The sequence below is a fragment of the Diabrotica virgifera genome, chromosome 6, assembly GCF_917563875.1.
Source record: "Diabrotica virgifera virgifera chromosome 6, PGI_DIABVI_V3a".
Lineage (NCBI taxonomy): Eukaryota > Metazoa > Arthropoda > Insecta > Coleoptera > Chrysomelidae > Diabrotica > Diabrotica virgifera.
Genome location: NC_065448.1, coordinates 111,013,678 through 112,167,110, shown reverse-complemented (window position 1 = coordinate 112,167,110; position 1,153,433 = coordinate 111,013,678). Strand labels below are relative to the sequence as shown.

Below are 1,153,433 nucleotides of genomic sequence, written 5' to 3'. Positions count from 1 at the left end.
AAACAATGTTTATTTGTCAAATAATCATTTCGGTCTGTTTTCTGACAGCAGTAAAATGTATTTTGAATTAAATAAATTACATGCATTCTTCCTTTTGTCAATTAATTTGATTTAAAAAAATTATTTTGGACACCCTGTATAAATAATGATGTTATTGTTTATACTACTGAATAGATAATTAAGTAACCTTTCAAATAGGCTAGCAAAAGACCCCTATTCTCATTTTAAAAAAATCATCGATTACGTCATCACGCCCAGATGGATGATATCACTAGTATAATATGCCAAAAATCATAATTTAAAAATAAAAATTGACCTTGAAATTGAGTCTTGAAATCAAGACAAGATCAAGACAAGATCTTGAAATTTTCAAGAACTTGCGATACCTAGACCTACACCAAACAAGTCCAGTCCAGTCACGTCCAATCCAGTCCGAAGCTCTAAGATTCGTCCAGCTGCGTTAATATGAAAATAAAGCAAATGCGTTTGTTTGGTTTCACACTGACCCACTCACATCCAGTCGAGTCGAGTCGCATCGAGTCAATAGGGCTTTTCATCGATTTTCATTTGTTTCGAGCTTCTGTCATGTGTCACATAATATTAATATATCCACGCCATACGTCTTTGGTTTGTATCATTTTTATATACCAAGAACGTATGACGTAGATATATTAATATTATGTGACACATGACAGAAGCTCGAAACAAATGACTGTGAATGAAAAGCCCTATACTCTTCATGATTCGACGGGTCGAATTTGTTACATCAGTCTTGTTCAATGACTGCGCGGTGTTCATAGTTAAAAATCGATATTAAAGACAGAGTATTTCTTAAATGAAAAAATAAATCTATGTTCATACGAAAATAGATGTAAAACTTTTTAGGATCATCTTGTAAATCAGGAAACATAGAATAGAAATAGAAATATGATTTATTGTCATAAAAAATTGTACACATTTATCGACAAAGCTTATAAAATGTCAACATAGGACTCAACGGTACCAAAAACAGATTTTCTAGTATTTATGGAATGAACTCAAAATAGTTTTCCTTTTTGCTTAATTCTCTTTCTTCGAAAACGACGTAACATTATTGTTTGAACTACTACATCCATTTTTAACCACATGTGTCTCTACACTGATGACTCCACAAGGCGCATTCACTATGAAAATTAATGACTGACTTGATTTGACTGGACTTCACTCACCAAGACTGGACTCGCTTGGTGAGAAATGAGCTTTACCTGACAGCCCTGTTTAATAAGTTTTTTAAAATGCAAAAGCTTTTTAAATGTGCTAAGAGCTTTTTTAATGCTCATGCAGCTAGTGTTCAAGGTTTTTTTAATTGTTTTTAATTTGGAACAGGTCAGATGATTTACCAGAGTGGAATTTGTTGGATCCTTTGTTTTTGTTTTTGCTTTGCTTTAATACTCTTATATTAGTCCTGTCGCCAGGGGGGGTATAACGGCCTCCTTAATTCAGATGGACTTACCCAAGTTTTTTTTATGTATTTTGACCCGTAGGACACGAATTTTTTGGGTAACAGTTGATCCAGATGTCGATAAGTTTGTTATAAACAAAGAACTTGAGGAATTACATAACAGCGATTTATCTCAAAACAAAATATATTTTTGTATTTTTTCGGTGATTCTCAGTAAAAAATGGTTTTACAAGTTTTTTCGTGGGATGCATAGTTTTAGAGATAAACGCGGTTGAACTTTCAAAAAATCGAAAAAGTGCAATTTTTGAACCCGAATAACTTTTGACTAAAAAATTAAATAGCAATTCTGCTTACTGCATTTAAAAGTTCAAGTTAAATTCTATCGGTTTTGATTATTTGCATTGCTAAAAATTAAGTTTTTATTTGTTAAACAAAGCCATAAACACATAGTGTTTCCCGTGCCAATTGCATGCGATTTAATGTACGTAATCTACGTAGAAATTGTATGTATGCGCACGTACTCGTTCGATTTCAAATGGGAAATGCATTGAAAACATCATGCAATCACTATGTGTTTAGAGCTTTGTTTCACAATGAAAAAATTAATTTTTAGCAATGAAAGTAATCAAAACCGATAGAATTTGATTTGAACTTTCAAATGCGGTAAGCAGAATTGCTATTTTATTTTTCAATCAAAAGTTATTCGGGTTCAAAAATTGCAATTTTTCGATTTTTTGAAAGTTCAACCGCGTTTATATCGAAAACTATGCATCCTACGAAAAAACTTGTAAGAACATTTTTTGCTTAGAATGGCCCAAAAAATACAAAACAATGTGTTGTTTTGCGAAAAATCGCTGTTATGTGATTCCTCAAGTTTTTTGTTTATAACAATCTTATCGACATCCGGATCGACTGTTACCCAAAAAATTCGTGTTCTACGGGTCAAAATACATAAAAAACTTGGGTAAGTCCATCTAAATTAAGGAGGCCGTTGTACCCCCACTAGCGACAGGACTATATACTCATATTGACGATTTAGCTAATTCTAGTAAATTGTATTTATTATTTGTTGCTGATATTTTTTGACCGTATGTAAGCTTTGTCCATAATATTGTAAAATTTTCAGTGACGATATAGCTATTTGTATAACAAGGGAATGAAAAATATTAAACTACTTTTCCTCCCGAGAATGAAGTTTACTGCGTTTCCCGACGTTTCCCGACGCGTAGCGGAGGGCAGTAATCATTCAAGGGAGGAAAAGGCACTTTACTCCCATGTTATACATATGGTTTTTCCACCTTCCTCAAATAACAAGTCATTTTTTCATTTTTATTTATGTAACTAACCAACAAAATTTATTAGAACTAAAACTAACAAGTAGGTACAATATAACTGTCAACTGTCAAATACAAGTCAAATTATTAATGTAAACATTGTTAAATCAGAATAACAATTTACCGTTTTTTACCATTCTGCAAAATACAGAGTGTTTTTAAATAAACGTTAAAATGTATAGATATTTACGTAATAGAAAATAGATATTGTACAGGGCGTCAATAAGTTACATTTCATGAATGAAATACCATGACGTCACTTTTACTGTTCCTCCCTAGGGAGGAAAAGTACAACTTTGCTCACTACAATTAGGTCTGGAAAAGTATACTTTCGGTAGAGGTAGGTGGAAAAAGTATATTTCTATTCTATTCTGTCCTGAGATCCACTGTAAAACTAAATCTCTCTTGAATCAGACTTGGGAATATGCCGCCTGGGTCCGTTACTCCTAATTATTTTATATAAAGTTTAAATTAGAAACAAACCCCTAAAATATGTCTCAGAACAAAACTGTAACAATTCTTAAACCTGACAAGCTTATCAAGTTTTTTATTGACCGTACTCATTAAACAACTTTAGCCGACCTAATTAATACCTACATAACATAATATACTGGCATGACAGTTTGATATCGCCTTTTTATTATGGAAGAAGACATTTCATCAGAAATAAATAGTACGAACAGATCTCTAGCATTTACATTTTGCAAGCGGTTATAAAATATTAATGATGCATATTTTACAAAAATTTGATTGATTTATTGAACGCGATTCTGATTGCTATCGATAAATCTTAAGCGTTTAAGTTGTAGCTTTAAATCTATCTTGATAGGTAACGATTTATTTATCCTAATAGTTTCAGAACTAATTGATATACAAATATATGTATTTAGGAATATTTTAAAGCAAATTACTAAAACAAGACGAGTTTATATTTTTTGTAAGACAATTCAATAATTTATAGAATTTAATTTTCACATATCGCACACCCAGATCTAAAGAGAGTTAAGTCAAAAAAGCACTTTTTTCAAAAAACACGAAAAACTGTTTTCGATGTTCATGTGCACTGCGGGAGTGTTTTGTTTTTATGGTATGCTTTATTTATACACCAGAATATTATGTTAAAGTACTTTAATGTTTAATTCACGTTTTAAGGCTAAAAATCGATATTTTTGAATGATTTCCCTTTTGCTTATTAATATATTTATATTTGTTATACTAACTTGAGTTGAGCCTGTGTTGGTGAATTAAGTTTGTAGTTGCCTCTCTTTTGAAGAGGCATTGTTCATTTGGTTAGAACGAAGTGATTTTTTGGTTGGACGATGATTATTGTTTTAATAATACCTAAGAATAATACCTAATTCTGTTTTCTTCGAATATGCTGTTTTTATCGCTTTATTGATCAAATCTAGAGTTTATTTGAAAAATGCCTTGCATATTTGTATTTTCGATCCATTAATCTCAAAGTAAAAGGAATTGTTGAGAGCTCTAAAATTGTGTGTACTTATTACTTAAGTACCGATATTTAGACTTTATTTGTTGCGATTGGCGTACTAAGAATTCTTTTTGCTTTCCAAGATCACCGAGTACCCAATATTCATCAAAGTCCTGTTGTCTTGACATCTTGTCCACTTTATCTTTGCATTTTAGGCGACATTTGTCTCCACACGGTGGTCCAACCATCCTTGCTAGAATTTTGACAGGGTAGTTTATCTATCTCAATCTCAGTAGCAGTTTCAGGAACCATAACACCTTTTCAACCAACTTTGTGACGATCATCTTCGGTATCCGATGCACTGGAGCTACTGCTGGATCAAGTCACCGATGATGATGAAGGTACGACCTTAGGTGAGTGCGCATTTTTGTTTAACAATTGCAAATTAGGATCTTTATCTTAGTTGTCAATATCACTTTCATCGCTCCAAATAAGTGAAATATAATAGTCCGGGGCTGCTGTTTAGATGTGCTCTCTCTCTCTCTCTCTCTATCTCTCTCTCTCTCTCTCTCTCTCTCTCTCTCTTGTCGTTTCCCCTTTACTGAGGATCATGATTTCTTCCAATATTCCTAACAATGTTTCTCTATTGGTCTCTATCTTCAGCTGCTCTAAGAGCTTCGCAGAATGAGTTTCCAGCTGAATGCTTTATTTGGTTAGACCATCTAGTTGGTGATCGTCCTCTTGATGTGCTAGGGATAGATGTATTAACCGGTGTCAAAACAGCATGAGTTTCTTTGGATGGAATTTTATCACTTGATGACATCTTCAAGTTATCTTCCACGGTTGCATGTTGACTAGAAGTTATAGGAGTGATATTTTATTTATACTGTTCTTCTACCATACTCACTAACAATCGCCAGCGATTCATTGTTTTCCTAAAATATACAATGTTTATTTTACTAACTGACAGAGTCATGTGCCACAAATCAATTTAGCAAGCCCACAAAAAACATTTTTAATCTTTTCGGCTATGTTGTAAAGATAAATTTGTCAGAAACCATCTAAAGGGATCCAACTTGAAAAATTGGCAGTAAAAGAGGAACCAATATTGTTAATGGTAAGATAAACATTAAACTGTACTACGACCTACAAACTCGAATCGTCAATAACGAAATAAGTTTAATTTTGATAAGATTTTACAGAAAAAAGGAAGTATCAAATATGACTCAGCAAAACAGACACAACTACAATATCGAAAATGTTTCAAGAGTAGGGTAACAACTAAAAATAAAAATAAAATCTTTACTTACCTTGCCAGCAATACAGGTTTAACTCAAATTGTTGTATCCTTGTAATTAGCACTAACCATTTAAAAGGTGACAACTCAAAATAATACTGCTTCAAATTTCAACTAAACAGTTACAACTCAAAATAACTCTATACTTTTTACGGAGGACACTTGCACTCCGCTTGTAATTCTGACTGCATCTAGCATTGTTCCTATATTTATGTGCGGTGGGATCTGGCTCTCTCGTTCAACAAAAGAGACTCTAGGTGCCATCTAGCATTGAATTTTGCACATATTTTTAAATCTCTTTTATTGATCGATAGGTATCCGTACAGGGAATTAAATGGTGAGCTCAATTTCACATATTTTTGACTTAACTCTCTTTAGATCTAGGTGTGCGATATTTAATAATATTTCATTACTTATTATGTCATTATTTCATAGTTTCTTGAAAGTTATTTGGTGATACATACAATGTACAAAGTTAAATATACAGTGCGTCCATAAAGTAACGCATAAATTCATTATTTCATAAACCGGTGACTTTAAGGAAAAATACCGAAACAGGTCGATTGTTATTTTTAAACTACGATTTTTTAGCATATATATATATATATTATACTAGTGACGTCATCCATCTGGGCGTAATGACGTAATCGATGATTTTTTTTTTAAATGAGAATAGGGGTTGTGTTATAGCTCATTTGAAAGGGTATTTAATTCTCTATTCACGAATATAAACATAACCATAATTATTAATACTGGGTGTCCAAAAAAATGTTTTTTTAAATTAAATTAATTGGCACAAAAAGATGAATTATTTATGTAATTTGTTTAATTCTAAATACATTTTACTGCTGTTAGAAAACAAAAATGTTTTATTTGAAAATTAAACATTGATTTTCGCTTAAACTTAGTGTTCAAATTTCCAAGAGGCAGGTGGGTGGCAGCTCTAACATTGAATTTAAGCGAAAAGCACTATTTATTTGTCAAATAAACATGTTTTTTCTTGTTTTCTGATAACAGTAAAACGAATTTTAAATTAAATAAGTTACGTACATTCTTCTTTTTGTCTCAATTAATTTAATTAAATTTTTTTTGAGCACTCTGTATAAATAATTATGATAATGTGTATATTGGTGAATAGAGAATTGAATACCCTTTCAAATGAGCTATCACATGACCCCTATTCTCATTTAAAAAAATCATCGATTACGTCATCAAGCCCAAATGGATGACGTCAGTAGTATGATATATATGCCAAAAAATTGTAATTTAAAAATAAAAATCGACCTGTTTTGGGATTTTTCCTGAAAGTCGTCGGTTTACGAAATAATGAATTTATGCGTTACTTTATGGACGCACTGTATATAATTTCATGTATTTTAAAATCAGTATGCTAATACTGATAATAGTCGTCGTGATATATTTGCCGATTTTGACGATCTCATACAATTATTCTTCCATTCATTTCATTCCAGAGATTTCCATTCATTTTCATAAACCTTTTCTTTATATCCGTTAACTAAAATCTCACAATCAAAGACAAACTAAAAAGCGTGGTAATACAAATCAACAAAGATAAGAAAACGAGGAAGACCAAGGGCAACTACTTGGAATAATGAAACAAGTCGATTTTTATTTTTAAATTACGATTTTTTAGCTTATTATCATTCTAGTGACGTCGCCCGTCTGGACGTGATGTCATAATTGATGAGCTTTTAAATGAGAATAGTGGTAGTACTATAGCTCATTTAAAAGGTTATTCAATTCCCTATTAAGTAGTATAAACATTAACATAATTATCTATCTTCTTTACGTGCCATCTCCGCGACAAAGGTTGACAATCATCATGGCTATTATGATCTTAGATGTTGCTGCTCTGAATAGTTCGATTGATGTGCATCCGTACCATTCCCTCAATTTACGCAACCATGAGATTCTTCTCCTTCCTGCACTTCTCTTGTCCTGGATTTTTTTATAATTAATTGAAGTATGTTTTATCTGTCATTACGCACAACATGCCCCGAGTATTTCAGCTTTCGTGTCTTGTCTTAATAGTTTCCAATATTTCCATTCTTTAATTATTTATACAGGGTGTCAAAAACTTTTTTTTAAATTATAAATTGACACAAAAAATGAAGAATGTATGTAATTTATTTAATTCAAAATAGATGCAGGTGGGTGGCAGCTTTAACATTGAATTTAAGCGAAAAACAACATTTATTAGTCAAATAAATATTTTTTTCTTTCCCAAAGTAGTAAAATGTATTTTAAATTAAATAAATTATATACATTCTTCTGTATGTCTAAATTAATTTAATTTACACCTTGTATAAACAATTATATTATTGTTTATATTACTGAATAAAGAATTGAACAGCCTTTTAAATGAGCTATTACACGACTCCTCTTCTCATTTAAAAAATCATCGATTACGTCATCACGCTCTGATGGATGACGCCACTAGTATGATATATATGCCAAAAAATCATGATTTAAAAATAAATATCAACTTGTTTCAGGATATATTTCCGAAATCGACCATTCACGAAAAAAAAAATTTATTTCAACCTTTACGTGCTTACTATACCGGGTGTCCACTTATATTTTCCCCCATTTTAACTACATATAACTTCTAAACGACTCAAGATAGAAATATGCGGTTTTCGCTGAAATGTATTATTTTAGTAAAAGTTTTGTCTGAATGGATTGAATTTTTTATATCGCTTTCAAGTATGAAAACAAAAATGGCGGATTTTTGAAAAAAACGTTGTTGACTTTTTTTTTAATGGAACACCCAGTATATTTTTTTGTAAATTGAAAGAAAGGTCACTTACCTATCCAGCGATATAAAGTTTTTTAAAATCGGTTGTCAAATCACTGAGTAATTAATTTTTAAAATGAGAGGTGCAACATGGACATCACATACCTAAATAACATAACTAAGCAAATTGATATTGTTGATATGCAAATTGATTTTAAAAAATTTTATATCGCTGGATAGGTAAATGACCGTTTTTTCAAGTTTTTAGGTAAATGACCATTTTTTGTATCGCTTTTAAATAAAAAATGGCGGATTTAAAAAAAAAACGTTGTTGACTTTTTTATTACAACACCCAGTATATTTGTAACTTGAAAAAATGGTCATTTTCCTATCCAAAAATATAAATTTTTTTAAAATCGGTTGTCAAATGAGTGAGCAATTAATTTTTAAAATGAGAGATGCAATGTGGAAATCACATAACATAATATCAATTTCCTTAGTATGTTATTTAGGTATGTGATATCCACGTTGCACCTCTCATTTTAAAAATTAATTACTCAAATTAATAATATTTGAAAGCGATATAAAAAATTCAATCCATTCAGACAAAACTATTACTAAAATAAAACATTTCAGCGAAAACCGCATATTTTTATCTTGAGCCGTTTAGAAGTTATAGGCAGTAAAAATGGGGGAAAATATAAGTGGACACCTGGTATAAAAGAATTAATGGCGAAACTTGCAACGTGAATAAAAAGAAAAATAGGAAAAACTAAGGTGAAAGGCAAACGTAAGTACGTTTTTATAACTTTTTCTGGTCGTTATCAGTGCGGTGCAGTCAAGTTAGAATAGGAGAAAATTAACTTGGGACAAGATCACTACATAAGAGAATCGTTAATAATTGTTAATAACTTTTATGAAAACTAAGGTGGAGTTTTGGTGTTTTACGCAAAATTGTGTAATGTGATACTTAACAAACCCTCAAAATCCTCAATGACTAGATCCAGATATACAGAAAATAATAGTAGTTTTAAGTTTTTTTTTTGTTTTTGTAGGCTCGTTGTACTCGTGGATTTGTAGCCTCCCCCCTTGACTTACCTAAACCAGTCTCCATTCTTGTAAAATATCAGCTTTTCTAATATGTAAACAGATTTTTTCTACGGAGAATATTTACAAAGTTATTCTAAATGATTATAAACTACGTTAGTTTTAATAAAGTTATTATAGTTATTAAGGTACCAAGGGTATTATAAGGATAATAACGCTTGAGTTCAATGGTGTATATTGTAGGGTCGGAAGACTAAAGCACATAAGTCAAAAACTATAGATTTTCATAAATCGAATAAAACTGTATAAAAAAATAATTCAATATTTCTTAAAAACATTTGTTGTCTTTTATGGGAGTGTGTCTAACATATTTACTAGTAGCTAAGTATGACTTTATAAAAAAGTATGGAAAATTGCTTTTCCTGACTTATGTTAAAAAGAACACAAGCATATATGACTTATGTCTAACAGTATAACTAGTTATTTTAGTGTGTTACAACACAATATTTTCTTCCATCAATCTATATTAGCTACATTTTCTTTACTAGACAAATCTATATAAAATTTATGGAAAAAATTAATTTGGTATTAATGTTAGTAGAGAAACAAAGTCATATTTTTTTGTTTTGATATAGGTAAAGGCAATAGAGATACAACTGGAATGTTACTAAGTATAAAGGATGGATGCAGCCCAAAATATCAACTGTCATCAACACGCCTAACTTTACGCTCAACTTTGATGTATCCAAAAAACATAGGCACCAAGTTGGATAAGACCTATCATATTCACAGCAACTCGGATACATAATATTAAGAAAAATAAATATTTAGAATATTATAGAAATTGAATCAATGATGTATCAAAGTTGCACGTGAAGTTAGGCGTGTTGATGACAGTTGAGATTTTGGGGGTGACCCATAAAGGATGCCCTCCGTCTTAAATGTATCTTATGAAATTCTGATCCCATTTGTAAAGTGTCTTTGTAGGATACCATTCCAAATTCCGTATCATAGCGGAGCCACTTTTTGTCCAACTATTTAAACTGCTTTCCATCTACTTACATCTTTATTTCTTAATACCAAAGTCAAAAGTCCAAAAAGTCAGTATTTCCACAACTTGAAATTTGTTACTGCTGGCCTAATAAGTTGACTTCAGTCATGAGGATAATATATTTGGATTTCTGTTTTCTTCTTTTCTATTATCCCATGAACTGTTTAATTTCTAAATGGCTATGTCTGGAAACCATAAATTGATGGTCGATTCTCTCTAACTGTAAGTTATGTACAGCCCACGTAAACATAGAACCCACGTGAGAATTTCTCTGCTGACCTCCACAGCTATCAGAGTAAAATATTACACTTATTGTGTTATTAGGTAGGTTTGTTTGAAGATGTTTAAAGAGACAAGATGCAATCAAATTCGCTCCTCTAGCAGAAGTAGATTCATACCACACGTATCATACAGGTTTTCCGGTCTTATTGTCATGTATGGTCAAATTGAACGTCCACAACTGACGTTTATAAAAATCTACATAAGAAGTCAATGATGGAGTTGGCAAACACTCTTGTAAATCACATGTACCTATACACTTGTACTATCATTTTGATACATCTGTGTGTCATTTTTTTTTATTCGTAAGCTTGATATGCTGTCATATTTTGATTATCATGTTGCGAAGTTATTTCAGTTTTGATTTGCTCATCTTGACTAAAGTTGAATTTGTATTTTAAACTTATCACAAGTGTAGCATGTGTCAACGCGGGGTTTTTTAAACAATATCCTAATTTGTGAAGTTCTTGGCTGTAAGTTTTTATTGAAGTGGATTTGATAGACAAATAGTTGATATATTTTGGTGATTGTTAGGAGGGAAGGCAAATACTTCTTTGATGTACTCTTTTTGGTGTAGTGACTTTCTTACGACGGAAGAGACAAAATGGGGTTTTTTATTTACTTCCTTTTGTCATCGGATATTCGAATTTTTGTACCACCTACTGAAGACTGTTTCTTCATTGCCACCCCCTACAAATAGCTTAACGCAGTCCATCTATTACAACAAAATATGTATACGTCTTCATACGAAATTTTTGTTTTTCAGGATCTATTTCGCGTTGTCTTTGAGAAGCTTTTTCTTCAATTTCTATCAATGATGACATGTAAGCAGACCTTTTTTGTATGTACCCATTAGACAATATTCATTGAATATCGCTTCTTCTCTCTTAGCCATGTTTTAAGTAGGTACCTAAAGTTAAATATCTCTATATTCTTAAACAAGCAAGACCATAACGTCAAGTACTTGAGGTACCTAACTAACAACTTATAAGTCATACTTATAAATCAGCAAAACTGAATATATCAGTTGTCCTTTTTCACATAAGTCAACTTATATTTTTTAAAACGTCTAAATATTTATCGGAATTTTTGACTTATATGCTTTAGTCTGCCGGCCCTAGTAGTCTGGGCTGATTATCGGAGACTAGGCCATTTTTGGGAAAAGTTATTTACCAGCAATGTTATTGCTTGAATCGAATTATAAAATCCTATATATTATTAATATAGATATGCAAAGTCCTCAGATAGTGTGCTACTTTTTTTATAAACAAAATGGCGCCCGAAAATCGTGTTTTTTTCAATTATTGCTCTATAACTCCGAAGATTTTAATTGTAAAACAAAAACATCCAAATAAAAATTCACCGTGATTAAATTCTGCAGAGAGACGTGTTTCACCCAATCTGCTCCGACGAAAATTTTCCTCGGAAAATGCGGGTTTTCGCAACAAAATCTTTAATTTTCAAAGAAAGTTTTAGATAAGTAATTATCTACCAATAATTAAATAATTTGGTGACTCAAAAGCCTTCTTGGTTTAGATTATAGTTCCAGAAGCTGGTGAAAATTAAACTAATATGTTAGCAACAATTCAATTGTTAATTAATAATTTATGGTCGCAATAATAACCAAAATAATTATGATACACTGATCAAACTTTGAAATCTTATAAATATGAGATGCCTATTTAACATTTTGTCGAAAAAATATAATTTTTTTATTTTTTTGCAAAATCTTTAAATGTTTAAAAAAAATAGTTATAAACAAATTAACGTTTCTCAGAAAGTTTTTATTATATTATAATTTAAAAAAATAGCTAAAATGCGCATTTCAAATATCTTGAAAATGAATGCTTTAAAACTGTTTTGCAACCATTTGCAAAAAAGTTATGAAACAGCATATTAAACATACGATTACTACGGTGTTTATAATTTTTTTAATTCTTTCAAAGCGTAGAAGTGAGTTTAAAGTACAAGCTAATTATTTACAAAAAAATATCAATTATCAGTTTAATTGTTATATTTTAATTAAAGATTATAAATATATTTTTTTGTAATTTACACGCGTGAAAGTAGACTAATACAGTACTGTAGCTAAAATTTTCACTCGGAGCGACGACCGGCCGCGTAACGTACACTTTTAATAAATAATGTATGCTGCGTGTCAGTCGCTTCGAGTGAACATTTTAGCTCCGACTCTGTATCAGGCCTACTTTTGCGCTAAAGATTACAAAAAAAAGTATTTTTAATCTTTGATTAAAATATAACCATTGCACTAATTTTTGACATTCTTTGTGAGTAATTAGTTTGTACCATTGACTCACATTTAAGCTTTGAAACAATTAAAACAAATTATAAAAAACGGAGAAATCGTATATTTATTTGCTGTTTCATAACTTTTTTGCAAATGGTTGTAAAAATTTTTTAAAGCATTCATTTTCCAGACCTATGAAATACGCATTTTAAGTATTTTTTAAAATTAGAATATAATAAACAATTTCTGAGAAATGTTAATTCGTTTATAACAATTTTTTTAAACATGTAAAGATTATGCAAAAAAATGAAAAAATTTATATTTTGTCGACAAAATATTAAATAGGCATCACACCTTTATAATCTTTCTAAGTTTGATCAATATCTCATGATTATTTTGGTTGTTATTGCGACTGTAAATTTTTAATTAACAATTGAATTGTTGCTAAAATATTCGTTTCATTTTCACCGGCTTCTGAATTTATAATCTATACCAAGAAAGCTTTTATTTCACCAAGCTATATAATTATTGATAAATAATTACTGGCCCAAAAAATTTATTTGAAAATTCGAGATTTTGTTGGGAAAACCCACATTTTCCGAGAAAAATTTTCGTCGGAGCAAATCGGGAAACACTTGCCTCTATGTAGAATTAAATTGGGGTGAATTTTTATTTGAGTATTTTTGGTGTAAAGCTAAAATCTTCGGAGTTATAGAGCAATAATTGAAAAAAATACGATTTGTCGGCGCCATTTTGTTTATAAAAAAAGTAGCACACTATCTGCGGACTTTGCATACCTATACTAATAATATATAGGATCTTATAATTCGATTCCAGCAATAAAATTGCTGGTAAATAACCTTTCTTTGTACTTTACAAATTAGACCAGCGTATTATAACTATTTTTTTTTCAAAATTTAAAGATTATGCAAAAAAAAAGAAAAATTTATGTTTTGTCGATAAAATATTAAATAAGCATCTCATCTTTATAATCTTCATAAATTTGATCAATGTATCATTATTATTTTGGTTATTATTGCGATCGTAAATTGTTAATTAACAATTGAAGTGTTGCTAAAATATTCGTTTAATTTTCACTGGCTACTGGATTTACAATCTATACCAAGAAAGCTTTAATGTCACTAAGTTATTTAATTATTAATTAATAATTACTTACCTAAAACTTTATTTGAAAATTAGAGTTTTTGTTAGGAAAACCAGCATTTTCCGAGGAAAATTTTCGTCGAAGCAAATCCTGAAAAACAGATCTCTATGCAAAATTTAATTGCGGTCATTTGCGGAGCAAATCGGGAAACACTTGCCTCTATGTAGAATTAAATTGGGGTGAATTTTTATTTGAGTGTTTTTGTTGTAAAGTTAAAATCTTCGGAGTTATAGAGCAATAATTGAAAAAAAATACGATTTGTCGGCGCCATTTTGTTTATAAAAAAATTAGCACACTATCTGCGGACTTTGCATACCTATATTATTAATATATAGGATCTTATAATTCGATTCCAGCAATAAAATTGCTGGTAAATAACTTTCCCATGAATTTTGCTAATTAGCCCAGAGTATCGATATATCGAGGGCCTTTGGCCCGAGAGATATACGTTGACCGAAAGCGTTATTATCTATAATGCCCGTGGTGCCTTCAACGTTTAATATCCGACTAAATTATTCTTTACATGCAAAAAATTTGAATGAATTTTGAATTAATTAGTTTTCAAACAAGTACATTTACCAGCAATAGTCGTAACGTAATTGTGGTAATCATAGTTTTACTTAGGTTTTTATTTGTCAACTTGACAGTATTTAATTAGTTATTTAAATTTAATACCCTAGAGCTGTATTTTTCAAAATAACATCCTAGGCCATTTTATCATACTTAACTGACTTCGAAATCATGTCATTATTTTTCAAATAAAATACCAGTCGGACATTAACAAATAATAACGATTTTCACTTACTTTGCAGTTTACGAAGCAACAAATTGACTTTTTAATTTTCAAAAATCAGCATTTGTTGGAAGCTTTTTCAATGTTCTGAACAATCAAGTTTTGTAATTTTATGTCAACTATTTAGTTTTTTTAAAGGGGGGGCAAAAATCGAAAAAAATCGCGTTTTTACACTAAATTGTTAATAAATATAAAACGTCCCCGAAATCTAGGCACGACACAGGTAGGTTTTCTTCCTATAGGTCTATACTAATTAAAAAAGTTATCAAATATCTTGATTATTCGGTGTCCCGAATATGGTTTATATTTTACTTATTTCCCTGGAGCAATATATAATTTTTATACTGTGCCTTAAAATCAAGAAATTTGAAGAAAGATATAAATATTTAAATACTCACTTGTAATCTAGAAAATCGGAAACACAATTGAAGAAAACAACGAGATTTGGTATGGTGCAGTATAGTTAGTAACTATAAAAAAATAATAAAAGTATTCATTAAACATCGTAACGAATAAAATACAAGAACGAAAAACTGCTAAACGCCGTAAAAATTAGTGGTCCAGGTCCATATAATATTCCAGCTACAAAAGAGCTGATATGAATATTACGTGGCGCGAAAATGCATTTTAATTTTGACAGAAAATAAATTTCGAGATTTATTTTAAAAGATTTTTTCATAATATTTGCTAAATTTGAAGTAAAACGTGCCACAAAAGAGTAACTTTGATACAGTTTGCATTGTGAAGCTCTTTTGTAGCGCGTTTTACTTCAAATTTAGCAAATATTATGGAAACATCTTTTAAAATAAAACTATAATTTTATTTTCCATCAAAATAAAGATACATTTTCGCTCCACGTAATATTCATATCAGCTCTTTTGTAGGTGGAATATTATATGCGGCACTCATTTTTACGGAGTTTAGCGGTTTTTTATTCTTCTATCAGGAGTTTTTCAAAGTTATTTATAAATTAAATGTATGAAGTTGAATGTAACGTTTCTCGATTACAAGTTAAGCGTTATAAATGGTCGCCTTTCTCTCATTATTTCCCAAATGATCTATTAGTGTTCATCGAATTTACACAAGATTTTTTTCTGTTCGAAATAGATTGAAAAAATTATTATTATGGCCGTTAAATGAACTCGGATTGCCGATCAAATTTAGAGCCGTAACCACTACAACTACATAAACTATTTCGGCGATAATGGTTAAATGGATTATACTTTTGGAGCTCGATAACTTCGAAACGGCGTAACCGATTTTCATCACTAAACATGAGTTTGAAATATATTGACAAGTAGTATCTGATGCATCCAAGGTCAAGCATAATATCTGACGGTATTGCAGGAATTATTGAGCTTGAAAAACAGTTTTTTCTCATAGAAAATAGATTTGATCACACGTATGAAGCGTATAACTTAAAAATTCGAAATTTCCCAGATATGAAGTATACATCGTTAGACGCGTCTAGAGTCCCCTGCGAACGCTCAGTTATTGGCGCAATTCGTAGGTTGAAATTTTGAGTAATGGTAGAGAAATCAAAATTTTCAAAGTTCAGTTTTTCAGTGTATCGGCGATTCTAAGCCGTGTGTATGTCTAATTCTGACCGCTTGAAGACCATTTGAAAGCTTAACTCAACGCTATTGATTTGGTGCATTCGCGGTTTTCCTGTTTCTTCTTGAACCTAAGATATATACCCCCAAAAAATATGCCATTTTGTACCTACCCACTTCGATAGCTGGCTTATTGGTAGTCGAAAGTCACAAACTACACCGGTTCTGAATCGGCCCTGACCCGCTCTTAAAACACAGAAAAAACAATTCAGATCGGTGTGACTTTTCCACACACATACACACATACATACATACATACAAACGTACAAACATATTCTCCTTTTTAAATAGAAATAGAGTCATATTTCTGAGCTAGGTAACTTTTGAATATGTAGTTTAACTAATTTTCAAAACTAAACATGTTTTGGAAAGGTAATGATCCGTACTATCAGAAGTTGCAAAGGTCGGACTTAAATTTTCGAAATTTTTGTGAGTTTTGGGGACGGGAACAAAAAACAAACCCTAAATGGGAAGGGCCGTAAAATCCACACCCTTAGACCGAAATGGATGGTTGACATATGGATGAGCGAGTCATTTCCTAAACTTTAAGATGGGATTTGGCCCAATTTTCAATTCAGCCAGATTTAGAAAATCGACAATTTCGTATATATTATATTATAGTGTCGCATGTACGGGGGTTGTGCGCCACTGGAGAGAAATGCCGTTCGATGTGATTAAGCTGCCGAGATTTCTATAAAAATCAGTTATAAAAGATAAGCTAAAAGTAAAAGATAAGAGAAATAAGGATTTTGTCAGGACACTCAAATATCCAGGTAGCTAAATACTTTTTTAGTTATTGTAGACTTATTGGAAGAAAACCTACCTGTTTCCTGCCTACTGCTCGGGTCCGTTTTTTAATTAATAACAATTTAGTGCAAAAAACGTGATTTTTTCGATTTTTTGCACCCCATTAAAAAGCTAAATACCTAATATAAAATTAAAAAATTTGATTTTTTAGAACATTGAAAAAGCTTCTAAATACCAATTTTTTAATGATAACTGTCAATTTATTGCTTCGCAAATTGCAAAATAAATGAAAATCGGTATTTGTTATTAACTTTAGTAAATTTAACTTAAAATTTTAGGGTTTCTCCCTAGTTGGGTATTTTGGTACTTAACAAACCCTCAAAATTTGAGACCGATTGATTAATTAGTTAAGAAGGTATTCTATTTGATTATCCCAGAAACCTTTATTTTGCCATAACATAAGACAAAAAATAATGAATGAAGGGCAATTCTGCGTATGCTAAATAAAAGTAGAAGAGTGAGAGTATCAAATTGTAAAAAAAAAAGATAAAAAAATTAAATATAGTAAAAAAATCCTAATGCCAACTTTTTGAAATTTTATAGTTTATAAACATGTAGAGTAACTTTAAAAATAATTATCCGTAGAAAAAATATTTTTATACATTCGAAAAGCTTATAGTAGGGGAGCAAAGTATGCTAAATGTGCAGTCACTCGAGCGTTATGGGACCTATTGGGTTGTGAAGAGTAGGTCCTAAAACCAAAAAAAGTTAAGTAAAGTTTTCCATTTTAGCGGGCGCTTGCCATTTTTTAATTAAATTTTCCATTTTAAACAATCGTTTTTTCCGATTATAACGCCATCTATCCGTAATTCGAAAAAATGTTTCGAATAAAAGTTACTTATTTTTAAGTAAGAAATCCAAATCTGCAATAAAAAATGGGGGCTCTTATTTAATATTTTAAAGTAACCCCCCACACCACCTCCGTGGGGGGTCGTGTTTAGTGCCATTCGAAAGATTTTTCAAAAAATATTGAATAAGTGTATTTTAAAGTTTTTCGATCTGATGTTCATTTCGCTAAATATCGCGGGATTCGTATTTAAAATATTAAATTTAACCCCCACCCCTCTCCGTGGGAAGTCGTGTTTGGTATCATTCGATAGATTTTTCAAAAATATTGAGCACGCATTTTTTAGTTTTTCGATCTGTCATTCATTTCGCGAAATATTCGATTTTTTCTTGTGAAACTTTGGGACTCACCCATTTCCTTACGCCCGACTCAAATCGTCAGATTTTTTAAATATACACTCTTTTGCATGTACTTAACTTACCTTATCTTGATCTGACAATTTCGAGTTTTTTTAAGGATAGAATTTTTTTTTCGAGCCCCCCTTAACGAACCCCCCTGTGTTAAGAGCTAATATATGGTAGAGGTACATCTGCAGGATACCAGGTTTCTCCCTATATGCTAATCTGACGCGCTCGACTAACTGCAAAAATCCCCGCTTGGGCTCCCCTACCATTATGTTGATAAAAATTTTCAAATAAAAAATTAGCCTAGGTTTATTTGGGACAAAGTTAACTATGTGTTTTTTTTTTAATTCGCTGCTAATTTGTTTATAATAATTAAGGAATCTTATTGATGCTATTTTAAAGAATGGTATTTGTATATTTTGATAAAAACATTTGCACAAACATTGTACCTTCTTAGCACCCTCTACGAATTTTCAAAAATGTAGTTCAAACGGTTACTAGGGGGAACTTACAAATCCACCGAGATAATATACCGAAAAAGCAATTTCAAACTAATACAATTTTCTGTATCTTCGGATCAGTTCAATTGATTTTGATCTTTCTTTTTAATTTGTTTGTAATTTCTACGTACATTCCAAATATGCAATTTGTTTATAAATGTATTAATTAATAAACAGTTGTTTAATAAACAATTCTTGAAAAAATATTTTTTCCCAAAATCTATTTTTTAAATCATAGTATCATTAATGATCATAGAAAAAGTTAAAGGACACTATAATTATTAAATTATTTTTATTAGATAATTATTTATTGAAGATAATTTATTTATTAAAGTATACCTTAACTTTTTCTATGATTACTAATGACAGTATGATTAAAAACATAGATTTTTGGGAAAAAATTATTTGTTCAAAAATTGTTTAAACAAATTAGACTGTTTATTAATTAATAAATGTCTAGACAAAGTGCATATTTGTAATGTACACAAAAATTATATACAAATTAAAAAAGACAGATTAAAATCCATTGAGTAGATCCCAAGATATAGAAAATGATATTAGTTTTAAGTTTCTTTTTTAGTTTTTGAACCCATGCATTTGTGGGCTCCCAGTTCCCCCTTCACTTACCACGACTAGTCACCATTTGAACTACATTTTTAAAAATTCGTGTAAAATACCATCTTTTCGAATACGTAAAATGATTTTTTCTACAGACAATATTTTTAAAGTTATTCTAAATGTTACCCGTGTTGAGCTGGCCCCAAAAAATTAAAAAACAAATAGTCCTGATTTATGAGCTATTTATGGGTTTTAATATTCCGCAAATTAAAAATTTTGAGCTCGTTACACCGAGCAGGAATTTAATATTTTAGTGGGGGGGTTGAGTCAGCCCCCCACATGTCCCGAACATGGTCTAATTCTAGCTTATTTCCCTGGAGTATAAAGAGCAAATACTTTTCAGACGATATAAAAATGTGTTATTATTAGCTGGTTGAAATAGATTTCCGTTAGACTTGTTTATATTGTTTTTTTAAATTCAACTGGCTTTATTCAATACAGACATCCGAATGGAAATACATAAACCAGCTAAATAAATTCATTAAAATATCTTCGATTCAGAAATGCAAGCTGAATGATACAAACAAAAACAATGTATATATTAGATACCACACAATCTGAATAAAAGAGCGCGAACAATGGCGATATAAACAATGTGTTGTTGATCGAGTTTTAAAAAAGACCAACGGAGGCAGAAAATAATATGTATTTGTCGTGACCAGTAGAAATATTTCAATGTGCAAAAATTCTCGGCTCTATTCTTTCCTGCTATGAAAAATGTAGCTACTGGGCGTAGTAGCTCTCTACCTATCTCTATACAATGGAATTGTGCTGAAAATAAATGAAGTCGCACAAAAATATGCTACCTACATCCTTTGGAAAGCTTTTTGTAAAATTATGAACAATACTAAAAGTTCCTCAGTTAAATAATAAAATGGATAGTACATCAAAGTTTATGTCAAATAATTATTTTAACGGTTTTTTTTTTATAAACCGCATCAGCCACGGCGGTATGTTAGTGGGAGGATAGAATAAAATAATTTTCTTTATAGATGATTTTCAGTAGTAATTTTACGAGAGCTCTAAAATTATCGATTAAGTGTCACGAGGGCAACAAGTCGATAATAATTTTAGAGATCGAGTTCGCTGAGATTATTTCATGAATATAACTGTCTTTTTAAATCATTTTAACTAATATTTTATTGATATCGTCAAACTGAATATATTTGCTAAGCCTGTTTCTTGGTGTTCTCTGTGACAAATTGTAAAACATTAATTGTCATTAATGTCACTAAATATTCATTTTTGCATAGTAACGAAGGGCATCTGACGTAATGCTTGACGACGGGATATTATCAAAAATTATTAGGGATGTTCACTAATTTTTAATTGTAGTCAAATTCAATAGATTATATGGTATATACAGCTGTTTAAAAATGTATATTTTTTAAAATAAATGAGTTCATAAGGTTGATTTTCTTGGAGGCTAGAAAAACGGTACCTTGCAGCGAGGCTACGGTGTGTGACGCCAGCAGTCATATCGTCTTTGATCGACGACTAGTTTTGTATACTTATTTGCTGTGTATTTAAGTGTATTTAAGTGTGTGCAGTTCTTTACGTATTTAGTTAGTAAAAATGAAACGATATAAGTGGTGTTTTGTTCCTTGGTGTGTAAATAGCTCTAAAAACAATTCTGACATGATCTTTGTTACAGTTACAACTAATTTAAAACACAAAAAGAAACGTAAACCGAAAGCATCAATAAAAATCAAGCTTTTCTCTATTGTGAAGATCACTTCTTTATTGTAAGTTATGGATCTTTACCTAATTAAATGAGTTTTTAAATTACTCATTTTTACCCAATTCTATGATATGTTTTAGATTTAAGTTAGCTTGGCTATAAAAAAATAAATTATAAAAATTCTTAATACCTACAGTCGAAAACTTCGTATTTTGGACTTCTAAATATCTGTTTCTAAATATCCAGGCAACGAAATGGGTTAGCAAAAATTTATTTTTTACAAAAATACAAAGTACCTAGTTTATGATCTGTCAATTTGTGTGGAAGTTTAATAGACTTGATGTCCATAACATAGTAATAAAATACTTATTTATTACCGACAGACCCTATAAACTAGACATCATTTGAATTTGTAGGAAATTGTACATAAAATGTTTTGATTTAATTGAAAAATTGCTAATGAGTTGTCAGAGCACCATATGTGCCTCCTGATGAGAGACTAATAAGTTTCGAAAACGGTAGAGGTGCTTGCTGCACTCTCTGATTGAACTGGAATAATGATGCGGCTCTAGTTTCGTGTTATGGTTATTCATTTTTGATTTACAGGTTTACTCGGATTGGAGTACGAAGGGAACCATTCTCGTTGGAACTTTACCGCGCTGAGCAGATGGGACGTGAATTATAAATTGTAAAATTTCCCCATCTTCCTTAGTCTCAGCATCCGTTATGGCTTGCAAATTGTAGAAGCCTCGGAGGTGTAACCAGAGAAGATTTCCATTGTTTTCAGTTTGGTAGGAGGTAGAGTAACATTTTTTGATGTTGTTTGTGATATAAATATCATATACTTAAACAATTCAGAAATCAATATAAAAATGAAATTAAGAAAGCCAAAGTGAGGTCAAATGACCAAATAATATTAAATTCAAAAAATCCAGAGAAAACCATGTGGAACATGATAAACAAATATCGAGGAAAATCAGGGTCTTCATTAGAAGATCACAAGATCACGCCAAACCAGTTCAATGATTATTTTTCCCAAATTGCCACTAATATAGTTAAAGACATTGCAAAATTAAATATTGACTTCATTAATAAAATTAATTATGTCAATCATACAAACACCTTTTCATTTCTTGAAATTACCTTTAATCAAACGAGGGATATAATAAACAGCTTAAAGAATAAAAATAGCCATGATATATATGGATTTAATGTTAACCTTATTAAAATGATTAAAAATATTATTATAAGCCCACTCACTAAACTAATAAATCTATGCTTTAAAGAAAATAAATTTCCATCAGTCCTTAAAAAAGCAATTGTTACACCAATTTATAAAAAAGGGGACGTTAAGAATCCAGAAAACTATAGACCTGTTTCGCTGCTTCCAATAATCTCTAAAATTGTTGAAAAAGCTATGGCAGTACAAATAACCACATTTTTTGAAAATAATAACTATTTCTCAGACTCTCAGTTCGGTTTTAGAAAGGACAAATCCACAGTACTTGGCATACTGGACTTGGTCTCACATATTGTAGACTCCTTTCATAGGTTGCAGTTTAATACTGTTCTGTTTTGTGACTTGAGCAAGGCATTTGACTGTGTAGATCATGGAATGCTCTTGCAAAAACTCAAAAAATACAACTTCTGTCCTTACAGTGTAAAACTAGTTCAATCTTACTTAGAAAACAGAACACAGGTTGTGAGGGTCTCTGGGGTGTTATCGGGGAAGAGTGTTGTTAATATTGGGGTTCCCCAGGGCTCTGTTCTGGGACCCATTCTCTTTCTAATTTATATTAATGACCTTACGAGCATTAACAAAAATGCAAAGTACACACTCTTCGCCGATGACACCACAGTGTCTTTTACAACTGATACACTTGGGGAGTCGCTTGAGGGTTCTATGTCTGCACAGTCAGTGACCAATGAATGGTTTTGCGTAAACCGATTACTGCTCAATGCAGCAAAAACCAACAGAGTTGTTTTTTCTCTCAGAGACACACAGAATGTAAATGATGGTATGAGCAGTGTCAGATTTCTGGGTGTATTATTAGATCCCAAGCTTCAATGGGGTGAACATATCAACAGTCTAAGTAAAAAGCTAGCAAAAAATCTGTTTGTACTTAGGAATCTGGCATCTAATGTTTCACATAAAGTCTTAATAACAGCGTACCATGCAATTTTTCAGTCTCATCTAGCCTATGCCATTTTAGTCTGGGGTCATTCAGCAGAAATGTTGACAGTCTTTGGTTGGCAGCGTAAGGCAGTTAGAGTTCTTGCTGGTCTTTGGTATAGGGATGATTGTAGGCAAGCATATAGGTCCCTAAGGATTCTCACTGTTCCATCTCTATATATACTTGCGAACCTAATATTTATCAAGAGGGGAGGGGCGCACTTTGAAACCCATGAGAACATACACCAACATGACACCCGATATAAACACCATCTCGTGCCAGCCTACTGGAGATTGAGGAGGTGTCAAACTGGGCCAGGATACTGGGCTATTAAATTTTTCAACAAACTTCCAGATAGTTTAAAGTGTCTTCCATTAAATCAATTTAAGAGTACAATTAAAGATATTTTGTTAGAAAATGTTTTTTATAGTAATGAGGAATTTCTTGCATTTAAATTTTAGGATTTTATGACTTTAAGCAGTGTCCATTGTTAATGTAATCAAATTTAATGTGATTTTAATGTTAGTATTTAATGTTATTAATACTCTTAGTCGTATTGTGCATCTTTTTAATTTGTATTGCGTCCAAATCTTTGTGTAATATTATTTGATATGTGTTAAACACTTGTGTTATTGACATGAATAAACGAATCTGGATCTAAAAGCTCTTTGGGTACAGATTATATTTCCAGAAGCCGATGAAAATTGAATAAACATTTTAGCAACAATTATATTGTTAATTAAAAATTTACGGTCGCTATAGTAACCACAATAATTATTATGCATAAGAATAACTATGATTTTTGCATAAAAAGTAACTAGACCTATCTAATATACTTTACAGAATTGAAATTGGACTATTTAAGAGGCCTCAGGAATATTTCAAAATTATAAACAATTTTTTCACTTATAATCAAACAGAATATCTCGGGAAATAGTAGATTAAATTAAATTACGGTGTTGCCAATAACGCAGCAGGACGCTTCTTTTAAAAGAAACATTGTTTAATTTCGTCAAGTGGTTCCTGAGATACAAACGGTCAAAGTTGACCGGCATGTACGGCGAAGATGCAAATAATAGGATGGTAATTTTCAAACAATCACATAAATTTCTGTCTCCACACAAATTTTTATATCTTTCAAAGACTCATTACTTATTATATTATTATAATAAAAACTATTGGTATTACGAGAGAAAAATACGAAAATTTCAATAAAAAATAAGTTGGAGAAAATGGAACCTCAAAGTTCAATATCGGTATACATTAAAAACTCCATTTTCTCGGTTTCCTATGGAGCAATTTTCTTTATCTTTTTTTTGTTCCCAAGTAACTCGAGGAGAGCCATCTAACTAGCGCAGTATTAAATGTTAAAGTTGCTTTTGTTTTGTTATAATAAATTAGTTTTTTTATAGGAAATCAAAACTACATATTTTTTCTCGTTGTAGACTTTATTTAGATAAACTTACCACAAGTGTACCTTTTAACGTTTAAAATACAAATACCAAAAAGGTAAGATGGTGAATGGACATTTACTCCGAAGCCAATAATGCTCAAACACACAAACACAAAATACAGATATTCTCATTTGAAAGCTCTATAATTATTTAAACAATCTTTGTTTAAACAAATAAATTTTTTTTATACAAATAAATAAATTTATTATAGCACAACAAAAGCAGTTTTGACATTTAATAATGCATTAGTTAGATGGCTCTTCTCGAGTTACTTGGGAACAAAAAAAAAAGATGAAGAAAATTTCTCCCTGGGAAGCCGAGAAAATGCATTTTTTTAACGTGGCTCTCTTTGAGTTACTTGGGAACAAAAAAAAAGATGAAGAAAATTTCTCCACGGGAAGCAGAGAAAATACATTTTTTTAACTTATTTAACTTTTTAACTTTGAGATTCCATTTTCTTTAATCTGATTTTTGATTGAAATTTTCTTATTTTTGGTATTTTTCATTCGTAATACCGATAGATTTTATTACTATAATGTATGTTATGAGTCTTTTAAAGATATGAAAATTTGTATGGGGAAAGAGAATCGAAATAAAAAGATGAAGGTTCAAAAATTGCCATCCTACTATTTACATCTTCGTCGTACATGCCGGTCAACTTTGACCGGTTGTATCTCAGGAACCAGTCATCGAAATTAAACGTTTTTTTTTATTTGAAGCACCCTGCTGTGTTCTTTCTAATATTGTTTTCATAATTTAATTTAATTAAACATTTACTGACATATTCTATTTGTTTATAAGTCAAAAAATTGTTTATAATTTTAAAATATTCTTGAGGCCTCTTAAATACTCCAATTTCAATTCTGTAAAGTAAATTCGATAGGCCTAGATACTTTTTATGCAACCATCGTAGTTATTCTTATGCGTCACAATTATTGTGGTTACTATAGCGACCGTAAATTTTTAATTAACAATTTAATTGTTGTTAAACTGTTTATTTAATTTTCATCGGCTTCTGGACATATAGTCTGTACATCAAGTGTTTTTATATCCCCAATTATTGATAAATAATTACTAAACTAAAATTTTAGTTGAAAATTAAAAATTTTGTTGGAAAAACCCGCATTTTTCGAGAAAAATTTTCGTCGATGTAAATCTAAAAAACATTTCTGTATGCAGAATTTAATTACGGTGAATTTCTATTTGAGTGTTTTTGGTGTAAAGTTAAAAACTTCGAAGTTATAGAGCAAAAATTAAAAAAAAACACGATTTCCGGCGCCATTTTGTTATAAAAAAAGTAGCACACCATCTCCGGACTTTGCATACCTATATTATTAATATTTAGAATCATAAGATTCGATTCCGCAAGAAAATTGCTGGTAAATAACTTTTCCCAAAAATCGCCTATTCTCCGATAATCTGCCCAGACTATAAGGGCATTGGCATGGTACAGTTGATTTCGCAATCTAGTGTAATGTGTAGAGTGTGTGTTGAGTAAATATTCTTCGTAAAATACAATGAAGTCAAATTTAGTAAGTAACAAAACGTTTACTAAAAATGAAACGAATGTATATTTACATTACACTGAACTTATTCTTCATTCGTAATAATGCTATTCTGTTTAAAATTATATTTAATTTTAAGAATACATTTCAGTTTAAAATTGTTGACTTGATGTCTTTTGTGTGCTCATTTGTGCGAAGGGATTCCTTCCAATGATGGAGGCCTAATTTATTTTTATGTCATCTAGCTAAAATCTTCAATTTGAGGATGTACTAAGTTCGACATATTCCTAAAATATCCACATTTAGACGTTTCATGTTCTTTACATTGCCCCACTTTTTCTGACTACGCATAAGTGCGTATACGTCTTACTTTTGTTATGTTAAACCTGGAGATTACTCACAACCTCTGGTGACAAGACCTGTCTCGGATTAAAGATCGTGTTTTTAAATATTTGAACACATTCTATGAGCAATATTAATTATGTTTCTTAACTGTGATTTAAGCCGTTCTTCATGTAAAGTACTACCGCTGTTTAAGGGGACCTACCCTCTGGGTCAGACCCTGTTGTGTTTCTCTCCTATGTATAAAAGCCGGAGCTGCCGCTTCCAGCATTGACGTCATACCACCGATCTATGTTTTTGTGCCGTTGTCGCCGCTTTATCCATATGACAGCAGGAATCAGTGTTTTATATCTCAGAACTGTATCCCAATTTGAACATAGCCGCTATTCACTCGCCGTCAAAGTGCTAAAGTAAATAGGCCTAAAGTAAATAGAATGATTATTGCCAAACTTTTTATACAACTGTTCAACAAATTAAAACATTATTTAGGGCAATTTTAATGACTGGCTACTATTGGTCCTATTGCTTAATATTGCAGAAATTATCGTAATTATTGAACCAGGAAAGCCTACTAAGGACATTAAGTCTTACACTGTTATTAGTCAAATACCAATGATGGCAAATGTATCCATTGTCAAAATGGCATTCTGTACTTTCTTACTTGCTTCTATACGTTAGGTTAGGTTAGGCTAGGTCATAGACATAATTATAATACCTAGATTTCACGCTGCAATCTAAAACTGTTCTTGAAGTGCGATAGAGAAAAATGTTTGTAAACAGAGTAAGCATCTCTTTCTTATCGACTGACCGCCGTGGATTTATCAACTACATGACTCTCCCACCGATTAGATAAACCCATTCGATTAGAAAGAGATGCCTACCCTGTTTACAAACATTTTTCTCTGTCGCACTGTAAGAACAATTTTAGATTGCAGCCTGCAGTCTATATCAAAAACCACAATAAATATGCACTAGAAATAAACAAACCAAGACACGTTAAATGTTACAAAAAGCACTCCCGAATCATGATTTTCAAATTGATAAACTTTGTAAATCATAATTTGGAATTTACAATGTATATACATTGTAAATCATGATTCAGGAGTGCTCCTTGTAGCATTTAACGTGTCTTGGTTTGTTTATTTCTAGTGCATCTTGATTGTGATTTTAGTATAGCTATTATATTTGTATGGGATAGGCATAGATATATAATACACTAGATTTCGCCCTGCCATCTTAAAATGGTTGACGATTGCGACAGAGATAAATGAGCCTATTTGGTCGGTAGTCTCTTTATAATTCAAGAGGAGTATCGACGACGTCACTATCCTACTCTATCGAGTATTATTTAAATGTTATGACAGTTCGAGCGGGTGGTGACAAGAAATGGTCTTTGGTTCAGAACGTGGATAATCTGGGTTCGAATCCCATACCAATTTTTACTTTTTTTATTTTTAATTTAATCAATATTGCGTTTATTAGATACTATTACATCTCTAAAGTAAATATATGCAAATAAATAGGTATATAGCAAATAACAAAAATTGTGTAGGTACCCATAGATTTTTAAAAATATAAAAGCCAATGTTATTCTTTTAATAAGTTTATGGTAGAATAGTATAAAGTAATTGTTAATATTTAATATTCGTACAAATTACCAATAATTAATATTAACATAATGTACCATCGATTTATTATAATTAGACATTATTTGTATTCTTGAAACTATTGTTACATTTTCTTGAAAAGGTAGAAGCAAAACAAACATCATTCACATCATTCGAATAATGCCGAATTTATATTAATAGCGAACGACTTTTATTTTACTATGCAGTTCACAATATTTATCTATGAAACAGTTCGTGAAGTATGCTTTTTGCGAACGCACGCGATTTTTAGAGCACGAGCGACAACGGAGCGAGTGCTATACATCGCGTAAGTTCGCAAAAAGTACTTCACGCACAGTTTTATACAATATTTTATCTACGATAAACAAATAAAATAAAAAAATATGAAAAAAAAATTTTTAAGAAACGCTTTTCTTTAGTTACGAGTGACTAAAATTAAAAATAATATAAAAAAAATCAACTCAAAAGCGAAAAATAAAAAAAATTTAAAAAATCTAACACATTCGTTAAAGAAAAGCGTGGGGCGAAAACCACTTAATTCGATGAAGCCGCGCCACGCTTTTCTTTGACTAATGTGTTGGATTTTTTCAATTTTTTTTATTTTTTGCTTTTAGGTTGATTTTTTTTTATATTATTTTTAGTTTTTAGTCACTCGTAACTAAAGAAAAGCGTTTCTTAAAAAAATTTTTTCATATTTTTTTAATTTTTTACTTTTTAGTCTTACACTTTTCAAACATTAAAATATATCATCATGTTTATTAAAATATGTATAAAACATATGATGTACTAACATGAAAAGTAGTGGAAATCGGCAAAAAATTTTAAACTTTATTGTTTATTTATGAAGCATAACCTAAAAAATTAACGTAAAAAGTGAAATTATGTATAGTTCATATAATTAGCTACAATCTGTAAAAGTTTTAAGTTTTTACATTGTAAAAAGCAAGAGAATTTAAGCATTTTCCATTAAAATCGTTTTTTATTATTTAAACAATTAATAAACATAAAAAAGTTTTTTTATTGACTATTCGTGTATTATTCCCACGAATGCATATGTCTACAAATTTTCATTCATTTGCTTTGGGGAAAAGGCAATCAAATTAACGTCTAAAGATTTGACGCAAACTATCGAATTAAATAAAAGCGTTTAAAAACTGTAACTCTTCGTCACTGGAATTCATTTATATTCTACAATTTTTAGAACTTTGACATTTAAAAATCCTAACTACTTTCAAACCACAAAACGGTCAAAAATTTTGTTGTCAAAGTCATTGCTCATATTGTCATCACCATGACAACGCGAAAGTTAAGGATATTTGATTATATTATAAAAGTGTACCAAAAAACCCATTAAAAGTGTGCGAAAAAGTAAATCCCATTTAAAATACATTGTTACTTCACGCACACTTTAAACCCTTCACGCACTGGTATCTATAATGACAGTTTTCACAAACTAAAAATTTATACATAATATGACATAGACTTCATTGTCAAAATAACTGTCAAAGTCGTGCTCGTTTTTCTTGGATTTATCCAAACAAATATTAATTTTGGCAGGTTTTTGGTATATTCCGGGCTTATTTTCAAGTGTATTGATTTACTAAAAGTTTCTGTTTTGTGTGTTATACGGGTATAACATTATTTTGTTCCCCCATGGGGGAAACAAGTGTAGGGACGTCTTCGTTGACGAAAATGTCAGTAGATAATAGTGAGGCCTCTCTGGACAAAAATGCATACATGGAACCAGAAAAGAAAACTTTTGACCTGCTTTCAGATAAGTATAATATACAAAATATTTGGGTTTATATTGAGAGACTTAATAATGAAGGTAGTCTGTGCAAATTGCATCATATGTGTGTCGCAGATATTTTATTTAAGAAACTTAAACTCACTAACATTGTAGAAATCAAAAGTTTAGGAAAAAATCGCATAAAAGTTATGTTGAAGTCCTTATTGGAGGCAAATAATTTAGTAAATAATAAGTCATTGAAATTGGAAAACCTTAAGGCTTACATACCAAATCATTTGCTGGAAATTAAGGGCATAGTACGCGATGTAGATACGAAATTTAATGTAGATTATTTAATGGAAAATATAGAATGTTCTTCTAAAGTCACTAATATATACAGAACCAAACGTAAAATTATAAATGACAATAAAGTTGAATTTGTCAATAAAAAAATGATAATAGTCACCATTGAAGGCAACGTTTTGCCAAATTTTGTTTCCTTTAATAAGGTATTTTGCCCCGTAGAACAGTATATTACAAGGGTCGTTCAGTGTTACAAATGTCTTTTATTTGGGCACGTATCCGGTCAGTGCAAGAGCACACAAGAACGATGTATGCAATGCAGTCAAATTAAAGAAAAAGATCACAATTGTAGTAAAGAAGTCATATTTTGTATGCATTGTAAGAGTAAGGAACATATTTCAATATCAAAAAAATGTCCTCAATTTGAGAAACAAAAACAAATTAAAAATATAATGGTTGAGCATAAGATGTCCTTTCTAGAGGCACGTAATTACTGTGACAAATCTTTTTCAAATTTTGTAAGCAATAATTCCTTTGAATGTTTAGCAGATAATGAAAGGAATTTTCCTAGTCTGCCTTCCACTAGTAAAAATATTTCGATATCTAAACCAGTCTCTAAAAACCCAACTTCTTTTGCTTTTACTCAACCTGAAATAAATAATACTAATAAAAAAAGAAAATTTAATTCACCAAGTGCACAGACGATTGCTGAGAAACCGATGTTCCCTTTTGTTTTCGGGCCTGATAAGCCTTTACCTGTTAATACAACCGTACCAAATTATGGTAATATTGAAATTAAGAAAAATGTAACAGAAATTCTTTCTACTTTTATATTGCAACTTTTACAAGGTATACAAAATTTTGATGACATACGATCAATCGATAAAAAATTAATAGTCAGTAGCATTGAACAGGTATTGGAGGGTACTTTGATTCATATTAAATAAATAATGCCCTGTCAACCTAAATTAAAAATAATACAATGGAATGCTCGTTCTGCTGTCTCAAATAAAAATAGTTTGATGCATTACTTAGTAAGTAAAAAAATAGACATAGCTCTTATTAGTGAAACATGGTTTAAAAAAAATGTGTTATATAATTTTAATGGATATAATCTGGTTCGTAATGATAGGTCAGATGGTTATGGTGGAGCTGCAATACTTATAAATAAATCAATTTGTTTTACTGAACTAAAAATAGAAAATAATAAGTACAATAATGAAGTACAGTTATGTGCTATAAAAATTAAATATGGAAATAGACAAATTAGTTTTATATCACTGTATAGAGCACCTAAAATTAGATGCACAATAAATGATTGGATGAACATATTTTCCCAGGTACAAAAACCAGTTATAATTGGAGGTGATTTTAATGCCCATCATTCTGTTTGGGGTTCAAATACAAATGATGAAATTGGAATACAACTGATTAAAATGGCAGATGATCTTGAATTTACAGTTTTAAATAATGAAAATCCCACTTTACTAACTTAACCTAATCAGAATTACTCAATGATTGATGTTACTCTCTGCAGTCCTGATCTTGTTAGTAAGACTGAATGGTATGTCTCTTCAGACACTCTTGGATCGAATCACTTCGTTATACATGTGGATATTTGCATTAAAGACGAAACGGAAACAATTTTACCGAAAAATAAATGGAACATCAAAAAAGCGAATTGGCCTTTATATACTTCTTTGGTACAAAACTTTTTTAATAAAAATGGTGATGTTCAAAATAATGTATCAAGCAAATATGAATATTTAATAAATAGTATAAACTATGCTGCTGAGATTGCAATACCACAGTATACAACTTTTAAGCCAAGAACTCGAAATCCGTCACCGTGGTGGAATACTGAATGTGACATGATTATTAAAAAACGCCAATTATCACTCAACGATTATAAAAAAGAAATTAATTTTGAGAACTATATAAAATGTCAATCAATTATGGCAAGTACCAAAAAACAACTAAAAAGTATTGCAAAACAAAGCTGGGTCAATTGGGTTTCTTCTCTCAATAAATCAATTCCATCATCAGTACTCTGGACTCAAGCTAGGAAGTTATACAGAAAATCACCAATAAAATCAAAATCTTTTGAGAATGATTGGATAGAAGAGTTTTTTGACAAAATAGCCCCACCAACAGCAACATCTATGCCTAATGAATCTAAGAAAATCGATACTGACAAAAATCATTTTTTATTTCAACCTATTAGACTAACTGAACTAAGTTATACCTTAAATAATCGTCCTAGCACAAGTCCTGGCTATGACCATATTAAGTACCCTATGATTAATATGCTTCCTGCAATCGCTAAAGATCTTTTATTGGAAATATTTAATGAAGTCCTATATGCAGGTACGGAAGAATTTAAAGGAGCCATTGTCATTCCAATTTTAAAACCAAACAAAGATCCGAATCTGGCACAATCATACAGACCAATTTCACTTATGTCTTGTATTCTCAAAGTTTTAGAAAGGATACTAAAAGTAAGACTTGAATGGTGGATAAATGAGAAAAAACTACTTCCAAATTCTCAGTACGGCTACAGACAAGGATGTGGTACTATGGATGCCCTCGCTACTATTGTAACTCATATTCAAAATGCATATTCTCGAAATACATATGTACCAATGTTATGTTTGGATATTGAAGGTGCATATGACTGTGTTAATTTAGATATGCTAAAAGACAAAATGATTCATCGATTCGAAATACCTTCTCTTCTAGCTCAAAATATTGTCAATTTCTACAAAAACAGGAAAATATATATCAGGATTGAAAATAATAAACTCATTGGACCACGTTTTAATAGCTCAGGTCTTCCACAGGGGTCAGTTTTAAGTACTTTTCTATGTAATCTTTACACAGCTGATTTTCATAATATTAGTATCGACAATATTTCGTTTAATATAATACAATATGCTGATGACTTTTGTATTTATACTGAATCTAAAAAATATAATGATGGCTTAAGCACATTGGAAAATATCCATGAACATTGCCGTGAGTGGTTTTAAAAAAATGGTTTTGAGTTAGCAAACAACAAGTCTAACATTTGTATATTCACTAGACACAATGTACCTCAAAGAGAACAAATACAATTAAATGATGATTACTTTCCTGTTTGTAAATCAGTAAAATATCTGGGTATGATTCTGGATACCAAATTGACCTGGAAACTGCACGTTGATTTTATGCTTGATAGATGCAGTAAAGCACTAAATTTTCTTAAATCAATTGCAAAAACTTGGTGGGGTGCAGATGTTGAAACATGTCTTTTATTTTATCGTTCATATATCAGATATATTATAGATTATGGCTCAGTACTGTATGGATCGGCTAGTAAAAATATTTTAGGTCGCATAGAAGTTTTTCTAAACACAGTATTGCGCTGTTGCATAGGTGCTATGAGATCTACCCCTATTGAACCACTCTATGTTGAAACAATGGAACCGCCGACTAAATTCAGAAGGGAATATCTCAGTCAAAAATTTCTTCTTAAGATCCGATGTTACAACACTTATATAACGTTTATATAACGTTTATATAAAGAAATTAGTACTTTAAATTATTTTGATTTAACAAATAAATATTGGGCTCACAAAAACTCGCCACCGTTATGTGACGCATTTCGAAACACTGCGGATAATAATACTGAACTTGCAGTTGCAAATAAAGTGGTAGATTTCGAAGATTTCTTTGAGTTACTAAATCAAGTAGATATAATACAACCCAGCTATCATGAGCACTCTTTATTAAACAGTATTGTTTTAAACAACTACCTTACAAATTGGTCAAAATCTGTTTGTATTTATACAGATGCATCCAAAAGTTCAAATGGTACTGGTTGTGCTAAAAAATTAGCTAAAAATTCCCTCATCCATGGAACAGTAACCAAATATCAGCCCTGCATTCTAGATGCTTTTGTTTGTTTAAGAAATGAACAGATGAAGAGCTGGAAAACACACTGGGAAAGGTACTGTAACATTTCAACAACACAATACAGTTTGATACAACCGATTATTCCGGAAAAACCTTGGTATAAGAATTTCACCCTCCCTCGCAAATACATATCCAACATCAGTAGAATTATTTATTTATTTAAAATAAACATATTAGATTCGAATATTTGTCAAGAATGTGAGGTTAAAAGTGACTTGAACCACATATTTTTTGAATGCAAAAAGCATAAACACCTAACCAATCACCTAATTAAAAGAATTATAGACCAGAACATCCCACTCCCTGTAAATATTCTCTTTATTCTGTCACTGAATAAAAAGAAAATTTTTGACTGTTTGGTATCTTTCTTGTCGGATATAAAAAAAATAAAAAGAAAAAAAAAAGAAAAAAAATAAAAACATGAAACAAAAAAAAATGAATAAAAAAAAATTAATAATTAAAAAAAATACTTAAAAAAAGTAAAAAATTAAAGAAAAAATCACTAAGAGGATTTAAACCTCCGCAGGGATGAACTGGGTTGACATCCTATCGTAGTGACAAAAAAAAAAAAAAAAAAAAAACTAAAACAAAATACAAAAAAGAATGCATTTATTTTAATATTAAGATTAATATTTTTATTTATTTGTAAAATGTATACACTATGTGTTCTTGATAAACATTAAGTAGTATAATATATTTATATTTATTAACATAGTATGTACATTAGCTGTAATGAGTAGGTAAATAAGAAGTAAAAAAATTGTAATAATATTATAATAACCAAGTTTCACTAATTGGCAATACCTTTAATACATTTACTTTTGATTGAGACTGGCTGAATGACCATAGTCCAAGCCAAAAAAGAAAAAAAAAATGACATAGACTTGATAAATTAATTTTGTAAGGATAAGTGAACTTATAGTGAAGTGGAATTTATTTTTTTTGGTGAGAAATATCTAAATGTTGTAATGTTTATACCTATAATTTTTGTGTTTTAATTTTATTTGTCCGTAGAAAGAATGACGTCCTATACATTGTATTATGTCTCAAAGGATGAATAAGTAGATACCTATTTAAATATTATTTGTATTATTTTTATCACAAAAGAAATAAAAATACAATTCTACTGTTATCGTGTTTTGTTTGCAGTAGAAAGTTTTTAATAAAAATGAATGTAAGGATTATACAAAATCGAAACCACAAAATGCTAATATTGATTGGTAATTATTATTATATTATGAGTATAATTTAACAATACCTATATTAATTTATAGTATGTATTCCAATATTATCTTACTATACATACATTTATTATTACCCCAGGCTGTGGGTGAAAAATAGGTCGATTTCAGGATATAATTCAGGAATTTTTGAAACCTATCAGGTGTTGTAAAGGACGATGCCAGGAATAACTTCTACTAAAATGTAACCAAAAATATTGTGCGCTTTTTTTTTAATTGCGATTTTCATTTGTTAAATTTGCAATTTTTATTGATTTTTAATTTTGTAGCTTAGGATATTGATTTTAGAAAAAAACTTTTTAATAGAAAGTTGTAGTAAATTAAAAAACCTACAATTTGAGCTATGGTATGTTTAATTTTGTTAATTGGTTATTGCAAAACAGCCTGCGAAAGGTCCAAAATGGCCGTTTTTTACAATTGCATTATTTATTGTACAAATAATTTTTTTATTTTTTAAAGCTTTAAAATGAAGATCTTTCAATTCCAAACGTAAAAAAAAATTGTAAAGCCAGATTAACGAATTTGTTGCTTAGATATTATAAATTGTTTATCCCAAGAGGTCAAATGTCGAAGGCTATAACTTTTTGAAAAAAAAATCGTATAGAGTTGGTGAAACATCTTGTTTCCTTCTAAAGAGTTACACTTTCATATTCTGATGTAAATAAATGCGTAAAACATTTTTAAACCTCTAATTTTTGGGTTTGAAAATAAGGGAGCAAATTTCGTTATAAACATTTAGAGCTGAAGCGGCCCTGTACATCCTATGAGTTTTTAACTTACAGATTATTGTTGCTGAAGATGAAACAAAGACTTATAAAAAAAAATAAAAAATTTCTACGACCAACTGAAGCCGAGATAATTTTTGGGTTTGAAAATAAGGGGGCAAATTTCGTTATAAACATTTAGAGCTGAAGCGGCGCTGTACATCCTATGAGTTTCTAACTTACAGATTATTGTTGCTGAAGACAAAACGAAGATTCATAAAAAAATAAAAATTTTCTACAACCAACTGAAGCCGAGATAATTGTTTTTTTTTTCTTAAGTCGTAGTGCCTTTATTTATAACAATTAAGAAATTACTTTACAGTCATTGACTAAAGAAAGACTTATGTTATCTTAAAATAAAAATTATTATTAAATATAATTACATTTAATTATTAAAAATTATTTTTAAAATCGGTGCTTTTGCGAGCGGCCGAATTTTGCAAATCGCCCGGTTTGCTTCAAATCCGCGCGGTCGGAAAATTTTTGCGTAACTTGTATTAAACTTTGACAGAAAACAATTTAATAATATTACCATTATAATATACAGTCTATTTACCACTGTATTTGTTTTTCTTGATAAACTTTTATATGTGAAATTTCATTTCTGAAGAAATAATATTACAAAAATGATACATATATATGAAATATATAACTATATTTTCAATTTTTTCATTGTTATATAAATATAATAATAATAATGTTACTTCTTACTATAATATACAATATAAAACTTTTTCTTCTTGTAGTGACTATTCTTTTTGGATTTCACATATAAAAGTTTATCAAGAAAAACAAATACAGTGGTAAATAGACTGTATATTATAATGGTAATATTATTAAATTGTTTTCTGTCAAAATTTAATACAAGTTACGTAAAAATTTTCCAAGCGCGCGGATTTGAAGCGAGCCGGGCGATTTGCAAAATTCGGTCGCTTGCAAAAGCACCGACTTAAAAAATAATTTTTAATAATTAAATATAATTATATTTTATAACAACTTTTATTCTAAGATAATATAAGTCTTTCTTTAGTCAATGACTGTAAAATAATTTCTTAATTGTTATAAATGACGGCACTATGATTTAAGAAAAAAAAAACAATTATCTCGGCTTCAGTTGGTTGTAGAAAATTTAATTTTTTTTATAAATCTTCGTTTCGTCTTTAGCAACAATAATCTGTAAGCTAGAAACTCATAGGATATACAGGGCCGCTTTAGCTCTAAATGTTTATAACGAAATTTGCCCCCTTATTTTCAAACCCAAAAATTATCTCGGCTTCAGTTAGTCGTAGAAATTTTTTATTTTTTTATAAATCTTCGTTTCATCCTTCGCAACAATAATATGTAAGTTAAAAACTTATAGGATGTACAGGGCCGCTTCAGCTCTAAATGTTTATCACAAAATTTGCCCCCCTTATTTTCAAATCCAAAAATTAGAGATTTAAAAATGTTTTACGCATTTATTTACATCAGAATATGAAAATATAACCCTTTAGAAGGAAATGGGATGTTTCACCAACTTTCTACGTTTTTTTTTTTCAAAAAGTTATAGCCTTCGACATTTGACCTCTTGGGATAAACAATTGATAATATCTAAGCAACAAATTCGTTAATCTGGCGTTACAATTATTTTTTATGTTTGGAATTGAAAGATCTTCATTCTAAAGCTTCAAAAAATAAAAAAAAATTATTTGTACAATAAATAATGCAATTGTAAAAAACGGCCATTTTGGACCTTTCGCAAGCTGTTTTGCAATAACCAATTAACAAAATTAAACTTACCATAGCTCAAATTGTAGGTTTTTTAATTTACTACAACTTTCTATTAAAAAGTTTTTCTCTAAAATCAATATCCTCAGCTACAAAATTAAAAATCAATAAAAATTGCAAATTTAACAAATGAAAATCGCAATTAAAAAAAAAGCGCACAATATTTTTGGTTACATTTTAGTAGAAGTTATTCCTGGCATCGTCCTTTACAACATCTGATATGTTTCAAAAATTCCTGAATTATATCACGTTTTTTCACCCACAGCCTGGGGTATATCTGCTAGATGTACTTAGGTCCATTTTCCAGATATAAAAATATCAGTGGTGTCTTGGTGCGGGAACGCGCGGAAACGCGCGGGAACGCCGTTTCGGCACTGGTTAAGAAAAAAAAAATAGAGAATTTAGGTTTTGTAAACAAAAATTAGCAGTGCGTTCCGGCATTGCTAATTTTGCCATGACACCACTGAAAAATATCTAATAAACGCAATATTGATTAAATTAAAAATAAAAAAGTAAAGTTAGTATGGGATTCGAACCACGATTATCCACGTTCTGAACCAAAGACCATTTCTCGTCACCACCCGCTCGAACTGTCAAATCATAATACTCGATAAAGTGGGATAGTCACGTCGTCGATATTCCCCTTGAATTTTAAGATGGCAGGGCGCAATTTAGTGTATTATATATCTATGGGGATAGGTTACCAGTTAGGTTAGGTTAGGTTAGGTTAGGTTCAATATTATCGGAGGAGGTTTAACTATCCTTTTACTCGACTTAAAATGTCTATTGTGGCTCATCACTAAGTTGAAGTTTTCCCTTCAGCACAGCCTTTTTAGCAAAATCCGTATTATGGCCTTAGGTGACACTTACGAAATGTCCCATAAGAGCTCCTAGAGCTTATGTAGAGGGATTCTTTTTTCAGTGGTTATGGGTTGGATTTTTTGGAGTGTTTATATTTCCTTCCTGAGGGGCCATTTTGCCGAGTAGGCCGCGTGCTCACCGTTGCAGTTGGGAGTATGTGGTTTAGGACAAACTGAGGATTTGTATAGACCGGAAGTAAAGCTTGTATTATATTTTTATGCTTTCTGTGTGTTTCCGGGTTTGACTGCGCGTTGAATAATTTTGCTTTTTAGAAAAACCATTATTTTGACGACCTTTCTGCAAGGTCGCAATTGCCATTGTCAAGTCAGGTAGTTTCGCTTCTCGCCATGGCTTGAAGAAAAGGCAGTTTACCTACGAATGAGCTGGAAACGAAATATAAGCATCTAGAAAGGACTACCTCAAACATAATTTTTTTGAAATTTTACCGCTGATACGAAACACCAAAAATGATGCCTAGATACGTTATGCTCTCGGCAAATATGCGCTTGGCGAAAAAATAATTGACGTGGTGAATGACTCATTCAATTTTGTATCGAAAATAAAATGATCATCACCAATAAAAATAATCCGTATTAATAAAAATATTGTATTCTGATATTCAATATATTCCGGGATAGCGACGAGAATCAAAGAAAATATTTTTATGTATTTCGGATTATATCTATCGATATCCAAGACGTTTTCTGCATTATTCAAAGTATATATACATCCAAGCAGGCAGGCGGAATAAATATACAATCGATTGGGAAGTGAACATGAGTTATATAGGAGTCCAGCTGTATAGAGTGCAAATCATTCGGAACAACTAATAACAATGTATCTAACGGCCACCTACAGAATCACGCTATCGAACTGGTTATTGTACAAGAAAGCAGGCGGCAGTATGCTATATACTATAGGTCTGCGGCCGACTTGTGCTGTAAGGATCCTCCGGCCACTATCTCTTCTTTCACTATCCAGAGGCGTTCTGCCGAAAGCCACCAATTTTCTAACATAAAAGAAAATTGGATGAGATACGTTACACTACAAAAAATAGTTATTGTGATTAAGAAACATATAAAAAAGTAATTGTATACGTAGTATTATAAATATTTACGACTAAAAAATACAGGATACTTTTTTACTTCTAGGAGACGAAAAGAAATAATTGTGATTTAACTTGGTCTACAAGGTTACTAAACACGCTTTAAACAAAGGCATGATAGATATCCTCGATTAGCAAATCTATGAGGCATTCGAAGAAGATAATACCTATAAAACAGATATAAACAATTTTATATTTAAAGAAACGAGTCTCTATAACTAAGGTCACTGACACATTTTCAATTAGTAATAACAATATATAAAACTAAAAATATAGCAGTATATATAGGTCTGGATCCCGCGTAAGAAAAAAAGTTGATTAATAGCAAGTTGAAAATTTGTTAATAGCTTAACTGTGTCTAACTTTGATATATTATGGGAACACTGGAGCAGGGGAAGTTTTAATGGTGGAACAGATTAAAAATTTGGAACGTCAGACTACTAAAACGTCATATGTATTTTGTCGGACAGAATTTCCAATTGATTTGTTGCCTTTCATTAAACTCTCATGCAAAAATCAGACTGCTATTTATCACCAACGTAATTTCTTTTATTTGACATGTTCTACGTGTAATGAAAGGGTAACAAATCAATTAGAAGTTCTGTCCGACAAAATACATCTGACGTTTTCGTAGTCTGATGTTCCAAATTTTTAACCAGTTTCAAAATTAAAACTTCCCCTGTTCCAGTGTTCCCGTACATCAAAATTTGTCCAACTACACACCTTTAAGCAATTAACACATTTTCAGCTTGCCATTAGTCAACTATTTTTTGGTACGCGTAATCCAGACCTAATACCTGGAAGTAGCAATTATTATCAAAAATAATATCACTAAATAATGGCATAACCCCAACTGGATAAAACATTATACACTATTAAAAACAGTAGAAAATAGTTATTTATGAAACAGTTCGTAAAATATGCCTTTTGCGAACGCACGCCATGTTTAGAACACGAGCGACAGCGGGGCGAATGCTATACATCGCGTAAGTTCGCAAAAAGTACTTCACTCACAGTTTCATGCAATGTTTTATCTACGATAAACAAATAAAAAAACTGTAACTCTTCTTCACTGGAATTCATTTCTATTCTACAATTTTTAGAAATTTTACATTTAGAAATTTTAACTTCTTTCAAACCACAAAATTGTCAAAACTTTTGTTGTAATTTATTGCTCACATGTCATCACCATGATAACGCGAAAGGTAAGGATATTTGATTATATGAAAGTGTGTCAAAAACAGTGCGAAAAAGTAAATCCCATTTAAAATACATTGTTACTTCACGCACACTTTAAATCCTTTATGCACTGCTATCTATAATGACAGTTTTCACAAGCTGAAAACTTATACATAATATGAGATAGAGTAGATAAAATATATTTTAAAACAAGAAGGCACTTCCCTAAAACTTGCATAAAATTTTAAATTAGAAAAAAATGATACAAACCACAACAGAACATAATTTAAATTATAAATCAAAGTAATAAGAGTTGTTTTCGTTTGGCCCCTAAAGACGATTAAAATCCAAAGAAAATTCAAATTGTAGCAGCCAGTCCAAAACGCGCACTCATTGGACATGACTCATATCACTATAATGTTTAAAGTCAGCGGCATTAATTCATAACATTTGGTATTCGTTTACTTATTGTAATAATTTTATGATGTAAAAAATTTTATCACAGTTTTATAAACCTTTAGATAGTTGCTGTGAACTATATATTTCATAATATTTGAATGTTTTTGGTAAAACAATTTTTTTTAAAATTATTGAAGAGGGTTTTTGTAAAGGGTAGTATGATAACTTACCCATTATGAACATACATTTTTATTATTGTGATTAATTTATTTTAATTTTATAGTAGAAACAGTTCCAGAATAATATTGTATAGGTAAATATCCTTCAGTACCTACATGGTGGGGCATTAGTGTGACAAAGTCCAATTACTCGTTTCTCGTAAGAGATAAGAAAAAAAGTTATTTAGGTAAAAGTTGGACAACTTATAGTGTCATAATTTAAAAATATTTTTAAAAATACAGGGACGCGCGTATTGACAGGATAACACAAACTTATGTTTTTTTAAATGGAATACCCTGTATATTTTTACATTTTTGGATTCTCCTCAATGTTTCATTTCTTAAAATATAGGATTTCCTAGTATTATACGAGGTATTTTAAAAGATAATTACGTTTATTTGTTAATTTCGTAGTAATATTTACACCCTGTAGAATTGTAGTGATTTAACATTAAATTTTTATTTTATGTTCAAACGATTTTAAATATAGTCTACTATTGTTACACATTAACAGTATAGCAAAATGTTAAATTTTAGTATACAGGGTGGGTCGAAACTCGGAATAAATATTTGCTGAGTTTTCTTAAATAGAACACCCTGTATTTTAGTATTGCAATGAAATATTTTATGGTAATTTTTTATTTCTTAAGCATTCCCTATACATAATTTGTAAGTTGTTAGTGATTCTTTAAGCCAAACATTAATTTCAAGAAAAATTACTTAAAATTTTATTAGGTGGCTGTGAAAATATTGAATCAAAAATAATTTTTCAAAAAAAAACTACATCATAATCTAGTCTGATCCATAATTTATTATTATTGAATGAGATATCCAAATAAATTCGTAGTTAAGATTGTTGGTGCGCTCAAAATATTAATAAAAACATATAATATTTTGCTTAGTCGGCTATGACACTAAATTTCCTTAAAAATTTGACATTATACTATTTTAGAGTTCTAGTTGCTTTGTTACCATTACTAATATGAATTTTTCTAATGAGGAACTGATTAATAAGGTTTTTGTGCCAGTGGAGTATAACAAAAATGTGCTACTAGCAATAAGAATTATGCATCAGAAATTCCCTGATAAACGACAACTAAGAAGAGAAACGTGAAAATATACTAGAACGGTTTCAACTGACTGGACACTTAGGTTATGATAAATCTGATCGAACAAAAACTATTGTAAATGAAGAAAACAGGAATTAAATGTAATCCTTAGTGTCACTGAGGATCTGCATATTAGTAAAACCTTTCTTACAATCTAAGTGTCTAGTATGTTGAAATCGTTTTAGTATCCTTTCAAAAGATTCTCCTCTTGGTTATTGTCTATCAGGGAATTGCTGATGATAAATTTTTATTGCAAGTAACTCATTTTTGTTATACTCTGCTAGCACAAAGCCATTTTAATCAGTTCCTCATTAGAAAAATTTATATAAGTCATGGTAACAAATCAACTGGAACTATATAAATAGTATAATGTCAAATGTTTGGGCAAATTGTGTATCATAGCCAACTAGGGAGAATTTTGTATGTTTGATTAATATTTTAAGCACCAACAACCTTAACTACGAATGTATTTGAACATATCATCCAATATTAATAAAATAAGGATCAGGATAGATTATTATGTATTTTTTTTGACAAACTATTTTTGATTGGATATTTTCACGGCCACCTAATAAAATTTCACGTAATTTTTGTTGCAATTAATGTTTGGCTTAAAGAATCACGAATAACTTACAAATTAAAGCAGTTAGGTATAGATAATGCTTAAGAAATAAAAAAAGTACCATAAAATATCATTTCATTACAATACTAAAATAGTATTGTCACAATAAATGTTCCATTTAAGAAAACTCAGAAAATACTCATTGCCAGTATCGACTCACCCTGTATACTAAAATTAAACAATTCGCTACAATGTTACTGTTTGACAATAGTAGATTATATTAAAAATCGTTTGAATATAAATAGAAAATTTGATGTTAAATCACTACAATTCTACAGGGTGTAAATATTGCTACGAAATTAACAAAAAAACGTAATTATCTTTTAAAATACCTCGTATAAAATTGCAATACTCTATATTTTAAGAAAGTAAACATTGAGAAAAATCCAAGAATGTAAAAATATATAGGGTGTTTCATTAAAAAAAACTTAATTTTGTGTCACCCTGTCAATACGGACGCCCCTGTATATTTGAGAATATTTTTGAATTATGCTACTATGTGTGTCCCAACTTCTACCTAAATAACTTTTTAATTTTCTCGGTGAGTTTTCTCCACTGTTTCCTAACTCTGGTTTTTTCTTTACATTGTCGTATACCCTCCTTGTTAAGATCGTTTACTACTTCTTGTAACCATGTAGGTAGATTATGGTCTTCCACGTCTTCTTTTGCCAGCTGCTGTCCATTCCAATACTTAAAATATCCAATCCTGTCTATTTTTTCTTATCCATATTTACCTTATTTCTACCTCCTTTTTAACTACCTTCTTCATTAAGCATTATTGTCTTTTTTTATTTCTTTTTATCCCTATGTGTATGTCCGCTGTTTCATTTATACATTTCTTTATATTTCAACATTATGTTTCTATATCGTTTTTATGTTGCAGAATTCATCCTTACATTGTTCCTTCAGTTTTTTGTTCATGTCATCAGCATACTTAATCCTTATGTCTGGAGCATTCAGTTTTTCTACGTACCATTTGTCTATTGTTGTCATGTTTTTTAGAGTTGTTTTGAGTTTTTGTCTCATCTTTGCAGTCACCATAAAATGGCCTGAGTCTGCATGTGCATGTGCACCCCTGTAGGTTCTCAGGTCTGTTAAGGCTTTCTTCTGATAATCAGTTTATGGTCTATTTGAGACCATGTTTTTGGTCCGGGGAAATCCCTGTTACTTTATGGTATTTACAGTGTTCGAGTTTTGTACTAATGATAATTATATTGGTACTAGCTGCTAGGTTACATAATCTTTGACCGTTTTTTTTTTTTCGTGTAATGTGTGTTTACCTGCTACTTGGTTAACGTGATCATCCTCACCTACTTGGGCGTAAAATATCCCATTACCAGTACTGTTTCTTCTTTAGATAAATTCTCCATGTCTCATTCAAGTTCCTCATACATTTTGTATCTTTCCTTCACAGCAGCACTTTTAGTTTGGGGCTGGGGCATATACGTTCGTGATTGATATATTAAATGGTTTGGTATTAATTCTCAGGTAAGCCTGACGTTCATTTATTGGTTTAAATTACATAATGTTATTTTTAATTTTCCCACATTTATGAAAGCTACTCCATATTGACCTTGTTTTCCATGCTCCGAGTACTGCAGTGTGTAGTTTTTTTATTTATTTCTCCTTGACCTGCTCATATAATTTCTTGAATTACTGCAATATCAATTTGGTATCTTTCTAGTTCTGAGACAATCTCCTGCATTTTCCTTGTGCGTGCGTTGTTCTGATGTTCCACGTACTTATTTTAAGTTTATCACATTTTTTTTATTTTTTTTTCTTAGTACGTTTAATTTTATCTCATCTATTCAGGTCCTTTTCCTTTGTCATTTTTGTCTCCGTTCTTTGTGGCGTATCCGATATTTGTTGTTTTATCAGTTTTTTTACGTGTCTTGGTTTGCCTCTAGATCATTCGTCTCTTTGTTCCATTTTCATATAGCCCCGTCAATATTTAATTTTTGATAACTTACTCTGGTATTGAGGGAAAATTTTGCAATTTTCCGTATTTATTGTTGTATCTTCATCTCTTATAAGACGTGAGAAATGTCATTATAAAATACTATGATGTGACGTTACAAGGGTTCGCGTGCTTTTTCGATCGTTTCAAATGATTTACATACACAAAAAATTTTAGATTTGTATCTCGGGACAGGAAATTAGGGTCCTGATCATTAACGTTTCTAGCCGATGTCACCCGAAATCACGCGCTATTTTTCATCTAGTCAAGTGCATTTGAAATTACCATTTATAGTTCTACGTACATTATCATTAATGCGTTTTTAGTAGTGTCTCCATTGTAGAATTATCTCGCTATCTAAAATTGCTAAAAGCCCCTAAATTGCTGCCTCGAAATGAAAGTTGACTTTGAGGTCGGTTATCTCGAAGATGTTTGGAGATATCGAAATGCAGTTTCCAGATTTGGATTCAAGAGACAAGCGTTGCAGGGCGGCGACGCACGAACGAACGAACAAACAGACTGCGAATTTATAAATGAAAACAAAATTTTCGTTGAAAATATTAGGTACTACGATAATAAACAGAAAACTAAGAATAATTTTGATGATTTACTATTTAACTGTTCAAATTTTTTAAATATACAATATATTTATAAACTTATAAGGTAATATCAACAGGTCTGATAAAATAATTCAATAACGTAAAATTTTATTCTATTACAAATTATAAAAAAAAATTAAATAAATTTAACTTATCATCTCATATTATGAATTAATACATAATGGTTTTCGATAGTGTAGTGAGCTTCGACGTATGGGAATTATACTAAAAAATATGTATCTATCCGTTAGTTGGCTGGATAACAGTGCTAACGCACTCACGTTTTTCTCAAAATATTAAGTATATTGTCCTAATGTGTCTAAACTTTTGAGCCTCATCTTAGAAGTTAGCGGGTGTAACCTTCGTTTACTTCTTAATAATGACACCGCTTATTTCAACTTATGACTCTGTTGTATATTAAAGTTGTTTTTAATTTACCGCGCTAAATTCACTGCTGCCTCAGGTGACAACTATTTTGGGAATTGTCAAAATAAAAATAGCTAAACATAACATCATATATATAGGACAAACATCGCAGTGAGTAAAACAATGAATAACGCAGCATAATAGTGATTGAAAAACACAGAAAAATACCTGTACAGCAGCAACCCATTTCATTAAAACCGGCCACGTATTTAATTTATCAGGTATTAAAATTTTAGATACCGAAAATAACTACAAGAAATTATTATTTCTCGAAATGCAGCACATAAATAAGAATAAAAATTCAACTAATTGTAAAACAGATACCAGCAGCGACATCTGATGCAATATATTAAAGTTCTAAAAATAGCAAAATACTTAACAACTGGTTCGATAATAAACTTATTAGCCTTTTATCACATTGTGTGTGAACAAAAATATTGTGTGTTTAAAAAACCTATAAAATTGTAATATATCCGTTTAAACTTGAGTAATATCCTCTTAAAGTGATAGTAATTCTGTAAAACTCAAATAACGTTTGATTATTGTTTCAAAAATAACATTTTTTTGAGATATCGTATCATTTGAATTAATTTTTTGAGATTTTTTGATCGAAACATTATTTAGTAAGATGTTTGAAAAGTAGGTTGTGCAAATTTTAGAGATTTAGGGCCGGTTGTTCGAAAGCTAATCAACAATGATCATTATCAAATATTTAATTACTGTCACCAACTGTCCATGTCAACTTTGTTTGGGTTGCTGAAAACATAATATGAAATTACTTAATCAATTATGTTAATAATTGTTATGTTAATTGATTAACTAATCTCATAATTTTAATCAATTATGTTTTCAGCAACCCAATAAAAGTTGACATTGACAGTTTTGGTGACAGTAATTAAATATTTGATAGTGATCATTGTTGATTAGCGTTCGAACAACCGGCCCTTAGAGATAAAATTTTATCAGTTACACATTTTCAAATCATTCTTAAACAAAATTCATGTAAGTCTCACTTTTTGCCCAGAGCGTACTTATGCCCATATTTTTTTTATTACAACTATAAGATAGCTTTAACGTTCTTCTTTCATTTTCAACTTGTTAAATTTAATTTGATTAATTAGTAAAAAACATATAATGAATTACCTCTTGTAACTCTAATGATTGTAAAACATCTAAATTTTAAAAAATCCCTTGGATTGACATGAAATTTGGCATGCACATAGTTAATCAGTCAAAGAAAAAAAGTGATACTGTGCCGATGTGTGCTTTTGCCCTGGGAGTGGGTTTCATCCGTTCTCGGGGATGAAAAAATATACGTTCAAAATAATTCCAGAGATGAGTTTCGTTGGAACTTTACCGCGCTGAGCAGATGTGACGTGAATTGTAAATTGTAGAATTCCCTCATCTTCCTTAGTCTCAGCATCCGTATGGCTTGCAAATTGTAGAAGCCTCGGAGGTGTAACCAGAGAAGGTTCCCATTGTTTTCATTCTGGTGGGATATGTTGTATGCCATTAGAGTGAAAACTTAGTCTTTTGCTAGCAGTTGCCGCTAGGGCATCTATGCCATTTCGTTCGTTGCAATTCGGGACTGCACGCTGGGGTTTGTTTTGGTTGGATCAGGGAGAGCAGCATATGTGCCTCCTGATGAGAGACTAATAAGTTTCGAAACCGGTAGAGGTGCTTGCAGCACTCTCTGATTGGACTGGAATATGGTTCGGCTGTATTTTCGTTTTGCAACGAAATTGAAAATGGTTATTCATTTTTTTTTTCATTATGTTCATTTCAATATGTTCATTTTTCAACAAAATAACCACGTCTTTAGACGGTTTTTCGCAAATAGCTTAAAAAGTAGGTACTTTGTCGAAAAAACATTCTTAGCATCAGATCAGGGGTACCGCAAGGAAGCGTTCTGGGACCACAACTGTATCTGGTATACACAGCCGACTTACCCACAAATCGTGATATAACGACCACCACCTTTGCAGACGATACTGCAATCCTAGCAGTGCACAAAAATCCCGTCGAGGCTACTGCAAAACTCCAGGGATTATTAAATCAAATAAATACATGGGAACAAAATTGGAGAATTAAATTGAATGAACAAAAATCAAACCATATTTTTTTACAAAATGTCACAATGAATCACCTACAGTAAGAATAAATAATAAGGTAATTCCCTCAGTTACCTCTGTAATATATCTGGGCATGCACTTGGACAGGCGATTACCCTGGAGAACCCATATATGGAACACACGTAAACAACTGGGCATAAAATTTGGTAAGCATTATTGGCTTCTAGGGCGTAAGTCTAAGCTCACGACAAGAAATAAACTGCTAATCTACAACACAATATTCAAATCAGTCTGGGCATATGGTCTGCAGCTCTGGAAACAGCATCCAAGTCGAATGTATCCATAATTGAGAGATTCCAGTCCAAGGTGTTACGATCAATCATCGATGCTCTGTGGTTTGTTACTAACAGGGATATTTACAATGATCTGGAAACGAAAACCGTCAGTGAAGTGATAGTGGAGTTAAATGCAAAATACATCGTACGTCTTGAAAGCCACGCAAATGTGCTTGCAATTAATTTGTTAGCCAACAGTCAGGAAGCAAAACGGTTAAATAGACAGACACCATTAGATTTACCGCATAGACATTAATATTGTTACAGTAGCTAAGTTAATGTGTGTACATACAGTAATTTAATACTATCTCTATAGAAATGTGTGGCGCTGGTCACAATCTCTTCATGTCATTTTTTCACAGATAAAATGTGCCTGTAACAGATTGCCTAATAAACATAAAAAAAAACAATATAGCCTGTACAAACTGAAAAAAAAAAAATGGTGTTTATGTTAGGTCTCTAGACCTAATAGAAGCAGAGTTATAGCTAATGAAAAATAGGTTCATATTCGTCAAATTCCAAATCTAATATCTTAACGTGAAATAACCAAAATTTAAGAATCCACAAGGAAAAAGTTTTCCTGTTGTTGGCAGTATACCATATAATACAAAAAACAATAAAATCCTTTATAAAAGGTATACATATATTTAAAATCCCTAAAAAGGGCTACATCACAGAACTAGTTTTCGATTGGTTGGCCAATCATCATCAGTGCTTACCTAAAATGAATATAATCTGATAAAATAATGCAAACGTTTCAAAATTTTGACTACGGTTAGGAAAAGTTGTAGGTTATACTCACGTGATCTAATATTATGCTAACCACCAAGATATTATATTACAAAAATATGTATGTAAAAACCCTTTAAAAGTAATCCGTCAAGGAAACATCGATTAAAAATGCTAACTTAAGCATGGATGTTTAAAATATTCCATTTAATACGCCCTAGGTAACATCCGAGCTATGATTTGACTTGTTCACATGATGAAAATATGGCAGCATGTGACAATGAAATGGATGGGGACTCCTGAACGATGACATGACAGAAGTGACAGTTCCACAGGAAGTTGAAAAAATACTTACTTTACTCCTCTTGATTCCATTTGGAACATAGGGCCTCTACAGTCCCCCTCCATTCATCTCTGTTTCTGGCCAGGGATTTCACCTCTTTCCATGTTAATCCGTTTTCTTCTAGCTCTTTGGTAATATTTCTTTTCCAGGATGTCATTGGTCTGCCTTGTTTTCTTTTTCCAGTTGGTTGGTAATCCAGGGCTTGTTTGGTTATATCATCTTTGTTTTTCCTTAATGTGTGCCAATAAACTTCCATTTGCGTCTATTTTTCGTTTTGGCTATCGGCTCTTGATTAGTTTTTCTCCAAAGTTCCTTGTTACTTATCTGATTTGGCCAATATATTTGCAATATTCGTCTAAGGCATCTATTTACAAATGTTTGAACCTTTTGTATAATCTTTTTTTCTATTTTCCAAGCATCTGCTGCATATAGCAAAATGCTCTTTACATTTGTATTAAATTTCCTGGTTTTGGTTTTGACTGTTAATTTATTGGACTCCCATGTTTTCTTCAGCATATAAAACGCATTCGGGGCTTTAGTTATGCTTCCATTATTTTCCTCTTCTATTCCACCGCTAGCGTCAATTATGCTTCCCAGATAGCAAAACTTCTCTACATTTTCTACTTCTTCTCCTTCAATAAATATCCATATTTCTTTTTCCGTATTATTTATCTTCACAAGTTTGGTTTTCTTGTGTTAATCTCTAATCCTATTTTTCTTGCTTCTTTTGTCACTTTTTCTGTTTTTTTTTCTGCATGTTGTCTTTTCTCGGACACCAGACATATATTATCCGCAAAGTCTAAATCTTCAAGCTGACCAAAAGCATTCCATCTAATTCCTGATTTATTTTTCGTTGCTTTCTTCATGACCCAGTGGATTAAGATCAAAAATATGGTTGAAGATAAAATACACCCTTGTCTGACTCCACTGTCTATGTTAATTGGTTCTGTGAGTTTCCCATTGTGCATGATTTGTGCGGTATTCGCCATGTGCAAGTATTTGGAGGGGATACAAGAAACGATCGTGCGCGAATAGCGGAGAAATCTTGAAACTTTCTTAAATAATTCATTGTCAATTGAAATTGTCAAATTGACGTATATTTCATACCTACTGTCAATGAAGAAGAAAACTTATATGTTGCTCCACAATATTGATATGATATGCAATTATTATATAAAAGTAAATTTAATTAATTGTATTTTGCTTGTAGTAGTGCATTTTAATAATTAATTTTATTTACTACATACAATTTTTTACCTTCTAATAACATAACCTTAATATTACTTTTTGTTCTTATAATTTTTTTGGGCTATGGCCTTGACAATTGTTCAGTAACCAGGACCAATATGATTGGCCAATATAATTAAAAGTGCGAAAAATGTTGCCGAGCTATGAAACCAGCTGTCGCTTTTCCGAACTTGCACGGTCCCAATAGTTTTCATAGAACATTTTGATATTTCTTATGTATTTTAATGGAATTCATTATCTCTTTAATATTTCCCACATTTTTCTCTGTTAATCCGGTCAAAGGTTTGTCTAAAGTCAATGAAATTTATATAAATTTTGCTCTGCCACTCTATTATTTGTTCTAAAATGTTTGTTAAATGATGATAGTAGTGTTATTGCTCGCCAACTGTTGCAATTCGTTTGATCTCCCTTCTTGGGTATCTTTACAATTATACCTTTTTTCTAATCATCAGGTATTCTCTTCTCCTGCCATATTTTATTTATTACTACATACAGGATGTCTTCCGATGTTTCTCTATCTGCTTTCAGTAGTTCTGTGGTAATGTTATCTATTCCACCTTCTTTCCCTCTTTTCAGCTGTTGTATTGATTTACTTACTTCTTTTTTTGTGAATTCCGATTTGGTGAAGCTTAATTATTCCTTTATTTTTTCATTTTCCATTTCTTGTTATATTATTCTGTTGGCATATACTTCTCTGAAATGTTCGATCCATCTCTCAACTATTTCCTTTTCATTTTTCAATATTTTCCGTATTTGTCTTTTAGATGCTCAACATTCATTTTTCCGTGCGAGATTAGTTTTTTCGTCGTTTTATATAAGTTCCCATGTCGTTTTTTTTGCTGCTGTTTCTGCTTCTATTAACAGTTCTTCGTTATATTGTCATTTGTCGTTTCTCGCACTTTTTTTAACTTCTTTATCTTTCTCTATATATTCTCTCTTCATTTGTTTCCTATCTCTTAGATCATTTTTTAGCATTTTACATTTAAGTAGTTTCCTTTCTTTTACGTTTTCCCACGTGCTTCTCGACAGCCATGGTTTATTACTCCTTTTTATATTTCTATCGTTTCTTTTGCTACTTGCATTTGTCCCACAGCTCTTCTGTCGTGGCATTTTCTGTGTTGTAAGTTTTATTATATAATTCTCTTAATTTGGTCTTATATATTCTTCAGTGCACTCATTTCCGTCTTTGAGCTACTGAACGTCATATCTTTCTCGTTGTTCCATTGGCATTTTCTTACTTCTGGCTAGTTTGAGTTTGATTTTGGCTCTAACCAACATGTGGTTGGACCCTATATCTGCCCCTCTCATTGCTCTAAACTCTAACATCTAACAGTGAGTGCCTCCGCATGTCTTACCTATGGTTATGTAGTCAATCTGATTGTGTATTTGTCCATCGGGGGATATCCATGTTACTTCATGTATAAGTTTGTGTTGAAATATGACCAATGACTAAACTGTTCTGGGTGCAGAAATCTATAAACATGTTACCATTCTCATTAATTTGTCCCAATCCTTCCTTCCCCATTACAGTTTCTCTTCCACTATTATTCGTTCCTATTTTGGCATTCATATCTCCGATTATCATCACAAATCACTTTGTTATATTTATTTTGTATTTTATCGTATGTCGTCTGTAGCTGTTGGTATAACTCATCTTTCTAATTAGTTGGTGCATATACATTAACAATTATTAGATTTTTATATCTAATATTTTTATATATTTTTTATATCTAAAATCTAGCCATTATTATTCTATCCGAGAGGGCTTCCCTTTCTTTTAGGGCAATTGTTGCTTCTCTTGAAATCATGAATGCAACACCACTCTCGTGTCGATCTTTTTCGCCACTTTTTCCCGAGTATATAACCGTTTTGTCGTGTTCAATTCTTGTTTTTCCACATCCCTTCCATCTAATTTCAGATAATCCTAATATACTAATGTTATTTTTATCCATTTCAATTGCCACTTGATGTGTTTTACTTATTTCAAACATTGTTCGGACATTCCAGCATCCTACACTAAGCATCAAAATTAACGCACCACCTTAAAAATGGGACATTTTTGATGTCACGTATTTCCTAAACCTGTTGGTCGATTTGAGTGAATTTTTAGTATATTATAGTTTGATTCTTCGTGAACATCGATATAATAATATTATTGCTCAACAGTTAAGCGTCATTGTATACCGGGTGCAATAATGATAGTGTGTTTTTTTCTCAAAGTTTGGAACACCCTGTGGAATATTCTAGCGTACATAAAATATTGAAGTTAAAACTTAACTGTAGCCTTTAGCATTCTTAACATTGTGCTTTTCGATTCATTCGCTTTTGTGGGACAATAAAAAAGTTAGGTACTTTAACAACTAGCCATGTTATTCATCAATACAGGCTGTTTCTAAATAAGTGCGACAAGCTGTAAAGGGTAATTCTGCATGAAAAAATAATGACTTTTACTTTATAAACATATGTCCGCAAATGCTTTGTTTCCGAGATACGGGATGTTGAATATTTTCTTACAAACTGACGATTTATTTATTGCCCTAAAACCGGTTGAGATATGCAAATAAAATTTAGTAGGTTTTAAGAGGTAGTTATTGCGCATTTTTAGCATACAATTAAGAATTTTATATTCACCATTGGCGTGCATACGGGTCATATTACCCGGTCATATTACCCGTATGCACCCCAATGGTGAATATAAAATTTCTTAATTGTATGCCAAAAAATGCGTAATAACTCCCTCTTAAAATCTACCAAATTTCATTTGCATGTCTCAACCGGTTTTAGAGCAATAAATAAATCGTTAGTTTGTAAAAAAAAATTCAACGTCCCGTATCTCGGAAACGAAGCATTTGCGGACATATGTTTATAAAGCAAACGGTCATTATTTTTCATGCAGAATTACTCCTTAAAGTTTGTCGTACTTATTTAGAAACACCCTGTATTGATGAAGAACGTTGCTAGATGTTAAAGTACCTAACTATTTTATTATCCAATATAAGCGAATGAATCAAAAATCATAGTGTTAAAAAAGCCTAAGGCTACAGTTAAGTTTTAATTTAAATATTTTATATACGCCAGAATATTCCACAGGGTGTTCCAAACTTTGAGGAAAAAACACACTATCATTGTTACACCCGGTATACAATGACACTTATCTGTTTAGCAACAATATTATTACATCGATATTCTTGAGGAATAAAGCTATAACATATTAAAAAATCACTAAAATCGGACAACATTTTTAGGAAATACAAGACATCAAAAATGTCCCATTTTTAAGGTGGTGCGTTAATTTTTATGCTTAGTGCATTTACGTTGTTTTTCTCAAATCCATTTCCGAGGCTTGTAGAGGTTTCTTTAGCAATAATATTTTTTATGTGGTGATGTCGCTAACCTCACGCACAACCTCCTACTTTCTCATCCTGGGCTTGGAAGCAGGCAATGGTGGAGTTAGTTGAAAAATTAACCTGTCATTTTTAAAGAATATGGTGTACAGCTTGTTAAAATAAGAAATGTAACAACAGTCATTCCACTGTGAAAAAAAATCAATTAAAATAATAGAAACTATAAAGAAATAGTAGAGGCTATTTTCAAAATTTCATTAAAATCCATGCAGTAGGATATAATTCGGAGGTAATATCCTGTTTTTCCTTTGATTGACTGGCGTATAAATTCAATGTTAAAGCTGTCACCCACCTGCCTCTTGGCAGTTTAAACATCTACTTTAAGGTGATACAGTAGCGATCAACAGGTGGCAACAAACGCGGTCCAATATTGCGAAAGTTCTGCGAACTTTCAAAAGTGAGGCAACAGTGCGTCGGTAATTCGACACTGACAGTGACGTTTATACTATCAAAAACAATCATTTTTATACACATAGGCGCGAAATGTTGCCAAGTCAGTGACGTTCGATTTCTTGTTATAAAAAAATCGATTTTTAGTAGTTCCAAGATTACACAAAATCTAGGCATGGGATAAAAAAGTTTATTTGAAGAAAGTGTATTTTTTTGTCTTTCTTAATGCCGGTACAGGCTCCTTTTTTCAATATTTTATTTAGTTGTAGAGTAATTTCCACATACTAACATATTTCTGAAATTGGGCTCTGTACCGTCATTCTTTATTATATTACGAATATGTGTGCCAAATATCTCGACAAAATATTCAAAATTAGAGCCGCAATCTTGGAACGCGTTTGTTGCTACCTATTGATTGCTACTGTTTCCTCTTAAGCAAAATGCAATGTTTATTTGTCAAATAAATATTTTTTTCTGTTTTCTGACAATAGTAAAATGTGTTATGAATTAAATAAATTACATACATTCTTCTTTTTGTGTGAAATAATGTAATTCAAAAATTGTTTTTGTGGCCACTCTGTATAAACCATGATGGTAATATTTACGTTACTGAAAAGAGAATTTAACAACCTTTCAAATGAGCTATCACACGACCCCTAGTCTTATTTAAAAAAATTATCGATTATGTCATTACGCCCAATGGATCACGTCACTAGTATGATACATATGCCAAAAAATCAGAATTTAAAAATAAAAATCGATTTGTTTTGCCGCTCACTATTATGTAATTTCAAATTGCATTGTGAAATCATTAGATTAATTAAAAAACTGGGGAACAATTTGAAAAAAAATTCTGTTGAGTTTGATTTTTGAAATATCTTATAGATACCCTGGCATGCTGTTTTCAAAACTTTTATTAGTTTTCTCTAACAAGCACTATAGCTCTATTGTTGGCTGCAACTAACTTTCTCCAATAATTGACATTTTATCAGCAAAAATTAAATGATATTACAACATTTAGAACTATTCAAAAAAGCTGTTTTCAATCTGGAGAAGGTAGTTTAATGGAAGAGTTGGGAATTGGAGCCTATAATGCAACTGAATGACAACTGTTCATCACATCAATAGTTCAAAGCGGAGCTTCTTGTTCTGTTGTATGAAGTGTTTAGTTCCACAATGTAAATTTATTTGGTTTAGACCCGATACATAATTCAGTTCGTTGAGTGAAAAATATGATCACATAGAGCTATTGATCTATTGCAATATCACATGCATCAATTGATTATTTGTGTCGACCATTCAATCATCTGTTCCTGTTTCCCTGTACATCAACACAAAGCATTACTGATTTCTGTGTATATAGGACAGCAGAGCGCGTGAGAGACGTTGGACACAGACGAATTGCCTGCCAAGATCTGACCTTAAATCTGGTGATCCAAATATTGTAGGCCAGGGTAATAAGACAAAAATATACCCTGTTCGTGACACTTCAGCAGCCAGGGTATTGAAGCGTTTTTTCAACAAGTAATACCTATAGGAACAAATTGTAACTATTTCCTGCGTAGGATCTGGCGGCCAATTTTATTTATAAACAATTAACTTTCAAAAAATGGCATTTTTCCCTTTTTTTTTCAAATCAATGGAAAACAATGAAACTTATGATTTCTTTAGTACAAAATATCTTTGAGATTATGGAAAAAGCTTTAAAATGACATATTACAAAATTTGATACACTCATTTATTGTTAATATAATTGAGAAAAAAGGTCGGAATTGCAAAAAAAAAATATTTTCGCAATAACTGCTGTAAAAATTAGTGTACAGGTTTGAAATTTTTGTCAAATGAGGGTTCTTTGGTGCTTAATATGTGATAAAAATTTCAAAGCGATTCATTCAATTGTTTAAATTTTATTCGAATTGTTTATCTCAGAGAGCATATTTTTTGCAATAACATAAGTCAGAAAAAAATGACGTTAGAACCATTCCACAGATGTCAACTGGAAGAGCATGAGCTATATTTTCAACTTGGTATAGAGAAAGTGAATAAAAATGCATTTATTAGTAATAAATAATTATGCAAAAGTATGTAAATCTTCCCTTATAAACTTTTTGAATAACTTTTTCCAAAAAATTAACTTTTTTACCCTGTTTTAAGTGCACAACTACCAAGTAATGTTATTGATGTCATAATTGATAAAAAATTGTAATAAATATATATAATTTCTTATATAACAAAATAAAAAGTTTATAAGGAAAGATTTACGATACTTTTGCATAATTATTTATTACTAATAAATGCATTTTTTATTCGCTTTTTTTTTAAACCAAGTTGAAAATATAGCTCATGCTCTTTCATTTGACACCTGTGGAATGGTTCTGTCATTTTTTTCTGACTTATGTTATTGCAAAAAAATGCTCTCTGGGATAAACAATGTGAATAAAATTTAAGCAATTGAATGAATCCCTTTGAAATTTTTACCACATATTAAGCACCAAAGAACCCTTATATGACAAAAATTTCAAAGCTGTACACTAATTTTTATAATAGATATTGCGAAATTAATTTTTTTTACAATTCCGACCTTCTTTCTCACTTATATTAACAATAAATGAGTATATCAAACTTTGTAATACGTCATTTTAAAGATTTTTCCATAATCTCGAAGATATTTTTACTAAAAAAACCATAAGTTTCGCTGTTTTCCATTGATTTGAAAAAAAAAGGGAAAAATGTCATTTTTTGACACTTAATTGATTATAAATAAAAATGGCCGCCAGATCCTACGCAGGAAATAGGGACAATTTGCTCTTATAGGTATTACCTGTGGAAAAAATGCTTCAGTACCCTGGCTGCTCGAGTGTCATGGAAAAAACCTTATTACCCTGGACTATTGTACATATACCACTTAATGACAAAAGTAGAATATATTTCCAAATCTGCAAATAAAATTTGGTGTCATGAAACAATTCTTTTAAAAATAAAAAATAAATTTATTTTTAATTCAGTTGCAATGCGAAGGCAAAACAATCTTACTTTTCAATTAGAATACGGAGCGCAGTCCAGTCCCCTGAATCGCGATTTTCGGCTCTTATTGGAGCCTCATCGGAGAGAACGTAGGCTTGTTCTCCATACCCCAATTGATCAGCACCGACAGCTTTTCCCACCCATTGCAACTGAAGTGAAAATATTAGGTGACTAGCGTCATCTGGCAATTAAAAGATGAAGTTTTCGATCCTAATAGCATTATTAATAATATTTAAAAAATATTACAATATTACTAAAAGATTTTGAAATTGAAAACTTATTGGTCAATTTCCTTGGTAACACCTCCAAAGCTTCTAAAATTTGCAAGCCAAATGGATGCTGAAGCGAAGAAGACAAGAGGGAATTCAAAAAACTTGCAATTCACGACCCCGTCTGTTCAGCTGGTAAATTCCAACAGAAAATGTACCTAGTTACTCGAAGGAGTAAAGACCAATATAAAAATAAAATAAAAATTTTATTTTTAATTCAGTTGCAATGCGAAGGCAAAACAATCTTACTTTTTAATTATAATACGGAGCGCAGTCCAGTCCTCTGAATCGCGATTTTCGGCTCTTATTGGAGCCTCATCAGAGAGAACGTAGGCTTGTTCTCCATACACCAATTGATCAGGACCGAGAGCTTTTCCTGTTTTGGTTTAATTACGCGTTTCGTTTATTTCATCCAATGAGAAAGCACATCAGTATTCTGATGGTGCGGAAGTATAGAGCTCTTCTTACGGTCGATATCTGTTCTCAGATGGAGCTCGGTAGTTCTCAATTATTCTATTGGCTATCTTATTTTTCTCAGTTGTTGATTTGTTTGAGTGTTGTGCTCTGCTTGCTTCACTCAGTTTGCGGACTAGTCCCCATGCCTTCCGAATGTAACGGGAGAAATCAATATGTTCTACGGTAGACTTAAGGTACGGTACTTCCATCTATTAAGTCTTATTGAGTCCAGTGACTTCAATAAGTTGTCACCAATTTCGAAATCTTCTGATTTCAAAAATTCGTCATATAGTTTTTGGCTTTACGTCCAGTCTGGGATGTACTCCTTTCGGAAACCTCGGGGATATGTTTTTTGGCGACAAGGATAACTATTTCTAAACAACAGTGAGAATTGCTGGCTTTTGGGTCAATGATGCGAATGCAGGTGTCCAACTATTTGGAGTATTCGGGCCCATTTGCTTTGTTAAAAATTCCAACGGGGTTTCGGCGTGGATTCAACGATAGGAATTTGTATGCCTATTTCGATTATGACAGGTCGGGAGTATAGTTCGGGAGCTTGGAACTGTTTGCATCTGTGGGTTACTCGAAATCCAACATAGATCGGGGTTGTAGCCTTTGCGGCATCTTCTAGAAAAGAAGGTAGTTTTATCTTTTAGACTATGGATAAGGTCTCTCCCTGGGACTGTATTTCTACCTCGACGACGGTGGGAGGGCCGAGTAACCGGTCGTGGTCCCTAAAACTGTAAGGGGAGCACGACCGGTGAAACCAAGAACAGTCCCAGCGGCCAGCGACTGTGCACCAGGTAAGCTCCGGACACCGCCGCTGGACGCTAAAAGGCGTCGCAACTGAGGCGAGCAGTTGCGACGCCTTCGCCTTCAGCAATTGTATTACACCCTCCAACTTCCTTACGGCTACTCTAATCCCTCCAGTGAATCTCGTCCACCCCAGCATTGTGACCAGGGGTCGACGGGGGAGCCCACGCACCGGACGGGGGGCTTCGCCGTCGGACTCCGATCGCAAATCTTTATTCGAAGACTTTCTCGACATACCCACTGCGAGTAGCCGCCATGTCTTACCCCACCAAAGTACCTTTCCCACCACACATCCATTCCAAATCCCGCATAACAGGGGAGGCAGCAGTTATGCGGAAACTCCAAGCAGCCTGTGAACACAGACTGCTACTGCATCCGGAGGCAACCGTGAAAAAAAGCCTAGAGGAGTAAACCTCGATAAAAAATCCGCAACCACACGGTGTTAGGCGATCCATGCCTGAGTGGTGAATGGCCTAGCGTCAGACGGCCGCAAACGGAGCTCTCAGAGAGCTGGCGAACCTCCGTTGTAATTCAAGCCTTGGCGTAGGTAAGGGCGCACTGCCTCGCCGGACAATATATTTTGTCCCAACTCGTGGGAACTGAATGGATAAATATTTAATCAAGAGTGATGAAGGGAACAAAGGGAACGTCCTCAGCGAAGAGGAAAAGAGAAAGGAGGAAACTATGATCTTCGGAAGAAGGGGATCTGTAGGAAGATCTTCGGTTAGGGCCAGGGAGCTTACCAAGACGGATCTTCCAGAGGAAGCAACCGTGCAAGGGAGCTCCTCATTTGGCAAAAAAAGACGTAGAGAGGAGGAGGAATGCTCCGAGATAATGGCCATGGTAAGGGCAATGGATATCTTACCGTAGTAACAAGTAGATTAGAAAAACTTATGTCCGACTACACAAACACGAACGAGGAGATAAAAAATGAGGTAAAATTCCTTAAGAGGGTCACCGAAGATATGGAGGGCACTTTCAGACAAGTCGCCCTGGGCAGGAGTGAGAAACGAAAAAGGATAGTGGAAAAAACCAGTGAGCAAGGAACGACCAAGGAGACGGCAAGCGTGTCTACTCAGGTGGACTTCGAAGTAGATTAGAAAAACTTATGTCCGACTACACAAACACGAACGAGGAGATAAAAAATGAGGTAAAATTCCTTAAGAGGGTCACCGAAGATATGGAGGGCACTTTCAGACAAGTCGCCCTGGGCAGGAGTGAGAAACGAAAAAGGATAGTGGAAAAACCAGTGAGCAAGGAACGACCAAGGAGACGGCAAGCGTGTCTACTCAGGTGGACTTCGAAGAGTTCTCCCTCGAAAAACTTAGGGAAAGAGAGATCGAAATGGTCGTAAAGGTTCTGAACTCAGGGGAAATAGGCTTTGAAAAGATAAAGGACATTTAAGAAGTCGAATGGGAAGAAGTTCACTATAAGGTAACTAAACCGGGAAAAGGGAATAAACCTGCAGGCGACTTGGTAGTGGTCATGGAACATGGACTTTTCGGTGAGGGGGAAAGATTTCAAGACCTGATAAGAGAAAAACCGGAACTGGGAGTATGTGTAGGAGGTACATACAGAGCAGGAGAGGTGGAGTACCTCCAACTCAATACAATGACTACGATTACACGGAAAGGTGTGGCAATAAAATGGAAAGGAGAAGAAGTTGTCAACACATATGGGATGAACGAAGGCTCCGTTGCTCAGAATCGGTTAGAGGTGTGGGGTGGTTCTTTATAGTTTCTTATTAGCTGGGAAATATATGAATAATAGACAAAAAAAATTAAAAAAAAAGGAAAATAGCTACTAGAGCTAAATTAGGACACAATGGACAAAAGGATTAAATAAACAATGAATCAATATTAAGCCAAAAGGGCGCCACTTTGATCTTTTAGTTTTAAAAGGGAAGACAAAGAAAAACTCTTTAGATAAAACAAACAACAAATTAAAAGGCAACTAAATAAAAATAATCTTTTCAAGATAAATATAAAGTATATAAAGAAAAAAGATAAATAAAACCTACCTGGTTGTTTCTTACTCACTTGACCAGAGAGAAGGGAGATGGATAATTATTTACAAGCCAACATTATTAAAAATTAATACTATTTATTAAACAAAAAATTATAAAAAAAGAAGTTAAAGTTGACCTCTTTCTGGTTTTACATTTAAGAGGTATTGTCCACAAATACAAATAAATACAACATTAATTAGGTACCTTTATGTCTCTGCTTTAATGTCCTGCAGCTTCCAACGCAAAGTCCAGGTATACGGTCGTAGCACTTTTCACTTTACTACCACAAAAATACAATACTGATGTGGTACATTTTCGAATTTACAAAAGTATTTAGTTTGAAAAGTTCAGCAATGCTTTACTGGTTTTAATAACTTAAGTAACTTGTTGTGACGTAAATACACGACTTCATTTCACCATGGTTATTAATAAGAACTACTTAAATGATTAATATGAAATGTGTTCCAAAAGGAACAGGGGGTGTCCTCTAGACCAAAATAAAGGTCGTTGACTGCCGACATCAAACCCTGCAGCCAAATTCACAATCTCCATATTTGCACCTAAATGCAAACTGTGCAAACTCTCCCAGTGTTTTTTGAAGACATCACTGGACACTATATCATCAGAAGTTCGACCTCTCTCACCCGTTAGCTAATCGATCATTCTCATCTTAGCTACCTCCTCATCGCTCCTACCCTAGAAAACATACCACCCCTCCTTCAGCTCACACACCATGATCCGACCAACCAATCAAGCAAATATTGTCCTTTGCATGACGAAATAATTGACGAATCACGCAACCAATTACAGAAACATGAACAACCCTGAAAAGCACCATTTCTCCCAAAATATCACAAAACGTTAGTCCAGCCAATCAAAAATGAGATACCGTGATTTCAGATGACAAATATTAACCAATGCTAAGCCCTGTGGTTTTGCATGACACAATGTTTAGCAAATCAGAACAGAATACGACGATTTATATTTTTGCGTCGTCATTCTTTTACGTTAAATCCTGAGTATGCGACTATTAGTTTGGAAAAGAAATAAATTTTAAAGTGTTTACATTTGCAAGATGTTTCCATTAGATCACGCCAAAAGATTGATCATAATTCATTCCTAATTAAGCTGACTTAAGTAATAAGAACAACAAACAGAGCTATTGGATAACTTCGATCAATTTCTCAATGTTTACTTTGGATGCGAGTTGACACGGAAAACGAATTAACTCTAAAGAGAATCTTAAAGTCGATCAGATTTATGGTGAACACTAATGACCCACTCAAGGTTCAGTCGTATTTTTTGTTTACCGCAAGGGAACAGACACTTGTGTAAACACCTAAACTTTCGAATAGTACATATCGCATAAACATTTTTGAAACTGTAAGAAAAATGACACATAAATCAATCTACGCTAAAGCGCAGGAACATTACGATTCTTCTTGGGAACTTTTTCACGGCGAAATTTCACTCATACAGGGTGATACGAGACTTTTTTCTTCTCCAAGTGAGATGGAATTCTTTTAAGAAATTAACGTGTTTCTGCATCGTTACACAGCCTCCCCACGATTTTAACTTGGGATAAACCACAGCTTGAAATCGGAATAGACATCACAAAAATAAAATGGAACGATACCATAAAAGAAGAAGACTAACATCTGTAGTCTCATAACACAAAGTTAAACTGGATGTTCGACTTGAAGAGTAGACACCAGGTAAGGTTCGTTGGCTTTTAAGCACAACGACCAATGGCAGATTTTTATGAAAATGGCTCTAGCCTAACCAAAAGGTGGAACAGACCAGTGCTGAAGTTTCTGGAAACGGAAAAGATAAGTGCTTCCAGCTCAGCATAGGCGGGTGGCCAACAAATCAGTATATTCAATAATCAAAATAAAATTCATCAAGCTTCCAACCAGCAATCGGAATACTTCCAACTGCAAGTCGAAACTCATTAATAAAAAAAAGAAGAAGAAAGGATGGCCAAAGTTCCTTGAAAATCTTCCGGGATTAATCTCATCGGAAAATCTCCCATGTTAGGAAACTCCCAGTAAGACAAGAGATGAATTTAAAACCAAAACGTTAAAACAAAAATATAATTTAAAAAAAAAAAGGTAGATGTCAAGAACACCTTTAGTAATATCTACCCAATAAAAATATAATCAACACAAGTAGACCTAACCTACTGTAACCTATATTAACCTAACCTAACTAAGATAGAATCAACAAAAGCAAACTCAAAAAAAGCAAACTAAATTAAAAAAAAATTTGTTATAGTGCGTCCACTAATAACAAAAAAACTCAAACCGAATCAACTATATACAAAAGTACCAATGGACTTTTCATCCAGGACTTATATAAACAAACTCCAAAAACAAAGATATACACACTAACCAAAGATAGTGGTGTAGATCTCACCTCACTTTGTCTGGCCACGACGAAGGAAGTATCAAGTTTCACTCAATAAATAAAATCGAAAATTAAACGCAATGATGCCAAAGAAAATTTTACCTGGACTTACTCAATGTCAAAATTTTCAAAAATCTACATCAACAATGTCACGGATTTTCAGTCCGAGACATACATACCAACGGTATGCAAATTCAACACAATCAACACAAACAATGTCCAATGTCACGGATTTATTTTAGTATCCGGGACAGACATCCCAGCGGTATGCGAATCAATAAAATCAACAACTTGGATCCAAGACTTAAATAAAAACACACGCACTAGTCAAAGCTAGTAGTATGCTGACTTGATTTACTTTGTCCTTGCAGGACGAAGCATTTTTTAATCAAGTACAATCAACAATAAAGTGAACTTACTGTATAACAAGTACAAGTATGTACGTTCAAATATTTTAATGCGAATTTGTTACCAGTAACTCCAAATAAAGGGAGTATTCCCAACAACACCACTTGTACGGGAACAAATAAAATAAAGGGTACACTCCCACCAACACCACTTGTATGGGAATAACCAAAATAAACTCAAGTGAACTACGTATAACGAAGAGATGAACGCTTAAACATTTGAGTGCGAATTCGTTACACGCAATTAAAAACTTACTGAAATGGCCTAAACCAATAGTCGAAGAGACGGCGAAACAAAAAAAGGTAAAAATAGTTTTTTTTAGGGTATTAATAAAAAAATATTGCCATCTCCTATCGAATCAAACAAATTAACTCATTGTGGACCATTTGTCCAAAAAAAAAAAGGAAACGATTAAATTAGCTGAAATATGCCCCAAATGAAACCAAATAGAAAAATTCAAATTAATTGACATAAAACAACTCAATATGGGTTCGGTTCAACTAACCAATCTAAATAAAAAGTTAGTCTCAAGATGGTAACCAATAAATAATAAACTTAACTAAAATTTTCTCCTAAACATTAGAATTATTTACACAAGGAATATTTAGAGATTAGTGGATGTATTTTAATTGAACTAATCTTCAAAGTTATTATCAGAATCATCTTCTGATTCTTCTTCAGGGACATAAGGTTTTAAATCCTTTATGTGCCAATTTCCGGCGTTGGAACCATCAGGATTCCTTAAAGAATAAACCAATGGGGACAGTTTTTTAACAACTGTACACAAGACATATTTAGGAGATAATTTAGACATAAAATGTTTCGGTGCACTAGAGAGAACTTTATTTCTTCTCCACACCTTGTCTCCAACTTTAAATTGAATGTCTCTCTTTCGTAAATTATAAGTCCTTGCATTGCGCTCGTAGGCTTTATTTAAATTTTTACGAACTGTTGAGAAGACATCTGTTAGTCCGTTAACTTCAGAAGCGTAATTATTACGATCTCCTGGTGTTATTTCCAAATCTGCCGGGACGGCAGGTATTTGACCATAATAATTACCCGAAATGGGCACATGACGTGCAAAGTTAAGGAAAGCAGGGGTAAATTGAGTCACTTCGTGTTTGGCCGTATTAATGGCTTGACGAATCTTATACAAGTTCTTATCCCAATCTGAATGATCTTCAATATAACTACGAATGGCGGTAACGACTGTCCTATTATTTCTTTCTACAAAGTTGCACTGCGGCGAGTAAACAGCGTTAAACCATATTTTCTGAACCTGATATTGGGCACATAACTCCTCCATAGCCTTGCAATTAAGATTTGACGCATTGTCACAAATTACATGTTGTGGCACTCCAAACGTTAGAAAAACTTGGTTCTCCAAAAAATCACAAATATTCTTAGACGTAGCTTTCCTCATAGGGTGTAATAAAGTATATTTTGAAAACCAATCTGCAACAACTAACAACCAAGAATAACCTCGTTTACTACGAGTTAATGGACCGATAAGATCTACAGCGATGACTTGCCAAGGGAAATCAACCTTTTTTTGTTTTCCCATTTGCCCCATCTGAGCAGTATTTGGAGCTTTCTGAGCACCACAAATTTTGCAAGAGCGAACATACTTGACAATATCCTGCCTCATTTTAGGCCAATAGAAACGTTCCTGAATACGAGCGAGGGTTTTATAACAACCCATGTGAGCACAAACAGGTGGTTCATGACAAGAACGAATAACTTCTATTCGCTGAGGTTTAGGTACTAGAATTTTCCATTCAACTGAATTGGTGTTAAAAGGAAGACAAGCAGGAATGAATTTATATACAAAATCATGTTCAACTTTCCATTGTGGATATCGATCAGGATCAGCAGTTATTTTTGACCGAAGATTGTCATACCATGGGTCAATTCTATCAACGTCTACGTCCAAATAAGCAACGTCCACCTTCTCTATATCGATCTTGTTTTCATGCATTCTACTTAATGCATCAGGGACCTTATGAAAAGCACCTTTTCTATGAACAAGATCGAAATCATGCTGTTTTAATCGCATGGCCCAACGGGAAAGACGTCCTGTGGGGTTTTTAAGGGTAGTTAGCCATAACAGTGAATAATGATCGGTGATGACAGTGAATTTGACACCATCGACATAGGGACGGAATTTCTCTACTGCAAAAATCACAGCCAAGCATTCACGTTCCGTGACCGAGTAGTTTCTCTCAGCTCTACTTAGAGAACGACTGGCATAAGAAATTACTTTCTCACCATCGTCAAATTCCTGGGTAAGTACTGCACCAAGACCGGTGTCACTAGCATCGCATTGAACTGTAAATGGTCGGGCGAAATCAGGCTGAACTAGCACAGGAGCCGAAACTAGGGCCTTTTTAATAGAAATAAAAGCATTTTCTGCCTCGGCATTCCAAGAAATAGGCTCCTTTTTCTTTTTGCCTTTGAGAAGATCATTAATCGGAGCCACTAATGAAGAAAAATTCTTAACAAAACGACGGTACCAAGAACAAAGTCCTATAAAACGTTTAATTTCTGTGGTATTGGTAGGTCGCGGATAATTAATCATTGCCGCTATTTTATCTGGATCTGAACGCAGACAATTATCACCAACAATATAGCCAAGATACTTTAATTGGGTCCTAAAAAACTCGCATTTCTCAACATTTATGGTAAGATTGGCCTCTTTGAGTTTTTCTTTTACTTGATGAAGAAGCGAAATATGCTCTTCAAACGTATTAGTACAGATGATTATATCATCAAGATAACAAAAAATATAAGGTTCAAATTCGGGACCAAAGATTGCATCTACCAACCTTTGTTGGGTTTGTGCAGAATTACATAATCCAAATGGAACTACTGTGAATTGGAACGATCCTCGCCCAATTACAGCAAAAGCAGTCTTCTCTCGTGAAGCAGGGTCCAAAGGAATTTGCCAAAACGCCTTTTTGAGATCAATAGAACTAATATATTTTGCACCTCTAAGCAAAGACAATATACGATCTATATTAGGTAGAGGATAAGCATCGTGACGAGTAACTTCATTCAAAGATCTACCATCGAAACAAAATCTGTATTCACCAGTTTTCTTTTTAACAAGGAGGACTGGCGAGCACCAAGGACTATTAGAAATTTCAACAACACCAAGACGTAACATCTCGTCCAATTCATCATTTAAAATTTTTGACATATAGGGTGACATTGGGAATGGCCGTTTTTTGAAGGGTTTTGCATCACCGGTATCAATTGTTAACATGATTTTGTCAGTGCGACCTATTCCTGAACCATTATTTACCTCATCGAAACTAAGAACAACGTGATCTGCAAATTCTCTCTGCTCGGGACCAAAAGAATCCACTGAACACAAAGAAGGAAATGAATCAACTAAAGAAGCGGATGCCAAGCTATCACTGCTGTTATCGACACTCCATGTATTCTGTTTGAAATCCATTTGGAGGGAAAATTTCGAAGCGAAATTACCACCAAGCATAAAAGTAAGAGGTATCGATGGGACTACAATACAACTAATGATATGACAAATTCCACTGGCCTCTATAGGCAAATCTACAATTCCAATTATCTCCCTCTTCGAATCGTCTGCCAGAATGACTTCTTTGTACTCACATTTATTAATTTTTACCTTATTTTTCTTAAGAAACTCCAATCCCAACGAACCAACTAATGTAGTAGAACAACCTGTATCTAGCAGCAATGTAAACCATTGAGAGAATATTCGTACCTTAAGATGAGGCTTTTTATCACCCTTTTTGGAAAGAATAACAGGAGAAACCTGTACACTAGAATTACTGACTTTAGACTTATTTTTATTAGGTTTCGATTGAGTGAATAAGCGAGAACGTTCGGGTTTGAACTTAGAACTAGAAACACAACCACCGAACATGAAGGTTTCATCGTTTAGTTTTTTAAGCACCTTGGACAAGAAGGTTTTGTGAACCCTTCCTTTCCACATCCAAAACAAAATCTATGCAACGGTTGCCTACATTCAGGGAACGTATGATTTATTTTTCTACAGTTCCAACATATTACATTAGATCTATTATTAGCAGAGTTGCTAACGGAAGGCAAAGGAGATTTATCACGATTTTGGGTTGGGGGTTTAGAAAATTTCTTTTTATTCTTGTTAGATACATTGCGGTCCTGATCAACAAAAGAGACACTAGAAGAATGTTCCTTTTTTCCTTGGGGCAATAATTGCGCATTGTTTTCTAGTTTTCTTATTACCGAAGATAATTCATCTATTGTATTGGTATCTATTAAAGCGATCAAAGGAATATACTCGGGCAATATATTTTGTCTAAGATGTTTAATAAGAGTCTTCTCCAAAGGAGCAACCGTGAGACGTCTGGACAAAGCCAAAATTTGTGCCTGGAAGAGTGCAAAGGACTCGTTCCTTTTTTGCTTTCTTAATTTTATCTGATTCCACAACTCCTCATCGAAGTCATGGGGTAAAAATGTAGCTTTAACAAGGGTTGTTAGCTATTGCCAATTAGACACAGTACCACGGATACTTCTAAACCAAATAGCTGCACTACCTGTAAAAAGTTCCACTGCAGAACGGAAAAGAACTTCTTTAGAGATATTTCTCGAATCAGCCATGTCCTGTATTTTTTCGAGAAAAGAAAACACGGCCTTAGGATCACCATTAAACTTTATATTCCAGTCTGTTAAGTTAATTGGGTGTGAAACATTTACAATAGGCGGGAGCGGTTGAACTACCGACTGAGCAGTTGAAGTGCTAGGCAAAGAAACTGACTGAGCAGTCACTACTGCTTCATCAAGTCTACCTTCCAGTAATAAACAAGTTGAAGAAACTTCATCCCTATACTCTATCTCATCATTTTCACTACTATCGACTGGTAATCGCCCAATCCTCAAAGATAGGTGACACAAACGCGCTTTCGCCCTTCTATAAACAGAATCATTAATATTACCATCAAACTCATCAACTAAAGAAGAAATGTCACTCAAAATTTTATCAATATCAACTTTTTCCGTATCAAATACTAGAACATTTGTAAGAAGATTAATTTCACCTTCTTTCCTAAGAAGTTTTCTAAGCATAGTTTTCTTGTCGGAAAGAGATTTCTTGGTCTTGACTCCTCTAATATAGAGTTCATAGTCAATCTCGTCAACTTTCAGGAATTGAACAACTGAAGAATCCATTTTCTCCGCTAAAAACAAAGAAAATCAAACCAAATAACGAACAAAACAAACACAGACAAGAAAACGTCGATATAAGTCGAATTAAGGTGGATATCTTTTCAGTTAGATCCTAAATATATACTAGAAAAATTAATAGCAAATAAAAATAAAATAAAATAAAAAAATTAATAGCAGTCTTTCGCAATCAAATTTTACGTTATCTATTTAGAGTGAAATTGCTGAAATTTTCATTACGTTATTTACATAACATTTTCTTTTACAAAACAATCTACAAAAGTCTTTTTTTTTTTTATATACAATCAATTGAAAAACAATGAAAACAGTTATTTGTACGACACCGTACAAGCAAAGATTTATGAGGTACTATTAAAAACAAAATATTTATTATCTCTTCTCCTGGTCGTAAGAACTAAATAATTAAGGTAGGATTAAAAAAGCAATAAATTTTGAAAACACTAGTCATTATTTGCTCTAACAGAAAGCAAAGGGGTAGACGAAACATGAGATTTTTTTTTTGATGAATAAAATTCAACGAAAATGTCTAACTCTCAGTTATCCCCTCGTAACATAAGAGACAGGAATGTGGATGGAAAATTAACTACGATAAGGCTAATAATAAAATCGATCTAGAAGAAGAAAATAGATCTTGTCCCACGTTGGTCAGCGTCATTTTTATGTGTGACAATAAAATGGAAAGGAGAAGAAGTTGTCAACACATATGGGATGAACGAAGGCTCCGTTGCTCAGAATCGGTTAGAGGTGTGGGGTGGTTCTTTATAGTTTCTTATTAGCTGGGAAATATATGAATAATAGACAAAAAAAATTAAAAAAAAGGAAAATAGCTACTAGAGCTAAATTAGGACACAATGGACAAAAGGATTAAATAAACAATGAATCAATATTAAGCCAAAAGGGCGCCACTTTGATCTTTTAGTTTTAAAAGGGAAGACAAAGAAAAACTCTTTAGATAAAACAAACAACAAATTAAAAGGCAACTAAATAAAAATAATCTTTTCAAGATAAATATAAAGTATATAAAGAAAAAAGATAAATAAAACCTACCTGGTTGTTTCTTACTCACTTGACCAGAGAGAAGGGAGATGGATAATTATTTACAAGCCAACATTATTAAAAATTAATACTATTTATTAAACAAAAAATTATAAAAAAAGAAGTTAAAGTTGACCTCTTTCTGGTTTTACATTTAAGAGGTATTGTCCACAAATACAAATAAATACAACATTAATTAGGTACCTTTATGTCTCTGCTTTAATGTCCTGCAGCTTCCAACGCAAAGTCCAGGTATACGGTCGTAGCACTTTTCACTTTACTACCACAAAAATACAATACTGATGTGGTACATTTTCGAATTTACAAAAGTATTTAGTTTGAAAAGTTCAGCAATGCTTTACTGGTTTTAATAACTTAAGTAACTTGTTGTGACGTAAATACACGACTTCATTTCACCATGGTTATTAATAAGAACTACTTAAATGATTAATATGAAATGTGTTCCAAAAGGAACAGGGGGTGTCCTCTAGACCAAAATAAAGGTCGTTGACTGCCGACATCAAACCCTGCAGCCAAATTCACAATCTCCATATTTGCACCTAAATGCAAACTGTGCAAACTCTCCCAGTGTTTTTTGAAGACATCACTGGACACTATATCATCAGAAGTTCGACCTCTCTCACCCGTTAGCTAATCGATCATTCTCATCTTAGCTACCTCCTCATCGCTCCTACCCTAGAAAACATACCACCCCTCCTTCAGCTCACACACCATGATCCGACCAACCAATCAAGCAAATATTGTCCTTTGCATGACGAAATAATTGACGAATCACGCAACCAATTACAGAAACATGAACAACCCTGAAAAGCACCATTTCTCCCAAAATATCACAAAACGTTAGTCCAGCCAATCAAAAATGAGATACCGTGATTTCAGATGACAAATATTAACCAATGCTAAGCCCTGTGGTTTTGCATGACACAATGTTTAGCAAATCAGAACAGAATACGACGATTTATATTTTTGCGTCGTCATTCTTTTACGTTAAATCCTGAGTATGCGACTATTAGTTTGGAAAAGAAATAAATTTTAAAGTGTTTACATTTGCAAGATGTTTCCATTAGATCACGCCAAAAGATTGATCATAATTCATTCCTAATTAAGCTGACTTAAGTAATAATAACAACAAACAGAGCTATTGGATAACTTCGATCAATTTCTCAATGTTTACTTTGGATGCGAGTTGACACGGAAAACGAATTAACTCTAAAGAGAATCTTAAAGTCGATCAGATTTATGGTGAACACTAATGACCCACTCAAGGTTCAGTCGTATTTTTTGTTTACCGCAAGGGAACAGACACTTGTGTAAACACCTAAACTTTCGAATAGTACATATCGCATAAACATTTTTGAAACTGTAAGAAAAATGACACATAAATCAATCTACGCTAAAGCGCAGGAACATTACGATTCTTCTTGGGAACTTTTTCACGGCGAAATTTCACTCATACAGGGTGATACGAGACTTTTTTCTTCTCCAAGTGAGATGGAATTCTTTTAAGAAATTAACGTGTTTCTGCATCGTTACAAAGGTCAGGAGGAAGGGAACCGGGGAAACCGTCAGACTATTTCATGGTCCCCGTAGAGAAAGGGATGACAAGAATGGACGGAGACATAAAACTACTGGCAATTCTATCTAAATTGAGGGAAGACATGGAAGTACTGGAGACCAGTGAGGCGTCCCTAAAAGTAGTGGGGGGCTACAGAGGTAGGAATCTTAGGAAGCTCCTGGAAATCATCTTTAGGGGTGTGGACCTCCATCTCGCGCTGGACGAGTATGAACGTGAGGAAATGAGGGTGGGGACGCAGAAGGTGATCGTGAAGGGAGGTGGAAAATCCTATGCCGAGTTGCTCAAGGAAATCAAGGGTAGCGCAGACACGAGGAAGGAGGGGATTATCGTCAAAAGCGCTAAGAAGACCAGGGGCGGGGACCTCATCCTCGAAGTAGCAGAGAAAGAACAGGCTGAGCGCCTGAAGAAGAACATTGCGGCCCGTACGGAGGGAAACAGTAGAATACGTCCGAGGCTATCAGGTCCAGGTGGACATATTTGATATAGACGGAGATGTCACAAAGGAAGAAACCTGAGGCAAGTCCGGAGGTATACCGGCAGTAGGGGGCCCAACGACGTCAAACTCGTCTCTATAAGGGAAAATAGAGACGGGAACACAAACGTCACAATCGGACTGACTCGCATCGCAGCCAAGAAGGCACTGAAAAGGGAACATATACCCACTGGCTGGAACTCGTGCAAGATAAGAGAGAGACTGTATGTACAGCGGTGGTTCAGATGCTTGCAGTTCGGGCACAATAAATCCGACTGCAAGGGAGAAAACAAAGCGGACTCATGCTACAGATGTGGGAAGGGGGGCACCAGGCACGAGATTGTAGTAGTAAGGAAAGTTTTTGCATCACCTGTAAAGAATCCGGTCATAGAGCCGACAGCTTACAGTGCCCAGAGTACAAAAAACTGATCATAGAAAAGCGGGGCCTCAAGAAAGTCCTTGCCAGAAGGGATGAGGAAAGAGTGGGTGAAAGCACCTAGGACCAGGAATTAGACAGCGTACGGGTAAAGAAGTTAGAGAGATAAGAACCATCTAATACGAAATTTCTTCAAATAAATGTGGGAAGGGCGAGGGCCGCTCACGACGTTGCAGAAGCACTCGCACGAAGGGAAGGTTATGACATGATTCTGTTTCAGAAGCCCAATGTAAATTTGGTCTCTCGACAGGGAATCATTAAAGATAGGAGATCTGACGTGGCCGTATACGTGGTAAACCGAGGAGTGGGCATCATCAAACACTCTGTTAAGATTGGCTATGTTAAGGTATCAGTTGGAGACCTGGTGGTGTACAACTGCTATGTTTCACCTAACGTCCCGTTTGGAGTATATGAACAGTACATTGATTCGATTATGTAAGAGGCTAGGGCGGAGAGCGTACCGGTCGTCATAGCCGGTGACCTGAATGCAAAGGATCGTCCATGGAATCCACGAGTGCAAGATCGGAGAGGAAAATACCTAACAGAATGGATTCACGCCGTGGGACTTACCGTACTAAATGACGGTAAGGCACCCACGTTCGTGAGAGGTAACAGTGAATCTTTTCTAGATATCTTGCTGGTTTCAACACCACTTCTTAACAGGGTCGTAGGCTGGACTGTTCTGGAAGAAGAATCGCTCAGCTTACATAAGCATGTAAGTTTCGAACTATCGAGCAAACGGAAAAAACGAAAAGATGGAGATATCAATCTAAAAAGATGTTTAAATGAGGAGGTTTTTGTGAATGATTTTGGCTTGATTGGTCCGGGATGCGAGGATGTGAGTGAATTAATCGAGGGGCTGAGTGCGGCACAAGAGTTGGCATGTGTGAGGTCAAATGGGAGGTATGAAAGGAAACAACCATACTGGTGGAATGACCGGCTTGAATATCTGAGGACAAATTGTATGAGAGTAAGAAGGAAGTGCAAGAGGTTAAGAAGAGAGCATAAATGAATTGAAGCGAATGCAGAATGAGTACAGAAATAAGATTAGACGATCGAAAAGAGAAAGGTGGAGTAACCTGCTTCAGGACCTCGAAAGAGATATTTGGGGCCAGGGTTTCAAGATTGTGTGTAGCGAACTAAAGGGTAAAAAGACACCCTACCCCCTGCCCGAGGAAGAGAAACTCCGTTTAATACGGGAGCTCTTTACTCAGGTGGAGGATAGACGTGAAAGGGTTACCGATTTCGTAGATGCGGAATCCTTTACTGAGTTGGAACTCCGCGAGGCCGTTGAGCGGATAAAAATCCGAAAGGCACCTGGCATAGACGGAGTCATGCCGAAAACGGTAAGTCTCGCCGCACAAAGATACCCGCATGTTTTCCTGAGGCTGCTAAACGAACTGCTCGAACATCAGCAGTTCCCAACTCGGTTTAAAGAGGCTAATGTTGTCCTTACCCCGAAAGGTAGAGGGGATGAGGAAGAGGTGCGTTTTTGGCCAATTTGAATTCTTAGCTCGGTAGCTAAATTATACGGACAGCTTGTAAAAGGTCGCCTCGAGCGAGAGCTGGAAGAAAAGCATGCATTAAGCGATCGTCAGTATGGTTTTAGGACCAAAAGGTCCACCATAGATACGGTATCAGAAGTGACCTGCTTAGTCACGCAGAATACAAAGAAATGGGTGGCTCTCATCTTGATAGATGTCAAAAATGCCTTTAATACGGCATCATGGGAAAAAATCATGTCCAGGCTGAGAGATTTGGGTGTCAGTGAGTACCTGGTCAACGTGGTTGACAGGTACTTTACTGACAGGTTCATAAGGAAAAGGATACCAGCATCAAGTTGTAGCAGGGTGTTCCGCAGGGTTCGGTAATGGGTCCCACCCTCTGGAATGTCCTGTACGATGGGGTGCTGAGGTTACAGATGCCGAGGGGTTGCACTCTTGTAGCTTATGCCGATGATCTCGCACTGATTGCGAAGGCGAGCCAGAAAACGGAGATGGTTAATACGGCTAACACAGCCCTACGTCGTATTAATAGGTGGATCAGAGAGAACGATCTACAACTAGCACCTCAGAAAACTGAGGTGGTAGTTCTCAAAGGGAGCCGAGACAAATCATCTCTTCGATTTTTAGTGGAATGGGTAGAGGTTATACCAGTTAAATCGGTTAAGTACCTCGGAGTCTGGCTGTCGGAAGGACTGAGATTTGGAGTACATGTCCAAAAGACTGTGGAGAAGGCGAACCGAAGTCTGGAGGTATTGGTACGGCTAATGCCGAACATTGGAGGCCCAGGTAGTACCAAAAGGAGGGTTTTTAATGGAGTTTTCCCGTCGGTGGTGACATACGCTGCTCCCGTGTGGTGCAGCGTGCTGAATACAGCAAAGTACGCCAAGCTGTTGGAGACTTCGCAAAGGCGAATGCTCCTCAGGGTATCTAGTGCCTATAGGACGGCCTCAAATGAGGCTCTTTATGTTATTGGAGCGGTGATACCGATCATCTTATTGTGTAAAGAGCGAGCGTGATTGTATGCGAGGAGGATGGATGGAAATATAGATGATGAAGATCGAGAGAGAACAATAGAGGAGTGGCAGAGAGAATGGGCGAGTGATAGCGGAAAGGTAAGGTGGATGAATGAGCTTATTCCCGATCTGAGGCCGTGGTGGGAATGTAAGTTCAGGAAACTGGACTTCTTCCTGACGCAGTTTCTGACCGGGAATGGTAGCTTTGGCACCTACACCAATAGGATAGGTAAATCAGCTTCGGCGAACTGTGCTGTTTGTGGGGTGCCGGACGCTCCCGTCCACCTCTTTAACTGTCAGAGGTGGGCAAATAAGAGGGGAGACTTCGAGAGGCGGATGGGTTTCAGGCTGGATGAAAGAAATATAGTAAATGTGATGTTAAGAGGAGAGAGAGAATGGAGAGAGGTGCACTGTCTGATCTCGGGGGTGATAAATAAGAAGGAACAGGAAGACAGAAGAGGAAATTAAACCAAGGACGGTGCATGGATTTTGGTTTCTTTTACCACTACTTTGGAGCGGTGGTTAAGGTTTTAGCCGGAATACGGTTAATCCGGCACTACCCTGGTGTCTTTTGGCCTAGTGTCATACTTGGCCAGAGGACGCCAGGGTGTCTTGCTCCGTGACATTAGATGTCAAAAAAAGATTTTTTTTCCACCGCTGCCTGCCAGATTTCAATGGATACCTTCTTAGGCTCTTACTGAAATCTGGCAAAAGGGCAATTAAAAAAAAAAGACTATGGATAAGGTAAATTGTGTTTTTTTCTGCACACTCCAGGAGTTTCTTCCCATTGTCATAATTGTTTCATAATCCAATGAGTTATGGTGACTCTCAAAGTCCACAATGTAAACTCTAGGTTGGTTGTTCACAGCTTTGATTAAATTTACTGGCCATTTAGTTAATGGTGGTTTGTAGATGTCTTTAATAGTTATTCCATTCACTTCTGCAGAGATTCCGAACACATTATTTTCGCAGCTGCAGTCCGCCAACTTGGCATTTTGTATACTGTTATACACGTAAGTTGCAGAGTTGTAAATATTACTGTAAGTAGCTCCAATCATGCTATATCCCATAATTTTACCCCTCTTAAGAAGCTCGATGTCTGATGGTGCGTGAGTTTTTTGATAAGCTATGAAGTCAACGTTATTTTCGATCTTCTTAGATTTAAAGAAACTCAGATATTTTGACCTACCAATTTCAAATGATGTTGATTTCTATTATCTTATATGGAGATTCCTTTTCTTATTTTTCTTGATCCTACTGGTTGCCAGGAGAGCTCAGCGGCTAGCTTGGCGTCCAAAAATTGATAGACCATTTAGCATTACCCAGGTGCACCGCGTGGAGACAGTCTATCATTACACCATATTTTTTTCTACTTTATACAGAGTGAGTCATGAGGAACTGTACATACTCCTACCTCGTATAGAGGCTTCCATGGGGAATAACAAATGACCATTAAAAAGTGTCTGCTCCCATTGTTTAATAATATACAGGGTGAGTTTCGCATTTTGACAGAAATTTGTATTCGTCATAATTTTTGAACGGTCAGATCGATGTGTCTCTTATTTTGGTCAGTCGTTAAAAAATTAGTTCGTTTTTGTCTTAGAAAAAATTTCACCCTGTATACGATTTTTGTAAACTCTAATAAGAATTTTACAAATTAGATAAATAGGAAATTGAAATGGCATATTTATTTTTTTCCACACACGATTACTTAATTTTTTATAAAAAAATCAAATTTGACTATGAATTAAAAGTTGGGTAAAATGAACCATAGATTTAAAAACATTAACTTCTATTACAAAAAATAATTTTTTTTAACAAATATCTAATTTATGTTACCACTTAATCAACTGATTTATTCAAACTAGAAAAAAACTCAGGCACGGATTTAAAAAATTAGTTCGTTTTGGTCTTAGAAAAAATTTCACCCTGTATACGCTTTTTGAATACTCTGATATGAATTTTACAAATTAGATAAGTAGGCAAATAAAATGGCATATTTATTTTTTCCCCACACGATTACTTAATTTTTTATTAAAAAATCAAATTTGTCAAAATGGGAATTTTAACCTAAAAATGAAAAAAAAAATTAAATCACGGTTTAACTCACTACAACTCTGTTCCATTTTAATATTTTTTTTCTGAAATTTTTACAGCACATATCTCTTACCACTGTGAAGACTATGAAAATTGTTGTAGACTTTCAGTCTTCTTCTCGTAAAAGTTATGAATTTTTAAAAATAAAAGGTGAAGATTCGTGAATTGCAAAGTTAAATCGCAAGAATTAAGCGAAAAAATTTAAAATTTGTCTCTTTGATCACGTCTATGTTAAACTATAGAGTCCAAAAGGAGTGTTATGGGGAGTTTTAGATCTAGACGTGTTATAGAAAAAAAAAATGGTACACTTTTAATTTTAAGAAAAACGTTGTTTTTGTAAATTAATTTTTGTAAAAAAAGTTAAATTTTTTAAATCTATGCAAAAACTTTGCCAAACTTTTTATGCATAGTCAAATTTGATTTTTTTAATAAAACATTAAGTAATCGTGTGGGAAAAAAATAAATATGCCATTTTAATTGCCTATTTGTCTAATTTGTAAAATTCATATTAGAATTTTCAAAAAGCGTATACAGCAGGGGTGGGCAAACTTTTTTTAGTTAGGGCCACAGAATGTTTTTGGCCTATTACCGAGGGCCGCAATATTATTTACCTTAACATGTCCGAATTTTAAACTTTTTATAATTTTGTTTCTCGAGGTAACGCTGTCGGGTTTTTTGTGTTTTCTTTATGACGATTTTTGAGTTTTTGATATCACTCAGAAGTCAAAATAACAAATTTTTTTTGTAAGAAAGGGTGCAAATCAACATATGTATTATTGTTAAACAAAAAATAAGCATAAATCAAAAAATATCTCGACAGCGTTACCTCACGAAATGGCTAAACAAAATCTACTATAAATTTCAGGTGGATCTGTCAAATAACTTTGGAGTTAAATTTTTAGTTGAATTGGCTACCACCGCCTTTGGCGTTTTAATAAAACCGGTTATAACCGGTATTTATTATTAGTATTTATTATAATAAAAACAGTTTTTAGAAAAACGCGTTTAAAGTTTTGATAACTTTTATTTTCAATGTTTTTTTGTCTGTCAAATCGTAAAGTGATGCACACCGGAAAATGTTTTATAATCGCGGAGTAATTTACAAAAGAGAAGGGAACAACTGTTGAATGTTTCTCCCTACGCCCAAGCTGCTGCAAAGCGAGTCTAACGTGGGGATATTAACCATGCTGTATTTCCAGTAAAACTGAAATTTTTAGACAGTATTTTTGAAGTTAAGCACTTTCAAAAATAATAATTTTGTTGTAAAACGAAAACTAGATACGTCTCATATTTCAATTCAATCAGAGAGTGTCATAAAGACCCTACCCGGTTTCAAGCTCCTAAGCTATCATGACAGAGCGTATATTTGACTTTCTCTGAATGAACTAAAACAAATCCGACTGTTAACAATTTAGGTCTGGATCCCGCGTATGAAAAAAAAGTTGATTAATAGCAAGCTGAAAATTTGTTAATAGGTTAAGGGTGTCTAGTCGGATAAACTTTGATATATGGGAACACTGAAACAGGGGCAGTTTTAATTGTGGAACAGATTAAAAATTTGGAACGGTCAGACCACGAAAACGGCACATTTATTTTGTCCGACAGAATAGACTTAAACTCTCCGAACAGAGATTAAACTCTCATGCAAAAATCAGACTGCTATTTATCACCTGTCATAATTCCTGTCATTTGAAATATTCTACATGTTCCACTCATTAAAACGCCCATTTGGTGATAAATAGCAGTCTGATTTTTGCATGAGAGTTTAATCTCTGTTCGGAGAGTTTAAGTCTATTCTGTCGGACAAAATAAATGTGCCGTTTTCGTGGTCTGACCGTTCCAAATTTTTAATCTGTTCCACAATTAAAACTGCCCCTGTTTCAGTGTTCACATATATCAAAGTTTATCCGACTAGACACCCTTAACCTATTAACAAATTTTCAGCTTGCTATTAATCAACTTTTTTTTCATACGCGGGATCCAGACCTAATTGAGTTAACCAAGTGTCCAAAAATCTTGAAAAGATCTTGGATTAGAGAAGCACAGGTGCAGAATCGTAAATAGAAGAGCTCTTGCTTTAATATCAAAATATCAATATTGTGCCTCAAAAGAAATACTGTAGATGGCAAAGGTACTAAAGAGAAAAATGAGCTGACATATAATTCCACTAAAGCTAAAGATAAATTAAAAAGAACTTATAACTAGGACAATTGTATATTGTAAATGAGAAAAACAAAATAATAGTGAACAAGAGTACAAAAAATATATAGTTAAATGAAAAAACCTCAAAACCCTGTTCTAGCTGAACTTTAGAACTAAATATAACAATAACTTAACTTACAAACTTACAGACATGTTGTGAATAGTCCGTGACACAAACTTATACGAATAAACGCAAACAAATGTTTGTCTTCGGATCACAAAGGGTGGAGGCTGAGGTTGTCTGCTGGTAGCACAAAGTATTGTGTTATCTGGAGTACAAAATGTGAGAACAAGTTATTGCTTCTCACAGTCAGTGCAAAAAAAAACTATATTCAACGCAAAGTATTGCGTAAAACTTGGAGAAACAAGGTGCTGTTTCTTGAGGGAAAAACTATCTTGACTTTTACACAAAGTATTGCGTAAAATTATGTCTGAGAGGTATTGAGGTATTGCTTCTTAAAAAAGGGAAAAATTCGATTGACTTTTCTGCTTGAAGGTTTTTGTGACAGTCCAGAGCACGGTGAATTGTTTTCATTTTACTTACACATTGTCACTTAAAATCTACATACAAATATTGACATTAAAAAAATGGAACTTGACGAAATATTTTAAATTATTTCGAATGTTTAAATGAAATTTGAACATACTCCCCACCGCCGAGAAGAGAAGAAGAAAACAAAAAACTAAATGTTAGCAATGTCTTTTCAAGACATAACGGCTACTACTATTTAATCGTACCCTGTATCGATAGGGAGACGGGCGATCTTACGAATTGAGCGAGTATAATATTTGTCTCTAGATTTTAATCTAACATTTCGAATTAATCCATCTTTACTAAGAATTAATTCTGTAATGAGAGCGATATTCCATTTAAGTGGAGGGGAAAAATCGTCTCTGACTAAAACAACATCCCCAACTTTAAGTGTGTCTGTGAGTTTTTGCCATTTTGGGCGATTTTGAAGTAAATTGAGATAATCAATTGACCATCTCTTCCAGAATAGCTGTTGTATCTGAGAAATTCTTTGATACATCGATAACTTGTTTGTTGGTGAATCTGTGACGTCTACTTCTGGAGGTGCCATGAGTGGTTTGCCTATAAGAAGGTGACCTGGCGTTAAACAACTAGGGTCAGATGGATCAGATGACAGTTTGGTGATTGGACGAGAATTTATAATGGCCTCAATTTGGCACAAAATTGTATAGAAAGATTCAAAAGTAAGAATCTCTTTACCTATGAGTCGTTTAATATGATATTTTGCAGATTGGATTCCCCGTTCGTGAAGTCCGAACTGTTCTGGGTGCAAAGGGGTACCAAATTTAAAATCTATATAATTACTTGTGCAAAAATTTCTGATTTCATCTGAAACATCTTTTTTAAGAAATAATTCGTATAATTCATGCAACTCGTTCTTGGCTCCGTAAAAGTTTGTGTCGTTGTCTGACCAAATGCATGATGGTGCAGAACGTCGAGCTATGAATCTCTTGAGACATAGTATATAAGCTTCAGCAGTAAGACCAGTCACCAACTCTAAATGAACACATTTGGAAGTGGTACATATGAAAAATACAATATAAACTTTATATACGGGAGCTTTACGAAGGTGAGATGATTTCACATGAAAATATCCTCCATAATCTACCGAAACATACTGGAACGGACGTGTACCAATCACACGATTATAATGCAGATCTGCCATAAGCTGCGTGGAAGGTTTCGTGGAGAATCTGTGACACTTGACACAGTTGTGAATGACCTGTTTGACTTGACGAAGTCCATTCAAAGGCCAGTATTTCAGTCTGAAATTTGAAAGAGTTGATTGAGCACCAATATGCCCTAATGAGATGTGTGTATTTTGAAGCATTAGAGAGACTATATAATTTTTTCCTGGAAGTAAAATGGGATGCTTTTGGTCAAAACAAATATTTTCATTCTCAAGGCGACCGCCTACTCTTAGGGTAGAATCCGACGGGTTATAAAAGGGGTTCAAATATCTGAAATTTTTATTCGTGAGCGGTTTATTGTTTTTCAGTTCTGAAATTTCCTTAGAGAATGCGTTAAGTTGTAGGTATTGAATAATAGTGAGTGTGGATTTATGGATCTCTTCGACAGACAAGGGTTCAACAATTAGAGCTGTTGACAATCTTCTATTTTTAAGATTAGTTATGAACCGCAATATTTGTGCCAAAACACGTTGCATTTTTATGAATGTTGAATAGCGAGAGAAAATCTGTTCAAGTGTATCATTATCGAGATCCTTGTTTACGATATTAGCTAATGAGGTTTGTGTTATACGTAATTCAGGTACATTCACTGTGAGAGGAATTAATTTAAAGGAAGAATAATCAATTTCTGGATTTCTTAGAAAATTTGGACCAGTCGTCCACATTTTAAAGAGGTCTGAGTCATTTACTAGATTTTTACATCTTGTGGGAATATCAGCGGGGTTATCCAAAGAGCCAATGTGATGATAAATGAATGTATCATTGATAGATCGTATTTTATTTACCCTGTTCTGAACATAAGGCGTATAAGAGAATTTTTTAGAGAGCGACCATGTGGGAGCTATCAAACTATCTGAGTATATTTGAGTACTTGAAATAGTAAATCTATTGTGTAAGATCTGAAGAACGTTTTGTGTCAGAATAACACCTAACAAAATTGCATTTAATTCCAGGCGCGGAATTGTTAATTTTTGTTTTATTGGAGCAATTCTACTTTTTGATGTTATCAAATGAGATGATACTGACTGATCATTATAGAGTATTCTGAGATATATACAAGTGGCGAATATGACATGTGAGCTGTCGCAAAATGTATGCAACTGAAAACTTACAACGTCCTTATCTAAAACTAAGCAACGTGGAAAACTCAGTTGTTGAATTAAACTAAAATTTTCAACTAATTTGTCCCACTCTTTCATTAAAGTAGAGTCGTTTATAGGCTCATCCCATGAGAGAGTTGCAATCCAAAGCTTCTGCAACAATAATTTTGCAGCTGAGAGACATGGTGGGTGAGATTAGTCCCAAGGGATCAAAACATCGTGCAATCACACTTAAGATTTTTTTTTTTCGTGAGTGGTGACTCAAAATCCATACACGGGGGAGAGAAAAAAATGTGTCTTCTTTCGAAGACCATTTAATGCCTAATACTTTAGAAGATGAATTTTCCAAATTTAAATTCACTTCAGAGTGTGGATTTAGGTTGTGTCGATTTACAAATTCGACATTGTTAGAATGTATTTTATGCAAAGAGAAATTATGCCTTTGTAACAATGAAGAAAGTTGTGAAAAGAATATCTCCAGCTCATTTGGTGTGTCTGCGCCGCTGAGAAGGTCGTCGACATAAGTGGAGCATAAAAGAGTTTGTGATGCGAGTGATGCATCCGAGTTGTTTTCTGCAATATGCTTTAAAACACGTGTTGCGATAAAAGGAGAGCAGTTTAATCCAAAAGGGAGTCGAGTCAATTGGTAACATTTTAGAGGATCTCGTTGATTATCACGCTACAGGAAATTGAGCAAATGTCTATCCTTTTCAGAAACACTAATTTGCATGTACATAGCCTTTATGTCGCAGGTTAGTGATTGGCGGAAGGTACGAAATCTAACGAGAATTTGAAACAGATCTGGTTGGCAAACAAAACCTTTGTCTAATACTTTATTTAGAGAAAAATTTGTAGAACTAGAACTATTGGGATCAAATACTACTCGAATACTAGAGGAATTGTCTTTGAGTACTGGAAAGTGTGGAAGAAAATAATTTTCCTTATTTTGAGGAGTTCTAATAGCCAACGGAACTTGTTGAATTTGATTATTTGTTAAATAATCATCAATAATTTTTTTATACCCTTCAAATAGACCAGGGTTCGACTGGAGTTTTTTTTTCTAATTGAAAAAATCTACTTTTTGCTACAGAGAGAGAATTACCGACGTTTAAGTCATCGACTATTTCTTTAAAGTTTAGAGACACTTGATATCTACCTGAATCAAGAATTTTTACTGACTGTAAGAAGTTAGTTTCTGCAGGATGAATTGAGCTATTAGAGATGGAAAGTGGGATTTCTTCAGATTCCCAAAAGGATTCAAACAATTGCGGTAAGTTTTCTTCTTCCGAAAAGTCTTTGTTTGCATGACACGTAATTAAGTGATTTTCATACATGTTATGAGAGGGTTTCTTCATTATACACGAATTTGGTATGCGACCACTTACAATAAAACCAAAGGTGGAATCTTGCAATATAGGTAAATTTTTACCGAGATGAATAACCTTATCTAAAAGTATGTCACTGACATATTCTGCGCTTAAAAGTATATCAGTTTCTGAAGGAGGGCAAAAACTACTATCGGCAAGTTTTATTTCGGGAGATATATTCAGTTCATTTGCATTAATGCTTACTTGAGGAAGTTTGCATGTGATCTGAACCAAAACCAAACAACGAACATCCAAATATGACTTAGAAGATACCGAATTTATGCGAACTATGGTCTCCTGGTTGAAGTCACTAGACAAACAGCCAATTCCACGAACCTTTACTATGTGTTGTTGTGAAGGAATATTTAAAATTTTTAACAGTGAGCTTCTAATAAAAGATATTTGAGAGGCTGAATCAAGCAATACCTTCACAAATACTTTTTTCCCGTTCGAAGAATTTATGTAAGCTTCTAATGTACCCAATAATATAATAGAATCCCTATTATTGACCTTAGAAGTAGCTAAACTTATTGAATCTTTTTGTTTCGAAGTAGAGGGTCTATTTTGCGATGGAGAATCGGAACGTGGTTGATTACGAATCGGAGCGGCATGTTCGGAGTTACTTGAGAGAGTGACTGATTCTTTTTGTTCTGCAATGTTTACGTTAGGTCTATGAGGTTGAGGATCTTTATTACCCGGTTTATTAGAATCAAAATGTAGAAGAGTGTGATGTTTATGTCCACAATGGAAACAGGTTCTCTTAGAAACGCAATCCTTGATAGAATGTTTACTGCCCAGGCAATTAAAACAAAGTGAATGTTGTTTGGCAAAATTTCTACGAATGTTAATATGCTAAGCTTTAAAATCGTTACACGAATAAATTGAGTGACATTTTCTTTTACAATAACTACAAGAATTGTTAGAGTTAGATTGAGTCGATGAACTGCTTTGTTTATCATCAAAGCTAGTGTGTAGAGAATGCTTTACATGTTTTGGCGAATGAGAGTTTAAGTGTAAGTTTTCCAAATGCTTGGCACGAACATTAATATTTTCTAAGAATTTACTGAAGTCATCCATTTGATCACCTTCTGAGGTAAATTCAAATTGTCTAAGAGTATTAGAGTCCAACTTATTAGAGACCAGATATATCAAAATTAAATTTAACAATTTTTAAGGTGAGAGGTTCAGGTTCAAAAGAGAGTTGTATGCATTTGATACAGAAATGTGTAGATCTCGCAATTGTGAAAAATGGGCATTGTTTTGTAAACTTTTACAATCAATGATCTTAGAAAGCAAATTCTTAATAATCAATTTGTTATTTGTGTATCTATTAACTAATGTGGTGAGAGCTAACTGATAGTTAGTTGCAACAAGTCGCAAGATTTCTATTAGCTTGTATGGTTTGCCCTATAACAGCGACCGCAAATAGACAAATTTTTCAATAGTTGACAGAGAAGAGTCTGAATCAATTATACTTAAAAAAATTTGATGAAACGTTTGAAAATTGTTAATGTCGCCATTAAAAGAATTTATTTTTAGTTCGGGAAGTTTTACTGTTTTATGAGAAATACTAGAGTTGTGACCTACTGATTCGGAACTTAAATTGTGTGATTCATTACTTGAGGGTGATTGAAAATTTCGCAGCTTATCTTGCAAAGTTGAGATTATAGAAAAATATAAATTATCAATAACATCTGAATCTTCTGAGGAATTGTCATAATCTTCCTCAGAGTCCAGCAAATCTTGTGAAGAGGTATACAGAGTGTAGGCCTCCTTTAAATGAACAATTCGTTCCTGAACAGAGTGAATATTTAAATCATTCAAATTCTTTGTCAACTAATTGCTTAATTTGGTAATTTTAATCTTAGCTAAACGCCGTGACTTTAACGATTTTTCAAGCTCAATTTTCCGTTTGTTTTAAATCCAACAATTAAATCTAATATACAATTGTCCCACTATATTCGAAAACCTGGAACGCTAATAAGGGAGTCTAGCAAGAAATTTGTGAGTTGGGATGAGTTAGATCAAGATTATCGTTATTGTGGTGCTTGAGTGGTGTTGTCAGATGATTTAGGATTTCAGAGGTACTAGAGAAAACGTTTGAGGACGATTTTAGTGGAATTTTTGAACTTTTCACAAAGTGGAAATTTCGGTGTTTGAGCAATAAATTGAGAACAAAGATTAGAGCAGAATAGAGCCTTTAAGATCCGGCTCGAAGGACCAAACAACTTGTGTTAAGAATTGAGTTAACCAAGTGTCCAAAAATCTTGAAAATATCTTGGATTAGAGATGTACAAGCACAGGTGCAGGATCGTAAATATAAGAGCTCTTGCTTTAATATAAAAATATCAATATTGTGCCTCAAAAGAAATACTGTAGATGGCAAAGGTACTAAAGAGAAAAATGAGCTGACATATAATTCCACTAAAGCTAAAGATAAATTAAAAAGAACGTATAACTAGGACAATTGTATATTGTAAATGAGAAAAACAAAATAATAGTGAACAAGAGTACAAAAAATATATAGTTAAATGAAAAAACCTGAAAACCCTATTCTAGCTGAACTTTAGAACTAAATATAACAATAACTTATCTTACAAACTTACAGACATGTTGTGAATAGTCCGTGACACAAACTTATACGAATAAACGCAAACAAATGTTCGTCTTCGGATCACAAAGGGTGGAGGCTGAGGTTGTCTGCTGGTAGCACAAAGTATTGTGTTATCTGGAGTACAAAATGTGAGAACAAGGTATTGCTTCTCACAGTCAGTGCAAAAAAAACTATATTCAACGCAAAGTATTGCGTAAAACTTGGAGAAACAAGGTACTGTTTCTTGAGGGAAAAACTATCTTGACTTTTACACAAAGTATTGCGTAAAATTATGTCTGAGAGGTATTGAGGTAATGCTTCTTAAAAAAGGGAAAAATTCGATTGACTTTTCTGCTTGAAGTTTTTTGTGACAGTCCAGAGCACGGTGAATTGTTTTCATTTTACTTACACATTGTCACTTATTGCTAATCTTAAAATCTACATACAAATATTGACATTAAAGAAAATGGAACTTGACGAAATATTTTAAATTATTTCGAATGTTTAAATGAAATTTAAATACCGACTGCTAGTACCGATTCACAACGAAATAACACGAAACGGGTGCCGTGGCATCCATTTCGTGCCGCATTGGCCCGAAATTTTGCGCCTACGCTCTTAATGGTTTGTATAAAGTTTTAGTTTAGTTTTATGTCTTCGTTCATGATTCTTTGTATTTCGGGTAGAAATTTTGTAGTAATTTATTCTAATTGTCGCTTCTAATAAGTCATCACCAATTCCGGTCCTCAATGGATTTTTATTTATGTTTACTATTCAAAATGTTTGTTCGCCAATGTAAGTCGAACTATAAATAATTTAGCTGTGTACTTTCGGAAATTTGCAACGATTTGTAAAATGCAAAAATATGCAAATTAATTTATAATTTCCAGTTGAATGTACGGAATTAATTTGAACTGAAAAACGATTTCTTAGAAGTGATATGGAAAATGATATATCTTCAAAATTTTTGAAACGCTTTTGAAATTCTGTCATCAAATTACAAAGCTTTTCTTTATGAATTTTAAAACTTATTTTCTGTACATTATTTAATAATTTTATTGACGGAAATAATTATTGAACTAATTATTTTTTTATGTGATCAATGGATAGTTTGAGTTTAATTTTAAAAGTTTCATTTTAGGTTCAAAACTTATAAATTTAGCAAATTTCTCTATTTCCAAAAATAAATCAATTTCATCCTCTAACTTACAGCATATTTTAAGTACTTTTTCTAAATTTTTAGACCTTTTAGAACCTTTTAGTCCTTTTAGAACCTTTTAGACCTTTTAATCCTATGATTGTGTTACCTATAAGACATCAGTAAGTTTTGTCTTAACTCTTCCAACTTTGATATGAAGGCACGATGATTTAATCCTCTTGAACGAATAAAATTAACAATATTAGTCGTAATTGAAATGACGCTATCTACTTGCAAAACATTTTTGAACAATACCTGCTGATGGATTATGCAGTAAAAAAATAATAAATCATGTTCTGTAAATTGTTCATAAACGTAATCTTTAAGTTTTCTCAACATTACAATATTTGCTCCTCTTAAATTTGATGCTCCGTCAGTTGTTACACCTACTAGGTAAAAAACCCGTATTACCTGGGCGAAAAATAAATTAGTGGAAAAATCACCCGCTGCGAAAGTGTTAATTAATAGCTGAATTATCTATATTTAATTATTAATATTAGCAATAATTAAAAAAATCTTTAAATGAAAATAACTCACTTTTTTCCGCGGGCCGTAAAAAAATGTCTAAACTGTACTTTGCCCACCCCTGGTATACAGGGTGAAATTTTTTCTAAGACCCAAACGAACTAATTTTTTAAATTAGGGCCTGACTATTTTCTAGTTTGAATAAATCAGTTGATTGGGTGGTATTAACATAAATTAAATATTTGTTCACAAAAAATTAATTTTTGTAATAAAAGTTAATTTTTTTAAATCTATGGTTCACTTTACCAAACTCTTAATTATTCATAGTCAAAATTAATTTTTTTGTAAAAAATTAAGTAATCGTGTGGGAAAAAAAATAAATATGCCATTTTAATAGCCTATCTGTCTAATTTGTAAAATTCATATTAGAGTTTTCAAAAAGCGTATACAGGGTAAAAATTTTTTTAAGACCAAAACGAACTAATTTTTTAAATCCGGGCCTGACCTTTTTCTAGTTTGAATAAATCAGTTGATTGGGTGGTAACATAAATTGAATATTTTTAAAAAACAATTAATGTTTGTAATAAAAGTTATTTTTTTAATCTATGGTTCACTTTACCAAACTTTTAATCCATAGTCAAAATTGATTTTTTTATAAAAATCAAGTAATCGTGTGCGGAAAAAAATAAATGCGCCATTTTAATTGCCTATTTGTCTAATTTGTAAAATTCACATTAGAGTTTTCAAAAAGCGTATACAGGGTGAAATTTTTCTAAGACCCAAACGAACTAATTTTTTTAAAGGTGGACCTGATTTTTTTCTAGTTTGAATAAATTAGTTGATTGGGTGGTAATAGTGTAACGATTTACCAAAATAAGAGACACATCGATATGACAGTTCAAAAATTATGACGAATACAAATTTCTGTCAAAATGCGAAACTCGCCCTGTATACTATTAAACAATGGGAGCAGACACTTTTTAATGGTCATTTGTTATTCCCCATAGGGGCCTCTATACGAGGTAGGAGTATGTACAGTTCCTCATGACTCACCCTGTAGAGGTTCAAAGTGTCGGTTTTTAGTCCATTTAAAGAATAAATATTTTTATAATATATATGGCGTTAACAAATAAGTGTAAAAAACTTGACGAAATGATTCCGCATGAAAAAATTATGCAATTTCGCTAAGAAATGGGCTCTTCCTGCCCCAAGGCTAAGAAATCCTGAAATTGTTCCGTCAAAGTTTTTTCCTTCAGCTTCAAAGTGTAGGTTTTAATAATTACAGTTTTTAACATTTTTTTCGGAACATTTTTTGTTGCTTGCGCATTTATACAGTGTGTCCACCGATAGGGTGCCCAAGGGAGAAACTTTTTTATTTTCAATTTTAGCGAAATTTAACAGTGCGTTATATGACAAATATAGCGAATGTTCGATTTGGAAAATATCACCACGGACATGGTCTCCATTTTTTTTTTCGAATCCTTAAAAAACTAATACATATTTTAAAAAAACTTAAACTCATAATGAAAGACTAAATTATTGTCGAGGGCTGAAAGATCCTTAGAATAAATAAAAAGTTTCTTTTGCAAAAGAAGAGATATTTGAAATTAAAAATCACACTACATTTTCTCTTAGCTTTTCACCCCTGTAACTTATTAAAATAAACATTACAGAAGTTTTCAGGGACTTTCGGCCCTCGGTAAGAACGTAATCTTTCATTCTCTAATTAAATTTTTCAAAAATAATTATTAGTTTTCTCAGGATTTGAAAAAAATTAATCCCATTTAAATAGCATTAGAGCCGAAACTACGTACCCATCCCCTTAAGAAAATCATTATTTTTCAAAATATTCTACAATTTTTATTATGTGTATAAATGACATAAGCAGGACTTAACAAGCCGTTTTCCATAAACTTGGAAAAACTATCTCGGCAAAATGGGTTCTAGAAATTTTTTTTCTTTTGTGAATGTGTCAAAAGCTACCAGGAACACGAATATCGAAAAATAATTTCAAAATTTTTAATTCCGGCAATGTTATTAAAAAAAAAGTTTTCAACAAATTACACCAATTTTCAAACTCCATTTTAGAGGGGTGTTCAATTTGTAATTTTGAAAACACTGAGGCTTAAAAACTTGTATACTCTTTCGGCAATAACCGCGTTTTTGCAATAAAAAAATGTTAATTTTTTATAAACAAATTAAGTATATCACGAACTACTCAATATTTATCAACCATTTTTTTTTCTGTTTATACTGGTACCATAGCGCCACTTTTTCTGTAAAACAAAATGATTTATAGTGCTGATTTATAATGCAAATAAAATTTTTTGGAAATTTGTTTTTCAATTTTTATTTATAATTATTTAAATAAATTATGGGTCAAATTTAATTTAGTAAACCTTATATAAAATATTGTTTATTCAGCTTTGCAGAAAAAAATTGTAAAATCCTTAGTAAAAACATGAACTACCGCAGCAGTTAACAAAGTAAATTTTGTGCAAAAATTACGCATTTTTAATTATGTAAACAATAATCCCCTCATATGAATCGTATACTTTCTTGAAAATATCTTTTGTTTTGACCTAAACTTATAAAAAATTGCCAACCTGTACGGAATTACATTCTGATTTAGGTACATGTATTGTAATTTTATTTGATCGATATATATAGTTGTAATTGACGATTACAATATACTCGTATATTGGAAACAGAAGACTACTAGCTTAACTTGAAAATTATTTTTGTCGTTCAGATTTCAGGTACCTATTCATATGAATGTTTCTACTACCATTATTTGTACTTCATTTCTATTATAAACAATAATACTTTTATACCTCTAAACCCCTATTTGACATTGACTGAAGATTTTTATTAATACAGTCATGGCGCCTCCATGCACACTCCTGAAATCTTTTTCAAAAACCGTCCCTGAACTAGGTATTAGACGCGTTATTATCTCTGTCCGCCCCTGTCACCAGTCTTGTGTAAATAAATGCATTCTTGTTAATAAACAATAGCTCAACCTACCAACTGCAAAGCCGACTATGAATCAAACAAAAGTGGTTCATCTAAGATATTCCAAGATAGCAGGTGAACTATAGTAGTTGGCTGTGGCTCGTGGCGTCATGGTTCGAAACAAATGACTGACAGAGCGAGGATAATGCCAAGAGTTACCTAGTAACTGTTATTAAAATAATTATTATTAGGTTTTTTACCTTTTCCTTATAGTAATAATTGTTTTGTTTCAATAATGTACATGTACTGTTATTTATATTTCCTTTTATTTTCTTTTTATAAATCTATAATCCAAATTTCTTTTTAAACAACTGCTAACTCAAACGTTTTGGTTTTTATTTGCTACATTAACATATTTTTAGTATACATTTTATAGTATCTTAGATTAGAAGTACCTGTTAGACTGTTCTTGATATAAAATACTTAACGGTAAACAATAAAAATACAGTGGAACCTCGATAAGTCGGATTAATCGGGTCCGCGGTCGATCCGGGTTATCGAAAATCCGGGTTAGCCGGAGAATATGGTAAAAATTAATAAAATACGGTATACTTACAGATAAACTTCATTATAATTGCAAAAACATGAAATACATATACACGGTACATCTAAATTACCTACAGTTAAATACAGTATTGTTCATTTCTTGATAAAAAACTCACTCAAACTGAAAAAATGTTTGTTTTGTCTGATGAAAATCGGTCCGGGTTAGCCGGAATTCTGGGTTATCGGAGGCCGACTTATCGGGTTTCCACTGTACATAAAAAATATAAAGTACCTACAATACACTGTAAAAAATTGTAATTATAATTGTATTTATCCTATTACACAAAAAAGCAAAAATATAAAACAAACGTTATGACTTTAACATTGTTAAAATTACAGTTAACGACCTCAGTAAGGGATCCTTTCGTTATTTAGAACCTGACAGGTGTCGAAATCAAGTATGTTGTATCTGTCATTACGGATAACATGTCCCAGTTATTACGGCTTTCGTGTCTTGATGGTTTCCAATATTTCCATTCCTTTCCAGTAAATGTGAACAGCTCTATATAAAAGACATTGCTACAGGAACCTCCGATTAAAATACGGATATGACACCCGACAAGTGTGAACGGGCTCTTTAAAGAAAACTCGTAGAGTCTAATTACTTGAAACTAGGCTTCACTAGGTAGATTGAAGAACCCTGTTGAAAATTGGGGTAAACATGTCAAATGGCACTAAAGTTTAAGATAAGTCCGGCTAGAAAGAGGATGTAAAGTCTTCTAACTTGTTATTTATATAAACGTCTACATTACATTCTGCAAGTTAAGACTAAGTGCTCCTGATTTTTATCCAAGACATAAAAATACACCAAATGTTTTCTCTGGTTTTGTACGTATGGTTATTTATCATTAGTACCTAACACCAATTTTGTAAATCTTTTCTTACTGTGTTATTGTGCAGCAGTATGATGGCTATTCAAAATTTGTATTCACTAATCGCAATGATTTAAAGTATTTCTAAAAAAATTGTACAGCATTTATTTACTTGCCACTGTTCACCACTATTTACTTTACATATGTATGGAGATAATCATGGTAATCGCCCCATATTATATTTTCCTTTGTAGACTCAGAAGAGTCATTTCTGATCAGAATGTAACTCTAAAGGAAGACCATGCCTTGATACGATGTGTGTTATACGAGTATACTTATGCTTCTCCTACTTTAGCCGCTTCTTGATTAAAAGGACTGCAATTTCAGGCAATTTTTAAAAATAAGCCACTGCGATCATTAAGTACTTATTTTCTCTCCCTGTCATAGGAAGTGGCCCGAGAACATCCACTGCGATTCATTCAAAAGGCTCTTCGGAAAGATATTGTGCCATCTTACCACGACTTCCTATTTTAGGGCCTTTTCTACCGTTAAGTAAATCGCGTTTGGAACAATAATCCTTTACATCTCAGTTACAAGTTATCAAGTAAAATCGATCTTGAAGAATGTTTGATTTTTGCAGTACCGTACCACTTGTTGAACTGTACGTCAGGACTTTCCCACTTCCGAAATAACAGACCATTGTAAAGATACAGAGATTCCCACAGGCGAGGATCCAAGGGGGGATCAATAGAGTCAATTGCCCCCTCCTTGAGACCTCGCCTGGTGTCTACTGACACTGTTTTTAAGAAAGAGATTACGATTGAAAATAAATAGTGAATTTTGTGTCCTGTTGATAACTGAATAACTGAAACATAAATATGGCAGGATTCCTTGGAATCGAAAATTATTAAAAGTCTTTGGAACATAATAAATGAAAAAGTCCCACAATAAATCTAATCAATTGCCATCTACTCAATTCAATGCCAGAGGCCAGATAAAAATAGTAATTGCCGGTGCTATGTTATGGTAATTTGATCATTTAATAAAACCCCCCGAATAAGAGCCGCTTTTAGAAGGATGCCCAAAGTATTATGTAACAGAGACCTAAAATTGGCATTAAGGATCCGACTACTTCGCTGCTACGTGTTCTCGGTCTTACTGTATGGTGTCGAGTCTTGGACTGTGAATATGGTGTCGAGTCTTGGACTGTGATAAAATCGAACTAAATCGCCTTGAGGCTCTCGAAATGTGGTGCAAGAGAAGAATTTTAAGAGTATATTGGATGAAGCAGATTCGAAACTACACAATGCTAGAATGTCTCAGCAAGACTACTTCGATTATAAAAAGCATCAAGAAGAGATAGCTGGATTATTTCTGATATTTAATGAGAGGCCCAAATATAGGTTGCTACAAAATATTATTCAAGTGCAAATAGGAGGCAAACGCAGTCCAGGACGAAGAAGAACTTCATGGTTGATTTAGGGTGGCAATAAATAAAATTAAGATACCTATGATGGTAATTAACGTTCTGAAAGGACATGGTACATGAAGAATAAGAAAATAACAGCCCATCCCGAAAAAGAATCCTGCGTACGTCAGTCACGAGAAAATTTTTATTCCATTGCCCCCACCTTGCAAGGTTGCTGGATCGGCCGTTGGATTCCCATTGATCCCAGAATGCCTTTGAAGTTTCACTGTACTTGGATATTTTTTGCCAAAGAGGCCATACTTCATTTTTAGCCATTCCCGTATTACTTTAAGTCATTCAACTTTAGATTCCACAGTATTTTTTACCTTTCTATGGTTAGTTGTGGGAAATCGATTTGTTAGAGACCTATATAAAATAGCTATTTGTATAACAAGGGATCAAAGTGCTACTTTTCCTCCCGAGAATGAAGTGAGAATGAAGTCCTCCGCTGCGCGTCGGGCAGTAATCATTTAATGGAGGAAAAGGCACTTTACTCCCATGTTATACATAATATGATTTTTCCACCTCCCTCAATAATAACAAGGTATTTTGTCATTTTTAAATAATTTATTTATGTAACTAACTAACAAAATTTAATAGAGAACTAAAACTAACAAGTAGGTACAGCATAACTGTCAACTATCAAATATAAGTCAAATTATTAATGTAAACATTGTTAAATCAAAATAACAATCTACTGTTTTTTACCATTCTGCAAAATAGAGGGTGTTCTATATAAATAAACGTTAAAATGTATAGATACTTACGTAATAGAAAATAGAATACTCTATCTCTATAGGGCGTCAATAAGTTATTTCATCAATGACATAGGTACCATGACGTCACTTTTAGGGAGTAAAAGTACTTTGTCCCCCTAGGGAGAAAAAGTACGACTTTGCTCCCTACAATCAGGTCAGAAAATGTATACTTTCGGTAGAGGTAGGTGGAAAAATATATTACTGTTTTCTAACGGAACTTTGTAACAGGCTTCTGAATGTCGATCTATGTAACCTAAATGCATTATTTGATTCTTTTTGTGCAATTATTTTGTTTTTTTTTTGTAATTTTGTTGCAAATGTCTCATTCTTTTAAAATTACAACATCTTCTCTTTTGATTTTAAGATTTTTGTTAAAGCTTTTGCAGTATGCTTAACAGCTGAGATAAAATTAGTTGTTGATAATTTGCGATAGTGACTTAGTTATTTTCTGTCAATCTTATTTCTTTTTTGTTTTCACCCAATTTTGAAAAAATGTGAAAACTTTGAACTATCCACGTCCGTCTGTCCGTCTGTCTGTCTGTCTGTCTGTCTGTCTGTCTGTGATCACAACTCCTCCGTCAATATACCAGCTAGAATGACAAATGAGGTGTCAAATGAAACCTTATAATCCAAGGATGGTACTAAAGGTGAGAAATTTGATCTAGGCTGTCTGTCCGTCTGTCTGTCCGACCGCGAATATAACTCATCCGTCCTTATACCAGCTAGAATAAAAAATATGGTGTCAAATGAAAGCTTATAATCCAAGGATGGTACTAAAGGTGAGAAATTTTACTTAAGCTGTCTGTCCGTCGGTCTCTCCGACCGCGAATATAAGTAATCCGTCTTTATACCAGGTAAAATGACAAGTGAGGTGTCAAATGAAAGCTTATAATCCAAGGATGGTACTAAAGGTGAGAAATTTGATCTAGGCTATCTGTCCGTCTGTCTGTCTGACCGCGAATATAACTCCTACGTCATTGTACCAGGTAGAATGACAAATGAGATGTCAAATGAAAGTTTATAATCCAAGGATAGTAATAAAGGTGAAAAATTTTAACTAGACTGTCTGGCCGTCGGTCTGTTTGACCGCGAATATAACTCTTTTGTCCTTATACCAGGTAGAATGACAAATGACGTGTCAAATGAGAGCTTATAATCCAAGGATGCTACTATAGGTGATAAATTTGATCTAGGCTGTCTGTCCGTCTGTCTGTCTGTCTGTCCGACCGCTAATATAACTCCCACGTCATTGTATCAGGTAGAATGACCAATAAGGTGTCAAATGAAATCTTATAATCCAAGGATGGTAATAAAGATGAGAAATTTGACCTAGGCTGTCTGTGCGTCTATCCGTCCGACTGAGAATATAACTCCTCCGTCATTTTACCAGGTAGAATGACAAATGAGGTGTCAAATGAAAGCTTATAATCCAAAGATGGTAACAAAGGTAAGAAATTTTACCTAGGCTGTCTGTCCGTCCGACCACGAATATAATTCCTTAGTCATTTTACCAGGTAGAATGACAAATGAGATGTCAAATGAAAGGTTATAATCCAAGGATGGTACTAAAGGTGGGAAATTTTACCTAGGCTATCTGTCCGTCTGTCCCTTCGACTGCGAATATAAGTCCTCCGCTATAACAGGCAGAATGACAAGAAAGTTGAGAAACTTGACATAGGACTTCAGGTTTTAGAAATGCGACCAGAAGTACTGTTTTAGAGTCACCGGAATAATACAAGTGATATATTATTAGACGCGACTTCGCAAAAAGAGAACAAATATATACTTCCGGTTTCATGACTGTCTGCCCGTATGTCTATTTCCTCCGTTATTAATACAGATAGAATGACAGATGAGGTGTCGAATAAAATCTTATAACCCAAGGATGGTATTAAAGATGAGAAATTTGACATCAGACTTCCGGATTTAGAGTTGCAACCGTATGAACTGTTTTAAAGTCACCGAAATAGTATAAGCGATATATCATTCGATGTGCCTTAGCAAGATGAGAACAAGTGCAAAATTTTGGGTTTTAGATCATTTCTGCTTAAAAAGTGCTAACCAGAAGTGCAGAAATATTACATGTAACACATCAATCGAAGCGTATTGAAAAGTTGAGTTTGAATCTTTAGTTTCGGTTTTAAAGTCATTTTTGTTTAAACAATGATGACCCAAATTTTAGTAAAAATGACTCAAAATTAGTAAAATCGTTTATCAATCGGCGCAAAGTTACACGAAGCGTTCAAATATCGACTTCCAGTTCTACTTTCGATTACTTTGGGTGAAAACCTAGGACTTACGTAGTCCAATTACTTGTTCGGAAGGGAACTGGAAACATTTTTTGCTGCTTCATACTTCTGAGCTTAGCATATTGCTCCATTTAGCATTTTGTGATGTTGTAATCGAAGAACTTGTTGCATTTCGATATCATGTAGTCCGTCTATGAATGCCTGTATACTAATTTGTTCTAGAAAATCTTTTGTTGTTTTAGGGTACGCCAAATGCATTAATCTTTTAATATCGGCTTTAAATTCTTGCCGGCTCTCATTATGTTTTTGATATCGAACTTTCAGCTGACTTGGAAAAACTTATTTACATGCTGCTGGTCATATATTGACTAAAAAGTTGGAAGGGGAGAGGTACAGTTAGTTTTATCCTGGGAAAAATTGCAAGATGGTTGCTGTACTACCAAGGAAGCTTCCATTTCTTTCTCAGTCCGACTATTTGCATTTGCTGCACTTTTGAATTGAAAACGATAAGTTTCTCATGCAGTTTGACCATCGAGTGTGGATTTAGTTTTCGTATTTTTTTAAGGAAAAAGATAATTATTGTAAACAAGTTCGATTGTGTTACATATTGTTGTGTAGGAGTGGCTAACGTTCCAATCGAAGGAAGGTTTATTTTATTGACCGGCTATAATTACTATTTTCTTTTTAGCTCGATATAAAACCAGTACGTTAATTTAATAATTCTACAGGGATTATTGTTGATATTGTTAGATTTGACTCTACCTTAATCTCTAGTTTTTTCATTATGGTCATTAATTCGCAAATTTTAGTAATAAAAAATATGTTAATTAAGTTTTATTCTTTTAGTATTAGACATGGTCATGATTTTAAACCATGCCAATTAGGCTTTCCTCTTACGTTTTAACTCACACTGAGAAGAAAGGTAGAAACAAATAAAATAATTTTGCCAGTCACTCTACTAGATTAAACACTGATTGGTTACATTACTATTGGATTTATTAACATGTTAAATGCCGTCATAAATATTTAACACAAATAATTAAAAACATTATTTGCCATGCTATTAAATTTTATTAAATATTTGACTATGCTATTAGATTTGTCGTAAACTAATAGCATAGTCAAATCCGAAGGTATCCCGAATAAAGTACGTGCCTCCTAGTGGCGGGATACGGGCAACAATACATTGGCTTATAGGGCAGTCCTTACAGTAGGGATCCTGGCCTATACAGAAAAATACAGGCGGGTGTGGGGTAATACTGCACTTTGGTTGCATTGGTGGTGTATTGGCTAAACGTGCGGGGCAGGGTATGGTGCTGATAGAAAAGGCATTTAGGCATCAAATATCCAAACAAAATATTCTGAGGCCATAATAATGAAAAGACCTTTTCCAATGATATAAAAAAAACTTATACTGAAATTATGGCATCTCCTGAGGTAAAATGTGCCGGAAGTAAAATGAGCCTTAGTTCGGATTTCCGGGTGAGGACAATCTCAGGGGGAACACCATTTCAGGTTAGAAAAATCAGGATAGGGTCGTGGAATCTTGGTAGTCTTACAGGTAAGAGTCTGGAGTTAGTGGATGCGCTCAAACGAAGAAGAGTTCAAATTGCTTGTATTCAAGAAACTAGGTGAAAAGGACAAAGGGCGAAAGAACTAGGTAACTAGGTGAAGGATACAAATTCTGGTATGTAGGGAGTAGTAACACTGGAAATGGAGTTGGTATAATTGCTGATAGTGAAATGAAAGATAACGTAGTAGCAGTTGTAAGAACGAGTGATAGAATGATGTCAGTGAAATTTGTAATTGATAAAGAGGTATTGAATGTTGTGTGTGTGTGTATGCTCCCCAAACAGGTCTGGGTGAGAACGAAAGAAGAGCTTTCTATGATCAATTAGGAGACGTACTGAGTGATATTCCAGCAGAGGAGAAAGTTATAATAGGAGGTGATTTCAATGCACATGTGGGCCGAACCAAGACAGAATATGAAACAATACATGGGAATTAGGCTTTGGAACTAGAAATGAAGCTGGAGATGACATACTTAAAATAGCAACAGCATTAGATATGGCCATTGTTAACACATTCTTTAAAAAGAGAGAAACTCAACTTATTACCTACAAAAGTGGACAACATCAATTTCAAATAGACTACTTCATGATAAGGAAGGAAGACATACGTGAATGCAAGGACTTCAAGGTAATAGTTAGTGAGACAGTAAGCCAACAACATAAGCTGCTTGTTCTGGACATCGAAGTAAAAAGCGAAACTAAACAAAAATATCGGAGAGGACCACAAAAAATCAAGTGGTGGCTGCTGAAAGATGAGAAAGAAGGTCTATTCAGGAGAAGAATAGTAGAAAAAATATGTTGGAACATGAAAGGAAGCCCTAATACAATTTGGAGAAAAATGGCCAGTAGTATTACAGAGACTGCTATTGAAATACTTGGGAAACTGTCAGGAAAAAAGTTCGAGGATAAAGAGACTTGGTGGTGGTCAAACGAAGTACAAGGAAAAATAAAAGAGAAGAGAAAATTATATAAAAAGTGGCAAGAAACCAGATCCGACACAGATCTTCAAAACTATATGGTGGCGAAAAAGGAAGCGAAAGTATCAGTAGCAAAAGCCAAAGCAGAAGCGTATTCAAACCTATACGATCAACTTGATACCAGGGAAGGCGAAACGAAGATATATAAAATAGCCAAACAGAGAGCAAAGGAAGCAAAAGATTTTAATCAGATTAGATGTATCCGAGATGAAAATAATAAAATACTAGTTCACGAAAGGGATGTCAAAAAGAGATGGAGAAAGTACTTTGACAGCTTATTAAATGAAGAATTTGACAGACAGCCTGTAGAGTCAACGGAGACAGTAGCAGCAATGGTCACCAAAATAACCAACGAGGAAGTGGCTCAAGCGCTTCAAAAAATAAACAAAGGAAAAGCGGTAGGACCAGATGATATTCCTGAGGAAGTATGGAGAGCATTGGGAGAGACAGGAAGAACGTGGCTAGCAGGTCTATTTAATAGAATTACGGAAGTTGGACAAATGCCAGACGAATGGAGAAGCAGTATACTGGTACCTGTTTACAAAAAGAAGGGAGTATACAACAATGTACAAACTACAGGGCTATAAAACTGCTTAGCCAAACCATGAAAATATGGGAAAAAGTAATTGATAGACGGATACGTGAAGAGACCGAAATATCCGAGAATCAATTTGGCTTTATGCAGGGTAGATCAACAACAGATTCAATTTTCATTATAAGGCAGTTAATGGAAAAATACAGGAGTAAAGAAACAAACGCTCATATGGTATTCATTGATCTTGAGAAAGCATATGATAGAGTTCCTCGAGAGATTCTGTGGTGGGCACTCAATAGTACTGGTGAATATGTAAAGATTGTGAGGGATATGTATGAGGAAGTAACAACTAGTGTTAGGACAGGTGTGAGAGAGACTGAAAAATTTCATGTGAAAGTAGGATTGCACCAAAGCTCAATGCTTAGTCCGTATTTATTCTCATTAGTTTTGGACCAGATAACAGCGAAACTACAGGGTAACATTCCATGGTGCTGAATGTATGCTGATGATGTCGTGTTAGTAGGAAATAGTGAAGGAGACTTGGAACAAAAACTGGAACAGTGGAGACAAGCTCAGGAGGAAAATGGTTTAAAACTTAGTAGGACAAAATCAGAGTATTTGGAATGTTCATTTAAAGATGAAGCTACTACAAATAAAATGGTATCTTTGGATGGTGAAATGATTGTGAAAGCAATAGTTTTAAGTACCTAGGATCGGTATTATAGAGTAATGGAGAAATGGATGGAGATGCATGCAGTAGAATTAGGGCTGGATGGATGAAGTGGAAAGAAGCGAGTGGTGTGTTGTGTGACAGAAAAATTGCAATGAAGCTGAAGAGAAAATTCTATAAAACAGCCATAAGACCGGCTATGATGTACGGAACTGAATGTTGGGCAGTGAAAAAGAAAGAGGAACAACGAATGCATGTGGCGGAAATGAGAATTCTTAGATGGATGAGTGGACTGACAAAGAAGGATACAATTAGAAATGAGTATATTAGCGGAAGTCTAGGTGTGGCACAAATTGATGCTAAAATGAGAGAGCATAGGTTAAGATGGTTTGGTCATGTTCAAAGTCCTGACGTTAATCACCCAATACGAAGAATAGCTGAAGTGCAGATTCCTGGAAGGAATAGAAGAGGAAGACCAAAGAAGACCTGGGGGGAGACGATAAGGCAGGATATGTAGGTAAAGGGGATTAACATTGATATGACCCAAGATAGAATTGTGTGGAGAAATGCAATTAAGGAAGCCGACCCCGCATAGGAATAAGGCAAAGAGAATGATGATGATTAGATTTGTCGTAAGCGAGGCCAATGGTATAGTGTGTAAAGTTCTAACACATTATTCCGCAGTAACGCTTCGTATATATCATGGCCTCTGAGCATGCCGTCTATACTTATGCTGCTGGTTTTGTCCATTTTTTTGAAAGAATCGCCTTTGGTACTTTTTATGCTCTAAATGAATGCTCTCTCTGAGAAATCCACCCAGCATCACTTATTGGTTTCCTAGAATATACTTAACTCAAATAGTGCGAAGAAAAATTTTTAATGTGTCAATTCTCATTCAGACTTGTCTGAATTTGTTTTTTCGGAATTGCTATAAAAACAGATTTGAGCTTTCGTCGGGTATTTAACAAGTAGTATAAACTTCATTAAAAACTTGTTCTTCTTCAGATGCAAATTCACTAATGGATGTTAGCGACCACATTTTCCATTAACTCTCCGTTTCTTGCAATGCGCATCAGATATTGTATGTCGTTAATCCCTGTCCATCGCCTTATGTTTCGGAGCCAGGACATTTTCTTGCGTCCTATTCCTCTCTTGCCTTCAATTTTATCCTCGATTATAAGTTGAAGGAACTGGTATTTTTCGTTTCGCATGATGTGACCCAGACTCGTCGTTTTCCTTTTCTTGATGTTTTCGAAAAGTTAGCGTTCTTGGTTGATTCTCTTAAGGACATCTACATTTGTGACTTTCGCCGTCCATGGCATCTTTAGGACAAATCTGTTTATATCACTCGTTTTGAGTGTCCAGCCCTCTATGCCATATAGCATCACCGACCATATTATGTAGCATTTAGTAAACCTTAGTCTCAGTGTAAGATCGAACTCTGAACAGGTCAATACCTTCCTGAATTTTACGAAAGCTTGTCGAGCTTGCTCACTGCGACATTTTACTTCCCTGTCCGATCTACTTCTTCATGTACCATGTCCTTTCAGAACGTTGGTTACCATCATAGCTATCTTAATTTTACTCACTGCCACCCTAAATAGCACACTTGTATCAACACCATACTAATCTCGCAAGTTCTTCAACCATGAGGTTCTTCTTCGTCCTGGACTGCGTTTGCCTGCTATTTTTCCTTGCAAAATATTTTGCAGTAACTCTCCGATGCTCAGTATTAAAAGAGCAATGTTCTTAGGTATATAACTTTACTCACTCTGTCAATGGACTTGGTATTCAGTGTTATGGTGGAGTTTTCAAGGGCATCCAAGTTTCTGGAGATGATCATGAATTTGGTCTTTTTGGTATTAATCTCTAATTTCATTCGCTCACTGTATTCTCCTATTATAGTGGCAAGTTAATGCAGCTTGGCTATGTTGTCACAAATTAAGACAGCATCATCTCAGTATATCGTATGTTGTTGATTAATACTCCATTCACTTTGATTCCCATCTCTGCACCTTCCAAAGACTCTTGAAATATGGCTTCCTAATAAATTTTGAATAAATGAGGGGAAAGCACATATCTCCGTCGAACACCCGTCTTAAATGTATGAGTTTGGATATAGAATTTTCTATTTTTAATTGTGCTCTTTGATACCCGTACAAGTTTTCAATGCATCTTAAGTCTTTTTGGTCTATATCAACTTTCTTGAGAATCTACAATAACTTGTGATGTTGGACACGATCAAACGCTTTTTCGTAATCTAAAAAGCAGAAAAACACGTCCTTCCTCTGATCATAACAATTTTAGACCAACACCTGTGTTGCTACTATTGCTTCTCTTGTTCCTAAACCTTTTCTAAATCCAAACTGAGAATCACTGATGTCCCATTCACATTTGCTGTATAATCTTTGATGTAAGATTTTTAAGAATATCTTTAAAGTGTGACTGATCAGGCTAATGAGCCTCTGATCCTTACATCTTTTTGCATAGACTTTTTTAGGTAGGGGAATAAATTAGTGTTGCTCAAAATCAGTCTTGGTCTTGTAGTATTGGTCTTGTTCTTGCGTTTTCGCAAGACCAAGACCAAGGCCAAGACCTCCTAATTTGAGCAAGACCAAGACCAAGACTTACCGTGCAAGATTTGAGCAAAAACAAGACCAAGCTTGCAAGACTCTTGCGTCTTGCAATTAGAACTGAGGGTCGTTTTATGAAGTATATTAGTTCGGGTATATTCTTAGGTAGGTACTTTAGGAGAAGCAAAAAAAAATTGTAAAAGTGGACTTATGCGCCTTACGAACAATACCATAAACAAACATACATTCTTCGCTCTGAAATTAATTGTACAGGTTTGAGAATAGCCGCCCTCCATTCATAAATTAATAGGTCTGGATCCCGCGTATGAAAAAAATTTGATTAATAGCAAGCTGAAAATTTGTTAATAGCTCAAGGGTGTCTAGTCGGACAAACTTTGATATATGGGAACACTGGAACAGGGGAAGTTTTAATTGTGGAACAGGTTAAAAATTTTAAACGGTCAGAACACGAAAACGGCACATGTATTTTGTCCGACAGAACAGACTTAAACTCTCCGAACAGAGATTAAACTCTCATGCAAAAATTAGACTACTATTTATCACCAAATGGGCGTTTTAGTGAATGGAACATGTGGAATATGTCAAATGACAGGAATTATGACAGGTGATAAATAGCAGTCTGATTTTTGCATGAGAGTTTAATCTCTGTTCGGAGAGTTTAAGTCTATTCTGTCGGAAAAAATAAATGTGCCATTTTCGTGGTCTGACCGTTCCAAATTTTTAACCTGTTTCACACTTAAAACTGCCCCTGTTCCAGTGTTCCCATATATCAAAGTTTATCCGACTAGACACCGTTAAGCTATTAACAAATTTTCAGCTTGCTATTAATCAATTTTTTTTTCCATACGCGGGATCCAGACCTATAATGTATCGAAACTTTTTAAAAATGTCATATGCTGATAAAAAATATACCTACAATAAGTAGTTCATTTTTCAAACACACAAAAATCATATCGATATATAGAATAATAAGACTATTATGTATATTTTTTCTGCTGAGTGTGATTACGATAAGGAGACAGACTATAACAGATAATGCCGTGCCGGCTATACCGTGTAACCAAATACCCAAATATTTAGTCTACGAGGCATTCAACAAAGAAATATTTACAGTGAAATACATGAAAAACAAAAGGACATTTATAGCAGTTTTTTCTGTAGGTAGTTAAATTAAATTGGTCATTTGTTTTATCAATCGACTGTTCTTTTGTTATGCTCTTTGGTTGATATACACTATTCCAAGAAACGGGTCATTTTTGGTCTCTCGAATTTCTTAAACTTGTTCGAATAAGTGGTTAATAATTTGATTTTTTATTTATTTGATTTTAATGTCTGATAATAATATAGCCTTATTTTGTATAAATATCGCTGTAATAATATTGTTTCTAGACAGGTAAATTTGTCATTGTACACCGGGTATCAAACTGTATTTTTTTTCTCAAAGTTCGCATCACCCTGTGGAATATTCTAGCATTTATAAAATATTAAAATTAAAACCCAACTATAGCCTCATATGTTCTTAATATTTTGTTTTTTTTTATTCATTGGCTTATGTTGGATAATAAAAAGTTAGGTAATTTTTTAACTAGCCATGTTTTTCATCAATACAGGGTGTTTTTAAATAAGTATGTCAAACTTTAATAGGTAATTCTGCACGAAAAATAATTTGACAGTTTGCTTTATAAGTGTATGTTCGCAAATGCTTAATTTCCGAAATAGGGGGTGTTAAAATTTTTCTTACAAACTGACTATTTATTGCTCTAAAAGCGGTTGAGATATGCAAATGAAATTTGGTGGGATTTAAGAGGTAGTTATTACGCATTTTTCACATAAAATTAAGAATTTAATATTCACCATTGGCGCGAATACGGGTAAAACGACCCGTTTGTTTAGAATGACCCAAAAAAATATCAGACTGTAGTTGGGTTTTAATTTCAGTATTTTATAAATGATAGAATATTCCACAGGATGATGCTAACTTTGAGAAAAAAACACAGTTTGATTGGTACACTCATTAGTACCGATAAGTTATCGGGTACCTATACAACGACAATTTAACTTCTAGCAACAATATTATTACAGCGATATTATTAACGAATAAGGCTATATAATATTAAAAAATCACTTAAATCAGACAACAGGTTTAGGAAATTCGAGACATCAAAATGACCCATTTTTAAGGAGGTGCCTTAATTTCTTGGAGAAGTGTATTATTCTCGGTTTGGTATTCGGTACCAAAATGAGAACTGGCGTTAACATATGAAGGGCCAGGGGAACGAACGATGAATGTCTATCCGCAAGCATTTTCGGTAAAATGAGAAATAAAGTTACATATTCATTGTTTTTACCCCTTGCGTCCAATTTTGTGACGTGATTTTAAGACGATTATCATATTTATTTCCCCTTGTCTATTCACAGGTTGATAGTACCCTTTCTAAGCTAACAGATTGCACAACAATCTCAAAATGACCAAAAATTAACATTCATCTTTTTTCCCTCTGACCCTTCATATTGTGCACATCTGTCACTAAATTAAATTCTTTTCAAATCACACATTTTCAATGGCAAATACTCGAAAAAATACGTAAGTTCCTAATAAACTTTAGTTAGTTGGAATATAGACACGGATCGCTTAGATCGTAGGTTCAAACCCCACCCGGTGTCAATTGTTTAGATATTTATTAATTTGGTTGGTCTTTACTATGGCTGTGATATTAAAGCTTAAAATTGACCTACTCTGTTACGTTGTTCTAGTTCTAAGATATGTAATAGGCTAATGGTCAACTGCGAGACTTGCAAGACTCTTGCTGCAAGACCAAGACCTAGACCAAGACCTTGAGCGCAATACCAAGACCAAGACCAGGTGTACTGTCGCAAGACCAAGACCAAGACTCTCTAAGTCTCGTCTTGGTCTTGCACTTCGGCAACACTGAATAAATGTAGAGCGCAAGCACTGTTGAGGATAGCAACCAGTTTCATAATAGGTCTGGATTCCGCGTATGAAAAAAAAGTTGATTAATAGCAAGCTGAAAATTTGTTAATAGCTTAAGGGTGTCTAGTCGGATAAACTTTGATATATGGAAACACTGGAACAGGGGCAGTTTTAATTGTGGAACAGGTTAAAAATTTGGAACGGTCAGACCACGAAAACGGCACATTTATTTTGTCCGACAGAATAGACTTAAACTCTCCGAACAGAGATTAAACTCTCGTGCAAAAATCAGACTGCTATTTATCAACTGTCATAATTCCTGTCATTTGACATATTCTACATGTTCCACTCATTGAAACGCCCATTTGGTGATAAATAGCAGTCTGATTTTTGCATGAGAGTTTAATCTCTGTTCGGAGAGTTTAAGTCTGTTCTGTCGGACAAAATACATGTGCCGTTTTCGTGGTCTGACCATTCCAAATTTTTAACCTGTTCCACAATTAAAACTTACCCTGTTCCAGTGTTCCCATCTATCAGAGTTTGTCCGACTAGACACCCTTAAGCTATTAACAAATTTTCAGCTTGCTATTAATCAACTTTTTTTTCATACGCGGGATCCAGACCTATAAATAAAATTAAATATTTTATGTAGTGCTGAAATTCCCCTTTCATCCAGTAGTTTGAGTATTTCTGAAGGGATTTCATCTGGTCCAAGTGCCTTATTGTTTTTTGAACTAAAAATTTTCTATTTCCTCTTTAGTGATTGAAGGGCCAGTCAGCTGGTCGTCTGTATAAACTTCACTCATGGGTTTTTCGTCATGAAAGAGCTCCTGGATATAGTTTATAAACTTATAAAATAGTATATCATGGACGGACAGAATCAGAAATGAGGGAGCATTAAGAAGAGCGGGCTTCCTATATACTGAACTTTTTAGTTATGTAAAAGGTAAGGAGACTGCATCTTTGGGGCACATATTAAGATTAAGAGGAGAACGATAAGTACACTTTTCAGCAACTGACACTCGAAGGAGAGATCTAAAGAGGCTAAGAGAGGTCTGCGACGTACTTAAATAGATGTCATGACTGCGTAATATTCACCATTATAAGATGCTTAGCAATGATGCTAAAAACATTTCCTGACTATCTAACATGTCACCTAACAAGACAATGTGTGGTGGACGCCTAGGCAGAAATGCACGGCACCTTAAGAAGAAGAAAAGCTTAGCTAGGGCACTGATATGGTCCTGTTGTATAATTTTTAAAAGTTAATTAGATGTTGTCTGTTCCAGTTGCTTTCTTGGTTTTAGCGGATTTGATTGCTTAAACATTTTTGGATTTTAAAATGTCACGTCCTTCTTTATGTACGTTGCTCTGTACGTTTGACCTGTTATCGTGGAACAATTCAGTTATAGAGTTACTTCATGTTTCAAGTATTTCTAATTCATCAATAATAACTTTTCCTGTATTCCTACCATAGTACTGATAGTACTACTGTTTTTCTTATTATACAGGCAAGAAACTTCATGAGTTTTCTTGTCCGTATTGAACTTGTCATGATCCTTTTCTAATTCTTCCATTTCTGAACATCTATCCGATATTCACTTTTTTCAGCCGCTCTTATTTTTTTATTGCTCTTTGTTCGTTTCTGTATTTTTCTGCCTTCTTCTTGTATTGCCTGCTTTGTTGCATAAGGTCTAGTATTTCTTCCGTCGTCCATTATTGTTTCTTGAATCTCTTAGTTACACTATGTTCTTCAAGTATTTGGTCATATTTTCTTGAAATTATTTCCATGTTTTCTTCACACCTTCGGTTGTTTTGATTTCTTTGATGTAGTTGTCTACATTATTTAGCAGCTGATTTATTTCATGCTGATTTAGAGTCCATATTTTACCTCCGTAAGTAACAACTGGGCAAAAAATTTACATGTAGAGTGTTAATTTAGATTGTCTTTTTAGCAGATTAGATCTTCATAATGATGATGGGGAGTAAAATGCTCTATTCCCCGCAGCTACCCTTGCTGATTCCTCTTTGTCTATGCAGTTGTCATATGTGATTGCCGCTCCTAGATATTTAAACTCTTTGACTACTTCGAAGTTGCAGTTGATTAATAATTGTTATGTTTTGCCTAACTCTTCATTAATAGTTACGTTCTGCTTTTTACCAGGGTTTTATAGATATTCAGCATTTATTTTTATCGTTTCAGAGAATTCAGTTTAGAATTCATTTCTCTATAGCGTTTTCAACTTCTGTTTTTTTTTAAATTAAAAATATAGTAAACATTTAAGAGAGGTCGAGTAAATTCTTCAATCACTTAATTTACAGGTAAATAATAATTTACACTACAGGCAAATCACTTAATTTATATGTTTGTTCTTTCCTACGCTTTATTTGTTTTCTCATAAAATTTTAAATTAAACGAAGATTACGGTTTTGTTGCTGACATAATATCGCTTACATAATAATTATATTACCTGAATCGAAAAGAACAAATTATAAAGACGCCGGCATGGATAAACTACAAAAAGTTTAGCTTCATCTTTAAAAATTTGCGGTATAACAAGGCAACGATAAATTTCACACACTTTTAGTAGCAGTGCTTCAAAAAATAAGCAAAAAACCAATCAAACAGTGCCATCGATGAGAACAGATTCCTGCAATCAATTTTTATGGTCATCAGTGGCGTACACAAACTCAATGTTTAACATATAAATATATCAAATAATGAAGGGCAATAGAAATGGAAATAAAGTGCAAATGGCTTTCTATTTCCTCAGGCAGCTTTATTATACCTTCTTCGCAAAGTTAGTTGTGACCCTTAGAGCACAGGGTACTTTAACATTATGACCAAAAATGGTGACATTGCTCTGTAGAATCAAGCCTTTCCCAAGTTAATATACTCATTTTCTGACTTGGCTACACCGTACTGAAGATGGACCAATTAGTCCGAAATACGTATATACTGTTGCTCTCCATCATTTTATATCGTCGCCTTAATACTATAACTTGATAACTCGAAATTAGTAGTTTTGAGATAAACGGGTTTAAAGATTTTAAAGATATTTGTGCCTCTACCATGATGTTGGTAAATACGGAATTCACTCTGCAGCTCTAAAATACTGTTCCTTAAATTTTTGGCTACTGATCTATTTAGGAATACAATGCAAATTTGTGTTCCGATATAGAAAATAACATGAAAAAGTAAAGTTATCAACTTTTGGCACTACCATAATGTTAACATTTGGTAATGTCGCATGTCATGCCAAGTTGCATCTAAGTGAACTTTTTAACAAAACTAATATTTTCAACATTATTTTGATGAAAATTATTCCTCCACCATGGAGGTTGCCAGATCTGCTAACAATTCTCGAATTTTTGCATTAACATGAACCGAATCAACAAATAGCAATTACGTGTTAGGCTCAATGGTTTCAGAAAAACACGTGCTACAACTAGATAACTAGAGTTAGCTAGTTGTAGCATTTAGTGTATATCGCATTCACGATTATTTCGATTTAAAAATAACTTGATAATTCATCTTGTCAAGTTTTAGCAGTGAATATTAGTGGCATTTGAGTTTTATCAACTTTCGTCAATCATAAATAAATACTTAACACTTAACCCATTTGGAACGAGTTATCAAGTTTTTACACAATATGGAGGCAAATAAAATACCTACATCTTGTGAACTAGTTATCTCAAAAACGTCAAATTTGGAGTTATCAAGTTATAGTACTAAGGCGACGATATATTTCATTATATTCACATTCAATCTGACAGTATCATCATAAAAGATAGGCATATGACTACCGTATAATAGGTAAAGGACTGGTCCTAACATACTACCTTATGGTATGCGTATGCATGAGGTTGCACCACATCTAGGCAGACGGCGCCGCAAATTTTCTTTAAGTCTAGTGACCTATCTATTATATGGACTTATTTTGTTATATTTTATTTATTAATGGACCGTTATTTAATGGACTTTTCCTATAGTTGACAGACCCTCTCAAAACCAAAATTGGTGTGGTTAATTAGATCTTTATCTTGATTGAGAAGTTTCATCCTTTTCAACAATAATTTTGAATTTATATATAGCTTCCTGCGTTAACTTATACATTTAACTTTGTAATTACCAGTAGTAAAGAAACCGATCTGTACGATTTTATCTGGTTGTTTTCCTGCTTTAAGGATCATTTGGTATTTGGTTATCATTACTTTGGTTACTTTCCATATCTTGGAAATAATATATTAACCCACATACTACTGAAACTATTTTTTTTAAGTTTATCTTTACTTAAAGGAAATATAAGGGAATGTGTCTTATTTAACGACAAAACATACTAAAATAATAATTTTTGCATTAGCTGTCAAAATATGTCATGTTCTTTTAAAAGGACAGCAGTAAGAAGCAGTATATATAAGAAAGTAAAACTTTATTAATATAAAAATTATTACAAAGTATGGAAATCCTTAAAACATTGTTTAGTGTGTAACGGTATTTTACATTTTTCGCACAAAAATTGAACCTTTTTCTTGCAAAGTCCGCAACGATTGTTTTTATTAATAAAAAATTAAATTGTTCATAACATCATATCTTGAATGTAAGACCGTGTTGGGATTCCGTCTTGTTGGGCTGCGTTTGGTATCTTTTTTGTAGGTTTCCAGAAGGTTGCAAGCTATTTGTCTTCTAAATTCAAGCTGATCAAGGCTTCCTTTGTCTTTTCGGTCTAATTGCCACGCGTTTTGAATAGCCATGTCAATTCCATGTACTATTAGCGGAAAGTACCATTCTTCGCTCTTATAGAGATCCGGTAAAGACTAATGTTTTTGTCACAGCGGTCTACCCCACCCAAAAAGAATTGTATTGCTTTATCATATTTGGTTGAGAAACAAAAATGAGTCTCTTCTCCTTATGGGAAAACCGTTTGAGTAGGTGATGTGGTTTTACTGAACAAAAGTTAGATGCAATTGTAATGACACTATTGTCGTGCAAGCGACAAACCACAATTCCTGTGTTTTTATTTAATCTGTAATCGTAAGTTCCACTTTCCTTTTTTTTTCATAGCTTTTGGAGCGAATAGGGGGCATTTTAGTGTTCTATTGTCCCTTATTGTACCTGTACCGAAAAGACCTCTATTTTTTAACTCATTTAGTAGATGCATGGATTAGAAAAAGTTATCAAAAAAAAAGTGGAATCTCGTTTTTGGCCAGCGTGATTAAAGCACATCTGCATAAGACAAAACAACCGACGAACCAAGACCCAAGTTTTTGTATGAGGCTGGTATTTGCACTGAGTTGCCTTGATATGGTGTAAACCATACAATATAACCTAGATGGAGAGTACCCATCCAAAGCTTATAACCCCAACGAATGGGTTTGTTTCGTATAAATTTTTTCGTAGGCTGCCTTCCAAAATATGGTACCATAGCTTCATCTAGGCTATGTTCTTGTTCGAAAGGAGGGTGATTTAAAAAATTTTTATTCAATGCATCATATAATGGCCGTATTTTAGCAAACTTATCTGTTTTGTCCAAACTATTATTATCACACACATGAAGAATTTTCATTATATGGGAAAATATATCTCTTAAAAAAGCTCCAGCGACTTTTTCATTTTGACTATCATCACGATTTTCCCAATACATATATCATTTTGGTAACACTACGAAGCCACTCAAAATAAGCACACTAACAAAACACCTAATTTCATTATCTGTAACATCACTAGTCAAGTTTTTTTGTGCCGCGTATATATTTGTATATGTTATGTCGTCAAGAAATAGCCTGAAGAGCTGTAATGGCGTGCGATTTTGTTTAGGTCTGATTTCTGGTCTCCAGTAAACATCTTTAGGATGCTGGTACAGATCACCTATAAGCCATTGTGCAGATCCTAGTTTTTCGAGAATAGTCGAAGGTTTTGTTTCTTTTTTGCGTAGTGTGGCAAGAGGTACGTCGTCGTCGTCGGAATCCGACTCTTCTGCACTCTGAACTTAATTGACGAAAATAACCTCCACGTCATTTTTCAGCTGGCTTCCTGGTAAATGGTCTATCGTTGTGCATCCTCGTCTCCTGAATCACAATCTGTTATATTATCAATTGCATTGTCTGGAAGAAAACAATTATACCATCAGCAGGCGTTGGAAGCTCATCTGTCTCAAGTTCTGCAATTAACTCATGAAATTTTAACGGTTTCCTAACAAAAATAACCATTTTGTAGTGCTAATTACTACTGTCCTTTTAAAAGAACAAAACAAAAATGGCCGTACACAAGAAAGTAACAAAAAACTCAAAGCAATATTTCCACTATAATTACACGTAAATAAAGCAATGACTAGCAAATCATGTAAAACGCCCACATTTGATTTGTAATTAAAAAAACTTAACTCCGATTAGCACCATCCATGTTTAATTAAAACAAAACAATGCTATGCCGGTACGCAAACAAACTTTTAAAGCGAGCATTTCATGAAATATCTTGATCGATGTGTTTGACAGTAAACACCATAGGCGCCATCTATCAACGGTAAGTTTAAGTTATCAATTTAAGGGAAATAGATCGATTACATTTTAAAAGGACACTTAGTATTACTATGTGGGTTAATTCGAAGAAGGCATTGATATGTATTTAAATTTATATGATTGAGATTTCAATTTCACATCCTTCCTGTGCGACGTTTCTCAATCACAAATTAATCCCTTAATTTGTAGTCTCACATTAATCTTAACTTAATAAATAACGATTTAAGTAAACTGTTTATCCAGGTATAAACATACCATCGGGCGATGACAAAAAATATTCCACCAACGCATCGGCTACGCAACGGGTAAATTGCCGATGCCTTGGTGGAATATTTTTCTGGCATCGCCCGATGGTACGTTTATAAATGGGTAAACAGTTTACTTAAATCGTTATCTCACTTCATCTGCCCTCGTTAGAGGTCGTTCAAAGCATACCCCGGTATAATATTTAAATATACAGCAGAACTTCGGTATAACGAATATGAAGGGTCCAAAAAAAAATTTGTTATATCGGGAATTTTTCAATAATGGGGTTCGTTATATCGAGGTTAAATGCGGCCAATATTCGTTAAAAAGGGGTTCTTAAAGCTGAATTCAAACATCCATATAACGAATTTCTAATCGCTTAACCTTGGTTTAACAAATGAGTTACAGAATAACTGTAGACTTGTGTCTTAACTTATAAAGTATACTAAAGTATCAAAAAAGGTAAAAAAACGTTAATGTTTTTGAGTATAACTTAATTTATTTGACACCACACATGGAAAATTTTTAACATTTTTTAACCGTGTTTGCAAGACTGTCAAACGATCTTTGCTGCCACTGTTGCAAGGGTCTCCTTTCAACGCTAACGTTTTGTCCGGTAGGCACTTAAAAATAGCCATGTCTCATCAGCATTGTATCCACGGGTCAAGTCTGGTAATTTAGCTTTTCAACCTTTGCAAATTTCATCATCCATTGCAGCACTTTCGCCACAAACTTTTTTGAGTCTAATTTCGTGCCTCTTTTTGAACAGATCCAATCAGCCATTACTTGCTGGAAAGTCTGCGTGCCCTAATTGTTCTGCAAACTGTTAAGCCTCTTCTTGGAGTAGGTAACCTCCAACGGGTACATTTCTATTGGTTGTTGGGTAGGGGGGCGGGAAGCAGGTCCGATTGTTTTTATGTCTGGACTTCTCTGTGAGTCGCCACTATCTATACTCAACTACCTACGCTAAACCGAGGTTTGTAACAGAGAAATGAGTAATATAGGGGTTGCGTGCGTTATATAGGGGTTTGCTATCCCTCAATATTCAATATACATGGGTTTTAATTTATCTCCGCAAATCGTAAAAATTCGTTATATCGAGGGTTAAAATCGAAATAGTTCATTATATAGGGGTATTTTTTACATTGAGTGTTATGGACGTTTGAAGGGGATTTAAAAAATTCGTTATATCGGGGAATTCTTTTTATCGGGGTTCGTTATATCGGGACTCCACTGTATTTACCGAACAGTCGGTGCGTTTTGATTCAATTCAATCTTCTTGCTAAGCGTCTTTGATAACACGTAAACCTAAAAACACGTGTCAGAGAATGGCAAGATACTCTAATTGAATCAAAACGAAACTGTCTATTTTTATTTTGTTTCACACTATAGTCGGTACAGAGTACACAATGATAGCGGTTCAGACTGGTAAATTGCCGATGCGTTGCGTTGGTGGAATATTTTCCTGATATCGCCCGATGGTAAAAAATATTAGTCTATTTAAAAAAACAGTAAAATTCAAATAATTGTAGTTAGATTTTCTATTTTTAGGTAGGTTAGTAACCTGAATAAGAATACAAAATAACAGAAAATTCTAATTAAATACAGTTCGATTAATTGGAATTAAAATTATTACAGTTGAGAAAAATTTTAATAATTTTACTTCAGTAAACAGAGTATAGTATACAATGCGTGTCAACTAATAAAAATAAAAAACTGCATTGAAGCAACATTATCATTTTGGATAATGATCCATAATTTGGTTTCTCTAGTTACGCCACTGAAGGTCCTTTTTCATAGCTACTTGAAAAACGGAGGATGTGGTCTTAGGTGGTAGACCGGATGTGGAATCAGGTAGCTCTTAGACCACAAAAGTACGTGAACCACAGCGAAACTAACACAAATAACGTTTAGACTCTTTCATTGCTACTGCTGCTTTAATGAAAGATGCTATATTTCGTAATGCTAGATGTAAGTATTCATGAACGGATTGAAGATACCCGGGAAGTGTGAGAATGAATATAATACTGAATGAAACGAATCAATTGAAAACTGGTTTCGGGATTTCTTGATTTTTACTGATTTGATGTCTTCTGTGGGAAATGCCTTTTGCAAATACAGAGTGATAAATAACAAAATTAAATTCAAAATTCGTAAACGAATTTTTTTTTTGTTTTTTTGCAACAAACCAGTGTTGTTTTATAATCCATTTACCCACGGTTTTTACTGTACATTTAAAAAAAAACTACTTGGATTGATATGGAATTTGGCACACGCATAGCTAACGTGTCAAAGTCATAGAGGTGACTGTTCAAAATTTGCATACACTCGTGATTAGTTACTCATTCAAGCCCTTTAAACTAGGTTCAGTCTTTTCAAAAATAAGCTTTTAAACCGATGAAACTTACAGATCATTATAAAGAATATATAAGTATAGCAACTTGTGAAGCGGTAACAATTAATATTATTTGGAATGCTAATTAGGGGGTGATTTTCACGATTTTTTTTTGCCAAAAAATGAAAGGGACCAACATTATTTTGATAGCAACTTACTTTTGATGTTCACCATCATTCTCTTTGCCTTATCCCTACGCGGGGTCGGCTTCCCTAATTGCATTTCTCCACACAATTCTATCTTGCGTCATATCAATGTTAATCTCCTTTACCAACATGTCCTGCCTTATCGTCTCCCCCCAGGTCTTTTTTGGTCTTCCTCTCCTACTCCTTCCAGGAATCTGCACTTCAGCTATCCTTCGTATTGGGTGATTAACGTCTCGACGTTGAACATGACCAAACCATCTTAACCTATGATCTCTCATTTTGGCATCAATTGGTGCCACACTTAGACTTCCCCTAATATACTCATATCTAATTTTATCCTTTTTTATCACTCCACTCATCCATCTAAGCATTCTCATTTCCGCCACATGCATTCGTTGTTCTTTTTTCTTTTTCACTGCACAACATTCAGTTCCGTACATCATAGCCGGTCTTATGGCTGTTTTAGAGAATTTTCCCTTCAGCTTCATTGGAATTTTTCTGTCCCACAACACACCACTCGCTTCTTTCCACTTCATCCATTCAGCCCTAATTCTACTGCATGCATCTCCATCTATTTCTCCATTACTCTGTGATACCGATCCTAGGTACTTAAAACTATTGCTTTTCACAATCATTTCACCATCCAAAGATACCATTTTATTTGTAGTAACTCCTTCTTTAAATGAACATTCCAAATACTCTGTTTGTGTTCTACTAAGTTTTAAACCTTTTTTAAAGCCTCCAGAGCTTGTCTCCACTGTTCCAGTTTTTGTTCTAAGTTTCTGTCACTATTTCCTATTAACACTACATCATCAGCATACATTAGGCACCATGGAATGCTACCCTGTAGTTTCGCTGTTATCTGGTCCAAAACTAATGAGAATAAATGAGGACTAAGCACCGAGCCTTGGTGCAATCCTACTTTCACCTGAAATTTATGTCTCCCCTACACCTGTCCTAACACTAGTCGTTACTCACTCATACATATCTCTCACAATATTTACGTATTCGCCAGGGACTCCTTTCTTATTGAGTGCCCACCACAGAATCTCTAGAGGAACTCTATCGTATGCTTTCTCAACATCAATGAATACCATATGAGCGTTGGTCTCTTTATTCCAGTTGATGTTAGCAACTTTTTTAAAAAACAAAATCATACTTTAAAAATGTAATAAGTTTTCTCCGAAAAGTGTTTCACTTTTGGTTATTTCACGTTGAAATTATCGATTTGGAATTTGACGAAGAACCTGCGTTTTATTAGCTGGAACTCTGCTTCTACTGGATCTACAGACTTCATAATATATACACAATTTTTTACTTGTTTTATTCAACTTTCATTCAACACATTTTATACTTTAAATAGAACAGCATAATATAAGGTAATAAGCATAATAAAAGGTAATACCTACTTTTTTCAAAAAGATAAGACAATGAAAAAAATGTATTTTATTTGAAAAAATTTATTATTATATAAAAGAACCATTCTTCACAGTTACTTATAATAATGATAATACTTATGACACTTTCTTTTAAATTTTTTTTCAACATTAATAATGACAATTTCTTTTAAATGTTGATCGTGATTGCGGTTAAGATGGTCCATTCTGAAGTTCTAATTCTCGATGACTCCTTCAAGCATTTCGATTGGTATTTGATTGGTATTTGACCAGTGACTCGAGTAATCTTGACCTCCAGTTTCTTAACGTAGCGGGTTTATTAATGTAGACTTAGGTAGCACCAAAGGAAAAAGTCTAGACATGTGATGTCACAGGATGTAGGAGGCCAATTCGCTGGTCCTAAGCGTGAAATTAATTGTTCACAGAATCGTTCTCACAGTAAAGCAATGCTTTCACGGGCTGTATGGCAACTGGCGCGATCTTGTTAGCAACAAATGTCGTCGAGACTACGATGAAATATTTCAGTCACTAAATAGTCCGTTATCATGGCCCGATAACGATCTCCATTCCCAGTAATATTCTGGCCGGCCTCTGTTTTAAAGATTTTAAATAAAGGATCAACCAAGTATGTTTATAGCAAAAACTATGTCTAATTATAATATGATACCAAACTTTAACAAACATGGTCAGCAGATTGCTTATAGTCCAAAACCAATCATCGTTACCTAACACAAGCATGCCAAATCCGATAGCACTAAGTGACATGCCACCAGGACCTTCAATGTCAACGTACCACATCCCAGATTAGGCCAAAGAACTAAGGATTTCCCGTGACATCCGTTGATACAGGTAGGTATCTAAGAACTGCTTTGGGTAAATTTAGTTACAACAATATCCAATATAAAAATTATGGAAAAGATTAACCGTACTTTTTAACTTATAAAGAATTAAAAATCGCTGTTTGATTTTAAATACAAAAGGTGGAGACCGGTAAATTATATGAAATAGTGACACAATTTTTCTGTGTAATATTTGAAGAAAACGGAAAACAAGAAATAGATATAAATTATAGGATACAAAAAACAAATAGACTGTATTATGCAATAAACAGTGGATTTGTAAATAGACAAGAAATATCAAGAAAAACGAAAATGAGTGTATACAAAACTGTGTATAGACCTGTACTCACATATGGATATGAATCGTGGATATTGTTGAAAAGGGATAAAAGTAAATTGCAGGCAATAGAAATGAAATATCTAAGAAGAGTAATGGGAGTGACAAGAAGAGATAGAGTTAAGAATATAAAAATAAGAGAAGACTTAGAAATAGAACCATTAGAAACTTATATAGAAGAAAGACAGCTGGGTTGGTGGGGACACCTTTAAAGAATGAGTGATAATATACCAGTTAAAAGAATCTGGGAAAACAGAAATATAGAAAGGAAAAAACGTGGTAGACCAATAAAACAATGGAATGCACTAATAATAGATATTTTGGAAAAGAGGGGAACAACATGGAACGATGCAAAAAAACTAGCAGAAAACAGAAAGATATGGAAGAAATTTGCGAAGAACAAAAAATAATAAAAAAATCAAAAACAGATCCCTACACCTTAGGGTAGAAGGGATAAAGATTATATATACATATATAAAAAAACAACTAAAAAGCAAAAAATTTAAAAAATTGAAAAAATTTAACACATTCGTTAAGGAAAAGCGTGGTGCGAAAACCGTTTATTCAATGAAGACGCGCCACGCTTTTCTTTGACGATTGTGTTACATTTTTCAATTTTTTAATTTTTTGCTTTTTAGTTGATTTTTTTATAATATGTTTAATTTTAGTCACTCGTAACTAAAGAAAAGTGTTTCTTAAAAATATTTTTTTCATATTTTTTATTATTAATTCGGTTAATTCTGGATAGGTACACCTACAACATATTACGTATGCATAGACTTATCAAAAGCACTACACTTTATTTCGTATTATATAATGAGTTTAGCTCGTGGATACTGTAGTGCTGAATATGTAGATTCCAGAAAAGTATTTTATAATTGATTTTCTTGTTGTTCCTCAACAGACGAGTTGATGTGTAGAAAACGCGATATTCATCATATAATACGAGATGAATGTAAATAAAAATTGAACCAACAACTAGAAATTTCAATTGCATGTGTATATATGTAGACACAAAAGTTACACTAAAAAAAGGGTTCAACCCTTTCAAAATAAAAATTTCAATACGTACCATTAAAATGTGGTTATACAATAAAGTACAATATATATTTATTATTTAACATAAGTCAATAGTAGTTCATTTTAAGAGTTTTTTCTCAATATTAAGTTACACATATGTAGTTTCAAAAGTTATGCATCACCCCTCGTATTCACGATATTTACGCTTTTATAAATCCGTATCTTTAACACCTATTTAATGGGCCTTTTTTATAAAAAATATACCATTTTTGGTTTTTATTTTATTTGATTACCCATTTAATTTACCTGGTTTTGCCAAGGTGTAAACATTTGAAAAATTTATTCTGGTGAAATTTTTGAAAACGTGATTAAAAATGAATCGTACTTTAATTTCTGAGTTGGACCATATACTAATTATCGATTTAGTTGAAGAAGGCCATTTACAGCGGTTCGTGGACGAAAGAGTGCGTGTTTCTTAGAGTGATGTCTCACGGATATGGAATAGGTTCCTGGAGACAAACTTGATACGGAATAGAATTCGGTCTGGTAGACCCCGAGTTACCAATGATCGACAGAATAGATATATCAGAATTTCCATCTGTAGAAATTCTTCTATGTCTGTACCAGCCCTCCAAAGAGAATTCAGGCATGCTACATGAGTCAGAGTATCGTTGTCTACAATAAGAAGAAGAATTTTAAACTCAGGTTTGAGGAGTCGTCGACCAATAAGAGTTCCTCAGCTACAACCTAGACATGTTTTGGATGGCCTTCAGTGGGCTCAAGAACACATACAGCTCCCCCAACAGTTTTGGAATTTTGTGCTTTTTTCAGACGAGACCAGAATCTGCTTAAATAGTGATAACCGGCGAATTCGTGTGTGGCTAGTTGTGCAGTTCTTGTTGGCTCTCGCCACACACAAATTCGCCGGTTATCACTATTTAAACAGATTCTGGTCTCGTCTGAAAAAAGCACAAAATTCCAAAACAGTTGGGGGAGCTCTATGTGTTCTTGAGCCCATTGGAGGCGGTCCAAAACATGTCTAGGTTGTAGCTGAGGAACTCTTATTGGTCGACGACTCCTCAAACCTGAGTCTAAAATTCTTCTTCTTATTGTAGACAACGATACTCTGACTCCTGTAGCATGCCTGAATTCCCTTTGGACGGCTGGTGCAGACGTAGAAGAATTTCTACGAATGGAAATTCTGATATATCTATTCTGTCGATTATTGGTAACACGGGGTCTACCAGAACGAGCTCTATTCCATATCGAGTTTGTCTCCAGGAACCTATCTCATATCCGTGAGACATCACTCTGAGAAACACCCACTCTTTCCTCCACAAACCGCTGTGAATGGCCTTCTTCAACTAAATCGATAAGTATTATACTATATTGTTCCTGTTCAGATATCGCTCTGGCACAATCCCTACATACGCCTACACAGTTATTCCAGGATAATTTCGTGGACCATCGGATCATTTTCGGATTGAACAATTTTTTGAAGGGTCTATCGACTTGATGTTTAATTTTTATTTGATTTATTTATTAACACATATTATATTTTATATTCATTTAAAATTAAATAAATATATTTTCTGGACTGCCGAGAAAAATTGGCTATAAGTAGCGTACAATAAAAAACAATGGAAAGGAATACTTGAGGAGGCTTATGTTCAGATGTGGAAGTGAATGGCTAGACGAAGAAGAAGAAGAAATATATTTTCTTTATTAAAAGAACGCGCTGACAGCGACACCCCTAGGACAACGCCGCGACGCCACAGGGCGTCGCGACGCACAGTTTGGGAAGCCCTGTGGTAAAACATACTGTCGTAGTACATTTAACGTGAATTGTTCAGGCTTCAAGCTCAATCGTTACCTTAATGTTGCGTGATATAAATCTAATTCCAAAAATAAATTATAAATATATAACACACACCAAAACATATAAAATTATATGTTTTAGTATGCGTAAATATGTGAAAATAAAGACTAATAAATTAAATGTTTGCAATTAAAATAAGTGTAAAAAATATAATAAAGTAAAGAACTCATTACAATATACTAAATTTCTAGGTAGTCTTTAAAAATAATATGATGTGAAAACAACAATAATCATTTATGTTTTCTCAGTATAAACAGATATGTCTAAAATATGATATACCAGAAATCACTAAGCAGTAAGGTCGAGGAATGAAACGGGTAGAAGCGTGATCTTGCTGGGAAACTAATTAACATCACTCAAATTCACACCAGGCCGTTCTTCTGTGCATATATTACTTTGCACAATTCTAGAATATTATTGCATTTCTTCAAGCTATATCTGCCGTAAAATCTGACTGTGAAATTCATATTACTACTTGATGTTCAGCACTTGACGCGCCGTAAATTTCAAGAGTTGGTTTTGTCGAGAAAATATTCTTCTCGTTAAATGTATATACAAACAAATGCTTCTGGTATTAAAATAAATGATTGCTTGTACTTAACACATGCTCAACCTTGTAGAATTTTTTTCACTTTATTAGTGATAAATAGAGAGCAGAATATATGCATATAGATGCATATATTGCATATTTTCAGACAACAAACACAACATTGCATATTTAAGCTAAACACGATTTATTTTGCAAATTTTAAAAATAAATTATATAAAAGTTTAAAATTTTCCTCTCTTAGTTGGAATTTTATAACTTCGATATGAACGAGCTCGTTATTTATCTATCTATCGCTCATTATTATCTATCTGGACTTTCCCATTACTACCTGAATTTAACAATTATGGGTGTTCCGAGAAAAATATTATTTTATTAGCGTAGCAAGTCGTAGGTACCTACCTGCTTTTAAGGGTCTAATATTTATTTTGTCAGTTTCCGGCCAACATTTGTTTAAAGTAAACGTTGTATCGTATTTAGTGTTTTTGAAATGATTGGTATATATTAAATTTAAATATGTCTACCATTCAAAAAAGTGCTTGGATAAAGTGTTTTCCCGAGTTAAAGCTAAGTGGAGACAAAGTATTTTGCAAGGCCTGTTTCAAAATCGTAAGTTACATTCATCTTCTAAAGAACTTATGTTCATAAAAGTTAATTTTAGTTTTTTACCAGATCTAATAAAGTCATTAGAACAAAGGAATTTACAATTAAGTGATTCGGTTAATCTTGTTAACACTTTTTCTGCTCATTGTCAAAAAATTCCCGGAAATACAGGGATTACAATTAGAAATAAATTAAAAAATGTTTTAGAAAAAAATGAGGGCTTCGATTGTTTGAGGAAAGTTGTACGTATTTTTGAAGGCAACTTTTCTGAAGATCTTATGACTTGGCAAATTAGTTTACTGCCTAAATTAAAATATTGTCCTATAACGTCAGTAGATGTAGAACGAACTTTTTCTGTGTCCAAAGACGTTTTTAGTGATAGAAGGCGAAAGTTGCTAGTTGAAAATTTTTAAAAATATTTGATTATAAATTCATACTATAATTTAGATCCTTAATTTAATTATAATATCAGTTTTTGTGTGTCATTTCATTTGTTTTTATGTGAAAAATTAATATGTATTAAACATAAATGTAGGTTGAATTTTTTAAACATAAATGTTTATATTTAATATATTGCTTTATTTTTAAGTATTTTTAATATGGATTTGCATATTTAGACAAATTTAGAAAAAATACCTGCATATTTGTAGTAAAAGTAATGCATATATATATGCGCATATTTTGGTAATGTTGTGTTGCATATATTCCGCTCTCTAGTGATAAAAATATTTCGACAATAAATTGGATAAAAAACTTGTTGGATTGAAGTAACTTTAAGAAAAACACTAATAAAATTACTGCTGTACAATGAGTAGGATCTACTGCTTGGCGAAGGGATTATGCAAAATGGATAATTCAATATTTATTGCAGCTGTAATAATAATAATAGTCTCCCGTTTTATACCGCTGACGCGGCTTTGGGATTATAGCAGGGTAGTCTGCTATATCTAGGGCCTACGGTATACAAGGAAGGTAACAGGGCCATTGCTACGCTTTATCCGCCTATTATTACCCCTGGTTTTACCCAAGGTACTCATTTGATTCAGGCTAAGTCGACCTGGGGCCTATAGACATTTTAAAAATGTCTAGTTGTTCTTGCCGGCGCTGGGATTTGAACCCCGGCCTACCAGCACTCATAATGCCAATCATAAATGTACATGTACACGTACACGCCCCAACCGATGACAAGCAAGATGGTGTAAAAGATGTTTCGTTTCAGTCTTGTTTCGTTTTACAACGAAATGTTTATTTATTTATATTAATTTTACTTCTAACTGAGTATGTGTGACCATTTTTCGTTGGAATTTTACCGCGCTGCACAGGTGAGAAGTGAGTTGCAACTTTTAGATCTCCCTCAGCTTTCTTTGCTCTGGCAATTCGTTGGTTTGCAAATTTTAGAAACCACGAAGGTGTTACCAGAAAATTGGTATCAATAAATATTTATTTTTGATATTATTTTTATTTTATTAAAAATAAAACGTTCGCTTAGAATCATAATTGTTGAAGATATTAATACAAAACTAGGAAAAGAAAATATTTATAGATCATAGGTATATTGAAAAATGCAGTGCAGGATTTGCAGCTTTTTAATAAAATAGTTGTACAGATCTACTATCTATTTAGATACATACTACTATCGCAGAACCACTAAGATAGATTCAGACCACTTCGTGGGAGGCGCAAAAATAAGAGGAAGAATCTCAAGTACAAAAAAGGATAAAGAAGCATTCGCTAAAATATACAACTGTTAAAAGTTACCCATATACTATAAAAGTATCAAAATTACCTCAAAAATAAAAGCAAAAGAAATCAGAATTTATAGGCTAGCGAATAATAAAATATGTCGAAGAAAAAATTAAGGAAGCGTCAAAATGACGTTGTTGGATCAAAAGGACCATTTCCACGTAACGGTCGATTCGATGATGAATGATGAATTATTCGATGACAAAGATGTTATTAAAAGAAAAAACAACGCATATACATTTTTTAATGGCATAGACTAGATGTCAATCAGCCAGCCGCAACTTACTTAGTACAGTCGAACCCGCTTATTGGAATAGCCTTCGTGCAAAGCAAAAGTATTCCTATAACAGGGATATTCTAATAAACGATCATTGGTGGCTAGTAGAAACGTTTCGGGAACTCAAATTTCTATTCCTTAAACCGGAATATTATTTTAACCGGTATTCTAATAAGCGGGTTCGACTGTATTTATATCACACATAAAGTTTAATAACCGTGAGGTTAGGTTAAGTATTGATTATTTTTAAAATGAGTATTTGTTCATTAACTTTAATAATTTATAACTAAAAGGTAATATTATCTGCCTTTTAATGTCAGAGTTCTTAAAAAATTCAATATAATTTCAAAATTACAGTCATAAAATTGTCTGGCCGAAAAATTGAAGCGGACCATAAAACTTATTTTTTTGTGCTCTTTTCAAATATTTACAGAGATTTTCAAAATTTAAATATACAGGGTGTTGGTTTAAGGACAAAATTACTTTATAATTTCTTGTTAATCCGGACCTGGATTTTTTTAAGGTTGTTATGTTGGTCGTTTGGATTTTGAATGATACATATGTGTACCAAATATCAAAAAATATACAAGGTGGTTCTAAAGTTATGGCTTAGGAAAGAAATGGGCAAAATCGATAAAACACCCTGTAACTCGGTTATAAAAGTCGGTAGGGAAAAAAATGTAGTATATCTAGAACCGACTCGGTGACCTCTATTCACAATTTAAGTATTTCCGTTTCCCAATGAAACACCCTGTATAAGAAATTATACATTACAATTTTTTATCAATTATGATATAGATAACATTACTTGGTAGTTGTGCACTTAAAAAAGGGTAAAAAAGTTAATTTTTTTGGAAAAAGTTATTCAAAAAGTTTATAAAGAAAAATTGACGATACTTTTGTATAATTATTTGTTACTAATAAATGCATTTTAATTCACTTTTTTAAACCATGTTGAAAATGTAGCTCATGCTCTTTCATTTGACACCTGTGGAATGGTTCTATTGTCATTCTTTTCTGACTTATGTTATTGCAAAAAAATGCTCTCTGGGAAAAACAATTTGAATAACATTTAAAAAATTGAATGAATCGCTTTGAGATTTTTATCACATATTAAGCACCAAAGAACCCTCATTTGACAAAAATTTCAAAGCTGTACATTAATTTTTACAACAGTTATTGAGAAAATATTTTTTTGCAATTCCGACCTTTTTTCGCAATTATATTAACAATAAATGAGTATATCAAACTTTCTATTACGTCATTTTAAAGCTTTTTCCATAATCTCGAAGGTATTTGTACTAAAAAATCATACGTTTCACTGTTTTCCGTTGATTTGAAAAAAAATGGAGAAAATGCCATTTTTTGACAGTTAATTGTTTATAAATAAAAATGGTCAGATCCTACGCAGGAAATAGTTATAATTTGTTCCTATAGGTATTACCTGTCCAAAAAACGCTTCAGTACCCTGGCTGCTGAAGTGTCACGAACAGGGTATATTTTTGTCTTATTATCCTGGCGTAACAATTTAGATTTAAATAACGCTTTTATCTGCTGTTTTTAATATTTGGTAAAAAATATTCTTTAGAATTCGAAGGTTTTGCAGTATTTTAGAGTGAGTGAATAGACTATGTGTGATTTTTTTAAGTTTCGTTACATTAAAATATAGTTTTACTATATTATTATTGACTACTCCACATTAATTTTGTTTGTTTATTATTTGTTTTATAATACAGAACAAAAGTTTCCGTTTTTCTAGATTTTATACTAAAAACACAATAAAGATGCACTAGAAAAAAAACTAAGATACGTTGAATGATGCAAGGAGCACTCCCAAATCATGATTTACAATGTAGGTGTATACATTGTAAATCCCAAATCATGATTTACGAAGTTTATACATTGTAAATCATGTTTCGAGAGTTATCCTCGTAACATTCAACTTGTCTTGGTTTGTTTATTTCTAGTGCGTTTTATTGTGATTTTAGTATAATGTTTATAAATTATGTTTATTCGTACATAATATAATATCTCAGTTTTCGTTCTTCAGAACTTAAACCACTGCTCTAAAAAGTGAGCCGTGACTTGTACTGGTCGTAATCTTTAAACAATTATTTTAGAAACAGATAAATCGAATGAAAATAGATTAAACCGAATGCAAATAAATCGACACGCCCTATATTTTGCTACGTTTATAGCCTATGTTTATATCTCCATAATAATTTTTTTCCTATTTACCGACCAACAAATCCACTAGGTATGTTACTTTCAAATTTATGCATCTAATAAACTTTATAATAATTAAATTGTAACATAAATTACTCAAAACTTTCACATTAGTTTCGTATTCGTTGTTGTTTATGTGGATTAGTAAATTATTCTATCCCGGAACGAAATTAGGGACACGCATTCGAATCTTAATTACCTATGGTAAGTGCTACGAGCAAACTGACCATCCATCGACTACACATTGTAAAACAAAGTAGGAAGATCTCTTGTTACAATAAAACGCATGCATGAGTTACTCTACGAGGATTCTATTAGATGATGTTCTAGAACCGACAATATTTTTTACCATTACTGTCTACAATAACATTCAGTTAATAGTAAGTAGTAATATACTCGAGATATATATTTTTTAATATTCTACTAATATTAATTTTGCGTTTTGTTTAACCTTCGGATGACCAAGCGGGGGAAATTGTGACCCTAGCGTATGTTTTTCTTTAATAAATTCAAAAGTATTTTCAATTTTTAACTCATTATTTTTTTATTTAACTTTAATATCATTCTAGATACCCTCATATTTTGAAATAAAAAAGATTCTCTATATTTTACGAATAAAAAATATATTCTGAAGTTGATGTTTAGTAAAATACCGTCTATTATGTGTAATTACAAGTAGTTTTACGCTAATGACGTCGACTTTGCAAAGTAACAAGACACTTACTCAACATACACACTACACATGACCCTAATACTCATGTTGTGACTGGTTGAATGACATAAAGTCAATGCCATAAAAAAAACTTCATTTTTTTGTTAATTGTCATTTTTGACATTTTTGACCTGGGGTCATTTTCCCCCCTTGGTGATCCGTGTAACAAAAAAAGGTTGGTCATCGGAAGGTTAATATATAATTATATCTATTTTTATAATAAACGCAGGTCATAGAATTAATTAGACTTGTCCGTTGTCCATAATATTTTTTTGTTTTCGGTTAAATTGCATTGACTAAATTTTTGTATTGAATACTCCAAACAATAACAGCAATATTATCTCGGCGAAATAACTCAACAGACGGACAACATAATGCGTTGTGTAATAAAAAGAAATGAAAATAGTAGAGGTGAGAAATTATCGGTAATAACCTATAAAACATCACCACTTTCGATAGTTTCCCACTTTTAGACGTTAGCTCTAAGAGCCAGTTGACTTTAGTCATACGTATGACGTTAAGAGGAAACAGTAGTGATCAACAGGTAGCGAAAACGCGTTCCAAGATTGCGGCTGTAATTTTGAATATTTGTTCGAGATATTTGGCACACGTATTCGTAATATAATAAAGAATGGCGGTACAGAGCCCAATTTGAACAATATATTAATATGTGGAAATTACTCTGTAATTAAATACAATATTAAAAAACGAGCCTGTACCGCCATTAAGAAGAACAAAAAAATACACTTTCTTCAAATAAACTTTTTTATCCGATGCCTAGATTTTGTGTCATTTTGGAACTAGTAATGAAATAAAAAATTTTAGTAGTTCCAAAATGACACAAAATCTAGGCATCGGATAAAAAAGTTTATTTGAAGAAAGTGTATTTTTTTGTTCTTCTTAATAGCGGTACAGGCTCGTTTTTTAAATATTGTATTTAATTACAGAGTAATTTCCACATATTAATATATTTTTCAAATTGGGCTCTGTACCGCCATTCTTTATTATATTACGAATACATGTAATATTTAAAATTACAACCGCAATCTTGGAACGCGTTTTTGCTACCTGTTGATCGCTACTGTTTCCTCTTAATGTCATATTAACATTTTTTTAATTTTAAATAATTTTAACGGAAATATTAGAACGAATAGAATAAGTGAGTTTGGAAGCATAAGTCCATAAATCAACCAAAAACAAAAATTATTATGATTAATGAGTTACAGTAGGGGAGGGAAGTATGCTAAATTTATAGTTACTCGAGCGTTATGCGGACCTATTGGGTTGTGAAAATTAGGTCCTAAAAGCAAAAAAAGCTAAGTAAAATTTTCCATTTAAGTGGGTACTTTCCATTTTTTAATCTAATTTTCCATTTCCAACAATCGTTTTTCCGATTATAGCGTCATCTCTCCATAATTCGAAAAGTTGTTTCGAATAAAAGTTACTTATTTTTACGCAAGGAATCCAAATCTGCAATAAAAAATGGGGGCTCCTATTCAAGATTTTCAAAGTAACCCCCAACCCCACCTCCGTGGGTTGTCGTGTTTTGTGTCATTCGATAGAATTGTCAAAAATATTGAATATGTGTATTTTGCAGTTTTTTGATCTGAAGTTCATTTTGCGAAATATCGCGGGGTTCCTATTTAAAATTTTAAATTTACTCCCACCCCTCTTCGTGGGTGGTAGTGTTTAATATCAGTCGATAGAGTTTTGAAAAATATTGAACACGTATTTTTTAGTTTTTCGATCGGACGTTTATTTCTCGAAATATTCGCTTTTTGTTGTGAAACTTTGTGACTCACCCATTTCCTTACGCCCTGCTCAAACCGTCAGATTTTTAAAATATACACTAGTTTGCATGTAGTTGAAAGACTGATACGTTTGTACACACTTATAAATGAAGGAAGTGAAAATATAGTATGTCAATGTGTGTAATTAATTTATTTCTTTAGCTGAGCGCTTTCGACATAAACGTCATCATTTGAGCTAATGGTCAATTAGTAAAAAGTATCGTTACATTGAGGCATATGCATGAGCATCTTAAGAATATAAATATGAATTTTCATTAAAACTACTAAGTACTTTGTCCACCGTACTACCTTAAACAGCAAAAAACAGAAAAAACGGCAACATAAAAACACACAAAAACTTCACGGTATAGGTGTAGGTATCACCCAGCCATTTTGGCCTAGTAGAGACAGCTGTAAAGGAGTTTTTCCTGTTTTTTGCTGTTTGGGGTTGTACGGTGAACAAAGTACTTAGCAGTTTTAGTGTAAATTTATATTTATGTTGTTCTGAAGCTATTTCCTTGTGGCATTTTTATAATTAACTATTTAGATGGGAAATAAGCCACAATTAAATTGAAAAAAAAATTATTAACGTTTCGACGCCCAAATCGAGTGTCGTTGTCAAAATACAAAATACTACTAAATTAAACAAAAATGTTGTTGCTTAGTAAAAAATTCTTCTAATAATTTATTTAATATGACTCATTTATATCGGCAATTCAGACATATATTTTACATTTTAAAGTAGAAGACTTTAAAATGATATTGCCAATATTTATGAGTTGCGCTCCTGGGACGACTTTACTGAAATATAGTTCATTCGATTACTTGAATTCAACCCCAACTCAAGAATATCCGCCACAAAAAAATCATAGCATGTGATCTGTCTTTAAAAAGATAACCAAATGCAACAGTGACAGTCAAATTCTCGCGTTAGAGATTTCATAGTAAATTTTTATTTATATTCTTAAGATGCTCATGCATATGCCTCAATGTAGCGGTACTTTTTACTAATTGACCATTAGCTCCGATGATGACGTATTTGTCAAAATTCTAAAGAAATAAACTATTTACACACTTTGACATAGGTACTATACTTCCTTCATGTTCTGCATGTGTTTAACTTACCTTATCTTAATCTGACGATTTCGAGTTTTTCTAAGCATAGATTTTTTTTCGGGCCCCACCTTAACGAACTCCCCTGTATTAAGATCCAATTTTATGGTAGGAGTGCATTTACAGGATACAAGGTTTCTCCCTATGTCATAATCTGACGTACTTGAGTATCTGCAAAAATCCCTGCTTGGGCTCCCCTACCATTAATAATTTTATTTTAATTTTTATAAAATAATTCAAAAATTAAACAGACACAGTTTTCTAATTCTCTCAGGCAGAACATATTAGGCGAGCGGCACACTCCTAATATGAGGCTTCGAAATCGAAAAAGTGACCATGATAGGTGAATGGTAAATTTTGGTCACTTTTTATGTTTTCGAGGTCGCTGAATCCGAATATAAAGTTTATTTTTATCTAGAATTGGTGGAACATGTTCAAAAATCAAATGTTATGCAAAAATGTAAAAGATCACTTTTGATGATTTTTCATATTTACCTCTCTGTAGCTGTAGTATCTGTAAATATTTCCTTTTGAAATTTTTTCTGTGTCATCTTTGAAGAATTTAGATAACAATGAGATTTGTCCGAAATATTTAAACACATTAAGAGAAAAGTTGTAAATTTTTAAACAATTTGTCGTCAGATTTCGTTAGTTTTATGTTTACTTAAAAAAGTTGAGTGACAAACCTTTTACTTATAATTGTAATCAACACATTTAGCAGGAGCAGAAAAGTGAACCGAACACGAGACATCTCGAATCCATCAACGAATGAAATAAGCAGCCAGAACGAAATGATGAAACTGATGAGACAATGGCAGCTAATCTGAAAAGCTCAACGTAGATGGCACTAGTGTAGTTGGAGGCCACGTCAACTGTCGAAATCTATATATTTCTAAGTAAAGATTGGATTTATTTCGCTCTGTAAATTTAATTTGGGAAAATAAGATGCCTCGAGGTTGTCCTATACCTTTGTGGTCATCTAGAATATCAGGACAGATATTTCCCAAAGATAATCTGATGAGAAAAAAGTGGATTGTAGTAATGAGAAGAGATAAATATGTGCCGGCAATAAATGCAAGTATCTGCAATAAATATTTTGTTGAAACAGATTACGTATTGCCCCTTGATTCGACTACAAAAACATTAAATACTATTTATTTGTCTTTTATTTTGTTATCTTCTTCTTCTTCTTGATGTGCCTATCCGTGACGAATGTTGGCGATCATCATGGCAATCTTCACTTTATCTGCAGCAACGCGGAAAGCTGCACAGATGTTTTGTTGAACCAGGTTCTGAGGTTGAACCAGGATGTTCTTCTTCTTTCTGGACCTCACTTTACAAATATTTTTCTTGCAGGATGGCTTGTAGGAGGGTATATCTGGATTCATTTCGCATAATGTGTCCAAAGTGTTCCAACTTTCGAGATTTGATGGTGGTTAGTACCTCTCGGTTTTTCCCCATTTTTATAAGGACCTCCTCATTTGTGACCCGATCAGTCCATGGGATTTTAAGAATTCTCCGATATAGCCACATCTCAAATGCTTCCAATTTTCGGCGCATATATTCGTTAAAGGTCCATGATTCAACACCATAAAAAAACAGAGAAGACGAAGCATCTCAGCATTCTTACTTTTATACCAAGAGAAAGGTGGCTCTTGAAAAAGGCCACCCATACGGCTGAAGGTTGATCTAGCTTTTCCGATGCGCGCTCTTATCTCTTGGTTCTTTGTCTCATTCTTCATTATTTATTATGGTGCCGGAATAGTTATAGTGCCTCACTCTTTCTACAGGGGTTTGGTTGATGTAGAGTTGACCTTCTGTTATCTTTTTCTTGCTAATGATCATAAGCTCTGTCTTCTTTACGTTTTCATTGAGTCCATATTGTTGACTGTAATACGTGATTTTGTTCATGAGGACTTGTAGGTCTTCTACAAGGTATGGTGTCTTGTACGGTGTCATCTGCATACCTGATGTTATTTAGCCGGTACTCGTTTAGTAGAATACCTTTTTCAGTTTCGTGCAAAGCTTCGATAAATATTCTTTCAGAGTAGATATTTAAAATTAGAGGGTAGAAAATACAGCCTTGCCTCACTCCACGCATGATTTTTATGTATTCGGTGTGTTCATGTTCAACTCCGAGGTTTGCAGTAGAGTAAAGATTGAAAATTAGGGGGGACAAAATGCAGCCTTGCCTCACTCCACGCATGATTTTCACATATTCGGTGTTTTCACCGTCCACTCTGAGGTTTGCAGTCTGATTCCAGTAAAGAATTCTAATTATTTTCAGATCTTGGTTGTTAATTCCTGCTTCTTTTAGTATTTTTGCATCATCTTGGCGTGCTGTACTCGATCAAACGCTTTCTCGTAATCAACCAGATATGAATATAAGTCGCAATTGGCGTCTTTTTATCTTTGAAATAAGAATTGTATTGAAAACAAAGCCTCTCTCGTACCAACAGCATTTATAAACCAGAACTGGTTGGGCGAAATTTGACTTTCACACAGCTTGGAAATTCTTTCATGGATTATCTTTAAGAACAATTTTAGGAAATGACTCGTCAGACTTTTATTTTTTCATATTTCTTACCCCAATCTGTAGAGCTGGAGTTTAAATGTCTTAGTTCAATAGTAAATTTACAAAGGATTAAATTTTTTTCTCCCTGTCATGTGAATAACTTTTTTCCAGTAATTCTTGCATTTCTTCTCAATTCGTTTTTCAATTCACAAACAGTTCAAGATCCGTATTTTTCTGCCCTAATTTATTAAATCGCAATAATTAAAACAAAACTACTATACAATCTTAAAGAACTGTCAAAACGTTGACCCCCAACTACACTAGCGCCGCCAAGCGGGAGCAACGGCGTACGTAGCTATCATTAGCAAGCGATAATAAAAAGAAAAACAAGGACCTGAAAGATATAAAAAATACAATGGGAAATATGATTGAGGAACTACAAGAAATAAGGTAGGAGAATAGTGAATACAAATTACAAATGAAAGAAATAATAAGGGAAAATGAAAATCTAAAAAAAGAAATAGCTACAATGAAACAAATAATAGGCAAAATAGAAATAACCTTGGAAGCATGTCAGAAAGAAAAGAAGAAAATAACCCAAATAATGAAAGGCTTACCAATAGACACAACGGAAGCCTTTAACTAAAATTCGGAGTAGAGAACTTCATAGAAAAAAAATGGGAGTAAAATCAGAAATAAATAGAGTATAAAAGATAAATGAAACCATCTTTGTTATCGAATGTAAAAAATTTGAAGATAAAATGAAAATACTGAAAGCCAAGAGTAAACTAATGAACCACAAGTAACACCGAATAGGGTCTGACCTAACACTAAAAGAGATAGAAACGCAAAGAAATCTTGGAAGATAGCAGCATATGAAAATACTAATGGAGAGAGGACAAAAATTGGCTATGGTTTCATAGTTATCGAAGGCACTAAATGGAAATGGAACCAAAAAACAAGCAGGATAGAAAAAGTAACAAACAATACAGAACCAACTAGTTCAAAAAACTAGCTGAAGAAAACATGGACGGACCGAGAAACAAAACAGGCACAGTACAGGGACATGAGCAGATTTAATGATAACCCAAATGGAAGGAAAAACAAATTGAAGTACAACTTAAGCATAGAAAAGAACAAAGAAATTCTAAAAATGTCATCGTGGAATGTAAGAAGTATAAATGGGAAGCAACTAGAACTGGGAGAAGAAATTACAAGAATATCGAAATAGTAGCTATAACAGAGACAAAGAAAAAAGGAAGAAGATCAATAATATTAGAAAACGGAATGTTACTAATATACAGTGGAGTGAAAGAAACTAAGCGAGCTCAGGCAGGAGTAGCGTGCATGATAAGGAAGGACAGTATTACCAAAGTAAAAAGTTGGATATATTATAAGGAACGTATACTAAGAGTAGACATAGATATGGATACAGAGGAAACCTATACAAACCTAATCATATACTATGGACCAGATGAAGGTGCAACAAAAAATGAAAAGAATGAGTTCTGCGATAAATTACAAGAAGCGATAAATGATTGTACAGAGAATATTGTGATCACAGGAGACATGAACAGTAGAGTGGGGAAAGAAGCAGAAAAATGAAACAATGTCATTGGATCTTATGGGGAGGAAAAAATAAAAAAAATGGAAAATCACTACTAGAATTATGCCTAGACAATAACCTGATGATTATGAACACACACTTCCAACATAAAACGATACACAAGATCACAAGAAAAGTCAAATCAAGAGGAGAACAATTAATTATAGACTATACTATAGTGCAAAAAATAGATAAAAACTGGATAAGAGACGTAAGGGCGAAAAGGAGCTATGCAATTTGCAGTGACCACTATCTAATAGAAACCACATTCAAAAACAAAAGAAAAGAAATAAAACGAAAAGAGAACATAAACAGCAAACACAAAGAAATGACAAAAATTTATAAACTCAGAGAAGAATCGACGAAAATAAGATACACGGAGGAGCTAGAGAAAGAGTTGGACAATGAACATGAAACAACACAAACAATAGAAGAAGAATGGGAAAAATCTAAAAATTCGATGATAAAAACAGCTAAATCAATATGTGAGAAACAGCAACAGGGGAAACGAGCATCTTGGTTGGACCATCAAGTGAAAAGAGAAATAAAGGAAAAGAAAAAATTATGGAAAGAATACAATACATACAAGACAAAACACAACAAAAATATAAAAATTATAAGAGACAAAGAATAAAAGTTAAAGAGATAGTTAAGAAAGAGAAGAAGAAAAATTCGGAGAAAAAATGGAAGAAAACAGTACAGAAAACGTAAAATTATTTTATAGAACACTGAAAAACCTAAGAAGCAACAAAGAAACAACACTGAAACAAATAATGAACAAGGAAGGAACAATAATAAACGACAACAAGAAAATAATGGAAAATGGAGTGAAAATTTCGAGTTGATACTGAATGGAAAACAAGGGAATACAATGGAAAAAGAAAGTCACATCAATAGAGGATCAATGAGAAATACGGAAAATCAAGAAACCGTAGAAAAAGAAGAAATGGATGAAGCAATAAGAAAGATAAAGGTTGGAAAAGCGATCATCAGGAAGCGATGAAGTAGCACCAGAAATGAAGAAATATATGAGTCAAAGCAAAAGAAAAATTATTATACATATATTATAACCTAATATGGAAGAGAGAATAATACCCAGAGAGTGGACAAATGCAGTACCTATACCTATACACAAGAAAGGAAACACAACAGACTGTAAGAACTATAGAGGTATATCACTATTATGTGTAGCAGCAAAAGTATACGAAACCATAATAGAAAGGAAAATCAGAAAAGAAATAGAATAAAAATTAGAGGACGCACAAAGTGGATCCAGGAAAGGACATAACACACAAGACCATATTATATTCACCATGCAACAAGTAATAGAAAAAGCCTTAAAGAAAAACAGAGAAATATATCTGAGCTTTATAGACGTGGAAAAAGCTTTCGACTCAATAAAAAAAATATATGGGAAAGCCTAAAGAAGAAACAAGTAAGTGAAGAACTGATAGAAGCAAGAAACAGTATACACATGAAAACAACAAATACAATAAGAATGCTAAATATGCAGTCACAACCATTTGAAACAACTTAAGGAATTAGACAAGGGGGAAGTCTCAGGGAAGTTAAGAGTTCAAGAGAGAATAGCAATATCGGTAATTACAGGAAAACACCACTATACTAATTTATTATCAGAAGAAAGAGAATAATATAAGACTGCACCAGAAGAGCACATCGACATACACGATTTACAAGAAAGAGTAGAAGTGACCAAAAGCATCCTAAGTAACGCCGTAATGTGATTAAAGCATGTGGAGCATGTCTGGAGCATGTGGTCCTGAATCAAAAGACTCCGAACTGAACTCCTTAGGTGGCACCAAAAAACTAATTGGACTGATTACAAAAATTGGTAGTAAGTGTATAAATGGATACCCCGTTCCCAACCAATGGAAAGTGGCATAAATTTCGTCAATGTACAAAAAAAAAGAAAAGAAAAGAAAAGAAAAGAAAAGAAAAGAAAAGAAAAGAAAAGAAAAGAAAAGAAAAGAAAAGAAAAGAAAAGAAAAGAAAAGAAAAGAAAAGAAAAGAAAAGAAAAGAAAAGAAAAGAAAAGAAAAGAAAAGAAAAGGAAAGAAAAAAAAGAAAAGAAAAGAAAAGAAAAGAAAAGAAAAGAAAAGAAAAGAAAAGAAAATAAAAGAAAAGAAAAGAAAAGCTATGGGATGCCTTTCGCTGGAACAAGAATATAACAGAGAAGGTAGAATTTAATATCTGTGAAACTCTGGTAAAAAGCATGCTTTTACACGATTGTGAAATGAAACGATTAACAGAGAGAAATCGAAGAAAGGCAGGAGCCGTATAAATGGATGTAATAAGACGAACGCTAAGTATTTCGAAACGGCACGCATGAGAACACAAGGTAGAGTCATGGATGACATACAACAAAAGCAGCTCAAATGGTTCGGAAATGTCCAACGAATGAAAAACAGTAGACTCCCGAAACAAGTAATTGCATTGACACCTACAGGAATACAGAAAAGAGAAATACCTAAGAGAACATGGATGAAAAGAATAAGAATTTAGAGAAGATCAATGAAACAGCCGAATTGAATGAAAAATGGAATCGGATAACGTCGAAAGACATTCTAAACGGATTATATCTTATTATACATGAGAATACCTATAATGAAAAATTATAAAAAAATATTATAATTACACGAGTAATAGGTATTATAAGATTTTGAGTAGTATCATTCATCATTATCATATAACCTCTTCTGTCCACTGCTGGACATAGGTCTCTCCCATTCTTCGCCACTCTTCACGGTTCTGTGCTTCTTGTTGCCATTTCTTGGATATTCGGTTTATGTCGTCCATCCAGCGTGTTGGTGGTCGTTCTCTATTGCGTTTGTCTTCTCTTGGGCGCCAGTCAATTAGTTTTCCGGTCCATCAGAAGGACAGCCTGTGATGACCGAGAGAGATAACTTTTACCAAAACTTGAAGATTTTTTAAAAAGTTTAAACAAAATAGCTGCTTTGTGTTACACTTTATGTTAAAAGCAAAAACAAATTCGGAAAGTGGGAAAAATTCTATAGTGACGTATTTAAAAAAATTTTACGTTAATTTTAAACAAAAAAGTTAAAAAACATATTGTTTAAACAATTTAATAATTGATAAGTAAATAGTGCACTAGAACTTTTTAATACCTTTCATATAAAAAAAGAATTAACTCGATATCTGCCATAGTTTTTGCGTTATTTTGTTTAAACTTTTACATTGGAATTTAGCTATGATCAGAATTGTGAGGAACAGCCTTAAATAAAATATTCCTCCTTACTGAGATACAGACTGTTTTATTACAAATATTCTAAAATAATTTTCGCCCATTGTTTCAACACTTTCCAATATTTTTTGTTCAAATTTGGCAATCAGTTTACACATGTTAGGATACTTTAACTAGTGTTAGAAGATAGTTTTTCGCTATTACCAGAGGGATATATACTTCCTTTTTCCTCCTTTTTCCACCTCACAATCTACGCCACTGTCGTAATAATCATTTCAATGTGGTAATAAATTAAATAATTAATAATATTATTGAATTTATTACCATTACGCAAATAACTTAAAAACTGCTTACTCTATCGCATTGAGACAAGAGGATATTTACGTAAAAAGTAACGAAGAATCAAAAAACATGCTGAAATGATTGTTACGACAGTGGCGTAGATTGTGAGGGGGAAGGGGCAAAAAGGAAGTATATATCCCTGCAGCGCGCCTCTGGTAACAGCGCCCTGCAGCGCGCCTCTGGTAACAGCGGAAAACTATCTTTTAACACTATTTCAAGTCTCTTAACAGGTGTAAACTGTTTGTCAAGTTTGAACAAAAAAAATTGGAAGGTGTTAAAACAATGGGCTAAAATAATTTTAGAATAATTGTAATAAAACACTCTGTATCTCGATAAGGAGGAATATTTTATTTTGAGTGTTTTAGGTTAAATCTTTGTATTTTGTATCTCCAGTTACTATATGGACAAATCTTAATGAAACACCCTATATAACATAAATCTTGGCCATAAATCACTGAAAATATTCAAGAAATATATTGCAAAATTTAAACCTATTATCAGTAAAGACAAATCAACAGTCGAGTGTAAGGTTAGAGTGCAGAATGGAGTATCAACCGTTTTCCAGACACAAACAGGACTCCGTCAGGGAGATAGCCTATCCTGCCTTATATTTAACATTGCTCTAGATAAAGCTATTAGAGAATGTGGAATAACAACAAGAGCAACTATTATTAATAGGAGTGCACAAATACTAGCGTATGCAGACGATATCGATACCATAACAAGAGGAAAGCCAGTTCAGTAGCAAAACTCGATCTATTGGTTGGAACATATACTTTTGAAGGAGTAAGAGAATTCATAAGCTCACGAATCAACCAAGTAATACAGTAGTCGTAACTGCAGAAATCAATAGACTTATATATCTATCAATTGGAGCATACTATGGATTAAAGAAACTTTTAACATCAAACATATTCAAAAAAAGAACAACAATATTGATATACAGAACTCGAATCAAGCCCGTACTCACTTACGTTTAGGCTGTTTTAAACGTAAAATCGTCACACATATTTATAAAGGCGTGCAGGAAACGGATTATCGCGTAGACGCTATAATTTTGAGCTTTACCGCCTCTATAGTAAGCCTAGTATTGGCAGGTCCATCAAATATACAGGCTGCGGTGACTACGTCATAGAGAGAATGAACGAGATGGAGCCGTAGAAACACATTGATAACCACAGACCGGATGGAGTGAGGAGAAGAGTACGGAAATTGGAAAACAAAGGCGAAGGATAGAAAGGAATGGAAACTGATTCTAGAACAGGCCAAGACCCACCATGGGTTGTAGAGCCAATGGTGATGATCAGTAAAGACAGTCAATCAGATGCAGGTTATAACGTTAGTAGTAAGGAGTGTAATTCAACTCGTCAGACGCATCAGTATCTGATAGACTAATAATTATTATTGCACACAAAACCAGTATAAGTAACAAGTATCCTTAGTTAAATGATAGCCTTAATATATAGGCATAATAATTGATTGTAATAAAAATTACATTACAGTCATATTTGACGTTTAGATTCCAAATAAGAAATCGTGCTCAAAAATGAATTATTGTAAATATAAATTATTTTTTAACGAAATAACGAACTTCTCGTCGTATTTTAACGTCGTCTGTTTAAGAGTGTCCTAGTAAAGTGAGTAAGTGAAAGGCAACTACACCTCTCTCAATGTGATGACCTTATTATTACCTAGCAACCCACGTACCACGTGTGGGAGTCATATGTTGCCCTAAAGCAGTATCCATAGGAATTATATCCATCCTTTGAATTTCACAATGTATCAATTTATGTTATTAAGAACAGCTAAACCAGTTCAAATATCTAGGTGTAGAGTTATCAAGTTATCATGACCCAGCCAGAGACCTAAGAGGACAAATTAACAAGGCCGCTGTCTTGTCCGGATGTTTGAGAGATGTGGTCTGGAATAACCCATATATGAGAATGGAAAGCAAAGTTAGAATTTATAAAACTTGCATCAGACCTGTTATGACCTATGACGTTGAATCAAGAGAAGATACCAATAAAACCAAAAGCATGCTACGAACAGCCGAAATGAAGACACTAAGAGCACTAATAGCAGGGAAGACAAGAAGAGATAGAATACGAAACAACATCATCAGGGAACAATGTGGCGTGCAAGATGTAGTCAGATGAGGCAGGCAAAGACGAAGAGAATGGTTCAGTCAAGAATGGAGGAGCACAGACTACCAAGAATTGCTCTAGAAGGAAAGCCAGCCGGCAAGCGTCCACCGGGGAGACCACCAAAAAGATGGAGAGATAGCTGGCAGTCTACCTCTCAAGAAATACTTCAACGTCGGAATTAACAGATCGACAGATCTACAACAAGTATAAGAAGAAGAAGATCAATTTATGTAAAATATTTAGTCTATTTTTAAAAGGTTTTAACCTTTGTGTTTTTGTATGACTTAGTATGTTTTTGTAACACTGATGATGCTCTTTTACAGAGCGAAAAAATTTGGTTGTGATACTGGTGGTCATTTTAAAGCATTTCAGATAAATATACTTTTACCAAGAAATATTTTTCATATAATTTACTTGTAATTAATGATATATATACAGCAAGCTACAGGAATTTCTTCCTTGTGGTAAAAATTTTTAAAATTAAATTTTTCAGTTTTTCGGCTATACTAAGCCGTGTATATGTTTGATCCTTAGCAATTAGGCACCATTTGAAAGCTAACCTCAAGCCTACCTAGCCAGTGTTATAGCTGTCTTAGGGGTGGTTAAAAGGCACAAACTACACTGGTGCTGAATCAGCCCGGACCGCCTCTTGAAACATAGAGAAAAAAATTCAGATCGGTGTAACTTTTCCACACACATACATAGACAGACATATCCACAAATATTTGCCCCCTTTTAAATCGAAATTAAGTAAAATTTCTGAGCTAGATAACTTTTGAACGGTACAACCGACTTTTAAAATTAAATATACGTTGGAAAGGTAATGATCAATAATATCAGAAGCCATAGAGATCGGACTTAAATTTTTCAAATTTTTGGGAGTTTTGGGGACGAGAACGCAAAACAGACCCCAAATGGGAAGGGCTGTAAAACCCATATTCTTAAACCAAAATGGATAGTTGACATCTGGACTGATGGGTCTTTTCCTAAAATTTTAGACGGGATTTGGTCCATTTTTCAATTCGATCAGGTTGCCAGAAGTGTGTGTGTGTGTGTGTGTGTGTGTGTGTGTGTGTGTGTGTGTGTGTGTGTGTGTGTGTGTGTGTGTGTGTGTGTGTGTGTGTGTGTGTGTGTGTGTGTGTGTGTGTGTGTGTGTGTGTGTGTGTGTGTGTGTGTGTGTGTGTGTGTGTGTGTGTGTGTGTGTGTGTGTGTGTGTGTGTGTGTGTGTGTGTGTGTGTGTGTGTGTGTGTGTGTGTGTGTGTGTGTGTGTGTGTGTGTGTGTGTGTGTGTGTGTGTGTGTGTGTGTGTGTGTGTGTGTGTGTGTGTGTGTGTGTGTGTGTGTGTGTGTGTGTGTGTGTGTGTGTGTGTGTGTGTGTGTGTGTGTGTGTGTGTGTGTGTGTGTGTGTGTGTGTGTGTGTGTGTGTGTGTGTGTGTGTGTGTGTGTGTGTGTGTGTGTGTGTGTGTGTGTGTGTGTGTGTGTGTGTGTGTGTGTGTGTGTGTGTGTGTGTGTGTGTGTGTGTGTGTGTGTGTGTGTGTGTGTGTGTGTGTGTGTGTGTGTGTGTGTGTGTGTGTGTGTGTGTGTGTGTGTGTGTGTGTGTGTGTGTGTGTGTGTGTGTGTGTGTGTGTGTGTGTGTGTGTGTGTGTGTGTGTGTGTGTGTGTGTGTGTGTGTGTGTGTGTGTGTGTGTGTGTGTGTGTGTGTGTGTGTGTGTGTGTGTGTGTGTGTGTGTGTGTGTGTGTGTGTGTGTGTGTGTGTGTGTGTGTGTGTGTGTGTGTGTGTGTGTGTGTGTGTGTGTGTGTGTGTGTGTGTGTGTGTGTGTGTGTGTGTGTGTGTGTGTGTGTGTGTGTGTGTGTGTGTGTGTGTGTGTGTGTGTGTGTGTGTGTGTGTGTGTGTGTGTGTGTGTGTGTGTGTGTGTGTGTGTGTGTGTGTGTGTGTGTGTGTGTGTGTGTGTGTGTGTGTGTGTGTGTGTGTGTGTGTGTGTGTGTGTGTGTGTGTGTGTGTGTGTGTGTGTGTGTGTGTGTGTGTGTGTGTGTGTGTGTGTGTGTGTGTGTGTGTGTGTGTGTGTGTGTGTGTGTGTGTGTGTGTGTGTGTGTGTGTGTGTGTGTGTGTGTGTGTGTGTGTGTGTGTGTGTGTGTGTGTGTGTGTGTGTGTGTGTGTGTGTGTGTGTGTGTGTGTGTGTGTGTGTGTGTGTGTGTGTGTGTGTGTGTGTGTGTGTGTGTGTGTGTGTGTGTGTGTGTGTGTGTGTGTGTGTGTGTGTGTGTGTGTGTGTGTGTGTGTGTGTGTGTGTGTGTGTGTGTGTGTGTGTGTGTGTGTGTGTGTGTGTGTGTGTGTGTGTGTGTGTGTGTGTGTGTGTGTGTGTGTGTGTGTGTGTGTGTGTGTGTGTGTGTGTGTGTGTGTGTGTGTGTGTGTGTGTGTGTGTGTGTGTGTGTGTGTGTGTGTGTGTGTGTGTGTGTGTGTGTGTGTGTGTGTGTGTGTGTGTGTGTGTGTGTGTGTGTGTGTGTGTGTGTGTGTGTGTGTGTGTGTGTGTGTGTGTGTGTGTGTGTGTGTGTGTGTGTGTGTGTGTGTGTGTGTGTGTGTGTGTGTGTGTGTGTGTGTGTGTGTGTGTGTGTGTGTGTGTGTGTGTGGGTGCGTGCGTGTTTGTGTGTGTGTGTGTGTGTGTGTGTGTGTATAGTGTCGCATGTAGGGGGGTGTGCGCCACCCGCGAGAACTACTGTTGGAATATAATGATATCCAATCAAGACAATGAACCGAAAGATGTATATATTTGCTAGTAAGTATAAATTCGCATTAAAAATTATAACTGATCTGTTCGTACAATTTATATTTTATAATAAATAAGGAAGAAAATCCTTTCTAAAAATAATAGAAATCATTCGTTAAAGCCTTCTTGTATTTGATATGGACGGAATAAAATTTTTCTTAATATTTAATCTTAATAATATATATTTTCGATAATAATGGCAAGCGTTATCTTTTCTGTAGCAACGAGGACAAGCTGCACTTATGTTGGGTTAAACGAGATTTTGGGGTTCTCTAACCAGGATATTCTTGTTCCTGGACCTCACCTTCCAAATATTCTTACCTGCAAGATAGCTCGTAGAAGGAATGACATTAAAAACACGTATTCATATTGAACAGGACTGTAGAAAATTAATTACAACACCATTCTATTCAGAAATGTAAATAATATGGACAGCAGGTAAAATAATATTTATTTATGATATATGTAAGTGTTAAAAGTACACGTTTAAGGCACGCATGTGAAAGTTTGCAGAATAAGCGATAGCGAGTTCTGCAATTCACATGAGTGCCTAAAAATTGAATTTTTTAAAACGCATATCATACAATATTTTTTCTACAAACGTAATTACAGGACAATATCTACAAAAACTTTTACTTCAACTTGACTGACATTCCATTTTTATATTTTTTTGGCATTACATCAAAATTGCCTATACGGTCAATACGAACTGCAGTGCCTTAAAATTTTTTTAAAGCACTAGTGCCTTAAAGTAGCATTTTTAACGCTCGTATGGAGTGCTAAAAATTGCATTTTTAACACGGTTGTAGAAAAAGTAAATTAAGTTTGAAAAAATGTGGAATATTAATTAAAACTCATTAACACAAAAACACCAATTAAAAAAGCTAGTGAACCCAATGAAAACTTTTGTATGATTTGTATGATAAATACAATTCAACCCGATAGCCAATATAATATAAAAATAATTAAAGTGTAAAATTAAGAATATGAAAGCAACAAGGGTTGGAGGTATGCAAAAATTTCGTTTTAGAGCAGAGTTGAAAAATAAATTAAAAATCAAGACTTTAAAAATATGGCTGCCCTAAAAAAGTAAATTTACCCTTTAAGTAAAACGTGTAATAAAAAATAAAAGAACTTATAAATCCCGATAAGTGAATTTCAATTTATAGGGATAACTACTTCAATGAATCATAATTAAAATTATTATTTAATCATCTATATGTAAGCATACATACAAGACACGTTTCCTATTCTATTTACCTTAATAAATTATAAAATATATTTCACAATAATATATTGAAATCATTTTAATGAAAGTTGAAAATAATAGGCCCATTAGAACACAATGTCCACAAATGCAGTATAATTTAATAAAGTCGGTCTTTGGCAACTAATAACACATATTCAAAACGCAATTTCAACGAAAGTCGGTAAAGTACATGAGAAAAGCTTGTCCTGCTGAGTCACATGGTCTGCGTAGGATGGGCAATGCAATAATAATTAAGTGCATAAAACGGAAGATGACCACTTTTTCTTTTATATCACTTTGATAAAGGTAGTTTTGTCATTTTCTTGAAAATTGTGAGAATGCTACTGTTTTATATGTTTCCATGATTGGTTGATTTTTTTATCTAAATTTAAAACCAAAGAGTATTATAATGTACATTATATACTTTATAAATTAAATAAAAGGATTGCCTAATAAAAGGGTATCTTATTTGTCTTATAAAAAGACGCATTAACAGTAAATGATTATTAGCGTGTGTTTAAGAATTATAATAATACCTATGTATAACCTGTGGGAGTTTTTTGTCAGTTCTTCTATCAGGCGCGGCCCCCTGCGAATGGGGGATGCTTTCTGGGTGTTCGTAGCGCCAATACCCGGAGGGTAGCGGGGATACCTGCCGTGAAGAAAAACGTGACACCTGGCAGTTGGTATAAAATGCAAACCCATTAATATGGCGAATAATGATTTATGTTAAGGATCCCTGCCTGGGGATCGCCAGGGCACATCTGGAGCCGGCGCTGGACGTGACAGCATGCGGGACGTCGGTGGCAGGGAGTTGAGAAGGCGGGCCCCTGTCACAAACAGCTACAGCTCAACAACAACAACCACCAGAAGTGAGCCAAACAATAACAAGAGCTCCACTAGCTGAAGGTGCTGCGCTGGAACATCAGTCGGCGCTCACTCAAGCGGGACGACCGAGACAGCGTATGAAATGGACTGTGTCCATGAACGAAAACATTCTGCGCTTTTACTATAAGGTGACAAACCTCGGTCAAGAAGCAATCGGCTACCGAAAACAACTGTATGTCGAATTTTGCACGGAGTACCCAAATATTCAAGTATCTGAACAACGAGTAGCAGACCAATACCGGGTAATCACCAGAAATAATCTTATCCCTGAGACTAGACGCGATGCCATCAAAAGCGAAGTCGAAAGGGAGATTAATAACCAAGAGTCAAGTCCCTAACGAAACACATGAGCAGATTCCCGAGCCTGCCATACAAGAAACTCGATCTGAGAACACACATGAGAACAACGAGTTGCACGATAGTCTGTTAAACTAAATGGCACGAGCCGTACAAGAGTTTAGTGGAACAAACTCACTTAGCAGGCCACCGCTACCAAGAATAAACTCTTGTAAGAAACTAGGTGCGCTGAACAAATTATGAACACTGAAGTCCTGCCCAATTATGTCGTAGAAGCTCAAACATTGGAGTATTTGCAATATGATGATCTACTGTGCAGCAACATCTATTGCTAATGTGATGGGCGTTAAGATCAGAACACGACGGGGTACTAACAAGGGAAGGACTGGTGACAGAATTGCACCTTGGGAAAAACGGCTGCAAAGAAAAATTTAACCTTTGCGAAGGGATATTGGTCAAATAACGGAATATATTCGGGGAACAACGAGTAGAAAATTAATTAGAAGGGCTGAAGAAATAATGCGAAATACTCCGAGACACTCACAGCATGATCCAGAAAACAACACAGCTGAACATTGCCTGGACACATTAAAACAAAAACTCTCCGTTTATTCACGCCGTCTAAGGAGATACAAAGTCAGTAACAATCGAAAATGCGACAACATACTCTTTGAGCATTCAGAGAAGGCGTTTTATAGGAAACTTAACTCCACTGTAGAAAATGAAAATAAAGTATACCCAAGTCAAGAATAAATTCATGAGTTTTGGGAAACCAACTTTCAACGCCAGCTACTCATAACAACAATGCTGGGTGGATTGAAGACACAACGAACTACTGTCAACATTACAATAATATTCCTTACGAACCTTTCACCACTGAAGAAGTCGGGAATACTATCAAAGAGCTTCACAACTGGAAATCTCCTGGCCCGGACGAAGTCCAAAACTTCTGGCTAAAGAAGTTTTGGAGTGTTCATGAGCGATTGTCAATTTTAATTAATTATGTTATTTCTAATCTGCAGGAAATACCATAATTGTGAATAATCTCACCCAACAACTTAAAAGAAAGATTAAAAATTTAAAGAAGAATCCATTGGGACATACTTAAACAACCAAACGAATGATAGATCCACAGAATACTCACTATTTAAGGCAACCAAAGGATTAAAAAGAACAATGATGCAAGTACCACCCATAAAAAAAGAAGACGACACTTGGGCTAGAAGCAGCGAACAAGAAGCAGAATGCTTTGCTACACATCTAGAGAAAATATTTCAACTGCATCAACAAGAAGAAGTATTACAGAGCAACCATTTGCAAGAAGAAGAGAACATAATGTTAGTACCTATAGAAGAAGTAATTAAAGAAATCAAGTATAATTTAAACCCGACACCTTAGGGTAAATGGGTTTAGGATTAGATATATATAAGTATAATTGAAACCCGAGAAAAGCTCCTGGCATTGATTTAATAACAGGACAAATATTAGAACAGCTGCCACGAAAAGCAATTGTTAAGTTGACCTGTCTGACCTTAATGCTGCGATCAGAGAAAAATATGTTCCTTTATTGTGGAAAGTGGCGGAAATAGTAATGATACCAAAACCAGGCAAACTACCACATATAACCTCTTTCTACAGACCAATATCACTGCTACCCACAATGTCTAAATTGTTTGAAAAACTTCTCCTCAGAAAATTGCAACCAATTATAGTAACCAAAAAATTAATTCCAAATCACCAGTTTGGCTTTAGGCAGAAACACTCCACTATAGACCAAATCCACAGAGTCACCGATATTATAGAAAATGCACTAGAGGAAAGAAAAGTTTGTTCAGCTTTATTCTTAGATGTTGTTCAGGCATTTGACACAGTTTTTCATGAAGGACTACCTATTTCATAAATTAGTTACTATTTTTACAAAATCATACACAGACATAATTAAATCGTACTTAACTGATAGATATTTCAGGATCAAGCAAGATGATGCTTATTCTGAACTTAAAGCAATAAAAGCCTGAGTCCCCAGGGTAGCGTATTAGGCCCGGTCCTATATCTCCTTTATGCATGTGATCTACCAGAATTCGATAACTACTGTTTAGCTACCTTTGCCGATGACACCGTCATATTAGCAGTAGGTAAGTAAAGATAACGTAGAAACAGCCAATAAACTACAAAATGCGATGAGGACATTCCAAAAAGGGACTAAGACGTGGAAGATTACATTGAATGAAAGCAAATAAGTACATGTTGATTTCACTAATAAAAAAATAATCTAGGTACCAATAAAAATTAGTGGACAAGACATTCCTTATGCCAGCACAGCCAAATACATCGGCTTAACGCTAGACACGAAGCTTCGCTGGAAAATATATGTAAAGAAAAAGAAAGAAGAATTAAATATCAAATATAAAAAATTGTACTGACTACTGGGAAGATACTCAGGGTTGTCAACGTATACGAAGATGCTAATTTACAAACATATTATAAAACCAGTATGGACGTATGGTATATAACTACGGGGATGTACAAAAAAGTCAAACTTGAAAATACAAACTTTTCAAAACAAAGTATTAATGGGCATAGTTAACGCACCCTAGTACATCCGTAATGACAACATCTACAAGGATCTACGAATGGAGCCCGTCGAAAAAGAAACACGAAAACACGCAGAAAGTCATGAAAATAGACTTCTTCTCCACGAAAATATTGAGGCTATCTAGCTCCCGGACAACTCCCGAGTTGGTGTAGTGTGCGACAAAGCTATCTAATAGCGGAGCATTGAGCGACTAGTGTGCAAGCAACGTGTTGGTATAGTGCGTGATAAAGATGTAAAGCAGCGCATTGTGTAATAATGCGCAAGCAAAAAGTGCCCCAGTGATAATAAAGACAAATAAGCAGACATCAAGGGCGACTTTTAGATATTAAGTAGTTAGTAAGATAGGATAGATAAAAAGTTACTCATTGGTCAATGAACAGATTGTAGCACTTAGCAAATAAAAAAATTCTTCTAAAGATAGCAGACATGGATAATTCAAGATTTTTAAATTTTGATGGTGAAAACAACAATTAGACAAGACGCACATTGAGACACATGCGACACAACCCAGGTAGGGCAGCACAAACAACACATTGCACGAAATGCATGAGCTGAATCGACTACACGCATATTGTTACGCAATTCACATAGTAGTTGTGTTGCTATCTACGTTTGCGATCATGGAAAATTTTCAGTTCCGAGTCAGGCACGCACGCACGCACATCATTACCTGTGTCTCCAACACTGAGCGACGCAGACGCATCTTTTTTGTTGGGAAATTCGTGGCCTGCGCTGCGCTGTGTCTTACAGGCGTGCAATGCTGTTCACACGATACAGAACCGTGGCATGTGCTACCCTGCGTGAGTTGTGTACCCGTGTTGAGCTGCCCCAGCCCCCCACTACTTAAAAATAGGGATATTGAATCGATCTTTACGGCAGAATTACGAGCTATTTATGAGCTCTCGAAGTGATATAGTTTAGATTTTTGAGCTCATCCCCTTCACCCCCAAACAACCCTTTAATTGATTTAACTTAAGAGAAGCATGCTGAAAAAAATTAAAATATATCGTATCGCAGATATAATTCGTATAGCTTATATATTCTAAGAATAAACTCTTAAATCACGTGCATTTCGATTATTGAGCTACAAACCCTTCGCATCAAAACCACCCCATCTTCCCGGCTTAAGAGATAGTTTTACCTAAAATTAATTCAATTTATTTTTTGGCTACATATCGTTTACTAATTTATGAGCTCCCAAAATACACGCATTTAGATCATTAAATTGCAATTTCTTTTGTATAGTGCAGTCACTGAAGGTAAAAATAAACTATCACCTTCAATTTCGGTAAACCTTCATGGATTTTCACGAAAATTGGTGAGTGGTTAGATGATACTTCAAGAAATAAAGGTGACATGGTGCCATCTTGTTGCTCGAGGATGGATACCACCCCTTCTCGGGGATTAGAATTATTTAATTAAAAATAACTTTAAAAATCGATAGGAAAAGTTATAAGCAAAATTTGTTATATAAAGTTACTAAAAGATATCAATACCTTTTGAGTTATTAAAGATCAAAAATTTTAGTTTTTCGTCAAAAAATAATGTTTTAAAGCGGTTTTTCATAAATCACTCAAAAACTCTAAATTTTTACAAAAAACTTATCATTACCAAAATTGAAGCTTTCAAAAACCATTTATTATTAATAATTCAAAGTGAGTTATAGGTAATTGAATGTATTTTTTTTTTCAGCGAGTACTCAAGTCTAATTATTCAGGCCTAATTAACGGGAAAACGATGCATTTTCTAAAATATATTTAATATACGCTTGTCAAAGTACTCAGCAATACTTAACAAGTGAGCTAAGGACGAAGTTGATATCATCAAATTTAAAAAAGTTACAATGAAAATAAGACTTTGGAATTTTTTAGGAAATAGTGAAAAATAAAACATACGCCATTTCCAACAAAAATAAAATTTTTTAGTAATCTCTATAACACTTTCTTTACTTCAGCATAAGCAATGATAAATATTTTGACCGATTTAGAATGCATATTTTTTAAAAATATGCATTTATTTACCGATTTATTAATTTAAAAAATCAAAATTTTTTAAATTTTCGTAAATTATTTTCTTTTGATAATAACTCCAACAATACTCTATACACGTAAAAAATGATAGAGAACGAAATATTTGAGTTTTTTATTAGCAAAAAATTTTACTTGTCTTTTTATTTCTGGATGAATCAGAATAACCAAGATAGAAACGTCTAAGTTCCGGTTTCACCAACAACAAATGAATGAATGAATAGTTATTCCTCAAGTAAATTTTATTAGACGTTTATATTTTTATTTTGTTTCAATCTTATAGTAATTTTAATAATTTAAGGCTAAACTGACGAATTAACTTTCTTATAAATATTTATATGCCAGAAAATGAAGCATTTCGGCTCGCAATTTTTTCGTCCAGCATGCATTTAATTGAAATTGGAATAGCCCAAGGATCATTTTCTATATCATGCTGCTGTACGCTAAAATCTTGGGAGTGGAGGCCACCCATCTCGAGGGTGGGAATTTTTCATTACATTTTAACCATGGAAATCACTGGAAAAACTAATTCCAAGAAAAAAATGTTGCTTATCCTTTCTTCTTAAAACTAATATTTTTCGAGATATTCGCGGTTAAAAGTAACAGTTTTTCGACGAAAAATTAGACTTTTGTACTTGGTTTTTTGAGAATAACTCAAAACATATGCATTCAACCAAAAAAAAATGTACATATCAAAATTGTATCTTTTAGAAACACAAATAAAATCCTTTGTTTATAATTTTTCTGCTACCAATAGAAACCGAATTTTTCACCATTTTCTTTAAAATATCTCAGAAAATACTGGAGATACGAAAAAAATAATAAAGGACGAGATTGTAGCTTTTTTAATAACTAAAATTTCCATGTGCAAGCCAAATTTCCCGTGCAATTTAAGGCAAACGGTAAATTAAAAGGAACAAAATGGTTCGTGAATGGGGATTACCCAAAAATCATCTTGGAACAAAGAAAATACTTTTAAAGCACATAAAAGAAGCAAGAACAAAAGAATATAATGCGAAGATTAAATATGACAAGCTAATAATAATCGGAGATGAATACGGAATAGAAGAAGTAAAAACATGGAATATCCCAACGGATGAACGAAGAAAGGAAAATATTACAGAAACTCCCATAGATAAAACTAGAGCCAAAATAATGAGTGATAGATCCCCACACAGGAAAAATGACCAAAGAGAAAAAATGATAAAAGTAACCCATCCAGCAAAAAACTAAAATTAAAATCAGAAGAACATACGGAGACAACATCGCGCGAAACGGATATGAGTATGGTTTTGCAAACAAGTAAAATAGAAAGGTGGGGAGAAATAGGGTAAATAGCAAAAAAAAGCAAAAACAAAATTTGGAAATCATATGAACGGGAAACTGATACAAGGGAAAACATATTTATAGGTTGTTGGAATGTACGAACAATGCCGGAAATAAGTAAAGCACATCATATAGCAACATAAATGGCTAGATACAACATAAGCACACTAGGGATCAGTGAAACTAGATGGAATGGGTCAGGACGAATCCAATTACAGTGTGGAACTACTGCCATATATTCTGGCAAAGAAGATGTAAACGCAGACAAAGAAAAAGGGGTGGCATTAATGTTAAATAAAGCATCGGCCCAAGCTTTGGTGAAGTGGGAAAATGTCTCTGAGAGAATTAGATGGGGAAGACTTCGAAGCAAATTTAGAAACTTAATAATATTTAATGTGTATGCTCCAACAACTCAACAAGAAGATGAAACAAAGGAAGAGTTCTACGACCAGATGTATATGTTGCTAGAACAAATACAAAAAACATACAAACGGGATATAAAAGTCGTTTTGGGGGATTGGAACGCCAAAGTAGTATCTAATAATAATGGAAAGGAACATGTAATGGGGAATCATGGCATGGGACCAAGGAATGACAATGGTACGAGATTAATAGAACTTTGCTCGACAAATGATTTGATGATTGGGGGAACATTATTCCAACATAAAGATATCCATAAAACAACATGGACGTCACCAGGAGGAAAATTTAAGAACCAAATTGACCACATTCTCATTGAAACGAAGTGGAAAAATTCCTTACAAGATGTGAGAGCAAAAATAAAAATTAGCCTCAGAACTAAATCAAACAAAGAACATAGAAAATTCAATACAAATAAATTAAGAGACTCTAGCATAATAAACAAATACCAAGAAACGTTGGAGAGGCATGTGGTAAACTTGGAACAAGTAGGAAAATCTAGCATTAAAGGTATATGGGAAATATATAAAAACGCGTACATGGAAGCAGGAAAAAAGGTATTAGGGTACAAGGGGAAAGCTGATCAACCACCTTTCTGTTTGGTCACCTCATTTACAAAGATTTATTAATTTATTAAAAGGAGTACAACGAAGAGCTACTAAGCTACCTATTAATTATGAAAGATTAAGTTACGAAACTCGATTAAGAAAGCTTAAGTTGTCTCCATTGACTCATAGAAGAGAAAGAGGTGATTTAATATCTACTTATAGAATCCTTAGGGGGGAATTTTGGGGAATATCAAATTTTTTTAATATCAACGAAGATGCTAGACTGCGAGGTCATCACTATAAATTGAAAAAGGACTCTTTTAAAACCACTGTAAGACAAAACTTTTTGGTTAATCGAGTTTTTGATAAATGGAACAGTTTAAGTGATGACATCGTAGGCGCTATTAGCTTAAATAGTTTCAAAAAGAGGTTTGATGAGAAATAACTTGACATTGTAACTTTATATGTGTAATGTTAACAATTTTTTGTGATTATAGTTGTTATAAAATGTATGGATATATTTTGTTTTCACTTTATGAAAAAAAAATTGTAATCTTCATGTATACTTTCTAATTTTTGTACCTTTTTTTTTTAAATTGCTATTGTAAGAACTTTTGTAAAAACCAATTCTTTTGAATATTTATTTTAATATTTATTTTGTAAGAATCTGTTTTATGGTATATTATTTAGTTTAAGACCTACAATTATTTTGTATTTTGAGCCATATAAGCTTTGCTTTGGCTCGATATTATTGTAAAATAATAATAATAATAATAAATCTGGATAATAATAATAAATATACGAGGTGTAAGAAGTACAAGAGTCATCAGGAGAGCTGAAATAATACGGAATACTACAAGACACTCAAGATACAATCCAGAAAACAACACAGCCCAACAGTGCCTGGATACATTAAAACAAAGACTCTCAGTTTATTCAGGACGACTAAGAAGGTACAAAGTGAGTAACAACCGAAAATCCGACAATGCCCTTTTTGAGACTGCTGAGAAGGCGTTCTATCGAAAACTCAATTCCACCGTAGAAAATCTCGATAAGTCTTATCCAAGCCAAGAAGAAATTCATGAGTTTTGGGGAAATCAACTTTCCACACCATCTGCTCTTAACAACAATGCTGGATGGATAGAAGATACGGCACAGAACTGCCAACATTACACTACTACTCTCTACGAATCCTTCACCACTGAACAAGTCTCAAATATCATCAAAGAGCTTCATAATTGGAAATTTCCTGGACCAGACGGAGTTCAAAACTTTTGGCTCAAGAAGTTTTGGAGTGCTCATGAATGCTTATCAAGATTAATTAATTATGTTATTTCTAATCCGCAGGATATACCATCATTCCTAACTCAGGGAACCACTTATTTAATACCGAAGGATCAAAATAACACCCAAGATCCAGCAAAATACCGCCCAATTACTAGTCTTCAAACTTTGTATAAATTGGCCACATCCTGTGTAGCCCGGCGTACCTACCAACATTGTGCTCTGAACAATATCATAGAGCCTCTACAGAAAGGATGCACTAAGGGTTCCATGGGTTGCACAGAACAACTTATCATCGACTCAGTCGTTTCTAATCAAGCATATTCCAAAAAGAGGAACCTATTTACTGCTTTTATTGATTACAAGAAGGCCTTGGATTCAGTGCCGCATGAATGGCTTATAGATATATTGAGAATATATAAAGTCGATGATAATATAGTGACCTTTTTACAACATATAATGACAGAGTGGAAAACTAGAATTCACCTTCAAATACCTGGTGAAAGTAACATCGAAACTGAAAATATCGCAATGAGCCGGGGCCTGTTTCAAGGAGATTCGTTGAGTTCTCTGTGGTTCTGTCTAGCTATGAACCCACTATCTCAGCTATTGAACTCCACAGATGCAGGTTTTAGCATCAAAAATAACAACAATGTGGTGGCGAAACTTAATCATTTATTGAACATGGATGATTCGAATTTAATGGCTTCCACTCGAAACTAACTCGACGAGATGCTAAAAACTGTAGAAACTTTTTCTAATGATATTAGTATGCACTTCGGACTAGACAAGTGCCGTATTTTAAATATAGTCAGAGAAAAAGTACAGCCCGGAGGATTCGATATGCAAAATGGCTAGAACATCGAGGCCATGGGTGAAAACGATATGTATAAATATCTTGGAGTAAAGCAAGCGCGGAAAATTGACCATAAACAAATGAAAACAGAGATAACTACTGAGTTTATACGAAGGGTAAAACAGCTCTTCGCTCACACCTTAACAGTAGAAATTTGTTTAAGGCACTTAACACCTACGCATGTTCCGCGCTTAGCTACTCATTTGGTATTGTTAAGTGGACAAAAACAGATATAGAAGCTCTTCAGCGAAAAGTACGAACACACCTCACAAAGGCACAAAAACACCATCCTAAAAGTGCAGTAGAAAGAACAACATTACCACGGAATCTAGGAGGAAGAGGACTTATGGATATAGGTGAGCAATTAGATAAACAAATTGCTAATTTAACAACTTATTTTCAGATGCAGGCTGAGACATCTACTCTACATCGCGCTATCTGCGCAGTAGATGACACAACACCGATCAAACTAAGGGAACCAGAAATGCGCATAAACCACCTTACTAAGGACGAAAAAGTGCTCACCTGGATGGGTAAACCTCTACACGGGCGACATCCCAATGAGGTCAGCCAAGATTATGTCGACAATATAGCGCCGAACTACTGGTTGACATCAGGAAAGATGTTCCCTGAAACGGAGGGTTCATTACTGGCCATTTAGGATCAGGTTATACCAACCAGAAATTACCTGAAATATAACATCAAAGACCCTCAGTTTCAAAACGACAGATGCCGATATGGATGTCAAGCCCAAGAAACCATCCAACATCTTACAGGGGGCTGCCAGGCATTTGCTGCAACTGAATACAAGGAATGGCATGATGCAGTGGGAAAAATCCTTCATCAAGAGATAGCTATCAAGCTGGGACTTCTCCAAACAGACCATCTCCCGTATTATCAATACGTCCCTGAGAGTATGCTTGAGGATGGCAACTACAAGCTATACTGGGACCGCACTGTGCTCACAGACCACACAGTGGCACATAATAGACCAGATCTCATACTAGCTAATAAATTAACAAAACAAACAACACTAATTGATGTGGCGATACCTAACAACCATATTCTACGTAGTAAATTTACTGAAAAATCGCCAAGTACAGAGATCTGGAAATTCAAATACGAAGGCAATGGAGAATGCAAAGTTCCCAAACGATACCGATTATCATGTCTAGCTGGAGTCTATACTGGAGTCATTCCGAAGACCCTCCTGGAAAGTATAAAAAAGCTGGGTCTGAATGAACATCTTTATAAGACCATGCAGAAAGCTGTACTACTCGCGACGGCCAGAAGTGTACGAAAATTTTTGGGAGATACACCTGCATTCCAAGTCACCTAGAGCTCGAAAACACGGAAAGAGTCCCACCAGAGCTCAATCCTTTTGATACCGTAGGTATCTGGGATGAGTCAATTTTCCTATTAGAGGGAGTGTGAGCCGTATGGCTAAATCTGGATAATTATAATAATACACTGTGGGAGTTTTTTGTCAGTTCTTCTATTAGGCGCGGCCCCTGCGAATGGGGGATGCTTTCTGGGTATCCGTAGCGCCAATACCCAGAGAGTAGCAGGAATACTTGCCGTGGAACAAAAACTGACACCTGGAAGTAGGTATAAAATGCCCACCCATGAGAATGGAGATTAATAATTTATGTTTAGGATCGCTGCCTGGGGATCGTCAGGGCACGTCTGGAGCCGGCGCTGGACGTGACAGCATGCGGGACGTCGGTGGCAGGGTGTTGAGGAGGCGGGCCCCTGTCATACAATCAGCTATAGCCCAACCACAACCACAACCATAAGCGAGTAAAACAACAACAAGAGCTCCACCCGCCGAAGGTGCTGCGCTGGAACATCAGCCGGCGCTCACTCAAGCGGGACGACCGAGGCAGCGCATGAAATCGACTGTGTTCATTAATGAAAAGATTTTGCGCTTTTACTACAAGGTGACAAATCTCGGTCAAGAAACCATCGGCTACCGACAACAGCTATATGCCGAATTTTGCAGGACATACCCAGATATTCAAGTATCGGAGCAACGAGTATCAGACCGATACCGGGTAATTATAAGAAACAACCTTATCCCAGAGACTAGACGCAATACCATCAGAAGTGAAGTCGAACGGGAGATTCATAACGATGTTTTAATTGAAGATCAAGTCCCTGTTGAAGTACATGAGCAGATTCCTGAGCTTGCCAATCAAGAAACTCAACCTGACAATACAGAGCAGGAAAACAACGAGTTACGTGATAACCTAGTAAACGAAATGGCACGTGCGGTACAGGAGTTTAATGGAACAAACCCACTTAGCAGACTAGCGCTATCACGAATAAACTCTTGTAAGAGACTAGGGGCGCTATTACAAATTGTTAACACTGAAGTCCTACCCAATTATGTCGCAGAAGCCCACACATTAGAATATTTGCACATGCTAATCTACTGTGCAAAACCAGCAATTGCTAATGTAATGGGAGTTAAGATCAGAACACGACGGGGTACTAATAACGAAAGAACTGGTTACAGAATTGCACCCTGGGAAAAAAGACTGATCGAAAAGGTTGAATTACTACGTAAGGATATTGGTAGAGTCACAGAATACATACGAGGTGTAACAAGTAGAAAAGTAGTCAGGAGAGCTGAAGAAATAATGCTGAGTACCGCAAGATACTCAAGATATGACCCAGAAAACAACACAGCCCATCAGTGTCTGGATAAATTAAAACAAAAACTCTCCGTTTACTCAGGGCGACTAAGGAGGTACAAAGTTAGTAACAACCACAAAAGCGACAATGCTCTTTTTGAGAGTTCTGAGAAGGCGTTCTATCGAAAACTCAATTCCACGGTAGAACGTGTCGATAAGACTTACCCAAGCCAAGAAGAAATTCATGAGTTTTGGGGAAATCAACTTTCCACACCAGCTGCTCTTAACAACAATGCTGGATGGATAGAAGATACGACACAGAACTGCCAACACTACATTACTACCGTTCACTACTGAAGAAGTCTCAAATATCATCAAAGAGCTTCATAACTGGAAATATCCTGGACTAGATGGAGTTCAAAACTTTTGGCTTAAGAAGTTTTGGAGTGTTCATGAACGCTTATCAACATTAATTAATCATGCTATTTCTAATCCGCAGGATATACCAGCATTCCGAACTCAGGGTACCACTTATTTATTACCGAAGGATCAAAATAACACCCATGATCCAGCCAAATACCGCCCAATTACTTGTCTTCCAACTTTGTATAAATTGGTCACATCCTGTGTAGCCCGTGCAACACTGTGCTCTGAACAATATCATAGAGCCTCAACAGGAAGGATGCGATAATGGTTCCATGGGTTGCAAAGAACAACCCGTCATCGACTCAGTCATTTCTAACCAGGCATATTCCAAAAAGAGGAATCTTTTTACTGCCTTCATTGATTACAAGAAGGCCTTTGATTCAGTGCCGCATGAATGGCTTATAGATATATTGAGAATATATAAAGTCGATGATAATATAGTGACCTGTTTAGAGCATATAAGTACGGAGTGGAAGACTAGAATTCACCTTCAAATACCTGGTGAAAATAACATCGAAACTGAAAATATCGCAATCAGCCGGGGCCTGTTTCAAGGAGATTCGTTGAGTCCACTGTGGTTCTGTCTAGCTATGAACCCATTATCTCAGCTATTGAACTCCACAGACGCAGGTTTTAGCATCAAAAATAACAACAATGTGGTGGCGAAGCTTAATCATTTATTGTATATGGATGATTTGAAATTAATGGCTTCCAGTCGAAACCAACTCGATGAGATGCTAAAAACTGTAGAAACTTTTTCTAATGATATTAGTATGCACTTCGGAGTAGATAAGTGCCGCATTTTAAATATAGTTAGAGGAAAAATACAGAGGAAGGTTCGATATGCAAAATGGCCAGTATATCGAGGCCATTGGTGAAAACGATATGTATAAATATCTTGGAGTAAAGCAAGCGCGGAAAATTGACCATAAACAAATGAAAACAGAGATAACTACAGAGTTTATACGAAGGATAAAACAGCTGCTTCGCTTACACCTTAACAGTAGAAATTTGTTTAAGGCACTAAACACCTACGCATGTTCCGCGCTTAGCTACTCATTTGGCATTGTTAAGTGGACAAAGACAAACATAGAAAATCTTCAGTGAAAAGTAAGAACGTACCTCACAGAGGCACAAAATCACCATCCCAAAAGTGCAGTGGAAAGAACGACATTACGACGGAATTTAGGAGGAAGAAGACTTATGGATATTGGTGAGCAATTAGACAAACAAATTGCTAACTTAAGAACTTATTATCAGATGCAGGCTGAGACATCTATTCTACATCGCGCTATCTGCGTAGTAGATGACACAACACCGATCAAACTGAGGGAACCAGAAATGCGCATAAACCGTCTCACTAAAGACGAAAAAATGCGCACCTGGAAGGGTAAACCTCTACACGGGGGACATCCCAATGAGGTCAGCCAAGACTATGTCGACAATACAGCGTCGAACTATTGGTTGACATCAGGAAGGATGTTCCCTGAAACGGAGAGATCAATACTGGCCATTCAGAATCAGGTTATACCAACCAGAAATTACCTGTAATATATCGTCAAAGACCCTCAGGTTCAAAACGACAGACGCCGATATTGATGCCCAAGAAATCATCCAAAATATTACCGGGGGCTGCCAGGCATTTGCTCCAACTGAATACAAGGAACGGCATGACTCAGTTGGAAAGATCTTTAATCAAGAGATAACTATCAAACTGGGACTTCTCCAAGTCATCTATGCTTGAGGATGGCAACTACAAGCTATACTGGGACCGCACTGTGCTCACAGACCAAACAGTTGCACATAATAGACCAGACCTCGTACTAGTTAATAAATTAACAAGACAAACAACACTAATTGATGTGGCGATAACTGACAACAATAATCTAAGTAGTAAATTTACTGAAAAAATCGCCAAGTACAGAGATCTGGAAATTAAAATACGAAGACAATGGAGAATGCAAAGTACCCAGACGATACCTATTGTTATGTCTACTACTGGAGTCATTCCGAAGAACCTCCTCGAAAGCATAAAAAGGCTGGGTCTAAATGAACATCTTTACAAGACCATGCAGAAAGCTGTACTACTCGCAACGGCCAGATGTGTACGAAAATTTTTGGGAGATACACCTGCATACCAAGTCACCTAGGGCTCGATAACATGGAAAGAGTCCCAACAGAGCTCAATCCTTTTGACACCGTAGGTATTTGGGATGAGTCAATTTTCCCCTTAGAGGAAGTGTGAGCCGTATGGCTAAATCTGGATAATAATAATAATAATAATAATAATAACCATGGGCTCGATAACATGGAAACAGATGCCGATGTGCATGTCAAGCCCAAGAAACCATCCAACATCTTACAGGGGGCTGCCAGGCATTTGCTGCAACTGAATATAAGGAAAGGCATGACGCAGTGGGAAAAATCCTTCATCAAGAGATAGCTATCAAGCTGGGACTTCTCCAAACAGACCATCTCCAGTATTATCAATACGTCCCTGAGAGTATGCTTGAGGATGGCAACTACAAGTTATACTGGGACCGCACTGTGCTCACAGACCAAACAGTGGCACATAATAGACCAGATCTCGTACTAGTTAATAAATTAACAAGACAAAAAACACTAATTGATGTGGCGATACCTAACAACAATAATCTACGTAGTAAATTTACTGAAAAGACCGCCAAGTACAGAGATCTAGAAATTCAAATACGAAGGCAATGGAGAATGGAAAGTACCCAGACGATACCGATTATTATGTCTACTACTGGAGTCATTCCGAAGACCCTCCTCGAAAGCATAAAAAAGCTGGGTCTGAATGAACATCTTTATAAGACCATGCAGAAAGCTGTACTACTTGCGACGGCCAGATGCGTACGAAAATTTCTGGGAGATACACCTGCATTCCAAGTCACCTAGGGCTCGATAACACGGAAAGAGTCCCACCAGAGCTCAATCCTTTTGATACCGTAGGTATCTGGGATGAGTCAATTTTCCCCTTAGAGGGAGTGTGAGCCGTATGGCTAAATCTGGGACCATGGGCTCGATAACATGGAAAGAGTACCACCAGAGCACAATCCTTTTGATACCGTAGGTATCTGGGATGAGTCAATGTTCCCCTTAGAGGGAGTGTGAGCCGTATGGCTAAATCTGGATAACCATGGATAACGCTGGACACTAAAACAAAAATCAAGGAAAGAAGAGCAATCCAAACCGAATTGATCAGAATAACAAACCCAATAAAACGAAAAGAAATGCTGGGAAAATACACAGAAAAAATAAAGAAGTTAAAAAACAAGCCAGAACAGATAAACGGATGTAACTATATGGAACAAATGGCAGAAAAAGCAGAGGAAGCAGCGAGAATACATGACACAAGGACACTTTACTCAATAACAAAAGGATCTAAAGGGGGTAAGAACAAGCAAAGAACGAACCTGATGGGAAACACTCATAACTCAAAAAGAAATCGCACAAAGATGGACAAAATTCTTCGCAGAACTTTATGAAGAAGGAATTGAATCACAAATAGAGATGGAAGAAACAGAGAGAAACGAAACATTAATCATTAGAAAAGATGAATTTACGAAGGACAAAATAAGGTATGCTATATACATTTTAAAAAACGACAAAGCGGCTGGAGTTGATGGAATTCCCGCAGAACTGATAAAATCACACTTAAATTTCTTAGTAGATATGTATTACTTACTATTTAAAATAATTTGGATCAAGGTAGAGATACCAAAAGATTAGGGTAAAGGAGAAATACTAAAGCTACCAAAGAAAGGAAATCTCACACTATCCGAAAACTAGAGAACAATCACTCTTCTCACTGTAGCTACCAAAATAATGGCCAGGAGAATATTGGAGAGAATTAAAGATCATAAATAAAAAATTAAGAATTAACCAAATAGGATTCAGACCGAACAGTTCCTGTATTGACCATATAAATACCCTGGAACAATCAGCGGAAATGAATCAGGAAGTTTTTATTAACTTTGTAGACTTCGAAAAAGCGTTTGATTCAATAAATCGTAATATGATGTGGAGGATATTAAAACTCTATGGAATATCAGACAAATATATAAGAGTAATAAGGCTTTTCTAAGACGAATGTTTTGCTAGAGTTGAACATGAAGGGGAACTATCCCAACAAATAAGCATCAAAAAAGGAGTAAGACAGGGATGTGTCTTGTCACCGACGTTGTTTATAATAGTCATAGATTGGATAATGAAACAAACTGAAGATAAAAAAAAACAGGTATACAATGGTCACAATTTAAAAAACTAGAGGTTCTAGAGTTCGCTGATGACATATGCCTCATAACATCAAACAGACAACACATGCAAAACAAAATTACCACATGATTGAACAACATAGCAAAAATAACCGGCTTAAAAATAAATCCCAAAAAACGAAAATAATATCAAATGAGAAAACGAGCGAAAATAATATATATTTAAAAGGTAAACAAATAGAAGAAGATTTTTGTTATTTGGGCAGTTTGGTAAACACAACAGGAGGAATAGAAAAGGACATAACACAAAGAATAAGCTTGGCACAAAACGCTTTCAACTCTTTACGCAAGATATGCGTCTCGACAAACATCAGCAGAAGAACAAAGCTACGATTATTTGAAACTAATGTAAAGTCTGTCCTGTTATATGGAGCAGGAACATGGAAACACCATAAATAATTCTTTCAGAATATACAATCCTTCATTAACAGGTGCCTACGTGTTATACTGAGAATATTTTGGCCAAACAAAATCACTAATAACGAATTGTGGAGAATAACAAATGAAGAAAGGATAGAACATACAATAAAAAAAAACGGACATGGAAGTGGATAGGACACACCTTACAAAAACCAGCAACAAATATTGCTAGAAAAGCTCTACATTACAATGTTCAAAGCAAAAGAAAAAAGGGTAGACCATTTTATACGTGGAAAAGGACAATAGAGAAAAAACTCAAAGAAAATAATTTAACATGGAACGAGGCAGAAAAGATAGCCAAAAACAGAAAAAAATGGAGAAAACTAGTAAACAAAATTGGACCTAACTCAACAGATGATGCGTGGGACTAGCAATCTCACCATCATACCTCATGCTACTTGAAACACCGCTACTTGAAACACCGCAAGGTGCCCTTTGCTCCACTTGGATATGTATGATTATGATGATGACTTTGTCATCATTTTTACTTTGCAATTTCTATTAATTTTGCAATATATCGGTTTTGTTTTATTTTCTTCACTTTATTAACTTGTATTTTTTATATTGAAGATTTATCAAATTATATTGACGATTTATCAAATTTCAGAAAATTGTATTTGTTATTGTTATTGTTATTGTTATTATTTTTTTTCTGACTTTATGCTTGACTGTATGCTTATTTCTAAGCTTTATCCATAAAACTTGTATAATTTTCAGTGACAATAAAGCATATTTCTATTCTGTTCTATTCTATTCTATTCTATTCTATTCTATTCTATTCTATTCTATTCTATTCTATTCTATTCTATTCTATTCTATTCTATTCTATTCTATTCTATTCTATTCTATTCTATTCTATTCTATTCTATTCTATTCTATTCTATTCTATTCTATTCTATTCTATTCTATTCTATTCTATTCTATTCTATTCTATTCTATTCTATTCTATTCTATTCTATTCTATTCTATTCTATTCTATTCTATTCTATTCTATTCTATTCTATTCTATTCTATTCTATTCTATTCTATTCTATTCTATTCGACTCTATTCTATTCTATTCGACTCTATTCTATTCTATTCTATTCTATTCTATTCTATTCTATTCTATTCTATTCTATTCTATTCTATTCTATTCTATTCTATTCTATTCTATTCTATTCTATTCTATTTTATTCTATTCTATTCTATTCTATTCTATTCTATTCTATTCTATTCTATTCTATTCTATTCTATTCTATTCTATTCTATTCTATTCTATTCTATTCTATTCTATTATATTCTATTCTATTCTATTATATTCTATTCTATTCTATTCTATTCTATTCCATTCTATCCTATTCTATTCTATTCTATTCTATTCTATTCTATTCTATTCTATTCTATTCTATTCTATTCTATTCTATTCTATTCTATTCTATTCCATTCTATCCTATTCTATTCTATTCTATTCTATTCTATTCTATTCTATTCTATTCTATTCTATTCTATTCTATTCTATTCTATTCTATTCTATTATATTCTATTCTATTCTATTCTATTCTATTCCATTCTATCCTATTCTATTCTATTCTATTCTATTCTATTCTATTCTATTCTATTCTATTCTATTCCATTCTATTCTATTCTATTCTATTCTATTCTATTCTATTCTATTCTATTCTATTCGACTCTATTCTATTCTATTCTATTCTATTCTATTCTATTCTATTCTATTCTATTCTATTCTATTCTATTCTATTCTATTCTATTCTATTCTATTCTATTCTATTCTATTCTATTCTATTCTATTCTATTCTATTCTATTCTATTCTATTCTATTCTATTCTATTATATTATATTATATTCTATTCTATTCTATTCTATTCTATTCCATTCTATCCTATTCTATTCTATTCTATTCTATTCTATTCTATTCTCATCATTCTCTTTGCCTTATCCCTATGCGGGGTCGGCTTCCCTAATTGCATTTCTCCACACAATTCTGTCTTGGGTCATATCAATGTTAATCCCCTTTACCAACATGTCCTGCCTTATCGCCTCCCCCCAGGTCTTCTTTGGTCTTCCTCTCCTACTCCTTCCAGGAATCTGCACTTCAGCTATTCTTCGTATTGGGTGATTAACGTCTCGACGTTGAACATGACCGAACCATCTTAACCTATGCTCTCTCATTTTGGCATCAATTGGTGCCACACCTAGACTTCCCCTAATATACTCATTTCTAATTTTATCCTTCTTTGTCACTCCACTCATCCATCTAAGCATTCTCATTTCCGCCACATGCATTCGTTGTTCCTCTTTCTTTTTCACTGCCCAACATTCAGTCCCGTACATCATAGCCGGTCTTATGGCTGTTTTATAGAATTTTCCCTTCAGCTTCATTGGAATTTTTCTGTCACACAACACACCACTCGCTTCTTTCCACTTCATCCATCCAGCCCTAATTCTACTGCATGCATCTCCATCTATTTCTCCATTACTCTGTAATACCGATCCTAGGTACTTAAAACTATTGCTTTTCACAATCATTTCACCATCCAAAGATACCATTTTATTTGTAGTAGCTCCATCTTTAAATGAACATTCCAAATACTCTGTTTTTGTCCTACTAAGTTTTAAACCTTTTTCCTCCAGAGCTTGTCTCCACTGTTCCAGTTTTTGTTCTAAGTCTCTTTCACTATTTCCTACTAACACGACATCATCAGCATACATTAAGCACCATGGAATGTTACCCTGTAGTTTCGCTGTTATCTGGTCCAAAACTAATGAGAATAAATACGGACTAAGCACAGAGCCTTGGTGCAATCCTACTTTCACATGAAATTTATCAGTCTCTCCCACACCTGTCCTAACACTAGTCGTTACTCCCTCATACATATCCCTCACAATCTTTACATATTCACCAGGGACTCCTTTCTTATTGAGTGCCCACCACAGAATCTCTCGAGGAACTCTATCCTATGCTTTCTCAAGATCAATGAATACCATATGAGCGTTTGTTTCTTTACTCCTGTATTTTTCCATCAACTGCCTTATAATGAAAATTGCATCTGTTGTTGATCTACCCTGCATAAAGCCAAATTGATTCTCGGATATTTCGGTCTCTTCCCGTATCCGTCTGTCAATTACTCTTTCCCATATTTTCATGGTGTGGCTAAGCAGTTTTATAGCCCTGTAGTTTGTACATTGTTGTATATCTCCCTTGTTTTTGTAAACAGGTACCAGTATACTGCTTCTCCATTCGTCTGGCATTTGTCCGACTTCCATAATTCTATTAAATAGACCTGCTAGCCACCTTGTTCCTGTCTCTCCCAATGCTCTCCATACTTCCCCAGGAATATCATCTGGTCCTACCGCTTTTCCTTTCTTTATTTTTTGAAGCGCTTGAGCCACTTCCTCGTTGGTTATTTTGGTGACCATTGCTGCTACTGTCTCCGTTGACTCTACAGGCTGTCTGTCAAATTCTTCATTTAATAAGCTGTCAAAGTACTTTCTCCATCTCTTTTTGACTTCCCTTTCGTGAACTAGTATTTTATTATTTTCATCTCGGATACATCTAATCTGATTAAAATCTTTTGCTTTCCTTGCTCTCTGTTTGGCTATTTTATATATCTTCGTTTCGCCTTCCCTGGTATCAAGTTGATCATATAGGTTTGAATACGCTTCTGCTTTGGCTTTTGCTACTGCTCCTTTCGCTTCCTTTTTCGCCACCATATAGTTTTGAAGATCTGTGTCGGATCTGGTTTCTTGCCACTTTTTATATAATTTTCTCTTCTCTTTTATTTTTCCTTGTACTTCGTTTGACCACCACCAAGTCTCTTTATCCTCAAACTTTTTTCCTGACGTTTTCCCAAGTATTTCAATAGCAGTCTCTCTTATACTACTGGCCATTTTTCTCCAAATTGTATTAGGGCTTCCTTTCATGTTCCAACATATTTTTTCTACTATTCTTCTCCTGAATAGACCTTCTTTCTCATCTTTCAGCAGCCACCATTTGATTTTTTGTGGTCCTCTCCGATATTTTTTTTAGTTTCGCTTTTTACTTCGATGTCCAGAACAAGCAGCTTATGTTGTTGGCTTACTGTCTCACTCACTATTACCTTGTCCTTGCATTCACGTATGTCTTCTTTCCTTATCATGAAGTAGTCTATTTGGGATTGATGTTGTCCACTTTTGTAGGTAATAAGTTGAGTTTCTCTCTTTTTAAAGAATGTGTTAACAATCGCCATATCCAATGCTGTTGCTAATTCAAGCATGTCATCTCCAGCTTCATTTCTAGTTCCAAAGCCTAATCCCCCATGTATTGTTTCATATCCTGTCTTGGTTTTGCCCACATGTGCATTGAAATCACCTCCTATTATAACTTTCTCCTCTGCTGGAATATCACTCAGTACGTCTCCTAATTGATCATAGAAAGCTCTTCTTTCATTCTCACCCAGACCTGTTTGGGGAGCATACACACAAACAACATTCAATACCTCTTTATCAATTACAAATTTCACTGACATCATTCTATCACTCGTTCTTACAACTTCTACTACGTTATCTTTCATTTCACTATCAGCAATTATACCAACTCCATTTCTAGTGTTACTACTCCCTACATACCACAATTTGTATCCTTCACCTAGTTCTTTCGCCCTTTGTCCTTTCCACCTAGTTTCTTGAATACAAGCAATTTGAACTCTTCTTCGTTTGAGCGCATCCACTAACTCCAGACTCTTACCTGTAAGACTACCAAGATTCCAAGACCCTATCCTGATTTTTCTAACCTGCAATGGTGTTCCCCCTGAGATAGTCCTCACCCGGAGATCCGAACGGAGGCTCATTTTACTTCCGGAACATTTTACCTCAGGAGATGCCATCATTTCAGTATAAGTTTTTACTGCGTTTGGAGAAGGTCTTTTCATTATTATGGCCTGAAAAGATTTTTGGATATTTGATGCCTGAATGCCTTTTCTATCAGCACCATACCCTGCCCTGCACGTTTAGCCAATACACCACCAATGCAACCAAAGTGCAGTATTACCCCACACCCGCCTGCATTTTTCTGTATAGGCCAGGATCCCTACTGTAAGGACTGCCCTATAAGCCAATGTATTGTTGCCCGTATCCCGCCGCTAGGAGGCACGTACTTTGGTTATTTCGGGATACATCTATTCTATTCTATTCTATTCTATTCTATTCTATTCTATTCTATTCTATTCTATTCTATTCTATTCTATTCTATTCTATTCTATTCTATTCTATTCTGTTATATTCTATTCTATTCTATTCTATTCTATTCTATTCTATTCTATTCTATTCCATTCTATCCTATTCTATTCTATTCTATTCTATTCTATTCTATTCTATTCTATTCTATTCTATTCTATTCTATTCTATTCTATTCTATTCTATTCTATTCTATTCTATTCTATTCTATTCTAATCTATTCTATTCTATTATATTCTATTCTATTCTATTCTATTCTATTCTATTCTATTCTATTCCATTCTATCCTATTCTATTCTATTCTATTCTATTCTATTCTATTCTATTCTATTCTATTCTATTCTATTCTATTCTATTCCATTCTATCCTATTCTATTCTATTCTATTCTATTCTATTCTATTCTATGATGAAAATTTCCGTGTGCATAGATTTTCTTTACATTGAATATTTAGGGATGTATAGCTGTTTAATTACAATCAAGTTTATTACAATCAGCGAGCAATAGTAAGAATTGAAAAAGAAACATCTGAAGAAATGGAAATAAAGAGAGGAGTCAGGCAAGGCTGCATACTGTCACCTCTATTATTTAACGCTTATTCTGAAGAGGTAATGCGAGAAACTCTGGAAGATGAAACAGTCGGCATAAGAGTAAATGGAGTCTTAGTTAACAACATCAGATATGCAGATGATACAGTAATAATAGCCGATAGTTTACAAGACCTGCAAAGACTCATGAGTAAAATAGTAAGGTGTAGTAGGGAGTACGGACTCTCTCTCAATATCAAAAAGACGAAGTTTATGAAAATTAGTAAAAACAACCATAATACTAACGAAATCTTGATAGTAGAGGGCCAGCAGATCGAAAGAGTAAAAAAGTACACTTACCTAGGAACACTTATAACAGAAAATAATGACTACACTGCAGAAATAAAAGTCAGAATCGAAAAAGCACGTTCTAATTTTATAAAAATGAAAAAGGTCCTATGTAGCAAAGATTTAACATTAGCTCTTAAAGTACGCCTAAAAAAATGTTACGTCTACAGTGTTCTATACTATGGAGTGGAATCATGGACGTTAAATGTAGAGACAATGAGACGACTTAACGCCTTTGAAATGTGGACCTATAGAAAAATTATGAGGGTTTCCTGGGTAGATAGAGTTACAAACAATGAAGTACTGAGAAGAATAGGTAAAGAAAAGGAAGTTGAACTTACAATTAAAGAAAAGAAGCTACAGTATCTCGGACATGTGATGCGGGGCGAGAAGTATGGTATCCTACGACTCATAATGCAGGGAAAGATAGATGGCAGAAGAAGCATCGGAAGAAGACGAATTTCATGGTTGAAGAACCTGAGAGAGTGGTTTGGATGCAGCTCGAAACAACTATTTAGAGCTACTGCCTCAAAAATTAAAATAGCTATGATGATTGCCAACCTCCGTAGCGGAGATGGCACCTGAAGAAGAAGAAGCTGTTTAAAACCTCTATTTACGAGCAAACACCCCCTTATTCGAGCCCTTTCAACTCACCCCACATAAAAACTAAGGGATCTTACGGAATTTAATTTATACAATCTTATAGCTCTTCAAAAACTGTATAAAATTATTTTTGAAAACACTTTTTATCGCCAAAAATGGAGGAGCTATGTTTATGAAACAAATTTTTTTCTTAAAAAAACTCGAATAGCCCGCTTGGGAGTGTAACAAAGCATTTTTAATGTATATAATACCACAGAACCGGATAATACGTTATAATATGTTCCACTTTCTCCATTTAAATGGAAATACAGAAAAGAAGAAACATCTGCTCATGTGTCTGCGTGTGTGAGTGTATAGATCTATTAAATTACTTTAAAAAATTGCAATGGTATTAAGGGTGGTTTTTAAGGGTTGAAATATTATGATATTATGTCCTAAAACATAAAACAATCATTATTTAACCAATCAAAACCAAGTTTTACCCACATTAAAATTTACAATGTTTTTATATAATTTTTGACAAAAACAGGTAGTTTACACCCCTAAAAATAATTAAAGCATTTGAGCTTGATATAGAATATGAAGCACAGGGTGAGATGATCCTAATCCCAAGTTTTTATGCAAATCGATGCAAGCCGAAATCATTCTTTTAGGATAAATAATTTTTTCATATATAACTCCAACAAGGGTGGTTTTAATGGTTGAAATATTATAATATTATATCCTAAAGCATAAAACAATCATTATTTAACTAATAAAAACCAAATACTAACCATATTAAAGTTTAAAATGTTATTTTATAATTTTATACAATTAGAGGTAGTTTTTTTGTACAAATTTTTGTACAAATCGATGCTGTACGAAAAAAATTGCGAGGATTTGCCGCTTTTTCAGCTTCATTTTCTGGCCTATTACAGCGAGATTAACTTGCCAATTTACTCGAAGAGTTAATATTTATTTAATAAATAAATAAAGTCTTAAGACGTTAGTAAAATGGAGAAATGTCATTTTATTGGTCGAATAACTGTAATAATAGAATAAACTACTATTTTTCGTTGGAGAAACCGGCCATAAGCCTAAATTTTACTGCGAGAACAATGTAACTGGAGCCCTTTAACCTATTATCCTAAAAAAATAAAGTATTTGAAAACATAAATATTATACAGTTTTATAGCTCTTCAAATTACCTTTCAATTATCAATCATAATAATTAACAGAGTTATTCCAAAAAAAAACAATAACATCTTTTTGGAAAAATTTTTGGAGTATAATATGATGGTATCAACTTCTTCTGGAGCTCATTTGATACGTATTTATAAGTACTTTGACAAGTATTTAGTAAGTATGTGATCTAAAATTCATCGTTTTCCCGTTATTGGATCCTTAGATTTGAGTATTCGCAGAAAAAAAATATACATTCAATTACCTATAACTTATTTAAATTAATATTAAAAGGTTTTTTCAAGTAAGGAACTTATTATATTTTTTATTAGCTTCAATTTTGGTAATGAAAACTTTTTTGTAAAAACTTACAGTTTTTGAGTTATTTATAATCCCTTTAAAGCATGCATTTTTTCACGAGAATTAAAATATTTTTTTATAAATAAAATTATAATTATAATTATTTATTTAAAATTATTTTGTATAACAAATGTTGCTTAGAATTTGTCCCTCTATCCCACTCACCAACATTCGTGAAAATGAATGGAGGTTCACCGAAATCGAAGGTCATAACTAGAGACTGGAAAATATGCACTAAAAAATGTCTAAAATATGCATGCAATATGCATTTTAAAACAAGCTGAATATGCACAATTAACATGCAAATATGCATTTATATATGCACTTATTTTTATATGAATAATTTTATGGTTTACGTTAAATACATAAATAAATAAAAAATAATAAAAATAAATAAATAGGTTTGAATTTAAACCAAATTGCATTATTATTTCTTAATATATTTTTTTAACTTCAGGTTTTGTGACAAATAAAACGGCAAAATATTTTATTTTGACCACAAGATAAATAAGAGTACAATAAAATAAATGTACATATTTTTATTGTTACAATATTGATTCATATTTTCTAAACTAATATTATAAAAAGAGTACAATAAAACAAATTTACATATTTTTATTGTTACAATAAATAATCATATATTGATTCATATTTTCTAAACTAATATTATGTCTTCTATCTGTTAATATTTGTTTATAGGCAGAAAAAGATCTCTCAACGTCACAAGATGTAATTGGGGCATATTTAAACTTTGCTATTAGAGACGGATCCATATTAATATTTTCATCGAAGTTTCCAAAATTGATTATATTATTTATTGAACGCAATAAAGTGAAACCCTCATTTTTGTTTAAAACGTCATCAAGTTTATCTTTAATTTTTACTCCAATTTCCCCATTCAGATTTGTTATTTTCTGTTTAACCGAATCAACAATAGACATACTATTGTGAAGACATACATTTTGAGCCTCTAATTTTGTAATTGAACTTTCAATGATATCGAAATTCGATTTTATATACAACAATTGATTTTTAATAGACTTTTCTTTAAAAATATTTTGACAGTTATCAATAGCGGTACAAGTCGGATCAAAACTTGAAATAACGCTTTTGATGTCGTCGTAGTGTTCAGATAAAAATATAGCACTTTTAAGCCAAGTTCCCCATCTGGTTAATACTGGTTCTGGTGGTAAAGGAATATCGGGAAGCATCTCCCTATATACCTGTACACGTAGTGGTGCTTTCAGAAATACTTTTTTTACATTATTTATTAAGGTGTTTACATTGGGAAATTCAATTCTAACTTTCTCTGCAACTCTGTTTAGGCCGTGCGCCAAACATGTACAGTGAATTAAATTAGGGAAAAAGATTTTAAGATTGGATGCAGCTTTCATCATATATGAGGCGGCATCACTAAGCATTAATAATATTTTTTCAAATGGTACTTGATCAGGTAAAAAAAAATTTGTTAGGGATTCGTTAACAAATCTAGCTATTGTAGCATAGTTTGTTTTTTCCAAACATTTTACACTAATTAAGTATGAGTTTTTAAAATCGCCAGAGTCGTTAAGAACTCCAACAATTAGATTCGCAATTTGTCGACCCTTTGTATCCGTTGTTTCGTCGACGGAAATCCAAAGATAATCGGCTTTTAACTGATTTTTAATACTCGTCATCACATCTTTGTAACATGCACTGACATATTTTTTCCGAAGAGTTGAAGAACTTGGTATTTGAGCTGGTTTATCTTTAATCTTGCAATAAGTTTTTAAAAAGTTTTGACACGATTTATGTTCTAACTTGTGCAGAGGGATATTGCAGTTCAAAAAAAAATGGCATAAATCCTTTGCAAAGGTTTCTTGCCCAACTGACGTATTCTGAATCTGCAAACTGTTCTGTAGAATCTGCTGGCGAGGTTTATTATCATTTTTTGATAGCTTAGTTTGGTGAAGTGAAGTTTTTATGTGTTGAACTACTTGGAATTTCTTTTGACATGGAATCTGGAATATAATGATAATGATGTTTTAGATGTTTTCGTAAATAGATACCTACATTAAAATGATCAAACTTTTTAAACCTCCCCCAATTTTTTTTTATTTCTCAAAGTGAAATTGAAATCGTCAAACAATAAAGTACAGTCAGTGTACCGTAGTATACAGGGTGGGCCACTCTCAACACCTCGCTCTGTATAAGCCAAACCGTTGCGAACTTTAAAAAACAGTTTTTGAAGAAATGGGACGGTTTGTCATTTTAGAATAGACAGACACATAGATGTGCAAAGAAGTTTGATAAGTTTAAAAATCTATTGAAGTGGAGAACTTACCTTTTTATCACAAATGGTGCAAAACATACTTTCACTGTCGATAACTTTTAGATGATTGTTACTTCCAATCCAACTTCTGAGAAGACTTGATTTTTCCCTTGCTACTTTAGGCATTTTCACAATAATAATAAAATGATTTTTTTACACAGTATAGTCAATAACTTGCAATCACAAAAGTTGAATAATCGGCGATTGATTTAAGACTAACCATTCATAAAATAAAATAATCTATCCTACCCTTAAAACAGTGTTGCCAACTCGACCAATATAGTATTTGCCAAACCTCACAAGAATGATGGAATGATCAGTTCAACAGTAGGTATTCCATTATCAACTAATAAAAAATCCCTATAGCAAGCATAACCCAGTACAGATAAATTATTTGTTTTAAAAAATGCTGAAACATGATCCTGTAGTTAATAGTAATCTCATGGTCCACAGACATAAGTACTAATATAAACATTATTGAAGGCGAAGGGATTTGCTGATGTAGGTGTGTATGTGTGAATGGTTAAACATTTTTTGTTAGGAATCAGATTTGACTCACTGATATCAGTTTCAAGTTCCTGTGAGAGAGTTCCTAAGTTGTTTTAGTAATTGTAAGGCCAACATAAAAATTTGTTCTGAATTAGAAGATTTTCGATTTTTACTAAATAATTTTTATATTATTTAATATGCTAGAAAATATGCTATATGCTAAACAAGAAATAAATAAGCTAAACAACACAAAAATATGCCAAATCTAGCATAAAATAAGCTAAATTGGCAACGCTGCCTTAAAATTTCGTTTTGGTTGGTTTTCCCAGAATAATTCATAGTTGGCCGACACCAGCAGAAAGTACAGGTAATATTTGTAATGTTATTCAAAATATAATCGGTATTTACTTAGGTAATTTGTAAATTCTGAGAAGTCTATAAATCTTAAATATCCGGATAATGATACCTGCAGCTATAAATAACGCCCATTATGTTTATGGGTACAACAACAAAGGAGCTTAACAGCAAAATATTTACTTTCACATTTTATTTTAATGGATGTTGATGTTACTAATATATACCTTATTTTTAAATGGGGTAGAGTAAATTCCCATCAAAATATGCATTTATATGCTCTTAAATCTCCAAATATGCAAGGCATATGCATTTATGAAAAACATGAGAAATATGCAGCATATATATGCATATGCATTTTGCATATAATCCAGTCTTTAGTCATAACTGATTTTTACATTCAGTGATTGCACTATAGAAAGAACATTGCAATTCAATCATTTGAAATGCGGTTATTTTGTAAGCTCATAAATTACTAAACGATATGCAGTCGCCAAATAATTAATTTAATTGATTTTAAGAACAACTCTCTCTTAAGGAGGGAAGATGGGGTGGTTTTCTTGTGAAGGGGTTGTAGCTCAACAATCGAAATGCGTGTGATTTAAGAGTTTATTCTTAGAATATATATAAGCTATACGAATTATATCCGCGATACGATGTATTTTAATTTTTCTCAGCATGTTTCTCTGAAGTTAAATCAATAAAAGGGTTGTTTGGGGGCGAAGGGGATGAGCTCAAAAATCTAAACTATATCACTTCGAGAGCTCATAAATAGCTCGTTATTCTGCCGCAAAGATCGATTTAATGTCCCTATTTTTAAGTAATTGGTAGAGGGCTGACTCAGCCCCCCCCCCCAATAAAATATTAAATTCCTGCCCAGTGTAACGAGCTCAAAATTTTTAATTTGCGGAATAAGAAAGCTCATAAATAACTCATAAATCAGCGCTACTTGTTTTTAATTTTTGCAAGTGGGGGGGGGGGGGCAGCTCAACACGGGTGGGTTGTGTCGCATGTGCCACAATGTGCGCCTTGCATTAGACATTGATATCATCCTGAGGGTGTTATCAAATTCTAAACAGATGTTAAGGTGATACAGTAGCGATTAACAGGTAGCAAAAACGCGTTCCAAGATTGCGGCTGTAATTTTGAATATTTTTTCGAGATATTTGGCACACGTATTCGTAATATAATAAAGAATGGCGGTACAGAGCCCAATTTGAAAAATATATTAAGATGTGGAAATTACTCTGTAATTAAATGCAATATTAAAAAGACGAGCCTGTACCAACATTAAGAAGAACAAAAAAATACACTTTCTTCAAATAAACTTTTTTATCCGATGCCTAGATTTTGTGTCATTTTGGAACTACTAATGAAATAAAAAATTTTAGTATTTCCAAAATGACACAAAATCTAGGTATCGAATAAAAAAGTTTTTTGAAGAAAGTGTATTTTTTGTTCTTCTTAATGGCGGTACAGGCTCGTTTTTTTAATATTGTATTTAATTACAGGGTAATTTCCATATATTAATATATTTTTCAAATTGGGCTTTGTACCGCCATTCTTTATTATATTACGAATACGTGTGCCAAATATCTCGAAAAAATATTCAAAATTACAGCCGCAATCTTGGAACGCGTTTTTGCTACCTGTTGATCGCTACTGTTTCCTCTTAACAAACACTATCCTCAATTTCTTTAAATAAAAGTATAACTATTGCTTACAAGATTGAGGCCAAGCAAGTCAACCGTCAGCTTTGAAAAAGATTACCCGCTTAACAAAATTTTGATCATATTTTTCGTTCATTTTTTAAAATAATATTTTGTTAAGCTATTTCGGAAGTGGAAATCGACACGTCCAGCAGCAGTTAACAATGTAATTTTCATTACAACTAATAATTGTGTTTAATTAATAAATAATAATAACTTGGAAATGTACCACAAGAAAACAGTTTCAAGAACATTTTTAACAATACCCATCCATCGATATTATTTAACCTTTGTCGAGGGTAACATAATTTTACACCGCTAACAGACGGCATAGTTACAATTGTACCTGTTATATATTTTCTTAAAAATTTGTTAATCTATAGATAAAAAATATAATATGTTAATTTTAAGATAAAATATTTATTACTAGCATAACTGGTACCAAACAAATTGTTTAATATTGCAATAAATAAATAATAATATTCTGCAATTTGTTCTTGTACGAATTTACAAACAAAGTTTAGAAGCCGCTATTACGTGACCGCTCTTATCTATCGTAAATTATTGAAATTACTACAATAAACTTGAAAATAGTGGTCGTAAAGAAATTCTAGGAAGAGTAGCATTGTATTGTATTTCAATTGGAAACGTAGATCTCATTCCCATTTTGTTGTTTGGTGTTTATTATTACGTATATAGGTACCTAAAAATTATTATAAATAATAGTGTTTATACATCTAGTTTACCGAAATTGAGACAAAAAGGTGTACATAGAAATAACAAAGAAAACTTGTGTGAGGTGTGGATTATGGAGTATCTGCCACTACTACGTGCAGCAATGTCTTGAATGAAGACACGTTTATTCCCCGTTTAGGTCTAGGCCTATTCACGGTAGATAAGTTAACGTTAGACAAGTTAACAGTTTTGGATCTGGTCACGTCTTATAAAGGTTATGGGCAGAATGTTACCACAAATAACTTTTTTACCAGTTTTGAATTTGATAAATTCTTGAATTCATGACACATGATGTTAGTAGGGCTATTAGGCACAGTTAGAAAAATTAGAGATTTTTGCCCACCAATATGTAAGAAAACATGGAAATAGGGGAGCTTTCCCACAAATTCTGCATAAAATCATGATGTTACTGTTTGCTCTTATATGTGCCTAATAAAAACAAAGCAGTAATATTACCCTCGTCCGTGCATATGACAAGAAAAGTAGAAGAGAGTGAAGTAACGAAGCCGGAAATAATTCAGTAGATATTACAATAAAACCAAAGCGGGATTGTTAACATGGATAAAATGCTGGGTGAGTATTTGAACGTATAATTACCCAGCATTTTATGTGTACCTATTGGCCTTTTTTTATAATATGATTGACGTCACTGCTTAGCATGCTACATTATACATCGAGAGCATAATCCACTACAAAAAGCAAAGGACTAACGAAGGAAATTTTTGAAGGATCATTCTAAAGATATTTGGTTGCCTTCATTTCAATCTCAAAGCAAAAAAACCTTATGATGATGAGAAGTCATTTCCTTCGTAGTGCTGTAGAAATGGTCCTTGGTCGAAACAAAGCATGTATTTGCTGCAAAAACTTCTCCTTAAGTATCTCACAGCATTCGTGGATCTACTCTAGTAACCGGAAGTTGTCATGTTTGTCGAAACGAACGAAAAAACAGTGTAAAACGAGAAATATTTGTCGAGTATGTTTTCTACCTGTGTGTAACAAGTATTCTTTATCTAAAACGATATGTATATGTTGCGAAAATCTGAAAATCCACACTAACATTCACTTTTGTATGTTGATATAAATAAGCTATCATTTAAAAACAAAATGTATTGTTTTTTAAAATTATTTATTTAAAAAAATGTACAAGGTACAAATGTACCTATGCCATCGTTTATGGGGGTAGGAACTATTTAAGCCTCCTTCTGGGAACTTAATTAATTTTTTTTTTGTTAAATTTGGCTCACATATTCTATTGGATAAATGTAGAGATGTCACAAAAGTTCAAGTCTCTACCTATTTGAAAAAAAAAGTTATCACAATTTGAAAATTCAAAAGTTACAATTGTACATATGCCGCCCGACGAAGGTTAACCACTATTTAAATTATTAAGCTTTTGATATAAAGATTAAGATGATAGAATTTTTTATATACAAGTATTGTGATATTAACTGTTAGATTAATATTCAAAAATAATAAGAATGTAATAAAAACAATATAGAATGCCGTTTACGCCTTTTAACACTTTGGGGCGTCATGTTCATTATTTGCCCGTCGACATTTTTTGCACGCGTTCGATTCAAATCTCACTAGAAGTCCTTGAGTACTTTCGATACGTATAAAGCACATTCTCGTCCACCATTTCAATCCATTTATCCTTTATATCGATTCACACGGTCAAAAACCCATCTAAAGCAACTAATTTATCTGATCAAACACTAGGCGGCCAGCATACCACTATGATATTACAGCCTTATCGAACGCTCGCAGCTAGCGCAAGTGGCTGAACCACAAGCATCACACTGTAATCATATACTGGCACATTTTTACCGAGGATATCTCTATATGTAGCTGTCAATTTATGTGTTATCGAACAATTACAAAGTGTGATGGCTAGTTAGAGTTGCTAAATAGTTGTTACGTTAAAGATGGGCGATATAGGAGGCATTGGCGCGTTAATAGGGAACACAACAATGTTCATTTTACATGAGTTTTTGTGATTGTAAACAATGCTTACTTATTTGCTTTAATAGAACATTTGTATTATTTATTTTAGTTTTAAAATTAACTGTATGTTATTTTTTATAAAAAAATACTATGAAAACATAGTTAGGTACAACTTATTAAAAACTTACCGTTTATCTGTAAGGTTAAATATTTACGGTTTTATAAAACAAAGAACGTTCTATAACGTTTTGTTTGTAAAAGAACGTTTTTATTATTTATATGACAAAATAAAAAAGTATAATAACAATAATTGTCAAACCAAAATGTTAATTTTAAAAAACAAAAATCTCCTAACTTCCCGATTGCAAGCCAGGTATCCTAGCCATAGAACCAATAATATTTGATTTGATATATTTATTAACCCGCCGTTACACGCGTCTTCTATTCGGACGTGGTTGCACGCGTATGAGCGTCGCCCTCACCTACATAAGTTCGACTTATTTCGAAGAAGAATGAATGTCAACATGTATAAATATAAAATGGGTTGTACTCACATATTATAGAAAGTCTGGTATACCAACTTTTTTTATTAATTTAACAAAACAAAAGTAAAAATAATATACATAGATCAAAAGCAAGTTTTCTTAATTTTCAATTTCAGCAAGCCACTGAAGAAATTAACGTTCTTTACGCGAATTAATTTTACTAAAATTACAAATTAAAATTAACAACTGTTCTGAAGCTATTTCTTTGTGGTATTTATGTAATTAACTATTAATATTTTGTATTTTGATAACGACGTCCGAGGTGGAATTCTAAACGTCAATAAAATCAATTTTTCAAGTTAAATTGTGGCTTATTTCCCAATTAGAATAGGTAAATTTAAAAATGGGTTCTTAACCCTCCGTTACTCGCACACGGTGTGGGAGACCGGGCCTGTAAATAAATTCCTGTAACTCTGCTTGTAGTGGGGATTTTGAATGGCTACTTCGTATACTTCTTCAGTGGTCAATCAACTGTGGGTAAAGTCAGTTCGCAGTGTAAAAAATAGTACTGTCCTTTTGTTATTACGCAACACGGTCCCGTACACCGTGTGCGAGTATTTGTGCACCAATTTTTGTGTTTGGATCACACATCGATATTTTTAATTAGTAAGGTGATTTAAGATCTTTTCCTTATTTTCAATGTTTATAGATTAGTTTATTTATATTTATATATATAAATATAAATATATAACTTACCCAGAACCATCAGAATGAGGTTTAGGGAGATGTGTGGTTGACCAACAGAACAAGTACCAGTCGTAACACCAGGAACTTCAGATCGCTGTGCTGTTTGTGATTGTAAGAAAAATAGAAAAACAAAGTTTTACTGCCAAATATGCTCAAAATATCTGTGTTTGGAACACCATTGTTCCAATGAATGTGACACCATTGTGTATTTCATGTTTTAAAAACGTTAATTAATTTTTATAACTTTTTTTGTTACTACAATTACTCTTTATTTTTAATTTTTTTGTGTATTGAATTAAGATCTAAAGTTCTTAGTAAACAAATTTAACCATATTCAATTTTTTTTTCACTTCCAATGTTTTTGTATATACATATAAATGGATAACAATGAAAATTATTAAAGTAATATAATGTGAACACAAACGCATATCTACAAAATTATATGATCATATATTCATTAAATAATTTAATCGTACACAATTTTGCAAAAAAAATAAATTTAAAACACTGCTGACCCATATTTTTGGACCCGGTCTCCTGCACCGTGCGCGAGTATCCGATCACAAAAAGTTGGCGCGAGTAACGAAAGGTTAAACAGTGGCGCACCTAGAATTTTCCTCTGGGGGGAGGGGGGTTTAGCTTGGGCACCGAAAGTTTTTTGTATTATTTGTGAAAGACAAGTTACATTTTCCTACTTTCTTTTATATATATTTCTATATGCTCTGGGTGGGCTTTTAACCCCTAAACCCCCCACTCGGTGTGCCACTGTTCCTAACCTAATCCAAACAATAATATTTTAATTAAACCTACCTAAATATTAAATAAAAACCTAAAAGTTTCTTTGAGATAACAGAAACGTGATTTCACCGTGATTGCACGCGCAGTGAGGAATTCCCTCACTTGAAGAGGGATGTCCCTTCTTTCAACTATCACACAGCATACTGATCGCCAGAAATATTCTATAACTTTTTCATACCCTCTCATGAACCATGCTAAAGGCATTCCTGGGTGCTTAAGGTTATCGTATTATTTTACACAATTTCATTGGTTATAAACAAATATGGTGAGGGATTCCCTCATAGCGCGTGTAATGGCGGGTTAAAGATATAGAGATTAATATTTGACATATAAGTTAAATGAAAATGTCACTAAATTATTTAGATTTAAAATGGATTAAAATAAAAAATAAAACTCAATGTACCTATACAAAAGATGTTCAATATTGCATTTTAATCAAGTTCTAAGCTATTCTGAAAATAGTTCAGGGGTCTACGTAATCAGGAAGTATGTTTAAAATGAATTACAAAATTTCACGTACATAGTGACAAAGACTAATCCAAGTATATAAAAACGTTTTAAAAGCAGTAAAAAGTTTACCTAAAAACACAAAAGTATTTTATACAATTCTACATGATTTATTTCCTAATATATTGCATGAAACATTTTCACTCTAATTTATTATGCAGGGTTGCGAAAAAGTCTGGCAACACGGTAATTTCTCGGAAACCGCTAAAACGATTTATATAGATTTTGGTGGTTATGGGTCCTCTAATGCGACCGATATTATAGTGGTCATGACATTGTTGTCAAATCTTCCGTTTTTCTTGAAATCTAATGAAATTTCTTATTTCAAACGGAACACCCTGTATATTTTTTGCGTTTTGAAGTCCTTAAGAAATATTGATTACTTTTCGTGTTATATTCCCTATACCTAAACGCCATAATTTTGGAGTTAATGCTACATTTATTAAAAAAAAATTAAACATAATCGTTTTAGCGGTTTCCGAGAAATAACCGTGTTGCCAGACTTTTTCGCAATCCTGTATGGAATTTGATACCTAGTACAAAAATTGAACAAAATTATTACTACAGAAATAGTAAAAAGAAGATTTGCTGAGATGAGAATAAAAGTCTTAAATTGAAGAAATATTCAATTTAGGTAAAATTAAGTTATCAAAGGTAAAGAACATCCAAAATTCTAGCGAATTCTGGCGTAAATGTCCGTTACCAAATACGGTTCCATTTTTGGTTACTTACTACTGACCAAAAGTGGGCGAGGTTCCATCAGCACGTCTTAAAAACAAAACTGGGACTGAATATGGATCGCTGACCTATACTGGGCTCCAAGGGGGCTGTTTAAGAGGAAACATTGGCAATCAACAGGTAGCAAAAACGCGTTCCAAGATTGCGGCTGTAATATTGAATATTTTTTCGAGATATTTGGCACACGTATTCGTAATATAATAAAGAATGGCGGTACAGAGCCCAATTTGAAAAATATATTAATATGTGGAAATTACTCTGCAATTAAATACAATATTAAAAAACGAGCCTGCACCGCCATTAAGAAGAACAAAAAAATACACTTTCTTCAAATAAACTTTTTTATCCGATGCCTAGATTTTGTGTCATTTTGGAACTAATTAAATTTTTTATTTCATTAGTAGCTTCAAAATGACGCAAAATCTAGGCATCGGATAAAAACGTTTATTTGAAGAAAGTGTATTTTTTTGTTCTTCTTAATGGCGGTACAGGCTCGTTTTTTTAATATTGTATTTAAATTACAGAGTAATTTCCACATATTAATATATTTTTCAAATTGGGCTCTGTACCGCCATTCTTTATTTTATTACGAATACGTGTGCCAAATATCTCGAAAAAATATTCAAAATTACAGCCGCAATCTTGGAACGCGTTTTCGCTACCTGTTGATCACTACTGCTTTCTCTTAGGAGGATTATTATTTGACACTCTGTTCGATGAGGAATATAAGTAGAAGTTAGTAAGGTTGGTGTGAAAGCTGTATTACTTTCAGTATATTATTCAGTATATTACTGCAGATTAATATACAACACAAAAACAGACCCAGAAATTATGTGCCAAAAATTAGCAAGATAGCTGAATATTGGTATGGTACTTATATAAAGACTACAGATACATGCAGGTATCATTTTCATCTTTATTTTGCCTTGGATTATAAGCCGTAAGACACCGTCATTTACTTTAATTTTCGTTTCCACTTTATTGCTATTTCTAATACTTTAATACTGATAATCTGATCCAACCATAAGAATTTAATAATTTTTTATAGGTACGTTCATATTTCAAATGAGATAGACATAGTATAGGCCTATTATTGTATAGGCATAGTATAGGCCACTGTATGCGTATCACTTAGTAAATTTTAGAGCTAAAGACAAATTTCTGCCGCAGAAGATAAAATATAAGATATACATTTTAAGGAATGATACAATTTTTGAAAATAATAGCCAGTAAGAGCCGTTTTACATGACCGAGATTTACTTCGAAACTGACCCTGATAACTTCCATGAAAAATTATCTAATAAAAATATTACATGTAAAACACAAGATTTACTCTGAAATTACCCATGATAATTTTCAATATAAAAATTTAGAACCTGTTCTATATTTTAGAAAGTTTTCAGAGTAGACTGCGCGAGTTTCTGCGCAGAACGTTAAATAACGCGGTGGTGTTTACGATAACACCTTTATAATTACAACACATGCTTATCTGTTTATTCAGTGAATTATCTTTGTTCAAATTAATTATTTTCGCACAAGAATTTACTTACCTGTCCAAATATATTACTAAAAAATAAACAAATGAAAGTTGTAACATATAACCTTAAAATATCATTTCACATTTCTTCTTTTCTTATGTTAGCTATAACTTAGTTTTCTTTAATCAGTGACCTTTTATTTATAACAAAATTCTATTTAATGTCAGTTACATTACACACCACGCATGCGTTTCACAACAATTATGTTAAGATTTAACTATAGGTGTAAAACAAGGAACAATGGAAAAATTGTATAATTTTACTACATAAATTTTCGTTATAATTCTTGAAATTATTTTCAAAGTAAATCTCGGTCATTTAAAAGGCTCTAAAATAAGAGCTTAAATCTTCCGTAGCTCCGATCTAAACCTGATAACAGTTAACTTCTTCTTTCAGTACCCTGTCCGATTATCGAACTTTGGCCATCATATTGGCAATAATAACTTTGTTTACGGCAGCTCTTGCTCTACGCTTTGACCTGGAACCAACTGGGACTCTTCTTTCGACGGTCTTGCATTTTATTACGAGATGTACAAGGTTTTACCTCGCTGGATCTCTCATTGCATGACCGATATATAGTAGTTATCGAATTTGTATTGTTTTTATTATTTCTGTGCTCTTTTTAATTCGATATAAAACGATTTCATTATATCCTAGATTACCAGCTGCCTATAGAGCTCTGTAAATAGGAGCGACGCTGCCATAAAAGTAACGAACGATGGCACGGACAGTGAATATTATTGCATCTCGACATTCCAATCGATTGAACTGAAAAAATTGCAGGACCTATTTGGAGAATTTTATTGAATATCACATAGTAACGATTAGGGCTGTAGAGGCCAGTGAATGACCGTTTTGGAGAGTAATTTTTCGCAAGACAGATTTGCTTAAAAATTTGGATTTGTTTCTGTTACCCATTATTTCACTTTTGGACTTGCGACCAGGGATGCTTTTACTTGGGTGATAAAAGGCTCCCCTTCTCGGGGGTGAAAAACATACATTTAAAATAAGTCCAGAAATAGATATACTGACTAATTCTAAGCAACTTTTTGCTATAGACTTTTTCACCTCCTAGTAGAGGCTTAAGTAAAAGCAACCAACGGCACAAGTCCAAAAGTGAAGCGAAGGGTAAGAGGTACGTAAATCCAAATTTTCATGCAATTCAGTAGTGACACGGAAAATTACACGGTATCGCCGTATTTTACGTTCATTTACTGAGATTAAGCATATTGTATGTAATTAGCATGTAGCGGATGCGTTTTTCTTATTAAATCATGATTACAATACTTTTTGTTGAGTCTGGGGCGAGACTCAACACGTCAACGACTAGACTTTGGAATATCTAGTCTGACTTGGTATACGTTATAAGGGATCTTAAAACAAGGACTGAAAGTGAAAAGCTACTTAAAAACATTGAAAGATTATCTAACAGTACATAGCTGAAGGGATAAATTGTTCTGTAGTGACAGTTGAACCATATAAACAGGCAGATCCAAATAGTAATGTTTCTTAAAACTCTCAGGACGTACTAGAAGTTCTTGTGGGGCCATAATCCCAATATTTAGAGTAATTAAGTTTATTTTGAGTTTATTTGAGGTATATTTAATGGGTTATCGTGTTAATATCAAAATAGGTGAAAACTGACTCTCACAAAATCAAAAAGACCAATAAGTATGACATCATACTCATTAAAGACGATGGAAAAATCTAGCTCTGCACTTAAATTAAAAAAAGAAATAATGGTCTCCAAAATAAAATCTCTTGCAATATTACCTAAAGAAAAATTTTACTTCCTAATAAATATGAAACGTTCTTATTTTTTTTTATAGTGATTAAATTCTCAGATGCGCTACTGATGATATTGCCTGTTATTTTTTAAAAATTTTTATCGTTGTTACTTTTGTTATGTCTATTGGCTATTGTGTATTTATTAGTTCAGGTATTCATCAGTCTCATTAGATAAGCAAATCTAATAATGAAACCAATAAGGATTCGAAGAGAACAATATAGTATAATCTTAAACCGAATCATATTCTTGATGAGAGTTAGTATGAGTCAGGGGCTACGATTTTAAAACAAATCTTGATTGAAATCGTTTATATATTTTAATTGTTATGATTGTTCGTAGTAAAGCTAAAAGATGATTTGAAGATATTCATGAAGGTAGGACGAATGATAGATCTTTATAAGGTATTTCAATATGGGGTACAATTACGAGGGTTTAAAGTTCTTCACACATCCACCAATTTTGTAAATGTAAAAGTAGAATTTTTCTTGTTCTCCACATAATCTTGTAGCTAATAAATCTTTTGGAAAATTTAGCTAATTTACCTCCTTATGCACTTTCTACATGCTATACAATCCTTTACGCACTGTTATAGTTTTTTTTAGCTATTAGTTAATACTCCTCTTCCTCCTTCTTTTATTTTCTTTTGCAGGTTCTTGAGTATGTTTTTGTAATCCTTTATTGTTCAGCTTATTATTCTAATATCTTCATTTTAGGTCTTTTTTTAGATCTTTTTCCTTTATAAAGTTTGGTAGTAATTTGATCTCTTTAATACAATTTTCCAAAAAAATTATGTAATATAACTTCCATTATAATTACGTGTGGTGTAATTTCCACATGAAACAATATTTATCATAAAGATATAGTATAATGTAGAAATTGTAGTTAATATAAAGTCTAGGAATTAATATTCAGTGTAAGAAAAAAGATGAAGCTCAATAAAAAAATATTATAGAAAGCATTAATAATTTTAGAATTAATTTGCGTAATAAGTTTAGTATATCTATATTAAATAAACGTTTAATTATTGGTTTCATTGCAGTACTTTGCCTGCTGATTTTCAACGTGAAATGTCATTTCAATGTGTTCACTCATTGTTACAAATTTAGTTTATCTTCTCGAAGTTGAAATTAATTTCCGTTAGTTTATTGAGACACTTGAATGGTTGAAATTTAATAACTGGCGATCGTAAAGTAAATCATAACCAGAGAAAGTTAAATGACGTTAGGGGAGAAATTTTGGTGAATATGGTCTAAATAAATAATAATGATTCACTTACAAATAAAACACCACAATACGATAAAGCAACTGGGATTCGTCGAATGTTGTTTTTGGTAAAAATATTAGCAGCAGTAAATAGAGAGGAGCATCTACCTAATTTTTCTAGAGCCACACTGCACAGACTAATTAAGGACATGAAATTTGTGTCCAAGAAAAGCTAAGAAAGTCTATGTTAATAGAAATATTAGAAATTATTTGTTTGCGACATCGATATTTACGAGAAATTCGTACATTTTGAGAGGAAAATTATAAACTTGTATATTTGTACGAATCGTAACTATTGGTATTATGTCAAAGTCAATTATGAATCGGCGGGCAGTTCCATATCGTCACAGAGGGACACAACTTTGTAGACTCACTAAAGGACTGAAAGCGTACATTCTCCACGTTTTGTCTTACTACATGCAAAAAGTAAAGAAGTTCACGATGTTGAACTATCGTTCTTAACAAAGAAAAATACAGCAGATTATAAAATATCATGACGAAATGGATGGACCTCTTTTCTAAAACTGATTTAAAATTAAAATTCTTCCAAAATAGAAAATAAACAAGTGACTGCATTCAAACGATATGTACTTCGAAAAAGATTACGTGGTTGTACTTATGTAGTACATCAAATTAAATTACAGTATGATGTGAGTATCGGTGAAATTGCATTGATATAAAGTGGTAAAGATTACCTTCATACCACTTCGAATTAAATGGTACAGAGTTGGTATGATGTGAAGTCAATAGATATGTTATAATACATGATACCAACAAGAGAACAAGTAGAAAGCCTAATTCATGAAGCATATTTCCAAGTTATTCCACAGTAATGGAATAATTACGTGCAGTCCAACATGTAATTTTTATCCTTGATGTGTCGATATAAAATATCGATAATTTAAGGACATTATCATCCCGTTATAATAAATGTTAATAAAGACAGTGAGAGTTGCATTGAAGTAGGCGATAGTATGGAATTAAAACTGAAGTACAGTCCGTCTAATTTACTTACCGTTGCACGTCATAATTTACGTTAGAGATCTAAGTTGACATTGTTGCCCAATTATAAAAAAATTCGTGAATTCATTTTAAATCAAATACATCACATAATTTTGAGGAAGTGGATTATACAGCAAAACAAATTAATATTCAATGTAAATAAATAAAAACTTTAGAAATAGAAAACAAAAATTAAGTTATAATCTTACGTTAAAGTACATAATAAAAAGAGTAAATATAAAGAATCAAATACTTATAGTAAAGAATAAAAACAAATATGAAGTGTCATCACGGCAACTGTCAAATAAGTTTTACCGATTTATGCCAAAATATCACCTTCGTTCGATTTCAGTTACAGTGTGTTCCGAACAAATGTGCTTCATAAAAACGCTTTATACTCCATTTATACAAATTAAATGAAAAATATTATTGTGTATTTCTTTAAGTTAACATTATTAGAAATCTTTAAATATTATTTCTACGCGTATATAATAAAATATGTCTAGTGGCTGTAATGCCAGTGTACTCGGCAAGTTTATTCTAAAAAAGAACACACCTTACGCCTAAATATTTCGTGTTGGTATCATGTGACGTCAAGGGCTATGACGCGGATGACGTGCAACGGTAAATAAATTAGACGGAGTATACGTAGTTGAAATGCCTCATAAATATATGAATATATAAATATTATATACATATAATAATATAATATTATTAAATATTATATACATATAGTAATACATATATAAATATGTATGATTTAAAAAAATTTTAAGTTTCAGAATATACTTTTATATAAATTAATTTTTATAATATTTCTCTGTGTCCTGCCCAGTTCCATTTAAAGATGGCAATCTTTTGGATTATATATGTTACTTTTGATCGTCTTCTTATCTCTTCACGGGATTTGCGATAGCTGAGCTTAACGTTGAGCCAGGGCCGCCGAGATGGCGGTACAGCCGGTACATTTTACCGGGGTCCGGCGATGTAAGGCCCGTCGCCGACCAGACCGAAGACGTAATTTTTCCCGTTTTTGGACTGATCATTTTAAGCCCGACGCAATATTTCGCTGTGAAATATTTAATATTGTCATAATCAATAATTTAATGTGATAAATAAAATTCATTCGCTATTTAACATTTTATGGATATTCCGAGGTGAAGATGATGACAATATTAAAAAAAATTGATATATGTATTGCGTGAGTTTTATAAAGAAGACATCAGTGATAGATAAAATTTTTCATTTGAGAGCGATATACAAGGATAATATTGGTGAATCTCAACTTTCTAGCATAGATTTGCTTAATAAAATTAAACATCTCAAATTTGAATCGTCATTTCGTTAAGAATATTTTGCACATTTCCGGTGACAGTCGCAGAAGTAGAACTATCTTTAGTTTTCTTTCTCGCATAAAAAATGCTATGAGGTAATGATAGCTAGGTACAATGAAACAGGATCGGTTAGCAGGTTATAAACTTTGTGAATTGAGAATTATTTGGCAAAATCATGCAATTTTTCGAAAATAAGAGACATCTTTGCCAATCAGAAAACTCGAAAAGCACCTGTAATATAAATATTTTCACTATTATAAATATAATCAAAATTTAATAAAATTTATATTTGAAATGTTTCTTATTATTTATTGTATTAATAATTTTATTTCTATAAAAATTAACAATTTTTTTCGCACTTCACTTTTTGTCGGGGGCCCGCCCTTCACTTTTTACCGGGGCCCGCTCATCCCTCTCGGCGGCCCTGCGTTGAGCATACCCCGTTCGATAGCTCTCTGAGTCACTTGAAGTTTCTAAACTATGCTTACTTATTTACTTATTTAATCCAGAACTCTTCTACCTTTCGATGTGAGTTATTGCGGAGTTGGGTTCTCCGTCATTTTCTTCCACATTTCCTTATTACCTTCTATCCATGGCCAATGCTTTTGTTACCTGCCATTTTATTCCTGTTTTGTCAGCCGCTTCCCTCACTTCTTCTGTCCACGTCTTTTTTGAGTTTTCCTTTCTTCTTTCTAAAATATCTTTCGCTTTATATATAATAGGGGAGGAAAGTATGCTAAAGGTGCAGTAACTCAAGCGCTTTGGAGACCTATTGGGTTGTGAAGAGTAGGTTCTAAAACCAAAAAAAGTTAAGTAAAGTTTTCCACTTTAGTGGGGACTTTCCATTTTTAATTTAATTTTCCATTTCCCACGATGGCTTTTTCCGATTTTAGCGCCATTAACCATAATTCGAAAAAATGTTTCAAATAAAAGTTACTTATTAAACGCTTTTATTTAGTTCAATCGTTTGCTTTAAATCTTTAGACGTTAATTTGACTGCCTTTTCTTCAATAGAAATAAATGAAATTTTGCAGACATATGGATTCGCGGGAACAATACACGAATAGTCGACCAAAATTTTTTTTTATGTTTATGAATTTAAAAAAAAAACGATTTTAGTGGAAAATGCTTAAATTCTCTTGTTTTTACAATGTAGAAACTTGAAACTTTTACAGATTGTAGCTAATTATATGAACTATACACTATACATAATTTCACTTTTTACGTTATTTGTTTACGTTATGCTTCATATATATATAAACAATAAAGTTTCAAATTTATCCAGTTTCTGTCCGATTTCTATCCAGTTTTCAGGGAAAAAAGTTATGGCACCGCAGAGGGACGAATGCTGCCCTTAGTATTGTCGTGGGCTTTGACTGTCCATAAAACGCAAGGTTCGACTGTTGACTACGCTGCGCTGTCGTGAACTTGGGCCCGAAAGTGTTTGCGTAAGGACAGGCTTAAAAGCCTGCATTGAGCCTGCAAAGCTTACGTTTCATTGAGCCGAGTACGATCATTAAGGTACCTATCGATACAAGGGTGAACCCCGCTCGGTGTAGCTGCTCAAATGGATACAGCATGCGCTCCCTTACATATAAACCGCAAACCAGTTGAAACGAAGAGTGTACGCACCAAGCGGCGATCACCGACGTATCCACTATGTGGAGCTACTACACCGACCGAGGTTTACCCTTGTATGGATACGTAACTTTAGACGGCTTGCGCATCGAAGAACTGCATTGCGAGAAATTAACAGCGTCTACACCGTGCAATAATAAAGTATTACAAGAGATGGAAATACTGCGAGAAATGTAATAGTCGTAAATAATGATTTTGATTTAAGAAATGTATGAAGAAATCCACGGAAATGGATGCCATCAGAAGATCGATGAGAATATCAAGAGCCGAAAGAATAAGGAATGAAGTAATAAAACAACAAATGGGTGTAGAGGGCACTATTGTTGAGGATATTGAAAGAAAACAGCTCATATGGTATGGGCATGTGAGCCGAATGGGGGACGAAATATTGCCTAAAAAAAACTATGATGTGGCAACCCCAAGAGAAGAAAAAACGAGGACGACCACCACAGAGCTGGAATCTGGGAGTTAGGAAAGCGATTAGCGCTCGAAATCTAAATGAAGACCTAACTCAGGACAGAATACAGTGGCGTTTGGGAGTCGGACAACGTCGTAAGACGTTATAAAACCGAATATATATATATATATATATATATATATATATATATATATATATATATATATATATATATATATATATATATATATATATATATATATATATATATATATATATATATTGTTATATTTCTATTTGATATGAAAATTAAAATTTGATAATTATAGACAAAATTCAATTTAATATAAAATATTTTCAATTTTCTCAACCACGGGCATATAAATTTAGAACAACCTGTATACAACAAATTGTTATATTTAATTTTAAGAAGTGATTAAACGATACTCGGAACAATGCGCTTAAAATAAAACTAAAGTGAAATCGATAATAGGTCATTATCGTTGTTCGCGGAAGGTTCAATCATTAGCCGATGCTAAAGAAGACTTAGTGAAAGTAGATAATAGATCATTAAATTTTGTAATTACTAGAAAGTAATTTTAGAATGGGAATTAACTATTTTCTTTGAAATCCATTAAGCATATTTAGAAAGTTTAAAAATTGGTTTTGAGGAATACTGCGAATGAGAGTTGGTGGTGGAAGTTTGATTTGTGAATCTGGAAGGGATATTTAGAAAGTAGGGGAATGAATGACAAATAGAGATCAGAATGTTTTGAGCTGTCGAGAAGTGAAGTCGAGTAGTAGACGGTAGTGTACGGAGAGTGAGAAAGCCTGTGTAGTTCCGTGAGTGTGAAGTATCTATCGTAGAACGAGAGGTAGGCCAGGTAGAGAGTAAAAGAACCTCCTTGAGCCAAGAGTTCCCGGTAGCTGATTGCAGTTCGAAAAAGGTAGAACACAGCATCACGACAGAAGCAGGAAACGAGAGCTATACGAGCTAGTTTCAGAGGAGAACATTACTGGAAGCCAGGACGAGGTTTGGATTGCAGCCAAGGATAGCAGGAAACGGGTCTTGTGTGAAGACATTCTCAGTGCACCAGAAAAAGGTCAGTCTCATTTGTTTGGACATGAATGTATGGGTTTTTCGTAGTAAATACCACATTTAAAATTGAAGAAACATAATCAATAATATCAGAAAAGCTTCATCAAACTTAAATAGAATTGTTGCTAATAAATCATAATAGTTAAATGTTAATAAAAACTTTCAATTGGAAATCAAAAGAAAATAAGATTCCCATGTGTAAATGTTATGTTTAAGAAAAATAAGATATAGCAAATATTAAGCAGTGATTGCCATTTAAATAAAATAAACAATATTTTGATTACAATTGTAACCCATATGTGTTATTATTTTACTCTTTTCTTTCCTATCCCGATTAGGAACCATTAAGAAATACTTAGAAGCCACGTATGTAAGTAATTAATTTTATAAAAAGCCCTGAGATTGAAAACATATTGATATGTGATCTGGTAAATTAATTAGATTATTATTAATGCATTGATTAAATTAAATGAAATATAAAAATATTATCTCATATCAATAATCAAGATCACAACAACTGTCGTCCAACGTGGAGGGCATTGATAAGTATTTCTAGTGGCAAATTTGAAGGATAGAAAGAGTAAAGCCGGTATTTGAAAATTTATATGCCTGTGGTAAAAAGTGAGATACTTACATTTGATAACATAAAATTTTAGATCTCTTTAGGTACAAATTTTACATAACTGATTTAATATTTTATTTTTACGATATTTACATTTGATATATTTATTGACAATTTATAATATTTGGGTGAGAAAAAGTCGTCTTGGTAACATACTAGTAAAATTTCATATTTGGCGGGGACAGTACTTCTTGAAAACAAATGTCTGTGACAAGAAGCCAAAGCAAAGACAACAAAAAACAAAAAGAACATTCAAATCAAGAGAATAATTCAGACCAAGAAGATATTTTAGACACGACAATCATGGCATCAGAACAGCAAGAATTATCAGGAATAGATAAATTATTACAAATGATGCAACTCCAGTCACAAAGAATAGAACAGAAAATGGATGAAACACAACAAAAAATGGATAAAAATCAGGAAGAAACATCAAAGAAAATGGATAAAGTGGATCAAAAAATGGATGAAACACAGAAAAAAATGGATGACAATCAACAGGAAACAAAACAAGCCATAGAAGAAAACAACAGAAATATAGAGAGTATTAAGAAGGAAATGGTTAAAAAAATAGAAGAGATTGCAGAAAAAAGCAAGAAACAGGAGTTAGAGATTAAAGAAATCAAAATCAAAATAAAGGAAATAACGAATTGCAAGAAAAAGGAAATAGAAAATTTGGAAAACAAGTTTGAAAACGCTATTCAAGCAATCAGAGAAGAAATGGAAAGAAAGATTGCGGAAATCAATATTCAACAAAATGTAGGAGAAAGAAGAGAAATGGTTATACATAGCACAGATGACGTGAAGATAAGATTTGGCGGGGATATAAGAAGATTACACCCAGTGCCGTTCATAAATAGCCTGAAAAAGAAAATACAGCACATCGGAAATTTCGAAACAGCAAAAGAAACTATCAGAAATCATCTAAAATATGAAGCAAGCCTATGGTTCGATTGCAAAGAAGAAGAATTTGACAGTTGGCAACAATTTGAACAAAAATTTTTGAATTATTTCTGGGGAAAAGTCCAACAATTGGAAATTAACAAGGAATTGCAAAATGGGAAATACAATGATAGGATGGGTATATCAGAAAGGACATATGCATTACAAATTTACTATAACGCAAAACATTTACAATATAATTACTCATCGGAACAATTAGTAGAACTGATTGCAAGACATTTCGAAGAAACGCTGGAAGACCATATCACATTGCAAAACTACAAAGACATAGATAGTTTATGCCAATTCCTACAAATAAGAGAATCACGTTTAAGAGAAAGAAAATCAAGAAGGTCGCGAGAAGATTACAGGCTCCGAGAAACACAGGATTACAGAGATAGAAATCAAAATAGGAGGGACTATACAAGACGAGAATTTAATCCCAGAAGGGAAAACGAAAATAGAGACAACGGAAGAGGAAATTATGAACAAAGAAATAGGCAATGGAATGAGGACAGAAATCGAGAATACCAGAATAGAAACACCACACTCGCAAATCAAGAAAACATAAATAATGGTAGACAAAATGAACAGGGATATCGAGAAAACCGAAACAGATCCGACAGACCAAGAGAAAATAGAAGAGAAGTAAATAATACCCAGACAGATGAATATGACGGAGAGAGACATTATGACGAAAATATCAACTACGATGAGCAACCGGCGTTTTTTCACGACGGCGCTCACTAAAAACCAAAAATCAAACAGGAATCTTTTGTAACCCCAAGGAGTTTATTAAATTGGCAAGAAACAACGAAAAGAAAAATGGAGTTAATTTAAAATTTGTGGATGGATTTATCAACGAGAAACCAATTAAAATTATGATAGACACTGGATCTGAAATAACATTGGTCAACAGAAAACTAATAGAAGAAGTTAACTTAACAAATTTAATTTACAAAATACCTAGGGTAAATTTAGTGGGCGCAAACAAACGGACATTGGCAACTATAAATGAAGGCATACGAGTAATGGTACGACTGGGTAAGAAGATGTATGCACTACAATGTGTAATAATGCCAAACATGTCACATGACATGATAGTAGGAGTTGACGAATTGGCAGAAAAACATGGAGTGATAGATTTTAAAAATAATACGATGAATCTAACAGAAGAAAAAGAAGAAGAACAGAACAAGGAACAGGAGAAACAAAATACGGACGAATCAGGTAAAGAACAAACAGTGGAAATGAATTTGGCAACGAAGCAAGGACAAAGAAGAAAAGGGAGAAAAAGTCAGAAAAAGACAAAAGAAAATGAAACCTGTGGCTCCTCAAAAGAAGAGTTGAGCCCAGAAGAAGAAAAATTGAGAGTATCAAAAGCAAAAGAAAACTGGGATTCCTCAAAAGAAGAGATGAGCTCAGGAGAAGAAGAAATAAAGCTAACAAATGAAAGCGAAAAAGATATGATCGAAACAGTGGCATTTGAAGAGGAGGCATATGAAAACGAGGATGCAGAATGCACGGTAAAAGTATATGAAAAATCTGAGGAAAAAGACAGAAGATTGATATGGGAAAAAGGGAAAGACAATATAATAGCCGACACTCTAACACAGGATGAGGACACTGAAAATAAGGAAACAATTACTCTACAGGTGGGACTAATTAGAGTAATACAAGAAGAAGGGGTATAAGACGTAGATTAAAGTAAGGAAATATACAGGGAGTTGGTTTTGCCTCGAGAAAATTTATTTAAAAATGCAGATAAATTTTATCGAATACAAGGCGGGGATTTGTTATATTTCTATTTGATATGAAAATTAAAATTTGATAATTATAGACAAAATTCAATTTAATATAAAATATTTTCAATTTTCTCAACCACGGGCATATAAATTTAGAACAACCTGTATACAACAAATTGTTATATTTAATTTTAAGAAGTGATTAAACGATACTCGGAACAATGCGCTTAAAATAAAACTAAAGTGAAATCGATAATAGGTCATTATCGTTGTTCGCGGAAGGTTCAATCATTAGCCGATGCTAAAGAAGACTTAGTGAAAGTAGATAATAGATCATTAAATTTTGTAATTAGTAGAAAGTAATTTTAGAATGGGAATTAACTATTTTCTTTGAAATCCATTAAGCATATTTAGAAAGTTTAAAAATTGGTTTTGAGGAATACTGCGAATGAGAGTTGGTGGTGGAAGTTTGATTTGTGAATCTGGAAGGGATATTTAGAAAGTAGGGGAATGAATGACAAATAGAGATCAGAATGTTTTGAGCTGTCGAGAAGTGAAGTCGAGTAGTAGACGGTAGTGTACGGAGAGTGAGAAAGCCTGTGTAGTTCCGTGAGTGTGAAGTATCTATCGTAGAACGAGAGGTAGGCCAGGTAGAGAGTAAAAGAACCTCCTTGAGCCAAGAGTTCCCGGTAGCTGATTGCAGTTCGAAAAAGGTAGAACACAGCATCACGACAGAAGCAGGAAACGAGAGCTATACGAGCTAGTTTCAGAGGAGAACATTACTGGAAGCCAGGACGAGGTTTGGATTGCAGCCAAGGATAGCAGGAAACGGGTCTTGTGTGAAGACATTCTCAGTGCACCAGAAAAAGGTCAGTCTCATTTGTTTGGACATGAATGTATGGGTTTTTCGTAGTAAATACCACATTTAAAATTGAAGAAACATAATCAATAATATCAGAAAAGCTTCATCAAACTTAAATAGAATTGTTGCTAATAAATCATAATAGTTAAATGTTAATAAAAACTTTCAATTGGAAATCAAAAGAAAATAAGATTCCCATGTGTAAATGTTATGTTTAAGAAAAATAAGATATAGCAAATATTAAGCAGTGATTGCCATTTAAATAAAATAAACAATATTTTGATTACAATTGTAACCCATATGTGTTATTATTTTACTCTTTTCTTTCCTATCCCGATTAGGAACCATTAAGAAATACTTAGAAGCCACGTATGTAAGTAATTAATTTTATAAAAAGCCCTGAGATTGAAAACATATTGATATGTGATCTGGTAAATTAATTAGATTATTATTAATGCATTGATTAAATTAAATGAAATATAAAAATATTATCTCATATCAATAATCAAGATCACAACAATATATATGAAGAAATTACAGAAAATGTACTACTTATGTATCAAAAGTTAAAATGAAGATATATTTTAATGTTTGAAAAGTGTAAGATTAAAAAGTAAAAAATACAACAATATGAAAAAACAGTTTGTAAGAAACGCTTTTATTTAGTTATGAGTGACTAAAAGTTAAATTATAGAAAATCAACTAAAAAGCAAGAAATAAAAAAAATCAAACTCGACGGATTATTCGAAAATAACGTTCGTTAAAAAAATTAAAAAATCTAACACATTCGTTAAAGAAAAGCGTGGAGCGCGTCTTCATCGAATAAACGGTTTTCTCCCCACGCTATTCTTTAACGAATGTGTTTTTTTCTTCATTTTTTTAACCCTTTTTTTCATTTTTTCGAATAATCTGTCGAGTTCGATTTTTTTTATTGCTTGCTTTTTAGTTGATTTTTTTATATTCCAACTTTTAGTCACTCATAACTAAATAAAAGCGTTTCTTAAATTTTTTTTTTCATATTGGTTTATTTTTACGCAATGAATCCGAATCTGAAATAAAATTGGGGCTCCTATTTAAAATTTCAAAGTAACCCCCCACCCACCTTCGTAGGGGTCGTGTTTGGTGCCATTCGATAGATTTTTCAAACATATTGAATACGTGTATTTTGCAGTTTTTCGATCTGATGTTCATTTCGCGAAATATCGCGGGATTCGTATTTAAAATTTTAAATTTACCCCCCACCTCTCACCGTGGGGAGGCGTGTTCGGTATCATTCGATAGATTTTTGAAAAATATTTAGCACTATTTTTAAGTTTTTAGATCTATTGTTCATTTCGCGAAATATTCGCTTTTTTCTTGTAAAACTTTGTCACTCACCCATTTCCTTATGCCCCGCCCAAATCGTCAGAAATATACACTGTTTTACATGTACTTAAATTACCTTATCTTAATCTGACGATTTCGAGTTTTTATAAGGATATATTTTTTTTGGCCCCCTTAACGAACGCCCCTGTGCTTAGAGCCGCTATATGGTGAGGTACATCTACAGGGTACCAGGTTTCTCCCCATATGATAATTTGACGCGCTCGAGTTACTGCAAAAATCCCCGCTTGGGCTCCCCTACCAATATCTGTCTTACTATTTTTTCTTCTCTTCTTCTCAGTGCATGTCCGAGCCATCTAAGTTGTCCTTGTTTGATTGTTGTTGTAACTGGGTGTATTTTCAAATTTTCTCTAAAAGTTTGATTTATACTTTTTGCTTTCCTTGTTTTTTCCTCTATTCTTCTCAAAAATTACATATCTGTGATCATTATTTTATTCTTTTGTCTTTTTGTTAGTACCCAAGATTCACAGGCATAGGTTCGAGCGGGTTTCACAATCTTTTTTACTATTTCTGTTTAGTACTATAGTACAGCTAACCAGTCTTCGGAATTCTTTTGTTTATCTTGTCTTCTAATTTTCCATCCCGGCTTATGATTATCCTCAAATAAGTACTGATATCTGTCTACCCGTTCAAGTTGCTTGCCATCTACTTCTGTTTTATGTTTTTCTTATTGTCTTGCAATTATCATTGTTTTTGACTCCCCAATTATCCCCAACTTTTGACTCCCCAATGATCACCAGGTCGTCTGCGTAGCATAGTTCTGTTATTTGTGTCATTCTCAACTTCCAATATCCTACACTATATTATTTTCTTCATTTATTTGTGTTTGCATTTTTTATTGCGTCATCTAGTACTAGGTTAAACAGCAGTGAGCTCATCACACAACTCTGTTTTAATCCCATGTTGCTGTCGAATATTTTTGATTTTTCATTTCTTGTCCTTACATAGCTTTTCGTTTTTTCGTATAAACTCTGGATGCATCCTATTAGATCTTGTTAAATTTTTCTCATCTCTAGTATTTTCCAAATATCTTCTCCTTTAATTATGTCGAAAGCTTTTTCCATATCTATGAAACATGCATGTATTTCTTTTCCTGTATTAGGAGTCTTTCCTACTACTTTTCTCATTATGAAAATCTGATCGTTCGTCCCTCTTTCTTTTCTGAAACCATTCTGGCTGTCCTCAAAGGTGTTTTTTAGTTCTTCTCTTAGCTTGTTTTCCAGTACACTACCATACGTTTTTCCTACTGTGATTCCAAGTATTATTTCTCTATAGTTTGAGCATTCTTTGCTATCTCCTTTTTTATACAATGTTGTTGTAATGCCTATCTACCAATCTAGTGGAACATTCTTTTCTTTCATGATGTTTAGTAGTTCCTGTTGTCTTTCTTCATTCATGTATTTGACCATTTCTGCAGTTATATCGTCATGTCCTGGTGCTTTGCCCTTTCTATATTGTTGTTAAAAGTCCCTGTTTCAGTCCAGAATCAATAATACGTACTGATCTAAAGTTTTTGCCTAAACTATTTGGTAAGTTGGATTTAAACACTGTTTTTAATCCCCTATTAAACACTGCCAATTCCAAGGAATATCTTTTGTTTAATTCATCTTTTAAGTTAAGCTTTGATAGTTTTATTTTGTTGTCCCAAGTATATAATAATATACGAAGAAATCTTTTCTATCTTATTATTGTCCAGAGTTATATCCTTAGTTATATTTATAGATGGTTTATTATAATTTTTAAGTAGATATTTTCGTTTTGACAATTTTTACCTCAATAACTGTAAATGAATCAAATCCGCCATAATTTTTCCTCTATATAGTACAGTTTCCAATCTAATAATGAACAGACAGACGGACAGACAACCATAATCTATAGAATCTAAATTTTATTTTTGTATTATTATTTCGATTCGATAGTATTGTACATTATTTTTTATAATAATATGTAGATTCTATTTTAAAATGCATGTCCAAAGTTCTTCAAGAAGTTACCTAATTTTATATACGTACTCTAGATTCATTTATCAAATATATGTGACTAGTGGCGTTTCAAAATTGAAAACTGAAAATATAAAAAAAATTATATTTACTCTGTACAGCACCTATTGTTTAGAGAAATATAAAAATGTAGGTTCAGAGACAATATGTATAATATTATGCTTGAATAATTTCATTTGGAGATCAACCTCATAGATTTTGTAACAAGTAGTAAGTATGTGTCTTGTTTGAAATGTTACAAGAAATCCAGACATCGAATGAAATATAGAGCAAGCACTTCAAAAGATTTTTTGTTCAAAACACAGGTAAATAAAATCGCCTGCATTGATAATTATTTTTCAAACAAAATCAATAACAAAAACTCAAAGCGGTACATCCTTGGCATGAAAGAGAATGAAAAATTATGAACATATATAGAAATACGAGGTCTAAACTTGGATTTTCTCATACAGGAAAAAAGGGAACGTATTCAATGTTCATCACACAATACTGTAAAACGGATGAAGATGTAAAGTAAAGATCGTACGTCTGTTACATATTGCATGACATGTCTGAAAAATTACTTATACGGACGCTGATCGGAGGTAGGTGACTGATGTAAAAAGTTGATCAGTTGGAGTTGATTACTCATCAGATCTTGAACACACTGGGTGAGCGGTTACAAATTGCTTCAAAAGAATTACACGCAGAAAAACTTCTCAAACAATTTATTGAAATAAAATACTTTTGTTTCTTGGTAATTTTATTCTAGCAGTTTTCAAATGTTTTTTTTTATTTAAGCAGCAGAATTTTTTTTATACGAGCAGTTTTCAAATTATGTTTTTATTTACTATTTTAGATAATATTTTGATAATATAAACTGGATAAAATTTTACTAAAAATTGTTGTGCAATAATAAAAGTTATTAATGTGACACATGTATTAGTAAGTTCAAAGCTGTTACTTTAGTTCTACATTACTAGATCTAAAATTGGTCAATTTTTATCACCAGTTATATTTAAATATTAAGTCTAACGTGACGTAGTTTCGTGACGTCACCCTATTCTTTTATACTAAATTTGAATAAGCCACGCATAGATAGCGAAAAAATAATCCTGTTAAATAAATTAGTAAATAATTTACGCGATTATATAAGTAAGTGTTATCCAACAATATTAAAAAAACGAACGAAATAGCCATCTTTATGTTGATGATAACGACATCGCTGATCGCTGTCAACTAATGTTTACATCTCCTGCGCAGCTTATGTGAATAAACTGTAGATTCTAAATGTTCGAGAATTCTATTATTAGTTATATTACGCAACGGTTATAAGATAAGTGATATAGAGACCGGAATAAGTTATACAGAGTCTGGAATACATGCAAAATACATATTTAGCATATTTTAGCAAATTATTTAGCAAATTATTTAGCAAATGCATACATCTGCATAATATGTCTTCATATCTATATATACAGGGTAATGGTAAGGGTTATAGGTTTTGGTGGGTAATGGTCTTCTAATGCGGCCGATATTATAGTGGTAATTACATTGTTGTCAAATCTTCCGCTTTTCTGGAAATCTAATGAACTTTCTTATTTTAAATGGAACACCCTCTATATTTTTTGCGTTTGGAAGTCCTTAACCTTTAACTACCCGCGCATCAAGTTATAACATAACTATACGCGTGGCGTACTTTATACGCCACAAGAAAATACACTTAAATACAGGGATTTGTTTATGTTTTTTTTGAAAAAATACACTTAGTTGTTTGTTATAAACCTTATTCGGCATCAGTGAATACTTGGAGTTCCTTCTCAGTAAGCCAATTGGGATTTATAACTGGAATCATGGAATAACTGGATTCCATGATAAATAAAATAACTATTAAAAAATTTTTTGAAATGTGATTTTTTACAGGAGAAAAAGTATTGTTTATAAAGAAAAATATATTTTGGGCCATAATGACTAAAAAACAATTGAAATATATACTACCGGAAACAACAAATAATAAACTGTAAATTACGATCTTCCCAGAAAGCCGACTATAACGAAACTAAAACCACATTGTAAAGCACATTCCAGTGATAGGTTAGAGAGATAAACAATGTCAAAAATAAAATTTTTAAATATATTTGCAGTATAATTCTTATATCTGGCGTACAAAATACGCCAGCGCATGTAGTTAAAGGTTAAGAAATACTGATTATTTTTCTTGTTATATTCCCTATACCTAAATGCCATAATTTCGGAATTATTGCTACATTTATTATAATATGGTCTGGTACTAGAATATCGAGTTTTACATGTATTAGGTATAATATATATTATTCAAAGGGTCCTAGCCCGCAGTTCATTATAATAATATACCTATTGCTTTTATCAGAATTATTTCTAAGTACCCATTTCTCTTTTTTGACTTGTGTTTTTGCTATTCTTCTTTTTGTTTCACTTAATATTCTTCTCCACTATTCTGGCCTATAGTTTAATACATATCTTATTTTTGCAATCAAAAGTTTATTTCCGTCAAACAATGGTTTCTTCGTACTTACTATTGGCTACTTATTTTAAGGTTCAGTATTCTTTATTTCTTGTTTCTTCCCGAAAGTACCTATTCCCGATATCGTGTTTAACTGTGTTTCTTAAGATATTCATTCTTTATTATTTTTTCCTATATATATCCTCGTCCTAAATTTAGTTAATTCAAGTAATGACCTAACTCAAGCAATGGTCTAAATTAATATTATCTCTTCACAAACGTTTTTAACCTATGATGACGTCTGATTCGGATCTGGTTTATTACAGGATCACTTTGAGTATAGGTTTTAGCGTTTGGGGAAAACCAGGTTCTCAGTGAATGTCTGTATTTTTAAAATATGCGCCAGGACTGTCATGTTTACAGAGGTTACAATATAATTTATGCTCCTCTTTCCATTATCATTAATTTTTTTAAAGATTATGTTGGAACGGTACACACGCTTTATTCATTAATATCATATTGATATGATATATTTATGTCATTTTTGGGATAGTGTCTGTAACAAAGCTCGGTGTCCAAGCTTTTTATAAAAAAAATCTTGCTTTTGAGAGAAATACTAACTTTTAAAATGTTTTCCCAAAAGTAATAAACGTCTTAGATATAGGAAGACTTCTTTGAAGAGATTAGAAAAGTGAACAAACATATTACTGGCAAATGACTTTATTGGCGTAATAGCCCAGTAAATAAACGGGAAATACGGCGATACCGTGTAATTTTCAGGGGCAACTCCGAATTGCATGAAAATTTGTATTGACAGCCACCCCTTCTCGGGGGTGATAAAACATAGTTTCAAGATAAGCCCGGAAATGGATAAATTGACTGATTATAAGCAACTTTTGTTCGATATAGTTATTTATGTAAGTTAATACTTTTCGAGTTATTTGCGATTGAAGAAATAATATTTTTCGACAAAAAAATCTACGTTTTTAGCCGGTTTTTCACAAGTAACTGAAAAAGTAAATATTTTACGGAAAAATGGTTTTACCACAAATGTAGCTTAGGAAAAAATGAAAAGAGTTGTTTATTCGTAAAGTCTATAGTTCCAGCGAAAACACAGATATAGCTCATGAAAAATCCGTTTTTATTCCTCCAATTCTAAATCGAATATTTTAACGTAAAATAACAACAGAATTAGGCAATTTTCGGGAAACACTCATTTAAACTTTTTAAAAGTATTTAAAAAAATCTTTATTTTAATTGTATATAAAAGTCTCTAGCTCTAAAAGTAAGCGACTTACGTTCAAAATAAAGTAGGTCCCTTCTTTTTTGGTAAAAAAATCGTGAAAATCTCCCCGTGTTTAGCTCCCCAAATGAAATTATTCGTTACCGCTTTACCAACAATACACTTTACTTATCTATTTTTATATGATCTGACAGTTTCACCAGTTTAAAGTGCTTATTTTGAAAGGGTTACAGTTAAAGCAGCTGGAACGAGTCACTGATCGCGAGTGTATGCAGAACAGCCATATCTTACACCAAGAGAACAATTTCTTTTCTCCTAAAACACCGATTTTTTTACCCATATTAAGCTGCACCCCCCACCATCGCGAATAAAGTTCGGACTAGGCAAAAAATTTAGTGCTATTTATGTGCTAATTAGTTGCTCTATTCCGAATTTTGTTGCTCAAACCGTTTACCAGGAAATCGCGTTGAAAGTGGGGGGGTGAAGGTTAATGTAAAGCTGCACCCACCCACACCGAAAAAAGCTCAAACTTCTTGATTTTTTTTGGTGATAAATTTAGTGCTAATTCCATGTGCTAATGGAAGCTAATTCAATGCGCTAATTAGTTGCTCTATTCCGAAATTTGTTGCTCAAACCGTTTACCAGGAAATCGCGTTGAAATTGGGGGGGTGCAGGTTAATGTAAAGCTGCACCCACCCACACCGAAAAACGCTCAAACTTCTTGATTTTTTTGGTGATAAATTTAGTGCCATTTATGTGCTAATTAGTTGCTCTATTCCGAAATTTGTTGCTCAAACCGTTTACCAGGAAATCGCGTTGAAAGTGGGGGGGTGCAGGTTAATGGCAAGCTGCACCCACCCACACCGAAAAAGGCTCAAACTTCTTGATTTTTTTTGTGAAAAATTTAGTGCTATTTATGTGCTAATTAGTTGCTGTATTCCGAATTTTGTTGCTCAAACCGTTTACCAGGAAATAGCGTTTAAAGTGGGGGGTGCAGGTTAATGTAAAGCTGCACCCACCCACACCAAAAAAAGCTCAAACTTCTTGATTTTTTTGGTGATAAATTTAGTGCTATTTATGTGCTAATTAGTTGCTCTATTCCGAAATTTGTTGCTCAAACCGTTTACCAGGAAATCGCGTTCAAATTAGGGGGGTCAAGCTTAATGGCAAACTGCACCCACCCACACCGAAAAAATTTCAAACTCGTTGATTTTTTTTGGTGATAAATTTAGTGCTATTTATGTGCTAATTAGTTGCTCTAATCCGAATTTTGTTGCTCAAACCGTTGACCCGGAAATCGCGTTGAAATTGGGGGGTGCAGTTTAATGGCAATCCTGCACCCACCCACACCGAAAAAAGTTCAATCTTATTGACTTTTTTGTGGTGATAAATTTAGTGCTATTTATGTGCTAATTAGTTGCTCTAATCCGAATTTTGTTGCTCAAACCGTTGACCAAGAAATCGCGTTGAAAGTGGGGGGTGCAGGTTAATGGCAAGCTGCACCCACCCACACCGAAAAAAGCTCAAATTTCTTGATTTTTTTGGTGAAAAATTTAGTGCTATTTATGTGCTAATTAGTTGCTCTATTCCGAATTTTGTTGCTCAAACCGTTTACCAGGAAATCGCGTTGAAAGTGGGGGGTGCAGGTTAATGTAAAGCTGCACCCACCCACACCGAAAAAAGCTCAAACTTCTTGATTTTTTTGGTGATAAATTTAGTGCTATTTATGTGCTAATTAGCTGCCCTATTCCGAAATTTGTTGCTCAAATCGTTTACCAGGAAATCGCGTTGAAATTGGGGGGTGCAGGTTAATGTAAAGCTGCACCCACCCACACCGAAAAACGCTCAAACTTCTTGATTTTTTTTTGGGATAAATTTAGTGCTATTTATGTGCTAATTAGTTGATCTATTCCGAAATTTGTTGCTCAAACCGTTTACCAGGAAATCGCGTTGAAATTGGGGGGGTGCAGGTTAATGGCAAGCTTCACCCACCCACACCGAAAAAAGTTCAATCTTATTGATTTTTTTGTAGTGATAAATTTAGTGCTATTTATGTGCTAATTGGTTGCTCTAATCCGAATTTTGTTGCTCAAACCGTTGACCAAGAAATCGCGTTGAAAGTGGGGGGGTGCAGGTTAATGTAATGCTGCACCCACCCACACCAAAAAAAGCTCAAACTTCTTGATTTTTTTGGTGATAAATTTAGTGCTATTTATGTGCTAATTAGTTGCTCTATTCCGAAATTTGTTGCTCAAACCGTTTACCAGGAAATCGCGTTCAAATTAGGGGGGTCAAGCTTAATGGCAAACTGCACCCACCCACACCGAAAACACTTCAAACTCATTGATTTTTTTTGGTGATAAATTTAGTGCTATTTATGTGCTAATTATTTGCTCTAATCAGAATTTTGTTGCTCAAACCGTTGACCAAGAAATCGCGTTGAAAGTGGGGGGTGCAGGTTAATGGCAAGCTGCACCCACCCACACCGAAAAAAGCTCAAATTTCTTGATTTTTTTGGTGAAAAATTTAGTGCTATTTATGTGCTAATTAGCTGCTCTATTCCGAATTTTGTTGCTCAAACCGTTTACCAGGAAATCGCGTTCAAATTGGGGGGGTCAAGCTTAATGGCAAACTGCACCCACCCACACCGGAAAAACTTCAAACTCATTGATTTGTTTTGGTGATAAATTTAGTGCTATTTATGTGCCAATTAGTTGCTCTAATCCGAATTTTGTTGCTCAAACCGTTGACCAGGAAATCTCGGTCAAAGTGGGGGCGTCCTGCTTAATGGAAAGCTGCACCCACCCACACCGAAAAAAGTTCAATCTTATTGATATTTTTGTGGTGATAAATTTAGTGCTATTTATGTGCTAATTAGTTGCTCTAATCCGAATTTTGCTGCTCAAACCGTTGACCAGGAAATCGCGTTGAAAATGGGGGTGCGAAAACTAAAACAGAATATTTCACAAATAATAACTATCTATTTCTTTGATTTTATATACATATTTTTATTACAATAATTATTAGTAAATTCTTTTAATTATGTCCGACTGGTATAGTATTTGGTAAATAATTACATGATGTCAAAGTCAGATATAATATGATATATTTCCCTAATGGCGTTATTTTTAAAAATAACACTATTAAATTTAAATAACTAGTTAAATACATACTGTAAAGATTACAAATAACAACCTAAATAAAAGTATGGTTTACAACAATTACGTTACGACTATTGCTGGTAAATGTACTTACTTGAAAACGAATTAATTCAAAATTCATTCAAATTTTTTGCATATAAAGAATATATTTAGTCGGAATGAGCGAAGCGAATTCTGAAATTCACATGAGTGCCTTAAAAATGTACTTTTTAACACGTATATCCTTCAATATTTTTTCTACAAACGTTATAAATATATAAAATACAATATTTTTGTTAATTGCTGAAACCATGAAACCTATCACCCGTAAAAAATAGAACTGGTTGTCTACACTCAAGGGGAATATCTAAAAATTCTTAGCGAAAATATTATACCGTTATATAAACTTGTTTTTTCTACAAACGTGTTAAAAATGCAATAATAGAGTTTAAATTAAATTTTAAAAAACCTTTTAAACCACCCTTTTCAAATTGTGTAAGTTTTACTATTAATATTAATGTTAGTAAATGAAATATAAATATTTTGACTTTTCACAATTTGACAATTCACTTTTAACTGCAGTGCCTTAAAAATTTTAAAGCACTAGTGCTATAAAGTAGCATTTTTAACGCTCCAATGGAGTGCTAAAATAGTTATTAATGAAACAGTTCGTGAAGTATGCTTTTTGCGATCGCACGCGATTTTTAGAGCACGAGCGACAACGGAGCGAGTTCGCAAAAGGTACTTCACGCACAGTTTCATACAATATTTTATCTACGATAAACAATTAAAAAAAGCTGTAACTCTTCTATTCTACAATTTTTAGAACTTTGAAATTTAAAAATTACAACTACTTTCAAACCACAAAACTGTCAAAACTCTTGTTATAATTCATTGCTCATATTGTCATCACCATGACAACGCGAAAATTAAGGATTGTCACCATGACAACTCGAAAGTTACAAACAGTGCGAAAAAGTAAATCCCATTTAAAATACATTGTTACTTAACGCCAGGGGCGTAGCTACCGCCATATCAGCCGTATCAATTATACGGGGCCCCCGACATTCAAGGGCCCCATCGCGGCATGTCGAAACAAAATTCCATTTGCAAAGATTGAACTAAATATTCTACAGGTATTTCACTATTAAAACGCTTTGAAACAGTGTATGTTGTTTGGATATCAACATTTTGGTGTAGTGGATTCTTTATATATACCTATATAAATCATATTTACCTATTATCTATTCTCTGCCCCATAACAACAGAGCTTTACTGTTTTCAAGGTATCTCTGATTGTCAATTCCGTTGGCTGTGTGTGAGTTATTGTATAATGTATATTGAAGAATGCCGAATTGCAATTTTTGTAATCGCTTTATCTTTGAATATTTGAAACAGTATGTATTGTTCGGGTATATTATGTATGTTCGTATAATCTGTTCTTTATCTATAATTGTATTTATGTATATCTACATTTCTCCAAGAAATTAACGTATCACTTTAAAAAATGGTCATTTTTTATGTCTCATATTTCCTAAACCTGTTTTCCGATTTAAGTGATTTTCTTAAATGTTATAGTCATATTTTTGAACATTATCGTTTAATAATATTGTTGCTAGACAGGTAAATAGACGACCGGAGTGTGACGTCACAGCCAACTGCGGCTATATTCAGTGTTATGATGATCACTTGCAAACAAAGATTGTAAACACGTTGAAACGTAAGGTTTTACCGAATTCCAAGACTTTTTAATTAGTAGTATTCAATCTAAAAAAATAAAATAAAATATAAAATCTAAAATTTCTAAAAAACAAATAAATTGTAACCTTACTTCACCGAGACATATATTTTATTGTTATTTATATAAAACGTCATGCTTTATTATTTACACAACCTTCTAAAATTGTTGTAGTAACTATAATAATACTTAAATATTGCAAAAAACGGAAATATTCTCTGTAAAAACTGATAGACCAGTGCAAATAGCAAAAAAACAATAAAAAATTAATAGCAGGATGAGACCAATTCCAAATGAAAGTACACATATTAGTAACATGTGGAACATTTTTCACCAAATCTGGATGAGGGGAACATGGGTTGGGGGAGCGTTTTTAGGGGTGAAAACGGTTAATTACGATTTGCGGCAAAACGGCACATCCTATCGAAAAAAGTTAAATTGCAAAGTTGTAGGCTATAAGAAGATCTACAACTTTTGTAAATAATCATTTTTCACATAACCTCAAAATATCCGAGAAAATTGGAAAATTCGATGTTTCTGATTTTATTTTTTTTTCCCACTTAAAAAAAAATTTTTAACCAAATATGGTGGCAACTTACCTCTTTATGTCCCAAACACGCTGTAATTTTTTTTGTATAAAAATATTTTTTAAACTCTTGTTTTTTATGTTTAAGGGAAAATGTAAGCATTTTTTCAATTGAAAAATCTCCCGAAATTTTTTTAGCTTTTTTAAAGAAGTTGGCATTTTTTTTGTTTATTGAAACCTCTATTTTCTGATGATGTAAAAAAATATATACGTTACTGTCGAAAATTTTGTCACAAAAGGCAAAAATCGGAAATCTATTTTCAACCCCTCACCATTTTCAGATTCTCAAACGTAATGTAAGTTGCATAGCGAGTAGGTGCAGCCCAGCCAGACGCCGCGCCGCGGCCATTATGTGTACCATGATGACACATACAGTGAATCAAACGTATGTACGTGTTGATTACATTATGGATGAGAAACCAACGCCAAATGAAGAAAATGTAGACGAAGACCATGATGGTCTAGAAGATTTAGAGGAAACTACAGAATCTGTAAGCATTACCGAATGTAATGAAGAAATGCCATCAACGAAGCAAAAACTTAATTAATTGATGAAAAATTGGCCATTAAAATTATAATAATTACTTTCTTTTGTATTAAATAAACTTTTTCGTTAAAAAAGTTGTTGCGACTTTTAATTTGGTTCATGAGAAAAAAGTTTAAAAAAAAATGTAGTTTATAGGTAAGTAGGCCGACTTTAAAAAAATATAGTTTAAAAAAAATAAAAAACACGCTTTTAAAGCACTAAAAATTTTAAAATAACTTTTAAAATCAAAGCTAGTAATATTTTATTTTTAAATTTTTAGTGCTTTAAAACGTGTTTTTTATTTTTTTTTTACTATAATTTATTCACAAAATTAAAAATCACAGACAACGGCATTAGTGTAGTAAATTTTCAACAGAGGTTCGTTGGTTCCTGCTCGCTATGCAACTTATATTTCGTCTGAGAATCTGAAAATGGTGAGAGGTTGAAAATAAATTTCCGATTTTTGCCTTTTGTGACAAAATTTTCCACAGTAACGTATATATTTTTTACACCATCAGAAAATAGAGGTTTCAATAAACAAAAAAATGCCAACTTCTTTAAAAAAGCTAAAAAAATTTCGGGAGATTTTTCAATTGAAAAAATGCTTACATTTTCCCTTAAACATAAAAAACAAGAGTTTTAAAAAATATTTTTATACAGAAAAATTACAGCGTATTTGGGACAGAAAGAGGTAAGTTTCCACCATATTTGGTAAAAAAATTTTTTTTTTTCAGTGAGAAAAAAAATAAAATCAAAAACATCGAATTTTCCGAGTTTCTCGGATATTTTGAGGTTATGTGAAAAATGTTTATTGACAAAAGTGGTAGACCTTTTTATTACCTACAACTTTGAAATTTACCTTTTTTCGATAGGATGTGCCGTTTTGCCGCAAATCGTAATTAACCGTTTTCACCCCTAAAAACGCTCCCCCAACCCATGTTCCCCTCATCGAGATTTGGTGAAAAATGTTCCACATGTTATCTAATATGTGTACTTTCATTTGGAATTAGTCTCATCCTGCTATTAATTTTTTACTTTTTTGGTCCATTTTAGAGCTATCTGCACTGGTCTATGAAAAAACAATAAAAAATACAAATTTGCCACACTAAACAACGTTTGTTTGGAAAACTCTGACATGACATATGTCAATAAAAATTGACACTTCTACGTCATCACTCCGGCTGTCCATTGTTATTGTATACCGGGTGTACCAATCAAAAAGTAATTTTTTCTCAGTCACCACACCCTGTGGAATATTGTTGCATTTATAAAATACTGAAATTAAAACCCAACTATAGCCTCATGTGTTCTTAACATTCTGTTTTTCGATTCATTCGCTTATGTTGGATAGTAAAAAAGTTAGGTAATAATTTAACAACTCGCCTTATTTTTCATCGATACAGGGTGTTTTTAAATAAGTATGGCAAACTTGCAAACTTTATTGCAGCTTTCAGCTTCTCTTGTACTACATTGCTACCTTGTAATGTCATATTTAAATTCTTGAAGAAGTCAAAAATATAACAAATATACGCTACCTTGATTAACCGATTGGCATCATGAAAACTGTCTTTAAATTGAAATATTCCATCCCTAGCCGTTGGTGGATGTTGTTCTAAGAATATTGAAATTTCTTCCTTGAATTATTCAATTAATTCAAAAAAAGTTTTCTTTAAACATTCCCTTTTGATAGTCAACGCACTTCGCAGTCTAAAAGAAGATGTTGATGTGAAACGGCGAGGCGAGGCGACCCGGCATTTTGCTTTCGTGGCCCGGTACCGGGTCGCGACCCACCATTTGGGAAACGCTGCTCTAGCGCGTAATTTGATTTTACGCTCGTCGTCCGTAGCAACCGTACAATCATACAATACAATCACATTGAACATTCAAACTGAAAGATATAAAAGTTAATGTTATGACATTATAACGACAGATATAAAATAGTTACAATAAAGTTAGTGATTTAAAAATAGTTTCATTTTATTAAGTGATTGTAGAAAAAATGTTGTATGTATTACAAGCGCAAAGTGACATTATTTCTTTCGAGTAATTACCGCTCTCCGCTACGGTCGAGTGGTAACTCTTACTCTCAAACAATAATGTATCACTTTTCGTTCTTAATACATAAATAACTATTCAATTTGAATTTTCAAATTGTACGAGTATTGTATGGTTGTACGGTTGCTACGGACGACGCGCGGTAATCAAACTTTAACGCGCTAGCGCTATAAAGTGACGGTACTCAGTAAACGTTAACTTTTCGTTGCCATTGACAAGCGAAAAAGTCTTCTTTATCAAGTGATTGTAGAAAAAATTTAATAGATTTGCTTGAGTTTTACCGCAAATAATTTGTGCTATATCAAAATGTATTTTATTTCTGTTAATATAATAATTAATAAATGTAAGATATTGTATTAGATTTTGTAATAAAAAATTTTAAAACTATGTTAGTGATTTCTATAAAACACTCACCAGTGTACACTCGGGCCAGATTCAGTGTGTATTTAAGATTTTGGATGTGCACTAATGTTTGGCGTTCGGGTTTTCCACATTTTCTGAATTTTATTTTGGTACCGTGCAGGTATTTTACTTAACGAGATGTTATCAAAATAAAAATCACAAAATTTGGAAAATCCGAAAGTCAACAACAATGCGCATCCAAATCTCAAATACAAAGTGAATCTGGTCGGACTGTAAGATACCTCACCGAAGAATGAAACTTCAGCCGCTTCAACACCACCTTTAAGACTAATATTCAATTGTTTTATTTCTAAAACATTCACAAGCCACAAAGATTTTGTATTTTTTTTTTAGAAATTTATAATTCACACTCGTATTCGTATCTTACATCAACATGATGGTTACTTGTCTGAAAACATGTACCGATTATCAGAAACAAATATTACAATCAAACGGCAGAAATTAAAATAGAAGACCAGTTAACTGATAAAATTGCAATAGAACGAGGAGTACGACAGGGCTGTATTTTATCTCCACTACTATTCAATATTTACTCTGAATGGATATTTAAAGAAGCTTTAGACGGTTGTGTGCGAAGGGAGTATTAATAAATGGTGAATGGTTGAATAACATTAGATATGCAGATGACACCATAGTTTTCGCCGATAATCTGAATGATTTACAGATATTAACAAATCGTATAACAGAAGTCAGCAACAGAAGAAGACCAAATTTATGACAATTAGTAAAAAACCAATATTAAACGCTCAACTTACAGTCAACCGACAGAATATCGAAAGAGTTGAGCAATATACATATCTGGGTACGAATTTAAATAGCCAATGGGACCACTCAACAGAAATTAAACAGCGAATAATAAAAGCGAAAGCAGCATACGTTAGAATGAGACCAATTTTCAACAGTCGAGACATATCATTAAAAACAAAATACCGTCTGTTGAAAAGCTACATATTCACAGTTCTGCTCTACGGAATGAAAGCGTGGACACTAACTGTTGCATCTATGAATCGGCTCGAAGCTTTCGAAATGTGGTGTTATAGGCGCATCTTATGTATATCCTGGGTTGAACGAATTAATAATGTAAAAGTGCTGCGTAGAATGGGGAAAGACTGTGAAATTCTCATAACCGTCAAAACAAAAAAATTAGAATATCTAGGACATGTAATGAGAAATCAAGAACGTTACGGCCTTCTCCAACTGATTCTCCAAGGGAAGGTAAATGGTAAAAGAGGGCCGGGAAGAAGACGCATTTCCTGGCTTCAAAATTTACGAAAGTGGTATAACACCACTACCACTGAACTGTTCCGCGTTGCGGTAAACAAAGTCAAGATAGCCATGATGATCGCCAACATCCGAAACGGATAGGCACTTTAAGAAGAAGAAGAAGGATATATGGCGGAATTTTTGGGCAGAAATTGTTTAAACAATTTTTTTAAACAAATACAAAAGACCACCTTTTTTGCCCTGGAACATATATTTCTAGATTGTAAACTAACCCTAAGAAAAGATAAGAATAAAAAATCTCCAGGCGAAGATTGTGTAATTACTGATGCAATAAACATCGGAGGCACTTGTCTTCTTAAGAAAATAAAAGACCTTTTTAACATGTGCCTTTTAGATAGCAATATACCCGACAAATGGCATAATGCTCAAGTAATTCTATTGTACAAAAAAGGAGATCCCCATGAATTAGAAAATTACAGACCTATAAGTCTTCTTAGTCACTTATACAAACTCCTTACAAGAATAGTAACGAATCGTCTTGAGAAAAACTTGATTTCTACCAGCCAATTTGGAACAAATGATCACCCACAGAGCATTAAAACGGTAATAGAAAAGACTATCGAATACAATCGACCACTCGTTTTGGCTTTTGTAGATTTCCATAAAGCCTTTGACACGGTAGAATGTGACAAAATTCTGGAAGTACTACAAGCATGCCGCATTGACTACCGATACACAAGGTTAATTTACAATACATACAAGAACGCAATTATGTCGGTGAAACTACATAAAAACACGGACCATATCCCAATCGGCAGAGGAGTCCGACAGGACGATAACTTATCGCCTAAACTCTTTACCGCAATACTAGAATATGCTTGTAAATAACTTAACTGGAAAGAGCGAGGCCTGAATATTGACGGTAGAAGATTAACAAATTTGAAATTCGCAGACGACATAGTTTTGTTCTCTGACAACCTCAAGAAGATATGTACCATGCTACATGAACTTTAGTTAGTGTACGCCAGTGTAGGTGTCTCAAAATAAACATCTCCAAAACAAAATTCATGACAAACCTAGTACCTAGTGGAAATATCAATATTGGAGAAAACGAAGTAGAGCTAGTGGAAAAATACATATACCTTGGACACGAAATAAAGATCACAAGAGACAAACAAATATGCAAACTACAAAGAAGAATAAACCTACCATAGGTAGCCTATGGAAAACTCAAAGACCTATTTAAAAGCGACATACCAATTTCTCTAAAACGTAAAACATTTGACCAATTTGTGTTGCCTATGATGACTTATGGTGCCGAAACTTTAACATTGACAGCCACAGCTTCTAAAATGCTGCAAATAGCCCAGAGGAAAATGGAAAGGTCAATGCTGAGTATGTCGCTTCGTGACCTAGTTAGAAATGAAGACTTAAGGCGAAGAACAGGAGTTACCGATGTAATTTCCCGAATTGCCACCCTGAAATGGAACTTGGCCGGACACGTCGCCCGAATCAGTGATGGGGGGTGGACGAAAAGTGCAGGCCGAGATTAGACAAAAGAAGTAGAGGAAGACCATCTACTCGTTGGACTATTTTTGAACTACTTAGGTCTGAATTCCGTGCACCACGTCTGATACAAAGAGGGGATAATATAAATACTGCTACAAAAGAATTAACTAAAGCAATTAGAAAAGCAATGGATACATCAATTCCAAAAATATCCAATAATAAAAAAGTAAAAGACTTTGCCTGGAAGGAAAACCTCACGAGAATGAGAAGCAGAGTAAGATATGCGCGAAAGCGATATCAACGATGTAGTATCTTTCTCGAGAGGCAAATACTTCTAGGAGAGTATAGAAGATTAAAAAACGAATATAAAGAAGAAATACATATAACTAAAGCGAAAAGTTGGGAAGCTTTTGTTTCTAGACATTTAGAATTAGATATGTGGGGTGTCCCATACAAAATTGTATCTAAAAAACTTAAATGTCCAACAATGCTTTCTACTTTACAAAAATCAGATGGTTCATATACAAAAAGTTGGGAGGATTCAGCTGATACACTACTAGATGTATTACTACCTCCTGACGACTTAGAAAATGAAACAATAGAACAAAAAAATATTAGAACACTGATGATACAAGAGTATGAGATACCAGAAGAAAGACAGTTAGAAGAATTTACTGAAGAAGAAATATATGAATGTTTGAAAAACATGAAAAGAAAAAAGGCTCCTGGGCCAGATAACATTCATGTAGAAATTCTTCAGGCACTTTCAGAGTACTTAATACCAATACTCACTTCTTTATATAATGAATGTCTAAGACAACAAAAGTTTCCCAACAACTTTAAACAAGCTGAAGTTATAATTATAAGTAAAGGAGAAGATAAAGATCCAACTTTACCTAAATCTTATAGACCAATATGCTTACTAAACACAATGGGGAAATTACATGAAAAATTACTTTGTAAAAGACTAAATCAAATAAGACACGAAACTGGACTTCATCCAAATCAATATGGCTTTAGGGAAGGAAAATCAACAGAAGATGCTATTAATAAAGTTTTTAATATCATTGGGGGGAGCACAAAGAAGTATGTTTTGATTATCTTTATAGATGTTTCTGGAGCTTTTGACAATTTATGGTGGCCGGCATTATTCGAAAGACTTCGACAGATGCATTGCCCCAGAAACTTGTACGGGAGTTTCAGAAACTATTGTCAAGACCGATATGCCAGCTTAAGTTGTCCAATGGATAAAAAGACGAGACATATAACTAAAGGTTGTCCACAAGGTTCAGTGTGTGGACCTATTTTTTGGGACATACTGTTAGAAGAACTGCTGGAACGGTTAGCTGTGGATCCTGAAGTTCTAGGGAGCATAGCGTATGCGGATGATTTGCTGCTTATCATAGATGCTAATTCAAGAAGAGAACTAGAAATAAAATCAAATGGAGTACTTGAAAACATAAATGAATGGATGAAAAAAGTTAAACTAACTATATCAGAAACAAAAACAACATATAGCCTTATAAAAGGAAGACTTGAAAGAAATCCAAGTATACAAATAAGGGGAAAGGCAATAAAAAGAACAAAAATAACTAGATATCTTGGTATCATAATCGATGAACCAAGACTCTTTACAAACCATATAAATAGCGTCTGTGAGAAGGCAGCGAAAGTCATGCATTGCATTGCAAGCCTAGCACAAAGGGAATATAGAATTCCGTTCCAGCATATGCGCGTATACCTGAGTACGATACTTGCCTCAATTGTAGGGTACGGTGCAAGTGTATGGGCACACAGACTAACAAATAATACAAATATTGAAAAACTGAATAAAGCACAAAGAGGTTTCCTTGTTAGAATGACAGGAGCCTTCAGTACTACAGCAACATCAGCTTTAACAGTCTTGACTGGTGTAATGCCCATGCACTTGGAAGCACAAAAACGTGCATGTAGATATTGGCAAAGAAAAGAAAATTATGAAAAAATAATGCAATTAATGGGAATAGAAATCAGAACAAAAAGACAATTAGAAGAAATATTAAATAGAAAATGGCAAAACGAATGGAATAATTCACCTAAAGCAAGACGTCTCTATAATTTCATTCCAAATTTAAATAATATACCAAATTATTTTAACCCAAAAAAAGGATTAATACATTTTCTTACAGGGCACGGTCCGTACCCTACATACCTACATAGATTTAACTTAAAAGACAATGAATATTGTCAATGTGGAGAAATAGGCACACCAGAACACATAGTATTTATTTGCGAAAGACAAACAAATACACAAGAACTACAAAGAATGAGAAGAGACCTTCTTGGCATAAATATAGAAAATATAATACAAAATGAAGAATTATTTAATACATTAAACAATTTAGCGGACATAATATCAAAGAAACAATTAGAATTATATAATATTAGACGAAGAAGAAATCAAGTAAATAATATCCAACCTCTTTGAATTTAAATAAGAAATTATACAAAAAAAAGATTAAAATTACCTATAAAAATATAAAATAAAATATTGGAATAATTAAATAAATATTTATATAATAAAAAATTAAAAATTAATATCAAATATAAAATAAAATAAATCAAAAATAAAAAAATTATTAATCAAACAAAAAAAAAATAAACTAAAAGCCTGAAATTTTAAAACTCAATGGTCTGAGGCTCACCGAAATACCATTAAGAATATCATAAAGTCGATTAGACCTGCACTTAAAATTATTCGTGACTATTTTTAGATGAAGAATGCTGGCATTTCTCATCTGAGAATGAGAAATGGGAGCACTTTTATAAAAATTATATGTTCAAAAAAAAAAAATTAATAATTTATATTTTGTTTATTGGTTTTTGTTTATTTGTTATTATTTGTTCATTAGAATTATTTATTAGAATTGTTTACAATTTGTAGTTTTCATAATTAGTAGTAGATTAGGGCTATTGTTAATTAGTCAAATATAGAAAATTCTTAAAATAATAATAATGTAAAGATAAACTACTGTAATCCCATCAGGAAACGACCTGGATTAGTCACAAGAGGCCAGGTCATTTGTATAGTACTATAAATAAATAAATAAATAAATAAATAAACTCGTTGGACTGATGAGCTCAAGAAAATGTCAAGAAATTGGATGCAAAGTGCTCAAAATAGAGCACAATGGACAAAAATGAGGGAGGCCTATGTTCAGCGGTGAACGAAAAGGGCTGTATGATGATGATAATGATACGTACTATCGAAATATATCGGTATCCGATTTTGTTGCTAACCGTAGAACTTGCAAATGCATTAGTTTATCCCACCCGACCTGGCTCCGCGCTATACATATAGGTCTGGATCCCGCGTATGAAAAAAAATTTGATTAATAGCAAGCTGAAAATTTGTTAATAGCTTAACGGTGTCTAGTCGGACAAACTTTGATATATGGGAACACTGGAACAGGGGAAGTTTTAATTGTGGAACAGGTTAAAAATTTGAAACGGTCAGACCACGAAAACGGCACATGTATTTTGTCCGACAGAACAGACTTAAACTCTCTGAACAGGGATTAAATTCTCATGCAAATGAGTGGAACATGTAGAATATGTCAAATGACAGGAATTATGACAGGTGATAAATAGCAGTGTGATTTTTGCATGAGAGTTTAATCTCTGTTCGGAGAGTTTAAGTCTGATCTGTCGGACAAAATAAATGTGCCGTTTTCGTGGTCTGACCGTTCCAAATTTTTAACCTGTTCCACAATTAAAACTGCCCCTGTTACAGTGTTCCCATATATCAAAGTTTATCCGACTAGACACCCTTAAGCTATTAACAAATTTTCAGCTTGCTATTAATCAACTTTTTTTTCATACGCGGGATCCAGACCTAATATGTGTCTCTGTTCTATGTTAAATAAATAAGTTACTCGTACATATTACTTGGAACTAAAATAATTTAGGGAACACGTACCATCAAATTATACTTCTATCTGATTTTATTTCTCATTGTTTTAGTGAACATACAAGTGTTTCGTTGTGCGTCTAATGAGAAGCTGGCACCGCCCCGATTTGAACGCGATTTCCTGGTCAACGGTTTGAGCAACAAAATTTAGATTAGAGCAACTCATTAGCACATAGATAGCACTAAATTTTTCACCAAAAACATCAAAAAGTTTGAGCTTGTTTCGGTGTGGGTGGATGCAGGCTTGCCATTAACTTGCACCCCCCCATTTTCGACGCGATTTCCTAGTCAACGGTTTGAGCAACAAAATTCGTAATAGATCAATTAATTAGCACATAAATAGCACTAAATTTTTTAATAAAAAAATCAAGAAGTTTGAGCTTTTTCGGTGTGGGTGGGTGCAGGCTTGCCATTTACCTGCACCCCCACTTTCAACGCGATTTCCTGGTCAACGGTTTGAGCAACAAAATTAGGAATAGAGCAACTAATTAGCACATAAATAGCACTAAATTTATTACCAAAAAAATCAAGAAGTTTGAGCTTGTTTCGGTGTGGGTGGGTGCAGGATTGCCATTAAACTGCACCCCCCACTTTCAACGCGATTTCCTGGTCAACGGTTTGAGCAACAAAATTAGGATCAGAGCATCTAATTAGCACATAAATAGCACTAAATTTATCACCAAAAAAAATCGATAAGTATGAACTTTTTTCGGTGTGGGTGGGTGCAGCTTGCCATTAAGCTGGACCCCCCAATTTGAACGCGATTTCCTGGTCAACGGTTTGAGCAACAAAATTCGGATTAGAGCAACTAATTAGCACATAAATAGTACTAAATTTATCTCAAAAAAAAATCAATAAGTTTGGACATTTTTGGGTGTGGGTGGGTGCAATTTGCCATTAAGTTGGACCCCCTCATTTTGAACGCGATGTCCTGGTCAACTGTTTGAGCAACAAAATTCGGAATAGAGTAACTAATTAGCACAAAAATAGCACTAAATTTTTCACCAAAAAAATCAAGAAGTTTGAGCTTGTTTCGGTGTGGGTGGATACAGGCTTGCCATTAATCTGCACCCCCCATTTTCGACGCGATTTCCTAGTCAACGGATTGAGCAACAAAATTCAGAATAGAGCAACTAATTAGCACATAAATAGCACTAAATTTATCACCAAAAAAATCAAGAAGTTTGAGCTTTTTTCGGTGTGGGTGGGTGCAGCTTTACATTAACCTGCACCCCCCCAATTTCAACGCGATTTCCTGGTAAACGGTTTGAGCAACAAAATTCGGAATAGAGCAACTAATTAGCACATAAATAGCACTAAATTTTTCACAAAAAAAATCAAGAAGTTTGAGCCTTTTTCGGTGTGGGTGGGTGCAGCTTGCCATTAACCTGCACCCCCCCACTTTCAACGCGATTTCCTGGTAAACGGTTTGAGCAACAAATTTCGGAATAGAGCATCTAATTAGCACATAAATAGCACTAAATTTATCACCAAAAAAAATCAAGAAGTTTGAGCTTTTTTTGGTGTGGGTGGGTGCAGCTTTACATTAACCTGCACCCCCCCAATTTCAACGCGATTTCCTGGTAAACGGTTTGAGCAACAAATTTCGGAATAGAGCAACTAATTAGCACATAAATAGCACAAAATTTATCACCAAAAAATCAAGAAGTTTGAGCTTTTTTCGGTGTGGGTGGGTGCAGCTTTACATTAACCTGCACCCCCCCACTTTCAACGCGATTTCCTGGTAAACGGTTTGAGCAACAAAATTCGGAATAGAGCAACTAATTAGCACATAAATAGCACTAAATTTTTTGCCTAGTCCGAACTTTATTCGCGATGGTGGGGGGTGCAGCTTAATATGGGTGATTTCTTTGAGCAATATTTCTTAAAAGTTAACATATCCTATGAACTTAAATATACCGGTTCACATATAAAGAAACGAGTTTTTTAAACACAACTCAATAATTTCTTACAGATAATTTCTTCAATACTAAGGAATGCATTAATGGTTACATTTAATTTTCTTATCCTAAAGTTTTTATTTCTTAAATTATTGAAAACTACAAATATTTTGCAGTATAAGAAATATATTGTTAAGTTAATGCATATTTATATTTGTGAACAAGAAATTTTCTTGCAATTAAATAAATATTTTAAACCACAAGAAATAATTCTTCAGAGATACCCTCTATAGTAACTGTGGTTATAAAATAAAAACTTTGTCATTAATGCCGAAATGTTACTTGAAAAGAGATTTTCTTCCACAATAGAATTGCGCAGATTAACTATTTATGATTTAGTCGTCAGTGTTTGTCAAGATGGCGTGATATGTTCATGTTCATATAGATGGATGTTGGATTTATTGGTGTACTTTAAAAATTAACGGATATTTTGAAGGTACGTACATATATAGGTATTAAATAAAAGTAAATTGAGTAATTTAAGATGTAATAATAATATTGTTGCGTATCCGAATGGTTAAAAAAGAAATATAATAGTATCTTTATATGCTTTTTAGGTATAATGATGGACGACTCTGAAATAAAGGAGCTTATTATTCTAACTGGGAAATATGCCACAATTTAAAGCTGGGACAGAATGATATAGTATATAGCTTCAGAACAATATTAAGAAAGGAGTTATTAACCAACTGCGGGACCTTCCAGAACTTCATACATGTAAGTACCTTTTTAAAAATGTGTATACTTATGTATCACCTATAATAGGTTTCTTGAATGTATCGTCTTCTATAAAAATTTACAATATAACGCTATATCAAACATGGCGGGTGCAACGCTGAGGATTTTTTCTGTTAATTTATTTGAGATAAAGAAATCAGTTAGTGTAAAAGAAATATATGTTTATGGTTAAGAAATGTTATTGCCGAAAACCGTGAATTAGTTAATATGTATTAAATGACTTAGATGTAAACTAATAATACTTTCCCGTAATAAAATTTCTTAATGATTAGGTATGCTGTCTCTTTTAGATTATATAAATTAAGAAAATTACATATTATTATGTCTGCTTCAATGTTTTACATTGGTTGTATTTTCCCTCTTGTTTTAGCTAAACAATATTTATTGTGTGACTTAATATTATACAGATAAATAATTAATATTTCATTAACAAAAAGAAAAAAATAAACAACGATGTATAGGTTAAATAATGCCATGTTTGAACTAAATATGATTGATTATTATTAGTATTAATAGTTCTTACGTGGGGCCGTGTATTTGTTTTTTTTTGTATTTCCTAAATTTGTCAAAATAAATATCTATATCTTAAAAAAAAAATATTAAAGTAAGTTTACTCTTTCTACATAACGATTTTGTTTTAGTGAATTGCTGATATACAAAGTGCTATTAACAAAAGAAGGAAAATTTGAGGAAGTTGGATTTGCCTCTCCATCCTTTTATTGTTGTGTAGAAGCCAGTGGTTTAAGAGTGGAGAAAATATTTGTATGTAATAATAACTTTTTATATCTTGTTTTATTAATAAATAATGATTTTACCTTAACACTATGATTTATTTCGCGGTATGTAATATCACTTTATTTTAAAGAAATATTAACTTAACTCTAAATATACGTTTATCTCTGCGAAATATAATTCTTAACATTAAATAAATTAATTATTAATAGTAAAATAATAATATTCCTTACTAAGAAATATTATTGCTCAGAAAGAATAGTTTTCTAATGTGTAGAAAATATATTTTTATGACTAATAAAATTAATTAACATCAAGTGTAATTTCTTTCTGATAAATGGGTTTGAAGTTTGCCAGAAAGTGATAGTTCAATCATGTTTAAGATATATTTCTTTGGCTATAGTAAAATTTATTTGAAATATTTTAGAACATTATATCTTACATACAAAGATATATTTCTTAGGCAATATGCCAAGTCGACCTTTCTTAAATATTAATAAAGTTTCTTTATTTCAAGAATTTTTTTCTCTCGGTGTAACCAACTTTTGTCTTACAGAAAAACAATATGAAACTATTATATTTATAACAGCAAAAGCTACATTTTTTTATTCTTTGAGATTTTTCATATCACTAATACTTTTTAGTTATTTTTAAAAATGGAAATTTTTCCAAAATTGTTAGAAAAAATATTTTTGAAGTTATACTTCTTTACGGGCGTAATGACGGTGAAATTTTATATGGTAAAACCTAGCGACCGGGCGCATGCGCATTATAACTTTGTTCTGATTGGTTGTTCAAATGACATGACAAAAATTATCCAATATAACAGCTGTGGCACAGCTGTGGAGCTGTGGAACTGTGGTTTGGTTATAATGTATGCTTGTTGCGTTTTAAAATTTGTAGGAAGAGAAACAACAAACAAAAAGTTAGTTAATGGTTATACTGCCTTTTTAAATAGTTTTCGTATTATATTTTTGGACTTATTTACATAGAAGAGATGATTGTTGCATGCCAATGTGAAAGCTCATCAAACTGTGACTAGTATATGAGTGCCGCAGATCTCGCTTATTCAAAGCTAAAGAATCTTTCACTGGTAAGTGTTTTATAAATAGTTGATCAAATTTTGTTATGATATTTGAACATAGCCACTTTGCACTACGCAAGTGATTGCGAAATTTATTAGTCGTTATACGGGCTCCGATACCTACCTTGAACCTACCAAAATACATAAGTAGTATGTAATACTTTTATTTACATAATTTGATTACCATCAAAATTTCTATCAATATTCACCTAATATATTGTTTTCTTACTCTATGTTTTATTGTATTTTTTCAATTCTAAATCATTTCAATTCAAAATCAAAATAATTTGATTTACATAAGTTAAAAATGTCAAAAGGTTAATCTGTTTAGTTAGACGATCTTCGCACATAATGACAAGCTGTCTCTGTGGCGAAGTTTTAATGCGAGTGAATCCCAATACAACGCAAATACCAGCCGCGTGGTAAGTTGGTTCGAATCCCAATAGAAACTTTTATTTTTTTATTTTTTTTTATACATTTTATGATTGTAAGTACATATATTTATTATGTAATTTTATTTTCAGAAAATACGTATTTAGTTAAAAATTTTTCCGACAATTATTAATGTTCAGAAATCATTTGTGGCATTTTTAATGTGTTTGTGTGTGTTTTATTATTTTAATTTTTGGCACTGTTTTAATAAAAATGTTTGAGAAGTAGTAAGTATAAATTAATTTAATATTTAAATAAAATATAAATAAAAAGTATATTAATTTCGTTTATAATCATATAATCATATAATAGAAGTATAACTTCTTACGTGCGTACAAAGTACACACACATTCTTTTTTAGTATAAAACCAACTTTTTTTTTAAATAAACTCTTAGAACCGTTCAAACTTACAGATCATATAAAAAATACACATATATTTGAAGTAAATGATAAAGCGGTAACGATTGATTTTATTTAGGGAAGTACAGGAAGATTTTTACGATTTCCTTTTACCAATAAAAAAGGAAACAACTTTTTTTCAACGTAACTCGTTTATTTTTGATGCTAGAAACTTTTGTAATAAACGGAAATAAAGCTTTTTTTAAACATTTTAAAAATGTTTGTAAGTTTTCTCCGAAAATTGCTTAATTTTTCGATGATTTTACGTTGAAATATTCTATTTGAAATAAGACGAATAATAATGTATTATTCACGAGCTACAACTTTACTTTTACCATTGATTAATAACTACAATTTATAATCAATGCTTTTACTTGGTTTCTAGACTATATACTCGTAATCATTTTTTTTTTGTTATTTTATAGGCTACACTTTTGGCAAAAATATTTTTTTCGATAAAGTATTTACTTTTTGAGTTCTTTGCGAAAAACCGTCTGAAAGCGTAGTTTTTTGTCAAAAAATAAACATATTCAATCGCAAATAACTCGAAAAATATTGGCTTACATAAAAAACTCTTTAAAACGAAAGTTGCTTATAATCAATCAATTTATCGATTTCCAGGATTATTTTGAACACGCGTTTTTTCACCCCCGAGAAGGGGTGACTGTCACCCCCAAGTAAAATCAACCAACGGCACAAATTCAACTTTGAAGTGGAGGGTAAATAGAACCTAAATCCAAATTTTCATGCAATTCGGAGTTGCCCCTGAAAATTACACTCCAAAATATCAAAAACTAATAGACCTATGTAAAGAATATGAAGCTAGAATTATTAACAACTCTACATATATTTATGAACATAACCAAAATCTGATTTCGATATTGTTCTAAAACTATTTCTTTGTAGCATCTTATGCAATTTACTATTTTACTTGGGAAGTAAGCCACAATTTAAGTTGAAAATTAAATTTATTGACGTTTCGACTTGCACTTAGGAAATCGTTATCAAAATACAACATATTAATAAATTAAACAAATTTTATTTATGTTGCTTGGTAAAAAAATTTCCTAATAATTTATTTTAATCTGACTCATTCATATTGACAATTCAGATATATTATACATTATTTTAAAGTAGACTACTCTAAAATGATATTTCCAATATTTATGAGTTGCGCTAGTGGGACGACTTTATTGGAAGATAGTTCAGTCGATTACATAAAATCAACTTTAACTTAAAAATATACGTCATGAAAATCACAGCATGTGATTTTTCTTTAAGAAGACAACTACATGCAATGGAGACAATAAAATTTTCGTGTTAGTGATTCCATAGTAAATCACGAGAAAAACCCTGGAAAAAACCTTATAATACTATACCGACGTGGTAAGTATTTGGTCTTACGTTCAGATTCCTTTTAAAATTAACACAAAACTCTGATTTTATATGTACCTATGTTGTTTTAGAATATAAAAAATATTAGTAATACATAAATATATAAATAATAATAAAATATAAATTATGTATTCTCGATTTGTTATTGGTTTACTAATCGTGGTATTTTTTCTATTGATTTCCTCTTTTAATATGGACTTTAAAAGGTATATTATATATCTGAATTGTCAATATGAACAAGAATAAAAAACCGCTAAACGCCGTAATAGTCCTGTCGCCAGGGGGGGGTACAACGGCCTCGTTAATTCAGATGGACTTACCCAAGTTTTTTTTATGTATTTTGACCCGTAGAACACGAATTTTTTGGGTAACAGTTGATCCGGATGTCGATAAGATTGTTATAGACCAAGAACTTGAGGAATCAAATAACAGCGATTTTTGGCAAAACAAAACAATATTTTGTATTTTTTGGGTCATTTTAAGCAAAAAATATTTCTACAAGTTTTTTAGTAGGATGCACAGTTTTCGAGATAAACGCGGTTGAACTTTCAAAAAATCGAAAAACTGCAATTTTTAAACCCGAATAACTTTTGATTAAAAAATAAAATAGCAATTCTGCTTAGCGCCTTTGAAAGTTCAAGTCAAATTATGTCGGTTTTGATTATTTGCATTGCTAAAAATTTATTGTGTTATTGTTAAACAAAGCTACAAACAACTAGTGCGTGAGTGATGTTTCTATGATTTCTCATTTAAAATCGAACGAGTAGGTAGAATAGGTACTAGTGCAATCAAGTCTATTTCTACGTTACATGCGTTAAAACGCATGTAAAAGCACGGGAAACCCTACGTGTTTATAGCTTTGTTAAACAATAAAAAAACAAATTTTTACCAATGCAAATAATCAAAACCGATATAATTTGACTTAAACTTTCAAATGCGGTAAGCAGACTTGCTATTTTATTTTTTAATCAAAAGTTATTCGGGTTCAAAAATTGCAATTTTTCGATTTTTTTAAAGTTCAACCGCGTTTATCTCAAAAACTGTGCATCCTACGAAAAAACTTGTAGAAATATTTTTTACTTAAAATGGCCCAAAAAATACAAAATATTGTTTTGTTTTGCCAAAAATCGCTGTTATTTGATTCCTCAAGTTCTTGGTCTATAACAATCTTATCGACATCCGGATCAACTGTTACCCAAAAAATTCGTGTTCTACGGGTCAAAATACATAAAAAAAACTTGAGTAAGTCCATCTGAATTAACGAGGCCGTTGTACCCCCCCTGGCGACAGGACTATAAAAATGAGTGGCGCATACAATATTCCCGCTACAAAAGAGCTGCTATGAATATTACGTGAAAATTTTGTGGGCGTTAGCCATTTTGATGGAAAATAAAATTCTAGTTTTATTTTGAAAGATTTTTCCATAATCTTTGCTAAATTTGAAATAAAACGCACCACAAAAGAGTAACTTTGATACATTTTGCATTTTGAGGCTCTTTTTTGGCACGTTTTACTTCAAATTTAGCAAATATTATGGATAAATCTTACGTAATATTCAGATCAGCTCTTTTGTAGCTGAAATATTGTATGTGCCACTTTTTTACGGCGTCTAGCGGTTTTTAATTCTTGTATCAGGAGTTTTTCAAAGTTTTTTTATAAATTAAATGTATGAAGTTGAATGTAATGTTTCTCAATTACACGTTAAGCGGTTAAGTGGTAAAGTGGTTACGACACTAGATTTGTGATAAGTCAATCTGAGTTCATATCCCAGCCATCCTAATACTTTTGACCGGAAAAATAACTCGGAGTGTCCGATCAAATTTAGCGTTGTAACCACAACAACTACTTAAACCATTTCGGCAATAATGGTTAAATGGATTATAATTTTGGAGCTCAATAACTTCTGAACGGCTTAACTCATTTTGATCACTAAACATGAGTTTGAAAGGTATTGAGAAGGTAGTATCTGATGCATCCAAGGTCAAGTATGATAACTAAATGTATTACAGGAATTATTGAGAGCTTCAAAAACAGTTTTTTCCATAAGAAATAGATTTGACCATACGTATGAAAGCCTATAACTTAAAAATTCGAACTTTCCTAGATATGAGGTAGTATACACCATTAGACGCGTCTAGAGTCCTCCTACAAACGCCCAGTTATTGGCGCAATTTGTAGGTTGAAATTTTGAGTGATTGTCGAAAAACCAAAATTCTTAAAGTTTAGTTTTTCCGTTTTTCGGCTAGTAAGGCAATAAAATCCACACCCTTGGGCCAAAACAGAGAGTTGACATATGGATGGGCGAGTCTCTTTCTAAACTTTAAGATGGGATTTGGCCCAACTTGCGGTTCAGTCAGATTTAGAAAATCAAAAATTTCGTGTATATACAGGATGTTTGGTAAAGAATGTGCCATAGCTTAACATTAGATTCCTGAGCTTTAAATAGGTCGATTAAGGCTAACTTACCTTTGCACAAAAGTTGATAATAACCGAAATACTTAACCGAAATACCGTCAAAGTTAAACTTTTATTTTGTTTATTTTTGAATATTTCCTAACAAACATGAGATCTATCTATCTAATCAGCCCTAAACATTCATCCTTGGATATAGGCCTCCTCTTCCTTCTTCCATGCCTCTCTATCTTAGGCAATTTGCATCCATTTTGACCCAATGTGCTTCTTCAGGTCATCTGACCATCGCATTTGTGGCCTTCCCCTTTTTCGTTTGTGGTTCCACGGTCTCCAATGTATAATCGTCTTAGTCCATCTTTCATCCTTCTGCCGTAGGGTGTGTCCGGCAAACTTCCATTTAAGCTTTGCTACTTGGGTTGAGACATCTTTCACTTTTGTTTTGTTACGGATTCATTTGTTTTTTTTTCCTCTCTGATAGTTTAAAGCATGAGATAATAACACGAAATTTGGTAAGCGGGGTTTTCTGGCACAAGAAATCTAAAATTGCTACCAAAAATGATGAATTACCCAGAGAGCGCCACATACGCCTTTCAGCGTTCATTTAATTGGTTCAATTTTTTGTATTACTGAGTCTACTTAATTTTTGAATCAAAACTTTTATTCTCTTAATATTTTTACTTAAAAAAGGTATACTACATTCATCTCGCTAAATGCATTTTAAATTTGCGAGGCAACATAATTTTTTGCATATCATTGTAGTTACACCCGAAAAATAATTTAAAACCACAAAAATTTCCAAAAATGTATCAAAAATTTCTTCAAATGGAATCTGCGATGCAATGACATAAATATGAGAACTGGCACAATTATTATCGTTTCAAGTTTATTTTTCGGGTAACTAGAATCATATTATGCAAAAAATTATGTAGTATCGCAGATTTAAAATGGGTTTATCTCGAAAAGAGTTTAGCGAGATAAATGTAGTATACCTTTTTAAGGTAAAAATATTAGGAGAATTTAAGTTCTGATTCAGAAAGTATGCAGAGTGGGAGATAAAAAAAATTGAACGTATTTAATGATCGCTGAAAGACGTATGTGGCGCCCTCTGGGTAATGCATCATTTTTGGTGGAAAATTTAAATTTCTCATCCCAAAACCCCCCCCCCCTACCAAATTTCGTGCTGTTATCCCATGCATGTCAGGAAATATTTGAGAATAAATAATGTAAAAGTTTAATTTTGACATCCTGTATTTCGGTTATTATCAACTTTCGTACTAAGGTAAGTTAGCTTAGGTCGACATATTTTAAAGCTGAGGAATCTAAGGTTAAGCTATGACCCATTCTTTACCAAACACCCTGTATAGTGGCTCAAGTAAGGGTATTGTGCGCCACTGGCGAGAAAGGCCGTTCTCTGGGATGAGTAAGATAAAATTAAATTATTAGAAGAAGTTTTTATCAAGAAACATAAACAAAATTTGTTTAATTTATAATATTTTGTATTTCAATGAAGATTTGCGAAGTGGATGTCGAAACGTCAATAAATTAAATTTCCAGCTTACATTGTGGCTTATTTCCCAAGTAAAATAGTAAACTGACTTAAATATCTCAATAACTAAAACAATGAATGTAGAAGTTTAACCCTAGAAAGAAATCATCTATCAAAAAAATTGAAATACAAGTAATATAAACACTTGTATTACAAAATATTTAAAAAATGTATGTCTCAGTAAGTGACACACAGATAAATATAGTGGATGTACAATGTACACTATTTTTTGCACATATTATACATATACTACCTCGGTGTTCGCCACATAAAAGGTGATGGCAGTTACTTGCAATATGTAGAAGTCATGTGCCCGTTTTTACTCGGACAATAGAAAAAAATCTTGCGCTTCTTTTCTTTAGGTAGCCGACGTTCAACCACTTCCCAAATTTTGATGACAGGCGGATGGACTATCGTAAAATTTACGACATGCCTCCAAAAGTCTAAGACGTAAATACAGTAATAAAGAAAAACATCCACCACCTGTTATATCAGGAATAAAGAAACAGCTACTAATGCCTGGTTGCACCAACAAATTTTAAGATCTCGCTTAGCCCAGCTCAGCTTATACTTTAGGGATTTACATTTATATTTAAGCTTAAAAGGCACGTCTTAAGCTTAAGATCTGTTGGTGAAATCATGCTTAGGTAGTGTATGAGCATAAGTTACGCGATTGCACTCGAACTGCGACGAAAGCCGATGTACCAAATTTATGAGTGTCAACCTTTCTAGGGTTAACGAAGAAAGCAATAATTTGCATCAAATCAGTATTTTATCAGAGTTAATCTGTACTTTTATCAAATTAAAATAATATAAGAAAAGCAAGACAAAGAACAAGGAGTAAGGAGAGAAATATGGAAATATAAACTTACGTACATAGAAATCGGCCCACTTAAAAATTTGGTCATTTTTGATTACTCGTATTTCCTAAACCTGTTGGCCGGTTTAAGTGATTTCTTGAACATGTTATAGCCCGATTCTTTAACAATAACACTGTAATAATATTGTTGCTAAACAGATAAATTTTCATTGTATACCGGGTGTACCAATCAAACTGTGTTTTTTCCTCAAAGTTCGCATCACCCTGTGGAATATTCTAGCATATATAAAATACTGAAATTAAAACCCAACTATAGCCTCTGGTTTTCTTAACATTCTGTTTTTTGATTCATTCGTTTATGTTGGATAATAAAAAAGTTAGGTACTTTAACAACTAGACATGTTCTTCATCAATACACGGTGTTTCTCAATAAGTGCGACAAACTTTAAGGTACAATTCTGCATGAAAAAATAATGACAGTTAACTTGATAAACGTTTGTCCGCAAATGTTTCGTTTCCGAGATACGCGATGTTAAATTTTTCCTTACAAACTGACGATTTATTTATTGCTTTAAAACCAGTTGAGATATTATGCAAATGAAATTTGGTAGGTTTTAAGAGATAGTTATTGCGGATTTTTTGACCTAAAATAAAGAATTTAATATTCACCATTGGCGCGCATACGGGTAATATGACCGATCATATTACCCGTTTGTACGCCAATGGTGAATATTAAATTCTTAATTTTGTGTCAAAAAATCCACAATAAATATCTCTTAAAACCTACCAAACTTCATTTTCATATCTCAACTGGTTTTAAAGCAATAAATAAATCGTCAGTTTGTAAGAAAAAATTCAACATCCCGTATCTCGGAAACGAAACATCTGCGGACGTACGTTTATAAAGCCAACTGTCATTATTCTTTCATGCAGAATTGCCCCTTAAAGTTTGTCGCATTTCTTTAGAAACACCGCTTATTGATGAAGAACATGTCTGTTTTTAAAGTACCTAACTTTTTCATTATCCAACATAAATGAATGAATCAAAAAACAGAATGTTAAGAAAACCTGATGCTATAGTTGGGTTTTCATTTCATATAAATGCTACAATATTCCACAGGGTGATGCGAACTTTGAGAAAAAAACACAGTTTGATTGGTACACCCGGTATAAAATGGAAATTTACCTGTTACAATATTATTACAGTGGTATTGTTAAAGAATCGTTAACATGTTCAAAAAGTCACTTAAATCGGCCATCAGGTTTAGAAAATATGAGACATCAAAAATGACCAAATTTTTAAGTGGGCCGATTTCTATGCACGAAGTTTATAATTAAATACAACTTCTCAAACCTCATTATTCCCAACAAAATTTGTAAATTGCACAATAAAATAGCTTCAGAACATATTAATTATTTTAATTTGTTGATAGATTTTGTTTGTATTTGCTTTGTTTAGTAATTTCACGACATATTAGACAATTGTCTTATCTAAAAATATAATTTAGATGCTTAAACTAACAAATTTTATGTACCTACATACTTGAAAGTTTCCCAATACGTACTACGGATACCCATACCTAAATCCAATTTTTACCATGGATATCAATTTTCAATCGTCTGCGAGAAGCGTTACTTTCTAGATATTATACCGTTTCAAAATTACTTTTCTAAATCCGTCGAAAGGACTAAAAGTGCCGTTTCATCTCGACATCATAACCTCACCGTTCGAAACAAAGCATTAGCTACACATCACTAAAAACAACTGTGAAAAGTGGTTTGTATTGAAGAACACCCATGCTACCAGTGTCCTAGCCAGTAGTAGCGTCAGAAAATCTTGTGAACAGACCGGCATGACTTGTAGGAAATAATTTGATTGATAAAACTTTATTACTGTCCTTTTTGTTAACTTGTTCCACTTAATTTTACTCTTTTATTGAAATGGAAAGGGGTTTGTTTTTCTCAAGGTTTTTGTTTTCTACGGTTCTAGTTTTAATCTGCTATCGGTTTCATTCAAAAGACGGTTGGGTATCATGTTAAGATGAAACATAAATCGTGCAATTGTATACGAATACAAAGAATAATTGTATTTTAGCAAAAAGCAGAACGATTATATTTCACCTTATCAAGGTTTTCGTTTTGCAACAATAAATTAATAATGACAAAGCTCACCTAATATCATTTAGCTACATAGGTACAGTATCTAGTAAGTATGTATTTATAGTTTTATACGATACATTAAGAGGAAACAGTAGCGATCAACAGGTAGCGAAAACGCGTTCCAAGATTGCGGCTGTAATTTTGAATATTTTTTCGAGATATTTGGCACACGTATTCGTAATATAATAAAGAATGGCGGTATAGAGCCCAATTTGAAAAATATATTAATATGTGGAAGTTACTCTGTAATTAAATACAATATTAAAAAAACGAGCTTGTACCGCCATTAAGAAGAACAAAAAAAATACACTTTCTTCAAATAATCTTTTTTATCCGATGCCTAGATTTTGTGGCATTTTGGAACTACTAAAATTTTTTATTTCATTAGTCTGTTTCAAATCAGTTGGAGATCAACTACTGAAAAGGATATATCAACTAATTGTACAAGTATAGGAAGATCAAATAATACCAACTGATTAATATGAGGCCCGCTTATGTCCGCTGCATAAAAAAGTAGACAAACTAAAGTGTGGCAAGTATAGAGGTACTTTAAACTCCATCATCTATATACTTTATAAAATATCTTGTAGGTATACAGAATATTTAGAAATAGACTAAATTGCTATACGGAAAGAATTCTACATAAGTACCAGGCCGGCTTTAGAAAGGACAGATCTACTATACACCAAATCTCCTTAAAGTAGATGCAGATTTATTACCAATTTATTATGAAGGTAAAGTTCCACTGAATGTTTGGTCAACTGCATGACAACCATATGATAGACTCAATAGAGTCAAAATGTATCGAGCTCTGGAATATTTAGGTATACGAAAAAAAAATATCAGACTAGTAAAAATGTCACTAAATACCTCTACCTGTGAAATTACTTGACACGATCATATTTCAAATCAATTTACGGTTGCAAAAGGCTGAGCCATGGAGATCCTTTATCCACTACATTATTCAACTTACTGTTAAAATTTATATTATTCAGAAAATGCAGCATGGAGGTGAACGAAACAATTATGAAAAACGAGCACCAGTGCTTGGTATTTGCTGATAATAATTAATAATAATTATTGAGTTTATTTGTAGCAACTAACAACATAATAAATAAACCCAGTTTCTCACTGAAGTTGTTAGTCATATAGACTACAACTTGGGCGTGAGGGTTAAATTTTGATTAAGCATATTAAATAACATTAATTTATCTTATAGGTTAACAAAAAGGAATAAAATATAGTCTTTTTCGATCATCTGACTTCAAATTTGGGCTCCTCTTCTCACTTAATCCAGTTACTGTTAATTTTTGTTTATGGGACCTCCGAAAATCTCTCATAATATTCAAGAAAGGATTGCAAACAATTTCTGATGGGATTCTTCTGACGAACTTCGTTTTCTATGATAATTATAATGATTTTTTGAAGGTGTTTTATCTATTTTTACAGTATTTCACAATTTAAACATTTATTAGTGACATTTGTAATAAATCATTTTTGACATGTTAACTAACTTTGATGATCTAACGATCTTAGCAAGAACAGCAACATAATTACTGGTTAGAAAACAGTGGTAAAGAAAATCATTGAAGAACAGAAATTGCGACTGGAGCTAAATGAAGACAAAAGCAAATGATCATGGGCGGGAGAAAAAAAGAAGACTTTAATGTGTTAGACTTTAGTGTCTGATAAAAGCTATATTTTAAAATGGTTGACAATTGTGTATACCTGGGTGTAGTATACGATGAACATGGAAGAGAGAAAGGGGGGGTCGATGCCAAAATAGCAACAGGGAATAAAAAATAATAGGCAGTTTAACAGCCCTAATGGATTCAAAGTACGTTTCTAGACAAGGCAAACTCCGAATATACGAGGCAGTGATTAGACCCTCAGTAACAACGGAATATATTGAGACAGGTATTCCGAGGAAGGAGGACATAAAGAGGAGAGAAGGACCCACAACGAATTAATGGCTTTGTACAAAGAAAGTAACATCACCAGATTCCTTAAATCATAAAGAATCAGACGATTATGACATGCGAAAAGAATGGCAGCGAACAGAATGCCTAAACTAGTTATGACCGGAAAACTAATCGGTCTTAAATGAAGAGGTAGACATAGAACGAGGTGGATTACTAAAGTGGAGGAAAACCTTAAACACGTGATAATAAGGAAATGGAAAAAACAAAAGAAAGGTGAATGGAGAAAAAATGTTTATCAGGTCCTTCCCAGTAATTAAGCATTTTGTATACAGGGTGTATCATTAAGAATGTGCAATCTCTGAGCTGTAGATTCTAGACTTCAAAATATTAAGATTTAACCCAAATCACTTAAATAAAATAATGGCTCCTTACTGAGTTACAGGATGTTTTATTTAAAAACTGTTTTTAACCAGCACTTTGAAACTATCTGACATATCCTTATTATATCATACTTTGAAAGCGTGTGGCTACTATACACCCTATTAAATTGTGATAACTAAACGTTTCTAGCTACTACCAGAGGCGTACAACAGGGGATTCCCGACTTCCCAAATTCTACGCCACTGGAGGAATTACTATTTTAGCGCAATTTTTGGATTCTCCAATACTTTTTATGTAAATAGTATACTCTTCATGGATAACGCCAAAGTCATTAGTTTACGAGATATTTGAAGTGAAGCATGAAACTGCACAGTTATTTTGATTAATTTATGATATGATTCATATGATTAATATTTAAAGATTATTTGTACCCAGTACTTTAAAACTATTTGACGTATCCTTATCACACTTGTTGGAAAGTGTAAGTGCTGTAGAGCCTACTAAATTATGTTAAATAATCCTTTCTGACTACTAATAGAGGCGTACGACAGGGGAAATTGACTGGTTGACCCTTCCCAAATTCTACTCCAATAACGGAATAGCTATTTTAGTATAAGTTTTAGATTTTCGAATATTTTTTTATGTAAATAGTATACTCTTCATTCGTAACGATAACATCATTAGTTTTCGAGAAACTTCAAGTTAAAAATAATAGTCCGATCAAAGAGCAATCTGACCCAAAAAAAATAAATAAAGGATGAAAATTTGGAAATAGGTAGTTGAAATTGTCTATTATTATAGGTATAAGAAAAAGTTTACAATTCTACATCCCTTCCATTTTACAAAAATGGAGGGGAATATCCCTTCTTGGGGCTGAAAAATATAAATTCAAAATAAGTCCGGAATTGGATAAAACGACTAATTCTAAGCAACTTTTTTTCTATAGAGTATTTTCCCTAAGTCAATACTTTTCGAGTTATTTGCAACTGAATATGTTAATTCTTAACAAAAAATAACATGATTTTGGACGGATTTTGGCAAATAATTCAAAAAGTAAGTATCTTATCGAAAAAAAAATATTCTTATCAAAAATATAGTTTAGTGAAATATGCATGAAGTCTATAGACCAAGTAGAAGCAAAGTTGTAGCTAATGTAAAGTAGGTTTTTCTTCGTCAAATTCCAAATCGAATATTTCAACGTAAAATAACCAAAAAACGGTGTACTTTTAGGGGAAAACTAGTTACAACTTTTTTAAAGTGTTTAAAAAAGGTTTCTTTTTGTTTTAAATAAAACTTCTAACATTAAAACGAAGTGAGTTACACGCGAAATATTGTTGGTCCCTTTTATTTTTTGGTAAAAAGAATCGCGAAATCACCCCCTAATTAGCACCCTAACTAAATTTAATCGTTACCTCTTCACAAGTTAGTTTTCTTATGTATTCTTTTTATATGATCTGTAAGTTTCATCGGTTCAAAGTGCTTATTTTTGAAAAGGCTGTAGTTAAAATGGCTTGAACAAGTAACTAATCACGAGCTTATGCCAATTTTAAACAGCCATAGCATACCGAATTTTTGACTAACAAGCAAACAAAAAATCCAAAATTTTCAGAAAAGCAAAACGTACATTTTATTACTCTTTGAGATTTTTGGTATTACTAATAATGTTTAAGTTATTTTGAAAAAAAAAAAATTTTTTTGAATATAAAAAAAATAATTAACTATTTTTATTGGAAATAAGCCACAATTTTACCAAAAAATGATCCTAGTAACGTTTCGAAGCCCAAATCGGGTTTCGTTGTCAAAATACAAAATACTACTAAAATAAACAAAAATCTTGTTGCTAAGTAAAAAACTTCTTATAATATTTTATTTAATCTGACTCATTTATATTGGCAATTCAGACATATTTTATACATTTTAAAGTAGAAGACTTTAAAATGATATCGCCAATATTTATGAGTTGCGTTCCTGGGACGACTTTACTAAAAGGTAGTTCATTCGATTACATGAAATCAATCCCAACTCAAGAATATCCGTCACAAAACAATCATAGCATGTGATCTGTCTTAAAAAATACAACCAAATGCAACGATGACAGTAAAATTCTCGCGTTAGAGATTCCATAGTAAATCACGAGGGAAAGCCAGGAAAAAACCTCGTGATACTATCCCGACATCGTCAGAATTTGGTCTTACATTTAATTTACCTTCAAAAAACTAATACCAAATTCTGACTTTAACATGTTTAAATTATAAATAATTTTAATAATACATAGATATACAATAAGTAATACTAAAATATAAAATTTGTACTAACTCGATATGTTATTGACTTACTAATCGTCGTATTTTCTTTCTATTGACTTCCTCTTTCAGTATGGGTAACCACATCCTACTGCATCCTACCGAGGAATTTGCGACACAATTGGTTTCATTTAGCATAATTAATAGGATGTGGTTATAATAATAAATATTAATTGGTTAATAATTAGTAGGGTGTAAAAGTAATCCCTAGGGAGTAAAAGTACTTTGTCGTCCTAGGGAGGAAAACTACGACTTTGCTCCCTATAATCAGGTCAGGAAATGTATACTTTCGGTAGAGGTAGGTGGAAAATAATTTTATAGCGTGTTGCCAATATCTAGAAATCAAAAATTACATGTTTGATTTACTATTTGTTATTCTGAGTAAGTGCTGCTTTCTCTATTGGTAATTTATCAATCCTAATATAATCGTTTAAAATAAGCGCAATACTGATACTTTTATTTCATCGGTAAATCACGCGGTTCTAGACAAAGACAAGTCAATATGTCAGAGCCTATCACAGAAAGACTTATTTATTAAATGTATTCACTATAAACACACAAGCGAACTTTGTCCGACTATATCAGGAAATTTCAACAATGGCTTTGGAATAGCGAATTGACAGAAAACAAAAATCTACATAACTCGATATTTCTGAAGGAGAGTTATGACTAGTGTGCTAAGTATGTAATTCAACATAAACTTAGTGTCGCATGATATACCAAACACTAAATAATGTAATATAATTTATACTACAAGCAACGAGAAGAAGTACTTGTTAACGAACAACTGTCAGATAAAATTGAAATCAGACGTGGGATGAGACGTGAGCGTGTTGTCGCTAATTCTTTTTAATGTCTACTTGGAAGTGATCCCGAAACAAGCTCATGAGGGTAAAACAGCTGGAATAAAGGTAAATGGAGTTCCTACTAACAATATGAGGTATGCGGATGACACGGTCATCTTGGATTGAGGATCTTCAGAGGCTGGTGACCAGAACAGCGGAGCTTGCACAAGAATACGGTCTAACCATGAACATCAAGACGAGAAATTTTATGAGAATATCGAAAACTGTAAAGAAGAAAGAATGGAATGAAAAAATATCAGAACAAGAAATAACGAGAATCTTTTTATAAACAGAACATAATTTTATAAATGTCGAACGAATAGACCAATGTGTATATCTTGGAACCATGATCAACTGCACAAATTATTACTTCCGGGAAATCAAAATCAGAATAAAAAATACTAGAGCAAATTTTAACAAAATAAGTACTTAAAGTGCTCTGCACAAGAGATTTCAAATTGGAGCTAAGAGTTAGGCTGACTAGGTGCTATGTTTTATGGAATGGAAACTTGGACCTTCAATAAAAATGCGGCATCAATCAAAAAACTGGAATCATTCGAGTTGTGGGTGCACAGAAGACTTCTGAAAATATCGTGGACAGGACACGACAAAACAAACAAAGAGGTTCTGAGAAAGATGAATACCTTAAATACTATCAAAACAAGAAAATTAGAATATCTCGGCCATAAACTTAGGTGCATAGAAATCGGCCCACTTAAAAATTTGGTCATTTTTGATGTCTCATACTTCCTAAACCTGTTGGCCGATTTAAGCGATTTTTTGAACAGGATATAGCCTGATCCTTTAACAATACCACTGTAATAATATTGTTGCTAAACAGTTAAATTTTCATTGTATACCGGGAGTACCAATCAAACTATGTTTTTTTCTCAAAGTTCACATCACCCTGTGGAATATTCTAGCATTTATAAATACTAAAACTAGAACCCAACTATAGCTTCAGGTTTTCTCAACATTCTGTTTTTTGAATCATTCGTTTATGTTGGATAATAAAAAAGTGAGGTACTTTAACAACTAGACATGTTCTTCATCAATACACGGTGTTTCTAAATAAGTCTGACAAACTTTAAGGGATAATTCTGCATGAAAAAATAATGGCAGTTGGCTTTATAAACGTATGTCCGCAAATGTTTCGTTTCCGAGATACGGGATGTTGAATTTTTTCTTACAAACTGACGATTAATCTAATTGCTTTAAAACCGGTTCAGATGTGCCAATGAAATTTGGTGGGTTTTAAGACGTAGTTATTGCACATTTTTGACATACAATTAAGAATTTAATATTCACCATTAGCGCTCATAGGTAGAATATGACCGATCATATTACCCGTATGCATGCTAATGGTGAATATAAAATTCTTAATTTTATGTCAAAAAATCCGAAATATCTAGCTCTTAAAACTTATCAAATTTCATTTGCATATCCCAACTGGTTTCAAAAATTCAACATCCCGTATCTCGGAAACGAAACATTTGCGGACATAAGTTTATCAAACCAACTGTCGTTATTTTTTCATGCAGAATTACCCCTTAAAGTTTGTCACACTTATTATTATTTAAAAACACTTATTTAAAAACACCGTGTATTGATGAAGAACATGTCTGGTTGTTAAAGTATCTAACTTTTTTATTATCCAACATAAACGAATGAATCAAAAAGCAGAATGTTAAGAAAACCTGATGCTATAGTTGGGTTTTAATTTCAGTATTTTATAAATGCTAGAATATTCCACAGGGTGATTCAAAATTTGAGAAAAAAACACAGTTTGATTGGTACGCCCGGTATACAATGAAAATTGGCCTGTTTAGCAACAATATTATTACAGTGATATTGTTAAAGAATCAGGGTATAATATGTTCAAAATAGGACTTAAATCGGCTAACAGGTTTAGAAAATATGAGATATCAAAAATGACCAAATTATTATGTGGGCCGATTTCTATGCACGTAAGTTTATTATACGTTCCGAGAGATACAACTTGCTCCAATTTATTATGCAGGAAAAGCTTCAAGGAAGAAGAAGCATACGGAGACGCAGAATATCGTTGCTGCGTAACCTGAGAAAATAGTAGGTACAGATATACATACATCAAATGGACTTTTTAGATCTAAAGTTAGATAAGCTATGATGATTACCGGCCCTGAAGAAGAAAAAATATTCTTCTTCTTCACGTGCCACGTGCCACTCCGTGCGGAAATTGGAAACCATTATGGTCACTGCGACTTTGTTAGCAGCGCGCCTAAAAAGTTCAATCGAACTACACCCGAACCATTCACGTAAATTTCGAAGCCACGATATTTTTCTTCTTCTCACACTTCTTTTGCTCTGCATGATATTTCTTAAAAGTTCGTACTTTTCACGCCTCATAATGTGCCCCAAGTAGGTATTCCAAATTTCTAGGTTTTATCTCATTTATAATTTCGCATCGTTTGTCTAAAGTTTGGAGTACTTGCGTGTTAGTGACGGGGTCCATCCATGATATTTTGAGAATACGCCTATAGCACCACATCTCGAATGCTTCGATGTTTTTTATGGTCGACTATTTTAGTGTCCAAGCCTCAACTTCATATAACAGGGTGGAAAAGACATAACACCGCAGCATTCGTAACTTTATTTTGATATCACGATTGCAACAGAGTTTGCGCATTTTATTAAAGACTGATCTAGCAATTTCTATTCTATATTTTAATCTCTTTTGTTTGATCAGTATCGTCTGTGATCCAAGCACCTAGATATTTATAACAGGACACACGCTCAATAGCTGTATTGTCTATAACAAAATTAGCTCTGATGTTCTTTGATTTCGCGTTTACCATTAATTTAGTTTTTTTCAAATTAAGTTTCAAGCCGTAATTGTTACAGTAGGCCTATAGTATATTGAGACTTTGACAAGGTGTTGTAGTTCACTAGCGTTCCCGATAGGAAAACCGTATCGTCAGTATACCTTATATTGTTGATCGTCTCACCATTTGTTATCAGACCAACATCTTCATCCGCGAGTGCTTGTTGACAGATGGGTTCACTATACAGATTTAAAAAATTGGCGATAATATACATTCCTGTCGGACTCCTCGACGGATTTGAATTTCTTCTGTTAGCCTACCCTCAACCTTCACATTTGCTGTTTGACTCCAATATAGGTTGCATATAACTCAAATATTTCGGCTGTCTATATTTTTGTTTATTAGAACTTGCCTTAGTGGTTCATGCTGTCCTTTGTCAAAGGCCTTTTTGAAATCAATAAAACAGGTGTAAATTTCTTGGTTTATATCTAAGCATCTTTGTGAGAAAACGTTCATTGCAAACAGAGCTTCCCTTGTACCCAGGCCTTTTCTGAATCCCATCTGAGTGTTACTGATGTCTACGTCTAATTTTCTATAGATCCTATTATGGATTATTTTTAAGAATAATTTTAGAGCATGGCTCATCAAAGCTGTCGTACGATAATCGTTGCATTCCTTTGTATTTGCCTTTTTGGAAGTAGCATAAAGGTTTAACGGAGCCATTCCTTAGGTATTATTCCAGTTCTATATATTGTGTTAAGTAGATCTAAGAGTATTTTAATAGATTCATCGTCCATAAGTTTGAGCAGTTCTATGGGAATTTCATCAGGACCGGGGTCCTTACCACTTTTAACTTGTTTGATTGCATATTCTATTTCTTCTCTGATTACATCAGGCCCTATATCATCTGTGTATTCGTTTGAGATTTCTTGTCTATCTTTGTCATCAAAAAGTTGTGAGATGTATTCCGTCCATCGGTTCATTTTCTGCTGTAAATCTGTTACGAGTATGTCATCTGTATCTAAAAAAACATTGTATAGAGTGAAAGGCACTTTGGAATAAAATTATTTCTGTCCTTGTTTCAAAATATCGCACCTTTAATAAAAAAGCGAAATAACTCAAAATTCACGGGTTTCGAGATTTAATCATAAAGTGAAATAACTAGACGAGAAGAACCTGTTCCGTTTAACAGCCAGGTTAAAATGATGAAAATGAGAGAGATAAATGATTTTCCCGCTCTTTTTTACTAACGCCTTTGCACAAACCGGTACTCGAAAAGTGGTGGAATTCAGTTATACTCCGGCTGTGTTTGGAGGTAAGATATCCGGTATTTTCAAAGAAAGTGATACAATACGAAACAATAATTCTGTGTTTTACTAACGAGTAAGTATATTATTTGCTATCGCTTTTTAGAAAAGTGTATTCTTTCAGATTTATTTCCCTTTATTAGAAAACTAGTTGAAGATTTGTTAGTTCATTTATGAGTTAGTTCATTTTAGTAGAAATTATTTCTTATTATGTGCCGTATTATTTCAACTTTATGCAGTTTCTAATTAAAAATTTAAAAAATTACTAAGGTACAATAAGTATTATTTCAATATTCTACTATTATTTTATTAGATAGGTAGTTAGAAACCTTCACGTTTTTGACTTGTTTCACTTTATTATAAAATCAACAATAATTATTGTAATAGTAATACTTTTAATATGCAATGGTTTGATGTTTGCATTGATACTTATGTACTTATTTTTTGATAATCCAGTTTAATTAGATTCTTGTTGACTATCAGTTTCTTGTCTAACTAACCGGTATAATATTTATACTCTTGTTTTAGAGTGGCGTCTTCTAGTCTAGAGCACAAAAATACTTGGATTAGTAGCGAAAAATTCCTCATTGGATAATAAATTCCATCAATGAAAAACCCGTTAATAATAAATGTGAAACTACGGAAGAAGTAAGTTTCAATTTGGATTACTTTAAAATATGTATAAATACACATTTTTTATTATAAACTAAGGCTTTTACTTGTTTCTATCAAACAGTAATAGTATCTTACGTAATAATAGTAAACTTACGTATCTATGTCAAAAAATACAAAAAAAAACTATCCCCGCTCGTTGTCTGAAAGAGCCATATACCGAAAAGTGCTCCGATAATATCAATACAGCAAACAGATATGGTATTTTTTGCAAGTTTTGGGAATTGGGCAGTTTGCTAATTTGCAAAGAGCATACATAAATTCTTGTATGGATGATATTCAACCTAAGTACAGGTACACAAATGCTGAGAATCCTAGGCGCTGCAACCAGGCTTTCCATTTTGTTATAAATGATGTCAAAATTAGAGTGTGCAAAACATTTTTTAAATCAGCTTTAGATATTTCTGACCGCATGATTTTTACAATACAGACTAAGATTGATGCAAATGGTTTTGCACTGGATGATTTAAGAGGAAAACATGGCAAGCACAGAAAAAATGATCCCCAACTGGTAACCGACATCAAGGGGCATATTAATTCTATACCAAGTGTTGAATCTCACTGCCTACGCGTTTCTACTTCAAGAGAATACATAGAAGGCAGCAAAACCATTAAAGATTAATACAATGATTTTAAATTAGAACAAGAGAAGAACAATAAAGAAATTGGTACATATATTACCTATTATAAAATATTTACTACTGAATTTAATATCGGTTTCTTCGAACCAAAAAAAAGATCAATGCGATCTGTGTAATACCTACAACAATTCCAATGTTAATGAAAATAAAGACCTGGAGCAAAAATATAAATCAAATTTAGAAGAAAAAAAAAACTGGAGTAGGGCTGAGAAATTAAATGACCGAAACAAAGTCAGCCAAAAGAGTAGCTAGCTGTGCTGCAATGTCATACAGGTCAGTCTTCTTCATTTTATTATAAATCCAAACTGAACTGTTACAATTTAACGGTGTCGGAACTGACAGAAAGAATCTAAGCAGGCATATAAAAATGTACACTGTTATTTTTGATCTAAATGTGATGCAAAACGAGGCTCCATAGAAATCGGTTCTTGCATATGGGCCTATTTAAAAAATATAAGTGAAGAGGGCGATGGTGAAAAAGAAGTCATATTCTATTCAAACAATTGCTGTGGACCAAAACAAGAATAAGTATATAACGTCGCTGTATTTATTCGCTGTGCATACGTCGAAATTACATATAAATTACACATAAATTTTTAATAAGGGGCCACAGTCAGAACGAAGCCGATAGTGTGCACAGTCTTATTGAGAAAGAAGTTAAAAAGAGCTTGAAATCTGGATCTATTTACACTCCAGACCAATATGTAACTTTAACAAGGAATGCCAGAAAATCGAACCCACCTTTAATTGTGCACGAGATGAATTACCAATCATTTTATGATTTAAAAGGTTTGCAAGAAAAATTGGGGTATAACTTTACGATTAATACTGAGGGAGAAAATGTTAACTGAAACGAAATCAAAGCAATACAAGTGAACAAAGATAATCTTACATATTTTTTTATAAGACATCATACAAGGATGAGACTTATAAACAGGTAGATGTAAGGAACAAACGAAAAAAAAATAGGATCAATAACGGAAATAGCACTCAAACCCGCCTATACAGAAAAACAAAAATTGAGTACAAACAAACGGAAAGATTTGCAAGCAGTGCTATCTAAAGGATTGATTCCTTCTTTTTACTCTCAATTTTATAATTCAATAATTTAATCGTTTTTTTAATTCATAGTTCTAAGATAAACGTTGTGCCATATTTGAGAGTAGCCACACAAGTTTCTTGAAACAATCTATTTTATATTTTCGGTTTATTGTTAAAATGTATTAACATCTTTTCATTGTATTATTATAGTGTTACTTATGTTTTAGTTTAATTTTGTAATCAGGGAATTTTGTTAGTAAAGATAAATAAACGAATAATCAGTATTTTATTATAAAAAAAACGAAAATTCATTTTGTGTTTAAGAAAATATAGAAACAACTAGGATTAATTCAGTTTCAACTCAAAGTTTTTACATCAAAACTGCAACAAACCTACAAATTATTTACAGGGCATAACGCGTTTGCTACAGAACGTTTTACTCATTTCTCGAGAATATTGTGTTTTGCACTTGTGGCACTATTGAACTAACCTGTTTTGGGATTTTTCCTTAAAGTCGCTGGTTTACGAAATAACGAATTTATTCCTTTCATTTGCACCATACTGTCATAAAGTTATTTTACATTACAGTTCATTTAGCAATAAAAGAACATCATGTAGAATTATTTCATCGGCGCAGAATACATGTTTAATCATAAAGTGAAATAACTATAAACTATCAAAAGAACAACACATTTGCACCCTTGACAATAGACGAGAGGATTAGCATTTACTAAAAACTAAGAGCTTACTAATTAAACTCTCCACACCAACCTTTAGAATTCCTCTAATCCGTATGATTTTTGTGAAATTAATTTTTAAACTGTACTGTGCAAAACTTAAAAAGTTTGACTGCAAATTCCCACAAACTGTGTTTTTTGAGTTATTTCTTTTTTTTTTATTAAAGGTGCGATATTATAAAAAACGCTGAGACCCATCGATTTTTATATAGGGTAAAAGGCACCTTACGGAATAAAATTATACCTGTCCATGTTTAAAAAAAAATTAAAAACGCTGAGACCCGTCGATTTTTATCTTAAACAGTTGGCTTTGAAACAATGGCAGTATCCATATTAGGTATTACTTTTTAATCGGTCTTCGTGGAATTTCTTTAATTTTCAAAATAATTTTTCTGTAGAATAATTAACAGATACGATCTGGTTATTAAAAGAAACTTCGAGAAATTAACTACTTGCATCCAGAAAATATCAACCGGGTTATCCTGAACTAAAAAAGCCAAAAGTTTTTTGAAACTTTTGAAGAATTAATGAATCGCTTTGTTGGCAGAGGGTCAGTGGCATATATGAAAAAATGAAGGAGCTAGAACTGTTAATAAGTAAAGTAAAAGAGTATCATGTATTCTTAACTACTATGGAGAATCCCCACATCATCACTTGTAAAATTTTACGACAGACTAACTTCAGTCTTTGGGCGGTAAAAATCCTCTGTAGACATTAAATGCATTTCTATCGCATACACCTACATCAAGAATTGACAGTCATACAGATTATTATCATCACAGATTAGCTTTGTGTCAGTGGTCTCAACAGCAAGTGCAGTCATAGTCTAACTAGGTGGTATATAAATATTTGTGGTGGTATTGTTGGACACTAGATAATATCGCACACCTAGTTCAATTGTGCCACAACTGCAAAAAATTCGAATTTTGGGTTAAGGCTGTAAAATATTGCCTATATAATGGCCCATCTAATTCAATACATCCTGAACTAAAATATTGTTTTGGATAAGTATAAAGTAAGTTACTTCGGTATTTCACTGTAGGGTTTTTGGAGGTTTTGAAAATGCAATAACTGGGAGATGTGGCGATAATATACACTGCCACAATACAACCGATGTAATTCAATACATTCAATATGGCCACAACTTCAAAAATCAAGAGAGATGTGGCGATAATATACACTGCCACAATACAACCGATGTAATTCAATACAGCAACAACTGCAAAAATCAATTGCTTTTTTCATTACTTATCTCTCCGCCTTATCTCCTAGGTATCGTTTTATAAATGACTTTCTTCACAATGCAATATCGCCATAACTATCAAAATCATAATAACGTTTTATTTCTAATAAATTGTAATAAAATCCAGCGAACAACTGTATAATTTGCTACCTAAATTGTAATTTCGAAGCCAGTCATTCTCAAAATAAATTATTTACAGGGCATAACGCGTTTGCTACAGAACGTTTTACTCATTTCTCGAGAATATTGTGTTTTGCACTTGTGGCACTATTGAACTAACCTGTTTTGGGATTTTTCCTTAAAGTCGCTGGTTTACGAAATAACGAATTTATTCCTTTCATTTGCACCATACTGTCGCGTCGTCGCGCGTCGGTGGAAAATAGTGTCGCGCACGCTTGATTAGCACTTAAAAAACAAAGGAGTTTTGAATATTGTATTGCAAAAAACTCTTCGGGATATCATCAATCGATAATTAGAGAATATCTACCTACCTTGGCAACATTCAAATTTTCAGTTTTTCACATAGTTTTTGAGGGTTAAACATGGCCGATTTCGCAATTTTTCAATTTTTAATCGCTTATATGTCAAAAACTATCAACTTTAGAGAAAAGTCGCTAAAGACCTTTTCTGTTTGGAGTGATCCAAAAAACCTAAAAAAAAATTGTTCCATGCAAAAAAAATAATTTTAGGAAAAAAACAAAAAAAAAACGTTTAAAAAATTTTTGATCAACTTTTGGTCCTGGCAACATGCAAATTTGTTAAAAGAGGTCCTTTTTGAGTAAGATTGTGTAGAAAATCCGAATTAGAATATTTTTCCTAGCGGATGCGCAGTGGCTTTCTGGACTATTGTAGAGCTGAGCGGTTTTTAAAAACGATATAGTTTTCATGAACTCTGTTGTTGAGCATTTCTTTAACAGTAGGTTTCATATCAAGTGATGTATACAGGTTGGTAAATGAATTACACGCGGTAAGAATGTGTTTTACAGTCAGGAAATATTGCAATGGAGGAAAGTTAGATGAGTTTCTGAGGACCTCAAGACACCATCAGTAAGTTTGGTGTGGATAATTCGGAGTTTTCTAATAATCGACGCTTATCTTCTAGTTAGAAAGTCTACGGAGAAATGACCAATATATGGTTGGAGTTCATGTAAAGTTGTTTTACTATATTGCCATAAGTTTTGCCAGGCATCATTTACTGACTTTTTGAAAAGGAGTTCAAAATCGCTAGCTAGTTAAATTGTGGTTATTCCAGTATTGTGGCTGATAGCTTCTTTGGCAAAATGATCTGCTGTTTCATTACCAGTAATTCCAGTATGAGAAGGTAGCCATATGAGAGAAACTGTTACATCTTGAGCAGAGAGATTTTGGTAGATGTCATGAATGTTTTGAACCAATGGGTGGTCAGTAAAAATTGTATTGATTGAATGGATAGATGAAAGGGAATCCGTACAAATGGCAATGTGTCTGTTTTGATGGGAGATACATTTAAATGCCAACATAATACTATATAGTTCACCTGTGTAAACGCTACATGATGAGGGTAACCGAGAAGATCTTACAAGTTCATGTTCAGTGGTGACAGCACTGCCAACACCAGTAGTAGTTTTGGAAGCATCGGTGAACAGAATTAAATAATTTGATATTTACTGTATACTTTCTAAAAATGCTTTCTTTGCAAGACTGTTGGGTGATTCATGTTTGTTAAAAATGGGAGGGAGATGTCTATTGGGGGAAGATGTTTAGTTCAGGGGGAAGTGACGAAAGAGGAAATGAACTAGTCAGCCGAAAGTCTATATTTTTAAGTAGTGGAGTAACTAATTGAGGTATAGGATTGATGATAACATGTTAAACATTGTTAATGGAAGAAGAGGGTATTGTGGTAGTTAGAGAATGGACGGGATTAAAGGGATTTGCGGATGTTGATGCAGTATATGAAAGTAGAAGATATTGCCGTCTTAAGGTGAGAGGAGGTTCATTGTATTCACGGTATCTGCTCTCGATAGGACTGGAGCGAAAGACACGAAGACATAGACGAAGTGCGCTATTATGAACAGAGTTTAAAAAATCTATGTCAGATTTAAAGGCTGAGCAGTAGATAAAGCTACAATAGTCGAGCGTAGATCGGATGAGAGCTCTGTAGACTCTTAATAAAGTAGTTTCATCGGCACCCCAATGAAGACGAATAAGAGGTCTTTAGAACGTTCAATCTTTTAAAACAATTGGTTTTAATTTCATAGATATGATTTTTCCCATTTAACCTGGAGTCAAATATCATACCTAGAATTTTACACTCATTAACAATAGATAGTGGGGAACTGTTGAATAAAATTTGGAGCACGGGAGTGGAGGTCCTTCTGGAAAATTTTATTAATTTGTATTTATTTTGAGAAAGTGACAATCCTAGTTTATTAGATCCTGAAGAAGATATACAGCACCTTGTAAAAGTTTACATGTGGTGGGAACAGATTTACCATGACAGTAAATGATTAGGTCATCAGCATATTGAACATATTTTATGGGAGCCGGAAATGACTTGCACAGCTCATCGACTGCAAGAATGAATAGAGTTGAACTTAATGCAGATCCTTGAGGGACACCCTGATATTGAAGAAGAGATTGAGAAAGCTTACCACAAGGAATTTAAAGATTCTTCCAGTTAGAAAGTATTTTACAAATGAAAGAATGTTACCATCAAAATTATAGTAGGATAATTTGTCAATTATTGCATTTCTAGAGATTGAATCAAAAGCTCGTTCAATGTCAAATATAGTTGCTACGACATCTTGATGATTATTGATTGCTTGAGAAATTAGTTATCAGGGGTAGATCGGTGACGTCGAAAGCCGGATTGAACTTATTATGTTTTTCAAAGAACCAAGTGAGTCTTTCATTTATAATTTTTTCAAGAAGTTTGCAAGTGGTTTAAGTGAGAGATATTGGACGAAATGATTTAGGAGTTACGGAGGATTGATCAGGATTTTTAATTGAAATAATTATAGAATTGCGCCAATATCTGGGAACCTATGTGTGTTCCAGATAAGATTATATATTTCAAGGAGTTTGGATAGAGATGTATTGGAGAGATCTTTTAAAAATATATAAGGGATGTCATCGGGACCGTCAGCAGAATTTCTACATGAAGACAAAGCAAATTTTAGTTCATGTAGGGTAAGGGGCGCGTTGATAAACATAACATCATTTGTAGTTGATAAAGAGGTGGAGAAAGATTTAAAGTGTAAATAACTGGGAGCGGAAAACGTATTCCTTTTATTAAATTTACCTTCGAAATAATAGGCGAGTGTGTCGGAAATTACTTGGCTATCAGGGATAACTGAATTGTTGACAATTAGGTAAGGAATTTAAGAGTTAGTTTTATTCTCTTGGATTTGTGATATTTTTTTCCATATTTAAGTGGGGTTTTGATCGTGTCTTAGAGAAGAAGTGTAATTTTGCAATGAAGATCGGTTGCTTTGCTTGATAATGAATTTGACTTTGACTTTAAGTTGTTTTTATAGAAGAAGATTTAGCATTACTATAATCTGCGTTCCAACAGGGAACCATTTTGTTAGTAGACGAGATGTTTTTTTTACCGATAAGAGATTCGGCAGCAATGAGTAAGCATTCGTTAAAAATATTTAGAGTAATATTTATATCCTCAGCAATAGTAAAGGATGATAATAATATATATATTGGTTTTTGAAGGAAATTCTGACCAATTAGCGTTTTTAATGTTCTAGAAATTTCTGGTAGTGGTTTTCTTATTGGGGGAGCTAGATACAATGATGAAAAAGTGGTTGCTATCATGAAGATAATCAAAAACTTGCCAGGAGAGAGAAGGTTCAATTTTGGGATCACAAAGGCTAAGATCAAGGCTGAGAATGAACCTGATGAAATATTAAAGTGGGTTTTGGATCCAGTATTTAACAGAAAGGTATCTGAACAATTTAGAACGTTTTCTATAACTTTGCCTTTACCAAAATTATGGGGTAAGCTCCAAATTCTGTTAGGGGCATTAAAGTCACCAACAAGAAGGTATGGATGGGGAAGTTGAAATATTAAATCGACTACCTTTTCTTAATTGAGGGGGTGGTCAGGAGGGATGTATATGCTGCAAAAAGTAATTTTGTTTGGTTACCAAGCAGTAACCGCCACTGCTTCTAAATTTGTAGTCAAAGGCAAGAGGGAGGAGTTTAAATCACTAGATACAAATATTGAGGTACCACCACTCTTGTACAGTTTGTGTGAATACGATAATATCCTTTAAACTTTTTAAGTTTGCCTTGATGGTTGGTTTTTAAACTTGTTTCCTGGAGACAAAATATCTCGGGATTATGAGAGAAAATATTCTTTTGAATTCTTTCTAGGCGAGGATAAAATCCACCGGAATTCGATTGTATCACACTGAATATAACTAATTTTAAGAAGAAATGGAGGAGTCACTTGTGTTACCATCGTCATTGAGCAGTTCAGTGAAATCTAATTGATCGGAATAGAGTTTTTGCTTTATTTTCTTTACAAGACGAGTTATACGATTTTTTAAAGATTTTTCTTTGACTTTGGTATGGATTAGGACGAGGTCTTTTATAAAGGACGATACATCAGTGGGAAATTTAATGGCTTCAGTTAGAAGGTCGTTTGTACCAAAAGAGTTTTCAAGAAATGCAGTAAGTTGGGTTACATTAAGTGAAAATGATTCTGGGATATCTTCATATATTTTACTAATAATAGAGAGAGATTCTTGATTAATTTTGTGACAGTCATGCTCAGTTGATTTGGATTTTTTTGCTTTCTTTTTGGCAGGTTTTTTTATAGAAGTTGATGAGGTCTCAGGTGGAAGTATTAAGTAAGGAATTGGAGGTGGAGTAGAAGTGGATAATAGGAGTTGAATTGAATCAAAGTTACTGTTAGTAGAACGTGGTCTTTCTTCGCCAATTTTTTAATTACTCATCTCGAGATAGGAGGAAGGTGAAGGTATTTGTTCGGAAGATAAGTTAAAAACATTCGGAAGAGTGTTACCAGTAGTTAAAATGCCATGTGATGGTTGTTCAATATCTGATGAGTTAATTGGTATCGGAGGGGGCTCAAGGGAAGCAGCACTGTCTTGAAAATTGGGACGTGACTCTGCAGTATGTCCAACTTTTTTGCAAAGAAAGCATTCCAATTTATCGGTTGATATAAATATTTTCTGAATTAAGTGATCAAAAGTAACGGTAGGCGATGTTTGCAGAGAAAAATCGTCACTGCTAGGTAAGATATAAGTTATGCGGCAGAAACTTAAAACATGAGCGTAGTAATTATCAGGTGATCCACATTTAACGTAGGAAACAGGAGAAGTAAGTGTTAATCCTAGATCCTGAAGCGCTTTTTCAATTATGGTGTGAGGAATGGACGGACTTACATTAGAAATCAATAACCTTTTGGTAGTTGAAACCAGCCTGCGTATTGGAATAACTGTTGAATTAACTGAAATATTTTGATGAGTACTAAGAAGGCTATCAACTTGCGATGAAGAAGACAGGTAAATACATATACGACCATGGGAGATTCTAGATGCAGAATGTACGTTTTGGGGTTTAACAATACGACCGACAGCTTTAATGTAATCAAATAATACAGTATTGGGCAGAGAAGGCATGAGGATCGCTTGGTCTCGAGAAAGCACAGAAAATGGAGGCAAGGGAAGTAATTTTGTAGAGGTAGCAGCTGCATAAGATTTGGGGAAGTCTTATTTGTATTTTTGATATTGGATTTTATAACAGAACTTGGTCGGAAATTTGTGTATGAGGTGAGTTTGAAGCAACGAACTGTTTGAAGTTGGATTTGACATGTTCTGATCCTGGTTACCAAAACCACAAACAACAAGTTATATTAAAAACTGGAGTAAATATAAGCTCAGATTACAATCTGTAACTCAGTGATAGGCTTATCAATTTCTCAAACAAATAGTAAATCAAATAATATTCACCTATAACCTCCAGTCAGCAGTCAAATCATAGTACTTTTCACTATAACATTTCAAATATGTTTAAAACTCGTTCTAATCCGCTATTAACTAACGATCTTCACTATGTGAATACCAAAACGTGAATGAAAGTACTTCATTTTCTATCCAAAATCTATAAAAATTAATAATTATTCGGAACAACTCTGAAAACTTGACTTGTAGGTTTGACGTTTATTTAACGTATGTATTACTTTATTGTCAGTATTGTAACTTCATTATTATAAGTCAAACCATGATACTACGACAACCAGAGATAAAGCCACTTCGAGAACAACTTTAAACCGGTGCGCGCATGACGTCAGCGCCCGATAAACTTGTACGGAGACTTATGGGAAAGCATAGAATTTTATACGGTTTTATACATTCTCGTGTTATGAAATAACTAAAATTGCCGTTCGTCTGTTCTGTTACACTGTTTAATTTATACTTTGATGAATTATTATAATCATACCAGTAAAATAATACAATATATTATGTAGGTACTGTATTAAAAAACGTAATATTTTTTCACTGCAAAAATTTAAGAGATTTCTTGACATGCAGAAAACTTTAAATAAACCGCGTCAAATAAAAGATGGTTTATTAACAAATAATAAAAAAACTAAAGTTTCAAAAAAGTATTAAAATTACAAAAACAAAATTAAGTAGATAGATTTAGATGGATTTAAAGAAGTGGCCGTTTAGACTATTCCACTGCTACATTTTCAGATCTATTGTGATCCTCTAATTCTAGATTACATTCTTTAGTCTGGTCCTTTTTAAAAGGTCCAATAAGCCCCAATTCTCACTGCACATTCTTTTACATTTGTCCAAGGACATAGTAGCTTTCTGTGTGGTTTTCAGGATGTGAGTATTCCATTTCAGCCTATGACGAGTATAAACCCCAAGGTTTAAGCCTTCTAGTGCTGTCCTTTGGATGCAGTTGGCGATTTGTTTTCTGAGCATTGACTATCAGTCTCTCTTATTTACACCGGTCGTCAACTATATTTGGGGCTGCTTACATTCTCCCACACACCAGCTGGGCAAACCTGCCCCTGATGACGATTGATATATCGTCAGTGTATCCTAGACAAAAAAGTCTTCTGTGGAGAGATTTTTGAGATCATCTACCAAAGTTGCTCAAAGTAGAGGTGACAGAACTCCTCATTGTGGACAGCCTCCACCTACTCTTGCTTTGATGTTTGCTTTAACTAGAGTTGATATTAATATCCTATTCTCCAGGTATAACCTTATCTATCTGCATATTACCGCAGGGATTGTTTATCGACTATCTATGTAGTCTAGTTCCGCTAAGTTTAGTGCAAAGTCCTAAGACGCTCCAAGCAAAACTCATCCTCTGAGATTAGTTCTTTTTCCGCTCAGCTTTACGCCGACTAGAAAAAGAGCACATCCCTCGGCTCCAAAGAAAAAAAAAACAAAACAAAAACAAAAAAAAAACAATATTACATTTGATTCAATTTACTTAACGATTTTTGCATTTTTTTTTGTATTTTAGACTTTTTTTTCAACTTTTGGTTCAAAACTCGCATTCGAAAATACATCCGACATATAAAAAAGAGTTTTTCACATCACCAGATATTTTAACATGAACTGAGCTTTCCAATAAAGATTTTTGATAATTTTTGATGCCAACTTTAATAGTGTCCCCATTAAATTGGCAAAAAATATTTTCTAGTTCACGACAGTTCCTAAGTATTATTTCTGAAGGCTTCACCAAACCCCCTTCTGAGAGATGATTTACCCACGAGGAAGAAGTATTTACCCACCATATTTGTAGAACTGCCCAAACTCTCTGCATGTCGTAGCTTGAAAGCTATGAAACCAGCTAAATTTTCTAGTCCATCATGATACAACTCTTCCATTTCAAAATCTGTTTGATGGTTTTCATTTTTTGAAGTTACTGGAAGATTTAATTGAGTAAAGAGTGGTTCGGTTATCATCACTGAATATACTACGTCATTGTTGTAACAATCAAGATTCAAAGAGCTTCCTGCTTTCATGTTTTGAAGCGACATGTTTGTTGTTTCTGGTAGCTTACTTACATTAGCTGAGAGTGAAATGACTTTATCGTTCCGACCCATAATAAAATTACGAAGACGGTATTTAAATTGCAAAGGAGACGGATGATCATGTAAACCTCCAATCGCACGTAATACTGAGAATAGTCCTTCTAAGCAATCTTGATTTAAATTATGTTGTTATATATAATTGATGTTGAAATCTTTTTTAAATCTAGAAAGAGTAGTCGCAAAGAGTTAATACTATTTATAACAATAATACCATGCTGAAAGGACAGTAATGACTATTTCTAATTATATTTAAGAATTTTATCCCGAAAATATAGCTTTATGCTTTCCGAAAACTTTCGCAAACTGCATAAAAATAACAAACCCAAGTTAAAAATCGAACATTTGGCCTGGCGTTTGTCGGTCAGTGACGTAGGCGTAGAAGAGAGAGAGACAGGCTTATTTTCCTGTTGCGCTAGAAAAATATTTTTGAAAAATTTAAAAGCTGAATGAAAGATTATATTAGGGTGATATTAGTGTACGGGATCCGAATAGAGGTCGATCTGTAATATAATCTGTACCGATCTGCTTGCCGGATGAAACATTTTTTTTTGTTAAATTTCAAACATACACAAATATTTGTAGCATGGTTTGCCTATCAAAATCGTGTCATACCTATCCTTAAGAGAGAGCCGTAGGGGTTAAAATCAATATTTCAAGCACTTTTTTTTTGAAAATATGTTAGAAGTATTTTATATTTAAATTAAATAGGCATACTAAGTACAACTCATAGATTTTTCAAGAAAAACTTGAAGGAAAAACATTGAAAAATAAGCCAACGGTGGCAAATTCTTAAAGACCCCTCAAAAAACAATGAATTTTGCGGTGGGAATCAGAACTCATCGTTGAATCATGGTAAACAAAAAATTCAAAAAGATTTTATTACCTTATGAGTTTCTCGAGCTAACGCTATCAAGTTTTTTAGTTTTATCGAATTTTGACTTTTTGCTATCACACAGAATCGACACACAACAGAATCACACAACGAATTTTTTTTGCAAAAAATGGTGAAAATCAGCATATTTATTATTATTAAACAAAAAATAAGCATAAAACAAAAAATATCTCGACAGCGTTACCTCAAGGAATGTCTAAAGAAAATATATACACAATTCCAGGGGAGTCGGTCAAGTAGTTTTTGAGTTACAATGTCTACCGGCTTTAAAAAAAAAACAGTTTTGAGAAAAACGCGTTTAAAGTAGTGTCAACTTTTATTTTCAATTTCTTTTTTGTCTGTCAAATCGTAAAGTGGTGCACACCGGAATATATTTTTGAATCGCGGGGTAATTTGCAAATGAAAATGAGAACAGCTGTTGACCGTTTCTCACTACGCTCAAGCGCGCTGGCGCGAAGTTGCTGCAAAGCGAGTCGAAGGTAAGGAGGTAGGGAGGTAGGAAGATAGTGTTGAATATCCCTATCTTCGACTCGCTTTGCAGCAGGTTTGCACCAGCACGCTTGAACGTAGTGAAGAACGGTCAACAACTGTTCTCATTTTCTTTTGTAAATTACTCCGCGATTCAAAAAGATATTCCGGTGTGCATCATTTTACAATTTGACAGACAAAAAAGTAATTGAAAATAAAAGTTGACCATACTTTAAACGCGTTTTCCTCTAAACTGCTTTTTTCGAAAGCTGTAGATATTGTAACTCGAAAACTACTTGACCGACCCACCTGGAATTTTGTACATATTTTCTTTAGACATTCCTTGAGGTAAAGCTATCGAGATATTTTTAGTTTTATGCGTATTTTTTGTTTAACAATAATAAATATGTTGATTTTCACCCTTTTTTGCAAACAAAATTCGTTGTGAGTGATACTAAAAAGTCAAAAGTCGATAAAACTAAAAAAAACTCGACATCGTTACCTCCGAAAACTCATAGGTTAATAAAATCTGTTTGAATTTTTTGTTTTCCATGATCCAATGATGGGTTCTGATGTCCACCTCAAAATATATTATATTTTGAGGTGTCTTAAAAAATTTGCCACCGTTGGCTTATTTTTCAATATTTTTCCTTGAATGGTTTCTTCAACAATCTATGAATTAAACTCAATATGCTTATTTAATTTGAAAATAAAATAATTCTACCATAATTTTACAAAAAATGTGCTTGAAATATTGATTTCAACCCCTACGCCCCTCTTAAGGATAGCTATGACACGATTTTGATAGGCAACCCATGTTATGTTATGATAGGCAAATATTTGTCTGTGTATGAAATTTAATAAAAAAAAATTTCACCCGGCAAGCATATGGATACAGATCGACCTATGTTCGGATCTTAGACTATTATTACCGATGGCCGAAAGTCCATCGATATATTTCAAACTAAAAATTATACTAAATTTTCTCTTTTTTTGCCCGTGTAACTTATTAAAATAAACATTATAGAAGTTTTCAGGGACTTTCGGCCCTCGGTAATAATGTAATCTTTCATTATGCGTTTAAATTTTTCAAAATTAATTATTAGTTTTTTCAGGATTCGAAAGAAATAAATGCATTTAAAAACCATTTACCCGAAATTGCATGATCGCGGTGACTGACCACGGCGTGATATAAAAATCAGTACGTTTATCATCACTAATCCAAACCAAGACGACCATAAGAAGAACCTTACGTGTTCAGCCAGCAAGCAAGATTTGTAACATTGTAACTGCATGTACTGCTTTGACCAAAAGCCCCTCGACCACAGGTACTTATACCGATCTCATATCTGCAAAAATAGACATGGGTATACATAAAAGGTACAAAATGCTATAAAAAATTTCTAAACTGGAAATTTGATAAAAATAACTTTTATTTTTATAAAATTTATAATATTTAAAAAAAATTCGTTAAAAATTTAAAAGTCAATGATTTGTCTCCAAAGTTTATTACCCTAATAACCAATTAAAACAAATAATACTTAAATCTTACTGAAACTTCCAAACTATTTTCCTATTAATATATCATTATCGAATGTCCAAAATTTATATAATGCTAAAATTATAATAGAATGATCACAATGATTTATGATCTTCGAGAGAACAGTACATCCGCGTGACGCGCTTTCTTATTGATCATGAAATTCCGTTATTTTTGTCAATAAATAGTTATTGAGATAACATGAATGCGGTTGTCAAGATATTAAGAGATAAAAACTTGATGAACACACTAATATGAACCGAACTCTATGTGTATTATCTATGATCACGGTACCAACATATAATTAGACGTGAAGAGGTGTTACCTGGAACAGCACGAGCACTATATTTCACGAAATCTCTCGATGCGAAGGCTAGTTGGGCCCTATAAAATAGCTTGTGCTGAAGATTGAATAAAAATTTTCTCATCGAAATAAAAAAATATCACACAACATTATTCCTAAAATATTTCTGTCAAACAGATTTTTGGAATATTGGGGATTAATTAATATAGTCCAGGAACCGAAGAAGCTTTTCACCTCGCAATTTTTACAGAATGTATCGATTTGATTGAAAATTTGAGAATAAGTAGTGGATAGTCCAAAGATCAAAATCTATATAATGCCGAAAGACGCTTTTACCGTGGTGGTGGTTGCCACCCCATCTCGGGGGTGGAAATTTTTTATTATATCTTGACTGCAAAAGTTGGTAAAAACATTCATTCTAAGCAAAAAACGTTCTATAATTTTTTTGATCCAATTAATATTTTTCGATTTATTCGCTATCGAAAGTGTAAGTTTTATATTGAAAAAATCAATGTTTTTAATAAGTTTTCTGCTAATAACTCCAAAACTTTTCGTATTATCAAAACAAATTTACTTAACAAAAATATACCTTTTGGAAAAATAAACAAAACCGTTTTTCTTAATTTTCTTTAACACCAATAGTAATCAAGCTATATTTTATTAATTTGTTAGCTCTTCTTCGTCAAATGCTAAATATTGTAGTTTCAAAGTCAAAAGACGGGAAAACTATGCCTTTTTGGAGGATAACTTGTTCAAACTAATTTAAATTTATCTATCTTTAGAAATAAAACAAAGGTCTCTAGCTCAAAAATTAAGTGAATTATAATGAAAAAAATGTCAGTCCCTATTTTTTCAGCGAAAAAGGGGTTGGAAGCAACCCCCTAATCACCACCCTAATTAAAATTCGCCATTGACCTTATGTATCATGGTCTTCTTTATTTATGTATTATTAATAGGCTCTAGAAGTTTGACCGGCTTACAATGATTAGTTTAAAAAAATGGAGTTAAAAGCGCATAAAGATTTTTTTTAGTTTGAAAAAAATGGCCTTTTCTTCAGAATTAGAATCAGAGATACTAAAAAATGTTTAAATATGAAATTGTAGCTTATTTAATTCCCAAGAACCCAATTTGAAAAAAAAATTTCTACCCCAAAAATTGAGTGAACTATTAATAATTAAAACTTGTAATAACATGAAAAAACCACCTTTACCAACCCTTTCAAAGTCACCTCTTTTTGCGACTGTGAATTTTAAAAAGATTTAATATCAATTGGCTTAAAGATCTTGCAAAAACCTACAAAATTCTTTTTTACAAAACTTTCTAAGATAAAAAATAATAAAAACCCCCTCTGTGGCTCAGTGGTAAGAGCGCCTGCCTTTGGATCGAAAAAATCCGAAAGGTTGTGGATTCGAATCTCACCAGGATCAGAAATTTTTCATTTATTATAAATTAATAAATGAATATAGTTTCTGTCCTTGTGGGATCGGTACTCACCGGAGGGACTGCAGACGTTCGGATACAATTAGCGTCTCTTTGCAAAGACAATGACGTCGACTTTGCAAAGTAACAAGACACTTACTCAACACACACACTACACATGACACTATTAGGTACCTAACTGTTCAAAATTACCGTACCTACCATGCCAATGGCCATTAGTTTTCGAGGCATTAGCTAAATAAAAAAAAAATAAAATAAAAAAGTTACAGTTAAAAAATCAATATTAAAAAAAAGGAGAAATCAAATTGGAAGCATAATAATGTAAGTTAGCGGAATTTTTAGTCATTGGCCTTATTCATTCTTCTTTATTTATGTATTATTAATAGATTCTAGAAGTTTGACTGGCTTAGAATGATTAGTTTTAAAAAAACTGAAGTTAAAAGCAAATAACGAATTTTTGTAGTTTGGTAAAAAATGCCATTTTCTTCAGAATAGAGAGATTAGCATCAGAGATACGAAAAAATGTTTAAATGTAAAATTGTAGGATATTTAATTCACTAGAAGCTGGTTTGAAAAATTTTTTTCTACGGCAAAAATTGAGTGAATCGTAAATGAGTCTTTATCGAAAAACATTGATTTTTCGATACAAAACTACCACTTTCGATAGCGAATAAATCGAAAACTAATAATTTAATCAAAAAAATTTATAGAACATTTTTTCCTTAGAATGAATGTTTTTATCAACTTTTGTGGTCAAAATATAATATAAAATTTCCACCCCCGAGATGGGGTGGCAACCACCCCCATGGTAAAAGCGCCTTTCGGCATCATATAGATTTTGGTCCTTGGACTATCCACTACTTATCTCAAATTTTCAAGCAAATCGATCCATTCTGTAAAAATTGCGAGGTTTTGTCCTATTTTAAGCTTCATTACTTGGACTAATAATTGCATTGCTCGGTTAATTGTTGTTAGACTAAAGCCTACTATTTTTTTGCATGATATAGGAGCAGTGGTGTTAAACTAAAAATGATTTCTAGACCAAACATCTTTTGTAAATCAGTTCTTCGGCGTTCCTTTTCGTTGTATTGCAAACAAAGTCAAAAAATATCATTTGGTTTTTATTTTATATTTATGACTAAATTTTATTCTGCTAAAAAGGATATTTACTATTTCATAGTGTCAAAGAAACTTTATCAAAGGTTTATAACGCATACATATATTTAAAACCATATAATTTAAATAGGTATAAAATAAATATATACTCAAAAAAGTTAGTGTAGTTAGTATTTTCGACTGGTTATTTATAAATTAACTTTCTTAACTGTTTTGTCTGACTCATTACACTCTCTTCCTGGTTTGTCTCGATCAACGGAAGAGAGCTAATTACGTTCGTTTAGCATCAGGTTATTTCTCAGGAAAGCAAATCAGGTCGTTTTATTGTTAAAACTGGAACTGATACTCACACAAAATCACTTAATGGTTTCGATAAGTAGCCAATTTATCAGTTAGATTACTGCAGTTCTAAATAATGATTTTTGTTGGAAAACGGAAATTGTATATTGCGACCATGGCTCTTATTTTATTAAATATTATTATATATTATTTATATTACAAATATTATATATTATTATGATCTGATTTTCTTCTTGTTATGAGATTAAGCTGGTTTTTATTAATTACATTAATTAATTAATTATTTTAAGTGCTAATTATAAAACAAAATTTGAAAAACTCTTCAATAAATCAAATTCTCAGGGCTAATTTATTATATGCATTACCTTTGTTTTGTGGCTTCTAGTATTTCTCGGTTGTTTGCTTTATCCAGGATAAACAAGGAAAAAAAATATACTTAAAAACACATATAAATTTTCAACTACCATTTATTTACGATACCATAAAATATAAAAAAATCAAGTTTATGCTAAACTTTATTCTTATAAAAAATTCTTATCTAATCGAAAAAAACCTTTAATTCTATTATCTCCTTTGTGAGCCAAATTTATTCAATTGAATGTTGTTTCAAAAAACAAATATGGTATGTAATACAAAACAACAGTCTCGTGTCACAAATAATCTGAATAACCTTTTAATCTAATCTCTACGACGTTTGCCGACGGACTTCTTATTATATCTGCTGGATTGTGTTGTCCTAGATCTACCACAACGTACTCCTCTTATTCTGCAAACTGTGCTTCTCCTTTCGACGGTTTTAAAATTCTGCACTCATTCGAATTCTCTCCACAAATCAAAATCTCCTATCTCTATCGAATGACACCAAACACGACCCCCCTCCCCACGGAGGTGGGAAGGGGGTTACTTTAAAATCTATAATAGAAGCCCCAATTTTTTATTGCAGATGTGGATTCCTTACGTAAAAATAAATAACTTTTATTCCAGACATTTTTAGAATAATTATTGATAGATGGCGCTATAAGCGGAAAAAACGATTATTGGAAATAGAAAATTAAATTAATAAATGGAAAGTCCCCCACTTTATGGAAACTGAACTTAACTTATTTTGGTTTTAGGATCTACTCTTCACAACCCAATAGGTCCCCATAACGCTCGAGTAACTGCAAATTTAGCATACTTTCCTCCCCTACTATAGTATTTTAACACGAATTTTGAAATAAAAAAATTTGACCCATGTCAGTTTGTACCAAAGTGTGTTTTTTTTTAATTCTACGTAGTATGTAATTTCTACTTAAATTACAAATATGAAATTTGTTTATAAAATTAATAATTAATAATTAGACTATGAATTATTCATAGTCTAATTATTTGTTTAAACAATTCTTGAAACAATAATTTTGTTCCAAAAATATATTTTTTAATTATAGTATCATTACCTAATAATCATAGAAAAAGTTAAAGTACACTTTAGTAAATAAATTATTTTTAATAAATAATTATTTATTGAAGATAATTTATTTATTAAAGTGTACCTTAACTTTTTCTATGTTTAATAATAGTATAATTAAAAAATAGATATTTGGAAAAAAATTATTTTATTACTAAGCTGTTATTTTTAATTATTAACAATGAGCGCTAAGTGCGTATAAGGCGGCCGTCAATGGTGAGTGCTAAAGAGATGCACCATTCCAGCCGGCCAATGGTGTATCTCACTCGCCCTCACATTAACGCCGCCTCAATAGACGCTTAGCGCTCTTTGGTGATAATTAAAAATAACATCTTAGTAATAAAATAATGACAAAAATTTCTTCAGGATCTTGTAGAGGGGGCTTTAATATTTGATTTGATCAATTTCTGACTTTCATAGTAATTATTTTTAACCAAGTCATTAAGCCTTGAAATATAACTCGACATATAACTCGACAACGATCAATTTTAGAGAAAAAATCACAAGAGACCTTTTTGCTCAGATTGAGCCAAAGAATCTAAAAAAAAATTGTCCGAAGTGAATACATTATTTTTGCGAACATGTTTAAAAAAATGTTTAAACACTTTTTCGACCACGGTACCGCCTGGTACCCTGCGGATTTGTTATAAGGACCTCTTTTTGAGTAAGTTTGTGCAAAAAAATCGAATCGGAATAATTTACTTAACGGGGCGACGATACCGCCTGGACTAATAAAATAACCTTCTAATAATAACTACCGAAAGAGATAAGAAAAATTCCATTTGGGTCTTGACCAATTTTTTGGACCGACCACAGACCGACCACCGATTCCACACAGGACAATTCTGATTAAGAAAATTAATAAAATGAATTCAAACAAAAATAATCCTACACACTACTAAACACAGTTACTCAGATGCCGTAAATGTCAAAAAAATGTAAAAAAGAACAAGCAAGTCATTTCCAGCATTGAAGGTACAAAAATCCATGATTACGTCGTAGCTGTTGAATCACTACTGGGTCCAATTAATATACTTTTTGCCTCCAAAATTGCTAATAATAGGATATGCATATTATGCATATGTCGTAGTTTCTTAGAGAATCAGCCTTTTAGCTAAGAAACCAGCCACTTAGCTAAGAAGCGCTTCTTAGAATAATGAAATTCAATGTCTCCGCCCTCTTTTCTATAAGGCTGAAAAATCCAGCTTTTTAGAAAATTTTCGAACGTTTTATTTTAAAAAGCTAAATTCTTCAGTCACTTAGACTAGCGTCATGGAATTGGCCCGCCTCTTCTCTATAAAGCTGAAACCGGAGCGGTTTTACAGAAGAATTAGAAAACATCTGTCAACAGATGAAATTGTCAATCTTATAGTGTATAAAGCCAAATGGGATGGGAACTGGAATTCCCGTTAGGTCAAATAATCTTTTGTTACTTTTTAAGGAATAAACTAAAAACCCTATGATCATATTATTTTAGCATGTAGCATTGCACCTTATTTAAAAAAAAATCTATTAGATCGGCCTACACAGAATCATGCCTTGTCCCTACAAGTGTAGGTTAGTGTTGATAATATAGGAAAAGTAAATAATTTAAAAAATCCGCAAAGAAAATGATTTTCTGTAGACGGCTCTATACCATTTATCACAAAAAATTATATTTAGTAAAATCCTTTATGAAAGGTATACAGTGCGTCCATAAAGTAACGCATAAATTCATTATTTCGTAAACCGGCGACATTAAGGAAAAATCCCGAAACAGGTCGATTTTTATTTTTAAATTCCGATTTTTTGGCATAATATCATACCAGTGACGTCATCCATCTGGGCATGATGACGTAATCGATGTTTTTTTTTAGATGAGAATAGGGGTCATGTGGTAGCTCATTTTAAAGGGTATTCAATTATCTATTCACTAATATAAACATTAACATATTTATTTATACAAGGTGTTCAAAAAAATATTTTTTAATTAAAATAATTAAGACAAAAAGAAGAATGTATGTAATTTATTTAATTCAAAATACGTTTTACTGTTGTCAGAAAACGGGAAATAAATGTTTATTTGACAAATAAATATTGTTTTTCGCTTAAATTCAATGTTAAAGCTGCCACTCACCTATCTCTTGGCAGTTTGAACATTTCGTTTAAACAAAAATCAATGTTTATTTGTAAAATAAAATTTTTTTCTCTTTACTGACAGTAGTAAAAAAACGTTCTGCTGTTGTGATGTAGCCCTTTAACTGACTTTTATTTAATAAATTAAATACCTTTTACGAAAGATTTTATTAAATTTAATTTTTAAAATAATACACTAAGCAGCAAAATTAACGTACCACCTTAAAAATGGGACATTTTAGATGTCTCAAATTTCCTAAGCCTCTTGTCCGATTTGTGTTATTTTTTAGTATATTATAGCTTTATTCTTTAAAAATGTCACTGTAATAATATTATTGGTAAACAGATAAACTGTCATTGTATATCGGGCGTTGAATATGTTGAAATTAAAACTCAATTGTAGGTTTAGGCTTTCTTAATATTCTGCTTTTTGATTCATTCGCTTCTATTGGAAAATAAAAAAGTTAGGTACTTTAACATCTAGCTATGTTTTTTGTCAATAAATCCTTATTTTCTGTTTAGTTCAATAACCAGACTTACAGTAGGCTATGAGGAATTAACAATTTGATAAATGTCAAATGGATAAAAGTCAAAATCTGTCTGATTTGTTGTGAAAATTAGTAGATTTATTATTTATATACGAAGTAGTTTTCAATCCTAATAGTAAATTATTAATATTGAAAATATTAAAAATATTACTAAAAGATTTTTAAATTGAAAACTTATTGGTACACTTTCCTGGTGACACCTCCAAGACTTCTACAATTTGCAAGTCAAATGGTATACATTTTTATTTTATTATTTATAGTTTCAATTTAGTCCGTAATTTTTTTTGTTATTTGGTGGAAATAGAACGCGCTGCAAGGAATTTGACCCACGATGAGTGTGTTTAAGTAGTGACTATACTGAAGGACGTACCTACCATGCTAGCGGCCTACTTGTATTGGTAACATTCTTTTGCTAATGCACGATAATGCAAGAGCTCACGTTGCACGAACTGTAACCGAATATTTACAACAGGTATCTACATCTTCGTAATTTTGAATTCGCCACCGCATAGTCCAGATCTTAACCCAATCAAAAATTTGTGGGACATAATTGGCAGAAGACTACGACAGCTTTTGCCACATCTTAAAACCTTACAAGAGGTCGAAACAGTAGCTCGCATAGCCTCATTTGTAATATAAAAGTACATATCTCTTTTATTATCGAACATAAGCGAATGACTTTAAAAAAATGTTAAGAAAGCCTAAGACTACAACTGAGTTTTATTTTCAACATTGTATATTGTTAAAATATTACACAGGGTGTTCCGAACTTTTAGAAAAAATCACAGTATGATTAGTAAACCTGGTGTATTATAATGACCACTTACCCTTTTTAGCAACAATATTATTACAGGGATATTGTTAAAGAATAAAGCTATGCCATATTAAAAAAATCACTAAAATCGGAAAAGATGTTTAGGAAATTAGAGACATCAAAAATGTCCCATTTTTAAGGTGGTGCGTTAATTTTGCTGCTTGGTGTATAAATAATGAATGATTAAAGGCCGTAGTGTTTTCTCATTTAAAGTGAATAGTTTTACCTACAGATAAAACAACAGATATACCAATACTAAATTTGAATATAATTTGAAGTTTGTTATTCTTATTAAAGATTAAATACTATACAGTGATGAGCGCACTTATAACCGGCAAAATAACGCAAAAGATGGAAAACATATTAAGTTGTGAGATAAAAAGGGATGAACCTAGTAGAGGTGTTAAATGTAGCGATAGTAACTTAAAAATTGACATTATATTTATTGATGGAGAGTGTTTCCCTTTCTGGGAATGGAGTGTTTGAGTCCTAGATTAAGAAGTTCTAGTTCATTTTTGTTAAAGACAACAGATGAAAGGTTTTTTAATCTTGGGTGGAAGACAAAGTCAGAAAATTTGTTATTTTTATTATTACTGTTGTTATTATGTAAATTAGATTTGTTATTGATGAGTTTACTAAGTTTAGAATTCACTCTATTGAATTTAACAGAAGTCACCTTGTCCAGTCTGTCCTGGACATCATTCAGAAAGCTATTTAAGTTATCAAAACCGATGGATTCTAAAAGTGAGTCATACGTTACCTTGAGCTTACAGTTAATGAAGTTTATCTTACTGTAATGGTTGCAAATCTCCTTTTTTAATATTTTAAGTTGGAAGGTGTTCTTAAGGTTGGTTGGAACATTTCTTGGAGTTTTCACTTTACAAAAAATCGGGAATACTTTGTTATTAATGCATTGAGAGATGAACCATATATCCAGTTTGAGTGTGCATCTTTTTGTGGCTAAGCGCATATACTGTTGAGCCAAGTTGACCATACCGTCAATTTACAAAATCCACAAGGAAAGAAAAGTTTTCCTGTAGTTGGCTGTATACCATCAATCACAAAAATTGGAATAAATCCTTTGTAAAAGGTATAAAATTTATTAAAATCCCTAAAGGGCTACATCAGAACAAAACGTTTTCGATTTTATTACAAAATCATCATCAGTGTAAGACCTAAAAGTAAGTATAACCTATTTTATTAATGTGAAATTGATATTTAAATTCTGACTAAGGTTTAAAACAAGTGGTTATACTCACAGTCTGGATGCTAGCTGAGCCACCAAAGAAATATAGGGGTAATAACCCTTCAAATATAAAATGTATGCTTTACAGATGCATATTTAATTAAAACTTACTTTTGCCCATCACAAGGCATTTTAAGTAAATATGCATCTGTAAAGCATACATTTTATATTTGAAGGGTTATTACCCCTATATTTCTTTGATGGCTCAGCTAGCATCCAGACTGTGAGTATAACCACTTGTTTTAAACCTTAGTCAGAATTTAAATATCAATTTTACATTAATAAAATAGGTTATACTTACTTTTAGGTCTTACACTGATGATGATTTTGTAATAAAGTCGAAAACGTTTTGTTCTGATGTAGCCCTTTAGGGATTTTAATAAATTTTATACCTTTTACAAAGGATTTATTCCAATTTTTGTGATTGATGGTATACAGCCAACTACAGGAAAACTTTTCTTTCCTTGTGGATTTTGTAAATTGACGGTATGGTCAACTTGGCTCAACAGTATATGCGCTTAGCCACAAAAAGATGCACACTCAAACTGGATATATGGTTCATCTCTCAATGCATTAATAACAAAGTATTCCCGATTTTTTGTAAAGTGAAAACTCCAGAAAATGTTCCAACCAACCTTAAGAACACCTTCCAACTTAAAATATTAAAAAAGGAGATTTGCAACCATTACAGTAAGATAAACTTCATTAACTGTAAGCTCAAGGTAACGTATGACTCACTTTTAGAATCCATAGGTTTTGATAACCTAAATAGCTTTCTGAATGATGTCCAGGACAGACTGGACAAGGTGACTTCTGTTAAATTCAATAGAGTGAATTCTAAACTTAGTAAACTCATCAATAACAAATCTAATTTACATAATAACAACAGTAATAATAAAAATAACAAATTTTCTGATTTTGTCTTCCACCCAAGATTAAAAAACCTTTCATCTGTTGTCTTTAACAAAAATGAACTAGAACTTCTTAATCTAGGACTCAAACACTCCATTCCCAGAAAGGTTTCTGAAAAGGACCTTCAGAGTCTTTCCATTGAGCTAGATATCATCATACAAAATCTTTCTGTCCCATTAAATCAAAAAACGTCTATTAGAAAGTCGTGTTACAAAACTATTAATAAATTCAAAAATAAATATATCTCATCTGTCACTTCTTACAACTTATCTAATTCAAATGTCTCATCTAATACACCCAATAATATATCCTCATTTTATCTACCATCCACTTCTCAAAACACTTACTTCACCTCTTCTTTTCCTTCACTTTCAGATAAGAAACAGTTAGACCACCTCAACACCCTGAAATCTATTAAAAACAAAGTCAAATCCAACAATCTTATCATAAGTAAAGCAGACAAAGGGAATTGTTTAGTGATTTTAGACCAAAATCTGTATCATTAAAAAGTTACTACCTTTTTATCTGATAATAACTTCACTCTACTTCATGAGGATCCTTCCAAAAAGTTCATAAACAAACTTAAAGATAACCTCAAGCTTTTCACAGAATTTTTTTCAGAACATGATGCACCTTATTACAAATTACCCAGCAATCCTTTGACACCCAGATTGTACGGTTTACCTAAGATACACAAAGAGGGTATTCCTATTCGTCCAGTTGTTAGTTTCATAAACACTCCTGTGTCAATCCTCTCTAAATTCATACTTAACCTCATCAACACTATGACGAATTTTTCCCCTCGCTTCTCAGTCAAAAACACCAATCATCTAGTCAACAAACTCCAACAAATTAATCTTCATCCCAACATTACTATGCTTTCATTTGATGTTAGCAACCTTTTTACTTCGGTCCCCAAACAAGAAACTATTAATCTGGTACATTCTCTTCTTAGAGCCAGCTCCATTACTATGTGTACTACCAACTCAATAATCCAATTATTACAATTTTGCTTAGCTCAAGATTTCTTTGTATTCAATAATACATATTATAGACAACCTGATGGCCTAGCTATGGGAAGTTGTCTATCTCCTCTCTTAGCTGATATATTTATGGATCATTTAGAATACACACACATTATGAAAAATCCTGAAATTCTACATTGGTTTCGATATGTAGATGATTGTTTAGTTTTCTTAACAGGACCTCCCACATCAGCTGATTTATTGCTTTCTAAAATTAATCAAATCCACCCCAACATTAAGTTCACTATGGAACTGGAATCATCCAATTCAATTAACTTTCTCGACCTCACCATCACCAGATTAAATGACCACTTCGATTTTAGTATTTATAGGAAACCAACACAGACTGATCATGTCATATCCCTTTCTTCAAACCATCCAATCTCACACAAGTACTCAGCCTTCCACAGCTACATACACCGTCTAGAAACCATCCCCCTATCTCATTCTAACTACACAAAAGAACTCAACACTCTGAAACAAATTGCTTTCAATAACGGTTATGAACCGAACCTTATAACCAAACTCCTTCATAAGAGACAACTGAAGGTTCTGAGGGAGGCTGCGTTTCCCAGGGACCTTACCACCAGACCCATTTATGTTTCATTGCCTTACCATCAAGAGAGCCTTTCCGGTGATATCAGTAATATTATCAAGAGATCAGTTGACAACATACACATCTCTTTTAAAGTTTCCAATAATTTAGGACAATGTCTTTCCAACTCCAAAGACCCTATTAACTACATGAATCGTAGTGGGGTTTACAAACTTCAATGCTCTGACTGTGATGCTACGTATATAGGAAGAACTTGTAGGTCACTAGCATCTCGTTCCTTTAACACATAAAAAGAGAGAACACTTCCACCTTTTCTCAACATTTAAAACAAAACAGTCACAAAATGTATCTCTAATTCACAACATACCACAAAAGAATTTTTTAAAACTGGATCTATACGAAGACTTGGAAATAATTAAAGAAAAGCAAAGAAGCCCTAATTGTGTCAACCGCCATGTGTCCTTCAATCGTGACTTCAATCCCTTACATCGTCAACTTTTTTCTTAACTTAAATCTCTGAACTTCTTTGCTGTTTATAAATCCTTTTTTCATTTATATTAATTTTCCTCCATATCTATTTGTCTCACATTGACATTTAAAACATTAACTCATTACCCCTTATTTTCTACTAGTCGTCCAAATTAATCTACTTCAACTTTATTTCTCACAGTTTTGTTAAATCTGCAAGTCACAACTTTGACACTATTTGATTTCTTCCCCCCCCCCCCCCATTCTCACAACATATCATCATTCGTTTCAAGTTTTCGCCCTAGGTCCAACTTAACTTCGAAACAAAAAAATTCGTTCATATCATAATACTTCCACTCTTTTACCCTTAGAGTTTAAAGTATGATCTCTGAGTCTCCCAGCCTTTCTCATCACACCTCATTACAGTAAATAATTTTGATATCTAACCATATATTTTTCATTAGTTATTAACTGATATTTACCAACAATGCCAGCTGTATTCCAAAACACCCTCATACATCCATCCAATTTTAAACCTTTTCAATTTAACTCAGTAACTTGTTAAAAATATACCCTAATTCTTGAAACTTTTTTAGTCCTAGATGTTTATGTTACATAAAAGGACCTATCAGTTCTACCCAAGTTACGAGTTCAATTGATACCTTGTTTTCACTTCAATTTAATACACACACCTATCTTTAGCCAACCAACCTACATATCTTTATATCATATCAATCTCCTCTTGTAAATTATACTACTTATCATAATTTCAACACTACTGTGATATCAGACCTCCACACACAATAGACTACCCAATTTACTCTTACAATTATTAGTACATTTAAATCATTTTTCATTCATAGTAAACTCAACTTTCATCAACACATTTGGACTCGATTCCATTTTAAATTCGAACCACAATCATCAACCTTTACACATAAATAAAACATTTTAGCAAAAGATTTTCCCACTTAATTACTGGGTCCCAGATGTTCCTATACATAAATGGATCCATTTCCGCTAATTTATTTATTTTCATTATTATTATGTATAGTTGGTTGCATACAATCTGGCTACTTCTCCATCCACATTATAAAATTCATTTAATACAACCTAAAAAATTGGGGTAAACTTTATTATAGCCACATCTTTGTTGATGTTAGTTATTACTGTTGAAAAAAAATTTTTTTTTTTAAATTTTCATATCACAATCAGTTGGCTGAGGTAATACATGGTAACCATTATGTCACTTTGTTCGGTTTGCTCTTTGACACCTTTCAGAAACATCACTCAACTTTCGTTCAGTTGCCATAAAGTCATCGAAATGTAAACTCAAATTTTTTTGCATCCCACATGTTGGGAATTTAAATACCTTACCTTAGGGCATTATTCCTGTTGCCTTTTGCCCATCACAAGGCATTTTAAGTAAATATGCATCTGTAAAGCATACATTTTATATTTGAAGGGTTATTACCCCTATATTTCTTTGGTGGCTCAGCTAGCATCCAGACTGTGAGTATAACCACTTGTTTTAAACCTTAGTCAGAATTTAAATATCAATTTTACATTAATAAAATAGGTTATACTTACTTTTAGGTCTTACACTGATGATGATTTTGTAATAAAATCGAAAACTTTTTGTTCTGATGTAGCCCTTTAGGGATTTTAATAAATTTTATACCTTTTACAAAGGATTTATTCCAATTTTTATTATATTTATTGTTTCCCACTTTTAGACGTATCAGACGAGTTTGAGAAATGCCACTGTCAAAGTGACAGTTTTAGTGGACATACTCCTCTGATAAGTGTGAAGGTGGGAAACAATCAATATAATGTCAATATGTATGTTACTATCACTAATTTTAACAACTCTACTTGTTTTATTTCTTTTATCTCACAATTTAATATGTTTTTTGAAGCCAAGATGTACTGTCAGTTTGAAGCCAAGATGAAGACTACATTATAGTACCACTTCATTTATAAATTCTTTAAACATCGACTTATTGTCGACATTGTTGTAGCCGAAATGGCCTGATTATTGTAATTTTAAGGTCTTTTTTGTACCTGATGATGGACTGATTGGTCCGAAAACGTTTGTGTGATTTTTGTACCATAGATGTACCCACTTCAATCCAATTTGGATCATTTTAGATAAAAATTTTAATAAATTTATATACCATTTACCTACAAGTGAGGTTTTACTTCCTTAGTAAGTTTTTTTATTATGGTATACAGCCAATGAGAAGAATCTTTTCCTTTATAAAATATCTAAAGATTTATAAAACTGAAATACACCATAAGATGATTACAAAAAGTAAACAAATATCAAACGTAATGAATTAATGGCGCGGACCTCAAAAAATTGTAATGATATGACGTCACGACCAATGAGGGCGCGTTTTGGGCTGGCTGCTATAATTTGATTGTTTTTCTCGATTTTAATCATCTGTAGGGGCCAAACGAAAGACAAAAACAACTTTTTTGTTTGATATATATATTAAATTATGTTCTGTTGTGATTTAGGTATAGTAGTTTCTTTCGAAATTAAAAATTGTATGCAAATTCCCTATTTTTTTTTTATTTATTTATTTTTATTTAATGTCGTCCGAACCACTGGGGTTATAAACGACAACAATCGGAAATACATTATTAAAAATAAACAGTGATTACAATATTAAGTGCATACACATATGAACTAACAAAAAGGAAATCTGGAAAATTTGTGGTACAATTAAATGTCTTTTATTCCTATATCCGTTAAAAACTGGATAATATTATTGATATTTTTATCGTCTCCAAGAAGCTCCGATATGTCTCTGGGAAGGTTAAGTTTACTTCTCGTTTGCTGGTATTTTTTACAGTCGGATAATATATGTTTAACTGTTACGTTTGTTTGACACTGCTGGCAGAATGGAGGATTGACTCTAGTTATTTTGTAGAGATGTGTATGACGGATGTGACCAAGTCGGAGCCGAGTGAAGATAACTTGTTTTTTCCTAGGTAAAGAAAAGGCCTGTTTTTGTATAGCGTTGCCTTTAATTTGTTTTAGTTTTTCGGAACACTGCGACCACTTGTTTTGCCACGCACAACTAACTACGTTTTTAAGACACAATTTCACATCACTTGGCACAATTTTATTTAGATGAACTTGATCACTTGTTGCTGCTACGTGAGCTAGGCGGTCCACAACCTCGTTACCGTGTACTCCAATATGGGATGGAACCCAGATTAATACCACATGTTTGTTTCCCTTTGCAGCATGCTGAAGTTCTTGATAAATGTCTTTATGAATAGTCCGTTATGATTGTGTAATTTCTCTGGTTCGATTTGTTAATGAATTTTAAAGCTTCAAGAATTGCATACAGCTCTGCATTGGAAATAGTCCAGTTGTTATGCAGCTTAAATTTAGCATTATGGGTATTGGAGAAAATGGCTGCTCCCACTCCGTCCGCTGTTTTTGATGCATCTGTGTATATCTGTTGGTAGTTGCTAAATCTATCCATAATCTCTTTGAAATGATTTAATATTATGGTTGGATGAGATTCATGTTTATTAAATCTTGATAGATCAGTAATAATTCGTGGTTTATTTACAGTCCATGGAGGAGGAGGGTTTTCGGTAGGATGGTATATGGTCGGGAATGTTATATGATATTTTTGCAGTAATCGGTTTATTCGTTCATAGAAAGGCGGATCGCATTGAGGGTGAGATGAGAAGTACTGATTAAAACGATTTGTATGTACATTATGGTAAACTGGGTTATCTGGAGAGGATAGAACTTTACAAGCAAACGACAAACTCAAAAAATCTCGTCTAAATTCTAGGGGGGATTGCCCTGACTCGCTACATATACTTAGTATGGGACTTGTTCGAAAAGCGCCCAAAGCGACTCGCAATCCCGTATTTTGAATGACATCTAGCTCTTTAAGAACATATTTCTTAGCTGAGTTATATACCACTGAGCCGTAGTCAATTTTTGATCGAACTAAGGATGAAAAAATTCGTAGAAGAGTTGACGTATCGCTGCCCCAGGAGATGCTCGATAGTGTCTTCAAAATATTAATACTTTGTTGGCAAGTACCTTTCAAATTTTTAATGTGATTTTTCCAAACCAATGTTTTGTCAAATGTAAGACCGAGAAATTTTATTTCTTTTACAAAGATAAGATTCTTGCCATTCAACGTTAAAACTGGATTATCCTCTTTTCGCTTTTTTGAGAAAAGTAGGCATTTTGTTTTTTCGCTAGAGAAGTTGAGTCCTGTTTTATCGGACCATTTCTGTAGATTATTTAATGTGCTTTGAAGGATTCTTTGGGTGGATTCTATATTTGTTCCTCTTAGTAGGAGAACTAGGTCGTCGGCATACAGTCTTCCTTTAACTGGCTGTTGACATTGTTCCAAAATATCGTTGATTGCAACAAGAAATAAAGTTACACTCAACACCGAGCCCTGAGGGATTCCGTTTTCCTGGATTCGAGTTGATGAGAGTGTTCCATTTACACTTACCTAAAATGTTCTGAGTTGAAGAAAATTTTGAATAAATTTTAGAAATTGTCCATTAATACCCCAGGAGTGAAGCTTTTTTATTATACCATATCTCCATGTGCAATCGTAGGCTTTTGTTATATCGCAGAAAATAGCTAGGCAGTGTTGTTTGTTAATGAGTGCTTCGTGAACTTCGGATTCAAGATCAACTAGGTTATCGGTGGTTGATCTATTTTGACGAAAGCCATTCTGCTCCGGGATTAGCAGTTTTTTGTTTTCTAAGAACCACGAAAGGCGCCGGTTTATAACCTTTTCCAGTAGCTTACAAGTTGATGAGATTAGGGATATTGGTCTATAGGATTGGGGATCTGTTTTAGGTTTTTGAGGTTTGGGGATTGGTATAATATATGATTCTGACCAAGATTTTGGAAAGTAGTGTTGTATCCACATTTGATTTAAAACATTAAGGAGGTATGATCTAGCGTTTGTACTTAGTTTTTGGAGAAAAATTATTGGTATATCGTCCGATCCTGGAGAAGAGTTTTTCATGCCGAACAATGCATCGTCCAGTTCTTCTGGTGAAATTGGAGAGTTCATGTAGTCATCCGTGTTCTCTGTGACGATTAGCTCCATTTCATTTCTAAATTTGTATTGAAGAAATCTCGGAGAGTAGTTGCTGGTGCTGGAATTTTGTTCGTAAAGATCAGCAAACGTTTCTGTGATTTCTTCAGTTGAGGTAATTAATTTGTCATCATGTTTTAAAAAACTAATTTGAGCGTTTTGCTGTTTTCCAGATAGTTGACGAATTTTTCCCCAAAATGTAGAAAGGGGGGTGGAGTTATTGATGGATGCCACAAAAGATTTCCAGTTTTGTTTTTTGGTTTGCTTAATCTTATACCGCGATTCAGCTCTTAGTTTTTTATATTCTATTTGATTTTGTGTAGTTGGGCATCGTCTGAATTTGTTAAAAGCCCGCTTGTATTTTTTGATCGCTTCGTCACACTCATTATTCCACCACGGTACTGGTGTGTGAGTTTTTAGAGTTTTGGTTTTTCCCACTGCTTTGTACCCTGCTTCCAATAGTATCTCGGAAAACTGTACATAAGTTGAAGCTATATCTGAGGTATTGGGGTCAGGAAGGTATGACAGTTTTTGGTCTACTTCATCTGAGAAGAGTGTCCAATTGGCCTGGTTTAATTTCCATTTTGAGAGAGGGGTTGTTGATGCAGTTTGGAAAGGACGGGTTATAATAAGAGGAAAGTGATCACTACCGTACAAGTAGGGGTGGACTTCCCAATTTAAAGATGTTTGTAGGATAGGATCGCACATGCTCAGGTCGATAACTGAATGTTCTCCTGTTTGTATATTGAATCTTGTGGGTTCCCCTGTATTCAAGATGTTTAGGTTCTTACTGTCAAGTAATTGTTCTAGTGTTTTCCCTTTTGATGATCGAAATTTGGACCCCCAGTACGGACTGTGACTATTAAAATCTCCTAAGAGTATACGGGGAGATGGGATCTGCTGAAGTAGTTCCTCAATTACGGCCGTTGAAAAATTTTCACTTGGTGGGATATAAATGTTGCATATTGAGATTTTTATATCACTATTAATAGTGACTGCAACGGCTTCTAAAGATGTATTTAAATGTATTGGTTCTGCTTCGTAAATTTGGTTGATATAGATTGCTTTATCTCTATTAGTCCTGTTTTTGTAAAAGCATTTAAAACCTTTTAACCTAGCATGGTAAGAATCTTTGAAATGAGTTTCTTGGAGGCAAATAACTGACGGTTTTTGTTGAGCAATTAGCTTTTGTAACATTTCGCAACGGGTGTGGTACCCGTTAAGGTTCCATTGTATTATAGATGTGAATGTTAAGTATTTAAGGATTCTTGTGAAGATGAGAGTTCGTTGTCCATTGGTGTCGGTTTATCGGGTTGATAAATTTGATGGTGTAATTTCTTTTTAATGTTTGTGATTTTTGTTTTTAACTTTTTTGAGCATTGAGGGTATATAGCGTCAAGATCATTAAGGAAACCTGGTACATTGTCTGTATATGTTTTAAGAAGATCCAGTATGTTCGCATTTTGTTGAGCTGCTTCGAAGAAATTTAAAGTCTGGTTAAAGTTAAGTGTAAAATTGTTTTTATTGTCTTCAAACATTCGTTGTAATGGTTGCATTTCATCGTGAATGGATTTGTCCGGTTTTATTTTCTTAGCTTTGGGTTTTTGAAATGTGGGTTGTTTTTCGAGGTCTTCGTGCGGCGGTGTGGATTCTGACATTTGTCGTTTAACGGAAACCGTTGAAGTTTCTTGGGGTACCGTTTCAGATGTTTTCGTGGATTCAGTATTCTCTTCGTTTTGCTCTTTGGAATGTACACTGACATCTTGATTGACTGGAGTTGTGCTAATGTTTTGGTGAGATTCATCATTAGACCCTATAGTGTTGGTGGCTTCTGTGCATTGGTGAGAATATCTGATGACGTTGGCTCGTTATGTGGTAGAAGTGGGCATACTGCGGCCAAGTGACCTGATTGTTTACAAGAGAAACATTCGAGATTGTCGGTTGCTAGGAAAATTCTGTATGATGTATTGTCAAAATTTATGAGAAAAGAAGCTGGTAATGTTGCAATATTTTCCAATGGAGTAATATATGTTTGTCGGCGAAAACTAAGAATATGACTAAATTCTGGACGAGAGGCATTTATTTTAAGAAAGTTGATAGGACATAACAGATTTAGACCTAGCTTTATAAGCTCGGCTTCTAAAATAGAATGTGGTATGCTAGGGCACACATTGGATAAAACAATTCTCTGACTTGGAGTGATTAGTTTGCGGGCAGTGAGGATTTGATTGTTGATTTTAATTGAACCATAATTTTTTAAAAAGTTATCTACAAGTTCTTTTGAGGAGAAATAAATGCATACTCTATTTTGTGAAATTCGTGAAGCGAAAATGATATCTTTAGGATTTACAATACTGCCCAAGGCTATTAGATAGTCTTCGATTTTTACGTCGTCAATGGAAGTAAATAAGACGGCTTGTTGTTTATCAGGGAATTTTGAAGATGTTTGATTTTTTGTTGTAATTGATGCATATGATTGGGAATTTTGTTGGGTTGGGTGTGGTATGGAGAGACTCAGATGGGAATTAGGGACATAGTCCCCTTGTTTTTCGTTATCCATTATTTAAAATCCACATTTATAATATGTGTATTGGGCAAGTACGGTCCTGTCCCTTGAAGAACTTAATATCTTAACTTATCAAGGTTGACAAATAATAGTTTCGACAATAATTGTTTAAATATATGTAAACAAACTTTGTTTACTTACAGCTTTTGTAGATTCAAACGTTGATATGGATGAACTTGATTAAATCACTGTTTTTATTCACTACAGTAAGTTTTACTTTTGCGGTAAAAACTTTAAACTTTATCAAAATTGGTTTTTAATTATCACCGTAATTATAGCTATGCTATCGATACGATGTTTGCTTGACGGAGGTCAGAATGAGAATCGCAAATTCCCTATTGATTGTACTGTAATAATATACATTTTTGGGTTTATTTACTAGGAGTTCTAAACTTATCTTTACAAATTATTCAGAATGGTTTTTATGACACATCGATACCGATGTAAATCCAATTCTTACCGGAGTAATGGGTTAAAATAATAATTAAATTTATTGTTATTTCCATGTCGGCGTTAGTATCTGTAACTGGTTTGACAGCATATTAAGGAGGCAACGGGCATTGAAGTGTGCGATGACAATCTACAATGTGATCATCGGTTACCATAAGCTGGTGATTACCGTCCGTTTTATTTTACTGTATCATTCGCCGGTTTCGCCTTTTTAGATCGAGAGGATTATGTTGCTCGACTACAATTTACTTCAAAATTGTGCGCACTAGATTTTCTATGTAAATTATGATATACTTTATATCAGAATATCAACTATGTCTTGCTATTTTACAAGAAACAGGTACCAGTTGTTTACTTAACGATAATGTTGTATTCCCATTAGAAAGTTTTCAACTTTATCCTTACTTTTATTAACACAAAATATAGTTCTTTAAAGAAAGTTGACATACACCAACTATAATGAAAATATTTTCAAAAGCCTACAACATCCTATTTTTACGGGCTTTCTACTGCTCTGAATGCTTATTTTATGCGCTATTAGATTAAAACAAACTTTTTTCTAGCAGATGTCGCTAGAGCATCCCTGCCATTTTTTTCGTTGCAATTCGAGACTGGAGGCCGGGTTCAGTCAGAGAAAGGTACATATGGACTGCCTGACGAGAGACTAATAAGTTTCGAAACAGGTAGGGGTGCAATCAGCACTTTGTGATTGAACTAAAATACAGGGTGTAACAAAAATACAGATCATAAATTAAATCACATATTCTGGGACCAAAAATAGTTCGATTGAACCTAACTTACCTTGGTTCAATTTAAAAAGTTACAGCCCTTTTGAAATTACAAAATGAAAATTGATTTTTTCCATCGAAAACTATTAGAGATTTTTTATTGAAAATGAACATGTGGCATTCTTATGGCAGGAACATCTAAAAAAATTATAATGAAATTTGTGCACCCCATAAAATTTTATTGGGGTTTTATTCCCTGACACCCCCAAACTTTTGTGTACGTTCCAGTTAAATTATTATTGTGGTACCATTAGTTAAACACAATTTCTTTAAAACTTCTTTTTCTCTTAGTATTTTAGATATTTTGAATATTTGTCAAATCCACCACATACCGTGTAATCCAAAATTATTGTCACCATAGGTGGCTCTGAACGACAGAGATAGCTACGCAGTGCATCTTCTTCTTCTTGTAGTGCCTATCCGTTTCGGATGTTGGCGACCATCATGGCAATCTGCACTTTGCACACTGCTGCTCGGAAAAGATTTGTAGTGGTTTTGTTGAACCACGTTCGTAGATTTCTCAGCCAGGAAATCCTTCGCCTTCCTGGTCCTCGCTTTCCCTCTACTTTTCCCTGCAAGACCAGTTGCAACAGTCCATATCTCTCACTGTTCCTCATGATGTGACCGAGGTATTCGATTTTGGCTGTTTTTATTTTGATTAACAGCTCTTTTTCTTTTTTCATTCTCAGCAAAACACCCTCATTAGTAATGTGGTCGGTATAAGATATCTTCAGGATTCGACGATAAAGCCACATCTCAAAAGCCTCAATTTTCTTGCAAGTGGCGTCTGTGAGAGTCCACGACTCAACTCCGTACAACAGTATAGGAAATATATAACATCGTAGTAATCTGACTTTTATGGGTATCGACAAATCATGACATTTGAACAACTTTGCCATTTTTTGAAATGCAGATCTTGCTTTCTCTATCCTACATTTGATTTCTATAGAATGGTCCCAATTTTCATTGACGTTCGTACCAAGGTAGGTGTATGTTTTTACTCTTTCTATTTGTTGACCATTCACACTGATTCGTCCAAATTGCTGTTCATTCTTAGAGATCATCATACATTTGGTTTTCTTAGTGTTTAGTGAAAGTCCGTATCTCTGACTGACTTCTGCGATTCTGCTCATTAACTCCTGTAGGGCTTCAGAACTGTCAGCGAATACCACAGTGTCGTCTGCGTATCTTATGTTATTGATACATTCTCCGTTAATTCTAATTCCGGCTTCAACATCATCCAATGCTTCTTGAAAGATTTCCTCAGAGTAGATGTTAAACAGCAGTGGGGATAGTATACATCCCTGACAGACCCCACGTTTGATTTTGATATCGTCGGATTCTCCTGCCTCTGTCCGGATAGATGATGTTTGATTCCAGTACAGATTGCTGATAATCCTTAAATCACAGGTGTTTATTCCAATATTGGTTAATATCTCCATCAGCTTGTCGTGCTTTACTGTATCGAACGCTTTATGGTAATCAATGAAACATGCATAAATATCGCAATTCACGTCTCTACATCGTTGAAATAGCACTTGTATACTAAATAGAGCCTCTCTTGTACCCACTTCATTTCGAAAACCAAACTGTGTTCGGCTGATTTTTTCTTCGCACAGTCTATATATCCTTTGATGTATAATTTTTAGAAATAGCTTTAAAATATGGCTCATTAAGCTGATGGTTCGGAAATCACTGCAGGATACGGACTTTGTTTTCTTTGGTAAAGCAACAAACGTCGACTTCAACCATGCTTTTGGTATTACTCCGCTTAAATATATGTCGTTAAATATTTTGGTTAGGCGTTGAGTACCGTCGGTGTCAAATAGTTTTATGAGTTCAGCATATGCATTGTCAGGTCCAGGAGCTTTGCCATCTTTTAGTTGTGATATTGCTCTTTCCACTTCACCTGATGTGATTGGTAAGTGGTCATCACATATGTAGGATGGAGGTTGTTCGGATCTAGTATCATCAAAAAGTTCCTGTATGTATTTTGTCCATATGCAGATTTCTTGATTTCTGTCTGTGATGATATTCCCCTGTTGGTCTCGCAATTTGCTAGTTGTGTTGGATTTCTGAAGACAAGCTGCTTGTTTCTCCTTTTTATGCATGTTAAACGTATCATGTTTTTGCTCTAACGACTCTATCTCTTCACACTGTGATTTTAACCAATTTTCTTTGGCCTTTCTTATTTCAGTTCTTATTTGTCTCTGAATCGTGTTGTACATTATTTTGTTGTTTTTTGATTTTCTTCTTTCTTCCATAAGTTGTAGTATATTGTCGTTCATCCAACTTTTTCTCATCTCTTTCTTTTCTATTAGATGTTCTTCTCTGATGTTGTTAAAGGTTTCACATATATTTTGTAGTGATTCTTCGGCATTATATGTTTGCTCCATATTAATTAGCTTCTCTGAAAGAATCTGTGCGACTGTCTCTTTTGTTTTCTTATCTTTTAGTATTCTCATATCGCACTTTTTATTGCTGTTCTTTTTTGCAACCTTCTTGATGTAGTCAATTTGATTCCGTATTACGTTTCCTGGTTGATCTTGCGGGGAGACCCAGGTGTACAAGCGTCTTGGTGGTAGTTTGAAGAATGTGTTTAGTATTGTAAATTCTTCTTCTTCTACAAACAGTTTTAATCTGTCTCCCCTTTCATTTCTCTGTCCTAGACCAAAATCACCTATGAATTCACCGCTTCTCCCTTTACCAATTTTCGCATTGAAGTCACCCATAATGATTGTTATATCTTCTTTTTTAAGTCGTTTAATTGACTTTATCAACAACTCATAGAATTGCTCTAGATCTTCTTCTGGTTTATCGCTCGTGGGGGCATACACTTGTAATATATTTAATTTGACGGGGCTAGTATTCAGTTGGATTATTATTAATCTTTCAGAAATAGGTATAACATTTGTAACATATTGACGTAATTGGGGAGACACGATTATTCCAACCCCATATATATGTTGACCATCGTCATTTCCTGAGTGGTATATCATATGGTTGTCAACAATACAAGCACCACTATTTGGCCACCTCATTTCGCTTATGCCCATTACACCGATTCCGAGTCTGGTCATTTCTTGAATGGTATTATGAATTTTTCCAGCCTGATACATTGTCTTCACATTCCAGGTACATATTTTAATAATCAACTCTGCTGTTCTTAGAGACACTTTTTAAGTTCTGTCACAGGGGTTTCGCTGGGTTACAACCTGGGAGGCCCTGTGGTCTAAAGGTGGATCACCTCCCCTGCCGAATCTTGGCTTCCGTATTCCATGATTAGTAACTATTTCCACTTTAGTTGGATTTGACATGATAGCTTTTCTAGAGATGTCATCAGGGACCTTTAATGCAGTGGTTTCTCGTTGCCTTCTGCATTCTGATGCCGTTGACCACTTTCTTGGTTCTTCCGCCTTTGAGACCAGTTTCCCAGTCTCAGAACAACAGAGTTCCCTTCCATTTACCAGCTCGTCCGCCCGAAGCCGTTGGCCAGTAAATGGTGGATTGCTTATCCCGGCAAACACTCGGACGTCAGAGCCTCGTTAGTTGTCTAGCAGGATGTACCAGATGACCATGATCTAGATCACCATACGAGCAGGTGAGGTTGACATTTGAACAGGAGAGGCTATATCTTACGCATCACTATCCCTTAACATCCCCTTAATAACACGCAGTGCATGTCTATTCTTAATTCAGATATACTTTCCAGTTTACGTCAACTTTGCAGTGTACGTCAACTTAACAAGAAAAGTTAGGTTATGTAGAGATGTTGGTGGTGGACATATATATATATATATATATATATATATATATATATATATATATATATATATATATATATATATATATATATATATATATATATATCTTGTTTGATTTTATTTATTATTGTTACTTATAATTTTGTTAATTTTTTTTATTTTTGGTTAAAGTTCTGTGGTAAAGGTTTTGACTGATTTTTTATGTTTTATAATGTTATTCAAAATTAATTGATAAACCAATGATATAAATTCAGATTAAAACAAGACATACGTAATTTTTTGCACGGCTAGCTTTGATCCCAATAATTGTGAATCGCTCGTTATCTGTATATGGTTACGTACGATTATAGAGACCTGGTAATAAATATGAAAATTGATTTATAATTTACATTGTTAGGTATATGTATTTTCAACCATATTAAAAAAGAAGCTGCGTCTCGATAAAAGGTGCCTTATGGAAAAAATACTAAGAGGCAACAAGTTTTAACAATAACATTGTGTTTAACTAATGGTATCACAATATCACAATAATAATTTAATTGGAACGTACACAAAAGTTTGGGGGGGGGGGGTTTAATGGAACAAAGCCCCATAAAAATTTTTCTGGCGGTAAACTGGTCCCGTCAAGCGTTGTGTATTTAGGGTCCCATAAAGTCATTTATTGATACATGGGCAGGTATTTTCGTAACATTGCTTACACCTTAATAGATGATTCCTTCTTTAATCTGGATGGGACGCTGGTATCAGCATCTGAACCTGTAACCTGTAACCTATTCCGTTGTAACAAGATGTCCATAGGCCCTAATGCTTTTCCGGCACCTCCATAGGCCTTGGACTTGGTTTACTTCCACTTCATGTACGTTGCGGTCTCCTTCGAATTATTCCAGTCGGTTATGTGTACTATCATCGGCTTTCCCCTAAGAATCTTCGGTAGATAACGTCGTTAATCTTCTTCACAATGAGGTATGGACTTTCCCAGAACTGCTGCAACTTGGGAGAACAACCCGTCCGTTTCTTTGGATAGAGACAGACCTTTTCTTTCTTCCTAAAACATTATCCATCCATCTACAAATACGATATCTTCACGATATTTCAAAGAAACTATTAGTATTAGATGGTCTTTAGAAAAGTTCTGGATCGAAGCTGCCCCCCTTTCTAGTATTTCTTGCTTGTAAACTTCATGGGTATCCCCTTTCACCACAACTACAGTAATGTATGCTTCTATGCTTTGCATGCATCTTCATTTTCTTGGATATAATACAATTCATCATATTAACATTCTGGTCCCGTTTGTCTTTATCTTCTTCCTCTTCTACGGTCCTAACTTTACTGTACCCGCCAGAGGCCCACGTGGCTGATTCTTATTCGAGGGCGGCGAACAAAACATCGACCAAGTGGATTTGATTTTTGCACTATATGTAGACATATTTTTTTTGTAAAGGGTTAATCAAGTAAATTATTAAAAATAAAAAGTAAACAATATTGTTTACCAAATTTATAAATATTGGAAGATTAAAAATGACAACAAAACGATCCATTTATTGTTGGTTTTTAGCTTCTGCTTTGGCGGCTTTAAATAATTCGTTGGTATTACATTTAAGCCATTCCCTAAGGTTCTTAAGCCATGAGTTACGTCTCCTTTATACTTACATACTATAATATAAATTTCGTCTTGCTATGTTTAGCGATAGTCCATATTATTCATCACTTACTGCGGTCACTTTATTAAGCAGTATCTGTAGGTCTTCTTGTAATTCGGCTTAAAGAACTCTATTATCATCGGATCTCAGATTATTTATGATCATGCCATTAATAATTCTAATGCCTACGTTTTGTTCATCTATTGCCTTATTTAATATGTCTTCCGCGTAGGTATATATGAAATAACATTGGTGAAAGTATACACTTATCGAACACCTGTTTGTATTTCTATTTCTTCTGATGCTATGTCTTTCATTCTCACTACTGCTTTTTGGCCATAGTATAAGAATAGTTTATTAAAGACACTGAATAGTAGAATTTGAATGTCAGTGCAATAATAAATTTAAGCATCAGTACTTGTTCCTTTTCCGTATATCTGGGCATGTTTAAAATATTTTAATAAAAAAAAATTAAAAAAATAAAAAAAAAAAATCAATGGGAAAATCCCAATAGTTGGCTGTATACCATAGTTTAAAAAACCAATACAGAAGTAAAAACTTCGAGATGTATTCTGGTATAAAATCGTTTATTTAAAACTATAAAATGTCATCGATTGCAGAACGTTTTCGTTCTAAACAGAACATCTTCAGTGCATCCTGCCGAGTATTTTGAAACTAGCACACTGTAAATAGTGTTAACATCATCATATATGGTTTACATAATGTAATATGTTAAAATGTTATGACTACAAGTCGATGTTAATGGATAAAGTGGAACACATGCTAAAAGGGTGCCATGGTTCCCTGCTCGAAGATGCTAGGTACTTGCCAATTCAATGGGCACAGACAAAAAGAAAATACGCAATTGGATATAGTAATTGAGTCAATACTCGCAATCTTAAGTTTGTATTTTATTAGTTATATAATCATGGGGCAACCGGTTTCGAGTCTTACAATATATGACTCATCATCAGGCCCAGTACAAAAAGTCTTCACAATACAAACTACAAGCTAAAATCACAAAACGAGAGACATGTACATAAAACATACTTAAATAACATATAGAGAGACATAAAAAACAACTTTGTCTTGGTTTTAATCACATACAATAAAGCCAAACAACTCTATAGTATTGAACTCAATAGTCTGTAGCATGTAAAAATGAGACATTTTGTCATTGGGAGCGACCAATCTGATGAGAATTGCTTGGTACCATTGCTTAATACCAAGCAATTCTTAAGATTGCGAGTATTGACTCAATTACTACATCCAATTGCATAATGGACGCGCATTGGCAACACTTTCATCATTAAAAAAAAATAAACTAAACACAGAATATTGCACAATAGTCCTGTCGCCAGGGGGGGTACAACGGCCTCCTGTATTCAGATGGACTTACCCAAGTTTTTTTTATATATTTTGACCTGTAGAACACGAATTTTTTGGGTAACAGTTGATCCGGATGTCGATAAGATTGTTATAAACCAAGAAGTTGAGGAATCACATAACAGCGATTTCACGCAAAACAAAACATTTTTTTGTATTTTTTGGGCCATTCTAACCAAAAAATGTTCCTACAAATTTTTTCGTAGGATGCATAGTTTTCGAGATAAACGCAGTTGAACTTTCAAAAAAACAAAAAATTGGAATTTTTGAACCCGAAAAACTTTTGATTAAAAAATAAAATAGCAATTCTGCTTACCGCATTTGAAAGTTCAAGTCAAATTATATCGGTTTTAATTATTTGTATTGCTAAAAATGTATTATTTTATTGTTAAAACAAAGCTATAAACACCTAGTGCTTAAGTGATGTTTCAATGATTTCTCATTTAAAATCGAACGAGTACGTAGAGGAGGTAAAAGTGCAAGCTGGGCTATTTCTAAGTAGCATGCATTAAAACGCATGTATTAGGCACGGGAAACACTATGTGTTTATAGCTTTTTTTAACAACCAAAAAATAAATTTTTAGCAATGCAAATATTCAAAACAGATATAATTTCACTTAAACTTTTAAAGGCGGTAAGCAGAATTGCTATTTTATTTTTTATTCAAACGTTATTCGGGTTCAAAAATTGCAATTTTTCGATTTTTTGAAAGTTCAACCGCGTTTATCTCGAAAACTATGCATCCTACGAAAAAACTTGTAGGAACATTTTTTGGTTAGAATGACCCAAAAAATACAAAAAAATGTTTTGTTTTGCTAGAAATCGCTGTTATGTAATTCCTCAACTTCTTCGTTTATAACAATCTTATCGACATCCGGATCAACTGTTACCCAAAAAATTCGTGTTCTACGGGTCAAAATACATAAAAAAAACTTGGGTAAGTCCATCTGAATTAAGAAGGCCGTTGTACCCCCCCTGGCGACAGGAGTACAACGAACGCTGTGAAATAATGTCAATTACTACACAAATACTGATCTGAACGACAACGATCACTTCACTCTTCGAAACGAGACGTCGAAAGGATGGCCAACATGGCTGAAGTTTTATGTCAATTGTTCATAATTCTCGTAATTGATTGGCTAGAAAAAGCGCACATACTAAATATCAACGAATCAAACGTAGAACAAAGAGCTCGAAGAACTTTACCCAGACGCCAACATCATAAAAGAAATAAAGTCTAGAAGACTCCAATGGGTAGGATACCTCAGAAGACATTCTGACCAAAGAACAGTAGGGCTGGTATGGGAGGAAGTCCCAACTGGAAGAAGAACACGCGGACGCCCTCGACCCCGGTGGTGAGATAATATACCAGGAAACCTGAAAGCTACGGGCTTGGAGAATTTGATCAATGTTGCTCAAGACAAAGAATAGTGGAGGCATGTTGTCGAGTCGGCTAAAACCCACGAAGGATTGTAACGACACGGAGTTAGTAAGTAAGTAAACGTAAATTAGGAATAGATCGCTTACGTATGTAAAGCTGCAATATTTTTGTGTTTTAATCACGAATCTACCGCTTTTTTCATCACATTCAACTTAATGTTTTAAAGGAAATCGAAAAACTGTGACACACAGAAAGAAGGCTCTGAGAAGCACCATATCAACAGAAACTTTCAAAATTGACGAAATTAAAGCAACATGCTTGTTCTCAAGCAGATAAATGTCTGGATTAAAATACTCTTCTTGCAAGGTGTAAAACTATAATTCACCCCATAATAACGCAAATACATGGAATACAAAAATAGCAAATAGAAAATATAAAACCATAATTCGCCCCACAATAACGCATGGAAGCAGGACATAGACGCTAATCGAAGGTAAAACAACAAAATTACACATGCCCAAACTTATATGGAATCAACTAATATTTCTTATTATTTCGTGCGACTTTAAAAAAAACGAACACACGAAGTCAAACAATATTTATTTTAAAGCAATTTAAAGCAATAAATACATAACAATTAAATAAAACAATAAAGTATTTAACAAACAAATTGAAAGTACTTGTTGTTTTAACGTCAATTGCATAAAAAATTTCAATGTAAAACGAATAATGTTTAAATTATTAGTATTTTTTTGTGTTTTGTGGTAGTCAGTGTTATCACCTGTAGTTCTTATGCAAGCTTCAGTTTGGGGGGCACGCTCCTAATCAAATTATCAACATTTTGTTGTGGTAGGTTGCTCCATCCTTCAAGAGCAGCTTGTACTAGCAGTGCGGTGTTTTGTGGATTATCCCGGCGAGCTCTGATTTTTCTTTTAAGCATGTCACACAAATACTCTCTAGGGTTAAGCTCGGGTGAGCCAGCAGTCCACTTCAAACAAGGGATACCTTCTGCTTCAATGATGTCTCTAGTTACTCTAATGGTATGTGGAGGTCCATTATCATGCAATAAAATTAAATTTTCTCCTGTTGCACCTCTCCAGATCCTGACTACAGAATATCAACATACCTGTGAGCAGTTAAAGTTGATTGGATGAAAATTAAAGGAGTTTTTTTACGGAATCACAATTCCTCACCAGAACGTTACACTTCCTCTTGTATATTTGTGAACAGATCTGGCCGTTTTCGTTCTTGCTTGTCTTTCTCGACCTTTAAGTACACGACAAAAATCCTGACTTTTTCTGAAAATAGCACATTTTGTCAATTCCCAATGTTCCAGTTTTGGTGGCGAAGACACCAATTTAGGGGATTAATCTTGTGCTGCCTGGATAGCTCGGTAACCCATAACTGTCTACTTTTGTATACTTCTTGGCACGAACTCTTCTTCTTATCGTTTCAACTAAAACAGTTACACTTGTAGCTTCCAAAAGCTGCCTTTGGAGCTGCAGGTGAGAAATGGTTGGATGTCTTCCAGCTGATTTGACAATTAAACGATCGTGGCGAGCCATTATTACTTTTTGGCGACTTTTCCTTGCTTTATATTTGAGCTTTCCTAGTTCCTGTTACCTAACAAAGGTTTTGGACAGAACGCCCTGTGTTACGACTAGCTCTACAGCTACGTCCCTCTGAGAATATTACTTTCTCCACAAGACTAAAAATCTTTCCCCATTGTAAGTTCTATAACCCCACATGAGGCATATTTTACTATTCGATTGTCTTATCTATTTGTTTCATCATCCAGCCTCAAAAGTCCACCGCTGAGCATAGGCCTCCTCCCCTCGTTTCCAACCCCATCTATCCTGCGCCGCTCTCATCCAGTTTTTATTTACCTTTCTTAAGTCGTCAGTCCATCTTGTAGGCGGTCGACCAACGCTTCTCTTGTTTTCTTTTGGCCTCCATTCCAATAACCTCTTCGTCCATCGCCCATCTGTCATTCTGGCTATGTATCCTGTCCATCTCCACTTCAATCTGGCTCTCCTCTCGATGACGTCAGTCACCTTTGTTCTTCTCCTGATTTCTTCGTTTCTGATTTTGTCTCACAGAATTATTCCTAACATTGACCGCTCCATTCTTCTCTGCGTGACTCTTAGTTTGGTAGCCGAGGCTTTAGTTAAGGTAAGTGTTTCTGATCCGTACGTCAAGACTGGGAGGACGCACTGATCAAATACCTTTCCCTTTAGGCATGTGGGCAACTCACTTTTAAAAGTTTCTCTCAGTTTTCCAAATGCTGCCCACCCAAGACATATTCTTCTCTTCAGTTCATGAGTCTGGTTATCCCTGCCAATCGTAATTTCATGTCCCAGGTAATATCTATCTACCAGTTCTCTTTCCTTCCCACCAATACTGATGTTCTAGTTGGGTACCAAATTTGTCATTATTTGTGTTTTCGAGATGTTTATATTTAAACCTACATTTTCTATAGCCACAGCGAGTTCTTGTACCATCTCTCTTGCCATACCTAGATCCTCAGCTACTATGACTATATCATTGGCAAAACGTAAGTTGTTTAGGTATTCTCTATCAATTTTTATTCCCTTTATCATCCAATCCAAACTCTTGAAAGCATGTTCTAAGACCGTATTAAAAAGTTTAGGTGACAATGGGTCTCCTTGTCTAACCCCCGCTCTATTTTTATGCGATTACTGTTAGTATGTAATTTGACAGTGGTTGTTGCCTGTAAGTATATTTTGTGTAAAAATTTTGTATACTTATAATCTAGCCTGCATTTTTTAAGCGCCTGCAATGTTTTGCTAAGATTAACTGTGTCAAAGGCTTTATGAAAATCGATAAAAACTAGAACTAGAGGTTTACTGTATTCCACTACTTTCTCTATTAGGGTTTCTATACTTTGTAGATGGTCATTTGTTCCGTAACTTTTTCGAAATCCTGCCAGTTCTCTTGCTTGATAAGTCTCTAACTTTCTTTCCATTCTCTTAACTATTATTCGCGTAAATAACTTATATAAATGGCTGAGGAGGCTAATCGGTCTGTAATTCTCTAAATTGGCTTTGTCTCCTGCTTTGTGTAATATAATCATAGTGTCGTTGTTCCAGTCTGTTGGAATATTGGCGTTGTGAAGGCAGATATTGAAAAGTAGTTTAATTGTTTCAAGTAGTATATTTCCTCCAATTTTTAGTGCTTCTGATACTATTCCATCTTCGCCTGGGGTTCGATTATTTTTCATTTTCTTCACAGCCTCTTTGATTTCTGATTTTGTTATATCGGGCATTAAATCTGATCCTTGATTTAATACCCCAGTTTTTACTGTACTTGGAGGTTGCTTATTGTCATCTTTTTTTCTTGATTTATATAGCTCTGTGTAGAACTCTTCGACTATTGTTAAAATTTCATCTCTGTTTGTAGTTTCTTTTCCAGTTCTGTTTCTAAGTTTGTTGATTTCTATTTTTCCTTTTTGTACGTAATCATCTTATTTATTTTATTTAACGCTTCTTTGCTGGAACTGTTATCTCCTTTCATCTGTCGTCTTAGTTCTATAAAGGTTTTAGTAGGTTTACTTAGTTTTTCATCCTTTTGGTTTGTTGGACAATATTTAGTTTAAGACAAATAATCACCACAATAAAACAAGCTCAAACTAAATGTATTTGTTTATTTTCAATAAAAACCTTTATTCTTCGCAACAATAACAAGTTTTTTCAAAAGAAATAAATATTTCTTTGAAATACATGGTGATTCCATATAAGTTTGGTTGTATGTACTGGTATTGGCACGGAAGATAATACAGACTGTCTTTGGGCCTTGTAGGAAAATGACAAAGAAGACGCAATCAAGACATAATCCATAAATTGGAGATAAAAATATAACATCAAATTAACAGTGCTAAGATAAAGTGATGAAATACTAATCATTATAATATTTGTTGGAATAGTACACAAAACTCACTACAGTGGAGAAAAATAGTAAACCAAAAGTGAAAATGGAAAGTAATAGTAAACAAGACTATAGTCCAGAGAAATAATGTTTTTGTCGGGACACTTGAGCAGCCAGGTTGAAAATGGGTTTTTGGGTACTATATACCTAATAAATTTTAAATACAAAAATGCCCGTCACAGTTCGGACGAGAATTTTAGTTATTAGCAAATAAACGTCAATAATGGCAGTTTTTTCGTTTAAATCGCTACAAGTAAAAATATGGTAATTAAATATCTTATTTAGGGTATTCATCTTTTAGTAGATGAGCAAAGGTATAAAATGGCAATTTTTGAATTTTCGCTAATTGCAAAATAAGACTAAAATTTTGAAAATAAAAAATTTGCTATAACTTTTGCGAAAATTAACTTACCACTTTGATATTGCGTGAAAAGTTGAGACAACCAGTACATATCATGCACAAAAAATTTTAAGACGATTCGTCAATTAGTTCAAATATTATTCAATTTGTTTCTCCAAAAGAGCTTTTTTTGCAATGTTATTCAGAAAATAATAACGATACCTCAATTTTGTGGAAAGCGCGTGAAAGAAGAACACTTATGTTTTCCAAGCATTTAAAAAATCTATAAAAAGTCATTTTTATCATTCCGAAAACGTTTTACTAAAGTAGAGTCATTTTTGGGTTAAAAACAATTTGAAAAGCTTTGTTAATATTGACTGTAGAGTAAATCTACTTTGGCATTTCAAAAGCTGATATTTTTACACGAATTTTCAAAAAAAACTTTTGCCCAGGTTAATTGCGGTCAAAGTTAGCTACTTTTATTATTTAATTCACAGTTACTTCTATATACATAAAATTCTCCTTTAACAGTGTTAGTTACCATACTCCTCCGAAACGGCTTAACCGATTTTTATGAAATTTTACACGTATATCCTGTATGACTGAGAATAGGTTCTGATCTATTTTTCATGCCTATAAATTACAAGAAGGGTTGCCCCCTTGACATTTTTTATATTTTTTGGACAAAATTGTCTACCTAAATTCTCTATGGCGTAGAATTAAAAAATACATACAACCCTTAATTTTCACTCTTCTATCACCAACCCCTATTTTTTAATAGCCATCTATATATTTGCATCTATAAAATTCTCCTATTACACTGTTAGTTGCCATACTTCTCCGAACGTATTGTGCAGCTCTAAATACCATAATGCCTCAACATGTGAGAATAAATACTATTTTTTTTATTTTAATTGCGACAATATAAAAATAATAAACATTAAAATTAAAAAATGACGTTGTATTAAACCTAATCTAACAAATTACGACATTATAATAGCTAATCGGGGTTTGACTAGTCAAACCCCGATTTCATAAAATTAAATTTCGACCTTTGTCTGTTCAACTTAGTCTCTCCTAGGTTTGACTAGTCAAGGGCCGAGACTGTAATTTATTTCGGGCTTTGACAAGGACCGTCAGTCAGCCCTGAGGATTGCCTAGTCAAACCTAGGAGTGCCTGAAATTCCGGCTTTGACTATAACACATTCACGAGTTTAGACGAGTTTAGCAAGGAATACCTATTACTGTTTAATAATAGTTCACATCAGCTAAAAATTATACATTGAGAAGGATTCATGTTCCTGTTATTTTTCGAAATGTCATATATGCTTTGTACTAACATAAGATCTGCTATTTTGTGCTTAATGTTTCCGGTCAAAGTCAAACATACTTAAGGGGATCGGTACAAAGGTTCGGCTCCAATGCTATTTAAATGGGATTCATTTTTTTGTTCAATACTAAGAAAACTAATAAGTATTTTTGAAAAATTTAAAAAATTTAAATGCAGAATGAAATATTACGTTCTTACCGAGGGCCCAGAGTCTCTGAAAACTTCTATAATGTTTATTTTAATAAGATGCAGGGGTGAAAACCTAAGGGAAAATGTAGTGTGATTTTTAATTTCAAATATCTTATTCAAAAGAAACTTTTTATTTTTTCTGAGGGACTTTTGGCCCTCGATAATAATTCGTCTTTCTTTCTGCGTTTAAATTTTTTAAAAATATTTATTAGTTTTTTTAAGATTCGAAAAAAATACCATGTCCGTGGTGCTATTATCCAAATCGAACATTCGCTATCTTTGTCATACAACGCACTTAGTCGAATAGAATATGGTGACAAGATAGTGACAATTTTATATATTTGACATGGCATAGGGAATATTTTGAGTTGTTAAATAAATAATAATATTGATAGTGTATTTGATAAAGAATTGATTTAAGACGTGAACTTAATAAAAAGGTATTTATTGTTTATTATCTATGGAAGATCCAAGCAGAGAATATACCAGAATATATTCTGTGATCCAATTATTTTGTTGCTAAAGATGTTCAAAATTTTAAGCGTTCCATAGTAACAATATATTATTAAAAAATCACTTTATCACTTTTCCTCTTTTCTCGATTGAGTATTAGTTTTTGTTGTACAGTATATAAATTATTACAATCACTGAATACATGATTAGTGAAAAATTATCATATTAATTAACTGAATTAATAATGCAATTACACAAGTAACAGTTATCCAAGAAAATTCAAAAGCCATCTCTTTAAAGTTAATGATGACATTTGTCAAGTAATGTTTACATATCCTTACCAGTGAGAATTTTACTACACGAATTATGTTGTTGAACTATTCTGTAATTGAACTACTTTGTAATTCTTTAATATGTTTAACATAGCTCGTATGGTAAGGCTCGTTTCCTGTAAACTCACTTTTCGCTTTACTTCCTCATTTCTAACCCGGTCCAATCTCGATGTTCTACTTGCTCTTCTTAGGGCGTCCATCTCAGTAGCTTCTATTTTTCGTTTTAGGTGGTCCTTTATACTCCATGTTTCGGATCCGTATACCAATGTGCTCTTAATTATGGTGTTGTATATTCGCATTTTTCTTTGTTTCCCTATCTCGGTACTTCACAAAACTCCGTTCAGTGATTTAATTATCGTTCTTGCTTTATTTATTCTGCTCTTAATTTCTGCATCGTCAGTACCTTCCTTGTTGAAATTAATGCCCAAATACTTATATTTATCACAGCTAGTTATTTTCTGATTATTGTCCAATATCATATCAGTTGAATCCTCACCTAGGCATAAATATTGTGTTTTTTCTACATTCATCTGCAATCCCCATTTTTCGTATTCTTCCTTCAATTTGCGAGTCATATATTCCAAATCTTCTTTATCGTTTTCTCTTTTTTAGATCTGGTAGTAATTAATTTTGCCTATGACCTTTTTTCCTTAGCTCTATCAAGTTCTCATTAGATTTGTGTCTTTTAAAAGTATTTAATGATTTTTTACTTTGCTTTATTGCCAATTCACACTCTTCATTCCACCAGGGAACAACTTTGTTTTTTGCTATGTACTTTGTTTTTTCCATTGAAATTGTGGCGGCTTCGGTGATTAAGTTATTAAACAATTTTAAAGTTAAGTTTATGTCTTCCTCAGGTATAGGGACATTTGATATTTCTTCGGTAATTTTTGTTTTAAAGATGTTCTAGTTGGCTAGCTTAATTTTCCACTTTTAAAAAGGATTGGTTTTTGTTGTGGGGTTGGAAATTTTTGTTACTATTATTGTATAATGATCACTTCCATATAAATCGTCTACGGTTTGCCATGTGTGATTTAGTAACGTCGATGGGTCACAAATAGACAAGTCAATTGCTGAAAAATTTTCAGAAGCTGCGTCGAAACGAGTTTTAACTCCATCGTTCATTATTGTTAAATTCAGGCTATTGATTATGTTTGATAATAACTTTCCATTTTTAGTAGTTTTTTCGGAACCCAATAGAAGATTATGGATGTTTAAGTCACCAAGAATTAATTTTGGTGATGGAATTTGCATAATTAAGTCGGAAAGTTCATTTCCTTGGATATTATGGTTCGGGGAATATAAATATTACATATGTTAATTTTTTGACTAGTACCTGTTGTTACTGTTACTGCTGTTGCTTCTAAGTTTGTATTAATTGTGATTCTGTTTACTTGTAAATCGGTTTTAGTATATATTTTAACACCACCACTGGCATGATTTGTATGTCTATTTTGATAGTAGACATTATATGACTTCAAGTCACACACATTGTTGTCTTTAAAATTAGTTTCTTGAAGACATATATTTCCTAATTAATACCTGAAATATGGGTAGGCGGGTGTAAAAACTGTTTAAATTTCACTATAAAGTATTATTATACATGAATTATGTTTTTATTTAAATAATTAGTTTTGTGATACATCACTGTCTAAGTCAGATGAAACAGAAAGTCGGATCACTTGTTTAGTTAATTTTTTAGTTAGTCTAGTACATTTGATTTTCATTTTTCGATCTTTAGCCTGTGAATGTATGGCATTTATCATATCTATTTTAGCAATGCTTAATGCACCACTACTACCGTGAGTGCTCTCTAACAGATAAGTGAATTGTTGACTATCGAGTGGGAACTTAGGATTGTGATTGTCAATGAAATTGATTATGTTTTGGGGAAATTCTCGAAATTCTAATGAGAATTTGTCTTCCAACTTCAACTTTTTGTTTGCAGCTTTTGTAACAAGTTTTGGAAAGTAAGAGTTTGTTTCTAAGGATTTAGTAATATCTGGTGTATCTTCTGGACTAGATGTTGAAATTTCAGACATATTTCGTTTAGAGGTCGTAGGATTAGTTATTGAAGTTGTTTGAACTTCAAAAGAAGTGGGTATGACGTGATTAGGCTCATTGAGTATAGGAGTAATTGGTGTTTGTTCACATATCATTTCAAGGTTAGTAGTATTTGATAGAGACTCACTTGAATTATTGCTGTCTGAGGGATTGTCTAGAGAGGAACTTTGGTACGGACATGTTCAGAGAATGGGGGAGGAAAGACTGCCAAAGAAAATTATGAACTGGATACCCACAGAAAACAGAAAGAGAGGAAGACCAAGAACGACATGGATACAAGGAGTAAGACGATCAATGAGTGTACGAGGATTAGAAGATGAAAACTGCAATGATAGAAGATATTGGCAACGAGGCATCGGACAACGTCGGAGGACGTTTTGAACCCGAATTTATATAATATCTAAAAAAAGAGTCTCGGAAAAAATACGTTCCAAGTATTAACAGGAATACTAACATTTCATCCGCATGGAAAAGAGTAAAGAAAATAGCTGGTGTCAATACACAAAATGGAATAAAATACCTAGAACGAAATGGAAACCTAATTATTAAAAACAAAAAAATTGTAGAAGAATTAGCTGAAACATACAGACAACAGTCTACAAATAAAAATTATAGCAATACTTTTTTACGTTATCGGGATGCAAAGAAATTTATGTTAAGAAGCAAATCCAGTAGAAATTGTAGCCAGTAATGATGATATAAATACTCCAATTAATAAAACAGACCTGTTAGAAGCTGTCCAAATGTTAAAAAAAAAACATCACCAGGTCCAGATGACATACCCGCAATATTCCTACAACAGTTACCTAACGAAGCTTTAGACTTCCTATTGAATCTTTTTAACATAATCTGGTAAACAAAAATTTCCCGACTTATGGAGACAAGCTATTGTCATCCCTATTCTAAAACCTAACAAGCCGGCAACAGCAGCAGAATCATATAGGCCAATATCACTTACATGTTCTAATTGCAAACTGCTAGAGAAAATAATAAATAATAGACTTATGTGGCATTTGGAACATCACAATTTACTCATAACAGAACAAGCTGGATTTCGTCCCTTAAGATCCACTACAGATAATGTTTTACATTTAGAAAGTCAAATTAATGAAGCCTTCTGTAACAAACAGAAATGCATAGCTGTTTACTTTGATATCCACAAAGCATTTGATTTGGCATGGCCATACAGAATATTAACAAAGCTACAGACTTGGAAAATTCAGGGAAATATGTTGGCATTTTTGAATAACTTTCTAAATCAACGCAAATTTTCAGTACGAAGTAATGGAGAACATTCTACTATTAAGTCTCAAGACAATGGAACACCACAAGGATCTGTAACTAGCCCTACACTTTTTTTAATTACAATGAATGATGTTATAAAAAATCTACATAGACCTGCACAGGCTAGATTATATGCTGATGATATGATAATGTTCATCAAAGGAAAAAAATTAATTCGATGGTCAAATTTTTACAAGAAGAACTAAACAAAATCGAAAGTTGGTCTTATACTAGTGGATTCAATTTTTCAGCTGACAAGACACAATATATTATTTTTTCCAAAAAGCCTATTCACACTAACATAAATGCCTTAAAATTCGGCACAAAGTTTTTGAAACGATATACAGAGATAAAATATTTAGGTTTACCATTCGACGAGACTTTAAGTTGGAAATCACATATTAACCAATTGGCGATATCATGTCAAAATGGTATAAATCTTCTTAAATGTTTAGCCAACAAACAATGGGGTGTTGACGGAGATACATTACTACTGTTGTATAGAAGCCTAATCCGATCAAAATTGGACTACGGATGTATTGCATATTCTTCAGCGTCAAAGTCAAATTTAAAAATTTTAGACATTATACACAACAATGCATTACGCATAATATCTGGAGCTTATAGAACAACTCCTGTTGCAAGCCTCGAGTGGGAACTTGGAGAGCTATCATTACATGAACGACGAAAATTACTTAGTCTATCTTACGTTTCAAAACAATCATCAGTTCAACCTGACAACCCTTTTCTTATTCAGTCATCTAATATCAACATAAGGACACATTTACCAATTCAATTAAGGATCAAAAACATTTTAAACTCTATTGAAATTTTAAACTTTCCCTCAACACATTCAGCAAACGTAAACACGGCACCTCCCTGGTTAATACCTTTGCCTACTTTAAATTTACAACTATTATCATACCATAAATCTGAAATCAATCCACAAATATTTATAAGCAATTATAATAGAATACTTTCTTCTTTCCCTGAATATATCCAAGTTTACACAGATGCATCTAAAACAACTTCTGGTGTAGGATCGTCATTTGCTATAAGAGACATAATAAAAAGCTTCAAATTGCCCAGAGAATCCACTGTGATAACTGGAGAAATGTATGCAATATACAGAGCTCTAAATCATAACATACACACAGTCGAATAAGATAAATTCCTTATTATTACTGACTCAATCAATTCCCTCCATATACTATCAAAAATGTACACCTGCAACCCGATTGCTAAATTAATTAAAAACAAGATGCAGCAGCTGAAGAACAAAACATTGTTCTTCGTGTGGGTACCGTCACATATAGGCATTAAAGGAAACGAACTAGCTGATAAAAATGCTCGAGAAATAGCAAATTCTCCAAATATCAGACCGATAATGAAACCACCAGCAGAAGATCTCAAACCGTATTTTAAACAAAAGTTTATATGGTAATTGGACTAAATGTTGGGAAGAAAAATCTTCAAAGTTAAAAGAAATAAAACCAAATTTTGGACGATGGAATAACAACTCCTCTAGCCGTTTCTTTCAGGTAGTATTAACCAGGCTTCGATTAGGACACAGCAAACTTACACATGAATATCTAATGAAGAAGGAACCTCAACCAAAATATACGAGTTGTGATGTGCCATTAACAGTGAAACATGTATTAACAGAGTGTCCCAAATATAGTGCTGAAAGACTTACTTATAACAAAATCAATGGGAAAATACCCAGTAGCTTATACTTACTTATAACATTCCATCAGTTATAACGGAGATTTTTAGTGTCTGTACCAGTGAAAATATTGTGAAATTTTTAAGAGACTGTAACATATTGTACCACATATAATTATGTTATTTATAGTCATTATTGTATACACCAAATCCATCCGCTAATAACCAATATGGATGATGTGGCTTACTTTAAATAAAAAAAATTTAATAGATTATTTTGAACAAGAACGAAACAATGGGGTTGCCTTTTACCATTAACTGCAGAGAATTAAGTTACAGAATTTAGATTTCTTAGATTAGGTTGATTAGAAATAAGATTATTAGATTTAAAGATCAGAAAGTTTTCTTATGAATTTTACCGTTTGCATTACTTAGTTTTAAAATATTTATGCCCGGTTGCACCAACAGATCTTAAGCTTAAGTCGAGAATATCATCAGAATTAATATGATATAATTATAATATATAACAATAAGAATACCATAATATAATAATAGATATAATTGATAATAAGGTAAGAATCTAAAATTATGATGCAACGTAAGTGATACTCAAGGAGGCCCTATCTATAAGTAGAGCTTAGCTAAGCTGGAGCTTAAGATCTGTTGATGCAACCAGGCATTAATGATCTATTTTAAGGAATATACCTACACTATGATAATATTGTTGTTAATTAATATATTTCGGCAAGTAATTCATCGTTACTAACTCATGTTAATTAATATATTTCGGCAACATCATTAATTAGAATAAATAATTATAGATATTATTTGTATAGTAAACAAAAACAAAGAAAAATATCTCTGACAAGTAATGATATAAACGTGGCCATGATGAAAAGTCAAAATCTAGTGTCTTGGCAGTGCTCTGACGTGAGAAATTTTGACCTAGTAAGAGTGCTTTTGTAGCAAAAACTCTATATACAGCTGGACTAGTAAAACTTTTCAACAAAAGATATCAAGAACAAAAAATTCCAGAAGATTAGTTAAAATGGTCAGCGAACGTGACCTATCTAGAAAAAAGTATGGTCAGCGAACGTGAATTGAACAGCCTGTCTGAGAAGTTTGATAAACCAAACTCTAAAACTATTTTTTAAAAATCATACCTTGGAAAATATAGGTAAAATACTTACCTTGTAAATGTGACGTCGACAATCAGTATAGAAAAAATGCAGAGATCAAAGGAGAAAAATACGTATTAGCTTTATGTATTACGCACAAGTTTTTGATTCTGTCAAATAATACTCCAAGTAGACAACAACAATAACATACACACTTTCTTTACATATATAGGCACCAAGTGGATTCAGTAAGACTCCACGGGAATTCAGTAAGACTGGAACGCGGCCTAGCAAGGGCAACTCATATTAGCTGTAAAGTAAGATAAGCAATAAGCATATGTCCAATCGCTTTTACTCTGTTTAATGACTACGTAGAATACATGTTTTACTAAGTATGTACTAGAGTATGCAAAAGGAGGTACAATAATAAATAATGGTAAATCCCTATCCAATTTTTAAGATATAACTGTAACTATCCAGGGAAGGCAACCACATCGGCCTGGAAATTAACACGTCTCAAACTAAGATCACGGTCATTAAATGAAATCCGAACTTGGCGACAAACATATCTATCTATGACAAGTCATTATAACAACTGAGAAAAGTCAAATAATTGGATTGCTGGATGATTGACATAAAAACAAAGATGTACCTAAATGGTTAGAGAAATTTTTCTCACCATGAAGACTTTGTGAAGTAACCGCAGTTTCCGAATAACAGTCAGACATAGATTTGTCAAATTACACGTTGATTCTATCTTGCTATATGGAGCCTCTTGCCATATGCCACAAAAAGTCGGTACAATGTATGGGGATACGGACGTTTCGCCCCCGCCGTTTCGCCCCTGACCGTTTCGCCCCCGCCGTTTCGTCCCCAGCCGTTTTGCCCTCGAACCGTTTCGCCCCCGAACCGTTTCGCCCCCGGGATTTTACCTAACATTTTTAACTAGTTGCATTGAGTTATAAATACAATGTTAGTAATACATTTACCTATTGATCATTTTTTGTTCTTAGCTTAGGTTAGGTTAGGTTAGGTCCGTAAATTATAAGTAAGGCAAAATGAGTTTTCTGAGAACAAAATCCTTTGTGTAAGAAAATATGTAAAATTATTTCTATACCATCTTTAGATCTTCCAAATATTGATATATCGACGCATGATTAAAATATATTTAGGTGGATTACATTAGGAATGACAAAGTTTTGAGCAGAATAAGAAAAACAGAGAACTGTTAAGATATAAATATATCAATATGAGAAATATGTCACACCTAGGACCTATCCACTGCAGTAGAAATATGAGCTCCCAAAACTAATCGAAGAAGGAGAAGCAGCTGAAAGCAGTGTTCCTGACTGGACAGTAGCTGACATAAATGGACCGAACTCGATTTAATTCACATATTTAAAAATGGCACAAAACTGCACACAGTTTACTGAAATTATTAACAATTTTCTACACTAAATTAAATAAAAAGGTTATTTTTGTTAGATATCGCCACATAAATCAGTGTTGTTCGTCTCCTTAATTTTGTAACTGGTATAGAATTCGGTTCATTATATCTGGAAATAATACTTATATTTTTGCTTATAGGTACTTACAAAAAAAATTGGTAGTGTTCCCACATAAGCATGGTTTAAGCTAGATGTACAGTACTACTAGTATATTGTTAAATTTGTAAATATTTTTACACTATTATATACCCAAGAAAATGATTTTGGCAGTTGACTATTATTAACGCACATATGGCGTATATCGCATAGCATAGCACAATTCAACGGATTCAACAGAACAGGGAGAAAAACACTGTAAAAAGGTAATGGTGTGCTGCACAGTTTCTGGACAATTAATTACGTCACTGTAAGAAATATTATAATTCTGTAATTATTATTAGTCAGTAACTCTTAATTAATTATTCAAGTTGTCATGTTGTCTCTGGATGACTTTCAGGGGTTTCACATATTGACTGCATTTGCAGATAGGTTTAACCTATTGGTACAATTATATGCATTTTTGGTTATGCTGAAACTCTGGGTTTTCCTAGATAATATTCAGTTGGAAAAAGAAAAAGTTACACCTGCGATATTTCAAATGCAACAACTTCTTTTTCCAAATGCGGTTCAGAATATGTAAAAACAATACAAATTACACATGCAATGTATTTTAAGTCATTTAAAACATGTTTTTGGTAAAGCTGAAAATTAAGTGGTATTTATTATAAAATACTGTATTCGGTGAAACCATTACATTTTTAAATCTGCTATTCAAAAATAGTTTAGTCCAAACTCGGACACTAATTTATTAAATCTGGTTCGAGTTTTCAAAATCTACGCTCGGAGAAGACAGTTTTGTGACTGCTCTAACATAACGCACCAATTTTAACAAAGACCAAAGATAAATCTGATCAGAACAAAAAATACTTCGACATGTCACATACAGTCGACTATGCTTTTTTTTATATTGTTGATCGTGATCCACATCGAATTTTGAAATGTACCAGGTAGGTACATGTCAGTGACGTATTTAGTCTGTTCAACTGTTGTTGAATAGAGATGTTGATAAGACGTTCCTTAAAACGGTTGCCGTTTTTATTCAAGTAATTTTAGATAACACAAATATAATACATTAGGTCAAATACTACCGCTTTCTGTTTAATTTGGGGCATATAGGTTTTTTGAGATATAGTTTCAAGAGAAGCAAATGCAGATTAAAAATTGGATTGAGAAGTTAACACTAATAGGATACATAAATATGCCTTGACATGTGGATATCACAAAAACACAGAGACGCAAGCCCTGTATTCCAGTAAAATAGTAGATTAATTTAGTATTTTAAAATACTACGTTACCCTTTTTGTTTTCTGGCCACAGCCTGAACATAGTCCGCTAAATCATTTACAGTAAAGTGAATGCGATTCGGCTATCTAGCCCGCTTAGCATTTTATCATATTACCACCTGACCGTTCACTAAAACAAAAATTGCTTTGGAAAATCCAGGAATATAATACCAACTCCCTTGTAAAGACTGCGACAAATCGTACATCGGGCATCCAATCAAGGAATAGAGTTTAAACGAGGAAAACATATAAATTCCATTAAAAGAAAAGAGCAGACGTCATCCATAGCACAACATGTCATAAACACAGGACATAAAATAAACGATGCTAGTTAACATTTAAAATAGGAGCAAACGTGTAGTCAGCAAAGCAATAGAAATTGAAAAATATCCAAAACATTTTAATACAAGAGATTATTCATAAAAACACCAACTGCATGGAAATCATTTCTAGAGAAAAACGTAAAAAATAAATTAGCCATTAAGACCCTAACAACCCGCGTACATATAGGATTAATCACACAAAATGCGCTGCAAGGTCTTGAAGTACAGCATTCAGCAGCTTCTGTGCTGTTCTGTACGTACAGCATGCATCGGGACATTTTTTTAATATAATAAAAATAAATTCGGAGTTCGGCCCTACATGGAGATAAGTAATGTTGTTCCTAACACGGGTTCCGTAAAGTTGTTATTTTTAAGCGATTAAATAAAGTTATAAATTGTGAATTTGTGCCTAATTATAGTCGATAATGTAAGTGTACAAGATTTAATTAATTTCTTTGTAAAAACGTTATGAATTTAATCTATTGGGACAGTTTGTTAATTCTATTATAAACAATTTCTCGTTATCAGTGGTTTCACGTTAATTACACCTGTCTTGATTTAGACCCATATACCTGTTCTTGCAGGTGATCAGGGTCGGATCCTTTTTATTGACAAAGAGTGTCTAATGAAATTAATTAATAATGGAAAATAATGCACTACGCAATCCAATATCCAATATCAACAAAATGTCTCACAAACATATTCTTTTACAACATCAAAAGTTCAGTTTCCTTCTAAAGAGAACGCGATCATTTTTAATGCACTAGACAATACCAAACTCCAAGAATACCTTATCCCCTTGGGAAATATAATTCAACCCAATAATATTATATCCTGCTCTCGACTGTCTAACAATCGCATCTGTATGTACCTATCTAGCAAACAACTGGTAGAAAATTTCATGACCAACAGAGGATACATTGGCATTCAAGGCGAAATTGTTCGAGCTAGGAAATTAATAACACCAGCCGAGAGGATGGTCCTCTCCAACGTATGCCCATTCATACCTCATGAAATGCTTATCAACCAATTACAAAATATTGGTTTAGTACCGGCTTCACATATGACATTCCTTAAAATTAGTGTCACCTTACCTGAAATAACCATACTCTCAGCTTTAGGAGACAAATATACATCAGTCCCCACAATTTAACAATTCCGGAATCATTTCTACGTGAATTTGATAATACGTCCTATAGGATTTTCATATCACAAGATGGTTTGGTCTGCTACAATTGCAAGAAGCCTGGCCATAAGGCATCTCAGTGTTCCGAATCAATAGTTCTAGAAAATCAACATTCAAATAATGAAAAATATTTACCCAACCTAGATAATGAAGTTTCGCAACAAACACATACACTATCAGAAGCAATCTCCCACGTTCCCAGCAATGCAGATTCCCAACATGTACATCAACTTTTAGAAGCACTAATGTTAGCATCCCACGATTCAAATACAACAACCACGATAACAAACATTTCTCAAGAATCAAACTCTCATATGCGCACCGTTGATGATATAACTTCACCTGAAATCAAGTCTTCTTCAGCAGAATGCAAGTTGTTCCTTGAGCCTAAAATTCGGCAAAAAATCAAGAAAACTAAAATTGTTTCAACGGAAAGTAGTAGTAACTCCGTATCACTGCTACTAGAACCCGCAAAAACGTTTATTAAAAATCATTCTCCATCTTTCTTTCTTGATTACAACCAACTGGATATGCTTCTAACTAACATTACCGGTTCTGCTGATCCCTTGAGTATCATTCAAGAATACACAAAAGTCAGTCTAACTGATATGTTCACAAAAGTATATCCCCACTTAACCCGGCACCTGCCACGTGGGGTGCTACCAGCACCCCATAACACATTTTTATCAAATATTTGGTATTTCAAGCTTGGTAACCGTGCTGTGCGTCATAGTAGCTTTCTATAATATTATATAGCATAGACATGTTAGCGTTTGAAGTCGTTATTTAGTGGCATTCTGAACTATAGCTCTAAAGTCGAATTGGGGTGTTATCATCTGGCACTTTAAGTTTTAAATTTTTTTTGTATTTTTGATAAACACGTCAAATTTACATTTGTTTATTGAAATTACTGATTTAAATTATTAATATAAACTCTATACTCACTAAATTTTAATTTTTCAGATATTTCACTTGACTTTATTTATTATGGCTTGGTACTTGCTAATTTGCTTATAACACCTTTTTCATTTTATTTTTTAACTTTTATAACATATTAGTGGATAATAAGTTAATAAAACTTGTTTTTTTATGTTCTTGTGTTATTTAACACATTATTTTGTTTGATCAGAGAAAATATTTAAGGGGTGCTGCGAGCACCCCACGTGGCAGTTGACGCCGTGCAAAGCCACTTGGCAGGTGCCGGGTTAAAAGATAGAAGTACATATAAAGCGCAAATTAACGTCTATTAACAAGAAAATCAGCCCTGTGATGTAACAAACCCGTTATACATAACGTGTACACGTTATGTTAACATAACGTTTGATTATAACAGCCTGTATAACGTGTTGCCAAAAATTAGATGTGATGTATCATGTTTTTAACGTGCACGTTATCCAGCATGTTATTTTCAAAACGTTAAAGTATCGTCTTGCGCGACAAGAATAACAGTATACAGAAATTGAATACGTTAGAGGAAGACAGACATAAACATGCAGCGTGCGGCGAAGTACGCATCTTGTTCATCAGTTCATCGCACTTGCACATCTGGCCTGGCCCTGGGCCTGGCACCAAAACCAAGATGTTATTTGAAATTCCCAGCCCTCGACCCGTGAGGTGTTTTTTCTATTGTGCATTGTGCAGTTTATTTAATTTTTGTTTGTCGTGTTGTTTCAAGGATTGAAATAAACAACAAAACGAACATTCAAATGGATTTACCGAATCTGGCCAAACTGGTCTCTTATAGTCTGTATGTTTTCATCATTTATATGAATAAAATGTTTTTGTTTACAAATAACATAACCTCAAAAATAATTCACTATTTCTAAAAAATAACTTTACAGACCTACTAATAGCATCATCTAATTATTTTAATAACCCTACGTTTACAATCTGACAAAATTCTGGACTAAATTGTCCATTTTTTATATTTATTTATTCTTTATACTACACGTTATTTTATACCAAGAGGTTAAATAGGTGGCGTTAAGTTGAACCTGTTATGTTACCAGATAACGGCTACACGTTATGAGATAACGCTTTTGAGAAACGTTATCTGTCATACATCACATCAATTTGTAGAATTTAACGTAAATGCAGGATAACGTGCATGTTATTTATAACGTGTTTGATACATCACAGGGCAGAATGTATGCTCAGCTTGGTAAAGAAATTTCTGACTCTGACAGTGATACTTCTCAATTAAGTCAAAAATAACATTCACATGTAAGTGCTCGCGATGCTATTGGTAATGACGAATCGGAGGTCGAACATCGGAGTGATTTAAATGCCTTTTTCAAAAATAAAGTGAAAGTGCGTGCAACTGGGAGTGGAAAAATATTGTTTCGAAACTAAAACTGATTAAAAGTGACATTTCTCCGTGGCAACCGACAGCAATAAACAGAATATATCAAATAATGTTCCGTTTGTAATGTAGCAGACAGTACAGATCATTTCTTAATTGATTGTCCAAATATACTATTGAAAGACGTCTATATGCCATCTAGAACAGCTTGCAAACGTTACTGGGAAAGAACTTTGATTACAGAAAACTAATAGGTTATATATCGTGTATCAACATGTTCTACAAAATTTAATCATGTAAGTACTAGGTATTACCATTGTTATATTACTAATATTTGTATACTTTGTAAATTATAACCGTTATGTCGCTAATAGCCTTCGGGAGGATGTAGCTTTGTTTTGAATAAAAAAAAAATAAAAAATAAATTCATGTTGATACAGTTGATCATCATATTATTATAGTCCACAGTACATCGTCCTTTTTGGAAGATGACTACAAAAGTCTTAAGCGTCGTTTAAACACAACGATAAGTCACAGCAACTAGTTGTGATGACAAGTTGAAACGCTGTTTAGACGCTGCGATTCAATGCGATACCACCTTCAACCCAACTCCAACTTTGATAAGTTGTGCGATGCACCGTTTACACACAATGATTAGTTGCAACAACTCGATTGACCTTGATAAGTTGTTTGATTTATCGCATGATAAAGGGTCGTTTAAACACAGCGATAAATCAAACAACTTATCAAGGTCAATCGAGTTGTTGCAACTAATCATTGTGTGTAAACGGTGCATCGCACAACTTATCAAAGTTGGAGTTGGGTTGAAGGTGGTATCGCATTGAATCGCAGCGTCTAAACAGCGTTTCAACTTGTCATCACAACTAGTTGCTGTGACTTATCGTTGTGTTTAAACGACGCTTAAGACTTTTGTAGTCATCTTCCAAAAAGGACGATGTACTGTGGACTATAATAATATGATGATCAACTGTATCAACATGAATTTATTTTTTATTTTTTTTTTATTCAAAACAAAGCTACATCCTCCCGAAGGCTATTAGCGACATAACGGTTATAATTTACAAAGTATACAAATATTAGTAATATAACAATGGTAATACCTAGTACTTACATGATTAAATTTTGTAGAACATGTTGATACACGATATATAACCTATTAGTTTTCTGTAATCAAAGTTCTTTCCCAGTAACGTTTGCAAGCTGTTCTAGATGGCATATAGACGTCTTTCAATAGTATATTTGGATGGTCTTAATTGCTTCGTTGAGCGGGTCTGCCACTTTCTGAAAAATTTCAGAGTGCAGATTGGACACGTTTCCGCGTCCGGTGTCATTAACATATTTACGTTGTCGGACTAACGAAACGCGGCTGTAAATTTGTCGGACAAGAGATTGACAATCTTTATAAATACAAGTACTTTAAATTGAAAATTTAGAGTTTTGTAATAAAATCGTAGAGTCCGACACTCGCAAGAGGTCACTCTAGCGCGGTAGTTTTTTTATTACAAAACTCTTAGTTTTTAATTTAAAGTACTTATATCTACTAATAAAGAATGTCGATCTGTTGTCCGACAAATTTACAGCGGCGTTTCATTAGTCCGACAACGTAAATATGTTAATGACGCAGGACGCGGAAACGCGTCCAACCTGCACTCTAAAATTTTTCAGAAAGTGGTAGACTCCCTCAAACGAAGCAGTTAAGACTTTTGTAATCATCTTCCAAAAATGACGATGTAATGTGGACTATTATAGAAGGTATATTTAAAATCCCTCAAAAGGGCCCCATCAAAATTTTACTGTTTTTTGTATTATATGGTATACAGCCAACTACAGGAAAACTTTTTCCTTGTGGATTTTTTGACTATTATAGATTATTGTGAGTAATTCAAAACGGCAAAAGTGATAACGAATAGTTGACAAAGTTTTAAATAGGAGAAGAAAAAAGTGTAGTTTTTATAGCGACGTAAATATTCTGGTAGTTTCGATTTTGATCGTGCTATAAAGTTCTTGTTTAGTTCTTCTTCTTCTGGTTCCTATCCGTTTCGGATGTTGCAAATCATATTGGCAAACATAACCTTGCTCGCTGCGGCTCGAAACAGTTCCGTTAAAATTTTTTAAACCATGTTCTCAAATTCTGCAGCCATGATATTTTCCTTCTACCGGGTCCCCGCTTACCTTTCACTTTACCTTGCAATATGAACTGCAGGTGAGAGTAACGGTGCTGATTTCTCACAACGTGTCTCAGATACTGCAGTTTTATGCGTTTCACGGTAAACACAATCTCCGATTCCTTCTTCATTCTTTCGTAAACTTCCTCGTTCGTTATCCTTGCTGTCCAGGATATTCTCGCCATTTTTCTAGAGCCACATCTCAAACGCTTCAAGTTTTTAATAGTGGCCTCTGTAAGCGTCCATGCCTCCGCTCCGTACAATAATATAGAGAAAACATAACATTTCAAATATCTCTTGTTAATTAGTGCATTGGCAATATTGTTTTTTATTAAGGAAGGGCATCATTTGACTTTGGATGAGAAGAATAGGGCTGTAGGAATTCTTCAAGGTGGCATGTGGCAAACTAATGTAGCTGAGAGCATGGAAGTCTCCGAAAGTGTTGTAAGTCGATCGTAGTGGCGTTTTTGTGACACTGACCGTCCAGCGGAATGTCATCCAGAACGTGAGCGCGCTGCAACTGTAGCTCAAGACCGACTTTTAGGCCGCTTACAAACGAACCACTTTTTGAAGTCGAAATCGGCAGCAAAATGTCGAGCATTTGTGGTTGCCCGTCGCTATTTGAAGTCGTCATTTAACAAGAATGCAAAACGCATTTTCTTTTCACACAGGCGTTTTCTCGACTGCACTACAACTTCTGTCACTCATGTGAAAAGGAAATGCGTTGTGCATTGTTGTTAATTGACAACTTCAAGTAGCGACAGACAACCACAAACGCTCGACTTTTTGCTGCCGACTTCGACTTCAAAAAGAGGTTCGTTTCAGCTTCAGTAGGAACACTAGGTATCCACAGGCCGTAATACTGTAAGAAATCATCTCCAAAGAGCCAATCGACACAGCCGAGAGACAATGAGAGGTTCACCTATTTCCATAGTCAATCTCGCTGCTATTTGATCCATATTCTGGTTAAGTAAAAATATGGAGACAATCTAGAAATGTAGAACGCTTAAGACATGTCTAATAAGTTTACTCATAATGAGGTAGTAGAGTAATGGTGTGGGGTGGAATAATAATTGGTGGCAGAACGGACCTCGTTCTTCGAACGGATTGCAGATGGTTGTATTATGGTTTTTATAGTAATTGTTCTATATTAAAAGCTTCCTTTTTGATTCTTGACTGGATAAGACGTTTTCACAAAAGGGACGAAAAAGATATATCTTTACGCAAACCAGAGAACACAAGCGTCACCATGGAAATGGCATTTAACAAACTCATCGGCGGATCTACGGGGAGGGAAAAGGGGAAATTTTACCCCCTAACATGGTTCAAAATTAAAGAAAAAAATTGTCATTAAGAATATATTAGCTGGCATGAAACTTAAACCACAGACAGACAAATTCTACCAAATAATCACGCTAGTTAGGAAAATTAACGGAATTAAATCCATATAAGTTATTATTTATGTCTTTTATGAAGTTTGGGTATACCTTTTTATGTTTTTTGGTTGATGTTTTATTAGAAGTGCACCCCTAAGGCAAATTTCACCTGCCAAGGCACATGTCTAGATCCACCACTGAATAAACCTGTCGTTGATGAATTTTTGTCCAAATATGTAGCCGTTGTTAAATAGTTCCAGTTTAGAGCAGAAGAAATATGGAACTTAAATAAACTTAGCTCAACGACAGTAATGTCACCTACAAGTGTTGTTGCTCCTAAGGGTAAGAAGCAAGTTACTCATGTACTTCTAAAGATAGGGGAACTTGTTATTTATTTGAGTGTTGTTAATGCAACAAGAGGTACAGTTCCACCGGTTTTTGTATATCCCAGAATTAGAAACCCAGAATAAGATTAATACCAGTCTCATCTATTGCTTTTGGAAACAAAAGGTAATGGATGATTTGTGCGGTTTTTTCTTCAGTGCTAAAACACTTCGTCAGTCATGTAAAATGTACCGAACAAAATAGGTTTTTGCTGCTTGTAGATACCTATGAATTTCATATTTCTTTGAAAGTACTAAGACTGTGTCGAGAAAATTGAATCCTACTGTTGTCATTCCACGCTAATACCACTCACAAGTTGCAGCCTTTCATGACTTGTTTCTAACAAATCTTGCTAAGTTCATAACAATTAAACATTTAAGATGTTATATTGAGAACATTACAAGCTCGTTCAAAAATACTGGACTTTGGCCTTCAACCCGCCAAATAGTTAACAAGGAAGACTTTACAGTATGCGAAATAACGGACAAGCCACTAGCTTAGAATCAGTCAGAAACTAATGCATCCACTGAAAATGGTAATGTTTCGATTCTCAGAGAAGTAACTCTCCCACCTCCTGTAGAAAGCATAAATAGTGATCCTTCTGTTGGATTATCTGTAGAACCACTTACTGTCGTTCACAGAGAATCAACCCTAACAGCTCAAACTGACAGGTTAGATCCTACAATCGGGGGAATGACAGCTCCGACACCATCTACTTGAAATTTTTGTGTTTAGATCAAGTCAGACATCAAAAGTTAACAAATAATACATACCTACTGATATTCCTAAGCAATAAAGGCAAATTCTAGAAGGATAAATGAAGAAAAAATAAGTAAAATCGAAAAAATCAGTTAAAAGAGACATCCGTAGCAAAAGAAACATCCAGTTAAATGAATCGAGTGTTTGCATTTTTTTAGATAACCATCCGAAGAACATTTTTTGTCGGATATGAAGTTTATTATGACAAGTAGACTCTTAGTTGAGTCCAGGGTTCTTTACTTGTGCGTCATTATTTAAAGCATACGAAATAAATCGGTTTACTAAACGCACAAGCAAGTGACAGAAAGTTGCTACTGCTCCGATCACGGGTTATACATATAATAAAATTTGACGTTATCAAATAAATAGAATGTCAGAAAATGTAAGTTTTGCTTTTAAATTTTGGTGTGGAATTACAGCTACAGTTGAAGTAACTTAATAAATTCTTTTAATAGCATTAGTGATTAATAAATCGCTGTGTCTAGATACACGCTAACGTGTACGCAAATAAAAAGTTAGGTACACGCGAAACGTCATCAAGTCAGTGACTTAATAGTGATTTAGCGTGCACTGGTATGTTTCTTTTCATGAGCATTTTTCAGTGCGTCACAAATGATAGAAAAAAAGGTAAGTCCGTGATAATACATTTTAGTGACATGACATTTTAGTTAAATCTGATAGTTGTCACATTTTGTTTGCAATTTGACATAAAAACAAATCAATTGTGTTTATTACATTTTATAAAATGGTATTTTCTTTGATTTGTATAGTCTTATAAATTGTACAGATTATATTCGTAGATATATTATATAATTGGTAAATATTTTTTTTTCCGATTATAGCGCCATCTATTTACAACTAGAATAAATGTTATAAATGAAATCGAAAAACTGTGACGCACTGAAAGATGCTCAGGAGAAAAAGCATACTGGTTTTTTGCATACAATTTGAGAATACCGCGAGTGTCAGATTGAGGTTAGAATTTGTCTAATCGCGTTGTGTTTACATTTTAATATATATTAGTAAAGAGATTTCTTATTTTTTATTTGTTTAGTGTTTGTTTTTAAATTAATTATGGAGTGTGGACAATTATTTAGTTCTTTTAATGAGTTTAACAATATTTTAAAACAGTATGAAAAAGATAAGCGGCAAAAATTCATGATTAAGGGTAGCAGAAATATTAAGATAAAATATACAGGGCGATTGATTAGTGTCATAAAGCTCAGTAGATCCGCTATAGTAATAGATAGCAATAAAAGTTTGTAACAAAAATTGTAGCAAACTTTGAGCTTCATATTACAAAATTAGTCAGAATGCTACAGGGTGTTCGATAACATAGTGGCAGACCAAACTTATGTTTTTTTAAAAGGAACAACCTGTATTTCATTTTATGTTCAAAATCTTCTTAACGTCCTCATCACAAAAATATAAATGTTTATTACGTTATACAGGGTATTCAAAAGTTGTAACAAATTTTCTATGAAAATCGTTACAAGTTCAACTCCCTGTATAAATAGAAATATACACAACAGCATTGGTTTATAAACTGGTATAATTAACTTACCTATAAAAATTATTTTAACAGTATTTTTTACATGTCATGTCAACTAAATATTTATTTTGCTAACCTGAATATATACTTGTATACTATACACATTGATTTATTACAATTAAGTTTGAAGCATATGAATAGTTCTGCTTCCCTTCCCCTTTCCATAATACATATGTTTCTATCAAACAAACACTAATCATATCAAAATAGCGTGTACCAAAATATGCAGTCACTGCACACGCTAAATAATGACGTCACTGGCTTGATGAAGTTTAATTCGCGTGTACCTAACTTTTTTAATTGCGTACACGTTAGCGTGTACCTAGACACAGCGTTAATAAACACCTAAATAAATAATTTATAAAAAAATTCAATAGCATATTTCCTTTTTGTAATTTTATTCACTTTGGTGAAAACGTAAACACAGCCATTCCTTAACTGTGTGATTGAGGTTAGCTTTGTATGTTGTAAAAATTAATAATAAATACACTTACATAAAATTTTAAATTCCAATATAAAATTAGTTGTGAAAACAACTGTTAAGATAGGTATAAAATAATATACCCCATTAACACTAAAAAAAGTGGAACAAATCATTATTAGCACATTACTTATACGTTAAGCACCAAACTTTATAGTAGGTAAGTAAACAAAAATGAATCGTCAATAAAGTGGCCAAAAATTTTAGATTTTGATCGCCAAATTCAAATGTCGTATAATCCCGCTTACCGAATAAGCTTATATGCTATTATTAATAGATAATATTTATTTATCCATAGGTTAGTAAGAATAACTTTGAATAGGACCTGAAATCATGTACTATGGAAAGGTTTCTCATCGGAGGAATTTGAAGTGAACATAGGTCTTAGACAAGGAGATCCGTTATCCACAGTGCTTTTTAACTTAGTATTGGAAACAATAATCAGAAATAGTCGAGTGAAAACGACTGGATCCATCTTCAACAATGAGCATCAATGTCTGGCATTCGCTGATGATCTTGTTATAGCGAAAACAAGAAAATAAATAAAAGACGTTATAAAAAGATTAGAAAAGGAGGCCAGATATTTTGATTTAGATATAAACCAGGGAAAGTCAACATACATGATGCTCGGAAATACAGAGCAAAACGAAAAGGGAGAGTTTACCTTCATATCTAATGAAGCAAGGGAATATAATTTCGAGAGAGTGGTCCATTTTACGTATCTGAGGGTTATTATAGAGGAGAACTGTCAGGAAGAATGGGAAGTGAATGCCAGATTACCGAAGGGTAATAAAAGGATGGGAAGCCTAAGACCACTGATAAAGTCCAAATATGTATCGAGAAAAACAAAGCTAAGGATATATAAAAAGTTAATCCACAGCAACGTATGGTAGCGAAGTACCTATAGACAATGAAAAAAAGCAAATACGGAGAAATTGGAAAGATGAGAAAGGAAAATGCTCAGAATTATACAAGGTGTTAGTAAATAAATATGAAAAATTTTAAGGGCTAATTCGACATTAAAAAATAATGCCGGTTTGCTCTATAAACATATGTCCGCAAATGCTTCGTTTCCGGGAAACGGGGTGTTGAAATTTATATTTCAAACTACCAATTTATTTATTGCTCTAAGACCAGTTGAGCTATGAAAATGAAATTTGGTGAGTTTTAGAAGGTAATTATTTCGCATTTTTTGACATACAATTAAGAATTTTGTATTTATCATTGCCGCGCCTACGAGTAATGGTCTGAATTTTTTTAAAGAAAAAAATAGTACGCCACTGAGATATTTCGAATTAAAAATTATTTTTAAATTCCACGTCTACTGTATGATAAAAACCTTTCTTGCCTTTTTTTCATATGGTGCACCGTTTTTATGCAGAAAAATAAAACATCTTGACGCGTATTTTTCATTTTTTAATACATTATCAAGAAATATCCAATATAATAATACTAAACTGTAACCGCCGTTTTTTGCAAAGGCAAGAAAGATTTTTTGTCGTAAATGAAACCAGCAATTCAAAAATGATTTTTAATTTGACATATCTCAGTGGCGTACTATTTTTTTCTTTAAAAAAATTCAGACTATCACCCGTATGCGCGCCAATGATAAATACAAAATTCTTAATTGTATGTAAAAATATGCGCAATAACTACCTCCTAAAACTCACCAAATTTCATTTTCATAGCTCAACTGGTCTTAGAGCAATAAAAAAATTGGCAGTTTTAAATAAAAATTTCAACACCCCTTATCTCGGAAACGAAGCATTTGCGGACATATGTTTATAGAGCAAACCGGCATTATTTTTTCATGTAGAATTAGCCCTTAAAATGTTCCATACTTATTTACTAACACCCTGTATATGGAGGCAAAAACACGGAGGAAGGTTGGGTACGACGGACAAACAGGGAATTAGAAAAACTGTATAACGAACCAAGCATCAGTCGTTTCATAAAAGCACAGAGAGTGTGATGGGTGGGACACGTGATGAGAACGGAAAGGAATAGGATGCTAAAGATGATCCTAAAACGGGGCCCAATCACGAAAAGGATGAAAGGAAGGCCCAGAAAAAGATGGTTTGATAGTGTACAGGAAGATCTCAGAAATGAGGGAGTTGGGAAGAAAGAGTCACAAACAGAGTCGAATGGAGGAGAATAAATTGTAAGCCGATTTAGTAGACAAGAAGCATGATTGGACAAGAAGCTACCCCACTTCATTGTACTATTGTATTGTATCAATTTTTATTTTTAGTCCTAGGCCTCCAAGGCCTGTTGAGCTTTTTAAATAAATAATTTATCCATATTTTGGTCATGTCTTTCATCAAACAACTTTCGTTTGATTTCTTTATTTTTAAGTTTTCATAAATTTGAACTGTTCGCTTATGCTGTGTATATTTCATTATCATTTCATTTTTGTCATAAAAAATTAATTTATATTTAGCAGGAATGTAAAGAATCTGCGGTTAGAGTGGATGATCGTGAGTTAGGTGATACTACGAGTGATAAATGTAAATGAAGTTCTATTCCTTCTAATTGCTAGTACATTCTTATATCGAGTATACCATTATAAATTCTGTGTATGCATGTGAATACATCGTAACTCAAGTTTTAGTTGTATATCTCCTGATTTCATTACTTCGATTATTATTATTCCGTATTTTCTTGCATTCGTGCGGTTACCTTTATCAAATTAATAAATTATTACGAAAATCTAATTACCGTTTACATACATTACGAAGTATCTGAAAGGTAAAAGGCTTTTGGCCTTTCTTTGTGAACGATTTGCTTTAATTTGAGCAATCCCAATACAAGAAACTGCAAGTCAGTTTGCAGTAGAAGTTTAAAACTTAAATTGACATATTAATATGCCAATTTTACACATAAATAAAATTTGAAAATAGTATTAATATTATCAACGAGCATGTAATGATGGCTATTACTCTCGATGATAAAGTTTGTGACACGAGCTATTGTACGAGTAAGTAATAGCCATTACATGCGAGTAGAATACTATATTTTCCTATGACCTTTTTTATTTTTATTAGTAAAAAAATATAATTATCAACAACTCGAGAGTAAACTTATAATGTACAAAAATAAATCTTGTTTACCAATAGCACATGGTGTTACCATTATCGGTGGACGGTGGACGTATTTTATAAAGTTATAATGTACATTTATATTTAACTATGGATAAATATAATATGCTAATATATATTTAAAAAATATATAACTTTATCAAATAAACCCAATACAAGTAATACATTTCAATAAATACAGCAAATACGCTAATGTCACTGTCATTGAAAATGATAAACGTAAAAATTCAAAGTAAACAAGATAAACTAGAAGTCAAACAATTAGAAATACACGTCATATATTTAATGACATCATAACCCACAGGTACAAACTTAACGGCACACAAATTCAACAAATGTTTCCTCTGTACAGTTGAGTCCGCCAGTCTTTACCCGTGCGTCATTAATACCTGGCGAGATAAAACACATATTTTTTTTCCAGCATCATTATCTTCCACGCATGAAACTCATGACAAACCAGCTGCCGTTTGTTATTAAGTAAAAACACATGTTATTTTTATGAACCATCTAGACTCAGTGCATTGAACAGAGATAGGTACAAAAAAAGACGATTCGGTATGTTTTCATATTTTAAGCACAATTTGTTTGACATTTCTGCTTTGTTTACTTTTGTGGCTGTCAGTCAGTTGAATTTTTTGCGGTTTTTGTCGAATTTTTGCGTTTTGAAGTTTCTTTATACCGGGTGTCCACTCCACTTATATTTTCCCCCATTTTAACTGCCTATAACTTCGAAACGGCTCAAGATAGAAATATGCGGTTTTCGCTGAAATGTTTTATTTTAGTAATAGTTTTGTCTGAATGGACTGAATTTTTTATATTGCTTTCAAATATGAAAATAAAAATGGCGGATTTTTGAAAAAAACATTGTTGACTTTTTTTTAATGGAACACCCAGTATATTTTTTGCAAATTGAAAGAAAGATCATTCACCTATCCAGCGATATAAAATTTTTCAAAATCAGTTGTCAAATCACTGAGTAATTAATTTTTAAAATGGGAGGTGCAACGTGGATATCACATACCTAAATAACATAACTAAGCAAATTGATATTTATATTATGTTATGTGATTTCCACATTTCATCTCTTATTTTAAAAATTAATTGTCAGTCATTTGACCACCGATTTAAAAAAAATTATATCGTTGGATAGGGAAATGACCGTTTTTTCAAGTTTTTAGGTAAATGACCAATTTTTATGTCGCTTTTAAATAAAAAATGGCGGACCTTTGAAAAAAAAAACGTTGTTGACTTTTTTTATTGAAACACTCAGTATATTTTTTTGTAGCTTGAAAAAACGGTCATTTACCTATCCAGTTAAATTTTTTAAAATCGGTTGTCAAATGACTGAGCAAATAATTTTTTAAATGAAAGATGCAATGTGGAAATCACGTAACATAATATCATTTTGCTTCGTTATGTTATTTAGGTATATGATATCCACGTTGCACCGCTCATTTTAAAAATTAATTACTCAGTGATTTGACAACCGATTTTGAAAAACTTTATATCGCTGGATAGGTGAATGACCTTTCTTTCAATTTACAAAAAAATATACTGGGTGTTCCTTTAAAAAAAAGTCAACAACGTTTTTTTTTCAAAAATCCGCAATTTTTCTTTTCGTATTTGAAAGCGATATAAAAAATTCAATCCATTCAGACAAACCTTTTAATAAAATAAAACATTTCATCGAAAACCGCATATTTCTATCTTAAGCCGTTTAGAAGTTATAGGCAGTTAAAATGGATGAAAATATAAGTGGATACCCGGTATTACACAAACAGTTGTTTTCACAACTAATTTTATATTGGGCTTTGAAATTTTAAGGTAAATAATTTATATTTCGGCAATTAATATTTAAAACATACAAAGCTAACATCATTCACACAGTAAAGAAATGATTGTGTTTAGATTTCTGTCAAAGTGAATAAAATAACAACAATAAAATATTTTATTAAATTTTTTTATAAATTGTTTATTTATTTATTAATCAATAATAATAAAATAATTTATTAAGCTACTTCAAATGTAGCTGTAATTCTGCACAAAAATTTTGAAGCAAAACTTACATTTGACATTCTATATATTTGATAACGTCAAATTTTATAATAAAACTCGTAATCGGAACAGTAGCCACTTTCTGTCAGTTGTTGTTGCGTGAAATAGATTTCCGACTTATTTCGTATGCTTTAAATGATGACGCACGGGTAAAGACTCGCGGACTCAACTGTATATTAGTTTTTTCTCTACCGTCAAGTGTGTCAGGACAGCGCTGTTGCCAAATAAAAAACCAGAGACATGTTAACAATAGACTAGGCTAGTTATATGCTACTCAATGGATCGGGGTGTAACGCCAATGTCAAGTACAGTGGTCTATTTATCTTTGTCTGTCATACGAGTGTGAGCGTATCTACCAAGAGATGGGAGTAATGAAACGACACAAACACAGAGGCAGCGGCCATAATATGCTAGAGAGAGAAAGCTAAGCGTCGGTAGAGAGAGATAGATAGACCACCGACCCGAACTGCTCCGCGTTACGCTATTTTTCGGACCTGGCCTAATCTACTTGTTATTATATCTATGTAAAAAAACACCCCTGTTTCGATAGACATCATCTCTTGGTCTCCATTTCAGTATTCGCTTTTCCATGTATTATCTGTCATTCGAGCCATGTGACCTGCCCAGTTCCATTGTAGAGGAAATGAAAATTATTCTATGGATCAGTGGAGTGACAAAATTTAGATGTCTATTAAGCTACAATAACCATTTCATAAGGGAGCTATGAGACTTACCTCATATTTTTTTGCTATTTTATTGCTAATTTATTACGCAAATTAAAAATTTATTGCTTTAACCCCTTCAGAGAAACAGGTTGTTACTGCAGCTTAATATTAAGCTACAATACCCAACATTAATATTAAATATGTATCATAATATAAAATAAACTTCCAGTGGCATATTTTATTGCTAATTAATTGCTGAAAGATGGGGTATACAAGAATTTACAAACTCACCCCCTCCAACCCCTACTGTTGTTGTTTTTATTCAAAATATGCTGTAAATTATGCCTGGTTGCACCAACACATCTTAAGTTTAAGACGTGGCTTAAGCTTAACTTCCTAAACTTACGCGTTCTACCATGGATTCTTAGATCAATTTTCAGCTTACCACAATGGATTTATCATGTGGATTGCATAGATAAGAATCGAACATTATGGTGCAACGTAAGTGAGATTTAAAACGGCCCTATCTATAAGCTGAGCTTGGCTATGCTGGAGCTTAAGATTTGTCGGTGCAACCAGGCGTTAGTCTCTTATAGACAAAAAGGCTATAGCGCGATAAGATGGTCAAAAATGCCCCCGCACCGATCAGCCCCGCTACATATGTTTTCGATAAAGGATATAAAATTATACCCCCATGCAAATTTTTAGCTTACCAGAGGTCCCAGAACCTCATAAATCGAGAAAAGAGGATTTTTTAGGTTTTACTTTTTGGGAGCGCAATTTTACTTTAAAATACTGACAAAATTTAAGAGGATGTATCTTTTGAATACAAAACAGCCTGATTTTTTTTCAGATTTTTTTAATAAAAATAAGCCTAGGAAAAATTATTGAAATTTTCAAAAAATATTTAGGTTATGATAATATGATTTGGCCAACTCTTAAATAGTATTTTTTGTGTATTTTTTGTAGTTATTTTGAATGGCAGAAACATAATTTTCAATATCTGAGCGGAAAGAACGAAAAAATTGAAAAAACCGTTTTTTGGCAGTCTCGAGATGCATCTCTATTATTTTTGAAACTGCGAAGTACACAAATTCAAGTTAAAGCCTTATTTTATCAGCTACCAATAAGTAAAATTTGAGCTTCATTCTAAAATATTGTTTTTTAGTTGTTAATGCAACCCGATCGCCCGTCCTCTCATATGCGCTTCATTAAATGTTTTACAATATAATATACCAAAAAATTTTAGCGAGCCAATAGAAGAAGGCTTTAGCTTGAATTTGGGTGCTCCGCAGTTTCAAAAATAATATTTTTGATTTGTGTTTTTGAACATTGAAAATTGTCATTATTCGATTTTTTTCAGTTTTAAATTGTTTATAACTCGAAAACCATTAACTTTAGAGAAAAATTACAAAAGACCTTTTTTTTTTCCAATGATCCAAAGAACGTAAAATAATGTCTACACGGGCCGAAAACATTAATTTTTATAACTTGTTTAATTTGTTTTTAATAAATGTAGCAATAACTCCGAAACTATGGCATTTAGTTAAACAAAAAAAGTTAATAGGGGAGTGCAATTAGAACGAAAATATGCATTGTTTCGGAAAAATTCAAACAAGCTTATATTTTTCTAAAACTTTTGTTTGTTAGTTTATATACTTGTTAAAATAAAAAGTTCTACTCGCAGATTTGGCCGCTAATTGTTTATTAATTGTTTAAACAATAACAATTGTTTTGTATAAATAATTTTAAAAATATCGTTAAATTCATCATTTTACTTTGATCAAATATGTTTCTATTTTGTTTTTGATTATGCTGAATCCGAATATGGCATTGCAATTTGAAAATTCCTATACAGAAGCTCTTATGCAGTGTGTCTGCGTAGCTAGGAACCACATGCAAAACTTTTTTATTATCAACTTTACGAAAAAAAGTTATTCTTAATAAAATGCTCTGGATAGTCAAAAATCTAAAACTGAAGCATCAGATATCAAATTTTATCAATTTTATACGAGCTATGTCAAAAATATGAATTTCGTTAAAGTACCTTTATATTCCAGAATTTAAAAAAATGCTATTATGAAAAGTTGTTTGAATTTAGAACCATTCTAATCGAAAAAAAATTTTTTCTCAAATTACGGATACTCATCATCGTTTTATTACAATTGTGATAACTATTTTATTATCACTTTTACGAAAAAAGTTATTCTTCATAAAATGCTCTCCCTGGTCTAAAATCTAAGATACAACCATCAGATATCAAACTTTTTAAATTTTATACGAGGTATGTAAAAAATATGGATTTTTCTTAGAGTTAAATACCTATATTATCCACAATATTTTAATTAGAAGGATGTAATTGAACACTAAAACAAATTTTTTAATTCCAAACAACTTTTCTTAATAACAACTTTCGATATTGTGAAATGTAAAGGTACTTTACTCTTGAGTGAAATTCATATTTTTTGACATACCTCGTATAACATTAATTAAATTTGATATTTGATGATTCCATCTTAGATTATATACGATGCAGATTATTTTATAAAGAATAACTTTTTTTCGTAAAACTGATAATAAAAAAGTTATCAATAGGTTCCAAGTTACGAAGACATACTGTATAAGAGCAAAAAAAAATTTTTTGCTGAACATTTATTATTGTTGAAGCTTATTATTAAATGTATTTTAGGTAAGTTTTACCGAAAAAAGTTTTGATCACTTTGTATAAACATTTTTTAGCTTGTAATTTTCGGTTTTTGTATTACGTTTTTGTTATCTTTCTTAATTTTCTTAAAAAGAAATAGTTTATTTCATTTCTAAAGTAAAATAATATAGTGCATTTTAAAGATTATAAAACTTATAAAACTGTAATAGATCTGTTCAAACTTGAGTAATACCGTCTTAAAGTGGTGGTAATTCTATAAAACTACGAAGATTTCAAAAATTACATTTTTTGAGACGTCATATCATTTCAAATTAAATTTTTGAGATTTTTTTCGAATGAAACATCATTTAATAAGATGCTTGAAAGGTAAGTTGTGCAAAATTGAGAGTTTTATATTAGTTACACATTTTTAAATCATTTTTAAACAAAATTCATGTAAGGCTCATTATCCCCCCACACCGTACTTATGCCCATAAATTTTATTATTTCTTTCTATTATAACCAGAAGATAGCTTAATTATTCTTGTTTCATGCTCAAGTTGTAAAATTAAATTTGATCCATTAGTTAAAGAATTTCATTAAAATAACTCAACCGTACACTTCGCTGTACGTTAGTTTACTGGGCGCCAATGTTTGTGAGAAGGGTGACTTTAACGTTATAAATAAAAAATTATAGAAGATACATATTTAATTTTAAAAAATTCTTTATATAAGTTTTTTTGTAAAATTTTCTGAATTTTTCGCCGATCAGGTCCGTTTTTTTCTAAAATTTATATGTTCGGATTTATTTAAAAAAAAAACATCTAATTTCGCAGTTCATTTGTTTAATAAAAAATGAAGCACCCACTTCTCGAGTAGAACTTTTTGATATAGTGTTTATTAAACATTTCTTAATGAAATTACAAAAAGTTCTATTTTGTTTGATTTTTTCCGAAGTGAAAATCTATATGCACTCCCCTATAAGTAAAGTTTTCCATTTTAGTGGGAACTTTCCAGTTTTAATTTAATATTACATTTCCAGCAATCGTTTTTTCAGATTATAGCGCCGTCTATCCGTAATTCGATAAAATGTTTCGAATAAAAGTTGCTTATTTTTACGTAAAGAATCCAAATCTGGAATAAAAATTTGGGGCTCCTATTTAAGATTTAAAAGTAATCCCAACCCACCCCCGTGGGTGGTCGTGTTTGGTAACATTCGATAGATTTTTAAAAAATATTGATTTAGTGTATTTTGCAGTTTTTCGGTCTAATGATTATTTTGCGAAATATCACGGGATTTGTATTTAAAATTTTAAATTTACCCCCCTTCCCACTCCGTGAGGTGTGATGTTTGGTATCATTCGATAGATTTTTGAAAAATATTGAACACGTATTTTTTAGTTTTTCGATCTAACGTTTATTTCGCGAATTATTCGCTTTTCTTTTGAAACTTTTTAACTCGCCCATTTCCTTACCATGCCCCGCTGAAATCATCAGATTTTTGAAATATACACTCTTTTGCATTTACTTAACTTATAGTATGATACAATTGATCCAAAAGATGGCATAATCCAGACATCCAAAGTGAAAGTTATCCTCCAACACCAAATTGTTGTATATGGTCCACATAATGTTCGGAAAAAAGTCACACCATTTTGAGCGTCGGGTTTGGATGGTGGGGGGGGGGGGTGAGGGGGAGAAATCGGTGAATTCGTAGTGTTTTACGTTTTTCGTAAATATTTATAAAACTATGCAGTTTAGTATGAACAACCTTCTATACAAAAATGTTCTACATTAAATTTGAAATAAAAAAGGCCCTATGCATAATCCTTCTAAAATGAACGGTTCCAAAGTTACGGAGGTAGTATAGTATAATTGGTCCAAAAAAAGTCCAAAAAACGATGCAGATCCGATAATAAATAAAGGAATTATACGTCTTTATGGATCTGCCTCCTCAGTCATTTGGTGCAAGAAGGGTGCAGCTCCGGACGTGCATCCTTTTTGCACCAAACGATTGTGAATGTTCGGTGATTTTCGTGGAACGCAAGGTATTTTTCTGTTGGCGCTGGGCCGGCAGGGCAGCTGATTTGTTTTGACTTGTTTGTGGCTTTCATTACTGCGTGGCTTTAATTTAGATGAATGAAGGATATGTTTGCCCGTGTGTTTAATGTTTTTTTTTTTCTAAATGCTATTTTTTGACACCAACCTGTTTTTTTACTGATTTTTTCTTATTTGTGTAATAGGCAAACCATAGTCGTTTGATTGTTGTAACCGAATAAAAGAGTTTTTGTTGGGAATTTTTTTTCCTCAAAAATGGTGGTGAAGAAGCATTATTTCACGTGTTTGGTGCAAGAAAGATGCAGGTCCAACATTTTTTCAATTTTTTTTCTTATTTTTTCAAAAATTATCTACTTCAAAATAGTCTCAAATATTAACTAAATCTGTTTGTCATCGATTGATATTATGTCGTTCGGGTTAAAATAAAAACTTTTATTAAAAAACGGTTTTTTTCAATTTCCCAACAATTGCCAAATATGGAACTGCATCCTTCTTACAGCAAACTCCTCAATTCTTCTTCAACCAATTGTAAGGTTTGTATTTAGCAATGATTTTCAAGGGCACTTTATTAATGAGCTCGTCCTAAGTTGATACGAAATGGCAAAAATCCGGCAAAAACAAAATCAAACCTTTTCATTCGTCGGTCGATAGGAGGACGGGCATTACTGAAAGCCAGCAATTGCTTGAAGAAGTCTTTGGCTGAAAGATTTTTAACAGTGCAACTTTCTTGTTCCTTCGATTGTGGATTAAACATTGCTACATTATTTTGTTCGATGATGAAAGAAGGTACCTGGAACACATAGAACTCACTTCAGGAGAAATAGGTCCAGATAATACAAAGGAAGAAATAATACATGCGTTAAAAACAACAACTCCGTCCTACATGAAGGACATCATCGATGTCCAATTCAAAAACGAAAGGATTTTAACAGTTCAACTAAAGATTAAACAAGAAAAGTATAGTTACATCATAACATATGCACCAACTGATAATACAAATAAGAATGAAAGAAATGAATATTTTGAAAAACTTCAAGAAATAATAGACAAGACAGAGAATAACAATTTAATAATAATGGGCGACATGAATGAAAAAGTGGGAAAACAAAATACTGGTATAGAAAAATGGCTAGGTAAAGAGGGAGAAGAGAAGAGAAACGATAATGGAACAAGGACTATAAATTTATGCATCGAAAATGATCTGATAATGGGAAATTCAAAGTTTACACACAAAGATGTCCACAAATACACAAGGGAAGGGAGGAGTAGAGGCGAGAGATCAATCATTGATTATTTCCTAATTAACTCCGAGATATGGAGAGCAGTCAAAAACATTAAGGTAAAAAGGAGCGCAGAGATTGAAAGTGACCATTATCTAGTCAATATGAGCTTTAGAATAATAAAAGACGTACAAAATGACAAAAAGAGAAAAATAATACAAGAAAAAATCAGAAGCTACAAACTGAAAGAAATAGAAGTTAAGAAGAGATACCACAAATGCCTAGAGGAACATCGGTAAAGAGAAAATAAGTACCAAAATATACAAGAAAGATGGAAAGATTATAAACATAGTAGCTGTAAAAGATAGTTGTGGAGTAACAAGAATAAGTAATAACCCCAAAAAACGCACAGCGTGGTGAACAAAAGACTTAGAAAAAATAGTACAAGAAAAGAAACAACTGTGGAAAAAATACTCAAGATAGAAAGCAAGAAAGCAATTACAAGTACAAAGAGAAAATAACAGAAGTTAAACAGATGGTTAAAAATAATAAAGACAGAACATGGGTAGAATTTGGAAATAAATTAACAGAAACATTCGGTGAAAACCAGAAATTGTTCTATGACACACTTAAGAGCATGAGAAAACCAAAACCAAATACATTGAAAAACGTGAAGGATAAGATGGAAACATACTTACAGAAGAGAATGAGATTATGGAGAGGTGGAGAGCATACTTTGAAAAACTCTTGGAAGTGGAACAAGTAGAAGGAAATAAGATAGAAAAAAACAAAAATCAACACACCCCACAATAGCAACAAGAATATGACGATATAACTGCAGAAATGGTCAAATACATGAATGAAAAAAGACAACTAGAATTACTAAACATCATGAACCAAGCTAAGAGAGAAAAGAAAGTACCACTAGACTGGCAGATAGGCATTATAACACCATTGTATAAAAAGGAGATAGCAAAGAATGCTCAAACTATAGAGGAATAACATTTGGAAGCACAGTAGAAAAACTTTATGCTAGTATACTAGAAAACAGGCTACGAGAAAAAGTAGAAAATACCTTTTGAGGAGAGCCAGAGTAGTTTCAGAAAAGAAAGCGGGACGAACGATCAGATTTTCATAATGAGACAAATAGCAGAAAAAGCTCTTAAAACAAAAAAGAAATACATGCATGTTTAATAGATATGGAAAAAGCTTTCGACAGAATTAAAAGAGAAAATATTTGGAAAATATGTACTAGAGAAGAGAAAAATTTAACAAGATCTAATAAGATGCATCCAGAGTCTATACGAAAAAACAAAAAGGTATGTAAGGACAAGAAATGAAAAATCAAAAATGTTCGACAGCAACATTGGATTAAAACAGGGCTGTGTCCTGAGCCCATTACTCTTTAACCTAGTACTAGATGACGTAATAAAAGAATGCAAACACAAATGGAGAAAATATAATGTAGGATATTGGAAGTTGAGAATGATACAAATAACAGAACTATGCTACGTAGACGACCTGGTGATCATTGGGGAGTCCTAAAAACAATTGCAAGAAAATATAAACTTACTGTATGAAGAGCTAAAAATCAGAAACATGAAAATAAACAGAGAAAAATCAAAAACAATGATAATTGGAAGACAAAAAGGAAAACATAATATAGAAGTAGACGGCAAGCCACCTGAACAGGTAGACAGATATAAGTATTTTGGGGTAATCATAAGCCGGGATGGAAAATTAGAAGATGAGATAAATGAAAGAATTGCAAATGGTAAGCTGTACAATATTATTAAGAGTAACTTAAGAGAATAGACTAATAAGCAGAGAAATGAGATTTTTGAGAACAATAGAGGGAAAAACAAGGAAAGATAAAATTAGAAATCAAACCTTTAGAGAAAATCTGAAAATACACCCAGTTACAACATCAATCGAACAAGGACAACTTAGATGGCTCGGACATGTACTGAGAAGAGGTGAAGAAAAATAGTAAGACAGATATATGTAGCGAGAGATATAAGAAGAAAGAAGAGAGGAAGACCAAGAAAGACATGGACAGAAGAAGTGGCTCGGACATGTACTGAGAAGAGGTGAAGAAAAATAGTAAGACAGATATATGAAGCGAGAGATATAAGAAGAAAGAAGAGAGGAAGACCAAGAAAGACATGGACAGAAGAAGTGAGGGAAGCGGCCGACAAAAAAAGAATAAAATGGCAGGAAACAAAAGCATTGGCCATGGATAGAACGAAATGGAAGGAAATGTGGAAGAAAACGACGGAGAACCTAACTCCGTAATAACTCACACCGAAAGGTAGACGAGTTCTGGATTAAGTAAGTAAGTAAGTAAAAACAGTGAAGAACAGGAAAAGCCCAGGACCTGACATGCTTCCTATCGACCTTTTAAAAATTATTGATAAGCAGCATATTGATGTTTTAGTGGTACTCTTGAACAAAATTTATAGCTCAGGCACATTACCCAAAGAATGGTTGACGTCGATCTTGATTTGCCTCCCTAAAAAGAAAAACTCAAGAGAATGCGGAGACTACCGCACCATTAGTTTGATGTTCCATGTGCTAAAGTTGCTACTGAAAGTAATCCATAACCGAATGTATCATAAACTGGACATAGACATTAATGATACGCAATTTGGGTTTCGCAAAGGCTTGGGAACTCGTGAAGCTCTTTTTTCATTTAACATACTTATACAAAGGTGCCTGGACGTCAATCAAGATATATACATTTGCGTGTTTTATTGACTATAATAAAGCATTCGACAAAGTACGACATGAACAATTAATGCATGTCCTGGAATCAAAGAAGTTGGACTACAATGACCTCAGGATTATATCGAATTTATACTATAAACAACGAGCAAAAGTACGTGTTAAGGACCAGCTGTCAGAGTAAATTAAAATCAGACGTGGAGTGAGACAGGGATGCGTGTTGTCGCCAATTCTTTTTAATGCCTACTCGGAAGAGATCTTGAAAAAAGATCTTAAGGGTGAAACAACCTTAGATATGCGGATGACACTGTCATCTTAGCTGAAAACATTGGGGATCTTCAGAGGCTGGTGACCAGAATAGCAAAGTTTGGACAAGAATACGGTCTAACAATAAATGTCAAGAAGACAAATTTTATGAGAATATCGAAAACTCAAAGAAATAACGAAAATCTCTTCATAAACGGATCCAATATCGAACGAGTCGACCAATATGCATACCCTGGAACAATGATCAAATCCACAGGAGATTACTTACAGGAAATCAAAATCAGAATAGAATAGGCTAGAGCAAATTTTAACAAAATGAGAAAAGTGCGCTGCACAAGAGATTTGAAGTTGCATCTAAGAGTTAGGTTGGCTAGGTGCTACGTTTTCACGACTTTGTTTGATGGAATGGAAGCTTGGACCTTGAATGCTGCATCAATGAAAAAACTAGAATCATTCGAGCTGTGGGTGTACAGAAGAATTCTGAAAATATCTTGGACAGAACACGTCACAAACAAAGAGGTTCTGAGAAAGATGAATAAAGAAATGGAAATCCCAAATACCATCAAAACAAGAAAATTGGAATATCTCGGACATATTACACGTGGAGTGAGATACAGCTTGCTCCAATTGATTATGCAGGGAAAGATTCAAGGAAAGAGAAGCATAGGGAGACGCAGAATATTGTGGCTGCCCAACCTGAGAGAGTGGTACGGATGTACATCAAATGAACTTTTAGAGCAGCCGTCTCTAAAATACGAATAGCTATGATGATTGCCGACCTCCGCCGCGGAGATGGCACTTAAAGAAGAAGAAGGCATTATTTAGAATTAAATGGTTCAGTGTATCTTGATCATATTTACTCTTCTGTTCTTATTTTAGATTAAACCATGGCATCTCCCAATTTACGATTTGGCGATGGCATTCCTAACTTGATTAATAAACTACTGCACATATATAATGTAATAAATGTCGTCTTCGATCAAATTCAAAGGCTGATTATGTATATCCTTATTCACGTTCAAGTTAAACTTGTTGTCATTAAGCATGTGTACTTGCTTTCAACAAAACAACAAACAAAACAAAACAAAATTAGCACATTGCGCGTTTCTGTAGATTAATTTATAACACACTTCTTGTAAAACTGGAAAACTGTTGTAGAAAAACTGGCACCAGTGTCTAAATTAAAACAGTTCTATATCACTGGCAATAAATAACTTTACCTAAATTTGTTTTTAATAACTTTATCATGAAAACGTATTTCATCTTTATTTTAATATTATTGTATAAGAACTTGTAGTTCATTTAAATTAATTGAACCGTGTGTGAATTGCTCAAAAATAGCTACTATTTGCATAAAATTGCAATATTCGCGTGAGGCAAACTCATTTATTTACAATTTTAATTAAGCAAAACTATAGGACGAATAATAAATTTATAGCATAACTACTTTTTGGTGTCATTCGAATACCGTTTTTCTTGGCCAATAAAAATCTGCATGCTTTAGTTGAGTCAATTATTAATATTTATTGCTGGTTTAAAGATGATGTTTACATCGTCATACCTTCTTACTGGTGTTTGATACTTTGATGAACAGATACACATAATGTAAGTTATTAAACATTATTCTAGTTGAGAAAATTATTATTTCCAAATAATAATAACTTTATTTTATTAAATTTATAATACCTCTTTTATGTAACGTATATTGAGTTCGTGTGTTTGTTTGTTTGTGAGATGGAAATTGTACATTTTGATTATTTGAAGCTACTGTTATATAGGTAGTACTAATCAGTTAATGAGGTATTATTGATAAAACTATTATCGTATAACACGGTCATATTATGACAGCTTTTGTGACAGTGAATAAACCGAAGGATTTTGAGGATAATCACCTATTTAAAGCTGACTGAAAATAATTTGTTTGGTATTTTTTCCATAATCTAAAATTGTATTTAAGAAAATTAAAAAAGATATACCGGGTGTCCACTTATATTTTCCCCCATTTTAACTGCCTATAACTTTTAAACGGCTCAAGATAGAAATATGCGGTTTTCGCTGAAATGTTTTATTTTAGCAAAAGTTTTGTCTGAATGGATTAAATTTTTTATATCGCTTTCAAATACGAAAAAAAAATGGCGGATTTTTGCAAAAAACGTTGTTGATTTTTTTTTAATGGAACACCCCGTATATTTTTCTGTAAATTGAAAGAAAGGTCATTCACCTATCCACCGATATAAAGTTTTTCAAAATCAGTTGTCAACTCACTGAGTAATTAATTTTTAAAATGAGAGGTGCAACGTGGATATCACATACCTAAATAACATGAATAAGCAAATTGATATTATGTTGTGTGATTTCCACATTGCATCTCCCATTTTAAAAATTAATTGCTCACTCATTTGACAACCGATTTTAAAATTTTCTATATCGCTGGATAGGTAAATGACCATTTTTTCAAGCTTAAAAAAGTATACTGGGTATTATAATATAAAAAATTCAAAAACGTTTTTTTTTTTCAAAAATCCGCCATTTTTTATTTAAAAGCGTTATAAAAAATAGTCATTTACCTAAAAACTTGAAAAAACGTTTATTTACCTATTCAGCGATATAAAAAATTTTAGAATCGGTTGTCAAATGACTGAAAAATTAATTTTTAAAATGAGAGATGCAATGTGGAAATCACATAAATTGATATTATGTTATGTGATATCCATGTTGCACCTCTCATTTTAAAAATTAATTACTCAGTGATTTGACAACCGATTTTGAAAAACTTTATATCGCTGGATAGGTGAAGGACTTTTCTTTCAATTTACAAAAAAATATACTGGGTGTTCCCTTAAAAAAAATCAACAACATTTTTTTCAAAAATCCGCCATTTTTGTTTTCGTATTTGAAAGCGATATAAAAAGTTCAATCCATTCAGACAAAACTTTTACTAAAATAAAACATTTCAGTGAAAACCGCATATTTCTATCTTGAGCCGTTTAGAAGTTATAGGCAGTTAAATTGGGGGAAAATATAAGTGGACACCCGGTAATAGACGGACAGCTAGAGCCGAAAAGTCATCGTCATAAGTAATATGGAGTTTTTCCTGTGAAATGTGTCCATTGCATATTGACAATTATGACCCCTTTCAGGCTGACACCTCAGTGGTTACAGGAAGTAGCAATAAGAGATGAAAGGAGAAAGTTAGTGCAGTCATTAAAGGTTTTCACCTCGTATTTTGTTAAACCTCCATCGATTTGCATGAAAATTGGTGACTAGTCAAAGAATACCTAAAGAAACAAAATCGATTTGGTGCCAACTTGCACTTTTGCCCTGGGGGTGGATACCACCCCTTCCCGCAGGTGAAAACAATTTTATTAAAAATAACCCCACAAATCGATAGAGGGACAAATTTTAAGTAAAATTTGTTATATCGTGTCATTAAAATAAATCAATACTTTTTGAGTTATTAAAGATCAAAAATTTGTCTATTTAATAGCATATACATACGTGAAGTTACGGATGATGAAAAGAACATAATATTAATTGTATGTTAGTAAAATATTATTTTTATATTATTTCGATATTTCATTAAATTTTTTCTAACAATATAAACTTAATATGTCCAGAAACTGGGGGTGTCCAATAAAAGGTACATTTGACATATTCGAATACACTTTTGTTAAATTTATAATATCGAAATATTATAAAAATAATATTTTAGTAACATACAATTAATTAATATGTTCTTTTTATCATCCGTAACTTCACGCATGTGTTCTTAATCAGACAAATCTTTGATCTTTAATAACTCAAAAAGTATTGATTTATTTTAATAACATGATATAACAAATTTTACTTATAATTTGTCCCTCTATCGATTTGTGGGGTTATTTTTAATAAAATAGTTTTTACCCCAAGAAGGGGTGGTATCCACCCCCAGGGTAGAAGTGCAAGTTGGCACCAAATAAATTTTTATTTCTTGGGGTATGCTGTAACTAGTCACCAATTTTCATGCAAATCGATGGAGGTTTAACAAAATAGGAGGTGAAAACCTTTAAAGACTACACTAACTTTCCCCTTTCATCGACGACAGGCAGTCCTCAATGTATAGGTAATGGATTTTGGGAAGAGCTATGAGCTTGAAAAGTCACAAAGAATATAACTAAATATCTCTTTTCTTACTCAGATTCTAAAGTCTTTTACAATAATTTATATTTATTATTAAGGCATTAAATTTTGACAAGAGCTATGAATTATGCCGATTTAGTACACACGTTTGTGTGAAATTCTCAAGGTCATAGCTCTTCAAAAAATCCATTACCTATATCTAGGTATCCTAATTTACTCGGTCTTTAATTTACGATGTAATCGTGTGTTCATCATAAGAATGTGTTCATAAAATCATACTGGGCGTGATCCTGATAGTAATGACATCCAGGTGTTCAATAAAAAAAGTACTATTGCGATAACAATACTGTGTGTACTTAAACGTTCTTTAATATTATCAACAAAAAAATATACTTAAATGATGGCATCGCGTGGTAAAATGGTTTCTGAAGCAATAACACCTCTCCAAATACGTTTGGATTTTCCGGTCAGCAGTATATCCGGCAGAACCTCATCAAAAGTAATTTACATTAACACAGGGTCCTAAGAAAAGTTAAGAAATAGTATGGGATCAGTACATGTCTTTAAAAGCAGGAAAGTGGAAATTGCATTCAAGTGTCACATTTGAAAGCTTAAAGGGCGAAATAATCAGGTAACAGACAGAAAGTAAAAAAAACTATAGAAGTAAAGTTTGCTTTACTTCTATATAATTTTAGGTAGAAGGATGAAAGGGAACGTATCATAAATAGAAACATTTGGAAACACATTAGTAAAAATAGTTGAGACAAAAGTGACCTATTGCAGTCCACAAAAATTAAACGAAAAATAAAACTGTGTGAGCGTTAAGAAAAAAGATCTGATATATTTATACATAGGTATGTTTAACATTACAAGCTCGCCATAGAAAAGTTAATAGTAGCTCTAGCAAAAGGTAATGCAGAAGCATATAGGAACAAAATAAAAATAAAACATAATCGAACGAAAGAAATGTCATAAGGCAACAGAACATATTTTGACAAAGATTGACAGTACATAACTGATTAAATAATTTGAGAGAACAGTAGTAGACAGTAGTACTAATTATTAGTTAATTAACAAATGATCAACTTGCTCAAAGCATGCAAAAAATAATTATGGATAAAGTAATTAAATCATTTTTAATGTCCTGAAAAATACGCACAGCATTAAAATAGACAGGAGTACGTTGACTAATCGGTTTTTTTAAAATATATTTATTGAAGTAGGGCACATTCCAATATGATTCCAATCAATAAAAAAAAAACTAAAGGCACTCGTGGGAGTGCCGACAGAAGTGAAAACTTCTTATAGTAAATAAATTACGAGCTCAATGCTTTTTCCCAGTCCAAAAAGAAGTGCTATACCTATATCCTATACGCGATGCGTATGCCCTATGCTATTTATGTATACATACACATAAGTTAAATACGTAAAAAATTTATTTCAGCGAAGTGATAACGGCGCAAATTCCACGTTTTCCACATCCAAGAAGTGCACAACGTCCCTAAAGAAATTTTCAATTCAAAAATTTATTTCGTCGAAGCGATGAAGTTCCCCAATTTAATATTTTCCCCATACAAAAAGTGCACAACGTCCCTCAAGAAGTTGTCACTTCAAATATTTATTTCATCGAAGCGATGATAGTCGCGATGACGGTCGCTAATTTAATACTGTTTCCCATCCAAAAAGTGCAAAACGTCCCTAAAGAAATTTTCAATTCAAAAATTTATTTCGTAGAAGCGAAGACGGTCGCTAATTGAATACTTTTTCCCCATCCAAAAAGTGCACAACGTCCCTCAAGAAGTTTTCACTTCAAATATTTATTTCGTCGAAGCGGTGATGGTTCCGATGACGGTCGCTAATTTAATACTTTTTCAATCCAAAAAGTGCACAACGTCCCTAAAGAAATTTTTACTTCAAAAATGTATTTCGTCGAAGCGATGACGGTCGCTAATTTAATACTTTTTCCCCATCAAAAAAGTGCACAACGTCCTTCAAGATGTTTTCACTTCAAAAATTTATTTCGTCGAAGAGATGACGGTCCCTAATTCAATACCTTTCCCCCATCCAAAAAGTGCACAACGTCCCTAACGAAATTTTCACTTCAAAAATATTTCGTCGAAGCGATGACGGCTGCTAATTTAATACTTTTTTCCATCCAAAAAGTGCACAACCTCCCTAAATAGGGTTTCACTTCAAAAATTTATTTCGTCAAAGCGATGACGGTCGCTAATTTAATAATTTTTTCCCATCCAAAAAGTGCACAACGCCCTCAAGAAGTTTTCACTTCCAAAATAAATTTCATCGAAGCGATGACGGTCGCTAATTAAATAGTTTTTCCCCATCTAAAAAATGCACAACGTCCATAAAAAAATTTTCACTTCAAAAATGTATTTCGTCGAAGTGATAATGTTCGCGATGACGGTCACTAATTTAATATTTTTGCCCAAGTGCACAACGTCCCTCAAGAAGTTTTCACTTCATAAATTGATTTCTTCGAAGCGATGACGGTCGCCAATTTAATACATTTTCCCATCCAAAAAGTGCACAACGTCCCTAAAGAAGTTTTCACTTCAATAAATATACGTACAAAATTTATTTTGTCGAAGAGATGACGGTCGTCAAAAATAGGTTTTACATTTATTTTAAATTTAAATACTTCTATACAATTTATATATTTATATAAATAATATATAGCATAAGCGATGACGGTCGCAATGACGGTCGCGATGAGGTTCGAGATAACGGTCGCGATGACGGTCGCGAATTCAATGCTTTTTCCCCTATCCAAAAATCGCACAACGTCCCTAAGAAATTTTCACTTCAAAAATAATCATAGTAACTATATTAATTTATTTTTGACTTGACCCATTCTGTGCAAAACTTCTTTGTCCGTAACTTTGCCTATATAGGAAATCTCCAACATGCATCTTCTTCTTCTTCTTCTTCGTCTAGCCATTCACGTCCACATCTGAACATAAGCCTCTTTAAGTCTTCTTTTTTATTGTTTTTTTTTTTGTACGCTACTTGTAGCCAATTTTTCCCGGCAGTTCGTTTCAGATCATCTGTCCATCTCATAGGAGGTCTGCCTCTGGGTCTTTTGTGTTCGTATGGTCTCCAGATTAGAATTGTTCTGTGCCATTTGTTAAGATCGCTCCTAGCTGCATGTCCAGCGTATTCCCATTTCAATTTTAGTGATTTTTATACCACATCGGTGACTTTTTTTTCTGTCTTATCCATGTGTTTGTTTTCCTGTCGTTAAGTGATATGCCAAGCATTGCTGTTTTCATCGCGTGTTGAGTGGCTCTGAGTATGTTCATATTTTTTTTTTGGTGATTGTCCATGCTTGTGCCCCATATGTTAATATCGGAATAATGCATGCATCCAAAACTTTAGATCTAAGATGTAGTTGAATTTGCTGATTTCTGAGTATATAGTTTAATTTTACCGAATGCTGCCCATGCTAACTCTCTTCTTCTTTTTATTTCTTCCATTTGAATTTCCCTATTTAGTATTATTTTTTGTCCTAAGTATAAATATTTTTCAACTTTTTCTATAACTTTGTTGTTTATTATTGTCATCGTTTCTTCGGAGTGCATGACTTTTGTTTACACCACGGTAAAGTCCCTAAGAGCTGGAACAACTCTAAAGTAATCTTATTACACCAGAAAGGTGATAATCGAAAGTTGGAAAACTACAGGCCCATTAGTCTATTGTAACACCTATTTAAAATACTCACCAAAGTCATAACTACCCGACTAACAAGAAAATTAGATGAATACCAACCATATGAACAGGCATGTTTTAGAAAAGATTATTCAACTTCCGATCACCTGTTAACCACAAAAATATTAATAGAAAAATGTAACGAATACAAGTTTCCAGTTTTTATAGCATTTGTAGACTACGAAAAAGCTTTCGACACTATAGAACACACTGCCGTAATAAACGCAATGCAAAATTGTAGAATAGACAGCAGATATAATAACTTAATAACAGAAACTATGAACCAAGCTACAGCTACATACTACCTAAATGAAAATGAATAGACTAACCCTGTACCATTAAACAGGGGAGTCAAACAGGGAGACACTCTATCACCCAAACTGGCCACCTTAGTTTTGGAGGACGTTTTTAAAAATCTAAATTGGAAATATAAGGGAATAAACATCAATGGCCGCTCCTCAGTAATCTACGATTTGCAGATGACATAATCTTGATAGCTACTGACCTACAGGAACTTCAAACCATGCTTTCAGAACTACACACAGAATCTTCTAAAATAGGACTGAAAATAAATTTAAACATGCATCTATAACATTATATTTAAAATAAAATATCGTCAGTGGCGCTTCAGTTAATGTCCATAAATTCACTCTATACAGAAGATCCGAGAATACTTAGCATTTTAGAAAAAAAAATTTATTGCTAATTTTATATCATCACTCTAAAAATTTTGTTTCATCTTAATCTTTATCATAATTTCCCTTGAGTTTTCTCCCTGTTCGTTTAAATTCACACTCAAATAGGAAAATTAGGTGATTTCTGATTCCGGCCGTTGGTTAAGTAATTATTATTGTCCTGGTGTTATTCTATTTTTCTTCTAAACATGTGTTTTATTTTCTTTTATGTTAAAGTCAAGTCCAAGTTCAAACTTACCAATTACTTCTAAAACCTGAGATACAACAAATTTGTAGTCCTTTTAAGCTATCTGCAAAAAAATGATGTTGCAGTCGTAGCTCAGGGCCTATGTATGTTACCAGCTTAACAAGCTCTCGGATGGCTCGTATTCGGCTACGTCTTCGATAAGTTATGTAAGTGCACGAATATAGTGAAGCCTCGCATCTCGCCAGGATGCTCGCCGGGCTGCTCGCCATTCATCTCGACACGTATCTGGCATCTCGCCTGGACTCATTCAATTTGTTCCCAAAACATTCAACCACTAATCAATGGAAAATCAATGTTTTTGAGATGTTTCATTATATTATATCAATATTAAGAATTCCGTTGAGTACTAAATACAGTAGAGCGTCGATTATCCGAACGTCGATCAACCGAACGACCGGTTATCCGAACTCTCGACTCCCGCGCCCCCCACTCGAGTACCCAGCAAGCGTTAGTAATTAACGCTTAAAATATCATCAATTTTCTTCAATATCGTATCCAAAAAGATGTTGTTACAAAGACTGCACTTTTTTGTTTAATTGCTATTTGTCATTATTAAGATATAAATAAATATGTAGGTATATAAATACGGCTTTTATTCACTTATGGATAAATATATATGACTATATCAATATAGTTCGATTATCCGAACAAATCGGTTTTCCGAACACCCATGCCCCCCAATTAGTTCGGATAATCGACGCTCTACTGTACTTAAATTCTTAACGAAATCCTAAACCTTACATCCGAAACTAAAAGCAAAAAATCAGTTTTATGTTTATACAGGGTGATTCATTAAGAATGTCCAATCTCTGAGTTGTAGATTCTAGACCTCCAATTTTAAGATTTAACCCAAATCACTTATATAAAATGTGCCTCGTTACTGAGTTACAGGGTGTTCTATTTAACAATTTAATAACCATTTTTACCCAGTACTTTAAAACTATTTGACATATCCTTGTCATACTTTGCATAAAGTGTAGTTCCCGTACACCCTACTAAATTATGATAAACAAACGTTTCTGGCTACTACCAGAGGCGTACGACAGGGGACAGTGCATGGTTTACCCTTCCCAAATTCTACGCCACTGGCGAAATTGCTATTTTAGCACAATATTTCGATTTTTCAATACTTTTTATGTAAATAATGTACTCTTCATGCGTAACGTTAAAGTCATTAGTTTTCGAGATATTTGAAGTTGAAAATGAAACTTTACAGCTATTATTTTGATTAATGTATTGTGCCCCTTCATTTTTAACTTCAAATATATCGAAAACTAATGATTTTATCGATACTAATGATGAGTATATTATTTGCATAGAAAGTATTGGAGAATCTAAAAATTATGCTGAAATGGCAATTCCATCAGTGGCGTAGAATTTGGGAAGGTTCAACCATTCATTTTCCCCTGTACGCTTCTGGTAGTAGACAGAAACGTTTATTTAACCCTGCTGTCCTGTTCGGGTCTATTTGACCCAAAAAATAATTTATTTCTTATTTTACAAATTATTACGCGGCGTAACGATTTGGTGTTTCGTGACTTTATTACCTAATATGAGGTCTTTCAATTGCATATGACATAAACAATCAACTTCCTGATTTTTTTGATAAAAATGAAATTGTTACCTATGGTACGTTCGGGTCAATGTGACCCGAGTATTTAAACCGTTAAAAATTACTTGTGTATGTGTGTTTAGTTGGCAGTATTCTATATTAGCAGTACCTGTGTGTTTGTCAGCCGCATACGTCTGTAAATAAAAACAGGTTACTGCAAGCTAAAACTTGTAAAATCAACTGTAGTGTAGCTGGACGATGTTGCAAACCAAATTATAAATATGACCAACATGGACAGACAGCATGTATTTGGAACCAACTGGAAAGACATAAATAAAGTTGGTTTCCAAGCATACATTGGTTTTTTATTTTTAGCTCGAGTTTATAAGTCCCATGGTGAATCAACTAAAAGTTTATGGAATGAAGAAACGGGTCGTACTATATTTAGATCAACAATGTCGCTTGATCTATTTACAGAAAGTTTGCCAGTAATACGTTTTGATAACAAAACTACTAGACAGGATAGAAGACGTTTTGATAAACTTGCGGCAATACGTGAAATTTATGAAACATGGGTAGAAAATGTAAACAGAACTTTTAACCCTGATAAAAATGTTACCGTCGATAAGCAACTAGTTGCCTTTAGAGGCAACCGCTCTCCCTTCAAATGGTATATTCCAGCAAGCCAGCGAAATATGGCACAAAACTTTAGGGTTTATGTAATTATGAACAGTAAAACTTCTTATGCTCTAAAATTGAAGATCTATACAGAAATGCGTGTGATGTGTGACTTGAGTAGTGATTTGAAATGCCACAATATTACGTGTATAATAACTTTTTTTCATCGTAAAATTTGGGAAAATTTCTTCTAAAACAAAGTAGATACAACGCCTGGGATTATAAGTAAAATAAACCGGAGCTTTCAGCAAAAATCGCGAATAGAGAAGTTCATAGCTCGTCTTTTTTGCTTCATGCAAGATTTGACAATATTCCCAAAAATAATAAAAATGTTGTTCTTATGAGTACTTTGCATCATGAATCGAGGCATCATGCATCATTTTCATCAAATGAAAAAGCCCCAAATTATTTTAGATTACAATTCCAATAAGGGAGCAATGGATACTCTAGATTAGCTTGTTGGCACGTATATATGTGAGAAGAGATAAATCGCTGGCCAATGATTGTTTTTTATAATCTACTGGACATTTCTGCCTACAACGCGTTCGTATTATGGGCATCAATAAATATCCAATGGAATACCAATCAATTGGGAAAACGGCGAATTTTTCTTGAGGAATTGGGAAAAAACTAATGAATCTAGTCATCATTTCCAGAAAAAATATACCAATAACTAAAGGCTCTTACGAACTGGCAAAAAGGACACGAGAATGAACAAGTAGACAAGATGGAAATGCTAGTGAACCGTCTATTAAATCTAACTCCGCCTGCTAAACGAACACGCTGTAAACTTGCCGTAAAAACGATGACAAGACAAATTGTTATATTGGATTACATCACAAACATATTTGTAAAATCCATTCTTTTTATTAATGTCCCAGTTGTAAACTGAATTAAATTTTTGTAGATATTTGTTACTAGGCTTTTTTGAAAGAAAAAATGTCTTTTGTTTTTGTTAAGAAGGTTTAAGTTACATTAATAACATAATTTTTGTTTAGTTAACCATAATTTATTGTTAGTAAAGTTTTATTTATCACCATTAGCTTATTTTATTTTGATTAAGGAGCGTAAACCATAGTTGGGTCATATTGACCCGAACAGTACATTTGTGTAGTTGACTCGAACGGGACAGCAGGGTTAACATAAATTAGTAAGGTGTGCAGTACCTACAATTTTGACAAGTATGATACGGCCATTTCAAATACTTTTAAAGTACTGGGTATAAATAATTTTTAGTTTTAAAGCAAACATCCCTATCACATAGATATTAACTATTTGTATCCAGTATTTTAAAAGTATTTGACATATCCTTATCATACTTATCAGAAAGTGTAGACACTATACAACCTACTAAAATATGTTAAATAAACCTTTCTGGCTAGTACCAGAGGCGTACGGCAGGGGGAAGTGAATGGTTGACCCTTCCCATATTCTACGCCACTGGCGGAATTACTATTTTAGTGCAATTTTTCGATTTTCCAATACTTTCTATGGAAATAATATGCTCTTCATCCGTATCGATAAAATCATTAATTTTCGAGATATTTCAAGTTAAAAATGAAGGGGCACAATACATTAATCAAAATAGCTATGCCGTTTCATTTTCAACTTCAAATATCTCGAAAACTAATGATTTTATCGTTACGAATGAGGAGTATATTATTTACATAGAAAGTATTGGAGAATCTAAATATTGTGCTAAAATAGCCATTCCGCCAGTGGCGTAGAATTTGGGAAGGTTCAGCCATTTACTTTCCCCTATCGTACGCCTCTGGTAGTAGCCAGAAAAGTTTTTTTATCATAATTTAGTAGGATGTACAGTACCTATATTTTCTGCTAAGTATGACAAGGATATGTCAAATAGTTTTAAAGCCCTGGGTAAAAATAATTATTAAATTTTTAAATAAAACACCCTGTAACTCAGTAACGAGCCACATTTTATTTAAATGATTTGGGTTAAATCTTAATATTTTGAGGTCTAGAATCTACATTTTAAAGATTGGACATTCTTAATGAATCACCCTGTATACACACAATCAAACTTATATGGAATCATCTGATATTTCAGATTCTTTCGTGCGAATTTAAAAAAACCAACACACGATGTTTGATGAACAATATTTATTTTAAAGCAATTTAATAACAAATACATACCAATTTAATAAGACAATAAGTTATTTAAAAAACAAATTGAAACTAGTTGTTTTAAAGTCAATAGCATAAAAAATTTCAATGTAAAACGAATAATGTTTAAATTGTTTTTATTTATTTTTTTTTTTTGTTTTTTTTTATAGTCAGTGTTATCACCTCTAGTCCTTATGTAAGCTTTAGTTTGCGTGGGCACGCTCCTAATTAAATTATCAACATTTTGTTGTGGTAAGTTGCTCCATTCTTCAAGAGCAGCATGTACTAGCCGTGCGGTGTTTTGTGGATTATCCCGGCGAGCTCTAATTTTTCTTTTAAACATATCCCACAAATAATACTCCATAGGGTTAAGCTCGGGTGAGCAAGCAGGACACTCCAAACAAGGCATACCTTCTGCTTCAATGGTGTCTCTAGTCACTCTAATGGTATGTAGAGGTCCATTATCATGCCTGAAAAATATATCTTCTCCTGTTGAACCTCTCCAGAGCCTAACAATAGGTTATCAACATACCTGTGAGCAGTTAAAGTTGCCTTGGGTGAAAATTAAAGAAGTTTTTTTACGGATTACAATTATTCTCCAGAACATTACACTTCCAACTTCCCGTCAGATAAACGGATCTGAAAGTTTTCGTTCTTGCTTGTCTTCTTAGACTTAGACTTTTTAGACTTATATTTAGTGGGTCATCTGATTTTACACGAATCCTGACATTTTCTGAAAATACCCCGTTTAGTCAATTCCCAATGTTCCAGTTTTGGTGGTGAAGACACCAATTATGTATACTTCTTGGCACGAACTCTTCTGCTTATCCTTTCAACTCAAACAGTTACAACTGTAGCTTCGAAAATCTGCCTTTGGAGCTGCAGGTGACATATTGTTGGGTGTCTTCCAGCTGATTGGACAATCAAACAATCTTGGCAAGCCGTTATTACTTTTTGGCGACTTTCACTTGCTTTATTTTTGAGCTTTTCTAGTTCCTGGTACCTAGCATAGGTTTTGGACAGAACGCCCTGTGTTACGTCTAGCTCTGCAACTATGTCCCTCTGACAACATTACTTGCTCCACAAGACCAATTATCTTTCCCCGTTGTAAGTTCTAACGTATTGGGAAAAATTTCACCTAGTCTGATTGAGAAGCAAAATGCATTTAACAAAGAAGGCCATTGAATTGAAATGTCATCAGTTATTGACATTTAATAAACAAAGCAGAATATTTTGGTTTGTGCTCAGCAAAATGTCTTATAAAATTGATATTCGTCGAGGTGTTTATAATATGGTTGGGCGAATGTCGAAACGAGATATTGTTAATATTTATCGAGATCAAAACATAAGCAAATCGACAATTTATCGCACAATAAGAGAATGTGAAGAAGGGATACCATGTGTTAACTTGCGTAAAAGTGGCCGACCGCGGATTTTGAACCATATAAGAGACGCAAGACTGATTGAAGCAGCTAAGAACAAAATTGGGGTCTCACAGCGAAAACTGGCCAGAAGATTTCATGTTGGACAGACTACAGTGTACAGGACCCTATCGAGTAACAATATTATCTACCGGAAAAAAGGAAAGCTCCAAAATACACAGAGGATCAATTAGAGAGAATTCCGAGATGTTCCCGCGCGTTAAGGCGAGTGCATTTCGTCAACAAGTTGATCGTGATGGACGATGAAAAATATTTTACTTTGTCCAACTCTGAGATGAAGGGTAATGATGGGTTTTACACGAACGATTACGAAAATGTACCTGATGAAATAAAATTCAAAAGTAAGAAAAAATTTGAGGACCAAATTTTGGTATGGTGTGCAATTTCTGAGGCTGGCTTTATCTCACAGCCCTACATTGGTGTTGTTCGAGGCGAAGCCTTAAACGCAAATATTTATATTCAAAGATGTCTCTCTAAATTGCTTCAGTTTGTGAACACACATCATGCAAATGATCAAATAGTCTTTTGGCCAGATCTTGCTTCATGTCATTACGCGAGGATCACAAGGGACTGGTACGAAACTAACAACATTACGTTTGTACCGAAAGCAGACAATCCCCCCAACCTACCTCAGGCTCGTCCAATTGAAGAGTTCTGGGCAATATTAAGTCGGAAAGTCTATAATAACGGATGGGAAGCACAAAATCAGGAACAGTTAAGACGCCGCATATATACAAAAATTAGAGAAATTGACACCGAGGTCGTCCAAAGGATGATGCAACGTGTCAGGGGAATTATTAGACAAATCGAAAATAATGGTCCCTTTTCTGTCATTTGAATTTTGATTTATAATAAGGATAGTTAAGTTAAATTTTTGAATAATTTAATAAAAATATAAGATTATTGTGGTCAGAGTTATATGCTTTTGAAATGTTTCCCAAAACTTTAGGACCATACGTTATATCCCCACATGAGGTATATTTTCGTTTTTGGACGCAAAAGTTAGTTTATTTATCATCGTTCAATTTGCAACCCAAGCAAATAACCTATACCGTAGGGAGCTGTACCATCTGTTTGTCTTATCGATTTGTTTATTTTCAATAAAAACCTTTATTCTTCGCAAAAATAGCGAGTTTTTTCAAAAGAAATAATTATTGCTTTGATATACATGGTGATTCCATATAAGTTTGGTTGTGTGTATGTTTATAAGTAAATACAGTAAGACTTATTTGGTAAGTAGTTAGTAACAAATGAAAACACCAAATTTATTTAATGGGAGACATAATATGTAGTCATTTACTAAGGGCATTAAGTATATGTTTATGCCTGAGGGAGTAAATTTGTGTTATGTAGGATAGGATCATCAGTTGTGTATGGTTGTGCCGATGTGGGTAGGTTTATAAAATACGGAGAACTCATGTTTGTTTTCAAGTCTGAGAATTTTTAAGTCTAGCAAACATATCTATCGATTCTGTTCTGTTCCTATTGTAAATCCAAAGTGACTATGGAGTAAATTTTAACGTAAGCTAAGAATTGGCCAAGTTGCCTGTTGGCAGCTAACCATAGCATGTTACATAGTGTTATGATCTGCTTCTTATTAATTTTATATTAATTATTATTTATTTGATTAATTATTTAATTGTCAAAATCATACATAAAAATTGAATAAAAAATCTCAGGGTGCCTTTTTTATACTACTAAAAAAAATCCAAATTATCTCACGTTATACTTATCTTCTCTCGTGGGTTCAGTATCTCTGAGTTGATCCTAATCGGGATAAAATAGGGAAAAGAAATAAAGCAAAATATTAAAATAAAAATACAGAATTGTCTTTTATTTATCAAAATCAATACTCTGAAATCTATCGAATCTAAAATCCTGTGGACACAGATATCCGAATAAAATTTTTACCACTTAAATTTATTATAGTTAAAACAACAATTTATCGGTTTGTTCCCGATGACTTTGGTAAAACAAACTAAACAAAACAAATTTATGTATTCGCAAGATTACCTATATTCACTATTTACTTTTTGAAATATTGGAATTTTAATTCATATGCTTTTTACTCAAAAATTTAGTCTCCGAACATAAAAATCTCTTTCACATAAATTGACTGACCTTTTGCTTTACTCACTCTGATGTCTTCTCGTGACCCAAAAACAGCTCTCCCTCATTGACTATGTTAAAGGCTACTCATCAAAGCCCTCTCCGTTCTCCAGCTTCAAAACTATCAGCATACCAGCACCAATTCTCCAACAAGCCGGGCCTCTTTCGACACGTACTCGATTCCAACAAAACTCCAAAAATTCTCTGCTCTCCTTTTCACAATAATACAGAATCAAAGAGGTATTTCGTCTCAATTTGATCTGTCTCTCGTTCCACTTTTCAACACTATTCTCCACTATCAAACAGCCACTGGTATCTGCTAACTATCTATCCACGAAAACGTCGAACCGCTCCTTAGCGATGCCAAAAACATAATGCCTTCCTTTTCAAACTCTCTCAATCATTCTAACTACTTTTCCCCTTCCACATTGCCAAGCATCAGAAACCTCGACTTTTCCACTCGACAAACAAAACAGTCATTTTCAAAATTATTCCGACAATCCTAATTACTTTCGGAGAAACTCTCCAACATATACTCGTGTTGAAATAAATATATTAAAATTCCAACTTTCTTTTCAATTATCAATTTCGAGAAATTTATAATTACCTATACCCTAAACAATCTTTTTCCATTTTAAATCTAAATACATCGTTATTTTCACTTTAATTATTCACAAAAGTCTTTAATGGTTCATCGGAAAGCTCATTAAAAGAGAAATCTACTTACATCCAAACTACATTCTAAGAAATATCTACAGCTCAATATACAGGGTGTATCAAATTTATGTGCCCGCGTTATTTAAAAAAAAAGTTAATTTAATTTTTATTTTGCTTTTGATTGATAAAATTGAAAACACAATAACATCCCCGCCTTGTTTTGAGATAAAATCAGTATTAATAAGTGCAACCAAAATATGATTTTCTCTCGACAACAACACTTTTCTATTGTGTCAAAATATTGAGTCCCACCTGAAAAACAATTGCTTTCTCTTTCCCAGAGTCTGTACTTAGATGGGATAGGGTAAGTTTTCGATCGAAAATTTCCTAAGTCTTTAGTGTCAAATGAATTTTCATACTTTTTGGCTACTCTGTTTTCTTCATTTATTAAATTTTCACATTCCCTCAATATTACACGCAGTTCCTTCTCCTTTTCTTCTCCACATATCAATTCTCTTTCTTTCTCCTCCGATTCTCTACACATGTTTATTGTGTATTCTGTCTTCTCCATTTTGCATATTTTTTCTTTAAATACCGCAGTCTCAATTGTATCTTTTCCGCTTTCTTTTTCTATTCTGATCTGTTCTTCTTCTGGGCTCATCTCATATTTTGAGGAATCCCAAGCTTCATTTTCCTGTGTCAATCATCTTTCTTCCTTTTCTTTTTCTGGGCTCATCTCTTTTTTCGAGGAATCCCAATCTTCATTTTATTTTACCCATCTTCTTTCTTCTTTTTCTTCTTCTGAACTCATCTCTTTTTTCGAGGAATTCCAATCGTCAATTTCCTTTGTCACTCTTTTTTCTTCTTTTTCTTCTTCTGGGCTCATCTCCTTTTTCGAGGAAACCCAGGCTTCATTGTTTTTATTTATCTTCTGTTGCTTTCTCCTCTTTCTTCTCTGTCCTTGCTTCATTGCCAAATTCATTTCCACCGTTTGTTTTTTGTCTGCATTATCCTTTTTTCGTTTCTCCTGTTCCTTGTCCATTTCCAGAATGTTCGGTTCTTCTTCTTTTACTTCTGTGATTTTCATCGTGTTATTTTTGAAATCTATCACCACATGTTTTTCTGACAATTCATCCACTCCTACGATCATATCATGAATCATGTTTGGCATTATAACACATTGTAGTGCATAAAATTTCTTCCCCAATCGAAACTTTATTCGTATTCCTTCATTTATTGTTGCCAAAGTCCGTTTATTTGCGCCCACTAAATTTACCCTGGGAATTTTGTAAATCAAATTCGTCAAATCAACCTCTTCTATTAATTTCCTGTTAATCAAAGTAATTTCTGACCCAGTATCAATCATAATTTTAATCGGTTTCTCATTGATAAAACCATCTACAAATTTTAAATTATATCCACTTCCTTTATCATTATTTCCTGCTAATTTAATAAATTCCTTCGGGTGACAAAAAATTCCTGTATGTTCTTTTGTTTTTAGGGAGCGCCTTCGTAAAAAAAACGATTGCTGTTCTTCTTCGCTTCTTCTTTCATCGCTTTGTCTCTCATCCTCATATTCGCCTATTTGCGTATTGTTTACCGCTCTTCTTCATTCCTTCTATTATCATTTCTGTCTCCTTGCTTTGTGCGGGTATTATTTCTATTCTGGTTTTCTCGGTATCTGTCTTCGTTCCATTGCCGATTTCTTTGTTCATAGTTTCCTCTTCCATTGTCTCTATTTTCGTTTTCACTCCTCGGAATAAATTCTCTTCTTGTACAGTTTCTCCTAAAGTTTTGTCTTCTATCTCTATAGTCTTGATTTTCGCGTTGTCTATAATTTTAGCGCGTATGTTTGTTCTGAAATACCCATTCTATCATGGTACCTCCCATTTTGCAATTCCTTGTTGATTTCTAGCTGTTGTATTTTTCCCCAGAATTAACTCAGGAACTTTTGTTCAAATTTATGCCAATTGTCCAATTCTTCTTCTTTGCTATCGAACCATAAACTTGCCTCTTCTTTAAGATGGTTCCTTATCGTTTCTTTGGCTGTCTCGAAGTTATCGATGTATCGTACTTTCTTTTTTAAATTGTTTATCAAAATTACTGGGTGTAATTTTTTTACATCCCCGCCAAATCTTATTTTCACTTCCTCTGTACTATGGATAATCGTTTCCCTTCTTTCTCCGGAATTTTGTTGTTTTCTGATATCATCAATTAGTTTTTCATTATTTCGGCATCTTTCTTTTATTTCTTTCTTGTCTTCGTGTAAAGCATTTTCAAATTTGTTTTCCAAATTTTCTAGTTCCTTTTTCTGGCAATTTGTTAACTCCTCCATTTTATTTTGAATTTTCATTTCTTGTTCTTTCATGTGGTCCTTTATTCTCATTTCATACTTTCCTATGCGTTCTTCCATTTTCTTGTTGTTCTCTTCTATTGCTTGTTTCATTTTTTGTTGTGTTTCATCCATTTTTTGATCCAATTTTTGTTGTGTTTCATCCATTTTTTGTTGTGTTTCATCCATTTTTTGTTGTGTTTCATCCATTTTTTGATCCACTTTATCCATTTTCTTTGATGTTTCTTCCTGATTTTTATCCATTGCTTGTTTTGTTTCCTCCTGATTTTTATCCATTGTCCTTTTTGCTTCATCCATTGCTTGTTTTGTTTCTCTTTGATTGTCATCCAGTTTTTGTGACTGGAGTTGCATCAGTTGTAATAGTTTATCTATTCCTGATAATTCTTGTTGTTCTGATGCCATGATTGTTGTTTCAAAATTGTCTTCTTGTTCTATATGTTCTTCTTGTTCCAAATGTTCTTCTTGTTTTTTGTTTTCTTTGCTTTTGCTGCTGGTTGTTATCGACATGTATTTAAAATTTATCCCCGCCTAATATGAAATTCGAAAATACCTTGTATGCTGTCGAGACGAAAATTTTTCTCTCCCCAAATATAATCAATTTATCCCACAAATTTTTAAATATTTCAAAATTCAAATCAATCAAAAATAAAATAAATATGTAAAATTGTACCTAGATAAAAAAATTAAGTCAAACAAATATTTCAAAAAATTTTAAATATATCAAAGTCTTTCCGACGGGCAAATAAATTTTCCTTCACCTGTTTTTCCGTTTCCTATTCCCTTCAAATTCACAACCAGAGATACTTTAACGCCCCACGTTGGGCGCCATGTTGTTATGATCTGCTTCTTATTAATTTTATATTAATTATTATTTATTTGATTAATTATTTAATTGTCAACATCATACATAAAAATTGAATAAAAAATCTCAGGGTGCCTTTTTTATACTATTAAAAAAAATCCAAATTATCTCACGTTATACTTATCTTCTCTCGTGGGTTCAATATCTCTGAGTTGATCCTAATCGGGATAAAATAGGGAAAAGAAATAAAGCAAAATATTAAAATAAAAATACAGAATTGTCTTTTATTTATCAAAATCAATACTCTGAAATCTATCGAATCTAAAAACCTGTGGACACAGATGTCCGAATAAAATTTTTACCACTTAAATTTATTATAGTTAAAAAAACAATTTATCGGTTTGTTCCCGATGACTTTGGTAAAACAAACTAAACAAAACAAATTTATGTATTCGCAAGATTACCTATATTTACTATTTACTTTTTGAAATATTGGAATTTTAATTCATATGCTTTTTACTCAAAAATTTAGTTTCCGAACATAAAAATCTCTTTCACATAAATTGACTGACCTTTTGCTTCACTCACTCTGATGTCTTCTCGTGACCCAAAAACAGCTCTCCCTCATTGACTATGTTAAAGGCTACTCATCAAAGCCCTCTCCGTTCTCCAGCTTCAAAACTATCAGCATACCAATTCTCCAACAAGCCGGGCCTCTTTTGACACGTACTCGATTCCAACAAAACTTCAAAAATTCTCTGCTCTCCTTCTCACAATAATACAGAATCAAAGAGGTATTTCGTCTCAATTTGATCTGTCTCTCGTTCCACTTTTCAACACTATTCTCCACTATCAAACAGCCACTGGTATCTGCTAACTATCTATCCACGAAAACGTCGAACCGCTCCTTAGCGATGCCAAAAACATAATGCCTTCCTTTTCAAACTCTCTCAATCATTCTAACTACTTTTCCCCTTCCACATTGCCAAGCATCAGAAACCTCGACTTTTCCATTCGACAAACAAAACAGTCATTTTCAAAATTATTCCGACAATCCTAATTACTTTCGGAGAAACTCTCCAACATATACTCGTGTTGAAATAAAGATATTAAAATTCCAACTTTCTTTTCAATTATCAATTTCGAGAAATTTATAATTACCTATACCCTAAACAATCTTTTTCCATTTTAAATCTAAATACATCGTTATTATCACTTTAATTATTCACAAAAGTCTTTAATGGTTCATCGGAAAGCTCATTAAAAGAGAAATCTACTTACATCCAAACTACATTCTAAGAAATATCTACAGCTCAATATACAGGGTGTATCAAATTTATGTGCCCGCATTATTAAAAAAAAATTAATTTAATTTTTATTTTGCTTTTGATTGATAAAATTGAAAACACAATAATAGATTACCAGTTCTCATGTCAAAAAATAACTTAGAGATAGAATTGAATATCATTAAACAAATAGCAGTAAACAATGGATACAAGAAACAAATAGTGAACAAAATTTTAAACCAAAATCTGAATAACAAAGCTGTAAAATTAGTCTTTCCACCACCAGAGGAAAAATCCAGTACCTTCTGCAGGCAAAATGTCATCTAAAATAGCCAAACATATTAAAAGAAATGAATTACACCAGCCTTCAGGACAAACAAAAACTCCATCAAATATTAAAAACAACAAGAGCCAAAAGAAAATGCACTTACACAGTATACAAAGTGTACACAGTGGTGTATATATACTTACATGTGCTGATTGCCCAAAAACTTACATCGGTCAAATTGGTAAAATCTTTAACAAACGTATAGCAGAACACAAATGGCTTTCAATAAAATAAAAACATATTTTAAGTGCGTAGTTTACCTTCTAGATCATAATCATTCTTTTAATGACCAATTTCAAGCTATCCGTATTCAAAATAAAGGCCTTAAGCTCTTATTGGAAATTAAAAAATTCAAAAATAGAGACCAAATTCTGTACAACTAACTTTAGACACACAGCTCTCCACTCCTCAACTTATTCAGTTAAGATTATGAAGTGTAGGAGCATAGTAACACCACATCATTTAAGAAAAGCACCCTGCCGAAACAGCTGTTGGGATATTAATTTGTAATAAATTTTGTGAAAGTCTTGAAAAGCAAAATTTTCAGTGTGTTATTATTAGAAAAAATAAACTTCCTTTAGGAAACTGTCGAATCCATCACCAATTCTTAGTTTAATTTAACGGTATGTGCAGATATATTCAAGTAGATCAGCTGGAGATATCTGTAGAAACGGTTAGCGGTTAGAGCAATTCATGAAGGAATATGTACAGAAATTGGGTGGAGAAGAAGAACAAATTAAGAAATTGAAAGTTTAACACTAATATGTAAAGCATAAAAAGCTTTATAAAGGAGCAAACGTATATGGGTTAAGATATATAGAAATTATTGAAAACGAAATAATAATAAAGTTAGTAAAACGGCGAGCGTCACTGAAAAAGGGACAGACAGCGAAAAAAAATTACTAATTGATGCTTTTAAAATGGTGCAGGGGAGAACCTTAAAATAGACTATTTTGTATTTTTTTTTAATTGTAGAACTATATTTTGTATTTAAAACCGATCAGAAAATATTTAACTATAAATCTCTAACCTTTCGTTGGTGGAATGTCTACCTTAAAGACCCTTAAATATATCAATCGCATCGAGCATCGCGGTGAGATGACTGTCATGATGTGAGTCGAGAATCCTGGCGAGATGCGAAGCTTCACTATATTCGTGTACTAAGTAATGCTGGCTTGAAAACCAGTCTGACTAGTTTGTTCCTTTTTTAAGGAGTTAAAAATGTTTAACTTATTGTTAAAACTTTCACTAAACCTTATCCATTATAAAACCATAAAATACCATTAAAGAAGAATTAAAGCAAGCACCTATTGTGAAAAAAATGTAAATTGTACATGTGTCAATAACAACGAACTGTCAATACTGATGAAATGGCCCCGTCCCATTCAAACAATGAAGCGAGATTGCGGCCAACATACAAGAGAGAGGTCCTAGAGAGACAGAGAATTTGTCAGGTAAAATTTGCTACAACTACAGTCCCTGACTAGCACTATCAATTTGTTTCTTTATGAAAGATGGCGATTATCTTCCCTCCTTCACCTGACTATCTTCTATATCATCCTGGCCGCATTAACCTCGCTTCATGGCGATTCCATCAGTACTGACAGTTCGTGAACTCAACAATTCAAATCATTATAGAAATAAATTCAATACATTAAAATTACTATTACAGCTTAATATCATTTTAGCCAGTCCATAAACCATGAATTGACTAGCAAATAAAACATAACTGCAAAATTGTTACTTATATACTAATACATAGGTAATTTTACATTATAAATTAATTCACTAAACCAATGAGGCGGTAATATTATTTCCAATTACACTAAATCTAATTAATATAGCTTAATGTACGCCGACGCATTCAAATCATTAGTAAGAGAAATATATATGCAACTTTCTCCATGATACTTCTATTCATAAAAGACCTAAACGGATGTTGCTCTAAATGGTTTAAAATATTCCTAATAATATTGTTGGGAAGCTGTTGTTAATATTGTTGGAATATTGAAGCTGTTTATTTGTAGAATCTTATGCAATTTACTATTTTATTGGGAAATAAGAACTAGCAAAAGTTTCATTGAATATTATACGACCATTTGCAAATAATAGTGTACATTTATAGGAAACACATTTTTTTTTAAATAAATTATCAAAAAATTTAAGTAATTTAAGTAAAATTTAAGTGGAGTCACTGAAGGTGGATATGAGCTATTACCTCCGATTTCGTTGAACCTCTGGGGTTGATACCCTGGGGGTGGATGCCACCCCTTCACGGGGGTGAAAATTATTTTATTAAAAATAACCCCATAATTCGGTAGAGGGACAAATTTCAAGCAAAATTTGTTATAAATTTATTAAAATAAATAAAAACTTTTTAAGTTATTAAAGGTCAAAGATTTTAATTTTTCTTAAGAAAAATGCATGTTTTTAACCAATTTTTCATCAGTAACTCAAAAAATGTAAGTTTTTACAAAAAACTTATTATTATCAAAATTGAAGCTAATAAAAATATTAAATAAACCTCTTACTAGAAAAACCTTTTAATGTTAACTAAAAGTGAGTTGTAGATAATTGAATGTATATTTTTTTCGGCGAGTAAAATCTTTAAGTATTCAAGCTGAAATAACGGGACATTGATGCAAATTATAACATAAACTTATTAAACATTTGTCAAAGTACTTAACCCGCGAGTAGTCGCGCGGTGAGATAGAATCTCAATTTTTATCTTTTTCCGTGATAACTTGATAAAAAATTTTGCTATTTTGAAAAATTTCGTAAGTTCCTCGAGGAACGGTGTAGTAATGCGTAGTAATTTTTTTTCTTCTTCTTCTTTTTGTGGAATTTATTTTATTTATTAATATTTATAATATTTATCTCTTTGGGGAGAGCCAATTAGCTTTAACCCGCGAGTAGTCGCGCCGTTAGATAGAATCTCACATTTCATCCTTTTTCGTAATACAGTAAAACCTGTCAGTAACGGCCACTAAAAATGAAGGAACTATTGATCGATATAGAAAGGTGGCCGCTATTGCCAGTTTTTGTAGTCTACATAGAATTGGTTTGAGAAATTTTTAAACTGGCCATTAGGACAGGTGGCCGATGTTGGCAGGTGGCCGTTAACACAGGTTTTACTGTACAGTAAAATTTGTCAGTAACGGCCACTAAAAATGAAAGAACTATTGGCCGATATAGAAAGGTGGACGGTATTGCCAGTTTTTGTAGTCTACATATAATTGGTTTGGGAAATTTTTAAACTGGCCGTTAGGACAGGTGGCCGATGTTGGCAGGTGGCCGTTAACACAGGTTTTTTTAATAAAATGGTTAGAAATAATATTTTCAATATAAAAATTAGATAAAAATAGTACAAAATAAAAATTTGTTTTAAATTCGTATTTTGAGATAAAATCTCACACGCGACTATCGACGTTACAGAAGTGAGCGCGACTACTCCCGGGTTAAAAATATCTATCAAATGAGCCCCCGAACATACTGATAGCGTTAAAATTTTGCTCCAAAATTTTTTCAAAATTTATCTTTTAATAATTTTTCCAAAAAATGTTATGGTTTTTTTTTAATAACTCCTTTCGTGTTTACGATATCAGGTTCATCTAAAAACTGTTTGAAAGCAAATTTCAAGTGCTATTTAAGCACATTGAACCCAATCTTCTAAACCCCTTACTATTTTAAAAATAAAAGGTTGAATGGCCCCGGTTGCATGGTTCCCACAGCAAAAATTTAAGATTTAAACGTTTCTATCTCGGTTATTTTTTACCCTATAGAAATAGTAAGACAGGTAAAATATTTGGCAGAGAAAAACTAAAATTTCGTTATATATAATTTTTTACGTATATTGAGTATTTTTGGAGTATTATCAAAAGAATTTGAGAATTACAATAATTTTAAAATATGATTTTTTTAAATTATATCTTTTTTTTCAAAAATATGCATTCTAAACCGGTCAAAATTATCCAAAACATTACTTATGCTAATATTAAGAAGTTCTTGTAAGGATTACTTACTATAAATTTTAATTTTTGTGGAAATGGAGTATGTTTAATTTTTCACTTTTTGCTAAAAATTCGGAACGGTTCTTTTATTTTCATTATAACTTACTTAATCTTGACGCTATTATCTTGTTATGAAGCTCATTTGATAGGTATTCCGAAGTACTTTGACAAATGTTTAGCAGGAATATTTTATACATTGCTTCGTTTTCCTGCTATTTAAGCTTGAATACTTAGATTTGAGTACTCGTCGAAAAAAATACACATTCAATTGCCAATAACACACTTTGAACTAACATTACTTTAGTTCTTTATGTGAGGAATGAATTCAATTTTTTATTATCTTTAATTTTAGTAATACCAACTTTTTTGTAAAAGCTTATAGTTTTTGATTTATACGTGAAAACCCGATTTAAAACATGCATTTTTTACGAAAAAAATAAAATATTTGGTCTTTAATAACTCAAAAAGTGTTGATTTATTTTAATAAATTTATATAACAGATTTTGCTTATAATTTGTCCCTCTATCGACTTATGGTATTATTTTTAATAAAATAATTTTCACTCCCGAGAAGGGGTGACATCCACCCTCAGGGTAAAAGCGCAAGTTGGCATTATGTCAACTTTGTTCCTTGAGGTATCCTCTAATTATTGACTAATTTTCACGAAAATCTATGGAGGTTCAACGAAATCGGAGGTGAAACCCTTCAGTGACTGCACTATATAAATTATGATATAAATGATGATATAAAACAATTATTATTAGGATATAAATGTATTAATTAGATAAAACTTTAAACATAATAAAAAAATAAGAGAATGACAATACATTGACAACGATGACAAAACTAAATATATCATATGACTAAATAACATTAACGATAAAGAAGGGACAATAAAATTTACCATGGAAAAGGAATATAATAACAAAAAATTGAAGAAAAATCTTCTGTGTAAAAGGTATATTTATTTTAAAACCGCAATAAAGGGCTACAATTACAAAACAGAACGTTTTCGCTCTAAAGAGAGCATCATCAGTGTTTTTTGCAAGCTCTACATGCTAAGCCACCAAAAAATCATGGGTTAAAACCCTAAATTAAGTTCTGTTTTGTAATTGTAGCCCTTTATTGGGGTTTTAAAATAAATATACCATTTACATAAAAGATTTTTCTTGAATTTTTTGTAATTAATGTTATACAGCCAGCTACAGGAAATTTTTCCTTATGTATTTGAATATAACAACATACATAGAGTCAAAATTACTTGTTCTAACAAAAATTCATTCTTAGAAGAAAAACAATTGTTACCATTTGTTTTATTAAAAAATGATTATCCTGTGTCGTTTATAAATAAGGAATTGTCAAGAATGGACCGCATTTAACAGAACAACTTAGAACTGGATGCTTTAAGATTCACAAGAAATAATAGGAGGAAAATATCTAGCCGAGACTACCCGAGAAACTTAAAACAATAGGAAATAAATTCAACATTTCAACAACATTCAAAACAACAAACACACAGGGATGCTTATTGTCGCCAGTTATTTGTAATGCCTACTAGGAACACCCTTTTTAATACCTACACTTGAGGGTGAAACAGCTGGAGAAAAGTAAAGGGAGTTCCCATTAACAACATTAGATATTAGGATGACAGAGTCATCTTAGATTAAAATATTAAAGATATTCAGAGACTTGTGAATAGACAAGAATACGGTCTAACAATGAGCATCAAGAAGACAAAATTTATGAGAATATCTAAAACGCACAGAAATAACGAAAATTTCCTCATAAACATGTCGAACGAGTAGACCAATATTCATAAATTAGAACAGTAATTGACTCCACAAATGTTTACTTCCAGAAAATTATAATTAGAATAATAAAGGCTAGAGCGAATTTTAACAAAATGAGAAAAGTGCTCTGCACAAGAGATCTTAATTTAGAGCTAAGAGTAAGGTTGGCTAGGTGCTACGTTTTCTCCACTTTATTGTATGAAATGGAAGCTTGGACCTTGAGTACGGCATCAATTAAAAAACTTAAACCATTCGAGTTGTGCGTGTATAGAAAAATTCTGAAAATATCATGGACAGAACACATCACAAAAAAAGAGGTTCTGAGAAAGATGAATAAAGAAACGGAAGTCTTAATTACAATCAAAACCAGGAAATTAGAATATCTCGGACATAATACACGTAGAGAGAGATACAACTTGCTCCATCTCATTACGCAGAGAAAGATTCAAGGAAAAAGAAGCATAGAGAGGCGCAGAATATCGTGACTGCGCAATCTGAGAGAATGGTACAAATGTACATCAAATGAACTTTTAAGAGCAGTCATCTCTAAAGACCGAATAGCTATGATGATTCGATGATTGCCGACCTCCGTCGCGGAGATGTCATTTAAAGAAGGAAAAAAGAATACGAAATTACTATGCAATTTCATAACGCGCCTAGATCTGATTCCGCCTTTGATTGAAATTTTATTTTATTATGACTCCATTTGTGATATGATGAGAGTAAATAATTTGATTTCAAACATGTTTGAGATACTAATCCACAGTGGATTTGTATATGTGGATAGGGTTATCCAAAAGTAGAAAAAACTGAGACAGTATTGAGTAAAGATGTCTTGGTGTTCTACCTTAAAATGGACCTACTTCTTGAAAGTAACGTAGAAATTAACTATAAAAATAAGAAATAGTTAACGAAACAGGAGTAAGAAAAAGTTAATTTAGGAATAGTTACATAGATTTTAAATAGTTTATAAAATAACCGCATATGGGAGCGAGACAATTGATATGAATAAATAATAATAGGTGCCAAAAAGAAACAGTCGACATTGCAGAAGAAGTAGGCGTAGAAAGAACTAGCTCTCATCCATTTCGGAAGTTGTATACCCAACAAAAGGCATCTCGTCGAATAGAGTCTTAAATCAGGTATCACAATGAGGGAGTTACATCTTTAGAGGGTGTACACCCGCGCAGTAGTAGGTATAATCTCGGTATAGGATTCATCTCCTCTTCTATCTTATACCACAATGCCGCCACGATGATCATCTTTTATCAAATAAAATTCAAATATCCCAAATAATCAGACTCCCGTAACCCTACACTTCAAACCCAATACATTCTTTATTAACGACCTAGCTGCCAATATATCAAATGATCAAATCGACCAGTTGATCGTTACTCTGCATCTGTCTAGGTCTAAAACAATAAATCAATCCTCTATAGGACAAAATCAACCCTCTACCTCTCAAAACTAACCCTCTGCCTCTAAAAACCGAGCCAGTACTTTTGCTCTACAAACAACTTAGATAGTTGGTACCCAAACGACACCGAAACCAAAACCACATCCATTCCAGCCAGACATTAACCCACCCACACCACTTCTATCACAATCTACCATACAAGGCATATGATTAAATGATCCAACATATCCATTCTAAAGTAGCCCGGCCAACAGTTGAGTATTGATTTCATTATAATAATCAATACTAGAGAGCTTACTGAATAAAGCTGGAGTTCTCCCCACCAAATTCGCTTACTTAAGATCTCATCTCAACCCTTCAACAATAGCTCTGCGAATCCGTATGGAATTAAAAAATTATCATCTCACCTGAACATAAGCAAAGAAAACCCACCACACCTTGTTATTCAACCCCCACCTTCATGGTTCTCCTGAACGGAGTAGCCAATAGCTACTCTGACAGTAAAGACCTCAGGACCACCCCGAAAACCTGGATATTCCTGTAGTCTGGATATTCCTGTGTCGAATGATGTTTTATTCGTTCACCTGAGTTCTAATTATTTCGTTATTGCATAACCGACTAAATTTTCCGTCTTCTCTTTGATCCCAGGATACACTTGAGAATCCGCCTTCTAGGATTCTTAACGTTTCTTCATCTCTGCTAGTCAGGCACTTAGTGTCTGCTAAACTAGTCATCATGACTGGTCTAATTGCAGTTTCGTATATCAAAATTTTATCAATTTAAAATTTTAAATTTTAAAGGTGATATACCTATCAGCTTAAAAAGAAGAGCCTTTGACATATGCATGAAAACTACAACTGACGCAACATAGAATGGAAAGATCATGTTGGGCATAACGTTGAGAGATAGGGTAAGAAACGAAGAAATTCGTAGAAGAAGTAGTGGTGTAGAAGACATTATAAAACACATAGCCAAAATTAAATGGAAGTGGGCAGAATATATCGCTAGAATGAAAGATGATAGGTGGACCAAAAAAATCTTGGAGTGGAGACCGAGAGTCGATAGACGAATCCTGGGAAGACCACTCACAAGATGGACTGACTACATAAAGAGGATCTGTACCAACTGGCTGCATCAGCGCAAGATAAATCTGAACGGAAGTTTTTTGAGCAGACCTATGCTCAGCAGTGGACGACTATGGGCTGATGATGATGATATCAAAATTTTGTTTTTTTAGGCGCTTCACTATCTCAGCAAATTAATTGTAATCAGGTGTACTTTCTTTTACATTTCTTTCATTCTGTATGTCTAGTTCACTATTTATTGTAAAATCTTTGTGTTTATATAAGTAAGTGTAATAATTAATCCAGTTGTCTTTGCTGATTTTTGCCATTATAGTGTTTTTTTGCATTGCAATGTATCTTTACATACTGAAATAGCTTTTTTTGTCTTTGTTATTTGCTGGTCTCCATCTGTTCTTTCAACCATTCCGATTTATTCCTTTTCTATAGTTTGGCCGTACCTTCTTTTATACTCTTATATTCATTTATTTTTTCTTTTGTTTCCAATTCTATGTATTTATAGAATTTTGTTTCCTATTCACTATACTCTTGAACATTCTTGAAGTTCATCGATAGTCTTTTTTAATTGTTTTTTTTTTCTGCTGCTTCAACTGCTATGTTTTCTTTCTTTCTCAGAAGTTCCGAATTTTCTTATTCAATATTTTGCGTATTTACTCTTGATTTTTTTTTTATTTCTTCGCTTGTCCCAGTTTATTTTTTATTTCTGTTAAGCATTTATTAGCTCTCCTTATTTACGAGGTTTAATATATATGTGGACTTATGTGGTCTGAATGTGCATTAGCTTGTTTCTCTATGACAGAATTTAGTGCTGCTAATATATTAGAATTTAAAAAAATATTTAAATTTGCCTTTTTTTTTAAATATTTTGTTAAGATCCGGTATTTTATGAGCCTTAAACTAAAAATTAAAAACAAAAAATGAAATTCAACTTCACCAGCAAAATATTTTTGTCGGAATATTTATAAAGCTTCAACATAATTATGCTTACTTATTTTGCCATCGGTATGGTATAAAATACACCAATATTCACAAATGAATAGTCTGGTTTATATCAATACAATTTATAACAATTCAGTACTCTTAAAGATGAATGGAATGCTAGAAAGCCGTTCGCCGGTTTATTGTAGGTGGAATTTGCGAGGTGAAAGAGTCAAATGAAACCAACGTGAAGACTTGTTTGAAGTTTACTTATTAGAATTTATAACACATTATTCATACGTTGACTGATCAAAGTGTACTGTTAGTTTGCATATCACGATAAATTATGTAACATTTCTTTGTTCTGAAAGTGATGTTGGAGTCACTAACAGAGAAGTTGAAGCCACAAGTGTTCCATAATGAGACTGGTACTTAGTATAATGTTTAAAGGTTGTCCTGTTTGTCCTTATTTGAATATTAGGTAAGACTAAATTCAATGTTTTACATGAAATAGTAATCAGTTTAATATTAAATATGTGGTTAGTTATTTTACCATCGGTTCAAAATACTATAATCTACCAGTCGAGCAGCATAATATAAGATCATAATACAATAGTCTATATTGCTGTTATCCTATATAGGGCTTTTCATCGATTGTCATTTGTTTCGAGCTTCTGTCATGTGTCACATAATATTAATATATCTACGACATACGTCTTTGGTTTGTATCATTGGTGGATACCAATAACGTATGACGTAGATATATTAATATTTGATGACACATGACATAAGCTCGAAACAAATGACTGTGAATGAAAAGCCCTATTGCTATAAATTATATCGCTATAATATCACATAGAGCAAAAAAAGTTGATTATTAATAAGCTGAAAATTTCTTAATAGCTTAACGGTAGGTATAGTCGGAAAAACTTTGATGCATGGGAACACTGGAACAGGGAAATTTTTAATTGTGGAACGTGATTTTAATTCTGAAACGTGTGATCCTGACCAATTTATGATTGTGAAAACTGGCAGGTTGTTTTTAAGTTTATTCAATAGCAAACTTTATTATATGAGAAAATGTTTATCCGACAAATACGTTAGACATTTTAGTAAGTCCGACACGTTGAACATGTCAAATGACAATGAGTTATACTGGTGGTAAATAGCAGTCTGATTTTTGCATAAGAGTTTAATGAAGGGGTAACAAATAAATTGAAAGTTCTATCCGACAAAACACATGGGACGTTTTCATAGTCTGGCGCTCGAAACCTGTAACCTGTCCCACAATTAAAACTTACCCTGTCCAGTGTTTCCGTACATCAAAGTTTGTCCGACTAGACACCGTTAAGCTTTTTAACAAATTTTCAGCTTGCTATTGATAAACTTTTTTTAGGTACGGATCCAGGGCTAATACATATACACACATCGGAAAAGTCTGAGGATATTTCTATAACATATTAAAATTAATAAAAACAAATTCACTTGAACAGTTGCTCATCCTGTAGATTTTTGTGAGTAAAATATAAAGGCACAGTGATAATGAATATTTGACAAATATTTTCACAAGAGAGGAAAAAATTATAAGTTTTATACTTCTTTTCGCATCATAACCCTGGATGGGTCTTTGCCTGTCTGGCTATGTCCTTCAATTCAGATCTCTCCAGTGGGGTAGCGTAGTGGGGGCGGCAGGGGCGGCCCGCCGCCCCGGGCGTCACTTTTTAGGAGGCGGCCAAATTTAAGTGCACACAGTAGCGATCAACAGGTAGCAACAAACGCGGTCCAAGATTGCGAAAGTTCTGCGAATTTTCAAAAGTAAGGCAACAGTGCGTCGGTAAGTCGACACTGACAGTGACGTTTATACTATCAAAAACAATAATTTTTATACACATAGGCGCGAAATGTTGCCAAGTCAGTGACGTTCGATTTCTTGTTATAAAAAAATCGATTTTTAGTAGTTCCAATGTGACACAAAATCTAGGCACGGGATAAAAAAGTTTATTTGAAGAAAGTGTATTTTTGTCTTTCTTAATGGCGGTACAGGCTCCTTTTTTCAATTTTTTATTTAGTTATAGAGTAATTTCCACATACTAACATATTTCTGAAATTGGACTCTGTACCGCCATTCTTTATTATATTACGAATACGTGTGCCAAATATTTCGACAAAATATTCAAAATTAGAGCCGCAATCTTGGAACGCGTTTCTTGCTACCTGTTGATCGCTACTGTTTGCTCTTAACAATAAAAAATAATAAAAATATTTTGTAAATATTTGAACCATTTTATATTTTTATCGCAACTACAAATTCGGACCGATTGAAAGGAGGAATTTTTCATTACTTATTTTGTGACGAATTCGGGGACTTTTTTTTCTTTGAATGATATTTTGTAGCGACTGGCAACAACTTTTACTACCCTATACATTATTTAGAGTGTGATTTTGGACAAGATTCAAGCTGATGGCCTAGATATAAGCAACTGCAGAGGCCAAGAGTATGATATTGCTGCTGTTATGGCTGGAAAGTATTCAGGAGTTCAGCAAATAATTCAAGAAATAAACCAAAGCTGAATTCGTACCTTACTCAAATAATTCGTTAAACCTAGTTTGTTTACACGCTGCCTTAGTTGAAGTGGATTCAGTAACTTTTTTAAGCACTTTAGAACGTTGTTATTCTTTTTTTTTCTCGTCGACACATCGTTGGGAAGTTCTGATAGCAGCTACAGGCAAAAGCTTAAAAAGGGTTCAAGACACGCGGTGGAGTGCAAAAGGCGATGCCGTAAATGTGACATGGCATCATTACAAAGACATTCCGTCACTTTGGAAAAACTGACAGAGGCAGGTGAAAGCTTAAACACTAGGACCGATGCAGGTGCTTTACTAGTTTCGATGCAGTTATTTTCCTTTCTTTGTTGTTTGGGCCTGTGGCAACCAGTGCTACATGAAGTGAATGATACACAAAAATATTTACAAACAAGGGGACTTGACATAAGATTGTGCGCTCAGAAATTAAATGCTTTGCAGATGATATTGACAGAGAAAAGAGAACAATGGGTAAATGGCGCTATGCAAAAAATATGCGTGAAGTGTGAAGAGCTTAGAATTTCCATAAAACCTCTGAGCCTCATAACAAGAAAGCATATTTTTGATGACAGAACTAGAGATGCTAACTTGTCTCGTGAAAATGAGTTGAGACGAAAGCTGTTTTCTTCGTGAGATAGAGTTATTGTAGAAATTCGTGAGCATTTTCAACAGCTACAGAATTTAACGGATAAGTTTGCTTATCTAACGCCGTATATATACCGGCTATATTATTAGATCCAGACAACACTGAATGTAATCTAGACTACGCATCTGACGAAATTGAAGAGCAGGATTTCAAGCTGTAAAGACTTCGACTGTGGACTCTCGTTGCTGCTACAGGCAACGAAAATAAATTGAATAATGCAGACTCACTTGAATTATTTAAATTTATTGTTAAATCCAAGCTGGAAGATACTCTGTCCAATATTTTAATAATGTTCCGAATATTTTTCGCAGTAGCTATTAAGCAATGCCAGCTGTGAGACAAGTTTTTCAAAATTGAAATTGATTAAAAATTATTTAAGATCGAAAATGAGTTCCCTAAGACTACCTAATTTGGCTATTCTGTCTATTGAGTGCGATAGACATTGACGGTGCAATATAAGACTTTCTCTTAGAAAAAGTAGACGCATAAATTTTTAATTGAAGACAGAAGTTTTGTTTTTAATTCTAACAAATACTTATATTATTTTTCAATAAAAATAAAAATATAACATTATAGTATCGTTCTAGTTCCAATTAAAAATTGATTTTATTTAAGCTTGTTGGTCAAGGTGTACCTACCGAATCTTAATTGATAGGTACCTAAGTTATATCAATGTGTCTAACTGGTTAAAATAAAAGAATTTTTGTAAACGTTATTATAAAACTTTTTTATTTAAAATCTAACCTGTTAGTCCAGAAAGCCACTGCGCATCCGCTAGGAAAAATATTCTAATTCGGATTTTTTGCACAATCTTACTCAAAAAGGACTCCTTTTAACAAATTTGCATGTTGCCAGGATCAAAAGGTGGTCAAAAATTTTTTAAACGTTTTTTTTTTTGTTTTTTTTCCTAAAATTATTTTTTTTGCACGGAACAAAGCTTTTTAAGGTTTTTTTGGATCATTCCAAACAGAAAAGGTCTTTAGTGACTTTTCTCTAAAGTTGATAGTTTTTGACATATAAGCGATTCAAAATTGAAAAATTGCGAAATCGGCCATTTTTAACCTTCAAGAACTATGTGAAAAACTTAAAATTTTAATGTTGCCAAGGTAGGTAGATATTCTTTAAACATCGATTGATAAAATCTCGAAAAGTTTTTTGCAATACAGTATTCAAAACTCCTTTGTTTATTAATTTCTAATCACGCGTGCGCGACACCGTTGCATGTGTATACAGTATGGTGCAAATGAAAGGAATAAATTCGTTATTTCGTAAACCGGCAACTTCAAGGAAAAACCCGAAACAGGTCGATTTTTATTTTTAAGTTATGATATTGTGGCATATATGGTATAATGGTGACGTCATCCGTCTGGGCGTGATGACTTAATCGATGATTTTTTTAAATGAGAATAGGGGTCGTGTGGTAGCTCATTTGAAAGGTTCTTCAATTCTCTATTCAGTAATGTAAACATTTATATAATTATTTATGCAGGGTGTCCAAAAATTTTTATGAAATTAAATTATTTGACAAAAAAAGAAGAAGAAGGACACCCTGTATAAATAATTATATAAATGTTTATATTACTGAATAGAAAATTGAAGACCCTTTCAAATGAGCTAGCACACGACCCCTATTCTCATTTAAAAAAATCTTCGATTACGTCATCACGCCCAGATGGATGACGTCACTAGTATACCATATATGCCACAATATCATAACTTAAAAATAAAAATCGACCTGTTTCGGGACTTTTCCTTAAAGTCGCCGGTTAACGAAATAACGAATTTATTCCTTTCATTTGCACCATACTGTCGGTGGAAAATAGTGTCGAGCACGCTTGATTAGCAATTAAAAAACAAAGGAGTTTTGAATACTGTATTGCAAAAAACTCTTCGGGATTTCATCAATCGATGTTTAAAGACTATCTATCTACTTTGGCAACATTTAAATTTTCAGTTTTTCACATAGTTTTTGAGGGTTAAAAATGACCGATTTCGCAATTTTTCAATTTTTAATCGCTTATATGTCAAAAACTATCATTTTTAGAGAAAAGTCACTAAAGACCTTTTCTGTTTGGAATGATCCAAAAAACCTAAAAAAGCTTTTTTCCGTGCAAAAAAAATAATTTTAGGAAAAAAACAAAAAAAAAACGTTTAAAAAATTTTTGACCACCTTTTGGTCCTGGCAACATGCAAATTTGTTAAAAGGAGTCCTTTTTGAGTAAGATTGTGCAAAAAATCCGAATTAGAATATTTTTCCTAGCGGATGCGCAGTGGCTTTCTGGACTATGTATAATGCAAAATAATGATGACTGTTCTCGACGAAAAGTTCTCTATGATTAATGTATGTAATGTATAGTACATATACATTAAGGGGAATGGAGCAAAATGCAAAATTTTGACGCATCTCAAATTTTTCAATGTGTTTTAAATGTAATTCATTTTTTTTTAATCCTGAGAAAACTAATAAATATTTTTGAAAAATTTAAACGCAGAATGAAAGATTACATTATTACCGAGGGCCAAAAGTACCTTTCCCAAAAGACATAGGGAATGTTAAATAAAAATTAAAGTACGGTAATGGTACTTTTCGATAGTGATATGAAATACAGGGTGTTCCATTTAAAATTACTGAGAAAATAATGTACTTGCGTTTTGACTCACTCTGTATTCAATATAAAGAGAATTGAGGCGTTCTTTGCAAAATCACATTGGTCATTATTTACAACATTGAAGATATTTAAAGAAAAGTTATTTAATTGAACCGTATTAAGTTTACAGAAATTCTCAAATTAGTGATTTATTATTTTGATGATTACACACAGTTTACAATATAAATAACATTATTTTTTCTTTGGTTTTTTTATGAAGAACTTTTATTCATTTGACCTATGGGGTTTTTGCAGGAAATTTTCATTAATTTATGGGAAAAACGATATTTATAGTAATAAACCAAAATAAAAAATGGACGAAAAATGGTGTTTACTTATAAAATAACACAACACAACTATTCGATGAAACGTTAACCTGTAGAAACCTACTGATAGCCAAGCGATAAAGTTTCCCGCAAAAACACCAATAGTCATTAACAACTGTGGTTTTGAAGGAAATTGCGCTTGACATATCGGGTTTATGCGGAATCGCCTATATTTTTGTCGCTTATATCTTGGACTACTGTGATTTTAATGGAATTTTCTTACGCAAGTAACGTAGGTAATTAGTCCTTCAATCAATATATGGCGCAAGTTCATTTCCGAGAAAAACTGACATATGGGGTTTTTGCAAAGAACGCCTCAATTGGCAATATCAATCATTTATGAAAATTTTGACAATAAATAAAAAAATATGGCATCAATAATCCATTGCCTTTGTGCATATTTTTATTTATACAGTGAGTTAAACTGTTACGATTTTTATAAAAATTGGTTATAACTTTGTAATTACCATGTATAATATAACAAATCTTTATATTTTTGTAATGGAAAAGTTAAGAGGATTTCGAATATAAAACAAAATATAGGGTGTTCCATTAAAAAAAAACATTAGTTTGGTCTGCCACTATGTTATCAAACACCCTGTAACATTCTAATTAATTTTAAAATATGAAGCTCAAATTTGGCTACAATTTTTGTTATTAACTTTTATTGCTATCTATTACTATAACGGATCTACGGAGCGTTACCCCACTAATCAATCACCCTGTATAGGTTTCCTTACTAACTCAGTGAACGGGATCCGTAAATAGATGTCAAAGGTAGAATTTCTGGTGGAATAGCCATGACTAGGTCCTGTGCTCCTTAAAGTAGCTTCTGCAATGTGCTGTTCTTCCAAACAGATAACTTATTGCTCTTTTTGGTAATTTATAAATAACATCGGATTGGGCAGCTGTACCAGAACCCCAAAAAGGAAGACAATATCGAAGATGAGACTCGAACAAAGAAAATATGTAATTTTGGAAGAGGCTAAATTGATTTCCTTCGAAACAGATCTTATTGCATAGCAAGCTGAGAATAGTTTCTTACTTAGTACATCGATATGAAAAGACCATTTAAGGTTGCTATCTAAAAAGCACGTTAGAGCACGTTAAAAAGAAAACTGAACAGTTGAAGATAAAGTACAAAAATATGTATTGGCTAATAGGTAGGTACTCTCAACTTTCCATCCAGAACAAAGTACTAATTTACCAACAGATATTGAAACCGGTGTGGACCTATGGCCTACAATTATGGGGCTGTACCAAAAAAAGAAATTACCGAAATTTTGAAACGCTCCAGAACCGAATATTAAGGAATATTGTATGTGCTCCTTGGTATGTTCGGAATGACGATTTGCGTAAAGATCTTAAAATCGAATCTATTCCAAATGAAATTAAGAAAGTCGCCAGGAGACATGAAGAGAGGCTCCATAAGCATCCCAACCATGAAGCACTTCAGCTTCTTGTCAACGAACCTCAGATGCGAAAGCTCAAGAGGACTAAACCGTTCGAGCTCGTTTAATGTGTGAAGTTGTGCCGGGCTTAGTTAGTGTTGTGCATTGTATTGTAGCCACAACAAAGACGTGAGCTAGGATGGACCAGGTGACATCTAGTTTACAAACATTTTTAGGGAAATTAGGTTAAAGAAACAATACTGATTAATCTTGTAGATTAGGTGTATTTATATTATTTAAATAATAAAAAAAATCTAAAAACATACCAAGAAATTTTACAAAATCAACAATACTGATCTGGCTGTTAATAAGAGGTAGGGGTTGAAGAACTCCTTTACAGGAGTAAATTAGAGTGGATCAGGTATTGTGAGTAGATCAGAAGTTATAGTAGCACGAAGAGTTGCGATATTTGAGTTGCTCCAAGTGATACTGGTATCATATGCAATACGGAACCTTGTGGTACTCCATGTGCAATATTTTTGAGACCAGAGTCTGTACCATTTGCTCTAACCAGTTGTTTCCTATCATCCAAGAAAGATTGAAACCAATTCAAAGAAATACCTAGAATTCCGTAGAAATTTAGTTTTTTTTTAAATGTCGTGATTTTCACAATCAAAAGCTTCGGCATAATTACAAAAAACAGATTATTGTGTTTGATAAACCTCGTGTAGTACAGAAAACATGGCATTAGTGGTACATTTATTATAAAAAAAAGCCGAACTGATTTTGTGATAAAATGTTGTTTTCAACATATTATTATATATCTACTGTTCCAACATCATTTTTTTAACCATCTTTTTTGAAAACGATTTCCGGAGTGTCTATCAAATCAACACGTCTATTTTTAGGTAAAAATGTAATTGTAATTACAACCAACTGTGGCTAATCGTTTATCCCATGTAATCACAATATCTAACTTAAGACATGCAACAGGAAAACAATTTCAGAACCTTAAAATTTCGTTCTGCTGTTTTAATATTTTTTAAATACTCATCTAGAAAACATCAATATTATTAGTTTCTGGTCATAAAATTGTAATAAATATATTTATCAGTAGTTAATTTACCTTTTTTTAACCCTTATTCGGGCAACACATTTTACTTACGTAACCGGGCAACTCGGGTCCGTTGGGTCCACCACTATTCTTGAAGCTACTATTCATATTTACCCATATATTGCTACATAATATTCTTTTTTGATTTTTTATTAAAGTTAGATTTAAATTGTCTAGATTAAAAAAAAGGTGCTACTATAGTATGCGGTCTACCTCGAGGGTGCGATCTACCTGAAGGATTTGCACACAATAATGAAATGTAAGAAAACTTTTGTAGAAAAAATATGTATTCACAAGTAATACATTCGGAGCCAAATAAAGACTTAATTAATAAATAAATAAAAACGTTTGTAAAACTACCAGGCAATTTTGCACTTTGTGCACTTTGCTTTTTATTATGTCTCAGGATTGCATACGTCCTGTCGGTTGTGGTTGACTCTTCCAGTTAATTTTATCCTTAGTTTCAAAAATTACACACTCTGAAATCTAGGAACTTGTAGCTACACATTCTTCTTCAATATCACTCAATACTACTTGCTGATCATCCTCTTCACTTGCTTCCGAAGGATGATCTTCAATTTCATAGTCACTTTCAATGTCACCTACTTCAGGAGATCCTTCATCATCGGAATCTCATAAATTATTAGCAATATCGTGCAGTTCTGCAGCTGACAATGGTTTTCGGGACATTTCACTGTAATTCAATATAATTTTAGGAGCTTAGTTGTCGACACTAACATCGATATCAAACGACTGATAGCAGATGCATTATTTATTTCAAAATATGTATAGGTACCTACCTAAAAATATTATTGCATTCCAACAATGATTATCAGTTTTTAAAATTCATTTAGAATAGATATAACACCTATTGTAAGCATCTCTTTGATGTTCACATCAAAGAGGTTTACATTGTTTGTTACAGCTTTATACTTTATTATTGGATTTCCGGAATCATAAAAGTCGTTTAGACAATCCACAAAAACATTACCTGACTGCCAGATTAACTTCTGTAACAAAGATTTGGACTTTAGGTATAAATACAAATAAGGTCTGACGGGCCCGTGTTGCCCATTTACGTGACAAAATTCTTTCGATGCAATAATTTCAAAAATGATAATAAATATTTTGAATAGTTCATGACTATGTTGAAGGAAACACACTTCTAAACAAATTCAGTGATACATAAAATTCAATAAAAATTTTTTATCAGTTTATGATAAAAGAATTGGCGTCTCGGGCCCGTTGGACCCACGTTGCCCGGATAAGGGTTAAGACTTGTCGAAGATTTATCTTTGATGATAACTTGCAAAATTCTAAGGTAAGGGAAATATTAATTGGTATGTTATTTTTAAATGAATACAATTGAAGATGTATGTTTTCGAAACTCTAATTTCTTCTATTCTAATATCAAACACATTTGTTACTCAACGTGCTTTCGACGAAACGTAAGTGCAATAGTCTTTAATCATTTTCAGAACGAATTATCATTAAAAGAGACACTGAAAAATTAAATGAATGATTGACTTGAATGGTGCAGCATTGCATTTCCTAACTAGTAAGTAGGAATATTATTAATGGTTCGAGATCAAATCTCTGATATTATGCGATTATGAATTATTTGTGTACGTGGCTAACCAGCTCTGTCGTCTTTTAAAAAACTTGGAACAGTAAGCATAGAACCTTTGCGTCCAAGTAATTGTACCGTGATTAATTGTTTGAATAGTCCGCATTCATTTTGCACAGATAGTTTTGTTGCATTCCCACCTGGACTCCAATGCTGAATATGCGTTAGTAATATTAGTCAAGTGCTGTTCCGAATGATTGTAAAATATAGCGATTCATAATATTGCCAATGACATAAGAATGTTATTAAAAACAGTTGAGTGAGTAATAAATATATACTATGTTATTACAATATACAGTGTGAAGATTAAGTCTTACCCCCCCCCCCCCCCTAGTAAACTCCGTTATTTAGGACAAATATAAAAAATGCTCGGACGCGTCAATTTTTATTTTAATAGAGGTATTTGATAACATAAAAAAAAATTGTCACCCCTTTTATCCCCTTCACTTGTCAGCTACCCCCTCAGATTTTTTTAAATAGCAATGGGGGTCGTGCGATAGTTCGTGGAAAGGATTTGAAAAGAAGAATTCAAAAATGTATAAGTTTGAAATTTTGTATGGTTTTATTTAAAATTATTACAAAAAATAATGTATTAAATTACATTTTTAAAATTAAAGCAACTGCCAAATTATCCTAAAGAAAATTTAAATTACTGCAGGAGATGCTAGAAATGTTCTCCATTTACTTCCTGGCAGAAGTAGATTCTTTGTTTCGTTGCCTCCCTTACCCTTTGTAAGGTCTGCATATCAATCCTATTACATTTTTCGATTATTTTTTGACGGAGTTCATCAAGTGTCGTCAACTGGCTCCCATACAGTTTGGATTATAGGTAACCCCTTAGGTAAAAATCTAAAAGAGTAAGATCTGGTGATCTTGGTGGCCATTCAATGAATCCAAGACGTCCAATCCATCTTCTCGGATACAAATCATCTAAAAAATTTCGAACGCGAGCAGCGTAACGCGGAGGAGCTCCATCTTTCTGGAAAACAATATTTTGGGTAAATTCGCCTAGATTGTTTCTAAGCACATCATTAATTGCAGGAATTATTTGTGTCTCCAACAGATTAGGATAGCTTTCCCCCGTTAAAATGCCTTCGATTAAAAAAGAGCCTTTAATGTGATCCCCTAGTATACCTGCCCAAACATTTAATTTAGTGGGAAATTGAGTATGACACTCTCGAAACAATCGAGGGTTTTCGTCAGACCAATATCTTACGTTTTGTCGATGTACATGACCATTTAAATAGAATGTAGCTTCATCGGAAAAACAAATATGTCTTAAATAATTTGGATCTTGTGAAATATTATTATCCATATTTTCACAATATTGCAGTCGTCAATCTGGATCATCCTCTGTCAATTCGTGCACCATTTTCATCTTATAGGGATGAAATTTTGGCTTTTTTAAAATGTTTAAAACGGTCCTGTGACTTACTTCGCATTCGCGAGCAACATTTCTAGTTGAACTCGATGGATTTACTACAAATTGAGACAAAATATCTACTTGCTTTTCCTCAGAAATCTTTTTTCTACCATCCCGTTTCTTGTTTTCGACAGAACCAGTTTCAAAAAATTTGGTGACAAGCAGTCTATAGTAATGTCGATCAATTGGGCGATCTGGAAAACGTTCATTAAATATTTTTACAGCTTCATGGTAGTTACGGCCTGCTTCACTAAATATTAAAATTGCTTCACATTTGTCTACTAATATACGAGGTGGTGCCATTTTGATTGTTTTGACTTTTGAATACTAAAAATTTACAGGTTACCACTAAAGCTCACCAAATCTCAAGTTCTTGTCAATATTATTTACAATCAACAGTGCTAATTGCTTGGTTTTTATGACAGTTGTCAAAAACTAGACACGCCAACTAGATTATTTAAAAAATTGTTCTAACCACGATATTTTTAAACGACACAAAAGTATTTATTCTGAAAAAAAAAATAATTAAGTATAAACGTTCAAAAATAAAAATTAAATAAATTTTGTTATACCGCATGTCCCATATTAAAGCAAAACCAGCGTACCTACTTTTGTATTGTTGTATCGCAAAGTGTATCTCCAAACAATAAATCGTTATTAACAAACATATCCTTGAGGCTAAAGTAAAGTGTGATACATTTTTGAATTCTTCTTTTCAAACCCTTTCCAACGAACTATCGCACGACCCCCATTGCTATTTTAAAAATCTGAGGGGGTAGCTGTCAAATGAAGGGGATGAAAGGGGTGACAATTTTTTATGCTATAAAATACCTCTATTAAAATAAAAGTTGACGGGTCCGAGTATTTTTTCATATTTGTCTTAAATAACGGAGTTTACTAGGGGGGGGGGGGTAAGACTTAACACCCACACTGTATATTATTTACACCAGAGAAATTAGCAAAATAAAAGCCTTTTGATTGGCACAAAATTTTTAAAGGAACTTTTTTTAATTTTTTTAGAACTTGACCTTACAGTGTTTTAAAGGTAATGTAATGTAATATATTTTAATACTTATTTTCCACCATCCCATTAATTTAAATTATTTATTAACATTAGAAAACAATGAGTTGGTATAACGACTATTGTATAAACATATTTTAGATATTAAACTTAAATTGTAATTGTAAAATATAAAGTAAGTATTTCTTGTAAATTGTTATATATTAAAAGAAAAAGAAAATATAATAAAAAAAGAAGGAAAAAAAATATATAAAATAAAATAATAGGAAAAAGATATAACAATTAAAAAAATATATTAAAAAAAATATGTAAATAAAAATGAATGACGAACTTGGACAGACCATAGTAAAAAGCTTTCGATTTAAGTAGAGGGCTAAAGAAGAATGTTGTAGTTTTTGCTGTGGAACTCTGAGAAAAATACAAAAAGTATATTAAAAAAATTATTTAAAAAATACAAAAATAATTATTTATTAGTAGAATTGTTTATTAGAGATTAATATTAGTATTCGTTTTAGGATAAGATACGAAAAAATGACTAATAAAATAAAAAATAATAAAATGGCGAATGGATTTAGTGTCCGTAGTCATATAAACCCAAATAAACAAAAATACTTATTTCCAAAGCTCCAATAAATTTATAAAAAAAGCTAACTCGGGTTCTAAGGGTCGTAGGGCATTATACGTTTTAACTAGTGTAAAAATGCTGACATTTCAAGTGAAAAAAAAGTAACTTCCTACATGCTGATCCGTCTGGGTTATTTTAAATTTTAAATGTTTATAAGCTTAGAATTAGAGTTCTTTTTTACATCTATTTACAGTATTTAAAATAAACGATGTATTCCTGAAATGATTTAATTTGATAATATTTATCTGCTGATTACGAATTTCATCAGCTGGATGTTCATCCGAGTGGTCAAACAATTATTATAAACAATTTAATTATTTATAAGATAAGACTCTAGCTCGTAAACAAAAAGAGATAATCAATTTGAAATAAAATTTGTTCCTTAATAAAAAACAAAAAAAAGTTGCTTTTAATAAACACACTTTAAAAAATTTGTTCAATTTTTATAAGCTATATTTTTGCTAATAATATTTTTTTCCAAAAAATATTTACTTTTTGGATTATTTGCGACAAACTGTCTAAAAACGTAGTGTTTGTTGAAAAATTAATATATTCATTGGCAAATAACTCGAAAGTATTGACTTAGTGAAAAACCGCTATAGAACAAAAGTTGCTTGGTCAGTATATCCACTGCCGGATTTATTTTGAACGTAAATTTTTTCAACCCCGAGAAGGGTGAAACTCACCCTAAGGCTAAAGCATACTTCGGCACAATATTATGTCAATTATTTGACTTGTTAACTATGTGTATTCCAAATTTCATGTCATTCCAAGCGGTTCTTTAAAATTCGGAGTAAAAACCATAAGTAAATGGGCTAAAACGTATCAGACAGGCCCACAGGCCACAGGTTAGTCTGCATTTTACCAAATACCTTTTTCAAGGTTACATAATATACTACGAAAATATTCTTGTCTCATCAATACTTATAAAATGAAATCCCTTTTCTTGTTATTTTTAACATGACCAATTTTCACCCACTATAAAATTGAAAACTTATAATACTTAGCTCCAATACTATCATTAGAGTAGTTGTACATATCAAGTATACCACAATAATTGCAGATTCAATTGATATTTCCCAATTTTTAGTAAAAAGTATTTAATACTTCTTCAATTCCAGACAAAAAAATCTTGAATCATCCTGTATATGAGTGGCTGTATATAGATTTAAGTAGTGAGATCTCGGACTAACAATCTAACCTAGCTATTCGAATGAAATGCGGCGGTTTTTAGGTTTTATCACCTTTGGCTCATTGACGATAATTAATTGTACTTTAGTATTTAGCGCAGTCGTTACTGAGCATATCTCGTAATAAATTGATATTCCTTTTATATATAAGGATATATGGGCGGGAAACAGTCACAATAAATCACTGATGAGATAATATGCTTCTTTCCGAAGGAGATATATTTATTTCTTTGGAAGGTTTACACTATACACGGTCTTGTTAAAGTATCTGACTGCTGGGTGTGAAAATATATTTTTCCTTGTATACAACACTAACTTGATACTTAAATTTGTATTTATATGGGATTAATCCACAATTAATTTGTGGGGTAATTTTATTGTATGTTAATAATTGTGTCATTAATTAAAAACGTAAAAAATTTCAATTGACAATCTCAAAATTACGCCAGTCAATGGGAGCAAGAATAGGATATTACCTGAGAATTCTATCCTACTGCATGGATTTTGATGAAATTTTAGGCTTAGCCTCTACTTATCTCCTAATTCAAAGTCTACCCTATGCCGATGAGTGCTTTTATCTTAAGGGTGGTTCCCACCCCTTCTTAGGGGTGGAAAAATTTTTTGTTATGATTATTACGGAATTCGCTAGAGAACCTAATTCTAAGCAAAAACTGTTCTACAATTTTTTTTTTAAAACTCAATACTTTTTGAGATATTCGTGGTTGAAAATTTGCCATTTTCATTTAAATATAATACCTTCTCGAACGACTTTTTGCGAATACTTTAAAAACTATGCATCTAAATAAAAAAACTAGATTAAAAATTTTTGTAGGTAATAAAAAACAAAGAGACACTTGCCTTCATAAATCTTCTAGTTATAATACAAAAAGAGATATGGTAGGTGAAAATAGTTTGATTTTTGGTACATTCTCAAATTGGTGTATTCAACGTGAAATAACAGAGAAATAGTAGATTTTAGGTGTATACTGCTACTATGCTACTAATACCTTTTGTAGTGCTTGAAAATACCTTTAAAATGAGCTATATTAGAGGTACATTACATTAAAACTAAGCGAGATATGCTGCAAACAAAATTGATAACTAACATACTATTTTAAGAAAAAATGAGACCACCAAAATGTAAATGCATCGTTTTCCTTCCACAATACCTTTTATTATAGTGTTATTTCTATGTTAAAATTTTGGACGAGTTTAAAATGAATGGTTTTTGAAAAAAAAAAGATCAAATTATAGAGAGCATTTTTAAATTTTCTTAAAAATCTTCTTTTTTCCATGTAACTTGAAAATGATAAGAGATACAGTAATGAAAAATAAAAAGAAAATTTTTATCTAAAAATGCCCCTATTTTTGTGTGGTATATTTTTTTCGTAGCTCTTATTTTTTTCGGGTTCCATGGAGGAAAAGGAAAATTTTTATGAAAATTTAAAAATGCGCTCTATAATTTGATCTTATTTTTTGCAAAAACCATTCATTTTAATCCAGTCCAACTTTTTGAACATAGAAATAATACTATAATAAAAAGTATTGTAGAAGGAAAATGATGTATTTAAATTCTGATGGATGAGGGGTTAAATATACTTCTCATTTCTTCTTAAAATACATTATTCATAAATTTTTTGCAGATTATATCGCTTAGTTTGAATGTAATCAACATTTAGTATTGCTCATTTTAAAGGTCTTTTCAAGCACTAAAAAAGTTATTGGTGTCTACACCTAAAGTCGACAGTTTATCTGTCATTTCAAGTTGAATACACCGATTTGAGCATGCAGCAAAAAAACAAACTCTTCTTAGCTATACCATATCCCTCTTTGTATTTAACTAGAAGATTTATGAAGGAACGAATCTCTTTGTTTTTTTATAACCTACATAAATATTTTATATAGTTTTTTTGTTAGATGCATAGTTTTTAAGGTATTCGCAAAAATCCGTCCGAAAAGGTGTCATTTTTCAATGAAAATGCCCAATTTTCAACCAAGAATATCTCAAAAAGTATTGAGTTTTCAAAAAATAATTATAGAACAGTTTTTGCTTAAACTTAGGTTCTCTAGCCTCTTCCGTGGCTATTTTAACCAAAACATTTTTCACCCCCGAGAAGGGGTGGGAACCACCCCCAAGATAAAAGCGCACATTGGCATAGGGTACACTTTGTTTCTTGAGCTATTCCCTACTTACTGTGAAAATATCAAATAAATCGATGTGGTAGGATGGAATCCGGAGCCAAATGCCCTCATTGACTGCCCTAAATTGTTTTCAAAAAAAGATTATTTAAAATTGTCTTAAAAAAGGTATATTATCTACCCGCTTATTATATTATATACCCGATTCTATACCAAAGCTTGGAGGATCGATTAGAACGAATACCTAAACTCCAAGTCAGCACCATAATGGGGGATTTAAATGCAAAATGCAGAAAGGAAAACGTCTCTAATCGGATCATTTGGGTTAGGACAAAGAAACGAGAGAGGAGACAGACTAGCAATATTCGCAAAAGATAACCAGCCAGTGGTTCTGAATACATTTTATAAGCTAGCAGCGAGGAGATTTTATACATGCAAGGCGCCAGCATAATATGAACTTCATAACGTGATTAAAATCCAGATAGATTATATATTGGTAAATAAAAGATTCAGAAAGAGTTTTAATTAAATCTGTCAAAACCTATCCAGGAGCGGACATTGAATCGGATCACATACCTTTAGTGGGAGTCATGGATTTGAGACTGAAGACAATAAAGAAAAAGGCTAGAGCTAACAACGACATGACAGTCCTGCAAGATCCGGAAGTTAAGAAGCAAGTGGGGAAGTATATTAACAACCAGATTAACCAATTAAAAGAAGAAAATAATATCCAACGAGCAATCGACCAATTCGAAGAAATAATTAAGAAAGCTAAAGAAGAGTTGCTAAAACTAAACAAAGAAACGAAGAAGAAATCTTAAATGAATCCAGAAATCCTTCACTTAATGGAAAACAGAAGGTTAATTAAAGGAAATAAAGATGAATATAAGAAGATGCAGGCATGCATCAGAAGAAAAATAAGAGAAGCTAAAGAACAAGAAGCGGTAGAGAAATGTACCGAAATAGAAAGACTAAAGCCAAGCAGGAAAATTTTAATGTACACAAACCGTTAAAAGAAGTAACAGATACTTTTAAAAGGCGAACACAAATGAAGCTCATAGACATCAACGGAAAATTAATCATTGGCATCCAAGAGATGAAGGGCAAATGGAGAATATATTTGGAGACACTTTTTTTCAAGATCAAAGAACGGATAAGAGGCATCCATTTTCAGAGAGGATGACGGGCCCGGACATACTTAAATCCGAGGTAGAAGACGCAATAAAACGGATGAAAAACAGGAAAGCTGTAGGGCCCGATAATATCGAAGCTAAATTTTTAGAACTCTTGTAGGAAAAAGGATTAAACTGAATCACAGTTATTTTCAGTAAAATATACAATACAGGAATCATCTCTGATATATGGCTAGAATCAGAATTCATAGCGATACAATCATTAAAGGCTAGAGATGTAAATATATCTGGCTTTGGTGCCTAATGATGGCTCCGTTCGCAAAAAAATATCAAAGCCATTACCAAATTTACCCTTTAGAAGGCACGGAAAAACCACTAAATCGTATATAATACATCTATTGCTTCTACACTAATTATTATAATATACACCTTGCTTGTGGTGTCAGTTTTTACACTCCATTAGGTTTTACTCTCTTGCGTTTCACTTAAATTTGTTAAAATAATTTCGTTATGTTGTATGTGTCAAAAGTAGGTTTTTTATATTCTTTACAACCTTCATTACACTACAATTCAGATCGGAAATAGAAACGTCAAAACAAATAAAAAATGTGATTCCCATTACAATCAACTGTGCTTTAGTCCCATATAAAATAATATTTTATAACAATAATTTAAGGATAACAACAACTCATTATAGTTCATGTGGTGAGACGGCTCCCGTCTGAAAAAATTTCTGATTTGGTTTCTTTGTGGATTCCTATTTAAAAATGTCCCCTTTTAACAAATCTGAAGGGTGCCGGGCGGAATTTTTGGGCAGAAATTGTTTAAACAAGTTTTTTAAAGAAATACACAAGATCACGTTTTTTTGCTCTGGAATATATATTTTTAGTTTTTTTCGGTCATTCTAAACAGGAAAGGTATCTTGTAATTTTTCTTAAAAACTGATAGTTTTCGAGTTATAGGCGATTTAAAATCTGAAAAATGCGAAAATACGCATTTTCGAGACTTCAAAACTCATATTCAAATTAGTATTTTTGATATTGCAAGATACTTAAATTAAAGATTAAACATTCAAGATTAAAGCTTCAAGATTCTGAAGAGTGATCGTGCCTAACCTTAATTTATACCGTTGTTTTTTAATTGTTAAATATGCATGTCCAGCCGATTTTTTTGTCAGTGTGGCGCGCTCTATTTCAAAAATCTCCTATTTTCCTCGGAAAAATATTTTTTATAGATTCTTTGGAATATTCTAAATAAAATAAGTTTCTTGGCATTTTTCTCAAAAGTTAATAGTTTTAAAGTTATAAGCGATTTATAATCCGAAAAATGCAAAAAAACGCATTTTTATATTTTAAATCGTTTATAACTTTAAAACTGTTAACTTTTGAGGAAAATGTCAAGAAACTTATTTTATTTAGAATGCCCCAAAGAATCTAGACAAAATATTTTTCGGAGGAAAATTGGAGATTTTTGAAATAGAGCGCGCCGCACCGGCAAAATAATCGGATGGACATGCATATTTAACAATTAAAAAACAACGGTTTAAATTAAGGTTAGACGCAATCACTCTCCATAATCTTGCAGCTGAATGTTTAAACTTCAATTTAAGTATTTGGCAACCTCAAAAATACTAATTTAAATATGAGTTTTTAAGCCTCTAATTTCATATTTAAATTAGTATTTTTGAGGTTGCCAAATATTTAATTTAAGTTTAAACATTCAGCTGCAAGATTATTTTTTTTTATTACTCCAATTTATTTAACAATCTGTCCCGTTAGGAACAATCAGTTAAAGTTATGACTTTCTTAGGCTATGACATGTAGGTAAGAATTCCAATGAAAACTTTCCTTTCTAAATTATCAACAAATGTATAGATAGTACTACTAGTAAAATAAAGTAAAACTTAAAATAGTTCTAATTTATCTAAAATCTATTTGGTAAGTCAGTTGGTTTATAACGCTTAAGTCTGCGAACTTCACCCTCCGTGTTTAATAATTCACTCGCGAAATCATTTGGATGCGCACTAAGGCTACGGCTCCACGGGCGGGATCCTGTAGTCGGTACAGTTCGGCTATCCCTATTCCGTTCCGCGGAACCTTAAATTCATTTTACTGCTACTGCTAGCGTCAATTTCCCGCCCGTGGAGCCGTAGCCTAAGTCTTTCTTCATACTTTTCACTGTATTTGCTGATTTCTTCTTTGATGCTGGGAACTTTCAGGTCTCTCTCTATTATTGCGTTGGGGACGTACCATGGAGCGTTTACTATGGTTCTTAATGCCTTATTTTGAAAACGTTGTATAATTTCCAAGTTAGAGTTACTGGCTGAGCCCCATAGCTGTATGCCATAGGTCCATATGGGTTTAAGTATGGCTTTGTATACCACTAATTTATTTTCAATTGACAGTCTTGAATGTCTACCCAGAATCCAGTACATTTGTTGAAGTTTGAGTCCAAGTTGCTTTCTTTTGGTGAATATGTGTTTTCTCCATGTTAGTTTTTTATCTAGATGTATGCCCAGGTATTTGGTTGTATCTACTTGTAATAATTGTTTGTTGTTTATGTATACTGGTGGACAGCTCTCTCTTCGCATGGTAAATGTCATGTGGGTCGATTTTGTTTCATTAGCTCTTAGTTTCCATTTTTTAACCATTTTTCTATTTTATTTAAGTGGGCTTGTAAGTTATGCGAAGCTCTTTGGGGGTCTGTGTGAGATGCGATAATACCTGTGTCATCCGCGAATGTTGCGACTGTTGTCAATCTAGTTGTAGGTAGGTCAGCAGTAAATAACAGGTATAGTAAGGGACCAAGTACACTACCTTGTGGGACGCCGGATTTTATTTTAAATAGTTCTGAGCGAGCATCTTGTTGTTTTACTAATGAAAAGCGATCTGTCAGATACGATTTTATAATTAAATAATATTGATACGGAAGATTTTTCTTCAGCTTATGGAGGAGTCCTGTATGCCACACTTTGTCGAATACTTGGCTGAGCAAGATTATGGAGAGTGATTGCGTCTAACCTTAATTTAAACCGTTGTTTTTTAATTGGTAAATATACATGTCCATCCGATTTTTTTGCCGGTGCGGCGCGCTCTATTTCAAAAATCTCCAATTTTCCTCCGAAAAATATTTTTTCTAAATTCTTTGGAATAGTCTAAATAAAATAATTTTCTTGACATTTTTCTAAAAATTAATAGTTTTAAAGTTATAAGCGATTTAAAATTCGAATAATGCCAAAGAAACGTATTTTTGGATTTTAAATCGCTTATAACTTGGGACGCCAAACCAACAGGGAACAATAGAAGAGGAAGACCCATTAAAGAATGGAACAGTGACATTTCGCAGATACTGCAGAGTAAGGGTAGGACTTGGCAGGAAGCAACACATATGGCATTCAATAGGAAGGAATGGATAAAGTTCGTTAAGAGCTAGGACAATTCAGAAGATTGTAAAATATTGCAATTTAATGAATTGTATTATAAACGGCCCAACACCGAAAGGTACAAATGGGTCTACTGATTAGGTAAAGTAAAGTTTTAAGCCTCTAAAATGCGTATTTTAGCGTTTTTCAGATTTTAAATAGCCTTTAACTCGAAAACTATCAATTTTTCAGAAAATTTACAAGATACCTTTCTTGTTTAGAATGACCCTCAAAACTTAAAAATATTTATTACGGAGCAAAAAAACGTGATCTTTTGTATTTGTTTAAAAAAATTGTTTTAACTGCCCAAATTTCTGCCCAAAAATTCCGCCCGGTACCCTTCAGATTTGTTTAAAGGGGACATTTTTGAATAGGAATCCACAAAGAAACCGAATCAGAATTTTTTCCAGACGGGAGCGGTCTCACTACATTCACTATTACCATTTCTAGATGTGTTAATAACAAAGGTATAAGATATGTACATTTGTACATATGTATAGTCTACAGAAAACTAACCCACAACAATCCATATTTAAATTATTACTGAAAACTTAATATAAACATCAAAAAGAGAATCATCAAATAACTATATGATAGAGCTTAAAACACCTGATCCAGTGAAAGTGAATTTCAGAAAGAAAATACCAGAAACGACAGGAATTTCATAAGATTGAAAAAAGGAAACAACAAACACCAAAATGTTCCAAATATGATCACAAGAAAAGATTTCAAGATGACAACAACACCAATGTAAAAGGTGTGTCTGAAAAATTAAAAAAGTTTAAAAATAAATAATACATTTAAATAACCAATACACCGAGGTGCTTTTTTTTAAACCGAACCAAACAACACACACGAGAAATCAAAGAACTACAGACATCTCTATAATGCCTTATAAATGCAACAATGTTTATCTGAGAGAAACCTCAAGACCAATAAGTATTAGGATAGATGAGCACAAATCATGCAAAACTAATGAAAATAGTTAATATTGTAATAGATAGAAAATAGAGAAAAATCAAAAAAAAATTTCTCATTTTAATAAATAAAGAAAAATGTGTAGCAAATACGTCAACATTTATAGCACGCTTTAGTTACCAATCAGCAGTAGGAATAAGTAACCAATAATCAAGTTAATACTATTATCAGGTCAGAGTCATTTCGTCTTCTTCTTTTGGTGTCTATCCGTTTCAGATATTGGCAATTTGTCCACTGTTGCTCTAAAAATTCCAGCAGTGGTCATCAAAAACCGTGCGTAAATTTTTAAGCCAAGAGATCCAAGAGATTATTCATTGTCCGGAACTTTTCCCATTAATTTTTTTATGTAATATCACCTGAAAGATTCCATAGCATTCATTGTTTCACACCATATTATGTCGTAATTACTTCAATTTATTTGCCTCCATTAGAGTATTTTATATTTCAGCTTCTTAGCTTCAGTTTAACCCAAATTATTAAAAGCGGTTTCGAAGTGAAAAAATCAAATTTTTATAATTTGTTTAAAGTTCGTTTTAAATAAACAGGGTTCCATGGAAAATTTTGGATAAACGTGCAAACAACATATATAATATGGCGTCATGGTAATATATCACTTAAAACAAGTTTGAGCTTGTGGCTATGAAATCGACCTTTTCTAAAAAAAGCCACCAGCCTATAGTATAGTTTATTTTTAATGTAACATGTTTAATTCATCATATTATTAATAACATTTTAATTTAAAATTTTATGTTGTGCGTTCTACAAAAGGTGTATGTACCTACTCTTGTGTGTTCAGCAGACGCCAAACAATTTTTAAAAAGAATTTACTTCCATATATCGAAATACTCTGGCCGACTCTCCAAATTAATCTGCAAATATCTTCCTGTTTATGGATGGTCTGAATATAACTGCTTCATTGCCAATTCTCTGATAGCCGGTCGTAAATGGTCACGAATAATATAAGCATTCTTGAATGTTTTTACTGTATATTGGTTAACTTTAATAATCGATATCAATAAAGTCGGTAGGTAGCTTAAAACAATTCAAAATTTCATTATTATTAATAAAAATTCTTAATTTTACAGGAGAACCATTGTTGCTAAATATCTCCGCCGTTTTTACCTTTTCAACAAAAATTATGGCAACTGAAATTATTGCAAATGCGATTTCCTTCAATTTCTTTGTTCTACGGTCGTGCTAAAAAAGCCACTTTCCCGCACGCCTTTCGTTTCCGAAAGTTTCACTTTTCCGCACGGCGGGCGTGAAAGTCAATTTTCCCGAACGGCGTGCGGGTAAGTAAAATACCTTGTAATATAGCATTACAATATATTATAATACATGCAATAAACTAATATTTAGATATAATTTACTAATTTATTTAAAATTTATCTTATTGTGTTCATGTTTTAATGAAATTAGCGCGATTATTTCATTCAAAGGAAATTCTGACCAATAGAAAGCTACAGAAATAAAAATTAAACTGATTATTTTTTGATGATTTTAACTTCCAATCGTATAGTAAGATATTTGATCACGTGTTTAATTCTGTCAAATCAGATTAAAATTATACTGAGAATTATCTACTGTAGAAAATTACCGATAGAATTATTTTAAGTAGATTGTTTCTGTTTAATGGCAACCAGTTTCCTAGTTTTGACAACTGTCACATTTAAGAAAATATCCATAATATACGTATTAAAAAATAATATAACGAATATAACGCGACAGTAAAAATAAAAAAGAACATAATGCTTCATTTTTACTCAAATTTGTTGTCATTGGGCAATAGACACGAGAGCCCGCAGGGCTCCAGTGGCAACAAATTTTCCAGACAACAAATTTTCGAAAAACTGTCGCATTATTTTCAATTTATTCTCACTCTCTTATGATATTATACCCGATAATTTTTGATAATTTCCCGTCTTCAAGTATATTACGTCAGATGCCCTTCGTTGCTATGAAAAAATACATTCAGTGACATTAATGACAATTAATGTTTTAAAAATTATAAAAGTGGTGACTTTCAACCGTCAAATATTTATAACAACTGTGTGTTTAATTGTACTAATTTGTACTTATTTGTACTATAAATAAATTACAATAATATTTTGTTTTGAACAGTTTTATTCATGAAATAATCGCAACAAATTGCACTTGATCTCTAAAATTAATATAGAATTTTAGAGCTCTTGTGCAATTACTACTGATAATTCAATAAAATAAAATTATTTTGACATAATATTTAAAAGTAAGACCAATATACAATTACACTGGTTTTGAATCGTCGTCATGGAAACCAATATCTTCGTCGTGGTAACCCATTATATTTAAAGTTTGGTTTGGACAACCTTGTCAAAGAATTAATGTGTGTATTTTTACTTCTAAATAAAAATTGATGTAACTCTATTTTTTGTGGCTTTTTTCCAAACGTACGGCTTTAGAAAAAATATTGTTCCTAACTCATGCGGAAAGTGTCTTCCCCACACTCGACTGCTTGCCCGAACTCCACTATCGCGTCGTTCGGGTCAACGGCAGTCTCGTGCGTGAAAGTATCACTTTCCGCACTAGTTAGGAAAATAACTATTTTACAAATTTTTCGTGCGGTTGATAGTATTTTCCTCGTTAAGAGGGAAAATAGTGAATGGCTACCCCTTTCAATATTTTTAGGCTTTTGAATTTCTCGTTTTTGAGCTGCCTCAAAAAAAATCTTTTTTAAAATGTTTTTGCGCGGTCGCGATTTAGACATTTAACATGTTAATTTCCCCCAAAAAAGACAAAATGCATGGTTATAAAAGCAAATCCAATTAGATATAAATTGGAGTTGGAAGGTCAGATAATAGAACAATTGATGGAGATATTTTTCAAGTTAAGATCAAGGACACAATTTCATTTGCAAGAAATATGCACATAACCTAAAAAGATCAGTTTATGAGGATTTTCGCAGAATTTTCAGACATAATTTTCTGAGGACGATTTCCTCAGTGGAAATCGAAACGTCAAACAATAGTTCCATCAACGAATCTATACTCTCCACTCCCTGGTTCCATTTAAGAAATGTAATTTTCATTACACCAACAATTGTGGTTTAAACTCATAAATTTAATACTGATTTTAACTTGCCCAAGTAAAGAGTTTCGGAGCTTATATTTGATGCCATACACATGACAGCTCGAGTAGTCACGACTGCTACAAGCTGTCAACAGCATGATAAAATTCCATCGTGCTGTTGATAGCTTGAGACCGGTTGTAAGGCGAGAGGGACAACTTAGGTAGAAACACGCTACAACGGACTGCTCCTGATGTCGAAGACGACCGCTTGAGTAGTGTGTGTAAGTCGCTCAGTGGTAAACTGTTTGAGCAGTCCATGTAAGGCCGCACTAAGATCCACCAATCGCTCACTAAATGAAAATTATCAGAGCGGGGTAAGGCTGAAAATTCAACTTTTTGTGATCGCGGATCGTTCAATTAGATCGCGGAGAGAAATATTTTTTTAATTCATTTGCAGTTTGAAGACGTCAAGAGTGGCAATTTTCACCAGATATTGGGGTTTGTTTCCGAATATCACTAAATTGTTTTTTGCTTTAAAACATCTTTATCGTTAAAGATGAAATGTCCCTTTGGTAGCAGAGTAATGTAGTGTAGTCCAGTCAATAAAATAATACGAGCTAAATCAGAAGTAAAGATTAATGAATAACTGAGCTGAATATTTTCTTTGGTGAACCATCAAAGGAAATAAAAATGCACCTGGTAGTACTTTTATTTTCTTCCATTTTTATCTAGTGCAGTGCAGTGTAAGTTATTTTTATAGGGTTACAGTTTGCAGTTTACAGTTTTTGGCATGTTTTATTATCATTATTTTTTATATACAACACTAATATATATAAAGATTATAAGAACCGAAAAAGACTGCTTATCATGATATAAACATGACCCAGGTAAATTATGAATTCTAATTTTTATTATATAAACTACATTTCCACTATAACAGATAATACTCCTCCTTCTCAAGTATGGAAGAAAATGAATCAAATGAGGGGGAAAATACACACACAAAAATTTCAGCTCTTTTATATAAAACTAATTTAGTTACGGATGATCAAGAAGTTGTTAACGTAATTGCCGAAAATTTCTATCGGCGGTTTAAAATTAAGAACATACCCAAACAAGTAAACCCTTCTGTACAATATTCTTCTCAATCACTCGAGTTTTACTCTACTGTCTTAAACACTCCTATTACACTTCAGGAACTATTAAATGTTCTTCCAACTTGTAAGAATTCGGCTACAGGTCCCGACAACATCCCCTTCGTATTACTCAAAAATCTTCATATATGTGCCATCAAAAACCTTCTTATATTGTACAGCATAATATGAACCAATCAAAATTGTCCAACATTATGTATGAAATCTATCGTTATACCAAAGAAACAAGACAAGTCCTCGACTAACCCAAATTCGTATGGTCCTATTTCACTAACGTGCACTTCGTGTAAACTCCTAGAAAAATTAATAAACAAAAGACTAATAAGGTTCTGGAAATACTAATACGACAATTCTAGAAAAATTAAAAATTTTATCTAGGATATGATGCGGCTGTAGTTTCGTGTTGCAACGAGATCGAATATGGTTATTCATTTTTGATTTACATGTTTACTCTGATTGGAGTACGAAGGGAACCATTCTCGTTGGAACTTTACCGCGCTGAGCAGATGGGACGTGAATTATAAATTGTAAAATTCCCTCATCTTCTTTAGTCTCATCATCCGTTATGGCTTGCAAATTTTAGAAGCTTCGGAGGTGTAACTAGAGAAGGTTCCCATTGTTTTTAATCTGGTAGGATTTAGAGTAACATTTTTGGTGTTGTTTTATGTGCTATTAGATTGAAAACTTAGTCTTTTGCCAGCGGTTTCCGCTAGGGCATCCCTGCCATTTCGTTCGTTGCAATTCGTGACTGCACGCCGGGGTTTGTCCTGGTTGGGTCAGAGAGAGCAGCATAGGTGCCTCCTGATGAGAGACTAATAAGTTTCGAAACCGGTAGAGGTGCTTGCTGCACTCTCTGATTGAGCTAGGATATGATGCGTCTGTAGTTTCGTGTTGCAACAAAATTGATTTACATGTTTACTCTGATTGGAGTACGAAGGGAACCATTCTCGTTGGAACTTTATCACGCTGAGAAAATGGGACGTGAATTATAAATTTTAAAATTCCCTTATCTTCTTTAGTCTCAGCATCCGTTATGGCTTGCAAATTTTAGAAGCCTCGGAGGTGTAACCAGAGAACTTTGTAGAGTAACATTTGTCGTGTAGTTTTATGTGCTATTAGATTGAAAAAAATTTTTTTTTTATTTTAAAATCAGCTCAATCTGGATTTCGTCCGTCCTACGGCTGACAACTTAGTAATGTTACAAACAAAAATCACAATCGCTTGTCAAAACATACAAGATTTAATAGCAATATCGTTTTTTGATATCAAGAATACAATATTTCAGGAAATACATTATCTTTTATCGAAGAAGTATACTGTTTCACTATTATCTGCGTACAATAATATGTTCAAAATATCGTTTACAGAATTATAAGCATCTTTTCGTATAGATAGTTGCTCAATTAAAGTATTAAACATAGGTAAAAAATTAGGTAACTTTTTAACATTTTCCGGTCTTTTTAAAAAAATTGATAAGAACGGTTTATCGTTTATGAATACAACTCTCATGGTTATCATTTATTATTTCCTGTTCGTAAAATGAAAGAACTTTGAAAATGTACCTATATTGTTGTTGCAATAAAAAATTTTTTGATCTTTTCGGTCCTCATCACAATGAGGGCCCGTGGAAGGTGCCTCACGGGCATAGTGGCAAAATAGGCCCTGGGTTTCACCTTATCCTATTACTAATTTACTAATTAATAAAACAACCAACGAGATTGGTTAAAATCTTTGCAATTGGAAAGGACACCGCATACATCTTATGGAAAATATAATGTCACTCAAATTCAATAAAATTTATATGAATAGATTCGTTTTAAATTAACGATCAATTCTTATCATTGCGCCAACTCTTAATTATGATTAATTACGGCGCAAATTGCAATTAAAGTTTATCGAAATTACATTTTTGGAGTTCATAAATGTGTCAGTTACAATCACTATTGCTCTGGGTACTCGTCAAAAGAGCTTAAACCCCGCTGGGCCCAAGCGGATTAGAGAAACTAATCCGCTGATTTATGGAGTACCGATAATTTGGGTATTTTAAAATGTTTTTTCTCTCTCTAACTTATATACGTACCCATTTGGTTTCAGATTTATTTATATCAATTTCTGTTCTTATTATTGAAAATACAGAGTTGGAGCAATGATAAGAATTGACCGTTAATTTGAAACGAATCTATTGATATAAATTTTATTGAATTTGAGTGACATTATATTTTCCATAAGATGAGTGCGGATGGGTGCGGTGACACAGAAAACTTGGTAAAGTTTTATTCGTCATAGGCCTGGTCCAACAAACGATTAATTTACATTTTTAATTAATTTTATAATATAAAACTCTGAAAATAATATGCAACTAAGATCCTTGCAAGTATTAATGTACATACGTCACAGATCATCAGAAAACTAAATGTGATTAAAAATACCACATGCTAGTTATTATGCAGACGAACTTTCATACAATAAAATGTGCATTCACTTCCTATAACTCCCCATATGGTGATGTAAAATAGATCTATACTTACATACTCAAGCGGCAGTAGCCGGACGACCAGGTTCCTCGTCTTATCTCTAATTAAAATCTTCTATGTTTGTGTCTTAACATGCCTAAACTGTCACTTAAAGTTGCATGTATTTGTGTAATATGTATATTTAAGTGGATATTATGCAGTAGGCCACGAGCATTGGAGGTAAATGGTGAATACGAAATTAGCTTTCTGGATTTTATCGCTATTTTTTTATCAATCTATAGATATCGTATTTAAGGCTTAGATCTATTATCGCGACTATAAATAATCGAGCTAAGTGTAGTTTGAAAAATACTTCCTGTAACGACAATAAATTTAGTTAGCGTATATTGCGACTCGAAAATAATTCAATATTGTACTTAGTGCGGTATAAAACAACTGTTTCTTCTGATATGTAATAAAACTTTTGTTCTTTCAAATCTTTGAATATGCTAACAATCTGAGACTGCCATATACGCATTTAATATACAGTATGGAACGTACTTATTTAATAAAATTATCCATCGATTTATTATATAAATGTGTTATGTTTATTTAATGTGTACATTTCACTCTGTAATATTCGTAATAACCTATATGATATAGTTCGTTGAATTCGGGTTATTACGGAGTTTTTAAAAATACAGGGTGTAACAAAAATACAGGTCATAAATGAAATCACATATTACGAGACTAAAAATAGTTCGAAGGAACCTAACTTACCTTAGTACAAATAGGCACATAAAAACAGTTACAGCCCTTTGAAGTTACAAAATGAAAATCGATTTTTTCGAATATATCGAAAATTTTTGGAGATTTTTTATTGAAAATAGACATGTGGCATTCTTATGGCAGGAACATCTTAAAGAAAAATTATAGTGAAATTTGTGCACCCCATAAAAATTGTATGGGGATTTTGTTCCCTTAAACCCCCCAAACTTTTGTGTACGTCTCAATTAAATTATTATTTTGGTACCGTTAGTTAAATTCAATATTATTAAAACTTTTTTGCCTCTTAGTATTTTTTCGATAAGGCAGTTTTTATCGAATTGAGCCTTATTTTTCAATATGTTTACATACAAATTTTATATGGGTTTTGTTCGTTTAAACCCCCCAAATGTTTGTGTACGTTCCAATTAAAATATTACTGCGGTGCCATTAGTTAAACGCAGTGTTTGTAAAACTTTTTTGCCTCTTTGTATTTTTTCGAAAAGGCACCTTTTATCGAGATGTGACTTCTTTTTTAATATGGTTCAAAATAGCCCTAAAAATGTAAATCATAAATAAATGTTCATATTATTACCAAGTCTCCATAATCGTACTTAACCGTATACAAATATGTGGTGGATTTGACAAATATTCGAAATATCTCGATAAAAACTGATTTTTCGAAAAAGTACTAAGACGAAAAAAAGTTTTAAAACATTGTTTTTAACTAATAGTACTACAATAATAATTTAATGGGAACGTACACAAAAGATTGGGGGGGCTTAAAGGAACAAAACCCCCCTAAAATTTGTAAGGGGTGTTCAAATTTCACTATATTTTTTTCTTAAGATGCTACTGCCATAAGAATGCCACATGTTCGTTTTTAATAAAAAATCTCCAATAGTTTTCGATACATTCGAAAAAATCGATTTTCATTTTGTAACTTAAAAGGGCTGTAATCTTTTTTATGTGCACATTTGTACTACGCTAAGTTAAGTTCAATCGAATTATTTTTGGTCCCAGAATATGGGATTAAATTTATGACCTATATTTTTGTTACACCCTGTATAATAATATATAGGTGTTCAAGTAAAAATAAAGCACTAGGCAAGGCTTACGTGAATCACACTGCACCTTTAAAACATTTAAAAAGCGCACATCAACTTAATATAAAAAAAATGTGTTAGTCAAAATAATTCATTTTGCTATCCATTTTATTCCATTTGTGCTATAAAGGGCCATTCCAGCTTGTCGATTTTCGCTCAATCACATTGGTCAAGCAATCGATGGTTTCGACCGCACACCAAAAATCAAATTATTGACCCTACAAGTAGTTATTCACCGTACACCAATATTCAAAACTTATAAACTATCCCACAGTTAAATGTAGATTTAAAATACCTTTGTAAAAAACATTAATCAATGTATAACACTGAAGGTATCACCTAGTCGTGTAAGCATTAAACACACTTGTGAAGCCAATTTTATTGTTGGGACTCTCTATGCGAACTAGCTATTTCTATACAATAGACAAAATACCGAATAAATAATAGAAAAAAAAACAAAGGAGAATAAAAAATAACAAACACAGGTTGACAAATTTAACTTAATTTATGTCAGATTATTCTTTTTTCATACTGAGAATGATTAACACTACTTTGCACTATTTTCTGTGAACACTTGCACTATTTTGACTGCATTTTCTGTGTAAGGTTTATTCATTTAATATTTTGTTAATCATTCTTTGCTGATTTCTTTTATTGGGTGCTAGTATTTTTAACGACATATAGTCCAGGGCAATAAGGTTTTTTCCATGACACTCGAGCAGCCAGGGTACTGAATCGTTTTTTCGACAGGTAATACCTATGAGAACAAATTGGAACTATTTCCTGCGTAGGATCTGGCGGCAATTTTTATTTGTAAACAATTTAGTGTCAAAAACGGCCTTTTTTTTAAATGAAGGGAAAACAGTGGACCTTATGGTTACTTTAGAACAAACATCTTAGAGAGTATAGGAAAAGCTTTAAAATGACGTATTACAATGGTTGATATACTTATTTATTGTTAATAGAATTGAGAAAACAGTATAAATTGCAAAAAAATTAATTTTGCAATAACTATTGTAAAAATTAGTGCACAACTTTGAAATTTTTGTCAAATGAGGGTTCTTTGGTGCGTAATATGTGATAAAATTTTCGAAGCGAATCATTCAATTGTTTATATTTTATTCAATTTTTTTATCCCAGAGAGCTTTTTTGCAATAACAAAAGTCAGAAAACATTACGCTAGAACCATTCTTCAGATGTCAAATAAAGGAGCATAAGCTAAACTTTCAAACTTGTTTAAAAAAGTTAATAAAAAATGCATTTATTAGTAATAAATAATTATGCAAAAGACTCGTCAATTTTTCCTTAAAAACAATGAATAACTTTCTTGTTATGGCCGGTACAAAATTTTTTTTACACATTCTAAAAGATGGTATTTTTACACGAACTTTAAAAAAAAATAAGTTAGCCTAGGTCAATTGGGGCCAAAGTTAGCAACATTTGTTTAAAAATTTATAGCTAATTTGTTTATAATAAACAAGGATCGAAAATAGCGCTCTTTCGCTTTCAAAGACACGAAATATTAAAAAAAATTTGATTTTATTTCCTCTTTAGGGGAGTCGTCAACAAAGCTTCAAAAATGAAGTACAATACAAACGCGACCCGCTTGCAACCGACGAAGTAGAAGCATAAAATCCGTGCGACCTAAAATTGAAATATCAACTTCAAAATCCTACAGTTTTTTGTATCTTGGAAACCAACCAATGGATTTTAATGTTTTTTATAATTTGTATGTACTTTTAGCGTACTTTACAAATTTGGAGCCAGTTGATTCATAAATTATGTAATAAACAATTTAATTTGTTTAATTAAAAATATTTTTTTCAAAAAAAAATGTTTTACCGTGTTTTAAGTGCACAATCCTAATGTTATGTATGTAATAATTGATAAAAAATGTAAATATATATATATATATATATATATATATATATATATATATATATATATATATATATATATATATATATATATATATATACAGAGTGAGTCTGCAATTTGGAATAAATTCAATAGTTCAAATACTGATTGTTTTTTTGAAAAATACTCAGATCTGTCAATTAGTATTTTTAACAGTACAGTAAAAATGTATACGGGTTGTCCCAATTTAGAGATATGACGTAATCGTTGGTTTTCTTAAATAGCAACACTGTTATTTTGATAGCTATTTAGATATGGCGTGTAAAGTTATACATAACTGCAAAATATCAAATTTTATTTACTACCATTATTTACAAGATTATAAAAAATAAATTTATGTCTGTAATCTGGAATTAATTTAATAGTTAAATAATTGTTTTTTTTTTGAAAAATGCTTAGATCTGTCGATTAGTATTTCAAATCGATTTTTTACATACAATAATAATGTATACAGGGTGTCCCCATTTAGAGATTTAAAATTATGTTTTATTATCTTGTACATGGTAAGGAATAAAAAATTGGTATATTGCAGTTATGTATAACTTTACACACTCTATTAAAATAGCTATCAAAATAACAGTGTTGCCATTGAAGAAAATCAACGATAACGTCATATCTCTTAATTGGGACACCCTCTATACATTATTATTGTATGTAAAAAATTTCGATTTGAAATACTAACCGACAGATCTGAGAATTTTTCAAAAAAAAAACAATTAGTATTAGAGCTATTGAATTTATTCCAAATTACCGACTCACTCTGTATAAATTACTATATTTATAAAAAAGAAAAATTTTAATAAAAGACTTTTACTCTATAAATATGTTTAGAGTTGCAGTAATTTTAATCTTTTAATTGACTATTTAACAAATCATTAACATGCCTTAGAACCCCTTCTATGGCTCAGTGGTAAGAGCGCCTACCTTTGTTAACCAAAGGTCCGAATGGTCGTGAGCTCGAATCTCACCAGGGTAAGAAATTTTTTGTTTATTATAAATTAGTAAATGAAAATAGTTTGTGTCCTTGTGGAATCGGTACTCACCTGAGGGACCGCAGACGTTCGGATACAATTAGCGTCTCTTTGCAAAGATAATGACGTCGACTTTGCAAAGTATCAAGACACTTACTCAACACACACACTACACATGACACTAGGTACCTAACTGTAAAAATTCACCGTTCCTACCATGCCAATGGCCATTGGTTGTCGAGGCATTAGGTAATAAAAAAAAACATGCCTTAAATTAAAAATATATGTGAAATTGTTATGAAATTATTATAAAAATAAACATAATCTTTTTATTTTCAAATAATTATAGTCTTTAACATTTATAATTGTGCACCTAAACACGGTGAGAAATGAAATAAAATGTTTTTTTTTGTTTAAACAAATTAAATTGTTTATTATAATTTACGAATCAATATTTGTAAAGTGCACTAAAAGTACATACAAATTAAAAAAAAACATTAAAATCCATTGTAGGATTTTGAAGTTGATATTTCAATTTAAGGTCGCACGAATTTTGATTCTACTTCGTCGGTTGCAAGCGGGTCGCGTTTGTACTTCATTTTTGAAGCTTTACTGACGACTCCCTTGAAGAGCAAATAAAACCAACATTTTTTTGTGAATACTTTATATCTTTGAAAGCAAAAGAGCGCTATTTTCGATCCTTATTTATTATAAACTTATTAGCTGTGAATTTAAAAAAAATATTGCTAACTTTACCCCTAATTGACATAGGCTTACTTATTTTTTTTTAAAGTCCGTGTAAAGAGGCCATCTTTTAGAATGTTCAAAAACAATTTGGTACCGATCATAACAAGAAAGTTATTCAAATTGTTTATAGGGAAAAATTGACGAGACTTTTTCATAATTATTTATTACTAATAAATGCATTTTTTATTAACTTTTTTTAAACAAATTTGAAAGTATAGCTTATGATCTTTCATTTGACACATGCACAATGGTTCTAACATTATGTTTTTCTGACTTATGTTATTGCAAAAAAAAGCTCTCTTGGATAAACAATTTGAATAAAACTTAAACAATGAAATGAATCGCTTCGAAATTATTGTCACACATTACGCACCAAAGAACCCTCATTTGACAAAACTTTCAAAGCTGTGCACTAATTTTTACAATAGTTATTGCGAAATTAATTATTTTGCAATTTAGATTTTTTCTCAATTATCATCATCATCATTCTCTTTGCCTTATCCCTATGCGGGGTCGGTTTCCCTAATTGCATTTCTCCACACAATTCTATCTTGGGTCGTATCAATGTTAATCCCCTTTACCAACATGTCCTGCCTTATCGTCTCCCCCCAGGTCTTCTTTGGTCTTCCTCTCCTACTCCTTCCGGGAATCTGCACTTCACAGCTATTCTTCGTATTGGGTGATTAACGTCTCGACGTTGAACATGACCAAACCATCTTAACCTATGCTCTCTCATTTTGGCATCAATTGGTGCCACACCTAGACTTCCCCTAATATACTCATTTCTAATTTTATCCTTCTTTGTCACTCCACTCATCCATCTAAGCATTCTCATTTCCGCCACATGCATTCGTTGTTCCTATTTCTTTTTCACTGCCAACATTCAGTTCCGTGCATCATAGCCGGTCTTATGGCTGTTTTACAGAATTTTCCCTTCAGCTCCATTGAAATTTTTCTGTCACACAACACACCACTCGTTTCTTTCCACTTCATCCATCCAGCCCTAATTCTACTGCATGCATCTCCATCTATTTCTCCATTACTCTGTAATACCGATCCTAGGTACTTAAAACTATTGCTTTTCACAATCATTTCACCATCCAAAGATACCATTTTATTTGTAGTAACTTTATCTTTAAATGAACATTCCAAATACTCTGTTTTTGTCCTACTAAGTGTTAAACCTTTTTCCTCCAGAGCTTGTCTCCACTGTTCCAGTTTTTGTTCTAAGTCTCTTTCACTATTTCCTATTAACACTACATCATCAGCATACATTAGGCACCATGGAATACTACCCTGTAGTTTCGCTGTTACCTTTTATTTTTTCTCAATTATATTAACAATAAATAACTATATCAATCTTTGTGACACGTCATTTTAAAGCTTTTTCCATGCTCTCGTAGATGTTTGTACTAAAGTAACCACAAGGTCCACTGTTTTCCATTGATGTGAAAAAAAAAAAGGAAAAAATGCCGTTTTTGACATTAAATTGATTATAAATAAAAAATGGCCGCCAGATCCTATGCAGGAAATAGTTACATTTGTTCTCATAGGTATTACCTGTCGAAAAAACGCTTCAGTACCCTGGCTGTTCGAGTGTCACGAACAGGGTATATTTTTGGCTTATTACCCTGGTCTAATATAATAAAAACCGATAAGGACGAGTTACGATATCAAAAATATGCAAGGCAGGCAATAAGACTAGCAAGTAAATACGCCTATGCTAAAATGCATGTCAGATAATATTACCCCACACTGCTTTATTACCTTTATTGCAGTAATTTTCAGTTCATATATGGTATACTAGTAAAACAGTAATATATTTTTCACAATAGAAAATGATGAATTGCTGTTGCCGTTATACGCTGAAATGTTAAAGTGTAATAGTTATTGGTTATTTAATAAAAATAACTTCATGATATACCGCACGCAAACCTGAATATTACTACAAAATAATAAATCAACAGAATACTTACTGAAATTGCCGACCAGAAGTAACGGCTACTCATTTAATGGGTAGTGCTTCAAAATAACCCAGTGGCCTATCACCCGAAGATCAATTCCCTGTTCATTTAAATCACAAGCTCTTGACGCTTCTATGATCAAAATCTATTATGTATAAGGAAACAAAATTGTTGCAGATATTTTTAAAACATGTTGATATATAATTACTCTAAGGAAATAATGACAGTAGGATTGGTTGCTCGGAAAATAATTCAGATATTAATAAACAGATTGTCAATATGGTAATACCTTTTCTTTTATATGAGGGATAGCTGTTGAAAAATCCGTGGAGTGAAAATAATAATAAGAATAATTTTAAAAGTTGAAAAAATATTTTTTCTATAAAACGTTTCTCACACATTCTAGAGAAAATGGTTCAAATAAAATGTATAGATAACAGAAAGTCCTTTTATTTTGAGAGTTTCAAAATTAAAATTCCGAAAGAGTTCAGCGAGAATTGTAAAAAATCCTAATTTTTGTAATTTTTGCTTGCGTAATTTTTGACAACGACATCCGATTTGGGCGTCGAAACGTTAATAAAATCATTTTTTTAGTTAAATTGTGGCTTATTTCCCATTTAGAATAGTTTGATTGTGGAGAAGATATTTAAAGAATAAAAACCTAGAAACGTTTTAACCTTCGGATGACCAAGCGGGGGAAATTGTGACCCCAGCGTATGTTTTTCTTTAATAAATTCAAAATTATTTTCAATTTTTAACTCATTATTTTTTATTTGACTTTAATATCATTCTAGATATCCTCATATTTTGAAATAAAAAAAATTCCCTATATTTTACGAATAAAAAATATATTCTGAAGTTGATGTTTAGTAAAATACCGTCTATTATGTGTAATTCCAAGTAGTTTTACGCTAATGACGTCGACATTGCAAAGTAACAAGACACTTACTCAACATACACACTACACATGACACTAATACTCATGCTGTGAGTGGCTAGATGACATAAAGTCCATGCAAAAAAATAAAAAAAAATAAATAAAAAAAACTTCATTTTTTTGTTAATTGTCATTTTTGACATTTTTGACCTGGGGTCATTCCCCCCCCCCCCCTTGGTCATCCGTGTAACAAAAAAGGTTGGTCATCGGAAGGTTAAAGCATAAAAACCCAAATGTGAATGAATATATTAAAACTTACAAGATTGAAGAACAACACGTGAAAGTTGTTTTGGTAACCATTGAAAATCATTTAGGGGTGCTGAGAAAAAATTTTAAAAGATATTTCTTTGCCGACGACAAATGTAATACGTTCCAAATTAGAAACCTTCATAGATTTCACGGCAAATACCGAAATCAACAAAAAGTTTAATAATAATAGTCCAGGAACCTAAGCTTTTCACCTCGCAATTTTTACAGAATGGATCGACTTGCTTGAAAATTTAAGAATAAGTAGTGAATAGTCCAATGATCAAAATCGATATGATGTCGAAAGGCGCTTTTAGCATGGGGGTGGTTGCCACCCTGTCTCGGAGGTGGAAATTTTTTATTATATTTTAACTGCAAAAGTTGGTAAAAACATTCATTCTAAGTAAAAAACGTTCTATATTGTTATATTCCTATTTGACATAAGAAATAAAAGTCTATAGTTATATTTAAAATTCAAATAAAAATAAAGGTTTTCGTTTTTCTCGACCGCGGGCATGTAAATTTGGAACACCCTGTATAAAACAAATTATGTATAGGTAGTTTTTAAGAAAGTGTTTCGGAGAAGTGTTTACGAACCCCAGGAACAATACGACTCAAGTAAACAATTAGAGTGATGTTTAAAAAGAAAGTGTTCGTGGAAAGGTGTCAATAACCACCGATAACTCATATTCTAGTAAATAAGATAATAGGTTATTAAATTTGTAAAAAGGATTAATGTGGGAGTAAAATTAAAATGGGGAATATTATTTTTTCTTGAAATCCATTAAGATATTTGGAAAAAGGAAAGTTTGTGTTGGCAAATACGGATAATTGAAAGTTGCTTGGGATTGGTTGATTTTTGAATGCTGGAAGGGGTATTTTGGAAGGAGGAGAATGAATGAGCAATGGGAGTCAGTGTGTTTTGAGCGAGCGAGAGGCGAAGTCCAGTTTTCGAGAAGGGTGTACAAAAAAGTGAAACGCCGGGTTAGTTAGTTTTGTTTTTTGAAAAATAAAAAGTAAGATATCGTGGAACGAGTGATAGGCTGAGTCGAGATAGTATATAACTCCTTGAGTCTAGAGTATCCCGGTTTGTTGAAGTGTTTAAAAAAAAGGTGGAACACGGCATCAGGAGAAGGCAGGAAGGAGTGCTGTACGAGTCGTAGTTTTCAAAGGAGCAGCGGCATTACTGGAAGACTGGGACGAGTCGTTGGATCGCAACCCAAGCCAAGAGGAAACGTGTTTTGTGTGAAGACATTGTCAAATAATCAGTAAAGGTCAGTCTATTTTGTTATGACATGAATGTATGGTTTGTGTATTAAATACCACAGTGAAAATTAAGGCACACAATCACTATTAAAAAAATTTTCATCAAACCTAAATCAATTTGTTACTGATAAATCGTAATAGTTCATTATAAATAAAATAAATTTGGAGACACAAAGAAATAAGATTCCCATTTTTGTAACTGTTGTATTAAATAAAGATAGAAAGATAAGATATAAGAAATAATAAGCAGTTATTGCCATTTAGATAAAATAAACGATTTTTATAATTTCTAATTGAAATCCGTATGTGTGTATTATTTTACTCTCTTTTACCTATCCCGATTAGGAATCCACTGAGAAATACTTTGAAGCCACGAAAGTAAGTAATTGATATTATAATTTAGCCCTGAGATTGACACTATATTGGTATTTGATCTGTTTGATTAATGAGATAATTATTGATTAATTAATTAAGATAAATTACATCTGAGAACATCATTAGATTTCAAAAGTCAGATCACAACAAAATGGCGCCCAAAGTGGAAAGCATTGAAAAGTATTTCTAATAGCAAATTTGAAGGAATAGAAAGGGAAAAGCCGGTGGTTGGAAATTTATATGCCCGTGGTAAAAAGTGAGATATTTACATTTGATGACATAAAATTTTAGATCTCTTTAGGTACAAATTTGCCATAATTGATTTAATTTATCGATATTTACATTTGATATATTTATTGAAAATTTATTAAATTTGGGAGAGAAAAATTCGTCTTGGTAACATACTGTTCAAATTTCATATTTGGCGGGGATAGTACTTCTTGAAAACAAATGCCCGTGACAAGAAGCAAAGGCAAAGACAACAAAAAACAATAAGAACATTTAGATCAAGAGGAAAATTTAGACCAAGAAGATATTTTAGACACAACAATCATGGAAACAGAAAAAAAAGAATTATCAGAATTAGAAAAGATATTACAACTTATGCAACTCCAGTCACAAAAAATGGATGACAATCAAAGAGAAACAAAACAAGCAATGGATGAAGCAAAACAAACAATGGACAAAAATCAGGAAGAAACATCAAAGAAAATGGATAAAGTGGATAAAAAATGGATGACAATCAACAGGAAACAAAACAAGCAATAGAAGAGAACAATAAGAAAATAGAGGAACGCATAGAAAAGTATGAATAGGAAATAAAAGGATGTTTGACAACAATGAAAAACGAGATAGAACAACAAGAAATGAAAATTAAAGATCACATGAAAGGACAAGAAATGAAAATTCAAAATAAAATGGAGGAGTTAACAAAGTGCCAGAAAAAGGAACTAGCAAATTTGGAAAATAAGTTGGAAAATGTTTTACAAGAAGACAAGCGAGAAATGGAAAGACAAATTGAGGAAATCAAAACGCAACAAAATTTCGGAGAAAGAAGAGCAACTGTTATACATAGCACAGATGACGTGAAAGTACGGTTTGGCGGGGATGTAAGAAGATTACACCCAGTGCCGTTCATAAATAGGCTGAAAAAGAAAGTACAGCACATCAGAAATTTCGAAACAGCTAAAGAAACAATCAGAAACTATCTTAAGTATGAGGCAGGTCTATGGTTTGAGAGCAAAGAAGAAGAATTTGGCAGTTGGCAACAATTTGAACAAAAATTTTTAAATTATTTCTGGGGAAAAGTCCAACAATTGGAAATTAACAAGGAATTGTAAAATGGGAAATACAATGATAGGATGGATATCTCAGAAAGGACATATGCATTACAAATTTACAATAATGCAAAACATTTACAATATAATTAATTATCAGAACAATTAGTCGAACTGATTGCAAGACATTTCGAAGAAACTCTGGAAGACCATATCACATTGCAAAACTACAAAGACACATATAGTTTATGCCAATTCCTACAAATAAGAGAATCACGTATAAGAGAAAGAAAATCAAGAAGGTCGCGAGAAGATTACAGGCCCCGAGAAACACAGGATTACAGAGATAGAAATCAAAATAGGAGGGACTATACAAGGCGAGATTTTAATCCCAGAAGGGAAAACGAAAATAGAGACAACGGAAGAGGAGATTATGAACAAAGAAATAGGCAATGGAATGAGGATAGAAATCGAGAATACCAGAATAGAAACACCACACGCTCAAATCAAGAAAACAGAAATAATGGTGGACAAAATGAACAGGGATATCGAGAAAACCGAAACAGATCCGACAGACCAAGAGAAAATAGAAGAGAGGTAAATAATACCCAGACAGAAGGATATGACGGAGAGAGACATTATGACGTAAATATAAACGACGAGGAGCAACCGGCGTCTTTTCACGAACGCGCTCACTAAAAACAAAAAACCAAACAGGAATCTTTTGTCGCCCCAAGGAGTTTATTAAATTGGCAGGAAACAATGAAAAGAAAAATGGAGTTAATTTAAAATTTGTGGATGGATTTGTCAACGTGAAACCAATTAAAATTATGATAGACACTGGATCTGAAATAACACTGGTCAACAGAAAACTAATAGAAGAAGTTAACTTAACAAATTTAATTTACAAAATACCTAGGGTAAATTTAGTGGGCGCAAACAAACGGACATTGGCAACTATAAATGAAGGCATACGAGTAATGGTACGACTGGGTAAGAATATGTATGCACTACAATGTGTAATAATGCCAAACATGTCACATGACATGATAGTAGGAGTTGACGAATAGGCAGAAAAACATGTAGTGATAGATTTTAAAAATAATACGATGAAACTAACAGAAGAAAAAGAAGAAGAACAGGACAAGGAACATGAGAAACAAAATACGGACGAATCAGGTAAAGAACAAACAGTGGAAATGAATTTGGCAACGAAGCAAGGACAAAGAAGAAAAAGGAGAAAAGGTCAGAAAAAGATAAAAGAAGTTAAAACCTGGGATTCCTCAAAAGAAGAGACGAGCTCAGGAGAAGAAGAAATAAAGCTAACAAATGAAAGTGAAAAGAATATGATTGAAACAGTGGTATTTGAAGAGGAGGTATATGCAAACGAGGATGCAGAATGCACGGTAAACATATGTGAAGAATCTGAGGAAAAAGACAGAAAATTGATATGTGGAGAAGGAAAAGAAAAAGAATTGCGGTTGATGTTAAGAAACTATGAAACTTTGATTAATGAGGAAAACAGAGTGGCTAAAAGTACGAACATTCATTTGAGGTTAAAAACTTGGGAAATTTTCGATCAAAGACTTACCCGGTTCCATATAAGTATCGACAAGAGGTGAAAGAAGAAATTAATAAAATGTTGGAAGATCAAATCATCGAAAGATGTGATTCACCGTATGTTAACCCAATTGTGATAGTAAAGAAAAGTAATGGAGAATTGAGATTATGTTTAGATGCCAGGAATATCAACCAGCACACTGTATCACAATATGAATCACCTCTAAACATCGAGGCCATTTTTGGAAGAATTACGGGGTCACAAATATTTTCTAAAATTGACTTAAAATACAGTTTTAGGTTGATACCTTTAGCTGAAAAGTGTAGAAACTATACCGCTTTCTCAATTGATGATATTGTCTACCGGTTTAAGGTAGTGCCATTTGGATTGCAGAGTGCTTGTGCAGCACTCGTACGAGCTCTACATACCATTTTAAATCGCCATGAAGATTTCATAGTTCATTATATCGATGATTTATTAATTTTTTCACAAGATACACAGAGTCATTTGGAACACATAAAAATAATTCTGGAGGAATTGGACACAGCGGGATTAAAATTAAACATTGAAAAATGTCAATTTTTTCAAAAAGAAGTAATTTATTTGGGTTTTAAATTGGACAACAAAACAGTAAGATTAGCCGAAGACAGAGTCAAGCTCATAGATGAATACCCAAGGCCAACGAATTTGAAAACATTGAGAGGTTTTCTTGGCACGATTAATTATTTTAAAAAGCTGATTCCCGATTTGAGCCAAAAGGAAATCCCTCTGATAAAATTGCTGAAAAAAGGAATAAAATGGAATTGGAAAGAAGACCAGGAGGAAGCTTTCAAAACATTAAAACGAGAATTCGCAAAAGGAACGAAAATATATCACCCCATTTACAATATACCTTTTGTACTCCGAACTGATGCGTCCATACAAAAATTTGCAGGAGTTTTGTCTCAAATACAAAACGACCAAGAAGTGCCGATATGTTTTATATCTCGAGTGACTAAAACACATGAGAGAAAATATAGTGTAACAGAATTGGAGTTTGCCAGTGTACTATATTGCGTAAACAAATTGAGGTTTTACTTATTGGGAGTGAAATTCACAATCGAAACAGACCATGCAGCTTTAGTACATATCACGAAGAATCGATTAGTAAATAGTAGAATACATAGAGGCATTCTATTATTACAGGAGTATGATTTTGAGTTCCGATATATAAAAGAAAAAGACAACATAATAGCCGACGCTCTAACACGGGATGATGACACCGGAAAAAAGGAAACAATTACTCTACAGGTGGGACTAAATAGATTTATACAAGAAGAAGGGTTATATTCGTTAAATGAGATAAGGACAAACCAGGAAGACCTAGAGGAAAGAGAGAAAAGAAGAGCGCAGGTAGAAAATAACATAATTTTTATGAGAATAGACGGAAAGGAACTATATTTAGTGACACAGACATTGGCAGAAAAGATAATAAAGAAATTACATGAGGACAATGGACATATCGGTAGCAGAAAGGTTTGGCTCGTCTTTAGGGAAAATTACATCATCCGTCAAGAGTACCGCATTGCAAAGGAAATTACCCAGAAGTGCGATATATGTCAAAAACATAAGAGTAGGAATTTCAAAAACGAAAATATTGCAAAAGATATTGAAGCCCGGAACAAATTGGACATAGTAGCAATAGATATGTTAAGCGATCTAATTATGACCACTAAAAGGAACAAACATATTCTAGTGATGGTGGATGTGTTTTCAAAATACGTAAAATTATACAGTTGCCGCACCACAAGGGGGGAAGAAATATTAAGAAAAATCGACAATTTTATAGCCACAGTAGGAACACCAAAAAAGATTCTACTAGACAATGCAACGTATTTCCGAAATGATCGTTTCAGGGGATAACTTCGAGAACGGGGAATAGAGACAAATTTTGTCAGCATCAGGCATCCCCAGAGTAATCCTTCGGAGCGATTCATACAGGAAGTGACGAAATTTCTTCGCATTGAAACGGATGGTCAACATCGCCACTGGGACAGGAAAATGGCGGAAATAGAAATGTATCTAAATACCATTCCGAGCACAGTAACAAAAGAGACCCCGGAATACATCATGAAAGGTGTAATGCCGATAAGGCCATGGGAAGACCCAGAGCCAAAGGAATATCAACAGGTGATTGAAAAAGTACAGAGAAGATTGCGGCGAAGCAACGAAAAGTATGTCCAAAGACAGGAACATAATAGAAAACGAAGACCAGTGACTTTCCAAAAGGGCGAAAAAGTACTTGTGAGGGCATTACGAGTATCAAATCTTCCTGGGGGCATTTGCGCAAAGTTAATGCCTGTTTTCGAAGGCCCGTACATCGTGAATAATTAAGATAGGATAAACAGTTATGAGTTGAGGCATAGGAACTCGGAAAAGATCCGAGGAATTTATAATATTCACGATGTGTACAAATATCACGAATAAAAGACAGAACTGCATAAAGTAGATAGTAAGTTAGGGTATAAGACATAGATTAAAGCAAGGTAATATACGGGGAGTTGGTTTTCCCTCGAGAAAATTTAGTTGAAGATGCAGATAAATTTTATCGAATGCAAAGGCGGGGATTTGTTATATTCCTATTTGACATAAGAAATAAAAGTCTATAGTTATATTTAAAATTCAAATAAAAATAAAGGTTTTCGTTTTTCTCGACCGGGGGCATGTAAATTTGGAATACCCTGTATAAAACAAATAATGTATAGGTAGTTTTTAAGAAAGTGTTTCGGAGAAGTGTTTACGAACCCCAGGAAAAATACGACTCAAGTAAACAATTAGAGTGATGTTTAAAAAGAAAGTGTTCGTGGAAAGGTGTCAATAACCACCGATAACTCATATTCTAGTAAATAAGATAATAGGTTATTAAATTTGTAAAGAGGATTAATGTGGAAAGTAAAATTGAAATGGGGAATATTATTTTTTCTTGAAATCCATTAAGATATTTAGAAAAAGGATAGTTTGTGTTGGTAAATACGGATAATTGAAAGTTGCTTGGGATTGGTTGATTTTTGAATGCTGGAAGGGGTATTTTGGAAGGAGGAGAATGAATGAGCAATGAGAGTCAGTGTGTTTTGAGCGAGCGAGTGGCGAAGTCCAGTTTTCGAGAAGAGTGTACAAAAAAGTGAAACGCCGGGTTAGTTAGTTTTGTTTTTTGAAAAATAAAAAGTAAGGTATCGTGGAACGAGTGATAGACTGAGTCGAGATAGTATATAACTCCTTGAGTCTAGAGTATCCCGGTTTGTTGAAGTGTTTAAAAAAAAGGTGGAACACGGCATCAGGAGAAGGCAGGAACGAGTGCTGTACGAGGCGTAGTTTTCAAAGGAGCAGAGGCATTACTGGAAGACTGGGACGAGTCGTTGGATCCCAACCCAAGCCAAGAGGAAACGTGTTTTGTGTGAAGACATTGTCAAATCATCAGTAAAGGTCAGTCTATTTTGTTATGACATGAATGTATGGTTTGTGTATTAAATACCACAGTGAAAATTGATGCACACAATCACCATTAAAAAAATTTTCATCAAACCTAAATCAATTTGTTACTGATAAATCATAATAGTTCATTATAAATCAAATAAATTTGGAGACAAAAAGAAATAAGATTCCCATTTTTGTAACTGTTGTATTAAATAAAGATAGAAAGATAAGATATAAGAAATAATAAGCGGTTATTGCCATTTAGATAAAATAAACGATTTTTATAATTTCTAATTGAAATCCGTATGTGTGTATTATTTTACTCTCTTTTATCTATCCCGATTAGGAATCCACTGAGAAATACGTTGAAGCCACGAAAGTAAGTATAAGATATTATAATTTAGCCCTGAGATTGACACTATATTGGCATTTGATCTGTTTGATTAAGGAGATAATTATTGATTAATTAATTAAGATAAATTACATCTGAGAACATCATTAGATTTCAAAAGTCAGATCACAACAATATATTTTTTTGATAACATTAATAGTTTTCGACTTATTCGCTATCGAAAGTGTTGTATCAATGGTATACTCATTTACGATTTACTCAATTTTTGCCGTGGAAAAAATTTTTCAAACCAGGTTCTTGGAAATTAAGTAACCTACAATTTCATATTTAAACATTTTTTCGTACCTCTGATGCTAATCTTTTCATTCTGAAGAGAATGGCATTTTTTACCAAATTACAAAATAGTTATTTATCTACTCTATCTCATATTATATAAGTTTTTAGTTTGTGAAAACTGTCATTATAGATAGCAGTGCGTGAAGGATTTAAAGTGTGCGTGAAGTAGCAATGTATTTTAAATGGGATTTACTTTTTTGCACTGTCTATTATCACACTTTCATATAATCAAATATCCTTAAATTTCGCGTTGTCATGGTGATGACATATGAGCAATAAATTACAACAAACGTTTTGACAGTTTTGTGGTTTGACAGAATTTAAAATTTTTAAATGCCAAAGTTCTAAAAATTGTAGAATAGAAATGAATTCTAGTGACGAAGAGTTACAGTTTTTTTATTTGTTGATCGTAGATAAAATATTGTATGAAACTGTCCATGAAGTACTTTTTGCGAACTTACACGATGTATAGCACTCGCGCCGCTGTCGCACGTGCTTTAAACATCGCGTGCGTTCGCAAAAAGCATACTTCACGAATTGTTTCATAAATAACTATTATGAAACAGTTACAGTTCGTGAAGTATGCTTTATGCGAACGCACGCGATGTTTAGACCACGAGCGACAACGGAGCTATACATCGCGTAAGTTCGCAAAAGTACTTCACGCACAGTTTCATAAAATATTTTACCTACGATAAACAAATAAAAAAACTGTAACTCTTCGTCACTGGAATTCATTTTTATTCTACAATTTTTACAACTTTGACATTTAAAAATTCTATTTCTTTCAAACTACAAAATTGTCAAAATTTTGGTTGTAATTTATTGCTCATTATGTCATCACCATGACAACGCGAAAGTTAAGGATATTTTATTATATGAAAATGTGTCAAAAACAGTGCGAGAAAGTAAATCGCACTTAAAATACATTGTTACTTCACGCACACTTTAAACCCTTCACGCACTGCTATCTATAACGACAGTTTTCACAAATTAAAAACTTATACATAATATAACATAAAGTAGATAAATTCGTTATTCGCTTTGAACTCCAGTTTTTTAAAAACGAATCATTCAAATGCTTCTTTCTTCTTCAGTGCCTTATCCGGTCCGGATGTTGGCGATCATCAAGGCTATCATTGTTTTGTTGACTGCTCTGCGAAGCAGCTCCGCGGAGGCTATCCCAAACCATTGTCGGAGGTTTTTGAACCACGAGATACGACGGCGTCCCGGTCCTCTCCTGCCAAATACTTTGCCCTGCATGACGAGTTGAAGAACTCGATATTTTTCTTCGTTCCGCATCACGTGACCAAGGTACTCAAGCTTACGTTGTTTTACTAAATTAAGCACTTCTTTTTCTTTTGTCATGCGCTGTAGGACCTCAATGTTGGTGACATGGTCCACATAAGATATTTTTAGTATCCTCTTGTAGATCCACATCTCGAAGGCTTCAATCCGCTTTTCAGTGGCTTGCGTCAGTGTCCAAGCTTCAACTCCATACAGTAGCACCGGAAGAACGTAACACTTCACTATCCGCATCTTTGTTCCCAAACTGAGATCACTGCAGCACAGCAAGGATCTCAGCTTGATAAATGTAGACCGTGCCATTTCAATTCTGGATCTAATCTCTTGAGCGTGGTCCCATTGTGAGTTGAGGGTAGTTCCAAGGTAAGTGAATATGTCGACTCTCTGGATCTCTTCGCTATCTGCCATTAGTGCCCCGGGATCTAAATTTACACGGCTGACAACCATGAATTTAGTTTTCTTAATATTAAGGTTCAGTCCGTATATTACGCTCACAGTTCTTACACGGTCTAGTAAGGCCTGTAGATCATTTAAGCTGGTTGCTAGTAATACAGTGTCATCGGCGTAGCGGATATTATTGATGTATTCACCGTTCACTCGGATTCCCATCTCTAGGTTTGTGAGGGCTTCAGTAAAATTTCCTCAGAGTATACAGTGAGCACGTAAAGGTTGGAATAAATTCATTTTCTCGAGAATGGACGAATTTGAAAAATAGTCCCGAAACAGGTCAATTTTTATTTTTAAATTACGACTTTTTGGCATATATGTCATACTAGTGACGTCACCCATCTGGGCGTGATGACGTCATCGATGATTTTTTTAAATGAGAATAGGGCTCTAGTGATAGCTCATTTGAAAGGTAATTCAATTCTCTATTCAGTAATATAAACATTAACATAATTATTTATACAGTGTGTCCAAAAAATTTTTTTTTGAATTAAATTTATTGGCATAAAAGAAGAATGTGTGTAATTTATTTAATTCAAAATACATTTTACTGCTGTCAGAAAACAGGAAAAAATGTTTATTTGGTAAATAAATATTGTTTTTGCTTAAATTCAATATTAAAGCAGCCATCCACCTGCCTCTTGACAGTTTGAACATTTAATTTAAGCGAAAAGCAATTATTATTTTTCAAATAAACATTTTTTTCGGTTTTCTGAGAACAGTAAAATGTATTTTCAATTAAATAAATTACATACATTCTTCTTTTTATGTCAATAAATTTAATTTATAAAAAATTTTTTGGACACCCTGTATAAATAATTATGTTAATGTTTATAATACTGAATATAGAATTGCATTACCTTTCAAATGAGCTATCACACGACCCCTATTCTCATTTAAAAAAATCATCGATGACGTCATCACGCCCAGAGGAGTGACGTCACTAATATGATATATATGCCAAAAAGTCGTAATTTAAAAATAAAAATTGACCTGTTTCGGGATTTTTTTCCAAAGTCGTCCATTCTCGAGAAAATGAATTTATTCCAACCTTTACGTGCTCACTGTATAATAAAAAGAGTTCATGATGATCCGAATGTCCTTCTCATCTAATCCTACTCTTTGTAGGGCGGTGACCATCTTCTGGTGCTGGCAACGGTCAAATGCCTTGGCGTAGTCAATAAAACAAGCACAGACATCACAACTAACATCGCGGCATCTCTGAAGCAGAACTTGTAAGGTGAAAAGTGCCTCACGTGTACCCATGGAATCGCGGAATCCAAATTGCATTTCACCGACATTTTTCTCGCATTTCTTGTAAATTCTGGCATGTATGATTTTAAGAAAAATCTTAAGTGCATGACTCATAAGGCTGATAGTCCGGAAATCTTCGCACGCTTTCGCAGATCGTTTTTTTGGTATTGTTACAAACGTTGACAATAGCCATTCCTCTGGGATATTACCTGAATCGTATATGGCGTTGAACAGTTCAGTTAACTCCTTCGTGCTTACTTCACTCATCACCTTAATAAGTTCGACGGGTATTTCGTCCAGACCTGTGGCTTTACCATTCTTAGACTCTTTTAAAGCCGCTTTCATCTCGCTTTCTAGTATTGACGGCCCTGTCATGCAATTTATTTCTGGAAGGTTGCCTCGGTAGTCCCAGAAGAGTTCTTCGATGTACATTTTCCAGGTCACCAGCTTCTCCTTAACTGTCGTCGCCAGGTTCCCGTCTTTGTTTATGAGGAGGTGTGTGTTTCTCCTCTTGTATTGACCAGTGGCCTCTCGAATCTTTCGGTGAATATTTATATGATCATGTTTCACTTGGAGCTCCTCGATTAATTTACATTTTTCTTGCATCCATGTCTCCTTGGCTCTTCGTATTTCTTTTTTAATTGTTTGGTTGATTTCTTGGTATTTCTTCGCGTCCTTGTTCTTCATTAATCTCCTTTGATCCATCATCTGCAAAATGTTATCAGTCATCCATTCTTTATTTTTTGCTCTTGTTTTCTTTCCCAGATGTTCTTTTCCCGCATTCAGCACGACGTTTTTGATATAACTCCATTTTTGTTCTACACTCTGTTCTTGTTGTTTAGCGGTTTCTAGTTTTTCTCTCATTACATCTCTTACGTTCTGACGAACTACGGGGTCTTTTAGAGTGTCATAATCCAGGTTCTGTTTAGGTTTACTTTTGATGATTTTCTTTAGTTTGAGTTCTACCTGGCCCACTAATGGGTTGTGATCCGATGAGACGTCTGCTCCTGGGTAGGTCTTCACAGAAGTCAAGCTGTTCTTGAACCTTTTGTTAATGAGAATAAAGTCTATCTTGTTTCTGATGATATTGTTGGCTGTCTCTGCAGGTGATTTCTATGTGTAAAGTCGTCTCGAGGAAGTCTAAACCACGTGTTAGCAATAGTAAAATCTTCTTCCCGGCAAAATTGGATAAGTCGGTCTCCCCTTTCGTTTTTCTCGCCTAAGCCGTGTTGTCCGACAATGTCTTCTATTCTGTTTTTACCGACTTTGGCATTGAAATCACCCATGATGATGGTAAGCTCGTTCTTCTTGGTATATTTTAGTGCTTTTTGTACAAGTGCGTAGAACTCCTCGATGTCTTCTTCTGGCTTTTCTGATGTTGGAGCGTAAATTTGAATGATGTTGGTATTAACTGGCCTGCTTTGCAGCTTAATGAGAATGACTCTGTCAGAGAGAGGTAGCACGCTGATCACAGCCCCAGCAATCTTTTTGCTCAGAATTACGCCCACGCCATTCAAGTGATGTGGTTCATCGTTTCCCGCATAATATACTATATGCTCATCTACACAGCACTGTCCCGAGCCTGGCCATCTCATCTCGCTGATTCCCATCACGTTGATATCTAGTCTTTTCATTTCTTGAATGGTGTTGTGTATCTTTCCCCCTTCAAACATACTTCGAACATTCCAAGTACAGATTTTTTGAACGTTCCACGTGCACATTTTTTCTCTATTAGTGTTTAAATATTGGTAAGGATTTCGTGGGTTGACGACCTGGGAAGCCTTACATATTCGTGTTCTTCTTCCCCTGCCGGATCTTGGTATCCGAAATCCATGATCAGTATCTTCTTCATTCTTCTTCAAATTGGTTTACATTAACCATGATGAATGAACTAGGGATTATTTATGGGGTGGTTTCCCGTTGCCTTCCCCATCGCAGTGTCACAGCCGCTTAACTCATAATGCGAGTGGCGCCTATGAGTATCTAGAATTAAGCCTACAGGATTTTTTATTTAATTTCCCACAGCCTTACTCCAGTAATGACATTACTGCTGCCTAATGTCATATCCTCAGTTGATCCGCGGGTACTTATTTGGCAATGCCTTATTCGTACCTGTCCTGCATATCTGCAGGAACTTTCCCTATCAGCCATTGGGTCGCGCCGTGTCGAGGTTGAGGACTTCCCCGCCCAGTCTGTCTTACGCAAAGTACTCAAGGGCCCCTACTCAATTCAAGGCCCCTTCTCTACGAAAGTTGAGACCGGTCACGGTATTCAAATGCCCGTATTTATAATCGAGTCTCGAGACCAACCTTGAATAAAATTTGGTTTTAGTTTACACACAAATTTTATTCAAGGTCGGTCTTGAGACTTGACGAGGTCTTGAGACTAACTATAGATACGGGCATTAGTCAGTCAAACTTCTAGAATCTATTAATAATACATAAGTAAAGAGGAATGAATAAGGCCAATGACTAAAACACCGCTAACCTACATTATTATGCTTCCAATTGGATTTTTCTTTTTTTTTTCACAAAAATACATTGATTTTTTAACCGTAACCTTACCTTATTTTTTATGTTAGAAAGTTTCGTAAAAAATAATTTTGTAGGTTTTTACAAGATCTATAAGGCTATTAATATAAAATCCTTTTAAAACTGTCAGTCACAAAAAGGTGACATTGAAAAGGTTAGTAAAGGTGGTTTTTGCATGTTATTACAAGTTTTAATTGTCAATAGCTCACTCAATTTTTGCCGTAGAAAAAAATTGCAAACCAGGTTCTTGAGAATTAAATCAGCTACAATTTCATATTTAAATATTTTTTCGTATTGTAACAAAAATGAACTTCTGTTGGAGTGATATACTCCAACAGAAGTAATAAAAATAAATAAATAAATAATGGGACATAGATGTAGAGAGATGGGCTGTGTAAGGAAAAGGGTGAAGTGGCTTCTACGTTGAGAAGCCGCAATAGGAAAAAATACTACTTTGCAGGAGTACTGAAGAAAGGGGAAGGGATAGAAGTAAAAGTGGGAAGAGACAGAGGCAAACTGAATAGAGTTGGCTAGCAAGAGATGCAAGGAAACCACTTGACACTCAAGGATGGATACGGCTCGTTTGCATGCCTGTCGAAGAACAGTAGCTCTATATAGATAGTAATGATGACTAAAAGATGAAATAATAAAATAATAATAATGTACTGAAGAGGAATGAAGATGAATAATTTCTAAAGACGAACAAGATAAATAAATCTAACAAATCATGGGCGCCATGAAAATGATCTTCGATCATTTTCCCAGGTATCTTATACTGATGTCAAGTATTAAATATATTAACTCTGTAATAATGAACCTAAAGGAATAATAAAATTCATGATATACAAAATAAATAAACATTTATTAAAATTAACTACCAGATTTTTAACAATCTCTGAGTTAAGCAAGTTCATATTATGCTGTGACTCTAACATGACAAAAGTTATACAGAGGTTATATCTAAGATAACAACAATAATGTTATCTGTTACAAAATTACAGGTATTAGTACCTCTTACTTACATATAGGGTACAAAATTACATAAGTCTTCTACCAAATGGTTATAGTACGCTTGCTACGTACAACTGAATTGAAAACCGATGAATATTAAAAGTAATATAAATAAATAGGCACAAGCCTGGCGAAGAGAAAATACCATGAAGAATTAAGCAAATGCATTAATAAAAGTGGTAAAAATGAAGCTAAGATAAATACCGAAACGATGACCTAAATTACCCGAGCAAATGTAATAAAATAAAGTAGCGACGAATTAACTGAACAAATGAAATAAAGCGAATAAATAACATATTTGGGAAACAAGCAAATAATACAACCTAAATTTACATAATGATATGAAATCGACCTAAATAAACAATAAAATATTCGAAGTAATACCTTTTGGGCAAATACGCAGGGCTCAACGTACAGTACCGCAAAATGATACATGAGTTTGGGAACTTAATACCATAATATACAAATATGTTATATAAATAGGTAAACTAAATCTGAAACAAAATTAATAAACAGTGCATTAAAATAAAACATAGGAGATAAACACACAATAGTTACTGATGTCACCCACTGGTAGTTCCCAAACAAACCCGAACGACTCCTAAATAGGTTGCTGGCGCATCCCCGGAAATGAGCACTAGGATAGTGCAAAAATCATGCCTCCTGTAGGTCCAAGTGCTAATACGAAAAGGAGCTGGAATGCCCCCAAAAGGCTTGTTCCCCAAGTAACTACTCCCAGTGACTTATGGTTGGAGATTGGCCTCTTGGTGTTTCGAGGTGTTATTTAAGATTTCACATGGATGGCGTGTGATACGATGATGTTATGCTGTAAACCCCATTGGATTAATACCTTCTTTATTCTCAAACACTCCTAGATAGGTTTGGTGATCCATAATTCAAAAGTCACACATTTTTACTAACACGAGGTCTAACCTCCAAATTTGATCCTCACACCAAATCCCCAGCCACAAGTGAAGTCTCTCGTCTCGCCACTTCACAGAGCAAAACGTCAAATTCTCAGCACACGAATCAAATTATTACCTGAGGTGTAGAGTATGTTCCATACTCTGAAGTGTGACGTCACGTAAATATTTATTTACGAGAAAATTAGAGAAGTTGAAAGAAATCAAATGAGAGACCGAGGGGAAATAATTATAAAAATAATTAAAGAACTAATTTCGTAACGTGACCGTTACAGTATCTCTGATGCTAATCTTTCTATTCTGAAGAAAAGGGCATTTTTTACCAAAATACAAAAACTAGTTATTCGCTTTTAACTCCATTTTTTTTTAAAACTAATCATTCTAAGCCGATCAAACTTCTAGATCCTATTAGTAATACATAAATAAAGAAGACCAAATCAGGTCAATAACTAATTTTGATTAGGGTGGTGATTAGGTGGTTGTTTCCGATCACTTTTTGCTGAAAAAAAATAGGGACTGACATTCTTTTCTTTATAAGTCATTTAATTTTTGAGCTAGAGACTTTTTTATTTCTGGAAATAGATATTTTTAAATATTTTGAATTAGTTTTAACAAGTTATCCTCGAGCAATGCATAGTTTTTCCGTCTTTTGACTTTGAAACTAAAATATTTTGTATTTGACGAAGAAGAGCTAACATATAATAAAGTATAGCTCGATTACTATTAGTCTTAAAGAAAATTAAAAAAAAAACGGATTTGTTGATTTTTTCAAAAGGTACATTTTTGTTAAGTAAAGTTGTTTTAATAAAACGAAAACTTTTTGAGTTATTATTAGAAAACTGATTAAAAACATTGATTTTTTCGATATAAAACACGTTCGATAGCGAATAAATCTAAAACTAATAATTTTATCAAAAATATATATATAGAACGTTTTTGCTTATAATTACTGTTTTACCAACTTTTGTGGTCAAAATATAATCAAAAAATTAGGGCACTCGTGGGAGTGCCGACAGAAGTGAAAACTTCTTACGAAGCAAGCCACTTCGGGTACACGCTCTTATCCCTCCTCCAATCATTATAACTTCGGTCGAACTTATACGCTATTCAACCTATAGTATATAAATTACTAATATCTGCCGTGTCGATAACGATCGCGAGTTCAATGCTTTTCCCCATCCAAAGAGAAGTGATATACCTACATTATATACCCATTGGGTACATCCTATACTATTTATACATACACATTACACATAATACATACACGTAAAGAATTTATTTCGGCGAAGCGATAACGGTCACGAATTTCATGCTTTTTCCCCATCCAGAAAGTGCACAAAATCGCTACAGAAGTTTTCACTTCAAAAATACTTTAAACTCTAATCACTTATAATGATTGGAGTAGGGACCGTGTGGCCCCTTATGCGCTTGCTTCGCAAGCTCCTTCGGGTACACACTCTGTCCCTCCTCCAACCATTATGACTTCGTTTGAACTTATACATACGCAATTTGACCTATAGTATATAAATTACTAATATCTCGCCGTAGCGATGACGGTTGCGAATTCAATGTTTTTTCTCAATCCAAAAAGAAGTTCTATACCTATATTATACACGAGTTGTGTGCGTTCTATACTATTAATATATACATACACCTAATGTGTAGGTACCACAAAAGCGGAAATTTCAAACCAATAAGCCTGTTGCCACAATTCGATAGTTACCAGCCTGTTGACATAGTACCAAGAACACCTACAGACAATAACGACACTTATCGAAAAGTGCAACGAATACAATGAACCTGTTCATTTGGTATAGGGCTTTTCATTCACAGTCATTTGTTTCGAGCTTCTGTCATATGTCGTATAATCCGTGTATATTAATATTATACACAGATTATACAATGACAAAAGCTCGAAACAAATGACAATCAATGAAAAGCCCTATTTGTGGATTACAATAAGTCATTCTATTCAATTGAACTCTGGGCCGTATTCGAAGGAATGAATAACGCAAGGATTGATTCTAGATATAGAATACTTCTCAAATACATATACGACAATGCAACTATGCAAATAAATGTATCAGAAGGTCTAACAAAAAGCAAAATAAGAACGGAGAGAGAAGTTAGACAGAAGACAAAAACAAATAAAACAAAAGTGATGACAAATCAATATATGTATCACAATCGACTTACATGGAAGTGATATCGAAAGTGTCGAAAAGTATATATACCTAGTTCACACTATCCAACTAGGCAAACAGAATCAAACGGCAGAAATAACTAGAAGAATCCGAATGACTTGGGCAGCAGTAGCAAGACTCAGTGATGTGTTGAAGAACAAAAAGATACTAATTAATCTAAAGAAAAGGGTATTCAACAGTTGTATTCTACCAGTTATAGCGTATAGAATGAAGACGATGACAGTTACAGAGGTATCAGCCAATAGATTAAGAACGACACAGAGGGCGATCAAACGAGCTATGTTAGAGTACCTCTGAGGAAACATATACAAAATGAGGACGTGCGAAGCAGGACGAAAGTGGAATATGTAATTGGAAGAATTGAAATGTAAATGAAACGGACCTGGGTAGGACACGTGGCACGAAAAAACATCGAAACGTGGACGAGAAACATTGTACATTGGAGACCACGCGAGCACAGTCGTAGTAGAGGAAGACCACAAAAGCGATGGCTAGACGACATCAAAGCAAAAATGGGGAGAAACTGGCACCAAATAGAACAAAACAGAGAAGAATGGAGAACTCATGGGAAGGCCTTTGTCCAGGAGTGGATGCAAACAGGCTGAAGAAGAAGATAATATATATACATACAGAATTTATTTCGACTAAACGATGACGGTCGCGAAATCAATACTTTATCTCCATCCAAAAATAGGTGTTATACCAATATTATATACACGTTGCGTGCCCTCTACACTATTTAACCTATGTATTTTTGGTGGCTTAGCATGTAGAGCTTGTAAGTATAACCTAATTTTTTATCTTGGTCAACCTTTAAATTTTTTTACTCATGTCTTCACTAATTATGGTTGTACTTATTTTAGGCTTAGAACACTGATGATGCTCTCTTTAGAGCGAAAACGTTCTGTCTTTTAATGTAGCCCTTTATTGGGGTTTTAATAAATATACCTTTTACACAGAAGTCTTTCTTCAATTTTTGTAATTAATGGTATACAGCCAGTTACGGGAAATTTTTCCTTATGGAAAATAATATATGTATACGTACAAATTTATTTCGCCGAAGCGATGACGGCCGCGAATTCAATGCTTTTTCCCTTCTAAAAAGTACACAACGTCCTTAAAGAAGTTTTCACCTCAATAATATTACTATTATTATACGTACATTATAATAATATACGTACAAAATTTATTTCTCCGAAGAGATGACGGTCGCGAAATAAATCCTTTTTGCCCATCTTAAAATATGTTTTACATTTATTTTAAATTTAAATACCTCTACACAATTTATATATACATACACATAATATATAGCATAAGCGATGACGGTCTCAATGACGGTCGCGATGACGGTCGCGATGACGGTCGCGATGACGGTCGCGATGACGGTCGCGAATTCAATGCTTTTTCCCCTATCCAAAAAGTGCACAACGTCCCTAAAGAAGTTTTCACTTCAAAAATGTCCACCCCCGCGATGGGATGGCAACCACCCCCATGGTAAAAGCGCCTTTTGGCATCATATAGATTTTGATCCCTGGACTATCCACTACTTATCCTCAAATTTTTCAAACAAATCTATCCATTCTGTAAAAATTGCGAGGTTTTGTCCTATTTTAAGCTTCATTACTTGGACTATAAATCCCTCTTTGAATTTTTGGGTAAGGGTAAATGATGAGATTTCCGCAATGAAAATTAGATCGCAGCGAAATATAGAAAAATAACTTAGAGCATCTATTTCTAATATTACATCCTGTTTAGATAAACTTTGCTCTGCAAAACGGGTCCAAAGAAGTCACTAATATGTTAAACTTATTTTTTAATTTAGTATTCATAAGTTCGTGGTTCGTGTGCAGTGCCTCTGTGAAATCAATGTTCATGTGTATTTTATTTTTTAATTTGTCATAATTTTGTTTTGCTTTTATTTTAGTAAATTAGTCAATGTTCTTAGTGGTTTTTTTCAGATATGCTCACCCCCTTTCCCCCATTAGTAAAAGCGGGGTTCCCCCACAGTTTGAGAATCACTGGGTTACAGCTTAGGTACTACGATTAATTATTATCGCATATGTAGGAGTATACCTACAAGATACAAATTTTCAAAACAAAGAAAAAAAGAATCCCCTTTTTTGGTCTTCCCCATTCTTCTGTACAGACTAAATGTATTACTTTCATAAATCTTACAAAGCCTAGAAGGTAAAAATCTCTAAATTAAAGGCCATTTACACTCAATTACTGTCAGAAAACGCAGATATTATTAGTTAAGATTTCACTGAAACATATGTAGTTGCTTCATGTTCAGATGACTTTTTCTACAAGTTTTGTGTCGATCATACGGTAATAATTATCGTGGGCTGACGTCTGACCCCATTTGGTGAGGTATAGAGATAAAAGATACGAGTATTGATAGTTAGTTTTGCAAAAGGAATGCACGGAATGAAATATGGATATTAAAAATAATTTTTAAGACAGGATACAGTTCAAGGTGGCTCTCAATTAATTGATACTACGGGTATTTATTATGGTGTAAAGAGCTTACCTATAACTTTCTCCGTTTTTTTCGTTTTCAAGAAAAACTATTTTGCAACGGCGTCTCTCAGATACTAGGTACACACATACTTAATAGTATTTTAAGTCATAAAGGAACATTTATACAAGTAATTAAAATATTCTTTATATTATCTTGAATTTACAAATACTAAAAAAATTAAGGCAGTAATAATGTTATTGTTCAAAAGTAAATAAAATAAAAAAGTACATACAAGACAGTTAGACGAAAGTTACAAGTCTGAGGCCAAAGATCCAATCAATTCAAAATAAATAAAGGAATAAAACAGGCATACAGTTTAAGCCCATTGTTGTTGCTTCTATTGACAGAATTAAAAAAAAGCCACCTGAGAAAAACAGAGAGGCCACAACAATGTTACAACAGAGAGGCCACAACGTTAGATCAAAATTCTGTACAAAAACTGGTATACCGTTATTAGAAAAATCTAATGGCAAAATATGTTTAAAAGAAGAGGTTTGTGAATTATTTGCTGAGATTTTTCCACTGCTTTTACAGTTGACACGGATGTTGCGTTTTCAGGTTTGCCCACTACTCATAGAATAATGGAGAGTTTATCAACAATTGCCATCTCTACTGAATTGGTTAGAGAGGTATTAGGTTCTTTAAAGACTACTACGTCTCCTGGATCGGAAAATATTTCACCATTGTTATATCATAATTGTGCAGATAGTTTAGCGGCTCCAATGGCAGCTTTATTGGCCAAATCTTTGCAAACATATTCAATACCAGCTTCATGGAAATCTGGTATAGTAACAACGATATATAAAAGTGGAAATAAACTCCTTTCGTCTAATTATCGCTCAGTAACAGTTCCACCAACATGAGTTAAAATAATGGAAAAATTAATAGCTAATAAATTAATATCCTTTTGGTTAGAGCATAATGTTATTCCAGTCTCTCAACACGGATTTCTGCCGAACCGTTCTGTAACTAGCAACCTTCTTCACTCTCTTAATGAATGGACTTTATCTTTGAACCGATATGAACCGATTGAAATTATTTATATAGATTTTTCCCGTGCATTTGATAAGGTACCCATAAAAAAATTATTGCTGAAGCTAGAACATTACGGCGTGCTTGGTGAGTTGTTATTGTGGTTAGAAAACTTCCTCTCTGAAAGAACTTTTTCGGCCAAAGTGGAAAATGACTGCAGTGTTCCATGTGCGGTAGTTAGTGGTGTCCCTCAGGGATCAATATTAGGACCTATTCTGTTTTTGTTGAACGTATCTGATTTAACGTGCGGATGGCAGTCAAAATCAGTTTCATATGCCGACGATTTAAAGTTATATTACTGTCCCGATATTGTTAATACTCTTCAGAGTGACCTTAATCAGCTATCAAAATGGAGCATGAAATGGGTTATTCCATTAAAATCGCGTAAGTGTTGTGTTGTTCAATGTGGATATAATAATCCATATATAACATATTTCTTAGATGGAGTTCCTCTGAAATCGGTACAGGAAGTTAAAGATTAAGCTATGAAACTCGATTAAGAAAGCTTAAGTTGTCTCCATTGACTCATAGAAGAGAGAGAGAGGTGATTTAATATCTACTTATAGAATTCTTAGGGGGGAATTTTGGGGAACATCGAATTTTTTTAATATCAGCGAAGATGCTAGATTACGAGGTCATCACTATAAATTGAAAAAGGAACCTTTTAAAACTAGTGTACGGCAAAACTTTTTGGTAAATCGAGTGTTTGATAAATGTAGCAGTTTAATTGATGACATTGTAGGGGCTATCAGCTTAAATAGTTTCAAAAACAGGTTTGCTGAGAACTAACTGGACATTGTATGTGTACTGTTAGCTATTTTTGTTAACATAGTTGTTGTAAAATGTAAGGATTTATTTTATGTTTTTTTTAAGAGAAAAAAATTTGTAATTTTTAGGTCTACTTCTTTTCTAATTTTTGGATCTTTTTTTAAATTGCTATTGTTGTAACAACTTTTATGAAAATCAATTCTTTTGAATATTTACTTTAATTTAATTTTTATTTTGTAATAATTTGTTTTATGTTATATTATTGCCATATAAGCTTTGTTTTGGCTCGATATTATTGTATAATAATAATAATAATAATAATAATAATAATAATAATAATAATAATGACAGAGTGGAAAACTAGAATTCACCTTCAAATACCTGGTGAAAGTAACATCGAAACTGAAAATATCGCAATCAGCCGGGGCCTGTTTCAAGGAGATTCGTTGAGTCCTCTGTGGTTCTGTCTAGCTATGAACCCACTATCTCAGCTATTGAACTCCACAGATGCAGGTTTTAGCATCAAAAATAACAACAATGTGGTGGCGAAGCTTAATCATTTATTGTACATGGATGATTTGAAATTAATGGCTTCCACTCGAAACCAACTCGACGAGATGCTAAAAACTGTAGAAACTTTTTCTAATGATATTAGTATGCACTTCGGACTAGACAAGTGCCGTATTTTAAATATAGTCAGAGGAAAAGTACAGCCCGGAGGATTCGATATGCAAAATGGCCAGAACATCGAGGCCATGGGTGAAAACGATATGTACAAATATCTTGGAGTAAAGCAAGCGCGGAAAATTGACCATAAACAAATGAAAACAGAGATAACTACTGAGTTTATACGAAGGGTAAAACAGCTGCTTCGCTCACACCTTAACAGTAGAAATTTGTTTAAGGCACTAAACACCTACGCATGTTTCGCGCTTAGCTACTCATTTGGTATTGTTAAGTGGACAAAAACAGATATAGAAGCTCTTCAGCGAAAAGTGCGAACACACCTCACAAAGGCACAAAAACACCATCCTAAAAGTGCAGTAGAAAGAACGACATTACCCCGGTATTTAGGAGGAAGAGGACTTATGGATATAGGTGAGCAATTAGATAAACAAATTGCTAATTTAAGAACTTATTTTCAGATGCAGGCTGAAACATCTACTCTACATCGCGCTATCTGCGCAGTAGATGACACAACACCGATCAAACTGAGGGAACCAGAAATGCGCATAAACCACCTTACTAAGGACGAAAAAGTGCGCGCCTGGATGGGTAAACCTCTGCACGGGCGACATCCCAATGAGGTCAGCCAAGACTATGTCGACAATATAGCGTCGAACTACTGGTTGACATCAGGAAAGATGTTCCCTGAAACGGAGGGTTCATTACTGGCCATTCAGGATCAGGTTATACCAACCAGAAATTACCTGAAATATATCATCAAAGACCCTCAGGTTCAAAACGACAGATGCCGATATGGATGTCAGGCCCAAGAAACCATCCAACATCTTACAGGGGGCTGCCAGGCATTTGCTGCAACTGAATACAAGGAACGGCATGATGCAGTAGCAAAAATCCTTCATCAAGAGATAGCTATCAAGCTGGGACTTCTCCAAACAGACCATCTCCCGTATTATCAATACGTCCCTGAGAGTATGCTTGAGGATGGCAACTACAAGCTATACTGGGACCGCACTGTGCTCACAGACCAAACAGTGGCACATAATAGACCAGATCTCGTACTAGTTAATAAATTAACAAGACAAACAACACTAATTGATGTGGCGATACCTAACAACAATAATCTACGTAGTAAATTTACTGAAAAGATCGCCAAATACAGAGATCTAGAAATTCAAATACGAAGGCAATGGAGAATGCAAAGTACCCAGACGATACCGATTATTATTTCTACTACTGGAGTCATTCCGAAGACCCTCCTCGAAAGCATAAAAAAGCTGGGTCTGAATGAACATCTTTATAAGACCATGCAGAAAGCTGTACTACTCGCGACGGCCAGATGCGTACGAAAATTTCTGGGAGATACACCTGCATTCCAAGTCACCTAGGGCTCGATAACACGGAAAGAGTCCCACCAGAGCTCAATCCTTTTGATACCGTAGGTATCTGGGATGAGTCAATTTTCCCCTTAGAGGGAGTGTGAGCCGTATGGCTAAATCTGATAATAATAATAATTAATTAATCATGTTATTTCTAATCCGCAGGAATTACCATCATTTCTAACCCAGGGAACTACTTATTTAATACCCAAGGATCAAAATAACACCCAAGATCCATCCAAGTACCGCCCAATTACTTGTCTTCCAACTTTGTATAAATTGGTCACATCCTGTGTAACCCGGCGTATCTACCAACACTGTGCTCTAAACAATATCATAGAGCCTCAACAGAAAGGATGCGCTAAGGGTTCCATGGGGTGCAAAGAACAGCTTATCATCGACTCAGTCATTTCTAACCAGGCATTCACTAAAAAAAGGAACCTTTTTACTGCTTTTATTGACTATAAAAAGGCCTTTGATTCAGTACCGCATGAATGGCTAATAGATATATTGAAAATATACAAAGTAGATAATAACATAGTGACCTTTTTAAGGCATATAATGAGAGATTGGAAGACTAAAATTCACCTCCAAATACCTGGTGAAAACAATATCGAAACCGAAAATATCGCAATCAACCGGGGCCTATTTCAAGGAGACTCGTTGAGTCCATTGTGGTTCTGTTTAGCTTTGAACCCCCTTTCCCAACTATTAAACTCCACTGACTCAGGTTTTAGCATTAAAAGCAATAATACTGTGGTAGCGAAGCTCAATCATCTGTTGTATATGGATGATTTGAAATTAATGGCTTCCACTCGAGAACACCTAGAAGAGATGCTAAAAACTGTAGAAACATTTTCTAATGATATTAGTATGCAGTTCGGTCTAGACAAGTGCCGTGTTTTGAATATAGTCAGAGGAAAGGTACAGCCCGGTGGATTCGATATGCAAAATGGCCAGAACATCGAGGCCATGGGCGACAACGATATGTACAAATATCTTGGAGTAAAGCAGGCGCGGAAAATTGACCATAAGCAAATGAAAACTGAGATAATTACTGAGTTTATAAGAAGGGTAAAACAGCTGCTTCGTTCACAGCTTAACAGTAAAAATTTGTTTAAGGCACTAAACACCTACGCTTGTTCCGCGCTTAGCTATTCATTTGGTATTGTTAAGTGGACAAAAACGGATATAGAAAATCTTCAGCGAAAACTACGAACACACCTCACAAAGGCACAAAAACACCACCCTAAAAGTGCAGTAGAACGAACGACATTACCCCGGTATTTAGGAGGAAGAGGACTTATGGATATAGGTGAGCAATTAGATAAACAAATTGCTAATTTAAGAACTTATTTTCAGATGCAGGCTGAGACATCTACTCTACATCGCGCTATCTGCGCAGTAGATGACACAACACCGATCAAACTGAGGGAAGCAGAACTGCGCATAAACCACCTTACTAAGGACGAAAAAGTGCGCGCCTGGATGGGTAAACCTTTGCACGGGCGACATCCCAATGAGGTCAGCCAAGATTATGTCGACAATATAGCGTCGAACTACTGGTTGACATCAGGAAAGATGTTCCCTGAAACGGAGGGTTCATTACTGGCCATTCAGGATCAGGTTATACCAACCAGAAACTACCTGAAATATATCATCAAAGACCCTCAGGTTCAAAACGACAGATGCCGATATGGATGTCAAGCCCAAGAAACCATCCAACATCTTACAGGGGGCTGCCAGGCATTTGCTGCAACTGAATACAAGGAACGGCATGACGCAGTGGGAAAAATCCTTCATCAAGAGATAGCTATCAAGCTGGGACTTCTCCAAACGGACCATCTCCCGTATTATCAATACGTCCCTGAGAGTATGCTTGAGGATGGCAACTACAAGCTATACTGGGACCGCACTGTTCTCACAGACCAAACAGTGGCACATAATAGACCAGATCTCGTACTAGTTAATAAATTAACAAGACAAACAACACTAATTGATGTGGCGATACCTAACAACAATAATCTACGTAGTAAATTCACTGAAAAGATCGCGAAGTACAGAGATCTAGAAATTCAAATACGAAGGCAATGGAGAATGCAAAGTACCCAGACGATACCTATTGTTATATCTACTACTGGAGTCATTCCGAAGAACCTCCTCGAAAGCATAAAAAGGCTGGGTCTAAATGAACATCTTTACAAGACCATGCAGAAAGCTGTACTACTCGCAACGGCCAGATGTGTACGAAAATTTTTGGGAGATACACCTGCATACCAAGTCACCTAGGGCTCGATAACACGGAAAGAGTCCCACCAGAGCTCAATCCTTTTGATACCGTAGGTATCTGGGATGAGTCAATTTTCCCCTTAGAGGGAGTGTGAGCCGTATGGCTAAATCTGGATAATAATAATAAACTCTTGTAAAAAACTAGGGGCGCTGTTACAAATTGTGAACACTGAAGTCCTACCCAATTATATCGTAGAAGCTCACACATTAGAATATTTGCACATGCTAATCTACTGTGCAGCAACAGCAATTGCTAATGTAATGGGCGTTAAGATCAGAACACGACGGGGTACTAATAACGAAAGAACTGGTAACAGAATTGCACCCTGGGAGAAAAGACTGCTCGGAAAGATTGAATTACTACGTAAGGATATTGGTATATTCACAGAATACATACGAGGTGTAACAAGTGAAAAGTCATCAGGAGAGCTGAAGAAATAATGCTGAGTACCGCAAGACACTCAAGATATGATCCAGAAAACAACACAGCGCATCAGTGTCTGGATACATTAAAACAAAAACTCTCCGTTTATTCAGGGCGACTAAGGAGGTACAAAGTTAGTAACAACCGCAAAAGCGACAATGCTCTTTTTGAGAGTTCTGAGAAGGCGTTCTATCGAAAACTCAATTCCACTGTAGAACGTGTCGATAAGACTTACCCAAGCCAAGAAGAAATTCATGAGTTTTGGGGAAATCAACTTTCCACACCAGCTGCTCTTAACAACAATGCTGGGTGGATAGAAGATACGACACAGAACTGCCAACACTACATTACTACATTTTACGAACCCTTCACTACTGAAGAAGTCTCAAATATCATCAAAGAGCTTCATAACTGGAAATCTCCTGGACCAGATGGGGTTCAAAACTTTTGGCTCAAGAAGTTTTGGACTGTTCATGAGTGCTTATCAACACTAATTAATCATGTTATTTCTAATCCACAGGATATACCAGCATTCCTAACTCAGGGTACCACTTATTTAATACCGAAGGATCAAAATAACACCCAAGATCCAGCCAAATACCGCCCAATTACTTGTCTTCCAACTTTGTATAAATTGGTCACATCCTGTGTAGCCCGGCGTATCTACCAACACTGTGCTCTGAACAATATCATAGAGCCTCAACAGAAAGGATGCGCTAAGGGTTCCATGGGTTGCAAAGAACAACTCATCATCGACTCAGTCATTTCTAACCAGGCGTATTCCAAAAAGAGGAATCTTTTTACTGCCTTCATTGATTACAAGAAGGCCTTTGATTCAGTGCCGCATGAATGGCTTATAGATATATTGAGAATATATAAAGTCGATGATAATATAGTGACCTTTTTAGAGCATATAATGACAGATTGGAAAACTAGAATTCACCTTCAAATACCTGGTGAAATTAACATCGAAACTGAAAATATCGCAATCAGCCGGGGCCTGTTTCAAGGAGATTCGTTGAGTCCTCTGTGGTTCTGTCTAGCTATGAACCCACTATCTCAGCTATTAAACTCCACAGACGCAGGTTTTAGCATCAAAAATAACAACAATGTGGTGGCGAAGCTTAATCATTTATTGTACATGGATGATTTGAAATTAATGGCTTCCACTCGCAACCAACTCGATGAGATGCTAAAAACTGTAGAAAATTTTTCTAATGATATTAGTATGCACTTCGGACTAGACAAGTGCCGTATTTTAAATATAGTCAGAGGAAAAGTACAGCCGGGAGGATTCGATATGCAAAATGGCCAGAACATCGAGGCCATGGGTGAAAACGATATGTATAAATATCTTGGAGTAAAGCAAGCGCGGAAAATTGACCATAAACAAATGAAAACAGAGATAACTACAGAGTTTATACGAAGGGTAAAACAGCTGCTTCGCTCACACCTTAACAGTAGAAATTTGTTTAAGGCACTAAACACCTACGCATGTTCCGCGCTTAGCTACTCATTTGGCATTGTTAAGTGGACAAAAACGGACATAGAAAATCTTCAGCGGAAAGTACGAACGCACCTTACAAAGGCACAAAAACACCATCCCAAAAGTGCAGTGGAAAGAACAACATTACCACGGAATTTAGGAGGAAGAGGACTTATGGATATAGGTGAGCAATTGGACAAACAAATTGCTAACTTAAGAACTTATTTTCAGATGCAGGCTGAGACATCTACTCTACATCGCGCTATCTGCGCAGTAGATGACACAACACCGATTAAACTGAGGGAACCAGAAATGCGCATAAACCACCTCACTAAAGACGAAAAACTGCGCACCTGGATGGGTAAACCTCTACACGGGCGACATCCCAATGAGGTCAGCCAAGACTATGTCGACAATACAGCGTCGAACTATTGGTTGACATCAGGAAAGATGTTCCCTGAAACGGAGGGATCAATACTGGCCATTCAGGATCAGGTTATACCAACCAGAAATTACCTGAAATATATCGTCAAAGACCCTCAGGTTCAAAACGACAGATGCCGATATGGATGTCAAGCCCAAGAAACCATCCAACATATTACAGGGGGCTGCCAGGCATTTGCTGCAACTGAATACAAGGAACGGCATGACGCAGTGGGAAAAATCCTTCATCAGGAGATAGCTATCAAGCTGGGACTTCTCCAAACGGATCATCTCCCGTATTATCAATACGTCCCTGAGAGTATGCTTGAGGATGGCAACTACAAGCTATACTGGGACCGCACTGTGCTTACAGACCAAACAGTGGCACATAATAGACCAGATCTCGTACTAGTTAATAAATTAACAAAACAAACAACACTAATTGATGTGGCGATACCTAACAACAATAATCTCCGTAGTAAATTTACTGAAAAGATCGCCAAGTACAGAGATCTAGAAATTCAAATACGAAGGCAATGGAGAATGCAAAGTACCCAGACGATACCGATTATCATGTCTACTACTGGAGTCATTCCGAAGACCCTCCTCGAAAGCATAAAAAAGCTGGGTCTGAATGAACATCTTTATAAGACCATGCAGAAAGCTGTACTACTCGCGACGGCCAGAAGTGTACGAAAATTTTTGGGAGATACACCTGCATTCCAAGTCACCTAGGGCTCGATAACACGGAAAGAGTCCCACCAGAGCTCAATCCTTTTGATACCGTAGGTATCTGGGATGAGTCAATTTTCCCCTTAGAGGGAGTGTGAGCCGTATGGCTAAATCTGGATAATAATAATGCCGAATTTTGCAGGATGTACCCAGATATTCAAGTATCGGAGCAAAGAGTATCAGATCAATACCGGGTAATCATAAGGAACAACCTTATCCCAGAGACTAGACGCAATTTGATCAAAAGCGAAGTCGAACGGGAGATTAATAACCAAGAACAAGTTTTAGATCAAGTCCCTAATGAAATCCTCGATGAGCAGACTCCTGAGATTCCCATGCCAGAAACTCAACCTGATAATACACAGCAGGAAAACAACGAGTTGCGCGATAGTCTAGCAAACGAAATGGCTCGTGCCGTACAAGAGTTTAATGGAACAAACCCACTTAGCAGACCACCGCTATCACGAATAAACTCTTGTAAGAAACTAGGTGCGCTGTTACAAATTGTGAACACTGAAGTCCTACCCAACTATGTCGTAGAAGCTCACACGTTGGAATATTTGCATATGCTAATCTACTGTGCAGCAACAGCAATTGCTAATGTAATGGGCGTTAAGATCAGAACACGACGGGTAACTAATACCGAAAGAACTGGTAACAGAATTGCACCCTGGGAAAAAAGACTGCTCGGAAAGATCGAATTATTACGTAGGGATATTGGTATAGTCACAGAATACATACGAGGTGTAACAAGTAGAAAAGTCATCAGAAGAGCTGAAGAAATAATGCTGACTACCGCAAGACACTCAAGATATGATCCAGAAAACAACACAGCCCATCAGTGTCTGGATACATTAAAACAAAAGCTCTCCGTTTATTCAGGACGACTAAGGAGGTACAAAGTTAGTAACAACCGCAAAAGCGACAATGCTCTTTTTGAAAGTTCTGAAAAGGCATTCTATCGAAAACTCAATTCCACTGTAGAACGTGTCGATAAGACTTACCCAAGCCAGGGAGAAATTCATGAGTTTTGGGGAAATCAACTTTCCACGCCAGCTGCTTTTAACAACAATGCTGGATGGATAGAAGATACGACACAGAACTGCCAACACTACATTACCACCCTTTACGAACCCTTCACTACTGAAGAAGTCTCAAATACCATCAAAGAGCTTCATAACTGGAAATCTCCTGGACCAGACGGAGTTCAAAACTTTTGGCTCAAGAAGTTTTGGAGTGTTCATGAATGCTTATCAACACTAATTAATCATGTTATTTCTAATCCGCAGGATATACCATCATTCCTAACTCAGGGAACCACTTATTTAATTCCGAAGGATCAAAATAACACCCAAGATCCAGCCAAATACCGCCCAATTACTTGTCTTCCAACTTTGTATAAATTGGTCACATCCTGTGTAGCCCGGCGTATCTACCAACACTGTGCTCTGAACAATATCATAGAGCCTCAACAGAAAGGATGCGCTAAGGGTTCCATGGGATGCAAAGAACAACTCATCATCGACTCAGTCATTTCTAACCAGGTATATTCCAAAAAGAGGAATCTTTTTACTGCCTTCATTGATTACAAGAAGGCCTTTGATTCAGTGCCGCATGAATGGCTTATAGATATATTGAGAATATATAAAGTCGATGATAATATAGTGACCTTTTTAAAACATATAATGACGGAGTGGAAGACTAGAATTCACCTTCAAATACCTGGTGAAAATAACATCGAAACTGAAAATATCGCAATCAGCCGGGGCCTGTTTCAAGGAGATTCGTTGAGTCCACTGTGGTTCTGTCTAGCTATGAACCCACTATCTCAGCTATTGAACTCCACAGACGCAGGTTTTAGCATCAAAAATAACAACAATGTGGTGGCGAAGCTTAATCATTTATTGTATATGGATGATTTGAAATTAATGGCTTCCACTCGAAACCAACTCGATGAGATGCTAAAAACTGTAGAAACTTTTTCTAATGATATTAGCATGCACTTCGGACTAGACAAGTGCCGTATTTTAAATATAGTCAAAGGAAAAGTACAGCCCGGAGGATTCGATATGCAAAATGGCCAGAACATCGAGGCCATGGGTGAAAACGATATGTATAAATATCTTGGAGTAAAGCAAGCGCGGAGAATTGACCATAAACAAATGAAAACGGAGATAACTACTGAGTTTATACGAAGGGTAAAACAGCTGCTTCGCTCACACCTTAATAGTAGAAATTTGTTTAAGGCACTAAACACCTATGCATGTTCCGCACTTAGCTATTCATTTGGCATTGTTAAGTGGACAAAAACGGACATAGAAAATCTTCAGCGAAAAGTAAGAACACACCTCACAAAGGCACAAAAACACCATCCAAAAAGTGCAGTGGAAAGAACGACATTACCACGGAATTTAGGAGGAAGAGGTCTTATGGATATAGGTGAGCAATTAGACAAACAAATTGCTAATTTGAGATCTTATTTTCAGATGCAGGCTGAATCATCTACTCTACATCGCGCTATCTGCGCAGTAGATGACACAACACCGATAAAACTGAGGGAAGCAGAACTGCGCATAAACCACCTTACTAAGGACGAGAAAGTGCGCACCTGGATGGGTAAACCTCTGCACGGGCGACATCCCAATGAGGTCAGCCAAAATTATGTCGACAATATAGCGTCGAACTACTGGTTGACATCAGGAAAGATGTTCCCTGAAACGGAGGGTTCATTACTGGCCATTCAGGATCAGGTTATACCAACCAGAAATTACCTGAAATATATCATCAAAGACCCTCATGTTCAAAACGACAGATGCCGATATGGATGTCAAGCCCAAGAAACCATCCAACATCTTACAGGGGGCTGCCAGGCATTTGCTGCAACTGAGTACAAGGAACGGCATGACGCAGTGGGAAAAATCCTTCATCAGGAGATAGCTATCAAGCTGGGACTTCTCCAAACCGACCATCTCCCATATTATCAATACGTCCCTGAGAGTATGCTTGAGGATGGCAACTACAAGCTATACTGGGACCGCACTGTGCTCACAGACCAAACAGTGGCGCATAATAGACCAGATCTCATATTAGTCAATAAATTAACGAGACAAACAACCCTCATTGATGTGGCGATTCCTAACAACAATAATCTACGTACTAAATTTACTGAAAAGATCGCCAAGTACAGAGATCTGGAAATTCAAATACGGAGAGAATGGAGAATGCAAAGCACCCAGACGATACCGATTATTATGTCTACTACTGGAGTCATTCCGAAGACTCTCCTCGAAAGCATAAAAAAGCTGGGTCTTAATGAACATCTTTATAAGACCATGCAGAAAGCAGTACTACTCGCAACGGCCAGATGCGTACGAAAATTTTTGGGAGATACACCTGCATACCAAGTCACCTAGGGCTCGATAACACGGAAAGAGTCCCACCAGAGCTCAATCATTATGATACCGTAGGTATCTGGGATGAGTCAATTTTCCCCTTAAAGGGAGTGTGAGCCGTATGGCTAAATCTGGAGATAATAATAATCCTTCATCAAGAGATAGCTATCAAGCTGGGACTTCTCCAAACAGACCATCTCCCGTATTATCAATACGTCCCTGAGAGTATGCTTGAGGATGGCAACTACAAGCTATACTGGGACCGCACTGTGCTCACAGACCAAACAGTGGCACATAATAGACCAGATCTCGTACTAGTTAATAAATTAACAAGACAAACAACACTAATTGATGTGGCGATACCTAACAACAATAATCTACGTAGTAAATTCACTGAAAAGATCGCCAAGTACAGAGATCTAGAAATTCAAATACGAAGACAATGGAGAATGCAAAGTACCCAGACCATACCTATTGTTATGTCTACTACTGGAGTCATTCCGAAGAACCTCCTCGAAAGCATAAAAAGGCTGGGTCTAAATGAACATCTTTACAAGACCATGCAGAAAGTTGTACTACTCGCAACGGCCAGATGTGTACGAAAATTTTTGGGAGATACACCTGCATACCAAGTCACCTAGGGCTCGATAACACGGAAAGAGTCCCACCAGAGCTCAATCCTTTTGATACCGTAGGTATCTGGGATGAGTCAATTTTCCCCTTAGAGGGAGTGTGAGCCGTATGGCTAAATCTGGATAATAATAATAATAATAATAATAATAATAAAATATACAATATACAGTATACAAAATATACAAACAATATCCTGTGGGAGTTTTTGGTCAGTTCTTCTATCAGGCGCGGCCCCCTGAGAATGGGGGATGCTTTCTGGGTATTCGTAGCGCCAGTACCCAGAGAGTAGCAGGGATACTTGCCGTGGAACAAAAACTGACACCTGGCAGTAGGTATAAAATGCAAACCCATTAATATGGAGAATTATGATTTATGTTTAGGATCGCTGCCTGGGGATCGCCAGGGCACGTCTGGAGCCGGCGCTGGACGTGACAGCATGCGGGACGTCGGTGGCAGGGTGTTGAGGAGGCGGGCCCCTGTCATACAAACAGCTACAGCCCAACAACAACAACAACAAGTGAGCCAAACAACAGCAAGAGCTCCACCCGCCGAAGGTGCTGACCGAGGCAGCGCATGAAATGGACTGCGTCCATTAATGAAAACATTTTGCGCTTCTACTACAAGGTGACAAACCTCGGTCAAGAAACGATCGGCTACAGACAACAGCTGTATGCCGAATTTTGCAGAGAGTACCCAGATATTCAAGTATCGGAGCAAAGAGTATCAGATCAATACCGGGTAATCATCAGAAATAATCTTATCCCAGAGGCTAGACGCGATACCATCAAAAGCGAAGTCGAACGGGAGATTAACAATCAAGGGCTAATTTTAGATCAAGTCCCTAATGAAATCCCTGATGAGCAGATTCCTGAGCTTCCCATACCAGAAACTCAACCTGATAATACACCGCAGGAAAACAACGAGTTACGTGATAGCCTAGTAAACGAAATGGCTCGCGCCGTACAAGAGTTTAATGGAACAAACCCACTTAGCAGACCACCGCTACCAAGAATTAACTCTTGTAAGAAACTAGGTGCGCTGTTACAAATTGTGAACACTGAAGTCCTACCCAATTACGTCGTAGAAGCTCACACATTAGAATATTTGCATATGCTCATCTACTGTGCAGCAACAGCAATTGCTAATGTAATGGGCATTAAGATCAGAACACGACGGGGTACTAATAACGGAAGAACTGGTAACAGAATTGCACCCTGGGAAAAAAGACTGCAAGGGAAGATTGAATTACTGCGTAGGGATATTGGCCAAGTCACAGAATATTTACGAGGAGTACCAAGTAGAAAAGTCATTAGGAGAGCTGAAGAAATAATGCGGAATACTGCAAGACACTCGAGATACGATCCAGACAATAACACAGCCCAACAGTGTCTCGATACATTAAAACAAAAACTCTCCGTCTATTCAGGGCGACTAAGGAGGTACAAAGTTAGTAACAACCGAAAAAGCGACAATGCACTTTTTGAAAATTCCGAGAAGACGTTCTACCGAAAACTCAATTCCACCGTAGAAAGTGCCGACAAGACTTACCCAAGCCAAGAAGAAATTCATGAGTTTTGGGGAAATCAACTTTCCACACCAGCTGCTTTTAACAACAATGCTGGATGGATAGAAGATACGACGTACAACTGTCACCACTACGTTACTGCTAACTACGAACCATTCACGACTGAAGAGGTCTCAAATGTCATCAAAGAGCTTCATAACTGGAAATCCCCTGGACCAGACGGAGTTCAGAACTTCTGGCTTAAAAAGTTTTGGTGTATTCATGATTGTTTATCAACATTAATTAATCATGTTATCTCTAATCCGCAGGAAATACCATCATTTCTAACTCAGGGAACTACTTATTTAATACCAAAGGATCAAAATAACACCCAAGATCCATCCAAGTACCGCCCAATTACTTGTCTTCCAACTTTGTATAAATTGGTCACATCCTGTGTAACCCGGCGTATCTACCAACACTGTGCTCTAAACAATATCATAGAGCCTCAACAGAAAGGATGCGCTAAGAGTTCCATGGGTTGCAAAGAACAACTTATCATCGACTCAGTCATTTCTAACCAGGCATTCACAAAAAAAAGGAACCTTTTTACTGCTTTTATTGACTATAAGAAGGCCTTTGATTCAGTACCGCATGAATGGCTTATAGATATATTAAGAATATACAAAGTCGATGATAACATAGTGACCTTTTTAAGGCATATAATGAGAGATTGGAAGACTAAAATTCACCTCCAAATACCCGGTGAAAACAATATCGAAACCGAAAATATCGCAATCAACCGTGGCCTGTTTCAAGGAGACTCGTTGAGTCCATTGTGGTTCTGCTTAGCTTTGAACCCCCTTTCCCAGCTATTAAACTCCACTGACTCAGGTTTTAGCATTAGAAACAATAATACTGTGGTAGCGAAGCTCAATCATCTGTTGTATATGGATGATTTGAAATTAATGGCTTCCACTCGAGAACACCTAGAACAGATGCTAAAAACTGTAGAAACATTCTCTAATGATATAAGCATGCACTTCGGACTAGACAAGTGCCGTGTTTTGAATATAGTCAGAGGAAAGGTACAGCCCGGTGGATTCGATATGCAAAATGGCCAGAACATCGAGGCCATGGGCGAAAACGATATGTACAAATATCTTGGTGTAAAGCAGGCGCGGAAAATTGACCATAAGCAAATGAAAACTGAGATAACTACTGAGTTTATACGAAGGGTAAAACAGCTGCTTCGTTCACAACTTAACAGTAAAAATTTGTTTAAGGCACTAAACACCTACGCTTGTTCCGCGCTTAGCTATTCATTTGGTATTGTTAAGTGGACAAAAACGGATATAGAACACCTTCAGCGAAAAGTAAGAACACACCTGACAAAGGCACAAAAACACCACCCTAAAAGTGCAGTAGAACGAACGACATTACTCCGGTATCTAGGAGGAAGAGGGCTTATGGATATAGGTGAGCAATTAGATAAACAGATTGCTAATTTAAGAACTTATTTTCAGATGCAGGCTGAGACATCTAATCTACACCGCGCCATTTGCGCAGTAGATGACACAACACCGATCAAGCTGAGGGAACCAGAAATGCGCATAAACCACCTTACTAAGGACGAAAAACTGCGCACCTGGATGGGCAAACCTCTGCACGGGCGACATCCCAATGAGGTCAGCCAAGACTATGTCGACAATACAGCGTCGAACTATTGGTTGACATCGGGTAAGATGTTCCCTGAAACAGAAGGTTCAATACTAGCCATTCAGGATCAGGTAATACCAACTAAAAATTACCTGAAACACATCGTCAAAGACCCTCAGATCCAGAACGACAAATGCCGATATGGATGCCGAACCCAAGAAACCATCCAACATCTTACAGGGGGCTGCCAGGCATTTGCTGCAACTGAATACAAGGAACGGCATGACGCAGTGGGAAAAATCCTTCATCAAGAGATAGCTATCAAGCTGGGACTTCTCCAAACGGACCATCTCCCATATTATCAATACGTCCCTGAGAGTATGCTTGAGGATGGCAACTACAAGCTATACTGGGACCGTACTGTGCTCACAGACCAAACAGTGGCACATAATAGACCAGATCTCGTACTAGTTAATAAATTAACAAGACAAACAACATTGATTGATGTGGCGATACCTAACAACAATAATCTACGTAGTAAATTTACTGAAAAGATCGCCAAGTACAGAGATCTGGAAATTCAAATACGAAGACAATGGAGAATGCAAAGTACCCAGACGATACCTATTATTATGTCTACTACTGGAGTCATTCCGAAGAACCTCCTCGAAAACATAAAAAAGCTGGGTCTAAATGAACACCTTTATAAGACCATGCAGAAAGCTGTACTACTCGCGACGGCCAGATGTGTACGAAAATTTCTGGGAGATACTCCAGCATACCAAGTCACCTAGGGCTCGATAACATGGAAAGAGTCCCACCAGAGCTCAATCCTTTTGATACCGTAGGTATCTGGGATGAGTCAATTTTCCCCTTACAGGGAGTGTGAGCCGTATGGCTAAATCTGGGATAATAAAATATGATAAATAAAATAAATAAAATAAAATAAAAATAAAATAAAATAAAATAAATAAAATAATAAAATAATGAAAACAGAGATAACTACTGAGTTTATACGAAGGGTAAAACAGCTGCTTCGCTCACACCTTAATAGTAGAAATTTGTTTAAGGCACTAAACACCTACGCATGTTCCGCGCTTAGCTATTCATTTGGCATTGTTAAGTGGACAAAAACGGACATAGAAAATCTTCAGCGAAAAGTAAGAACGCACCTCACAAAGGCACAAAAACACCATCCAAAAAGTGCGGTAGAAAGAACGACATTAACACGGAACTTAGGAGGAAGAGGACTTATGGATATAGGTGAGCAATTAGACAAACAAATTTCTAATTTAAGATCTTATTTTCAGATGCAGGCTGAAACATCTACTCTACATCGCGTTATCTGCGCAGTAGATGACACAACACCGATAAAACTGAGGGAAGCAGAACTTCGCATAAACCACCTTACTAAGGACGAAAAAGTGCGCGCCTGGATGGGTAAACCTCTGCACGGGCGATATCCCAATGAGGTCAGCCAAGATTATGTCGACAATATAGCGTCGAACTACTGGTTGACATCAGGAAAGATGTTCCCTGAAACGGAGGGTTCATTACTAGCCATTCAGGATCAGGTTATACCAACCAGAAATTACCTGAAATATATCATCAAAGACCCTCATGTTCAAAACGACAGATGCCGATATGGATGTCAAGCCCAAGAAACCATCCAACATCTTACAGGGGGCTGCCAGGCATTTGCTGCAACTGAGTACAAGGAACGGCATGACGCAGTGGGAAAAATCCTTCATCAGGAAATAGCTATCAAGCTGGGACTTCTCCAAACCGACCATCTCCCATATTATCAATACGTCCCTGAGAGTATGCTTGAGGATGGCAACTACAAGCTATACTGGGACCGCACTGTGCTCACAGACCAAACAGTGGCTCATAATAGACCAGATCCCGTATTAGTCAATAAATTAACGAGACAAACAACCCTCATTGATGTGGCGATTCCTAACAACAATAATCTACGTACTAAATTTACTGAAAAGATCGCCAAGTACAGAGATCTAGAAATTCAAATACGGAGACAATGGAGAATGCAAAGTACCCAGACGATACCGATTATTATGTCTACTACTGGAGTCATTCCGAAGACCCTCCTCGAAAGCATAAAAAAGCTGGGTCTTAAAGAACATCTTTATAAGACCATGCAGAAAGCAGTACTACTCGCAACGGCCAGATGTGTACGAAAATTTTTGGGAGATACACCTGCATACCAAGTCACCTAGGGCTCGATAACACGGAAAGAGTCACACCAGAGCTCAATTCCTTTTGATACCGTAGGTATCTGGGATGAGTCAATTTTCCCCTCAGAGGGAGTGTGAGCCGTATGGCTAAATCATAATAATAATAAGGCGTTCTATCGAAAACTCAATACCACCGTAGACAATCTCGATAAGTCTTACCCAAGCCAAGAAGAAATTCATGAGTTTTGGGGAAATCAACTTTCCACACCAGCTTCTCTTAACAACAATGCTGGATGGATAGAAGATACGGCACAGAACTGCCAACACTACACTACTACTCTCTACGAACCCTTCACCACTGAAGAAGTCTCAAATATCATCAAAGAGCTTCATAACTGGAAATCTCCTGGACCAGACGGAGTTCAAAACTTTTGGCTCAAGAAGTTTTGGAGTACTCATGAATGCTTATCAACACTAATTAATCATGTTATTTCTAATCCGCAGGATATACCATCATTCCTAACTCAGGGAACCACTTATTTAATACCGAAGGATCAAAATAACACCCAAGATCCAGCAAAATATCGCCCAATTACTTGTCTTCCAACTTTGTATAAATTGGTCATATCCTGTGTAGCCCGGCGTATCTACCAACACTGTGCTCTGAACAATATCATAGAGCCTCAACAGAAAGGATGCGCTAAGGGTTCCATGGGTTGCAAAGAACAACTTATCATCGACTCAGTCATTTCTAATCAAGCATATTCCAAAAAGAGGAACCTATTTACTGCTTTTATTGATTACAAGAAGGCCTTTGATTCAGTGCCGCATGAATGGCTTATAGATATATTGAGAATATATAAAGTCGATGATAATATAGTGACCTTTTTACAACATATAATGACAGAGTGGAAAACTAGAATTCACCTTCAAATACCTGGTGAAAGTAACATCGAAACTGAAAATATCGCAATCAGCCGGGGCCTGTTTCAAGGAGATTCGTTGAGTCCTCTGTGGTTCTGTCTAGCTATGAACCCACTATCTCAGCTATTGAACTCCACAGATGCAGGTTTTAGCATCAAAAATAACAACAATGTGGTGGCGAAGCTTAATCATTTATTGTACATGGATGATTTGAAATTGATGGCTTCCACTCGAGACCAACTCGACGAGAGGCTAAAAACTGTAGAAACTTTTTCTAATGATATTAGTATGCACTTTGGACTAGACAAGTGCCGTATTTTAAATATAGTCAGAGGAAAAGTACAACCCGGAGGATTCGATATGCAAAATGGCCAGAACATCGAGGCCATGGGTGAAAACGATATGTATAAATATCTTGGAGTAAAGCAGGCGCGGAAAATTGACCAAAACAAATGAAAACAGAGATAACTACTGAGTTTTTACGAAGGGTAAAACAGCTGCTTCGCTCACACCTTAACAGTAGAAATTTGTTTAAGGCACTAAACACCTACGCATGTTCCGCGCTTAGCTACTCATTTGGTATTGTTAAGTGGACAAAAACAGATATAGATGCTCTTCAGCGAAAAGTGCGAACACACCTCACAAAGGCACAAAAACACCATCCTAAAAGTGCAGTAGAAAGAACAACATTACCACGGAATCTAGGAGGAAGAGGACTTATGGATATAGGTGAGCAATTAGATAAACAAATTGCTAATTTAAGAACTTATTTTCAGATGCAGGCTGAGACATCTACTCTTCATCGCGCTATCTTCGCAGTAGATGACACAACACCGATCAAACTGAGGGAACCAGAAATGCGCATAAACCACCTTACTAAGGACGAAAAAGTGCGCGCCTGGATGGGTAAACCTCTGCACGGGCGCCATCCCAATGAGGTCAGCCAAGATTACGTCGACAATATAGCGTCGAACTACTGGTTGACATCAGGAAAGATGTTCTCTGAAACGGAAGGTTCATTACTGGCCATTCAAGATCAGGTTATACCAACGAGAAATTACCTGAAATATATCATCAAAGACCCTCAGGTTCAAAACGACAGATGCCGATATGGATGTCAAGCCCAAGAAACCATCCAACATCTTACAGGGGGCTGCCAGGCATTTGCTGCAACTGAATACAAGGAACGGCATGACGCAGTGGGGAAAATCCTTCATCAAGAGATAGCTATCAAGCTGGGACTTCTCCAAACAGACCATCTCCCGTATTATCAATACGTCCCTGAGAGTATGCTTGAGGATGGCAACTACAAGCTATACTGGGACCGCACTGTGCTCACAGACCAAATAGTGGCACACAATAGACCAGATCTCGTACTAGTTAATAAATTAACAAGACAAACAACACTAATTGATGTGGCGATACCTAACAACAATAATCTACGTAGTAAATTCACTGAAAAGATCGCCAAGTACAAAGATCTAGAAATTCAAATACGAAGGCAATGGAGAATGCAAAGTACCCAGACGATACCGATTATCATGTCTACTACTGGAGTCATTCCGAAGACCCTCCTCGAAAGCATAAAAAAGCTGGGTCTGAATGAACATCTTTATAAGACCATGCAGAAAGCAGTACTACTCGCAACAGCCAGATGTGTACGGAAATTTTTGGGAGATACACCTGCATACCAAGTCACCTAGGGCTCGATAACACGGAAAGAGTCCCACCAGAGCTCAATCCTTTTGATACCGTAGGTATCTGGGATGAGTCAATTTTCCCCTTAGAGGGAGTGTGAGCCGTATGGCTAAATCTGGATAATAATAATAAAATAACGTGACAGCATGCGGGACGTCGGTGGCAGGGTGTTGAGGAGGCGGGCCCCTGTCATACAATCAGCTACAGCCCAACCACAACCACAACTACAAGCGAGCCAAACAACAACAAGAGCTCCACCCGCCGAAGGTGCTGCGCTGGATCATCAGCCGGCGCTCACTCAAGCGGGACGACCGAGGCAGCGCATGAAATGGACTGTGTCCATTAATGAAAACATTTTGCGCTTCTATTACAAGGTGACAAACCTCGGTCAAGAAACAATCGGCTACCGACAACAGCTGTATGTCGAATTTTGCAGGACGTACCCAGATATTCAAGTATCGGAGCAAAGAGTATCAGATCAATACCGGGTAATCATAAGGAACAACCTTATCCCAGAGACCAGACGCAATTCTATCAAAAGCGAAGTCGAACGGGAGATTAATAACCAAGAACAAGTTTTAGATCAAGTCCCTAATGAAATCCCCGATGAGAAGACTCCTGAGATTCCCATGCCAGAAACTCAACCTGATAATACACAGCAGGAAAACAACGAGTTGCGCGATAGTCTAGCAAACGAAATGGCTCGTGCCGTACAAGAGTTTAATGGAACAAACCCACTTAGCAGACCACCGCTACCACGAATAAACTCTTGTAAGGAACTAGGTGCGCTGTTAAAAATTGTGAACACTGAAGTCCTACCCAACTATGTCGTAGAAGCTCACACGTTGGAATATTTGCATATGCTAATCTACTGTGCAGCAACAGCAATTGCTAATGTAATGGGCGTTAAGATCAGAACACGACGGGTTACTAATAACGAAAGAACTGGTAACAGAATTGCACCTTGGGAAAAAAGACTGCTCGGAAAGATCGAATTATTACGTATGGATATTGGTATAATCACAGAATACATACGAGGTGTAACAAGTAGAAAAGTCATCAGAAGAGCTGAAGAAATAATGCTGACTACCGCAAGACACTCAAGATATGATCCAGAAAACAACAGAGCCCATCAGTGTCTGGATACATTAAAACAAAAGCTCTCCGTTTATTCAGGACGACTAAGGAGGTACAAAGTCAGTAACAACCGCAAAAGCGACAATGTTCTTTTTGAAAGTTCTGAAAAGGCGTTCTATCGAAAACTCAATTACACTGTAGAACGTGTCGATAAGACTTACCCAAGCCAAGAAGAAATTCATGAGTTTTGGGGAAATCAACTTTCCACGCCAGCTGCTCTTACCAGCAATGCTGGATGGATAGAAGATACGACACAGAACTGCCAACACTACATTACCACCCTTTACGAACCCTTCACTACTGAAGAAGTCTCAAATACCATCAAAGAGCTTCATAACTGGAAATCTCCTGGACCAGACGGAGTTCAAAACTTTTGGCTCAAGAAGTTTTGGAGTGTTCATGAATGCTTATCAACACTAATTAATCATGTAATTTCTAATCCGCAGGATATACCATCAACTCAGGGAACCACTTATTTAATTCCGAAGGATCAAAATAACACCCAAGATCCAGCCAAATACCGCCCAATTACTTGTCTTCCAACTTTGTATAAATTGGTCACATCCTGTGTAGCCCGGCGTACCTACCAACATTGTGCTCTGAACAATATCATAGAGCCTCAACAGAAAGGATGCGCTAAGGGTTCCATGGGTTGAAAAGAACAACTCATCATCGACTCAGTCATTTCTAACCAGGCATATTCCAAAAAGAGGAATCTTTTTACTGCCTTCATTGATTACAAGAAGGCCTTTGATTCAGTGCCGCATGAATGGCTTATAGATATATTGAGAATATATAAAGTCGATGAAAACATAGTGACCTCTTTAGAGCATATAATGACGGAGTGGAAGACTAGAATTCACCTTCAAATACCTGGTGAAAATAACATCGAAACTGAAAATATCGCAATCAGCCGGGGCCTGTTTCAAGGAGATTCGCTGAGTCCACTGTGGTTCTGTCTAGCTATGAACCCATATCTCAGCTATTGAACTCCACAGACGCAGGTTTTAGCATCAAAAATAACAATAATGTGGTGGCGAAGCTTAGTCATTTATTGTATATGGATGATTTGAAATTAATGGCTTCCACTCGAAACCAACTCGATGAGATGCTAAAAATTGTAGAAACTTTTTCTAATGATATTAGCATGCACTTCGGACTAGACAAGTGCCGTATTTTAAATATAGTCAAAGGAAAAGTACAGCCCGGAGGATTCGATATGCAAAATGGCCAGAACATCGAGGCCATGGGTGAAAACGATATGTATAAATATCTTGGAGTAAAGCAAGCGCGAAAATTGACCATAAACAAATGAAAACAGAGATAACTACTGAGTTTATACGAAGGGTAAAACAGCTGCTTCGCTCACACCTTAATAGTAGAAATTTGTTTAAGGCACTAAACACCTACGCATGTTCTGCGCTTAGCTATTCATTTGGCATTGTTAAGTGGACAAAAACGGACATAGAATATCTTCAGCGAAAAGTAAGAACGCACCTCACAAAGGCACAAAAACACCATCCAAAAAGTGCAGTAGAAAGAACGACATTACCGCGGAATTTAGGAGGAAGAGGACTTATGGATATAGTTGAGCAATTAGACAAACAAATTGCTAATTTAAGATCTTATTTTCAGATGCAGGCTGAAACATCTACTCTACATCGCGCCATCTGCGCAGTAGATGACACAACACCGATTAAACTGAGGGAAGCAGAACTGCGCATAAACTACCTTACTAAGGACGAAAAAGTGCGCGCCTGGATGGGTAAACCTCTGCACGGGCGACATCCCAATGAGGTCAGCCAAGATTATGTCGACAATATAGCGTCGAACTACTGGTTGACATCAATGTTCCCTGAAACGGAGGGTTCATTACTGGCCATTCAGGATCAGGTTATACCAACCAGAAATTACCTGAAATATATCATCAAAGACCCTCATGTTCAAAACGACAGGCCCAAGAAACCATCCAACATCTTACAGGGGGCTGCCAGGCATTTGCTGCAACTGAGTACAAGGAACGGCATGACGCAGTGGGAAAAATCCTTCATCAGGAAATAGCTATCAAGCTGGGACTTCTTCAAACCGACCATCTCCCATATTAACAATACGTCCCTGAGAATATGCTTGAGGATGGCAACTACAAGCTATACTGGGACCGCACTGTTCTTACAGACCAAACAGTGGCGCATAATAGACCAGATCTCGTATTAGTCAATAAATTAACGAGACAAACAACCCTCATTGATGTGGCGATTCCTAACAACAATAATCTACGTACTAAATTTACTGAAAAGATCGCCAAGTACAGAGATCTGTAAATTCAAATACGGAAACTTTGGAGAATGCAAAGTACCTAGACGATACCGATTATTATGTCTACTACTGGAGTCATTCCGAAGACCCTCCTCGAAAGCATAAAAAAGCTGGGTCTTAATGAACATCTTTATAAGACCATGCAGAAAGCAGTACTACTCGCAACGGCCAGATGTGTACGAAAATTTTTGGGAGATACACCTGCATACCAAGTCACCTAGGGCTCGATAACACGGAAAGAGTCCCACCAGAGCTCAATCCTTTTGATACCGTAGGTATCTGGGATGAGTCAATTTTCCCCTTAGAGGGAGTGTGAGCCGTATGGCTAAATCTGGATAAAATAATAATAATAACAAGAGAAAACATATATGAACGTCTTCAGACTGTAATAAACGAGGTCCCAAATGACGAATATATTATAATCATTATGGGCGATTTTAATGCCCGTGTTGGCAATGATAAAATTCCGGGAATAAAACAAGGATATAAAGAAAATATCAGAAATGAAATCGGATACCTTCAAATGGGATACAATAAACCTAATAATTACTTTATATAATAACTGATAACTGAATAAGCATAGTCGCATGAGGGAGGTAATCATTTTTTTAAGTGAGGACCCAATAACTATAAGCTTTGTGCCAGTTAAACAATTTTTTGGCTGGCTCTTCTAAATTAATGATTTAAGATTCAAATACGAATAAAAACAAAAAGTTTGAAAATAGATATTTCATTTCAATGACCTCCCGTTTTTTATGCAATATTATACTACAAAAAAGTTAAGGTGTTGGGAGGAAAAGGTTTGGAAACCCCCTCTAAATATCTAGAAAAATCAAAAATAACATGTTTTCGTTACTTCGGTTTTATTGGCCATGGCATGCTAACACGTCATATAAATTTTCATAAAAAGTTTTAAAACGTTTTGAAGAAATATTAAAAAGTCCTGTGTCATTAAATATTATATTAGGTGTTAAACTTTAACACCCCATACAAATCGTGGTATAAGTTATGACCAATCTTTTTGTGACACTTGGAGACGTAGTAGAAGCATGGGCTGAAACGAGTGTCATCACGCTAATCCATGATCCTAAACTCCCACCAACTTTTTAGAGCAGAGTTTGGAAAAGAGGATATAACTCGGATATCTGTTTGATATCCGGATATCTGGAAGACCGATGTATCAAAGTAGGATATGGCCCCATACCAAAAACTGAGCATAGACCAATTGGTATAAACATCTTTTCAATGGCAGCTAATCTGAAAAGCTCAACGTAGATGGCGCTAGTGTAGTTGGAGGTCACGTCAACTGTCCAAATCTCTATATTTCTAAGTAAAAATTGCATTTATTTCGCTGTGTGAATTTCATTTGGGAAAATAAGATGCCTCAGGGTTGTCCTATACCTTTGTGCTCATCTAGAATATCAGGAAAGATTTCCCAAAGATAATCCGACGAGAAAAAAGTGGATTATACTAATCCACCTAATAATAATAAGAGTAGATAAATATGTGCGGACAATAAATGCACGTACCTGCAATAAATATTTTGTTGAAACAGATTACGTATTGCCCCTGGATTCGACTGCAAAAAGATTAAATACTATTTATTTGTCTTTTATTTTGTTATCTTCTTCTTCTTGATGTGCTTATCAAAAGATGCACAGATGTTGTGTTGAACAAGGTTCTGAGGTTCTTTAACCAGGATGTTCTTCTTTTTTCTAGACCTCACTTTGAGGGCGTTCAAGTATTACGTAACGCGATTTTTGACATCCCCCTACGTAATGCACTATAATGGGCGTTTAACTATTACGTAACGCAATTTTTGAAGATTTTTGACCCACCCCCCAACCTGCGTTACGTAATACTTGAACGGCCCCTTTCCAAATATATTTCCTTGCAGGATGGCTTGTAGGAGGGCATATCTGGATTCATTTCGCAAAATGTGTCCAAAGTTTACCAACTTTCGAGATTTGATGATGGTTAGTACCTCTCGGTTCTTCTCCATTCTTCTAAGGACCTCCTCATTTGTGACCCGATCAGTCCGTGAGATTTTAAGAATTCTCCGATATAGCCACATCTCAAATGCTTCCAATTTTCGGCACATATTTTCGTTCAAGGTCCAAGAGAAAGGTGGCTCTTGAAAAAGGCCCCCATACGGTAGAAGGTTGATCTAGCCTTTCCGATGCGCGCTCTTATCTCTTGGTTCTTAGTCTCATTCTTCATTTATTATGGTACCGAAGTAGCTGTAGTGCCTCACTCTTTCTACAGGGGTTTGGTTGATGTAGAGTTGACCTTCTGTTATCTTTTTTTTTGCTAATGATCATAAGCTTTGTGTTATTTACGTTTATATTGAGTCTATTTTGTTGACTGTAATACGTGATTATGTTCATGAGGACTTGTAGGTCTTCTAGGTTGTCCGCAAACACTATGGTCCATCTGCATACCCCATGTTATTTAGCCGGTAACCGTTTAGTATAATACTTTTTTCAGTTTCGTGCAAAGCTTCGATAAATATTCTTTCAGTAGAGTAAAGATTGAAAATTAGGGGGGACAAAATGCAGCCTTGCCTTAATCCACGCATGATTTTCATATATTCGGTGTGTTCACCGTCAACTCTGAGGTTTGCAGTCTGATTCCAGTAAATATTTCTAATTATTTTCAGATCTTGGATGTTAATTCCTGCTTCTTTAAGTAATTTTGCATCATCTTGGCGTGCTGTACTCGATCAAACGCTTTCTCGTAATCAACCAGATATGAGTATACGTCGCAATTGACGTATCAGCATCTATGGAATAAAACTTGTATTGAAAATAAACCCCCCGGGTTTATGAACCCGAACTGGTCGGGCAAAATTTGACATTCGCACAGCTTGGAAATTCTTTCATGAATTATCTTTACGAACAATTTTAGGGGATGACTCATCAAGCTTTTCTTGTTTCATATTTCTTATCCCAATCTGTAGCGCTGGAGTTCAAAAGTCTTAGTTCAATAGTAAATTTACAAAGGATTAAATTTTTCCCCTCTCTGTCATATGAATAACTTTTTTCCAGTAATTCTTGCATTTCTGCTCAATTCGTTTTTCAACTCACAAACAGTTCAAGATCCGTATTTTTCTGCCATAATTTATTAAATCGCAATAATTAAAAATAAAACTACCATACAAGCTTAAAGAACTGTCAAAACGTTGACCCCCAACTACACTAGCGCCGCCAAGCGGGAGCAACGGCGTACGTAGCTGCCATTGTCAGACCACAAACTATTCCATTCAGAAGGAGATTTAACTCCAAAAAGGCAAGCAAGAGTATGCAGACATGCTAGATTCTGAGCTCCGACGTCTTGAACCAAAAGTAGAGAACTACGAAAAATTTGTAGAGGTAATAAAAAATGTGTCTAGAAAAATTATCCCAGAGGATGTAGGCAACAATATGTTCCCGGAATGTCCAGCGAGTCCAAAGAACTAATGAGAACATACGAAATCCTCTATTCCACTGATCCTTTTAGCCAAGAAACGGTTTAATGTGGAGCAGTCTTACTCCAAGTCCAACAGCTAAGTCAAGTAAGAAAGGAAAGTAGATTGAAATCCTGGAAAAAATGGACATGACACATAGTAGAATAGCATGGAACCTTGTAAAAAACTTAGCGGTGATCCAAAAGAACATAAACCACCTTGCAAGGTTACAGCAAACCAAGTTGCTACTCAACTCCTTATGAATGGAAGAACTAATTTTAATTAAATACTTGGACGGCGTTCAAAAGAACGACCTTCCAGAGGGAAGTGTTTTAGCAGCAATGCTCTTCAATATATACACAAACGACTAACCTACTCCGACTGAAATAAGCATTTCCTCTATGCTGACGATCTTGCAATATGTGCTCAAGGAAATATCTTTGAAGAAGTGGAGCAGAAACTCGAAACTACCTTAAAAACAATGACAGAGTACTATTTGCAGAATTTCCTGGGACCCAATCCCTCTAAAACCCAAGTCTGCGCCTTCCAACTTCGCGCAAAGGAAGCCAAGCGAAAACTCCAAATTGCGTGAAATGGTAATACACTAGAACACACAGATCAACCTGTATATCTTGGAGTAACTCTGGATCGGTCTCTCACCTACGGACAATATTGCATAAAAACGAGAGGTAAAGTAACAACTAGGAACAACATACTCAGAAAGCTAACGGGAAGTAAATGGGGTGCATGTCCTGGCGTTTTAGGAACAACGGTACAGGCATTGTGTTTCTCAACTTCTGAATATGCGTGCCCCGTTTGGGGCAGATCTGCCCACGCCAAACGCCACTCCCAAATCTCGGACTAGGACGTTTCATCGCCACCAGTTCATCTCCGCCACTTCATCGCCGGCTGATTAATCGCCAGTCAGTTTAATCGCTAACTGATTTATTTCCGAATTTCCGACCAATTTTCGACAGTTACATTTATTATTTATTTTTAATATTAATTAGGAATTCTAGGACCTAACACTACATAAATTTGAACAGATTATATATTATTTCTACAAAGGCCATTTAACACTACACATTTATTACTATGTATTTAGTATAAAATTTAGGAGAAGTACAAAATATAACAGTAAATATAATAGTATTTTTTATCTGTTTAATTGACATAAGCTTTGAACTGAATTTAACGTCGTGTCGAGATATCTCCCATAGTATAAAATCAACTGACTAACTGGCGATTAAACGGACGGCGATGAAACGGACGGCATCGAAACGGCAGCGATAAACCGGCGGCGATTAACCGTCCCATTCCGCTCAAATTTATATAAAGCAGCGGGTTTTGCAAAACTCTCAACACGCAGAGGCGTTGCAGAGCACATAGAGAAAATTAAACAGATTGCGCATGAGTGGCATGCCCTATGCAAAGCTCGAACACCATGAAAGCGACTAACATCCAGAGAAAGCTTTCTTGGAACAGTGCAGGCAGAACCGCCTGAGTATTTTCCTCTTCCTCAGGTTCAATGGACCGGCCAGTCTGTAGACTTTAAAACGTGGAAAATTATAAATAGGATAAGAACGGGGCTCGCTCCTGTAAAATCAATCATAGAGATGCATCAAGTCAAACTAGTTTGATTTTACTCAACAAACTTGACTTGACTTGAAAATCAATATTTTTTATAAAAAAGTTTGACTTGACTTGATTTCGATATCTGTAGGTTTGACTTGAATTCAAACATCTTCAAACAGTTTGAAGAGTTTGAATATTACGCAACGTGTTTATTTTCAATTTTAAATGAGGCCGTCTACGCCTTTATTTATTCAGTGGCGGATCAACGGGAGGAAGGCGAGGGGTAGGAGAAATTCACCCCCCTTTCCCAACAAGGTCAAAAAAATTTTTTTTGACAAATTTCAATAAACATAGAAATTTATTGGCTGATACGACATTTAAAACGCAAACAGACAAATAAAACCCAATAAACGCGCCAGTCAGGATAATTATTAAGAAAGCTTAATGCATATTTATACATTAATTTTTTTTTAAATTTAAACCCAATATTTGTAGCCTGTATCCGAAAAAAATTTAAATTGTAGATATAAAACCATATAGACCTGGATCCCGCGTACCAAAAAAAGTTGATTAATAGCTAGCTGAAAATTTGTTAATAGCTTAACGGTGTCTAGTCAGACAAACTTTGATGTATAAGAACACTGGAACAGAAGAAGTTTTAATTGTGAAAAAGGTTGAAAATTTGGAACGTCAGACTACGTAAACGTTCCAGTTAATTTGTTACCATTTCATTATAATCTTTCGAAATAAAACTCACACAGCTCAATCATTTTCCCTTCCAAATCCTGAAAGTCTAAACGACTACTTCGTTAATGTGAGTAAAAATATAACATCAACAATTTTGCCGCAACAAGATCCCATTTCCTATCTTCCTAATTCAAGACAGGTCTCGAATTCATTCTTTTTACGACCAGTCGATAACTCTGAACTTATCCAAACAATCAATTGTATCAAAAGCAAATCATCCTGTAGTACTGATGGACTATCTATAAAAATTTTCTCTAATCTCACAGAAAATGTGTTGGAAATCCTCCTCTCACTAATTAATGATTCCTTCGAAAAAGGTAAATTTCCAGAGTGCCTAAAGACAGCCATTATTTTTCCTCTTCATAAGGGTGGCGAAAAATCTGATGCCTGCAACTATAGACCTATTGCCTTACTACCGGTACTCTCCAAAATTATTGAGAGACTCATTAAAACTCGACTTATGTCCTTTATCGTTGATAACAACATTTTATCACAAAAGCAGTTCGGCTTTTTAACAAATAAATGTACCACTGATGCCATGTTTTCTGTACTACATGAGGTTTACCAAGCACTAAACAATAATCTTTATACTGCCACTGTTTTCTGCGACTATGCCAAAGCTTTTGATTCTGTAAATCACGACATCTTGATTACAAAACTAAATTTCTATGGAATTAGAGGTATTTCTTTGAATTGGTTCCAATCCTACTTGAATAATCGGAAGCAACTAGTTAGAGCAAATGATACTGACTCTAGTCTCAAAAACATCGTATGTGGAGTACCACAAGGTTCAGTATTGGGTCCTATACTGTTCCTTATCTTTATAAATGACATCACTAATTTAAAAATCAATGGGAAAATTTTTCTTTTTGCTGATGATACCAGTATCACTTGGAGCAACTCAACTATTGCATCTCTTCATGAAACTATAACTTCGGATCTACTGACGATAAAGACCTGGTCTGACTCTAATTTACTCTCTTTTAACGTAAATAAAACAATAGCATTATCCTATAAAGGAGCTCTTCAACCTTTGCCACTTCATAATAGCCAGATCAGTACCGTTGATTCTGTAAAATTTCTTGGTATTTTTTTAGACAGCAACCTCAAATGGTCCCTTCATATCGATTCGTTAAGTAAGAAACTCGCCTCAGCTTGCTATGCAATACGATCTGTCTCAAGGGAACTCAATTTAGCATCTTCTAAAATAACATATTTTTCGTTGTTCGAGTCTCATCTTCGATATGGTCTTCCTTTTTGGGGTTCTAGTACAGCTGCTCAATTTGATGTCATTTTTAGATTGCAAAAAAAAACAATAAGATATTTGTTTGGCCTCAGAAGATCTACACATTGCAGAAGTTACTTCAGAGATCACGAAATTTTAACACTTCCATCTTTATATATTCTAGAAACGGTTTGTTTAAATCGTAAACACCTTTATGTCTTTCCATCAAGGCCCAATCATCTTTACTCCACCAGAAATTCAATCTTTGATATTTATTTACCGATTCCATCCACTGAGTTAGTAAAGAAATCTATATTATATTCCGCAAAGAAACTGTACAATCATCTTCCGTTACAACTTAAATCTGCAACATCTTTCCCTAAGTTCCGAAAAATGACAAAAGCCTATCTATCCAAAAGACCATATTATTGAATAGAAGAATTTCTTAATGAATAACTAAGAAAATTGGGTTCCATGCGCAGTAGCATATGTTCCTTATGTTGTACCTATTTTATTTTATTTGATGTATGTTCAATTTGCAATTTATATATATTTTGCAATAAATTGTTTTTGTCTTGGCTTTTATATCTTATACTGTACATTATTGACGATTTATCTAATTTTAGTAAATTGTAGTTGTTATTTGTTATTTATATTATGTTTTTCTTTTGACTGTATGTAAGCTTTGTCCATAAAATTGTAAAAATTTTCAGTGACAATAAAGCATATTTCTATTCTATTCTATTAAACTCTCATGCAAAAATCAGACTGGTGTTTATCACCAACTGGGCATTTTAATGAGTGGAACACGAAGAACATGTCAAATGACAGGAATCATGTTGGTTGGTAATAGCAGTCTGATTTTTGCATGAGAGTTTAATGAAAGGGTAACAAATCAATTGGATGTTCTGACCGACAAAATATATGTGACGTTTTCGCAATCTGACGTTCCAAATTTTTAAACTGTTCCACAATTAAAACTTCCCCTGTTCCAGTGTTCCCGTACATCAAAGTTTGTCCGACTAGACACCGTTAAGTTATTAACAAATTTTTAGCTTGCTATTAATCAACTTTTTTTTTGGTACGCGGGATCCAGGTCTAATAACCCTATTAGTCCGTTCTTTAACGGTAAAATATTACAAAACCTCTAAATTTTAAAGAACCTCTAAAGTCGGGAAATGGATAAACTGGCTAATTTTAAGTAACTTTTCTTTTATAGAGCTTTTTCACTAAGTCAATACTTTTCGAGTTATTTCACAGTGAATATGTTCATTTTTTCAACAAAATAACCACGCTTTTAGACGGTTTTTCGTAAATAACTCAAATAGTAAGTATTTTGTCGAAAAACATTCTTAGCAAACATATAGCCTGTAAAAAATTTAAAAAAAATGTTGTATATACCACGTCTCTACACCTAGTAAAAGCAGAGTTATAGCTAATGAAAAATAGGTTCATATTCGTCAAATTACAAATGGAATACTTTAACGTGAAATAACCAAAAATTAAACACATTTCGGGGAAAATTCATTAATGTCCGGTTGCACCAACAGATCTTATGCTTAAGTCGAGAATATCATAACAATTAATATAATATAATTATAATATATTACAATAAGAATACCATAATATAATAATAGATATAATTGATAATAAAGTAAGAATTTAAAATTATGGTGCAATGTAAGTGATACTCAAGGAGGCCCTATCTATAAGTAGAGCTTAGCTAAGCTGGAGCTTAAGATCTGTTGGTGCAACCAGGCATTAAACTTATTTAAAGTGTTTAAGAAAAGCTTTATTTTTGTTTTATAAAAAAAATTTCTAACATCAAAATTAATCAAGTTACGCTCAAAATAAAGTTAGTCCCTTTTGGTTTTTGTAAAAAAATCGAGAAAATCGCCCCCTAATTAGTATCTTAAATGAACTTAATCGTTACGACTTCACAAGTTTCTTGACTCGTGTATATATTGTTTATATGATCTGTAAGTTTCATCGGTTCAAAGTCCTTATTATTGAAAGGGCTGTAGTTAAAATGGGTTGAACGAGTCACTGATCACGAACGTATGCAAATTTAGAAACACCAAATCGTAATAAATTTTTGTCTACCAGAAAAACGAAAGAGTACATGATATTCAGAAAAATAAATCTGACTTTTTTTGTTTTTCGAGATTTTTGGTATCTCTAACAATTTTTAAGTTATTTTGAAAAAAAAAGCATATTTTTCAAAATTTAAATTTTTAAAAATTTTACTTTGAAACCAATTTTTTTTTTAAATAAACACTTTGACTCTATCAAACTTACAGATCATATAAACACAAAATAAGTAAAATAATTTGTGGAGCGGTAACGATTAATTTCATTTTAGTTGCTAATTAGGGGGTGGTCTTCCCGATTTTTTTTTTGGCAAAAACAAAAGGAACCAACTTTATTTTGAGCATAACTTGCTTAAATTTAATGCTAGAAACTTTTTGTAAAAACAGAAATAAACCTTTTTTTAAACACTTTAAAAAAGTTAGAATGGGTTTTCCCCAAAAAGTTCTTAATTTTTTGGATATTTTACGTCGAAATATTCTATTTGAAATTTGGTGAATATGAATCTATTTTTCATTGGCTATAACTCTGGTTCTACGAGATCCAGAGACCTAAAGCGTAGACCATTTTTTTTACTTTTTTATGTGCTATATTTTTGCTAAAAACGTTTTTTTCGACAAAATACTTACTTTTTGAGTTATTTGCGAGAAACCGTCCAAAAATGTGGATATTTTGTTGAAAAATGAACATATTGACTCGCAAATAACTGGAAAAGTGTTGTCTTGGCGAAAAAGCTCTATAGAACAAAAGTTACTTAAAATTAGTCAGTTTACCCATTTCCGGACTTATTTTGGACATATATTTTTTCGCCCCCAAGAGGGGGTGAAAGTCACCCCTAGGGCAAAAGCACACATCGGCACAGTATCACTTTTTTTTTTTTTTTGACATGTAAGCTATACGTATGCCAAATTTCATTTCAAACCAAGCGGTTCTTTAAAATTTAGAGCAAAAACCGTGAAAGAATATGGTTAGTTTTGAATTTTAACTCTAGAATACGGGTCATTTGCAACATTTACGACGCTCATAATACATTGGCCATTTTTGTCCACTCTCGTTTATTTTAACGATTTCCCCAATTGAGTACCTTCCACATTAGTATGAAGCTTGATAATCTAGCAGACGGTTATAATTTCCAATTCTAAGACCAATTTTCGTCACTTGGTTCGTAAATTTTACGAAAGTCCCGTGTTTATGCCATATAATAAATCAGTTGGCTATTATTGTATTTTGATTTTTAGTGTTTTAGTAACAAAAAATTAGGGTAAATTGTTTTTTCATTCTCATTACATACACTATTTAATATTTGAGCTTTCTTATTAGAATGTCAAATACAAGGTTTTTGTCCGCAAAACAACTGGAGGAGGAAGCGGCACGTATTATGAACTGGGAAAAAAGTGATCCAGATCCGTTTGAAGATAGTGATAGTGACTGGAAGAGGATAATTTGGAAAATGAATGCTATGGCTCCGATAGCAGTCATAGTCATGGCGATAAACAGATACAAATCCACAAGGAAGAACTTCCTGTAGTTGGCTGTAAACCATTAATTACAAGTGAAATTTAATAAAAAATTTTTTCTTGGTAAAAGGTATATTAGTAAATACTAATACATACTAATATACCTTTTACCAAGAGGAAAATTTTTAATTAAATTTCACTTATAAACAGATACAACCGGGCAAGTTTACGTCGAAATATTCGCCAAAACATATCTGAAATCCTCAACATAACTAATGGAGATGATGCGAATATGACCCAGAAAAAGATGAGGAAGACTTGTTTCTACTGTCCAGACAAAAAAAAGGCGCATGACCACCAACTATTGCACGGAGTGCAAGAAGCCAATTTGCTGAGAACATATAGGAGGAGATATTTGGACCCTATGTTCCTAAAAATAACCAAATTATGTTTGTTTCATAATTTTATGCTTTTACAGTAGACTCGCGATTATCCGAGTCTAGGTTATCCGAGGCCCTCGGTTATCCGAGGCAAAAGTCATAACTGGTGAGTTACAACTTTTAACCTTGACGCAACATCGCCGACTCAAAAAGGGAAATGAAGCTTACGCAAAAATCAATCAAAGACTTTTTTAAACAGCAATATTGATAAGGTTTTATCATTTATAGACAGTACTGTATTAGTTTTGTCATCAAAATATCCACAATTATGGTTATTTACGTGTTTTTCTATCAATATAACCAATATCAGTGATAACCGAAATTTTCCCTATCCGAGGTAGTTACGGTCCAAGATACCTCGGATAATCGCGAGTCTACTGTATTTTTATTCTAAGAATCTTAATTGTTTTCTATACACTGAATAAAAAATTCAAAGTAAAAAATGTAGGATTTTTTGTATGGAGTAGCAAAATTTACGGTGGTCCCGTATTTACGTTTGGCAAAAACGGTCCCGTATTCTAGGGTTAAAGAAATACCAACGAATAGGTATACAGCATACAGCAATACTATTTTTTGTATTGTGGTGCATATTTTCGAGTGAACTAGCAGCTTGGTACCAAATGTTTTTCGAATTGGCCCTGAGATAAATAAATGCCTTTTTTAATAAAAGAAAGTCATAAAAATTCCAAATCATTTTATTTTGAGCTGTCCATTGAAAAACCAAATAGTCTTATTTTATTGTAACCCTTAAGGGCATAGGTGTAACATGTCGCTTATCAAAATGTTCAATGTGTTTTAAATGTATTAATTTTTTTCAATTCCTGAAAAAACTAATAAGAATTTAAAAAAAAAAGTTAAACGCAGCATAAAAGATTACATTATTTCTGAGGGACGAACATCCCTGAAAACTTCTATAATGTTTATTTTAATAAGTTACGGGGGTGAACATAAAAAGGAAAATTTAGTGTCATTATTAATTGCAAATATTTCATTCAAAAGAAACTTGTTATTTATTCTAAGAGACTTTCGGTCCTCGGTAATAACGCAATCTTTCATTCTGCGCTTAAATTTTTCAAAAATACTTATTAGTTTTCTCAGGATTGGAAAAAAATAAATACAGTCGGAAAAATGAAAGAATACCCATGAACGATCACACAAATCACTTATTTTATATTTGCTGTCTTTTTATATAAATAACAAACGTTTGTTATAGAAAAAGATAGCAAATACAAAATAGGTGATTGATGTGATCGTTCATGGGTATTCTTTCATTTTTCCGACTGTATCTATATTTAAAAGTTTTAAATTAAACACATTGAAAATTTTGACTTTTATGTGGCACTCATTGTACTATTAATTTTCTTATCTTAATTGGCAAATAACATGTCTATCTCGACGAAAAATATATCTACTAAATAAATTACTTTTCAAACTCTTTCAAACTAGTTTGACAAACAGTTTGAATTTTCAAACCTGTACGATTGACCAGTTTGACTTGACTTGAAATGTTTGTCAGAAGGATTGACTTGAGTTTGACTTGAAATTAAGCCAAACTCAAGTCAAGTTCAAACATTCAAGTCAAACTTATGCAACTCTAATCAATCATGGCAAAATGAGGAAAAATAAGTCAAGATAATGTGAACTGTGACTGTGGAGAAACACAGAATAAATGGAACATCTTCTTACACGCAGAAACTGTCCTCATCGGTGTACCCTCGAAGATTTGTGGCCCGCCAACAAATATGGAACCGACGTAGCCCGATACTGGACCGAAATTTTATAAATGACATGTCCGGACACGGCAAAGTAATAGTATATTACATACCTAGCAGGAAATTACTCTATTTCAGCCGAGCGGCAAGGTAGTTTACCGAGGTGCGAAGCACCGAGGTAAACTACAGACGCGAGGCTAGAATGAGTTCCCGCGAGGTTTGTATACTATTTTACTCACAATCGGTTAGTAGTTTATGGATTTCTAATACTCACAATCTACCAATAATAATTTCGTTTCAAATATCTGTATCCATTTTTATTATGTGATAGGATGAATTATTTTAAGTAACCTGTGAGATCGTTGCTAGGTAACAAAACAAGTTTGTTGAATCTGACATTTAGGCGATACACGACGCCATTAATTGTACATATAATCAAATTGTGTTTATTTTACAAAAATGTCTGATAGTGAATTTGAATGTACGCCACCAGAACTAGAATTTGACAGATGCTAGCCGGGAAAGTACTTTCGCGGCTAGCTGGGAAAGTAAAGTAAGTAACAAGTCGCTTCCTGATTACTTCAAAGGTTAGAAATCCATAAATTACTAACCGATTGTAAGTAAAGTAATTTGTGACACTTCGTATATGCGTTTCAATTTGTAACTATATTTTTATTTTATACTAACAAGAAATATGTCTGCAGTAATACGAAGTAATATTTAAAGTCCGAATATTTATAGAAGTGTAACATTTAGTCAGATGGCGGTTATGTTGGTTTATTTACGACAGAAAACTAATTTATAACCACCCTACATAGTTTTACAATATCAGTCTGCCAAATTTCATATTATTTGTAACAATAGAAAGCTGTGGTTTGGTTTCGTTCATTGTTTTTATCGTTTTGGTGCAATGGTATATTGGCTAACTGACTCGTGATTCATCGCACCACAATTTATTGTTTTTACTTTTATAAATTGTTCTTAACTAATCAGTTAAATGTAATCATTTTTATATCTTAAATTTTGTAAAAAATTAGCCTATTTATTTATTTAGCGTATGACTTACATCACAGAATAGGTACTTAATTAAATTTACATTTATCCTAGAGAACGGCAGTTCTCGCCAGTGGCGCACAACCCCCGTACATGCGACACTATATTATATTATACACGAAATTTTTGATTTTCTAAATCTGACCGAATTGAAAATGGGGCCTAAGCCCAACTTAAAGTATAGGAAAAGACTCGCCCATCTATATGTCAACCATCCATTTTGGTCCAAGGGTGTGGATTTTATGGCCCTTCCCATTTAGGGTCTGTTTTTCGTTCTCGTCCCCAAAACTTCCAAAAATTTCGAAAATTTATGATAATACTGATCATTACTTTTCCAACGTATGTTTAATTTTGAAAACCGGTTATACCATTCAAAAGCTACCGAGCTCAGAAATTTTATTTAATTTCTATTTAAAAACGGGAAAATGTATGTGTGTATGTGTGTGAAAAAGTTACACCGATCTGAATTTTTTAATATGTTTTAAGAGGGGGTCAGAGCCGATTCAGACCGCTGTAGTTTATGACTTTCGACCAACCATAAGCCAGCTTTGGGACTGGGTAGGTACAAAACGGCGTATATTTTGGGGGTATATACTGCGTTGGGATAAAGTATGGAACCAAGCAAATATCTTTGAAACAAAAAGAACAATATTTATGAAATTTTGCATGCAAGTACAGTGACGCAAAAGGCATCTGTTGCCATATTTTTTGCTACTATTCCACTTCCGATTTCACCGGAAATACCCCTAACTTATTTAATTTAAATGGGACACCCTATATATTTTTGCGGATTTTAAAAGAACTTGTTATTTTTAATTCATACATACCAAATTTGGTAGAAAAAATTTGTTAAAAAGTGTCTGTAGATAATGTTTTGTATTAATACAACCTAATAGGAAATAAACGAGTACCATCTATACTGTACACTAAAATTGTTGTTTACATGCACTGCATGACTTATTTGAATTTAGTACAGTAGGTAAAACTGTTACTGAACTAATTGACAGAAATAAGTTGTATTAAAAATGGTTCATTTAAGTGGAAAAAATCGTATTGAAATATTAATGAAAATAGGTTATGGTGAATTTTCATTTTTTATAAGTGAATTTTCCAAATCCATGGATTGGACGTAGAGGATTCATAGAGTGACCCGCTCGTTCTCCGGACCTCAACCCGTTAGATTTTTTTCTTTGGGTTATCTAAAATTACGTGTTTACGTTAGGCGACCAACATGAATTTGAGACAAAGAATATTAATTGATGAATGTGAACTAATACGTGGAGAAATCTATCAAAAAGTGACTCACCAATTTATTTATAGGCTTGCACGTTGTCAGGAGGTGAACAGCAAACATTTTCAACATTTGAAATTATTTTTTTTTAAGATTTATTTCTTGTTTTAATAGTTTTTTCTTCCAAACTTGGTATGTATGAATTAAAAATAACAAGTTCTTTTAAAATCTGCAAAAATATACAGGTTGTCCCATTTAAAGTAAATAAGTTAAGGGTATTTCCAGTGAAACCGGAAGTGGAGTAGTAACAAAAAATATGGCATCTTTTGCGTCACTGTACTTGCATGAAAGGTTTCATAAATATTGTTCTTTTCGTTTCAAAGATATTTGCTTGGTTCCATACTTTATCCCAACTCTGTATATTAGGTTCAAGGAGAGGCAGGAAATCCGAAAATACACCAAATCAATAGCATTGAGTTCAGCTTTCAAATGGTGCCTAAGTGATCTGGATCAGACATACACACGGCTCAGCATAGTCGAAAAACTGAAAAACTAAACTTTGAAAATTTTGGTTTTTCGACAATTACTCAAAATTTCAAACTATGAATTGCGCCAATAACTAGAAGATTGTAGGAGGACTCTAGACGCATCTAACAGTGTATACTTCGTATCTGGGAAAATTCGAATTTTTAAGTTATAGGCTTCATAGTTGTGATCAAATCTATTTCCTATGGGAAAACGGTTTTTCAAGCTCAATAATTCCTGTAATACATTCATGTAATCTTACTTGACCTTGGATGCATTAGATATTACTTGTCAATACGTTTCACAGTCATGTTTAGTGATCAAAATCGGTTAATCCGTTTCCGTTTCGAAGTTATCGAGCTCCAAAAGTCAATCAATAACCACTATCGCCGAAATAATGTATGTAGTTGTAGTGGTTACGACGCTAAATTTGATCGCACAATCCGAGTTTATTTACCAGCCATTTACCAATTTTTGAAACTATTTCGAATAGAAACAAACATCTAGTGTACATTCGATGGACATTATTTGGGAGATAATGCGAGAAAGGCGACCATTTATAACCTTTAACGTGTAATCGAGAAACATTACATTCAAGTTCATACATATAGTTTATAGATAACTTTGAAAAACTACTGATACGAGAATAAAAAAGCGCTAAACGCCGTAAAAATGAGTGGAGCATACAATATTACAGCTACAAAAGAGCTGATATGAATATTATGTGGCGCGAAAATGTATTTTCATTTTGTTGGAAAATAAAATTCTAGTTTTTTTTTATTTAGCTCATGCCTCGACAACTAATGGCCATTGGCATGGTAGGTACGGTGAATTTTTGCAGTTAGGTACCTAGTGTCGGTGCCGCCCAAAATCCCGACAGCCAAAATCCCGACAGCCAAAGTCCCGACGGCCAAAACACCGACACGCCAAAATCCCGACACGCCAGAATCCCGACAGGCCAAAATCCCGACATGCAACAATCCTCGCATAAGTAAAAATTCCGACTTTTGTTAATACTTTTAATACAAAATACTTTTGTTTAGTAACAAAAAATAAAAAACATTTGGCCATAAACAAAAAACAAGAAATAAATGTAATTATATGTTAAAAAGAAACTTATCAAACCTGTCGGGATTCTGGCCTGTTGGGATTTTGGCTTGTAGGGATTCTGGCGTGTCGGGATTTTGGCCGTAGGGATTGTGGCTGTCGGGATTTTCGCTGTCGGGATTTTGGGGTAGACCCCCTAGTGTCATGTGTAGTGTATGTGTTGAGTAAGTGTCTTATTACTTTGCAAAGTCGACTTTATTGTCTTTGCAAAAAGACGCTAATTTTATCCGAACGTCTGCGGTCCCTCCGGTGAGTACCGATCCCACAAGGACAGAAACTATCTTCATTTATTAATTTATAATAAACGAAACATTTCTGACCCTGGTGGGATTCGAACTCACGACCATTCGGACCTTTCGACATAAAGGTAGGCGATCTTACAAAATTCTAGTTTTATCACACCTCTCTTCGCCGGACACCTCCTCTATTCAGACGATTTTGAAAACAAAAATTATTGGGCCATATTATGAACCTGTACCCTTTAACTCCCTTCGACGGACACTCTCAACAACGGACTCGGATAGTAAATGATGTGTAAATTCGGACAGTAAATGAAAAAAATTAAAAATTTTTCCAAATATTTTACAATATAAAACTATATTATGTATACAGTGTATAGGTTTTGCAGATGACTTGGTGTTTCTGACGCGTTCAAGAATAGAACTTCAAAAAATGTTCAAGCAATTTGAAGAAGAAGCAAAAAAATATGGCCTGACTATAAACCAAGGAAAAACCAAGTATATGGAAATGAGAGGAGAAAATGCTGAAGAAAATAAGTGGATTACTCTAAGGACAAATGACAAAGATTATAAATTTGAGAAGGTAACTGAATTTGAGTACCTTGGAGTCACAGTTACAAATAGAGGAGACGAAGAGAGAGAGATAGATAAACGGTTGTTAAAAGGTAGCAAAGCAGTAAGTTCATTAAACGCATTGTTGAAGGCAAAAAACTTGTCCAGGGCAGCCAAGATCCGAGCGTATGAAGCAATAGTGAGACCAACGGTGCTGTATGCATGTGAAACTTGGACAATGAACCAGAAAGTAGAAAAGAAGCTAGAGATTTGGGAGAGAAAAATATTGAGAAAAGTTTTTGGTGGTATAAAGGAGGATAACGGGGAATGGCGCAGAAGAACAAACCAGGAGCTAATGGAGATGTATAAGAAACCTAAAATAACTCACAGAAAATCAAGGCACAGAGAGTTAGATGGTTGGGCCATGTTTTACGAATGCCACAAGAAAGAAACGTCCTAAGAGTTTTATCAGCAGGAGAACAAGGGAAGAAAAGAAGAGGGAGACCACGAAGGAAGTGGTTTGATGCCGTCCGGACTGACCTAGAAGAAATGGGTACAAGAGACTAGAGAGGACAAGTACAGGACCGCAAAAAGTGGAAGAAATTAGTCAAGACTATCAAAGCCAAGGGCCTCTAAGGCCTGTAGGGCTGTTAATATATATTATGTATATTATAATACATTTATCATTTCAAATCAATACAGATGTCCACGACCTGATATTTGATACTGTTCAGGTTATCAACACTACATAAGTAATAAATATTTTTAATGTTTTTGTTGATCGGTAAAAGAAATGCGACACCAGGAAATTGTTAATTGTGTTTTGACTGGAACAAGGATTTTAAAACGAATTTAAGGATAACAGGATAACAGAAATTTAAAAATTTGAAAAGCATTTTAACCGGAATATCTGATTAAGCATATACATATAATAGACGTCGTTGTAGTTTTATGAGTGTTTTCTTAAAAATTTTATTTTCGGATTAAATTTCATAATAAATTTTGTGTCTAGTTTTAGATTTTTTTGAGTTTGAAAGAAAAAGTCGATGTGGTTCATTATGGAATGAAGCATAAGTTAAGTGTTAGACAGTTAGCTGAAAAATTTGGAATTGGAAAACCTCAAGCCAGTGAAATTTTGAAACATAAAAGTGATTTAATCAATCAGTTTTCTAAGAACGGAAACCTGGAAGCAAAAAGAAAATTTTTGAAAACCGATGCCGATGGTACTGCATAGAGCTATAAGTAATTGTTTTCGATTGGTTTTGTGCGGTCTAAAAATATTCCTGTTTCTGGTAAAATTATTCAAGAAAAGGCATTAGAAGTTGCAAGGGAACTAAGCGTTGATATGAAAGCTTCTGGGGGATCGCTCGAGAAAATTTGTAAGCGACACAATATTTCCTTCAAATCTGTATGTGACGAAGCAGCTGCTGTAGATTTATTAGTAATTTTTAACTGAAAGGAAAAACTGCTCATTTCAGTAACAGTATAGCTAGTAGCTAGGTACTTACTCTCCGCGAGACATTATTAACGCAGATGAGACGGGATTATTTTTTAGAGTTTAGTTAGAGCATTACCCAAGAAAACTTATACCCTGAAAGGAGAAATGTGCATCGGAGGCAAGGCTTCTAAAGATAGGATCACAATCCTATTTTGTACCAAAATGATATTTTGATAGAAGAATGCAGAGAGAAAATCGAAAAATTCAATTATCAATGTTCATAGACAATGCTGTGTGGTCATCCACAACTTGTGTTATATATGTAATATTAAACTAGTATCTTTTTTTATATAAACATACATAAATGCACTTATTCTTAAAAAAATTAAGCTAACATATTTTTTTCTCTTCAACGGACACCTCCTTTAAACGGACACTTTATGCGGAACGACTACTGTCCGTTCAAGGGAGAGTTCACTGTATTTGCTAAATTTGAAGTAAAACTCGCCACAAACGAACGTCAAAATGCAAACTGTATCAAAGTTACTCTTTTGTGGCGCGTTTTACTTTAAATTTAGCAAATGTTTAGGAAACATCTTTTAGAATAAAGCTAGAATTTTATTTTTCAACACAATGAAAATACATTTTCGCGCCACGTAATATTCATATCAGCTCTTTTGTAGCTGGAATATTGTATGTGCCACTCATTTTTACGGCGTTTAGAGGTTTTTTATTCTTGTACATTATACCATTTACAATATACATTATACCAGAGGTTCTCAATATGTGGTACATGTACCACTGGTGGTACATATCATTATTGGCGGTGGTGCACAAAACACAGAAAAAATTAAAATAGTAGTACTTAGTAAGTATTGATAATACAATTTAAAAATATAGGTGGTACCCAAAATAATAAAAATAACTGTAGGTGGTACATCACTCCAAAAAGGTTGAGAACCGCTGCATTATACTATTTCTCTTGCAGCGTTGCAATCACAAGAAGGCGAGGGAAGTTTACCCCATCTGTAGAACGAGTCGACGCATCTTGCCATAGTTTGTTCTGATTCTATTAAGGGCTGCCCAAATCGTATGGGGACGTCCGAATCCGTCAGGTTTGGTTTCAGGAATATAACAAAATTATGGATAGTCATCAACTTCTAGTCCACAACGCAAGCCATCCTCGATCCAGGTTACCTCCCCTGAAATCAGCTCAAGCGCTACATCAATCCAATTTTGACTTAAATGGCTGCAGGAGAGAAGAATCTGTACATAACTTTCCGACTCTTCTCTTCTGCAGCCATTTAAGTCAAAATTGGATTGATGTAGCGCTTGAGCTGACTTCAGGAGAGGTAACCTAGATCGAAGACGGCTTGCATTGTGGACTAGAAGTTGATGACTATCCATAATTTTTTGTTATATTCTTTAACCAATGCATGTTCACGGCGTAGTTTGGGTGGAACTATGTTACTAAAGGTGGGTAACCACATTGTGGGGGTGGATATAATTGTGCTTGTTATCATACGCATAACGCAGTTTAGCCAAGTGTCGACCAGGTAGGTATGCCTGCTATTCAACCACACCGGTGAACACTCTTCTGTTACTGAATACATCAAGCTAAGAGCGGAGGATTTCATCTTGCCGCAGAATTGCTGTATTATCTTGCTACGTGTTTTTAGTTTTGCTGCTGTTTTCGTCATGTGTTCTCTTTATGTGGGAGTTCTGTTTAGCGTGATTCTAAAGTATTTCGGGTATTTATTGTTTCCACGGATTGTTTTTACAATACACTCGTAATTACGGTACGTACATCATTACGGTAGCTTTCCTGATGAGAACTAAGGGGTTCGAAATGGTCCATAGAAAGATGGTAATGATCTCTGAATTGAAAATAAAAATAATGCCTTTATCTACCTACGTTCTTACTCAAGTATTGAGTACAAGGAGACAGATTCGTTAATCTTTGCCTCGGTGAATTGATGTGTTGTGGAGTGCAACTATATAGACTCCCCATGTCTCTGCATTCATCACCCTTTATTCCTTGCAAATTTTAGAAGGATGGGGAGTAGGTATAAGAGAGAATCTGTTTCCGAACTAAGAAATCCAAAGATTTTATTATTTTTAAACATTTATTTGTTTGAAAATGGAGTCTTTTGGTTTCTACAAGTTGTTAATAGATGTCGCTATAGCGTCTGAATATTAATTATATTTTATAATTGACAGAAATGGCAAAGATTTTTATTTTCTTTTCAGAGCATCATTACGGTAGCTTTCCTGATGAGAACTAAGGGGTTCGAAGTGGTCCATAGAAAGATGGTAATGATCTCTGAATTGAAAATAAAAATAATGCCTTTATCTACACTCGTAATTCTCTATTATTGTTGAGATGAAAGTTGAGACATCAATTTTTGTAGTACTTGTGATCTGATTGTTGAACATTGCAAGCTACTATTTAGTGCATGCACCACTGTGTGCCATGAACTCAAAATGGGTGCCATCAAACCCAGATGCTTTACCTGATTTCATTTATATCAGCGCATATGTGATTTCACAAATAAAAAATATTGAGTTCGTTTCGTTTTTTTTTTTTTAATGTCCTTAAGTCTCTTTCACCTTAGCAGTATGTGTTCGGTCACGTGAAATTCTGGATAGAGATACTATATGAGAAGCAACCTTGGAAGGAGACATTTTAACCTCGCTGGATTCCAGTTGGTTAGCTCTTTCAATTTTCGGCAACAGGAATCATGCATATAAATACTTCCGGCTTTATTTTTTAAAGTCAAGGTTTTCAAAAGTCTCTATCCATTTTTTGGTGTCTAGCTGTAGATATTGTGTAAAAAATCTTCTGCTATTTCTTGGTCACCACTTTCGAGAAACTGAACGTATAAGTCTTCACATGTTTCATCCGGACGCTATGTGCGATACCCCCTAGGCCCCTAGGCACTGTTTTTTTTGGGTACAAGTATTACTGTACCCATAAATCTTCCGCAATTTTTGCTGGTTGGTGGGATCTAGCTCAAAGTGTGGCCTAGTTATTCAGAGAACTTCTTCCACTTCGCTTTTCTAAGATTCCGCCTGACTGGAATATAAGATTTAATTATTGAGATTGATATGCCGATTATGATAAGCACAGTACGGTTTAAAAGTATGTCCGAAGTCTGCAAGGAGTTGTTAGTGGTCTATCATTGGCATATTTTGATACAAAGTATATATCTGGGTTATATTCTTTTCTCTATACAGCTAATTTAATGTTCCTCTGACTTTTAGAAAACCACGAAATATGTGTATTGATCGTCGGATCATTTGACTAGTGCCTTCCTATTTTCATATTTGTAGTGTATTTCCACATTTCGTGGTGGCTGTTGAAGCCGCCGATATTAATAATGTATAGTCCCTTTCGTTCTTTTCTTTTTTGCCCTTAAGTCTGTTTTCACCTTAGTAGTATCTGTTCGGTCTCGTGGAGTTCTGGATAGAGATACTATATTAGAGGCAACCTTGTTGGAAAACGTTTTATCAATTTTTGATTTTGCGATAAAAAAGGTATTTTATTCTTGAGTGAAATTCATATGTTTGACATAAGTTGTTAATTCACTTGAATAATATGAATTCGCTGGTTGATTAATTAAATAATGATACTAGTAGTGGAGTATGTACATGAGTATTTAGCAGTGGAGTATATGTATAGTAAATACAAGCATGTAAGAATTAATCTGGCCTTGTTCATATTATATTGTTATCAATCGTTAAAGAGAATGTCGCCTATTTCCTATCTTTGCTGCCTGTAGTAAGGATAGCAAACTTGGATTAATGGGCGCCGAGCTGCTGGACGCGATGGATGGAGGAGACAAGATCTGAGGAGATGCCGCATCCCGTGGTGAAGTCGTAGACTTAACGTTAAAATCTCAGAATTCGTACTAATTTTGTCTTCGAACGGAAGGTACCCAGAGATGGATTCGTCGGTGGTCCTTATGGCTCTAATCGAAAATCGAAAGGGAGTGACCATAAGTTAACGCTAATTTATTACGTGTGCACGACTCATTGAAATTTAATGTACTAACTTACGTTACGTTAGATATGCTAAATATACGCTTTCAAGTAATTTGATATGTGCGCCAAGAAAGCTTTTGTGTCCTTTTTCAAAGTGAAAGTGCCTATCAATTAACAAGAAAACAGTTATGAAACAGCCAGTTTTAAGGGATTTGTTTATGAAACAAGACAATTTACAGAGAGGTAATAAAATGTATGGATATGGGTGGTTCGCCAAAATAAGCGGCATATTGTGTAACTCGCTTTTTTCTTAAGTCCTTTACATACTGTGTTTCAAGTTGTGTTGCCAAAGTTAAGTTATACAATAGATGAATGTACGCCACTTTACATTAATTAAAAAAAAAGTATTTTTACAAGCATTCTTTGCAATTTTAATGTCAAAATATCAACTCCGAGGCTGTAACCCACCTTGGTTTTTGATCTGTTTTATGGTATTACACACTGAAAAGTTACAAAAGTGCAGATTATTTTATCAATAATTAATTAAAAACCCAATGTAATTTAAAACTGTGAAATCAGTAATTTTCATTTTTAAAATTAAACCATAAAAATCTACTACTAAAAACTGTAACCAACTTTCTGCATCAACACCGAGGCCTCATGAAAATATATGAAAATTTAGGCCAAACTGCACTATACTGTATGGCAGGCAGCTTGACAAGAGAGGAACGCTTCAGTCTAACCCAAATTGTGGAAGAAAGTGGACGAACATAATATCGTTAAGCGATAGAATATTTTTCAAGGTGTCTTAAGCTAAGCGTATGTTTTTATAAAGTCAACACCGAAGCCTTCGTAAAAGCTTAATTTTGCTAATTTTTTAATATGTTTTTCTTCTAAGTATGCGCTATAAAGTTTTTTTTGACACAAGGTGAATACAGCAGAATAATTTTTAATGTTTTGTAGAAGTAGAATTAAAAATGTATGAAATCATCAACACCGAAGCAATTAATTCCGAAGTCCAGTCGTGCCTCGGAGTTGACGAACGTGCCTCGGAGTTGTTTAAAGTGTGTGAATGGTCATTCTTAAACTAAAAAAATACAAAATAAAAATGTATACCATTTTTATTCAGTTGCAATGCGAAGGCAAAACAATCTTACTTTTCAATTAGAATACGGAGTGCAGTCCAGTCCCTTGAATCGCGATTTTCGGCTCTTATTGGAGCCTTCATCGGAAGGAACGTAGGCACTGTTCTCCATATTTTAACTGATTCGTATCGAGAGGTTTTCCCACCCATTGCAACTGAAGTGATGATAGTAGGTGGCTAGCGCCATCTGGCATTGAAAGACGAAGTAGTTTTCAATCCTAATAGTAAATTATTAATATTGAAAATATTAAAAATATTACTAAAAGATTTTTAAATTGAAAACTTATTGGTACACTTTCCTTGTGACACCTCCAAGACTTCTACAATTTGCAAGTCAAATGGATGCTGCAGTGAAGACGAGAGGGAAGGAATTCTACACTATGCAATTCACATCCCCCGTCTGCAACTGGTAAAGTTCCAACGGAAAAATGCACCTAGTTACTCTACGGAGTAATACGACTATAAAATAAAAATGTATACCATTTTTATTCAGTTGCAATGCGAAGGCAAAACAATCTTACTTTTCAATTAGAATACGGAGTGCAGTCCAGTCCCTTTAATCGCGATTCTCGGCTCTTATTGGAGCCTTCATCGGAAGGAACGTAGGCACTGTTCTCCATATTTTAGCTGATTCGTATCGAGAGGTTTTCCCACCCATTGCAACTGAAGTGATGATAGTAGGTAGCTAGCGCCATCTGGCATTGAAAGACGAAGTCGTCTCTCGTCGTAACTGCAGCATCCATTTGACTTGCAAATTGTAGAAGTCTTGGAGGTGTCACCAGGAAAGTGTACCAATAAGTTTTCAATTTAAAAATCTTTTAGTAATATTTTTAATATTTTCAATATTAATAATTTACTATTAGGATTGAAAACTACTTCGTCTTTCAATGCCAGATGGCGCTAGCCACCTACTATCATCACTTCAGTTGCAATGGGTGGGAAAACCTCTCGATACGAATCAGTTAAAATATGGAGAGCAATGCCTACGTTCCTTCCGATGAAGGCTACAATAAGAGCCGAAAATCGCGTTTCAGGGGACTGGACTGCACTCCGTATTCTAATTGAAAAGTAAGATTGTTTTGCCTTCGCATTGCAACTGAATAAAAATGGTATACATTTTTATTTTATAGTCGTATTACTCCGTAGAGTAACTAGGTGCATTTTTCCGTTGGAACTTTACCAGCTGCAGACGGGGGATGTGAATTGCATAGTGTAGAATTCCTTCCCTCTCGTCTTCACTGCAGCATCCATTTGACTTGCAAATTGTAGAAGTCTTGGAGGTGTCACCAGGAAAGTGTACCAATAAGTTTTCAATTTAAAAATCTTTTAGTAATATTTTTAATATTTTCAATATTAATAATTTACTATTAGGATTGAAAACTACTTCGTCTAAAAAAATACAATTTAAATTTAGTCCGATATAGGAAAAGGGTTACTGGGTAATCTGTCAAAATGTTTCGGTCGGTTTGGTAGTTATCTTCTTTTTAATGCTCGTATACACTGGAGTACGACGGAAAAATGAAGGCGAAAGCCCCCAAAATCGTTAAATAAAGATTATATGAAAGAATGTAATTTTTTATGCAGCTATGCTTATTTCTGTAAGAATATACCATTTTGGGTAGTCTTCTCTAATGTTGATAAAATAGACATCTGGTGTCGATGTAGGCACATTATGTGAAAACATGGAGCTCATGTGTGGAAGCGGATAACAAATACTTATGTTGACATGGAGAAAATGGAGAAAAGACAGAAGAATGTGTAGAAAGGAAATGCCAAAATTGTGTTCAAAAGCAGATTAGATTTTTGAAGTTTAACGGAAAAGACACGGCTACATATTCGGAAGTTTTGTCAACACGAAGGCCGGTCTAAATCAACTCCGACGCAATTGATATTTTACCTATTTTTCATGGTTTTCTGTAGTACTTTATATCAAAATGTAAGTGTTTTGTATAGTTTTATTACATACCAGTGTTCATTTAATTGTTACGATCATAAATTTCGATTAACAGAGAATTACGTCAACACCGTGGACACTTGTCAACTCCGAAGTCACAACATCTCCGTTTTTCGGAAAATATTTAAAAATGATCTTTGCTGGTATCATGTGTAAGTTGAATAGCTCATTTTATAAAAAATATTTAAAAATGAACTAATTCTAAACCAGGTTTTAAATTAAATTTCTCTACCTCGAAATTGCCGTCTATATTGGCGAATCACCCATATACCTTATGCGGCAAAATAAACAGTACTGAAATGAATATTATTTACAATGCTTATAATTATTTATACAGGGTCTTCCGAAAAGAATAGTTATAAATTATACCACAGATTCTGGGGTCAAAAATAGGTTAATTGAACCTCACTTACCTATATACAATAGTGCACACAAAAAAAGTTACAACCCTTTGAAATTACAAAATGAAAATCGATTTTTTTTATATATCGAAAACTCTTATAGATTTTTTATTAAAAATGGACATGTGGCATTTTTATGGCAGGAACACAACAGTGAAATTTGTACACTCCATAAAAATTTTATGGGGCTTTGTTTCTTTAAACCTCCTCCCCCCCCCCCCCCCGCAACCTTTTAGGTACGTTCCAGCTAAATTATTATTGTGGCACCATTAGTTAAACACAGTGTTTTTATAAAACTTTTTTGCTTCTTTGTATTTTTTCGATAAGCCAGTTTTTATCGAGATGCGGCTGCTTATTTCGTCCCTTTAAACCCCCCCCCCAAATATTTATGTACGTTCCAATTAAACTATTATTGTGGTACCATTAGTTAAACACAGTGTCTTTAAAACTTTTTGCCTCTTAATATTTTTTCGATAAGGCACCTTTTATCGAGACGTGGCTTCTTGTTTAATATGGTTCAAACTATATACCTAAAAATGTAAATTATAAATAAATTTCCATATTTAGTCTAGTCGCAACATACGGGGTCCCGTGGGCAATTCTAGCTCGCCGTGATTTGATGGTGGTATTGTACGTTTTTTGGGTCGTTGAATCCAATTGAGGTGGTCTAGAAGCCCAAATATGGTGCGTTTAATTATTATTAACAAATTATGGTAAAATTAGGTATTTTTCAGGTACTATTAGAAGCCCTGTAAAGAAATAATTGATAGTGTTAAGGTCTTCTCTGGTGTATTTTTGGTCGCTGAATCGAATCCGACTAGTCGTGATTACCCAAAATATGTTCTTATGTTGTTAATATCAGAATAATTGTTTATTCGCCGAAAAGCTCGAAATAATGCGCTATCTACAGCAAGTTTGTAGTCTTTTTCAAAGTATTTTATACGCTAAATCGATTGCCACTAGTCGTGACAGCTTAGACCACGTTCCGAATTTGTTAATAATAAATTATTGCAAAAATAACGGTTTATAGTACGTTTACTCACGGTTTTTGCTATAAATTTTAAAAAACCGCTTGGATTGACATGAAATTTGGCATATACGTAGGTAACATGTTAAACAAAACAAGTGATATTGTGACGATATGTGCTTTTACCCTGGGGGTGAGTTTTACCTCTTTTCGGGGGTGAAAAAATAAATCTTTAAAATAAGTCCGGAAGTGGATAAACTGATTAATTATAAGCAACTTTTGTTCTATACATTTTTGTCAGTAAGTCAACACTTTTCGAGATATTTGCGAGTGAAAATGTTCATTTTTTAACAAAAAACACGTTTTTGGTAGTTTTATAAGCACTTATGAACTGATGAAACTTACAGATCATATAAATACAACATAATTAAAGCAACTGGTGAAGCGGTAACGATTAATTTCATTTGAGATGCTAATTAGGGGGTTATTTTCCCGTTTTTTTACCAAAAAAAAGGACCAACTTTGTTTTGAGCGTAACTTGCTTATCTTTGATACTAAATACTTTTTCAAAAAACAAGAAAAATGTTTTTTTTTCAAGTTTTCACAAAGTTGTAATGAGTTTTCCTCAAAAAGTGTCTCATTTTGTGTTCTTTAATGTTGAAATATTTGATTGGGAATTTGACAAAAAATGTGAACCTGTAGTTCATTAGCTACAGCTCCGCTTCTACTGGGTCTACGGACCTTACAATTACACCATTTTTTTCACCTTTTTATAGTCTACACTTTTGTTAAAAAAATTTTTTTTAAAACATACTTACTTTTTGAGTTATTTGCGAAAAACCGTCTAAAAACGTGGGTTTTTTGTGTTTTTCACCCCCGGAAAGGGCTCACTCCCAGGGTAAAAGCACACATCGGCACAATATCACTTGTTTTGTTTGACATGTTAGCTACGTGTATGCTAAATTGCATATCAATCCACGTATGTACTATATACTATAGTACATGCATGTACTATAAACCGTTATTTTTGCACTAATTTATTAATAACAAAGTCGGAACATGGTTTAAGCTATCACGAGTAGTAGCAATCGATTTAACGCATAAAAATACTATGAAAAAGTCTACAAACTTGCTGTAGATAGGGCATTATTTGGAGCTTTTCGGCGAATAAACAATTATTTTGTTATTAACGAAATAAGAACATATTTTGCGTAATCGTGACTAGTCGTATTCGATTCAGCGACCAAAAATACACCAAGTAAGACCTTAACACTATCAGTTTATTTACAGGGCTTCTAATATTTATTTCCTGAAAAATACCTAATTTTACCATAATTTGTTAATCACAATTAAACGCACCATATTTGGCCTTCTAGACTGCTTCCATTAGATTCAGCGACCCAAAAACCTATAATACCACTATCAAATCACGGCAAGCTAGAATTGCCCACGGGACCTGTTGCGACTAGACTAATTTTACCAGGTTTTTATAAATCGTACTTAATTAACCATATACAAATATGTGGTGAATTTGACAAATATTCAAAATATCTCGATAAAAACTGGCTTTTCGAGAAAGAGGCAAAAAAGTTTTAAAAACATTGTTTTTAACTAATAGTACTACAATAATAATTCAATAGGAACGTACACAAAAGTTTAGGGGGTTTAAGGGAACAAAACCCCCATAAAATTTTTATGGGGTGCACAAATTTCACTATAATTGTTTTTTAAGATGTACCTACCATAAAAATACCACATGTCCATTTTCAATAAAAAATCTCTAATAGTTTTTGATATATTGGAAAAAATTGATATTCATTTTGTAATTTCGAAGGGCTGTAACTTTTTTATGTCCACTTTTTTGTACTAAAGAAACCTGTGGTATAATTTATGACCAATATTTTCGGGACACCCTCTATATCTAGTATATTTTATTATGATATAACCTTGTAAACATTATTCAAGACGAAGCACGTTCCCAAAAAACAGATTTAAGGATGCCCTCTGTCCAGTGGCGGATCTCCGGGAAGAGTTAATGAGAAAATTTTTCCCCTAAGCAGGTCCAAAATTAAAGAAAAAAAAACACACACCCAAACCACAAAAAGATAAATTCAACAAAATAAACACACTAGTTAGGCACATTAAGGGAACTTAATGCCTATAAGTTATTATTTATGTCTTTTATGTAATCTGAGTTTATCTATTTGATGTCTTTTGGTTAGTTTTTCATTGGAAGTTTCCCCTTAAGGCAAATTTCCCCTCCCAAGGGAAATGGCCAGATCCGCCACTACCTCAGGCTCGAAAAATCTTTAATTCTAGTTCGCAATTCCGAAATGGCAGACGATGGATCTCTCTGACTCCTTCAGCATTCCCCATATGTACGCCTCTGGAGGCGTTAGTTCTGGTCAACTCCCAAAATGATCGCCCAGTATTCGAAGAGACTCCCTGGCAGTGTGACAGGTTGTCCCGTCCTACTGAAACCAATGTTGATTTTAAGCTTGGACCGTTTTCGTGACCTTTTCCGTATGACCGAAAATAGTACTCCACCATGAATTTTTTTTTCTACAAAACTGAAAACTATTCTAAAACACGACATTCGGAAACCACTCACTACGTTTCGGCGCCTGACACATACATATTTAAGGCATACGAGTTTCAGTACTGTTTATTTTGCCGCATACCGTACATAGATTATATCTATACATAATATATAGAATTAAACGCGATCAGTGTAAAACTCAATCAATCAAACTCAAACGATCAATGTAGCAAATATTTAACATTAGCTCTTAAAGTACGTCTAACAAAATGTTACGTCTACAGTGTACTATATTATGGAGTGGAATAAGGGACGTTAAATGTAGAGACAATAATACGACTTAACGCCTTCGAAATGTGGACCTATAGAAGAATCATGAGGGTTTCCTGGGTAGATAGAGTTACGAACAATGAAATACTAAGAAGAATAGGTAAAGAGAAGGAAGTTAAACTTACAATTAAAGAAAGAAAGCTACAGTATCTCGGACATGAGATGCGGGGCGAGAAGTATGGCATCCTACGACTCATAATACAAGGAAAGATAGATGGCAAACGAAGCATCGGAAGAAGACGAATTTCATGGCTGAGGAACCTGAGAGAATGGTTTGGATGTAGCTCAAAACAACTATTTAGAGCTACTGCCTCAAAAATTAAAATAGCTACGATGATTTGATGATTGTGAACCTCCGTAGCGCAGATGGCACCTGAAGAAGAAGTGTAAAACTACTGTAAGATAAATATAAAAATAAGATGATATTACATAATTAAGTAGTGTATGTAAATAAGGACACACCATTAAACTTGATAAAAATAATAAACTTAAAGATAAAACCCACAACTAAATTAAAATTCATGGTGACGTTTCAATTATTACTTTAATCATCGTCAGAATAATAAGTTTCTTGAGCGGATGCTTTAAAATAATTTTAAAGGAACAAACAATAATTAATGAAAACGTAAAAATGGCATCGACAATCATTGGGTTAAGTCAATAATTTCAAACATGCCATGTCTTGTTGCGTGTTTAAGGGCGGCTTCAAATGAAATATGGATAATGCCTCCTTGATGCTGAGTTCCGTTGGAGAACTTGCATGACTAATTATTGAGAAGTCCTTACGACTAATAGGGTGGTCAGAATCAGTCATATGTTGGAATACCGCTGAATTTGGAATTGTTCTTGATCGTCTTCCTAAGTGAGGAGTGACACCTAAGTGTTCGCAACATCTGGCATTAAAGTGACGTCGAGTCTTCCCGACGTACGTAGCTGCACAGCTACTACATTTGAATTGGTATATAATGTTAGATGCGAGATCACTAGGAATCATGTCTTTCACATGGAAACGAGATCCTATTCTTTCCAAAGTCGTGAAAGCAAATCTTAATTCTATAGAGGGAAATGCTTTTTTAATTGTTCTACGGATGTTGCGTCGGATTTGTAAGCTGTGGTAACCAGTATATGGAAGTTTGATAAAGATCTTTTCTTTGATTTTTTCTACTTTGCTGTTTGGTTGGAATTTGTTATTGAAAAAACGTCTGATGTATCTTTCTAAGAAGTTCAACGAAAAACCATTTTTACTTAAGATCACCTTTATGTTTTCTAACTCTTCATGTAGGAATTGCCAGGTTGAACAGATAGTGAAAGCGCGGTGAACAAGTATATTGATTAAACTTGTTTTGTATTTGTTGGGAATGAAGCTATCTGCGTTTATATACAGGCCGGTGAAGGTTGGTTTTCTATATATTGAAGTGGAAAAACCTGAAGGTGATCTGAAGATGTTAATTCATAAGAAGGGCAGATTTCCATTGACTTAAATTTCACTAGTAAATTTCATATTGTGGTGTTTCTGGTTGAGATAATATAAAAAATGTTGAATGTGATCGGTATGTTTGATGATGAGAAAAATATCATCCACCTATCGTCTATAAAGAAGTGGCTTAAAATCAATTGGACAAAATAAATTGAGAAAACATGGTTAGCTGACTGTCCAATTGATTTTAAGCCACTTCTTTATAGACGATACGTGGATGATATTTTTCTCATCTTCAAACACACCGATCACATTCAACATTTTTTAGATTATCTCAACCAGAAACACCACAATATGAAATTTACTAGTGAAATTGAAGTCAATGGAAATCTGCCCTTCTTAGGAATTAACATCTTCAGATCACCTTCAGGTTTTTCCACTTCAGTATATAGAAAACCAACCTTCACCGGCCTGTATATAAACGCAGATAGCTTCATTCCCAACAAATACAAAACAAGTTTAATCAATATACTTGTTCATCGCGCTTTCACTATTTGTTCAACCTGGCAATTCCTACATGAAGAGTTAGAAAACATAAAGGTGATCTTAAGTAAAAATGATTTTTCGTTGAACTTCTTAGAAAGATACATCAGACGTTTTTCCAATAACAAATTCCAACCAAACAGCAAAGTAGAAGAAATCAAAGAAAAGATCTATATCAAACTTCCATATACTGGTTACCACAGCTTACAAATCCGACGCAACATCCGTAGAACAATTAAAAAAGCATTTCCCTCTATAGAATTAAGATTTGCTTTCACGACTTTGGAAAGAATAGGATCTCGTTTCCATGTGAAAGACATGATTCCTAGTGATCTCGCATCTAACATTATATACCAATTCAAATGTAGTAGCTGTGCAGCTACATACGTCGGGAAGACTCGACGTCACTTGAATGTCAGATGTTGCGAACACTTAGGTGTCACTCGTCACTTAGGAAGACGATCAAGAACAATTCCAAATTCAGCGGTATTCCAACATATGACTGACCATGATATGATTCTGACCACCCTATTAGTCGTAAGGACTTCTCAATCATTGCTCATGCAAGTTCTCCAACGGAACTCAGCATCAAGGAGGCATTATCCATATTTCTTTTGAAGCCACCCTTAACACGCAACAAGACATGGCATGTTTGAAATTATTGACTTAACCCAATGATTGTCAATGTCATTTTTACGTTTTCATTAATTATTGTTTGTTCCTTTAAAATTATTTTAAAGCGTCCGCTCAAGAAACTTATTATTCTGACGATGGTTAAAGTAATAATTGAAACGTCACCATGAATTTTAATTTAGTTATGGGTTTTATCTTTAAGTTTATTATTTTTATAATTAAGTAGTCATAATATAATAATTAAGTAGTCATAATATGTTAAATATTAAAAATAAGAATTCAAAAAATTTAAATAAAACCTGATATAAGTTTATATAAAACCTATAAATAATTTATATAAAACCTATAGAATAAATTATTTTTGAATATATTTTTTAAAAATATTAAGAATTTTTATAAGGTCTAAAGTTAACCATTTTCGAAATATTTACACTTTCATTAAGAAAAATGGTAATATTCAAAGGGTTGTGAATTAGGCTTTCAAGGTAATAAAAATTAAATTGACATGTCAAAGTTTTTTAGTATACTATTATTTTTAAATAAATTAACATATTTGACATAAAAGCCATAAAATATACAGTGTGATCACTATTTGCAAATACAAAATTTTCTCTTTTTTTTTAAATGGGACACCCTGTATATTAGTATTGACTTTTGTAGTAAATACTACAACCTTTCATGTGGTTGGAAGTACCTGGTATCTTTTGTTTTGTAGATATTTAAAAAAGTCTATAGATTTTACGTTCTTGCTGATTTTTTATTAAAAAATTTTTTTGCAAAAAAAAATAATTATAACATGGTTTTAGAAGCATACATCAAAATATCAAATATGAAAATAAAAACGTAATTAAAGGTTATAATAAATCGTATACTAGTATAATTCAATTGAATTTAATAACTTAAATTTATTTTACAAAAAATATTTTACCATACTAATGAATGCTTAAATTAGCAATTAAATAAACAACCAAATTTGATATCTACCCTAGTAATTTTTCTACCACAGCAACTTTACTGTACCAAATTAATTGTTAGTTATATTGTATTTACGAGTAAGGTCAGTTAAACTGTTAATTTACCTGTTAAATTTACTTACATCTTGAGAACATAATTATAAAGTATGCTATGAAACAAATGAATGTTAAATGTATTAGCCAAATTATTTATTAATATAAATAGTATTAGCTGGTGTCACAAAAGCTGGTACATAATACTTTTGTAGTTGAAATTTTTGTAACAATTGTTTATATTTAAAATTTTAATTTTTCAACCGAACAATTGATGAATATGACATTTTTTGATTTAGGCCAAACCATTAGAAATTATTACTAGCTTTTGTGACACGACAACATAGATACTATTTACTTCATAATATACTTCTATAACGTTCATTTGTTTCAAAGCATACTTTATACGTTCTCAAGATGTAGGTAAATTAAAAAGTTGTTATAAAACTACTAGATATTAAGATTAGTTAGAGACTAACTGATCTTACTCGTAAATACAATTTAACTAACAAAATTGGGTACAATATAGTTACTAGGGTAGAAAAATTTCTAGGGTTGATTTTAAAATTAGTTGTTTAATTTAATAAATAGTTTATCCATATTAATTACTTATTAGTATGGTAAAAAATTGTTTGTAACATAATTTTAAAGTTATTAAATTCAATTAAGTTGCACTTTCATACGTTTTATTTTAATCTTTAATTACGTTTTTATTTTCATCTTTGATATTTTAGTGTATGTTTCTAAAATCAGATTATATTTTTTTTTGCAAACTATCGCGGATATAAAATATCCGCGAAATGTAAAATCTATAGTTCTTTTTTAAATATGTACAAAACCAAACATGGTACGTACACACAACCTTAAGGTTGTAATATTTACTACAAAATTCAATACTAATATACAGGGTGTTCCATTTAAAAAAAATGAGAAAATTTTGAATTTGCAAATTGATCACACTGTATATTTTAAATTATCTAAAAATGACACTATATTATAAAAACTTTGACCTACCACTTAAATTTTTATTACCTTGGAAACATAATCCACAGCCCTATAAATATTACCATTTTTCTCAATAAACTAATAAATAAATAATTAACTTTAGGTCTATAAGACCTTATACAAAATTTTTCATATTTTTAAAAACTATATTTAAAAACGATTTAATATATAGGGTGTTTCATTAAAAAAATACAACTTTGGTTCATGCCGTCGTTTTGACTCACACTGTATAATCGAAAATAATTTTAAATTATAGACGGTTTTGATATACATTAGTTTTGTAAAAAACATTTTTTGTATATCCTATAGTTTAGCCGTAATCAAAGAAAACCAGAGGTTTGCCGCACTCTGTATATTACATGAAATATCAACGAATTTGTATTGGTGGTACTTATTCTTGTGTTATAAATTGTGCTACACATTTATGTATTTTTATATTATATTGAATATTGTACCTTATCGATGGCCTGCTTCGTAACACCATGTCTACAAGTAAAACCTTTCTTCGAAACGGTGTTGTAGGAGTGTGCTCTACTTCTTGAAAATTTTTACAAAGAAAAACCAGCACGATTTTTACCAATATAATAAATAGTATGTACCTGCAAGTGAACAAATCATAAAAGCTCATTAATTATAACAGATCTACGCCTTAATTGCCCCGTGTTTAATCTAATCATTTATCAACAGGAACTATTAAGCGGTAGGATTCTGCAAAGTAGAATAAAAATTATCAAAGAGAATAGTGAAAGGCGAGTAAAACATAAGTTTTAGGTAAATGAGTCATTCTCAAATGATTATTTTCAATTTACATATTTTAATATTTAATTGTTTTTGACCAACTTTGCAGGAAACCCACCGATCAAAAGCGAAAGCTGTTTTAAAATCTATTTAAACTTTATTGTTTTCACCCAATTTTGAAAAAATGTGAAAACTTTGAATTATCCACGTCCGTCTGTCCGTCTGTCTGTCTGTCTTTCTGCTGTGATCACAACTCCTCCGTCATTATACCAGGTAGAACGACAAATGAGGTGTCACATGAAAGCTTATAATCCAAGGACGGTACTAAAGGTGAGAAATTTGACCTAGGCTGTCTGTCCGTCTGTCTGTCCGACCGCGAACATAACTCTCCGTCATGATACCAGATAGAATGACAAATTAGGTGTCAAATGAAAGCTTATAATTAGAGGATGGTACTAAAGGTGAAAAAATTGACTTAGGCTGTCTTTCCGTCTGTCCGTCCGACGGCGAATATAACTCCTGCCTCATTATACCAGGTAGAATGTCAAATGAGGTGTCAAATGAAAGCTTAAACCTTGGTTTATACCTAACAGAGAAATCAGAGACGATCTTCAAGTAGCCACAGTAAAGGAGACAGTGAGTGAATACAGCAGCCGCTATTTGGTAAAATTAGAAAACCACCCTACTAATCTTGCACCAAACCTGCTGGATAATAGTGAGCAGACTCGGAGACTGAGGAGGCACAAACCACTGGAGCTACCACATAGGTTCTAAGCAGCAGTGAAGTGAAGTGTCGTGCAGTGCAGTGCAGTGAACTACTTACCCTTTCAGGGCACAGTTCAATAATTTAAGAGGCTAGTGGAGTCTTTGTTATCATTGGATAAAAAATCCAAATTTATACTTACACCCCTTTGAACAAACAACTAACATGCTTATAATTTTTTTGTTTATTGATTGCATGTAGTGAATAACCTACAATAATAAAAAAAAATTAGTTGTCAAATGAAAGCTTATAATTAGAGGATGGTACTAAAGGTGAGAAAATTGACCTAGGCTGTCTTTCCGTCTGTCCGTCCGACAGCGAATATAACTCCTGCCTCATTATACCAGGTAGAATGTCAAATGAGGTGTCAAATGAAAGCTTATATTCCAAGGATGGTACTAAAGGTGAGAATTTTGGCCTAGGACTTCCGGTTTTAGAAATACGACCAAAAGTACTGTTTTAAAGTCAACGAAATAGTACAAGTGATATATTATTCGACGCGCTTTCGCAAGACGAGAACAAATTAATATACACTTCCGGTTTCATGACTGTCTGTCCGTCTGTTTAACCATCCGCGAATACAACTCATTTGTTATGAATACAAATAGAATGACAAATGAGGTGTCGAATGAAAGCTTGTAATCCAAGGATGGTATTAAAGATGAGAAATTTGACATCGGACTTTTGGTTTTAGAATTGCAACGGTAAACACTGTTTTAAAGTCGAAAATGGTATAAGCGATATATCATTCGACGTGCCTTATCAAGTTGAGAACAAATGTAAAATTTTGGTTTTTATATTATTTCCGGTTAAAAAGTTCTAACAAGAAGTGCCATTATACTCGCAGAAATAGTGCATGTAACACTGTAATCAATCGAAGCATATTGAAAAGTTGAGTTTGAATCTTTAGCTCCGGTTTTGAAGTCGTTTCTGTTTAAACAATGATGACCCAAAGTTTAGTAAAAATGACTCAAAATTAGTACTTATTTTAGTGCTGACAACTTTAGCGTGGTTCTGATTAATATTCGTTCTATAAGAAATAAAACTGATGAATTATTTTTGTTTCTAGAGGAATTAGGATTTCCCCCGATAGTTGCGGTTTCAGAGCACTGGCTTAAAGTCAACGAGCCTTTTTTGTAGAAAAATATACCACAATATTGCCAGGTATGATCGTCCAAGTTCGGCTCACGGTGGCACCCTAATTCTCTCTAGAAATAATGATTTTTCTCTGGTAACAAAATATGAGTTTTTGTTAAGTGAATCCGTCTTTGAGTTTTCCTTAGTTTATAATAAATATCTAAATCTTTACATTATTTGCATTTATAGATCACCTGACTCGACCGTGGAACTATTTTTTCAGAACCTGCTAAATGTGTTAGATGACCTGGTCCCTGGTCAACATATTTGAATCGTATGGTCTCTCAATGCACGTTAATTCTCCTACAAGGATTACAAAAACTACATCTACCATAATCGATTATATTGTCTCAGGTTTCTCACCACTTGATGTCTGCTCTAGAGTTACTAATGCGGGACTATCTGATCATGAAGCAGTGTATACGAAGTTTAACATCTTCAGCAAAACCCTCCTCAAAAACCCGACGTTTAGGTAGGATTTTTTCCGCCCAGAATTTTCGTAAATTTCAAAATGTATGCTTAACTTCTGAGTGGCAGTTTCCTACGTGGACTATAATTTCAGTGTTTTTCTAGATAAGCTTCTCCGCATCTTCAATAAGGCATTCCCTTTAATTCCTATTCAACCAAAACATCGGAAACCTTGGGTTACGAAAGGAATCCGCATATCAGCCAAGAATATGCGTTCACTTCTATACGTCAAGAAATTTACTACCAATGTTTCTGTCACTGAATATATCACGAAGTACAGCACAACATACTAAAACTTGTCAAATCAGCTAAAAAAGCCTATTATCAAAATAATCTGGGAAGCTCTAAAAGTGTTGTAAAAGAAACCTGGTCTATAATAAACGATCTTCGAAATAAAAATCACACACCTCAATCATTTTCCCTTCCAACTCCTGAAAGTCTAAACGATTACTTCGTTAATGTGAGTAAAAATATAACATCAGCTATTTTGCCGCAATAAGATCCCATTTCTCATCTCCCTAATTCAAGAAAGGTCTCGAATTATTTCTATTTAAAACCAGTCGATAACTCTGAACTGACCCAAACAATCAATAGTATCAAAAGCAAATTATCCTGTAGTACTGATGGACAATCTATAAAAATTTTCTCTAATCTTACAGAAAATGTGTTGGAAATCCTCGTCTCACTAATTAATGATTCCTTCAAAAAAGGTAAATTTCCAGAGTGCCTAAAGACAGCCATAATTTTTCCTCTTCATAAGGGTGGCGAAAAATCTAATGCCTGCAACTATAGGCCTATTGCCTTACTACCGGCACTCTCCAAAATTATTGAGAGACTCATTAACACTCGACTTATGTCCTTTATCGTTGATAACAACATTTTGACTCAAAATCAGTTCGGCTTTTTAAATAATAAATGTTCAAAAAACTCATACAGAACTAAAAACTTCAACTTGTATTCTGGTATAAAATCGTTTATTTAAAAACTATCTAAAAAGTCATCCAAATGGATTGCAAAACGTTTTCGTTATAATTCAGAACATCTTCAGTGCATTCTGCAGAGTAGTTTGAAAGTAGCACACCATTTAAAGTGGTAACCCCATAATATATGGTTTAAATATGTTATTTTAACAAAACATGGTGACTACAAGTCGATGTTATTAGATATAGTAGAACACATGCTCAAAGGGCAACATGGTTCCCTGCTCGAAAATGTACTTGCCAATACAATGGGCACAGACCAAATGAGGATTGGTACTTGCCAATATAGTTGGCACAGACCATCCTCAGTTGGTCTGTGCCCATTGTATTGGCAAGTACCTAGCATTTTCGAGCAGGGAACCATGTTGCCCTTTGAGCATGTGTTCTACTATATCTAATAACATCGACTTGTAGTCACCATGTTTTGTTAAAATAACATATTTAAACCATATATTATGGGGTTACCACTTTAAATGGTGTGCTAGTTTCAAACTACTTTGCAGAATGCACTGAAGATGTTCTGAATTAGAACGAAAACGTTTTGCAATCCATTTGGATGACTTTTTAGATAGTTTTTAAATAAATGATTTTATACCAGAATATAAGTTGAAGCTTTTACTTCTGTATGAGTTTTTTAAACTATGGTATACAGCCAACTATTGGGTTTTTTCCCATTGATTTTATAATAAATGTTCCACTGATGTCATTTTTTCTGTATTACATGAGGTTTATCAAGCACTAAACAATAATCTTTATACTGCCACTGTTTTCTGTGACTATGCCAAAGCTTCTGATTGTGTAAATCACGACATCTTCATTAAAAAACTAAATTTCTATGGAATTAGAGGTATATCTTTGAATTGGTTCCAATCCTATTTGAATAATAGGAAACAACTAGTTAGAGCAAATGATACATTATATGAAAAACATTATATGTGGAGTACAGCAAGGTTCAGTATTGGGTCCTCTTCTGTTCCTTGTCTTTATAAATGTCATCACTAATTTAAAAATCGATGGGAAAATTTTTCTTTTTGCTGATGATACCAGTATCACTTGGAGCAACTCAACTATTGCATCTCTTCATGAAACCATAACTTTGGATGTACTGACGATAAAGAGCTGGTCTGACTCTAATTAACTCTCTTTTAATATAGATAAAACAGCAGCATAATCCTATAAAGGAGTGTTACTCTTCGCCGATGTTACCGGTTTTTATTGAAGGTATGCGAAGGTAAATAACTAGTTTTATTTTCTACCAAACAAAAAAATAATAATAAGAAATCAAAAAAATCGGAGAATTCACAAACTATTTATTCTTATTAACCAAAACTAAAAAAATTCATATTAATCTTAATTGAAAATATAAAAAAAAAACCAAAACGAAAAGGTAAAAAGCTCAACTAAAGTTTATATTTGCCTCTAAGAATATTCTTTTCAGCGTACACCCATATTATAATTCTTAAAACTATGTAATATTATATTTAGGTACTATTTACAAGAAAAAAAAATACAAAACCGAGATATTTGTCAGACTGCTGTATGGTGTGGTGGCTTAGACAGGCAAAACAACGTTCTTTTAAGAGAAGTATTGGTTTGATCCTACCTTATGTTTTTTTCGTCGATGTTATACACGTGGATGATGTCGTACTGCATTTATATACTTGGATACTTCACAGATATACAGGTTATATAAATATCGACCCTGGACAAGGGTGTTTAAAAAAAACTCACAACATCAAAATGAATTGGAGAGAAAGAAAAATTGTTGGCCTGAAATAAATAGATACATCAGCATGCAAGCAGAGCAAAAGGTATAAATTAAAATTACTAAAGGTTTCCCTTTAGACCAGCGGTTCTCAACCACCGTGTCGCGACACACTGGTGTGCCGGAAGAATCTATCAGGTGTGTCGCGAGATTTACGAATACGATATTTTTATTTATATTTTTTTACTTGATATAATATACCAATCATGCATTCAACCATTTTTTTAACTATTAGGTATATTGGTATATACCACGTTATACCAATCAATAAAGTGCCAATCCGTAAATGTTTCCTAATATATTCATCTGGTATTTACCTACCACTAGCAAAAATTTGTACATATAAGGGTGTCGCGAATCTGTATAAGGAGTACGTTAGTGCGTCGCTGAGTAAAAAAGGTTGAGAATCGCTGCTTTAGACAACGAATCAGGTGTTAAAAAAACAAAGCTTACCTTAAAGATAGCGTATGGCCAAAAAGAAAGGTCTTGGGGACCTAAATATCCAGATATTTTAAATCCTTGCTGAGCAAGACAATCGTCAACTTCATCAAATTGAATATTTCTTAATTAGTTATCTGGATTACTTCTGATTAAATATCCTCAAGGAGTTTCATAGGACAATACTAACTTGTCCTCATGAAGTGTAAATCAAAAGTGAGCAAGATATGACACTAGACAGGTAAAGACAAAGAGATGACCCTTACTAGACAGGTAGCAATGTATACCTAAAGCCTACTTCATGCCTGATTTTCTATATGATTTCGGACTTAAAAATGGCTTGATAGCAGCTAATGTTCAAGACAATATAGAAGCCTGATTTTTATAATTGTTTAGGCCAGTACTTGTGACAATAAAGCAAAAATTATGACAATCTTATTTATAAGAATCGTTTCTAGTTGCTTAGCGACTTTTAACCCGTAACAGGAGCTCTTCAACTTTTGCCTCTTAATAACAGCCAAATCAGTACCGTTGATTATGTAAAATTTCTTGGTATTTTTTTAGACAGCAACCTCAAATGGTCCCTTCATATCGATTCGTTAAGTAAGAAATTCGCCTCAGCTTGCTATGCAATAAGATCTGTCTCAAGGGAACTCAATTTAGCATCTTCTAAAATAACATATTTTTCGTTGTTCGAGTCTCATCTTCGATATGGTCTTCCTTTTTGGGGTTCTAGTACAGCTGCTCAATTTGATGTTATTTTTAAATTGCAAGAAAGAGCAATAAGATATCTGTATGGCCTCAGAAGATATACACATTGCAGAAGTTACTTCAGAAATCACAGAATTTTAACACTTCCATCTTTATATATTCTAGAAACGGTTTGTTTAATTCGTAAAAACCTTCATGTCTTTCCAGCAAAGCCCAATCATATTTACTCCACCAGAATTTCAATCTTTGAGATTTATTTACCGATCCCATCCACTGAGTTAGTAAAGAACTTTATATTATATTCCCCAAAAAAACTTTACAACCATCTCCCTTTTCAACTTAAATCTGCAACATCTTTCCCAAAGTTCCGTAAATTAACAAAAGCCTATCTATCTAAAAGAGCATATTATTCAATAGAAGAATTTCTTAATGAGTAAATAAGAAAATTGGGTTTCATACGCAGTAGCAAACTGTCAATTCCTAATGTTGTATTTTATTTGTTGTAAGTATGTTCAATTTGCAATTTATATAAATTTTGCAATTAATTGTTTTTGTCTTTGGTTTTATATCATATTTACTCTATATTGACGATTTATCTAATTTTAGTAAATTGTAGTTTTTATTTGTTATTTGTTGTTGATATTATTTTTCTTTTGACTGTATATAAGCTTTGTCCATAAAATTGTAAAAATTTTTAGTGACAATAAAGCATATTTCTATTCTATTCTATTCTAAATCGTATATCAATCGACGCAAAGTTACAAGAAGAGTTCAAATATCGACTTCTAGTTCTATTTTCGATTATTTTGGGTGAAAACCTAGAACTTTACTTGTCCAATGACTTGTTAAAAAGATAACTTGTTTCAGTAAATATATGAATATCTACATGAAAGAAACAAAAATTAACTAGTGTTAGGGTTTTCAGGGGCAAGCGCCCCTAACATACACTACTTACTTAGCCCCCTAGCTTCCCCAGCATCCGCCACCAAGCATATGTCACCCTGAAGAGGCTTAAGCCTAAACGGGGTATAAACGACGAGTTTTCACTTCACCAAGTATATATTTCCCTGGTTGCTCTCCTTCACATGAAAAATACGTCGTAAAAGATACGTCGTACAAATAAAACATGAGAAAGAAATTAAAGCGAATTTTTCCCAGAGAACGGTAGTTCTCGCCAGTGGCGCATATCCCCCTACATGCGACACTATATAAACGGAAAGTTTCCGATTCTGAAAAACTGACCGATTCATGCCGAAGAAAAGGCATACCTCAGTAGGAAAGATCCTTCATCAAGAGAAAGCTATTAAACTGGGACTTCTCCAAACGTATCTTCTCCGAAATTATCAATACGTTTCTGAGAGTATGCTTAAGAATGACAACTACAAGCGCTACTGGGACCGCACTGTGCTCACAGACCAAATAGTGGCACACAGTAGACCAGTAGATCTCGTACTAGTCAATAAATTAACGAGACAAATAAACACTAATTGATGTGACGATTCCGACCAACAATAACCAGAGTGCTAAATACACTGAAAATATCGAAAAGTACAAAGATCTGGAAACTTAAATACGAAGAAAATGGAGAATACAAAGTACCCAGTATAGTATAGTCTCTACTACTGCACTCATACGGAAGAACCTCCTAGATTATATATAAAAAAGCTGGATCTGAATAAACATCTTTTTAAGACCATGCAGAAAGCTGCACTACTCTCGACGGCCAGATGTGTACGAAAATTTTTGGGAGATACACCTGCATACCCGTGTTGAGCTGCCCCCCCCCCCACTTGCAAAAATTAAAAAACAAATAGCCCTGATTTATGAGCTATTTATGAGCTCTCATATTCCGCAAACTAAAAATTTTGAGCTCGTTCCACTGAGCAGGAATTTAATACCTTAGTGGGGGGGGGGCTGAGTCAGCCCCCCCCCACTACTTAAAAATAGGAATATTGAATCGGTTTTTGCGGCAAAATTACGAGCTATTTATGAGCTCTTGAAATTATATAGTTTCGATTTTTGAGCTCATCCCCTTCACCCCCAAACAACCCTTTAATTGATTTAACTTAAGAGAAAGATGCTGAGAAAACTTAAAATATATCGTATTGCGGATATAATTCCTATAGCTTATATACTCTAAGAATAAACTATTAAATCAAGGGCATTTCGATTATTGAGCTACAACCCCTTCGCAAGAAAACCACCCTATCTTCCCGGCTTAAGAGAAAGTTGTACTTAAAATGCGTTAAACTAATTATTTGGCGACTACATATCATTTAATAATTTATAAGCTTCCAAATTACGCGCATTTAGATCAGTAAATTGCAATTTATTTTGTATAGTGCAGTCACTGAAGGTAAAAATCAACGATTACCTTCAAGTTCGGTGAACCTTCATCGATTTTCACGAAAAGTGGTCAGTGGTTAGAGGATACGTCAAGAAACAAAGGTGACATGGTACCACCTTGCGCCTTTACCCTGAGGGTGGATACCGCCCCTTCTCCGGGGTGAAAATTATTTTATAAAAAATAACTGCACAAATCAATAAAAGAACAAATTAAAAGCAAAATTTATTATATAAAGTTAATAAAATAAGTCAATACTTTTTAAGTTATGAAAGATCAAAGATTTTAATTATTTGTGAAAAAAATGCATGTTTTGAAGAGGTTTTTTGTAAATCACTGAAAAACTGTAAATTTTTACAAAAAAATTAATAGTAGTTTAATTCGTATAGCTTATATTCTAAGAATAAACCCTTAAATCACGCACCTTTCGATTATATAGCTACAACCCCTTCGCAAGAAAACGACCCCATTTTCCCGGCTTAAGAGAGAGTTGTTCTTAAAATAATTTAAATTGATTATTTGGCGACTACATATCGTTTAATAATTTATTAGCTTGCAAAATATACGCATCTCAATTATTGAATTGCCATTTTCTTTCTATAGTGCAGTCACTGAAAGTAAAAATCAACTATTACCTTCGATTTCGGTAAATCTCCATTTATTTTCACGAATTGACAATAACAACTTGGGGTTTTAGCCTGGGGTATATGTCACCCCTTCTCGGGAGTGAAAATTACTTTATTAAAAATAACCCCACAAATCGAGAGAGGGACAAATTGTAAGCAAAATTTGTTACATAATGTGATTAAAATAAATCAATACTTTTTGAGTTATTAAAGATCAAATATTTTAATTTGTGGAAAGAAAATGCATGCTTTAGAGCGATTTTTTATAAATGACTCAAAAACTGTAAGTTTTTACAAAAAAGTTTTCATCACTAAAATTGAAGCTAATAAAAAATATAATAAATTGCTTACTTGAAAAACCTTTAATGTTAATTTAAAGTAAGTTATTGGTAATTAAATGTATATTTTTTTCCGCGACTGTTCAAATCTAAGGGTTCAAGCTTAAATAACGGGAAAAAGATGCAATTTATAACACTTAGGTACTAAATACTTGTCAAAGTACTTAGAAATACCCATCAAAAATAAGATCCAGAAAAAGTTGATAGTATCAAAAATGTTGATTCAAAATCCGCTCACCAATTTTCGTGAAAATGAATGGAGATTTACCGAAATCGAAGGTCATAGTTGATTTTTACCTTCAGTGACTGCACTATCGAAAGAAAATGGCAATTCAATAATTGAGATGCGTATATTTTGCGAGCTCATAAATTATTAAACAATATATAGTCGACAAATAATTAATTTAAATTATTTTAAGTACAACCCTCTCTTAAGCCGGGAATATGGGATGGTTTTCTTGCGAAGGGGTTGTAGTTCAATAATCGAAAGGCGCGTGATTTTAGAGATTATTCTTAGAGTATAAGCTATACGAATTAAACTGCTATTAACTTTTTGGTAAAAACTTACAGTTTTTCAGTGATTTACAAAAAACCTCTTCAAAACATACATTTTTTTTCACAAATAATTAAAATCTTTGATCTCTAATAACTTAAAAAGTATTGACTTATTTTATTAACTTTATATAATAAATTTTGCTTTTAATTTGTTCTTTTATTGATTTGTGCAGTTATTTTTTATAAAATAATTTTCACCCCGGAGAAGGGGCGGTATCCACCCTCAGGGTAAAGGTGCAAGGTGGTACCATATCACCTTTGTTTCTTGACGTATCCTCTAACCACTGACCAATTTTCGTGAAAATCGATGAAGGTTCACCGAAATTGAAGGTAATCGTTGATTTTTACCTTCAATGACTGCACTATACAAAATAAATTGCAATTTACTGATCTAAATGCGCGTAATTTGGAAGCTTATAAATTATTAAATTATATGTAGTCGCCAAATAATTAGTTTAACGCATTTTAAGTACAACTTTCTCTTAAGCCGGGAAGATAGGGTGGTTTTCTTGCGAAGGGGTTGTAGCTCAATAATCGAAATGCCCTTGATTTAATAGTTTATTCTTAGAGTATATAAGCTATAGGAATTATATCCGCAATACGATATATTTTAAGTGGGGGGGGGGCTGACTCAGCCCCCCCACTAGGGTATTAAATTCCTGCTCAGTGGAATGAGCTCAAAATTTTTAGTTTGCGGAATATGAGAGCTCATAAATAGCTCATAAATCAGGGCTATTTGTTTTTTAATTTTTGCAAGTGGGGGGGGGGGGCAGCTCAACACGGGTCACCTGCATACCAAGTCGCCTAGGGGTCGATAACACGGACAGAGTCCCATCAGAGCTTAATCTTTTTGATACCGTAGGTATCTGGAATGAGTAAATACTCCTTTTAGAGGGAGTGTGAGCCGTATGGCTAAATCTAGAGTATCAGTTACTCTGAAATAATTCCTCCTAGCTATAATATTATGATAAAATATAAATCTTTTTGTGCATATCGCACTAAACAAAAAATGTATAAATTAAAAAAAATACAAAGACTTGTGCACAGAATCATATTGGATTCAGATGTTTCCAATTTTGATAACGTTAATTACCAGTGTTCTATTTATAGATCAGTAAAATAAAACTTATAATGACGATTCGACAATTTACAGTTTCGAGATTTATTCATGAATACAATTTATAATTAAAAATATTCAACACGAATAAACCAGTAACTCATAGAAAAACCCGATAAGAAACGTTTATTATTAAAATATCTAAATCAAAATACAACATATTATATCAGAAATCAGACTACTGTACTTAATTTACATTCAAGATGCAGTAGAAATAAATAGACCAAGACACGTTAAATGCTACTAGGAGCACTTCCGAATCACAATTCACAATGTATAAACTTTGGAAATCATGATTTAAGATTTACAATGTATATGTTACGGACAATGACGTAAATCCGGCCAATAACGTTATTGGCCGGCCAATATCGACAATGGCCGGTTGAATTGGTCATTGTCGAAAATGGCCGGATATTAACGTTATTGTCCATAGAAACTGGACATTGATGATACTTTTAAATTCTTGATAACATTTCTATCATTGCCCGGCCAATGTCGACAATGCCCGTTGTTAATCGGTCAATGTTGAAATTTTGACTAAAAGATAGGTTATGTGTAGGTTTACTATTTTTTACCTAATGTGTGTATATTGTGTATTGTTTTCGTGCTGAAATTACTCGTAAATTTATTTAATAAGTGTTATCATGGATATCAACGATGTGCGCACTCGTTTTAATAATTATATAAACTTAATAGTCAAGTGAAAACGTGATGATAATAAATCATTTTTAAACTGTGACGAATACAATAGCCGAATAAGTGAAATTAAAAAAGCGAAAAATATTTTGAGAACACCGGGTGCTAAAAAAACAACAAAGCACTAGAAAATGAAATTCAATGATCAAGCCAGCAGCTCCCACCAGCCACCTGCCTCTTGAAAGTTTAAACATTAATTTAAGCGAAAAACCATTGTTTATTTGTGAAATAAACATTTTTTCTGATTCATGACAGCAGTAAAATGTATTTTGAATTAAATAAATTAAATTAATCACACGACCCCTATTGTAATTTAAAAAAATCATCGATTACGTCATCACACCCAGATGGATGACGTCACTAGTATGCTATATATGCCAAAATATCATAATTTGAAAATAAAAATGGACGTATTTCGGGATTTTTCCTTAAAGTCGCCGGTTTACGAAATAACGAATTTATTCCTTTCATTTGCACCATACTGTATATAAAAATATAATTATTTCCTTGTTTGTGTTTATGAATATGTTACCCATATTATGATAAATAAAGATGTTTTATTTGTTTTTAATAACTACTTATATTTCTGCAACTACTTTCAGAAATATCTTAGTATCTCATTTTAAACACTTATTGACCTAGACCGATTGGCTTCTGAGGCATCGATTTATCAACATTGGCCATTTGCTTCTGGCCACTGTCGTTATTGACCGATTATTGATGAAAAATCTAATTTTACATTAAGTTTTTACAGTATTGGCCAATATTTAAGGTTATTGTCGTTAATGGCCGGGCATTGTCGTTAATAACCAAGGAAAATGGACATTCACGACAATGCCCGGCCATTAACGTCAATGTCCAATTTATATCATTGACCGTAACATATACATGTCATATACATTGTAAATTATGATTCGGGAGGGCTCCTAGTAGCATTTAAAGTGTCTTGGTTTTTTTATTTCTACTGTATTTAGATTGTAAATTTAGGATACAACCTAAAATATCTATGGACAATTTTTCTATAAGAAATATGTTATTATCCCATAAATCACAGAGTTATAATTGCTATTTAAAACTAATATCAATACATTATATTTATTAATTGGAAATGCAGGTAATAGAATCAAAAACATGATGGAACGCGAATTGACTCAAAAGAAAGAAAGGCGTTCTGCATTAGCAGTAATTGTAACTGCTTGTCACCATATATGGCATATCGACTTAATAAATTATTGAGTTAACGCGTGGCTTTTTTCAGTTTGCTCGTGCTGACAGCTATATCGGGTGAAAATGAAGTCAGCGGTGCTTTTATCTTAAGAAAATTTAAATCGAGTTTGACCGATAATATTGAATTATGTATAGGTACTCAAGAATTGGGCAGAGCTTGTTTTTAGTTGGGCTGATTTCAACCGCTCTCTGAAGATTCGATATAAATTACGAAAAGTTGTAGAATAAATAACAAGTTTAATTTATTATTTATTTATATCTTAAAACATTTTCATAATAGTTTTGTCAATATTATAAAGTCAAATAAAGTAAAGTATATTGTTTTGAGCACAAGATCTTGTAAGAAGAATTATTGAGAATTACATAGTTTAGGCTACTATCTATTTGATTGGATTCACTTTCTTCATACTGTTCTTCTTAGTTTTTGTCTCTTTACTATAATATAATCTAGTTTTAATAATATGTGTATTGTTTTAGGTTATTAATTAAAATCTTACTTCGATTTACCTGAAAGTAATGGAAAAATATACAATAATAATAATGCACAGGCACAAAAAACAACAGTGGATGCCTGATAAAATCCTGGAATTGATGGAGCAGAGAAGAAAACTGAAAGGTAACAAGACATAATACAAGAAAAAACAAACTAATTAAACAAAAAATAAACGTAGCTAAAGAAAAATGGATGGAGGTTAAATGCAAGAAATTAGAACAGTTAAATGAAAAACATGATACATTTAATATGTTTAAAAAAAGTTAGGAAGTAGCTGGTTTTTATCATAAGAAGACTTCACATACTATAAGCGATTCGTCGGGAAAAATGATAATAAACGAACACGAAATTCAAACAACCTGGTGTAATTATATAAATGAATTGTATCATGATGATAGACCCGAAGACCTGGAAACTTTAGATGAAGGTGAAGGACCAGAAATACTAAAATCAGAAATACTACACGCTATAAAATTGGCAAAAAACAGGAAAGCCGTTGGTCCTGACAACATACCGACATATATGATAAAGCTCATAGGAGAGGAAAACATTGGAATGCTGGTCAAACTTTTCAATGATGTATATTCGACTGGTAATATCCCTGAAGATTGGTTAACCTTCCGATGACCAACCTTTTTTTGTTACACGGATGACCAAGGGGGGGAAAATGACCCCAGGTCAAAAATGACAAAACAAAAAAATAAAGTTGTTTTTTTCAAATTTTTTTTTGCATGAACTTTATGTCATTCAGCCAGTCACAACATAAGTATTAGTGTCATGTGTATGTTGAGTAAGTGTCTTGTTACTTTGCAAAGTCGACGTCATTAGCGTAAAACTACTTGTAATTACACATAATAGACGCTATTTTACTAAACATCAACTTCAGAATATATTTTTTATTCGTAAAATATAGGGAATTTTTTTTATTTAAAAATATGAAGATATCTAGAATGATATTAAAGTCAAATAAAAAAATAATGAGTTAAAAATTTAAAATGCTTTTGAATTTATTAAAGAAAAACATACGCTGGGGTCACAATTTCCCTCGCTTGGTCATCCGAAGGTTAAAGTCCGAATTCATAACTCTACCAAAACAACAACGTCCGAAAAACTGTAGCGATTATAGAATGATAAGCCTTATGAGCCACACTTTGAAAATATTTCTACGTATCATCCTCAGTAGAATCAGAGATAAATGTAAAGAAGGCCAGGATGAAACACAATTTGGCTTCAGAAATGGACTGGGAACCCAGAACGCACTCTTTGCACTAAATGTATTATTGCAGAAATACCGAGATCAAATGAAAGACGTCTTTGCGGTATTTATTGACTATTAAAAGGCCTTTGATCGTATACAGCATCACAAATTAATCAAAATATTAAAGGATAAAGGAGTTGATTATCAAGACGTAGGAGACATAGACGGAGATCGGTAGCAGGTAGGAACTCCTTTTGGATAGTCCTATCAGGGAAATTGAATCAATCCCTGCCTTCTGCAGATTCTAGGTGTTTCCTGGCTCGGGAAACTAGTACCTGCTAAGGGTCCCCTGTCCAGGGTAGTGATGAGCAAAACAAGAACAAGACCAAGACCAGGCTAGTCTTGGTCTTGGTCTTGTTCTTGCAAGCTTGGTCTTGGTCTTGGTCTTGCAGCTAAAAGGCAGCCTTGGTCTTGGTCTTGGTCTTGCACTAGCCGGTCTTGTTCTTGGTCTTGGTCTTGCTGCAAGAGTCTTGTTGGTCTTGCTTTTTTGGTAGTAATAATTTGAACCAAACAATTTCAAATATAATGTACATTGAAATAAATAAAGATGTGAAGAATGAAACTATATTATTTGCTTTAAAATTTTAACAGAATGTAGAATGTAGTTTCAAACGGATACCAATTTTAACATTATACATTCACCTAATGACCTAATTATTTCTCTCTATATAAAGAGATTAGAGTATATTTTTATAATGGTAATGTTTATCAGTAGGAAAAACCTGCATTTACAGCTCTTGTTGCAATTGCCGGCCTTCGGTTGTGTCACGTTGTGTTTTGCATACTGTCGATACCTGCCGCCTGCCTTCAGACCACGTCTTGAGTCTGGATTATTGTTTATTGCCCCTGTATTTTAATAAAATGTTAAAGAAAAAGAGCTTCTTAAAGGTGCCACAAATGGTCGGGGACCTTCAATTCACGGATTTTACCAAAAAGGATAAACGGTTTTTAGTTGTTAACAGATAATGATCTGCTCCTTTCACTCGAACACTGTAGTATTTATCCTACGAAGGTCAAATTTAAGAACATAAATTAAACTTTTTTAAGAGAACACAAAAATCAAATATTTTTTACTCTATTTAATCATTATTTGATATAATTAACTTTTTTTATAAACTAACTAAAACATACTTTTTAGTAAATACGTTCTTATTTACCATACCTATCTATAGACCTAATACTATAACATAATAACTACATATATCTAATGGGGAGTTATAAACGCTTAATTCTGTAATTTGTTATCTTGCAGTTCTTTAATTTTATTTAAACTACATTGCTCTCGTAACACGAGTTATCGCACTTTTTATTTTTACATATTTTTGGATTGAATAACCATTATGACATTTAAAAAGTTGAAAATATTCGGATGTGGGTAGTAAAAACTAGAATTTAAAACACACTGAAATGATGCGCTTGCATTTCAAGCGCGGCACATACTATTTGTAGTACTGGCCCTTTCTGGGGAAAATATAGATTCTTCCAAATAGTTTTCAACTATGAAATCAGTAAACTTCTTTACGCGTTTGTCATCCGGGATTTTCACAAATAATTCAACTTCCAACTTTCGTTGATTGTCAAAAATTAATCCAAAAAAAAATTTTAAAAATTTCCCAGTATCGGAATTTTTGTCATTATATTCAGAAACTGAACCTAAGCATTGGATTTTGCGATACCAAGTTTGACACATAAAATCGACAACCAGTTATTTTTTATTCAGACCACAACGCTTTCACAGCATTGTGAATCCCTTTTAAAAATTTATTATGATATTTTTTGTATTAATTTTAAATTTAACGACCTACATTTTTCCTCGATTATGTGAAAAGAATTGAAATAAGTGTCTGTATTTTTATTAGACAAGAAAGCGAAAACTACTGGTACATAAAAATAGTTTTTAATTGCATTGTTTTTAAATGGATTACCCTATCTATAATTACATTTTTTTTGTCTTACAAGTAATTTCAATTGTCCTTGAACTGTCGCCGTTTGAAAACTTGCCTTCTGGATACTTTGAAGGTTGAGAAAATGAAAATCGTTTGACTTAATCAAAACGACTTAAAAATATAACCAAAATATTATGTATTTTAAAAATTCGATATTGTTTAAGGTTTCTTACAATGTCAGTATATATTATTGAACTAAAAAATAAAGTTAAATAATAAAAACCAATTTTTCTCAAAAAAGTGCAAGAGTCTTGCAGGTTGGTCTGGGTCTTGCGTGGTCTTGCAAGGTTCGGTCTTGGTCTTGGTCTTGGTCTTGTTCTTGCAAGCTTGGTCTTGGTCTTGGTCTTGCAACCAAAAAGCGGTCTTAGTCTTGGTCTTGGTCTTGGTCTTGCTGCAAGACCAAGACCAAGACCGCAAGGCCAAGACCAGTCTCGCTCATCACTAGTCCAGGGTCACGGATGAAACCAACAACGGCATCCAGGGCAGAGAAGAAGGTCTTCACAACGGTCTGGAGGACGGAGGTGGCAGCCCCCTGGTTTTAGGGCTTGTATAAAATCGAACCTGGAAATCGGCAGCTGGTTTTTCAGTATCTGTATTGAGCGAAAGTCATGTAGGCCAGAAAGGTCAATACAGAATAGTACTCGGTGCGGTAGCAACCACTTAAACAGCGTGTACACAGCGGTGTAGAAAGCCAAGGGAATGACTACTACACTATTTTTCTCAGGTTAATCAATAAGGCTGAGGAAAAAAACCATGGCCCCGAGTACGGGCGCTTCTGAAATGGCGCAGGGGTGCGAAAAATCTCATGCTTGGCCAAATTTGATATACAGAGAAGTTGTAGATAAGGCACATGGAATGTGCGGAGTTTATATGAACCAGGAAAAACACACAATGCCATAAATGAGATGAAAAGGCTGCAAATATCAATTCTGGGTATCAGTGAAATGCGATGGCCTGGATCTGGCCAATGCCATGTGGATGATCATGAAGTATATTATGCAGGAGAAGAGAGTAATTACCATCGTCATGGTGTAAGATTCATAGTCTCAAAGGAGGTTAGCAAATGTGTTAGGGCGGTATGCCAGGTATCTGAACGAGTCATAATGATTCAGTTGAACGCGAAACCCAGAAACATAAATTTAATACAAGTGTATGCACCGACAGCGGAAAGTGAACTGGAAGAACTTGACAAGTTCTACGCCGATGTAAAAACTGTTACCGACCAACTCAAGACTAGAGATCTTGCCATTCTGATGGGTGACCTTAATGCTAAGATAGGAAAAGGCAGACAAAGTAATATTATTGGATGTTATGGACTGGGCGATAGAAATGAAAGCAGAGACTATTTCGCAGATTTTTGTAAAGAACATAATCTTTGTATAATGAATACCTTTTTTAAATTACCTAAACGGAGATTATATACGTGGAAATCACCAGCAGATACCCCCCCCCCAGAATATCGTAAGAAACGAAATTGACTACATAACCATCAGTAAGCGTTACAGAAATGCAGTAAAGTCTGTAAAAACCTATCCTGGCGCCGATGTGCCATCTGATTCTGATCACAATCTATTGTTAGCCGAAATAAAAATAAAACTTAAACGGATAAAAAAACGATCCTTTAACAAACTGAATACCGATTTTATTAGAAATAACAGTCAGGGGATTGCAAAAAATTTAGAGAGCAATTTTGAGAGCAATTTTGAGAATAGCGAACAACAAGAATACATCGAGGATCATTGGAACCAAATCAAAACGATTATAAGCAACTCAACCCCAAACTTCAAAGAGAACAATCAAAAGAAGCAACAGTGGATGAGCGATGAGATTTTGAATTTGATGGAAAAAAGACGCAAATTTAAGAACCAAAACATCGAAATGTATAAACGCATTAGTAAAGAGATAAGGACTAAAATACGAGTGGCAAAAGAAACATACTTTGAAGACAAATGTTTAGAAATTGAAGGGTTGCAGAGAAAACATTATTCATTTAATATGTATAAAACAATAAAAGAACTCACCGGTCAGAACAAAAAACATGCAAATATCATCGTTGATAGAGACGGAAAACTGATTATTATGGATTTGGATAAAATAGACAGAAGGAAAGACTACATTGAGGAACTGTTTAATGATGAAAGGCCCGAGCTTGAAATTAACGAAGTGGTTACAGGACCTGACATAACTATGGACGAAATTGAACAAGCAATAAGATTAGCAAAGACCAGAAAAGCGACGATATCAGACGAAATACCGAGTGAAATAATAAAGCTCTTCGAAAGTTCAGGTAAAAGATCTCTCCTTCATCTTTTTAATAAAGTTTATCAAACTGGCTATATACCAACGGATTTAGATATACAACGGATATAGATATCTAAAAAGGCAAACGCGAAAAGATATAGTGACTACCGAACCATTAGCTTGATGAGTCATGTTTTAAAGATATTTCTACGAATTTTGCACTCTAAGATGTAACGAAAAAATAGAAGAACAGCTTGGTGATACACAGTTTGAATTCCGCAATAATTTTGGGACCAGAGAAGCACTGTTTAGTATTCAGGTTATGGTACAGAGATGCAGAGATGTCGGACATCCGGTTTATGTGTGTGTCATTGACTTTGAGAAGGCCTTTTATCGGGGGTAAAACATACTGAAATGATTAATATTCTTCAGAAAGTGGGTATTGAAGATAAAGACCTACGCATTATCAAAAATCTTTACTGGCATCAACGTGCAAACATCAGGATTGGCCGGGACATGTCTGAAGAACTTCAAATACGAAGAGGAGTAAGGCAGGGCTGCATTTTGTCCCCAGTAATATTTAACATCTATTCTGAGTTTGCTTTCAATAAGGCAGTGGATAATGCTCAATGTGGTATCAAAATGAATGGCGTCAATATTAATAATTTGAGATATGCGGATGACACGGTGTTAATTGCGAGCAATTATGAAGAACTTCAACATCTGATTAATAGGATTACCACAACTTGTGAGGAATATGGACTCAAGCTAAACACCGCAAAGACCAAGATGATGGTTTTCAGTAAGATGCCAATACAACCGGAAGTAGTAACAGCTTATGGTGAACAATTAGAGAGAACTACCAGTATCACCTACCTTGGTTGTAATGTAAATGAAAACTGGGACATGAGCAAAGAAATTAGAATACGTATAGAGAAGGCCAGATCTGCATTCTTTAGGATACAGAAACTGTTATGTGGAAACCACATTACTTTGAATCTTAAAATTAGATTAGTGAGATGTTATGTGTTCTGTACTCTTTTGTACAGTGTCGAAGGTTGGACTTTAACAGATACTCTTCTCAAGAAATTGAAAGTCTTTGAAATTTGGGTATACCGAAGAACCCTACGAATAAGTTGGGTGGATAGAGTTTGTAACGAAGTTGTTTTGCACTGGATGGGAAAAGTCACGGAAGTCGTCAGAATAGTTAAAAATCGAAAACTTGAATATTTTGGCCATGTTATGCTACACCCAGAGGGATATAATATACTCCATTTAATAATACAAGGCAAGGTAGACGGAAGAAGAGGGCCAGGTCAAAAAAGGACGTCATGGCTTAAAAACCTGAGAGAATGGTATAACAGATCCTCTGCATCCCTTTTTCGAGCTGCCGTTAACAAAATTGCTATAGCCAATTTGATAGCCAACGTTCGATAATCGAGCACGGCACATGAAGAAGAAGAAAGAAGGAATCATAGAAAAATTCAGCGTCAAACAGCGACAGCTTGCATAAATGGAAAATCAACAGAAATATTATATAAAATTCAAAGAGGTGCCAGACAGGGTTGTACACTGTCCCCACTGTTATTCAATCTATATTCAGATAGAATATTTAAAGAAGCGCTGCATAATATGGAAAGGGGCGTAAAAGTTAATGGAATATTAAATAAAATCTGATAAATATAAAGTACCTGATAAATATAGTATTTTTACTACAAAAGCGATATTACGTAGGTCAAAATTTATGACGTAAGAGAACTGTCAAAACATAAGAATGTGATTTTTCATTATTGTCATGTTTATTATAAACATGGCAATAATGAAAAGTCACATTCTAATGTTTTGACAGTTCTCTTACGTCAAAAATATTGACCTACGTAATATCGCTTTTGTAGTAAAAATACCATACAATCAAATATGCCGACGATAAAAGTATTTTGAGTGACGACATGAATGGATTGCAATGCCTTTTAAATGCCATGAACACAGTGGGAAGAGAGTTTGGCCTAAACATAAACTGTTCAAAAACAAAATACATGGTGTTTAGCCGTTTAGCACATCAAGATTGACGGTTATATGTTGATGGTGATATAATTTAAAGAGTACCCAGTTTTAAATATCTTGGTTGCCATATTACTGAACAACTAGATCCAGATAAAGAAATAAAATATAGAATCGAGATAGCCCGCACAACATTTTTAAAAATGAGGTTATTCTTTTGTAATGATAACTTACAACGCGTTTGTATAAAAGTTACATTTGGTCAGTCCTCTTATACGATGTCGAAGCATGGACATTAAAAATATCCACCGTTAATCGATTGGAGGCCTTTAATATGTGGCTGCACAGACGTACACTAAAAATACCATGGACGCCTATGCTGACAAAGGTGGCAGTCCTTAAGAGAGCAAATGCTACTCGCGAGCTGCTTGATAATATCAGATGTAGAAAGATAGCCTATTTTGGATACGTAGTACGGGGAGACCGATATAATATTCTTCAACTTACTGTTATGGGTAAAATCCAAGGACGCAGAAGAATTGGTACGAAGCAGGCCTCTTAGTTGAAGAATCTCAGGGATTGGACAGGCATATAAAAGCAGTGCAACTATTTAGAATTGCTCGAGACAGAGAAAGTTTCGCCATGCTTTATCAAATACAAATTTCTTATGCATTATAATTTAGAGAACTAAAATATGTTAAGTGTAGTATTAGTGGTTTCAATACATTTAAAAAATGAATATTAACACAATAATAATTATTATAATATGCATATTTTTAACCCGGATCTTCACTGGGAAAATGTAAATATAAAAGTACATATCAACAACATCTGAGAATATTATATTTAATATTTTATTAAATCGTCCAATAACAGGTTTATTTAAAATAAAATTGAAGAAATGTATAAATAAAACCTTAAAAACGTGGTTGATTTTTATTTATTTATGTGTTAATGCAATTAAATCCATTATAGCCATTTTAGCAATAATTGAGCAAAAAGTATGATAGTGCTTACTTATGAAATAATAATTTCTTATACCGGTATGTATACACAATTTATACATCCCATACTTAGATCCCACTGCATATAGGTATGTGTGTATATACAGTGAGGACGTTTGAGTTGATAAATCCCGAAACAGTTCGACTTTAATTTTTAAATTACGATTTTTGACATATATGTATATCATACTAGTGACGTCACCCATCTGGGCATGATGACGTAATCGATGATTTTTTTTAAATGAGAATAAGGGTCGTGTGATAGCTCATTCAAAAGGTTATTCAATGCTCTAGTCACTAATAGAAACATTAAAATAATAATCTTTACAGGGGGTCCAAAAAAATTTTTTTGAATTCAATTAATTGAGACAAAAAGAAAAATGTATATAATTTATTTAATTCGAGATAAATTTTACTGTTGTTCGAAAAGAGAAAAAAATATTTATTTGACAAATAAATATTTTTTATCGCTTAAATTCAATATTAAAGCTGCCACCCACCTGCCTTTTAGCAGTTTGAACATTTAATTTACCTATGCGGTAAGCAATGTTTATTTTTCAAATTAACATTTTTTTTCTGACAGCAGTAAAAGGTATTTTGCAATAAATTACACACAATCTTCTTTTTGTCTTAATTAATTTAATTAAAAAAAAAAAAAATTTTGCTCACCCTGTATAAATAATTGTTGTAATGTTTATATTAGTGAATAGATAATTGAATAACCTTTCGAATAAGCTATCACACGAACCCTATTCCCATTTAATTATAATTTGAAAATAAAAATCGACGTGTTTCAGGATTTATCTACAGAGTCGCCCATTCTCGAGAAAATAAAAGTTTACCAACTCAAACGTCCTCACCATGTGATATGATTTTTTTTTTATTTAGCTAATGCCTCGACAACTAATGGCCATTGGCGTGGTAGTTACGGTAATTTTGAACAGTTAGGTACCTAGTGTCATGTGTAGTGTGTGTGGTGAGTAAGCGTCTTGTTACTTTGCAAAGTCGACGTCATTGTCATTGCAAAGAGACGCTAATTGTATCCGAACGTCTGCGGTCCCTCCGGTGAGTACCGATCCCACAAGGACAAAAACTATATTCATTTATTAATTTATAATAAATGAAAAATTCCTGACCCTGGTGAGATTCGAACCCACAACCTTTCGGATTTTTTCAATCCAAAGGCAGGCGCTCTTACCACTGAGCCATGGAGGGGGTGTGAAATGATTAAATTATGCAGAGTGGGCCAAAGAAAAGAGTCCACCTCGATATTTGGCAGTACAGTGGAACCTCGATAACTCGGATTAATCGGGACCGCGGCCGATCCGGGTTATCGAAAATCCAGGTTAGTCGGAAATTATGGTAAAAATTAATAAAATACGGTATAGACCTGGATCCCGCGTAAGAAAGAAAAGTTGATTAATAGCAAGCTGAAAATTTGTTAATAGCTTAACGGTGTCTAGTCGGACAAACTTCGATGCACGGGAACACTGGAACAGGGGAAGTTTTAACTGTGGAGCATGATAAACGTGTCGTCCTGACAAGTTTATGATTGTGAAAAATATCAAGTTGTATTTAAGTTTATTCGATAGCCAACGTTATGTAATATATGAGGAAATGTTTGTCCGACAAAAATGTTGGGCATTTTAACGAGTCCGACACGTAGAACATGTCACATCACAGGAATTATATTGGTGATGAATAGCAGTCTGATTTTTGCATGAGAGTTTAATGAAAGGATAAAAAAGCAATTGGAAGTTCTGTCCGACAAAATTAATGGGAAGTTTTCGTAGTCGGACATTCTAAACAGGTAAGATATAGACAAAAATGCTGGTGATAAATAGCTTTCCGACAAAGACGAAATTTAATTAAGTAAATTATTGCTTACCAAAAATGACTGTTGTCGGAAAAAAATAAGGGGTAGATTTTGTAGTCGGACAATTTAAAAAAATAATTTTTGAAATTTCAATAAGGGGTGATTATTCTATGTCAAAAGTACCTGCAATCAATTACAATCGATATCTTTCGATTTTTCTCAACATCATTTAGATACCTCACTGTAATACTTTTATAGTAGATCAGGCAAATTATATTATGGATTGAGTGGTCTAGCTATCTTTGTCTGCCACATGCGCGGGATCGCTTAGTTAAAAGAGATAGATAGACCACCTATCGACTTTTGCACTGTATTCCCTGTCTACCCTTATGTCTATGAATACATTTCCATTTAAGAAAAACTGTCACTTTTGACAATAATTCATAATAAATAGCAATCGTAACTTCAAATTTAAACTAATCGATTTATTTTGGCAGCAAATTATTTCTAGCCATGTGACATATTAATTACATTATTATTTCATTTGTAGAAAGTTGAGAAAAATTACGTGATACAATTTTAGTAATAATTTATTTAGGTACCCTTTTTTAATCAAGCAAAGCATTATAGCACGAAGAATGATATTCAATAGAATTTTCACAATTATCTGGCAACTGAATATCATTGAATTGATGACCAAATATTTTATCGAAAATTACTCAAAAATGTTCCGTTTCACTTTTGATTTGGCGACTTAAAATTTAAATTGTTGACACTCAAAAATAGACACAAAAACACTCCATAGTTAATATCAAATTTAATTTCCAACACACGTCGCAAACAGAAACTCAGAGACCATGTACTTTCAAATACTACTTTGTAAAGCACAAAGTGTCACACTGACAAATGCAGCCTTCTAATACATACTTCTAAGCATAATGTGTCATATTTACGTCTATTCTTATAAGCACCAAAGTTTAAGACTCTTCACATTTTTCAATGTCGTTTACAGGGTTAAGATTTAAGTATGGAAAAAATGTATACAACGTTTTTTGTAGGAAATTTTCCGTATTTTCTGATGCGCCTAATTAGAAAACCCTAAGAGATTGCTTTCACATGTTCTTTGACATTTTTTATTGTCATTTTGAGAATATCTAGAACAAACTCCACCCAAAAAAATAATTGTTTTGCAATATAATATACATGCATTGATACTTACCTCACTGTTTTTGGAGTGTGCATGTATATATAAGCACATGCAAATATGTGAATATAAATAATAATATACAACTAAAATAGCTTTATCAATATGTGACTAAGTCATTCTGAAAAAATGTTTTTTATTTATTTCCTTCGATTTGCCCAAACTTTTTGTCCGACATATAACTTTTTGCGTTACAAAATATAATTTGTACATAAACAAATCAAAATTAGCTTGCTATTTATCACCAACATTTTTGTCTATATCTTACATGTTTAGAATGTCCGACTAGGAAAATTTCCCATTAATTTTGTCCGACAGAACTTCCAATTGCTTTTTTAACCTTTCATTAAACTCTCATGCAAAAATCAGACTGCTATTCATCACCAACATAGTTCCTGTGATGTGACATGTTCTACGTGTCGGACTCGTTAAAATGCCCAACCTTTTTGTCGGACAAACATTTTTTCATATATTATATAACGTTGGCTATTGAATAAATTTAAAAACAACTTGCTATTTTTCACCATCATAAACTTGTCAGGACGACACGTTTATCATGTTCCAGCGTTAAAACTTCCCCTGTTCCAGTGTTCCCGTGCATCAATGTTTGTCCGACTAGACACCGTTAAGCTATTAACAAATTTTCAGCTTGCTATTAATCAACTTTTTTTTCTTACGCGGGATCCAGGTCTAGTATACTTACAGACATCTAAATTACTAAAAACACGCAAACACAAACGTAAGCAATCGGAAGCGAACAATATACAAGTACACACAATACATACAGTCACAATCGATGTTATGTTATTTAAGAACAGTGAAACCTAAGGACCATTGTTTGAAAAATAATTTTTTAAATAGTCTTTTAGTCTTTAAACAATGCTGTTTGAAATATATAAAGGAATACTACAGACAGGTGTCTGTTGTTTCCGCCGGCGCGGCGTGTGCCATGAGTCATTTTTACTATCGTATAGTTCAAATTACACAAATACACATTATCAGTAGTAATTGCACAAGAGCTCTGAAATTATTGAATTTTTCCCGAGTGACACTTTGACAGTTTTAATTAAGGCGAGTGAAATTATGTCAAAGTGTCACGTGAGCAAAAATTCTATATTAATTTCAGAGCTCGAGTGCAATTTGTTGCGATTATTTCATGAATAAAACTGTTCAAAACCAAAATTTTATTGTAATTTATTTATGTAAGTACCATTAAACACACAGTTTTTATAAATATTTGACGATTGAAAGTCATCACTCTTATAATTTTTAAAACATTAATTGTCATTAATGTCACTGAATGTATTTTTTCGTAGCAACGAAGGGCATCTGACGTAATATACTCAACGACGGGAGATTATCAAAAATTATCGATTTAATTCAGATTTTTGTAGCTTTCTATTGGTCAGAATCTCCTATGAATGAAATAATCTCTCAAATATTATATTACATACATACATTTTTATTGTTGAAATGTTTATCTGATAATTAACTAAATATGTATTTTGATGGGAAATAAGCCACAATTAAATTGAAAAATAATTTTATTAACATTTCGACGCCCAAATCGGATGTCGTTGTCGAAATACAAAATACTGAAAATCAAAATTTTTATCTTATGAAAATCGGTCCGGGATAGCCGGACTTCCGGGGTATCGGGGCCGACTTATCGGTATTCCACTGTATTTATTAATTTTTAAGGAAATGACGAAACAGGTTGAATTTTGATCTAAGGGGGACACATTTTTACATTACATACATCTGTCATTTTTCAACCCCCTCCCTTCCACACTTCCACCCCTTATTTTTCAATGGGGAATAGGGATCGTGTACTAGCTTATCTGGAAGGTTATTCAATTCTCTATTCAGTAATATTAACATTTGCATAATTATTTATGCAGGGTGTCAAAAAAAAATTATTTTGAATTAAATTAATTGACACAAAAAGAAGAAAGTATGTAATTTATATAACTCAAAATACATTATACTGCTGACAGAAAACAGTCTATTTCTTAAATTCAATATTCAACCTACCAAGAGGCAGATGGGTGGCAGCTTGAACATTGAAATTAAGCAAAAAGCAATGTTTACTAATCAAAAACATTTATTTTTCTGTTTCGTGACAGCAGTAGAATGTATTTTTAATTAAATATATTACATACATTCTTCTTTTTGGGTAAATTAATTTAATTTAAATTTTTTTTTCTTGGATACCCTCTATAAATAATTATGTTAATGTTTATATTACTGAATAGATAATATTGAATAACCTTTCAAATGAGCTAGTACACAACCCCTATTCCCTATTTAAAAATAGGAGGTGGGTGAAGTGAAAGGGAGGGGGTTGACAAATGGCAGATGTATGTACCGTAAAAATGTGGCCCCTTAGATTAAAAATCGACTTGTTTCGGCATTTCCTTAAAATATATTAAATACTGCCAAATATCCAGGTGGACTCTTTTCTTTGGCCCACTCTGTTTAATATAGTTTTTTACTTTATATATGCTAATCATATTTTTAAATCAATATTTATACAATGTATAAAATAGTTATTCATTTTGGAAATTTTACCAATAATTATTCATTATCTATATTTACATTACCAATCGCAATCGCTATAAAAATATAATATGCTACAGGCTATAAGTCGAATGTGGAGTAGGCAAGATTTTTTTAAATCAATGCAAATACATATAATCTATCAACACTTAAAAAATATAAAATTTGAAAGCGTTTTTTGATAATATGTTACAAATATTAATAGATAATACAGATTTGTACAATAACTAACTATTAAACAAATAACAAGTTATGGTTTATCAACATGTATTAGAAGAAACTGGAAAATACATAGCAATAACAAAAATAAAGGAAGGGTAAATTCTTAAAATAATAAGCCAAAAAACCAAAACAAAGTTTATGACAGGGGAGTCCAAGCGGGGATTTTTGCAGTTACTCGAGCGCGTCAGAAAATCACATGGGGAGAAACCTTGTACCCTGTAAATGGGGTCTAGGACATTTCGCCGTCGCCGTTTCGCCGTCGCCATTTCGCCGTCGCCATTTCGCCGTCGCCGTTTCGCCGTCGAGCCATTTCGCCGTCGCCGTTTCACCGTCGAGCCATTTCGCCGTCGCCATTTCGCCGTCGCCATTTCGCCGTCGCCATTTCGTTGTTAGCATTCGTACTTATAATTTCGGGATGATCATTACTTGTACTTATATAAGTTTTGAATGGTTTTCGAACGATTATAATGAAGTTTTTTATTTTTGATACAGTAAAAGCAATTGAAATTGAAATCCCTTTTCTCAATATTGTTTATTTCCGGGAATTTACCGGGACATTTAGTATAAAAAAAGTTAGTATGTTATCACGTTCTTGTAAACTTAACCAATGCCGGGATGGCGACGGCGAAACGGCCGACGGCGAACTGGCTCGACGGCGAAACGGCCGACGGCGAAGTGGCTCGACGGCGAAACGGCGACGGCGAAATGGCGACGGCGAAACGTCCCAGTCCGCTGTAAATGCACCCCTATGGACTATTAATAGAGCGGAGCTCGTTAATAGGGTTCCTAAAACACATCTATCCTTGGAAAAACTCGAAATCGTCAGATCTAAGGTAAGTTAAGTACATGCAGAACAGTGTATATTTCAAAAATCTGACGATTTAAGCGGGGCGTAAGGAAAGGGGCGAGTCACAAGGTTTCACAAAAAAAGCGAATAAGTATTTCGCGAAATGAACGGCACATCGAAAAACTGAAAAATACGTTTTCAATATTTTTCAAGAGGGGTGGCGGTAACGTTAAAATTTTTAAATAGGAACCTGGTGATATTTCGCGAAATGAACATTTAATCAAAAAACTGAAAATTACGTGTTCAATATTTTTTAAAAATGTATGGAATGGCATCAAACACGACCACCCACGGAGGTAGGGTGGCGGTTATTTTAAAATCTTGGGAAATGGACACACACAGTAATGCATAAGAAATTTGTATTTGATAAGAAAAAAACCATGGCCAAACTTTCTCTGTCTCGAGCAATTCTAAATAGTTGCACTGCTTTTATATGCCTGTCCACTCCCTGAGATTCTTCAACTAAGAGGCCTGCTTCGTACCAATTCTTCTGCGTCCTTGGATTTTACCCATAATAATAAGTTGAAGAATACTATATCGGTCTCCCCGTACTACGTATCCAAAATAGGCTATCTTTCTACATCTGATATTATCAAGCAGCTCGCGAGTAGCATTTGCTCTCTTAAGGACTGCCACCTTTGCCAGCATAGGCGTCCATGGTATTTTTAGTGTACGTCTGTTCAGCCACATATTAAAGGCCTCCAATCGACTAACGGTGGATATTTTTAATGTCCATGCTTCGACATCGTATAAGAGGACTGACCAAATGTAACTTTTATACAAACGCGTTGTAAGTTATCATTACAAAAGAATAACCTCATTTTTAAAAATGTTGTGCGGGCTATCTCGATTCTATATTTTATTTCTTTATCTGGATCTAGTTGTTCAGTAATATGGCAACCAAAATATTTAAAACTGGGTACTTTTTAAATTATATCACCATCAACATATAACCGTCAATCTTGATGTGCTAAACGGCTAAACACAATGTATTTTGTTTTTGAACAGTTTATGTTTAGGCCAAACTCTCTTCCCACTGTGTTCATGGCATTTAAAAGGCATTGCAATCCATTCATGTCGTCACTCAAAATACTTTTTTCGTCGGCATATCTGATTGTATAGTATTTTTACTACAAAAGCGATATTACGTAGGTCAAAATTTTTGACGTATAAGAGAACTGTCAAAACATTAGAATGTGACTTTTCATTATTGTCATGTATATTATACATGATATTATATACATGATGTTATATATAATCGATTGGAGGCCTTTAATATGTGGCTGCACAGACGTACACTAAAAATACCATGGACGGCTATGCTGACAAAGGTGGCAGTCCTTAAGGGAGCAAATACTACTCGCGAGCTGCTTGATAATATCAGATGTAGAAAGATAGCCTATTTTGGATACGTAGTACGGGGAGACCGATATAATATTCTTCAACTTATTATTATGGGTAAAATCCAAGGACGCAGAAGAATTGGTACGAAGCAGGCCTCTTAGTTGAAGAATCTCAGGGAGTGGACAGGCATATAAAAGCAGTGCAAATATTTAGAATTGCTCGAGACAAAGAAAGTTTCGCCATGCTTTTTTTCTTATCAAATACAAATTTCTTATGCATTACTGTGTGTGTCCATTTCCCAAGATTTTAAAATAACCGCCACCCTACCTCCGTGGGTGGTCGTGTTTGATGCCATTCCATACATTTTAAAAAAATATTGAACACTTAATTTTCAATTTTTTGATTAAATGTTCATTTCGCGAAATATCACCGGGTTCCTGTTTAAAAATTTTAACGTTACCGCCACCCCTCTTGAAAAATATTGAAAACGTATTTTTCAGTTTTTCGATGTGCCGTTCATTTCGCGAAATACTTATTCGCTTTTTCTGTGAAACCTTGTGACTCGCCCCTTTCCTTACGCCCCGCTTAAATCGTCAGATTTTTGAAATATACACTGTTCTGCATGTACTTAACTTACCTTAGATCTGACGATTTCGAGTTTTTTCAAGGATAGATGTGTTTTAGGACCCCTATTAACGAGCTCCGCTCTATTAATAGTCCATAGGGGTGCATTTACAGCGGACTGGGACGTTTCGCCGTCGCCGTTTCGCCGTCGCCATTTCGCCGTCGCCGTTTCGCCGTCGAGCCACTTCGCCGTCGGCCCTTTCGCCGTCGAGCCAGTTCGCCGTCGGCCGTTTCGCCGTCGCCATCCCGGCATTGGTTAAGTTTACAAGAACGTGATAACATACTAACTTTTTTTATACTAAATGTCGCAATAACGTGATAACATACTAACTTTTTTTTATACTAAATATCCCGGTAAATTCCCGGAAATAAACAATATTGAGAAAAGGGATTTCAATTTCAATTGCTTTTACTGTATCAAAAATAAAAAACTTCATTATAATCGTTCGAAAACCATTCAAAACTTATATAAGTACAAGTAATGATCATCCCGAAATTATAAGTACGAATGCTAACAACGAAATGGCGACGGCGAAATGGCGACGGCGAAATGGCGACGGCGAAATGGCGACGGCGAAATGGCTCGACGGCGAAACGGCGACGGCGAAATGGCGACGGCGAAATGGCGACGGCGAAACGGCGACGGCGAAATGTCCTAGACCCCATTTACAGGGTACAAGGTTTCTCCCCATGTGATTTTCTGACGCGCTCGAGTAACTGCAAAAATCCCCGCTTGGACTTCCCTGTCATAAACTTTGTTTTGGTTTTTTGGCTTATTATTTTAAGAATTTACCCTTCCTTTATTTGTTATTGCTATGTATTTTCCAGTTTCTTCTAATACATGTTGATAAACCATAACTTGTTATTTGTTTAAGAGTTAGTTATTGTATAAATCTGTATTATCTATTAATGTTTGTAACATATTATCAAAAAACGCTTTCAAATTTTATATTATTTAACTGTTGATAGATTATATGTATTTGCATTGATTTAAAAAAAATCTTGCCTACTCCACATTTGACTTATAGCCTGTAGCATATTATATTTTTATAGCGATTGCGATTGGTAATGTAAATATAGATAATGAATAATTATTGGTAAAATTTCCAAAATGAATAACTATTTTATACATTGTATAAATATTGATTTAAAAATATGATTAGCATATATAAAGTAAAAAATTATATTAAACAGAGTGGGTCAAAGCAAAGAGTGCACCTCGATATTTGGCAGTATTTAATATATTTTAAGGAAATGCCGAAACAGGTCCATTTTTAATCTAAACAAGCACATTTTTACGGTACATACATCTGTCATTTGTCAACCCCTTCCCTTTCACTTCACCCACCTCTTATTTTTAAATAGGGAATAGGGGTTGTGTACTAGCTCATTTGAAAGGTTATTCAATATTATCTATTCAGTAATATAAACATTAACATAATTATTTATAGAGGGTGTCCAAGAAAAAAAATTTAAATTAAATTAATTTACACAAAAAGAAGAATGTATGTAATTTATTTAATTAAAAATACATTCTACTGCTGTCACAAAATAGAAAAATAAATGTTTTTGATTAATAAACATTGCTTTTTGCTTAATTTCAATGTTCAAGCTGCCACCCATCTGCCTCTTGGTAGGTTGAATATTGAATTTAAGAAATAGGCTGGTTTCTGTCAGCAGTATAATGTATTTTGAGTTAGATAAATTACATGCATTCTTCTTTTTGTGTCAATTAATTTAATTCAAAATAATTTTTCTTTGACACCCTGCATAAATAATTATGCAAATGTTAATATTACTGAATAGAGAATTGAATAACCTTTTAGATAAGCTAGTACACGATCCCTATTCCCCATTGAAAAATAAGGGGTGGGGGTGTGGAAGGGAGGGTGTTGAAAAATGACAGATGTATGTAATGTAGAAATGTGTCCCCCTTAGATCAAAATTCGACGTGTTTCGTCATTTCCTTAAAAATTAATAAATACAGTGGAATACCGATAAGTCGGCCCCGATAACCCGGAAGTCCGGCTAACCCGGACCGATTTTCATAAGATAAAAATTTTGATTTTCAGTATTTTGTATTTCGACAACGACACCCGATTTGGGCGTCGAAATGTTAATAAAATTATTTTTCAATTTAAATGTGGCTTATTTCCCATCAAAATACATGTTTAGTTAATTATCAGATAGACATTTCAACAATAAAAATGTATGTATGTAATATAATATTTGAGAGATTATTTCATTAATATGAGATTCTGACCAATGGAAAGCTACAAAAATCTGAATTAAATCGATAATTTTTGATAATCTCCCGTCGTTAAGTATATTACGTCAGATGCCCTTCGTTGCTACGAAAAAATACAATCAGTGACGTTAATGACAATTAATGTTTTAAAAATTATAAGAGTGATGACTTTCAATCGTCAAATATTTATAAAAACTGTGTGTTTAATGGTACTTACATAAATAAATTACAATAAAATTTTGGTTTTGAACAGTTTTATTCATGAAATAATCGCAACAAATTGCACTCGACCTCTGAAATTAATATAGAATTTTTGCTCACGGGACACTTTGACATAATTTCACTCGCCTTCGGCTCGTGAAATTAAAACTGTCAAAGTGTCACTCGGGAAAAATTCAATAATTTCAGAGCTCTTGTGCAATTACTACTGATAATGTGTATTTGTGTAATTTGAACTATACGATAGTAAAAATGACTCATGGCACACGCCGCGCCGGCAGAAACAACAGACACTTGTCGTCTGTAGTATTCCTTTATATATTTCAAACAGCATTGTTTAAAGACTAAAAGACTATTTAAAAAATTATTTTTCAAACAATGGTATTTAGTTTTTACTGTTCTTAAATAACATAACATCGATTGTGACTGTATGTATTGTGTGTACTTGTATATTGTTCGCTTCCGTTTGCTTACGTTTGTGTTTGCGTGTTTTTAGTAATTTAGATCTGTAGGTACTGTGCATATTTATATATATTTCATGTTTTTTCAATTCTAACGGAGTTTATCTGTAAGTATACCGTATTTTATTAATTTTTACCATAATTTCCGACTAACCCGGATTTTCGATAACCCGGATCGGCCGCGGTCCCGATTAATTCGAGTTATCGAGGTTCCACTGTAGTGCCAAATATCGAGATGGACTCTTTTCTTTGGCCCACTCTGCATAATTTAATCATTTCACACCCCGTCCATGGCTCAGTGGTAAGAGCGCCTGTCTTTGGATTGAAAAAATCCGAAAGTTTGTGGGTTCGAATCTCACCAGGGTCAGGAATTTTTCATTTATTATAAATTAATAAATGAATATAGTTTTTGTCCTTGTGGGATCGGTACTCACCGGAGGGACCGCAGACGTTCGGATACAATTAGCGTCTCTTTGCAATGACAATGACGTCGACTTTGCAAAGTAACAAGACGCTTACTCAACACACACACTACACATGACACTAGGTACCTAACTGTTCAAAATTACCGTAACTACCATGCCAATGGCCATTAGTTGTCGAGGCATTAGCTAAATTAAAAAAAAATCATTTCACATAGTGAGGACGTTTGAGTTGCTAAACTTTTATTTTCTCGAGAATGGGCGACTCTGTAGATAAATCCTGAAACACGTCAATTTTTATTTTCAAATTATAATTAAATGGGAATAGGGTTCGTGTGATAGCTTATTCGGAAGGTTATTCAATTATCTATTCACTAATATAAACATTACAACAATTATTTATACAGGGTGAGCAAAAAAAATTTTTTTTGAATTAAATTAATTAAGACAAAAAGAAGATTGTGTGTAATTTATTGCAAAATACCTTTTACTGCTGTCAGAAAAAAAAATGTTAATTTGAAAAATAAACATTGCTTACCGCATAGGTAAATTAACTGTTCAAACTGCTAAGAGGCAGGTGGGTGGCAGCTTTAATATTGAATTTAAGCGATAAACAATATTTATTTGTCAAATAAATATTTTTTTCTCTTTTCGAACAACAGTAAAATTTATCTCGAATTAAATAAATTATATACATTTTTCTTTTTGTCTCAATTAATTTAATTCAAAAAAATTTTTTTGGACCCCCTGTAAAGATTATTATTTTAATGTTTCTATTAGTGACTAGAGCATTGAATAACCTTTTGAATGAGCTATCACACGACCCTTATTCTCATTTAAAAAAAATCATCGATTACGTCATCATGCCCAGATGGGTGACGTCACTAGTATGATATACATATATGTCAAAAATCGTAATTTAAAAATTAAAGTCGAACTGTTTCGGGATTTATCAACTCAAACGTCCTCACTGTATATACACATACACATACACACATACCTATATGCAGTGGGATCTAAGTATGGGATGTATAAATTGTGTATACATACCGGTATAAGAAATTATTATTTCATAAGTAAGCACTATCATATTTTTGCTCAATTATTACTAAAATGGCTATAATGGCTAAGATGGATTTAATTGCATTAACACATAAATAAATAAAAATCAACCACGTTTTTAAGGTTTTATTTATACATTTCTTCAATTTTATTTTAAATAAACCTGTTATTGGACGATTTAATAAAATATTAAATATAATATTCTGAGATGTTGTTGATATGTACTTTTATATTTACATTTTCCCAGTGAAGATCCGGGTTAAAAATATGCATATAATAATTATTATTGTGTTAATATTCATTTTTTAAATGTATTGAAACCACTAATACTACACTTAACATATTTTAGTTCTCTAAATTATACATTCCGTTTAAATATATACTGGCGCTAACTTACAAGGTAATAAATGTTAATTACTAGGATACGATATAAACTTACTCACCTAGATTACCACCAATTGCTACTTCCAAAACCAAGCCTAAAATGAAAAATATTTATTAAAGATTGAGTAATGAAAAAAATTAAACATTGCTGTGATTCACTTACTGTAGTTAACATTAAATAAAAACTTTAATAATGGTATAATATATAATTATTTTGAAAAAAAGTTATAAAATTTTATAGATTTTATGTTATGAGGCATATTATATTATGTATAAAACTTCAAGAAAAAATTATCTCTCGTAGTAAAACTTTTGATATTATCATAAATCAAATTCGTGCAATTAATTCATAAAAAATTCCGTACAAACTGAAGAGATGTAATAAAAAAAATATCAAAGATACTACCAGTTATGCCGTGTTACTTATCGTAATAAACAGACAAATGCCATTCTCAGTAGTTTGTGAATTGCAAATGGAGTGGTGGTTGGTAATCGTGCAGAAAGGATAAAAAATCTCAGTAACAGACGTAAAAGTTATGCCTGGAACATACTCTAGATCAGATCATAGGCGGCTAAAAATTAACTACAGGCTCAAACTACACCCAACTGTAAAAAATACCTCAGACAAAACAGCTAAGGTTAAATAATGCAGGAGAGTTTTCCTGCATCCACAATCCACAAATATTAGAAGAAAGATGAAAGATGGAATGGAACAAGAGCCGGATAAATTCATCGGAAAAAGTGCACACCGCGTTAAACCCGAAAAAATAAACACAAGGAGAAATCTTAGAAAAAGAAGAATAGTTTCTTTAGAAGAGAATTAGTCTCCAAAACATTGTGTCTGTGGTACCACAAGTCTCAGTATTGGGTCCTCCCAAGATAGCTTTTCGTTTTCTTGATTAATGACATCACTAATTTAAAAATCGATGGAACAATTTTTCTTTTTGCTGATGATACCAGTATCACTTGGAGCAACTCAAATCTTACATCTCTTCATGCAACTGTAACTTCTGATCTACTTAGGTACAATAGAAATCGGGTCCGACTTTAATTAATTCTCTTTTAACGCAGATAAAACAGTAGCATTACCCTATAAAGGAGCTATTCAACCCTTGCTTTCCTAATAACAGCCAGATCATTGCTTTTGATTCTGTAAATTTCTTGGTATTTTTTTAGACAGCAACCTTAAAATGGTCCCTTCATATCGATTTGTTAATAAGGAACTAGCCTTAACTTGCTATGCAATAAGATCTATCTCGAACTAAATTGACTTAAGATCTTCCCAGTGATTCCCGAAAATAACACATTTACTTTGTTTGAGTCTCTTCGATATGGCCTTCCTTTTTGGAGCTCTGGTACAGCTGCCTGATTCGATGTTATTTTTAAATTAGAAAAAAGAGCAATAAGGTATCTGTTTGGCCTCAGAAGGATAACACATTGCAGATGATACTTCAAAGATAACGGGATTTTAACACTTCCTTTTTTATATAGTTTGGAAGCTGCTTGCTTAACTCGTAAACACCTACATGTATTTCCAGCAAGACCTAATCATGACTACTCCACCAGAAATTCAACCCTTTATGTCTATTTACTGATCCCATCCACAGGGTTTTTTTAAATTGCCGTATTGCCAGATTCCAGTAAGAGCATAAGAAGGTACCCATTGAATTCTGGCATGCAGCAGTGGGGGAAATCTTTTTTAGACATCTAATGTCCAGAGCCTATTTTACTTTAAATCAATCCCGGGGCACTACACAATTTTCGGGACCCTAAATATAATTTAATAATAATAACTTTTTTAAATGTATTAATTATTTAATAGAAATATAGTTGAACAAAAAAATAAAATTTATATTTAAACAAATAAATATTGTTTAACGGGATAGGCGCAAACTTTCAGCTTCAATGCTATTTAAATGCATTTGTTTTTTTTTTCGAAGCCTGAGAAAACTAATAAGTATTTTTTACTAATAAAACTAATAAAAAATTTAAACGCAGAATGAAAGATTACGTAACTACCGAGGGCCGAAAGTTCCTGAAATCTTTGGTAATGTTTATTTTAATAAGTTACAGTGGTAAAAAAAGAGAAAACTGAGTGTGATTTTTAAATTTAAATATATGTTTCTTATTCAAGGGAAACTTTTTATTTATTCTAAGAGACATTCGACCCTCGGTAATAATGTAATCTTTCATTCTGCGTCTAAATTTTTTAAAAATATTTATTAGTTTTTGAGGATTCGAAAAAATGAATGCATTTAAAGAGCATTGAAGCCGAAAGTTTGCGCCTATCCACTTAATTATAACTCTTATGGTTATCATTTATTATTGCCTGTTCGTAAAATGAAAAAATCTTTCTGGGCCCAGACACTGGCCCAGAAGACATTAGGATAGTGCAGGATTATTCGTATTCCGGCTATACCTTAACCACCGCCTTATAGTAGTGGTCTTATATTTCAATAAAAAACAAGAAACCAAAATCCATACACCGACTAAGAAAAAAATAACAACATTATTATGGAAAACTTACAACTAGCCATACTTATCACCATGAATTAGAAATTATAAAAAAAATACCGTGAGGACATAACCTAATTTTGGTACTTACCGGTTCCTGGCTCTCGAGAAAACAAAAGCAGAAGATTTCAGATTCTTGGTTCAACTTCCTCTTCTGTCCTCCTGCTCCTTCTTCTTCATCACCCCCGAGATCAGACAGTGCACCTCTCTCCATTCTCTCTCTCGTCTTGACATCACATTTACCATATTTCTTTCATCCAACCTGATACCCATCCGCCCCACGAAGTCTCCCCTCTCTGGCAGTTAAAGAGGTGGGCGGGAGCGTCCGGCACCCCACAAACAGCACAGTCCGCCGAAGCAGAATTTTGTAGCCTATTTGTCCGCCCATTTGTGTAGGTGCCAAAGCTACCATGCTCGGTCAGAGACTGCGTCAAGAAGTAGTCCAGTTTCCTGAACTTACATTCCCACCACGGCTTCAGATCGGAAATAAGCTCTTTCGTCCACCTTGCCTTTCCGCTATCACCCGCTCACTCACTATGCCACTCCTATGTCGTTCTCTCTCTATCTTCCCCATCTATATTTCCATCCATCCTCCTCGCATACACCCTCTTTCGCTCTTTACACAACAAGACGATCGGTATCACCGCTCCTATAACATAAAGAGCCTGGTTTAAGGCAGTCCTTGAAGTCTCCAACAGCTTGGCGTACTTCGCAGTGTTCAGCATGCTACACCACAAAGGGGCAGCGTATGTCATCACCGATTGGAAAACTCCATTTAGCCCCTTATTTTGGTGCTAAATAGGCCTCCAATGTTCGGCATTAGCCGTACCAACATCTCCAGACTTCGGTTCGCCTTCTCCACCATCTTTTGGACGTGTACTGTGAAACTCAGTTCTTCCGATAGCCAAACTCCGAGGTACTTAACCGGTTTAACCGGTACAACCTATACCCCTTCCACTATAAAGTAAAAAGAGGATTTGTCTCTGCTCCCTTTGAGAACTACCACCTCAGTTTTCTGAGGTGATAGCTGTAGATCGTTCTCTCTGTTCCACCTACTAATACGAACTATGTCCGTTTTCTAGCTCGTCTTCGCAACCAGTGCGAGATCATCTGCATAAGCTTAAAGGTTGCAACGACTCGGCATCTGTAGCCTCAGCACCCCATCGTACAGGACATTCCAGAGGGTGGGACCTAGTACCGAACCCTGCGGAACACCCTGCGACAACCTGATGCTGGTATCCTTTTGCCTTAAGAACCTGCCAGTTAAGTTTGTGTCAACCACGTTGACCAGGTACTCACTGACACCCAAATCTCTCAGCTTGGACATAATTTTTTTCCATGGTGCCGTATTAAAGGCATTCTTCTTTCGTCTAGCAAAATAAGAGCCACTCATTTCTTGGTATCCTGCGTGACTAAGGAGGTCACTTCTGAGACCGCATCTATAGTGGACCTTTTGGTCCTAAAACCATACCGAACTAAGAAGGCAAATTGGCCGAAAACGCACCTCTTCCTAAGGGATGGATAATGACAACCTTAGCATTTTTCAACCGAGTTGGAATCTGCTGTTGTTAGAGCAGTTCGTTTAACAATGTCAGGAAAACCTGCCGGTATTTTTATGCGACGAGCCTTACCGTTTTCGGCATGACTCCGTCTATGCCAGGGGCCTTTCGGATCTTTATCCGTCCAACGGCCTCGCGTAGTTCCAACTCAGTATACGATTCACTATCTACGAAACCGGTAACTCTTTCACGTCTATCCTTCACCTGAGGAAAGAGCTCCCGTATTAAACGGAGTTTCTCCTCTTCAGGCAGGTGGTAGGGTGTCTTCTTCCCCTTTAATTCACTACATACGATCTTAAAACCCTGGCCCCAGATATCTCTTTAGAGGTCCTGAAGCAGGTTACTTAACCTGTCTGTTTTCGATCGTTTAATCTCATTTCTGTACTCATTCTGTATTCGCTTCAATTCATTTATTCTCTCTTGCAAACCTTCGTCTTGCACTCTTCTTAACCTCTTGCACTCCCTTCTTACTCTCATACAATTTTCCTCAGATATTCAAGCCGGTCATTCCACCAGTATGGTTGTTTCCTTTCATACCTCCAATTTGACCTCACACAAGCCAACTCCTCTGCCGCACCCAGACCCTCGATCAATTCACTCACATCCTCGCATCCCCGACAAATCAAGCCAAAAGCATCCACAAAAACCTCCTCATTTAAACATCTCTTTAGATCGATATCCCAATCTTTCCGTTTTTTCCGTTTGCTCAATAGTTCGAAACTTCATTAGTATGGAGCTATTACACAGGGAAAGCCCCTTGACACTTTAGTTTCTTATTTTTTTTTTTTGTTGTTCTGGACAAACTAATCTGAATTAAATATTTTTTATTCTAAAAGTACATGACGCTTTTTTTGTAGTTTGACAATTAATTTTATTTTTTTACAATGGCGATGTGACAGTATGACATGAACAGTAGCGTGTTCTATACATTTTAATAAATACGTACCATACCGGCCACCTTGAAAGGCACACCTTTCAAATAATAATTATGAAATTACACTGAACATAAGTAAAATAATAAATGACATAAGCAAACATAATCAAATAAAACTATTAAAAACTAAACATTTGTATCAGTGATAGAGTTCAAAAATATAGTACACACTTTATTATTGTTCATCAGTTATCACTGCACTGTGTCTATAGGAAGCGGACATATCGTACTAACTGCTCTCTTGGTAAGACCCTTTGAAGTGCGAATAGTAACCACTCTGGTTACACCATCTGGACCAGGATGAAGTGAAAGAACACGACCCATCAACCAATTTAACGGATGCTGTCCCTTATCCTTTATCAGGACTAAATCTCCAAGCTGAATGTTTGACATGTGTATTTTCCATTTTTGTCGACTCTGCAGTTCGGATATCTATTCCAGAGTCTTTGGAATTGATAAAGTTTTCCGGGATTTATGTCTGTAAGGTCAACTTCTGGAATTGATTCCATTGAGCGTCCAATCAAGAAGTGGGCAGGACTGATGGGGGTAAAGTCGGAAGGATCAGCTGACATTGGAGTCAAAGGTCGAGAGTTTAATATACCCTCAATCTGAACAAGAACAGTGTTGAAATCCTCATAAGTAAGATGTGAATTTGAAATGATTCTTTTCAAATGAGATTTCATAGACTGAATACCCGATTCATAAATTCCTCCGAAATGAGGTGAATATACTGGTATAAATTGCCAATTTATTTGATTATTCGCACAAACATCTGATATATTTGATTGATTAATTTTAAGAAAGTTACCTAAATCCTTTAATTCATTATAAGATATTATGAAATTTGTACCATTGTCAGACAAAATCTGAGCTGGTTTTCCACGTCTTGATATAAAACGTTTTAACGTAGATATAAAAGATTGAGCAGTAAGATCGGTTACTAGTTCCAAGTGAATTGCTTTGGTAGAAAGACAAATAAATAAACATACGTATGCTTTATAAAATGATGGATTACGGCCCTTTTTGGTTTTTAAGGTAAAGGGTCCAGCGTAATCAACACCCGTAACGGAAAATGGGAATGAAGGAGTAACACGAGCTTTGGGTAAGTTGCCCATTATCGGATAGACGTGTTTAGGGTTGAAACGAAAGCAATGAATACATTCTCTTACTATTCTTTTTGCTGTGTTTCTGCCATTAATAGGCCAGAAATTTTCTCTAACAACTGCTAAAAGATGTTGAGCACCTGAATGAAATAATAGTTGATGCTTCAAACGAAATATCAGTATTGTTAAATGATGCTTAGCTGGTAACAAGATAGGATGTTTTTTATCAAATTCAAAACTAGAATTATATATTCTTCCACCAACTCTAATTATACCTTTGTCGTCAAGGAAAGGGGTGAGAGAAAGAATTTTACTCTTGGGGGAAATTACTTTTCCTTTTGAAAGATCAGATAATTCAGTGGAAAATCCTTCACCTTGAGCTAACTTGATTAAAATATGTAGAGATTGATCTAACTCGTCAGCACAAAGGCGACCTGACTTTCTTTGAGTTTTACCGCGTGTGGAACAATTATAAATCAAACGTAACCAATAAGCAACGAGTCTTTTTAGTTTAATAAGACAGGAGAAATCATTGAATGGAAACTTGAAGGAATTTAATGCAATTAAAAATTGAACTGAATTCTTCATTTCGGGAAGAGACATTTGGGAATCAATACTAGATACTTCCCATGACTCTTCAGGAAGAGACAACAATTGTGGTCCATGCCACCAAAGATCACAAGTTTTAAGAAGAGAGTGGCTTATGCCGCGTGAAAGTAAATCAGCTGGATTTTCACTTGATGTAACATGTCTCCAATTGTGAGCTGCTGTCATTGATTGAATCTCACTGACACGATTGGCAATAAATGTTTTGAGTAAATGAGATGACGTATTTATCCAACCAAGAACTATTGTAGAATCGGTCCAATAGTATGAGTTTCGAAATTGAGGTTTCAAGGAATTATTTACTTTATTAACAAGCTGAGCCAATATAAGGGCTGCGCATAGTTCTAGACGAGGTATGGAAACTCGTTTGAGGGGAGCTACCTTTGATTTGGCAACTAATAGGTTTACGGATATTTCACCTTGTTCATTGATACTACGAACATAGATACAAGAAGCATATGCTAATTCACTAGCATCAGAAAACGCGTGCATTTCTAACACAACAGAATTCTTAAGCTTCACATGCCTAGGAGTTTGTAGTTCATTTAAATGGAATAATTGATCGTAAAATGTTAACCACTGGGTATAAATATCTGGAGAAACAGATTGATCCCAATCAATTTTCTGTAACCATAATTGCTGCAAGAGAATTTTGGCTTTAATCACTGCTGGACTGACTAGTCCCAACGGACTAAATATTTAGGATATACTTGATAATATAGTACGTTTCGTAACCTTTGATATACGTAGAGAATTAACCTTGTAAGAAAGTGTGTCCGATTGAGAGCACCACTGAAGGCCTAAGGTTTTCGTATTTTCATTTGAGCCAAATGAAAATGGAATATCTAACGAAGATATAGAATCATGTAATTTATGAAGAATATTAGGATCATTTGAAATCCACTTACGTAAAGAAAAACACCCTGATTTCAGAATGTGTATTATTTCTGAACACAACCGCGATAGATCGTCTGCCGATTCGGAACCCGTTAGAATGTCATCTACGTAGATTTCATTAGAAATAATTTGAGAAGCTTCTGGAAATTCAGTTGCAAAACCTAATGAAAGCTGACGTATGCATCTAACAGCTAAGAAGCTGGCCGAAGCGGTTCCATATGTAACCGTATTTAATTCGTAAGAATTTAAAGGTTGAGTTGGATCAGATCTCCAAATTATTTTCTGTAGGCATCTTTGAGAAGGTTCGATGAGAATTTGCCTATACATTTTTGCTATGTTTGCAGAAATGACATATGAATGCTGTCTGAAGCGTAATAAGATGGAAATGAGATCATCTTGTATGACTGGTCCTATCATCTGTAAATCATTAATATAAATACCTGAAGATGATTGAAAAGAACCAATAAAAACAACTCTGAGTTGAGTAGTTAGACTTTCTTTAATAACTCTGATGAGGAAGATAAAATTCTATTTTATTTGAAATACGACTGGTTGGCTCACATTGCGTCATGTGTCCCATTGACAAGTACTCAGATATGAATTGAGTGTAGCTTTGCCTTAACTTATCGTCTAGTTGAAGCTTACGCTCTAAGGTGTAAAAACGTTTAGTAGCAATTATTTTAGAATCACCTAGTTTGGAAACAGAATCCTTGAGAGGCAACGATACACCAAATCTACCATCTGCTAGCCTTTGATAAGTATTTTGGAACTGTTATTCGCAATCCTTTTCTACTTGAGACAGAGATTTGGAGCTGGAAGCATTGCATTCTTCTAGTTCCCTGAATCGATTAAGATCAGAACACATTTCACCATGCAATAGATTGCACTGAGTAGTGGTAGAAGATGATTGAAGAATTGGACCTGGTATTATCCAACCAAACTTGGTTATGCCTATAATATTTGTAGATTGCTGTGCTGAAGAAGAATTATGATTAAAAGTAGAACTAGATTTATTAATTATTAGTTGGGCATTTGTTATCGTTGAATAGTACAATGAATTGAATTCTATGCGGTAATTTATTTCTTCTTCGGAAATTTGATCCAAAGATGCTTCGATTTCACGTTGAATATCTTCAAATTCGCGTATTAAATGTTTTGCATTATTTAATCTAGCTTGCAACTCAGTAACAGATCCATCTGCTGTACTAGAATTATCTACAAATTTATTAAATATAGTTAAGTTGATTTTGACAGAATTCCTATTTTTACGTAATTTATCAATAGATTCTGACATTTTTGACGTTTTTGATTTTTTAGTTTTTGACATTAGCAATAAATGGATAATAATATTTTAAAACACACTGTATAGAAATTAATAACCTTTATAGAAGTGAATTAATTAATCTTAATGAATATAGAAATTATTAAGTTAATTTTATTACCGCTAGTTTATTTACTAATGTTTTAAAAAACAAAGAAAAATTGCAAATTCAGATCTCAAATATGACAATTATCAACACTTTTATTTATGATCAGATAAGAAAGCAATATTTTAGGTAAAAACTGACTCACAGACTTTGAAGTTCTCGATTAGCGACGAAAAATGAGATTTGGAATCGTTTGTTTGTCCAAGTAACGATTTTTCTTGAATATGATGCTGGAACGACACTGAAATTCGTCCAAAATTTACCAATATTCCACTGGTATCCGGCTCGAAGGACCATTAGTATGGAGCTATTACACAGGGAAAGCCCCTTGACACTTTAGTTTCTTATTTTTTTTTGTTGTTCTGGACAAACTAATCTGAATTAAATATTTTTTATTCTAAAAGTACATGACGCCTTGTTTGTAGTTTGACAATCAATTCTATTTTTTTACAATAGCGATGTGACAGTAGTTATGACATGAACAGTGGCGTGTTCTATACATTTTAATAAATACTTAACACACATACTTATGTAATCTGAGCGATTCTTCTTCCAAAACAGTCCAGCTTACGACACTGTTAAGAATTGGCGTTGAAACCAGCGAGATTTCCAGAAAGGATTCACTATTACCTCTTACGAACGTGGGTGCCTTACCGTCATTTGGCACGGTAATTGGCACGGTAAGCCCCACGGCGTGAATCCATTCTGATAGGTATTTCCCTCTCCGATCTTGCACTCGTGGATTCCATCGACTATCCTTCGCATTCAGGTCACCGGCTATGACGACCGCTACGTTCTCCGTCCTAGCCTCTTGCATAATCGAGGCAATGTACTCTTCGTATACTCGAAACGGGAGATTAGGTGAAACATAACAATTGTACACAACCAGGTCTCTAACATATACCTTAACACAGCCAATATTAACAGAATGTCTGGTGATGCCAACTCCTCGGTTAACCACGTATACAGCCACGTCAGATCTCCTATCTTTTTAATGATTCCCTGTCTGTCGAGAGACCAACTTTATATTGGGCTCCTGAAAGGAAAGAGAATCATGTCATAACCTTCCCTTCGTGCGAGTGCCTCTGCAACGTCACTCGCACTAGAAACTCACATGGTATTTATAGGCTTAAAAATAGCATACGATACCGTTCCCAGAGCAAGAATGTTGGAGGTATTACAACAAACCACTTTAAATAGAAAATACATCCAAACAACAAAAGATCTCTATGCTAATACAACAAGCAATTAACATTGGAACGAAACTTTCAAACACAAAACTTCGAAAGGTCTTTTGCAGGGATGCTGTCTGTCGCTCACTTTATTTAAAAGTTACCTTAGACATGTGTTAAAATATTGGACTAGGTAAATCTCAAATGTAAAATATCAGTATTAGATAGGGATTTAACAAACTACACTGAAATATTATCTTAATTGTAATAATACAGTACATTTTATTGAGTTTATAGTCATGCATGACGTTTATTAGTAGCTTTTTTGTGTGTTTTGTTTAAACTTTTTCAGTTTTATTCCCTCAAATTGACGTCTTGAACATAACTCAATCTGTCTTGTATTTCCTATAAGGTGGAGTGGTTTATTTTCTTCGAACTAAACGTTTTTACTTAAGTAGGTAGGTAGCATTGGTAGGCATTTATTTAGTTAGCCTACTTTAGGGTGACCAAATCATAAACTTGAAAAAACGGGACACGTCCAAGGAGCAGTGGCGCATCTAGAATATTTTTCTCTGAGGGGAGAGGGTTGGTTGGGCGTCGAATTTTTTTGTATTGTTTGTGAAAGACATGTTATATTTTCCTACGATTTTTTGTATATTTTTCATATGCCCTGGAGGGTTTAACCGCCAAAACCCCCCTGGGTGCGCCACTGCCAAGGAGGGTTTGGAGCGATACCCAAACAGGTAGGGGAATTTAAATCATGGTCTTTTAGCTAATTTAGGACCTATAAATCCTTTTCAATTTACTTTTGAATGTATAATTTACTTACGATCAAGACTGCGAAACAGAAAAATATAAAACTCCGCCAGAATGGCATGGATCAACTATCTGTCAGAAAAAACAGGGAATAATACAAAGTATCGAGAAACAAAGCCAACTCATCTAATAAAAAGAAGAAAAATGACTCGTTTCGCTGGAGGATATTGAAAAACAGAGAAAATGATCAAATTTTACAAAAAAGTCAAAGCAGCAAAAAATAAGCCCAGCATTAAAACAAGAGGACTAAAAAAGCAAAATAAGAAAAACCTTGTTTGAGGACAGACAGATTAGCAAAATATGGAAAGAATATTACGAAAAAATGGTATTCACTGTGAAGGAAATACACTGCGATGAAGAAGTAAGGCCGAGAAAGATAACGACGAAGGAAAAATTTTCAGAGAAGATGAAATGTGGAATAAAATACGGAGGAAGAGAATTACGTAAAGGAATAAACCAGCTAATACAACAAATATGAACAAAACAGACTACCAGCCGATTGGAACGCAGGTATTATAGTAGGTACCTATATATAAAAAAGGAGATCTAGAGGAGTGCGAGAATGACAGAGCAATAACTTTGTTAAACAACACATACTATATTATAACATTCTAAAAAATATACTAAACATAAGAGTTAAATCATGCACTGAACGAATATTAGGAAAATACCAGAACAAGTTAAGACCGGGGGAGGTCGACGATTAATTCCATACATACAGTGGAGCAAATAATTCAAAAATCGAGAGAATACAACAGAGAAATGCACCTAATATTCATGGATTTCAAAAGTGCTTTTGATACAACCAATCGGACAAAAATGATGGAGCAGCTAGAGAATGTTGGAATCCCAGAAAAATTAAGATATATGCTAACAGTGAGCCTAAAGAACACCAGAGCAAGGATCAGTTACAACGGAACAACTACTAAGGAGATTAATGTACACAAAGGCGTGAAACAAGGTGACTCTATCTCTCCGACAGTATTTAATCTGATATTGACAATATCAGATATTGACATAATCTGTAATCATGAGGATGACAAACTTGCAAACAAAAACATTATTACAGATCAACTTCAAATAGTAACATATGCAGATGATTTAGTCATCACAGCGAAGACGAAAATAACACTTGCAGTTGGAAAACTACATAAGGAAGCGAAGAGAATAATAGGACTAGAGATAAACCAGCTCACAGCAAAATACATGGCGATAGAGAAAGATGACCCAACTCAGAAATATCTAATAACACAGAACCATAAATTTGAAACTGTATCCATCTTTAGCTATTTAGGAGTAAAAATAGGGAAAACCGGAAAAAGATAGAACAGAGGAAAGAATTCTGAAGGACAGAAAATCATCTACACGGTAGAAATCTGCTGAGAATCAAGGCTCTAAGTATAATATGAACCTATATAAGACCTTAATAAGACTTGGTGTTACATATGGGATGGAAACAAAGACGATTAACAAGAAAGAGGAAGATAGCCTTCTGAAATTTAAAAGAAAAATAATGAGAACAATACTGGTCCACAATGTAACAAAAGAGGGAGAAATAAGAATGAAAACACATGCAGAAATTGAAGAAAAATTAAAGAGAGAAAATATAGTCAGATACAAAAACTCAGCCCAACGCAAATACGGGACATTTAGGCGTCACGAGTTACTTTTTCGGTACTCCGGGACAAATAGTTAAAAAACGGGACAATCCCGTTTTTACGGGACGTTTGGTCACCCTAGGCCTACTTCCAATATCACTTTATAGTGCAAATAGTTTATCTACTATTAGGTATGTTTATAGTTAATGGTAATCATACAATTGTTACTACTTTTATTAAATTTTTATTAATTAATTTTATATGTCATATGCAATATTTCGTTCCTCTGGGCTTTAATAGTTATTTAAAATTATGGCTTAAAACGATACAAAGTTATAAAAATTCCACCGGAAGCTGCAAAGTGGTAATCAAGGTCATTTCAGTGTAAATATTTTAATAAAATATTTTATAGCTTGTATATTTCCAGTTTGTATGCCGTGCTATTACTATTTTGTTACAGTAAATTTTTATTATGATACTGTATAAATAATATTTTCCTTTCAATAAATTAAATTTTTTCTACTCTTATACTTTTATATATTATAATTACAATTTAAATACCTACCTATATCATAATTGTCCTTCACATAACATTTCGAACATTTGTACTTATGGTAGTGGTCTTTTCGGGCCGCTGATCACAGTTTAAAGAAGCAGAAGAAGAAAAAGAAGATTATTAAGCTTCTTGACAAGTGTCGTCCGCGCATCACTGTTTTTTCTGTGCGTGTACTGATCACAAATGTTTTCCAAATAGTTTTATAAAAATTATTAGAAAGTGTTTAAAATACCACAAAAGTCATCAGAGAATAATTATGTATCCCGAAAGAGGCGGAAATATGAAAATTTGCAACAGAAACTGGTAGAGTTAAGGTATTTATATGATATTTTTGGGTTTTATCCCAAAAGACCAAGTTATTTATAAGATATTTTTGAATTATTTTATGTTAGATAAATTAAATTATGTGTGAATAGATCGAACTATAAATATTTAATATTTACGAAATGACAATTTTAAACAAATTCAAACTTGGGGTCCTTTTTTGTTGTTATCATTATATTTTCTCTGTTGTCATAGTTACTATATCTCGCCTTCTTCCCTATTCGAAATACTCAAAACGTCAATAGTATTTGTCAAAACACACAGAGATGTAACAACAGGCGCTATGTTGCCACACTGCACTGGTTTTCCTATTAATGTTTATTTTGTAGCAAAATGTCCGACAGACATGATATGCAAAAATTTATATTGTTTGTGTTAATAAGGATACCTTAAAGTAGCCCAAAGTAATACAGACTAAATTATTAGGGGTTTAACAATAAAATTATAGCCCAAAGGTTTAAAATAGAACAAAATAAAGGGTTTACCAATAAAATTAGAGCAGGGGTGCTTTTAAGCAGCCCAAAAAATCTTTATGATTATTTGACCTGCCTCTATTTTTCAGAGGTACTCTACAGTAGTCCAGAAGTTTAGAATAGAACAAAATATATTAGTTTAACTGCTTTTGTAAATTTTACTTCGATTTCACTTTACAAGCAAGTTTACTTGCACTAAATTATTTGTTTGGTTTTGTGTTCAAACAATAAAACTAGAGCAGAGGTATTTTTTAGTAGCCTAGACAATCTTTATGATCATTTTATCTGCTTCTATTTCTTAGAGGTATTTTACAGTAGCCCAGCAGTTTGGAATACAATAGAATTATATTTATTTCACTACTTTTTTAAATTATACTTCGATTTAAGATTACAAGCAAGTTTAATTACACCAAGTTTTTTGTTTGGTTTGTCTTCAAACAATAAAATTACAGCAGAGGGTACTTTTTAGCAGCCCAGACAATCTTTATGATTATTTTATCTGCTTCTATTTCTCCGAGGTACTTTAATGTAGCCCAGAAGTTTAGAATACAATAAAATGTATTTATTCAACTACTTTGTGCACATTTTGCCTAGATTTCATATTACGAGAGTAGTAAGTTTACTGCTTACATTAAATTTTTGTTTGGTTTGTCCTCAAACAATAAAACCAGAAGAGGGTACTTTTTTTAGTAGCCCAGAAAATCTTTATTTTGAGCTACTCCTATGTCGCAGAGTTACTTATAGTAGCCCAGGAGTTTAGAATAGAATAAAATATACTTAACTACTTTTTGCATATTCTGCATTGATTTTTATCGTCTACCTTGATATTACAAAGTTAGTAAGTGTACTTACAATAAATTTTTGTTTGGTTTTGTCAAAAATATTAAACAAAGATACAAAATCAGCTTTATTAAGTCATCTCGAAGTCATTACGAAGCCACAAAAGACCACTGTTTATCCAAAGACTGTACCACAAAGCCAAGCTGCTGTTTCCACTCAGCCTCCATCAAGAGTTCTTTCAGAATCTAGCAACTTTAATCAGCAGCGTTTAAACTTCAATCCAACCTTGAGCAGACCAAGATTTGGACAAAGTCAGTACTCAAATCACCCTCTACTAGCATCGAGATACAAACAATCGAACAGACAGCAGTACCAAAAGCAAATGAGAACAACCAGGATGTCATACTAAAGGTCAATAAAAATTAATAGGGTAATGTGGCTAACTGTATTAAAATATGGAAAGGGATTACTTCAGATAAGAAAGTTTTAAGTTGGGTCTAAGGTTTTAATATTTTATTTAAAACAGCGCCCTCTGAAGAGAGAGCACCAAAAGTTCTCATAGACCCAAACTGGTCGAATGACAAAAAAAAAATTACTTGAAAAATAATTAAAAATTACTATTTCTCCTTCTTCACATAAAAAAGGACAATTTATTTTTCGTAGTTTTTTGTGCCCAAAAAGGACGGAAATCAGAGATTTTGTTTTGAATTTAAAACAATTAAATTGCTTTATAGAAGCCACATATTTTAAGCTGGAAGACTATAATAGGTCAGTCCTCAAGCTCATTTTCAAGGGATATGGCAAAAATAGATTTAAAAGTTGTCTATTTTGCTATTCCTGTTCATTAAAATTCTAAAAAATATTTAAAATTTAAGTACAGAACTTTTTTATATTAATTAAACTGTTTACCGTTTGGTTTGAATAATATCTCGGCTTTTATATTTACAAAAACTTTAAAACCAGCCCTAAATAATCTAATAACAAGAGGCTTTACTTTTGTCAATTTTTTAGAGGACCATTTACCAATTTCAAATTCATATTTAAAATGTAAAGAAAATATTGTTTAAACATTTTCTATGTTTTTTCGGCTTGGGATTTACTATAAATAAAAAAAAGGAAAAGTATACTTTCACCCACACAAAATATAACTTTTCTTGGTTTTACGTTTGATTCGAACCTGATATATTTTGCACCTGCTGACAAAAAAAAAATATCTAATAGTATTCAGAACATCAAAAATAAAAGTACATGTAAAATAAGATCATTTGCAGCCTTAATCGGTCAGTTTGTAACAGTTCGTCCATTTATGGAAGTTAAATATGGAAAATTATACTAAAAAAAAATATATAAATAAATAAAAAAGAAAAGTAGCCTCTTCTTTCTTAAACTAATAGTTATATGTAACACTAAAATGACCATACCTAAATACTTAAAAACGATTACAATTGGTGGTTAAATAACATACCAATTAGTGAGCAAAATATAAAATAATCCAATTATGTACTTGAAATATTTTGCGATGCATATATCTTTTAGCATGGCGGGTATGCTGCATTGATAACAAAACTCATGGTTTTTGGAGTCATGAACAACAACTACATATAAATGTACTTCAGTTACTAGCAGCATATAGTGGCTTGAAATCCTTTTTCAACGAATATAGGAATTGTAACATTTTACTAGGAATAAATAACGCAACAGCTGTGTCTTGCATTAACAAGATGGGTAGTGTACAGTACTCAACATTTGCAGATATGTTTAATAATTCTGTGAAAATAGGAATTTAAAAATTATTGTTGCATCTATAACAGTAAAAAAAAATGCTTTTGCCTGACTCGGAATCACATTCTTTAAAAATAGAAACAGAGTAGGTATTCTTTAAGTGATAATTGTGTTACTATAATTTTTGAGCAGCTTCTTATTCCAGAAATCGATATGTTCGCCACATATCCTAAAAAAAAATGTGCAAGGTATGTAATTTTGAACCCTGACCCCGGATCAGAGAAAGCCAATGCCTTAACTCTAGATTGGCATGGATTTAAATTTTATGTTTTTCAGCCTTGGTACACAACCTTTGACCACCACACCTTACACAACCAAAAAGATAATTATGGACCTGATAAAAATTTAATCTAGAATTTTTTTTGGGCTTTTATATCCAGGACATCCTTTGGGTTTCCATATTCTTGTCAGGCAAGCTTTTTAAGAAAAGGCATTCCTGAGGATTCCATCCCATCTATTACAACAAATCACTAAATCTGTATGATACAGTTTTCAAGAGATGGTGACAGTTTAGTATAAAATAATAACCATTTTGCTTATGAATTATCTAATTTTAATTTTATTAAATCTATCGTAGAACAGGATTATAATTATAGCTCGTATAAACATTCACAGTGCTGCATTGGCGTTGATAAAAGATATCCTAGAAAATTATAAAAACATTTTTAATTTTTTTTACAAATGTATATATAACCTCAAACCTTAATTGCCCAAATATTAATTAACTTGGGACCCTCTACCAGTATTACTTTATTTAGAAACATTATTTCGTCTCACAAGCCTTTCCCTGAAAGATCTTACTTACAAACTTGTAATGTTGATTGCACTCACTTCAGTTCAGAGGTCGTAAACCCTGTACCTAATAAAAATTCAGAATATTTTCATGGATCAAGATAAAATTGACATTTTGATATAACATAGGATAAAGACTTCCCCAAAAAAAATAATAATAATAAATAAACAAATATCAACCTATTTAAAACAAAAAACACAGTTGAGAGTGTTTAGAGATTTCTAAAACATTCGTCCTCAATCGGAAGACAATTTGTTTATAACTAAAAAAAAAAGAGACGTATAAAGCAACATCTACCCAGGCGTTGAGTAGATGGATATAACATTTTTTTAAATTAAAAATATAGACACTAATATTTTTAAAGTGTATAGTGTCAGACATGCATCTACCTCAGCGGGAGTTAGAACTGGATTATAGAAGATATTAGAGAGACGGCGAGATGGACAAAAAATTCTCAAGTATTCAATATTTTTTATAATAAACCTCTAGCAAAAGATTACGAACTCTTTGCAAAACCGTATTGACTGGTGAGTCCATGTAATTGTATGTAATTGTAATTATATTACATGTGTAGGTTACTAATATTAGTAAGAACATTAATTTTCTTATTATGTTTATTTGTACCTGGTTGAAGGTACACATCTCATATAATTAAAATATAAACATGAATCTTAATTAATAATTGCTCTAATATGTTAGTTAGGTATACATATGTATATATTTTGTGTAAAGTTTCTAAAAAAAAAAATTGCTAAGTACTATTCATTTTTGGATTGCAATGTACTTTTGTTTATTTATCGCACAATATTGTTTAATCTTTCAACAGCCTACCATAAGTACAAATGTTCGAAATGTTATGTGAAGGACAATTAATTGATTGGTTGACTTACCTGTTAAGGAGGGACAATCATAATTGTCCTATCTTACATTTCGAACATTTGTACGCTCCCCCCCTTTTGATTCTTTTGAACCCACCCATGTCTGGTGCGATAAAAATAAAATAAAAAAAAAACAGTGATGCGCGGACGTCACTTGTCAAGAAGCTTAATAATCTTCTTTTTCTTCTTCTGCTTCTTTAAACTGTGATCAGCGGCCCGAAAAGACCACTACCATAAGTACAAATGTTCCAAATATAAGATAGGAAAATTATGATTGTCCCTCCTTAACAGGTAAGTCAACCAATCAATTAATTAGTCAGAAATTCCATGCCTATTTTCACTATTTACTACTAACAAGCTAATTTTTCGCGAGTAGCTTCATTTTGACGAGACGCCCAACTTTTTTCCTTACAACAATTTCCGTATGTCGTGGTAGATAACAAAGGTAGCAGGGATAGTCCAGTCGGGTTAGACGAATAACAGGCCTAACCTTGCATGCCGAGCTGCCCCAAATTTTATTTTTCTAATCTTTGGAGAGGGTCAATGGTAGTGTAAATTTAAATCTTGACTTAATTCCGCCGTTGCGTTAGCCGTCATTTTGATTTTAAACGGTAAACGTTTTGCTCAATATCTCCGCCATTCTCAACTTCTCGACAAAAAGTATAAGAACGAAAATTGTTGAAAATGTGATTTTCTATATTTATTTCTTTCATTACAATGGTTTTCTAGCGGTCGATATTTTCAGAGGTATATGGGGGAAAATAATAACTGTCATTAAGGAAGAAATTATAGAAAATCACATTTGCATCCAAAGTCAAGTATGATAACTGAAGGTATTACAGGAATTATTGAGCTTGAAAAACCGATTTTTTCTTTAGGAAATAAATTTAATCATACGTAGGAAACCTATAACTTAAAAATTCGAAACTTTCCAGATATGAGTTATACACTGTTAGACGCGTCTAGAGTCCTCCTATACAAACGCTCAGTTATTGGCGCAATTCATAGGTTGAAATTTTGAGTAATTGTCTAAAGTTTAGGTTTTCACTTTTTCGGCTATATTGAGCCGTGTATCGACTTATCCTGACCGCTTAAGCACCATTTGAAAACTTAACTCAAGGTGATTGATTCGGTGTATTTGCGGTTTTACTGTCTCTCCTTAATGGGCTAACAATTGGTACTAACACAAACAAAAATGGGCTTCAGGAACGGCTTTGGTACGAGGGAAGCGCTCTTTGGTGTGGGCGTACTATTTCAGCGGTGTTTGGATATAAATCAGGATGTATACGCCTGCTTTATAGACTTTGAGAAGGCCTTCGATAGAGTCCGACACGACCGACTGAGACAAATTCTAATCGAAAAGAACATTGATGAAAAAATATTAGAATAATAACTAATTTGTATTGGAATCAAACAGCACAAGTCAAGGTCGATCATGAAATGACTGAGGAGATCAAAATATGTAGAGGAGTAAGACAGGGGTGTATTCTGTCTCCTCTTTTGTTTAATTTTTATAGCGAAGTCATATTTAAAGAAGCTCTGTCGGAGGTTAGTTGTGGTGTAATGATCAACGGAAATACAATCAATAATGTGAGATACTCTGACGACACAGTGATATTAGCAGACAATCTTGCAGATCTGCAACGACTGATGGAACGCATTAACCACTAATGCAACAGCTGCGGACTTACATTAAAACTCAGAAAAACTAAATGGATGGTACTAACAAAAGATCCACACGCCAGGAATGATTTGGTTGTTAATAACACCGTTATAGAAAGGGTATCCTCCTATAAATACCTTGGAGCTTGCCTGGATCATACAGGTGAAATAGCTAGATCAGCATTTAACAAGATGAAAATATTTCTCTGTAGTCGTGACATAAATCTTGATCTGAGAGTGCGTATGCTGCGGTGTTATATCTTCTCCCCTTTATTATATTGAGTTGAGTCATGAACCGTGAAGATGGGCATTAAAAACATTGAAGCTTTTGAGATGTGGTGCTACCGTAGAATGCTACGTGTATCTTGGGTGGACCACGTGACGATTGCCGAAATTTTAGGTCGGATCGAAAAAGGATGTGAAGTTGTACTTACTGTTAAAAGAAGAAAGCTTGAATACTTTGGCCATGTTGTGAGAGGTGACAAATACTAGCTGCTGAGACTGATCATCCAGGGTAAAAACAGGGGTAAGAGAAATATCGGTAGGCGCAGAATATCTTGGTTAAGAAATCTGAGGGAATGGTTCGGCTGCAGTTCCATCGACCTATTTAGGGCGGCCGCCAGTAAAATAAGAATAGCTGTGATGATTTCCAACCTCCGATAGGAGACGGAATTTAAGAAAAATGTCTCTCCTTAAACCTAAGATATATACCCCCAAGAAATATGCCGTTTTGTACTTACCCAGTCCTATAGCTGGCTTATGGGTGGACAAAAGTCACAAACTATTCTGGTTCAGAATCGGCCCTGAGCCCCTCTTGAAACACAGAAAAAAAATCAGATATGTGTAACTTTTCCACACACATACACACATACATATCGACAAACATTTTCAGGTAATGATCAGTACTATCAGAAGACGCAAAGTTCGGACTTAAATTTTTAAAGTTTAAAATGGGATTTGGCCCAATTTTCGATTCGGTCAGATATAGAAAATCGAAAATTTCGTGTGTATAGTGTCGCATGTAGAGGAGTTGTGCGCCACTGGCGAGAACTGCTATTCCCTGGGATATTTCGACCTATTTGACACTTTGTTTTTATTAATATTAGACCATAATCAAAATAAGAAAATATCTTAAGCCAGTATTTAAGATAATATAAACTCGTTACCAAATTCTTCCATTTGTCTGATTATTTCACTAAAATCCACATAAATCTGCACATTTTTAAGAAAGTAATCAGCTTCTTCGTTACTAAAGATTACAGTAGCCGTATAGTTTTATTACACTAGTTTATTTAAAAAAAAATATCCATTACAACTTTTTAGTTTAACATATAACATCTACAACTAGCACCTCAGAAAACTGAGGTGGTAGTTCTCAAAGGGAGCCGAGACAAATCATCTCTTCGCTTTATAGTGGAAGGAGTGGAGGTTGTACCGATTAAATCGGTTAAGTACCTCGGAGTCTGGCTGTCGGAAGGACTGAGATTCAGAGTACATGTCCAAAAAACGGTGGAGAAGGCGAACCGAAGTCTGGAGGTATTGGTACGGCTAATGCCGAACATTGGAGGACCAGGTAGTACCAAAAGAAGGATTTTAAATGAAGTTTTCCAGTCGGTGCTGACATACGCTGCTCCCGTATGGTGTAGTGTGCTGAATACAGCGAAGTACACCAAGCTGTTAGAGACTTCGCAAAGGCGAATGCTCCTCAGGGTATCTAGTGCCTAGAGGACGGCCTCAAACGAGGCTCTTTATGTTATTGGAGCGGTGATACCGATCGTCTTATTGTTTAAAGAGCGAGCGAGAGTGTATGCGAGGAGGATGGATGGAAATATAGATGAGGAAGATCGAGAGAGAACGATAGACGAGTGGCAGAGAGAATGGGAGAGTGATAGCCGAAAGGTAAGGTGGACGAAGGAGCTTATTCCCGATCTGAGGCCGTGGTGGGAATGTAAGTTCAGGAAACTGGACTTCTTCCTGACGCAGTTTCTAACCGGGCATGGTAGCTTTGGCACCTACACAAATAGGATAGGTAAATCTTCTTCGGCGAACTGTGCTGTTTGTGGGGTGCCGGACTCTCCCGCCCACCTCTTTAACTGTCAGAGGTGGGTAAATGAGAGGGGAGACTTCAAGAGATGGATGGGTTTCAGGCTGGATGAAAGAAATGTAGTAAATGCGATGTTAAGAGGAGAGAGAGAATGGAGAGAGGTGCACTGTCTGATCTCGGGGGTGATGAAGAAGAAGGAACAGGAGGACAGAAGAGGAAATTAAACCAAGGACGGTGTATGGATTTTGGTTTCTTTTACCACTACTTTGGAGCGGTGGTTAAGGTTTTAGCCGGAATACGGTTAATCCGGCACTACCCTGGTGTCTTCTGGCCTAGTGTCATACTCGGCCAGAGGACGCCAGTGTGTCTTGCTCCGTGACATTAGATGTCAAAAAAAGATTTTTTTTCCACCGCTGCCTGCCAGATTTCAATGGACACCTTATTAGGCTCTTAATGGAATCTGGTAAAAGGGCAATTAAAAAAAAAGAAACATTTAACATATTGTTAAATATGCTCCTTGGTAATTAAAAGTTACAAGTTGTCTTCGATGTTTACAACATGTTTAAATAAATATAAAACAGAAGCTAAATGATACAGAAAAATATATCATCATCATCAATCAGCCCTGAGTTTTTGATTGTTGAACATAGACCTCGTCCAGATATTTCCATCTTCTTCTGTTCTGTGCCTCTACTATCCAATTGGTCACAATTTTTTAAGTTCGTCGGTCCATCGAGTTGGGGCCTTCCTTGGCTTCTATTGTCTGCCCGTGGTCTCCACTGAAGCAATTTTTTGTTCATCTGTCGTCTTTCATTATTGAAACATGTCCCACCCATCTCCATTTTTGCCTTGTAATACATTCGATAATCTTCCACTCCGGCTTATCTACAAACTTTCCCGTTTTATACTCTATTATTTCTTAAACTTATTCCAAGCATTAATTTCTCCAAGTCTCCATCTTTCGTTGTGCCTTTCTTAAGTGTTCCACGGACTTTTCTGGGAGAGGTTTTTAATGACAATAACGAATTCCAAAATTGTATCAAAATTGTTATTAAAAAACCTTTTGAGAAAGGACTTTCTTTATAATTTATAAACATTTATATTAACATAGAAACCAAGATAACAATTTCTTTTCAAAATCACATTCCCATTTTTTACTAACATTAAGGGCTCCGAAATTGATTCAATTTCCATAATGATGATGTTAAAACTAAAGCCTGAAAGAATCGACTGCGATCCTAAATTCTTATAGAGTCACAGAAGTTACAAATATACAAAGTTAAATATACAATTACAAATATTGCTCTTCAATGTGCTGGTCTTATTTTCTTGACTACTGAATTTTTTTTAATATACTCTGTATCTCTGTATCTGTACAGTAGGGAGGGTGAGTCAAGTCCCACAGCATTTAGGCCACAATTAACTCATTGTTCATCCTCTCAGGGGGTTGTTGTCTTTAGTTCATTATCCATCCTGCCATTTCCAGGAAGGCAGAAAAATCACCAGGTGACATCTCCCCACCCGTTTTGAGCTGCCCCCCCCCCCCACTTGCAAAAATGAAAAAATAAATAGCGCTGATTTATGAGCTATTTATGAGCTCTCATATTCCGCAAATTAAAAATTTTGAGCTCATTCCACTGAGCAGGAAGGGGGGAGGGCTGAGTCAGCCCCCCACTACTTAAAAATAGGGATATTGAATAGATCTTTGCTGCAGAATTATGAGCTATTTATGAGCTCTCGAAGTGATATATTTAGATCACTAAATTGCAATTTCGTTTGTATTGTCAGTCAATGGAGATAAAAATAAACTATTACCTTCAAATTCGGTGAACCTTCATGGAATTTTACGAAAATTTTTGAGTGATTAGAGGATACCTCAAGAAATAAAGATGACAGAGTGCCACCTTACACTTTTAGCCTGAGGGTGGATACCACACCTTCTCGGGGCGAAAATTATTTTATTAAAAATAACTTAATTAAAAAATAACAAAATTGATAGAAGGACAAATTATAAGCAAAATTTGTTATATAAAGTTATTAAAGGTAATCAATACTGTTTGAGTTATTAAAGATCAAAAAGAAAAAAAAAGCGGTTTTATAAGTTATCATTACCAAAATTGAAGCTTTGAAAAACCGTTTATTATTAATTAAAAGTGAGTTATAGGTAACTGAATGTATTTTTTTCGGCGAGTACTCAAATCTTATTATTCAAGCTTAATTAGCGGGAAAACGATGCTATTTGTAAAATATAAATATTTAATATACGATTGTCAAAGTACTCAGCAATACTTAACAAGTGAGCTACTGACGAAGTTGATATCATCAAATTTAACCAAGTTACAATGAAAATAAGACGACCCTTTAGAATTTTTTAGGAAATAGTGAAAAACAAAACACACGCCATTTCCAAAAAAATTAAAAATTTTCAGTAATCCCTATAAGATTTTCTTTACTTTAGTATAAGTAATGACCTTAGACATTTTGACCGATTTAGATTGCATATTTTTAAAAAATATGCATTTATTTACCGATTTTAAAAAAATCAAGATTTTTCAACTTTTCGTAAATTATTTTCTTTTGATAATAACTCCAACAATACTAGATATTTGTAAAAAATGATAGAGAACGAAATTTGAGTTTTTTATTAGCCAAGATTTTAGTTGTCTTTTTATTTCTGTATGGATCAAAATAATTAAGATAGAAAAGTTTAAGGCCGGTTTCACCAAAAACAAATAAAGCAATGAATAGTTATTTCTCAAATAAAATTTAGTAGATGTTTATATTTTTATTTTGTTTCAATATAATTTCGATAATTTCAGGTTAAAGTGACTACATTACTTTCTTATAAATATTTACAGCGAGATTAACTTGCCAATTTATTCGAAAATTATATATTTATTTAATAAATAAAATAGGTCTTATTAGACGTAACTAAAATAAAGAAATGTCATTTTATTGGTTGAATAATTTTAATAATAGAATAAACTACTATCGTTTTTTGTCGTTGGTAAAACCAGCCATCAGCCTAAATTTTACTGCGAGAACAATATAACCGGAGCCCTTTAACCCAATATCCTAAAAAAATAATGTATTTGAAAGATAAAATGTAACTCAGTTTTACAGTTCCTCAAAGTTCCTTTTAATTATCAATCGTAAAAATTAACGGAGTTATTCCAAAAAAAAACAATAACATTTTTTTGGAAAAATCAACTTCTTCTGGAGCTCAGTTAATAGGTATTTCTAAGTACTTTGACAAGTATTTAGTAAGTATAATATGTTATAAAATGCATCGTTTTCCCGTTATTTAGGCTTGGATTTAAGTATTCGCAGAACAAAAAATATACATTTAATTACCTATAACTTACTTTAATTTAATATTAAAAGGTTTTGTCAAGTAAGTAATTTATTATATTTTTTATTAGCTTCAATTTTGGTAATAAAAACGTTTTGTAAAAACTTACAGTTTTCCAGTGATTTATGAAAAATCGCTTTAAAGCATGCATTATTTGACGAAAAATTAAACTCTTTGATCTTTAATTGCTCAAAAAATATTGATTTATTTTAATAACTTTATATAACAAATTTTGCTTATAATTTATCCTTCTATCGATTTTTGAAGTTAATTTTCATAAAATAATTTTTACCCCCGAGAAGGGGTGGTATCCACCCTCAGGGTAAAAGCGCAAGGTAACACCATGTCACGTTTATTTCTTGAGGGGTATCCTCTAACCACTCACCAGTTTTCGTAAAAATCGATGAAGATTCACCGGAATTGAAGGTAATAATTTATTTTTAAAAGATGAAGTTTTTCAATCTTAAAAGCAACATTAATAATATTGAAAATATTAAAAATATTACTAAAAGATTTTTAAATTGAAAAACTTATTGGTACATTTACCTGGTGACACCTCCAAGACTTCTAAAATTTTGCAAGCCAAATGGATGCTGCAGTGAAGACAAAGGGAAGGAATTCTACACTATGCAATTCACATCCCCCGTCTGCAGCTTGGTAAAGTTCCAACGGAAAATGCACCTAGTTAGTCTACTGAGTAATACGAATATAAAATAAAAATGTATACCATTTTTATTATTCAGTTGCAATGCAAAGGCAAAACAATCTTACTTTTCAATTAGAATACGGAGTGCAATCCAGCTCTCTGAGAGCAATAAGAGAGCAATGAGAGCTCTCTGCAATAAGCCTTTGGACTGTCTCTAAATCGTTATCACTAAATTTTTACAAACTTCTTCGCCTTAGCTGATCTTCATTTTGGGCTTCCCAGCCATTATAATACACCATTCGACTCAAAACAGCCCAAAACTCTCCTATAGGCTTCGCCTGAGGCACATTTGGAGGGTTGTCGCGCTTGCGAACAAAATTTATATTTTGAGCAGTTAACCAATCTGTCGTTCTCTTGGCGTAATGGCATGACGCTAGGTCGTGCCAAAATATGATTTCATCTTTGGGATGATGATTATTTATAAATTGAACAAGCTTTTCAACACACCTGTCAACGTAAATGTTAGCATTGAGAGCTTCACCGTGAGCACGCCCAACAAAGGGCTGTGAAACACCAGCTTCTGAGATGGCACACCATACCAAAATTTGATCGGCAAATTTCACTTTTCCCTTAAACCTAACTTCGTCCGATACATCTTGTACATTGCGTGTATAAAATCCGTCGTTGCCCTTCATTTCGGAATTGGATAAAGTAAAATACTTTTCATCGTCCATAATGAGAATTTTATCAGAAAAATGAATACGTCTCAATGCACGGCAACATCTAGGAATTTTTTCTAACTTGGCTGGTGTGTACTTAGGAGCTTTTTTTCTTTTATATAGTTTTAAATTATTTCTATAAATTGTTCTACTTACAGTCATTCGTAAGGTATAATATCTTCGGCCAACATTTCGTAAAGACTTTTCTAATTGGTTCTTCGTACTCTGAATTAATCTCTGTTTCCGAGCAGGAGTTAAAACTCTTGGTCTTCCACTTTTGGGCAAACTAAGGAATGGTATACCATTTTCGCACTCTTTAATAATTATCTGGTAAATCGTTGAAGCCCAAATATTTTGAGCGCTAAAAATTCTGACAATATCCCGTTTTGGTACATGTCCAACTAAACTATAAATACTTTGACGAATATTAAGTTTGTACGACATCTTAACGAACCGTATTTGTCAAAACTGACATTGTTTATATCGTTTAAGTTGTTTACTACCTTTGGTTTCCAATGGCAACTTAATCCAATGCTTCCTATCAATAATACTTTTAAATCTAAAATTTTCCGAAAACTTTAGGAACATAAGTTATGTCTCAAGGGGTGATGCCAATGAGCAACTCCATTGCAGCAGTTGGTGTTGTTTTCATGGCACCTGTTATATTTAGGCAATCCATCCTCTGAATATGGTTTAGTTTGTTGATCGCTGTTACCTGTAGCACTTTTAGTACCCAAGAAATAGCTCCCTGAGTTAGCACTGGCTTAATGACAGTAGTGTAGATCCAGGCGATCACCCTGGGCGAAAGGCCCCAAGTGCGTCCGACGGGTTATGTTAACTTCCTTTCAAGGGTAATACCAAGGTATTGTGACGTTCCGCCCCTTATAGAATCGATTATTGATGGGAAGATATTATTTAACTATCCAAAATATTATTTAATTATTTTCAGAATTATTTTCTTTCAATGTTTATTCAAATAGAACTTAAACCCATCTCAGAATTTTTAAATGCTTGATGACGTCACATTTAAAACGTGGCAACATTGGTTTCCCCACTTTGACAGCCAATGCTTAGTAGAGGGGTACGAAGGATTCAGCTGTGAACGTGAGCCTTGGATTGCCATTGTTTCTCGAGTGTTCGGTCTGAATCGTAGTGTGCGGGGTCATTAGACTCAATTATTCACCTCTAATTCTCAGTTCCAAATTGATTAAATATTACAATAAAAGTATAGTGAAGTTATCCAGCAGCAGTGGATTTGAAGAATTTTAGAGCATACTATATCCAATGAGTTCTACCCCGGTAAATACACATTTTATTAAGTATTTTATTCAGCCATTTTGGAAGTCCTTGACATTTGCTAACTAAGTTTCACATAGTCTATTTTCATGGTTTTTATGTTTTATTTTCATGGATCAAACTCATCTAGAGATAATTCAATATTCGTTGTTAATTTGTGCTTCCAGTTGGAAAATAGAGCTAATTTAAACTCCATTTTTTATATTCCTTTCAAGTCTACAGAACTCCTATCTTTTGAACGATGATCAAATAAGTATCCATCGCTTAGTCTTACTATATTTCATCCTTGTATAATATATCTATATACCGGTGTATATATTATAATAAAATATTCTTTCACAGTAATTATATTTTGTATTTCAATTGGAAATTACTTGTGTTATTTGACCAAGGTCATCTGATAGCAACCTGATAAAAGGTCAAGCTGTCTAGTCATTCAAGTTTTTGGACTTAATGACCTATTTCTTCTTATTCCCATAGGAATAAAAACACCTCCTCGTATCTCTTGCTTCTTTTTTTTGACATTGGTAGATTGGTAGTAACACCACACTGTGTTTTTTTTAGCACCTACCATGAAATCTTAAAGCCACCCTACAACAACACCAAGGCCAGACCACACAGAGAGAAACAATCAATAGGCGACCAGCCTGGATTATTTCCACATTTTCTTTTTTTGAGTACCTCCAGCTGCTTTCCAACAGTTTTGAGTACCTTCAGCTGCTTTCTACCAGTCTTCCTCTCCTGTACCTCCAGCAGGACAGCTGCTAGCGAGAGTTAGCACCCTTGGGTGCTCATTACATCAACTTCAAGATTAGGAAAGAGTGGTTTGTTTGGGAACATTTACTGTGCTCTTATTAAAGACAGACTGGTTTTGTGATATTTAGTACATTTTTTTTTATAGTTCAATTGCACACACATTTTTCCTGCTTTATATTTTTTATAGGTTTTTTTTTCTTTACAACATAATATTTAATTGATAGCGTTCCCCAACACTCTGCAATCTATAAAGGTATAAATTTCTGAGCTCAGATATTTTCCCTGATAATAGTAGTCGGTACTCTTATCTTGATTATTTTTAGGCTGTGTTCCACTTTTGTATAATTATTTAAACTCATTCCATTATTTTAGTATATGTTTAATTAAATTTTTAAAAATTAACTTCACATATTAGTCAAAATTGTAATTATTAACTTTATTTAACTCGAACTTATTAACTTTACTTAACTTTAACTTATTAACTTTATTTAACTTTAACTTTAATTTATTAAATTCATATGAACTTCTGGATTCTAATCCCTCAGATTAGTTTTTGGTTTCACTTGTTATTATTACTATTATAAACCACGAGTTAGGAAAAGGATCTGTGTATCCACTCGTAGGTTTATTTATTCAATAAGGCTTGTGCCTGTCCCACTCACAGTGAGGTATTTATATGTTATATATAGTATCAGGTAGTATTTAATTAAGGTGTACGTATTATAAACGTACAATTATTATTTGGTGAGGGTTCTACTAACCTAGTTGTAAGTTGTACTTCCTGTATTAGAGGTACCCGTAGTCAGTTTTTCTAACCTTATAAAGAGTATTCTTAGATCATAGTTGTATGATGATTTTGTAATTGACTTTCACTAGTATCACTTTTTCCTGTCATGTTAGAGTTACACACTAGTTACTTGTCCTAACTCAGAGATTGTTAAAAAGATCTAGTAGTTACATTCAATAAATATACATTTATTGTGATTTTTTTTTTCTTATTACTCCTTTATTTTTAGTAGTATATTTTATAATTTAATAATCTTTAATAACTTTTCACATACTTGTACTACAAATTTAACATACTCTATAGCAGCGTAGAATACCTGGAAGAGCGTTAACCTAGTTATCCTTCTTCTGGCGCCCAAAAATTCATTCTATTTTCAGTATATTATTATATTTACTCTATCTATTTTCTGAACATTATCTTCATATCTTCTTTTCGAGCCATCATTGTCACTTCCTTTAATCTATTGTCTGGCCAAAAATAGCCGTGCAAATTGGCCGAATCCTTCCTTGAGTGTCAAGTGGCCCTTCTCATACATATTTAGCTAGCCATTCAAGTTATATCTATCTATTAATGATTTCTCATCTCTAGTCCTGTATCAATTCGATATTCTTTGTCTTGGCATCCTTCCATACAAATACTACTACAAAGTTGTATTTTAGTTACTCCAGCTTCTTCAACGGAGAAGCCACACATTTTTGTCCTTTGGCTACATTAAGTAGATCTTCTTCTTTTTACTACTTCTGTTGGAGTTTACCACTCCCTTTTCATTCACTCCAACAGAAAATCATCAGCTAGTTGTTACATCGGCTTTCCAACGTGGTGGCTTTATTTTTGGTCTGAGACAGTATTCATTTAGGTCAATTCTTCTCTTTTATCTGAAATCTCTTTGTTATTTCCGTTTGGTATCCTATACACATATTGTTACTTATTTATTTTATTTTTAATTTCTGATACATATCAGGTATTCTTAAACGCTGTTTTGATTTTTGTTTATATTTTGGGACCTCATTATAGTATATGTTTGTGCAGCTTACATTCTGGGTTAGATTTTGAATTTTTATTGGGAACTTATATTTAATATTGCTATTAATAATATAATTCATATAACAATTTTATTTCTTCAGTCAATAGTGGTATAGTTGGAGGTACAACTAAGTGTTGATTATTATTATTATTATTATAGATATATATTTTTTCTAGAGTGGTGGTAAGTTACATATAAATAAAAAAATTTACTTCCAGTATTTAGGTAGTAGGTTTACTTGAGTATACAATATTTATTGGATTATTTATCCATTTATTTGATCTTATATATTTATTTGATCTTATTTATTAGATTATATACTGCATTATATATATATTTTTTTTTTTGCTGGCTATTTTGATTTTGTTGGTGTGTTGCTGATATTTTCTCGGTTTATATTATATATATTTTGCGTGCAAACTTTCATATTTTCATATTTTTCATATTTCTGTTCTTTGGACTATTTGTCAATAACTTTGCTCTCATCATGTGTGCTTTTAAAGCAGAACATCTTCTGGTGGATGAATTGGATTATGAATTAAAGATTCGGGACATAATGCCAGAGGAGTCGACAACTGTCGATAAAAAACGCAATCTTTTGAGAGGTGCTTTGAAACAAGAAGCTGGCAATAGAAGTTTTCTCCAAATTTCAGCTGTATCCCTTCCTTTTGAGGAACAACAAAAAGGAATCACTGAAACATTGGACAGCTTGTCTAAAAAAATCGAAAAGTTTAGGGGAACTGTAAAGGATACAGAGTATGCGCGATTAACATCTCGTCTAGGCCATATTTCTGCCCGTGTACACTTGCTACACTGTCCTTCTGAAGAACAGGAACCGTTCAAGAGGTCTGTTTCTCTTAAAATATTAACACTAGAGGGTGAACTTGATTCTAGAGTTAACCCCATTGCTACCTCTACTCCTAATGCTTCAGTCAATGTACCTAGCTTTACGTACTCCAAACCTGTTCAAGTACACAAATGGGGTATTTCATTTTCAGGTGAAAAACAGCACACTGATGTGATGTCATTTTTGGAAAGGGTTGAATGTCTTCGAATATCTAGAGGTGTTTCTGAAGAGGATTTGTTTGCTGCTTCTGCTGAGTTGTTCACCGGGACCGCTTTTACATGGTTTATGAATAACAGGGGTAATTTTTCTTGTTGGTCTGATCTGATTAAAAAGTTGAAGTCAGATTTTCTTCCGTATTCATTCCAGGATGATTTATTAGATCAAATTAAGAATCATAAGCAGAAACCTGGGGAATCTGTTACTATGTTTATTAATACTATATTAGGTATGTGTAGTCGTTTAGACACTCCTTTGTCAGATTTAGCTAAAATTAAAATCATCCTTAAATGTCTATTGCCCTTTTATCATCAACAATTAGCTCTTATGGACATTCAGAACATTGATGACCTTACTATAAAATGCAAACGTTTGGAGGAAACGTTATCCTGGTCTTCTCAACCTCCATCCACATCTCGATCCTCTTCTAACTCTTCTTCTCAGCCAACTTCCTTTAGGCAACGTTCTTGGCTAAATAAGGGTCATGAACATAATGTTTCGGTTGTTAGTTCTCTTGTCTGCTGGAATTGTGATCAGCCTGGTCACCCATTTTACAATTGTGGGATTCCTCAAAATCGTATTTTCTGCCATGGTTGTGGCCGAGAGAACACCCTTAAAAGAAACTGTTCTAAGTGTTCGGGAAACGACACGTCGGAGGTCCGTCCCCTGAACGTTTCTCCGTCCAACATCCAATCAGGGAATCAAACCCCATCGTCAAACGAAACTGCTGGACCAAGCACATCCAGCAACCCAAACCCATCTTCACGAAAAGGGAAAGGGGTGTCGTTCAAGAAAGCAGCACACACCACAAAACAAAATTAAACCAGAAATTTATTTCTATAGATAATACGTTAGATTCGCTTGATTCAAATGATCACAGATGGTCATTTACAAACGCTTCTTTGATTGGTAGTGTTCAACGTAACAATAATAATTGTGATAGTAATGTGGTTCCATTATTTATATTAGATTCTAGTTTTGTTAATGATGATGATACGTCTGGGTTAGTTCCATATAACGGTTGTAGACAACCAAATACTTTAGATCTAGATATTAATTCGTTATTAGTTAGGAAACAAAATGATAATAGGCCATATCTTCCTATTCAAATTTTAGGACAATCGTGTTTAGCTTTGTTAGATAGTGGCTCTAATATTTCATTGATAGGGGCACATTCGTTAAATTTATTGAAAAATTCTAGTATTCCCATTATGCCCATTTCATCTTTGCAAGTATCTACTGCAGATGGTACAGTTCAGTCCATTACGGGCAAACTCCAAATTAAAATCACAGTGGCAGATTTATGTAGGGAAATTACATTTTATGTTATTCCTTCCGTGCAGAATTCTATAATTTTAGGTATGGACTTTTTCAATGCTTTCAATAGTACCTTAAGTTGTTCTGATTTTTCTTTTTCCATATCTGAATTTAATTTATCTACCCTTAGTGCTATTCACGATTTTGCTAGTTTATCAAGCTCTGAACAAAGGCAATTAGAGAGTATGATCTCTAAATTTACTACTCTTTCTTCAAAAGACAAACTAGGTCGTACGTCGTTAATCTCTCACACTATCGAAGTGGGAAATCCCACTCCTTTCAGATTATATCAGTACCCCATACCTCAAGCCTGGCAGGCAGATTTAGAAAAGGAAGTAGATTCGATGCTTGCTTTAAATATCATAGAACCTTCAACATCGTCCTACTGTTCTCCGCTCTGGTTAACGAAGAAGAAGGATGGATCCTTCAGGATCTGCTTTGACGGTCGAAAACTAAACAGTATCACAACTAACAGGGATGCTTATCCTATCCCCAGAATAGATGTGATTTTGAGCAAACTTCAGAATGCCAAATACATCTCTTCTATTGATTTGTCTAAGGCCTTCCTACAGATCCCACTGAGTGAAGAGAGCAAGAAGTATACTGCTTTTGCTGTCAGTGGTAAAGGATTATTCCAGTTTGTCACCATGCCTTTCGGTCTTGTTTCTGCTCCTCAGACAATGTGTCGTCTGATGGATTTAGTCATTGGTCCACCGTTAGAGCCCTATGTTTTCTATTATTTAGACGATATTTTGGTTGTCACTCCTGATTTTTCCCTTCATATGGAAATTTTAGATAAGTTATTTTTACGTCTTAAGGAAGCTAATCTAACGGTCAATCTGGATAAATGTCAGTTTTGTCGCCCTAGTCTTAAGTTCTTGGGTTATGTTGTGGATAACCAGGGGCTGAGGACTGATCCTGAGAAAATAGTTGCTATCAAAAATTTTCCTATACCAAAGACCACCACCCAAGTCCGTAGGATATTGGGAATGTGTGGCTATTATCGGCGATTTGTACCGTCCTACTCTACTTTGTTGTCACCTCTTACTGATCTTTTGAAGAACAGGAAAAAGGGACAGACCATTACTTGGACTCCTGAGGCTGACGAAGCTTTTAGGCGCGTTAAAGATGCTTTAACGAGCGCTCCGGTTATGATGTCACCTAATTTTGATGAGCATTTTTATCTAATGACAGATTGCTCTAATACAGCTTCTGGAGGCGTATTATTTCAGTTGAAAGATGGCTCCGAACACCCCATAGCGTACACTAGTAAGAAGTTGAACAAGGCCCAGAAAAACTATTCAACTACGGAGAAAGAACTCTTAGCTATCATCCATGGGTTAGAAGCTTTTCGTTATTATCTGGAAGGTCGTAATTTCACTATAATTACTGATCATAGTTCCTTAGTATGGCTTCATAGTATGAAAAACCCTTCACAGAGGCTTTCTCGATGGATATGCAAACTGGCTGCCTATTCATATAAGATTGTCCATAGAAAGGCAAACGGGGTAGTGGTCGCAGATGCTCTTTCACGTGTCCATGATATTAATGTCCTAGATCTGTCCTCTTTAAGTCCTGATATGTGGTATCAGAATATGATTGATAGGGTCACTCAAGACCCACAAAAATATCCTGATTTTAAGGTAGAGAATAATATTCTGTACAAACACATCTTAAGTCCGATAGAGTCCTTATCCAATATGTCGGAGTGGAAAATAGTTGTACCTACGCCAAATAGGGAAAATATTCTGCATATGTTTCATGATGAAGTTACGGCGGGTCATTTTGGTTTTTATAAGACTTATCACCGTATTGCCGAATTATATTATTGGCCTGGTATGCGGAAGTCTATAAAAAGGTACATTTCTAAATGCATGGTTTGTGCTACTTGTAAACCAAGTAACCTACCACAGGCTGGACTTATGGGTTCCTTCAGGAACATAAATTTTCCTTGGCAGATGATCTCAATGGATCTCATTGGACCTTATCCTCGGAGTTACAAGGGTAATACCTATTGCCTGGTAGTTGTGGATTATTTCCCTAAATTTCCTTTAGTTTGTCCCCTTCGCCAGGCCACAACTCCAGCAATTTTAAAATATTTGGAGGAACAAGTCTTTTTGGTGTATGGTGTTCCTCAAATTGTGTCATGTGACAACGGTCCTCAGTTTGTATCGAAGGCCTTTAAAGATCTTCTAGCTAAATATAAGGTTCAAAAGACCTTTTATAATGCTGCCTACCATCCACAAGCAAATCATACTGAGAGAGTAAATCGCAGTATTGTCACAGCTCTAAGGTCCTATACTTACCCTGATCACAGAGCTTGGGATCAATATATTCATTCCATAGCTCAAGCCATAAGGACTTCTGTCCATGAAGTTACCCAGTGCTCTCCAGCATATTTGAATTTTGGTAGGAATGTGGCTTTATCAGGTGATTATTTTGGTGTAATTTCAGACAATTCCGAAAATCTTCCTCAAATATCTGAGAAACTTCATCGCTTAGATGATCTCCAGACGTTACCTCATATTTTCGCAGACATTAGGAAGAAGTTAAAAACTTCTTACCTAAGGAACCAGCAGCACTATAATTTGAGGAAACGAGATCTGCGATTCTTTGTTGGTGATCGAGTCTTAAAGCGCAATTTTGTCAAATCCAATAAGGGTGATGCCATTTCTGCAAAGTTTTGCCAGAAATATGTCCCATGTACTGTCTCAAGGGTAATATCTCCTTTGATTTATGAATTAAAGGACAATTCGACTAATAAGCGAATTGGTCAATTTCATGTAAAGGATTTACTGCCTGACAACACCATGGACGATGTGGATTCTTCAACTTCATCGGAAGAAGATTAGCTTAACAGGGTTGTTTAAGCTAATATCTTCCTGTGTTTGCCTTTAATTAGTTTTATTATGGTATAGTATTTTAGTTTAAATTGTTAATCACCAGATAATGCCTGACCATAGCAATTTTTATCCTTCGGCATGGCTTGATGATTTCTCACGTATTAGTTATTAGGTACCGAATTCTTGTGTAATACCGCTTGTATGAGTTTATTATTATTTTTTTTGTATTATAGATTGCATTTGAGTCATTATCGACAAATATTCTCAAATACTAATCCAGCCAGTAGTATTACCAAGTTAATAACCTCCACTTGTACTCTTAGTTTTGTACTCAACCTCTCAGAATAAAAGGGCTGTTGATTATTATATATTAAGATATTTGGATGTGTGGGCTCATACAAGTATTCTTGCTTAATATAGATGGAACTATGTTACACTACCATATCTTAGATTATGTGTTATATCTTGGATATTTGATTACATACCTATTATTTTTTTCTTATTGTTTTTATATCATGTCATTGGATTTGCCATATTGGAAAGAAGTTGTGGTTGTTAATTTGTTATTGGGTTACTTTATTGATATTTGTCACAGGTACCTTAAATACTTTATATTAATTCGGATTCTTACTTCCTCCACAGGATGATTCTGGAATGAATTTGGAATTTTGATTTATAAATGAATTCTTGAGTCCTTCATATTTCTTCTTATGAACTAGTCTGTTAATGCTCAAAGTTGGTGAATACGTGGGTTCGAAGTTCAGCAACTGATCACTGCTATCCGATTTCGTAATCCATGTCTTTCTTGTCAGAGTAGGCAGATGTTTATCCATGATAATATTTCTGGTTGGGAAATGGTGTACAACACTTCCTAACCATTCTTGTGCAATTGTTCCAAATATTCCAGGCACATTTTCACACGATAATAGGGAAGTCTAGTTTGCTTATTTTATGTCTCTTAGTTCATAGTATATTGATGCTTGACTTTCCATAGACGTAGAGTCGTAATGTTAGTGATTAACCCACTGGGACAAATTATTGATTTTCTTTTTAGTAGATTCCCTCTTCTTTCCTTAGGCATTAATTGTTGCTTAGATTCAGGAATATCTCCTGGATAATCCTATGTATGTTCACATGAATATACAGTCTTATGAAAGATTGGGAGCTCGTTCCCGTCATATTTTGTATTTACCATGGAGTCATAGAACTTATAAGTTCATCCTTTATTTTTACTATTTAGTTTCGATAGGCTCATATTACCGGATGAGGGTAGATCTAGAGCTAATTTAGTTAGTTATTTAGTATTAGTGAGAATTGGTCCATAAATCTTCCTGATCGTTCTTCTTTGGATATGCTCCTATAAATCTGGTGTCCATTGCTAGTCCGATTTTGGATTAAGTGTCCGATTCTTCACTTATTTTGTTTATTTGGTTGTATAGGTTCGTATTACCGGATGTGGGTGTACGTAGACCTAATTTATTTATATGATTTAGTATGGATGTGAATTGGTCCATAAATCTTCCTGGTCGTTCTTCATTGGATATGCTTTTGTGAATCTGTTGTCCATTGATAGTCTGACTTTGGATTGAGTGTCTGATTCCACATTTATTTTGGTTAATGTGTTTGCATTCCTTTGGTATGTTCACTATTTATATTAGTTGGTATTGGTGAAAATTATTCTATAAATATTCCTAGTTGTTCTTCTCTGGATATGCTATTACGAATCTGGTGTCCATTGCTAGTCCAATTTAGGATTGAGTGTTTGATTCTTCACTTATTATAGTTATTGATTTCATTGGTGACTTTAGTATATGTACTTGCGTTATGGTATGAATTGGCTCTCACCTTTGCCTGGTTGTTCGTCCTTGGATATACTCCTTATAAATCTGATGTCCATGGATAGTTCAACTTTGGATTTACTGCCAATTCGACACTTATTTGTCATTATAAATTATGTCTCATCTTTAGCACTTTTACTAGGACTTCGGGTCATATTTTGCAATTTCCGTTATTTGCTGCAGTGACCATCCTACTTTCCCTTGATTATTAGTGGTGATTATTTGTAATCTTGCGAATCAACGGGGAATGATACACTAAGCACTATTACTCTAGTTTAATATTTTGGAAAAAAAAAAAAAAAAAATTTTTTTTAAATAAAATTTTTTTTTCTGGTGGTTGAAAGGGAATGTGACGTTCCGCCCCTTATAGAATCGATTATTGATGGGAAGATATTATTTAACTATCCAAAATATTATTTAATTATTTTCAGAATTATTTTCTTTCAATGTTTATTCAAATAGAACTTAAACCCATCTCAGAATTTTTAAATGCTTGATGACGTCACATTTAAAACGTGGCAACATTGGTTTCCCCACTTTGACAGCCAATGCTTAGTAGAGGGGTACGAAGGATTCAGCTGTGAACGTGAGCCTTGGATTGCCATTGTTTCTCGAGTGTTCGGTCTGAATCGTAGTGTGCGGGGTCATTAGACTCAATTATTCACCTCTAATTCTCAGTTCCAAATTGATTAAATATTACAATAAAAGTATAGTGAAGTTATCCAGCAGCAGTGGATTTGAAGAATTTTAGAGCATACTATATCCAATGAGTTCTACCCCGGTAAATACACATTTTATTAAGTATTTTATTCAGCCATTTTGGAAGTCCTTGACATTTGCTAACTAAGTTTCACATAGTCTATTTTCATGGTTTTTATGTTTTATTTTCATGGATCAAACTCATCTAGAGATAATTCAATATTCGTTGTTAATTTGTGCTTCCAGTTGGAAAATAGAGCTAATTTAAACTCCATTTTTTATATTCCTTTCAAGTCTACAGAACTCCTATCTTTTGAACGATGATCAAATAAGTATCCATCGCTTAGTCTTACTATATTTCATCCTTGTATAATATATCTATATACCGGTGTATATATTATAATAAAATATTCTTTCACAGTAATTATATTTTGTATTTCAATTGGAAATTACTTGTGTTATTTGACCAAGGTCATCTGATAGCAACCTGATAAAAGGTCAAGCTGTCTAGTCATTCAAGTTTTTGGACTTAATGACCTATTTCTTCTTATTCCCATAGGAATAAAAACACCTCCTCGTATCTCTTGCTTCTTTTTTTTGACATTGGTAGATTGGTAGTAACACCACACTGTGTTTTTTTTAGCACCTACCATGAAATCTTAAAGCCACCCTACAACAACACCAAGGCCAGACCACACAGAGAGAAACAATCAATAGGCGACCAGCCTGGATTATTTCCACATTTTCTTTTTTTGAGTACCTCCAGCTGCTTTCCAACAGTTTTGAGTACCTTCAGCTGCTTTCTACCAGTCTTCCTCTCCTGTACCTCCAGCAGGACAGCTGCTAGCGAGAGTTAGCACCCTTGGGTGCTCATTACATCAACTTCAAGATTAGGAAAGAGTGGTTTGTTTGGGAACATTTACTGTGCTCTTATTAAAGACAGACTGGTTTTGTGATATTTAGTACATTTTTTTTTATAGTTCAATTGCACACACATTTTTCCTGCTTTATATTTTTTATAGGTTTTTTTTTCTTTACAACATAATATTTAATTGATAGCGTTCCCCAACACTCTGCAATCTATAAAGGTATAAATTTCTGAGCTCAGATATTTTCCCTGATAATAGTAGTCGGTACTCTTATCTTGATTATTTTTAGGCTGTGTTCCACTTTTGTATAATTATTTAAACTCATTCCATTATTTTAGTATATGTTTAATTAAATTTTTAAAAATTAACTTCACATATTAGTCAAAATTGTAATTATTAACTTTATTTAACTCGAACTTATTAACTTTACTTAACTTTAACTTATTAACTTTATTTAACTTTAACTTTAATTTATTAAATTCATATGAACTTCTGGATTCTAATCCCTCAGATTAGTTTTTGGTTTCACTTGTTATTATTACTATTATAAACCACGAGTTAGGAAAAGGATCTGTGTATCCACTCGTAGGTTTATTTATTCAATAAGGCTTGTGCCTGTCCCACTCACAGTGAGGTATTTATATGTTATATATAGTATCAGGTAGTATTTAATTAAGGTGTACGTATTATAAACGTACAATTATTATTTGGTGAGGGTTCTACTAACCTAGTTGTAAGTTGTACTTCCTGTATTAGAGGTACCCGTAGTCAGTTTTTCTAACCTTATAAAGAGTATTCTTAGATCATAGTTGTATGATGATTTTGTAATTGACTTTCACTAGTATCACTTTTTCCTGTCATGTTAGAGTTACACACTAGTTACTTGTCCTAACTCAGAGATTGTTAAAAAGATCTAGTAGTTACATTCAATAAATATACATTTATTGTGATTTTTTTTTTCTTATTACTCCTTTATTTTTAGTAGTATATTTTATAATTTAATAATCTTTAATAACTTTTCACATACTTGTACTACAAATTTAACATACTCTATAGCAGCGTAGAATACCTGGAAGAGCGTTAACCTAGTTATCCTTCTTCTGGCGCCCAAAAATTCATTCTATTTTCAGTATATTATTATATTTACTCTATCTATTTTCTGAACATTATCTTCATATCTTCTTTTCGAGCCATCATTGTCACTTCCTTTAATCTATTGTCTGGCCAAAAATAGCCGTGCAAATTGGCCGAATCCTTCCTTGAGTGTCAAGTGGCCCTTCTCATACATATTTAGCTAGCCATTCAAGTTATATCTATCTATTAATGATTTCTCATCTCTAGTCCTGTATCAATTCGATATTCTTTGTCTTGGCATCCTTCCATACAAATACTACTACAAAGTTGTATTTTAGTTACTCCAGCTTCTTCAACGGAGAAGCCACACATTTTTGTCCTTTGGCTACATTAAGTAGATCTTCTTCTTTTTACTACTTCTGTTGGAGTTTACCACTCCCTTTTCATTCACTCCAACAGAAAATCATCAGCTAGTTGTTACAGTATTTCACCTTGTGATGGGTAGCTTTTTCACGACGACAGACTCAGTAAAACGCAGGGTAAAAACAAAGTAACTATATTTCGGAGATTTTTATACAGTTCAAAAATAAATAAACAAAATAAAATATGATTAAATATTGCCTCGTTGTAGAGAAGGCCCCCTGGATAGACGTCTGCAAGAGAAAAAGAAAATTAATATTATCAAAGTGAAATATCCTTACACCTCACTACAGTGTAAGGCACAAACAGTCACGCAATCAAAATATTAATATTCATACGGGAGCCATACGATTCTGATCTGAAGCACGCTCACTCCACGGCTAACGTTTAGTTACGAGCTTCACTACGGTGTCTCGCTACTCAGGTCGGTCTGCCTGCTCAATTCGCTGGTTGGCCTTGGAGTCCAGAGCTGGTCGCTGCAAGACTGATTCTTCTCCGCCCGGTGGCCTTCTTAAATACGCTTTCTACCTGGACTGTTTCGAAGAAGTGAAAATGAGTGGGGTGCGTGTTGCGCGAACGGTGAAACGCCAACGGTTCCATCTGTCGACGTGGTACTCGATGCAGATCATTACACCCCCTTATCTATGGAAAAAAATAACATACCTTTTTTTGCGGCGTCTAGCAGTATGGTGCCATCTACCCTTCGCGGTATCTTAATAATGATCCTCCTTCCCTTGTTGCACGTAATTCGCTTTGGGATCTCTCTGGGACGATCTCTACCAGGTCGGATTATTGGAGTATATCCTGGCCATATCCTGGAGTGGATATGGCTTGGGTTTCGGGACCTGTTGGCGTATCTGGGGCCGCCGGGGATCCGAGGGCACTCCGCTTCCTTGGCGGGGATGGCGGCGCCGGTGTACCGAATAGTTCATGGAACCTCTTCAATATTCGTTCCGCGTCTTTCCCTGGTATCACGGGCAGTCCGGGTCACTCTGGTGTTCCTAGAGGGGTCATCTGTTCAGGAATTTCTAGAACGTCTTCCATGGTTGATGTGGATGAACTAAATTCTGCTTGCTAGTATTGCTGCTTAACTACCGTCTGCTTTTGGTGGGGAGTGGATTTCTGTCGAGATGTCTTCCCCCGTCATCTGCTTGCGGCTGCTGCCATCGAACAATTTCAATTTTACTGTTACTGGTGATATCACAGATGTCACTATGTATGGTCCTGAGTACTTTGGTGCTAGTTTGCTGGTGAAAGCTGCACTAGCCGATGATAGATGATGTTCCTTTTTCATTACCCGATCTCCCGGATGTGGCTGCCAGTCACTTCGTCTTAGATCGTAATGTTTCTTTTGGTCCTCGAAAGCATGTTTCATGTGCACTTTCACCAATTCTCTTAACGCTTCTAACTTGTTTAAGTTTTCCGCGTACCCCTGTATTCCTTGGTCGTTTGTCGCATCTGTTGTGTCTAATTCTCTTTCAAAATTGAGAAGCGGCGGTGAAAATCCTGTTGAATCATGTCTTGACGAATTTATGGCATAATAAAATTTGTCCCAGTCTTTATGGTTATCCTCCACGTAAGTTGCTATTATTATTTTCAATACCTTGTTCGTTCGTTCTACTAGATTGCATGGAGACGAGTACGGTGGTGTCAGAACGTGATTTATGTTGTAGGACTCTATGAATGGCTTAAAACTGCTGCTTGTGAACTGCGCGCCGTTGTCCGAAATGATTTTCTTCGGGATACCTAATTGCATGATTACTTTTGATCGTAGAATGTCGATGATTGAGTTAGTAGATGATGCATTTATTGATTGGGCGACAACCCATTTGGTAAACCGGTCTTGAACGACTATCAAGAAAATGTACCCCTTCGTAGATCTTGGGAATGGTCCCATTAAATCACCTGAGACAGTATGCCAAGGCTTTTCTACAGCGGACGGTTGCATTTTCCCGGCTGGTTGCATTTGAGACGGTTTATACTGGAGGCACTTCGTATAGGTTCTAACGTAGTGTGCAATTTGTTTGAACATCTTAGACCAGTAGTATTTTTGCGCTATTCGGCAAATTGTTTTGCAATTTCTAAATGGCCTGCTGTGGTCTTCTTCTTTTTCTTCTACTCATTCTTATTCTTCTTCTTATATTAGGCCCCATGGCCTGTTCTTAACCGATTTTGAGATTGTATATTCGTAGCTGTGATGTTGACTACCAGCTATCTCGCCACCTTTTAAAGGGCCTTCCTATTGGTCTCTTGCCTGTTGGCTTCGAATCCCTGGTTATACGGGCTATTCTCTCGCTGTCTATTCTCGGCACAAGCTGATTCCACTCTCGTCTTCTCTCTCTTCCCCACCGTACTATATTCTGTATTTTACAAAGGTCTTTTATTTTGTCGTTCGGTATTATGTCTCTCAGTGTTTTCACAGTTATTGACCCCAACGTTCTCATTTCTGATGTTCTCAGTATCCTCTTGGTTTCTGCTGTGTCACATCTTGTTTCTCTCGCGTACGTCATGATCGGTCTTACACATGATTTGTGTATGCGTACTTTCCCTTCCAGCCTCATACCTTTGTTTCTTCAGATGACATCCCTCAGCCATCCTGACACGTAATTGGCTTTATTTGCTTGCTTTCGGACGCTCTCTTTAACATCTTCATAACTACATAATATTTCGACTCCCAGATATTCGAATGTCGAGACTTGTTCAATTAGGTCGTTCTTAATTACTAATTTGCATCTTTAGGATTCCCTTTACACTACCAGGGATTTTGATATTTTTTTATGTTGTAGTTCTTCGCCACTGTATTGAAAGTTTGTGCCATTCGCTGTAAGTTATCCTCGTTATCGGAGATTAAGATTGCGTCGTCAGCATAACAGAGGATTTTTACTTGTTTTTCTGCCATCTTATATCCTTTTCCAGTACCTTTAATGTTTTCTATGATTTTGTCCATTACTAAATTAAAAAGCAATGGGCTCAAGCTATCCCCTTGTCTGATTTCCGAGTTAATTTCTACTTCCAATGTTATTTCATTCTCGACTTTTATTCTGGTTTTGTTCTTCGTATTAATTTCTTTAATTATCCTTATTGTTGGGCTGATTTTTTCCTTTAGCAATCTTAGCACATCTTCCAATCTTACACAACCCAAGGCCTTAGCCAGATATATAAAGCACTTAAATGCAGGTTTATTATATTCCAGTGCTTTCTCAGCAATTTGTCTGGCTACGAATATGGCGTCTATTGTGGACCTATTTTTCCGAAAACCTTGTTGTTTCTCACTAATTGTGTATTCTTAATTTATTTTATTGGCAAGTATATTTGTTAAAAGTTTAAAAGATGTGCTTAGCAAGGTGATGGTACGGTAGTTGCTAGGGTCTTTGCTGTTTCCTCTCTTGTGTATAGTAGTGATGTTGATTATAGTTACTTTTGAGTATTCGTTACAAATCGTTACTTTTGTATAAAGTAATCATTTACAGTATTCGTTACTTTGATTACTTTTGTATTTGAGTACCGGTAATCATATCGAGAATCGTATTTCTCAGTAGATAGGTATTTTGTATTTTATATAGGTATAGATATAGATCTAGATAAAAATATAGGGTTCTCGCATTCGATCTTTGTTAATGACATATATTACATATTTTACCTCCCTCTGTTTCATCTTCTATCTTCTCCTCACCCTCACAGTGTGAGGCTCTGAGGCTTACACCCTTAAAACGCTTCATACAGATAACGATAATCGATAACACTCGTAAAATACCGGTCCCGTCCGTTATTCGCTGGGATACGATTGGTAGAAAGTAATCAAGTGTGCTGGTTGTAGATACAATAGTCGTTACTCGCTCTGATACGATTGGTACGAAGTAATCAGAGCAATCAAAGTAATCAAAGTAGATACAATAGTCGTTACTCGCTCTGATACGATTGGTACGAAGTAAGAAATAATCAGAGTAATAAAAGTAACGATTTGCCTCTCTGTATAGTAATCGTTACATTCGGTATTCGTAAGTAACGAGTACCTTGTAACGAATAGATACTTTTTCAACAACTCTAGTGTATAGAGGTATTGTTATACTCGTCCTCCACTGGTCTGGTATACGCTGGCTACATAATATTATTTCTTGAAAGAAAATCTCTATGTTTTCGATTTAGAGGATGGGTACGTATTTTCGGCTGCAATGCTATCCAAATAGGGATTCATTTTTTTCGAATCCTGAGAAAACTAATAAGTGAAAAATTTAAACGCAGAATGAAAGATTACCTTATTAGCGAGAACCGAAAGTCCCTGAGAACTTCTATATTAATTATTTTAATAAGTTTCAGGTGTAAAAAACTTAGAGAAAATTTAGTGTGATTTTTAATTTCAAATATCTTATTTAAATAAACTTTTTATTTCTTCTAAGGGACTTCCGGCCCTCGGTAATAATTAAGTCTTTCATTCTGCGTTTAAACTTTTCAAAAATATTTATTGGTGTTTTCAGGATTCGAAAAAATGAACACAATGTCCGCGGTAATATTTTCCAAATCTATCTTCGTCTTACAACGCGCTCAGTCGAATAGAATATTGTCAGTCAGACATTGACAATCAGTGACAATTTTAAATATTTGACATAGCACCGGGAATATTGTGAGTTGTTGATAAAATAATATTGATATATAGTGTATTTGATAAATAATTGATTTAAGACGTGAACTTAATAAAAAGTTATTTATTGTGTATTATTTGTGGAAGATCCAAGCATAGAATACATCAGGATAATATATTCTGTGATCCAAGTATTTTGTTGTTTAAGATGTTCAAAATTGTAAGCGTTCCATAGTAACAATATATTATTAAGGAATCACTTTAACACTTTTCCTCTTTTCTCGATTGAGTATTAGTTTTTGTTGTACATATAAATTATTACAATCACTGAATACATAGTTAGTGAAAAAATTATCCCATTTATTAACTAAATTAATAATAACAATAACAATAATATCTTACGGCATTTTTTCAGGGGAGATCCTTTCGGAATGTTCCGGCGCCATTTACATTTTTAACCCTGTTTCAAGTAACTAGTGTCGATGTACACTAGCCCAGGGGGACCGACGGCTTAACGTGCTCTCCGAGGCACGGTGAGACGGCTCGTATCATTTTTAGAAATGAAAAATTGTTTTATCTTTGGCGGGGCTCGAACCCACGTGCACTGGCGTATGAGGCCAGCGATTATGCCGTTACGGTACGGCCGCTCACACTGAATTAATAATTTGCAATTATACAAATAACAGTTATCCAAGAACATTCAAAAGCCATCTCTTGAAGTTAATGATGACATTTTCAAGTAGAATGACATTCTAGTAATGTTTACATATCCATACCAGTGTGAATTTTACTATATTACTATGATACGAATATTTACTATAATTTTACGTAATTTGCCGTGTACAGTAGGGCGTAAGACAGTAAAAGTAGGGATAGCCGTAAAATATTTGCGAGTTATGTACCGATGGCCTTAAGGTTTCTCCTCAGTATTTTAGGAGTTCATTTGGTATCCCATCGGGTCCTGGGGCTTTTCTGTTGTTTAAATTACGTACGTTATTCCTCATTTCTTCTTTTGTGATTTCTAGTTCTGTGTCTATGTTGGATTCGTCTTCATTTCCTGTTTCTTCATCTTCTTTAGGTATTACAGTATCTTTCTTATATAGTTCTTCTATATATGCGGTCCATTGTTCTGCTTCTATTTTATTTAAACTTCTATAGTTTAAGCGGGCAGGCGCAAAATTTTGGCTCATCCAATGCTATTGAATGCATTATTTTTTACTAATCCTGAGAAAATAATAAGTATTTTTGAAATCTTTAAAAATATAATGGAAGATTACGTTATTACCAGGGCCGAGAGTCCCTCAAAATTTATATCATGTTTATTTTAATAAGTTACAGGGGTGAAAAAACAGAAAATTTAGTGTGATTTTTAATTGTAACTATCTCATTCATAAGAAACTTTTTGTTTATTTTAATAGAATTTCGGCCCTCGGTAATAGTGTAATCTTTCATTCTGCGTTTAAATGTTTTAAACATATTTATTAGTTTTCTCAGGATTCTAAAAAAATGAATGTATTTAACAAGCACTGAAGCCGAAATTTTGCGACAAATTTTCCGCAGAGATTACCAGGTAAACAAACTAAAAGATTATCCACAAAATCTTGATACAATACGCAAATATAGATACATATTATACATATAGGAAATATAGGAAATACATAAAATATATAGAAAATTTTATCAACAAACCACATAAAGGTCTGATACAGGAAAACACCATAAGCAAGTTTCAAAAAACGAATTTACTAGAATTACATGAGCAATTTTCTACACAGAACGAAATTACAACTATTATATGAGACATCCTGTATAGAGTTATTTTACTGCAACCGGAATTCTCAAGCAGATATACCGAATATGGGGATAGTTTAAAATTCTTTTGAAGTAAATATATAGGAATAAACGCAATTAAAATTTTATGAGGATATAAGGTTTTCTTAAAAATCGCTAAATGTTATAAGCTTGAAATATTATTTTATTTTTCAAAAAAGTTATGGGTTTCATAAATAGAATTCCTAATTAAAATTAACCAAAGTAAAAGAGAAATCTAAGTTCAACGACAAAGGATTTTTGATCTCATCTATATAGTAATGGTAAAACCTGTAAAACTAACGAAAAAGGCTTTCGTTAGAAAGTTTGTTATTTAATATTTTTTAGTAAATTTTACATAACCAATTAAATAAGTGTTTCCTATTAGACCAGTAAAGCGCTGGTTTCCTCGAAAGCGGTGCCGACAAACTGAGACCGTAACACTGCGATGAATGGCGTCATAAAAAACTGTACCAAGCAAAATAATAGCGGTGATTTCCGAGGATGCGTTGAAAGCCACCGCTTGCTGAGTTTGAGTTTGCAGATTCCATTGCCGCAGTGAAGAACCTTGAATTTTTCACCGTAATCTGACGTAATTCATCGCAGTGCTACGGTCGCAGTTTGTCGGTGCCGCTTTCGAGGAAACCAGCGCTTAAGGATCTGCGAAAAAACGTATATTTTTGTATGTGAGAGGTGGCATTCGGATTTTTGCAGGTAAAGTTAGGTGATACCTTTATTAATAATAATTGACTTATGCTCCTTCTAAAATATGCCCGGAACATTAATAAAAAAATTAGAATATTTAAAAATTTCGAAAAACATTGATTTTTTTCTGCTTTCTTTGCTTATAACTTTAAAACGATTCGTTTTGGAACAAAGTCGTACAGAAATAAAATAAAGATAATTAAATTTTGTATGACATACGACTGATAAAAAATGTCTTGAAGTATTACCTTTTCTGCAATATAGTAATAAATACAAAATAAGGGGGCAAAATAAGTCTGTTGTTATTCAATATTTTTTAACCACTTTGGTGGCACTTAGAACCTTAGTAATTCGCTTAGAAAATTCTTTGTAATATACTTAAATCGTGTACTAAATTTCATTTAAGGGGCCTCAGCAATGTTTTAAATTTATAAACAATTTTTTGACTTATAAACAAATAGCTTTGTTTAATAATAAAAAAAATAATTTTTAGTAAATAATTAAAACCGGTATAATTTGACTTAAACTTTCAAACGCTGTCAGCAGAATTGCTATTTTATTTTTTAATCAAACGTTATTCGCTTTCAAAAATTGCAATTTCTCTATTTTTCGAAAGCTCCACCGCGTTTATCTCGAAAATTATGCATCCTACGAAAAAACTTGTAAAAACATTTTTTGCTTAGAATTACCCAAGAAATACAAAAAAAAATGTTTTATTTTGCGAAAAATCGATGTTATGTAATTCCTCAAGTTCTTTGTTTATAACAATCTTATCGACATCCGGATCAACTGTTACCCAAAAAATTCATATTATAGGGGTCAAAATACATAAAAAACTTGAGTAAGTCCATCTAAATAAAGAAGCCCGTAGCACCCCTCCTGAACACAGCACTAATTTGTTTATATGCCGAAAAATTGTTTATAATTTTAAAACATTGCTGAGGCTGCTTCAATAATCCGATTTTAATTCTGTAAAGTGAATTAGACAGGTGAAATACTTTTTATATTTAAAAAAATTGACAAATCTTTATATGTTCTAGTTTTTGTTGTGCAAGATTTTAAAAATTTTAATTTTTTAAAAAAAGTTTATATTGCAAAATTATTATGCAAAATCTAGTAAGTCAATTTTAATGAAATTTTGTGTACGTTTTTAGCACATTACAAAAATTTTCTAAGCGAATTAGGAAGGTTCCAAGTGTAACCTAAGTGATGGAAAATCATTGAATAAGGACAGGCTTGTTTTGCTCCCTTATTTTATATTTATTGCTATTTTGAAGCAAAGGTGATAAATTAAGACATTTTTAACTAATCGCATCTGATAGAAAATTTAATTATCTTTGTTTTATTTCTATACGACTTTGTTCTAAAATGGATAGTTTCTAAGTTATAAGCATAAAAAGTAGAACGAAAAAACGGAATTTTTTGAAATTTTTAAATATTTTATTTTTTTTTTTATTAATGTTCTGGGCACATTTGAGAAGGAGCATAATTCAATTATTATTAACGAAGTTATCACCTAACTTTATCCGCAAAAATCTGAATGCCACCTCTCACATCCACCTAAAAACAGATCCTTACTGGTCTATATAGAAATTATTGTATTGCACCTCATAGTAGACTAAAAATCTGGAAAGGTAATTATCTCTTAAATGGATACTTCTAATTGTACAAAAACCGGAATACACCCACTCTGCAATATGGAGATTTTAAATTTGAATCTTTGAATTTTTCTCTTTTGAATTTGAATACAGCAATCTCTATATTGTATTATTATTGGAATACTTATTTTTATTTCAATAATAAGAGTTCAATCATATATGTAACACGTGGTATTTTATCTAGTAACGAAGGTCTTAAGTAAATAAAATTTATCAGTGTCAAATAGATTTGAAGTAATTCAGTAAAAAATATAGAATATGTACTGTGAAAAGTTTTATTGATTTATTGAAAAGTTTTACAAAAATTGATTGTATTAGTAACTAAAGCTGACAATTTTTTATGAGTTTTTAAAACTTCTATTACAAAGCTGGTTTTTAATTAATAAGAGCAAATTAGGAGCACTGCTTTTGTCAGCTTCCTCGTCTCACGCTAATCACTACTTTATTTCATGATTTTTATGCTCGTGTTAGGCTTAGATTAAATAATGTTGTGGAGACTATACATAGAACTATTTACTGCCTGAATTATCTGAAGATATTTAAAACTTTCCACTCTTTCAAAGGTATATGGGTCTATTATTACATTTTGTCCTATGCTATCTCGCCTCTTTTATCCGTTCATCGTCATCATCTACCGGCATGTGACCACTGCTAGATATAGGTCTCCCTCGGCTCTTTCCATAATAGGGAGTTTTTGTGCACACAAATACGTAAACGTAACGCATCTTTTTGACATATACTCTTGAGCATTAATGGTTGAACTCCCGTATCTCGATACTAGGGATGGACTCGAGCCGAGCCAAGCCGAGCTTTTGAAAAGCTTGTGCTCGGCTCGAAATTTCGAGCCGAGCTCGAGATAGAAGCTCGGCTTGAACTTCGAGCTTGCAGGTTGAGCTCGTGGCTCGTGCCGGCTCGGCTCGAATAGTTCGAGCCGAGCCGAGCCGAGCTCAAAAACATAATAATGAATGTAAAATATAACATTCGTAGTAATTTTTTTTACTTATAATAGTCAAATATAAGAAATAATAAGAAATTCACTAAATGCTTTTCACATAATAGCTACATACTCTGTCATAGTAACGTTAGGAGACAAGAAGAGCGAGATATTTTTTTTCTTAGATTAATGAACAAATAGGAGAAATTAAAAATGTTTATTTCACAGTTTGTCTTAATTTCTGTTTAAAAAACTATGATAATGTATGATTTTAGTGTTCGTCCTGAAATAATGTCAGTCTTTTTAAAATAACCGGATTTAAAGGAAGCCAAGAAAATAGTTTTATCGCTGAGAAACTATATAGGTAGATATATTACGATAGTTTAATATAAATTTCAAATAAGATGGCATATTTGTATTAAGTATTATGACAAGATAGTGGATGAATTGTTTGATAACACCCGGATTTCGTATAGTGTAGTGATAATAAATAATACAAATAACAATAAAAAGTAAAGTCTAATACGACCAGACTAATCCATAAATAATCGGAGTAGGAAAAAGCAGCATATTTTATGAAAACATTTTTTTAAATATCAATATTCATATGTACATACAGTGTGGCCAAGCCAAATGGAATAAATTTATTATTTCGTGAATAAGCGCTTTTGGAAAAAAAATCCGAAACAGGTCGGTTTTTATTTTTAAATTACAATTTTTTGGCATATACTCGTATATGATAGTAGCTCATTTGAACGGTTATGAAATTCTCTATTCAGTAATATAAATATTAACATAATATACAGGGTGTCCAATTTTTTTTTTAATTAAATTAATTGACACAAAAATGAGAATGTATATGTAATTTATTTAATTCAAAATACATTTTGCTACTGTCAGTAAACAGAAAGAATGTTCATTTGACAAATAAACATAGCTTTTCACTTAAATTCAATGTTCAAGATGCCACTCACCTGCCTCTTGGTAGTTTGAACATTTAATTTAAGCGAAAAGCTGTGTTTATTTGTCAAATAAACATTTTTTATGTTTTCTGACAGCAGTAAAATGTATTGTGAATTAAATAAATTACATACATTCTTCTTTTTGTGTTAATTAATTTAATTCGAATTTTTTTTTGGACACACTGTATACATAATTATGTTAATATTGATATTACTGAATAGAGAATTTAATAACCTTTCAAATGAGCTAGCACATGACCCCTATTCCCATTTAAAAAAATAATCGATTACGTCATGACGCCCAGATGGATGACGTCATTAGTATGATATATGTAGGTATTATATATGCCAAAAAATCGTAATTTAAAAATAAAAATCGACCTGTTTTGAGATCTTTTTCCAAAATCGCTCATTCACGAAATAATGAATTTATTCCATTTGGCTTTGCCACACTGTATAATACTATTGGTAATATTGTAATGTAGTACCTACCACCTAAAAGGCCTGCATAAATAAATAAAAAATATAAATAAAAAGTATCAAGTATTTTATTGTCTTATATTACTAGATTCGCATAAAATAAATCTTTCACTAAACTTAATACAGATGAGTTGTAACTCTTTTTTTTTTAATTTAAGTAACTAAAAAACCTGTGTCACCTGAAAAATATTTTTGTACACTTACAGTCAATTATAAATAGGTACATAGTATCTCCATTAACATTTTATATCGGAGATACTATTTAAAAAAAAATTACATTGTTAATAAAAATCATTTACAAGAGGAAAGGAGGAAAGTGTAGGTATATATTTAAAAATAACATTATAACTCTATTCTTACCAAATTATACATATACGACTCTACTTCAACAATAAATAAAATTAAACCTAGAACTAATTTAAACGATTAAAATTAAAAAAAAAAATTGTTTTACACATTTTTCAAAATTGGGTTTTCTACCCAAGAGTTTAGACATAAGAGGCACTTAGCCGATTCATTAGTCAATCTATTGCGTTGTTTTCGAATAATTAAGCCAGCTTTCGAAAACAATCGCTCAGATGGTACGGACGTAGCAGGAATACTTAGTAAGTCTCTGGCCATTTCAGCAAGAACAGGAAATCTTCCTTTATTTACCTGCCACCACTTTAAAATATCTTCGTTGCCAGTACTTTGCGGGAGTGCTATGTAGTCATAGAATTCAGTACTTAAGTCTTTTGGTTTTGTTATGACCTTTGATTGATAATAGCTTTCGAAATTGATTTCAAGCTCATCTTGTACTTCCATGACCACCGACGATTCAGATGTACTTTGCGTTATATTTTCTACAGCTTGCTGATTTCCTTCATACTTTTTTAACAGTTTTTTAAACACTGAATACGATTCGTTCTTTAAGTCCCTTCCCCAAAGTGAGTTATCAAATGCTTCAAGTTTATGTCTTGGGTCTAAAATAAGTACTGCACAGTAAATCCAATTTGTTTGTCTGTAATGTTTTAAAATTTTATCTCTGGCCTTTTGAAATGCAGTTAAAAGTTGTTCATCTACACAGGAACGATTCGGTTTATCGTCAAGCAACTTTGATTGTAATTCGATTTTGTCTAACAGTATATTTAAACTGACTATCACTGATGGAAGCGTTGCGTATTTGTCTCCTCCAAGGTTTTCGCTTACTATTTTAAACATCTTTAAAAATTTACAGACGGAAGCTAACATCTGCCATTCGTTTTGGTGTAGTCGAAAATTGTTTAATTTATTGACACTGTCGCTTGCACATAGACAGTCGATCCCCTTTTTTAACTTTAATGCGACATCCAACATATCACGAGTGGAGTTCCATCTTGTTGGAACATCCAGAATAGGTGAAATCTGTGTAGATGCCCCAGCAGTTTGGCACGCACTTTTAAAACGGATCCGTAATTTTTCAGATTTTTTTATTTTCTTAAATATATAACGAATTTTATCCAAACAGTTAGTTGGTGTTTGAATATCTTCATCTAGAACATCGTTGTGTTCGAACTCAACCTCTTCATCTACGTTACTGCTTTCTTCATCTTCAGCCTCCCCTCCTACGTCTTCTTCTATTTTCAGAGATTTTAAGCAATCTTGAACAGCCAAGTTCAGAATATGTGCTACACATTTAAAATGTTGATTAACGTCATCAAAAGAAGGAATAAGCTTTTTTAACTCCTGCATGAACGTTGTATTTGCTGCAGTGTTGTCAACAGTTATGCCTTGAATTTTCGATGTGATGCCATAGCTCTGCAAAGATTCATAAAACAACTTGGCAATATCTCTCCCAGTATGAAGCCCATGTGAAGGTGAGAAATCGATAACTACAGACTGGAGTTGCCAATGGTCATCAATAAAGTGGGCGGTGATCCCATAATAAGATTTTCCATTAATTGCCGTCCAGCCATCAATGGTAAAAGATATTCTTGATGTGTTTTGTTGTAGTATATGCATAACTTTTTTTTGATCCTGTTCAAAACGGGACACAACCATTCTCTTTAAAGCTTTTCGTCCAGGCAGGTTTATTCCAGGTTTGATTTGATCGAAGAAGTTCCTTGTTGCTTCGTCGTCAAAAAACGAAAAAGGTAGGTATTTAGTGGCCACCCAATCAACGATAAAGTTTTCATCTTTAGGTTCATTCACGGATTTCTGCAATAAACATAAACGAGTGTAAATTACTTGATATTTGAATGTAAATTTGAATTATTTTTAAAATAAAGCTATTATTTTATTGTATTTATTTTGCTATTTATTATTTCCCAGCCAACATGAATTCACACTAAATTACCAGAGCCCGCTAATAGTTAAAATAGGATTGGAGGTCGTTGGGTAGGTACAATGAACTGCACACTAAAGGGATTACCGAATTGGGCGCTGAATTTTTTGAACTTTTTTTTTGGTTTTTCCATAAATAAACAAATTAAATTGACCTAGTCTTTTAGAAAATTATGAAATATAAAATATTTTAATTATAACTTTTATTTGTTCTTTAAGTCAATATCATTTACATTGTTAAAAAACTAAATCATTGAGAAAAGTAGTAATAGATAATGAGAAATTATCTAATTGTTTAGAATTATTATAGCAGCCCAGCGGGTAAACAAAATTATTTTTACCAACTTTACGGCAATTGAACCAACAAGAATATTAGCAAGAATAAGGAGACAATGGTTGTTAAGTGTTAAATGTTCTTTACGTATTTTATATTTTAATTTTTGGTTCCTTTCAGACTTTTGTAAGCTTTGGTTTCAAACAACACAAAAATAGAAGTAATTAAAAACTAAATTATGGACGAAAACGGCAAGAATTACTTGTCGCAGACGGAAAAGTTTTATAAAAGTAAAATGAAAGTGATAAAACATGGTAAAAAACATAAAAGGGAGTTTGGGTGTGGTACCAATTATTAAAGATAAAATGAGATAAGTTTAAGGTGGTTATGGCGCGTACAATGCGCAAAGGTACCATTTCATCCAAAAAGCGAAAATGTGTGTCGCACCTGGAGCTAGTAAGAGAGGAAGAAGAAGCCGTTATGGTAAAGTTAGGAATGACATGGCGGTAAAGAATATTTATTCTGATGTGGCTCAAGACAAAAAAGGCAAATATGTATAATGATGATGATGTAATAGAAGAGAATATATTAGGCTATTGATTATGTTCAAAATAAGATGGCTAAAAGGAACTACAACGTTCACGGGGTTTTATTGTTTCTTGTTTCATATGGTCAATGGACCTCTAAATATGAAAACACCGCGGAGTGCTTCCATTTACAGGGGTGCGTTTTTGAGAAAGGGGTGAATTAACCCCTATGAACTAAGGTGCATAGTATGAGTTCTATGCCCTTTTAGTACATACATTTCTACAGCAAAATTGTTCGAAATTAAATTTACTATTGAATTATCACCTTTTAAAGTTTAAAAGTGTTTTTTAAAAAATATAATAAAAAAATGCAAATTCATCCTTCCTCTTTAAAATGACGTTTGGCAGAGGTCATCGCTTATAACTCGACAACAACTAATTTTAGACAAATATCACAAGAGACCTTTTTTGCTCAGAATTATCCAAAGAATCTAAAAAGACCTTAATACTATCAATTTCTTTACAGGGCTTCTCATAAAGCCCTTATTTTACCATAATTTGTTAATAACAATTAAACGGACCATATTTGGGCTTCCAGACCACTTCCATTGGATTCAGCGACCCAAAAAACTTATAATACCACCATTAAATCACGGGGAGCTCGAACTTTCCCACGGGACCCCCTCTGTTGCGACTAGACAATGGATCTCGGATTTGCATTTTAGGTTAAGTAGGTATATCAATTTTCATTATAATTAATGCAATTGTTAGTACTGAAAACTAACAGCTTAAAATTTTATAATTTTACTCAGTTTGACAACATTGTTTAACGTTAAGCAATTATTTAATGCCAAATATTTATCAGATTATTACATCGACCAAAATTTTATTAAGAAAATTCCCAAAAAAACTGGTTATGAACAAAAAATTTTATTACACTTTTTTTTCCAACAATAATAAATAAAAACTGAAACATCATGCAAGAAAATAATAAAATATTATTTTTGAATATTTGCATTGTTTTGGCACATCGAAAACTTTGGCGTTAATACTTTGAATATTGACATTACAATAGTAAAATGTGTTCTTACCTTAATTGTTAAGAAATTATGAAGTGGTCCAGCTTTGCTAGTTCCAGGTTGAGAGAGCTTTGGAAAAATAGTACCATATTCCTTTGGATGTTTACTTAATAAGTGCCTTTTTAAAGTAGTTGTAACGGAAAGTTTTACTTTAAACTCACTTTTAATTTTTCGTTTGTTACATAATTTGCATGTCGCTAATTTGTTTATTTTGTCAATAATTTTAAACTCAAAAAAGCATGTAAACTTGCTCCGAAATGTCGAAGTTTCGTCAAGAGTATAATCGCCGCTAACGCTTTCAGTCGACTTAGTTGACACTTCACACTTCATTTTCACTTGGACTTGGAGAAGGAAGATTTGTGTCCATAAAACTATCATCACTATCGTAATTAAACATTTTAAAAACGCGAAAAATTTGGAATTAGGTTCCTAAACAGAAATGGACGAACAGCAACTTCAACTTCTTTCTCAAGACTGAAAAGATTGTAATAACTATTAGATTTCTTTCCTACTACCCGTAAAATACAAACGTGCTAGTTTTCTTAAAATCGGAATTATTTTCTTAATACCTACAGATTTAGCAAAGTTTATACTGAGAAATAAGTTACAATAAAACATTCAACTGTACAGATTACCAGTAAATTTCTATTGTTAAATTCATATCATTATGTCCAAAACCATTCAAGTATGGAGGTACGAGGTAGAATCCCAATTTTATAATCCTCCATAAACTTAAACTGCCTCTTGTAACCTTCTTAAGAATTTGTTTATCAAAAAGACTAACTTCTAGGAATGCGAATATTTACATTTTACCATAACAAAAAAATATGTTCATTAAAATTTTTACCTCTTCCGAGTAACTATAGTAAAAATGAGAAGTACATAACTGCATTTTATAAATCCTATTCAAATATTTAGTGACGATATTAGGGATAATCGAAATGCAAGAATATTATTTAAAAAGGAATTTATACAGAGTGTCCGTAAAATATGTAATAAATTAGATACTTCCTTAATCCTTTTTAAAAATATCTGGAATTCGTGGAGTTTTAATTTTAATGTTCTACCTTCTACCATAAAATTTGATTATACAGGGTGATATACATTAAGCTGATATGTATGAGGTAAATGTACACTCTGTACCTACGTTGTGACATTTTTAGATCGAAAAAATGAGCTGATGTTAAAAAGGTATGATACTTGGGGTCTAACGGACAGAATTTCAAAGATATGCGCTATGAAAATAAATTTTATTGATTTCAAATTATTAATCTAAGAATTTGAAAGTAATCCAGTAATTGATACATGACTTTATCTTAAATTTTCACACTCCCACGTCTTCCAATCCACCTGTTCGGAAAAATTTCGTCTACGTACCTTGGAACATCTACAGCATAATGCGGAGGCGCAATATCCTATTGAAACCATAAACTTTCATCAAAACCTCCAGGATTAATTCTACTGGGAAATAAATAAATTAAAGTAGGTGCGAGATACCCCGTTAAAGACTGATGTTATGCGACTCGTTTCAATTACCTTTGAAAAGTAGGGTCCGATAATTGTTAGCCCACATATTTACCTTTTGCAGGTATTGTGTATGAAGCTGTTATATTTACAAAAAATCCGATGGCGTCATCACCTTTATGTGTATCACTCTGTGTAATTAAATTTGGTTGTAAAATGTAGATCATTAAAATTAAAAATCGACGTGTTTTAGATTTTTTTCAAAAGACTTTTAGTTTAGGAAATATCCCATTTATTTAATACATTACCGACACACTGTATATTGCAAATACATATTTGTCGTCTAAATTACTTATTCTCAAACAAAAATATCAGTGGTATCAAAAATAAATAGAAAAAATATTAGAGTATTAGCTAAAATATTGACAAGCTCGTTAAGGAAAGCTCGGCTCGTTTCCAATTCAGCTCGGCTCGGCTCGAAAAAAATTTGGCTCGGCTCGAAGCTCGGCTCGCAAGAAACAAACAGGCTTGAGCTCGAAGCTCGGCTCGTCAAACGAGCCGAGCCTCGAGCCGAGCCGAGCTAAGCTCGAGCTTGTGTCCATCCCTACTCGATACGTATTACCTAAAGTAACGCTCTGATACGTACGTGAGAACGCATCCCTATCGAGACGAAGGTCACCGAATGCACACGAGGATCTTGCCCGATTACCTACCAAATCAACATATTTCATCAGCGTACTACCCGTTTATAAACATTTTAAGGTTATATTGGTTATCGGTTTAGTCTATTTGAGTAAAATTATTCTGTGTTTGTAGTTGGAAATTGGAACTTCATAATAGATTTAAAATTTTATTGTTTTTAAGTTGTCTATTAATAAAGCAAAACAAACAAATCTTGTATTAATTTAAGAAATACAGTGATCACCACAATTAATAACTAGATAAACAAATGACCTATTTTCACTAGTAATACCACTAGAGGTCAAATTATTTCCGGAAATTTTTTTGAGATCATGAATATTTTGAAAATTTCCCGAGTCGCAGACGAGGGAAATTTTCTAAAAATATTCATGATCAAAAAAAAAATTCCGGATATTAATTTGACTTCGCGTGGTATTCGGTAAGAAAATTCCACACCAAATTTGCATTTGAAAATCCAAAGCTGCATGAACAGATTAATAGCGCGCCATAGCTTTGTCAGCAATTATTTAGGCTTTCAAATTCGTAATTTCTACTCATTGTAGTTGCATGGGAATACCATTTCAAGATAGAAAATAGTATATTCTTCAATTTTACATAAGTTTTGAGTAACTACAAGTGATAGAAAATGAATCAAAACTAAATTATGTAAACAAATAAAAACCAGTCTGTCAAAAATGTTCTGTTATTGTAAACGTCAAAAAATTTCCACTATAATTCGCTGTTGGGTACCCCACGAGCAAAAAATTTCCGATAAAATACCTCCGTTGCCATGGTGATCTGTCAAAATAACGTATTTTGATTGGTTCAAAATTACAGGTGTGGAATTTTCACTAGTAATACCACTAGAGGTCAAATTATTTCCGGAAATTTTTTTGAGATCATGAATATTTTGAAAATTTCCCGAGTCGCAGACGAGGGAAATTTTCTAAAAATATTCATGATCAAAAAAAAATTCCGGATATTAATTTGACTTCGCGTGGTATTCGGTAAGAAAATTCCACACCAAATTTGCATTTGAAAATCCAAAGCTGCATGAACAGATTAATAGCGCGCCATAGCTTTGTCAGCAATTATTTAGGCTTTCAAATTCGTAATTTCTACTCATTGTAGTTGCATGGGAATACCATTTCAAGATAGAAAATAGTATATTCTTCAATTTTACATAAGTTTTGAGTAACTACAAGTGATAGAAAATTATTTTTTGGCGTTTTATTTTGAATTATGTAAACAAATAAAAACCAGTCTGTCAAAAATGTTCTGTTATTGTAAACGTCAAAAAATTTCCACTATAATTCGCTGTTGGGTACCCCACGAGCAAAAAATTTCCGATAAAATACCTCCGTTGCCATGGTGATCTGTCAAAATAACGTATTTTGATTGGTTCAAAATTACAGGTGTGGAATTTTCAGTAAAATTTTCAAATAAATATTACCAAACTATTTACATTATACTGGAATTATGATGTAGGTACAATAATTTACAACTAAAAAGTAGGTATAAACAAAAATAAAAAAATTTTAACCTAAGGAAAAGTAATAGTATATTTTTATATTTAAATAGAAGCAATTAAAACCATACAATTTCATCATTGATTTATCTTTTTTTACATTTGTATATTAATTGTATATTGTGTGAACAATGTTTTATTTTTTTTTAATGTCAACGGAATTTAAAAATGACTTTACGATTTGCTTTACGTTACGTTAAAGCAGTTACAAAAACTACCTATTTTAACATTCATCCTCTAGGACACGTTAGTTGCTTTACGTATACGGAGATGCGTTACGTTACGTAGCAACAAAAACTCCCTATTATGTCTCTTTCTTGTGCGGCTTGCATCCAGTTACTGATAACATGCTTCAGGCTACGGCCAGACAAGCGACCAAGTACGGCGCTGTAACAGCAGTAAAATGAAGCGCGGAAATGGGTCCCACGGTGAGTGTAGTGGATGGCCAGACTGAGCTGTAAATCTTGCTGGTAAATTTTACTGCTCTTACAGCGCTATAAATTGTCGCTTGTCTGACCGTAGTCTTAGGCTACGGTTCCACGGGCGCAAAATTGACGCTAGCAGTAGCGGTAAAATTACGGCAGCAGCACAGCGTAAAATCTTGGCTCCACGAGAACGACAATTTACAACATGCATAGCGCCGCATCTTCGTTTGTGTGGCCCCATGCAGGGTCGGTGATAACGGACTTGCAATGGATGCACTGCAGGCGGGTGCTCCTATTTGAGGAGCTCCAAAATGAGCTTTTTTCTGTATACATGTTAAACAAAATATTGTACTTATTAAAAAAAACGAAAAATGCTTTACATTTTTCTTTCGTCTGCGCACAATAAATTCAACGCTTGTCATCATGCAGTCATTGTTTAAAGATTTGTGAAAAAAACATTTGAAACCATTCAACACAATCAATTGTTTTCCTTTTTCACTAAGAACAACTTTCACAGAATTCATTTTGGCAATCAACTCAAACCGTATCGTATACAGGTAGATCGCGCTCTATAGTGTTACCCTTCCTTATTAACTTATTTATTTTTAGCATATAGGCAAAACGCTCGGATAGGTCCATTTTTAAAATAATCATAGTATATTATAGCATGAATGTTTCGAACTTTACGCGATCCCTCTTCAGGTGACAGGCATACATTTGATTTTTTTAAATGGGAAAGTACATCATGTGACACCTCATTTAAAAGCTTTTTAAATACTGATTACAAAAATGTATAAAATGTATAATACTTGTTTCCTTTTTGAAAGCGTAGGTGCAAAATTTCGATCGAATTCTTTTTAAATGAGAAGACTAATAAGTATTCTGAGAAGACTAATAAGTATTTTTGAAAAATTTTGAAGAATTAAATATTACAGTATTATCGAGGGTCAAAAGCCCCTGAGAACTTCTATAATGTTTATTTTAATAAGTCACAGGGGTAAAGAAAAAGAGAAAATATAGTCTGATTTTTAATTTCAAATATATCATTCAAATGAAACTTCTTGTTTATTCTAAAGACTTTCAGCCCTCCGTATTAATGTAATCTTTCATTCTGCGTTTAAATTTTTCAAAAATAATTATTAGTTTTCTCAGGATTTTAAAAAAATGAATGCGTTTAAAAAGATTTCGATCGGAATTTTGAGCCTACGGTCTTAAATATGATTAAAGTATTATCCATTTTTGTAATCAGTATTTCAAAAGCTTTTAAATGAGGTGTCACGTGATGTACTTTCCCATTTAAAAAAATCAAAGTTATGCCTGTCACTTGAAGAGAGATCGCGTAAAGTTCTAAACATTGATGCTATAATATACTATGTTTATTTTAAAAATCGACCTGTCCCAGCGTTTTGCTTATATGCTAAAATAAATAAGTTAATATGGGGGGCAACACTTATTCCAGCGCACTGTATATATTACATTTTATATTTGATTAATTATCATAAATGCATAACCAATAAAATACTTACAAATTAAAAGCTATTAAAAGGTAATTAGAAGGATTACGATGCCCGAGATTCATTTCGACCATTTAAATATTTTGACCCTTCTTAATTTAGATATATGGGACTCAATTTACCTACGCCCCTTTAAATTACTGTAAAAATAGGTCTGGACCTATCCATCTGTGACATGACCTTGACGATGCGTCTTTTACCGATCTTGAGCGACAGTTTACAGCATCGTGGAGCCGCCCATTATTATCGCTGTTGGTTTCATGTATCACTCTTTATTTTACCGCTACTGCTAGCGTCTATTTTGCACCCGTGGAGCCGTAGCCTTATTAGGCCGTCATTCCATCTGGTTGGTGGGCGTCCTCTGTTCCGTAGTAATTCTTGTCGTGGCCTCCGATCGACAATATGTTTTCTCCACCAGTTGCCTGATAATATCGCGACGTGATCTGCCCAAATATTTTAGTGAGATTCTTTCGATAGCGTCTGTTGTTTTTATTCTACGATGATCAACTCTACAAACGATTACTTCCAGGAAACAAAAATCAGAATAGAAAAGGCTAGAGCAAATTTTAACAAAATGAGAAGAATGCTCTGTACAAAAATTTGAAGTTGTAGCTAAAAGTTAGGTTGGCTAGGTTCTACGTTTTCTCGACTTTGTTTTATGGAATAAAAGCTTCAACCTTGAATGTGACAACAACGAAAACACTGGAATCATTCGAACTGTGGGTGTATAGAAGATTTATGAGAATATCGTGGAAATAACACGTCACAAAGAGGATCTGAGAAAAATGAATAAAGAATAGGAAATCTTAAATACGTTAAAATGTAATACAATCAAAATATAAAATTGGAATATCTCAGTCATGTTACACGTGCAAGGAAAACGAAGCACAGGGAGGCATAGTAATATCGTGGCTGCGCATCCTGAGACAGTGGTATGGATGTACGTTAAGTAAACTTTTTATAGCAGTGGGCTCTAAAGTCCAAATAACCCTAAATATTGCCGATCGAGATGGCTTTTAAAGAAGACGACGTATTTCTACGTTTGGGATTCGGTCTATCAGAGGAACACCCAACATCTGGCGCTCCATAGACGTTTGAGTCACGCGAATCTTGTTCACTATCTTTTTGTGTTCACTACCCCTAGTGGTAATATTCGCGCTCCATCAGTGACTCTAGGTAACACACATACACACACACACTAGTCAAATATTTTCCTTTGTGTTTTCCTATATGTCCCTACTTTCACTCCTATCCCTTGCATACTATCACCTCTATTATTTAACGCTTATTCTGAAGAGGTAATGCGAGAAACTCTGGAAGATGAAACAGTCGGCATAAGAGTAAATGGAGTCTTAGTTAACAACATCAGATATGCAGATGATACAGTAATAATAGCCGATAGTTTACAAGACCTGCAAAGACTCATGAGTAAAATAGTAAGGTGTAGTAGGGAGTACGGACTCTCTCTCAATATCAAAAAGACGAAGTTTATGAAAATTAGTAAAAACAACCATAATACTAACGAAATCTTGATAGTAGAGGGCCAGCAGATCGAAAGAGTAAAAAAGTACACTTACCTAGGAACACTTATAACAGAAAATAATGACTACACTGCAGAAATAAAAGTCAGAATCGAAAAAGCACGTTCTAATTTTATAAAAATGAAAAAGGTCCTATGTAGCAAAGATTTAACATTAGCTCTTAAAGTACGCCTAACAAAATGTTACGTCTACAGTGTTCTATACTATGGAGTGGAATCATGGACGTTAAATGTAGAGACAATGAGACGACTTAACGCCTTTGAAATGTGGACCTATAGAAAAATTATGAGGGTTTCCTGGGTAGATAGAGTTACAAACAATGAAGTACTGAGAAGAATAGGTAAAGAAAAGGAAGTTGAACTTACAATTAAAGAAAAGAAGCTACAGTATCTCGGACATGTGATGCGGGGCGAGAAGTATGGTATCCTACGACTCATAATGCAGGGAAAGATAGATGGCAGAAGAAGCATCGGAAGAAGACGAATTTCATGGTTGAAGAACCTGAGAGAGTGGTTTGGATGCAGCTCGAAACAACTATTTAGAGCTACTGCCTCAAAAATTAAAATAGCTATGATGATTGCCAACCTCCGTAGCGGAGATGGCACCTGAAGAAGAAGAAGATATGTCCCTATCTATTATAGTGTTCAGGAAAAGCCATCTTTGTGGTTTATTCCCAACTAAAATTGTGTCAATAATGTGACAAAGTATTAATTTGCAAAATTAAAATAACAATTCTTCTTATCTATGTACCTTATTCACTGTGTAAAGATTTTTTTGCTGGTACTGTATACCTATATTTGTGGCTAAACAATATATAATCTTTTTAATCTTTTCTCAGAAGGGTTTGCACACTATAATGAAAATCTTTACATAGTAAATTTAACGCATAAATCAGAAGAATTACCATTTTAATTCTACAAACAAAGAAGATGTCCTATCAAGGGTGCTACCCGCGCGGGTAGAGGGTAGCACTTTTCTACGATCCCGGTAGAAGACAAGGAGCGGCGTTCTTGCTCTACGCTAGCTACTGGCTTTCTCCTCTATCCCAAACCCTAGAAAAGGTCAGGTCCCTAACCTTTCCTCCCATACACTCCCAATTTCCATCTCCTATATATCCTGCTTTTTTTCACCGAATTTTTGCCGGTATAAGCTGACTCCCCCACTTACTGACCAACGGCTTTGGGCGGATGAGTTGGAAAGTGGCAGGGTACTCTTTTATCCTGGTCAACGGCATAAGGATGCAGAAGGCAAGGAGAAACCACTACACTAAAGATCCCTATGGATATCCCTAGTACAATCATCATGGTTTTAGTAACCAACAACGGTGTTACTGACCATGGCCCTCAGAAGCCCAGATCCGGCAGCGAATTTACAAAACCTATACTATTTCAGTCATGGGGGCGACTGAATTCGAGTAGGTTTTGTATGCAGAATATTAGTTACATATCCTATGCTATTTCGGTCCAGAAATTAACTGTATTGGTGTAGGATTTGTAAGCGAAATTTTTGATTATTATTGAGCAAATGTCTATACTGTTTCAGTCATATAAGTAAAACTAATCAAATATTTGCTAAGTGGATTTATTATTATATCATAAAATTTAGATATGTTTTGGAAATTAAAATGAATAATATATATTTGGATAATATTAAAAATTAAAAACAAATGAATAATTACTAATATACGAATATATACAGTATGTCCCAACTTTTTTATTATTAATTTTAAGAAAAAAAAGAAACATATTCTTCATAAATAGTTCTGCATGGTCTAAAACCGAACATGCAATCATCTGATATTACTTTTGCATTATTACATCTGATATTACTACTAGTAAGTTTTATTAATAGTATATGAGAAATGTCAAAAAATATGAATTTCTGTTTAGAGTAAAGTATCTTTAGAGAAAAAATTTCATTTTTTTTTTAATTAGAAGAATGTAGTTGCATATTCGAAAATTATTTTTTAAGTCCAAACAAATTTTCGTAATCACAATTTTCAATCTTGTGAAATACAATATAAACTTATTTTACTCTTGAGACAAATTCATATTTTTTGACATCCCTCGTATACTATTGAAAAAGCTTGATAGCAGATGATTGAATCTTCGGTTTTAGACCATGCAGAACTTTTTATGAAGAATATATTTTTTTCGTAAAATCAATAATAAAAAAGTGTTCCATATGGTTCCAACTTACAGGGATATACTGTATATATTCGTACATTAGTAATTATTTATTTGTTTTTAATTTTTAATATTATCCAAATATATATTATTCATTTTAATTTTCAAAACATATCTAAATTTTATGATATAATAATAAATCCACTTTGATTAGTAAATATTTGATTAGTTTTATATAATATAGACATTTGCTCAATAATAATAAAAAAATTCGCTTACAAATCCTTCACCGATACAGTTAATTTCTGGACCAAAATAGCATAGGATATGTAACTAATATTCTGCATACAAAACCTACTCGAATTCAGTCGCCCCATGACTGAAATAGTATAGGTTTTGTAAATTTGCGATCTGGCAGGGGAGGAAAAGACAAGGCCTCTCATGTCGTGAATCAGCGAATTCCTTGTTAGAAGAACGAGAACGAAAGAATAAGACTGTCAAACACTAGAATTGGAACCTGGAATGTTCAGAATATGTTTCAGCCTGGTAAGATGCACAATATTATTCAAGAAATAAACAGGTTGAATATTGATATACTGGGTAACAGTGAAGGCAGATGGCAAAACTCAGGTTGTTTCTCAATAAATGAAGGCACAATATATTATTCCGGTAACGAGGACAATCAACATAGACACAGCGTGGCAATAATAGTTAATAAAATACCTAATAATAGAGCAGTGGAAGGCTTTTCCCGTATCTCAAAAATAGTAATAGTATTAAAGTTAGTGACGTCTCACGCCAAGTGACGTCTCACTTCTTATCTCGTGGTTAATCTCTCTGTATGTATTGTTGTCTTTGTTCTTATATTGTCTCTGTTGTTTCATCATATTGAGTATCTCGTCGTTCATCCATTCCTCTTTTCTTTTTGCGAAAGTCTCCAGTATTTCTTTGCACGGTTCTAGTAAACACGGCTCGTCAATATCATTGGTGTCTATGTGCAGTTTGTTACAGTTCATATGCAGTTCGTATTGGAGGCATTATTTTACGTTGTGGTCTGAGGCCACGTCTGCTCCGGAATATGCTTTTATGGCTTTAACAGCATTACGGTATCTTTAATTTATCATAATATGTAGTCTATCAATCTGGTTCCTATCTACTTTCTCCGATGTATCTGCGGGCGATCGCCATGTATGCAGCCGTCTGTTTGGTAGCCTGAAAAACGTGTTTGTAATAATCAATTTCTGCTCTTGGGAAAATAGACGGTCCCCTCTCTCGTGACGATTTCCCAGACCATAATGTCCTACACACTTTCCACTTTGCCACTTCCAATCTTTGCATTGAGATGATTTCTCTAGTTTTCGCTATTTTAAGTGCCTCTTCGATATCCCGATAAAATAATTCAACTTCTTCGTAGGCATTCGCCGTAGGAGCATACATTTGTATCAAGTTCAATTATTGATCTATTATAAGATATGATCTATTTAATCTACACAAGGAAGTCAAAGAAATGGCAGGGCTAAGAAAACAAAATATCAATGGTGTACTTCTGATTAGACAAGGGATTATTTTACTCGGTTAGACAGACCGATGAGAAAGTACAATGTTTGGCAGAATACATAGACGAATTGTTCGATGATGAAAGAGGAGACTTGGACAACATAGAACTTATTTCGAAAGAAATAGGTCCAGATATCACAAGAGAAGAAATAGCACACGCATTAAAAACAATGAAGAACGGAAAAAGCCCTGAACCTGACATGCTTCCTATCGAATTAATAAAAATTATAGATGAGCAGCACATTATTGTTGTAGTGATACTCTTGAACCAAATTTATAGCTCAGGCACAGACAGGCGTACTAGCCAAAGAATGATTAACGTCGATATTTGTTTGTCTCCCCAAAAAGAAAAACGCAAGAGAATGCGCCGATTACCGCAATATTAGCTTGATGTCCCACGTGCTAAAGTTGTTACTGAAAGTAATCTATCACTGAATATATAAAAAACTGGACATAGACATTAATGATACACAATTTGGGTTTCGCAACGGCCTAGGAACGCGGGAAGCCATTTTCTCACTTAATATTCTAATACAAAGGTGCCTAGACCTCAGTCAAGATATATATGTCTGTTTTATTGACTGTAATATAGCTGTCGATAAAGTACGACATGAACCATAATTAATGCATGTCCTGAAATTAAAGAAGATAGACTACAATGACTTCAGGATCATATCTAATTTATACTATAAGCAGCCAGCAAAAGTACGTGTAAATGAACAGCTGTCAGAAGAAATTGAAATTAGACGTGGGGTGAGACAGGGATACGTATTGTCGCCAGTTCTCTTTAATGCCTACTCGGAAGAGATCCTAAAAAGGTGAACGGAGAATCTTCCTCTTGAGAGTGAAAACGCTACAATAAAGGTGAAGCTGGTGAAGGGAGTTCCCATTAACAACATTAGATATGCGGATGACACTGTCATCTTAGCCGAAAATATTGAAGATTTTCAGAGCCTGCTGAACAGAATAGCGATATGTAGCCAAGAATACGGTCTAACAATGAACATCAATAAGACAAAATTTATGAAAATATCTGAAACTCAAAGACATAACGAGAATCTCCTCATAAACGGAACTAGTGTCGAACAAGTAGACCAATATGCATATCTTGGAATAATGATCAGCTACACAGGTGGTTATTTCCAGGAGATTAAAATTAGAATAGAAAAGGCTAAAGCGAATTTTAACAAAACGAGAAAAGTGCTCTGCACAAGAGATCTAAAGTTAGAGCTAAGAGTAAGTTTGGCTATGTGTTACGTTTTCTCAAATTTATTTTATGGGATAGAAGCTTGGACCTTGAATGCGGCATCAATGAAAAAACTGAAATTATTCGAGTTGTAGGTGTATAGAAGAATTCTGAAAATATCATGGACAAAATACGTCACAAACAAAGAGGTTCTGAGAAAGATAAATAAAGAAATGAGACCAGAAAACTGAAAACCAGAAAATTGAAATATCTCGGACATATTACACGTGGAGAGCGATACAACTTGCTCCAGCTCATTATGCAGGGAAAGATTCAAGGAAAAAGAAGCATAGGGAGACGCAGCATATTGCGCAACCTGAGAGTACATTTGATGTACGGATGTATGTACATCAAATGAACTTTTCATAGCAGCTGTCTCCAACGTTCGAATAACTATGTTAATTGCCGACCTCCGTCGCGGAGATGGCACTTGAAGAAGAAGATCAATTTTTTATTTTAATTGGGAATAAGCCACAAATTTGGTTTAACTAAAATAGTAAATGGAGATATAACAAAGGAATGTTTGTAAAAGTAAAATATTAGTTCTTCTTATTTATGTGTTTATAAACGCGACGGTAGACCGCATGCTATAGTAGCACCATTTGGTCTTGTCCTAATTGAACCTTAGACTGGGTTTTCCCTTTCTCTAATTTATTAAAAAATTACTTTACGTTGGTGATGGCGTTTCCCACAACATTAATATCATCAGCGTATGCAAGTATTATTTTTGGTCCATTGTCTGTCAGTAGTTATGTTCTAATTTGTGCTGTTCTTTCTGCAGAATTATATTAAAAATGAGAGGTGACAGTGCGTTTTTTCTGTTTTAGGCCAATTTCAACCGATTCTCAGATTTCGTTCTCTATCCATATTCTAGATCTGTAGCCATTTAGGTACACATATTTTAACTAGCAGGGTATTTTTTGCAACTGAAGTGCCATTGCGTTCCACATCTGATTCCTTTTAATATTGTCGTATGCTTGCCAGAAATCTATGAGGATATCAGGGATAGTTCTATTGAATTAATAGAATAGAAATATGCTTTATTGTCACTGAAAATTTTTACAACTTTATGGACAAAGCTTACATACAGTCAAAAGAAAAACATAATATAAATAACAAATAACAACTACAATTTACTAAAATTAGATAAATCGTCAATAATTTACAGTATAAGATATAAAAGCCAAGACAAAAACAATTTATTGCAAAATATATATAAATTGCAAATTGAACATACAACAAATAAAATAAAATAGGTACAACATAAGGAACTGACAAGTTTATGCTACTGCGTATGGAACCCAATTTTCTTAGTTATTCATTAAGAAATTCTTCTATTGAATAATATGGTCTTTTGGATAGATAGGCTTTTGTCATTTTACGGAACTTAGGGAAAGATGTTGCAGATTTAAGTTGTAACGGAAGATGATTGTACAGTTTCTTTGCGGAATATAATATAGATTTCTTTACTAACTCAGTGGATGGAATCGGTAAATAAATATCAAAGATTGAATTTCTAGTGGAGTAATATCCCTTTTCAAGCAACTGCCTTAAGGTAAAAATATAATTTCCATTGCATTTATTGTGTTCCATTTCACTCTGAGCCAGGCAATGAGAAGCTTTTAAATATTTGGTGTTTGGTTATGTTTGTAATATCGTCGCTTCATGTAGTCAAGTGTAGTTTTCTGGTTATGGTCTTTCTTTTCTTTGTTTTATTTATTATATCCATTATTTGTTAAAGTTAAATTTGTTTTATAGTTATAAAATAATATACGTCAAAAGCAATAATAATTTTCTTTTTGTCAGTATAGAGTTACAGCAAGTAACACATTTTCAAAGCCAAGTCACGTATAACCATCTTTCAAACCCCCTAGACAGTGCCTTGTCATACTCACCATTCACCATCGCTCTCTTTTTGTTTTTGTAAAATACCTCAAAACGAAATTAATTGCTTGAAAGTAATCAGCATAACTCAACAAGTACCACTTCGTAAATTAACGTGGGGTGAATACAAAGTATAGAGCAAACTTGATTAAACATCAAATAATAAATTGTTTAGTCGATACAATAATTCTTACACTTAATCATAAACCACGTACCCGATTTCTTTTGTAGCATTTAATGAAACCATATCGACTGCAAATAGTGCTTTACAGGGGTTATGTGAAAAGATAAGTATTGGCAAATTATAAATATGTACTTTAATAACCTTTTTATTTTTTCTTATTTATATCAAATAAAATGTATTGTGTACTGATGCAGTTACTCTTGTAGCACGCAATCTGAGATTATCATTAGTAACAAGTGGAAAACTAAGAAAAATGTGAGAAAATAATAAATGTATTCAAAATTTCGATGTAAACTAGCCAATACTTTTCATATCAGACAATTCTTCAACGTACCTTCGTAAGACAGCCGTGTCGTCCACGTCCCGTCGTAAGATAAATCAGCCTTTACAGTTACAAGTATATAGCGATAATTCAATTTTAGAGCCAAGAAAAGCAACTATCTCTCGTTTCAATAATGTGTGCTGCCATCACGGTTCTGTGTGACACTCATCATTTGATTTAGTATAGAACTGATCAAGTTTTGGATGTCCCTTTGGGGAAAAGTGGTCTATACCTCAATGAGAGCCATTCAAAACTTTTCACGTGTTGTTAGAGCAGGTATCCGACGATAGTGTCTTACAATCCTTACCGTGTGTGGTCTCGCATTATTTTGCATTAGCAGAACACCATTGCCAATAAGGGCAGATTTCCAAATCATTTGGATGGCAAAGATGTTCGAATAATTGCAAATTTATATTGGAATCAAAAAACATCACTTTTAGTAGATGGTGTGGAATCACTTCTTCTTCTTTAAGTACCGTGCCCAAATTTTTAGGCGTGGGTAGCTTCCATAACAATTTGCCGATATCGTTCTCGATCTTGTGCGGCATGTAACAATAATTGATCTGCTCATAAGCCAGTCCATTGACGAAGGTTTCGGAGCCATGAATATTTCTTTCGACCAATTCCTCTTTTTCCGTCGATCTTTCCATTGAGTATTAACTGCAGCATAGTGTATCTGCTACCTCTCATAATATGCCCCAGATATTCAAGTTTTCTCTTTTTTATCATCTTCATTAAGTCACCTTCGCCTTGACCTACTCTGTTTAAGACTTCTCTGTTTGAAATCCGTTGAACCCAAGATATTCTGAACATTCTACGATACGACCACATCGCAAAGGCTTCTAATTTGTTCATCATGTTAACCTTCATGATCCAGCTTTCACATTCATATAGTAATACAGGATACACATAACATTTTAGGAACTTGATTCTTAGTTGTAAGTTCAGCTGAGAGTTGCTCAGAATAGATCTAAGCTTCATAAATGCTCCTCTTGCAATTTCTATACGAGTTTTAATTTCTTCATCCGGATTTAGTGTCTCGTTTACCCAACATCCTAGGTATTTAAAATGGTTAACTTTTGTTATTGATTCATCATTGACAATTAGTTGCATAGGGCCGACGTCTTGTTTACTAACCACAAGTAACTTTGTGTTTGTTGCATTTATGTTAAGTCCGTTATTAGAGCATACTCTAGTGACTCGATCTATAAGGAATTGAAGATCTTCGATATTTTCAGCAGTGATCGCGGTGTCGTCTGCATATCTGGAATCACAGGCTCTTAATAATAAACGAGAAGTACGGCAAGAATGCCTCTTGTCACCCGTGCTTTTCAACGTTTACTCCGAAATAATTTTCAGAAATGCACTTTCTGAAAATCAAGTAAGAATAATTGTGAACGGTGAAGTTATCAATAATTTGCGATATGCGGACGATACAGTACCCCTAGCTTCTAGTCAAGAAGCTCTACAAACACTACTTTATAGTATCGTTAACAGTTGTACCGTTAACAGGATAAAGGAGTTGATAGTCAAGATGTGCGAATCATAGAAAAATTATACTGGCGTCAAACAGCGACAGCTTGCATAAATGGAAAATCAACAGAAATATGCAAAATACAAAGAGGTGTCAGACAGGGTTGTATACTGTCCCCACTGTTGTTCAATTTGTATTCAGATAGAATATTTAAGGAAGCGCTGCATAATTTGGAATGGGGTGTGAAGGTTAATGGAATTCTGATAAACACAATCAGATATGCAGACGATACAGTTATTTTAAATGATGATATGAATGGATTACAACACCTTTTAAATGCCATTGACACAGTGGGAAGAGAGTTTGGCCTAAATATAAACTGTTCAAAAACAAAATACATGGTATTTAGCCGTTTGGCCCATCAAGATTCACGTTTATATGTTGATGGTCATATAATTCAAAGAGTACCCAGTTTTAAATGGATAGCGCTTATCTAAAAGGAACCAAGCGCCAAATTGCCATTTCTGACTTAATTACATTAACTGGCCGATAATATTAAACTTTGTTTATCTAAAAAGTCCCAAGCACCAACTAAACGTCAGAGACCTCTTTTGGCAAAGGTTACCAAGTTGCGTGTTATGAATTATAGGACTCTATTTATCTCTAAACGGATCCAAGCGACGAAAGTTTTATCATGTCGCATGTCGCTTGGATTCCTTTTGACATTCTTCATTTCAATCATTTGGTTTTCTTTTGATTAACGTGTTTTCATAGAGTCCTTCTGATAATCCTCTTTAAGAAGTGCTGAAATATATAAGATGATTAAAGAAGCTGATGAGTCTGATTTGACTCTACAGACCAAGAACAAGATGATGAACAAGAAGACGAACCACAACACCACACTCGTCTAACAGGTGGACTAAAGAAAGGGGGATTTGCAAAATATCCCGGACAGTCTTTTAAATCCAGAAAAAAAAATTAAAAGACGGTAACAAAAAACACTACACACTGAAAGGAATATTGAAGGAACAAAAACATATATCGATTTTCAGTGTAAATGTACATTAAAATGTAATGAACGCTTAATGAATGTTGACAGGTTATTAAAAAAAGGTTATAATTGAATGGTACGAACAACTTATTAATGTTCTGTTATTTAATAAAAGGATCCAAGTAAACAGTAGTTTTATATAAAAGATCCAAATCCTAAAATTAGTATTTAAACAGATTCATATACATTATTTAGATTTTATCAAAAAAGAACCAAGCGCCATTTCATACTACAAAAAAGAGAAAAACTATTTTATTATATTTTTTTATAGAAGACAAATATCTAAACTCAATCTTTCCCCTAAAAAAATTGAGAAACTTAAAAAATGATAAAATGCCGATTTTTAAAACTGATAAATCTTTAATCTTAATTTACTCAAAACTGCAAAATGGCTGTTGGTACCTTTTTGATAAGCGCTATCCAAATATCTTGGTTGCCATATTACTGAACAACTAGATCCAGATAAAGAGATAAAATGTAGAATCGAGATAGCCCGCACCACATTTTTAAAAATGAGGTCATTCTTCTGTAATGATACCTTGCAACTTCAACTTCGAAAGCGCATGATTAAATGCTACATTTGGTCAGTCCTCTTGTATTGTGTCGAAGCATGGACATTAAAAATATCCACCATTAACCGTTTGGAGGCCTTTGAAATGTGGCTGCACAGACGTATTCTGAAAATACCATGGACGGCTATGCTGACAAATGTGGCAGTCCTTAAGAGAGCAAATGCTACCCGCGAGCTGCTTGATAACATCAAATATAGAAAGATGGCCTATTTTGGACACGTAGTAAGGGGAGACCGGTATAATATTCTTCAACTTATTATGATGGGTAAAATCGAAGGACGCAGAGGAATTGGTAGAAAGCAGGCCTCTTGGTTGAAGAATATCCGGGAGTGGACAGGAATAAAGAAAGCAGAACACCTATTTAGAATAGCTCGAGACAGAGACAGTTTCGCCATGTTAATCGCCAACGTCAAGGGGACTTAATAGGGCACGTTAGGAAGAAGAACAGTTGTAGGGTGGCAGGTCTGGATCTGAACATACGGAAAACCAAAATACTCGTAATAAGTAAACAACAGAATATAAAATCGTCTATATAATATGTAAATATTACCAAACTTGAGCAAGTTGATAAATTCGTTTACCTTGGACAGCAATTAAATTGTAACGCAGAAAGTCAAGGCGAAATTAGATCTAGGATAGAGCAGCCTAGAGCCGCTTTTAGAAGGATGTCCAAGGCCTAAAACTGGCATTGATGATCCGCCTACTTCGCTGCTACGTGTTCTTCATCTTACTTTATAATGTCGAGTCCTGGACTGTGAATGAAATCGATCTAAATCGCCTTGAGGCTTTCGAAATGTGGTTCTATAGAAGAATTTTAAAAGTTTCCTGGGTGGAGAAGATTCGAAATTCCACAATACTAGAATGTCTCAGCAAGACTACTGAGATTATAAAAAGCATCAAGCAGAGCCAGCTGGAGTATTTCGGACATGTAATGAGAGGTCCCAAATATAGGTTGCTGCAAAATATAATGCAAGGAAAAATAGCAGGCAAACGCAGTCCAGAACGATGAAGAAGCTCATGGTTGAGGAACTGGCGAGATTCGTATTGTGTTGATACAAGCATGCTTTTTAGGGTGGCAGCGAATAAAATTAAGATAGATACGATGATAACCAACGTTCTGAAAGGACATGGTACATGAAGAAGAAAATTGCCAATAAACCCAGCATATAATATCACATGATACTGTAGGATCTCCGTTATATATCTGTATGCTATTAATGCACCCCTCTCGATCAAGATAAAATCCGTTTGTGATTAGGTTTGTAATCAGATTACTGAGCCATCACCAAATGCAACACGGTGTGTTTGAGTGCCGGCAGCATAACGTTCTCTATCCCTTCTACAGATCTTTTTCGACCATATTTACAAAATTGATATTCTACACTCATCCGTAAACAATACTTTTTTCCAATCTTCTACTTTGCATGTGGCATGTTTACTAGCAAATTCAAGTCTGCGTCTTTTGTGAGTAGCAGTAAGTAATGGCCCCGTAGCTGGATTGCAAGCAGTCAGACCCTGTTCTAATAACCTTCGTCGAATAGTAGAAATGCTGATTATTGGTTGTTGCGGCTGCTGAATATGCTTTTGGAGCATTCCAATAGCTTGCATCCGCCTTAGCAATGTGGCAATGCAGCAATAGTGAAAACTCGATCCTCTCTGACGTCCTCCTGTTGGCACTCGTACCGGGTCGCTGTTAATGAGATGGGGTCTCAAGAAATCTTTGGTAAGCTATCTGCACATTGAATTGAATGACTAACATTCAATTCTCTTACCACATCCTTTTGGCTTGCCCCATTTCCCAGGAATGCAACAATCTGAACAGACTTTCGATATTTTTCCATCGCTATTAAGAAATACACTTCACTCTAAGGCAAGTCGCACACCAAAGAAACATGAAACGAAAAACATGAAGCATGAAACGAAAAACATGTTTCATGAAAAGAAAACACTGCTAAACAAATCTCAAAGTCCGCCTATCAATGAAACGAGTGTGATTAATGCTCATGACACATTTTTATTTTCGGAGAGTCTCATAAATGGCCGGATATAATATTTGTTTAGCAGTGGTTTATTTCCATGAAACGTAATTTACGTTTCATGTTTCTTTGATGTGCGGCCGGCCTAAGGATGCCAGTGTAACACTAAGATATCTCAGAAACTCTTTAGAACACTATAATTGTTTACCCAGTTCCCAAAACCATCAATTACGCGAAGCTTCATTGGTTTGTAAATAATGAGTTCTGAGAATTTTATGGTTTAATAGTTTTTGCGAATTTGTTTATTCTCTTTACAGGCTCAGTCTAGCTTCTGAGTACATATTTATGATTATTTCATTCATAGGAGATTCTGACCAATAGAAAGCTACAGAAATAAAAATTAAACTGATAATTTTTGATAATTTCCCGTCGTCAAGTATATTACGTCAGATGCCCTTCGTTGCTATGGAAAAATACATTCAGTGACATTAATGACAATTAATGTTTTAAAAATTATAAAAGTGATGACTTTCAACCATCAAATATTTATAACAACTGTGTGTTTAATTGTACTAATTTGTAATTACATAAATAAATTACAATAAAATTTTGGTTTTGAACAGTTTTATTCATGAAATAGTCGCAACAAATTGCACTCGATCTCTAAAATTAATGTAGAATTTTAGAGCTCTTGTGCAATTACTACTGATAATACATTTATTTTAATTAGCATAAAACAAACTAAAGAAAATGCATAAATATATATAAAAAAATATAAAATATCTTAAATGTTATAGGTGGCCCATTTTTTCTGACGCGCAGTTTATACAGTTCGTCCATAAAGTAACGCATAAATTCATTATTAGGTAAATAAACGACATTATTAGAAATTCCCGGAACAGGTCCATTTTTATTTTTAGATTACGATTTTTTGGCACATATCATACTAGTGACAGTGACGTCATCCATCTGGGCGTGATGACGTAATTTATGTTTTTTTAAATAAGAATAGGAGTCGTATGATACCTCATTTGAAAGGATATACAATTCACTATTCACTAATATAAATATTAACATAATTAACTACGAAATCGAATTATTATGAAATTATTTGAGAAATCAAAACAGATACGAGCTACTCCAATGCATTTTGCAAGGTAAAATTGAAGTAAAAGCCCCAGGACGAAGAAGAATATCCTGGCTTGCTAACCTGAGAGCATGGGTATAGAAAGACCTCAACACAACTATTCCGTATAGCAACCAACAAAATCATCATAGCCAGAATGATCGCCAACATTCGGAACGGACAGGCACCATAAGAAGAATAATTATTTATACAGGGTGTCCAATATATTTGATTCTAAAATCCTACTTAGAAGAACGATACTTCAGAGTCAGATATGAAAATGAAATAACTAAACTACGCATCATCAAATCAGGAGTCCCACAAGGAAGTGTCTTAGGCCCAGTCTTATACCTACTCTTCACGGCTGATCTGCCATGTACTGATGACACAGTCACCTCTACCTTTGCTGATGACACAGCTATATTAGCAGTAAACATAAATCCTGAAGTAGCAGCGATAACACTACAAACCAGTCTCAACAATATAGCAACGTGGGTAAGGAAATGGCGAATTACAATAAGTGAAAGTAAATCTGCACACATAACATTCACAAAATGCCATGGTGAAACGCCAAGCATCACATTCAACAATGAACGAATACCTAAAACAGAGAGCGTAAAATATTTGGGGATACACCTGGACAAACATCTAACTTGGCGTACCCACATATGGAAAAAAAAGCAGCTGGATACTAAATGGAAAAAGCTGTACTGACTCCTTGGCAGAAAATCACAATTATCATTGCGGAACAAATTACTAGCTTACAATACCGTTCTCAAACCAGTATGGACCTATGGAATACAGTTATGGGGAACAGCATTTAAATCGAACATTGCTATCATCGAGAGATTCCAGTCAAAAGCCTTGCGCAGTATAGTAGATGCTCCTTGGTTCGTAACAAACCGAGACATTTATAATGATTTAGAGATGCCAACGGTTACTGCAGTGACTAAACAGCTTAGCACAAACTACCTAAGGCCGCGTTCAGAGTGGACGAGCAAAGAGCAAAGAGCAAAGAGCAAAGAGCAAAGAGCAACGAGCAAAGAGCAAAGAGCAAAAAGTGCACGTTCAGAGTGGACGAGCAAAGAGCAAAGAGCAAAGAGCAAAGAAGTGCTAATAGCGGGTAGTTACGCTAGACGAGAGTTTAGTTCTTTTCCACTCGGCAGTGTGGATAGGAGCGGTAGGATATTTGCTCTTTACTCTCACAGTAGTCCATGTAGTGAGACCGCTCCCGTCTGAAAAAATTTCCGATTCGGTCTCTTTGTGGATTCCTATTTAAAAATATTTTAAAATTTCCTTTAAACAAATCTGAAGGGTGCCGGGCGGAATTTTTGGGCAGAAATTGTTTAAACAATTTTTTTTAAACAAATACAAAAGATCACGTTTTTTGCTCTGGAACATATATTTTTAAGTTTTGTGGGTCATCTAAACAACAAAGGTATCTTGTAAATGTTCTCAAAAATTTATAGTTTTCGAGTTATAGGCAATTTAAAATCTGAAAAATGCGAAAATACCCATTTTCGAGGCCTAAATACTCATATTTAAATTAGTATTTTTGAGGTTGTCAGATACTTAAATTGAAGTTTAAACATTGAGACTCAAGACTCTGAAGAGTGATCGCGTCTAACCTTAATTTATACCGTTGTTTTTTAATTGTTAAATATGCGTGTTTATTCGATTTTTTGCCGGTGTGGCGCGCTCTATTTCAAAAATCTCCTATTTTCCTCCGAAAATTATTTTTTCTAGATTTTTTGGGATTTTCTAAATAAAATAAGTTTCTTGTCATTTTTCTCAAAAGTTAACAGTTTTAAAGTTATAAGCGATTTAAAGTCCAAAAATGAGTTTTTTTGTCATTTTTTGGATTTTAAATCGCTTATAACTTTAAAACTATTAACTTTTGAGAAAAATGTCAAGAAACTTATTCTATTTAGAATATCCCAAAAAATCTAGAAAAAATTATTTTCGGAGGAAATAGGAGATTTTTGAAATAGAGCGCGCCGCACCGGCAAAAAAATCTGATAAACACGCATATTTAACAATTAAAAAACAACGGTATAAATTAAGGTTACTCTTCAGAATCGAAGCTGAATGTTTAATCATCAATTTAAGTATCTGGTAACCTCAAAAATACTAATTGAAATATGAATTTTTAAGCCTCGAAAATGCGTATTTTCGCATTTTTCAGATTTTAAATCGCCTATAACTCGAACACTATTAATTTTTGGGAAAAATTACAAGATACCTTTTTTGTTTAGAATAACCCAAAAAAACTAAAAATATATAATAATAAAAATGGTATACATTTTTATTTTATAGTCGTATTACTCCGTAGAGTAAGTCCACACCTACATTGCCTACATTGGATCCGATTTTTTCCGATCAGATCAGATCAGATCAGATCCGATCCGATCCGACAGGCGGTGCCTATATAGGGCTTTTCATTCACAGTCATTTGTTTCGAGCTTCTGTCATGTGTCACATAATATTAATTTATCTACGTCATACGTTATTGGTATATAAACAATACAAACCAAAGACGTATGGCGTAGATATATCAATATTATGTGACACATGACAGAAGCTCGAAACAAATGACAGTCGATGAAAAGCCCTATTGGATCCGTCTTTCTCCGATCATCAGGGCCCTGATTCTAATTCATTTCGACAGTCGCAATTTCATTTCGACACCGCCATGACAGCCGCAGAAAATAGCGATTCTTATTCATTTCGATATTAGTTACAACTGGGGATATTAATCTTATCATGTTGAGACTGCTCAGAATTTGGGTTGGCGCTCCCGTTTATTGGAACTTGTTGATAGTCTGGGAAAATTATCGAAAAAATGCCATTTTTGGGAAAAATTATTTACCAGCTATTTCATTGCTAAAATCGAATCTTAAGATTGCATATACAGTGCGTCCATAAAGTAACGCATAAATTCATTATTTCGTAAACCAGCGACATTAATGAAAAATCCTGAAACGGGTCGATTTTTATTTTTAGATTCAGATTTTTTGGCATATATATCATACTAGTGACGTCATCCATCTGGGCGCGATGACGTAATCGATGATTTTTTTAAATGAGAATGGTCATGTGATAGCTCATTTGAAAGGGTATTCAATTCTCTATTCACTAATATAAACATTTACCTAATTATTTATACAAGGTGTTCAAAAAACATTTTTTTAATTAAAATAATTGAAACAAAAAGAAGAATGTACGTAATTTATTTAATTCAAAATACGTTTTACTGTTGTCCGAAAACAGGAAAAAAATGTTTGTTTGAGAAATAAATATTGTTTTTTGCTTAAATTCAATGTTAAAGCTGCCACCCACCTGTCGCTTGGCAGTTTGAACATTTCGTTTAAGCGAAAATCAATGTTTATTTGTCAAATAAAATTTTTTTCTGTTTACTGACAGTAGTAAAATGTATTTTGAATTAAATAATTACATTATATTCTTCTTTTTGTCTCACTTATTTTAATTAAAAAATGTTTTTTGAACACACTGTATAAATAATTATGTTAATGTTTATATTCTTGGATAGAGAATTGAATACCCTTTTAAATGAGCTATCATATGACCCCTATTCTCATTTAAAAAAATCATCGATTACGTCATCACGCCCAGATGGATGACTTCACTAGTATGATATATATGCCAAAAAACCGTAATTTAAAAATAAAAATCGACGTGTTTCGGGAATTTTCCTTAAAGTAACCAGTTTACGAAATAACGAATTTATGCGTTACTTTATTAGTAATATGGGGTATGACAAGTCCGCAGAAAGTGTGTTATTTTATTTATAAACAAATTAGCACTTCTAAATCTTCTTTATTTTTCAATTAGTGGTCTGTAACTCCTAAAATTTTTCCTTTGAGCCAAAAACACTCAAATAAAAATTCACCGTAATTTAGTTCTGCACAAAGTTATTTTTTTTCCGATTTCCTTCAACAAAAATTTTACTCAGAAAATCCGAGTTTTCCCAAAAAATCTGCAATTTTCAATTAAAATTTTAGGGAAGTACCTAATTATTTATCAATAATTAAATAATTAATGACATGAAAGATTTATTATAGTAGATTATACAGAGGGGCTAAATTATGGAATAAATTCATTTCTTTAAAACGGACGATTTTGGAGCAAAATCCCGAAAGAGGTCGATTTTTATTTTTAAATTACAATTTTTTGGCATATATTTCTTACTAGTGACGTCATCCATCTGAGCGTGATGACGTAATCGATAATTTTGTTAATGGGAATAGGGGTCGTGTGGTAGGTCATTTGAAAGGGCGTTCAATTCTCTATTCAGTAATATAAACATTATTATCATTAGGTATTTATACAGGGTTGCCAAAAAAAATTTTTGAATTTTAATTTATTTAACTCAAAATACATTGTACTGCTGTCAGAAAATAGAAGAAAAGGTTTATTTCACAAATAAGCATTTCTTTTCGCTTAAATTAAATCACAAACAGCCTCCCTCCTACCTATTGGCAGTTTGAACATTTAATTTAAGCTAAAAGCAATGTTTATTTGCAAAATAAACATTTTTTTACATTTTCTGACAGCAATAGAATGTATTTTGAGTTAAATAAATTACATGCATTCTTCTTCTTGCGTCAATTAATTTAATTCAAAAATTTTTTTGGCCTCCCTGTATAAATAATGATATTAATGTTTATAATACTGAATAGAGAATTGAACGCCTTTGTAAATGAGCTACAATACGAACCCCTATTCCTATTTAAAAAAATAATCGATTACGTCATCACGCTCGGATGGATGACGTCACTAGTTTGAAATATATGCCAAGAAATTTAATTTAAAAATAAAAATCGACCTGTTTCGGGATTTTTCTCTAAAATCGTAAAAAATTTTAGAGAAAATGAATTTATTCCATAATTTAGCCCCCCTCTGTATATCAGGAGACCGGCGACAATCTAACCAATAGTTTAGCAATAATTAAAATGTTAATTAAAAAATTTCGGTCGAAATAATAACCAGAAAGATTATGATACACCAGAATAACTATGATTTTCGTATAAAAAGCACTATACCTATTCAACGTTCCTTACAGGATTGAAATTGGACCATTTGAGCGGTCTCAGGAATGTTATAAAGAAACAATTTTTTGGCTTATAAACAAATAGAACCCCTCAGAAAATATTAGATTTAATTAAATTAAGTTAACGCTGTTGAAAAGGGCACGGCTTCTGTGTCCTTTTCGAAGAAAAACAAATTGAATTGCGAGGAGAGATTCCAGGTATAACCGGTCAAATCTGACCGGCATTTGTGACAGAGTTGTAAACAACAGGATTTTAATCTTTGAACCATTAGATACCTTTTAATTCCGGTCCTCTTTGTACATACAAATTTTCATATCTTCAAGACACTTATAACAAAAAAGATTTATGTCACTGTCACCAAATTATTTAATTATTGATAAATAATTACTTCCCTCAAATTTTAGTTGAAAATTAAAGATTTTGTTTGGAAAACCCGAATTTTCCGAGGAAAATTTCCGTCGAAGGAAATTGGAATAAATTATCAATGTGCAGAATTACTGTCAATTTTTATGTGAGTGTTTTGGTTTAAAGTTAAAATTTTCGGAGTTATAGAGCAATAATAAAAAAATATTTCGGAGCGCTAATTTGTTTATAAACAAAATAGCACACTTTCTGTGGACCTTGCACAGCTATATTACTAATATAGGAAGTCTTAAGATTTGATTTCAGCATGTCCAGCAATAAAATAGCTGGTAATTAATTTTTCTTGTTTTTTACTAATTTTCCCAGATTATTACCTTACATCTTTCATTGAGTTGATGATTCATGTTGTGGACATTCTCAATTATTATATTTCTAATTTAATACTATTCTATCTAATTCCTCAAAACAAGCAAATTTCAATTAAACCCAGCTATATTATAATACCTTTTGCTTTAGTTTTCCTTGCAAGAAATAAACAAAACACATCTAAACTAAACCTAACCTCGCTTTTGGCCAATCGTTCATCTCCGTGTCAAATAATTTCGACAGTCGAAATTATAATCAACACCCTTAGTATCAACACCCTTTTTAAAGTCGCTATTAATTTCGATAGTCGCTATTTCATGACGTCACTTCGTTAGTTCAACTAAAATCCACAAGGCTCGCACAATCGCATTTCAACCGTCGCCATATTGAAAGCGACTTGTTTAGTGTCGAAATTTGATTTAGAATCAGGGGCCAGTCCGATCAGACCGGTTTTCCGGCGAGGGTGCCTACATTGGTTCAGTAATCTTCCGACCACCGACCACCGACAATAAGTTCCGATGAAGATGTGTTGAGATGATGACATTGAATATATTTAATCATGTTAGCTCGCAACCCCCAACTTGCAACAAACTTGCAACCAACTTGCAACCAGTTTGCAACCAGTTTGCAACCAGTTTGCAACCAACTTGCAACCAATTTGCAACCAACTTGCAACCATCTTGCAACCAACTTGCAACCAACTTGCAACTAAAATTGCAACTCAACTTGCAACCAATCGGAATGAAACCAAACACTTCTCGATGAGAATAGGAGAAGCTACTCCCGACGTCGGCCGATATCGGATCTGATCTGATCTGATCTGATCTGATCGGATCGGAGAAAAACGGATCCAATGTAGGCACTCCCATTTAATACTATGGGTTTATTTTTTATTTCGACGTCGGCCGACGTCGGATCTGATCTGATCTGATCGGATCGGAGAAAACGAATCCAATGTAGGCACCCCCATTTAATACTATGGGTTTATTTTCTATTCCGACGTCGGCCGACGTCGGATCTGATCTGATCGGAGAAAATCGGATCAAATGTAGGTGCGGCCTAACTAGGTGCATTTTTCCGTTGGAACTTTACCAGCTGCAGACGGGGGATGTGAATTGCATAGTGTAGAATTCCTTCGCTCTCGTCTTCACTGCAGCATCCATTTGACTTGCAAATTGGTCTTGGAGGTGTCACCAGGAAAGTGTACCAATAAGTTTTCAATTTAAAAATCTTTTAGTAATATTTTTAATATTTTCAATATTAATAATTTACTATTAGGATTGAAAACTACTTCGTCTAAAAATATATGTTCCGGAGCAAAAAACGTGATCTTTTGTATTTGTTTAAAAATAGGTATTTATGAAACAGTTCGTGAAGTATGCTTTTTGCGAACGCACGCGATATTTAGAGCACGAGCGACAGCGGAGCGAGGATACATCGCGTAAGTTCTCAAAAAGTACTTCATGCACAGTTTCATACAATATTTTATCTACTCTACCATAAACAAATAAAAAAACTGTAACTCTTCGTCACTGGAATTCATTTCTATTCTACAATTTTTAGAACTTTGACATTTAAAAATTCTAACTTCTTTCAAACCACAAAACTGTAAAAACTTTTGTCGTAATTTATTGCTCATTATGTCATCACCACGACAACGCCAAAGTTAAGGATATTTGATTATATGAAAGTGTGTTAAAAACAGTGCGAAAAAGTAAGTCCCATTTAAAATACATTGTTTCTTCACGCTCACTTTAAACACTTCACGCACTGCTATCTATAATGACAGTTTTCACAAACTAAAAACTTACACGTAACATAACATAGAGTAGATAAAATTGTTTAAACAATTTCTGCCCAAAAATTCCGCCCGGTGCTCTTCAGATTTGTTTAAAGGGGACATTTTTGAATAGGAATTGACAAAGAAACCGAATCAAAAAATTTTTCAGACGGGAGCGGTCTCACTACATGGACCAAAGAAATCAAACTTGTTTGGTTTCGCCGCTTTGCTCTTTGCTAGCACTCTGTGCACCTCCGTTTGCCAGTATGAGTTTGATTTCTCCGCTTTGCTCTTTGCTCTTTGCTCTTTGCTCTTTGCTCGTCCACTCTGAACGTACGCTAAGACGCTTAGAGCAACATCCAAATACACTGGCAATTAATCTGCTTGACAACAGTAAAGAGACCCGAAGGCTGAAAATAAGAACACCCTTGGATCTACCATTCTAACAGCAATAATTGTACATATGAAATTAATTTTAAATTGTGATAGTTTTATTTTATTTTTTAATATCGATGTAATAATGTAAAGTTACAAATTTTTATTGTTTTTAACATAAATATAAGAACATAAAAGTGCATACAGAGAGTGGATCATTGGACAAACTCTCTCTCACGACATTGTACCAATCAACATGTATGCTTATTGTTATTATATGATGTAACAGATTGCAAAATAAACATTAAACAAAAACAAAATATATCATACTAGTGACAGTGACGTCATCCATCTGGGCGTGATGACGTAATTTATGTTTTTTTTTAATAAGAATAGGAGTCACATGTTACCGCATTTGAAAGGATATTCAATTCACTATTCACTAATATAAATATTAACATAATTAATTACAAAATCGAATTATTTGAGAAATCAAAACAGATACGAGCTACTCCAATGCATTTTGCAAGGTAAAATTGAAGTAAAAGCCCCAGGACGAAGAAGAATATCCTGGCTTGCTAACCTGAGAGCATGTTATAGAAAGACCTCAACAAAACTATTCCGTATAGCAACCAACAAAATCATGATAGCCAGAATGATCGCCAACATTCGGAACGGACAGGCACCCTAAGAAGAATAATTATTTATACAGGGTCTCCAAAATTTTTTTTTAATAAATTCATTTACACAAAAAGAGGAATGTATGTAATTTATTTAATTCTAAATATATTTTACTGCTGTCAGAAAAAAATTTTATTTAAAAAATAAACACTTAGTTCAGAAAGCCACTGCGCATCCGCTAGGAAAAATATTCCGATCCGGATTTTTGCACAATCTTACTCAAAAAGGAATCCTTTTAACAAATTTGCATGTTGCCAGGACCAAAAGTGGGTCAAAAATTTTTGAAACGTTTTTTTTTTGTTTTTTTCCTAAAATTATTTTTTTTTGTATGGAACAAAGTTTTTTAGGTTTTTTGGATCATTCCAAACAGAAAAGGTCTTTAGTGACTTTTCTCTAAAGTTGATAGTTTTTGACATAAACGATTAAAAATTGAAAAATTGCGTAATCGGCCATTTTTAATCCTTAAAAAATTTGTGAAAAACTTAAAATTTGAATGTTGCCAAGGTAGATAGATATTCTTTAAACATCGATTGATGAAATCCCGAAGAGTTTTTTGCAATACAGTATTCAAAACTCCTTTGTTTTTTAAATTCTAATCACGCGTGCGCGACACTATTTTCCACCGTTGCACGTGTATACAGTAAGGTGCAAATTAAAGGAATAAATTCGTTATTTCGTAAACCGGCTACTTTAAGGAAAAAACCCGAAACAGGTCCATTTTTATTTTCAAGTTATGATATTGTGGCATATATGGGATACTAGTGACGTCATCCGTCTGGGCGTGATGACGTTATCGATGATTTTTTTAAATGAGAATAGGGGTCGTGTGGTAGCTCATTTGAAAGGTTCTTCAATTTTCTATTCAGTAATGTAAACATTTACATAATTATTTATACAGGGTGTCCAAAAAATTTTTATTAAATTAAATTATTTGACAAAAAAGAAGTAGAAGGACACCCTGTATAAATAATTATATAAATGTTTATATTACTGAATAGAGAATTAAAGAGCCTTTTAAATGAGCTAGCACACGACTCCTATTCTTATTTAAAAATATCATCGATTACGTCATCACGCCCAGATGGATGACGTCACTAGTATATGATATATGCCACAATATCATAACTTAAAAATAAAAATCGACCTGTTTCGGGATTTTTTCTTAAAGTCGCCTATTTACGAAATAACGAATTTATTCCTTTCATTTGCACCATACTGTCGGTGGAAAATAGTGTCGCGCACTCTTGATTAGCAATTAAAAACAAAGGAGTTTTGAATATTGTATTGCAAAAAACTCTCCTGGGTTTCATCAATCGATGTTTAAAGAATATCTGCCTACCTTGGCAACATTCAAATTTGCAGTTTTTCGCATAGTTTTTAAGGGTTAAAAATGGCCGATTTCGCAATTTTTCAATTTTTAATTGCTTATATGTCAAAAACTATCAACTTTATAGAAATGTCACTAAGGACGTTTTCTATTTGGAATGGTTCCAAAAAACCTAAAAAAACTTTGTTCCGTGCAAAAAAAAATAATTTTAGGAAAAAAACACAAAGAAACGTTTAAAAAATTTTTGAACCACTTTTGGTCCTAGCCACCTGAACCACTTTTTGAGTAAGATTGTGCAAAAAATCCGAATCGGAATATTTTTCCTATCGGATGCGCATTGGCTTTCTGGACTAATTGATTTTTCTGTTTCCTGACAACAGTAAAACGTATTTTAAATTAAATAAATTACATACATTCTTCTTCTTTTTGTTTCAATTAATTTAAATAAAAAAAATTTGGACACTGTATAAATAATTATGTTATTGTTTTTATTACTTCTTCTTCTTCTTTTTGTATAGACATGACTCTGTCTGTTTTTTCAATGTGCCTCTAGTAAGTTGTCGTTCCATCGTTTTCGTGGTCTTCCCACTGATCGTTTTCCTATTGGGGAACCGTCTCTCTCTGTCCTGACTACCTTATTTGTTGTCATTCGGCTTATATGGTCATTTCATTTTATTCTTCTCTTTCTTACCGAGTTATAAATGGTATCCACTTAGCATCTCCGTCGTATATCTGTACTTCTAGCTCTGTCCCATAGAGTCTTGCCATCGATTTTTCGAAGGGTTTTCATCTCCGCTGTTTCGAGCAATCTTTTTGTCCTCTCTGTGTCGGGTCGTGTTTCTGCCGCGTATGTCATTATTGCTCTGATGACTGTTTTGTAAATTCTGCCTTTCATTTCTTTATATTACTGAATAGAGAATTGAATGTTATTTACGCCATCACGGAAGGGTGACGTCACTACCATGATATATATGCCAAAAAAATGTAATTTAAAAATAAAAATCGACCTGTTTCGGGAATTTCTAATAATGTTGTTTATTTAGCTAATAACGAATGTATGCGTTACTAAAAAAAGCAAAATTTTCGATATTCTTAACTATTTTCAGAAATTATTGTCAAGATGATTTATAAAAAAAATATCATAACGTTGACCGAATTTTTGTTTTAAAAGGCATACTCTTTTTTAATAAATAAATAAATAAAAGCTAAAGAATGTATTTCTTATTAAAATGTATTTATCAAATTCAGTATCGTGCATTTTCACCACAGACATCGATGCAAGCCTGGATTCGAGGTCTAATACTGCTCAAGTCAATAATTTGTTTTGGCTGATTTTCCTATTCGTCTCCTAAAGGCAATTGTAAGTTCATGATGTGTTCTACGAGGATTCCTTCGGGCACAAATAGCCCTGAAGAGCACATCCCATGCCTGTTCAATGGGGTTTATCAGGTTTATGTCTAGAGACCATGCAGGCCACTCCAAACCTCGAATACATTCTGTCTCAAAATTAACTCCTTGAGGCGTATATGGGAGGGCGTTATCATTCACAACTATAAAATTTTCACCCACGGCTCCTCGCTTCATGTTATGTACCTTTGTCCTGTTAGAGTTCCGTCAATAACCACCAATTCCGTGGGTCCACTTGCCATAATACGTGCCCAACAATAACATTGCCACCAGCGAAAGGAGGTATGGGACGGGCATGTGCTAATTGTACAGCTCTTTTTGGCTTTCTGCCGGCTATCACTATTCACTTTTCAAACCTAACTCTAAAATTCTTCTTCTTGTTGTAGCTAACGATACTCGGACTCCTGTAGCATGCCTCAAGTCTCTTTGGAGTGCTGGTACAGACATAGAAGAGCCTGTTATATCTATTCCTTTACCCATTGGAGTACCGTCAGGGTCTACCAGGACGAGCTATCCAATTTGTCTCTAAAAACCTATTTCATATCAGTGAGACCCACATCACTCTAAGGGCAAATCCCAACGGACCACGCTGCCTGTGGATCCACAAAAGTAATTTCCGATGATTTACGGTGGATTCTTATGTAGAGTGGACGTTACACCCCAGACGAGCGACTGTGGCCGGCTACAGTCACTCGTCTGGGGTGTAACAGCCACTCTACATAATAACCCACGGGAAATCATCGGAAACTACTTTTGTGGATCCACAGCCAGCGCGCAGCGTAGCGCTGCAGCGTGGTCCGTTTGGTTTTGCCCTAAAAAACCCGCATTCTTTCCACTACGAACCGCTGTGAATGGCCTTTTTTAACTAAAGTGATAATTCATGCATGATCCAACTCTGAAGTTAATTTACGATAATTCTAAAACGTTTTCACAAATATTACCAGAATAATTTTTTCATTTTATGTTTACATCTTCGCAAAACCAAATGAATTAATAAGTATTTAAATAAAATAAAAACCAAAAAAAAGTATTTTCTATGAAAAAGGTCTATTAAATAATGATAATGTGAAGGATACGAATTTATAAAAGTGTAAAAATCGCGAATAAGAGGAGTGATGCATCATTTTGTAAAGAACTCTGCTGTATGCAGCCATCGATTAGTAGGGAGTAAGTAAAAACATTCGTTTATATTAATAATTATTCAAAAAGTTGGATTAATTTTGATTTTTAGAATGTTAAAATTTAAAAAAAATGGTTCCATATTAAATCTAGGACTAGAACCTTAAGATAAAATGTAAAGGAAAGAAGAAAGCCTTTTCACAATACAGAACAAAACAAACACAACAGGCATACAACCAATACAAACGAATCAGAAACGAAACGAGTACTTTAGTGAGACAAATAAAAAGGGAGCACTGGCAGAGTTTCTCAAAACAGATGGAACACGACTTCTACGGAACACAAAAGAAGTATGTAGAAGTAGAATGATTAGAGGGAAAAGAAAGGAGATGCAGGAATTAATAAAGCGAAACACATTCAGAAGGAAACATGGGGAGACTACTTCCGATCTCTGTTTGCTAAAGGCGACGATAATGAACCACCAACACATGAAGTTCCGACAAACGAAGAAATAAACATCGAGGAGGGAGATGTAAAGGAAGCATTAAGAAAATTAAAAAATAGAAAATCTCCAGGAGAGGACAAAATATTGAACTCCTAAAGTACGGAGAACAAGATCTAACTAAACACTTATTAAAACTAATACAAAAAATAATAGAACAAAACCGAATACCACAAGAATGGAGATCAAGCATCCTAATACCTCTCTTCAAAAAAGGAGACAAATCGGACCCGGAGAATTACAGAGGAATTAACTTATTAAACACAATATTAAAATTAACAACCAAAGTGATAACCAACAAATTGAATGAAATTATACCATTAACAGAAGAACAACAAAGACAAAATGCATGGTTATAACAGCAGGTATAATAAGATGTAAATTGGAGCTGGAAAGTCAGATAATAGAACAAGTGATGGAGTTTAAATACCTAGACATCAAACTATCTAGCTACGGAAGGCTCTAAACAGAAGTGGAAAATCAAGTGAATAGAGCAAACAGAGCCCAGGTTGCCTGAATGACACAATATGGAGAAATAAAAATATCGGAAAAGAAATGAAAGGCAGAATTTACAAAACAGTCATCAAACCAATAATGACATACGCGGCAGAAACACGACCCGACACAGAGAGGACAAAAATATTGCTCGAAATAGCGAAGATGAAAACCCTTCGAAAAATCGATGGTAAGACTCTATGGGACAGAGCTAGAAGTACAGATATACGACGGAGATGCAAGGTGGATAACATTTATAACTCGGTAAGAAACAGAAGAATAAAATGAAATGATCACATAACCCGAATGACAACAAATAAGGTAGTGAGGACAGAGAGAGACGGTTCCCCAATAGGAAGACGATCAGTGGGAAGACCACGAAAACGATGGAACGACAACTTACTAGAGACACATTGAAAAAACAGACAGATTCATGTCTATACAAAAAGAAGGAGAAGAAGACGAAGAAGAAGAAGAAGAAGTAAAAGAAGAAGAACTTAACCTAGATTCATATCCATTCTCCTTTTACTGCCGTTTTCACAAAAATCATTTGAAATATAAAAATAAAAAATTGTAAATCATACAAAAGCAATACTAAAATATTAAAACTAAACGCAGCCAAAACGTGTTAGGAAATGACAGCTGTCAACTTTGTGGGGTTAATTTATTTGAGGAGAAAGTGCTAGATGACGTCACATATCTGCTTTCGGAACAATAATCGGCCCAGCTTATTATGTGAAATACCGCTCTGTGCAACGCTCGTAGTACAGACGCTGATCGACAATTTCGAATCAAATAACTAAAATATTTCTCTACGTCATTTTATTATCTTCTGTATTTACTTTAGCAGAATCTATCTTTATTTATTTGTGTTAGTCATTGTCTCTGAGTCTTACATCATCTACACTCTACGGTATTCGTAGGGAATTTTGGCAGTTCAACCACATCTACATCTAATTAGCCTTCTTCGGTCCATCTTTGGACATAGGCCTTCCCAATCCTTTTCCATTCTTCTCTGTCTGTCGCTACAGTTATCCACCTAGAGCCCACGTGCTTCTTGACATCATCTGCCCATCTCATTTGTGGCCTTTCTCTGCCTCGTTTATATTCCCACGGTCTCCAATTTATGAGAATCTTGTTCCATCGGTCTTCTTTTTGTCTTATAGGGTGTGCGGCAAATCTCTATTTCAATTTTCCAACTTCTTGTCTAACATCCCTAACTTTGGTTTTCTCTATTATTCACTCGTTTCTCTTTTTATCCATTAGTCTTTTGTGCAGCATTTGCCTTTCCATTGCTCTTTGAGTTTTTATGATCTTTTCCATGTTTGCAGTTGTAAACGTCCACGTTTGGGAACCGAAAGTGAGAACAGGGAGTACGCATTGATTGTATACCTTGGTCTTAAGATGTTGTGGATATCTTTTGATTTTAAGGATGTAGCTTAGTTTGCCAAATGCCGCCCATGCCAGTCTAACTCATCTTTTGATCTCTGCTGTTTGGTTTTGATTTTTAGTGATGTCCTCATCTGTATTTGTTATGATTTTGGTCTTGCTGTAATTCATATTAAGGCCTACCTTTCCGGCCAGTTCTTTCATCATTTCAAACAATTCTTCTTTTTTATCGGTTATCAATACGATGGCATCAGCGTACCTTAGGTGGTTCAAGCGTTGTCCACAAATTTTTATACCTTTTTCTTCCTATTCTGATCTTTTAAAAATATTTTCCAGAGGCTGATTGAAAAGTTTCGGTTATATTATGTCACCCTGTCTTACGCCTCTATTTATTTGAATTGCTTGTGTTCCTTCGTATACTTTAATTGTTGTTGTGGCTTCTATATTGGCTATTAGGTCTGTATAATACCTGTGGTCACTTCTGCTGTTAATCAAAGAACTTTTCACTGCCCAATGTTCGACACTGTCAAAAACCCTTTTCTGTTCTTTGCATTTTCTATTTCTTCCTGTTTCTTAGTATATGCTCTCGTCGACACCCAAACACGTCTGTTTGAGCCCTTCTAAAGTGATTTCTATTCATAAAAGTGGGTATCTGCTATAAGGTTTTCAGGTTCTTTCACGAAGGTTATTTGAAATTATTACATTTAAAAAGAACGCGTTTATTAACACGTGCGGATTAGAGCTGATACCGACAAAGTACAGATACAGCAGTGATTTCCTTTAACGCAAAATGTTTAATTTATATTTACCAAACTGATTCAGGGTTTTAGACTCATAGTTTCGCTGCGTTATCAGTTGTCAATTAAGTAAGCTTCTGTTTGTGTCACAAGTGAGTTAATAAATAATTTCTAAAATTATTCTATAATAAGAGCGAAGTACAAAAGGAAACAAACCATGAAATTGAAGATGATCAGATAGCATTAGAAATACCCACAGAACAAGAAATAAATAACGAAATAAAGAGCCTGAAAAAGCCCAGGAATAACAGAAATATCGACCGAAATGATAAAATCAGGAGGGAAAAGTCTACAAAAATATATACATGACCTGATAAGAAGAATATGGGAAGTAGAAAAAATACCAGAAGAGTGGACCATAGCAAGAATATATCGAGGGTATACGAGCAGATTGCAGTAAGTCAAAAATCACTGTTTTGAGAAAATCAAGTTTTAGTAAATTCTTTAAATATAAATCAAAATTACACAAAAAGTATTACTTTTAGTTTAATTATATTACTTGTATAGAAATATGTAGTAATGGTATTTTAAAGAATGTGATATATTACAACAACAGTTATTGTTTTTGGTTAATTAGTAATTATTTTTTTAATAAATAATGAACTGATTTAGTGCATTCTGCTTGTTCATATTGTTACTATTTGACACAAGTAGACACATAATTTTAATGTTAATTTTAGTTGTATCAATTTGACCATTATAATGTGTTATCCTATAATCTTAGACAACTAGAATTTCGGCATTAAAAAAATCCTGTTAAAAAATAAAAATCAAAATGAACAATAGAAATTTTCAGAAATTTAATTACTAGATACAAAAAAAATACAAAAAGCAAATAGATAATTATGTAATTGATGGATTCGACCGTTACTTGATGGAAGTTCATTTTATCTAACAATAAAACACTGAAAACCTTTGTTTTCTATACAATGTACACATTGTAAACTATATTACTTGAGAAAGGCACTCCGCCGAAACAGCTGTAGTCACTTAGATATAATAAATTTTGTGGAAGTATAGAAAACAAAGGTTTTCAGTGTTTCATTGTTAGATAATTATGTAGTCTTCTTTATCTAGATCAGCGCATTTAGGATTTTTAAATACTGCACATAGAAACTTGTAACTGTTTGAATTGTGTTCAAGATGATGTCAGAAAAAGAATCTACAATAGAAAAATGGATGGAAATGCATACTTGCATTTTAAAAGTGCAAATAATGCATCTAAAGGTGCATAAACATATCCAAATAAGTGTATTGAGGGCCAGATTTTGTCACTCGATGGTTTTTTGGTCGCTGATGCCATCAGAACCGACCACCGGAGCATATGGCGCCCAGGTTTCCTGCTAAGGCACATGATCTGGAGTTTCGTGGGTTCTCGGCAAATTGATGCAAACAGATTACTCGAGGGTTTTTGGGACCGCTGAAAAAGAATACGACATCAAAACCGACAACCGATGCACAAACACCCTCCAAACTCTATTAGGTAACATGCATTAGCAGTTACCTTGGGCACCAGGTGGTCCGGGTTCGTTTTTGATGGCGTATTCGTACTAAGTGACCCCAAAAATCGCCTAGTAATCGATTTGCATGCATTAAGTGGCGAAATCCCTCGAAACTTCGAAGATTGCGTGACTCTAGACACCAGGTGTCTGTTCTGAAGGTGTATTCGTCTTCAGCGCACCCAAATACTCCCAGAGTAATCTGTTTGCATCAATTTAATGGCGAAAACCCTCTAAACTCTAGAAGATGATGTGCCTTAGCAGTGACACTGTGCCCTAGGTACCCCCCCCCCCCCCGAGGGTCGGTGCTGATGGCGAATTCGTATTCAGCGACCCCAAAAGCCCCCGAGTGACAAAATCTGGCCCTTAATTATCTTGACATGTCTATGCAATCTCGATACATTTTATGCAGTTTAAAATGCAATTATACATGTCATTTCCACCCATTTTTCTATTGTAGACTTTTCCCGACATCATCCTGAACACAATGCAAAAAGTGGAAAGTCTCTAGATGCTGTATTTAAAATTTATTTACTCCGGTGATTTTAGTGCTAAATGATCTTATATGAATTATAGACATCAGGTTCCGGCAGAACATTGACAATTTTTTCATCAAACAGCAAATCTTCGTACCACCTGTGAAATACTTCTGGTTTCTGGTATTACTTTCTTCTCGCGTAACTGCATTAACTCATTCTTTTTGGCACAACTTATTTTAATCGGCGTAGAATACAATTTTGGAAAATTTTCAATGTTCAAAAATAGTTGATTAGCACGGCTTGATCTATGAGTTGTCACATTTATGGCCCTTTAATTAGGTAAAAGGTTTCTCTTTTTCATACATTAACCTTTTGATTTAAACCTAACGATAGGTATACATATTGTACAACCAGAATGTTCTTAGTCAAGGTTAATGCAGTGTTGTATGTTCGGTTTTCGCAAAAATAGTACAAGCAGACTGCATTAAGAATACTTAATGCATTCTGCTAGTAAATGAAACAGTCAAACTGACTTAGTATTAAATTTTTATCTGTTATTATAATAAGTACGACTTAGTGTGTATTTGCAGTATATAGAGCATACTTTTTTATACACGACTGCATTAATGGTTGAATAACTAAAAAAATTGACTTAGTGCGTTTTGCTGGTATACCCTCGATATGCCCTATACATAAAAAAGGTGATAGAATGCTATGCGAAAACTATAGAGGCATCGCACTACTAGAAATAGTTTACAAAATTTTGACACAAAGTATAAGAAAATGACTAAATCAATATTCGGAAATAGTTATTTTTCTACAACCACTATTCAAAGTGCACTTTTCTGCACGGTTTTATGTTAGCAAACTTGATATTTTCTCACAGTATAAGATATTTGACATTAGTGTGCAGAAAAGTGACGTTTCTGTGCCGCAAAGTTCTTTTCTGCACAGTTGACTACCTCATTCTGAGTAACGTTATATTCTGTTTACATCCGTGGACTACCGCATTCTGAGTAACGTTATATTCTGTGTACATCCGTGGTTAAAGTTTAGACAAATATATAACCTATAAGACAATTATTATATTTAACTATAGCATAGAAACTAAATTATGGACGTTACAACTGTTTTATTTTACAATTTTGTTCTTATTAAACATTTTATAATTATCAAATAACCAATAAGGATTTAGCAACCTGTGCAAGAGACGTCGAATGAAGTAGGTTTTGTGTAAATCCGTGACTGCATAAATATAATGTCAATAATGTGTAATAATTGTTTAAATTTAAACAAATTAAGGCAGTGCATTAATTTTTTAACTGATTTCTGTGCAATTTATTTAGGTATAAGGAATTTAAATTGATTAGTAGGTATTAATTAAATACAGTTTAAAATTTATCACATATGTACCTATTATAATTAATCGTCGTTTGGAAATTGTGATTTTTATTTTTAGGAAAAACTGTGCTTGTAGAAAAAGTATAGTGTGAAACACGTGCAGAAAGGTAATTTCTCACTCGTTTGAATTGCGGCACTCGCTTGCGCTCGTACCGCAACTTTTCAAACTCGTGAGAAATTAGTACCTTTCTGCACTTGTTGCACAATATACTATTTCCTAACAAGTGCAGAAAGTCATTCTTTTCCGCACGCGACTGCAGTTTGCCGAACGACGCGAAGCGGGAGTGGACACTTATTTAGGGCACTGGACTCAGTATACAGTAAGACTAGCTTTCCAATGACACAAAGATCCATTGACTATGTCCACTTAGATTCTGCCAATGGCATGGGGTAGGTAATACACCTATGCAAGTATGTTCGGACCCTGTCCTTATATTGTAATAAATGTTGAATCCGGATGTCCGCATCATGTAGGTGCCCTTAGGAAGGAGTTCTCTGTTCTCTTACTTAAGCATTTTTCTGAACATGGTATGTATGTACAAGCCTACGGTGCACAGGCGGCTCTTGGGTTTAAGTTAGGTTACGCTGAATATGAGTAAGCGGTTAATCACCCTTTCACTTGACCTAAGAGGTCTATTGTGGCTCATCTCTAGGTTAAACTCGTTCCATCTGCCCAGCCATTTTATCAAAGTCAATTTTGGCCTTAGGTGACACTTCTACGAAGTCGTGGGCCTCCCCCGATAGTGTCTGCAAGACTTTGACGTGAGTTCGGGGGCTTAAGCTGACCGTTTAGATAGGGCTGTAGTCTGGTGTAGGAAGTGGAACAAGTATGCATATGTGAATGAATAGGATCTCCCTAATAAGGAACTCTCCGCTGAGTGTAGGTACCCCCTATAAACGGGCTAGGTCTGATGAATGGGAAGCATGAAAGGATGTGAAACGACCTTGCTAGATTAGTTCCTGTCACCACTTGGTTCTCTGGGGTATCTGGGAATCTCTCCTAGGTAGTCTAGACACCAGAAATGGACGAAGAACTACCCCAAACCCACCCAAGCTAAGGTGGATGGTAATCGTGCCGATGGCTGGATGGCCACAGGGTGTATGTGGTCGTGAACGATCCCCTTGGGGTACCAGGCGAAACCCCATTGCATATAGCCTTCCTTTGGTAATGCGGGGCTCTTCCAGGGGTGACCAACTTTTCCCTAGCTACTAGTGGGAACATCATGGATTCAAAAAACAAACTAACAATAACAAACAAAAAACCAAAAACCAAAACCCGAGGCTGAACCAAAACGTTCACCTCAGCTAGAGGCCGCGGTTGAGGGACAGCAATGTTCACCTCAAGCTTCGGCCCAAGCAGAGGCCGGACAAGGATCACCTCGGGAAAATCGTCAAAAGCGCCACAAACTTAGTGGCGTCGAGCCAAAAAGAAGGAGGAAGGCTGGAGAGGCGGCGGGGAAGGCCCTACGGGAGCTACCCATCCCTCTCTAGCCTCTCCAAAAACAAAGGTGGGGTGCCAGCATCGGAAGCTGTCAACATTTCCACCTCCAAAAGAGGACAGGAACCGACAACCCCCGGTGTGAAGCGCCTTCACCCAAGCACTTCCACGGAAGGCACGTCGCAGAAACACAAGAAGGTACGCCGGTGGAAACACCACTGCCCCTTCCCAAAGCTTCGCGGAAGCCGCCGTAACACACCTTAGGGTAGCTATCATAGATAAGGTAAACCCGTACGGCAAGGTTTCTGCCGACCGGGAAAACCTTATCAAACGCAGCCTGATGGAGGAATTGGACAGAGCAATCTTGTCCACCTCCAACAGCCAAGCAAAAGCGCCCACGTTTAAGTCGTGGACCTATTCTGGTGAGATCATCAGAGTAGTCTGCGATGACGACGAGGCGCTTGCGTGGCTAAAAAAGGCTATAGATAACCTCAAACCGTGAGAGGTCGCATCACTGGCTGTTGTCAGTCAGACATAGAAAGAGTGCTGCTGAGGCTAACGGCGAAAAATCCAGACGTGTCAGTTGCGAGATGGTGCACCTTCCACCATGAGGTCAAAGCCGATCCAAACGGACACCTGTTCGTCTTCGGAATCGGAGACGAGCACATGGCCTCCTTAAGAAAAGAGCAATGAGGCTGAGCTACGAGTTCACCTCATTGACTCTAAAAGCAAGCAAACAAAAAATGGAGGGCACCTCTTCAGAACCAGGGACCTCAGATACTCGGCAGCCAGATACGGTCACTGAGACTGAGACACCCATGGTTCCATAGCAGGACGACGACCATAATATATGTTCCCAGGAAAATTAAAGCCTCTACCCTGGTGCAGTTTTGCACCTCAGACGTAACTGCTGTTAAAGTAAAATGCCCATTGGGAAAAGGCAAAAACAGAGAGTTGATACTAGCATCGGTCTACCTACCCTCAGATGCAGCCACTCTACCACCAACAAAGGAGATGGAAGATCTGGCAGACCATTGTCTCAGCCAGAAGGTAAAACTTATTATCGGCTGCGATTCGAATTCTCACCATCTAGGCTGGGGCAGCAAAGATAACAACTCTCGAGGTAAGTCTCTTTATGACTATATTATTAGTAAATATTTGTATATCTTAAATAGAGGCACGGAACCTCTTCTTCTTCTTCTTCACGTGCCATATCAGAATTATCCGACGTTGGCGATCACCGACGTTGGCACGGAACCTACATTTATTAATGTTCGTAGCCAAACAGTTATAGATATCACGCTAGCAACAGCAAAAATATCTAATGAAATTCAGAACTGGCAGGTCTCAGAGGATATCTCTATGTCTGATCACTGCTGGTTGACCTATATTATTAGTCTGAAAAAAAGCCTTATCAAATCTCGCGACCCTAGGAGGACGGATGTAGAACTCTACAACCGCCCCTTAGAAGATGCTCTGCGGAATGAAAAGTCTTTAACTCCAGGAACTATTACAGAATTGGAAAGGTACAAGGTATCTATCCAAAATAAAATAAGCTACGCTTATAAAAAATCCTGTCCGATAAGGATAGTCCAGGAAAGTCGCAAAACCATCTATTGGTGGTGCACGGAACTGGAACACCTTAGAAAGACAGCAAAAACTTCTTTTAATAAAGCAAAACGCACCAAATTTAAAGAGGATTGGGATATTTATCAATCAAACCTCAGAGAGTTTAAGAAAGTCTGTAGACAAAAACAAAGAGCTGCTTGGAGAGCCTACTGTGAGGAAATCGAAGATTTTCCGCAAGCTTCCAGGCTACAGAAAGCGCTCTCAAAAGATACACATCGGCATATCAGCATACTAACAAAGGAAGATGTAAGCAAACCTTCCAACCTTGGCGAAAGTCCTAAGGTCCTGATGAAAACACATTTCCCCGGTTCTAGCGTTTCAAAAGCACCGAACTGGATGGAAGAAATAATCATACCCACACCAAATGACTGGCATATTGCCAGAATATTAATTAGCGAGGAAAAGATAAGATGGGCCATATCGTGCTTCGCCCCTTTCAAGTCACCAGGGCCTGACGACATATATCCAGCCCTCCTACGGTGGGGACTGGATATCCTTCTGCCGCACCTTGTGGGAATGTTCAGAGCCTCCTTGGCTCTAAGATATATTCTAGAGAGTGGAGAGAGGTACGTGTGGTCTTCATACCAAAACCAGGTAGGATGGATTACACCCTACCGAAGGCTTTCCGACCAATTAGCCTAACATCTTTTCTCTTGAAAACGATGGAAAGGCTATGCGAGAGGTACATAAGAGATGAAGTTCTGGTTCGTAATCCACTTCATCCAAATTAACATGCATATACTTCGGGAAGATCTACCGATTCTGCACTTCATCAAGTAGTGGGAAGAATTGAAAGATCGCTGGATAATAAAGAATCCACCCTAGGTATATTCATAGACATTGAGGGAGCGTTTGATAAAACAACTTTCTCAACCATCACCCAACAGCTCAATGTCAAGAATGTCCCCCAGGCCGTGAGCGAATGGATATTCAGTATGCTGTAAAATAGAGCAATAATTATAAATGTAGAAGACGTTTTGGTTAAAGGGATGGTTACGAGGGGATGTCCACAGGGGGTGTGCTATCCCCACTCCTCTGGAACATAGTGTTGGATACCCTGGTCGACCAACTCAGCAAGAATGGTTTCTACACAATAGCCTATGCAGACGATATAAACGTCTTGCAAAGCGGTAAGTTTGAGAACACACTATGCGAGAGATTATAAGTTGCTCTCAGACTAATAAAAACATGGTGTAAGTAACACTCACTGTCTATAAATCCACAAAAGACAGAGATGATCCTCTTTACCAGAAAAAGAAGGATCACGGACTTAATACCTCCTAGAATTCTAAACTGCAGTCAGAACTTCTCTGAAGAGGTGAAGTACCTTGGTATTACTCTTGACAGGAAGTTAACATGGAACGCTCACTTAGATAGTAGAGCTAAAAAGCATATATTACCTATGAACAGTGTCGGCGAACGGTCGGACGCACTTGGGGCCTTTTACCCAGGGTGGTCGCCTGGATCTACACTACTATCATCAGGCCAATGCTAACTTACGGAGCCATCGCTTGGGTACCAAAAGTGCTACAGGCAACAGCGATCAACAAACTAAACCATATTCAACGGATGGCTTGTCTAAATATAACAGGTGCCATGAAAACAACACCAACTGCTGCAATGGAGTTGCTCATTGGCATTACCCTTTTAGACATATATGTCAGAGAGGTGGCGCTGATGACGATGATGAAATTACGCTCAGCGGGTGCAAACCTTGATGTAGGAATGGGACAAATGAGATGTCGTTTCTGGCGGGGTGAGCTGGAGGCATTGCCCCAGCTACATGCGAGCCATGGATGCGACTCAATTAAACCTACGTTTGTCTTCGACAAACTCTACAAAATCGAAACAAGACAACATAGGGAGTCAAACGTGGCAAATGCATATTGCATCTACACCGATGGCTTAAAAACGGAAGAAGGCTCAGGATGCGGAATATACTCCAGATCACTGAACCTTAGTTTAAAATGGGGTATGGGCAAAAATGCCAGCGTAGTTCACACTGAACTGGCTGGTATCTTCATAGCTGAAAAGAGATAATCGGGAAAGTTATAGCCGGCAAAACTATAATAATCTGCACAGACAGCAGACAAGCGCTACTAACCCTGAACAGACCACGTGTCATATCAAGGCTAGTAATGGAGTGTCATGAATCACTAGCCCAAGCTTCGGATGGTAACAACATCATCCTGAGGTGGGTTAAAGGACAAAAGCTAGCTAGGAAGGCAGCAGGCCTAAGACTCTTAGGACCTGGTGATCTTTTTGGCTGGTCAACTGCAACAATCGCGGAAATTGTCAAATGTCACTTCCACACGTAAACCGTGAAAAGATGGGAAGAAGGACCAGGATGTAGACTTGCCAAGGTAATACTAGGGAACCTTGGGAAGTCAGCATCAGAAAAGTACTTGAGATTGACCAGGAAAAACCTACGCTTGACAGTTGGTTTTTTAACTGGTCATTGTCAACTAAGAAAACACCTCCACACACTGGGGCTAGTAGACACATCTCTATGCAGGAGGTGTGAACGAGATGACGAAACTGTCGAGCATGTCGTATGTGAATGTCCGGAGTTATCGTCAATACGAGAGTATGCGTGCGGCGAGCCTTGGCCTACACCTGCCGATATAGGGGAAATGTCACCAGATGATTTGTCCACCTTCCTGGAAATGGCAGGATGGATGATGAACTAAGGACGACAACCCCCTGGGGGGGTTTACAATGGGTCAATTGTGGCCTAAGTGCTGTAGGACTTGACTCACACTCCCTATTCTACAGGTACAGTGATAAGTAAGCGGTTAATCACCCTTCCACTCGATCTAAGAGATCTATTGTGGCTCATCTCTAGGTTAAACTTGTCCCATCTGCCCAGCCATTTTATCAAAGTCAATTTTGGCGTTAGGTAACACTTCTACGAAGTCGTGGGCCTCTAGTTCATAATTCTCAAATGAATCGAACCTTATCCTATCTAACACTGGACAGTTGCACAAAATGTGTTCTACTGTCTCGTAATCAGCCTGAAAGAATGTGCAGCTCGCAGTTTTTGTCAGTCAGATTTTATTGTTGTGCTTATTGGGGCGGCAGTTTCCTATTAGGAGACCTACAATAATTCGCATAGATCATTCCGATTCATATCTATTAGATCTTTGGTTCTCTTCTTCGGAGGTTCATGTATAAAAGCCTTCGAATGTTTGAAACCCATTTGTTTGTACCGAAGTTACGTTTCTATATTGGCCATTGTTACTTTGCTTTTACTTTTTGCTTTGACAATGTTAGTTTATGTAGCTATGAATGTTTCTATCGAACCTCTCCTGGCAAGTAATACCACTTTTTTAATCCATTCAATATTAGTATGTCCAGGCACCCATTGTAAACTTACTTTGTTACATTTTTCTATCCGAATCAGATTCTGAAAACAGCTCCAAACTAACTTTAAGTCAATCCGATTTTACTCCAATGACTTTAATACCGTCTGGCTATCAGATATAATTTTTACATTTTTGCCCCTGCAGTTCCTTGTAATTAGTTTCTAAAGGGACAGCTCTGTTGCATAAATTTTCACTTGAAAGATAGTAAAGTGATTGCTAAGGCTTTGACTTAGACTCAGCCTTGGTTTCCCTGTGTATACCCCAACTCCAACACTTTCATCAGGTTGAGAGCCGTCAGGATGCCAACACTAATGTGCCATTATGAGATTCGTTTTATTCATCCCTTTTATATTACTTTCCGTTTTATATTACTAAATAGAGAATTAACTATCCTCTCAAATAAGCTATCACACGACCCTTATTCTTATTTAAAAAATCATCGATTACGTCATCACGCTCAGCTAGATGATGTCACGAGTATAATATATGTACATACCAAACAATCGTAATTTAAAAATAAAAATCGGTTTGTTTAGGGATTTATCTCAAAATTTCCCGTTCTTGAGAAAATTAATTGCCAACCCAAACGTCCTCACTGTATAAATTTTGTCAGTAAATAAATAGGTGAGCATGACTTCAGAACAAATCGCAAGGTGAGAATGACGATCACTCAATTCAAAATTCTTCACTTTTAGATAATGAAGAAAATATGTAAAAATTGAATACTTTTTTCGTTAATCGCCTATTACATTTACCCTTTTAATTTTATTTTTTAAATTAATATCGCAGATCAATTTGTAAACTATTAGCTTCAGAATTGAATTATATGTGTAATCAAAACTTAATAAATAATATAATATATTTATACATATTAAAAAAAAGTTCCAAAAATAGGTCACTTTAATAATTAAGAAAATACAATGACATTGTATTATTTTAATTTAGGTCTATTAAACTCTGATAATTACAAGTTACTATCTGACTTTACTCAAATTAAAGCACTGTCATTATTACATTTAACTCATAGTCGAACCTAAAGCCCCAATAAAATTCTACATATTTATAATAGTTCTTTATCTACTCTATGTCATATTATAAGTTTTTAGTTTGTGAAAACTGTCATTATAGATAGCAGTGCCGTGAAGTGTTTAAAGTGTGCGTGAAGTAACAATGTATTTTCAATGGGACTTACTTTTTCGCACTGTTTTTGACACACTTTCATATAATCAAATATCCTTAACTTTCGCGTTGTCATGGTGATGACATAATGAGCAATAAATTACGACAAAAGTTTTGACAGTTTTGTGGTTTGAAAGAAGTTAGAATTTTTAAATGTCAAAGTTCTAAAAATTGTAGAATAGAAATAAATTCCAGTGACAAAGAGTTACAGTTTTTTTATTTGTTTATCATAGATAAAATATTGTATGAAATTGTGCGTGAAGTACTTTTTGCGAACTTACGCGATGTATAGCACTCGCTCCGTTGTCGCTCATGCTCTAACCATTGCGTTCGCAAAAAGCATACTTCACGAACTGTTTCATAATAGTTATTTACCGCAACCGTAACGCACATGATTCATTTCAATATACACTATCCCTATTTAATGCACATTGACATTATCAGTAAAACCTACCCTAACCGCACATAACGCACATAAATAATAGTTATTTATGAAACAGTTCGCGAAGTATGCTTTTTGAGAACGCACGCGATGTTTAGAGCACGAGCGACAACTGAGCGACTGCTATGCATCGCGTAAGTTCGCAAAAAGTACTTCACGCACAGTTTCATACAATATTTTATCTATGATGAACAAATAAAAAAACTGTAACTCTTTGTCACTGGAATTTATTTCTATTCTACAATCTTTAGAACTTTAACATTTAAAAATTCTAACTTATTTCAAACCACAGAACTGTCAAAACTTTTGTCGTAATTTATTGCTCATTATGTCATCACCATGACAACACGAAAGTTAGGGATATTTGATTATATATATGAAAGTGTGTCAAAAACAGTGCGAAAAAGTAAGTCCCATTTAAAATACATTGTTACTTCACGCACACTTTAAACACTTCACGCACTGCTATCTATAATTACAGTTTTCACAAACTAAAAACTTATACATAATATGACAGACACTGGCGAAGCGTCCATGTAACCACTGTTACCATTGGTAACAGTTAAAAATCTTACAAATAAATATTTTATGACGATGAATAATTCTATTTACCAATATTTTTACCATTAGAAATATATTATTATATTATGTAGTAGTAGTACCTAACTCAGTAAATACCCAACTACTCGTAGACACGAAAATATTGGCGAGTTTATGTGACTCAGTTGCACTTTATTATACTCTGTTACCAGACTCATTTCTGGTTACAATGGTTATATACCCACGCTGACGCTCGGGACCGGCTAGTGACTGAAATTTTTGAAGAAGCGACGGCATAAGCGCGACGTGTATCAGTAGCGCTGTTACCAGATTTAAAATTGGTGACAGTACCTATAAAAAGTGTACGTGCAGTTAACCATGGATGAGTGTCACTTCTTAATCGATCAACTACTTGAAAAGTAATTCTCCTTGTATAATTTTGAAGAAAAAAATGAGATTAAATATGAAAGACCTATTTTAAACAATTTAAAAAAGGAATCAACAAAAGTAGTTCGATATTTTAAATTTAGCTGGTACAGTGAAAAAAAATCCTTGGTTATATTATGGTTGCAAGAAAAATATACTGTATTGTTGGCCATGTCTTCTGGTTTCTACAGAAAAATGGGTGGACCAGGTTCACGATTTAAATAGTGTTAGATTTTTAAAAAGGAGACATGAAATTTCTCCGTTACCTACATGTAAGATGTATACCCAATTTTATTCAGTTTGGCAAAACAAAAATCAAAAGTCCTCTTAGCCAAGCTTTTAAAGCAAATATTGCTAAACATAATGAGTTTGTTAAAAAAATAGATAGGTATATCCTTAGCACACTTATAATAGATACTGTATGTTTTTGGGCCAAACAAGGACTAGCGTTTCGTGGTCATTTTGAGTGCGACGACTCTGACAATCCAGGCAATTACAGGGAATTGTTAACATTAACTGCCAAAAAAAAATTGTTAACATTTAGAAACATCTGTTTTTTCGAGAGTTTCAAGTGATATACAAAATGATATTATTGAAGCTACACTCACCGGCACAAAATTCCGCCACCCAAAATTTTTGATTAAGTTTGACAATTTATAACTTTATTATTTGTGCTCCGATTTTCAAGATTCTTACACCAGTTTGTAGGTATATGTATTCATATTGTTTGGAATTATTCCGGTAACAAAAAATTTTGCTTCCATGTCATTGTACAGGGGTGAAAGGAAGCGTTGTATTTTCTCCGAATTTTAAAAAATTCTGTAGAAAAATGGAATAGCCGATTTTGTTTCATAGTCCTGTCATATTTTTCCGGAGGCATCACCAACATTTTTGAATTGTTTTTGAATTATCCGAATATCTTTTTTCTTGTAAGAGCTGTACCATTTTTGTAAATAAAAACACTGATTGACTCATACATACAATTGAGGTTGGATTGATAAGATTAGAATGGCCCGCATGCAGTCCAGATCTCAATCATATTGAGCATTTATGGGATGAATAAAAATATTTGCTGTCATCCTAGGCCTCCAGAAAATTTGGTACAGTTATGGTCCTGGTAGAGGAATATCGGGCTATTCCCCAGGCAAGGAAAACACATATTTATTAGATGCTAAACAGATTGCAAGCAGGCGTTACTGCAAGAGGTGGACATAACCGCTATTGAATTGTTTGGTTTTATTGTTAAATTTGTTTTGTTTTGTTAATTTTAGTGCGTTTGATATTTTTAATTAAATAAACCTTCAAAGCAGTGTTTTTAATTACAGCTCTTACAAGAAAAGAGATATTCAGATAATTCAAAAAACAAGACCTTATTGATACCTCCAGGATAATACAAAAGGAGTAACATTGAGTATGAACAAATCGTGCCCTCCAATTGTTCACAAAATTTTTTAAAGTTAGGAGAAGTAAACAACGACTTACATCACCCCCGATAATGCCATCTAAGCACATTTTGTACCGTGAATATAGCTAGACATCAATATCATGTAACTACAAACTCGTCCAAGAATCTTTAAAGTCGAAGTACATATAATAAGTTATAGATTGTCAAAGTAATCAAAAATTTTGGGTGGCGGAATTTTGTGCCGGTTAGTGTTTATATACATTTAGCCATATCTTCATTTTTTTAAATAAGATTTTTTGCATCTGGTTTTGGACTTCAGAAAAAGTCGCGCGTCGCCACTGATGACAGAGTAGATAATAGTTATTTATCTACTCTATCTCATATTATGCATAAGTTTTTAGTTTGTGAAAACTGTCATTATAGAGAACAGTGCGTGAAGGATTTAAAGTGTGCGTGAAGTAACAATGTATTTTAAATGGGGTTTATTTTTGGCACACTTTCATAACGAGCGATCCACAATTATTGGGATCGAAGCTAGCCGTGCAAAAAATTAGATACTTATGTCTTGTTTTAATATGAATTTATATCATTGGTTTATCAATTAATTTTGATTAACATTATAAAACATAAAAATTCAGTCAAAACCTTTAACACAGAACTTTAATCAAAAATAAAAAGAATTAACAAAACAATAATAAATAAAATAAAGCAATATGCTGTATATTTATGTCCACCACAAACATCTCTACATAACCTAACTTTTCTTGTTAAGTTGACGTACACTCCAAATGTGAGGTAAACTGGAAAGTATATCTGAATTAGGAATAGACATGCACTGTATAGCTATCTTTGTCGTTATAATCAAATATCCTTAACTCGCGTTGTCATGGTGGTGACATTTGAGCAATAAATTACAACAAAAGTTTTGACAGTTTTGTTATTTGAAAGAAGTTAGAATTTTTAAATGTCAAAGTTCTTCTTCTGTTTTTTTGTCATATAATTTAATTTAATAAAAATTTTTTGGACACCCTGTATAAATAATTATATAAATGTTTACTTTACTGAACAGAGAATTAAAGAACCTTTCAAATGAGCTACTACACGACCCCTATTCTCATTTAAAAAAATCATCGATTGTGTCATCACGCCCAGACTGATGACGTCACTAGTATACCATATATGCCACAATATCATAACTTAAAAATAAAAATCGACCTGTTTCGTATTTTTTTCCTTAAAGTCGCCGGTTTACGAAATAACGAATTTATTCCTTTCATTTGCACCATACTGTATAGGTATACACATTTTACACATACAACGGTGGAAAATAATGTCGCGCACGCGTGATTAGAAATTAAAAAACAAAGGAGTTTTGAATACTATATTGCAAAAAACTCTTCGGGATTTCATTAATCGATGTTTAAAGAATATGTACCTACCTTGGCAACATTTAAATTTTAAGTGTTTCACATAGTTTTTGAAGGTTAAAAATGGCCTATTTCGCAATTTTTCAATTTTAAATCGCTTATATGTCAAAAACTATCAACTTTAGAGAAAACTCACTAAAGACTTTTTTTGTTTGGAATGCTCCAAAAACCTAAAAAAACTTTGTTCCATGCAAAACAAATAATTTTAGGAAAAAAACAAAAAAAACGTTTAAAAAATGTTTGACCCACTTTTGGTCCTGGCAACATGCAAATTTATTAAAAGGGGTCCTTTTTGAGTAAAATCGTACAAAAAATCCGAATGGGAATTTTTTTCCTAGCGGATGCGCAGTGGCTTTCTGGACTAACAAGAATGATAAAGACAGCAATACATGGTGCAAGACAGCAAGATGGTGCCTTGTTTAGCAGTAAAAGGTGTGTAAATTTTGGATTAGGTCACTTTCATTCTCAGCGTGCGAAATATAGTTAGTTAGCTTGTCGTTAATGAAAAACAACTAAAAATATCACAAATTTGAGAGGTAGTTACATTTAATACTTAAAACAATCCTGAAACGGGAAAACCCAATCATATCCGTTGTTCTGTTATGAAACAACACATAATTGCTCTCATGAATAATGATATAACTATAAACAAAAAATACTAATATGAAAATGACCATGTAATGGTATACAATTACGTTCTTGTCTTAGTGAGATATTCGATTAATATACATAAACTATCAATGAAATAGCATGGTAATGTTTGACATAAATTATTTACAAAAACTTTACAAATATTTTAAATTATTATGAATATAAAATAAATTGTAGAGTGAACATAAACTGTACAAAAGCAATAATACGATAACGCCAAAAAGGCGTTAAAGTTTAATGGATTAGTTGGTTTAATGGATGGTTAAAGGCAGTTTAATGGAAATTTTTGAAATGAGATTTTCCATTTTGTTGAAGAGGAAATTCTGGAACCATATACTTAAATAAGTAGTAAAAATTTTGATTTAACCATCGCAACAAATTTTTACATTCTTCAATCAAGAGCAGCTCTATTGTACATAAATTTATCGAAGGTTGTTATTTTGACAAAAATGGAGCAGTATGAGAGAGAAATCGGTTTTTAAGAAGGCTCGTCAAGGACACACACATATGAGCGTATAACAAATTAAGGACTTCTCTCGGTTTCCTATATTACTGTATATGGAAGCTTGGACATTGAAGAAACAACACATAAGAAAAATAGAAGCGTTAGAAATGTGGTGTTACAGAAGAATATTGAAGATTCAGTGGGTTCAAAGGATTACCAATGTTGAAGTGCTACGACGTTTAAATAAGAAGTTAGAAATTATGAACAGTATAAAAACCAGAAAACTGGAATATTTGGGTCATGTTACCAGGAACCTTAGAGAATGGTTTAACTGTAGTTTATTACAACTGTTCAGAGCAGCAGCCAACAAAGTGACCATAGCAGTTATGATATCCAACCTCCGGTAGGAGATGGAACTTTGAAGAAGAAGTCGGTTTGGCCGAAAGATATCTAGTGAAGGTTGTTTTGCATTAAGGTTCTGCACCAAGTCCCTATATATTTAAACTTTAAAGATATACTGACAGAGAAGGTCAAGGAGAGGGTCTTGATCAATTCTCTTTTTAGATGAAAAATTTTATAAGTGCAGGAGAAGAAAGAAATGTTGGAGGAGGAGTAGAAGGGTTGCATATTGGTTATTAAAGAGAGATGAATTTAGGTAGATTTTACAAACAGTCGCCCAAGAATGTAAAAACAGTGATATTTTCAATAATATCGACAAACGACCAGTACAAAATGGTCGATAAGCGCGTACTACTTCTAAACATCGATTGGATTGTAAACAGTGATGACTTCTTTTGCGGAAGAATTTGAAAACGAGCTATTTCGCTTTACCCCACTATTTCACTTTACCCTTCCCTCCCCTACATACATACATACATACATACATACATATCCACAAACATTTTCCTTTTTTTAAATAAAAATTTACTCATATTTCTGAGTTCGGTAGCTTTTGAACGGTAGGTATAACCGATTTTCAAAATTAGACATGCGTTGGAAAGGTAATGATCAGTACTATTAGAAGCCGCAAAGGTCGGAGTTAAATTTTCGAAGCTTTTGGGAGTTTTGGGGACGAGAACGAAAAACAGACCCTAAATAGGAAGGGCCGTAAAATCCACACCCTTGGACCAAAATGGATGGTTGACATATGAATAGGTGAGTATTTTCCTGACCTTCTCTGATAGTTCTCTGGTAATAAATTACATAAATGACAAGTTTCAGACAATTTGATACAATAAGGGCCGGTTGTTCGAACGCTAATCAACAATGATCACTATCAAATATTTAATTACTGTCACAACTGTCAATGTCAACTTTGGTTGGGTTGCTGAAAACATAATTGATTATAATTATGAGATTAGCTAATCAATTAACATAACAATTATTAACATATTTGATTAGCTAATTTCATAATTGTAAACAATAATTATGTTTTCAGCAACCCAATCAAAGTTGACAGTTGTGACAGTAATTAAATATTTGATAATGATCATTTTGATTAGTTTGAACAACCGGCCCTTAGGGGTCTATCGCTAATCAAAAATAATCACTATCAAATATTTAATTACTGTATTATCAAATATTTAATTACTGTCACCAACTGTCAATGTCAACTTTGTTTGGGTTGCTGAAAACATAATTATGGATTACAATTATGAAATTAGTTAATCAATTATGTTAATAATTGTTATGGTGATTGATTAACTAATCTCATAATTATAATCAATTATGTTTTCAGCAACCCAATCAAAGTTGACATTGACAGTTGGTGACAGAAATTAAATATTTGATAGTGATCATTGTTGATTAGCGTTCGAACAACCGGCCCTAAATCTCGTTAAGTTAATATTTATTTTTATTCCTCAAATACTTATTTAAGTAATATACCTAGATAATAATTAATATTTAGTAATATGAAAATAAAGACAAAAATAAATAAATAACAAAATAACTATTAGTCCAGAAAGCCACTGCGCATCCGCTAGGAAAAATATTCTAATTCGGATTTTTTGCACAATCTTACTCAAAAAGGACCCCTTTTAACAAATTTGCATGTTGCCAGGACCAAAAGTTGGTAAAAAATTTTTTAAACGTTTTTTTTTTGTTTTTTTCCTAAAATTATTTTTTTTGGATGGAACAAATTTTTTTTAGGTTTTTTGGATCATTCCAAACAGAAAAGGTCTTTAATAACTTTTCTGTAAAGTTGATAGTTTTTGACATATAAGCGATTAAAAATTGAAAAATTGCGAAATCGGCCATTTTTAACCCTGAAAAACTATGTGAAAAACTAAAAATTTGAATGTTGCCAAGGTAGGTAGATATTCTTTAAACATCGATTGATGAAATCCCGAAGAGTTTTTTGCAACACAATATTCAAAACTCCTTTGTTTTTTAATTGCTAATCAAGCGTGCGCGACACTATTTTCCACCGTTGCATGTGTGCAGTATGGTGCAAATGAAAGGAATAAATTCGTTATTTCGTAAACTAGCTACTTTAAGGAAAAATCCCGATACAGTTCGATTTTTATTGTAAGTTATGATATTGTGACATATATGGTATACTAGTGACGTCGTTCATCTGGGCGTGATGACGTAATCAATGATTTTTTTAAATGAAAATAGGGGTCGTGTGCTAGCTTATTTGAAAGATTCTTCAATTCTCTATTCAGTAATATAAACATTTACATAATTATTTATACAGGGTGTCCAATAATTTAATTTTTTTGTCAATTTGCCAAATGATTTAATTTAATAAAAAATTTTTGGACACCCTGTATAAATAATTATGTACTTGTTTATATTACTGAATAGAGAATTGAAGAACCTTTCAAATGAGCTAGCACAGGACCCATATTCTCATTTAAAAAAATCATCCATTACGTCATCACGCCCAGATGGATGACGTCACTAGTATACTATATATGCCACAATATCATAACTTAAAAATAAAAACCGACCTGTTTTGGGATTTTTCCTTAAAGTCACCGGTTTACGACATAACGAATTTATTCCTTTCATTTGCACCATACTGTATACACGCAACGGTGGAAAATAGTGTCGCGCACGCTTGAGTGGCAATTAAAAAACAAAGGGGATTTTGATATTGTTTTGCAAAAAGCTCTTCGGGATTTCATCAATCGATGTTAAAAGAATATGTACCTACCTTGGCAACGTTCAAATTTTCAGTTTTTCACATAGTTTTTGAGGGTTAAAAATGGCCGATTTCGCAATTTTTCAATTTTTAATCGCTTATATGTCAAAAACTATCAACTTTAGAGAAAAGTCACTTAAGACCTTTTCTGTTTGGAATGATCAAAAAAACCTAAAAAAATTTTGTCCCATGCAAAAAAAATAATTTTAGGAAAAAAACAAAAAAAAAACGTTTAAAAAATTTTTGACCAACTTTTGGTCCTGGCAACATGCAAATTTGTTAAAAGGGATCCTTTTTGAGTAAGATTGTGCAAAAAATCCGAATTAGAATATTTTTCCTAGCGGATGCGCAGTGGCTTTCTGGACTATATGATGATGCAGATATTGAACAATAAATTAAATAAATTTCATAAATGACATCATCATCATTATTATTATCAGTCAGCCATTCTTGTCCACAACTGAACATAGGCATCCTCAAACTTTTTTCTGCATATTCAGGTCTTGAGCGCTGTATCCAGTTACTTGTAGGGGAACAGTGGGCAAAGTGACCATGCTAAGGAATATTTTTTTTATCTTGAAGAAAATGAACAAGAAATAAACTATATATTAACATAAGATACCCTATATACTTAGGTACATAAGGCAATTTTTATTTTGATTTATCACGGTAAATTTTTTATACTTATATAATATATTTTTTACTCTAACCCTACCAAATGGCCACTTTGCCCTTCGGGTTAGGGCAAAGTGGCCATGAGGTGGCCATTTTGCCCGATATAAAATACAAAATTTAAAATGAATTTGTATACTAAATAAAAGTGTATTTTCAAAATAAAAACATTATTGCGATCATAGAAAAAAAAAGTTTCACTCAGAGTTTATTTACAAACGTCACAAATAAAATCATTGTCTTCTTCTTCACAGCCGGCACAAGCCTCATGTGCCCATCGTAAACAGCCGGAACACCTTATCCATCCTTCATTGTCCCTTGACTTGGAATAATAAGTCCCCGCAAAAAGGGCAATCAATATCGGTATCACTCACGTCACTTTCCGAGTCATTAAATAAAGCACGCTTCACTGATTTTGATTTCATTTTCTGCTTTCCTTTACTTTTTTCTTTGCTTCCTTCATTCCGCTTGTTAACCTGTTTTGCTTTTTTCAGGTCCAGCTTTATTTTCTTAAGCCTTTCCTTTTCTTCTTTTTCTGCTTTTGCGGCTACTAGTTCCATCTTGAAAGGGCTTGAGGTCAAAACTGCAGCTGTTCCTTTTTTTCGTTTATTTTCTCGTTTGAGAATGTTGGTTTTAGGGATTGGAACAATATCCTGTGGGCTTATAGCAAAAGTATAGTGCCTCTTGCCCTTGGAGATGCTGCTTCTATCACATGAAGTATTGCAATGAGGCAGTGGGCTAGGCTGGAAGGTTGAAGTACTTGGCTTTGGCGAATCTTGGTCTTGGGAGATTAAAACGAATGTAGAATTTGGATCTCCAGATCCTACAGTGACATTTTGGGTGTGATCATTGGAAAACATAGGAATTGCAGAGTTGGATGCAGAGGTAACTGGTCGGAAATCTACCTCTTCAGAATGCAGGTTCTCTGTATTTTCAAGTGGTGTCAATTGACGTGGAGGAATATTTTGAAGCGAATCTGTAATATCTTTTCCTGGTACCATAGTCTCTTGGTCTTCAATAGCTAATTCTTGATTTTCAGCTTCTTGAAGAGAGGTCTTACACGGAGATTTCTGTGGTCATGGCTGCAGCAAAATCCATTTCAGTAAACTTATGTCTATTTATAGGAACTAGGCCACATTTTCCAAAACCCCTTTACCGCAATTGTTGCACCGAGAGAAAAAAATTCTTGACATAAAGAAACTTTATTAATATTTAAGAAAGATCGACTTGGCATATCGCCTAACAAATATATCTTTGTATGTAAGTAATAATTTTCTAAAATATTTAAAATAAATTCTACTATAGCCAAAGAAATATATCTTAAACATGATCTATCACTTTCTGGCAAACTTCAAACCCATTTATCAGAAAGAAATTGCACTTGATGTTAATTAATTTTATTAGTCATAAAAATATATTTTCTACACATTAGAAAACTATTCTTTCTGAGCAATAATATTTCTTAGTAAGGAATATTATTATTTCACTATTAATAATTAATTTATTTAATGTTAAGAAATATATTTCGCAGAGATAAACGTATATTTAGAGTTAAGTTAATATTTCTTGAAAATAAAGTGATATTACATACGGCGAAATAAATCATTGTGTTAAGGTAAAATCATTATTTATTAATAAAACAAGATATATAACGTTATTATTACATACAAATATTTTCTCCACTCTTAAACCACTGGCTTCTACAGAACAATAAAAGGATGGAGAGGCAAATCCAACTTCCTTAAATTTTCCTTCTTTTGTTAATAGCACTTCGTATATCAGCAATTCACTAAAACAAAATCGTTATGTAGAAAGAGTAAACTTACTTTAATAAAAATTTTTTTATAAAGATATAGATATTTATTTTGACAAATTTAGGAAATACAAAAAAAACAAATACACGGCCCCACCTAAGAACTATTAATACTAATAATAATCAATCATATTTAGTTCAAACATGGCATTATTTAACCTACACATCTTTGTTTATTTTTTTCTTTTTGTTAATGAAATATTAATTATTTATCTGTGTAATATTAAGTCACACAATAAACATTGTTTAGCTAAAACAAGAGGGAAAATACAACCAATGTAAAACATTGAAACAGACATAATAATATGTAATTTTCTTAATTTTTATAATCTAAAAGAGACAGCATACCTAATCATTAAGAAATTTTATTACGGGAAAGTATTATTAGTTTACATCTAAGTCATTTAATACATATTAACTAATTCACGGTTTTCGGCAATAACATTTCTAAACCATAAACATATATTTCTTTTAGACTAACTGATTTCTTTATCTCAAATAAATGAACAGAAAAAATCCTCAGCGTTGCACCCGCCATGTTTGATATAGCGTTGTATTGTATATTTTTATAGAAGGCGATACATTCAAGAAACATATTATAGTTGATACATAAGTATACACATTTTTAAAGAGGTACTTACATGTATGAAGTTCTACCATTTCTGGAAGGCCCCGCAGTTGGTTAATAACTCCTTTCTTAATATTGTTCTGAAGCTATATATTATATCATTCTGTCCCAGCTTTAAATTGTGGCATATTTCCTAGTTAGAGTAATAAGCTTTTTTATTTCAGAGTCGTCCATCATTATACCTAAAAAGCGTATAAAGAACTATTATGTTTCTTTTTTAACCATTCGGATACGCAACAATATTATTATTACATCTTAAATTACTCAATTTACTTTTATTTAATACCTATAATATGTACGTACCTTCAAAATATCCATTAATTTTTAAAGTACACCAATAAATCCAACATCCATCTATATGAACATGAACATATTATTATCACGCCATCTTGACAAACACTGACCACAAACACTTAAATCATAAATAGTTAATCTGCGCAATTCTTTTGTGGAAGAAAATCTCTTTGCAAGTAACATTTCGGCATTAATGACAAAGTTTTTATTTTATAACCACAGTTACTACAGAGGGTATTTCTGAAGAATTATTTCTTGTGGTTTAAAATATTTATTTGATTGCAAAAAAATGTCTTGCTCACAAATATAAATATGGATTAACTTAACATTATATTTTTTATACTGCAAAATATTTGTAGTTTTCAATTTAAGAAATAAAAACTTTAGGATAAGAAAATTAAATGTAACCATTAATGCATTTCTTAGTATTGAAGAAATTATCTGTAAGAAATTATTGAGTTGTATTTAAAAAAACTCGTTTCTTTATATGTGAACCGGTATGTTTAAGTTAATAGCATATGTTAACTTTTAAGAAATATTGCTCAAAGAAATCGGTGTTTTAGGAGAAAAGAAATTGTTCTCTCGGTGTGGAGTAGCTGCAAGTGGAAATGCCTCTCCAAGAAGTTTAGACACCTGATACTGTGTCACTTGCCTACCAGGATTATTACCCATGAATCTTTCAATCGCTTGGATATAGTATGTATTAAAAGGCCCCATGAAAGAAACGTCGAGTGGCTGCAGCTTATGACTACAGTGGGGTGGAATGCAAACTACAGTTGTATGATTTTCTCTAGCCCTTTCAATGAAATCTAGATTTTTTGTATGGGTCGAATGTCCATCAAGTATCAGCAAAACTGGGTCGTCTTCGGATGGCTTCGCAAACTTCAAAAAAATGGTCAAACCATTGTGTGAAAATTTCAGTTTGCATCCACCCTGAAGGATGACAAACAAAAGCTGTTCCAGGTGGAGCTCCGTCTTGAAGTCGAACTCCATCTAGTTGGTGGTACACCTCTACTTATTTTATCCTCTCTGGGTTTCTATCCCCTCTCTCGGATTCAAGTATTCACCAAACAATATTCACATTAACACTACCCCACTTTAGATTTTTAAAAGCATATTTTGACACTGCTGTAAATAATTTAGGAGATCTAGTATCTCCTTGTCTGACTCCTGTTTGTATAAATGACATCATCTTCTTCTTAAAGTTCCGTGCATTTCTGCATAAGCGTCCACCGTACATTGTCTTGTTAGGTTGTCTGGTGAGATGTTAGATATTCAGGATTAAATAATTCTGTTTTCAACAGCATTGCGAAGCATTTCGTAGCTGTGGATTTCTGGTCATTGGCGAATATTACGCAGCCATGACATCTTTTTACATCCCAGACAGCTCTTACCCTCTATCATTCCTTCGAGTAGGTACTTATCAGTTTCTGAAAAGTGTATCGTTCTCCTCGTAATATAGGTATGTCCCAAGTACGCAGTCTTCTTACTTTTAACATAATTAAAAAGCTTCCTATCCTGTAAGCCAGCTCTCCTTCCTCATTTCTGACTCTATTCCGCCCATGATACTTATTCACGATACTTATTCTATGCATTCGACGCATGCTTCCATTCCGTACAAGAACACAGGCCAAACGCGACACTTTAGCATCTTGTATCGGAGATACAGTAGGAAAAATGAAAGAATACCCATGAACGAACATATAAAACATGCTGTATTTTCCTGTCACTGTGGCACACAAAAAATTGGCCAGAGCAGGTACATGTAATAATTATTGTTACATGTACTTGCACTGGACAATTTTCTTTGTGACACGGTGAAAGGAAAATACAGCGTGTTTTATATGTTCGTTCATGGGTATTCTTTCATTTTTCCGACTGTATAAATCATGACATCAAAGACATCATAAAAACCAATAAATAAGGCATATAGATGAGTTTACCTGAAAATCTGTTACGAATATTTAAAAAAATTAAATATCTCAAATGAACACATTTACTTTACAAATAAAAATAAAGACAAAATGCTGTATTATAATAATAATTTTAATTTAGAATTATTTAGCACAACCGAATAGAATTAGAGTTCAATTATATTCTTATTAAAAAAAAATTTTCAAAAATATTACTATTACCATTAAGGTAAGTATCTAAATGGATCCAATTATATTATTCCTATAAAAAATCCGTTCTGTCGTGTCAATACCAACCGCCTCATAATTATTCAGTGGCTAGTTTCACCTGTGGCGACGTACAAACAGGTAGAAATACCAAATTGTATGAAAAGTAAACAGGAGGTGTTTAAAAGTCTCCAACCAATCATAAAAGCGAATAAGATATGAGGCGTGCCATACCGTATAAGTCATAATCATTAAATTATTCATACAGCACACTGCTGATGCATGAATATGAGCAGTGATCTATCAAGCTATTTTAATATTGTGACTATAAAAATAGTATAGAGAGAGTATCTAGAGTTGATTGGAGATTTAGTATTTACAGTTACGTCGGTAGATGCAGTATGATAGCATGCCATATTACGTTAAACAAATTTCTATGTACAGGTTGTCCCAAATTTATGAAAGCAGATTTTTTCTTCTGTTTCTAACGTACTTTTATAAAATTTGTGATAAATATTTTGATATTCGGGTAAAATAAAAAATATTGGTATATTATTTAAGGCCTTTGATATTCTATAAAAATATATTAAAGATATAATTTACACATTTTAAAATTAAAAATACGTTTTTATACTAAATTTACAATCAAGATGCAGTAGAAATAAACAAACCAAGACACGTTAAATGCTACTAGAAACACCCGCGAATCATAATTTACAATTTGTAAATACCAAATCATGATTTACAAAGTTTATATCTATATACATTGTAAATTATGATTCGGGAGTGCTCCTAGTAGCATATAACGTGTCTTGATTTATTTATTGCTACTGCATCTTAAATGTAAATTTAGTATAGGTAGTTTGCAGTAGCAATTCGTTACTGTATGCTTATACCGTATAATTAGTTCCATAATGGAAGCAAATCACAGGATCCAAAATATAAAACCAGCTTAAATCAAATTAAACAAAAACAATAATTTATAAAATAAAAAACTTCAAAATACCATAATTTATACATACTTCAGTAATCTAACGACTAAGGCTGCACCTACATTGGATCCGTATTTCTCCGATCCGGTCCGATGTCGGATTGAAAACAAATAACCAAGCCACCTCAAGCTATTAAAGCGCAGTGCCCACCTACACTGCAGTGGCAAGCCCGATCCGATATTTGGCGATTGATGGGAGAACCTATTCAGTTCGACGTCTGCCGATATCGGATCGTATCGGAGAAATACGGATCCAATGTAGACGCAACCTAATGGCAGTATCTAAGGGTTAGATACTTATAGATTACAGATCACAACAAAGAGACTGAAGATACTAATTATTCACTCTGCTTCGGCCGAATCAGACACACAATAGCAATTGGTCCAAATTAAATGAACAGAAACCGACAAAGGAGACAAACATAAAAGATACAACCCAATTATGTTTTAGGTGGTCTAGGACGTTTCATCGCCGCCAGTTCATCGCCGCCGTTTCGATGCCGCCAGTTCATCGCCGGCCGTTTCGATGCCGCCGGTTCATCGCCAGTCAGTTAATCGCTAACTGATATATTTTCTAATTTTCGACCAATTTTCGACAGTTACATTTATTATTTATTTTTAGTATTAATTAGGAATTCTAGGAAATGCGAGATATGACCATTCCCGTTGCCATACTTAATCTTTTAATAGACTTTTAAACTTTTATAATATAAAATATAATTTAACACTACAAATTTAATACTGTTTAGTATCAAATTTAGGGGAAGTAGCAATAGAACAGTAAATTAATATAATATTATTTTTTATCTATTTATTTGTCATAAGTTCTGAACTGAATTTAACGTCGTGTCGTGTCATCTCCCATAATACAAGATCAACACTGACTAACTGGCGATGAAACGGCCGGCGATGAAATGGACTGGCGATGAACCGGCGGCATCGAAACGGCGGCGATCAACCGGCGCGGCGGCGATGAAACGTCCCATTCCGTGTTTTAGGAGGTGGCAACGGAGAAAAAAAAAACCCTAGGAAAATCAGTAGGGTGTGATCTGATATTAGGACAAATAATGAAAAGTCCTGCCACCTCTTCAGTCTTCAGTTCAATCGGTACTATCGTTGATTAAAATTATTGTTTAAATACTTATTTTAAAATGACTAAGAGATAAATTAAAGCATAAAATATAATACATAAAGCTTATATTGTATTGTGACTAAGAAGATCTTCACAACTACACTGTATTTCAGAACTGCCGTTCTGAAATGTTAGTTATGTTTGTGAACGTCACACTGATGAGTTCGTATCATTTTGTATTTGACTGTATTTTAAGTAATGTTGTTTTCACCCAATTTTGAAAAAATGTGAAAACTTTGAATTATCCACGTCCGTCTGTCTGTCAGTCTGTCTGTCAGTCTCTGATCACAACTCCTCCGTCAATATACCAGCTAGAATGACAAATGAGGTGTCAAATGAAAGCTTATAATCCAAGGATCGTATTAAAGGTGAGAAATTTTACCTAGGCTGTCTGACCGTCGGTCTGTCCGACCGCGAATATAACTCCTCCGTCGTTATACCAGCTAGAATGACAAATGAGGTATCAAATTAAAGCTTATAATCCAAGGATGGTAGTAAAGGTGAGAAATTTTACCTAGGCTGTCTGTCCGTCGGTCTGTCCGACCGCGAATATAACTCCTCCGTCCTTCTACCAACTAGAATGACAAATGAGGTGTCAAATGAGAGCTTATAATCCAAGGATGGTACTAAAGTGAGAAATTTTACCTAGGCTGTCTGACCGTCGGTCTGTCCGACCACGAATATAACTCCCCCGTCCTTATACCAGGTAGAATTAAAAATGAGGTGTCAAATGAAAGCTTATAATCCAAGGATGGTACTAAAGCTGAGAAATTTGACCTGGGAAGTCTGTCCGTCCGACCGAGAATATAACTCCTCCGTCATTTTATTAGGTAGAATGACAAATGTGGTGTCAAATGAAAGCTTAGTTTCCAAGGATGCTACTAAAGGTGAGAAATTTGATCTAGGCTGTCTGTCCGTCTGTCTTTCCGACCGTGAATATAACTCCAACGTCATTGTATCAGGTAGAATGACAAATGAGGTGTCAAATGAAAGCCTATAATCCAAGGATGGTAATAAAGGTGAGACATTTGACCTAGGGTGTCTGTCCGTCCGACCGAGAATAGAAATCCTCCGTCATTTTACCAGGTGGAATGACAAATGAGGTGTCAAATGAAAGCATATAATCCAAGGATGATAAAAAGAATGTGTGTGTACTTTGTACGAACGTAAGAAGGTATACTCCTATTAGGTATATGATTTCAACGAAATTAATATACTTTAAACAGTTTATTTATATTTTGTTTAAATATTAAACTAATTTTAATACTTACTACTTTTCAAAAAATTTTATTAAAACAGTACCAAAAATTAAAAAAATAAAAGAATAAAACACACACAAACACATTGAAAATTGCCACAAATAATTTCTGAACAATAATTGTCGGACAAATTTTTAACTAAATAAGTATTTTCTGAAAAAAAAAATTATATAATAGATATACTTACAATTATAAAATAAGACATGTGCGGTGTTCTTTAAGAGACGAGATGAGATGAATGATATAGCGCGACTAGGTGTATTGAGTAATGTATCAACTGACGGCAATGTAGCATGGCTGAAAGACTTGATTAGAGAAAATCGTCGAAGTTTAAAACGAAGCAATTTCAGAAAATGTTGGTGGGAGTATATTAGGTATATATCTATTACCTATGTCCATTCGGAAAACTGTCTTATATTCTAAAGAACAGAAAATACCCGCAATACCTAAAAACAAGAGTATTCAATCAATGTATACTCCCTGTTCTAATCTATGGCTCTCAGACATGGACGTTTACAAAAGAAAATATGGAAAAAATAGCAAAGACAGAAAGATCCATGGAAAGACAAATGCTGAACATTAAACTATCAGACAGGAAAAGAAACGAATGGATCCGTAACAAAACAAAAGTGAAAGATGTCTCTACCCAAGTAGCAAAGCTTAAATGGAAGTTCGCCGGACACACCCTACGGCAGAAGGATGAAAGATGGACTAAGATGATTATACATTGGAGACCGTGAAACCACAAACAAAAAAGGGGAAGGCCACAGATGCGATGGTCGGATGACCTGAAGAAACACACTGGGTCAAATTGGATGCAAATTGCCCAAGATAGAGAGGCATGGAAGAAGGAAGAGGAGGTCTATATCCAAGGATGGATGTTTAGGGCTGATTAGATAGATAGATAGATGTCAATATTATTGTAAATAAACTACGCTATAGCAAAGTTTCTGCGCAATGCGTTCCTCGTCTTTTGTGATGGGACCAACACAGCTTGTGTATTGTATGGGTTTATCTTTGCAACATCTCACGAAATACAGGCAAAGCGGTAATGACTTTATTCCGTCATTAATTGCTGTCGACGAATCTAGGTGTCATTATTATATTATTATCTTGCCATCAAGCAATAAGAGGAAAACGTTTAGATAAACTCTAGGTTTTCCCCAGAAAGGACCAGTAGTACAAATAGTATGTGCCGCACTTGAAATGCGCATGCGCATCATTTCAGTGTGTTTTAAATTCTAGTTTTTACTACCCACATCCGAATATTTTCAACTTTTTAAATGTCATAATGGGTATTCAATCCAAAAATATGTGAAAATAAAAAGTGCAAATAACTCGTGTTACGAGAGCAATGTAGTTTAAATAAAATTAAAGAACTGCAAGATAACAAATTACAGAATTAAGCGTTTATAACTCCCCATTAGGTTTAGTTATTATGTTTATTATTATGTATTAGGTCTATAAATAGGTATGGTAAATATGTACGTATTTACTAAAAAGTATGTTTTAGTTAGTTTATAAAAAAAGTTAATTATATTAAATAATGATTAAATAGAGTAAAAAATATTTGATTTTTGTGTTCTCTTAAAAAATTTAATTTATGTTCTTAAATTTGACCCTCGTAGGATATATACTACAGTGTTCGAGTGAAAGGAGCAGATCATTATCTGTTAACAACTATAAACCGTTTATCCCTTTTCGTAAAATCCGTGAATTGAAGGTCCCCGACCATTTGTGGCACCTTTAAGAAGCTCTTTTTCTTTAACATTTTATTAAAATACAGGGGAAATAAACAATAATCCAGACTCAAGACGTGGTCTGAAGGCAGGCGGCAGGTATCGACAGCATGTAAAACACAATGTGACACAACCGAAGGCCGGCAATTGCAACAGGGGTTGTAAATGCAGGTTTTTCCTACTGATAAACATTACCATTATAAAAATATACTCTAATCTCTTTATATAGAGAGAAATAATTAGGTCATTAGGAGAATGTATAATGTTAAAATTGGTATCCGTTTGAAACTACATTCTACATTCTGTTATTTTAAAGCAAAAAATATAGTTTCATTCTTCACATCTTTATTTATTTCAATGTACATTTTGTTCGAAATTGTTTGGTTCAAATTATTACTACCAAAAAAGCAAGACCAGCAAGACTCTTGCAGCAAGACCAAGACCAAGAACAAGACCGGCTAGTGCAAGACCAAGACCAAGACCAAGACTGCCTTTTAGCTGCAAGACCAAGACCAAGCTTGCAAGAACAAGACCAAGACCAAGACTAGCCTGGTCTTGGTCTTGTTCTTGTTTTGCTCATCACTACACACTTCGTCCTATATGGTCGATTAAGGCGCATAACAAATAACACATAGCAAAGTGTGGTGCCGCCATTAGGGCTACTGAATTTACATCAAATTCTGTATTTAACTTACTGTCAAAAATATGTTTAAGTGCATTTGGAATTATTTTCTTTCACTAGTATTTTACTATTTTGGGTACAAATACAACTAATCTTAATAAAAATTTTTAGCGATCTTTAGTTTACTTTTAGCGATATAGTTATAGACATAATAGGTCTATAATAAATGAACACACATGTGGTTCCTCATTTATTATGCGCAATTCGCAAGCTTGAATTTTGAGCGCCGTTAAAAAGTCTAATTTAATTGTAGCCCCAGGTATAGGAGATCATTTTTATTGCTTTTACTTTTCAATATCTATTAGCAAATTATAGGCGCTAAAATTGATCGATTTTATGGTTTATCCTAAGCGAGATATTAACAAATTTATTTGTAGATTATAAGTTTTTAATTTACACATAGCATGATTTTAAAATGTACTTTGAAAGATATTGTTCGAATAATTTGGTAAAGTAAGAAAAATACAAATTAAAACAATAATTACGATAAGTCACTTCAGTGGCCAATCTGCAAATAATTGTTGTCCATTGCATTTTGATTATATTTATCGACAATTAGATAATGAAAGATGTTTTGATATAAATTATTTAGGAGTACAACCTAGACACAACTAACCAGCTTGATAACTTAATAACATGTGAAAACTGAGTCCAGCAGTAAATTTCTCGACAGATCTCATAATTCATTCACAGTTTAACAACATATTTTACGAAGTGGATGTTAGGGAAATAAGTCCACTACTTACAATATTTTACTAGGTATATAAATATGAAATAAATAAAATAAAACCTAGTGCAGCATTGTGAGTAGTGGACTTATTTCCCTAACACACATGAAAATGTGCTCACACCTGCAACCTTCTCATCATTTTACGAAGTGTTTTTTAAAACCTCTTAAGAAAAATCAAATAATTTATTAATTTTTTAGTCGATAACACTTTTGTATTTTTAAATCTTTTATGTTCATAAAATTTTTTAATTTGTATTACGAATTCTTTCATACAGTAACTATATTTTAAACAACAAGAGACAAAATTATTCAGTTCGTTAACTGCTTTTAAGCACCCCTTTAGTGTCGGTACTATCTAACGTAAAATACTATTTCCGATTGTTCCCCAACGAATGATATCAAAATATAACAATAGTACCTGTTGGAGGGGTTAAATTATTCCCCCTTCTACCTCAACAGGTGCACGTAGTTCTTGAAGCATAACAGTGTATCGGGCACTCACTCGTCCGGCACAGTCCGTACTAAGAAGTCAGCGAATAGCATCCTGCTCTCGAAACCATATCGCGTGATTTTTTCGAGAGAATTTTGACAGGAGCTTTTCCTGAACAACGTTTGTCGTCTAGCCCAGCATTGAGGTCTCTCTGAGCAATTCGTCGCTTGTGTGATTGATCACTAAGGTTATAGTGTACGTCGCCTTGTGTTTGCCGGCGCTTGTGATATATGGACACAAAACAATTAGTGTATTGGGATGAACTTGTGAAAAGAAAAATTAGTGTTAAAGTAAATAGTGACTTCGTTTACTTTTAAGCTGCTAATGCAATGAATTAGTAGATCTAACTATTTTTTATAGATTTTTAAAGTATTATTGGTGTTTCTTGTGCGGTAAAAACTAAAGTGAACATTTTATTTTTATTTGGAGTAATTAAGGGTAAGTTCCCTTTACTAAAAACAAAAAAATATATTCTAAATTTCTGTATTTAATCTGAATATATTTTTGCTTTTTAATGCCTAATAGGATAACTGAAACTTATTCATTCTAATCCAAAATTAAGTTTAGAAAGCCATAGTTATCAACAGAAAATGATCTTTCAAAATTACGCCATACAAATTTCTTAACGCCCTTAAAAATAAAAGAGTGTAAATTGGTAATTTTAAAGTATAGCAAATGTTTAAATTGACAAGGAAACAAGCTTCTCTGATAATATAAAAAAAATATTATATTTCCTTGGGCACAGTTTACTTCGTTTCAGATTTTTTTCGTTTTGGAGCTTTTATAGCTAATAAGTGTTATTTTTTTAACACTTTGCATGTATAATTGTTTAATTTCTTGCATGTCCTTATCTTCTCTATTTATCTCGCCACTTAGGTACTATATAACTTTAAAAAAGAAGTTAATCGATTCGGTAGTTTCAAAGATTTTAAATTCCTTAATTTATTTATTTACTTGTCTTAAGTTCTGTCGCGAGATTAACCAAAAAAGTTATTTTGTTATTTTAAATTTTTATTTTATAAAATAATACGAAATGAGTAAGGTCGGCGACGACTAAAATAACTTATTTAAATATTACGAAACAAAAAAATTATTAAACATCTCTCAATATTTTCACAGATGTCGCTCTAAAATATATCGAAATATTGGTTGTAAATAAGATTGACTTTGAAGAATATAATATTAGAATGTAGCCATCAAATCACTTAAATATGAATTACAAAAAAAAATTCAAAATAGTTTAATAAACTGAAAACTTATTGCTTCAAACATAAATTTGGTATTACAAAATCTAACGAATCTAAAATATTTTTCTTGAAACATTTTATGTAGAGACTTATTAAACAACTGAACATTGAAGTATATAGACATTCTTGCTCTTGCCTTAGAATATTATGTTTTCCATATTATATAAATAGGTACGTTGCAGTTTGTTCCTGTGTACCAGTACCTATTACATTTTTTAAAAATTTTTAAACGTTTATTTTTAATAATACCAAAATTTAGACTGTCTTGTTTCTTATGCAGTAGCTTCTCATCTTTATTCATAATTTCTCTTTTCGTCTTTTGACAGTGTAATAAAAAATGTCGCACTATTTAAGATTATGTATTTATTTTCCTTCTTCTGATCTATGTTACAGTACAATGTTGTTACAATGATTATTACTTATACAATGTACTTACATATCAAATTAACAATGTGAAATTAAAAACTGATAGTTTTAGCTTCTACTATATTCTTATATAATTATATAAGTAATAGTAAAATAAAAAAGTGTCTAACTAGTTTTGATGGGAAATAAGCCACAATTTTACTAAAAATGATTTTATTAACGTTTTGGCGCCCAAATCGGGTGGCTAAACGTTAATAAAATAATTTTTTAGTAAAATTGTGGCTTAATTCCCATCAAAATTAGTTAATTGCAAAAATACCACAAGAAAATAGCTCCAGAACAACATTAAAAAAGTGTAAATCCTAATATTAATTGCTGTTGCAAAAAGTGTATCTGTTGGAGTCAGAAAACCTCAAAAAAATCCCAAAAACAATAATCAGGAAATATAGGGATACTGACTTCTCGTCCAGGAACCAAAAAAATTTAAACTAAAAAAGTTAAAAAATAACAATAGGTATCATTGGAATATCCTTTCAATATGTAATGGATTTACATACATTAATTTTATAAAATATTTCGGAACTATTCAAAACAAATTTCTGGTTACTTTTGCTTTAACGCTTCGCTTTAACATTACTATTACTTTTTTTGTTAAAGGCATAAACATTAGTAATTAAGCCATTACTATTACTTATTAATCACAAAAAATTATTTAAATGAAACTTACTTTTTTTCTTATTATAAGTAAGTCCTGGTTCCATAAATACTACTACTGACTGTTGTTCTTTCATTCGATCATTGTCCCGTGTATGCATTTCTAAAATCTATTAAATTATTTAGTTTTAATATGAGATTCATGTTCATATTCTAATATTCAGTGTTCGTCAGGTTTCACTCAAATACAAATTTTCGCGTAAATAGTTTGTTTTTTCTCGTTTATTTTTAAGTTTGCCTCAAATATACCTTAATACATATTTATAAATATTATTGTTTTGCTTTTATTTTATTTGTTTTTCTTGTGTTGTTCTTTCACTCTATATTATGTCTGTGCTAGTCTATTCCCCAAATGGTTACTTGCAAATATTTCATAACCCTATTTTTTATTCTTGCTTTGTTAAATTTTTTGTAGTGTATAAAACTAATTTATAATAATTGATGGATTCGACCGTTACTTCATGAAAATTCATTTTATCGAACAATAAAATATTAAAAACTGTCTTTTCCACACTACGATTTTTCAGAAAATTATTTATAATAAATCATATTTTTTTGTTGAAATGAAATGTCATTTTTTACTAAAATGGATATTTATAAACTATCGGTCAATAACATCTCAGAAAGGTCACTCAAACATACTGCCACTATAATATTTAAGGCTCAAGTTGATAATACTATTAGAAGAATAGTAACTATTAGAAGATTTGTTATTCAAGTAAAAACTAATGGGTTCATTTATTCTATTACCATGGATAAAGTATTGCCAATCTTACAAGTGTTCTTTCGTAGCATGGAATAGGCTCAAGTGCAAAATGGTACATTTTCAATATTTTGAAAATTCAAGAATTTCAAAATTACAATGACAATGCTTTTTTAGGGAACTTTTAAATTGGCAATCTGATTAATTTGTGCAATTTTAATTAAAAAACCATTTTTATCAACAGTTTTACATTACCTTGAATATATGCATTTGATAATCTTGTATCAAATATTTTGTATTTTAATTTTTTTAAATAATTAAAAAAAAGCAAACAGAAATCTTATATTTTATAATCATAATGGTTTACATAAAAATGATATGATCGTCTCTACACTTCTATATTCTACCAAATAATTTTTGTATGGTTACACTTTTAGAGAGCTGTTTTTTCGTTCTTGTTAAAATACATTATCTTGAAAATGATTTTATTACATGTATTGTATTTACCTTGACAGAAATGTTCGTATTGTAGGACTAACTTTTCTACACCTGGTCGTGGGGTTAGAATTTTATTTGAACACAAAACAGTAAGTAAGACATTAACACTTACTACGCGAAATATTCATTTCCTTCCAAGATTTAATTAACATTATTCCTTTCTACTTATTAAACAACTGACGAAATAACTATTATCTATGCCATAAAGTTTTAACTCATGTATTATAAAATTAAATTCTATTTCATGGAGACAAAAGTTAGAATAGTAAATGTAAATTAGCTATATCAATATTTTTATTGATTATTACTTCCTTGTTGTTTTTACAGCTTAAATTATACAGTTAAAAACAATAATAAACTTTCTTGCTTCTGCCCAATCTATTTTTATTATTTTAAAGCTATATATATTATGGCTTTAATATTAACTTTTTAATGAATTTGTCAGTAATTTTCTTAATAACAAAACATAATATAATAGTGCAAGGGTATAAAAACAAGAAGCTCTTTATGAATTAATTAACCTTAAGTTTACATGACTAATTTTTAACTTATTATTCGTAAAGGCAGCTGCTAAGTTACTATGTATTAAGTAGTTTTCATTATATTATTATTTAACCCTTTCGTTCACAAATTAAATTTCTTTAAGCTAAAAATCTGAAATTTGCAACAAATCATGAAATGATAATTTTTTGCGAATTTTTGATATTAGTTTTACATGTTTAAAATGCACAGTTTGGTCACTACAAGATGTCCTCATTTGTGGATATCGTGAGCAGCCAATGAAGTAAAAATATTAGATATAATTTTTAAGCTGACAAAAAAACAAAGACTAAATAAAAATTTTAAAAAAATAAATGTCGTTGTCCATCGTCGATTTTGTCATCTCGCTAAGTACACTATCCAGTTTTACTTTGACACCGTGATTCTTTCGATAACTTCGTGAATGCCTGATCTTTGCCTGATTTGTTGGTTTGTTGTGTGATCTCAAAAGATGAAGCCCAGCGTTGTACGTTGTATAACTTTGAGTTTATTTGCTGATCTTTTCGTTAACGTTAAAGTCTCTGTACCATAAGTTTGCATGGCCAAAACATACTCGGTACAAATCTTTTGCTTGAGATATATTAGAATTGAACTTTTTAGAATATAGCTTAATTTGCCAAATTCTACACATGTCAGACCTATTCGTTTTTGTATTTCATGTGTTTGATTGTCTCTCGTGTCTCAGTTATCTGTAAGTGGCATGTTCGCTGTATGGTATTCTTGCCAATAGTTATATTTTCGCTCATTACGAGATTTGTCATAAGTTTACTTTTCTCAAAGTTTATCCTTCTACTAATAATTTAATCTCTCTCCACATATTTCGATGACCATATATTGCCAATGTGTGTTCTTAAATGTTGACTCTGGGGCTGCCTTAAAAATGTTGGTATAATATTATCTCTTTTTCTTACTCCTCGACTGAAGTTAATTTTTTTTATATTTTCGTGTAGTCGTATATTTAATGTTACGTTGTTATAACTGTTTCGTTTTTATTAAGCGTGTACTTGTAATCTATTGGGCCATGTTTTATTGCTTCCAGTACTGTTTTCAACTCTTCACCAACAAAAACCCTCTCGTAATCGATAAATGCAAGGAGTGGAATATTGCATTTGAATTCTTTATTTATTTTTTTTAGGAAATGAAATGGTTATTTGTGCTATGTGCTACTCAGAAGCCTTCTTGTCCTTCGTTTATTCGAAGTTAGTGTCTTCTTAGTTTAAGGGTTTGTACATAATATTTAGAAACATATTATGTTTCAAGAGAGTAGTGGATCTATAATTTTTTAATTGAGTACTGTAACTAGACTATTGCTGCATTGTTCCAGTCTGTTGAAATTTTACCATCGTTTAGGTATTTAACCTTCGGATGACCAAGCGGGGGAAATTGTGGCCCCAGCGTACCTATGTTTTTCTTTAATAAATTCAAAAGTATTTTCAATTTTTAACTCATTATTTTTTTATTTGACTTTAATATCATTCTAGATATCCTCATATTTTGAAATAAAAAAAATTCCCTATATTTTACTAATAAAAAATATATTCTGAAGTTGATTTTTAGTAAAATACCGTCTATTATGTGTAATTTCAAGTAGTTTTACGCTAATGACGTCGACTTTGTAAAGTAACAAGACACTTACTCAACATTGTCAACATACACACTACACATGACACTAATACTCAGGTTGTGACTGGCTCAATGACATAAAGTCCATGCCTAAAAAAAAATAAAAAAAACTACATTTTTTTGTTAATTGTCATTTTTGACATTTTGACCTGGGGTCATTTTCCCCCCCTTGGTCATCCGTGTAACAAAAAAAGGTTGGTCATCGGAAGGTTAATAAAGGTTAGTAAACAGAAGGTTAATAAACAGTTCGCTTAAGGTCAAGCGAAAGATGGTTCTTTATTTCCTTTAAAACTACTCTTACTCCTGACATTTTCATTGGTATAAGTACTTCAGATCCCTGATTTGTGGAAGTGGTTACTCGAGTCAAGAAATCGTCTTACCATCTTTAGCTGCCATAGTCTTCATATTCGTTATAAATTCTAGTTATATTGAAAATGTTTTGTTTTATCTGTTGTTGCCTTGCGTCTTGTATTCTCAGCTTGTATTTCTATTTTATTGTGTATGAGTTTCTTGGCTCTCAGATTCTCTAAGAACGTCATGGCTTAAAAATCTAAGAGAATGGTTTAACAGATCCTCTGCATCCCTTTTCCAAGCTGCCGTCAACAAAATTACTATAGCCAATTTGATAGCCAACGCTCGATAATCGAGCACGGCACATGAAGAAGAAGATGAGGTACTTGTCTTTATCTTTAAACCTTCGTCCTCTTCTACCGTTTGAAAAATTACGTTAAAAGTACTTATATCGTTACTCTAGCTCTTATTGGTCTGTGATTGTTTCCTACTCATAGTTTATTGAGTCCAATTACAAATTAAACTACTTGTTCGTTGTCTGTTATTATATACTCGTATTCACTTTATTGTCGTATACCTACATTTTTATTTATATTACTCTAACATATACAGTCGAACCCGCTTATTAGAATCCATGTTATAGGAATATCCCGGTTTATGGAATATAAATTCAAGTTCCCGAAACATTTCCATTTACTCCTTAATAAATTTATCTGTTTATTGGAATAGGATCTAACTAGATAATATCGCTTATTAGCATATTTTGCAGGTCAAAGAATTTTTTTTTACAATTTACTAAAAATTTACATTATGTTTGGTATTATGGTTTGTCGTCAACGGCCTGTGGTGCTGGATTAGATATTATTAGGGTACTAAATATTTATTACTTTGTTACGAATACCAATTCGATCTTTAGCATGGGCCGACAAATGCATGGGTCATAATAGTACATTATATACCGCGGGACTGAAGTAGTACATTTAATCCTGAAGGTAAAGTTTATGGCCCGACCGCAGGGAGGGCCATAATTTACCTGAAGGATTAAATGTACTTCAGTCGCAAGGTATATACGATACTTTTCGTACTTCCGGTATGATTTTATTAATTATTTCAATAATTTCAATCAGTTTTTTCTCTCTTCAACTCATTTAATAAACTGTCTTTAAAATAAGTTACCATAGTAACATTGCGTTGTGACAGTTATAATTTAGAAACATTGTCATTACTAGTGTCATTGTAAAGAAACATTGTTATTGATAATTATTGGTATCATGAGTGAAGAAGGTGTATCTGATATTGATAAAAGAGCAGCCGAAGTAGGTGAAGAATTGTTACCACCGAAATCTAGAAAACTATACGAGCAGCAGTACGATGCTTTTAAAAAGTGGTGCCGCTTAAAAAATGTGAGACAACCTACTGAAAATGCGCTGTTAGTCTACTTCGATGATAAATCAAAAGCGGTTTGTGCCTCAACTCTCTGGGCACATTACTCAATGCTGAAATCGGTTATTAACATTAGAGAAGATATTGATATAAGTAAATTTCCAAAATTATTAGCTTTTTTGAAGAGAAGAAATGAGGGATTTAAGCCAAAGAAGTCAAGAATTCTCACGTCTGAGCAGGTAGATCAGTTCTTACGGGAGGCTCCGGATGATAAATATTTAATGCTTAAGGTAAATTTGGAAATTTGTTTATATTCAGAAATTTTAAGAAATCAATTTTTTTGTAGGTTGCACTTATTTTGGGCGTTGCGGGAGCTTGTCGTGGAAAAGAGTTGGTTGATTTAGAAATCGACGATGTGAGAGATTTGGGCGATTCCTTCCTAATTGCGATTAGAAACACCAAAAATAAAATTGACCGAAATTTTGTGATCAAAAATTCAGAAAACAGTGCCATCAGTTTTGTGGCGATATTTCGGAAATATGTGGCATTGCGAAAGACAGGGACAACTCATTCAAAATTTTTTGTTCAATACATCAACAAAGAATGTACTACGCGAGTAGTAGGAAAAAACATGTTTGGTACAATTCCACGGCAAATAGCAGCTTTCTTGAAATTAGAAAATGCGACGTCTTATACGGGACATTGTTTTAGACGCACATCTGCGTCTTTGTTAGCTGATTCGGGAGCAACAATAGACGTGCTGAAGAGACATGGAGGATGGAAATCCTCCAACGTGGCCGAGGGATATATTGAATCGTCTATTAAAAATAAACAAAAAATTTCAGATAAAATATTTGGTCAAGTCGCCGATTCGTCCACTATAGTTATGCCACAGTCCTCATTCTCGCTTCCTGTTTCCGCAGGATCTTCGAAACAAACACCAGTTCAGTATGAAAAGGACCTATCTGTTACTCGTCAGTTACCTGCTGCATTAACCCAGGAAAGACTGGTCAATATGACGAACTGTCACAATATTAATTTGAATATTAACGTTAATTACCATTCTAATTAATTATATTTTTCAATAAAATATCCCTTAAATTCGTTTGTTTGTGATTTAATCGTTCCGGGAGTTTCGTCAATATTTAATCCCGGAGGGATTAAATGTGACACTTTAGTACCTGTCACAAGGGAGTGAAGTTGTCACTTTAGGCCCGGAAGTACGAAAAATAATTTTTATTTGTCTACACAAAGGCACTGTTGCCTGTTATAAAATTATTAGAAGCAGTTTATTTAGAATTCACTCAGAGAGTACCTACTTGTTTACAAGATGTGAATTATGGCTTTGTTAAATTCGAAAAGAAGGGAAAAGAACAAGAATGTAACAATCCATTTCTTGACGCCAATAAAACTTCTATTCAACCAATGGATTAAGGATTAAGGATGACCACACGGATTAACAACGAAAAAGCTATAATTACCAATAATTTCTCAAGAAAAAAAAAGTAATTTTGTTATATATGCATTTTAATAAGAAAATATTTACATATCCACATATTGCATACATTTCATATTAATTACCTAATGTATTCATTCACATAAGTACATGTAATGTAATTTGGTATTTAACACATACATAGATAAGTACTAGTTACACTACTGTATTATTGACGTAAAAATACCTAAAACCATTTACATACACTGATTATGTCTTCTTGTTCTTCTTCAGCCTGTGTTCGTCCACTGCTGGACATAGGCCTCTTCCATTTGCTTCCATCGATTTCTACTCTTGGCAATTCTCATCCACTGCTTGCCCGCGACTTGTTTGATATGATCTGCCCACCTCTTCTGCGGTCTGCCTACTCCTCGCCTGTTCTCTCTTGGTCTCCAGTTTGTTAGTCTCTGTGTCCATTTTTCGGGATTATCTCGGGCAACATGTCCGACCCATTGCCACTTGAGCCTTGCTATACGTTCTGCGACATCAGTAATCTTTGTTCTTTCACGAATGTCGCTGATTATGTAGGTACCTACATATATGATATACATATTGGCATAGTATGTAATAAAACTACATATTGGCATAGTATGTAAAACTACACATTGGCATAGTATGTAAATAATATTATTACCTACTATACCTACGTATATTCGGTAACACTTATTTCGATTAGCCACCAATGATCGGTTATTAGAATATCCCGGTTATAAGAATATTTTTGCCTTGCACAAAGGCTATTCCAATAAGCGGGTTCGACTGTAGCTACAAGTAGGAAAAATGAAAGAATACCCATGAACAAACATATAAAACACGCTGTACTTTCCTCTCACCGTGTCACACAAAAAATTGACCAACGCAAGTACATGTAATGATTATAGTTACATGCACTTGCACTGTACAATTTTCTTTGTGACACGGTGACAGGAAAATACAGCGTGTTTTATATGTTCGTTCATGGGTATTCTTTCATTTTTCCGACTGTAGATACAAATAATAAGTAAATATTGTATTTGAAACAAGATGTTCAAATAGCCATGTCATAAAACTAACATTTTTATATTATAATCTATAAATCTGCTGCTTACCTGGTTAAACGTTAAGAAAATAACAACCAATTTTATTTTTAAAATACATCGACAAATAATATTTCAAATACCGGATGTTTCATTATAAAATTTTTATCACGGAATATGTTTATTTAATAACGTGTTTTTTGCATACTTTTTGCAACAGTTCGTCGTCATTATCAACATTAGACATTAGAACAAAATAAAACACCGACAATGTTAGTTTTGCAAAAAATCTTTAAAAGTCGAAAAACGCGAGGTAAAACACTAAGTTATGATTTTCGAAGATAATGAAATAAGAAATTTAAATTTTTTATTTAAATTTGACTGTTTTTAGTATGAATTATTTACCAAGGCCACTAATTTGGGTCTAGGAATTTATTTAGTGACATAGTAGAACATGAAAATTATATAAAAATGTTAAGTTTTTAGTTTCGAATATTATTTAGAGTCATAATGAAATAATTATTATTACTATGAATAATAATGATAACTTTTTACTACCAGTAGTATAGACAGAAATAAAGCACGGGTTGATAAATAAAAAACTGCAAAGTATTCTACATACACCCCTTTGTCTGCTTTTCGGTAAAATATGCCTGCTTTTCGATCCACTTCGCTCATTTTAGTTTACTTTTTGAAACCCTTAGAATCTTTCTGCGTAGCCATTAGAAGGTTGTAATTACCTGTTTGGTTGTATTTTATCTTAAATATTTTCTCGGTAAGGTATATTGAGTTCCATTCCGATTTTTGCATATTTTCCATTATTCAGATTGTTGGTATATCGCAGATTGGTTTTATTTGCAAGGTCCTCTTTGCAATTCCAAAATGTGGACGAACTTAAAAATTATAGATTTCAGAGTAGTTAGCGAAGCTTGAGTTTTAAGAAGGTATAAATATTTTTGCCGAACTAATGCGTCTGATAGGCACAAAAGCGTGTTAATGTTAATACAGTTTGAATTAATAAAGTATAATCAAATATACTTATCCAAGCGCTACTAATTTAGCGTGAGGATTATCAAGTACTAGTCCCATTACTCCATCTTTTTAACAAATGTAATAAACATAGCCATCTTTTTTACTTGGTTGCTTTATTGGAATAATATTTAGTCTTATTTTACCTCACAATTATTGTTTGTAGTAACTAGTAAGTAATTTAATTGTCTGGCTAATTAGTCCCTACCAAAGCCATCAAATTAATAAAAAAACTAGTAAGTATCTGTTGCACAATCTGGTTCGAGTACAAATACCTTTCCCACAAAATAATGCTTCTCTTTTATATTTGTCTCGTCAAAACTCTATGATTAAACAAATCATCTGGGAATTTTTAAAAAGTACTAATAGCAAATTTTAACTTGTACCGAATTGGTCTGCTTGAATATGTTTAGCAATTATTGTTTTTTTATGTTTTTCTTTATGTAATATTGCCTCCCTGTAAAATTTTATTAAGTAAATTTTGCAGGGAGGTAATAAGAATAAATTGTATAAAAATTTATTTTGAAAAAATTAAAAAACGCATTTAAAATATGTATACAAAAAAATTTAAAAAACAAGAAAAAGAAACGAAAAAAAAACAAAAAACAACAAAAAAAAACAAAAAATTAAAAAACTAATCAAATTAAAAAAAGTATAATAAATTTAAACAAATAAAAACACATAGAAGCTCTAAACCTCCGACGTGTTGAAACGGGTTGAAACCTTAGCGTTGTGAAAAAAATCTTATATAATTTATTAGTATTTAGTATTAGTACCTATTTAGTATTACATGTGCGTACATGTATCTAAATAATGTTACTATATTTGGGATATTGTAGCAAACAGTAATTTATTATCTATCGTGGCTGAATGGATCAAGCAATCCAAAGCCAATAAGAAAAGAAAAAAACTAGTAAAAGTTTGAAAACTTGTTCAATCATAGGTGTGAGTTTATTGAAGGATTTCCTTTTTTCCAACCCTTAGAATTTTCGGATGTTCGGTCAGGTCTCAGGATATTTTATTTTTAGTCATTCTTACTTGTACTGCTTATACAATTTTTAAGTATTACTCTTTATTTCAGCTGTGAAAGTTTAATATGCTTTCCAATAATAATTAATATTATTAAAAGTGACAGTTATATTAATATAGATAGTAGTGATACTCAATACATCTAAATTGAAGATAATATAAGTAAAGATACAAATACAAAGTCAAAATAGAAACATAAAGCACATATTCTAAAATTATAATTTTACATGCCTCACAAACTTGTTGTGGTTGTGTTAATAACACGTTTAGTCGAGACACCTTAATTAAAATAATAGGTATTTATGTACCAAGTCAGTAAAGTTACTCTTTATCGAACGAGTCTGATATTATAAGCAGAGCGAGCGTTAGCGAGCGAGGCGAATAAGAGACGAGTTCGATAAAGAGTCTTTACTGACGTGGTGCATACAAAATTTGATCGCCAATCATAAAAAACATTAACACTTACCTAATTACATCCTAATGAAAAAGAGTGTGTGTACTTGGTACGCACGTAAGACGTTATACTTCTATTATTATAATTTCATCGAAATAAATATATTTTAAACAGTTTAATCGTATATTTATTTAAATATTAAACCAATTTTAACACTTAAAATAAAATACCAAAAATTAAAAATACCGTTAATAGTTACGCTGATGAAGTGTTTATGAAGTGTAGCCTTCGGCAACGTAGTTGCTTTTCCTTTGAGGGATAGTAGAAAATCTAAATAAATACATTATTAACAAAAACACCATTTCATAATATATTATTTTCATTAATACATAACCTAAAACATTTAAGAATTTCATTAATTTTAGACGAAATAAAAATTTCGTATGACAGTAATGACGATGACAGAATGCGCATGATGGCCGATTTCGATGTTTACCTAATCGATAGTTGTTCAAGTAATCAATATTAAATAAGTACCTAAATTACCAAATCTGTAAAATTTAGATTTATGTTTTATGAATATAATTGCACAATATATAGAAATTCACTTTCTGGAATAAATTTAATTAATAATAACGTAAATTTTGTACAATATTTTTAATAATTAATTATAGTAAATAAATTTTAAATTCACTCAATAGGGGAGTGCATTTAGATTTTCACTTCGGAAAAAATCAAACAAGATAAAACTTTTTGTAATTTCATTAAGAAATGTTTAAAAAACAACATATCAAAAAGTTCTACTCGAGAAGTGGGTGCTTCATTTTTTATTAAACAAATGAACAGCGAAGTTAGATGTTTTTTTAAGTAACTCCGAAAATATAATTTTTAGAAAAAAACTGACTTGACTATTGAAAAATTTAGAAAATTTTACAGGAAAAACCTTATATGAAGATTTTTCTAAAATTAAATCTCTAGCTTCTGTAATTTTTTATTTATAACGCTAAAGTCACCCTTCTCACACACATTGGCGCAATGTAAACTAGCGTTGGAAGAAGTGCATGGTTGAGTTTTTTTAATGTAATTCTTTAACTAATGGATCAAAAGAAATTTTACAAATTGGACATGAAAGAAGATAAAATAATCTATCTTATGGTTGTAACAAAAAGAAATAAAATGTATGGACATAAGTACGGTGTGGGCGGAAAGTGAGACTTACATGAATTCTGTTTAAAAATGATTTAAAAATGTGTAACTAATACAATTTTACTTACAAAGCTCTCAAATTTGCACAACTTACCTCTCAATCATCTTACTAAACGATGTTTCATTTAAAAAAAATCTCAAAAATTTAATTCAAATAATACGCTGTCTCAAAAAATGTAATTTTTGAAAACTTCGTAGTTCTACAGAATTCCCACCACTTTAAGACGGTATTACTCAAGTTTGAATAAATCTAATACAATTTTTTAATATTTTTTTAAAGCCTAGGATGTAGTCTTTAAAAAACACTGAATTATTTTAGATTAAAAATGAAATAAACAATTTCTTTTTGAGAAAACTAAGAAAGATAAAAAAATGTAATACAAAAACCGAAAATTACCAGCTGAAAAAATGTATATACAGAGTGATCAAAACTTTTTTCTGTAAAACTTACCTAAAATTAATTTAATAATAACCTTAAAAAATAATAAATGTTCAACAAAAAATTTTTTTTTAGCTCTTATACAGTATGTCTGCGTAACTTGGAACCTACTGATAACTTTTTTAATATCAGTTTTACGAAAAAAAGTTATTCCTTATAAAATACTCTGCATCGTATATAACATAATATGCAACCATCAAATATCAAATTTTGTTAATTTTGTACGAGGTATGTCAAAAAATATAAATTTCACTCAGGAGTAAAGTACCTTTATATTTCACAATATCTAAAATTTTTATAAAGGAAAGTTGTTTGGAATTAAAAACTATGTTCCAATATGTAATTATATCCTTCTAATCGAAAATTTGTTTTTTTTTTAATATTGTTTCAAATTAATTATACCAAACATCATTAAATTTTCACTTATTATTTATGATAACTGATTTATTATTAATTTTATGAAGAAAGTTATTCGTCATAAATAGCTGTGCATGGTCTAACACTTAATATGCAAATATAAAATATTATATTTTATCAATATTTTACGAGGTATTATGTAAAAAATTGCATAAAACTGTAATTGCATATTGACACATCGTTTTTAATTCTGAACAACTTTCCATAATAACAATTTTCAGTATTATGAAAAATATAGGTATTTTACTCCTAACTGAAATTTTTATTTATTGACATATCTTGTACAAAATTGATAAAAATTGATATTTTATGATTGCATTTAAAGTTTTAGAATATGCAGAGCTTTTTACTAAGAATAACTTTTTATTTATGATTCCATTGCAACAATTTTTTGAATATTGAAGAGACAGATTTTGAATAATTGGTTCTTTCTTTCTAATACATTTTAATTTTTAATATTTTTGTGAAAATTATTTGTTTATCTTTTTTTTTAAGAATGAAATTCCATATTGGTTTGATTGGATTCTACTTGTTTTTCATTTAAATATCCGCCATTTTGGATCCGCCATTTTGAAATTAAAATTTTTAATCTTTAATTCAGATTCAACAACCTGTTAAAAACAAAGACAATAAATGTTTTAGAAAAATGTTCTTTTTATGTTCTTTTTAGGAAATCCGCATTTTGGATCCGCCATTTTATAGTTTATAATGTTAACATTTAAGTTAGGTTTATGAAAGCTCTCAAAAATAAATATATGTAGAAATAAATACTTTTTGTAAAGAAATTATGATTTTACAACTATTTTTTAAGTTATCCGCCATTTTGGATCTGCCATTTTATAATTTAAATTATCAAAATTTGATTCAGGTTCAGCAACCTCTCAAAAATATCCACATATATGTAAACAAACACGTTTTATAAAAAAATTCGGATTTTACAACTGCTTTTAATAGTCCAGAAAGCCACTGCGCATCCGCTGGGAAAAATATTCTAATTCTGATTTTTTACACAATCTTACTCAAAAAGGACTCCTTTTAACAAATTTGCATGTTGCCAGGACCAAAAGGTGGTCAAAAATTTTTTAAACGTTTTTTTTTTTGTTTTTTTTCCTAAAATTATTTTTTTGCTTGGAAGAAAGTTTTTTTAGGTTTTTTGGATCATTTCAAACAGAAAAGGTCTTTAGTGACTTTTCTCTAAAAATGATAGTTTTTGACATATAAGCGATTAAAAATTGAAAAATTTCGAAATCGGCCATATTTAACCCTCAAAAACTATGTGAAAAACTGAAAATTTAAATGTTGTCAAAGTAGTTAGCTGCTCTTTAAACATCGATTGATGAAATCCCGAAGAGTTTTTTGCAATACACTATTCAAAACTCCTTGTTTTTTAATTTCTAATCACGCGTGCGCGACACCGTTGCATGTGTATACAGTATGGTGCAAATGAAAGGAGTAAATTCGTTATTTCGTAAACCGGCGACTTTAAGAAAAAAACCCGAAGCAGGTCGATTTTTATTTTTAAGTTATGATATTGTGGCATATATGGTATACTAGTGACGTCATCCGTCTGGGCGTGATGACGTAATCGATGATTTTTTTAAATGAGAATAGGGGTGGTGTGGTAGCTCATTTGAAAGGTTCTTCAATTCTCTATTCAGTAATGTAAGCATTTATATAATTATTTATACAGGGTATCCAAAAAATTTTTATTAAATTAAATTATTTGACAAAAAAAGAAATAGAAGGACACCCTGTATAAATAATTATATAAATGTTTATATTACTGAATAGAAAATTGAAGACCGTTTCAAATGAGCTAGCACACGACCCCTATTCTTATTTAAAAAAATCATTGATTACGTCATCACGCCCAGATGGATGACGTCATTAGTGTACCATATATGCCACAATATCATAACTTAAAAATAAAAATCGACCTGTTTCGGGATTTTTCCTTAAAGTCGCCGGTTTACGAAATAACGAATTTATTCCTTTCATTTGCACCATACTGTCGATGGAAAATAGTGTCGCGCACGCTTGATTAGCAATTAAAAAACAAAGGAGTTTTGAATATTATATTGCAAAAAACTCTTTGGGATTTCATCAATCGATGTTTAAAGAGTATCCACTTACTTTGGCAACATTTAAATTTTCAGTTTTTCACATAGTTTTTGAAGGTTAAAAATGTCTGATTTCGCAATTTTTCAATTTTTAATCGCTTATATGTCAAAAACTATCATTTTTAGAGAAAAGTCACTAAAGACCTTTTCTGTTTGGAATGATCCAAAAAACCAAAAAAACTTTTCTCCATGCAAAAAAAATAATTTTAGGAAAAAAACAAAAAAAAACGTTTAAAAAATTTTTGACCACCTTTTGGTCCTGGCAACATGCAAATTTGTTAAAAGGAGTCCTTTTTGAGTAAGATTGTGCAAAAAATCCGAATTAGAATATTTTTCCTAGCGGATGCGCAGTGGCTTTCTGGACTATTAAGGAATTTTAGGAAAAAATCCGCCATTTTGAATCTGCCATTTTGAATTTGCAAATTGTAATGTCAGATTCGGGTTCAGCATAATCAAAACTAAAATAAAAACATTTTTTATCAAAATAAAATGTTGAATTCACCCATATTCTTAACATTATTTATACAAAACAATTGTTATTGTTTAAACAATTAATAAACAATTAGCGGCGAAATTTGTGAGTAGAACTTTTTACTTTAACATATTTATAAACTAACAAAAAAAGTTTTAGAAAAATATAACCTTGTTTGATTTTTTCCGAAACATTGTATCTTCTCGTTCTAATTGCACTCCCCTACAAATAAATAATCGATTACTGCCATCGACCGCTTAGATTCAATCTCAGTTAATTTGATTTATCGCGGCAGGTAAAGTAAAATTCTTCTTTCAGTACAATAAAGTGTTACTTTACTGCCGCAAATGAGGGCAAATGAGTACAATAATGAATGACTTTAGTGACGGTTGGCGATAAAAAATATTTACATATATTATAGACAACTTACTTAATACTAAACAAAAATATAAAAATCTTGACTTAATCTGCAATTGAAATGAGAATGAAAACAAAACAAAGTCAGGTTAGCTAGATTACAATATTAAAACTTCTAGATGAGTTTTATGTTATGTAAGAGCATTAGAGACAAGCTTTAAAAAATTAACTTCATTATACAAAATAGTGTTTTACCTAACGTACTCTGGTCACTAACAAAGTGGTCGAAATTTCTCTGTCCTGAAAAAAATATATAAATTAATAAAAAATACGTCCATTAATCTGCTACAAATATTTTTTAATATGAAGCTTTACAAAAATGTGTTTGTTTTGAAATACCAAGCATTCTTTATATACACATTAAACTAACTGTATACAATTAAAATTTGAAGTATAATTTCAATTTTAGATCATCAACGCTAGGTATACCTATAATATACATATTCGGTAAACATGTAATTTGCAGTTAATGATCGCGCATACTCTCACAAATTGGTGTTTTCTTGTTATACTTTCAATAGTACGTACACTGTTAGATCATAGAAGTCTAACTAAATGGATTATAACGGAACGTGAGCAACAAATTACAATTTATTAATTATAGTAGTGTAGATTATCACAAATAATATGATTTTTAATATAAGATCTTGATATATATCCGTAGTTCAATAAAAATAAATAAACAAGTCATATAACATGTGAATATGTGAAGTCATAATATAACATGTGAATGTTATGTAAAACTGTAAACATGTATTTATTACAAAATACTAGCACACCCGATGGCTCAGTAGTAAGAGCAAGAACTAAGCGTAAAAACGCAGAGGACGTGGTTTTGAATCCGGACAGAGGTGGCGTCTTATAACAAAAAATAACAAAATTCCTATCTTTGTCAGATTGTTACTCACTCGAAGGTGCGCGGTCGTTCGGATTTAATAAACGACTATTTCCTATTTCTAAATACAATTAAACTTATTATAGTCTATCTTTATGACCGAGAGATTACTATAGCATAATTTTACCAGTTAAAAGTAACTCGAAACTCGAAGTAACTAACATAAAGATATTTCTGCATCGAAAAAAATTTAGATTAGAGGGAGTAACTATGATCGCCCTGCGATGCTCGCTTGCATCATATCGGAGAGTTCAACGCTCAGTCACAACAGAAACCCATATTTGTGAGTAAATGTTTTGAAAACATCATTTCTCAAAACTCTTAGTGAAAACATCAAGTTTGAGAATTCTTCCATATAACTCTTAATGCTAAATTTAAATACTTTGCAAATTTTTCTATACCTCTTTGAAAGCACTGATCAGCAGTTGAAAAAATCGACTGTACCAAAAGAAAGAATTGATACATTTTTATAGGTCCAATAAAAAAAATAATAATCCTCAGTACATCGTCCTTTTTGGAAGATGATTACAAAAGTCTTAATGGTCTTAACTGCTTCATTTGAGCGAGTCTACCACTTTCTGAAAAATTTCAGAGTGCAGGTTGGACGCGTTTCCGCGTCCCGCGTCGGGCTACATTGTCGGACTAACGAAACGCGGCTGTAAATTTGGTGGACAAGAGATCGACAATCTCTATTAATTAAATATAAGTACTTTAAATTGAAAATTAAGTGTTTTGTAATAACAAAATCGTAAAGTCCGACACCCGCAAGATATCATTCTAACCCGGTAGTTTTCTTATTACAAAACTCTTCATTTTCAATTTAAAGTACTTATATTTAATTAATAAAGATTGTGGATCCCTTCTCCGACAAATTTACAGCTGCGTTTCGTTAGTCTGACAACGTAAATATGTTAATGAGGCGAGACGCGGAAGCTTGTCCAACCCGCACTCTAAAATTTTTCAGAAAGTGGTAGACTCGCTCAAACAAAGCAGTTAAGACCATTTTTATGACCGTAATCATCTAAAAATAACGATGTACTGTGGTTTATAAGTATAATATGAAATATTTATTTCAAGTATACGGAATGCCTCTTAAGAAATTTTGATTGTATTAGATTGAATTAGAAAAAATGTAATCGATTCCAATAAAGGATATCCAAGCGGCCCATGGTCCTCACTGGCGTCTCCGAAGAAGAGGCTGATGAAGAAATGATCGGAACCCGTCTAAGGAAACAAAATCAATGACGAGGTTTCCTACTAAGTATCGAGGGTTGTTTATGTCATGGAGTGTTCTTTTTCTTTAAGGTCCGTCTCCCAATCGGAGGTTGGATATCATCATCACTATTTTTACTCAATCTACCGCTGCTCTCAAGAGTTCTACGGAAATGAATTTAAACTAGTCACTTAAAATGTTCAACCATGACCATCTCCTTCTTCCTACTCTCCTCCTCTTATCTTTCCCTATATTATCAGTCTAAGCATTTCATATCGCTTTACCCTCATTACCTAATCCAGATATTGCAACTTTCTTATTTTTATTGTGTTTATTATTTCGCAGTCTTTGCCCATTTCTCGCAATACTTCCGTGTTTGTTTTCTTCTGTGTCCGCTGTAACTTTTCCTATGTGTCTTCTGTGTCCACTAGTGTGTCTACACTGTGTCCACATAGGGTTATATTGTTCGTCCGCTATAACTTTCCCTATGCGTCACGATTCATTTTCAAACAAATGAAGTCAAAACATAAAATGAAACGAACGTCGATGTGTATATACTGTCATGATTTTAAGTAGTTATTATGATTTTAAGATACTCAAACCATAGAATAGTTAAAATAATAGATAATTTAGTAATTTTAGTACAGCCCAAAGCATATGGATAAGCATTTTAATTATTGTCACTTTTGAGGGGTATCGTTGATTGGAAGGTTGAGAAGAATAAGAATGTTAAAAGGAACTAAAGTTATGAGAGTACTTAGTAATGATTAAATAGTTGTAAGATGATTTTATTTAGGATTATAAAGGTAGAATTATATATAAAAAAAGGAAAGTTATCAAAATAGGCAATCCTATATTAAGGAAGATATTGGAATGGCATATAAGTTAAAAATTTGTAACTAGAACCCATAATAATTTAAAAGTTGAGTTTTACCAAAGAATTACTTATAGTTGTATCACATAATAGCTTTATTTATTGGTAATAATCATCAAGATGTTCCATTTTTCCAAAAGTCACTTCGAAAGGAACTTTGTTGAGGTGGCACGTCTTGTATCACTTAGCTGCATGTGTAAATTTATGAAATTATGTTGAAATAGACATCAATCTAAAATTTGAGAACAATAGTTAGGTAAGTTGATTAATAGATGGCGCCGGGCAAAATCGATATTAAATCAATAAATAAATAATTAATAATAATAAATAATAAATTATTAATAAAAATAAATAGAAAACCATATTAATACATTTTATATACGGTATACTATATACTACACACATCGGCGTACGTTTCACTTTATGTTTTGACCTAATTTGTTTGAAAATGAATCGTGACGCATGGGAAAAGTTATTGCGTACAAACAATACCTGCATAACTTAGACGGCTATAAATGTGCAGAAGGGTAGGAAATTTTTAAATCCATGACTTTAAACTTGAATACTACTTTATACACTCATGGATAATATATTAAACACTCTTAAATTTTAAGGTAAAACTGTTGATTGACCTTGTATATTATTTATCAATCAACGGTAAAACGTTAAGAAAACTTAACTTTTTTCTAGGTTTAATGTTGCCAAATAATCTATAATTATTTCTTATGACTTTTTACTGATACACTATATATTTGCCGATCATAAAGTGAAAATCCATGTACGTTTCATGATAAATATCAAACTTAGTAATAACTAATAACTTGCACATAAACCGCGTTTAACAGTAGTTTGATCCCCGTTTCGAGCATCTTAACCGATGTAAAGCTCGAAACGGCTTTTTCCAGTTTATATAGCTTCAAGAATTTCAGATGAAGATACACTTTGACTCTACCTTATTGTTTAACTTTATTCTTGAATAACAAATTTCAAGTGTATACAATAGAGTTTTATTAATATCAACTTACATACACTATGGCCTTTTATTTTCTTATTATATAGTATTGTTTTCATACAACGATAAAGGACAGATTAAAAAAACCAATAGTCTCATAGGATTATTAAATGCATGTATTAGGTATAATAAATACTTAGTTATTTTTATCCTTATAAAAGTAATAAATACGTATACACGAATAAAAGCATTTTATCTCTTTTATCTTTGAAATGTATTTCTCAGAATATGGCACAATATGTCTCTCATTAAGAGTTTTCACGTAAAAGTGGAACTTTGATTAATATTTTCTAAGTTTACAGATTGGTTAAAAAAAGATAATTGTTATAAATTTCATTACTGCTAATACTTTTATATAGAAGATCATGGTGATTTTCTTATTTTACTGAATGAATGAGAAAAGAAAAGTATTTTTGAAATGTGTACAGTTTTAATTCCCTAGCTGATCGTTTTCGGCTTACAGCGCCATCTTCAGAGTTATGGGCACAGGTAACGTACCACTAACAAGGGGGATTTCATTTTTTATATTAAAAACAATTCTTTATACAGCTTTAAAACTTGGTCAGAGGTTGAAATTTTCATATGTAAGAAATTATGAAAAACTTAAAACGTATAAAACAACACATGGGACTTTCACAAAAAAACACATTAAAAAAATTGATCATTGATCATAGGTTCTTACCCTAAGAATGTGTTTTTCTGCGAAAGTCCTATGTGCGGTTCTAGATGTTTTTTTAAGTTTTTTTTACAATTTTTTACATAACATACAAATGTCAACCTCTGATCAAGTTTTAAAACTGCATAAAAACTTTGAAATTCAAAAATTGGATCCTTCTTTTTAGTGGTACTTTACCTTTAACCGTTGATTGATCTACTGGCTTATACGACACCTTTTCTTTTCTGTTTTAAAAAAATATATCTTCTGTATAAAAGCATTCAGTTTTAAACCTATATGATTTAAAGCATAGTTTGTATTTCTCAAACTTTTCTCTGTTAATTTCATATGTGTTTCAACAAATAATTATTTTGTAGTCTATATAGTAATAAGTATAATTTTCATGCATTCAAATTAACTAAACAAAGATAGCTTACCAAAGCAATAATAAATATAACAAAAATTATTTAATTTTTATTCTTGAGCGCACATATCTACCGATATTATAACAAACAGTTGTATGTAAGTATGATTCTTCAGTTGACATGAAGTCACACAAGGACATAAACATCACTCGAGGAATATCACAAAAAACGAATACCTCCAACATTGCTGTGTAGTTAGTGCAATTTAATGAAAGAGAAAACACACGTGGCTAGTATACCTACGCGATGATACAGTTGAATTTGTTATCACGACAAAATATATTTTTAACTCAATGAAATAGGGAACTTAGATAAAATTTTAAATTCGAAAAAAAAATGCTAAAAATCACAACAGAACATAATTTAAAATAAATATAAAGAAAAAAAGTTGCTTTTATCTTTCGTTTGGCCCCTAAAGACGATTAAAATCAAGAGAATATTCAAATTATAGCAGCCATGAGCCAGTCCAAAACGCATCCTCATTGGTCGTGACGTTATATCATTATAATGTTTGAAAAACTGGCTTATCGAAAAAATACTAAGAGGCAAAAAAGTTTTAAAAACGTTGTGTTTAACTAATGGTACCACAATAATGAATTAATTGGAACGTACACACAAGTTTGGGGGGTTTAAGGGAACAAAATCCCCATAAATTTTTTATGGGGTGGACAAATTTCACTATAATTTTGTTTTAAGATGTTCCTGACATAAGAATTAAACATGTCCATTTTCAATAAAAAATCTCTAATAGTTTTCGATATATTGAAAAAAATCGATTTTCATTTTGTAACTTCAAAGGGCTGTAACTTTTTTTGTGAGCACATTTGTACTAAGGTAAGTTAGGTTCAATCGAACTATTTTTGACCCCAGAATGTGTGGTATAATTTATGACCATTCTTTTCGGGACACCCTGTATATCATAATATTTAAGTGTTTTTGTTAAAACAGTTTTTTAACATAACCGTTATGATAACATACCCATTATAAACCTAAATCCGTATTATTATGATTAGTTTATTTTAATTTTATAGTAAAAAGAGTTCCAAAAAAATATTGTGTAGGTAAATATCATTCAATCTGTAATGTACTTCTACCAAAATGTAACAAAAGTTGTATTTTTTTAGATACCCTTGATTTATTCAAAAAACTACTAAGCAGACAACAGACATTAAATACTTACATTAAAATTATTTTTGCAAACATGAAGACCTTAATAATAAACTTAAAATATCTTTAATGTCCTCTCAACATGCATGTAACTACTTTATTAAACGCGGTTTCTGATCGCCGTAATCTAATAAATATTTAATTGGGGTTTTAATGGTTGTACTTTAATACAATGGTACTAAACAACAGTGGTACTAAATTTTGTTTACAAAGTAAACAAAATGTGAAATTTTGGAAATTTTGGAAATCATATTTTTAAAGGAAATTTTACATTATTATGTAATAAAACAAAAATGTGCCAGTTCGCAATGTGCAATTTGACATAACAGACAAAAGGGTAGAACTAATAGAAGAAACATTGCGTTAGTCAAATTAGAAAAAATTAAAGGGTTATTAATAGGCTTTAAATAAAGCCATCGTAATAACCATAGGAAAATAGGTCAAAAGGATATGGAGTAGGTAGGACTATTATTGAACCATAAAATACCTACAATGATGGATAAAAATCCTCAGCTATTATTTGGTCACTTACTTGATTGACACTCATAAGATGAGGTTTTCAGGAATATAGTATACTACCTATTATATGTCCAGTAACTAAAATCTTACAAATTGTAGAGATAAGTAATTTTACAAGGAATGCAGTCTATCATCAAGACCTCTTTTTGCCATACCTTACTAAATGTTGGTAGAATCTACAAACTACGTATGTATAATCTATATATATATATATATATATATATATATATATATATATATATATATATATATATATATATTGTTATATTTCTATTTGATCTGAAAATTAAATTTTGATAATTATAAACAAAATTCAATTTAATATAAAATATTTTCAATTTTCTCAACCACGGGCATAATAAATTTAGAACAACCTGTATACAACAAATTGTTATATTTAATTTTAAGAAGTGATTAAACGAAACTCGGGACAATGCGCTTAGAATAAACAAAGTGAATGGCGCGTACCATTATCGTTGTTCGCGGAAGGTTCGATCATTAGCCTATGCTAAATAAAACTCAAGTGAAATCGATAATAGGTCATTATCGTTGTTCGTGGAAGGTTCGATCATTAGCCTATGCTAAATAAGACTCATTTGAAGTAGATAATAGGTCATTAAATTTTGTAAATAGTAGAAAGTAATTTTAGAATGGGAATTAACTATTTTTTTTGGAAATCCATTAAGCATATTTAGAAAGATTAAAAATTGGTTTTGAGGAATACTGCGAATGAGATTTGGTGGTGGAAGGTTGATTTGTGAATCTGGAAGGGATATTTAGAAAGTAGGGGAATGAATGGAAAAGATAGATCAGAATGTTTTGAGCTGTCGAGAAGTGAAGTCCAGTAGTAGACGGTAGTGTACGGAGAGTGAGAAAGCCGGTGTAGTTCCGTGAGTGTGGAGTATCTATCGTGGAACGAGAGGTAGGCCAGGTTGAGAGTAAAAGAACCTCCTTGAGCCAAGAGTGTCCCGGTAGCTGATTGCAGTTTCGAAAAAGGTAGAATACAGCATCACGACAGAAGCAGGTACGAGAGCTATACGAGCTAGTTTTCAAAGGAGAACATTACTGAAAGCCAGGACGAGGTTTTGAACGCAGCCAAGGATAGCAGGAAACGGGTCTTGTGTGAAGACATTCTCAATTCACCAGAAAAAGGTCAGTCTCATTTGTTTGGACATGAATGTATGGGTTTTTCGTATAAAATACCACATTTAAAATTGAAGAACATAATAAATAATATCAGAAAAGCTTCATCAAACTTAAATAGAATTGTTGCTAATAAATCCTAATAGTTAAATGTTAATAAAAACTTTCAATTGGAAACCAAAAGGAAATAAGATTCCCATGTGTAAATGTTATGTTTAAGAATAATAAGATATAGCAAATATTAAGCAGTGATTGCCATTTAAATAAAATAAACCATATTTTGATTATAATTGTAACCCATATGTGTGTATTATTTTACTCTTTTCTTTCCTATCCCGATTAGGAACCATTGAGAAATACTTAGAAGCCACGAGAGTAAGTAATTAATTTTATAATTCGCCCTGAGATTGAAAACATATTGATATGTGATCTGGTAAATTAATTAGATTATGATTAATGCATTGATTAAATTAAATGACATATAAGAATATTATCTCATATCAATAATCAAGATCACATCAATATATATATATATATATATATATATATATATATATATATATATATATATATATCTGATACGATAGAAAAAAAAATAAAACAAGAAGCAGTCACTCAAAAAAACAGTATAAAAATAATTAAGAGAACATGGCATGGTTAGATTCACAGCGATTTATATTTTGTATTTAATACAAAATACAGTAAACAATTTATAATTTAAGAATGATTTCCTAGATGACAAAAAGGAGACAATTAATGGAAAACGATGGTCAAAATAGATACACCTATGAATGTTTGATAGAAATAAGTTAATTGAAATATAACTTGAATTAGAGATGTGATTATTTAAAAAATTAGACAAAAACGAGAGTTACTTACAATTAAAAATAAATATGAAAATTATCTCTATTATATGATTGTGGTATAGATATGAAATTCTGCTCTATGAAAAAATGTGACAACATTCTAAGGGTTAGGAATTTCCCTTGCATCATTACTTATGTCTAATTGCATCGTACTAAACCGCTAATATAACATTTCAAACCAGATTTCAAATGTCTCATTCGGAATCGCTAAAATTCAACAAATTCCGATAAATCTCGAATGAATAATAATTATAAACGACGTTCCGATAATTATTAGACAGCTCTTAATATAATAACACTCAGTGATAGGTACACAGGTGCATGTGAGAATCTGAGAACGGAGGCGCAACTATGATATAATCAGTAAGATAAAAAGGATAAGCAAACTCAGTTATGTTCCTTGCTGAATTCTACCAGTTGTTCTTTTACAGCAACGATCATTCTTAGATATTAAAATTGATAAAGGAAATAAATTGTTTGATAATTAAAGTATCCGCATAAATACCAAGACATGACAATGAAGTTAATCGACGGCCAATAAAGATCGTAATATATGAGCCATTATTGGTTATGAAAAACAACGGAAGTCTATAAAACCTAATTTATTTAGTTGGGTTTATTTAAGTTCATCTTATCTTAGAATATGGTTATGCTACCTATATCTATATATATTCATAACGAGATCATAATAACTACTGTTTTGAACTATTTGCGTTCACGTCATATTATATTCCTTAGTTTGTTACATCTCCTCATCTACTCACGTATTTTATTGATGGGATTAAACCCCAATTAATATTAATGACTATTTCACAAGACTATTTTTAACTGATAAAACGTCATAGCAACGCCACGTTTCCTACTGAAAAACTCCTTCCTGCCCGTGATTTCTCAACGACAAAATTATGATAGATCCGTCACGAAGGTGTCTGTTAATTCTATTGTTGTCAGTTTTACAAACGTCATTGAGGCGTAATCAATTATGGACAGATTTAAGATCAAAGAAAAAAATAAAGAAATCAAAAAATTGGTTTCGGAAAATGTCCCATTGGACACGCAGAGGTCCAGAAGCTCTATTTGGACCCAATTTTCGAAGTTCCTATACGGGTGAGAAATTTTACGCTTGAAATATGTACTACCATAACGAAACTAGCAAAAATTCTCTAGAATCATGCCTTTAACTTGAAAAAAGGCAATGGCGAAGACTATAAAAAGTCGTCTGAAAAGTCAATGTGGAATACTACAATACAGCAAAAATGGTACAAGAAAAATATTTTACGGACTACGGCATAAAAATCGACCCTTTCACAGATATATCTTTTAAATCTGCAAGATTGGCCAGAGATACCAAGCGGAGGCAGCTTCAAAGTGTTCAAGAAAAAAGAGCATTTCAAAAGCTTAATCCACCGAAGAACTATTAAAAATCTTCCAAAGCACGACGAGGAGACCCCCGATGGAGCATAAAAAAAGTTTTTTCACCTTTCCTCATTTGAACTTGCTTGGAGAGGCAATGGGGCCGTAAACTGCAGGATTCACTTTTTCCAAAAGGAATTTGATGTTATGGGAAAATTTACGGACCGAATTGAATACAACAGCGTTTTTTCCAAAACAAATCAAAGCGGTTGGAAAAGTTTGGTAAGCAGCAAATGGCTGGTAAGAAATTCATCAAACGAAAATTTAAGCCCAGTTAGAATATTTTTGAAATTAATGGAAAAAAGGGGACCAAAGATTTTATCAGACATACTCTTTCTTACCGTTCACCCCAACTGGAAGGATAGATCTTTATTTAACGGTCCACTTGGAATCGACACCAAGGTCCACCTTGGAATCTAAGTGAACAAAAATGTCAGCTAAAAAAATTGGAATAGACACAAAAAAACATAAAATAACAAACCATTCTCATCGATCTTCAGCTGTGTTATCCTTGTTCAAGCAATGTGTTCCTAAAAAGGAGTTCACTAAATTAACGGGTCACTCAAATGCAAGCTCTCTAAAACCATATTTTCAGCTGCAATCCAGTCACCACCAGAACAAAAACATAAAATAACAAACCATTCTCATAGATATTCAGCTGTGTCAGCCTTGTTCAAGCAAGGTGTTTCTAAACAGGAGTTAATTAAATTAACGGGTCACTCAAATGCAAGCTCTCTAAAGCCATATCCTCAGCTGGACTCCAGTCACCACCAGAAGTTGATCGTTGATCGATAGAAGAAAATCTCAGTAAAACAAATGAAGCTAGACCTTCGAGTTCCCAAATGTTACAGGTCAATGATACACAAAATCATGCTTTGGTAGAAGAGAATGGGCAAACTACTATAGCTTATAATAATTGTACATTTAATATTGTAAACAAATAAATAAAGATTTTGTTTCGTTGATATGGTACATTAATTGTCTCGTGAAATAGTCTTGTCGTGTTTATAAAATCACTCGACTGGCGTCTCGTGATTTAACTGTCAAAATTTAATTCGCGAAAATTGCCAGGCAACAAATTTTCATACCAGTCGAAAATACTGCTGGCAAAATGTTTTCTCTTATGATATTATATACGAAAATTTAATTTTTTATTTTCTTTTGTCGTTTCGACTTCTAATCAGAAAATTGTTTTTAAAAATTGCTTATACAGTGATGAGCGTGTTAATAACCGGAAAAAGAGCGCAAAAGATGGAAAACATAGTACATTGCGACACAAAAAGAGATAAATGATCGTTATAAACGTATAAATTTACAAAAAGAAAAAAATACTCTTTTTGATTTACTTTACTCTGTTTGGAGTACAAAGGGAACTATTCTCGTTGGAACTTTACCGCGCTGAGCAGATGGGACCTGAATTATATATTGTAAAATTCCTTCATCTTCCTTAGTCTCGGCATCCGTATGGCTTGCAAATTGTAGAAGCCTCGGAGTTGTAACCAGAGAAGGTTCCCATTGTTTTCATTCTGGTGGGATGTAGAGTAGCATTATGTTACTTTATATGCCATTAGAGGGAAAACTTAACTTAACTTATCTTAACTTAACTTATAGTTTCCCACCTTTAGGGCCGGTTGTTCGAACGCTAATCAACGATGATCACTATCAAATATTTAATTACTGTCACCAACTGTCAATGTCAACTTTGACTGGGTTGCTGAAAACATAATTGATTATTAATTATGAGATTCGTTAATCAATTAACGTAACAATTATGAACAATTGATTAGCTAATTTCATAACTGTAATCCATAATTATGTTTTCAGCAACCCAAACAAAGTTGACATTGACAGTTGGTGACAGTAGTTAAATATTTGGTAATGATCATTTTTGATTAGCGCTCGAACAACCAGCCCTTAGACGTATCAGAGAAGTATGACAACTGTCACTGTGACAGTAGAATTTTATAAAATACTCCTGTCACAGACGTCTAAAGGTGGGAAACTATGTAATTTAATGTTAATTTATACGTTTATAACGATCATTTCCACCTCCAATAGTTTCACCTCTTTTTGTTTCGCAATGTATTATGTTTTCCATCTATTACGCTATTTTGTTGGTTATTAGCGTGCTCATCACTGTAGGTATATCAAAATGTTGAATCTTAAACCTTTAGATATTTTTATACGGGATTAAGCCACAATAAATTGCAAATACAATTCAATTTTTATTTTATTTTAATGTTTCTATTTTCATTCCGCAGATCGTTATTTTAAAAAATATAAGTTAAGATTATTTTCACAATGTTTATATCAACTTTTTTTAAAAATAAATTTTGAACTGAAAATCGAATTTTTAAAAGAAAATAAAAATACAATTTTCATTACAGTTAATTGTAGTTTACTCCCATTTAAAAAATATCTATAGCAAAGTTTCGCAAAATTCAGAATTCTGAATTTTGTCGGACCATCTAGTTAGTGACCGTCCTCTTGATCTTCTCTCTGGAACGTTAACAGAGGCAATTAATTTCTCTAAATTCTCATAACCTCTGCGAATCACCTAACCAAAGAACTGTAGAATTTGCTGCAGACATGTTGTGACCAACCTTTTTAAGTTGGTTAACAGTAGAAACGTTTAACTAATGAGCTCTCCAAGGTATGCGCATTAATTTTTTTTGACACTTCATCTCAAAGGCATCAATTTTTTGGTGTTGTTGTGCGCAAAGGGTCCAGTTTTCTGTTCCGTATAAAAATATTAGTAATAAAAGTGCATTCACCGATCTCCTTTTAGGTTTTAAGAGATATATATATCTTTCCAAACTTTAGTAAGGCGGCTCACGTTTTTGCGATTCCAATGTGTCTCCGAACCCCTGATATTCAGATGCCGTCGTTAGTTACACTAGATGGGGATCGTTAAAGCTGTTTACTATCTGCTTTTCCTGCAAGTGCTTAGCAGAATATTATTGAATCTGTCTACCACCATGGTTTTTGTCTTGTTTTTATTATTATTACGATCAATTTTAATGCGTTTTATCTCAACTCTTTGCAGAAGATCTACAAAACATGCCACGTGCAATAAACATGCCACAGGGAATTCTTTGCGAAACGTCATTATTATTATTATCATAACTGTGCTTTCTTGAATTACTATTACGTGTAGGATTACGTGGAGTCAGCTTAATTAATTACAATTCCCAATTCATATGTTCAGGTACCTCCTACAATGCCTTTTTGGCATTGTCCTCATATAATACTCCTAGATGAAAGTGGCCACTTAGTGATTATTTTACATTAGTGTATAAAGGACATTAAATTTAGATATTGCTTTATATTTCGATATGGAGTTTGCTCTAAACAACTTAAACCATTATTAGTCCAGGGTAATAAGGTTTTTTCCATGACACTTAAACAGCCAGGGTACTGAAGCGTATTTTCGACAGGTAATACTTATAAGAGCAAATTGTAACTATTTCCTGCGTAGGATCTGGCGGCCATTTTTATTTATAAACAATTAAGTGTCAAAAAATGGCGTTTTTCACATTTTTTTTAAAAATTAATAGAAAACAGGGAAACTTATGGTTTTTGTAGTACAAATATCTTCGAGATTATGAAAAAAGCTTTAAAATGACGTATTACAAAGTTTGATATACCCATTTATTGTTAATATAATTGCGAAAAAAGGTCGGAATTGCAAAAAATTATTTTCGCAATAACTGTTGTAAAAATTAGTGTACAGTTTTGAAATTTTTGTCAAATAAAGTGCTTAATATGTGATAAAAATTTCAAAGCGATTCATTTAATTGTTTAAATTTTATTCAAATTGTTTTCCCAGAGAGCATTTTTTTACAATAATATAAGTCAGAAGAAAATGACTTTAGAACCATTCCACAGGTGTCAAATGAAAGAGCAGGAGCTATATTTTTAACTTGGTTTAAAAAAAGTGAATAAAAAATGCATTTATTAGTAATAAATAATTATGCAAAAGTATCGTAAATATTTCCTTATAAACTTTTTATTTTTTTATATAAGAAATTATACATATTTATTACAATTTTTTATCAATAATGATATAGATAACATTACTTGGTAGTTGTGCATTTAAAACAGGGTAAAAAGTTAATTTTTTTGGAAAAAGTTATTCAAAAAGTTTATAAAAAAAATTGACGATACTTTTGCATAATTTTTTATTACTAATAAATGCATTTTTTATTCACTTTTTTAAACCATGTTGAAAATGTAGCTCATGCTCTTTCATTTGACACCTGTGGAGATGTTCTAAGGTCATTTTTTTCTGACGTATGTTATTGCAAAAAAATGCTCTCTGGGAAAAACAATTTGAATAAAATTTAACCAATTGAATGAATCGCTTTGAAGTTTTTATCACATATTAAGCACCAAAGAACCCTCATTTGACAAAAATTTAAAAGCTGTACAGTAATTTTTACAACAGTTATTGAGAAAATATTTTTTTTTGCAATTCCGACCTTTCTTCGCAATTATATTAACAATAAATGACTATATCAAACTTTGTAATACGTCATTTTAAAGCTTTTTCCATAATCTCGAAGATATTTGTACTAAAAAATCATAAGTTTCACTGTTTTCCGTTGATTTGAAAAAGAGGGGAAAATGCCATTTTTTGACAGTTAATTGTTTATAAATAAAAATGGCCGCCAGATCCTACGCAGGAAATAGTTATAATAATTTGTTCCTATAGGTATTACCTGTCGAAAAAACGTTTCAGTACCCTGGCTGCTGAAGTATCAGGAACAGGGTATATTTTTGTCTTATTACCCTGGCCTATATGTGGATTACTTCAATCCTTTATTAGTAGTCTCATTTCTGCAAAATTTGCTTATTATTTTTTCTTTCCTTTTTAAGTGCCCAATTTTAAATTTTTGTACTGAAGAATCAAGTAATACGGAGACAAAATATAAATTTACTAAAAAAATCCTGTTTGTTTAAATTATCTGTTTAACGAAAAATAATAGATAATCTAACTACGTAATTGTGTTTTAAAATCTACCTCTATAATTTATTTGGTTCTGATAATATTTAAATTTTGTCAGCAGACAAGGCTTTGTGTTGAACATTTAAATATTGTACGGATATTTCGCATTTGTTGAAGGTCAGTTCGATAACCCTCATGCTGTATTTGAATCATCCATTTTTTGGATAATCTGACATTGTATTTGTGTACTTCCTGTTCAACATTGAATTTTAATAACAGTGATAAAAGTATCGTCGAAATTTAGCTAGAATTGTAATTTGTAAGAACTATTATTTTTGTTTTATTTCGTAATTTCAGTAGAAGCCAAACATAATTAACAGATAACAATAACTGTTCCGGTGTTATAAAATAACGTTATATCTTTATATCCTAAAATTCATGAAAAATGCAAGAATTCATCCAACTATATTTCAATCATTAATGTCAAAACGCTTGAAGTTATAGTTCGATAAGGTGACAATTTCCTCTTAGGCATCAAAGAAACATGAAGCGTAAATCACGTTTCATGGAAATAAAACACTGCTAAACAAATAGACGTCTGGCCATTTATAAAACTCTTCGAAAATAAAAATGTTTTATGAGCATGATTCACACTCGTTTCATTGGTAGGCGGACTTCAAGATTTGTTTACCTGTGTTTTATTTTCATGAAACCTGTTTTACGTTTCATGTTTCATGTTTTACGTTTCATGTTTCTTTGGTGTGCGGCTTGCCTTAAAGTACTAACTTTAGAACACGTCTTTGAACAATAGGGAACTTGCACATTTTTGTTTTATTACATATCTAATAATGTAGCCATTTTTCCTTGTGTCTTGTTATTAGGTATTGAACTTTTTATATCGCTCAATAACCATTTTTTTAAAATCTACCAATAATAGTCTACACATGTTCTCATCTTTTAATAAAAATGGACTTCGTCGTATTTTTAGATTGATATTAATATGTTGTTTATGTTTTTCTTTTTTTTTACAAGCCGGTTGTAATCAAAAAAAGTATGATGTTATTCTTATCCGCTGGTGACTTCCTATTTACAAGGCGTTTTTTAGGTATTTTAATAAAGATATTATTTACTACTAGTTTGGACACGCGCCAACTCGCAACTTTTAATGACAAACATTTTCAAATTAAAATGTACACCGGCCAATTCGTAACTTTTCTTTCTACTACCTGAACCTGCCAACTGGAAACCTCCGACAGGTGAATTCGAAACCATGGATTAAATCTAATACCTCAGGTAGTTAGCTTAAAACCTAAGAAATAAATTTGAACAGTAAGAGATTAAGCCAACACGGGGCCTATCGCAAATGTATAGCTTTTATTATTGTTTGGTAATAAACAAAGCTCCAATTATATTTAGCTTCAATTCATTTTAAAGCTATTTCAATAAACTAATCGGTTCTTTTTTCAGTTTTTTGGTAAAGTGTGACTTATAGACGAAAATTCTTAAAATGGGCAATTTTTAATTTAAATTGTCAATAAATAAATAAATTGAGAAAAAATTGGTCATTTACATAAATTTTGTTATTCTAGCCATATAGAAATTAAAACAATTTTTACATAATATAGTAGTTACACGGAATGTCATAAAAACCGTGTATTTTTATTCATTTCTTTGAGCTATTTCACGTAATATCGAGATACAAGTTTATAAATAGAAGTTTTTTACATAAGTTATTAACGTTTAACTGGATCAATTTATAGTTATTTAAGCAAAAATTAAGTATAGCAAGATTTGTAATATAATAAAACCTTGTTTAAATTGTTTTACATGCACTATAATGCGGTTATCTTAAATTTTGTTTTAAATGTTTTTCTTCTTACTGGTAGACAAAAAATACCAAAAATGTGCATTTTTGACATCAAATTGTTGATAACCAACATAAGTGTTGGCTACTACTCAAAATATTAAAAAAAAACTTACCGTCGGTATAACAGGTTGCTAAAGCAACCTGTTATACCGACGGTAAGTATTTGAACAGTACCTACCATAAATGTTTTCCACTTTTTAGCACTTTATTTAAGTGAAATTTAAAATTATTTGCCACAAATAACTTACACCCACGTTCACTTATTACGAAATCTGTTACAAGAATTTCAGCCATGAATACCTTTTACACCACCTTCAAAGAGAGTAATTTATACAGGTACATACCTGGACAACCGGTATTAGATTATCAATATTACTTAAAAAATGAAAGTTACAAATTCACCAGCAGTTAGTGGGTTATAGAAAAATTAGCTGCGCGCCAGAGTTGCCAGTTGGCCTGTAATTAGTATGGGGGATTAAAATAGTTACGAATTCACCGGGACCCACTAGTTTATATTGTAGGTGGAATTCTATGAGTACACAAGCGTATTTTTTATTGCGTTAAAATCTCCCATGAGTACCATTATATTTTTAGATTTTGTGAGGTTTAATATCTTTTTAAATTCAGTGTACAAGTTTTCTATCACTTCTTGCTTCTTCTTGGCAGTTAGTTTAAAAATCAACTTTAGGTCCTTGCAGCAAAAATTTGCGAATATCCAAAACTGATGATACCTAATTTAGGACGTTTATTTGTACAAAACAGAATCACGACTAATACTCAAAGTATTACAAAGATAGTAATGATACGAATAACAAACAGGTAAGGTAAAAATTTTCGCGGTAAATATAAGAAGATAAATAAGTTGACCAACTTAACCTAGTCAGTTATTAAAGACTATTAAAGTCAAATGCAAACACTAAGAAAAATGTCTAGCAATCTATTTATTTTAAAAAAAGATCTTTATTTTTTTTTAATATACTATTTTCTTTACTACTTATGCAATACCGATAATTCATTATCTATTTTGCTTTAATATTGGGGTGGTCCTGTTTTTTGTTCCAAAAACCTTGAATTTTTATCAGATTTATTTTTAAATATCTAACTAGTCTGTATGAATTATTACCATATTTAGGTGTTAGTAGATACTTAGGTACGTTTAATATTTCAAGGTTATTTAACTAAATTAATACTTGCAAGTAGTTAATAAACTGTTAAAAGTAATGTTCGAGTTGGCACGTGCCAACTTTATTAAAAGAATAAAGTTCTTTTTGGCAGATATTTTTCATTTGTCCTCCTTTGAGATTAGACATTTCGAATCACTCTGAAAATTTTTGACTGTGTTAAGAGAATGATAGTTGTTACTAATAACCCGGTCTATATAGACATTTCAAATAACAAAAATTGCCGGAGAGCCAAATTTTGGTGGAAAGCTAGGGTATACCATAACAAATAAAGTTTAAAAAGTCCCCATCAATCCCATGTGTGCGTCAAAAGTTATTCGGGGTCAAAGGTCAAAATTTGAGATTTTTTGGATTTCTTTCGAAAACGGTAAGTTTTATCAAAAAAAACCTTAAACCAAAGTTGTAGATCTTAAAATTCTCTACAAAAACAGTCCTTACTATTTTTTTCCTAAGAGTTGCCATTCCTGAGATATCGCGATTCAAAGAGTCACATTATACATGATTTGCACACGTTTTCACACCACCTGTGAGGTAGTGTACTCGGCGCGTTTTTTTACCGTGGTTTCCCCTGTAGGCCTACTCCACTAACTGTTTTGACAATTTTAGGATAATTTAAGGAAACAATACCGGTCAAGTTCTAGATATTACCTTATTATTGATATTGATTTTTGATATTGCTATTGATTATTAGGTTAACTATTTTTTTTGATTTCTTTAGATATTTTAATCAGATTCATATTATTGAAAGTCTACTTTAACAGTCAAGTCTTCTTCGATTTCATCTTCTTCCTCTTCCTCTTGCTGGATGTTCAAAAATTGTTTAAATGTGAGTGAGTCATTGGTCTCTTCATTAAAATTACAGGAGTCTTCCTCTGTTGTACTAAACTGGACATTTGAGCAAGACTGACCTTGGCAGTTGGTACACACTAGAGAATACAGCAACCCGACTTTTTTACATCCACATTTGGCACTACAACCTTTTTTGCAATTGCAAAATTAGTGTTAAGGAGTTTTTCTGGAGCAGGTGGGAGTAAGGTTTTAATCGGTTCCAGAGTATTATCTATTAATTTCCAACCCCAGTCTTCTGGATTCAGTTCATTGCCTAGCCATGTTTGAACTTGATAATATACTCAATACAAATGTTGAAAAGCAGATGCTGATGTTGGAGGAAGACATGATAGTTGTACTTGTTTCTTGTTTCGCGTATTTTTTACAAAAGTTAAGTATCGGTATTTATCAAGACAAATAATTTTTTTTGGAGCTCCATAAACCGCAAGAAGAAAGCTGAAAGAAGGCTGAAATGTTAACTGACAAATTAACAGCTGCGAATATTGAAGTGAAATAAGCTAAAAATGACGCAGATGTCCTTATAATTGAGACAGCAATTGAAAAATTTAAGGCAACAAACACAACAATTGTAGTTGGTGAAGGTGTTGATTTGTTGGTACTGATTACTGCAAGGACTCTAGTAGATAAATATAGATACTGGAAGGCCTCAACAGCGAACAGAGATATATTCTTCGAATAGTTTATCGGCTTATCCCAAATGCCAAAAGTACATTTTATTTTTACATGTGATAACCGGCTGCGACACTACGTCCGCAATGTACAGAAGGGGCAAAACGTCAGTACTTAAATTATTCGAAAAAAAAAAGATTTGACTGCTGTAAAGTTTTTACAGAACTTGATTCTACACCGCAAACAATAATTACGGAAGGAATTCGCTTTCTTCTTGCGGTTTATGAAGCTGCAAAAAAATTATTTGTCTTGATAAATACCGATACTTAACTTTTGTAAAAAATACGCGAAACATGAAACAAGTACAACTATCATGTCTTCCTCCAACATCAGCATCTGCTTTTCAACATTTGTATCGAGTATATTATCAAGTTCAAACATGGCTAGGCAATGAACTGAATCCAGAAGACTGGGGTTGGAAATTAATAGACAATACTCTAGAACCGATTAAAACCTTACTCCCACCTGCTCCAGAAAAACTCCTTAACACTATTTTTTGCAATTGCAAAAAAGGTTGTAGTGCCAAATGTGGATGTAAAAAAGTCGGGTTGCTGTGTTCTCTAGTGTGTACCAACTGCCAAGGTCAGTCTTGCTCAAATGTCCAGTTTAGTACAACAGAGGAAGACTCCTGTGATTTTAATGAAGAGACCGATGACTCACTCACATTTGAACAATTTCTGAACATCCAGCAAGATGAAAAGGAAGAAGATGAAATCGAAGAAGACTTGACTGTTGAAGGAGACTTTCAAGAATATGAATCTGATTAAAATATCTAAAGAAATCAAAACAATAGTTAACCTAATAATCAATAGCAATATCAATAATCAGTATCAATAATAAGGTAATATCTAGAACTTGACCGGTATTGTTTCCTTAAATTATCCTAAAATTGTCAAAACAGTTAGTGGAGTAGGCCTACAGGGGAAACCACGGTAAAAAAAACGCGCCGAGTACACTACCTCACAGGTGGTATGAAAACGTGTGCAAATCATGTATAATGTGACTCTTTGAATCGCGATATCTCAGGAATGGCAACTCTTAGGAAAAAATAGACTATTTTTGTAGAGAATTTTAAGATGTACAACTTTGGTTTAAGGCTTTTTTTGATAAAACTTACCGTTTTCGAAAAAAATCCAAAAAATCTTAAATTTTGACCTTTGACCCCGAATAACTTTTGACGCACACATGGGATCGATGGGGACTTTTTAAACTTTATTTGTTAAGGTATACCCTAGCTCTCCACCAAAATTTGGCTTTCCGGCAATTTTTGTTATTTGCCAAGCATTTTGATGTCTAAGTTGACCGGATTATAAGTCAAAACAGCCAGAATTTGAAATCAGCACCAGGGTACAATTTTAAAATTTTAAACTAAAAGCATGTGTATTTGCCTACAACATCGGGCCCATGTACCTCGATTGTAATAGAAAACAATAACCATCACAGAATTATATAATTAGTTATAACAATTGAAAATTAAACGTCGAATAACAATTATAAAATTTAGTTTTCATTTCAATCAATTGTGACTTAATCTCATATCTCATCATCTGTTTACTTTGTAACCATTCATATTTGGGAGTTTTATAAAAGAATCCTTAGTTCACATTGATTCTCGTTTTTAGATAATAGATGTATTTTTTATTTGTTGGTGGGTAATAAAAGTTACTAATAGATATTATTATTCAAGAGGGGTGTTCGTATTTTTATTTTTTATTTTCATTTATTTACTAAGTTTTGTATGAGATGTAGTATGTAGGTACTTAATACGTTACTTGTTCCGTTTGTTTATTTGCTTTGATTTTTATGTTTTTTACGGCAGAGATATTAAGTTTCACCATTTGGTCAAGAAATAAGTAGCCAGCTAAAAATATTAATTTTAAATCAAATAAATTACTGGACCAACTTTTAAAATTTAAAGATTAATGTATAGGGAATTGCAAAAATTTGAAACGATATCTTATTTGACAGCCATTCTCGTTCAAAATATTGGGGTGATTCTTACCCTCGCTTAGGGTCGAAGATGAAGCCGCCGCTGGGTTTTTCATAATCGAGCGATATGAAATAATTAAAATTCAAAACAATATTTGCAGACAAATTTCACATACTAAACAAGGAACTTGCTATAATAAACTTGGCTCTCTAACACTAAGTTTACTATGTCACATTAGATTTATCTTGTACCTAGTTAACTTATCAAGTAATCATAACATCCTGTATTTTGGATTGCTTATTATAATTACCAAGAAATTGCAGGTTGCATCAAACTAAATTCATAGTTCATTATATGATTGCATACCTATCTGCTTTAATAAATAATAGCCTGAAATACACATAGGAGTAAAGATGACCCTAGCGGAGCATCGGAAGGCTCTTAAAACTCTTCCAATTAAGTTAACAGTTTATAAAAATACAGCCCAGCCTTTTGCAATTAACTACGGTAATGTTACTTGTGGATTGCATTTATATCTTCCGGGTAATCACGAACAATTTCTTATTTTAAATTATCGAAGGTTTAAGGCAAATTGAAAAGCTTACCCAGCTAAGTAGTTTTTTGATCTATACCTACTTTATTTAAATACTTATTAGATATAATATATATTGTTATGATCTGCTTCTTATTAATTTTATATTAATTATTATTTATTTGATTAATTATTTAATTGTCGCAAATCATACATAAAAAATGAATAAAAAATCTCAGGGTGCCTTTTTATAATATCAAGAAAATGTTTAAATTATCTTACGTTATACTTATCTTCTCTCGTGGGTTCAGTATCTCTTAGTTGATCCTAATCGGGATAAAATAGGGAAAAGAAATAAAGCAAAATATAAAATAAACATACAGAATTGTCTTTTATTTATCAAAATCAATACTCTAAAAATCTATCAAATCTAAAACCTGTGGACACAGATGTCCGAATGAAATTTCTACCACTTAAATTTATTCTAGTTAAAAAAAAAACAATTTATCGGTTTGTTTCCGATGACTTTGGTAAAACAAACTAAACAAAACAAATTTATGTATTCGCAAGATTACCTATATTTCCTATTTACTTTTTGAAATATTGGAATTTTAATTCATATGCTTTTTACTCAAAATTTTTGTTTCCGAACATAAAAATTTCTTTCACATAAATTGACTGACCTTTTGCTTCACTCACTCTGATGTCTTCTCGTGACCCAAAACAGCTCTCCCTCGTTGACTATGTTAAAGGCTACTCATCAAAGCCCTCTCCGTTCTCCAGCTTCAAAACTATCAGCATACCAGCACCAATTCTCCAAAACGAGCCAAAGCCTCTTTTGACCAGTACTCGATTCAAACAGAACTCCAAAAATTATCTGCTCTCCTTGTCACAATAATACAGAATCAAAGAGGTATTTCGTCTCAATTTGATCTGTCTCTCGTTCCACTTTTTAGCACTATTCTCCACTATCAAACAACCACTGGTACTTGCTAACTACTTATCCACGAAAACGTCGACCGCTCCTCAGCGCTGCCAATAACATACTGCCTTCTTTTTCAAATTCACTCAACATTCAAACCACTTTTCCCCTTCCAAATTGCCAAAAATCAGAAACATTTCTCTTTTCAATTCGACAAACAAACAGTCATTTTCAAAATTATTCCGACCCTCCTAATTACTCTCGGGGAACCCTACAACATTTACTCGGGTTGAAACAAAGATAATAAAATTCCAAACTTTCTTTTAAACCATTTTTCTAGAAAATGATAATTACTTCTACCTGTAGATTTTATAGTTCCCGTAATAAACAATCTTTTTCCATTTTAAAACTAAATACATCGTCCTTTTCACTTTAATTATTCACAAAAGTCTTTAATGGTTCATCGGAAAACTCATTAAAAGATAAATCTACTTACATCCAAACTAAATTCTAATAAATATTTACAGATCAATATACAGGGTGTATCAAATTTATGTGCCCGCGTTATTTAAAAAAAAATTAATTTAATTTTCATTTTGCCTTTGATTGATAAATTGAAAACACAATAATATATAATATTATGTGTCTCTTGTTTAATTGGAAATTTCTTCTTTTATAAATTGCATGTACCAACTTCCTTATTGTTTAATTTATTTCCGCAACATTTCATTTAGTTTTTGTTTTAACATACCTGTTGTAATGATTATTTGTAAAAAATTATGTTTAATAAGATGTTCAAGTACTTAACAAAACTTATTATGATTTTTGACGTTCTTTATACTCTGTTCACACTGTCATAATCACAATAGTATATTGTACAACAAGAGAGAAAAAAGACATATTTCTCACGAGCTCAGAAGTTTGTTGGCACGAGACGAGGTCCGAGGCGAGTGCTGCAAATCAAACGTGTACAACAAGAGAGAAAAAAGACATATTTCTCACGAGCTCAGAAGTTTGTTGGCACGAGACGAGGTCCGAGGCGAGTGCTGCAAATCAAACGAGGTAGAAATATGTCGTTTTCTCACGTGTTGTACATTGTACTTTTTCTATGGATGCCTTTTTGTCAAGAGTTCAAACTTCAAAAATAATTTAGGTGCTCTTACGTAGATTATATGCCAAAATTGAAATAAAATACATATTATACACATAATATGTAGGTATTTGATATTCTTAATATTTATATACTTTTATTTATTTAAAATTATAGTTACCAGTTATATTTGAACAGTTTTGAAAGGTAATTCCTGGTAAGTTTTGATTTGACACATTTTATTTGACAAAAATATTTGTGTTTGTATTGTGCATGTTACCATGGAAACCGCGATTCTACGTATGGAACCCGTGAGAAAAAATATTTCTCATTGCAATGGCCGACTTTTCTCACAGCCTGAGAAATTGTTCGTTTTGAATGTACGTAAGTAGTGAGAGAACTTGCACATTGTATAGCATCCATATAAAAATAAGTTATTTGGCTATTAGGCTGGTTGGATAAGTTATTTTACTTACTAGTTTTTAACATTACTTCTTTACGTAAATCGGTGTAATGCAAGCCACAGTGCCACAGTTCTGAATATTTGTTTTATCAGATATTTTATTTTTAACAATTTAGAGTATGGTGTATTTTCCTTCCTAGTCCACAGTTTGTATTTGTATAAAGCTATTTAGTACATTTTAATTTTTTAGCTAGACGGAACCAATTTCTAGCCATCGTATATAGTGTTATATTCGGTGAAGAATATTAAATTGATTTCTGATTTTCTACTAAATTTTACTGTTTAATTGATTTATAAATCAGTTTAGCAAAAAACGCTACATTAATACTTTTCGGAACTCTACAGTTTTTATAAACAGTACAATGACATCCGTTTTTATAATACTTTAAAAAACCAAAATCCTTTCACTTGCTCATTAATATTTTATTGTTTCTTCGTTTATGAAGAAAACAAAAGACGGTAACTCGATGAGTAGCGAATATTTTTTTCTCCAATAAATAAGTGAAACAATGCAACCAGTAGTTTAGAACTCCCCCACGAAGAGGCGGTACCGGAGCGGAAGTGAGCAAGGTTTTTTAACAACTACAACGAGCGTTAAAGTCAGAATACGTTCTAGTAAAGGAATGACGTACTAAATCACAGCAAAATGCGCAGTTGCCAAAGTGTAACTATCAGCGTATTATATGCCTAATTGCATCGATACAATTGTAAGAGCTATGTTTACGATTGACGGTGTTTTATTCAAATTAAATTCTTTGTACACATACTATTTTGTAATTTGTTTTAATTAACACCAAGGCGTTAATACGAAGTAGCGTGGAATTAAATAATAGAGGTTGAGTATAAACATAGCACTTTTAACAACAAGCTGATGACTTCAATTTAGTAAAAAATAAAATGAGTAGGATAAATATATGTATAATGTTGTTCTTAAATGTTTGAAATGTGGATCTACCGGAGACTCCTCAAGTTTCATGGACATCACATACCCCAAACGAAGAAGTGCTGCATAGAATAGGCAAGGAACGAGAACTTTTCAAGACAGTTTAAGTTAAAAAAACGTCATACCTAGGCCATATAGTGAGAAATAATAACTACCAAGAAGCTCAACTAATAGTGATAAGAAAGAAAGGACCAGGAAGAAAAAAAAAATAGTGTATCGTGGCTAAGAAACATCTGATAGCCAACGTCCATTGAGGAGAGGGCGCTTTAAGAAGAAGATGAACTAATCCAGCCTTAAACTATGGAATTGTCGTGGTTAATCAATACCCTTAAAAATCAGGTTACTACGATATTATAATACTGTTGTACGGAATTGATTCATGGACTCCCACAGACGCTACCTTCAAAGAAAATTGAGGATTTCGAAATGGGGATTTATCGTCGAATCATGAATATATCTTATATCGACCACGTTACTAGTTAGGACTTCTTATTAAGAATACAGTAAGGAAAAGAGCTGTTAACTATAATAAAAACAGGAAAAATCGAATATCTTGGTCACAAAAAAAGGACAGCGAAAGATATTAATTGCTGCAACTAATTTTACAAGGAAATGTAGGAGGAAAATGCAGACCAGGAAGGCAAAGGATTTTCTGGCTTAAAAATATATCTACGTGGTTTGACACAACCACAAATATTTGCAGAGCAGCAGTGTGCAAAGTACCATGATTCCCATGGTGGTCGCCAAAATCCGAAACGGATAGGCACTATAAGAAGAAGAAGATACTGTACTACTTTATAGGAAATGATGTCGATAGATTGAAAACGAAATATAATTATCCAGAAAAGAACATTGTCATTACATTCATTTGTACAGTTTAATCTACATTTAGCCTCTCTTGTATTATAAGCATATAAAAGGAAGTTAGTAATATTTTTAAACTCCATAAATATTATATAAAGTTTTAGAATAATTATTACGCAAAGGCGATTCAATTGATGTTCTAGATATAATATTTACTTTTTGTTGTATTCTACTAAGCTCAATAATATTTGCATAATATACTACAAAAATAAGCGGGTGCGATATAAAAAGAAGAATGAAATAGACACATAACAGCTAAGAGAATAAAAGAAAAGATACAGAGACATACTTCTATTACGATCTGGCTAACATAAATCTGTTTTTTTAATCTATAGATTTTGTTTTTTCCTTTAATTAAATCACAAGTTGTTATTCTCGTGTTCTGCGACGTTATTAATAATTATAAATATATTTCCTCTACAGAAATAATATGTATTTGACTACCAATAGCACTATGAAAGTTACAAGTTACCTTCCATCCATAATATTCATGTTACACTCAATGGCAATGGCAACGCTGTTGAGTTCATCACTACTAACTCTTTCAAATACATGCGATTCCGCGTCCTAGTCAAACTCTTTGTAGGAGTACCAGAGAAACAGAATATATAGGCAATTTACAACATAGTTATTTATTGACGGAAAAACATAACCATTGTCCTGAAAAAGATACGTCTCGTAAAATTTTACCACTGGTAAACAAAACGAATATGGACAAGTTTACATACTTTCGATTACTTTCAGTAAACATAATATACGATTTTACTGCCAAATAGCCATTGAGATAAAAATAAATGGTAATAAAGCTTAAGCTTCCATGTTAAAAATATGCTCATAATAAGTTAATTTTGACAAAAATATAATTTTCTAGTTTTTCTTCATATTATTATAAAGAATGAGTATTTGGTAATTGTCATTTAAATTTTTACGTTTGTTTTCATGTATATTCATTATCATTTAAAATTGATATCGTTTTTGTTTCTACTCTTTCCATTATTAAGCTTTACTCATCATTCGTTGTAGACCTATGTTATAGATCTGCTTCTTTAAAACTCCATAGTGAGTCACTTAGTAACAAATTGCCTGCGTGTTCAATTACAGATTATTTAAATTAATATCCTAACTTTTTATAGATTTTAATGCAAAAAAAATTAGCATTAGAATTCGGTAATTTGGGATTAGAGTAATTATATATACACTGGGCAAAGTTCATAACCCATAATCTTTAATTTCTATGAAATTTTGCATACGTTTTCTTTATTATAAACAAATAACTTATGCAAATGCTTAGCTCAATTCGTCAATTGGGGGATTTCTATATATTAATAGGAATAAATACTCTACGTAATAAATGACTAAATACCCGTAAACCCAATAATCTGCATATAAAATAATGCTCAATAATAAGGCGAAAAGCTAAGTAGAAGGGAAGAACAAGTTAAACGGGAATCGTGATATACATATACATAATTATCTGATTAAACTTTAGTAGATAATAAAAGAAACACTAGACTTTACAAAAAAGCACTTAAGAAAATATAGGTGTGTTACGCTTAAAAAACTGTTACGCAACACCATCGTTTTAACATATTTCTATTAAAAAAATAATATCCAAATAAATAGTAGATAATCCAAGCAAGTAGTAATATAATATGACGTAGATATAGTACTTAAGTCACAACAAAAGAGCATCAATGTAATAGGAAGTCAAGTAAATACAATAAACAATGCAACTTTCTGACTAACGAAATTTTGAGACAACTTCCCAGAAATGAGATTTGAAAACTTTGCTACTCAAAGTCGGAGAAAACAAACACCGAATTAGGTGCTCGATCAGCAACATTATACCGGTCGATATGATATTATCTACAATTATACTGTCTGGAGCAAAAATCTAATACCTAAACAAGAATTTGGATTTAGTCGCCTTCTAAATACACCTAGATCTTAGTGAGTAATTGAGAAGCGGTTGAGACAGGAACCATCCTTCAACGACGTACTGTAGTGGGAGCACGCAAAATAGAATTCTATTTTAGTGACGTCACGTTGCCTAGCAAGCGTCGATTCTCGCTTTGTGAAATTCGTTTTGTGACGTCAGCAAAATAGAATTCTATTTTTCGTGCTCCCACTACTGTACTGTACATCCCGTACCAGTACTTAACTCTACTGACATAATATGATCTATTACAAATAGAAACCTGCGTACAAAATTTGTTATTTGCATGTAACATTTGCCATTTTCATCTAACAAGATACCCATAATTCAAATATTATTGACAAAAAAAAGGTAATACAGGACTAAAAATGCAACATGTTAAGATATAGTTGCAAGCTGCAACCAATTTGTATAGCACCAGCTTACGGGCCTACGGGTGATGCATACTAAAATACGTACTAAAATATTGATAAATTTCCATTGTAGTTGCAGTCTAAATTAGGATAAGAGAAGTAGGTATACATAAAATCAAGAACAAAATGTATAAAATAATGTTATTGGCTGTTGAAAAGAAATTCAATTAGAAACACATCATATTAGAGGCCAGACGGTAAGGAGAGAGTCTGCAGAGGTGTCTAAATTTCATAATAAAGACGAATTTTTTTAATTTTCAATAAGATAGAGGAAAAGAAGAACAATGCGTGTAAATTATTGGAACAGTACCCCGTAATAATTTATTTGTTTAATTGATATAAGTATATGTATCCGGAGAATAATCAATATAACTGAAAATTTACATATTTCTTGTTAATATAAACAGTTTTTAAGTATTAATAGTTTATTGATACAGATCACTATTATTGTTCGCATCAAGAACAGATCGTGAGGTTATTTGCAAAGAACAATAATAAAAATGACTGCCGCGATTGAAGAAAGTCTTCAAGAGTGGTACAGCGCATTCATAATGAGGAAGCAGTTATTAATGACTTACTTATTCCCTTATAATTTACTCCAATTTATTTTTCGTGTAAAGATTGCTGGTATGCCGACTCGACGTATGCAATCAATCAACTTTACGTGTCTATTAAAGTGTAGTGCCATCCTTACACTGTACTAGAAATCATGAGTATGCCGAACACGTACTATCACGTACTAGCGCAACTACTTTAATCATTTGTTAAATTCCTCGTTCTTACATTTAATCGAAACACTTTCCAAGTCTGTTTCATGAAAAAAACGGCGTAAAGAAACATTTATTGCCCTAGAGTTTTTATTGCATTAGTAAATTCCAATTTGCACACAGATTTTGATACCTTTAAAAATTTATTAAAATTTTTTAATTACAGAACTCGGGATCATGTTTATTTCTATATCAGTAATTAGTAAATATTATAAACAAAATATAGGTGTAAAACTGGTGTCTTTACGTGACTTCGTTGTCCCACTTCTTCCATTGTTAGCGATTGTTTATTTAATGATTTTATTTGTTTTCTATTCTGTCTTGTATTACGAATATTTCTTTTTATTGTATTTATATAACTATTCGCTTCACCTCAGCTACGATTAAAGCTTTTTGATTTTGAAGCCTTACATTTTATAATCGCTTCTTACCTAACATATTTCTGTTTTTATTTTTGCTGTTCCTAAAACAAGAATCAATATTATACTTTTGACTATTATTATTTACATACCTAATTCTTCGCACATAATGTTAACATAATGTAAACATACTATAGATAAAAAAAATGAATAACAATTTTCAAACAAATGAAATAGAGAATGTGGAAAAATCCCCTTACGAATAACTCACACATCCACTATTTCGGGCTGGGAAAAACAGTTCTCAGAAATGTGTTTCGCCCTCTTCAACCTCCCTGGGCTCATCGGTAAAGATGAGAGGTTGAATATCTTTAGACACATTCCATCAAAAAACAACATCCGAGACATAGACATAACAGGAGCGTATATCTACGCATCATCTGACAATGACAGTCTCAAGTTTTAATTCCCTAATTACTTAAAGTAAAATATATGTTTAAAAAACAAAAAAAAGAAGTCAATCTTTGAACACACTCAAAAAACACACAAAAAACAACAAAAAAGTTGTTTTTTGATGGAATGTGTCTAAAGATATTCAACCTCTCATCTTTACCGATGAGCCCAGGGAGGTTGAAGAGGGCGAAACACATTTCTGAGAACTGGTGTTTGGATCTTTGATTCTATTCAGAAAATTTTTCCCAGCCCGAAATAGTGGATGTGTGAGTTATTCGTAAGGGGATTTTTCCACATTCTCTATTTCATTTGTTTGATTTTGTTACGATTGGTCGGTGAACCAACTTTGTATCTTTTGATCACTGAGTGTGTTCAAAGATTGACTTCTTTTTTTGCTGCTCTCCCTGATCAGGAGGCACATATGTGCCTCCTGATGAGAGACTAATAAGTTTCGAAACCGGTAGGGGTGCTTGCAGCACTCTCTGATTGGACTAGAATATGGTTCGGCTGTGTTTTCGTTTTGCAACGAAATTGAAAATGGTTATTCATTTTTGATTTACATTTACTCTGTGTGGAGTATGAAGGTAACCATTCTCGTTGGAACTTTACCGCGCTGAGCAGATGGGACGTAAATTGTAAATTGTAGATTTCCCTCATCTTCCTTAGTGTCAGCATCCGTATGGCTTGCAAATTGTAGAAGCCTCGGAGGTGTAACCAGAGAAGGTTCCCATTGTTTTCATTCTGGTGGGGTGTAGAATAGCATTATGTTGTTTTATATGCCATTAGAATGAAAACTTAGTCTCTTTATACTATAGATACTTCTTTATTTATCTTGGTATTTTATGATACTATACTTAGTTACCATAATGGATTAAGAATGAACAAACACCCGGGAGATAAGTTAGCGCATCGGAAAATCTAGATTCAACCGTAGCCTTTTTCAAGAGTCACAACCTCTTTATTGATATAAGAATAAGAAGGCCTTTTACGTTACCAAGTTATTTAATTATTGATTAACAACTACTTATCTAAAAGTTTAGTTGAGAATGAAAGATTTTGTTGGAAAAACCCGCTTTTTCGGGGAAAGTTTTCGTCGAAGTGAATCGCGAAAAACACGTCTCTATGAAGAATATAATTGCGGTAAATTTTTATTTGGGTATTTTTGGTGTAAAGTTAAAATATTTGGAGTTATAGAGCAAAAATTGAAAAAAACACGATTTTCGGGCGCCATTTTGTTTATAAAAAAAGTAGCACACTATCTGCGGACTTTGCATATCTATATTATTAATATATACAATCATAAGATTCGATTCCAGCAATAAAATTTCTGGTAAATAACTTTTCCCAAAAATGGCCTATTCTCCGATAATCAGCCCAGACTAGATCAGGAATTGCTTAGAACCGAGAAAAATCCATTGAAGAACAAAAAAATAATAATCTTACCAAGAATTTGGTATCACTGACTAAGGATAGCATTGAAAATGAAAAAACTTTTAGACCGATGTATGTGTTCCTGGAACTAGAATATTTTTAATGACTAACAAAAAAATGTATAACATAGTTGCGGTCTAACGCTTTTTGGGAGGCAAGAGGCAACGCGAAAAAAAGGCATAATATATCCAAAGCCACAAAATCCGATTTCACCATCAAAGTTTTTCATTGAAACAAGGAAACAAATAAATTGTCAAGGATGAATGATATAATAAAATAAGAACTGAACAAGATTAATAAATCAAACCATCTTAAGTTAATAATTGTTAAAAATAAACTACATTTTTAAAGGAGTGTGTTCCTGCTCGTCAATATAAGTATGACATGAAAGCATAATAGGTTTTATGAGTTGATCAATTATACTACTAAATATAAGTTTGACAAAACTGCACCTGCACAACCATAGGATATTTTAACAAGAAGTAGTTTCACTAATCAAACATGGTACTTTTTAAACTACGATTACCTAATTCTATAAAAAATTATTATGCAGTTTTGCAAGAAGTTGCCTACTTCTAGAAAGCATAAAATTTTTGTTGAGAAAATTGATATAATTATTGTTGTCTAATGAAGCAATTTTAATCAGTTTCGTGAAAAATGTTTACAAAATTAGGAAGTAGTAATAATTGGAAATTTATCATTTACGTAATTAATGAGTGTAGATATCCTGTTGATATCGTGCCAAATTGACTCTGCATTAATTAGCTTTTAATACAATGAATAATTAGAGAAATAAATATTGTTTATATCAGCAAAATCAGCCATTAACATGATTAAATTCGCATTTATATGATTTAATATCAAAAGATGTGTCTGTACTTCGATAACCATATTATTCTAACGTATTAAGAGACGTTTTTGATTCGAATTTACATATACTGTGGTCTATAATAAACTATTTCTTCCTTACGTTTTGTCTGCAGTTGTGACATACGTTTTCAAAGATTTTGCCCCAAAGGTTGTAGTGGGATATTACAGTCGAACCCGCTTATTGGAATAGCCTTTGTGCCAGGCAAAAGTATTCCTATAACCGGGATATTCTAATAACCGATCATTGGTGGATTATCGAAACGTGTCGGCACCTCAAATTTCTATTCCTTAAACCGGGATATTCCTATAACCGGTATTCCAATTAGCGGGTTCGACTATATTAAATTAAAATGACAATGAAGTTGACTTTAATAAGTAACGAGACATTTACGGAACACACACACACACACACACACTATACATTACTCCCCTATTGTGAAACTATTGTGACTGTCTGAATGACTAATGTCTATGCCAAATTAGAATATTCAATATTTGATAAAAAATATCCATAATTTCATTTTCACCATGTTGTAAACTGCACACGACATGGTAGATGTTTTTAATTTTTTTCACTATAAACTACAAGTAAAACCGCTTTCATTTTGATGAATTTGGACTGAAAAATCCCAACAAATGTGGTTTATTTTGTGTTTAACGCAACAGCTTATAATATTTCATCTTAATTACTATCATTTGCCGTTTTAAATCCCCTGCTGAACATAGGACTTCCGTAAATAATTTCATTTCTTCCGGTCAGCATCTTGAACCCAGTTGTGCTGTTCAGTTGTGCGTCTATAGGTCTCCATTATAAAATTTTCTTGGTCTATCCAAGTGAGCGTTGGATGGTAAATGTGGACATTAACTTTTTGACGCCGATCGTTTTGTAAACAATATTATGTATTGTATTGTATATTTTTTATAGAGATATAAAACATGACAAGCTGATGCAGATATTAACCAATATGGGAATAAACAAATCAGAATAAATAAATTATTAGCAATCAGTTTACTGGAATAAAACATCATCTATCCGGACAAATAAAATGCCGACAATATCAAAATCAAACGTCGGGTCAGACAGGGATGTATACTATTACTACTGCTGTTCAACATATACTCTGAAGAAATCTTTCAAGAGGTAGTAGGTGACGTTAAAGCCGGAATTCGAATTAAAGGAGAATTTATCAATACAATACTAGACACGCAGACGACACGGTGGTATACGCTGACAGTTCTGAAGCCCTCCACAGGAGAAAATGAACAGCATTACAGAAGTAAGTCAGATATGAACTTTCACTAATCATTAAGAAAACAAAATGTAAGTTGATCTCTAAGAATGAACAGCAATAAGGGCGAATCAGTGTTAACTGTCCGAAAGAGTAAAAACATACACCTACCTTGTTACGAACGTCAATGAAAATTGGTACCATTCTCTAGAAATTAAATGGAGGATAAAGAAAGCACTATCTGCATTTAAAAAAATGGCTACGGTATGCAAATGTCATGATTTAGCAATACCCATAAAAATTAGGTTAGTACTATGTTATATCTTTCATAATATACTGTTGTACGAAGTTAAGTTGTGGATTCTCACAGACGCCATCTGTACGAAAATTATTGAGGTTTTCAAAATGTGGCTTTATCGTCGAATCCTGAAGACACCTTATACCGACCACATTACTAATCATACTTTTTTAAGAAGTCATAAAGGAAAAGAGCTGTTAACCACAATAAAAACAGCCAAAATTGAATACCTTGGTCACATATGACGAACAGCGGGTCATAGCAATTCTGCAACTAATTTTACAGAGAAAAGTAGAACGCAAACGTGGACGAGGATGGCGAAGGATTTACTGGCTGAAAAATCTGGGTACGTGGTTTAACACAGCAACCACGAATCTTTTCAGAGCAGCAGAGGGCCAAATACAGATTGCCATGATGGTCGCCAACATCCGAAACAAATAGGCTCTACAAGACGAAGATATTTTTTATATTGTATAGATCAAACAACAAATATATAATGTATGAACCACTATATAACTGTATGATCAATAATCACTAACAATCGATCACGGTTGATGTGGTATATGTCATGGTTGATGTGATAATAAAAAACTACTGGTGCTTACAAGCATTTATGAGTTAAAACTGTACTCGATATCTGAACCAATATAATTGCGCATACAACTTTTAAAACCTGAGAATATATTATTTGATCATTAAGAAACTTCTAAGTAGAAATTTTTATTAAGTATAAATAACAGTTGTAAAACAAACGAAGACACAAAAACAGAAAAGAAACTTTGTGATCAGTCCTACTGCTGAAGTGCTAAACTGTCTTATTTATTCCATTATACAAATAAAAATTTTAAAATATAAAAATTTTCTATTGTAACAAAAAAAACGTCAAATGAACAAAAAATAACTAGTGTAATTACTGAAATTCCCTCTATACAAAAGAATAGTTATTGTGACAATTAATATTGTAATCTGCTTGTTCTATTGTTAAATCAGTTAATGCCAATGGATTTCGAGGTCGTCAAAAACTTTCTTTTCTGATTAACTTTTTATACACCTTTTCATAAAAACCGTATCAATAGATTTCCATTCACAGTACCAACTAAAAAAAGTAATACCATGCAAGACATTTTTTTGACAAAAGATCATTAAGTAATGGCAAGATAATAGTACCGCTCATCTGCCTTGCCACGCTTCCTAGATTGAAAGATAAAGGAAGCGACAGAAGGTCGATGACGGACGGGTAGGTCTCTTCTTGGGCGCCAAACATCAAGCGGGAAAAATCACTCAACGAAAATACCATATGTTATGGCTACCCTTCATTATTTTGTTTTAAAAAGGGGATGCAATTTTTGATGGTTTGGGGTTTTAATAATTTTGCGGATATTTGATGTGTTGTAAGAATATTAAAAAATAAATCGAAATGGTGAGAAGATGTGAATTTTATTTCACTTATATGACTATTAATCGAATAGTTATACCTAATATTTAAAAATATAATATATTTATTCTGGCCATAAGTGAAATATTCTGGCTAAAGAACTTAAGTTCACCACATGACTATATAGAACAGTAATACATTCGTGGTCAAATCTATCTATGTCAAACCGGCAAACAGGTGTATGTTCTCAAAAAAATTGATAGTTTGTAAAAAAAATTATTAATCAGCTAAGTACTTTCAACACATTACGTGCCATCATCAGAGCTTCGTCCTATTATAAATTCTTCATAGAAGAGCAATTGTTAAAAATCACATTAAAAAACATAGATACTGGGTAAAAGCCACAGTTTCAATATCTATATGAAAATTTTTATGTTTTTTATGTAACACGTAATGTGTTAAAAGTACTTAGCTGATTAATAAAAAAAATTTTACACACTTTCAATTTTTTTGAGAACATACACCTGTTTGCCGGTTTGACCTACTTAAAAGTGTGTACAAGTCATACAGTCTTTTTCAATCTATCTATACTAATACTTTCTCATATTTTTGTTTGTCCCTATTGTGTTATTCAGACACCCTGCAGCTCTGTTTGCTATATTCACTTTTGATCTTCCACTTCTGTTTCGATCTTTCCGTAGCTACATAGTGTAATGCCTACACTACAAGGAGTTGTAGATATTTAAACTCCACTTGTTCTATCACCTGTTCTATTATCTGACCCTCCAGCTCCAATTTACTGTTACAACCTCGCATTTTTTTCTTTTTTGGCGAGATTAACATGTCAAAATATCTGGCGATTACATTAAATTGGTGCAGCATACGTTGTAAAATATCTTCATTTTAAAATTATTTTAGTATTGCCTCCTCTGCATAGCAGTTTATTTAAGTTGTGTTTCTCCGATTTCGTATAATTTTTTCTGCCATGATCACGTTGAACATTAGAGGGCTCAGGGAATCACCCTGTCTTTTTAAATTACCAGCTTCATTTGGATCAGTTAGTTGTTCTACTTTTAATTTTATTGTGTTGTTCTGGTACATATTTTTGATCGTTTTGAATATTAACCTTTAACTACACGCGCTGGCGTACTTTGTACGCCAGATATAAGAATTCTACTGGAAATATATTTAAAAATTTAATTTTTGACCTTGCTTATTTGTCTAACCTATCACTTTAATGTGCTTTACAATTTGGTTTTAGTTTCGTTATAATCGGCGTTCTGGAAAGATCGTAATTTACATTTTATTATTTTTTGTTTCCGGTGGTGGACAATATACCCCAGGATTATATTACTATAAGTCGTAATATAAGTACATATTTTAATTGTTTTTTAGTCATTATGGCAAAAAATATATTTTTCTTTGTAAACAATACTTCTCCTGTAAAAAATCACATTTAAAAAAAAATTTTATTAGTAATTTTATTTATCATGGAATCCAGTTATTCCAGGATTCCAGTTATAAATCCCAATTGGCTTACTGAAAAGGAACTCCAAGTATTCACTGATGCCGAATAAGGTTTATAACAAACAACTAAGTGTATTTTTTCAAAAAAAATTAAACAAATCCGCTGTTTTTAAGTGTATTTTCTTGTGGCGTACAAAGTACGCCATGCGTGTAGTTATGTTATAACTTGATGCGCGGGTAGTTAAAGGTTAATAAACAAAACACACACTCTAAGATAATAGTTATGTATGTACCAAGTCAGTAAAGTGACTCTTTATCGAACTCACCTGTTACTCGCCTCGCTAGCTTCGCTCGATCTACTGACAATATCAGAATCGTTCGATAAAGAGTCTTTACTGACGTAATGCATACAAAATTTTATCGCCAGCCATAAAAAGCATTAACAAATATTGTAGTCATATTTTGTTTAATCTTTTTATTGTACAAATAAAAATTTCATATGACAGTGATGACAGATGACTTTTGCATTATGGCTGTTTTCAATTTTGAATTTGTAGTTATCAATATTAAAGAATCACTAAATCGGTGAAGTTTTGATTTATTTTATATGAATATAATTACAAAATACCTACTACAAAATTTCACTGTTTAATATAAATTAAATTAATAATAACGTAAATAGTTTGTATAATATTTTTAATAATTAAAGTAAATCAATTTTAAGTTCACTCAAATAAGTAATCGATTATGGCAATCGACCATTTACATTCAATCTCGGTTAGGATGATTAATATTTGCGGCAGGTAATGTTCTTCTTGTTTCAGTACAATAAAGTGTTGCTTTACTGCCGCAAATAAGTAGGTACAATAACGAATGACTTTAGTGACGGTTGGTGATAAAACTATTAATTTGTTATCTCAAACTTGTACACTGTTTTTTTTTTCAATATTGTATCATGAGTGTTAACCAGATAAAATGAATATATTTTGGTCTATTCTTTGATTTTTGAGGTTGAAATGTGGTGGAAAAATTTAATTCAAATAATTAAACCACGCCTTCGGCTCGTGTCGCAAATTTCATCATCATGAGTAATAGCCATCAATACATGCTCGTTGAATATTATACTAGTATTACATTATGTATGTAATTTTTCGTAGTTTTTTCACTAGAAATAGAATAATTCCACATTTGGTTGGTATGTATTCAATTAAAGTATAATACATTTCGAACTTATTATATCGTCTTCAGTTCTGTTAGTGCTGTTTTCCATCGTCTCAATGTACGCACAAATATTATACCACAGCAGCTTGATTAACAAACATACCGTTAGTTGCATCGATATATCTAGCGAGTAATCAATATAAATCGTAAAAAACTGTCAGGCAACTACTTATTTGCTAATAAATGACAGTTGATGAGTTACGCCACTGTTTTTCTCATTATAAAGTACACCCTGCGGCCAAAGCTATATTTGTCAAAGTGTAGTCTTGCGCCGTAGCAATTGTAAATACTAAACCATTTGTCGTCTAATTACTTATATCTGTGTACTAATGTGCTTACATCAACATGATTTATTGGTGTTCTAATAATAAATCAACACGCATATTTATAGATATTATTATAGGCTGTGAGCTAGTCTAACTAGAAAATGAAATAAAAATAGCAAAATAAGCTTAATGAAGCACCATAAAATTTACTAACTAAAACTTATTTTTCTGGCAGATAATTAGAAATACTATTTATTATGATGTAAAGTGTGCTACATATGAACCACCAACCACTTATATTTTGACAATCAACATCCTTCTCCTCTATATTTTCTCCGTACGAATGCAATGGCGTCATAATTAGTTTGACGATTTCTGACCAATTACCTCTCTCTCCTTTTGTAAGTCTTGTTTTGCTTAGTGCTTCGAAGAGTGAGTAACCAGTCATGTCTTTTATTTGGTCCGATCATCGTACTGGATATCTCCCTTTGGACTTTTGCCTGCTAGGGTGCCTTCAGCTATCATTTCCATGCCTTCCCATTATCTAGTTACATGTTCAAAAATCTCAGCATATATTGGTTGATAGTTGTGGTGAGTTTAGTTTTTGTGTTAACTTCTTCTAGTATCGAAGTATTTGTGTGTTGTGCGAACCTTGGTATACGCAACATTTCCACATTTCAAATGCCATTAGACCTTTTATCACTTACTATGTCAAAGTGATTCGCTCTTTTTCTGTCCCTAGACCATTTTCCAACATCTTGAAGACTACACAGGATCCTTATATCGCTGCTTCTCACTTTATATATAAGTGTATTGCCAGTAATTGATCTTAGGGCATTCATTGGTATCTCCAGGTAAGGACAACAATCTGAGGATAAAAGCATGAAACACGCTAACAGAAACAAGGAAGTAAACTCGCATAATAGAATCATGATTACTTCTTGGCAATACCAAAAATCTGAAATGAAAACTTTTCCAACTTCCAGCAGATTTTTGAATACGAAATTTGCTAGGTCTTGGTGAACCAACGTATCTCTATTCATCTACTTCGTTTATGGGTGTTTGAAATGTACCCAAATTTCATTTATAGAAACAACATGGCTTAAGAAGGCATATAAAATATTAATGTGTGTTCATATAAAATATTCAGTGTCTCAAATATTCGTTTAATCTCTTATTTATCTCAGATATTATAAGTTGACCCTTTAATAAAATCATGTCATAAACTGCACGAATTTTAACAGGGATGGGCTCAGAAACTAACCTTCCTGATAGTCTTTCGTATTCAATGGAATACGATAAAAGCTTTTAAAGCTTTTAAATTCATTTTTTATGGTTTCATACAAAGAACGTTATTCGCCAATTATATTAAGCATGTCTCTGTAAATCTTCTTACCTCTTAAGTCCTTTAAATAAAGTACTAGATAATGGATGAATTTTTTAATAATTACTATTTCTGTCTACATCCTTTTTTACAATTTTGTTTATATTTTAGTAGTTATTAAATTTCAGTAGCTGTTTTATCCCAAATAAAATTTATTGTTGAGCATTGAATTTATATGGGTAAAATTCAATTTTTATTACACTTTTTCAAATACGGTTTAATCTTCCAAATAAATACAATATTTAACTTCAACATGCAAGAAGAAAACAGTTTCACAACCTTTTTAAAATCTATTGTATTATAATAATCAAACCAAAATTTTAAATTCGAAGACTGAATGTGTATTTTTTTGACATTCATACAAAGTTCAAGCAATAATTAAGAGAATAACAATTTACAGGTGGTAAAATGTTATTTGCTATTTAAGACTTTACATAAAATATAACTTAATTAATATTACCCAGTTAGCTCCTGCACTATTACTTAGTACGTTGACATATCAACAATGAAATGATTTAGATACTTCTAATAGAAATTGTGTTGTAAATTCCAGAAATAATTGAAATAAATCAGTTTTCTTATCGATGATGAATGCTTTACCCCACAGTATCTCTGGGCTCGTTCAATTAAACGCCTAATGCAATTTAGTCCCTTATCGCGAAAATAAATTAATTATGTGCTACATTCTTGCCGTACGTAATAAATTGTTGTTTTATATGAGAAAGCATGCGGGAAATTGTTAGCAACTTTATAAATAATTTTAAAATGCTGAAAATTATATCTGCCTGACTAATATAGTCAACGAACCGTAACCTTGAGAAAATTCAAAATCATAATAGATATTTTTAAATACATATTATACAGTCAAACCCGCTTATTAGAATATTGGTTATAGGAATATCGCGTTTTAAGGAATAGAAATTTGAGGTCCCGAAACTTTCCTACTAGATACCAATGATCGGTTATTGGAATATCCCGGTTATAGGAATAATTTTGCTTCGCACGAAGGCTCTTCTAATAAGCGAGTTCGACTTTAACACAAAAAAAAACTATAGATCGGTTGGTACCCGTAATAAAAACCATTGCCTTTGTTTTTTAATATTTAACTTCAGATTACTAATTTTCAAATATTTATTAACCATATCCAAAATAGTATTCATTTTTTGAATGGCTATATCAAAAGTTTCATCACTACAACAGATTAGAGTATAATCGACAAAAATGTTAATAAACTAACAAATTACAAAAATATCGATATCGTTAATATATAGAATAAATAAAAGGGGACCTAATACACTGCCTTGAGGAATCACAGTATTATTATCCTTTTCAGATGACATAATTGGTCTTTAAAACGCACTTCTTATTTGCAGTGTTCTAAATAATTTTCTAACCACGCAATTACTGTACCTCCTATACCATACTGTTTAAGTTTAGATATCAATATGGTCCTGTCGATGGTCTCAAAAGCTCTTTTTAAATCAAGAAATACACGATACACTACTATATTTTTCCGATTTAATTGTACAAATTCATCACGTACCATTAAACAAATTATTAACCAATGTTCAAACTCTTTTACGATTTACAAAACATTTGAAACAAAGCGTAGATTAAACATATTTTTATTTCCTCCGCGGTTGATTTGTCTATACGGTAACCGTGTCTAAATTATTTCCAATATCTTTCTATATAATTACCTAATTCGACAATCGATGTAACATAACCGCCAACTATTACCCGTCGGAAAAAAACAAACGTCTATATTACCGTGGCCAGTAATTATTACGCTACTGGTATAGAAAAAATGTGTGCAATTATTACAACAATCAGTTTGGTCCATAGACCACAATATAAAACATTCAACCGCAGAGCTGAAATTATCAGAAACCCTTAAATTTTTTCATCCCTTTGGTAGATGATTGCGTTTATTATTAGGCAGCTGGTAAAATATTTAAGCTAAACATTTTTCTGTTCATTGTACACTATGCACTATTGAAATATTTCCATATAGACCAGGACATTTAGCACTAAAAAGACCGGAATAAATCGATGTTTAAATACAGCACATAGAGACTTACAACTTTTGGCATTGTGTTTAGGATAATGTCAAAAAAAAGTCTACTCTAGAAAAGTAAGTGGAATGCATACTTGCATTTTAAGGTGCATAAAATGTATCCAAAAATGCATAAACATGTCAAAACAAGCACATTAAGGGCCAGATTTTATTACCCGAGGGTTCTTAGGGTCGCTGAACAAGACTACATGACTACATCATCAGAATCGACCCCCCGGAGCACCTGGTTCCCATTGTCACTGCTATGCACGTCATCTGGAATTTAAGGATTATCGGCACTAAATTAATACTAAAAGATTATTTAAAGGAGTTTGTAGCCGCTGAACACGAATACGCCATCAGAACCTAGCCCTGGAGCATCTGGTGCTCAGTGTCACTGCTCAGGCACGTCATCTTCTGGAGTTTCGACTATTTTAAGGGCAAACAGATTTCTCGGAGAATTTTTGGGGTTGCTGAAAATTAATATGCCAGTAGAACGACACCTGGAGCACCTGGTGTTTAAGGTCACGTCATCTTCTGGAGTTACAAGTGATTTCGGCACTAAATTGATACAAACAGATTACAGCGGGTTTTGGGATTGCTGAACATGATTGTGTCATCAGAACGGACTCTCGGAGCACTTGATTACCACGATCACTGCTAAGGACGTCATTTTCTGAAGTTTGGAAGGTTTTGGGAGGCAGATTTTGGGATCGCTGATGCCCAAGGTCACTGCTAAGTCATGCTATCTTCTACAGTTTGAAGGGTTTTTGGGCACTAGGTGCACCGGGAGATCGGTGATGATGACGTGTTATTGTTCAGCAACCCCAAAAACTTCCGAATAATCTCTTTGCATCAATATAGTGCGGAAACCGTTCTAAACTCCAGATGACGGGCCTTAGCAGTGAACCTGGGCACTAGCTATTCTAGCGCTTGGTTCTGGTGGCATATTCGTCTTTAGCGACCCCCACAAACCCCCGAGTAACAAAATATGGCCCTTAATACATCATTTATTGATGCATTTTAGACACTTTAAAATACAACTATGAATTTCCACCCATTTTACGAAGGAAGACTATTTTCTTGACATTATCCTCCATAATGCAAAGAGTTGCAAGTTTCTAGGTCTGTATTTACAAATTGATTTATTTTGTGCTAAATGCTCTGGTCTAATCTGATTTCCTTTATACTGATTCTACTTATTTATCAATGTTATATTAGGGATATTGATAATTTTTTAGAGGAACTCATAAGCTTCGAAAAATGAACACCACAAGATAAAAATGATCAAAAAGCAGAAGTTTATATTATGAAATTTTCAAAAAATATTACTGAATTACATAAACAAACTGAAATGAGTGAGTTTTGAAATTTTACATAAACTACAAAAGACAAAAATGTCCTTTACGTAGATCATTAAAGTGTTCAGTTTAAGATCAGCCTATTAATGAAACTAATTTTTAACGAAACAGCGAAGATAATTTTGAACTAATTTTTGCAATTGCTGTGAAAATTAATTAAAGCTTTTTTGTTGTTTTCTTTTTATTCACACAAATAAAAAATAAATCAAATAATCGAAAGAGACAATGTTAGTAAGCCCTGTCATAATCTAGTAATTCTAGAAAACATATCTTTAAAACTTCTCTAGCATATATGTTTTTAATATGGATAGGTATATAATAATGTTTTTCCGCAAATCGCCAGGAAATTTTGACATTCCTGTCAAAATTTCTTGAAGAAAAAGTCAGGACTTCCTTACTGTAAGGAAATGATATTTCCGTACAGTTGTTAGTGTTAAATTTATAAGCGTCAAGTTTGACAATTCAACCTCAATACGTTTCCATAGTAACCCAAGTAATTTTATTAGGAATTTCAAAGCACCATTTATTTGGGAATAAAATTATCGCGTTTTTTTTAAATCAATCAATATCTGTCGAATTTTAAACGATTTGCGGAAAAATAGTATGTTTACCTCGTAGGAAAAGCCACATTCCTGGACTCTGTGTTGCTAAGTCTCGGCTTGCGCCTCGACTTAGCAATCTTCACAGTTGTCCAGGAATGTTAAGCTTTTCCTACCCGGTAAACAATGTACTATTTCTATTCTCATATATCAATTATGATGTCACTGCCTGTATCATAATGAACTTCATTATGATACAGATTTTCATTAAGATATAGATTTTTAACCAATAGAATCGCGATATGGCATTCGCGATAAAAAGTGACAAACTACTTAATTTGTTTGCGTTACAACATTAATAAATTTGAATATATTTTCTGTTGCAAATGATGTCGTGTATACAACTTGCATTTAATTATCATTATGAACCTCGTGCTTTATACGAAACTCGCTTCTGGGCGGCTCGTTTCGTATCCCTCATACTCGCTTCATAATGACCATCATTAAATGCTCGTTTCATAACTTACTATTTGTATAATTCTACATATAAAAATTAATTTTTTCTTGTATATTTTGCTACTTAACCGTATAGTAGGTATATATTAGCGTAACTATTTATTTAAACTTCTTTTTTCGAAAAAACGAAATTCACACTACCTGGTGTGACTCGAAGAAATTTATACCGTTAACGATGCATCCATGCATGCTCTGACTTCTTATTGCTTTCTCACACCTTGAACGATATCAAAGCGTATCCTAGCTTCTTTACTTGCAATTTACTGCTCCGACAATGAGTATTAGACCGAGAAGAATAGGCTACCGAAAAAGTACTCATTCATAAATAAGTTCAATCAACAGAACACAAAATAATTTTGACTTTAATTGAAAATGTTTTGAGTCCGTAATGGAAACCTTAACGAGGGCCACAAAGAAAATATATTATTGTGTAATTAGAGAGTTTAGTACATTCTTCTCCGTTATATTAGTCTTTAATAGTTGAATTAATTTTTTTATTATAAGAAATATATTAAATGGAGCTACAATAAACAAAATTCGTAACACGTATTACAAGTTTTTTTTGTTAACTACTATTTTTGTTTATTTTAATAAAATACTTTTTATTCATCCTTTTATATCTTCCATATATCGCACCTCCGCTCAAAGAGTGTCATAATTCAAAAAAATTTAGAATCGGTTTTATTGCACCAACAGTTTAATAAAACTATAAGCTCCTATCTCACAAAGTGTCACGTCTATGGGTTAAGTATTTATCGTTAGAAGACACTAGTGTCATAATACGATTATCCAATTTCAACGACGCACCGAACACAAACAGTGTCACATATCGACTTGTGCAGAGCATTGGTCCATCTAAGATGTGTATAAAGCGTCGTTTGTCGAGTTAGGATAGTAAATGCGATTATTTTATTCAAAAAAATCTGCGTATGTGCTCAAGAATAGTGAAACATCTATCACTTATTTATCATTTTTTTGCATTCTTTTTGCAGTATTTTGTGTTTAATATTGTTACTTGTATTTAGAGGTACATTATTAAAAAGTATGTCTGTTAACCAGATAATTATAATGGTATTATATTCTGTACTGCAAATGTCATAATAGTTATTTATGATATAAGTGTTAAAAGTACACGTTTAAGGCACGCATGTGAAAGTTTGCAGAATGAGCGATAGCGAGTTCTGCAATTCACATGAGTGCCTTAAAAATGTACTTTTTAACACGCATATCATACAATATTTTTTCTACAAATGTAATTACAGGACAATATCTACAAAAACTTTTACTTGAACTTGACTGACATTCCATTTTTATATTTTTTTGACGTTACATCAAAATTGCCTATACAGTCAATACGAACTGCAGTGCCTTAAAATTTTTTTTAAAGCACTAGTGCCTTAAAGTAGCATTTTTAACGCTCGCATGGAGTGCTAAAAATTGCATTTTTAACACGGTTGTAGAAAAATAATATTTCGTAAATTTTTCGTTATTTTATCGGTATAGTGTCACAAATCAAATAAAATTTTTTTTAAATATTTTTAATATACTTACTACGCTATTTTATAGAGCCTTAAAAGCCATCGTAACTGACTAAAATAGTTAATATTCTAATTTTAATAGTTTTTGGATTAAACCCAAAAATGTTGTAGGACAAATTTTAAACGTCGGTTTCTCGAAACTTTGCTTTTTTTTACTTATGACACTCTTTGAGCGGAGGTGCAATATATTCAATGAGACTTAAAAAAAAGAGCTTCCTCTTCTTCCTGTTCTTCTTCTTCCTGTTGTAATAGAACTATGTCATGTTTCTTCTGTTATAGTCTCTGCTGCAATCCGGAGCTCCAGCTCTCGTACCATCGTTTTTTGGGTCTTCCTATAGGTCGCCTGCTGTTGGGCTTCTGTGTCTTCGCCCATTGCGCCATACGTTCAGGGTCCATCCAATGTACGTGGTCTCTCCACATGCGTCGTCGTGCTCTTGTCCATCTCACTTGAACGCCTAGCTCTCTCAATGTGTCTTCGTTTCATGTTCTATCTCTGAGTGTGATACCTCTTATAAATCTTAGGGTTTTCATCTCTCTTGTTCTCATTATTTGTTTGGTCTTTGTTGTCTCGGCCCTTGTGTCAGCTGCGTAAGTCAGTACGGGTCTAACACATGTCTTATAAATGCAGACTTTGCTTACGGTGCACATATATTTATTCCGTAAGATTATGTACCTCAGGAAAACAGATATTCTCGCTGCTTTCGTTGCCTGCTGTTTTGTTTCTTACCATAGATGCCTGTCGCTAGATATGTCCACAACCAAGTATCTACAATCCACTACCTGTTCGATTATATGGTCGTCCATTACTAATTTACATCTAATTGGGTTCTTGGATATTACCATCGATTGGGTTTTCTCCGTGGATAGTGTCAGGTTATACTTTTTGGCGGTTATTTCAACTTTTTGTAGTAGGCGTTGTAAGTCGTCTTCGTTTTCGGCTATTAAGATTGACTCATCTGAGTGGCAAAGTATTCTCATGGTTCGGTTACCCATTTTGTATTTCTGATTCATTTTGTTAACACTATCTATAACTTCATCCATTATTAAATTAAATAGGCATGGACTGAGGCTATCTCCTTGCCTAATGCCGTCATTCTTTTTTAAATCGCCGGCTGTTAAAAAAGAGCTGTTAACCAAAATAAAAACAGTCAAAATCGAATACCTCGGTCACATCATGAGGAACAGAGAGAGAAATAGACTGCCTGAACCAATCTTACAGGGAAAGAAAAGGGAAAACTAGAAGGAAAACGTGGACCATGAAGGTGAAGGATTTCCTGGCTGAAAAATCTACGTACGTGATTCAACATAACAACCAAAAATCCTATCAGAGCAGCAGTGTAAAAAATACATATTTCCATGATGGTCGCCAACATCCAAAACGGACAGGCACTATAAGAAAAATGTATTTATATCTTCCACATATCAGTCGAAGAAATCTGGGCAAAAATTAAGTCTAATATCTTAGCCTCGGCCAAGGAAGTTCTTGGTGAAAGAAACATTACCTAATAAAGAAATAAATCGCTCCCAAGGCAAAGAACTCCATCCTCAAAGGAAAAGAAAGAAGCTTACCTAAAATGCATATCACCTGAGACACAAGGGGCATACTATAATTATAAGACAGTAAGAAATGAAACACATTCACTCGTAGAAAGAATAAAAAAATGATTACTGGGAATGTTTTTAGAAAGAAATGGAACATGATTTTTATGGTTTGCAAAAGAAAATATAGCGCTTTATAGCTTTATAAGAGATAAAGGAACTAATAGAACCAAAACACATATACTCATATCTATGAAAGACTAAGAAACGCTATGCAGAGGAAGAACACATGACGCTAGAACCGGAAACACCAGAATTACCACAAATAAAGATGACACAGGACAACTTACAGAACCTATATACATTGGCAGCGAAATAAGACAGGGAGACTCATCGAGTCACATGCTCTTCAGTTTAGTCTCTAATCTAATACCTAACTGTTTACTTTTGATTTCATTCAAAACTTCATATCCCTATCAATTTTACGTTTGGTCAATCGTCATAATATGCTTAACCATATCGTGTACTGAATATCACTATTTCTTCATTATGAGCAGTGCTCTTCAGTTTAATCTCTAGTCTAATCTCCAAATTGTTTACTTTTGATCTGATCGAAAACTTCATAGCCCTATCAATTATACGTTTGGTCTTCCTTCATTATTTTTCATTTCTTCATTGTTAGCAGTGATCATCATAATTAGTACTTTTATTTATTTTAACCATAAAAAATACATTAAGTAAACATAAACTGAATTAAATTAAAACATAAACTGAAATATTATAGATATTGATGGATATTATTCATATTATGTGTCTCTTTGGTGATTTCATTAAACACTAGAATTTGTATCTATGTCACATTCATCCAATTCTCGTCCAATTTAAAATTTATGTCTTTAGGAAATAACTTGATTGTCAGATGTTTTAGTAGAAGCAATTTGTTGTTATAGCCATTTAACAACTATGTTTTTTATTTGAAAAACACCCAACGATTAAAAACAGATTCTTAAAGTTCCTATAGACAAGATTAATGATTGTTTACAGTTAACAATAAAGACTTCATATGCGTTAATCCCATTAAAAATGACTCATCTCAACAAGAATACAATAGTTATTTAAATCGTTAAGTCGACTAGAATTGTAGAACAATGTCAGTAGTTTAATAGATTGCATAATTATAACTAGCTACTCCCGCACCTCATAAATACCATTTTGAATAACGTCTTTATTATATGTGGTATCTTAATTAAGGATCTTGTTTGAGTTTTTACATCATATTGAATTCTAAAAGATAATACACAAAATAGTAATAGCTCAATGGCATATGTACTCATTTGTTGTAATTTTGTCTAAGGTTACAAGGTAATAATTGTGTAGTGCTTAGTGATCGTAACAGCTGAGCATGTACTTTTGGCTATATGTAGGTGTAGGTCGTAGGTACCTTTTTTTATCTCAAAAGGATACACTGATTTGGGTTCTAAAGAAACTATAATAAAATTAAACGAAATTTTAAAAATTTTTACAAAATTTTTTATTTTACTCCTGACTAATGTTTATAGTGCAGCCGATATGTGAAACAATTGTGCATTTAATGATAGAAGTATATAATTTGGAACACATATACTATACATACAAAGGTTCAAATTTAGATATGAGGCCATCTCAGATTTTGCCTTTTACAAAAATGGCGGGGATTCAAAATGGCGACTATACATTGTGACTAATAGCACGATAACTTTTGAACGAGACTTCAGATTTCAACCAAATTTGGTACATAGGTTCTTTTTTTGATGTATAAGATCGAGGTCTTGAACCGGAGGAATTTACCAGAAGTTGTGTTTTTCCTGGTTTTTATGTAAAAATATTCTGTTTTTTTTTCAATTCTTTTACCCCGTATGTATTAATTTTTTAAAAAGTTAATACTACCATTGAAAAGAGCGTAAAAATATTTTTTAGGAAATATTTTTAACTTTTTAGTTATTTTAATTACCATTTAACCCTGCTGTCCTGTTCGGGTCTATTTGACCCAAAAAATAATTTATTTATTATTTTACAAATTATTACGCGGCGTAACGATTTATTGTTTCGTGACTTTATTACCTAATATGAGGTCTTTCAATTGCATTTGAGATAAACAATCATCTTCCTGATTTTTTTGATAAAAATGAAATTGTTACCTTGGGTACGTTCGGGTCAATATGACCCGCGTATTTCAACCGTTAAAAATTAGCTGTGTATGTGTGTTTAGTTGGCAGTATTCTATATTGGCAGTACCTGTGTGTTTGTCAGCCGGATACGTCTGTAAATAAAAACAGGTTTCTGCAAGCTAGAACTTGTAACATAAACTGTAGTATGGCTGGACGATGTTGCAAACCAAATTATAAATATGACCAACGGATATATGGACGGACCAAAATGGTCTTTGGAACCAACTGGAAAGACAAGACTAAAGTTGGTTTCCAAGCATACATTGGTCTTTTATTTTTAGCTCCAGTTTATAAGTTCCATGGCTAATCAAATAAAAGTTTGTGGAATGAAGAAACGGGTCGTAGTATATTTCAATCAACAGTGTAGCTTGACATATTTACAAAAAGTTTGCAAGTAATACGTTTTGATAACAAAACTACTAGACATGATAGGGGACGTTTTGATAAACTTGCTGTAATACGTGAAATTTATGAAACATAAGTAGAAAATGTACCAAAATTTTTTAACCCTGATGAAAATGTTACCGTAAGTAAGCAACTAGTTGCCTTTAGATGCCTCTCCCTTCAAATGGTACATTTCAAGCAAGCAAGCGAAATATGGCACAAACGTTTAAGTTTTATGTAATTATGAACAGTAAAACTTCTTATGCTCTAAAATTGCAGATCTATACAGGAATGCGTGTGATGTGTCACTTGAGTAGTAATTTGGAAGGACACAATATTACGTGTAATAACTTTTTTACATCGTAAAATTTAGGACAATTTCTTCTAAAACAAAGTTTATACAATGCCGGGAATTATAGGTAAAATAAACCGGAGCTTTCAGCAAAAATCGCGAATACAGAAGTTCATAGTACGTCATTTTTGCTTCACGCAAGACTGTTGTTGACAGTATTCGTAAAAATAATAAAAATGTTGTTCTTATGAGTACTTTGCGTCATGAATCGATAATGCAACATTCATCACTTTCATCAAATGAAAACGCCCCAAATGATTTTAGATTACAATTCTAATAAGGGAGCAATGGATACTCTAGATTAGCTTGTTAGCACGTATACATATGAGAAGAGATAAATCGCTGGCCAATGATTGTTTTTTATAATCTGCTGGACATTTCTGCCCACAAGGCGTTCGTGTTATGGGCATTAATAAATATCCAATCGAATACTAATAAACTGGAAAAATGGCTAATTTTCTTGAGGAATTGGGAAAAACTAATGAAACCAGTCATTATTTCCAGAAAAATATACTAATAACTAAAGGCTCTCACGGACTGGTAAAATGGACACGAGCAGAAACAAGTAGACAAAATGGAAATGCTAGTGAACCATCTATGGACAATCTAACTCCGCCTGCTAAAGAAGCACGCTGTAAACTTGCCCTAAAAACGATAAAGACTAATTATTCTGTTGTATTATTTATCATAAATATATTTGTAAAATAAATTCTTTTTATTAATGTCCCAGTTGTAAATTGAATTAAATTTTTGTAGATATTTATTATTAGGCCTTTTTAAAAGAAAAAATACCTTTTATTTTTGTTAATAATGTTTAATTTATATTAGCAACATATTTTTTGTTTAATTAACCATAATTTCTTGTTAATAAAGTTTTATTTATCACCATTAGCTTATTTTATTTCGATTAAGGAACGTAAACCATAGTTGGGTCATATTGACCCGAACAGTACATTTGTGTAGTTGACTCGAACGGGACAGCAGGGTTAATAAATGCAAAACGTATCACATGTACCTATATGCGGCAGATTCGTGCAAATATTATAAGACTTACTGTGCATATAATGGTAGATGCATATAATTTGGACCACATATACTACACATATAAAGGTTCAAATTTAGATACGAGGCCATCTCAGTTTTTGTTCCTTTTACAAAAATGGCGGGCATTCAAAATGGCGACTATACATATGTCACTAATAGCACGATAACTTTTGAACGAGATGTCAGATTTCAACCAAATTTGGTATGTAGGTTTTTTTTTGATGAATAATATCAAGGTCTTGAACCGGAAGAATCGGTTTACCAGAATTTGTGTTTTTACTGTTTTTTTTTTATGTAATAATATGTTGTTCCTTTTTCAACTCTTTCACCCTGTATATATCAATTTTTCAAAAAGTTAATAACGTCATTAAAGAGAGTGTAATAATATTTTTTAGAAAATATTTTGAACTTTTCAGTTGTGTTAATTACCATTTAATAAATGCATAACGTATGTTCACATTACCTATTGGTGGCAGATTCATTTTGAATTCCCGCCATTTTTGTAAAAGACTAAATCTGAGATGGCCTCACATCTAAATTTGAATCTTTGTATGTGTAGTATGTGTGGTTCAAATTATATGCTTCTACCATTAAATGCACAATAATTCTTGTATTATTATTTGCACGAATCTGTCGCACATAGGTACCTACATGTGAAGATACGTTATGCATGTATTAAATGGTAATGAATATAACTAAAGAGTTTAAAATATTTCCTAAAAAATATTTTTACCCTCTTTTCAACGCCGGTATCACCTTTTGAAAAATTAATATATACAGGGTGAAAGAATTGAAAAAGAAACAACATATTTTTACATAAAAAAAAAACAGTAAAAACACAAATTTTGGTAAACCGATTCTTCCGGTTCAAGACCTCGATATTATTCATCAAAAAAGAACCTATATACCAAATTTGGTTGAAATCTGACATCTCGTTCAAAAGTTATCGTGCTTTTAGTCACATATGTATAGTCGCCATTTTGAATCCCCGCCATTTTTTAAAAGGCAAAATCTGAGATGGCATCCTATCTAATTTTGAAGCTTTATATGTGTAGTATATGTGGTCCTGATTATATGGTTCTATCATTAAATGCACAATTCTTATAATATTTGCACGAATCTGCCGCACTATTAGTCATCGACGATGACTAAACTTTTGAAGATCTTAAATCTCTTGTAATTTTTCTGTGTTGGTTGTTTGATGTTGGACTATAAATAGTTTGAAACTGAAAAAAAACGAAAAATAATTTCCAAGGCTCAAATTATTAGCTCTAAATTATTATTATAGCTCAAAAATTATTTTTGAAATTATCAAGTGACTGAAATATTCTTCTATCAGCTTCCGACAACAATTCGTGGCATGTTTTAGTTTAATAGTTGAGAACTAGGTATAACCAGGCGAGGATACAGAGGGGGGTCAACGGGGCTTTAGACCCTCCTATTGTACTTAGTCTCTAAATATTATTTTTTTACAGTTTTACAATTGTCCCGACGTAAGCAAAGGAACATCACTGCTATAAATTATCATTTTGTGTAACTGTTTTAAGCAGAATGTTTGATTTGAATTATTAATTTATCAACAATATGTTTTCCACATTTTAAATAATGAACAGTATATTCAAATGCATTCACACAACGGTCGAGCCTACTTGGCAAAATTGGAACATTCAATACAGTTTATTCACTGTTGTAATTCGGTTTGGGTGTAGCAAAACTAGCGGTATTTAAAGACAATCAGATCCAAAACGACAATTTCTGATATGGATGTCAATCCCAAGAAACCATCCAATATCTTATCGAGGGATGCCAGGCGTTTGCTGCAACTGAATAAGGAACGGCATGACTCAGTAGGAAATATCTTTCATTAACAGATCAGGTATATAAAATCAGGTATATCAGGTATATCAGATAATGTATCAAAGTGGGACTTCTCAAAACCAACCATCTCCTATATTATAAATACCTCCATGAGAGTATGCTTGAGAATTACAATTACTGGGACAGCAGACTAAACAGCGGCATATAATAGAACAGATCTCATTCGTTAATAAATTCATGATACAAAACACTAATTAATGTGGCGATACCTAACAACAATAATCTGTGTGTCAAATATAATGAAAAGACAGCCAAGTACGGAGATTTGGAAGTACCCAAACAATACCTACCTATTATTCTCTGTACTACTGGAGTTATTACGAAGAACCTTCTAGAATACATAAAACAGTTGGGTCTGAATGAACATCTGTAAAGACATAGACCATGCTGAAAGCTCTACCACTTTCAACGACCAGGTATACACGAAAATTTTATTTTTCTACGAGCATGCAAAAATGTCTACTTTCGCGCACGCGTTTTAGTTTAGAAAGTTTCACTTTTCCGCACGCGTTTTACTTTTCCGCACGCGTGTAGATATTTTAATATGGCCTTAAAATAATTATAATACATGCAATAAACTAATATTTAGATATTATTTACTATTTTATTTCAAATGTATCTTATTGTGTTCCTGTTTTAATGAAATTAAAGCGACAATTCGATGAAATAAAATTATTTTGAAAGTCAAATCGGTAGACAATAACAGTCGTTTTGAATCATTGTCATGGAAACCAAGATCGTCGTCATGCTAACTAATTATATTGAAAGTTTGGTTTTGTCAACCTTGTCAAAGAATTAATTTGTGTATCTAATTTCATATTAATTAAATTAATTGATTATGATTTGGTCATTTTTTAAAGACTTGTAGAAAAAATATTGTTCCTAACTCTTGCATAAAGTCTCTTTTCCGCACTCGACTGCTTGCCGAACTCCCGCTTCGCGTCGTTCGGCAAACTGCAGTCGCGTGCGGAAAAGTATGACTTTCTGCACTTGTTAGGAAAATAACTATTTTGGGAGATACTCCAGCATACACCTAGGGCTCAGTAGCACGGAAAAAGATAGGATAGAGATAGTAGCACCAGAGCTCAATCCATTGAGTGCAGTAGAAAGAACAACATTACCGTGGTACCTAGGAGGAAGAGGACTTATGTGCATCGGCAAGCAGCTGGAAAAGCTGGTTGCTAATTTAAGAACTTATTGTCAGACGCAAACCGAGACATCTACTTTAAATCGCGTAATTTGGGCATTAGATGAAATAGCGCGGCTTAATGCAAGCAATGAGCACAAACCACTTTTCTAAACAAGAAAATGCAAACCTGGATGAGTTGAACTACTGGTTGATATCAGAAAGGATATTTGCCGAAGCAGAGGAAAGATTATTCACCAGGAATTTACCAATAAACCTGGACTTCTCCAAACCGACCATCTCCCTTGTTATCAATACATCCCTGACAAAATGTTTGAAAACGACAACTACAAGCTATACTGGGACCGCAACTCAGAGCCTTAGGGGGAGCGGGAGCCGTATTGCTAAATCTGGATAATAATAATAATAACATTTTCGGGAAGTCCAGCCCGCCCTATTAAGAATTTCTAGATCCGCGCCTGGGTATAAGGGAACTGATAAAACAAGGTTTTTACTTGAATTTAGGCGCTTCGTGAATTCAAAATAATATTAAATATTAATAATAAAATACAGAAAACTTATGTTTTCAATACTTCCACAAAATTTATTACAAAATAATATCGCTACAGCTGTTTCGTCGGAGTGCTTTTCTCAAGTGCCTTTCTCACTTATTACAATGTTATCATCTTTATGAATGCTGAGCCAATAAATAATTTATATAAATTATTTTTGATAGTGCAATAAGGTTCCTACAAGTTAATAATTACTAAAGAATAATTTTCTGCGCTTCGCGTTACTTACAATGCAATCTGTGTCTTCATCTTTATGTGCTTCTGTCATGAAGTTTTATCTCGAGAATATGTCCTGTTGCACATCAAGCCATGCAGTGATTGTGCGTTTTTGTTTCAGGCATGCGGCAAACAAGACAGCGAAATTTATTAATTACTTATAATTATTTCTTGACAGTTAATAGTGCCGGTAAAATATGTTCCACCTACTTATTTGTCAAACATGCATGTACACACTTTCATCTGATTTCCCAAGAACGCTGCATGTGTTAAATATTTACATTGTGCATTTTTACGTGGATATTGGAAAGTGCAATAGTAGCCGTGTCATAAAATCGGTTTACTGCAGTTTTTTAATTCGTTTTCTGTTGTACCTACAAAAATTTTATTACAACTAGACAGATATTAATGATCACGGATATGCTAATAATATATACGATCAGTATTTTATCGTCGTCGACTGATTGGCTGAAATGAATCAGATTAATATAAATTATTTTTGGTTTAAAGTTAACACTTAGTATATTTGCTACCTATTTGTTTTTGTTTATTTTTAGACTGACTATTTAAATTTTAAAAAGTTAATAGAATTTAAATTGTCTTTCATGTAAGTCGGTGAAAGTAATTATATATCCTTTTTTTTGACACATATAGCTTCAAATTGATTACTTTTGTTATCAATTGTACTAATAATGATTCTGAGTATGGACAGTGCCTTTTCCTTGCTATTATTTCTCTTGTTTTTCATTTATATTATTATTTCTACGTTGGTGTCTTTATCGCTAAAGTTTTAACATTTGAAAGTAATACTCGAACACCAAAACCCGGACACGCTTATATTGAAAACTACAGACCTATTAGCCTGTTGTCCCACTTATACAAATTGTTAAAAATAATAATAAACAAGAGCAGGCGATATTGAGTGGTGATGCTGGATTTAGAAAAGAGTTTGATACTACTGGTTACGTGAAAACCATCATGGTACTGAAAAAACTTTAAAAAATTCACAGAATACACTTACCCTTACATAAAGCCTTTAGTTAATTCCAATTGAAACTTGATGCTTCTTGCCAGCTCTGAGGGATGCTCGAATAGACTCGCGATACACTACAGTCATTAAAAACATTTACGCACATACCACATTCACGTCTTATCAAAATGAATTGAGACAAAAAAACTGAAAAAATGTGCCTTGGTAAAGGTATTAGACAAGGTGATAATACATACTATTACACCAAAGTTGTACTTTACTATTGGAAAATGTATTCAAACTCCTTGATTTGGAGTGAAAAGATGTAACGATTAAAGGGTATTTTAAGTACCATTATACAAAGTATTGTCACATGTTATTGCCAAATATATCCACTGAAAATCAAACCACAGAAAACCTTTTCATCAACGAAAATGATACTATAGCCTCCCATCTTCTACGATCTTGCGGTTCCATTTCTCGTTATTGTTCCAAAATCCTAGATAAATCGGCTTAAACAGAATCCTTCCATCTTTTTCTGGGATGGCCTACTGGTCTTCTACTTCTAGTCTCTCAAAAAGTACTGTCTTTCCACTTTGTCTTCCTCTGACCTTACCATAGGACCTGCACATCTTATCCGGTTAGCTTTTTATGTCCGACCATGTTTTTAGTGCCCTACAGTCACCAATGCCAAACTATTAGTATTGAATCCGGCGTACTAAAAAAAAGTTGATTAATAGCAAGCTGAAAATTTGTTAATATCTTAACGGTGTCTAGTTGGACAAACTGATGTACGGGAACACTGGAACAGGGGAAGTTTTAATTGTGGAACAGTTTACAGGTTTCGAACGTCAGGCTCTGAAAACGTTCCATGTATTTTGTCCGACAGAACTTCCAATTGATTTGTTACCCTTTCATTAAACTCTCATGCAAAAATCAGACTGCTATTTATCACCAACATAATTCCTGTCATTTGACACATTCTACGTGTCGGACTTATTAAAATGCCCAACATATTTGTCGGATAAACATTTTTTCGTATATTACGTAAAGTTTGCTATTGAATAAACGTAGAAACAACCTGCTAGTTTTCCCAATCATAAACTCGTCAAGATGATATGTTCCACAATTAAAGCTTGTCAGATATCAAAGTTTGTCAGACTAGACACCGTTAAGGCAACTTTAAATCAACTTTTTTGGTACGCTGGATCCAAACCTGTATACCTATCTCCAATGAGAAATAGAAAAATGAAAAGTATTTTGGAAACAGTGATTCCATTTATTTTTTAAGTTAGAGGGTTTATTTCCAACCATACTGTAAATGGACATTAAGTCCTGAGAACGGTCGGTGACATGTTCATCTAATTGATGGCGTGTATTCCTCTTTCTATAAATGAATACGGCCATATGGTAAGCGCTTACTTTTGCATGATTTCTTGATCTATGCCTTCTATACGAACAACCTAGTATCTCACACTTCATATCTTGTGACAATTAATATTTTAAAAAGATAACACTTAATGGCACTGAACTACTTAACTCTTGCTTCAAGAGAAATATTTCAGGAATGTTAAATTATAAATCTTTTCAATGAGTAAATAAGCATGCCGTGATGGGATGACATTTTAATAACAATATTAATAAAATAGTATAAAGCTGTTTTAAGTAAAACCGTGAGAGAAATATAAATTGTTAACATTTCAACAATCTGTTACTTTTAAATTAGGTTTGGAATTTATTATATAATTTATTTTAGCAAATATAGTAGAGTAAATAAGTTTTATATAAAAAAGATAAAAGACTTACATATAATAATATGTAAATTTAATGTAAGAAAAGATATTTGAATAAATTGGTAGTTGTTGGTAAACATTATTTATTTACAACATTGTAATGATTATAACTGCTTTAGGTATTGTATTTTCTTTACACTAGAAAGTCGGAGGGGTCAATTTGGCCCCTGTTGCGATTGATTTGAAGTTATTGTAGTTTTTTTATTTGAGTTAATAATAATTTCATATTTTATGACTTTTAATATTTTGATACAAAGACTTATTTAACACAAAAAAATATTGTTTACTAAATTTATTATATGGTTTTTCTAACAAATCTACCATAGGAGTCTAAAGGGGCCAAATTGGCCCTGTGTAAGTTATTATCGTTTTCTGGGAAATTCGACGAGCCTTTCTTTCAAATTCCTGTCGGATGGGTAAAATTATATTTATGTATGTTTATTGTAAATGGTTACCCTTATAAATACTGGTACTGACCATCTACGTAATAAAGATAAAATTGTTGGTGAACACAAAGATACAATTGTGGGTGTAGAGGACCAAATGATGCGTCTTTATACTACAAAAGTAACTTCAAGACGATGGCCTATGTACGTGTTTTATAATACTCTTGACTTGGAAGCAATAAATGCATGGATTATTTATAAAGAAATAACTGTAAGTAGACTCAGTCTTTGTAAGTTTATTCTTCGGCTGTGTGAAGAATTATGGGCCCCATACCTTGCCTCCCGAAATCTGGAACTACGCCTAGCAACACCAGGTCTACCAACAACTATCACTGTTACTATCCAAAAACGACAAAAATATCAGTTGAAAATATTTTGTAAAGGAAATCATACTTCCAATCATTGCCGCGGCTGTAACAAGGCAATGTGTGGCAAATATCAAAAACTGCAAACTGTATGGTGTTCTGAATGTTTTTGATAGGCAGCGAATGTGTTAAACAATGAAAGTAAAAAAATAAAATCAGATTCTATCGTCTAGAGTAGATTTAATTTCTTTAAACTGAGTTTTAATTAATTAAAGAACGTGGGGCCATATTTCGGGCCAAAATGATCCCTTCTGGCTTTCTAGGTAGGTAAGCTAAGCCCGACTTTCGCAATAATAAGATTATGATCTTGACCAGTCGACCACCCTCACTTGGGGATTCTACAGACCTAATATACAGACCCTATTGGTTGCTCTTTGTTTCATATTCGGTAGTTTGCAATTTGAATCACATATATTGCAGCTCTCGTTTCAACTGCTTCTGATTTCTTGATGTGTGTTTTATATGCTAAGGATTTCCACAGTTTTCACTGTATTCCTTCACTCAACCGTTCTCACCGGTTCTTGCTGTTTTGCCAGTCCCCTTCCCACAGATTTCTTCTTTTAATTGCTTCGTCCAATTCATCTCTAGAAGATCTTCGTGGTCTGCCCCTCTTGCTTCTTCCTATCGGGTTCCACTCAGTCATCCTCTACATCCAACGTTTTTGGTCTGCTCTTCTGACATGTTCTTACAGGGTTAATCTCTTCTGTTATATGTAGTTATATCTGAGTTTATTACCATTCTTTTCTTAATCTCTATCTTATTTATTATATCTCTTCTAGTTACTCTGCAAAAAAAACTGTTACTGTTACTCTAAAAATTCCATCTTTGTTGCCCTATTTCGTTTTTGGTTTTCTTATTTTAGTACGTTCTTTAACGGTAAAATATTGCAAAACCTCTAAATTTTAAAGAACCGCTTGGATTGACATGAAATTTGGCATACACATAGCTAACAAGTCAAAGAAAAAAAGTGATATTGTGCCGATAAGTCCGGAAATGGATAAACTGACAAATTTTAAGTAACTTTTGTTCTATAAAGTTTTTTCACTAAGTCAATACTTTTCGAGTTATTTGCCAGTGAATATGTTCATTTTTTCAACAAAATAACCACGCTTTTAGACGGGTTTTTGCAAGTAACTCAAATAATAAGTTTTTTGCCGAAAAATCGTTCTTAGCAAAAATATAGCCTGCAAAAAAATTTAAAAAAATCGTGTATATATCACGTCTCTATACCTAGTAGAAGCAGAGTTATAGCTAATTAAAAATAGGTTCATATTCGTCAAATTCAAAATGGAATACTTTAACGTGAAATAACCAAAAATGAAGCACATTTCGGGGAAACTCATTACAACTTATATAAAGTGTTTAAAAAAAGCTTCGTTTTTGTTTTATAAAAAAAATTTTTAGCATCAAAAGTAAAGAAGTTACGCTCAAAATAAAGTTAGTCCCTTTTTTTGGTAAAAAAATCGGGAAAATCACCCCCTAATTAGTATCTCAAATGAACTTAATCGTTACGAATTCACAAGTTTCTTGACTCGTATATGTATTGTTTATATGATCTGTAAGTTTCATCGGTTCAAAGTCTTTATTTTTGAAAGGGCTGTAGTTAAAAGAGGTTGAACGAGTCACTGATCACGAATGTATGCAAATTTAGAAACACCAAATCTTAATCAATTTTTGTCTAACAGAAAAACAAAAAAATACATGATATTTAGAAAAGCAATGCTGACTTTTGGTATCTCTAACGAGTTATTTTGAAAAAAAAGCATATTTTTCAAAATTAAAATTTTTGAAAATTTTATGAATCGATGAAACTTACAGATGATATAAACATGACATAAGTAAAATAATTTTTGGAGCGGTAATGATTAATTTTATTTAAGTTGCTAATTAGGTGGTGGTCTTCCCGATTTTTTTTTGCCAAAACAAACGGGACCAACTTTATTTTGAGCGTAACTTGCTTACATTTAATGCTAGAAACTTTTTATAAAAACAGAAATAAAGCTTTTTTTAAACACTTCTAAACACAACTAAAAAAGTTATAATGGGTTTTCCCCAAAAAGTGCTTCATTTTTTGGATATTTCACTTAGAAGTATTCTATTTGAAATTTGGTGAATATGAATCTTTTTTTTTATTGGCTATAACTCTGGTTTTACGAGATCCACAGACCTAACGCGTACACCATTTTTTTTTTACTTTTTTACAGGCTATATTTTGCTAAGAACGTTTTTTTCAACAAAATACTTACTTTTTGAGTTATTTGCGAAAAACCGTCTAAAAATGTGGTTATTTTGTTGAAAAATTAATATATTCACTCGCAACATAACTCGAAAAGTGTTGACTTAGCGAAAAAGCTCTATAGAACAAAAGTTACTTAAAATTAGTCAGTTTATCCATTTCCGGACTTATTTTGGACTTATATTTTTTAACCTCCAAGAAGAGGTGAAAGTCACCCCCAGGGCAAAAGCACACATCGGCACAATATCACTTTTTGTCTTTGATATGTAAGCTATGCATATGCCAAATTTCGTGTCAATCCAAGCGGTTCTTTAAAATTTAGAGCAAAAACCGTGAAAGACTGTACTATTTATTGTTCAATTTCCACACTCATAAGTGAGGATAGTTTTTGCCATGGCCATGGTGTTATATATTCTTCCTTTTGTTTTTATACTCTGATGTCCTTATCCCAGAGTACCGGGTGCAATTTTCGTACGCAGTCTCGTGTTTTCCTAGTCTATTTTTTATATCTTGTTCAATAATTGTTCCTTTGTTTCATATTATGAAACCTCAATACTTGTACTTTTGTGCTGCTTTGATTTTTTTACCTTCGTCTATTTCCATCTATTTCATTTCTGTATTCTCATTTGTTATGTACTCCGTTGGTATATACTCAGATTTCTTTAGGTTTATTTCCATATTTTTCCAGTTTTCTCATCATAATACTGAGGTCATCTTCGTCTTTGTGATCACTATTTAAATTTACGCTATATAGGTATTTGTTTCTAACTGGTGTACCCATTCCCTCTCACTTTCATTTCCATGGTTTCAAGGTTTTTTTAGTATAAAGTGTATAAAATAAGATACTATAATAAAATTGTACAATCGAGGACTTGTCTAGTATAATTTCTTTACATAAGTTTATCACATCAGTAACATGGAAGTTCTCCCTTCCTTAAAATGTAAAAGAAAATTAAAGATCCTGCGTAAACACGAAATTGTTTCGTACGTTGTATCACAAAACAAGACCAGTCGAATTGCATTGTATGCTGTTTTTACTTATACCGTTATTATTATTGTAACTTTTAAATTATTCTGCTTAAATTTTTTTATGTGTAATATTTTTTTTATTTTTAATTTTTAATTAAATTAATAATTTGTTTTAGCTCTTATAAAGATTATATCATTATCTTACTCTTTTGTTTTTTTGCAGTGTGGCCCAACCATTGAGGGTAGCATGATAACGATGGAGTGTCAGCCAGGTGGTCATGGGGGACCTCTGGGACACTCCATGATGTTAGATCCCTCAGGAGGCGGAATGCATCAGCAGGAAAGCGATCACAAGAAGAAACGTAAGTGTCTATTTTTAATGTCTGTACTTATCTATGTAAAAGACAGTAACGTATAATATAGTAAAGGTATATATTTTTACTTATAATATTAATTATATCCTTTTGAAGCGCCAATAAATATCAACAGGATAAAATAACCGACTTAATTTTTAAAGTAACCTTTTTTGAAAAGGATTTCCTAGTGGAACTCGAAACCTCAAAACCAACTGAATACGAGAAACAACGCAACGTGAAATAGCGTAATTTTGCTCAGAATTTGTGATTTGCGAACCTTGGCAAGCAAACCCCATATTTATGGCCATTTATGGTTAGCCCGGAGTGTCTTGGCTTGTCCGGTCGTTTGTCGGTAAATGAGGCACAGTTCAAAGAAAATCAGAAATTGAAACAGGACCCTTCCAACTCCGCTACAACTGTACGGTCAGTGCTAACAGTTAATTTTACAGTATCGTGGGGTGCCAACCGTGATCTCTTTTCTTTTCACTATTATATATTTCCTATTTCTGTTTGCTGACGTTTAAATTGGTAAACTGGTGAAGCATGCCTCACCACACTCCTTTGGAATCCGCTCTAAAATGTATTACAATCAAATAATTGTTTTTTAATCCCCTATAAATAATATTAACTTAAACATGCCAAAAGAAAACAATTTCAGAACATATTTAGTGAACAAAAAATTACTCAAAACTGTCTTTTCTAATAATCTAATAATTCTAATCTAATTAATAATAATAATAAAGTAAACAATATGTATATGCTTAAGTATATATGTGTTTTTTATATATTTTATTTTGTAATGTCTCATTTTTTAAACTGTTTATTTTATTGAAATGAATAAACATAACAACCTTTGTTGCGATTAACAGAAACACTCAAGAGACCCATTATTCGTACTTACTTGGCAAGTATCATTCCGAACCTGTTTGAAAATTATAATCGAAGCTGCTCTGAAATGGTCGGTGTTTCAGTAAAGATCATATTGGCACCGATTTACAAGCGATTGCATTATCCCATAAACATAAAACTGGTCTTCCAACTCAATTCAGTACGGCTTGTTCAACGGATACTGTCGACTAGTCAGCAGTACGACTGCACAGAGTATTTTAAGGAACGTGTCAGAGCTGAAATATATGACGCATCGAATTAGGGAATAGGGCTTGCTAAACTAACTTGAGCCAAAAAATCATTATGCCGACTTTGGTACAAGATAATTTCAGGTTGTGGGTGTAGCGTTACATGAGCCTGACTTGATGGCTCTTTTAAAAGTTCTTTTAAATTTATTACATGCTTCAAGACACATTACGATAAGTGTATGGATTATAGGGCAATTTCCAGACGGGATGTAATTTTTATGGGTAAATTTTACAAGCAAATTGAAATACTGAATTAGGGATAATTTTCGAAATGGGCATTATTAATCTTAAAAACATTGTAACTGACAAAAATTATGTGCTTATTTTATTGCAGTATATATTTATTGGTAAATACAAATTTAAGTTACAAACTTAAATAATATTATGTTTTCTTTGTTAATTAGAATATATTTTATTCATTATAATTATCACGAAAACATATAAATAACATAAGGTTAATTTCATTAAAATCAACGAAATGCAATTTATCATTCAATTATAAATCGGTATCTTATCATATTTTATCCATTTTCTTTGTTATGAATTGATCAATGAGTATATTATCTTATTCTAAATGCAAAAATTACACCTATGAAGCCGGAGTAAAACAGCTGTGTTATTTCTAATTTTAATTTAACTCAATTCGAATTGTTTTATTTCTATTAAAGAAGCAATATTGTAAAAGAAAAGTACGGAAAAATCGAGAACACCACTTGAAATATGTATGGCGAAAAATACTGTAAAATATTTGGAAATAAAGATAAAAGATATCTCATAAATGAGATATTGAAGATATTAGGGTAAGGACTGTAAGAAAAAGTTACACAAAACCATACAGGATATACTCAAAAAAATTTAGAATAAATAAAAATAAACAAAGAAGCAGACTCAAAACGTAGAAAGAAATAATAAGAAGATGACAGGTGCTTTAAAAAAATATACATATGTCAAACATGAAAGAAAACAAAAAAGGAAAAACGAATTGTAGAGACTAAATATGAACAACATTGGGTAAATTACTGGCAATGGAAAATTAGGAAATTTCGAAATACTAGAAGATATCGAAAGAGCCATACTTATTAATGACTGACAATTACATAGGTACTAATTATGCTAATAAAATTTTTTTCGAACAATCAATAGAAAGTGTAAAAAGTGTTGAATAAGATATATTATATAGTGAGGCAGAATTATCAGATATTTTACCGAATGGATCGATAATAAATAAACGAAGAGATGAAACCTTACTGGTTATAAAAATTGTCCTGCAACAACACTCTTACTTGCCTTATCTAAAGTAATGACCAAAATCTTATTTGAAGGACAGAAATTGAAATTAGATAGTAATTTAAGAAACAAACAAGTGTTTCTTTTGCAAATCGCTCTACTATCTTTACCCTTAGAATTATATTGCGCTAAGTTAATTAATAGAAACGGTTATACCTCTTAGTTCTGCACACCATGATTGCAACAGTAAATATAATAATTTGATCAAATTATTGTAAAAATAATATAGAGCCAGATTAAAACACAGGAAACACAGAATAGTCAAAGAAATCGGGAATACGGCCGGTTTGGGCTCGACCGTTTTGCGCCCTTACCTGATATCGACCGGTTTGCTCTTTGCAATTTTCATAATAGAAATATCTAACTACTATAGTTTCCTTAATCGGCCGATTTGCGCTCTCTTGCAATATAATTTTAATTTCATTCTACAATAATAGTCTGGTGAACCTACCTGACTCAAAATCTGTGGGGAAGGAGGAAGACCCAACCCTTCGGTCCTAACTTAACTTTCGGGTATTTCCGTCTAAGACATTAATATTATCAAGAACCACATACTTCAGTGAGATATTAAATTAAATTTAAATGTTAAAATAAAAGCTTATCGCAATTTTTACTATATCTACAGGCTACAAGCAAGTAATTAAAACAAAATTATCCATGTTTCTATATGTGTTTCTATAATGAGAATTATAAAAAAATAGGCATTGAAATCTAAAAGCCGTGATTTTGTTAGCATTATAAAGTGAGTACAAAGACATACATAAGATTTTTTTGTGTTTCCACCTTCCAATTGCTGTGCACATCATCTAGACTATATCCATTTTTTTATAGTTTCATGATTTTTTAAAACTAATTTTACTAGCCTAACCGTTACCTGATCGTTATGATAGAATAAAATTAAACGTCGATTACAAGAGAGCGCAAAACGGTCAATATAAGAAAATAATTAGCTATACATCTCCATTAAGAAAGTGTTAGAGCGCAAACCGGCCGATTTCAGGTAAGGGCGCAAAACGGTCGAGCGCATACCGGCCGACACCGAAATCGGATGTAAAATATATGATTGTGACTTACCTTCTCAGTGTTTTTAATTGTATTAGGTGAAACTGTACACATTATTAGTAAATGCTGGCAGCTATCTAAGAGAGTCAATAATAGGTATTCAGCTGAGCGGGGTACTATTGTCCGAGTTGAGAAATTCCATGAACAATGGATCTACCTGTTTTATAAAATTAAAATTTTGTTTATATAATTTCACAACTCGGACAATGGCACCCCGCTCAGCAGAACTATAATATATATAAAAGAGAGTCATTAATGTTCAGTTCAGTGGGGTGCTATTCTTCAAGGTGTGAAATCCTATCAACAAGGGATCTACCTGTTTTATGGAATAATCCCTTGTTTATTTAAGTAGCCATTTCCATCAATAGTACTTCGCTGAGCTGAATACTGACGCTCTTAGTTTGCTTGCACCACTATACTGGAATTTGCAGATATCTTTCTACTACCTCTGCATTCACATAAAACAAAACTTCATAAATATGTTCACCCGACATGAATGGTCTCCAAAGAAATGAAAGAAAAGTAAATACAAGCAAATTTTGGAATTAATTATGAAAACAAAATGGAGATGAAAAAGTGATATATAGATTCGAATAAAAAAACAAAGTATGGATTTAACACATAAATATGGCAACCACGTCAAACACGTGACATAGCGACAAGTAAAAACAATAAATAAAAGTGTTAACAGCTGTAATAAAGTCATATTTTAGGGAGCCTAAACTTGAAAAATAATGAAATGATAGCAATAGGAGTCCAAAAGTTAGTGACTAGGGTGTCCAAATAAATTGAACACGACTATATCAAATAACCAACAAATATAGCGACAGAGTAAATTAGGTAGCAGAAATCAAAGAGAAAACACAAAAAGAAATAGAGTAGAATTCAAAACACTTGTACAAAGATTACCAAGAAAATAAAAAAGGAAAAGATGCGCTAATCTGGCCAGTAATTAATTTCAAAATGACTGGTCTAAAAACGCAGGAAAAGCCAGTTAATCCAGTAGGTACACACAAAGTAGTATGGTATTGGAGATTGTCTTTCTACAATAAAGCACTACAAAAAATACTGAAAATTCGTATGATTTTCATAGATATTGTCATGGTTACATTTCCTTACGTTAAGATGTACTGAATGTGTCATGTAACTTTTATTTCCTTTTGTATATTTGACAATTCATCACACGATATAAGTTGAATTGTCGTAATGTATTATTAGTCATTATGTAAAGTTACAGTAAACTCCTAATGATTTCTTATATAACTACCTACATCTAAATTTGTAAATGCATACAATTCTACCTTAAGTATCCTAGCAAGCAGCTTTATAAATCTCAACTGATAATGGCTGATTTAACAATGTTTTCACCACAGGCGAATTTATTTAAACACAAAAAATATGTGCCTCCATAAATACTTAATTTCAGTTATAAATCTGACTAAACGTGCAAATCTCAGATGGAAATTGTAATTAACTTCAAGTTAAAATAATCGAAGTCATAGATCTATTCACATTTCAATTACTTTTAATCGTAACCTTAAGAAAACTATCGCTTGCCGCCAACTGCAGATTAGACATTTATTGCCAAGGATTACGAAGTTTCTCTGCTTTTGGTCGGAATTACAATAGAGCTTTGGAATTCTAGACTTTGACGCTAAATGTTTAGTCCGCCGGATTTTACTAGCGTACCCATACTTCTTTCTTGATGTACATATATACCTACTTTGAATGGTTATTGATAGTAACGTATCTAATCTACAGGACTGTATCTGATATTTTAATACTCATATAATATATTTGGCATACTTATACATATTATACATATAACTATTAATATTTATTTATAAAAAGTAAAAGTAATTACTCAAAGATAATAGCTAAATTAGTTTAGAAATAAACAATAATTCCTAAACATTATTTATTTGTTGTTCAACTTTTCAACATTGCTCAACATTGTTTAACTATTTAAAAAAATTATAGTTCCTTCTAGGCCCACTTTCTTCAACGTTTCTCTGTACTATCGGCATTTCCAGTAAATTGTTATTTTTAAATCGATACCCTCCTTATAATATTTTACTAGTTTATAATCTTTATTTTTAAGCACCTTTAGTTTTAGGTGGGAATTACTCACTTAAGGGATGGGCGCAAAATCTTTGTTCAATGCTATTTAAATGCATTATTTTTTTCGAATCCTGAAAAAACTAATAAGTATTTTCGAAAATTTTAATCGCAGAACGAAAGATTACATTATTACCGAGGGCAGAAATTCCCAAAACACTTATATGTACAATGTTTATTTAATAACTTACAGGGTTGACAAAATAGGAGAAAATTTATTGTAATATTTAATTTCAAATATTTCATTCAAAAGAAACTGCGTTCAAATTTTTCAAAAATATTTATTAGTTTTCTCAGGTTTCAAAAAAAAATGAACGCATTTAAATAGAATTTTACCAAGATTTTGCGCCTTCCCCCTAACGTCATATTTCATCGTTTTATTCGTAGATTCACGTTATAAAATTAGTGAATCAGTTTCATGAAATTTTGAAAGACCAATTCCTGTGGTATACTAATAATAATAATTATTCACTTATGAAATATGACTTTAGGGGGGAAGGCTCAAAATCTTGGTAAAATTCTATTTAAATGCGTTAATTTTTTTTTTCGAAACCTGAGAAAACTAATAATTATTATGAAATTGGAAAACTTCACTTCCCGTTCCAAGAAAACAAGAAAGAAAACTTTATTTACTCCTAAATATTTAAAAAATATTATGTATTAAAAGGTTTCTGTTCTGACTAACCACTGAAATCTCCAGTACATACTCTGTTGTTATTTAAATGGAAAAACATTGGTGTAACTATAAGATTCTTTTTATTCAAGAAAAGAAATTATGTCTTATTGATGAAATGAGTTAATAATGTCGTCCCTTAGGTTTTGCGTTTTGACTTTAGTCTGCATAAATCTTTCTTCCTGATTTTGTTTTATCTAAAAGCTATTTTTGTATTGGTCTTATTGTACTTATATGTTATTTTGTATTATGTTGGGGTAAAATAATTATTTAAGGGTAAACACTACTAAAAAGAAATAACTTAATGCAATTTTTCATGGTCTACTCAATTATGCTACTAAGGTGAGAATTGTGCCTGATTATTGAGAGTAAAAAGAAGATTTGAAGACTAGCCTCATATTATTACATACTACACATTACATGTGAAATAAAATAAGTTATCCAAAAATACAATAGATTTAGGAATATAATTAACTATATTGACATTGGTCGATAATGATCTTCATGGTGAACTGATAATGTCTGCCGTAGTTACAGAGGAAAAGTCCAGGACATACAATTTTATACTAATGCCTATAAACTACAAAAGCAATAAATGAGTACAAAATATTAACTGCAATATCTTTCATATTCATATGCTAGTGCTAATACGATACGCAAAATTAGCAATATTGAAGTCCTTGATAGGGTTAATAAGAAGGAAGAAATTATACAGATTATTTCATTCATTCTGAGATTCTGACCAATAGAAATCTACAGAAATACAAATTACAGCGATAATTTTTGATAATATCCCATCGTCAAGAATTACGTCAGATGCCCTTCGTCACTACGCAAAAATGAACATTCAGTGACATTTTGTCAGTGACAGAACATTCAGTGACAGTGAACATTAATGACAATTAATATTTTACAACTTGTCACAGAGAACATCAAGAAACAGGTTTAGTAAATATTCAGGTGAAGATATCAATAAAATATTAGTTAAAATGACAGTTTTATTCATGAAATAATTTCACCGAATTACACTCGGTCTCTAAAATTATTATCGACTTGTTGCCCTCGTGACACTCGTTGCCCTTGTTGACATAATTTCACGACCCGAAGGGGAGTGTCAAATAAAACTGTCAAAGTGTCACTCGGGAAACAAATCGATAATTTTAGAGCTCTCGTGCAATTATATATGGACCGTTCACTCTTGTTAGAGTATAGGTCGCTCAAATACTATGAGCTCTTTTAATCCATTTTACGCGGTGGATTAGTCCGCAGTGTCCTTTAGGTCATCGTTCATAGGTTGTGATGTTTTTTTGCCTTCTCTACTATCTTCTTCCACTCACTCCGGTCCTGAATCTTTTCTCTCCAGTTTGCAATTTCCATCTTTGATATATCGTCTAGCAGTTGATCTTCCCATCTTATTTTTGGTCTTCCTCTTGGTCTATTTGTTACTGGTCTCCAGTTCACTATCTTCCTGATCAGTTCTTCTACCCCTCTTCTTTGTGTGTGTCCAAACCATCTGAGTCTTTGTGCTTTAATGAATTTTACTATATCTTCTCCTTCAGTTTTTTTATTTCATGGTTCATGAGCCTTCTATATTCCCCTGTTTCTGTCATCACTGGGCCATGTATTCTTCGTCTTTTTTCGTAAGGCACATTACTTCTGCTCCATAGGCTATCACTGGTCTAATTGCTGCTGTATATATTTTTGATTTTGTTTTTTTGCTCAGGTTTTTGTCCTTGAGTAGTCGGTGGTATTTCCAATATACTCTATTACCTGCTTTAATTCTTTCGTTGATCTCTATACTCCTTCCGTTTTTGCCGTCCACCATCACCCCCAGGTATTTGAAGCAATCTACTCTCTGGAATGTATTTTCACCTATCTTTATTTCTGTTATTCTGTTTACATTGTCTCTTGTGCTTATAAGGTATTTTGTGTAATTCTGATTGATTATTAATCCTCGCGTCTTTGCTTCTCTTACAAGGGTTAAAAGTGCCTCTTCTAGTCTTTTTTTATCTCGTGCTATCAGTCCTAGGTCATCCGCATATCCTATGATCTGTGTTGAGCTTTGAATAATTGTCTTTTTCAGGCCTGTGTTCCCTAATTACTCCTTCTAGAGCGATATTGAATAGTGTCGTTGACAGACTGTCTCCTTGTCTTACCCAAGTTCTATTTTGATGTCGTTTGTATCTCCCTCATTTGTTTTAACTTTTGCTGTTGAGTCTTTCATTGTCATTCTAGTTAGTCTTATTAATTTTGCCGGTATCTCCATTTTTTTCATTTCTTGTAGTAATTGTTGTCTGTGTATGCTGTCGAAGGCCTGTTGGAAATCGATGAATAGTATGTGTAATTCTACGTCATGTTCATAGCTTTTTTCAATTGTTTGTGTTAGGACGTGTATTGCATCTATTGTTGATCTTCCTTTTCTAAAGCCCTGTTGGTATGGTCCTATAATTTTTTCTGTGTATTGATTTAGTCGGTTTCTTATAATTGTGGTCAATATCTTATACGTTGTATTTAGTAGCATAATTGCTCTGTAGTTGCAGCACTTAGTTGGATCTCCTTTCTTAAAGATTGGTGTGATATGCCCATTTTTCCATTCTATGGGCATGCTTTCGTCCTTCCAAATTGTAACCATTAACTTGTGCATTCGCTTCGTGAGCTCCTCTCCTCCGTTGATGATCAGTTCGTTGTTGATTTCATCTGGCCCTGGCGTTTTGTTTACTTTTAGTTGTTTTAGTACCTCCATGAATTCCTGATAAGTAGGTGCACCTTCCTTTTCATCTCTGTTATCTCTTATATCGTCATCCTCTGAATCTGCCTTGTTGTTGTTTTTGTATAGGTTCGTGAAATGTTTTTCCCAATCTTTTTTGTTTATTTTTGTGACAGTTTTTTTGGTGTTGTATTGTTGTTTTATGTATTCGAAAAATTTCTTGTTGTCTTTATTATTCGATTCTAATTCTTGCATTTGTTCAATGATCCATGTGTTCTTCTTTCTTCTATAGAGTTTCAATGCTTCTTGTTTTTCTTTTCTATATTGGTCCAATTGTTCCTGTTCGGCCCTCTGTAGCCATTTGTTTCTTGCTTCAATTGACTTTTTTGGTGACATTCGTCATCAAACCATTCTTTCGATTCTTTGTTTTTTTGGAATCCTATTATTTGTTCTGCTGTCTCTATTATGCTGTTCTTAATGTTTTTCCATTCCTCTTCTATTTCTATGTTCTCGTACCTGCTCAGTTTCTGTTCCAGTTGTTCTGTATATTGTTGCTTTTTTTCTTGCGTTTTCAGTTTGGCTATATTCCATTTCCTCCTTTTTCTTTCCTTATGATTATTTGCTTTGATTATTTTCATTTTAATATTTGCTATCAACAATATGTGATCAGTGTCCGCATTTGCCCCTCTATATGACCTTACGTCTTGTACTATTTGTGTCCACTTTTTCGAAATTAGAATATGATCTATTTGGTTTCCATCCATTCTTCCTGGTATCATCCATGTTATTTTGTGTTCTTTTTTATGTTTATGCCTAGTACTAACTATATATGTGTTTGTTGCTGCTGCTAGGTTGCAGATTTTTCCTCCATTGTCGTTCGTAGTGTCATGAATGGTTTCTTTGCCCGCTACATTACTATTATAGTCCTCCTTTCCGATCTTTGCATTGAAGTCACCCAATATTATTAATATATCATTCCTCGGAATATTTTCACAGGTTTCTTCCAGGATGTCGTAGAATTCTGCTTTATCTTCTTGGTTTGCTTCTTCCGTGGGTGCATAGCAATTGACTATCGAGATGTTGGCTTGTTTATTTTCTATTCTTATGTAAGATATCCTTCCATTAACTGCTTTGAATTGTATCACTTTTTCCCTCATTTTTTTGTTCACTATAAATGCCGTACCATTGGTTCCCTGTTTGTTTTCTCCCGCATAGTATATGCTAAAGTTTTTCTTCTCAATTTTTCCTTCTTTCTTCCATCGTATTTCTTGTAGGGCTAGGAGTTCTAGTTCGTATTTTTTCATTTCAAGGGCTATTTCTTGCATCTTACCTATTGCTAGCATGGTTCTAATATTCCAAGATCCCATTCTAATGGGTTTCGTTCTTTTCTTCTTATTGAGATTCTTTCTTTCTTTTGTGTGCGTTATTTTGTTTTCGTTAACCGTTTGCATTGCCGAGTCTGTTTCCAGTGGTACTATCTTTTGATTTATTATGTTGGATTGATGATTTCCTGACAGATCGACATTACAAAGTTAGAGTTGGCGAATCTTTCTCACAGGACAGGTTAGTGGAAAGTGGAGTGCCGCAGGGTTCTGTCCTTGGACCTCTGCTTTTTACGGTTTATACCAGCGATGTTCCTTCCTATGTTTCAAGTAAAATATCGTTATATGCTGATGACACACAAATATATGCCAATCCTATCACAAACCAGTTAGCCCTCCAACGAGACTTGGACTCTATTTTTACTTGGTGTTCCCAGTGGTTACTACCCTTAAACACAGAAAAGTGTGTAGTGCTTAGAATTGGTAAAAACAATCCACTTGTGCCGTACTTCGTTAACGGACAACCATTAGATTCAGTGTTCTTGTATAACGACCTCGGTGTTATTGTAAACAGCAGCCTAACGTGGTCCGACCATATTCAGTCTATTTGTAAACGTGCTAACTCCAGACTATATCTTATTCGGAGATGTTTCTCGAGAACTTCAATGCAGTCATTCTGTAAACTTTACACTATTTACATAAGACCGATTCTTGAATATGCTGGCCCAACGTGGTATCCTGATTTGGTTCGAGACAAAATTTTGTTGGAAAACGTCCAAAGAAAAGCCACTCGAATTCCATTGGGACTGAGAAGACCTTCCTATGAAGAAAGGCTCAGTATGGCCCACCTAACTTCTTTTGGACTTCGCCGACAACGCGGCGACTTAATAACCACATTTAAAATATTAAAATTAAATTTCGGAAATCTCGACGAAATTTTTACAATCAATCAAGATGAACGCCTTAGTGGTCACCAATTTAAACTGAAAAATGAGAACTTTTGTACGAGACCAAGACAGAATTTTTTACCAAATAGAGTTTTCGATATTTGGAATAACCTGGATGATAACATTGTCTCAGCTCCCTCTACCAACACATTTAAAAACAGACTTGACAGTTTTCTATTATAGTTAAAATATTTTTTTATGTAAACCCAAATTGTATCTTTTTTTTTGTTGTTGTTGTTTTTTTTTTATTGTATGTTACTTATGTAATTTCTTTGTTTTTGGGCATAATAGGGACTTGTCCCTCTGCCCTTGTTTATGTATAATAATAATAATAATAATAATAATAATGCTGAGACATCTACTCTACATCGCGCTATCTGCGCAGTAGATGACACAACACCGATCAAACTGAGGGAACCAGAAATGCGCATAAACCACCTTACTAAGGACGAAAAAGTGCGCGCCTGGATGGGTAAACCTCTGCACGGGCGACATCCCAATGAGGTCAGCCAAGACTATGTCGACAATATAGCGTCGAACTACTGGTTGACATCAGGAAAGATGTTCCCTGAAACGGAGGGTTCATTACTGGCCATTCAGGATCAGGTTATACCAACCAGAAATTACCTGAAATATATCATCAAAGACCCTCAGGTTCAAAACGACAGATGCCGATATGGATGTCAAGCCCAAGAAACCATCCAACATCTTACAGGGGGCTGCCAGGCATTTGCTGCAACTGAATACAAGGAACGGCATGATGCAGTAGCAAAAATCCTTCATCAAGAGATAGCTATCAAGCTGGGACTTCTCCAAACAGACCATCTCCCGTATTATCAATACGTCCCTGAGAGTATGCTTGAGGATGGCAACTACAAGCTATACTGGGACCGCACTGTGCTCACAGACCAAACAGTGGCACATAATAGACCAGATCTCGTACTAGTTAATAAATTAACAAGACAAACAACACTAATTGATGTGGCGATACCTAACAACAATAATCTACGTAGTAAATTTACTGAAAAGATCGCCAAATACAGAGATCTAGAAATTCAAATACGAAGGCAATGGAGAATGCAAAGTACCCAGACGATACCGATTATTATTTCTACTACTGGAGTCATTCCGAAGACCCTCCTCGAAAGCATAAAAAAGCTGGGTCTGAATGAACATCTTTATAAGACCATGCAGAAAGCTGTACTACTCGCGACGGCCAGATGCGTACGAAAATTTCTGGGAGATACACCTGCATTCCAAGTCACCTAGGGCTCGATAACACGGAAAGAGTCCCACCAGAGCTCAATCCTTTTGATACCGTAGGTATCTGGGATGAGTCAATTTTCCCCTTAGAGGGAGTGTGAGCCGTATGGCTAAATCTGATAATAATAATAATTTTCATCAGCTAGTTTTTTGGGAATGTTTCTACTTTACCGTCTTTTCTCCATCTCCATTTTTCATTGTTTGTTTTTCTTGTTTTTTTTTTATTGTATGTTACTTATGTAATTTCTTTGTTTTTGGGCATAATAGAGACTTGTCCCTCTGCCCTTGTTTATGTATAATAATAATAATAATAATAATAATTTTCATCAGCTAGTTTTTTGGGAATGTTTCTACTTTACCGTCTTTTCTCCATCTCCATTTTTCATTACCATCCACCGTTAATCCATGGTAGTCCCTTTTAACATTTCTCCCCATGTCTCTTAATTCCTTACACTTTGCTCCTATTTCTTTCTGAATATTTCTTTCTAAGACTGTCATATCTTGGCTTATGAAAATATTCTCCCCTTTGATATGTCTCAATTTACTTTTCTTCTTCATTACCTTATTTTTTTCTTCTATACTTCCCATTTTCAATAGACAAGTTCTGTCTCCCAGTTTAACTGCTTTCTCTATTTTTGTGTTCTCTTCCAAGTGCTGTTTGATGAAGTTTGTCATTTTTTCTTTTAGTTCAGCTTCATCATTCGCATCTATTTTGAGACCCGTTATTACTAGGTTGTTTTGCTTCATTTCTTTTTCACACCGTTCTACCCTCATTTCCAAAATATTTAGCTTTTTCTTTGTGTCCTCGAGTTCTGTCTTTACCTTATTGTTTTCTTTCTTTAATTCTAGTATTTCATCTCTAAAAACCTTGTTTTCTTCCCTCGTTTGTCTAATTTCATTCAAAACTTGTTTCAGTAAGCTATTTGTTGTTTCTTGTTCTGTGTCCATTGTTTTCTCCATGTCTTCCGTTTTTCCCTTTGCGGTTTGCAGCTTTTTTGTTGGGTTTGGGGGAGATACTGATTCTCTCTCTTTTCTCTTGCGATATTCCGTCTTCCAGCTCCAGCTTTATTAATTTTTTTTACCGATGTAATATAATATGCCTAGTTTAAATTACGTGCTATTTCTTAAATATATACAGATTTTAGAACTACTAGTTTACCAAACAACCGCGAAAAGGGTTAATTTCGGACTATCTCCGCGGAAAATTAACCCCTATCGGTTCTCAGTATGTTTTTATTTATTTTTTTTGTATTATCTGTTTTATTTATTGTATTCTTACAAAAAAGTTCTAATAATGATTGAAATTTTACTAACCGTTCCTTTGGAGCGTTGAATCCCACCTCTATATCTCCGCCAACACTTACAAGGTAAAGGTAGAATGTTTTGACACAAAAGTACTAAGTTTTATCACTATTCACTAATTACTAATTGTGTGTAATATTTTTTGCCGAACAAAAACACTATTAAAAATACATAGATCTTTCTTAGGACGGTAACAGCAACCCTTGCACTTTCATAAACGTCCCATTTTCATAAAATTGATAATATTAATAATAAAACTCACGTTTTTGAACGCATTCAAATAAAATAAATAAATGTTTTTCTCGGATAGCTTGTTAACAGGTTTGTTTATCACAACTTTTTCGTAGAACCGTCCGCTTCGGCTGCTAATTGACGACTCTCTCGTGCAATTACTACTGAAAATTAAGAGACATAAGTCTCTTAATTGATAATCAATTATTATTGATAATTGATTATCAATTGATTATTATTATTGATAATCAATCAGATAATTGATCGAATCAATCAATTATTTAAGAGACATAAGCTTGAATATTTCGGTCATATCGTAAGAGCACCCCGTTATGGTATGTAGCATTTAATTATAGAGGGCAAAATAAGAGGTAAAAGAGATGTAAGAATAAGAGGAACCTCCTGGTTACGAAATCTAAGGGAATGGTTTGGTTTGAGCTATAACCAACTATTTAGAGCTGCCGTGATCAACCTATGCGTAGAGCGTAGATGCGTAGAGCAACCTATGATAGAAGATGAAATCTTAAGAAACAGAAGAAAACGCTTAGCGCCTAATCATCAGCATTCCGAAAAAAAAAAAGAAAAGTCGGTAAAATGTAAAATAAAGTTAGTTAAAGATTTTTTTTATTTTATGGAATATGTAGATCAAGACTATTGAAGCTTTTTATTTTTTAAATATTGGATGGGTTGCATGTGTGAGTCCATACTAAGTAAGTAATGAAATAAAAGTCGTTTTTATAATACATTTATTCACTCCGGACAACCGGTTTCACTGTTTATAGTGTGCACAGCAGCATCAGGTCCCGGTAACAGTAACCTAAATGACGCCGGTATAAGGAATGATTTCATTCCTTATGAAATCCAATCAAATCATTCGTAATACCAGCATCATTTAGATTACTATTACCGGGACCTGATGATGCTTTGCACATTATAGACAGCGAAACTGGTCATCCGGAGGGAATAAGTTTATTATGAGAACGTCTTTTATTTCAATAACTCCCTTCTATTTTTATCTTTACTGTTTTTATCACAAAAAGTGAATGAAGAATGAAGAAGAATCGAAATCTCGAAAGTTACAACACTTCGGAGTCGTTATGCGAAATTAATCAAGATATAACTTCCTACAAACCATCATGCAATGAAAAGTATTTGGAAAGCGAGGTCCAGGAAAAAGAAGATTATTCTAATGAAAGAGACTCAGAAACTGGTTTAACACAGCATATGTGCAGATTTTTCACGCTGCTGCAAAGAAGATAAGGAGTGCCATGATGATCGCGAATATTTGGCAAAAAAGAATGCTTTTTACGTCAAATTCTCAATGATGATAAATCTTAGTTTTATACTTACGAACCAGAAAACGAGGTATAGTGAGAGTAAGGTATTTTTTGCTTAGCAATATAAATAAGCTACTCTTAGAAATTTTAGTGTAGAATTCATCAAGTGGCAACCTGAGAAGAAAATAAGTTTTGTATATTCTTGCTTGAATCCATATGGCTTATTCATATCAATATCTGTTAGGTGCTTTTGCTGGAAGCACCAAAAATTTTCATCTTAAAGTCGAAACTTATATGTGTATGATTAATATTTATCTTTTTTATAAGAATACGCACTAAAATGACGTTAGTTTAACTCGAATGCAGATGATGAGATTACTATTAGCAAATGGATTTATAAACTGTTTAAACAACAAACGATGACATTTGAATGTGATGAATAAAAATAGTTTACAGCTTCTAAATGTCTGCAAGTAACTATAGTATTTTTTACTAGCACTAACAATCTCTTTTAGTTTAAAATCAAAATTATTGGATTTTAAGAACAAATCATATTAAAAAATATCCAAGGACATCCGCCTAAAATGGCGATTAGTTAGTTATGCTCTAGTATTACAACAATATAATAATAATTGTAATTGAGTGTATTATACGCCAATGCAAAATCATGTATAACCCATTTATATAGCCATTTTTATCCTGTGGTAGCAGTGGAACTGCATATTTCGCAACAAGATGCATGTCGACTTGCACGCGGAATGTTTAGATGTGAATCTGTAATGTCAATCCTCGACGGTTATTTTTTAACTTAATTGAGAAGTTATTTTACATAATGGTGTTCACGTTACGTCAGTTACATGTTTGTGTACATACAATCAGCTATAAAATATATAAACTGGTGGATAATATCGACGTTAACTACTGCTTTAGTTAAAGTTGTGTCGTATAGATTTTAGATATTAATGGTGTTATTCTATATGTCTGTTACTATCATTAATACCTAATTTATGCAAAAAAGTATGCAATGTAAGGAAAAATATTAACTGCAGTAAAAACTGGACAGCTTATTTCAAACAAAATTGAATATTTTCTGTAGCATTATCTCAAATTGATGTATGTCTTGTGTACTAGTTTTAGAAAGGTTTTATAAAGGTTCTCTATGGGCTTTTTTAACACAATTTCATTAATTTATCACTCTGTTCATAAGATCTGTAGCATCCTTCGATTTTTTGTTGGGAATTCGTTAGGTATAATAAGTAACAAGGCCTGCTTGTTAACAGACTACCTAGATCAAGACATAATAAAAACAGAACAAAGACAAAAATAGTAAGAGCAAATTTCCAAAACATAATGATAAAAATTTCGCTAAGCGACTCAGGTTGGTCAAATATCATTTGCCTTTTTACCCTCTCTCTGTACTCTGTCTTTTTAAACTGAGTTGAGGCTTGGACCATGAAACACGGTTTAATGAACCATCTTGAAGCCTTCTTAATATGGATATTACGATGCATACTTGGATTATTTAGATGAATATGTCACAAAATTTAAAAATTTTTTACTAATGGGAAAATGGAAAAAATTTTATTCTGATATTTTAACATAATATTCATGTAAATGTTTCAAAATTATAAACAACTTGAAAGAGAAAATGTGAAAAATTTATAACTTACATAGACTATTTCACTCATCTTAAAATTTTCACATAATCTGACCAATCACAAACCAAAGACAGCTTGTGTTATCGCGAAAACACCAACTGTCTTTCAATTCTGATTGGTCTATCAGCTTCGTGTTTTCAACGACGTAACCATGGATACCGATCGCAAAGCAAAGTTTGACGTTTGCCAAAAAAATTATTGTAGCTGTATACGTCAAAATGAGTCGTTTCGGTGGTACTTCAAACGAAGTTATAAACCAAAACATTGAAGAAAATATACCGAGTAACACAAGAAAATCTAAATCTTATATATGGAGACAATTTATGATGTTCTGTGTGGATCGCAACTACAAATTAGATGCAGAAAATAACAACGAAAGACTAGCATTCATTCTAAAAGACTGGGCCTTCAACTATTTATTGTTATAGGTAAAAAATAAGTATAACAAATTATTTATAGTTATAATAAATATTTCATGATTATGACTAATTGTGAATTATTCAAAAAATGGGTAGATTTGGGTTACCTAGATCAAATGTATTATTATTAAATTCCTTCCTCTCATTCTACTGAATTTTTGACCTATCACTTTGTTCGTGAAATAGTCTAATAAAATACCACTCGTGATTTAATTTATCTTATAAGTCTGTCTTTTATTTCTAAACTCAACTGAGTTGCTTAAAGAAAACACCACTCGTCTTACGGACTCGTGGTGTTTTCAAGCAACTCAGTTTCGTTTAGAAGTAAATCGACAGACTTATCGCGAAAATTGAATCACTAGTGGTATTACTATTGATAATCTAACATAGTTATTGCAATTGTTATAACACATGTCGATATGAACTTTTTTGAATGATAGCAGTTTTTTCAGGAGACGGTGGATCCCACGTTGGATCTTCTTCAAGTGATGGTGAGTGACAAAATTTTATTATTAATAAACCATGCTAAATTAACTTCATAGATTTCATATATAGTCTAAGAGCTAGTGAACCTTTTGACTAACGGTCGTCCTGTAAGGCTAAAAATTTGTAGAGTGATAATTCATAGCACACCAAAGCTAAAAACCATGACCTGGCAGGCCTCAGCGGTGCACGTGTATCTACCAGGTGAATCGAAAAGTGCAAATTTAGGGGGTAAAATAAACTTTCTCCTGTAAGGTTTAAATTTAAGTATGTGTTTGAGTAAGTCATTTAGAAGAAATGTGTACAATGACAGGCGATTCTGAAGAGCATAAGACCTTGCCAGGCGAGGGGAAAGATTAGGGGTTTTTCCTAAAATTATTCTTTTTGCATCGAACAAATTTTTTTTAGGCTTTTTGAATCATTCCAAACAGAAAAGGTCCTTAGTTATTTTTCTCTTAAGTTAATAGTTTTTGTTATATAAGCGATTGAAAATTTTGAAAATTGCGAAATCGGCCATTTTTAACCCAAATCGGACATTTATCTAAAAATTTCAATATTGGCAAGGTACGCAGATATTCCTTAAACATTGATTGATGAAATCCCGAAGAGTTTTTTGCAATAAAATATCGAAAACCGCTTTGTTTTTTTAATTGCTAATCAAGAGGGCGCTACACTGTAGTATAATTGAGGACGTTTGAGCTTGCATAAATTCATTATCTCGAGAATGGGCAAATTTGAAGAGAAATCCTCAGACAGGTCGATTTTTATTTTTGAATTAGGACTTTTTGGTATATATATAATACTAGTGACGTCATCCATCTGGGCGTGATGACGTAATCGATTTTTTTTTTAATAAGAGTAGGGGTTGTGTGATAGCTCATTTGAAAGGTTATTTAATTCTCTATTCAGTAATATAAACATTGACATAATTATTTATACAGGGTGTACAAAAAAAATTTTTTCTTCTATTTGTCAAATTTAATCAAAGTTAATTTAATAAAAAAAAATTTTTTGTACACCCTGTATAAATAATTATGTTATTGTTTATATTAGTGAATAGAGAATTAAATAACCTTTCAAATGAGCTATCACACAACCCCTACTCTCATTTAAAAAAAATCATCGATTACGTCATCACGCTCAGATGGATGACGTCACTAGTATTATATATATATATGCCAAAAAGTCCTAATTTAAAAATAAAAATCGACCTGTCTGAAGATTGCTCTTGAAATTTGCCAATTCTCGAGATAATGAATTTATGCCAACTCAAACGTCCTCACTTATACTACAGTGAAGCGTCCGCTTGATTAGCAATTAAAAAACAAAGGGGTTTCCGATATTGTATTGCAAAAAACTCTTTGGGATTTCATCAATCAATGTTTAAAGAATATCTACCTACCTTGGCAACTTTGAGATTTTTAGATAAATATCCGATTTGGGGTTAAAAATGGTCGATTTCGCAATTTTCAAAATTTTCAATCGCTTATATAACAAAAACTATTAACTTAAGAGAAAAATCACCAAAGACCTTTTCTGTTTGGAATGATTCAAAAAACTTAAAAAAAATTTGTTCGATGCAAAAAAAATAAATTTAGGAAAAACCCCTAATCTTTCCCCTCGCCTGGCAAGGTCTTATGCTCTTCAGAATCGCCTGTCATTTTACACATTTCTTTTAAATGACTTACTCAAACACATACTTAAATTTAAACCTTACAGGAGAAAGTTTATTTTACCCCCTAAATTTGCACTTTTCGATTCACCTGGTAGATACACGTGCACCGCTGAGGCCTGCCAGGTCATGGTTTTTAGCTTTGGTGTGCTATGAATTATCACTCTACAAATTTCTAGCTTTACAGGACGACCGTTAGTCAAAAGGTTCACTAGCTCTTAGACTAATATATGTATACAGTTTTACCTAATTTTTATTGTAACGATTTTATTTATCGTATGGCAATTACAACACATTTAGAACAAAATTACAAACACTAGTAATATATATGACAAACTTTAAATAGTTACAAACAAACATCAAGTGTATTAATATAATCAATTGACTCTGAAGTTGCAAACAGGAAGTCTTCAGGACTACCATTGTAGGATCTTGAGGGACACTTTTCAATAATGTGGTCAATGGTTTGGTTCTCCCCACAGTCACATTGAGGAGACTGGTTCTTTCCCCATTTATGTAGCATGTATGCACATCTGCCATGTCTGGTTCGGATCCTATTTAGAGTGGACCATGTTTTACGTGGAAGATAAAAACCTGGTGGCTTGTGGGCATGTTATTTTGCCATGCGTTCCATTCTTGGGACCATGCATTCGTGATGTTGAACTCCTCATGTATCATTCTTGCCGTTTTTATTGGTGGTTTTCTAGAGCGGAGACGGGTATTTCGTGCATCCTAGGTATCTTGGTGGATCGGCAGATTTATATTGTTCATGATCTTTTTGTATTCACGTGTAAGTGCGTCAACTCGTCGTAAACGTGGAGGTGGGATGTGACTTAATACTGGAAGCCATTGGGTGGGAGTTGATTTAATTGTACCAGCTATCATCCTCATAGCGGTGTGCAGCTGAGTGTCGACCTTTTTTACGTGTGGGCTGTGTAGCCAAACTGGAGCACAATATTCAGCGGTCGAGAAAACAAGGGCTAAGGTAGTAGAGCGGAGAGTGGAATCCGATGCTCCCCAGGTGGTATTGCAGAGCTTCTGTACGATGTTATTTCCTGTACTCAACTTTTGCAGTTTTTGTTAAATGCTCTTTAAATGATAGCGTTCTGTCTAGTGTTACGCCCAGGTACCTCGGTGTTTTGTTGTGGGTAAGTGTGATATTTTCAAACCGTATGTTGATTTACTTTCCAGCAAGTTTATTGTTCAGGTGATAGCCACTAACTTCTGTTTTGGATGCATTTGGTTGAAGTCGCCACTTGCGAAAATATTTGCCCAATATATACAAGTCTGCCGTCAGAACTTCTTCAGACGTTTCTAGTGTTCTGTATCGTGTAGTGAGGGCCCAGTCATCGGCGTATCCGAACTTTCTTGATTGTGTTTCTGGCATATCTGCTAAGTATTAGCTAAATAGTAGTGGAGAGAGCACTGACCCCTGTGGTAGGCCATTCTTAAGTTTCTTTGGTGGGTTGATATCTGTGCCCATCACTACTTGAAACATTCGGTCGTTGAGCATGCTATCTATTAGGCGTGCTATTGGTTTACAGGGGATTGCACGGAGAATTTTGTATATAAGGCCCTCTCTCCATACTGTATCGTAAGCTGCTGAGAGATCAATAAGTGCCGCTGAAGTTTTAAGTCTTCTTTGGAAACTCGCTTCGATGTAGGTGGTGATCGACATTACCTGGTCCGCGCAGCTTCCTTCTGGTCGAAAACCTGCTTGTTCGACTGGGATCACCTGGAACAGTTCTGTGCTGATTCTATTATATATAAGCCTCTCTAATAGTTTGTAAATGGCAGAGAGAAGCGCAATTGGTCTGTAGTTTTTTATGTTGTCGGCGGGTTTACCTGGCTTTAGTATGGCTATTATCTTAGAGCGTTTTAGTTTTTGTGGAATATCTCTAGTTTCCATGATGTCTGTGAAAAATCGAGCCAGCCAAACTTTTGTATACTTACCAAAATTTATTAGGAATTCAGGGTGAATATTATCAAATACTGGTGCTTTTGCTGGCTTAAGGTCTTTAAGAGCCTCTGATATGTCTTCGCTGGTGAAGGGGAGGGAATGCTCCGTTTCTGTGGCTACATGTTTTAAAGTTTTAAGTTCTCTCTTTACGTAGATGGTGTGTGCTTTATCCTTTGGTGCCCTGGATGTTTTTACTATATGTGATGCTACGGCATCTGGCTTTACGGCTGCCTCTCGTCGTTTCGTACGGACACCACTCCCTAATTTTCAATGACCATGCCTGTTTGCTTGATTTCTGGAAGTTTAGAATTTCTACTGTTTCGGTCCACTTTTGGCTTTTAGCGGCGTCTAGGCTGTAAAGTAGTTCATCCGCTATTTCTTGGTCGCTAGTTTCAAGAAATATCTGATAAAATTCCTTGCTATTTTCTGGCCAGCCAGGGATATATTCTTTGTGATAGCCTCTTGGTATGTATTTTTTGGCTACAATTAGCACGGCCTCAATAAATATGTGGTAGTTTTTGATATTAGGTGTAATCCACCCTAGGCATTTATCCAGATTCGCAGAGAAGTCAATCCAGTTGGCCTTTTTAAAATTCCATCTTGGACGTGGGATATGACTAATTAAAGGGATTTGCGTCCCTACTTCTATTATTACTGGTCGATGTTGGCTGTGTGGAAAATTAGTGAGAACTAGTCGTGAAACCCCTAGTGGTAAGTCTTTGTTGTCGGTCAAAACGAAGCATAGGTCGGGGTTGTATTCCCGTTTCCATGCCGCGGATCTGAAAGTTGGTCGATCTTTGGCATCAAACAAGAGGTACAGGCGTTCGTCTTCTGCCCATTTTATTAAAGCATTCCCATTCGCATCACTATTTTTGTACTTCCACTGTTCATGATGGCTATTGTAATCTCCAACGTATACAGCAGGGTGAGGGTGTATTTCAATTGCTTGGGCTGGCCAAGACGTGGCAGGTGGCTTGTAAATGTTGGACACGGTAATGCTTGCGATTTTTGTGACCACATTATAAATACAGTCATCAGTGGAAGTAGAGATTAGCGAAGCATTTTCAATATCTTCTTTAACATATGTGGCTGTGCCGTATGTTCGGTGGTAAGTTGCGCCTAATAGTTCATAGCCCGGTATTTTGCCCATTTTTTGTAGTTGCTCCTCTGTTTCGCAGTGGGTTTCCTGTATAGCAACTAAGTCAATGTTGTCATCTTTTAATAGTTTTGATAGAAACTGGCTTTTAGCATAGCTTATGCCTTCTATGTTTATATGGCAAATTCGAACTATAGGTCCGATTGGTCTGGCTGTGCGGTCCTCACAAGAGCCGTTTATTTTGTTTATGATCTTTCGTTGGAAGTGTTGTTTGGTCAGGAGGTCCTAAGGATTGTCTGACTGCCAGTATGTGCTAGTTCATTTAGCATTACCCAGGGTGCACGTGTAGTATTCTACTACGGACGCGAACTAGCTCTACACCCCATTGTAACGATGTTTGATTTTGTTTAAAATAAAAAAAAATCTAATAATCCGGACATAATAAGTAAAACCTGCAGGTTCTATCTATTGAGAAAACTCAGTTTACATGATATTTTTTTAGATGGTAACCTATATCGGAAATATGACTTTTAATATAGCGTCGACTCTATTACAGGTAGAGTATACATTGCAGTAGAGTAAGACAAATTGACGAATAATGCTGCAAAAATGAATTGAAAACATATGCCATAATATTATCACAGCAAGTTTATAAAAGGAGGGAAGAAGAAATGAATAATAAAAAATCACTGACTATGTGGCGATATGCCGCGGATGATGAAAAATTAGAAGTGGGACATAAAATAATAAAATATTAATGGAGAGTTTGGATACGATGTTTATTAACTAAAGATAAATGTACGATGACAGATGATTAAAGGCAAATTAAATCAATAAAAACTATCAGGATTCATCCTTTAATTTGCCTTAATATGAAATGATATTCAGGAAATAGGTCAAAATTATTATAACAATTATGCTATAACAATTTTGAGTTAAAATTGTGAAGATAACTGAGTGCTCATTAAAACACTAGAATTCAGAGCCATGCATGTATTCTAATAACCTTTCGTAAGCGAATACAACTGACTATCAAAGAAATATCAATTTATGCTAACTACATACTCATTTTCATAGACTAGCTACTTATAGATGGTGCAATACTTCGTAGTCGGTTATTTGCGATTTTCTGTGTACCATTAATTTTACAAATACTACAAAAAGTCGAGGTGCAATTATGCAATATCTACGGACTTTAATGCTTCAATCACGAAATAATCAAATAATCAATTGATGAGGATAACAATTAGAAATATGTGCTTGAATTTATTAAAAATACTTAAATATACATTTTAGGACAAATCTATTTTACACATTTTTTACAATTACTTTTCGTATTTTATAGTCCAATAAATTAGTACCTTGACTGTTAACTTAATCTAAAATTTTAGACTTTCCGATATTGCAGTTCAGAACTTTTTTCGAAGATCAGACATCCAAGGTGAATTAATATCATAACTTAACATACAGCTTTCATAACGATAACCGCTATTGTTTCATTTTTATACAAATAAATTTGATACAACAAACAATAATTATATTGCATTAAGATAAAGAAATACACTTCTTTTTTTATTAAGTAGCTCCTGTGCGGCAAATGTGGATTATAAATTGGTAATGATATCCCTAATAAGTGAAATTATTTTAAGCTACCGATAAATTATATAGCATCAACCGCTATTAATTCTTCGCTGTTAAGCCATAGACCTGGAGGGATTTCTCTTTCCTCTAATAGTTCTTTTTCAATTTCCTCCCTCCAGCTACTTCTCGGCCTTCCTCTTTTCCTTCTTCCTTGTGGTGTCCACGTAAAAATCTGTTTATGGTTCCTGTCATCTGGCATTCTCTGTACATGGCCGTACCATATTAGTTGTTTTGTTTTTATGTCATCTTATGCGTGACTCATATTATTTCTCGTATTCTCTCATTTGGTATTAACTGCTATAAGTCAGTATAATTTTAAATGTGGTATTGTATATGAGCTGATTGTTCGCTTTAGATATTGTTTGATCCTAAAGGATGCCGTTGAAGCGCTAAAGTACCACAGATAATTGAAATATCGAAAAATAATATTTCAATCATCCATGATACATAGCTATCGCTTACCCTGGCCATTGGAAGCAAACAAAACAATATTTTAACTAATCATGTTTATTGTTCATCATGAATATAGCTGTTCTAGCAGGATGTTTCTGTCATTTATAGCAGCATATAGTGTTCCATCATGCCCAGGTACTTGTATTATTCTTTTACTTCAATTATTCAACTATTCAATTAATTATATTATTCAACTCAGTCGTCATGGTCCTGAGCAATCAGAATTTGGTCCTTAGAGAAATATAAAACGTATATTATTCTCTCGTCATTGAGAGGGATTCCTAATATGCCACTACATTTTTTTTCCATAGTTTGATTGCTTGTTCCGGATAAATTTTGAAAAGGGTAGACGAAATACAGCAACCCTGAATCAGCTATTTCGTGACTTTAAGTCCCTCAGGCATACATGACCCAGTTTTAATTTTTGCTTTAAAAAAAATTAAAATGTTGCGAGTAACTGCCAAAAAATTCTTACATATCTGACCGTCGCGAACAGTCTCGCTTTATACATGTCATGATCTTATAGAGATGTCCACTAAGATAATTCTCTTTCTATTTTGTATTGTTAGATCTCTATACTTGATGATCTTCAGGTTATATTTAATACGCAAATTGCTGTTAGTTATAACCAAATCAGTAAGCGTCGGTCGTTTGTCTAATAGTCCAGAGAAATAAGATTTTTCTCGTGACACATCCCCTCCAGGCCGAAACTAAATTTTTTGAGTAGTATGGACATCTATAGTAAAAACCTATATGTTTCCTGCAGCCGGTTTTGACGATCTTCTTCTTCTTCTTCTTCTTGTAATAGGACTATGTCCTGTTTCTTCTGTTACAGTCTTTGCTGCGATCCGGAGCTCCAAATCTCGTACCATCGTTTTTTGGGTCTTCCTATGGGTCGCTTGGTGTTGGGCTTCTGTGTTTTCGCCCAATGCGCCATACGTTCAGGGTCCATCCGATCTACGTGGTCTCTCCACATGCGTCGTCGCGCTCTTGTCCATCTCACTACGTCTTGAACGCCTAGCTCTCTCAATGTGTCTTCGTTTCGTATTCTATCTCTGAGTGTGATACCTCTTATGGATCTTAGGGTTTTCATCTCTGTTGTTCTCATTATTTGTTTGGTCTTTGTTGTCTCGGCCCTTGTCTCAGCTGCGTATGTCAGTACGGGTCTAACACATGTCTTATAAATGCGGACTTTGCTTTCGGTGCTCATATATTTATTCCGCCAGATTATATCCCTCAGGAAACCAGATATTCTCGCTACTTTCGTTTTGACGATATACTTAGTTATAAACAAATGAAAATCAAAAAACGGTAAATTTTCGCTTTTTTCGTCTATTATCAAAAAATTAAGCATTTTAAACAAATTTGAGAGTAAAAACTCATAAATCGTATAAAAAACTTCAATATGGCGTTCGCTGAATGTGTCTAATCTTACTGGTTGCTTAGAAAATTGCAAAATAAATCATAAATTTTGAGTTTTTATAAATATTCATAACTTATTTAAAAATTAACTTAGAACCTTCTTATTACACGGAATGCTGAGACCCCTGGCGCTTAAATTATACCCTAAATTTCAAAGCAATTGGTAAAATAGTTTAAAAGTTATTTAATTTGTTTATCCCAAATTCATTTTTTTTTGCAAAACTATAAGTCAGAAAATTATGAGGTTACAGTAATACGGACAGTTTATGAAATAAGAACATTTATAGTATTAACTTGATTAAAAAAAAATTACAAAAGTAATTTTAAACAGTGTAAAATTATTTTGCAAAAACATGTCGATTTTTTGCTTACTTATAAACTTTTTAATAACTTTTTAACCGTTACCCGTAGAAAAATTATTTTTTCATATTTAGAAAGACTGAATTTTTATACACATTTAGAAAGAAATACAATTGTCCTAGGACAATTAGGGACGAAGTTAGCCCCCCCCCCCCATTTTTTTAATTCACATGTTATTGCAAAATAATTTTGCAATATTTAGAATTATATTTTGTCATTTTTTTTAACTCAAAGTATAATGTGTAAATCTTCTTCTTTCATAAACTATCCAAAGTATTACTGTAACTTCATCATTTTCTGACTTATAGTGTTGCAAAAAAATGAATTTGGGATAAACAAATTAAATAACTTTTAAACTATTTTACCAATTGCTTTAAAATTTAGGGTATAATTTAAGCACCAGAAGTCTCAGCATTCCGTGTAATAAGAAGGTTCTAAGTTAACTTTTAGATAAGTTATGAGTATTTATAAAAAATCAAATTTTATGACTTATTTTGCAATTTTCTAAGCAACCATTAAGGATAGACATATTCAGCGCACGCCATATTGAAGTTTTTTTAATGATTTATGAGTTTATTACTCTCAAATTTGTTTAAAGTGCTTAACTTTTTGATAATAGACAAAAAAAGTGAAAATTTACCGTTTTTTGATCTTCATTTGTTTATAACTATGTATATCATCAAAATGGGCTGCAAGAAACATATAGGTTATTACTATAGATGTCCATACTACTCAAAAAATTTGGTTTCGGCTTGGAGGGGGTTGTGTCACCAACAGGATATTTTTTTCTTATTTCTCTGAACTATAACTCATTTATTAAATAGTACGAGATTCGATATATATTTTGTGCCATTGATTAATCTCTGAGAATAGTCAGATCCTACTACAGCTTGACATTGTCACTTTTAAGTATATTGCCTTATTACTGACAATAAGGGAGATGGTTAGTTTGGAAAAGTTTCAACTTTTTACATTTTTGTTAATGATTTATTTTTGCTAATTTTTGATTGGAATAACCTAATCCTGAATTATATGTATGAAATCCCCTGTTTTCGTAAATTTTCTTTATCCAGATTTAGCTATACGGCTCTCAATTTCTCTAAGGGGAAAACTCACTTATCCCAGATACCTACGGTATTAAAAGGATTCAGCTCTGACGAGACTCTTTCCGAGTTTTCGAGCCTTAGATGACTTGGTATGCAGCAGTATCTCCTAAAAATTTTCGTACACATCTGGCCGTCGAGAGTACTACAGATTTCTGCATGGTCTTATAGAGATGGTCCTTGGAATAGCTCCAGTAGTAGAGACTATAATAGATATTTTCATGGGTACTTTGCATTCTCCATTGTTTGAGTATTTCATTTCCAGATCTCTGTACTTGGCGAAATTTTCAGTGTATTTAGAACGCAAGTTATTTTTGTTAGGTATTGCTACATCTATAAGTGTTGTTTGTCTCGTTAACTTATTAACTAGGCGAGATATTTGGTCTACTATATGTCACTGTTTGGTCCGTAAGCACAGTGCAGCCCCAGTGTAGTTTGTAGTTATTATTTTCAAGCATACCTACTTTAAGGAATGTATTGATAGTATGGGAGATGGTTTGTTTGGAGAAGTCCCAGTTGCATGGCTATCTTCTGATGAATGATCTTTACTATTAAGGAATGCCGTTCATTATATTCAGAGAGTTGGTAGTTGTTATTTTCAAGCATACCTATTCTCAGGAATGTATTGATAGTATGGGCGCTGGTTTGTTTGGAGAAGTCCCAGTTGCACGGCTATCTTTTGATGAATGATATTTCCTATTAAGTAATGCCGTTCCTTATATTCAGTTGCAGCCAATGGCTGGCAGCACCCGGTTGAATAGTTTTTTGGGCTTGGCATCCATATCGGCATGTGTCGTTTTGGACCTGAGGGTCTTTGACAAAATATTTTAGGTAATTTTTGATTGATATAAACTGATCCTGAATTGCGAATATTGTACCTTCCGTTTCAGGAAACACCTTTCCTGATGTCAACCAACAGTTCGACGCTGTGCTGCATTTTCGACATATTCTTGACTGACGGCCCTGCAGAGGTTTACCCATCCAGGTGTGCATTTTTTTGTCCCTTGTAAGGTGGTTTATGCGCATTTCAGTTATTATTATTATTATTATCATTAATACTATACGCATTACGAACATTGACAGAATGCTCACTTCATCGGCAATGTGGTTAAGTAACTTGAAGTTTAACTTGATTAACGAAATTCAAAAGTAATAACAGTGGCATTTAAAATTAAAAAAATGGTAATTTAATTTAAAAAAAATTAAGATTGATTAGATCTTAAAATTTACAAACTAGTAATATTCAACAATAACAGATTGCATGAGTCGTAATTCACAAATTCTTATAAGAAAAATTTAATAAAACGCCTCGTGGGTTTGCTAGCAAATATCGGTACTAAATAAAGGTGTCAGTAAAGCTGACATGCAAGGTTCGCCTTCGTTGACGAAATTATGAAATTGCCTGGTAACATAATAATAATTGTAAATAATTTTATATCACGATCTCATTTTTTTAACAAGTCCCGCTGGTTAGTGCGTTAAATTGGGTTAGTAGTTAAAGACTGTAGGCTAGTTACTTCGCGGGTAGGTATATTTAGATTTAATGTTCAATTGTTATTGTTTATTAATTTTCCTGAGTAAGTGACAATAAAACTTTTGAAACAGATGTTTCTTCCATGTAGATTAAATTTTATTTACTATTTTCACTGGGATTAACCCACAATTTTACTTTAAAATAAGTTTATATTGACGTTTCGATTTCCGAAGTGAAAATCGAAATATCAAAATAAACTTTTAATTCAGCCTAGTTAGGCCTAAGGGCCACAAATTTAAATCAGAACTGTGGCTTATTCCCAGCCAAAAAAGTAACTTGAATTAACATAACACGAGAAAATAGATTCAGAATAATAGATTATGTTATCTCCCCATATTGTGAAGGATCTTTTTGTTTGAATGCCTCAGCCTACGAAAGATAGCAACAATTTTTTTAAATATTTCGAGCCCGAGTCTATCCAATCCCGCAGGTTTTTAAACCAGGAGTACTCTCTTTATCCTTCATCCGTCAACATTTATTCTCAATTTTACCCTCTATTAATATGAGATGTGGCAAATCGTATCGATTATTTTTCATTATATGTCCGAGATATGCAGTTTTCTTGCTCATTCGGTGAAGATCTTCCAAGTTGGTTTTATGGGAATTCCGTTATTCATCTACATATATAGGTACCCAGGTTTCAAATGCTTTAAGACTATTCAAACTGATGTAATTTTCAACTTCAACGCTTCAACTCCATGTAAGAGTGTGAGATATATGTAGAACGTAACAAAATTTTATCTTAATTACATATAGAGCGGCCTATCGCATAAGAGGATTATAATTTTTAAAAAGTTTGCTCTGGCCATTTTAATTCGGGATTGGTTTTCAAGTCATGATTTACATTTTCACTGATCAGGCTATCAAATTATTTAAAATTAAAGGCGTTGGTTATTTCTGTACCGTATACATTTATGTAACTGGGTAAGTTACATTATTGTCTTTGTTTTTGTTTTATTTTTTTACAATCATATTAGCTGTGATTTTGCTGTGCCTCAAATTTAGATGTAATACATGTATAATTTTTACATAGGTTAGGTAGAGTTTCATGTTCCTAATTCTTTCGTATTCCAAGGAAAGGTATTTTGTAGAAGTTGTAAGAACGAAATGCTGAAAAAAAAATGAGAAAAGACAGTTTCACGAGATATGTCTTTAAGGAGGGCTAATATTTTTACGCCCCAAAATGGAGATCCCCGATCCAACATAATCTTCATTCAAGAATTCTTGCTTTGCTACCTTCTATGTATAACAAATCCAACAAAAAATTGACCCAGAATAAACGAAAAGAAAGATAATATTTTCATAGCAACAAAAAATTTTAGCAATAAATAGTAAACATATACTCGTACAACATAAGTCAATTAACAAACCAAATTGTTTGGAAACATGATAACAGAAAATAAAGATTAACCACAAATCTACATAAGTATGTAACATCAAATTTTTTTTTTGAAGAATAGGGTTTAAAAAATCTGAAAATAAATAAACTGAAAAAAAAATATTATTCTAGATACCTATACATACATTCTGTTGAGGTTTAAAAGTATAAATACAAAACTAAAAGTTTGGCTTATTTCCCATCAAAACTAGTTAATTGCAAAAATGCCACAATAAAATAGCTTCAGAACAACAAAACTAATATTCAAAATGATGTTGTTTAACCTACCTTAGTTTATTCAGTACTTAAATGATTTTTTTTAACATCCAATATTTATTACAATCTGTTCCATTACAAACAATAAACAATCTGTATAACTCATGCAACATTAATATAACGTAGTGGTAGTGGTAAGTCGTCCAGTGGCCAGAAACCAAATCATAATAATTATTTCAGGTATAAGATAGGTCCTAGTACGTTTCCTTGTGGAATCCCAGGGCATACTTGAAACACGTTAGTGATTTCTTCACGTCTTAAAATGACTTAAGAAAATCGATCAGCGCGGTAGGATCTTAAAAGTGAGCTTACGTTATAAGGAAATATATTTATTTAGTTTTAGAGATAATATCTACATGCCAAACTTTATCGAATGTCAGGGACATCTAAAAATGCAGTTGAACAGTAATGTTTGTTTCCGAGTGATTTTAGAATAGTTTATGAAATTTCTAAAACTGAAAATTTTCATAAAACTGCAGTTGAACAAAAATGTTTGTTTCCGAGTGATTTTCTAATAGTTTATGAAATTTCTAAAAAGCTGAAAAGTAAGATTCAATTCATTTATCTATTCACCAAACAAGGCTCTTCGTAAATATAAAATGACTTCAAAAAATTTCAATAAAATAATTTCACCATAACACACGTCAAAGGGAATTTAATTAATTTCCTTACGTTGACAATGCGGACAATGATATCAAACAATTCTATCTTGTTTCTAATTAGAAAATAAATGTGGCGTAGCAGATACAATTAGGGCTGGTTAATTGGATAGTTAGGCATTAGCCACAACCCTGACTGTAGAAACTGATATTATCTGCCTTTATATTGACATATTGGCTATTGTTATCATTCGTGTCGCATTCCGAACTGAAATATACTTCTTGACTTTGTGTCTTTAGTCAATAACAATTGCAGAAATCATTTAGAGATATACAGTCAACGAATAATGATATTAATCGTAATGTTCCTCTTAATTTTCGAGATGTTTAATGCATTTTACTTTTTCACTGAATATTATTTATTTACATAAATACAAACCAACCATCAAGTTATTGTCACAGTGTTTTTGTTTTGAACATTTAATTATGCATACATAATCAACTTTGTAATTACTTTTTTTATATCGGTGTTTAAAATCAAGTGGCCTTAAATTCGGTTCTCCGAGTCCATTTTTTGTCAAATTTTGTATACAACGATCTTTATATATGACTTTTTAAAACAAAATTATAAATAGGTCTGGATCCCGCGTATGAAAAAAAGTTGATTAATAGTAAGCTGAAAATTTGTTAATAGCTTAAGGGTGTCTAGTCGGATAAACTTTGATATATGGGAACACTGGAACAGGGGCAGTTTTAATTGTGGAACAGGTTAAAAATTTGGAACTGCCACACCACGAAAACGGCACATTTATTTTGTCCGACAGAACAGACTTAAACTCTCCAAACAGAGATTAAAGTATCATGCAAAAATCAGACTGGTATTTATTACCTGTCATAATTCCTGTCATTTGACATATTCTACATGTTCCACTCATTAAAACGCCCATTTGGTGATAAATATCAGTCTGATTTTTGCATGAGAGTTTAATCTCTGTTCGAAGAGTTTAAGTCTGTTCTGTCGGACAAAATAAATGTGCCGTTTTCGTGGTGTGACCGTTCCAAATTTTTAACCTGTTCCACAATTAAAACTGACCCTGTTCTAGTGTTCCCATATATCAAAGTTTATCTGACTAGACACTATTAATCAACTTTTTTTTCATACGCGGGATCCAGACCTAAAATATCGGTACCTTTTTCTCCTATTGTATTCAAGAATTTTTAATTATAATAGGACCACTCTGACAGACTTCAAATACAATATAACATAAAAAAATGAAATTACAATGTATTATAAAACTGTTCCACTACAAATTTCTATCATGCAAAATAATATGTTCTGCTTTTCTCGTCAAGTGCTTTAATAAGTTTATTAATTTTCTTAGACTTTAATAAAAATAGTAGGTAAATTCTTTTGCTTCGCTGATATGTATCTGCTCGACTTTTATTAGTTGCGGATTCCCTTATTTTAGAGAAGCGATATCTAATATCCCAAAAACTGCCATGCAAAATTAACTTTAATTTGGTTGATAATGACTGGTATGCTGCAGTTGCGTAATATGCTAGGAAATATAGTTTCATCTAATATAAGGATATTTCTAAAGAATGGTCAAATTTTCTAGATAATCCGATACGATCCGAACAAAAACTCAAAATATATTTGATGAAGGGCTCATAAGTGCGCCCTGCCCCGATGTAAAATACCATACCATACCCCTAACTTTGTAATTTTCCTTCTCGTATATAAAAAGGTTTGTTGTTATATTAACAAACGTTTTGGTTTTACTAATTATAATTATGCTCGTGTTAGTCTATGTCCATTGAACTGGCAAAAACTACACGTTCTTATCGAGCAGTGAATCATGTTGCCTTTTGAGCACTAAATTTATCTTTTAACATCGACTTAGAGTCGCTACTAACATCAGATTTTCAACAGGTAAATCATATTTCTCGATGTCGCCTATGTATTTTATAAGGTTGTTAGTTTCATCTACTAAGCAGAACGCACTGAAGATGATCTGATCTAGATCGAAAACGTTTTGCAAATACTTTTGGAACGCGAACTCTTTGCGAACGTGCTTGAAGAAGGCGAAGACTGTCCTATCGGTCGGAAAGGTGAGGGGCATCGTTTTCTGTGATTAACAAAGTGTGATCTATATCAACTTCCCGGAAAACGCAAAACGGTCACAGGGCTTTACTATGCCGCATTATTCGACCGATTTGACGCCGAATTTCAGAAAAAAGCCTAATTGGGTTATAATAAAATTCTCTTCCACCATGACAACGCACCCGCTCACACCTCCACCGTCGCCACGGCGAAACTTGTCGAAGTGGGCTAAGGACTTCTATCCCATCCACCGTTTTCTCCAGATTTGACCCTATTAGACTTTTTTCGTTTTCAAACTTAAGAATGTCACTCGCCGGGCCGAAATTTAAGTCCAATAAGGAGCTCATTGCCGCATGGAAGCCTATTTTGCAGACCTCGAGGAAACTATAGTATGTTTCAAACGGGTTAAAGAAGCCGCAGCATCGCTGGGTCAAGTGTATCGAGCTAAACGGAGACTACCTTCAGAAATAAATCACAGGTTTTCCAAAATTTTCGTTTTTCTTTTGGAAGCTAAGTACTTATCGCACCGCTCTATAGTAATCATAGTAATATTGTAAAATTATCAATAAAAAGATAAATGGTAGATACAATTTTATTATAAAATACCAGTCGTTTTAGAATAAACGTAGTCATTTTATCATTTTCTCCTTTCTTTTTAAATTGTGACAGCTACAAAACACCTTTTATTATTTAGGAAATGACTATCCCGCCGCAAATATTTGTAACCAAACCCATCGGCATTTATTCATTTTGTAATATCCCGCACACGAGTATTTATATCACATACCTGGTGCTGTCAGCTTTATAATAACTTTGGTCTTTGCCCGACATCCGAGCCTAGCGCTAGCCGGCCATTGGTCCACCGAGTGTAAATAATCATGAGAAATGCATTGCGGTAGTTGAGTTCAACAAAAAGAACAAAACCGTTCCATATACGCTCTCGTGTAGGAGTCAATTGCTAATTAACGGGAATATGCAGTAGAAAGTAGATTCATTTTTAAATTAATGAACGTCTATTAATAAACTAGGCTTTATCGTAGAAAACAATATTAACTGAAGAATTTCGCAATTCGGAATCGTGCTACAATGTAAACGGTCGTCTGTTAAATAAAGTTTAGCATTAATAATATAAAAGAAATTGTGATATTGCTTCTAATACCTCATTACGTCAGTGCGATTAAAATTGTCTTAATTAAAATCGATACTAAATAAACGTTACATGTTTTTGTTTTCATCCAATTTTAAAAAATGTGAAAACGTTGAATTATCCTTCGACTTCTGTCTGTCCGTCCGTCCGTAAACAAAATTCCTCCATCAGTATATCAGGTAAAACGACGAATGAGGTGTCAAATGAAAGTTTATAACCCAAGGATGGTATTAAAATTGATAAATTTGACCTCGGACTTCCGGTTTTATAGTTGTAACTAGAACTAGAAGTACTGTTTTAAAGGCACCGAAATAGTACAAGCGATATTTTATTTCACGCGCTTTAGCAAGACGAGAACAAATATATACTTCCGGTTTCATACCTGTCTGTCTCGGCACGCGAATATAACTCATCCTTTAATAAAACTGATAGAATGACAAATGAGGGGTCGAATGAAATCTTATAACCCAAGGATGGTATTAAAGATAAGAAATATGATCTGTAACTTCCAGAGAGTTGCAACCTGAAGTATGTACTGTTTTTAAGTTACCGAAATAGTAGGTACAACCGATATATTATTGGACGCGCGTTAGCAAGATGAGAATAAAATACATACTTCCGGTCATTGTATCACCTCCGGTTAAAAAGGTGTAATCAGAAGAGCCAAATTATAGTCGCAGAAATATTACGCGTGATATACATATCAATAAATGCGTATTGAAAAGTCCAGTGCGATTATTTAGTTTTGGTTTTGATTTCATTTTCTGTTAAAACATTGGCCGAATATGACCTGAAGTTTGGCAAAAATTACTCAAAATTAATAAAATCGTATATCAGTCGACGCAAAGTTGCACAACGAGTTCAAATAGCGTCTTCTTCCAATTCTACTTCCGATCACGCTGGGCGAAAGCCTAGGACTCACGAAGTTCAATTTCTTGTTTAAATAATGGTTACATTAATTTATTTATTGAAAATTATTAGAAAAAAACCAAAAAGTTATTGCAGAATTAACCTTATATTTTAGGTTTCAACTTCTTTTTTTAATCTCATCTTTTCCAAATTCCATTTTTACTTCTTGTTTTGCACCCTAATATAAATATTATATATTATTAAAGTAGAAGTGAATATTGAGGTCTGTGCGATTTTTCGAGGACGACGACACAGCCGGAGTTTTGAATATTAAAAGTTTTTTTTATATTTATAACTTCATTTAAAAGATGACTAATGCGCTCTTTACTAATTTTTGTGGCCTCTGCCAGTTCACCCACCTTTACTTTCTTGGTGTGCCAATCCGTGACAAATACTATTGGCATGGCAATCTTTATCTTGTCTGCAGCAACGCAGAAAAGCTGCACATATGTGTTGAACCAATTTCGAAGGTTGTTACCCCAGAATGTTCTAATTCTTCCTGGACCTCGCCCTTCGAATATTTTTCCCTACAGGATGGCGGGCAGGAGGGCATATCTGGATTCATTTCGCATAATGTGTCCGAAGTACTCTAGCTTTCAAGATTTAATGGTATTCCGCACCTACTTCTCAGTTCTTCTTTATTCTTCTGAGGACCTATTTATTTATAATTTGGTCATTCCATGGGATGTTGACTATTCTCTAATACAGCTACATCTTCATCGCATTCACACTTAACAGGATAAATAGAACGGAGAAGACGTAACATCAGTTTACGATCAGCTTAAACGATTCCATGTACTTACTTCACGTTTTCCGGTGTAAATAACTGCATCTATACATGGTTTCTCCAATGTAGATATACCGAAATTCACGGAACCAAAATTTGGCATATACCTATTTATAGTCAAATTTTAGTTTTTCAATACAATTAATGTAGATTACATAAAACTAAAGTTGTTCTTCAGATGCATATTAAATTTAAACAATAACGTTGCGTGTGTTTTCTACAGTTCGTTGAAAAAACTGAGAGTTCAAAATACAACTGACACGATAATTGAAATGTGCTACATACTTATTGAAATCCACAACCTTTAAACAATTAACTAAAAATTATTGAGAAACATACTAAACACACGTTAGTTGGCAAAGTATAGACCCACAGTTATGCGTTAATTATACATACAATACTCACTGGTTGTTTTACTTGCTAAGATTGTTGAGAATTAGGTACGTCTAAGTAGAAATATGGATTTAAAATCGATATGTCGAAAAATAAATATAAATAGATTGAATCGTAGGATATGATTATTAATAGGTGGTAACAAAAGAAGTGTTCAAGCCATAGTAATTAGATAAATGGTTAAATATTCTCCTCTAAATTATAAAGAAAGCCAAAAGTTAAAAAAAAAATGTTGTCAGACAGCTAAATTAGAAAGCAAAATTATTCCATTATTATCTAACCTTTAAATTGTTTCATTTAGAGTTAGTTACTTATGCCCGGTTGCACCAACAGATCTTAAGCTTAAGTCGAGAATATCATAAGAATTAATATAATATAATTATAATATATTACAATAAGAATACCATAATATAATTATAGATATAATTGATAATAAGGTAAAAATCTAAAATTATGGTGCAACGTAAGTGATACTCAAGGAGACCCTATCTATAAGTAGAGGTTAGCTAAGCTGGAGCTTAAGATCTGATGGTGCAACCAGGCATTACTGTTTCATCTTTCTATTCTCTCAAATAACGGAGCAGGTAATCTATCGTCTCTAAAACGTCTATAACGTTTTTAAAATTTTTACTTTACAATTTAAATAACTAGAAATTTTGGTGTTTTTCTTTTGTTCGTAAGACTTTTCCGTTACTATTGAATATCCCTCTTCTTACTGCGCAGTCTTTCATAGCAAGTTGGCGATTCAATTGTCGCAAAATGCAAACCACGAATGATGTCTTCTTATTATTGACCTATTCCCCTGGAGTTTTTCTTCAATGGTCAACTGAAGTGATTCGTATCTGTCCTCCTCATTAGATGTTCAATGTACGTTAGATTACGCTCTTCTGTTCGTCAGCATCAAATCCCTGTTCTTCTGCTCCGAACTCTGAGTATACATTAAAGAGAACTAGGGAAAATGTACATCCCTGCCGCACACCGGACAACAGGCTTATATTTCTACATTCGTATCACGGAATGTCTGTGAAAATATAATGAGTGAGACTTGTGAGTTCCAATCCCATTTCTAAACCCAAATTGCATACATAGTATCCACACTATGTAAAATTTTTAAGTTATTTAAAAATTGCTAAAATATATCGACAGTAAAGGTATTGTAATAATATGTATTAAAAAACTGAAACACTTCTATTCTACTACAACTTTGTTAGTATAAATTCATAGCAGCAACAAATGCATATTATAAAATCGATTTCATAACCGTAAAATATTTTGTTAGTTTAATTTCGTTCATTTGGTAAGCGTGCCTAAATGAATACTTTTTGTAGACAATCGTGAATATTCATCATTACACAACAACACAATTGAGAAAGTAGATACCTGTAATTCCAATCGATCGTGCTCAAATATACATGGTGTGTTAGTATAAACTAATATGAACTAAAAACTATTTATGAAATTGTAACTGCTTTCGGTTGTAGTTATCCACAACCAAATATTAAAATATTAGTCAAATATAGTTAATTTCATGTTACAGTATTCTATCTAGTGTATTGACATATTTGTAATTATCATATTTTAAATATTAGATACTATGATTGTATACCTTTATTAAAAATTTATGTAATAAATTCCTTTAATTTAATATTAAGATTATTATAAGGATTTTAAAAATGTAACATCTGACAACCAAACTTAACTAAAACCATATTTAAACAATGATCCCTTGTATGATTTGCATACTTTCTTGAAAATATCTTTTTTGCCCACCAAAACTTTGATATAAAATTTGTTTTAACCTGTACGAATTTACATTTTGACTTTTTTTTTATTTTATTAGGCTATTAATGTTAATAAATGAAATTTAAATATTTTGACTACAATTTGGCAACTCACTTTTAACTGCGGCGCCTTAAAAATTTTAAAGCACTAGTACTTTAAAATAGCATTTTGGACGCTCCTATGAAGTGCTAAAAATTGAATTTTTATCACGGTTGTAGAAAAAGCAATTTAAAAACAAATACGTAACAATTAAATAAAACAATAAAGTATTTAACAAACAAATTGAAACTAGTTGTTTTAAAGTCAATAGAATAAAAAATTACAATGTAAAACTAATAATGTTTAAATTGTTTTTATTTTTTTTTTTAATATTTTTTTCTTGGTAGTCAGTGTTATCACATCTAGTCCTATGCAAGCTTCAGTTTGCGTGGGCACGCTTTTAATCAAATTTTAACATTTTGTTTTGGTAGGTTGCTCCATTCTTCAAGAGCAGCTTATACTAGCCGTGCGGTGTTTCGTGGATTATCCCGGCGAGCTCTAATTTTTCTTTTAAGCATATTCGAGAAATACTTTTTAGGGTGAGTAAGCAGTCCACTTCAAACAAGGGATACCTTCTGCTTCAATGATGTCTCTAGTCACTCTAATGGTATGGGGAGGTCCAATATCATGCATAAAAATTAAATTTTCTCCTGTTGCATCTCTCCAGAGCCTAACTCCAGTTTATCAACATAGCTGTGGCAGTTAAAGTCGATTGGATGAAAATTAAAGGAGTTTTTTTACGAATCACAATTCCTCTTCAGAGCATTATACTTCCCCATGTATATTTGTGAACAGATCTGCCAGTTTTCGTTCCTGCTTGTCTTCTTCGACCTCTAAGTATACGATTTCGTGGGTCATCTGATTTTACACCAATCCTGACTTTTTCTGAAAATAGCACATTTTGTCAATTCCCAATGTTCCAGTTTTGGTGGTGAGGACACCAATTTAGGCGATCAATATTATGCTGCCTGGATAACTCGGGAACTCATAACTGTCTCCTGCTGTATATTTCTTGGCACGAACTCTTCTTCTTATCGTTTCAACTGAAAAAGTTACACCTGTAGCTTCCAAAAGCTGCCTTTGGAGCTGCAGGTGAAAAATGGTTGGGTGTTTTCCAGCTGATTGGACAAGTAACCGATTGCAGCGAGCCATTATTACTTTTGGCGACTTTCCCTTGCTTTGTTTTTAAGCTTTTCTAGTTCTTGTTACCTAGCATAGGTTTTGGACAGAACGCCCTGTGTTACGCATAGCTCTACAGCTGTGTCCCTCTGAGAACATTACTTTCTCCACAAGATCAATATCTTTCCCCGTTGTGAGTTCTATAACCCCACATGAGGCGTATTTTCGTTTTTGGACGCAAAAGTTAGTTTATTTATTTTAGTTCAATTTGCAACTCAATCAAATAACCTATACCGTACCGAGCTGTACTTTCTGATTGTCTTATCGATTTGTTTATTTTCAATAAAAACCTTTATTCTTCGCAACAATAACAAGTTTTTCGAAAAGAAATAAATATTGCTTTGAAATACATGGTCATTCCATATAAGTTTGGTAGTGTGTATATACACTCTACTTATTAAAATTTCTTCCACGGTTATAAGTAAAAAAAGCTGAAAATAATGAAGAAAAAGAGGTAATATTATGATAGATTTTTTACCAACGAAATAGTGCAAATTTTAGACCTCCAAATTAACTATAGAGTTTAAAATTATTTATAATTCAAGAAGAATTTTCGAAAACAATGAAATCATACCTCTCATGCTTATTATATCTATGAGATCTATTCCTTAGTTATTATCGGAGATTGTTTGATGTTATCATTTTTGGTACGTCTTATTAATAATATTTAGGTAGCTTCAGTTTATGAAAGCTGCACTTTACCTTTTGATTCTTTTTAAGCCACGAACCTTTTTGGTATGAGTTTCTTAGTACTTTTCTTAAAATTTATAACTGAATATATTTTCAACTGTTAAATCAGACACATATATACCCGCCATCTACCAACATTAATGAAATATGACGAAAAACTGCAGTACCAGATTGCAGATATTGCCGCTTGTACTTAATAATGTGATGCCAACTTCAAAGGTCATGTTTAAATATAACATTTATAATTGAATGAATAAAAGTAACTATCTTAATTTAGAGATCGGTCCACATCCATTATGTGCCCTATGTGTAATCTAGATGTTTATTGCGTAACCCACAATAACAACTTATATTAAAAAACTATTTAATTGACTCTCAAAGTCACGACCAATTATTTTCCGCTTAGGAATTTATTGTTACAACAACTGATTAACCATAAAAACTGGTAAAAAATGGGTATTGATATCATTACTTCTGAATCTAAAATTTAAGTGCCCATAATAATTCACTGGACTTTCTCATAAAATTAGGTTATCTTCTTGATGACCGCTTTGTACTCTTTATACTGGGCCTTCTTTGCATACCCCTCTATATTAAATATCAATTACCTATTACCTGTAACCGTTATTAAATTTTAACTATGACAAGCAATTGGACTTGGTAACCCTAGGTATTTACACAACGTGACCGGAAGTAGATATTTGAACTGTTCGTGTAACTTTGGCGTTGATTAATATACGATTTCACTTATTTTGAGTCATTTTTGACAAACTTTCGGTTATAACTTTTTAATCGGAACTGACATCAAAATAGAAACTAAACATTCGAGCTCCACTTTTCAATATTCGATGAAAAGAGATTTTCACACATGTACTATTTTTCTACTACTACAATATGGTACTTCCGATTACACCTTTTTAACTGGAAGTGGTATAAAAACCCCGTTTTGCTAAGACGCGTCGAGCAATATATCGCTTGTACCATTTCGGCGACTTTAAAACAGTACTTCGAGTTGCAGCCCTGCAACCGGAACTCCGAGGTTATATTTTTCATTGTTAATACCACCCTAGCTCTAACTTGACGCTTCAATTCATTCTATCAGTTCTAATAACGTAGGAGTTATATTCGAGGACTGACCGACGGACAGAAAAACAGGCATGAAACTTCAAGTGCTTCCCGTTGCAACTTCCAACCGGAACCGTTGCAACCGTAAGAAACAGTACTTCCTGTTGCAAGTCCAAAACCGGAAGTCTGACGTAAAATTTCTCACCTTTATACTATCATTGTCTTTTTTTCAAATTTTTCACCAAGTCATCTTTGGTTTTCTTCTATTGCTTCCAGGAATTGGAAACTCAGTTATTCTTTGTATTCAATTATTTCGTCGCTAAACATGACGTAACCATCTTAATCTAGGTTCTCCGATTTTGGCCTCGTGGGTACTACCCCTACAGTTCCCCTAATACACCCACCCCTAATTTTTTACTTTTATATGACGCGCATTCGTTGTTTTCCTTTCTTATTTAATTGCTTAACATGCAGTTCTGAATATGACTTTCCGTTTTATTTGAATATTTCTATAACGTAACATATTACTCGCCAAGCTCATTATATTCATACAGCTCTCGCTCTAATGCTTGCATCTCCATATAGGTAGTTTTATACTTACTGGGAATAACAAATTGTTTTTTTCTTTATTTCTGCTTTAAGAGCGTAGGCGCAAAATTTCGGACTAATGCTTTTTAAACGCATTAATTTTTTTCGAATCCTGAGAAAAATAATAAATATTTTTGAAAAATTTAAACGAAGAATGAAAGACTACATTATTACGCAGAGCCGAAAGTCCCCTATAGAATAAACAAAAAGCTTCTTTTGAATGAGAGATTTGAAATTATAAATCACACTAAATTTTCTTTTTTTTCACCCCTGTACCTTATTATAAACATTATAAAAGTTTTCAGGAACTTTCGACCCTCGCTAAGGTAATCGTTCATTCAGAATTCGAAAAAAAAAATGAATGCATTTAAAAAGCATTATCCCGAAAATTTGCGTCTACGCTCTTAAAATGAATATACATATGTTGGTTTCCTTTACATAAGTCCAAACTGATATTTCAGATTCTTCACGTATCCATCTATCAATTGCTCTCTCACATATTTTCATGGTCCTAAGTTGTTTTATAACCCTGTAGTATACTCGGATATACTCGTTTATCCTGCAGAATATAAGGTTAGAATCTGAGAGTGAACTATTTAAATCGCTCAACATAACTAAACCTGATAATAGAAAATTATATAAAATTTGACTAAAATGTTGTACAAATCGTCAGTAAAAAGTTAATAAGCAAAAAGAAACCACCTCACTTTCGTTTTGAAATAAAACCGTAATTTAATGCTCATTTAATGCATTGAATTTTGGAAAGTAGATAAAATCAGCGTATCATTGTACCGAAGTTACTCAATTGTTTGATCAAGCCAACAAACAAAAAAGAAACAATTAGACAATAGCCAATGCGCAATAGATGGTTGTTAATCGCTATCATATTGCAACTCGATTTACTTCATAAAAGAGGGCATTACACGATATCATATTATATTTGTGATATATGTTAAAACAATAATTATTAATATTTAATTGTAACCATTTTGTTTGGTCCCTAATAGTATATTATGCAACGAGCATTTAATGATGGTCAATATGAAGCGAATATGAGGGTTACGAAACGAGCCGTATGCGGCGAGTTTCTTATAGAGTACGAGCTTTATAATGATAATTAAATGCAAGTTGTATACACTATTTTTTCTATGATCATTCACAACAAAAAATATATTCAAATTTATTAATTTTGTAACACAAACAAATTAAGTAGTTTGTCAGTTTGACAGTTTGTTTACATATTGTGAACTGTCAAAGTGTATGTATTTGACTCGCCATTGGTCACTGCGCATGTACCACCTTTATCGCGAATGCCATATCGCGATTCTATTGGTTAAAAATCTGTATCTTAATAAAAATCTGTATCATAATGAAGTTCATTATGATACAGGTAGTGACATCATAATTGATATATTATAGTATGAGACTAGAAAAAAAGATTTACTGTTTTTATCAAGTAAAAATTGATTTTACATTTTTTCTATTTTGTTTCGTCAAGATTTCTATCGATTATTCAAGGTAATGTTTCATACTTTTTTCGTGGGAATATTTGTAACTCCAGATCAGCCTAGCTTTGTAAGCGAAATGGCTTGAGTAGCTTTATTTATTATGGCTATATTTATAAAATTATTGTAAATTGTAATTTTATATTCTTCTTCATGTGCCTTGTCCGTTCCGAACGTTAGCAATTAGTATGGCTATTCTGACGTTGTTTACGGCAGATATGAATAGTCCGGCAGATGACAATCCTAACCATTGCCGCAAGTTTTGGATCCACGAGTGTCTTCTCCTACCTAGACCCCTTTTGCTGTCTATTTTCGCTTGGATAATTAGCTGAAGTACTCCATATTCACTGTGTTTCATAACATGTTCCAAGTATTTCAACTTTGTTTTCTTTATAGTTATTCCTACCTGTCTCTCTTTACCTAACCAGCGTAGTACCTCCTCGTTGGTGACGTCGTTTGGCCCATTTCGAAGGCCTCTAATTTTTTCAAAAATATTGCGGTCATTGTCCATGCCTCCATTTCATATAACAAAACCGGAAATACATAACATCTGAGAAGTAGTCTTTTGAGAGGCAGGGCGAGGCTGTTAGAGGTGAAAATTTGCCTTATGTTGGTGAAAGACGATTTATTGTTAATATTCTATAATGTAAAAGTCGTGTTATTGTAAATTGTAAATGGTAGTTCAATTAAAGATGCATAGAAATACCATATAATCCCCTGAAAAAGGACGACTGATTTAAACAAAGTGGAATCGACTCGTTATGCCATTTGAAACAAAAAACCAAAAGATCTTATTGTACTAAAAATTTATTGCTTTTTTCTGCTTTTTCTTTTTTTCTTCTTCTTCTTCGCATTCTTCCTATGTAGACATGATTCTGTTTTGCAATGTGCCTCCACTAATTTGTCGTTCCATCGTTTTCATGATCTTCCCACTGATCGTCTTTCTATTAGGGCACCGTTAAATTTGCCTAAAGAAAGGATTTGCAATACGTATTTTTTACTTTTTATTAAATTTTGCAATAAATGTTTAATATCAAATTATCACAAAATATAAAAAATCAACAGAAGAATAAAAATCATTATGTATACATATTGATATTGCTTACATGAAACATTTTGCTGAAAAAGACATAATATGTATAATTGCCTAGAATTTAATTATTTTTTCAAACCTTTCTTGTTTTGTTTAGGTACTACATATATTTGGTTTTATTAATCTTGCAAAGCATAATTTTATTTTAAAACACTTGTATATCAGCAAATGCAAAATGCACGCTGCTTGTAGGAAGTATTAGTTGTAATTAAGCTGTCCACATGATCTATGATTAAAATTTAAGTGTTTCTCCATTGGTGGTACAGTTAGACTCTAAAATAAATCTCCATTACGATGTCAAACGTTGTGATAGTTGTTAGTCAACAGTTCTAGTCATACTTTTCATATAAAACTCCGCCTGCTACGAGCGTCACTGATATAAACAACACTGCTATTGCAGTAGGCCAGTTGGCAATTTACACACTAGCTCGGATGGCAAACAAGACATGTGTAATAGTAATGCGGACAAGGTGTTTGCTTATAAATGTTGACATGCAAATTATTTACGAACCATTGCAACTTGGATTGCTTTTGTTTCTTCTTAACGAATTAAATTCATAATCGCATGTTGTTTTATAGACATGTTCACTATAGTTCACATGTTCAAAAAACTTTTGAAGATGAGTCCGTTCTTATTTTAAATGATCTTTTCTCTTTCTCCAAAGTGCTTGTGGTGAATTAATACCCAAACAAAAAAATTATTTTGAATGAAGGAACTACCTACTTTCATGACACGAATTTTGTGAAGGTGCTCACACTACAAAGTACAAAACTTGAAAAAGACAGTTTATGTTTCTCTTCGATTCAGAGGCAATGCACAATCTCCAGACAGATGTTTCTGTCTTACGACTTCCTCAGTGGAGCTGCGTGCACACCTCTGAAACAAAACGAAACCAAACTGTCTATTTATGTGGAATTTTAAAAAAAGTTTAAAATCCACTTTTGGGACGCTGCAGCGACGTGTCTTAAATAAATGCGAAAAGTTTTAAATACAAAATTCACTATTAAAATAAAAATCTAAATATTAAGTAATTATTTAAATCTGAAAACTTTTCTTGTTGGGACTTCTTTCTGTTACATCGTTAATCTGTGACTTTTACAATTTATAAGACAAATAGAGAAAGCGAAAAGGACTCTACAATATGCAGTCACATTTTGCTTTCATTCGTCTAGGAAAAAACTTGTTTATTTGTTGAAACGCACAACAGGCCGTTAAGACATAGGGCATTTTTATTAAATACAGTTATAAGATTAACTAATTACAATTATTTTAAACAAACTCAAGTGCACAAAATTAGTAGTGCAGCATTACCCTGCTGGACCTGATAAACAATATTTTTCTCTATTTACTTCTTATTTGTACTTTTATTTTCCAGTTACTCACCTTCGCGTGTTTGAGGTCTTCATTCACTTTATTAATCTACCTCGTTCTGGGTTTACATCTTCTTCCAGGACCGATTTGTTTTCGGTCATAACTAGTTTAGACAAACTGTTTGCTATCATTCTTTCTACATGTCTCAATCATCTGATCCCTTGCAACTTGACGAACCTAGTGATAGTAGGTTCCTTGTACAAAACCATTAATTCGTTGTTGGTTCTTCTCTCTCATCCGTCTTCTCTCTTCCTTTTTCCGTCCTCTTCTTCACGTGCCACTCCTAGCGCAGATTGGAAATCATCATGGCCACTGTGACTTTGTTAGCAGCGTGCCTAAAAAGTTCAATAGAACTACACCCGAAACATTCACGTATATTGCGAAGCCACGATATTTAAGCCTTTCTCCGTGTAGCGCCTCAATATGTTCATTTCCCATCTTTCCAGATTTATTTCTCTTTCTTCTTATTTAATGTTTATGTTTCGACAGCTTATGTTACTGTAGGTCTAATCACTGTGTTACATATTCAGAGTTTGCCTTGTCTAGAAACGAATTTTGGATTCCTCTGGGCTCTTGCTGTCTAATTTTTTATTCTTAATATTTCCTATTCTGGTATCGAGCTCCCATTTCCCTTTTCCATTTTCATGGAATACTACACTCAGGAATTAAAAAATTGTTCATTCTTTGTAGACAAAAACTTAACCTCTATAATATAAGACGAAAATTAATGTGGTATAAAGTTTAACAATCGAATTTTTGTTATATTCAGAAAGATAAATTCATAAATTGAAGTGCCCATTAATATTTAGTGATGTTTTGGAAAAAGGCGGTAATAAAGTAAATATATAATATATTCCTACTCAACTGACATCTTTTCGATAAGTTTACTCTTAATAGTATTTATATTTTATCAACTCCTCTAATTTAGTGTCTTAAAATTCTGTCTTAAAAATCTGTCTTTCATCACGGACCTTCCGTCAACAATAAAACAAAATAAAAAAACTCATATTACCATTCCGTTCAATCTGACAGAGCCACAGGTGTCCCACTATCTCAAAAGAATTACCATTGGGGTAGGTTATGAACGTCGAGAGAGTGCATTCCGCATCGCGTGTGTTGTACCCAAACAGGTTTTATTTATTATACTATCGGAAATAAAATATAATTCTATCACAACAGCTATTATAAAATCAAATGAAGTCGTTTGTATACACAATATTCAATAAAAACTGATTTTTCAATCAATTACCAATCAATTAGGAGTGCTTCTATTAATAAAAAGCTTGATTTAGTGATCCGATCGAGTAGAATGTGTGGGAGAAAGATTAGTCAGGTAGAAAATGTTCTTTATTTCGTATACACGGCTTATTTATGTAAATTTTTTTCGAGTTGTGAATAGATATCATATAATTAAGGAGAGAACTATGTGCACGTGCCATTCTCGTTACCTTTATCCCTGCGAGCGAGGTGGTATTTCTAATAAAATTTCTGCATAAGCGTCAATTTTGGGTCAAACAAATAACAATCTCCCTCACAGATATATCTTCCACCAAAACTTCGTTGGCCTTTCTTTTGTACTGCTTCCAGGAATTTAAAACTCCAAAAATTTTTTGTATTATCCGATTATCGTTTTAAACTTGAATATGTCCTAAACATCTTCAATAATAATTATACACTCTTATTTTAGCATCAATTAGTGCTACTTCTGGACTTCCCTTATTGTATCCATTCATAGTTGTATACTTTTTTCACATTTTGTTGGCTCAGGCATGTACATTTTTAGAATTAAATACTGACGATGGAATTAGTATTCCGAAAACGTTCTATTCTGTGATGTAACCCTTTTTACTACTATTACTACATGTCGGCTTATAACTTTCCCCGCCGTTTTCCGACTTGCAATCGCCACTTCATTCGGTTGTGCCATAGGTCCTCTTCTACGTCTCTTTCTCTCAGCTCTTTATTTATTCCTTCGCACCAAATTTTTTTCGGTCTACCTCGTTTTCTCTTTCCTTTTGGTTGCCATTTTAATATTTCCTTTAGTAATAATACGAAGCAAGTGGTACACATTTATATAGGTGTAGGGTATTAATAAAGGTGGTACACATTTTTATTATTTTATTTCCTTTAGTATTCATTCATTGTTCATCCATTCTTTGTATATGTCCGAACCGGATAAGTTGTTTTGTTGTTATAGTCTAAGAGCTAGAGCCGAAAAATCATCGTCATAACCATAAGTAATATAGAGTTTGGCATCTGAAATGAGTCTATTGTATATTGATAATTATTACCCCTTTCAGGCTGATACCTCAGTGGATACAGGAAGTAGCAATAAGGGATGAAAGGGGAAAGTTAGTGTAGTCTTTAAAGGTTTTCATCTCCTATTTTGTTAAACCTCCATCGATTTCCATGAAAATTGGTGACTCGTTAGAGCATACCCCAAGAAATAAAAATGATTTTGTGTCAACTTGCACTTTTAACCTGTTTGTGGTTACCCTTCTTGGCGGTGAAAACTATTTTTTTTAAATAACTCCACAAATCGATAGAGGGAAAAATTAGCAGTAAAAATTGTTATATCATGTTATTAAAATAAATCAATACTTTTTGAGTTATTAAAGATAAAAAATTTGTCTGGTTAAGAGCACATGCGTAAAGTTACGGATGATAAAAAGAACATATTAATTAATTGTATGTTACTTAAATATTACTTTTATATTATCTCGATATTATAAATTTAGCAAAAGTGTATTCGAATATGTCAAATGTACCCATTATTGGACACCCCCAGTTTCTGGACATATTCAGTTTATATTGATAGAAAAAATTTAATTAAATATCGAAATAATAAAAAATAATATTTTACTAACATACAATTAATTAATATGTTCTTTTTATTATCCGTAACTTCACGCATATGCTCTTAAATAGACAAATCCTTGTTCTTTAATAACTCAAAAAGTATTGATTTATTTTAATAACATAATATAACAAAGTTTTCCTTAAAATTTGTCCCTCTATCGATTTGTGGGGTTATTTTTAATAAAATTGTTTTCACCCCGAAGGGGTGGTATTCATTGCCAGGGTAAAAGTGCAAGTTGACACCAAATCAGTTTTATTTCTTGAGGTATGCTCTAACTAGTCACCAATTTTCATGCAAATCGATGGAGGTTTAACAAAATAGGAGGTGAAAACCTTTAATGACTGCACTAACTTTCCCCTTTTATCCCTTAATGTTACTTCCTGTATCCACTGAGATGTCAGAATTGTCGATATACAATGGACACATTTCACATACCAAACTCCATATTACTTATGACGATGATTTTTCGGCTCTAGCTCTCCGTCTATTAGGTCATCCGTGATTGTTCGTTTGATTCCCATCATTTCTCTAATGCATTCGTTGGTAATCCTTTCTCTTCTAGATCTTCCTACGGTTATTCTCCAAAAATCCATTTCCGTTGCTCTCAGAGTTGTTAGTGTTCTTTCTTTCAGTGTTCATACCTCACAGGTGTATAGAGTGATACTTTTCACTACAGTTTCATATATCCTCTTTTTATTTTCTTAGCTGATGGATTGGTCCCATAAAATGTGATGGCTTTTCTCCCTGATCTATTTCTCTCTTTTATGGCTTTGTCTAATGTTCCATCGTGCGAAATAGTGATATCTAGATACTTGTAGTTACAGCAGTGCTTTATCGTGGTGTTATCGTCTAATATGAGATCTTTTTGTTCTCCTCCAATGCACAAGTATTCGGTTTTTTTTTTATTTACTTCTAGACCCCATATACTCCTCAATTAATTTTCGTGCCATATAGTTTAGATCGTCATAATCTTGAGCCATTATTACTTGATTGTCTGTAAAGTTGAGCGTATATACCATATTGTTTGTGAGTGGTATCCCCATTGTTCTACATTTTTGCTTCCATCTTTTTAAATCAATTTCGAAGTTTATTTTAAATAAAGTGGAGGACAGGCAACAGGCTTTAATCCTTTTGATGTTATAAATCCTGTTGTTATTTGTGGCCCTTTTTATTTTTGTAACCCTCTAGGGATTTTTGTAAATATACCTTTTACAAAATAATTTATGTACTATTTTTTGTGATATGGTATACACCTAGCAACAGGAATTTATTTTCCTCGTGAATTTTTTTATAGGGAAATAAACGAAGATGAATAACTTTAAGAATGATTCTCTTCCCTAAAATGGCTTTACTTCAGTAACGCTACCCGATAAACTTTTCTACATCTCACTATTCTTAAAAATACTAGCATAAACAGTTTTGTGCTCCAAATAGATTTCTGTTGACCATTACCAGACTTAAGTAAGTTCGAATATTATGCATATGTATTATCTATATTACCATCAATATATTTTTCAAATAAATTTTGTACCATAATACGATAAATGTGAACATTTTGGTGAAAATCCAGGACCTCGATTTTTGACCCTTCGCTTTGTTATCGATCATTCGCTATCTGTACACTAAACAGATACGAAGCGAATACGTTCGATAACGAAGCAAAGGGTCAAAAATCGAGGTCCAGATCTTTTTAATAATCTTAATAAAATTATTTTTTTTTATATTTTCAAACAGTAGATTAATTAATTGTGAATTCAAAAGAATGATGTGATTTTAGCTTTTTAAATATTATTTAATAATAGCAAGTATTCGTTAAATGTTGTAATATTCGTTGAACATGACTGAGTCCATAACTAACGGTCCAAACAAAAAAAAAACAAAGGGCAAAATATATTTTATTTTTAAGGTCAGTCTAATAATAATTACAAACCAACGGCTTTGCACAAATATTTTGAACAAAAATAATATATACCTATATTTTCATAAATCTTACGCTGTCTTCATTGATAGAAGTAATTACCCAACACAGTATTGTCGATATTTCGCTATAGGTAATGAAGGTATTGAATATCTAAGTCCTAATTGTCAGTAATAATTACGAACTGTTGGATATACGCCCCCGACTATGTTCCTAACATCAATGTAACGTCAACGTTGATTGATAGTGAAACGATGTTGACACAAGAGTGCAACGGTTGCATAACAGGGGAGTTGCAGGTCGCCCATAACGACTCAGGTCACTAGACCTACTGTCGACGATATGCGCGATGCAGCTTCGCAACTGATCACGCACAGCCTACTGAGATGAGTGGCGTTCTCAAGGGGTATAACGGAAAAATCGGAATTTAATTAACAGTTGATTGAATATAGAAGCGAACCGCAATTTCAAGAGATCAGAGGGCGCAATTTTAAGTTTCAATTTAGACTAGTACTAGTTTTATAAAAATGCTTACTAGCCGCCAACAACGTTTATTTAAAACTCATAGAGGAGAAATATTAAAATTATACTGAATACGTTAGTTATAATAATAATAACATATTATATAATTAAATAATTCATGGAACTGATGAAGCTAGGCGTTTAATATATTATATATCTTATTGCTCGCATAACACCCTTTAGCAGAGTTAGTTTCCCTCTGTATATTTTTATATCTTTTGTTCAGCTTTTTCCCCTATAATGAAAAGGTAAATAAAGTAGTAGTAAGAGTTGTGGTACTCTATGGTACTGAAATTTTGACGCATACAGTTATGAGGATATTAGAAATAAAATTTTTAGAAAAATTCAGCTTTTCATAAATATAATAATCGTTTCTAAATATTCCATATATTGCTACTTTAAACAACTAATGCTTCATGCTTGGTATCTACTGGATAGTCAGATTTCAAGTACTAAAGGATGAAATCAAGGAAAGTAAGATATGTGAAAACTGTGGGGTCTCCTAGGGAAATTCTGTGTGAAAATTTCTTTTGTAAAGAAAATCTCATTTTACGAATCAATAGAGGAGTACTGGTGCCATAAAGGTGTTAAAACTATGACCTAAACATGTAATGTTAATAGGTTAGTGTCAGCCATTCCACAAAATTTGTTAGTTTTCACGACAAAGAACCTGCAAAAAAAGCATAAAGGCAAGCCTTAGAAACGAAAAAGTTCACCTTAGAAAAGTTGTGGAAAATGAGAAAAATTTGGTTTCAAAAACGAATCTGGTTCAACTCCAATACTTTTTTTTTGCTTTTCCCTTGTGATTATTTCATTACACAAAAAGGCATAAGAGATAAAACAAGAAAAACCTCTTTAAACCGTGACACATCAAATAATTGACAATGTCCAGTAAAATTTTATTGAACCTTGTGTCAAATATCTCAGTTATAGAAGTCACAAGTCATGTTCCCAAAAATGTATACAGTATTGATTTTTTATTAAGATCAATATTTAGTTTTCTACATTGTCAAATGTAGAAATATAAAAATATTTTCAGAGATAAGTATTGTAAATTATGAGGAATGTTATGTTCTTGGAAATTTTTTTAAATTAGGAGTGTATCGTTAGTGAGTGACTTCTTGACTTGAGTAAATGACTTGAGTTAGTGATGAGTCTATGATAGGAAAGCCACGCTATACATAATTAGAATTAAAAACTCACTAAGCTAAGAAAACTGATACCTTTGCCTAAACCAATAATGCACGTCTCTGGCAGTACATACACCTACAAACTCCAGTTCTGTACACATTTTTCGCTCAATTGGCTGATAGTTATAGTCTGAATGCATATTTACATCGGAACCTGCATACCAATGTTTCGTGTTTTGGTATTCGTGTTTGAGTTTTAACTGTTTGCGTTTTTAAAGCACAATTACCGGGAACTGCTTCCTAGAAGGTGTTATATTTGACTTTTCTCTGGAGGTATGTTAAGATTGTATAACATTATTAATGTATGTTTCCCGTAGAGCGGTACCATTATGCTGGTTATTTAGTGTCAAGTCAAATAAGTTGCATTGTATTCTATATAAGGTGGCCTTTGGTCAATATAAAATAGAATGTTATATTCCTCTGTGTATCATTCCTACTTTCTATTATTGGATTATCAAGTAGATATAAAAATAAAAGACAGTGAAAATAATTTAAAGCTAAATTTTCTTGTCCTCAACATCTTTTCCTTTATATTCGTTAATAGAAAGTAAGTGATATGGAGAAGTAGAAATCTAGTACGGACAAAATTCGTTAAATACAGCGCATATAGCGCCACGTATTATTTTGAATTTTTTCTGTAATTTAAATTAGAACACTCAATGAGAGTATTTGGCTCCGAATTCCATCCTACTACATCGATATACTTCATATTTTCACAGTAAGTATGGAATAGCTCAAAAAGTAAAGTCTACCTTATATACTATGTCGCTTTTATCTTGGGGACGATTCCAATCCCTTAAAGAGGGTGGAAAATTTTATGGTCAAAATAACCAAAGAAGCGGCTAGAGAACCTAATTCGAAGCAAAAACTGTTCTATAATATTTTTTTGAAAACTCAATACTTTTTGAGTTATTCGTGGTTGAAAATTGACCATTTTCATTGAAAAATGACACCTTTTTGGAAGTTTTTTGCGAATACCTTAAAAACTATGCATCTAACTAAAAAACTTTACTAAACAATTTTGTAGCTTATGAAAAATCAAAGAAAGTCATTCCTTCATAAATCTTTTAGTTATAATACAAAAACATATAGGTATGGTAGCTGAAAAGGGTTTGTTTTTTTGCATGCTCAAATCGGTGTATTCAACTTGAAATAACAGAGAAACGATCGATTTTAAGTGTATAATGCTACCAATTCCTTTATAGTTCTTCAGAAGACCTTTAAAATGAGCAATATTCAATGTCGATTACATGCAACATAAGCAAGATATGCGGCAAAAATTTGATGACTAATGTATTTTAAGAAAAAATGAGAAGTATATTTAAGCCCTCGTCCATCAGAATTTAAATGCATCGTTTTCCTGCTAAAATACCTTTTATTATAGTGTTATTTCTATGTTCAAAAAGTTGGACGGGTTTTAAATGAATAGTTTTTGAAAACAATAAGATCAAATTATAGAGCGCGTTTTTAAATGTTCTTAAAAATCTTCCTTTTTCTTCATGTAACTTGACAACGATAAGGGATACAGTAATGACAAACAGAACAAAATTTTTATCTAAAAAAACCCTACATTTTTGTGTGGCATCTTATTTTCGTATCTTTTAACATTTTGCAGTTACATGGAGAAAAAGGAAGATTTTTAAGACAATTTAAAAATACGTTCATTGATTTGATCTTATTTGTTTAAAAAATCATTCATTTTAAACCCGTCCAACTTTTTGAATAAAGAAACAACACTATAATAAATGGTACTGTAGAAGGCAAAGGATGATTTAAATTCTGGTGGATGAGAGGTTAAATATACTTCTCATTTTTTTCTTAAAATATATTAGTCATCAATTACTTTTTGCAGCATATCTCGCTTAGTTTGAATGTAAGCGACATTGAATATTGCTCATTTTAAAGGTCTTGTCAAGCACTACAAAACGTATTGGTGGCATTATACACCTAAAATCGACCGTTTCTCTTTTATTTTAAGTTGAACACGCCGATTTGAGCATGCACCAAAAACACAAACTTTTTTCACCTAAAATATTTCTTTTTGTATTATAACTAAAAGATTTATGAAGGAACGAATCTCTTTATTTTTTATAAGCTACAAAAGTGTTTTGTATGGTTTTTTTAGTTAGATGCAGAGTTTTTAAGGTATTCGCAAAAACCGTCCGAAATGTGTCATTTTTCAATGAAAATGACCAATTTTTAACCACGAGTAACTCAAAAAGTATTGAGTTTTCAAAAAAATATAGATTAGTTTTTGGTTAAAATCATTTTTTCTAGTCACATCCGTAGTAATTTTGACCCACAAATTTTCCACCCATGAGAAGGGATCGGAACCACCCCTAAGATAAAATCACACATCTATATAGGGTAAACTTTGAATAAGGAGATAAGTAGAGGCTATTCCCAAAATTTTATTAAAATCCATGCGGTAGGATAGAATTTGGAGGTAATATCCTGTTCTTGCTCTAATTGACTGGCGTACATTATAAATTCCACATTGTGGCTAACAAAAACTGAATTCTTTTCAAGAATTCTTTTCAAGAATATAGTTAAATTTTAAAGTTAGGTACTTTTAATCTTTAGTGAAATCGACGTATGTTTTCATGCAAATTATTGTAATGGAAGTATTAAGTAGATATATTATTAAGATTTTACTCTAGTACTCTAGTGTATTGTCGGATATTCTACATGTGTGGCACGAAAAACTGGCCAAAAGGTTGAAAATTGTATTCGTTAGTCCTACTGAATCTCAAAAACGTGCTGTTAAATCCATTTGTAACGCGTTTGTTAAATATTAAGGAACTACTAGAAACATCGCAAATTATCGAACACGTTTAAAGTTTAAAGCAATAAGTTATGAAGCGATAGGCATGAATAGAGATGTTTATCTTTTGTAATAATGCTTTCAATAGAGTTACTCATTATAAACAAATACAAAAAAAACAAATGTGAAACATTTCAGACATTTTTATAAACAATTGAAATAAAAAAAATGTAAAAAAGAAGTACATCACATACCTAAAATAAATTTTTACAGTTGAAACAATCTTCTATGACAATTAAATAGATACCTGAGAAATTTCCGAAAATACACGAAATAAAGATATTTTTCTGAAGCTATTTCCTTGCGGCACCGTGTGTAATTTACTATTTTATTTGGGAATAAAGCCACAATTTAAGTTTTAAATTAGATTCTTTTGACATTTTAGGTATTTTGATAACGATTTCCGAAGTGGAAGTAAAAACGTAAATTAAATATAATTTTAAACTTAAATTGTGGCTTTATTCTCAAATAAAATAATAAATTGAAATAAAGATACAACGAATATCGCCATGGGAATTCGGATGCACACTTGAAAGTATGAAAGCTGAATAACATCACTAAAATTGAGAAGAGACTGTTGACTTTTTTTACATACACCAAAGATTCTTCTTTGACACATAATTATTGAGGCATTTACTGCAAACATGGCAAAGGATTTACCATAACGGCATCCTTATCAAATACCTACCCACCTGTCAGAGTAAGACTTGGAATGAACTACTCAGACTTCTAAACTATGTCTAAACCTAATATATGCAAATAAATCAGGAATTAAGTAAGACTACCGATCGGTTTCGAAGCGGTGCGGTGGTAGGTGCGCTTAAGAGCTCAAATTTACAAAAAGACATAACTTTAGTAAGGCGTAGGTGACACGTAATAATAACATAGAAACTTGTAGTAAATTAAATTGAATCATAAATTATTGGGACCACTCCAAGGTGCAGTATTAAACGATTATGTAAAGTCGCTTGCTGCCCATTCACCGAGTTTCAACCAATCAAAATTATTAGATACGGTGAGAGACCGGTCCGATTGAAATGGTGACAAACGATAAATTAATATATTAATTCTGGTATGCGTATCGTTTTTAGATATAGATAATCTACTTTTAAAACTTTTAAAAGACTGTGCAAGTATGTACATACGTGAAAGTAAAAGCGAAATTTTATCTAAAAGAAATAATTTACTTTTGCGTTTTTAAGTATTTCATTTTATCGCGTTAGGTTAGGTGGTCCAAGAGAAAGGTTCTCGCTTTGAATGCGAAGGATTCTGTTTTTAAGTTCTGGTTGAATCAACTTTTGTATTTTGTACTTTTCTTCAATTTTCCATTATATATTGGTTTAAAAAAAAAAAGATTTATATCAAATGTCTCACAGTATCACAAAAAGTGGATAAAACACCTTTAAAAAGTCATGATAATTCTCATAGAACACAAAGTCCGCCAGAAGAATCCCATTGGAAATGTTTCGCAATCTCTTGAATTCTACGAGATATCAACAGGGTCCGATTATAACAATCCGTTATAGCTCCAATAAACAAAATTTAACAGTAACTGAATTAGTCAGAAGAGGAGCCCAAATTTGAAGACAGATAAGCAAAAAATACTATGTGTGATTCCTTTTTGTAAACTTTAAGATAATAAATGTTGTTTACCATAATCAAAATTTAACCCTCACGCACAAGTTGTAGTCCATGTGACAAACAACTTCAGTGAGAAACTGGGTTTATTTATGGTGTAATTAGTAGCTACAAATAAACTCTATTATTATTATTAGTATTTTCCTTCAATCGGTTGCTATTCTTTTACTTTAAAATGTTTCACTTGGCGCTTGGAGAAAACAGAAGTACTTTACTTGTGAAGGGAGGAACTTGGGAACATGACACTAAACTCAATAAAAATTATCGTATAAACAATATTCTTTCTAGTTCATATCACTCTTTCTGACTGATATAGGAGTAAAGAAATATCGAATATTACTTACTTAAAATCTATCTGAAAAGTAATTGGATGCTTCCCCCTGAAATAACATATACAAGTTTGAATTTTTAGATACAGTAATTATCTGATACTCCTTAATTACTTGTGTCACAATATTAAGCATTTGTAGATATTCAACTGCTACTTACGGATAAGAACCAGTGCCGTGTACCTAATTATCCAATATTTTATTCAGTTTGTTCGTCTGTCTAGCTTTTTATACGATAAACCTAAAGAAAAAGTAGTAGTATTAAAACGTTAAAACTTTGTATTCGTGTTTTTTTATTCATTCCTCTTAATTCAACGAAGGATTTTGTTGAATTTAGCGCCAATAGGTCAAAAGTTACCATATTTATAGATAAACTTATACTTATACGATCAATAATTAATTTAATGATTGAATATACGTCTAAAAATTTTTGATCCCATTTAAATTATAATAGCACTTTTTCGTCGTTTAAATAGCAACTACATGAAATTTCATCAAAATCTATGGACTGGTATCCTGGTTCGGATGCCTAAAAAATATTAAGTTTTAATGAAAAATTCGTCTTGGTTAAAGGTATATTAATTTAAAACGCCCCTAGAAAGGCTACAAATATAAAAACAAAACGTTTTCGCTCTGTAACAAGAGCATCATCAGTGTTACAAGAACATGGTGAGCCACCCAAAAATACAAAGGTTAAAACCTTTTAAAAATAGACTAAAAGTCTTATATAAGTATAAACATGGTAAAATCCAAAGGATGGATATAAATCCTATGGATATTGCCTTAGGGCAACCTATGACTCCCACACGTGGTAGGTGGGTTGCAACGTAACAATTAATTAGGTCATTATGTTAAAAGAGGTGAAAGATAACTATGAAAGAGTTACGCGATAAAATAATCGTAGCACTCCCCAAAAGGGACGCCTATGACCGGTATTAGAAATTCGTATTATGGAAACGATTTATCTCTAGAAATTAAATAGGCTCACCAGTTATTAAAAAACTAATTTCAAGACGCCATCTTCAAAGAGGTCTAGCTCTCTTTGGGAGCATTTGCAGACTAGCTGATTTGGGTTAAACCGCAATATTTTGAGCCCAGGAATCTACGGTTAAAACATTTCCAATTATTAATAAAACACTTTGTATATAGGGTGTGCTAATTTAGAATAACTTTCGTAGTACATATAAAAATCACCACAATTAGCTTAACCGAAATTTAATGATACATTTTTTTGATATTTCCTGGCCGACTCGACTCTCCTAATTTTCGTAACTACCATCGTCCCTCTCTCTACAAGTAACCGCTAGGAAAAAGTAAAAATAATGTATTACATTTTGTCGCATTAAATTCCTAATAGGCTTGTTAATTGATAAATTAATTAAACAATTAAAGTTTTCATGTAAAAGATCTCGTCAAAATTATGTGTCAGCGTTTTGTTACAAAGTGATTAGTTTGTACACGATAATTACGAGGAAAGGTAAATTATGAGTTTTTGTTTAAATTATGATTTGATATATTTTGGTATGCAAGTTTTATCCTCGTTGGTTTTGTAATAATATTATCTTTTCAGATATATTCTTTTCTGAAGACTATTGTCTATCTATCAAGGATCCATCAATCGGTTAAAATATTCTTCTATTGCTATCTGTAGTTCGCCATTTACTTTGCTTTGGAGATAAAGTTTATTAAATGGACTTATGTGAATCCGGTATTAGATATCTTTCTATTAACGTATTAAGTCATCTTCTATTTGATGCATTTAAGTCTCTTTGTTAGATGATGTTTATGTATCATTAACTTGATATATCTCTTGCACTTCTTATTTGTTAACTTTCCGAACAGATATATAATATATCAGATTCAATAAAAAACATTTATAGGTAAATTTATAAAATAAAATATTACAATGAATAAATCACATTTAAATTATTTCTCATTATTTATAAACTAACTCAATATATTTTTAACACAAATGTAGAACAACACCGGTACAACAAATGCTTTCGTGTCCAATTATTCGTGTCCTTGGCCAACTTCATTTTATAAAAACTGTTGTTTTTTTCTCTTGATTTTAGTCATGACCAAAATAAAAAGTAATTGAAAACGTATTTCGCTGGCTTCTGTATGAATTTATTACAGAACAATTTTTATATTGAATTATTATTTTAGTCAAAGGTATCCAACAGAATTTATTTATAATTTTCGGAGATAATAATTTAAGTGATAACTAAGATAATAAAGTGTCTTTTAAACCTATTTGGTTGATAGTAAAATTCTTCTTTATGAGATAATTATTTTGTATTGTTCTCTTTGAATTATAGGTGTGTTATTTCGAGCAGATTGTTAGATGTTTCTTTTTATGAAAGCTTAGTTTCTCGTTACAATTATTGTATCGTTTAGTCCGTAAATTTATTAGTGAGTATGAATTTAATTTAAGTAGTGTTCACTATGTTTAATGGTATTGGAGATTACTACTTAAAAAATATTGTCACCTATTTGGATATGAAAAAGTGAACGTGGTCTGATTTTTTTTTACATTACTCGACCAGAGAGTAGTAGGTCGGCCAGAAAGTGGTCTGCTAGAAAAGGGCCATCTTCATGTGTGTTCAGTCACAACATGATACCATTTCTTACATTTAGTTGTTTTGGGAATCAGCAGCTCCAACAGTCATTTCTGCATCACCAGACCAACCTCAGTTGGTATCTGTCTTTTGAACTGGCAAGAGCCACGTATTCCAGTCGAGCAAGGAACCATGTAGCTCTTTAAGTATTAAAATATAATCCTTTTTAATCGACCTAGAGTCGCAATATTTTCAACAAATCTAATATGTACCTAAGCCATATATTTTAATGTCGATACTTTTATTAGTCTGCTAGTTTCATGTACGTAACGGAATGCACTGAGGATGATCTGAATCAGATCGAAAACGTTATGCTTTAATCCATTTGGACGACACTTTTAAAAAGTTTTAACAACAATTTTTATACCAATATACAAATTGAAGTTTTTACTTCTGTGTTAGTTTATTATTTAAAAGGCATACCTACTAGAGATCAGAAATCATGTTTGTTCACAATAATATACATTGTAGAAATCAAGCATTCATTTAAAGCAATAATTATTTGACTTTATTTTTCGGAATGTAAATAAATGTTGAAAACTGCAAAAGATTTTAAATTTTTATATAGCTAATTGTTCGAATTTTGGTGTAAAACCACATTAGTTCTACACTTATTTAAAGAGCCTACTTTATGTATAATAAAATAAATTACTAGGGTTATGTACAAATTTTATGTGGGAGACTCGATAAAAAATGTTTTCATTTGCAATTAAAAAAGAGCCGATACTGAAATACACACATCGGAAAAGTCTAGGGATGTTTTTATATCGTAATAAAATTAATAAAAATAAATTCATGTGGTCGTTTAATTTCAATTGAATTTGTACAGTTGATCATCCTGTGCATTTATGTGAGTAAAACAAAACTTCAAAAGTGATAACGAATATTAGACAACATTTTTAACAGGAGAAGAAAAACTATGGTTTGTATACTGCAGTAAATATTCTGGTGGTTTCGATTTTGTTCGTTCACTAAAGTTCTTGTTTAGTTGGTGTATTGAGAATATTGTTTTTTATCATGGAGCGATATCGTTTAACTTTTGTTTAGATGAATGGGACTGTAGGCCTTCTTCAAGGTGACAAGCATAAAACTAATTTAACTGAGTGCATGGGAGTCTCCCAAAGTGTTATAACTCGATGGTGGTGGCGTTTTTGTGACACTGAAAGTCCCGCCGAAATACCATCCAGGATGTGAGCGCGCTTCAACTGCAGCTTAATATCGATTTTTAGTGTTAACCGCTAGAAGACTATTAACAATTACAGCACCTGAATCGATTAGCGATTTGCATCAGGCACAACAGGTAACCATAAATTGTGATACTATAAGAAATCGTCTCCATGAAGCCAATCGCGCTGCAAGATTAGAATGGTGTCAGGAATATCAAAACTGTGATGAAAAAGATTTGGCTAGTCTTATTTATAGTCCAGCAACCAAAGCTTTTCACCTTGCAATTTTTACAGAATGGATCAATTTGCTTGAAAATTTTAGAATAAGTAGTATGGATCAAAATCTATATAATGCCGACAGGCACTTTTACCATGGGGGTGGTTGCCATTTTTTTTTATTTTTACCGCAAAAGTTAATAAAAACATTCATTCTAAGCAAAAAATGTTCTATGCATGTTTTTGATAAATTTAACAGTTTTTTATTTATTCATTTACGATATACTCATATACTCGTATACTCATTTACGATTCACTCAATTTTTGCCGTAGAACAAATTTTATCAAACCAAGTTCTTGGGATTTCAATTACCTACAATTTCATATTTAAACATTTTTTCGTATCTCTGATGGTAATCTCTCTATTCTGAAGAAAATGGCATTTTTTACCAAATTGCAAACATTCGTTATTCGCTTTAAACTTCAATTTTTTTTAACCCAATTATTCTAAGCTAGTCAAACTTCTAGAATCTATTAATGATACATAAATAAATAAGAATGAATAAGGCCAATGACTAAAAACATTGCTAACTTACATTATTATGCTTCCGATTAGATTTCTCCTTTTTTTTAATATAGTGATTTTTTAACCATAACTTTTTTATTTTTTACCTTAGAAAGTTCGCTAAAACAGAATTTTGTAGCTTTTTACAGGATCTATAAGGCTATTAATATTAAATGCTTTTAGAGTTCTCAGTCATAAAAGTAGGTGGTATTGAAAGGGTTGGTAAAGGTGGTTTTTGCATGATATTACAAGTTTTAATTGTCAATAGCTGACTCAATTTTTGCCGCAAAAAATTTTTGCAAACCAATTTCTTGGGAATTAAATAGGCTACAATGTTATATTTAAATATGTTTTCATATCTCTGATGCTAATCTTCCTATTCTGAAGAAAAGGGCATTTTTACCAAACTACAAAAACTCGTTATTCGCTTTTAACTCCATTTTTTTAAAAACTAATTCTAAGCCGATCAAACTTCTAGAACCTATTAACAATACATAAATCAAGAAAACCAAATCAGGTCAATGACAAATTTTAATTAGGGTGGTGATTATTGGGTTGTTTACGATCACATTTTTGCTGAAAAAATGATATTCTGACATACTTTTCATTATAAGTCACTATTTTTTTAGCAAGAGATTTTTTTTATTTCTGGAGATACATATTTTTAAATACTTTAATTTAGTTTCAATAAGTTATCCTCGAAAAATGCATAATTTTCCGTCCTTTGACTTTGAAACTATAATATTTAGCATTTGACGAAGAAGAGCCAACATATAATAAAGTATAGCTCGATTACTATTGGTTTTAAAGAAAACAATAAAAACGGTTTCGTTTATTTTTTCAAAAGGTACATTTTTGTTAAGTGAAGTTGTTTTGATTTCGGCATCATATAGATTTTGATCCTTGGACTATCCACTACTTACTCTCAAATTTTCAAGTAAATCGATCCATTCTGTAAAAATTGCGAGGTTTTGATCTATTTTAAGATTCATTACTTGGACTTTTATAATATATAAATACATTTAATTAAACTTAAAGACATTTTCGTTATTTTTGGCATTTCAACGTCACTTCAAATCGATTATTATTTATCCAAAACAATTAAAGAAGTCTCTTTCTAAAAATATCCCTAGACTTTTCCGATGTGTTTAAATTAATGCAGAAAATACCAGCCAGAGAAATAATAATTCGTAATAGTATTACCATAATTTTATGTATGTACCTACCTGAAAGATAACGTTAAAGAAATGCTTATTAATTCATAACTTGTATACTTACTAGGTGTTTTAATAATAAGTGTGCAGTTAGAAATTTGCATCTGACTGAAATCGTCGATAAATAGCAATTTCAGAATCATAAGAAGTAAATATTGAGAAACGAATTCTGAAGTAAAATACCGCTGGTTTGCAAAAGTCTTCATTTTCACTTCATTTAAATAATCAGGTGGCAGTAAATTGAATCTTAATTATATTGGATGGAAATAAATAACAAGTAATGTAAATTCAAGTTCAACTAATAATATATTTATGAATTTCAACTGCAACTTCAAAGAGTATACAAGGACTGTTTGAAAGGCATGTGTAAGTGTTCATTTTTTACTGATTTTTTATTTTCACGAGCAAATAGGCAGGTATTTTTTGTTATCAACTTTCTTTTAGTTTTTTAAACTATTTATTCCTCCACACATTAAGAATGACATGGGGCAAATCCTGTTGTCTTGGTGTCTTCAACATGCCTCTAATCTCGTACCCGCTTTATATCGATGTAGTTTTCTTTTCTGGTATATTACGACAATATTCTGGCTAAGTTCAGTCCTTTCCATCAATTCGTGCAGTGATATCATTTACAACGTTTCTTTGTTTTTCACTATGAAGAACCGATCTATCCAGGATGTCTCTTTTCCTCACCTCACCTAAACTAATAAAAATAATTTCTGCTAGTAAGAAATTGAAAGACAAAATGACGTGTGGACCTGACAATATACCATCTTTTCTGGTTAAGGATTGTATAGGTGCCTTAACTGTGCCACTATTAAAAATTTTTAATTTATGTCTTCTCAATAAAGAATATCCAAGTCTCTGGAAGGAGTCAAAAGTGTGCCCAGTATTCAAAACTGGTGAAAGGGATCAGGTAGAAAACTATAGACCAATTTCCATAATTTGCAATCTGTCGAAGGTTTTTGAAATAATTTTGTATAATCGTATTTATTCAAGAACTCGTAATCAGCTGTCTCAATACCAACATGGTTTTGTCTCCAGTCGGTCCACTGTAACAAACTTATTAGTAATCACACAATATATTTCAGAGGCCCTAGATAATAGAAATCAAGTTGACGTCGTCTATACCGATTTTTCGAAGGCGTTCGATAGAATTCACCACGGAGTATTGCTTTCTAAATTATACCACTTTGGTCTTTCTGAGGATGCTGTTACTTTTATGAGGTCTTACTTATCAAATAGAACGCAGTTTTTTTCTTACAATGGTTACAAATCGGCAAAGTACCTTGCTTCTTCAGGGGTTCCACAAGGTTCTAATCTAGGTCCATTATTGTTCTTGTTATTTATTAACGATCTGTGTGAATCTATTTCTGCACCATGTTTATGTTATGCTGATGACTTAAAGATTTATTCATTGATAAGCGACCTTAACGATTGTCATTTTCTGCAGAGTGAACTGAATCTCGTACATGAATGGTGTAAGGAAAATCATCTGAATCTTAATGCCAATAAGTGCAAGGTGGTTAGTTATTCCAGGAAACAGTCTACTATATACCATCCTTATATTATTGATGGCAATGAACTGGAACGTTTGACTAAAATTAAAGACCTTGGAGTTATATTTGATCACAAACTCACTTTTGTTGAACATGTTAATGTAAAGGTTAGAGAAGCACTTAAATCTTATGGATTTATAATTAGAAATAGTCGAAATCTCACTAATACTACAGTCGGAAAAATGAAAGAATACACATGAACGAACATATAAAACACGCGGTATTTTCCTGTCACCGTGTCACACAAAAAATTGGCCAGCGCAAATACATGTAATAATTATTGTTACATGTACTTGCACTGGACAATTTTTTTTGTGACACGGTGACAGGAAAATACAGCGTGTTTTATATGTTCGTTCATGGGTATTCTTTCATTTTTCCGACTGTAAGGCCATTAAATTACTGTTTTACACTTTTGTACGCTGTAAACTGGAATATGCCTCTATCATTTGGTCACCGTTTTATGATGTACACATCCAAATTATAGAACGGGTTCAGCGTAAATTTTTAAAATTTTTGTTTTATAAAATTAATGGTATATATCCTACGGGGGGTATCAGCAATAATGAGTTATGTAGCGGTTTGGACGTAGTGTCATTAGAATCTAGACGAATTAATGCCTCCCTGGTATTCCTGTACAAGCTACTACATAATCTCATTGACAGCCCTGATATCCTTCGACAAATAAATTTTAACGTTCCGTCTTATCCAGTAAGAAATTCGATTACGTTCAGAAATACACAAGCTAGAACTAACCTTATGTTAAATTCTCCTCTATTCGTCATGTGCAGCTATTATAATGCCTTAAGTATTTACTGCGATATATTTAACTGCAGTTTAAAGCAACTGATTTCTATGGCCAAGATCTACCTAGGTGATTAATAATTTATTTCTTTAGGTTCAAATTTAGTTTTGTAAAATTTTTGTTATTATCGATACCTATGAATTACTAATATTTTATTTAATTTTTTATTTGTGTAATATTTTGTCCTGTAAATGGATTCTGTTGGACAATAAACGCTATTATTATTATTATTATTATTATTAAACCCATCTTAAGGCCATGAACCTTCGTGTACTTTGTCTTCCTTGTAAAGTAAACTCCTTAAAATAATAGTGTAGCAACTGCAAATCTTAGGAAATGCCTTTTTCTAATCAATTATAATTTTGAATGTGTATTTTTTAATCATAAAAGCCTCTATCCATGCTTTTACTCGTTTCCAAAGTACATCATATATACCACCATTTCTGCATGCCACTATTATCTCACCTGCTGTAAACAACGAGCTAATGTTCGCAGATATCCTAAGAAGGCATTTCAATTTCAGCCCAAAATTATGCATACCCTCGTTGGTTACAAATTTCATACCAATTTTATGCTAATTTCGAATTTCTTAAATAGTTAAATAATGTAAAATGATATCGGCTAAGCTCTTAATAAAATATATTTTTTTTTTCCCATAATCATCACTACGATGATGATTATTACAATTACAATCTGGTCATACTTGACCAACGAGCAATTTTAATCTAACCTAAATTATTACTGTTCCTTAAAATTAAGAGCTTGCCCCATAGCGTCTCTTATCTAACCTAACAAGATAGTGCACTATTCTAGCATACACACTAACGCGCACAAGCACTATGCTCTGCTTTTCACTATCACCTATCACTTAAACTAGTTCATAAGGTTTTGTCCTCTTCAGTCTTCTAACTTGCCCAGTAGTATCGAGGAGCTGGATTGCCTCAATATTCTCGTGCATGTGAAGTCGTTGCTCGTGACTTCCTGCCATCTTCTTGATGATTATTTCCACAGTTTCCATTCCTAGGTCCTTATGGAGATCACTGTTTGTAACATACCAAGGAGCATCTACAATATTTCTTAGTATTTTGTTCTGGAATCTTTGTATTACTGTTATATTACTTGGTCTAGTACACCCCCATAGTGGGCATCCATAAGTCCATACAGGTCTCAATATTTGTTTGTAAATTAGTAACTTATTATGCATCGACAGTGTGGAGTTTCTTCCAATTAGCCAATACATTTTTTTATATCTTATATTTAGTTCTTCCCTTTTTTTCTTAACGTGCACCTTCCAGCGTAGTTTTGCATCTAATGTTATACCCAAATACTTAGCAGTATCTGCATATGGTACTTGGATATTGCTGATTATAACTGGTATATATTGTATTTTTTTGTTGGTGAAATTAACATGGACAGATTTAGCTTCATTTAGCCTGATTCTCCATTTTTGTGTCCACTTATAGATTTGGTTAACTGCTATTTGGACCTTGTTGGTCGCCTCTTCACTTGTCGTCCCTACTGCTTGAATAGCTGTATCATCAGCAAAGGTGGCAACTGTGTTGTTTTCCATTACAGGTATATCACACGTGTATAGTAGGTATAGGACCGGACCCAACACACTGCCTTGTGGAACACCTGCTCTAATTTCTTTTAAGTCTGAAAAACAGTCTTCTTGCTTAATTCTAAAATGTCGTCCTTTTATGTATGACTGTAAAAGTTTTGAGTACTGTATAGGTAAAAAACATTTTAGTTTGTATGTTAAACCTTCATGCCAGACTTTATCAAAAGCCTGTGCAGCATCAAGAAATACAGTTGAACAGACTTTCTTTTCTTCTAGGGATCTTTCGATAACATTTGTGATTCTGTGCACCTGGTCAATTGTTGAATGCTTATTTCTAAATCCGAATTGATGTGTCGGTATCAAATTCCTTGCTTCAATAATTGGTTTTATTCGCTTAAGGAGCAGTTTCTCAAACAGCTTCGATATTACAGGAAGCAGAGATATCGGTCTGTATGACGAAACCTCATGTGCTGGTTTTCCTGGTTTAGGAATCATAATGACTTCCGCCATCTTCCATATCATTGGTACATATTTTAATCTGAATGCACCGTTAAAGAGGTTTGTTAATTTTACGATAGCTCTTCGGGGAAGATTTTTCAACAGCTCACCCGTAATTAGATCATAGCCCGGAGCTTTCTTCGGATTAATATTTTCCCTTATTTCTTCAAGTACTTCTTTTGGTGTAGTTAGCCTAATTTCTTCCTCTAATTGAACAGGTTCCTCCCATCTTTCTTCATCCCCTTGAGGTTCATTTGGTTTGAATGTATTTTCAAGATGTATGGCAAATAGCTCTGCTTTTTGTGCACTACTTCTGGCCCAGTTACCATTTTCTAGTTTAATAGGAGGAGAGTGCATAATAGGTCTTTTCAGTCTTTTAGTAGCTTTCCATAAGGAATAATCTGTACTACCGTCATCTGTTAGCTCCTGTAAGTAAGAATTAATCGAGTCATTCTTTAATTGTAGGATAGTTCTTTTGAGTTGTTGACTTGCACGATTTAGTTTAGTCTTATCTTGAGGAGACCTTGTTTGTTGCAAGATTCTTCTCAGTTTTCTTTTTTCAATTATCATGTTCCTTATTTCCTTTGGATAATTATTTCCTTTTAGTCTAGGTTTCAGCGTAGGAGTGTTTTCCCATGCTGCTTGCTGGATATTGTTCACCAACAATTCTGCTTCTTTATCTAATTGCTCTGCGTTTTGTATTGGTACACTTAGATTTATTCTCTCTTCAAGGCTTAGCTTAAAACTATCCCAATCCGTCCATTTATTTGTTAATGTGGGGTTACTTTGTTTTTTAATAATCCTGTCACTCATGGTTAGTACTATAGGGGAATGATCAGAATTTAAATCCCAACAGTCATCAATGTCTATGAAATTAGTTGAAATATTCTTAATAATAAAGAAGTCTATTAAATCAGGGGTCTTGTTTCTATCCGTAGGCCAGTAGGTTGGTCTACCAGTTGATAGTGCTTCACACCTCTGTTCTTTAATGGCTAACAAAAGCTCCTTTCCCTTAGTAGTAGTGATTCTAGAGCCCCAGTGTGTGTTCTTTGCATTGAAGTCACCTGCAATAATGAACCTTTCCCCTAAGCTTTTCAAGAATTCATTATACTGCTCTTTTTTAATGGAATGTTTAGGTGGGCAGTATATTGAACTTATATTTATTTTAAAAGTTTTAGTTTTTATGTGTACTGTAGTGGCTTGAATATGTTCAGTTTTATATTCCAACTCTTCATGATGACATATATTATCCTTTATGATGATTGCACTGCCTCCTTTGGCCGCATTGTCAGGGTGTATTGTATGATATACCTTATATCCTTTAAATTTGATGTAGGATTGATTTGTGAAATGCGTTTCAGAGACAAGAAACAAATCAATTTTTTCGATGTCAAGGATTGCTTGTAGTTCTTGTTGATGATTAAGCAACCCGTTGGCATTCCATGCGACAATTCTAAGATCATTAGCCATTTCTTACCTTTGGAATAGCACCTTGAGCTCTATATTCCAGGGAAGTGACCCTTTCATTTAATTTTTTCAACTCCTGTAATATCATTTGTAGGGTTTGTTCTGTTTCTTTTTCAATCTCTGTTGTTTTTTGGTATTTATCATTCTGATAATTTTCATTGTGACCTTTTGTTACCAATAAAATATATGTACATAATAATGAAAAAGGCAACCATATAATATTATAATTGATGGATTCGACCGTTACTTGATGGAAGTTCATTTTATCTCACAATAAAACACTGAAAAACGTTTGTTTTCTCTACTTCCAAAATAACTTCGAGACAGAACTAAATATCATTAGACAAATAGCAGTAAACAATGGCTATAACGAACAAACTGTTAACAACATTTTAAACCAAAAACTCCATAAGAAAGCCTTAAAATTAGTGTATCCACCACCACAGAAAGAACCCAGTACCTTCTGCTCTCTCACATATACTGGCAAAATAACAACAAAAATAGCCAGATACATAAAAAAGAAAGGAATAACACCAGCTTTCAGAACTAACAACAACTTAAGCAAACATATTAAAAACAATAAAAGCCGAAAGAGAAAGCAACTACAGAATGGTGTGTATAAACTAACTTGTGGTGACTGTCCGAAAACTTACATCGGTCAAACTGGCAGAACTTTTGACAAACGGATAGCAGAACACAAAAGGGCTTTCAACAATAGAAAAACAGACACTTCTACATACGCACTTCACCTTCTAGATCATAATCATTCTTTCAATGAAGAGTTTCAAATTCTACATATTCAAAATAAAGGCTATCACTTTTAGAATCAATGGAAATTAATAAATTGAAAAATACAGATATAAGTCTGAATGTCCAACTCGAGACAAACAGCTCCCCACTCCTCAACCTCTTCAGTTAAAGACTTAAAAAGGCAAACACATTGTAAAATATATCACTTGAGAAAGGCACTTTGCCGAAACAGGTGTAGTAATAACATAGCTGTAATAAATTTTGTGGAAGTAGAGAAAACAAACGTTTTTCAGTGTTTTATTGTGAGATATAATATTATATATTAATATTTGTGACTATTGATCTTCATCAGTACGGTGTAGGGTGTAACAATACGGTTTAACTTGAATACACCGTACTAATGAAGCCAATAGTAAGAAATAAGTATCAACGGTTGCCTTTTGATTACTGTGTACATCTACTTTATTGCAAGCTGTGCAGAAATCATTTACATTATTTAACAGTTTACTCTCGAAAATATATAATAAAAGTTAAGAAAGAGAAATTATTGATGCCTCTTGAAAATATGGAGAGAGTATGATATGAAAACAGGCGACAAACACTAATCCATGAAATATAGTAGGTAAAGTAATATTAAAAAATAATTTAGGAAGGGGCAAAGAACTATAGACACGCACTGTATCCCAGGCAACCAAACGACGTTTTTATAACGTAGATAACACGTCATAAAAATGACCAATTGACGTGTTTTTATGACGTAGTACCGACGTTGAAAATCACGTGTATTTGTCTCATCGATTTGACGTCAAAAAGTTGACGATTTTTATACGTCGGTAAAATCACGTCTTTAATACTTTCAAAAAGTGACCTCTTTCAGATGTTTCAAAATAGGTAACATGAAACCTATAGGTCTACGTCCCATGTGTCGAAGTTATTATACTACCATTTGTTTAAGATCGCTTGTGGATTAGAAGCAATCTAACATTGATTCTGCATGATTGTACCAGCCCTCGCATTATAGAATTTTCACTATTTATATATAATATAAGTATACCTACCTACTTACTGTGTCAAAACTGAAACAACATATATAAACTAATAAATAATGTATTAACAAATTATCCAGCAAACTTAATGTCTTAATTTAACGCTGTCCATTAAATCAAAAAGAATCATGAACAACTCATTTTGGAATACCTGTATACAGTAGTACATGAGCGTAATTTTTCTTTGCCATCTCATAGCTAAATCTTGTAGACTGCTTAAACAGTCTTAGAAGGCTAAACATTAATTTAATTAAACTCGATAACACATAATTAGTTCATTAACAGAAAATAAACATAACCTCAAACAGTTGTCAAGAAGCATATTGCATTAAACTAACTCACTGAGCAAAAACGAATACAAATCTCTTAATTAACACGTTTCTTCAAATAAATATCTAAATGAAAAGTCTTATTTTATTACACAAGACCCAAACCACGTAAACAATAAATGAGAAATTTCTTATGAACATTATTTAACGAAATTGTTTGGAGTAATACAAACAAGCTCCTCCCAATTTTGTGACGTCAGACTTAAACTGTCTGAAATGAAAACGTTTTATAAACCTATTTTAACGTCATTAATCTTACGTATTTAAAATCACTTACAAAAGACGTCTATATGACGTAATTTTTAAACACGTGTATATATTCAACCAAAACTGACGTTTCCTCGACGTTATTTGACGTCACTTGGTTGCCTGGGATGTTACTGCTATTCATAAAGATCGCTAAGCGGATAATGCAGCTTGGTCAATAAATTTTTCAGGATTATATCAGTAAAATGTTACTAAATAATTAACTTTTACACCTTAACGCAATTGGTAATAGTCTGTGAGGTATAGTGTCAAATTTCTAGGATGATTTTGGCACGGATTCTTTGATTTACGTAGTAATTATTTGATAACGGGAATGTCTGTCAGCTGGCGCGACTACGGAACTTTTAGGCAATAAGGAATAATATGAAAGTAGACGAAAAAAACCCAAGAACTTATATGTCAAATATTTTATCTACATGTCTGATACCCATCATGGTAAAAATGGTCTAGTGGCTACGATACCCGGCTTTCACCCTGGAGGCTCGGGTTCAATTACCGGCATCGGAAATACTTTTTGTTTTTAAAATCCATTTTGACTTGAAAAATAATTGTTTTTATAATACTTTTTAATATTGTGTCGTATAAATGCAGAGCTATATGCCTCTATTGGACTACTACTAACTGCAGGGCACCTGAGTGCCCATAATGTAGATATACTTTGGAGTAAGTTGTATGGACCTACTATATTTAAAGCTACCATGGGGTTAAAACGATTTAAAAACTTGCTGCTAAGATTTGTTCGATTTGACGATAATGACACGAGGTCTGAACGAAGAAGGAAAGATAAATTAGCAGGAATACGCGATGTGTGCAATCAACTCAACCAAAACTTTCAGAAATACTATTTACCAGGAAAACCCATAACGGTAGATGAGTAACTTGTTCCGTATCGAGGTAGTCTTTATTTGGCTCCAAATCTTTATTACTTGTGAATAAATATTTTTTCTACAAAAGTTTTCTTGCATTTCATTATTTTGTGCAAATTTTTCAGATAGATCGCACCCTCGAGGTAGACCGCATACTATAGTAGCACCTTTTTTGAATCTAGATAATTTAAATTTAACTTTAATAAAAAAATCAAAAAAGAATATTAGAAATATATGGGTAAATATTAATAGTACATTCAAGAACAGTGGTGGGCCCAACGGACCCGAGTTGACCGGTTACGTAAGTAAAATGTGTTGCCCGGATAAGGCTTAATAATGAATTTTGTATTTGGGACTTTCCTCTTTTCTTTAAGACATGTCGCCACAGTGTCCTAAAAGTGGATTTTACACTATTTTTGAAACTCCACTGAAATAGACAGTTTGGTTTTAGGCATGGATCCCGCGTACCAAAAAAAAGTTGATTAATAGCAAGCTGAAAATTTGTTAATAGCTTAACGATGTCTAATCGGACAATCTTTAATGTACGGGAACACTGGAAAAGGGGAAGTTTTAGTTGTGGAACAGTTTAAAAATTTGAAACATCAGATTACGAAAACGTCCCATGTATTTTGTCGGACAGAACATCCAATTGATTTGTTACCCTATCATTAAATTCTCATGCGAAAATCGGACTGCTATTACTAATCAACATGATTCCTGTCATTTGACATGTTCTTCGTGTTCCACTCATTAAAATGCCCAGTTGGTGATAAACAATAGTCTGATTTTTGCATGAGATTAATGAAATGGTAAAGGCGCATTTAAATCAAAGCGAACACGAACGAACGAACGAATTCGTTCGTTAACTTTATTGTGTACAGCGAATCGAGCACGACCGAATGAATTCGTTCGCATTCGCACATGTTCCAACCGCTGTCGGTAAGTGTCAATCATCAAAGGAAATCGTTGTTCAATGTGGACAGTGGATAGACGGTAGCGAACGAATTCGTTTAGAAGTACTAATTTAATTTATTTACAAATATTAGTTTGAGAGGGTTGTTTATTGTGTAGTCGTGAAAACATAATTTTGCAATATGGAATATGCCTATGAAACCCAAAATCGAAGCTATATAAAATAATAAACAGAAAAACTGATGCTTGTTTTAACATTTCTATAGGAATGGGTTGTGATGTCTCTGAACTAAAAAAATGAATTAGCTTCTGGCATCATTTAGACGAGAAAGACAAAAAGAGGGTTCGAAGTGGTTTGCTTTTAAAAGCCTATTGTTTTTATTGGATAAATTTCAACCCAGAAACACTAATGAGGTAACCAAATCAAATTAATTGCTAAAATTACTTAAAAGCAAATTTATTTTGATACACCAATTTTACAATTTATTATTTGAACATAATATAGTCATAATATCAAGAGCACGTAACTTTTTCGAGGAAGAATTAAGAAAGCTGGTTCTTTATTATGTTATTTTCTAAGCTCCCTCAAACAGCGTATAATACCTGCTACCTGCTATTTTTGTAAGCTATTATTGTATTAAAATTTACCCAGCAAGAAACACGAAAATAAACTTAAACACAATGTGTGACTGGCACTGGCCCATCTTAAAAACATCTGCGGGCAATATGCACTCCCGATCATCAACGAATGCGAACGTTCGCTTCAATGTAAATGGCCCTACTTTGTAGCGGACGAATGACCAAGCGAACACCTACGAATTCGTTCCTTCGTTCGTTCGTTCGTGTTCGCTTTGATTTAAATGCGCCTTAACAAATCAATTGGAGGTTCTGTCCGACATTTAGACCATGTTCCAAATACATGGAAAGTTTTCGTAGTCTAACGTTCCAGATTTTTAACATGTTCCACAATTAAAACTTCTCCTGTTCCAGTGTTCCCATACAACAATGTTTGTCCGACTAGACATCGTTAAGCTATTAACAAATTTTCAGCTTGCTATTAATCAACTTTTTTGGTACGCAGGATCCAGGTCTATTTCGTTTTAGTTCAGAGATGTGCACGCAGCTCCAATGAGGACGTCGTAAGACAAAAACAGCTATCTAGAGAGTGTGTATCGCCTCTAAACCGAAAGGAAATAATTAACTGTCTTTCATTTTCACTTTTATCTTTACTCAGATTTTGAGTATTAGGAACTTTCTTTCGGATCTTTTCCTAGACGAATGAAAGCGGAATGTGACTGCATATTGTAGAGTCCTTTTCGCTTTCTTTGTTCGTCGTCTCTTGTCTTGTAAATTGTAAAAGTTAGAGATTAATGATGTTACCAGAAAATGGTTCCAATAGGAAAAGTTTCAGATTTAAATAATTATTTATTAATATTTTAATAATGAATTTTATATCTGGGACTTTTTCTTTTGATTGTATAAATTTTTATATACATACTCGTATTAGTTATTTCGTACATAATTACTTCAGTTTGAAAACCATTTGATTTTGTTCCATTAATAACGAATAAAGCTATGATAAAATGAAAATACCATTTTTCATTTATAGTCTATGTTCATTCATTGCATACCAACCGTATAAAACCTGTCAGCAACTAATACCATATAAATTAAACTTGCATTAGACAAATGTAAAGGATATTAGGAATGAGTGCCAAGCGATTATTCTTAACCAAGAAGATCTGATACATTATTCAACGTTGTTTATAATTACCATATGCAAACATTGCATGTGTACAGTGTGTTCTATATTTTCAATTAATTAATGTTAAATAACCAATCAAAGGCTAGATCGTTATCCTTTTAATAATATGGACCTATTTGTCTACCTGTATTTCTTGGTTCGTATGCAATCAGTTGAGGCGGATATAACATATATAAATAATTGATATTAATCTTAGATTGTTTGCGTGTTTTTTAATAGAGTTATGTATGTACACTAGTTATTTTTTAACAAAATCGACTAGAAAACCAACGTTTTACTTACTGTTATACAATATAAGTTATTTTTAGCACATATAGCAATAAAGGCGGGCCCACAATTTGGATTTCTAAAAAATATGTTATGACTAAGAGTATGAAATTTAAGGGCATAGGGAGATCTAAAATAAGGCAAATAGTCAGAGACTAAAAGAACCACCCAGGGTATAACGTCAAATATAAAAGAAGATGAAAGGTGCAATAGCATGCTGCAATATCTCCTGCTTGATTAAACAATTATTCTGTTAGTTCCGAGTTACATTTTTACACCAAAATGTTATACGCGTTTATGTGTGATTCCGATATGAAGTAATTTTTATAAGAAAGTTTCACAATTAACATTAAAGTTGATTTTATTACATATCACCGGTCCATATTAAGAATGACGTAACGGCAAAAAGTCAAATTTCTCAGGAGAGCAAAAAAACGATTTTTAAATAATTAAAATATGGATTAAATGAGGAGTAATGGTCCAGGAGCATTATTGCGGTATGGCGTTTATCCTTATAATGATGGCTTTTAATTTTATCCCTATTGGTTTGAATTTCATTATCTTAATTTAATTCCCCCATTTTAACCCTTTTTACAGTTGCGTCAATCTTCATCTAAAAGTTTTAAAATATTTAAAATAGTGAATAAATCAAGGGTAACCGTCCGGAGCATCGGTATGGCGTTTATTTTTACAACGATGGCTTTTAGTGTCATCACTATTGGTTCGAATTGCATTATCTTAATTTAATTCTCCATCTTCAACGCTATCTACAGTTGCGTCATTCTTCATCTTAAAATTTTTTGTACAAAAAAACTATTTTTAAATATTTAGTATGTCGTTTATTCTTACAGCGATGGGTTTTATTTTCATCCCAATTTGTCCGAATTTCATTATCTTAATTTAGTCTCCCATTTTCCAGCCCATTTACAGTTGCGTCATTATTCATCTGAAACAAGGTCTAAAATGGTGCATATTTCAATAACGACGCAACTACCCTGTATTGGCTCAGCACATAGTTACAGTTCTGTCGCTTTTGTATCATCTGGACACAGTATTTTAGAAGTTAATTACGCAATAAACAGAAATTTGACAAAATTTTCAGTTACGTCATTCTTATTCTGAACCGGCGGTATAAACCTTTAACTGTCTTTAGATAGGTTCTTGTCCCACGTGAAGATATTTACTACCCGACTGACATTATTGCATGATTTCTAGCATAACACAAAACAGATATTAAAAATAATGTTACACCTTTCAGATGTTTCAAAATAATGTTTCAAGTTATTTAACTAATCTTAAAGCTGTAACAACATAATACTGTTAGGTATTTAATTTCATAGCTAAACACTTGTGTTATTTAATACACCATACCATATATCTCAATTACCGTAATCACTCTTTTACCATCTTCCTACAACAAACTTTATGTTGAGTTATTATTATTTCTTACCGGTTTTTAATGCCCCTGTCACGAAACCAAGAATCTTTATTAACTACGAAAATTAGAACAAAGACTACCGAACATGATTTATCTTTCTATAAGAGTTTTCTAAATCATACACGAATTATTACAATCAGTTAAGGGGGCGGTGTTATTATAACTGCGACTTAGATCTCAAACAAATTATAAAGGTTCGTTTTATTCCTACTTACTTTTAATTTAATGGTAGATGAGGTAAGAGTTATTCTACCTATTATTAATTATGCAATATTTAGATTTAGTGTTCTTGTGCAAGCAACCAAAAATAAAAAATTAAAACTAATATAACAAACAAGGTATAAAATGAACTAGCAATAACTTTTTTTTCATCACTAGCTGGGGAATCTGCAAATAGACGTCGGAGGTAAACATTTCCGACAGTGCTGGGTTCCCGAGCTAAAACCTCATCAGTGTCACGTCGTCCAGTTTGGCTCTAAGTTGGAACTCCCTGCCATCCGTAACTACGATGTGGCTGGGACCACTCCTCATACTAGGGCATCGTGGTAGAATCGCCCGTTAGAGCATAACTTCTCCACGATTTCCTTCTTTTGCCCGATTCTCAGTCGCTCGCCATCACGCATCGGCTTCCGTCTCTCGCACTCATCCGACTGCCACGTCCGTTAATCCTATGCTGTCTGCCTCCTAGCAATAACTGGGAAATAAAGTTTCGCATTTATTAGACTTTTCCCGCATAGAACTTAAGCGATGGTCTCCAATACACGCTGTAAACAGCCTACGGCGTCTTTAGGAGACAACCTGCTAAGTCGGTGGTCACTTTAATTCACCAAGTAATTTGAATTTGTTTTAGCTCTTTTTTTTTAACTATTTTCTGTTGTAATAAAATTTCTGTCCTTCAAAGTTTATTAAAAGTAACGAAAATGAACAATTTTCCTACGGCGTGACGCTGTACGCAGCCTACAGCGTCTATTGGAGACCACCGCCTTAGTGTGGGGGAATATGAGCCACACGGCTCACACTCACTCTAGGCAAAAAATTCATTCATCCTAGATTCCTAAACTATCAAATGGATTGAGCTCTTTCCGTGTTATCGAACGTTCGCTAGGAGACATGGTATGCTGGAGTATTTTTCAAAAATTTTCATACGCCTCTGGACTTCTATATTAATAGAGCCTGTTGCATGGTCTGATATATATGTTCATTTAGACCCAACTATTTTATGTGTTAAAGGGTGTTTTTCAGAATAGCACTAGTAGTATATAATAGGTACATACTCTCTAGGTCATTTATATTCTATATTATCTTCTTATTTGTATTTCTAGATTTTCATATGCAGATTACTGTATTTGGACATCTTAACATCATTTTAATTTGTCTAGCTGGTTCAGTAACTAGCCTGAGATTCGGTATATTTTGTGCTACTGGTTAGTCTGTTAGCACAGTGCGATCCCAGTATAGCTTATAGTTGTCGTTTTGGAGCAGTCTGTTAAGGATATATTGATAACACAGAAGATGTTTGGTCTGAAGAAGTTCCAATTTTTTGGCTAGTTCAAGAACAAATTAAAAAATTATTCACCAAGATAAATAATTGTTTCTAGTCTGGCGCTGGTCTAGTGGCGCTGTTTATAGGCACGATAACGGCCTGGCAGCCCCGGTAAGATGTTGGATGGTTTCTTAGGCTAACGTCCATATCATCATTTGTCGTTTTGGACCTTAGGATCTGTGACTATATATTTTTGCTAGTTCTTAGTTGGCATAACCTTCTCCTAAATGGCAACTAGGAAACTACGTCTCGAGAAACATATCTCCCGATGTCAGCAAACAGTTCCACGCTGTATTTTTGACATTTTTCTTCGTGAGGTATTCCTTCTTCCCTTAGTTTCAGCTCCGTTGCGCCATCTTCTGTGCAAATTGTGCAATATAATGTAGATATCTCAGCCTGCTTGTGAAAATAGGTTCTTAAAATAGCAATAGGTTTAGCCAATTGCTCACCTATCTCCATAGATATTTATACCCCTAGATACAGTACTCATGTTGTTACTGCGGTGAACTACTTAAAACCATAATTAAAAATTATTTACCCGTATTCGAAAATTTACACAAAAATATTCAAAATATACATAATATTTTTACCTTATCTCACATTACGTAAGTATTCCATTTTAAGTCGACAAACAAACTAAGGGCAACCAAAATAGTTTAAATTACCAGAAAAAAGGTGGGATAGTAAATTATGTATCTTTCGTGACCTCCAAATTTACAAAAACGTATAGTTTTTCACAAGATTAGTGTCAGAATGAAAATTGGCTTGTAATAATATATTTTTGTATAATTACGACCAACAAAATTATGTAGGTAAACTTTTAAAATACCTATACAAAATTTCAGAGTTTGTTTGCTTTTATAAGTTTTTTGTAGTAATAAAAGTAATACAGAAATAATATTTCAATAATAGGCGGCGTATACAGGAATAGTATATTATTCAACGAGCATGTAATGATGGCTATTACTCACGATGATGAAGTTTTCGACACGAGCCGTAGGCGAGTGTCATAATTCATCAGAGTGATTAATAGCCATTACATGCGAGTAGAATACTATACTTTTTCTACGACCTCTTTTTTTTGATTAGTAAAAAAATATAAAATCAATGGAAAAATCCCAATAGTTGGCTGTATACCATAGTTTAAAAACCTATACAGAAGTAAAAACTTCAAATTGTATTTTGGTATAAAACCAAAATTTTATTTTAAATTTATACCAAAATACAATTTGAAGTTTTTACTTCTGTATAGGTTTTTAAAAAAATATAATTATTAACTACTACATTATTTTTTTAAATCAAAAGATTTTATTTTTCATAAGAAAACATATTTTATATAACTATGGCAACACTGTTATAATTACCTTGCCTGAGCTTACGAAACAGTAGTTGTCATTAATGTCATGCATGGCATATAATGGTGGTGGTTTTTGACATATTTTAAAGCAATTACATGAAAAAGAACATTTGCTCCCAATAAAAATCTATTGTACAATCAACAGTAAGTGACACATAATTCATTGATATAAATGTCATATCCGTAAACATATTTACGGAATTAGTACATACGCATTGTTTCTTTACCTTTTAATAACGTCAATCTTAAAATGTCAAATGTTGAAATGGACCGTGATAGTGTGACGTCAAAACGTCAAAATTTTTCCAAACACGTTGTTTCTAGGTACAGTAGAACGTCAATAATCCGAATTAATTGGGACCGGACCCCATCCGGATTATCAAATTATCCGGATTATCTAAATTACCTTAAAAAAGACCAGTATAAACATTTAAGTACAACAAACATTTTAAAAGTTTATATTTTCTCATATACAGTAAAGTGTGTAGATGTGAAATTAATCAAAACATTTTTTATGTTGTATTTTCAATATGTTCAAACACTGTATTGTAATTTATTTATAGCAACATGTGCACAGTAAAAACATCAGACACTATTTGCACTTTTAAAGAAATGTGTAAAAGCCTTTTGAACTGCTATAGAGGTTCGTTTTCTCGCAGCTAAGTTCTTAATTCATTTTAGAAGAATCAGATATTTTTGCTAGATACAAATCCGGATTATTGACGGTCCGGATTTTTGACGTCCGGATTATCGACGTTCTACTGTATACGTTAACGTGTATGCAAATAAAAAAGTTAGGTAGAATTAAACGTCATAACAAATATTTTTATATCAAACAAACACTAAACATATCAAAATAGCGTGTATCAAAATATACAGTCACTGCTCACGCTAAATAGTCACTAGCTTGATGAAGTTTAACTTTTTTATTTGCGTACATTTTAGCGTGTACCTATACACAACGTGTTTGGAAACCTTTTTTTGACGTTTTGACGTCACGACTATCACGGTCCATTTAGAAGTAAAAAATGTATTGACTAAAAATATATATGTACTGACGCATTATTACAGTTAAAAATCCTTTAAAATTTTTTCGAAGTTAATTATTGATATAAATTACAATGACTATTTTATTAAATAAACAAGTTTAAGTAATTTTATTTGTTAATAATAAGTACATTAAAAGTGCCATACACCACTTGAATCTAACTTCAACCCGTGAGTAATGACCCGTGTGTAACTTCAGCCCGTGAGTAATGAAACATTACTCACGGGTAAAGTAATGGGTGTCATTATCTATTCAAAAATAGTGAATAATGAGCACATTATTAAACGGTCGTAGAAAAGTTTTTATCTACCGAAAAATAAAGAGATATTATCATATTTTGTAAGAACTTGTCAAAGAATAGCAAAAACCTATCACAAAAAGCTAAATTCGTAAAAACACGCAAAGCCAGAAAATAAGCAATTCATAAAAGCATCTAGAGATAATTAGTTAAATAAGTCAATCAAACAGGAAACGAATATCATTGTAAAGAGGGTGATATATAACGATTAACCTTTACATAGTATTAGAAAAAATATACAGATAAAATGTTATTATTAGGTACCTACCTACTTTACGTAAAACGAGATAAACAACATAACATTTACACATCATACAATTCGGGTACAAAGTTTTTCTACAAGACTATTTTTTACAAAAAAAATTAACATTTTAGTAGATACTTTTTTTAATGGCATAGATATTAATCATTCAGTCACTCGCAATTGCATTATAATGTAATGTGTAGTGTGTGTTGAGCGAGTGTCTTGTTACTTAGAAAAGTCAACTTCATTGTCTATACAAAGAGTGGTTTATTGTATGTATCCGAACGTCTGCGGTCCCTCAGGTGATCACCAATCCCACAAGGATAGAAATTATCCTTATTTATTAAATTTTTAATAAAGAAAAATTACCTACCCAGCTGTGATTCAAACTACCAACTCTTGGGTCCAAAGGTAGGCTCTCTTACTACTGAAGAGGGAAAGTAGGTACTTAATTTGCACGACTAGACACACACAAGGTGGAGATACAGATCAGTATTGTTAAAACAAGCGATTACCAGAAAACGGTCAAAAAAACGACAAATGTTATAAATACGAATAAGATTCTTTTCCTTACTTTAAAGAACTATCTCCTAACATATCAATTTTTTAAAAGCTGAAAAACTGTTTTTTGGCTGGTTAGATAGATGTAAAGAATATGGTATATCCGAGAAACGTAGTAGATTATAAACTTTTCTTTATGTGTTCCTAAATAATATACCGAGTAACAAAAAAGGCAAAGTCCTACATATACATATCAATCCGATTTTCTTAATTTTTGATATTCGTGTCAGTATATCTTATTAGAGAAATGATTTAATATTCAGCTTGATTCGTCAACTTACTGCAGAAGCTGGTTCAGTAATGTGTTGAGGATCCACCATTTCTTTTAACCCTGCTGTCCCGTTCGAGTCAACTACACAAATGTACTGTTCGGGTCAATATGACCCAACTATGGTTTACGCTCCTTAATCGAAATAAAATAAGCTAATGGTGATAAATAAAACTTTATTAACAAGAAATTATGGTTAATAAACCCAAATTATGTTGTTAATGTAAATTAAACCTAATTAACAAAAACAAAAGGCATTTTTTTCTTTCAAAAAAGCCTAGTAACAAATATCTACAAAAATTTAATTCAGTTTACAACTGAGACAGTAATAAAAAGAATGGATTTTACAAATATGTTTGTGATATAATACAACATAATAATTAGTCTTGTTATCGTTTTTACGGCAAGTTTACAGCGTGTTCGTTTAGCAGGGGGAGTTAGATTTAATAGACGGTTCACTAGCATTTCCATCTTGTCTACTTGTTCCTGCTCGTGTCCTTTTTACCAATTCGTAAAAGCCTTTAATTATTGGTATATTTTTTCTGGAAATGATGACTGGATTCATTAGTTTTTTCCCAATTCCTCAAGAAAAATTCGCCGTTTTCCCAATTTATTGGTATTCCATTGGATATTTATTGATGCCCATAACACGAACGCGTTGTAGGCAGAAATGTCCAGTAGATTATAAAAAACAATCATTGGCCAGCGATTTATCTCTTCTTACATGTATACGTGCCCACAAGCTAATCTAGAGTATCCACTGCTTCCTTATTGGAATTGTAATCTAAAATAATTTGGGGCTTTTTCATTTGATGAAAGTGATGCATCGATTCATGATGCAAAGTACTCATAAGAACAACATTTTTATTATTTTTGGGAATATTGTCAAATCTTGCATGAAGCAAAAAAGACGAGCTATGAACTTCTTTATTCGCGATTTTTGCTGAAAGCTCCGGTTTATTTTACTTATAATCCCCGGCATTATATTTACTTTGTTTTAGAAGAAATTGTCCTAAATTTTACGATGTAAAAAAGTTATTATACACGTTATATTGTGGCATTCCAAATCACTACTCAAGTCACACTACTCAAGTCACACGCATTTCTGTATAGATCTGCAATTTTAGAGCATAAGAAGTTTTACTGTTCATAATTACATAAACCCCAAAGTTTTGTGCCATATTTCGCTGGCTTGCTGGAATTTGAAGGGACCATTTGAAGGGAGAGCGACCTCTAAAGTCAACTAGTTGCTTATCGACGGTAACATTTTCATCAGGGTTAAAATTTCTTTTTACATTTTCTACCCATGTTTCATAAATTTCACGTATTGCCGCAAGTTTATCAAAACGTCTTCTATCCTGTCTAGTAGTTTTGTTATCAAAACGTATTACATACTTGCAAACTTTTTGTAAATATATCAAGCGACATTGTTGATCGAAATATGGTACGACCCGTTTCTTCATTCCATAAACTTTTAGTTGATTCACCATGGGACTTATAAACTCGAGCTAAAAATAAAAGACCAATGTATGTTTGGAAACTAACTTTATTCATGTCTTTCCAGTTGGTCATATTTATAATTTGGTTTGCAACATCGTCCAGCTATACTACACTTTATTTTACAAGTTTTAGCTTGCAGAAACCTGTTTTTATTTACAGACGTATCCGGCTGACAAACACACAGGTACTGCTAATTTAGAATACTGCCAACTAAACACACATACACAGGTAATTTTTAACGGTTTAAATACGCGGGTCACATTGACCCGAACGTACCCTAGGTAACAATTTCATTTTTATCAAAAAAATCAGGAAGTTGAATGTTTATCTCATATGCAATTGAAAGACCTCATATTAGGTAATAAAGTCACGAAACACCAAATCGGTACGCCGCGTAATAATTTGAAAAATAAGAAATAAATTATTTTTTGGGTCAAATAGACCCGAACAGGACAGCAGGGTTAAACAGGCATTGACACGCCTGGTCTTTGTTCTTATGAGGTGGTCAACTTCCTGTTGAGGTATCTCATTTTCGACTTCTTCAACTTCTTGAGTAATAGTGCTTAAGTTTGTGGAGGGAGTTGCAAGGTTACGAGCCTATGCCATACCATGTCCCTTGTGTAATTGGAGATAGATTAGGCGATCGTTGTGGCCAAAGTGAATGCTTGATGTAATTTTGATCCGTGAAGGATAAACTTCTCTGACAATATGCGGTCTGGTAGTGTCTTGCTGAAAAATCGGGTTTTGAATGGATATTAGTTATGGAATCAGATGAGACTTCACTCTGATTAGTCTATATTATAGTCTAATTACACGTCTATGAACGTTTTGTTGGCAAAAGAAATATATTTCAAAAGATAAAGCTTAAAATCAATTACTTTCAATGGGAAAAAAGCCACAATTTTACCAAAAAATGATTTTATTAACGTTTCGGCGCCCAAGTCGGGTGTTGTTGTCAAAATACAAAATAATTAACGTTAATAAAATAATTTTTTTGCTAAAATTGTGCCTTATTTCCCATTAAAAGTAATTGATTATAAAAATGCCACAAGAAAATAGCTTCAGATCAACATAAAGCTTAAAGTTGTAGACGTTCAGAGCTTTTAGATTCCATACACGCAAATAAGGAAAAAGGCAGGTTATTATACACTGGATGCACAAACAACCAAATATCAAAAGAGCTTTTTCAGGTGGACTCGCAAATGTTTTGCAGATTCGGATAAAGAAAGAAATGTTTCATAACGACGTACAATGTACGCTCCACAAAAAATATATATATTGGAATAATCAATGACATAATAATCGTTGCGGGTGTTACTAAAATAAATCTTACAAATTTATCTAATTCTTTAGTGGTCCTGAGTAGTCACGAGTAGTTAAGTGCCAAAATAAAACGTTTTGGTTGCATATGACAAGTCAAGAGACTAGAAACTCCGGAAATGATCGAAGCGAAGATTTAAAGTTAAACGTAAGACCAGGAAACTCGAGGAACGTAAACAAAGTATTAAGTATAAAAAATCTACATTTATATTACTACTTACTTACTTACTTAGTCCTAAGCCTTTCTACCTTTAGGTGTAAAACTGGTGGAGTTGAGTTTGGCATTGTAGTCTCCATGCTTTCCGATCTTGCGTTAGGTTTCTTGCACTTTCCAATGTCAATCCCTTCTTCTCGACTTCTTTCCTGATTTCATCTACCCACATAACTCTTGGTCTTCCTCTTTTGTTTTTCCCCTGCACTCTCGTTTCGAACACTCGTTTTGTATGCCTGTCGTTCGACATTCTACACACGTGCCCGAACCATCTAAGTTGTCCCTCCACTATTTTTTCATTGATTGGTTCCAGTTTTAGGTTTTGTCTAATTGTTTCGTTTCGTATTTTGTCTGTCCTCTTTCTGTTTGCTATTTTCCTCAGGAACCTCATTTCCATAGCATTGACTCTGGATTTTTGTCTCCTCGTCAATGTCTATGTCTCGCTGCTATACATGATTGTTGGTCTAACTACTGATTTAACGACTGCCGTTTTTACTTTCTCCGGTATCTCTTTTTTCCCCAAAAATGTTGTTTTCATAGCGTTAAATAAGCTTCCTGTTCGTCCCATTCTCTCGTTTATTTCCATGTCTTGTTTACCATTTGCTTCAATTATTACTCCTAGGTATTTAAAATATTCCACTTGCTCTAGTTGTTTCCCGTCTAATTCTATTGCGTGTGTCTTCTTCGTATTTGAAATTATCATTGTTTTTGTTTTCTTTGTATTAATTTTCATATTTATGTTTGATAGTTCTTCTTCTAGTATTTCAAGATTGTTCTGTAGGTCTTCTCTGTTTTCTGCTATCAATACCATGTCGTCTGCGAATAGTAGCTCCGATAGTGGAGTCCGTTTCATTTGCCAGTATCCTAATGTTAGTTTTCTCATTCTTCTCTTGGCTTTCTTTATCGCTTCATCCAGTACCACTGAGAATAGCAGTGGACTCAGCACGCATCCCTGTTTGACGCCTTGACTTGTAATAAATTCTCTGGATTCCTCGTTATTGGTTCTTACTGTATTTGTATTATTTTTGTACATATCCTTTATTACTTCTATTATGTGTCTGTCGACTCTCCTTTCTTTTAGTGTCTTCCATACGTCCTTTCTTCGGATTCTGTCAAATGCCTTTTTCAGGTCAATGAAGCACATATGTATCTCTCTATTCTTCTTGATTACCTTCTCACTTACTTGCTTTAATGTGAATATTAGGTCTTGCGTGCTTCTGTCCTTCCTGAATCCACACTGTGTGTCTTCCATAGTTGTTTCTATTTGGGTTTTTATTCTTGTCTCTATTATTCTTGCGAATACCTTCCCAGGGATACTTGATATGGTGATACCTCGGTAATTATTACAGTTTCTCTTCTTTATATTACTAATGCATTTAAATAGTGTTGAAGATATGGCAACTTTTCCATTAAAAATGACTAAATATATTTTTAAATTGTCATAACTCACTTGTAGAGAATATATCATACATATAGATGGAACATACGCAACCACCAGCCTATCTATCCTATAGCCATATTTCATATGTATTTTTTTCGTTCTAAGATAGATTACATTGCTCCAGGGTATCCACGGTACTCGGTGACAGTACGATGTATCGCTAAACTTCTCCGAATAACGAAATAAATCTCAATTACCGCAAAAATAGTAACGTCTCAATTTATCTCTTTACCTACCTCGGCGATCGAGCCATATATCATAAAGTTTCGAAGAAAATATTAAATTTGCAGGGGATCTATTTTTGCAGCACTGCGTATATACTCCGCAGTTAGCCAACTAATGATTCCGTATTACAAGCCAAGAACTACTATGAAATTCTGTCTCTCGGCAGGAGAAAAGACGAAATGATTATTAGTTATACCTGGCAATTATGCAAAGAAATATGTGTTCCCCACTTGGTCGCGAAGTTAAGAAAAAATAACAAACTTTATTATTTTTATAAATATATTGGCGTGCAATTTTTTCGGTTTAAATTATACATTTTGTATTCCGTTTTCGCTATTTTGGACATATTTTTACTTACATTAAGCGAAAAAATTGCAATCCTATTAATTTCCGTTTATTTTAGATGATAAGAATAGCTTTGTTTTGTGGTAATAAAAATATAACAAATTAGCTTTATATTCCATTTATAATCAAAAGTACCAAAACTGAAAGACTATCATAACTCAAGACGTCCTTACTCATTCATCATTTATATTCCTTTATCCCTATGTGAATTCGGCTTCCCGAATTGCATGTCTTAGTTTCTATCTTGCGTCGTATCAATATCAATCCCCATCTCTCCCCAGGTCTTCTTTGTCTTTCTCTCTCCCTTCTTCCAGCATCCTGCAGATCAGCAAATCATCGTATTGTATTATCACCGTCTCGACTTTGAATATGACAAAATCATCTTAACCTATGCTCTCTCATTTTGGCACCAATTGATGCCATCCCGTCCTCTTCCACTAATATATTCATTCTAAATTTTATCCATTTTGTCACCCCACCCATCCATCTAAGCATTCTCATTTCCGTCACACGCATTCGTTGTGCCTCTTTCTTTTTAACTCTCAAACATTTAGTTCTCTCTACATCATAGCTAGTCTTATGGCTTTTATAGAGTTTTTTCTCCAGCGTCATTGGGTTTTTTTCGGTCACACAATACTCCACTCGTTTACTTCCACTTCATCCATCCAACCCTAATTCTACTGCATGCATCTCCAGTTATTTCTCCATTACTATGTCATGGAGAAATATATGAACCGAGAAATGAAAATATGAATCTTAGGTAAGTAAAACTACATCTTTTGATAATCATTTCACCATACAAAGATACCATTTTATTTGTACTAACTCCATCTTTAAATGAGCATTCCAAATACTTTGTTTTTGTAAAAAAAAATTATCACAGGAACTCATTGTGGAATATTGGAATTGACACTACCTAAACACAAATAGTACTACCAAATCAAATATATGGTATGTTTCTGCCGCACTATATGATTGGCATATTTAATTAGAACATTATATAGTGCGCCGCGGCGCGGCATCTTAAAAGTTGAGTGGACGCGCATAATTAACAATTAACAAACAACAGCCTATATTGAAACAACCCCGATTACTCGTGAGAATCTTAAAATTGAATTTTTAAACTTCAATTTAGGCACTTACTAAATATAATAATAGATAATAATTTGCATGGGTTTTCAAGCATCGAAAATGCGTATTTTCGCATTTTTCAGATTTTAAATCGTTTATACCATTTTATTTAAAACGACACAAAAATGTAAAACAACATTTTTCGGAGCAAAAAAGGTGATCTTTTGAATTTGTTTAAAAAATTTCGCACGGCCCCCTTCTAATTTGATTAAAGGGTACATTTTTGGACAGAAATCCTCAAATAACTGGATCAGAAATTTTTTCATAAGGAAGTAGCCTCACAACATAAACTAGTTCTAGTTTTCTTGAAACAGGAAGTAAAAACCTGTTTTATAATAATTTTCTGCCACATAAATCTTAATAGTGGATCCGAATCCGTAGTCAATTTTTATTTCATTACGTATTATTACATATTTTAAAGAAACATGTTATCATAAATACATAGTTTTATTTAAAAAATATTTATGAAATTATCATAATTATGTCTTAAACTGAAATATATTAGTTTAGTGGCAATAAATTCCAACATAAATTCATGCATATAAATGCAATGTATATGCATAATATTGATTTCGCGGGCACCAACGAAAGCCTCATTAAATCGAGTAAGACAAGATCAAGAATTAATTCTCACCTACTAAACTCTCTCATTAAATTGCAAATTTTCTAAAAAGTAAAAAGTCTGTCACTTTCAAGTCGTGAAAACAAATAATTAGTGGCAGGATTAAGGCAGAAACATTAATCCGCAGTGGTACTTCTTTTTTCCTTTGTTAGATATATATCTAACGATACAGTGTAAAAGTAGTAGTCCAAAGTAATTACAATATCAAAGCCAGCTTATGACGGGCAGTCAATCCTAATCAGCTGGCAAGTTTGCAATGGTTTAACCGTGATCGGAAATTTTTATTAAGTTGATCACGACGAACGTTTTCCTATCCACTATGCGTGTTGCAACTATGAGTAGATATGTTAGAGTTTCTTAAAAATTGCAAAGTGTTGTTTAGCTCTACTTGTAAACGGTTATTTCTTTCGAGATAACTTTGTTCACTTATACACTTATCTTGTAAATGTGCAGCAGATTTAAATTTACTTATGGTGAGAAGAAAGGTAAGATTGCAAAAACATGACCGAGAGACTATCATCTTTCTTTATATAAATTCGAGGATGTTTTCCAGTCTTATTTGATTTTTTTTGGAAAAAATAATGATATTTTCTGTACAAATGGTTTAATGCTGTAACCTCTTCTAAAAGAAGATCTCTCTTGACAACGTTGTTTAGGCAAGTATGACGAGGCCAGGATCTTCATTTACGGGACAAAGGGACTATTAGAAATTTTAGGTATACCTAATATTGAATAAAAATAGTACACTCAAATAAGGATACACATTTCTCTATAAATATGCGTATTATCTCTAACCATTACTCTATTGATTTCTCTTATTGTGTTATCTTATTAAGTATCTGCATAAATATAACCCTTGAAACCAATTGACCAATTTATCTATATTTACTTCTACTGCTCTTTGCTTGCATTACTTTAATTCTGTTTTTAAATATCACACTTTTCAATTATTTTGTTCTTTAATTTCTATCTATTTCTATATCTAACTACATCTATCTAGAAAACAGATCTATTATACAATACGCCAGTCGTTTCCTACAATTTTTAACAGTGCAGAGAGAATTACATATATGCTACATGTTAGTTTAACACAAAACAATATTAAAAAGTCATAACCAGAATCATAGCCAAATTCATAAAATTATTTTACATGTTTTGGATTTATTTACTCAGATATAAACACTATTTGCTTGTTGTCCTTTAATTGGTTGCTGTAAATACGTACTCATTGCTCATGCTTTTAATCAACTACATCAGTTTTATCAATGTAGTTTTTTCTTATTTGACCGTATAACAGCGATTTCAGAAAACGTCAGATATACCTTTACCTCGTTAAAACATTTTGAAAACTTTCAATTTCATCCGTCCAAACAACAAAACCCAATATTAATAATATTAATTTATCAGTGATCCTAGTAATTTTAAAAATCGTCTGACGAATCGTAGTATAATTAACCATGCCTAATTTATTGTATCAGTAACTGCTTCGATATCTACTAGAAACATCAGGCAGAGAGAGGATCTGTCAGTCCGCTGACACCAGGTGGGTGATTTGGGTTTTTCAAACGCTGACAACATCACAATTCATCAACTTTTTTAATCTCATCTTCATCTTGACTGTTTGTTAATTACATAATTAATGACAATATCCACAAAACGGTAGCGGCACAAAGAACTTCGTGGGTTCCGCCTAAAAGTAATGATTTATTACACACACATCAACACATTTGAATAACAGGTGTGTGGCAAATAGATGGATGTTGACAATATAAAATAAATGATATCTTGTTTGGAGAAAGATTGTTAAGACGTATCTATTTATTATATTCCTAAAACAGTAGCCGATTGAAAACACTCGAATTTTTAATGAGATGATTCATTGACGAATAGACAAATATTAAAATATACGAGATCCTTTGTAAAAGGTATATTTAAACTTCCCTAAATAAGTGTTAGATTAAATCACAGAACGTTTTCGGATTAAAAAAATCCATCATTAGTGTTATCAAAGGCCAAAAAATAGCATGCCTGATCCACCAAAATGTTTGGGGTAAAAACCCTTTAAATGTTGAAAATTGTTGTGATATACATATTTTTAATAATATTTAGTGATGACCAACTCATGGAGTTGGCCATTTAACTCCAATATGTGAGGTTTCAATCCTTAAATTTCAACCACGAGGGAAGAGTCCTGTGTTGCCTTGGGTAATATCCAGAAATATTTGCAACATCATAAATATTATTAAAAATATGTAGTATATCATAACAATTTTCTATAGTTAAAGAGTAGTTTATATTATTAAAACTTTGACTTGCAGGAACATATGCAGGAAAGGTCAAAATATATGTAAGGTGAAGTCTAGTATGACATACAGTTGAAATTTTCAAGGCTATAATTTGTTAATTCTAAGATTACGGCGATTTAAACTATATGGCCCAAAAATTAATTGAAGATTATGATATATGGGGTCCAGAAGTAAATAAAAAGAAAAACAAATAGTTCTGTAATTGGAGGGAAACAAAAAAAATCGTGTCAGACGACATGACCACGATAATGGAACATTAGACGAAGCCATAAGAGAAATAAATACGTTAGCCAACTCAATGTTAAATAGTATTTTACAGGACCAATCAGCGCAAACAAAATAGAAAGATGATAATCTGAGAATATAGTGAAAAGGATCACTCTATACAGCTTTGAGGTATGGTCATTGAAAGAAAGAACACTGCCAACTCTGAGAGCATCGGAAATGGATTTTTGAAGAAGAACAGCAGCTAGATCTAGAAGGGAATGTATTACCAATAAACACGTTAGAAAAATAATGGAAAATAAATGAACAATCACGGATGACTTATCAACAAAAAAACTTATCTAGTTTTCACATATACAAAGAATGGATACACAACTAATATCAAAAGAAATACTGAAATAGCAACCAGAAGGAAAGAAAAACGAGGAAGACCGAGAAAAAGTTGGAGCGAAGGAATAGACAAAGAGCTAAGAGAAAAAACATAGAAGATGACCTATGGAACAACCGAACAAAGTGGCGATTGTAAGTCGGAAAATGGCGAAGAACGTTATAAACTGACATGTAGTAGTAGTAGTAGTATGTTATTAATTCAGCTGGTAATTCAAACTTTTTCCTCGGTACTTAAAGTTTTGCTCATTATTTTTCGTTGATTGCTTTTCATCTGTGGAAGTAGGCCTGTAACTTGATTAAGTTTCTTAATTTTTGGATGACCGAGACTTTGCTTTTTACCAGGGTAAGCTAGTGTATGGATGGTAACTTTCAGCAAAGTTACTAATATCTAGTATCTCCTGTTGCTCAGAGTTAAGCTGTTACCAGCTATCACATATTAACAGAAAAATAAACCATTACAGAGCTTGAAGGGCGTAATAACTACAACACTGCTTTCACTTAGTCGAAATGAGTTTTCTCCTATCCACGGCAATTTTGAGAAGACTAATCTGTGGTTTTAGAGGACTAAACTAATATAATTAATGGAAATATAACTTTAAAAATATTGATCCGTTAATTTTACTTGATACTAACCAAAGTGTTATATTTTGTTTTTATTTTTAGATTTATATAACAAACTTCCACGTTATGTTACAATTAATCAGTTTTGACAATTTATGAAATATTTGCACGTGAATTGATGTTTTATTTATGTAGTCGTGGTCAAAATATTTGCAGCATAATCAATTAAAAGCAAATCCGGAATCCTTCAGTATATCCAAAGTACAAGTCGCGACATATTTATCGAGCTATCAATTACTCATTTACAAAGTTTGCCTCAGTACCAAGCACAAAGTAATGAAGTCCCTAAGTTAGCGGCTTTGATAGAATATACCGGGTGCTTTTTAGATAAAGTACATGCAACTGGCTAATGGGTTTACTTGATATCAACTGTAACTTTATTGAAATTGGCCATTACGATGGCATTTATATGAGACTTCTTTATATAAGATTTATCTGACAAGATATTTACTCTTAGAGAATATTAGTTTGGGTTTGCAACTCAATTTAATGAAAAATATACAGGGCTGATTTTTGATATAGGTTTTGATTTTGCTGTGGATAATAATTATACATTGTGTTAGATTGGATTATGCGAGGTCGTTAAGGCTATGGACAGGCGCGGATACAGAGGGGGGTCAACGGGGCTTTAGACCCCCCTATTGTATTTAGGCTCTAAAATTATTTTTACAGGCTCTCATATTATTTTTTTTTTACAGGTCTACAATTGTCCCGACGTAAGCAAAGGAACATCACTGCTATACATTATCATTTTGTGTAGCTGTTTTACGCAGAATGTTTGATTTGAATTATTAATTTATCAACAATATGTTTTCCACATTTTAAACAATGAACAGTATGTCCGAATGCATTCACACAACGGTCGAGCCTATATGGCAAAATTGGAACATTCAATACAGTTTATTCACTGTTGTAATTCGGTTTGGGTGTAGAAAAACTAGCGGTATTTAAAGAAAATCAGACCCAAAACGACAATTTCTGATATGGATGTCAATCCCAAGAAACCATCCAATATCTTACCGGGGGATGACAGGCGTTTGCTGCAACTGAATAAAGAACGGCATGACTTAGTAGGAAATATCCTTCATTAAGAGATCAGGTATATCAGGTATATCAGATAAGGTATCAAAGTGGAACTTCTCCAAACCAACCATCTCCCATATTATAAATACCTCCATGAGAGTATGCTTGAGAATTACAATTACTGGGCCAGTAGACTAAACAGTGGCATATAATAGAACAGATCTCATTCGTTAATAATTTCATGATAAAAAACACTAATTAATGTGGCGATACCTAACAACAATAATCTGCGTGTCAAATATAATGAAAAGACAGCCAAGTACGGAGATTTGGAAGTACCCAAACAATACCTACATATTATTCTCTTTACTACTGGAGTCATTCCGAAGAACCTTCTAGAATACATAAAACAGTTGGGTCTGAATGAACATCTGTATAGACATAGACCATGCTGAAAGCTGTACCACTTTCAACGACCAGATATATATACACGAAAATTTTATTTTTGGGAGATACTCCAGTATACTGTCACCTAGGGCTCAGTAGCACGGAAAAAGATAGGATAGAAATAGTAGCACCAGAGCTCAATCCATTGAGTGCAGTATTAGAGAGAACAACATTACCGTGGTATCTAGGAGGAAGAGGACTTTTGTGCAGAGGCAAGCAGCTGGATAAGCTGGTTGCTAATTTAAGAACTTATGCAAACCGAGACATCTACTTTAAATCGCGTAATTTGGGCATTAGATGAAACAGTGCGGCTTAATGCAAGCAATGAGCATAAAGCACTTTTCTAAACAAGAAAATGCAAACCTGGATGAGTTGAACTACTGGTTGATATCAGAAAGGATATTTTCCGAAGCAGAGGAAAGATTATTCACCAGGAATTTACCAATAAACTAGGACTTCTCCAAACCGACCATCTCCCTTATCCATACATATCTGACAAAATATTTGAAAACGACAACTACAAGCTATATTGGGACTGCAACTCAGAGCCTTAGGGGGAGCGCGAGCCGTATCGCTAAATCTGGATAATAATAACATTTTCGGGAAGTCCAGCCCCCCCTATTAAGAATTGCTAGATCCGCGCCTGGCTGTGGAGTCTCTCCGCACTTCGACCTATAAAGATCTTTTGTGCATTTTGTACATTACATTCAAAGATATTTTTCTTCCTTGCTAACGATTTCACCGTATATATATTTATTCACAAATTATTATTGTTTTTTATATGCCGCTTGGATGATTTCTTATGATGAAATGGAGTCGAGACATTTTTCGCTGAAACTATTTAGTGTTTTTAATTACAAAATATAATTTAACCATTATTTTTATGTACTATAAGGACTGTTGTTTAAATACAATCATTTTAACTGTTTTTAAGAAAAACTCTAGTTTAGAGTGTGAGAAGAGCACTTCAATTACTTCATTAATATAAGTGTGACTAGGGTTATTAGAAGACTTATTTTTTAACAATAATTTTAACCGCTTTCGAGAAAAACCCATTTGAACAGTCGAAGTACAAGGAAGAAAATTCCAATAACCGATAATAAACACTGTAATAAACCCACGACGTCTCGAAATATTCGCTTTTTTCCTGTGAAATTTTGTGACTCGGCCATTTCATTACGCCCCGCTCAAACCGTCAGATTTTTGAAATACATATACACTATTCTGCATGTACTTAACATACCTTATCTTAATCTGATGATTTCGAGTTTTTCTAAGGATAGATTTTTTTCTGGTTCCCCTTAACGAACTCACCTGTGTTCAGATCCAATATGTTAGTGATACAATTACAGGGTACAAGGTACTGACGCGCTCGAGTAACTGCAAAAATCCCCGCTTGGGCTCCCCTACCATGGTTTCACTTCCGTTGCATCATAATTTTCGATTCTTATCTAAGCACGTCTAACTGAGACGAATTTTAAGATGCAATCCACGTGGCAATCCATTGCCATTGTAGCAAGCTGAAAATTGATCTAAGACTCAATGAGGCAACGCGTATGTTTCGTAAGCTGAGCTTAAGTCACGTGTTAAGCTTAAGATCTATTGGTGCAACCAGGCATTACACATTTGTTTGTAATATTCGAAAATACCCTATAATATAAAACAAAACCAAACAAACACATACGTACTTCGCTTGAAAGAATCTTTCCATTCCAGTAGTACTCGAACCAAATGATTTAGGTTAGCTGCTAAAATTAAAAACATCAATACCTACATTAAAAAAGAAGCCAGGTTAATATTATCATACGAATTTATATACCTAATTATTTGGAAAAAAAATTTCAAATACATATAACTATACTATGAACAATATTGATGTAGGTATATAACAGTTCGTAATACAAATTTTCTTACGGCGCATTAAAAAACCGAAACTAATCGCAGACCTTGGTCAAGTTTTGAATTTCATTGTGGATAACACTGAATATAACATTCAATTTGTAGCGATTTCGTACCTTAATACTATTTTAACTTTTTACAGAATATGTATACAAAACGAGAACGATTTGAAATGAATAGGTAAACAATGGTTTAATACGTTAAACCGTTGTTATATAGTTTGAAAACTATATTGTACATCTTGTGGTATAATATAGCAGGACTTCCACAAGAAAGATACTGAACGTTCAATTGATATTCAAAACAAGAAAATGTTATAAATCTTTTAAAATGACACGGATTATTTACTTGTCACGGTATCACCGTGGTACATTACATACGATGTTTTTAAGGAATGGTTAATATTAAAATGACTGATGAAATCTACGGGGATATTATTCCATGCTTCTTGAATTCGGTGACGAATGTCTAGGTTTTTTTGGAAACTGTTAAATACATGTTTTATTGTTAATAAGTCTGACTGCAACTACTTTGCAATAACCATCTTTACAACCAAGTCAAAGAATGATTAAGTGCTATTTTTGGTATGTATCTTTTATGGTACAGAAGTGTGGATACTAAAAGTACATATAATCAGAATAATCACTGATAACCTGTGCTAAAAGTAACAAGCATTAACAGAATTCATCGACGGATGTGGATTCATAGACGGATGTTGAAAATACCTCGGCAGCAAGAAAAACTAATGAGAAAGTACTAATGAGAGTCAACAAGGATAGAGAACTCCTAAGGTCTAATAAACTCCATTTCGGTTGCGGTAATTTTTGACCTGTTTCGTTTGTTTATTACCCAATTTCTGCATAATTTGTTTTAGGATTATCTTGAGCAGCGTCGGAGATGTAGAACATCTCCACATTAACTATTACCGTGTTGTTGTATAGGTTTTTTACGACTTCTATTAACCTTTGTGTTATCCAGATTTCCTTCATCATTTTTCATATTTATTCTCTTGTTACCGTGTCAGACCTTTTTTTAAATCGATAAATGCCATGGTGTACCGGTCTATTTGATTTTGGGAAAACCATTTATTATCATAAAGTAACAGAGATATTAAACATTATCTGAAATATATTATAGGGTAGCTAGATGTACAACCAATATGTTTAAGACCTTATGCGCATTCACCAATTATTTATAATATTCTTGAGCAATGTAGAAAAGTTACTTATAAAGACAAAGAAACCAAATATCGCACTTTATCCACAAAAATAGCTTTTTCTTGTTAAATAAGCGCCTAACCTATAATCAAATGTAGATATATTTTATTAAAAAAGAAACAACCGTAATGTAAGGTTCACGGGAAGTCCATTAAAAAAGTGTCATTGTTGGCCAAATTACTAGTTCCCGGTAAAGTTAATTTTAAATTTTACAGTCAGTTGTGGTTCAATTGTCATTTTGTGCTTGTAAAGTTATTCTCATTTGTCTACACACAGAGTGGAATACTGACATTGAAAATCGAGAGTGGCAAGCTACGCAACGGATGTAACATGCAGATCAAGTGTAATGATGGGAAAAACTACTATTGTTCAGTCGTGGGACAGTCCGTATTATACTGCCTTACTGAAGAAAAACACCGGCTTAAATCATGGATGGCGGTGGAAATAACTCAAATAAAAAATAATGATCTACAAGGAGTCTTGAATATATTTTACCTTTCCTATTTTCAAATAGAAATACTATATGGTACATTCCATGTCAAATCACTCAGGCAAAAAATTTTGGATCTCCGATTTGTCTGAAAATTGGTATATAGCTTCTGCGGGACGTAAAAATAAGATATTTAAGGTCAAAAAATGTTCTTCTTCTTTTTTTCTCAAAATGTTATTTTATGCGATTTTGCAGTGATTTGGTGTTTATTTAAACAAATATGCATTTTCTGTCGTAAAGTATCAATGAAAAACATAATATTTTGATAGAAAGGACTCAAAAATGTCATTATATGGCATTATAACAAGTTATTTTGAATCAAAACAAGTTTTTGATCAAATTTTATAGTGTAAAAAACGTTAAAATACCGTTTTTTACATTTTCCTCCATTCCCGAAATACGTCATCATCAATTTGGCTGAAAATTTGCCCACAGATAACCAAAGGATAGAACTTTAAGTGGATAGAAGGATTTCAATTATATTATAATAAAAAAAAAGTTACATGCAGTAATATCAGACTCAAAAGTATATATTAGTCCAGTCGGGATAGCATTTGACCTTGAATGCCGAGCTGCCCAAAATTTTATTTTTCTGATCTTTAGGGGAGTCAACAGTAACCTAAATTTAAAATCACGAATGAATTCCTCCGTTACGTTAGCCGCCATCTTGATTTTAAAGGAGAACCTGTTTTGCTCAATATCTCCGCCATTTTTAACTTTTCGACAAAAATGGTAGGAACTGAAATTGTTCCAAATAAATCGTATTTACAATTATTACAATTTCTTTTTAACAATTTTTGTCGTGATGTCGATATTTTCGAGTTAATTGTACTTACAATAGACGCCTATATGTTTGACTATAATATTGCATGTAATTTTTTGGTATTGTAATATAATTCAAATCCTTCTCACCACTTAAAGTCCTATGTTTTTTCTATCTGTGGGCAAATTTTCAGCCAAATCGATTATGATGTATTTTGAGAATGGAGAAAAATGTAAAGAACAGTATTTTAACGTTTTCTACACTATAAAATTTGATCAAAAGCTTGTTTTGAATTAAAGTAACTTGTTATAATGCCCTATAATGACAGTTTTGAGTCCCTTCTATTAAAATATTATGTTTTCCATTGATACTTTATGATAGAAAATGCAAATTTGTATAAATAAACACCAAATCACTGTAAAATCGCATAAAATAACATTTTGAGAAAAAAAGAAGAAGAAGATTTTTTGACCTTAAATATCTTATTTTTACGTCCCGCAGAAGCTATATACCAATTTTCAGACAAATCGGAGGTCCAAAATTTTTTTTGCTCCCAAATTGAGTGATTTGAAATGGAATGACCCATATCCATTATTCTGTGTTGCTAATTAAATGAATGGAAATGTAGTTAGTTACTACATTAATTACAAACTATATAATTTCTATATAAAAAAATATAAATAATTCCATAACAAAAGACTAAGTTTTCACTCTGATGGCATATAAAACAACATAATGTTACTCTACATCCCACCAGACTAAAAACAATGGGAACCTTCTCTGGTTACACCTCCGAGGCTTCTACAATTTGCAAGCCATATGGATGCTGAGACTAAGGAAGATGAGGGAATTTTACAATTTATAATTCACGTCCCATCTGCTCAGCGCGGTAAAGTTCCAACGAGAATGATTCCCTTCGTTGGAACTTTACCGCGCTGAGCAGATGGCACGTGAATTATTAATTGTAAAATTCCTTTATCTTCCTTAGTCTCAGCATCCGTATGGCTTGCAAATTGTAGAAGCCTCGGAGGTGTAACCAGAGAAGGTTCCCATTGTTTTCAGTCTGGTGGGATGTAGAGTAACATTATGTTGTTTTATATGCCATCAGAGTGAAAACTAAGTCTTTTGCTAGCAGTTGCCGCTAGGGCATCTATGCCATTTTGTTCGTTGCTATCCGTTTCTGCACGCCGGGGTTTGTTTTGGTTGGATCGGAGAGAGCAGGATATGTGACTCCTGATGAGAGTCTAATAAGTTTCGAAACCGGTAGAGGTGCTTGCTGCACTCTCTGATTGGACTAGAATATGGTGCGGCTGTATTTTCGTTTTGCAACGAAATTAAAAATGGTTATTCATTTTTGAATTCCATAACAGTCTAAAATATATTCCTGTATACTGAAATATTTAATATAATAATATTTTATTTTATTTTTAGATTTTAATATACCTATTTCATAGCACTTCGTTACATATTCTTTTTATTATTATTCTCCTACTTGCTATTGTATATCCTTCTGTAATGACTTATTTTGCAGGGCCATTTTGATATATTTTATTTCACTCACTTTCTGCATATCTTAGTTATACAAAACCAACTAACTTTTTGGGACTCATATATGAATAATTTATGTAGACTTTATGTTTGTTTTCTACCCCATTATTACTGTATTTCTCTCTCCAATAAGTTATCTTTACATTTCTTAACTTCATCTTTTCAATATTCCTATTTCACCTTTTTTAAAAGCCTTTCTAAAAATGTTGGCCCACTACTCTGAATTCTTATTTTCTTAATACATATAACTTTCTAGTTTATGGTTTTATTAGCGCTCCATATTTTTAGTTTCCTTGTATAATTTTTTACGGAATTTCTATTATTTTTTTGTTTTTTAGTCGTTGTAGTCACTGACTAGCTATTTTTTATTCGCTGCAAGTTCCGCTGCTTCCGTATCAACTACATGCACACAGCGAATATAACAAGTAGTAAGTAAAATCTTAAATAAATATGAAGTTGATGAGAAAAGAAGAAATTGAAGAGAAAATTCAAAACTATTATATCATGAAATCAAAGAAATAATTTTGACTAAACATGAAAGAAAAATTAGGGAATCCAATGGGACAAAAGTAATAATAGTCTGGGCTGATTATCAGAGAATAGGCCATTTTTGGGAAAAGTTATTTACCAGCAATTTTATTGCTGGAATCGAATCATATGATGCTATATATTAATAATATAGGTATGCAAAGTCCGCAGATAGTGTGCTACTTTTTTTATAAACAAAATGGCACCCGAAAATCGTGTTTTTTTCAATTTTTGCTGTATAACTCCAAAGATTTTAATTTTACACCAAAAACACCCAAATAAAAATTCACCGCAATTAAATTCTGCATAGAGACGTGTTTTCCCTATTCACTTCGATGAAAACTTTCCCCGGAAAAAGCGGGTTTTACCAACAAAATCTTTAATTTTCAACTAAAATTTTAGATAAGTAATTGTTCATCAATAATCAAATAACTTGGTAATGTAAAAGCCCTTTTTGTATAGATTATAATTACAAAAGCCGATGGAAATTGAATGAACCGTTTAGCAACAATTGAATTGTTAATTAGAAATTTACGGTCACTATAATAACGACAATAATTATGGTGCATAAGAATTACTATGATTTTTTCATAAAAAGGTACTATATCTATCTAATGTAATTTACAGAATTGAAATTGGACTATTTAAGCGGCCTCAGGAATATTTTAAAATTATAAATAATTTTTTGGCTTATAAACAAATATAATATCTCAGGAAATATTAAACTAAATTAAATTGTAAAAACGGTATTCGAAAAACAGCCACAGGACGCTTCTTTTAAAAGAAAAAACGTTTAATTATGATGAGTAGTTCCTGAGATACAACCGGTCAAAGTTGACCGGAATTTACGACAAAGATATAAACAATGGGATGATAATTTTCAAACCGTCACCTTTTTATTTTTATCCTCTTTCTCCACACCAACTTTTATATCCTTAAAATACTCATAACATACATTATTATAATAAAAACTATCGATAATACGTGTGAAAATTGCCAAAAATAGCAAAATTTGAATCAAAAATTAGGTTGGAGAAAATGTAACACTCAAAGCTCAAAATCGGTATACGTTAAAAAAATGCATTTTCTCGGCTTCCCATGCAGCAATTTCCTTCATTCTTTTTTTGTTCCCAAGTAACTCGAGTAGAGCCATCGAAATAACGCATTATTAAATGCCAAACTTGCTTTTGTTCTGTTATAATAAATTAATTTATTTATTATAACAGAAAATTTTAATTTGTTTAAATAAAAATTGTTTAAATGAGAATACAGCTTTCAAATGAGAATATTTATGTTTTTAACTTTAAAAGGTACACTTGTAGCGAGTTTATCTAAAAAAAGCCTACAACTGGAAAAAATATGTAGTTTTCTGTTCTTATAAATAAATTAATCTATTATAACAAAACAAAAGCAAGTTTGACATTTAATAATGCGTTAGTTCGATGGCTCTAGTCGAGTTATTAGGAAACAAAAAATAATGAAGGAAATTGCTCCATGGGAAGCCGAGAAAATGCATTTTTTTAACGTATACCGATTTTGAACTTTGAGGGTTACATTTTCTCCAACCTAATTTTTGATTGGAATTTTGCTATTTTTAGCAATTTTCACACGTATTATCGATAGTTTTTATTGTAATAATATATGTTATAAGTATTTTAAAGATATGAAAATTGGTGTGGAGAAAGAGGATAAAAATAAAAAGGTGATGGTTTGAAAATTATGATCCTATTTTTTATATCTTTGCGTAAATTCCGGTCAAATTTGACCGGTTTTATCTCAGGAACCACTGGTAATAATTAAACATTTTTTCTTTTAAAAGAAGCGTCCTGCCGCTGATTTTCGAATGCCGTTTTCATAATTTAATTTAGTTTAATATTTCCCGAGATACTCTATTTGTTTATAAGCCAAAAATTGTTTATAATTTTAAACTATTCCTGAGGCCGCTTAAATATTCCAATTTTAATCATGTAAAGTACATTAGACAGGTATAGTGTATTTTTATGAAAAAATCATAGTTATTCTTATGCATCATAATTATTGTCGTTGTTATAGCGACCGTAAATTTTTAATTAACAATTCAATTGTTGCTAAACGGTTCATTCAATTTCCATCGGCTTCTGGAATTATAATCTATACGAAAAGGGCTTTTACATTACCAAGTTATTTAATTATTGATGAACAATTACTTATCTAAAATTGTAGTTGAAAATTAAAGATTTTTTGTTGGAAAATCCCGCTTTTTCCGGGGAAAGTTTTCGTGGAAATGAATCGGAAAAAACACGTCTCTATGCAGAATTTAATTGCGGTGAATTTTTATTTGGGTGTTTTTGGTGTAAAATTAAAATCTTTGGAGTTATAGAGCAAAAATTGAAAAAAACACGATTTTCGGGCGCCATTTTGTTTATAAAAAAAGTAGCACACTATCTGCGGACTTTGCATACCTATATTATTAATACATACAATAATAAGATTCGATTCCAGCAATAAAATTGCTGTTAAATAACTTTTCCTCGTATTTTGCTAATTAGCCCAGAGTATAAAGGAACTGGAAAACTGGAGCATAACTATTTTTTATAGAATACCAAAAGTATTTTTTATGTCTGTTATAAGACGTCTGTGTGTATAACTAATTACTTTTAGTTAAATATAAAAAATAATAACCGTGCCCTATACAAACGTTTCCTTTCAAAAGTTGAAGGAAGCTTTGGTTCTCAGGCATGTTTTGTTAAGGGAATTTTATTATTTAGCTGTAGACACTGTAAATGTTATTATAATTAGGGCATATCTGATGAGGTATGAGAGCAGACATTTAATTGCGGTTGACTGTTCGGGGAATGATTGTTGGAACAACAACGGAAATCCACAAGTTAACAAATCTTACGGCCAGGAAATGAAAATTAACCAATTATTTTTAAAAGTTATTTAAAAATTGAAATTTAAAATTGGGCTATAAAGGATTTGGTTAAAGATAAAAGAAACACTTACATGATTTAATAAGTATTTTAAATCAAATTCCTTAAGGACCTACGTTTACTACACAAAATTTAAGTTATGTTATATGTATCATTTTGTAATGTGTAATTTATTAATTGTAATTTAATATGCAATTTGTAATTAGTACATTTAATAACAACTGTAAAATCTGTAAAACCCGCTAATAACCTTTAATGGTTGATGCGGAAATTCTAAATAAAAAGAATAAGTATTTTAGTGAAACATAAGTGTTTCAGTATTAAAGTGATACATACTACATTTGTTATAATTTAACATTTTGGGTAAGTATGTTTACGTTAAGATGTTGCGTGGATATTTGTGATATCTTAAATCATTTTCTTGGTTTTAGTACACTTTAGAAGACCAAAAATAGCAAAAATATATCTTTTTTCATTTATGCAGGTCGAGGCCTCGAGAAAAAGTAGTTCATATGGCGGAGACGGATGACGGAGAGTGGTTATCAGGATTGGGATATCTGAAACAAAAAAATCGTACGGCATTTGAAAAAGGAAGTTTTCTTACGTGACAATTTGCAACAATTTGTTAAAAAAAATAAGAAATAAACGTTTCTTAACCATGAAAAACCGAAGAAAAAAGGGCGATTAAAAAAAAATTCAAAGGACATCGCACACATCTTATGGAAAATGTAATGTCACTCAAATTCAATAAAATTTATACGATTAGATTCGTTTTAATATAACCATCAATTCTTATCATTGCGCCAACTCTTAATTATGATTAATTACGGCGCAAATTGCAATTAAAGTTTATCGAAATCACATTTTTGGAGTCCATAAAATGTTAGTTTACAATCATTATTGCTCTGAGTGCTATTCATAACAGCTTAAATCCCGCTGGGCCTAAGCGGATTAGTGAAACTAATCCGCTGATTTATGGAGTACCGAAAATCTGGGTATTTTAAAATATTTTTTCTCTCTCTAACTTATGTACCTACCCATTTGATTTCAGATTTATTTATATCAATTTCTGCTCTTACTTTTGAAAATAGAGAGTTGGCGCAATGATAAGATTTGATCGTTAATTTAAAACGAATCTATTGGTATACATTTTATTGAATTTGAGTGACACTATATTTTCCATAAGATGTGTGCGATGTCCGTAAAATTTTTTTTGCGGAATTTTTGCCTAATGCTACTTAATTGTCACATAGGAAATAGTCCAGAGAAATAAGATTTTTCTCGTGACACATCCCCCTCCAGGCCGAAGCCAAATTTTTTGAGTAGTATGGACATCTACATTATTATCCTATATGTTTCCTGCAGCCGATTTTGATGATATACATAGTTATAAACAAATGAAGATCGAAAAACGGTAAATTATCGTTTTTTTCGTCTATTACCAAAAAGTTAAGCACTTTAAACAAATTTGAGAGTAAGAAACTCATAAATCGTATAAAAAACTTCAATATGGCATTCGCTGAATATGTCCATCCTTATTGGTTGCTCAGAAAATTGCAAAATAAATCATAAATTTTGAGTTTATATAAATATTCATAACTTAGGTAAACATTAACTTAGAATCTTCTTATTACACGGAATGCCGATACTTCTTGTACTTAAATTATATTTTAAATTTCAAAGTAATTGGTCAAATAGTTTAAAAGTTATTTAATTTGTTTATCCCAAATTCATTTTTTTTGCAACACTATAAGTCAGAAAATTACGAGGTTACAATAATACTTCAGACAGTTTATGAAAGAAGAACATTTATACTATTACGTTAATTAAAAATAAATAACAAAAAATAATTTTAAACAGTGTAAAATTATTTTGCAAAAACATGTAGATCTTTTGCTTACTTATAAACAATTAGAATAACTTTTTAACCGTTACCCGTAGAAAAATTATTTTTTCACATTTAGAAAGACTGAATTTTTATACACATTTAGAAAGAAAAACAACTGTTCTATGACATTTAGGCACAAAGTTAGCCCCCCATTTTTTTAATTCACATGTTTTTGCAAAATTATTTTGCAATATTTATAATTATTTTTTGTCATTTTTTTAAAGTAAATAAATACTGTAAATTTTCTTCTTTCATAAACTATCAAAAATATTACTGTTACTTCATCATTTTCTGACTTACAGTGTTGCAAAAAAAATTAATTTTGAATAAACAAATTAAATAACTTTTAAACTGTTTGACCAATTGCTTTGAAATTTAGGGTATGATTTAAGCATCATAAGTCTCAGCATTCCATGTAATAAGAAGGTTCTAAGTTAATTTTTACATAAGTTATGAATATTTATAAAAACTCAAAATTTATGATTTATTTGGCAATTTTCTAAGCAACCAATAAGGATAGACATATTCAGCGAACGCCATATTGAAGTTTTTTATACGGTTTATGAGTTTATTACTCTCAAATTTGTTTAAAATGCCCAATTTTTTAGTAATAAACGAAAAAAGCGAAAATTTACCGTTTTTTGATCTTCATTTGTTTATAACTATGTATATCATCAAAATCGGCTGCAGGAAACATATAGGTTATTATTATAGATGACCATATTACTCGAAAAATTTGGTTTCGGCCTGGAGGGGGTTGTGTCACCAACACGATATTTTTTTTCCTTATTTCTCTGAACTAAAACCTTTATTTTTTAAATGCCGTACGATTTTTTTGTTTCAGAGGTCCCAATCCTGAGATTAACTGTCTGCCATCGGAACTAATTTTTTTCGAGGCCTCAACTTTAGTGCCCTCTGCAATATTATTGTACGTGCATAAATGAAAAAAGATAACTTTTTTACTCTCTAAGAGTTAGATATTAATATGTAAATAGTTTTATGTTCATTTTTAATAAATGTTCTGAGAAAAAAAATTCTTGAAAAAGTGCTTATTTTTGGTGTTTTAAAGTTTACTAGTATGTACCTTGTTTTTGTACCGTATTCGCGGTAATGGCGTATTTACTTTTTACCCTTAACCTGTTCCGCTCCATCGTATCCACGTATGGATATTTTTAGGTATGGCGAACTTTACCACGATATCCACATACGGATATTCATATAGGGATATTACTGCACTCTGTAAAAGTGGTGTAGTGCTCTGTAGATTAATTTGGATCACGGTAGGACATGGATATCCATACGGCGATATCATGGTTAGCCATTTTTTTACACAATTCCCAGAATAATGTAAACAGCTCAAGGTCGACGTTTGTTAATTGTTCACTGTCTTTTTATATATGTTTTATTTTTATTTAGCGTGACTTTATAAATTAAATAATAGACATAGATACATTTTAATGGTATCCAGATGTATATATTTTGGTAGTACAATCGATATCCAAGGATGGATATACTATTACACCCAAATATCCTTATGTGGATATTCTGGTAAACACTATAAATTATCATATAAATTCAAATTGCTTCAAACATTTTTTTGGCCCCATAGGTGAATATCTCTTCTATTATACATCATAACTATCGTAAAATGTATTTTCATTAAAAAACTTTTGCTGGTATACAGCTCCCTATCTCAAAAAGTGGCTTGGAGCGGAAGGGGTTAAATCCCCAAATTTACCTTTAAATAATGCGTTTTAAACGTACAATAATTCATAAACTCTTCATTTGGTGTCTCGGTGAATATTTTATTTAAGTGACGTTTATTCGGAGATAAACAGAAAATATCCTATTGTAGGATTATAAATAGTCTCAAAATTAAAATGGTATTATTCAATAACGATAGATTGACATAAATATTTCGACTTTTCGTATTTATACTACATATGTCATAGGCCTGAATAGACATCAGATATATTAACTTAATAAAAGAAACTATGAACCAAGCTACATACTACCTAAATTAAAATGAATACAAGAACCCTGTACCATTAAGGATGGGAGTCAAACAGGGAGACACTCTATCACCCAAACTGTTCACTTTAGTTTTAGAGGACGTTTTTAAGGTGAAACAGTAACGATCAACAGGTAGCCAAACGCGTTCCAAGATTGCGGCTGTAATTTTGAATATTTTTTCGAGATATTTGGCACACGTATTCGTAATATAATAAAGAATGGCGGCACAGAGCCCAATTTGGAAAATATATTAATATGTGGAAATTACTCTGTAATTAAATACAATATTAAAAAAACGAGCCTGTACCGCCATTAAGAAGAACAAAAAAATACACTTTCTTCAAATAAACTTTTTTATCCGATGCCTAGATTTTGTGTCATTTTGGAACTACTAATGAAATAAAAAATTTTAGTAGTTCCAAAATCACACAAAATCTAGGCATCGGATAAAAAAGTTTATCTGAAGAAAGTGTAATTTTTTGTTCTTCTTAATGGCGGTACAGGCTCGTTTTTTTAATATTGTATTTAATTACAGAGTAATTTCCACATATTAATATATTTTTCAAATTGGGCTCTGTACCGCCATTCTTTATTATATTACGAATACGTGTGCCAAATATCTCGAAAAAATATTCAAAATTACAGCCGCAATCTTGGAACGCGTTTTTGCTACCTGTTGATCGCTACTGTTTCCTCTTAAGAACCTAAATTGGAAATATAAGGGAATGAACATCAATGGCCGCTACCTCCGTAATCTACGATTTGCGGATGACATAATCCTGATAGCTACTGACCTACAAGAACTGCAAACCATGCTTTCAGAACTACACACCAAAAATCTTCTAAAAAAGGACTGAAAATGAATTTAAACAGAACAAAAGTCATGCACTCCGAAAAAACCGTGACAATAATAAACGACAATGTTATAGAAAAAGTTGAAGAATATATATACTTAGGACAAAAAATAATACTAAATAGGGAAATTCAAACGGACGAAATAAAAAAAGTTGATTAATAGCAAGCTGACAATTTGTTAATAGCTTAACGGTGTCTAGTCGGACACACTTTGATGTATGGGAACACTGGAATAGGGGAAGTTTTAATTGTGCAACAGGTTTAAAAATTTTGAACTTCAGACTACAAAAACATTCCATTTCATTAAACTCTCATGCAAAAATCAGACTGATGTTTATCACCAACTGGGCATTTTAATGACTGGAACACGACGAATATGTCAAATGACAGGAATCATGTTGGTAAGTAATAGCAGTCTGATTTTTGCATGAGAGTTTAATGAAAGGGTATCAAATCAATTGGATGTTCTATCTAAAAAAATACATAGGACCTTTTCGTAATCTGACGTTACAAATTTTTAAACTGTTCCACAATTAAAACTTCCCCTCTTCCAGTGTTCCCCTACATCAAAGTGTGTCCGGCTCGACACCGTTAACCTATTAACAAACTTTCAGCTTGCTATTAAACTTTTTTTTTGGTACACGGGATCCAGGCCTATTAATTTTTCTGAATATTTCAGGTATTCACACACCCATGAATACTAGACGTTCAAAACACTTAAAATGTATAAAATATTCTGTACAGTATTCGCAACTGCCTCCTTTTCTTCGACAATCTTGGAATTGCGCATTGAATTTTCCTGATTTGTTTTGCCGAGGGCCCTTTACTAAGCAAAATCAGGTTAGTCAATAAGAAGGTTTGTAATGACCACTTGCGAGAATAGATTATTAGTTCGCCGCCTTGCCCGAAGCTAATATGGTTTCAGGCACTTATCTTAGATTCCTCTCTAGATAAACTGTAATACACACAAATGAAACTGAAAATGGTGCATACTATTCGAGAGAAATAGTTATATGAAGATAAAAGCGTGCAGGATCTGATGCCTGATAATAACTTTCGACTTTGGCTTGATCAACACAACTCATAAACGTACATTTAATAAACAAATTGGTACCACACCCGATAGTAAACTGGACTCAGGAGTCATAAATTTGCAGGTGATAAAAATTTTAGGTGTCTTTTGAAAAATTATTTATGAAAAATTTCGTTGTGTATTGCCCAATTTGAGCATAGTTTACCCATTTTCATATAAGTATCTGTCTCTACATCTACATTAAATTACGTTATATTATACATGGACATATGGAACCAATGGGATTTCAGTGATCTTTGAAATTTCCCCTAAATAGATGGGCTAGCTGGTTTTTGCTTCAGAGGTGTGAACACTGCTCTTCTGAGGAAGACTGTAAGGCAGAAACAGCTGTCCAGGGATTGTGCATCTCTCTGAATCGAAAACAAGCAAAACCTTCATTTACTTTTCTTAAATTTAGTGTTGATTTCGAAGAGAATACAGGAGCTGTTCTAGACAAATATATAATGGAGGATTCATTCTTGCTTCCAAGAGACAATTTAGATTAATCTCTTTTTATTTTTTTGTTTTGCAGTATAAAATTAAACCCATATTTTTCGGAACCACATGCCAATACCCTTAATTAGAAGCTACAGACCCCGTAAAGAAATTACCAGGATCAATTATTGTTTTATCGTTTTATTTTCGTTTATTCTACATTGTGTCCTATATTCTGTCTTGGATTTTAATTATTTTCAAGAATCTACCAGGTGTCTAAAAATAAAATATTCAACTCATTTTAACATCAATTAAAGGATACGATCACAAGTAGATCAAAGTATATTGGGATTCATTGTCTTTTAATCGAGTCGCTTATTATGTACGGACGACTATACAATCTTATGCAAGTACCGATACGATTAATCTAAGGATTTCTCTATTTTTTATATATTGGAAAAAATACTATGATTAGAACATACGACTTACGAGCTTTCACTCGAAAAGTTACCGCTCTCTTTCTACTTATTCCACTGTATGTACAGGTCTTATCAGAAAAAATAAAAAGAATAGGGAATAAGTACCTACAACATAACAACATTTAAAACAACCAACACTCTCAGATCCATACTGTCCAAAGCCAAACAAAACATCACACAAGAGAGGTCAAACAACTGCATCTAGAAAATACCCTGCGAATTCAATAATTTCTATGTGAGAGAAACTGCAAAACCATTAAATGTCAGGATCAATGAACATGAAACGTACATCAAAAACAGGGATTTCGACAAATCACAGATATGCAAACCTGTCTGGGACAATAAACACAGACCACGATGTAAAGATACATCAATATTCAAGGAAATGGATATGCAAAAGAGAAAACTCAAAGAAGCAGCCCTCATGCTACTGGATGAAGAAAAATGTGTAGTATTCCATCAGCAGAATACAGCAGACTTTGGTTGCCAATACTTAAAGAACAAGTGAACGGCATAAACATTCCCATAATAGAACACATGGAAACGAAAAGCACACATTACCATCATACCGTACACATATGCAACACATAATATATAAAACTAACTTATTCCAAAAAAATCATTATTACGAACACATACATACATACAAAAAATCATATAATACACAGAACTATTGCACAAGTACACAAAACAAACATCCACCCTCATACCTTCCAGCCATAGTTGGCTGTTACCTACAATCTTTGGTTGACAGGAATGGGACACAACCTCAATAATAACAACAAATTTAGCGGTCGTAGTTGCACACACATTATTAAAGAATTATTGTTTTTAAAAACTTTGACCACGATTTTCAGGGTGGAAATCGAAACGTTTAATATTTCAGGTAAAAATATGTAATTGTCATTACAACCTAACTGTGGCTTATCCCATATAAACATAATATATAATTGTTATAGTTCCCTCTAACTATTAAAAATACATCGTCTGTATCACCAAGACGACAAAATTTTTCTTTTGTGAGCTCTTACAAGATCGTCAGCCCAACTCAGCAACCAATATTTCCAATTGTGTGTCTATGGAAATAGAAATAGTATTGAATCTACAGTATTACAATTTTCTGTCAACAAAAGAACCTTTTTTATAAAAATTTTATAAAATTGTCACAGAGCAACTGCATAGTGTTACAATTATTAGTCATGAATAATGTAAACAATTTACACATTTGTTAGATTTATTATGATATCTATGCACGCCAATGGATAAACAATGGATAATTTTTTTAAATTCGCAAGTATAAATCCCTATTTTAACGACGTGTTAATGACTGAATAAGTGTATCTGTACCGTACTTATGCAATAATAGGATAACTATTATAGGACGACGTAGAGGTATAAAGAAGGCCTATAGTACATTATTTCTTGTACCTGCCAATTTACTTATATTGAAGACGGTTTTAAATGATGGAACTTTACTGCATTTTACACGTCGTGGTTATATTCTGATTTCTATCTGAATACGGCAAAGAAAAAGTGCAAACGAGCTATAATTTAATAAAGGGCACTATTACTGGAATAAGAATTAGCTGAATAGCATAAATAATAACGTTGAAGTGGTAATAACGAAAAGTCACGAAGTAGAGGCACTGAAATATTCGTCGAATTACAATGAAAACAAATTTTCATCAAAAATAAAAGTGTGTACACCGAGAGAACAATTTCTTTTGTCTGTCCTAAGACATTGATTTCTTTGAGTCATCTTTCTTAGAATTTAACATTAAATCATATTAACCTTAAACACAGTAGATGTAGGGAATACAAACAAGATATTTTAGCTCGCAGTGTGGGAAGGTGAAAAAGACCAAACTATTAGTATATTATCTATTTTAATAAATAATCTTAAGGGCCTTAATTTTCAAGACTTCTTTATAATGAACTATATATTGTAAGGAGACACTTTCCATACTACAACGGTAGAATATTTAGCCAGCATAATGAAAATGTAAGTTTTAATAATCAACATCGATTAGAAATTCATCAGAGTTCATAAATAATTTAGTGACAGCTTTATTGCTTCTGGACTAGCAGTAATTATTATTTGATATATGTAAGTCGGATGTCCTTTACCATTTTTTTAACATAGTTTAATTGAATCCTATTAATAACTAATAGCAAGAAAACATCACACTTCTTGAGTTGTTATCTATATTATTTATCGAATGCAGTATGAGTAGCTTCTGCACTTTAAATATTCGAGAAGCTATTCCTTGAAAAATAAGTTTTTCGCGCATATTAATCAAGATAGTTAGCAAAGTTGTTTATCCGTATTTGGAATGTTAATAGATTATTGAATAAAAGATTTATAGTGTAGTTCAAAATATTAAAACCTATATTTATTTAAATAACTTACATGAGATGATAACTAAAAATTTCATTGCTTCTATACAGCTATTAGTTTGTTGTATTGTTATTATTATTCCTAAAAGCATTGCAAACTAATGCTTAATACGATAATTTTAACTTAATTTTTTCGGTCTTGTCTTTCCATTATCGTTCATCTTTATTGAGCATTATATTCTTATACACTTGATCCATGGCCCTCTTTACGAAAACGAACAATCATAAAAATATACTGGCATAATAGCACATCCAATGGTTCCAGTTATAACACTGAACAATAAATTAGCATTTGATTATTAAAGTTAATTTGTTAACGATGCTAATGCTTTGTGACTTTCGCGCATTTCGCATAGTTACCCAGTTAGTAATTCCTAGTTTTCATTAGCCTTCTCCCTACATTAGGGGTTCTAACGACGGTGACCATCAGTTTCTTAGCTTTGTGTGGTTTCAATATAGTCCATGTTATATTATGCATATCATAACATCTTTTTATGTTAATATCCTATTACATTTGGTTTAACATCAACTGAAATTGAATATTTCAAATATTCTGATTCTGACACTACGATTAAAGACAATGTCTTCAATAGCAGATCTGCAGTCGAAACTTTCAAACTTCTGCCGTAAAAGTTTCCAACGTTCTGCCGACGCTGTATGTGAAAATACTTCAAATGACATGAGCTGTCCTTTATACTTTTAACTCAATCAATATAAAATAAATTGTAAAATAACACATTGGTTTCAAAATTTATAATAATATGCCATTGCTAACTATTTACTTTTACTCCATTTATTACAGGTCCTTACGAATTATTTTCTTCAGTTAGATAAATCTTCTGAGACCTGCTAAGAAAAGTAAGAAATTTATAATCGAAAAACGAGAGTGACACAGATTAAAATATGTCAAATGGAATGAAAAAGTAAATTATTAGGTTTGGGGTCAAGTTGAGGTTAAAACACACTGACAATAGGTAGCGTGGGAGTTAAGCAATGGAGTTGGGAATGACCTTGACAGCGTCAACGTGTGAACAGACTATGCTAATGGCTTATCATTGTCTTCCATTTCTTATATAAGACTACAGGAAAATGATCTTCTCGGTTTGCCCATTATATTTAAAATACGAATATAAGAGTAAAAGTAGGTAATTAAAAGGTGACTAAGAACGGGTAATATAAAATCAAATAATTACTATGACTTTACAAGGTCAAATTTTTAATAAAACAATAGCTGCTGGTTTTGATGTATTAAAATATCAATAAAAGAAGCAATTAACGGGAAATGTAGTTCAATTATTGTTTAATGGGAGAAATTATAATAAAATGTTAACAGCTTTTATAGTCAAATGCGAGTTTTCTTCTATGTATTCAATAAATACAAATATTTAGTTATCCTTGTACTAAGATAAAAGGTAGGAGGTACGTTGCATAAAAATAAATAAAAAGCAAAAAAAAATATCCTTTAGTTTTTTACCCTATTCATTGGTACAAAGCATAATTTTGTTAATTGGAAATATGTTATATTTGTCACTTCTATTTTCACCTTCTAAACCGCTTTGGACAAAAAGAAATTATATAGTTTATTTCTTCGTCCAGATACTAATGTAGACAACACTTAAATAGATTATATCTATAGATTAATGTAGATAACTATAACTTCGTATGTCCGGTTTCTAGAAAACTAGATAAAAACTTTTTTCATTGTAAACTATTGTACCTTTTGTTTCTGTTACCTAGATAAATTGACTGAGTGTTGTGGAATGCGTATTATAGATTCCCCATGTATATGCATTTATCGCCTATTTTCCTTGCTAATTATAGAAGGATAGCGTATAGGTGTAAGTGAGAATATGTTTCCAACTTAAGAAATCTTTTAGATTTTTATTTCATTTATTTGAAATGGAAATCTCTTGGGTTTTCCCTATCTTTGATTAGATGTCGTTACTTCGACTATTTGTTAATTATTTCATTATAATTGGAATACATGGCAGATATATTTTATTCTGATTCAGAGCACACTACCGGCTGTTCTGAAGAGACCAAGAGGTTGAAATGTATATAAACAGATGGTAGTGGTCTCTGAATGGTAATTAAATTTTAACTGCCTTTACCTAAAAAGGTGAAGATTCGATTCAAAACGGATCGATATAGTAGAAGAATAAAATATCTTGAAAAAAAAGGAAAGGTGAAACAATGCCATAAATAAATTCGGGTATTCATGGTTATGAAAATCAGGAATAGAACAAGTTGTGGAATCTCACTAGGAAAACTTACCCAGTACGTTAATCAGATAATAAATAGCATTGTTGTAAATCATAATAAAAATCCACCTGATTATATGATTTAAATATACATTTCTAAAAGGTTATAGGAGTAACACAAAGAAACTTACTGTGAGTTAAATTTTGACGCCAAAGAAATTTATTATATTCCCCGAGAGAACAATACTGTTTGAAAGGTTGTTTGAGAAGACAATTTGTTAGAAGTAATAATATCCAAATTAGATAATGCACTGGTGTTACGATGACTTTTGTATCAGATAGGGATCTAAACAGGCCCTAGCTAAAAGTGGATTAACGATTATGCTAAGTTTTACAAATAATATCTAAGATATATAAATTTTAGTTGTCAATAATGTAGTTGTATGTACAATACACATTTAAACCATTATAGTAAAGAACTACAAATTGTACTCATATAGTATCACATACAAGCAAACTGCAACCATTTAGGTAAATAGGGTAATTTCATTGCATATAACTTCATTTACACAATTTAAAGCTTAGATTTATTTGTATGAAATGACTTTGAATGGCACCCGCATTTGGAGAATTGAACTAGTATTTTAGACCAGTTAGAGATCCCTAAAAATATCGCGTTAATTCTGTATATCAAGGCATCTTGTTATACGAAGTTTTTTTTTGGACGCAGTTTATCGGCTCTCTGCTTCATTGAGTCTAGGTATATTGTCTTCAGAATTGTTTTTATCTTTACTACTTGTGTAATCGCAACTACACACCAAACCTTTCTGCTTAAATTCTCATCGACTTTATACTAATATATTGTAATATCGTACATTTCGCTGCTTACAGGTCATTAATATGCCTTCTGGTGCAGAATAAGCCATTCTGTATAAAACTAATTACAGAAAATTATATATTTTTTATGCTTTGAAATATTTTAGCGTTGCACTGCCTACAGCGGTGTCTCTGTTTTGTCATCCAGAGCAAGCGCTGTGTAGCTTATCTACAACGAAAAGTTTAAAATTGTTGTAAGGCTAACTCTCTATCTCTCTCTCTCTCTCCCTCTCTCTCTCTCTCTCTCTCTCCCTCTCTCTCTCTCTCTCTCTCTCTTTCTCTATCTCTCTCCCTTCCACATTACTGAAAGTAGTGATTTCGTCCAACACTCATCCAACAAATTTTCTCCAATGCTCTCTTTCTTCAGCTGCTCTATGTGTTTCGCAATCAGACCATCTGGTTGATGATTGTCCTCTTGGTCTTCTCCCCAGAACGTGTCCTGCAGCAGTTCTTCTTACGGTATCTATCCGTTACGGATTTTGGCGATTAGCATGGTTATCCTAACTTTGCTTGCAGCTATTCGGAATAGTTTGGTTGTAGTACTATTGAACCATTTTGTCAGGTTTTGACGCGAAGATATTCTTTTCTTCCTGGTCTTCTCTTCCCAAATACATTGTCCTGAAGAATAAGTTGCAACAAGCCACATCTCTGTTTATTCTGCATAACATGGAAAATATGTTCTAATTTGCGCTCTTTGATTATATTTCATGATCTCAGTCCTTGTTTATTCTACTTAGAACCTCAACATTAGTCACACGATCCACCCATGAAATCATAGCATGATAGTTAAAACTATCTACTATATGGTATTCATGGAAGTGGTTACTTAGCTAAATAGTGTTATTTAGCTAAGTGTTATTTTTTTATGTTTTTTGGTTCAATAGATATTTGAGGAGAAAACTTTAGACGTACTCTGTATATATTCTGGGTTGCCAGCATCTTTATCTTTTCTGGTAGGGATCACTAAATAACTGTTCACTAAGTCATGACACCACATCTCTCATTTCGCTCAAACCCGAAGTGTAAATTACAACGAAGTGGTTCCACCATCCTGTTAAGCTATCAAACTAAAATTTTTGTTTTAAAATAATTATTTATAGTATAATTTATGTCATGTCACAAAAACACTGCACATTTACTAGTTTCATTAAAAAATGCAATTAAATAATTTTTTTCTACGAGCGTGCAAAAATGTCTACTTTCGCGCACGCATTTTAGTTTAGAAAGTTTCACTTTTCCGCACGCGTGTTACTTTTCCGCACGCGTGTTAATTTAGATATGTTAATATGGCCTTAAAGTAATTATAATACATGCAACAAAGTAATATTTAGATATAATTTACTAATTTATTTCAAATATATCTTATTGTGTTCCTGTTTTAATGAAATTAACGCGACAATTCGATGAAATAAAATTATTTTGACATAATATTCGAAAGTCAAATCGGTGGACAATAACAGTCGTTTTGAATCATCGTCATGGAAACCAAGATGGTCGTCATGCTAACTAATTATATTGAAAGTTTGGTTTTGACAACCTTGTCAAAGAATTAATTTGTGTATGTATTTTCATATTAATTAAATTAATTGATTAAGATTTAGTAATTTTTTAAAGACTCTTAGAAAAAATATTGTTTTTAACTCTTGCAGAAAGTCTCTTTTTCGCACTCGACTGCTTGCCGAACTCCCGCTTCGCGTCGTTCGGCAAACTGCAGTCGCGTGCGGAAAAGAATGACTTTCTGCACTTGTTAGGAAAATAACTATTTTCTACAACCGCGTTAAAAATGCAATTTTTAGCACTCCATACGAGCGTTAAAAATGCTACTTTAAGGCACTAGTGCTTTAAAAATTTTATGACACTGCAGGTCGTATTGACCGTATAGGCAATTTTGATGTAATGTCAAAAAAATATAAAAATGGAATGTCAGTCAAGTTCAAGTAAAAGTTTTTGTAGAAGAAAAAATATTGTATGATATGCGTGTTAAAAAGTACATTTTTAAGGCACTCATGTGAATTGCAGAACTCGCTATCGCTCATTCTGCAAACTTTTACATGCCTGCCTTAAACGTGTACTTCTAATACTTGTATCATAAATAACTATTATAATCAATTTGGTAATATTTAAATAACTTACAAAAATATATATGCCAAATATACTTTTGCACATATTTCTTACAACTTATACCCATGTTCTGGCCTATTGGCGTTAATTTTATTATTATGGTTAAAACATTGACAATACCAGAGATAAATGCAGTAATTTTAGATATGTTTTCAATTGGACAATCTGCATTCATTTCTTTTATGTCCGCCTAACAGTTGGGTAACTGTTTTATCGTTATTGGCCGACAAGAACAATTCAATAAATATTTACTTAATTATGCCATAAATGTTTCAGTAAATACTTACGATCAACCAATAGATTTTGTTATTATCGATTGTTTTGGGTCAAAATATATCCAGTAAATTACTAAGGGTACAAAGTGATTATTTCATTCATATAGATTTTGGCAAATAGAATCCTACAAACAAAAATTTCAGCAATTAATTTTTAATGATTTTAACTTCCAATCCTGTAGTAAGATTTTTGATCACGTGTTTAACTCTGTCCAATCAGATTATTATTACAGCGGTAATTTTCTACTGTATATTATGACAGTGGGAATAATTTTAAGTAGATTGTTTCTGTTTAATTTCAACCAATTTCCTAGTTTTTACAACTGTCACCTTTAAGAAAATATCCACAATAAACTTTTAGTTCTGCATCTAATGTCAAGTTGTCACGAGGAAAACACAAATCGGCAAATTTAAGCGCTCGAATTTACTTCGCTAAGATTATTTCATCAATACAACAACTGTATACATAAATAATTTTAATTATTTTTATAATCTTCGTCTAAATATTTGCTCATCTGTGCTGGTCACTTTGACAAGTTGAAAAATGTGTATCGCATTAATTGGGATCAATGTCACTGAATGTGTTTATGTAAAGACTTGAATTTTATAATTAAGTATTAAAAAATAACTTTACGAATATCACACGACAGTAATAATTGATAAAAATGCTCCACTTTTTCTCAAACTTGTTGTTATTGAGCAATAGAGCCCGCAGGGCTCTCGTGTCTATTGCCAGACAACAAGTTTTTGAAAAATTGTCGCAATATTATCAATTTATTCTCACCCTCTTGTGATATTAATGCCGATAATTTTTGATAATAGCACTCGTGCTACTTTGACATAATTTCACTCCCCTTCGGGTCCTGAAATTAAAATTGCCACTCGGGAAACAAATCGATAATTTTAGAGCTCTCGTGCAATTACTAGTGATTATTTTTTAATGATGTTAATTTCCAATTATGTAGTAAGATTTTTCATCACTTACATTATTATACTGAGAATAATTTTTGTATTCTTTTTCTGTTTAATTACAACGAGTTTACAACTGACCTTGTTGTAAACGAGTTGTCAACTATCTTTGACAATTGTCACATTAAGAAAAATTAAGCAGAATAAACTTTTAGCTCTGCATTTAATGTCAAATTCTCACAAGGCCAATACAAATCGAAAATTTTAAGGGCGGTTCGAGTGTGATTCAGTAAGATTATTTCATGACTAAAACTGTATTTATAAATAATTTGGACTAATATTTTATTGATATCTTTGTCTGAATATTTGCTAAACCAGCTCTCATGCTGTTCACTTTGACAATTTGTTAAATATTAATTGTCATAAATGTCACTGAATGTTTATTTACAACGACTTGAATTTTGTACCAACATATTAAAAGAAGAATCTTACACAACATATCACACGATAGTAAGAATAAACAAGAAAATAATGCTCCAGTTTATTTCTCAAACTTGTTGCCATTCGGCATATTGCCAAGCAACAAGTTTTCGAAAAATTGTTGTTAATAATTTTTGATAAATACCTGTCGTCAAGTAAGACGACAGGTGACCTTCTTTAATACTCAGAAATAAATAAACATTCAGTGATATTAATCACAATAATTAATGTTTTACAACTTGTCAAAGTGAACATCATAAACAGTTTTAGTTTGATTGTACTAATTTGTACAAAAATAAATCAAAATAATTTTTTAACAGTTTTATTCATGAGACAATATTTCAGAATTACTCTCGAGCTCTTAAAATTGCCGATGTGTATGGGTGTCGTGACAATTTGACATGACAAAGTGTCACTGTCATAAAATTTTCACGATTAAAATCGGTAATTTTAGAGCTCTTGTGTATTTATAAGTGATGATTTTCACTTTACCTGGAAACAGATCTAATATAAGTAATCTTCTTCTTGCAGTACCGTCTCCTATCGGAGGTTGGCTACCATCACAGCAATCTTATCTTTGTTGGCTGCAGCTCTGAACAACTGTATTGAACTGCACCCATACCACTCCCTTAAATTTCGCAACCAGGAAATCCTCCTCCGTCCCACATTTTTTTCCCGAGATTTTTTCTTGGATTATGAGTCTTAGCAGAGAGTACTTTTCTTCTCTCATTATGTGGGCTAGATACTCCAGTTTTTTCGTTTGTATGGCTTTTATGATTTCGTATTCCTTCCCTATCTTCAGCAAAACATCTTGATTTGCTACTCTTTCTGTCCATGGTATTTTCCACATTCTCCTGTAACACCACATCGCGAATGCATCTCGTAACATCATCTTATGTGGTATACAGTATTAATTATAGAGCGATACTCTTTGTTCTACACACTTTGCTCAAATATTTTACTATGCGACTTCCTTTCTTTGCATTACTTTTATATTTTGTGATATTATTCGTATCTTCTTTTATCCAGTGAAATTTTTGAGTAGGGTTACATTAAGTAAAACTGTGAAAAAGAGATAAAAGGCAAATAAACTTGGCAAAAATTTGCAAAACGTGGTTTTAAGTACCTATCAGGAAACTCATACACCCAATAAAACTAATATACTCTTTAAAAAAATAAAATAAAATAAACAATATAAATTGAAAATAGAAATATACATTATATACAGGTTAAAAAGTGGAAAACATGATCACGGGTCTTTAATGCATTAAACAAAGTAGTCGTAGATCTATCTTTCGTGCTGTAAATTAATTTACAAATTTCTAATTGGTAATATAAATTACATAATAACATACCTCTTTAAACTTCTAGAAGTTGATGATGACTACTCCCTAGCACATGCAACATTGTTATTTTCTTTAAAATTTGCTTCTTGTAGATTAATGGTTTATAGTAACTCGAATCGACGAATTGAAGACAAGTCCTATTTTTCCATTACGCAATATTAAATTAGCCGCTTTTGTATAGAAATACAGTTATTTTACTGGAAATGTTATAATTATTTTACACTTAACGTATAATAGAAAGTTAATTCGTATGCATAATCGAGATAATAACCTACGTAGCCTTCCAAATAAAGAACTTTTGATCATCGCTGATATACATGGTAGCGAGCGATAGCATAGTTTAAAAAATCGAAATTTAGAATTAAAAACGTTTCATATATAGGTTAAATTACTAAAGGAATATTATTTACATAAAAGTATATTTATTATACAAAATAATAAATTAACAACAAAACAAAAATAAAAATGTTGTTATTCTACACAACGTTGATAATTTCAGAAGGAATATCTTTTTATAGAACGGTCAGTTTCTGTTGGTAATGACAACTTACTTTACTACATGGAGTAAAAATATGTTTTGTCGATTTAGTTATATATATATATATATATATATATATGTATATATCAATTTACCTTTTCTGTCGGTAATCTCTATGTGATCAGAAATTTAAATCTTTTTTTCCTCCAGCGTGTTATTGACAGTCATCAGAACAAGATGTAATATTCCCCCCATAGAAATTGGAATTAAATACTTACTTACTTACTTAATCCAGAACTAGTCTGCCGTTCGGTGTGAGTTATTACGGAGTTAGGTTCTCCGTCGTTTTCTTCCACATTTCCTTCCATTTTCTTCTATCCATGGCCAATGCTTTTGTTTCCTCCCATTTTATTCCTCTTCTGTCCACGTCTTTCTTGGTCTTCCTCTCTTCTTTCTTCCCATATCTCTCGCTTCATATATTTGTCTTACTATTTTCTCTTCTCCTCTTCTCAGTACATGTCCGAGCCATCGAAGTTGTCCTTGTTCGATTGTTGTTGTAACTGGATGTATTTTCAGATTTTGTCTAAAGGTTTGATTTCTAATTTTATCTTTTCTTGTTTTCCCCTCTATTGTTCTCAAAAATCTCATTTCTATGCTTATTAGTCTATTCTTTTGCCTTTTTGTTAATGCCCAAGATTCGAAGGCATAGGTTAGAGTGGGTTTCACAATCTTGTTTACTATTTCCGTTTTTATATCATTAGGTATTCCTTTCTTTTTAAAAAGTTACTCTTAATAATTTTGTATAGATTACTTTCTAATTCGTTCATTTATCTCATCTTCTAATTTTCCATCCCGGCTTATGATTACCCCCAAATACTTGTTTGTATCTGTCTTCCTGTTCAAATTGCTTGCCATCTACTTCTATTTCATGTTTTCCTTTTTGTCTTCCAATGATCATTGTTTTTCATTTTTCTTTGTTTATTTTCATATTTCTGATTTTAAGCTCTTCATACAATATATTTATATTTTCTTGTAATTGTTTTTCTGACTCCCCAATGATCACTAGGTCGTCTGCGTAGCATAGTTCTGTTATTTGTATCATTCTCAACTTCCAATATCCTACATTATATTTTCTCCATTTGTGTTTGCATTATTTTATTACGTCATCTAGTACTAGGTTAAAGAGTAGTGGGCTCAGGACACAACCCTGTTTTAATCCAATGTTGCTGTCGAATACTTTTGATTTTTCATTTCTTGTCCTTACATAGCTTTTCGTTTTTTCGTATAAACTCTGGATGCATCCTATTAGATCTTGTTCAATTTTTCTCTTCTCTAGTATTTTTCAAATATCCTCTCTTTTAATTATGTCGAAAGCTTTTTCCATATCTATGAAACATACATGCATTTCTTTTTCTGTTTTAAGAGCTTTTTCTATTATTTGTCTTATTATGAAAATCTGATCGTTCGTCCCTCTTTTTTTTTCTGAAACCACTCTGGCTCTCCTCCCCTGGAATTAAATGGGATGGCGAAATTCTTCTCCTTCATGGTTCCTCGTTTTCCTTCTATTTTTCCCTCTAAGAGAAATACAGTGTGTTAGGTACACATCTGGTTAAATACAGCCATTTCCGTGTCAATTGTTATTGATTTTGAGCGTACATCCTATATTTTTTCTCCATAATGGTCAAGGTATGGTCTATGTAATATAACCGGTCGCATAGCCACAATCTGTACTTATGTGACCTTAAAACCGAGAAAATTCTCAACCTCAAGTAACGAAAATCATATCGCAACTCCACTACCCATAAAATAGGAACTCATTCAAATAAAATTGCAAAAACTCGCTAAACGGTGGAATCTCACATACAGCCTATATTTTGGACTAAAACGTATTCTCAATACTCAATACATATAAACTCCATAGTTTACAACTGTAGAAAATCCAGATATTAAATATGTACAACTAAAGCCAACGGTAACAAACTAGTCAAAAGCAAACAAAGTTTACAACAAAAATTAGAAAACTGTTTCCACTGCATCATTTCTTGAACCAGCACAAGAGCTAAGTGAAGGAATAGGATTTGAGTTTAACTTCGAAGATATTTCCAGCTTCCTTGTAAATGTCCAATGTCCATAGTTCTGTTACTTTGATAGAAATAGCTAGAGAATTACAGCAGATTACTCTGATCTATTAAATTGTTGACAGAAATCTATGCTACAATCGCAAAAAGATGTTTTAAAAGCAATAACTCCATAATAAGATAGAAAATACTCAAATCATTAACTAGAGAATCAATTAGAAAATCTAACCTAAATGAAGATAGAGATACCTCCCAAGATACATAACGATTACAAAATCTATTAATACTGTCACAGTATATAGAGGTTCCACAGTAAAACCACTCCTCTGTCGGCTCTTTGATCTCAAGAAGTAATACCGGCAGTACGCAATTGGTAATTCACCAGTGGTGGATGCGGGTTTTCCCTGTTAAAATCCGTACGTTTCTATGCGACTAGCAATGCGAGAGTGGAACAAAAGCGACTAAGAACATTGCGCGGTCGCCATGCGCGACTACAGATTTTACTTCCAATTTTTCGGAGAGTGGTTCTACTGTCCCTCTTTATACTGTGATACTGTGTAAAGTTAAGGCCTATTTACCCACACTGTAGACTGTTCAGTGGCAGATCTACGGGTAGGGAAAATGGGGAAATTCTCCCTAACAAGGTCCAAAATTAAAGAAAAAAGTTAAACCATAAAAATATATCAGCTAACATGAAACTTAAGCGATAGACAGATAAACTAAACCCAATAAATTTGTTATGGTTATATTTATTTGTTATTAATATAAATTATTAATATAAATTAATGTGTTAGGAAACTACATGGAAAAATTAAGGGCATTTAATGTAAAATATGATAATTTATATCATAAGTTATCATTTATGTCTTTTATGTAATTTGGGTTTATCTTTTTTATGTCTTTTGGTTGATGTTTCATTGGAAGTTTGCCCTAAGGCTTTCCCCTTCCAAGGTAAATTTCTAGATCGGCCACTTGAACTGTCAGCTTTTCCAGGTCACGATATACAAGTGCAATTATTTATTTGTTATGCAGATTCACATAAGTGGAAAATGTGTACTGTTTTCTGCAGCCAAATCATTTTGTAAATATTATTCTACATTGCGCATTGTCTATATATTGTATATTTATTTATACTCGTATTGTACAGAGCAGAATAGTATAACAGCAAACTGCATAACCTATAAATTACTGTAAAACTGTATATTCACTAATAGCCTATTACGATTGGTGTGGTATACCTCATTAAAAAAACTTACAATCATTATTTGTTTCAGATCTGATTTGTATCTGATACCAATATAATACACTCAGTAAACCTAATATATTATATGTGACTAAAAGTAGTTATTATTGTAATAATAAATATTAGTTACTAAAGTTATTCAGATATAGTACTTAAAAGATGTTTTTCTTGGATAATTTTTAAGATATGATCTACTTATCTATTGTTCTTTCTTACGACTTCCGCTAAGAAATATTTTTAACCTTCAAAACACTGTTTCGTCCTATTGATTTTTTTGGCGGTAGGACTTATACTGATACTTTTTTTTTTCTAGAAAAAAGTGAATTTGGGATCTTTAGATATTTTAAACTACTTCCTTGCCATAAAATATTACCCGTAACATCTAGAAATATCAGTTTTTTTTTTTGGCGCTTAAGGTTCACGTGCACCAATCTTATTTTTTCAAATAATTTTCATTAGTTTGGTTGGCTTAGTTCGTCCATGTTTTTTTCGGGAATATTTTAATTTGCTTAACTTATTTTCAGCAATGATTATTAATATTGTTAAGAAGTTAGCCCTCAGAATAACCATCACCAATCAGTTGTCATTAATACGTATTTATACTAACGCAGTTATTCTTTGAAAATAATTAAATCATCACGGTGAATATTAAAGTTTTTCCGTTAATTCTAAAAGTATTTGGAATTTTAATATTTTAAGTGTGTACCTCGTGAGTGACTTGTGTAATTAGAACCTTCAGTATATAATCAATCAAAGCATATTCCATCCATTTGTCCTACGGCTCTACAGCCCAATTCGAGCACTGGCCTCCCTTATTATCTCCATTCATTACGGTCTGTAAAAAGGCTTCAGGAATCAAGCATTTGCTTTTGACAATTATTAGAATCGTATAAAGAGTCAAAAATAAGTAATAAAATTAAACGTCAACGAGGAATATATTTAAGACGTACAGAGGGATACAAAAAGTAAAGAGACTTTTGTGTCAAACACCTGTGCGGTGTTTGACACAACAAGTTTGGATTGCCTCTAAATTCACCTCATGCCTTGCTGCTGTTCTCTTGATTAGTTCTATTTAGTTCGGTCACAACTTCCATATCCAGGTCCTGCTGGAGGTTGCTGTTACGGGTATACCAAAGAGCATCATCAATGTTCTTCAATACTTTGTTTTCAAAATCTCTCGTGATACGCCAAGCCTAGCCTAGTAGTCAAGGGCCTCTGAGGCCTGTAGTGCTGTTATGTATATAGAAATGCAATGCTCAACGTCCAAAGCCGACCGATGACCCGGAAGCAGACGCAGCATAACCGAACCAATAAATAGACGAAACATACATTTTTCAGCGTTCTTTTTAATTTGTAATTTCATTGTAAAACAAAAGTTGCATAAGTTTATATTTTGAGATTTCTCAAATAAAACCTTTTTTAAAAGAAATGGTTAAGTATTCCCAAGATTTCTATATACACTAAAAGCAGGGGAGGCAAACCCGTCGATCACGATGGACCAGTCGATCGCGGACAAGAAAAAAATTATCGGTAGGTACCTACCTACTTACTACCATCCTAAATATTTCGAAAATTACATACTGGAGTGCTAGCAATCATCGCGAGCTACTCATGAAGTGTCCACTCTGTATGAGTAGCTCTCGGGAGGTAACAGCTAGGGATGGCGGTTATTGGCAAAACACCGGTTTTCGGTTATACCGTCTTTTTCTACCTACGGTTTAACCTGGCGGTTATAACCGGTCAAAAAACCGGTTATTCCATAAACCGGTGTTCGGTTTTTTTATTGATAGCCAATACCCAGTAGGTTACATGTACATTGCGCTTTAGTTTGCGATACTCCATTCGAATCGATATCAGTCTATGTCAGTCTATAGAAATCAGTTATCAGTATTGTGAAATCGGTTTCAGTCAGCTGAAAATATCTCATTTACGCTCGGGAAGCGAAAAATTTTCCCATTTTTTCTCTGAATTCAGTATTTTTTCCACTTATCCGGTTTTTCACCGGCTATTACTTTAAAAAGAAAAAAAATGTTATAACCGGATCGAAAAAACAACCGGAAAAACCGATTTTTGCCGAGGAAAAAACCGGTTTCAGGTCATAACCGGTAGGTTCTTCCCATTCCTAGTAAAAGCGTTCCAGCTTGACTGATGCCCATACGTTGGATTCTTTAAGGTTGGCCATTTCCAACTACAGGCCAGACTTTAAGAACCTAGCAAAAACTGTTCAAACGCAAGCCTCGCATTAAGTTTTTTTTTCTAATTTATTATAGTTGAAAAAATAAATAAATAAGAATTACTACTTTTCTTTTATTTATCAGATATTACACACTGGAGACTGGAGACCAATAAAACGAATCCATCCTGAATTTTAGCGTCCGAAGTCGAATCGAATATTTCAGAATCGGTTTTACTCACATTAAAAATTCTTTCAGATCTCGAAAGCTGATAAAATAGTATTTCAGAATCAGTGATTAATTTTCTGAGATATAGTGAGCGATTCTGAGATATTCAACTCACTTTTAACGTTAAAATTATTCTGAATTAAAAGTTTTATTGCTCGCCAGTATAGTTACTACCTACAGTAAAAAATGCAGTACACTACAGTATAAAATACAGTACAGTAAAAAATTCCTAGTCGGTAGATCGCAAAGGATTAAAAAGGCAGATAGTCGATCTCGAGTCCGATTAAGTTGGCCACCCCTGCACTAAAGCTGCCATAACATCATAACTAAATATTTTATGAACTCGAGTCAACTATACACTATTTTCAATTAGAATTTTAGATTCCTATCTCGTAAATTTTAGTCAATGCAATTATTTTGTGTTTATCGATATTAAAACAGTATTTCAAACAATTATATTGCACCTAACCATAATTCATTTATTTTTCAAGACTATTTCATTCCAACTGACCTAAAAGACAGATAAGGCCTTACTTGCACTCTAGTAATATCATTAAATAGTATACACCCACGTTGTCAAAGGAGCACGTGCAATGTGGACTAAGTAGTAGGTTGAAGGTGCATTGTGGAACATTTAAGGCACGATTCTGTAGATATAACTGTAAAATAATTACTGCAAACCGCCGGCTGTTGACAAAAATTACATATTTTGTATAGTTTTTGCCACTGGCCAGCCGACATGACGGAATGTAGGAAGCATTTGATATCGAACACAGATCCGGAATAGCTGGATTATAACCACAAAATTACTTACGTTAATATGTATTTAAATCATTCAAAGAATAATTTACTCTGAATATAAAAATCAAGACAATTACAAAATGATTTATAGATCACACTTTCCCTATTTTTTAGTTGGCAATTTAAGGCATTATATTTCTTTAGCATATTACAATTTCCCATTTCATCAGTTGGCAGACAAAAAAGAAAAAAAAAGTTTCTAATGAGATATGTAGTTTCTAATTATTTTAAAACGAAAATTTTTGTTTATTCGAAAAAACCTATTTTTATGTGGCATAATTTGACTACCTAACCTAATAAGGGTTCAAAAATGCCACCTCCTGACACAATTGTTTTAACGAACATAAAATGCTTTTCTTATATTTTCCAGCCTGACTGACGTCATCGATATCAAAACGTGCATAATCTTAGACCTTCCCCTAAATCTTAAGTTGGTTTATAAAGATGACCATAAATCTTTTTATCGGCACAGCCTCTCAGAAAAAAAATCGTGTGGACCCTACTTAATGGCCATTGAATTATTCAATTCGTAATTCGTCTATATAATCCGCCAAACAAAAGTTTCATTGTAAAAGGCCGTCAGAATGGTAGAATTACAGGCAGGAAAATGATCCAGTTAAAACCAAATGAACTGCTCGTCAAACGTTAGGGATACAGAAAATTATGCTCGTTTTCATAGTTGATTTTTTCGTGAACAGATTAACGGAATCCGCTATTTTTCTTATTACTTTAGATTTTTCTTTAGTTGTGCAAAGGTTTACTCAAACTTCTTTTTTGAACTTATACAGGGTGGAAGAAAAGTAATGTTTTTATGTTAAGTTTAAGACGCCCTGTAGAGAAGACGAGGTAAAAATGTAAGTATAAATGAGAATAGTATTGTAGTCTTATGTTTAGTAAACATTTTGTTTCTTGAGTATCGCTGTTATCTTTAGAAACAAAGAAAATAGACGGTTTTGTAGTTAACACGTGTTTTAACCGAAACAAAAGTTTGAGACACCTTGTAGGGAAGAAAAGACACAAAAGTGGGTATACATCGATATGATGTTGTAGTCCCATGTTTTGCGAATATTTTGCTTTTTTAATTTTTCTGATACCTTTAATACCAAAAATGCTAAATGCTAGACGGTTTTACTCTTTAATATGTGTTTTAACTGTAACATGCAATACGTGAGGTAAAAATGTGAGTATACATGAGAATCGTATTGTAGTATTATGTTTAGTAAACATTGTGTTTCTTGAATGTCCCTGATATCTTCAGAAACAAAGAAAATAGATGGTTTTGTAGTTATCATGTGTTTTAACCGAAACAAAAGTTTGAGACACCTTGTAGGGAGTAAAAGACTTAAAAGTGGGTATACATCGATATGATGTTGTAGTCTCATGTTTTGCGAATATTTTGTTTTTTTAATTTCTCTGATACCTTTAATACCAAAAATACTAGACGGTTTTACTCTTTAATATGTGTTTTAACTGATAACATGCAATACGTGAGGAGACCATGGCCTATCATACCACTAAGATGAAATTATTTTCTACATATAGTATGAAAGGAACAGAGTGTTTAAAGAAAAAGATCTGTGTAATATACCTCTCGCTATTTAAAGAGTCTCCACGTAGACACCAAATCCGTACTTATTCTCAAGGAAATTCCACCCCCAAACTTCACAGAGCCTCCATTAAACAATCTCGTCTCTCTTATGTTGATCTGTGCATACCGCTTACCTGCTCGACAAATAACTCTTATAGGTGTCAATAAGAACTGTTTACCTTATGTGCCTTTCTGATTTTTGGTCTAAGTTTTGTTAACTATTATTTTTTATTGTTATTTTAGTTTTGGTTCAGTTAAAACACACGTTCAAGAGTAAAACTGCCTATCTTCTTTATTTCTAAAGATATCAGGGACATTCAAACAAAAAAATGTTCACAAAACATAAGACTACACTACGAATCAACGTATGCTAACATTTGTACCTCGTCCTCCCTACAGGGTGTCACAAACTTATCATAAGAAAAACATTTCTCTTCTTCCACCCGGTATAAGTACAAAAAAGAAGTTTGAGTAAACATTTGCACAACTGTGTAAATACTAAAGGAAAATCTAAAATATTTAAAAAAAAATTAGCGAAATCCGTTATTCTGTTCACGAAAAAATCAACTATGAAAAGAAGCATAATTTTCTATATTCATAACTTTTGACGAGCAGTTTACTATTAAAATGTAGATACTGGAAGTTAGAAAAATGTTCTTTTTCTCGTAGGTCTAAAACTCGAGGTGGGTCTTGTCTGACTGTTGGTAGCCATATTGTTATTCAATCTGACCATCGCATTCGTGGAGGTCCTAATGGCTTTTTTTCTATCGGGGCTTCCTTCCAGATTAGCTTCGCAAGGCGGTTATTAGGGAGTCTATGGATAAGACTTGCCCATCTTAAACGTTGGGATTTAGACTCTTAGATTACGTCGCTAGCCATATGCATTTGTTTGACCTCGACGTTGGTTCTTATTCGGTATTGGTAAATATTCGGATCGTGATCAATTTCAAAGGTTCTTCTAACGATTTTTCTCTCAAAACAACGAAGTTCTCTTTTCATTGCCTTTGTCAGCGTCCACATCTCACACCCAAACATGTGCACCGGTCTAATCATTGTCTTGTATTTAGAGATATTTAAAACTTTCTACTTTTTCAAAGTTATATGGGTCTATTTTAACATTTTGCCCTATTTTATCTCGTCTCTTTTATCATGGTTTATGCCAATATTAAATATTATTTTATTTACTTTTTTCTATTCTCATACTGTAATATATCAATTATGATTTCACTACCTGTATCATAATGAACTTCATTATAATACAGATTTTCATTTCGATACAGATTTTTAACCAATAGAATCGCGATAGGGCATTTGCGATAAAGGTGGCACCCCAAGTAGCACCGAAAGGGTTTATTAAGTCTTTTAAGGATGCTTTAAAACTATAGAATAAAACTAAAATTAAAACCATTTGGTTTTTAAGTAAACCTTAAGGTTACAATAAAACCGCTTTCAGCAAAAAAGGGCCCACTCTGAAAGAGGTCAATAAAACCAAAAATAAAAACCTTCTTAAAACTTTGTTTTCTTAAGCAACTGGTTTTAAAGCTGCTGTGAAGGTGCTTTTAAAACCATGTTAAAAGACACTTTAAGTGCAAACAGTTCTATAGCAACCATAAAAACATTTCTTAAATGGAGACTTTAAACCCATATACTCCATATAGGCCAACAAATTTTTACATGTGTTATGATAGGTAGATACGTATTTGTAACCATAAAATAATAAAAATACTTGGTTATTTCGGACTGTCAAGGTAGAAAAACACTTGCGCACCCAACTTTATTGATAATGTTAACAAAAATAGGTATAAATAACGCACGCGCCCTAAAATGTCTGACTTTTGGTGATTAAAAAATAAAAATAATAAAATAATTTAAATCCAAAAATATTAATTAAAAAGAAAAATAATTTTATCTATAATTTTAATGTTTTAATTTATGTCTTTAAGTCGCTTATTTATAATTTTTATGTAAGCCTTATATTGTGATCTATCATGGCTTTCAGCATCTCCAGAAATCAATATGGCCGAAATCAAAATAAAACTATTTGGTTTATCGACAGAGAATTGTTAAGATCAAATGGTTTTATTTTATACCTTTCCAAGAGCATATATCCTACATAAAAGCAAGGTTGCCTTGGAATTAAAACCGTTTAGTTTTAATGCTGCTGTCAATAATGCCACTCGGTTTTAATATGAAACTAATCTAATATCGAGGCATCGTAGTGCTGTGTGTGTTGTATTTTTCTTTTAAAGTGACCAGTTCGTTTATATTTTACGTACTTGCGACTTATTTCTTCTATACTAACTATACTTCTATTTTTTACAACACACTACGCTACTGTTTCGCTCTAAAACTAATGGCTGACCATTTTGGACATGACAGAAGAGGGGATGAGTTTAGTTTTATTGTTTCTAACAAGAAGCATAGTTTAGTCTTTATGATAACCAAATTGATTCAGTTAAGAGCGTTTAGTTTTATAACAGCCTACTAATTGCTTTTAAGAAAGCAACTTTAAAGAAAACAAAAAAAAGTTTTAAGGCATATATTTTACTGACATAATAGTCTTGAGATCAAGTAGTTTTAATAATAGGTTTTATTAGTCATATTAGGAGTCTCTTTAAAACTGCAATAAAACTAAAAGGTAATAAACAAGAATCTAATAAAACCAAACAATCCGGAAGTTCTTCATAAAACTGATTACTTTTAAAGTGAACTGCAACTAGTGACAAATGCCTAACAGTTTTAAAGTTCTGTCAGTATATCTACAAGGTAACTTTAAAACCATTATCTTCTTATTTACCACAATAAAACCTTTATAAACCTTAAATAAAACTAAAAGATTTTTTATTGTGCTACTTGGGACACGCGCAGTGACCAATGACGAGTCAAATACATACGCTTTGACAGTTCTCAATATGTAAACAAACTGTCAAACTGACAAACTAATTAATTTGTTTGCGTTACAAAATTAATAAATTTGAAGATATTTTTGTTGTGAATATAAATTGTTGTGAATAAAATACAACTTGCATTTAATTATCATTATGAAACTCGTATCCCTCATACTCGCTTCATAATGATCATCAGTAAATGCTCGTTGCATAATATTATACTATTAAAACATCCAAATATATGGCAGGTAGTATTTTTATTTTATTTTTTTTTATCAATTTCTTATTAGTGATCAAAAAATAATTGAACTTAATCATACCATCTCGTTAAATAGTTGCTTACTCTTGTTGAAAATAATAGTAAAAAGATCTACAGAAAAATTAATTAATTAATTAATACATTAATAATTCATCACCCTTGCCATTTGTATTTTTAAGCAATGACTATTTAGTTTCAAAACAAATCATTACTAATATAGATTCGACCCTGTATAAGGATAACCACGTTCTTTTTGACGTACTCTGTGGTGTTAATATAAATCAAGACAACTTTTTGTTGTTAGGAGAAACGTAAACTATTATTATTTCAATTAAGTTTGAAAGTAGCGCCACAGGATGTAGGTATACGGAGAAGTTTTTTGGTATGGATTAATATTTGGTGTAGTCTTCTGCTGCTTTCACCTCATTGATAATATTTAAAGGAAACGACTGTAAATTTTTATTTTTGGAATCGATATATAGTCAAAGACATATTTATTGAGTCGCATCTTCCTAATATATGTATGATCCGTAATAAATCGTGTTACTCTAATTATTAGCCCAAGTATGATTTTGCTGGCAATCTTAGTGTTTGGTTTGAGAATTATAACAAGTTCAGTTAAAAGAAAACTTCCTAATGATCTTAAGCATATTGTAATAAAAAATTGATTTATCGATACTGAAGGCAATTCCCATAGATATCAAGACAATTACCTACATTTAATTAAGCTAAGTAGCAGGAGACTGTTTGTAATTAGAAATATTGCATTCTAATAGCTTCTTATAATATGTGGTATAAAATAAAAGATAAATAATATCAGTATCAATTTGCAGAACTGTGAGGAAAAATAATCTAGAAAATAAAGTAAAACCCCGATCAAGGGTTGTACCGGAGAACTTCCTGATCAAAAAACATACATAAATTTCACTGGTATTACAGTAACCTCTCTATTATAGTATAGTGGTAGTGGTAGCAGTGGATTTCGGCTGAACTAGCTTTGCGGGTGTTTTCAATGTCAAACGCTAAGCGCACTTGCATTTGAAGCAAGTAGGTAATATAGGTCTGGATCCCGCGTATGAAAAAAAAGTTGATTAATAGCAAGCTGAAAATTTGTTATAAGCTTAAGGGTGTCTAGTCGGATAAACTTTGATATATGGGAACACTGGAACAGGGGCAGTTTTAATTGTGGAACAGGTTAAAAATTTCGAACGGTCAGACCACGAAAACGGCACATTTCTTTTGTCCGACAGAATAGACTTAAACTCTCCGAACAGAGATTAAACTCTAATGCAAAAATCAGACTGCTATTTATCACCTGTCATAATTCCTGTCATTTGACATATTCTACATGTTCCACTCATTAAAACGGCCATTTGGTGATAAATAGCAGTCTGATTTTTGCATGAGAGTTTAATCTCTGTTCGGAAAGTATAAGTCTGTTCTGTCGGACGAAATAAATGTGCCGTTTTCGTGGACTGACCGTTCCAAACTTTTAACCTGTTCCACACTTAAAACTACCCCTGTTCCAGTGCTCCCATATATTTATCCGACTAGACACGCTTAAGTTATTAACAAATTTTCAGCTTGCTATTAATCAACTTTTTTTTATACGCCGGATCCAGACCTAATAGTCATTATTTTTTTAATGTTTTAAATTAATTATTGGGTAATATAAAATGATTGACATGGAATTATCACGTTTTAATAAAAGTTGGCCTCGATTTTGTAATATACAAAATGTGTAAAAAAATATGTTAAAATAAACAATGACTATTACCATCTTGTTTCAAATGCATATACGCTCAGACATTGAAAACACCCTCAAGACTAGTTTAGCCGAAATACACGAGAGGTCGTCATTGTAACTTAAAATCGCGAAATACGTCAGTGGTTTTAAATATCAAATCGGTCAAAAAGAGTGAAAAGGACAATGCTATCGATCCAAAGAGTAGATGGACAACCATTAAAAAAGCATTGTGAAAAGTATGCTCTAATATATAATTATATAGGTATACATAAAAAGCTGATCACATGGTTAGTCCAAATATATTATTATAAACTGAAAATATTTAGTGTCTTTAATTAAGCACTTCTTATCCATAAATTTAAATAAAACAATCTGTGTGAAGTGAATCAAAACCAACATGAATCAAATTGTTTAAATTTCTCTGGCTACCACTACTAAAACGTGTGTCAAATATCGAGAGGTTAATTTAAAAACAATTTAGTTATCACAAGCATCTTCAAGTTGCCATATTACAAGGCAGCAGTGGCTGGTTATCACGATCCACTCGTAGTTCGTGTTGTCATTTGCATTTGAATCTGTTACTGAATAAATACCGAGCATTGAGTTATCAGAATATCGTTTGTTTTTGCTAATTTATATCGTAGTTATGTCGACATATTTTATAAGTTCCATTTTCTCGGTCCTAGCTACCTCGGTTTTAATCGCATAAATTCGATTAGAAAATTTATGGTTTATTATAAGCCTTTTAAATTTAATGCCATTTCGTTGGCATATTTTAGCGATTTTTGCTTGTATTTGTAGGGAAATTTAACCCAGATACATCTCATGTCGGAAGATAAGGTTGACTAGATGACGCTTTAGATACAACTAAGCGACATGACTTTGCAAAGGATTGTTTGATTTAAATGGCTGAGCTGATCGCGTACATTGATCTACGGAGAAGAACACGGGCATGATGGAAAAACTGAAGAATGCGCATGCCGATTTTTTGTTATATATTATCTGAGAAATCTGATAGGACTCTACTCTAATCTTCATCTTTATATACTTTGAATAACAATACTGTACACCTCAATAGAGAATATTATTTCTATTATAGTGTTTCTGAAGTATAACTAAGATTTTAAATAAATTTTGTAAGAATAGACCTGAATAAAAAAAATGTAGTGTTATCGTGAAATTTAATTATTATTCTGGTCATATTCGTTACCTTTAAACATTATACATTAAAAATATTTAAAATATTTAAAAATTAAGTGAAATAAAGTACATACCCTATTCCACGAACATATGCCTGTTTTGGATTACTTCGACAACGAATATTTTACTGTGCAAAATAAGAAGAACAAAAGTAAATTGCAAATTACATTGTTATTTATTGGAATAATTATTAGCGCCATTTACTTTCGTACTTCTTATATTGCACAGTAAAATATTCGTTGTCGAAATAATCCAAAACAGGCGTATGTTCGTGGAATGGCCCAGAGTACATTATGTACATACCCAATATGAATTAAATGCAAGATCGAGAAAGTTTTTTAGAAAATATTGTCAAAGGAAAATTCTAAGAAAGATCTTTTATTGGCAAATAGTTTGTAAGTCTAGATATAACCAAGAAAACTACCAGATATTCAAATAAACTACTTTTTTCTCATAATTCGCTTGACTTCACAGGTTTCGAACAGCTGCTAGTATTAAGAAGCGCAGAAAAACCAAAAGAAACCCAGTGGAAAAAACTGAATACGGCCGGTTTGCGCTCGACCGTTTTGCGCCCTTACCTGAAATCGACCGGTTTGCGCTTTGCAATTTTCATAATAGAAATATCTAACTACAGTATTTCTCATGAGCATCTTTCAGTGCGTCACAGTTTTTCGATTTCTTTCTAACGCATTAAATTGTATGTGACAGAAAAAAAGGCACGTCGGTGATTACATTTTGTCGGTGACATTTTTATAACATTTATTCTAGTTATTCTAGTTGTCGATAGATGGCGCCATAATAAAAAAATTTTTTTTTTAATTAGATAATAATATTACAAATATAATCTGTATAACTTATAAGACTATACAAATCAAAGAAAATACCATTTTATAAATGCAAGAAACACATTTGATTTGTTTTTATTCCAAACTGAAAATAAAATGTGACAACTGTCAGATTTAACTAAAATGTCATGTTAGAATAAATGTCATAAATGTGTATTATCACGGACTTACCCTTTTTCCTATCATTTGTTACGCACTGAAAAATGATCATGAAAAGGACAATACTATAGTTTCCTTAATCGGCCGATTTGCGCTCTCTTGCAATATAATTAATTGATTGGTTGACTTACCTGTTAAGGAGGGACAATCATAATTGTCCTATCTTACATTTCGAACATTTGTACTTATGGTAGTGGTCTTTTCGGGCCGCTGATCACAGTTTAAAGAAGCAGAAGAAGAAAAAGAAGATTATTAAGTTTCTTGACAAGTGACGTCCGCGCATCACTGTTTTCTTTTTATTTTATTTTTATCGCACAAGACATGGGTGGGTTCAAAAGAATCAATGGGGGGGAGCGTACAAATGTTCGAAATGTAAGATAGGACAATTATGATTGTCCCTCCTTAACAGGCAAGTCAACCAATCAATTAATTGTCCTTCACATAACATTTCGAACATTTGTACTTATGGTAGGCTGTTGAAAGATTAAACAATATTGTGCGATAAATAAACAAAAGTACATTGCAATCCAAAAATGAATAGTACTTAGCAATTTTTTTTTTTTAGAAACTTTACACAAAATATATACATATGTATACCTAACTAATATATTAGAGCAATTATTAATTAAGATTCATGTTTATATTTTAATTATATGAGATGTGTACTTTCAACCAGGTACAAATAAACATAATAAGAAAATTAATGTTCTTACTAATATTAGTAACCTACACATGTAATATAATTACAATTACATACAATTACATGGACTCACCAGACAATACGGTTTTGCAAAGAGTCCGTAATCTTTTGCTAGAGGTTTATTATAAAAAATATTGAATACTTGAGAATTTTCTGTCCATCTCGCCGTCTCTCTAATATCTTCTATAATCCAGTTCTAACTCCCGCTGAGGTAGATGCATGTCTGACACTATACACTTTAAAAATATTAGTGTCTATATTTTTAATTAAAAAAAATGTTATATCTATCTACTCAACGCCTGGGTAGATGTTGCTTTATACGTCTCTTTTTTTTTGTTTTTAGTTATAAACAAATTGTCTTCCGATTGAGGACGAATGTTTTAGAAATCTCTAAACACTCTCAACTGTGTTTTTTGTTTTTAATAGGTTGATATTTGTTTATTTATTATTATTATTATTATTTTTTGGGGAAGTCTTTATCCTATGTTATATCAAAATGTCAATTTTATCTTGATCCATGAAAATATTCTGAATTTTTATTAGGTACAGGGTTTGCAACCTCTGAACTGAAGTGAGTGCAATCAACATTACAAGTTTGTAAGTAAGATCTTTCAGGGAAAGGCTTGTGAGACGAAATAATGTTTCTAAATAAAGTAATACTGGTAGAGGGTCCCAAGTTAATTAATATTTGGGCAATTAAGGTTTGAGGTTATATATACATTTGTAAGAAAATTTAAAAATGTTTTTATAATATTCTAGGATATCTTCTATCAACGCCAATGCAGCACTGTGAATGTTAATACGAGCTATAATTATAATCCGGTTCTACGATAGATTTTTAATAAAATTAAAATTTGATAATTCATAAGCAAAATGGTTATTATTTTATACTAAACCGTCACCATCTCTTGAAAACTGTATCATACAGATTTAGTGATTTGTTGTAATAGATGGGATGGAATCCTCAGGAATGCCTTTTCTTAAAAAGCTTGCCTGACAAGAATATGGAAACCCAAAGGATGTCCTGGATATAAAACCCCAAAAAAAAATTCTAGATTAAATTTTTATCAGGTCCATAATTATCTTTTTGGTTGTGTAAGGTATGGTGGTCAAAGGTTGTGTACCAAGGCTGAAAAACATAAAATTTAAATCCATGCCAATCTAGAGTTAAGGCATTGGCTTTCTCTGATCCGGGGTCAGGGTTCAAAATTACATACCTTGCACATTTTTTTTTTTTTTAGGATATGTGGCAAACATATCGATTTCTGGAATAAGAAGCTGCTCAAAAAATATAGTAACACAATTATCACTTAAAGAATACCTACTCTGTTTCTATTTTTAAAGATCTTGATTCCGAGTCAGGCAAAAGCATTTTTTTTACTGTTACAGATGCAAAAATAATTTTTAAATTCCTATTTTCACAGAATTATTAAACTTATCTGCAAATGTTGAGTACTGTACACTACCCATCTTGTTAATGCAAGACACAGCTGTTGCGTTATTTATTCCTAGCAAAATGTTACAATTCCTATATTCGTTGAAAAAGGATTTCAAGCCACTATATGCTGCTAGTAACTGAAGTACATTTATATGTAGTTGTTGTTCATGACTCCAAAAACCATGAGTTTTGTTATCAATGCAGCATACCCGCCATGCTAAAAGATATATGTATCGCAAAATATTTCAAGTACGTAATTGGATTATTTTATATTTTGCTCACTAATTGGTATGTTATTTAACCACCAATTGTAATCATTTTTAAGTATTTAGGTATGGTCATTTTAGTTTTATAACTATTAGTTTAAGAAAGAGGCTACTTTTCTTTTGTATTTATTTATATTTTGTTTTTTTTTTAGTATAATTTTCCATATTTAACTTCCATAAATGGACGAACTGTTACAAACTGACCGATTAAGGCTGCAAATGATCTTATTTTACATGTACTTTTATTTTTGATGTTCTGAATTAGATTTTTTTTTTGTCAGCAGGTGCAAAATATATCAGGTTCGAATCAAACGTAAAACCAAGAAAAATTATATTTTGTGGGGGTGAAAGTATACTTTTCCTTTTTTTTATTTATAGTAAATTCCAAGCAGAAAAAACATAGAAAATGTTTAAACAATATTTTCTTTACATTTTAAATATGATTTTGAAATTGGTAAATGGTCCTCTAAAAAATTGACAAAAGTAAAGCCTCCTGTTATTAGATTATTTAGGGCTGGTTTTAAAGTTTTTGTAAATATAAAAGCCGAGATATTATTCAAACCAAACGGTAAACAGTTTAATTAATATAAAAAAGTTCTGTACTTAAATTTTAAATATTTTTTAGAATTTTAATGAACAGGAATAGCAAAATAGACAACTTTTAAATATATTTTTGCCATAACCCTTGAAAATGAGCTTGAGGACTGACCTATTATAGTCTTCCAGCTTAAAATATGTGGCTTCTATAAAGCAATTCAATTGTTTTAAATTCAAAACAAAATCTCTGATTTCCGTCTTTTTAGGCACAAAAAACTACGAAAAATAAATTGTCCTTTTGTATGTGAAGAAGGAGAAATAGTAATTTTTAATTACTTTTCAAGTAATTTTTTTTTGTCATACGACCAGTTTGGGTCTATGAGAACTTTTGGTGCTCTCTCTTCAGAGGGCGTTGTTTTAAATAAAATATTAAAACCTTAGACCAAACTTAAAAATTTCTTATCTGAAGTAATCCCTTTCCATATTTTAATACAGTTAGCCATATTACCCTATTAAATTTTATTGACATTTAGTATGACATCCTGGTTGTTCTCATTTGCTTTTGGTACTGCTGTCTGTTCGATTGTTTGCATCTCGATGCTAGTAGAGGGTGATTTGAGTACTGACTTTGTCCAATTCTTGGTCTGCTCAAGGTTGGATTGAAGTTTAAACGCTGCTGATTAAAGTTGCTAGATTCTGAAAGAACTCTTGATGGATGCTGAGTTGAAACAGCAGCTTGGCTTTGTGGTATAGTCTTTGGATAAACAGTGGTCTTTTGTGGCTTCGTAATGACTTCGAGATGACTTAATAAAGCTGATTTTGTATCTTTGTTTAATATTTTTGACAAAACCAAACAAAAAATTATTGTAAGTACACTTACTAACTTTGTAATATTAAGGTAGACGATAAAAATCAATGCAGAATGTGCAAAAAGTAGTTAAATATATTTTATTCTGTTCTAAACTTCTGGGCTACTATAAGTAACTCTGCGAAATAGGAGTAGCTCATAATAAAGATTTTCTGGGCTACTAAAAAAAGTACCCTCTTCTAGTTTTATTGTTTGAGGACAAACCAAACAAACATTTAATGTAAGCAGTAAACTTACTACCCTCATAATATGAAATCTAGGCAAATGTGCACAAAGTAGTTGAATAAATACATTTTATTGTATTCTAAACTTCTGGGCTACATTAAAGTACCTCGGAGAAATAGAAGCAGATAAAATAATCATAAAGATTGTCTGGGCTGCTAAAAAGTACCCTCTGCTGTAATTTTATTGTTTGAAGACAAACCAAACAAAAAGCTTGGTGTAATTAAACTTGCTTGTAATCTTAAATCGAAGTAGAATTTACAAAAGTAGTGAAATAAATATAATTCTATTATATTCCAAACTGCTGGGCTACTGTAAAAATACCTCTGAGAAATAGAAGCAGATAAAATGATCATAAAGATTGTCTAGGCTACTAAAAAATACCTCTGCTCTAGTTTTATTGTTTGAACACAAAACCAAACAAATAATTTAGTGCAAGTAAACTTGCTTGTAACGTGAAATCGAAGTAAAATTTACAAAAGCAGTTAAACTAATATATTTTGTTCTATTCTAAACTTCTGGACTACTGTAGAGTACCTCTGAAAAATAGAGGCAGGTCAAATAATCATAAAGATTTTTTGGGCTGCTTAAAAGCCCCCCTGCTCTAATTTTATTGGTAAACCCTTTATTTTGTTCTATTTTAAACCTTTGGGCTATAATTTTATTTTTAAACCCCTAATAATGTAGTCTGTATTACTTTGGGCTACCTTAAGGTATCCTTATTGACACAAACAATATAAATTTTTGCATAATATCATGTCTGTCGGACATTTTGCTACAAAATAAACATTAATAGGAAAACCAGTGCAGTGTGGCAACATAGCGCCTGTTACATCTCTGTGTGTTTTGACAAATACTATTGACGTTTTGAGTATTTCGAATAGGGAAGAAGGCGAGATATAGTAACTATGACAACAGAGAAAATATATTGATAACAACAAAAAAGGACCCCAAGTTTGAATTTGGTTAAAATTGTCATTTCGTAAATATTAAATATTTATAGTTCGATCTATTCACACATAATTTAATTTATCTAACATAAAATGATTCAAAAATATATTATAAATAACTTGGTCTTTTGGGATAAAACCCAAAAATATCATATAAATACCTTAACTCTACCAGTCTCTGTTGCAAATTTTCATATTTCCGCCTCTTTCGGGATACACAATTATTCTCTGATGACTTTTGTGGTATTTTAAACACTGTCTAATAATTTTTATAAAACTATTTGGAAAGCACTTGTGATCAGTACACGCACAGAAAAAAAACAGTGATGCGCGGACGTCACTTGTCAAGAAGCTTAATAATCTTCTTTTTCTTCTTCTGCTTCTTTAAACTGTGATCAGCGGCCCGAAAAGACCACTACCATAAGTACAAATGTTCGAAATGTTATGTGAAGGACAATTTTAATTTCATTCTACAATAATAGTCTGGTAAACCTACCTGACTCAAAATCTGTGGGGAACAAGGAAGACCCAACCCTTCGGTCCTAACTTAACTTTCGGGTATTTCCGTCTTTAGACATTAATTTTCGTAATATTATTAAGAACCACATACTTCAGTGAGATATTAAATTAAATTTAAATGTTAAAATAAAAGCTTATCGCAATTTTTACTATATCTACAGGCTACAAGCAAGTAATTAAAACAAAATTATCCAAGTTTCTATATGTGTTTCTATAATGAGAATTATAAAAAAATAGGCATTGAAATCTAAAAGCCGGGATTTTTTTAGCATTATAAAGTGAGTACAAAGACATATATAAGATTTTTTTGTGTTTTCACCTTCCAATTGCTGTGCACATCATCTAGACTATATCCATTTTTTTTATAGTTTTATGATTTTTTAAAACTAATTTTACTAGCCTAACCGTTACCTGATCGTTATGGTAGAATAAAATTAAACGTCGATTACAAGAGAGCGCAAAACGGTCGATATAAGAAAATAATTAGCTATACATCTCCATTAAGAAAGTGTGGTAAGGGCGCAAAACGGTCGAGCGCATACCGGCCGACACCGAAAAAACTGAAGGGTAAAGAGGCACTAAAAAGTATGGTATAAAGCCTTAATAATGTCATAATCTTGATGGCAGATATTATAGCGAGCCAATATTCAATTTGTGTAGTAGCATTATTAAAAAAATGTAATTCAAAAAATTCTGTCAAACTATTAATAAAAAAAAAATACGAAGATTCTGTGGAAAATATGGATTCAAAATGATAATATTAGATGATAGGACTAAATACATGATAAAAAACATACACTTAAGAAATGTTAGTTTATCTAGAGTTTTTTTTTGCTGAAAAATGGCTTTGGCAGAGCCCGGGTTATCTACAGTTGAAAACTAAAAATATTAGCTAGATCTGACTAGAACTAGATTTTGGTAAGAGCTCTGAGATATTACGTGTTTCCGATACTACAATATGGACTTGGAAAGTTGGTCAACTAAGCAAGAACACATAAAGAACTTACTTGATGTTATAGAAGGATACCTATAGTAGTATGAGCGCAAAGGAAAACAAACATGGAAGTACTTCGGGAGATAGGCAAAGAATATAGCAGACAAAACATAATAAAAATAAGGAAATTATATCTGGGACATGTAATGATGGAAATGCTATAGGAAATGTTCAAATTGATAATACAGGGAAAAATAACAGGAGGAAGAAATATTCGAGATTAAGTTTATATTATAGGTTTGAGAACTTTTTCGAGTAGCACTACACACTATTTTTTGCTATTTAAGAGCCTGACAAGTATTCTTTTCTGTATGTAGTACGGTTCAGTTATTTATTTTTACAGTGTTGTTTTGTAAAGCTGCGCAATAGTAGGTAGCATCAGATAATATATTGAAAGGTGGAGGTTTAGATATTCTATATATTATTAGAGTTTTATTAGTATTGCCGTTACTGCTGGTGTTTTCGTTTTCTAGAATATTGTTTTTAAAGTTTGTGAAGTATTGGTAAATTTGCATCAGATAAAAATAAAAATTAGCCTAAAGTATGAAGCATCATATTATATAGATAGGTGGAGGTTTAGATATTATATTATATATTAGAGTTTTATTAGTGTTTCCGGTACTGATGGTGTTTTCGATTTGTAAAATTATGTTTTTAAAGTTTGTGAAGTTTTGTTCAAATCTGACTTTCAGATTATGTGTTTGCATTAGGTATATGTTGGACTTATGAAATCTCTTTTTTTTTAAATTAAATAGAAAGTTTGGTGTCAAATCATGGTGGCAATACGGGTGGCCCTGTATATTTAAAAACATTTTATGTTATGGTCCTATCTGTACCACAACCTTTACCTAAATAACTTTTTTTTGTATCTCTTACGACAAGCGAGTAATGGGACTTTGTCTCACTAATGCCCCACCCTGTATATTATTATATACCTACCGAGATAGATTGAACAAGTTTATCTTTATTCGAAACGCCAGGCGTAATAACGTATTGAACACAATAATATATAAAACAACAGTAACTGAAGCTGATGCATTAATCTAAGTCGAGTTAATCAAAATTTACATAGAAGAGGAACTTAAACAAACTGCGATTGCTGACATTGAACGATTGTTATAAAACTTCCCACCGCTATCTTGTACCTATTAAGATATCAATATTTTACAAAAACGTTCGTAATAGCAACCTTATGCAAAATTGCTTAGCCTGTAATAATCCAGTATTCGGCTGGATAATTGAATTATCTGTTCAGACTAACATTAAAAAAAACAATAAAAAATGGAAAAGTTGTTAAATTATATTATTAAGAGGTATAAAGGTATTATATCATTATATATAATCAGCAACCAAAAATACATGAAAAACATTTTGGGTGGACCCTCTTTGTCGAGTAGACCAGTGCTTACCAAGTGTGACACAGGGAGGCAATTTGATTTTTAATGGGGCAATTTCAATATGTACTCGACACAAGTTTAACCCTTTCGCTCCGGGCCATTAAAATTAAATTGTAAATTTCTGTGAATAACAATAAAGTTTCTATTTACTGCTTATACTTTAACTAATGTTCGTGCTCTTGGGGCTGGTTATCAAATTTTTTATCAAATATAACCGCCAATATCGGCATTTCTTAAAACGTTTCTTGAAACAGATGACAAAAATGTAGAAGCCATCTTCTTTTTTACGTGCCATCTCCGCGACGAAGGTTGGCAATCTTTATTGCTATTCCAAATTTTGACACTACAGCCCGAAAGATTTCAGTTGAGCTGCATCCAAACCATTCTCTAAGATTTCTCAGCCAGGACACTTTCTTCTACCTATGCTGCGCCTTCCTTGAATCTTTCTCTGTATTATGAATTTTAGGAGATCATATCTCTCACCACGTGTTATATGACCCAAATATTGCAGTTTTCTTATTTTAATGGAATCCAGTATCTCCTTGCTGTTCTCTATCCCTCTTAGTACTTCTTCATTGGTTATTCTGTCTGTTCAGGAGATTCTCAGCATTCTTCGATGTGTATTATATATTTCAAATGCTTCCAATCTATTGAGACATTGTTTATTAAGAGTCCATGTCTCCGCACCATACAAAAGAACAGAAAATACATAACACTTTAGTACTCGTTTTCTAAGATTTAGGCTGAGGTCTCTAATTAATAGGTCTCTAGGTACTACATAGTATTTGTTTCATAGTACTGAATGCACATCTAGCCTTTTCTATTATAATTCTAAACTAAATTAAACTCTAAAAGCTGTGCCACTTATTAGCAATAGTGTTAGCAGAAGAATAGATGAAGTGGTAATAACCTATGACAACACTCCTTACAGAATTTTCCTATCCCTAGATGGTTTAAATTGCTCCTTATGTAATACTACTGGCCACACTGATAAAAACTGCATATCAACATCTACCGGAACAGAATCACCTAAAGAACAAATACATCTCTCAGAACTCGAATCGATGGAAGTCAATCAAAATAATACAGCAACAAATATTTCAGAAGATACAACCAACCGCTCCAACCTTACTTCTGCAGATATCCCAACAACAAATGATTCGCTCACAATCTCACAACGCACAACGCACCTTCAACAACATCAGTAAATAGCAATAATACTAATACAACCAATCAAGCAAAAAGGCAAATATCAACCTCTCCTGAAATCTTAGCAAAAATAAAGTTAAATGAAACTTTTATAACTCCAAAAAAATCCAAACCCAGAAAAAAGACAAAGACTTTAGATGTTGAAGCCGCATTAAAGCCAATTGAAGACATTTTAACGACAGAATCTCCTTCATATACGCTAAATTTCACTGAATTATGTGACTTCGTTATAAATGCAATGGGATCAAAAGATCCTGAAACCATAGCCAAAAACTATACAGAACACTTTGACGGCTTATACACCTTATTAAAAATGGTTCACTCAAAAATTAAATGATCGCCGCATGAAAAATAATATTACAAGAATTATAAGGAAAATAAACCCAACATATTATGATGAATCTTCCTTCATTGAAGAAAGTGAAAAACTCAATTTTTTAATTCTGTCAAAATTTAACCCACCCCCCCCCCCCCTCACAGGGGGCATAAGAATTTTAGAAAGGCTAAGGTGGGGCATGCCACAAAAAAGGTTGGGAAACACTGGAATAGACTAAAATGTACATACCGATCCATCAAGATATCCCATATATCACACCAGGATATCAACGACTGAAGTATAGAAATCCACCTATCAGAACAGCTGTTGAAATGTACAAAAAATGAACATAAAAAGTCAATGAAGTGATATCAATATTGATATATTTTTTGTTAGGAAATATTTACGTACAACTATATGTATGTACATATTTTTTATCTTAGCTTATGCATGCAGGTATATCGTAGTCTAGTATCTGCCATTAAACCAATAAACAACCACCAGTATGAGAATCTAAATAAGTAAAAAATAAAAATCCTTCTTTATAAATAAATAAATTAAGATACCAACATTATTTAAAATTTCTGTTGCTAATTGCAGAAAAATCTTTAGCGAATGGATTAATCGTTAAAAAATTTCACTAGGCATACAGGTAGATCTGCAGCTAGATACGTGATTTATTACGATATAATTAAAGTTAATTTATATTGAATACCTCCTATAATAAATAGCACATAAATACAGAGCAATTTAAAACTGCTTCACTTAAAGCGGATCCCATAAATAAATAAAGAATGTAAATAACACTTTTAGTGGTTTTTAACATACTGGCAACAAGAGTTTTCAATTTTGTTGAAATGCCGGTCTTTGCATACATTAAATGTTTTTTTTTTATTTGGCAAAATATTTGTCGTACTTTCACTGGCGCTGTTGGTAAGATAAATAGGCGATAAAAATAAATTACTACATTATATTTTACAAGAAATAAAATAGATGAAAAACATTCTTTAATTCATTTAAATTTACAAAAAAACTGTAGGTAATATCTTACCTTTGGTGCAGCAGAAGAAATATTGGTAATAAAATGAACGTATTTAATTTTTTTTTCTCGAATAAAAGAAGGCTATAGAATAAAATACAAAAAATGAAAATATTGACTGCAATGCTAAATATTTCTCTTCTTCTTATCAGGCCAGACTCGTTAGTCTCCGGCTCTTGGTCATTAGGCCTTTCTACCATACCTTGTTTTTTCCTTAAACTCTAATAAGTTCTGTGGCCTCAACGAAGGCTAACAGTTTTCTTATTAGTAGTTTTAGGATCTCTTTTGGTTCAAACTTCAGTTGACCAATGAATTCCTGCCTTATATCACTGACATTGCAATGACATCGTATGTGTACGGCAGTCTCTTCTTCCATTCGAACTTTCTGCACCGTGGCTCATTCACCTTACCTAGTCTGTATAATTGGTTTCTTAAACTACAATATCCAGTAACCATTTCAGTGACCGTTTTGATCTCTCATTTATCGAGGTTCATGAAACTGTTCGAGAGTTGTTTATCAATATTCTTGATTATTTTTTTAGTCTGGATTTGACCTTGAGTGGCTTTCCATTTCTTTGAATGATTCCTTATCAGCTATTTCTGAATCTTGTTTTTCGTAACATCTTTAGTGATGCCACAGAAAGGTTCTGCGCCTTCAGAAGTTTCTCTATGGCCTTGTTTTGCCAGCATATCTGCTTGTTCATTTCCATGCACCCCTTCATGCCCGGCACCCATATTAAAGACACTTTATTGTCTTTCGCCAAGTTGTTGAGGAGATCTTTGCAGTTTCTCGCCAGTTTTTATTTCGTGAGTGGGTTCTTTATTGCCAAAATAGGCGCTTGGCTCTCTGTGTCTGTGTAAGTGTTTATTATCTTACCTTCAGTGTCTTCATCAATGATTTCATCCACCAAAGCAAAAACGTCAGCTTGGAATACAGTTGTATGTTGACCTAGGCTGTATGATTTATTATAGTTACATGTTTGTCCAAAGACTCCTGATCCAGTACCATTGGGCAGTTTTAGATTCATCAGGAAATCATATTAAGTCTCCATTAATATCCGGAACTTTTTGTTCTCTAGACTCTAGATGGTACAAGTTAATGTTAATCTTCTCAGTGAAGATTAGTTATGGTGTCACCATATCTGAGTTCATCATAAAGAGGGATTCCTCAAGTATAGGCCCAGTAGTGTTTGTTTGGCTATTCAATACATAATTTAGCCTCCAAGTATTGTTTGTTTCAAGTCTTAAGATTGTCATAAAGGCTCAGGCCGAAATATATAATTCCAGCTGAGGAAGACCTCTGATAGCCTCTAATGAAGCCTTTCCTATACTATTTAAGGTCCTGGCATATTTAGAACCGCCTTTCTTTATAGGGTGGTGAAAGTGGTCACACAAGATTGCAAAGCCGTCTTTCTCCATAAAAATACTGAACCATAAGTAACTTTCTATCGTATCACTGATATATATAAACCACAGATTACCTTTGGTTTCAATCCCTAAGTTTTACCTACAACTCGTCGATGTATATAAACAACAGATTGCCTTTGGTTTCAATCCCTAGGTTTTACCTACAACTCGTCGGCAGTTCCAGAAGAGTCGCTTAGCCCTATTGGTTATATGGTTAATATGGGTATTCCAAGTGAGTTTCGAATTCAGGGTTACCCCTAGATACATGACCTCTTTGATTCTTTCCAGTACCTCTTTAAATATATTTAGTATAATTTCATAAGAAAATTTATGATTACAGGAAACTGGTAAATCAGGAAATGAAGTTCAACGTAACCCAAATTGAGTCCCTGAAAGGAATAATTACAGACCAGTGCGTATAAATACAAAACACAATAAAATACTTTTTGTACTTATTTTTTACATATAATCAATAAAATAACATCTGTAATGCTATGAATTCTTTACTAAAACTAAAATTAATTTATAATAATTGAGAACAGATTGAGATAACATTAATCGAAGTAAAGAATGCCATTGAGAACTTTAAAGAACAAAAAATCAGGGGACTAGGAGGAATCCTTAATGAACTAGCTAAGTACGGAACAGACAAACTACACAGAATTATATACGAAATGTTCAGTAACGCTATAAACCTAAACGAAATACCAGATGAATGGTCCAAAGCACATATACATAACCTCGATACATAAGAAGGGAGATAAGAAGAAATGCGAGAACTACAAGTTATATGGGTAGGTTATATGGAAAAATACTCAAAGAAAAACTGGAAAAATCTTTCTCAAATAAAATCGGGGAAGAGCAGGCGGGTTTCACGGCAGGAAGATCTTGCATATACCACATATATACACTTCAACAATTAATTGAGAGAAAAATTGCAAAAAATTAACCGCTACACGCATTCATCGATTTAAAAAAGGCATATGACATGGTTCCCAGAAAACAACTATAGAACACGATGAAGGAAATCGGAATAACTCAGAGGTTAATAGAAGCAGTAAAAACCCTTTACAACAACAACAGGGTAAGAGTTATCGGCAATTAATACTCCAACGAATTTAAGACCACAAAAGGCTTATTGCAGGGATGCTCTACATCTCCAATACTGTTCAAGATATTTCTAGAACAAATATTAGAACCATGGAAAAGGAAATGTGAAGGGATGGGAATTTCAATCCGGGACAACTTCTTGTACACATCAAGTTTTGCAGATGACCAAGTGGTGTTCGGCTCAAGATGAAGAAGATCTGTCCTATAAGCTCAACACAACAAATGGACTGGAAATAAACCTAGAAAAGACCGAATACTTAACAACACAACAAGAACCAGTGAGAAAACTTGGAAATGGACTATGGTAGGGAAATTATTGGCACGGAAAAATTCAAATACTTCAGGATTCATACTCTCAAAGAATGGAACCACCGAGCAAGAGATAACCAGCAGATTAGCACAGATTATCAGAAATAGAAAGAAGAGAATATATTATATAACACTATGGAGCAGTGAATTGGGTAATAAACAAACGAAACAGGATCAAAATTACAGCAACTGAAATGGAGTTCATGAAAAGAAGCTGCAATGTAACACGAATAGATTGCATTAGAAATGAGGAGATAAAACGAAGAATCTCACTAGAACAAGACATTCTCAGCTACATCGAAGAAAAACGTTTAATTTGGTATGGACATTTGAGAAGAGCAGATCGATCCAAGATTTTGGATTGGAGCCCATTATGAAAGAGAAGAAGAGATAGACCCTGCAGATCATGGAGGGATGAAGTGGACGAGGCCATGGAGAGACGAGACCTTAGAGACGGAGAATGGCAGAACAGAAACGACTGGAGTCGTTGGTTGAAAGAAGGAAGGCGGCGACAGCTGTAAAATCCTTACATAGATAGATACAATTAGGATCGGTCACCACTTATATTATCCAATAAATTCAAAAAATGTGAATAGCATGATTTAACTTGATATGTACTATATTATATAGAAATTAAGAACAATTTAAACTAAAAACCAAAAAATCCAAAAAGCATGGAAATAGATCAAAGAAAGTACAATGTACTAGTTCAAGAGTCATCTTTCATTAGTTTAGTTTAAATATAATTCAAACTAAGGCAGAACTAAAATTTAGTCAGGAAAAACAATATTTTTTCTTCTCGTTTTTTGGGTGATACTGATTTTAATTTAGTAATATTGAAATCAATGTTTCGATGGCCTTAGGTTTAGTTGTTATCAGTCTTCGTCACATATTATGTTTTAAGAACTGTTTGGAGAAGAATATCTTCTAACATTATTAATGAGCCGATGGTAGTATTCTTCATAAATCAATTTTGCGAGAAAATATCTGTACGTACACTAGGAACGAGCTTATTACAAGAATTTTATTAGATAATTGTAAGCCATAAACGTCAAGATCGATGAAAAGTACCCCTTGGCAAACACCTATATATACATGCACGTCGTATATATCCGATCTGTGGAAATAAAGTAGATACCGCGAGGTGTTAGGTGGAGGCAGAGCAGCGTGTTCACTTTCTTGCGATTAGTACGACCTTTGACCTCAGTTTTAACGCCCTCGGTACGACTGGATCTGACACGCGATCACCAGCTATACACAGGCCCCGGCTCTATTCGTTTTACACCTTGTTTTCCGATTGTACTTTTTGATTGCACCTCGCTAGAGAGAATAACACTTCAAGGAAATGTTATTGAGTGGCGATATACCGCCGCTTTTGAACCTCATAACAGCAATTTGTTCGTGATTCCAGCGTTCACGATGGCGGCTCGTCAGGGGTAAATCCTTATGATTAAATCTGTATTTGAAAAAGTGTTTTTGACATGTTAAATAGAATAGAATAGATAAACTGTACATAAATATTAGCTACAAGAACTAATGATTATCATTAAAAGCCACATCTATTTTTATAAATCGCGTAATATACATTATACGAGTATGTATATAACTTCTTTCAATATCGGTAATCCAATCTTGCCTTTTAAGATTAATTTTGGAAGAGGTAACGGAAAAAATGGAGAATTTTTTATTAATTTGACAGACTTTTAAAAAGCCTTTGAGTCAACTAACAGCAACATGATGCGGAATATACTGAAACACTACGGAATATCAGACAAATATATTAGAACAATATGGCTCCTTTATGACCAATGTACTGCAAGAGTTGAGCACGAAGGTGAACTAACCGAACAAATAAATATTAAAAAAGGAGCTAGACGGTGATGCGTTCTATCAGCTACGCTGTTCATAGTAACAATGGATTGGATAATGAAGCAGACCGACAATAAAAGAACAGGACTACAATATGTATTCTTTAACAAATTAGAGGACCTAGAATTTGCTGACGATATATGCCTCATAACATCAAATAAACAACATATGCAAAATAAATGACCAGATTAAGACATAGCAAATACTGTCAAATTAAAAATAAACGCAAAACAAACAAAAATACTCCGAAGCAAAAAACGAATGACGGATATATGTACCTGGAGGACAAACAAATAGAAGTAGAAGAGTTCTTCTATCTGGGTAGTCTAGTAAAAGCAACAGGTGGCACGAAAAAGACATACCAAGTAGAATAGGCTTAGCACAAAACACCTTTAACACATTACGTAATGTATGGGCCTCGACAAATCTAAGTAAAAAACGAAACTGCACATTTTCCAGAAAAATATAAAATCAGTCTTAGTATATGGAACTGAAACATGGAAATATAACAAAAAACGTTCTCAAAAAAATGCAATCCTTTTTGAACAGATGTTAACGAATAATATTGAAAGTAATTTGGACAAATAAAATCGCAAACGAAGAACTGGGGTAAATAACGAACAAAAAAAAATAGAAATTTTGAAATATAGAAACAGAGTTGAGAATATTAATCAATTAAATTTTCTACGGGACTCAAGAAAAAGAAATGATGCGTGAGGCTTACTTTACCATGAAATCTTTGCCATTGCTACTTAAACACAAAGCCTTTGCTCCCCTATGGAGCTACATATATCATTTATAATCCGATCTGGCCACATTCTATTGATAACAGTAGATATCTAATAATATATGTATACGCAGTTTACTTTAAAATATAGTAAGACAACAGCAACTCCATTTTTATTGTTCGATTATTTTAGAAGTACTGACGTATTTTTCCATTGGACTCCATATTCGTTGTGTCACAAATATTTGCATATCTGAGATCTATCAAATTCTCTATTCTTAATGTACATTTAATCTTGTACTTAGTAAATTTTAAAATCTCACCCAAGTAAAAATTGTCACATTCTAAAGGTATTCTAAATTCAGTGCTTTGATATTTCTTGTTGATAAGTATTAGTTTTGGTTTACGGGCGTTTCGCCCCCGCCGTTTCGTCCCCAGCCGTTTCGCCCCCGAACTGTTTCGCTCCCGAACCATTTCGCCCCCGAACCGTTTCGCCCCCGGGATTTTACCTAACATTTTTAACTAGTTGCATTGAGTTATAAATACAATGTTAGTACATAATACATTTACTAATTGCTCATTTTTTTGTTTGTTTTTCTTAGAAGTGCTTTGTTACACATATTTATAGTAGATAGACAGGATTAATACATAATTGTTGTCAGAAATAATTTTACATATTTTCTTACACAAAGGATTTTGTTCTCAGAAAACTAATTTTGCCTCACTTACAATTTACGGACCTAACCTAACCTAACCTAAGCTAAGAACAAAAAATGATCAATAGGTAAATGTATTACTAACATTGTATTTATAACTCAATGCAACTAGTTAAAAATGTTAGGTAAAATCCCGGTGGCGAAACGGCGGGGGCGAAACGTCCGTATCCCATTAGTTTTCGTATTGGATAGGAGAGATCTCAGTGTTTTGGTTATTTTAACGTTGTATTTACTTTTTATATACTTCTGACATTTTAGATAGATTAGTATTGATCTTATTTAATAATTTCTTGTTAGTGGTTTAGTATGTGTTGTGTTCGTGTGTTGTGTTATTTCATTTGTTCTATTTTATAAAATATCCTCTTTATAAGTGATAATGGTCTTTTAGTAGAATAATATTATACATCCTCCTTTGAAATTACTCCACACAGAAGTGGTAAACCGACGAATTTTAAGATACATTCATTTTACGTTTGAGTACACGAGAACATTTTTTGGTTTTCCTCTCTTTATTATCAACGTTATTGGTATTTTCATAATCAATACTGTGTATAGAGAAGAATATGTATTTATATTTATTCTAATGTTAATTATAACTACTGTCTTCAAATACGAGAGGTGAATCAAATATAAACCGACCTTTGCTAATAACTTTTAGTTGAATTATAATTACAACAATTAAACAATTGTTTATTTTTCTATTTACTTACATTTCTTCTTTCTGTATGCATTTTTCCCAGTGGCTAGGAAGTTTCTGTATTCCATGTTCATAAAAAGAATAAGTGGGGGTTTCTAACCAATTGCTCCACTTGATTGTCATCATCAAAACGCGCTCCACCTAGTGCATCTTTTAATGGACCGAACGTGTGGTAATCACATGGTGAAAGATCAGGACTGTATGAAGGATGTTCAACGAGAGACCAATTTATTTCTGCTATTTTTCCTTGTGTTAGGGCAGCTGTATACGGCCGGGCGTTATCATGCAAGAGCAATACATCTTGTATTAGGACATTCCTGTCTTTTGGACCTATAGGCTGTTCGAACACGGTCCAAAGACTACAGTAAATAGCGGCATTAATGGTTTGTCTATCATGAAGAAAATCCAGCAACAAAACGCCACGATATTCCCAAAACACTGTCGCAATAAGGTCAGGAATGGCGTCAGTATTTTCCTGAAACGTGCTTGTTTTTGGACTTCGTTGATGACTTTTGTCTTGCACGACATCTAGTCATTCACGAACTTGTTTGTGCCAAAATTTCACTTGTGTACTGGACAGTGTTGATTCCCCATCCTGATTGTTTAATCTTTGCCAAATTTCAGCGTGATCAACATTTTCTTTTTCAAAGAGTTTGATAACAACGCGTTGTGCAACCGCACATGGCACTACTCTCTCGCTCATCGCAACAGTAACTGACTGCGCGTCATTAGAGAACAGGCGGTGACCCCTAGTGGTCATACTTTAGACTGTAACGTAAATTTAGCGTAAAACAGGACTAATTTAGACATAAATCGCCAGTTATGCTAAGCGGAGAGGGAAAAGTCGGTTCATATTTGATTCACCATTATAATTAAAATAATATTTGTATTTTGACCCATTTAACACTGTTAAAGTTATTACAGTGTAAGAAACGCAAATCCAATTTCTGACCTTCGAGGCAGCTGCTCTCAACAGTTGCTGAGCTGTAAGAAAGCCATTCTCTCAGGTTTTTCAACCAGGAAACGCGTCTCCTTTCTTCGCATCTCCTACCCTCTATTTTTCATTGAATTATGAGTCTCAAGATGTTGTGTCTTTCGCCTCTCATCACATGTCCGAGATATTGCAATTTAATAGAATACCATGCGCTACTAATAAACTCTCAACAATAAAGAATTTAACCGAGATGTAATTAAGATTGAAACTTTAATTAAGAACATTTTTGAAAAAACATATAAACAAATTACACATTTTACAAAAAAATTTACGAGTTATACTGCATCACTAATGAAGTAAATGTTAATTGCCTGTGAGTAAAAATATTGCGTTTAAAACACTCTTTTAGCCGCTTCCATTTCAGTTTGAGTCTCTAAAAAAATAAATTGTGTTGGATATTTTTTGCTTTTAAAAGTTTATACGTTCCGCCAATGCTTCGATGTGTATCGACCGCGTGTCTACCACTATCACAGGCAAAAATTGTAGTAAATAATTATTGGCTATATGCATGTTTTATCTCTAAACGGATTTACTATGGGGCAATTCTTCGTGTATTAGCTCTGGTGGATTTATATTATTTTTATTGGAGATAGAGCGTTAAATATGGACAATATAAATTTCTATTAATTCTTGATAGAGAGTTTTATTAGGGTGTAGACAGGAAATGCGTACGAAATAGTTATTTTTCTACAACCACTATTCAAAGTGCTATTTTCTGCACGGTTTTATGTTAGCAAACTTGATATTTTCTCACAGTATAAGATATTTGACATTAGTGTGCAGAAAAGTGACGTTTCTGTGCCGCAAAGTGACGTTTCTGTGCCGCAAAGTTCTTTTCTGCACAGTTGACTACCTCATTATGAGTAACGTTAAATTCTGTTTACATCCGTGGACTACCGCATTCTGAGTAACGTTATATTCTGTTTACATCCGTGGTTAAACTTTAGACAAATATATAACCTATAAGACAATTATTATATTTAACTATAGCATATAAACTAAATTATGGATGTTACAACTGTTTTATTTTACAATTTTATTCTTATTAAACATTTTATAATTATCAAATAACCAATAAGGATTTAGCAACCTGTGCATGAGACGTCGAATGGAGTAGGTTTTGTGTAAATCCGTGACTGCATAAATATAATGTCAATAATGTGTAATAATTGTTTAATAATTTTCATAAATTTAAACAAATTAAGGCAGTGCATTAATTTTTTAACTGATTTCTGTGCAATTTATTTAGGTATAAGGAATTTAAATTGATTAGTAGGTATTAATTAAATACAGTTTATCTACGACTGATACATAATATATGTATTATACTTGTGGTGTTTGCAATATAATGCCATATAATAATCCCTTAGGGATTAATAATGCGGGATTAATAGCTATTAATCTCTCTGGCACAACAATCACAAAATTCACCACGGAAACAAAATAATCAACCTCAAAAAGTGTCACTGTCAAACGAATAGTATATTTGACAGTTTGTGTTGAGATGGACGAAAATGAAGAATTTTTTAATGGTACACCACCAGAAATTGTAGAACTAGCTACAGCAACAGCATCTACCTTAATACCTTATGTAAATATTTGTATTAAAAACTCTACTAAAGTTAATGATGATTCTCAACCAATTCAGTTTATTAATTGTACTATTATTAATTTTAATGTTTTTAACAAATAAAGTTGTTCATTAAAAATCTTAAATTAATTAATTTGTCGTAGATAAAGTAGAGTATACTACTCGCAATAATGGCTCTCATTCCCTCGGAATGTTACTCCCTCGCCGCTAACGCGGCTCGGTTCGTAAATATTCCTCGGGAATAATAGCCATCATTATTGACTCGTGGTATAATCTACTATTAAAATTTATCACATAGGTACCTATTATAATTAATCGTCGTTTGGAAATTGTGATTTTTATTTTTAGGAAGAACTGTGCTTGTAGAAAAAGTATAGTGTGAAACACGTGCAGAAAGGTAATTTCTCACTCGTTTGAATTGCGGCACTCGCTTGCGCTCGTACCGCAACTTTTCAAACTCGTGAGAAATTAGTACCTTTTTGCACTTGTTGCAAAATATACTATTTTCTAACAAGTGCAGAAAGTCATTCCTTTCCGCACGCGACTGCAGTTTGCCGAACGACGCGAAGCGGGAGTTCGGCAAGCAGTCAAGTGCGGAAATGAGACTTTCTGCAAGAGTTAGGAACAATATTTTTTCTAAGAGTCTTTAAAAAATTACCAAATCTTAATCAATTAATTTAATTAATATGAAAATACATAAACAAATTAATTCTTTGACAAGGTTGTTGAAACCAAACTTTCAATATAATTAGTTAGCATGACGACGATCTTGGTTTCCATGACGATGATTCAAAACGACTGTTATTGTCTACCGATTTGACTTTCGAATATTATGTCAAAATTATTTTATTTCATCGAATTGTCGCGTTAATTTCATTAAAACAGGAACACAATAAGATACAGTAGGAAAAATGAAAGAATACCCATGAACGAACATATAAAACACGCTGTATTTTCCTGTCACCGTGTCACAAAGAAAATTGTCCAGTGCAGGTACATGTAACAATAATTATTACATGTACTTGCGCTGGCCAGTTTTTTGTGTGACACGGTGACAGGAAAATACAGCGTGTTTTATATGTTCGTTCATGGGTATTCTTTCATTTTTCCTACTGTATATCTGAAATAAATTAGTAAATAATATCTAAATATTAGTTTATTGCATGTATTATAATTACTTTAAGGGCATATTAACATATCTAAATTAACACGCGTGCGGAAAAGTAAAAACCGCGCGCGGAAAAGTAACACGCGTGCGGAAAAGTAACACGCGTGCGGAAAAGTGAAACTTTCTAAACTAAAATGCGTGCGCGAAAGTAGACATTTTTGCACGCTCGTAGAAAAATATTTTATTCAAACAGAACTATACAAACTTACAAATGAATACAAAAAAGAATAGTATAAAACAAATTATTACCTACCTTTAAATTATCTTCAGAAACAAAATAAAAATAACAAGAAAACATATACAAAATAGGTGCTATTATAGTATGCGGTCTACCGTCGCGTTTCTGCTACAGCTTGCGGTCTACGGAACAATACCATAATCTTTTCTTAGAAGGGTTTGCACACAATAATGAAAGGAAGAATCCGTTTGTAGGCAAAATGATTATTGCTAAGTAATTAGTAAAGAGTAGTAAACATTTTCAGGAATATACAGTGAAGTTATTTCGTTACTATTAGGTATATAAATAACACCATAATCTTTTAGTTAAGGTACCTGCATGACTTTTTTAAGCTAGAACCATTGACTGCCTTTCTCTTTCAAATTGAGTCGCGTGAATTTTTTCTTTAATAATAATTAGGCTTTATGGTTTTATAAACCATTGTGTTACATACGTTTTTTTGTAAACAGTGTTGGTGCATTTTTTTGTAAATTATTAGTCCCCTTTAATTTTGCATTTATTTTCCTCCAAATGTTTATTACTTGTGAATATATATTTTTTCTACAAGTGTTTTCTTGCATTTCATTATTTTGCGCAAATCCTTCAGGAATTTTCAGATTGCGATCGGTACACCGTACACTATAATAGCGCATAATATGCATAGGTATACCGCATCCTCGGTGTAGACCGCATCCTCGGGGTAGACCGCATACGATAGTAGCACCAAAAATTACTACTCGATTTGTGGAATTGCTTCCCATTCCTCTAAAAGTATATTAGGTCCCACTTTGAAATGTATATTAAGTTGATCTAACGTAAGAGGAACAGGCTTCCAATACTTCTGCCAAGCCTGTCCCAAACTTTAATTTCAGGTACTCTATAATAGCATGAGAGCTATGAGACATTTTTGAGTAGGTATTTTAGGCAATCTGAAAATTTTTCAGATAACTCTTCCATGATAGCCTAATACAAAAATGACGGTCTGGCTGGAGGGTTGCAATTATTTTCCCCAAAAATTCTCCCCAAAGTTAAAAAAAGGGGTAGAAATTGTTATTTCAAAAAATATCATTGCTCTGACTTTAAAGTACATTTAAATATTCAAATAATATAAAGAAAATAAACAGACCAGGCGATTTGCGAGAGATGTTAACTCTGCAAGATGTTTGCATGGGCGCCACAGGATTATTTTCAGGGGGTGCAGCTGAACTTCAGGGCATTGCATCTGAATCTATACATACTATTAGCCAGTATAAAATATGCAACTATACATGTATAGTTATGTACTTTCTTGAGTGGGTGCAATTTTGATTTTGACAGGGTATTTTTTAATTTTGAAAATAAATATTCTAAAGACAGGATTTTTTGGTGAGGTTTTCTACCTGCCACGTGATCAAAAAAAATTACGCGTGAATGTGAATGAAAAGCGCTCTAGGTACGCTACAGTGTGAGAAATAGCGTATAGTCGATAGCTGTTTGCGTCCTCGTTCACAGCGATTCCATTCGCTCGAGCAAAATCACGTGACCTGACGATACTCATGTTATTGTGCCTCAAAATGTTGGAGTAATTATTATATATTTTAAATTTCGCAGATATCTTTTCATTAATTAAAACAAGATAATAAGAACTACAAGATAAACTTTGCAAAAATGATAGAAAAAGATAAATTTATTATTATAAATATGTAGGTACCTATAAAACTATAAAAATATAAATTGGATTAATTCTGTGCCCGAATCTTGTACTTCTTCTTAAAACTCTTCATCTGAGCTAAAATACTCATTTCTCTTCTTCTTTTTCGTCGGACTCCCTTCGAGACTCGGATTGTTCTATATTCTATCATCATCATTCTCTTTGCCTTATCCCTATGCGGGGTCGGCTTCCCTAATTGCATTTCTCCACACAACTCTATCTTTAGTTTATTTATTTATTTTATTTTATATAGATTGCTCTATATTCTATATGATTTATAAAAAGTTATATGTGCTTATTGAATTAATTCAATCTTCTTCTTCGTGTGCCTCATCCTTTCAGGACAATGGCGATCATCACATCCCGTTTTATTATGTCTGCAACGTTTCTGAAGAGTTATATTTTTGTTTTTACACTCAACTACTTTTTAACCAGGGGATGCGTCGTCTCCCCTGTTATTTCTTTCTTTCACTTTTTCTTCGCATCAACTAATGTTTTGTTTCTTAGTATGTGATAAAAGTAGATCATTTTTCATTCCTTCAAAATGTTGAGTATTTCTTTTCATTTTTCATATTTCTAAATGTTTCCGTGTTTGTTACGTGTTGTGTCCATGACACTTTTTATATTCTTCGATAACACCACATCTCAAAAATGGCAAGTCTTTTTTCAGTTGCGTCCGTAATTGTCCAGGCTTCGACTCCGTATAAAAGGACAAAGAATACGTAATTATCAATTAATGTTTAATTAATTTATTAAACAAGTATAACTAATTAAAGATCATATAGAAGAATCCGGGTCTCGATGGGAGTCCGACGGAGAAAAATAAGAAAATGAATATTTTAACTCAGATGAAAAGTTTAAAGAAGTGCAAGATTCAGACACAGAATTAATTTAATTTATATTTTTATATGTAGATACTTATATGTATATTCATATTATTAAATTTTTTCTTCTATCATATTTACAAAATTTATTTTATAGTATTATATTCCTTTAATTAATAAAAAGATATCTGAGAAATCTAAAATATATAATAATTATTACTCCAACATTTTAAGGCACAACAACATAAGTAGGAATCGTCAGGTCACGTGATTTTGCTGGAATCGCTGCGAGCGTGGACGCAAACAGCTATCGATAATACGCTCTTTCTCATACTGAAGCTTACCTATAGCGCTTTCATTTACATGCACGCGTAATTTCTTTGATCACTTGTCAAGTAGAGAATCTTAACAAAAAATGCTGTCTATTTTAGAATATTTTTTAATAGTAAAAAATACCCTGTCCAAATAGCAATTGCACCCCCCTGTTCAGAAAGAAAGTACATAATTATACATGTACAGTTGAATATTTTATACTGGTTAATAGATGTATAGATTTAGATGCAATCCTCTGAAGTTCGGATGCACCCCCTGCAAATAATCCTGGGGCATCCATGCAAGCATCTTGCAGAGTTAAAATCTTTCGCAAATCGCCTGGTCTCTTTATTTTCTTTATATTTAAATATTTAAATTTACTTTAAAGTCACGTCAATGATATTTATTGTAATAACAATTTTTACCTTTTTTTTAACTTTGGGGGGGGGGTTGGAAAAAATAACCACTACCCTCCAGCCAGACCGGCATTTTTATATTAGGCTATCATGGAATTTTTATCATTTTGCCATGTGCTTGACTGGGTATGTTTTCTTAGTGTGCATTAGGTTGTTTTCGTATCCAGGATTTTTTCTGGTCGCGGACGATTTGACCAAAATACAGAAACAAAAACAGAAGTAGCAATGGATTTATAATAATATAACTTGTTTATTTATAAGTTACTTCTGTCTGTGTTTTAGTAAATTAAAGAATGTTACAGTCGGAAAAAAGAAAGATGACCCATGAACGATCACATCTATCACATATTTTGTATTTGCTGTCTTGTTCCATAAGTAGCAAAACGAGAGAGAGAGAGAGAGATTATTAATAATCTGAATAATATGTTATTAATATGATCGTTCATGGGTAGTCTTTCATTTTTCCGACTGTAGATATGTAGGCTATTGTTGCTCTTAAGGTTATTTTTATATTACCTACTATGGTTTTATAATATGTAGTTTTGAACATGGCTAATAATATTGCGAAAATAAACCAGTGTGTTGTTTAAATTAAAGAAATAGTTTAAATACTGTCACTTAAAAATACATGATTAAGCAAAATATACTTATTTTACTTAACAATCAGGTTTAGTTGTCTTCATTAGGCTAATAAACAAATAAAGCTGTAATAACCAATTAACGTATTAATGAAAGTGTGAAGTGAAAATTTTATATAAATTCTTGAATTGAATAATTAGCACAAAGAGAAACTATGGCATAAAAAGTACGTTTGGTCGATATTGTTTGAACATATTTACCATTTTATATAATATTTACGGTTTGGTTAACAACAATTACACTTCCGCAACTAAAGATTTTTTACCACTTAGCTTTCTAGATTTTTATTTGATAAAACGGTTATTTTACTTTAAACTTTATGAGTAATGGAATCGGTGAAAAAATTCAAATAATTGAAAATTAACTATTAACTGAAAAGGTCCTATGCATGAAGCACATTCTATCATTCAACAAGAAAAATTTTATTTTGACATCAGTATATAGAACTATTTTTTCTCTAAGCAAACTAACATTTAGGTAATAAATGTCTAAACTTATAATATACATTAATATTTATGTATATTAAAGTATATTTTCGAACTTACTGAACGTAATAGTTATTTTACTAACGAGTGCAGAAAGTCATACTTTTCCGCACACGACTGCAGTTTGTCAAACGACGCCAAGCGGGAGTTCGGCAAGCAGTCCAGTGCGGAAAAGAGACTTTCTGCAAGAGTTAGGAACAATAATTTTTTTACGAGTCTTTAAAAAATGACCAAATCTTAATCAATTAATTTAATTAATATGAAAATACATACACAAATTAATTCTTTGACGAGGTTGTCAAAACCAAACTTTCAATATAATTAGATAGCATGACCACGATCTTGGTTTCCATGACGATGATTCAAAACGACTGTTATTGTCTACCGAATTGTCGCGTTAATTTCATTAAAACAGGAACATAATAAGATACATTTGAAATAATATAGTAAATAATATCTAAATATTAGTTTATTGCATGTATTATAATTATTTTAAGGCCATATTAAAATATCTAAACGCGTGCGGAAAAGTAAAATGCGTGCGGAAAAGTAAAACGCGTGCGGAAAAGTAAAACTTTCTAATGTTGTTCTGAAGCTATTAATTATTATTAATTATTATTAATTATTATTAACTATTAATTACCTATATAATTAATTAATCATAAAACTTTCTAAACTAAAACGCGTGCGCGAAAGTAGACATTTTTGCACGCTCGTAGAAAAAAGTAATATAAGTTTGCTTCTACTAGGGCTTACAATACCGGAATTCCGGGATCCCGAATACCGGGATCCCGGACGATTTTTGTCCGGTATTCGATAGCGGTATTTATAATAAAAATACCGGTATTTCGGTATTAGTTTAATTTATAAAAAGTGAATTGATGCACAATAAACTTTCTTCTAAAATATTTTTTTCTATTAAAGGAAATTATTTTTGAAGATAAACAACCAATATTATTGTAAAAAGTATTTATTAAACACGTTACACAACTACACATACAAGTCAAGTATAGCGCTTTCTAAAAGCGTAAATGTCGTTAAGAGGAAATAGTAGCGATCAACAGGTAGCAAAAACGCGCTCCAAGATTGCGGCTGTAATTTTGAATATTTTTTCGAGATATTTGGCACACGTATTCGTAATAAAATAAAGAATGGCGGTACAGAGCCCAATTTAAAAAATATATTAATATGTGGAAATTACTCTGTAATTAAATACAATATTAAAAAAACGAGCCTGTACCGCCATTAAGAAGAACAAAAAAATACACTTTCTTCAAATAAACTTTTTTATCCGATGCCTAGATTTGGTGTCATTTTGGAACTACTAAAATTTTTTATTTCATTAGTAGTTCCAAATTGACACAAAATCTAGGCATCGGATAGAAAAGTTTATTTGAAGAAAGTGTATTTTTTTTGTTCTTCTTAATGGCGGTACAGGCTCGTTTTTTAATATTGTATTTAATTACAGAGTAATTTCCACATATTAATATATTTTTCAAATTGGGCTCTGTAACCGCCATTCTTTATTATATTACGAATACCTGTGCCAAATATCTCGAAAAAATATTCAAAATTACAGCCGCAATCTTGGAACGCGTTTTCGCTATCTGTTGATCGCTACTGTTTCCTTTTAATTCAAGGCGAAGGGTTATATCAGCTTCTACAACCAAATTATTAAATCTCGTCTATACAAATGCATAAAATGAGTTATATAAAAATTATTAAATATTTAAAATTAGACTACTTTATTTTATAAATAAGGCGTAAGATTTATTTATAAATTATTTATAAATTATTTAATCAGAATTATTGTTTTTACATTTTAAGATCTATTTTTCATTTTTTTTGTGTATTATGGTGTATAAATTAGGCTCACTTATTTTCTGAATTATTAATAATAATTGAAAATATATGTATAGCGGTCTAAATACAGAGTAATCCATATAAAATATTTGTCACAGTAAATTAATCTTTGTATTAATATATTTTAAAGTTAAATTAATTTACAAATAGTAAATTTCATATGTAACAGTACTATGCTATTACAGTAGAACCCGCCTATTAGAATACCGCTTAAAGGAATATCCCGGTTAAAGGAATATGAATTTGATCGGGTCCTCAAATTTTTAGTATAGTATTTTTACTACAAAAGCGATATTACGTAGGTCAAAATTTTTGACGTAAGAGAACTGTCAAAACATTAGAATGTGACTTTTCATTATTGCCATGTTTATAATGAACATGACAATAATGAAAAGTCACATTCTAATGTTTTGACAGTTCTCTTACGTCAAAAATTTTGACCTACGTAATATCGCTTTTGTAGTAAAAATACTATAGCCACCAATGATCGGTTATTAGAATATCCCGGTTAAAGGAATATTTTGCTTGGCACCAAAGCTATTCCAATAAGCGGGTTCGACTGTATATGCAAAATATATCCTAGAATCAATCAAATATATAGTTTTTCTATTTGCACATTTTTTGTATCTATCTATTCCTACGCTCTATGTAATGTTATAAACATCTACTTATTTCAAAACAAAATTTAATTTCTTTCATATATGTATTATTAATTGAATAAAAAGTCGACATAACAACTGAGGATAATATAAATATAACGTTTATATTTTTTATTCATAATACCGGTTTTAATACCGGGATCCCGGTATTTGAAATTTTAAATACCAAATACCGGTATTGAGATTTTGGCTCGGTATTGTAAGCCCTAGCTTCTACTATATAATAATTGAAAACAAAGCATAAAATTGCGTAGCGTAGACCATAATTTATGAGGATTTGTTAAAAATATTTCCTCTGTTGTCTATTCTAGGGCCTGTAACCCCCTTTTCCAAGACTATGTTTAAAACAAGACACACCAGCACATCTCCCTGTCGTAGTCCGACATCCTTTTCAAACGCTTATGATTTTCACACTGTATTTGTACTTTGCAACCAATGTACAACATAGAACGTACAGCAGTACAATTTACTTCGTAGCACACTATCATAGGCTGAATAAATTCCATTATGAGGTAGTAGGTATCGATATTGAATTAGTTGGTTTTTCCATTATGTGCAGAAAAATCTAGTCCGTTGTCGATCGACCAGACCTAACAGCACTTTGATATTCACAACAAAGCTCCTCTAAGATTGTTCCGGTGCAACTACATCTTTCACCCTGTTTAAAGTAGCCAATGTCGATACACAACTAGCCCAGGGAGACCGATGGCTTAACGTACTTTCCGAAGCAAGGTGAACGGCTCCTATCATTTTTATAAAATACACACTTAGGCGACGATATAGGATACTCGAAAATATTTTGTATACTAGGTTGAGAAGGTTTATACCCCTATAGTTTATGGATCCATACCACCTTTCCGTGATTTTTTCCTCATTCCAAGCTCTTAGTATCTATTGTTTTATTAATCTGCTTAGTAAGAGTCCCTACCATATTTAATAAGTTGTGGAGAAGTACCATCGCTTCCTGGAGTTTTATTACGTTTTATAGGTGATTTATTATGTCCCGTATTTCTTGAATTGAACGCAGTTTTAATGTGGTATTTTGGTGAAAATTAGCTTTTAATAATGTTCCTCCAACTATCTAATAAGTCTTCTTTTTTATTGAGTATGTCTTAATCTTACATATTCCCAACCTTCGTTTAAACTCTTTTCTTGCATTATTCAGAGGTTTATAGAATTGCCTGGTTAGTGTTGCCTTTTTTTAACGTCTCAAGATCCATATTCCATCAAAAGCTTGCGTTTTTTCTTCTGGGTACTTCTCTTCTCTTCTAACGTCTTTATAATTTTGTTGCTTTTTCCGAGTTCTTCTTTGTTGCGTAAGTTTATATGCATTATTTTTTCTTCAATTTATATTCTCAAAGTCGGCATTGAACCCTTTATTACGTGGTGGGGTCTTTTAAGAATTAAGAACTGGAATAATATTTGCTGCGTCTTTCATATTCTTCTTTTACGTTTTCCACTGTTCAGTATTTGTTAGATCCTCACTAATTATTATATGTTTTTAGTTTCGATATAGTTTTGAAACCTTTCTAGTAGTTGTGGATTTTTGAGGAGTTTAATATTGTACGGGTTGTTTTGGTACTTCTCTACTTCTGATTATTGAATCTTTGTGCCAACTAAAAAGTGGTCTGCATCAATGTTAACAACTTGGTAGGTGCGGACATCCATTAGGTCTAGCATCTATAAGCATTGATCGATTTGATTAGTTCTGACTAGATTAGAACTGACTACTAGGTTTTCAACCGAATTTGTATTACTGTGGAGACTATGCTTATAAATGTGTTAATTTTCCTTGTCCTTTGTTGGGGTTTGTACATTAATGAGACTAATATTAACGAACTTCCCTTGATCCTTAAAAAGCTCATTTGTGGACTTTTAGCTTAAAATAAAAAACCAAGTGGTTGACTTTGTTATTGACTATACAGAGATTTGATTCATAGTGTTTGTTAGAGGCGACAAGGCCTTCCAGATATAAGGCGCTGGAAACTTGCCTTCGTCCATCCCATCGCTGGTAGAATTTGCTAGTACAACTTGTCAAATATACGGTGATACTTGGCGATTTTGTTTACTTGCGAAAACGCAAAAAGAAAAATAAGTGGGAACGCATTTGGTGAATTGTGTAGGTATCTGTTGACTGCGCATCGCAGTTGGAGCCTAATATCAATACGCAGGCGCGGATCTAGAAATTCATAATAGGGGGCAGACTTACCTCAAATACAGTGATGCCACAGCTACCGAATTTTCGGTAGATCTACCAAATACCTGTCAAATCTACCGATCTACCTAATTCTCTTTTTTTTCTACCGAAAAATCAAAATTCATTAGAGTTCAGTCAATTTTCAAGAATTCTTGATTTGCTTTGACTAGCTTGTGACTAAATAATATATTTTCCAGATTTAGGTCATACGACTCACACTTACTCGAAGGATAAAATACACTATATAATCCTAGATACCTACGGTATCAAAAGGATTGATAGACAATTCACGACTATTAATCTCACTGGTCGTTCTGTACCATAAAGATTAACCTTTCTACCATCAATGGGTAGGTACGCATGGATTATCTAGTAAAATACAAATGTTTATATCTTTATTGTATCGCAAATTTGAAACGTGACTTTTCATTAGATAAGGTTTATACCCAGTGTAATGTATTTGCATTTTAAAGTATTATTTCTGTTATTCTTTAAATTGAGAAAAATATTTCCGTTGTTTATGGTTCCACCGGTACCCAAACAAATGCGCCTGCAGATTATTTTTCAGAGAAGGGTGTTTTATTAGATTTTATGGCTTCTTTCAATTCTTTAGAAGCGGTTGTCGTGTTTGTACTGATGGCTTAAAGTTTAGAGTTACAGAAAAACAGAAAAAATAATTAATAATAAAAAAATACTTATAGACTAAATACAATAGGGGGGTCCATGGACCCGTTGACCCCCCCTGTATCCGCGCTTGTCAATACGGCCAAGTGCCACCGTATATTTAATGACAGCAGCCACTTAGCATAGTTACTGCTTAGTGGCGAATTTAGGGGGAGGGAAAATGCCCCCACCCACCAACATGGTCCAAAATTAAAGAAAAAAATTGTTGAAACATAAAAATATACTGGCTAAGATGAAACTTAAACCACAGAGAGACAAATTCAACCAAATAAAACCGCTAGTTAGGAAAATAATGCATAAAGTTATTATTTATGTCTTTTATAGAGTTTGGGTTTATCTCTTTCTTGCTTTTTGGTTGGTGTTTTGATGGAAGTTCCCCCCTAAGGCAAATTTGCCCTTCCAAGAGAAATGTCTAGTTCCGCCACTGCTACTGCCACCAAGGGCCATCCTAACCATTTACTGTACCGTCCTCCTTTCACATTCGGGCTTGGGACCGGCAATAGCGTAGGTCTTCTATGATGATTTTTATATTCTAGTTAGATACCGTTAATTATATATTGTATTTTAAGATTTTACCTAAAAGCTATATTTGCTAATAAAATAATTATAACTAAAATATTTTTTTTATTTTCAGGTAAGTCCAAGGAGGGCTCGATTGAAAAAAATAAATGCGATCTGATTGACATTGACAGTAAGTGTTTATTTACTAATATAAAAACAAATTAAAATACTAAAATATCCTATTACTTTGAGTTGAATAATGCAACCAATACAGTATCCGCCAAAGTTAAACAGTACCGAATATAAAAAAAAATATATTTATGAATTAATTTTTCTAATACATATAAACTTACGTGCATAGAAATCGGCCCACTTAAAAATTTGGTCATTTTGATGTCTCATATTTCCTAAACCTGTCGACCGATTTAAGTGCTTTTGTGAATATGTTATAGCCTGATTCTTTAGCAATACCACCGTAATAAGATTGTTGCTAAACAGGTAAATTTTAATTGTATACCGGGTGTACCAATCAAACTGTGTTTTTTTCTCAAAGTTCGCATCACCCTGTGGAATATTCTAGCATTTATGAAATACTGAAATTAAAACCATACTATAGCCTTAGGTTTTCTTAACATTCTGTTTTTTGATTCATTCGTTTGTGTTGGATAATAAAAAAGTTAGGTACTTTAAAAACTAGACACGTTCTTCATCAATACACGGTGTTTTTAAATAAGTGCGACAAACTTTAAGGGGTAATTCTGCATGAGAAAATAATGGCAGTTGGCTTTATAAACGTATATCCGCAAATATTTTGTTTCCGAGATACGGGATGTTGAATTGTTTCTTACAAACTGACGATTTATTTATTTATTTAAAACCAGTTGAGATATACAAATGAAATTCGGTTGGTTTTAAGAGATAGTTATTGCGGATTTTTTGACATAAAATTAAGAATTTTATATTTACCATTAGCGTGCATACGGGTAATATGATCGGTCATATTACATGTATGCGCGCTAATGGTGAATATTAAATTCTTAATTGTGTGTCAAAAATGTACAATAATGTCTTAAAACCCACCAAATTTCATTGGCATATCTTAACCGGTTTTAAAGCAATAAAATAAATCGTCAGTTTGTAATAAAAAATTCAACATCCCGCATATCGGAAACGAAACATTTGAGAACATACGTTTATAAAGCCAACTGTCATTATTTTTTCATGCAGAATTATCCCTTAAAGTTTGTCGCACTTATTTAGAAACACCGTGTATTGATCAAGAACATGTCTAGTTGTTAAAGTGTCTAACTTTTTATTATTGAACATAAACGAATGTATCAAAAAACAGAATGTTAAGAAAACCTGAGGCTATAGTTGGGTTTCAATTTCAGTATTTAATAAATGCTAGAATATTCCACAGGGTGATGCGAACTTTGAGAAAAAAACACAGTTTGATTGGTACACCCGGTATACAATGAAAATTTACCTCTTTAGCAATAATGTTACCACAGTGATATTGTTAAAAGATCATGCTATAACATGTTCAAAAATTACTTAAATCGGCCAACAGGTTTAGGAAATATGAGGTATCAAAAATGACCAAATTTTTAAATGGGCCGATTTCTATGAACGTAAGTTTATGTACAAAATGTGCACCATGTTGTTACAAACAAGCTTCATAACGTTTCTGAAGATCACTTAACATATTTAAGAGAAGTGGTTGCTGCAAATGTTGAAAATAAATTATGTATTATTCTTTGCCGTAGTTCTCCAACGGGTTCTGGCTAATTTTCCTAGCAAAATATGGAATTCTTCATCATATCCCAAATATAGGCATCTTCTTCTTCTTCTTGTGCCACTCCTATCGGAGATTGGAAATCATCAAGGCTACCCTGACTTTGTTTACAGCTGACCTAAAAAGTTCATTAGTGGTGAAGCCAAACCACTCTCTCAAATTCCGCATCCATGACATTCCTCTACGGCCTGGATTCCGTTTTTCTTCTATTTTGTAGGCATCAGGTGGTGTTAAATCTGGTGAATAAGGTGGATACTCGAAATCTGAGCGACGAGTATTTATTCTGTTACCAAAATGTTCACGAAGCAAATTTATGGAGCATTCGGCTGTATGGCTTGTTTCGCCATCCTGTTGAAGTTGAAACCATTGCTTACGGATTCTTAAATTACGCGCACGACATAAGGTCTTTAAATCTCTGACAAGAGGGGTCACAATATTATGTCTGTAACGCTCTTGATTGACAGTAACTGGCTGCTCATTCTTGTCTTCAACAAAATAAGGATCAATTATCCCATGACCAGACACAGCAAACTAAAGGGTTACTTGAGCACAGTAGAGAGGCTTTTCTGCAATGTCATTAGAATATTCAAACCCAAGGAATAAATTTGTTTGTAGGTTAATGTATCTATTGAGGTGAATGTGACTTTCGTCAGAAAACCATACGTTTTTCAAAAAAAAATCGGGATATTCAGACACTAAGCTCAGCACGCGTGCACAGTAAATTTCTCTTTCACGTTTAACCGCAACATTTAGTCGTTGTCCAATTTGAATTCGGTATGGACAGCCACCAACAGATTTGAACATTCGACATATAGATGTTTCACTTATATTCAGTTTACGTATTGTTCGTAGGAGACTTCTTTGAGGAGAGTGGATGATTTGGTTACGCACGCCCTTCATTAGCAATCGTACAAACTGTTCTTCGACGACCTAAAGAGCCTTTACGTTGCCATAACGTAAAGACACAGTATAAAGCGGGACAGTAGAACCACTCTCCGAAAAATTGGAAGTAAAATCTGTAGTCGGGCATGGCGACCGCGCAATGTTCTTAGTCGCTTTTGCCCCACTTTCGCATTGCTAGTCGTATAGAAACGTACGGGCTTTAACAGGGAAAACCCGCATCCACCACTGGTGAATTATCAATTGCGTACTGCCAGTATTATTTCTTGAGATCGAAGTGCCGACAGAGAAGTGATTTTACTGTCCCTCTTTATACTGTGGTAAAGGTCTACCAAAGTGACAAAATTTCTTAAACGCTTATAGCTTTACTATGGGACGCATTGTTAAAATGTGGTTGATATCTTTCTAAAACTTGTTTTAAACATGGGCCATTATTTCGTCCAACTCAGTATAAGCGGAAATAATGTTCTACTAAAATAATTTTTCTTCGGTAGAAAGAACCATAATGACAAAGGTATTAACCGTAACTTAACGTCAAGTTGACAACTAATGACAGGTATACCAAATATGATCAATGCAACTTTATTTTGGCGGATACCGTATATATTTAACTACAATAAATTGTAATAAGAATTATATTTTTTGTTTTGTTTTGATGTTTCGATTTCAGATTTATCTATTTAAATCAGCTTCATCTTTTCTTATTATATTTCTATTTTTTTCTTTTACTTATATATCAAGCGAGTAGATATTTAATTAAAATAATTAACAATAGCACTTTAGTAGAGTTATCGGCTTCGCTGCAAAAAAAATATAAATAAATAATACGAAGTAGTGTCTCGGCAGCTATTAATTACTAAATAACAATTAATAATTGCACAATAAAAACAATTCAATAAAAAATGTATCTCCGAAAATGACAAAGAAACATTTTTTAAATTTATTTTTAATCTTTACATTGCTTGTATATTGGCCTATCCTTCCAAGCAGATTTCATTGATTGCGTCTGAAAACGAGGAGAAGAAATCTGATTTATCTCGGTTTCGCGGTATGCTCTTAAAAGCTTTAGTAATATTTCAGGAGAGGGAGCCTCCAGTATGGTGACGATTTTATGGCTGATGATATTATTGTACATAAGAGAGTGTGTATATTATCCATATTCTCGTAATACTGATTAAAAGTTCACAATTATTTTGAACTGTTCAAAAATTTCACTCCTAACTATCTTTTAAAATCAGTAAGATACCTATAAGATTAATTATTCTTTAACGCTTTAATGACATGTAATTGTAATTGTACTTTTAAACTTGTTTCACCACTACATTAATGATAATAAAAAGTGTGTGAAGTATGTATATATTCTAAAAGTTATTTTGAACATCAGGTTTGTTATCTTCATGGATAGGTACCTCCTCTTCATGCAAGGGCACTGTTTATTTCTGTAACACAACACGTGAAGTTTCCATCAGTTGCGTCCATATGAGATGGTAAGGTTTTCGTACTTTACCCTGATAAAAAAATCTTTTAATATATTTTTAAGTGTTTTGTGCTGTCCTGCATGTTTTTTCAATTTCTTATAAGTTTTACATATCGTCCCTTAGCAACACCGCATAAGTCATTTTTACCAACTTTACAGGAGACGAAAAAAACTACTTTTTGAAACACCGCCTAAGTTAAAAAAAATACCGTTAGCAAACACCGCTTAAGTTATTTTATTATCATTTCTTTCTATATTAATACGCGTAAATGAATAAACATTACTTTATTATATAGCTTACCTCTTAATCTTCTACACAAACTTCTTGGATACTAGACTTTTCAGCAGTAAAACTGACGTACAAACATATAATCACAGAGCGACTTGTGCGGTGTTGACCATGATACAGGTGTTGACGACTTGCGCGGTGTCACTACTTTTTGAATTACGGCATCTGATTGACTGAAATCTAAATCATGTGACAAATGGTTAGATGCGCAATGAGCAGACCTATCCAACGGTATGTATATGTCAAAACCGTTAATTCTCGACTTGAGCGGTGTTGTAAGCTAAGGGACGATATTTTTTTAACAAACTCCGAACAAAGTTTATATAAAACTGCATAAGACTTTTTTTCAATTCTAATGGGATTCTTCTCTCTTTCTAGTGGTACTTTAAAACCTTTGACAATAGCTCTGAAGATGGCTTCTAGGAAATTAAAAACTTTACACACTTCAAAAAAAATTTTTCAAATGTTTATAAATTGGCAAAATCATAATACCAGATATATGGATATTTAAATAAATTTAGAAATAAAAAAGGGGTATTCTATATGAAGGACTATTAAGTAGGTATGTGCTAAGGATACGGATTTATAAAAGTGAAAAAATCGTGAAAACGAGGGGTGATTCATAACTCACAGAAATTCAAAATTTAAGTAAAATTTATAACTACACAATTTCTTTATAATTCATTCATAGCACAACTACATCACATTGGTTGCTTTCTTTTATTTTTTTTTTAACTTTACACACTTCAAAAATACTTTTCTTTTCCCATTCCTTAAATTTTTTAAATGTTTATACCTTGGCAAAACCATGATATCAAATAAATGGGTATTTAAATAAATTAAAAAACAAAAAAGGTGTCTAAAAAAGAAAGCCTAATGTGATACGGATACCGATTTATAAAGTGTAAAAATCGTGAATACGAGGGGTAATGAATAACCCACAGGAATTTTATTAAAATTTACGCAAAATTTATAACTAGGTACATAATTTCTTTATAATTCATTCATAGCACAAGTACATCACATTGCTTCCTTTTTTTTGTTTTTTTCATAATTAGCCCAGTAAATGAACGGAAAATGCCGCGATACCGTATAATTTTCAGGGTTTCAACTCCGAATTGCATGAAAATTTGGAGTTAGGTTCTGCTTACCCTTCAGTTCAAAGAACTTGTGCCGTTGGTTGCTTTTGCTTGGGGGATGACAGTTACCCCTCATTGGGGTGAAAAAACGTGCGTTTAAAATAAGTCCGGAAATGAATAAATTGACTAATTCTAAGGAACTTTCGTTCTATAGAGTTTTTTATGAAAGTTAATACTTTTCGAGTTATTTTCGAGTTATTTACGATTGAAAATATTTATTTTCCGACAAAACCCGCTTTTACAGGCGGATTTTCGCCAATAACTCAAAAAACTTCGACAAAGTCGAGAAAACGTAGCACCTAGCATACCTAACTTAGCTCCAACTTCAAATCTCTTGTGCAGAGCACTTTTATCATTTTGTTAAAATTTGCTCTAGCCTTTTCTATTTTGATTTTGATTTCCTGTAAGTAATCTCCTGTGGAGTTGATCATTGGTCCAAGGTATGCATATTGGTCGACTCGTTCGATATTGGATCCGTTTATGAAGAGTTTCTCGTTATTTCTTTTAGTTTTTGATATTCTCATAAACTTTGTCTTCTTGACGTTCATTTTTAGATCGTATTCTTGTCCAAACTTCGCTATTCTGGTCAGCAGGCTCTGAAGATCAGCAATATTTTTAGCTAAGATGACAGTGTCATCCGCATATCTAATGTTGTTAATGGGGACTCCAATTACCTTTATTCCAGCTGTTTCACCTACAAGAGCTTTTCCAAGGTCTCTTCCGAGTAGGCACTAAAAAGAATTGGCGACAACACGCATCCCTGTCTCACTCCACGTCTGATTTCAATTTCCTCTGATAGCTGATCGTTAACACGTACTTTTGCTCGTTGTTTATAGTATAAATTAGATATAACCCTGAGGTCATTGTAGTCTATCTTCTTTGATTCCAGGACATGCATTAATTGTTCACACCGCACTTTGTCGAATGCTTTATTATAGTCAAAAAACACGCATATATATCTCGATTGACATCCAGGCACCTTTGTATAAGTATGTTAAGTGAAAAAAGAGCTTCACGAATTCCTAGGACTTTGCGAAACCCAAATTGCGTATCATTAATTTCTATGTCCAGTTTATGATATATTCGGTTATGGATGACTTTCAATAGCAACTTTAGCACATGGGTCATTAGGCTAATGGTGCGGTATTCGCCGCATTCTCTGGAGTTTTCCTTTTTAGGGAGACAAATAAAGATTGACGTTAACCATTCTTTGGTTAATGTGCCTGAGGTATAAATTTTGTTCAAGAGTATCACTAAAACATCAATATGCTGCTCATTTATAATTTTTAGAAGGTCGATAGGAAGCATGTTAGCTCCTGGGCTTTTTCCGTTCTTCACTGTTTTTAATGCGTGGATTACTTCTTTTTTTGTAATATCTGGACCTATTTCTCATGAAGTAAGGTCTATGTGTTCCAGGTCTCCTCTTTCATCATCGAACAGTTCGTCTATGTATTCTGCCCAACGTTGTACTTTCTCATCGGTCTGTGTTATAGCAACTCCGTGTCTATCCAGAAGTGCACCAGTGAGATTTTGTTTTCTTAGTTCAGCCATTTCTTTTACTTTCTTATGAAGATTAAATAGGTCGTATCTTTTTTGGAGGCCCTCGATCTCTTTGCGTTTCTCTTCAAAGTGTTTTTCTTTTGCATGCTTTATCAACTTCCTTATCTCGTGGTTAATCTCCCTGTAGTTAGTCTATTGATTAGGGTCTTATAATATGCTTTTTAACCATCGCCGGCGTCAGCAGTGTCACCTTTAAATACATACATAAATGGATTAAGAAACCCCCATCCGACGATAATGGTAGTTCTAATATATTAGTTCTCTTTTTAGTATTTTTAAAAGCTTCTTTTAACTGTGCCTTTATCATTTTAAAATATTCCTTAAAATCCCACAGGTCCTCTCCAACAACACTTTTGATGAAAACACTTTCTAATTTCTCATGGATTTTTCGACGAATTCTTTTTCTGCAGTTTTTTCGTTTATGGATTAATTATAATATATTGACATTTTTACTATTGCTTTGTCTGCTGACTTAAATTGGAATGGCCCCGAGTGGGCTTGTTTCAGTCTGGCTCGGTTATTGATAACAAGAAATCACATTAATCGATCTTGAAAAATATGGACACCACTATACTCTCCATCTGTTTCCTTATATTGTTCGCACAATTGCTTTACGGTAAGATGTTTAGGAGCACCGGCAATCGAACACACGTTTGTTCTATCAAAGCTTCTGCCACAATTTAAAGCAAAGGTTTATAATACTGAACGTATAGTAATAAAAAACAAGAACAATAAAAATGAGAGGGAACGAAAATTAATAATATTGGAGAACAAACATTGCCGCGTAATAAATATTTTTTATACATTTTTAACTAAATAAAAACTTTAAAATAAACAGTCATTGCCAAGGAAAAGCCTTAGTCCTGTCGCCAGGGGGGGTACAACGGCCTCGTTAATTCAGATGGACTTACCCAAGTTTTTTTTATGTATTTTGACCCGTAGAAAACGAATTTTTTGGGTAACAGTTGATCCGGATGTCGATAAGATTGTTATAGACCAAGAACTTGAGGAATCAAATAACAGCGATTTTTGGCAAAACAAAACAATATTTTGTATTTTTTGGGTCATTTTAAGCAAAAAATATTTCTACAAGTTTTTTAGTAGGATGCAGAGTTTTCGAGATAAACGCGGTTGAACTTTCAAAAAATCGAAAAACTGCAATTTTTAAACCCGAATAACTTTTGATTAAAAAATAAAATAGCAATTCTGCTAAGCGCCTTTGAAAGTTCAAGTCAAATTATGTCGGTTTTGATTATTTGCATTGCTAAAAATTTATTGTGTTATTGTTAAACAAAGCTACAAACAACTAGTGCGTGAGTGATGTTTCTATGATTTCTCATTTAAAATCGAACGAGTAGGTAGAATAGGTACTAGTGCAATCAAGACTATTTCTACGTTACATGCGTTAAAACGCATGTAAAAGCACGGGAAACCCTACGTGTTTATAGCTTTGTTAAACAATAAAAAAATAAATTTTTACCAATGCAAATAATCAAAACCGATATAATTTGACTTAAACTTTCAAATGCGGTAAGCAGACTTGCTATTTTATTTTTTAATCAAAAGTTATTCGGGTTCAAAAATTGCAGTTTTTCGATTTTTTTAAAGTTCAACCGCGTTTATCTCGAAAACTGTGCATCCTACGAAAAAACTTGTAGAAATATTTTTTACTTAAAATGGCCCAAAAAATACAAAATATTGTTTTGTTTTGCCAAAAATCGCTGTTATTTGATTCCTCAAGTTCTTGGTCTATAACAATCTTATCGACATCCGGATCAACTGTTACCCAAAAAATTCGTGTTCTACGGGTCAAAATACATAAAAAAACCTTGAGTAAGTCCATCTGAATTAACGAGGCCGTTGTACCCCCCCTGGCGACAGGACTACCTTCAGTTATTGAAAAATCAATAATATTGTAAAATATATAAAGAAAAATCCTGTGTACGCCCTTGACTATCATTATTTTTCTGGTCGACTGCTCGGTAGTTGCACCATATATCATCCGTTGACGTGTCGTAATAGTATGATAATATGTACATACTCTGGGGCAGGCAATTTTTACTAAGCAGATTACAATATCAATCTCTTTCCCGAGAATCCTGCAGATTGTCTCATCTTCAGGACTAAGCTCCTCCTGCCAAGAAGCGCGAGAGGGTCCTTTCTCTTTTCTCTTTCTGCCTACTCTTCCCGGAAATTAAGGATAATGTATAAATTGAGGTAGATAAATCTTTATATAAGTGACTCTACACTCTTTTATAAATAAAGTAGTTTGATTAAAAAAAAATAATTAAAATAATAAATTTGTTGAAATACAACTATGGACCTAGAAAACTGTTACCAATATATAAATGTAGAGTAAATGTCCAGAAATATTTTTGTAGACAAAATAAAGTTCCATTTATATGAAATTACACTCCCAGTTGATTATATGAACACTACTTACTAATTACCCAATGATTGTTATGACCTTCTAATAAATACTGCGTAAAACTAACTTCATAACAATAACTAGTATTTGGAATTCGCAATTGATATTTGAGGTAATTAAGTTAAAAAAAAAAACGAACAAACCAGAAGTAGGTAGATCCATAGATCGCCAAAATATAGTCCGTCCGCTATAACTTTTCCCATGCGGTACGATTCATTTTCAGTCAAATTAAGTCAAAACAGAAAGTGAAACGTACGCCGATGTGTGTAGTATATAGTATACAGTATACAAAATGTATATACACATCAATGTTCGTTTCAATTTATGTTTTGACTTAATTTGATTGAAAATGAATCATACCGCATGGGAAAAGTTATATATCGGACGGACTATAGGTTCACATTTGCGCATAAAAAGCTCCGTGGGGATATCCGTACTGGTTCAACGACTGGCAAGTCACTTAAAATTTGGTCGTCATTCTAGAGCTTTTACCATACAGGTCTATTTCATGTATACTGTGCAAAAATCCCTGGTATTCTTTTGTGGCGAAGGCGTTAGATATTTTTAGCTATGCTCAAACTGTGAAGGAGGAAGTAAAAATACACTCTTCTTGGAGGACAGGTCCATCCGGATTATCCTTAAGATTGACCCAACCCAAAGTAGTATTCGTCAGAAGTTCACTTATGCCTTATGCTTAACATGACCTTTCATTTTCCGAACCTATCATGTATCTTGGGTAGTTTTCTTAATAGAATAGGGAACTTTCATATTTTTGTTATTAGGTACATAATAATGTTCAGTCTTGTTTAAAAATGGAATTTCCAAAATTTCACGCTTCAAAAACTCATAATAACTTGGAAGTACAAATTTAAAATCTTCTGTGATTTAAAATAGTTCAAACGACCCGTGACGTCATATACACACACCGGCAAAATTAGCCGAACACCTTAAAAAATGGGACAGGTTTGATGTCTCGAATTTCCTAAACCTGTTGTCCGATTTGAGTGGTTCTTTTAGTATGTTATAGCCTTATTATTTAAAAATATCGGTGTAATAATATTGTTGCTAGACAGGTAAATGTCATTTTATACTGGGTGTAACAATCATACTGTGTTTTTTTCTTAACGATCGGAACACCCTGTGGAATATTCTAGTATATATAAACTATTAAAATTAAACCTCGATTGTAGACTTATGCTTTCTTACCATTTTCTTTTTTGATTTATTTACTTATGTTGGAAAATAAAAAAGTTATGTGCTTTAACAACTAGCCATGTTTTTTATCAATAAATCCTCATAGTAGGGGAGGAAAGTATGCTAAATTTGCAATTACTCGAGCGTTATTGGGACTTATTGTCCCAATAACGCTTGTTATTGGGAAAAACTTTAAATAAAAAATTTGTAAGCTTTATAAAGTTCTGTCCGAAAAAAAATTTTTTTTTTAATTTTTGGCAAGAAAATTAAATTGTAGAACGATTTTAAAATTTTAAATGAGTATAAAAAAATAACTAAGACATTCGATTTCACGAAAAAATATATAACGTGTATTTTTGCATAATGTTTCACCGCGAATTTTTTTTTAATTTTTTAAGTTGGTAAAACGTACCTTTAAAAATAAAAAACCGCACTTTTTCGGTTTTTTTTTTTTTTTTTCGTTTTTTGATACAATTTTATACATGTTTTTCAACATTGTCACTAAAATAGGTAAAAAACTGAAAAATAATTGGGGTTTGCTTAATAAACATTTTTTGTAACGCCATCCATTTTCAAGATACAGGGCGTTGAAGAAAACAAAATTTTACACATTTTTTACGATTTTGCCGAAACTACTGGAAACTTTGTAATAAAATTTGGCGGGATTTAAGAGGTAGTTATTGTGCATGTTTTGACATACAATTAAGCATTTGATATTCATCATTGGCGCGCATAGGGGTAATGGTCTGAAATTTTCAAAGAAAAAAAGATAGTACGCCACTGACATATTTCAAATTAGCAATCATTTTTGAATTCCTCGTTCAATTTGCGATAAAAAAACTTTCTTCTCGTTTTTTCATACGACGCGCCGTTTTGCTGCAAAAAATAAAATATCTTAACGCTTCCAAAGTATTCGAATTAGTTTTTATAATGGATGTACGAGTTTTGGTCCAAGAGCTGTGAGACATTTTTGAGTAGGTATTTTAGGCAACCTGAAAATTTTCCAGGTGACTCTTCCATGATAGCCTAATACAAAAATGCCGATCTGGCTGAAGGGTAGCGGTTATTTTCCCCAAAAATCCCCCCCAAAGTTAAACAAAAGGGTAAAAATTGATATTACAAAAAATATCATTCACGTGACTTTAAAGTAAATTTAAATATTCAAATATAAAGAAAATAAACAGGCCAGGCGATTTGAGGGCGATTTTAACTCTGCAAGATACTTGCATGGGCGCCCCAGGATTATTTTCAGGGGATGCATCTGAACTTCAGAAGATTTCATCTGAATCTGTACATACTATTAACGAGTATAAAATAAACAACTATACATGCATAACTATGTACATTCCTTCCGGATAGGGAAGTGCAATTGTTATTTTGACAGGGTATTTTTTAATATTAAAAATAAACATTCTAAAAAAGACAGTTTTTTTTTTGGTGAAATTTTCCAACTGCCAGGTGATCAAACAAATTACGCTTGCCTATAAATGAAAAGCGCTATAGGTAAGCAGCAGTGTGAGAAAGAGCGTATACCGATAGCTGTTTGCGTCCTCTGTTGTAGCTGAGCGAGTCCGTTCGCTCCAGAAAAATCACGTGACCTAGCGATATCCATGTTGTTGTTCCTCGAAATGTTAGAGTATTTATTATAATATATTATAGTTTTTTAAGTAACTTTTTTTTAATTAAAGAAAAATAATACGTACTATACAATAGATTTTGCAAATATGATAGAAAAAGACAAATTTATTAGATATTATAAATATATAGGTAGAAAAGTATAAAACTATGAACTAAATTAATTCTGTGTCCGAATCTTGTACTTCTTCTTCAAACTCCTCAGCTGAGCTTAAATATTCATTCTCTTCTTCCTCGTCAGACTCCCCTCGAGACTCAGATTCCTCTTCTACGTGATCTGTAAATAGTTGTAATATGTATTTAGAATTAATTAAAAATAATAAATGATTAACTAGTTGAGTTGCTACGTATTCTCCATCCTTTTATACGGAGTCGAAGCCTGGACAATCACGGGCGCATCTGAAGAAAGACTTGCCGTTGTTGAGATGTGGAGTTATCGAATAATGTTAAATATATCATGGACACACGTAACAAACACGGAAACATTAATAAAGATGAAAATGCAAAAGAAATACTCAACACTATGAAGGAAAGAAACATGAGCTACTTTGGTCATACCTACAATAAGAAATAAAAAACGTGATGTGATTGGTTATAATAGGAAAGTATTAAGCATTGGTAATTTTTCATTAATTCTAAATACATATTACAACTATTTACAGATCAGGTAGAAGAATCTGAGTCTCGAGGGGAGTCTGACGAAGGACAAGAGAATGAATATTTATTTTAGCTCATTTTTCTTTCCTTCATAGTGTTGAGTATTTCTTTTGCATTTTTCATCTTTCTTAACGTTTCGAGGCACAACATGGATATCGCCAGGTCACGTGATTTTCTCGAGCGAACGGACTCACTCAACTACAGCAGAGGACGCAAATAGCTATCGGTATACGCTCTTTCTCACACTGCTGCTTACTTATAGCGGTTTTCATTTATATGCACGCGTAATTTGTTTGATCACATGGCAATTGGAAAATTTCCCCAAAAAAAACCTGTCTTTTGTAGAATATTTATTTTTAAAATTAAAAAATACCCTGTCAAAATAACAATTGCACCTCCCTGTCCGGAAGGAATGTACATAGCTATGCATGTATAGTTGTATATTTTATGCTCGTTAATAGTATGTACATATTCAGATGGAATCTTCTGAAGTTCAGATGCACCCCCTGAGAATAATCCTGGGGCGTCCATGCAAGTATATTGCAGAGTTAAAATCGCCCTCAAATTGCCTGGCCTGTTTATTTTCTGTATATTTGAATATTGAAATTTACTTTCGAGTCATATCAATGATATTTTTTGTTATAACAATTTTTACCCTTTTTTAACTTTGGGGGGGATTTTTGGGGAAAATAACCGCTACCCTCCAGCCAGACCGGCATTTTTGTATTAGGTTATCATAGAAGAGTCACCTGAAAAAATTTCAGGTTGCCTAAAATACCTACTCAAAAATGTCTCACAGCTCTTATACTATAGAAACTACATACTATAGAAGTTCGAATACTTTGTAAGGGTTAAGATGTTTTATTTTTTGAATAAAAATGGCGCGTCGTATAAAAAAATAGGAAGATAGATTTTTTGTCACAAATTGAACGAGGAATTCAAAACCGATTGTTAATTTGAACAATGTCAGTGGCGTACTATCTTTTTTCTTTAAAAAGTTCAGACCATTACCCCTATGCGCGCCAATGATTAATATAAATTTCTTAATTGTATTTTAAAAAATGCACAACAACTACCTCTTAAAACTCGCCAAATTTTATTACAATGTTGCCGGTAGTTTCGGCAAAATCGTAAAAACTGTGTAAACTTTTGTTTTTTCAACGCCCTGTATCTTTAAAACGGATGGCATTACAAAAAATTTTTATTAAGCTAACCCCAATTATTTTTTAGTATTTTACCTATTCTAGTGACAGCATTACCTTTTTTGAAAAATATGTATAAAATTATATCAAAAAACGAAAAAAAAAACCGAAAAATGCGGTTTTTTATTTATAAAGGTGCGTTTCACCCATTTTAAAAATTTGAAAAAATTCAGGGTAAAACATTATGCACAAATACACGTTATATATTTTTTCGTGAAAACGAATGTCTTAGTTATTTTTTTATACTCATTTAAAATTTTAAAATCGTTCTAAAAATTAAATTTCCCGCCAAAAATTCAAAAAAATTTTTTCGGACAGAACTTTTTAAAGCTTACGACTTTTTTATTTAACGTCTTTCGCTAGTTCTCGATGCGGCTGAGATAAAAAATAAAAACATAAAAACCCTAATTAGGCTCTAGGTGGGTCACATGACCACCTAGGGGGCTAAAAATTTCAGAAAGTGAGTTTCACTATATATGCTAAACGATGACCTATATGGAATTCGAATCGAGTTGGGGGCAGTTTTCATCATCTTACCCAGCTAGGCCCTTTGTTTACAAAAAGTTACGCATAAAAAAAAGAAAACCATACTTCTGGCTAAAAAAACTTCAAATGAACCTTTTAACTTATTAATTTTTTAAATCAAATATTATTATTATAGAATGCAGACCCTCCTTTATCATTTTAGAAACTTTGTTTTAAAATATATTAATATGTGGAAATTACTCTGTAATTAAATACAATATTAAAAAAACGAGCCTGTACCGCTATTAAGAAGAACAAAAAAATACACTTCCTTCAAATAAACTTTTTTATCCGATGCCTAAATTTTGTGTCATTTTGGAACTATGTAGTAGTTCCAAAATGACGACACAAAATCTAGGCATCGGATAAAAAAGTTTATTTGAAGAAAGTGTATTTTTTTGTTCTTCTTAATGGCGGTACAGGCTCGTTTTTTTAATATTGTATTTAATTACAGAGTAATTTCCACATATTAATATATTTTTTAAATTGGTCTCTGTACCGCCATTCTTTATATTACGAATACGTGTGCCAAATATCTCGAAAAAATATTCAAAATTACAGCCGCAATCTTGGAACTGATCGCTACTGTTTCCTCTTAAACGAATAACGATAACATACTACTGCAAATTTACGATAAAAGATATGTCTTTACACAGATTACGTATCACATAAAGGCGTTGTTTTTAAATATATTTTTGCGTGTTAGTAATAAATTAAACCATATTTTACAGTCCTGCTCTGATTCTTTGCTTTGACTATTATTATGATACAATTAATCTAATGGAATGTGGTACCTCCGGAACGGTATTGCAAAAGAGATCTAGGCACACTTTATAGATATATATCCCGATAATATAAAACTAGTTCATTTGTTATTTATTCAAAGTAATCTGTTTAGTTAACCGGTATATTCCGCGAATTTTTTTAAATGTCTACTAAAAATTCCTGTCGCCGCTGGAGAGCATTGCAGAGATATTTTAATCATGTCTTGTCAGTGAAATAAACAAATTAAAAGACCCCATACGGATATTGTGTCTAAGGATACAAAATGTAAATAGAGTATTTTACATTTACCTGCAATACATATCTTCGGTAACGTAATAAAAATTATGTTTTAATCTTCTATTATTTCTAAAAACTTCAAAATAAATGATACTTAAAGATAATAGTCACATTAATAAATATATACTGTTAGGTTTTTCAGTCGTTTCAGATATTTAGAGCATAGGAGCAATATTTGCTTGCAACGCTTTTTAAATGGATTCATTTTTTTCGAATCCTAACAAAACTAATAAATATTTTTGAAAAACTTAAACGCAGATTGAAAGACTACATTATTGCCGAGGGCCGAAAATCCCTCAGAATAAAAAAAATATTTTGAATAAGATATTTGAAATTAAAAATTACACTCAATTTCCTCTTTTTTTTTTCACCCCTGTAACTTCTTCAAATAAACATTATATGGGTTTTCAGGGACTTTTTGCCCTCGGTAATAATCTTGTGTTTCATTCTGCTTTTAAATTTATCAAAAATGCCAATTAGTTTTCTCAGGATTCGAAAAATCCAATACATTTAAAAAGGCTTGCAAGCGAATTTTGCGTATATCCTTTTAACTAAAGCAAACGTGGATTAACTAACTGTATTTCAACAAACTCCACAAACTAAGGTGATTAAAAATATCCAAAATTTCATCGCGATAAAAAGATGATCTTCGAAAATTCCGGACTTTGCTGAAGTATAGGGACGTAACCATCGTGGAAATTATCGTGAAAAGGTTAAATTAGAATGACGTTATCTGTTGCTGTGATCCTGCTTTTCATCGGTTTATTTTGAGACTTGAGACCTGCATGTTTAGTGATTTATTCTCTCCAGTAATTATAACATAGATAATTCCGTTGCCCAGTTGGTGAGAATGGTTGTGTCCTCTGTATGTCGTAAAATAAAGATTGTTCTTCCATCTATGGTAAATAACACAGATATTCCATCTATCAGTGGTCTTCTGCATAATACACTCCCCATATACAACATATTAGTTAAGTAGGATAAGATTTTGTATGTTGTCTTGTCCTACTCCCTTAGTGACATGGAAGCTTTCAATTAGTTTTTATTTAATTTAACTTGATTGCAGTTATTATACAGAGTGGGCCAAAAAAACAGTTCACCTTGATATTTGGCAGTATTTATTAGCTTTTAAGGAAATGACGAAACAGGTCGATTTTTGATCTAAGGGGGACACATTTTTACGTTACATACATTTGTCATTTGTCAACCCCCTCCCTTCCACTTCCCCCACCCTCTATTGGCGTCTATGCGCAGTATAATAGTCGGTGTAAAGAGAGAACGTATTTGAAATAATGAAATAACAAATAATTTAAAATTTGATTTTGAATACTTTCTCTCTCATAGACCGACTATAATAATTAGAATACTGCGAATAGACTGCGTCCCCCACCGGTACCTTTAGAATCTGTGCACTGTACCTACGTTGTTCTAAGATCTAAAGTAACGCTTGAAGAATAGCAATAGGCTAATGTGTAACTGCGAGACTTGCAAGACTCTTGCTGCAAGACCAAGACCAAGACCAAGACCGAGAGAACAATACCAAGACCAAGTATACTGGCGCAAGACCAAGACCAAGACTGTCTAAGTCTCGTCTTGGCCTTGCATTTGGGCAACACTAATATCCATGTTCTTATATTACATTAAGTCTACATAATTATGAATTCTAGAAATATTCTCAATCTACAGCACTCTAAAATATAAGATTATACTGACCATAGATATTGTAAAAGTCAGAGATTAAAGATGTACCAGAAAGAAGTTCCAACAAGAAAAGTTTTCAGATTTAAATAAATATTTTTTATTTTTATTTTTATTTCAATAGTGAATTTTGTATCTGGAACTTTTCGCTTTTCATTAACAGATTACTCTGCAGCGTCCCAAAAGTGCATTTTAAATTATTTTTGAAATGCCAAATAAATAGACAGTTTGATTTCGTTTTGTGTTAGAGGTGTGCACGCAGCTCCACTGAGAACGTCGTAAGACAGAAACATCTATCTGGAGATTGTGCATCGCCTCTGAATCAAAAGGAAACATGAACTGTCTTTTTCATAATCTCATTTAGATTTCTGTTTCTATATTCTGTTATAGATGCCTGGTACCATTTCAATAAATAAAAAAACAACACGGCATAACACATTGTTGTATTGTTTATTTGCTACATGTTCATATTTCTTAAACACGTCATAAGAAATATTCAACTTTTACATAAAATATAAAGCTTGCGATGGAGACTAAATTGCTATAATACTTGTTTATACAAAAATAAAAATAAAAATAAAAATAAAAATAAATAGCTAGAAAAATTATTAAACAGTCAAATCCATATTTTTGTATTTGCAGATACCAACATTAATAATATATGCTTAAACTATTTTTGTTAAGACGAGTATATAAATCTAGTTTCAAAAAAAATTAAGCATAATTTCGCACCACTCCAGCCATATCTTGATTAATGCTGTGACATTTTTCAGGAATAGCAGGAATAAGGAGTATGTGTGTGGTCTTTCCACGGCACATAGCATCCATCGCGCCGATGGATCTCAAGAAGAACCCTGTAGCGGAGCGGTGCCAACTGCCAAGAGGCAACAGCGTGTGACCCATGGTTGGAGCGCTCGTGCTCAATGAACATATTTAACACTGTTGCCTTTGATTCGGCGGATGTTTTACTGATTCATTGCACTTTATTAGGTGGATATCTATTTCGTACTCGGTGACAGGTAGAATTCTGGTTTTTCGAATATTTTATTACAGTAATAAAATTATTAGTCTTTTTAAATAATATTTGGTTTTTCAAAATCAAACACGCGTTAAACAATATATTAATTAAATACTCTACTATTAAAATTAAAAATACTAAAGAATTGTAACTATAAATTTCTATTAACAGAAACTTCAGAAACTGGCATAGTTCAATTTACAGATATCTACTAAGAAGTTAGTAGAAATAGCACAGAACAAAAAAAAATCGAAAACTTATAGGGAGGCCTTTGTCCAGGTGTTAATGAAAACAGGCCGAGAAAATGAAGAAGAAGAAGAGAAGATTAAGAATTTCATATTGCATGCGCCCTACTAATAAATAAATGTAAAATGAGTGGTAGAGCTGGGATATATAAAAATTTAATATTTAAAAAAACCCGTGTCTAGAAAATATATTCTCATTTTTATCTTATATCCTTTTTTTATTATTGTGACTGTGACTTCTAAACTACTTACTTTTATTGTAACTGAACCAAAGACCATCGATAAAATAAATCTCTCCTAAAATTCTTCTTTCTCTTTCTCTTAGGGAGCATTCAAGTATTACGTAACGCGATTTTTGAAGATTTTTACCCCCCCCCCTACGTAACGCACACTAATGGGCGTTTAACTATTGCGTGACGAAATTTTTGACCCCCCCCCCCCCCCGAATGAAAAGCTACTTGTGCGGCCTTAAAAAACAGTATGACGAATTATATTAAACGACAACGAAAAATATTTGCAATTTAACTAAGATAAATCAAATACCTAGACCTACTATCATAAAATTTATCTAATTGATTGGTATAGAGCACCCAAAAATATTAACAAAAAATAAAATTGAACATAATATAATATAGCATGAGTGTAAAAAAATTTACTAAGGAAAACGAAAACAAAAAGAAAAAAGGAGCTTAAAAGTCCAAAATTTATTTTTACTTCTATAGATTTAAATACATTATTGGACTGTTGCAGTGGCGTGCGGTGACTTTTTGAAAGGGGAAGCGATTCAATAAGGATATAAAAATATTTTCTTAAGGGTCGAGGATCGAGCCACTTCCCACCTGATAACACTCTGATGCGCAGGGGCTCTCTATCAGCAAAGTACTTAATTATGTGAGACGTCCTGCGTACAAGGACTCACACACTAAATCCGTGACGCGTGAATGCGTGAGGCACTCTATTCCCGCTATTTCTAGTGACTAGTGACCTATCATTGATCTATATTGCTTGAGTCTAGGGATGGCGGTTTTTGACAAAACACCGGTTTTCGGTTATACCGGTTTTTTTTCTTACGGTTTAACCTGGCGGTTATAACCGGCCAAAAAAACCGGTTTTTGAAAAAACCGGTTTTCGGTTTTTTTAATCCAATATGTTACAAAGTTACATTTACAATACACTTAGTTTGCGATACTCCATTCGACTCGATATCAATATGATCAAAATTAGTACTATCGAAAGGACATGTATTACTTTTAACACGTTTGTATATTTGTAGAATAGGTATATTTTAACTCATTTAATACTTCCTGTATGAGTGTATCGTTTTGAAAACGTAGCGAAATTCTTGGAGATTCGTATTCGTAATCAGTAATTCGATATTCATAGTCAGAGCATTATTTTTGGTAATCAGAAAAAGTCATTCACCCACTTTCAATGTCAAGAGTTAAGTGTGAAAAATAGATGATGTTTGCGTCTAATTCAACCAGATCACTTCTTATGTAAATATTATGATTACAAATACTTTTTCAAGGAAATATTATAATAAAACTTAATAATTGTTTTTGGCTGATGTGAGATTGCACTTTCAGTTTGCTTCTGTATTTTATAAAATAAAATAAAATTTGAATTACGGTTTTGTTTGGAATAATTACTTGAGAATAATAATTATGATTGGGATCCAAAATAATACCTAACCTAATCCTAATCACCGTAAAAACCTAATAACCGGTTTTTACTTTAAAAAGAAAAAACCGGTTATAACCGGGACAAAAAAACAACCGATGAAACCGGTTATTGCGAAGTAAAAAAACCGGTTTTACGTTTAAACCGGTAGGTTTTTCCCATCCCTACTTGAGTCCTCGCGCCGGGCTTGGTTTTATAAAGAAGAATCCTATTTAAAAAAAAAAATTATACTCCGAGGCATTTTCCACAACACACAACTTTCACTAAAATGACACTTATTTATACTCGAGGTCTATTCTCCTATCAACTTCTGATAATTGTTGAATGCAGTCTTTTTCAATGGATAATAGGGCTAACTTTCAATGTCTGTCTTCGCTTGTTGAGTTTCTTTTAAACTCTTAATTTGAAACTCTTAATGCATCTTAATACTGCAAAACTTCGTTCAACTGATACACTTGTGACTGGGATAGTTGGTAGTACTAATTCACACAACTTGACCACTTCACACAGTGACTTGTTTAAACCAGTAGTTATAAAGAAATCCCAGATTTCTGGGTATTTCTTTATCATTAATGTCAGTTGTTTCATAAATGACACTTAACTGAGAATGAAAAGCTGGGATATCAAACAATTTTCATTATTTAATCGTAATGAAATAAATTCCTCTGTGGGAAATTTTGATGAATTATAATTAGAAATATTAAGATTATATATATATATAATTCTACAAATTTTAAATCGTTAAAATTTTGAAAGCTAGAATTCATTTGTTGTAGAATATTATCAAAAGGTCTCTTTGTTTCCTCTGTTTTCTCTGTCTCTCTGTCTCCGAAATTATCAGTCTTCATTATTTTTCTTTCATGTTCAAACCCCATATGTTCAGTTTTATCCCAAATATTTTTAAACTGCTCTCGTTTTTTTAATTATCGTATTAATAAAGTCATCAATTTGTCTTATACAAAATGCAATACCATTTGATTTCTGTAAAATGTCAAATAAAAGATCAGTAAAAGGAAAAATCTCTGCAAAAAATTTAAATCGAAATAGTCTTTAAGCGAATGTATGTAATACCTAAGCACCCCTTAGCAGCAGTAATAATCGGAGCATCTCACTTTCGCGAAGGCGATAGGATAAGCGCTTCCATGGTACCAAAATTCGCGCGACTAGTGGGTGCGGTCATTGAACCCTGACCACTTTTTAAACGGGACAACTGTACGACAAGCGGCGATTTTGAGATGCGCTTCTGTCAGGAGTGGACCAAATAGTTGAATTGTGTGCATATTGAGTTCGTTCGTACGCGATTAATTTTTAATATTTTTCAATGCCTATTGCTTGGATTACGGAAAATTTTTTTATTATTAAATATTAATTAATAATATATTTTCTTATATCGACGTATAAATAGGGAAGCGGCGCTTCCCCCGCTTCCATGGACCGCACGCCTCTGGACTGTTGTTATACCGGTGTTTACAAATACTGGTGCTTTTTCCTCGGAATATCAAATTTGGATTGTTTTGTTTGTTTTGTGTGGTTTGATCGTTTGTATAACATTGTAGATGTAGCTGCGACTTCTTTAATCCTCTATTTTTGATGTGTTCTTGTCAGTGGCGGCTCGTGATTTTTACAATAGGGGAGGCTATAGCTAACTGTAAAATATCTAGACAAATATGCACTAACAAAAAAATCCGCCAAAAAAATCTAATTTTAGGCCCCATTTTTTTGACCATTTTTTATTTACATTTTATAATATCATCATAATTCACAATTTTATAATATCATATCATTTTAAAAATGGTTAGTCTAATTGTAAAAGTGTATTACCAAAGTTTGTGTCGTTTATTTGTTAACAATTATATCTCTGTAAGTAGATATGCATATCAAAATAAATACAGATTTGAAGTTTTGCAGTCCATTCAGGTTGAAAGTTCACATTTTTTAAGATACTCAACTGAATTTTTTTAATTCTAAAAGCGGCCCACTGAGAATCCAAAAACACGGTAAATTAATTACCGATATTTTGCTTTGCATTACAGATATCGGAAAAAATTATTTGAACAAGTTTTTCCAAGTATTATTCTAATCCCACATACCAAATTTCATCACAAAATTCGCACTTTTAGTTTTTTCATTATTTGTAGTCAGGATCCTAAAATCGCAGAGGAGGCTGCTGGTCGATTAGCCGCCCTTGCCCAATCTCCGGGCAGCGTGTGCGTTAAGCGATAATGCAGCTCTAAGGAGACTGGGTCTCCTTAAACTACCATGCTTAAACGCTGCTGGGCTACGTGTATCATTAGCAAGTGAGATTTTCCGGCCAGCAGCCTCCTCTGTGATTTTAGGATCCGACTACAAATAATGAAAAAACTAAAAGTGCGAATTTTGTGATGAAATTTGGTATGTCGGGTTAGAATATTATTTGGAATAACTTGTTTAAATAACTTTTTCCGATATCTCTAACGCGAAGCAAAATAGCAAAGTAAACAAAACAGTGTAGCCCGTGTAAAAAATTTATGGGGAGGCTAAGCCTCCCTTGCCTCCTCTGACCAGCCGCCGCTGGCTCTTGTTGACTTCTTCGTTTAGTATTGGAAACCAAAGCCTGCTACATTCTGCTGATCAGCAAAGGGATCCTGCTGACACAAAGTGATGTCGTTCGCCAGGTTTCTACAAAATAGCATATTTTGTTTAAAGTACGTTTATGATGGTAAATATATTATTGATACCTTTATGATGCCTTTCCTCCTTGTGTCTGATTAAAAAAAAGGTCAATGTATATTTTTAAAAACCATACTTTAATGTTTAAAAGGTTCAAACTGCATTTTAAAATACTATTTTTTATGTGGCCATTATTTAATTTGGACATGCCAAAAAAATGTAATGCTCCAACAAATATTTACGCGTTTGTTAATTTTGTTAATAATTATAGTAAAAGCATTGTAATCTCTTATATAAATATAAATATGATTATTTATAATTTCTACAAAGCATAGAGTACCCACTGAAGACTTTTACAGTGGCAGAGGTGATCAATTTCGAAGATCTCTTGATGATGAGGAAGATGTGGTCGACAACGACGGTGTTCTTGTTCTTACAATGGGTCTTTGTTTCTAGTGCTTGCGCCGAGATGGGTATCACTACTGTGATCTGATGATGATGAAGAAGCAAAAAGGACCGGACTTTCAGGTTCAGGAATGTGCTGTATGTGTATAAGATAAATATATATATTAGACAGACAGTGATAAAATTATTTTTTCTACGGCCATGCTAAAAAAGCCACTTTTCGTTTCCAACTTTCCCGCACTGGTGCGGGAAAGTAGAATACTTTGTAATATGGCTTTATAATATATTATAATACCTGAAATATACTAATATTTAGATATTATTTACTAACTTATTTCAAATTTATCTTATTGTGTTCATGTTTTAATGAAATTAACGCAATACTTCGTTGAAATAGAATTATTTTGACATAATATTTAAAAGTCGAATCAGTAGACAATAACATTGGTTTTGAATCGACGTCGTGGAAACCAATATCGTCGTCATGGTAATCAATTTTATTGAAAGTTTAGTTTTGACAACCTTGTCAAACAACGTATTAATTTGTGTATTTGCACTCCTAAATAAAAACTGATATAATTCTACTTGTTTTGGCTTTTTTCGAAACGTACGGGCCTAGAAAAGATATTGTTCCTAACTCATGCGGAAAGTGTCTTTCCCGCACTCGACTGCTTGCCCGAACTCCGTTATCGCTAACGGCAGTCTCGTGCGGGAAAGTATCACTTTCCGCATTAATTAGGAAAATAACTATTTCAATTCATCTCACCATTCCCATACACGTATTTTGTTCTTTTCCAATAGTCAGGAGGACTTAGATATAAGTTAAAAGCTATTAGACGATGTTAGGAATACCTTTTTTCCGACAATACTTTACTTACATTACTTTGACCATGCATATTGCCTTTTTTTTCCTTATATTATTTACGTAGGAAGAGTAAATAGATTAAAATAAATATATTATTTACTATCCGTTGCAAGATAATTCGGGTAGAATTCCGACAAAATATGTACTTTTTGTACATATTTTGTCAGAATTCCATCCGAATTATCTGGCAACGGATAGTACATGGTAATATATTTTTCAATGTATGTCTTACCATTCCTTTATACTTAATATTTCATGGTTTTCGCAATCGTCAGGAGGACTTGTGAGGCTCGACTTGAAAAAAATATCGAACGGACGTGACATCTGGCAATTATTATCAAATATTGTACCAGTGTACGCTTGTACCGACCTTTACACGAAGAAACATGAAGCCTAAAGACTTTTATCATCGGCGGCGATTTAACTCATATAATATCACTCACATAATACACAAGACATAATATTACTGAATGTTGTTTAAAATACATAATCTTATTGAATCCATTATCTTTAAACGCAAATAACTTGAAAACTGCTTACTCTATCGCATTGAGACAAATATGAAGGATGATATTTACGAAAAAAGTAACGAAGAATCAAAAAATATACTGAAATGATTATTACGACAGCGGCGACGATTGTGAGGGGCAAAAAGGGAGTATGTATAATCTATATATCCCTACAGCCTACAGCACGCCTCTGGTAACAGCGGCAAACTATCCTTTAATACTAGTTAAAGTATCCTAACATGTATAAACCGTTTGACAAGTTTGAACAAAAAAATATTGGAAGGTGTTAAAACAATGGGCTAAAATCATTTTAGAATACTTGTAATAAAACACTCTGTATCTTGGTAAGGACGAATATTTTATTTTAAGAGTTTTTTAAGGTTAAATTTTCGTATTTTGCCCTAAAGTTTCTCCAGTTACTATATGGAAACTTCTTAATAAACACCTTGTATATTATATATACATGTGTGTGTTTGTATATATGTATATATATATATACCTATATATAAACGATCCGTTACTAAAACTCAATTATAATAAAACCGCTAAATAGACATTAACATTATGGAGTTCGCTTCAACTATTCATTACTTTTGTTAATAAATGTTCTATAAATGCATCCGTTTAAGCATAAATTATGGCATAGGAAGAACTTTCATTTGTTTTCTCTGAATTTGTTTTATGATTTAGGCCCTCGTAAATTTTTCACTTGGTAATGTCACAATGTATGTGCTGAAATATTGCTATTTTCCACATGTGTGAACACAAATGTACCGCTGCCGGTACTTGTGTGTTTCCTCCCGTTTTTTTTGTATATGCCGATTTGTCTGATATTATCTATTTTAGGCATATTTATATATATACTCAGAAAACAAATCTACTAAAGGTTTTATGTAAATTGTATAGATTATGGTTTTATGTAATTAAAAAAATGCTTTGAGTTTCTCATCTTCTTTTACCTACTGAAATCGAAGGTAGGTACACCTCAAGATTTAGTGTTAAATTCTACGTTGTTCACCCTTTGTTGTGGAAATCAAAACGTCAAAATGAACTTATTTTAAAGTAAAATTGTGGCTTATTCCCAGTAAAAAATAGTTAATGGGATATAAGTAAGCCGAAAAGGCTGACTCAAAGCTTTCCAAATCCTATTTCAATAGACCAGAACGATTGAATACGAGTCTATTAATAAGCATAAGTGAAGTATTATCTTACACGAAACACGTATTAATAAACGTTGCTTTTGTTTTTTTACATAAAGAGCTGGATGTTTAGGGTTACGGAAAATAGAAGACCTAGTTTATGTAGTCGAGTCTTACATGAAATAATATGTACAGTATGTACAAGATAATAATAAAGTATTATTGATAAAGAACTTACAGATCCTTCGTAATCGTATTGTTGTCTGCACGTCTGTCTGTGTGATAACCTAGGACAAGTTTTAAAATAATTCTAATAGGTTTTCCCTGATCGATGAAAGAAGGTTATTGAATTTGAGATCAATATGTCAAAGGTCACCAAAGTTAGAAATAACTACGAATAGTAAGGCGAGTTTTGAATCTTGGTACACGGTTGTATTAGCACATAAATAGAGGGAAGGTCACATAAGGTCAAAAGGTACCTACACAAAATTGTATCAGATCAACAGACCCGTAAACTGATAGTTTTGTGCAGATTTTAAAAAGTTAGCGCTTAATTCCTGTCGGGTTCTTCTCAGTTTCATTATATCACTTTAATTATGTATAGCAAGAGCGCATGTATTTTATTTGCTTCTAAGTTAAAAAGTTTGTGCTATTTAAATTACAAGAAATGTATCTTCTTCTTAAGGTGCTATATCCTTTAGTGGAGGTTAGGGAGCGTTCAAGTATTACGTAACGCAGTTTGGGGGGAGGGGGGTTTTGTAAAACGTTACGGCGCATTACATGGGGGGAGGGGGGTTCGAACAGCGCGTTACGTAACATTCTTTTTTAACTTCAATAAAAAAAACTACATAATTTCTTTTGTTTTACATAGACCCCTGAATAATTGTATTATGATTTGTCTACTGATTTTTCAGCAGACCTACAGATTTGAACTCTGATCTACTGAAAACTGTATAAAACCTACTGATTTGAACTCCAATCTACTTATCTACTGAAAACTGTATAAAATCAACCGAAAACTCTAAAAAAAATTAATTGCTCAAATGTAAACCATTTCTCATTTATATTATACAACCCAAAGCCCAACATCCAACAGCGCATAATCTTCTTTCGTTTCACTTCACCTAAATTCTATTTGATGGTTTAGCGACATAGGATTTTCAGGGTCAAGTCAAAATGATGTCAAGTGCCTAACCTAAAGGGATTCTTTCGGTGAGAATTGTTTTGTTTTCAAAAGACCATATGTTTCCACTATCCGGAACTGTTCCCTCGGAGTTATTTATGGGTTTATCTGATGAATAGATAGGTAGGTAGGTACTTTATATTTTGGTAAAAATGAAATGGGTAATTTAAGTCCATAACATGCAGTATCGTTTTCAGCAGTAGGTAGGTATTCATTAATGTTTTAAATATATACGCAAATTTTCAAATTATTTAAAAATGTCTTTAAATAAAAAGCATTAAATACAAAACCCACTATATTGATACTTAGTTTAGAAAAGTGATAGATATTTTAAAAAATAATACCCTTATTTAAAGTGTGATTCCTGAATTATTAATTTCAAAGTTTTATGTGATTAACATCTTGACGAAAATTATACATCATTTCAAAATTTCACCTTGCATTATTAATAATAGACCCTACATAATACACATTTTTGAGATGAGGTTGTTAAGCAGCTTCTAAAAAAATATATACAGGGTGTTTAATTAAAATTAAAGATAATGGACTACGCTAGGCTTGCATGAATCACCCTGTACATTTAAATTTATGTTTAAAAAGCACACATTTTAATATATGAAAATCTACTGGTCCCAGCGTTTTTTTAAATTATTTAAAACAAGGACAGATATAATTTTATTCCATAAATGCCTTCTTATATATATACAAGGTGTTTCAGAAAAAGGTAACACGATCTCTAGCATAGGTGAAAAATTAAAAAATAATTGGGGTTTGCTTACTAAATAATTTTGGTTTCACGATACAGGGCGTTGAAGAACAAAAAGTTTTACACATTTTTTTCACTATTTTTCCGAAACTACTGGTAACATCGTATATTATTCGTTATACAAAAATTTTTACTAAGCAAAATAAAATGTTGAAATTATAAATATGTTATTTTATTTTAAGCTTTTATTAAAAAAAGATAAAATAGAAGAATGCATGAGAAGAACAATAAAGAATAAAACCAAAAATATATGTAAGGATGGGGCCAAGTAGGGAAAATGTAAATGTAAAATTAATAATAAAAGATTATTATTGTAAGTTTTGAACATATTTCATGTCATGGGACATGAAATTACGAGTGGCAGGGATAACCAGACACATGAACTGAATAGAAGAATCGTTCTTGGGTGGGCAGCATTTGGAAAACTGAGAGAAACTTTTAAAAGTGAGTTGCCCACATGCCCAAAGAGAAAGGTATTTGATCAGTGCGTCCTCCCAGTCTTGACGTACGGATCAGAAACACTTACCTTAACTAAAGCCTCGGCTACCAAACTAAGAGTAACGCAGAGAAGAATGGAGCGCTCAATGTTAGGAATAACTCTGCAAGACAAAATCAAAAACGAAGAAATCAGGAGAAGGACAAAGGTGACTGACGTCATCGAAAGGCTAGCCAGGTTGAAGTGGAGATGGGCAGGACACATTTCCAGAATGACAGATGGGAGATGGACAAAAAGGTTATTGGAATGGAGGTCAAGCGAAGACAAGAGAAACGTCGGTCGACCGCCTACAAGATGGACTGACGACTTAAGAAAGCTAAATAAAAACTGGATGAGAGCGGCGCAGGATAGACGTGGTTGGAAACGAGGGGAGGAGGCATATGTTCAGCAGTGGACATTTAAGGCTAAATTATGATTGTAAGTTTTTGTTATTACCTCAAATGCCATTAAAATAATAACAAAGTTCTTTTACCGAGTTTCCGGTACTTTTCGCAACCTCGTTTTCCATTTAGGTTCAAATGGCCACTTGGGTGTTACGTAACGTTTAGGTAGGGGAGGGGGGTACAGAAAAACGTTACGGTGCGTTACATGGGAGGGAGGGGGGGTCAAAAATCCTCAAAAATTGCGTTACGTAATACTTGAACGCTCCCTTAGCGACTACACTGTCACATATGTCTCTGTCCAATGCAGCTCTTAACAATATATTGAATTAATGCCTGTCAAGTCTCTGATATTTTTAAGCCGTGAAATCTGACGACTAGCGTAAACCCGTTTTCCTTCAAGTCTTCCCCTGGATGATCAGATGCGCGTTCTGTACTTTCCGTTTCTCATTATGTGTCTCAGGTTGCTAACTTTTCTAACTTCAATGATCTTTAGCGCCTCCCGATATGTACCCATTCTCCTCAGAACATTTTCGTTGGTGGTGTGGATTGTCCAGGGTATTTTCAAGGTTCTTTTATAAAACCAGAGTTCAATGGCTTCTTACTTATTCATCAGGGTTATGTTAAGCGTCCAGGTCTTCGTTGCATATAAAAGTATTGCCCATAGGTACATAGCAATGAAGAAAACAACATCTAAGATCTAAGGCTGATAATAATGCTATTGTTACAAAATAAGCTTTTCATTTTAATGAAGCTCGGACTACCTCTATTTTCGCTCTTACTTCTTGTTTATAATTAAATTGATTGTTAAACCAGCAGTCAAAGTATTTGTCTTGGTTTACGTATTCAAGCTGTTGGTGGTTCATATATTTTGGAAGGGGTAAATTTTTGTTCTTTGATATTTTCATAACTTTTGGGTTTTGCAGTAATATTGATCTTCGTCCCCATTTTTTCACTCTGAGACCCCATTTAACAGTATCTGAAGACTATGGTCCGAATCAGTCAATAAAACAGTGTCATCTGCAAAAAATTGTGTACTTCTTGTCTATTTTGATGTTTTAATGATCTTTTTCTTACTAACCTGAATTTTACACCAACTATTACTTTTTAAATTGTAAAACTAATTATGTGTGGTATTAGACGAACCTACCTTTTATATCTTTTGCTGGTTATAACATCTTAAATCAACGTATTGATTTTTCATAACCGAGATTATTCTGATTCGATAACTACTCGGAAGCAAAAAATGTAAGCGTAAAATCCACTGTAAATCATCCAGTAATAGTTATTTATTCGTGAGAAAAACTAAAATATCATTTAAATTCAAACAATACCTAGTGTGGCTGGTGATGATCCCGATAATACCTTCAAGGTTGTGTATGAAGTACTTAATGATAATAATTCCCAATTCTCACACTCTGATAATGATCATCGTGAAGGTGATTTTAAAAATAAGATCATTTGAATAATGATTGTGTTTGTGTTGTTACAAGTAAACAGGTTTTTAGAACTGATTGAGGACTAAACTGCGTTACAACAATAAAGTGTTGGACACGTTGTAAATGTTATAATTTTAGATATTCCTAAAGAAAACAGAAAAATCACACATAGTGGTATGTAAATATGATTTTTAAATCTAATAATGAGTAAACGTTTACAAAGGTTAAACACCTAGCACAGGGGTCACCTATTAGCGGACCGCGGTCCGCATCCGTACCATGAGCTACTTTTGTGCGGACCGTCATTAAATTCAGAATATAATAGCGTTTGGCAATGTTGAAAACGTTTTGTCATGAAATTGTATATTATGTTTGACTCAATTTGTGAGTGCGAAGCCGCTTTATCAAGAATAAACTTTATTAAAAATCGGTACAGATCTCAGCTTACAGATGAATATCTCAACTCCCCAATGAGAATCAGTTGCACCAAACTCACTCCAAACTTCAGACAGGTTGTACATGATAAAAAATGTCATTTTTCTCACTGATAATTTAATTTTGTAAAGAATGACAAATTTTCGGATTCGGTTTTTTTATGGTCCTGTTCAAAAATGTCCCCTTAAACAAACCAGAAGGGGCCCGGGATGCCGGGCAAAACTATCTTTTTATATATATATATAATCGGTTTATAACGTTCTACGACGTCTTCCGATTCCCAATCGCCATTGCTCTCGATCGTAGCACATGTCTTCGTTCAAGCCTCTTTCTCCGATTTCCCTATGGATTCCTTCTATCCAGCTTTTCCTAGGTCTTCCTCTCTTCCGCCGTCCTTTTGGTGCCCATCGTAGCACTTGCTTGGGTAATCTGTCTTCTTCCATACGTTGTACGTGGCCAAACCATCTTAGTTGCTTTGTTTTTATATCGTCCATTATTGTATGCTTTACATCCATTATCTCCAATATTCTTGTATTTCTGATTTTTTGTATTCTTGATATACCAGCAGATCTTCTCCAGAAGTCCATTTCAGTTGTTCTGATCATATTTTCGGATTTTTCTTTAAGTGGCCAAACTTCGCTGCTGTATGTTATAATGCTCTTAACAATGCTGTTATAGATGTTACGTTTATTTTCTTTGGAGATACTTTGGTCCCATAGGATTTTGTTCAATAATGCGATAGCTTTCCTTCCTTGTGTGCACCTTTCTTGGATATTCTTGTCCAACGTTCCATCTTGTGTAATTGTAAGACCCAAGTATTTATATTCCTGACAGTGATTAATAGTTATTTCATTTTCCAACGCTAGATCCTGCTGTATACCTCCAACGCACATATATTCCGTTTTCTTGGTATTCACTTCTAAACCCCAGTTCCGGTACTCTTCTATGATTTTTCGGGTCATATATTCAATATCGTGATAATCCTGGGCCATAAGAATCTGATCATCCGCAAAACATAGAGTGTATAGCATGTTATCATCATTTAGCGGTATACCCATATTCTTACATTTCCTTTTCCAGGATTTCAAAACTTGCTCTAAATATATTTTAAATAGTGTCGGCGATAGACAGCAGCCCTGTTTAAGACCCTTATTCACTTCAAATCCTGACGAACTATCTTTTTATACAAATTCAAAATTACCTTTTAGCCCCGAAAATTGTATTTAAAAAAAGGTCTTTTGTCATTTTTTTTAAGTTGATGGTTTTCGAGTTATAAGCTATTTAAAATCTGAAAAATGTGAAAATACCTACGCATTTTCGAGGTTTGAAAACTCATGTGTAAATTATTAGTTTTCAGGTTGCCAAGTGCCTGAATTAATGTTTATAAATTCAATTTCAAGATTCTAACGAGTAATCTGGACTTACTTCAATAGTTCAATATAGACCTTTGTTTTTTAATTGTTAATTATGCGAGTTCACTCGACTTTTAAGCCGCCGCACATCACAATTTATGGTGCGTCCCTGTCGCACTTATTATACATATTATACGTACTTATGCAAAAAATGCCCAACAAATACTTCACATTTATTAAAATTTTATAATTTATTATTAACATATTTTTTTCTTAATGATTTATTTATTTATTAAATTACTTATTGCCGATATGCTAATTAAATAGGCCCATAAAAACAAACGGTCGAAATTGAAATAAACCCTGATAACTCATCAGAATCTTGAAATTGAATATTTAAGTTTGTTTAAGTTTAAGTCTATAAATCGCATTTTTCAGTTTATAAATCGCTTAAAACTTGAAATCTATCAATTACTCAACTAAAGTGTGTGTATATATATATATATATATATATATATATATATATATATATATATATATATATATATATATATATATATATATATATATATATATATATGATACTAAGTATCAATACTGCAACTTGCCATTCAATAAAAATAATAAAATTGAAGGTTAGATTGTAACTAGAATATTGTGTTTTTAGATTAGAGTCTGTGATCATATAAAAATATACGGATTGTATTGAAGTAAATTACGGAAGTTACTGAAGTTATTATATTTCATCATATCATACATACGCAAGTAACTCTTAAAATCTAATAAATCATTTTCACTGCTATTACGTATTCGTGAAATTTATTTTTAAAATTTCGGTGTGATAGATGTAGAACATAAACTAAAAATATGTAGCACATGTTTAAATTATCATTTCATTACTTGTGTTGAGTTAAACTACAGCCAATAATAAAGAGGCAAAATATTTGAGAACAATAACCGGAGTAACGAAATGTATCATCCAATGTAATCCTCTCGTTTGAACACAATAATAGGTAATATTCAGAAACATAATAATATTAAAATAAAAATATATATTATCTATATACAGCCTAATTTATTTTTACTGTTACAATAAGGTTAAAACATATTTGATTTTAAAAATAAATAGTACCAGTTGTAAAATATTTTTATCGTTTTCTATGGAATCAAGTTTTAATTAAATTTTCCTAGTACTTTTAACAAACCCTCTACGAGGTATTTCTTTCACGGCTGAAGGAGCATTTTGCCCGTAATTCACTAGTTGCCCTTTCAGTCCTAAATGTCAGTCCTGTTTCAAATCCGTTCAGGAAGTTTTTAACGTGGTATTTTTATTTTTGCTTAATTAAAACCTTTTTGCACTTTGAGTTGGTGTTTTGATGAAACCGAAAATAATACGAAATAAAACGGTTTAAAACAAATTGTAGGAACAATTTTTCATCAGAATATTCCCTAAAGTTCAGATAACGCAAAAGGTGTTGACTTTAATTTACAACAAGCTAAAAATGCGAGCATCACCGTAACAAAAATTTTGTTTATTTAGGTATTTAAATTCATACCTAATATGAAAAATTGCAATTATGAAAATTTGTTTAGAAATGTATTAAAATTTGTTTTAGAACTATGTTTTAATGTGCAATTATATCAACCTAATTTAAATATTGTGAACTACAAAGGTACTTTACTCTTGAGCGAAAATCATATTTTTCGACATACCTCAAATAAAATTGACAAAATTTAATATAATATGATTATTGTTTCTTAGATTTTAGACTATGCAGAGCTTTTTATGAAAAATAACTTTTCTTCGTAAAATTAATAGTTATTAAAAGAGTTGTAAATGAAAGTGTTGTTGGATATCCGTAGCTTGAGAAAAGTTGTCAAATATTTTTCTACATTAGAGGGATGTACTTAATTGCATATATTAGAACATAGTTTTTAATTTCAAACAACATTTCATAGTAAAAAATGTTCAATATTTTGAAAAGCAGAGGTACTTTATTCTTGAGCGAAATGACAAATTAATAAGGGAGCTAAATTGCTATCCCAAGATGCAAATTGACTTTGAGGTCAGTTATCTCAAAGACGGTTTGAGATATCAAAGTCCCGTCTTCAGACTTGGATTGAGGAGACAACACTACATAGGAATACATCTGTAGATTGGCTCCAAGTGTTACAGGGGCACGGCCGAACAAACAAACAGACTTTGCGAATTTATAAACGAAAACGAAATTTTCTTTGAGAAAAATATATATTTATTTAATATTGTATCGAAAACATATAATTTGAACTGTTATAAAATAACCTCATTGTCATTACTTTGTATATAAAATTGAATTTACTTTATAACTACGTTCCAAGTTATTTATAATATTGGAAGAATTTATTATTACCTACCAAATTTTATGGAAATAAACGGTAATTATGATCAAAGATTAATATAATGATTTTAAAGATGTTTAAATAAATGTTTTTATACTTTAAAAGAGCGTATGCGCAAAATTTCTGGCCAACGGAACATTTTAAATGCATTTATTTTTTTTTTATTTTGCTCTGCTTTCTATTCTGACTTTCCTTTGGTTTTTTTTTTAACTAACTAATTTGTCTTTATATCTTGAGTTTTATTATATTTTCCATTAATCCTTTCATGCCCCTTTATTTATATTTTTTAATTTATCAGGATTTACTTTAGTAAAATTCCATACTTTTAACCCATCAATAAGAACTGGTGGTAGCTTAAAACTTTTTTATAATATTTTGGATATTTTTTGTTTTTAAGAATATGTATAACCAAATTTTTTACCGTATGCCCCGCCGTACAAGCACGTCTTGTTCTTCATTTAATTTCTGCAGTGTGATTTCTGTACTCTGATATTGTTTGTTTGTTGTATTTAGTTATTCCAAAATGTATTATATTCACTGACTTGTTTCATTTTCTGTTGTTTTATTCCAAAACTTATATTTTCTTTTTGTATTCTTCATTGTTTTTGTTTTCTATAATGTATTTTAAGACCCGCGTTGTTATTTTGGCTGACCAATTCTTACCAGAAGATAATATGCTCTTCATACTCTACCTTCTGCATAGCTTAATTAATTAGACGACTTAATCGTTATACACAAATTCCATTTTCTTTTTAGTTTAGTTACTAAAGTATATCAATATTAACTACAAAGAAAACTAATGCCACATGGGAAAAAAAGAACCAAATTTTTCTCTTTCAACGCCTTTTTGTAACTTACCTTTACTATTAATGGTGAACAATACCTAAGTGAGAAATACTCTCAGATTTTTATACATTCTTTTATCCGTTTTATTGCGTTGTTGTTTTCGGTTCTCCCAATAGTTGACCAAGTAATTTTAAACGTTTAATCAGTTCGCCATATTTTGTTCCATCGAATGCTTTTTGGTTTACAACAAAACACAGCGAGGAATATGGAATATGGAATAAATTATTTTTTTTAAATGGGCAATTTTGGAAACAAATATTGAAACAGGTCGGATGTATCCTTGAACACGAATTGTGTGTTTGTCAAGTGTTGCTTACACTTTTTATATAAATATATTCCTTTATGTATAATATTTGAATTTTTTGATTGTTCATAATTGTCAAGAATTCTGTGCAAAAGTCATCTAGAGTTGTGACTGTGACTGCTGCGATAGCATCGTCTACTTCCGTTTTCTGATATTATAATAAGTAGGTATACGGTTCTATATTATTTTAAGTACATTTTTGGTATATTGGTTTTTTATACATATTTTATATACTTTTGAACTATCACTGTAACATTACTATGACATTACTGCAATAGAAATAAAAATGAGTAGTAATTTTAGAGCAAGTCTGTAACTTACACCAAACTATTCTATGTACTCCGTGAATTTGAATAATTCCCATTATGTGATACTGGGCAATAAATCTGATATAATGTATATTATTTACATACGCGACGGAAGCCGAGAGATCAGAACTTTATTCTACAATTTTTGTATAAAATGGAGTACCTGTTTTTATAGTTTTATTGTTAATAACACACTTGACCACTTTTTGCACAACACGTGTAACTGCATAATGAGATGTGTTTATTGCTAACTACATTAAAAAAAGAAGACAATAATTTAGCAAAACTATTTCTGCTTATAATTTTTACAGTTTTGAAAATGTTTTTAAAGAGTTTGTGACCAGTGAAAAAATGCCTTGTTTTACCAAGTTTTATCAAACTAAAATAACCACAAATGTCAACAAAATATTGTAAGATGTACTTTCGTGAGAAAGAATAAGTATAATATAGACCGAAGGTGGAGTTATACAGTATGAATGACAATTGTCTACAATAATAAAAAAAATATTGTTATGTACATATCAAGGGCCTTACAAGTAACTACCTATACCCCTATGTAATTATATTACAGCGCAACATCTAAAATTTAATAATAAAGATGAATATCAAAGTGAAAATAGAACAGGAAAAGTAGATGAAAAGGGGATAAATTACACAAAAATTATTAGACTGCCATCAGCCTCCCTGCCCTTATACAATGTATAAGATGAAGGAGAAAGTGAATAATATTAGCTTAATTTAATTTAAACAAACGCTAGCGAGGCACTGGAATACATTTGCATGATATTTTACATTCTTTAGTTTACAGTTTTTGTAGTTAAAGAAGAAAATTATATAAAACCTGACTTCTACGTATAGTGGAGCGAATAGAGTTTTTACTTACGGAAAAATTCAAATAAGATAGAACTTTTTATAATTTCATTAAAAAAAATGTATAATGAACAACATCAAAAAGTTCTACTCCAAAAGTGGGTGCTTAATTTTTTTCTTAAACAAAAGAATTGCGAAATTCGTTGTGTTTTAAATAACTACAAAAATATTAATTTTTATTAAAACCTGACTAGACCATTGAAAAATTCAGAAAATTTTGGAAAACATTGGCATTCAGAAAACATTGGCGCTCTGTATGACAACGTTCGGCGGAGCGCGCGATTGAGTTAATTTAATATAACTTTTTAACTAATTGATCAAATTAAATCTTACAAATTGAAAGTGAAAGAAATATAGTAAAGCTATTTTGTAGTTATAGTATAAAAAAATATATGCATAAGTACGGTGTGGGCGGAAAGTTGAACGTACATGAATTTTATTTAAAAATTATTTAAAAATGTGTTAGTAATACACTTTTTACACTTTTACCTATCGTATCAAAAACGTCTCAAAAAATGTAATTTTTTAAAACTTCTTAGTTTTCGAACTACATACTAGGTACCAGTTTAAGAGGATATTACTCAAGTTTAAACGGATATATATTACACTTTTATAAGTGATTTTTTACTTAAGGTATAGTCTACTTAAAATGCTTTAATAAATTAGTTTACTTTAAAAATGAAATAAATAACTTCTTTTTGAGAAAATTAAGAGAGATAAAAAATGTAGGTACAAAAACCAAAAAATATCAGTCAAAAAAAGTGTTTATACAAAGTCATCAAAATACAGTTAAAAGCAAGCTTAAAAAATATTAAATTTTAAAAAGAAATATTTTGAGCTCTTATACGGGTATGCTTGCGTAACTAGGACCCTATGGGAAACTTTTTTATCTTCAATTTTACGAAAAAAATTATTCTTCATGAATGCTCATGATCAAGATGTTCTGCATGATCTAAAATCTAAGATTCGATCATCAGATATCAAATTTTATCAAGTTTATACGAGGTATGTAAATAAGTATGTTTCAATTTGCAACTACATCCTTCTAATTGAAATATTGTGAATTATAAAGGTACTTTACTATTGAGCGAAATTCATATTTTTGGCATACCTCGTATAAAATTAACAAAATTTGATCTATTATGATTGAGTCTTAGATTTTAGACCATGCAGGCCTTTTTTCCGTAAAATTAATAATAAAATAGTTATCATAATTTTAATAAAATTATGGGTATCCGTAATTGCAGAAAAAATGCATTTTTTTTCAGTTAGAAGGATGTTATTGCATATTAAAACATATTTTTTTAATTCCAAGCAACTTTTCATAATAACAATTTTTTACATGGTGAAAGGACACCGCACACATCTTATGGAAAATATAATGTCACTCAAATTAAATAAAATTTATATGAATAGATTCGTTTTAAATTAACGGTCAATTATTCTTACCATTGCGCCAACTCTGAATTTTCAATAATAAGAGCAGAAATTGATATAAATAAATCTGAAATCAAATGGGTACGTACATAAGTTAGAGAGAGAAAAAATATTTTAAAATACCCAAATTATCGGTACTTCATAAATCTTCTCGGACTATTAAGCATATTATTATAATAGTTTCACTAATCCGCTTAGGCCCAACGGGGTTTAAGCTGTTTTGAATAGCACCCAGAGCAATAGTGATTGTAACTGACACTTTTATTGGCTCCAAAAATGTGATTTCGATAAACTTTAATTGCAATTTGCGCCGTAATTAATCATAATTAGAGTTGGCGCAATGATAAGAATTGACCGTTAATTCAAAACGAATCTATTCGTATAATTTTTATTGAATTTGAGTAACATTATATTTTCCACAAGATGTGTGCGGTGTCCTTTAAAGGTACTTTACCCTTGGGCGAAATTCACATTTTTTGACATACCTCGTATAAAATTGATTAAATTTGATATGTGATGTTGCATCTTAAATTTTAGACCATGCAGAGCATGAAGAATAACTTCTTGTTCTTAAAATTCATAATAAAAAAATTTACCATATTATGGTTCCAAATTACTGAGACGTCAGTGGCGTAGCTAGCCCCACAGGGGCCCCGTATCAAAGTTTGTCGCGGGGCCCTTTTCCACCACTGATATGGCATAGTGCTAAAAAATGTTCAACAAAAGAAGCAAAAACGCTTGTATAGAATAGAATAGAAATATGCTTAATTGCCACTGAAAGTTGTACAATTTTATGGACAAAGCTGACAAAGATTAGGAAAAAAACAATAAGAAATACAGTGTACTGTAATTACATAAATCGTCAATATTATTACAAAATAGAAGATAATGAAATAAAACAAAACAATACAGGGTGTTTAATTAATAATTCGAAATATTTTAACTGTACATTCCTGGACTCAAAATATTAAGGGTTAACCCAAATCACCTACTCCGAAAATGGAGTAGGTGATTTGGTCCAGGTCCTAAAGGAGCTGGAATTCTTTGAAGATGGTGTCTTTTAATTAGTTTTTTTTTTAAATACCTTTAGAATAGAACACTTCTATTTTAGAAAAACGAAAACGTCTATTATTTATCTTCCAGAGTTAAATCGATTTTATAAATTGCGAATTTCCAGTACCGGTCATATGCGTCCTCTTTGGGTAGGGCAACGGTTATTTTATCGCATAACTTTTTTGTCTTTGACTTTTAAGCATTTTTGACACTGGATTATTAAATCGTGAGGTATTCTAATACTAAAAGTTACTCTTACTTTAAGTCGTTATGATACACCGTTTTATAAAAAAAAAGATTTGAAAATCTTTTTCAAATTTGAAAAAAATTAGAAAAAATTTCAAAAAAATATTTTAACTGTACATTCCTGGACTCAAAATATTAAGGGTTAACCCAAATCACCTACTCCGAAAATGGAGTAGGTGATTTGGTCCAGGTCCTAAAGGAGCTGGAAGTTCTTTGAAGATGGTGTCTTTTAATTAGTTTTTTTTAAATACCTTTAGAACACTTCTATTTTAGAAACACGAAAACGTCTATTATTTATCTTTCAGAGTTAAATCGATTTCATAAATTGCAAATTTCCAGTACCGGTCATATGCGTCCTCTTTGGGTAGGGCAACGGTTATTTTATCGCATAACTTTTTTGTCTTTGACTTTTAAGCATTTTTGACACTGGATTATTAAATCGTGAGGTATTCTAATACTAAAAGTTACTCTTACTTTAAGTCGTTATGATACACCGTTTTATATAAAAAAAAACGATTTGAAAATGTTTCTTCCAAATTTGAAAAAAATTAGAAAAAATTTCAAAAAAAATGGTGTATTTTACCGACCTAAAGCAAGAGTAACTTTTAATACTAGAATACCTCATAATTTAAAATCTAGTGTCAAAAATGCTTCAAAATTAAGACACAAAAAATATTGCGATAAGAAAACGATGTTTTTTACCAACTTAAAGCAAGAGTAGCTTTTAGTACTCGGATATCTCATAATTTAATAGTCTAGTGTCAAAAATGCTTGAAAATTAAAGACAAAAGAGTTATGCTATAAAATAACTGTTGACCTACCGAAAATTGACGCATATGACCTGTACTAGAAATTCGCAATTGATGAAATCGATTTATCTCTGGAATAAACGTACCAGTTTTCGTTTTTTGTTTTCATAGTTTTTTTTTTGAAAATTTTTCTCAAAATAAAAACACAAAATTTTCAAATCGACATTTTAAGAAAACGGTGTATCCCACCGATTTAAATCAAGAGTACCTTTTATTACTAGAATACCTCACAATTTAATACCCCAGTGTCAAAAAGGCTTAAAAGTTAAAGACAAAAAAGTTATATGCTATAAAATAACTGTTGCCCTACCCAAAACGGACGCCTATGACCAATACTAGAAATTCCCAATTTATGGAGACGATTTATCTCTGGAATATAAATAGGCGTACCAGTTTTTATTTCTCTAAATAGAAGCGTTCTGGAGGTATTAAAAAAATAATTACAAGACGCCTTCTTTAAAGAGCTCTAACTCCTTTAGAAAGCATTTTCGGACTAGGTGATTTGGGTTAGGTCTTAATATTTTGAGCCCAGGAATCTACTGTTAAATTATTTCCAATTATTAATGAAACACCCTGTATATTTCAAAATTTAAATAAATTGCAAATTGCATAATACAACCTCAGGGGTCCATATGGGCAAGGTCGTGCAGCGCACGAAGGCGCCAAGGCGTTATAAAGGCGCCCTTTGACTCGGCAAAATTAAATAAATATCCAATTCAAAACTAAATATTTTTTTAAACAAAAAAACATTGCAAATAATAACTTAGTCCACTCATTCTTAAACATTACTATTGGGTTACGTATATTATTAACTATACTGATTTCTGTAACTTCAGCCGAGAGATCATTTTCTAAACTAAAACTAATTAAAGAATTATTACTTAAGATCGAGAATGGGTCAGGAGCGGCTATAAAATCTTGCTATTATTTCTACACAATCTGAGTTTTTAAAGGACTTGAATATTGAAAATTTAATTAATGAATTTGTCACAGGTAAAGCAAGAAAAGTTCAATTTCTATAAGAAATTTCCGTTGGTTTTCATCATAATAAGTGTATTTGTTTAAAAAAATCGCAATATAAATATGTTTTATTTTTTTATCTTCAGTTTTTTTATAATTTTAAGTAATGTTTTACAACTTTAACATGGTTTTTATTCTGTTCTGTTTTATTGTGCAATATAGTGTTATGTGCACATATTTTTTTAAATAACGACTAGACTACTAGAAACAACAGAGATGAAAATACTTCGACGAATATCAGGGAAAAGTCTGTTGGATAGGGGAAGAAGCGAAACCATAAGAAGAGCATGTAATCTGTAGACGATATAAATGGATTGTTGACAAAAATAAAACAGAAGCGGAACGAACACATTAGTAGAGTGGCAGAGGATAGGATAGTACGTATAGCACGAGATAAGTCACCAAATGGACGAAGAAGTATTGGCAGACCAAGAAAAAGATGGTGCGATAATCTAAACAATTTAGGAGGCTAATATTGAAGAAGAAACAGGCTTTATAAAGCCTATACATACAAGAAGGAAGAAGAAGAATATATTATTTTTTATAAATGTACTGTGTACTTATTGACTCCTTCAAAAAAAATCTAGGTAGATGTAGAAAAATTTCGTAGTTTTCCACGTTGAACTGTGAAGGAGTGATTGATTCTACTCTGGTAGTTGTGATAAAGGCGCTTATCAATATTTTGCACGACGGCGCCGAAGTTACTTGGCGCGCCCCTGTACAACCTTAAGAACTAATAAGTTCTGTGTATAACACCCAAATATAGATAATAATAATAAACCTAATAAACTCTACCAAACCAAAGTTGAAAAATAGATTTGAATTGTTGAGACTCATTGTTTTAAAACAGATTCAGTTTTTTCAAGCCAAGGGTAAATGCACATTGAAAATGAAAGTAAACAATGAAGCTCTGTACTTTAACGGCGAGCGAGCGGCAAATACATAGATATACCTAAATACAATTTATAGATAAAGAACAGATTACACGAAAATATAAGCAGACAATACACAGTGTTTCAATGTTTCAAATATTCACAGCCAACGGCGAATAGACAATAAAAAGTAGCTTGAAAACAAAAAAGCTCTGTAGTTATAGAAAGGCGAGAGGCAGAAAATAGAGGTACCTATACATAAATATAGTTTATATACTTATAGATAAAGAATCCATTTCACGAAAATGTCGATATCCAAACAATACACACTGTTCAAAGCGTTTTAATAGTGAAGTAATTTTGTAGAATATTCTGTTCAATTTTTTGAATGGAATTTTGTTTCGACATGCCGCGCTGGGGCCCCTGAATGTCGGGGGCCCCGTATAATTGATACGGTTGATACGGCGGTAGCTACGCCTCTGTGAGACGTACTTCTGTAAAAGAGCTAAAAAAATGTTTGTTGAATTGTTCAATTATAATATCAGATTCGGATTCAGAATAATCAAAAACAAAACCGAAATATATTTGATCAAGGTAAAATGATAAATTCCGATATTTTTAAAATTGTTCATACACGATAGTTTTTATTGTTTAAATAATTAATTAACAATTAACGGCTAAATCTGTGAGTAGAACTTTTTATTTTAACATATTTAAACAACTTTTCAATCTACATTGACTTCCCCAATATTTATAAAAGTTTTTAATAGCAGTTGCATGCATTGATATGTGTATATGTACTTTAATATGTATAAGTACACAAAGCTATTTTACTTGATTTCATTATTTTTATTTACATTTACACCATTACATACCCAACTAATTTCACCCCGCGTTCTATTATAGTAATTGCTTGGTTAAAAGGCCAAAGATTAGTGCAGCGAATAACAAAAACCTGGTGATTAATGAGTTTGTCACTAAACATTTTGAAAAGAATTTGTCCCGTGATCACTCACATCTCCAGTGGGAATCGCTCGCATATTCTAATTTTGATTACGCGCCCTATTTGAATCAGAGCTGTCGCCAGTCTCTAGTGGTGATTGATTTCTCAATTTTCGGAAATATTCAGATGAAAAAGTGGAAATATTTCAGCTTATTTTATTATATTAGTTACTGTTATGAGGGAAGCTTAAGGAATCTTTAAAGAGTAGACCGATTAGAACTAAATTTGCAAAAATTTTTATAAGAAATCTAGAAATATTTAAAATAAACATGAAACATAAAAGTCTCTAGTGAAATGTACGCATATAGGTACTAACATACGGTCTAACAAACGATAAAAATAATTGAAAAATTATTTTTTTTTAAATAAATATTTTTTTAAAACATTAAAAAACAATTTTTTCATTTCGATTTAAAGTACATCATATAATTTATTACTTATGTAGGTAGATTTTTACGAACATGCTTTCTTTGGACATTTATAATACTATTATTATATTAGCTGTAAATAAAGTTGCGTTAAAGCATATTTTTGTTACAAAGAATGACCTAATAGTTACCAACGTAATTAATTAACAAAGACTAGTACAACAAACCAATGCTAAAGAGATATTGACAACTAATGTGGACAACAGGAGGAGAGCAGCAAGTGACAGACATACTTGGAGGCGGCTGCTAGGGGAGGGCAGGTCCCGTCTTGGGCTATAGCGCCATAGGAGAGAGAGTGCAATAAATTATTTTATCGTTTGCCTCCACGAAAATGTTCTTCTATTCTGTATCGATTGCTTCCTCCGCCAAATAATTACTTAGTCCCATATTTCAGATATCTTCTTCCATGTTATGAATGAATCTTGTTTTAGATCTTTCTCATTTTCATTACCCGATGGGTCTATTAAAGAGCGATTTTGTGAAATTTGTAATCTTATTTCATCATTTACTGCTAATATAATCTTAGGTTCCTGACAATGATAATATACATCACGTTGTAAACCGCTGCGAAATTTATTAGTTTTTAAATGATAAAAACACAGTTTAAAATTATTTTGTTAGTTCCTCCACATTGTTATAGTTGAAACACCATGTAAACCTCGCAAACCTGACGTGAGTACCAAAAACCACATCATATTATATTTATATTAATAATAATATAACCTATAAAATATCCAAGAAATATAAATAGGACCAGTTTTGGGCCAAGATCCACACCGGTTTTTGAACCGGCGACAGGGCCGGCCTTGCAACGTCTCCAAAATTAATCAAACATGACTTCGAATAACACCATGAACACTACCCAAACTACATCTCACATCTCATATTCCAGTGTTGTTAACACGTTTAAACAACCAACAAAGGACGAAGCCATAGTTCTTTCTAGTATTGAAGGAACCAAAGTTCAAGAGTACATCATAGCCGTCGGTTCAATAGTTGGTCCACGTAACGTATCTTTCGCTTCCAGAATAGCCAATAATAGAATATGTATATATCTCTCTTCTAAAAATATGGTTGATTCATTGCTGCATTCCCACAAATACGTCAATATAAAAGAAACTCAAGTAGAAATAAGAAGACTTATCACTCCAGCTCAAAGACTGATAATATCAAACGCTGGTCCTTCTGTTCCAACCACGTTAATTGAACAAGAACTACGTAAAATGGGTATAAACGCCGTCTCTAAAATGACTTTTCTTAGGGTAGGAATGCCTGAAAGCGAATACAGCCATGTCTTGAGTTTTAGAAGGCAAACATTTATCACACCTTTAGAAAATATGTCCATTCCCGATTCTTTCATGATCTCTCATGATAATACCACTTACAGACTATACCTTTCTATAGAAGGATTCAACTGTTCAAAATGCAAGACTATTGGTCACCAGGAAACAGAATGTCCTGACAATGCTAATACAATCACTTCTAATGCAACCACTTCTAATACAACCAATCTTGACTCAACCAATTCTAATACACCCACTTCTAATACAACAAATCCTGACCCAACCAATTCTAATCCAACCACTTCTAAAGCTCTTCCAGAAACCTCCCAAAACACACAATATATTACAAATCTACCTTATAACCAAACAAAACAAAAACCTTCTGACAAAGCCTTAATATCCACCTCTAACGATCACCCAGCATCTTCCCAAAACATATTAGATCAGATCCCAGACGTACAGGTCTCTAAAAACCAATTAGAATCTACCATACAAACTGACGACATGTCAAGACCTACAAATAATACAAATGAAACAAACACTTTAAAAATCCCAACATCATCAACTTCCAACAAGATCAGCAATCTTACTCCATTAGAAATAACACAACCTAAAATTATTCCAAACGTCACAAAACATCTAAAAAGGCTCATCTCATCGTCTCCAGAAATCAACGAAAATACCACACAGACCGATTCTCATATCTTCACTTCTCCAGTAACAAGGAAATCAAAGAAAAAAACAAAAACGTCTAAGAGAAATTCTCGTGATGAACTTTTACTTTCCCTTGAGACAATTAAAGACAAAATCGCAAACAGATCACCACCACTTGTCCTTAACTTCGACGAAATATGTGACTTTCTCGAAAACACATTAAACGCCAAACATCCCGAAATAACCTCAAAAAACTATTCGAACGAAACAGCCGAATTAATTCAGATCCTTAATTTTGTTCACGCTTATACCCACAATTCAAAATTAAAAAATAATATAACTCGATTAAGAAAGAAACTAAGCCCCAATAATTTCTCTTCCACAGAAGAGACCGATGAAACACATTCTCAATCAGAACTCGAAAATGTCTAACCCCTATATATTACAGTGGAATATCAATGGGTTCTACACCCATTTAGAACAATTAAAACTTCTAATAAATGAAACATGCCCTAAGATCTTATGTCTTCAAGAAACTCATTTTAAGCAATCCAATATTAATCTTCAAAACTACCAATGTTTTCCAAAAAACAGAATAGCACAACAGGCAAGTGGCGGAGTAGCCATCTTTGTAAGAACAGGCCTAGAAGCTAAGCCAATCACATTAAGAGTGTCCTCAATTTCAAAAAGAAAGAAGATCCCATAGAATCACAGACGATGACCTCAAGACAATCCTCACCAAAAAAGTTTCATCAGTGTTAACATATTTAAAAGACATCAAATTGTATAACTTTATTTAATGTAATACTTTGTATTGTTATATCCACTAATAACCCTGCGCGGTTGATGTGGTTTTGTGTTTTAAATAAAAAAAAAAAAAAAATCTTAGGTTATTTTAAACTGGTTCAAGAAGTGTTTGTCTTTTTTAACTTTTTCGTTTATATTTTGATATACGTTTATCAGTAGGTACCGTTCTGCATCTCTCAGATTGTGCACGTTTTATTTTGTGTTAGATATTTTTTTCTTTGTTAGTGTTTCATACTCTAGCCCTTAACATTGAGATAACTAAGAAATGATCTGCCTTTGTTAGCCCCACCATAACTTTCGCAGCTTATTACGTCTGTCACGTGTCTTATTCGCCTTCTAATTCTTCAGTATATTTTCATCCACTCCTGGACAAAGGCTTCCCCATGAGATCTCCACTATTCTCTGTTTTGCGCTAGTTGTTGTGAGTTTTAGTTAACTTTAATAATAATACATTAATACATATTTAAATAACTTGACTTATTGTTCTTCTGTAAATGCAACTCCAGCTTAATTATTTGTCTTCATAATAGATGCTAGCAACTGTCTTTTTCAGTTACTGATGCAAAGTTTATCAAGTACAGTAGACTCTCTCTATAACGAACACGGGTATTACGAGTTTTCGCTTATAACGAGGTACACTAGATGTTCCATGAAATTCCTATTGAACTATAACACCTCAACCTAACTAAAGAGGCGAATTTGGTTATAACGATGAAAAATGAAAAGGAAGAATATGTTTCTTTACCTCGTTTTGGCTTTGTGATGGCCATAAATAAATACCCCAACTGCGTGTATACAGGAATGACAACATCTGTGTGCTTAATAAAATCCACCGCCAGTAATAAACTTCTTCTTTCTTGTTTATCTATCGACCGATATTGAATATTGTAGGAACTTTGCAATTAACTTTTCATTGTTGTGATCGACCATCGACACCTAATACACTACTGAAAAGGCATAAAAACATTTCAGTAGTGGTGGTACGCACAATATTATTATTGTCTGATATAACGAGATCCGCTTATAACGAGATAATTAGTCCGCCATTTCAGTTATCGTTATAGAGAGAGTCTACTGTATAGTTGCATTTTTTTTCAAAATAGATTACATAACCATATAAAAAAAATGGACAACTTTAAGCTAGATGAAACGAAACACAAAACTTAAAGACAAAAACCATCTAGAAACAATGTTACTAAAATATTATTACCAACATAGGATGCAATCCTAGCTCTGTGTCTTAAAAAATCAACATGTATCTAATTAATATATTAAATCAAATACCTAAAAATTTCATTGAAAAAAATTATTTGATATTAAGTTTTTGAAAATCACTATTGTAAAGTGCAAAATTTTGTTGTTAAACAAAAACATTATCAAATATGCTGGAAAATTAGCTTAAAACTGATATATGCGTCCTGCAAAGTGTAAAGTGTTAAGTTTCTCAAAGTGTCCCTTACCTATATCATTGCCGTATTGCTTTCTGTGAACAATCCGTCTGAGACAAGTTGCAGTAATTGATATTACCTACAAGAAATATGATAATGTGAATCAATTTATGAGAACGAAGCCCTTCATTCATGAATGAGTAGGGACACACTAACCCGATCATAAGATCTCTTGGTTCATTTGCAGTTTGAGTGCCAAGATATGCGTTTCTGTACTTGTTCGTATCGTTCCGGAAAAGTTATACTTACTATTTTGATTAACTTCGTCACGGTTCACTGAGGTTGACTATTAAATTTTTAAATATCTGTGATACATTAATTAATGCAATAAGTGCAGGTGATTTTTACTAAAAAGGTTTTACGAAAGTGCAATGTTCAAATTTATCGGAAATGATGGTATGGTCTATATTTAAAATATAAGTATTTCAGTTTTTAGAATGCTTTATCATTGTATTAAACTTTGAATCAACAAGGAGGCACACTTTGGAAATAGAAATCAATTAGTTTGTTTATCTTTTGCGTAATTTTATATTTGAAATACAGACGTTTAATTCATTTATCGTTTTTTTACTCTTGGCAGTGGAAATTTATCTTGGGAGAGGGGGGTGAACTTTCATTGAAACACCAACCAAAAACATAAAAAAGATAAACCCAAGCTACATAAAAGACATGCATAAAAACTTACATGTATTAAGTTCTCTTAATTTTCCTAATTAGCTCTTTATTGGTTTGAATTTGTCTGTTGTTTAAGTTACATTCCAGCTAATATATTTTTAAGTTTCAACAATTTTTTTCTTTATTTTGGACCTTTTTAGGGGGAAATATCCCCATTTTTCCTCCCCATAGATCCGCCACTGAATTAAACAATTTATGTATAGGTATGTATATTTATTTAGTGATCTATATAAAATACAAAAAATGCTATTTTAAATATACATTCAGCTGGAAAAATAATGGTAACTAACTCAGCTAAAAACACAAAATACCAAAAACATATAAATAGAAAAATTTAAACCAAATAACAGGAAAACAATATAGAGAAAAAATAGCAATAAAATTGTCTAATTAGAAATACAGAAAAGCTGAATTAATGAATATTTATGTAATTTTAAACTTTTTTATAACAAAATATCGAATATAAAATAAGTAAGACAAACATAATACATTAAGCAAAAGAATTCTAGAAGATAATAAATTAACATAAAATTTAAAACATAAATTTTGTATTGAGTTTCAACTCCAGTCTGTAACTATGCAAGTGGCATTGGACAGTTCCGAAAAAAAAATACCAAAATAAAGGCTATAGAGATTGAAACTATGAAGAATATCAAATTAAACCAAACGGAAGAACGTAAAATAAATCTATAGTAGGTACATAGTATCCATAGGTACATCGAAATATTAAATAGCTCACCTCCGCTCAAAGAGTGTCATAGAAGTCAAAAATGCAAAGTTTCGAGAAAACGACGCCGACGTTTAAAGTTTGTCATACAACGTTTTCGGGTTTAATTCAAAAACTATTAAAATTAGAAAAATAATTAATTTAGTCAGTTACAATGGATTTTGAAGAGCTATAAAATAGCGTATTAAGTATAGTAAAAATATTAAAAAAAAAATTTGAGTCGTAACACTATACAGATTAAATAACGTAAAAATTTACGAAATATTATTTATTAAAAATGACACTTGCAGTACAGAATAATATAACATCATTATTATTATAAGGTTAGCAGACTTATACTTTTTAATTATGTAACTTTAAAGACAAGTAACAACATTAAACACAAGATACTGCAAGAAGAAAGATAAACAATTTATAAATGTGTCACTTTTCTTGAGCACATACGCAGACTATTTTGAATAAAGTAATCACATATACTGTCTTAACTCGACAAACGACGTTTTATACACATCTTAGATGGACAAATGCACATCTAAGATATTTGAAAAGCAGATTTTATAAAACTAAACCAGATGGCCGATTTCACCAACGACAAATAGAAGTTTATTCTATGAATAAAGTTATTCCACCAATAAACTGATTTCTCCATTTTACTAAGATCACATAAGTATTTATCAAATAAATACTTACTCTTCGAATAAATTGGCAAGATAACCTCGCTATAAATATTTTTAAGAAAGTAAATTCGCCAGTTTAATTTTAAATTATCAAAATTATGTTGAAACAAAATATGAATATAAACGTCTAATAAATTTTATTCGACGAATAACTATTAATTGATTTATTTGTTTTGGTGAAACCGGACCTAAGATGGACAAATGCTTTGCACAAGTCGATATATGACACTGTTTGTGTTCGGTGCGTCCTTGATTTTGGATAATCGTATAATGACACTAATGTCATCTAAAAATAAATGCTTAACTCATAGACGTTTCTTTATTAAACTGTTGGTGCAATAAAACCGATTTTAAATTTTTTTTGAGTTATGACGCTCTTTGAGCGGATGTGCGATATAAATTTAATATAACTGCTAAATGGCGCGCCAAAATATAGATTAATACCTTTCATAACCAAAGTCTTTTATAAATAATAATAATATACGTTTATTCAAATCCGTATTCTGGGCCGTCCCAGAAAAAAGATGGAAGGATGATGTTGAAACCGATCTATCTAGGATTGGGGTACAACAATGGCAAATCGAAGCGCAAGATCGCAGACGATGGAGGGCTATAGTGGATGCGGCGAAGACTTACCCCGAGTTGTAAAGCCAGTCAAGAAGAAGAAGAAGTTTATTCAAATCAATAGTTAATAAAATAATTTACAATTTCAGTTTACTTACACTAAAATAAACGTAAAGAAAAGTCTTAAAAGCATAAACATGCTTGTTGACTTAATTTGTTTAATATTGACAGGTTTATGTTTATTGTCTTTTTTTTACAAATCATTATTTTATTTTTACAGTTTCGAATCTAATTTCTATGTTTATTTTATCTAGTATAATTTAAATTTATTAAATTGTTACACAACTACCTTTTTTCTTTTACCCAAGCAGTAACTAATTTTTTATACAAATAAAACTTTTGACATTTTTAAAATTTATGGGCAATTGGTTGTATATTCTTGGAGCAAAATATTTAATTGACCGTTGCGTGATTGTTTTTAAAGTGTGAAGACATTTGACATTCAATTTTCTTCTTGTTTCATAATTTGACACTTTTACTTTAAGAGGAATTTTATCTTTATGAATATTTTTAAGTAGCTCTAAGCAATACAATTGCCGAAGATCAAGAACCTGAGTTTCATGAAAAAGTTGGTCTGAGGGATATGGTTTTCGTTTTTCATATATTAGTTTAAGAAACCATTTCTGAGTACATATTTTGAAGGTTCACCAGATGGCAATCAGCTACTCTACCCCATCCTAAAATCCCATATACAAGATGAGATTGTACTAGAGACAGGTAAAGCATTTTAAGCTGTTCAACATCCAAAAACTCTTTTAAATAGCGGAATTTTGGTAGCAGTCCTCGTATTTTTCTTATAATATATTTTATTTGTAAGTCCATTTAAGGTGCCTGTCAATTATGACTCCTAAATATTTTGTGTACTCTGCTTTAAGTATTTGTTGGTTTTTATTTATTTTTAATGAATTAAAAGTTGGCAGAGAATTTTTATATATTGCAAAAGATATATATTTAGTTTTTTCATAATTTAATGTGAGTTTGTTTTTTTGCAACCATGTTTTTATAATTTGGAAGTCTTGTTCTGCTATAATTTTAAGATCTTCCCAAGTATCGGCCTTATGAAAAATTGCAGTGTCATCAGCAAAACTAATTATGTTCCCAACAGTTTTTAGTTTGAGCATGTCATTAACATAGAGTGTAAAAAGTAGAGGGCCTAATACGGTCCCTTGCTGTACGCCATAATTAATTACTTCAGGATCGCTGTTTCCACCATCAATTTCTACAAATTGTTTTCTGTCAGTTAAGCAACTTTTTAGTAATGTCAAAACCCGTCCTCTCAGACCATACTTCTCAAGTTTTTTCAACAAGATCTCGTGAGCGTGTCAAACGCCTTAGAGAGATCTACGAATATGCATAAACTACGTTTGTTGGACTCAAAAGCTTCTGATATTTGTGATGTTAGTTTACAAATAGCATCTTATGTCGATTTTCTTTCTCTAAAACCGTATTGGCAATCCGATACTATACTAAACCTGTCCAAAAAACTTACTAATCTATTTTTTAAAATTTTTTCAAATATTTTGAAAAAAACAGACAACAAAGAGACTGCTGTAATTAATCACGTCTTCTTTTTTCCTGTTTTAAACAGAGGTTTGATTTTGCCTATTTTCAGACATTTTGGAAAGCAACCATCCTGAAACATACATTAATGAGAGAAGTCAAAGGAGTAATAATTTCTTCCTTAATTTGTTTGATGGTTTCTGTCTTGATCTCATCCCAACCAGGATATGTTTTGTTTTTTAAAGATTGTACATATTGCATTTATCACTTCTTTTTGGTCAACGAGATAAAAGTACATGCTGCTTTCTATCCTATCTATTTCTTCAATCTGGTCATTACAAATGGGTATTTTTGTGCATAAGTTGGTCCTAATGTACTATAATGTATATTAAATTCATTTGAAATTTCTTTTCTGTCAGTTATTATTTCTCCTGTTTTGGTTTTAACCGATTCAATTTTTGCATTTCCTTTTATTTTTCCGCGCAATGAATTAATTACAAAAAACAATATATCGTACTGTATAAAAGGTATATTTAAAAAAAAACCCTCAAAAGGGCCACATCATTTTCAGGATTTATTGTTTTTTGTATCACATGGTATACAGCCAACTACAGGAAAACTTTTTCCCTGTGAATTAATTACATTCCAAAGTGATGAAGAAGAGGTCTTATTTTTTTCAATTCGTTGTTTGGTATAATTTCTTTTTGCAGTTTTAGCTAAAAGTCTGAATTTATTTTTATAGTCTGTATATCGTTGTTTTTTTTTTAAGTTATTTGAGGGATCTTGGATTAGCTGATCATACAATTTATGTTTTTCATTTACAGACTTTAAAAGTCCCACTGTCATCCAATCTTTTTTAAAATTGGTTTTTAGATAATTTCTTTTTAAAATAATTGCATTTTTGATTTTAAAATTTTGTCGATGAAAAGTTGTACCGCTTCATTTTTATTTGTTTCATTGTAAATATCCAACCATCTTTCCTGCTTCAAATTGTTTTTCAGATTTTTATAGTTGATGTACTTCTTTATTATTATTTTGTTTTCTTTGGTTTTGGTTTGACTAGGGATAAATTATATGTTTAAAAAAATACATTTAAAAAAGTTCTGAAACTGTTTTCTTGTTTCATAAATTAAATGCTGTATTTATATGCGATTAAACCAGAATTTATTCTACTGAAAGTTACAGTTTATAATAATTGTTTTTTGACGTTTTGATTTCCACTGCAGAAATGTTTTATTAAACCAACACCTCACTATTTTTTGGAGTGCAAATCGAAACCTCAAACAACAATTATTATTAAATTTAATTTTCATTACAATCCATTGTGGCTTAATCCCATCTTTAAACAAAATATTATTTAAAAATACATTTAATTTTGGCGGCAATAGAATGCGCATCCGCCAGTCTTTCCATATTTCGCTACCAACACTTTCCAACGTATCTCGTATGACGCGTCTGTTCGTCTGACAGCGCCGGCGACGTAATGAGCCGGAGATCACGACAATCTTGACTAAAATTAAATTTCAACGCAGCGCAAGCGTCAATTATTAACATCCGAGCTACCAATGATTGGTGAGGGGTGGGCCAGCGAACGCAGGCGCCTGCCCTCCCACCCTTAATGCGTCCGTCCGACCCTAATGTAGACCTCAGATTAGGTTAGCCAAAGCAATGCCGCCGAAAAAAATCCACGCTTTCGACTCGGTTTACAAGGAGTCGCACATTAGCCATGAGAAGAGCGATGTTGAAGGAATCTCAAAGAGAAAGTATAAGACTGTACAGGGTGGTTTAAGTAAATCTAATACCCGATTTCTAAACGTCATGTCTATATCCATGTATACTGCTATTATTGATACATGTTATTATATTGTTACTTAGTTCAGTGTTTCTCAGTTTTAAACTGCTTTAAAATATGCTTTAAGCTAGTCGGATATGCCATAAAGAGACAATACTAACTTTTACAAAAATGTAGGCATTTAAATAAAAACATCCTACAAGTTTACTCATTTTCTACGTGGACCGTATGGACTTGATGAATGATGAATCTGACATGAAAATTGCTCTAGTTAAAAAAGTAGATAAAAAAGAAGAGTAAGTACTTAAATAAAACAAAGTAAATAAAACAAGTAAAAATTTGTGATTTCATAATTTTCCCCTACATAGTTATTATTATTGTTAAATCTAGTACCATAAACTAATAATTTAGCCTTTCCTCCCTATGAAGTACTGGGCCCATCCTTGCGTCTCTTCTCTTAGCCAAAAATGAAAGATGGCTGATTGGTTGGATCAGCTCATTCTCTTCCGTTTTATTCTTTCAAAATTTCCTCTACAAGTCCTTTCCATTCCTCACTATTTCCGTCTGTTTGATATCTCTACATTTCAGGCCAATTTATTCATTATCTTTTGTTCCATTTATTCAACTATTATCGGGTCCTTCTCCTCTTTCTTCTGGTTGGTATTTCAGTGCCTGTCTTGTTATATTATTTTGGTGTTTACTTATGTACCTATGTACAGTTTATTTCCATTTTCTTCGTTTAATTGTGACTGTTATTTCTGTGTTTTTTTTCTTCTTTAGGTTTTGTATTTTATCAGGCCAAAATATTTGGATTTTTCTCAAAAATTTATTTATAAAGATTTTTCATTTTTTGTAGTTGTTTCTTTCTGTCTCCAAAATTCCGCGCCATACAATAATAATATTATCATCATCGTCATCATCATTCAACCCGGATCTATCCACTGCTGGAGATAGGTCTCCCTCAGTCTCTTCCATGCATTTCTGTTTTGTGCTGTTTGCATCCAGTTTTTATCCAAAAATTGGATACAATAATATACCTACTCTTAATACAGCTGTTAAATATTTTGATTTTGGTTAATTCTAATAATATATCACGTGTGTTCCAGATTTTCTTTTACCCTTTCATTGCTGACGAAATATGCCTAACTCGACTTGATCTATGATCTTGAAATTGCTTCATCCTTAATATGAATCTAATCTCACGTGTCTACATACTCGATAGAAAGACAACTTGTTTCAAAGTCAAACAAGTACTAACCTCTAAATGAATTTTGTGCATATCCGCATATGACGGCTGAAGCTGTCATGCTCACCTGACAGTAGTAACGGTTTGACGTCTTTAGACGTCATCAGTATTCAAAGCGTTAAGGAATTAAATATGCATGTTGTGCCTTTTTTACGATCGATGCCAGAAATGTAAAGTTATCTACCTATTTCCTCTATTTGTCTTCCATTTATTTTAATTTTGTTTCTATGCTTAGATATGTAAAAAAGGAAATATCCTTTGATTAGATATGTACCTATAGGACAAAATGGAACGAAAATTTTCTAAAAAATACTTTAAAACTATTTAATTTGTTTGTTAAAAGGTAAACCTTTAAGACATAATTCATATTTGAAAAAATATGTATAATTGATATTAAACACACACACACCATATTTAAAAACACATACGATTAGTAAATTCCTTTATTTCAATTGATTAATTAGAAAAACTTACATTCGATGGGATCATATTTGTAAAAGTGTATCGACGTAAAATATATTTTTATGATGATGTTGATATTTAAGTTGTAAGATCTTCGTAACATACCAATACGTTAGTTAAATAATTTTCATAGAAATAAAATACTCTGGCCTGATTAATACACCTTAATAATATATTAATATAGTCAATTCGATTGAATAAATTTCTATCGTATTAGATACCTACATATTTGAGATTTTCTAGTTAGTTGTTCTTGTCAACTAAAAGGCATTAAAGAAATTAACGGATATTTACTTATGCTTTCATTCATTCAATAGAGACTTATCGAAGCCTAACACAATTATACTTTTTTACAAACATAACGGCATATTTTGATTCAATTTTATGCTCACCCAGTCGCCAAACAATGACAACGATTATGATCCAGAAAATATATGTCAAGACAGCTTGTCTCTTTTACTCACCCCTAAGCGGAGTAAACGAAACACCTTTCGCGCTTACCCACCCTATAGGTATATCCTAGTAGTCCATCACATCCAAAGTTAGTTTCCAAACCGCTGTGACAATCCTGGCCCCGCCTCTTCTCTGACAGGACTCGCTTATCTGACTCAGTAGTCCTGTTTACAACGTGCTCGAGGCTGCAGAAGCTGCCCTCATCCGACGGACACGGACAAATCTAGTCATCTACCCCGCGTTTATCACGCATACATACATACTCATTTATAAATTTTAATAGTCAACCTCAATACGTGATTTAAGTGATTTTATGAATCGGTTAAAAGACGACAAATTTTAAAAATCATGAAATTTAAAGTGGATTTATTGTAAGTGCGAGGAGAGTAAAGTTCTTCAAACTGGATACATCAAGTTTGACGTCTCTTCTGTCCCTTAGAGCGAGTGGGACAGCCATGGACTTAACCACGGCTTATCGATATAATCAAAACATGATGGAGTATTATACCTGTAAGATTTGGCAGCATGTGATTTTTAACTAATTATTGTGTTTACAGTTTTAATATGTTATGTTGTGAATAATGACTTCTCTCAAAATATAGTCAGGCGTATAATCGCATGGATTTAATATTATATGTACCTATTTAAAAAATATATAAAATATAATAAGTATAAATTTTTCACCGACAATAATTATTGGCTACTTTGACGCATAAATTAAAATTATTATACAGTAGCTTACAAAATATTACTAAGACTAAGATCTTTTAAAATAAAATAAAAACTGAGTAAATTCTCTTAGCAACAATCAGCGGTTTCCTTTAAAAACAACAACGTTTATTGTTTATCTTCTTGTATGTTTGTGTATTTTCGTTGGTTGTTTACTTTGTATTGTAACTTCTCCGTGATAGAATTTATAAGTACCTATGAAATGCCGTTCATACAACAGTACCAATCTATTGCAAATTTTTCTTCTGTAATAATATTATTTATTGATTTAACTGTATAGTTGTTAAATATTATAGTTTTGTTATAACGAACAGTCTTGTTGACATTTTTGTAAAGTAGAGAATTACATAATTTCAACTTAGTCTGAATTAAGCAATTATTTTTTTATATTCTTTATTTTTAACTATTACCTAAAATTATTTACATGGTGGCTTAACATGTATAGGCCCTTTTCCTCTATATTTTTCTATCATTTTATATCTCTTGAATCATATCTTATATTCATTATCTATCTCATTATATTTGATATCATAAGTATTTAAAAGTTGTTCTAATGACTATCTCCTCTACAAATGAGCTTTCAAGAAAATCATAATGAATTAACATTGCTATAAAGCTGTTTATTATAATCGTCATCGTTATTAGAGAAGAAGTTGTATAAACAGTAATTATATGTTCGCAAATAAAAAAATTATGTATATTTAACCAACATAAACCCTCGCAATCTTGATGTCGTAATATACTATTTTAAAATTAAAATTACCTTCTATTTATTATATTAAGTAGATAATTAAAAGATCTAATAAAAATAGAGAATATGCTTAATATTAGATGATTAACGTAGGTACCTACCATAGAAACAAAATAAATATGTTCACTAGAAACAAAATATATTTTGCCGTCGGCGAAAGATTTAACTGTTAAAAAACGACAATATTATTGACTATTATATAAATGTGTAAATTGGACTAGAAATGTTATATCCGACATTAAAACAATTTGACTTTCTAATAAACCATAAGTCAAAATATTTTTTTTTTATTTTTGGAAAAGCATTTATAAATATGGCGGGAAAAACACGCAACAATAGAAAAATGGCTGACGCAGTGCTTTTATAACCGTAGCTGAAAACTAGTTTTCGCTTTTTTGGATCTCTTGTCTTGATTCTCCAGTTTTGAAATTATTTTTCTTCATTTGTTTTCTCAGACATCATCTCATCCTTTTTATAATTAATTTCATAATAAGTAATTTCAACATTTGTTTGGTATTCGTTGTTTACAAATTCTATCCAGATAACTTAGCCATATTATTTTTGCGCTTTGACAACCTATGTAAAGGTTAGTTAGTTAAAAGTTAAATAGATTTTTGAGTTATAGCTACCTCAATACCTATAAGGCACCTTTAGCTTTGGTGCTACTTACTGTCTCGTGTACGTTTACTTTCGTCTTTCATGAGTTTGGATCTCATTATATTTTTTGTACAGTCCTTTATTTTCATTATCCATGCATCGATTTCTTTGGTTTCGTCATAATTTACCATGTTATCGTTATACCATCCATGCATCCATTTCTTTGGTTTCTTCATATTTTACCATGTTATGCCCATGCACCCAATTTTGTACTATTACCTGCTCGATCTATTTTCAAGGTTCTTCCAACTTACCACAATATTACTAATTGTTGTCAATTTTCATTGCGCTGCTTCTTTGTATTCATAATTACGTTTTGTACTGTCATCTTGACTACCATAATTGACTTTTCTATACAGTAGGTATACCTAAACATAACACATCATCATTACATACTTAATTAGTTGCGTTTAATGCTCGTTTATTCCTCTTATATAACCCTTTTAATTTCTTATCATTAATGGTATTTCTTGTGACAGTTTCTTCTCCTTACAAATTCTCTTGCTTCTTAATAAAATTTCCTGCATCACCTCTTATAGATAAAAGTCCTGTTCAACAAACGTCTGTTTAGCTTTGAAATTATGTTCTATATACATTCCCTTTCTACATTTCTACCATTCTACATTCCTCTTCCTGCAGTCACTTTTGATCATCTGTTCATAATACATACATATTTTCTTTTATTCTACTCCTTTTTCAAACATTGCGTTAAACCAGTCGCTCTTTTCCTCAAGTTTTTTTCTGGAACAGTGTTTTATTTGAATACCACTTTCATTTATATTATGTATTTACCCTTTATGCTTTTTGAATTCTCATGCCACTTTCTATCTTTTATCTGTAAATCTTTTTTCTTCTCTTTTTTATTCTTGACTAGCATTTGCTATAGTTACTAGAGATAATAATTTTCGATTTCGTCCCTCCACCTGAATCTTTTTAGATGGTTTATATTAATTTGCTCTATCTTTGGTCTATTAGCATTATATGGTTAATGTGATTTTTGTATTTACCTTTCAACTTTGCAATCACTTAGGACCGTTTGTATATTTATGCATAATTTACTAAGCTTATTCTCAGTTTTTTAATTAATCTCTTAATTATTTAATTTAGCTATTTTTACTTTAATTTGTGAATGACAGTCTATTTAAATAATGTCCTTTAATACTTTTTATTTTTTCAATATCATAAACCCCACCGTCACAATTTGTTGACACCGTGTCACAACTAGATTTATTTTTTTTTTTTATATTTAATAAAAATTTCTCTTCTTTGTCGTTTAAATTGTAGGTAGGTATATCAACTATAACTTCTATTTCTTCTGAAAACTTATTTCGCTGCATTTAACCACATTTCGCAATTTGTATCCTTTGCAGTTATCTTAACCCATCCATTACCTTTTTCGTTTCCACGTTCGTAACGTACTTTTTACATTTATCATATACATGATACGTATTTTTTCTTCTTTCCGTAGATCCACGTTACTCTTTCGATAAAGTTCTTAATACAATTTGCATGTTTTTGCTTTATGTTTCTCTTTACTTTAGGATATATTATCTAAGCTGTTTGCATTTTGGATAGGTCTACGCTAGTTAGTATTATTTCTTGTTGTATTCTAATTAGTTTGTATTATTCATTATTATCTTACTTTTTCTTTTATTTTCATCACGTTAATTGTGATCTGTACTGTGGTTTTGATCTCTAAATCGTTCTTCATGAAATTTTTCATTGCCACGTGGAGCTGACTTAGGTCACTTATATTTATTAGCATTTCTTGTATGGCAATAATACTAATAATTTATAATTAATATGTTTTTAATTTCTTGACGGTTTCCCACATTTTTTTTTCTTTTTTTACACAACAATTCGTAATACAGTGAAACTTGGATAATTCGAATCTCAGGGGACCGTTAAAAAAATTCGAATTATCCAAAAATATTCGAATTAAAAAATAAATCAACAAAAACAAGGATTACCTACAAAAACATCTGCAAATGATAAATATCAGTAGTTGATCAGCAAAAAAACAGTAGTTGATCATTTTTATTGCTTGGAGATGTTTTTGTTCCTATTCTTGCCCGAGATTTGTCAACCTAACAAAATGAGCTAACAAAATTCGGCCAAAAATACCAATTAAAACATTTGCAAGCTATAAAAAAGACCGACTTTTTTTTCCAAAGAGATCCGAAATATTTTTAGCTGATTTTTAGAATTTAGCTTCTCAGTAATGACAAAAGATTCTAAGATATTCAGAAAAGATAGCAGAAAAGTTCGAATTATCCAAAATGTAATTCGAATTATTCACGACTTTTTACCATTACTTATATAGGAAATGCTAGGGACCAGAATAAAAATTCGAATTAAAGAAGATTTCGAATTATGGAAGTTCGAATTAAGCAGGTTCCACTGTAATAATATTTTGTTTATTAGTTTTTTTTTCTAGATGGCACCAAAATGTCATCTTAGTTTTTCTTTATACATTTCTTACTTACCTCTTAACCTTATTTTTTTGAAAGTTCCTTTTTTTTTGCAAAGTTCTTTAGTGGTTGACCTTTCTCAATTACTAAAACGTTGACGTTATTTTACGATGAATAATGAATTTTTATCTAAAATATTATAATATTAGTCCTTATTCTTCGGGCTGCAATTTTTTAATAGATATAATCACATCTTTGTGGGTCATACCATTCGGCTATATTTTGATTGTAATGTCGTTCATTCCTCTTAATAAAAGCGACATGTAGAAAGTGCATTAGCCAAAATCAGAGTCAAGTGTGGTAAGATAATCCGATTACGGTTGAATGGATGCACCAAAACCAAATTAACTGCACTGAGAGCTAATTTCACAATGCATGTCAACGAAGTTCCACTTTGGGAACGCGTTGGGTGAATGGACAGGTTCTGATAGAAATTTGGAATATAAATAAAGTCCATAACAAAATTTTTTAGTGTATTATAATAACTAATTAGTACTAACAGATACTTTTGAAACGATATTAAATTTATTTATCTGGCTGTAATTTTCATTTAAAAAAATACTCGGAAGACATTTATTAAGCGGATTATGACAAACATCCTAATTTTTTGTTATGAACAGCAAAGTTTAGCGTTTGAAACCGGTCGTCCAAGGTACAATAAACTGACTGAGTCAGTCTAATATTTATTTCTGGATCCTTATAATATAATACAGGATGGAAACCACTTATAAAATAAAATAATTTCCATCCTCGTTTTAACAAATTATATAAACGACGAGATCCGTACGATTTTTATACATATATAAATGTGCGCTTTTCTAAATTTCAACGCGACGTACAAGTCCATGCACAAGCTTAGCATAGTCCATAAGCGTTATTTGTAATGGAACTCACTGTATATTTTTATATATTTAAAATCTTATTAACAACCTAATTTAGACGAAATATGTCATATTTATATTATGAATATTGCAGGGTGAAATTTTTAAATTACTAGTCTGAAAAACTTATGAAAAAAATGGTTTGTGTCCTTATTTTAGAAAATTATAGAAACGCTGGTACACGCCTACTTTTAAATTTAAATGGGCGTTTTGAAACACCAATTTAAATGTACAGGGTCATACACGCAAGTCTAGCATAGTTTATTAATCATCTTTATTTTTAATGGAACACCCTGTATGTTTTATGTTTTTAAAAGCTCCCTAACCACGCTCCCTAACAACCTGCCTATATGTAAGGCCTGTTACGAATAATGCAAGGTGAAATTTTGACATTATTTATAATTTTCGTAAACAAATTAAGTAGGTACAGGTACAAACTTAATAAACGGATACTTAGTTTAGAATATGTATTAAACTATTAAATATATTAAGCTAGAATTGCGTGTATCACATCGTACATTTAAATGTATGTTTAAAAAGCGCACATTTAAATTTGAAAGTTGACGTGTATTCTCCTTCTCATAGGCATCTTTCAGTGCGTCACAGTTTTTCGATTTCTTTCTAACGCATTAAGTCGTAAGTGACAGAAAAAAGGTACGTCAGTGATTAAAATCATTCATAACATTTATTCGAGTTTTTGATAGATGGCGCTATAATCGAACAAAAAATTGTTTATGTGTTATCTATACGACTATAATCTGTACAGTTTATGAAACTATACAAATAAAGAACATACCTTTTTATAAATGAAATTAACACAATTGATTTGTTTTTATACCAAATTACGATTACGATTCTGACAACTGTCAATTTTTTTTAATTAAAATTTCATGCTATGATATGATTCTCTACATTCTTAAAATCATATATGACATCATTAACCCTTGTAAAGTGGTGCTTAGATTCTTACGTAAACAAAGGTGCCACGTATGCAACCACAACCGTATGCAACGGTTTTTGCACCCATCTGTATATCCATTTTTTTAATATGTGAACGTCTGGGAAATTGATTTGAAAGATAATTAGGACTTGTTTATTATAGTATGACACATAATTTTACAAACAAAGTACCCATTTCTTCTTAAAAAAATTATTATAGTTGCAAGATAAACACATGAAATTTTTCACAGAGTGAGAGACACAAAGTTATTATACAGTTATATGGGGACTTTCGATCTTTTTTCTCTGACATAAGTAACACCGACCTTGTCCCGTAGCTTTGTTAGCTCCCAGTGGAACACCAGAAACGTCCAATTCAGGATATGAAATTTTCATCATTTGCACAATACAGTCATTTTTCCAAAAAATCACGTAAACGTAAAGCGTTTTAGATGCTGCAATGGGTGGAATGTGTTTAGAATTGAATTTAATGCGAATAGAAAATTGGATAAAAATCAAAAAAATTTATTAAAAAAGATAGGTGAAAAAAACAAGGTCTGGGGTGCAGCTGCACCCCGCACCGCCTTACGAGGGTTAATAACACACTGAAAGACTGAGAAGAACTTTTAAATTATAGTTGTATAGATATGTAATAGGTAAATAATCAGTAAATTGATAAACCTAAATTTTTTTTCGATTATAGCGCCATCTATCAACAACTGGAATAACTGTTATACATGTGTATGTATCACGGACGTGCCTTTTTTCTGTCACTTGAGTCACACTGAAAAAAGCCTCCGAGAAGAACAATACCAGCGTTTTATTATAATTTTCTAAAACATGGACACAAACAATTTTATTTCATATGTGTTTTCACCTTGTACCTACCTGTAATATGCATAATATACTCTAAATTATAGAGTTCGTTGAGATTAGGTTGTTAATAAGCTTTTGAAAATATAAACATATTCAGTATGTTCCATTAAAAATAAAGAACTATGGTAGGTTTTCGTGATCACCCTGTACATTTAAAAGATGCAGGTGATTTTCTTAGCACACTTGTTCTAGTTACGTTATATTATTATGTTATTTCTTGAGTACAGCTGAGTTTCCCTATTTGTTCCAGTTAGATTACGTATTTCAAAGGTATTATGTTATTGGTTTGTAAAATCTCTTCCTTTGTGCCTCTGCAGTGTCCTTTAAATGTGATAATCCGGTCCAATTTTACCCCAAGTATTTTGGTTCTTTACACTTATTTAATAATTCTCCTCGTCATGTTATATTTAGCTTTTTTCTAAATTGGTGGTTGTTCATACTTAGTAGACATAAAGTAAATTTTATACTTTCTAAACACTAAATAATATTTAAAAGCAATTTACTTTTATTCGTGAATCCCATAGGTATAATAGAACACTTCTTTTCGCGCAACTATATGTAAAACTGTTGGCAATAAATCAGAATTAAGTTTCGAGTAATCAATTACAGACTTATACTAATTACCGGCGGCTATAAAACTGATTTATGGGCTCGCGATTGAATACAACGCTGATTTTGTCATAAATTATTTGTGCATTTTTGCAACATGAATCCGAATTCACCAATCATTTTATTTGCTTCTGTTTGCTTCGATAAAATCGATGTTGGAACTGGTGTCTCTCGATACAATAGAGTTGTAGCTAGGAACTAGCTGAATTCGTACTTATACACATTTTTAATCGCTTAACTACTGATATATGTATATTTCTATGGATTTAATTAATAGGTAACTGTTAAAAATTACCTAGTTATTTCCGTACATTTATTTCAATAGGAGCTACAGACATTGTATGTGTAAGTAATAATTTTTACATTAGGCTATAATTTGCAATAAATAGGAAAAAAAGAAAAATATTAAATTTTGTAATGCAAATTTAATCCTTTAAATGCTAGTACATTCTGAACAAGTTCTGGTTGACTGAGGATCGCATTCTTACAAACTTATACATATGTTATGCCATATATTTTTCGCACTTGCTTATACTTGATACACATTATAAGAATATGTAAAACTGTTAATTTTTCACTGGACTTTTCACTAAGAGGTGATTCCTCCGGAGCAATGACATGTGCATGAATGAGCCGCTTGTGACCAATTCGTAGCCTGCGGACGATTAGTTTGTTTCTTCTACTTAAGTTAGATAGCCGAAAGGTTTCGATGTTGGGTTGTAGTTTATTTAGTTTCAAGGTAGAATTGCTCCATTGTTTTTTCCAGGACTTTTTGATTTGGTAATCAATTTTACAAGCAAATTTTGATAAAAGCTGGTAATTATTTTGGTATGGTACGATTTTTTTTTTCATTTGCTACCCACCGATGGACCTTATAGTACATTCACTCACGGTAAAATATTGCAAAACCTCCGGATTTTAAAGAACCTTTGGATTTGAAACAAGAGCTTGGATTGACATGAAATTTGGTATAAGCATAGCTAACATGTCAAATAAAAAAGTGATATTGTGCCAATGTGTGTTTTTGCTCTACGGTTGAGTCCACCCCTTCCCGGGGGGTGAAAAAATATACCGTCAAAATACGCCCGGAAGTGGATAAACTGACTAATTCTAAGCAACTTTTGTTCAATAGAGTTTTTTCATCAAGTCAATACATTTCGAGTTATTTGCAAGTGAATATCTTCATTTTTCAACAAAAAATAACACGTTTTTAGACGGTTTTCACAAATAACTCAAAAAGTAAGTATTTTATCGAGAAAATATTCTTAGCAAAAATATAGCTTTTAAAAAATTGAAAAAATGGTGTATGTGTGCAGCCTGTGCGACCCAGTAGAAGTAGAGTTGTAGCTAATGGAAAGTAAGTTCTTATTCGTCAAATTCCAAATCGAATATTTCAACTTAAAATAATCAAAAAATGAAGTACTTTTCATGAAAAACTCATCATAATTTGTTTAAATGTTTAAAAAAAGCATTATTCTTGTCTTTTAAAAAAATTTCGATCATAAAAAGTAAGCAAGACACGCTCAGAATAAAGTTGATCCCATTTTTTGGGCAAAAAAACTGCTGAAAATAATCCCCTAATTAGCATCCCAAATGAAATTAATCCTTACCGCTTCACAACTTCACAAGCTATTTTACTTATGTATTGTTATATGCTCTGTAAGTTTTATCGGTATAAAGTGCTTATTTATAAAAGGGCTGTAGTAGAAAGTGCTTGAACAAGTCACTAATCAGGAGTGTATGCAATTTTTTTTATTTAGCCTAATGCCTCGACAACTAATGGCGATTGGCATGGTACAGTGGATTTTTCCAATCAGGTATCTAGTGTAGTGGGTAGTGTGTGTGTTGAGTAAATGTCTTGTTACTTAGCAAAGTCGTCATTGTTTTTGCAAAGAGACGCTAATTGAATCCGAACGTCTGCGGTCCCTCCGGTGAGTACCGATCCCACAAGGATAGAAACTATTTTCATTTATTAATTTTTAATAAATGAAAAATTCTCTACCCAGGGTATGCAAATTTTGAACAGTCATATCTTAATTAATTTTTATCTTCCACAAAAGCAAAAATCTGAAATATTCAGAAAATCAAAACCTATATTTTTTACTCTTTAAGATTTTTGGTACCACTAATAATTTTTAAGTTATTTAAAAAAAAATTTTTTTCAAAATTTCAAAAAACTTGTTTTACTTTAAATCCCAATGTTTTGTAAAATAAGCACGGTGAACCGGTGAAACTTACAGATCATATAAATAATATACTTATAAGTTTTTTCAGGATTTTCATAAATTTTCAAGATTTTTGTGCCAAAAAAAGGAATCAACATTATTTTAAGCTTTACTTGCTTAATTTTGATACTTAAAACTTGTAAAAAAAAAACAAAAATAAAACTTTTTTAACACCAAAAAGTTGTCATGATTTCACCGAAAAGTGCTTCATTTTTTGGTAATTTACGTTGAAATATTTGATTTGGAATTTGTCGAATAAGAATCTACACTTCATTAGCTCCAGTTATGCTTATACTGGGTCTACATACTTCATACATACAGCATTTTTTTAAATTTTGTATACGCTATATTTTTTCTAATAATATTTTTTCTAATAATATTTTTTCGATAAAATACTTAATTTTGGAGTTATTTGCGAGAAGCCGTCTAAAAAGGTGTTTGTTTTTGGTTTGTTGAAAAAAGAACATATCTATCGCAAATAACTCAAAAAGTATTGATTTATTAGTGAAAAAACTCGATAGAACAAAAGTTACTTAGAATTAATCAGTTATCCATTATTTTGAATGTATGTTTTTTCACCCCCAAAGGGCTGGCACTCATACCCAGGGCAAAATCACATATCGACACAATATCCCTTTTTTTCTTTGGAATTATTAGCTATGGAATATTAATGAGAACTTGTTGCGAAATGTAAAAAAAGAAAAATGATCTTTTTTACATTGTTGTAATTTATTTTTGGAGTAACTACTTCCCAAAACAACATAAATATCTGTAAATCTGTTTTAAGTAAATGGTCGATATAAAGGGGCCTACTTCTTATGACCGCCTAGGGCCCCATGATGCCTTAAACCGTCACTGATTGGGTAGGAATATTGGGTAAAGATATTGGGTAGAAAAATAACCGTGTTACAGTGGTATGCATTCTTGGTCACCGGGCAATATAGTACAATGAAAGAGCTTATGCACTACATACTAGAACATACATTGTTTACATAGGACATACTTTGTATACAAAATACCTCGCTTCAGAGCAAGCCATGGGAGTGGCTGGCTAAAAAGTCTGAATCCGAACCCTTCCTGAAAGAATATAACCGGTCAAACATATGTCAAAATATCGGACAGACATATGCTAATATGGCTGAATTACTGCGATATAGCAAGCAGGAACCAGTTCAGGGTCTCAACAGGATTTCTTAGTGAACATGCGCAAATCAATGGACAACTGCATACAATGTTTTATGGAAATTTGAGCTGCAAATTCTGTAGCAGAGAACCTGAAACAGTCAACCATACCTCGCATGACTGCGAAGTATTAGACAGCAGACGACAAACACTTTTTGTTGACAACCAAGTGATTCTAAAAGTGGTACTCATTCACTAGACTTGTATAAGCTGATACTGAGTTACAGGATCCTAGAATGGGTATCACGAAGAAGTGGAAGATATACAATAAGCCAATTGGCTGAAGTACAACCGTTTCATAACAGACGGCTTTTATAAAAAATAATTAATATTCGTAGTGGTAGAAGGACAAAAAGTCTGTATATTAAGTAAATTGGAAAAGATTGTAAATTTGGAAAATACCGTAAATTTGGAAAAGACTGTATATTAAGTTGCAGTATCCTTGGCATTCTTTTCATTAGATAGTTAGATAGATAGTTTAGTACTTGTGCAATGGCTTATAGAAATTTAGTGAGGATGAAATTGGACGTTGGAAGTCGAACTTTTAAATAATACTGTTTTAATTGTTACAGAATGTAAAACCTCTTGTCTCCTTTCGAAGTATCTATGAATCTTGTCATATGAGTTTGTGTTGATCAGCTCTGGAAAAGGCACTGTCTCAGAATTTGGTTGTTGATTTCATTTTTGTTGTAGCTGTTAAGCGAAAAGTTGATTTTTTGAAAGTAATTAATCCAAAGACGAGTTAATGACAGTAAATGTTTCTCTGTTTCTGAAAGATTAAGCGATCGTGTAAGGGAAAGTAAAAATTAAGATTATGTCTGGCTCTCAATATAGACTCATAATTTTAGAGGGTTTATTAATTAGCTCATGTACCCTATATTATTATATATTAGCTCATCCTATGTATACAAAAAATGAAGCATTTAAATGAATGAATTTAAATCTTAAAATATCTTCGTGTCGTTCTTCTACAGTCTACAGAGTACTTTACCCTAAAATATACAGGGTGTCCCGAAAAGATTGGTCATAAATTATACCACAGATTCTGGGGTCAAAAATAGGTTGACTGAACCTCACTTACGTATATACAATAGTGCATACAAAAAAAGTTACAGCCCTTTGAAGTTACAAAATGAAAATCGATTTTTTTTCATATATCAAAAACTCTTGAGATTTTTCATTGAAAATGGACATGTGGCATTCTTATGGCAGCAGCATCTTAAATAAAAATTAAAGTGAAATTGGTGTACCCCATAAAAATTTTATGTGGGTTTTGTTCCCTTTAACCCCCCCAAACTTTTTTGTACGTTCCAATTTAATTATTATTGTGGCACTATTAGTTCAACACACTGTTTTTAAAACATTTTTGCCTCTTAGGACTTTTTCGATAAGCCAGTGTTTATCGAGATTTTTTGAATATTTATCGAATCCACCACATATTATGGTTAAGTAGGAGTACAGAGACCTGTTAATAATCTGAAAATGTATTTATAATTTACATTTTTAGGTATATTTTGAAAAAGAAGCCACATCTCGATAAAAGGTAACTTATCGAAAAAAGACTAAGAGGCAAAAAAGTTTTAAAAACACTGTGTTTAACTAATGGTACCACAATAATAGTTTAATTGGAACGTACACAAATATTTGGGGGGTTTAAAGGAACAAAACTCCCATAAAATTTGTATGTAAATATATTAAAAAAGAAGCCGCATCTCGATAAAAACTCACTTATCGAAAAAATACTAAGAGGCAAAAAAGTTTTAAAAACGTTACGTTTAACTAATGGTACCACAAAAATGAATTAATTTGAACGTACACAAAAGTTTGGGGGGGATTAAGGGATCAAAACCCCCATAAATTTTTATGGGGTGGACAAATTTTACTATAATTTTGTTTTAAGATTATCCTCCCATAAGAATGATACATGTCAATTTTCAATTAAAAAATATTTAATAGTTTTCGATATATTGAAAAAAATCGATTTTCATTTTGTCACTTCAAAGGGCTGTAACTTTTTTTATGAGCACATTTATACTAAGGTAAGTTAGGTTCAATCAAACTATTTTTGACTCCAGAATGTGTGATATAATTTAGGACCAATCTTTTCGGGACACCCTGTATAATATATTGCTAGAATATAATTGATTCTAATATAATTGATTTTCACTCCGTCTTTCTCCTTGTGCATCGTCTTAAAATACTGTCTTCTTAAAGAGGATTCATAAAAATATAAAAAAATTGTATAAGTGACGTTTTTATAAATTAGTTCTAACAGGCCTCATAGTTTGACTTCTCGAAAGAAAAAGGTAAAAATGTAACATTTACTACTACATGTCGGTTTATAACGTTCTTTGCCGTTTTCTGACTTAAAATCGCTACTTCGTTCGGTTGTTCCATAAGTGATCTTCTATTTCTTTCTCTCAGCTCTTTGTCTATTCCTTCGCTCCAACTTTTTCACGGTCTACCTTGTTTTCTCTTTTCTTCTGGTTGACAGTTTAGTATTTCCTTTGGTATTCGTTGTTCATCCATTCTTTGTATATATGTCCGAAGTTCGATCCAGATAAGTTGTTTTGTCGATGATTGTTGTCGAAGTTATCGGTGGTTGTTCGTTTGATTCCCATTATTTTTTTAAAGCATTCGTTGGTAATCATGTCTTTTCTCGATCTTCCTACTGCTCTTTTCCAAAAATCCATTTCCATTGCTTTCAGCGTAGCCAGTGTTCTTTCTTTCAGTAAAATGCAACACTTACGTGATTTATTTATTACTCATTGCTATTTATAAAAAGAGGTTTTAGACATTTTCTGTTATGCAGTAGGTACATAATATTTATATTCTAGCATAACCATTTTCACTATATAAGTATAAAAACCTTATAAACAATGTACACGCTTTTTTATTATTCTATATTCATATTTATTCGTTCCAATATGGTAAATCACTCATTCATAATCACTGCTGTCCATTTTACCCATGACCATGTTAAAAAAATTGTTAAAATGTGCATAAAATTGGTCTGCAATTATCCCGTCATATAAATATTCGACATAACATTATTTAATTTTACCTTTACTATTTTACATTCAATTATGAAACACTCCATTGAGTTATGAAGCTCGATAAAATTGATATGCGTTTAATCTACCGACTATTTCAATATTGCCTTCCGATTAATTTAATTTTGAATTTACAATTTTATATCATTTTGAAATAATTTACATTACGTATAAACCGGGTGGATAAAGTTATCCATAAAGTGAATATTTAAAAGCATTTAAACGTTTTTAAACGTAAACGAAATAATTAAATGAAAAAAAATTTTTTAAGATAGATAAGTAAGATTTATGAATGGTTTATAAATGCTAGATTTTTTATTAAAGAATGCTAAATTTTAATAAATGTGAGACATTTATTTTTACTCCTGTTCAATAAGCGAGTGGACATACTAGAAGGTCATATTTTCTTCTTGATTTATGTCTCATGTTACTTTAGTTTAACCCTTATAGAGACTTCGAGAAATTCCAGACATGCAAATATGCCTGGGACAAGGAGCAGAGGGCACAATGGAAAGATGCATCAATAATCATCAAAGAAACAGACGTGAAACAGAGAAGAGTCAAAGAAGCAGCCCTCATCCTACTTAACGGAGAAAAATGTGTAACAAACCTATTAGCAGAATGCAGTAGGTTTTGGACGCCAATATTAAAAGAAAAATTTAAAAACCAACAATTACAGAATAAAGGAAGTTAGTGAAGAAGCCATTGAAAATCTCATACACAATATACCCATATGCAACATACAACACAACCATGAACAAAATTAAAATTTAATTTTTTCAACAATCACATCTGCGATACAGATTACATAAACAAATTAAGTAACAAAAAAAAAACAAAAACAGTCAGAGCAATACATAACTTAAAAACGTCAGGTTATAAAATCTTCACAGAAATTTTCAAAATAATTTCCATTTTTCGTTTTTGAGAATGATTTCCGGAGGGATAATGTGTAAAGGCGCGTCGGCATTGGTAAAAATTTGCGTCGAGCAAGCTGTTCGTCGCAAATATTTGCGTTCTCGAAGTAAAATCTGCTAGTGTGGACGTGTTCGTCGCATAAATCGGACGCAAGAATTTTCGACGCACACAACGCACACGCTCCATCGGTTATCTTTTTCGAGCGAAGATCAAAAATGATCAGAGCACTGCGTCCTCACTAGTAAAAATTTGCTACGCAAATTCTTGCGACAAACCATTAGATACGCACGAAAAATTTACCAATGCGGACGCGGCATAATGTGTAAATTTTCGCTCGAAAACGGTAACCGATGGAGCGTGTGCGTTGTATGCGTCCAAAATTCTTGCGTCCGATTTATGCGACGAACACGTCCACGTTAGCACAATTTACTTCGAGCACGAAAATATTTGCGACGATCAGCAGCTACGCACGAAAAATTTACCAATGCGGACGCGGCATAATGTGTAAATTTTCGACGCACACGCTCCATCGGTTCTCGGTTTTGGAGTGAAGATCAAATGATTTGAGCACCGCGTCCTCACTGGTAAAAATTTACCAGTGAGTGTTAAAAACCATAAATTCAATACGCACGAAACATTTACCAGTGAGGGCGCGGTATAAGAATAAAATGATATTTCGAATTTAATAAAACTTAGAATGTAGGAGTTTTACAGTGTCAATTTTCAATCATTTGTGTTTTTGTTATTACTTAAACTTTCAAGTTGTCAGGATAATATTTTAAGAAAGGAATTAATATTTAACTGTATGTAGCCTAGATAAAGCTTATAGGATTCCAAAGACGTTCCCGTAACTCTCGACTACGATTTATATAGACTATAAACTAGCAATTAATGTATTAGGTAGCAAAATATTATCAGACATTATTTACTGTGATACGATCTATTAGGAAAACGTAGACTTAGTTCAATTTAGTGTATGATATGCAACATTCCTAACATACACAGATTGAAATTATTAGCACTTAGCTTTACTGACTGTGGTATAAAGTTATACAATAAAACAAACCAATTAAAGTAGTCAGCTTTCATTATGGTACTCGTTATTTTTGTTTGTGTTGTTTTAGCCTATAAGTGTTACTTCAATAGATATTATGTATTTATCGACAGAGCGGTTCTCATCTCCACGTTCTCAACCCATGTTTAATTTATGCAACATTTTTTTATATTTGCAAATCATTCTTGGGCATCGTCTGAGTTAGTGTAGACTTTAGCTCAATAAAATAAAATAATAATGAAAGTATATCGAAATGCTCTTTCACGGTGAGCAAATAAAGAACTCTTCGTATCTTTTGGAATGATTCCTGATTTCCTCTTGACTTATGTTGGTTTTCTAACTCTCAAGCAATTTATAAGCGAAAAGCTTTCTTTTCACAGTAGGGGATCTACGGTGGGGGAAATATGGGAAATTCCCCCCTCCAACAAGATACAAAATTAAAGAAAAAATAAACAATAAAAATGCTAGAGGAAAATTAAGCGAACTTAATTTGTATAAGTATTTTTTATAACTTTTATGTAGTTTTGGTTTTCATTTTTGTGGTTTTTGATATTATTTATAAACTTTTAGTGTTGTTTCATTGGATGTCCCCCCCCCTAGGCAAGTTCCCCACCCACGGAAAATGTCTAGATCCTGTTACATCTGTACCTGATACATTTATTTGTTCATAATAATCAACATCTTATTGATATTTTATTGATATTCTAAATTCTCTCTTCTACTTAAACTAATTATTGTAATCGTTGTTCCTGTAATACTATAATATACCATATATTTATACATAATATGTCCCTTTTCATATTATTTGTTTTTTATAGTGCCTAAGCACTATACTCTTTCTTTAGGGTTATTCAATTGGCCCATTCTTTAGCGTGTCCCATCAATTTTCCTGTATCAGTTATGCAACTTAGTAATCTGTTTCTAATATTATTATTTAATTCTAGTAGTAGTAGATATAGTAATATTATTTTTCGAAAATTGGTCAGGAATTTAGACATTTTTGACAACATTTTTGAAAGAAACCTTCGATATTTCCTTATACTTAGCTGTTGCCTGGAAACGAAAAATAAATGTACGGAAATGTTATTTCCTAACTGTAAGGAAATATTTTTTTCTATGGATGCTATACAATATGCAACTTCTCTCACTACTTACATACATTCAAAACGAACAATTCCTCACACAGTGAGAAAAGTCGGCCATTGCAGTGAGAAATAATATCTTTCTCACGGGTTCTCCTACGGTCTACGGTCTATCATACTATGATCGCCGTTTCCATGGTAATATGCACAATACAAACACAATTAATGTTGTCAAATAAATGTGTTAAAGCAAACTTACCAGGAATTACCTTTCAAACCTGTTTAAAAAATTACTGTGAATTAGATTTTTTTTAAATAAGGTATTTATACCTAAATTTAGGTACTTTTAGGTATAATATACCTAAAAGTACCTAAATTATTTAATTTTGAAGTTTGAACTCTTGACAAAACCGCATCCATAGAAAAAGTACAGTGTACAACACATGACAAATGACATATTTCTCCCTCGCTTGATTTGCGGCCCTCGCCTCGTACCTTTTTTCTCATTTGTTGTTTAATATATTATTCCTTACAGCAAATTCAGAACAACTGCCAAAAATAAGCAAATGCGTCAAATTTGACAATTCAATATTTTTGTTTTTATAGCTACAAAATCTGTATTTGATGGCATTACGAATATTTGAGTCAAAATAATAATATATCTATTTAAAAATTTTAACATGTTTATTTTAACATAATTTAAATGTTTGGTTTGCCGAAAAATTGTATGTATCTTGTAGGAACAGCCACATTCCCGGACTCTGTATTGCCTTGTCTCGGCTTGCGCCTCGACAGCAATCTTTACATCGTCCGGGAATGTTAAGCTTTTCCTACTAGGTACACAATATACTATTTTCCGAAGATCGGTCAGGAATTTAGACATTTTTGACATTTTTAAAAGAAACCTTCGATATTTCCTTATACTTAGCCGTTGCCTGGAAACGAAAAATAACTGTACGGAAATGTTATTTCCTTACTGTAAGGAAATATTTTTTCCTTACAGCAGATTCAGAACATCTGCCAAAAATAAGCAAATGCGTCAAATTCGACAATTGAATATTTTTGTTTCTATGGTTACAAAACCTGTATTTGGTAGCATCAGGAATATTTGAGTCAAAATAATAATATATCTCTTTCAAAATTTGAATATGTTTATTTTAATATAATTTAAATGTTTAATTCTCGGAAAAATAGAATGTATACCTTGTAGGAAAATCCACATTCCCGGACTCTGTATTGCCTTGTCTCGGCTTGCGCCTCGACGGCAATCTTTACATCTTTTGGGAATGTTAAGCTTTTCCTAGTAGGTACACAATGTACTATTTATTAATTGTTGACTTTTGTTTAACGGATATTTTTCCCTGTATACGGATCAATATTGTAGCATATATTTATTCTTTTAATATTATTCATTAACAAGTGTTAGTGTCTTCATCTTCAGAATAGTATTATTTATTTGATGTATAATATAGAGGAAGAAAGAAGGAACACATGTTATTTAGCATGTGTTTTGAATTTTGTTATGAGGTCTTTCTGATATTTTTCGGTGCTGCTGCTAATGACTTTCTATTGAGAAATTACTTACATTTAAGTATCAACTGGCGCCATATACTTAGTTTAGCACTCATCATATCCTAGTTTTCATTTCGAATGCATTTATTGAGATATATTCATTAACAATTTACGACTTGTACTTTGTAAACCTCTAATTTAGATAGTTAATTACACTTTATAATTTGGCGCCAGTATTGTATTCAATACAAAATCATTTATACTAAGGCATATGAGTTTTACGGTAGTTTTCTTGGTGCTTTGTAATGGTTAGAAGTTGTGTGAAGAGTCCGGAACAATTCAACAAACATCCTGTTTGCTTAACACTACTCTATACTTTTTAGTCGTGGACTGACACGTGAATAGATAGACAATATTTGGTCAGTATTAAGTAGTACTTACTTTTTATTGTTTGCTTAAAATGGTAAATATATTTGTACTTCTTTTATAGCTTCCTACTAATACAAACATATTATATTCATAGGAATAAATTTATTAGGTACTTGTAACTCATATTTCACATGTTTACAAATTATGTCAAATAATTAGAAAGTATTATAGTGTCCTGATTTTTCTGTTACATTTGAATTCCATTTTCTTCGGATTTCAATCATGAAATTGTTTCATAATACTGTCCATACTTTTACGGGATATTTAATATTAACAATTCAAAGAGATGTTATATCACAGTAATGTCTAACATAGACAAAATTAAGTTGAACCTGTTTTAGAATTGGTACTATCTATTTTCATCTTTAGGTACCTTTAAGAATGTTTCTAATCTTCATGGACATGTTCACTTTTGACACTGCTGTTATTTTAGACCCTTTTTAAGAGACTTTTACGGAAATGCGTTTATATTTCTTGCTAGGATTACTTAACCAGGAAATTCGTCCAATTCCAATATTTAGCTTGCTTTGTGTTTTGCCTGGTACTATCTATTGCAAAAAATACTTAACTCCTCTCATCAAGTGACCCAGAAATTGTATTGTTTTTATCTTGATATTTTAAATTATAATCTATATACCCTTTTTTATTCTTCTTAACACTTCAGCATTTGTTACTCTGTCCACCCTAGTTATTTTTACATTTTTCGATAAGTTAACATCTCAAATGCTTTCACTAACTTCTTTCTTTAAGATTCAGACCTCCATATAATAAAACAACATTGAAAATTTATATGAGGGCAATATTATTACTTTCCATTTTGTGCTGCTTATTGTAAGCATTAAAAGATTGTGTGTTTTGTTAAATTTGCATACCAATACTCCTTTTGCATATAATTTTTTTTTTCTACGAGCGTGCAAAAATGTCTACTTTCGCGCACGCATTTTAGTTTAGAAAGTTTCACTTTTCCGCACGCGTGTTACTTTTCCGCACGCGGTTTTTACTTTTCCGCACGCGTGTTAATTTAGATATGTTAATATGGCCTTAAAGTAATTATAATACATGCAATAAACTAATATTTAGATATTTTTTACTAATTTATTTCAAATATATCTTACTGTGTTTCTGTTTTAATGAAATTAACGCGACAATTCGATGAAATAAAATTATTTTGACATAATATTCGAAAGTCAAATCGGTAGACAATAACAGTAGTTTTGAATCATCGTCATGGAAACCAAGATCGTCGTCATGCTAACTAATTATATTGAAAGTTTGGTTTTGTCAACCTTGTCAAAGAATTAATTTGTGTATGTATTTTCATATTAATTAAATTAATTGATTAAAATTTGGTAATTTTTTAAAGACTCTTAGAAAAAATATTGTTCCTAACTCTTGCAGAAAGTCTCTTTTCCGCACTCGACTGCTTGCCGAACTCCCGCTTTGCGTCGTTCGGCAAACTGCAGTCGCGTGCGGAAAAGAATGACTTTCTGCACTTGTTAGGAAAATAACTATTGTTATATTTGTGATGTTGTATGTGTTATCTTCATTCTTCTTTACGTGCCATTTCCGCAGTGGAGCTCTGGAGTTTTTCTTGCACAATTAATTACAGCACGTAATTTATTTCACCACGCATAACATTTCCCAGGTAGGTAATGCAGCAGTCTGAATTTGAGGGTTTCTATTATTTCCGTACTCTGGTGTATTCATCTTGTGTTTCATTACCTAAAATGTCAATGTGAGAGGTAGTCCAAACACCTTATTGGTATGTTCCAGAAAAAGCAAGCTAGTATCTTGCTTTACGTATGGCGTGAACTAATTGATATTAGGACGAAATATAACACTCACACTGGTATGGGTTCTAGGTCACCGGGCAATACACTGCAATGGAAGAGCTGACGCACTTGGAGACAGCCATAGGAGTGGCTGGCTAAAAAGCCTGGATCCGAAGGCAACGTACTTCTTACTGCAAATATATATCCGGTTAAACACATAGCCAAAAATTGGACAGACATATGCTAATAGGGATGAAGTGCTGCGAAAGCAAGCAGGAATCAGCTCACGGTCATAACAACTTTTATTACTGGACATGCGTGAGTCAAGGGACACCTGCATATAATGGGATTGTTTCATAGAAACTTGAGATGCAAATTGCGTAGCAGAGCACCTGAAAAATACCTTACGTGACTGCAAGGTGCCTATTAGAAAGCAGACGACAAACACTTTTTGTAGAAACCGATTTTGCATGTGTTACCCTCTTTCTGGAGTTTTTCTTGCACAATTAATTACACCACGTAATTTATTTCACCACGCATAATATGTCCCAGGTATGTACTGCAGTTGTCTGAATTTAAGGGTTTCTATTATTTCCGTACTCTTGTGTATTCTTCTCATTACTTCTTTGTTTGTTACATGACCAATCCATGATCTTTTCAGGATACTCATGTATGCCCACAATTAGAATACTTCTTTAGTTTTTTAATTGTTGCCGCGTTCAGGCTCGACGCCTCTATTTCATATAGTAGTTAAGAAAATATAACACCTAACTCTTAAATTTACCTTTAGTTCTCATATACACAGCACCTTCCTCGGTTTGTTATAATTTTTACCTGCTTTTTTTATGCTCGCTCTGAGTAATCATTCTTATTGATTATGGTGCCAAGATAGTTTTAATTCTATACTTGTTCAAGAATTTTCATGATCAATAAACTTGTTTATCTATCTCTGCAAACCTTCGAGATTTTCTCCAAAAATAACAGTCTCATAGGTACCCAATTTTGTTAATTGGTGTTCCGACCAGGGCCGCCGAGAGGGCGGTACAGCCGGTACATTTTACCGGGTCCCGGCGATGTAAGGGGCCCGGCGTCGACCAGACCAAAGACGTAATTTTTCCCGTTTTTTTTTGCTATTCACTTTATATCCATAATACGTTTAATTAATCCTCGGCTATATTTAACATGACCTTCGGTTGATTTGGTGTAAAATTTTAACAGCAATAAATCACAGAAGTCAAATGCTGCAGTGCAGTCAGATAACTATGGATATGGAGATTAAAAATATATCAGGGCTTCTAGAAGATTTACAAAAAATCAAAAATTGATTGAAGAATATAAAGGGCCAGAATCTAAAGGGATCAGGTCTTCCATTGTTGAAGAATCTAAATTAGTTACCAGCAATTGTAGAATACATCCAGAATTTACATTTACAAATAAAGAAAAGCGGCGCAAGAAGCCTGTGAGATTTTTTGATGATTGTCTGGGCCTAGTAGTGATGTGACATTATTTCATTCATAGGAGATTCTGACCAATAGAAAGCTACAGAAATCTGAATTCAATCGATAATTTTTGATAATTGCCCGTCGTTAAGTATATTACGTCAGATGCCCTTCGTTGCTACGAAAAAATACATTCAGTGACATTAATGACAATTAATGTTTTAAAAATTATAAAAGTGATGACTTTCAATCGTCAAATATTTATAAAAACTTTGTGTTTAATTGTACTAATTTGTACTGACATAAATAAATTACAATAAAATTTTGGTTTTGAACAGTTTTATTCATAAAATAATCGCAACAAATTGCACTCGAACTCTAAAATTAATATAGAATTTTAGAGCTCTTGTGCAATTACTACTGATAATTTTGAGCCCGACGCAATATTTCGCTGTGAACTATTTAATATTGTCAAATTAACCACAATATTTAATGCGGCAAATGAAATTCATTCGCCATTTAACATTTTGTGGACATTCCGAGATGACGATGACGAGAATATTAAGAAAAAAATGGATATATTGCGCGAGTTTTATAAAGAAGACATCAGTGAAAAATTGATAGATGAAATTTTTCATTTCAGAGCGATATACAAGAATGATATTGGTAAATCTCAACTTTCTACAATCTTCTTTACGTGCTATCTCCGCGAACGAAGATTGGCAATAATCATTGCTATTCTAACTTTTGATAATACAGCCCGAAAGAGTTCAGTTGAGCTGGATCCAAACCATTCTCTGAGATTTCTCTGCCAGGACATTTTTCTTCTACCTATGCCGCCTTCCTTGAATCTTTCCCTGCAATTTCTCCAATAGATTTACTTAATAAAATTAAACATCTCAAATTAGATTCATTATTTCCTAACGTCGTTATTGCGTTAAGAATATTTTGCACATTGCCGGTGACAGTCCCAGAAGCGAAAAGATCCTTTATATTAGTTTTCTTTCCCGCATAAAGGCTGTGATATCTACAATGAAACAGGATTGGATAACTCGCCTATCAACTTTGTGCATTGAGAATTATTTGGTAAAATCATGTGATTTTTCGAAAGTTATAGACATCTTTTCCAATCAGAAAACTCGAAAAGCACCTGTATTATAAATATTTTCACTATTATGAATATAATCAAAATTTAATAAAATTTATATTTGAAATGTTTCTTATTACATATTTTTACTCTTGATAATTTTATTTCTATAAAAGTTGAACAATTTTTTTCGCTCTTCACTTTTTGCCGGGGGCCCGTTCGTCACTTCTTGCCGGGGCCCGCTCATCCCTCTCGGCGGCCCTGGTTCCGACTTTTATTCCTGTAGTTTCTCCATGAAAAATGTTATTCTTAACATCTCTTTAGAGTATGTATTGAAGAGAAGTGTTATGTTTATGGAAAAAAACGCGTGTGTGTATTTAAGGATGACATATTAGGTAACTTAGGAGTCAATGTTCATTCGCCATATATACTTTTATGAGTTGGTAAACATATTTCTGTTTTTGTAAAAAACAGGAAAAAGTTGTGTTATTAGCTTTTGTTTATGATATACATACAATTAATTATTGTCCTTAGTATATTCAGAAAAGCGCAAAACCTACATTTTTTACTCCTTGAAATTTTTGGGTAATAACACTAAATTTGAAAAAAAAAATAATTTTTATCTACTCTATCTCATATTATGTATAAGTTTTTAGTTTGTGAAAACTGTCATTATAGATAGCAGTGCATGAAGAATTTAAAGTGTGCGTGAAGTAACAATGTATTTTAAATGACATTTACTTTTTCGTACTGTTTTTTGGCATACTTTCATAAAATCAAATATCCTTAACTTTCGCGTTGTCATGATAATGACATTTGAGCAATAAATTACAAAAAAAGTTTTGACAGTTTTGTGGTTTGAAAAAGTTAAAACTTTTAAAGATCAAAATTCTAAAAATTGTAGAATAGAAATTATTTTTAGTGACGAAGAGTTACAGTTTTCTTAATTTTTGTTTATCGTAGATAAAATATTGTATGAAACTTTATATTGTATAGCACTCGCTCCGCTGTCGCTCATGCTAAAAACATCGCGTGCGTTCGCAAAAAGCATACTTCTCGAACTGTTTCATAAATAACTAATTTTCAAACTGATATAAAAATACCAATTTTTTTCAAAAATAAGCACTTTCCACCAATGAAACTACACACCATAATATAAACAATACATACGATGAAACTACACACCGTGTGAAACGGTAACGATTAATTTCATTAGGGATGCTAATTAGAGGGTGATTTTTCCGATTTTTTTTTACAAAAAAAAGGGACCAGCTTTATTTGGAGCGTAACTCGTAAGTTACTTACTTTTGTTGCTAGAAACTTAAAAAAACAAAAATAAAGCTTGTAAAGCATAAATAAACACTTTAAAAAAGTTAGGATGAGTTTTTCCCAAAAAGTGCGTCATTTTTTGGTTTTTCCCGTTGAAATATTCGATTTGCAATTTGACGAATAGAATCTGCATTTCATTAGCTACAGCTCTGCTTCTACTGGATAGACAGACTTCTTATATACTTACAACATTTTTTTCACATTTTTATATGCTATATTTATGCTATGCATATTTTTTTCGATAAAATACTTACTTTTTGCGTTATTTGCGGAAAACACGCTAAACACGTGTTTTTTTTTTGTTGAAAATTGAACATATTATTTACTCGCAAATAACTCGAAAAGTGTTGACTAGCGAAAAAACTCTATGAAACAAAATTTGCTTAGAATTAGTCAGTTTATCCAATTCTGGAGTTATTTTGAACGTTAATTTTTTACTCCCGGAGAAGGGGTGAAACTCAACCTCAGGGCAAAAGCACACATCGGCACAATATCACTGTTTTTCTTTGACATGTTTAGCTGTGTGTATGCCAAATTTCATGTCAATCCAAGCCAAGCGGTTCTTTAACATTTACAATTTAACAAAAACGGTGAGTAAAAAATGCACTATAATACTAAATTACTCATATACAAATGCAATTCTCCTCAGATTTCGACACTATATGCGGAAATTCAGAACTGCTCCTCTACCTATTGCGTTTCTTTTACTATTCTGGAATGTGTGGTTTCTTTAGACAAACAAGTGATTTTGTTTTTATTCTCTTCAGGATTGTATAATAAAATAAAAATGGAAATTATAGTTTTCCGAAATATTTTCTCACCAAAGTAAATATGAATTTGGATATAAGTAAATTCAGTTCTTATTAACTTTGTTAACAATTTATTTGAATATCTCTGTACATAAGATACATTAAAGACAAAGAAAAATACGATAACCATCAGCCTCATTTTCTCTTTATAGCTTCCGTTAGTTGTGACCTGTATTTCTGCTCTCCACAAAACGTGTTGTGGTAGCGAGTACCATTATTTCTTTTGTAATATTTTATTTCTGTTTGCTAGTGTGACTAGAAACATGAAATATTGTGAAGGTCTAAATATACGCCGTTACATGATGTACAAATTCTAGCCACAAATATGCAACTTGCAATACTTCGTATAATAAATGCAGAGACGGTACTGCCACATATTAAATAATCATTTAATAATTTTTTTTTCTACGGCCGTGCTAAAACAGCCACCTTCCCGCACGCATTTTGTTTCCGAAAACATGCACTTTACCGCACGGCGTGCGTGAAAGAAAATTTTCCCGCACGGCGTGCTGGAAAGTAGAATACCTTATAATATGGCATTATAATAATTATAATAGATGCAATAAACTAATATTTAGATTTACTAATTTATTTAAAATGTATCTTATTTTGTTTATGTGTTAATGATATTAACGCGACAGTTCGTTGAAATAAAATTATTTTGACATACCATTTTAAAGTCAAATAGTAGAAAATATCAATGGTTTTGAATCGTCGTCATGGAAACCAATATCGTCGTCATGTTAACCAATTATATTGAAGGTTTGGTTATGACAACCTTGTCAAAGAATTAATTTGTGTATTTTCACTCATAAATAAAAATTGATATAACTCTATTTGTTGTGGCTTTTTTCCAAACGTACGGCCCTAGAAAAAATATTGTTCCTAACTCATGCGGAAAGTGTCTTCCCCGCACTCGACTGCTTGCCAGAACTCCGCTATCGCGTCGTTCGGGTCAACGGCAGTCTCGTGCGTGAAAGTATCACTTTCCGCACTAGTTAGGAAAATAACTATTTTATGCGTAAAGAAGAATTTTCCTGCGTGTCGTATGGAATTTTGTAAATGAACTGTTAATCGGGGGAGATTTATATTAAATACAAATCCACGAGGAAAATAAATCCCTGTAGCTGGCTGTATACTACAAAGCACGAAAAATGGTTAAATTTATCTGTAAAAGGTATATTTATAAAATCCCTAAAAAGAGCCACATCAAACCAAAACGTTTTCAAAATTACAAATTCTATCATCTTTGTTTATTTTAGGTTAAATCGCTTGCCTGAGCCCCAAAGATATTTGAGTAACAACCCTTTAAATGTTATAAAGTTTTTAAAATTGTTACATATTGTTGTTAAAATGATAAGATGTTTAAAATTTTCCTGGATTTAACTTCAGGTAACACAGCACCTTCCCCATGTGAGTTGCAGTGTCCAGGGGATAGAACCTCTCTTGACGGACTTCAGATGAGAGATTTGTAGTTTTTTTTAGAAATGAACTAAAATTCCCTAATGAAATTATATTAACTTGAAATGCAACTAGCTGTTGTATGGGTGGGTTGTCGATCATTTTTGTTGTTCAAAATATTCAGAAAAAGTAAGAATAAGTGAGTATTTTTCTCCATAGTAAACCAGGATACTTGAGGAACCCTGTTCAGATGAGTTTGAAAATTTTCTATCAAGAGACATTGGCACTTACTTTAGATAGTAAGGAGCTTACTAAGGTACCTTTAACTTGTTTGTAAAATTGATTTATACTGATAAAAATAAGGTTTTCATATACAATCCTTAATGAGAGAGATATGTTTTTGTATATACTTACTAATATATTTATATCATCATCATTGTCTTTGTTCGTATCACCAGGTTTTCTTCAGTTTTTTCCTACCAGGAACATACTAATTAGCAATTCTTTATATGATGACTATCATTCCGACGTTGAACATGTCCTAACCATCTTAACATTCTGTAAATTTGGTGTCAATTGTGCCACTCCTACACTTCCCATATTTTAAATTTTATTATTTTTTTCATTTTACTGATCCATCTAAGACTAGAATAACGGCTCCAATGCATTTTAAATGCATTCATTTTTTTTCGAATCCTGAGAAAACTAATAAGCATTTTTGAAAAATTTAAACGGAGAATGAAAGATTACATTATTACTGAGGGCCCAAACTCCCTGAAAACCTCTATTATGTTTATTTCAATAAGTTACAGTGGTGAACAAAAAAGAAAAAAATTTACTGTGATTTTTAATTTCAAATATCTCATTCAGAAGAAGCTTTTTGTTTATTCTAAGGGACTTTTGGTCCTCGGTAATCATGTCATCTTTCATTTTGCGTTTAAATTTTTCTAAAATATTTATCTGTTTTCTCATGATTCAAAAAAACGTACGGATAAAATGTATGCATTTAAAAAGCACCAGTTCGAAATTTTACGCCTACGCTCTTAAAAATATTAATTTTTTAAATAAATATCAATTTTTAGTTGTTTTTAGTCGCTTACTGTAACTATTTATGTAAAGGATTTTAATATTTTCAAAATCAGTACTATGTATTAAAATAAAGGTATTTAATTTGGTTCATTTAGTAAATTGCCATTATTTATTAGTATTATGTACCTTTTAATTGACAATATTGATAACATATAATAAATAGTGGTAATTTAATAAATATAATTTACTACTTTTGGTGTGAATAAGCCACAATTTTTCTTTAAAATTAAGATTATTGGAAGTTACGATTTCAAATAAACTTAATTTGAAAGTGAAAGTGTACCTTATTTCCGAAAAAAATGGTAAAATGCATTAAGTAAGACGCCGCAAGAAAATCAGTTCAGAATAATATTAATACATGTGGTCGATATTACTAATTTATTAAATACATACAAATGATGAACAGCAAAAAAGTAGTTCACACCTGTAGCTTTCTATTGAGAAATTTTTGAATTTAGGTATATTTACCAAAAATAACAATTCTAACTGAATTCAAACTAATTTCTAAATTAATATTACAAACCAGATTGAATCTATAAAAATTTATACAACAAGTAACAAACTTACAACATGACGTTGCAGAATTGTTGGGTCCGGGTGATAAATGGTTTGACCCTTTCTCCAAATTCTACCGTATACACAGATTTGCTACTAAAGCGAAAGACTGACTACCATTAGCAAACCGTATTTTGGTTTATCTTCATTAATACACCATCCAGATTTACCACAGGATATTCGTTTTGTTGTTTCTCGCTCTTCCTTCCGAAATAATTCAAGAATGTTGACATTGTTTATAGTTTTACAAAATATAATTTTCATTAGACTACAAAAAATATATAGATCATAGAATATATAATATTTCGACATTAGCTTTCTGGTACCTATAATATGCAACAATAGTATATTATTCAACGAGCATGTAATGATAGCTATTACTCACGATGATGAAGTTTGCGACACGAGCCGTAGGCGAGTGTCGTAATTCATTAGAGTGAGTTATAGCCATTACATGCGAGTAGAATACTATACTTTTTCTACGACTTTTGTTTTATTTTAATTAGTAAAAAATATAATTATCAACTACTCGAGATTCAAATTATAATAATTTACAAAAATACCTAAATGCTGTTTACCCCTAGTACGTGGCTGAATAATTGGTTGCCTACTTTAACCAAATTCTTATTTATTGTAAAAATACAACAAGAACTAGTCAATCCAAGTTCTATTCGTTTCCGAAAAATTATATGCATAAATTTGCACCTACTGTCAATGAATCTAATAAATAGGAAATTGCTATTATCGGCGGACGTGTTTCATTCATAAAGTTTTATGTATATTTACATTTAACTATATATAATATAATAATATAACTATATACTTTGTTAACATATTTATCACAATACAACTTAAAGAATAAACACAATATTAGTTATAAATTCCAATTAACACAAACAAAATACGCTAATGTCACTGTCACTAAAATAAATGATACCTAAACGTCAAAATTTTTAGTAAACAAGATATAAACGTAAAAAATATACGGACATTGTTACAGTTAAAATTCCTTTAAAAATTTTTCGAAGTTAATTATTGATATAAAGTACAATAATTATTGTATTAAATAAACAAATTTAAGTACTTTTATTTGCAGTTTACGATTCATATTTAAAGTGGCATGCACCACTTGAACCTAACTTCAGCCCGTGAGTAATGACCCGTGAGTAACTTCAGCCCGTGAGTAATGAATTATTACTCACGGGCTAAAGTAATGGGTGCTATTATCTATTAAAAAATAGCAAATAATGAGCATGTTATTAAACGGTCGTAGAAAAAAAGTTTTATCTGAAAGTACCAATTATATTTAATGATTCAAACATATTATTTTAAAAATTATATATTGCAAAATGAAATAGTTTTTATTTAATATTTAAAATTTGTTTTGGAATTTTTCCTATTTATGTACCAAATACTTTCTGCAGATCTTTATTATGTTCGTTTCGTGTGAGTCGAAGATGTTGAGTGTTATACAAAACTAATTTTAGTCCTGGTCGATCAACAATATTTTTATATTTTTATGCCGGCGAAAATAGAAGAAAAAATCAATTGGGTTAACGTCGACAACGTGCATTTATTTATTTATTCTAAACGTTTAAATAATATTTTTTCGAAAGGACTGGAATATGATTTTTGTGGACTACAAAAGGAAATATGGTCATATTTATAAGAGGTCAAAGAATGGAGGCAAAGGACCAAAACACATAGAAAAGGATACATGGATTGCCTATCTAAAAAAACTCTATGCAGAGGAAGAACAAATATCTAAGGCTAGAACCGGAAACACCAGAAATTACAACAAATGATGAAGTACATAGAAAGTTCGAAAAACACTTGAAAAGCTGAAAAATAGAAAAAGCTGCAGGTAAGGACGGAATACCAAACGAATTACTGAAATATTGTGGAGCAGCAATGACACAACAATTATTAACAACATTAATTAACAAAATCATAAAACACAATAAAATACCGGAAGAATGGAGACCGTGCAAAATAATTTTACTATTCAAACAAGGAGATAAAAAGCCGCCCGAAAACTCAAGAGATTTCAACTTTTTAAACACTACCCTAAAACTTATAACTAAAATTCTACAAGAACTAGTGAATCAGAGGAGCGGATGTTATTCATCTAGCAGATGAACAACAGGTTTACTGGAAGATCGTGTACAGATGCCACATAAATTAAATTACTGAGACATTACTTGAGTATAATAATAGACTAGCGTTCCAATAGGCCAGAGTAAAATTCAAAGATGTAATCCATCTTGTTTATAATAAAAAAGTTCCCCTAGATGTCATAAAAGCCATTGAAAACAACTACCAAAATAACAAAATGGCTGTCAGGTCAGAATACGTGGACAACTTACAGAACCTACAAACGTAAGCAGCAGAATAAGACAGGAAGACTCATTTGAATTCTATGGTCTTCAATTTAACCATCCATAAAATCATCAAAAGCTTTCAACAAAGGAAGAAGATTTAGAATGGGAAATAGAGAAGTAAAAATACTCTGTTATGCAGACGACTCAATACTGATAGCCCAAGAAGAAGATAGTGGGGCAAGACTAGTCCACGGATTTAACGTAAGAGAAAATGACTTCAATGTGACAAGTTTATCTCAGAAAACTAAAACAATAGTAATCAGTAAAAAAACAAATCAGATGTAAAATAGAAATTGATGGTATCACTATTGGACAAGTAATGGAAATAAAATACCTTGAAATTAAATTGTCAAGCTATAGAGACCTGAAAAAAGAAGTAAAAAGTCAAGTACTACGAGCAAATAGACTGGTAGGATGTCTTACGGCCGGTTTCACAAAGTAAAGTTAACTTGTGGTTAAGAGATAACCAGAGGTTACCCCAAAATATGCTTTTTAGTTTCATAATTGTTGCCCTTGTGGGTATACCCATAAGGTAACCCACTCCAACTTCTGCTTCAAAATTCTGTCATTTAACCACAACTTCGCCGTTGAGCTGAAACTAAAACGCACATTTTGGGGTAACCTCTTGGGTTAACTTTACTTTGTGAAACCGGCCGTTAATAACACTATATGGCGAAACCGACATATTATTAACACTGAGATGAAGTCAAGAATTTATAAAGTCGGTGTACGATCAATAATAATATATGCATCAGAAACAAAACCCGATACAGTCACAACACAAGAATTTCTAGAAACGGCAGAGATGAGACTACTGTAAAGAATTACAGGAAATTGAGGAAATACGCTGAGAGATCCAAAGAGGAATGAAGACGTTAAAAGACAATATACTGTACAATATATAAACAAATGGACGCTGAATATAAAAAAGAATGGAATAACCCCATAAGCAAAATGGGGGAGACACGTGTGGACAAAATAGCAAGAGATAAATCACCAATCGGTAGAAGAACTCCATCTAATCATCATAATAGTTGTATTAATCCGGCAATGGACAAGCAGAATAGCTTATAAAGAGGAAGTAGAAGAAGAAGCAGAAGAAGAAGAAGAAGAAGAAGAAGAAGAAGAAGTAGAAGAAGAAGAAGAAGAAGAAGAAGAAGAAGAAAAAATCAAAGTTTTTATCTCTTATTCCATCAACACATAAAAATCTGAAATGGAATTTTAATTATTTCAACAATAGTATCGTTAAAGTACGAGTAGGTACCTATGTACATATATCATCTCTACATACATAGTTTAAAGCTTGAAGTTTGAATGTACATAATAACTTTTATATCTAGCTAGTAATCCTAAATCCAGCTTATTATGTTCGGTCTAAAGTGTAATCTTCTTTCATTGCATCAAAAACTGTTCCTGAAGAGCATTCGGCTGTAGATCAGTACACCCCAAGTGAATAGGTAATCGGATAAGCAGATAAGTATCATAACATGTGTCTGTCGAGTGTTTTAGGGCGTTTCCTCTGACACTGATAACGATGAATTAGAGGAAAACCCTTCGTCGAGAGCATCAACACTTATTTAACAATTACCCTATATTACTGATTGAATTTGACGTTTATAACGTGGGGTTAAAATTTTATGGGTAAAATAGACCAGATATATATACAGAACTATATTAAGGAGTAATTTTACTTTTGTCATAATTACTATATAGAATAATTAAAAAAACCTAATTTTGTTGCAAAATTTTAGTTTTACATAAATTTAACGAACTTTCGAGTTCTTCGAAAACTTAAAAACTGATTAAATTTCTTAAATTTGAACTTATTAATATACCATATTGTGGAATACTATGATGAATGGCATTAACATTTATTATTCGTAGTGTGTCTATTTAATTACCTACAAAATGTACAGTGGAGAAATAGCATACTGACAATTTATTGATTAGCTTCTCGTTGGACAAAAACGGATCAAGAAAAATTAAATTAAATAGGTAAGGGAGAAGAACAGCGTAGCCGCACTTACAAAAATCGGGAAACTATGAAACTGGATCTTGTTTGAGGTCTGTATAACACTCAATAAACAATGGACCCACCAAATGAACGACGCTGCGTTGTTCATAATCTGAAAGAGATGCGGGGTAATTGTTTGGGTATTATTACTGATAAACAACAAAATTTGAATAACAGAAAAACTAGGAGATGATAGCTATTAAAACTTAACCAGAAATATTAGGTAAATAAAAAAGAGAAAACAAGATATCAACAATTTTCTAAAAAAGGGATCCACCTTGTCTCTTCTTCGAGATATACAGATCTCTTAAATAATTAATTTACATCTCATAAACTGAAACAATTACCGTTTGATACTCGTAATTTGATGCTGTATAAACTCGTAATTTGATGCTGGTCCAGATGAATTACCTAGCGAGCTGATAAAGTTGGTCAACGAGAAAAACCTGGACGTAATAGTAGAACTGTTCAACGTTATCTATACTACGGGAATCATCCCTAGAGAAACTTTGACATCAGCATTTGTGTGTTTGCCAAAAAAAGTGAATGCCAAAGAATGCAGTGACTACCGAACCATAAGCTTAATGTCACATACCTTGAAAATTCTGCTGAAAATTATCCACGCCAGAATACACTCTAAACTGGAGCTGGATTTTAGTGACACTCAGTATGGGTTCCGCAATGGTATGGGCACCAGAGAGGCATTATTCTCATTCAACGTGCTGACATAGAGATGTTTGGATGTTAACCGTTCTCTTTACGTCTGTTTTATAGACTACAAAAAAGCGTTTGATAAAGTAAAACATGACCGACTCATGGAAATTCTAAAAACTAAAAACCTAGATGAAAGAGATTTAAGACTAATAACACATCTCTATTACAATCAGCGAGCAATAGTAAGAATAGGAAAAGAAACATCTGAAGAAATGGAAATTAAGAGAGGAGTCAGGCAAGGCTGTATACTATCACCTCTATTATTTAACGCTTATTCTGAAGAGGTAATGCGAGAAACTCTGGAAAATGAAACAGTCGGCATAAGAGTAAATGGAGTCTTAGTTAACAACATCAGATATGCAGATGATTCAGTAATAATAGCCGATAGTTTACAAGACCTGCAAATACTCATGAGTAAAATAGTAAGGTGTAGTAGGGAGTACTCTTTCTCAATATCAAAAAGACGAAGTTTATGAAAATTAGTAAAAACAACCATAATACTAACGAAATCTTGATAGTAGAGGGCCAGCAGATCGAAAGAGTAAAAAAGTACACTTACCTAGGAACACTTATAACCGAAAATAATGACTACTGTGCAGAAATCAAAGTAAAAATCGAGAAAGCACGTTCTAATTTTATGAAAATGAAAAAGGTCCTATGTAGCAAAGATTTAACATTAGCTCTTAAAGTACGCCTACCAAAATGTTACGTATATAGTGTGCTATACTATGGACTGAAATCATGGACGTTAAATGTAGAGACAATGAGACGACTTAACGCCTTTGAAATGTGGACCTATAGAAGAATTATGAGGGTTTCCTGGGTAGAGAGAGTTACGAACAATGAAGTACTGAGAAGAATAGGTAAAGGTAAGGAAGTTGAACTTACAATTAAAGAAAGAAAACTACAGTATCTCGGACCTGTGATGCGGGGCGAGAAGTATGGCATCCTGCGATTCATAATGCAAGAAAAGATAGATGGCAGAAGAAGCATCGGCAGAAGACGAATTTCATGGCTGAAGAACCTCAGAGAATGGTTTGGATGCAGCTCAAAACAACTATTTAGAGCTACTGCCTCAAAAATTAAAATAGCTATGATGATTGCCAACCTCCGTAGCGGAGATGGCACCTGAAGAAGAAGATAAACAAAAAGATGACCGGTACATATAACATTTAAAAACCTATAGCAGTAAGATAAAAGTAATAACAGCAATAACAAGCAATAACCGGGGTATATTTTCTTTTTTCGATTGTTCACCATACGGAAATATTCAGCTTAGTAATTATTATTTGCTGAATCAGAAAAAAAAATAAAAACTGACTGTGAATTTCTTTGTTTCACTATACATGCTTGAGGGCTCCGTTAGCTCAGGAGGTAGGATGTCTGACTTTCACGCAGGTAGGCCGCGGATCGAACGGCAGCGCCGCGCGCCGGCGAGAACATTTAGACATTTTTAAATATATCTATAGGTCCCAGGTCGACTCAGCTTGAACATAATGAGGACCTTGGGTAAAACCAGGAGTAATAATAGGCGGTTGAAGCGTAGCACTGGACTGCTACCTTCCTTGTATACCGTAGGCCGTAGAGATAGAAGGCAACCCTGCAATAATCCCAAAGCCGCGTTAGCCGTATAAATCGGGGACTATTATTATTACTATATACTATATATGCTTTGAATACAGGCTTTAATAGTTCTTTTAAAATAAGAAGAACAGCTTCCCAGCGAACAAATTGATGAATTATGGACACTACCTCTCAACAATAAAATTATGGTTTCTCAGCAGCAAAATAACAAAATCACAGTATCTCTTGCCAAAGATACTTTTGATTTTCAAAAAATGCTAAAACGTCGTCTATTCTGGCGAAAAGCTGGCACCGCCTAACCAGCGGTCCGTTATGCGATCTCCTTAGATCGCATTCGGAAATTAAATCAATTCTCAAACAGGGATGATTTTTCGCTAGTAAAAATTAGTCGACGGGCTAAGACACTCAACGCTAAATAGTTTGATCGGCGATTTTTAGACGCAATTAAAAAACAAAGATATTTGCCCAAGGCAATTAAGCTGAGTAAAATAAACATTTGGATTTTGGTTATTCTATTCCAAGAGACATTAAAATGTTTTTCGCCGAAGTATTTAGATGAAAATCGAATGTTCATAACAAACTTTCGTTCGAATAAATAAATTTAAGACGCAGAATTAAAACCATATACGGAGTCGCATAAAAGTTATTGAGTTCTGAATTAAATGGAATTAAAAAAAAAGTTTTTGGGTCATTACAGGTCATGGTACTAGAAAAAAGAGGAAATACTGAAAAGTAGTCGGCGAAACATATTGCCTGAAACTGCAGAAAAAGTATATGCCAACGTCATAAGGACTTGTAACAGGTTTTTTAGGGCCTGACCAAGTAATAAATATCTATTATAAACGGATAATGCGATTTCATATAAGCCTAGATCTGTTCCTACATCTATTGCCTAGATCTGAAGTGTATGTAATCTACCGCAGATAAGATGTATGTTTCGATTTACAACAGCCAGCGTCTAAATTTCATCTCTATCGTTATTGTCATTGTATTTTTAGTTAGGTAGTTTGGTAATATCTCACATAACGTAGATTGATAGAATTTTAAAAAACCTTCTGTAGACATGTTTAGTTGTTTGTTCTTCTTTTATTTGTACCTTCATTTGATTTTTAATTTTGACATTCATGTCTACCCCTTCATATTTTTACACAGTCGATTTTGTCCTTTTTCCACATATACTTTTTTCATAGCATGGCCTATGATCGATCCGTGACTCATGTCAATAATATTTGGAAGCATAATGTATTACGTATTACCAATTTCAAGTAATGTTGGTTTTAGAGCCAGTTTTCCTTTTTTTATATATAAAATAGGATATTTATGATATCTTAAATTTAAATAATGTCACTTGCTATAAACAACAAATACGTGAACATATTGATGCTGGAGCAATTTTACTCCGTTAATCATAAACAAAGATAATTATCTGGAATACATCCAAACAGATAAATTCTTGGTATTATTTTTGAATATTATTATTTGTTTAAGTGGGCTTGAAAATATATATGTTAACCTTGTGATTCATACCTATTTAGAAAATATGAACGTGCTACTTTAGTAGGTATGATGTCTACCCCAAAGATTAGGTCTATTTACTTAAGCAATAACTCCATTAATATAGTGTACGTACTCATATAAATCTGAAAATTCCAAAAGGATTTGCGTGAAATATTGAAATGCAAGAAAACTCTGTAAAAAACATGTTTATTCACAAGTAATCAACATTTCGAGGAAAATAAATGTAAAATAAAAGGGACCTAATAATCATTTTACAAAAAATGCACCCGAACTATTACAAAAAAATATATATTTAATCTAATTTAGAAAGCGATATCGCCTACTTATTAGATATTAAAGAAAAATTCATGCCATTCGATTTAAGAGAGAAAGACGGTCAATATTAGTCTAGCTTAAAAAAGTCACTCACATTAACTGCTAGGAGTCATTAGCGGTGAGTTATACCTACATGACAAAATTTATAAAGTTTGCAAAATGGAATACAATTTTGTTGTAAATAGAATAAAAATATTACAATAGGGAACTTACATAAAATTTTATATTCAAAAACAATTACTGCTTTTATTTACTGGATATTTGTGATATCGGTAGGGTGTAAAAATGGAAGAAACAAATTACATACTATTATTTTTTAAATCTGGATATTGAGCATTTCTCATGAAATGTACAAATGTTCGCTAATTGTATTTAAATGAACTTGAACCAATTATTTGTCGTTATAAATAATGTTTGAAATTGTTGAAGTTAAAATTATACTTAATTATATTTAAATTCAAATTTTCAGTAATACTTCACTGTGTTCTATTCATCTATTTGGTTTAATATTTGCCGGAAACTCATCCATTTTCTAACGTCCGCGATGTGAACCACAAATGATTTAGGTCACGTGACCGTCACGTGTGCACATAATTCAAACTCTTCCCTTCTAAAAATATTTTCATCATAAGTTTGGCACTTGTGGATGTAAAAGGGTAACATTCAATGAATGTTTTTATTTTAGTAATTTTCAAACTGCCTGAGTTTTAGGGTATTGCTTTGTGAGATAGGCTGACTCTATTGTCTGAAGTACATTATTAAATTAAGTGATGAGTTTTAAATGCGCTTAAATAGGCAAAGTATAGGATCCAAAAAGGGAAAAGACAGTTTTGGTTTTTATTTGATTCAGAGTTGGACCACCATCTCCATATAGCTATTTCTGCCTCCTCAGACTCTATCAATGGAGCTATGTAGGCACAACTCTGGACCAAATACTAACGAACTGCCTTATATAGGGGAAATTACCGCGAACGCGACATCTCTCTTAAAACGAGGAAGATAGCCCCAGATACAAAGTTTACTATGATTAAACAATTAAAATAACTGAAATAAAAATAAAAATCCACGAGGAAAATAAAATTCCTGTAGCCTAGCTGTATACCATAAATCACAAAAAATACAGGATCCCTTGTAAAAGGTATATTTAAAATACCCTAATAAGGGTTACATCACAAAACAAAACGTTTTCGGATTAGCAAGTAATTCATCATCAGTGTTAAGCCAATAGCATGCATGCGTGAGCCACCAAAAAAGTTATGGATAAAAACCCTTTAAAAGCTATAAGATCTTATATCATACTACATATTATGTTTGAAATGGTTGGATGTTGCAAATATTCCTGGATATTACCCAGGGCAACACAGGACTCTAACCCATGTGGATGTGATGTGAGAGGGATGAACCTCACATATTGAAAATTGAGTGTCAACTCATGCATGCATGCTATTGGCTTAACACTGATGATGGATTACTTGTTAATCCGAAAACGTTTTGTTTTGTGATGTAACCCTTATTAGGGCCTTTTTAATATACCTTTTACAAAGGATCCTGTATTTTTTGAAATAAAAATAATAAACAATATTTTAAATCTAAGACTTTTCGTTAAGCACAGAGACGACGAATATAGAAGACAGCAGGTAAAGGACACGGTCACGTATCTACTTTCTTTTCGTCTAGGAAACGGACCGAAAGATAGTTTCGTGTACTCAAAATCTGAGTAAAGATGAACAGAGAAAAGGTAGTTTTTGCTTTTATTTGATTCAGAGTTGGACCACTATCTCCAGAGAGCTATTTCTGCCTCTTCAGTCTTTATCAATGGAGCTATGTAGTCACAACTCTGAACCAAGTACTAACGAACTGCCTTATTTAAGGGAAATTACCACGAACGCAATAATTCCACTTTTGAGACGCCAATCAGCGACATCTCTCGTAAAACGAGGAAGACGAAAAGTCTCAGATCAAAGTTTACTATAATTGAACAATTAAAATAACTGAAATATAAATAATAAACAATATTTCAAATCTAAGACTTTTCGTTAAGAAACTGCTTTCTGGAAGCATCCTAAATCCCCGATTGGATCAAACTTTAGTTTTCTATAATAAAACAAAGTCTGTATTTGGTTTTCCTATATGGTGAATCGTCACTCGTAGGAACTTAATGGGAAACTGTTGATTTCCTGCTTCCCTAATTATTTTACATCAAACGTCTTAAGATACTATTTTGTAGATCTCTAGTGAAAACAAACGTCAGCTGTTCTACGAATTAAACACATTCCAAAATTTTATAAAAATATAATCCATTTGCTGGAGTTGGTACTTACTGTTGTTAAGGTGGTCAGACGTGGTGCAGAATGTATGTACATAACCGGTTGCGTTAGGTCACAATGTTATTAACATTAGATATTATAATGTTATAAAGTTAGATATTAACAAGTTGAATGGGACGCCTTGAATTATTAATATTTTTATTTTATTGTTTATTGTTTAAAATTCAATAAAGACAATGAAATGTACTCAATTCAGGAAAAATGAGGAATAACTTTTAGTCAAGAAATAGTGCGACCATTGCCAGATCTTTATTTAGTCTAAAATATTCTAATATTCCAAATCGATTGTAAAATACTCGTTTAAGATTACGAACACTTGGCGTTACTGGCTGCTACATATTCTCCACATTGCTGTATGGCATGGAGAGCTGGACCCTTATAGAAACCTTAATTAACAAGTTGGAGGCCTTTGAGATGTGGATCTATCGACGAATATTATGGAAATGTTGGGTTGGTCGAATAAGAAATAAAATAGTTTTACATCGAATGAAAAAACGCACACAGAAATAACAAAATCAATAATAATTATTCTAAAGTTACAATATTTCGGCCATGTAATGAGACGTCCAAAGAGGTATAACCTTCTACACCTCATAATATAGGACAAGCTCGCCGGAAGAAGTAGACCAGCCAGAAGAAAAATATCGTGGCTACGAAAACTCCAAGAGTTGTATCAAGTGTTCACCGCTAATCGGTTTAAAGCTTCTGTAAACAAAGTTATTATTGGCAACGTTCAATTATCAGACAAGGTACTGAAAGAAGAAGAAGTGACGATATTTTTGCACACTCTTTATTAATTCGCATTTTTATTTCTTCAATATCTGTAATTTTTTGGGAAATAACAATTTTTGGATTTTTGGATTTTTAATTTTTTGAATATTTGTGTTACAAACTCAGAACCAATTTATGTGTAAGTTTAAGATAGTAATGACAACAAAATTATGTTATTTTATTATACATTTAAGTACATAATTATTTTATTTTTGTTTTTGTAATAAATTTAATATTTTATTTTATAATATAATGTAATTTAATAAAACTTTAAATCATTTGATACTGTTTTAACGGGTATTTTTACCAAACACATAAACAAGATAACTGGTAGTAAACTTTATTTTTATCTCCAAGATGAGTATTGATTACCTGCCAACATTCCCATTCCTCCTTCCTCCCACCCATAAATCTTACAACGTCCTTTAAAACTCTAACCCGAACGAAACAATTATATTTGGCAACCTTTGAGAGTTATGCTCAACTAGTCTATAGGTCAACAAGCTGATGCTTTGAATGCTGCTATTCAAAAGTATTTATGGGACAATGGATGAATAATTGACTTCTGCCCATGCACAATACAGCTCACACTATATTATTTGAAAATTCGATTATCTCACAATAGATCTGGAGGCAGGTGGTATATTTTTCACACAAACTACCTACCAAATACTAAATCTGTGTTTATTTTTTATTGGGTTTTTGTGCAACGGAAGCTGAGAGTGTGAATAAAATAAAACAGTTTTTAATTTTTACCTAAATAATAAAAAAAATTCTTACTGCGCATTTAAGTAAATTAGAGAAAGAAAGTATCATGGAACAATTTTTTTTTTAAATGAAACCAAATCCTAAATTTTATTTTTCTGCAAAAATATGAGCACAAAGCAACTCTTTCAATTTTTCCCGGTGGCTTGCTGCCAAGAAGAAAATAGGGCAGTTCATTTTTTTAAATTACCATCTCAAAATCAATTTAAAAATTGCTGGAGCAAGTTTAACACATATCTGGTCTCTACTAAAAGCACAGGTATAAACTTCAGGAAAAGTTTGTTTGGGGCGATATAAATGTGTAGGTATTTTACAACGATTTCCTAAGTAGAAATCGAAATGTCAAAATAAACCTAGTTTTACCTAAAATTAGAATTAATTCCCAGTAAACTTTTATTTACTTGTATTTACCTTATAAAAAATAAAATAACTAATTCGTATTAAATAATTAGCTTTAGAAATTGCTGTTGTACCTAACTAATTAATAAGATAAATCACTTCGAAAATCTCACGTTGAAATGTTTGTGATCACCTCAAACCAAACACATTATTACAACTTTGACAGCACTTCAAACCAATAAAGAAAACAATGAAAAAACTAACAATATCCTTTAGCTATGGTCGTACATTCGCCAAACCCTATACATAACTCAAAGTAGTATATCAAAGGTTATGATTTTCACTTCCATATACACATCGGTTTACAGAGGCGGTCCAAACAATGGCAAGGAAAATAATTTTTCCACCTACCTCTACCGAAAGTATACTTTTCCGGACCTGATTGTAGGGAGCAAAGTTGTACTTTTCCTCCCTAGGGAGGAAAATATTTTTCCTCCCTAGGGAGGAAAAGTAAAAGTGACGTCATGGTATTTCATTCATGAAATATAACTTATTGACGCCCTGTATAATATCTATTTTCTATTACGAAGTATCTATACATTTTAACGTTTATTTATAAAACATCCTGTATTTTGCAGAATGGTAAAAAACAGTAAATTGTTATTTTGATTTAACAATGTTTACATTAATAATTTGACTTATATTTGACAGTTGACAGTTATATTGTACCTACTTGTTGTTTTAGTTCTAATAAATTTTGTTGGTTAGTTACATAAATAAATTAAGTAAAAATGAAAAAATTACTTGTTATTTGAGGAAGGTGGAAAACCCATATGTATAACATGGGAGTAAAGTGCCTTTTCCTCCCTTGAATGATTACTGCCCTCCGCTACGCGTCGGGCAGTAAACTTCATTCTCGGGAGGAAAAGTTACACTTTCCTCCCTTGTTATACAAATAGCTATTGTAGCAATACCTAGTTAAAGTTATAATATACGTGACGCAATTATTTTCAATATATCTATTTATCTATTACTACCCAATATTCACAGTTGACAATACCAGTTAATTTACTAAAATATTTTTACAAAATTTTTGCAAGACGTAAGCATTGAATACAATATTAAGTTATCATCATTCTTATCCATATGCGAGGTTGGCTTGTCTCGAATTTAACCTCTCTTAAGTTTTTATCTTGTCCCATAGCAATATAAAGTTCATTTATCGACATATCCTGCTTAGGCGTCTCCCACTAGATTTTTTTTTGGTCTTGCCTCGTATTCTTTTCAGGAACTAATTGCCAATTAGCGATTCTTTCTATGGGATGATTAAAATTTCGACGTTAAACATACCCGAACTATTTTCAACTATACTCCCTCATTTTGGCATCAATTTGTGCCACCCATTGACTTCCCCTAATATACTTATTTTTAATTTCGTCCTTTTTGTCACACTACACATCTACCTAAGCATTCTCATGACGGCCACATACATTCGTTACTATCGATCGCAAATATGTTAAACTATACTCTCTCTTTTTGTCATCAATTGGTGCCAACCATACATTTCTCGTTATATACTTATTTTTAATTTAATCTTTTTTGTCACACTACCCATCCATCTAAGCATTTTCATTTGGGCCACATGTATTAGTTGTTCCACTTCTTTATAACCATAAGGTTCAGTTTTATTTTATGTATCTCTATTTATTTCCTCATTACTTTCTAATGCCGATCCTAGGTACGTAAAACTATTACTTATCACAATAATTTCATTGCCCAAAATAATTATTTCATTTGTAATAAATCCCGTACTGAGTGCCAGCGGGAATAATTAGGAAATGGGTATTATCTCGAGAACGTATTTTATAAAGTTAATTTATTGAAGTGTTTAATATTTTTTCACTATTGAGGAGATTGATGGACTCAACATTAAACAGATTAAACACCATACAGACTATTACGATTACGAGTATAAAGATAAATATAGAACGGTAATAAATAAATTTAAAAAAATATCACAACAACAAAGTCACTATAGTTAAGAAGATTTAATATTATTTAAGGTTGAGAAATACAAAATTATCAGTACAGTAGTAATTGCACAAGAGCTCTAAAATTATCGAATTAATAATTTTAGAGATGGAGTGCAATTTGCTGCGATTATTTCATGAATAAAACTGTTCAAAACCAACATTTTATTGTAATTTATTTACGTAAGTACAAATTATTACAATTAAACACACAGTTGTTATAAATATTTGACGGTTGAAAGTCATCACTTTTATAACTTTTAAAACATTAATTGTCATTAATGTCACTGAATGTATTTTTTCGTAGCAACGAAGGGCATCTGACGTAATATACTTGACGACGGGATATTATCAAAAATTATCAGTTTAGTTTTTATTTCTGTAGCTTTCTATTGGTCAGAATCTCCTATGAATGAAATAATCAGTAGTAATTGCACAAGAGCTCTAAAATTATCGAATTTTTCCCGAGTGACACTTTGACAGTTTTAATTTCACGACCCGAAGGGGAGTGAAATTATGTCAAAGTGTCACGAGGGCCAAAATTCGATAATCATTTTAGAGATCGAGTGCAATTTTCTGCGATTATTTCATCAATAAAACTGTTCAAAACCAAAATTTTATTGTAATTTATTTATGTAAGTACAAATTAGTACAATTAAACAGACAGTTGTTATAGATATTTGACGGTTGAAAGTCATCACTTTAATTTTTATTTCTGTAGCTTTCTATTGATCAGAATCTCATATGAATGAAATAATCGAGTGAATTACATAAAAAAACAATTATTAATAAATAATTTTAATATATCAAACCTTTGGAGAAACGGTGATACAAATGCCAATGTTTCAAAAATAAAGTTATCGTCACTACGATATTACTAATACTCGTCTTTGTCTGGGGATCCAAAAGTCAGTATTGTAATTTTTCCTTCATTGAATTAAAATCTTATACTTATTATTTATAAATATAAAACCAAATAAAGTTTATTGATAAATAAATAAAACTTTATTAATTTATAAAACCAAATAAACAATAAATGGAAATAAATCAATAAACTCTCACTGTCATTGAAAATTAGAAACGTCAAAATTCATACTATCAAAGACATTAGATATTGTTTATCCTTGTTTAACTTATTGTGAGTTTTGTGGAAAAGCGGCTTAATTTTGCGATACTAATTTCTGTGAGTTAAAAAGAGATCTAGTATAAAAAGTAGTTCGTCAATAATTTCGTGCATGAGAAAAGTTAGAGTGGAAATACTATAACTTACATACAAACATATTTCCATTTTTTTTCTTAGTGTACGATATGCTCAATGCTCAATTAGCATTTTCTATTCGAAACCACATACCTAAGTTTTATTATATTGACTGTATTAAAATTTAAATAACAAAAAAAAATGGACAAGTCGAAAAATTGAAATAAACATTTATATAAATGCACTCGAGAGCAAGTGTGTCCAAATATAATATTTACCAGTACAAAGAGAAAGGGAGTTTGCGTTACGTGTCCTATGAAAAATCTTACTAACTTTGTATTTAGACCTGTAGAATGAAACTTGTCATATTTTGAATATATTTGGATTGTGACATGGGCAAACAAAATAATTTTTAATCCTCCCTTAAGTAAAACATAAATAGGTACTTATAAAGGTGTTAGGCACATTTCCTGTTTCTCTAAAATCCCCTTAGCGCTGCCTCTGTCATATTTACGTCGGCCTCAGAGCCGGCGATATTGCACGCTGTTATGTAATTTTGATTTATTGAAATATTTCAATTGTTTATATCTGATTTCAGGCCATGGAGGCGTTAACCAACTGGGTGGAGTCTTCGTGAACGGTAGGCCTTTGCCGGACGTAGTGAGGCAAAGGATAGTCGAATTAGCTCACAACGGAGTACGGCCCTGTGATATTTCCAGACAGTTAAGGGTGTCCCATGGATGCGTATCCAAAATTCTTTCGAGGTAAGTTGGCTTTAAAACGTTACTAGTTTTAATTTTCAATTCAATTGGCCATTTTGGTAATTTTTCACAAGTGACTTCTACTATTATTCTTTGTGCCAATATAGATATTGTAAAGTTCACACTATATTTCCAAACAATTCATTTTTATTATCTTATTTTTATCTGATATACAGGGTGTAACAAAAATACAGGTCATAAATTTAATCACATATTCTGGGACCAAAAATAGTTCGATTGAACCTAACTTACCTTAGTACAAATGTGCACATAAAAAAAGTTACAGCCCTTTGAAGTTACAAAATGAAAATCGATTTTTTCCAATATATCGAAAACTATTAAAGATCTTTTATTGAAAATATACATGTGGTATTATTATGGTAGTAGTATTTTAAGAAAAAATTATAGTGAAATTTGGACACCCCACAAAAATTTTATGGGGATTTTGTTCTTTTAAACCCCCCCAAACTTTTGTGTACGTTCCAATTTAATTATTATTGTAGTACCATTAGTTAAAAACAATATTTCAAAAACTTTTTTGCCTCTTAGTACTTTTTCGAAAAGTCAGTTTTTATCGAGATATTTTGAATATTTGTCAAATCCACCACATATTTGTATATGGTTAAGTACGATTATGGAGACTTTGTAATCATATGAAAATTTATTTATGATTTACATTTTTAGGTATATTTTGAACCATATTAAAAAATAAGTCATATCTCGATAAAAAGTGCCTTCTCGAAAAAATACAAAGAGGCAAAAAAGTTTTAAAAACACTGTGTTTATCTAATGGTACCGCAGTAAAACATTTAATTAGAACATACACAAACATTTGGGGGGTTTAAAGGAACAAAAGTCCCATAAAATGTTTATGTAAACATATTAAAACAGAAGCCGCAACTCGATAAAAACTGCCTTATCGAAAAAATACTAAGAGGCAAAAAAGTTATAGAAATATTGAATTTAGCTAATGGTACCACAATAATAATTTAATTGGAACGTACACAAAAGTTTGGGGGGGTTTTAAGGGAACAAAACCCCAATAAAATTTTTACGGGGTGCACAAATTTCACTATAATTCTTTTTTATAATGTTCCTGCCATAAGAATGCCACATGTCCATTTTCAATAAAAAATCTCTAATAGTTTTCGATATATTCGAAAAAATCGATTTTCATTTTGTAACTTCAAAGGGTTTTTTTGTGTGCATATTTGTACTAAGGTAAATTAGGTTCATTCGAACTATTCTTGGTCTCAGAATATGTGATTTAATTTATGACCTGTATTTTCGTTACACCCTGTACAATACAACACAAGTCTGCCTGATTTTTCCATGCATACCAAACAAATTACTGTCAAGGTTCTGAAACTGTTTTCTTGTCGCATGTCTAATTTAACTATTATATTTATACAGGGCCTATTTTGCCCCGGGCCCTCATTTTGATGGGGCCCGAAAAGCTCACCAAAAAATTTTTCATTGCAACAACAACATAAATTTTTAAAATTCTTTCATTTTACGTACAAGAAATGATAAATGATAACAATTAGAGGTAGTATTCATAAACCTTTCCCATCAATTTTTTTAAAGAACCGGAAAACTTTAAACATTTTGTTTTTTACCTATTTGTGATACTTTAATTGAGCAACTATCTATAGGTAAATATGCTTATAATTCTGTAAACGATATTTTTAACATATGTACGCAGACAATTAAATTGTGAAACAGTAGACTTGAAAACTATTACGAATATGAGAACGATATCGATGTTGATGATTTAGTGGAAGAAGTGAGACATTTCAAAGAAATTTACAGCACATCTAGTATCATTATTAAATTATATTTAGGGGCCTGAAAATTTAACGTTGCCTCGGGCCTGATTGAAGTAAAATAGACCCTGTATTTATATGGGATTGAGCCACAAGTACCTATTGGTGTATAAAATTCACATTTTTAATTAGGGAAGATTGTATCTAGATTCTAAAAATTCTGGAAAAATTGTATCTATATTTATTAGGTTAGGTATGTCTCCTCAAAAATTGACATATATCTGTCTTAAATTGACATATTAGCCTAGATGTCACAGGTCGTAGAAGGAGTGTGGTTGAAAAAAAGATTGCTTGAAGGTAACATTATTACCCGAGGGGTATCAAATTCTGACTTTTTTTTGTTATTCTGTATTAATTTGTTTGTGAAAACAGTAATATGTTTTTATTTTTATTTAATATGCTCTACACAGGCGTTGTAGGCCCAGGGCTTTACAATTTTTCAATTACAACTTTACAATTTTACGTATTACACATGATAGTAGATATATATACTAATGTCTTTTATATAATTTCATTTAATGTCCATGTAAAAATTGCTGCACTGTGGTTTTTGACTGTATCATATTTTTTGCCTTCTCTTTCCAGTCTGTAATTTCCATCGATCCTATATCTCTCTGAAACTTTTCTTGTCAGCTTTTTCTTGGTCTACCTCGTCGACTTGTCCCAACTGGTCTTCTAAGCAGTCATTCTAATATTAGAATGTGTTTGTTCAAAGTTTTCTCTTCATTTGAGGTAGTTACAATTATAAGACGTAAGTTTCACTTTATAATTGTTTATAAATAAGATTCTTCAACTTAGTCTTTTTATAGGATAGCTCTGATGATGGCATTAAAAATGCTGAAAGTACTTAGCTGATTTTAATAAATTTATTTACACACTATCAGTCTTTGAAAACATACACCAGTTCCCGTTTTGATTTATATAGAAGTGTGTACAAGTCAAACAGTCTGTTTCTATTCTAAGCAGTACCTTCTTTGGCATTCTTGCTCTATATATTCTCTGGACATGACCTGCCCACAACCACAGTAATGCGTGGTTGCATAAACTAAGTTTTTTGATAAGTAAAAGACGATTTTTTCCTTGCTTTTAGTTCATTTAAGTTTTTTGAGTTTTGTAGGTAGAGTGTGTTTTGTGTTGCATATGTATTGCATTATGTGTTCGTGTTACATATTATGTATTATGTATGAGATTGTAGACGGAGTCCGACTTCCTTTACTTCGCTATTGTTGGTATATTTTTGTTGTTGACCTCTTATTTTAGTATTGGCAGCCGAAGTCTGATACAATCTGCAGATAAATTTGCTACACATTTTTCTTCGTTAAGTAGGATCAGGGTTGCTTCTTTGAATTCTCTTTTATTGGTGTGGGTTTTTTTATGATTATTGATGCTTACCATTGTACTCTGTGTTCCTTGTCCTTGGCATGTTTGCATAGGTATCTGGAATTTCTCGAAGTCTCTCATTGCTGCCTCTCAAATTAATACTCAAATTATTATCGTTGAGGTTCCACTGATCACCATGTTTCCTTTTTTTGTTTTTGGTTGTACACATTGTTTCATATATTTTTTTTGATTTTCAGTCTTTTTTATCAATTCGATAATACACTCTCTTTAAGTTTATACTTATGGTTATACTTATGGTTATGGTATTAGTTATGTGCTTTTGTGTTTTCATATTATCTAATACATTTTTCCTCTTATTTATTGTACATATATAATCTTCAAAAGTATGGTTGAAAACGGGATCCAGTCCCGTAGTTTCCAGATGAGAGAGGTTCCTTGTTATTATTTTTTCTTGGTCCATACCTCAACTGCCTTATTTATATCAATTATCATTTTAATTTAATCTAGGAAAGATTTATGTTGCAAAATAATTTTGAACAAAAATTATATTTTATTAAAAATTATATTTGTTTGAAACTGCTTTTATACGCTAATGGCAGTAAATTTAAAACTAATATCTTAGATTTTCTTTATTGTATTATTATATTTTTCTCAAAGTTATTTCTATTAACGCTGTTAGAAAACCCTGCATCGTTACAAAGAAATAGTGGCAACCGGAGTGAAATAGTTCAGCCATTGTGAGCGTTATAGGACGCGGTGGCTTAATGCAGTTGTCATGTAATTTTTTGACGACACGTGTCACTACACTCTGTTTTGCTATACAATTTTCAAAGAATTAATATAATGAAATTATGGATTTTAATTTATTAAAATGTCTTTCAACCACTGGTAAATGTTTGTAGCTCCCTCAAACAACAAAATAAGTTAATCTGGATAATGTATATTGCCGTGAGTTGTTTGGGAAATTATAGTAAAACAAAAATAAAGCTTGGAAGATTTGACTGATATTTTTCGTTTTATTATCAGACAGTAATGTATTTGATTATTTATACCAAGTATATATTATGAATAAATGATTTTGGGACCATTTAGATATGAAATATTTGTAAGTCAAATATGTATATTTATAATAACAACTTCCTATTGATTTTTATTAACAGTGATGAACCAAAAATACAATGACTTCATAAATAACTACGTTAACATACAACCCATAATTTTTGTCTTTTTTTTTGTTAATTTTTTTGCTACAAAGTTCTACTTATAAAGGACACCGCTCACATCTTATGGAAAACGCAATTTGACTCTTATTCAATAAAATTTAGAAATAGGTTCGTCTTGAAATTACAATAATTTCATATCATTGCGCTAACTCTAAATTTTGATAAATAACGACGGAAAGTATAATTAAAGTTTATGGAAATCACAATTTGAAGTGCATAAAACTGTCATTGATAAATGCTATTAGTCTAGTCTCTATTGAAAACAGCTTAACCCAACGTGAGCTAAGCCGATTAGACGACTATATACTTTGGTACGACTGACCAAAGTGTACCGACATTAATAACTATAAGGTAAGATTAAGCTTTTGCCTTAATACCTGCAGAAAGATTTATGAAGTGCAGATTCACAAAATCTATTTTCTCCCTCTACCTCACGTACATACCGTCACGTACGTCAATTTGATTTTAGATTTGTTAAAATCAATTTACGCCGTTATTAATTAAAATTCAGAGTTGGCGCTATGATATGAAATGATTGTAATTTCGAGACGAATCTATTCATGTAAATTTTATTGGATTTGAGTGACATTAAATTTTCCATAAGATGTGTGCTGAGTTCTTCTGATAGAACATGTTTATTTAGCTCGTCGAAAGACTTTTACAAAATTAGCAGATTATTTGGTTTTTAGAGTAGAAATAAACTACATATTTTTGTATTATTCAGTGAATTATTATACTCCAAAACTCTTTAGATATAGAGATACAGGTACCTATTTGGTTCCTTAAAAAAGGTGATTTAGTATTTATCTCATGAATTGCGTTTTTGTTAACTCTCTGTTCTGAGTTCTGATAGGTACACATTTTTTTGTGTGTCAAGCAGTGTAGTGTTTGTCTTGATGCTACGTCATAACAAGATTTGGAAATGCTTGACAAGACAGTTTTTATAGCAGACGATTACAACCGACTTTATAGGGGATTGTTCAAGCAGAAAAATGATAAACCTAGATACTTTCTTTGTTCAGTTTTGTACCAGAAATTTTAGAAATAATATGACCAATCTGGCAGACTTCAAGTAATCTATCATTAAATGCAAATGGTGCAATAAAAATGATGTATCAATAAATTTCCAAAGGAGTAAGTATAGAAAGAATCACCACTCCTTAAATATTAAACTTTATAATTTTCAGTAAATATGTTTTGCATATTGTACCGAAATAAAGTTTCGTATCATATTTTTCTGTACTTAATTCAAGAAACTCCCCTTCGGACTTCCTCTTTCTTCCTATGATTTCATTTCTCGTTACAGAAACCGACTTTACCCACCCTTGTTGCCGGTTTTCCTCATCCGGCCCCACTCAGCAGGAATGGCTAACGCGATCATGCGACCTGCTGGTAATGTTTTCCCGTTTTTTAGTGCTCGTTTCCCAAAAAGATGAACTTTATTTTATATGGCCAAGGACCACATGGGGACCTCGCATTTATCATCTGTAGTTGTTACGATGCTACTAAAAAAGAAAACAAACGTATGTCCACTATTGTTTGAGTTGTTTTATGGTATGATGGGTAACGTTAATATTTTTAGTATATTATATAAATTCACGAGAGGTTACGGTTACGAAAAACTTTGATATTTATAGTTAGTTACTCTTGCAGCTCCCTTGTGGGTTTTCATAAAATATATTCATAAAGTGAATATATATATTTATATATACAGATTTAGGTAAATAATAGACAACTTAAATATTTTAATTGATCGGTAGGTATTCACCGGACGGACCGCAGAGGTTAGGATACATTTAGAGTCTTTGTTAAGACAATGAAGTCGTCTTTACTAAGTACATAATAAGACATTTATTAACACACCCACACACTACACCTTACACTATAATCTGATTGCGAATCTGATTCCATAACTTTGCCGTGTTTGGGGAGGCTCCTTACCATTTTTTCTCTTTACTCGATTAGTTTTTATTGTGTATTATATAAATTATTGTCATCACTGAATACACATATAGTGAAAAAATCATCATCATCAATGGCGTTACAACTCTTCGTGAGTCTTTGCTGCGTTTACTATTACCTTCCATGTTTTTCGGTCCTGTGCCACTAATTCCCATTGTCTCACTCCCACTCACTCACTCCCACTCACATAGTGAAAAAATAAATAATCCTGTTAATTAAATTAATGAATAATTTAGTGCGATTATACAAGTAACTGTTATCCAAAAATATTAAAAAACTGAAATAAATAGTAGTCATCTTGTTCTTTGCTGATGACGACATCGCTGTTAACTTATGTTTATATCTACTGCATAGTTTATGTGATTTTAGTATAGCTATTTATCTGTATCATTGCACTTTGAATTTTATTTGTATTATAGGATTCTAGTTCATAATATACACTCACGTGCAAAAAAATCGATCCACTTAAATATTTGGTCATTTTGAGGTCTCGAATTTCCTAAACCTGTTGTCCAATTTTAGTGATTTTTTACCATGTTATAGCCCTACTCATTAGCAATATCGCTGTAATAATGTTGTTGCTAGACAGGTAAACTGTCGTTGTATATCGCGTATACGAATCAAACTGTGTTTGTTTCTCAAAGTTCGCATCACCCTGTGGATTATTCTAGCATTTACAAAATACTGAAATTAAAACCCAACTATAGCCTCAGGTTTTCTTAACATTATGTTTTTAGATTCATTCGCTTATGTTGGATAATAAAAAAGTTGGGTACTTTAACAACTGGCCATGTTCGTCATCAGTACAATGTGTTTCTAAATAAGCGCGACAAACCTTAAGGGGTAATTTAACATGACAAAATAATGACAGTTTGTTTTATAATCATATGTCCGCAAACGCTTTGTTTCCGAGGTACGGGATGTTCAATCTTTTTTACAAACTGACGATTAATTTATTACTTTCAAACCAGTTGAGATATGCAAGTCAAATTTGGTGGGTTTTAAGACGTAGTTATTGCACATTTTTTGACATACAATTAAGAATTTAATATTCGCCATTGGCGCGCAAACGGGTATTATGACCGACCATATTACCTGTATGCACGCCAATGGTGAATATACAATTCTTAGCGTGTGTGAAAAAATGGGCTATAACTATATAATATAATGGGTCTTAAAACCCACCAAATTTGATTTGCATATTTCAACTGGTTTTAAAGCAATATATAAATCGTCAGTTTGGAAAAACAAATTGAACATCCCGTATCTTGGAAACGAAGTGTTTGCGGACATATGATTATAAAACAAACTGTCAATCTTTTCTCATGTAAAATTAAAGTTTGTCGCACTTATTTAGAAACACCCCGTACTGATGTCGAACATAGCCAGTTTTTAAAGTTCCTAACTTTTTTATTATCCAACATAAGCGAATGAATCTAACAACAGGATGAACCTGAGGCCACAGTTGGGTGTTAATTTCAGTATTTTATAAATGCTAGAATAGTCCGCAGGGTGATGCGAACTTTGAGAAAAAAACACAGTTTGATTCGTACACCCGGTATAAAATGACAGTTTACCTGTCTAGCAACAATATTATTACAGCGATATTGCTAATGAATAGGGCTATAACATGTTAAAAAATCACTTAAATCGGACAACAGGTTTAGGAAATTCGAGACATCAAAATGACCAAATTTTTAAGTGGGTCGATTTTTTTGCACGCGAAGGGAATATTTGACAGAAATAGGCGTCTCTGCGTGAGCTTCTCGTCTAGATAGTATAGTAGTCTTTGTCCAAACTTTTCCAAGTTTTTAATGAGCAGTCTTCCAACCTAAAGTTTAGATTTTGCTTCAGGTTACTAGTTCTGAGTATGGTTTTTCCCAACGTGTTGTTACTTTTTGGAAGTATAATTTACTGGAAATATCTTTTTATTCTTTTTGAATATTTCTTCAAAGTTTTCTAGGATATTTATTTAAGTTTTCGGCCCATTTTCGGGTCTTCTTAATCGCACAAATCTTACTACACGAGTCATTGTGTGACTCATAGTGAGCATTGTGTAAGTGTGTCTGTCTACTCATTAATGTTGTTCTGAAGCTATTTTCTTGTGGCATTTTTACAATTTTAACTATTTGGAATGGGATCTCATAGTAAATTATTTACTATGAGATCTCTAACGCGAGAATGTTAATGTCACCGTTGCATGTGGTTGTCTTTTTAAAGACAGATCACATGCTATGATTTTTTTTGTGACGGATATTCTTGAGTTGAGCTTGATTTCATGTAATCGAATGAACTATCTTTCAGTAAAGTCGTCCCAGGAACGCAACTCATAAATATTGGCAATATCATTTTAAAGTCTTCTACTTTAAAATGTATTATATGTATCTGAATTGCCGATATAAATGAGTCAAATTAAATAAATTATTAGAAGAATTTTTTTACTAAGCAACAACATTTTTGCTTATGTTAATAGTATTTTGTACAACGGCACCCGATTTGGGCGTCGAAACGTTAATAAAAATCATTTTTTAATAATATTGCGGCTTATTTCCCATTCTAAATAGTTAAAATTGTCTACTCATTATGTATATTTCTTGAATGTTGTGGTATATGTTTGTTTGTGGTGTATCTAGTGCTTAATACGCTTCATTCAAGTACATTCATGGATTCGTAGCGGTGTATACTGCAAGGTTCCAATGCGTTGTTAACACATTAAACGCCGAGTGAGTTGCATTTAACTCACACCCTGTTCGGACCAGGCGTTATGTGAGGTAAATTTATGATTTCATTAACATTGAGATTCTGAACAAGGAGTCTGAAGTCAAAAAATAAAAATTTTAATGTGGTGGTTAATGTGTTAAGTGAACGATACTAATAATTGTATCGAAGGACATATTTTGAAGGTTTGTAACTTTATTTAGCAGAAACATTTCGTGTTGATGTTTATTCCCAGTTTATAATACGAATACTTATAGTAGAAATTAGTATATGCTACGTTGTTAGTTTTAATTTTACCGTTTTAATAAAATAAGTCACATTGTAAACATAAGGTAATCTTTTTTGCGTGAGCCGTCAAAGCGCCGAAAGAGACACTGCCATAAATCAACTAGTATAATGAAGAATGAATCTGAAAACATTCCGCCGCCTCACCAGAAATACACCTCAATGAGTCCTATTATACTCTACTGACTTTAGTACATGTGTTAATTCTTCGCATGTGACGGAATAAAAGAAAATTTATATTGCCGCCTTGATGTGACATATGTGATGATGCTCCTGTTAAAATGACACTCGCAGTGTCCTCGTGTATTGTAATTATTACACAAATCCTTTACGTTCTCCAAATTTCTTGGAACATATAATAATTAGTCGCCGTTACAGATGAATGAATTGCTTACAAATGGTCGAAACGTTTGTTTTATGATGATATCTTTGTGAAACATGTGTAATAATTTGGATGGTAAGTGATTTAAGCAGTGACATTAAACTTAATAAGAGAGAACATTAAGTAGACGAAAATATTATAGTAAATAATTGTCCTTTGGAGAGTGTAAGCATTAGAATTATGTAGATATTTATTCTATAGGCCTTATTGAACTGAAATAAATGGGTTTTAGGATTGTTTTTTATATAGGTATTACCAGGTTTAGTTCGGTAATATCAGTTTAGATTAGCCGATAAGGATTTTTTTGAGTTGTGACACTAAGGATTAAAAGTAGCGATTGTTTCTTTTATACGACGAAAAGTAGCGTCTTAATTGTTTCTTTTTGTAAATATATATCGCACCTCTTGTCAAACAGTGTCATAATAGTGTAGGAAACAGAGGTTGAACCTCGCAAAATGGACACAAGTCCGGTTTTATTTTTTTTTTCTGGTATATCAAGGGGTGCTTATTATGAGACTAACATTTTCTTAACAAATTTCGCCCCGGAACCCCCTTTTCATCCCTTTAAAGGGGTAATTTGTGGTATTTGCGAAACGTAGCCCTTCCTGTACCTTTTACAAAAAATTTACTTAATAGTAAAATGAAGAGGACTATATTTCCTACTACTTATTTCCCGACAGCATATGTCTATCACCCACCGTTTACCGAGGGTTGCGCCCCAAAGTTGACAAATTTTTAAAAAAGATGTTTAAAAAAATTATTTTTCCCCAACTGTAATGAAAATTAGAAAGAAACTCTAGGGCAATTACCCATTCTTTAATTACAGGGTGTTACATTTAAAAAAAAAAACCCTTTTTATACCATCTGAACCGCCTATGCTAGAGTAAAAAAACTTTCAGCGATTATCCAGGTACTGGTGTTATTTATAAAATTCTATAATGCACCCCCATTTTTTTCCGGAACCACCCCAAAAAAAATAGAATTAATAAAGAAAGTGATTTTCTTGGAATTCTTCACACTCCAGGCCCTTTATTTAAATGCTTCATATATCATTTTGTACACGTTCTTATTACCCAGGCATGGACACCAAAAGCGGTTTCTGGATGCAGCCCCTGTAGCCAGTGGTGTCATGGCAAAATTAGCAGTGCCGGAACGCACTGCTAATTTTTGTTTACAAATCCTAAATTCTCTATTTATTTTTTTCTTTTCTTAACCAGTGCCGGAACGGCGTTCCCACGCGTTCCCGTACCATGACACCACTGCCTGTAGCCAAAAAAACCCTATCCTTGAAAATAAACTGCAGAAACTACTCCTATCCCTTGAAGAGCATGTTTTTACGATTTTCTCATTACCTCTGCATTTTTTAAAACAAAACTTATACAGAATTAAAGACCATTATTTTCTCTACAAATATACGGTCGTATGCGTTTTTTTCGTATAAGCAACCGTTACAGCACAGTGGTACCGTAAACCTCAGAAATGCTTTGGCGGGCTCCAGTTTTTGTTTTTTTTTTTTCGTCACCTATTCACTTTATTGATAACGTACTTATGAAAAATAAAAGAACACACTGTCTGCTACACATTATGACCTATGCATATTTTATTTTCTTTGTACCCCAAAGCCACAGTGGTGGCCCAAAATCAAATTTTTATTATTTTCTTTATTAATTCTCCTTTTTTTTTTGGGGTGGTTCCGGGGAAAATATGGGGATGCATTATACAAATTTGTAAATAACACCAGTACATGGATAATCGCTGAAAGTTTTTTTTACTCTAGCATAGGCGGTTCAGATGGTATACAAAGGGCTTTTTTAAAATGTAACACCCTGTAATTTTAAATTTTGCGCAATTGCCCTTAAATGAAACCTATTCCAAAAAATTAGCTACTTATTTGTGATTAATTTCCGAAGGGTTTCTTCTTAATTTTCATTATAGTTAGGGAAAAATAATTTTTTTTAATAACACCTTTTTTAAAAATTTGTCAACATTGGTTCGCCACCCCCGCTAAACGGTGGGTGATAGAAATATGCTGTCGGGAAATAAATAGTAGGAAATATGTCCTCTTAATTTTACTATTAAGTAAATTTTTTGAGAAACGTACAAGAAGGGCTACGTTTCGCAAAAACCACAAATTACCTCCTTTAAAGGGATGAAAAGGGGGATTCTGGGGCGAAATTTTTTAAGAAAAAGTTAGTCTCATAATGAGCATCCCTTAATATACCAGAAAAAAAAATAAAACCGGACTTGTGTCCATTTTGCGAGGTTCAATCTCTGTTTCCTACACTATAAGCCAAAAAAAGCAAAATATGGAGAAAACAGCGTTTAAAATTTGTGCTAGAATTTTTCCGGCTTTAATTCAAAACTGTTAAACTTAGTATAATAACTATTTTAGTCAGCTACAAAGGTTTTTGAAGCTCTACAAAATAGCTTATTAATTCTGCTAAAAATATTTAAAATATAAATTTTTTTGAGTTGTGACACTAAAGGATTAAAAGTAGCGGTTACAAGTCTTAATCGTTTCTTTTTGTTAAATATATAGCACCTCCGCTCAAACAGTGTCGTCATAAGTCAAAAAGCAAAGTATCGAGAAAACGATGCGATGTTTAAAATGTGTGCCAGAACTTTTCCGGGTGTAATTTAAAACTATTAAACTTAGTATAATAACTATTTTAGTCAGTTACACGGGTTTTTGATGCTCTACAAAATAGTGTATTATTTCTGCTAAAAATTTAAAAAATGTATATTTTCTTTTCAGTTGTGACACTATATTGATAAAAATAACGAAAAATTTACGAAATATTATTTATCAAAAGTCTTGCAAAACAGAATATAATATAATTATTATTATCTGGTTAACAGACTTATACTTTTTAATGATGTAACTTTAAATACATATAAGTAAGCACATTACACAAAAAATACTGCAAAAATAAACATAAATAAGTGATAAATGTGTCACATTTCTTGAGCACATACGCAGATTGTTTTGAATAAAGTAAGCACATACTTATACTGTCTTAACTCGACAAACTACGCTTTATGCACAACTTAGATGGACAAATGCCTTGCACAAGTCGATATGTGACACTGTTTATCTTCGGTGCCCCATTGATTTTGGTTGTCAATCATATAATGCTACTAGTGTCATGCAATGATAAATACTTGAACAATAGAAGTAACACTTTTTGAGATAGGAATTTTTAGTATTATTAAACTGTTAGTGCAATAAAATAGTTTTTTTTTAAATAAATGATGGTTTTGCTTGTTTTCGATTCAGAGGGTTGCATACCCGCTGGACAGGCTGTTTCTACCATTTCAGGCGTCCTCAGCAGCGTTCGTTAGCGTGCACTCCTCTGAATCGAAAAATAGCTGGACCATCAATTTAAAGGGAATCTGAGAGATAATTCAAATTCCCCATTAGGACGCGATACAGCGACATCTCATATCAAATTGAAGAGTCTCAGATGGTGGATTCTACATCTAAGACTCTTCAATTTGTTATGAGATGTCGCTGTATCGCGTCCTAATGGGGAATTTGAATTATCTTTCAGATTCCCTTTAAGTTGATGGTCCAGCTATTTTTCGATTCAGAGGAGTGCACGCTAACGAACGCTGCTGAGGACGCCTGAAATGGTAGAAACAGCCTGCCCAGCGGGTGTGTAACCCTCTGAGTCGAAAACAAGCAAAACCATCATTTATTATTTTTCTATCTTTACTCGGATTTGAGTACTGAAAGTTCCTCTTCTGTCCTTTTTTCCTAGACGAATGAAAGCGGAATATGATGGTTTCCTTTTCGTTTTCTATATTCGTCGTCTGCGGTCTTATTAATTAAAAAAGTCGCAAATTAAGGATGTACCAGAAAGAACTTTCAACACGAAAAGTCTCAGTTTTAAATTACTATTTACCATTTTAATTTTTATTAAATTGGTGGATTCTGCATCTGAGACTCTCCAATTTGTTATAAGATGTCGCTGTATCGCGTCGTAATGGGGAATTTGAATTATCTTTCAGATTCCCTTTAAATTGATGGTCCAGCTATTTTTCGATTCAGAGGAGTGCACACTAACGAACGCTGCTGAGGACGCCTGAAATGGTAGAAACAGCCTGTCCAGCAGGTGTGCAACCCTCTGAATCGAAAACAAGCGAAACCATCATTTATTATTTTTCTATCTTTACTCGGATTTGAGTACTGAAAGTTCCTCTTCTGTCCTCTTTTCCTAGACGAATGAAAGCTGAATGTGATGGTTTCCTTTTCGTTTTTTATATTCGTCGTCTGCGGTCTTATTAATTGCAAAAGTCGCAGATTAAGGATGTACCAGAAAGAACTTTCAACACGAAAAGTCTCAGTTTTAAATTACTATTTACCATTTTAATTTTTATTAAATTGGTGGATTCTGCATCTGAGACTCTTCAATTAGTTTTTTTTTTAGTTGTGACACTATTTGAGCGGAGGTGCGATATGTGTTTGACAATTAAGGCTTTTATCGTGCATCACTGAATGAGAAGGCTGAAGTTAACTTTGACGGGAATTATAGGTAATAGTAATAAATATAATATAATGTGAAACCCAATATAATTTCCTGTAGTACATTTAAACAGATTACTTACCAACAAAGAAGAATCTACTACTTATTAGCTATTTTAACATTTAATGGAATTTGTTTGGAACTTTATTTCTTATTTTAATAAAAGCTATATTTTTACTAAATTACATTAATACTTTATAAATAAAGTTCGTCATGATGACAACAATAAAAATCTGGGGAATATCAATTGAAATATGATAGCACTAATGCAACCCTACAAAATATTATGACGTCCTCCCAGGAGATTGTGCAGACCCTTTTATAGCATTATTTCAGTTAATATACAGTAACTGAATTACAACCGAAATTTGATTCAGTTATGTGTGGGTTTACCATGATGAGAATCTATTTTTGGTATTAGCCATCCGCCAGATGAATATTAGCCCGTAATTAAATTGTTTCATTTATTAATTAACTATAGTGCCTCCATTTTGTAGGTAGTTTTCAGTAGTGGATATTTAGAATAGTAATAATTACTTCATTTATGTATAAATTTATCGTTAATCATATCATAACAATATCTAGCATTGTCATCCCTCGAGTTTCGTCAAAGGTTTCGTCTTTTGTAAGTTATTTCTTTGCATTTATTATTTTAATTTATAATTTATAATAAACAGATACAGTTGAGTCCGCGAGTCTTTACCCGTGCGTCATCATTTAAAGCATACGAAATAAGTCGGAAATCTATTTCACGCAACAACAACTGACAGAAAGTGGCTACTGTTCCGATTACGGGTTTCATTATAAAATTTGACGTTATCAAATATATAGAATGTCAAATGTAAGTTTTGCTTCAAAATTTTTGTGCAGAATTACAGCTACATTTGAAGTAGCTTAATAAATTCTTTTATTATTATTGATTAATAAATAAATAAACAATTTATAAAAAAATCCAACAACATATTTTATTTTTGTTATTTTATTCACTTTGACGGAAATCTAAACACAGTCATTTCTTTACTGTGTGAATGACGTTAGCTTTGTATGTTTTAAATATTAATTGCCAAAATAGAATTATTTACCTTAAATTTCAAAGCCCAATATAAAATTAGTTGTGAAAACAACTGTTTGTGTAATTTAAAGAAACTTCAAAACGCAAGAATTCGACAAAAACCGCAAAAAGTTCAACTGACTGACAGCCACAAAATTAAACAAAGCAGAAACGTCAAACAAATTGTGCTTAAAATATGAAAACATACCGAATCGTCTTTTTTTGTACCTATCTCTTTTCAATGCACTGAGTCTAGATGGTTCATAAAAATAACATGTGTTGTTACTTAATAACAAACGGCAGCTGGTTTGTCATGAGTTTCATGCGTGGAAGAGAATGATGCTAGATAAAAAGTATGTGTTTTATCTCGCCAGGTATTAATGACGCACGGGTAAAGACTCGCGGACTCAACTGTAATAATTTTTTAATATTGATATTAATTCTAATAACATTTTTTAATCTCTTGAATAGCAACGTAGCTCATTCTGGTGGTGTTGAATTTAGGCCTCTCGTAAACATTGCCACTTATTTTCGCCTTCTATTATACATATTTTATGTAATTTGTTATGATAGGCTTTATATGGGCTGAACACTGTGTTTCCACGTTTCTATTTCAGATACCTTATTAGTGGAGTCACTGAAGATGGATATGAGCTATTACCTCCGATTTCGTTCAACCTCCATCGATTTGCATGAAAATTGGTGAGTGGTTAGAGGATATGTCAAGAAACGAAGGTGACATGGTGCCAACTTGCGCTTTTACCCTGGGGATGGATTTTTCACCCCTTCTCGGGGTGAAAATTATTTTATTTAAAATAACCCCATAATTTGATAGGGGAACAAATTCTAAGCAAAATTTGTTCTTCTTCTTCAGGTGCCATCTCCGCTACGGAGGTTGGCAATCATCATAGCTATTTTAATTTTTGAGGCAGTAGCTCTAAATAGTTGTTTCGAGCTGCATCCAAACCACTCTCTCAGGTTCTTCAACCATGAAATTCGTCTTCTTCCGATGCTTCTTCTGCCATCTATCTTTCCCTGCATTATGAGTCGTAGGATGCCATACTTCTCGCCCCGCATCACATGTCCGAGATACTGTAGCTTCTTTTCTTTAATTGTAAGTTCAACTTTCTTTTCTTTACCTATTCTTCTCAGATTAAAATAAATCAAACTTTTTGAGTTATTAAAGATCCAAAATTTTAATTTTTCGTAAGAAAAATGATGTTTTTACCGATTTTTCATAGATAACTAAAAAACTATAAGTTTTTACAAAAAAGTTATTATTACCAAAATTAAAGCTAATAAAAAACTAAATAAACTTCTTACTAGAAAAACCTTTTAATATTAACTAAAAGTGAGTAACAGGTAATTAAATGTATATTTTTTTGGCGAGTACCCAAATCTAAGTATTCAAGCTTAAATTACGGGAAAATAATGCATTTTATAACATAAACTTTTAAAACATTTGTGAAAGTACTTAGAAATATCTATCAAATGAGATACCAAACAAGTTAATAGCATTAAAATTTATGCTCCAAAAATTTTTCAAACTTTATCTTTTAAAAATTTTTTCAAAAAATCAAATTGTTTTTTTTTAATCACTTTGTTAATTTTTAACCTAATTTTTCACTTAAAAAAGGTTTGAAAGGTTATTAACGCTTTGAAATTAATCTTAAGACACCTTACTTTTTTAAAAATCAAAGATTAAATGGCCACGGTTACATGGTTCCCGCAGCAAAATTTAAGCTTTAAACGTTTCTATCTCGGTTATTTTTCACCCTACAGAAATGGTAAAAAATATAATATTTGATATATAAAAAACTAAAATTTGGTTATTTACCATTTTTTACGTATATTGAGTATTTTTATAGTTATAATCAAAAGAAAATGAAAATGACGATAATTTTAAAAGTTCTGATTTTTTTAAATTATATGTTTTTTTCAAAAATATGCATTCTAAACCGGTGAAAATTGTTAAAATCATTACTTATGCTAATACAAAGAAATTTTTTTAAGGATTACTATAAATTTTAATTTTTGTGGAAATGGAGTATGTTTTATTTTTTACTTCTTCCTAAAAAATTCGAAAGGATTCTCTTAGTTTCATCATATCTTGCTTAATTTTGATGCTATTAACTTCTTCTGAAGCTCATTTGTTAGGTATTCTGAAGTACTTTGATAAGTGTTTAGCAGGTAGATTTTATACATTGCATCGTTTTTACGTTATTTAAGCTCGAATACTTAGATTTGAGTACTCATCGAAAAAAATATACATTCAATTGCCCATAACCGACTTTGAATTAACATTAGTTGGGTACTTTAAGCGAAGAGTGTATTCAGTTTTTTATTGTCTTCAATTTTGGTAAGAATAACTTTTTTATAAAAGCTAATATTATTTGAGTTATACGTGAAAAACAGCTTTAAAACATGCATTTTTTTTACGAAAAAATAAAATCTTTGATCTTTATTAACTCAAAAAGTATTGATTTATGTTAATAACTTAATATAACAAATTTTGTTTTGAATTTGTCCCTCTAATGATTTATGGTATTATTTTTATTAAAATAATTTTTACCCCAGAAAAGGGGTGGCATCCACCCCCAGGGTAAAAGCGCAAGCTGGCATCATGTCACCTTTGTTGCTTGAGGTATCCTCTAACTGCTCACCAATTTTCATGAAAATCGATGGAGGTTCAACGAAATCGGAGGTGAAAACCTTCAGTGACTGCACTATATACATTTTCCATTATATTTACAACACGGTTTTCCGGTCTATCCTTTCAATTTTCTTAACGGCGACAATGATTCTTCTAATTCTTTGTTATTAAGTAATACCCCTGCTTTAGAACTTTGAACAAATAAGTTTTGCTTCATAAAATAGGTAAGATACGTTGGTTTAAAACTTTTTTCAAAACGGGAAAATCGTACATAAATTTTTTATTTAATCTGCCAAAAACTGCTCAGGTGACGCCTATTTTTATGTGCTTTCACCTGTTTAATAATTGTCTGTTCTAGACCAATTCATTGCCAGATATTTTAAGTTATTAGTTGTTCTTCGTCTTGATGTGCCTGTCCGAGACGAATGTTGGTGATCATCATGGCAATCTTAATCTTATCTGCAACAGCGCGGAAAAGCTGCACAGATGTTGTGTTGAACCAGCTTATCAGATTCTTCAACCAGGATGTTCTTCTTCCTGAACGCCGCTTTCCAAATATTTTTCCTTCTAGGAAAGCATATCTGGATTCATTTCGCATAATGTGTCCGAAATATTGTAACATTCGAGATTTGTTGGTCTTCAGTGCCTCTAGGTTCTTCTTTATTCTTCTGAGGACATCCTTAGTTCAGTTGTGACTCGGTCAGTCATCTAGAGTGCTCTGTGTTGGGCAAAGTCTACATACTCTCAGGTGCTCCACATTCTGTATTTCCTCACATCTACAAAGTGCGTCGTATCTGTGTTTATACCTCATTTAAATTTATAGAGGTTGTGTTTTACAGCGGCAACACCGGTGCATATGCGGTTGAGTGTCCGCCTTGTTCTCCAGTCCAAATTCATACCATTTGATGGTTCTGGGTGTACAGGGGTACACTTCGGGTGGTTCGAAGCTGACGTTTCTCAAAATCTTTTTTCTTGACTTAAGCCGGCTGGTTCCTGGGGGTTCTTCAAACGCGTATAATTGTTACCTTTCATCAAAAGTTTGCCTGAACTTCTCGACATATTGCGAGGCGCACCTATTGTCTTCTGGAGATGCGACTCTAGCTATCCGGTACAGTAGGCATAGATCAATAGATTTCATACTGCCGGTAGTTATTCTACTTATTTTATTTAATGCCGTGGTGACTTGTTGGGCTTGTCTGGATATACCCCAGTACCCCAGACGGGACAAGCATATTCCTCTGCTAAAAAACATAAGACCTCAGCAGCTACTGACTTTAAAACCTGTGGATTTGCATCCCGCTTGCTTCCTACAAGTTTCCGGAGAAGGTTCTTTCTCGTAGTAACCGTTTGTCTTGTACTCTGGCGGTGGAATTTATAAATACCTTAGTGACCGGTCTAGTATGGCTCCAAGATATTTATTTGGGCTTATCAGTATGTTCCAAGTGTTGTCCGTACCAGTCAGTTTTACATGTGCCAATTGATTGTTGAGATGCATTACACATTCTTGGATTTTAGTAGGGTTTGGTTTTAATGAGTTTCGTTTGTAGTACGTTGACATCATGTTTAAAGCCTCTTCCATTGCCAACTCTACTTGTGTGAAAGTTTTCCCTTTTAAGGCGATATCAAGGTAGTCAGCGTAAACAAAATTCTCAGATTGGGGGTGTAAACAACACCTTGCAACATCAAGAATAAATGAGTTTATATAAATAACTTTTAGTTAAATAATAAAAGGGCCTTTATGAAATACTAACTTCGGCTGATAACATATTAATGTTTAGTATTAAACTCTGTTCTATGTTAAAACAAAATAATATTGTCTTTGTTTCCAGGTATTACGAAACGGGTAGCTTTAAGGCCGGTGTAATCGGCGGTTCCAAACCAAAAGTTGCAACTCCACCTGTAGTAGATGCTATCGCTAACTACAAAAGAGAAAATCCTACGATGTTTGCCTGGGAAATTCGTGATAGGCTTCTGGCTGAAGGAATTTGCTCCCAAGACAATGTACCTAGTGTATCTTCAATTAATAGGTAAGTTACTTATAATAAAGTTTATTAACCCGTTTAGGATAGAACTAGTTATTTATCTCTTTATTGTAAATTCATACGCAAATGCAAGTAGTGTATGGAAGCGCATGTTTTGCGTATCCAACTGTCAACGAATAGTGTCGAAAAGTTATAAGTCGAAGACATGAGATGAATGTTAAGCCCCGACCGGGCGCATTGAGTAATGCATCAACAGACTGGAATGTGGCATGTGCGAAAGACTTGATTAAAGACACTCGTCGAATTTCAATCATAGCAATTTCATAAAATATTGGTCTGATTATAGGACATGTCCTTAATATTGTAATAAAACTGAGTTACACACAAACTGGGTTAGAACAAAGTTTCTGCGAGGACCAAAAAAGCTTAAGTATGGGTTTATTTTTGGAACATCTCACTCAATACAGAAAAACGGTAGGTAATGACTTTCTTTCATCAATACTAGCTAGCGACCAATCTAGGTGTCATTATTATCTTATATTAGCTTGCCATCCAGTCATAAGACGAAAATGTCCAGATAAGCTCTCATATGATGTCATTCTTCTGCCCGACAATGATCATGTTGGGAAAGTAGTGAAAGAAAAGACAGAAAAGATGGAGGATATTATAGCATCCACCCTATACTTCTGATTTATCGCCTTTTGATTTAATCATCTTTGGACCACTGGAAAAGGGACTAAAATTTAAACGTTTTCAGTCGGACGAAAAAGTACAAAATGCCACAAAAGAATTGTTTGAGCAACAGCCACAAGAATTTTTTAGGCAGGGTATACATTGGTTGGTGAAACAAGCAGATATGTGGCTTTATTCTAGAGGTAATTATTTATAGATATATGTATAAATAAGTTATACCGAAGCAAAGACGAGGTTCAATTGAACAAGTTTCCTAAAGGTTTTTGTAATTCTTGATTTGATTCAATGCTAATGTTTTTGGGTCATACTTTATGGTTTAGACATTCTGTCATTTCTGCTATTGATTGTTATTTCTCGACACTAATATTTAAAATGCACGACATTTAATACGACAGATAAGGAGAGAGTGCAATTGATGTGGTACAGACATGTCCAGAGGATGGAAGTAAAAGACACTCCAAAAATATTATGGAATGGATTCTACCAAACCGCAGAACACGAGGAAGACCTCAAAAATCGTGGAATAACTAAGGCAATAAGCACTAGAAACAACGAGTTAGAGTATCTGTTCTGAAAGGAAAATCTAGTGAGATAATAAAGGACAATAGACTAAGATGGGCAGGAGATGTGATACACAATAACAATAATTGCCTTACAAAAAATAGGGTTTGGGAAAGACCAGATGGGAAATCTGTAGGAAGGCATAGAAAATGGTGGAAAATGTAGTCAACGAGGATTTGAAGAAAATGGGAGTGAGGCAAGAGGAAATAGTGGAACAAGACCGACCAACATGGAAGGCAATAGTAAGCGCGGTAAAGACTCACGAACAATTGTAACGCCATTTATTATGAACACCATTTAACCTGAAATCTAGTTAAACTAGGAATTGTTTAAAGTATATACAACTTCTTCTACAACTATCAATTAGATTATTTTATATTTATAATTTATCTATAGATATTAATTACTTGAAAAAAAAATACTGAGCAGATTTTAATCCTTTCAATTTAAAAAATTTAATAAAAGATCTATCTAAATATCTACCCTGTATATCGGCCGTATTACGTTAAGACGTAAAATATGTTGATTTTAAATGTAATAAAGACATTGTCTTTCCGAGGCAAAAAAAGAATAGCGAAGAAAAACGGAAAAATAGGTACTTTTCTCTCCTTAATAACGAAAAGTTTGGAAAATGATGTTTTCCATGCAGATATTCCCACAAAAAGCGAACAGTTGATCCCGACGTAAACTTGGAAAAACAGTATTTCTGAATCTCCGCTGTTCTAATTGCGATGACACAAAAACACCGAGCGCCAGCCCATTGTTTGGAGTAGTCTTCCGCTGTTTCTACTCAGCATGGCGTCATGTCCGTTTCCGGAAAACCCCCTCGCCCCCCGCTGTTTTCGACCAGAATTTATCATTTGTTTCATTGTACCAGCCAAGATGACATTAACCATTAGGAGTTTAGTTAAAAAAGGACGATAAATTTCGGCTTATGTACAAGGTTAAGTGGTCGCCAATTTATATACGTATATCTTTTGTTTTTCTTTTCTATTCTCCTTTGAAATATTTAGTGTACGGAGGTAGCACCATATTTCATAGATAATAAAAACTAAGAATACGGGAATACTCGAAGACATAGTAGGGGCCATTTACCGAAAAAACTGAGAAAAATTAGTATTATGTATTACGAAATATACGTATACTCTTTACTATAAATAGCTTTTTCTGTTTTTCTTTATTAACCTTCCGATGACCAACCTTTTTTTGTTACACGGATGATCAAGGGGGGCAAAAATGACCCCAGGTCAAAAATGTCAAAAATGACAATTAACAAAAAAAGAAAGTTTTTTTTAATTTTTAATTTTTTTTTTGGCATGGACTTTATGTCATTCAGCCAGTCACAACATGAGTATTAGTGTCATGTGTAGTGTGTATGTTGATTAAGTGTCTTGTTACTTTGCAAAGTCGACGTCATTAACGTAAAACTACTTGTAATTACACATAATAGACGCTATTTTACTAAACATCAACTTCAGAATATATTTTTTATTCGTAAAATATAGGGAATTTTTTTTATTTCAATATATGAGGATATCTAGAATGATATTAAAGTCAAATAAAAAAATAATGAGTTAAAAATTAAAAATAATACTTTTGAGTTTATTAAAGAAAAACATACGCTGGGGTCACAATTTCCCCCGCTTGGTCATCCGAAGGTTAAAAAAAATATTATCTACTTTATGTGAATAAATATAAAAATCCCAAAAAGAAAAACATAATTAACAGTAAAAAATAATAAAGAATATTATTACATTACCTTGTAAGGGAGCGTTTAAGTATTACGTAACGCGATTTTTGAAATTTTTGACCCCTCCCCCCTACGTAACGCACTCTAATGGACGTTTAACTATTGCGTAACGCAATTTTTGAAGATTTTTGACCCCCCCCCCCCAACCTGCGTTACGTAATACTAAACACATAAACAGTATTCTGATCGTTGCTGCGTTGATCTTCAGTTAAAGTTGAACAAATATATCAGCAATAAAATATTTTTGCAAAGTTGTCTATTTTTTAGAAGAATGCCTTCGACTGATTATTGCAATTATCAGCATTCTCGTTATAGCCGCCATATTAATTCGACAATCCCCCTAATTCAAAGTCTGTCCATTTTTTTGTATCCATTATGATGTTCACTTTAACTGTAAAAAACAAGGTTTTTAACTAGTTTTGTATTTCTTATTATCACTATATTATTATTAATTATTTTTTTTTAAAGTAGTTACTGTTAGATATTAGTAACTCTCCATTATAATAACTATTTCCAAAATATTGATTTAACGAAAACTTGAGCTGTTATACATCTATATACAAAATAATGTCAAAAAACAGAAATAATGTTCATCTAAGGAAAATCTAATGCCTGGTTGCACCAACAAATCTTAAGCTGTAGCTTAGCCCAGCTCAGCTTATAGATAGGGCCGCTTTAAGTCTGACTTATTTTGCACCATAATTTTCGATTCTTATCAATCCAATACACGTGGTTATCCATTATGACAAGCTGAAAATTGATATAAAACTCAATGGTGTAACGCGTATATTTCGTAAGCCGAGCTTAAAGCACGTCTTAAGATTAAGATCTATTGGTGCAACCAGGCATAGAGCTTTCTAAATAATTATCCCAATGCAACTAAACTAAAGATTAGTATAATTGCTCATAATAATCGCGTAATATTTAAATCAAAAAGAAATCACATTTACTTTTTTTCAACTATTTCCTTCTTTAACCCTGCATCCGACAGGTGGGGTGTAGTACACCCCAACAATACTGAAGTGCCTAAAACATAAGGAAATTTTGCATGTAGTGGCCACAGCGGCTATTTAGCTTTCTAATGTATATTCATTTATGCAATGATACATTATATTATAGTTATAATAATAGTTTTTAGTCGCCTGTTCAGTATCAGCAAGTATATTTGGATTGAAAGTGGTGACACCCCACGAGTCGGATTTTGTACTTTCTGCAGAATTGTTTTTATTTTGTTATACTCTTATAAATAAGTAAGTATAAGTAAGTGAATAATACTTATTACAGATTTTAACATATTTTTTATTGGTCTAAACTAAAATTAAATACGAACGAGGACAAGCACGTCTTCAGGTTTTATGGGATGAAGCAGACAGTGACGAATGTATTGACAAGAGTGATTCGGAAGTAAATGAATAAATAGACAATGTTAGTGTAAATAGTGACTATCCTGACCAGCTTCAAGATGTTGACGTTCCAGATATCGCAGACAACTAAACCTAAAGATATTTTTTAAGATTCTATAACTCTTTTAGTTCTAGGGATTGTCACACCCCACCTGTCTGTTAGTGGCAAAATAATTCACCTGTCAAATGACGGGTTAATAAAATACTTTGATTTTAAAAATCACCAATGACGCACTGTAGGTATGTATGACGAATGTTTATCCCGATATTAAAAAAAAATGGTAGAATGACAACTTTTTTATACAAACAGTATTCTGGAATCGTTATGTTCCAAGTAAATTATTGTAATAATATTGAGGAAAATTGGAAAAAAATTTTAACCAAAAGAATATAATATACTACTGAAAAAAAACGAACAAGGGTTACACTCCGCATGAAAGAGAGTAAGACTATATTAGAAATAATATTTCTATGCCCGCCGGCATTAATTAAAGAGTGACTTGGAAATATCTGAGTTGTTCTCACAACAATATGAAGAGATTGAAGAGTGTACATATAGGTATATCAGATACAGCACAGTTGGAAATTATATTTTTTTTTATTTAATAAAACTCCAACAGGAATCTTATGATTATTGCTATCTGATCATTACTATGATCAATAAGCAAGTTAGTTCTATATACAAAATATTATAAAAAATTTATCTAAGGTCATATTCAACAATATTCCTTAGGCTCTAATACATTACAGTACTACTAGCTAACGTGTACACTTTAGCCGCACTTTGCTCTGCTTTTTCACTTTCACACACTTGAACTTATTGCACTAACTCGAACGGCTTCGTTCTCTTAAGTCTTCTTATCTGGTTGGCGTTGTCTAGGAGATTGATGGCCTCGACATTCACATGGTTGGAGAGCCTCTGTTCATGACTCTCGGCAAACTTACTTATTGTCGGGATAACCGTATCCATCTGGAGGTCTCGATGAAGATCACAGTTTCTGAAGTACCATGGAGCTTTGACGATGTTCCTTAATACTTTATTCTGATATCGTTGTATAATTTGGATATTACTTTCTTTTATACAGCCCCATAGCTGTATCTTATATGTCCATATCGGTTTAAGGACTTGCTTATACAATAAAAATTTGTTATAAGTAGACAGAGTGGATTTTTTTTCCATCAACCAGTACATCTTTCTGAACTTAATTTCTAATTCTTCCTTTTTTTTTAATATGCGCTTTCCAACGTAGCTTGGAATCTAATGTCATACCCAAATATTTTGCCGTATTTGCATAAGGTATTTGCTTTCTATTTATACTAACTGCGATCTGTTGTTCTCTTTTGTTAGTAAAATTGACATGAACAGATTTTGTTTCATTTAATTTGATACGCCATCGCCTGGTCCAGATGTTAATTTGTTCAACAGAATTCTGTGGCATGGTTGCTGCTTCCTCGTGGTTTTTGTCCGACTGCTAGAATGCATGTGTCGTCTGCAAATGTCGCAATTGTGTTAGGTTCTAATGATGGAATATCACTGGTATAGAGCAGGTGTAGCACTGGCCCCAGGACACTTCCTTATGGAACTCCAGCTTTAATTTCTATTAATTCTGAATATGCTTCCTTATTTTTAACTCGAAAGTATCTGTCGGATATATATGATTCTAGTAGTTCATAATATTATTTTGGTAAGTAGCATCTCATTATATCATATAATCCGTCATGCCACACTTTGTCAAAAGCCTGCGCTACATCGAGGAAAATTGCAGAATAGACTTTTCCTTCTTCTAAAGCTTTTTCTACTATATCTTTACTCTATGTACCTGATCTATCGTTGAGTGGCTTTCTCTAAACCCAAACTGATGATTAGGAATTAGATTTTTTTTTCCTCTATAATCGGTTTTAATCTCTTCAAGAGTAGCTTTTCATATAATTTAGACATGCCAGGTAACAGTGAAATAGGCCTATATGAAGAAGCTTCTTGTGGAGGTTTTCCAGGTTTTAGAGTCATTATAATTTCTGCCACCTTCCATGTGGAAATTATAATAAAAATGGTATTTTTTATCTTTACTGTAAATGATCTGCTAAAACAATAATTATTTTGTATGTGTGTGCATAAGTATTATATGTGCGCAAATGTATGTAATGTTATTATATTTGGAATATTGTAGCAAACAGTAATTTATTATCTATCGTGGCCAAATGGATCAAGTAATCCAAAGCCAATAAGAAAAAAAAAACAATAATTGCTCACGAAAAAATGAACAAACGATGTGGATGTCTATAACACGTTTAGAAAAATTGTGCATTTGAAACAGAGATAGATCAAAATCCACAAGGATTTTTCCCTGTAGCTGTCTCTGTACCATTAATCATAAATAAATTTATTGAAAATCCTTCAAGCTACATCAAAATCACAGAACGTTTTCGATCTAAAAATATCATCATACTGCTGATACAGATTAATCATATATGCTGAGCCACCAAAAATACTTGGGTATAAAACCTTTAAGTATTTTAAAATTATGTTAAATTTACATCATGTATTATTATAATTCGGTAGTATTTAAGCAGTATAATATAAAAAAAGATAGATACAAGCAGAGGAATTACCTCAAAATTGTATATGGTACATAAAGAAGAAGATGAAGATTTTAATCTTATATTTAAATTTTTTTTGCGAAACTAGAAATTTTCCAAAAGGACTTATTTCCACACGGCCAAAGTAAAATATATTCCTAACGAAAAAAACTTCAGAGTGACGTGATATTTGAAAGCGTCTTGCTATAAATATATAAAATTTATAATTTTGATTAAATGTTTTATACTCAATTAATAATCCTAAAACAATGAAATCATGAATCTTTTTTTTTTAATCATTTTTGTGTGAAGGAATAACATCAATCTGTTAAAAGAACACGAGATCTTTAACCAATTCATTACATTATCACTTTGTACCCAGTGGAGAATAAACGAAATCCCATCTGTTATTTTATTAATCAGAATACTACTGCTGTGATACGATGTAATGGACAGCCCCGATGGGACAACCGGTCAAATTAAATGTGTCAAATCAGCCCCTCGCACGCCTGGCCTACTCGATGTTATCTACGCGCATATATATAGGGGGTGGGTATGATTGCTGCGCGATTGTTTCAAATGGATTGTGTTGAGTGGCTCTTTATGTTCACTTCGATTATCAGGCTGGATTGAGAGTTAGCTATTTTATAAATTAACCCTTAATATTTATTGCTTAAATTGGGGACCACTTTCAGTGCTGAGTGTTTGCTCAATAAAAAATAATAATTTATATTTGCATTATAAACTAACCATTTGGTAAATATGATCTTCTATTTTCTGTTTTCATTAAATGTGGTAGATAATATAAATTCCACTAGAAATTATACTCACCGGTACGAAAAACAGTCATCCTTATAATTTCTGATGATATTTTCTTGCCCTGATCTTACGATTTTTTTCGGTCTTTTTCCAAATTTGGCAAACAATGAACACAGTTTGAAATATCCAAATATACACTTGAGTCCACGAATTTTTACCCGTGCGTCATTAATACCTAGCAAAGATAAAACGATAACGTCAAATTTTAACCCGTGATAGGATCAGTAGCTACTTACTGTCACTTGCTGTTGCGTTTAGTAAATTTCAATTTCCGACTTATCATCGACTTATTTCGTATGCTTTAAATCAGGGGTCGGCAACCTTTTTCGGATGGCGGGCCATGTTCAAAATAATTTTTTTTATGCGGGCCGCATATTCAAATGTAGCTTAAATAGTCTTCTTCTTCAGTCTGTTTGCATCCATCCCTGGACAAAGGTCTCCCCATAAGTTTTTCACTTCTCTCTGTTTTGTGCTATTTAGTGCCAGTATCTACCCATTTTTGCTTTGACGTCGTCTAGCCATCGTTTTTGTGGCTTTGCTTTAGTATGACCGGGCTCGTGTGGTCTCCAATGTATATTGTTTCGCGTCCACATTTCATTGCTTTGTCATGGGCAGTTCCATTTTATTTGCGCAATTCTTCCAATTGCATCTTCCACCTTCGTCCTGCGTCACACGTCCTTATTTTCGTTTATGTCCTTTCAGCTTAATCCTAACATAGCTTGTTCGATGTACCTTTGTGTTGATCTTAATCTATATTCATCTTTCACCTATTTTAAGGCATTTATAACGTCCTCCTTAGCAATTTTGGTAGTTCAGATTTTACATTTAATACATATTTCCATACCGCGGTATTCTGGTTTTTCTATGTTAAACGAGTATAATTCTGTATAAGTAGTAATATTCAATAATATTTATTAAATTATTTTTGTCATTTATAGTGATTCCATCTATATCTGTTATCAGGTGTATTTGTTGTCGGTCTTTCCTATTTAGAGTTTTTAACATTTTCATACTCTTGATTTTCCCCTTTAATATTTTCGATTTGTTCGGTATTGTAGTCCCTGATGTCTTGTCTTATCCTTTTTTTATTGCCTTATTAAGTTCCTTATATTTTAGTAAATTTCGGTCCATGCAACTGTTGTCCTTAAGCGTCTGTTGTCTTTCTGTCTTTAATTTATTATTTTTCATAGGTTTGTTGATTTTTCCTAAAATTACATTAGTGCATTGACGGGCCGCGCAAAAAGTTTCAAAGGGCTGCATGCGGCCCGCGGGCCGCATGTTGCCGACCCCTACTTTAAATGATGACGCACGGGTAAAGATTCCTGGACTTAACTTGTAAATAATAACACACCAGAAATGTGTTTTAAATTAAAATTTTCCAGATATTGCTAGAAAATCTCAATGATATTGAATTTATCATCTTACACTTGTTTAGTATTACAAGGATGCTGTGCGCTTTGAATTGTTTTTATGATGAAATTTCTGTTTACTTATGTCAAAAGAATATATTCTCTTCGGATTTGTGTCAACTCTGGGCAATTTCAAGATATCTTTGAGTGCAGAAATTGTTCCAACTATTGTTGCTCTTATCTCTTGACTCTTAAATCATAAATCCAGTTTACGTAGCTGAGACTACAGCCAAATAAGCGACAATTTACAGCGCTGTAAGAGTAGTAAAATGAATCCTATCCTATGTTGCTATGTTGCTGCGCGATATTTTACAACTCAGTCTGGCCATCCACTACACTCTTCGGGAGACCCATTTTTCGCGCTTCATTTAACTGCTCGTAAACAGCGTTTAGACGCCACGATAAATGCGGGCAATTGATTGTGACGATAGATTGCTACGATTTATTGATTTTTAAAGCCTGTTTAGACGCTGCGATACATTGTCGCGATTGATTATAAACTGAAGCAACTCGACCGTTACAATAAATTGATGCAATCCATCCAATCCATGCAATCCAACTCCAATTCCGATAAATCGTTGCGATGTACCGTTTACACACGATGATAAATTGAACCAACTCGATCGATATCGATAAATTTCTTGGATTTATCGGGGCGTCTAACGCTACCTTACAGCGCTGTAATTTCTCGCATGTCTGGCCGTAGCCTTACAGATACGGAGGTTCTCGCAGTACAGTGCAACGCCGGCAACGCGTATTTTATACGCATACGAATTATATTTTTATTATTATAAAAAATCAACATTATAAACAAGACCGGCAAAAATGCCTCTGTAAAAACAAGAATTAAAAAAGTGAAACAATAACAATTGTTCATTCGACCGGAAATCGACAACACCGCCTTCTTCTTCATCGTATAAGAATAGTGGGATCAAAACTACTCGCCAAGTCAGATCACGCTAAGTTTCCAACTCATCTACAGTCACAGTGACAGTGGGTAGAACTAGAAATTTTATTAGACTAGAATCGGGCAAATCCATAGACGAAGAAACAATAAAAGTTCTAAAATGTAATAGAACGACTTGCATCAATAATAGAGTTCTTAGCACAACAGTGTCTTCCATTGAGGGTCGATTCTGATAAACTTTTTAATCACAACCATGGTAATTTTTAAAGCTTGTTGAGCTCTTTGGAAAATTTGATTCTGTTTTACAAGACCACATTAGGAGAACAACGAATGGTAGTAACAAGCAGCATCACTACTTGGGAAAACGTATCCAAAACGTAATTATTCAGCTTCTCCATGAACAAATCAAAAATAAAATTTTAAATTTTTTGAACTCAGCAAAGTATTACACGGTGGACAGATGATATCAGGCGGATTAGTAAAAACTGGCAACAATCAGCACAAAACCGTGAAGTGTGGAAACAATTGGGAGAGACCTATGTCCAGCAGTGGACGTGAATTGGTTGGAGGATGATGATGATGATGATGATGAAAGTATTATAGCATAATTTTAGATTATACACCTAATATTGCTGGAGTGAAAAAGATAGCTACTGTTATACGTTGTGTAGATTTATATTTGTTCACAATGTGTTAAAATTAAAGAACATTTTCTTGGATTTGTGCCTGTTCTGAAAACCACTGGCTTGGGACTTACAGAAGTTATTTTGAAAAAACTGAATGAACTTTGAATACCTTTCGAAGATATAAGAGGACAATGGTATGATGTATGATAATGGGGCATACATGAAAGGGAAGAACTTGGGAGTTCAAAACAGAATTTTGAAAATGAATCCTAGAGCATTTTTTGTCCCATGTTCTAGCCAAGACTAGCCATTCACTCAACTTAGTCATAAATGATGCTGATAAAGCCACACAGTTTGCAGTTTCTCTCTCTTCTTTACTGACAAAAATATACAACTTTTCATCAGCATCTATTCATCGTGGGGCTATACTGAAAAATCATATTTCTAACCTTTGTTCGAAACTAGATGGGAAAGTAGAATTGATGCAATTACTCCCATTAGATACAAAATTGAAGAAATTTACAATGCTCTTGTAGAAATCACTGTCGATAAAAACAACATAAAATGGTTGCTCATGAGGCAAGCTGTTTGGCAAATCAGACCCGTGATTTTACTCTTCTGTGCTCTGTGGTAATATGGCATGATATTTTACTTCACATCAACGTAGTCAGCACTGCACAATCACTGCAGAGTATTGATATGCGAGTGTATCAAGCTGAAAGTTTATTTAAAAAACGGAAATCCATTTTAAGTCTCTCAGAAGTGATTTAAAATACCAGGGGTATTTGACAGCCGCAAAAGAGCCAGTATCAGTATCAAAGTTATAAATTGAGAATATAAAAATCGGAGGCACAGAAATTGCAAGAAAGACGAAAGTGGAAAGACAATTTGGCTATAAGGCTGAAGATGAAAGTAAAGACAGACGTACATAGATATAGAGCCACGATATAATATGAAGTTTACTTCTATTTAAAAATTATAGACACAACCTTTAACGCATTAAGTGATAGCTAAGAGCTCAGAAAACTAAGAGCGATGGTGAAATTTTTGTTTTTGGATCTACCAAGGGTAGGGGGGGGGCGGTTGCTGATCTTGCCCAGGGCGGCAAAATCCCTAGGACCGGGCCTGATAGTTTTATAGTGTCTTCAGTACCTACTAAGAAATCTAAATATTGAAAGATTCGCTACAGGACCCGAACTTTGTAGGGAACATCGTATAGAATAGTATAGCCAGTAGCCAGATTACATTTCACTGGGGAACATGGCGATTTCGTTGCACACCACTTAATGTGATGATATAATGATGTAATGATATGATATACCTACCGTTTACATGATGTAAAATCATGTACTATTAAGGAATTGTTCTTCATATTGTACTTACTGTAAGTCTAAAGATCTATTAATGCCGTTGCTGAAGTATTTCTTGAAAGGTAGACTAGCCGCTATCTCTTTATCGCTTTGGTGTTCTCCCTGGGCTGGTGGTCGCTTGACAGCTGGATTTCCTTTAAGGGCGATTCTTGGTAGATTCTTGGTAGCCTGTAATCCTCCATTCATTTACACAGTTGTTCCGATTTAACTGCCCAATATTGAGTTTCGTAAATAATAGCCAATCAACTTCCCAACGTTTACTTTAGTAGATCGTAGTGACTCTTACGGCCATTTTGAAAAAAGTTTTATAAATTTTATAAAATCAGCCTTTTATAAAAACTCCCTTTTCATTTTATGATAATCTTTCTGTTGTTCGATACATCAATTTCCTCATTCTAATATTTCTAATTTCATTTAACCTTCCCTAACTCTACTACTATAGTAGTTTTTAGAGACCAAAACGGTATAAACCTGGCCATAACAATGACGTGTTTATTATCCGAAAAGTTCGACTGTACTATAAATATAATTTTTCCTATACTAATAAAGTAATAAACCTTAAACTACTGAAGTCTAATCCCAATTTTCCACGTCGGCTTCAGATTATTTTTTTTTGTTGGCGGATTACATTAGATTGTGGCATAATAATATACCCCGTTTCGAATTTTAACTGCCGGGGCTCTAAGGGATGGGGAAAAGTTAGAAGTCAGCACTTGATCAAAGCCCCCTAAGATTTCGCCACACCCTCGATCGTTACTCGAGCGTATCGCTTGCCATCTAAGTAAGCGGCTTTTTTACTGTACCCTTTGAAGACCATTTCCCCGAAGTAAGTTATTATCCTTCAGACAATAACGATGTTATTCATGGTATACAAATTTACTGTTTTCTGTAAAAAATAAACATTCTTTTGGGTAAGTACTTACATAATTGAAAATATGTAACGGTATCAATTTTATATGAGGAAAATGGTGGTTTTTCGAAATATTTTCAATATCTTACAGCATTTGAATAAAAGAAAAGGTTTTTCACTTATTTTAAAAATATCGTTGGGAAAGCTCCAGTGAATACAATGTGTAGTAAAATTTTATTACATGTACACAACAATTTACTAAAAGCGAACTGACCTCATGACATTATGATGACATTAAGAAGATTGAAGGACACAACTGGAAACAAGTGGCGCAAAATAGAAAACGCTGGATTGAATTGGAAGAGGCCTATGTCCAAAGTTGGATTATTTAAGGCTTAAGAAGAAGAAGAAGAAAAAGAAGAACTGACCTGTAACTTTAACAAGTTATAAAGAATCGATTTTTCCGACTCTATTGCCGTTGAGTTATATCAAAAATAGCAAATATTATGTAAAACATCGTTCAAAATAAAAAATCATATCATTTTAATGTGTTGCAGTTTTATAAGTTTTAAGTTTATACTCTTTGTTAAGCAATAATTACAAAGAAACTGGAAACATTGTGAAAGGTATTAGATCTTGAAGGCCGAGAGATTTTAGATTGTAGATCGTTTGGTCTCGTAGACTTTTCACACTTCCACCGGAAATTTGTATATATCCAAATTGTGTATAGTGTATATCATCATTCATTTCACAGCTAATCAATATTTTTTCGCTGAGCGGCTCATCTTCCCTTGCTGGACCTTTTTAGGTTTCTGTTGAGTTTCATCGCGGTTTCTTGACCAGTTTTCAGTCGAAGCATCCTTTATCTTGTATATGGTATATAACGGGATTAAGTCATATAGTTTTCGGATAACTAAAGCTATTATTTTTAGTAAGGCGCCGTAAAATTTAAATGGCGTCTTCCTTTAAAAGTCCTAATATTCATGTGTTCTAGTACCTATTACTGGTGTGCACTGTCCAGTGGCGGTTATCCCTTTAGGTCAATTGGTCAATGACCTCCCTGTAATAATTGTACAATCAAACGATTATAATGTAATTATTTCCTTAAAAAAATAAAATTTTCTGTATTAAAAATGTTCGGAATACAATAGTATCGTTCAAAGTTAAATTTTGCTTTTATTGTATTGACTTTTCAGTCATTTTGTTGTTGTAAAATATAGCGACAAAGATGCCGCCAAAAGATTACCGATAAATAAACATGAAATACGAGCTGTTTGACGGTACCGAAAAACCAAATTTATCTTTGACTGAGACTACCGTAATATTACTCTTAAACAGCTAAATACGAACATTCACGATGGTCAAGAAATTTATTTGACCTCACTGTGAGAATACAGCACTGGGAATCCGAACGTTCACGAAAATACGCACTCATATGCAAGTTGGTACCAAATCGTGGTCATTGACCGTAGACCGTAGGTATCGTTTTCGTTGTTGAGACTAAAATCTCTCAGTTTCTATCTTATCTACGGTTGAGACGTGACTATCTACGCAGGGAGTAAGATTAGTTCGGAATTTACAAAGTTAAGTTAAGTGCGTTCGTGAGATTAATATTATTTTATTATAGATTTTTATAAAATGTCGGTAGTGGTTAGTATAAATGAACTTCAACGCCAAATGAAATTAAATTTTAATGAACGTTTGAAGTTTAAAGATTGCGGAATTCCAAAACCGTGTCTTGAAATCAAACAGACTACAATGGACAAAAATAAACCTGTTCATCGGTATTTTCTCCAAAATATGTATGAATCGTCAGACTGGCTTTGTGGATGTCAGGTATCGAATGCATTTTATTGTTTTCCGTGTTTACTATTTTCTAACGATCCAGTGTGGTGCAAAACGGGGGTTACTGATTTAAAACGCTTGAAAGATAAAATAAAAAAACATTCTTTGTCTGGTAATCACATGAACAGTGCCATGTCTTTTGCAACTCTGGGCCGTGCCGACATCCGAATGCAATTAGATAGTGCGTATAGACAATCAATTAAAAATTTTAATGACAATGTAACAAAAAACCGATACGATATACACCGATACCGAAACGGAATTATCTGAAAATCCCGGTGTATTTCGCGGTTTAGTAAATTTCGTATCAGAACTGGATTCGATTTTTAAAGAACATCTAGACAAAAGTTCAGTTTTTAAAGGTATATCGAAGTTAATACAAAATGATTTACTAGAGTCAATGTTGGCTGTCGTACATCATAAAATAAAATCTGAAATTCAACAATCCGATTTTCTTGCCGTTCAAGCAGATGAGACTACCGATAGTTCAAATAAAACACAGATGGTCATTATTTTTCGCTACGTATTAAACGGTAATGTGCACGAAAGGTTCTGGAAATTTATTAATCCGATAGGAACTAAAGCAGAAAATCTGGCCAACGTTATCATGGATGAATTGGACAGTTTAGAAAGAAATAAAACTCCAGAAAAACTAGTCGCTCAAAGTTTCGATGGAGCTTCCGTTATGAGTGGAAAATTTGGTGGTGTTCAAAACAAAGTAAGACAAAAATATCACTCAGCTACTTTCATACACTGCTATGCCCACCAGTTAAACTTAATTTTACAAAAAGTGGTTGGACAGAACAAGAGTGTATAGGTATTCTTTGCCAGTTTACACACCTTTTCGTCATTTTTTGGAAAATCTCCTAAGAGGACAGCGGTTTTGGACGAAGTTGTGAAGGTAAGACTACCTAAAGCAGCGCCAACCAGATGGTACTTTAATGCACGATGCGTAGAAACTGTATTTTTATATCAAAAAGGTATTCTAGCTTGCTTGGAGAAAATTATAGAAAATGAAGACGATAATAATACTTTAAGTCAAGCCATTGGATTGAAAAATTACTTAAAAGATACTGATTTCTTATATTGGTTAGATTTTTTCCATATGATTATGCCGCATTGTGACATATTGTTTAATCAACTTCAGAAACGTAATATCGATGTTTTAAATATTAAAAACTATATTGCCAAGTTTAAAGAGTGCATTGAAAAAATCAGAGCCAAAGTATTAAGCAATTCTTCAGAGCCCTCATCGTTATGCACGACAGTTTCTAATAAACGGCCAAGACATGAGGACTCAAAACGTCAAACTTCACTGGAAGTGTGTGATATCGTTTTATCAGAAATTCAACATCGATTCAGTTTTAGTGAACATCTTGTGATTGCTCAACTTTTTTATGCTGAAAGGTTTATAGACTACAGGAACAAATTTCCCGAAGATACACTAAAGTTAGTCAAATTCAACTATCCACTTATAAACTATTTCAAACTGAAAACCGAACTTGAAGTGATGTATGATCGTGAATATTTTGATAAAAACAGCGGGATTATTTCAATTCTACAGTTATTCATAAATAACAATTTATGTGATCCCTTTTCTGAATGTGTAAAATTATTGAACGTTTTATGTACTTTGCCGATGACTACAGTGGAAAGTGAACGTTGCCTTTCTACGTTAAAACGCATCAAGACGTTTTTAAGAAATATGTACTATGGGAGAGGACAGGCTGTGTGCTTTAGCTATGTTAACTATGGAGAAATCTTTAATTCGAACGATCACAAATTTCAACGATCAAGTGATCGATCATTTCGCAATATCTAAGGCCAGAAGAATCGATTTACTTTTTAAATCCGCATAAAAATGTAAGTTTTTATTTATTTTAGGTTTTGAGTATAAGTAGTTTGTTGATATTCTGGCTGTTATAATTACATATTATATCATACTATTTATCTCATTTATTTGACAATTAGTAATGAAGACTTGTTCCTTTTACTTATTTCATATTTACTTGTCAAATAAAGATCCGCTTAAATTTAAACAACATATTGCAAAATAAGTTATAAGAAACCAATACAGAAGATGGAATAAGAAATTATTTAAAATGGGATTTGTAGGTCTTGTTTTTCCAAAAAAATCTTGGACCACCGGATATGACCTCCCCCTTCACTTACAGACCAGCCGCCACTGGTACTGTCCACTGGCACTACTGCCAGGTGTACAAGTGAAATTAATTTGGGTCTCAGAAGACTGAAAGCCCTGAAGCCTAATGAAGACTTCAAGAGGAAGTCGCAAGCTCGGTTCAGTGAAATTCGACGCTGTCCAACCTGAAAACTTAGTATATAGATAGTAGATAGATAATTTTATGTTGTTATGTTCGCCTTTGTCTTGTGTGTTGGAAAGTAAAATGTATTAGATTTTAGGTAGACAAGGTTGAGAATTAGGTCAATTTGAACCAGAATATTATATACAAATGATCTTTATTTAAATTTGAAACGAGTAAAATCTCAACTTTGTACGATATTGTACGTATATTGTTAATAGTAATAAGTTAATCCAAAATGCATAGAATATCTTTGTTTTATCTTTAATTTAGTATCCAAACTATATCGTCTGGCAATTCCAAAAGGTTTGTAATTTGCAGTATTTAGTATTAGCAAATATTGGAGGTAAGAAAAAATTAGAAGAACAGAAGCTGAGTTGGTGATTCTGATCAGAAAAAACAGCGTGAATGTTAAAAGTGTACCGTCAGTATAAAAAACCGCAATACCATCATTATGTCCTCATTCCTTGAGTATAGTCAGGGCGTGGTGACATTCTAAATATTCTGAGCTTGCTGTCTCCATTAGCTGCGATCCAAAGCCACAAGGACTGCTTCGTGTAGGGATTTTCCTACCGGAGTCTTCATTTGGTCTGCCCATCGTGTTGGAGATCTTCCTCTTAGTCTTTGGCTCTCTACCATTGACTACCAATAGTTCCAAAATCCTCGTTTTTCTGGCTATGTGGCCGAAGTATTTTACGTATACGTATGCTTGGTTTACTTTTTTTAATAGCCTGTCTTTTATATGAAGCTCTTCCAGGTTAGTTCTAAGTTTTGTCGAGGACACGCATAGAATTGTTAATTGTTCTGTAGAACCACATTTCGAAGGCTTCTATTTTACATCTATCGATTTTTTGAGAATCCATGTTTTAGCTGAGTATGTAGTAAAGGCCGAAAAAGGCATTAACCAACCTAGGCTTAGTCCCATTCTTCTAGTACTTTCTTCTTTTTTCACCATAATAATGGTGATAGTATGCAGCCCTGTTTAGTTTTTTTTTTTGTTTTGAAAGCATTTGAATGTATTCCGTGTACGTTCACCAAATATAGCTGAATGTGTGAAATTCCCATTGCCTGCGCTAGCAATGAAGTGAGAACGCACATACAAACGGTCTGGATTGTCAGTGCGAGTGCGAGGTCCGTCGTTTGACGAATGCGCATCATGATCGTCACGCGTTTTCACACTTTCAGCTATATTTGGTGAACTGTACCTACTTTAATTTTAGCTGATGTTTTCCATACAGATTTCTTAATGGGTTAGCTAGTAGGTGATAAGGTACTCCCTATTTTCCATTATTCTGGATCCCATTTTAATGAATTCAAAGCTTTTGTGAAATCTACGTAACAAAGCAGTAGTGGTATATTGTGTTCCCTGCTTTTTCTATTATCGGCCTGGTGTTCAATATCTGTTCACGCGTTCATTTTCCCGTTACGAATCCAATTTGTTTTTCGGCTATCTCAGGAAGTAGAAAGTTCTTTAGCTGTTTATTGATTATAATGTAGCAGGACATTCATTTTATGACGAATAACGGCAATAGTTCTGTAATTGCTGCATACGGTTAGTGATCCTTTTTTCACATAGAGGGAGCGTTCAAGTATTACGTAACGCGATTTTTGACCCCCCTCCTCCACTACGTAACGCACTGTAATGGGCGTTTAACTATTACGTAACGCAATTTTTGAAGATTTTTGACCCCTCCCCCCCAACCTGCGTTATGTAATACTTGAACGGCCCCAGAGATAAATATTGATTTGCACCACTAATCAGACCATTCACATGTGATCTATATAATGTGGCACATTTCCAGTATTACATCAACGCAAATCTCGTCCATTGCTTTTAAACTCTCCGCTGGTATGCAATTGATTTCTTGGTTTATTTTTTGTTTCTTAGTTGGTTAACAGCCTTTTCTACGTCTGCTCGTGAAATCATTGATTTTGCCTCCCTGATTGCATATTTCTTGTGTTCTGAAACGGATGCATCTTTTGAAGTGTCTGCATATAATTCTGAGCAGTAATTTCTTTAGGTCTTCACAATCAGTTTCTGTCAGTTTTTGTCTTTGTCAGTTTTTACTTCTCGACCTCGATATCTCCATTATGGTTTTGAATCGCTTGTTGTATTAATTTTATTTATGTATATTTATATATATGTATATAATAGTTTTTTTATTTAAATATCTTATATTTTCTTAAAACAGCCATAAAATATAAGTATAACTCAGTCGTAATATTACAGCAAACAACAAAAATAAATTGAAATTGAAACTGCTCTCTTGAAGATAAAACGAAAGATAATTCTGTGTGGCGCCGGTGTCGTCGTTTACAGTTTGCAATAAAATAAATACTTAATTATATTGCGTAGCCAGTTGAAATAGAGTCGTGTCGAAAATATTATCAAACTATAATATATTATAATATAAGGCAAAAGTATAGAGTTTTCATTCCAAACCCTAAAGAATTTATCAACTAAGTATACTGCATTCAAAAAGTAACTTACATACAAAAGATTGTTCTAAATCAAGGTAGTATTATTCTCTGTTGATTTAAAATTAATAAACTGAGCAAGAACCAAGTCAATCGTTGAGTGGTAGTCCGTTTAGTTTGAACGAGAGGTGATCTGAAACACTGTTATGCTAGTTTTCTGCTAGTTCTATGTAGTGCAAATTATAAAAGGAATTTCAAACACAATTTGAAAGAAAGTTTGAGAAACGACGAAGAAAGTAATTTCGTCATCGAAAAAAACGTCAAAATCGGCAAACAAGGGAGTTTGGTCTTTCTCTACTAATCGTTGCACACCGTACACCTTGAAAATTAGCCATTTTTGATATTAAGTAGTTAGCGTTGCCAAATCTACAGCTCCGTACATATTAGTAGATATCAGTGGCGGATCCAGGTGGGCGATGAGGGCAATCGCCCCCCTCTCAAACCAAGTTATATATAAATATTATAAAAACATTCATTTATTCATTTATTTTTCATAGAAATTTAGCCAATCGCCCTCCCCCCTTCTGGACGATGCTGGATCCGCCACTGGTAGATATCTGGTCTTATGGCAGTTTTATAGAATTTTCTTTTCAGCTTCCCCATTACTCTGTATTACCGATCCTAGATACTTAAATTATTCCCAAAATTTAAAATTAACTACTGATGTATCTAAGTAGGTATAATGAGATCTAACTGATCTAAATACTCGGGGATTATCTGAGCAACATCTAAGACGGTGATGTGTTACAACTGCAACTTCACGAAGTCAATCTTTATAGTCAAAGACCACTGAAATTCCCACCTCTTTCCAGATGGGATAGTGGTGCAAGATAAAAGTGGCGTTGAGAATATGAAGACTCGGGTGAATATGGCTAGACTGTAGTTTTATCAGATTTGAGACGAATAAGAATTTAGAGATAATCGGGTAATACATATATAGAGGTCGTACAATAATGGTATGGAGCAAAATAATTATAGGCAGCAGAACCGGCCTTTTTTTTCAAATCGGTTCTTGACGATTTAGCAGTACCAAAAAACTCTCAACTTATGCATGATAACGTTCGTCCGCATGTCGCACATATTGTGTCAAACTGGTTTATTAACAATGTTATTGGTATATTAATATGCCCATCACGATTCTACAGTATACTATACTCCATTAAATGTATGGGACATTCTTTAACAACTAACTCCTCATATGAGCAACATTCTCCATGCATTTGGCTTCCAGGAGCTTGCTACAACACAATGGGCAAATTTGCCTCAAGGATTTACAAGGCAATATATTACAATATATTTTGTATATGAACTTTAATCCGTTGAAGTACGACAAATGTATTATTAATTCTCTAAATAGTTACAACAGAAAGACTTTCGTTGAAGTAGTGGTAGTGAATATTTTTAGTAGAAGTAGTAGTGAATTATAATATATAACCGATAAAGTACCTAACTTAGCTAACAACCTTAACTAACTATATAACAACTTAATTAGTTCCTGTTAGAAATACATTATAATATAATACGGCTGGTCTGTAAGTAAAGGGGGAGGTCATATCCGGTGGTTCAAGATTTTTTTGGAAAAACAAGACCTACAAATCCCATTTTAAATAATTTCTTATTCCATCATCTGTATTAGTTTCTTATAACTTATTTTGCAATATGTTGTTTAAATTTAAGCGGATCTTTATTTGACAAGTAAATATGAAATAAGTAAAAGGGACAAGTCTTCATTACTAATTGTCAAATAAATCAGATAAATAGTATGATATAATATGTAATTATAACAGCCAGAATATCAACAAACTACTTAAACTCAAAACCTAAAATAAATAAAAACTTACATTTTTATGCGGATTTAAAAAGTAAATCGATTCTTCTGGCCTTAGATTTTGCGAAATGATCGATCATTTACTCGTTGAAATTTGTGATTGTTCGAATTAAAGATTTCTCCATAGTTAACATAGCTACAGCACATAACCTGTGCTCTCCCATAGTATTTCTTAAAAACGTCTTGATGCGTTTTAACGTAGAAAAGCAACGTTCACTTTCCACTGTAGTCATGGGCAAAGTACATAAAACGTTCAATAATTTTACACATTCAGAAAAGGTATCACATAAATTGTTATTTATGAATAACTGTAGAATTAAAATAATCCCGCTGTTTTTATCAAAATCTTCACTATCATACATCACTTCAAGTTCGGTTTTCAGTTTGAAATAGTTTATGAGTGGATAGTTGACTTTGACTAACTTTAGTGTATCTTCGGGAAATTTTTTCCTGCAGTCTATAAACCTTTCAGCATAAAAAAGTTGAGCAATCACAAGATGTTCACTAAAACTGAATCGATGTTGAATTTCTGATAAAACGATATCACACACTTCCATTGAAATTTGACGTTTTGAGTCCTCATGCCTTGGCCGTTTATTAGAAACTGTCGTGCATAACGATGAGGGCTGTGAAGAATTGCTTAATACTTTGGCTCTGATTTTTTCAATGCACTCGTTAAACTTGGCAATATAGTTTTTAATATTTAAAACATCGATATTACGTTTCTGAAGTTGATTAAACAATATGTCACAATGCGGCATAATCATATGGAAAAAATCTAACCAATATAAGAAATCAGTATCTTTTAAGCAATTTTTGAATCCAATGGCTTGACTTAAAGTATTATTATCGTCTTCATTTTCTATAATTTTCTCCAAGCAAGCTAGAATATCTTTTTGATATAATAATACAGTTTCTACGCATCGTGCATTAAAGTACCATCTGGTTGGCGCTGCTTTAGGTAGTGTTATCTTCACAACTTCGTCAAAAACCGCTGTCCTCTTAGGAGATTTTCCAAAAAATGACGAAAAGCTGTGTAAACTGGCAAAGAATACCTTTACACTCTTGTTCTGTCCAACCGCTTTTTGTAAAATTAAGTTTAACTGGTGGGCATAGCAGTGTATGAAAGTAGCTGAGTGATATTTTTGTCTTACTTTGTTTTGAACACCACCAAATTTTCCACTCATAACGGAAGCTCCATCGAAACTTTGAGCGACTAGTTTTTCTGGAGTTTTATTTATTTCTAAACTGTCCAATTCATCCATAATAACGTTGGCCAGATTTTCTGCTTTAGTTCCTATCGGATTAATAAATTTCCAGAACCTTTCGTGCACATTACCATTTAATACGTAGCGAAAAATAATGACCATCTGTGTTTTATTTGAACTATCTGTAGTCTCATCTGCTTGAACGGCAAGAAAATCGGATTGTTGAATTTCAGATTTTATTTTATGATGTACGACAGCCAACATTGACTTTAGTAAATCATTTTGTATTGACTTCGATATACCTTTAAATCCAGTTCTGATACGAAATTTACTAAACCGCGAAATACACCGGGATTTTCAGATAATTCCGTTTCATCATGGCCTCTTAACGCGAGTTCAAACGCTCCGCAGAACTTTATACAGTCAATAATTTTATTTAAAATGTATCGGTTTTTTGTTACATTGTCATTAAAAATTTTAATTGATTGTCTATACGCACTATCTAATTGCATTCGGATGTCGGCACGGCCCAGAGTTGCAAAAGACATGGCACTTTTCATGTGATTACCAGACAAAGACAAAGAATGTTTTTTTATTTTATCTTTCAAGTGTTTTAAATCAGTAACCCCCGTTTTGCACCACACTGAATCGTTAGAAAATAGTAAACACGGAAAACAATAAAATGCATTCTATACCTGACATCCACAAAGCCAATCTGACAATTCATACATATTTTGGCGAAAATACCGATGAACAGGTTTATTTTTGCCCATTGTAGTCGGTTTGATTTGAAGACACGGTTTTGGAATTCCGCAATCTTTAAACTTCAAACGTTCATTAAAATTTAATTTCGTTTGGAGTTGGAGTTCATTTATACTAACCACTACCGACATTTTATAAAAATCTATAATAAAATAATATTAATCTCACGAACGCACAATTTACAAATTCCGAACTAATCTTACTCCCTGCGTAGATAGTCACGAAAACGTTACCTACGGTCAATGACCACGATTTAGTATTATAACTTGCATAAGTGCGTATTTTCGTGAACGTTCTGAATCCCAGGCTGTATTCTCACAGTGAGGTCAAATAAATTTCTTGACCATCGTGAATGTTCGTATTTAGCTGTTTAAGAGTAGTATTGCGGTAAATAAATTTGGCTTTTCGGTAACTTTGAACGATACTATTGTATTCCGAACACAGAATGACAGTATTTTTAATACAGAAAATTTTCTTTTTTAAGGAAATAATTACATTATAATCGTTTGATTGTACAATTATTACAGGGAGGTCATTGACCAATTGACCTAAAGGGATAACCGCCACTGATAATATGACAGATGTATGACAGTCCAAAAAGAATGAAAAGTGTTAATAAGATACTCATTTTCTGAGCAAATTACTTAGAGACAAAAGATTTAATTTTATTTAAAAATGTGTTTAAGAAATACTTTTTGTTTTTTTATTTAACTTTTAAAATTCAAATAATAGTTTCTATAATTCTTAAAGCATATTGATTTTATATTATATGCATCATTCATAATTTAAAAATCCTAACAACCTCAAAATGTCCAAATATCTAAATAAATAAACAAAGAAATTCGCGTCACACTCATTATTGACGGTCTTTGTCTGTGCAAATCTGCCACTTTACCGAAGTGTAGGAGTTCCTTAGCATTTTGCAGCATCGCCAAGCGAAGCGGATATTGGTTTGAGCTCGATTTCACGAATCTGAGAATCAGCCGAGCGTTCCGGAACCGGCTTTCTTCTCTTATTGATTTTCTCCTGTTCATTCTCAACCCTAGTCGCTCTCGTTGTCAAAGTCCCCTGCCACCGTTCCAACGTCCTCTTTTTACTCTTTTCTTTACTTTTACCTTAAGTTTTCCTCTATCCAAAGTTAAAGGTCGTTTCAAATTGCCATCACCTTACTGAATGATTTTCTGCTGTTGATGTTATTGCAAAGATTTTTATTTTCATTCAGTTTTAACAGTAAACAAGGTATTTTTACTTCAATATAGAATATTTTCATAATAATACTTGGCAAATATTCTCTGGAAATAAAATCAATTACACAAATAATAATACGTTACGTTATATACCAGGGCGCATCTGTAAAAATATTAGTACATTTGGACGTTGAGAGGTGACTCAAATTTTTTTGCAGAAATTGCTTGAAAATAACTCAAATAATAATATTTGAGTTATCCTCCCTCTCAAAAAGGTCCGGAACATTGTTTAAATAATCAAAATGTCAAAAAATAAAGGAAAAATTCAATTTCCTTCTTGGTTTTTTTATTATAACTTTAAAAGTATTCATTTTCGAGAAAAGTTGTACTGACATAAAAGTTGCGTAATTAAATTTACAATAATATAGAATTGGTTAAAAATTTAAAAAATAGTCATCCTTGTTGCAAAATAGCAAAAATTGCGAAAAAATCACACAAAAAGAAGTATTCGCATTTTACGTTTTTCAACCATTTATGTTAAACTTAAGACCTTCATATTTCACCCAGAAAAACTTTATGATACAGTAAAATAATAGTGAAGATTTCGTTAAGATCGGTTCAATAGATTTTGCAAAATAAATTTTGCAATCCAGCTTTCTCAAAAAAAATTCATTTTTTCAAAATGTTACAGGGCTGAAAATAAAGGAGATAGCAAGTTGAAATTTTTTTTGCTTATAGAAATGTACTGTACCTTTCATCAGCAATTTGCAAAACTAAAATCGATTAACCACCGCGGCGTCAGGAATTTTTTTAAATAAACATTAATTATTGGTGCTACGCGGAGGACAGCGGATAGTTTGCTCTGATTGGGCATTCCAATTACCTTTGATAATGATTGATACATTTTAATTTTTATTACATTTCGATATAAATAAATAAATTTGTTTATTGCAAAATAAAAACACATACTCCATCTTTTGAAATAACACTTTTTTTAGCAAAAACTTCTTTTGTTCATATATTTTAACTTAGAGAATAAAAGTTTATTATTTTTAAACATATGCAATTGTTTAAACAATATTTCACAAACAATAATAAAATTAGTTTGATTTTTGTGGAATTAAAATATTAAAATATAACAAAATATAGAGTAATAAAATAATATGTTAGATAAAGATTCGAAGAAATTTTGGTGGAAATTAACTTGTGTGAATCCAACACCGCTGTCCTGCGCGAAGCACCAAAAATTAATGTTAATTTAAAAAATTTCCTGACGCCGTGGTAATTAATCGATTACTCGTGGTAATTAATCCTGCAACATTTTAAAAAAATGAATTTTGAGAAAGCTGGATTTCAAAATTTATTTTGCAAAATCTATTAAACCGATCTTAATAAAATTCACAGTATTGTTTTACTATATCCTAAAGTTTTTCTGAGTCAAATATGAAGGTCCTAAGAGTAGCATAAATGGTTGAAAAACGTAAAATGCAAATACTTGTTTTTGTATGGTTTTTTTCGCAATTATTCCTATTTTGCAACAAAGGTGACTATTTTTTAAATTTTTAGCCAATTCTATGTTGTTGGACATTTAATTACGCAACTTTTATGTCAGTACAACTTTTCTCAGAAATTAACAGTTTTAAAGTTATAATCAATAAACCAATAAAAAAATAATCTAATTTTTCCTCCATATTTTGACATTTTGATTATTTAAACAATGTTCCGGACGATTTTGAGTGGGAGGATAACTCAAATATTATTATTTGAGCTATTTTCAAGCAATTTATGCAAAAAAATTTGAGTCACCTCTCAACGTCCATCTCAAAACAGATGCGCCCTGGACTATTAATCTTTGTAGATATTTTATATTTTAAATGTGTGATATACGTTGGCCCAACTTATTATAAATTTTGTCCAATCGGCGTTGCAAAATAAAACAAAATTGAATAACAATTCTTAAAGTGATTTTTTTCTACACGGGCTGAGCAAGACGAAAAAGAAAAAGGTCTATACCTATAGAAATTTTTGCTTCGTGTTGAAAAACCTTTTTTTTAAGACAAAAGAAAAATTTCGTACTATTTACGATGTTTAACTAAGTTACCACTAATAAGACCAATGGTCCTTTATAAAAATTTTTGATTCGAGTGAGAATTTAATGCACAAGAGGCTTTGATCTGTTAGCAATTTTGCTTACTTACCTGTGCCTTGATATTTTAGGGAGTAACTAAATACATCATAAGAGATCACGAGGTTTTTGGACTGTTTGACATATGGCCAGGCGCGGATCTAGAAATTCTTAATAGGGGGGCTAGACTTCTCGAAAATATTAGATATTATTATCCAGATTTAGCCATACGATTCATGCTCCCTCTAAGGCTCTGAGCACAGTGTGGTCCCAGTATAAGCTTGTAGTTGTCGTTTTCAAGCATTCTGCCAGGGACGTATTGATAACAAGGTTATTAATACGTCCCAATCTCAATAGTTTATTAAATTAGCAACATGCTTGTCCACTTGCTCGCCTATACCCATAAGTCCTCTTTCTCCTAGATACCGCGGTAATGTTGTTCTCTCTACTGCACTAAGCAGATGATATTTTTGTGCCTTTGTGAGAAGTGTTCTTGTTTTCTGCTGAAGACTTTCTATATCCGTTTTTGACCATTTTATAACTCCAAATGAGTAACTAAGCGTGCAACAGGCGTTAAGCGGAAAAATTCACTCATCCCAGACACTTACGGTATTAAAAGGACTGAGCTCTGGTGGGGCTCTTTCCGTGCTATCGAGCCCTAGGTGACCGGGTCTGCTGGAGTTGGTATCTCTCAAAAATCTTTGTGTATATCTGGACGTTGAAAGTGGTAAAGCTTTCAGCATCGTCTATAGGGATGTCTATTCAGACCCAACTATTTTATGTTTTCTAGAAGGTTCTTCGGAATGACTCCAGAGTAGAAAGACTAAGAGGTATTGTCTGGGTAGCTACTTCCAAATCTCTGTACTTGGCGATTTTTCGTTATATTTGACATGCAGATTATTGTTGTTAGGTATTGCCACATCAGTTGTGTTGTTTCTCTCATGAATTTATTAACTAATATGAGATTTGTTCTATTATGTGCCACTGTTTGGTCTGCAGTTCCAGTTTAACTTGTAATTGTCATTCTCAAGCATACTCTCAGGGACGTATTGATAATATGGGAGATGGTTGGTTTGGAGAAGTCCCACTTTGATAGTTATTTATCTCTTAATGAACGATCTTTCCTACTGAGTCATGCCAGTTGCCAGTTGCAGCAAACGCCTGGCAGCCCCCGGTAAGATATTGGATGCTTTCTTGGGATATACATCCATATCGGAATTACATAGTCGTTTTGGATCTGATTGTCTTTTAATACCGCTAGTTTTTCTACACCCAAACCGAATTACAACAGTGAATAAGTTATATTGAATGAAGTTTCAATGTTGTCACATAGGCTAACATACTGTCCATTGTTTAAAATGTGTAAAACATATCGTTTCATAAATTAATAATTTAAATTAAACATTCTGCGTCAAATAGTTACACAAAATGGTAATTTATAACAGTGATGTTTCTTTGCTGAAGGCGGGACAATTGTAGAAATGTAAAAAAAAATACTATTTATAAACTAAATATAATAGGGGGGTCTAAGGACCCACTGACCCCCCTCTGTATCCGCGCCTGCATATGGATTCCATTTTACACTAGCACCTAGCACAAACCCTGATTGTTGATCTATGAATACAAAAATTTTCAAATCAGTTGTTTCTCATGATCATTATCGTCATCATCATGAACCCGTACGCGTCCACGGCTAGACATAGGTCTTACAGTTACCGATAACATACGTCAGATCGTCGGCCCATCTGGTTGGTGGTCGTCCCTGCTCCGTAGTGCTTGTTCTCGTGACCTCTCTTCGACAATACGTTTTGCCCATCGGTTGTCTGACAATTTGGCGATGTGTCCTGAGTGCCCAACTCCACTTATTCGCGATCGCGATATGAGGCAAAGGGGTAAGTCCTATATAAATACATACTTCAGTTTAACAAACGCCACCCAGGCTAATCCTAAGCGACGTGGGAGTTCGTACGTTTGGTTGGGAGCGTTCAAGTGTTACGTAACGCGGTTTTTGAAGATTTTTGACCCCCCTCCCCTCCTACGTAACGCACCTTAATGAATCGTTCACGTATTACGTAACGCAATTTTTGAAGATTTTTAACCCCCCCCCCCTCCAACCTGCGTTACGTAATACTTGAACGGTCCCTTATCTCTTCCCAACCGAATTTCATGTCCCAAGTATTTATAAGATGCGGTTTGCTCAATATCCATTCCATCAACAACAATATTAGGTATGGACTCACACATGCAACCCATTCATTATTTGAACAATATTAGGATTTAACACCAGATTAGTCATTATTTGCGTCTTTTTGATATTAGTCTTTAGTCCGGCCTCTAAGGAGGCGGCGTGATATAATTTGTTCAACATTATTATTCAATTATTCATACGATTGGCTATAAGGACGATGTCATCTGCAAATCTCAAAGGACTGAGCTTCTCTCTATTTATGTTGATACCATATTCGTTTAGATCTGTCTTCTTAAAAGTGTGTTGTAAAAGGGTTGTGAAAAGCTTTGGTGAGATGGTGTCTATTTGCTGTACTCCTTGCTGTATACAGAATTTATTTGTTTGTTGTTCAGATAGTCTTACGCTAGCCGTTGTATTTTGGTAGTTATATTTTTGATTATGTTAGTGTAGCGATAGTCTATTCGGCATTCTGTCAATCCTTTTATCATTTTCTGCTGGCTTATGGTATCGAATGTTCTCTCGTAGTCCACGAAAACCAGTGCCAATAACTTGTTGCATTTTGCAGACTTCTCTATCAGGTTTTTTATTACCAAGTAAGTGGTAGCTAGTGCTATATCCAGATCTAAATCCAGTTTGTTCTCTAGGCTGATAGAAGTCTAACTTAGCCTCCAGTCTTTTTTGATAATTTTTGTGAAAAGTTTATATTTCATTTGGCAGTTGTTTCTGCCAACGCCAAAAACCACAAAAAATATTTGGAATACTCTTTACAAGAATCTAAGAATAACTTGCTTGTTGATTATATAGATTTAAATTGGACATTTTGTTCTTAAGCCTACTTGTATTATTATTGTCTGTCCGAAAATCAATTTAATTTCATCTATCTTGCAGCTAATTTCAATGAATTCATTGTCAAATCTTACTTTAATAGTTAATAAAAATCCAAAGAAAGCACAGCTTTCTGCTTTAATATGGCGAAAAATATTGTGCTTTTTTTAGATGACTTGGACTTCTTTAATACAATTTTCATACATAGATTAAGACCGAACGTAGAACAATAGTAAACGGTACAAAATGAACTTCACACATGTTTAGATAAATAATTCTGCTCGAACTTCATGTAAAAGAAGGGAATTAAATCACAATATTAGTGCATCAATTCACGAATTGAATAGTGCCACCCTCGATAGAATAAGCAATTACGTTCAGTTCGATGCCTTTTTCCTTTTAGTGACATACGGGACTGTGATGCACATATTGTAACATATGTATTGAGATGTACTGATAGCGTTAAGTAGTCCATCATTCTTTTTGAGATGAAATTTCTGTTTTAGCAGTTGCAACCCCTCCGATTTTAAAATATGAAACACGAGATCATTAGTCACTTTCACTAAATTTAAATGTGATTTATTATAAGTAGTTGCTATTTAAGAAGCAATAGAAAAATATGTTTAGTAATAAAATAAGAATATCGAGTAAACTTTAAAAGACATTATTAAAGCAGAAGTAGTAGGAGGGTACAGTCTGATGGGAATCCCTATTAACTAGACTGCAATATTCCTCTACTTAATACTATTTACTATTCTTTTGGATGCATTTAAGCAATGTAAATTCAATTATGTATTTCCACCCATTTTTCCATTGTAGACGTTTTTTCCTGACAGCATCCCAAACACAATGGTAAAAGTTGCAAATTGATAAACGTGATTTAAATTTTAACTGTAGTAAAAGTTAGCTTCCACGTTAACAAAAATAAAAAGAATAATTCCATTTTGACGTTACGAATTGTACCGTTATGAATACGTATAGTTACGAACTGTCGCCGTTACGACCTGGCGCATTACTAGATGTCTTGTGACGGTAAAGGGATATCATCCTTGCGATTATAGGGAATAGTATTATCGGGAGTAATTAAACAAGTGCATCAAAATTATCGATATGCTTGAAAGCGTATTGCCTAAAAACTACTAGAGTTCATTTTCATATTTTGGCGAAACTCCTCCTTCGGAGTCGGGCTCTTTCGCCAAAATGTGAAAATGAACGAGAGTAGTTTTTAAAAGGCGATACACTTGAAAGCTAAATTATCTGATTATTTTGAGGCACGAGTGTAATTTAGGGAGAAAATTACTCAAAGAAACTGAAACTATCAAATGAAGAAATAATAATTTTCTAAACAATTTATTTATCAATACAACAAAACCCAATCTTAAAAAAAAGAATGTGGATTTAAATTTTTGAAACAACTAGGTTAGAGCTCCGTTGTATTGATTCTCATTTGTTGAATGATCATCTCATGGTGTTCTTGGTCCATCTGCAAGTAGGAAGATATATATTGTGTGTGGGAATGCCCGATTATTTTGATTTCTAGTATGCAATTATCATTAATAATTGCACAAGAGCTCTAAAATTATTGAATTTTTCCCGAGTGACATTTTGACAGTTTTAATTTGAAATTATGTCAAAGTGTCACGAGGGCAAAATTCTATATTAATTTTAGAGATCGAGTGCAATTTGTTGCGATTATTTCATGAATAAAACTGTGCAAAACCAAAATTTTATTGTAATTTATTTATGTAAGTACAAATTAGTACAATTAAACACACAGTTGTTATAAATATTTTACGGTTAAAAGTCATCACTTTTATAATTTTTAAAACATTAATTGTCATTAATGTCACTGAATGTATTTTTTCATAGCAACGAGGGGCATCTGACGTAATATACTTGACGACGGGAAATTATCAAAAATTATCAGGTTAATTTAGATTTCTGTAGCTTTCTATTGGTCAGAATCTCCTATGAATGAAATAATTAGTAGTAATGGCACGAGAGCTCTAAAATTATCGGTTTGTTTACCGAGTGACACTTTGACAGTTTTAATTTCACGACCCGAAGGGGAGTGAAATTATGTCAAAGTGTCACGAGGGCAACAAGTCGATAATAATTTTAGAGATCGAGTGTAATTCGCTGAGATTATTTCATGAATAAAACTGTCCTCTTAAATCATTTTAACTAATATTTTATTAATATCTTCACCTGAATATTTGCTAAACCTGTTTCTTGGTGTTCTCTGTGACAAGTTGTAAAATTGTCATTGATGTCACTGAATGTTCATTTTTGCGTAGTAACGAAGGGCATCTGGACCTCGATTTTTGACCCTTCGCTTCGTTATCGAACGTATTCGCTTCGCATCTATTTAGTATACGTAGCGAATACGTTCGATAACGAAGCGAAGGGTCAAAAATCGAGGCCCTGACGTAATGCTTGACGACCGAATATTATCAAAAATTATCAGTAGTAATTGTACAAGAGCTCTAAAATTCTATATAAATTTTAGAGATCGAGTGCAATTTGTTGCGATTATTTCATGAATAAAACTATTCAAAACCAAAATTGTATTGTAATAAATTTATTTATGTAAGTACAAATTAGTACAATTAAACACACAGTTGTTATAAATATTTGACGGTTCAAAGTCATCACTTTTATAATTTTTAAAACATTCATTGTCATTAATGTCACTGAATGTATTTTTTCATAGCAACGAAGGGCATCTGACGTAATATACTTGGCGATGGGAAATTATCAAAAATTATCGGGTATAATATCACAAGAGAGTGAGAATAAATTGAAAATAATGCGACAGTTTTTCGAAAATTTGTTGTCTGGCAATAGACACGAGAGCCCGCAGGGCTCGAGTGGCTATTGCCCAATGACAACAAATTTGAGTAAAAATGAAGCATATTATTTGCTTATTTATTCTTACTGTCGTGTGATATTCGTAAGATTATTTTTTAATACGTATATTATGGATATATTCTTAAATGTGACAGTTGTCAAAACTAGGAAACTGGTTGCCATTAAACAGAAACAATCTACTTAAAAAAATTCTATCGGTAATTTTCTACAGTAGATAATTCTCAGTATAATTTTAATCTGATTGGACAGAATTAAACACGTGATCAAATATCTTACTATAGGATTGGAAGTTAAAATCATCAAAAAATAATCAGTTTAATTTTTATTTCTGTAGCTTTCTATTGGTCAGAATCTCCTATGAATGAAATAATCGCTGTAATTTTTATTTCTGTAGCTTTCTATTGGACAGAATCTCCTATGAATGAAATATTCGCTATAATGAAGCGATAATTATTGTCGAGTAGACAAATGGGTGAGTGTAATTTTCAGTATAATTATTATGGCATTTAATATTAAACTCCTGCTCTTTCTACGTTTTTGTGATTGCGTGAAGGTAAAACTTCATTTAACTAATTTGTTGTTCTCTTTAAAACAACACAATTTGTCTCAGTGTATTTTAGATAATTTGCAGTTAATTCATATACATCTCAATTTCATTGTTGCCGACTTCACGCCCACGATTAACTTAGACAGTTATATGATCTTATCGGCTTTAAAGACTAATAGAAGTAGAAGTGGCAACCCTAAGTGTATCTGTACGTGTGGGGCTGCGGCGGTATCTTTAAGCACATTATCCCACCGACTGAGTACCAAACGTAACCCCTCTTGCCAGATGCCTTGCATTGTATGCAATTACTTACGTCCCATTGCTCTATTCCTGCTCTTCGAGCGTCTGTTTTCGGTTTTACCCTCGGGAGCACTGCTAGTTCATGTTTTAGCAAAGATTGGTGGGTGATATTTATTTTATGTTGTCAAATTTTGTCATAATCGCATTATCAGAGAAAATGGATATAATGGTATGGGTTTTTATTCGGCTATATGACTGAATGAAGTGTATTGGCAATAGGGAACTTGCATATTTTTGTTTTACTTTTATCACATAATAATAATGTTCAGTCTCGTTTAAAAATAAGATTTTTGCCAAATTTCACGCCTTAAAAACTCAGAATAACTTATTTACTCATGATAAGTATGATAAGTACAAATTTAAAATCTTCTGTGTTGTGTATTTAAATTATTTCAAACGATCGAAAAAGCGCGCGAACACTTGTGACGACATTTCTTCTGTCGCATATAAAAGTATATACCATTTTGTTTATATTGGAGTTTGATACAGTTTTTGAAGATATGGTATTGCGTTGTATTTTGTGTGTTTGCTATGGAAAATAAAAGTAAATACTAGAAGTTTGTTCAGTACCATTGTTATCTTTATTTAAATACAAAAAACTGTTACATAGCCATACGCTTAATAAAGAAATAAATAAATAAATTTAATATTACTATTGTATTAAAGTACAACCATTAAAACCCCCAATACAATATTTATTAGATTACCTACCAGTCTATAGAAAACGGAGTTTAATAAAGTGGTTATATGCATGTTGAAAGAAAATTAAAAACATTTTAGTTTATTCTCTTAAGGTCTGCATGTATGCGAAGCAAAATTTAATGTATTAATAAGTATGTAATATCTGTTGTCTGCTTAATCCTTTTTTAATAAATCAAGTGAACAAAAAAAAATAAAACTTTTGGTATATTTTGGTAGATGTACATTACAGATTGAAAGATATTTACCTATACCTACAATATTTTTCTGAAACTGTCTTTGCTATCAAATTAGAATAAACTAATCCTAATAATAAATTTTTATGTTCAGAATGGGTAAGTTATCAAGATGTCCTTTAGAAAAACCCTCTTCGGCCATTTTAAAAAAATTGTCGTAACAAAAACATTCAAAAATTATGAAATATAGAGTTCACAGCAACTATATAAAGATTTATAAAACTGACATACACTAGAAAATGACTACAAGTAAACGAATATCAAACCTAATGAACTAGTGGCGCGGACCTTGAAAATGTTTACTTTATGACGTTACGATCAGTAAGGGCGCGTTTTTTGACTGGCTGCTATAATTTGAATTTTCTCTCGCTTTTTTTAGGGGCCAAAAGAATGACAAAAACAACTTTTTTTCTTTGATATATGATACAAAATATGTTCTGTTGCAATTTATGAACATTTTTTTCGAATTTAAAATTTTATGCAAGTTTCCTCTTGATATACATAATTTTGATAGAAAGCTTACGTACATTAGTTATTAGGTAAGTATTAAGTAGTCTAGACCAAAATATTATTTATAATATAAATTATTGACCTTGTCCACATCCGTGTTTTTTTGGATATAAACTTTATAATCAAAACTGTTATTGATCTGGAAAATATAAGGATGTTCTACAATCAATATAAAATCAATATGTTGTTTGTCAACAATTGCTCTTCTATGAGGTTTTTAAGACGAAGCGCTGATGATGGCATGGTACAATGCCGAAAGTCGAAAGTACATAGCTGATTTTAATACATACTTTACACACGATCAGTTTCTGAGAACATACAGATGTTGTCGTTTGACCTACAGTATTTTTCTATTTCTTATTATATACTCAAATTTATTGTGGGTGTCAAAATTTTTTCAGACCTTTGTAACTTCCCAATGATAGAATTCTACAATTTGTAAATGAAACTTCTGCTTTTTTGTAAAACATTTTAACAAACCATTCTAAAATACAGTATAAAATAATTTATACAATAAAACGTCCTTAAATCAAATACATACAGTGAGGACTTTTGAGTTGGAATAAATTCATTATCTCGAGAATGGGCGAATTTGGAGAGAAATCCTGAAACAGGTCGATTTTTATTTTTTAATTATGACTTTTTGGTAAGTATATCATACTAGTGATGTCATCCATCTGGGCTTGATGATGTAAGTGATGATTTTTTTAAATGAGAGTAGGGGTTGTGTGATAGCTCATTTGAAAGAATATTTAATTCTCTATTTATTAATATAAACAATAACATAATTAGTTATACAGGGTGTCCAAAAAAATTAATTTTGAATTAAATTAATTGAGACAAAAAGAAGAATATATGTAATTTATTTAATTCAAAATACATTTTACTGCTATCAGAAAACAGAAATAAATATTTATTTGACAAATAAATATTGTTTTCGCTTAAATTCAATGTTAAAGCTGATATCCCTGTATTTTATCGGTTTAAACATAGAATATAAGAGAAAAGAAATATTTATTTGTGAAATAAACATTTTTACCTGTTTACTTACAGCAGTAAAATGTCTTTTGAAATCAATAAATTGCTTACATTCTTCTGTTTGTGTCAATTAATTTAATAAAAAAAAAATTGTCTACCCTGTATCAATAATTAGGTTATTGTTTATATTATTGAATAGATAATTGAATACCCTTTTAAATGAGCTATCACATAACCCCTTCTTCTACGGCACTACAGCCCAAATTGAGCCTTGGCCTCCTTTATTTTTTGCCTCCACCCTTGCCTGTCTGTGGCTGCTCTTCTCCATACACGGACTCCTAAAAGGGCTTGTGCGTCGCTGTTTACTGTGTCTTCCCAGCGCTTTCGTGGCTTCCCAACCGGTCTCTTTCCTTGCATTCTAGCATTCAGTGCTCGTTTTGGTAGCCTATCCTCTCCCATTCTTATCACATAACCCCTACTCTCATTTAAAAAAATCATCTATTACGTCATCACGCCTCAATGGATAACGATGGATGACCATACTAGTGAGTATGATATATATGCCAAAAAGTCATAATGTAAAAATAAAAATCGACCGGTCTCAGGATTTTTCGTCGAATTCACCCATTCTCGAGATAATGAGTTTATTCCAACTCAAACGTCCTCACTGTATAATAAATCCATAGTTATAATATTTTCAATTTAAATTGTAATATTTTAAATTATGGACACCCGTCTACAATTGAACTTTGCAAAATTTCAATCCCAGTGAACTTCGTTGATATAAACTGGATATAATTAACACGTATAATAGTACGTAGCTCTCAAAATGAGGGGACAAACTACAAAAGCACAACTATACAGCATCTACTTCGCCCTAAGGGACTTTCAATAGAACAGATTGTTCTTATGACCTTGTCCCAAGGGGATAGTTTAACAAGCTAAGTAAATTATTTCCTAATAATGGATGAATGTGCAGTTTTACATCAAAATAAAAAGTAATAATTGAAAGAGGCTGCTTAAATTACTCAGATAATATTATAAAGTATAACAAATTCAAAAGTGATATAACTGTTTGCCTTTTCATTTTTATCATTTACTGCTCTTAGCATTATGTACATGTTATTGCTATTTTCAGATATTTTTATGATTTTTTATTTCATTTTCAAACTGTGTATTTATTTATTGCATCTCAGCTGTTCTTTTACTAAATGCTTAACTGGCAACTTGCCCAAGAAGAAGATCACTTAAGATTAAGAGTAGCAGGAAATTAAACTATACTATACATACATCAAAAACAAATATAATAATAGCATCGGAACGTCAGTTAGCCGAAATAATGAACTTAAGATTCGTAGCAACAAGATGTTAACATAAAAGAAAACATAAAATAACTTGGATACCCCCAGCCGAAACAATGAAATCCAAGTTGATCATTTAGTAGCTTCAACTTGATTATATAACAAGACGATAAGATATACAGTGATCGGTACCCTAGTAACCGACAAAATAACATATAAAGACGGAAAACAGAGGTGAATAAAAAGAGATGAAACTAGTAGCGGTGGAAAATTTAGCGATAGAAACCTATAAATTTACATTGTATTGATAGTTTTCCACCTTTAGACGTATCGGGCAAATTTGGCAACTACCACTGTGACAGTGACAGTTCTAGTTTACATACGCCTTTATATTTATGTTCTATCTAGGCATATCTATATTATATCGCTAAATTTCCCACCTCTACTATTGTAGTTTCGTCTATTTTTATTCACTACGTATTTATGTTTGCCGTCTTTTACACTGTTTGGTCGGTTATTAGCGCACTCATCACTGTTTAAATAGCGTAAAGGAAAGCAAATGCAGACACGGACCTCTACATGATGATAGAAACAATGACGAAAGCCTAAATAACCTATAAGTTAAAAAGACATACAAACAAGAAAAACCAAATTACAAAATAACAAGAAATAAATCAGAAAAATAAACCTTTTTACAAATTAAAGAGAAATATACGGATACAGAATAAAGTAAATTAAGTGGAAAAATAATAAATCGTTAATTATTTAAAAAAATGAGAAGCATATGGAACACTTCAATGGGAATAGTAAAACAAGTAAACAATAACAAAGAGAAGGAGGAAATGAGGAGATAAATTGTGCAACCAAGGAAGAAGTGACTAGGACAAAAAATGGCAAATCTCCAGCAGAAGATAATGTTCAAATGAACAATGGGTGTTATATAGATGATGATGTTCTGGAAGTTAAACCTATATGTATTTTATCAGGATTATATGTGCCTCCGTGCTATTTAAAAAGCTTCCACAATACATGATACACAGACACAAAGCTTCCACAGATACAATGTATCTGCCCCAGTACTAGTTCGTAGCCCAACAGTTTCGTTCTTTTCTGGGAGGACTAAAAACAAGCAAAAAAGGAAAGAAATTATCGAAATACGAAATAATCAGTTGTATAAATTAAAGCTAAAAAGCATAAAAGGAAAAGAACATGGTAAATTCAAATAAAATAAGCTAAAAATTATAGTGGAAATGTATAAAATCACCCAAAGTAAACACACATTTAAAAACTATATTTAAAGTTTGGTATTATTTGATAAATAAAATAACAATAATTATCTTTTAATAATCTTATGGGCGTTGTAGCATTATACCAGTCGTTTGATTCTGATAATTCAAAAATCATTACCTACTTGCGTAACTGTCCAACATAGGCAGTCTGCGTAATCTTTATTAAGTTAAAGAATAATCTGTTTTCAAATGACCAATGAAAGGTTTAATGACAAAATAATGATAATATGTAAAAACATGGCTTAGTAATAAGGCACATTAGTAGACAAAAAGTAGGTTATACCTACTATGTTAGAAATAAATGACCGATCAACATAAAAGTCTATATTCCTACAGAAAACATGTAATAATTATATTTAATTTGTTACAATTCTAAAATTCTTTTAAATATTTCTTAATAAGCTAAAAAGTAGTAGATAGTTATTGTATCAATAATTTTCACGGTATGTAATATTTGGAAAAACAAAAATAAACATGCATTTTCGTTATTGTAAACCGTTTTCTCCAATGTAGGATCTCTTTATTTTCGGATATAGATAGAAAAGAGAGTTAAGTACAAGCTATAATTCCATCATTTGTAAATTGTAGATTGCAAAGAGATCGTTTGAAATCTACCGAAAAGGTAAAACACATTTATGATGAATGATGTTATTTTGTTTGAGTTTCAAATTTTGTTTTGCAGTCATAACGTCTATGGGTATCTTAATGAATTTGGTCAGCTTTAGATACTAACCTCATGTAAGCCTTAAAGCTCTGTTTAGAGCAATAACATTATTTCATGTTGTTCTGAAGCTATTTCCTTGTGGCATTTTTTATGATTAATTATTTATATGGGAAATAAGCCACAATTAAAATGAAAAAAATAATTTTATTAACGTTTCGACGCCCAAATTGGGTGCCGTTGTCAAAATACAAAATATTACTAAAATAAACTAAAGTGTTGTTGCTAAGCAAAAAATTCTTCTAATAATTTATTTAATCTCACTCATTTATATTGGCAATTCAGACATATATTATACATTTTAAAGTAGAAGACTTTAAAATGATATTGCCAATATTTATGAGTTGCGTTCCTGGGACGACTTACTGAAAGATAGTTCATTCGATTACATGAAATTAACCCCAACTCAAGAATATCCGTCATAAAAAATTATAGCATGTGATATGTCTTTAAAAAGACAACCAAATGCAACGACAGTAAAATTCTCGCGTTAGAGACTTCATAGTAAATCACAAGGGAAAACCAGGAAAAACCTGTGATACTATCCCAACATCGTAAGTATTTGGTCTTACATTAATTTACTCTCAAAAAATAATACAAAATTCTGACATGTAACATGTTTAAATTATAAATAATATTAATAATACTAGATATATAAGTAATGCTAAAATATAAAATATGTACTAGCTCGATATTATTGACTTACTAATCTTGGTATTTTCTTTCTATTGACTTCTTCTTTCAGTATGGGTAACCACATCCTACTGCATTCTACCGAGGAATTTGCGACACAATTGGTTTCATTTAGCATAATTAGAGCCGCTTCTTTGATTTTTCTCTTTTTACTATCTGATTCTTTCAGGACTATACTTGAATCTCTCCACTGAACTCTATGTTCATTATCCCATGCGTGTTGACATATTTGAGATCTCTCAAATTCTCTATTTTTAATATAAGATTGATGTTCACTTATTCTAACGTCTAATGGTCTTGATGTCTCACCTAAATAAAATTGTTCGTATTCACAAGGTATTTTATAAATGCAATTCTTTGTTCTTTCTTGATCATTGTTAGGTTTAGTTTTAGATAGAATAGATCTCAATGTGTTTGTTGTTTTGAATGTTGTTGAAATGTTGAATTTATTTCCTATTGTTTTAAGTTTCTCGGATAGTCCTTTTATATATGGTATTGATATTTTCCTCGTATTATTTCTGGTGAATGTTGTAGGATCCCGTTCTAAGTTGTTCTGTTCCATTCGATCCAATCTTGACAATTCCTTATTTAACAATAAAAAACTGAAAACGTTTGTTTTCTATACTTCCACAAAATTTATTATATCTAAGTGACTACAGCTGTTTCGGCGGAGTGCCTTTCTCAAGTAATATAGTTTACAATGTGTTTGCCTTTTTAATCTTCAACTGAAGAGGTTGAGGAGTGGGGAGCTGTTTGTCTCGAGTTGGTCATTCAGAATTATATCTGTATTTTTCAGTTTATTAATTTCCATAGATTCTAAAAAAGATAGCTTAAGGCCTTTATTTTGAATATGTAGAATTTTAAACTCTTCATTGAAAGAATGATTATGATCTAGAAGGTGAAGTGCGTATGTAGAAGTGTCTGTTTTTCTATTGTTGAATGCCCTTTTGTGTTCTGCTATCCGTTTGTCAAAAGTTCTGCCAGTTTGACCGATGTACGTTTTCGGACAGTCACCACAAGCTAGTTTGTACACACCACTCTGTAGTTGCTTTCTCTTTCGGCTTTTATTGTTCTTAATATATTTGCTTAAGTTGTTGTTAGTTCTGAAAGCTGGTGTTATTCCTTTCTTTTTTATGTATCTGGCTATTGTTGTTGTTATCTTGCCAGTATATGTGAGAGAGCAGAAGGTACTGGGTTCTTTCTGTGGTGGTGGATACACTAATTTCAGGGCTTTCTTATGGAGTTTTTGGTTTAAAATTTTGTTAACTGTTTGTTCGTTATAGCCGTTGTTTACTGCTATTTGTTTAATGATGTTTAGTTCTATTTCGAAGTTATTTTTTGTCATGGGAATTTCTGTCAGTCTATGTATCATGCTATGGTAGGCTGCTAATTTGTGTTGTGTAGGATGGGATGATGAATTGTGTGTAGTTGTGTCAGTATGGGTAGGTTTATGATATATGGAGAACTCATGTTTGTTGTGTAGTCTGGAAATCGTTACATCTAGAAACACAAGAGACGTTTCCAGACTACACAACAAACATGAGTTCTCCATATATCATAAACCTACCCATACTGACACAACTATACACAATTCATCATCCCATCCTACACAACACAAATTAGCAGCCTACCATAGCATGATACATAGACTGACAGAAATTCCCATGACAAAAAATAACTTCGAAATAGAACTAAACATCATTAAACAAATAGCAGTAAACAACGGCTATAACGAACAAACAGTTAACAAAATTTTAAACCAAATACTCCATAAGAAAGCCCTGAAATTAGTGTATCCACCACCACAGAAAGAACCCAGTACCTTCTGCTCTCTCACATATACTGGCAAGATAACAACAACAATAGCCAGATACATAAAAAAGAAAGGAATAACACCAGCTTTCAGAACTAACAACAACTTAAGCAAATATATTAAGAACAATAAAAGCCGAAAGAGAAAGCAACTACAGAGTGGTGTGTACAAACTAACTTGTGGTGACTGTCCGAAAACGTACATCGGTCAAACTGGCAGAACTTTTGACAAACGGATAGCAGAACACAAAAGGGCATTCAACAATAGAAAAACAGACACTTCTACATACGCACTTCACCTTCTAGATCATAATCATTCTTTCAATGAAGAGTTTAAAATTCTACATATTCAAAATAAAGGCCTTAAGCTATCTTTTTTAGAATCTATGGAAATTAATAAACTGAAAAATACAGATATAATTCTGAATGACCAACTCGAGACAAACAGCTCCCCACTCCTCAACCTCTTCAGTTGAAGATTAAAAAGGCAAACACATTGTAAACTATATTACTTGAGAAAGGCACTCCGCCGAAACAGCTGTAGTCACTTAGATATAATAAATTTTGTGGAAGTATAGAAAACAAACGTTTTCAGTTTTTTATTGTTAGATAAAATGAACTTCCATCAAGTAACGGTCGAATCCATCAATTAATTCCTTATTTATAAACGATAAAGGATAATCATTTTTTAATAAAACAGATGTTAACAATTGTTTTTCTGCTAAAAAGGAATTTTCGTTAGAACAAGTAATTTTGCCTCTATCATATAAGGATTTAATGATTCCCTTTTTAACGTTGATGTTGTGATTTGACTTGTAATTGAGATATCTGTTGGTGTGTGTTGGTTTTCTATACACTTGAGTCTCATATCCAATATCCTTCTTTGAGATCAAAACATCGAGGAAAGGTAGGCTGTTATTGTATTCCTTTTCCATTGTAAATTTTATTGTCTCTTCTTGATCGTTTATAATATTCAGGAACGTATCCAACAATTCTGATCTATGAGGCCATATTGAAAACAGATCATCTACATATCTCCACCATACTGTGGGTTTTAAATTTTGTTTAGAAATAATATTAGTTTCGAAATCCTCCATAAATATATTAGCCAATAATGGAGATAAAGAAGAGCCCATTGCTAGACCAAAATTTTGTTTATAGAATTCATTGTTTAGTTGAAAATAAGTATTATGGGTACATAATGTCAATAACTCCATTATAGCTGATACATTTAGTCTTGTCCTAGTTGCCAATGTATTATCATTCTCTAATTTCGTTTTGATTATGTTTAAAGTTTTATCTAATGGTACATTTGTAAATAAACTGTTTATGTCAAAACTTACTAAAATATTATTTGGATTAAATTCAATAGTTGATAATTTGTTTAAAAAATGTTTTGTATTTTTTATAAAAGTGTCATCATTATTAGCAAATGGTTTTAGAATGTTTAATAAGAATTTTGATAGTTCACTACAAGGAGAATTGATGGTACTACAAATGGGTCTAAGTGGTATGTTCGCTTTATGAATTTTCGGCACTCCATAAAAATGTGGTGTCTTACTGTGGTGAGGTGTCATTAATTTTCTTTGATTGTATGTTAGATCATTTTTAAATTTGAATAAACCTCTATATATTTTGTTTTCCAGTGTCTTCGTTGGATCCTTCGTTAATTTGCTATAAGGTCCATTTGTAATTAGATCTGTAATTTTGTCCTCATATTGTATTTTATTCATTATTACAGTTGCATTGCCTTTATCCGCTGGTAGGATTGTTATGGAGTCATCATTTCTTAAAGTTTTTAAAGCTTTCATTTCCTCTTTGTTGATGTTCTGTTCAATTTGATTAGACTTTTCCAATTCAAGTTTACATAGTACCCTATATTGTTCTTTTTCATGAGTTGGTAGACACTGGGATATTTTCTCCACTGAGCTGATTATGTCTAATTTTGGAATAGATGGATGAGTAACAGCATAGTTTAAACCTTTTGACAATACCAATTACAAAATGACAAAAAAAACGATTTGGGCGTCGAAACGTTAATAAAATTATTTTTTTCCATATAAATAATTAACATTATTTCAATTTATCTTTACTTCTAAGGTTGTCAGATGGTTAGGTTTGGTTAAGTTCAGTATGCGTGGGTTCTTAACCTTCCGATGACCAACCTTTTTTTGTTACACGGATGACCAAGGGGGGAAAATGACCCCAGGTCAAAAATGTCAAAAATGACAATTAACAAAAAAATGAAGTTTTTTTTATTTTGTTTTTATTTTTTTATGGCATGAACTTTGCCATTCAGCCAGTCACAACATGAGTATTAGTGTCATGTGTAGTGTGTATGTTGAGTAAGTGTCTTGTTACTTTGCAAAGTCTACGTCATTACCGTAAAACTACTTGGAATTACACATAATAGACGGTATTTTACTAAACATCAACTTCAGAATATATTTGTTATTCGTAAAATATAGGGAATTTTTTTATTTAAAAATATGAGGATATCTAGAATGATATTAAAGTCAAATAAAAAAATAATGAGTTAAAAATTGAAAATACTTTTGAATTTATTAAAGAAAAACTTACGCTGGGGTCACAATTTCCCCCGCTTGGTCATCAGAAGGTTAACTGCCCCTTCCATTCGAACTAAGAGGTCTATAGTGGTTCATCTCTAGTAGGTTGTCCTTTCAGCCCAGCCTTTATGCAACACTGAAAGTAATCAATATGATAATACAAACATTTAAAGCTTAATAGCTTAATCACTGTTAGATTTAGCTTTAGAAAGTAAACAAACAAAAGAAAAATTTAAGGTATTTCTGATAGTCATAATATACTTGTATATAGCGTAAACCGTTTAAGACAGTTTTGAAACTTTTTGAGAAATATTCAAGTTTTTCCTTTTTATTCACCTTGTATATTAAATACTATCCACAAAATGTTAATGTTTCGTTAATAATATATACAATATTAAAAAAAATTTGCTAAACAAAATGTTTGCAATTTTATGATTTATAAAGATACAGGAAGTCTAATCGGATACTGTATCAAAAGTAACTTGGTCATATCTCGTAAAAGACTCGGTATAACAGAAATCCGTAACTAATTTACAGGGTGTTATATTTAGAATAAGGAAGTTTGATTCATTTTCCGGAAGTGGTAGGAGGCTCTAAATATTTAAGAATATTTGCAGAAATTAATTATGTTAAGTTTCTCTAAAATGTCTAATTAAAACTTCAGAAACATCACACACATACATCAAAATTTTGCCAAAAAGCTAATTTGCATGAGCTCTAGACAACACTAAAACATGCGCAAAAGTTAAATCGGGTAGAAACAAAGCGGCCAAAACATAAACAACCAAAAGAACAGTTTCGTGTTATTATCACAAAAGCTGTTGCGGTGCCACAAAAGCTTTCATTCGGGCGTGCTTGAAAGCTTAGCGCAGTAAAGCGGGTGGAGACATTAAAGCTACTTCATTGAGCTTCAGATTATAGCTTCTTGTCCTATGGCGGTTCGTGGCCAACGTTGATGCACTTTTATACTTCCTTTACGAGCGGCCATCTTACGCTCGGGCTTTTATTGAACTCAAGTTTTGATTATACTTCTCCTTGTTCCTTCCGAGGATATTTTTAAGGAAAACGGCGTGCGCTAATGTAATTGGACCTTTTTAATGTTTATTGAAAGTGTCATTTGTAGGAAACTATAAAAATATATTAATATTTTTTCCACCTACCTCTACCGAAAGTATACTTTTCCGGACCTAATTGTAGGGAGCAAAGTTGTACTTTTCCTAGGGAGGAAAAATATTTTTCCTCCCTAGGGAGGAAAAGTAAAAGTGACGTCATGTTATTTCATTCATGAAATATAACTTATTGACGCCCTGTACAATATCTATTTTCTATTACGTAAGTATCTATACGTTTTAACGTTTATTTAAAAACACTCTGTATTTTACAGAATGGTAAAAAATAGTAAAGTGTTATTCTAATTTTACAATGTTTACATTAATAATTTGACTTATATTTGACAGTTGACAGTTATATTGTACCTACTTCTTAGTTTTAGTTCTAATAAATTTTGTTGGTTAGGTACATAAACAAATTAAGTAAAAATGAAAAAATGACTAGTTATTTGAGGAAGGTGGAGAAACCATATGTATAACATGGGAGTAAAGTGCCTTTTCCTCCCTTGAATGATTACTGCCCGACGCGTAGCGGAGGGCAGTAAACTTCATTCTCGAAAGGAAAAGTAGCACTTTCCTCCCTTGTTATACAAATAGCTATTATTACTATTTAGGATGGTATAATATGCTGTATTTGTATGTAATCATAAATTATTTTTAATGAAATTTAAAACAATTTTGGTATAGGTACTTATCTGTAAATATAATATTATGTTCGTTTTTTTTTTGTTTGCTATAGGCATGTAATTCTGCCTATTAGAAGCATTGATTTTTCTTTATTCGATGAATGCTGCGGTCCCCTTCTTACCACTCTCCTGTGTATTGTACGTCATTCTTTCTATTCAACATCTATAATAGTAACTGTTTTTAAAAGTAATTTTCACGTTTTCTCCGTGTTCCAGATATATTAGGATTTCCGGAGGGCAATAGCAAATAATTACAATTATTTGTTACTTAACCATAGTTACCATGTTACCAGTACAATTTCCAAACTGTAGTGTGTATTGTGTATATGTGTATGTATAATTCTGATATAATATGCTTCACTCATTTTGAAAAAATGTGAAAACTTTGAATTAATTCACGTCCATCTGTAAACACAACTTCTCCGTCATGATAACCAGATATAATGACAAATGAGGTGTCGAATAAAAGCTTATAACCCAAGAATGGTACTACAAATGAGAAATTCGACTTCGGACTTCCGGTTTTAGAGTTGCAACCGGAAGTACTGTTATATAGTCTCTGAAATGAAATAGTATAAGCGACACATTATTTTAGGCGCCTTAGCAAGACGAGAGCAAATAATATTATATACTTTCGGTTTCATCCTGTTTGTCCGTCTGTCCGCGAATATAACTCCTCCGTTATTAAAACAGATAGAATGACAAATAAGGTGTCGAATGAAAGCCTATATTACATGAATGGTATTATAGATGAGAAATTTGACCACGGACTTCCGGTTTTAGACTTGCAACCGGAGGTACTAGTTTAAAGTCGTCAAAAAAGTACAAGCGATATATTATTCGACGCGCCTTAGGAAGATGGGAACAAACGTATACTTTTGGTTTTTGTATGATTTCCGGTTACCTAAAAGGTTCTGACCGGAAGTGCCGTATTATAGTCCCAGAAGTGTGATATATCACTAGACGCGTATTTAAAAGTGGAACTTGAATATTTAGTTCCGGTTTTGACGTCATTTCCAATTAAAAATTTGGAATGAAAGGATGATCGAAAATTTGGCAAAAATGTCTCGAAATCAGTGAAGTCGTAGGTGTATATGTATCCACAAAAAGTTACCCGAAGAGTTCAAATATCGACTTCCGGTTCTACTTTTGGTCACGTTGGGTGAAAGCCTAGGACTTACGAAGTCTAATTACTTATTATTCATAAAAAAATTTCCGTCAAGTGTGGTACATGTATTTAAACAAAAAGATAGGATTTTTGTTGATTCGCACTTAGTTTCTTGATCTATCCGCAATTAACAAAAACCGTAATTTGTAAGTGGTATTAGAAATATTACAATCTCATTATCATCACAACTACTGTGGATGTTTATTTATCACTTAGTGAGGCCTGTAATAACAGCACAACAGTTGTTATTAACAGATTCATACAAACTGCCGGTTTATTTTTATCTTCTGCCTAATTTCATTTTGCCACCTATAGACATATTATGTATACTAAATAACTAATCAAGTGAAATTATTTTAATCTCCAGATGGAACTCTGAGTGAGATATCAATTTAGGGGAAACTCTCATTGACTAAATTGAGGAATGATTAAATAAAAATAAATGTTTACAATAAGATGATGAGAAAGATACAGATATTAATTGGTAATTGGTTGTGCTATATATTTTTGTCAGTGGTATATAATAGGGCAGCACTTGAGAGCTTCAAAAATGTAAACATTTTATAATGTATTCAAAATTTAAGGGACGCCAAATTTTAACTGTTTTTATTTTTCTTCCTGTATTATTTCTTAAATTGAAACAGAATTCATTATCAAAGCTGTTTCATGAAGAATTGTCCATATAATAACTGGAGACACCTTAGCACAAAATACGAAGATTTAACCTTAAACACTTAAATAAAATATTCCTCCTTACCGAGATACAGGATGTTTTATTTCAAATATTCTTAAATGACTTTAGCCCATTGCTTTAACAACTTTCAATATTTTTTGTTCAAACTTGACATACAGTTTACACATGTTAAGATACTTTAATAACTAGTGTTAAAATATAGTTTTCTGCTGTTACCATAGGCGTGCTGTAGGGATATAGGTATACTTAGTTTTTTCCGCTTTTCCCCCTCACATTCTATGCCACTGTCGTAATATTCATGTCAGTTTGTTTTTTTTTATTTTTCGTTACTTTCTTAGTAAATATCATCCTTTTTTCTCAATGCGACAGAGTTTTCAAGTTATTTGCGTTTAAAGATAATGGATTCAATAAGATTATGTATTTTAAACAACATTCAATAGATTATTGTGTTTAAAATACATAACGTTACTTTAAACTCAAATAACTTAAAAAATTAATATCTCTAACGCATTGAGACAACGGATGATATTTACGTGAAAAGTAACATAGAATAAAAAAACATGATGAAATGGCAGTGGCGTAGATTGTGAGGGGGAAAAGCGGGAAAAATGAAGTATATATCCATACAGCACCTTCTAGAAACAGCAGAAAACTATCTTTTAACACTAGTTAAAGTATATTAACATCTGTAAACTGTTTGTTAAGTTTGAACAAAAAATATTGAAAGTTGTTAAAGTAATGGGCTAAAATCATTTTAGAATATTTGAAATAAAACACCCTGTATCTCGGTAAGGAGGAATATTATTTTGTTTTAAGAGTTTTAGGTTAAATCTTCGTATTTTTTGCTAAGATTTCTCCAACTACCATATAGACAGTTCTTAATGAAACACCCTGTATAATGTATAAAAAACTTCTAAGTAAAAACTCCTGTTGTAATTGGTATACTTAATGTTAAGAACGAACTTTTTCGGACTTATCAGTACATCTTCAATGGACTTTAAGGTACTTACTAAGTAGCCCACGAACCAAACAGTGCAGTGGTTGGATTTAAAGCATTAGTTACATTTTAAAATGTAACTAAAGGCCGATGAAAATGAATAACTTTTCATGACCACAGGTTCCCTACTCGAAAAGGCAGATTACATGTAGGTATATCTTGGTCTACGAGACAGCCAACTGAGCCATTTAGACTCAGTTGACAAGCTGAGTCATTTAGACTGAGTTGGCGGGGGAACAATTAAAAATAAGGAAAATTATTTTACAGAACTGCCAAATAAAAACGAAGTAGTAATGGAAACAACCTATGAAATTTTGATGATCACATAGTAGTAAAAACACCTGCAAAGCAATAAATAGTAAATTAAATAACGATGTAAACGAAATTGGGGCCAAAACTAACGACTACAATGAACGCGCAGAAAATACAATGTCTAGGACACATCGAAAGAATGGGAAAGGAAGTAAATCAAAATTAGGGCTTGAAAGCTCTGTGGAGGCTTGGAATCTTAGAGCTAAATTTTCTATCTAGTTAAATTATCATCGATTTAGAGGTATGGAAATATCAATTAAATGAAATAAACTCGTTAGGGCCGGATAGCTTAGGCGGTTGAATGTTTAACTGATAGGCAGGTAGGCGGGAGTTCGAAACCCAGCGCCGGCGAGAACATCAAGACATTTTTAAAAATGTCTATAGGCCCCAGGTCGACTCAATCTGAATAAAAATGAGTAGCTTTGGTAAAACCAGGGGTAATAATAGGCGGTTGAAGCGTAGCACTGGTCCTGTTACCTTCCTTGTATACTGTATACCGTAGGCCATAGATATAACAGACTACCCTGCTATAATCCCAAAACCGCGTTAGCGGTATAAAACGGGAGACTATTATTATTAAACTCGTATCTACTGCTTCAGCAGTTTTATTTTTTACCATTAACATTGTGTCCATTGCAATTTTTGTATTTTTAAAATAACAACAATTTTGATATATTATTGCAATTTTGATATATTATTGCTTGAGAGTAAGAGTTACCGCTCGACGCGTAGCGGAGAGCGGTAATTACTCGAAAGCAATAATGTCACTTTGCGCTTGTAATACATACAACATTTTTTCTACAATCACCTAATAAAATGAAACTATTTTTAAATCATTAACTTTATTGTAACTATTTTATATATCTGTTATTATAAAGTCATAACATTAACTTTTATATCTTTCAGTTTGAATGTTCAATGTGTTTGTATTGTATGGTTGTACGGTTGCTACGGACGACGAGCGTAAAATCAAACTTTACGCGCTAGAGCGATAAAGTGACGGTACTCAGTAAACGTCAACTTTTCGTTGTCATTGACAAGTGAAAAAGTCTTCTTTATCAAGTGATTGTAGAAAAGTAACATTATTATTTAATAAATACAAACAACTTCTTTTCATTGCACTTCTACTCAATAATGAAATTATTGAATGGTAAAGCGCGGCTTTCGAAGTAACTCCAAATTTCTTTTAAATGAGTTTACCTATTACTTTCTATATGTTTTGTTTGCATATACATCATCATACATGTGTATAAAATTATGGTAGCCGAAAGTTAACAAGGGATAAACCAAGTTCTTTAAGGATGTGCGTATGTACCACTTAACTTTAAAATTTTTAACAGTATCTCAATTAGCTCTGTACGACTCTCCCATCGTCTCCCTAATGATGTCCCAGATAATTAAGTAACCACCACCAAATCTAAGATGGTGTGTAAGATTTCATACTGCGGATCGCAATCCTAAACTTGAATATTCTTGTAAACTAGAATGCATCCATGCCAATTCTATAAATTCCTTATTTCGTCTGTACAGGGGAACCGTTCCTGACTGATATTCAGGACATTTAGGATGATTATTAGAATTTAATAATTCGTGCAAACTCAAATATTCGTTCGTTTTATCTTTATGTTCTCTAGTTTCTGCGAACTGCGAAAACAGTTGAGTTAAAGACTCATTTATATGGTCATGAGAGCACATTGTGCTGTGTTATTACATTTTATTACTATTGGTTAATCATTTAAAACGATAATATCTAAAAATTATTCCATCTGTAATAAAATCAGAAATACGTAAAACACTCCAGTAAAAAATGCTTAACAATACAGGGTGTCCCGAAAAGATTGGTCATAAATTATACCACAGATTCTAGGGTCAAAAATAAGTTGATTTAACCTCACTTACCTATATACAATAGTGCACACAAAAAAAGTTACAGCCCTTTGAAGTTATAAAATTAAAATCGATTTTTTTTCATATATCGAAAACTATTAGACATTTTTTATTGGAAATGAACATGTGGCACTATTATGGCAGCATCATCTTAAAAAAAAAATTAAAATGAAATTTGTGCACCCCATTAAAATTTTGTGGGGGTTTTGTTCCCTTAAACCCCCCCAAACTTTTGTGTACGTTCCAATTAAATTATTATTGTGGCACCATTAGTTAAACAAAATGTTTTTAAAACTTTTTTGACTCTTAGTCATTTTTCGATAAGCCAGTGTTTATTGAGATATTTTAAATATTTGTCGAATCCACCACATATTTGTATATGGTTAAGTACGATTATACAGTCCTGTTAATAATTTGAAAATTTATTTATAATTTACATTTTTAGGTATATTTTGAAAAAGAAGCCACATCTCGATAAAAGGTGACTTATCAAAAAAAGACTAAGAGGCAAAAAAGTTTTAAAAACACTGTGTTTAACTAATGGTACCATAATAATAGCTTAATTGTAACGTGCACAAACATTTGGGGGGTTTAAAGGAACAAAACCCCCATAAAATTTTTATGTAAACATATTATAAAAGAAGCCGCATCTCGATGAAAACTGTCTTATCGAAAAAATACCAAGAGGCAAAAAAGTTTTAAAAACGTTGTGTTTAACTAATAGTACCACAACAATGAATTATTTGAAACGTACACAAAAGTTTGGGGGGGTTAAAGGGAACAAAACCCCCATAAAATTTTTATGGGGTGGACAAATTTCACTATAATTTTGTTTTAAGATGTTCCTGTCATAAGAGTGATACACGTCCATTTTCAATAAAAAATCTGTAATAGTTTTCGATATATTGAAAAAAATCGATTTTCATTTTGTAACTTCAAAGGGCTGTAACTTTTTTTATGAGCACATTTGTACTAAGGTAAGTTAGGTTAAATCGAACTATTTTTGGCCCCAGAATGTGTGGTATAATTTATGACCAATCTTTTCGGGACACCCTGTATAAATCACAAAAGTTGCCGGGATATAAATCTAAAGATATGACTTTTTAAAATTTTTCCAGCAATTTATAGTCCCCACTAATAATTCCCACAATTTTTTACTTAGACAAATGCACCATGAATAATACGAAAAATATCAAAACATGAGGTCACGTGTCTGTTGATTCGCGACATCACTCATGGTCACGTGCCATTGCAAAAACATAAAATGATCTCCCTCGCCAACTAAGTAACCACTTTTATCAACCATGAACAGATATTTTTTTACATTGTCTCTAATTCGGCCATTAATCGGTTTTCGAATAAGCACAGGGCAATTAATTATAAATCAGAAAGTGCAATATGTGTTCTATAAATGAAAAGATATATCGGAAAAAGTTTCTTTTTTAGTAAGATTCTATATTTAACTTAAAAAGCGTAGGAACAAAATTTTGAGCTAATGCTTTTTAAATGCATTCGTTTTGTTCGAATCCTAACAAAACTAATAAGTATTTTTGAAAAATTGAAACGCAGAATGAAAGATTACGTTATAATAACTTACTTTTAATTAGTTACAGGCGTGAAGAAAAAGAGAAAATTTAGTGTGATTTTGAATTTCCAAGATTGGTAATAATGTAATCGAACACGTGGATTCCAAAAGGTCTTAAGTCAAGAAAGTAAATTTTTCAGGAACGAATTTTTTCTATTTTTAAGAATATAATTAAATGTTACTTTGGAATAGAATCAGTCATGTAATTTGGAGGTTTCAATTCTTGTTTCAAGACAATTTAAAAATTTAAAGTAAGATTTGAACACAAAATCATGGCTTTTGAGAAGTTAAACATTGGGTTTTTTTTTTTCAAAACGACCTTAAGTCAGTAACTTAAGCATTTTTGGAAAATTCAAACGACCTTAGTCAGTGACTTAAGCACTTTTGGAAAATTCATGTGGGAGACAACTGCATAGAAAAAGGCATGACTAAAGCACTTTTGGAAAACATTACTGATTTGAAATGTGTATATTTGGTATAGTATACTTGACTTAAGCTGTTATGACATGAACTGTTTTTCTAATGTTAGAAATGATGCTCTAGAATCAGATCCAACTAAAACCTCAAAATGTGAAAAAAATGACTTAAGCCCTTTTGGAATCCACCTCTTCGCAGAATGAAAGATTCTTTCATTCTGCGTTTAAATTTTTCAAAAATATTTATTAGTTTTCTCAGGATTCGAAAAAATTAATGCATTTAAAAATCATTCGTCCGAAATTTTGCGTCTACGCTCTTAATAGTTTGTTTGTATAATTTTTCGGCATTTTTTTATAATCACACGGCACGGTAGTGCCGTGTTTATACTAAATATGCATTTCTAAACTGACACGGTGTTCCTTACTTACTGATCAGATAATAATGTTTTTCTTGTGCGACATATATTTTTAATCTGTGTAGATATTATACAATAAAACATACCATCCTGCATAATCAAGTATTTAGGTACTCTTAATGATTGAATATATGAGGCCTTGAGAGCCAGAGATTACTTTTAACATAATGAAAGAAAATGGTCAGAAGCTATTAATGTCCGATTGTTTTAGTAATTTTATGTTGACCAATAATGATTCTTAGTCAACATAAAACTACTAAAACAATCGGACATTGTTAGCTTCTGATCATTTTCTTTGATTATGTAAAGTAATGTTAAAATCAGTTAGGCCACTCTGGCTATCATGGCCTTATATCTCATTCCATTTCAATCACTAATACTAAGAAAGGAAAGAAAATTGGACTCAAGTAAACTACAAACGGCATTGTTATTATTATCAGATTTAGCCATACTGCTCACTTCCTCTAAAGGGAAAATTCATTCATCCCAGATACCGGCTGCGTGCTCTCGAGCCCTAGGTGTCGCCCCACGTTTGTCAAGGGATTTCCTATCTTTGGTAAATCTAATTTTCTTATGTTATAATGGTAGTTACATAATTTATCTCAAAACGGTTACCATGCACTTCTATTCTCTATCTTCATATTCTCTTCCCATACCTTTTGGTCACCAGCTACAACTACGATCTCTGATCCTCTTCTAGGTCCTATCGATTCAAAAAATGGAAATCTAATTCAGAAATCAGAAATGTTCTCAACCGACACAATTGTATCTATGTTAAATGGATAAAGTAGACAATTTAACATCCATATTCAACTGAAAGTTACATGTCCGCGATTTCATGATTATCTCGAATAGATCTTTTTAGAACACCATCATAGAATTATTTGGAAGTATCGATCTTGTGGACTTAATCATAGATATAGTGTAGATACAAATATTTTTATTGTTTGCAAAATGGAGGATCTACCAGCTGGTTATCTATCCTCTAGACATGTATGCATTATATCCACAAAGAAAATAAATTTACACCTTCCAACTAAACTCACACATCTGCCAAGTAAATAAAACTTAATGAATATACAGATATTCTTTAGGCAACTCCACTTTGCTACTGTAATTAGTTAAATATATTCACAATTTTGCATACTGGAAAGGAATAGGATTTTGAGGTTTTATAACACATTTGCACAATGATTTCTGTCCACAAAGAGATTATAGCCACAACTGCCTTCCCATCCACAAAACAAAACAAAAATAAAAACAAAACAAAAACCATCTACAATATAACAATATAACAACAAACATCCCCTCTAGTCATACCTCTGGTATTACTAGCCCCCACCGGTCCTACTAAAAACCTCATTATCTTGTGCCAAATATAAAATACCCACCAAACCCACTCGAAGAGGCAGAAAACACATGAACTCTATAAAATCAAACAGCAAAATACGAGAAACATTAATCTCATAACAAAGACAATTATTATTGAAGTATCAGAATATCTCTCTATTGTCATACCAGAGCCTATAATATTATAAAAGCATCAATGAATGCATCATTGTTCTGGTTATCGTTTTATAGATTTAACTCTGCCAGAATATACAACAAAGGTATTATGAATCGATGTTCCTGTAAGTAAAGCAATGGTAAAAGTAGTAATGACTTTTTCCGCAAATCGCCAGGAAATTTTGACATTCCTGTCAAAATTTCTTGAAGAAAAAGTCAGGACTTCCTTATTGTAAGGAAATGTCATTTCCTTACTGTAAGGAAATGATATTCCCGTACAGTTGTTAGTGTTCTACATAAATGATAGAAAATTATTAATAATCCATAAAACGTCTGTATGCATTTTCGTACTTTTCTCTTGATTTCTTTGGCAATAATTCTAATGAAGCAGTATTCACTACCTCAACCAGCTCTGGAGGAGTCCCAGGAATGGAAATTTCATCATCACTTATCATTTTACTTTCGAGAACACCAGCAATTAAATTTATAAGCTTCAAGTTTGACAATTCAACCTCAATACGTTTCCATAGTAACCCAAGTAATTTTATTAGGAATTTCAAAGCACCATTTATTTGGGAATAAAATTATCGCGTTTTTTTTAAATCAATCAATATCTGTCGAATTTTAAACGATTTGCGGAAAAATAGTATGTTTACCTCGTAGGAAAAGCCACATTCCTGGACTCTGTGTTGCTAAGTCTCGGCTTGCGCCTCGACTTAGCAATCTTCACAGTCGTCCAGGAATGTTAAGCTTTTCCTACCCGGTAAACAATGTACTATTAACAGTTCAAATAGTCCGTTCTTTAACGGTAAAATATTGCAAAACCTCTAAATTTTAAAGAACCGATTGGATTGACCTGAAATTTAGCATACACATAGCTAACAAGTAAAAGAAAAAAAGTGATATTGTGACGATATGTGCTTTTACCCCGGGGGTGCTTTTCACCCCCTCTTCGGGGTGAAAAAGTATTCGTCCAAAGTAAGTCAGGAAATTGATAAACTGACTAATTTTAAGTAACTTTTGTTCTGTAAAGTTTTTTCATTAAGTCAATAATTTTCGAGTTATTTGCCAGTGAATATGTTCATTTTTTCAACAAAATAACCACACTTTTAGACGGTTTTTTGCAAATAACTCAAATAGTACGTATTTTGTCGAAAAGACATTTTTAGCAAAAATATAGCCTGTAAAAAATTTTAAAAAATGGTGTATATATCACGTTTCTACACCTAGTAGAAGCAGAGTTACAGCTAGTTAAAAATAGGTTCATATTCGTCAAATTCCAAATGGAATACTTTAACTTGAAATAACCAAAAATGAAGCACATTTCGGGGAAAACTCATTACAACTTATTTAAAGTGTTTAAAAAAGCTTCATTTTGGTTTTACGAAAAAAAATTTTTAGCATCAAAAGTAAACAAGTTACGCTCAAAATAAAGTTAGTCTCTTTTTTTTTTGGTAAAAAAATCGGGAAAATCACCCCCTAATTAGTATCTCAAATGAACTTAATCGTTAAGACTTCACAAGTTTCTTGATCCGTGTATGTACTGTTTATATGATATGTAAGTTTCATCGGTTCAAAGTCCTTATTTTTTAAAGAGCTGTAGTTAAAAGGAGTTGAACGAGTCACTCATCACGAATGTATGCAAATTTAGAAACACCAAATCTCAATCAATTTTTGTCTAACAGAAAAACAAAAAATACATGATATTCAGAAAAGCAAATCTGACTTTTTTTTTCGAGATTTTTGGTATCTCTAACAATTTTTAAGTTATTTTGAAAAGAAGCATATTTTTCAAAATTAAAATTTTTAAAAATTTTACTTTAAAACCAAATTTTTTCCAAAATAAGTACTTTGAATCGATGAAACTTACAGATCATATAAACACAACATAACTAAAATAATTTGTGGAGCGGTAATGATTAATTTCATTTAAGTTGCTAATTAGGGGGGTGGTCTTCTCGATTTTTTTTGCCAAAACAAAAGCGACCAACTTTATTTTGAGCGTAACTTGCTTAAATTTAATGCTAGAAACTTTTTATAAAAACAAAAATAAAGATTTTTTTAAACACTTTAAAAAAGTTATAATGGGTTTTCCCCAAAAAGTGTTTAATTTTTTGGATATTTCACTTCAAAATATTCTATTTGAAATTTGGTGAACATGAATCTATTTTTCATTGGCTAAAACTCTGGTATTACGAGGTCCAGAGACCCAACGCGTCCACCATTTTTTTTACTTTTTTACAGGCTATATTTTTGTTAAGAACGTTTTTTTCGACAAAATACTTACTTTTTGAGTTATTTGCGAAAAACCGTCTAAAAATGTAGTTATTTTATTGAAAAACGAACATATTCACTCGCAAATAACTCGAAAAGTGTTGACTTGGCGAAAAAGCTCTATAGAACAAAAGTTACTTAAAATTAGTCAGTTTATCCATTTCCGGACTTATTTTAGACTTACATTTTTTCACCCCCAAGAGGGGGTGAAAGTCACCCCCAGGGCAAAAGCACACATCGGCACAATATCACTTTTTTTCTTTGACAAGCGGTCAATCCAAGCGGTTCTTTAAAATTTAGAGCAAAAACCGTTAAAGAATGGACTAAAATATAATTGTTTGCGATTAAAACAACTCGTCGGACGTCTCCGGAAATTTAATATTTTGCTGATACCTAGCTTAGCTTACACATCAATGAAATTTTTAATCCATTTTTTTATAAGTTTACTTGTTCGTAAACATGATGTTATGATAATGGATAACTAGTTCACCCTTTCGTTAAAAGCCAAACCAAATCTCTTCCTATTCAGCTAATAATCTGCGTCAAAGTTTGAGACGCTTCCCAATTTAAAGGGACCGGTATATCTCTCCATCAAAAGCACAGCCTGAACACAACAAAATAACCATATTTGCCTCAGCGAGTGCTTATAGTTCTACCCACAAATATAATTTGCGGAACAATTACAGGAACACAGGAAGCCGCAGCTAAGTGGCCGTACCGTCTATTGGCCCAGTCGATTAGTCGTCGTCGAAAGCGAGCGGCTTAAAGGGATCATGATGAATGTCGGGCTGCGCCGCTAAGCTTTCTGCTGCCGTATTACCAAAGCACAAAGCTCTGGATCTCGTAATCTAATTTGCAATGAGACTTATTAGTTTGCGGGTTTCGCGTTTGTTTATAAAGTAGCTTATTGATGTTATGATTAATGCTGCTACAAAGGGAATTTTTTGTTTCTGTCTGTAATGCAAATTTGTATTTACATATATTTTGAACGTTGAAAGCTCGACATATATTTCGGTATTTTCATTACGCCATTTTGTTGAACTCAAAAAATAATCTTGACGATTTATATCACTATTTTCTGTACCAAAAAAAAAACAAACAAGTGCGATATGAATCTTTACCTAATGACATTTATGGACTACTTAATAGTTAAAAACAGTGCTTGGAAATATATTCGTTTTACATAAATATACAAAGCTTATTTAAATATTGGTAGGCGTATATCAAATACATTATATTTCTTTTATATTTTTCTAGTCTATTCTACACTCACCGGCACAAAATTCCGCCACCCAAAATTCTTGATTAAGTTTGACAATTTATAACTTTATTATTTGTGCTCCGATTTTCAAGATTCTTACACCAGTTTGTAGGTATATGTATTGATATCATTTGGTATTATTCCGGTAACACAAAAATTTTGTTTGCATTTCATTATACAGCGCTGAATGAAAGCATTGTATTTTCTTCTACATTTAAAAAATTCTGTGGAAAGATGGAAGAGGTGATTTTGTTTCATAGTCCTGTCATATTATCGCAAAGGTATCAGTAAAATTAAATTTTTTGAATTATCCGAATATTTTTTTCTTGTAAGATCTGTACCTACCATTTTTTGTAAATAAAAACACTGATGGACTCAAAAAATAGAGGTTGGATTGATAAAATTAGAAGGGCCCGCATGCAGCCCAGATCTCAATCGTATTGATCATTTATGGAATGAATTAAAAAGAGCTATTCATCGTCATCCTAAATCTCCAGAAAATTTGGTACAGTTATGCCCTCGTAGAGGAATATCGGGCTATTCCCTAGGCAAGGATAACATATCTTTATTCGATGCCAAACAGATTTCAAGCACTCGTTGCTGCAACAGTTGGACATGGACATACCCACTATTGAATTGTTTTGTTTTGTTCGTTTTTCGTTCGTTTTTTAATATTAGTTCGTTCAATATTTTTAATTAAAAAAAACCTTTAAAGCAGTGTTTTTTTTAAGTTCTTACAAGAAAAGAGATATTCGAATATGTAATTCAAATAACAAAACCTTAGTGATACCTCCAGGTTAATACAAAAAGAGTATGAAACAAAATCAGCCTCCAATTTTTCGCCAGAATTTTTTAAAGTTAGGAGAAAATACAACGCTTCCATTTCCCCCGTATAATGCCATCTAAGCAAATTTTTTTTATTACCGGAATAATAACAAATGACACCAGTACATGTACCTACAAACTGATGCAAGAATCTTGAAAATCGGATTATAAATAAGAAAGTTATAGATTGTCAAACTGAATCAAAAATTTTGGGTGCGGAATTTTGTGCCGGTGAGTGTATTTTTTATATTCCTAGTCTTGTAGTAAAATATAGAAATATTTAGTAAAAATGGTTGAGTAATATTTAAACCTTTTTATTGAGTTTCTTAAGATACGGTCTTTATATAATTATAGAACTTAACAATTCTTATCTGGACATGTACAATGTACGTTCAGCGAAGTAGATAGTTGTAAATATTATTGCGTTCCAATTTAAATTTTGTTAGAGTGTAGTATTTTGCAGCCGGTTTAGAACACTAAAATTTGCTCTTAATTGCCGGGTCTCTGGAAAAGTTTCTTAAATGCTAATTATGCCAATACTACATAGTACATCAGATAGAAGACTAAGAGTTGCATTTTGTAATTTGTACATTTAAGGAACTTTTCCGGAAGTCTGACGATGAAAAGCATAACTTAGTGTTCGAAACTGGTCGTAAAAGTTATAAGTACTAAATTGATTATGAATAAGTAAGTGTCTTCAATGAGACTTATGAGTAAGACTCTAACAAAAGTCAAAGACACAGGACAACATATAGTCATGCTAAAATGGAGCTTCGCAGGTCATAACGCCAGACAAACGGACAATAGGTGGAATAGCACGATACAACAATGGAGATCATGGACATGAAAGAGAGCAAGAGGACGGCCCCAGATGAGATGGGGAGATGACATTAGAAAGATAGGAGGAACACACTGGCAACAGAAAGCACTAAACAGAAGCGAATGGAGAAAACTAGGAAAGCCCCCGATGGTCCCAGAACAAGAAAAAAGAAGAAGTCTCTTATTTATTTCTTTAACTTTGTTAAAATAGACTCACATATTGTGCAGTCGATTCTTTAGTTAGTTATGAGTTTTCCTTCAATGAACGATGAACTAAAGCATTTTTGTCCAGTAGAACCCAATTAATCTTGTTTATTTGTATTTGTACATTTCTAAAGGTAAACTTTACACCACAAGAAAAATATTTGTTAGAAAATGCATTATACTTTCACATTTTCTTTATTAATTTCTAAACTAAGCTGACTACATGCGAGATACCTAGTTTCCTCTATTTTTTTTTTTTTTTTTTGAGTGAATTTGATGGCCTTGGCCGAGCCAATTAGCCAGACATTTTGTTATTTTAAAAACAAACAAATTTGATTTTTCAATCAGAGGAATTTTTTCTGTATTTCTAACTCTAAATACATAACAAACTAACATTATTATCTACAATTATTATCTAAATAATACTCTGTTTTGGTTGTTCATTTTTTTTTGTAAATTTTTATTTTTTTTTGTATTTTTTTTTGCATGTTTTTATATTGTTAATTTGTTTTTTTTTATTAATTTCTTTATTGTTATTTTTTATAAATTGTTTTTTTACTACGCTAAGACGTAAACCCGATTCATCCTCGCGGAGGTTTACATCTTCTTAGTTTTTTTTGCATTTTTATTTTTTTTGTTTTTTTTGCATTTTTTTATTTTTTTTGTTTTTTTTGCATTTTTTATTTATTTTTTTTTTCTTTTCTTTTTCTCTTTTTTTTTTGTTCTTTTCTTTTTTCAATTATAATATACAATAATTACTTAAATCTACAGGATTTAAAACAAAATAACAAAAAAAACATGTTTGTTTTGTTTTAACAAACATGCCTGCTTTGTTTTAACAAAATTTCTTAAATACAGGGTAAATTTTATTGCTACAATCTATATTTACAATTTTTGATATGTTCGTAAATTGTTTTTAATATATTAATCTCTTCAGAAAAAATCAAATTGTTCAGGTAGACGGGAAGTGGAATTTTTAATATATTAAGATTATCATAAAATTTGTTTATATTTACTGATTGATGTGAACATTCGAGGAGAATATGTAGTAGATTACCTTCTTTTCCACACTCACAGTTAGGTGACTCTCTGAGACCCAGACTGTACATATGAAGGGGGGTAAGAGCATGATTACATCTCAATCTATTTATAACTCTTATGAAATGGCGATTTGATACAGAATGAAACCATCTTTTAATGGGAATTTCAGGTCGCATTTGTTTGTAATTACTACCAGTTCTCGTGTTTCGATAATACCTTTGCCAATTTTCTTTTTGGTGTCGTCTACTAATAATATCAATATCCGAAATGGGTAGTAAGTTCATGGGAAGTTCTTCGCCTATTTCTAGGGCGGATTTGGCTAGCCTGTCTACTATTTCGTTACCCCTAATGCCTGCGTGTCCCTTTATCCATGATATAATGATGTTTTTTCCTAAATTTGCAATTTTATTATAAAGAGTCATAATTTCCAGTTCTATATGATTGAGTTGTTGGTACTTATGTACGTTAGTTAGTCTATCAACGACACTCTTACTGTCTGTAAATATTATGCAGCTATAGGGTTCGTTACTAAATATGTGTCTTAAAGCAAAAAGTATCGCTATCATTTCAGCGGTGTATATCGATGATTCACAAGGCAATTTGAATAATTTTTTAAATCCACTTTGGATATTGATTATTGCACATCCTACTTTGTTTTGTACTTTGGATCCATCTGTATAGTAAAACTGATAATGTGGTCATTTATGAAGTATAAATGATTGAAAAACGGCTGGATTTAAATTAATATCCATAAAAAAAGTATTAATTTGTTTTGAGAAAATTTCTTCTAATACATGGGAATACATAGGTGAAACTTGATTTTCATAAGTATAGAAAGTACTTCGGTATTGAGATATTTTCAAGTAACTATCTACAAGAAGGGGACATTTTTTCTTTGTCCAATATTTATGAGTTAGATCTAAAATTGATAACTTATGTATATCCTGCAGATAGTTTGTATTTTTTCCTATAGCTCTAGTAATAAATTTATCACTTAAAAACTGTCGTCGAAATTCCAGGGGTGGTTCTATCGCCTCAACTTCCATTATATTAACGGGTGTAGACTTCAAATATCCAAGACAAAGTCGAAGACATTTATTTTTTTGTATTTCTAATTTATTCAAATGTGTGTTTGCAGCAGTTCCATACAGATGACAACTGTAATCGAAAATAGGACGAATCATAGTACGGTAAAATAAAAGTGCTATATTTGGATCGGCACCCCAATTAGTTCTACAAAACGCTCGTAGAATATTCATTGCATTTTCAGACTTTTTTATGATATGATGCATGTGATCCTTCAATAGAAGTTTTCTATCCAAATAAGTACCGAGATATTTTATACAATTTTTAATAGGATATTGAATTTGACCTACTGCCAAATGACCTTGTGGAATTTGACGATTTCTGGAGAAAATGCAAATTTCTGTTTTAGATTCTGATATTGCTAAACCAATATTTTGATAGTGATTAAGAACAGCCTTAATTGAGACATTAAAATTATTTTTACATATATCCAATGATTTGTGGGATGTGTAAACTACTACATCATCAGCATATTGAATAATCTTTGTTGTGCTATTAATACAATTTTCTAAATCAATATTATATAAAATATATAACATTGGACTTAATATGCTACCTTGTGGTAGTCCTATATTTGTAAGACGTGGAGTGGAGATGGAATTGTTGACTTTTAAAACCGTCCATCTATTAGTGTACAGTGTCCTCAGAAATCTAGCTAAGTTGATGGGAAAACCAATGTCTACTAGTTTTTTATACATAATGTCCAAATTAACGGTATCGAATGCAGAAGAGACATCTAGAAAAGCAGCCATAGTATACGCATTATCAGTAAAGTTTATTAGTATAGATGAGACTAAGGAAGTTATCGCATCTTGAGTTGATTTTGATTTTCGAAATCCATATTGAGATTTTGGGAAAATATCTTCTTGCTCTAACCAGTGTTCAATTCTATTTTTTATTAATCTTTCTAACGTCTTTAGGAAGCAAGAAGCTAGGGATATTGGTCTATATGAACTATAAGAATTTTCTGGTTTATCAGGTTTTTTAATAGGTATTAGAATATATTCCTTCCAACTCTCTGGAATTTGTGACGTGTCATTCCAAATTTCATTAAAAATATGTAATAATGATATTTTATATTGAAGTGGTATATGGTATATCATGGAATATGAAATATTGTCTTTACCTGGAGCACTGCTATTTTGTTGACTAAGTACTCGATCTAACCCCCACAATTTAAATGGTTGTTCTAAGCCAAACTTATCCCTTGAAACTGTTTCGCTGTATTCTGGAAAATATTGGGAAGGTACCCACTGAGGAGATATTTTATTATGAAATTCATCTAGCCAGCTTGAATTTGGATTTATTGGAAACTTGTTGGACTGTTTGCGGTTTTTAAAGGCGTTTACTTTCTTCCATACTTCACTGATTTTTGTTTTGGAGTTAAGGCTTTCGCAGTACTCTATCCAATTCTGTTTTTTCTTTTGCTTGAAGAGTTTTTTTGCGACAGCATCAAGTCTCTTAAATTCAAATAAATTATTCCTTGTAGGGTTTTGTTTATATTTTCCGTATGCAATTTTACAGTTATCAGCAGCAGTTTTACAACTTTCGCACCACCATTGGTTTGAGATTTGTCTCTTATGTATGACGTTAGATGAAAACTTCGGTATTGCTAAATTGGCTGCTTTATTGATGTTTGCTATTAACTGTTGATAATTACCGGGAGAATTTTCAGCTTCTAGTACAGAGGTGTATAAGTCCCAATCGGCCTTGTTAAGATTCCAGATCTTATGAAAGTTTTCAGTTGGAGATGAAGTTGTATTATCTGTTTCCATGTTTATGATAATCGGAAGATGATTGTATCCATGAGGATCTTGTAAGACACTCCACGTTAAAAAATTTGAAAGATCTTGAGTACAAAATGTTAAGTCAATAGCAGATGGACTGTTACTAGTTGCTAATGTGGGCGACCCATCATTCAGACATATCAAATTACAATGATCAATACTTTCTAAAAGTTTTTTACCATAATTGTCTTCAATTTCACAGCCCCATGCGATACTGTGGGCATTAAAATCGCCACCAATAATAAAAGGCTTAGGAATATCTGTAAAGAATTCCAACCATTGTCTTTCAGATATCTGGGTTTTTGGTTCAATGTATACTGAAACAATAGTAATAGGATTTTTGTTTCGAAAAATTTGAACTGAAATACATTTATGAGTGAAAGGATGTCTATTTTTAAGATTTATTTCTTCACATCTTATGTTTGATTTTAACAAAATGGCAGTTCCACCATACCCGTCTGCACGATCTGATCTAAAGCAATTATAACCTTTAAAATTATAATAGTATTTTGATTTAAACCAGGTTTCTGAGAGTAATGCTATGGAAATTTGATTTTGATATAGCAGATATTCTAAATTTACTTTATTAGCTACTGCTGAACGACAATTCCATTGCAGCATATTCATATTTGTGATGTCTGCGAATTTGAAGACAAGGGTTGGTTTACATGATTACTAATTAATTGAACTATTTCTGACTCTGATACATTAAAATTGTTTGTTTGTTTTATATTATTTATAATATTGAGAACTACTTCTAAAACTAAACTTATTGTTGAATTTAATTCCTCTGATTGTGATTTTACTCCAACTGAGTTTTTTAAATAATGTTGACTATTAAAAATTCCTCCCGAGACAAAAGATGAGTTTGGTTGAGAAAGAATTTCTTGTCTTGAAATTTCAATGGGATTAGGGCTAATTGGCCTGTGCCTTTTGTTTGGGCTTGAAGATGTAGGAGAAGAAAACATGTAATTAGTAAAATTATTTTTATACGATTTGGGTTGTAAATTCTGGGTCTGCGAGAATTGTGGTTGAGAAGAATGAGACTGTATTATGCTAGATGGGGTAAGTCCAGATTGAATCCGTTGGGGATAATTTGTCGAGGAAATTACACTATTTTCCATGGCAGAGGTATTAAGAGCGACTATGTTGGCGTATGTATTTTTTGGGACCTGTTTATTTGCATCAAAGAAATTAACATTGGAAGAACTCATGGTTTCCTTCACAATTTTTTGCCTTTTAAATTCTGGACAAGAAGATAAATTAGTTGTAAGGTGATTTCCTTGACAGCTAAAGCAACGTGGTAGGTAGTCAGTACTAGTACAATCTTTTGTGGTGTGGGATTCCTGACATTTACTGCATCTCGGTCTACTTCTACACTGACTACCTAGGTGACCGAAACGGAGGCAGTTATAACATAATAGTACCTTTTGTTTGTAGGGTTCTACTTCCTTAATAACCTTATTAATAGAAATATATTTTGGCAAAATTTGGGATTTAAAAGTAACAATGCAAGACTTAGTAGCAACATATTCTATTGACTTACCTTCATCTGTAATTTTTTCTACTTTACGGTTTATTCTTTTGACGTTAGAAACTTCAAAATTGCAATGTTGATCAAATGGTTTTATTTTACCTTTTATATACTCATCCGAAAAGTCTTGTTCAATATCTCTAATGACGCCCTGTCTATGGAGAATAAATTTTGGAATGTACAATACAAAGTTATTTTTAACAAAAATGTTATCGTTTTTATGAGTTATTAGAAAATTCGCTGATTTATAATCTTTTAACTTGATTCTAATCCTATTCCGACCTATAGAATCAATACTAATAATTTTGTTATCTATTTGCGGGAAGTTAGAGAGAATTATATCTCCAATTTTGAGAGCATTTAATTTGCCTTTGAATTCAGCTGTATTATTTTCAACATAAATATGGTATGGCCCTAAATCAGTACTTACATACACAAATTCCTCTCTTTCTTTTGACATAATATTGTCGATTTTATCATTTGTTGACGAATTTTGATTAATTAATAAATTATTATCAGTACTTACCGGATTATTTTCATTACAAATGTTATTTTTATTAAAGGTTGTCACCTGTCCGACTGGATAAATATCCATACTTACATCTTTAATTAAACTTATCTTTTTTTGAGGTATATCTGGGGGTACAGGGTCAGGGGGTTTCCCCCCGACTTGCAGGTCCATTTAATTGGTTTTGAACACTCTATCCAAACTTCCTTATATACCACCAAATTTGAACAACTATTTTAAGACACAATTTTAATCGGATATTGTTTAATTTGGTTTTACTCTTGCCGATAAACACGTCTGAATCGTAGGTGAACTACAGTAGAACTTTAATGAAAAAAAAAAACGCTAAAAACTAATATTTTCTTCGGAGAAATTTAAAATATTGGTTTTCACTTTTGACGTTTTTTTGACATAAAGTTTCCTCTATAGTTATTCTTTATAGTTATTCTCTAAATACCTCATAAATATTTAGTTTTATAAATATCTTTTCTGATTTTTTGGTCTCTTAATATACAGGGTGTTTCATTAATAATTGTCCATATAGTAACTGGAGAAACCTTAGCACAAAATACGAAGATTTAACCTAAAACACTTAAGGCTATGGGTACATAATTCGCAAATATTTTACGTGTATCCCTACTTTTTCTGTCTTTACACGGCAAATTACGTGTAGTAAAATTCACACTGGTATGGATATGTAAACATTACTAGAATGTCATTCTGCTTGAAAATGTCATAATTAATTTAAAAAGATGGCTTTTGAATGTTCTTTAGACAAGGCGAAAACGGCGGGTTCGAAGGGAAAAATATTCCCATGAAATTTTTTTGCATAATCACATTCGTGAGACATTCCAGAATAAGGTTCAAGAAGTCGCCCACGTTAAAAATGGGCCAAATTTTTTTTAACAATTTTTTTTTAATCAAATTGTAAGAATCAATATTTTTGGCCCGAACAATTTTTTCTTTAATTTTTTGGACCATTCTGGACAAAAAAGGTCTCTTATAATTTTTCTCTAAACTTGATCGTTTTCGACTTATAAGCAATTTAAAATTGAAAAAAACGAAAAATGGCGATTTTCAAGGCTTAATAACTCGGTTCAAATTTATTATTATGAAAGTCAATATATGACTAAATTAAAGTTTAAAGCTCTCCCTACAATATCCTGAAGAAATTTTTGTCATTATTTTATTACTAAGCTGTTATTTTTAAGTAATAATAATAAGCACCATGCACGTGTGCGGGGCTGTAAATGCTGAGTGCGAGAGAGAAGCCATTCCAGCAGTCCAATTGTGCATCTTACTCGCACTCACATTTACAGCAGCGTCAATACGATGTAACCACTCATTGTTATTAATTAAAAATAACAGTTTAGTAGTAAGTTAATGACACTGATTGCTTCAGGATCATGTAACGGAGACTTTAAACTTTGATTTAGTTACTTTCTGACTTTCAAAATAATAATTTTTGACCGAGTTATTAAGTCTTAAAAATGGCCATTTTCGCGTTTTTCAAATTGTAACTTGCTTATAACTCGAAAAAGATCAACTTTAGAGAAAAATTATAAGAGACCTTTTTTATCCAGAATGGTCCAAAATATCTAAAAAAAATTAGTTCGGGCCAAAAATATGGATTTTTACAATTTGATTAAAAAAAAAATTGTTAAAAAAAAATTGGTCCACTTTTCTCGTGGGCGACTTCTTGAACCTTATTCTGGGATGTGTCACGAATGTGATTATGCAAAAATATCTCATGGGAATATTTTTCCCAACGAACCCGCCGTTTCCGCCTTGTCTCCTTGGATAACTGTTATTTTGTGATTGTAATAATTTATTTGTACAACAAAAACTAATAATCAATCGAGAAAAGAGGAAAAGTGTTAAAGTGATTTTTTAATAATATATTGTTATTATGGAACGCTTACAATTTTGAACATCTCTAACAACAAAATACTTGGATCACAGGATATATCTGATGTATTCTCTGCTTGGATCTTCCACAAATAAAACACAATAAATAACTTTTTATTATAGTCCTGTCGCCAGGGGGGGTACAACGGCCTCGTTAATTCAGATGGACTTACCCAAGTTTTTTTTATGTATTTTGACCCGTAGAACACGAATTTTTTGGGTAACAGTTGATCCGGATGTCGATAAGATTGTTATAGACCAAGAACTTGAGGAATCAAATAACAGCGATTTTTGGCAAAACAAAACAATATTTTGTATTTTTTGGGTCATTTTAAGCAAAAAATATTTCTACAAGTTTTTTCGTAGGATGCACAGTTTTCGAGATAAACGCGGTTGAACTTTCAAAAAATCGAAAAACTGCAATTTTTAAACCCGAATAACTTTTGATTAAAAAATAAAATAGCAATTCTGCTTAGCGCCTTTGAAAGTTCAAGTCAAATTATGTCGGTTTTGATTATTTGCATTGCTAAAAATTTATTGTGTTATTGTTAAACAAAGCTACAAACAACTAGTGCGTGAGTGATGTTTCTATGATTTCTCATTTAAAATCGAACGAGTAGGTAGAATAGGTACTAGTGCAATCAAGACTATTTCTACGTTACATGCGTTAAAACGCATGTAAAAGCACGGGAAACCCTACGTGTTTATAGCTTTGTTAAACAATAAAAAAATAAATTTTTACCAATGCAAATAATCAAAACCGATATAATTTGACTTAAACTTTAAACTTTAAACTTTTAAAACTTTTTAAAACTTTTTAATCAAAAGTTATTCGGGTTCAAAAATTGCAATTTTTCGATTTTTTTAAAGTTCAACCGCGTTTATCTCGAAAACTGTGCATCCTACGAAAAAACTTGTAGAAATATTTTTTACTTAAAATGGCCCACAAAATACAAAATATTGTTTTGTTTTGCCAAAAATCGCTGTTATTTGATTCCTCAAGTTCTTGGTATATAACAATCTTATCGACATCCGGATCAACTGTTACCCAAAAAATTCGTGTTCTACGGGTCAAAATACATAAAAAAAACTTGAGTAAGTCCATCTGAATTAACGAGGCCGTTGTACCCCCCCTGGCGACAGGACTATTAAGTTCACGTCTTCAATCAATTATTTATCAAATTAATATTATAAAATTAATATTATAAAATTATATATCAATAATATTTAATCAATTTCTCAAAATATTCCCAATGCAATGTCAAATATTTAAAATTGTCACTGATTGTCAGTGTGTGACTGACAATATATGCTGACAATATTATATTCGGCTGAGTGCGTTGAAAGACAAAGACAGATTTGGAAAATATTACCACGGCATTGTGTTCATTTTTTTCAAATCCTGAAAAAACCAATAAATATTTTTGAAAAATTTAAACGCAGAATGAAAGACCAAATTATTACCGAGGGCCGAAAGTCCCTTAGAATAAATAAAAAGTTTATTTTGAATGAGATATTTGAAATTAAAAATCACACTAAATTTTCCCTTAGTTTTTCACCCCTGTAACTTATTAAAATAAACATTATAGAAGTTCTCAGGGACTTTCGGCCCTCGCTAATAACGTAATCTTTCATTCTGCATTTAACTTTTTCAAAAATACTTATTAGTTTTCTCAGGATTCGAAAAAAATGAATCCCCATTTGAATAGCATTGCAGCCGAAAATACGTACCGATCCTCTTAAATAAAATATGGTGCCTTATTGAGTTACAAGGTGTTTTCTCCAAACATTTAAAAACTATTTTTGCTCAACATTTTAAAACTATTCGACGTATCCTTTTCAAACTTGGCAGGAAGTATAGGTACTATACAAACTACTAAATTATGTTAAACAAACGTTTCTGGCTATTATCAGAGGCGTACAACGGGGAAAAGTGAATGGTTGACCCTTTCCAAATTCTACGCCACTGGCGGAATTGCTATTTTAGTTCAATTTTTGGATTTTCCAATACTTTCTATTAAAATAATATACTTCTCATTCGTAACGATAAAGTCATTACTTTTCGAGATCTTTGAAGTTAAAAATGAAACGACACGGTTATTTTGATTAATGTATTGTGTCGCTTCATTTTTAATTTCAAATATCTCGAAAACTAATCATTTTATCGTTACGAATGAACAGTATATCATTTACATAAAAAGTATTGAAAAATCAAAAAATTACACTAAAATAGCCATTTCGTCAGTGGCGTAGAATTTGGGAAGGGTCAACCAGCCACTATCCCCTGTCGTACGCCTCTGGTAGCAGCTAGAAACGTTTATTTATCTTAATTTAGTAGGGTGTACAGTACCTACACTTTCTGCCAAGTATGATAAGGATACGCCAAATAGTTTTAAAGTACTGGGTACAAATAATTTTTAAATTTTAATTATATGAATTACTGTGCCATTTCATATTTAACTTCAAATATCTCGAAAACTAATGACTTTATCGTTACCAATGAGAAGTATATTATTTACGTAGAAAGTATTGGAGAATCTAAAAATGGTACTAAAATAGTAATTTCTCCAGTGGCGTAGAATTTGAGAAGGGTCAACCATTTACTATCCCCCGCCGTACGCCTCTGGTAGTAGCTATAAACGTATGTTTATCATAATTTAGTAGGGTGTATAGTAGTCGCGCTTTCTGCTAAGTATGAAAAGGATACGTCGAATAGTTTTAAAATGCTGGGCAAAAATAGTTTTTTAAATTTTTAGATAAAACACCCTGTAACTCAATAAGGAACCACATTTTATCTAAGTGTTTTAGGTTAAATCTTCGTATTTTGTGCTAAAGTTTCTCCAGTTAATATATGGACAATTATTAATGAAACACCCTGTATATATGAAGAGTGTAGTAATATTTTACTGAACCTAGTACAGTAGACTCCCTCTATAAGGAGAACTAAAATGGCGGAATAATTACCTCGTTATGAGCGAATCTCGTTATATCAGACAACAATAACATTGAAATATGTTGATGTTTCTTACGTAGTTTATTAAGTGTCGATGGTCGATGTGAACAATGAGACTTCGCCATCGTAAATTTTCTACAATATTCAATATCGGTCGATAGATAAAAAGGAAGAAGTTTATTACAGGCGGTGGAGTTTATTACAGCACTGGCCTCGATATAACACAGATGTTGGGCATTTCTATATACAGGCAGTTGGGGCAATTATGTATAGCTATTACTGCGCTAAAAACAGGTAAAGAAACATATTCTTCGATTTCATTTTTCCTCCTTATAACGAGATATGCCTCGTTATAGAGGTGGTATAGTTCAATAGTAATGTACCTCGTAATATTCGTGTTCATTATAGAGAGAGTCCATTGTATAACATTATAAAGCGAGGTTTAAAAACTACAAACCTTTTAGCTCTTTGTATTCTATTTCCCTTTTATTATATTTTATACAAGAAGGTCACATAGACATGTTTTCCAACGTTCCTTATAGCAATATTGTCAGCTTTTTATTTATTATTATAACGTTTATTCTGAATTAACAATGGAATCCGAGGTTTCATAAATTCCAATCGATACAAATCAAAATGCTCTGCTCGTAGGGATTTGATTTTTAGCGCACGCGGTTTGAACTGCAAACGTAATAATTCTAGTTGTCTAGCGCCTATTCTAAATCACAATCAGCTCGAAACCAATCAGTTCTTCGTACTATCGAGGATTATGCTCAAACTAAATCATATGAATTAATAATTAACTTGATATGCTGACAGAGTGCGCTACGAGTGTCGTAAATTACCTCTCGAATGGTACAAATTTACTGTCAACTCGTTGGCTGCATTGCAAGTAATGTCGCAGGTTAAAATAGCATCATGTTTAGCATTGAAATTAAAAGGAGTATGTAAAAATATACAACAAAATATAATACTTAGTAACAGAAATTCAAATAAAAACAAACACTAGATACAATAAAAACTGCAGTTTCTATATTGTTACAAGACTAACCATTGACGCTTTGTTTACTGAGTGGTATTCACTTTAGTCACAGTATACAGAGGGATACTGAAGAATCCGGATGATAAAAAAGTGTTTTCATTCCTTTTGGTGGTGTTTTATTACAACATTAAATCGCTCGTCCGGAAGAAAAGTGATACAACTCAAAAAACGCATAAAGCCAGTTATCTTGTTAAATTCACTACAAAAATACTATACTTTTAGTAGTAAAAGTGTCACATAGATTGTAGGTACTTTCGCCTTCGTAAGATGATGGTAGTGTCATAATTTTGGCGATAAAATGAATATTTTCAATACTTTAAAATAAAAGTGTCATTACTCAAAATTTTCATCCTTTTTCTTTTTATTTTTGTTATTTTTTTTTTATTTATTTATGCCTCAACCTCAAAGGGTAATTGGCGCAATACAATTAAAAGGTTTACAATTTATTTAGTACATTTATAGAAAACAAGTATATGATGTCAAATTGTTCATATCAGTTCCGTCACTTAATATTGCTTGTAAGGTGTCTTGTAGTTTATATTGAAGTCTCTTCATGCAATAGAGAGGACACTCCAGTAAAATGTGGCGAACACTGAGCACAATATCACATACGTAGCACTGTGGTTTTAAGCAAGAATCATATTATCATGCCTGCACCGTTCCAGCACGTAGCGTAGTCTCCGAAAAACCTGATTATACAAAGAGTTGTCTGATACTATATGCTCCGGACAGTATGAATTGTTCATATTTAAAACCATTAAAATCAATATTTTTCGGAAACGAAACGCTACGTGCTGGAACGATGCGGGCATGATAATATGATTCTTGCTTTACTTCACTCTCCAGCAGATGTTTATGCGTGATGGCGCTGTGGCCTATTCTCAGACGAGAGAGAATGGTTTGATGTTGAATGTTTTACTTCTCGCAGTTTGGATGTTGATTGATTCCACTTCGTTTGTCAAGCATTGCTTACCAAGTTCTTGATTACAGGTTTTACATCTAGATGTGGAATGCTTCTGATTTCTACAGCTTCCGTGCTTAATACTGCTAGTTTTGCCAATAAATCTACTTCTTCATTACCAGCAATTCCGATATGTGATGGAATCCATACAAAGTTGACATTGATATTCATAGTTTGCAATTGGTGTAATGCTGATTTAATAAGTAGTAAGTAGACTTGGATGAAGAGGATATAGGTCATTTAAGGCAGTTACAGAACTTAGGGAATCCGTAATAATGACAGGATTTTTCATGTTATTTTCTACCACAAAATTTATTGCGTTGAGGATTAATCGGCTGTATAAATGAATATTATTTTCGGGAGTTTAATTAATATTTTAGTTTTATTGAACTTAAATGCTGCTCCCACCCCCTCCATGGTTTTAGAGGCATCGGTATATATAAGATTATGATTACTCTATGTCTTGAGTTCTTGGAGGGCACATTGATATAGTAGTTTGGGATGGTTATCTGTTTTTTTATGTATGGAGAGTTTGGTATTTGTAGTTGGGATAGAGAGAGCCCAGGCAGGAACAGTGTTGACAGTTGGTAAAAAATACATATCTGGAAATTTGAATTCAAGTTCATTGAGGTATCTATTGACCCTTTCATAAAAAGGATAGTCAAGCCTAGAATGTCTTGTAAAAATCTTTTTCAAATTCATTTTCGAATTCGGCGTTTGTGTCTGGTTGTATGAATTTAAGTATTTTGTTTCGAAGTCTAGTGCATCTAGCTTTTGATTTCTTATTTGGTAAATTTTCGTGTAGTTGACATAAAATATTCAATAGGCTTTCGAGATCGTTTGTATAAGTTTTTATTAAGCTTATTGGGTCAGGGGTACCATGACAATTTTCCAATATATCTATGAATGTTTCATAAGATATTGAATGTGTTACTGAAGTATCGTCAGATATAAGTCTAGCTGAATTTTTTATATCTTCCATTACTTGAATTGATCTTGTATCTGTGATTGAATACTTTGGCTTTTTTAATTTTGGAGCTGGAAAGGAGCTATTTTCTGGAGTATCATTTGGGGGAGGGCTTATAATTTCAAAAATAGTTCGTTTATTTGAAGGAGGATCGTGTGATATTTGTTGGGTATCAGTACTTTGTGTAGCATGAGTTGCGGGTAAAATATGAATAGTAGATTTAGTCGATAGTGTAGGAGTAAACGAAGATATAGTTTGCGTACGGGGAATGTATTCATTGTTTATTTCATCAGTTGAGGTAGTTGGAGTGGTTGAAGCAGTTGGAATGTATTCATTGTTTATTTGATCAGTTAAGGTAGTTAGAGCGGTTGAAGCAGTTGGAATGTATTCATTGTTTATTTTATTGGATCAGTTAAAGTAGTTGGAGCAGCATTTTGTATTTGAGATGTTTGGGTTTCCGAAACAGTTGGACAATTTTCAGCCGAATGTCCCGCATGTCTGCAAATAGTACATAAATCTTTCTCCGTTACAAGAAATATACGGTATGATATCATTTCGTAATTTACAAGTATTGAGTCAGGTATTGATGAGACAGGGGGAGAAATAAAAGTATGCCTTCTGAAACTGTAAATGTGTTTGTAATCAGGATTTGATGTACCAATTTTTAAAAAATTATTGGAGTTACCAAATTTAATCCCAAATTGGAAAGTTCATTTTCAATAATTGAATGAGGGATTGAAGGGCAAACATTTCAGATCAATAATCTTTCATTTGGTGATATTAATCTACGACCCTGCATTTTTTGGAGGTTTACAGTTATTATTCCCCTATTAATTTGTAGAAAATTGTTAACTAAAATTTCGTTTGCTAGGTAAATACAAATTCGACCATTTGACATTTTAGAGGAGAAAAGAATATTTTTGGGATGCATTAAATCACCAACTGCAAACAAATATTCTTCCAACCTTGTATTTTCCAACACAGAAAAAACTACTGCTTGTGATTTTAACGGAAATTTGGGTAAATTTTGATTTGTGAGAGTGGCAAAAGATTGTTTCATAGTTGTATTTGGTAAATTATGCTCTAGGTCTTGATCAGGAGCCCCAAGAGGTGAAAAACTATCCATTTTCAATTATTATTGTCATCGATAAATTTTCTAAGTACGGTCCTGTCCCTTTGATACCAGAACTGATAGCAGGTAGGTATAAAAAGTTGTTGCTTTATATCCAAAATTTATTATTGTCTACGTGGATTTAGCGTAAATGTTAATTATTTGGATTAAATAATAATTTGTACTCACAGTTTTTGTACTTGCCGTAAGAACAATCACTAAGATTCACTCTATACGTAAAACTAGAATTACTTTGTTGCTTTTTAACACTTAAAAACTAGTTTTATTGTGGATCTTGTTTTAAGCGTACGAGTCGTTCGATTTCTAATTAGGAAGTCATCCTTTTTCTTTGTTAAATCAAATATCATAGTTCCTTTGGTTTTGCTTCTTACACAATTAGAAACATTCACTTATTCATATTATTCGTTTTTAATTTATAAATTTTAGCAGTCACAGTTACTTACAGTTAAATTTAAATCTAAAACTCCATTTTTGTATCTCACGAAAAGAATTGTTTTTTGAGTTGTGACGGTTCCTTCCGGATGAGCGAAATATATTGGGATCCATTTCAGTTATGTAGTATGTACGATTTTTTCTTGTTATATGTATATCTTTCAAGTTTTTTCTTCGCGCAATAATCATTTGTTCACAAGTAGATAACGACTGTTCAGGTATTTGGCGAAAAATAATATTATTTTTGCATTTTATAAATATATTTATATATATTAATATAATATATTAATATTGCATTTTATAAAACCAAGTAAACGCCATCAATATTATGTTTATATGGGATTAAGCCAAACGAGCACAGATTACAATAGAAATATGCATCAATAACCATGAAGGAAAGAAACAGACATGAAAAAGAGAACCTCTGACAACAACCTTTTAAGCCGGCCACTCACGATACTGCGGATTCATTCGACAAAATCGTCGATGAAATCAATTCTGCAGTACTGCAGCAGACAGGCCAGTCTCTTTGTAGTTAAATTGTAACGATTTTGTTCGAAGTACGGTCACACACGAACAAAATTTTTGCCAATTAGATGAATTTGACAAAATTGAACGACGCCGCAGTATCGTGAGTGATCGGCTTTAAATAGCCACTACCACTATCTATAGTCCGTCCGCTATAACTTTTCCCATTTTCAATCAAATTAAGTCAAAACAGAAAGTGAAAATGTGAAGGTCAAAATGTATATACACATCGACGTTCGTTTCAATTTATGTTTTGACTTAATTTGATTGAAAATGAATCGTACCGCATGGGAAAAGTTATAGCGGACGGACTATATGTCAGTTAATACCAGATTGTTCTTAATTTTTTCGTTCTCTAATTTCTCTACTCTGTTGCTTAAGTCCATATTTCTTCTCTTTTATTTCTCCATTTTATCGATCCTCTCCTCCATTTCGTCCATTTTTTTTGTTTCATTTCCTTATTTTCATCTTTTAGGTTCTCGTTTTCTTCTCTTAGTTCTTCAAGCTCCTGTCTATACTGCTTCTGTTCATCTTTTATTTCTTGAACATCTGTAGTTAGTTTTGTTACATTCTCAGTCAGTTTTCCGAACATTTTTAGTGCTAGATCCATTTTATGGTTCTATAGATATTACCCTATAACTTATAACAAATATATTTATTATAAAATAGTTATGTTACTAGTAATAATATATATAATTATGTACATAACAATAATTATTTTGTAGTGACCACATAAGTATATAATATATGACAATATACTTACTTGCATATTCATTTAAAAAAATGCACATCCGTTGCAAATAATTATTTCTAAATTAATCTAAACGCCCGACAATAAACAGGAAGCAAGCCACTTAAAACCTCAGTTACACTTTTAATCCTAGAAATTACATTTCCAAGAGGAGGGTATTCAACGCCCTGAGTCGGCTTTTTCCAACAAATCTAACGACAATACAATAGACACCAGACAATGCTTGACACTTTCAATACAGCAAATATTTGCTGGAATTTTGTCTCTCTCCTCTCGATAGTGGAATCAGTAGCACTGTCTTTTTTCAGGACAGCTGCTGGTGGTGTCATTGTCGAGAGTTGTTATGTTACATCTATTAAAATAGACTTTGATATTGTACCTGAAGTGGTATACTTCATTAAAATATTTATGTGATACTGTAGGGGACATTTTAAAGAGAGTGACTGAGATTTTCTACAGGGTGTACTCTTGTCTGCCAATATAACGAATACAATGATTAAAATTTGAAACACATTATATGTGAATGATTAATTAATTAGATTAATATTAATAGAAATTTATAAAATTACAAGTTACTTTTCATTGTGTTGAGTTGAGAAACAATTACGAATTTATAGAGATCCAAGCAAATGTTTATTACAAAAAATGGTGATTATACGACATACTACAACGACTATGAATGATGAAGTGTTCTTTCTTTCACTCCAGACACCACATCCAATTAAAATAAAATCCTCCAATATATTATGGATTAAGGATAAATAATATTTGAATGAAGTGTTGGGCTGTGTACGCGTGCATGAGGTCCACACACGTGAACAGACACGTGGCATAAAGTTTGCGTCGATGACGTTTTGCTCTCATTAATGAAATGAATACAATAAGTACGGATGTTAAAAGTTAGACAAGGTTTCTCATACATGAAGGCAATTGGTACTTTAATATGAAATTTAATTTAATATAGAAAAGAAAGCATACATTGTCATGTAATGATATAATCTTTTTTTTATTTATTGAAGTAACAATGCACCTAACCCTATCCAGTATTATATTTACTTAATCCTCTACTTTACTTACAGTCCTAGGTATTTTCCAGAATCTAGTAATTATTATTGTTACACACTTCACTATTGTAGCCAGGTTGCCAGGTTCACTGCCCGAATTTAGACTGACATTTTTACATTATACTATACATAAACACAAGTTCTAAAGGTTTTGTGCATTTGAGCCTGGGCACAGGATCTTGATTATCTAATAGTTCTACCACCTGTTTGTATGGATATGTAGTATTCGTAACTCTTGGCAATCTTCCTTATTTCTTCTTTACTTATTGTTACTATTGTTATATGAAGTTCTCTATATAGGACTTTGTTGCGAATATACCTCGGAGCGTTGACTATGTTTCGTAGTAGGTATTAGTTTTGGAATCTTTGAAAGCAAACATAGTCCCACTAGTAGAGCCATAACTGTAGATCATCAGCATTTGTTTGTAAACTAATACCTTGTTCATGATTGTAAGTTGTGAACTTCTATCTAATATCCAATAATATAACTTCTTCCATTTCAGTTTCCATTCTTTTTTTTAGTTTTCGTTCTGACTTGTTCCTACCACTTTAATTTGATATCCAAATGTAGCCCTGCGTAGTTAACTGTTTTCTTGTACGGGAAGAATTCACTGTTTAGTCTAACAGAATGATATATTTATTTTTTGTAATTCATTTTTGTGCGCCATTTTTTATCCCAAGTGCTTATTTTATTCACTACATGTTGAAGGTTTGTGACCGATAAAGGGTCGTATTCTTATTAGCAGTATCTTCTCAAATATTGGAAATAATTGGTTGCAATATGTGTCAAAAATTTTAAAACATAGACCAAGGTTGAAGGACCAAATACGTTAATTTTATTATGAGAAAGATATTTTTAAAATTTTAATTATATTCTTTTTCAGATCTAGTTTTGCCAATTAAAACCTTTTCATGCAATTTACAATGTAGACACTTTGTTCGCTAAATAGTTTATATATATTTAATCTTGTTCGCACAGCAGTAAACTTAAATTATAATTATATTAAGTATATAAAACGGTCTACGAGTTATCTTATACATACATTATATTCTTCAATTAATGGTTTCTTTCGCAATAACTTTTAAGTAACTATTAAGGCTCAGTTTTATTATCGAATTGATTATGTAAGACGGGTAGCTAAAGAATAAAACCGAATGAATCATTGCCGATGAATTTGACTTTATGTTTCATACTGTTTAAATAAAATCTCAATATAAAAGTAAGTTACGGTTATGATCTTTCTGTACTAAACATTTAATATAAACTATCTTTAAACTCATTTAAAAGGAGAGTTATGATTGTAAGCTTTGGGTAGGTACCTCTGCAAATCATCTCTAGTATCTACTATGCAATAGGTTTGGCATTGGCTTGGTGACGTCGAGCCAATTTTTCTTGTATAGAGTTTGGTTATGGACGTATATTTTTAACAAACATTTTTGAATAAATACTATACAAAAATGTATTAAACAATAGGAAATATTAAACGCGACAAAGACTCACGAAGAGTTGTAACGCCATTGATGATGATGATGAAAAAGATATTAAACACAAAGAACACAAAGAAGCAAGAATTATCAAATAAAACTTTTACACAAATGGCGATTGACAGTACTCACTATCAAAATGCATAGTTTTCTAGAACAGGGTGAACTTTACTTTGACTAAATGTATAAAATTGGACGTAAATAGAAAAAGTCTTAGTTGTAAGAAAAATGTAATTTTTTCCTTATACTTCCGAGAAAGTATTATATTATATCTATGTACGTTTAATTTGGTTAAATATCTACAACTATTGTATTTTGTTTTAGGATTGTGAGGAACAAGGCTGCTGAAAAGGCCAAGCATGCGCACCAAATAGCGACAAGTAACGCTGCCTCGTCTGTTAGCGGAGGACCCGTATCTGTGATCGCGCATGCACCAGCAACGCAATTAAACGAACCCAGATCGGGTGCTTATAGTATAAATGGTATCTTAGGTTTACAACATGATCCAAATGGAAATAGTATAAAGAGGAAACGAATAGACGACCACGGTGAGTAATCTTAACCTAATAATAACAAAGTTAATGCAACTTTTTCACATTTGTGTCATACTAATATCAATCACCTTTACCGACACGACTTGCCTAAACGTCGCCTCCCAGGACTTCTTTGGGCTTCCTCTGCTGCTCCTCCCATCAGGAAACTGCAGATCAGCAAGAAACTTATGCTCCCTCATCTTGAGATCCATCGGTGTTATCCCTAGACTTCCCCTAATATAGTCATTTTTAATGTTATCCTTCTTTATTTAATTTTATCTATATAAGCATATTCATTTCCGCCACATAAATTCGTTGTTTCTCTTTCTTTTTAACTGTCCAACATTCAGTTCCGTATATCATAGCTGGTCTGATAATACTTATTCTTCTCTATTAAAGCTCTATTAAGGCTTATATACATTAAGTCGAAGTGTCTATCCGCCTCTATCCGTCTATCCCTTATTTGCTATTTTGTCGGGACACAAAGGTACCAATAATTTGAACGTAGTGGTTAATGCGTTGTCCCTACATGCTGGGTGAATGCGGCTTTAGTCCCATGGCAACGCTCATTACAAACAAAACGGGCTTGGCTGACGCTGTGAGATTTTAATTGATTAAAATTGGTCTTTGGCACGAAGGACCAATGAATTGGGCTGCTCCATTCGATGTTTGTGTTGAGAGTGGACTGTACTCTTTAAAGGGTTGGAACAGCCTCAGCCTCGGTGAGCAGATCTATTATAACTATTCAGTTTAGATATCTGTTTATTTTGGGTAAAATAAAATGCTGGCTAAATCTTATTCCGTTTAATGACAAGCGAAAAATATGACAATCAACTATTTAAAATCTCACAACGTCAGCCAAGCCCGTTTTGTTCGTAATAAGCGTTGCCATGGGACTAAAGCCGCGTTCACTCAGCTTGTAGGTACAACTCATTTTACCAGGTAGTATAACAGTTACACTATAATATTATTATGACGATGATGTTTCGCAGCCTTGACGCACTTATTTTTGTGCATTTTTTTTGTTGAGTACTACCTCATATGTATTACAAAATTCTATCATAATAATTACATCTCATAAATCCAATATGGTTTTGGCGATACGTTTTGGTACCAGTATTAAGATATTAGCACTACAATTAATCCATTGCTTAATAAGATAACTGATGGAGTTTATATTTTATAAAAAAACCCAAAGCAATAAAATCTGGAGAGTGTATAAATACTTAAGCCCTATATATGGAGAAATTGTCATATCGCATGCGTGTGTAATGAAACAAAAGTTTTGAAGAGAGAGAATTTTTAAATTTCCCCCGAGATTCTTTTCCACGAAGGTTGGAAATCCACATTTTCCCGTGTTATAGCGAAATATTGCGTAAACATATGCACGATTGGGATTTCAAAGGTTTTTCGGGGGTTTGGCAGGGTTGCCTGTGTCGTGAGGGCTTCGTGGTCGCGTAGCAACGCGTGTGATGTCTTCATAATCCGACAGCGCCGCTGATTGGTCAGAGAGGAGGCGGAAGGCCGCACTCACTTGTTTCACGCTGATGCGATTTACACTAAATGCGATATAGCGTTGTGGATTTCCTAATCACAAAGTCGAGTCGCTTCGATTTCCGCTTTGTTGAGAAGTTTCGGTAGATACCTTCCACCTCTTTTCCATCCTCTTAGCTCTTAACTAATGCAGCCACGAGCAATATACCTTCGTTCAGCGTGATTTACAGGAATCTCCAAAGTTGGATACCTAGAAAAAAGAATAATAAAATATCTTACCTGTAAGTGTATTTTAGTTATAAATATTTTAAAGAAAATCATATACTTGATGGAATGTCCTTGGGTTTAAATACAGTGATCAAAACGAAAAAAGAACCGCTTCTAAAAATGTTCGTACATGGTTTTGAAATAATTTCTTTTATGATATATTATTTTTATTAAATTACACCTAAAGCTATTCGCTATAACTATAGCAAAGTTTTTGTTACCGAACGGTAAATTTTCTTGACAAAAAAAAAATAAAAAGTGATAAATGTGAAAAATTCGATTTACTTTTTTAATAACAGCGTTGCTAAACATTATTTTGAAACAAAACTAATAATAACCCGGTCTATATAGACATTTCAAATAACAAAAATTGCCGGAGAGCCAAATTTTGGTGGAGAGCTAGGGTATACCATACCAAATAAAGTTTAAAAAGTCCCCATCGATCCCATGTGTGCGTCAAAAGTTATTCGGGGTCAAAGGTCAAAATTTGAGATTTTTTGGATTTTTTTCGAAAACGGTAAGTTTTATCAAAAAAAAACCTTAAACCAAAGTTGTAGATCTTAAAATTTTCTACAAAAATAGTCCTTACTATTTTTTTCCTAAGAGTTGCCATTCCTGAGATATCGCGATTCAAAGAGTCACATTATACATGATATGCACACTCGGCTCGTTTTTTTACCGTGGTTTCCCCTGTAGGCCTTCTCCACTAACTGTTTTGACAATTTTAGGATAATTTAAGGAAACAATACCGGTCAAGTTCTAGATATTACCTTATTATTGATATTGATTATTGATATTGCTATTGATTATTAGGTTAACTATTGTTTTGATTTCTTTAGATATTTTAATCAGATTCATATTCATGAAAGTCTACTTCAACAGTCAAGTCTTCTTCGATTTCATCTTCTTCCTCTTCCTCTTGCTGGATGTTCAAAAATTGTTCAAATGTGACTGAGTAATTGGTCTCTTCATTAAAATCACATGAGTCTTCCTCTGTTGTACTAAACTGGACATTTGAGCAAGACTGACCTTGGCAGTTGGTACACACTAGAGAACACAGCAACCCGACTTTTTTACATCCACATTTGGCACTACAACCTTTTTTGCAATTGCAAAAAATAGTGTTAAGGAGTTTTTCTGGAGCAGGTGGGAGTAAGGTTTTAATCGGTTCCAGAGTATTATCTATTAATTTCCAACCCGTCTTCTGGATTCAGTTCATTGCCTAGCCATGTTTGAACTTGATAATATACTCGATACAAATGTTGAAAAGCAGATGCTGATGTTGGAGGAAGACATGATAGTTGTACTTGTTTCTTGTTTCGCGTATTTTTTACAAAAGTTAAGTATCGGTATTTATCAAGACAAATAATTTTTTTGGAGCTCCATAAACCGCAAGAAGAAAGCGAATTCCTTCCGTAAATATCAACAGCGAACAGAGATATATTCTTCGAATAGTTTATCGGCTTATCCCAAATACCAAAATTACATTTTATTTTTACATGCGATAACCGGCTGCGACACTACGTCCGCAATGTACAGAAGGGGCAAAACGTCAGTACATACTTAAATTATTCGAAAAAAAAGATTTGACTGACTGCTGTAAAGTTTTTACAGACCTTGATTCTACACCGCAAACAATAATTACGGAAGGAATTCGCTTTCTTCTTGCGGTTTATGGAGCTCCAAAAAAATTATTTGTCTTGATAAATACCGATACTTAACTTTTGTAAAAAATACGCGAAACAAGAAACAAGTACAACTATCATGTCTTCCTCCAACATCAGCATCTGCTTTTCAACATTTGTATCAAGTATATTATCAAGTTCAAACATGGCTAGGCAATGAACTGAATTCAGAAGACTGGGGTTTAAAATTAATAGATAATACTCTGGAACCGATTAAAATCTTACTCCCACCTGCTCCAGAAAAACTCCTTAACACTATTTTTTGCAATTGCAAAAAAGGTTGTAGTGCCAAATTAATGTGGATGTAAAAAAGTCGGGTTGCTGTGTTCTCTAGTGTGTACCAACTGCCAAGGTCAGTCTTGCTCAAATGTCCAGTTTAGTACAACAGAGGAAGACTCCTGTGATTTTAATGAAGAGACCAATGACTCAGTCACATTTGAACAATTTTTGAACATCCAGCAAGAGGAAGAGGAAGAAGATGAAATCGAAGAAGACTTGACTGTTGAAGTAGACTTTCAAGAATATGAATCTGATTAAAATATCTAAAGAAATCAAAACAATAGTTAACCTAATAATCAATAGCAATATCAATAATCAATATCAATAATAAGGTAATATCTAGAACTTGACCGGTATTGTTTCCTTAAATTATCCTAAAATTGTCAAAACAGTTAGTGGAGTAGGCCTACAGGGGAAACCACGGTAAAAAAACGCGCCGAGTACACTACCTCACAGGTGGTGTGGAAACGTGTGCATATCATGTATAATGTGACTCTTTGAATCGCGATATCTCAGGAATGGCAACTCTTAGGAAAAAATAGTAAAGACTATTTTTGTAGAGAATTTTAAGATCTACAACTTTGGTTTAAGGTTTTTTTTGATAAAACTTACCGTTTTCGAAAAAATCCAAAAAATCTCAAATTTTGACCTTTGATCCCGAATAACTTTTGACGCACACATGGGATCGATGGGGACTTTTTACACTTTATTTGTTATGGTATACCCTAGCTCTCCACCAAAATTTGGCTCTCCGGCAATTTTTGTTATTTGCCAAGAATTTTGATGTCTAAGTTGACCGGATTATAACGTGTATGGGCTCCTTTAACTCACTGAACTTCTGCACAACGTCCAGACATACTGTCAGTCACATTTCTTCCACAAGAACTTCCTTGACATGTTGTAGGTTTCTTAGTGGCTGACAATCATTCAAGCTCTGTCCGAGTGTACGCAAAATGTTTTTAATGGGATTTAAATCTAGACTCCCCGCTGGCCAGGCCATAACCTGAATATTGTGGATCGTCAAATAATTTTGCACTATCCTTGCCATGTGCGGTCTCGCATTATCTTGCTGAAGGATAAATTCTGGACCCGTATTTTCAGCAAATGGGACAACCCACGAAAAGCTTGGGTTTCTTGAATTGTGGAGTCCAAAAAGCGCTTGCCTGGTCTTCCCTAGACTCTAACACGTCAATCGACATGATTTAAAAGAAATCTGGACTCGTCAGTAAACATGACATTACTCTATTGTGCCATGGTCTAATTCATGTGTTTTTCTGCAAACAAGCGTCTGGCTCTACAATGTACAGGGTTCAGAGGAGGTACTCTAGCTGGCCTTCTTGCATTCAATCCATGTTCGTGGAACCGACTACGTACAAGTTTGAGTATTTACCAGTTTGAGTATTTACCTTATGAATATTTACCTTAGTTTGAGTATTTACCAGTAAAAATATTTTGAGTCAATTCGACGACACTGTCTAAAGATATTGCCTGACAAAGGGACCGTAATAAACAAAAAATATTAAAAAAAAAAAAAAAAAAATCACTGGGAAAATCCCAATAGTTGGCTGTATACCATAGTTTAAAAAACCAATACAGAAGTAAAAACTTCGAGATGTATTCTGGTATAAAATCGTTTATTTAAAAACTATAAAATGCCATCGATTGCAGAACGTTTTCGTTCTAAACAGAACATCTTCAGTGCCTAGAATGAAGTATTTCCACGTTAGATTAAAGCAAAAGGTTAAAAATGTGACTGTTAAAATGAAAAAAGTGTGGGAATACTTACATCCTGTCGAGTATTTTGAAACTAGCACACCGTAAATAGTGTTAACATCATCATATATGGTTTACATAATGTAATATGTTAAAATGTTATGACTACAAGTCGATGTTAATGGATAAAGTGGAACACATGCTAAAAGGGTGCCATGGTTCCCTGCTCGAAGATACTAGGTACTTGCCAATTCAATGGGCACAGACCAACTGAGAAATTATGAAGTGGATATACAATTTGACAAGGGTGACATGACATGACAAGATAAAGCCAATTTTTGGTTAAAGTTTCATTTGATTTTGGATTTTTTAATAAAATGCGAAGGTTTGTCTGCAAAAAATAATTTAAATTATTTGAATAATAAAATCTACTGTAAAGTTTAAATTAGCAACTCTCTATTCCAGAATAACTTATAGATTCATTAAATTTAATGCAGATATATTACGTGGTTTAAGTTGTGACGTCATCAGATGTGAAATGACGAGATGAAAGTTGAGTTTGTTGAAACAAGGAAATACACTACATAATAAGATAATTAGACTTGCGTGGAAAAACAAAGCTAAACAAGCCGAGAAAACCAGAATTTAAGAGTGTTTTTATGTGATGAAATGTTGGTTGCCTAACAAGGCAAGCAGACAACAGGTAGAAGGTAAACGGTAGAATATTGTGTTATTATGTTACTTACTCATTTTCTCTCATCTCCGCTTACAATAATAAAAAACACCATACATCCAATCACTCTGGTCTGTCATATATATCAATTTCCTTACTTAGTAACATTCTGTCACTTCTTTCTTTTTAGATTCTTAGACTTTACTTAACAATAGGATACTGCACACCTATATCCATTACGACCCATTCAGTCAAACTTCTTTCAGATTATAACATTTAAGTTTTATTGCATTCACTATTCTTCTTTTTTCATCTATCTTTTCATTTCCATTCATATCAGGCAACTTCCAATATCCATTTATCCCAATTTAAAATAAAAAAAATTTTTTCACATTTTTCATTTGTTTGATTTCAGTTACAATCACATACGTTCATAAAGTTTGTGCACTTAAACATATTTCATTCAATTTAGATTCTTCTTTACATACTGACACCAACCCACAATTTGACCTATATTGGTAGCTCTCATTCTAATTATTTTATTCACTATTCCACGTTGGTAGACTATCAAGATACATTACTTCCAATTCATTCAGTCCTTTCAAAACTACATAAAGATGAATTAGACTTTATGTCACATAGTTTAATTTTATTATATTATTACATACTCTCATTCATTTCACAATACTATATACAATCATATCCTTCACACATATATCTACCTCACTAACAGTAATCTTTAGTTATTTAATTTTGTTAACAACTATTTTCCAACTTTTAACAGACATAATTATTCATTACAATAATATAATAATAAATTTAACACAATAAATAGCCACCTTTCGTATATATACTGTTTTCTCGCAATATTCTACCGTTTACCTTCAACCTGTTGCCTGCTTGCCTTGTTAGGCAACCAACATTTCATCACATAAAAACACTCTTAAATTCTGGTTTTCTCGGCTTGTTTAGCTTTGTTTTTCCACGCAAGTCTAATTATCTTATTATGTAGTGTATTTCCTTGTTTCAACAAACTCAACTTTCATCTCGTCATTTCACATCTGATGACGTCACAACTTAAACCACGTAATATATCTGCATTAAATTTAATGAATCTATAAGTTATTCTGGAATAGAGAGTTGCTAATTTAAACTTTACAGTAGATTTTATTATTCAAATAATTTAAATTATTTTTTGCAGACAAACCTTCGCATTTTATTAAAAAATCCAAAATCAAATGAAACTTTAACCAAAAATTGGCTTTATCTTGTCATGTCATGTCACCCTTGTCAAATTGTATATCCACTTCATAATTTCTCAGTTGGTCTGTGCCCATTGAATTGGCAAGTACCTAGTATCTTCGAGCAGGGAACCATGGCACCCTTTTAGCATGTGTTCCACTTTATCCATTAACATCGACTTGTAGTCATAACATTTTAACATATTACATTATGTAAACCATATATGATGATGTTAACACTATTTACGGTGTGCTAGTTTCAAAATACTCGACAGGATGTAAGTATTCCCACACTTTTTTCATTTTAACAGTCACATTTTTAACCTTTTGCTTTAATCTAACGTGGAAATACTTCATTCTAGGCACTGAAGATGTTCTGTTTAGAACGAAAACGTTCTGCAATCGATGACATTTTATAGTTTTTAAATAAACGATTTTATACCAGAATACATCTCGAAGTTTTTACTTCTGTATTGGTTTTTTAAAAAATATTTAAGTTCAACTACCTTATATTGAAGGTTAACAAAAAATGGTTCTGGACAGACTAAACCGAGCCATAACCCATCTTGAACTGATTGACGACGTACAAGCTGGCTTCAGGAAACACAGGAACACCATGGACCATGTAGTCGATTTCGACCAAAAAGTCAAGGATGCTTTCCACCGTAAGATGTCAACAGTTGCAGTGCTAGTAGACCTCAAAGCTGCATACGACACAGTATGGAGAGGTTTGCTGTTACACAAGATAGCGAAGTCTGGAATTGACGGCAAACTATTCAATTTGATAAAATCCTTTCTCGGGGAAAGGTATCAGAGAGTCAAATTTCACAACCACTGTTCCAAATTCAGATTGCAAAGACAAGGGCTGCCACAAGGAGCTGTCATCAGCTGTCAATTGTTTAACTTAATGATAAACGATGTGCTCGCAATGATCAGAAAGACACCTGGTGTGGAAGCCCTCCTGTATGCCGATGACCTCCTAATATGGGCATCAAGTAGCAGTGTGAGAGCGCTCGAGGGAGTAATGAACCAGGCTCTGAAAAAACTAGAAAAATGGGCGGATAAAAACTTCCTAACTGTCAGTACAATCAAAACCGTATATCAAGTACTTACCCTTTCAACAAAACAGACTGCTGTCAAGGTGATATACAAAGGAGTTGATTTGGAAAGTCAGGATGTAACAAAATACCTGGGGGTGTACATGACGTGGAAACGTCAACCTCAAATCGACGACATTGCAGAGAAAGCCACAAAGAGATGTCGACTGCTCAAACGTCTCACAGCAACAAAGTGGGGCGCCACGCAAGATGTCCTGGTAACAACATACAAAACCTATGTCCGGCCGATATTAGAATACGGGAGTGAAGCTACAATAACTGCGAGTACAAACACCACCTCCAAGCTTGAAGTCGCCCAGAACACTGCCCGTCGCGTCATCACCGGTGCTCCAAAATCAACACCGATTACATCAATGGAAGCCCAGACCGGTATTGAACCAATACAATGCCACAGAGAGCAACACGCGTTAGCCTTCTGGGAAAGGCAGAGACGAATACTTCCACAAAAATGGGATGAATATAGACAAGCAGCCTCACGTCTTAAAACACAAACCACTCCGCTTACAGTAGCAAACCAAATCATGGAAAAATACCACATTGACCTGTCGGAAGCCGCCCCTTTCGCAGCGCAAACTACACTGGCCCGCTGTCTACCAAACACAGAATTGCTTCTTGAAAACCATAACGACCCGAAGCACTTATCGTCAGACATTGTCCTAAGGAAAGCCGCCCTAGAGACGATACACATCAAGTACCCAGCGCATGAGTGGCTCCACATCTACTGCGATGGTTTCTCGATGCCGGACTCGGGAAGAACAGGAGCAGGATATGTCTCAACATTCTTCAAAGGCTCTATAGCTGTGGGTGCCCCTCTCACCAACTACGACGGCGAAATTGCTGCTATACACGAAGCTGCAAAAAATCTTGAGAATTTCCAACACCCCCAAAAAGTTGCCTTCTTCATCGACTGCCAAGCCGCAATCCTCGCTCTGTCGACAAATCGATATACCGACTGTGTCAAAACAATATCTTGCCGCGTTCAACTATCGAACTTGCTGGAAAAAGGGTGGCTGATTACTCTACAATGGATCCCTAGTCATGTCGGTGTTGAAGGAAATGAAGCGGCAGATGAACTTGCAAAAGAAGGCACTACTCTTCCACGGCCCCCTAGCTTCCAATCATACACATCAGCAAAATCCACCATCAGAAGAGGAATCAAAGCGAAGATAAAAGAGCAGCAAATACCAGACGGTGCTGGAAAATCTTGGGCGCACCTAATAGAGTCACCAATCCCTCGCAACTTGCCGAGACCCATTAGTGTAGCCGTGTTCAGAACAACTACGGGACATGACTACCTGGCTTCCCATCTACATCGCATCGGCGTCCGCGAAAATGACAACTGTCCACTATGTAATCAGCCCCAGATGGATGCTGCTCACCTCCCAGTGTGCCCAGCCCTGATAACAGACCCACCCGAGGAGGATGAAGATCGCCTACGAGAAACGGCTCGTCTATACTGGTCAGCGCGCCACCAAATGGCTAACATGCCAAGGGTGGGCGTTGGCTAGTAAGTAAGTAAGTAAGTAATATTGAAGGTTACAGATAAAATATGACAAAGTACAAGATCATGATCGTCATCAACGGGCTACAGCCCTTAAAGGGCATTGACCTTCTTAAGATTTCTACGCCATTTTGCTCTGTTACTTGCTTGAAGTTTCCAGTTGGCAACACCGATCTTCTCAGCGTCCAATGTGTTACTCCATCTACCCACCTCAGCTTTGGTTTAACCCGTGTTTTTAATCGCATCGGTTGCTCTGTTCCAGTATTTTTTATCATGTTTGATTCCGGGGCCTGGGCTATATGTGCTGCCCACTGTAAACGATTTCGCTTGATTGTAGTTATAATATTTGTTCCACCAAATGTATGCTTGTAAATATATTTCAGTTCGAAGTTATATCTGCTGCGTAATACGTTTCTTTCAAAAATCGATAAAGAGAATTTGTCTGTTTCGTTTAGGGTTCATACCTCTGATTCATATGTGAAAACGGGGATAATCAGTTTTCTAAACAGTCTTGACCATGATAACACCCATTTGTAATTATGATTATGGTGTTATTATTGGGGTTAACCGATGTTAACCGATGACAGCTTTGCAATTTTGTTCATTGAGCAGTTCATGTGTCAACATTTCCAGCTCTGGTATGTGTGTTAGTTGCCATGAAATTGGTTTAATTTTGATCTATATGTAACCTCATTCGATTTGCTGCTGCTACTATCTCGGTTAGGATCTCTGTGGTTCTCGTCCTGATCCTTGTTATAAGATCCACGTCGGCGTCGTCACCATATGCTAGAATTTGGAATTGTTTAAAGTAGAAGATATCTGGACAAAATAACCAAGACACGTTAAGAAAGTTGGTCGGTCATAACAACTAAAGTTCAGTATCAGCAAAATACCAGTACCGACTAAAAACGAATATTTTTGTTATACTAAAGAGGATGCTGGATCTTCTCCAAGTATATGCTGGGTGACCTCTTTTCCTTTTTCCTTGGGGATTCCACTCTAAGGCAGTCTTTGCAATACTGCAACTATTTTTTCGGAGCGTGTGACCTATCCAACCCCACTATGTGGACTTTATCTCATTCTCTACCCTCTTTTTTGGGTCAGGTGTAGTAGTCTGATGATGTTTAGCCAGAAAATACCAACAATTCTTCGTAGACATTTTTTAACAAAGATTTGCAGTTTGTCTGTAAGAGTTTCTGCCACTTTTCAGGTTTCACATTCGTAGAGTAGAACAGACATGACATTTGACTGGAACATTCGGATCTTTGTCCTTTGTAGTATACTCGCCGGACCTCCAAACAGGGTGGAGCCTGCTGAATGCTCGTTGAGCGTTTCGTATCCTCATACAAATAGCGTCTTCTGTACCTCCGTTTTCTGTTGTGACACTTCCAAGATATGTAAAGTTTTCCACATTCTCAATCTGCATGTTGTCGATAGTAAATAGCGTGTTGTTCTTTGCATTTATTCTCATGGACTTGGTTTTATTAATATTGATGTTCAAACCTATTTTATTGGCTTCAGTGGAAAGTGTTTCCAATTGGTCAGCCACATCTTGGAACCTTTGTCCCATAAGGCAGATATCCTCGGCGTATTCTAGATCGCTTAGGCGTATGGTTAACGTCCATTGTATCCGTCTTGTGTCGGAGTCTAGTTTGGAGAGAACATAGTCTATAGCTATGTTAAAAAACAACGGAGAAAGTACGCACCCCTGTCTGACTCCAATAAGTACGTCAAATTCGTCACTGTTGATCCCATTGTGTGTCACGCTACAGTAAAATTTATTAACATATGTACCTTTATTTTCGGAAATAACATATTACTAAATTGTGTAGGTTATCTAATTATAAAGTTATACATAAATATAAAATATGTATTTATTGATTGCATTGATTTTAAATTGCTTATTATTATATTATTCAAAATTAAAACCGTATTAAGCCATATAAAATTATCTAAAATTGTCCGCGCTCTATCTAAATTATTTCAAATAAATACAAAATAAAACACTCTACAAATGACTAACGGTTTCACTAAGAAACCGCAAAATCAGAAGAAACTAGGTATTACTTTCCAACATTAGCGATTATTTCATCCAAACAAAAACTTTTAAGACTTTTGAAATGGATAACGGAATTTCAAATAAAAGAAATATTAATGGTAGATTATTTCACGAGGAGAAATTGGATCATAAAAATCTTTTTAGTGCAAATCATATAAACACCTTCGGGTCTAAAGATCGTAAATTTTTTATTTTCTAGACTAATAAGGAGGTATACTTACATTTTTTATTGAGTATGTAGACAATTCACTTTGCTAATACCTATGTACAGAAAATCTTATATTTTCCAATATCATTGAGTTTTACTAAATTAATTAACCAATAAAAATATATTAATAGCGCAGGCCGATGCTTTTTAAAAGCATTAATTTTTTTATAATTCTGAACAAACTAATAAGTATTTTAGAAAAAATTAAACGTGGAATGAAAGATTAAATTATTACCGACGGCCAAAGTCCCTTAAAATAAGCAAAAAGTTTTTTTGGATGAGATATTTGAAGTTAAAAGTCACACTCAACTTTCTCTTCATTTTCACTCCTAGAACTTTTTAATATAAACATTATAGCAGTTTTCAGGGACTTTCGGCCCTTGGTAATAATGTAATCTTCCATTCTGCATTTATAGACTAAGAGCCGGTATAACCGAAATTTGCTAATCATTTTAGGCACGATAACAGCCTATAACTCAGACCTAAACAGTAGAACCTAATAGAAAATGTAAGAACACTGTGCCGTCACTTTTTAGTGGCACATGCGTCGACAGTGGCGCTTCAAACTTTCCACTTATGTACGTGATAAATAAATTAATAGGTACCCTATATGATTAAAAATTAAGCGTAATTTTAACCCACCACCCCTTCCCACACCAACAAAAACTTCATTTTTCATTTTTTTTGTAGATAGGATGCAATAAATTTTAAAATTTCAAAAAATTCTCACGCATAGCTGAGGCTTTTATAAAACACGTCTATTTTTTATAGACCCGTAGGTTGAGTGTACATAACCTCGAAAAAAATTTTTTTTTTGAAAAAATCGTATAACTTTTTTTGGGGATGGCTGCAGATCTACATTTAGAGACAAAAACTGATGGCTACATTTATCCATCAGTTTATATCTCTAAGTTTACTAGTTAGTTGTCATACTAACGTCCAATAGTTTTGTTAGGTCTTCTGCTCCTACTACCTACAGGATCTTAACAATCAAAGATGATTTACTCTGAAGACATGTATTCATTATGTTCGCGAACCTCTTGCGCTCAGCGCTTCTGCAACTGCTCTACATAGTGGATAAGTCCGCTCTCCCGGAGCGGGCAACGGTGCGCGAACGTATCCACTATGTGGAGCGTATAGTGGATACATGCCTTTACGCTTATCTTCTTTTCGCGCATTTGCAAACATGCGCTTTCTTATCTGGTCATCAATTGGCGCCAAATCCAAACTTTCCATAATAAATTCATTTGTAATTAGTTTATTTCTTTTTTTTTTCATTGCATTTATCTGTTCAATTATTTTTATTTGTACCACATCTATTTGTCGTTCTCCTTTCTTTTGGCTATCGAACAGTTAGCCGTAAATCATAGCTGGGCATCTACCGACCTTATAGAAATTTATTTTCTATAAATTTAAATTAGTTAGCCCCAATGTCTAGAAAATATTTCGTTTATTTATTTTTACTGTGGTTTTACTGTGGATTACTATACTAAATTACTGTGGTTTCAGTTCTGTCTTGCTTCGCTTTTTTTGGTTCTCCATTTTCACGCATTATATTTGTAAAATTGTTTTTATTTTAGTAAATATTCCAGTTTATAAAAATCGGAAGTAGTATATTTATATCAAGCGCATTTTATAAATTCAAAATTGACCTTTTCATTGGACCCGCCACTCAATATATCATAGGGATTACAGTTTGATACTTCTTGATATAATACAAGTCGTGAACACACATGCATTATGATAGCTCTTCACGGATGGTGAGCATCCATGGGTCCGACTCCATGCCTTGCGCACAGACCGTGAGATTTATAAATTTATATTTTGACTATTTCATTCTGCAATTTAGGGGGATAATTTATTGTTAAAAGCCCTCACTCAGCTCATTTAGATCTTCCTTGGATATCAGATTACTTCTGATTAGATTTTGTTTCATATTTGAAGTATTTTTCTTTTGTCCTCGGTGTTACCAAAAGCTTATTGACATTTCATTTATGTCTATATTAAAAATATTGGGAACTTTGTCTCACAGAGACCTTTAGTTTTTGTCTATTTCGTTTTGAATTACCTATTTTTATGACTACTTGCTTCTCAGTAGGTATCCAACCAAAAAATAAGTATAGTAGACTCTCTCTATAACGAAAACGTATATTACGAGGTTTCGCTTATAACGAGGTACACTAGATGTCCCATGAATCTCCTATTGAACTATAACACCTCTATATCCAGGCATATTTGGTTATAACGAGGAAAAATTAAATCGAAGAATATGTTTCTTTACCTGTTTTTAACGCAGTAATGGCTATAAATAAATACCCCAATTGCCTGTATATAGAAATGCCCAACATCTGTGTTATTATCGAGGCCACTGCAATAAACTCCGCCGCCTGTAATAAACTTCTTTCTGTTTATCTATTGACCGATATTGTTCAGGTCGACCATCGACACCTAATAAACTACGTAAGAGGCATCAAAACATTTCAATATTATTGCAGTCTGATATAACGAGATCCGCTTATAACGAGGTAATTAGACCGCCATTTAAGTTCTCGTCATAGAGGGAGTCTACTGTATCTATAAATGACATTACGATTTCTGCCACTGTTACGATTATTTAAATTAAGTTTATCCGGAACATAGCATTATTAATTACGAAAAAACATAATACCGTCCATTGAATGAATTAAGATAATATGTGTCGTTAAAAGCAAATTAGCAGAGCTAAGTTATAAAAGAAAATAAAACTAGACCTTAAAAATTAAAAACAAAAAAAATAATACTAAAATAATAAAATACCTCTTATTATTCCGCAATATCACCTACAAATGAATCATAAACATCCTCCTATGCAAAACAATGTATTTTGAGAACAATAATTTCCGATATGGAAAGAGAAACGTCAAAATAAAAGTATTTTTAACTGAAATTATGGCTATTTCTCTTAGTTGGCAAAAAACATAAAAATGACAAGAAAAACTAGTACCAGAACCAGAAATTGTTTAATTGAAATTGTAGTTAATTCTCTCAAACAAACATACATACATTTGGAAGATGTATTTATAGAAATAGTTGATAAATATACAAATACCTAGGTACCTTGATTCTAGAAAATAATGGTCAAATAACAGAAATAAGGGACAGGATAGAAATATCAAGATATGCGTTTGTAAAAAATGAAAAAACTATGTGCAATAAAAACCTTAGATTAAAACTGAGAGTAAGAGTTCTGATATAATAAATTGCGTGTTCTCGATACTACAATAAGGGCTTGAAAGCTGGACACTGACACAATAACACAAAATAAGCTAGAGGCATTTGAACTGTCGTGTTACAGGGGATGCATATAATAAGATAGAAGAAAACGAACCGAAAGTATAGCTGGGAATAGAAATAATAAATACAATGAAAATAAGAAAGTTACAATGTCTGGGACACGTAATGAGGGGATAGCGATATGAAATACTAAGATTGTTAATACCGGAAAAAATAAGGGGAGGAAGGATTATGTAAAAATGGAGGGTGTCATTGTTGAAAAATTTAAAGGGGTGGTTGCAGTTCAGTAGAATTCTTCAGAATAGCGGTAGGTAGAGTTAAGATCTTCTTCTTTAGGTGCCGTGTCTTTATTCAGACGTTGACCGTCATCATGTTTACAATTTCCTGAAATATCTCTCAATCGACTGCTGCACGAAATAATTCTTCTACTTTGCAGCCACACGATTGTCTAATATTACGCAGCCATGAAAGTTTCTTTCGACCAATCCATCTCTTTCCCTCCACTTTTCCTTGTATTATAAGGCGAAGCAGATGGTATTTAGGTCCTCTAATTATATGGCCGAAGTATTCTCTTTTTCTCCTCTTTATGATGCTTATGAGCAGACGTTCTGAATTCAGCATTTGAAGAACATCTTCATTGGAAGTGTGCGAAACCCACGATATCTTTAGGATTCGTCGATAGCACCACAAGTCAAATGCTTCTATTTTGTTTAGCATTGTGGTTTTTAACGTCCATGTTTCACAACCGTACAATAGGATAGACCACACATAACATTTCATCACATTCTTTTCAATATTCATCGACAGGTTTCTGTTACATTAAACTGGTTTCCAGGTCATAAAAGCCTTCCGTGATATTTCAACCCTAGTTATTATCTCTTGATCAGAGTCAGAATTTACATTTAACATGCTGTCAAGGTACTTGAAATGATTGATTTAAGATTTAAGAGGTAAGATAGTTATGTGATAATGTAAACCTCCTATTTAGAGACGACACTTGAAGAAGAAATGTATTCCTATTAAATGAAGTAGATAATATAAAAGTGCAAGAAGAAAATAGTTTCAGAACACTGCACTAGTAAAGCAGAGACTTCTTCTTCTTTACGTGCCATCTACGCGACGAAGGTTGGTAATCATCATTGCTATTCTCACTTTTGACACTCGAAAGAGTTCAGTTGAGCTGCATCCAAACCATTCTCTGAGATTTCTCAGCCAGGACATTTTTCTCTTACCTAGGCTGCGCCTTCCTTGAATCCTCCCCTGATCTTTCCCCTAATCAGAGACAATAAGTGGCAATTAAAACTCACTACACAATTTTGATATTTTTTCAATATAGCCGTACTTTTACTATGATATCTCCCTTCCCGTTTAAATAACACTCAATACTTTTCGTTCCTTCATTGTTGAGTCATTTCATCTTCTTAGTTCTAATTATCACATCTTATATTTCACACTGTTCATCCTGGCTGGCCCATTTATAATATTGCCCCTATAATATACATCCATTTTACATTAATATGTGAAAGCCTTGAATTATCCATGTCTTTTAGTCCGTCCGTAAACATAACTCATATTATTAGAACAAATAGAATCTCAAGTGATGTGTATTCGAATGAAAACCTATTGTCCAAAGATGGTAATAAATAAGCCACAATTAAAATGAAAAAAATAATTTTATTAACGTTTCGACGCCCAAATCGGGTGCCGTTGTCAAAATACAAAATATTACTAAAATAAACAAAAGAGTTGTTGTTAAGCAAAAAAATTCTTCTAATATTTATTTAATCTCACTCATTTTTGAATGAACTATCTTTCAGTAAGTCGTCCCAGGAACGCAACTCATAAATATTGGCAATATCATTTTAAAGTCTTCTACTTTAAAATGTATAATATATATCTGAATTGCCAATATAAATGAGTGAGATTAAATAAATATTAGAAGAATTTTTTTGCTTAACAACAACTCTTTTGTTTATTTTAGTAATATTTTGTATTTTGACAACGGAACCCGATTTGGGCGTCGAAACGTTAATAAAATTATTTTTTTTCATTTTAATTGTGGCTTATTTCCCATATAAATAATTAATCATAAAAATGCCACAAGGAAATAGCTTCAGAACAACATGGTAATAAAGGTAAAATTTCATCTCTGATCTCGGTTTTATTTAAAGTCGCCGAAGTAGTACAAGCGATATATTATTTGACGCGTTTTAACAAGACGAGCTTAAATAATAATATATATTTCCGCTTCCTGTCTGTCCGAGCATCTGTCCATGAACACAAATTCTCAGTTATTAGAACATAATACAGAACGACAAATAAAGTGCCGAATGAGAGCTTATAATCCAAAGATGGTAATAAAGGTGAGAAATTTGACCTGGGCCTTGGATTTCAGAGTTGCAATCGAAAGTACTGTTTTAAAGTCCACGAAATAGTAAAATTGATATAATATGTGACGCGCCTTGGCAAGACGAGAACAAGTATATACTTCAGATTTTTATATCACTGCCGGTTTAAAAGTTATGACCGGAAGTTTGGCAAAAATTACTTAAAATTAGTGAAACCGAATATTAGTCGTGACAAAGTTACAGGAAGAGTTCAAATTATTGACGTCCGGTTCTAGTTTCAGTCACGTTCGGTGAAAACCTAGGACGTACGAACGAAGTCCAATTGCCTCTTTTTATGTAATCATGACATATTTACAGAAAAAATATGAAACCATAATCAAAACAAATAGCAAATAAGAACAAAAAATAAAAGAAATATCTTGATTATAGGTAGTGCACTAAGTAATATATACCTTTGTACAAATAAGTGAAATATTAACGCAGTAATTTCTAGTATACTCAACCAACAAATTATATCTTTAATATTCCTGTTGGACAACGGGTTAAATACAGAATTTGTATTTAAATCAGGTTGGAAACATCCCATTAAATAATTTACATCCAGGGAAGCTATCAAATTTAAATTACCACTTAAAATATGAACTTTGCAGTAATTATTCCCTGAAGACAAAGATGTATAAATTATTACTACGGAAAATCGGACTTAAGATGAAGGAAACACACTTTGGGAGAAGCGCTAACTTCCGGTCAGAGATGATTTGTGCACATCTTACCGGACCGAATCCCTTCCTTTGTAAATTCTCAATTAATGTTTCTTAGACCATAACTACAACAATCAGTGATTCTCTTTAAAGTAACTGTATAAATGTCTATTAATGGTGTTTACTAGTTATTGTTATATTGCTTAAAATATATGTAGTAGCTCGGGAAAAATAATAGACTTTGGGCCGGTTGTTCGAACGCTAATCAACAATGATCACTATCAAATATTTAATTATTGTCATAACTGTCAATGTCAACTTTGGTTGGGTTGCTGAAAACATAATTGATTATAATTATGCGATTAGTTAATTAATTAACATTACAATTATTAACATAATTGATTAACTAATTTCATAATTGTACTCAATAATTATGTTTTCAGCAACAAAATCAAAGTTGACATTGACAGTTGTGACAGTAATTAAATATTTGATAATGATCATTTTTGATTAACGTTCGAACAACCGGCCCTAAGTGTGTAAAAAGTTATTGATAAAGGAACAAAAAATAATAACTTATTGACTAACTGCTACTGTAGTTAATATTTGTACATATTATTTAGTATTCTTCAAAATCGTTAGAGATATTGCTTTCACCGAAATTGTTAACGTTTTGTACATCTCAGTCATTAAAACTAAACATAAAACATTACATTTAATGTTTACCTTTTTGTTCATTTCTATTTGTCCCATTCTTTCTTTGTATTGTCATATTTTGTGTGAACTATTAACAGGGACATGAATATTAAATATAAAGTTTAGTTTTTATGATTGGCAGGTTATAGTAATCCATAATGTTGATATTTTACCCTTCCTGGCATAATTTATCCATCACACTTATGTCTTGAAAGAGGACCACAAAAGACCATCGGAGAGGACCACAAAAAATCAAGTGGTGGATGCTAAAAGATGAGAAGGAAGGTCTATTCAGGAAAAGAATAGTAGAAAAAATATGTTGGAACACGAAAGGAAGCCCTAACACAATTTGGAGGAAAATGGCCAATATTATTAGAGAGACGGCTATTGAAATACTTGGGAAAACGCCAGGAAAGAAGTTTGAGGATAAAGAGACTTGGTGGTGGTCAAATGAAGTACAAGGAAAAATAAAAGAGAATGGAAAATTATATAAAAAGTGGCAAGAAACCAGATCGGATATAGATCTTCAAAACTATATGGTCGCCAAAAAGGAAGCGAAAGTAGCAGTAGCAAAAGCTAAAGCAGAAGCGTATTCAAACCTATACGATCAACTTGATACCAGGGAAGGCGAAGCAAAGATATATAAAATAGCCAAACAGAGAGCAAAGAAAGCAAGAGATTTTAATCAGATTAGATGTATCCGAGATGAAAATAATAAAATACTAATTCACGAAAAGGATGTCAAAAAGAGATGGAGAAAGTATTTTGACAGTTTATTAAATGAAGAATTTGACAGACAGCCTGTCGAGTTAACGGAGACAGTAACAGTAATGGTTACCAGAATAACAAACGAGGAAGTAGCTCAAGCGCTTCAAAAAATAAAGAAAGGAAAAGCAGTAGGACCAGATGATATTCCTGGGGAAGTATGGAGACCATTGGGAGAGACAGGAATAAGTTGGCTAGCAGGTCTATTTAACAGAATTATGGAAGTTGGACAAACGCCAGACGAATGGAGAAGCAGTATATTAGTACCTGTCTACAAAAACAAGGGAGACATACAACAATGCACAAACTACAGGGCTATAAAACTACTTAGCCACACCATGAAAATATGGAAGAGAGTAATTGATAGACGGATACGTGAAGAAACCGAAATATCCGATAATCAATTTGGCTTTATGCAGGGCAGATCAACAACAGATGCAATTTTCATTGTAAGGCAGCTGATGGAAAAATACAGGAATAAAGAGACCAGTGCTCATATGGTATTCATTGATCTTGAGAAAGCATATGATAGAGTTCCTCGAGAGATTCTGTGGTGGGCTCTCAATAAGAAAGGAGTCCCTGGCGAATATGTAAAGATTGTGAGAGATATGTATGAGGGAGTAACGACTAGTGTTAGGACAGGTGTGGGAGAGACTGATAAATTTCAGGTAAAAGTAGGATTGCATCAAGGCTCGGTGCTTAGTCCTTATTTATTCTCATTAGTTTTGGACCAGATAACATCGAAACTACAGGGTAGTATTCCATGGTGCCTAATGTATGCTGATGATGTAGTGTTAATAGGAAATAGTGAAAGAGACTTAGAACAAAAACTGGAACAGTGGAGCAAGCTCTGGAGGAAAAAGGTTTAAAACTTAGTAGGACAAAAACAGAGTATTTGGAATGTTCATTTAAAAATGGAGTTACTACAAATAAAATGGTATCTTTGGATGGTGAAATGATTGTGAAAATCAATAGTTTTAAGTACCTAGGATCGGTATTACAGAGTAATGGAGAAATAGATGGAGATGCATGCAGTAGAATTAGGGCTGGATGGATTGAAGTGGAAAGAAGCGAGTGGTGTGTTGTGTGACAGAAAAATTCCAATGAAGTTGAAGGGAAAATTCTATAAAACAGCCATAAGACCGGCTATGATGCACGGAACTGAATGTTGGGCAGTGAAAAAGAAAGAGGAACAATGAATGCATGTGGCGGAAATGAGAATGCTTAGATGGATGAGTGGAGTGACAAAGAAGGATAAAATCAGAAATGAGTATATTAGGGGAAGTCTAGGTGTGGCACCAATTGATGCCAAAATGAGAGAGCATAGGTTAAGATGGTTTGGTCATGTTCAACGTCGGGATGTTAATCACCCAATACGAAGAATAGCTGAAGTGCAGATTCCTGGAAGGAGTAGGAGAGGAAGACCAAAGAAGACCTGGGGGGGAGACGATAAGGCAGGACATGTTGGTAAAGGGGATTAACATTGATATGACCCAAGATAGAATTGTGTGGAGAAATGCAATTAGGGAAGCCGACCCCGCATAGGGATAAGGCAAAGAGAATGATGACTTATGTCTTGAAAGAGTCATTCCTATACTCTTTAGTCACGTCGTCTATTTTTTAGACAAAATTTAACTCGATAGGTAAGAAATTTCCTTTAAAAAGGCTCCCCAGATATCCTAGTTTGCAGTAAAAGTTGCTTCAAAGTTGGAAGCACAACATCAATTTGCGAATATTAGACCTCACGAGAGCTACTGTGTTTAAGTGCAGCTTTTGTTAAATGGTGAAGTATTTCACACCAATCAACGTGGTATCTACACTTCTAGCGGAGAGATTTCCGCCCCTCTTTGGGCTCTTCCGATCCATTTGTCGTAGGGAGTCAGTCCGCATTAACATTTTGGTTTTACAATAATCAGTTGTGTTACTTGGCAGCTTCTACAATTTTTCTCTATTCGTTTCTGTTTTTGCTTATGGTTACCCATTCTCTCCATCCCATCCCAGCTCCCATATTCTTAAGATACTCGAGTCTCCGGTTCTACCATCTGGTTTTGGGTTTTCCTCGTGTTCTGCCTGATACAGGCCTTAATTTGGTAATGTTTTTGATAACTTCTTCTGGATTCTTCTTTCTATATGTCCCATTTATCTGAGTGTCTGTGTCTTGATAAATCTAATGATGTCTGCTCCTTCCAAAAGTTGTCTGACTTCGTGGGTCATCAGTTTCCTAAATTCATTATTACCTAAGTTTAGTGGCCCTGCTATGCTCCGAATTTTATTTCTTTGTTTCACACCAATATTCACCGTAAAATTAGGCAAGGCATTCACATATTGGATTTGTATGCATACATATCCTTACGGTTATATCCTTACCTTATATATCCTTACCTTATACCTTATACGGTTATATCCTTACCTTATGGTTGAAGAATATGCATTTGAAACTAATAAAGTTTACAAGATATTATTCTCGTCGGATATTACAATTATTTTTCTTACAGATCACTATTTTATGGATCAATATCGATAATTGCTTTGTTTTGATCTGATTTATGTTGGGCATACCGCATTCCTTTTTAGTCAAAAATGTTTAACAACTTCATTTAATAACAGCAATAAAATCATAAATTTATAGTGCATACTATGCACTTTAAATTTATAATGATCTAACCAAAGAAACATGAAGATTAAAGTTATATGAAACCTCTAACTACATCGAGTATAAGATGTTTCAAAATAGTTCTACTAGAAACACTTTCGTTCTCGTTTCTTATTAATATGTAGATAAAACGCTTCATTAAAACTTACCTCACTAATAACGTCGCGAGTGTTAATTTGGTGCCACCGTATATATTCTTAAACACTATGGCACTATTTTCTTGCACTGCCGTGACGTTGGCAAGAGACACAGTTGAGAATGTAGATTAATAATGTTATCTACCTTTAGGAGCATTCATCATATTTTTAACTTAAACTCTTTATGTATGAACTATTGTAATTATAGAAGATACACAATTAGGTAATCAATTACCTTAAAATTTACTTGTAGCAATTATAATGATAAAGTGTTTCAATTAGTACATGATCTAAATTAGGATTTGGAAATAGTTTCTAATACCTACAAGTAATTTTATAATTTAGACAATGAATACCTGTAAAATATGAAAATTAAAATACGGAAAAAACATTTTTCCATTCATTTTAACATTAACAAACCTTTAATTAAAAAAAATATCGTTGAATTATAACTTTATTACTACTTAACATCTTGAACATCAAATTCTATTGATTATGCTCTATTTGTTTCATTAAGTATCAAGTATCCTTAAATCTTTGTAAATTGAAATCTTTACTGCGTGTAGATATAGCTATAGATGCGTTTAAGTACCCAAAAAATAATGTCTGTAAAATAATGTAAAAATTATCTTTATTCTTCATGCAATAGAAATTATATTAAAACATTTGTTAAACCAATCTTCTGTGACCCGTATGACAAATTATATTAATGAATGATCATTTAGCGAGACTGCTCAGTACGGTTAGTTTAGCAACCCAGTATTCGTATTTTCGGCCCCGTTTAAATCTCTTTATCAATAATCCACCGAACAGAATTTAAAATCTCCACAGGTCAAGTATCAGGTGCCCCAGTGGAAAACATATTCACAAAGGAATACGAACAACTTTATAAAAGATCTAACTGGAGTGGACAGCGCTCTTTTCATTATCTCAACACAACCTATTTAATTGCGTTCACCATTTTCCCTTGTTCACTTCACTCCTGCAAAATGGACATCCGAATGGTAAAGGGTCGAAAGTATCATTGGCGTAACGACTTAAATTTTGACATTTATAATATTTTAAAGGACCAAAGACAAAAATCATCCGCCAAATATTAACCAAGCTATTTTTCCAGTGTCATTGATATCACAAACCAACTGTTAATTTAAATAATTTGCCAGATCTTTCTTTTGTTTAGGTGAATTTTAAGTTACAGTGAGGCCATATACCTAAAAAGTTTTTCCTGACTGCCATAAGAAGTTAGTCTGCCATCATTTACCTTATTTTCATTCGTTAAGTCATCGGTATTTTCATTATCATAATATGCAGAATTAGTTTTTATACATATATTATAAATTTATTTATTTCACTTCATTTTATCTCTTAGAGACATTTCTTTTTCAAAAATGTTCCAACAACGCTTTTTTTGACTGCTTATATTCATCACCATAAGTGACGCTACGGGAGGGTAATTTTTATTTGCTCTTGATAAATGTCTAGCCTATCTAGCCTAGATAGCAATGTTTATGAAGCCTAATATTATTATTAACAAAAAGATTAAATCGATTAGGACAAACAAGAGATTGCATACGAAAATTATACCCATTTATACCCATTTATATACAAAATAAATTATACTGTGGAATAAGAACATCAGTATAAAAACAAAAAGAAGAATATATAACACCAAGACAAGAAGTATCTATTCTCACTTATGGGTTTGAAAATTGGACAATACTTAAATAAGAAATCTAAAAGCAGAATATGACCAACAGAGATCGAATTTTCAAGGAGAAGCTGCAGAGTAACAAGAAAATATGGAATAAATAATAATATAGAGATTAAGAAAAGAATGGGAATGAATTCAGATATGGTAGACTGCACAGAACAGAAGAGATTAATCTGGTATAGACATATCAGAAGAGCAGACCAAAAACGTTGGATAAATAACAGGGTAGAGCCCGACAGGAAGAAGGAAGAGAGACATACCTCGAAGATCTTTCAGAGATAAAGCGGACGAAGCAATGGAAAGAATATAGATATATTATTATTATTTACTTAAAATATTCTACTGAAACATAGTTGTGCACAATAAGATGTCGTTTCCATGTTGGTATACAGACGGCTTTAAAACCATGATTTACAATGGCATCACGATAGAGAAAATATTAAGGTAGACTTCCGCACTAAGCGACCGAGACAGGAGACCGCGACAGGCGACAGATAGGCGAGGTCTCCCCACGACTGCTCTCTATGCAATTATATCAGGGTAGTTCTGCAGCCCGCGACCAAGACCAGCGACCAACTATCGTCTATCGCGACCTATCTGTCGCCTGTCGCGGTCTCCTGTCTCGGTCGCTTGGTGCGGAAGTCTACCGTTTACTCTTACGATTAGGTATAGTTGTCTTTTTTCTTTCTCAACGTAAATATTTCTGTGATTTTTCTGACGGCTATTCTCAAGTTGATATAATGTAATCAAATGAACCATCTTGCAATAAAGTGATTCCAGTAACGCGCCTCAAAAATATTGACGATATCATTTAAAAGTTATCTAATTTAAACTGTTTAACATATTTACATCTGAACAACCAAAAGGAGAACAACCAAAAACCAAACCAAGCAATAAACTCTGGTGGAACGAGGAAATAGAAGAACTAGTTTTGACCAAGAAGAAGCTTTACCAAAAATGGTTAAATACTAAAAATGACGAAGATCGAATAGAGTACAACAGAATAAATCGAGCAGTGCGAAACACTGTTATAAAGGAGAAAAACGATTTATGGGATCGCAAATGTATGGAGATAAACACATATATAGGTGGCAGGAAAACCACAGAAGCTTGGAGATTTATAAATTCCGTAAAAAAGAATGATAAAGAAAAAGTACCCATACACTGTATACAGTCACAAAAATGGATGGACCACTATAAAAAATTGTTAACAGAAGAACGAGGCGAATATCTAGAAAATATAGCTACACCAGGTATAGAAATAGAAGGAGAACATATAAATATCGACGTAGAAAGTCTGATAAAAGCGGTGAGAAGCTTAAAGAATGGTAAAGCTTGCGGTCCAGAAGGTATTCCAGCAGAACTGATTAAAAATGGAACAGCTAAGCTATTTCGAATGCTAACAAAAGTCTTCGTCGAATTCTTAAATGGACATCCAGTGCCTCATGAATGGAAAATGGCTTATATCTCATCCATCCATAAGAAAGGAGATAAGCGAAATTGCGAAAACTACAGGGGAATTTTGGTGACCAGCACACTCAGTAGACTGTATGGTAGAATACTGAGAGACCTAATAGAGTCCGAATATAGCCAATATGAAGAAGAAGAACAAGGGGGCTTTAGAGCTGGCCGCTCCTGTACAGACAACGTATTTAGTTTAAAACAAATTATAGAGAAAAAAACACCCAGAAACAGAGAAGTGCACCTGACATTCGTTGACTTACAAAAAGCTTATGATAACATACCCTTAAATAAGATGTGGGAAGTTCTACATGCTTCACCAGTAAGCTACACTCTCACCAATGCATTAAAAAATCTATATGCAGGATCACGTTCACGAGTAAAGATAGGAAAGTCACTTACTAACAGCTTTCCAGTAACTAAGGGGCTTAGACAAGGATGTTGCATATCTCCGACCCTGTTTAAAATCTACGTTGCAGCAGCACTTAAAGGTTGGAAGAGGAAAGTAAATGGAATGGGCATCGAGCTAAACAATACATGCCTCTACACGCTCCAGTTCGCGGACGACCAGGTCGTAATAGCAAACGACAGGGAAGACATAGAATACATGATGCGTAAGTTGGTCGAGGAATATTCAAGATGGGGATTGGACGTCAATATAGATAAAACAAAGTACTTATGTGTTGGTTCAGAAGAGAACGATATTCATCTTACTATGGAAAATAATCAAAAAATTAAAGCCTGCCAAGATTATAAATATCTAGGAGTAACATTTGATAAAACTGGAACTGATGACAAAGAAATTACTTCCAGAATTATACAAGCAAAAAGAGCAATCCGATGTCTCAATAATATTCTTTGGAGTACTCAAATATCGAATAAGAGAAAATTTAATATCTACGAAACTATGATTAAGAGTAGTTTATTATATGATGCTGAAACTTGGAGGCTTACAGAAAAAAACAAAAACAAAATTGAAGTAGTGGAAATGGATGCAATCAGAAGGTCATTACGTATATCCAGAAGAGAACATATCAGAAATGAAGACATTAAAAATCGAATGGGAATAGAAGGAACAATAATGAAAGATATAGAGAGAAGACAACTGATCTGGTATGGACACGTAAACAGAATGAATGACGAGAGACTTCCAAAACAATGTCTGGAATGGCAACCTCCTGAACATCGGAAGCGAGGGAGACCGAAAGTTAATTGGACCACCGGCATCCGGAAAGCGATGAGCGCGCGAGACCTCAGGGATGACCTGTGGCAAAATAGGAAGGAATGGAATTTGGGAATCGGACAACGCCGCGAGACGTTCTAAACCGATCATATATATATACATCTGAATTGTCATTACGAAGGAGGCCGAGAAAATGAAATTATTAGAAGAACTTTTTGTATTACCAAATAAAAGAACGAACTATTTGTTTAATTAATATTTTGGGAAGGATTTCCAAAGTGGAAAAGAAAACGTCATCATACAGGTATTTAAACTAAAACTGAGGTCTCGTAAATAGTACATGTTAATTATTATCGTAACTTTTCTATCATAAGATGTTAAGTACTATTCACCTCTGAATTATCCTGATTCAGTAATATTGGGAAATACGGACTGCGCCATTGGAACGAAAGAGAGAACGGAATAACGGGAGTGAATTAAAATTGTATCGCGGCTGAAATGTTATTTACTTGGTATTTTAGATTCAAGCCACAATGTGTATTGTTTCAATAACAAGAATTTGAATGGCCTGGCCTAGCTGAAATTAATAGAGAATTCTCTATTAATTTTGTCACACGACAAAAGTGTATTAACGCTGAAAATGGAAATTCCAATTACCTTTTTAATTTAATTGGAGTTTATAATAATGATGTCATTGTTTTATCTACCAACTAATTTCATTAACTCAATATTGGATTTATAATTGAGTCAGAAGAGACAAGAGATCATTTATGAATTCTCATTGAACCGTTTATATGAAATTTTCTTTTATCTTTATTGGAAATATTTCATTTAATAATTTCATTATATTCTAGAAAAGCTATTAAGTAGTAAGCCTTGTTTTGAGAATATTTTATGAAATCCTTTTTTGTAATTTAACGTGTATTATAGATTTTAAAATTACTTTTTAAACACTGTTGAAAAGTGTTGAAAACATCATCAAAACGAAACTTGATCAAAGCCAAAGAAGTTGTAGGAACATTTCTATATTATTTTATTTTTTAATATTTTTTGTAATATTAATAATAATATAAACTTATGTTCTAAGTTTTTTCAAATAAAAATAGACGGTTTTGTTTTGATTCAATTCGAGTCTTGCCATCACCTGACACGCGTTTCTAGGTTTACCCGTTATCAAAGAAGCTTTGCAAAAGACTGAATCGAACCAAAACCCACCGACTCGTTGGAAAATATATTTAACTATTTTATCAACGTATGCCTTTAGCGACCTCTAACGAAGTAAGTTTTTTCGTTATTTTTATTATTTCTGGACTTTAAATGTATTGGTTTCTGGGCTTTTCACACCTCGCGAGGTCAAGGATTGCGAGATAAGTTTTGTTCTTGGTTACTACTCTACTCCACATTCACAATCAAAGGAGAATTTTCCACAATATATCTCCTTCTAAATAAATTGTAGGTAATTGGCTAAGGATTGAGGAATTGCAAATTAGTTCTTATATACGACAAGGAGATCGTATTAGTCCTGCTCTATTGAACATTATAGTAAACCAAATCATCACAAGGATTATGCAAGTCAACTCCTTCTCCAAGTGCCATCTCCGCGACGAAGGTCGGCAATCATCATAGCTATTCGGACTTTGGAGACGGCTGCTCTGAAAAGGCCACTTGATGTACATCCGTACCATTCTCTTATGTTGCGCAGCCACAGTTCTTCTATACACCCACAAGCAAGTCAACAGTCACCACATAATAAAAAATCCCCTTAAAACCTTAAAACAGTGTGATACTAAAATCACAGAACGATATAAACGTTCGTAAATAGAGAATCTACGTACGATATAAACTGGCAACCGAGATTAAAATACTAGAATAAGGGCCAAGGGGAAGGTTGAGCAGAAGTGATAATATCATAGAGTAAGCGGACACCAGTGAGGCATCATATAAAAAAAAAACAAAATGATCAGTACATAGACAAAGACCAGAATTTATGAAACATGGGTAAATACTATGCTTAAATATGTCATAAAATGTAGACTTACAAAAAGAAGGCTAGATTAAAGGACTGAAGCAATTTTGGAAATAAGATAGAAGAGAGACAGGCAAGTTGGATTTATATTCAAAAACCAAACACACGAAAAGCGGTAGGCAGACCATCAAAAAATTGTATGAGAGCTCAGAGATTGTGTGTTAGAAAGGACTCAGAAAAATTCACATATTATAACAGGGTAAATAAGACCTATCCCTAATAATGAGGAAAACATATATACAGAAATTGTATTATATATAAAATTATTTACAAAAGTTAAAATACAATTATGTTGATGTTTATTAAATATATAACGTGAGTTGAACTATCTAGCCACGGAGAGGTTGAAACAAAAGTGGAAGATCAAGTGAATAGAGCAAACAGAGCCGCAGGTTACCTGAATGACACAATATGGAGAAATAAAATTATCGGAAAATAAATGAAAGGCAGAATTTACAAAACAGCCATCAGACCAATAATGACATACGCGGTAGAAGCACGACCTGTCACAGAGAGAACAAAAATATTGTTCAAAACAGCGGAGATGAAAACCCTTCGAAAAATCGATGGTAAGACAATCTGGGACATAGCTAGAAATACTGATATACGACGAAGAGGCAAGGTGGAGAAATGAATAACGGGGTAAGAAACAGAAGAGTAGAATGGAATGACCACATAAGCCGAATGACAAAACATATAGTAGTAAGGACGGCGAGAGACGGTTCCACAATAGGAAAACGAGTGGCAAGACCACGAAAACGATGGAATGACAACCTAATGGGAGCACATGGAAAAAACAGACAGTCATGTCTATACAAAAAGAAGAAGAAGAAAAATAAGAAGAAGTGAGGTTAATAAAACTAGATATCCAGTCAATATTGATCAAATCTGAAATTTCATACAAGATAAAGTATAAAAACTTCAAATTTTAAGCCAGGGTAGATTATTTCAGTTAAATTGAATAGGTTTCTAATAGCATGCAAGTATTGTTTACTCCGTCCCTGCATGTCACTATAATTCTAATTGAATAAAGATGACCGAAGTTGAGGAAACCTAAGATTTACACAATCCCTCCTGTATCATAGCCGCTGGACCGTAATGTTGTTACAATAGTTACTACGATGGTGATTAACCATCAGTCATCTCGTGACATTATTGTTCGGTGATTAATTGATTCACAGATTATGAAGTACCAACATAGGATTAGGTCTATAGATATTACACGCCGGCTGAACCTAGACCTAGATTGTTTACTCTTGACACTAATTACCGGAGTGAAACTTTGCGATATTTGGATTTTCTGTAAATATTTTTGTTGTTTTGTAATATAATAGAATCATGAGATGCGGATATCATTTAGTTAAATTAAAGTTCACATTTTTTTTATTAAAAAATTGTTATAGATATATGTATTAGAAAAAAGTTCAATCAGATTGAAAATATGAAAACCTTGAAATATCCATGTCTGTCTGCCCCACAGAGACTCTGTAAACATAACTCGTCCGTTATTAGACTTGATAGAATGACAAATGAGATATCGAATTAAAGCTTATAACTTTATAACCAATGTATGGCATATGGCATTAAAGATGAGAAATTTAATCTAGGACTTCCGGTTTTAGAGTTGCAACCGGAACTACTGTTTTAAAGTAGCCGAAATAATATAAGCGATATATTATTTGACGCTCCTTAGCAAGACAAAAACAAATGTATACTTATGGTTTCATGCCTGTCTTTCCGTCCATTTGTCTGTCCAGGACTATAACTCCTACGTTATTAGAACTAATAGAACGATAAATTAGGTGCCAAATGAGAGCTTACGTCAGGAATGGAATTAAAGATAAGAAATTTAACTTCGGACTTGCAAAACTGACTCCAAATTAGTGAGAAATCGACGTCAAGTTACACGAAGGGTTCAAATATAGACTTCCAGTTCTACTTCCGGTCACTTTGGATAAGAAACTAGGACTTACGAAGTCCAGTATGCCGAATAAAAAGTCCAATTGCTTGTTTTACATATATGTAGCTATCAGCCAAATTTTTTGTGTTTATTTGCAATTGGAAATCTCAGTGGTAGCTCTACATGACAGTAGACATTCTTCGACGTGACTGTTTGTGAATTTGTCTTAACCCGGATATCTGACGATGCAGGGTTATGATAAAACAACGTTGTAAGATACTATTGATACCAATTCATATACAAAGGGTTTGATGGATTGTGCTCTTGCGTCATATTGAAATCTTACACTTTCGGTAAGTTCATACAGTTCAAAAGATAGAAAACGGTGTTATTAACTCGTATTTCGTTTATGGCCGTCAAAGTATATGGCACTTTTGTACTAACCACTTGAAGTGGAAAATATCAAGAGACATTCTTCGACCTATCTGTTTGTGAATTTGTATCAGTCGAATCTCTACCGATGCAGGTTATTCGGAGAAAACGTTGTAAGATCTTATTGACACTAATTATTAATGTACAGAGGGTTTGATAAATTGCGCCATATGTTTGGCCTTTAAACTTTATATGCAATAAAGCGATGACAAAGCTTTTGACCTTGTCAAAGGCCATTTTGACATTGAAATATCCCATAAATGCCGGTTGTTCTATATTCCTGGTTCCAAGGGTGTTTCTGAAAACAACTGTGTTTCGCTTAGTGGTACTCCTATGATGCCTCCAACTATTTCTTGAATTAAAAAAATGTGCTATTTACAATTATTTATATGGTCGTTCTTTAATTTACATATAGGTATAATGTATAATCTTGTGAACTTGTAATGATTATTTATATTTTCAGGATAAACTAGATATTATGATTGTTAACTTTTGCGTACACGACATGCTCGATTGTTTAACGCAAATACATTAAACTCTCGTTTAAAAGTGAAACAATCAAATATACGTATCCCTTTACGAATTCAACCAGTATATAAGCGGGCAACTGTATCCGACAGGGCGATGTTATTGCTATTATATTGACTGGTCCGTGGGGAACTTGAGGGGTACATTTTGAAATAAATCGACTAGTGTTGTAGTGAAGTCACGTATTGTTATGTTAGCGATGAACATTCTCCGTTTCTGGTCCCTTTGATTCATATTCAATTTCGTTTAAAGAATAGTTTATTTGAATTGTTGCCGTTCGTAATATATGCCCATTCACTTCAATTTTCGGATGAGAGTTTCCGGATTGAGGTAATTTTTCTGCTATTGACTTATATCCAGTTGACGTAACAATCCTCTAGTTTTGTTTTTTATGGTATTTTTTGTTACCACTGGTATAGACATTATTTTACCCACTGGAGTTTGGTAAAACAATGTCGAAGCTCATAGTTGTTAAAACTGCAAGTGAAATATTGCCATTTAAAAATAAATCTGGCCATTCTGGAAATGTGTACAATATACTTGTTCCTTGTTTCTCTTCTTCCCTATATTCATCGAAATAGATGGACTTCATTTTCTATCAAGTATCTAGTCTGATATAAACCAGGAATTATAGAATTAATACATATATTGACGTTTTAACAAATTTACTTGATTGTCTAATAAAACTTTGAAAAAACTGAATATTATAAAATTTTATTTTTCTACGAGCGTGCAAAAATGTCTACTTTCGCACACGCATTTTAGTTTAGAAAGTTTCACTTTTCCGCACGCATGTTACTTTTCCGCACGCGTGTTACTTTTCCGCACGCGGTTTTTACTTTTCCGCACGCGTGTTAATTTAGATATGTTAATATGGCCTTAAAGTAATTATTATAATACATGCAATAAACTAATATTTAGATATTATTTACTAATTAGTTTCAAATATATCTTATTGTGTTCCTGTTTTAATGAAATTAACGCGACAATTTGATGAAATAAAATTATTTTGACATAATATTCGAAAGTCAAATCGGTAGACAATAACAGTCGTTTTGAATCATCGTCATGGAAACCAAGATCGTCGTCATGCTAACTAATTATATTGAAAGTTTGGTTTTGACAACCTTGTCAAAGAATTAATTTGTGTATGTATTTTCATATTAATTAAATTAATTGATTAAGATTTGGTAATTTTTTAAAGACTCTTAGAAAAAATATTGTTCCTAACTCTTGCAGAAAGTCTCTTTTCCGCACTCGACTGCTTGCCGAACTCCCGCTTCGCGTCGTTCGGCAAACTGCAGTCGCGTGCGGAAAAGAATGACTTTCTGCACTTATTAGGAAAATAACTATATTATTCAAAAACATAATAATAGTTATTTATGTATTAAGATCGAAAAGCGATACATTATTGCTTGAGAGTTAGAGTTACCACTCGACGCGTAGGGGAGAGCGGTAATTACTCGAAAGCAATAATGTCACTTTGCGCTTGTAATAGATACAACATTTTTTCTACATTCACTTAATAAAATGAAACTATTTTTAAATCATTAACTTTATTGCAACTATTTTATATCTGTCATTATAATGTCATAACATTAACTTTTATATATTTCAGTTTGAATGTTCAATGTGTTTGTATTGTATGGTTGAACGGTTGCTACGGACGACGCGCGTAAAATCAAACTTTACGCGCTAGAGCGATAAAGTGACGGTACTCAGTAAACGTCAACTTTTCGTTGCCATTGACAAGCAAAAAAGTTTTCTTTATCAAGTGATTGTAAAAAAAATAAATTATCAGCTAATGTATATTACTCTGCATGCTTGCTGACTTTTAACAAATTTCTAAAAAAATGCCCATTACACAAATTAAAAATTCTGCTGCGACTTATCCTGAATAATTCATACCTAAAACGAACACCGTTGTATAAATGATAATGATAGTTAAGACATAATAAACTTAATAAAATGTTAAACAAAAACTGTATTATAAATAGTTATTTTCCTAACAAGTGCAGAAAGTCATACTTTTCCGCACGCGACTGCAATTTGCCGAACGACGCGAAGCAGGAGTTCGGCAAGCAGTCGAGTGCGGAAAAGAGACTTTCTGCAAGCGTTAGGAACAATATTTTTTCTACGAGTCTTTAAAAAATGACCAAATCTTAATCAATTAATTTAATTAATATGAAAATACATACACAAATTAATTCTTTGACAAGGTTGTCAAAACCAAAGTTTCAGCATAATTGGTTAGCATGACGACGATCTTGGTTTCCATGACGACGATTCAAAACCACTGTTATTGTCTACTGATTTGACTTTCGAATATTATGTCAAAATTATTTTATTTCATCGTATTCTCCCGTGAATTTCATTAAAACATGAACACAATAGGATATATTTGAAATAAATTAGTAAATAATATCTAAATATTAGTTTACTGCATATATTATAATTACTTTAAGGCAATGGCGACGCGTGACTTTTTCTAAAGTGTTACCAAAACCAGATGTAAAAAAATCTTATTAAAAAAAAATATTTTGAACCTCCCAAATAATAGTTTTTGTTTTCAATCCTGTGGGATAAAATTAAACAAATCACTATTCCCAAATTATATGTATGTAATTATGTATATGTAACAGGTATAACATTAAATGAAAAACAAACTAAACATATTATTCTACCATAAAATTAACATAAAAAAAATGAACAAGTAGAAAAAAGAACATATTTTGAAAACTATTGTTTATATTTTAATTCTTCCATTTTCAATAATATCATTTTTTTCTTTAAAATAATATATAAAAAAATATACAAGTAGAATGACTTTTCAAGTAGTTGATCAATTACGCAATACGTAGCAACACTCTTCCATGTTTAAATGCACGCACACTGTAATCTGTAATAGGTACTAAACCAACGTTACCAATCTTCAAAATGGTTACAATACTGATATGCACAGCGTGCCCGCGCGCCGTCTCTAGACCCGTCGCTTCTTCAAAATTTTCAGAGCTAGTCCCGAGCGATAGCGAGGTTTCTCCTGCGTACCGTTACCAGTGCCAGTATTGGTAACAGCATATGATAACGTGCCATGGATTCACATATATCGCCATTATTTTCGTGCGTCTAGTTGGCTATTTACTGAATTAGGTACTATTAACAAGTATTTCTGTTGGTAAAAAATATAAATGGAATTATTTCGTAGTAGTCATCAAACATTTATTTGCAAGATTTGTAACTGTTACCAATGGTAACAGTGGTTACATGGACGCTTCGCCACTGCTTTAAGGCCATATTAACATATCTAAATTAACACGCGTGCGGAAAAGTAAAACGCGTGCGAAAAAGTAAAACGCGTGCGGAAAAGTAACAAACGTGCGGAAAAGTAAAACTTTCTAAACTAAAATGCGTGCGCGAAAGTAGACTTTTTGCACGCTCGTAGAAAAATATTTTTATCTACTCTATGTCATATTATGTATAAGTTTTTAGTTTGTGAAAACTGTAATTATAGATAGCAGTGCGTGAAGGGTTTAAAGTGTGCGTGAAGTAACAATGTATTTTAAATGGGATTTACTTTTTCGCACTGTTTTTGACACACTTTCATATAATCAAATATCCTTAACTTTCGCTTTGTCATGGTGACGACATAATGAGCAACAAATTACAACAAAAATTTTGACAGTTTTGTGGTTTGAAAGAAATTAGAATTTTTAAATGTCAAAGTTCTAAAAATTGTAGAATGGAAATGAATTCCAGTGACGAAGAGTTACAGTTTTTTTATTTGTTTATCGTAGATAAAATATTGTATGAAACTGTGCGTGAAGTACTTTTTGCGAACTTACGCGATATATAGCACTCGCTCCGTTGTCGCTCGTGCTCTAAACATCGCGTGCGTTCGCAAAAAGCATACTTCACGAACTGTTTCATAAATATCTATTTTAGAAACAACGTAAAAACACAATTTTATCCAAATACTGATTACCGACTGATTTTTTATGTACCTAGTGCGCTCATAGCGATGTCAGATTTTATAAAATACTGCTCTAAAATATAAGTTTTTGTTAATTTTAATTTTCTTAAACAATGTCTCGTTCATTCTTATTTTTTATTTCCATTTAAATATTTTCAGAATTCGTTATAATTATCTTCAAATTCGCTTTAATTCTTCATCAGACATTGACGATTCCCATTGCGAAGGCTTCGCGACCTTCTGTCTAGGATGGACTTGACCCGAGCCGAGCAGAGCTTCTGAAAAACTTGAGCTCGGCTCGATATTTCGAGCCGATGATGTCGAAATAGAAGTTCGCATTGAACTTCGAGCTGCAGGTTGAGTACGTAGCTCGTGTGGGCTCGGCTTAACGAGAGCCAAGACGAGATTTAACGGACACACTGTTTATTGGAAAAACATATTTGTAGTCTAAATTATTACTTGTTCTCAAACAAAAGTACCAATCGTCGCAGACATAAATGAATCAGAAAAAGTGTTTAGAGTATATTAGCTGAAATATTGCCAAGCTCGTTAAGGAAAGCTCGGCTCGTTCCGAATTCAGCTCGGCTCGGCTCGGAAAAAATTTGAATTGGCTCGAAGCTCGGCTCGCAAGAAACAAACCAGTTTGAGCTCGAAGCTTGGTTCGTCAAACAAGTCGAGTCTCGAACCAAACCGAGCATAGATCGAGGTTGTGACCATCCCTACTTCTGCAACATTAAATAATTGTGTTGTATTATCTATCTCCATTCAAGAATGTTTTTATCCAAGAAACCTGTTTTCTGGCTACACCCTTCCTACCTTTCCAGTATTCTATATCGATTTCCCCTCAATTTAATATATTGGAACATATTGCGTTCGTGTTTGATGCTCTTAGAGTCCAGACTTCTGCTATATTATAAAGGAGCACTTAATCATTATTTGTCTAAGTTATAAACTAAGATGGTTATTGCCAACAAAGTCTTCAGTTTCAAAAAAGTGGTTTTTGTCATTACTATTCTCCGTTTTATCCTTGTGTTTGGATCTAGTTGATCCAATATGTTGGTTTCTAACTACGTAATTTGGTGAACCTGGGATCCATTTAATTGACGTACTGCATCTGAATTTGAGTTACGGAAAAAGACTGAAAATTTGGTTTTGTTTGATTTGTTTAATAGACTGAATTTATTATCATAGAGAAATTTTTTTGTTTAACATATTTTACAAAATAATTGTAATTTTAATTTAACATTTATAGTTCTTCCGTCTATAATAATAATTACATTGATTTTTACATCCTATAATTTCTATGTACAGGGTGTTTGGTAAAGAATGGGCCATAGCTTAACCTTAGATTTCTAAGGTTAAAATAGGTCGATTTAAGCTAACTTACCTTAGTACAACAGTTGATAATAACCGAAATACAGGGTGTCAAAGTTAAACTTTTATTTTATTTATTTTTGAATATTTCCTGACATGCGTGGGACAACAACACGAAATTTCATACGTAGTGCTGGTACTGTGCACCCTACTTAATTATGTTAAACAAAAGTTTCTGGCTCCCACCAGAGGCGTACGACGGGGGAACGTGAATGGTAGAACCTTTCCAAATTCTACTCCACTGGCGGAATTTCTATTTTAGTGCAATTTTTTGATTCTCCAATACTTTCTATGTAAATAATATACTACTTATTATTCGTAACGATAAAGCCAATAGTTTTCGAGATATTTGAAGCTAAAAACGAAGGAATCAAAATAAGGGTGCCTTTTCATTTTTAACTTCAAATATCTCGAAAACTAATGACTTTATCTTGACGAATGAAGAGTATCTTATTTGCATAGAAAGTGTTGGAGAATTTATTCTAAAGAGAAATTATGCTAAACTAGCAGTTTCATCAGTGGCGTAGAATTTGGGAAGGGTAAACCATTAACTGTCCCCTGTCGTACGCCTCTGGTAGTAGCCAGAAACGATAATTTAAAATAATTTAGTAGGGTGTACGCTGCCTACACTTTCTGTCAAGCATGACACGGATATGTCAAATCATTTTAAAGTATTATTTTTTTTTAGATAACTTATTCTTTATTTAAAACTTTAAGAAATATGTGTGCCCGGTACTATAAAACTATTTGACATATCCTTATGATACTTGGCAGAACGTGTAGGTACTGTACACCCTGCTAAATTATGTTAAATAATCGTTTCTGGTTAATACCACAGGCGTACGACAGGGGAAAGTGAATGGTTGACCCTTCCCAAATTCTACGCCACTGATGAAATTGCTATTTAGGCATAATTTTTAGATTATTCAATACTTTTTATGCAAATAATATACTCTTCATTTGTAACGATAAAGTCATTAGTTTTCGAGATATTTGAAGTTAAAAATTAAAAGGCACACTTATTTTGATTAATGTATTATGCTCCTTCGTTTTTAGCTTCAAATATCTCGAAAACTAATGGCTTTATCGTTACGAATGAAGAATATGTTATTTACATAAAATGTATTGGAAAATCAAAAAATTGTACTAAAATAGAAATTCCGCCAGTGGCGTAGAATTTGGGAAGGGTCATCCATTTACGTTCCCCCGTCGTACTCCTCTGGTAGTAGTCAGAAACGTTTGTTTAACATAATTTAGTAGGGAGTACAGTACCAGCATCACTTACCAAATTTCATGTTGTTGTCCCTTGTCTGTCAGGAAATATTCAAAAATAAATAAAATAAAAGTTTAACTTTGACACCCTGTATTTCGGTTATTATCAACTTTTGTACTAAGGTAAGTTAGCTTGAATCGACCTATTTTAACCTAAGGAATCTAAGGTTAAGCTATGGCCCATTCTTTACCAAAACCCTGTAGGACTGCGTGCAGGTCGTGCTAATTTTATAGGATAATGTACAATAATACTACAATTCGTTGCGGCTTATCCAAGTAAGTAGGTATATACAGTGTCAAATGTGTGCAGTTACATTTATTTGTACCTGTAATCTGGTACACACTGTTAGAAAATGATAATTTATTGCTCTAAGAACTTCTAATAACATGTTTATCACGATTAAAACTCGATTTATTTGTATATCTTGTCGCATAAATTTTATCCACTATAACAAAAATGATTCTTATTTTCATAGACAGATTTATCTGAAATTATATATTATTTAAGTTATAAAGTTTTTGTGATGCGAATGTTAACATTAATTTATTGCAGCCTTAACTAATTACACATATTTGTTGCAGACGAAAACAAGGACATGAACGGACACCCGGAAGATGACTTCAAGAGGCAAAGATCGCAGTATAATGGCGACCAGCTTTATTCAAATGTAAGTTAATTACTCCAGTTGTAGCATTTAATCGAATCTTCTGTTTACGGAAACCGTTTATTTACAATCAGATGTTAACAGTGTGGGTTTCACAATTACGTTAGCTTTCATAAATTTCAGTTGATTACTAGATGTATCTTTGATGAAACCTAATTTATTTGCAGTAGTTTGTTGGTGTTCTTAGCTATAAATTTTATAGTACCGATGTAGTTAAAGTAGTAACGGCTATGTATACCTAACTGTTGGCTAAATGGTATGTTCTGGGAACTGGTCAAGAATGTTCGAAGAAATTATAAAATTACAAGATGCATGAAAGCTGAATATATCAAAAAAATTATACTACGGAACAACGTAATGAATTCATCAAGATTTCATCAATATATGAACGAATGTAAATTTGGTTTATAAGTCTTCATGTTATTATTATATATTAGCGATATCTCCAACTATTTAACACTTTTTCAGCTACAACTTTATTTAAATTGATATTGACTTCAAACCATATTCACATAATTTGCATCTTTTCTTTTGAAATCTCTATTTACTTTTATCTATACCAATAGCTTTTAAATAGGCCGTTTGCAATGGCTCATAAATCTTAATGAAATGAGACATGTACTTTTATTTAAAATATTTGCTTCCACTCCCAGTGATTATGCATTTTTGTTACCTTTTCCGGGCCATGTGTTGAGAGGCAAGAGATATGAATTACTTCAAATCATTTTGGAACGTGAAGTACAGGGCAAAAGATCAGTAAGAAAACACCAAAACTCGTGGCTCGTGGCACCGTGGAAGATGGTTTGACTGCTTAAATTTTTCGTACAGCAATTTTTCTGAGAAACAAGAAGGAATACTTGTGAACGGTGAAGTCATCAATAATTTGCGATATGCGGACGATACAGTACTCCTAGCTTCTAGTCAAGAAGAGCTGCAAACACTACTTGATAGTGTTGTTGAGAGTTGTAGGGAGGCAGGTCTGGATCTGAACATACGGAAAACCAAAATACTCGTAATAAGTAAACAGCAGCATATAAAACCGTCTATATATGTAAATAATACCAAACTTGAGCAAGTTGATAAAATCGTTTACCTTGGACAACAACTAAATTGTAACGCAGAAAGTCACGGCGAAATTAGTTCTAGGATAGAGCAGGCTAGAGCCGCGTTTAGAAGGATGTCCAAGGTGTTATGTAACAGAGACCTAAAATTGGCATTGAGGATCCGCCTACTTCGCTGCTACGTGTTCTCGGTCTTACTTTATGGTGTTGAGTCCTGGACTGTGAATAAAATCGATCTAAATCGCCTTGAGGCTTTCGAAATGTGGTGCTATAGACGAATTTTAAAAGTTTTCTGGGTGGAGGAGATTCGAAACTCCACAATATTAGAACATCTCAGCAAGACTACTGAGATCATAAAAAGCATCAAGCAGAGAAAGAAGGAGTTCTTCGGACATGTAATGAGAGGTGCCAAATATAGGTTGCTACAAAATATTATGCAAGGAAAAATAGCAGGCAAACGCGGTCCAGGACGAAGAAGAACCTCATGGTTGAAGAACTAGCGAGATTGGTATGGTGTTGATACAAGCATGATATTTAGGGTGGCAGTGAATAAAATTAGGATAGCCATGATGCTAATCAACGTTCTGAAGAGACATGGTACATGAAGAAGAAGAAGTCTCCAAAGCTTAAACTTCCATTTGGATAGCCAAATGATAAGAAAAAAACCTTTTCCGACATTAACCTTTGCTACAACTGTTCAACAGCTTTGTCTTTGGTTTTTCTATTTTTTTTTTCGTTTGATTCTATTTAATTCGTTGTATTTGTATACCTATATAATAAGTATATAGTATATTTTGATAAATAATTTCTTTGTTCGTTTTAGCTTTGGACGCCAGGAAAATGGAATATAAAAGATGAACACAAATTATTGTCAGAATTAGGCGGAGCTGGTACAACCACAGGTCAAACGGGCTATTACGACACACACGCAGGATTTGGAGGTGTCAGTAACGTCAGCTCCGCATCAGACATCTATGACACCATCAACACGATGAGCCAAGCGACATCCCAGAATCTATACACACCTCCCTTGGCTGGTTCATTAGGTGAGGGTTTATTTATGTATTTTAATAGTGATCTTTTCAACTAAATTATGTCATAAATTGTATAAGCTATAATAGTCCTGTCGCCAGGGGGGGTACAACGGCCTCCTGTATTCAGATGGACTTACCCAAGTTTTTTTTATGTATTTTGACCTGTAGAACACGAATTTTTTGGGTAACAGTTGATCCGGACGTCGATAAGATTGTTATAAACCAAGAAGTTGAGGAATCACATAACAGCGATTTCTCGCAAAACAAAACATTTTTTTGTATTTTTTGGGCCATTCTAACCAAAAAATGTTCCTACAAATTTTTTCGTAAGATGCATAGTTTTCGAGAGAAACGCGGTTGAACTTTCAAAAAATCGAAAAATTGGAATTTTTGAACCCGAAAAACTTTTGATTAAAAAATAAAATAGCAATTCTGCTTACCGCATTTGAAAGTTCAAGTCAAATTATATCGGTTTTAATTATTTGTATTGCTAAAAATGTATTATTTTATTGTTAAAACAAAGCTATAAACACCTAGTGCTTGAGTGATGTTTCAATGATTTCTCATTTAAAATCGAACGAGTACGTAAAGGAGGTAAAAGTGCAAGTGGGGCTATTTCTAAGTAGCATGCATTAAAACGCATGTATTAGGCACGGGAAACACTATGTGTTTATAGCTTTTTTTAACAATCAAAAAATAAATTTTTAGCAATGAAAATATTCAAAACAGATATAATTTGACTTAAACTTTTAAAGGCGGTAAGCAGAATTGCTATTTTATTTTTTATTCAAACGTTATTCGTGTTCAAAAATTGCAATTTTTGCATCCTACGAAAAAACTTGTAGGAACATTTTTTGGTTAGAATGACCCAAAAAATACAAAAAAATATTTTGTTTTGCGAGAAATCGCTGTTATGTAATTCCTCAACTTCTTTGTTTATAACAATCTTATCGACATCCGGACCAACTGTTACCCAAAAAATTCGTGTTCTACGGGTCAAAATACATAAAAAAAACTTGGGTAAGTCCATCTGAATTAAGAAGGCCGTTGTACCCCTCCTGGCGACAGGACTATATGTATAATAATAACAAAATTTCACTTTAAAGTGAAGAAAACTAAAATATATATCGATATCATAATAATGTATAACAAAATAACATTTCGCACCAGAAATGTTGTGTAAAAGATTTTACAGTAATGCGAAGAATTAGAGGCACCAAAAGTAAATCAGAGTACAAAAGTGCTCCCACTCATCTATGTTTGCGAATTTCTCTACTACGAAAATATGTTTGAGCTAGAATGATACCTTTTCCTACTAGAAAAAAATCATATGTATCGTTTATATCGTTTAGAAACCATATTGTTCAATTAAACAAATTTTAATTAAGTTATTTTGACAAATTTTAGATCACCACCGTTAATTGTCTTTATCCCTATTTGGGGCAGTTTCCCTAATTACCTACATTTCTCCAAAAAAAAAAATTTTCAGTCATTTGTATACCAATCCCTTTGACCAACATGCCTTGCCTAAACCTTTCCTTTAGGTCTTCTTTGGTCTTCCTCTCTTACTCCTACCAGGAATTTGCAAATCGCCATTCTTCATATTGGATGATTAATGTCTCGACGTTAAACATGGCTTTAGTTTCTCAGTATCTTAAGCTTAAGTTCTTTTAAATCGTTGTCTATGCCATCTATCAATTTCCTTCTATGTCGCTCTTTTCGCCTTTTGCCCATTAGGTCTCTTCTAAACATTTTCTTACTTACTGTTTTTTCTTTATTATTATCTTCCTCCTCTATCTTTTTTCCTTCGTAGTGATATAGTGGCGTTGTGCAATTTGTTTAACAATTTCTGTCCCATTATCTCTCCCTCTGTGCGTTATGTTTTGCTTCGAAGAATGAGTCAACCAGTCATGTTCTTTATTAGGTCCGACCATCGTATTGGAGATATTCCTCTGTATTTTTGCGCTACGTTGTCTTCAACTATCATTCGTTCAATGCCTTCTCTTCCATTCATGTCTAAAGTATCTCAGTATATTTTGGTTGATAGTTGTGGTGAGTCTAGTTATTATGTTAAGTTATTCTGGTATTGAATTATTTGTGCTATGTGCGGTCCATGGTATGCGCAACTTTATACGGTAGCCCCACATTTCAAATGCCATTATACGCTTTGAATCGACTTTTTTGGTAGTCCAAGTTTGCGAAGCGTAGGTGGCCATAGGAAATATTAATGCTTAAACAAGGCTGAATTTTGTGTTTTTTTGTAATGTCAGTGTCCTTTTATATTTGTGTGAGTTTGGCTGTTGCCTATCTGACATTGTGATGCGTCGACGGATCTCGTATTCGCAGCCCCCACTGTTAGTATGTAATAACGGAGCCGAAGTAATTAACTTGTTTGACCACTTCATAACCTGCCATGTTTCTGTTTGACATTATATTGATGAACTATCCTACAATTCTATTATCTCTTTACTGGTCTGTCTAACCCAATTCTCTATTTCTCTTCATTATATTCTATATTCTATATATAATTTTTCTCTTTTCAGTACTTCCATCTTTCGTGGTTATTTTGATTTATTTAGTGTCCATAACTCACAGCCATAAAGTACAATTTGTCTAATAACAGTTCGATAGAGTATTTTTTTAATCATCATGTCTTTGATAAAGAAGAGTATTTTTTTTTTTCATTTTCATCATCGCTCCTACACTTGTACCACCTTTATTCACTCCGTCGTTTTAATTTCTGCATTCTTTTTTTTTTTCGTTTATATTCACTCCCAGATAGATGGAGTTTTCTTTGCTCTTAAATGTTTATGCCGGGGCCACAGTAACGTCTAATGCCGTTAATTAACGCATTATTTGCATTACAGAGATGGCAATGGCAAATAATGCGTTAATTAACGGCATTAGACGTTACTGGGCCCCAGCATTGGAATGTTTGTTCAACACCATCATTAATTTCTAAGACGTCAACTATTGCTTCGTTGCCATTTCATGTAAATTTGAATTGTATTTCCCTGCAGAGTTTATGAGCCTTATTGTGACATCTTCAACGTCTTCCTTTGTATTGTAATGTAATGCTTAGCTAGTTAAAAAGAAAATTCTTTTCTAAAATAAAGACCGCTGTTTTAAAATTTGGATGCTTGTAGGCTGCTTCCGTTTATGTTATTATTTAGTCGACTTGGTTACAGATAAATATTTTTTATTTTCGTTTTTCTTATCTATCATATTTTCAACACATAAAAAAATAGAATAATGACATTAATACTAAAAAAAATGGTAACAGTATTTGTGTAGTATTTGAATTATATTTTTATTTAATTAGTAATTTTTAATTTATTTTTTAAACTCTTGATAAATTGTAGGTACCTACATATCTAAGAGGTATAGCTTTATCCATGTAACCAATATAATTTCTTTAAAAATGAATGAAAGTATTTTATAAAATAATTTCAACTACTTACTATATATTTTTCGTTGAACTCGGTAAACACATATTTCCCAATTAAAAAAGAACAATACATTTTCTATATCCTACTTACTTTTAGAATATTGGTATGTTATATTTAATGAACATTATTCAGCTTACGAAGATCTTATTAAATACAAAACACAATATTTTCGTTTATAATAACTGATATTATTAAATCATAATTATTCGTATACTACATGTAGGTACCTAGGTTATTCGTATTTAATTATGTACGCTGGTTGGGATTTTCCGTATTAGAATAAAAATATAATTTATAAAATTACTTAATCATTTCCTATATTAAATCCTTATTTTTTATATTCTTATTTTTTGAGTAGTTCTCAACCTACTTTGGCAATATAAAAATTAAATAAACCTATACAAATTTAATGTGCAATCTTGTTTTCTTGTTTATTATTTTGTCGTGATTAATTGATTAATAAAGAAAAAAAATGGTATCCTGATTATAAGCTATGCCTGTTTATTTAAAATGCACAATAATTATACAGACGAATGATACCAGGTAAATGTAAAAAATTAGAGTTCAAACTACATAACTCTTAATTTAACAGCCTAATAATTATAAGATAATCTAAAGATTTTCGATATGTATTTGACTTAAAAGCATTAAAGTCCTTATACATATTATAATATTACCTGCTTACTACAGTTTCTGTTAGGGTGCTAAGTTTTTAAGGATTATCTGTATCTTCGAGCTCTTATTGCCTTTTTAATTTTAATTTTTAGCTCTTATGCTATCCTCACGCTAGGTTATCTAACACTATATTTTTACAGTTAATTCATTAGTTCATTAATTTTTGCACTTTCCTCTGATATACTGCCTACGTGTTCTTTCAAGTTTCCGTTCTTGTTTCCACATTGTGCGATAAAGTATTTTTGGGAACAAAATTGAACATATTATGTACTGTAATATTATTTTATAATTTTTTGATAGTTTACTTAATTTGTAATTTCTAGTGGGTGAACATTCTTATTTCAAGAATCTACTACAGCAGTGTTCTATTATCTATTTTCACTGTGTTTTATTCCCTAGTACCTATTTTTCTTCTGTATAAAAAGTTAATTTCAATCAATTTTTTTAAGGTGAGGAGCCATAATTTTATCCTATAAAAAGTTTCTGTAAATTTCACCAATACGTGAACATTAGTTGTTCACCAAAACGTAAAAATAAAAAATAAATGTAATTTAAACATATATTATGTATTTTCTATTGAGACATAATTTAGCTGAACGGATCACTACTAGCTTTAAAATCTGGCATGTGTTTTATATGAAATTAAAAAATAGTTTTAAGTTATTTATGGGGATTTTACTTCCATTAAAATTTTTATTCTAGATAAATATTACGTAGATACTAATAACAAACAATATTTTAAGTGTGTTGAATCGAGAAATCATTATAATCATTTACCTTTAAAAATTGTCAGTAGTAAATGCACAAGAGCTTATTATTATTGAATTTTTCCCGAGTGACACTTTGACACTTTTAATTTCACGAGACGAAGGCGAGTAAAATTATGTCAAAGTGTCACGAGGGCAAAAATTCTATATTAATTTTAGAGATCGAGTGCAATTTGTTGCGATTATTTCATGAATAAAACTGTTCAAAACCAAAATTTTATTGTAATTTATTTATGTAAGTACAAATTAGTACAATTAAACACACAGTTGTTATAAATATTTTACGGTTGAAAGTCATCACTTTTATAATTTTTAAAACATTAATTGTCATTAATGTCACTGAATGTATTTTTTCATAGCAACGAAGGGCATCTGACGTAATATACTTGACGACGGAAAATTATCAAAAATTATCAGCTTAATTTAGATTTCTGTAGCTTTCTATTGGTCAGAATCTCCTATGAATGAAATAATCAACGTAATCCTCCCTTGAATTCTTCTATAGCATTTAGCTTGTGTTTATCCAGTTTGTGTGTATGCATCACAAAGCATAGACCCATTTTCTTTAAGCATATATCATATTCCTTAAAGTATCTTCGTGCAACATGGTCTGTCCTATTCCACTTCGGGGTATTTATTCTTTACACACAATCTTGTATACTCTGATTCTTCTTCAGGGTTTCATATCATCAGATCTCTTTCAGATAGGTCCAGCATTGTTCCATTGCATATTGCGTGATTCTTATCTTATTAATGTTTTCCTTATCGAGATTAAGATTTTTGCACTGTACTTGAAGACCTGAACTTTTTTTGTAAGTCATGTGAGAAGCTCTGACTGCTACACTCCTGTAGAATTTATGTCGTGATTACTTTTATCAATACGTATTTATGGCCCAGATATTTACACGAATGAATTTGTTTTTGTTTGATTTCCACCAATATTCTCATTGCTATGTTTTGGATATCAAATCGACTAATATACAGATAGATCCCATAATATACTCATTCTTAAGTTAATCCTTTTTTGTCAATTCGGTCACCTATAAATAGGTCACCTGTTTCTTCTGTTTTTCTTCGAGTTCTTACGTCCTTATTAATTCTCCTTTCTATTCTTGTGTCTCTTCTTATATAATATATTTCTAATACTAAGGGCTTTCTTTTTAGATCTGCATTAGGAGTCCACACTTCGGACTCATAGTTGAAAGCTAATACCACCATACCGCTATCCAATGTTTTCTTATTTTGATTTAAAATATTTTTATTCCACCAGAATCTGTTAAGACTTTCCCTAAGATTTTTCTACTTTGTTAACTTCTGTTTAATTTATATTTCCACCATTCAAAAGTATCAAACTTTGCTACGAGATATTTTAATTTCTGGACTAGAATCAATCACTGCCAACCAACACTTGAAATTTAGCATTGCTCTTTACTACATACTAGGTATTCTGTTTCTTCAGACTTATCTGTAATTTTCATTTTTTATATTTAGCCTTTTCATCGAAGAGGAGCATGCTCCAACTCTGTCTCAATCTCTTTGTAATACTATTAATACATTGTGACTGTCTGTTAGTTGTTCTAAACTAAATAAACATACGCTGTTGGCTCTATATGTTGCTATAATAAATCTATAAGTTTCCATCAATATTTAGGTCTTTTAAGGCTTCCCATAACTTTGATCTCGAAAAATTATCGATTTCTGAATAAACAAATGCCAAATGTAAATCCTTTGATACATCTATAAACTGTTCTGTTATTTGTCGTAAAATTTAATCAGTAAATGATATATCTGATAAAAAACGGCTTTGATTTTCTACAATTCTATCACTGCCTCCTATGTTCCGTCTTATGATCATTATATCATTAATAACTTTACTGAATAGTCGGCTTATTGCACTATTTACGCTCAAACCTCGATAATTTATCTACTCACAGAATTACATTTTAATTATAAAAATATACCCCAACTACAACAGAATAGAACAATAGAATATTTTCTATTCTAGCGGTCTTACTAAGTTATGTTTTTCGTTCTCAAAAACTAATAGCAAATAATAAGATATGAATTATTTTACAACACTAATTAATGGGTTCACAATGGTGGTGGAACACTGTTGGTTCAAATGTTCGTTGTTATTAATCCTACGTAACTAATAGGGTCGAATTCGTTAACTCCTTTGGCGCCAATTACAATGCACGAAATGAAAATTGAAACTACCAGGATAATGGATCCGTCAATGTCTCCTTATCATTCTGGTAAGTACTGATAAGGACAACGAGGGTACTTTTGAATGGTGGAAGGTTACAGGTGGTTGTGGTTACTAACAGGGGAAAGCATGGTAATAGAGTTAATAGAGTATAAAAGTACATAAAATAAATAAATTCCTAGAATTATCTAAACGTTTGTATTACATTATAATGTCAATAGTATCATGTAATGATAATCAATATTTTTTACAATATACATACAGGTGCTTATGCTTCACCATAAAACTTGATATAGTATAAGTATATAAAACAATATACTTCTCCATTATTAAAATATCGCTTCATACCCTTTGACAATAGATATGTGGATATGAAGCTACATGTATACCTGCCATATATCTTTCAATGCTAGTTTAAGAAAAGGCAAGAGAATGTGATAGGTACTTGGAGACACCACCATTTTAATAGACTTTTAAACAAATATATTATTTACAGTTTTTTCAAATTTATCCATCGCTTACATAACGATAACGAAAGGAAAAAACCGATAGGCCGAACATTACATTGATGCATTGGAAGGAAGAAATTTTGAAATAAGTGACAAAAAAATTAAATAAATGATGACAAAAATACATCAATTGTAATTTGTGTCCACGCTCAACTTTTTTTTCAGATCTAGCCTCTAAGGGAGCGTTCAAGTATTACGTAACGCAATATTTGAAGATTTTTAATCCCCTCCCCCCCAACGTAACGCACTCTTATGGGAGTTTAACTATTGCGTAACGAAATTTTTGAAGATGTTTGACCCCCCTCCCCAACCTGCGTTACGTAATACTTGAACGGTCCCTAACTGATTACTTTTAAACTTTAAATAACTAATATAAAAAAGCTAAAGAAATAGATTTGGGTAAAAATATGTTCTTGTGGAAACTGCACACATACAGTTTTATTAGTAAAAGAATAAGTTACATGCATAATGCCATATTCTATAACTACAAAATAAAGCTTTAAACTTAGACAAAAATATTTAGAAGAAAATGAAGTCAAGTAAGAACAAAAACCAATTTAGAAATAAATAAGTGTACCTAGAGAGTGCAGACATTAAAAATAATGCTGCTTAAATGTTAAGTATGTCCTGTTAAACGTAATTAACGCATAGCCGTTTAATGTTGGATTAAACAGCAAACTGAAGAAATAAACTTCACAGCGTTATTCAAAATGGGAACCTTCTACATTTAGATAACACGTTCCAGATATACACGGAAATTTAACAAGAATGATTTTTATGTACCTACACACGTACCTATTTAAAATTAAACAAGAAAAATATAAAAAATAAAAAATTCGCAAGCATCCAGATACGACACGCCTCTGTATTATGCGATACTTGCATGTGGTTTACACCTATTTTTGCATGTTCACATCTAGCTATTGTTTCGTAGATTAAATTGCTTGTTTTTGCTTACATCATATGACATTGGGTTTACTAATTAGTCAGATAATATCTCATTAGTTATCAACAATTCTGCTACCTCCAGTTTGTTGGAGGTTTCCCATGTGCTTTGTTTTTGTATAGATTTATCGTTGTAAAAAAACGTAGTAATAATATATGATCTTGGAAATTCATGTGCAAATTAAGTGGTGTCCATTTGATTGTTTAATTTTTTCCACGCCATTGACGTCAAGTTCAAAAAATTTGCATAACTTTGCGTAATGTTTATAAGAATGTTTCATTCCATTGTCTTGCTATTATAAGATATCAATTTAAGTCAATCATTGGTACCATTAAAAGTTTGTGTTTTAAATAAATTCAATGCATCCCTCAAATATGGATTATTGGTATAATGTGACATTAATGGCAATGGTTCCACGGTTAACAGCAGTATGAACATAATTTAAGATATTTGGTTACTTCGCTGATAGCTGCAATTACGTTCCAGATAATATGCATAGTGATGCATATGTGCATAGTGATGCATATGCATATGTGCATAGTGATTTATATCTGCTTCTGTTTTCTGCTTCACAGTGTTACAGCTAGTTCAGTCAATATGAAACGCCAACAATGCCATCTTTAGCCTGTCTCTACTACTTCTTTTATAAACTGTGTAATTATTTGTCTTCATCATCATCCTCATAAGTGGCTCGACAATCCGTTGTTGAACTTAGCCCGCTCGCAAAGAAGTTGCCACTCCTGTCGATTCCTGGCAACTTCCATCTTCTTTGTGGTCGTCTTCTACTTCTTGTGTCCTCTGGTTTTGTTTTGGTTAATTATTATTTCGAAGTTGAGCTTGCCCTAATCATCTTATCTGTACTCTCCCATTTTAGCCTTATTAACCCTTAATTTTCCCTAATAAATCAAATTTTTATTTTTACGACCAGCCTCGTTTTTAGCTTTATAACCTAGTTCTCCATGTATCGCTCACATGTGCATTAAAATCACTGCCAAATTATCTTCAGTATTGCTTTTAGTTTTTACTTTCCTCCCTGATCAATTCGATTTTTTTTGTCTATTTCGGTGACATTAAATTTTAATTATTTTGTCAATAGTAGATGCAAGTACTCATGATTTAACTTTTTATCGTCATCAAATAACTTTTTATTACTGGTAAAAGGGGCCGACATATTCCAGTGCTTACTATGGATTCATCAGTAATTTTTTATCAGTCGTAGTTAATTTTTTTAAATCAATGTTTATTGATACTGAATAATAATAAGTGGAAATATATCAATACACCATATCTTCTCGGGTTCTCGGGCATTTTTCATCGTCAATTTTGTAATATTTATATTTTTCGTTTTGTGTATTGCCTTTTGATCACTAATTACTTCTTGATTCCATCTGACAATGGCCATAGAGCCCGTAATAATTGTAATTTGATTTAACAACAAATTAAATAAAAAAAAGCAAGTGGTGTTAAACGTATGTAACAAAAAATAGAATTGATTCGCCCCTCTGAGAAATCAAAAATTACAGACACAACAAACCTCAGGGAACGTGGTGTATAATAAAATATAATAAAATAGTTGTTTAAAAATAATCTTAAAACGCTAAATAGATATATAGTTCTTCCACTGTAACTCTGCACATTGTCAGCATTCGTTTTATAGGAAATAAACCAAAATATGTGAGCCAAATGTACGTCAGACACGTACGTATCGACAGATCGTGTTCTTGTTGTTGGTAAATTTAGGTTTAGATTTAAAATGGTTACAAAAAAGAACATGTAGTAACAAAATATACGATATGAGAAGACTAAAATGCCAGGAAACAAAAGAGACAGTCGCACGGATTCTTTCAGAGAAGCTAAGTAACATGGCGCAAACATATACCTAAAGAAAACAAAAACCCTTAAAAAATATTTAACATTTTCCCGTTGACCTGGTTTTAGCACTTTTTAAATAACTAAGTGTTAGTTTAGAGGTTAAAAACATATATTGTTTGTTATTAGCAAATTCTGAGTGTGATGAACAAATTCTGATTGCTCAGGATCATGACGACTTTAGTTACATTTACATGACACGGAGACTAATAGAAGAATATAACAAATGGAGTCTCGAAATCAACATTAAGAAAACTGAAGCCATGTGTATTAGGGAGACAAAGCAGTCCATTACATTAGACGATGGGATAGAAATTAAACACTGTGATGAATACAATTACCTGGGCATGAAGATAAATCAAGATGTAACACTCGATGCTGCTATAAAAGACAGAAATATGCAGGGTAGAAAAGCCATAAATCAAACAATATCTAAAGCGAACAAACAGCTCATATACAATATTATACTTGAAGGTATAATCACATATGGCAGTGAAGTTTGGCCACTGAAACAAAGAACAGAGAAAATGTTACTAGTGGGGCCGTTCAAGTATTACGTAACGCAGGTTGGGGAGGGGGGTTAAAAATCTTCAAAAATTGCGTTACGCAATAGTTAAACGCCCAGTAGAGTGCGTTACATAGGGGGGAGGGGTCAAAAATCTTCAAAAAATCGCGTTACGTAATACTTGAACGCTCCCTAGTAACAGAAATGGACTTCTAAAGAAGAGCAGCAGGCAAATCAAGAAGAGATCGGATACCAAATAAGAGAATACGAGAAATGATGGTAGTCACAGATACAATAATTAACAATATTGTTAACTGGAACTTTTTAATCTCTTTGTGTTTTTTGAGCTATCGTGACATATAGGGGAACACGGGGTGGAATGGCACGTATAATTTTGATGCCTTGACTAGTCAACAAGTTTTTATTGAAGATGAAAACAAACTGCAGAAATTAATTAATCAATTATTCTAAAAAACAGTAAATAGAATAAAACTTTAGAACAAATCAAGATTGTTGACAATTTTACTTGATACAAAACGTAGTTCACTTTTCCCGTTCTGCCCCGCATACGGATTTAATTTTTTAATAGGTTTTAATGAACACAGACATAAGAAAAGCATGGAAAAAAGTATAAATAGTGGGAAATAACTATTAATATTACGCTTAACATAATTTTTAATTTACACATAATTCACAGATTAAGACTGATTCATCATCCTCACTATCTATGTCTGCACAAGAATTATGTGCCCAACTGGAGCACGATGAGCATGCTACCCATCCTTCATTGGAAGTTAAATAGAAGTCTTGGCAGTATAAACACTGGGCATCATCTTCTGTGTCACTGGAATGAGAGTCTCTTGTCTTGTCTTTCAGACCTTTATTTAATAACACCCTCTTCTTTTTAGCCACCTTCTCTTTAGTGGCTTTATTTCCGTCTCTACTGAAGCTGACTTTTCTTTTTTACTCGCTCTACCTTTTTAGCCGCCTTAGTTTTTGTTTCTTCCTTGGCCTTTTTCAACTCTTCGAAGTACCTATTTTTTTTTATTGTTTGTTTACTGTGCAATCAGTCTAAAAAAAAACAGACCATAAACACATTTGTTGAAATTTACAATGGCCTGAAGAGAAATATTTCAATAAATATTTACTCTACATGAGTATTACAATTACGTTTACAATTAGTGTTTCTTAAAAGTTAAGAATGGTAAATCTAATGGAAATTTTTGCTTAAGGCGTCTTATTTGTTGACTATTGTCTAATAAATTTAGCGCTAACACATTTGGGTGGTTTTCTAGTCGCTGTAAATATTTATCACTGTGTGACACTATCACTTCACTCACAGTTGGCACTTGAAGGTCTTGTAGGATGTCTTTGTTGCTTACAAACCACGGCGCATCAGTTATTGCTCGTAACACCTTGTTTTGAAACCGGTCCATGATTGCTAGATTGGATTTTGAAGCAGTGCCCCACAACTGTATTCCGTACGTCCAAATTGGCTTGAGTATGGCATTGTATGCTAGTAATTTATTTCTCAACGACAACTGGGATTTTCTTCCGAGCAACCAATAGTATTTTCTATATATGGTATCAAGATGTTTTCTTTTTTTCCATATATGAGTTTTCCAAGTGAGTCTCTTGTCGAAGTACCTATGGCGAAAAAGTCGGAATTGCTGTTTTTTCTTTTTTTTCAAAAAGTTCTTTTCTTATTCTGTTCCGCTTTCGGTATCGGTAGAACATGCTGAGGAGAAGCAGTCGGGAATGACGTTAGGTTACTTGTAGCTGAAGGAATTTGAACAGGATCTGGCATCCATGAACACTGAGGAAGAATGGGTAGGTGTTCACCGTTAGATGCTGGTATTTTAGAGTTTGTTTCGATGAGTTCAGTAGTGGCATCATTTTGACTAATTTGTTCCTCCTCAACTACTTCACCTGTCGTTGACAAATCATTGGCATTACTGAGCTCCAAGTTATCATCTATTTCTATTTGAATATCTGTTGGTGCAGATGGGAAGAAATCGTCTTCAGTAAATGCATTAACATCTAGAGGCTAAATTCCTGTTTTATTGAAGCCGTTCAGTGCTGTTTTAATTGTAGCTGCATTAATAAATGCAGTTCCAAACAACGATGCAATCTGAAATAGTCACTACGTTTCCAGGGTTTGATCTTAACCATATTCGCACTTCCTCTTCAATAGGTCTGTTCGTACAGGAATCAGAAACTATCACTGACTATCAGCAACTGCACGACGCATGCGTGTTTCAATATTAGCGTTCGCACAATTGAAACACGCATGCGTCGTGCAGTTGCTGATAGTCAGTGATTCCTGTACGAACAGACCTAATAAACACTAATAGGCTTCATCAGTGAAACATCTAAAGGCTGAAGACGGTGCGAACAGTGGAGAGGAAAGCAGAGCAATATAACTCCGTTATCTCGAGCAAGATCAATGAGTTCAAGGTTCTTCGTATGTGTCGAATGTCCGTCGAACAGAAGCAAAACAGAAGTATCTTTTGTAGCCTTAGAAAAATATATAAATTTTTTAAACCAACTGACAAATGTTTCTGTTGTAACCCATCCCGAGTCATAGACTTCTGCTCAACCTTCAGGTGGCAATCCCAACTCAAACTCTTGCTGCTTCCGTTTCCTGGGAAGATTAACATCGGGGCCATGTAAGATCCACTGGCAGAAAAACACAACTCCACAGTCACAGTTTCACCTCTCTCAGATGATGTTAGTGTCCTTACTAGTCGTTTCCCTTTCGTTGCTAAGATTTTAGAATGTCCCTTTGGATTCACGCTAATACCGGTCTCATCACAGTTGAAGATACGATCAGAAGTCAGTTTATATTTATCAATGCATTCTTTTAGAAGAGATTGGAATTGTGCTTCAGCTACCTGATTAAAGCCCATCGCACGAGCTCCAGAGGTTGCCTCAGATTTTCTTAAACTTAAATCGGGATGTCTCTTCAAAAAGCCATTAATCCAGTCTTGTCCTGCTGTTTGATTAATTTGGTTAAAATTATGAACGATTCCATTGCGGTGTGCTAACTGATACGCCAGCCTGCGCAAATCTTTCATGGATAATCCAAACAATCTTTTTTCATGTCTTTGACGTAATTAGTAAGTTCTAACTCCTGCTGTTCATTGAAAATATATATAAATTTTCCTGACTATTTGTTAATGCGAAATTCCGAACTATCTCGCTTTTTCTTGACATATCGGGGCAATGTTGATTTTGGTACACCATATTGAGACGAAGCTTTGTCTAAACTTATATAACCATCAATTACTGCGGATATTGCCTGTTCCATCGAATCCACAGGCCAATTTTGTCTCTCTGTTTTTCTAACATAGTTTCGCACCATCTGTAACAAGAAGACTTGAAGGTAGTTTTTTCTTAAGCAACAAAAGATATAGCGGGGCGGAATGAGACATGTCTCATTCTGCCCCGAAGTTCGTTATTTTGAATTTCAAAGTTTTGTGAGGTTATATAGCAATATTTTAAAGAACTATGGGGGTTTACAGCAAGTTACAATGTCTTTTTAAATAGTACGTAATGCTTAGTAAGCAATAAAAAAAATTTAGCCACTTACCTTCAAATCTAAAATGGACAGAAAATGCAACAAAACCACTAAAATTCACAAATACGTTATAAATACCACCTTCGCTTCGCAGTGAACAATGGCGACTGCCAGTTACAGAACTACTCATCGGAGCGTAGCTTACTACCAAATATCGTAGATGGCAGCATAATACATACGTCAAAAATTACAAATCTCATTCTGCCCCGCCGGTCCATCCACCCCGTATTCCCCTACAAAGGAGAAAGACAGCATATACATACAACAAACATAATTTATGATACCAACGCAAATAGAAACAACATGCAAAATAATTACATTATTAATTTGAATTAACTACCATTTCTGTTTAGAATTGATTTATTTTGACGTTTCGATTTGTATTTCGGAAGTCGTTCTTACAAATTAAACAAATTATTTTGAGAAAGATTTCCAAAGCGGAAATCGAAATACTAAAAATGCCTAAAGAAAATGGCTTCAAAATAATGAGGCAAAATCACTGGGGATAAAAAGATAATTAATCACGTAAACGTAAAAAGGGTAATGTGGACTGACGTCTTCGTCGTCTTCCCGATCAGATGAGTAAACCAACAAAAGCCATCAGATTTATCGATTAGTAGAACAAATTTCTAAAAGTGAAAGACCGTTGGTAGTTTCTGTTATGATTTTTGTAATATTTTAGTAGAGTTAAATAGTTGTAAAAGCATGATTTGCCATTATAGTCCTTATTTTGTTTATTTTAATTTTGTTTTGTGTTATTTGTGCTAATTTCTTTTTGTTATTGCATGCTTAGCTGAAACTAGTTCCCCGTACAATGGCGTTGTCGGTCTGGGTGCCGCTGTGGACGGTTCATCACCAGGATTACCACTCGCATTACCCGCAGAATCCGGAAGTCAACCCGCATCGCATACTGGGTCTCCTGACCCTGCTGCTTTGACCGTTCTTCAACCGTCCAATGGAGCTTCCCAACATTATACGACGATGTTACCAAATTTTGGGTATTCAACCACAGGTAATGAGAATATTCTGATCGAGATTATACTAACAAGGCTTCATATTGTTGTTATACCGGGGGAGAGAACTGAGTTCTTTAAATTTTAGACTGAAAGTTTAAACTTTTTACAAACAACGCAAACTATTTAAAAATAATTATCACGTGTTAAAATAAAATGATACTTCTAAAATAAATCATTTATGTGTAAATAAACCGTCAGTTTAAAAGAAAAATACAGAGAGGTTCAAGATAAAGGAATACATTAAGTTTTTCCAGAATATACCACGTCCATTTTTATTTTTTAATTATGATTTTTTGACATATATGCCATAATAGTAACGTCATCCATTTGGGCGTGATGACGTAATCGAATATTTTTTTAAGTGGGAATGGGGCCATATGGTAGCTCATTTGAAAGGTTATTCAATTTTATAGTCAGTAATATAAACATTACGTCATTATTTATACAGGGTGTCCAAAAAATATTACTGCATTCTGTAACCATAGATTACCGAAAAATCTACCGAAATGATCTTTAAAAAACAAGATATGTACCTACTTATAAAACTTTTATATTACAGTACCAAAGATACCGAAAATAAACAACTTGTTTTCAAAACAAACGGCAGATTGTTTGCAGCTTTTCTTTTTATTAGAGATAGTACGTCCACTTGCAATTAAAATTTATATAATTATTGGAAGATATACACAAAGTTTTCTAAAACACATGTCAAAAAAGCCGTTAATTAGTAGACTACCGATGAATCCAAATTATTTTAAATACCTATTTGTAAGAAAGGATCAGGTACTTCTTAAATGAGTATTTTTACTTTTGTTGACAATGGCACTTATAGATCAAACACCATAATAATTAAAAAGACTTAAAAATGCATCAACCATTTTTCACAATCCATTTTTGAATTTAGGTCACAGAAGAGAATTATTATTGTACTCTACAATTCCTAAATTTTCCTGGAAGTATTGTGATAATAACTACGATTTAATAATATCATACCGAACTTGATAACAAAATAAACATGATGATTGACATAATACTGACAACTGTTTTTTTCGGTGCAGATAATCTCGATACCAGGATTCGTATTTATTATGATTTATTATATAAATATTGTTTACTACCTTTATAATAAAAATATCCATTAATTAAATACGATTACGATTTTTTAATAACCGATTTATGATAGTAATTAAGTATTAATTAATTATTATTTTCAGCAGGCACCACAATGGTACCAGGAACTGATTACGCTTATAGTACTGCATACAGTCAGTATGGAGCAGCTTACGGCACTTATGGATATGGTAGTGCGTCTAGCGGGTTACTTAGTAAGTAAACAGTGAGTATTGTAGCCATTTTGGAACCACTTGATATTTTGCATCTTAGGAGGCTGTGAAAAATGTTAAATTCAGACGATAAAAGCGTTCAGATTTTTTCGATATTAATAATTTAAGTATTGTTTATCTGACATGTTTAACCAAAAATAAAGGGAAAATTGTCATATTAAAAATTGAATTAATTTTCTAAACCATAAAAATTAAAAATTTGGCTTTTGGTTGTAAAGTGGAGAAAGTAAAACAATTTTTTTACTAAGTGATTGATATCACTATCAACATCATAAAATCCTTCTAGTATCTGCTACAGAACATTTACAATTTGCAATTACCAATGACCAAATTATAAGGCATCACTTTATCAATAGCACCTACTGAATTACTTTATTACATTTCCTACTCCATTACTAAAATCAGATGGATCAGTTTATAATGTGAATGTACTAATTTTTTAACTAAAATATTAAATAGTATATAGAATAACTATTAGCATTCTATTAGGTACTGTCTAATTTAAACACATTTATTGTTTTAGGGTTTATATAAATAAAAACAGATTCCTTGGATGCAAAAAATGTATTCGAAGAACAATCATACACCAAAACTTTTTAAATTATCCTTTTTGTTTAAGTATGCGTTTCTGAAAAAATAGTGCAACTATTAGAAAGTTTTGTAGTTGATTGTACATATTAATTTAGAAATTGATGTATTGGTACTACTTTACAGATACTGTTAGTGAATTTATTAACAACTAGAATACATATTTAGTATAATATTATGGGCTACACTACAAAGTTGTATTATTTTACTTTAATTTTGGTTTGGTTGAGATTTGGGATTCTTTATTTCCTAATGTACTGACAAAGATTTTTTTTACATACAACCTGTTTTAGTTACATTTAGTAACATTTTCCTGCCATTGTCAGAACAAACATTTTTTTCTGTTGAGAATACTCTTGAACTAAACTTACCGAATTTTCCTTTTCTCATAAGCCATGCAAAAATTACATGGTACTTTGGTCTAGAGAGTCTCAGTAAATATCGTGTAATGATGTTTATTAGGGGTAGTCAGTAATAAATTTATTTATCAGATATATGCGTATTTGTTTATATTTTACTATAAAACATGCGGCATCCATAATATCAATCCGGTTTTGCCAATTGCATCAGAGTTTTGTCAATTGCATAATAGGTCTGGATCCCGCTTATGAAAAAAATGTTGATTAATAGCAAGCTGAAAATTTGTTAATAGCTTAAGGGTGTCTAGTCGGACAAACTTTGATATATGGGAACACTGGAACAGGGGCAGTTTTAATTGTGGAAGAGGTTAAAAATTTGGAATGGTCAGACCACGAAAACGGCACATGTATTTTGTCCGACAGAACAGACTTAAACTCTTCGAACAGAGATTAAACTCTCATGCAAAAATCAGACTGCTATTTATCATCAAATGGGCGTTTTAATGAGTGGAACATGTCGAATATGTCAAATGACAGGAATTATGACAGGTGATAAATAGCAGTCTGATTTTTGCATGAGAGTTTAATCTCTGTTCGGAGAGTTTAAGTCTGTTCTGTCGGACAAAATAAATCTGCCGTTTTCGTGATGTGACCGTTCCAAATTTTTAACCTGACAATTAAAACTGCCCCTGTTCCAGTGTTCCCATATATTAAAGTTTATCCGACTAGACACCCCTAAGTTATTAACAAATTTTCAGCTTGCTATTAATCAACTTTTTTTCATACACGGAATCCAGACCTATAATGTTACAAATATTTATGTTGTATTTACAATAAGTGTGCATTTGTTCATTTCTGGCCATTGCAAGTTTAGATTATCCATAGGTTTAAGTTTATATCGCTGTTCTCTCTGTACCTATGTTTTTGTCCTGATTTCAACATATGTTAGGTACTCATGCCCTGAGCATGCGGTTATATCTTTATCCTTGAACCTATATGCGGTTTATACCCTATCGCATATTTAATAGTACATATAGCCCAATTACAACAGAATTAGACAAAATTGACTTCAAAAATGTATAACTTAACATAAGCCCCAGAAGTCCAAAATCATGAAATGTACTAGATGAATTTAGAGGGATTGTGTATTCTAAGTCTAAATATTATAATATAAATCTGGTGAGTGAACTAAAGTATCTATTAGGCTCGAGGGATACTTTTGAAATCAGCAGGTAGAACGAATAACCAAGAAGACGGTAACTACGTTAATGGTAGCCAGACGAACTCGTGGAAAAATGTGGGGTCTAAAACTAGACATGTTATAATTTTAATCGGGGAGGCGAGGATGCGATGTTATAGATTATAGACTACGAGAAATACCTGATAACGTACAGGTTAGATCAGGACCAAGGCCGGCCCCATGGGTTTGCGATCTGGGCGGATGCCCAGAGCGGCAAATTTTAGAAGGCAGCCAATTTTTGTCTACCAAGGGTCTACCGGGTATCTACCCGATCTTGCCTAGGGTGACAAAATCCCTAGGGCTGAGTCTGATCTGGACATAGTAACATCATAAATGAAATTAGTTATTCGTGAGCCTAAAAAAAATTCGAAAACAAACACATAATTTGTTTTCATCTTCTCGTCTTATTTATGTAGTTGCTTTTTGCTTTAGTTCCTTTTTATAAATTTTTTATATTATTACTACTCCTCATTTTTAATTTACAAGACTCATTGATTTGAGATGTTGATATTGATTTCAGGTTCTTCAGTTGTATCATCGCAAACTATGTTCCTTGTTAAGCTTGTTCCTTGCATTTGCTTCCTGCATAACTTTTTCTAGTGATGAGCAAAACAAGAACAAGACCAAGACCAGGCTAGTCTTGGTCTTGGTCTTGTTCTTGCAAGCTTGGTCTTGGTCTTGGTCTTGCAGCTAAAAGGCAGTCTTGGCCTTGGTCTTGGTCTTGCACTAGCCGGTCTTGTTCTTGGTCTTGGTCTTGCTGCAAGAGTATTGCTGGTCTTGCTTTTTTGGTAGTAATAATTTGAACCAAACAATTTCGAATAAAATACACAAAAATCAAATATTTTTTTACTTTATTTAATATAATTAACTTCTTTATAAACTAACTAAAACATACTTTTTAGTAAATTCATACATATTTACCATACCTATTTATAGACCTAATACTATAACATAATAACTAAACCTATTAGGGAGTTATAAACGCTTAATTCTGTAATTTGTTATCTTGCAGTTCTTTAATTTTATTTAAACTACATTGCTCTCGTAGCACGAGTTATTCGCACTTTTTATTTTCACATATTTTTAGATTGAATACCCATTATGACATTAAAAAGTTGAAAATATTCGGATGTGGGTAGTAAAAACTAGAATTTAAAACACACTGAAATGATTCGCATGCATTTCAAGTGCGGCACATACTATTTGTAGTACTGGCCCTTGCTGGTGAAAACCTAGATTCTTCTAAATAGTTTTCAACTATGAAATCAGTAAAATTCTTTACGCGTTTGTCATCTGGGATTTTCACAAATAATTCAACTTCCAACTTTCGTTGATTGTAAAAAATTGATCCAAAAAATAATTTTAAAAATTTCCCAGTATCGGAATTTTTGTCATTATATTCAGAAACTGAACCTAAGTTTTGGATTTTGCGATACCAAGCTTGACACATTACAATCGACAACCAGTTATTTTTTATTCAGGCCACAATGCTTTCACAGCATTGCGAATCCCTTTTAAAAATCTATTCTGATATTTTTTGGTATTAATTTTAAATTTAACGACCTACATTTTTCCTCGATTATGCGAAAAGAATTGAAATAAGTGTCAATATTTTTATTAGACAAAAAAGCGAAAACTACTGGTACATAAAAACCGTTTTTAATGGCATTTTTTTTTAATGGATTACCCTATCTATAATTACATTTTTTTGTCTTCCAAGTAATTTCAATTGTCCTTGAACTGTCGCCGTTTGAAAACTTGCCTTCTGGACACTTTGATGGCTGAGAAAATGCAAACCGTTTGACTTAATCAAAACGACTTAAAAATATAACCAAAATATTATGTATTTTAAAAATTCGATATTGCTTAAGGTTTATTACAATGTCAGTATATATTATTGAACTAAAATAATAAAGTTAAATAATAAAAACCAATTTCGCAAAAAACTGCAAGAGTCTTGCAGGTTGGTCTTGCATAGTCTTGCAAGGTTCGGTCTTGGTCTTGGTCTTGGTCTTGCATACCTGGTCTTGGTCTTGGTCTTGCAAACCAAAAGGTGGTGTTGGTCTTGGTCTTGGTCTTGGTCTTTGGTCTTTCTGCAAGACCAAGACCAAGACCGCAAGACCAAGACGAGTCACGCTCATCACTAACCTTTTCCAATATTATGCTAAACATTACAGATGATAATGGATTTTGCTGTACCTACTCCTTCCTTGACATCAAAGGTTTCGGTTAAATTATCGCCTATCTTAACTTTATTCGCAGTTATTTCTAGAGTTAATTGTATCATTCTAACAAGTTTTTATTTGGACAAACACCCAAATCTTGCAATGCTGTGAATAGTTCTTTTCTTCCGACTCGATCGGAAGCCTTCTTAAAATCAATGAATAGAACCATTGTGGGTTTATTGTATTCATGGTTTCGGCTTCTATTTCTCTCAGCGTGACAATTTGATCTACAGTTCTTCTACTTTTCCTGAACCCACACTGATATAATCCTATGCTATTATCAGTCGTTGCTGTTATAATCTAATCTATTTTTAATATTAGTCCTGTCGCCAGTGGGGGTACAACGGCCTCCTTAATTCAGATGGACTTACCCAAGTTTTTTTTATGTATTTTGACCCGTAGAACACGAATTTTTTGGGTAACAGTCGATCCGGATGTCGATAAGATTGTTATAAACAAAGAACTTGAGGAATCACATAACAGCGATTATTCGCAAAACAAAACATTGTTTTGTATTTTTTGGGTCATTCTAAGCAAAAAATATGTTTACAAGTTTTTTCGTAGGATGCATAGTTTTTGACATAAACGCGGTTGAACTTTCAAAATATCGAAAAATTGCAATCTTTGAACACGAATAACTTTTGATTGAAAAATAAAATAGCAATTCTGCTTACCGTATTTGGAAGTTCAAGTCGAATTCTATCGGTTTTGATTACTTTCATTGCTAAAAATTAATTATTTTATTGTTAAACAAAGCTATAAACACATAGTGATTGAATGATGTTTTCAATGCATTTCCCATTTGAAATCGAACGAGTAGGCGCTCATACTCACAATTTCTATGTAGATTACGTACATTAAAACGCATGCATTGGGCACGGGAAACACTATGTGTTTATGGCTTTGTTTAACAAATAAAAACTTAATTTTTAGCAATACAAATAATCAAAACCGATAGAATTTGACTTGAACTTTCAAATGCAGTAAGCAGAATTGCTTTTTTATTTTTTAATCAAAAGTTATTCGGGTTCAAAAATTGCACTTTTTCGATTTTTTGAAAGTTCAACCGCGTTTATCACTAAAACTATGCATCCTACGAAACAAATTGTATGACCATTTTTTTGCTGAGAATCACCCAAAAAATACAAAAAGATCTTTTGTTTTGCGAATAATCGCTGTTATGTAATTCCTCAAGTTCTTTGTTTATAACAAATTTATCGACATCCGGATCAACTGTTACCCAAAAAATTCGTGTTCTACGGGTCAAAATACATAAAAAACTTGGGTAAGTCCATCTGAATTAAGGAGGCCGTTGTACCCCCCTGGCGACAGGACTATATGTATGGCTAGTATTTAATACGCTATGTTAAGTAGCGCTATGCCTCTATAGTTCTGACATTATGCTTTACTTCCATTTTTGTGTATAGGGCATAATATCGCATCTGTCCTCTTCTTTCAGCAGGTATCACTTCTTCTTTCCATACCTTTCTAAGTAGTTTCTGTATTTTCTCTGCTAGCTGGTACCCTCCATATTTAATCATTTCCGCTTTTATGTGATCACTTCCTGGGCTCTCGTTCATCTTTAAATACCCCACAATATATTGAATCTCGCTTATGGTGGGTGGTTGGTGGTTGTTCTTCCTGTTGTTGATTTTGTATGTTAGCATTATATTTTTTTATTAGTTTCGAATTGCTGTTTTTTTTATACGCTTTTCATTCCAATCCAGTTACTAACTAGAAATAAGTTATGATACCTAATACCTACAGCCTACAAAATTTGTTCAGAGAGATTGTTTAATATTAAGTATATTTTATATCTAATATTATAATACATAAATAACAACACAACTGTTATCTGGTACCAAAACTAAAAAACGTTATATTTCCAATATAATTTTTTTCAAAAATTTCTAAATATTAAATTTACCTTTCAGATAGTGCGTATTATTACAACGATATTACCGCCAATGGAATCAACAGCAATGAGCCAGCACAAATCAGTTGCGTAAACTCAAATGCAAACACAGACCAAAGCAGTCGGAGTCCTCTAGCGGCGACTAGAGCAAATTCCCTAGCCTCAGCCAACTCACCGACCGAGAGTGGGAGCGCTTGCCTCAAAACAGAAAACATTTTTACCCATGATCTGAACTTAGCTTAAGGTTTCGCCGCTAGACTGTACGAAATTTAGAAAGGGACGGAAAATGTTTCATATTTAAATTTAGAGAGAATGTCTATATATTTTTCCGCCTTGTAGGGCAAATTATGTATGTACGAGTATATACATAATATTAACAGTTAAAAGGATAAAGTACTCCATATTATTAATTTTAAGCAGATACACAACTTTCTCAATAATTTATGTGTCTGGGCTGCCATCGCCATTAACACTGTGGTAGGTATTATTGTTTATTAATTTACTAAATTTTACTATATTTCTCGAATGTCAACATCAGTGCGCCTCCAAATCACAATTACAACGTGAATTTGGTCAGACTGTCTCCTTGTCGATCTAACGTATTTGGAGTTCTACACTTATACTTATAACATGTTGCTTATGTTATAAGTACAATTTTCTACTATTCTTTGTATAATAATATATTTTTTATGCCCTGGGAGGGGTTCTTACCCCCAAAACCCTAATTTGTTTGTGCGCCACTGTTTTAGTATACAATTATTTATCTACATACTTTCCTCATTTTAGTAAAAATCAGTGGTTCAGGGGGTAGACGCAAAATATTGGCCAATGCTATTATTTTTTTTTTCGAATGATGAGAAAACTAATAAGTATTTTTGATAAAATTAAACGCAGGATGAAAATCTATTACCGAGGGTCGAAAGTCCCTGACAACGTCTGTAATGTTTATTTTAATATCTAAGTTACAGGGGTGAAAAAAAGGGGTGATTTCATCCAAAATAGTCCTATATATGAGACAGTTCCTGAATTATACTTTTTGCGAACGCACGCGATGTTTCGCGAGTGCTATTTATACATCGCGTAAGTTCGCAAAAAGTACTTCACGCACAGTTTCATATAATATTTTATCTACGATAAACAAATAAAGAAACTGTAACTCTTCGTCACTGGAATTCATTTCTATTCTACAATTTTTAGAACTTTGACATTTAAAAATTCTAACTTCTTCTCCTTCTTTTAGTTTCATGGCCTCCACCTCTTAGGTACTTGGCCAGTCCTCGTATTTAGACTGTAATTGGAAGGGAATCCTCTTTTCAAAGGGTCTGGCTTTTTCCATATTCCCTTCTTTAAATTATTCATTGTCATATGATTTTCAAATAACTATTTTATATTTTAATTTGAAATATTGTTGAAAATTGATTGATCTTTCTTAAGGTTTGGTCATTAATATTATGTAGGATATTTTGTATCGAAATGGGGGTTGGACTTCCTATATTAACAAGTTCCTGATGCACGTCAAATTTATTTGTTTTGTTAATTGGGCATTCAAGTAACATATGAGTTATACTTTCTATTTGTCCACATTCACAAAAAGGAGTATCACTACAATTGATTTTAAACAAATGGTCTGGTGTGTGGCAATGGCCCGTTCGCATTCTAATAACTGATGTCAAGTGCCTTCGATCCACAAAAGTAAATTTGTGGAACCAAGGGTTTATAGAAAAATCACTTTGGCATCGTTGATACCATTTCCCTTTAATTTTAAACTGTTTTGTCCATTCAACTTTAAACTCATTTACAATTTTTTGTTTAAAAGGCAAAAAGTCAAATTTATCTATTTTAATGTCTGCAGGAACATTTAAAGTCTTGCCTATATTTGCCAATTTATCAGCCTCTGTATTCCCCTTTACTCCAGTATGGCCTGGGTCCAAGCTAAGATTATATTAAATCCTGCTTCCACTGACTCAATAATCAGTCTTTTAGTTAGGTTTACAATATGGTTGTTTGTCCCCAACAAATGGTAGTTTATTTATTTTACAATATGGTAATTTTCTTTCAAACCACAAAACTGTCAAAACTTTTGTTGTAATTTATTGCTCACATGTCATCACCATCACAACGCGAAAGTTAAGGATATAATATTTGATTGTCAAAACCTTTAACACAGAACTTTAATAAAAAATAAAAAGAATTGACAAAATTATAAGTAACAATAATAAATAAAATCAAACAAGATGATGTATATGTCCACCGCCAACATTTCTACATAACCTAACTTTTCTTGTTAAGTTGACGTACACTGCAAAGGTGAGGTAAACTGGAAAGTATATCTGAATTAAGAATAGACATGCACTGTATAGTATATAGTATAGACATGCACATCTCTGTTGTTCAGAGCCACCTATGGTGACAATAATTTTGGATCACACGTTATGAAAGTGTGCCAAAAAACAGTGAGAAAAAGTAAATCCCATTTAAAATACATTGTTACTTCACGCACACTTTAAATCCTTCACGCACTGCTACCTATAATGATAGTTTTCACAAACTAAAAACTACAAATTTTTTGTTTATTCTTAGGGACTTTTGGCCATCGGTAATAATGCAATCTCTCATTCTGCGTTTAAATTAAATCTTTTAAATATTTTTTTAATTTTAATTTTTAATTTTTTTAATTTTAATAACATATTAAGTTATTTTAAATTAATTTTTTCAAAACAAGATTTTGCGCCTACAGCCTTAACATAAAAAGAAAGATACCTTTTTTTAATTTTATCTTTATGCTGCATTTTAACATGCAGTCTTTTGTGTTATTGTGCATCTTTTCAAAAAAATGTTTTGTCAGTACAATTTTCTTTAAGTTAATCTTCTAACTTATCTATGTACATATATTAATATAATACTCTTGTACATTTGCATCATTTTGCTAACCTGCCACACTTTCTGTTTTACAAACATGTGCAGTAATTATTATCCTTTTATTCATATTTTTGTCTCTTTATATTTAGTTTTTTCTCTACTTTTGTTAAATTGCATCAACTCATGAGAAGATAACGTTTATGTACTAAAAGTAAAAACGCAATTAGTTGTGTAGAAACTACATAAAAAGTTATAAGTTTTTGAAGTTATACTTCTTTAGGCGCGATTGAGAGTAAAATTTCATAATTCTTCGCGCATGCGCACACAGATAGTATGTACTTAGTTGCAATGAATTGTTCAGAATTAAAAAACGGCTCCGAACTCTGGAGAGGAAACAGATAAGAGGTAGAGCATTGGACTAGAGATCGAGAGGTCGCGGGTTCAAATCCCGGACGATTCACGTTTTTTTTTTTAATTTTTGTTAGTTTTAATAAAAAATTTTTGAAATTGGTAGGTAAGAAAGTTAGTTTAATATTTAAATAAAATTCAAATATAAACAATTAAGTATATTGATTTCGTTGAAA

The 1,153,433-nt window shown here is 33.1% G+C and overlaps 3 protein-coding genes across 5 annotated transcripts; all 3 read left to right on the top strand.

Moving 5' to 3' along the window:
• The first annotated feature begins 341,342 nt into the window (after positions 1–341,342).
• LOC126886151 (uncharacterized) lies at positions 341,343–341,945 on the top strand. Its single transcript, XM_050653000.1, has one exon. The coding sequence runs from the start codon at positions 341,343–341,345 to the stop codon at positions 341,943–341,945; it is 603 nt and encodes a 200-aa protein (XP_050508957.1).
• A 197,502-nt stretch (positions 341,946–539,447) lies between these two features.
• On the top strand, positions 539,448–544,421 carry LOC126885954 (uncharacterized). The gene is made up of 2 exons (XM_050652777.1): positions 539,448–539,873; positions 540,435–544,421. Exon 2 carries the CDS (start codon positions 542,925–542,927, stop codon positions 544,320–544,322), a length of 1,398 nt encoding a protein of 465 aa, XP_050508734.1. The 5' UTR covers positions 539,448–539,873; positions 540,435–542,924; the 3' UTR covers positions 544,323–544,421.
• Positions 544,422–636,266: 91,845 nt separating this feature from the next.
• Positions 636,267–1,150,233, top strand: LOC114331378 (paired box protein Pax-5). 3 transcript variants are annotated; one of them, XM_050652775.1, is made up of 11 exons: positions 636,267–636,677; positions 715,878–716,016; positions 733,865–733,903; positions 985,132–985,297; positions 1,005,091–1,005,288; positions 1,085,162–1,085,385; positions 1,124,621–1,124,706; positions 1,126,588–1,126,810; positions 1,142,098–1,142,316; positions 1,143,535–1,143,645; positions 1,150,010–1,150,233. In XM_050652775.1, the coding sequence occupies exons 2-11, from the start codon at positions 715,902–715,904 to the stop codon at positions 1,150,231–1,150,233; spliced, it is 1,605 nt and encodes a 534-aa protein (XP_050508732.1). In that variant the 5' UTR covers positions 636,267–636,677; positions 715,878–715,901. The 3 variants fall into 3 exon arrangements, with proteins under 3 accessions (XP_050508732.1, XP_028136748.1, XP_050508733.1); XM_028280947.2 differs by having other exon boundaries at positions 733,856–733,903; XM_050652776.1 differs by having other exon boundaries at positions 733,856–733,903; positions 1,143,535–1,143,656; positions 1,150,010–1,150,151.
• The last annotated feature ends 3,200 nt before the right edge of the window (positions 1,150,234–1,153,433 follow it).

What these genes read in the sequence shown, in the direction of transcription:
- LOC126886151 (XM_050653000.1), top strand. Translation starts at nt 341,343, where the DNA reads ATGGACGATGAAAAATATTTTACTTTGTCCAACTCTGAGATGAAGGGT.
- LOC126885954 (XM_050652777.1), top strand. Translation starts at nt 542,925, where the DNA reads ATGTGTGCTTTTAAAGCAGAACATCTTCTGGTGGATGAATTGGATTAT.
- LOC114331378 (XM_028280947.2), top strand. Translation starts at nt 715,902, where the DNA reads ATGATAACGATGGAGTGTCAGCCAGGTGGTCATGGGGGACCTCTGGGA. An exon ending in AAGCGATCACAAGAAGAAAC is followed by an intron (nt 716,017 to 733,855) that starts GTAAGTGTCTAT and finishes GAATGATAGCAG; the next exon opens with TTTTTTCAGGAGACGGTGGA. An exon ending in AGTGTATCTTCAATTAATAG is followed by an intron (nt 1,005,289 to 1,085,161) that starts GTAAGTTACTTA and finishes ATTTTGTTTTAG; the next exon opens with GATTGTGAGGAACAAGGCTG.